The following is an 869,400-nucleotide window of genomic DNA, read 5'->3' as shown; positions in this document are numbered from 1 at the left end:
GTAGCAGTAGTACCGGGTTGGAGCACTGAAGAAGAATAGACAGAGATAGGCTGAGGACTCCTTTGCAGCTCAAATAGGGGTACATAGAAAATAAAGATGTGCCGGAATCGCCCCTCTGCTCTAGCGCAATAAACCCCCGAAGAAGTTCAGTCTATTGGTGCTCTAACAGAAGCAGCTGCAGCTTTTTGTGGTCTAGCAGCTTTCGGTTTTATTTCTCACTATTATATTGCAGCCTTCAAGGCTTATAATAATTCTTATTCTGGTCTAATAAAAGGTATCGCAAGTTAACATTCCATATTATAATAGAAATGTTAGGCTGCTTCTATCTAGTGTTAGAGAAATGAAGCGTGAATCCTCTTCCGAAGAACTTCCCGGATTCATACATTCAAATCAAGCTTTAAGAGCAACTCTGGACGAATCACTTTATTCTCGCTTTGTGTATTTGATTGTCTACTTATAATTTATGTTTATCGGAATTCACTGACTGCCTGTGTGAAAGTATACTTTTAGGTAAGGTGGTACAGATTATTCGAATTGTTCAGTAGGTAGATATAAAATAACTATAGGTAAGAAGAAAATCCATTTTTATATATGGAGGAACATTCGTTTTCAGTTTTTATTTTATTTTTCCTGATAATTTACCAGTGTTTATATAACGAACAAAAACACTAAATCAGAAAAAATGGACTTAATTTCCACTATCTCCTATTTTTGTTCATTATAATAAACACTGATCAATTTCTGAGAATAGTAAAATTAAAAACTGAGATCCCTTTTGTATACATCTATGCTTTCATATAACTGAACTGTGGGAAAAGCACAGGGGCCTTAATCTTCGTCCAGAATGGCACGCACTCCTTTCGTGGCATGCCGGGGTCTTCTCTGCCATTTTCTGCAGAGTGTAGAATTCCCCCAGGACTATATATTGAAGAATTGGTGGCATGATGCTGTCAACTATTTTAAAGATAGTTTTGCTAGTGTGGAGTTTCTTTATTGTATAGAAAGCCCTTATGACTTTTTCTTATGTTTTTTTATACTCGATTGAAAAGCAGGGGTTCTTCTTGTTGGGGTGGTTATGATGTGGAGGGATGTGATTCATAAATTTAAGGTGATATTCAGCACTACTTTGCCGGATAAGTTAGGACTTATCCTGCTAACTAGTGGCAACTGAATATCCAACTCCACAGAAGAGCTGCCACTTAGCCGGATAGCTACTTATCTGACTAGTTACCAGACTAAATAGTTAGCCAGCTAAGTTGAGGGTGAGGCAAGAGCGAAGACTTAGCTGGATAATATGATGTTATCCAGCTAAGTCGGATATTCAGTTAGCTGGATAACTTATCCAGCTGAGTCTAGTTGGCCCATAGAGCTGTTCTAAAGTTAGCCGGATAAATTTACCAGGTTAACTTTAAGAGAGCTGGATAGCACTGCTGAAAATATGAGCTAATAGGGTCATTCATCAAATGTTATGGTGTTAACGTACACTTTAACACCATAACACATGCGATAACGCTAGCACACGATGCAAATGCAAATTTTGGGAAGGGGCGGGATTAGGGAATAGTTTGGGCAGGATTTATGGAAATGAGGGGCAATATTGCACCACCATTTCTGGGCAAGAGACAGAGAGAGCCTGCCTATTTATAAGGCCCTCATAGTAGTCAAGCACCTCCATCAAGCTAGGGCAAGAGAACATAGTAGAGATATCACCTTTGTGAGACCTTCCTCACTCCAAATGAAGTCAAATTTTCACAGAGGTGTACTGTGCTGTTCATATGTCTCACTCTGCATGTCAAACTGGCCCCACAACCCTAAACCACCACCAACACCTTACCTTGAACTATTAGCTGGCCCTCTTGTAGAGATATAAATACTTAACTACTATGAAGGTCTTAGAGAGAGAGAGAGAGACTGAGACTTTCTCTCTCTCCAATCTTAAAGTCCCTCTTCTCTCCTCTGAGTGATGCATATAGAGAAAAATAATCCTAATTACAAACAAGCAATGCTGAGTTCTATATGAGAAATCACCACAGAAGAAAAAAAACTCAGCCTAGTGTGTGGTAGTGGTCAAAAAAGCAAATGGAATGTTAATAGTAATGTTTTGAAATTAAATTGAGAATAATATATTGCCTTCATAACAGTTCATGATGCAACTGCACCTTGAATATTGAATATTGTGTGCAGTTTTGGTCACCCTATCTCAAAGACAGCAAAACTAGAAAATGTGCAGAGGAGGACAAAAGATTAAAGGGATGGAATATCTCTCCTATGATGAGAGACAATGCAGGCTAGGAAAAGAGATGGCTGAGAGAAGACATTATATAAGTTTATAAAATCATGAGTGGGGGGAACAGCTAAGTAAAGAACGGTTATTTACCCTTTCAAATAATACTAAAACAAGAGGATGATCCATGGAAACTAACAACCAGCAGAATTAAAACAAATCATAGAAAATAAAAACATACTTTATCACTCAGAGCACAATCAGGCCAGAATACGTGATCTGGGGTTTAAAACAGGTATGGATTTTTCAAAGGATAAGGAAAAATGTGGGGGCTACTTCCATGATTGTAAATAGATACAAATTATTGTATGGATGGTACCTATACCCGGCCAGGCTAGCTAGATGGTACCCTGCAATATCTGGTAAATGCTGACATCATTGAAAAAAGGTACCTATCGATTGACATGTATGGTGGACGTGTGAGAAAATACAAAAGTTCTGGCTTGGGGTTCGACAAACGCTTACAGAAATTCTGGGTTGCGAGGTTCCTGCCCAACCAGAGGTTGGTACTACTATTGCTGTACAGTAGTTGGTACTACTATTGCTGTACTTTCAACCATTTTTCAAAAGGCATCCAAGTTAACTCGTATTTGGCTACTCGGTTTTGTCTTAATGCTGAGATTTTTTTCCTTGCCTCGTATACCTATTAATTTTTTTTTAACTACCAGAGATCTTGGAGGCTGTTCACCCTGAGACCACCATGCCGCCGCCACCACGTTGGAGGGTATTCCAGGAAAACAACTCAACACCCCAAAACCACCTTATTAATTTTGTTGCTATGGCCCTACGCCAAGTGGTGGCGGCGGCATGGTGGTCTCGGGGTGAAGAGCCTCCAAGATCTCTGGTAGTTAAAAACAAATTAATAGGTATACGAGGCAAGGAAAAAAATCTCAGCATTAAGACAAGACCGAGTAGCCAAATACGAGTTAACTTGGATGCCTTTTGAAAAATGGTTGAAAGTACAGCAATAGTAGTACCCTTCATTAACTAATATGCCAAATTCTAAAGGGTTTTGTAGCCTGAATGCAATTGATCTACCCAGGGGAGAGGTTTAAAGAATCCCTGACCTGTAACGAAAAAGACAAGGGAGGGGGTGTAAAAAGGGGGGAATAAATTAAAAAAAGAGAAGTTGGAGTATTATGATATGTGTATGTTGGATGCGGTTGATGTTTTGGAATTGTTTTGTATCACAACTCTCTCAATAAACAGTTAAACAAAAAAAAAAAAACCAAAAACAGGTATGGACAAGCTCTTGAGGAAAAAGCCCATAAAACATGATTAGCCAGGGAGACTAGAGAAAGCTACTCCTAGCACTGGGCTAGAGTAACGAGACAATCTTCTTTTGGGGGCTCTGCCAAGTACTTGTGACCTGGACTGGGCACTTTGAGAGACAGAATTCAGGTCTCGATGAACTTTGGTCTGACTGAGCTTGGCATTTCTTGTGTTCTTATGTTAGGCATTCTGATACCTAAGAAGCATTCTTATGATATTCCTACTACAGAATCTTAGGGACCCAATTTAACTCAACTGAGAATTGTTCTTCTTTATAACTATTCTTAACCTTTCTAATAAAAATTAGAGTGAAAAAGAGGTGCATTCATATATAAACCATGAAGGAATCAAAGTCCAATCATGTTTTACTGATACTTTTATAATTTATTTATTTTACATTCCACTTTTCTTCAGCACTTCAAAGCAGATTACTATTCAGGTACTTCCTTATCTCCCCAGAGGGCTTACAATCTAAGTTTGTACCTGAGGCAATAGAGGGTAAAGCAACTTGCCCAAGGAGTGACAGCAGGACTTGAACACTGGTCTCGTGGTTCATAGTCCACTGCTCTAACCACTAGGCTACTCCTCCACTCCAATCACAATACATATTCCCAAAAGCACTCAAAATAAGCTTATGTGTTCTCCAAAACATTTTTATAGAATTTTTGTTATATGTTTATGGACTAAATATTTATAAGTAACACTTCCTTAGCATTTGGATAGGATAGTCCCATAGAGTGGATTATGCACCTCTGCCAGCAGATGGAGATGGAGCAAAAGCTGACTTCACAGCCATATAATCCTGTCCCAACATCAGCCCACCAGTATTCTCCATCTCCACAGATGGTGGACATGCATTTCCCTTTGGGGGATTTCCTGTGAGCAAAAAAAAAAAAAAAGAGAAGAAGAAAAGAAAAAGGAATCGTAAAGAGATAACAGAAAAATGAGATGCCTATATAGCACCGCTTGCCTCCTGAGGTGATACCGTGCGGTCCCTCCCTCAGTAGAGTGCCCTCAGTCTGATAGCCTTGACTGCCCTGGACCAGAAATTCCAATAGCCTTTGCAAGCTGAGAGGGATTTGGTAGTGAAGGCTTTAGCCCACTTCCCCCATAGCAGGGACCCATTTCTGCTTTCAGCCAGGGAAGGCTGAGCTCAGGTAAAAGTTTTTTGCTTCATAAAAAAATTAAATAAATACAGCAGCGAGAGGAAAGCAGGAGAAAGGGTCCTGTTATGCCTGCATTCGCCTGTCCTGCTCATGTTTCTGGGGAGTTCGGTGAGGTAAGGAGGTAGTGCAGGCACGGTGAGTTGAGCAGCCATTTGTCTAGGCTCCACTTCCAGGAATTTTCCTTTGGGGCGGGATGGACCGCGAGGTGATTTTGCGCCTGTTTTCGCTGTGGACAATAGGGTAGAAATCCCTTGTATGTCCGGGAAGACTATAGTGATAGGAGTATACTACTATCCACCTGGTCAAGTGGTGAGACTGACAGTGAAATGCTAAGAGAAATTTGGGGAGCTAACCAAATTGGTAGTGCAGTAATAATGGGAGACTTCAATTACCCCAATATTGACTGGGTAAATATATCAGCGGTACATGCTAGAGATATAAAGTTCCTGGATGGAATAAATGACATTCTTATGGAGCAATTGGTTCAGGAACTGACAAGAGAGGGAGCAATTTTAGATCTAATTCTCAGTGGAGCACAGGATTTGGTGAGAGAGGTAACTCTGGTGGGGCCACTTGGCAATATTGATCATAATATGATCAAATTTTAATTAATGACTGGAAGGGGAACAGTAAGCAAATCTACGCTCTTATGCTAAACTTTCAAAAGGGAAATTTTGATAAAATGAGAAAAATTGTTAGAAAAAACTGAAAGGAGCAGCTTCAAAGGTAAAAAGTGTGCAAGAGGCGAGGTCATTGTTAAAAAATACCATCCTAGAAGCACAGTCCACATGTATTCCACACATTAAGAAAGGTGGAAAGAAGGCAAAACGATTACCGGTATGGTTAAAAGGGGAGGTGAAAGAAGCTATTTTAGCCAAAAGATCTTCATTCAAAAATTGGAAGAAGGATCCAACAGAAGAAAATAGGATAATGCATAAGCGTTGGCAAGTTAAATGTAAGACATTGATAACACAGGCTAAGAGAGAATTTGAAAAGAAGTTGGCCGTAGAGGCAAAAACTCACAGTAAAAACGTTTTAAAATATATCCAAAGCAGAAAGCCTGTGAGGGAGTCAGTTGGACCATTAGATGATTGAGGGGTTAAGGGGCACTTAGAGAAGATAAGGCCATCGCGGAAAGAATAAATAATTTCTTTGCTTTGGTGTTTACTGAAGAGGATGTTGGGGAGGTACCCGTACTGGAGAAGGTTTTCATGGGCAATGATTCAGATGGACTGAACCAAATCACAGTGAACCTAGAAGATGTGGTAGGCTTGATTAACAAACTGAAGAGTAGTAAATCACCTGGACCGGATGGTATACACCCCAGAGTTCTGAAGGAACTAAAAAATGAAATTTCAGAACCTATTAGTAAAAATTTGTAACCTATCATTAAATCATCCATTTACCTGAAGACTGGAGAATAGCGAATGTAACTCCAATATTTAAAAAGGGCTCCATGGGCAATCCAGGAAACTACAGAACAGTTAGCCTTACTTCAGTGCCAGGAAAAATAGTGAAAAATTTTCTAAATATCAAAATCACAGAACATATAGAAAGACATGGTTTAATGGAACAAAGTCAGCATGGCTTTACCCAAGGCAAATCTTGCCTCACAAATCTGCTTCACTTTTTTGAAGGAGTTAATAAACGTGGATAAAGGTGAACCGGTAGATGTAGTGTACTTGGATTTTCAGAATGCGTTTGCCAAAGTTCCTCATGAGAGGCTTCTAGGAAAAGTAAAAAGTCATGGGATAGGTGGCAATGTCCCTCTCATGGATTACAAAACTGGCTAAAAAGACAGGAAACAGAGAGTAGGATTAAATGGACAATTTCTCAGTGGAAGGGGAGTGGGCAGTGGGGTGCTTCAGGGATCTGTATTGGGACCCTTACTTTTCAATATAGTTATAAATGATCTGAAAAGAAATACGACGAGTGAGGTAATCAAATTTGCAGATGATACAAAATTGTTCAGAGTAGTTAAATCACAAGCAGATTGTGATAAATTGCAGGAAGACCTTGTGAAGGTCCAATTAAACAAATCGGGAGGCGGTCCCACATAGCCAAGGCAAATAAACAACAAGGGAACAACCTTATATCGTGAAAGGAATTTTATTAAAAAGCCCGACTCTGGCCGAGTTTCGCCAAACAAGGCTGCATCAGGGGCTCAAACCACAGTTGATGATTATATGAAACTACATATCATATGTAGTAAAGATGGACAGCAAACCAAGACCTTGATTGTTCTCTCACTGCTACATAATCTAGTAGGTCAACCTAGGTACAGTGTTCACGCCGTCTTCAGTTTTAAAACATAAAGAAACTCTTAAAACTGCAAAGATTTACCACAAGCAAAGACTTGCTTATAGTGTCTATAAGAGTTTTAAGAGTTTCTTTATGTTTTAAAACTGCAGCCTTGTTTGGCAAAACTCGGCCGGAGTCGGGCTTTTTAATAAAATTCCTTCCACGATATAAGGTTGTCCCCTTGTTGTTTATTTGCGGAAGACCTTGTGAGACTGGAAAATTTAATTTGGATAAGTGCAAGGTGATGCATTTAGGGAAAAATAACATACTATAGTTACACAATGTTAGGTTCCATATTAGGTGCTACCACACAAGAAAGAGATCTAGGTGTCATAGTGGATAACACATTGAAATCGTCAGTTCAGTGTGCTGCGGCAGTCAACAAAGCAAACAGAATGTTGGGAATTATTAGAAAGGGAATGGTGAATAAAACGGAAAATGTCATAATGCCTCTGTAATCGCTCCATGGTGAGACCGCACCTTGAATACTGTGTACAATTCTGATCACTGCATCTCAAAAAAGATATAAATAGTTAACTGATCTCAACCTAATTCATTATCTGTACGCAGATGACGTGCAGATTCTAATCCCTATAACAGACTCTATCTCAAAAGCTCTCACCCATTGGAATAACTGCCTTCAATCCATCACAAATCTACTCAACAGCTTAAACTTGGTTCTCAATGCCTCAAAGACGGAGCTTCTCATCATCTCCTCAAATGAAAACAGTATCCCCCCACCATCACCACACAACTCTCACATCACCTATAAGCATGTTAGAGACCTTGGAGTAATACTAGACAATCGACTAAACCTAAAGAAAATGGTCAACACAACATCCAAAGACTGCTTCTACAGACTACAGGTTCTAAAACGACTTAAACCACTCTTATTTTTCAACGACTTCAGGACAGTCCTCCAAGCGCTACTGTTCGCCAAAATAGACTACTGCAGTGCCCTTTTCCTAGGCCTCCCCAAATCTACCACCAAACCACTGCAGATGATACAAAATGCGGCAGCGAGATTGCTGACCAGCACCAGCCGTGGTGAACACATCTCACCCATCCTCAGAAACCTACATTGGTTACCAGTGAATTTTAGAATCTTATACAAATCAATCACCCTAATACACAAAACCATCCATCATCAACTCCAACTCGACCTGGAAATTCCATTCAAACTCCACTCCTCCAACAGACCAACTAGAGATATTCACAAAGGCACTCTGAAATTTCCCCCTACTAAAGCCACTCGCCTCTCTGTGACCAAAGACAGAGCTTTTTCGATAGCAGGCCCATCTATCTGGAATAACATTCATCAAACCTCAGATTGGAACCCCTGCCTTTTAACTTTCAGAAAAAAACTCAAGACGTGGCTCTTTCACCAAGCCTTTTCTGATACACCAGACAATCACTAGTTGCCCTGTACTCTTACCCGGACTTTGGCTATTAGCTTCACGAAAAATGGACTCGGGCACTTCCAGGTTAAAGCACCTTTAAGCTTTTAACCAGCATTCACTATTGTAGTCACTTTATAAGTATTTACAGCCTTTACCTTCTTTCCAGCTTTTGTTTTAAGCTTCCAAGTTCTCTATTCCTTGTTGATTGTAACTTTGACTTATTCTTATTTTTTGTTATGTATAGTTTACCTAAATTGTTACTTCAGTTATACCCTTGTTAAATGTAAACCGATCCGATATGGTTATTTACTATGAAGGTCGGTATAAAAAACTGTTAAATAATAAATAAATAAATAATTGCGATGGAGAAGGTACAGAGAAGGGCCACCAAAATGATAAGGGGAATGGAACAGCTCCCCTATGAGGAAAGTCTAAAGAGTTTAAGACTTTTAAGCTTGGAGAAGAGACGGCTAAGGGGGGATATGATAGAGGTGTTTAAAATCATGAGAGGTCTAGAACGGGTAGATGTGAATCGGTTATTTACTCTTTCAGATAATAGAAAGACTAGGGGGCACTCCATGAAGTTAGCATGTGGCACATTTAAAACTAATCGGAGAAAGTTCTTTTTCACTCAACACCCAATTAAACTCTGGAATGTGTTGCCAGAGGATGTGGTTAATGCAGTTAGTGTAGCTGTGTTTAAAAAAGGATTGGATAAGTTTCTTGGAGGAGAAGTCCATTACCTGCTATTAATTAAGTTGACTTAGAAAATAGCCACTGCTATTACTAGCAACAGTAACATGGAATAGACTTAGTTTTGGGGTACTTGCCAGGTTCTTATGACCTGGATTGGCCACTGTTGGGAAACAGGATGCTGGGCTTGATGGACCCTTGGTCCTGACCCAGCATGGCAATTTCTTATGTTCTTACTCATGCAAACCTACTTCACATATCTCCATAGCCTTTGCTGGCTTTAATGCATATATGTAAGCGGATTTTAAGACATGCATGCATGAGGGACATTTCCAGTTTTTTCACTTAGTCCACCAGTTTGACCAGTCAATATCAAGGTCTTCCAGACCCCCTCTGGTTCTTCATCCTGCCCACCCCTTAGTTGACCCACAAGCCAACTGTCATGTAAGCTCTAAAACGCAAGATCTGCAGACTTGCTCCTCATCAGGAGCAGCAGTAAAGTTACACGGATAACAAGGAGCTGCGCAATGCGACACCAGGTTTTAAAATACGGAGTTGTGTGCATAGGTGTTGGCCCCATCTCGGAATGACCATGCCCTGCCCCCTTTCCGCCCCCTTATTTTTGGCACGTGCACAAGTACATATGCACTTAAATAGTGGCTTTTAAAATCTGCGTTGCTTGCACGCAGCCGACATACGTGCTAATGTGGGCATTCTTGCACGAGCAACACTTTTAAAATTGACCCCTTAGATTGTAAGCCCACTGGGAAGAGGGAAATGCCTGTAGTACCTGAAAATAATCCACTTTAACGTGCCAAAAAGCTGAATATATATATGCAAAATAAATCCATTAGCCTTTTCGACCAACACTGCATATTGGGCTCTTTAGAGGAGTCTCTTTAATGATTCCAAGATCTCTTTCCTGAGTGGTAACGGTCAAACCAGCATCATTAACTGTATAGATGAAGTTGGGATAGTTGTATTTCCATTTGTATTGCTTTGCGCTTATCTATACTGAAGTTTATTCTGCTACTTTTCGCAGTACTTTTGAATGGACATTTAGTGGATGGAAGCACTTCAGAAAAGGGCTACTAAAATGATACAGGACCTGCAACACATCCTCTACAAAAACTTAACTGTGGGATGACCGAGCAACTTTCTTAGGCTGGAGGCATAAACCACACTGACTCCAGCCATTTCTTAACAGATTCTAAGTTATTTACGCTTCTCAACACACAATCAATAGAAGACTGCCTACCTTCTAGCAGAGCTTTATTCAGGACTGAAATATATTTAGGAGCTGCCTTCTCCTAGAGACACTGCTTACCTCCAGCAGCAATACTCACAGCTGTAGTTAGAACAGAAATGTATTTAAGAGCTGCCTTCTCCTAGAGACTTGGGGGCCTCCTGATCCCAGCTGGGCTCTGTCTCTTAACCTCACCAACTGGGTCCCCGCCCACTGAGCTCTTTCCCTCTGTGGAATTTAAGATGGGCCAGGCTGATCCCGCACAGCTTAAGGAGGGGTAGTCAGGCCACTCCACATTACACATTTAAAATATACTCACTGGAGGAAAAGGAGGACATGATAGAAATAGTTAATGTTTTGACAGGCCTCAATAAATTACAAGAAGGTGAAATTTCCCAAAGAAGTAATTTTTAGTTTAGTTTAAGTGTCAGTTTAACTGACAGCTTGTTCTGTGCTCCAAAATCCCTTATGCACATGGCTGTGATGGAAAACATATCCTGGATACAGCCAGAGAAGGTGCTGTGAGTTCAAGAAGACATAAAAGGACCCTCAGAACAAGCACTTTTGCTGAACTACAACTCCCAGGCCGACTTTGGTTGCAAGGAGTTTCCCAAATGCAGGAGTAGAGATGCCCAACACAGAAACTGAAAAAGTCACCCAGTGTACTGCGCCAGGGATGGAGAGTGCAGGGAAAAGGAGTAGCTGAAGAAAAGCTATTGAAGAGCTAGTAAAGGTGGTGCTGTTACAGAGAGGTTTTGGTAACTCAGGGAGGAAGGTTCCTCTAAGTACATGTAGCATGCAGAGGCCAGAAAGCAGCAGCCACATTTGTCTGGTGAAAAAAAGTCTTCAGCTAAGTTAATTTTGTGCATACTTTAACAGTAATGGATCTCATTCATAAGCTAGGATATGTTGAGTGTTATCTCAGTCTTTCAAAATTACTGCTAGCACCCTTCTTAACACTTGCATTATGCCAAACAAAACTTCCTTCTAGCATTCATAACGTGTTATGTACAAAGGTAACATGTCTAGATGCCCGAGCACATTAAATGCATACAATTAACCTTAACACATATACAGAAATGCCACTCTCCGAGTGAAAAAAGATTTCTACGGTCACAGAATACATGACCTCGTCTTGACCCCAAGGCTCTCTATTCTCCTACGTATCAGAGCTCACAAAAACCTCTACCCCATGCATCCCAGACGAACAGGCACAAGCAAAGGCAAACAAACTAGCAACTTTTTTCCACAACAAAATATCTAAATTACTAACACTCCTGCCTTTCAATTCTACCTCCACTCACATCTCCAGCTCCCCCCCCCCCCCCCTCAATTTCGGACCCTCACTGGAATCATTTGAACTCACCTCCACTCTGGAAATTGAATCCCTAATAAAGAAAATGAACCCTCTTACCACCACTCGACCAAATCCCAACCAAGCTTCTTCTATCGGTGCCAGACTCCATCTCCAAGTACCTAGCGGACATCATAAACTGCTCACTATCTCAAGGAATCTTCCCGGACGTCCTAAAAATCGCCACCCTCAAACCCCTTCTCAAGAAAGCAAAATCTAGACCCTAGAGAACCCAACAACTTCCACCCCATCTCCAACCTACCTTTTCTGGCAAAGATAATAGAAAAAATAATCACACCCAATTATCAGAATATCTGGAAGATAACAATATTCTCCCTCATCACAATATGGATTTCGCAAAGCACTAAGCACCGTATCCCTCCTCATCTCCCTCACAGATCATCTCATCATGGGTATGGGACTCTGGTCACTCCTTCCTTCTAATACTCCTCGACATCTCGGCAGCATTCGACACGGTGAATCACTCCACTCTCCTTAAACAGCTTTCTGACATTGGGATAACAGGTACGGCCTTCAAATGGTTCGACCTCCTTTCTTCAGCAACGAACAGAGGCTTCAAAGTAAAGAACAACAATAAGGAATCTCCGCTCATCAACACTACAAGAGGTGTTCCTCAGGGCTCCTCTCTGTCTCCTACACTATTCAACCTATACGTCTTCCCCTTTGCCAGCTGCTTACAAATCTTAAACTCAAACACTATCTCTTTGCCAACAATGTCCAAATCCTGATCCCAATAACCGAATCCCTCACAAAAACACTGAAGTTCAGGACAACTGTCTCCAAGATATCAACGACCTCCTTACTACCTTAAACCTTGTTCTTAACACGTCTAAGACAGAAATGCTCTTTATATCTCTCAACCGCAACGATAACCTACATTCAATTCACACCAACACCCTGGTCAGCCAAGCAAGAGACCTCGGAGTTATAATTGATAACCAGCTAAATCTAAAAAAGTTCATCACCAACACAACCAAAGACTGCTTCTTCAAACTTCAGATACTAAAAAGACTCAAACCGCCCCTGTAATTTCAAGACTTCATGTCGGTACTCCAGGCCATTATATTCTCCAAATTAGACTACTGTAATTCCATACTGCTAGGCCTTCCCGCCTCTTCCACCAAACCACTTCAGATGCTACAAAATTCGGCCGCCAGAATTTTAACAAAGTCCAACAGAAGAGACCAACATCACAACCCATCCTGAAAAACCTGCCCTGGCTCCCTGAAAACTTTAGAATTCTACACAAGTGTCTCACCATCATCCATAAAGCTATTTACAACAGAACACCCATCGATATACAGTACCCTACTCACAACTGCACTTCTCTGCTAGACCCATCAAAGAAGCCTACAAGGGCTCGCTACACACACCCCCAGCCAAATCCACAGACCTCTCATCCACCAAAGATCGAGCCTTCTCGACAGCGGCGCCAACCATCTGGAACGCCATGCCCCCCGACCTTAGACAAGAACCTTGCATTCTGACATTCAGAAAGAAACTCAAGACTTGGCTATTTCTACAAGCCTTCCCTGATCTATGACCTCCCCAACTATAATAACTCGCCATGGTCCTCCAGTCAATGTACCCCAACCCTGACATGGCTTCTGACTCTATATTAGTCAGTTCCGAGCTCTATGACCTGACACTATTTAGTCATGAAAATACGATATTATTACAGTCCTGAGTATATGATCTTATCTATATACTTGATAGTATTCAGTCCTGAGTACATGTTATTATTATAGTCTTGAGTATATGACCAGATATTATTTTCTCTGAGTTACCCATGCCTCTGGCTCTTCCTCCTCCCAGTTCGAGTGCCCCTGTTTTATTGTAACTTTTATCACTTTTCGCCTATTGTTCATGTTGATGTTATTGTTATTGCACCATTGTTTCTTGTAAACCGATATGATATGATTGGTATCATGAATGTCGGTATAAAAAAGCCCTAAATAAATAAATAAATAAATAAATAAATAAAGAACTGAGGGGAATACATTTTTCATCTCTTCAGCTCAAAATAACAGGCAAATGTCCAAGGCTTGTGCCAAGTGTTTGAACAGTGAATCAGACTAAAGAAAGGGGATTTCTGACATATTTGTTTGGATGGTTACCACAGAATGCCAGAAGCTATGAGACACCTAAAAAGTAAAGTGAATCATCCACAGTGCGGGAACTCTGAACCCAGAGACACTGGAAGGCACTTCCAGTGATACTGGCACAGAAACCTACTATAACCCCTGTGCTGGTTGTATCTAGATAGTGGTACCAGAGGCCATATCTCAGATCTCAGTTTCAGGTGGTAAACTTCTCATAATGTTAAAATGTCTTAGTTCAGGGTTCCCTGAGTGGGGGGAAAGATAACTTTCAAGACCCTTGGCATTGCATTCCTTTAAGTCCCAGTTTAGAGTTCTAGTATATAGCACTGATGATCACAGCACTGATGAGCATTAAAGTCACTATGCAGTAAAATCACACTGAAAGCTGACTTTTGTTTCCAACAATAGTTTTAGTGATATAGTGTGAAATGATGAAAATGTTCTTTACAGCAGTTTGGTTCAATAGCGATGTTACAAGGGCTTTAAATAAATTTGTGACTTCTCACAGTCTTGCTTAAGTTTAAGATGTTAAAGCCAATTGATTCATCTTTAATCTGATGTTTCTCCCATCCCATTGGCATAGGGCAAGTTAGTACTTCCTTCCCAATCAGGCCGATTCAGAAAAACGTGCGGGAGAGCTGGCGAGCGCCCGCTCTCCCTGCGTGCGCACAGGCCACTCTCCTGGGCGCGCGATGCAGGAGGGTGGCCTATGAAAATTAGGGCCCACGGTAAAAGGAGGCGCTAGGGACACTAGCGCGTCCCTAGAACCTCCTTTTTGACAGGAGCGGCAGCTGTCAGCGGGTTTGACAGCCGACGCTCAATTTTGCTGGCGTTGGTTCTCAAACCTGCTGACAGCCACGGGTTCAGAAAACGGACGCCGGCAAAATTGAGCGTCTGTCTTCCGACCTGCGGGCCGATTTTTTATTTATTTTTTACTTTTTTTTTTTTACTTTTGGGGCCTCCGACTTAATATCGCCATGATATTAAGTCGGAGGGTGCCCAGAAAAACAGTCTTTACTGCTTTTCTGTGCACTTCCCCAGCGCCGGCAGAAATTAACGCCTACCTTTGGGTAGGCGCTAATTTCTGAAAGTAAAATGTGCGGCGTGGCTGCACATTTTACTTTCTGTAACGCGCGGGAATAACTAATAGGGGCCATCAACATGCATTTGCATGTTGCGGGCACTATTAGTCTCGGGGGGGGGGGGGGGGGGGTTGGACGCATGTTTTCGACGCACTATTACCCCTTACTGAATAAGGGGTAAAGCTAGCGCGTCGAAAACGCGAGTCCAAATGCGGGTTAACAGTGCGCTCCACCGGAGCACACTGTACTGTATCTGCCTGAATGTTGGTGAAATATTAAAGGTGAAATCCATTCTACACAGTCATTTTCTCCTACCTCTCCACGAAGTTTTCTCATCTGAACTCCTTAGTTACTCACAGCACCTAAATGACACTCCTCATCTCCAGGCCTGGTGGAAGCACTATGCGAACTAGTCGATCGCCTAAGGTGCCACAGGTTTGGGGGCGACCCAGCAGCCACCTACTGCTTCCACTGCACCTGCTCAGAATTGTGAAAATCTGTGTCCCGATTCTGGACATGGGTGGCAGCTGCAGGACCTAGGCAATTGGACCTCCTTCTTCCAGCCCTCGAGGACCGGAAGAGGAAATGTGTTGCGGGCCCGCGCAGGTAGGAAGAAGGATGCCTAATCGACGTAGCTTGAAGGCACAGCTGGAAGAAAAAACTGAGAGGGTCAATTGCAGCATCAGCTGGGCTGCACAGCAGGAGAGAGGCAGCATCGGCAGGGCCAGTGGAAGCACTAGGTGAACTAGGTGATCACCTAGGGTGCCATAGGTTTGGGGGTGACCCAGGAGCCACCTACTGCTTCCATCAGACCTGCTCAGAATTGTGAAAAAACTTTGTCCCGATTCTCGACACTGGTGGCAGCTGCAGGACCTAGCCAACTGGACCTCCTTCTTCCAGCCCTCAAGTACCGGAAAAGGTGGGAAGAAGGATGCCCAATTGTCGTAGCTAGGAGTGGCCGGAAGAAAAGACTGAGAGGGTCAATTGCAGCATCGGCCGGGCCGCGTGGCAGGAGAGAGGCAGCATTGACAGGACCATGCGGCAGGAGAGAGGTAGCATTGGCTGGGCTGCGCAGAAGAGAGAGGCAGAATCGGCTGGGCCACGTGGCTGAAGAGAGGCAGCATCCGCCGAGCCATGTGGCAGGAGAGAGGCAGGATTGGTCGGGGCAAGAGGCAGAAGAGAGGCAGCATCTGTGCTTAACAGGGAAGGCCTCCTGATGCTGTGGAAGTCCAAGAAGAAAGCTGCTGCTGCTGCTGCTGCTCCTACACTTAGGAGGGAGAGTAAAAAAAAGAGTACATGTGTGTGAGCCTTTGTGAGTGCTTGTGTGTGTGAGAGCATATGGGGAGAGAGAGCATGTGGGGGAAGAGTACGTGTTTGTGAAAGAGAGCATGTGAGAAAGAGCGAGTGTGTGGGGTGAGAGCCTGTGGGGGAGAGAAAGCATTTGTGAGAGAGCATGAGGGGGAGAGAGCAAGTGTATGTGTATGTGAGAGCATGTGTGGGGGAGAGAACAAGTGTATGTGTATGTGAGAGCATATGGAGGAAATGGCATGTGTGTGCATGTGAGGGAGAGAGTGAGTGTGTGCATGAATACGTGAAGAATCATCAGCCCTTGCATCCAACAGAGTTTCTCAAGTTACCCACAGTGGACTTCATTCTCAAAAATTGGGAATTTCTATATATTGAGACCAAGGATTTCTTAATCACAAAAGCTATCACATAATCTATGACACTTTAGCTTTGGACTCAGTATATGTTTTGCTTTGATTATTGCCCCGGGGTAAAGAACCCATAGAGATTTGCACCTGCTTTTTTCTTCAGACTCATTTTTCCTTGGAAATAGCACACATATATTTAAAACATGCGCTGTTTCCCTTCCTTGGCCCAAACACGTCCTCAGGAATGCATAATTTTACCTGCATTGAGTGGACCCATTTCTGCAAGTAAAACTTGTTTGATCCTTCGAAATGGCTTTGATTATTGCTCTCCCTGTGAGTAAAGGGAAAACACAGTTTTCCTTAGTGGCTGGTTTGCTGGTAGATGTTGGTGGTTTGAAGTATTGGGCGGGGGGCAGAACGGTTGCTGGTTTGGTGTTTTGTCTATTCCCTTAGTGAGTTTTTCATCATCTATAGATTCTGTTTCATATCATAAAGAGGAGCAGAGGCAGCAAAAGAAAAAGAAAAAGAAATACCCTCCAGAAAGGGTGCACTGGCCTAGAATCAGGTTTTTGGACTTATCTGATTAGCAAGTGCTCTTCAGATAAAGATCTGACAAACTATTTTACATCTCTACCAGGAGTTAAAGGAGGCATCTAGAGAGAGCCTAATGCAGAGAGGCTATCCCTTGCCAGTGGATTTAAAGTCACCACTGCCCTGGGTTTCCTAGCGACAGGCAACTTGCATTTTCCCATCAATAAGCAGCTGAATTAGCCATGCTGTCTAGGACGTCCTCCTGGTGGCCTGATATGGGAACTTCTCTCCAGATATACAGACTCTGCTCTGCAAGCCTGCACAGTGGATCCCAAGCGATTGCCTGCAGTGCCTCAGGTTCTGTTTTTCCCCGAGCAGCTACCAGAAGTGGGATCTCCTCTCCTTGGGCTTCATTTATAATTTTTCTTCTTCTCTTGTTTACCTTCACCTCGGTGAACCCCCAAAGCACTTTTAAGTGCTACCATGGCTCCGAAGACCTCAGGCTTTCAAATATTGCCAATGTGGCAAAGTTATGCCCTTCACAGATGGACATAATTATTACTACTTGTGCCTGGGGCTGGACCATAACCAGATATCCTGCTGCGACTGTGGCAGGATGTCTCTGAGGGCCCAGAGACATAAGAATATGCTGTACTGGGTCAGACCAAGGGTCCATCAAGCCCAGCATGCTGTTTCCAACAGTGGCCATCCAGGCCATAAGTACCTGGCAAGTACCCAAAACTAAGTCTATTCCATGCTTCTGTTGCTAGTAATAGCAGTGGCTATTTTCTAAGTCAGCTTAATTAATAGCAGCTATGGACTTCTCCTCCAAGAACTTATCCAATCCTTTTTTGAACCCAGCTACACTAACTGCACTAACACTTCCTCTGGCAAACAAATTCCAGAGTTTAATTGTGGCGTTGAGTGAAAAAAGAACTTTCTCTGATTAGTTTTAAATGTGCCACATGCTAATTTCATGGAGTGCCCCCTAGTCTTTCTATTAACCGAAAGAGTAAATAACTGATTCACATTAACTCGTTCTAGACCTCTCATGATCTTAAAGACCTCTATCATATCCCCCTCAGCCCTCTCTTCTCCAAGCTGAAAAGTCCTAACCTCTTTAGTCTTTTTTCATAGGGGAGCTGTTCCATTCCTTTTATCATTTTGGTTGCCCTTCTCAGGCCAAAAAGATCACCAGACTCTGGGAACTGGAAGGGGCCTCCTTGGACTTGTACACCCCAACATATCGCTTCACCCAATCTTCACCAGGATGGGAGCCCAAGAAACCAATGGCGCTCAAGCAAGTGTCGTCGATGGAGCCGACCTCCAGGAAGGCCCAGGTGGGAAAGTCCCCCAGAGAAATGAGAGGTAAGGGTGCAGGTGATAAACCCCACAAAAGTCTGAGTGCGTCCAGCAAAACGGTGCAAAAAGAGATGAGGGTCTGTGCATCAAATCCGTCGACAGAGTGCACTGAAGCCAGAGCAACACGCACATTGATACACTGATGAAGCACGACATGGTGCACGATCTGGAGTGACGCACAATGCGACGGGTTGAAAGCATGCGTCGCGTTGAAAGCATGCGTCGCTTGAGGCAACACTGATGCAGTATACATCGACACACACATCAATGGAGAAGTCCTCTCCAAAGCGAAAAGCAAAGGACAAAGCCTGCCACTACGAGCTGACGCATTTGACGCAGAGAAAGCAGGCACTGCAGCCATGCTCAGGAAGGAATGCAGGCTCTCAGGCACAATGATAGCAGGACCCTCAAATAGTTTTACCCCAAGCGAGCTTGAGGATTTTGGCTTCGGATGTGGACATCTTGCATGTCGCAGAAGGCTCCTCATCCTCCTCTGCTGGGGCAATGTCCATACAGGGCTTTCTGAAGTCTCTGAAAGCAAGAGGAAGCTGCCTCAGCTCCAAGAACCATTAATAAAGAGACGTAAAATGCACTGTGAAGACGGGGACTGCTCTCAACAGGGGAGGGATCTAGATTCATCCATTTTGCTGGTGGTAATCTCTTCCTCCAAGGCTAAGAGGGTTATTAGCTCAGGGATCAGAAGGGAGGTTTCTCCACTTTTGCAGAAAAAGTAAGGTTCTTCTTTCCCTCAGATATATGGTGCGGCCTTTCAAGCCATGTCGCAGATAATGGGGATTCTTTACGACTCTTCAGACACATCAACAATCTGTACCACCCTCTAGCTCTTCGAAGGAAGACTTAATCATCACGTTCTGTTCCCTCTTCTCCCCCACAAGATATTGAGGCAGATGATGATACTAGTTCCGATCTAAGCCTACAGCCTCGAGACCTAGGTGAGAGCTTGTATACTCTTCTCCATCCTCACCAGGTTTGTCCATGGGTATACCATCAGACCCCCCAGAGGAGCCTCCAGAAACCGTCTTCACCTCCAGAGGACCTATCTTATTTTAAATTAATTGAGAAGGTGGGGGCCTTCTTGAAGGTAGAGACCAAAAGTTGCCAGATCCCAGTTCGAAGGTGCTTGGAATTCTTAAAATTTTGATGTTCCATTGGAGCCAACTGCACTTCCTTCACATACCGTCCTGAACGCTGTCATGACAAATCGTGGGAGTTGTCTTTTTCCACTCCATCCACGTCTCAGAAGTCGTACCTGAAGTTTAGAATGTGTAAATCCTCACATTATAGGCCAGTCCAACTGCCTCATTGCGTTGGTGGTGGTAGAATCAGCCATGAAATGAGCCAAGAAGACTAGATTGTACTCAAAAAACATTCCTGGGTACAGATAGCAAATACCTGGATGATTTTGGCAAGAAGGTATTCCAGACTGCGATGCTTAATGCCAAGATACAACAGCCTTCAGGGGCTGAAACCAGAAATTAATCAGTTGCTGATGACCAGCCACGGGCTCAGGTCATAGCAGATATGGAGAAGGGCAAACGCCACCTGCTTCGCACCATCTATGAAGCTTTTGAGACATCAGCTAGGACATCAGTAACATTGATAGCGGCCAGAAGGATGGCCTGGCTGAGAGCCAGCACAATTCACGATGATGGCCACGAGAAACTGGCAAATCTCCATTGCAATGGGGACAATTTGTTTGGTGATAAACTTCAGGAGACGGTTTTCTCGCTCAAAGAACAGAGTGCTGCGGTCTCCTCCCTCACATTATCCTCGGAGCAGGCTTCCGCCAGACGGCTCTATACGACGTATAAGAAGCCCTTCTACCAAAGGCGCTTGTACAGGCCTTTTGCATCCTACCGATCCCCTACCGAACCACAGAGACAGCAGCCTCAACAGACTCAGAACCGATGATGCACCAGAACTCAGCGTCCTCAAAAGCAACTCCAAAACAACAACCAAATGTTACAACAGTCTTTTTGAAATTGACTCGGCCACAGCTACAGTCAGCAATTAGCGGCAGGCTCTCTTCTTTTTACCAAGCCTGGACCCCATAACATCGGATCATTGGGTTCTCAGCGTCATGCAGAATGGATACAGACTGAATTTTTAGAAGGTTCCAAAGTTGTCCCATCTTACTCTGCCCTTTCGGGGAAAGACGGACAATATGCTTCTCCAACATGAAGTACAGTCATTGCTCAAACAACGGGTGAGACAAGTGGTACGTCGACATCAGCAAAATCAGGAATTCTATTCCCAATATTTCCTCATCCCCAAAAAGAGCAGAGAGTTGCAAATTTGTTCTACAAGAAAAATTCAAGATGTCTTCTCTCAAGTCCATTCTGCTTTATCTGCAACCCGACAGGATGTGCTCCTTGGATCTCAAGGATGCGTATTCCCACACTACGATGCACCTGTCTTCCTGGCAGTACTTTGTTTTCAAGTGAACACTCAACACTACCAGTACAAGGTCCTTCCGTTTGGCCTGTCATCAGCACTCACAGTATTCATAAAATGTTTAGCAGTAGCTGTGGCCCACCTACACAAGAAGGGGATAAAAGTATTTCCCTACCTGGATGATTGGCTGTTAGTGGCCTCGAATTTCAAACTGCTCTGCTCACATCAAGCTCAAATGATAGCCTGGCTGGAGAATCTGGGCTTCATCATCAATTACGAAAAGTCGAGTCTCAACCCCTCTCGAACCCTTCAATTAACAGGGGTTGTCATAAACACCAAAATGTGCAAAGCTTTGCTACCAGCAGACAGAATTCAAACCTTTCATGACCTAGTCTACATGTTGCGGAACTAGCCACATCCCACAGCTCGTCAGGTTCTCACTGTCTTGGGACATATGGCAGCAGTACTATATGTGGTCCCCCATATACACCTCCACATGTGTTGGCTCCAGTGGGGTCTCAAATCAGTGGTCTCAGCGCGACTACCCAATGTCGTCACAGATGGTCATGACTCAACCAATGATCTCTGACTTGAATTGGCGGCTATCACCCATGACCGTAGAGTCGGGGGCACTGTTTTGAAAACTGGTGCATCAGATAGTTATGACAACGGACGCATCCACAAGGGCTGGGGAGCGCATGTACTGCACTTAAAGACGCAAGGACTTTGGTCTCCCAGAGAATGGACTCTCCAAATCAACCTTCTGGAGTTGAGAGCTATAAGGAACGCCTTCTATACCTTCCCCCCATCTACTAAAAGGAAAAAGTGTAATGGTCTACACGGACAATCAGGTGGCCATGTTGTATCTAAACAAAGAAGGCGGGTCTGGTTCCAAGATGCTTTACAGGGAATCAGTGCTAATCCTGGAGTGGGCACTGACGCACTCCATTCAGCTGCAAGCAACCTACCTTCCAGGGATCAGGAACACAGAAGCTGAAGACTCAGCAGAATCTTTCATCCCCACGAATGGGTGCTGCATCTGGATGTAGCACACTCTCTGTTCAAGAGGTGGGGGGTACCCTGCATGGTCCTTTTTGCGACCAAGTCCAATGCGAAGCTGCCAAAGTTTTGTTCTGTTTACCCAAGCAATCAAAGAGTCACTCAGGATGCATTAGTACTTCCATGGGAAAGAAGCCTGTTTTATGCTTATCCTCTGATACTGCTGATGGGTTGAGTAATTCAGAAATGCATTGTGGGAAGGTCAGATCTCATCCTCATAGCACCGGCATGGCCCAGACAACCGTGGTATGCCTATCTCATTCATCTCTTCATACAGCCACCAATCACTCTCTGAAGCAGATCGGGCCTCCTGACGCAAGAAGATGGCACATTCCTTTATCCCATGCAGGACTCGCTTCATTTGATGACGTGGAGATTGAAAGGGAAGTGTTGAGTCATCTCCCTCTCTCGACGGAAATTCACAACATGCTTATATCCTTCAGAAAGCTGTCCACAGGGAAAAAAAATGCAGATAAATGGCAAAGATACCTGCACTGGTGCACATCAGTATTGATCGACCCCTTTGGATCTTCACCGGAACAGATGCTATACTTGTCTGGCCTGGCAGTATCATCCATCAAAGTACACCTCAGGATTACAGTGGCGTATCATTCTTCCATTCAAGGAAATTCCATATCCACGCATCCCTTGGTTCTCGTTTCATGAGGGGCACTCTGAAACTCCGTCCTCAAGTCTCATGTCCAGCAATTCCTTGGGATAGTAACCTAGTGTTGGAAAACACTTATGTTTCTGCCCTTTGAACCAATGCAAACCACTTCTATGAAATTCATCACATGGAAGGTGTTATTTTTAGAAGTAATAACTTCAGCGAGGCAAGTTAATGAGCTTCAAGTGATAGTCCACTATCCACCTTATTTGCAATTCTACCATGACAAGGTTACTTTGCGGACCCCTCCATCTTTTCTTCCAAAGGTAGTCTCATCTTTTCGTCTGAATCAGACAATAACTTTAACAACCTTGTTTCCCAAACCACAAGCATCCAGCAGGGAAAAACTACCTTCATATTCTGTACTGCAAAAGAGCCCTAGCATACTATAAACAGAGAACTCATTCATCTAACTGACATTCACAACTCTTTGTGTCTCCTTCAATCCAAATGCTCCAGGATTACCCGTAACGAAAAGACATTAGCCAACTGATTAACCCAATGTATTAATTTTTGCTACTCAATCTCAGCCAGAACGCCTTGACTTCAAGGGTTACAGCACATCACCTCTAGAGCCATGGCAACCTCTATAGCCCATCTTCGCAGCATGCCAGTTCAAGGCATATGTAAGCGGCAACTTGGTCCTAGCTACACACCTTCACATCATATTATTGCCTCCAACAAACCAAATCGGATGTGGCTATGGGGCAGGAGATACTGCATTTCACCACTGGCACATAGAGCTGCCCACTGAAAACTGGGGCTCTCTGCATACTGAGTATCAGCAGTATGTCAACAAGAAGGACTATCACCTTGCGACATTGCAAACAGTGTGCTTTGTCTCCCAAACAGCATGGCTAATTCAGCCTGCTTATCGATAGGAAAAAAGCAAGTTTGCTTACTGGAAACGGTGTTTTCATAGATAGCAGGATGAATAGCCATGCGTCCCTGTTCTCCTCCCTGGACAGTCTCTACTCCTTTCTATCTGCTCATATTCTTTTTGCAGTTCGCTGCTTGTTCATGCTTTCTCAACAACTGAGGCACTGCAGGCAGTTCTGCAGGAATTATTGCACAGGTGCACAGAGCAGCTCTGTATATCTGGAAAGAAGTTCCCACCTCGGGCCGCCAGGAGGATGTTCCAGACAGCATGGCTAATTCATCCTGCTACCTATGGAAAACACCGTTTACGGTAAGCAAACTTGCTTTTCTAGACTGGGTGACTCTGTATAACAGTTTGTTGGTGCTGTTCTCAGGAGGACTAATCAGTTTGTTTCTTTTCCTTGGAAGTACAGCACCACAGGAAATCATGAGAAACTTTTATGACATTGCAAATTTTCTATCAGTCTTTGGAACAATAGATTTGCACTCCACATGGTTATCAGACCACCAGCTGTTATGGTTTGTGGGTATGTGAACCCTTGGCCCCGAGGTATGAGTTGTTACCACTTGTGGGGAGGAGCCCCACAGGCCCACACTGTCGGGAGGTGAGGTCAGGCACGGCAGGGAGTTCTGGGTGAGACTGTGGAGCGGTTCCCGAGGAGTCAGGAGGAATTCCCCAATAGACAAGCAAGCTGAAGATAATACCTGGACTGAGACCCCCGAGGGGGAAGGAGCCAGGCAGGCTGCAGAGTGGGAAGGCTTGAGACTGGCATGCAGGAGGTATACCAGAGAGACACCCCCCAAGAGGCGGAGCTGCGGAGCGAGGGAACATAAGAACATAAGAAAATGCCATACTGGGTCAGACCAAGGGTCCATCAAGCCCAGCATCTTGTTTCCAACAGTGGCCAATCCAGGCCATAAGAACCTGGCAAGTACCCAAAAACTAAGTCTATTCCATGTAACCATTGCTAATGGCAATGGCTATTCTCTAAGTGAACTTAATAGCAGGTAATGGACTTCTCCTCCAAGAACTTATCCAATCCTTTTTTAAACACAGCTATACTAACTGCACTAACCACATTCTCTGGCAACAAATTCCAGAGTTTAATTGTGAGTTGAGTAAAAAAGAACTTTCTCCGATTAGTTTTAAATGTGCCCCATGCACATTTAAAACTAATCGGGAAGTGCAGCTATAGTGATGTAGGCCAACCCGTGGAGCAGGGAAGCGCAAGTCAGGTCTCCAATGATGACGTATGTAGAAACCCGAGGAGCGGGGAGCACAGACAGTCTCTGTATGATAGTGAAGCAGCCCCAAGGAGTGGGGAAGTGCTGGCAGTCTTAGTAGCATGAAAGCATGACCCCGAGGAGAGTGGGGAGGCGCGGACAGTCGCAGTGAAGCACGAAGACACTGCCCCGAGGAGCGGGATGGTGCTGAGAGTCTCTTGTAAAGTACAAGAACGTAGCCCCGAGGAGCGGGGAAGCGCTGACAGTCCAACACAGCACATAGGCACAACCCCAAGGAGCGGGGAAGCACTTAGAGTAAACACTCGAGTGGTAAAGGTGTTCCAGGGGGCAACCCCGAGGAGCGGAGAGCCTTGCAGCGTAGGACTCCAGGAAGCGCAGGGCCAGCCCAAGGAGCTGGGAGAGGCCAGGAGACAAGGTCCCCATAGAAAGCGCCCACTGGCCCCAAGAAGCGGGTTACCAGACAGAGTCCAAAGTCCAACGGAGTCCAATAGCATAGCCACAGGAACACGGAGCAGGAGCTGGTAGAGACGTACGGAACTTATTGCCAAGTCGGCTAGCTGAGGGCGAAGGTGGAGCTTAAGTTCCTTGATCCGAAGCCACAGTAAGCGGTAGAGGTAGAGGGGGTCGTGGCTGTTTTCCCAAAAACAATCTGAAATGAAGATTGTCCAGTGGCCGAGTGTACATGGGAGTTATGGGAGAATTCGGCCCAGGGTAGAAGAATGGCCCAGTCATCTTGACGATTCACAAAAAAGGCGTAAGAATAATTTCAATCCTCTATTGACTCGTTCCGCCTGACCATTACCTTGCGGGTGGAAAGCAGTCGTAAAGTCTAGTTGTATGCCAAACTTCTTGCAAAGCGCGCTCCAATATTTGGGCCGTGAATTGAGGTCCTCTATCCGAGGTGATGTGAAGCGGAAGTCCATGGAGATGGAAAATATGTGAAGAGAATAGGTCCACCAGTTCAGGAGCAGAGGGGCAACTTGGGTAAAGGCACGAAGTGGGCCATCTTCGAGAACCGGTCGACCACGACCCATATTACCTGATTCCCGTTAGATAATGGAAGGTCAACTACGAAGTCTGTGGAAATATGGGTCCAAGGTTCTTGAGGAGGTGGAAGGGGCTGGAGGAGGCCCCAGGGTCGACCAGGTAAAGGTTTCTGCTGAGCGCACTTTGGACATGAAGAAACATAGGCTCGCACATCTCCCTTCATCTGAGGCCACCAGTAGTAGCGAGATAGTAGCTCCCAGGTTTGTGCTCTCCCAGGATGTCCTGCAGAAAGGGAATTGTGTGCCCAGGAAAGCACCTTAGGACGAAGCCTAAGTGGTACTATAGTCTTCCCAGGGGGTACCGTTTCGGTGACCGCAAGCATCAGCTTGGCAGGATCTATAATGTAATTAAGAGTCTCAGGGGAGTCTTCTGTCTCGTAAGACCTGGAAAGAGCGTCCGCGCGACTATTCTTGGCGGCTGGACGATAACGAAGTATGAAATCAAAACGTGAAAAGAATATAGACCAGCGGGCTTGGCAAGGGTTGAGCCGTTGGGCTTTGTTGAGATATTCTAAATTCTTGTGGTCAGTGTAAACTGTGATGGTGTGTTGTGCCCCTTCTAGCCATTGTCTCCATTCTTCAAAGGCCATCTTGATAGCCAATAGCTCTTTATCGCCAATTCCATAGTTCTTTTCGGCAGGCGAAAACTTCCGGGAGAAGAAGGAGCAGGGGAATAACACCCCCTCGGACCCGAATGCTGACTGAGGACTGCTCCGACTGCCACTTCGGATGCGTCTACCTCCACTATGAATGGTTGATTGGGGTCAGGGTGATGAAGACACGGTTCTTGTAGAAAAGCGGGTCTTGATATCCTTGAATGCTTGTACAGCTTCATGAGATCATTTTTTGGTGTCCGCTCCCTTCCTGGTCAGAGCCGTAATGGGTGCTATAATGTGGGATAAAGTTTCGATAGAAATTCGAGAAGCCAAGAAATCGCTGGATAGCCTGAAGTCCCATAGGTTGTGGCCAGTCTTGAATACTGGCCACCTTCTCTGGATCCATCTGAAAACCAGTGGTAGATACAATAAACCCTAAAAAGGGTATAGATTGTCTTTCGAAGAGACATTTCTCCAGTTTCACGAATAACTGGTTCTCTCTTAGCCATTGTAGAACTTGTCTAACGTCCTTGCGATGGGTAGCCAGATCCTTCGAGTAGATAAGGATGTCGTCCAAATAAATGATCACCTGTTTGTACAACATGTCCCGAAATACCTCGTTCATAAGATTCTGGAAGACAGCAGGTGCATTACACAGGTCAATAGGCATAACAAGGTATTCATAGTGGCCATTACAGGTATTAAAAGCGGCCTTCCACTCATCTCCGGGCTTAATTCGGACCAGGTTATAGGCTCCACGTAAATCAAGTTTTGAGAAGACTCTAGCACCGTGCAACTGGTCTAGTAATTCTGGTATCAGAGGAAGAGGGTAACGTTCCTTGCGAGTGATGGCGTTAAGCCCCCTGTAGTCTATGCACGGCCTTAAAGACCCGTCTTTCTTTGATACGAAGAAAAACTCCGCCCCCGCAGGAGACGTGGAAGGACGGATGAACCCTCGTGCAAGGTTTTCCTAATGTAATCCGACATGGCCTGTGATTCAGGACCCGAGAGTGGGTAAATCCCGCCCCCTGGGTGGAATGGAGTTGGGGAGTAAGTTGATCGCACAATCAAACTTTCGATGACCAGGCAGAATCTCTGCCTTCTCTTTAGAGAAGACATCAAAGAAGTCGGAGTATTGAGGTGGTACGATATTTTGGTGGTAGTCACTGGTATCACAGGTTGGTGTGTCCCATCGGATACAGGTCCCTTGACAGTCTGGATCCCATGCCGCAATCTGGAGGGTTCCCCAGTCAATAGTAGGAGAATGTCTTGTAACCAGGGCAGACCAGTATCCACTGGGTGAACCGCTTTTTCCAAGACAAAAAAGGTAATTTCTCTTCGTGGTTGTAGCACTCCGGTGAGGAGGGATAAAGGAGCAGTACAGGAGGTAATCCGTCCAGGGAGGTTCTCACCTCGAATGGAAGAAATGAACAATGGCGTCTTACGAGGGTATATCGGAAGCTGTAGCTGATGGACAAGTTCCGCCAAGATGAAGTTCCCTCCAGCTCCGGAATCAACCAGGGCCTGGGTGGTGAAAGACCCTTGATCACATTGTAGCGTCACAGGAGCCACGAATTGAGGAGCTAGATTGCTCCCTAGGGTCTGCCCCTCAGAGACGCCTAGGACCGGTAGTTTCCCGGATGCTCGGGACACTGAGTGAGTAGATGTCCTCTCTTGCCGCAATATAGACACAACCCCATCCTTCTTTGGCGTTGCTTTTCCTCCACAGTCAACCGACTTCTTCCTAACTGCATGGGTTCTTCTTTAGTCTCTGCCGGAGCTTCAGTAGTACTGGGAGCCACCAAAGGACGGGAGAAATTAGGAGCCAAGGGAAACAGTCGACGAGAGGGTCTTGCTTCTTTGGCCCGCTGCTGAATTCGACGGTCAATACGGCCTGCCAGGTCAATCAGTGCATCCAGGTCCTCCGGAAGATCTCGACCCGCAAGTTCATCCTTGATGCGGGGAGATAAGCCTTCAAGAAAAATGCCCCGTAGGCAGTCTGGTCGCCATCCTACTTCAGAGGCCAAAGTGCGAAAATCAATCGCAAAATCTGCCAATGTGCGGGAACCTTGACGCAGGTTAAGAAGTTAGGAAGAAGCTGTAGCCAGCCTTCCTGGTTCATCAAACACCTGGCGGAATGTTGCAACGAATCTGGTTAAATTGTTCAGTATCGGTTCCCCTCTCTCCCAGAGGGGGGATGCCCAAGCCATGGCCTTCCCATCGAGCAACGAGATGATGAATGAAGTTTTCGTCTGGTCGTTAGGGAATTGCTGTCCTTGTAATGAAAACCTGATGAAGCATTGATTTAGGAACCCTCGACATACTTTGGCCTCTCCGGAAAAACGAGGTGGAGCAGGCAAATGAGAGACTGAGGCAGAGGTACTAGGAAGAGGAGGTGCAGGAGCAGTGGCCTCGGCTCCCTGGGCTGAATCCAGACGCCGGACTAAACGATCCACAGTGGCCGTTAGTGCCTCCAGACTCAGTTGCTGTTGCTGCTGCTGCTGACGCTGCTGCATCAATTGCTGGGCGAGGCCTGGAATCACCTGAAGACCGGACAGATCCACCGGGTCCATGGCCTTCACAAACTGTTATGATAGTGGACCCTTGACACGGAACGAAGAACATCCACCTGAAGTATCACGGTGAACTTCGCCTCCGGAAGGTGGAAATCTGTAGAACAGCCAACCACACGATAACCTCAGTCCAGATACCAGGCCCGGATCAAGGCAGGCGGTAGGCACACAGCAAGGTCCAAGGTCCAATCCGGGGTCGAGGCAAGGCGGCAGGCAAACAGCAAAGTCCAAGGTCCAATCCGGGGTCGAGGCAAGGCGGCAGGCAAACAGCAAAGTCCAAGGTCCAATCCGGGGTCGAGGCAAGGCGGCAGGCAAACAGCAAAGTCCAAGGTCCAATCCGGGGTCGAGGCAAGGCGGCAGGCAAAACAACAAAGTCCAAGCACAGTCCAGGGATCATTAAGCACACAGGGGAGCAGGGAAACACCAAACACCAAGACCTGTTGTGAAGGCGTCCAAACCTTCACTGAGGGAGTTTAAATCTCCCTCCCTGATGACGTCCTCTTCCAGGGCCGGCCTCGATTCCACGACCCGGCCCCTTTAAGAGGCGGGGCCAGCCGCGGCTCTCCTGACGCTGCACTCTGACGGCTAGATGCCGTCGCGCCGCAGCCGGTGCACCACGGACCGCCGAGATGAGGACCCCGTCCAGCCTGCAGGAGAGAGGGAGGGAGGTCCGATCGCGATCGGGCCTCACAACAGGAAGACCAATGAGCTTTTCGCCTGATGTGCATTAATATGCAGGTTGTCATGGAAAGTGCCTTAAGGAGATTGCTCCTGTCATCTGCATGCCTACAACTCCAGCGATGCCGGGACTGCCGCCTCAATACGCATCTTTTAGTGATGTGTTTTCCAAAGAAGCTGCTGACATTCTTCCTCCACATAGGTCCTATGACTGTGCCATTAGACTGAAACCCAATACTGAACCTCCTAAAGGCCATGTCCATCCACTCCTGGATGCATGGATTCACCAGGGGAAGATCCTGTCAGACAAATCTGATTGACTTTTTTGACTGGGTAACCAAGGAATTGGATCAAGGAAGAGCGCTCGATGTCATCTACTTAGATTTCAGCAAAGCTTTTGATTCAGTTCCGCACAGGAGACTGGTTAATAAAATGAGAAGCTTAGGAGTGAGTGCCGAGTTGGTGACCTGGATTGCAAACTGGTTGACAGACAGAAGACAATGTGTGATGGTAAATGGAACTTTCTCTGAAGAGAGAGCGGTTTTAAGTGGTGTACCGCAAGGATCGGTGTTGGGACCGGTCCTGTTCAATATCTTTGTGAGCGACATTGCGGATGGGATAGAAGGTAAGATTTGTCTTTTTGCGGACGACACTAAGATCTGCAACAGAGTGGACATCCCGGAAGGAGTGGAGAGAATGAGACGGGATTTAAGGAAACTGGAAGAGTGGTCGAAGATATGGCAGCTGAGATTCAATGCCAAGAAGTGCAAAGTCATGTATATGGGGAGTGGAAATCCGAATGAACTGTATTCGATGGGGGGGGGGGGGGGGGGGGGGCGAAAGGCTGATGTGCACGGAGCAGGAGAGAGACCTTGGGGTTATAGTGTCTAATGATATGAAGTCTGCGAAACAATGCGACAAGGCGATAGCAAAAGCCAGAAGAATGCTGGGCTGCATAGAGAGAGGAATATCAAGTAAGAAAAGGGAAGTGATTATCCCCTTGTACAGGTCCTTGGTGAGGCCTCACCTGGAGTACTGTATTCAGTTCTGGAGACCTTATCTACAAAGAGACAGAGACAAGATTGAAGCGGTACAGATAAGGGCGACCAGAAAGGTGGAGGGTCTTCATCGGATGTCATACGAGGAGAGATTGAAGAATCTAAATATGTACACCCTGGAGGAAAGGAGGAGCAGGGGTGATATGATTCAGACTTTTAGATACTTGAAAAACTTTAACGATCCAAAGACAACAACAAACCTTTTCCGTCAGAAAAAAATCAGCAGAACCAGAGGTCACGAGCTGAGGCTCCAGGGAGGAAGACTAAGAACCAATGTCAGGAAGTATTTCTTCACGGAGAGAGTGGTGGATGCCTGGAATGCCCTTCCGGAGGAAGTGGTGAAGTCCAAAACTGTGAAGCACTTCAAAGGGGTGTGGGATAAACACTGTGGATCCATCAAGTCTAGAGGACGTGTATAAAGAGGAGGCAGCAAAACACTGCACAGAGCGGCAGTAGCCACAGAGGCATTCACGGAGCGGGATGCCAGTGGTTGGTGTTCCACCTTCACGGAGCGGAAGGATAGAGGGCTGCCATCTCAAAAAAACAAAACAAAACAGGGGTGGGTAAGAGTATGTAAAATTAACGGTGAGGTCATAGGCTATAGGTATTGCCAATTATTAGGCTTGTTCAATATTTGTTGATAGTTAATGTGGCTCTCGCAGAAATGGGGCTACTACCTGGAGATAATACCCTTGTTCAGTGTACCTACACAAGGTTGATGAGACTCCATCATAGCTCTGGGCTTCAATGGCAAGAGGTAATGTGGAAGAAAAATTAAAAAAAAAAATTTGTATTCACAGGGAAGCGAGGTGTAGCTGGGCCGATACTTTACTTTCAATGCATGACCAGTGTAGCTCTCTGCTTCGGCGAGGGAGAGAGTCTGATACTTCTCTTTCAACGCATGGCTCTCTGCTTCAACGGCAGGGGGAGTGTGGAAGGGAGGATCTGAGTGTGGACGGCAACCAACGGAGTCTGGATCGTATAGTCTGGGTGGACAGGGGCAGGGGTGTGGCCTGCTTGTTGCAAAGGTTGCTACCCCTAATTGAGCTGGATGTTCACTTGGTTGCAGATCTGGCAATGATCTCTACATTGGTGGTTGGGTGGAGGGGAAATAGGGCTGGAGGGTACTGGAAGCCAAGAGTAACAGGTGGAAGAGAGAAAAAGGAAGAAAAAAAAAAAAGGATTAAGTGCGTAGCTTGCTGGGCAGACTAGATGGGCCGTTTGGTCTTCTTCTGCTGTCATTTCTATGTTTCTATGTTTCTATGTTTCACTCTCAGTGATTGAGAACAAGGCTATGTCTGAATACATCGAGGATAATTTACAGAAGGGGTTTATTAGACCATCAAAGTCTCCAGCCGGCGCAGGCTTCTTCTTTGTGGGGAAGAAGGACGGTACCTTATGTCCTTGTATTGATTATCGAGGTCTGAATGAGATCACGATTAAAGACCGCTACCCCCTGCCTTTAATCTCAGAGCTGTTTGACCAGCTTCAGGGGGCCAAAATATTCTAAAAACTTGATCTGAAGGGGGCCTACAACTTAGTTTACATTCGCAGTGGCGACGAATGGAAAACAGCCTTCAACACTTGAGATGGCCATTTTGAGTACTTAGTAATGCCCTTCGGCCTGTGCAACGCACCCGCTGTATTTCAGAATATGATGAATGACATCTTGTGGGACCTGTTGTACAAGAGTGTCGTGGTATACCTGGATGATATCCTGATATTTTCTCAGGATTTGCCCACTCATCTAGAGGATGTCAAGCAAGTACTTTGCTGACTCCGTGAACACTGGCTCTACGCCAAACTAACCAAGTACGAATTTCATAAAGACTCTGTGCCTTTTCTTGGCTATATCGTATCTAAAGATGGCTTCCAGATGGACCCTCAAAAACTAGAGAGTATTAAAAATTGGTCCCAAACTACCAGCCTGAAGGCCCTGAGATGATTTTTGGGGTTTACCAACTATTATAGAAGCTTTATAAAGAACTACTCTTCTTTAACAGTGCCCTTGACCGCAATAACCCGCAAGGGTGCCAACGCTTCAAAATGGTCTGCGGAGGCCATTTCCGCTTTTGAGAAATTAAAGACTGCCTTTTCTATGGAACCATGCTTGCGTCATCCTGACCCCAACAAGCCATTCATTGTAGAAGTTGACGCTTCGGATGTTGGTGTGGGGGCTGTATTGAGCCAAATTGAAGACTCCAAATCCTTACGTCCCTGCTCTTTCTTCTGTCGACGTTTCTCTCCAGCAGAGAAGAACTATGGGATCGGAGATAAAGAGCTCTTGGCTATTAAGCTAGCATTCGAGAAATGGCGGCCTTGGCTCGAAGGCGCTCAACATCATATAACCATATTCATGGACTATAAAAATCTAGAGTATCTCCGCCATGCGCAAAATCTTAACCACAGACAAGCTAGATGATACTTATTCTTCAATCGCTTTGACTTTGTGCTTAAATATCGCCCCAGAGACAGAAATACCAGAGCCGATGCTTTGTCAAGCTCCTTTCTCTCGGAGGATGTGCCTGAAGAACCTCAGCACATAATTGACCCGAAGAAAGTCATCTTGGCGACTACTCATTCTGTGCCCGCTGGTAAAACCATCATGCCGAAACACCTCAGGAAGAAAATGCTCTTTTGGGCGCATGATTCCAAGCTGGCTGGTCATCCTGGTCAATGCCGCACCCTACTATCAAAAAGGATACACTATTCTACGTGGCATCTTGTACCAACTGTGCCAAAAACAAACCCACTTCTGGTCAACCGTGGGGATTGCTGCAACCGCTGCCAGCTCCGGAACAGCCCTGGTCACACATCGCTACTGACTTTGTAGTCGATTTACCCCTTTCTAGAAGAATGAATACCATCTGGGTAACAGTCGATTACTTCAGCAAGATGGCCCATTTCGTGGCGCTGCCTGGCTTACCTTCAGCCTTGGAACTTGCGAAGCTCTTCATATCGCACATTTTTTGCCTTCACAGCCTACCACAACACATAGTCTTAGACCGAGGATCCCAATTCACGGCAAGATTCTGGAGGGCCTTGTGCAAGCTATTTGACATCTCTCTAGACTACACTTCAGCCTATCATCCTCAATCAAATGGCCAAACAGAACGGATGAATAGAACCTTAAAACAGTTCATTCGAGCCTACGTGAGTTGCCGTCAGAATAACTGGGCTGAACTGTTACCTTGGGCTGAATTTGCCATCAGTTCCCATCCAGCAACATCAACTGGATCAACAGCTTTTGAAGTGGTACATGGACTTTCACCAACACCGACACTTCTACTGAAGCTCTCAGTGACGTCCCCATCAGCTCAATCTACTGCTGATGAAATCCATAATCTGTGGACTCAGAAGAAAGACATGCTAATTAAAGCGAGTGACCGTGCTAAGAAGTTTTATGACGCTCACCATTCTCAAGCGCCTGTCTTCAAACCTGGTGACAAAGTCTGGTTCTCCACCAAACATCTCAGACTGAAGTTACCCTCCACTCGATTTGCTCCTCATTACGTTGGACCATTTCCAATCCTCCGACGTCTTGGCAACATCACTTACAGTCTGAAGCTACCACCCGGACTAAACATCCACAACGCTTTTCACGTTTCACTCTTGAAACCTCTCATACTCAGTGAATTCTCTTCCAAGACTCAGGAACCACCTGCCATCAATGCAGAAGATGACCTAGAATATAAGGTCGAAGCTATTCTTGATGTACGAAGACGAGGCAAAACATTTGAATACCTTCTTTCTTCGGAAGGTTTCGGCTCTGAAGAAAACTCTTGGGAGCCTCAGGCTAATATCCTTGATAAAGAGATGCTCCATCAATTTCATCTTGTGCATCCTTTGAAGCCAAAACCTGGTACCTGCAGAGGAGACCGCCCTTTGAAGGGGGTACTGTTATCACTGTCGCTGCCCGACGTCTCCACTTTGCTCACCTTACCTTTTTTGCAACTCCTCCCGCGGTTGATGGACATCTGGCTGCCGCGGCGTCTGCCTGCTGTCCTCTCCGGCGTCCTCGGTCCGGCTTGGGCGCTACATCTCGCCATGTTGTCCAGGTACCATAGGACGCGCGCGCTGCGTGGTCCTGCTTCTTATTATCTCTTTGGCACGAACCTCAGGGGCATCCCCCTGTGATGACGTCACGCATCCCGGATACAAAAGCCTATACTGTTTGCTAGCTAATCGAGTTAGCAAGGGAATCCTAACATTTGGGATTCGCTCTCCGTACCTAGCTACTCTGCCTCTCCAACTTTGGACTTTATCCTAACGGGGTACCCGCTCCTCGGGGGCCTCTCTCATTTCTTTCAGGTCGCAATCAGGAACCGGAACTCGCTCCTCGAGGGCCCATGTTCCCTGACTCGCTGCCTGAACTTATCGCTTCTGCTTGGAAGAAACCGCTGCCTACATCATTAGTGAGTTACCAACTTTATTTCCTCAGAGCTGTTCCCTGGAACCAGGTACTCGCTCCTCGAGGGCCTGCCTCTATTCCAGCTTCTGTGTCACATTCCGGGAGAAACTGTTGTGTGAGTAACTTTACCAACGAGGCTCTATACCAGAACTCTGTGTATGCTCCACTGTACTCACTATCTCAGTTTTCTCCACTACAGCACAGCCATAGAGGGAATCACTGTTCCAGTATCCTGAGGAACCCTAAGCCCAGCCGGGCTTCATCTCTATTCACTACTGCCACCTCTGGTGGCTTCTCAACTCTGTCTAATAAAAGATATAACTCTGTGTTGTGTGTCCCAAAGCTGAGCCTGACCTGTGGCCCCTCACGGGACTTTCCCCCATGGGCGTGGTCAGCTGCCACACTGTCCAAGGGTCCAGCCAAAACCTTACAAACAATAAGTCACTAACTTGACACCATGATTCCTTTATCCTCTGGGCTTCATTGGTGGCTAAATTAGAGGCAGATGGCTACTAGGCAAGTGTGATGAGATAAGCTGTTATCACTGGAAACAGCTTGGAGATATAAAAAGGGTGATCATCCAAAGCTACAAGATGACAGTGTGTAGGATGAGATGGTGCAATTATTGATAGATAAAGTGAAAGCAGAAAACACAGAAGACTTCTGGGTATTATAGTCCCTCAAGGATGGGGCACAGATTCAGTACTGGAGAAATGTAATGGTTGTTTACAATTGTGCCTGATTAACAAAGATTTGCAGGAGAAACAAAAGCCCTGGGAAATGGGGGAACAGGAGAGACACTGAGAAAGCCGAACAGAGTGCTGTCAGGAAGGTATTGCCAGGGAGGTCATGCAGCTAAAGGAGCTATGATTGGTCAAATAGGACCCTGGGGTGACTGAATCTACCATTACTGGTAAGCAAAGAAACCTAAAGGAAACCTGTAGGACTCGCAGTTCTTTTACCCCAAAGAATAAATGGTGGCCAGAGGGAAGAGGGCACTTTGAGCCAAAGTGTTATGTTGGGACTACTGGGCCTCTTGTTATTCTTCTAAGTGTTTGTGTGTGTGGGGAGGGGGGGGGGGCAGGAAGGTGGAAAGGGGAGATGCTATGTTGGGCTTGCTGAGCCCCCATTGTTCTTGTGTATTTGGAGGGGGAAGGTAGATGTTATGTTGGGGCCGCCAAGTCTGTCATTGCTCTTGTGGGAAATGGTTGTATGTTATGGTCCAAAATGTTTAGACAACATAAGCAGAAAAAAAGTATTTTATTTTCATTTTAATTATTGGAATATGTTAGCTTTGGTTTTGGGAATAGGTATCTCCTCTAGTCTTGTAGCTTGCATGGAGGAAATGCATTTTTGTTTCTATTTCACTGTTGTTGCACTGCTTGCAGAGTCTGGCTTCTTGGGATTTTCTATTTTCGTCTGTGCATTTGTATTTCTAATTAGTTGTATCTTATTCTGAATTTTCTGAGTGTCTGTGATCCGTGTGTATGACTGAAGAGAGGGAAAACCTCTGTAGAGCCCTATTGGGTCTCTACTAAGAAGACGATTCCATTAGTGTAGGTGGAGGGAAGCATACCACATATTTTCCAGCTTCTGCAGTGGTTTCTGCAGTGGATGTTGCCTGCCTCTCTATAAAAGGCAGAGGACACCCCCACCCCCACACACTCCCCACTCCCCAAAGAGAGTGTGGGTTTTTTGTTTGATTTGGGGTGAAGCAGGAGTGGTTCTTTCTGATTCTGTTCTGAGGAACTTATTTTCCATTTTTGGATTTCATGAAGGAAGTTCTCAATCCACACTTCCTTCTATTTTGGATTTGGTTGACTAGTCTTGTACTTGTTGTGTCCGTCGGTTCCCGACGCCCTCTCTCCGCCCTCCTTACCTCTTTGGCGCCTCCCTCTTCGTCCGCGGGAAGATTGGCTGCCGTGGCGTCCTTCTGCCGAGGTCCTCCGGCGTCCCCGGACTGGCTAGCCGCTGCAACCCCCCATGTTTCCTGGAGGCCTAGGGGCACGCGCGTGACGTGGCCCCGACTGAAGTACTGGCGATGGTGCGAACCTCGGGGGCGTCCCACGAAGATGACGTCACCCGCGATGGATATATAAGATCTTAGAATTTGCTAACACATCGAGTTAGCAAGGATTGACTACGGACTCGCTTCGACTTTCCAAGCTCCTCTGCCTCCTCGGACTTACTAGGGGTACCCGCTCTTCAGGGGCCTCGCTCTCTACTTTGTTTTTCAGGTGACAGTCTGGAACCTGTACTCGCTCCTCGAGGGCCCTCGTTCCCAGGCTTTGTCGGTTCTCTCTTCTGCCTGGAAGTCATCACTGCCAACTACATCAGTGAGTTACCATCGCTCTCTCAGAGCTTTCCCTGGAACCAGGTACTCGTTCCTCGAGGGCCTATACATTCCAGCTCCTGGGCTTCTATGAGACATTGTGTGAGTGTTACCATTTGGTTCAGTACATGAACTCTGCAAACCCTGCCTATTCACTATATTTCAGTTTCTGTACAGCTCAGCCTTCAGGGATTGCAGTTCCAGTATCTGAGGGACTACAGCCCAGCCGGGCATTCCAGCTCACCACTGCCACCTCTGGTGGTTCAGTATACTGTCTAATAAAAGAACTAGTGTATGTCTGTCTCCATACTCTGAGCCTGACCGGTGGTCCCTCTCGGGATCTTCCCCTGGGGGCGTGGTCATCTGCCACTGGTCCAAGTCGGGTCACTACTATTCAAGGATTCACCCACAACTCTCCTAAATAGCAACAGATTGCTAATTCCAAGCAGACTGTTAACTACGAACTGAACAGATTGCTAACTCCCAAGCAGACTGTTAACTCCGAACTGAACAGTACTACTGAACCTCTCCCTCTGAGAAATTCAGTCACGCACCTGAGGTTAGGAGGGAGACTTGGACTGCTAGAAGAAGAGCAGTAAAGAAGAATGGCACCTTACTGGTTTAGATCCACAGGATATCTGGAAAAGGAGATGCAATGGTATCCAGTTAGTACAAAGAGTGAAAGGAACCAGAGGAGTGTGTGGATGAATACCAAGACATCTGATCAAAGGTATTATAAATTGAGAATTAAATTTGATTAATCATTCCACTAGTTTAGAGATTCCCAAGGAGGAAACTTCCCTCTAAACTGGGAAGGAATTTGGTGTACACTGAACAAAAGACTGCAGAGTCACAGATTTACCCTCCGTCATTTGTGTTATGGCTCAGTGTGCTGTGGCAATCAAAAAAGCAAACAGAATGCTAGGAATTATTAGGAAGGGAATGGCGAATAAAATGGAAAATGTCATAATGCCTCTGTATCACTCCATGGTGAGACGCACCTTGAATACGGTGTGCAGTTCTGGTCGCCGCATCTCAAAAAAAGATATAGATGCACTGGAGAAAGTACAGATAAGGGCGACCAAAATGATAAAGGGGATGGAATGGCTGTCCTATGAGGAAAGGCTAAAGAGGTTAGAGCTGTTCAGCTTGAAGAAGAGATGGCTGAGGGGGGATATGATAGAGGTCTACAAAATACCGAAAGGACTTGAATGGATAAATGTGAATCAGTTATTTACTCTTGCGGATAATAGGACTAGGGGGCACTCCATGAAGTTAGCAAGTAGCTCATTTAAACCAAATTGGAGAAAATTCTTTTTCACTCAAGGCACAATTAAGCTCTGAAATGAATTGCCAGAGGATATAGTTACGACACTTAGTGTAACTGGATTTAAAAAAGGTTTGGATAAGTTCCTAGAGCAGAAGTCCATAAATTACTATTAATCAAAAAGGATTAGTAGCTTGGGATCTATTCATTTAATTTTTGGGTACTTGGCAGGTACTTGTGACTTGGTTGGGCACTGTTGGACACAGGATACTGGGCTTAATGGACCCTTGGACTGACCCAGTATGGCATATCTTATGTTCGCATATGACAAATGGATTTGTACAAAGAATTATATTCCATTTTTAAATCACAGTAAAGTTATGTTGAAACATTAAAATTGAGTCCAGTATGATTATTGCTATTTGCTGTAGAGACTGTGAAAGGACAATGCCCAGGAGAGTATTCTTTCCCTAATGGGAATCCTGGAGAACCTGGGGCTAGTGGATTGTGTGGGAAGCCAAGATAGAGCCCTTAGATTTACTGTGTGCCTTTGAGTATTTCAGCCCAGGGATTACATCTCAAACTGCAAGTATATATCGTTAGGGCCAGACTTAAGATTTTGTAACCCATGGACTGCAGTGGACAGCAGAAAGGGGGAGGCTGGGCAGTGTGCCATGGCTCTAAAGCAAGTGGGAGCAGGATCCTCGTGGCCTTCAAAATTTGGCCCCTAGGAGGTGGCCCATGTATAAATCTGGGCTTGCATACACTTATTTTTTAGGTACACTTCATTCATTATGAAAACCTATTAATTTTGGAAATTCGTTTGTCTGTCTGCCCATATGTAGCCACTTTTGTGCCACTCTCTACTTCAATGGATTTGCTTCACTTTTGGTGATATAAATTATTAGTAAAATGTGAAACTAAAATAAGATTAATGGTTTATATTTTACATAGAATAATACAGCATAAACTGATCCTTTTAACTCTCACTAAAAGCTATCACCCTGTTATAGTGTTATGCTATCCCCTCTCATTCGCCAGGGACCCTGCCATAGTAAATATTGCATGGTTTGAGGTTACAGGAGAATCAATAAAAATAGTGAAACACATCAAGACCATGAGATCCATCTGCTTTGTGTTATACTAACGTATACATATCTCCAGCTTTATACCTAAGGTTTAAGCCCAGGGTTGGTTGTTTTTGAAAACGACTAAAGTCCCCCTGGTTTTTAGGCTTAAATGCTGCCCCTCCATATATCCAATATCACTCATAATGCCTCTTTTGATCCAAAACAGAGGTTGACTGATGACCCTAACTTTTATAGTGACTTTTTTGCTAACAAGGACTCTTTCCGAGTAAAATCTGTTATGGGACGTAAATATGTACGCATTATTTATATTGTAGAGAAACTGTGTTTCCATGGGGCTTAATGACGTTGCTATATAGTTTTTTTCTGTTCTATACCAAAAAAAATCACACAAAAGGAAAGAAGAATTGTGGGTACTGTAGTTCTTCGTTGTCTTCTTGACCGTTTCGTCCGCTCCCATCATCCACAGGAAGTCTACTGCCTTCTGGGAGTAGTAGTTCTGCACTGTCATGAACTCGACCCACTTCGGCCGAAGGACAGATAGTGAGATTGAAACCGGAAACAAGCATTATGGGAGTTGTAGTGCAGTCTTCTGTTTCCACGGAAAAAGGAAGTGGTAGAGTATTGTAGGAATTGTAGTTTCGCTCGCTGTCGTTCTCCGCCACAGAGGAGCGTGGGTCCGAATTCGGCCAGCGGAACCGGAGGCGGGTGGCGAAGACCGAGCGTGGGCCACCATGCCGGGTTTCACCTGCTGCGTGCCCGGCTGTTACAGCAACTCGCACCGGGACAAGGCACTGCACTTCTACACCTTCCCGAAGGACCCGGAGCTGCGGCGGCTCTGGCTGAAGAATGTGTCTCGGGCCGGGGTCAGCGGCTGCTTCAGCACCTTCCATCCCACCACGGGCCACCGTGTCTGCAGCCTGCACTTCCCGGGCGGCCGCAAGACCTACAGCGTGCGGGTGCCCACCATCTTCCCGCTGCGCGGAGTGAACGAAAAGAAAACTCGGCGGGGCGGAGGCGCGGGCAGTAGGAAGCAGCGGCTGCATCCCGGAGGTGGCTGCACGACCGCTGTGCTTGTCGCCACCATAGGGGGAGGCGATGATGTGGGGGAACAGCTGGAGGTCACAACCGGGGAAGCCGATGTGATCACGGCTGGCGGAGGCGAGGACACCAAGCCCATGGACCTGACAGTACAGGTGGAAGGGTCCGGGGTGCCTGAGGGACCCGGCTCTTCCTCTTCCCACCAGCATCTGCGGGTGGTGCTGGTGCGGGACGATCCGGATGCAGCTGCCTATGGCTACCCCGCTTTCCTGGACTCCTCCTCCGACCACTCGTACTCGCTGTCATCAGGCACCACCTCCGAGGAACTGCTGCGCAAGCTGAACGAGCAACGCGACATCATTGCTCTCATGGAAGTCAAGATGAAAGAGATGAAAGCCAGCATCCGACACCTGCGGGTCACCGAAGTCAAGCTGCGGGAGGAGATCCGCGAGAAGGACCGACAGCTCTCCATCGCCGTCATCCGCAAGAAGCACGGTATGTAAGGGCTGAAGCCTTCTGGACCTAATCATCCGAGCCCAGGGCATCCCCCGTGCTATCAAAAGAGAAATGCGGGATGTTTGGGGGCCATTCCTAAGACCTCGCCTCTGGCATGACCTGTGATACCTACAGAACTGCCAACACTGGCTCTCCTCAAACGCTTGGGACTAGGAAAACTGACTACAGAGCTGAAAACTGGTCAACTTTAGTTTCTGTTCCTGGTCATCGAAGATACTTGGCAGTGCTCTGCATTTCACAGTCAGAGAGAGCAGACCACCCCCCCTTTTATTTTTTATAAACTCAGAGCATCTAACACAAGAAATGTGGCCGTTTTTATTGTGAGGAAGAACTTTTGGGAGAGGGGTGAACTCCTCTTTTCGGTTTTCATGTTGAAATGGCTTTAGTTGTTTTGTTGGACATCAACAATAGTATTTACAGCCCTGGCATCTGTTTCTTATGTTACCCTTTCAACAGTGTCTTCTTTTGAAAATAAAAGAACCCTATTTCGGGGGGGAAGGGGGGTACTAAAGTGAAGAGTGTGAGTCTGGCATTAGATGCTTTGGACCACTGCAAATAGTTGTGCAGGACCTAAGCAACCATTCTTCAGTTTCTCCTCAAGAAAAACTCCTGTAGGAGCACCCTGAACTTACTGGATAGCAGACCACTGAAGATTTAGAAGGCAGGGGAGTAAAAGTGTTTATGTAATTAGGAAAATAAGAAAATAAGATATGTTACTCTTTTACTCCTAGAATCAAAGAGATACATATGCATACACATAAACATAAACACACACGATGTTTACTGTTATGGTCAACTGGGGCAGATTTCTTATCCAAAAGCAAGCTAGCAAGTAGTATGTTTTTACGGATTTAACCCCACTTAACCTGGATCACTTCCAAATGACTGAATTAGTATTGAAAGGGATTACTGCCCTAATCTTCCCAATAATTTACATCGTTTAGAAAGAAAACGTCCAATTTATATTTTAAGATATTTTCATCTTACCTGGCAAATTTGACAGCTTTGCTACAGATAAAAAGATAACTAGAACAGGCTGATGAATAACTATTTTCAGTTGTAGTTTTAGGTTTTGTTTTTTTTTGGCACCCTGGTAATGTTGGTTAATGGCTACAAATGTAATTCTATTTTCTGTACAAATACTGAAATTTGTGTAGTTTTCACTGCATATTTTGTTTGGCAAGTTCTAATTAAAAAAACATCTAAAATGATCCTGAATGTAGTAGTGGCAAGTGTAATCTGGAAACTGGCTGTTTTTTGCATACATTTCTTTTATAAATAATAGATCCAACAGCGATATGAATGGCTTTGAATCTCTGTGCAAGGGCCTCTAATAAGCATAAGGGAGTTTTGCACACTAAATGCGATGTCACAATCAAAAAGGAAGCAGAGTGTAAAGAAAAATTCTAAAGTGTATTTGTTTGTTGGAGAAAAATATGGGAATGTTTTGTTTTTTTCCCCCTTCCCCACCTGTCTGATTTATAAAACACTATTGTATCTGTGAGAGGTATGGAGAAACTGTTACTCATCTCCCTATTTACTGTCACTCTCAGCCAGTCAAGATGCTATTCTAAATCTGCCATAAACAGGTAAGATGTCATGCTTTGATTAGCTGAGATTGTTGCACTTTTGCAGAATAGGGAAGCATTTTATGTTTATCTATGTTTTTAAATAAAGCTTGTTTTAAACATGTATTTAGTAACTTCCCCCCTCTAATTTCTAATATAGCAATATACCCCATATATGTTATCTCTAATTGTTGAATGCTGGATTCTGTATCTGGAGTCCCCATGGAATGGATCTTGGGTCATTGTGGAAAATACATTGAAATCCTCAGCTCAGAGTTGTAGGACAAATAGGACCCACATATAATAGTCGAGACTGTTTGGATCCCAGTAAATAAAAATCCAAGTTCGTTATGGACCAGAATAACTTTACACCCTTTTTGTGTCTATTATGAGGTTCATTCTGATAAGCAGTAACTCACAGTACATGACAAGTTACATGAGACATGGCTTAGACTGGTTAGGCAAAAGCTACAAATCATTCTGGACTAAGAAATATGTATATCACTGGAGATAAAATGAGTTCCAATCCACATTTTTCAAACATGCACTGCAAAGCTAATGTTGGATTCATCGACCCTTGGACTGATGTGGAGTTGACGCAACCTGCAGGGAGGAACCCTGCAGTCCCCACGGTCAGCTGGCGGTTCTGGATGAGGCAGAGGCCCAACTGGAGGTTCACCTATGTTCCCTTTGGGTTGAGCCTTTGGTTGCTGAGGTCAACAGGTCTTAGGTGAGGACCATTGCCGATGAGTTGGAGATCCATCGACAGCAGAGCAGATATGGCACAGGCGAATCTGGAAGCAGGCTGTGGTCAGTGGCAGGTGACGTTCAAAGAAGTCGAAAGGCAAGATGAGGTCAATACTGGGTATCTGTCCGAAAGGAAAGCAGGGCTGGAAAGCGAGGAGCAGAGCAGGCGGGCAGACAAGGAGACATGGAACACTGAAGAACAAGGACAACAAACACTGGAACTGAAGAGCAAGGACGAAGAAAGCTGGAACCGAAGATGAAGACACAGGAACTGAAGAACAAAAATGCCAAAGCAACTCGCACTACTTAGACAGAAGGGAGACCTGTTGCCGAGGTAAGGAAGAGGTGCTCCAGAAGTCCTATCGGTGAGAGGTGATCAAGGGGGCGTCCCTGGTCTTTTCCCACTGCAGGCCCTTTAAAGGAGGGAATGTCGAACCCGCACATGCGTTAAGGAAGCCTGGGGAGTATCAGCGGCATCCTTGACACGAGGGGCATTGGTGGCGTCCTGCACTGAGTCACGGCGTCCCCCCATGCTGGAGAGTGGTGCAGCATAGCGGCATCGGGGCATGAAGGACGAGGTCCGGCCTGGGGTAAGTGTGGTGGTTCAGGTGGAAAAGCTGCAGACCGCCAAACACAATAGCTAAGTACCCAGCATAAGGAAAAATAATTAGCCCAGGTCTTACATAAACTTGTTCAGGAAGGCATGTGCATCTGGCAATCTCCATACACTACTTCCACTGTCAGGTCCAAGGTCTAGTATTGTCTCTTATCAGTTCTGGAATGGCAGACAACTTCTAGAAAGAAAAGAATTGCAGATTGCAATTCGCAAATTTCAGATAAGTCTTCAGAGGCTAGTCTGGCTTGCAACATATGCAGATAAGTAGGGATCGCTGGGGAGTGTACCGGTGTGGCAGATAGCTTGGCAGCAGGTACGGACAGAAGTTTAGGAAAATGTCTAGCAGAAACCCTGGCCTTAAATTTTGTTCTTTTTTTCTCCTAGATTGACTTGGCCTCTGGGTCCTCATGTGACTGCCCACATTCTTCCAAAGGTGAGCATTGATTGCATACCAGAATCCACCATACATATATCATTGATGGGTTTCAGAAGCTAATTTTCTCCTTAGCAGCAGGTTCATATGATGGTGGATGTTGTGGTAGACACAACTTGTTGATCAGAATGTGTTGCTTAGAGGGGGGTTCAATATCTATCAAGGCCATTACAGTTTCAAAGTTTGTGTCCAACCATGTAAGCTAGTTTCAGACACTGTCATGTTTATTGAATGGTAGCAGTTCTTTGTTTCCGTACACTGCAGTAGCATCTATCTTTTATGGTCCAGAACATCTTATTCCTCTGCACTCAGTCAGGCCAATCCACACCAATAGGTTATGCCCCGGCAGATGGAGTAAAACTGACTCACTGACATCAATGACATATATAGCCCTGCCTACACGTCAGCCTGTCGGTATTCTCCATCTCCAGCAGATGGTGGACATGCATCTCCCTTGAGGGTATTGTTAATGTTTAAAAAAAAATTATATATATATATATAATAAAAGAATCTCAGAAGATAATGAGACGAATTAGACGTTGGAGCTCCTGGGATGACACCTGATTGGTCCCTCCCTCAGTTGAGTGGTTTTAAGTCTTGAGACATGGCCAGGTGTAGACTTAATACAGAATGAGAGAGTGCTTGGCAGTGAAGACTTCTGCCCTCTGCTCTCATAGCCTAAAAAACCTATCATGCTGTCAGCCAGCAAAGGGCTGAGCTCAGGTAAAAAAGAGTTAGGAGGGAAGTGTTAGGCCCCCTTTTATTTTCCTTATAGGCCCGTCTCTCCCTCGACGTTTCCTTTTCCCCCTCCCTTCTCTGGGGAGTTAGTGGAAAGTGGAAGTGGTGCAGGTTGGTGGGTTGAGCAGCTTTCTCTAGGCCCCACATCACAGGCTCTGTTTAGTGAGCTCCCTAGTAAGCTGCGGCAGGCATTCCCTCCCCCCCCCCCCCCCCCCCCCCGTGCTCAGGAACATGCGCATATACTCAGTGTGGCAGTGTCTTGCTGTGGGTGCACAAGGGAACTTGTACGCGTAATTAGGCAGTCTAGGACCTGGACACCTTTGGTTTGCACCCAGGAGGCCGCTTAAGACCACATGCAAAGAAGACTAATGACACCGGAGCCAAAGAAGTCTAAACACCTTGCTATTTGTGCGGCTTGCCATATAAGATTAATCCAGCCATCACTCTCTTTTCGCCCGGAGGAGGGATCAGAGAGTGCCATGTATGGGCCTGTGGGCCCTATTATGGATCCATTCTCTTTCTCCTGGGTGGAATTTTTGCAGGACTTGCAGGCCTTTCTGAAAAGACATCCAGCGGAGGCGAAGCAGGCCTGGTAAGAAGGGATCATGTTCTTGGGCGTCCTTCTTGCCATTCATTTCAGGCAAGCATTGAAGGGAAGCTTCCCCTGGAGATGTTGAGGAGGATGCAGATCCTGACCCATCAGATGATTCTGGTGGGGACTCGGAATTCACAACTTTGGAAGAGTGAGAAATCCCACTTGACTTGGAACCACATCGGACTCTAATCCTTTTGTTTTTCCAAACATATTTATAGGGTTTTAAAACAATGAGCCATATTAAACATAAACCGCAACAAACCAGTATCAACGATGACATAATCATCAACATATAATGATTCTGTAATATATTAAGTCCCATTGTTTCTTTTCTTCCCTACCCACCTCTCCCCTCCTTCCTCCTTTCCCTCTCCAGTCAGTCCAACACACTGGTGAATCTTAAAACATCACTGGTAAAAAAAAAAAAAAAAGTAAGTTAAATTAAGTTGTGGACTAAAAATATGAAGTAAATCCTCATTAAATCGTACTCAATTTCAGACTCTTTTCTCAATCTACAGCAATATGAGTAGTGTAAATTCACCCAAAACATATGTGCAAGCTGCAGGAGAAGTTATCCCACGTTCTCCTACTCTTGGTTTGCTCGTACCAAATAAGGATCAATAATTATAGATTAAGGATCAAATTCCTCACCATTGGGGAGAGAAATAACTAAAAAATCCTGCCAAATCTTTCAGTAAGATATTCAAAGATCAGTAATTTGACCATTCTGGATTCCCAGTGGGCAAAGGCTAGAGTTTCGCTCCCAATCCAAGTGGATGTTGTTTTAGCTACTAAGCTAGCTTTGTCTAGAAATAGCCTTTTGTTCACTCCTAACTGTTGGTGAACTACTCCGTAATTGCTAAAGCACCACATCAAAAGGTCATTTGGCAGAGCTAAGGTGAGTAAATTCTCACAGTAATTTTGCACCTTTTCCCAAAATTTTTGAACCACTGGGGAGTTCCAAAAACTGTGTATGAAGGTTCCGGGTTCAACCTCACATTTGAGACAGATTGCGGTATCACAAATCTTGGCTTTATATGCTCGATCCTGTGATAAGAAGCTTTGGTATAAAAATTTGTATTGTTTCCTCAAAGCAACATTTTCAGTAATTTCATGTAAATGTTTGAAACAATCTTGAAATTCTACTCTTGACAAAGTGAAGCTAGGCCACAAACTCCATTTGGAGAAAATCCCAGTGATCTTCTCATGAGCCTTTATATTATTTAATGTCTTATTAAATTTGGCACAGGACTTTTTCCCTGTCTCGTTGCCTAACAGTACCTTTTTTAATACTCTTCCCCCACTTAAATTTGGATTGTCTTTAGCAAATTCTAGAGCATAGTGCCTTAATTGTATGTATGCAAAGAACTCATTGTGGTAAGGAGTGGCATTCCTGAAGCTCTTGAAAGCTATGAATTACATTTGTATTGTCAGTAAAGAGTTGCTGAATTTGTTTTGAGTCCCTTCTTATGCCATTGTTTAAAAATAGGGTTGTTCAGACCAGGGGGAAAATGCGGGTTTGCACAAATAGAAATAAGAGAGGATATATTAGCTGATTGATGTGTTAATCTACAAAGAAAAGACCACACTTTCCTACATGAATTAACCAACAGAGGAGACAAAATATCCCTTGGTAACTCCTGAGCATCAGTCTGAAGCATGGAGTTTAGAGAAATAGAGCCTAGCCAGATCTGTGAAACCTCCACAGTCGAGAACTGTGATGTTTCAAACATCGAATCCGATACATACCTTAGAATACATGTACGATTGTATGTCTGTAAATTTGGGCAGTTCAAACTACCTTGACCCATGAGTCTAATTAAAATGGGAAGTGGGATTCTTGCTTTCTTCCCATTCCATAAGAAAATCCTAAAAAGCTTGTTGATTTCTTTAAGTTTGAGTCAAGCAGATGGGGAAGCATTTGCATCAAATAGTGCCATTTTGGGACTTCCATCATTTTTAGCAACTGTACCCTATCCATTAGTGACAAAAGGTAATCCCCACTAATGAGAAATCCCCAGATATTTAATTTCCCCATTTGCCCATTGAAGTGGGAAATCACTTTTCCAACTATCCTTCAGTTTACCATGGATATCTAAAGCTTCAGACTTATCTTGATTAAATTTCAGCCCAGCAAACTGCCCAAACCAATTCTAATAATTTAGTACTTTTAAAAATGAGTCTCTGGGATTTGTCAAGAAGAGTAAAACATTGTCAGCGAAAGCTGCTACCTTAAAGGAATGGACACCCTTGCCATAGCCCTGACTATACCTATCCTCATCTACTTTCTGTAATAAAGGAGCTATAGACAAGATGTACAACAGAGGAGAAAGGAGACAACCTTGCCTTACCCCCCTACCAATAGAAAAATTTAAAGATTTGTGGCCGTTCACTATTACATTAGAAATCTGATCTTACATAATGATATATATTTAATAATATCGCCCTTAATCCTGAATCTTTGCAAGACTGAAAACATGTATGGCTAGGAGACCCGATCAAAGGCCTTTTCTGAGTCAAAACATGGCCATCGCTTGCATGTTCTGATTGTTGCATTGATTTATAACTGTTAGTAACTTAACTATGTGTGTACAAGCTGTTCTTCATTTCACAAATTCCACCTGATTTTTGGAAATTAACGTTGGCATTATCTGACCCAATCTATCTGCTAAAATTTTAATGAATATTTTGAGATCACAGTTAAGTAAAGATATGGGCCTGTATGAGGAAGGCAAAAGTAAATCTTTCCCTGGATTGGAAAGAATCTATTAAAGCCTGTAGGAGAAGCTTCCTGCTGGAGGGACTCTGAAGAACCTGCTCATTGGCCCAACAACTTGCAATTTCAACACCTTATAATAATCATAGGAAAAGCCATCGGGTCCAGGAGTTTTACTAGACTTTATTACATTTAAAACTTCATGAGCTTGTATTGGCCTGTTTAAAAACTCCAGTTGTTATTCAGTGGCTTGGGGTAGACTCATATCATTGGAAAACTAATTTTCCTCCCTCAACCCACCTTTTCTGTCTTCAGAGCATAATGATTCATACAAATTTTTCAGAATCTCACAAATTTCTGCTCCTTTATTAAGCCTTGGTTAGTCCTCAATTGTTCGATAAAGATTTTCTCTCACCAAACTTTGACTGCATTGCTTAAAAACTTCCCCACTTTATTCCCAAATCTAAAGAAATTGTGTTCTGAGCATTGTAGCATTTTTTGTCTTTTGATGAATGTACACTTTCAAACTTTCTAGAATTGCAAAGTATTCTGCTTTGTTTTCTTTGAACAAATGATTAACTATTTTTTCTTTGCAATCTTTAATTTCTCTTCTAGTTATAAAATAGTTTAAGGCAAATGTTCCTCCCAATTAGATACGACATTATTTCTTCTCTTAAAACAACCTTACTAGTTTCCCAGAAAAGAGTAGGGTTATCGCTGTGCTGTTGATTGTTCTTTTCGAAATCTGCCCACTTTTGTTGAAGGAAAGCTTGAAAATCAGTATCTCCTTTCAACTGACTGGGAAATTTCCAAATCCTCTCCTACCCCAGTGTCGGATAACTGGATATTTTTCCATTTCAAAGAATGATCAGATACTCCAGACGGGCCTATTTCTGCCTTACTGATTTATTTTTTTTTTTAAATCTTGTGAGACCAATATGTAATCAATTTGAGATAAAGAGGAATGGGCCCTAGAGACATATGTGAGTCCTTTACCTTAGGTTTCAGTACTCTCCAATCATTCAAAAGATGTAATCTTTTGCATAAATATGGTATTCCTTTGTCCTTGTTTATTCTCAACTTAGTATATTTATTTAGACATTTTATATCCGTCATTCCATTTATAGATCACAGTGGTTTACAAAGTGACATTCATTATTATTACACAATTAATAGACAAATCTGGACTGGTTACAGAGGTGGTATACAAAGGTAGGCATTTATCTATGAAATCTAATTTTCTAGTACATATTCACATTGATCGAGTACAAAAGGCAGAATGTTTGGATAGCATGGAAAAGAAAATTGGTTCTTATCTGTTCATTTTCATTCCTGTAGTACCATGGATCAGTCCAGACTATGGTTTATGCCTCCCTTCCAGCAGATGGAGACAGAGAACAACTCAAAGGATGCCCTCTCTTAACCCGGCGTGCCTTCTGCATCCCTTCAGTCTTAAGAATATCCAAGCAAAGAGTAATAATAATAACCATAACAACGAATCAAGCAACAACTGTTATAAAGATAACCTCTTTTGTTTTGTTTTTTTTTTAAATAATGTAAGCGACCTGTAGCCTTCTTTCCTCTGCTAGCTGCCTAAAACACAATATGAGCGCGAACTTGTCAATAAACACCCGTGGGTGGGCATCTGGACTGATCCGTGGTACTACAGGAATGAAAATTAGCAGGTAAGAACCAATTTTCTTTTCCCTGTTTGTACCTGGATCAGTCCAGACTGTGGGATGTACCAAAGCTTCCCTAATCAGGATGGGATGAAGAAAGTCCCGCATGAATAACCCCACTTCCAAAATTATAGACATCTGGGGCTTACACATCCAAACGGTAGTGACGAGAAAATGTATGTAGCGTCTTCCAGGTAGCTGCTCTACATATCTCTTGAGGTGATATCAGCTGGCATTCGGCCCATACAAAGCTGCCTGTGAACAAGTGGAATGTGCCTTCAATCCCTTGGGGACAGGCTTTCTTTTACAAATATAAACCGATGCACTAGCTTCTTTCAACCACCGAGCAATAGTTGGCTTAGATGCTTTCTGACCCTTTTTAGGACCGTTCCACAATACAAACAGATGATCTGAAAATCTGAACGGATTCGTGACCTCCAAATAACACACGAGGACCCGATGTACATCTAACTGCTGTAGTTCTCTCGCATGCGGATCCGTAGAGGACAAACTAGAAAAGGCTGGGAGCTCTACCGACTAGCTCAAATGAAAACTGGAAACCATCTTAGGTAAAAAGGAAGTAACCTTATGAAGAGACACTCCTGACTCCGAAATTTTCAAAAACGGTTCCCTGCAGGAAAGTGCTTGAAGCTCTGAGGCTCTGCGGGCCGAGCATATGGCAACCAAAAACACCATCTTTAAAGTAAGATCCTTCAAAGTAGCTTTTTTAAGGGGTTCAAAAGGCGGGGCACACAAAACCTGAAGGACCAAATTAGGATTCCATGAGGGACATACTGGACGGACGGGAGGTTTTAAATACCTGACCCCTCTGAGGAAACAAACAACATCCGGATGCGAAGCTAAGGAACTACCCACAAGGGAACCTTGGGCCACCACCTTTACCCGGAGGGAATTAAAAGACAAATCCTTTGCCAAGCTGGCCTGCAAAAAGGCTAAGATATGAGCCACGGAAGCTCGTCTGGGGAATAAACCCTGATCACGGCACCACGTTTTAAAGACTCTCCACACTCTGACATAGGAGAGGGATGTAGAAGTCTTCTGGGCCTGCAAGAGGGTAGTGATTACATCTTCTGAATACTCTCTCTTCCTTAACCTGCACCTTTCAAATGCCAAGCCACTAGACAAAATCAATCTGCCTGGTCAAAAAATATTGGACTTTGATGGGGCAGATTGGGGAGCTGACCGATTCTGAGAGGCCCGTCCACCGCCAGATTGACCAGATCCACAAACCACAGGCGCCGGGGCCACTCCGGAGCAACTACAATTATGTTGCCTGGATGAACCTCTATCCTGTGTAGAACCTTGCCTATTAGAGGCCAGGGCGGGAACACATACAGGAGATCCGACTTGGGCCATGGGAGGACTAAGGCATCGACTCCCTCCGCTCCGTGATCTCTTCTGCGACTGAAGAACTGAGGAGCCTTGGCATTGTCTTTTGTGGCCATCAAGTCCATATGGGGATCGCCCCACCATTGCACGATGAGATCCATTGCTCGATCCGACAGCTCCCACTCCCCTGGATCTATGCGTCTGCGGCTGAGAAAGTCCACCTGAATGTTGTCGGATCTGGCGATGTGAGATGCTGCCAGTAGAATTAGATGTTTTTCCATTCAGGTCATAAGCTGCTCTGCCTCGTCGGCTACCACCTGACTCTTGGTGCCTCCCTGACAGTTGATGTAGGCCACCGTCATCGCATTGTTGGAAAGAACTCTGACCACTCGATTGTGCAACAGTGGGAGGAAGTGCCGCAATGCCAACCGAACCGCCCTGGTTTCCAAATGATTGATCGACCAGCTGGCCGCCTCCTGAGACCAGCTGCCCTGGACTGAGCGGGATTGACAGACTGCTCCCCAACCGGAGAGGCTGACATCTGTGGTTACCACGATCCAATCCGGAACTTCGAGATCTACCCCTTGAGTCAAGTTAGGAGGGCAAAGCCACCACCCCAGACTGGACCTGGTGGGATCGATGAGTGGCAACGGGAACTGGAAGTTCTCTGACTTGGGGTCCCAATGGGAAAGTAACGCTCGATGTAATGGTCTCATATGAGCAAATGCCCATGGGACCAACTCCAAAGTGGATGTTATGGAACCGAGAACTTGAAGATAGTCCCAGGCATTGGGAAGTAGCAGCAACAACAAACGTCGAACGTGCTCCATCAGCTTGGTAACTCGGTCTGGTTGGAGAAACACTTTTCCGAGTGACGGCACAAAGTTGCTTTTGGCTTGAGTGACAACCCATCCTAGCGACTCCAGAAGATCGACCACTGTTCTCACCGCTTGTATGCAGAGGTCTCTTGACTTTGCTTAGATGAGCCAGTCATCCAAATAGGGATTAATTAGAAGACCTTGTTTCCTCAAGGCTGCTGCCACAACTACCATTACCTTGGTGAACATGCGAGGGGCCATAGCCAGTCCGAACGGCAGGACGCAGAATTGGAAATGCGTACCTAGAATCATGAATCACAGAAATCTCTGATGATCCTTGTGGATGGGAATAGGTAAGTATGCTTCCATCAGATCCAGGGACGCTAGAAACTCGTCCTTGCGAACCGTGGCAATCACAGAACGTAAGGTTTCCATCCGGAAGTGAGGTATCTTGAGGGCTTTGTTTACCTTTTTGAGATCTAGAATAGGCTGGAAGGATCCCTCCTTTTTGGGGACCACAAAATAAATGGAATAGCATCCCATTCTCCATTCCTTTTGGGGGACCTCCTCTATTGCCCCGAGGGCAAGGAGGCAGTCGAGAGTCTGCCGAACAATTTGAGCCTTGGTCTGAGTACCGCAGGGGGAGACCAAAGAGAAATCTGGGACTGGCCGAGCAAATTCTAAAGCGTAGCCATGTTCTACAATGCATAGGACCCATGCCTCTTGAAACCGGGATAAACACCCCCCTACCCGAGGAACCAAGGGATGGGCTGGCCTGATCTCATTGAGAAGACTTGGAGGCAAGGGACATAGCTGAACTTGCTTCGCAGGTGGATCTGCACCCATGAAAGGAAGAGTATCAGAACTGCTGTCTGCCGAGGGTTGTCTCTGCCTCGCTGGTTGTGGTCTGCTCTGTCGGAACCTCCGCTGCCCACGAAAACGGGAGCGAGTGGAAGGAAACCCTTTGGAGGGTTTCAGTTGGTCCTCCGGGAGCTTGTGAACTTTGTTCTCACACAGTGACTTGATCAACTGCTCCAAGTCGGCACCGAATAGAAATTTTCCCTCGAAAGGCAGCGCCCCCAACTGAGCCTTAGACGAAATGTCTGCCAACCAATTACACAGCCAAAGGAGGCGTTACGCAGACACTGCCAAAGACATAGTGCGAGAGGAAGTTCTCAGGAGTTCATATAGGATATCTGCACCATAGGCCACTGCCGCTTCCAAGCACTCAGCCTGCTCTGACTCTCCCGGCAACAGGTCTCTGGAAGTTTTAATAACTGTTGGACCCAACGGAGGCTAGCTCGTAGCATATAGCTACTGCACACCACCGCCCGGATACCCAACACCGAAACTTCAAAGATTCTCTTTAGAAGCACTTCCAACTTTCGATCTTGCAGATCTTTGAGGGCCGCCGCTCCTGCAACGGGTATAATGGTTCGCTTTGTGACAGCCGCTACTGAAGCGTCCACCTTAGGGGACTTCAGGAGCTCCAAGGACTCATCCAGCAGAGGATAAAGTTTATCCATAGCCCTTCCCACTCGTAACCCGGCATCTGGGACATCCCATTGCCGGGTCATTAGCTGTTGCAGCATGGGATGAAAGGGAAAGGCCTTGGCCGGAGAACGCAGTCCCGCGAGGACCGGATCCACGGAATCATGCGGGAGTGAAATCCTGGAGAATATCAACCCCAAGCTCAGATAAGACAGAGGGAATCAGCAGTTCCAACTCCTCCTTGTGAAAAAGGCGGACCACCTTAGGGTCGTCCTCATCCAGAGGAGACTCTTTTACTAGGTCCTCATCCACTTCCGCAGGAGGCACAGGTACAGCCATAGTGTCTGTAGCCCCGCTGTCCCATTCGAAGGAGCAGAACCCCCTGCCGCAGATGAACCATGCAATTTGGCGACCCACAGAGACGCTGGGGCTTCCGTGCATTTGGCAATCTTACTGGGCAGCTGAAGAGGCTGACTAGAATGCAGAGTACCACGCTGCTGAGATTGAGTCGCCAAAAATGCTTTGCGCATAAGCAGCATAAAGTCTAATGAAAAATCCAAAGACCCTGCACTGTCCCCCACCAGGGGATCGGGGTCAACATCCACAGGCTCATGAGCTGGGTCAGGGTCATGGCCAGGGCTTCCATCCACCAGTGAAAGGTCTGGAGGGAGCTCCCCTGCCCCCAATGCCCTTGCTTCAGCTTCCACAAAATTTTTAAAATGGCCGCCGTTCCTGCGCTGAGGGGAAATGGATCGGCCCTTTTAGTTGCTGGCAGCCTGAAAAGAGCTGCCTTCTACTCCAGAAATGCACTGGAGGCTAAGCCCTGCGCAGGAGAGTCTGGAGGAAGACTTCCTGCAGGCTACACAAGAAGATGGCCGCGGCATTACTACAGCGGGGGAGGGGGGGGGGGCAAAAATGGCTCGTGGGAAGAAAGCTAGGCAGGGAGCCCGAACAGCTGCGAAAGACGCTGAAACCAGCCCCCGAAGAAATTGCAGTGCAGCCGCTAAGATCAGGAGAGAAGAAAACGGCAGGCTGCCTTTTTTTTTTTTGTAAACAATGCGATCGGGAACGCTAGGCAGAAGAGTGACCGGACCACCGGTGTCTCCTTCTGCGTCCTACCTGAGAGGAGCCCCACAGGGTAACCAACCCTGACTCCTAAACCTTCTACCGGAGGGGATGGCTCCTTAGAACCTAGCTACCCCCAAGGAGGATTTCCTGAAGTGCCCTTCGGTTTAACGTTCTTTTTTTTTTTTTTTTATAGCTTGATTCGCTGTAGGATTGAACAAAGCCTAAAGTACCACTTATTCAAACATTTATTTATTTATTTATTTGTTTGTTTATTTATTTATTTGTTTTTAAAGGGGCTGCAAGTCCACCCTTAAAGCAGGGCAAGACTGCAGGATTTGCACCACCTCCATCTCCTGGAGACAGAGAGAGACTGAAGGGATGTAGAAGGAACGCCAGGTTAAGAGAAGGCGTCCTTTGAGTTTTTCTCTGTCTCCATCTGCTGGAAGGGAAGCATAACCCACAGTCTGGACTGATCCGGGTACGTACAGGGAAATACGAAGTTATGGTTTTCACATCTTAGTCAGTGAGTTGTTTTGAGGATCTTGCATTCTATTGTTTGACTTATAATTCAAGGTTCAATTAATATCTTTTGTCCTTATTTTTGTGGTTCTGTATATTCTGATGTCTGTAGGTTAAATTATATGCGTTACTCAACAGCCACGATTCTAATTCATTTTTTAATCTCTTTCTGTCTGGTAAAATACACAAAAAGCAGAATATAAAAATCTAAATAAATAAAGAAGGCAAACAGAGACTTTGCTTGCTGTGGAAGCAAAAACTCAAAATAAAAACTTTCTCCAATACATTTTAGGTAAAAAGTCTGCAAGGGAGTCAGTTGGACCATTAGATGATCAAGGGGTAAAAGGAGCACTTAGGGATGACAAAGCCATTGCAGAGAGACTAAATGAATTTTTTGCTTCTGTATTCGCTGAGGAAGATGTAAGAGATATACCTATCGATAAAGTCCACTGTATAATTGAGTCGCTTGTTGTCCTTGTTATCCTGTCCAACACTGCAGTGTTTCAGAGAATGTTCTCCTTCTTTAGGGAAGTATAGATCTTTAAAGATCAAACCTCGGCGTCCTTGTGTGTGGACTTGTACAATTTATTTGGTCAGAGGTAGTTCTAAGAAGCTAACTACTCAGTCTTAAACATCTTCAATGTGTTAGAATGTGATGCTATGAGCTATTCACTGTTGCAACGTATCATGGCCGTCATTTTCCTTTAACACGTGGTTTACGCTGAGTGTGTGAGAGAGAAATAGCAAATGCTTTATGCCTGTAACTGAGCAAGACAGCGCAAACTGTAGAGATGGGCAACGTAAATGTACCGCTCAATTTATTTAAAGTACCGTATATGGATGTAAATTTAAAAAACAGCATTTTATATGGCCTTTTCAAAATAATACTGAAAAATCTGTAAATGTTTGATTGTTATTTCTGCTGTATATACGCCCCCCTTGACTGCTGCGCCCTAGGCCATGGCCTAGGTTGGCCTTATGGGAAATCCGACCCTGGAGATATACCTTGCTTAATTTGTATGCTCCGAATGTGGAGCAGGACCGTTTCATAGATAAGGTTTCGGCGATAGCAAGGTACTGGGCGAAAGGCCATCTAGTTGTGGGAGAAGACTTTAATGTGACCAGATACCCCCTTTTTAGACAATACAGGTACCAGAACTGGAGGAGGGAGGTAAAGCAGGCGGACGTTGAAGAACTTTATGGGGGAAAGGAATATGATTGATATTTGGCAATTACAGAATCCCACCACCCGTAATTACACATATTTTTCCCATTCCCACAGATTCTACTCACAGCTAGATTTTTTCCTAATTGAAAAATCTTTAGGGAGCTGTTAAAGCAGCCGATATTGGCAATATTACATGGTCAGACCATGCCCATGTCTCGTCGTCTCTCCATACTGCCAGTAGAGAGGTGAGTACTCGCTTTTGGCGATTAAATGACTCACTCTTGGAGGATAAGCTATACATGGATTCCTTAATACAGAAATCAAGGACTTCTTAGTTATTAATGATAATGGGGAAGTGACACCTAGTATCCTTTGGCAGAGTTTAAAAGTAGCTGTAAGGGGTAAATTAATATCTCATGTTGTATTTCTAAAAAGAGAGAGGGAAAGATCCCGTTTACTCTTAATGGAGAAAATCGCGAAGCTAGAGTTAAGTCACAAAAGAACCCCCAAAACCAGACATCTTGCATCGGCTGCAAGAAGCTAGGAGACTCCTAAATGATCTGGATATTGCTAAAATAGCATTTCAATTAGATTTTCTAAAACAAAAACATTTCAAATTTGGCAATAAGGCGGGCCATCATCTAGCAAGGAGACTGAAAGAGAGACACTCACAAACCAATGTAACTGAAATAAGAGATGCTATGAGGAATTTAGTCTATACGCAGGCTGAAATTAGTAACCATTTCATAGAGCTCTATTGGGACCTCTATGATTCCAACAATGCAGCTGCTTCTTCAGAGATAACTCAGCATCTGGACACCACACACCCTTCCAGTTTCCATGGAGTGCAAGTTGCAGCAGAATGCTGAACTTATAGCTGGGGAAATTTTACAAGCCATTAAGGGCTGAAGGTGGGCAAGTCTCTGGGCCTTGATGGCTATACCGCAAACTTTTATGACTTTCAGTGAGGGTATTGATGTCCCCCTTACTTAACATGTTCAATGCATCGAAAGAGGGGACACAATTGCCACAGCTACTAACACAGCCAGGGTGATCAGTATTAGCCAAAGAAGGCAGGGATCATACACTTTGTGGATCATATCAGCACATCTCTTTAATAAATCTTGATTTGAAAATCTTAGGCAAGATTTTGGCAGAGCGATTGAGGAAGGTAGCCCTATTAGTGGCACCGGATCAATCAGGGTTGAGAGAGAGAGACAGAGAAACAGAAAGAGAGAGAGAACATAAGAAATTGCCATGCTGGGTCAGACCAAGGGTCCATCAAGCCCAGCATCCTGTTTCCAACAGAGGCCAAACCAGGCCACAAGAACCTGGCAATTACCCAAACACTAAGAAGATCCCATGCTACTGATGCAATTAATAGCAGTGGCTATTCCCTAAGTAAACTTGATTAATAGCCATTAATGCACTTCTCCTCCAAGAACTTATCCAAACCTTTTTTGAATCCAGCTACACTAACTGCACTAACCACATTCTCTGGCAACAAATTACAGAGCTTTATTGTGAGTTGAGTGAAAACATTTTCTCTGATTAGTCTTAAATGTGCTGCTTGTTAACTTCATGGAATGCCCCCTAGTCTTCTATTATTCGAAAGTGTAAATAACCGATTCACATCTACTCTTTCAAGACCTCTCATGATCTTAAAGATCTCTATCATATCCCCCCTCAGTCGTCTCTTCTCCAAGCTGAACAGCCCTAACCTCTTCAGCCTTGCCTCATAGGGGAGCTGTTCCATCCCCTTTATCATTTTGGTTTCCCTTCTCTGTACCTTCTCCATCGCAACTATATCTTTTTTGAGATGCGGCGATCAGAATTGTACACAGTATTCAAGGTGTGGTCTCACCATGGAGCGATATAGAGGCCAGTTTCACATGTAGAGTGAGACGTACGAACAGCACAGTATACCTTGGTGAAGATTTGACATCAGTTGGAGTGAGCAAAGTCTCATAAAGATGAAATTTGTACTAAGTTATCTCACCCCAGCTTGATGGTACCCTGTTATATAGACAGAAAAAATTGAAAGTTGCAGCTGCAAAGGTTAAAAGTATCCAAGAGGCATAGAACTGTTTAAAAACCCCATCTTGTAAGAACATAAGGCTTGCATACTGGGTCCATCAAGCCCAGGATCCTGTTTCCAACAGTGACTAAGCCAGGTTGCAAGTACCTGGCAGGATCCCAAGGGGTAGATTCCAAGCTGCTTATCCCAAGAATAAGCAGTGGATTAAAATCCACCGCACATGTGCGAGCGTGTTATAAAATAGCCACATCCATGTGCACACGCGGCTCTTAAAATCAACCCCTAAGTGCGCATGTTATAAAATCGGGTGTACATTTGTGCGCACCGGGTAGCACTCCTTTAAAAATCTACCCCTAAATGTCATTTGCCATTTGCATGCCCAGTCTCCCAGTTTTTCAAAGGCATTTTGCAATTTCTCACAATCCTCTTGAGATCTGAGATCATCGAAGCGGGCCTCCGCCTCCTCCACCCAGCGTCCCAGGTCCACAGTGTCACCTTGCATTTCCATCATAAGGTCACCCACCTCTTTGCGGAACTCGGCTACATCATTGTGTAGCTCATGAAACCAGGTCTGCCATTCTGACTGAGAAGGCACTTCCGAGGTGGGGAAAGCTCCCTTATTGCTGCGCAGCCCCACAGCTTTTGACGGCACCGCCATTTCTTCTGCAGGCCCGAGAGCACCAGTTGCCGCAGCAGAGGTAAAAGAAAACTGCTTCGGATCACGGTTTTTTTTTCTTCTTCTCAGATGCCATCTTGGGTGTGTTCAGAGCGAGATCAGTCCATTCATTTCAATTGATATCGCCAGAAATTATGGTTTAAGGAGGATTAGCTCGGTATTCAAGCGGCCATCTCGCATGATGATGTCACTTTCCCCCGGGCAATTCCTTTTTCAGTATATTGCAGTAAAATTAAAATGATTATATGTTGGCATTGGGCTTTCCTAGAGCATGATCCTATTTTTAAGGATTTACCTGTCTTTGCATTGCAAAAAATCAGTCACTTTGGGATAAACTTGTTTCCTCAGATTTACCAACATTAGATGCAGCTTTATTGCAAGAGGCAGGACAAATATAATGTGGTGAATGTTCTATATGCCTGTTTGATTTGTGACAACCCAATTTTTTGTCAAAGCCCGACAATGTATGTATCGTATTCCAGCTAAGTTTGATTGTCAGTCTTCACAGGTTGTTTATGCGATTGTTTGTCCATGTGAACAAGTGTATGTTGGGCAGATAAAGCAAAAGATTTAAACTCGAATTTTAGAACATTTATCATGTATTCACACTGAGAATGAAGGGGCTCCTTTAGTCAAACATTGGCGGCGGATATCACACCGCATCGAGGATTTAAGATTCTTTGTGATCGCACAGATCATTCTTAAGAGAGGTGGAGATATATCTACATTATTAATACGAAAAGAACAAAGATTTATATATGAATGGCATACTGTAGAGCCGGCTGGCTTAAACATCAATACTGAGTGGAACAACTTCTTATAGATGAATTTTATTAGTAGGTATTGTCTGTCTTATGTGAATTGGTGGATGGGTTGATATAAATAATATTCTGCTCTTTGTTGCGGTTATCTCTTATTTTCTTTCTTTGTTGTTATGGGTTGGAAATGATTGAATAGATTTGTCCATCTTACGTGTGTTGTTAATCCTTAGAAGCTATTGTGGTATTTGCATATGTGCTTTTTCATCCAGTAAAAGTGAAATAATTAATTAGGGGCAGCGTTACTCGTTACTTTTAAAAGGATCGAAAATCGCTAATGAAGCACATGCAAGGCATTTTATTTTGGATCATGCTTGCCATATTGACAACTATAATTTCAGAGATTGAGTTGCGATAATATGTAAGTATATTTATTATTGTTGTGACTTCTCCAATGAATGCTTATACCAAGATATATATATACAGATTAATGGTCTCTACTATTTGTGTGTAGGTTGAGTTAAAATTGAAGAAACGATATATAGAAATTAAGCATGCTGATAGAAAGAGATCTTCGTTTAATCTATACGGGTAAGTGTTTTAGATCAGAGCAGCGTGGAAGTTGGGTTAAAAATTTCTTTGTGCCATTTGGTATGACTAATTTTATTGTTGTTTGTAGGTGCTATTGGATGTGAAATTGTATTTGTCGAGACATCTAGTTTGATATTGATTTTGAAACCGGCTCAAAAAAGGTTTGTAAGTATTAGGAGGAGCAGCGCATATTTTGACAGTAAATATAAACAAAAAGTTTTCTATAATATTATGTGAAATTACTTAGGAGATTTAAAAAATGTTTAATTTTAATTTTTCAGGTGTACTCATGGATTTATTTCATTATTAAATATGCTTATATTTTGAAAAATCTTGTTTGTTAATATGTATTGTATTTGTATTAGTTATTCAATTATTGGGGTAAATTGTTTTTATGGGAAAGTATCCCCTAAAAAAGACAACCTGGTGTCGCTGAAACTAGGGTCCTAGCTGGGATATATTGGGATGATTGTTTTTATGGGATTGGGTGTTATTGTGTACAATTTACAATACATTTGTTATGTATTAATAGATGTTTATAATAAAAATTGTGTGTAATATTTTGTAAATTTATGGTACCCTCTATTTAATAGATTTGTGACTATTGTTGATGGTGCTTGTATAATACCTTCACTTTTTATATTACTGTGGGGGATCATTGATAGACAATTGTTAGGCCTTTGTACAATTCTTTTCACTCTAGATACAAATAGGTAAAATATGCAAATTTGTCTGGATTTAAAAATGTGCAGGGACTTTTAATGTCAAAGGGACAGGGTGATGGGAGTTGCAGGCCAAACATCATTTGTTTGCTTAGTAATTTTTTTTTTTTATTGTACCTGCCAGGTAGAGGCATTGAAGAAGAGGGCCTGGAAGCTGAGGAGAGAAGAGAGAGAATGGCTGGGTTCTCCGCACTTGGCTTTGGCAGAAGGATGGTGAGTGTAGCTGTGGTAAATAAAAATGTGATTGTGGCAGGAATGCTCCTAAAGCAGATGGTCATGAAGACAAGAATGCAGGAAATGATCAGACTGTTCATCGCTGGTTTCTAATTTAAAATTGGACTATGTGCGGGTGAGGGTGGGAGCATCACAGCGCGGCGATGATCGGTTTACAATGAATTTGGTTTATGTCCATTTGTTGTATACAATTGACAAATCTTGAAAACTATCTCTCCCCAGCCTTCACTCCACTATCCCTGCCTCTCCAGGGAATGTTATTAATGCGTTGGGATTTCTCATTTCAGATACATCCAGCTCTGACGAGGAGGAGGAACAAAAGAACGGTCAAGTGTCCCTACCACTGCCACTGCCACCTCCGCCCGCAGGGGATGGGTGGCAAAGTACCACTGCTGCCACCACAACCTCCGCCGCCAGCAGCACTGCCTATGCCACTTCTGTTCACCTCCCCCCTCCCCCCCGTGTCCCTGGAGGCCAAGGAGATAATTGTCATTGACGACGAAGGTGTGCCCTTTGCTGACGCACCATCAGTGGCTCACCGTTATGGGAACAAGCCGCAGCATCTGAGGAAGGGCCTCGGGAGGAAGGAAGGAATGCCTGCTTCTATTGGGGCACGCTAGGATGCTGCGCTTGCTCTGCCGGTGTGTTTGAACCGCAGTACGGACTCAGTGGAAGGACCACTGGGGCATATGGCGGCCAACTTGGTGGAACTTGTCCAAGGTCAGAGGCAGATGATTGAGCCACTCTTAGCAATGGCTGCCATGGCCCAGCAACCACCAAGCTGGCCACCATCCCCCCAGTGATGATGCACCTCCTTGGCCCCAGGGACACAACCTCATCCCACCTTCCCATCCCAACCCCTCCTTTCATGTAAATATTTTTTTTAATTTCAGTTTTCAGTCTTCTTTTTTTTAATAAAAATCACTTTTTTTTTACATTTTAATTTTATCAACAGAACATATTTTTGTTTCGCAATAAATATTGTTATTTTTGGTTAATGAGTTGGTGTTTGTCGTGTTGAATCCTGGACTCTGATGGACATCGCTGCCCTTCTATGCCATCCCATTGCTCGAGGTACTACTATGTGCAGGCAATAATAGGAGGGAGAGGGAAGAGACAGTCTGCGAGGGAAGAAGATGATGCCAGGGGCAGGTGAGGATCGGGAAGGGAAGAAGAAATTGATAATAGGCGAGAAGCCTGATTATGAGGCTGGGTGAAGAGGGATGGGAAAAGGTAATGATGCCAAGGGCTGGATGGAGAGGAAAGAAAAGGGAGGAGAAAGTGACGATGGTGACGTGGGGTGTCTGCCACAGCGAAGTGGCCCCTGTTCCAGGAGTGCCACGAAACTAAAAAACGTGGTGAACCAGTGCATCATCGTGCTGAGAGGCTAGAGGTGACTTATAATCATTTCATAAGAATAAAACTGACAAATGTAAAACTTACCTTGATATTAAAGAAAATTTCACCAGCAAGAAAACACAAGTTAAAAGAGATAAAGGTCAGCTTTATCAGAAAGCCTGCTGCTAGAGATATGTGTTATGTATACAGGGCTTAAAAAGATGTTTTTATTTTATTGATTCATTTTCTGCAGTGTTTTTTCCCTGGAATGTTTTATTCATTTTCAATAGTGTGAAAAAACAAATAATTAAAAAATAAAGACTAAAAAAAGACCCAAAAAAGTAAACCGAAGCCTCAGAAGGCCTCCCTTATCCACTACCCATCCCTCCCACCTGGAAAAATGCCAAGGCCAGGTTCCCCTCAGTCCCCACATACTCAGTCCAGTGGTGAGGCCTAGATCTAGGCCAAAGATTCAACCTTGCGGAGGCCCAGTGTAGGACGTGGTACTGACGTCTTGGCCTTGGTCTAAACCAGAGCCCATAAATAAGAGAAGTAAATCATTGCTTGCACACAACAAAAATATTTTATTAGGTAAACTGATGAAACTCATGTGTGGTTCCCCGACCTCAAGGCACTGGCTACATCCCAGGTGGCACTGATAAGTTGGCCCATCAGGCCGGCCATAGTAAACACTGCTGCAGTGTTCTCCAGACATATTTCAAGTAGCACTGAGTGTACTGAACGCCAACCCTCGGTGATACACCCATACTGCACCTGACGTGTCAGCAGGTCGACCACCAAGTCTGCGCCCAGCCCATTCAGGCTAAGGATAGGCGGCATGCCATCCACTTCCTCTGGGGTCACTGCTGTGTCCAAAACCTGCGTTTCTGGTACTACCTCCTCCAGTGTCGGCATTAACAGGTACTCGGGCTGGCTATCCTCCACAAGCAGGCTGTCTGGGTGGGGGGACTCTTGAGTTGGCATCAGAAAAGTGAATCCCCTCCCCCTCATATCCAGGCTTGGAAGGTAGATTTGGGGGGAAGTCTTGCAGAAGAGGAGTGGGACTCATGTTATAGCATCATTAAACATAGTTCTAGCTCCTCTGCTCTTGTGGAAAACAGTTACCAAATGTTGTACCGATGGTACTATACACCCTACAGATTATATAAAATCTATCCCGCTGTTTCAAGCAAATGTTGGAGAAAATGTGGTCAGGAAGGTACAGTGCTTCATTTATGGTGGTTATGTCCTGACATTTCCAACTTGTGCAACTCAGTTTTTCAATTCCTTTTTTAAATCATTGGGAGACAAATCTCCAAGATTGCCAAAAGCTGTTTACTTACTTTCCCCTTACCGGAACTTAATAAATATCAACAGACATTAGCAACACAGATAATCATCGCTACCCACATGACAATTGCTGCTGCTTGGAAACAAGAATTGCCCCCAGGGACTGCAGAAGTTCGGCGAAAACTGGCTAATATTCACTACTTGAACAAACTGACAGCAAAAAGTTTGCAAAAAATTTGGCAATGTTATGAAACCTGGTCGGCGAGTTCAGCTGTATGATGCCACTGCCCGAAGCCCATTAACGGAATTAGCCTTGGCTCCCATTGTGTCCTCTTTCTTTCTTTTAGCTCTTCTTAGTTGTACTACATAGAACCACATGCTATGTGTAGTGATGGATGATCTTGAGGGGGAAAACTGAAAAAATATGTGGTCATTGTTATATCTACCTTATAAGTTGTTGTCACATATGCAAAGTTGTATATGTCTTGTTGTCAGTATTGGCCTTAAAACTTAAAAAAAAAAAAAGAAAAGTGAATTTCGGGTTGGGAAACCGAGTCTCTCCTTCCAAGTCATCTTCCACATTTTGTGAGTCTACATTGTTGACTACTTGATCTGCGGAAAAGGATAGAGAAACACAAAATGAGATCATTATTTAGTTCTCAACTGTTAACCACCCAAGTGCCCAAAAGAGAAACATCAAATGCAAACATGGTAGCCTTTTCAAAAACCATACCTTCTCTCTGGTCTGTGTTGCACACATATGGTGTATGTACCCCCATACACTACTTCAGGAAGTAGAGGGCACATGATAAGCTCCTCTATGGGGGTCAAAACAAGAGTGCATGCTGGACCACTCCCAGTCCTGTGGCGTGACGCCTCAATTTTGGTGGCCTTCTCTTTAATCTCCCTCTATGTGTGACGTTAATGGTGCTGGATTTAACATCTCTTGTCTTGACCACCAGGGAGCAGACATTAAGTGTGATCCTTTCCCAAATTCTTTTCTTTGTGGCTGAGGAAGCCTTCAATCTGAAGAGGATTTTGCAGTTCTCGCAGACATGCCAGCACAGGTGTTCCTTCTCTGCGTCTGAGAAGCTCGCATCAAGTGCTCGCTTTGGTGGAGCTTGGCTACCGCAGGGGCCTTCCTGCCTTCCAGCCTCTCTCTCCACCTGAGCCAACTTTTCCATTGTCTCCAGCATTGGCCAGGACAATGACAGTCTCTGTTCTTAAGAACTGTGAATGCAAATAACAACATAGCATACCTATAAAAGGTGGTTTGCAAAATAACATTGTGATTCAAGATAGCATGTAGGAATACTTACTATCCACAAATCGATGTTACTATAACTTCCAACAGACTATTCATACTAACCTGACACCTGTATAGCATGGGCAGATAGGAAAACATGCAGTTAATGGAAGGACAAAGGAAGGCAGGAATCAGGAACACTATAAATGAAAGGGCTTGTGATGTCATCGCAAGGTGTCACAAACGAGTTCCTACTGTGGGCCTTTCAAAGGTTTCAGCCGATGTGTGTGCACATGCCTAGGAGGTGGTTGGTGGAGTACTGTCATGGTGGTGTCCTTGCTGCGGTCGCCCTGGCAGCATTGGTGTTCTGATGGTGGCACGCAAGCTACGGAGAAGCTTGTTGGCATCCTGGAGTGAGTGCTGCAGCTCATGGGGCCCTCCCGCGAGCTGTTAATCCTAATAAAGGGTCTGTCTTCTTTGAAATATATTTTATCTTAGACAAGCAAAAAAAAAAAAAAAAAGAACAATTAAATAAATTATTGGTATATAATCATAAACCATATACCCTGGAGGAGGGAAAGGGGAGATTATGATAGAGACATTTAATAGCAAAACCTATTGCAAAGATTCTTAACAAATCCATCACCACAGGCATAGTTCCTTCTATACTTAAACATGCTATCATTACTCCAATGATAAAAAAATCTAACCTAGATTCATCTGATCCAGCAAACTTTCGACCAGTATCAAACCTACCCTTCCTTTCAAAGATTATGGAAAGAGTCATCAACAAACAACTAACTGATTATTTAGATGATCATCAAATACTCTTCCTATCCCAATATGGGTTCAGAAAGTACCACAGCACGGAAACGCTTTTGATATCACTTTCTGAGGTGCTACTAAAAGCTTTAGATGCTGGCAAATCATACCTCATCGCCCTTCTTGATATATCAGCTGCTTTCGACACGGTAAACCACAACACCCTTATTACCCGTCTATCTGAAATAGGTATCTCGGGATCGGCTTTACTATGGTTTCAGTCATTCCTGAGCAATAGAACATACAGCGTTAGATGTGGACGAAGTGAATCCAAGCCAAGAAACCTCTCTCAAGGAGTCCCCCAAGGATCTTCTCTCTCCTCCACATTGTTCAATGTTTACCTTACACCGCTATGCTGGTTACTCTCTAAATTGGGTCTTCAACACTTCATCTACGCAGATGACGTTCAAATACTCATACCTATAACCAGCACAATCACAAATGCACTGAGTACCTGGAAGGTAGCTTTATTAGAAATTAAAACAATCCTCACAGACAACCAATTGGCTATAAATACCAATAAAACTGAACTTATCATAATTTCACCTCCAAAAAATACGATACTGATCAACTCTGATATTTCTCAAAACAACTCCACTATTTCACAACAAGTACGCAGCCTTGGTATCATCATTGACAGCAATCTCACGTTTAAAAAATTCATCGCGGATACGGTAAAAAATGGTTTCTTTAAGCTATACACGCTTAAACGTATTAAATCTCTATTATACCAATATGATTTCCGCACAGTCTTACAAGCAACTATTTTATCAAAGATTGATTACTGCAATGCTCTGTTACTGGGTCTACCTAAAGCCACCATTCAACCTTTGCAAATGCTGCAAAATGCAGCTGCCCGCATTATCACCGACACAAGCCGCCATGATCACATCACTCCAGCTCTTCAGTCTTTGCACTGGCTACCCGTGGCTTACAGGATAATTTATAAATCTATGTCGCTGATACACAAAGCCATTCAAAACAGAGAAATGCACTGGTTCACAGATCAACTACAATTCAAAACGTCTTCCCGCCCAACGAGATTCCAGAATTTAGCCAAACTAAATATCCCAGCACCCAATCTGACTAAACTCTCTAGTACAAAAGAACGATCTTTCATCATTGCTGGATCAACAATATGGAACACCATGCCCTCTGAATTACGCCAGGAACTCTGTCACAAAAAATTTAAACAAAACCTTAAAACCTGGCTATTTAAAAAAGCCTACTATCAATGATCTGAATCCTCAACTACTCTTCCTAACTGCCACAATCTCTCATATATTGCTTATATTCTATTAATACAAAGTTATATACTGTATTGTATTCGTTCAGTTACCATGTTATATTGTAAAGTGCAATGCTGAATTACTGTTTGAATGTAAACCGAGGTGATGTTATTTACGTACCCCAGTATAGAAAAATCTATAAATAAATAAATAAATTTAAATAAATGTCCAGCGAATAAATGTACAGGAGATGGGCTTCTTTCAACAGAAAGGAGACTTTGGGATGACGGTGAAAGGGGTTAGACTCAAGAGTAATTAAGAAAATATTTCTTTTCAGAAATGGTGTTGGATGGATAAAACAGCCTCCATGTGGAGGTAGTGAAGATAAGGACAGTATCAGAATTTAAGTAAACATGGGACAAGCACAGAAGATCTTTGAGGGAAAGGAAAGGATTAAAACTGAGCAGGATATGTGGATGGGCTGTATGGTCCTTATCTGCCATCATGTTTTCGGTTTCTAGGGGTTTCCAGCTGAATCAAAACTGGTTTCTACTGAGCTATGGTGCCATGAGCCTCTGTTGACAACTACCTGGTGTTTTCTCTATTTTATAACACCCCTCTAATTTAGCCCAGCCAAGGTCCACAGACTGTAGCTTTTTCCAGAAGCTGGTATGTGTGCACATTCAATGGGGTCTCTAGGTGTTACTGTTACGCAACAGCTGACATTTCTACCTTCTGGGGCTGTGAATGCTGTGCTGCCTACATAGCATCCACAGCCCCTGCTGGCCTGAGAAGCAGAAGCTAGGTTTGAGAATTGAGCCCAGGTCTCTCCCGTGTAGGATTGCTAACTTTCAAAAATAAAAAATGGCCAGACTGCTCCCCATCCCTATGACCTCATTTTTCCTATTGCTCCACAATCCCACTGTAAGATCTGTGGACCCTTGCTGCGGTGGCAGGATTGGCTCAACCTGTGGGAAAGCCCTGTAGGTTCCTGCTGACAGCTGGCGGAGCTACGCAGGGCAGAGACAGACTAGGAGCTTCACCTACGCCATCCCCTTTCCCCCTTGGATTTGAGTCCTTGAGTTTCGGGGGTCAGCAGGTCTTTGGCCACAAGTCTCTAGGGCTATAGTTTGGCATCGATCCAAGGCCAGACTAGGGTCAAAGGCAGGCAGCAGGTGAGAATGGTCAATGTCCAGTGTTGGCAGCATCCTTAGCTATGCTGGGTAGCATCAGGGGTGAGTACCATGGCTACGCCTTCCCTCGTCGTGTTCCGAACACCCATCTCCCTAGGCCTACTCTCCTCTATTTCCTCCCATGGACATTCTCTCATGAAGTACAGGTCAATCCAGGAGCCCAACTGTGGGGGCAGCAATAGCAACAGGGTGTGAATGAACATCTCCAAAAACTGAACCAGAATGCATTAGCTCTACTACCTGTATGAAATTCAAAAAGTGGATGGGGCTTCCGAAGGGCTTTAGAGGAAAGCAGATGTTGAATCAGCCCTTGTTGCTGTTGCTACCAGGCCCAGATTTTTAACTAAGCAAAGCAGGTACCTCCTACAGGTGCTTCAATGGAAAGAGCACCCTCACCTCCATCATCCCACAGGCCTTCCCTTCAAAGTACTGCCCAGACTAGTCTGAGCGGCAGTATCTTATAGGACCAGCCTCCATAAAGGAGCACAGGCTTATAGGCCAGCAGAACCAATACCACACCGTGAGCGCCAGCACATTCAAGTGGACAAATGTGATGGATGCTGCCACTCAAGTTGAGCTCTGCTTGTAAATGCCATGAAGACATAGAAATTCTCCCTTTGTCACAGTGTTTCTTTGGAGAATGACCCCCCCCCCCACTCCCCTCAACATCTGTGCCTAAGAGCAAGATATAAATCCATGAGATTTAGGATTGATTCTTGCATCATGAGAGGGCTCAGATTGTGAGGGCAGGGTGCCAGAGAGGGAGAGAAAGTCTGCATTAGCTGTGTAAAGAGGGAAATAGGTGCTCTGGGGGGAGGGGGTATATGGAGAGAAAGTGTTTTTTTGTGGGGAGCATGGCAGTCAAGAGGGTGAAATACCCATGGGTCAGTCCTACCCTCAGGGCAATTGTACTGATACTTGACTATTTAAATATCTCTACATATATTTTTTTAAGTTTTATATATTTTAGTGTGGCCTACTCTTTGGTCAGGCACTAGATGGCCCTAGATTCCTGCCCATTAGTAATAACAGCTTAGTGGGGGTTTCCTTCCATTTCAGTCTCTCCTATGAGTTTGACTGTGATTGGCTATCCCTAGGCACTAGGGGAATTAGTAGTATAGAGAGTGTGGGCATTTTGAGTTGGCTCTTGAAGAGTTGGGAGATAATTTTCCCTTCCCCCTGCTAAGTTAGGGAGATCCCTTTTCAGACCCTGCCTGAGAGGGTCTGCCTTAAGTTTTTGAAGAGATAGATTTTGTCAGTATTTTTATTTTTTTTTTCTTGGTCTGGGGAACACCCTGTACCCTTTGGAGAGGGACAATCCCCAATCCAGAGAGCACAGGCTGGAGACCTGTGAGCTATCCTAATCGTTTGAGGAAGAAGCACCAGTGATAGCATTACCCAGTGTGGGATTTTTGAATTTAGAGAAATTTGGATTTTTCCTCTTTTGGTTGTGTGAAGTGTTTCCCCCCACCCCTCCTCACAGATCAGAGTGAGAACTTGCTTCAAGACTGGAAACATCAGACTCCCCCCCCCCCCCCCCCCCGAGAAGTTACACAGATTTTAAAGAAAAGTGGTGGACACAACATTAAGATCTGGAGATTCCCAACCTGATCTCTATCCCAAAGGGACCAGGCTGTGGGCAAGAGACAGAGCTTTGGATTCAGGTAGGATTTTTCAATGCTTTCAGGGTTCTCTAATAGGCTTCCCCTACACCGGGGGCTGTTTATAAACCAATGAGGAAAAAGTGGCAAACTTATCCCAAGGAATTAGAGATAGACACAAACAACCCCGCAGAGAGACTATGTAAATAGTTCTGATGTACAGTTTCAGTTATTTAAAATATACTGAACTATGACTGACGTTTTGGAATGAATCCGTAAATTTTGACTATCCAGTCTGTGTCCAGCTTGTGTCCCTGAGGAAAATACAGTACCAGAGAGATACACACACTTAAGGAAAAACACACCATCACCCTGGCCAAGAAGCATTTCCTAGCGCCCCCTCCCCGAGATCTACAGAGAGAGGAAATAAATGGAGAGAAGATAGGTAGCCCCGATAAAAAAAAATAGCTTCAGGACCCTATGGGAAATCACAAACCCCGGAACAAAGGGTTATATTAGGAAATAAAATACTTTAAAATGAAGGTTAACTGGCGTTCCAAGGAGATACATAAATACATTACACTACACTACAGTACGTCTGTTGAATAAAAAAAAAAAAGCCAGAAACAGACACGGAGAAAACCAAAGGCCTGATGTCTTATTTAATGAAAGACAGTCCAGATTTTCTTTACATATGCGCAGAAACAATCTACTGAGTTCTTTTGATTAACACAGCAAACATAATAAAAATCACGAAAAGCCATCAAATCGTAAAGGCTTATTCCCTAAACTGATTGGTCTGTTTCGTCATCAGGCTCCACCCTAGACAGAACTACAGATCCCAGAATCCTCAGCTAGGGGAAGCGCTGACATTGGAGCTTTGTGAGCTCTCGCGATACGTCACTTGAACGTAGTGGCGGGCTGCTGCAGTTGCTGTTGCTGCGGAGGTTGGGAGTTCCTGTGGTTGCGGTCCGGGAAAGGCAGATAGGTAAGAGCCGGAGAAAGCTGAGCGGCCTTCAGTTCTTGGGTAGGGAGCTCATCCTGGAATCCTTTTCTAGTCTTAACCCGGACAGCGTTCTCACCCGAGGAACAGCGTTCGGCCTAGTCCCTTTCCATCCAGCGCATACAAAACTGGAAAATAACTGTTAGTGTATCTGACCCGCAGTGGCAGGAGGGCTGAAAACTGTTTAGGTTTGTTGCTGATTTTTTAACTACTGAGCCTGCCCAAAAAAATCCCCAAAAATATTTTAACAACTTTAATATTATTTTCTCTCCACTGGGGTTGGGTGACAGGCAGCGTGTAAATCCTCACAGAGGTTCTCAGTTTCAAACAAAGAGCTCAAAAGTGATTGTCTTCAGCTCAAATTCTATATTTGGACATTAGCTAAAAGGCCAAGATATAATGAGCTATCTTTTTGTCACCGATTCTACTTGTTCTTTAGGAACTGAAGTAAGCAATAGCCATGCAGAAGGTTGTTTGATACCAGAATTGTATCAAGGGATATGCTTTTTAGTTTTCAAAACTACGGGACACAGTATAGGCCACTAGAAAAACAGTGTTTAGTCTAGGGTTTCCCAGACTTATCCTGGGGACCCCACAGCCAGATGAGTTGTCAGGATATCCATAATGAAAATGCATGAGATAAATTTGCATATTTGTTGTGGATATCCTGAAATTCCTACTGTATGTGGGTTCCCTAGGACAGGTTTGTGAAGCCATGATCTAGTACAAAAAGAGTTGCCAGCTATCTTAAGCTTTCCTCTGAATCATTATTGAATTAATGCCAAACTGGGCACTTATTTTTTTCAATGCACGCACGTCCAGCTCTCCTGGGCGTGCGATGCAATATTCTAATTAGCTGCCATGCTAAAAAGGGCACGCTAGGAATAAATGTTGCATCCCTAGTTCTGAAAAGCATTGGGCAACCAGGAGACGTAACTGTATGGGTTAGGAAAACAGACGCTCAGTACAAACGGCTGTCTTAACCTGCCACATATAATTTACTGGCACAATATACACGGCTTGGAGCGTGTATGTTGCACTCCCCTCAATTTTTTTTATCAAGCCTTTCATTTTTTAATCATTTTTAGTTATAGCAAAGAGTAGATCTTGGTATTGTGATGACACTAACTAGAGGAACCACAGAAAAGCAGTATTTTTAGTTAAACTCTTGCCGCACATCAAGGGATTATGCCAGATCTGAGGCTGGTATTAAAATTTGCTGTGTTAAAAAGTGTGCATCGGGCACATGGCGATTTTTTTGTATCGGGGTAATAGCTATTAGCCTCATCTATGTGGCATTTGCACTCGAGCACTGTTAGCTACGCATTTGTTTGGACGCGCTAATCCCCTTATTGCATCGGGTGTTAGTGTAGTGTGTCCAACCGCATCAGTGTCTGCTGATAGCAATTCTAAAAATGTATCCTTGCGTAGAGGGGTGATGCTAACCAACTTTTCCTAAAGGTGGAGAGAGGACGAGAACAAAGATGGACTAAACAGAAAATGGAGAGGGTGGGAGGTAAGACTACTCCCTCTGCCTCCACAGCTGACCTCATCACTTATGCTGTTGTGGCTGGTTCTTGGTCTCACAGTAGTAGCAACAGGCAGTGTGGGCTGGCTCTAAGCCAGCACATGCTCTTATAGTCTTTGCCTCCTGCATAGAAGCCAAGATAGAATGAGCCCTATTAGCATACTCTGCCTCACTCTAGGGTCGATGCAATAAAATGCGCCCATCCTAGTGCACAGGTTTACACATGGTTGGACATGTTAGATTAGCACCTGATGCAATAAGGAAATAAGTGTGTCCAAAACGTACCCAAACAAATGTGTATCTGAGGGTGCCCATCACATGTAAATTCCATGTAGATGAGGCTATTAACTATTAACCCCTGATACAGAAAGTTGCTGGGCATCCAACACACACTTTTTAATACTGCAAATTTAACTCCAGCCCCAGTGGTGGTGTAAAGTCAATCTGCGAATCAAGGGCTGATGAGAAAAAATACAGTCCTTTGTGGTTCCTTTTTTTTTTAATTGTTTTCTTTATTGAATTCTCCATTATATTTTACAAGAAATAGAAGGCAAATGTATCTTGCAAGTATCTTGCCTACGCCTTGTATATTCCTGTAAATAGTCCGTTGCAGTTTTTATTTATTGCTTTAATTCCTCCACCTCCTGCTCTTTGTATACTCCTCCTTGTTCGCCCTCCCTGTTCATTGTAATTTCTACCTTTAAAGTTACATTGTAAACCGGTATGATGTATGCATACTAATACCGGTATATAAAAGTTTTTAAATAAAATAAATAAATAAATGAAATACAGAGTTACATATCAAAATATAAGATACACCATGGAAATAAATCTCTGCATACAAAACCCATAATCATGGGGGATAGAGAAAAATACATGCACAAATACACATAGTATACAACTATGAGTATGTGCAGAATCCAAATAATAATAAAAGAAGTGAGAGGAGTTACAATTTTACTGGTGATCATTCTTTTTTTATCCCTTCTGGGTTCTTATCTAATAAAAATGTCTCCAAGGAGGGGGAGTCAGAAAAACTAAGCTTTTTTTCCCTGAAAGGTAATACAGCAAGAACAAGGAAACTTAAAAAAAAAAAAAAAAAGTTGCTCCTATAGCTAATAATCTACCCTTTAGAGACAAGAAATGCTTCTGATGACCTTGAGTAGCTCTGGAGACATCAGGAAAAATTTGAATTTTCTGTCCACAAAGTAATGCAATCTTATTCCTAAAGAAATTTTTAAACACATTATCTTTATCATGTTAAAGCAGAAAAGAAACAAAAAGTGTAGATCTATTACTAATGACATCAATTGATTCCTCCAGAAAGGTAGATACCCCTAAACTGGGGGATTCAACAGTATTGTCATTTTGAATCCTATCTTTTCTCATCAATCTTTTTGAGAAATAAACAATTTTAGATATCTTCAGTATATCATCATTGTATAGCAATATTTCCCTTAAAAATTTTTTTAAACATTTCGTACAGTGATAGCAACTGTGTCTGTGGAAAGTTAACCAAACACAAGTTTTTAGAGTGCATCATATTTTTCCCGTCGATAGCAGGGCTGAATTAGCCATGCTGTCTGGGAGCGTCTCGTGACCGGTCAGTAGGCGGAGTTTTCTCAGTAAAAGAGAACATATCACCGACACTCTGATTGAACTACATTGGGTACCCATTGAGCAAACAATACAATACAAGACTTTATGTACCATACATAAATTAATACATGATGAAAAAGCAGAATGGCTGAACACAGCCCTCCGCGTACACGTCCCCCACAGAAACTTACGATCAGCAAACAAATCAATGCTAACTATTCCCTCAATTAAAATGGCTAGACTAACTCAAGTAAGGGATAGGGCTCTATCCCTAGCAGGACCTTTAATATGGAACATTATGCCTTTAGAAATCAGATTGCAAAGAAACATCAAAACTTTCAGTAAAAGTTTAAAAACATGGCTATTTAAGCAAGCATACCACAAAGAGAATGGAGAGTAAAACCCAGGGAAATGTAGGTTGCGATCAGTAGAACTCCCACACACACACACACCTTTTTACTTAATTTGTGTTTCTCATTTTTATTTTTTTTATTCTTTCTTTTTCTCTCAACAACAAAGAACTAGAGTTAAGTAGTACTTTATCTTACAGCTGATACAGAGAAAACTGGACATGACCTACAACACCTACCAATTAATACTTATTATGAAACTGTTATAGTATTTTGATGGCACCTGTTTCATTGTTATAATTTAAGACATTTCTATGCAGCATGTAATTATGTGCTCTATTGTGAACCATTGTGATGGCGCCTGGTTAACGACGGTATAAAAAGAAAAAAAAAATCTTCTGGATGCACAATTAAGACGCCCATAGCAAGGGGTGCTTAGCTATGGGTGTATTCAGCAATCTCAGCAAAATTAGCAAGAAGAAGCGGGGTAAAAATATAAAAATGGACACTCAAATTGAGCGCCTGTTGCAATTGTGGGCTCCTGATGCATTGTGTGCTAGGGATGCACAATTCTTTAGCGGGTCCTTTTTTACGCAGCCCCTCATTTAAATACTGCATCGGGTGCCTAGGGGATGTGGCTCCGTGCGCGTTAAGAAAACGGGCGCTCAATACGAGCGCCTGTTTTAATGAGCGTCTTATTTCATTGGCCGCTCTGTACCCTCAATTCCAAGAGCTACTACTGTGAGGGCCTAGCCCAGTACCAACCTCAGCAGCACTAGCCATGAAATCCTCAGGGATGGGGAAGAGAGAATGATAGTTGTTGCCAAATGTAATAATACATTTTTTTACCTTGTCTCTCAGTAGGGTGGCTATAGGGGTAAGATTAATTTTGGGTGACTGTAGCCCCTGAAAGCTCACACTCTCCTCCCCCCCCCCCCCCCCCCTTCTCCACTCCAGACCACCTTTACTTGTCTTGGAAGAATTCTGTTTCCAGAGATAGCTGATTTAATTGTTTATATTTGTTTTGGATTTTGTGAAATGTATTTGAACTTAAATGTTATAGCTGCTGCACCACTTCAGTGTAACTATATATTTCTCAGCATTCAGTTAGGTTAATCCACGACCTATGGGTTATGCACCTCTAACAGCAGATGGAGACGGAACAAACCTGACATCACGGTATATATACCCCAGCACTGACATCAGCCGGCCAATATTCTCCGTCTCCAGCAGATAGTGGACATGCATCTCCTTACTGGGGATTGTTTGTTTAAAAAAAAAAAAAAAAAAGTGGAGGAGAAAAGGAGATTTACGCACCGCTTTTCCTCAGGAGATACCTTGTGGTCCCTCCCTCAGTCAAGTTCTCCTGAGGTGATATCTCATGATCCCTCCCTTAGCTGAGTGTCTCGGTCTGGTAGCTGTTTTTCCAGCGTGGACTTAGCTGCCAGGAGAGAATCAGCTGAGAGGCTAGCAGGTGCAGGAAGCTGAGCGTGGTGGTGAAGGCATTAGCCCTCTCCTCCCGCAGTTGGAGACTGACTCTGTACTTGGCCGGGATAGGCTGAGCTCAGGTAAGGGGATGTTAAAAAAATAAAAAACTAAAATAATATATTCATAAGAGAGAGGGATAATTTTAGAGATTCCTCTCCCCCTCTTCTAGTGTGGTTGCTGAGCCTTGGTGTGCCAGTCTGACGTTTGTTCCCACCTCTGTGAGAGGCTTGGGGAGTCCCTGCAGTTTTGGCTGGATGAGCAGCCTTTTGGCTAGTCCCTGCTGTCAGGCTTCTCTGAGATGCTGTGTGGTAGGCCATGGTGGCATTCACGCACTGCCTCCTGCACAAGTCTGCCGTAAAAACAGTGACTGATGTTGGTTTGCGCCTGCATATCCAGGTTGGGCATCTGTCTGGACCACGCTGATCGGACATCCACATTTTGGGTGTCCGTAGTTCGTGTGTTTTTCGGATTCCAGTGCCTAAGCTCTTCATCATAAGAGACTACGCGGTTATGGGATGTCCTATCTTAAATATAGGCGTCGCATACTTGGGTGCACTCATTTTGGGCATCCTATCTGACTTGCCTTGCACAGGACGCACAGTTGGACAAACAATTGTCAGATGCTAGTGGACATCTTATCCATGGTGCCTTTAGCAAGAATCCTAAGCACCTTGCAGTTTGCACTGCTTGCCATATTCGGGCATCACAGCAGGGTGTCCCCTCAAATCTTGTCAGCACTACCTGGAGGCTCAGGGAGAGTTGTCTCCCACGGATTTGGCTCCCACGGATTTGGCTGAGTCCAGCCCTTCCCAGCAGGATGTGGGAATGGGACCGGAGGGGGATCTGTCAGAAGTTTCACCTGGTTTTGAGGCTCCTCTAACTGGATTTTCAGCAGGGGAGTACTTCTCAGTGGATGCCTCTCCAATGCCTTCTGATTTTAGTATGGATCCTTTTGACTTTTTTTTCTTGGGTGAAATTTTTGCAAGGGCTGCAGTCCTTTCTAATGTTCGGCGGAACCGGCCAAACCTGGAAGTTCAGGAGCTCAGGCTGCGGAATCCTGCAAGTCTGGTGCTGTGGATGAGTGCCGGAGTACATTCTGGCCTGCTGTAGGTTCCATTGATGGGGTCCTCACCGGCTTGGATGACTAGAGCAATCCTTATTCCCTAGAGCAGCACTTCTCAACCGGTGTGTCGCCAAACACAGGCAGGTGTGTCTCGCCTCCACTGCCCTGTTGTACTTTCCTTCTCCCTTTTTCCAGCCCCCGCAGGCCAATTGGAAACCTCCTTTCTTCCTACCCCCACTGCCCAATGGGAAGCCTCGTTTATTCTGCCTGCCCCCGCGCAGGCCAATCGGAAGTTTCCTCCCTTCTACCTACCAGTGGGAGTAGGAAGAAGGGAAGGAAGCCTTTGATTGGCTGGTGAGGCAGGCATCGCCTAGCCTAGGGGTGGGAGGAATGGCAGCCTCCAACCCCCAAGGCCGCCACGGGAGCCCATCCCTGTGGTGGTGAAAAAAGAAGGCCCGCAGGAGTAAAGCTGCGGTGGAACTGGAGCCCATCTCTGCAGTGAAGGAAGAAGAGGTTTTTGGTGAGAGCTTGTGGGTGTGAATGGGAGCCTGAGTGAGAACTTGTGTGAATGGGTGCCTGGGTGAGAGCTGGTGTGTTTGGGTGTGTGAATGGGTGCCTGGGTGAGAGCTGGTGTGTGAATGGGTGCCTGGGTGAGAGCTGGTGTGTTTGGGTGTGTGAATGGATGCATGGATGAGAGCTGGTGTGTTTGGGTGTGTGAATGGATGCCTGGGTGAGAGCTGGTGTGAATGGATGCCTGGGTGAGAGCTGGTGTGAATGGATGCCTGGGTGAGAGCTGGTGTGTCTGTGGGTGTGAGAGCATTTGTGTGTGATTGAGAGAGAGACTGGTCAGGAAGATGACTGGTATGAAAGAGACAGACTGGTCGTGGGGGTCTAATTGTGTGTGTGTGAATGACTGGGTTGTGGGTGCTAAGGAAGAGGACTGTGAGGACGGAACTGCAGCAGCCCTTGCTGCTTCTGGTGAGTGCTATTGGCCTGGAAGGGAAAAGAATAGGAGAGTTGCTGGAGAGGGTAAATAAAGGTGGCTTTTAAAATGTATTTCCTGTCGTGTAGCCAGATGGACTCAGAACAAGTGGGTATAGTGTGCTCGTGCTAGCAGTTGGAGACGGATCTGACGTCAGCACGGGTACATATACCCCCACAGGAAGTGAAGCTCTTCAGTAATCTCCGTCTCCAAAGCAGTTTGGAGAGCCTGCACGCTCGCTGAGCGTGTTTCCAATCTGCGGTGATACCATTCGGTCCCTCCCCCAGTTGAGTTTCCCGAGGTGATTTCCGTGATCCCTCGGAGGTTTAGGCCTCGGTCTGGTGGCCGAATCGCGGCAGGGACCAAGCCCCGAGCAGGAAGGGCTTGGGTCGGGCTAAGAGGCGCCTCGGTCCCGGCGTGGACTTGGGAGGCAGCGGGTGCATTCCTCAAGCGCGGCGGTGAAGGTATTTCCCCTCTCCCCCCGTAGCCGGAGACCGCCCGGGTTCCACCGGGAAGCGCCGAGGATCAGGTAAGGCGTACAACTTTTACTTTTGGTCTCTGAAGTACGAGGATCGGCGGCGTTGCCTGCATGCGGCACGCCGCGGAGGTCGCCATTTTGTCGGCCTTGTTCAGGTATTGAGCGCCCATGATAGGCGCCTGTATCGTATTCTGCGCTTCTTATTGAGCGTATATTGCATATTGTTGAGCGCATATTGTATTAAGCGTATATTGCTGTCCGCATATTATTGAGCGCATAGGGGTAGATTTTAAAAGAAGCGCGATCAGCCTACTTTTGCTTGCGCATCAGACTCAAGCAAAAGTACGCTGGATTTTAGTAGATACGCGCGGAGCCGCGCGTATCCACTAAAATCCTGGATCGGCGCGCGCAAGGCTATGGATTTTGTATAGCCTGCGCGCGCCGAGCCGCGCTGCCTCCCCCCGTTCCCTCCAAGGCCGCTCCGAAATCGGAGCGGCCTTGGAGGGAACTTTCCTTTGCCCTCCCCTCACCTTCCCCTCCCTTCCCCTACCTAACCCACCCGCCCGGCCCTGTCTACACCCCCCCCTTACCTTTGTCGGGGGATTTACGCCTCCCGGAGGGAGACGTAAATCCCTGCGCGCCAGCGGGCCTGCTGCGCGCCGGGCCGCGACCTGGGGGCGGGTACGGAGGGCGCGGCCACGCCCCCGGGCCGTAGCCACGCCCCGTACCCGCCCCCAAAACGCTGCCGACACGCCCCCGGAACGCCGCGACGACCGGGCCCGCCCCCCGACACGCCCCCCTCCGAGAACCCCGGGACTTACGTGAGTCCCGGGGCTCTGCGCGCGCCAGGAGGCCTATGTAAAATAGGCTTCCCGGCGCGCAGGGCCCTGCTCGCCTAAATCCGCCCGGTTTTGGGCGGATTTAGGCGAGCAGGGCTCTGAAAATCTACCCCATATTGTATTAAGCGTATATAGCTGCCGCTTACTATTGAGCGCATATTATGTTGAGCGCATATTATATTAAGCGCATATTGCTCCCGCATATTCTTCAGCGCGCAATGGAACAATCGAATGCCCCGGTGTCCCTGGCGGCGGCGCCTCCTGATTCCCGTGTGAAAGCTCTCGGCCTCTGCTCAGCATGCCAGCTCAGAGCCATGCACAGCGAGGAGCCAGACTCCCTTTGTGCCCAATGTGAGGAGGCAATGGGAACCTCTGGCCAGGACCAGTCTCAACCGAGGTTTGTTGACAGTTCCCCAGGGGCCCCCCCGGATCTCGCAGGCAGTCTCTAACAACCTGGGATCCCGGGGGACCTGGTACCCCGACGACTTGAGACCACCTCCATTTCCTGGGTGGATCTCTTTAAGGGGATCCATGCCTTTGTACAGATGCAATCAGCTTCCTGTCCAGGCCCTGCTGTTGCTGTTGCTGCTGCTCCTGTTGCTGCTCCAGCGGATCCTGCCCCTGGACCTTCGCGCCCTTATCGTGGGCAAGCACACCCGCCTCCGGGCAGTCCGGTTCAGGCGGACCCTGATGTCTCGGAGACCGAATCAGAACCCTCCGAGGAGGGGGAACTTCCCTCGGGGATGGAGCCATATCGAACCATGAGGCGGTTCTTTCCCAAGGAAGATCTCTCCGACCTAGTATCTCAGTGCCTGGCGGAGTTGAATATTACAGGCCCCAGCACTACTGTGCTATCTACACAGAACCCTCTGCTGGAAGGTCTTCGTCCTACAGCCCGCCATTTTCCCTTCTTGCAAGCTGCACAGCAACTGATAGATCTGGAATGGGCTTCACCAGCGGCCTCATTCAAAGGGGGTCGGGGCCTGATAGGCATGTACCCCCTGGATCCGGCAATCAAGGAGATGCTGGCGTGCCCTCAGGTGGACGCCTTGGTTAGCGCGGTGGTCAAGCGCACTACCATTCCAGTTAAAGGGGGGGGGGGGCGTCCCTCAAGGAGCTTCACGACCGGCGACTGGACGCCATCCTGAAACAGACATTTGAGGTGGCAGCTCTGTCTTTGCGAATCGCAACCTGCTGCACAGTTGTGACGCGTTCCTGTTTGTCACAGGTCAGGAACAATGCTCCGGCGGCAGACATGGAGTCCGCTCTCTCGTTCCTCACGGATACTGCATCCGACCTAGTCCGTACAACAGCCAAGGGGATCTCATCTTCTGTGGCTACCAGGAGGCAACTCTGGATACGGAATTGGTCAGCGGATGCTCCTTCGAAGACACGCCTCACCAGAATGCTCTTTAGGGGTTCTTTCCTGTTCGGCAGCGACCTTGATAAACTGGCCAGCACATGGGGTGCCTCTCCAATACCTCGACTGCCGGAAGACAGGTTCAAAAGGAACCAGCGCGCCTTTCCAAGGCCTTCCAGAGGCAGAAGTTCTTAACGCTTCATTCCCTATAGGGGTCGCTACCAGGCACCTCGTCCTCAGGCCAGGAACCAGTCCTTTCGGCCCAAGCAACAGAAGAGGGGAGCCAGCTCGGGTGCAGGCCCCGGCCGCGCCTCCCAATGAGATTCAGCCGATCCATCTGGGGGACGGGGCCACAGGGGGCAGGTTAACCCTCTTCTACCCCAGATGGGTCGAGATTACGTCGGACCAGTGGGTCCTCGCCATCATCCGAGAGGGTTATTTTCTGGACTTCCATCATCTACCTCCGGACAGGTTTGTGGATTCTTCGTGTCCGATCCACAAGAAGGCAGCATTGGAAGCTACCTTGGCGAGGCTCCTGTCCTTGAAAGCCATAATCCCGGTACCTGCACGGGAAATGAATTCTGGGCATTATTCCATTTATTTCATGGTACCCAAGAAAGAGGGCACTTTCCGGCCTGTATTAGACCTCAAGTCAGTCAATCGATACTTACGGGTCCCGAGGTTTCGCATGGAAACTCTGCGCTCAGTCAAGAACGCAGTACAGCCAGGAGAATTCCTCACGGCCTTAGATTTATCAGAAGCCTACCTGCATATCCCGATTCACCAGGATCATCAGCACTACCTACGCTTCAAGGTGCTGGGACGCCACTTCCAGTTCCGGGCTTTGCCCTTCGGGCTGGCCACGTCACCGCGGACCTTCACCAAGGTGATCGTAGTGGTAGCAGCGGTGCTCAGACGGGAAGGAATCCTGGTCCATCCCTACCTAGACGATTGGCTGATCAGGACGAAATCGCGAGAGGAGAGCCATCGGGCAACCAACAGAGTGATCGCCCTTCTGGAAAGCCTGGGATGGGTAGTCAACCTAAACAAGAGTTGCCTACAGCCTTCCCAATCTCTGGAATATCTGGGAGTCCAGTTCGACACCAGGCAGACACAGTCAGTCTCACCACCAAGAGAAGATTAAAACTTCAGACGCGTCTTCGGTCCTTGATGGGAGCCAGTCGGCCCACAGCTTGGGATTACCTGCAGGTTCTCGGTCTCATGGCATCCACCCTGGAAGTGGTTCCCTGGGCAAGGGCCCATATGAGACCTCTACAATGCTCCCTGCTCTCTCGATGGAGCCCCCGCTTCCGGAATTACTCCATGCATCTACCTCTACCAGCCAGAGTGCGGACTCAGCTACGGTGGTGGTTGCAGTCCAACCACACGAGCAGGGGGTCAAAGATGTCCTCCCCCACATGGACTCTGCTCACCACAGATGCCAGCCTGAGCGGATGGGGAGCACACTGCGAAGAACTCACCGCCCAAGGACGGTGGAGCAGGGAAGAGTCAGGGTGGAACATCAACTGACTAGAGGCACGGGCAGTCCGGTTAGCCTGCCTGCAATTTGCTCACAGACTGAGGAACAGAGCAATCAGAGTGATGTCGGACAATGCCACCACGGTGGCATACATCAACCGACAGGGTAGAACCAGAAGCCAACAGGTGTCCCTCGAGATAGCCCCACTGATGGCTTGGGCAGAGGCGAATCTTCAGGACATCTCCGCCGTCCACATTGCTGGAAGGGACAACACCACGGCAGACTTCCTCAGCAGAGAAAGCCTAAATCCGGGGGAATGGCAGCTGTCGCCCACAGCCTTCCAGATGATTGTGGATCACTGGGGGATTCCGGACATGGACCTACTAGCGGACAGGTCCAATGCTCAAGTACCCAGATACTTATATAGAAACATAGAAACATAGAAATGACGGCAGAAGAAGACCAAAAGGCCCATCCAGTCTGCCCAGCAAGCTACGCAGTTTATCCATTTTTTTTTTAATCTCCCCCCCCCCACCCCTTTTATTCTCCCCCTCCCCCGTCACTATTGGCTTCCAGCACCCTCCGGCCCCAATTCCCTTCCACCCCTCCACCAATGCAGAGAGCAGTGCCGTATTCGCATCCCAATGAACATCCAGCTCAATCAGGGGTAGCAACTGCCGCAATAAACGGCCACACCCCTGCCCCATACTCTTACCCACCTCTGTTTTGCTTGTTTGTTTTTTGTGTTTTTGTTTTGGTATTTTTTGTTTTTTGTTTTTTTGGAGATGGCAGCCCTCCAACCTTCCGCTCCGTGAAGGTGGAACACAAACCACTGGCATCCCGCTCCGTGAATGCCTCTGTGGCTACTGCTGCTCCGTGCAGTATTTTGCTGCCTGAAGGTGGAACAACTACTCGCCACTGGCATCCCGCTCCGTGAATGCCTCTGTGGCTACTGCCGCTGCGTGCAGTGTTTTACCACCTCCTCTATATTTATGCCCACTAGACTTGATGGATCCACAGTGTTTATCCCACGCCCCTTTGAAGTCTTTCACAGTTTTAGACTTCACCACTTCCTCCGGAAGGGCATTCCAGGCATCCACCACCCTTTCCGTGAAGAAATACTTCCTGACATTGGTTCTTAGTCTTCCTCCCCGGAGCCTCAGCTCGTGACCTCTGGTTCTGCTGATTTTTTTCCATCTGAAAAGGTTTGTTGTTGTCTTTGGATCATTAAAGTTTTTCAAGTATCTGAAAGTCTGAATCATATCACCCCTGCTCCTCCTTTCCTCCAGGGTGTACATATTTAGATTCTTCAATCTCTCCTCGTACGTCATCCGATGAAAATCCTCCACCTTCTTGGTTGCCCTTCTCTGTACCGCTTCCATCTTGTCTTTGTCTTTTTGTAGATACGGTCTCCAGAACTGAACACAGTACTCCAGGTGAGGCCTCACCAAGGACCTGTACAAGGGAATAATCACTTCCCTTTTCTTACTCGATATTCCTCTCTCTATGCAGCCCAGCATTCTTCTGGCTTTTGCTATCGCCTTGTCACATTGTTTCGCAGACTTCATATCATTAGACACTATCACCCCAAGGTCCCTCTCCTGCTCCGTGCACATCAGCCTTTCCCCCCCCCATCGAATACAGTTCATTCGGATTTCCACTCCCCATATGCATGACTTTGCACTTCTTGGCATTGAATCTCAGCTGCCATATCTTCGACCACTCTTCCAGTTTCCTTAAATCCCGTCTCATTCTCTCCACTCCTTCCGGCGTGTCCACTCTGTTGCAGATCTTAGTGTCATCCGCAAAAAGACAAACCTTACCTTCTATCCCGTCTGCAATGTCGCTCACAAAGATATTGAACAGGACCGGTCCCAAAACCGATCCTTGCGGTACACCACTTAAAACCGCTCTCTCTTCAGAGAAAGTTCCGTTTACCATCACACATTGTCTTCTGTCCGTCAACCAATTTGCAATCCAGGTCACCACCTCGGCCCTCACTCCTAAGCTTCTCGTTTTATTCACCAGTCTCCTGTGCGGAACCGTATCAAAAGCTTTGCTGAAATCCAAGTAGATGACATCGAGCGCTCTTCCTTGATCCAATTCCTTGGTTACCCAGTCAAAAAAGTCAATCAGATTTGTCTGACAGGATCTTCCCCTGGTGAATCCATGTTGCCTCTGGTCCATTAATTCTCCTGACTGTAGATAGTTCAATATTCTCTCTTTCAGCAGTGACTCCATTACTTTTCCCACCACCGAAGTGAGGCTAACCGGTCTGTAGTTGCCAGCCTCCTCCCTGTTCCCACTCTTGTGAAGCGGGACCACCACCGCTCTTCTCCAATCACTTGGCACCACTCCCGTTTCTAGGGATCTATTGAACAGGTCACACAGCGGAGCTGCCAGAACATCTCTGAGCTCCCTCAATATCCTTGGATGAATCCCATCAGGCCCCATAGCTTTGTCCACTTTCAGATTCTTTAGCTCTTCCCATACATTTTCTACTGTAAAAGGATTTTCATCTATTCCACTTCCCTCCAGTTTCTTGTTGTGTAGAGATGGTCCTTCTCCAGGGTCTTCTTTAGTGAACACAGAGCTGAAGTATTCGTTTAATATTTCTGCCATTTCTTCTGACTACTTCAGCCGCAAGCGCGATCCGTTCTCTCACGGGATCGACGCCCTGGTTCAGCCGTGGCCTCCAGGGGCCCTGTTATACGCCTTTCCTCCGTGGCCCCTGCTGGGCACCCTTATCCACAAGATTCAGAAATACCGGGGCCTAGTTCTTCTAGTGGCACCAGACTGGCCAAGAAGACCCTGGTACGCGGACATGAGAAGACTACTGGCAGGGGAGCCCCTTCCCCTGCTTCTGCTCAGGGACCTACTACGTCAAGGTCCCATCCTTCACGAGGATCCAGCTCAATTCTCTCTTACGGTCTGGCTATTGAGAGGGCTAGGCTGAAGAAAAGAGGTTACTCGGAGCCGGCGATAGATACATTCCTCCGAGCTCGCAAGTTTTCCACATCCCTCACCTACGTCAGGATTTGGAGAGTGTTTGAAGCCTGGTGCGACACTCATGGCACCAAACCACATGCGACTACTATCCCTATTGTTTTGGATTTCCTGCAGGATGGACTTCAGAAGGGTCTCTCCCTCAGCTCCATCAAGGTTCAGGTGGCTGCGCTGTCTTGCTATGGTCCCAGGAGGGATGGCAAGACCATTGCCACGCATACAGATGTTTCTCACTTCCTGAAAGGAGTCAAGCACATTCGTCCGCCACGGAAGCGGCCAGTGCCTTTGTGGAACCTCAACATAGTTTTGGATTTCTTCGCGGGATCCACCTTCAGACCCCTTCGGGGCCTGTCTCTCCGTTCTCTCACTTTGAAGATGGTGTTCTTGCTGGCTGTATGTTCAGCACGCCGCATCTCAGAGCTACAAGCACTGTCTTGCCGTGATCCTTTTCTCAGAATCACGCCTGAGGCTATCCATCTTCGCACGGTTCCATCCTTCTTGCCCAAGGTAGTCTCACAATTTCACCTCAACCAGACCATATCCTTGCCAACCACGGCAGGTTTGAAGAAATCTGAAGAAGGGCGTTTGCTACGCCATCTCGATATAGGCAGATTGCTGCCCAGATACCTGGAAATGACAGAAACAGTACGAAAGACTGACCATCTGTTCGTCCTTCACAGCGGGAAGAAACAAGGTGAAGCGGCCTCTCGGCCCACCATCGCCCGCTGGATTAAAGAAGTTATCAGAGCGGCCTACGTAGAGGCCGGGAAGTCACCACCTCTACAAGTCAAGGCCCATTCTACCAGAGCCCAAGCAGCATCTTGGGCAGAATCTAGGATGCTGTCGCCGGCAGAAATATGTAAAGCGGCGACGAGGTCCTCCCTCCATACCTTCTCCAGGTTCTACCGTCTGGATGTCCAGGCCAGGGAGGACACAGCATTTGCGAGGGCAGTCTTACACGGTCCTCAGGCAGCCTCCCACCCAGTCCGGGAGTAAAGCTTTTGTACATCCCACTTGTTCTAAGTCCATCTGGCTACACGACAGGAAATGGTGAGATTACTTACCTGATAATCTCGTTTTCCTTAGTGTAGACAGATGGACTCAGCATCCCGCCTAGCTGCCAGTCTACATTGACTTCACCGATTCAAGGGAAGCCTTATCACTTCTTACATGAGTGCGTCCACTCTGCCAGGTGTCGACGCCTTCCGGTTGGGAATGCTGGCGGTCTCTAGCTACTATCAATCGGTCAGGGGAATCCTGTTTTCACTATTTCATTGATCGTCAGTACACATATATCCATAACAGCTTTTGTAAGGAAGATTACTGAAGAGCTTCACTTCCTGTGGGGGTATATGTACCCGTGCTGACGTCAGATCCGTCTCCAACTGCTAGCACGAGCACACTGTACCCACTTGTTCTGAGTCCATCTGTCTACACTAAGGAAAACGAGATTATCAAGTAAGTAATCTCACCATTTTTCTTGATTGACTGCCATTTTAATTATTTGGTATTATGCGATGTCTGCTGTTTTGAAATATTTATTGATATTTGGACATGTTTTAATCATTTTTATGAGTTTTTAATTGTTGGATATTATTCTGTTCATTTTGTAACATTTTTAGTATAGCTTTACAATTATTTCTCTGTGTGGATCTATTATAGCAACTTGGCTTATTCTGTTTTCCCAATGGGAAATGTATTAGTGTTTAGGGCCTGGTTTAATAGTTGTATTTCTTAGAGTTGTTACTGTTTGAGTGCATTCCATAATACAGGTGTAACTTTGTGTGGGTTAGTTTGTGTGCATTATTGCAAATCCTGAGAGTCTGTTAGGTGCTATATTTCTCTTTCCATTTCTTCAGGTTCACACTGCATGCAGAGTGGCTTTTTTGGTTTTCCATTCCAGTTTCTGTCTCCATATTTATAATTTGTGGTTTTTCTGCACTTGGTGAAGGTCAATTCTGGGTGTGTGACCGAGGTGAGGTATTTAACTAGCATGTAGGCACTTCTATCAATCTTATTAGTGGTAAATTACTGTCTTTTCATAAGGAAGGCTATTGTGCCTGGTAGTAAAGGGAGTTTGTTTTGCTTTTATTGAGATGTCATCAGAACCAGAATATCTTTTTTTGTATGGCGAGTTGTACAGGGTAATGCCCTAGATGTGCTCTGCACTCATTACTGGGGGTTGAGGGGATTCCTGTGAATGCAGAGTGCATGTTTACATTTAACCCCATGATGGTCATATGTTCAGTGTGTCATGCATGTGAGAACCATCTGTCAGGTGTGTCCCGGCCAAAAAAAGGTTGAGAACCACTGTCATATAGATGGGTTGCTGGCTCTGATCTCATAGACACTAAGGATGCTGGGAGTGCCGGGTGTTGTTTCCATATCTGAGCCAAAAAAGAATCCTGTTTTTAGTGCCTTGAATGGGGTGCTCCGGAAACTAATTTTCAAGGGGGATGAACCTTGGTAGGGCTGTATCGCCTGGATCTGACAGCGAGAGAGAACAGTTGCGCTTTCTGAAAGTGGATGCACTGGTGTATGCAGTCTCCAAGCGGACAACCTTTCCTGCAGAAGGGGGAGTGGCATCGGAGAATGCACAGGATAGGCAGTCAAGATTACCCTTACACAGGCCTTGAGGCGATGACAGTGAATTGCAGTTAGCTTTTGCTGCTCCCTAGTGGCTTGTGCTTGTTTGCTTCTATTTTAGGAAGTCTATGAGACTGGTTTGACTACCAGGGCAGTGATGGAACCAGCTGCCGCCTTTTTTGGCGGATGCGGGCTGCACCTTGGTCCGTCTGCCAGAGGGATGGCTTCGGTGTTAGTAATGACGTGTCAGCTGTGGCTGAGGTTAGTTGCCTGCTACAATTTTCAAAGTCTAATCTTATGAAATTGCTCTTAAAGGATCACTCTTGTTCTGGGAGTGAGTTGGAATAAATGCTAATAGGCAGGGTGAGTCCCAAGTTCCTCGTTTACCAGAGGATTAAAAGCAGGTGCTGTGCTCTCTCGAGAGGGACCATGCTAGGGTTTCAGACATTTTTGACCCTACAGAGTAGCGCATTCTCAGAGGGTTCAGCCTCTGAGTAGGTCTCAGTCCTTCCGGCCCAGGTAGCCGAGGTGGGGCATGGGCTCAGGTGGCGATGCATCCCAACCCCTTCAATGAAGGTGTGCTGACCTACTTCCTAGAACTGGAGATAAGATTTCGTTTGTCTCCCCTTATTGGAGGTGGGTCAAGATCACGTCAGAGCAGTTGGTTCTGGAGGTGATGAAGAATAACCATGCTCTGGAGTTCTGCGTTCCTCGGGACAACTTCATTGCTTCTCCCTGCGACTCTGGAAATTAGGTTACACTGACGAGGCCCCTGAGCTGGTGGGCTGTGTTTCCATTGCTTAAGTCACAAGAAAGTACGGGCCGTCATTCCACTTATTTCATTGTAGCCAAGAAGGAGATTTCCTTTCACCCATTCTGGTCCTAGAGGAAGTCAATAGTCATTGCAAGTGGCTCTTTTTCACATGGAAACCTTACATTCAGTGACAATGGCAGTACAGTTGGGGGAGTTTCATACGTCCCTGGATTTGTCAGACATGTATCTACATATTCTCATTCAGCTGAAGCATCATCGCTTCTGCAGTTTGATGTTTTGGAGCGACATTATTGGTTTTCAAGCACTACCTTTAAGTTTGGCCACCACACCCAGGACCTTCTCCAAGGTCCTGGTGCTGGAAGCGACTGTGTCAAGACAGAATGGTATTCTGGTCCACCCATACTTAGATATTTGGGTAATTTGTGCCAAAAGCATGGAGAAAGTCTTCAGGCCTCGGGCAAGGTGGTTTCCTAGCTGCAATTTCTAGGTCAGGTGGTGAACTTGGCCAAGAGCAAGTTACAGCTGTCTCAGATGCTAGAGTGTCTTGGTGTTTGCTTGCGCACGAAGCAAGGCAGGGTGTTCCTGCTGGAGGCCTGCATTCAGAAATGGATAGCGCATGTGCTGCTTTTGACATAAGCAATTCACTTGGGTGTGTGGTCTTACCTGCAGGTGTTCGGTTGATGGTAGCCATCCTAGAAGTGGTTCTGTGGGCAAGGGGGCATATGCGTCTTCTTCAGCGCACACTGCTTGCACGATGGAGTCCACGGTGAGGACTAGCATCCAAATGTAGTGGTGGTTGAAAGTGGATCATCTAAGGAAGGGCATTTCCCTACGAATAGCGGACTGATTGGAACTCATGACTGATGCAAGCCTCCAGGGTTGGGAGACTCAGTGTCAGGAGTTGATGATGCAGGGACGCTGGACTGCAGAGGAGTCTCTCTGGAGCACGAATCATCTGGAAGCATGTGCCGCACAGTTGGCATGCTTGCAGTTCGTTGACTTGCTGGCAGGGTCAAACGCTCAGAGTAATGTCAGACACTGACGACAAAGAAGGAGCCAAGAGCCAGCAAGTGTCATAGAAAATAGTCCAGCTCTTGGAATGGAAGGAAGTACATTTTCAGGAAGACTCCGCCTCCCACATTGCAGGAAAAGACTATGTAAGAGCCAATTTTTCAGCAGAGACTGTATCCAGGAGAATGGGAATTGTCAGACGAAGTGTTCCAGCTCATAGTGGGCCACTGGGGCCTACCATTTATAGACTTGCTGGTGACATCACTCAATGTGAAAGTTCCTCCCCTTTTTCAGTCGAAGGGGATATCTGAAGACCTTGGGCATCAACGCTCTCGAGCAGAAGTGGTGGAAGACAAGCTTCAGTATGCTTTTTCCCCTACCCACATTGGGTAGAGTGATTGGAAGATCAAAGGGCACAAGGGATTGGTGCTCTGGAGGTTCCAGATTAGCCCAGGAGGCTATGGTATGCAGGTTTGTGGAGGCTTCTGGTGGATTCTCCTTTTCAGTTACTGGTCCACTGGGACCTGCTACGACAGGGACCTTTTCTTCATGTAGTTTTGTCTCTATTTTGTCTTTTGGTGTAGTCCTGGAGAGGGCTCAGTTGCTGAAGCATGGAATCTCCACTACTGTGATTTCTAGGGGTGTGCATTCGTTTTGAACTTACATGTAAAACGCTACTTTTTTTTTTTTTTTAACTTAAAGTGATGAGGCGCAAACTATCGGATTTCCAACGTATTCAACATAGCTATGTTGAATACGTTGGAAATCGCGATCGTTGATCCTAAATAAAAATTTAAACCCCTTACCCTCCTTAATCCCCCCCAAGACTTACCAAAACTCCCTGGTGGTCCAGCGGGGAGTCAGGAAGCCATTCCTCTATTCCTTTGCGAGGAGCACGTGACGTCCGCGTCACGTCGGAGTGACGCGGCCGTCACGTGCTCCTGACCCCCCCCAAGCTGGTTCCGCTCCCGGACCCCTCGTTGGACACAAACAGAACTTTTGGCCAGCTTGGGGGGGGGGGTCAGGAGGCCCCCCCAAGCTGGCCAAAAGTTCCGTTTGTGTCCAACGAGGGGTCCGGGAGCGGAACCGCGGTGGACCACGTGATGGCCGCGTCACTCCGTGACGCGGACGTCACGTGCTCCTCGCAAAGGAATAGAGGAATGGCTTCCTGACTCCCTGCTGGACCACCAGGGAATTTTGGTAAGTCTTGGGGGGGGGGATTAAGGAGGGTGAGGGGTTTAAATTTTTATTTAGGGAACCGGTGCACGTATGGACATAGACTCAACTTATGGAATTCTCCATATGTCCATATTGACCGAAATTGACCCCCCCTTTTCGACTTATGGACTTATGAACATGAACTTTTTGTCTGCACATCCCTAGTGATTTCCACCTTGCTTTGAGCACAAAAGTTCTCTCCCTCTTTAGATTATGATCGGGTTTGGACAGTATTTGAGGCTTGGTGTGAGGAACGAGGTGTGCTTTCTCCTGTTAAAATCTCGCTCATTTTGGAATTCTCACAGGGTGGGTCACTTAAGGGATTGGCTCTTTAAATTCTTGAAGGTGCAGGTGATAGCTCTTGCCTTTTTTCAAGGGTCAGGTGAATGGTGGACTCTTGTCAGCCCATCTTAATGTGGCCTGGTTTTGTAAGGGGTGAGGCTTCTTCGTCCTTCCTTGTGGTTGCTGGTCCCTCATTGAGTCTTATTCTGGTTCTAGAATTTTGGCAAATTCCACTTTTCAGCTACTCCGTAGCTTCTTCTTGAGGTTAAATTCTTGAAGGTGGTGTTTCTCGTGGCAAATTGTTCTGTGGGTCGGGTCCAAGTTGTGGGCTCTTTCTTGCCAGGAACCGTTTCTGAGGGTGACTTCAGGGATGGTCCAGCTTCCAACTGTTCCATCCTTTTTTGAACCAATTTCCCTGCCAATGCTGGACAGGGAGAAAAGTGGATGAATATTGTCTGTCGTGGACCTTGGAAGTCAAGGTATCTGATGTGGTACTGGAGGTTATTAAAACCTCTCAGGAAGGCTGACCATCTGTTTGTTCTCTATGATGGAGGTAAACAGGGGAAATCGGTGTAGCGGGCTATGTTAACCTGTTGGGTTAAGGAGGTTATCACAGCCACGTATGTAGATGCTGAGTAGCGGTTGCCTAACCAGGTTGGGGCTCATTCCACTAGAGCTCAGGTAGTGTCATGGGTGGCGCTTCGATTGTGGTCTTCTGTCAAGATTTGCTGAGCTCCAGCATACTCCTCCTTACACATTTTTTCCCAGGTATTACTGCCTGGGTGTGCAGGCCCGGGAGGATGCAGCCTCTGTGTGTGCTATGTGTGTTATGGACTTTTCCTCCAGGATCTTTTCCATCTCTCTTTTAAACACTGCTATGCTAGTTGCCTTGACTACTTTCTTGTTTTCCTGCAGGGGCTATTGTGATGGGTCCACCTTCCTGAAATCTGGCTGCACTCGGCAATAGTGATGGACCTTTCCTAATGGGATTTTCCTATGATCACAGCTATAAACTTGTCTTCTGCTGGAGTTAAATTTTGGTTGCCTGGGATTTTTCTGTCCTGTATTCTGGCTTCTAAGCAGTTAGTAAAAATACAAATAAATTTATACTTAATTGGGACTATTGAGTGTGTTGACATTTAAGAATATGAATAGCGCCATAGGGTTCATGCTGGTGGTCCATTTAACTTAGCATCCTGTTTCTGAAAGTGTCCAATTCAGAATCCTTGGAAGAAGTAACCAACAAACCCTAAAGTAGAGATCTGTTCCCACTGTAAGAGGTAGTGTTCTCTAAAATCTACTTGGCTAAAAATGTTTAATGGAACATGACCTCTGGAAACTTGGTGAAACCCAGCTATACTGCTGGCCTTGACCACATTCTCTGGCAGTGAAAGGAAATGAAAAAATGAGGTAACATATGTTGACATTAGGTGTAATCCTTCTGCATGGAGTGGCAATTACTACCCTTAACAGGAGGCATGGGGGTAATATACATGGTGTGATAGTTACTATTAAAAGCAATTTGCTGGGCAGACTGGCTAGACCTTTGGTCTTTATCTTGTCACTTAGTAGATTTATAGAATTTAGAATTAAGTATTTTCTTTTCTTTAATAAGGTGGAAAAAATGTCAGCTGATCCAAGTGATATCACAGCACGCACACTTTTGAAAGGTTTCCTTGCTGCAGAGGCTCCCAAGTCAACAGTGAAACACAAACCCAAACGCAGGTGAGAGTTATAAAGCAGTGCATCATTTGGATTGTATGCTTTGCAGGATAAATTGTGGGAGATATCAGTGGGAGATACTGGTAAGCTCCTGACAGGGACATCCTATGTGAACAGGGGGCAAGAGTGGACCATGGGTCCCCCAAGTTAGGGGGTATGCTACAGCCAGGCTTTCCAAGCTTGTCCTGGGGACCCCAAAGCCAGTCAGGTTTTCAGGATATCCACAATGAATATGCACGAGATTTTCATGCAATTTTTAGAGGTATCTTTTAAATATCTGTTAGAGATCCTGAAGGAGACTTTGGGAAATTCAAGAAACACAGGTTCAAGATTCTGCCTTGAATTTCCACTGTCCTGAAGTATTTTTCAGGATATCCACATTGAACATGCGCATGTATTGTCTCCGTTGTATGCAAATATCTCCTGCATATTTATCATGGATATTATGAAAAGTAGACCTGTTTGTGGCACTCCAGGACTGGAGTTGCCTACTCCTGAATCGAAGCTCTGTTGGAAGCTTGCAATATGTCAGTCTTCTCTTTCTTTTTTTTTTTTTAAATTTGTAATTTATTGAAAACAGCACAACCAGTTTAACAACATTAAATTACAGAGTACACGTCAAACATTTGTGCAAGAACCTAGTAACCAAAGCTCTCCATTGCAAACAATAGTAGGCATAGTACTCATAGAAAATCATAACAGGAGATAGTAGAGCTACTTAGGTAGAAAAGGCAACTCAAATACATAAATGCAAATGTTTCCTTGATTAACAACAAAAACTGGCAGTACCTGCCTTCTTTTAGAATGCCACCCCCCTTCCCTATTCCCTCCCCACCTCCCTCCTCCCTGGGACAAAAATTACACATATGAGGGTGATCCACCCAGAAGCGGAGACCAACGAAGCTGATCAAGGTATTCCAGGTACAAAGGACTCATCCACCCAGAGACAAGATATCTAATGTTTGGCAGCTTGAACTGTTGTCCATACAGTATACGCATTCCAGGTCTTTTGAAAAGAAAAAACTGTCCTATGTCTGCAAGCCGTTATTTTCCCCAGTCTTCTCTTTCTAATCCAACAGGTCACCTGCATGATCCATCAGCAATATCCCTAGACTCTGGATTTGCAATTGCATGTTGAAAGATATGCCTGAAAATTTTAAAATAACAATCACTCTAAGTATATCATAACAAATCATATGGGTTCCAAGGTGATAGCCTCTGGTCTTATAAGCAAACTTTCCATTCTGGGGCAATTTCTGCTGAAATAGAAGAGAGAGAGAGATGCAGAGAAACTTTGTCCTACCACAGTCCGTTACTGGTGCCCTCTACTGTTTGCCAGTACACCCTGTGGGGATTCACCTTTCATGGCTCCAACTCTATTAATGTCCTGCAGAGGTCTCCCCTTATCTTCCTGCACGAAGGACAAAAAAAAGTCCAATTTGGCTTCTTGCCACAACAGCCTGCCTAACTCCTGATGATGCTGTCAGACACCTTTCCTCCTTCAGAGCCAGATGAAGGGGGAAAGCTCAAATAGGGTTCAGTGATGTTTCTACTCTGACTGGAAAGCTGTTGCCTTATCATCCTCTGTAAGGGAGATGCCCATTGCTTCAGCTTGTGGTCTGTGCAGGTATTCGAGAAGGGGTTGGAGATGAGATACCCTTATCCTTCCCTTATACCTGACCATTGTATTGAGACGAAAACCAAATTGTGGGCCAATTATCCAGTATACATCCAGGGAAAGATTTGGCAATCTATACAACCGCTTTTTTTTTGTACAGAGTCACAGTCTTGAAATTCCCAAATTTACTTTTTAATTCTGGGCTTTGTTCTGCTTATTTTATATTTTCGCTTAGCCTAAATTGTTACTGTTAGAAAAGAATCCATTCTGGCAAATTGAATGAGAATATTAGTGGTAGCACTGCTAAAAAGAATGATTGTTTCTCCCTCTGCTGCTATATGTTACAATGCTTCAGAGAATCAGATTTAACAATTAAGAGATTCTTCCATTATTTTTCTAATGGTTATATGAACTTTAACTTTTTATTTTAACAGAGCATCTGAGTTGGAGCGTCTTTCTCTCCAGAATCAATTTAGCACATCAAGAAATGTCAGTAGCTGGTTGTCCCCATCCATAAAACTTCGTGAGAAAATGAAGGAGAATATCGTGTGCCCTGTTAACAAAGTGGTAAGCATGAAATGTTTACTTCCTTTCATGCCTGTCATTAACTAGTACATTCTAAAACTGCTGGTTCGCATAACACAAACAACATAATATAATGTTTATATACCACACTCTATAACTGCTTATTTTTGCACAGGTGCATTTGTATGTGTTTTTGCAGTCGGAAGAAAATGGAGTTAGTTAGTGGATCTAAGGCAATGATTGGCAACTCTGGTTATAGAGGGCTACAAAAGAGGTCTGATATTCAGGTTCCCTGTACGTATCCGGATCAGTCCAGACTCCTGAGCTTATTAATCTGTGCCAGCAGATGGAGACAGAGAAATTAAAACTGACACTGCTTTATATACATTGATGCCACCTGCAGTTCCTCCAGTATTTCTCTGTCTCCAGCAGATGGTCGCTGATACAAAAACCTGCAGTTTGGTCTAGTATTTTTTTCCTTTTTTTGTTGTTACTGAGCCTTCCTCCCAGGGGTCAGGGTTCCTTGTGAGGGATCCCTACCCTGTTTGGTTGAGGTGGACAGGCTGGGAGTTGGCGACCCTTTTTACCGGACCCCAGGTCCAAAGTGGTGGGTATTTTAAAAATATTTGACGTCCATATAGAATCTACAATTGGACAGTGATGGATAAATCTTGGGAGTCCTGTTTCTCAGGACAGTCCATCTTTTGTAAGATGGACCTTAAATTTTGCATGCGGAAGTCATCTCACTATGGAATGGTGCAACTTCTGCATGCCTCTGGTGGTAGAGTTGGCAATGAAGCCCAAAAAGTCCAGGCTCTATTCAAACACACCTCCTGAAAAATATAATAGACTTCTGGATGAATTTGGCTGCAAGGTCTTGCAGAGTGCTATGCTGATTGCTAGAATTCAACAGCATCGGGGGAAATGATGACACCGACCCAAATGGCTGCCTAATCGTGGAGCTCCTGCTACCCAGTCGCGAATCTAGCGAACACAAACACTTAAAATATCCAGTTCCTTTAAAAATGGACCTGAGAGACTCTCTAAATATACTAGATGCTGTCTAGGACGAAAAACGTCGTCCTAACTCCAGCTGTGAAAGCAGGGACAAGATGGCTGACCATCTCGCGGGGGAGCTTAACGCAGCAGTGGGAGAAAAACAAGCTGCAGCATTGAATTTAAGTGATTTATGAGTCAATATCCAAGGCAGACTTCGTCAAATGGTTTGAAGATCTGAATACTAATATAGGAGGGCTCAAAGCAGAACTGTCTCAAATTGTTGCTGAGCTCCGATGTGATGTTGTTGAAATTGGGCACAGAGTGGATGAGATGGAAAACCAACTAGAGGAACAATTGGTTTCCAATGATAAACTTTCAAAGAAACTCTCCTTTGTTGGAACAGCACATACATCCCTTCAAGATAAAGTAGAAGATTTGGAGAATAGATGCTGCTGGTGCAATTTGAGATTCTGGGGGATCCTTGAACAGGAGGAATATCGCAATGCTGTACAGGTAGTACAGCAGATCAGCAAATTCTTTTTTTTTGAGTATATATCTTTATTAAATTTTTACCTTTAAAGACCATCACATACATACCAGAGAACATAGGTATCAGTAATACAATCCAATATGCAGGGAATAGGAACAAGCACCACTATAAACACAACCAAGAACAGATAAGTTGGTCAAAACAACTGTTAGCCTTGTCCTCAACATCTGAAAGAACCAAGATATGGTAAATTACTGACACCAAAGCTAGCAATCAAACATCATTATACATACAAGTGTTCAAATGTCACTGCCATGGTCTCCCCCCACCCCCCTCCATAGCAGTACACATACTTATATCTACCAGTCACCCACAAGTCTCCCTCCCCCCACTGGACAGAAGGGTGGCTGTGTGCTATTCGTCAATGGGGGAGTATAATGTGAGTGCGATATGAAAGCAGTGTGGGGGGTATGTTGTCGTGGTTAGTAGATCGTGTTTGTTATTGATATCGACCACCTTCTGGGTGTGAGGAGGTATGTCCTCAGACACATAGAAAGGTAAGTGAATAGGTCAGCGCATGGGAGTCTCTCGTTACCCTTCAGGCCCAATTTTATTGTACCTAAGCAGCTGAGGATATGTATATCATCTACTGGAAGGTGTGAGACCACTCTGATAGCGGTTAAAGGGTAGCCAGATCTTGGTTGTTACAGTTTTCTTGCGTTCTGGCTGTGAGTTAGCTGTCATCTGCTCAAAGGTAGCTAATCTTATCATTTTTTGCATCCAGTGGTTAAAACTCGGGGCTTCCTCGGAAATCCAGTTATGAACGATTAATTGTTTGGCCACAAGACCTGCTTTGTCCATAAACATTGCGCTGTGTGCTGGAAGCCTGTTAGGAGGGAGCATGTGTGAGCTGAAAAGCCAGGCCTCGGGCATTAGGGGAATAGGGTAGCCGCAGAGTTTCGAACAGAAAGTTTGGACAGAGGTCCAAAATGCCTCAATCTTTTTAGTTTCAGAAAATATGAAAAAAAATCACCCACTTCTGACACTTGAGACACAGAGGGGACGGGCGGATCCCTATCTTATGGGCAGTAGCAGATGTGAAATATAATTGCCAAATTTCCCTGTACGTACCCGGATCAGTCCAGACTTCTGGGTTGAGCCTCCTTTCCAGCAGGTGGAGAGAGACAGACTAAAACTGAAAGGATATCCTATATGAGGACAGAGCCTATCCTGTAACCCTTCAGTATTCGTCTGTCTCCAGCAGGTGCAGCAGGTCTCCCTTCGGTCTCCTGTCCTAGGCTAGTCAGCCTTTCTTTCTTCCTTAATTCTCGGATCAAGCAAGTATTTCCTTGGGGATATTTGATTTTCTTCCTGTAAAAAAAAAAAAAAAAAGTCGGAGTTTTTAACTTTTACCTTTTTCTTCAGGAGATGGTCCCGTCTCCTGGCTCTTGCCGGACTCAGGGGGGCTTTGCCCCTTGTGCAGTGCATAGCCTGTGTCCATTATCGCTTCCAGGTGTGGGGACCGAGTCTGGTAGTCCAGTTCTCGTCTCCCCCTTCTCTGGCTGCCAAGGGGTCTTAATTCTGCACTGCTGTGCTCCGTTTAAAAAAACCCCCAAAAACATATTTAATAGAACAGGTGTAAATTTAAAAGTATTCCCAGTACCTTTATTACTTACCTTCAGCAGTAAACCCATCTTCTTCTTTTTTGGTCTCCACAGGGCTTGAACCGGCAGCCAGATAGGTAGGAGTCAGCAGGTTTTCCCCCTGCTTCACTCCGGGCCTCCTGGCTGTCACTCAAACTTTTTTTCTGCAGCTTTTTTTTCTTCAGTGCGGCTCTCCTATGCCACGGCAGGCATAGGAGAGCTGCACTGCCTCTCTTGTGGCCAGCCCTCCTCGCGTTTTTTGCGGGAGGGCCTCTGCTTTGCCTGCCTGCCGGGTGGGGAAGGTCCCTCCTCGTCAGGGCAGGCAAATTTAACCCGGGGATCCACTTCCCCAAGCATGGCCAAGGCCGTTCCTGGGTCGGGAAAGCCTGGGAACGGCGGCCATTTTGGATTATTCATCGGCTCCATTTTCGGAGCTCCCTGGGGCTGGGGGACTGAATTTTCTTCAGTCACCCCCCGATTTGAGCCCCGCGGGCCCCCAGGGTGTGGGTTCCCTGACCACCCCTCGCCTCCATCTCCCCCACCCGGGAAATCTGGGACCCGTTTCACACCAGAATTTGTCCTTCTCCTGCAGAAATCTTATCTAGCTAGCCTGCAGGAGGAGGAGGAAGGTTTCCCGTCCCGTGCCGTTGATTGTTGGCCAGGTCGCGGAGCCCCTGGAGTCGTCTCGGGTGGGGGTGGTCCCGGGAGGGCACCTCCCCCCCCCCCCCCCCCCCCCCCCGATCCCCTTGTGGACTTGGGGCCCCAGGACCATGATGCTATTCCGGACCTAGAGGGTACCCTTCATTCCATGGAGGAGGACGATCCCAGAGTTTTAAGGATGTTCTGCAGGGGGGGACTTGAACCCCTCATTCCATTTGTCCTTCAGGAATTAGGGTTGGAGGGGCCACCCCGCAGATACCCTTATGGCCTCCTTGCCCAAGAATATGGACCCGGTCCTAGCGGGCCTCAGGGCCCCCGCAACGGCTTTTCCTTTTCATCCCATGCACAAGCTCATTCTCATGCGGGAATGGGAGGCTCCCGAGGTGCCCCTCCGGGTGGGGCGGGCTATAGACAAGCTGTATCCCCTTCCGGAAGAATGTTTGGAAATTCTAAAGAATCCGGCCGTGGATTCCACCGTCTCTGCGGTCACGAAGTATACCACTATCCCGGTGGAGGGCTCTATGGCACTGAAAGAACGCCCAGGACGTCAAGGCACACATGAAGCGTATATTTGAGGTCCTGACGCTGGGAGTTCGTGCGACTGCCTGCAGCAGTCTTATGCTGTGGGCAGGTCTCAGGTGGGTCCAACAGTTGCTCTGCACCCAGGATCTCCTGTCGGCAGAGGCGGAACAGGCTGAGCGTCTCGAGGCTGTTGTCTCATATGGGGCTGATGCGCTGTACGACCTTCTCCGCGTCCAGGCGATGGCCTTGGCGGTGTCCGCCCGCCGACTTCTCTGGCTGCGGAATTGGTTGGCTGATCAGTCCTCCAAGGCCCAGCTGGGCACTTTGCCGTTCAAGGGTAAGTTGCTCTTTGGCGAGGACCTGGAGAAGCTTGTGGATTCCCTAGCGGACAATAAGGTCCATAAGCTTCCGGAGGATCGTCCAAAGCCATCCCGGTCTTTTACTCCCTCTTGTCTGCGTTTTCGGGGGCAGAGGCGGTTTACCCCACGTGGGCAGGGTGGCTCTTCGAGGGGTTATTCTTCTCGATCGCAGTCTTGGTCGCAGCCCTTTCGTGGGCGCCGCCCTTTTCGAGAGGGCCAGCCCGCACGCTCCACCCCCAAGCCTACCACTCAATTAAGTTCCCTTGACTCATTCCTCTGTCCTTTTAGGCGGTTGCCTCTCCCTGTTTTTCGAGGAATGGGTCAAAATCACGTCAGACCAGTGGGTCCTCGACATTATCCGAGACTGGTATGCCTTTGAGATTGTTTGCGACCTTCCGGATCTCTCTCTTCTCCCCATGTGGGCGGTCCAAGCGGGAAGCAGTGGAGCAAACTCTCGCCAGGCTCCTGAGTCTGGGCACGGTGGTCCTGGTCCCAGAGAGGGAACTTGGCGCAGGCCAGTATTCTATCTACTTCATCGTTCCCAAGAAGGACGGGTCTTTTCGTCCGATTCTGGACCTCAAGCGGGACAATCGGGCTCTCAAAATCCCACATTTCCGTATGGAAACCTTGCGAGCGGTCATTGTGGCGGTTCGCCCCAGAGTGTTCCTCGCCTTGCTCAATCTGACGGAGGCATATTTCCATATTCCAATTCACCACGATTACCAGAAGTATCTTCGTTTCCACATCCTCAACAGGGACTTCCAGTTTCGGGCACTTCCCTTCGGGTTTGCGACAGCACCTTCACCAAGGTCATGGTGGTGGTGGTGGTGGCGGCTCTTCGCTGGGAAGGAATCCTTGTCCACCCGTACCTGGACGACTGGCTCGTGCGGGCCAAATCGGAGGTCCTCTGCAGGCAGGCGATGGATTGCGTTCTGACTCTTCTTGCGTCCCTCGGGTGGATAGTCAATTTCTCTAAGAGCAATCTTCAACCCTCCCAGGAACTAGAGTTCCTGGGAGCTCACTTCGACACCCGGGTGGGCAAAGTATTCTTGCCTCATGCTCGGGCTCTCAAATTGATCGACCAGATTCAGAATCTGATCTCGCTGCCTTTTCCGACGGCTTGGGACTACCTGCAGGTATTGGGCTCCATGGCATCCACCATTGATCTAGTTCCCTGGGCATTTGCTCATATGCGTCCGTTACAGAAAGCCTTACTGTCCCGTTGGCAGCCAGTGTCGGAACAGTTTCACATGCTCCTCCCGTTGTCGGACTCTACCATCGTCGACTTGCAGTAGTGGCTTTCCCTTTCTCATCTGTAGTAGAAGCCAAATGTCCGATCTGGATCCTTTATTGGACAGACACAAAATTTTCAAACAAGCCCGACTCAGGCCGAGTTTTGCCCTCTTACAATTGGGCTGCGTCAGGGGCTACAACAAACAAATGAGACATACTGATAAATGAAAATCATAAAAACATAAAACATTAATATGTTGTGTAACAAATAAAACTGAAAAGTGATATTGACTGTATATTTGGTGAAATATTCATTATTGACATTAAAAATGTATTGCCTTTACCTCAGCTTTATCGTTTTGGGGTTTCTGAGTATCCGGGTTTCAAATTGTAAATATACATCAAATGGTCTGTGATATGTTGATAAAAATAGGATAAGAGTGTTAATAAAATGTACATTAAAAATGAAAATAAAACTTTTTTAAAAAGTGAAAATAAGATTTTGTTTAGGCATGTGATTGATTCTCATAAAAAGATGTGTATACCTCTGGTTGATAATTATATCCTGTGCCGCAGTGTTATTGACAAACAATGCTCTCCAATACTGTAAAAAATGTTGAAAAATAAAAATTAAAAAATGACATTGCTTTAAACCAAAACCACTATTTGTGTGTGTGATGGTTATTCCTTACTAGAACATTGTTGGAAAATTGCTATTTAAAAGCAAGCACTATGATGTTCTGAAAAATACAGTCATCTGTCATTTTTTAATTTTTATTTTTCAACATTTTGTCAATAACACTGCGGCACAGGATATAATTATCAACCAGAGGTATACACATCTTTTTATGAGAATCAATCACATGCCTAAACAAAATCTTATTTTCACTTTTTAAAAGTTTTATTTTCATTTTTAATGTACATTTTATTAACACTTATCCTATTTTTATCAACATATCACAGACCATTTGATGTATATTTACAATTTGAAACCTGGACACTCAGAAACCCCACAACGATAAAGCTGAGGTAAAGGCAATACATTTTTAATGTCAATAATGAATATTTCACCAAATATACAGTCAATATCACTTTTCAGTTTTATTTGTTACACCACATATTAATGTTTTATGTTTTTATGATTTTTATTTATCAGTATGTCTCATTTGTTTGTTGTAGCCCCTGACGCAGCCCCATTGTAAGAGGGCGAAACTCGGCCTGAGTCGGGCTTGTTTGAAAATTTTGTGTCTCTGTCCAATAAAGAATCCAGATCGGACATTTGGCTTCTAATTCTGTATTGTTGCCTCCACGGCTTTGTTAGATAGCAAGGGAGGCTGTTTCATCAGTCCTTCCCCATCTGTTGTAGGGAATGCCTCTTCAAGCTTCACAGTGGACGATAGTCACTACGGACAGCAGTCTCTCGGGCTGGGGTGCAGTCTATCTCTCCCAGGCCACCCAGGGGTTCTGGTCGACAGCTCAGTCTCGCTGGCATATTAATCGCTTAGAGACTTGGGCGGTGTTCTTGGCTCTTCAGGAGTTTCTCCCCCTTCTCCATGGCAAAGCGGTGAGGGTTCTGTCTGACAACTCCACCACCGTGTCTTACATCAATCTCCAAGGGGGCATCCCCAGCCCCCTGGTAGCCCTGGAAGCCAGCCATCTCTTCGCATGGGCTGAACGACATCTGCAGTGCCTGGTGACCTCTCACATCGCGGGCAAGTAAAATGTTCAGGCCGACTTCCTCAGTTGTCAGTTGCTCGATCCGGGGGAGTGGGAACTCTGACGTAGCCATGGATTTGATCATGGACAGGCGGGGTCCTCCCCACCTGGACCTCATGGCAACCTTGCGCAATGCCAAAGGGAATCTGTTCTTCAGCCGCTGGAGGGAGCACGGTGTGGACGCTCTGGCCCTCCCTTGGCCGGCGAACGTCCTTCTGTACGTGTTCTCCCTCTCCCCCCCCCCCCCCCCGTGGCTCCTGGTGGGAAAAGTTCTCAGAAGAATAGAGCACTGGGGACCCGTGGTTCTGGTAGCACTCGAGTGGCCAAGCAAGCCATGGTTCGTGGATCTAGTCAACCTAGCGACGGACGGACCTCTGCGGCTAGGCCACCTTCCTCGGCTTCTTCGTCAGGGTCCTGTATTTTTCGACCAGGCCGATCGCTTCTGTCTAGCGGCCTGGCTTTTGAACGGCGACGCCTAAGGCACAAGGACTATAAGAAGGAGGTCATCTCCACCTTGCTGCGGGCCCAGAAACAGTTGACCTCCCTGGCGTATGTGCGTATCTTGAAGGTGTTTGAGTCTGTTTGCGCGGAGTCCGGTGTTCCCGCGCGCTCCGTCCCGGTCTCATTGGTCCTCTCTTTTCTCCAGAACGGCCTTTCCAAGGGTCTTTCTTTCAGAAGCAGGGGGATGATAAAAAATTCCTAGGGGGCAACCAAGGTAGCCTAGACAATGTAGGGCTTCAAGAATATATGCACAAGGGGGAAAGATGAAGACAAGAGAGCCCATTCAGGGGAATTGGAGAGAAATCAAAGATAGGGCCACCCCCCCTGAAGTTAGAGAGGGCCCAAAAGAGCCAAATGAGAATTTGGGAGTCCACTCTTCCCCATCCACTTGGCAGCCGTTTTAGCAAGGTTTTATGAGGAGTTGGACCCAGGTTATCAAGGGGCAGCTGAGTCCTAGGAATCATTTAATGGGGCTAGGTCCAAGGTCGTAGCTGGCTTCCTCCTGCAGGTCACAAGCGAAAGAAGAGGCTATTTGGGAGGTAGCAGAAAAGTTGCTCCGCCTGGAGGCAATAATACCGGTTTCCAAAGCTCAGATAGAGGAAAGATGTTGTTCCCTGTATTTTGTGGTTTTAAAAAGGAAAGTATGACACAAGAGACAGTCCCTTCTCTGCTGAGCTTACAGTCTGATCCAAGGTAGACCAACAAGACGAATGAGACAAACAAGTGTTTGGGAAGAACCAGGAATAAGATTTAAAGTCTGAAAGTTGGATTAATAGGTGGTTAACTAAAGACAAGGTCTACTTTGGTTACAGCTGCATCAAGTTCAAGTTGTGATTTTTGCTATATATGAATCCATCATGCAAGTTAATTTGTGAAAAGATGTACACTTTCCATTAAAGTTCTAACATGTCCTCAATTTCTCACATAGACTAGCAAACGTTTGTTGGAGAAGCATCGCCTGGGTAGGGGCGTTCTGCTGAGTCAGAATGACTTGGATAAAGACACACCAAGGACAATTTTGAAGAAAATTATCCAAACTGGTAAGTGCTAGTCTGTATTATATACTGTTGAAGACATATAGTTGGTATGTGTATATGGTACTTCTATAATGTGAGCATGGTCTTTTAAAGAGAGAGGGCTCATGAAATGTTTGACTATATACAGTTTTTAAATATTCTATATATATTTTACTCTTGTGCTTTTGTTAGTAAGCTTTAAATCCCTTCAATGTGTTTGGCAGATGGTCTGTCCCACTCTGTTTTCAGATGATTCTCCATTTACTCTAGTACAGAGTAACTCCAGAATCTTGAGCTGCTGATTCATGTAATCTTTCCCCATCACGTTTCACCAAGAGCTGTGATAGTGTTACTTTAGTTTTCAACTTCAGTAACATTGTTCGATGCATTAAAGGCCAAAGGGGAGGGGCATGGCTATGACGCTGGGCTGAGCAGGTGCTCCTTGTCCCTGCTCCCTTGGGATCGCCTCTTAAATTCACTTTTTTCACAGTTTCTTTACCCGTTTTAGTGGCCTAGCTGCATATCGCCTCTCTGTGGAACTCTTTTTTTGGGGTTTGGTGCCTTTTTGCAGCTATTCACCGCGATGGCTAACCATTCAAGGAGATTGGGGCCAGATCGTGTGTCAGGCCTAAATGACAAAAAGGCACCTGATATCGAGCCTCCCACAGACTGCCTATTGGAAGCGGTACTGAAAGATCTTACCGGGCAGTGACTGCTGCGATTAGGGACCAACTTCAAAAACTTCAAGCTTCAGTTGAAGAGCTGTGAGACAAGGTAGATAACTACAATGTCTCCCTTGGGGACATTGAGCACAGAGTGAGCGCTAATGAAGACTGTTGCGGTACTCACGGCCAGGGTTTCCTTTTTAACCCAGAAAAATAAACAATTAGAGGACAAACTTGATGATCTAGAGCAGCAGTTCTCAACCGATGCTTTGCGAAGCACCGGCAGGTGTGTGTGCACCTACTGCTCTTCTCCCCCTCCCCCCTTCCCCTTCACCTCACCGAGACGAACACTGCTGCCGTTCCTGCTCGAGCTATCAGCACATTCAAGGCTGGAGGGGAATGGCAGCAGTGTTTGTGGAAGCCAGCAGCAGGAACATGATCTTTTCTTCTTCCTGCCCCTGTGGCCCAGAAGAGGAAGTGACGTTTAGCGGGCACGCGGGAAGAAGAAAAGGCCATCCTGCTGCTGCTGCAGAAAATCATATCCCAAGGCTCTCCCCAGCCCCGCAGCAATAAGAAGGCAGCATTCAGCTGTTTACCTGTGCTGCGATCATCGCGGCACAGCAGTCAGCTGAGAATGTGGCCACAGGGATTTCCTGCTATGCCAGTCACATTAGATGCCTGGACCCCGTACCTGGGGTAGCTAATGGACAGATTTCCCCAACAGCCACGCGGCAGGAAATCCTGAAGCTGCAGATCGGTGCTGACTGGCCACTTTGCCAGGGGCTGCAGGAGTACGGCGCCGCTGCCTCCCCCTCCCCCTGGCCCAGCTCCAACCTCCCCTTCTCTCACCAGCAAGAAAATATAAAAATAATCAAACTGCAAAAAAAAAAAAGGTTGGGGTGGAGAGAAGAAACTGGGGAGAAGAAAAAGTATTGAATTTGATTCTCAGCTGACTGCTCTGTGCTGCGATGATCACTGCCTTCTTACTGCTGCAGGGCCGGGGGTGGGGGGGGGGGGTGTGTCACTCCTGCTGCAGTTTCCAGCCTGTCAGGACTCTGCTTTTACTAGCAGCATACTGGCTGCATTGTGCAGTAGCTACCATGTCTGGTGGGGGTGAGTGAGTGAGACAGAGAGTGAGCCAGCATGTGTGTAAGTGTATGAGACTGTGTGTGTAAGTAAGAGAGAAATCGAGTGAGAGAAAGAGATTGGTCAGGGAAGTGACTTGTGTGTGGGAGAGAAAGAGACATTGAAATTGAAGGAGACAGACAGAAGTCCATCTTCTTGGGCAAAGCTAAGGAAAAAAACGTAAATTTATCCTTATTATAGAATTTTACTGTTTCTGGGTAGTGCTAATATTATCCATCTATTTTTCTAGTTATTCATATTGCTGCTTTAAAGTGCTGAGTGTTTGTCTAATCAAAAAAGAAAACTATACAAAAAAAGGGGTGTGGTTAAACAGCTATTGGCAATAGACGGTGCATAGAAGGAGGGAATCAACTCCTCTTCAGTCTGCTTTGAAATTGAAGGAGAAAGACACAAGTCCATCTTCTTGGGGAAAACCAGAGAAAAAGCTTAAATTAGCTAGCCAAATCTGGGGGAGGATCTGTTCAAAATCAATAGCAGATACAGTGTCCAGTGAACAGCCCTGGCCAAGGGTTAACTGCAGAAATGCTATTCAAACAGTGACAGTAGGACATTAGAATGTCACCCCTCAAATACAAATAGAAATGCAATAAAAAAAAAGGCAAAGTGGATTACAAAAGTCAGCTAAATAATAGGGGTGTGCATTCGTTTTTGCCGTATTGGCGATCCGCAACGTATATTACACTATTCGTAGTATTCGTGGGGAAGCGAAACGTATTGCGATTCCCCACGAATACACGAATCTTCCCCCGAATTATACGGCCACCTAAATAAAAATTTAAACCAACCCCCCACCCTCCTGAACCCCTCCAAGACTTACCAAAACTCCCTGGTGGTCCAGCGGGGGGTCTGGCAACCATCCCCTGCACTCACACCCTCGGTGCCGGTTTCATCATGGCGCCGATAGCGTTTGTCACAGGGGCTACCGGTGCCATTGGTCAGCCCCAGTCACATGGCCATCGGTGCCATCTTGTGCTCCTACCATGTGACGGGGCTGAGCAATGGCACCAGTAGCCCCTGTGACATAGTATGGGCAAAGACTATTGGCACCATTTTGAGTAGTGGTATCGGACGGCCGGAATGCAAGAGGTCGCTCCGGGACCCCCGTTGGACCCCCAGGGACTTTTGGCCAGCTTGAGGGGCCTCCTGACCCCCACAAGACTTGCCAAAAGTCCAGCGGGGGTCCAGGAGCGACTTTCTGCACGCCGTCCGTCCGATGCCAGTACTCAAAATGGCGCCGATCGCCTTTGCCCTCACTATGTCACAGGGGCCGACCGTCGGTACCTGTGACATAGTGAGGGCAAAGGCAATTGGCGCCATTTTGAATAGTGGCATCGGACGGCCGGCGTGCAGGAGGTTGCTCCCGGACCCCCGATGGACTTTTGGCAAGTCTTGTGGGGGTCAGGAGGCCCCCCCAAGCTGGCCAAAAGTCCCTGGGGCTCTCGGAGCAACCTCCTGCACTCCGGCCGTCCGATGCCACTATTCAAAATGGCGCTGATAGCCTTTGCCCATACTATGTCACAGGAGCTACCGGTGCCATTGGTCAGCCCCTGTCACATGGTAGGAGCACAAGATGGCGCCGATGGCCATGTGACAGGGGCTGACCAATGGCATCGGTAGCCCCTGTGACAAAGGCTATCGGCGCCATGATGAAACCGGCACCGAGGGTGTGAGTGCAGGGGATGGTTCCCGGACCCCCCGCTGGACCACCAGGGAGTTTTGGTAAGTCTTTGGGGGATCAGGAGGGTGGGGGGTTGTAGTTAATTTGAATTTTAGCAGGCACACGAATAGAAATCGCCATATTAACACATCGGGGCGCCATACGGCCGAATGCAACGTATCTGCTCCCCGACAAATCCGAATCACGAATGCAATGTATGGCATCCCTCTGCACATCCCTACTAAATAAGTCACAGAGAGAGTCCAAGAAAAGCATTAACCTGAACCAAAATAGCTGGAAAGCTATGAGCACAAATGCTCGTAGTTTGGGCAATAAAATCCCAGACCTGCAAGCCCTAATGATGGAGGCGGACTTGGATATTGTTGCTGTCACGGAGACGTGGTTCACGGATTCACATGATTGGGATACTACCATACCGGGATATAACTTAAGGGAAGACAGAGATGACAGAAAAGGGGGAGGAGTGGCTCTTTATGTCAAAAACAGCATCCAAGCGCCAGGGAAAATGGGGCAAAGAAGAAGCTTTATGGACAGTCTTAAAAAAAAAAGATAATGGGGCATCCGTTTTTACTGGCGTGGTTTACAGACCTTCAAATCAAATAGAAGTACTAGACAGAGATCTGATTGAAGACATCCAAAAGATGAGTAAGAAGGGCGAAGTGGTGATTGTTGGAAATTTTAATCTACCGGATGTAAACTGGAGAATCCCTTCTACAAAATCTAACAGTAGTAGAGAAATAGTAGATGCCCTGCAAGTGGCTCTGTTCAAACAAATGGTAATGGATCCTACGAGGGAGGGAGCTATACTTGATTTAGTGCTCTAATGTCCGGGTGGGTACCCACCTCAGCACCAGTGATCATCAAACGGTATGGTTTCATATCACTAATACATTACGGAGAAGTCGCACAAAGACCAGGGTTTTGTGTTTCAAAAACACGGACTTTGTTGAAATGGGGAAGTACCTGGAGGAAGAACTAGAAGGATGGGAGAAAACGAGAGATGTGGAACAGTGGGCCAAACTAAAAGGAGTAATTACTGAAGCGACTAATATACATGTAAGAAAAGTAAAGAAAAGAATGAAACCTATCTGGTTCACAAAGGAGGTGGCTGATTAAAAATAAAAGATTAAAGAACAACATTTAAGAAATATAAAAGATCCCAAAGGGAAGATCACAAGGAAGAATATCTGATAAAACTGAGGGAGACGAAGAAATTAATCAAGAAAGCAAAAAGTCAAGCAGAAAAAAGGATTGCCAAAGAGGTAAAGAGAGGTGACACAACTTTTTTCAGATACATCAGTGAAAGGAGAAAAGTCAAAAGTGGTATAGTGAAATTGAAAGGTGAAAAGGATCAATGGGTGGAGACAGATAAAGAAATAGTAGAAATATTAAATGAATACTTCAGTTCGGTGTTCACTAAAGAAGACCCTGGAGAAGGAGCATCGCTAATTAACAAGAAACTGGAGGGGAGTGGAATGGATGAAACTCCATTTACGGAAGAATGTATGGGAAGAGCTAGGAAAACTGAAAGTGGACAAAGCCATGGGGCCTGATGAGGTTCATCCCAGGATACTGAGGGAGCTCAGAGATGTGCTGGCGGCTCCGCTGTGTGACCTGTTCAATAGATCCCTGGAAACGGTAGTGGTGCCGAGTGATTGGAGAAGAGCGGTGGTCCCTCTTCATAAGAGTGGATTTTAGCAAAGCTTTTGATACGGTCCCACACAGGAGGCTTGTGAATAAAACAAGAAGCTTGGGAGTGAGTGCCAAGGTGGTGGCATGGATAACAAACTGGTTGAAGGATAGAAGACAATGTGTGATGGTAAATGGAACTTACTCGGAAGAGAGAGCGGTGATGAGTGGAGTGCCGCAAGGGGTCAGTGTTGGGACTGGTCCTGTTAAATATCTTCATGAGCGATATCGCGGATGGGATAGAAGGTAAGGTTTGTCTATTTGCGGATGATAAGATCTTCAACAGAGTGGACATGACGGAAGGAGTGGAGAGAATGAGACTGGATTTAAGGAAGCTGGAAGACTGGTCGAAGATATGGCAGCTGAGATTCAATGCCAAGAAGTGCAGAGCCATGCATATGGGGTGTGGAAATCTGAAAGAAATGTATTCGATGGGGGTTGAAGGGCTGATGTGCACGGAGCAGGAGAGAGACCTTGGGGTGATAGGTCTAACAATCTGAAGTTGGCGAAACAATGCGACAAGGCGATAGCTAAAGCCAGAAGAATGCTGGGCTGCATAGAGAGAGGAATAACGAGTACATAAGAACATAAGAAATTGCCATGCTGGGTCAGACCATGGGTCCATCAAGCCCAGCATCCTGTTTCCAACAAATGCCAAACCAGGCCACGAGAACCTGGCAATTACCCAATTATTAAGAAGATCCCATGCTACTGATGCAATTAATAGCAGTGGCTATTCCCTAAGTAAACTTGATTAATAGCCGTTAATGGACTTCTCCAATAACTTCTACAAACCTTTTTTGAACCCAGCTACACTAACTGCACTAACCACATCCTCTGGCAGAGGACATTACAGAGCTTTATTGTGCGTTGAGTGAAAAATAATTTTCTCCGATTAACTAAGTGATGTGAAAAAAATACATTGTGAGGGAAGAGCAATCATCTTCAAACATCTCTAATCATTGAGGAAATCTCCAATGATAATTAGGTCTTTGGTTCTTCTCCTAACTCAGATGAAATAAAAATCACACCCAAGTTAACTGCAATAAGTATTACCGTTTATTGGATGTGTGCACATCAAGAGAATCTCTGACATGAACCAATCTCATCAGAGTTCTAAAAAACACAGGAACAGCATTTTTCTTATGCCCAAAAAATTAGCATGAATTACATATCTCTTCATTCTTAGGTCATCTTGACTGGTAAATTTCCATTTTTTCTTTGTTCTTTCCGCAAGCAGCATAATAACTTATTTTTTTCTTAATTCTTTATCACTTTTTCATTTTTGCATACAGAAAAGTTTACATTAAGTCTCATAAGAATTTTTTAAACAAACTCAAACACAATATGATTCACAAAGACTTAAAACCCCATTTTTTCTGCTAGTTAATTATAAAGAAAGATAAAAGGATCTCAGAATATAATGGAACATACATAATTCCTTCACAATTTAATACAAAGAAATAAGGCGGATATATCAGCCTTTATCCTATTTCAATCCTGAAAGAGTTTAGGTAGCATTGGTTTCACCTTTACATTTATCCAAAAAACTTCTTAATTGAGATGGCTCATAGAAGATGTAACTATTATCATATTGCAAAACACATTTACAAGGGTACCTTATATTTATCTGAGCACCTAGTGATCTTGCTTCCTGACACATACCCACAAATAATTTCCTGCTACTTTGAGTTTCTTTCATAATGTCTGGGTAAATCCAGACCTTTTGTCCGAAGTACAATTTATTTTGATTACACAAGAACAATCTTAAGACTAAGTCTCTATCTGTGGGGGAAATAAAGGATACAAGTAATGTTCCCCGATATTCAATCTGCTCATCAGTTGGTGCTTCTAAAAAAGCAGTAAGATCTGTTTCTATATTCACATTTAAACCTCTTGTAACTAAATCACTGATATTCTTAGATGTTAAAGGTATTTTATCAGATTATATTAATAACACATCCATTAAGTATTAAGTTATTCTTAAGGAGATATTAACTTTGTACATGGAAAATTTAATATTCTCAGATTTAAATATCGCATCTTATTTTCAATGTTTCCAATTTTCCTTCTCATCAAGTTATCTGAGTGGATCAAATTAGTTTGCACTTCTTGTACTGATGTCAACTGTTCTGATACTTCTTTAATTCTACCTTCATAATTATTTACCCTAGATTGAATAACCTGTAACGCATTCTGAGAGTTATTTACCACTTTAGTTAGTGAGGAGATAGAACATTCCAATGATATTATCGCATTTCATATAACATCCAAGGTAATTATATCAGGTTTAATTAGTGTTTTCATAGTGAAACCTATACTCATCTCCCCCTCCCGGCAAGCCTCAGAAATCACTGATCTCTCCTGCTGGGTCTCCCCCCACCCCCCTCTTGTTCACTCTTATTCACTTTTATTCATTAACCTTTCAGCTGTTATATTAGAAACCCTTTTCTAACAGGACAAGCAGGATGGTAGTCCTCACATATGGGTGACATCATCAGGAAGGAGCCCAATCACGGAAAACTTTCCAGAACTTTGACTGGCCCCTACTGGGCATGCCCAGCATGGCACCAACCCTGCAGCCAGCAGGGGTCCCCCTTCAGGCTTTTTTTTTCCACGCAGCAGTAGCCTCGCGGTTTAGGAGCTCTGAAGAGATTCCTGACAGGAATTTTCCTCCGGAGTTAATTAAACTTAAATTGCCCCACAGGAGTCCCTCTTCTAACTTTTCTCAGGCCGCGGTACTCCGGTAAGTATTTGATCGTCTTTCGTTGATTACCGTCGATTTTGGCCCTCGCGACCTACTGGCCGTCGACCGTACCGCGGCTCGATTTTTTTCGATGGCCATGGTGTTGGGGTTTCGTCTGTGCCCAGACTGTACTTGTACCATATCTATCACAGACCCTCATGGGGTCTGTGTAATGTGTTTAGGCCGTGAGCATGATGTCCTGACTTGCACCAAATGTGCCCTCATGACACCAAAAGGTCGCAAAGCCAGAATGGAGAAGATGGGACGACTCTTCCATGCTCACACCCCGACGCCGTCCATCGCATCGACGTCATCGGAACCGGTACAGTTGAAGTCGCACCAGCATCGACCACCGTCTGGTGACCGTCCGCCATAGATGTCTTCACGGCCATCGACTCCTGTTTCTCCCCCTCAAGATCGAGGGGATCGTAGGGAGAAACATCGCCATCGGCATCGTGAGTCTCGGGCCGTCGAGGGAGCGAAATCATCGACCTCGCCACTGTCCGAGCCACCATCGAAGAAGCCCCGTCCAGGAATGGCACCGACCATTCCTGCGACCGGGACATCAAGGCCACCCTCACCCGATCTGGGTTTGGGAGTCACGATTCCACCTGTAAAGGTGGTCCCTCCGACTGTGCCTCCGCCTCCCTCTTGCGTCACGGAGCCAGGGCTGCTTGCTTCAGGTCTCCGGGAAGAACTGGACCGGCTGGTCCAGGAGGCCATCGACAAGGCGATGCAACGACTCCGGGTTCCTCCGGCACAGAGAGTGGAACCGGTCACCGACCTGATGACAGCAGCGCTGGCACCACTGCTATCCCGGATGGAGGCGCTCATGACCGCCCTTCCACCGGTGATTCCCGGGTCTCCGATGGCTCCGGTGCGCTCCCCGTTGACAGCTTCATTGGGAGGAGAAACACCATTCCGCATTCTCCCTTTGGGAGTACTCCCTCAGCCATCGATGCCAATTAGTCCCTCCCCACCGATTCATTCATCGGTGGCGATACTTACATAGGCACCATCGATGCCTTAGATACCGGCACGGATGCCTTCCAGGCCATCCACGGTGCCCCGGCGATGCCTTTGATTTTCTCGGAGCCTCAGCCGGGGCCTTCGGGTATCCAACCCCCTTCTCGTCCTACAGGTCAGTCTGCTGATCCTTATGACACCTGGGGTGATGATACTTCCACAGACACCGATGATTTACCTTCACCTCCCTCTCCTGCTGAAAGTAGAAAGCGTTCTCCTCCAGAGGACCTTTCTTTCATTAATTTTGTGAAGGAAATGTTGGAGTTAGTCCCTTTTCAGCTTCAGACGGAGCAGGATAATAGGCACCAGATGATGGAGCTCCTCCAATTCCTGGATGCCCCTAAAGTGATCACTTCTATTCCCATTCATCAAGTTCTTCTTGACCTCCTTAAAAAGAACTGGGAAAACCCTGGATTCGTTGCCCCAGTCCATAGAAAAGCTGACACTACCTATTTAGTACAATCAGCCCTCGGCTTTCAAAAATCTCAGCTCGACCACCACTTGGTAGTGGTGGTGGAATCTGCTCAAAAGAAAGCAAAAAGGACGAAGCCTCACTCGTCTACCCCTCCTGATAAGGAACACAAGTTCCTAGACAATATTGGTCGACGAGTGTTCCAAGGGGCCATGCTCATCTCCAGAATTGCTGCTTACCAGCTGTATATGACCCAATACAAACGGGTCATTTTCAAGCAGATACAGGACTTCTCTAAAACCCTGCCTGACCAATTCCAACAACAGCTTCAAATCCTTGTCAACAAGGGGTTTGAGGCAGGAAAACATGAGATAAGAACAGCTTACGATATCTTTGACACCTCTACTAGAGTGTCTGCAGCTGCCATTTCAGCAAGACTGGCCTGGCTCAAATCTTCTGACCTTCGCCCAGAAGTACAAGACCTGCCATGTGTAGGAGACAATCTGTTCGGTGAACAGATCCAGCAAATAGTGGCTGAGTTAAAGGACCATCATGAGACCCTTAAACAGCTCTCATCGATACCTTCCAACTTCCCCTCAAGACAGACCTTTAGGAAGGACTCTAAGAAGTCATTCTTCCATCCAAGGAAGTACTATCCTCCACCAGCAAGGTCCCGAACTACGAGGCCTTTTCAAAAACCTCAGCCTTGCCAGGCCCGAAAGCAAAAGCCGCAAGCAGCTCCCCAGCCGGGGCCTGCTTCAGGTTTTTGACTTTCAATTGGAGAGCAACAGCCTGATTCCTCTGCCAAGCATATCGGTGGGAGGTCGATTGTGCCACTTTCACAGCATGTGGCAATCAATCATAACCGACCAATGGGTGCTAGCAATCATTGCTCAGGGTTACCACCTAAACTTTCTTGCTCTTCCACCGGACTCACCACCTCTGCAAACATGGAGAGTATCAGACCATTCTGTCCTTCTGGAGCAGGAGGTTTCCCTTCTTCTCCAGTTAAGAGCAATAGAACCCGTCCCTCTCTCGCAGCAAGGCCTAGGGTTCTATTCCCGATACTTTTTGATCCCCAAAAAATCTGGGGGAGTTCGTCCAATTCTGGACCTACGTGCTTTCAACAAGTACTTACAGCGAGAAAAGTTCAAGATGGTAATCTTGGGCTCGCTTCTACCTCTTCTACAAAGAGGAGACTGACTCTGCTCTCTGGATCTTCAGGAAGCATACACACACATTGCGATAACTCCATCTCATCACAAGTACCTCCGGTTTTTAGTAGGCCCAAAGCACTATCAATACCGCGTGCTTCCGTTTGGCCTAGCATTGGCACCACGAGTCTTTACCAAATGTCTCGTGGTTGTCGCAGCTTTTCTCAGGAAAGAAGGTGTTCACATCTACCCCTATCTCGACGACTGGTTAATCAGGGCTCCAACCCAGCAAGCCGCTCTGTCGTCCCTCAATTTGACTCTACACACTCTAATTTCTCTAGGATTTCTCAACAATTACGAGAAATCCTATTTAGTCCCATATCAAACCTTGTCGTTCATTGGGGCAGACTTGGACACCTTACAGGCAAAAGCCTTTCTACCTCAACAACGAGCTCTAACTCTCGTGTCTCTCGCTCACCAGTTGCAGTCTCAGCATACAGCAACAGCTCGCCAAATCCTTGTCCTTTTAGGACACATGGCGTCCTCAGTCCATGTCACACCAATGGCTCGCCTGGCCATGAGGCTCATGCATTGGACTCTGAGGTCACAATGGATTCAAGCTGTTCAGCCTCTGTCAGCCATTGTCCACATCACCGACTCACTCCGTCTGTCTCTCGGCTGGTGGAAAGATCAGATCAATCTCCTCCAGGGACTGCCCTTTCAAGTGCCAGATCCTCAACTCATCCTCACCACCGCTTCCAACCTCGGGTGGGGAGCCCACGTGGACAATCTACAGACACAAGGATCTTGGTCTCCAGAGGAAGCCAAACATCAAATAAACTTCCTAGAACTTCGAGCAATGCGATATGCTCTCAGGGCTTTTCAGGAACGCCTATCAAATCACGTCATCCTGATTCAGACAGACAACCAGGTGGCCATGTGGTACATCAAAAAGCAGGGAGACACAGGCTCCTTCCTTCTGTGTCAGGAAGCTGCGCAGATTTGGGCGGAAGCCCTCTCCCACTCGATGTACCTCAGGGCCACCTACTTGCCGGGAGTGGACAATGTCTTGGCAGACAAACTGAGTCGTGTCTTCCAACCACACGAGTGGTCTCTCAGCCCCTCGGTAGCGGACTTCATCTTCCAACAATGGGGTTATTCCCAGACAGACCTCTTTGCGTCCCCCTCAGAACCACAAAGTCGACAATTTCTGCTCCCTCATTCGGAGCGAGCGCTCTCAGCCTAGAGATGCATTCTCCCTCTTGTGAGCAACCGGTCTGCTCTATGCATTCCCTCCACTTCCTCTTCTTTTGAAGACTCTTGTGAAGCTACGTCAGGACAAGGGAACCATGATCCTGATAGCACCTCACTGGCCACGCCAAGTGTGGTTTCCCATTCTTCAGGATCTCTCCATCCGCAGGAACATTCCCTTGGGAACGGACCCGCATCTGATCACTCAAAACGACGGATGCCTACGCCATCCCAATCTTCAGGCCTTGTCCATAACGGCATGGATGTTGAAAGGCTAATCCTTCAACCACGTAACCTTTTAGATTCGGTTTCTCGTGTCCTGATTGCTTCACGGAAGCCTTCCACAAGAAAATCTTATTCCTATAAATGGAAAAGGTACACATCATGGTGCACTTCGCAGTCCCTTGATCCCTTTTTCTGTCCAATCCCAAGGTTTTTGGACTATCTCTGGCATCTGTCAGAGTCAAGTCTAAAAACCTCTTCTATTAGAATGCATGTCAGTGTGGTTGCGCCTTCCATAAAGGTGTCTGGGATGTCCCTATATCAGTACAACCCCTCGTAACACGCTTTTTAAAGGGCTGCTCCATATCAAGCCCCCTTTACGTCCTCCGGCCCCTTCTTGAGACCTCAATCTGGTTCTCGGTTGGCTCATGAAACCACCATTCGAGCCTCTTCACTCCTGTGATCTAAAATATCTCACATGGAAAGTGATTTTCCTATTAGTTATCACTTCAGCTCGCAGGGTTAGTGAGTTACAGGCCCTAGTTACCTATCCGCCTTACACTAAACTCCTGCAGGACCAGGCGGTACTCTGCACTCACCCTAAGTTTTTACCCAAGGTAGTTTCGGAGTTTCACATTAATCAATCCATCATACTACCTACCTTTTTTCCCAGGCCCCATTCCAATCCAGGGGAGCAGGCTCTGCATACCCTTGACTGTAAACGGGCTCTAGCTTTCTATCTAGACCGTACAGTTGCCCACAGGAAGAGCACTCAGTTATTCGTCTCTTTCCGTCCCAACAAATTAGGGCAACCTGTGGGTAAGCAGACTCTCTCCTCCTGGTTGGCGGACTGCATATCTCTTTGCTACCAGCAAGCGGGCATTCCTTTTCAAGACCGTGTTAAAGCACATTCTGTGAGGGCCATGGCAACTTCAGTAGCACACCTACGATTGGTGCCGCTTCCTGACATTTGCAGGGCTGCCACCTGGAGTTCTCTCCATACTTTCGCAGCCCACTATTGCTTGGACAAAGCCGGAAGACAAGATTCCATCTTTTGGCCAGTCTGTCCTGCGTAACTTATTTCCAACGTGACGTACCTACACCCTTCTGCCTGCCCGGTGGGGTTCAGGATGCCCTCTACCAAATTCCACCCCAGTTGTTGTGCCTGTTGCACGCCGTTGGGTACATTTGGTGCATGCTCAGACATCCTCAGCTCTGTACTCGCCCATATGTGAGGACTACCATCCTGCTTGTCCTGTGAGGAAGCAAATGTTGCTTACCTGTAACAGGTGTTCTCACAGGACAGCAGGATGTTAGTCCTCACAAAACCCGCCCGCCGCCCCACGGTGTTGGGTTCGTAACGTTTTGTTGTTTTATTTTCGGCACTGCCTGTAGCTTTCAAATAAGACTGGAGGGGGCTGCAGGGTTAGTGCCATGCTGAGCCAGAAGTTTTCCGTGATTGGGCTCCATCCTGATGATGTCACCCATATGTGAGGACTAACATCCTGCTGTCCTGTGAGAACACCTGTTACAGGTAAACATTTGCTATCTCTTCCCCCCCCCCAAAGTCCCTCCTCTGAGTCCGGATTTTCTCCGACCTTTGGACGGGTATCCTGGACAGGTTCTTGAGGGTTGATATGGAATAGAGGAGAAGGAGTTTCAGGTGCCCTTGGGCTTAATGAAGGTTGGTCATCCAAGAGAGGCAGGTTATGTTCCTTACCTGAGCTCTCAGCAGATTTTTCTCCCAGGGATGAAGCTGCAGCCGGAACAAAGTAACCCTCAATTAAAGGTTGTAAAGGGGCAGCTGACGGTGGGGCAGAGGACTCCAGTCGCAAACGCCCCTTATGCTTTGTGTGAGGCATTTCAAAGAAAATAAAATGTTTGATAGGGTTACCGGTCAGGCCTCTCCTTAAAATATCTACAGAGATCCTTTTAAACGGAGGATTCAGAGGGTGCACAATTCAAAGAATTAAAATTTTTCAGAGCAAAGTCTGAAGCGAAGTTGAAGCCAAGTCCCATGCGCCTTAGGCGATGTGCCGGCGGATGCTACGCGCCGCTAGAAGGGTCTGGCTTTAAGGACCCCGCCGGTCCACTGAAGATGACTTTACACAGGAGGTGCAGCAGGGACGCCGTTGGGGCCGGGGAACGGATCCTCACCCCCGATAGGCCCTGGAGTGTCTCTCTCTCCTTTCTTTCTCCTCCTCAGCCTCCATCATAATTATTTCTGGCACATTTTTATATTTGCATTGCTAAGCATTAGGGATGTGCATTCGATGGCTGTTCCAGCTTTGTGAGCGTATCTCACAGTTGGAAGGTACGTACACAAAACTGACGGTACGCGCACATTCAGGAGGGCGCCTACATGTGCTCATACCATCGGTTTTTGTGTGCGTACATTCTCATCGCAAGATATGAACACACGAGTCGAAGTGAATGAAACAGATGGACTAAAAAGACCAACGAATGCACATCCCTATTAAGCATGTCAGAACATCTTTCTTCTGTAACCTTTAAACTTGTTCTTCTTTTCATTCTGTCCCAGATTTATGATGGTACAGCCTTAAAGCATATTTCCTGCACAGCTGAAGGAAATCAGATATGCTACATATATTATACTAATTGCTTGTCTGTATGTTGCCCAATCACTGATCTTCGGGCCCACTTCTGATAACTAACACTGTGAAAGCGTGGCCTGGCTACTTACAACATTACAATAAGTTTCCTCTTATCTTTTATTATTATGTTGAGCCAATAAAAAAATTCACAACCTACAAACATTTTTCCAGAACTTATAGACTACTGGAACTCTGTACCACCGAAGATCATTTTAATGAAAGTGCTTCTATGTGGTGGTGAATAGGGCATTGCCTGTACTCTCACTGGCTGAAACAGTTGCATGGACTTTTAAAGTAAAATTACCTTCTAAAATACTGGAAGTTAGCTGTTCCACAAGTCACTTTTTGACCATCCATATATAAATAAATTTCCTTGCTATAGCAGAAGCAGCATCAATGATCCATGAAACAAGTCTAATTTCTAAAGCTTTTGGATTTCCACTAATCCAGAGGCTCTTGCACTCCCCTTTTCTTTTTCTTCCAAAATAAATTCATGTTTGCAAGTTTGCTGTAATTTGGAATAGATTTTATTTGTAATATTTTAAGTGGTGGGGTTTTTTTTTATGGGTGGGTGGGGGGTGACAGAATTTATTTTCATTTTTAAATCTTTTTATCAAAACTATATAATAAGAACAAGAAAAGAAAGCATGTAACTTGTAACTGAAACAAATACCGCATGGTCCACTTCCTTACAGGCCAATTCAGTAAAGTCCGCGGGAGAGCGGGCGAATGCCCGCTCTCCCGGCACGCGCACAGGCCACTCGCCTGTGGGCGCGATTCTCTATTTAAATGAGGCCCAGCGGTAGAAACAGGCAAAAGGAGGCACTAGGGACACTAGCGCGTCCCTAGCGCCTCCTTTTTGACAGGAGCGGTGGCTGTCAGCGGGTTTGACAGCCGACTCTCAATTTTGCCGGTGTCTGTTCTCGAGCCTGCTGACAGCCACAGGCTCGGAAACTGGACGCCGGCAAAATTGAGCGTCTGGTTTTCGACCCGACAGCCGCAGGCCCATTAAAAAAAATTTTTTTTTTCTTTTTTACTTCTTTTACCCTTTGGGACCTCCAACTTAATATTGCCATGATATTAAGTCGGAGGGTGCACAGAAAAACAGTTTTTACTGCTTTTCTTTTACTGCTTTTCTGTGCACTTTCCCGGTGCCGGCAGAAAACTAGCGCCTACCTTTGGGTAGGTGCTAATTTCTTAAAGTAAAATGTGCGGCTTGGCTGCACATTTTACTTTCTGTATCGCGTGGGAATACCTAATAGGGCCATCAACATGCATTTGCATGTTGAGGGCGCTATTAGGTTCCGCGGGTTGGACGCGGGTTTTCCGCCCCTTACTGAATAAGAGGTAAGGGAAAACGCGTGTCCAAGGGCAGGTTAACAGTGCGCTCCGTCGGAGCGCACTGTACTGTATCGGTCTGTTAGATGGCAATTGGCAGCATGGTCCAGGTTAGAACAAATTCTAAATTTGATATAAAAAACTCTAGTTTATCACAATAACTTCATACTCCACAACAATTTTAAGACTCCAAAAAGTCAATTTAAAAAGTGAAATATAAGTAATTAAGATAAACCATAAATATTGGCGTTTATGGCAGGATGATCTGCCAGAAACATACTATAGAAGACAAGTTCAAACAAGAACTTAAAGAACCCACTTTGATACATGCATTTGCAGTCCATGCATATGTTTAGATCCAAAACACGTACACACACACAGCTATTTCATAAGCTGTTTTATTGCTTTGGAGAGTAGGCAAAAACATACATATTTGTTTTCCCTTTGATAGTTTCTGGATAAAGATTTGCATTAAAAAGGCAATTATATAAAATGCAGACAGTAGTAATAAAAATTGTAAGTGGTTGTGTGGTGCCTTTTTTGTAATCAAAAAATATTTAGTTATGTGGCCTTGTATATCAAGCATTCATCTGCGGAACCTTATAACAGTCTAGCTACATTCATTATAAGAGTTATAAGGAAAATCTGATTGTTAATTCTATTTTTCTCAATCTTGTGACAGAAAGTGAGGTTTCTATGCTGGTTATAGAAAAACCTCAGGTTGGAAGACATGAGCAGATTGAAGAAGAGCCTGCTGTTAAGAATACTCTTTTAGGGTAAGCACTTTTTTTTTGTAGTAATTTGTTACAGAAATGTGAGGGTTACATTCTCTTATGGCCATGTCAAATAATTGGGCTGTGCTCAGTGCTTTCCACATGCTTAAACACACACTTTTTATCTTCTGTTCCCCTTCAGATTAGCAAACATTTGATTACTTACTCTAGTTCTCCAAGGACAAGCAGGGTGTTAAGTTCATATGTTGATGTCATATGACAGAACCTGGTCCAGAAAATTGACTCAAAAGTTTCTGGAAACTTTTTTAGCATGCTCAATTGAGTATGTGCTGTATGACCACATCACTACCTCAGTCTTTTGTTTTTCCATGGAGCCCCCCATGGTTGTGGCTTTTTGCTTTGTCAGTGAGGAACAATTCCTCTAATTTTATCTTCCTCTTCATTCAGTCAAACCAGTCCAGACCAGTGGCTTATTCAAGCCAACCAGCAGAGATCTACAGGCTTGCTGTCTTCACTCCTTATATACATCCATGCTGACTCCAGCTTGCCAGTATTCTCTTTCTGCAGCAGATGGTAGGCAAGCGTCCATGCTGTGGACTGTGGCTGAACAGAAATCTAGCAAGGTGCACTTGAGGTGCATAAGCTTGATCTCCTTCCTTCGGTAGAGTGGGGTCCTTGGCTAAATTTTGGGAAGTTCTACTCTGAGGAGAGAGTCTGATGCTCTTGCTCAGTGGTGCAATCCAGGACCAGGGGGCTTACAGGAGAACTTATAGCAGCTATTCTCCCCCCCCCCCCCCCCCACAAATCATTTTTTGGGGTCACCTAGTTCTTGTATCTCCTTAAAATGATTTAAAAAAAAAAAAAAAAAAAGTGTACTGGCTGTTTCAGTGGTTGGAGGACTGCTGCAGTGCAGGAGCCGGCCTCCACAATGTGTGGAAAAGAGAACTGTCGGTGGCTACATTGAATGGAGCTTGAGTGAGTACCCAGTCTTGGGAAGCATTTGCAGACCATTGGCCTTGCCTTAGGAAGTAATGGTGTTGCCAGCAGAGTGAGAAAAATAAAGAGGGGCCATCAGGGGAGAGATGATTATGGGGGTGCTGTCGCAACTGTAAATTCGTTTTGGCAGGAGGATTCACATTTGATGACAATGCAATAGAGGCTGACCCTACTGGACTCCAGATACTGGATGTGAGGTATCAGTGGCCATCTTAAAACTACTCTGCAAAGCAGCTCGGACTGCCTTCTCTAACACCCGGCGGGGGGGGGGGGGGGGGCAGATCATGGATGCCTTTGTGGCTGCCGCTTCAGGACAAATTCTTCTGGGGGTATTTTATCTTTACTCTGGGAGTAATTTTAAAACTTCCTTTTTCTGCTTGGACATGTCTGGCTGTATTGGACTGCTGCCTCTTGAGACTAAACAGTTCTGCAAGATGGAAGGGAGTAGGGCTAGCCATGGCAGAGGATAATCAGGATTAGTTCCTGGGGTCGGCAGCATTCTTGAAGGTTCAGGGAAGCAAGAAAAGTGAATTGGCACAAACATGGATATTGTTGCAGATTGTGGGGGGGAAAAAAAAGCCTGCATCCTGCTCCAGTTGTGGCCTAAGTAAGGTGCATTTTGGGAGCATGGCTGGACTGCAGCATGTGTGCAACTGTCAGTAGCTCTGGAAGTGAGGAAGACTGCGCTCCGGTGGGGCCTGAGTTGCTGGATGCAGCTGAAAAAGCTAAATTTTGGTCGGAGCTTCTTGCTTTGCAGGCAGCTATGTTGGATCCTGTGGAGTGGAGGGGAGGGGAAAATGCAAGTATTAGTGATACTCCTCGATGATTTTCCATGAGACAAGTAGCCAGGGGATCTTCAGGAGTTTTCTGTGAGGCTGAGTGCTTTAAGGGTTTGTTCTCCTCTCTTCCAGCAGATCGAATTTGCTTTATGATTTGGCCATTGAAGGTGTGCATTTTAGTGAAGACAGGTTTTTCTCACGCTGTGGTGGCTTCTCTCCTGAAGGCTAGGAATTTTTCCATTCCCTGGCTTAGGTTCACATATGGAAAGTGTTTGAGGATTGGTGCATCGGGCGTTAGTGTACTCCTGGACCGAGTTAATTACGTACATTTGGGATTTTTTTGCAGGAAGCCCTTTTTAAGGGCTTGGTTAACATACAGAGTGCAGGCGGCGCTCTTTCTCTTGCTATAGGCGGTGTGTTCAGGATAGAACTCTTGACTTCTCGTCCTTATGTATCTTGTTTCTTGAGGGGCATACAGCATATTAGGCCTCTGCTTCGAATTTCGGTCCCTCTTTGAGATCTGAGTTTCATTTTGGCCTTCTTGGTTGGATCTTGGTTCATGCCTTGGAAGTCTGTCTTGTTTCGGCTGCTTAACCTGGTTGCTGTTTGTTCAGACTGGAGGATATCTGAACTACAGGTGTATTATGGTAGGGACCCATTTGTTCCTTCCAAGTATGTTTTGGAATTCCATCTCCAGCAGTCAGTCTCTTTACTTCATGTAGTAAACTGATAGATGGCAAGTACTACATCTTTCTTTGTCCTTTGGATGTGCGGAGATGTCTTTTATGATCATCTCAAGGCCACAAGTGTGTTTAGAAAGGCAAATCATTTTTTTCTCTTGTACAGTGGAGTACGAATTGGAGAAGTGGCCTTTGGAACTCTGGTGGCTCGATGGATTAAGGAGGTTATTATGGCAGCTTATGTGGACTCAAGTGTTTCGTTACCAAAGCGGGTATGTGCTTGTTCCATGAAGGCACGGGTGTCTTTATGGGCAGAGTTGATTGTTCTCTTGGTGAACAATCAACTTTGCACCTTGGTCTTGCATGCTTTCATTAAGTATTACCTCCTGGAGGTCAGCGTTAGAGAGGAGACCTTCTTTGCCTCAGTGTTTTGAGGGGGGCTTGGGCAGCATTCCACCCTATAAGGGAGTAGCTTGGGTACATCCTACTCATCTAGTCTGGTCTGATTAGATGAAGAGGAAGGTGAAATTATTTCTTACCTGATAATTTCCTTTTCTTGAATACAGTCATGCTGCCGGTATCTTCAGTGTCTTGATTCATACTCTGCATTACAGGAGATGTCTTTGCAGGCAAGTAAGCGGAGTCTGAAAACATCGTGAGTGCCTATGCATCACTACAAGTGAGTGATTTCATTTTCTACTGTTCAGAAGCTTTTCCTTCATTTCTGGAATTCCACTGGTTAAAAAAAAGAAAATGAAAAAAATGGCAATATGTTTACCTTGTTTATTTGTGATAGTTATCCATAGTTCGCTTGTTATAGGAATCTTGGCAGGCTGGTTTCAGCACAGTTGCATATAAGGAGTGACTTCAGCGAGCTTGATGATCTGTTTGTCTGCTGGTTGGCGTGCATAACCCACTGGTCTCGACTGGTCTGATTGTATTAAAGGAAAGGAAATTATTAGGATAGAAGCAATTTTACCTTTATCACATGAAGCCTTGTGATTCTCGATTCCGTGCCTTAGCTTCACTTGTTAGGTTTTATCGAGCACTTCAAGTTTTGTTTTGTTTTTTTTTCATCGGCTGCCAGTTATACCAACATTGGGGCAGATTTGGTTGGGTTTTTGGTAATATCAAGCAGTTTGATTTTGCCTTGATTTTTGGCCTATGTTCCAGAAAGCGAAGAAGGCCAGCACTTTCAAAAAAGTGCTCTGGTGATCATGCACCATGTCTGTCACAGATCCACGTGATAGATGTGTGCTTTGTTTGGGGGGATGGGGGTAGAAGCATGACATCTCGGGGTATTACATATATGGAAGGGTAACCCCTGTCATAGCTGTTGGAAAAGCTTTTTTGAGAGAGAAGTCAAACCCATTGACCTCAGAGGCATCGATGGTCCCAGGAGACACACTAAGCACTAGTGGTGCATTAATATTGAGAGGATATTGATCTTTCTTGACATCGGGTACCCATAAGGACCAGGGAGATGGTCCAGCTCATCCCATCCAAAAAAAAAAGTGAAGGGTTATTCTTCCGTTTTGGCATAAAGGATCTCCGATGATGGTGCATGACATCGGAAGAAGGGAAATTCTGGCTGCTAATTTGACTCCCCTGAAGTGTTCCCATAGAGAGAGGGCAGCTTATCCTAATATTATTATTGCTGCCCAGATGGTCTTGGCATAATCTATTTTTGAGGAGAAACTGGAGAGTTGGATCCATGAAGCGAAGGACCGAAAAATATTGAGTATCGATGCATTGATAGCCTTTCAGCTGATTTTTCCAACCTTTGCTGGAGACTCTTGGAGTATCCGGAAGAGCACTGGCATCTGGTAATACTGCACCATTCCACCATTTTAATTAGTATCCCTCTCTTACTTAATTTAGCTGTCACTGTTAATTTCTGTTTAGATACTAATTTTGGAGCATAAAGTGCTGTGGAATCATTTAATAGCGAAGGACAAGTAAGTTCCAGAAAGTGTCCTGCTTAAACCAGCTTGACCAAGGTTTAACTGTGTAACTCCCTCCCACCCTACCCCTCTGCCCACCCACTCCTAGGTTTGTTTTTCTGATATAGTCTGTCTAAATTCATATTTGGCAGCAAGATAATAAATTAATAAATTGGTATTTCCTTAGCTGTTAAGCATCAAATAAATTACTAGAATGAGGACTATCCAATGTAGCTATTGTGGAGACTTTATTCTGAGGGAAATCATCTGGAAACTTAGGGCTTGCCCAATTTGTGCAGAATTCTCTTCCTTGAAAAAGGAGCTGGCTGAAGTTACAGCTGAATTAGCTTCAATAAAGAAAGTCTCACCCACTTTACATTATTTAGGAATTAATTCCCCATTACCACAGAAAAACCAAAAGTCAAGAAAAAAGAGATACAGTGAGCTCAGGTAGGATAAGACCTGTGACCTACAGGCACCTGTTCTTGACAGCTGTGCAGCCCACAAGTCTACCCCCCCCCCCACTCACACAGGGCATTAAGGAACTAAAAAAACAGGATTACAGTGGGTTCTGTACACACTGTACACACACTGTATCAAGTGCAACAAGTAAAAAAAAAAAGCCTTCTCTGTATTAAATACTGAAGAAGTTCTTGAGAAAATGATTAAAGTGTTATCTGAGAAGAGAGAAGAAACCCAATGCATACAGAAATTCCAGATCAGTAACAAAAGGAAAAAGCTCATTGCGCTCGATGACTCTGTCATCAGAGGCACTAATCTTTTCCCTTGCACAATTGCAAAGGGAAAGGGTGAAGTGAATAACAAAACTCAACTAAAGTCACAAAAGGGGTCCAGGAAAAGCATTAACCTGAACAAGAAAAGCTGGAAAGCTATGAGCACAAATACTCGTAGTTTGGGCAATAAAATCCCAGATCTGCAAGCCCTAATGGTGGAGGCAGACTTGGATGATGTTGCTGTCGCGGAGACATGGTTCATGCAATCTCATGATTGGGATACGGCCATACAGGGCTATAACTTGTTAAGGAAGGACAGAGAGGATAGGAAAGGGGGAGGAGTGGCTCTTTATGTCAGAAACAATATCCAAGCATCTGAGCTGCAAGGAAGATGGGACAATGAAGAAGCACTATGGGCCGACCTAAAAAAAGATGATGGGGCATCCATTTATATTGGAGTGGTTTACAGGCCTCCAAATCAAAAGGAAGAGCATGACATAGATTTAGTTGAAGACATCCAAAAGATGGGAAAGAAGGGAGAAGTGGTGATCGTTGGAGATTTTAGTCTGCCGGATGTAGACTGGAGAATCCCTTCTGCTGAATCTAACAATAGTAGAGAAATAGTGGATGCCCTGCAAGGGGCTTTGTTCAAACAAATGGTCATGAAACCCACGAGAGAGGGTGCTATACTCTATTTAGTGCTCACTAATGGAGATAATGTCTCTGATGTCCAGGTGGGCGCCCATCTCAGCACCAGTGATCATCAAACAGTATGGTTTCATATTACACAAAGGATACGGAGAAGACGCATTAAGACCCGAGTTTTGCTGGTCAAAAACACGGACTTTGATGAAATGGGGAAGTACCTGGAGGAAGAACTAAAAGACTGGGAGAAAAAGAGAGATGTGGATCAACAGTGGACCAAACTAAAAGGAGCAATTATCAAGGCAACCAATCTATATGTTAGAAAAGTAAAGAAAAGCAAAAGAAAAATGAAACCTATATGGTTCTCAAAGGAGGTGGCTGACAAAATAAAAGCTAAAAGAACAGCATTCAAGAAATATAAAGGATCCCAAAGGGAGGAGCACAAAGAAGAATATATGGTACAACTGAGGGAGATGAAGAAAGTAATCAAGACTGCAAAAAGTCAAGCAGAAGAAAGGATTGCCAAAGAGGTAAAGAGAAGTGACAACATTTTTCAGATACATCAGAGAAAGGAGAAAAGTTCAAAGTGGTATAGTGAAACTGAAAGGTGAAAAGGATCAATGTGTAGAGAGAGATGAAGAAATGGCAGAAATACTAAATGAATACTTCAGTTCAGTGTTCACTAAAGAGGACCTAGGAGAAGGACCATGGCTAGTTAACAAGAAATTGGAGGGGAATGGAGTAGATGTAACTCCGTTTACAGTGGAGAATGTGTGGGAAGAGCTGGGAAAACTGAAAGTGGACAAAGCCATGGGGCCTGATGAGGTTCATCCCAGGATACTGAGGGAGCTCAGAGATGTGCTGGCGGGTTCACTGCGTGACTTGTTCAATAGATCCCTAGAAACGGGAGTGGTGCCGAGTGATTGGAGAAGAGCGGTGGTGGTCCCACTTCACAAGAATGGGAGCAGAGAGGAGGCTGGAAACTACAGGCCGGTTAGCCTCACCTCGGTGGTGGGAAAAGTGATGGAGTCACTGCTGAAAGAAAGAATAATGAACTATATACAGTCTGAAGAATTGCTGGACCAGGGGCGGCATGGATTCACCAGGGGAAGATCCTGTCAGACAATTCTGATTGACTTTTTCAACTGGGTGACTAGGGAATTGGATCAAGGAAGAACGCTCGATGTCATCTACTTGGATTTCAGCAAGGCTTTTGATATGGTCCCGCACAGAAGGCTGGTGAATAAAATGAGAAGCTTAAGAGTGAGTGCTGAGGTGGTGGCCTGGGTTGCAAACTGGTTGATGGACAGACGACAATGTGTGATGATAAATGGAACTTACTCTGAAGAGAGAGCAGTGTTAAGCGGAGTGCCGCAAGGATCGGTGTTGGGGACCGGTCCTATTCAATATCTATGTGAGCGACATAGCAGACGAGTTAGAAGGTAAGGTTTGTCTGTTTGCAGATGACACTAAGATCTGCAACAGAGTGGACCCGCTGGAAGGAGTGGAAAGAATGAGAAGGGATTTAAGGAAGCTGGAAGAGTGGACGAAGATATGGCAGCTGAGATTCAATCCCCAGAAGTGTAGAGTCATGCATATGGGGTGTGGAAATACGAAAGAGCTGTATTCGATGGTGGGGTGAAGGGCTGATATGCACTGAGCAGGAGAGAAACCTAGGGGTGATATTGTCTTATGTTCTTATATCTAATGATCTGAAGTCGGCGAAACAATGTGACAAGGCGATAGCTGGGCTGCATAGAGAGAGGAATATCGAGTAAGAAAAGGGAAGTGATAATCCCCTTCTACAGGTCCTTGGTGAGGCCTCACCTGGAGTACTGTGCTCAGTTCTGGAGACTGTATCTCCAAAGGGACAGAGACAGGATGGAGGTGGTCCAGAGAAGGGCGACCAAAAAGGTGGATGGTCTTCATAGAATGTCTTATGAGGAGAGATTGAAGAATCTAAATATGTACACCCTGGAGGAAAGGAGGAGTAGGGGAGATATGATACAGACTTTCAGATACTTGAAAGGTTTTAATGATCCAAAGTTAACAACAAACCTCTTCTGTCGGGGAAAAAAAAATCAGCAGAACCAGGGGTCACGATTTAAAACTACAGGGAGGAAGATTCAGAACCAATGTCAGGAAGTATTTCTTCACGGAGAAGGTGGTGGACGCCTGGAATGCCCTTCCGGAGGAAATGGTGAAGACCAGAACTGTGAAGGACTTCAGAGGCATGGGATAAACACTGTGGATCCATAAAGTCTAGAGGATGTGAATGAAGAGTGGGTGGCTTGCAGGAATGAAGGCTATTACCTGGAGATAATACCCTTATTCAGTAAACATAGACACGGTTAATGCGACTCCAACATTACCTCTTGCCATTGAAGCTTAGAGCAATGTGGAAAAAAGGATTTCCATTTACAAAAAAAGCGGGGAGTAGCTTGCTTGTTACGTCGGTTACTACCCCAAACCTAATAAGCCTGATACTTCACTTTCAATGCATATCCAGCACAGCTCTCTGCTTCAATGGCAGGGGGAAAGAAAAAAAGTGGATCTATATACAGACAACAACCAACAAGGACTGAATTACATAGTCTGGGTAAACAAATAAGCATGGGTGTAGTTTGCTTATTGCGGCAGTTACTACCCCTAACTAATTAAGCTAGATATTCACTTAGATGCAGTTCCAACACTGCTCTCTACATTAATGGCAGGGGTGGAAGGGAAATAGAACCAAAAGGTTACTAAGGGCCAAGAATAACAGATAAGTATGAGAAAAAAAAAGTGCGAAAGCTTGCTGGGCAGACTGGATGGGCCGTTTGGTCTTCTTCTGCCGTCATTTCTATGGTTCTATGTATGTTTGTATGTGTTGTTAATTTCCATTGCATCGTGTGAAGAAGCTTTTCCAAGACACAGTAGTTCATTGGGTTTTAGACCTTAACAGACAAGAGTTGTCTTCACTGAGGCTTTGTCTCCTCAGCCCACACTATGAAACTACCCTTCTGGTTTTGGATCTGGGCTCTTCTCTGATCAGGACAGATCAAGAAATTTCCCCTTGGACCCCTTTCCTCCACAGGAAAGGAGGAGACCTTTATAGGACCTCTCTTATGCCGACTTTGTAAAGAGAGTGGTGGATGCCATTCCATTTGATTTGCAGAAGTTGTCATCCAGGGCAAAAATTCTTGACATCCTCCAGTTCTTGGATCCCCCCCCCCCCTCCAAGAATTTTGTGGTAGCTCCCATTCACAAGATTCTTCAGGAGATCCAGATGAAATGCGTTTCTCCAGTAAATATGAAGGTAGATGCAATATAATTAAGTCCAGAAGGCTTCCCGTGTTTAAAATCAGCAACTGCCTCATCAGTCAGTTGTGGTCAGATCAGCTTTCGAGAAGGCCAAGACATCTAAAACCTATTCGTCTGTATTCCTAGGGAAGAATTTCTGTATCCTAATTAGGAGGAAGGATTACTAGGGAGCTATGCTCAATGCCAGCATAGCTTCTTCATAGCTCTTTATGAGCCAGTACATGCAAAAATCCCAAAACACGTGAAGGGGTTGTTGCAGCATCTCCCTCACGAGCAGTGTGACACTATGGAGTTACTAGTGGGCAAAGGTATGAAGTGTGGAAAACGCATGGTTTGGGCAACCTTCAATGTTTTCAAAATGGCATTGCAAGTCTTTGCAATGTGGGTATTGGCCCCCACCAAGATATCCAGGAAAGGCTTGCCAATGTGCTTTATAGTGGGGAAAAAAGGCCAAGGAAGAGATGGCTCAAATTAAACTGTTGTTGCTTCAGACCCTCTTCACTGCCACTCCAGACCCAATTTCTCCAGGAGATATTTGAGTGGGTTGCTGAGGAAGCCTTTATATCCACTGAGGCAATATTATTCTCTACCTCCTTGTCCATGTCAAGAGCAGGGACCTCACTCCAGACAGCAGAGGGTCCCAAAGCTACAGCCAACATCCCGCCAAAACAGAGTTTTGATTGGCTTGATGAAGGCACAGTATTCACACTGGAGACTTCTGTCAAGGGAAGGCCTACAGTTTTATGTAAACTGTTGATGCAGAATAACCTTGAAAATTTGGATTCTCAGCAAAAAATGGATACAGATTATATCTGTTGGAAAAATTGCTAAATTGCTTGTTATGAAGCTCTTGGTCTGCTTCTCAATATTAGAAATTGCTACAGAAAGAACTCTCCTCCCTCTCAGAGGCCAATTTGATTGAACCTGTTCCACCAAGAGAAAGAGGACAGTTTTTATTCTAAGTACTTTCTGATCCAAAAGAAAATAGGTGGACTGCATCTCATGCAAGACCTGAGGGCTTTAAAAAATTCCTGAAAAGGAATAGTTAAGATGATTTCCCTGGTTACCTTAATTCCTTTTCTTGAAAAAGGGGACTGGCTGTAGTCACTGAATCTAAAGGAAGCTTACACCTACAGAGATTCACAGGTGACAGGAAATATCTCAGATTTGTAATTGGAAAATATCACCTCTAATATTGTGTACTGTTCTTCAGGGTAGCGTCAGCTGTGCATGTGTTTATGAAATGTCTTGCACTGGTAGCTGCACATCCTAGGCAGGTTGAGGGGGCACACATTTCTTGACCTGAACAACTGATTTGTCAAGAGCACATCTCAAGGAGGTGGTGTAGAATCAGTAAGCAAAACCATCTCGGTGTTGGCTAGAGTTAGTCATAAATTGAACCCATCAACTCAATTGGAATTTATAGAAGCTCTGGCAAAAGCTGTTTTTCCAGAGGAAAGGATCATCTCATTGATCTCCATAGTAGAAGAGACAAGAGTGGAATCAGAAAACATTAGCATGGGACATGTCGAAGATGTAGGGCCTTATTGCATAAACAGTACACATTACACTCCTGTTATGTCTTTATATGAGGTGGGTCCAATGGAGTGTAAGGGCATAGTGTATTCAGGCCATTCAGGATCTATGGGACAGCTAATGCATCACCCAGCAACTCAGGGACTCTGTCCTGGTGGCTGTTTCAATCAAATCTGACCAATGGAATCTCTTTCCAAATTCCTCCAGTACAAATTGTTTTAACCACAAATGTGTCCAACCTGGACTGTTGAGCTCATGTAGGGGAGATTTGCACCTAGAGCTAATAGTCTGCTCAGAAAAACCTTTATCAGATAAATTTCCTAGAGCTAAGGGTTATATGATAGGCTCTGAAGGCTTTCAGAAATCAGTTGAATAACAAAATTGTCCTTCTTAGGAAATCAGGTAGCTCTGCTCTATTTGAACAAGCAGGGAGGAGCAGGCTCATACTTCCTGTATTCGGAAACTATCCAGATATGGGACTGGGCTATTTCTTGGTCATCAAGCAGGCATGAATTAGCTGTTACACATGTTTGATATCATCCAATGGCGCAGTCATGAACCCAGCTGTTAAAGCTTAGTAAAAACTTAATTGAACATACATGGGAGTTCCATACATGCACACTGCCTCATGAGACCCTCATTCTTTTTGTCAGAGCTACCGCATGGATCTATCCCAGTCTCTGTCTTAAATTTTTTTCAGTTTTTGGCCTTGTGCCTTATTATTGCCTTATTGCTTTATTATTTTCTTGCCACTGCCTCAGAAGCTGCTCAAATAGAACTTTTCTATAAAAAAAAAATGTAAAGAGTAGCATGGAGATGTCCAAGGTCTATATATGTGGGTGCAAGATGTCTACTATCACTGCCTGGGCCCTGATCCGTTACTCCTCCAACTGCTGCAGTATGGTCCGATGTCCTTTATGGTGCAGCAGCAGCTTGCTTGGAAGATGGAGGCCTAAGGAAGGAGCAAGTGGATAAGAGCCCCAAGCTTTGATGCGGGAATGATCAGCAGAGCCACTCATCTAGGAATGAGGCATTGCTGGTCTCTTGACTTGGGGAGTCAAGGCAGGTACCCTCTCCATTGAGACACTGGAATCCTCCCAATCTCGCTCACTCTCCAAACTCTCCTTGGCGCTGTTTCCTGGATCTGCCTCAAGCCTGTGGTTGAACGTAGTATGGAAACCTGCGGCACTGGATGAGGTACCAAGAAGTGCCTTAACAACTCAAGGGTCCAACTTGTAGGTGAAGAAAAAGTCGGCTCTGTTGCTACTGGGCTCTGCCTGAGTAGGCCGCTCCTCGATGCCATGGTGTGCTTGCTTCAATTATTCTCTTTATTTCCCACCGTAGCCTTCCCTCTTTCTGCACTCCTGAATTATGTACATTATATATTCCTTCCCCTAACCTTTTGTATGCCCTAAATATGTATATATTCCACCTGCACCCCTCCACACCCCCCACTACTGTACCAAGCTTTCTCTCCCCCCCCCCATAAACACTTGCTCTTTCCCCCTCCAAGTTTCTTCTCCTGCACCCTGTACCCCAATCATGTTCATTGTTAAACAAAATGTTACTCCCTCCAAATTTTATTACTTCCTGTTCTTTGTACTATGTTCAAGTTGCACTGTAAACTGATATGATGTACCCATGAATACCGGTCTAAAAAAGCTTTTAAATAAATAATGGTGGGAGATAGCTTTATTGGTGCTGGCTCCTTCATGGCATGGAAGATTCCCTTGGTGCAGAGCCATTTATTTTACCTGGACCTTCTGCACAGAGCTCACAATCTAAGGCACAGTCCCATTCAGTATAATATGCTAAGACATTGTTGTATCAGAGTGGAATGCTTTGGTGCATAATGCCAAGAGTACTGCTTCTGAGGTTAGGGCACAATGGGAGGCACAGCTGGCACTGTCCATGGACCAGGGTGCCATTGGAAGAGAAGTGTTGACACAACTGGCATGGATAGTCTCAGAGATTGTCATGGTAGACACAGCTGCTATGGTGCAGAGTTCCTCCATGGCTATACAAACTGCCCCTAGTGATGATGAACTGATCTGGGTTTCTGAAGGGCATGTCTGTCCTCCATCTCCTGTGCAGAGAGTTCCCCATTTTGTGGTGGTTCAGCTGTCGGAGCTAGTTAAGAATTTCTTTGTATCCTTAAGACCTGGAGACTAGACAGTGAAATTAGAACATTTCCTGTCCATAATGGAGGAATTTTTCCCACACAGTTGGGATGCCCAAGGTCCCACACCACTGGGTTTCTCCATAAGAGCTTCCAGAGTTAGGAGTGAGTCCTCATGTTGTGATATCTCTTCATCTAGAAGTCCCCTCATGAGTCAGAAAGGCATATGAGGCAGACTCTGTCCATTCTGAGTTCTTACCAGATATTTCCCTCTCAGAATAGCAGAAGTCTCCTCTTCAGTTGTTCTCATCCTCTTTGGGAATGTAGCTTAATGTTTTTCTATGGTCAAGAAAGGAGGAAGATTATATGGGGATTCCTTCTGATCCCCTATGCTTCAGCATACTTCTCTGGAAGATTTCTGCTACTTCAGGTTTTTATATAAGCTGGCAAAGAAATTGTCCATCAGTGTCATCAAAGAAAAGGACCAGAAAACAGATGTCTTCAAGCTTCTTCATTTCCTTCAGCCTCCAGTGATTTTGCGGCTATCCTGGTTCACATGTTTCTTTGGAACCTACAGATGAAAATGTGGCAGATGCTATCATTATGCCTGCTAGTGGCTCATAAGCTGGATTTAAATTACAGGGTCCAAGCTTCCTCATTTTTGGATTGTTCAGCTTCCCCACCAGTTGTAGTAGTTGAATCAACGCTGAAATTTCCTAATCGCACTCATGATCACTTTAACATGCCTCCTGGGGAAGACCCTTTTGAGGAAAAACGTTTTTCCAGGGGTTCTTGCTGAGTTCCTGGATCACAGCTCATCAGCTTTATTATAGTGCTGTATCTGCATGAATGCATGCAAAAACTAAAACCTCTAATGGTTTTGACAAACCCAGAGCAGGCAGACTTCTGCAGAGCAGTGGAGGACATAGTGTAATGTGAGAAGCACCTCATCCATTCTGCTTACAAATCTTTTGACACTTCAGCCACTTCTGTAGGAGACAGCTTGTGTGGCTGTGAATGAGTGGCCTCTGAGAGGATGTGCATTATCTTCTTGTGGGTTGCCTTGCACAGGGGACAATTTCTTTGACGACAAAGTTCAAGAGATAATGGCTGTGACTTACAGAACATCACCCACCTTTTTACCACTATCAGCTGCAGCAAGGGATCAATCGGCCCCTGCCTGACACCAGTATTTTTCCTAAATGTCTCCTACAAGAATTTCCAGGGGGCCCCCATCTGCTCTCTTTTATTATCTTCAAGCTCAAAAGAGGGAAAGACATCTACCAAAGGCTCAGCAGCAGACTTGGCCAAAGCCTGGGACCAGTTTGTGACAATTTTGAGACCTACCTCGCAAACCCTCTTATGGGAGGAAGGGTTCAGTCCTTTGACTACATATCTCCAAAATCTGATGAGTCCTGAAAATTGTGGTGTATGGATACCATTTATGTTTTCCCCGTCCTCCTCTGACCTAATGAACTTCAGTCTTCAGCTCTGACTCTTCTCAGTTGGCCCAAGTGGAAGTGAAGTTGCTTTTTCAGCAGAAGATGGTCTAAATTATCCCCTGTCTAGAATGTGGACGGTGATTCTAGTCCCTGTATTTCTTGATCCCCTGAAAAGTCCTGGGGTCTAAGACCTATATTGGACTTGCAGAGACTGAAACTAGGGATGTGCATTCATTGATTTTTTTTTTTTTTTTTAAATCCATTTATTTCATTTATTTTGGCCTGTGTGCTCATATCTCACGATCGGAATGTATGCGCACAAAACCAGTGGTATGTGGGCGCACACCTAAATGTACGCGTAAAATCAATTTTTGGTTCATATCTTCTGACTGTGAGATACTCGCGCATGGCTGAAACAAATGGCCCAATGAATGCATATCCCTACTGAACACTTTGTTGGTGCAAAAGAAGTTGAAAATGAGCTCCCTCCATATGATTCTCCCTTTCATTCAATTGAGAAATTGGATATGTGCTCTGGTTCTGAAGGATGCTTATGTATGCATCCCTGTTCACCTTGCCTATCGGAAGTTCCTAGTTTTGTGTTGAAGAGCACACGCTACTAATAGAAGGTGCTTCCCTTCAGCCTCTCTGCGGCCCTGTAGGTGTTCACAGAATGCCTTTTGATACTCAGATGATTGGCTGGTGATGGGTCCATTCCCTTTATGAATTCTGAAGACCATATGGCTCCTCCTGTTCCTGGGTTTCTTGGTGAACCTTGCCAAATCAAACCTGATTCCATCTCAAAGAATTCAGTTCATAGGAGCCTGGATAGACTTGCTTCAGGAGAAAGCATTTCTCCCTGTTAAAAGAGTAGCATTGCTGAGAGGCCTGGTAAGGTTCTCTCCATCAAGACCAAGCATTAGCAAACTTGGTCCACATCTGCTGCAGTGCATATGGTTCCTCTGATTTATCTGCACATGCAGGGCCTTTAATGGGGCCTTCCAAACCAATGGTCCTTATTCCACCAAACCTTCAGTGGTGGAGGAAACTGGAAATTTACAGATGGGTCTATCATTGTTTGTTCCACTACATCAAGTGACTGTGAGGCTTCCACCGAGATAGGGGGTGCACACTGGAAAGACGTGGACCTAAGGATTAGTGGAAAATTATTTACAAATCAACCATCTGGAGCTGTGAGCCATCTGCTATGCTCTAAGGGATTTCTCATACCTTCTTTTGGGAAAGAGAATCTTGATCCAGATGGATAATCTAGTGGTCATTTTCTATATGAACAATCCAGGAGGTATAGATCTTCTGAATCTAGTCATGGGCAGGTCATCACAATAGCCATCTTCAGGCAACCTATCTTCTGGGAATCTAGAACACACAAGTGGGCTACCTTAGTAGAGTGTAACAACTGCATGATTGGTCCATGGATCAAAGAATCATAGATGACCTGTTCACTCGCTGAGGAAAACCAGTGATTGATATATTTGCCTAAGAAGACAACAGAAATATTGAAGTTCTGATCCCTGCATCCGAGCTGCTATAGATCTGCTCCCAACACTTTTGTACTAGTCTGGAGCATCAGTCTACGTTATATGTACCAATTGATTCCTCTCATTGCCAGGACTGTCCTGAAGGTGCTTCAAGACAAGACGAGGATATTTCTTATAATACCAGCCTGGCCATAGCAAGTGTGATATCTATATCTCATCCATTTGTCAGTTTGGTTTTGTTGGGAATGTCTCTGATTCTCATAGGGGAGTCTGTTATCACACTGGAGAAAGGCAGGCTCTACTATCTGAACCTGCCATCGCTGGCCCTCATTGTGTGGTTGTTGATCGTACAGTAGTCTCCTCCTTCCCAAAAAGGTAGAGGATGTTCTGATTTCCATCAATAAACCTTCAACCAGAAGACCTTACAGCTTCAAATGGAAGAGGTGTTCTATTTTGTTTTTGTAGGACCAGCCAGCTGGACCCTTTCTCATTGGCTTGAGAGACTTGTTTTAATTAGTATCTATTCTTCCTCTTGTCCTCAGGCCTCAGCACCTCTTCAGTTAAAGTTCATCTTTGTGCCATTGCAGCATATCTCCTGCACTTGGAAGGGGCTTCAATCTCTTTCCTCCCTCTGGTATCAAGATTCATGAAAGAACTGTGGCATTTCAAGCCTCTGGTCAATAAACCTTCAGTGCCTTGTAATCTCAATGTAGTGCTACTGAACTCCTGAAACCACCTTTCGACTCTCACGAGTCAGTGGACTTGAAGTTTCTCACCTGGAAAGTGGTGTTTATTGTGGTCATAACTTTGGTGTTTATTGTGGTTATAACTTTGGCATGAAGAGTAGTGAACTACCAATTCTGGTTTCATATTCATCATACCAATTGCTGCAGATCTTTAGAGGCTAGAGGATGGTAATGAAGAAATAGGGTAATGTATATTAATTTTAGGTGTAACATTTCTTCATGATGGAACAGTAACCTGTACAGGGGGGTACCCTTAACAGAAGGTATGGAGGTAACCTGTATGGAGTGGTGGTTACTGCCATAAGCAATACTGGATAGACCATTTGGTCTTTATCTGCTGTCATTTACTATGTTACTGTACCTTCAGTTTTTCATAATAAGTAGCTCTACATAGTCATTCCAAGTTCCTTCAAAAGTGGTATCTGCATTTCACATTAATAAAGCCATTGTACTATCTACACCCTTTCCTGGCCTGTTCAGCCAGTAGTTCACACTCTACCTGGTGAGGCAGAGTTGTTTTTCAGTAAGTACTTCTGCAGTGCAACCCTCAGCCTGGGACTGCCATGAGTAATGGCTAATTCATGCCTGTTTGTTAATGGAGAAAGTAAGTTTGCTTCCCTGTAAACAGGGTTCTCTGTATTTAGCTATTCTTAATACCTGCTTGCCTCTCTGGAGAATTGACTACTTGTTGAAGCCTAAACTCTGGAAGAGACTGAGGGGCTCATGAGGCAGGGTGTTTATAGAAGAACACCTGCACATCATACTCAGTTAAGTCTTTACTGAGTTCTGGGAGCTGGGTCCATGACAGTGCCATTGAATGACATCACCCACGTACAATGGCTAATTCATCCTGCTGTCTTGAGAGCCCTACATGTGAGAACATGAAGAAAGTTGCTTACTTGTAGCAGGTGTTCTCTAAGGACAGAAGCATGCAAGTCCTCCAAAAATTAGCCTGCATCCTCTTGGTGTTGGTTCTTCACATTATAAAATAAATAACTATGGAAGAACTGAAGTGGCCCCACGAGCTGCGGTGATGCAGATCATATAGCACATGCTCAATCAAGCATTCAAAAAGTTTCTAGAAATTTTTATTTATTTATTTATTTATTAAGTCTTTTATATACCGAAGTATAGCAATCTGCCTTCACTCCGGTTTACAGTATAACAACTTGATACAGACAAAGAACAATTTAAATTGGTAACCATTTGATACAGACAATGAACAATATAAATGGGTATCATGATAACTAGACGTAACGGAAACATCGAAGAAAATTTAGGCTAAACATGTCTATGTATAAATATTGCCTAATCGGGGTATAAACGAGTGCTGATGCATAAATTCTATGAAAACAGGGTAACGTCAGTGAGTCTTTTGTGTGTGTGTTTGATGTATGCTTAGCCAACATCATCTGTGAAGGTCTGTCTGAAAATCCATGTTTTGAGTTCCTTTTTGAAGGATTTTATGTCTGTGTGAACTTAGGTAGTCAGGTAGGGAATTCCATGCTTTTGGTCCCGCAATGGAGAAGGCTCTATTCCTAGTGTTGGAGTGTTTAGCTGATGGAAGAGAGGGTATGGCTAGAAGCAGTTTGCTTGAGGTTCTTGTCGTGCGTTGCGGTTTGTGTGTTTGGAGCATGTTATCGAGGATGGTGTTATCTGGTCTGTAAATCGCGTTGTGTAGGATTGTTAAGGTTTTGAACTTTATTCTTTGTTCGACCGGTAGCCAGTGAAGGCTCTTCAGAACAGGGGTTATGTGTTCTGACTTTTTTTTGCCGGTTAAAACTCTGGCAGCAGCGTTCTGTAGCAATTGGAGTGGTTTTATGGTAGATTTGGGAAGTCCAATTAGTAGTGAGTTACAGTAATCGAGGCTGGTAAAGATGAGAGATTGCAGGACAGTTCTGAAATCTTGCTGGTGTAGTAGAGGCTTGAGGTGTTTAAGTATGTGGAGTTTATGGAAGCCATCTTTTGTTTTCATTGCGATGTTTTTTTTTAAGTTTAGCTCGGAGTCAATCCAAATTCCGAGGTCCTTTGTGTTATTCTTCAGTTGAATGTTAGAGTTGCCAATTTGAAAGGAGGGTAATGGGGTCATTTGGCCTGTGTTTCTATCGAAGAGTATGCATTCTGTTTTGTCCTAAATGTAATTCACTTTGAAGTGGCTAAGAGGCAGAATATAAATCTAAATAAATAAAACTTCCATATCGAGGTCCATTGGATAAGAATGTAAAAAACTGTCATACTGGTTCAGACTGAGGGGCCATCAAGCTCAACATCCTGTTTCCAACAGTGACCAATCCAGGTTACAAGTACCTGGCAAGTACCCAAACATTAGATTCCATGCTACTAATGCCAGTAATAGCAGTAGCTATTCCCTAAGTCAACTTGATTACTAGCAATTTATGGACTTCTCCTTCAGGAGCTTATCCAAACCTTTTTTAAACCCAGTTACATTAATTGTCCTAACCACATCCTCTGGCCATAAATTCCAGAACTCAATTATGCATTGAATGGAAAATAATTGTCTCAGTTTTGTTTTAAATGTACTACTTGCTAACTTCATGGAATACCTGCTAGTCCTTCTGTTACCTGAAAGAGTAAATAACAGATTCATGTTTCACTCACATGTGAGGATTTACTTCCTGCTGGTCATGGAGAATATATATTACAGGTAAGCAGCTTTGCTATATTTGTAAGTCTCTTTGTAGTTTTGATCAATAAGGGCAATATATTAAATGTTAATTAACATTACATTGTCTGCTTGTCATACCTTCTACTTATGTAACAGTTATCTTGTTCGCACAGTGTTGCTTGGTCTGAATCTTTTGCTCATGTACTTGTATTTTCAATTCTGGCTTAATACTTCTAGGCATAAGACCATAATTTGAATAACTCAGGCATGAATCTTGATTTTTCCTTTTATTTTTTCCAGATTTTGCCCAGTAGCTGCTTCTTAATCATTTAGGCTTTTAGGCCTGCCTTCATAGCCTTCTGTTCCCCAGTTTAAAACAAAAAAAGCCCCTTTCCTGTAAACTAACCAGTAGATGTCACTATTGAGCAATGGCTGGAATGCCTCTCCTCTGTGGATTGTGAGCATTGCCTGAGGTGCAGGGACCAGAGTGTGAAGTTGAATTTTGTGTGCTGCAATTGACATATCAGGTTTGTCACAATTTTCCAGATGAATTTTTTTTTTTGTAACATGTTTCACCTTGGAATGACGCACAGCTATAAAAATATGATGGCAGAAAAAGACCATCTGGCCCATTATTAAGTAGTCTCATTAAGAACATAAGGCGTTGCCATACTGGGTCAAACTGAGGGTCTATCAAGCTCAGCATCCTGTTTCCAACATTACATTAGTCATTCACATTGCAGCTTCTATTTGCATGGATCTAATTCTCTTTTATATCATGTTTTTCCCTTTCTCAGCTTGGATAAACTGGAAATGAATATGCTGGAACCTCCTTCTCAAAGGGCTGCAACTGGGCTCAGCAGGACACGAAAGAAAAAGAAGAGGGTCAGTGTTTCTCAGTTTGAGAGAGGTGTAGAAGAAACATTGCCTCAAATCAAAGGTAAGAATTCTGTTTACTATTTTACAATCTCTTATTTTACATTGCTGGTGGAAGCAATTATGCTGCCTGAAACATCCACCTGGAGCATCTATGTAAACCTGAATTTCACAAGCTTAAATTCCATCATGTTCAGTTCAGCCATTCAGCCTTCTGAAAGATGAAATGAGGATAAATTGTCATTAATGCAATTTTTTTTGACAAATGTCTGTGAAGCACTATATAATTACAACATTAATATTACAAAATATTAATACTTCCAAATGTCCTTTTTCTTTTGACCAGTAGTGTCCTCTATTTTTAGATGGTTATGAATCAAATGAGGGCATAAGGTGATGAAGCTTTTGAATTGTTGACGAATTTCTTGATTTTCCTGTCGATAGCAGGGCTGAATTACTCATGTTGTCTGGGTCGTCCTCCGGTAGTCCTGAGGTAGAGCTTCTCTTAGCGATCATAGAACTTTTCTCTGTACAGCTGTGCACTTCTTCCTGCATGCTTGAGCACCATTTTATCCTCAGTCTTGTATCTTCTGCGCTGCCATTCGCATGTGGAGCTTTTTTTCTCCAGACTTCTCCTCAGAGTTTTCTTCACTCAGAAAACTAAAACAGCACTTTTCAGTGCTACCATGGGCCCCCCAAACCGCCTGGCTTCAAATACCACTAGTGCGGTAAAGTGATGTCTATCACTGTAGGACATAACTATTGTTATCTCTGTCTGTGGCCCAGCCACGTCCAGTCAGCATGCCGCGACTGTGGTCGCAATTCACCATGGGCCCAGAGACAGAGCGCCCAGAAAATCACACGCCTCAAGTAAGGGGGAGCTGGCTCCCTTTTGGAGCATCTCTCCTCCCACTCTTCCCCCGGGCTGAAGGTGGACCGCCCAGGGAAACATATTAGAGCCTCCTGTCTGGGACTACAAGGTATAGGGACCACCAAGAGCCAGACGGTGCTTTCCACCTCAGTGCTAGCTCCGCTCCAAGATCCTCAACTCAGTGCTGCGTCGGATGATGTGTCCGTGGCCCGGGAGCGTCATCAGCCAACAGCGTGAAGGCATCTAAGCTGGCGCAGGCAGCGAAGTGCGCTGACCATCAAAAGGAATCTATGCTTGCATTGACCCATGCGCCGAAGACCAGGCTGGCGACGCATGCGTCTGCGAACACATGATGCATTGAGATAGAGCAAGACACGCCGAAGGGTGCTCCTTCTAGGCCACGCAGTTCGGCTCACAATCGGGCAGACAAGGCATTGATGCAAAGCCACCACGCGAAGCATTGATCTGTGACACAGCCAATGCAAGGGGCATCCACATCGACTCAGAGGCATCAGAGTGCAAAGGCCTAGCATGAGAGACAACAGCCCAAGCAGGCAAAGGTGCAGGAACGAAAACAAGACCCACGAGATGGGTTTTTCGGATGTGAACAATCTCTCAGACTATTCCGATTTAGAGATGTCTTACACCTTCTCGGACATTTTGAAATCTCATCCATGTCCAGGCGTAAGAGGATGGCCTCCCCCCCAACTGCAGGAGCCTCTTGCCAAATGTCCCAAGATACCACAGGAGGTAGGCCCTCAGAACCAACAGCCCAGGGGACCAGATTTGGATATATTGCTTGTCACAGTGCCCTGCACATCTTCAGAGCACAGATCCACCCCTGGATTGGGGAAGGAACAGAGAGGGAGTCTGTGGGTCTGTCAACTTCTGTGGCTCCATCAACTTCTTGGGAAGCCGTCTGGCTGCACAGGCAATGTCCCAGATTTCCACAGTTCTAATGGATTTCTTCAGATCCCTGGAGTCACGCAGACAGGAGCGTCTACCTGCAAGTCCCTTTTTGGAAGAAGGCCCTCAAACACAAATCTCCTCCATAGCAGCAGAGGGAGATCATTCAGCGGGCAGGAAAATCGCCCCAACCGCAGTTCTCCCCACAGCCGAGTTCGCATTCTGAGGCCTCACCCCCCAGCTCTCCAGGTCTGTCCACCAGATTACCATCCAACCCACAAGAGGAACTGCCAGAACCCTCTTTCCTGCCCAGAAGATCTCTCCTAATTTCATAGAGAAGGTGGGGACACGACTCATTGTGGAAAACAGAAAGTTGCTAGACCCTAGGGCAGAAGTCCTGGGCATACTAAAAATTTTTCAAAGTGTTGCTGAACCGACAGTGCTGCCTTCCCATGGGGTACTGGATGAGGTCCTGGAGAAAACCTGGGAGTCCCCTTTCTCGGGTCTGGCCAATTCCAGGAAGACGGATCTAAAATTTAGGATGAGGAAATCGCCATACTGCAGTACAGCAGAGCTCTCTCATGCCTCCATCGTAGTGGAGTCGGCCATGAAGAAGGTGAAAAAGACCAGGCTCCACTCTAACACGCCTCCGGGGAAGGATAATCGTTACATAGACAACTTCAGGAAATGGTCCTTCCAGTCTGCCATGCTGAACGTGAAGATACAGCAACACTGGTTCTATATTAGGCAGAATCTTTATGAATGCCTTCAGTCCATCAAGCCTCTATTTGAGGAGGGCTCCCCCAGAACTGGACTTCCCCACCAAATTCTGGATATGGAAGAAGGGCTACGCCATCTCCTCCGCACCATCTTTGAGTCGTTTGAAACGTCGTCATGCGCATCAATATCCGCCATAGCGACTCGTCTGCTGGTCTGGCTGAGGGCCAGCACCATACGTGAAGATGTGCATGAGAAGTTAGTGGATCTGCCATGCAAAGGGGACAACCTCTTTGGAGACAAGTTGCATTAGACAGTCTCGCAACTGAAGGAACAGAATGTGGCGGCGTTGTCTTTGGCCTCCCCATCAGAACAATCTTCGGCAGCACAAATTTATTATCCAACCTACTGTAAGACCAGCTTCTGGTTGCCCCATCTCAAAGGAGACTTAATGGACATAGAAATGGTGCGTAGAAGAGTGACAAAAATGATAAAGGGGATGGAAATGTTCCCTTATGGAGAAAGGGTAAACAGATTAGGGTGCTTTAGCTTGGAAAAGAGAGAAATGAGAGGCAATATGATAGAGATTTATAAAATCATGAGTGGGGTGGAACGGATAATTAGGGAAGAGTTATTTACTGTTTCAGATAACACTAGGACTAGGGGATACTCCATCAACCGGAAATTTTAAAACAAATCGTAAGAAGTATTTTTTCACTTGGTGCACTATAAAACTATGGAATTTGTCGCTAGAGGATGTGGTCAAGGCAACTAACATAGTGGGGCTCAAAAGAGGATTGGACAGGTTCCTGAAGGAAAAGTCCATAAACAGTTATTAGCCAGGTAGACTTGGGAAAGCCAACACACATTCTTCGGAGTGAGGTATAAGAAATAGATCATAAATAAATACACTAACTACTGGGATCTGCCAAATACTTGCAATCTAGACTTAGCAAGTCTTGATTTAGCATGGCATTTAATATTTATTTATTTTATTTATTTATTGTTTTTGTTATACCGAGTTTCATGATAGGCATCACATCAACCCGGTTTACAAATAACAAGGAGTGTAAAGCATAACGTAACGTAAAAAACAATATTTTCAATAAGAACCTTGAACTTTAAATACAGTGAATCAGAAAAAGGGAGAGGGAAAGTTACAAAAAACAAGGAAAATAAACTTGGGATGGAAGGGGAGAAATTGAACAGCACAATATTTACATTTCAGCCTATTGATACATTAGAATAGCAAGTGAAAAAAGACTATGAAACGGTACATAGGTAATCAAATGAATAAATATGACAGTTGTGAATGGTAATAGTATGATAAATATTCAGCAGGAATTAGTGAGAGAGGGTTTGAGGTTGGTTGATTCGTGTTTACATTCCATTATTGCATACGAGTTAGTGCTAGTGAGAGGAGGTTTTATTCAAGGCTTGGAAATGCTTTTTTGAAAAGCCAAGTTTTTAGCCTTTTTCCTAAATGTTAAAGAGCATGGCTCTTGTCTCAAATCAGGTGGGATCGAGTTCCAGAGAGCTGGACCTGCTGATGAGAAGGCTCTGAGACTCAAGGATTTATGTTGGTAGGTTTTGGCCTTTGGAATTTGGAGTGACTCTTTGTAGTGTTCCCTGATAGGCCTGGCGGAGGTGAATTTTTTAAGTGGTATTTGTAGGTCAAGTTGCGTGTGTTGGTTGATAGTTTTGTATATGATGTTAATGGTTTTGTACATGATTCTATAGTGGATCGGAAGCCAATGGAGGTTATGAGAATAGGTGAAATGTGGTCAATTTTCCTGGAATTTGTAAGGACTCTGGCTGCAGAGTTCTGAACCATTTGTAAAGGTTTGGTGTAAGAAGCTGGGAGGCCTAATAGTAATGAGTTGCAATAATCTAGTTTGGAAAAGATTATTGCTTGCAAGATTGTTCTGAAGTCCTGAGTGTGAAACAGCGGTTTTATTCTTTTCAGGATATGTAATTTGTAGAAGCAATCTTTGGTGGTTTGGTTAATGAATGTTTTGAGGTTGAGACGATTGTCTAGGATGGCTCCTAAGTCTCTTACGTGGGTTGTTTGAAGGAGTGTGGGTGGTTTAGGAAGTGTGTTATTGTTTTCCGGTGATATGAGCAGGAATTCTGTTTTCGAAGCATTGAGTACAAGGTTTAGACTGTTGAGGAGAAGTTTAATTTCTAATAGGCAACTGTCCCAGTATTCCATTGTTTTTGAGATTGATTCTTTTATAGGGATTACGATCTGTACGTCGTCTGCAAAAAGGAAATGTTTCAGGCTTAATTTTGTTAGTAGTTGGCAGAGTGGTAGCAGGTAGACATTGAAAAGGGTGGGTGAAAGTGATGATCCTTGCGGCACTCCTCTATTAGAAGGGTGGTATTGGGATTCTTTATTATGAATTTTGACTCTGTATCCTCTGTTTTCTAGAAATGTTTTGAACCAGTTTAGTGTGGCACCTGTTAAACCAATGTTTGCCAGCTGTTTTAGAAGAAGGGCGTGGTTGACGGTGTCAAAGGCCGCCGAGAAGTCAAGGAGGATTAGAAAATATGCTTGGCCTTTATCAATACCAGAGAGTAGGTAGTCCATGAGTGAAATTAGTAGCGTTTCGGTGCTTGCGGCTTTGCGAAAACCATATTGGTTTGGGGACAGAATACTGTGGTCCTCTAGGTAGTTGGATAGTTGGGTGTTTACCAGTTTTTCCATGATTTTAGCTATAAATGGTAGGTTGGAAATAGGGCGGAAGTTGTTGGGATCACATGCATTTAGATTTGGTTTTTTTAGCAGTGGCTTGATTGAGGCAGTTTTTAGGTCATCTGGGTAGATGCCATGTGATAAGGAGCAGTTTATAATATCTGCTAGGGTTTTTGCTATTGTGTCCGGGATAAGAAGAAGCATTTTGGTAGGGATTTGATCAAATGGGTGTGATGACGGTTTCATTCTTTTTAATACATTTTGTATCTCTGTGATTGTGATGGGTTCAAAGGCATTAAGCTGGATGTCTTTATTTTGGGGAAGATATGTGTTATCTGGAGACGTAGTGTTTGGAATCAGCTGATTAAGGAGATCCGATATTTTTTGTTAAAATGAAGAGCCAATTCGTCTGCTTTAGTCTGGGCTTGTTCGGGTGGTATATCTGGAGTGATAGGTTTAGTGAGGCTGGAAACGAAGGCGAATAGAGCTTTTGAGTCAAAGCTGAGATGATGAACCTTTCGGGCATAGTAGTCTCTTTTGATTTTCAACGTGGTACTTTTGTAAAGATGGAGTGATCGTTTGTAATCAGAGAGTGAGGCTGGTGAAGGGGCTTTGCGCCATTTTCTTTCTTTTTGCCGAAGTAATTGTTTGAGTTTTCGTAGTTCATCATTATACCAGGGTTGACGTTTGGATGTATTAGCAGACCTTGTTTTGGTTGTCAGTGGGCAGAGAGTGTTTGCTATAGATTTTGTTATTTTGGACCAGGATTGGAGGGCAGCGTTAGGGGTAGATACTTCAATGAGTGGTAGATCCGAGGTTAGAGCTTTACTTAGATGTTCCGAGTTGCAAGGTTTTCTGTATAGGAAAGAGGGTCTTGAGTTGAGTTTGGAGTCTGATTCGAGGTAAGGAAAAACTGGTGGAGATTAGAGAATGATCTGACCATGGGACTTTTTTGCAATTTGGTTGTTTTGTAAGAGAAATACCAGTGTTTGTAAAGAGTAGATCGAGCGTGTGGCCTGCTTTGTGGGTGGGTTTATTGATTGTTGTCTGAATCCCATCGCTGACAGTGCGGTGAGGAGGGCTTCACAGTTTGTAGAGAGGGGAACTTTGTCAACATGTAAATTGAAGTCACCCAGGATTATAGCAGGGGAGTCAAGATTGAGATGCAGAGTTATGGTTTCGATGATAGGAGAGGAGTCTGACTCTAGTAAGCCTGGCGGGGCGTAGACTAGCAGGATTTGGAGTTGTTCTGATTTGAACAATCCTAGTTCTAGTTTAGTTACTGTACTGATGGGGTGGTGTGAGAACCTTAAGGATTTTTTTGCAGCTAGGAAGATACCCCCTCCTCTTTTTTGTCTTGGGATGGAGAAGAAATCGTAAGTCTGCGTTGGTAATTGGTTAATGAGTGTGATGTCCGTGGATTTGAGCCATGTTTCTGTTATGGCGCAAACGTCTGGGGTTGTGTCCTGCAGTATGTCGTTGAGTATAAGAGTTTTGTTGGTGAGAGATTGGGCGTTGAATAGGATTATGGTGAATAGGGTGAGGCCTAGTAACTGTGTAGTGGGGGAAATCATGATTGGGATGAGTGATTTGTAGGTGCGTGGTCGGTAGTACATTATTGTTCAGGTTGGATCGGTGCTGGATGAGTGCTACCGGAGCTTGGATGTGCTGCTAGAGACTGGATGTGTGCTTCTGTAGCCTGGATGAGTGCCGCAGGAGACTGGATGAGTGCCGCAGGAGACTGGATGCGTGCCGCAGGAGACTGGATGAGTGCTGCTGGATGAGTGCCTCTGGGGACTGGATGAGTGCTGCTGGATGAGTGCCTCTGGAGACTGGATGAGTGCTGCAGGAGACTGGATGAGTGCTGCAGGAGACTGGATGAGTGCTGCTGGATGAGTGCCTCTGGAGACTGGATGAGTGCTGCAGGAGACTGGATGAGTGCTGCTGGATGAGTGCCTCTGGGGACTGGATGAGTGCTGCAGGAGACTGGATGAGTGCTGCAGGAGACTGGATGAGTGCTGCTGGATGAGTGCTGCAGGAGACTGGATGAGTGCTGCTGGATGAGTGCTGCTGGAGACTGGATGAGTGCTGCAGAAGACTGGATGAGTGCTGCAGGAGACTGGATGAGTGCTGCAGGAGACTGGATGAGTGCTGCAGGAGACTGGATGAGTGCTGCAGGAGATTGGATGAGTGCTGCTGGAGACTGGATGAGTGCTGCTGGAGACTGGATGGGTGGATGTGTGATCGCTGGATGGATGGATAAGGGTGGGTAATGGCTCTTGCTCTGGGACGCTCCAAGGAGCGCACTAAGGGGCAGGCCCCTTAGGTTGCGCTCCTTCGGGTGCGCGACGCCTGGTGCGCGACGCCCCAGGGAGTGTCTGCAATTTAAGGGCCTGAAAACAGTGCTGGGCTAGACGGCTGGGTTGGGGGTGGGAGCAGTATCACTCACCACGTGGTCCTGCTGCTTCTCTTTATTTTGCAGGTTTCTGAGCCCTCTTGTCTCTTTTTTTCTCTTAATTTCCCGGTTCACTGTTCACTGCTGGCTCACAGAAGGGAGGGGTGAGCGGGCTCTTGCCCCGACTGAGCTGTGCCGACCGCACGAGCCCCTGCAGTGGAGGAGGACAGAGACTGAGAAAGGATCCTGGCAGAAAGAGGGACGCCCAGGGAAGCGTCTGTAATTTAAACGCCTGAAAACAGTGCTGGGCTGGGGGTGGGAGCAGTATCACTCACCACGTGGTCCTGCTGCTTCTCTTTATTTTGCAGGTTTCTGAGCCCTCTTGTCTCTTTTTTTCTCTTAATTTCCCGGTTCACTGTTCACTGCTGGCTCACAGAAGGGAGGGGTGAGCGGGCTCTTGCCCCGACTGAGCTGTGCCGACCGCACGAGCCCCTGCAGTGGAGGAGTTCTTATGGCTTTCAGAGATTGGCTGGCCAACAAAATTGTCCTTATTCAGAGAGAGAATTAAGTAGTGATGTTTGATATCAACAAGTAGGGAGGAACAGGGTTTTAACTCCTGTGTCTGGAGACTATCCAGATGTGGGACTGGGTCATTCTCAAGGGATGGTTTTCAGGGCCACATCTTTGACAAGCAAGGAGAATGTCTTGGCATATAGACTGTCGGGTTCTGGAACCCCATGGATGGTCCCTGGACAGGGGAGTGGCAAAAGTGGATATTCTGTGAGTGGGGTTCATCAATGGGAGATCTGTTTGCGGCTTCTCTGAACATAAATATTCCAAACTTCTGTTTCAGAAGAGGGACTTGAATAAACTTGCCTCAGATATCTCCTTCCTAGATTGGGAACAGGGGCTTCTCTATGCATATTCTCCAGTTCCTCTGGTGTTAAAGACCTTGCTAAAACTCAAAAGAGATTGGAAGGCCGATTCTCATAGCACCCTATTGATTGAGACAGATCTAGTTTCTATTTCTGTTGGAGTTGTCAATGAGGAATCCAGTCAATTTGGGGAATTCCCCATCTCTCATCACTCAGAATCAGGGAATGTTGCACTATCCCAGCATTAGGTCCCTAGCCCTAACAGCCTGATGTTGAATATAGATTTGTAGCCCTAAATATAGCTGAGGATGTGTCTTATATTCATCTTGCGTCCAAAAAGGATTCCACAAGAAAATCTTAGAGTTTAAGTGAGAGATTTGCCTTCTGTTGTAAGAGAAAGGTGCTAAACCTTTTCTCTTGTTCTGCACAAGACCTGATGGAAACCTTTTACATCTTTCAGAATCTGTTCTGAATACTGACTCAGGGTTCACCCTAGTGCATTTGGAGCTTATCACCACCACTTATCACCACTTTTCATGTTGGTGACACACTTTTTAGACAAACCTAATTTCACGACACAGTAAGTCTACTAGCAAACCAGAGGTTAAAGGTTAAAAGAACGAAATGTATTTCGACAATTTATGTATATTTCCTTAAATATATACAAATAAAATGTTTCACGACACAACCTATCTCATGAAAACCTTTCATTTATATTAAAAATATATAATATTCCAAGATTAATGTTATTGTTATAATTTGAGTAACAATAATAAAGCAAATTGTCTGTCCCCCACACACTCATATCTCCCTCCCCAGCATGTCTGGCCCCCACACTCACGTACCTTTTCTTTTTGATTGTTGCCAGTTAAGTGTTTCACTCCCTTCAGGGTTCAAGCCTGCTGTGGTGCATATTCCATAACACCTTCCATGATCACCAGACACTGTTGCTTGTAGTCAGTACTCCTTGTGGCCAGGCCTCATTGGCAGCAGCAGCCAATGACAGGGGCAGCTGAGCTCAAGTCCCACCCACCAAGCCCAAAAAACCCACAATTGACAGCAAAAATTGCCCAATAATAAGTAACCCACGAACTAAAAAACAAAAGTGAATCGCTAGAAAAAAAAAAGCCCAAACTCGTGCCTGAGTTGACCAGGCTTGCGTGACACACCTGCACACTGCAGGTGACACACTAACGTGTTGCAACACACAGTTTGGAAAGCTCTGATGTAGAGAGGAAGCCCATCTCTGTATAGCCTTTATTTGTTCGTTTAATGCAGGGTTTGCTTCCCTTGAAGCCTCCCATCAATCTGCTTGCTGTATCATGGGACCTCAGTGTGGAATTGACCCCCCTGATGAAAACTCCCTTTGAGCCACTAGACTCCTGTGAGCTAAGGTACCTGAAATGGAATATTATTTTTTTAGTGGTAATCACTTTGACATATGGAGTTAGTAAGCTTCAGACCCTAATGACTTATCCATCTTTATACAAAGTCGTTTTTTTTAATCTTTTTTTTTTTTTTTTTTTTAAAACAATAGGTTGATTCTGCTCACACAGCCTAAGTTCCCGTCTGAGATAGTGTCGAACATCCACTAGTGAGTTGTCCTTTCAACATTCCTCCCTTATCCTCAAGGATGGACCAAGTGTTATACAGTATGGACTGTAAGAGAGTGTTGGCTGCCTGCTTGAATTGGACATGGGCTAAAGCCCTCAGAAAATCCACGCAGCTTTTTGTTTCATTTGACCCCAATAAATCTGAAACTGCCATTGCTAAGCAGACTTGTTCCAACTGGCTAGCATATTTCATCTTCTTTTATGCTCAGGCAGGCCTGAATCTGGGGCATGTCAAGGTTTACAGTGTTAGATCAATGGTGGTTTTGGTAGCCCACCTAACATTGGCCTCCATAGAGATTTGCAAGGCTGTGATGTATCAACGTTTCTGCACATTTACATCCCATTGGTGTCAAGACAGGGACTCCCAACATTACAGTAGATTTGGACAGTCTGTCCTACAGAGTCTCTTTGAGATGTAGGACCCAATTCTGTTCTCCTTAGGGCTAATATTGTTTCCAGATTGACACCCCCCCCCAAAAAAAAACAAACCATAGAAAATACCAAAATCAGTTTTTGCCTTTTGGCACTGGTTATTTTCCCCTTTTTTGTTTGGGGCAGCCTGTAGCTAGGGAGTCCCCACATATGAGGACTTTTATCCTGCTTGTCCTCAGAGAAAGCAGAGTTGCTTACCTGCGGCTTGTATTTTCCAAAGACAACAGAATGCAAGTCCTCACAAATCCCAACCACCTACCCTTAAAGTTGGATTTCCAGTTATTATATGGACTCTGCACAAATATGGTGACATGATTCAGTCTGCACATGCTCAGATGGGCATGCTCAAAGCTTCTAGTAGCTTTAATGTGAAACTTCTGCACTGGGCTCCATCTGATGTCACCCAATTGTGACATTCTGCTGTCCTCAGAGAACACTTGTTTACAGGTAAGCAGCTCTGCTTTTCTTGCTGAACTAGTGCTCAGCACATGGATGGTACATCTTTATTTTGAGTAAAGCAATTTCTTTATCATGCTTCTTGCAGAAAGAAAAGAAAGACTGGAGGAACACCGTGAGCACATGGCACTAGCAAATATCTCTGCAATGTCAAGGTGATGTAGTACATTACAGGATTTTTTATGGTTGTTTTTGAACTGTGGAGACCAAAGGTCTATGTATAAAGAAATATAGAGCCTTTCAGCTCTGGAGCTGGATGGCTCAGGGGATTGATGCAGTGGTATAGAGTCTTTTGAACTGATGGCTGAAATTTAACCATGCCAGTAATTAACAACAATCATTCCTATCTGAGCATGACTCTGTGACTACAGTATATGAGGGGAGTTTGACATCTCAGTCCAGTTTTGGTGAGTAGATTAAACTACCATCTTTTGTCCTATGTGGCAGTTTTCACCAAATGACTATTAACTGATTGACAGAGGCTGATCTTCCCGCTCATTTATAGAGTTAGTTCCAGGATTGGAGCATATTGGTAGAGCGCTACTTTTGTTGGAATTTTGCACTTCTGCTGTCTGTGGTTTAACTGTTTGGATTAGTAAAAATACTGGAAAAGATTGTGAACAATCAACTTGCAGAACATTTAGAAAAGCACAACCTTCTCTTTTCAGCTCAACACGGGTTTAGAAGATACAGTACAGAAACTTTAGTAGTAGTCCTACATGATACCATATTGAGAGGTACAGATAATGGACAAACTTATTTTTTGATGATGTTGGACATTACTTCGGCGTTTGACACGGTGAATCATTCAACTTTATTAGACTGACTGAAAGAAATAGGCCTAGAAGAATTGACTTTATGTTGGTTCAAATTTTACCTGGAAAATAGATCGTACAAAAAGGATAAACAATGCTGAATCTGATCATTTTAACCTTCCGCGTGGTGTACCTCAGGGATCCTCGCTTTCCGACACTCGTTTTAATATTTATGTTTCCACTTTGCAAGCTTTTATCTGGTCTTAATTTAACTTACTTTATTTATACGGACGATGTGCAGATTTTAATACCTATTGAAAATACCTATTGAAAATTCTATAACCACCACTTTAAAACTTTGGGACATTTATATAGTCGCCATTAAAAAAGTATTAACTCAAATGAATCTTGCGCTCAATGATAAAAAAACAGAAATATTATATATCTTCCCAAAATTAAGTACATTGAAAGAACTCGAAGTACGAGAAGCTCCTAAAGACCATCCCATTGCTTTTGATGTTAAGGATCTAGGGATGATACTAGATTGTGAAGTGAACCTCAAAAAATTGATCAGCAGTATAATTAAAGATGGATATTTTAAGTTGAATATTTTAAAGAGACTAAAACACCTTTTATACCCCAATGATTTTAGAACTGTTTTACAAGCTCTTATTTTTACCAAACTGGACTATTGCAACACACTTTACTGGGCCTACCTATCAGTGCCACATGACCGTTGCAGCTCCTGCAGAACTCTGCCGCCAGATTGTTGACTAACACAAAGAAATTTGACCATATCACCCCCGTACTAAAAGAGCTTCATTGGCTCCCTATTGGTTTTAGATCACAGTACAAAGCACTTTTTCTAATTCACAAATCCCTTTATAATGAGAAGGTTGAGTGGCTAAATGCAGCTCTACATTTTCATGTACCAACACAAACAATGCTATCATCTAATACTGAGCTACTACCAATCCCGACAATAAAATCCGCCCATATGAACACCGTTCGAGAAATAGCGTTATCCATTGCCGGACCCAACCTGTGGAATTCTCTACCATCACCGCTCTCTACATTAATGGCGGGGGTGGAAGGGAATTAGAACCAAGAGCTAAGAGAAACAGATAAGTATGAGAGAAGAAATGAGGGAAGCTTGCTGGGCAGACTGGATGGGCCATTTGGTCTTCTGCCGTCATTTCTATGTTTCTATATTAAAGTCTTTAAGAAAAGAGTCAAAACATGGCTTTTTAACAAAGCATTTAATAACAACGGATGACTTTGATAATGTTTATTTTATTGTTATAGTTTTTATGATTTTAAGATTTTATTTTCGGATGTATTAGCTGTTTTTTAGTTCTATTTTAGCTGTTTTTTAGTTCTATTTTATATATTTTTAGGCAAAATGGATAATATATAATTAGATTTTAAATGTTTATTTTAATATGCAAATATGATTATTAATGCCTGACTTGGGATGTAAACAGACGTGATACGTTTTTACATGAATGCCGGTATAGAAAAGCGAATAAATAAAATTTAAAAAACCCATAACTTCTTAGACTCACCTTCTCTTCTCCAGCCTTTCACATCTACCCCCAGCTCCTCTTTCATTCCACAGTCAATCTTCTTTCATTCCCCCACTGTCACCATTCACAGCCAATCCTTAGCTGCTACAGCCTTTAAACTCTTCCTGTACCTGATCACACTTTTCAAATAGCCCTTTCTCTAAACATCCTGCTGGCCAGAGCCAGTGGCAACATTTTACTTTAGGCTCTGGACCAAAGGTAGATGACAGCTAGTGAGAAGTGAGGGCAGGCTAATGACAGTGGCAACATTTTTTTTCTTTGGTAAGTTCAGTGGTGGGTGAAAGAGGAGCTATAGCAATCTTCACTGGTCTGTGCATACTCAGCTCTCTACTCCCCTCATGGCTGGTCCCAATCCCAATGACTATGATCTGCAGCATTAGTAATGAAAGTCAGCGTGTGGTCTATGAACTAGTGCAACTATACAGGCCCTGCAGCAGCTCCATTCCCTCCTCTTGCAGGGCTTCTTATTAATACAGAAACTCATGTGAGGCCAGGCCACTGGAGGACCTGTGCTGGCTCACAGGCCCCACACTGCTTTGCATTCCAAATGCTGCTGCTTCTGGAACCTGAAGAGCACTGCCATTTGAGATGCTTGTGACCCCAGCTGAAGGCTTTGTGACTTGATTTGGGGTCTGGACCCACAGTTTGGGAAGCCCTTCTATAATGCGCTGGTTCTCACTATTTTAGTTAAATTCTCCAGCTAGCTTGCAAAACCCCTAAACTTTCAGTTGCAGTTCCATCTTGCATCCTTTATTTTTTTAAATTACATTTTTATTAAGCCATCAACATAAATACAGGAAAATTGGGTTCTTATCTGCTAATTTTCGTTCTGTAGTACCATGGATCAGTCCAGACCGCCAGTTGTCTCCCTTCCAGCAGATGGTGTCAGAGAACAAACTGAAAGACACCCCCTCTTATACTGGTGTGCCACCTGCGATCCTTCAATATAATTCATACCATAGCAGAATGAAAACAGATCATAACCTCAATAGATCATAATCTCAACTTAAGAACCAATGGCTATATCAAACCACGTAATGAAAGAAACTGTTTAACTTCCGGAACTTATGTACATGGAGGGAGTACTTCCATAAGTAGACTGTTCTGCAGAATAAAAATAGAGAAATGAATGCGAACGGACTCTCCAGATTGCCTGGGCGGGCGTCTGGACTGATCCATGGTACAACAAAGGAGGTAGATGCCAAGGTCTTTTTCAATTCTTTATTGAAGTGGAGATGTGTTTAAAATATTACAGCCCGACTCTGGCCGAGTTTCGCCATTCACACAACGGCTGCCTCGGGGGCTAAAAATCAATCATAGAGATCACAATCTTTAATATATATATAAAACTAAAAAAAACGCAGATAAAATAATTAATAAATAATTAAATACTAATAGCGCCAAAACTTCAGAAGGCATCATTATTAAAATACAAAAAATTCAAATTAAAAAATGTAATAGAATAGTGACATTATATTAAAAACTTCTGCAGTTAAAATTTGCCTATAACAAAAATAGCCTCAATTTACAGAGTTGATATTCCAATTTTTAAATATCAATGATAGTAATATTAAATGATAGTATATACCTTAAAATTTCTTAACAAATTGAAAAAAATAAAATTTCAAAAATTAAAAATTTTTTTTAAATTAGAATCTTTACCTTAGATATGTATATATTTGTTTGGACTCAGGGTTGCTGAGCAAGCTGTGGGCTTGTATATATCAATAAGATCTGTGCATATGTAATCCACAATGGCATTGAATCTGTAAGATTGTATATGAAATTGTATATATATTGTTGCTGTAAACTTAAATTTTTTTCAAAATAATCTTAATAAAATTGTCTATTGTGGTGAATAGACTGACCTTAGCTCTTTTAAAAGTGAGTCATAATCTTGTAGATATGATTCTTCTATTGGCTCCTAAATTCAGAAACCATATTGGTTATATAGTGCAACAAACGTGTATCAAAAATAAGTGCTAATAAAGGCGTTTATTTCTAAGTAATCTAATTGTGAGTTTGCGTAAATAATGTGAATTATTGAGTGCATTGAAATGTCACCATTCTATTACATTTTTTAATTTTAATTTTTTGTATTTTAATAATGTCTTATGAACTTTTGGCTCTATTAGTATTTAATTATTTATTAATTATTTTATCTGTGTTTTTTTTAGTTTTATATATATTAAAGATTGTGTTCTCTATGATTGATTTTTAGCCCCTGAGGCAGCTGTTGTGTGAACGGCGAAACTGGCCAGAGTCGGGCTGTAATATTTTAAACACGTCTCCACTTCAATAAAGAATTGAAAAAGACCTTGGCATCTACCTCCTTTGTTGTACCATGGATCAGTCCAGACGCCCGCCCAGGCAATCTGGAGAGTCCGTTCGCATTCATTTCTCTATTTTTATTCTGCAGAACAGTCTACTTATGGAAGTACTCCCTCCATGTACATAAGTTCCGGAAGTTAAACAGTTTCTTTCATTACGTGGTTTGATATAGCCATTGGTTCTTAAGTTGAGATTATGATCTATTGAGGTTATGATCTGTTTTCATTCTGCTATGGTATGAATTATACTGAAGGGATCGCAGGTGGCACACCAGTATAAGAGAGGGTGTCTTTCAGTTTGTTCTCTGACGCCATCTGCTGGAAGGGGGAGACAACTGGTGGTCTGGACTGATCCATGGTACTACAGGAACGAAAATTAGCAGGTGAGAACCCAATTTTCCTTTCCCTGTACGTACCAGGATCAGTCCAGACTGCTGGGATGTAACCAAGCTGCCCTAAATGGAGTGGGACCTGGAGAGTCCCGCTCGAAGAACACTGCTGCCAAAAGACTCGCCATCCGGAACATGGACGTCCAAACGGTAATGCTTGGCAAAAGTGTGCCACGATTTCCAAGTAGCCGCTCTACAAATCTCCTGCGGCGAAACAAAATGACTTTTAGCCCAAGTCGTCGCCTGAGAACGAATGGAATGTGCTTTTAAACCTCCTGGCACTTCGCACCCAAGACATATATACGTTGAAGCTATTGCGTCCTTCAACCATTGGGCAATAGTGGCTTTGGAGGCCTTCTGTCCTTTCCTAGGGACCACTCCATAAGATGAAAAGATGATCAGACAAACGAAAGGCATTCGTCACCTCCAGATAGCGTAGAAGAATCAGTTGCACATTTAAACGTCATAGGTCACGAGCCTGAGGCGAAGTCTTATTCAAATCCGTGAAGGCAGGCAACTCCACGGTCTGATTCAAATGGAACTCGGACACGACCTTCAGCAGAAAGGAGGGAACCGTACAAAGAGATACACCAGAATCCGATATCTGGAGAAAGGGCTCCCTACACGACAATGCCTGAATCTCCGAGATACGCCGAGCCGACATGATGGCCACCAGGAATATCATCTTTAATGTCAGATCCTTCAAGGTGGCCCGTTTCACAGGCTCAAATGGAGGACCGCATAAGCTCTGGAGAACCAGATTCAAACTCCAAGAAGGACACACTGGACGAACCGGAGGATTCAGCTGTTTGGCCTCTCTCGGGAAACGAGCCACATCTGGATGCCTCGCCAGGGATGTTCCGTCAATTTTGCCCCGCAAATATCTTAGGGCCGCTACTTGAACCCTGAGAGAACTGCATGCCAAAGCTTTCTTCAGGCCCTCCTGTAAGAATGCCAGAATATGAACAACCGAGGCGTGTCACGGGGACACATTCAACCCGCCACACCAAGAATCGAAAACCTTCCAGACTCGAACATAGGTGAGCAAGGTAGACTTCCTACGCGTCCTCAGCAGGGTGGAAATAACGGCATCTGTATAACCCTTCTTCCTCAACTACCGCCTCTCATAAGCCAAGCCGCTAGACAAAAGCAATCCGCCTGATTGAAAAATACGGGACCCTGCCGCAGAAGATTTGGTATATGACCAAGCCGAAGAGGACCGTCCACTGCTAGATTGATCAGGTCTGCGAACCACGGCCGCTGGGGCCACTCCGGAGCCTCGACAATGACTGAGCCGGCGTGAATCTCTATCCTTTGCAAAACCTTGCCCACCAATGGCCATGGAGGAAAGACGTATAGCAGAATGTCTTGAGGCCACGGCAGGACCAGAGCGTCGACACCTTCTGCCCCGTGTTCTCTCCTGCGACTGAAGAACCGAGCTGCCTTGGCATTCCGCTGAGTGACCATCAAGTCTAGGCGATGTACCCCCCACCGAGTCACGACACTCATCGCCTCCTCGGAGAGTTCCCGTTCCCCGGGATCTAACTGCTGACAGCTGAGAAAATCCGCCTGAATGTTGTCGATGCCGGCTATGTAGGAGGTTACCAGCCGCACCAGATGACGCTCCGCCCAGCACATTAAGCGATCAGCTTCCAACGCCACCGGACGACTTCTTGTTCCGCCTTGACAATTGATGTTAGCCACTGTTGTTGCATTGTCCGACAACATTCGCACCGAAGAACGGCTCACCAGGGGAAGGAAACTTCGCAACGCCAGCCGAACTGCCCTGGACTCAGTGATTTATGGACCACTGTGCCTGATGACCTGTCCAACAACCCTGCGCTGCTGTCGATTGGCAAACCGCCCCCCATCCGGAGAGGCTGGCGTCAGTCGTCACCCACTTGGGGCTCCTCCAGTCCATCCCACACTGCACGTGGGACGGAATCAACCACCACTGGAGGCTGGACCTGGCCAGTTCCACAAGCGGCAATCAGACTTGGAACTCCTTCGATTTCGGGTCCCAATGGGTGATGCCCTCTGCAAGGGTCTCATATGAGCAAAGGCCCAAGGGACTAATTCCAGAGTAGATGTCCTAGAACCAAGCACCTGCAAGTATTCTCAAACTTGTGGTAGTGGCAGAGACAACAGCCGCTGAATCTGAGCCGTTAACTTGTCGAATCACTCCTGCGTGAGAAAAACTTTCCTGACTGATGTGTCGAACTGAGCCCCCAAGAAGTTCAGCACCTGGGACGGAACTAATTGGCTTTTGGCAAAATTGACAACCCAACCAAGGGACTGGAGCCGAGACACTACTGAGTGAACCGCTGCCCGGCAAAGCCCCTTCGACTTTGCGTGGATGAGCCAATCGTCCAGATAGGGATGAACCAAGATCCCCTCCCTCCTGAGAGCCGCAGCTACCAACACCATGACTTTGGTGAAGACGCGAGGAGCCGTCGCCAACCCGAACGGGAGCTCCTGAAACTGATAGTGCTCGCCCAGAATCATGAACCGGAGAAACTGCTGATACTGTTCGCGGATCCCTATATGAAGATACGCCTCCGTCAGGTCTAAAGAAGCCAAATATTCACCAGAATGGATGGCCACAATGACTGAGCGGAGAGTTTCCATGCGAAAACAAGGGACCCGGAGTGCCTTGTTCACATTCTTTAGATCCAAGATGGGACGGAAAGAGCCTTCCTTCTTGGGAACCACGAAATAAATGGAGTATCTGCCAGTCCTGCATTCCTCAGGCGGGACCGGGACAATGGCCCCCAGCTCTTTCAACTGACCCAGGGTTTGAAGTACCGCCATCAGTTTGGCACTGGCCCTGCAGGGGCGACATGACAAACGGCTCTTGTAACGGGCGAGCAAAATCCAAAGCGTAGCCATGTTTGATAATGCTTAGCACCCACTGGTCCGACGTAATCTTGACCCACTCCTTGAAGAAGAGAGACAGGCATCCGCCTATCTCCGTAACAGTGGAGGAGGCTGGGACACCTTCATTGTGAGGATTTGCCCCCGGAAGATCCCTGAGGACCCCCATCACAGAGAGGCTGACCGTTTGCGGAGCCATAGGAGCCTTCTAGCCGAGACCGCCAAAGCCATATTACGCGAAGATGCCCAAAGGTCATACAAGGCATCCGCGGTGTAAGCCACAGCTGATTCCAAGCGATCTGCTTGCTCTGCCTCTGCCGGAGGCAACTCCTGTGAAGTGAGTAACATTTGCACCCTTCTAAGGGTTGCCCTTTGCATGAGGCTACTGCACGCCGCCGCCCGGACGCACAGCGCCTTCAAAAATCCGTTTGAGAAGAACGTCTAGCCTCCGATCCTTAACAGCAGCAGCCCCTGTGACGGGGATAGTCGTCCGCTTGGTGATAGCCGAGACGGCCACGTCCACCTTCGGAAGCCTAAGGAGGACGGCCAAGGACTTGTCTGGCAACAGGTAGAGCTTTTCCATAGCTCGACCCACCCGAAGACTGGCTTCGGGGACTTCCCATTCCTGGGTCACAAGTTGCAGAAGCATCAGGTGAAAAGGAAACGCAGCAGGAGGAGCCTTAAGCCCCGAGAGAACGGAGTCCCCTCTGGTAGCCTCAGGGCTTGGCTCCGGCGCCTCAATATCGAGCTCCTCCAGAACACAGGGAAAAGGATGATCCAGTTCCTCCTTCCGGAATAATCTAAGTACCCTCGGATCATCCCCCTCAACTGGGGTGGACTCGTCAACATTCCCGGCCAAAGTCCCCATGAGCGGGTCCTGTGCAGGAGGAGTGGGAGCTGGAACTCCAAAACATCCGGATTTCCCTAGTCCGCCCTCCCTCTGGAGGCATCCGACCCCTCGAAAAGGTGAGCCACCTTAGCCCACGGAGGCTCCGGAGCCTGTAACTCTTCCTCAGCCTCCAAAAAGGCTTTGTGCATTAAAAGCACATATTTTGAAGAAAATGAAGGCTGGCCCTTTAAGGCTCCCCCCAGGGGAGGGTCCGAACCTGGAGGGGAAGATGGCAAGGGAATCCCAGGCCTGATGGGGCTCAAAGTCGGTCGGGAAAGTGGAGAAAATGTCCCCTTCCCCACATCCAGTCTTGCAGAGCAGTGTGGTGCCGGCAAAATGGCCGCCGTTCCCGCTCTGGATGCAGCCAGGGCTGCCCGAGGTTGGCGAGAGTGAGATCTTTTTCTTGCAGCCCAACTCCCCTCTGCAAACGCCCCGGAGCCTCCCCCAACGGTCCTTCACCGCTGGGGAGGCATCTAGTGTAGAGACCGTCGCGGGAGAGCTGGAATGCCGGCTCCCCGCAAGCCGAGCAGACTGAGCCATGCGGCATTCCGACGCGCTGAAGAGCCAGCCCAGGCCCAAATACGGCGAAAAAATTGCCCCTCCGGAGCCCCAGGATAGCAGTGCATGGTAGGAATTTTCCAACCCCTAACAGGCTTGGCATAGCTAGAGGCACCTGAGGAATGTCCTCGTCTCAGGGTGCGAGGGGGAGGGACCGGCCCATTGGTTAATCCCCCTACTTACCGGGATCAGTAGCAGCTCTGGGCACTCGGCTGTCAGGGAATCCCACCCCAGCCGTGCCTCTACCAAGGCAGAAACCCTGGGAGGACTAAAAACGCTCAATCTCCAAAACCGAAAGCAAGTTTTTTTTGTTTTTTTGTTTTTTTTTTAAACAAGCTTGATTTAGCCACAGGCACTGAATCTCTTAGACACACATTGCCTCAATTGCAATGAAACTGATAAACCTTTTTTTTTTTTTTTTTGTCAAAGGATCAGGACAGTAGGGTCTGTCTCTCATCTGCTGGAGTCAGAGAAATACTGAAGAATTGCAGGTGGCACATCAGTCTAAGAGGGGGTGTCTTTCAGTTTGTTCTCTGACTCCATCTGCTGGAAGGGAGACACAACCGGCAGTCTGGACTGATCCTGGTATGTACAGGGAAATACTTATTTCCACATTCATAATATATTGGTAACAGATTTCAGTCACACAGAATTTCATCATTTTTATTTTTATACCCGTTACCTCCCCTTCCCATAATTCCTAACACAAATATATAACTTAACAGAAAGAGTTCCCAAACTAGCCTGTGTTAAGCCATCCTATTTCTTTGAATTGCTGTGAGATAAATAACCGTCCAGATTCTACATATAAGCATTGCTTGAGAAGGTGCATTTCCATCTTGCATCTTGAATAACTTGTAAGTATGAGGCGCAGCATTGTGGCACAAAATGAATAAGTTGAAAGTTTGATTGAATATTGCAGTAGCTAAGGATTGGATGGGTTTTTTTTGGGTTTTTTTTTTTGCCTTGGCCATTTCCTCCTGCTCCTTTGGACTTCCACCTCAATTGAACAACTCTAATGAACTATGAATCGTCATTCACAACTACTCTAGGTTTTTGAGATGTGTTTTCTCTATTTTGATTTTGCCATCATAGCAACAGATCTCAGGCAGGAGCCACAAATTGCAGCTACCGTACAGAGCTAGATTTAGGAACAGGCAAAACTAGACATGTGCCTAGAATGCCCCAAAACTAGGAAATTTCTGGGCCCTCCCTCTTGCTGCTCTTTAATCTCTGCCTCCATTCTCCAGCCTTTAGGAGCCCACCCTCCTCCAGTGCCGTAAACTTAAATCCACCCAGCTGATGTGGACCCTAGATCTGATTTCTAGGTGTCACTTTTGAGCGATGACTGAGATTCCTTCCCCCATGATCTGTGAATGCTGCCTTTGCAGCAGTCAGGCCCAAAAAGCAGAGTCCTGGCTTGGCAATGGATCCCAGGTTTCTTGCATTGCAGTGTATAGCATTATACTGAGCTGGCCCCTACAGGAACTAAGACTGAATATTTGATGATATACTGCTGCTCACAAGTTTCAAACTTGTCCTAATTCAAACATTTTTTTTTGAATATTCTATAAGTGTCAGTTGTTGAGCTGCTTATAACGGTGGTATGCAAGTCTAAAATATTCAAAGCTAAATTAATTATTTTCTATCTTAATTCATTGGTGCCCAAACTGGCCCTTGGGGGCCCCATCAGGCGGATCTGTTTTTCTAGGTATCCCAGTGAATGTGCTTGACCTTTGCCCAAATCTATATAACTGTTAAACTAAAAGAAGATAACTTTTAAACAACTCCACGTGGCCCAATATACATACGTTTCTGCTGCATTGAGATCTACTACAATATTTTATAACTTGTGCGAATCAGGGATGTGCAGATTATAAAATATGTGTATGTCTGATTACTCGAGAATACCTGCAATGCATTGAAAGCATATACTTTTCCTACCTATTTATAAAATACGCATGTATATTTTATTAAAAAAAAAAATAACTTGCTCACATAAAACCCTGATTTATATGCGGACATTTATGATTTTAAAACATGACATGCAATTGAAATCACCAGTTTGCCAATATCTCCACCAACTAACCCAAGTCATACACCAGGTCATTGAGACCCTCTTAGCTCTTCACCCTGAACTACCACCCAACAATAGCAGACAACAGATGAGCCTATCATTTTCATTAGATAATTATCAAGTATAAAATTGCATGAATAAGTTGCCTAATGCATTTGCATAAATCTCTTCTAAAATAGCAACTTATATTATGTGTGGACCTCTTGGCCCCGCCCCAGAAAGCCCCTACTCTGCCCCATTTTTGCACAGGTAAATGTGTGTGCAAAACCATAAATATGCACGTATTTTTAATGATTATAAAATAGCATGTGCATGAGTACAAGCTACTTATGTGCGTATGTGATAATTTTACATGCAGAACTCCTTTGGAAATACACCCCAAGGTGAGCAAATATCTCATGCATGTTTATTGGGGATTTCCTGAAAACCAGGTCATGTAGCGATAAGAGGACCCAGTATTGTTTTGAGCACCACAGTTTTATACTGTTTGGGTTTGCATTACCTGTGACACCCTTTCTGGAGCTTCTAAATTTTGCATCCTTACTGCGCTCTTATTTCCGTAAAAAAGTTGTTAAAGGGCTAGCACTTTGGATAACTTTTTAAAAATTATTTTTCCAGATCTTTTAAGATGCCCCTTTCCACTCCTTCTGTGCCAGAATCGATTGAGAAAAAAGGTTTGGTTCGCAGGCCAAAGAAGCATCGGTTCATCAGTGTGGAGGACTTTGAGGAAGGCATAAACCAAAATTTAATGCATTTGAAAGGTGAGCAGTAGTAATCTGGACTCTGAGATGGGAAAAAATCCTAGCTCTGTCAGTTTCTGCTATTCTCAAAAGGAGTTTTCCATGGGTTATGTGACCTGTCATCCCACCTGGATGTGCTCCATCATCTTAGAGTTCTGGAGGTTAGAATTCTGCTTAACATTCAACTGTCAAATCCTTTTCTTTCTTGACTGTATATGTATGTATTCTAACTTGATTGATTGCTTTTTACTAGTCATCACAAGGTGGTTAACAATAAAATAGTCTATACAAAATTATATATCACTACCAATATGTATAAAAATACATACAAACATTAATAAATTATATAACTTTAGAGATTAATATTTGTAAATGGTTTATGAATTGTAATCTTTGAGTTGGGTTAATAAGGTGGGAAATCAAATCTAAATTAAATATCTTAAATATACCCCTTCTGTTAAACATAAGGTTAAAAAAGTGAATCCTTACAACTCCCATGACACAGTACTAATAAAACTATTCATACAACCACTTTATCTTTTTCTGAAATGCAAAATAATGACTTTTCAATTGAGCCTCCAAAAATATTGCATTCCAGGCTATTGATGTGAAATAGCACATCACTATGTTAAAAGTATTTCTACAGCACAAGGAGTCTAAATTTCTGACTTGACTAGCTGACCTAAGAGACTTTGCAGGTTCATCTTGCACTGACATATCAGCAAGATATTTTGGAGTCTTAAAATACAAGCATTTAAATACAGTAGAATTTTGAATATTAATCTAGATTCGATTGGCAGCAAATACAGCTCCTTCGGAATAGGTGTAATATGCCCTCTATTCTTCGAGTCAAGCAATAAACTGGCTACTGTACTTTTCAAGGATCTATAATCATTTAAGACTGCTAAGATGAAAATGCTGATATAAAGTAATATACAAATGTATTATAAAGGCAAGTTCCTACTTTCCAAGAAGGGATTAAGCTGTCATATTTGTCATAAATGCTTAAGTTTTTATCATGGGTCATGGCCATATTTAAGATTGTGGATCCCATAGGCAAAGAACGATGGGTGTTTCACCCATGGAAATCTGGGAGCACCAGAGGGAGTCCCAGTTTTTGGGTGCTTTCAGAATTTGTGCCCATGTTGCCTATGCCTAATCTGGCAAAGCCATGTGTCTATGAAGAGCTTTTCCTATTTGCTCTATTGAAAATAATTTTTATCTTTTTATTTATTTTTGTTTAATTTTCTTTTTTATTTGTTTTTTGCTAATCTGACACTCTTAATTGAATATTCTTTTTTTCAGGACATAGTAAGTAGACAATAACTGACTTGTTTTGATGGGAGTTAGTTTGTTTTATAGAATATAGTACCTGTAGCATGGTTGGGGAGGATATGTTCCCTTGGTCAAAAAGGGAAGTTGTTTCTACCTGTATTATAAATAGCTTGTTATATTCCTTCAGAGTAGCAGTTTAACCAATTTTGTAGTGCATTGGACCTCCGTGCTGATGCCAGCACCGGTTGCTTTAATAGTGATTGGTCTGTGAGTCCATTCCTTGTTTATCTTACAAATCAGAAGGGACCAGGGTCTAATTGACAGATAGTTTGGATGCAACCTGGCCACCAGCCTAGTTAGATCTTCTGATCTAACCAATTTAAAAGTCAAACAAAAATGTGATCCAGAACACACACGCACATCAAGGGGCGGATTTTCATACTCCGCGAATAGGCCTACTTTTGTTTGCGCTCTAGGCGCAAACAAAAGTACGCTGGATTTTAGTAGATACGCGCGGAGCCGCGCGTATCTGCTAAAAACCTGGATCGGCGCGCGCAAGGCTATCGATTTTGTATAGCCGGCGCACGCCAAGGCGCGCAGCCTACCCCCATTCCCTCCGAGGCCGCTCCAAAATCGGAGCGGCCTCGGAGGGAACTTCCTTTTGCCTTCCCCTCCCTTCCCCTACCTAACCCACCCACCCGGCCCTGTCTAAGCCCCCACCTTACCTTTGTCGGGGGATTTACGCCTCCCAGAGGGAGGCGTAAATCCCCGCACGCCAGCGGGCCTCTTGCGCGCCGGGCCGTGACCTGGGGGCGGGTACGGAGGGCGCGGCCACGCCCCCGGACCACCCTGGGCCGTAGCCACGCCCCCGTACCCGCCCCCAAAACGCTGCCGACACGCCCCGAAAACACCGCGACGACCGGGACCGCCCCCGACACGCCCCCGACACGCCCCCCTCGGAGAACCCCGGGACTTGCGCGAGTCCCGGGGCTCTGCGCGCGCTGGTAGGCCTATGTAAAATAGGCGCACCGGCGCGCAGGGCCCTGCTCGCGTAACTCCGGGCGGATTTACGCGAGCAGGGCTCTTAAAATCCGCCCCCAAGTGTGTAGTGCCACAAAGGACAGAACAGAAGATTGTCTCTATTGGCAAGATACCACAAAAACCATGCCACAAATGCAATGTACCCTTTATAATAGACTTCCCATTCTTAAAATACAGAAAATAGTTATAAAAACAGTTTACCATCAGTTGTTCCCATAAGGAGATAGCAGGCAGAAAAGGCTCCACCCAAATCTTCAGAATGGCTTTTTTTTTGCTAGCACAAAAGTGAAATATATAAATTGCTTTTCCCATTAGCAAGGGTATCGACTAGGCCCCAAATAAGTCAATCTGTGAATTCAGTATGTCGTCCCAACATGAGTTGCACTTTATCCTGGGCCTCTAGCCAATAAGGTCTCAATTTTGGACACCATATAAACAAATGCATAGGATCTCCAGGTGCCTGATGGCATTTAGTACAAGTATTCATGTCAAATAAGTGATAATTATTCCCTCTAACTATATCAAGGAAAGCCCTATATAATATTTTAAACTGTCTACAGCAGGAGTCAATTTGCGAAGGGAAGTAAAACATTCAAGCAAGTCAATATCATCTAATTCTTTTCCCAGGTCCTTAGATCATTTATCAGTTAGCATAGCTAAATAAACCTTTGCATTATCCCTCAACATTTTATTCACCAAGCTATCTTAAGTATTTTAAAGGCATTCCAAATGTAGTAATCTAAGTATCCCAACAGCAAACCCTTAGTATCGCCCCTTAAGGAAGTGACTATAAAATGCCTAGCTTACAGGTAGCCATAAAACTGAGTATTTGGGATATTCCATTTGTCCTTTAATACCTGAAAAAAGACCACTTCCGATGTGCCAGACCTAACAAAATCCCATACTGAACTCAAACCCTTAGCTTTCCACAAATGAAAGATACCAGACTTGCCCTGGTGCACACTGAGTGTGATTCAAAAATTGTACAAAGGGGAAAAGATGCAGTGATAACCTAAAGAATATTCATACCCAACTCTGAGCTTTATCAAGAGAAAGAAGCACAGGACTCAGAAGAACCTGTGAGGGTTTACAAAAATTCTTATAGTGTAAAACATTAACCAACAATATGTTACCAACTTCTGCCTCCAATAATGGAACAGCAGCATATCTTTTTAAGACCTGATAGGAGACCACAAATCTGGTATCCTTAAACCTCCCCCTGTTTTATCACACTCCAGTTTACCATAACTAATTATAGCTGGTTTACTCTTCCATAAAAATGGTCTTAAAGCTGATTGAAAACACAAAAGTCACATTGGTTTACCCAACAGGAAATCATCTGCAATGGATATGAGATTTTGGGCAACACGACCATCTTAACTAAAATGCAAGGACAAACAAGGACAAAGGCATTAGGGAGTTGTTCTTAGTCCTGTTTAGCTTTAAGATTTTTAGCTATTTTATATGATTCACTGACACAGTGGGTCTGGAATCCTCATAAGGATGTTCAAAGCTTTCTTCAGAAAGCCGAAGAAGAGTTCCCTGATCACTACATTCAATTCACATGAGCCACAGGTGTATGACCAGTTCTGTTGCTAACAGAAAACAATAATTTCAAGTAAGTAATGTAATCTTTATAGCCTAAGATTGAAAAAACCTAATCTGTGTCTGGTTTAATTAATATTGGAGGATCTAATTAAACGCCTTAGCTCTATCAGTCTCTGTACTTTCAGCATGAGAACTATCAGCTGTTATGAAACATATTTAAAACTATTTTGCCAATCAAGCTGACTCCCTATAGGGCAACTCTATCTTGCTCTGATTTTACCTGTATGCTTACATTTACTGTTGTGGGAATTCCCAGAGATGATACAGTAGGTTTTCTTTCCATTAAAGGGTTCAGCCTATCCCTGTGCTGGACTGGAATTCAAAATGTATACAGGATGTGGTAGCACAGGTTCATTCATACATTTGTGGAAGCACTATAGATTTGTTTCTGGGGGGAGGTTGAAGGTGAAATTTCCAAGATTATTAATTTTCCTTTAGATATTTCTCCTTCTAGGGCTTTTGGGTTCCTGGGAAGATACAAATATCTCTACGGTCTCATGGCTGCATAGTTTTCCTATAGCTCTTCACTGAAAAGCAGTTCTAAAATTCAATGTTGGCAGTACCAGACTAGAGAGACAGCTGTTGTTGAAAAATTGTCTTATTGCCTCAAGGGCTAGAGTGCCAAATGTTATTGTATCTAGGGCCCATTCTTAACCTGTTATTGTAGGGTAATGCATTTTTGTTGTTTATATGAGCTGGGATATTGCATATTTTCTGTTTTCTTTTTGTTTATATAAGGACAGTTTGTATTTACTTTTCTTATTTGTGAAGTGCCTTGCTATTTACACTTGCGATAAAATAAATTAAGAAAAAATATACGGTATTTTTTGCTCCATAAGACGCATCTAGGATTCAGAGGGGGAAATAAAAAAAAATAAATATTTGTGCTAAACCGGCTCTGCGTCTGGGCGTCTTATGGAGCAAATTAGGGGAGTGCATAGCTTTTTTTTTTTTCTCCCCATTTTGTTTTCGGGTCTGGGAGGGCCATTTCGGTCCACTCCCCGGATCAGAAAACTTTTCTTTCTTTGGGAACCCCTCCCCCCCCCAAAAAAACCCCCATCTCAACCCTTTAAATTAATTAACAACCCCCACCCTCCTGACCCACCTCCAAGACCTGCCGACTTAATTTACTACAACCCCCCACCCTCCTGACCCCCCCAAGACCTGCCAAACGTCCCTGGTGGTCCAGCGGGGGTCCAGGAGCGGTCCGGGAACGATCTCGGCTTCGGCCGTCGGCTGCCAGTAAACAAAATGGCGCCGACGGTCCTTTGCCCTCATATGTCACTGAGACCGACCAATAGCAGCGGTCGGTCCTAGTGACTTAGTGAGGGCAAAGGGCCGTCGGCGCCATTTTGATTACTGGCAGCCGACGGCCCTTTGCCCTTACTATGTCACAGGGACTACCGCTGCCATTGGTCTGTCCCAGTGACATAGTGAGGGCAAAGGACCGTCGGTGCCATTTTGATTACTGGCAGCCGACGGCCCAAGCCCAGGAGATCGCTCCCGGACCGCTCCTGGACCCCCGCTGGACCACCAGGGACGTTTGGCAGGTCTTGGGGGAGTCAGGAGGGTGGGGGGGGGGGGGGTTTGTTAGATTTTTAGTTTTTTTTTTTTTATATTCGCTCCATAAGACGCACATACATTTCCCCCCCACTTTTGGGGGAAAAAAAGTGCGTCTTATGGAGCGAAAAATACGGTATATACAAGGGCTTGCATATTTAGTCCTTTAATTGACTGCTTTCACTAAAAGCACCATGCAAATTAAGTTTAAAAGATGCATTTGTTGCTCTATACACCAAATATGGTTCTGGAAAGTTGCATAATTCTTGACTTTATTTTCTTCTAATCTAGCAAGGAATTACATTTTAAAATTGATTTTAATATTTCTGAACAGGTTCACAGGATTGCTTTGTGGAGTCCATGATGACCAATGCAAATGGATCAATGTTTCCTTCAAGTGCATTGCAGATGAATACAGAGATCATACTCAGTAACACAGAGCTGTTTGTGAAGTCTCAGCCTAAAGAACAAACTCTTAAGGAGCTTTCTCAGCCCATGTCTCCATCCATACTTTCTATTTCTAAACTGAGCTTAATCAAGTCAGGGCACATAGGTAATCGAGACATGGCTAGCCTAAATGATCTGGGACCAGAGATTAGGATACAATTGGAATTGAATGCGAAGAACAAGGCATTCCAGATGAAAGGTGTAGAAGAGGAGAATAAGAGAGAATCTTATCCTATTACGGTTGCCGAGAAAGAATTGTTGATTGAAGAGGTGGAAAAGGAGAATGAGTCTTGTTCAGTTATGGATGTTGAGAATGAGGAAGGATTGATGACAGAGAGAGAAGAAAAGTCTTATTCAGCTGAGAATACAGAGACTGATATGCCGCTGACAAAAGGAGTGGAAGAGAACATTGAACAAATGGACAGGATGACCTCAGCAATTGAGAATGGAACAGAGAGTTCACAGTCAAGCAGAAGTTTTGGAAAGAGCCTCCAAGGCACCTCAAAATTGGTGAACAGTGGTAAGTAACTACTTACTGAGTATAGCTAAAGTTTGACATGCCTTACAAGTGATCTGACACCCAGGAAGCATGAGACCTTTAGGTTACCTGTTAGTCATATGATAGGCAATCAGGTCACTGTTTATCAAAGTTGTGGATAGAGTGTGTGGAATGCTACTGTTAATGTTTTGTAGAAAATGGTATAGCACATAGAATATTCCACGCCCTTACTAATGATGATATGGCAGCCAGTGTCCATGTGGTTCAATGCATACCTCCTCAATGAATTTTTTCAATGAGCAGCGGTGCAGAAAAACTAGCTTGGACACGCTAGTTGGTAAAATGCTATTCTATTGCATTAAGCAGGGAACCCTAAAACAGGTAAAAAATGTATGTTCTCATAAATTCATTTTTGCTTAGCTTTTCTAGCTGGGATTCTCAGGAACCAGAACCTCTGTTGAATCTAAGTGCAATTTTATTTTATTTACCTGTGCTTTAATATAATAGAGCTTTCTATTTGCCAAAGATTTGCCTTGTTCAGTTAGTAAGGGGCAGATTTGATATTTTAACCTGAAAGTGAGCTATTTTGCCCCAGGGGTCAATCTGATCCTTTGTAGGCTGTGCTTAGCTAGGAGACAGGAAGCATTAAAGCTTCTTATGTCCAGCAAAGTAAAAGTTTAACTTAGTAAGCCGATCAGAGGGAGGGTGTTATCAAACTCAATTGCAGATTTAGAGTCCTGAGAACAACCTTGACCAAGGGTTAACTGTTTAACTCCCTCCCACCCTGCCCCTCTGCCCACCCACCCCTAGGTTTATTTTTCTGATATAGTCTGCCTAAATACATAATTGGCAACAAGATAAATTAGTATATTGGTATTTCCTTAGGTGTTATCCATCAAATAAATTTACCAAAATGAGGACTATCCAATGTAACTATTATGGAGCCTTTATTCTGAGGGAAATCATCTGGAAAGTTAGGGCTTGCCCCATTTGCTCAGAAATCTCTTCCTTGAAAAAGGAGCTGGCTGAAGTTAAAGCTAAATTAGATGCAATAAAGAAAGTTTCACCCACTTTACATTATTCAGGAATTAATTCCCCATTACCATAGAAAAACCAAAAGTCAAGGAAAAATGGATTTACAGTGGGCTCAGGTAGGATAAGACCTGTGACCCATAGACACCCGTTATTGACAGCAGTGCAGCCCACAAGTCTACCCCCCCACTCACACAGGGCATTAAGGACCTAAAAAAACAACAGGATTACAGTGGGCTCTGGTAGAATTAGACCTGTGATGCGGAGACACACACTGTATCAAGTGACACAAGTACAAAACGCCTTCTCTGTATTAAAATACTGAAGAAGTTCTTGAGAAAGAGATTGAAGTGTTATCTGAAAAGAAAGAAGAAACCCAATGCATACAGAAATTCCATAATACAATCAGTAACCAGAAGAAAAAGCTCATTATGCTGGGTGACTGTCAACAGAGGCACTAATCTGGGAACTCTCAGCAAGGGAAACACTACAGTTAAAAGCCTCCCAGGATCATTGGCCAGCAGAAATGCTATTCAAACAGTCAGTGACAGTAGGACATTAGAATGTCACCCCCCAAATACAAATGCAATTAAAAAAAAAAAAAAAAAAAAAGGCAAAGTGGATAACAAAAGTCAGCTAAATAAGTCACACAGAGAGTCCAAGAAAAGCTTTAACCTGTACCAGAACAGCTGGAAAGCTCTGTGCACAAATGCTCATAGTTTGGGCAATAAAATCCCAGACCTGCAAGCTTTAATGGTGGAGGCGGACTTGGACATTGTTGCTGTCACGGAGACGTGGTTCACAAATTCACATGATTGGGATACTACTATACCGGGATATAACTTATTAAGAAAGGACAGAGAGGACAGAAAAGGGGGAGGAGTGGCTTTTTATGTCAAAAACAATATCCAAGCATCCGAGCTGCAGGGAAGATGGGGCAAAGAAGAAGCTTTATGGGCCATCCTAAAAAAAAATTTTTTATTGGCGTGGTTTACAGGCCTCCAAATCAAATGGAAGTACTAGACAGAGATCTGATTGAAGACATCCAAAAGATGAGTAAGAAGGGAGAAGTGGTAATTGGAAATTTTAATCTACCGGATGTAAACTGGAGAATCCCGTCTGCGGAATCTAACAGTAGTAGAGAGATAGTGGATGCCCTGCAAGTGGCTCAGTTGAAATAAATGGTAATGGAGCCTACGAGGGAGGGAGCTATACTCTAGTGCTCACTAATGGAGAATAATGTCTCTAATGTCCGGGTGGGTACCCACCTCCGCACCAGTGATCATCAAACGGTATGGTTTCACATCACTAATACATTACGGAGAAGTCTCACAAAGACCAGGGTTTTGTGTTTCAAAAACATGGACCTTGTTGAAATGGGGAACTACCTGGAGGAAGAACTAGAAGGATGGGAGAAAACAAGAGATGTGGAACAGTGGGCCAAAGTAAAAGGAGCAATTATTGAAGCGACTAATATATATGTTAGAAAAGTAAAGAAAAGCAAGAAAAGAATGAAATCTATCCGGTTCACAAAGGAGGTGGCTGATAAAATAAAAGTTAAAAGAACAGCGTTTTAAGAAATATAAAAGATCCCAAAGGGAGGATCACAAGGAAGAATATCTGGTAAAACTGAGGGAGATGAAGAAAGTAATCAAGAAAGCGAAAAGTCAAGCAGAAGAGAGGATTGCCAAAGAGGTAAAGCATGGTGACAAAACTTTTTTTTCAGATACATCAGTGAAAGGAGAAAAGTCCAAGGTGGTATAGTGAAATTGAAAGGTGAAAAGGATCAATGGGTGGAGACAGATAAAGAAATAGTAGAAATATTAAATTAATATTTCAGGTCGGTGTTCACTAAAGAAGACCCCGGAGAAGGACTGACGCTAGTTAACAAGAAACTGGAGGGGGAGTGGAATGGGTGAATCTCTGTTTACGGAAGAGAATGTATGGGAAGAACTAGGAAAATTGAAAGTGGACAAAGCCATGGGGCCTGATGAGGTTCATCTCAGGATACTGAAAGAGCTCAGAGATGTGCTGGCGGCTCCGCTGAGTGACCTGTTCAATAGATCCCTGGAAACGGGAGTGGTGCCGAGTAATTGGAGAAGAGCGGCGGTGGTCCCGCTTCACAAGAGTGGGAGCAGAGGGGAGGCTGGAAACTACAGGCCAGTTAGCCTCACCTCAGTGGTGGGAAAGGTATTGGAGTCGCTGCTGAAGGAAAGAATAGTGAACTATCTACAAGCAGCAGAATTGCTGGACCAGAGGCAGCATGGTTTCACCAAGGGAACGTCCTGTCAGATGAATCTGATAGACTTTTTTGATTGGGTGTCTAAGGAATTGGATCGAGGAAGACTGCTCGATGTCATCTACTTGGATTTTAGCAAAGCTTTTGATACGGTCCCGCACAGGAGGCTACTGAATAAAATGAGAAGCTTGGGAATGAGTGCCAAGGTGGTGGCCTGGATAGCAAACTGGTTGAAGGACAGAAGGCAATGTGTGATGGTAAATGGAACTTGCTCGGAAGAGAGAGCAGTGATGAGCGGAGTGCCTCAATGGTCAGTGTTGGGACCGGTCCTGTTCAATATCTTTGTGAGCGACATCGCGGACGGGATAGAAGGTAAGGTTTGTCTATTTGCGGATGATACGAAGATCTGAAACAGAGTGGACACACCGGAAGGAGTGGAGAGAATGAGATGGGATTGAAGGAAACTGGAAGTCTGGTCGAAGATATGGCAGCTGAGATTCAATGCCAAGAAATACAGAGTCATGCATATGGGGTGTGGAAATCCAAAAGAAATGTATTCGATGGGGGTTAAAGGGCTGATGTGCATGGAGCAGGAGAGAGACCTTGGGGTGATAGTGTCTAACGATTTGAAGTTGTCGAAACAATGTGACCAGGCAATAGCTAAAGCCAGAAGAATGCTGGGCTGCATAGAGAGAGGAATATCAAGTAAGAAAAGGGAAGTGATTATCCCCTTGTACAGGTCCTTGGTGAAGCCTCACCTGGAGTACTGGCTCAGTTCTGGAGACCATATCTCCGAAGGGACAGAGACAGGGTGGAGGCGGTCCAGAGAAGGGTGACCAAAATGGTGTATGGTCTTCATCGAATACCTTATGAGGAGAGATTGAAGAATCTAAATATGTTTACCCTGGAGGAAAGGAGGAGCCAGGGGTGTTATGATACAGACCTTCAGATACTTGAAAGGTTTTAATGATCCAAAGTCAACAACAAACCTTTTCCATTGCATCAAAATCAGCAGAACCAGGGGTCACAATTTAAAACTCCAGGGAGGAAGACTCAGAACCAATGTCAGGAAGTATTTCTTCACGGAGAGGGTGGTGGATGCCTGGAATGCCCTTTCGGAGGAAGTGGTGAAGACTAAAACTATGAAGGATTTCAAAGGGGTGTGGGATAAATACTGTGGATCCATAAAGTCTTGAGGATGTGAATGAAGAGAAGAGGCATGGGGGTGGCTTGTGGGAATGACTGCTACTACCTGGTGATTAATACCCTTATTCAATAAACATACACATGGTTAATGCGACTCCACCATTGCGCTATGCTTCAACGGCAAGAGGAGATGTGGAACAAAGGATTTGCGTTCACAAATAAGCTTGGGAGTAGCTTGCTTGTTGCAGTTACTACCCCAAACCAATTAAGCCTGATACTTCACTTGGGATACATATATAGTGCAGCACACTGCTTCAACAGCAGGGGGGGATGAAGAAAAGAGGATTTATATTAAGACAACCAACAAGGTCTGCATTGTACAGGCTGGGTAAACAAATAAGCGTGGGAGTAGCTTGCTTATTACGGCGGTTACTACACCTAACCAATTAGGCTTCATACTTCACTTTTATGTAGCTCCAGCACTGCTCTCTATATCAATGGCAGGGGTGGAAGGAAATTAGAACCAAAAAGTTACCAATAAAGGGCCCTGACCTCAGCGGTCAGAGTAACAGATAAGTATGAGAAAAATAAGTGTGAAAGCTTGCTGGGCAGACTGGATGGGCCATTTGATCTTCTGCCTTCGTTTCTATGTGATACCTTGTCACTAATAACATTTTACTGTTTCTGGTGCAAAGATATCAATTTGTTCTGCTTTCAGCCTGATCACTTTGCCTTTCTTCTGTAATGTATAGTCCATCTTAACTGTACGTTTCTTAGATAAAAATCAAGCTACAGGTATAAATGTGCGGGAGAAGGAAATGTTTAAGAACGAATAGTGTTGAAGGGAGGAGTCTGAGGAGTTGGAGTAAAGAAGAAGGCTGTGCATGGGAAGAGGCTGAAGCTTGAGAATAAGGAGGGTGGTTATGCAGGGAAGGAATCTGAAGGATAAGTAGAGTGTAAGATGAAAATTAAAATGTTTCTTATAGTTTTACATTTTAAAGGAAATGCACTTAATTAGGAAAGCAAAATCCTATGAGATACTAGGAACCATGAGGAAACTAGGGTTTATATTTGGAATTCAGATAGATTCTACCCAACTATGTGACAGTGGAGACTACTAGATTTTGAAAAACTTATACAATTGTAATAAATATTGATCCAATGCATTCTGTTTGTAGGACTTAAATATTAATATAATGGGTTATGGGCCCCATGCCTTTGCATGAAATGACAGCTGGAAAGCAATAACAAATCTTGTTTCCATTCTTCTTTCTGTGGCAATTTAGTGTTTGAGAGTTCTGAAGAACCCATTGATTTGAACCATCATGCTCAGGTCATATTCCCTCTGCTTCTGAAACAAGCCTCAGGAACATTCATTAGCAATACTGCAGAGTCTGTAGTACCAAGGTCTGAGGTTAGAGCTGAAACAGAAGAAAGTAACATAAGTCCAGTCAATGATAGATGGCAGGAGGAGGAAGAATTTGAGACTGAGCAGATCACAAAGAATGAAGAATCTGGGACTAGAGGTAAGAAATAAATAAATAACGGAATACAAAGGTTATCCAACATTTGTCCTCCAAGTCTCTTAGAAAACAAACCGGTAGCCGATCCAGGTGGCTGACAGCAAAGAAACACGTAGATGGATCGGTGTAAAACAAGGTTTCATTGAAGCTTGCCCAACTCTGGCCGAGTTTCGCTCAAAGAGCTGCCTCAGGGGCTAATATAAATAAAATAACACACATACATATAAAATTGAGACATTTAAAATGTGCATCTAGCATGTATAAATTCTGTAAGTAAAAACAATAATAAAAGTAATAATAAATCATATAAAACACACTTAAAAACTATAATCTGAGCAAATAAATCTGAGCAAATAAAATAGATCTTTAGTGTCAATATAAAAGTATTGGCAAATATTTGCTTAGTACAGTGTATCACAAATGTATGTGTGTACTTATTACATAAGCATACACTTGAATTGGAGATAGGCACAAAAATGTGCACGTAGAGACAAGGTTACTAAAATTGAATAACCAAAACAACTGTTAGGTAACTATATTAAAGAAAATAAGAATAATATTGAAGAAAATAAGAATAAAAGAAAAAATAATAAAAATAAATGAATTAAAAATAAAAAATATATAAATGAATGAAAATAATGCAACATAGAATAAAATTAAAACAAAATTAATGAAATAGAATTAGCATGTATTCAGGTTTTGATAGAGGATGTGTGGATGGTATTAAAATCTTTATTTTGAATGGAGAATGGATAAGTACCTTACAAGTTGCTCAATTTGACTTGAAACATCGCAGGGTTTGCGATTAACGAAGTCAAAGAGGATAGCACAGCAAATTCCTCTGAAATACTGTTCAAATCAGGTCCTTTTAAAATAAAGTAATGTGAAACCATATATTAAAGGTTCGGAATCTAAATAGATATTAACTCAAAAGTTGATGAATAAATTCTTTTAAAAAATCTTTTAAAAAAGGGGGTCTAGTAGACGGATGTGGTATTAATTATTCACAGTTAACAACTGCACCGCTTTTGCGTCAAAGATCGGCGGCTGATTAAACCAAGTAGAAAGAACTTATGACAGTGAAATGAAAACGTAAACTATAAATTAGAAATTAAAAATATTAAAACATCTCTGCCAGTTAATCAAGTATGATCTGTGTCAGTCCTAAAACTAAAAATATAACTGCAAAAAATGTGAAACATTTTGATCGGGTGAGTTTAGGATTAACTTGCTAAATTGCCAGCAGCGCAGATATAGCAATACACAACCAGTATCAGCATAATTATAACTGTATGTCGATTATACTTAAAGGCTGTAATTTCACTTAAACTGCGATTGCCGATTATAGCAATACACAACCAGTGTCGGCACAATTATAACTGTATGCTGATTCTACTTGAAAAAGGCTGTAATTACACTTAAAAACTGCGATTGCCGATATTTGTCAAGAAATATATATAAAGGAAGCTCACACAATGGTCACACGGCATAAATCTGGGGAGTGCACCTAAAAGATCTAGCAAACATAACATAATTTAAGATATTAAATATAGCGGTACAAACAACTCAACCATAAATATATATATATGTATCCGAGTGATGTGAATCCCTGATATAGACCGACGAAAAATTTATCTTAGCGGGTGTTACAAATTGCTGATGCAAAGCTAAGTTACTGATATTGCAAAAATGGCGCCAAAAGTCGGCATTCAAATCAACCTTAGTGCAAAGAACACATAACGGGATGCAATACTATCTGTCTGTATCAATTCACTTTTGGAGGATAACAAAAAAGGGGAGAAAAACTCACCCAATGAACACTCAATACGGATAATCGCAGAAAGTGAAACGGACGGTCTAACAAGTGACCTTTATACCTCCTTATTCCTTTCAAATCTCGCGAGATCCATGTGTATTGGAAAACATATAGTGCTGCACTGCAAGTCATATACATTGAATGTACAAATTAAAAATATTTATAATCAAACATTAATGATTTGTGTATATATAAAAAAAGGAATTATTTTTGAGTCACCCGATCTTTTCAGCAGAAACGCAGGAGAAACATCCGTCCATTTAAATTTCAATAGGTACAAGTCTGATTATTTGACTTTCAATACAGATGGATAAAAATATGGCTCACATGATTATAACTGTGACCTTATATATAACCACCCACCACATAGTACTATCAAACTTACTATATAAAAGCAAAACAGAACAATAAACATAAATAAAAGAAAATAAGAAAAAAAAAAGTAGTATAAGAAAAAATGAACAATGATATAGATAATAGAAAAAATTTATCCAAAGAAAACAGTTAATTGAAAACCATACAGTTGTTGTGGATAAGTAATTATATACAAGGTCTTATATAAAAAAAAAATAAAATAATAATAACCTAATTTGTCTATAGATACACACTCAAATCAGTATCTCCATTCAAACCAAGGGGAGAAAGAGTTTTAAAATAAAAAATGTATTGTTGTTCCAACCGCAGTAAATAATTGTCAAAGTTGCCTCCTCTCCAACTTTTCGATGGTTTATTAATTGCACAGAATCTGTAATCATTAAAATTGTGGTGCATATGTATCGAATGCGCAACCAGTGGTTTACCTTCTACTTTCCTATTGATAGCACTTTTGTGCTCCATAATCCTTGCGCTAAACTGTCTAATGGTTTTCCCTACATAAAATTTATTGCAAGGGCAAATGGCCAAATAAATAACACAGACGCTCTTTCAATTGGTGAGATTTTGGAGTCTGAAGTTTTTACCAGTAGTAGGGATGGTCAGGGACTTGATTTTTAAATTCACTGGGCACACCGAACAATTTCCACAAGGACTATGTCCAATCAAACTATTGTTAATGGATTTGACAATGGGTAAAGCTGACGGTGATAAGTATTCCTTAAGGTCTTTTTCTCTTTTGTTGGTTATCATTATGTCCTTAAGTTTAAAAGCAGGAAGAGTCTGTACTATGTGCCAATGTTTCTTAATGACTTTTGTGATGTCATGAGACAAACCAGTAAAAGTCAGAGGGCAAATAACTTTTCCGGTTTTTTCTTGTTTCTTATTTGATTTTAATAAGTGTGCGTTTTTGCTTCGCTGCTCTGGAGAAGCAGTCATTTACACAAGTCAACGGGTAACCTCTTTCTATAAATCTATCCTTCATTTCAAGCGAGCGTTGTCAGAATGTATCCTCTTCTGTACAAAGTCTTCTTAAACGGAGGAATTGACTATAGGGGAGGTTGCGTATTAATGATTTGTTATGACAACTACCATATGCTAAAGGTTTGTTCCTGTCGGTAGGTTTGCGGTAGATGTCTGTCAAAAAGCCAGTGGGTGTATTAGTAATAAGTATATCTAGAAATGACACCTTATTTCTATCATACTCCATTTTAAACTTCAAATTGATGTCTAGGCCATTGAGCAAATCTTTAAACTCCAACAATGCCGACTCGCTACCCTCCCAAATTAGAAAAACATCGTCTATGTAGCGTCTCCATAATTTAATACTTGTGTCAAACTGACACTTTTTCAAAAACCTCTCTTCAAATTTCGCTACATAGAGATTGGCAATCGATGGGGCCATAGCAGACCCCATCGCTACTCCCTTGGTTTGGCTATAGAATTGTTCAAACACAAAAAAATTCTTCATCAGAGCTATTGTGGCTAATTCAAGTATCAATTGGGTGGGTACTCTAGTAAGAGTATCCCTGCCATAAATGGTTTCTTCAATGATTTCAACAGCCCTGTCTTGTGGTATGTTTGTATACAGTGATTCCACATCAAGTGTTGCCATGATTATTCTGTCATGGTTGAATGAAGAATCAGTGAGCATGTTGATAATGAGTGGAATCTCTCACATATGACGGTATTTTTGGTACCTGGGAGCGTAAAAAATTATCAATGAAAATAGAAATAGGTTCAAGTAGAGAACCATTAGCGGAAATTATCGGTCTTCCCGGTGGGTCAGACACAGATTTGTGTATTTTTGGTAATGTGTAAATAACTGGTGCAATCGGATGTTCTACTTTGAGAAATGAAATCTCTTTCTTTGTCAAATAATTTGACTTCTCAGCTATTGATAAAAAGTTTTCTAGATCTTCCTTAATGGAATTCGTGGGATCATACGATAATTTTTTGTAAAAATCGGTGTCAGACAGTTGTCTGTCAATTTCAGACACATACTTCTCTTTATCCATAATGACTATAGCACCGCCTTTATCGGCCGGTTTTATCACTATGTTACTATCATGACTTAAAGATTCTATTGCTTGCCTTTCATTTCTAGTGATGTTATGACTATATTTAAACTTTTTCTCTTTTTCTTCAATGTCTTGTAGTATCAAAGATTCAAAAGTGTGTATGATCGGGTTTGTAGGTCCACTGGGCATCCATTTGCTATCAGGTTTGACAATAGAGATATCCGAGCTCATAGGTTTGGTAGAGAAAAAATCCAAAATCTTCAATTTTCTAATGAATTTGAACAAATCAATTCTTGTTTTAAAAGCATTATAATTGCCTGTTGGAACGAATGATAAACCTTTGTTTAAAACCGAAATTTCATTTGAATTGAGTACTCTCTGGGAAATGTTAACCACACATGTGTTGTCAATTAAAATAGGGGTTTCTGATTTTGATTGTAAAAAGATCTGCCCCTGCTCTTCCCCCTGCTTCTCCCTCGCCCTCTCTCTGGCGGTGTCTCCCATTTTTTCTCTTGTATTGTGATCTTGTTCGTATCTTTTTTCCAGAGTTTCCCTAACTGAAAAACCTGGTATACAGGTTTTTGTGGTACTGCATCTTGTGTGGTATTGAATAATGGTTCCGATGGGTCTATGTATTCTCTGTTATCACTCCGAATACATTTGGAGCCTCTATCTAAATTAGGGCTTATAGGTTCATTGTGGTATTCTTGTTGAATTTTGTTCTTTTGTACTGGTAATGGAAATTCATTTCTAGGCTTGTATGTATATTTGTAATTCTTAAACTTATTTTGTCTGTGCCACGAGTAAACACTATTGTTCTTATAATCATATTCGTCCCTTTTAAATTTCTCATTCTTTAATGAACTTATCTAAATTGGTCTTGTAGTCCTGATAAATTACATCAAAACAAAGGTCTTTTTCTTTAAGATATTGGAGTTGTAGATCCAATTCGGCTTTCAGTTTTTCTTCTCTTTTCTTAGCAGTCTTAATGATGAGAATCATTAGATCCAGGGAGCACTTATTTAAAATCGCCTCCCAACTGGTCATAAAAGTAGTGTCCTCCTGGTACATGCTGGGGGGGCTTGTTGATCCTAAGGCCCCTGGGGATGCGTTTGTACCTACAATAGTCTAAAAGGGTGGAAGCATGTAGTCCACTCCTTACAACGCCTTTATTGAGGTTAATGGCTTCCTCCCACCTTTGTAAGTAGTCATCAAATTCCTCATGATCCTTAAAGAAGGGTTCAGGGGGGAGCATCTCATTGATGGTACCGTCTTCATAACGGAGTACGTCTTTCCACAGGGAGAAAGACATCTCCGGTAAAAGGGATGGTCCAAGAAAACAAGCCGGTAGCCGATCCAGGTGGCTGACAGCAAAGAAAACACGTAGATGGATCGGTGTAAAACAAGGTTTTATTGAAGCTTGCCCGACTCTGGCCGAGTTTCGCTCAAAGAGCTGCCTCAGGGGCTAATATAAATAAAATAACAACATACATAAATATATCCAAAGCAGAAAGCCTGTGAGGGAGTCAGCTGGACCGTTAGATGATCGAGGGGTTAAAGGGGCACTTAGAGAAGATAAGGCCATCGCGGAAAGATTAAATTATTTCTTTGCTTCGGTGTTTACTGAAGAGGATGTTGGGGAGGTCCCCGTAATGGAGAAGGTTTTCATGGGCAATGATTCAGATGGACTGAATCAAATCACGGTGAACCTAGAAGATGTGGTAGGCCTGATTGACAAACTGAAGAGTAGTAAATCACCTGGACCGGATGGTATACACCCCAGAGTTCTGAAGGAACTAAAAAATGAAATTTCATGTCTATTAGTAAAAATTTGTAACTTATCATTAAAATCATCCATTGTACCTGAAGACTGGAGGATAGCAAATGTAACCCCAATATGGCTCCGGGGCAATCCGGGAAACTACAGACCGGTTAGCTTGACTTCAGTGCCAGGAAAAATAGTGGAAAATGTTCTAAACATCAAAATCACAGAACATATAGAAAGACATGGTTTAATGGAACAAAGTCAGCATGGCTTTACCCAGAGCAAGTCTTGCCTCACAAATCTGCTTCAAGTTTTTGAAGGAGTTAATAAACATGTGGATAAAGGTGAACAGGTAGATATAGTATACTTGGATTTTCAGAAGGCGTTTGACAAAGTTCCTCATGAGAGGCTTCTAGGAAAAGTAAAAAGTCATGGGATAGGTGGCTATGTCCTTTCGTGGAAGGCAAACTGGCTAAAAGACAGGAAACAGAGAGTAGGATTAAATGGGCAATTTTCTCAGTGGAAGGGAGTGGACAGTGGAGTGCCTCAGGGATCTGTATTGGGATCCTTTTCAATATATTTATAAATGATCTGGAAAGAAATACGATGAGTGAGATAATCAAATTTGCAGATGACACAAAATTGTTCAGAGTAGTTAAATCACAAGCAGATTGTGATAAATTGCAGGAAGACCTTGTGAGACTGGAAAATTGGGCATCCAAATGGCAGATGAAATTTAATGTGGATAAGTGCAAGGTGATGCATATAGGGAAAAATAACCCATGCTATAATTACACAATGTTGGGTTCCATATTATGTGCTACAACCCAAGAAAGAGATCTAGGTGTCATAGTGGATAACACATTGAAATCGTCGGTACAGTGTGCTGCGGCATTCAAAAAAGCAAACAGAATGTTGGGAACTATTAGAAAGGGAATGGTGAATAAAACAGAAAATGTCATAATGCCTTTGTATCGCTCCATGGTGAGACCGCACCTTGAATACTGTGTACAATTCTGGTCGCCGCATCTCAAAAAAGATATAATTGCCATGGAGAAGGTACAGAGAAGGGCTACCAAAATGATAAGGGGAATGGAACAACTCCCCTATGAGGAAAGACTAAAGAGGTTAGGACTTTTCAGCTTGGAGAAGAGACGACTGAGGGGGGGATATGATAGAGGTGTTTAAAATCATGAGAGGTCTAGAACGGGTAGATGTGAATCGGTTATTTACTCTTTCAGATAGTAGAAAGACTAGGGGGCACTCCATGAAGTTAGCATGGGGCACATTTAAGACTAATCGGCGAAAGTTCTTTTTTACTCAGCGCACAATTAAACTCTGGAATTTGTTGCCAGAGGATGTGGTTAGTGCAGTTAGTATAGCTGTGTTTAAAAAAGGATTGGATAAGTTCTTGGAGGAGAAGTCCATTACCTGCTATTAAGTTCACTTAGAGAATAGCCACTGCTATTATGTTCATATTGTTATTTAAACCCAGAAAACATGTGATTGACTGCAATAGAGTTTGAGGTCTTAGAGAAGATAGAGGTGGGAGATAATTTTCTTAGATTGATTAGATTGCTTTGTCAGGCCCCAGAAGCATGCGTAAAAGTAAATGGGAGTTGCACTGAGACTTTTCCTCTTTTCAGAGTGCCTCTAGTCTCCCTTGTTGTTAGCTTTGAGTATGGAACCACTTACAGAAAGGATGTGGAGAAATACTGGTGTCAGGGTGGGGAAAGAGGAATATAAAATATTTGTGGATGTTATGTTTATACTGGTTAACTCCCTTTTGTCTCTTCCAATTCTGATTTGAGAGCTTCATAGATACAGCAAACTGGCTAGTTTTAAGGTCAATATAGTGAAGTCTGAGGTGCGGAATATTACAATACAGAAGTTAGCGATTAATTTGAAAATGTTTTCCATGTAAATGAGCCAAGGAAGGTCTACAATATTTGGGAATGAAAAGAATATCAGATAGACATAAGTTCAAAGAAAGCTTTTCATCTATATGTGGAGGAAAAAAGACTACGTAGGATAGAAAAATTGATACTCTACCAACCCAAGTATCAAGGTGGTTTGGGGTTGCCTAAATTTCAAAACTATTTTGTGGCTTCTCAATGAAATCATTATTGGAGTGGCGTGGGGACTTTATACTCAAATAGTGGGCAAAACTTCAGCAAGAACTTTTGGAGGGTATCTGTTTTGTACAGGGAGGAAACCTAAATGCTTGTTAAATCCATTTTACGAGTATGGCAGTGAAAATATGGGATGCTTTTAGAAGTTAAAAGATCAGTGGAACCTGTTCCCTTTAACTCTTATTTGCTATAATGAAACCTATTTGGCAGGACATGTCTGAGGTATTCAAGAGTTGGGAGAGATTGAGTTGCTCAGGATTAGGCTTATTATCTGAGGTGAAGAAGTTATATGCCTTTGAACAACTGTGTGCAAACTTAATTGCCGCCCACAGATTGATAGCTTTTTGCAGATTTGTCATTTCTTAAATCAAAAAGGCTGAATATACTTAAAGGAATGAGTAACTTTAAAAATGTATGTAATTAAAACAGTTCTCTAAGGGGCTTATTTCCAAAATAAACTTCTCATGAGTTCTATGGAGGGGAAACTGAAACATGAATTGTCAAGGGAAAAGGATTAGAATCTTAATATTCCAGAGGAGGTTTGAGATTTGATTAGGAAGAGTAGAGCGAAGTCACCTATCTCATCCACTGCACTGAAAAACAGGTATAAAGTTTATTGTAGGTGGTATTTTAATTCCTCAATAATTGTGTAAAATATATCCTCAAGCACGTGGTAGTGGTGGAGTAAGCAACACATATATGGATCAAAGTGCAACATAAATAATGTGTGGCTGGCGTAAATCACTGATCAATATATCTCAAGGATATATAGACACAAGGGGTCCTTGGTTTGAAACTACAAAAGAGTTTAGTATTGATTGATGTACACTGTTGATGTGACTGTCTACAATAAGACTTTCTCCTTGAGATGTATTGATCAGTGATTTACGTCAGCCACACATTAAATAAATCCTCAAACCAGGGATAATTGTTGGCATAAATGTGGGAGTATGGGAAATGCCCTGTGATTCAATCTTATTTAAAAAAATAATAATAAAAGTATCCAAACCCTTATTTGTGAGATAAACAGAATTACTTTTACCTTTGAGTCAAAAATGTTCTTACTCTCTTTACCAGTATCTATTGTGCTAATTGAAATGAACTAGTAAACTATACTGCGTTTTTCCAGCTTTTTCTTCATTGAATAAATGTTTTTTGGAAAATTCATCATATGGAAAGTCTTAACAGCATTGCATAGAATAAGGTCTCAACCTTTCCATTTATTTATTTATTTATTTATTTGCAGTTTTTATATACCGACATTTGTTTAGTAACCTCACATTGGTTTACAATTAACAGAAATATTACAACTGTGCTAAATAAAACGAACATTTGCAACAGTGCTTTACAATAAACTTATTAACCGGGGGGGGGAACAGTGGAATAACAAAAGAGAAAACGTAAAATAAATAATGGTACATTGATATATTGCTGAACTTATAGGTCTATAAATAAATGGAATGAAGTTTTAATATAAAGTTGGGAGAAGGTAAAATTAGGTAGGTGAGAAAGGAGTAGGGTAAAGATTTTAATTACAAATGATAGGATTGGATGTCAAAACAAACTAGGATTAGAGAAATAGAACTCAGGTTATACTCCTCAATAAATTAGAGTGCAAGGTTGTGAGAATAAGAGGAGAACGAAAGATTAAGTATAAGCTTGTAGAAACAGCCATGTTTTCAGTTTTTGTTTAAATTTTATTGGGCATTTTTCTTGACGTAACTTCGGTGTCATATTATTCCAACAGCTCGGCCCGGCTATGGTTATCGCACACTTCCTAGTTGACTCAAGTGGTGGTTTTATGTGTAGGGGTGTGTAAGGTGGCAGTGTGTTGTGTTCTTGGGGTTCTGGAGTGTTTGTGAAAGTAAAGGTCATTATTGAACCATGTCATGTTTTCATTGTGTATTAGAGATAAGGTTTTGAACATGATTCTCTGCGCAATGGGGAATCAGTGCAGATCTATGAGTATGGGAGTAATATGTTCCGATTTTCTGGTGTTGGTGAGTATGCATGCTGCTGCATTCTGAAGCATTTGTAATGGTAGAATGGTAGATTTGGGGAGGCCTAGGGAGAAGGGCATTACAATAGTCTACTTTCGAAAAAATGAGGGATTGCAGTACAGTACGGAAGTCATGTTGGTAGAGTAATGGTCTGAGTTTTTTTAGGGTGTGTAGTTTGAAGAACCCATCTTTAATGGTGTTGTTGATATGTTTTTTAAAATTAAGGTGGTTGTCTAATGTGACTCCAAGTTTTTTAACATTATTAGTGACGTCAGGAGATGTGAGTGATGTGTGAGTGGCAGCATTAGTGTTTTTGTGGTTCTGTGGGCAAATGACCATAAGTTCTGTTTTATCAGGGTTAATAGCCAGATTGATGCTAGTTAGGAGATTACTAATGGCGGCGAGGGCAGTATCCCATGTCTTAAGGGCATCATTAAGGGAGTCAGTGATGGGGATAACAATTTGTACGTCATCCACAACACGCCTCCAGCTTCAAAACAGCCCTACACAACTACAGACTCTCCACCCTCAAACACAAGCGAGATTTTTACGCAACAAGAATCCATGACCACAGATTTAACCCCAAAGTGCTCTTCTCTTACGTCACAAGTCTTACCACCTCTCCCCCTCCCCCCACCATTCCAGACAATGAAGCAGCAGCCAAATGCGAAGAATTGGCAAACTACTTCCAAAACAAAATCTCTAACATCCTCGCTAGATTTCCCCCCTCCAATAAATGCCCCTCTCCTAACACACCCATCCTCCCAACCCCTAATGGCTACTCTCGACCTCACCTCCTCTAAAGAGATAGTCAATATCCTTCGAAAACTCAAGCCTGCCTCACATCCCAATGATACCATCCCAACTAAAGCCCTAATAGCCATACCCAACACCATAGCCAGAGCCCTGGCAGATGTCAAGTGCTCCTTAGCACATGGGACGGTCCCTGACTCACTCAAGCATGCAGTAGTCAAACCTCTCCTGAAGAAACCCTCTCTAGACCCTAAAGACCCCTCCAACTTCCGCTCTATAATCCAACCTCCCTCTTATCTCCAAGCTGATGGAAAAGGTTGTCAACTCGCAACTTATGGACCATCTCGAAAATCATGCCATCCTTCATGCCTCCCAATTTGGTTTCCGGAAACACTTTAACACAGAATCTCTACTCCTATCTCTTTCCGATCATCTCCTCAGAGGCCTAGGCCAAGGCCTCAGTTTCCTCCTTGCCCTCCTCGATATCTCAGCCGCCTTTGACACCATCAGCCACCATCACCTTCTAACACGTCTAGAAAGTATTGGCATTTCTGGACTAGCCCTCGCCTGGTTCAAATCATATCTCTCTAACAAAGTTTTCTGTCAAAATAGGAAACAACATCTCCACCTCACACTCTCTACAACAAGGAGTACCGCAAGGCTCATCGCTCTCCTCCACCCTTTTTAATATTTACCTCACGCCACTCTGCCAACTCCTCTCTGAACTCAAGCTCAAATTCTACCTCTACGCTGATGATGTTCAGATCATTATCCCCATCCACACCTCCATTTCTGATGCCCTAGAACACTGGCAAAATTGTCTTACGGCCATTAACTCACTGCTCACTAACCTACACCTTGCCCTTAATACTAATAAAACTGAACTCCTACTCATCTCCTCGCAATCCTCCCCCACCCCCCCGCAGCCCAACAACCCCACACTTAACCTCCTCACAGCACAACCATTTGTTAGGGACCTCTGTGTCTTCCTTGACCATCAACTAAATATGAAACCGTACATCAACTCCATTCTCAAAACAGGATTTTTCAAGCTCAACGTACTTAAAAAAAACTCAGACCCCTTCTGTACACCCAAGATTTCCGCACAGTAATACAAGCCACCATAACCTCCAAATTGGATTACTGCAACGCACTCCTCCTAGGACTCCCCTTTTCTACCATAAAACCGCTACAAATGTTGCAAAACGCATCAGCAAGACTTATCACCAACACACGCAAACACCAAAAACATTACCCCCATCCTCAAAGACCTACACTGGCTCCCCATTACCTCTCGCATTCACTACAAAACCTTGACCATAATTCACAAATCTATCCACGCCCACAACTCCAATTGGCTCGACATCCCCTTCAACACCCCACAGTCCACCCGTCCCACCAGATCCATCAACATGGGCACCCTACATGTTCCCTCTTTGAAAATAGCCCACCTCTCCTCCACTCGCGATCGTGCTCTCTCTATTGCAGGCCCTTCTCTCTGGAACTCCCTCCCTGTACACCTGCACCTCGAACCATGTTTATTCAAATTTAAAAAGAAACTAAAAACGCTACTATTCAAACAGGCCTATCCAGAATAGATTCCCTTTCCACCCACTCCACCCTTTCCACCCCATCCACCCCATCCATTCCCTTTCCACCCCACCGCCCCTATAGATTCCCTTCCCACTCCATCCCTGCACCGCCTCTTGGTGCACGCAACTCCTTATATTAAGGAATTAATTAATTATACTGTTAACTTATGCTTGTTACTGTTACGTTAATCTTTCCTTCCATGCTGCTCCTTGTTATCCCCTTCCCAGTTCACTCTCCCTGTTATCATGTAATTTTAAATCCTTCTGTTCAAATGTAAACCGGTATGATGTCCCCACTAATACCGGTATATAAAAGGTTCTAAATAAATAAATGAAGTACATGAGGCCAAGTTCTGTAAGTAGGTGACAAAGGGGGAGGATATAAATATTAAAGAGAATGGAGGAGAGGGCAGATCCTTGTGGCACCCCGTGATTAATATTGTATGGTTGTGATTCATGGTTTTCAAACCTGACTTTATATTGCTGTCCTTGCAGGAAAGATTCAAACCATTGCAGTGGGGTGTTAGCTATACCTATTTCCTTGAGCCGTGTAATGAGAATGTTGTGATTGATGGTATCAAAGGCTGCAGAAATGTCAAGCATGGCTAGTAGGAAAGATTGTCCCTTGTCAAACCCAGTGAGTATGGCATTGACTAGAGAGATGAGTAGCGTTTCAGTGCTCATAAATTTACAAAAACCAAACTGCGATGGTGAAAGAATTTCAAATTTTTCTAGGTGTTCCGTAAGTTGCATGTTTACAACTTTTTCAAGGATTTTTGCCTTGAGAGGAAGGTTGGAAATGGGTCGGTAATTGGTTAGGTCAGAGGAATCGGCTTTGGGTTTTTATAGGATGGGTCTGATGATAGCTTGTTTAAGCATATTAGGGATTTCTCCAGAAGCTAGTGAGCAATTGATAATTTTAGCAATTGGGGGTGCTAAGATTTCAGGGAAATCAAGAAGATGTTTGGTGGATATAGTGTCACTTGGATGTGTGGCAGGTTTCATTTTTTTAATGGTATTTTGAATCTCTAGGGATGTGGTGGGTTCAAAGGCATTAAATATAGAAGATGGATCTTGTGGAATGGTTCCAGTCAGGAGATTATTGCCAGGGAACAGAGTCATAATTTTCACTATTTTCTCGTGAAAATATTTGGCTAAGTTCTCACTTTTGGTTTGGGCATCTTTGCTATAGGAGGGAGTGGTATTGGTTTTAGTCAATTGTGTTACATATGTGAAGAGAGCATTTGCATTAAATTGCAGGTCATGTATTTTTTTTTGCATGGTAATTTTTTTTGCGTTGAGGGTTTGCTCCAGATAGATGCGTAGGGTTGCTCTGTAGGTATTTCTTCGTGTGAGAGAGGGTTTGTTACGCCAATCTTTTTCTAATTTCCTGAGGGTACGTTTCAGAGCTGTAAGTTCAGGGGTGTACCATAGTTTAAGTGAGGATTTGGAAAGGCCAATTTTTTTAATGCGTATGGGGCAAAGGTCGTTGGCAATATCTCCAGCGATAGAGTGCCATGATGTGATTGCTGAATTGATGTCAGATAGGTCAAGATTATGTAATTCTTTGTTGAGTGCAGCAGTAAGTTATTGAGTGCAGCAGTATGAGCCTCATTTGAGTTTTTTAAAAATAATTAGAACAAGCTAATTTTTAGGTAGGATCTCTTTGCATTTTGTTAGAAGAAGATGGGGAGCTGGGGGAAGGAGGGGTTAAACAATTGAAAATTGTAGAATATTTAACTGGAGTCATTGGTGTATGCTATGTTGTATGTTCAGTTATTATGGCTTGTTTATTTTTCCATTGTTGATTTGGAATGGCATAAAACTTTTAATTAAAAAAAACAAAACAAAGTATTTTAGCACTAAGGGAGTAGGAGTACCTGAGAGAGTCTCTCAGCATTAAGGACAGAGCTGTACATAGGATCTTTCCCTTGAAAGAAAGTAACTACAAGGATGGATGTATATGTTTTGAACAGAAAGTTGGAGATGTGGACTAATTGCATCTTCCTTCTAACTTTCCTTTCTTTGGGTATCTAGCTTCCCAGATTTCTGTAATATCTATGAAAACAGAACCCTTAAATACGAGCAAACATTCAGGACACAATTCCACACCATATTCTTTGAAGACATTCATGAATCCTGTTTCACCTTGTACGCGTTCAACTGGGAAGGATGGAGCTGGAAGTGACCAAAATGACGATATGAGTTATGATGAGGAAGAGGATGAAGAAGCAGAGTGTGAAGGTAGCTAGAATCATTTTATTTTCTTCATTTTCAAGTACATTTTTGAAAGCTCTTGAATTTCTGGGTAAAAGATCATTAACTGTCAAACTAGAACTGATTTCATTAGATACAAATATCTTGATAGAGCTTGTATAAGACAGAAAAGATGTTCAGTATCTCCTCTTTCTTCCACCTCCCCGAGTACTAGTTTATAACTTTTGATTGACTGTTTACTTATCGTATTATTCAGGAGAATATTAATATTTATTACAGGAAGTGTTGTCTATGTTGAAAATATCATCTGGTCAGGGAGAAAAGGGAGCTAGCAGAAACCTGAACTTCCATCTCTGTGCTTTCTGCACAGAATGGTTACATTCTCAAAAAAAAAAAAAAAAAAAAAAAAAGACTCACTCGAAGATCATATGCTCTTAAGAACATAAGAAATTGCCATGCTGGGTCAGACCAAGGGTCCATCAAGCCCAGCATCCTGTTTCCAACAGAGGCCAAACCAGGCCACAAGAACCTGGCAATTACCCAAACACCAAGAAGATCCCATGCTACTGATGCAATCAATAGCAGTGGCTATTTCCTAAGTAAACTTGATCAATAGCAGTTAATGGACTGCTCTTATTTATATAAAAACTTATATACCACAAATCAAAATTACTAAGGGGTTTACAGTTAAACATTCATAAAACATATTTAAAACATAAACAGTACACATTTAAAACATAAAACACTAGCTGACTACATTCATAGTAATTTTTTTCATAATCGTTACTGGCCGCCTATTCTTATACGTCAGTCTTGAGATATTTTGCCATGGGACTTCAGTATTTATCCTAGGACAAGCAGGATGCTAGTCCTCACATATGGGGCTGACGTCACTGACTGAGCCCTATCACGGAAAACCTTCTGTCAAAGTTTCTAGAAACTTTTGACAGGCACACTGAGCCCACTGAGCATGCCCAGCATGCCACGATTCCTCGAGCCATAGGGGTCTCCCTTCAGTTTTTGTTTTTCTGCGCTGCAGTTAGCATCGAGGAGCAGGAGCGCTGTGTGAATTTTTTCACACAACTCTGTCTAAAAAACAGATTAAAATATCACTCTTTTTCTCATCCCCACATTGGGGTCTCTCTTCAACCACCGGCTGGGGAGTAGAATTTTTGTTTCCGACTCTATTTGAGTTCACAAAACTTTTAGTCAGATAACCATCGACTGCTGTCTTGGTTATCATGGCCACGGGTTTTAAAAAATGTCCCAAATGTAATTGAACGATGTCGATTACTGATCCACACCTTGAGTGTGTGCTTTGTTTGGATCAATCCCATGGCGTTTCGTTGTGCCCAAAATGTGCTAAAGGTCGAAAAGCGCATCAGGAAAAGATGGAACACCTTTTCCACATCCAGCTGTTACCTTCTACGTCAACGTCCACCCATTCGTCTCCGGCCAGAGGGTCGAAAAAGCTGGTTATTAAAAAGCGTCGACTGGAGGCCTCGGGAGACCGGTGGTCACCAACCCCATCTGCGGCATCGACAAAGTCAACGTCTGGGCTTGAAAAAGCCACGGAACATCGTATAAGACATCGACGTTCTTCGATTTCGGAGGCCCTGTTATCATCGGAGCAGCCTGGAACCAAGAGAACTCGTCTACAAGAGACACCGAGGCCTTCTACACCAAGGCATTCCCCACCCCTAGAGGTGCTAAACATTGAGCTGCCACAGGGCCCTGTAGTAGCGCCAATGATGCCTTCACTGCCACTACATACAGCTGCTCTGCCTGCATCAGCTATTACAGAGGAACTGAGCAGATTCATCCGCCAGGCGTTGTGAGAAGCGCATCCTGGAATACTGACCATCGACACAGATGATTCCTTCGATGCCGATACCCTTGCTGAAGCCAACACCATTGTCTATGCCGGGGCCATCCCCGAAGACAGGACAAGCACCGATGCCAGTACCCATACCGGGGACTCCAATGCAACCAGATGCTTCGATTTTTCAACCGCTCATGGAAAAACTCGATGCCCTCATTGGTGCTATGCCATCACAACCTATTCCTACTAAGCCAGCAGGTATAGGAGATACTTTTGGTCAGTTCCCACTTGATGAACCTCAACCAGGACCTTCAGGACTTTTCAGACCAGTGGTTCCATCAGTACCACCGAGGTCTTCTCCTAATTCTCCTTCCAAACATGCACCATATGACTCCTGGGAGGATAGAAACACAGATTCCTCATTGGAAAGTTTCAAGTCTGAACCATCTCCTCCTGAAGGAAGAAAAAAGTCCCCACCAGAAGACTTATCCTTCACCACCTTCATAAAAGGTATGGCAGAATCAATCCCTTTTAAATTAGTGTCTGAGGAGGATACAAGACAACAAACATTAGAGGTTCTCCAATTTGTGGATCCACCCAAGGAAGTCCTAGCCATTCCTATCCACGAGGTCCTACTAGAGTTACAACATAGATTCTGGGAACTTCCATGTTCTGTTCCGCCAGTCAATAGGAGAATGGACACCACATATCTCGTACAGCATGTCTCTGGTTATCAAAAAGCACAACTACCACACCAGTCAGTAGTGGTCGAGTTGGCTCAGAAAAAATCTAAAAGAGTACGACCTCATTCATCTACACCACCAGGGAAGGATCATCGATTCCTAGACTCTCTAGGAAGGAAAGTATTCCAAGGAGCAATGCTTAACTCCAGGATAGAGTCTTACCAACCCTATATGATGCAATACCAGAGAAATCTCTGGAAACATGCAGGAGCTCACTGATTCCCTACCTCAGCAATACCAAGATGCAACTCACGCAATTGTCCATAAAGGACTAGAAGCTGAAAAACATGAGGTCCATGCTGCATATGACAGCTTCGAAACTTCTTCAAGGGTTGCAGCTTCGGGGATCCAGTGCATGCCGTTGGGCCTGGTTAAAAGCCTCTGACCTCAGGCCTGAGTTACAGGATAAATGCATAGGCAACAACCTATTTGGGTCGAAGGTTCAGGACGCAGTGGCCCAACTTAAAGAGCATACAGAAACACTGCGTCAGTTATCTTCTGTCCCACAGGACTCTTCCTCTTCAGCATCCTGCCTTCAACCAAGAAAAGGATACCAGAAAGCTGTACTACAGGCTGAGAAGATATTGACCACTGGCACCTAGGGGTAGATCTTCCCGACCACAGCAAAGATCTCAGCCCAGGCAGCCTAGAACGGCTAGGCCTCAAACACCAGCGCAAACAGGACCAGCTGCAGGTTTTTGAGATAACGCCAGAGAACAGAAGCCATCTTCACAATCTCAACCCAAACGTACCAGTAGGAGGTCGAGTCTCCTTTTATTACAATCATTGGTTACAGATAACAGACCAATGGGTACTCTCCATAATATCACAAGGTTATCAACTCAATTTCCTGTTAATTCCAAAAGACTCTCCTCCAAAGTCTCTTTGGATAAACAAAAACCACATCACTCTTCTGCAAGCAGAATTATCCACCTTTCTGAGAGCCAGAGCTGTAGAACCGGTACCCCGGCCTCAGCAGGGCAGAGATTCTACTCCCGTTATTGCCTCATTCCACAGAAAACAGGAGGCCTACGCCCCATCCTAGACCTCAGAAATCTCAACAAATTTCTACGGAAAGAGAAATTCAGGATGGGCTCTTTAGGTACCATGCTTCCCCTTCTTCAGACAAGAGACTGGCTCTGTTCTCTGGATCTGCAAGACGCTTACACTCACATTCCAATATTCCCTCCTCATCGCAAGTATCTGCGTTTCCTGGTGGGTCAACGGCATTTGCAGTACAGGGTTCTGCCATTTGGACTCTCCTCAGCACCCAGAATATTCACAAAATGCCTAGCAGTAATAGCAGCACACTTACACAAGGAAAGTGTACATGTACCTAGATGACTGGCTCATCAGAAGTCAGTCTCAACAAGGAGCTCTGGCTTCTCTCAGACGAACAATCAATCTACTCCACTCGATGGGTTTTCTCATCAATTATCAAAAGTCCCATCTCATCCCGTCTCACCTACTACAGTTCATCAGAGCAGATTTGAACACCATACTATCAAGAGCCTTCCTACCCGAAGATCGGGCGGAAACACTCTTCTTCTTAGCAAACCTGCTACGCTCGCAGAATCAAGCGACAGCTCATCAATTTCTAACTCTACTAGGTCACATGGCCTCCACAATTCATGTCACCCCTATGGCAGATTAGCCATGAGAATATCCCAATGACATTAAGGTCACAATGGATACAAGCAATTCAATCACTGTCGTCTCCAATTCAAATAACCCACCAGTTACATTCATCTTTCCTTTGGTGGGTAAACAAGGACAACTTGTGCAGAGGCCTACCTTTCCAACAACCAGTTTCACAGATAACTCTAACTACAGATGCATCCACCTTAGGTTGGGGAGCTCACATAGACAATCTTCAAACCCAGTGTACTTGGACAACACTGGAAGCAACATTTCAAATCAATTTCCTGGAACTTTTGTTATGCTCTACATGCATTCAAGGAATGCCTTTCACACAAGACTATTCTGATTCAAACGGACAACACAGTCGCCATGAGGTACCTGAACAAACAGGGGGCTACGGGCTCGTATCTCCTTTGTCAAGAAGCCACACAGATTTGGGACTGGGCCCTGACACATTCCATGTTTCTCCAAGCAACTTATCTAGCGGGCATTTACAACGTAGTTGCAGATCGCCTCAGTCGTCAGTTCCAACCTCACGAATGGTCCCTGGATCCCTTAGTAGCGACCAGGATATTCCAACGTTGAAGACAACCAACAATAGATCTCTTTGCATCAGATCTGAATCACAAAGTGGACAGGTCCTGCTCTCTGCACAAACAGAAACACCAGCCAGCCAGGGACACCTTTGCTCGCCCTTGGAACTCAGGTCTTCTATATGCGTATCCCCCAATACCGCTAATAGCCAAAACGCTAGTGAAGCTACAACAGGACAAGGGGTCAATGATACTCATAGCCCCGTATTGGCCTTGACAAATGTGGTTCCCCATACTTCTCGACCTATCAATTGCAGAGCCAATTCGCCTGGGCATAGCTCCCACTCTCATAACTCAGAACAGGGGCAGGTTGCACCATCCCAACCTTCAATCCCTATCTCTGACAGCCTGGATGTTGAAAGCTTGATTTTACAACCACTCAATCTTTCCACTAATGTCTCTCAAGTGCTTATAGCTTCACGTAAACCTTCCACACGAAAGAACTATTCTTCGAAGTGGAAAAGATTTACTTTCTGGTGTACGAAAAAAGACATTAACCCTTTTTCCTGTCCCACATCATCTTTACTAGATTATCTATGGCACTTTTCAGATTCTGGTCTCCAGACCTCATCTGTCAGAGTACACTTAAGTGCAATCTCCGCTTACCATAATACAATGGGAGATGCACCAATATCCGTGCAACCCCTTGTCAGTAGATTTATGAAAGGTTTAATTCACCTTAAACCACCAATTTGGCCACCAGTTGCAAAATGGGACCTCAATTTAGTGCTAACAAGGCTCATGCGTTCTCCTTTTGAACCCATGAATTCCTGCGATATTAAATTTCTCACATGGAAGACTATCTTCCTAATAGCCATTACATCTGCTAAAAGGGTTAGTGAGTTACAAGCACTTGTCACATACTCACCCTATACGAAATTCCTGTATGACCGAGTGGTACTCCGTACACATCCAAAGTTCCTTCCCAAGGTAGTTACAGAATTCCATTTGAACCAATCCATAGTTTTGCCCATATTCTTCCCAAGACCTCATTCTCACCAAGGTGAGAGGGCTTTACATACCTTGGACTGTAAATGTGCGCTAGCATACTACTTAGACCGCACTGCAGTCCACAGGAAATCCACTCAACTTTGTTTCTTTTGATCCAAACAAACCGGGTAATCCAGTGGGCAAACAAACTCTATCCAACTGGCTAGCAAATTGTATATAGTGCTGCTATTACAAAGCAGGCCTTCCTCTCCAAGGACGAATAAAGGTGCATTCAATAAGAGCAATGTCAACCTCAGTAGCACACTATCGTTCAGTGCCAATTCTTGACATATGTAAAGCTGCAACATGGAGTTCGCGTCACACTTTTGCAGCACATTACTGTTTGGACAAACAAGGGCAACAGGATTCAGCCTACGGACAATCTGTCTTAAAGAACTTGTTTCCAACCTAGTCCCAACTCCTTCTACATTCAACCTACTGTGATTTAGGCTGCCTCAAATTTTCCCAACAATACTTCAGTGTTGGTCCACTATAAATTGACACAGCCTATGGTTTGCTAATCACCCATATGTGAGGACTAGCATCCTGCTTGTTCTGGGATAAAGCAAAATTGCTTACCTTGGTAATAGGTGCTATCCCAGGACAGCAGGATGTAGTCCTCACGAAACCCACCCACCAGCCCGCAGAGTTGGGTCCGATACGTTTTATTATTTTATTTTTGCTAACGCTCATTGCTACATACGAGACTGAAGGGAGACCCCTGTGGTTCGAGGAATCATGGCATGCTGGCCATGCTCAGTGGGCTCGGTGTGCCAGTCAAACATTTCTAGAAACTTTGATAGAAAGTTTTCCTTGATAGGGCTCCATCAGTGACGTCACCCCCATATGTGAGGACTACATCTTGCTGTCCTGGGATTACACCTATTACAAGGTAAGCAATTTTGCTTTATTACAGCCCTTGTAGATACAGAGCTTCCAGGCATGTTTTTCAGTGCATCTATCACTTCCTCAGTGGAACTCCTGGTATTTGAGTGGAATCTGATTATTAATGTGGACAAGTGCAAGGTGTTGCATATAGGGAAAAATAACCCTTGCTGTAGTCACACAATGTTAGGTTCCATATTAGGAGCCACCACCCAGGAAAAAGATCTAGGCATCATAGTGGATAATACTTTAGAATCATTGGCTCAGTGTGCTGCAGCAGTCAAAAAAGCAATTAGGAAGGGAATGGTTAATAAAATGGAAAATGTCATAATGCTTCTGTATCGCTCCATGGTGAGACAGCACCTTGAATACTGTGTACACTTTGGTTGCCACATTTCAAAAAAGATATAGTTGCGATGGAGAAGTACAGAGAAGGGCAACCAAAATGATAAAGGGGATGGAACAGCTCCCCTTTGAGGAAAGGCTGAAGAGGTTAGGGTTGAGGGGGCATATGATAGAGGTCTTTAAGATCATGAGAGGTCTTGAACGAGTAGATGTGAATTGGTTATTTACACTTTCGGATAATAGGACGACTAGGGGGCATTCCATGAAGTTAACAAGTAGCACATTTAAGACTAATCGGAGAAAATTCTAATTAAGCTCTGAAATTTGTTGCCAGAGGATGTGGTTAGTGCAGTTAGTATAGCTGGGTTCAAAAAAAGGTTTGGATAAGTTCTTGGAGGAGAAGTCCATTAACTGCTATTAATCAAGTTCACTTTGGGAATAGCCACTGCTATTAATTGCATCAGTAGCTTGGGATGATCTTGGTGTTTGGGTAATTGCCAGGTTCTTGTGGCCTGGTTTGGCCTCTGCTGGAAACAGGATGCTGGGCTTGATGGACCCTTTGTCTGTCCCAGCATGGCAATTTCTTATGTTCTTATTTCTTTTTCTTTTTATCTTCCTAGAACCGTCCATGGATAAAATGCGTTCTTAGGCATCAAGGACATCAGTTTCTCTCCTTCATTGTCAACACCACACTACCTGAAAACTGCTACCCCAAAGTAAGCACTAAGCAGGATGAGTGAAATCCTAGCTTTTATAGGCCAGGGATAATTAAATATATTTGGTAAGTGAAAATGGTTGAAATTGTGCCTCAGACACAGTAGAAATAGCTGTGTTAGAAATTATGCTTGCATGCGATTAAGGGTAAGAAAGGTGAATGACAGAACATTTGTTTTTTGTTGCCAGACACGGAGTATTATTACTACAGAAGATAATCCCATGATACAATTGAACTGAAGCTAACCCATATTACACTCAGGCAAAATGTGAAGTAGAAAACTACTACTAATTTCTGTAGTGTTACTAGACATACACAGCACTGTACAAATTCACAGAGGGAGGATGCCTTCTCCATAGAGCTTAAAATAGTCAACAAACATACTGGACAAAAAGAGTCTTTGGGAGTTTTGTAAAGAAAATGGTTAAAATTAGAGAGACTGTGATCAGAAGAAATAGATTTAAAAGCATCCTCAAGGAGGGTGGGGCTTCACACTCTATTTGACTTTGGTGAGAGAGGGAGCATGACACACCAATTCAGGAAGTCTTACAAGCATATGGCATAGCAAGATGAAACGCATTGAATTGGGATCTGGCGGTGAGTTAAGGACACACAATAGTGACTTGCCTGATGTGTGAGATTCACGAGAAGGGGGCATAAGGAGAGATAAGAGGTGAGGTAGTTGAGGAGCTTCAGAATGAATGCACTTGTAAAGCTTGAACTGTATGTGGAAGTGGATAGGGAGACTATCGTAACTTGAGAAGAGAGGTTATTTGGGTATACCGAAATTAATGAAAGATAAGTTAAACAAATGAATTTTGAACAGATTTGTAGTGAGGAGCATGTTGTAGTAGCCTGAAAGTAGTACAGTTAGCCTCCAAAAATAAAATTAACAAGAAGAGACCCAAATAGTTTGATACCTTTTTATTAGGTTAAGTGTAAAGAGACATTTTCCATCAACATGCAGGCATGAATTAGCCATAATGTGTGGGTGATCTCAACTGACAGCACTGACAGACCCAGCTCTCAGAGCTCAGTAAAACCTTTACTTGTGAACACATGAACGTTTCTGCACACATGATAAATTGTGAGCCCCTCAGTATTTCTTTGTCTGAGATATTGCATAGACTTTTTATTGATTTTTTGATTTTGACCTCATTTTTTGGTCTTATCTACCTCATTGCATTGATCTGTTTTTGCTGCTGCCTTGGTGTAGCACTCAACCTAACCTTTCAGTTCTACAAAGAAAAAAGTGTGAAAAAGCCCAAGGTTAGAAAGAGCTGTTTTAAGCCCTGCATTTGTGGGCGCTGTATGGCCATCACATGTATGCGTTCTGTTATTCTGCTTGAGCTTAGATCATGACTCTTCCAACTGCTACAGCTGTGGTTGGATGTTTCGAAGGTGCAGCAACATTGCACCTAGAAAATGGAGGCCCTGAAGAAGTCACTCGCTGCTAAGAGACTGGAGCTTTGGTTTATCGGTGAGCAGTAGAGCTGTTCCTTGTCCAGGAGCAAGATGATGTCAAACTCTTGATGCAAGAAGTCATGGAGGGATCCTTCTCTCCCCCCCCCTCCCCCCCTCCCCCCCCCTCCCCCCCGCCAAATCTTCTCATTCCCACAAACATGGCAAGGCCCCACCAATCCCATTGTGGCACTGATTCTCAATCTAATACAGGTCAGCAGTTGAGTGAGGCACAGAAGCCTGTAGTGCTAGTGGAGGTGTCAAGAATAGTACCTACGCAACACAAGGGATCCCTCTGGAGCTGTCTGCCTTGGCACCAAAGAGAAAATCAGCACCATTGACACAAGGACTGCTAGTGTGGGACTTTCATCAGTGCCAAGGTGCGAGAGAGTTTCAGTAGTACAGATGCCGTCATCCTTCATAGCATGAAAAACTCCCATGACAGCAAGCATTCTGTTTTACCCAGCATCAACCGGGCAACACTTGTACCATCAGAATGGAGTCTGCATTCTAGGGCACAGTCACCCCTCTCAGTATAGTAAGTCAAGGTGCCTTTGATTTTTATGGAGCGGAGCACTTTGATGCATAAACTTAAATGTCCCAATGCTAGGGAGAGCAGAGCTTTGGCACAAGAGGAGGTTTCATTGGCAAAGGCTATGCAACACACTGCCATTAGGTGTCTGTGTAACCATGTGAAGCATCTCTGAGCAGGATACTTCTACAACAGATGTAGCTGCTATGGTGCCAAGTTCCTCCTCAGTGCTACCAGCAGCTCTCATTAAGGGGAGGAGCTGATCTGAGTTTCTAAAGAGGGTGTCTCTCCTTCAACACCAACGCATAGGATCCCTCAACTCAGTTAAAGATGGTGTAGAATTTCTTTGTCTCCTTAAGTTCTGAAGACTGGAAAGAGCATTTGGGATCACTCCTGTACAAGATGGAGGAATATTTTCTACATAGTGATGCTACCCAAAGGCTTCTGGAGGTGCGTGCTTCTCCTCGGGAGCTTCCGACATTGGGAACAAGTCCCCCACCCAAAGCAGTAGATTCACCTCCTCCAGAAGAGATTCTTCATTAATCGGGAAAGAAACAGGATCAATTCATTCTGTTAGATGTTTCCCCTTTGAATCATCAGAGGTCTTCTCTGTAGTCCTCTTTGTTAGGATCATGACTCAACAAACCCCTGTGGTCAGGAGGAGGAAAATTCCATAGGGATTACATCAGATTCCCTACCAGGCTTGCCTCCTCATACCTCTTCTCAGGGGATCTCTGCTACTCAGACTTTTTGGATAAGCTAGTTAAGATGATGTCCACTGATGTCAGTAAGGAGCAAGACCCAAGAACAGATGTCTTTGGATTTCTTCAGTTTCTTTAACCTCCAGTGGATTTGTGACCATGCCAGTGCTCAAATATGGAATATGTCTACATAACAAAGGAACAATGAAACAGTAGTCACACCTTGGTAACATATAACCCTTCATATCATTGAACCTTTCCCCCCTTTTCCCTCCCCATTCCTGGTACCCATCCCCTTGTTCCAGCAAACTGTGATGTTATAGAAGAAGAAGCCACTTCATATTATGTGAGGTAACTATAATGGATATAAGAGTCAGAAGGTAGATATCCAGTTAATTCGAGAGTTCTTGAAATTTGTCATGCCATTCACTAGGAAGGTGTTGAACAAAAGGGCCCCAGATCTTGGTAAAAGCCCCTTTCTTCTGGGCTGTCGACAAAAGCCATGTGCGATAGTCTAATTGTAACAGGAGGAACATTTCGGAGTGCCAAAAGTCTATCATCGGTGCTGCTGATTGTATCCAGTAGGTTAGAATGCATTTTCACGCCAGACCCATGGCTTTACTGACTAGCAGACCATTGTGTTCCCACCAGTCAGTGTCTCTCTCCCCCTACCCCCGGAATGGCCAGCACTGCCAATAAAGATGGCTCACCCCCCAGCAGTTTTGCCAGATATTGCCCCACCTGAGTCCAGAATTCCTGTATCTAAGGACAAGTCCATAATCCATGAGCCAGTGATGCTGTGATTCAAGGCATTTGGGGCATGCTGGGCTTGAAACAATATGCATTTGATATGCTCGCAACGGTGAGATTGTAACCCTATGCACTATACGCAAATATTGTTCCCTCCCATTGACAGCAGGCATCGCTTTAATAAAGATCTGAAGCACCTCCAACAAGTCATCCTCTGCCACTGTAATACCCAGGTCTCGACTCCAGAGCTCAGCCAACGCCCCCATGGTTTTATAAGGCACTGCTTGATGTATCAGTTTATAGAGAGCTGCCAAGAATTGCTTCCGGAATTTAAACAAGGCCAGCAATCTCTGAAAGGGTCCAACCCTTTCTCGTGAACTCATTGATCCACAAGATTTGGACACGTAACTTGCCATCTGAAGGTACCAGAAAAAATCCTGTGGTTTCCAGCCAAACAACTCCTGGCATTTAGTGAATGTATATAATTTTGGGTTTGTGGATCTGAGATCAGCAATCGTTCCAAAACCTCTTTGTCTCAGATTGTGATAAAAGTGCCCTCCTTGACCTGGGGTAAACTTGGAGTTACCACATAGTGGTAACATTATAGATGCTTTCCATGGTAAGGTTAGTTGTGTACGCATGGCCCGCCAGCCATATCTAGCATAATTTGCCAGAATATTGACCCGCAGTTGTGCAGTAAGGTCTTATGGGTAGCATGGAGCACAAATCTTAAATCTAATGGGTGCGCCAGCTGGGAGTCCAGGTTAGTATCTGAGAAACATAAACTTCCAAATAACCAGTCCCCAACCGAATGAAGTGCACAAGTCATATTATAAAGAGGAATATTGGGGAACCCCCAGCCTCCAAGGGCAGTTGGAATCATCAATTTGCGCAATGCTATTCGCGCTTTACGATTTCGCCACAGAAATGCTGTACAAATTCGATTAAAGCTACAGATGTCTGCTTTGGAGCAATATTTGGAGGACGTAAAGAAGTTTAGGAAGAAGTACCACTTTAAAGAGCGCTATCCGTCCCATCAAAGACAGAGAACTCCATCCAGCTCATCATCAACTTTCTTATCTTCTCTATAACTGGAGCGATATTTACAGTGTATCAGTGAGCAGGGTTGCCTGTAACATAAATTCCCAGGTACTTGAGTGATTTTTCCACCCAGCGAAGGGGAATATCGGGCCACTTTGTTTGTAGATGACCCAGGATATCTAATACCTCAGACTTGTCTAGGTTTAATTTAAGACCCGAAAAGACTCAGAAGTCTGCAAACACCTTCAAAGTCTTTGGGAGAAGAGTTAGGCGCTTGTGGGACAAACAGTATGTTGTCTGCAAAAAGAAATGTGTTGTGCAATTGGTAACCATGATGGTTAGTATGGCTATCTAAGATCTGCTTTAGCATATGCACAAGGGGTTCCAAGTAAAGTATAAACAAAGGTGACATAGGACACCCCTGACGAGTCCCCCTAGTTAATGAAAAGGGTCTCGACAGACATCCATTCGCCATGACTCGTGCCCCAGGGTTTGAATAGAGAACTTGTAGTGCCTGATAATAAAAGCCTGCAAAGCCCATCTTTTCCACTGTAAACCGGAGAAAGGACCAAGACACCCTGTCAAAAGCCTTTTCGGCATCGAACTCCACCAGCACTGGATCAGCAAACACCCGATGATGACACAAAGGAAGTAATTGGGCTAGCCTACTTATATTGATACTGGATCTTCGACCCTTTACAAAGCCTGTTTGTGCTGGCAAAATCAGTGCTGGTAGGATGTCCACTATCCGATTGGCCAGCATTTTAGCAAAGATTTTTATGTCCACATTAAGGATATCAGTCTGTACGCCGTAGGAGAATCTGGGGCTCGCCCCGGTTTAGGAAGTACTATAAAAGTAGCCATGCGGAGCGAGTTCAGCATCATACCTTGCTGAGTCATGGTATTAAATAGTGCAGTCATACTACTGCAGATCTCAGATTTGAGAGTCTTATAGAAAAATGGGGACAGGCCATCAGGCCCGGGAGCCCTTGAGGCTTTGAAGGCTCTGGATTACCTTTAGAATCTCGCCTTCCTGTATTGGACAGTTTAATTGTGCCAGCTGCTCACTGGTAAGACTGGGGAGGTTTATAGATTGCATAAATCGGTCTCTCGCCTCCAAATCCTCTCTAGCTGCACTATAAAGCTCCTGATAGTAGTTATGAAACATGGCAGCTATCTCATCGGCTTTGGTTACTGGTTTCCCTGTGGGGTCTTTAAGTTATGCAATAGGAGTGGATTTCCACTCCCCCTTTATAAGGTAGGATAGCATTCTGCCTACTTTGTTTCTGGATAGGTACAGCCGGTGTCTTAATGAGAACAGCGAGAATGTCGCTCATTTGTGTAGTAGCTCATTAAGTTCTGCCTGAATTATATTGAAGTCTATTTTTAGATGCTGTGGCATTCTGTATTAAGGCTGTTTTATATTGGTTATATTTAGCCAACAACTCTAGAATCTGTTTATCTAGTTCCTTCTTGCAGCAGATAGAGTATTCAATAATATTACCCCTCAATACTACCTTAGCGGTTTCCCAGAAAAGAAATGGGGTGGTTTGGTGGCTATCATTAAATAATAAATATTCCCTCGATTTAGCAGTTATAAATTCTCTAAAGTTCTCATCCTGCACGAGCCATAGCGGCATCTTCCATGTCGCCGGATCTCTATATCCTCCCCTTTTACGCATACTACAGGATATTGGGCTATGGTCCGAGATGACCAGGGGTTCAATGGCAGAGCTCCGGAGTTGTGGAAATAGGGATTCAGAGATTAAAATATAGTCAATCCAAGATCTGACATCAGATTCACATGCCTAGTAAGTAAAATCCTTGCTTCCAGGATTTAACATCCTCCAGGAGTCAAGTAATTGTAAGGAGTCGCACATGAAAGGGATACCTTTGTTCGGGCCCAGGGGCCTCCCCTGCGTGGGGGAGGAGCGATCCAGCGCATGGTCTGCCACACAGTTAAAATCCCCTCCCAAATCCACGGGGATTCGCTGTAGGGACATAATTTTGGTCACAAAATCAGAGAAAAAGTGGTGATCATATTGATTGGGACGATATATTGAAGCTAAAATAATGGCTTTACCAAATAGGAGTCCCTCATTAATTATATATCTCCCATTGGGGTCTGCAATTATCTTTTGTTGCTGAAATGATACAGTTTTGTGGATCAATATAGCTACTCCTCTACTATGTGAGGATCCGTGGTCAAACCCTTTCTTTTTTAATTTTAGATGAGCGTTTGCTTTCATGTGTGTTTCCTGCAGAAAAATTATGGTACCTTTTAACCTATGAATATTGGCGAGAACGTTTTCCTCTTTATCGGGGTTTCCAAGCCTGCTACGTTCCAGGATAGTTATTTATGCCATCAGACATCACTGCTACATAGTGTGAGAGTAAGACAGTCGTTTACAGCAGAAATAAGGCTATGCGGCCTTCCTTTGCCCCCATTCCCCTCTGCTTGCTGTGCCTGGCATGCACGTTCTGACCTAGCATGTAAAGTTTCTCTCCTGTCTGCCGCCTTAGTACATGAACTGTTACCTGTACATGTTTCTTACCGCGCCATATTGTAGCTTCTACACACTTTTCTACTCCATCCCTCCCCAAGTTATCCATATGCCTAAAGGATTCATTCCCTTCTGCGGAGATCACACTGAGAGCGCATGGGTGCCTCTCACCCTTTTCACAAAGAACTCCTCCGAAAGGAATCAGTCACAGTGCTAAATCCTCTTACACATATGCTTTGTTGATTAAGATCCTCAAACCCAAAAACGCGTGTAAGAATTAACTTTACAAACTGATTAACTGGCTGGCTAGCCTGATAACTGAACTCTGTAATGACAAACTTAACGTTAGTCTGCTATAGCATTAAACCTGCTGTTGCAAGTAGGAGATCCTGTTCAGCCTTCTATCAGATTCCGCCACATTTCCTGTAAGTGCTGCTCTGAGGTAGTGGGAGTCAGGTAGTGGCTAACGGAATGCCTTGTAGGTAACTTTCCACCTCCTTGGGAGTGTTGAAGAATTTAATCCCTGAATCTGTCCATATTTTGAGTCTTGCTGGATAGAGAATGGCGAATCGCATTTGCCTGTTTACCATATTTGTGCAGACGAGCGTGAACGTGCGCTGAAGTTGAGCAACATTTGTAGAAAAATCCTGAAAAATAAGAAGTCATTTTCCCTCATGCTGCAGCTCCTTCTTGTGGTAGGCTTGCAGGATTTGTACCTTGTGGGTGTAGTTCAGGATTTTTGCCACTACCACTCGAGGAGATTTCCTTTCCGACTGTTTGGGCCCAATTTTGTGCGCCCTTTCCACCTTCAGCTGACCCGTCAAATCCGGGAGACCTAGCTCCGCTGGCAGCCATGTTTCAATAAGCTTTTGTAAATTTGTGTCGGAATAATTTAGGGTTAGCCCTTCGCGAGCGATTTTCCAGGTCGTCAATTTTAGTTTCTTGTTTGGCTATTGTTTTTTCTAGTTTCACCAATTTCGCTTGAAGCGTGATCGTGTCATCTTCCACCACGTGGATGTGCTCCTCCATTCCGTCCATCCGCGCATTATAGTCAGCCAGAGAATTTCTAACCTCTGCAATCTGTGAAGACAGCTCATCAAAGCGGGGATTCAGTGTGGCCACCACTGCTGATGTGATGGACACCTTCACGGCTTCATTCCCTGCAGCTTCGGGCTAGCTGATATGGCGGTGGCCATTTTGGCATCTGTTTTAGCAGGCTTGTCTTTGTCCTTTTGTAGCGGGTGGGTAGACATGCTGTCCGCCCCTGACTATATCTCGACAAAAGATCCGTCGGCACTTTTTTTGGCTTTTATTTAAGGTTACTCACATTGATTTTCGGCGCGATTTGCCATGTTAGGGCGGGTTGTAGGGGAGAGGCACCCGGAGCGCGAGGTAGAAACGTCCTCACCACATCACGTGATCTCAACTCTGTTATTTTTATGTAATGTCCAATCTACTCAACTCTCAACAGGGAGCAATCGATACTGTACATTTGCAGGAATGGGCCAGGAGTTCTATGCCTGGTATTTTCTAATCTCCGAGAAGTCTGTGGGATTAAGGCTTATCCTGGACTTGTGGAAGCTGAACAAATTGTTGGTTCAAGAGAGGTTCAAGTTGAACTCTTCCAGACAGTTCTTCCCTTTATTCAACCAAGGGATTGGATGTGTGCTCTGGATCTGGAGGATACTTATGCATATATTTCCATTCATCCCGCCCACTGGAGCTTCCTTTTGGCCTTGTGGCAGTTCTGAATGTGTTCACCAAATGTCTAGCAGTCATGGTTGCACAGCTTCTTCTGCAGGGAGTCTCTTCCCATACCTGGACAATTGTTAATGGGTCCATCTCTGACAGTCATCCTGGATTCTTTCAAAACAACCACCTGTATTTGTCATTCCATGGATTGCCTAGTAAACTTCTCCAAGTCCAAATTGGTCCTGTCACAAGGAATTCATTTCATAGTTTATTGGATAGACTCACTTCAGGAGATGTTTCTTCCCATAGAAAGAGCTGTAATGTTGATGGGCTTAGCAAGGTTCTTTCTACAGCAGAAGCAGACTTCAGCAAGGTTAGTTCTTCTCATGCTCGTGGCTGAAGCATTGTTCATAGTCCCTCTGACTCATTTGCACATTGGGTCTTCATTGGGTCCTCTGAAGCCAGTGAGATTAGCTTTATCAACTGCTGTGTCACCAAATCTCTGTAACTCTCAAGATGAATGCATCTCTTTAATGGTGGATGAATCCAAAGGGTTTTGTCTTGTGTTACGCATTCTGTCACACTAAGTGACCCTATCTACCAGTGTTTCCACCATAGGGTGGGGCATGCACACTAGTGCTGCATAGACCCATGGAGACATGGGTCCCAGGGCTGGTGCTAGCTTTTTTGCTGCCCTGTCTGATTAATTACTGTGCTAACCCCCCCCCCCCCCCCCCCCCCCCAAATTCATTCAGTCTCTGTTCTGGGCCTTCCAAATAAAAGATCCAACTCCCTCCAATGATTTAAACTTTAAAAACTGACACACCCTGAATCTTTACCCCCTCACTCTGGAACCCATGCAAGAATGTTGAATATCCTAGGTGAATCTTATAGCCTTCCTTCCCCCCCCCCCCCTCCCCTCGCCCTCTCCATACATGCAATTAAGAATTGTGCATTTATAATAGATTTTACATGAAAAAGAACATTCAAAGTATAGTTTTCTGAAATGTAAAAAAAACCCAAAACCCCCAAACCCAACAAAAAAACTATCGCTTACAACATGTATATTAGTGCTTCCCAACCGTTTCAAGCACAAGGCACATCTATGTTAACAAAAAATATTGTGTGGCACACCAGCCACTATGGAGCAGACAGTGCAGACATAGGAATCATATGGCCTAAAGAAGAGCTAGGGAAGATTTGAAACCACCAGCATCTCTTCCAAATTTTAAAACAAAGGAAGAGAAGGGGGCGACGATATACATGAACCCATCATTATGCACCTGATCCCAGAGGAAAAGGGAGAAGTAGGTGTGGTGTGGGCAACCTGTTCAGTTAGTTACTTTGGGTGCCAGAGCTCCTTCACTGCTGCTGCTGTTTGCAATACATAAAGTGAGTTCTCCCTGTCTCACTCAGCCTGGGGATATAAGACAGATGCTTCAAGAATTCAAAGATGGAGAAAATGAGGAGGTGCTGTGTGCACTGTGTATGCTGAACAAAGCAAGTCCCAACTATCTGTGCTCTGAATGCTGCCCATTAGTTGCCATACCATGCTGCAGCTTGGAAGAAGTGTGCACATGATTACACATGTTCTCAGAAAAGAGTTCCTACAAGTTTCAGAACCATTGCTGGTGTTTCTTGTTGCTGGAAGGTGCTGAGAGCAGAGCCCAAGTGCTGGCCTGGATAGAAGCATCAGACAGCAGTGACTTTTCCATGGCACACCTGATCAGATCTGAAAGCACACTGGTTAGAAAACACTAATGTATACCATATATACATGATCTGCATTGTGCCAACTAGAAAACCGTCCAAAAGTCACTTGGAAACCATATGGTATTAGGCCTGTTGTAATGCATGTTAGGTATTTATTTATTTATTTATTTATTTGAGTTTTTTATATACCGATATTCCTATAAAGATGGGTTTGACCCTCAGAAAGCCAAACTGAATTATAATTATAATATAGTAAATCTCCCATACCAGAAAGCACTAATTGCCAGCATTTAAACAGTAGCAACCCTGCCTATGAAAAGGCAACACTGCAAATATTATACAAGGCCCTAGAATACCAATACATATCCTCTTAGGAAAACAGAAGATATTAGGCTGCTCTAGATCCCTACACAGAAACCACATACTAGCAGAATCCCTAACCTCAGGCACATATGCAGAACACAGACAGACCCTTATCAAATAGAGAATCAAGAGACCATAAAGTACAAATAGAAGCATGCAGACAAAAACTGAACTGGAAACTGCAACAAGCTGGAAAAACAGAATCACCATTCCTTATTAAACAAAATTAAGAAATCTAATAAAATCATTAATCAAAATAGTAAAACCATATTGATATTTCAAAGCAGCTGATGAACAGGACATCTAATAATTAACTCATATACAAATTTTAAAAAATTCCCGAACACCAATAAAATATTTCAAAACACACATCAAATAACACCCAAAAATTAAAACTAATAAGGATTAAAAAAATTTCCACGCTCAATATCTGGAAACTTTTGATTTCTAATCACACTGAGATTGTCTCAGATTAATTGGGGGGGGGGAAAGGTTGCAAACTTTCTCCTCTCTCATAAACACACTTACTAATGAATACATGTTCATTCACTCACATATTCCTTCTCTCTCACATACACACTTATACTCACAAACATACTCCCTCTTTCACTCACACAACCTGACTCCCTTTCTCATATACCCTTGCATACATGTTCTCTTCCTCTCATTCATATGCATTCTCCCTCACACATGCTCTCACCCTCTCTAATTTTAATAAAATTTGATATACTGCCCTTCTTAATAAACCTCACACCCGCTCTCTTCCTCTCCCTTACATACACACACTCTTACTTATCTGACTGACTTACTGTGTGTCTCCTGCAGCCCTGGAAGTAGGTCGCCCTGGGCACCACAGGATCCAAACATTAGCAAAAGCAAAAACCCAGGAACACCAGCAACACACACACACAGGCTTTCTGAAACACACCCACTTTCACTCTCATATGTGCACATGCATACACGGAAACAGGCACATAGACACACTCAGTCTGGTCTCTTCTTCAGCCGCCAGTAGGATAGGGTCTGCTGGCGGCCACTGGGCCCTCCCTCAGTGCCTTCAGACACTGAGGAATGGGCTCTATGGCGGCCTGCCAGGCTCTCCAGATCTTTAGCAGCCAGCAGAATAGTTTGCTGGCGGCCACCAGGTCATTCCTAGCACTGGGTCTGGTTTCCTAGCAAAGAGTGATCTGCAAATCAACATTCTGAAGCTATAAGCCATTCATTGTGCTTTGAGCTTTCTCTTATCTACTTTTAGGAAAGAAGGAGAATCTTGATCCAGATGGACAACCAGGTAGCCATGATCTATGTAAACAAGCAAGGAGGCAAGGGCTTGTAAGCCTTCTGCGAGGAAGCCTTCCAAATCTGATTGTAAACCTGTCATTGTAATGCCCATCTCCAGGTGCCCTGCCTACCAGGAATCCCAGAGAACGTTGGTGGATTGTCTCAGCAGAGTACTGCAGCCTCTTGAGTAGACCTTAGATCAGAGTTGCAGACGACTTCACTCAATGGGGAGCTCCAGAAATCTATCTGTTTACCTCAGAGGGCAACAGGAAAGTTGACAAGTTCTGCTTCATACATCCAAGCAGTTACAGATCAGTTCCTGATGCTTTTGTGATAGACTGGGGCACAGTTTACTCTATGCATTCTTGTCTTTTCATAAGAGGAATTGTTAAGACAAAGGTAATCCCCTGGCCACTTCAAGTGTGGTATCTGTATGTCATCTATCTATTAGAGATATCTTTGACTCTTATCACACATCAACCAAGCTATTGTGTTACCTGCTTTCTTTCCAAGACTGCATACACACAAAGGAGAAAGGGCTGTTCACTCCTTGAACAGCAAGAGAGCCCTGGCATACTGCCTAAAGAGAACTTCACCTCACCATCAAGCTTCTCAACTGTTTTTGTTCTTTGATTCCAATAGATCAAGAAGGGAGGATGCCAAACAAATTGGCTAGTGGAGTGTATCATGCATTATGTACTGGCTGGATTTACAGATTAGACTTCCAAGGCTTATCTAGTGAGAGCTATGGTGACTTCAGTAGTTCATCTCAGGGCTCCTTCCATTAAAGACATACGCAAAAATGCTGCTTGGTTATTAGTTCACACCTTTACGTCTCACTGTTGTCTAGACAAGGTGTCTCTCAGAGATGGTAAATTTGGACAAGTAGTTGTGTGCAGCCTGTTCATCCAGTAATCCACTCTCCACCTGGTGGAGTCAGGATGTCATTTTAAACATTGCTTCAAAATACAATCTTCAGCTTGGGACTCCCCATGTGTTTTGGCTAATTCATGCCTGCTTGTTGATGGAGAAAGCAAGCTTGCTTACCTATAAAGAGAATTCTGCATATACAGCAGGATGAATTAGCCGTACTTAATACCCACCCACTTCTCTGGAGAGTTGACTATCTCTCTAAAGCTTAGGCTCTGGAAGAGACTGAGGGGATCATGAGGCAGTGTGAGTGTGTAGGAACTCCCGCACATGCTCAGTATGGCTTATACTGAACTCTGAGAGCTGGATCCATTTCAGAACTGCTGGATTACATCACCCCCTATATTAAGGCTAATTCATCCTGCTGTTTACAGGTAAGCAGATTTGCTAGCTTTGAGGACTACTAATATAGTAACACAGATAAATACTTAAAAGGCCCATCTAGTAAAGCGTCTGCCTTGCTGGAGAATGGAATCTAGTGGTCCCAGCAAATATCCATTGATAAAATATAAACAAACCCAACAGTTTGAGAAAAGAAAACTTCTTGCAAAACAATGTTAAGAACTTCATAAATATATTTTGAGATTGATAGGGTCCTGAATGAGCTTTTACCTTTTCTTTTGAGGAAAAAGGGAGCTCATAGGGGGACTCAGTCTTTAAAGCAGAAGCTCTTAATTGCCATTGAGTATGTCAAAAACTTCCCCCCTCTAGTTTAGAAATATAGACAATTGCTTTACTGTCATACTTCTTAGAATTATTGGAAAAAGGAAAATCTATTTTAAATATGATTGTCATTACATTTCTTAGATTTTTATTTTAAAGCCGCACCTCTATGCGGCTTTAAAATAAAAATCTTTATGGAATATGAATTACTGTTGGCTAAGAGCACAGAAAAGGGGAAAGGTCTGGGGATAGGAACTGAGAAGGAAGCATGGCAGCCCCAGATATTAGCAGGATGGCCAAGAAAACAAATGTTCTAAAATACGTCATCTATGGATGTAAGATACTTTTGCACCTTCTTTAAATATGTCTCTTGTAGGCACTGCTGCTTTAAAGCTGTTGGAAATATCACATTTTTGTCTAGATTTTGATGTATTTATGGATGGTTTTATTATACCTTTAAAGCTATACTGCTCGCTGCTTTGAGCATGTCAGACACAGCAAAGTCATATTGTCATTCTGCTACTTTGTTGTATAGCTGAAGTCCTAGTATGTGATCTTTGCTTTTGTACCCTCTGATGTGTTCTTCCAGATTTCCCAAGAAGCCCCCCTTTGTTAGACGTGCCCCAACGAAAACAGATAGAGCACCCCCACGGATGAAAAAGGAGCCTGCATTTCCTAGCAGATTAGTTAAGCAGATATTTGCCCACTATGCAAAAATGTCAGTGGCAAAAGATTCCTATAGGGTTGTGGAGAAATGGTAAGTGTAGTTTCTGTTTAAAGTTTCTCTTCTGGTGATGGGGTAACTTCTGCACACAGCTCTTATATATAAAGAACATTTCCCACACAGAGAAAATATTACCTTTCTTTAACTGATGATATCAGCAATTCTATTTTCCACTACCCTCCTTCAATATTCAGTACTGCTGATACTGACCAAAGCCACCATTAAAGCACATGCCCCTCAGTTGCTGCTCCTTTCAGTCTGCAACACAGGCTCAGTTTCTCGTGGTTTCAACAAAGTAATGCTGCTGTTGCAGCAGTGCGCATTTTAAATTTGTAAAACCATTTTCCTTTGTCCCCATTCAAGGGTTTTACTCAACCATGGCTGAAGCCTGGGTTGCCTGTGACTTGTGAAAGAATTATCATGAACAGGATCAGTGCTGTTGGCCTGCAAAGTTGCAATAGAGTAATTCTCACAGGACAAGCAGGATGGTTGTTCTCACAAATGGGTGACATCGAGGATGGAGCCCACCACGGAAAAACTTCTGTCAAAGTTTAACAGAACTTTGACTGGCCCCTACTGGGCATGCCCAGCAAGGCACTGACCCTGCAGCCAGCAGGGGTCTCCCTTCAGTCTTCTTTTTTCCGCGCAGCAGTTGCCACGCGGTGAAAGGAGCTCTTCTTACCACGTTCCTGACAGGAATTCGGTTTTTCTTTCCGAAGAAAAATTTGCCCCTCAGGGGTCTCCCTTCGACAAATTTTTGTCACCTTTGCGAACTCCGGTAAGTTTTTTGCCGTTTTTCATCGACTGCCGTCGATTTTGGCCCTCGAGGCCTGTTGGCACTTACCGATCCCGCGGCTAAATTTGGCCCTAGGCCATGGCGACGGGGTTCCGTCGTTGTCCGGACTGTACCCGGACTATGTCAATCACAGACCCCCATAGGGTTTGTGTTTTGTGTTTGGGTAGTGAGCATGATGTCCTGACTTGCACCAAATGTGCCTTAATGACACCTAAGGGTCGCAAAGCCAGGATGGAGAAGATGGGGCTCCTTTTCCATGCACCCACCCCAACGCCATCGATAGCATCATCGTCATCGGAACCGGCACCGTCGAAGTTGCACCACCATCGTCAACCCTCCGGTGACCGTCCACCATCGATGACTTCTCGGCCGTCGACTCCTGTCCCCTCCCCGGATGGGCGAGGAGACCGAAAGGACAAGCATCGCCATCGACGGCACAAGTCTCGGCCTGTCGAGGATCCACAGTCTTCGACCTCTGAACAAGCCGAGCCACCGACTAAGAGGCCTCGATCAGACTTGGCACCGTCCACGTCTCGTTCGCAGGCATCGAGGAAACCCTCACCCTCTCGGGGTGTGGGAGCCGTGATCCCACCGGTTACGGTGGTCCCTCCGGCTCTGCCTCAGCCTCCCTCTCCCGTCGAGCCGGGTATTGTTACCCCTGGTCTCCGGGCAGAACTGGACCGGCTGGTCCAGGAGGCCATCGAGAAAGCGATGCAAAGGTTCCAACCGTCTCCGGCATCGACTCCGGCATCGACTCCGGCATCGACTCCGGCATCGACTCCGGCACCGACTCCGGCACCGACTCCGCCACCGAGGAGGGAACCGTCCACCGAGCCTCTGGTGGAAGCGCTAGCATCGCTACTACACCGCATGGAGGCACTTGTACATGCCCTTCCATCGATGATTCCAGTAGCACCGACAGCGCCACCGTCTCCGACAGGATTCTCATCGGCAGGAGAAACACCGTTCCTGATTCCTCCTTCCGGGGTGGTCCCATCGGTGCCTTCTCGTATATCTCCACCGATTTATCCTTCGGCTCCATCGATTCCAAGACCGGCACCGATTCCATCGGCAGCACCGAAGCCCTCGATGCCATTCCCAGTACCGCTTGCAGCACCGGTTCCTTCAAGGTTTCCTTCGATGCCTTCGGATCCTCAACCAGGTCCATCAGGGCTTCAACCCCCAAGTGATCCCTACGATACCTGGGGAGATGATACATCTTCTGACACAGATTTACCATCACCACCTTCTCCTACGGAGAGTAGAAAAAGATCTCCTCCAGAGGATCTCTCCTTTATTAATTTTGTTAAGGAGATGTCAGAAATTGTACCTTTTCAGCTGCAATCTGAGACCGATGACAGACACCAGATGATGGAACTGCTCCAATTTTTGGATGCTCCAAAAATCATCGCTTCCATCCCCATTCACCAGGTGTTTCTGGATCTCTTAAAGAAAAACTGGGAGTCTCCTTCATCTGTGTCACCAGTTAACAAGAAAGCTGACTCCACATACCTCGTCCAGTCAGCACCAGGCTTTCAAAAGCCTCAACTGGATCATCGCTCTGTTGTGGTTGAGTCCGCTCAAAGAAAGGCCAAGCGTCTAAAGCCACACTCTTCCACTCCACCTGTCAAGGACAATAAATTCCTGGATAGTGTGGGACGGAAAGTGTACCATGGAGCTATGTTGATTTCTCGCATAGCTTCATATCAACTTTATATGACTCAATATAACAGAGCCATCCTTAAACAGCTGCAAGATTACGCTGACACATTACCGGACCAGTACCAGCCACAGCTTCAAGCCCTTCTTAACAAAGGGTTTGAGGCGGGGAAGCACGAGATCAGAACGGCTTACGATATCTTCGATGCTTCCACAAAAGTTTCAGCTACTACCATCTCGGCCAGACGTTGGGCCTGGTTAAAGTCATCCAACCTTCGCCCAGAGGTCCAGGATTGTTTAGCGGATTTACCTTGCTTAGGGGACAATTTGTTTGGAGAACAAATTCAGCAAATTGTCGCTGAATTAAAAGATCACCACGAGACGTTGAAACAACTTTCCTCTGTTCCGTCTGAGGTTTCCTCCAAACAACCACTTAAGAAGGACTCTAAAAAGTCGTTCTTTCGGCCACGTCGTTACTATCCTCCATCGGCCAGGCCTCGTCCAGCTCGATCCTCTACCAGACCTCAGCCACATCAGCCTAGGAAACAAAGGCCTACTGTAGCCCCTCCTCCTGGGCCTGCGGCTGGCCTTTGACTCCCCTGTAGGGAGCACATGCCAAGCCCCTCTTCCAGACATCCCTGTAGGAGGTCGACTGTACCATTTTTTACAAGCTTGGTTGCAGATCACCTTAGATCAGTGGGTGCTAGCAATTATCGCACAGGGTTACCACCTCAACTTCATAACTCTTCCGACAGACTCCCCGCCTCTTCAAGCGTGGAGTCTAACCACCCATTTGGCTCAATTACAACAGGAAGTATCTCTTCTTCTGCAATCAAATGCTATAGAACCCGTCCCTCCCTCTCAACGAGGGAAGGGATTCTATTCCAGATACTTCTTAATACCAAAGAAATCAGGGGGACTACGTCCCATTTTGGACCTTCGAGCCCTCAACAAATACCTTCAAAAAGAGAAGTTCAAAATGGTAACCCTTGGCGCGCTGCTCCCTCTGCTACAAAGGGGGGATTGGCTGTGTTCTCTCGACCTCAAGGACGCTTATACTCACATTGCGATCGCACGATCCCATCGCAAGTATCTGCGATTTCTGGTAGGCCGCGACCATTATCAATACCGGGTATTGCCTTTCGGTCTGGCATCTGCTCCACGAGTCTTTACCAAATGTCTCGTAGTGGTAGCAGCATTCCTACGGAAGGAAGGTGTCCACGTCTACCCCTACCTGGACGATTGGCTAATCAGGGCCTCCACCCAACAGATTGCCCAATCCTCCCTAAAATTGACAATTCAAACACTCCTTTCCTTAGGGTTTCTTGTCAATTACGAGAAATCTTGCTTAGTCCCATCTCAAACCTTATCCTTCATTGGGGCAGACTTGGACACCTTACAGGCAAAGGCTTACCTTCCTCATCAGAGGATTCACACCCTAATATCCCTAGCTCGCCAGCTCCAGTCTCAAAACACTGCCACGGCTCGCCAATTCCTCATTCTCCTAGGTCACATGGCATCCTCGGTCCAAGTCACTCCCATGCCCCGACTAGCCATGAGAGTAACACAATGGACTCTACGACACCAATGGATTCAAGCTTTTCAGCCTCTGTCCTCCATAGTCACTGTTACACAAGCGATGCGCCTGTCTTTAACCTGGTGGACGACTCAGGTCAACCTCCTTCAGGGCTTAACTTTTCTCCCACCGGATCCGCAAGTAATCCTAACCACCGACGCTTCTCACATCGGTTGGGGAGCACATGTGGACGACTTCCAAACCCAAGGGTTATGGTCAAAAGAGGAAGCCGAACACCAGATAAATTTCCTGGAACTTCGAGCAATCCGCTATGCGCTCCGAACTTTCAAAGATCATCTATTCCATCAGATAATCTTAATCCAGACGGACAACCAAGTGGCCATGTGGTACATAAACAAGCAGGGAGGCACAGGATCCTTCCTTCTGTGTCAGGAAGCTGCGCAGATTTGGGCGGAAGCCCTCTCCCACTCTATGTACCTCAGGGCCACTTACCTGCCGGGAGTAGACAATGTATTGGCAGACCAGCTGAGCCGTGTCTTCCAACCACACGAGTGGTCACTCAACCCTCTCGTAGCGACCTCTCTGTTTCGAAAGTGGGGTTTTCCCCGCATAGACCTCTTTGCGTCCCCTCAGAACCACAAAGTGGACAATTACTGCTCTCTCATTCGGAGCCAGCACTCTCGGCCGAGGGATGCGTTCTCCCTCAAGTGGACAACCGGTCTGCTCTATGCATTCCCTCCACTTCCTCTTGTGTCAAAGACTCTCGTGAAGCTACGCCAGGACGGAGGAACCATGATCCTGATAGCACCTTACTGGCCACGCCAAGTATGGTTTCCAATACTCCAGGATCTCTCCATCCGCAGGCACATTCCTCTGGGAATGGACCCGCATCTGCTCACTCAAAACGACGGATGCCTCCTCCATCCCAACCTCCAAGCCTTGTCCCTGACAGCATGGATGTTGAAAGGTTAGTCCTTCAACCATTTAACCTTTCAGATTCCGTTTCTCGTGTCCTAATAGCTTCACGAAAGCCTTCCACAAGAAGATCTTACTCATACAAATGGAAAAGGTACACATCATGGTGCACTTCTCAGTCCCTTGATCCCCTTTCCTGTCCAATCTCGAAATTCTTGGACTATTTATGGCATCTCTCTGAATCAGGTCTTAAAACCTCTTCTATAAGAATGCATGTCAGTGCGGTAGCCGCCTTCCATAAAGGTATTGGGGGTAGTCCTATTTCAGTACAACCCCTGGTAACACGCTTTCTTAAGGGCTTACTCCATCTGAAGCCACCCTTGCGTCCTCCGGCCCCATCCTGGGACCTTAACCTGGTTCTTGGTCGTCTAATGAAACCTCCTTTCGAACCTCTGCACTCCTGTGACTTGAAATATCTCACTTGGAAAGTGTTATTCCTTTTGGCTGTTACTTCAGCTCGCAGGGTTAGTCAATTACAGGCCCTAGTTACCTATCCGCCTTACACTAAGCTCCTGCAGGACCGGGCGGTACTTTGCACTCACCCTAAATTTTTACCTAAGGTAGTTTCGGAGTTTCATATTAATCAATCCATCATACTACCTATCTTTTTTCCCAGGCCCCACTCCAACTCTGGAGAACAGACCCTGCATACCCTAGACTGTAAACGGGCTCTAGCTTTTTACCTAGACCGTACAGTTTCTCACAGGAAGAGCACTCAATTATTCGTCTCTTTCCATCCTAACAAGTTAGGACAACCTGTGGGTAAGCAGGCTCTTTCCTCCTGGTTGGCGGACTGCATTGCTTTCTGCTATGAGCAAGCTGGCATCCCTTTTCAAGACCGTGTTAAAGCGCACTCTGTGAGGGCCATGGCGACGTCAGTGGCACACCTTCGATCGGTGCCGCTTCCGGACATCTGCAAAGCTGCAACCTGGAGTTCCCTCCATACATTTGCAGCCCATTATTGTTTGGACAAAGCTGGAAGACAGGACTCCATCTTCGGCCAATCTGTCTTGCGTAACCTTTTTCCAACCTGATGTACCAACACCCTTCCACCTGCCCGGTAGGGTGCGGATGCCCTTTCCCAAATTCCACCCCAGTTGTTGTGCCTCTTGCACACCGTTGGGTGCATTTGGTGCAAGTCAGGACATCCTCAGCTCGGTACTCACCCATTTGTGAGGACAACCATCCTGCTTGTCCTGTGAGAAAGCAAATGTTGCTTACCTGATGAAACAGGTGTTCTCACAGGACAGCAGGATGTTAGTCCTCACGAAACCCGCCCGCCACCCCGCGGTGTTGGGTTCGTTTTCTTTTTACTTTTTAGGCACTGCCTGTAGCTTTGAAAATCAGACTGAAGGGAGACCCCTGCTGGCTGCAGGGTCAGTGCCTTGCTGGGCATGCCCAGTAGGGGCCAGTCAAAGTTCTGTTAAACTTTGACAGAAGTTTTTCCGTGGTGGGCTCCATCCTCGATGTCACCCATTTGTGAGGACTAACATCCTGCTGTCCTGTGAGAACACCTGTTACATCAGGTAAGCAACATTTGCTTTCTTTCCTCCTTCCACCTCCTCCATGTAGTCTTCCAAAAAACACCTGCAGCTGCATTGGGGCAGTAGTTTCTGCATGCTGGAGATCTGCTTCACAAACATTTGGAGCAGTTGCTTAATGCCCAGTTGGCTAGTTGCTTCTTGGACCTGCAGGGTACCTTGGGGACCATTACCCACAACTTGAGCAGGAATGTTCTATGTTTGATATGCTGGCTGCTTTTCTGAATCTGGTTCCCACTGTCAGCAGCTCAGTTAGGATCTCAGTGCTTAGGAGTGCTGCAGACTGCCTTTCCGGATCTGTGGTCACTCGGGAGTTCTAGGTAAGCCTTCCTGTAAGAGCACTGAACCCTGCAGCTCAAGGCTGCAGAAACTCCAGCTGTGTGCCCTATTGTATTTTTTTTCCCCTCTGGGCTTTTCTGAGTTTTAAAAGTTTTCTTGTTTTTTGACACACTTGGGTCCAGCCCCCCCCCCCCTTCCCTGTTAGGAAACCTTTTTTTCTTCTTTGGCTTCCTTTTTTTTATTCATAGAATTTTTGAAAATGATTATAAAAGTAAACCAGAAGAAAATAATCATATTCCAGTAGCCAAATAGGAAATGACTACTAAATGAAACAGTCACAATATGACTGCAACTAAGTCCATATTATGGAGACGGCCAAGAAAGGGAAAAAAATTGGATTGCTTTTCTTACAAATGTTTTACACTAATTTTGCATTAACAATTTTTCTGACATTGTCAGAGAAGGTCAGCGGCTTCAAAATTTGCCCAATGTGTATAGTAAGGAGATGTCTACTACGGACCCATCATAAGCCCTGCTATAAATGCCTGGGCAAGATTCATGATGTATTTTGTGTGACATCTGCACAAGGATATCAGTCATCAAGACCCATCAGACTAAAATTTTATTTGGATGATTTGAAAGAACATCAATCTACTACTCAAATCTAAAAGGCCTAAGGACTATGAACTGCCCCATTCTCAAAATTGCCTTGGAAAACATAAGACTTCTTTGGCACCAAAGCCTGTTGGCAGTCCAGCAAATTGTTATTCACCCAATTTGCACTGAGCATTCTGGTGAATTTCTGGATTTCAGGCTTGAAAACCTTAGGTTATGCTAACTGCTGTCATAAGAATTGAAACTGTGTTTTTAGGCCTAGCTAGTAACAGCTTGAGGCAGAAGTACTGAGAATGACGTAGTTGCAGCATGTTAGGAATTGTATATTAATATAATCTTTAGTAGCAAAATCCTAACTATATATGCAGGCAGTTAAAATTGTTTACTCCAAAAAGTAACTGTTTTCTTAGGAAAAACTTAAGCTTATGCATAGGTATTAGGTACACGGAATTGGATATAAGATTCTTGGAAATTAATGAATATTGATGTGTCCAGTGCTTGTTATCACTGTCTTAAGATCACTTATAAGGGGTGAAATATTACTGCACAGGCAGAGCTGTCATACCTTCGGTCGCAGCTGATGGTCTGTACAGTTTGTGTGCACACGATCAGGTAGTAAAATAAGGAAGTAAGTTAATTGCCTTCTGTTTCTTGGTGATTACAGATTTTTATTTAACGTTTTAAATTAGTACAAACAGAGGTGTACAAAGCCAGGCCAAGGGGCCTCTCGGGTAAATCCCATTCAAAGGATTTTCCACAGCATTGTGCTCTAAGCATTTCAGTCGAGGAAAAATGTCTTGAAAGTCCATTGGTGCCGTTCTTCAAGGCATGGCTCTGAGAGCTGGTGGTTCCTGGCATCTGCTATCAGGTCCCTTATGCAGCTGTGCATGGAGGGTAGCTCTGCTGCATTCTTGACCCACAGATTGCATTAGTCTCTGGAAGTCCAGCCAAGTCTTCGGAGCCCTTTTTTAGACTCTGAAGAAGTCTAGGTCTCCTGAGTCTCATCATCTTTTTGCTAAGAAATCTTCAAGAAAGTACGGTACCTCAGAGATGAGTGGTAGATGTGGTTATGCAACTCTGAGGCATTAACTGCAGCATTGCCGGTTGTGAAGAGTGTACTTGAGTCTACACTCAAAGGAGGCACTCCTTTATCTGCTAAACTGGATCCTGAACCAGATGCTGTCTCCACCATTCTAGATCCTAACTCCATGTTGGAATGTGACTTTTTGCTGGATCCTGATCCAATCCCTAAAACTTTGGATTCAGGTTTTAAGATACTGGACAAATCTGCGCTTTTGGAATGTGCTTTTCCAAATGCGTCCTTAACTAATCAGTCTCCTTTTGTTTTATTGACTGAGTGAATACAAATTGATATTCAGTTTTCTCCTAAGGTGTTACAAAATAGACCCAAAAAGCGCTTGTGGCTTATGCCAAGCCACTCAAGGTAAATACTTCCCTTGCAGGGCTAGCAAAGAAGGCCAAAAAACCCCTCCAAGAATCTGTACATGGGAGCTGCAAATCTTATAAAGATTACAAACAAAACAAAAAGAAAACAGTTGCCCCTCTAAATGTTATAATCATTCTCTCAACAGTATTTGATTAATAGAATTGCAACTCCACTGTATGTTTCAGAAAAATTTTCTCAAGGTTTTTGTTTTTGTTAATTTCTAGCTAAGAAGGCTACCATACTAAAAAAGAGAGCCCTGACTCTTAAAAAAAACAAACAAACCATTGGCTATGTGCCTTTAGAATCAGCTGTATATGGAGCATATTTTTCTAGATTATGATGCCTTGTTTTAAGAATTTGGGTAAAAAAGTCCCGAAGTGTGCCAGATCCCTGTATGACTTACCTTCAGCCATTTATGATGCCTTTCTGGTGACAGAGTTTTTAACTAACATTTCCTTTGATAGGGTGAATTTTTCTTACAAAACCATAGCCTGTGGCATGGTGATCAGAAGGACATTATGACTGAAAAGATGCTGTCCTGGTCAGTTCTCCAAAATCTGTCTTCTAGAAGACCTCTTCAAAGTGTTGTCTTATGTTGATTCCCATGCTGGCCCTATAATTTTTTAAAGGCTGGAGTCAATTTGGAGGGGACTTTTCAGGAGATAAATCTGGATTTGCAGAGCATGTGTCGTCTCCTACTTATTGGGAAGGGGCATAAAAAAAAATCTATGGATTTGGATCATTCTACAGTTTCAGTACATGACTCTCTCCTCCAGCCTTGCCTCAGCTTCCCAGTGTTTACAAAGGTCATGAATATTAGATAACTCCACTTTACCTACTTAATATCTTCTTAAAAGATTGCTCGTACCAGGAAGACAGTTAAGGAATATGCTTGGGCCATCAGCTGGCAGGATAGTTCACTGCCTTTCATGATCTCTTGTGTGCAGGAGATAGATTTTGCAGGGAGCAGCCTGGTATTTCTCCTTGGAAGCACACTAGCTCTATTAGGACAAAAATGTGAATCCTATAGTCTGTGTATAGTGACATCCTTACTGTATCTGAGAATTTGGGGGTTAATTTCCATGGTGGAAATATTTTGGGCCAAGTTACATGAATATGCATGGAGATATATTTGCATATAATGGAGGCAGTGCATTCAAATCTCTCATGCATATTCATTGTGGATATTCTGAATAACCAGGCTTGTTTTTGTGTCTCTTGAGGATTGGAGAGGCCACCCTGGTAGTATGGAATTTTTTTGTGATTTTAAGTATTAATTTATATTCTCATCTGTTTTCTCTGCTCCAGACTGGAATCTGTTCCCCATATACGGCCCTGTCACACTATACTCCCATTGCCCTGTTATGGTATCTGTCTTTCATGCTACAGAGCAAGGAGTGGAGGCTGGTTAAAACAGAGGTCTATCTGTGAATGTTGGCATTTTCTCCCCTTATATGTTTCTCCCTCTTCCCAGCCCATCTTTGGGACAATCACCACAACAACGTCTGTGACCTAGGGATCAGTATTCTGATGCTTTCCAGGCCTGTCCAATACTAAAGTAAAACTGTCTAGCATAAGTTATGTAGCCATGACAGATTTGAGGGGCAAGAATCTGAGGCTGAAATCTAATTCTTCTCTAGTATGGCAATGTGAAGCATGGGCTTGCTCCAAATAAATGTAGTGCTGAAAATTCTTTAAAACCTCACAAGTCAGAGTGATAACTCTTGTCTAGAGTGTCTTCTGCCTTCACATCTGTGCAAATCTAAGATTCATAGTTTCATGGTATATTTGATTCAGCTTTTCATCCTTCTGAATTAGATAGTGAGGACCAATTGTAAGTGAACAACAGTAACTTTAGAATCTGCTGTGAAGTATTTCCCTAGCAGCTTTATAAAGGAATAAATATGTATTGTATTTGGGAAGCATGTTATGCCAGCTTGCTGTACATTGCTCTCTTCATTGTATTTGTACATTTATCTTGTCCCATAGCCTGGATGTTTATTTCAAGCAGCTGAGTAATGATCTGGAGGTTTTTGCTGCACATGCAAAGAGAAAGAAGGTGGATGCAGCCGACATAGAACTTCTGATGAGACGGTAAATTGAAGTTTGTTACCCAGGGTATAAAGTTGAAAACCAAAATCCCTCTGTCAGTGACTAGTAACATCTTGGGGACTCATAAAACATGGTTGGTATGTATATTTGTATGTGCAGTGTGGTAAATGGGCTCTTTGCAGTGTATGAAAGATTGATGGATGTGTGTTTAATCGGGTTTTGTGATATATTAGGTAGCCAATAAGAAATATTTTTTATTTAAGAATTTTGTAAAAACTTTCTATAAAATATATTGCTTTGATGCTTTAGAAAGAAATAAAAATGTGATACTAAATTCTGTGCCATACATATTAATTTATTTGGTGGATATTTGGATGTATGGAAACCTCATTTTGTTTGTTTATAACAGTAAAAATAAAAGCAATGAGAAAAATAAAAACAAAAATAGTACGATATCTCCAGTCCAGCAACAAATCCCCAAGTCAGTAAAAAGTATCTGAATCCAAATGTAAGTAAATGTAAATAAAACATGGTCCAGTTTGTCAGTTTGCAGCTCCAGAGAGCAATACTATAATGGATACCAGTTCACCAATAAGAAAAATAAAATAAAATATAAAAATATGGATAATGTGAAGTCATGGGATCTCCCGTTTGAATTTAATAGAACAGCTGTTCCACCTCCGTGGCAGGCCCTGTCAACCCAAATGCACCATAAATTAATAGTTTCAGTTCAAGATGCATTAGTATTCCCAGAGATATTGCAGAGTTTTAAATAATCCGATATCTCCTCCAAGTGAAAATTTCACCCCTGTGAGATCCATGCCAGAGCCATGCTGGGTATAGCATCACATATGTGAGGCCTTGTTGATACAGCACTCATTTTACCTCCATGTAGTTTTAGCGCTGTATCTGCATTGCATCAGAAATTCTTGAAAGGGGAACACATGCTGTCTTTGGAAAGTAAGATCGTGCTTGCACTGAGCTGCTTCCAAAACGTGCTGTTTATCAATGAAATTGTGCAGTCAAATGATTGTAGGCCTAGGCTTTCCATTTAGTCCCGACTGCAGTGCTAATATTCTGTGCGCGCTGTCCACCTTGAGTTTGCCTCCTTTTACTGCCAACACTAGTAGCTCTGGCAGCCATTTTGCAACAAACACTATAGTATCACAGCCCTCCATTGCCTCATGTAGGCTCACAGTCTTAATACTGTGCTTACTTCAGTGCTCAAGGTCTTCATTCTTTTCCTCCAGAAGCTTAAAGGTAGATTTTAAAAACCTTGTATGCGCAGAATTGTCCACATAGGTGTGTAAGTGAGCCACGCAGGAGCCACTCAAATTTTAAATAGCTGGGAAGGATGCGCATACATTGCGGTACGCATGCCCAAAAAAAGTAGGCTGAAAAGGGGCAGGGCATAGGCATTCCAGAGGCGGGGCAAGGACTGATGCACTGAACTCCAATTTTCCTCCACCGGTGCGAGAGGAGTCCGGTGAACATCGGGGGGGAGGAGGGGAGGAGACTCTTTATAAGGCTCACTCTGATACTCCATACATGTACCATTGTAAGGGATGAGTTTTCAGGAGGTGGGATGAGTTACAGACACATTCAGAGGTATTCCTCATAAAACTGAAATCAGTAAAGAATTTTAGACCTTATAAGCGATGAAAATTCTAACAAGAGTTGTTGATTTGTACACTGCAGTCTCTGCTAGCAGCATTGTACAAATCAACTCCTTTTCATCACTTATAAGGTCAAAAATTATTTAATGATGTCAATTTTACAATGGATACTTCTCAATGTGACTGTAACACCTCCCTCAACCCGCCTCCTGAAAATTCACTCCAAATCAAAGTTCCCCCTTACAATGGTCCATACATTATAGAGTATCAGACTGAGCCTTATAAAGAATCCCCCCCCCCCCCCGATGTTCACCAGACTCCTGTGCCTAACATGAAGCCGTAGCAAAGCGGCGCGCATGAGATATGTGCGTACAGCTGCAGACATGCGCTCATGAAGAGTATTTTATAACCTACACACACAGGTTATAAAATAGCGCGTATTTTTGTGCACAGTGAGATACGCGCATTTATGGGTGCATGCACGGCCCTTTTAAATCTACCGTTTAGTTTTCCTATTCAGCAGCTCTATTTTCTTTGCATATTCAGTTCAAGTATCATCAAGATTACATACTCTCAAATCGTTGCCATTTATCTTCTCCTTCAGATGCAACAAGTTAATCAAATTTTTTCACCACAATTTATAGTTTCTCATCGATTTATTTTTTTCTGAAAATTTTTCAAAGTACTTTGTAAACTCATCTGGTGAGGTTGACAAAAACACAATCCCATCACAGACTTCCTCCCCGGAGAATGATTCCTCCACCGTACTTGCAGCACTTTTTTCAAATGCAAGTTTTTCTTCAGTTTTCTTCTGCTTATCTGCTTTGTCAGTCCACATTTTTGTGTTAGTTGTTTTATGCACATCTCTAAAAAAAATGTATATATAAATAAAATAAATAAATACTCCTGGGGGAATTCTGCACACAAAAATTTGAAATTCTACAAACAAATTTATAATTCAGCATACTTTTATAGTACTTAAAATTATATAATACACTTCACAGTCTTTGAGTAATTTAAAATGTGATACAGAAATGCTATTCTCAAAGATGCAGAGTTTTAAATATTTTGAGCAGATTTCTCCTAGTAGTACACTGTAAGAGTGTCCCGTCCATCTTTCTCCTACTCATCTGGCCAGACCTTTTTCACTCTGCACTCTAAGGACCCCTTTTTCGACCATGGCCGCATCACGGAAGACAGATCTAAAATTTCGGATGAGGAACTTTTCCATCTGTGACTCCACCCAACTACCACACAATTCTATTGTGGTGGAGTCTGTGTTGGCAAAAGCAAGACAATCGAAGCTTCACACAAATGCACTTCCCAATTTAAAAAAAAAAAATCATAAATACTTGAATGACTTTGGAAGTAGAGTTTACTGCGCTTCCATGTTGTCTACAAAAATCCACCACCATCAATTCTACATGACACAGTACATGTATGAGTGTCTCCAGAAGCTGCGTCCAGTTTGTGTCTCAGCTCAGGACACCTTGCAGCAACCCTTCCTGGATATGGAAGAAGGCCTACGCCATCTGTGGTCAGTTTACGAGGCGTTTGAATCCTCTGCGAGGTCTTCTTCAGCTGCCATCGCTGCCCAATGCCTTGCCTGGTTAAGGGCAAGTGCGATCCATGAAGATGTCCATGACAAGCCGGCGGACATACCTTGCATGGGAGACAACTTGTTCAGTGACAAGTTGGGAAAATGTTTCCCACCTTAAGGAGCAAAATACTGCAGTGCTCTCTCTGACTTCCCCTTCGGAGCATCACACAGCGTCTCGGAGGTTTTACCCTTCCTTCAAACAAAGGTCCTACCCAAGAGGACAATTCCGACCTTTTCCTGCTTATCGGTCACCACATTACAGTCATCCAAGACCCTCAGGTCAACCCCATCAGTCACGGGGATGTTCACGTCAACAGAAACAACCTAGGCAAAGCCTGGCAGCTCCACAAAAACAGCCACCAGCTTTTTGAGTCTCATCAAGCCACCCCCACTGCCCTTTATAGGAGGTCACCTCCAATATTTTTACAGTAATTGGGAGTCGATCACCTCAGATCACTGGGTTCGCGAGATCATCCGAGAAGGTTATTGGCTGAATGTCATAGCTCTTCCATCCCTTCTTCATATACCCCCTCTTCGAGGGACATCGACCCAGTTACCAACACTCCGGGTAGAAATCTCAAACCTTTTACTACAAAGGTCTGTTCACTAGATCCCATGTCATCAACGGGATTAGGGATTCTATTCCCAATACTTTCTCATTCCAAAAAAGTCAGGCAGTCATTGTCCCAGTCTAGACTTAAGGAACCTCAACAAACCTATTCAGAAAGAAAAGTTCAAGATGACCTCTCTCAAAAACATCCTGCCTCTCCTGCAACCCAATGACTGGATGTTTCCATCGACCTGAAGGCGGCATACTCGCATATACCCATGCACCTCTCCTCCTGGCGCTACCTCTGTTTTCAAGTTCAGAACAGACAAATCAGTACAAGGTCCTACCCTTTGGCCTATCCTCAGCTCCAAGGGTATTTACGAAATGTTTAGCGGTGGAGGTGGCTCATCTCAGACAACTATCGATCCAGATCGTTCCCTATCTGGACGACTGGCTTTTAGTAGCATCAGACCCAACTACTCTACAGGCACACACAGTACGCACGATCAATTGTCTACAAACCCTGGGTTTCCTAATAAATTACGAGAAATTGCATCTACAACCTACCCAGTCTCTGCAATTTATCGGGGCCTTCATCGATACGATAGCGGAGAGAGCCTACCTTCTACAGGACAGACTTCTGACTCTCTCCTGCCTGACACAACGTTTGTGCAGCCAATCTCATACCTCTGCACATCACATACTTCAACTGTTGGGTCATATGACGGCAGCTATTCATGTGGTTCCCCACACGAGACTACACATGCACCGCCTACAATGGGACCTAAAACAACAATGGTCTCAGTTCCTGCAACCACTAATAACCAGGTTACACCTAACCCGACCGATGATCACAGACATTCAATGGTGGCTCTCTCGCCCAACAACCTATCCACAGGAGCTCCCTTCAGAGTGCCTCCAGAAAAGGTTGGGGAGTCCATCTCACTGATCTCAAAACTCAAGGATTGTGGTCTCCCCAAGAATCCAAATACTAGATCAACTTCCTAGAGTTACGTGCAATCTGGAGAGTGCTACAGACCGTCTCCTCTCAGGTCCAGGGAAAATGCCTCATGGTATACACAGACAACCAAGTCACCATGTTTTACATAAAGGAGGGTCCGGTTCATGGGGACACTGTCGAGAAGCACGTCAGATACTCTTTTGGGCGACCACATCTGATGTATCCCTTCAGGCCACCTACTTACCGGGTCTGGACAATATCACAGCGGATCGCCTGAGCAGGGTTTTTCACCCACACGAATGGAGTTTAAATCAAGAAGTAGCCCTCACCATATTCCAACAGTGGGGCTTCCCAAAAATCGACCTCTTTGCCACAGAAGAAAACCGGCAAATGAAGGTCTTTTGCTCCATTTACCCCAGCAACATTCGGTACGCCCCGGATGCCTTCCTCATTCCATGGACGGAGGGCTTGCTAGATGCCTACCCTCCCATCCCTCTAATATCAAGCAGACATGATTCTCATAGCTCCAGCTTGGCCGAGACAACCATGGTATGCGTATCTCCTTCGTCTTTCCATACGCCCACCAATTCCACTGGGAACCCACCAACTACTTACTCAAGAAGGAGGCTCACTTCTCCAAGCGATGCATCAATCCCTCCTTCTGAAGGCATGGAGATTGAAAGGCAGATACTAAACCACCTGGGGCTACCTTCACAGGTAAAGGATATACTTATAGCATCAAGAAGGCCTTCAACCAGACGCAGCTGTAAAGGGAAATGGCATCACTATGCTGAATGGTGCAAACCATGAGATCTAGATCCATTCTTCTCTACTGCTACCCATCTCCTGGAGTACCTCTACTCTTTATCAGGCTGGTCTAGCTACAACATCAGTTCGAGTGCATATCAGTGCTATTGCGGCTTGTCATCACCCTTACAATGGCTTTCCCATTTCCAATCATCCTATGGTCTCCAGGTTCATGCGAGGCATGCTTCATCTCCGACCGCCAGTGACAAAGCCACCTGTACCCTGGGATCTTAACATTATCCTAGAGCAACTCATGTCTCCCTTCAAGCCTTTAGAGACTTGTCACATCAAATACCTCACCTGGAAAACGGTATTCCTGGTGGCCATCACAATGGCTAGGAGAGTGAGTTGCAAGCCTTGGTTCACTACCCTCCTTACTTAGTTTTACCATAACAAGGTTACCCTTCAACCTCATCCCACCTTCCTTCCCAAAGTGGTCTCTCCTTTTCATCTTAATCAGACCATCACTTTACCAATCTTCATGCCGAAGCCTCATCACAGTGAGCGAGATCAACTCCTACACTGTAAATGAGCTCTAGCTTACTATGAACAAAGAACTCAATCTCCTTCCAGTTCTTCTCAGCTCTTCTTTTCCTTTAACCCGAACGACCCTGGTCAACCAGTCTCTAAAAGAACCATTGCCAGTTGGTTATCGCAATGCATTTATTTCTGCTACGAAAAGCATTCAATTAAACTCGACAAGAGACCTCATGCGCACCAGATATGCGCCACAGCAGCATCAGTTGCTGACTTTACTCCTGGGGGAATTCTGCGCTACTGCGGAATGCAGAATTTGCGCAGAAATCCTCCTTCCTGCAGATTTCCACCGTCGCTGCACAGATTTCCTCCCTCGCCAGAAGAGGATTCAAAACCGGAAGCGCACGGGCATCGCAGCACGGCAGAAAATAGCAGAGGAGACCCTGGCATGCCGCGGCACATGGGATGCGCTCCGTTTGCAGCGAAGATGAAGGCCTGGTGCGTCATTCGGGCGAAAAGGAAGGCCCCCATGTGCCGCGAATGGCGTGCCCTGGCCTTCATCTTCACTGCGAACGGAGCGCGTCCCACGGCATGCCGGTGAGAGAATGTGTGTGTGAGAGAGGGGAGGGTGACAGAGAGCATGGTTGGTGTGGGGGGGGGGGGAGGGTGACAGAGAGCAGGAGGGTGTGAGAGAGAGAGCATGGGAGGTAAAAGAGGGGGAGTGGGGGGTATGTTTGTGGGTTTCAGAGAGGAAGCCTATATGAGGGGAGGGGTGTGTGACAGCAGGAGGGTGAGAGAGCATGGGAGGTAAGAGAGGGGGGCTGGGGGAATGCTTGAGTGTGGGTTTTAGAGAGAGGGAGCCTATATGAGGAGATTGTGAAGGAGTGTGTATGTGTGTGAGAGATTGGGAGCTCGTGCGTATGAAAAAGGGATTGTGTGTATGTGAGGATGCCTGTGTGAAGGGATTATCTGTGAGGGAGCCTGTATGAGGGTGTGTGTATGTGTATTAGAGAGAGGGAGGGACAGAGGGAGCCTGTGTGAGGGGCAGTATTGAGAACAGGGTCAAGCTCTGGGACCGGCAATAGAGTGGAAGCGGTTGAGCCTAGAGGTGAAGGGGAGAGATATTGGCAGATGGAGGAGTTGGGGCCTGAGAGGGCAAACTGGTCAGGGGAGTAGGGAGAGTGAGTGGAAGGGACACGCTTACAGTGAATTTCTAGGGAAATTCTGCTCAAAATATTTAAAATTCTGCAACTTTAAGTAACAACTTTTTTTTCTGTAATAATTTAAAATGTAATTACTTAAAGACTGTCATGTAAATTGTGTTATTTTGACCAAGTTTGCAGAATTTTCAGTTTTTGTGCGCAGAATTTTAAATTTTTTTGCGCAGAATTCCCCCAGGAGTATCACTTGAAGAAGGTTCCATTACTGGACATCTGCAAAGCAGCTACTTGGTCCTCCATTCATACCTTCACATCACACTATTGTCTTCAGCAACAAACGGCCTCTGATGCGGCACTGGGCTCAGCAGTCTCGTCAAACCTTCAAAACAGATAAGACTGTCTACTCTTCCTACGGGTTGGTGTCCTGAACTTCAAATACGTACTGCATGGACACAACCCGACAGCTGGGGACTCCCAGACAGCATGGCTAACTCAGCCCTGCTATCGACAGGAAAAAGCAAGTTTGCTTACTGTAAACGGTGTTTCCATAGATAGCAGGATGAATTAGCCATGTGAACCCGCCCACCTCCCTAGACAGTCGGACAATTTAGTTGTTAATTCTTGCTTGGCTACAAAGAGACTGAGGGGAAAATGGACATTTGCGCAGGCAGATGATTGCACAGTCAAAGCTCTGTGACTCACTGAGGAAAACTCTGCGAACTTCGGTCGCGTGTACGCTTCCAGCCAGCATGGCTAATTCATCCTGCTATCTACGGAAACACCGTTTCCGGTAAGCAAACTTGTTTTTCTGCACAAATTCTGCGCTCTGCAGAAATGCAGAATTCCCCCAGGACTATCATAATACTGAGTTCCTGATCCATGAAAAATAAGAAAAAAGGGCCAGGCGGGAGCTCTACAAGCAAGCAGCATCATGTGATCTTGTCTTAGCATCTCTTATCTTAAGAAGATGCTCATCTAAAAGCAGATAAACAAAGCTAGATATTATACAAATTTCAGGGCATTCCCAGATGTGTGCAAGTTTTTGTGTTCTACAAAATGCCAGATTTTACATACCAAGAACTCACTAAAGCAATAAATAGTTTTCTTGTTTAATGAAGTACAAATTTTCTTCATCTACTGTTCTCCTGTTTTTCAGGCACAGTTCAAGTTCCTTCCACAGTGTGATATAACTTTGGTTTCATCATACTAAATACTGTTAGAATTAAAAGTAACTTTTTCAAAACAGAATTTTTTGTATGACACAACACAGGAACTGTTTAGTCCTTTTTTTGGTGGTGCTGTGACATTCTAATGGCTCTATCATGGAGGCTTCTTATACTGAATTGCTCCCAAATAGGCTTATCTTACACAGTAAAATAAGTAGAAATTAAATGTTGTGGGGCCTCAGTTCTATGTCTCTCCATAGCTTTTTATTCAGTCCCTAGTATATGTATTTCTTTTCTACATATCACTCTTAATAATTATAGCCCAATTATCTAAACTAGGGGTTCTCAACCCAGTCCTCAGGACACACCTAGCCCATCTGGTGTTCAGGACATCCACAATGAATATGCATGAAATAGATTGCCATAAAATGGAGGGCAGTGTATGGAAATCTATTATTTTATGATTTACTATCTCTGCTGTTTTTACTAATCTTAAAGTTATTTTTAGAATGTCAACTTTTACTATTTTTTTTATTTATTAAGAAATTATTGTATTTCCTAGCGTGTAGCAGATGGACTCAGAACAAATGGGTATAGTGTGCTCGTGCTAGCAGTTGGAGACGGATCTGACGTCAGCATGGGTACATATATCCCCGCAGGAAGTGCAGCAACTCAGTAATTTCCGTCTCCAAAGCAGTTTGGAGCTACCTTACGCTTGCTGAGCGTTTTTCCAAATTATAACGACTAAATTCTTAGCAGAACTCCTACCTGAAGACGAGCCCCACACTCCTGTGGTGATACCCTCAGGTCCCTCCCCCAGTTGAGTTTCCCGAGGTGATTTCTGTGGTCCCTCAGAGGTAAGTGCCTTGGTCCGGCGGCCGAATCGCGGCAGGGACCTAGCCCCCGAGTGAGAAGGGCTCGGGCGCGGCATAGAGGCAGCCTCGGTCCCGGTGAGGACTTAGCCCCCGAGCGAGACGAGTTCGGGCGCGGCTTAGAGGCAGCGGCTGCACTTCCTCGAGCACGGCGGTGACGGTAATCGCCCTCTCCCCCCGCAGCCGGAGACCGCCCGGGTTGCAGCCGGGAAGCGCCGAAGATCAGGTAAGGCGTACATCTTACTTTATTGGTCTCCGTGGAGTGAGGATTAGCAGGGTCTGCCTACGTGGCAGCCCGCCAAGGAGGTTGCCATTTTGCCTGCCTGCTCGCCGTCGCCATCTGCCCTGGTTCGCCGCCTCGAGCTAAGCGGGACGACGGGCGCGCATGATAGGCGCACGTTGCTACGCGCATTGTAAGCGCACGCTGATAAGCACGTTTATAGGCGCGCGTTTCATAGGCGCATGTTGATAGGCGCACATTCATAGGCGCTCATAGATAGGAGATCAGACGCTATGGAGCGTATGAGAGCCCACGCGTCCACAGAGCCGGCACCTCCAGAATCAGGCATAAGAGCTCTAGGCCTCTGCTCAGCATGCCACCTCAGAGCCACACAGAGCGAGGAAGCAGACTCCCTATGTGCCCAATGTGAGGAGGCCCTGGGAGTTCCAGGCCAGGGCCAGTCTCAGCCCAGTTTGACTGCCAGTTCCTCAGGGAACACCCCGAACCAAGCAGGCCGCGGCGAGCAGCCAGGGAACCCTACAGACCTGGTGCCCCTACGGCTAGAACCTGCTTCCCTCTCCTGGGTGTAATTATTCAAGGGGATTCATGCCTTCGTCAAGATGCAGTCTGATCCCCGATCGGACCCATACATACCGGATGACCCTGCCCCGGGACCCTCAAGACCTATGCAAGGCCACCCGCCACCCGGAAGCCCCACTTACGGGGATTCGGATTACTCTGAGGAGGATGGCGAACCCCCCGAGGAGGGAGACCTCCCCTCGGGGATAGAACCATATCGAACCATGAGACGCTTCTTTCCTAAGGAGGATCTTCCAGACCTGGTCTCTCAATGCCTGTCGGAGCTGGCTATCCTGGGCCAGGGCACCCCAGGAGAACCTAGGATGAACCCCCTGCTAGAGGGCCTGCGTCAAACGGCTCCCCATTTTCCCCTTCTACAAGCAGCACAGCAGTTAATCGATCTGGAGTGGAATGTGCCGGAGGCTTCATTCAAAGGGGGGGTCGGGCTTTGTCTAGCATGTACCCCCTAGACCCGGCAACCAAGGAGCTGCTGGCGTGCCCGATGGTAGACGCCATAGTTAGCGCAATTGTGAAGCGCACCACCATTCCGGTGGAGAGAGGGGCGGCCCTCAAGGATGCACATGACCGGCGCATGGACGCCATTCTGAAACAAGCCTTTGAGGTGGCAGCCATGTCCCTACAAATTGTGACCTGCTGCACCGTGGTGACGCGTTCCTGCTTATCACAAGCCAGGAACAACACCCCGGGAGAAGAAATGGAAGCAGCCCTCTCGTTCCTCACTGACGCTGCCTCCGACCTAGTCCGTACGGCAGACAAGGGAGTGTCATCCTCAGTGGTAGCCAGAAGACACCTCTGGCTACGAAATTGGTCGGCTGACTCCTCCTCCAAGACTCGCCTTACAAGAATGCCCTTTAAGGGATCCCTCCTGTTCGGCAGCGACCTCGAGAAACTGGCTAATAAGTGGGGCGCATCTCCATTACCCCGTCTACCGGAAGACAGGTCAAGGAGGACCCAGCGCCCTTTTCCTAGACCATCCAGAGGTAGAAGCTCTCAACGCTTCAATCCTTACAGGGCTCGCTACCAAGCACCTCGTTCTCAGACCTGGAACCAGTCCTTTCGGACCAGGCACAACAAGAGGGGAACCGGCTCGGGGTCGGGTCCCGGCCGCACCCCACAATGAGAATCAGCTGACCCATCTGGGAGAAGGAGCCATAGGGGGCAGACTAACCCTATTTTACCGCAAGTGGGTCGAGATTACTTCGGACCAGTGGGTCCTCGCCATTGTCCGGGAAGGGTATTACCTGGACTTCCTTCATCTCCCTCCGGACAAGTTTGTGGAATCGCCTTGTCCGCCCCTCAAGAGGGTGGCGCTGGCAGCTACCTTGGAGAGACTCCTGTCCCTAAAAGCCATAATCCCAGTGCCTGCATGGGACATAAATTCTGGGCATTACTCCATTTATTTCATTGTCCCCAAGAAGGGGGGCACCTTCAGACCTGTCCTGGACCTCAAGTCAGTCAATCGGCACTTAAGGGTCCCAGGATTTCGCATGGAAACTCTGCAGTCAGTCCAAAGTGCAATACAGCCAGGGGAGTATCTCACATCCCTGGATCTCTCAGAGGCCTATTTGCATATCCCAATTCATCGGGATCACCAGCGTTACTTACGCTTCAAAGTCCTGGATCAGCACTTTCAGTTCCGGGCTCTACCCTTCGGGTTAGCCACCGCGCCACGAACCTTTACCAAGGTAATAGTAGTGGTGGGGGCGTCACTCAGGAAGGAAGGCATTCTTGTCCATCCCTACCTAGACGATTGGCTGATCAGGGCAAAGTCACCGGAGGAGAGCCACTGGGCAACCAACAGAGTTATATCTCTTCTGGAAAGCCTAGGATGGGTAGTCAACATAAACAAGAGTTCCCTACAGCCTTCGCAATTGCTGGAATACCTAGGTGTCCGATTCGACACCCAGGAAGACTAGATCAGCCTGACCTACAAGAGGAAACCAAAACTCCGGGATCGCTTGCAGAATCTGCTCAACACCAATCTGCCCACAGCCTGGGATTACCTACAGGTCCTCGGCCTAATGGCCTCCACTCTGGAAGTGATACCATGGGCACGGGCTCATATGAGACCGTTACAACGCGCCCTCCTATCTCGGTGGCGCCCACGATTACAGAACTACACCGTGCATCTACCTCTACCGGCCAGAGTACGGTATCAGTTACGGTGGTGGCTGCAGCCCGGCCACATGAGCTGGGGGTCAAGGATGTCCTCCCCAACCTGGACCCTGCTCACTACAGATGCCAGCCTGAGCGGCTGGGGAGCACACTGCGAAGAGCTAACCGCCCAGGGGCAGTGGAACAGAGAAGAGTCGGGGTGGAACATCAACCGACTAGAGGCACGGGCAGTCAGGTTGGCATGCCTGCGATTTGCCCACAGACTTCGCAACAGAGCAGTCAGAGTGATGTCGGACAACGCCACCACAGTGGCATACATCAACCGACAGGGCGGAACCAGAAGCCTACAGGTATCCTTAGAAATAGCCCCCCTGATGGCTTGGGCGGAAGCAAATCTCCAGGAAATCTCCGCTGTCCACATTGCCGGGAAGGACAACACCACGGCAGACTTTCTCAGCAGAGAAAGCCTAAACCCGGGGGAATGGCAGCTGTCGCCCACAGCTTTCCAGATGATTGTGGATCAGTGGGGGACTCCGGGCATGGACCTACTAGCGGACGGGTCCAATGCTCAAGTACCCAGATATTTCAGTCGCAGATGAGATCCTCTCTCCCACGGGATCGACGCTCTGGTACAGCCCTGGCCTCAGGGGATCCTGCTATATACTTTCCCTCCATGGCCCCTGCTGGGCGCCATTATACACAAGATTCAGCGGCACAGAGGCCTAGTTCTTCTAGTGGCCCCGGACTGGCCAAGAAGACCCTGGTACGCAGACATGAGAAGACTACTGGTGGGGGACCCTCTACCCCTGCCCCCTCACAGGGACCTGCTGCGACAAGGTCCCATACTCCACGAGAATCCAGCTCAATTCTCTCTTACGGTCTGGCCATTGAGAGGGCTAGACTGAAGAAAAGGGGATACTCGGGGCCGGTAATAGACACACTCTTCCGAGCACGCAAGTTCTCCACATCACTAAATTATAAAGGATCTGGAGAGTATTTGAAGCCTGGTGCGAAACTCGCAGCACCAATCTGCATGCCGCTAAAATCCCCATCATTCTGGATTTCCTGCAAGATGGACTTCAGAAGGGTCTGTCCCTCAGTTCAATCAAGGTTAAGGTGGCAGCCCTATCCTGCTACGGCCCCAGGAGTGCCGGCAATAGCATTGCCACACACCCAGACGTTTCACGTTTCCTGAAAGGAGTCAAATACATTCGCCCGCCCCTGAAGTGGACAGTGCCCCTGTGGAACCTCAACCTGGTCTTGGACTTCCTAGCGGGACCCGCCTTCAGACCCCTCCGAGGCCTGTCCCGCCGTTTGTTAACCTTGAAGATGGTGTTCTTGCTGGCCGTATGCTCAGCACGCCGCATCTCCGAGCTACAAGTGCTGTCCTGCCGCGATCCGTTTCTCAGAATCACTCCAGGGGCTATCCATCTTCGCACGGTTCCTTCTTTCTTACCCAAAGTAGTCTCACACTTCCACCTCAACCAAACCATATCCTTGCCAACCACGGAAGGTTTGAAGAAGTCAGAAGAAGGTCGAAGACTGCGCCATCTCGACATCGGCAGGCTGCTGTCCAGATACCTGGAAATGTCAGAAGCAGTACGAAAGACGGACCACCTGTTCGTCCTTCACAGCGGGAAGAAGCAAGGGGAAGCGGCCTCACGGGCAACCATCGCCCACTGGATCAAAGAAGTTATCAAGTGGCCTATGTAGAAGCGGGAAAACCACCACCTCTACGGGTCAAGGCTCACTCTACCAGAGCGCAGGCGGCCTCCTGGGCAGAAACTAGGATGCTGTCGCCGGCAGAGATATGTAAAGCGGCAACGTGGTCCTCCCTCCATACCTTCTCCAGATTCTACCGTCTGGATGTCCAGGCCAGGGAGGACACAGCATTTGCGAGGGCAATCCTAAACGGACCTCGGGCAGCCTCCCACCCAGTCCGGGAGTAGCTTTTGTACATCCCATTTGTTCTGAGTCCATCTGCTACACGCTAGGAAATGTAGAGATTACTTACCTGATAATCTCGTTTTCCTTAGTGTATGCAGATGGACTCAGCATCCCGTCCGGCTGCCGGTATACATGGAGATTCACCGACTCACAGTAAGCCATGTTTTCTTATATAGGGCATCCACCCTGCCGGGTGTCGACGCCTTCCGGTTGAGAATACTGGCGGTCTCCAGCTACTATCAATTGGTCAGGGTAAGCATGTTCATTTAATCGATCGGTCAGTCACACATATATCCATAAAGCTTTTGCAAGGAAGATTACTGAGTTGCTGCACTTCCTGCAGGGGTATATGTACCCGTGCTGACGTCAGATCCGTCTCCAACTGCTAGCACGAGCACACTATACCCATTTGTTCTGAGTCCATCTGCATACACTAAGGAAAACGAGATTATCAGATAATTAATCTCTACATTTATATCTTTCTTTTAAGATTTGAAATGCAAATGTTTTTTAAATGGATATTTGCCCCTCGCTGTAAACCGATATGATATTCCTACATGAATGTTGGTGTATAAAAATACATAAATAAAATAAATAATGCAAATCCTATTGCATGCATATCTATTGTGGATATCCTGGAAACCTGACAGGCTAGGTATGTCCTGAGGACTGGGTTGAAACCATTGTTCTAAACTACATAGGCCACATCCCTGATTAAGTCCCTCTGTGTGCCCCAACGTTCAAACCCCTACTTGATGCTATTTCAGAGTTATTGGGCTGGTGAGGGGCAGGAAATACACAGCCACATAAACAACAACACAGACATTGGTATGATCTCATAAGTCTCTCCTCAGATAGAATCTAAGTTAATGACAGCAGATAAAAACCAGTTGGCCCATTGAGTCAGCCCACATGTCTTCTCACTTCTACCATGATGAGCACACAGATTCCCAATACCCAAATCAACACCAACTCCCACCATCTCCCTTCCCAACCCTATTCCTAGCACTGCCTTCTATGTCTATCCAAATTATGCTCAGTATTAGAAGCCAAAATCTTAGCTACATTCTGCCCAGCCTTGTTGGAAGCCTAATGCAGCTATAATTTCTGATATGAGGTTTGTAACTGTGGCTGTTTTGTGCTCGTTACCCCAGTCATCTTTAAATCCTAATGCTGCTGAGTTACTGATATGAAGGTTATGACTATGGCTGCTTTGTTCTGGCTAACCCAGCCTTATTCAGAAATGTGATGCAGCTGTACTACTTTCTGCCCAATGGCTTGCATTTTCTCCTCTTTGATCCGATAAACTGTACATAGAATGTAATGGCAGATAAGGACCATTAGACCTATCTAATATACCCAGTTTCATTTCTGGTGCAATGCCATATATACCCTAGTTGATTTCTGCTTTTATCCCCACTCTTTGCAACTGGAGAGCCTCTGTACTTAACTGCACACTCACACTTTCTGTCACACAGCCTCATGATTTTCGCTTTCTTGCCTTTTTTGAATTCTCTTAGTCTGTTTTGACCACCTGCCCTGGGAGTCCATTCTGTATACCACACCCTTTTCTATTGGGTTATAGGGCAACATGCCATCCAGAAGAATTCTCTGGTTACTGAAATACATTTGCAAAGATGTATAATACTCCAGCTCATATCAACTTTAACAGCTGAATTTCCATTCTGTTGAAATAGAACTGTAAAGTAGACAAGTGACAATATGATTCTTAGGGGTGGGGTTTAGCTTATGTAACCAGTAAGAAACTTTTAGCAGTAAAATTTGGACTTGGTATAGTTTCCTGTATAAAATCAAATTATTTTCTTGTTTTGTTGAATGAAATGAGATGACGCAATTGTTTCGTCAGATGATAAAATGAAGTAGTGATTTGCCTTATCCCTTTGTTGATTTCCCTTTCACTTTGTTAAAATAGTATATGGAATTGGGAATAATTTTTGCATTTCTTTTTCTGTTTATAATCACTTGATGAGTGAGTAACCGAGATGTATACATATATGACAAATCATTGTTTACAGAGCTTGAATATCTGTATAGCCGTCATTCCATGGGGGGAACATTCTAACAGTGAGCTGTATACATATATTACAAATCATTGTTTACAGAGCTTGAATATCTGTATAGCCGTCATTCCATGGGGGGAACATTCTAACAGTGAGCTGCCAGGTCATTACATCAAGTGGTGAAGGGGCTCTGGTTTGACTTGTTATAATTGACTCCCCTTCTTTTCATTGACTGAAGGCAGGGGCTAGTAACAGACAAGATGTCGTTACATGTGCTCATCGAGCGTCATCTTCCTCTAGAGTACCGCAGTTTGCTTATTCCTGTTGCCATGAGTGGAAATAAGGTCATCCCAAAGAAGAAGACAACGTGAGCAAGGTATCCCGCTCTAGGCTGTATATACATGTATGTATGCTGTAAAATATTCCAGTTCTACATAATAAAGTAAAAAAATATGTCTGCAAACAATGTATGTGGTTCTTTGAAGATAGCCAGACTTCATGGTCATTTCTTAATGTCATAATGTTTCTCTACCATGTGTTCTGCAAATAGTAAGCAGCGACACTGTCAGGTGGGCTGTAGCCTTCTTTTCAAGATTCTATGCTCCTGACGTTTCTGTGGCCAAAGATATGGCAAACATCTGAAAACAGAAAAAGGCTGCTCACAAAACAGCTCTGACCCTGATGTATGAAAAATATTAACTCTTACCTGTTTAAAATGAACTTATAATGTAGAAGTTGACCTTTAAGAACTGGGGAAAGTAGTCAGAGTTGGTAATGGACAAAACAGAGGTTAATAATAGAACTCTTGTTTGTTTTTAACTGGATACAAGACTATTTCCTCTCATAATACAATGTTTATCAGCTACATGAAAATTCTTTGCTATAGTTAAATTATCTTCAAACAGTTGTTCAAGGCGTATGTTTTTTTGTGTATATGTTTAAATGTAATCTCATTGCACTGTAATATGTAATAAATGAAAATGGCATGTTCTATTAAACACATTGTTCACACTGCCTTTTCCTTACTGTATGTTTATATGCGGTGTATGCCCATGGTGTGGTCTCCTATTTGCCTCCAACAACAAACTGATATTTGTATTCCCAAAGGAAAATACTAAAATAGATATTGGAAGATAGACCATGTGGCCCACTCAGATTGCCCAATTTCTCTTTCCTAGCTGTCAGCTTCCAGGCTTGACCACCTGCATTGCTCTGTCCAGATATTGTCCTTCCATGCCCAGTATGTTGAAAATATCTTCCAACTGCCAGCTATACAAGCTTAAACTACCTGTGGGAGATCAAGCTGCCTCCTTTTTAGGCATTATTTACAGTAAATACTGTAGGAGCACCGTATTTTTTGTGATCTTATGTCCATCTATTTAATTTGTGCATGCACAGGAGTGTATGCAGATAACATTCCTGGCAACAGAAAGTTACCATGTTAATTTAAAAAGTCAGATGGATAAAAAGATCAAACAGGAGGAGCCAGGAACAACACAGCTAGCAGCTCTCTACAGTTTATGAAAAGGGGGAGAAACCCAGTGGCCTGGTCAGTGGAGCTGACAGGATTCTTCAGGGGGAAGAGCCAAGAGCCTGACTGGCAGAGTTCTCTAGGCCCTACCAGTTAACGAAAAGGGGGAGAAGCTGGCAAACCTGATCAGAGAGACTAGAGATGTTCCCTAGGCCTTGCCAATGGAAGAAATTGAAGATGAGCAATGTGGGTAGTGGGGTTCCCTAGGCCCCCACCATCCTAAAAAACCTTTGCTCCTTCTCTACCTCTCCTCCTTTTTTGTCCCCCCTCCCCTTTTCCTCTAATGCAGCCATGGGTACTGAAGACAGCTGCTGCCTGGCCAGCAGGAGGTGGCTGTGTCTAATGCACATCAAGACCAAGAGGCAAGAGAGTGTTATTAAAAGGGAAAATGAGTCAGAGGATTGTGGGGAGTGAGTGAAGGGAAGAGGAGGAAGAAATATTGGGTGGAGTTATATACTTGCCAGGGAAGAGAAGCGTTACCATTCACTCCCTCCTCCCCTACTAAACAGTTCATTGCGGGGGAATACATGGTGACTGTGTTTTGCCCTCATAAGTGTTGGAGGTAAAAAAAAAAGCCATTGGAAATTGTGTACTATGTGGAGTACATTGTTTAATCTTTTTATTTTTGTTTGATGATCTTGCTTCTTTGTACCTATAGCTCAGCTGGAACCAGGTCTATGATCTGGCATCATTAGCCTTCCTTCACAACTACTTGGGGATTTTCCTCTTATTCCATATCTCCAACATATGTAACCTAATCATTGCAGTGACAGTCCTGGACCAAGGAACATGTACCAGGGCTTCTCACCCACCAGTCCGCCCTCTCACAACTTTTCACCTACCTACTTTCTCCTTCATTGATGCTTCTGAGGCCTCACCAAGTTCCAGTAGCTGGCTCACTTGTCCCCCCACCCTATCTCCCCACCATACTCTCAAACCAACACCATCACCCCCAATCAGGAATTCTACTTTACCCCTTCCAATCCCCAAGTTCCATCTCAGCCCTTCATCCACTAGCACCCACTTGATCTCGTCTTCCCAGGAGAGGTGCAGACAGGAGGAGTTAGGAAGACCACCATGTTGCTGCTAGGCAGGACAGGATGGGAACAGGAGTCCTGTGTCAGGTGAGAAAGAGGCACTGGAGATGTGGGGACTACAAGGTATGATGCCTATGGAGAGAGCATCACCCAGTTTCCAGTTTTACTGCCCCCCCCCCCCCCAGACAGCCTAATTTGCCTAATGATCAATCTGATCCTGAAAATGGGTACTGAAATCTAATTGATTAAAACATTATTTAAATGTTTGGTTGAAGATAAATTACTGTGAATAAACAGTAGGGCCATATCCAAAGCCGTTTACCGGATAAATAGCAATTTATTCAGGTAAATTAGCTGTCTAAAAACTTCCCTCACTCAGTATGGCTAAAAGTACATGTGTTATTCATAAGAACATGCAATAATAGGTCAGACTAAGGGTCCATCAAGCCCATTCTCCTAGGCCAAATAGGATGGTTGTCCTGACAGATGGGTGACATCATCAGATGGAGCCAGAATGCTACTACCGCGCGTCCATGTGGGTTCCCCCTTCAGTCTCTTTTTTTCCATGGTATTAGTTGCCACGTGATTTTGGAGCTCTGCTCTTCAAAAATTTTCTCATTCAAAACTTCTTGTTTTTTCAGTGTTGGGTCCCCCTTCTACGATCGGTGCCTCTCTATGGCTTGGTAGGTTTTTTTTCTTTTTTGCCTCCTTGCGATTAATTCATGTTGCTTCTTGGTGGTTGCTGGCCATTGACTGCTCACCGGTTATTTTTCATGGCATTGTCCGGTTTTGATGGTGCCCCCAGTGCCCGCGGACTATGTCAGTTACTGATCTGCACAAGGTCTGCACGATGTCCGAAGGTGTTAGCTATGCAATAAGATGACCCCCAAAGGCTGTCATGCTCGGATAGACAAAATGGAGACTCTTTTTGGTTCTAAAAAGTCTACTCTGTCCACACTGGCATTGGGGACGTCGACACCCAGGAGCCGAGGGGAGCCCTTAGATACCTTGTCCCTCTTTACACCCCCGGCAGGATCATCCCCAGAAAGAGGAGCCGGTGATAGGCCCTCTCCGATGTCGATGCTCTCAAAGGCATCGGGATCTTCAGTGTCCTCAGCTCTGGGGAAGGACCGGGCAGAACATCGTGGGAAATCCCAAAAGCACAGTCATCGGTCGCCATCGGTACATGGCTCCGGATCCGGTGCAGCATCGGCTGCTGTGCCACCACCAAAGCAACCCCGTGGTCAGGAGGCCCTATCCTTCGATAAACCCGGGAGTCCCAGGCATTCCCTACCAATATCGGTGCCAGGCTCCGAGGAGGTTCCTGTGACACCTCGTTCCCCTCCATCAGTCCTGGCATCTCCAGACTTCCAGGAGGAGTTGGATTGCAGGGTACAGAGTGCAGTGCTCAGAGTCCTATTGGGCACCAAACCGGCACCGGCCCCCATACTGGTGGCGGAGCCTGCGCCTTCTCTGTTGGCTTCCCTGCTAGAGCATCTAGACATCCTCCTCGGTATCCTTCCAATGCAACCGGTGCCCGGGGGACCCTCAGTTCCCCAGCGGCCCCGATGCCCTCCTCGGGAGTGATTCCCGTTATCAGGTCCTTTGAGGAGGAAGATATGCTACGACCACTGGCACCCTTGAGTCCTTTGGTCCCACAGCCATGGTTCCCGGAACCTGTGCCTGGGGCATCGGGAACCTACCTACTATCGGTGACTTTGCTGCCCTTGAGGCCACCAGTGCCTTCGGTGCCCAAGCCGAGTAGCTTTGACAGAGCCCACCCAAGCAGGCCCCCTTGGGAACCTTAGTGAGGAGGAGGACCCCTTGGGAGATCATACTTTGGACTTCTCTTCTCGGAGTCTTTGCCACCAGATGAGATATGCAGATCTCCACCAGAGGACCTCTCCTTTGTGGAATTTGTCTGGGCCATGGCCGAAGCCATTCCTTTCCAATTCTTCACAGAGGAGGATGCTCAACACAAGATACTGGAAGTTTTCCAAAGGAGGTGGTTGCTGTCTCAGTCCTTGAGATCTCCAAGGAACTTCTCCTGAGGATTTGGGAACATCCTGTGTCAGTTCCTCCAGTCAATAGGAAGGCAGACACCATCTATTTGGTTCAACAAGTGTTGAGATTTGAGAGGTGCCACCTCCCTCACCAATTGGTGGCGGTGGAGTCCGCTCTCAAAGCCAAGCACTCCCGCACCCAAACCTCCGCCCCTCTGGGCCAAGATCACAGGGAGCTGGATGCCCTAGGTAGAAAGGTGTTTCAGGGCACTATGCTTATCGCCCGCATCGCCTCCTACCAATTATATATGACCCAATACAATTAGAACCTGTGGAAACAGGTCCAGGAACTGACAGGAGCACCTGCTGCAGCAGCAGGAGGCGTTCTCTGTTGTAGTATAACAGAGTCTGGAGGAGGGAAAACATGAGGCAAGATCCACCTACAATGTTTTTGAAACAGCAGCTAAGGTGGCTGCAGCGGGCATTGGTGCCTGTAGGATGGTCTGGCTCTGGGCTATGGACTTTCGTCCAGAGGTCCAGGAAAAGCTAGCTGATCTGCCCTGTACAGGAGAGAATCTCTTCAGGGACAAGGTCAGGGATGCGGTAGCCCAATTGAAGGGTCCTCATGAGACCCTTCAGCTATTGGCTAGTGCTTCTGATCCACCATCCTCCTTCAGGAAGGCTGCTCAATAAAATCCTTCTGTCGGCAAAAGAAGTATTACCCCCCCCCCCCCCCTTGCCTCCTGGACTTGGACCCCCTACGCTGGTTCCAGGAGTTGTTCTTGCCAGCCATGCACCCCCAGCCAGCCCCTCAGCAGACCTCCTTTGACTGACGGCGAGAGGGCTTGAATCAGTCCGCCATAACCCTGGAATCATGCCCCACCTGTAGGAGGCAGGCTGCTTCATTTCGCCCACCACTGGCTGCAAATTACGTCAGACCGGTGGGTTCTCGCAATCATTCGCCAGGGGTATTGGGTGAATTTCAGGGACATCCCTGTGGACTTTCCCCCATGTCCATCGTGGGCTTCATCCGCTCCACCAGAAATTCTTTGGACAGAGCTCTCTGCCCTTCTAATGGCAGGAGCAGTAGAACCCGTTCCCCTCCGCCAACAGGGCTGAGGGTTCTACTTGAGGTATTTCCTGATACCAAAGAGAACTGGGAGATTACACCCTATTTTCAATCTCAGAACCTTGAACAAATTCCTTCACAGGGAAAAGTTCAAAATGGTCTCTCTGGGAACTCTGATCCCGCTCCGCAGAAGAGGAGACTGGTTCTGCTCCCTCGATCTCAAGGATGCCTTTGCCCACATTGCAATCTTCCCAAACCATGGGAAGTATCTTCGCTTTGTGGTGGGGCAGGCTCATTACTAATTTTGAGTACTGCTCTTTGGTTTGGCCTCAATCCCTCAGGTCTTCACCAAGTGCCTGACAGCAGTGGCGGCATACCTCAAATGTCAGGGGGTACGTTTGTTCCCCTCCATGGGTGACTGGCTGGTCAAAAGGGCCTCCCGCGCGCTTTGATTCTGACCATGCGAGTGCTGCGATCTCTGTGATTTGTCTTTAGTTACCCAAAGTCTCACCTCTGCCTCTCTCCCCATCTGGACTTTATAGGAGCCAGACTGGACATGAGTCACGCCAAAATGTTCTTGCCCTGTCCTCGCTCCCAAGAGCAGTGCGCGGTAGTCAGGTTCCTGCTTGCCTGCTGTTTCGTCTATTGGGCCACATGGCTGCCTCGGTCCATGTCACTCCGTTGACCTGCCTTGGCATGCGCAGGGCGCAATGGACATTACAGGTGCAATGGCAGCAGGCATCCCAGGACCTCAAGGCACATGTCTCCATCACACCACCTCAGCAGGTTTCCCTGTCCTGGTGGGAGAACCTTTCCAATCTGGAGCAGGGGATCCCTTTTCAGGCTGCCCCGCCTCAAGTAGTTCTTACCACTGATGCCTCCATCCATGGGTGGGGGGCCCATGTGGACAATCTCTACACACAGGTAAGGTGGATGGCTCAGGAATTTCTATGCCAGATAAACCTACTGGAGCTTTGGGTGATTCATTACACTCTGGGCATTTTGAGTCCGCTTGTCCCACAAAGCATTCCTTATTTGGACAGACAATTAGGTAGTAATGTGGTGCATCAACAAGCAGGGAGGAATGAGGTCATTCCTCCTCTGTCGAGAGGTGGTGCAGATTTGGTCCTGGTTTCTGGTGCAGGGAATGTCCCTACGAGAGATGTATCTAGCCAGATCATTGAATGTGGTGGCGGACTGCCTGAGCCAAGTGTTTGAACCGCACGAGAGGTTTCTAGATCCGGCAGTGGCAGCCCGGATTTTCCACCAGTGGGGGATTCCGGATGTGCAACTCATTGCCTCCCTGTGCAACTGCAAGATAAGCAATTTCTGTTCCCTTGGTGTTGGCAGCCGTCGCCATTAAATCCAGTCGCGGCGTCCCCCAGCGGTGAACAAGGAGTTCCATCGCGTCGTCGGAGAGAGACCACTCGCAGGGGTCCAGCCGCTGCCGACTGAGGTAATCCGCTTGGATATTGTCCACCCCGGCAATGTGCGAGGCCGCGAGCCGGGCGAGATGGAGTTCCGCCCATGCCATCAGGAGAGTGGTTTCGGCGGAGACGTGCTCGCTCCTCATTCCGCCCTGACGATTGATGTAAGCCACGGTGGTCGCGTTGTCGGAAAGAATCCGAACCGCCCTGTTCCGAACCAAAGGGAGAAAACGCTGGAGCGCTAGTCGTACCGCCCTGGTCTCCAAACGATTGATCGGCCACCGAGACTCCTCCGGGGTCCACAGTCCCTGTGTGGCGCTGCGGTCGCAGACGGCGCCCCAACCCACGAGGCTGGCATCCGTGGTCACCACCACCCAAGTGGGAACTTCGAGCGAAACGCCGCGAGCCAGGTGAGACGGCACCAACCACCACTTGAGGCTGTCCCGAGCCGCCTGAGGAAGAGGCAAATCACTTGATACTCCTGTGAGACCGGTTTCCAACGAGAAAGCAGAGACGCCTGCAGGGGACGCAGGTGTGCAAATGCCCAGGGCACCATGTCGATCGTGGAAGCCATCACACCCAGGAGCTGCAGATAATTCCAAGCGGTGGGTTCCCCCAAGGACGCGAACTGACGTATGTGCTCCCTTAAGGAGAGGGCTTTGTCTGACCGCAGGAACACCATGCCCTGTTGCGTGTCGAAGGTCGCGCCCAGGAAGTCCAAGCGTTGAGACGGAACGAGGGAACTCTTGTGGAGGTTCACGACCCAACCCAGGGAGCGCAGGACCTCTAAGACCCTGGCCACCGAGGCCTGTCCATGCGAGAAGGACTTTGCCCGCACCAGCCAGTCGTCCAGGTAGGGATGCACTAAGATCCCCTCCTTTCGAAGGGCCGCTGCCACCACCACCATGATCTTGGTGAAGGTCCGAGGAGCCGTCGCAAGTCCGAAGGATAGGGCCCGAAACTGGAAATGCTGTCCGAGAATCTTGAAGCGAAGGTAACGCCTGTGGTCCGGACGTATGGGAATGTGTAGATACGCCTCCGTCAGATCCAAGAAAGCCAGGAACTCCCCCCGGTGCACTGCGGCAATTACCGACCGCAGTGTCTCCATGCGAAAACGGCTGACCCGCAGTGTCCGGTTGACCTCCTTCAAATCCAGTATGGGCCGGAACGATCCGTCCTTCTTGGGAACTACGAAGTAGATGGAATAATGCCCCGAGCCCACCTCGGCGAAGGGGACGGGCACAATAGCCTCTATATCCTGAAGTTGGTCTAGAGTCTGTTGGACCGCCATTCTCTTGAGATCGGAGCCGCATGGGGAGAAGAGAAACTTGTCCCGTGGCGGACGGACAAACTCCAAGACGTAGCCGTGCTGGATGGTGTCCAGGACCCACTGATCTGCGGTAATATTCGCCCACTCCTCGAAGAATTCCGTGAGCCGACCCCCGATGGGTGGACCGGAGGAGTGGGCTGCTCTGGCATCATTGGGTGGATTTGGCGGGGGGATTCCCCTGCCCCGAGCCCTCTCTCGCGGGCCTCCGCCCGCGAAAGGAACGCGACCAAGGCTGTGGCCTGCTGGGGGCCGCGCGACGGCCCGGCTGCCGGTACGACCTGTAACGTCGCTGTGCCCTAGCCCTGGTTCTGGTGGAGGCAAACGCTCGATAAGGTCGCTGTCTATCTTCGGGTAGACGATGCACTGAGTTTTCTCCCAGCGATTTGATGATTTCATCCAGATCATTGCCAAAGAGAAACTTCCCCCGAAAAGGCAGGGATCCTAAACTCGACTTAGAAGAGGCATCTGCAGACCAATTTCGAAGCCATAATAGCCTACGAGCTGCCACCACCGAGACCATGGACCGGGCCAGCACACGGAAGAGGTCATACAGAGCATCCGCCCCGTATGCAATGGCAGATTCTAGACTGTCTGCCTGAGCGGCCTCATCCGGAGGCAACTGCTGGGACGTCAGGAGCTGCTGAACCCAGAGCAGACTAGCCCTCTGAGTCAACGAAGTACACATGACGGCACGCATGCCTAAGGCCGAGACTTCAAACACTCTTGAGGAACGTTTCCAGCTTGCGGTCCTGCGTGTCCCGTAGGGCCGTACCGCCAGTGACCGGGATCGTCGTCCTCTTCGTCACCGCTGATACCGCAGAGTCCACCTTCGGAAACCGGACGAGATCCAAGAAATCCTCCGGCAACGGATACAATTTTTCCATGGCACGGGAGACCCTTAATGACGCCTCAGGGGCGTCCCATTCCCCCGTAAGTAGCTGCAGGAAGGATTCATGTACCGGGAAAGCCTTCGCCCGAGGCCTGAGGGCGACTAGAACTGGATCCCCTTTCTTGGAATGCGTCGCAACCGCCGGAGCCACCGGTGCCGGAGGATCCGGCGGCGGATCCAAATCCAGCTCTTGCAGAGTCTGTTGGAGCAGATCCTGCAGCTCTTCCCTGTGGAAGATTCGTAGGGCACGCGGGTCGTCGCCTTCCGCTTGACCATCCGGTTGCGCCGGATCCGGAGGGTCCGAGGGGTCAAATCCCGTCGAGGAAGCCGCTCCCACAGCACGAGGCGGGGATGGCAGAGCAGAGGTCCCTGGAACTGCCCCAGCCGGAATCCGAGGCCCGGAGGGCGGTAAAGCTAGCTTAGGGATCTTGGGAGGAGCAGGTCCTGCTGCAGCACCCCCCGGATCTGAAAGGCCCTGTAAATATGCCATGTGCATTTTTAAAATAAAATCTGGAGAGAAAAACGGCAGACCGGGAGGCGCGCCCGAAGTAGAGGACTCCTGAGGTAGACGAATCGGCAGACCCTCCTCGGAGCTACGAGGCAGGCGAGGGACGCCCCGAGCTGCAGCATCCTCCTCCTGAACGTTTGCCGCGCCAAGATCCCCCTCCAAAATGGCCGCCATTCCCGCCCTCAGCGAGGAAATGGCCGGCCCACGCTTCCCGGGCTGCGGGGAGGTGGGCGTCGGGAGCGAACCCGAGCCGTGCGCGGCGTCTTCCTCTTCTGGAAGGCAGCGCGGGCAAACCCCCTCCCTCGAGAGACGAGACCCCTGCTCTCCGCAGGTCTCGCAACGAGAGAAGCGCGGCATCGGAACGCCGCGACGAAAAGACGCCTCGGGGGGGGGGGGGGGGGCCGAAAAAGGATCGCACCGCGGGGGGGCCCGAAGTGGCCTGCACAACCCGCCCAATAAGTCCTCAGGCACCGGCGGGAAAAAACCCCTGCCGGCGCGCCCAGGCCCGAGAGAGATGTGCCGGGCCGCGGGACTGACAGTAAAAGATCGCAGAAGCCAGCTCCACCGGCTGAAAACGCTGAAAGGCAAAAGTACAAAAAATCAACACTTACCCAAAACGTGAGTAGAGAACAGCAGGAGGAGGCAGAATAGAAATCGAAAGGCACGCCTCCTCAAAAATTAACATGACAAAATTTGCCTTGAAAACTTTTATTTATTTATTTATTTTTTAAACTAACTTGATCCAACCTGTTAAGAGAAGAAAGAAATGACAGGGAGAACTCAAAGAAGAGCAAAAATAAGTTCAAAAATCTGTCACTGTGGGGAAGCTCTGGTTTCCCCAACTCACATCTGCTGGAGTCAGAAAGATACTGAGCTCCAGCAGAGGGTGCGCTAGCATATGAGGTGCCACTCTCGAGCTCTGTTCTGACTCCATCTGCTGGACGGGGGACATAACCCACCGTCTGGACAGATCCTGGTACGTACAGGGAAATGTCTATTTCTGAGGCAAGAATTCCCTTGAATAAATCCATGCTTGCTGTGCCCCATTAAACTACATCTATCTAAATGTTTTGTGATTTTATTCTTTATAACAGTTTCCATGATTTTTTCTAGGACTGAAGGTCAGACTTATCGGTCTATAGTTTCCCAGATCACCCCTGGAGCCCTTTATAAATATCAGGGTTATCTTGGCCATCTTCCAGTCTTCAGGTACAATGGATGTTTAATGATAGGATACAAATTAATTAAAATAGGTCTGAAATTTCATTTATTAGTTCTTTCAGAACCCTGGGGTGTATACCATCCAGTCCAAGTGATTTTTTTTACTCTTCAGTTTATCAATCTGGCCTACCACATTTTACAAGCTCACCGTGATTTGGTTCAGTTCATCTGAATCATCACCCTTGAAAACCATCTTTGGAAAGGGTATCTCTCCCAACATCCTCTTCAGTAAACATTGAAGCAAAGAAATCGTTTAATCTTTCTGCAATGGCCTTATCTTCCCTAAATGTACCCCTTTAACCCCTTGATCATCTAATGATCCAACCAACTTCCTCGCAGGCTTTCTGCTTTGTATATATTTTTTAAAGTTTTTATTGTGAGATTTTGCCTCTACGGCCAACTTCTTTTCAAATCCTCTTAGCAGGAGCACTGAGAGGAGAGGATCACCTTGCTGGTGGCTAAAAGGAATCAGTAAGATTTGCTTGGGAAAATTTTATTTTTTTAAGTATTGGGGTATATTATTTAGTGGTTTGTGCTTTTAATAGTCAGTAAGGCAGCTAATAACCAGAAGTTAGTGTGTTTCTATATTTAAAAAAAAAAAAAAAAGGTAGCCAGAAGCTAGAAATAAGCTAGGAGCAGTGTATACCTAAGTTGATAGGTTCAGTTACTCACCTTAGAAAGGTGTTAAGGTAGTGTGATTTGGTTTGCTTAGGTACCAACATTTGTTAATCAAGAGAGCAGAGAGTCACTCAGGCTAACTAACTGAAGTGTTAAGGTGAACATAAGACCGTGCCATACTGGGTCAGACCAAGGGTCCATCAAGCCCAGCATCCTGTTTCCAACAGTGGCCAATCCAGGTCATAAGAACCTGGCAAATAACCAAAAACGAAATTATCCCATATTACTGTTGCTAGTAATAGCAGTGGCTATTTTCTAAGTCAACTTAATTAATAGCAGGTAATGGACTTCTCCAAGAACTTCTCCAATCCTTTTCTTAAACAGTTACAGTAACTGCACTAACCACATCCTCTGGCAACAAATTCCAGAGTGTAATTGTGCGTTGAGTGAAAAAGAACTTTCTCCGATTAGTTTTAAATGTGCCACATGCTAACTTCACGGAGTGCCCCCTACTCCTTTTATTATCCGAAAGAGTAAATAACCGTTTCACATTTTCTTGTTCTAGACCTCTCATGATTTTAAACACCTCTATCATATCCCCCCTCAGCTGTCTCTTCTCCAAGCTGAAAAGTCCTAACCTCTTTAGTCTTTTATTTATTTATTTATTTATTTAAAATTTTTATATACCGGAATTCCTGTATGCAATACAAATCAGTCCGGTTTACAAGTAACGAAAGAGGTTGCCCTGGTCTGGGAGGTTAGACCTGAGTTTTTTTTACATAGAACATGGAACAATAACAATAAACCATTGAACATTATTACAAGTAACATAGAATGTAACAATAGCATTTAACAAATTTAACCTTTTTTACAAAGAACTTTAGTAGCGAATATGGTCTGCAGTAGACGGTTATATAAAGGTGAATAATGACTGTTAGATAGAATTGCGAATAAGCAAGTACGGTATGAAAATTAAGTGGCAAGGTGTTGGTGACACCCTGCAATGGTTGGATCTGAAAGTCAGGAGGAGGTGCCTATTGGAAAGCTTGCCTGAAGAGCCAGGTTTTTAACCTTTTTTTGAACTCTGGTAGATTGGGTTCGAGTCGAAGGTCTGGTGAGAGCGCATTCCATTGGTGTGGTCCCGCAGTGGAGAGTGCTCTTTTTCTTAGTGATGATTTGGCAGGAGCTGCGGCTAACGTGCCTTTGTAGGCGCTTCTGATGGGTCTGGAAGATAAGTGTGGACGAAGTTGGGTTTGTAGAGATATAGGTGCGACGTTATGAATTGCTTTATGAATGATGGTTAATGTTTTATATAGGATTCTCTGTTTGATGGGTAGCCAGTGGAGGTTGCTCAAGATGGGGGTAATATGGTCTCGTCTCTTCTCTTCGTGTTAGTTAGGATTCTGGCTGCGGCATTTTGTACTATCTGTAGGGGTTTGATGCTGTTGGAGGGGAGGCCAAGTAAGATTGAGTTGCAGTAATAAAGTTTCGAAAAAATAATGGATTGAAGAACGAGGCGAAAGTCATTGAAGTGAAGGAGTGGCTTTAGTTTCTTTAGGACCTGTAGTTTAAAGAAGCAGTCCCTGGTGGTTGTGTTTATGAATTTTTTTAGGTTAAGTTGATTGTCCAGCCATGCTCCTAGATTCCTGACGTCAGCAGAGAGCTCAATGTTTAAAGATGTGGTTTGTGTCAGGTTAGGTGTGTGGGTGTTCGGGTTGTGTGAAATCAGTAGCAACTCTGTTTTGCTGGAGTTTAGAATCAGGTTCAGGCTGGAGAGTACTTGTTTAATTGGTTGAAGACAATTCTCCCAGTAGGCGAAGGTTTTTTGAATAGATTCTGTGATAGGGATGAGGATCTGGATGTCGTCTGCATAGAGGTAATGAGTAAGTTTGAGTTGTGATAGCAGATGGCAGAGGGGGAGGAGGTAGACGTTGAACAGGGTGGGAGAGAGGGAAGAACCTTGAGGTACACCTTGGTCTGATAGGATGGGGTTAGAATCCTTGTTATTAATTCTGACCTGGTAAAACCTGTTTGATAGGAATGATTTGAACCAACTGAGAGCTGTGCCTTTTATTCCTATGTTTGATAGTTGTTCTAGGAGTTGTGACTGATTTACCGTGTCGAACGCTGAGGATAGGTCTAGTAGGACCAGTAAGAATGATTGTTTTTTCTCCAGGTTCAAAAGTAAATTATCAGTGAGAGAAAGCAAAAGTGACTCTGTGCTTAGTGATTTTCGAAAACCATATTGTGCAGGGGAGAGAATGTTTTGTGCAGGGGAGAGAATGTTGTTTCTCATAGGGGAGCTCTTCCATCCCCTTTATCATTTTGGTCGCCCTTCTCTGTACCTTCTGCATCGCAACTATATCTTTTTGAGATGCGGCGACCAGAATTGTGTGATTGATTTGATTAGGTACCATCATTTGTTAATCAACAGCAGTGAGTCACTCAGGATAACTAACTGTAGAGTAAATTTCCAAAGGGATTATTTTGCACTAATTTACCTTAGAAGCACAATATATATTGCAAAGGGAAGAGCTCAGTAACCCACAATGCAGTGGGAGCACTGAGAGGAGAGGATCACCTTGCTGGTGGCTGAAAGGAATCAGTAAGTGTTTGCTTGGGAAATTTTTTTTTTAAAGTATTGGGGGAAGTAAACTATTGGGGTATATTATTTAGTGTTTTCTGCTTTTAATAGTAAGGCAGCGAATAAAAGCAAGTTTGCTTACCGTAAACGGTGTTTCCATTGATAGCAGGATGAATTAGACATGCTGTCATGGGATCTGTCAATCAGGTCCGGGAGGCGGAGCTTGTCAAAGCAGAGATCTCTGCATGTGTATTCCCGCACAGGAAAGTAACGGAATCTCCTCAGTCTGTGATTAAGCTGTAGCGTAGTCGAAGACTTGGTGACTGCCAGGGAAGAGGGTGGGTCAGCATGGCCAATTCATCCTATCTACAGAAACACCATTTACGGTAAGCAGGGCTGAATTAGCCATGCTGTCATGGGAGTCCCAAGCTCCCGATCATGTTGTTTATGATATATATATTTGTACGTTATCTTTGACAGTGTGGCGTCACCGTGGACAGGAGGATAGCTTTGTTTGCGCTGCTGAGACCCAGAGATACCTTTGCTTGCGCTGAAGAGACGCCGACGTACGTTTCGCAAAATTGCTGCAAAGGTGTCTCTGGCGTCTCATCAGCGCAAACAAAGCTTAAGTGCACTTTATAAAAGAAGTCTGACGTTTTTTCTATTGTAACTCTTTGGAGTACAAAGTCAAGTGAATTAAGAACAATTGACGTTTTAGGCGTCTTTATCAACACAAACAAAACCAAGTGCACTTTACAAAAGAGTTTGAAGCTGTTTTTGTTGTAACTCTTTGCAGTACAAAAGTTAAGTGAATGAATGACAATTTGTACTTTTTAAAACAAGTATGAAGCTGTCCCTGCTGTAACTCACTGTAGTATAAAGTAATTTAATGCATCTTATCTTACCACAGCCTAATCAGGCATTGCAGAGAAGGCAATAGATTACAGTCCAGCTTGGTTGGACGTTACGGAGCAAGTAATTTGGACTTTAACATCAATGCACGGGCAGTGTATTTGAGACCTCAACGATTGATTTTGATCTAAATATAAGTACTTCACAAGAAGAAACACACTAGTGGAAACTGAATATTTTTCCTTAAAGAAACCTTTTTTTTCTGAGAAGAATCTGGGAATATTAACATAAAATCCCATTGGAAATAATTTGGATTATTTTAGTAAAAATTGAAAAAAAGATAAAAATTTTGGATTTTCAATAAAAAGATATAATTCTAATTAGAGGTTTTTGACCTGTGATTGTAACAACTGGCAGAAATTCTGATAAACTTTTCAATCAAATACCAGTGCTGAGGTCTTTTCCCTCTATATTACAATATATCTTTAAAAGAGTTTTTTAAGAAATCACGTTGTGGTGACATTATACACTATAACACACGAGCTATTTTTTTTTTTCATGTTCAGCAGTGAATCATGACATAGACTCAATTGGCATCTCAGAGACATGGTGGAAGGAGGATAACCAATGGGACCTTGCTATACTGGGGTACAAATTTTATCGCAATGACAGAGAGGAGCATCCGGGAGGGGTGTGGCGCTTTATGTCCGGGATGGAATAGAGTCCAACAGGATAAACATCCTGCATGAGACTAAATGCACAATTGAATCTTTATGGGTAGAAATCCCTTGTATGTTGGGGAAGAGTATAGTGATAGGAGTATACTACCGTCTACCTGGCCAAGATGGTGAAATGCTAAGAGAAATTAAGGAAGCTAACCAAATTGGTAGTGCAGTAATAATGGGAGATTTCAATTACCCCAATATTGACTGGGTAAATGTATCATCGGGACATGATAGAGAGATAAATTTCCTGGATGGAATAAATGACAATTTTATGGAGCAATTGGTTCAGGAACCGTCGCGAGAGGGAGCAATTTTAGATCTAATTCTCAGTGGAGCACAGGATTTGGTGAGAGAGGGTAACAGTGGTGGGGCCGCTTCGCAATAGTGATCATAATATGATCAAATTTGAATTAACCACTGGAAGGGGGACAGTAAGCAAATCCACGGCTCTAGTGCTAAACTTTCAAAAGGGAAACTTTGATAAAATGAGAAAAATAGTTAAAAACAAAAAAAAACAAACCCCAAAACCTGAAAGGAGCAGCTACAAAGGTAAAAAGTGTGCAAGAGGCGTGGACATTGTTAAAAAAAATACCATCATAGAAGCACAGTCCAGATGTATTCCACACATTAAAAAAGGTGGAAGGAAGGCAAAACGATAACCAGTATGGTTTAAAGGTGAGGTGAAAGAGGCTATTTTTAGCCAAAAGATCTTCATTCAAAAATTGGAAGAAGGATCTAACAGAAGAAAATAGGGTAAAGCATAAGCATTGGCAAGTTAAATGTAAGACAGGCTAAGAGAGAATTTGAAAAGAAGTTGGCCGTAGAGGCAAAAATTCACAGTAAAAACTATTTAAAATATATCTGAAGCAGAAAGCCTGTGAGGGAGTCAGTTGGACCGTTAGTTGATCGAGGGGTTAAAGGGGCACTTAGAGAAGATAAGGCCATCATGGAAAGATTAAATGACTTCTTTGCTTCGGTGTTCACTGAAGAGGATGTTGGGGAAATACCGGTTCCGGAGAAGGTTTTCATGGGTAATGATTCAGATGGACTGAACCAAATCACGGTGAACCTAGAAGATGTGGTAGGCCTCATTGACAAACTGAAGAGTAGTAAATTACCTGGACAGAATGGTATACACCCCAGGGTTCTGAAGGAACTCAAAAATGAAATTTTAGATCTATTAGTAAAAATTTGTAACCTATCATTAAAAGCATCCATTTCCTAGCGTGTAGCAGATGGACTCAAAACAAATGGGTATAGTGTGCTCGTGCTAGCAGTTGGAGACGGATCTGACGTCAGCACGGGTACATATACCCCCACAGGAAGTGCCGCAATTCAGTAATTTCCGTCTCCAAAGCAGTTTGGAGCTACCTCACGCTCGCTGAGCGTGTTTCCAAATTCTAACGACTAAATTCCTAGAAGAAACCTATTGAAGACAAGCCCCGCACTCCTGTGGTGAGGCCCTCACCCAGTTGAGTTTTCCCGAGCTGACTTCCGTGGTCCCTCGGATGTAAGTGCCTCGGTCCGGTGGCCGGTTTGCGGCAGGGACCTAGCCCCCCGAGTGAGAAGGGCTCGGGTGCGGCTTGGCCTCCGAGCGAGACTAGTTCGGGCGCGGCCTAGAGGCAGCGGGCGCACTTCCTTATGCGCAGCAGTTGAAGGTATACTCCCCCCGCAGCCAGAGACCGCCCGGGTTGCAACCGGGAAGCGCCGAAGACAAGGTAAGGCGTATATCTTTACTTGGTCTCCGAGGAAGTGTGGATTCGCTGGGCCTGCCTACGGGGCAGCACGCCAAGGAGGTTGCCATTTTTCCTGCCTACTCAACTTCGCCGCTGAACGCCCATTACTGAGCTAAGCGCACGCGATAGGCGCACGTTCATAAGCCTCCCGTGTATAGGCGCACGTTTATAAGCCGCCGTGTATAGAAACCAAAAGCCAACAGGTATCCCTGGAAATAGCTCTCCTGATGATTTGGGCAGAAGCAAATCTCCAGGACATCTCCGCCGTCCACATTGCCGGGAAGGACAACACGAGGCCGGCTTCCTCAGCAGAGAAAGCCTAAATCAGGGGGAGTGGCAGCTGTCACCCACAGCCTTTCAGATAATTGTGGATCAGTGGGGGACGCCCGCCATGGACCTCTTAGCGGACAGGTCCAACACTCAAGTACCCAGATATTTCAGCCGCAGGCGGGATCCTCGGGCTCAGGGGATCGATGCCTTGGTACAGCCATGGCCTCAGGGGATCCTGTTATACGCCTTTCCTCCATGGCCCCTGCTGGGTGCCATTGTACACAGGATTCAGCGACACAGAGACCTAGTTCTTCTAGTGGCCCCGGACTGGCCAAGAAGACCCTGGTACGCAGACATGAGAAGACTACTGGCAGGGAACCCTCTACCTCTGCCTCCCTACAGGGACCTGCTGCGGCAAGGTCCCATCCTCCACGAGGATCCGGCTCAATTCTCTCTTACGGTCTGGCCATTGAGAGGGCTCGACTGAAGAAAAGGGGTTACTCAGAGCCAGTTATAGATACACTCCTCCAAGCACGCAAATTCTCCACATCCCTAACATATATCAGGATTTGGAGAGTCTTTGAAGCCTGGTGTGACTCTCACGGCACCAATTCCCATGCCGCCAAGATTCCGATCATTTTGGACTTCCTACAAGATGGACTTCAGAAGGGTCTGTCCGTCAGCTCCATCAAGGTTCAGGTCCCCGGAGTGACAGCAACAGCATTGCCAAACACCCAGACATCTCACGTTTCCTGAAAGGAGTCAAACACATTCGCCCGCCACTGAAGTGGCCAGTGCCCTTGTGGAATCTCAACCTCGTATTGGAATTTTTGGCGGGATCGGCCTTCAGGCCCCTTCGAGGCCTGTCCCTCTGTTTGTTAACCTTGAAGATGGTGTTCTTGCTGGCTGTGTGTTCAGCATGCCGCATCTCAGAGCTACAAGCACTATCCTGTCGTGATCCATTTCTCAAAATCACTCCAGAGGCTATCCATCTTCGCACGGTGCCATCCTTTTTACCCAAGGTGGTCTCACACTTTCACCTCAACCAAACCATATCCTTGCCTACCATGGAAGGTTTGCAGAAGTCGGAGGAAGGTCGAATGCTACGCCATCTCGACATCGGCAGACTGCTGTCCAGATACCTGGAAATGTCAGAAGCAGTACGAAAGACGGACCACCTGTTTGTCCTGCACAGCGGGAAGAAGCAAGGGGAAGCGGCCTCACGGCCAACCATCGCCCGCTGGATTAAAGAAGTTATCAAGGCCGCCTACATAGAGGCGGGAAAACCACCGCCTCTACAGGTCAAAGCTCATTCTACCAGAGCACAATCGGCCTCTTGGGCAGAAGCTAAGCTGCTGTCGCCTGCAGAGATATGTAAAGCGGCGACGTGGTCCTCCCTCCATACCTTCTCCAGATTCTACCGTCTGGACGTCCAGGCCAGGGAGGACACAGCATTTGTGAGGGCAATCCTAAACGGTCCTCGGGCAGCCTCCCGCCCAGTCTGGGAGTAGCTTTTGTACATCCCATTTGTTTTGAGTCCATCTGCTACACGCTAGGAAATGTAGAGATTACTTACCTGATAATCTCCTTTTCCTTAGTGTATGCAGATGGACTCAGCATCCCGCCCGGCTGCCGGCATACATGGGAATTCACCGAACTCACGGTAAGCCATGTTTTCTTATAATAGGCCATCCACCCTGCCGGATGTCGACGCCTTCCGGTTGTGATCACTGGCGGTCTCCAGCTACTATCAATCGGTCAGGGTAATCCTGTTCATTTAATTGATCGGTCAGCTACAGCTTTTGCAAGGAAGATTACTGAATTGCCTCTGAATTAGCAGTTGAAGTGCCTGCTAGTGTGACTGTATTCATGCATGGGAGGAAGTGGGATTTGAGAGAGAGATTTTTGAGTAAGCCCTAACATTTTATTTCCTTTTTTGTGATTGCTGATACGTATTGAACTGAGGATTTCAGTGAAGTATTAATGACTTCAGGGTCCTTTTCTTGATATAGAATTTAGCATTGTATAATCTGTATATGTTCACCCTGAAGTTAGGATTATTTTTATTAAGTGCATCACTTTACATTTGTCCACATTGAAATTCATTTGCCATTTGGATGCTCAATTCCCCAGTCTTGCAAGGTTCTCCTGCAATTCCTCAGTATGCCTGTTTTAATTGTTCAATAATTCTGTGTGATCCACAAATTTGATCACTATTGAGTTTGTTAGTTTTGCTGTGTTTCACTTTCTCTGAATCATCAACTACAAAGAATGATTTCAGTGAAGACCAAAGCAAAAAAAGAAAAAAAAGTTTTTCCGCTATGGTGTTATCCGTCAGTATGAAAGGAGACATCTTAGGCATAGTGTCAGCTTTTGTCGCCTCAGGAGATCTGTAGGGCAGTGGTGTGGTCTTTGATTCACACTTTTACGAAGCATTATCGCTTGGATGTGCAGGCACCTGATGACTCATCCTTCGGGGAGAGTGTGCTTCGTGCAGGTGTTTCGGGGGGCCCGCCCAGTGTAGGGTGGCTTGGGTATATCCCACTTTTCTGGACTGATCCTGGTATGTACTGGAAAAGAAAATTGATTCTTACCTGCTAATTTTCGTTCCTGTAGTACCAAGGATCAGTCCAGAAAAGTGGGTTGTGCATCCCTACCAGCAGATGGAGTCAGAGAACAAAGCTTTGGACACTGCCATATATACTAGAGTGACACCTGCAGACCCTCAGTATTGTCCTGTACCCAAACCCAGGCCAACAGAACCAAAGAGCAAGAGGTAGCAAACATCAAAACCCAGACTACCCCTCAGATCTAATCAAAGTAACTAATGCAACCGTGCATAACTGCTCCATCAATCCACTCTGCCAAAAAGGAGCCCCAAGAAATGCCTTAGGCCACAAAATCAGCCAACGGTAGCCAACACAGTCTTTCGGAATCTGAAATAAGGGGTGGGCCTCTGGACTGATCCTTGGTACTACAGGAACGAAAATTAGCAGGTAAGAACCAATTTTCTTTTCCAGTACATACCAGGATCAGTCCAGAAAAGTGGGATATACCCAAGCCACCCTACACTGGGCGGGCCCCCCGAAAGACCCGCACGAAGCACACTGTCCCCGAAGGATGAGTTATCAGGCGCCTGCACATCCAAGCGATAATGCTTCGTAAAAGTGTGAATCAAAGACCACACCACTGCCCTACAGATCCTCTGAGGCGACAAAAGCTGACACTCTGCCCAGGAAGCAGCCTGGGCCCTAGTGGAGTGAGCCCTAAGACCCAATGGAATCTGCTTGCCACTGGCAATGTACGCTGAGCTAATGGCTTGTTTAATCCACCTAGCAAGGGTCGCTTTAGATGCTTTGTCTCCTTTCTTCGGGCCCCCGAACAGGACGAATAGGTGGTCAGAACGTCGAAGTCATTGGTAACTTCCAAATAACGCATCAAGACCCGGCGCACGTCCAAGAGATGAAGATCTCTATCCTGAGGAGAGTCTCGAGACCAATTTGGAAACCCTGGGAGTTCCACCGTCTGATTTATGTGAAATGAGGAAACCACCTTATGGACGAAGGACGGGACCGTCCACAAAGACACCCAATCCAGTGAGATCCGTAGAAAGGGATCCAGACCCGACAGTGCCTGTAGCTCTGAGATTCGACGAGCCGAGCAAATAGCCACCAGAAACACCATCTTCAAGGTCAGATCTTTCAAAGAAGATCTGCTGAGAGGTTCAAAGGGAGCACCACAAAATACCCGGAGAACTAAATTTAGGCTCCAATCCGGGCATACTGGGCGGACGGGAGGATGCAAATGTTTAACTCTCTTAAGAAAACGAGTAATGTCTGGGGTGCTGCCAAGGAACAACAATTAACCCATCCCGCAAGGCACCCAGAGCCGCCACCTGTACCCGTAGAGAGTTGAACGCCAGTCCCTTAGTAAGCCCCTGCTGTAGAAAATCAAGAATTCGAGGTACCTCCACCAAGAGAGGGTCGCAGTCCCGTTGACTACACCAGGCCTCAAAAAGCTTCCAAACGCGCACATAAGCCATAGAGGTGGCCGGTCGTCGAGCCTGAAGAAGGGTGGAAATGACCTGCTCAGAGTAGCCCCTCAAGCGTAAATGTCTCCTCTCAAAAGCCAAGTCGCGAGAGAGAAGTGATCCGATCCGAAAATATGGGTCCCTGTCAAAGCAGACGCGGTAGATGAGCCAACTGCAAGGGGCCTTCGAGAGCTAGTCGGACGAGGTCCGTGAACCACGGTCGACGTGGCCACTCCGGAGCCACAAGAACCACCCGGCCCGGGTGAAGTTCTATGAGACATAGCAGCCGACCTATGAGTGGCCAGGGAGGAAAGGCATACAATAGAATTCCCCTGGGCCAGGGACACTAGAGGGTGTGTCTGCACACCGAGCCCTGCTCCTTTCGACAATTGAAGAAATGCTCCATCTTGGCATTCGACCGCGTTGCCATTAAGTCCAACTGAGGCACGCCCCACCTGGCACAAATGCGGTTCCACGCGTCAGTGGACAGTTCCCACTCCCCGGGATCGAGGAGTTGTTGGCTGAGGAAATCCGCTTGAACATTCTCCACCTCCGCAACATGAGAGGCGGCAATGCCCCCGAGATGACGTTCCACCCAGGTGAACAGAAGTCGTGCTTCCAATGTCACAGTGAGACTTCGTGTCCTAACTTGCCAGTTGATGTACGCCACCGTCGTCGCATTGTTGGAGAAAACTCGGATCATCCTGCCCTGAATCCAGGGGAGAAAGGCTTTGTAAAGCTAGACACAATGCTCTCGTCTCAAGACGCTTGATGGGACCACAAGCCCTCCGTGGCTGACCACAGACCCTGAGTGGACCTTTCCGCGCAGACCGCCCCCCAACCGGAAAGACTGGCATCGGTGGAGATTATCAGCCAATTCAGAGGATCCAAATTCACCCCCGTTCGAGATTGTCGCACGAAAGTCACCATAACAGACTGACACGGGACTCCCGAAGCAGTGGCATTGGTAGTTGAAACTGCTCTGACACCGGGCTCCACCAGGATAGGAGTGCCCATTGCAAGGGGCAAAGGTGAGCGAACGCCCAGTCCAGAGTGGAGGACTTGAAGATGATGCCATACTGTGGCTGTGCTCATCCGAAAGAGCGAATGTATCTGGTCTTGCAATTTCTTTATTCGGTCCGCTGACAGAAACACCTTCCCCTGAATGGTATTGAACAGGGCTCCGAGATAAGGCAAGACCTGGGTGGGTTCCAAATGGTTTTTCTGTACATTGATCACCCAGCCCAGGGACTGCAAGGTGACCATCACCATGCACACCAATTTCTCGCAGTCCTCCCGTGGTTTTGCGCGAATCAACCAGTCGTCCAAGTACGGGTGGACCAATATCCCTTCCTTGCGAAGAAAGGCTGCCGCTACCACCATTACTTTCGTGAATGTTCGAGGAGCCGTCACGAGTCCAAAAGGAAGGGCTCGAAATTGGAAGTGTTGTCCCAACACCTTGAAGCGAAGAAACCTCTGGTGACTGGACCTGATGGGGATATGAAGATACGGTTTGGTTAGATCCAGGGATGCTAGATATTCTCCTGTCCGAACTGCCACCCTCACCATCCGAAAACGAGGAATCCGGAGACAACGGTTCACTTTCTGCAGATCGAGAATGGGACGAAACATGCCCTCCTTTTTGGGAACCACAAAGTAAATTGAGTAACGGCCCCGACCTTGCTCTGTCTCCGGGTCCTGGACAATTGCCTGGAGGTCAAGAAGTCATTGCAAGTTCCCCCAGACTGCTTCGTGTTTGCTGTGCGAGGACACTCAGGATTCTACAAACACCTCTAGGACCGGCCGGGAGAATTCCAAGGCGTACCCCTCTCTGACCTCTAAAACCCACCGGTCTGAGGTAATCCTTGCCCATTCTGTGTAAAAGTTGGATAATCTGCCTCCGATAGCTTCGACGACGGAATGGGAGGACTTGGCATTTCCCACTCCCAGGTGTCCCGAGTCCCTGCCAGGACAGCAGCCCCCGCGAAAGGACTGCTGGCACCCCGTAGCCGGCTTAGAAGTGGACGGTGTTGTATATCTGCTAGACCTGTAACAACGAGTGTCCCGGAAATGAGTTCTAGAAGGGAAGGCCATCTTGGGCGATTTCCTGTCTTCTGGCAACCTATTGCCCTTAGATTCTGCCAGCAATTTTACCAACTGATCCAGTTCCTCTCCAAACAGAAGCTTACCCTTAAAGGGCAAGTTGCACAGCTGGGATTTAGAGGATAAATCCGCCGCCCAATTCCTCAGCCAGAGGAGGCGTCGCGCTGACACCATGGTGACCATGTCTCTTGCCGAGGTCCTCACTAGATCATACAGGGCATCTGCCACATAGGCGATACCTGCTTCCAACCGAGCGGACTGTAATGCTCCTCCGCCGCTAGAGCCGGATCTGGCAGACGTCTCCTGGATCCAACACAGACATGCTCTCTGCATCAAACTGGCACAGATAGCCGCTTGAAGACTCAGGGCCACTACCTCAAACACCCGTTTCAATTGGATCTCCAGTTTCTGGTACTGCATGTCTTTAAGGGCGGCTGCCCCAGCAACCGAGATAGTGGTCTTTTTAGTGACCGCTGAGACTGCAGCATCCACATTAGGGATCTTCAAAAGGTCCAAGACATCCGACAACAGGGGATATAGCTTAGCCATTGCCCACCTTCAGACCAGCATCAGTAGCTTCCCACTCCCAAGTCACCAGCTTGCGGACTTTCTTCGGTAGAGGAAAAGACGTAGTTGGACCCCGAATACCGTCAAGGACAGGATTAACTCCCTCATTGTCAGGTTCCTCCTGAGACACCTTAATGTTCAGGATTTCCAGGACCTGAGGAATAAGGGAGCGTAGCTCGTCCCTCTTGAAAAACGGACCACACTGGGATCATCACCCTCCGTTGGTGGGGTATCAGGATCATCCGTGTTGTCCGTATCCACATCTGCCTGGTCCGGGTCCTTATCCGCACCGGCTCCCACAGGTGGGGCTGACCTGGAGCCCAGCAAAGGGCCCTGAGTGCCCTCCTTACTTGGTTGTCCCTGATCCAGAGGACTCCCTAGGTCCACAGCTCTATTAAGCTTCTCCGGAGGAATATTGAGGTCTCTTAACGGCCATGCGTTTGTGGGCCAAAAAGGCTTCGTGCATGACTAGGATAAACTCCACGGAAACCCCTCCGGGAACTCCACCCCTTCTGGGAAATCATCGGAGGTGCAGCACTTGATCCCGCCGGGGGATTCTCCCTTGCAGGGGCCAAAACGGGAGGGGGGTCCTCCTCCCACGAATCCAGCCCTGGGGAAACTGGGTCGTCCCCGGAGGTGTGGCCTTCTGGCCCCGATAAATCCCCTGCCTCCTCCGCGCATTCGGGGCATAAAAACGTCGCGTTCAGGGCCTGCCCGCGTGTGCCACACACGCAGCAGGCTAGTGATTTAATGCGTGGCGCCATTCCTGAAACCGCACTGCCATGTGGAGAAAAGAAAAAAAGGGGCCACACTTGATCTGTCGCGCGGGAAAAATGTCCCCCACCAAGCGCGAGCAAAATTTCAGGAAAGAGAACCCTCGCGAGCTGTCGGGCCGCCGACCAAAAGGCCGGTCCCCGCCTGAAAACTCCGCCGCGAGAGAGAGAAGACAAGGAAAAGGCAAACTGAACTCACCCCGTCCCTTCCACAGCAGCCCGGAGCTCTGGGGGCCGAAGGGAAAATTTAATTGGCATCCTCCCACACAGCCAACTCGGGCCCGATCCCTCCGCACTGACTCCTTACCTCAGAGCTGTTTCAGACCAGGAGCCCTAAAAGAACACTTCCTTTCTGTGAATAACTTTATTTATTTTTTTTAACAAACTTTACTAAAAACAGGAGGTGCTCCAAGTGGCTGAGATGAAGGGAGCAGCTGCAGCAATGCCAGTGTCGCATAACCAGGAGCCCTTGGCCTGGCCACACTGACCCGGAGTGGACGAGACCCTGTCAGGGATGTCCAATCCCCCGGACGCCCGGCTTCCACTGAGGGATGGCCCACGAAGGTGCCTAACACCTCAGGAAGCAACCGTAGGTCAATAAAAAAAATTCTTCTAACTAAAAAACTGAAAAATTCAAACTAAAAAACTGCAGGAGTGTATCTCCGCCATCTGCTGGAGTCAGAGCGATAATGAGGGTCTGCAGGTGGCACTCTAGTGTATATTACCCTCCTCCTCATCCAACCTAAGAATACTTATTGTACTTGATATGTTTATTTCTGTATATGCTCAAACTGCTATAATGTTTCAACACTGTTAAGAAAAATGTTCATTTTGTAAACCGTTATGATGGCTCTACCGAATAACGGTATATAAAACTCATCAAATAAATAAATAAATAAATATGGCAGTGCCCAAAGCTTTGTTCTCTGACTCCATCTGCTGGTAGGGGTGCACAACCCACTTTTCTGGACTGATCCTGTTACGTACTGGAACTGGCTTTAAAAAAAAACCCAAAACCCTAGATTTGTTTTTTGTCAAAGCTCAAACTAATCAGAATGCCAAGAAAAAAGCAGCAGTGATGTGCACATCCAACATCACTGACAAAGAGGGGAGGTATAGAGCTGCCATAGCGTGGAATCTCCTGTGTAAGAGCAGTGAAGGCCTTCAGGCCTTAGACAATCCTTCCAGAGCTTTTTGGTGTCTGTTGCCAAGCATTGAATTGACCCACTTATGTGGCTAGGTGAATCTGTTTTCAAAACATGTATTTACTTATCTACAGCATGTTTATTTCAGAAATTAGGGATATCCTTTTGTCTTGAATGCTTTCTGCACCTTTAATCATTAACTATTTATGCTATATTCATGCTTTAGACAGATCTAAATAAATATATTGCTGAACCATTCATTATTCAAAAATTGGGAGTGTAAATAATGTGATCTATCATGGTAAAACTGTTGTGAGTTAGACATCCTAATAAATATTTATTTTGCCTCTAAATGAAAGGAAAATCCACATTTTGGTTTGCATGTCAGCTAATCTTTGAACATAAGTTTATTATGTTGCTTTAATGTCAGCAAGAGCACACAGAGAGAGAGACAGACAGTTAATGAAAGGATTAATTAATGCTATTTGAAAGTTGCCATTAAGTTTCTTCAGGTGGTCCTATTCGTTTGATGTCTCTTGCCTCCAATCGGTGAAGCACAGTATATCTATCCAAGGGGCCAGCCTCTTCAAACTGTTCCTTGGGGATCTGGAAAGCAGAGGAAATGTAGCTTTCTAGGGTTTCATCATCAATGGCTGGGTCAATAGTACTGAAGGCTGTTTTAAGATCCTCAACTTTCACTTCTCTGTAAGAAAAAAAAAAAGTATTTAGCTTACAACTTTTCATTGGTAGCTCAAGATGAGCTACATTCAGGAGCAATAGGCATTTTCTCTGTCCCCTAAGGGTTTAAACTCTGAAATATTGCAATAAATGATCCCCTTAAATACTGCACATTATATCTATCTCCCCATGAAACCCAGTGCAATGGATACATGGTAATGAGCTGATTTGCAAATAAAACCGGTTGCATGAAAATTCATGTCTTGTTATTTTTTGGAAAGTTAGCTATACCTGAAGACAAGGATGGCTAATTCCCTGTACGTACCAGGATCAGTCCAGACGGTGGGTTATGTCCCCCGTCCAGCAGATGGAGTCAGAACAGAGCTCGAGGGCACCGCCTCATATACCAGCGCACCCTCTGCTGGAGCTCAGTATCTTTCTGACTCCAGCAGATGTGAGTTGGGGAACCAGTGCTTCCCCAGGGTGACAGGTTTTGAGGTTTCCTTCTATTTTCTTGAGCTCTCCCTGTCATTCTTCTTTTATAATTAACAATTTGGATCAAGTTTATTGAAAAAAAAAAAAACAAATTATTAAGAGAATTTGTTCTTGTCAGCGGTTGAGGAGGCGTGCTCTCTGTTCTGTCTCCTCCTGCAATTTTCCCTTCCCTTGCGTTTCGGGGTAAGTGTATTTTTTTCTTGTGTTTGAATTTTCCTTTCAGGGTCCTTTGGAGATTACACGGTCCCGCGGCCCGGCGAAACTTATCTCGGGCCTGGGCGCGCCGGCGGCGGTTTTTTTTTGTTCCCGCCGGTGCCTACGGACCTGTCGGGCGGGTTGCGCTGGCCCTTAGGCCCCCCCGCTGTACTATTCTTCTTCTTTGGCCCCCCCCGAGGCGTTTTACCTTAGCGGCGCTCGCATGCCGCGCTTACAACGCTGCGAGACCTGCGGTGAGGCAGGGTCTCGTTTGTCTAAGGAGGGAATTTGCCCGCGCTGCCTTCCCGAAGGGGAGGGTGGCTCGCGCGGCTCGAGCTCGCGCCTAGCGCCCTCCTCACCATCACCAGGGATGTGCGGGCCGGCCACTTCCTCGCCAATGGCGGGAACGGCGGCCATCTTAGAGCGGGACCTTACCTCAGAACTCGCTCCGGAGAACAAGGACGCGGTTCGGGGCGCCCCCCGCCTACACCAATGTCCCGAGGAAGCTCTACGGACCCTCCCACCACAAGGGGATCCCCCTGCTGCGGCCTTACCCAGCATGCCATTTTTTTCTCCGGATTTCATATTGAAGATGCATACTGCGTATCTGCAGGGTCTGGCAGATCCGGGGGGAGCTCTCCCGGGGCCTCCTGCGCCCAAGGTCCACAAGCTTGCAGTTCCTTCCTTCGGGCCCCTGACCCCGGCGGGACCGGCCACAGGATCCTCGGTTTTGCCATCCCCGTTGGGGTTTGACCCTCCGGACCCTCTGGATGGGGCGCACGCAGAGGGGCAGGCAGAGGGCGACGACCCACGAGCCTTGCGCATTTTCCATAAGGAGGAACTAGAGGACCTTCTCCACCAGACCTTGCAGGAGCTAGATCTGGATCCTCCACCGGACCCTCCGGCACCTGTGGCACCGGCGGTCGCGACGTGCTCCAAAAAAGGGGACCCGGTTCTGGCCGCCCTCCGACCAAGGGCTAAGGCTTTCCCGGTACATGAATCTTTTCTACAGCTCCTCACTGGAGAATGGGATGTTCCGGAGGCGTCATTGAGGGTCACCCGAGTCATGGAGAAATTGTATCCCTTGCCGGAGGACTTCTTGGATCTCATCCGGTTCCCTAAGGTGGATTCGGCGGTCTCAGCAGTGACTAAGCGAACTACGATCCCGGTGACCGGTGGAACGGCCCTTCGGGACACGCAAGACCGCAAGTTGGAGACATTCCTCAAGAGGGTGTTTGAGGTTTCGGCCTTGGGGATGCGCGCTGTCATGTGTAGTTCATTGACACAGAGGGCGAGCCTCCTCTGGGTTCAGCAGCTCCTAACGTCCCAGCAGTTACCTCCGGAAGAAGCAGCTCAGGCCGATAGTCTGGAATCTGCCATCGCTTACGGGGCTGATGCGCTGTACGACCTCTTTCGCGTTCTGGCCCGCTCCATGGTGTCGGTAGTAGCGGCTCGTCGCCTGCTGTGGCTCCGGAATTGGTCTGCGGACGCCTCCTCTAAATCGAGCCTGGGTTCCCTTCCCTTCCGAGGAAAATTTCTCTTTGGAAACGAACTTGATCAGATCATGAAGTCTTTGGGGGAAAACTCAGTGTATCGCCTACCCGAAGACCGGCAGAGACCTTACAGGGCTTTTGCCTCCACCAGGACCAGAGCTCGTGCGCAGCGGCGCTACAGATCGTACCGGCAGACCAATCCTCGTCCTGCCGCCAGTAGACCGCAGCCATGGTCGCGGTCCTTTCGTGGGCGAAGGCCTGCAAGGGAGGGCTCGGGACAGGGGAACCCCCCCGCCAAGTCCTCACAATGATGCCAGTCCGACCCACTCCTCCTGTCCACCCATCGGGGGCCGACTCACGGAATTTGTCGAGGAGTGGGTAAAGATTACCTCAGATCAGTGGGTCCTGGACACCATCCAATACGGTTACGCCTTGGAATTTGTCCGTCTGCCTCGGGACAGATTTCTCTTTTCTCCGTGCGGCTCCGACCTCAAGAGGATAGCGGTTCAACAGACACTGGACCGTCTACAGTCCATAGAGGCTATCGTTCCAGTTCCCTTCGCCGAGGTGGGCTCGGGCCACTATTCCATCTACTTCGTGGTACCCAAGAAGGACGGCTCCTTCCGGCCCATATTGGATTTAAAGGAGGTGAACCGCTCGCTGCGGGTCAACCGGTTCCGCATGGAGACGCTGCGTTCCGTGATTGCAGCAGTGCACCAGGGGGAGTTCCTAGCTTCCCTGGATCTGACGGAGGCGTATTTGCACATCCCGATACGCCCGGACCACAGGCGTTACCTACGCTTCAAGATCCTCGGCCAGCACTTCCAGTTTCGGGCCCTGCCTTTCGGACTCATGACGGCTCCGCGGACCTTTACCAAGATCATGGTAGTGGTGGCGGCGGCTCTTCGCAAGGAGGGTATACTGGTACATCCTTACCTGGACGACTGGCTGGTGCGAGCAAAGTCCTTCTCCCATGGTCAGGACTCGGTGGCCAGAGTCTTATCGGTGCTCCGCTCCCTGGGCTGGGTCGTGAATCTTCCCAAGAGCTCACTCGTTCCATCGCAGCGCTTGGATTTCCTGGGAGCGACCTTCGACACTCAGTTGGGCATGGTGTTCCTCCGTCCGGACAAAGCTCTCTCCTTGAGGGACCACGTTCGTCACTTCGCTGCCTTACCGGAACCCACCGCGTGGAATTATCTGCAGCTGCTGGGAGTGATGGGTTCCACCATCGACATGGTGCCCTGGGCCTTTGCCCATCTGCGCCCTCTGCAGGCGTCCCTTCTGTCTCGCTGGAAACCTGTGTCACAGGAGTATCAGGTGATTCTGCCTCTTCCTCAGTCGGCTCGAGACAGTCTGGAATGGTGGCTGGTTCCGGCTCATTTGGCCCGCGGAGTCTCCCTCACAGTCCCCACTTGGGTGGTGGTGACAACCGACGCCAGTCTATTGGGTTGGGGCGCCGTCTGCGACCGCAGCGCCACACAGGGGATGTGGTCCCCGGAGGAGGCGCAGTGGCCTATCAATCGGCTGGAGACCAGAGCGGTTCGCTTAGCGCTCCAACGCTTCCTTCCCTTGATTCGGAACAGAGAGGTCCGGATCCTCTCGGACAACGCGACTACAGTAGCTTACATCAATCGTCAAGGCGGGACGCGGAGCGCACAGGTTTCCGAGGAAACCACGCTCCTGATGGAGTGGGCGGAACTTCATCTCATGCGGCTCGCGGCCTCCCACATCGCCGGCGTGGACAACATTCAAGCGGATTACCTAAGTCGCCAGAGACTGGACCCCGGCGAGTGGTCTCTGTCCGAAGAGGCGATGCACCTCCTGGTTCAGCGCTGGGGGACGCCACGGGTGGACTTGATGGCTACTGCTCTCAACGCCAAGGCCCCGCGCTTCTTCAGTCGCAGAAGGGAGCGCAGCGCAGAGGGGGTGGATGCTCTAGTGCTACCGTGGCCGGCACGTCAGCTCCTCTACGTCTTTCCCCCCTGGCCCTTGGTGGGCAAAGTTCTTCGAAGAATAGAAGGCCACTGCGGTCCCATAATCCTTGTGGCTCCGGAGTGGCCACGGCGTCCTTGGTTTGCGGATCTTCTCCAAATGGCGGTGGACGGACCGCTCCGTCTGAGTCATCTTCCTCGGCTACTCCACCAGGGCCCAGTATTTTTCGAGCAGGCACCACTCTTTTGTCTTGCGGCCTGGCTTTTGAACGGCGCCGCCTCCGCCGCCGAGGTTACCCGGAGGCGGTGATCTCCACAATGCTTAGAGCTCGTAAGCCTTCGACTTCGGTTGCCTACGTTCGAGTGTGGAAGATCTTCGAGTCCTGGTGTGTCGAGCATGGGATCCGTTCCACGGAGGCAACGGTTCCTCTTATCCTTCAATTTTTGCAGGACGGGTTGGATAAGGGCCTGGCATACAATTCTCTCCGAGTTCAAGTGGCGGCCCTGAATGTTCTGATCCAGGCACCGGTTTCTCTACCCCTTCAAGCGGACATCGCTCGCTTCCTGAAGGGGGCTAAACATCTACGGCCTCCGGTTCGGGATCCCTGTCCGTCGTGGAGCCTTAATCTAGTTCTCCGAGCCCTGGCGGGCGCTCCTTTCGAGCCACTTCAGGATGCTTCCCTCAAGGACCTCACTATGAAGACTGTGTTTCTTGTGGCGATTGCTTCTGCTCGTCGCATCTCGGAGCTACAGGCTCTTTCCTGCAGGGAACCGTATCTCCGCCTTTCTGAGGCGGGGGTTTCTCTACGTACCGTTCCATCCTTCCTGCCGAAGGTGGTTTCTCCCTTCCACCTGAACCAGACGGTGGAACTTCCGGCGTTCGCTCCGGGGGAAGAGAGGTCCCTTCGTCATCTGGACGTCAAGCGTGTTCTGCTCCGTTACTTGGAAGCTACCAATGATTTCCGGGTTTCCGATCACCTGTTTGTACTCTGGTCGGGACCTAAGAAGGGATCCTCCGCATCGAAAACGACGATTGCCCGCTGGATCAAGGATGCCATTTCGGCGTCTTATATCGGAGCTGGGCGTACTCCTCCTACAGGCGTCAGGGCTCATTCTACACGCTCGCAAGCCGCGTCTTGGGCGGAGTCTCGATCCGTCTCCCCGCAGGAAATCTGCCGGGCGGCGACATGGAAGTCGTTGCATACCTTTGCTCGGCATTATCGTCTGCACCTGCCGCCTTCAGCCCCTGCGCTTTTTGGCGATCAGGTTCTCCGAGCAGGGCTTTCAGGGGCCCACCCGGTTTAGGGAAGCTTGGGTACATCCCACCGTCTGGACTGATCCTGGTACGTACAGGGAAAAGAAAATTATTCCTTACCTGCTAATTTTCGTTCCTGTAGTACCATGGATCAGTCCAGACGCCCACCACTCTGGGATTGTGCGCCCTCGCTCGGATACATATGCGTCTTCTGTTTTTCCTCTCTTCTCTGGCTCTGTGTCAGAGTGTACAGCTCCTCACAAGTTGGCTATGGCGACCTTGTCTCGGTCGTGCCTGTTTCTTGTTCTTGATGGTTAATTTACACCACCGTGTTGATCCAAATTGTTCTGGTTTAATTTTTGCTCTTTTGGGCTTTGTTATGCACGATACTGAGCTCCAGCAGAGGGTGCGCTGGTATATGAGGCGGTGCCCTCGAGCTCTGTTCTGACTCCATCTGCTGGACGGGGGACATAACCCACCGTCTGGACTGATCCATGGTACTACAGGAACGAAAATTAGCAGGTAAGGAATAATTTTCTTTTCTGGACCTCAAGAGTCACAAACAGACCAGGTTTTCAGGATATCCACAATGACTATGGATGAACCAGATTTGCATGCAATGGAGGCACTGCATGCAAATCTATCCCATGCATATCCATTATGGCCATCCTGAAAACCTGGCCTGTTTGTGACTTTCAAGGACCTGATTTGGTGATTCCTGCCTTAAGATGTGTAGCTAACTTACCCCAGGATCATTGGTACAGTAATGCACATTCTGATGCTCCCAAGACTACCCTTAAAGGATCCACACAGCCCAAATATACCCTTCTCCAGTCACATGAAAACTCTTGGAGGTCTCAAGAAATTCCTTGTCCCACTCCTACCCTACTGCCCCGTGAGGTGACCAAAGTCTAAAAAATAAATAAAAGTGAATAAGTAGTGTCCCTGTTCCCACCCCCTCCATCTCAAACTGTTCTCTTGTAGCCAAACAAATTACCCTCACAGACCTCCTCCCCTCTCACATTAGCCAACACCTCAGTCCATTATCTTGCTATCCCTGGTGGTACAGTGGATACTAGAATGACCTCTAGGGCTCTAGGCTTGGTGTAACCATTTTGAACATAGGGGCAAAAGTCACTGTGTGGCCATCTGGAACAATTTTCAAAATGGCAGTGCTGAACCCAAATCCTAGGGGGGTACTCTGGGTCCATTGTAACACCAGGGACTGTATGGGAGTTGAGGGTTGACAGGTTTGGCTCTCATGACTCCCAAGAGTTTTCACATGACTGGAGAGAGGCTGTGGAGCTGCCAATGTACATTGGCACACGAGGGACATCTAAACTGTAGTGTTTTTCCCACCTGGAAAAATACTACAGGTTTCATTAAGTTAGTGAATTCCACAGTATTTGGGAACAATACCACAGCTTAGTAAATAGACCTCTAAATTTGTACTTGAAGCAATGGAAGGTGAAGTGACTTGCTTAAGGTCACAAGGAATGTGTGAGGCAGTGCCCCTAGTGTTCCCCTATTTACCTAAGCAGGACCAGGCCAGATACCTGGTGCACCTTAAATGCCTTAAGGAGAGTATGCTTTATGGGCAGGATCCTATGGGGCAGGTGGAGCTCAGAGGGCATAACCAGAGACTGGGGAATAAGAGCTGGGATCCAAGTAGGGATAACCAGGCCAGGCTAGTTCAGGTCTCTGGGAGGAAGGCAACTTCTGAATGCAACACTGTCCAAGCACTGAGCTGAGACGAAGTAACACACTGTAAGTAAAGAGTATACACCCTCTGAGGAGAAAGTCTATGGATGTGCATGTGTGACGTTATAATGCAGAGTACTGTTTTAAGAAGGCTGAAGTCAGTCTATATTTGTCTCCAGGTGTCTGGGAATCACCACTCATTCTCACATGGGATTTTTTCCAGCCTCCAAGAAAATGTCTGTGTGGAGGGCAGAGAGTTGCGACAAGGACCTGTAGTTCTAAACGCTGTACAGAACCCATGAGGCCTGTTGCTCTAAAACTAAGTACAGAGCACAGGGAGTGCACAATGGCTTATGAAATGGTGTGGCAGAAGCTGCCCTGAAGAAAAAAAACCCAAGATTTTAAAGTTCAGGTAGAGAGGAAATAGTGTGTGGGCCTCGTTGCAGGGACAGACAGGAAGTTTTAAGGTTGAATCGGCTAAAGGAAGAAGTCCAACTGGGAGGTAGACAGTGATTTAACAGTGAGCAAGTTATTGCTTGTCAAGCAGGCAAGTTTTTATTTTGGGGGGGTGGGGGGCGGGTTTGTATTTTTTTTTGCCTTGAAAAGAAAAGTGAAAGAATGCCAGTGCAGCAGGGCTCTCTTACAGCAAGCCCCAGAATGCAGCAGTCTGAAAGTATGATGAAGGAAGCTGAGAGGCCCTGATCCAGAATCTCCAAGAGGAAGATAGGAGATTACAAGAAAGCCTGGCAAGGAGTCAGCGGGCCTGTGCTGAGCAAAAATGGAACCAGGAAGCATGTGTGGGCCATCGTCAACTTCTATATGGAATGGAGCTTTGTGGTTTTGTCAGGCAGTAGTGACACAGTGCCCAGGAGGGGGCACTACAGAATGGCAGCAGCTGATCGCTCAACACTAAGAAATTTCAGCAGATGACCCAGTGGGAAAAGGACTGGAAGCAAATTGCCAGAGAGAATGCTATGCTAATGAGTGAGCTGAGAAAAACCACTAGCCTGCTAGAAGCAAGGCCAAAGATTGACACTACAGGTAGTCCTGGTGAAGACCCTATAAGGTGTCCAAAAATAGCTCTTGTGAGAAGCGCAGAGCAAGGGGGCCATGAAGAACCCCGAGATAGGGTCACAGAGAGCCCTAAGGAGAGAGACAAACTGCTCAGAAGGAGACAGTGTTGAGAAGTGGGAAGTTGGCGCTACAGGCAGTCTGGATGAAGACCCCCGCAGGGTGCCCTAACACTACCGGAAGTCTCAAAATAACTCTTGTGAGAAGCCAAGAGGGAGAGGACATGAAAAAATGCCATGGCAAGCCCAGAGAGTGGCACTGTGGAGGAGACAGCAACTGGCATGGGCAAGTGGCTAGAGTGTACAGAAGAGGAAACCGTGGAGAGCCCAGAGGGAGGCGCTGCGGAGAACCTGGAGGAAGAATCCATGGAGAGCCCAGAGGGAGGTGCCGTGGAGACTCTAGCAACTAAGGATACAGAGTAATCAGCACTGGTAGTTCCCCAGAAGGTCCATGAGCTCCACTGGGGTGGAATTCAAACTCGGAGCCAGTAAAAGACAAATAACTGGGGATGTGCACTGTGTGAATAGCACACTGGGTGGTGGTTGTCACGTAGTTGAGGGTAACCCTTAAAAAAGGGGACTGGGAGGTATTGCACTCTCCTAAATGGGATCCAGGAGTGATGGAGGGATGCTTGGCCTGACAGGTCCAAGTTTAGGGGAGGGGTATGTGAGGCAGTGCCCCTAGTTTTCCCATATTTACTTGGGAAGGGCCAGGCTAGACTCCTGGTCCACCTTAAATACCTTAAGGAGAGTATGCTTTATGGGTGGGATCCTGCAGGGCAGGTGGAGCTCAGAGCCTGGGGATCCAGGTGAGGATAATCAGACCAGGCCATGTCTCTGGGAGGAAGGCAACTCCTTTGTGTGACATTATCCAAACACTGAGCTGAGAAGAAGCAACACAGTAAGTAAAGAGAAGACAGTCTATGGATGTACATGTGTTAAGTTATAAGAAAGTACTGTTTTAAGAAGGCTGGAGTCAGTCTAGTTTGACTCTAGGCCTGTGGAAATCACTGCTCATTCCCACAGAGTATTAGTGGGATATGAACCCTGGCTTCCCTGGTTCTCAGCTTGCTACTCCACTACTCTAGGAATGATTACTGTTTGGGTTTAATAAATATAAATTTATTTCACAGTAGTAACATTTCTGTGTTATATTTTTCTAGTATAGATTTATAGACATGTTGAGGAAGAAAAAGCTGTAAAATCTTGAAACTGCAAAATATCTAATGCCAGATTTTATATTTTATATATATATATATATATATATATATATATATATGTCAATCTCATCATTTGCTGCTAGACACTCTAACTCTCCCATCTTACTTCTTAGACTTCTGGCATTGGCATACAGACATTTCAAAGTGTGTTTTTTGTTTGTATTAACAACCTGCTTTTCAGTTGTTAGAGATAATTTGGAAATCATTAGCTTCGGTGATTATTGTCCCCCTTCCAGTTATTAGTTTAAATTTGATCATGTTAAGATTACTGTTGCCAAGTGGCCCCAACACCGTTACCTCTCTCACCAAATCCTGCATTCCACCAAGAATTAAATCTAAAATAGCTCCCTCTCTTGTTGGTTTCTGAATCAATTGCTCCATGAAGCTGTTATTTATTACATCCAGGAACTTTGTCTCTAGCACGTCCTGATATTACATTTACCCAGTCAATATTGGGGTAATTGAAATTACCCCAATTGAAATAGGTCGGCTGTAAGTCCCTTTATTATCCTGACTTTTGTTAATTTGTTTGTTTTACAGTTCTTTTGTGAATTCCTGTATGGCGATCCCCCCCGATGCAGCCCACGGCGAAACACGGGACCGTGTCGGGGGACGCCATTAAGCTGGTGTTCGTATAAAACTGTGGAGTTGCCAAATGGAAATATTAAAACTTCTTAACCTTAATATGCCTTTCAGAGTATTCTGTTAGGATTGAACATACATCTGCATTATTTGTACTTTGCGATATTGCTTGAAGTGCAGATCTCGCCCATTGTGGTTTCTTGGTAATTGAAATCTCCCATTATTACTGCACTGCCAAATTGGTTAGCTTCCCTGCTTTCTCTTAGCATTTTATCATCTGTCTGACCATTTTGTCCAGGTGGACGGTAGTATACTCCATCACTAATGATTTCCAAATTATCTCTAACAACTGAAAAGCAGGTTGTTAATACAAAGAAAAAACACACTTTGAAATGTCTGTATGCCAATGCCAGAAGTCTAAGAAGTAAGATGGGAGAATTAGAGTGTATAGCAGCAAATGATGAGATTGAGATAATTGGCATCACAGAGACGTGGTGGAAGGAGGATAACCAATGGGACAGTACTATATCAGGGTACAAATTATATCACAATGATAGGGAGGATGAACTTGGTGGGGGTGTGGCACTTTATGTCCGGGAGGGTATAGAGTCCAACAGGATAAAGATCATACAAGAGACTAAATGCTCAGTAGAATCTATATGGGTAGAAATCCCATGTGTGTTGGGTAAGAGTATAGTGATAGAAGTATACTACTGTCCACCTGGACAAAATGGTCAGACAGATGATGAAATGCTAAGAGAAATCAGAGAAGCTAACCAATTTGGCAGTGCAATAATAATGGGAGATTTCAATTACCCCAATATTGACTGGGTAAATGTAATATCAGGACTTGCTAGAGACATAAAATTCCTCGATGTAATAAATAACAGCTTCATGGAGCAATTGGTTCAAAAACCAACAAGAAAGGGAGCTATTTTAGATTTAATTCTTAGTGGAATGCAGGATTTGGTGAGAGAGATAATGGTGGTGGGGCCACTTGGCAATAGTGATCATAACATGATCAAATTTAAACTAATAACTGGAAGGGGGACAATAAGTAAATCTACAGATCTAACACTAAACTTTCAAAAGTAAAAACTTTGATAAAATGAGGAAAATAGAAAAAAAACTGAAAGGTGCAGCTGCAAATGTTAAGTGTTCCACAGGCATGGGCATTGTTTAAAAATACAATCCTAGATGCGCAGTCCAGATGTATTTCATGCATTAAGAAATTTGGAAGGAAGGCAAAACTATTACCGTCATGGTTAAAAGGTGAGATGAAAGAGGCTATTTTAGCAAAAAAAAAACCTTCAAAAATTGGAAGACAAATCCAACTGAAGAAAATAGGATAAAACATAAGCATTGTCAAGTTAAGTGTAAAACATTGATAAGACAGGCAAAGAGAATTTGAAATGAAGTTGGCCATACAGGCAAAAACTCATAATAAAAACTTTTAAAAATATATCCGAAGCAAGAAACCTGTTGGCTGGACCATTAGATGACCGAGGGGTTAAAGGGGCTCTTAGGGAAGATAAGGCCATTGCAAAAAGACTAAATGAATTTTTTGCTTCCAGTTCCGGAGATGGTTTTCAAGGGTGATGAGTCAGACGAACTGAACCAAATCACTGTGAACTGGGAGGATGTAGTGGGCCAGATTGACAAACTAAAGAGTAGCAATTCACCTGGACCGGATGGTATGCATCCTCGGGTACTAAAGGAACTAAAAAAATGAAAATTTGTAACCAATCATCAAAATCATCCATTGTACCTGAAGACTGGAGGGTGGCCAATGTAACTCCAATATTTAAAAAGGGCTCCAGGAGTAATCCGGGTAACTATAGACCAGTGAGCCTGACTTCAGTGCCAGGAAAAATAGTGGAAACTATTCTAAAGATCAAAATCGTAGAGCATATAGAAAGACATGGTTTAATGGAACACAGTCAACATGCATTTACTCAAGGGAAGTCCTGCCTAACAAATCTGCTTCATTTTTTTGAAGGGGGTTAATAAACATGTGGATAAAGGTGAACCAGTAGATGTGGTGTATTTGGAATTTCAGAAGGTGTTTGACAAAGTCCCTCATTTGAGGCTTCTAAGAAAACTAAAAAGTCAAGGGATAGGAGGTGATGACCTTTCGTGGACTACAAACTGGTTAAAAGACAGGAAACAGGATTAAATTGTCAGTTTTCTCAGTGGAAAAGGGTAAACAGTGGAGTGCCTCAAGGATCTGTACTTGGACTGGGGCTTTTCAATATATATATAAATGATCTGGAAAGGAATACAGTGAGTGAGGTTATCAAATTTGCAGACGATACAAAATTATTCAGAGTAGTTAAATCACAAGCGGATTGTGATACATTACAGGAGGACCTTGCAAGACTGGTGCAAGGTGTTGCACATAGGGAAAAATAACCCTTGTTGTAGTTACACGATGTTAGATTCCATATTAGGAACTACCACCGATGAAAAAGATCTAGGCATCATAGTGGATAATACTTTAAAATCATCGGCTCAGTGTGCTGCAGCAGTCAGTAAAGCAAACAGAATATTAGGAATTATTAGGAAGGGAATGGTTAACAAAACAGAAAATGTCATAATGCCTCTGTATTGCTCCATGGTGAGACCGCATCTTGAATACTGTGTACAATTCTGGCCACCGCATCTCAAAAAAGATATAGTTGCGATGGAGAAGGTACAGAGAAGGGCAACCAAAATGATAAAGGGGATGAAACAGCTCCCCTATGAGGAAAGGCTGAAGAGGTTAGGGTTGTTCAGCTTGGAGAAGAGACAGTTGAGGGGGGATATGATAGAGGTCTTTAAGATCATGAGAAGTCTTGAACGAGTAGATGTGAATCGGTTATTTACACTTTCAGACACTAGAAGCACTATGGGGCATTCCATGAAGTTAGCAAGTAGCACATTTAAGACTAATCGGAGAAAATTCTTTTTCATTCAACGCACAATTAAGCTCTGGAATTTGTTGCCAGAGGATGTGGTTAGTGCAGTTAATGTAGCTGGGCTCAAAAAAGGTTTGGATAAGTTCTTGGAGAAGTCCATTAACTGCTATTAATCAAGTTTACTTAGGGAATAGCCACCAAACACCAAGAAGATCCAAGCAAGAAGAAGATCCCATGCATCAGTAGCATGGGATCTTCTTGGTGTTTGGGTATTTGCCAGGTTCTTATGGCCTGGATTGGCCACTGTTGGAAACAGGATGCTGGGCTTGATGGACCCTTGGTCTGACTGAGCATGGCAATTTCTTATGTTCTTATTTGCTCGCCAGCATTGTCTGTTCCCATCAGTCTCAATTCATAGTTTCATGGCAGTATACAGAGTTCTCTATAGCTCACTGAAGTCCAGGGTTAGAAATTAATTTAATCAGACGCAGTGACATAGGACCCTGCCAGCAGTATTGGTAATTACTGGAGGTTTTGGAATCTGATACATACGTGATAGTTTCCAGTATGTTTTTCAGCTCATTCAGGTAGTCTATCTTCTCTTGAAAGTACTGCTTCCAGATTACTGCAATAATGGAGTCAGGCTTCACCTCCTCATCCTACATGGGACAACAAAATGAGGTAATGTCAGAAATTACATTTTGTATCAGTAGTCTTTAGGGCCAGATATACTAATGTGTTCCTCTAATTTTGTGCGTAGGGGGAAACATTTAGTACACATGGTCCATAATAAAAAGAGAAACCATTCTTAAAGCACTTTCGTTTAAAATTAAATATAACTGGATTTTTTTTTTAAGTTAATAAAAATCACTCCTAAAAAAGGGAACTGTATAAAAGATCTAACTCGCCAAACAACTCTCACATACTGTTTCATGTTCTCAGTGGGCTTTTAACCTAAAGGTCAATATTCAGCAAGCTAGCAAGTATTCATACAACCATATAAATCAGAATGGATAAAAAGGGTGGGCATTTTCAAGCAACTTGATGCTTGACTAAGTCTGAATATCTGCATATAGTTGGGTACACCTGTGGACAGATTAATGATATTAGATGGGTATTTAAATATGGAACTGAGTAGCAAAGTTCCAATAAACAGGGCTGCCTGATGCCGGAAGAAGAAGCCTGCAGAATGGCTGCCAAGTACCCTATCCTGAGGCAGCTGAAGAGGCCTGCACACCTAAACCAACACCTCTGAAGAAGAGATGGGGCTGCCATGGACCCCAACCAATGGGCCAAATAAAGGGGGTCTGGTGGTGGTAGCCTATGTATCTATGAATGGGAGCGTGTGTGTATTGGAGCCTGAGGGCATGGCAAGCCTGTATATGTATGTGGGGAAAGGAGTCTGAGAGAGTGAGAGCATTTTTGTGTGTGTGTGGGAGCCAGAGACAGTAAAAACCTGTGTGTGGGAGTGGGATCCTGAGAGTGAAAGCCTGCGTATGTGGGAGCCTGTGTGTGAGCCAGAGACAATGAGAGTCCGCATGTATAAGCCTGAGTGACAGCCTGTGAGCAAAAACCTAAGCCTGAGAGAGTAAGAGAGTGACAACCTCTGTGTAGGGGGAGAGCTGAGAGAGTGAGAGCCTGTGTGAATGGCAGGGGGGAGCCTGATAAAGTGTGAGCCTGAGAGAATGAGAATCTGTGGAGGTGTGCACATCCGAATGCATGTATATGTGTGAGGGACCCTGTGAGACAAAGCATATGACAATAAGAGCTTGTGTGTGTGTGTGTAAGAGCTTGCGAGAGCCTATTTGTGTGTATGTGAGAGCGAGAGCCTGTGTGTGAGAAGAAGAGAGCATGTGAGAATGAAAGCATGTGAGAGAGCATGTGAGAACCTGTGTGACAGAGAGAGCAAGTAAGTGAGAGAGCTTGTATGTGTGTGAGAGTGCATGTGAGAGTGAGAACCTATTTGTGTGTGTGAGTAAAGGAACAAGATAGAAGGAAAGAGAAGAGAGACTCTGAAAAAGGAATTAGGAAAATGCCGACAAGAGGAAAGTGGAAAAAAAGACACCAACCAATTAGAAAAGAAAGATAGACAAAAAAATAATAAAACAAAAAAATATATACATATATTAGTGTTTTTAGTGATTAGAACATGCCATCTTTGGGAATATGCATTTCTTATATTTTTGAGTCCAATATTTAGTAAGCTGTTAAGTGGACAAGTTATCCAGTTAAAATTAGCCGGATAACTTGTCCCGTATATTCAATGGGATAAACATCCATGGTCTGACATCCCCTTGTATTGCTTCCTGTATACACAGATACCGTCCTCTATTTCCATTTGTTCTTCATCGCAGCATCTTTTAGAAATTCCTTACCTTTCCCAAGCCCAACTAATCATATCTTGGAAGCGGATTTTCAGTATTTCAGGTCCAGCACTTTGGAATAGTCTCCCAGTAGAGATTAGATCAGAGAGTGATTTGTTTTGGTTTAGGAAACTTTTAAAGGCATATTTCTTTTCCCTGGTCTTTTCAGATTGAGCTTTTCATCCTTTTAGGCTGGGTTTTATGTCTGCCAATTGTTCCTCACAACCGCTATACAATAATTGTTGTGTTTTAGAGTTCAAGCTTTTTATTATTTTAAGGTAAATCAATGCAATAAGAGAACACAAACATCTTAAGTACAGGAGCACACCCTCATTCCATTGTAACTTTCAAGTAAAGGAAATATATGTTAGGAATCCAAGTAATCAGAAATGTATTGCCAAATTACATTCACTTTTTTCTTCTGTTGCAATTTACTTGCTGCAGCTAGTTTATATTTATAAACCATACAAATTGAGTTCCACTAATAAGTGTATTGATACCCCTACAGATTCTGAGGATGACTCTTTAGATACCTCACCCAAATTCAATAAAATTGCTGTCTGGGGTAGACAGCTCCTTTCTGATCTGCCCACCCCACATTTGGCCCGCCTTGCTGCCAAATAGAGTGTGGATCTGAATACCGAGATTACGCCACAATTATTGTCCTGTGCTTTTAAATTGATATATCACCACTATCTTGCAGCTTCCATGCAGGAAATTCAGTTTAAATTCCTACATAGAACCTATATTACCAGGGTTAGAGGCGTTTTAATGAAACTAGGGAATTCAGATACCTGTTTAAAATGCAAAATGGCCCCAGAGGATCTCTGCCATATGTTTACTGGGTTTCCTACATTGCAGCCCATTTGGCATCATGTTACTACCGATCTGGATAGGTTACTTGGTTGCCACATCACTTGGTCAGGGAAGTCCTTTTTATTCCAGGACAAGCAGGATATAGTCCTCACATATGGGTGACATCACTGGACGGAGCACTGTCGCGGAAAACTTTCTGTCAAAGTTTCTAGAAACTTTTGACTGGCACACTAAGCCAACTGAGCATGCCCAGCATGCCATGATCCCTCAAGCCACAGGGATCTCCCTTCAGTCTTCTTTTTTCCACGCTATTTGCCTCACGGTGAAGGAGCACTGTGTGGTAATTTCCACACGCTATTTTTTCTTAACAGAAAAAGTTACAAGTTTTTCAAAGTTATCCCCTCCATAAGGGTCTCCCTTTTTCCACCGTCCGGTGAGTACATTTTTCCGGTCGATACCGTTATTTCGAATATTTTAGTCAGAAGATTGTCAGTGGCTGTCCGGCCTTCAGAATGGCTACTGGGTTTAAGAAATGCCCGATTTGTCCTTGTACCATGTCCATTACGGACCCACACGTAGAATGTGTGTTGTGTTTGGGCGAGAAACATGATGTATCGACATGCCCGCAGTGTGCTGAGATGACAGCAAAAGGCAGACGGGCTCGACTGGAGAAAATAGAGCATCTTTTCCATCTTCACTTGCTGCCATCGACCTCGACCTCAACACACTCATCTCCGGCTGGAGCGAGAAAAAAGTTAGTATTTAAGACACGACATCGTCCTAATGAAGTTGGTGACCATTCATCTCCAACTCCTTCTCAGTCGTCTATAAAATCCACCTCAATGCTCGAGAAAAAGGGCACTGAGCATCAGGAGAAGCACCGGCACCGAAGAACTCTGGAATTGATGTCCGGGGGGCAATCGATACCTATCGAGCCGACTCCAAAAAAAACCTTGGATAGAGTAGTCATCGGTACCATCGATGCCTATCTCTCCCAGGCGATCCCCACCGATTTTGGTACTGAGTACCCTGCCACCACAGGGATCTGTGGAAGGGCCGGTTCTGCCTTCACTGCCACCTCCTTTAGCTGCTCTGACTTCACCAGCTATAAGGGTGAAACTGGACGGTTTCATCCGCCAGGCGGTTAAAGAAGCTTTACGGGAGATTCCATCGATGCCATTGCCAGCACCGGCACAGACTCCATCACAAATTCTGATTCCATCACCAGGGCCAATTCCATCACCGGTGCCAATACCATCACCAGCACCGATGCCCGCACTGACACCAATGCCGGACTTGACACTATTGGCGCCGATACTCGCCAAGCTAGATGCTCTTCTCGGTGCCATTCCGGTTCAACCTCTCCCACTAGGATCAAAAACTCTGCTTCCCAGTCCTAGCGATGATGATGTCTCGAAGAGTTTACCGATGCCTGAACCAATACCAGGATCATCGGGTATATCACATCCGAGGCCTTCTTTTTCTCCATTGCTTTCAACGATGCCACCGATGAAACTGTTGATGCCGGGGGGTCACGTGGAGTGATGCGCTCACGCAGACGCGGTCCCTGTCAGCTCCGGGCACCACGCTCCCAAAATTCACTGGCATCGCCCGATAGTCACCTTACCTAGCTGCAATCGCACCAGCTGTAAGCAGCATATGTCGATCGTGCATTTTATGCAACGATCTCCCCAGCTAATGACGTCCCGAACCGGCAAAAAGACAAAGAAAAAGGGAGAACCGCCGAATCCAAAATGGCGGCGACCACGAGTGAACCCGGCATAACTCCTGAGAAATCAATCACGGTGACGATCCTCAAACAGACTATTGCGGAAGCTCTGGACGAAAAACTGGCTACTATATCCTCTCAACTTTCCGAAGTAAAAGCGGCACTAGTGGGCTTTACCCCTCGCATTGAGCATATAGAGGGCCGGGTCTCCCTAGCGGAGGATGACCTCACAGCGGCAGCGGCACAGCTCTCTAAACACTCTACTGCTGTAAAAGACTGCCAAGACAAACTCGACGACCTAGAAAATAGGTCTAGGTGGGCGAATTTTAAGATTCTTGGGCCTGCCTGAAAGTATTGACAATTGTAACCTTGGGACTGTCTTGGAAAAATGGCTTCCAGAGGCAGTCGGCCTGGAAGTCTTACAAGGATCGCTGTGCATTGAACGGGTCCACAGGCTAGGAGCACGGGGGTCGGCCGACTCACACTCACGAATCGCCATCGCTGAAATCCTGAACTTTAACCACAAGCAGCAAATATGATGGCATACAGCAAAACACCAGACCTTACCTAACAAGGCCATAAGGTCCGAATAACTCAAGACTATTCAGTCAAGGTTTCTCAACAGCGCAGGAAATTTTCTACGATCTGCTCGCAGCTGATTAACAAGCAAGTGAAATTTGCTCTCCAATTTCCCGCAACACTTAAAATATGGGGAGATGGAAAAACATCCACCTTTCAGAGCCCAGAGGAAGCCCAGACGTTTTTGGAGCAAACCACCATTCCAGGTATGTGAGCCGGGTGCGGACACCATCAGAGATCGCGGACTTAAACAGGGGACATTCCCTCTGGGGAGCACCCACATGATAGACTGATCCCATTGGAATGGGGCGTCTGCATACTGGACATACGTTAGCAGCTTGGGCTAACCTGTTCCTCATACCTGCTGGCAGAGATGTTTAAAGGCTGATTGATGCTTAAGTATAGCAAAAACTTTCAGTTCTAGGGTTTTTTTTTTCTTGCAGCCAATACATTTGCAGTAATACTGATTGTATTTTGGTTTAAGACGTAACAGTTAGTTTAAATTCTAAGTTTGGGAGCGTGGTGCCTGACCACCCAGATTGTTTGCACGTGACCTCTACTCATCTCCAGAGTTGGAGAAGAGTCTTTGATGTTTTTGAGGGTTTATATTTTTTATTTTTGCTTTAGTATGGGGAGTGGAAATTTTCAGAGTGGAGGGTGGGGGGGAGAAGGGATTTGGGAGAGGGAAAAGTAGGACAACTAGATTGGGGTAGGGTAAAAACAGAGCAAGAGACAGGAGAAAAGACAGTGGGGAGGGTATGGCAAAGAAGAGAGCGGAGGTATGGCGGAATATCTCAAGGCCACAACATGAAAGGGCGACCAAAGTTTGTGGGAGGGGATAGGCTGGGATCCCTTCCCAAGAGGACACATATGTATAGGCTAATGAATCAAGACCCCCATCCAGAGATAACATGACCGAAAGGCTGGAGTGGCGATATTAATACACAAAAATGCAAATATTTTGGCTGAACGATCCATCACCGACTGTAATGGATCTGACTGCTGGAGTTAGCAGTCAGTAGTGGACGACTCCTATAGAAGGGAGGAGTTAGCAATAGCTCCTGTGGAAGGAGGAGGTAGCAGTCTGATATGCTCAGCTCCTGTAGAGGGAGTAATAAACAATCTGTTAGGCTTAAGACTGCGGGATAGCAATCTATTATGAATCTGTTGCTGAAGACTCCTGATGGAGAGAGTATTAATGTTACCAGCGGAGTGCTTGGAGAGGGCACTCATCTGTAGAGGAATGTAGATAGGTGAATCCTTGGGCTGATGGCAGATGACTGCGCCCCCAGGAGGATATCCTGAGAGGGACTACCGGCTAGGCTTGGGTATGGAGACAGACACAGATAGTTCTTTTATTAGACAGGTTAGTAGAACCACCAGAGGTGGCAGTAGTGAGCAGATATGCCCGGCAGGGCTGAAGTCCCTCAGATACTGGAACAACGATCCCAGGGTTGCTGAGCTGTAGAGAAACTATAGAAAGTGAGTAGACAGGGTATGCTGTGTTCATAGCCAGAACTAGATGACAAAACTCACATAAGGTCTTTAGAAAGCTCAGTAGCTGGAAAGGGTTAGGCCCTCGAGGAGGGAGTACCTGGTTCCAGGGAAAGCTCTAAGAGAGCGGTTGTAACTCACAAATGTCTGTATCTGCGATAGCTTCCAGGCAGTAGAGAATCCAGAGTGTTCAGGAACATGGGCCCTCGAGGAGCAAGTACCGGTTCCTATCGGCAATCTGAAATAAAGATAACTCACAAATGTCTGTATCTGCGATAGCTTCTAGGCAGTAGAGAATCCAGAGTGTTCAGGAACACGGGCCCTCGAGAAGCGAGTAATGGTTCCTATTGGCAATCTGAAATAAAGAAAAGAGAGCGAGGCCCCCGAGGAGTGGGTACTCCTGGTAAGTCCGAGGAGGCAGAGTAGCTTGGACGAATCCTTCCTAATTCGATGTGTTAGCAAATTCTGAGACCTTTTATATTGGAAGTGGATGACGTCATCTCAGGGGGATGCCCCCGAGGTTCGCGCCCTTGCTGGTACATCAATCGGAGCGCGCACCCTACATCATCAGGAACATGGCGGATCCACAGTGTTGTGCCGGTCCGGGGATGCCAGAGGGAGACGGCAAGAAGAGGCCGCGGCAGCTAACCGTCCATCAGACCCAGAGGGAGTCACCACAGTGGTAAAGAGGGCGGAGTGAGGGCATCGAGCAGCGACGGACGCAACACCGACCTAGATGGAAGGTATGTCATTATTATGGGGAAATGGAAAGGAAAGGCAGTCACTATCTGTAATATGTATGCACCCAATGACCCCCCCCCCAAGCGTTTTTTGCACATCTCACGATCACGTCATTGTCACACCTAGTGGGTCAGTTATATGTTGCCGGGGATTTAATGGGGTGCATGATTCTTCCCTAGATAGATCACCTGCACACACGAACCACAACTCTCGACGTCTGGGAGCAGTGCACTATATGTGTAAGCATCTAGGGCTGCTAGATGTTTGGCGGGTCCTCCACACGTCGGAAAGAGACTTTACTTTCTTTTCAAACCTATACGGGTCCTTTTCCAGAATAGATTACATTTTGGTGTCAAGGGAAGCATTTCCTTTAATTGCAGAGGCGACCATAGAACAACCGGTAATCTCAGATCACTTTCCAGTATCTATCCTCACAAAACTAAAAGATAGACACACAGGAGACGTGTTTTGGCGTTTTCCCAGTTTCTTAAGAGAGGATAAACATTTCCAGATGCACCTAGTAGAAAACTGGAAGGAATACACTACACATAGGGGCAGATTTTCAAAGGCTACGCGTGTAACTCGAGAAAATTTGCCCCTGCGTGCGCTGAGCCTATTTTGCATAGGCTCGGCGGTGCGAGCGTATGTCCTGGGGTTTGTAAAAAGGGGCGGTCTGGGGGCGTGGCAGCAGGTCGGGGGGCGGTCCGGGGGCAGGGTTGAGTGCTCCGGCACAGCGGCCTGTGCTGGGGCATGGCGCGTCGGCTTGCGCAAGTTATGCCTGCCTTGGGCAGGCGTAACTTTTTCAACAAAGGTAGGGGGGGATTTAGTTAGGGCTGGGGGGGATGGGTTAGATAGGGGAAGGGAGGGGAAGGTGGTGGGGGGGCCGGAGAAAAAGTTCCCTCCAAGGCCACTCCGATTTCGGAGCGGCCTTGGAGGGAACGGGGAAAGCCATCGGGGCTCCCCTCTGCTCGGCGTGCACGTGTGCACCCCCTTGTGCGTGCCGACCCCGGATTTTATAACATGCGTGCGGCAGCGTAAGCATGTTATAAAATCGGGCGTAGATTTGTTCGTGCCAGGTTGCGTGAAGAAATCTACGCCCGTGCATACGTTTTAAAATCTGGCCCACAATGAACAACATAAAGACAACGCCACGTTATTTTGGGAAACGGGCAAGGCTGTATTACTAATTGTATTACGTGGGGAAATTATTGCCTACATTAGTGCCTGCAACAAACGAATTAATAAATATATATTACGTTTAGAGGAGGGTATGAAAGACGCCAGGAAATCATTTATAAACTCCCCTACCGATGATAGCCAGAGAGCCTACTTTAGTATGTTACACCAGTTAAATAATATTCTACACCTAAGGGCGCACAAATCATTATAAATCGCTCAACAACATTTTTTTCTTTTTGGCAATAAAATAGGGAGGCCCCTTGCTAATCTGGTAAGAGTCATTAGGTCAAGGTCCCATGTAAAGACCATGAAAACCAAACAAGGCACAATGGTCGAGAAGGATAAGGATATAGCAGAAGTGTTTCGGCAATTCTATGAGGGCCTATATACCCGGAGGCAATCTCGCCTCCTGAGGGAGAAGATAGGTTCTTTTCCAATATTCAGCTGCCACAATTGTCGGCAGTACAAAATCAATTCCTTAACCGACCTATCCAAACTTACAAAGTCCTCAACGTGATCACTATGGTGGCCCTGGGAAAATCCCCAGGCCCCGACGGGTTCTCCTATGATTTTTACAAACTCACAAAAGAATACATGCCTCTCACGCAATTCTTCCTAGCCAGACTTGCCAGAAATGAATTTCTGAGACACTTCAATAATGCTCAAATCATAGTTCTACCAAAACCGGGGAAAGACCCGTCCCTACCAGAGTCTTACCGTCCTATATCGCTATTGAACAGCGATTTAAAATTATTAGCTAAAATATTAGCGGAAAGGCTCAGTATACTTCTGCCCAGGTTAATCTCAGACATACAGGTGGGCTTTGTTAAAGGATGGAAAGCCATGGGGCATGTGATAAAGCTCATTACGGCTATGAAAATATGTCAAGATAGAAAGATAAAAACCTTAGCCATAGGATTTGATTCAGAAAAGGTTTTTGACAGGGTGGCCTGGCCATATATGTTCTCTGTCCTGCAACGTTATGGTCTTCAGGGATAATTTTTGGAGTATGTCCGGTTGCTGTACAGATCTCCTCAATCTCAAATAATTGTCAACAATACCGGCTCAGAGCAGATTTCTCTACAGAGGGGTGTTGAGAATGGGGGGGGGGGGGGGGGGTTAGTGTGTCCTTGAGCCTCAGCCCGGGCCCAGACCTTCAGGGCCGAGCCGAGGGTTGACTGTGGCTCCGCATGGCTAACGGGCTGACCCTCTGCCAGGCCTGCAAGCTCCCAAGGCCAACATCCAAGGATGTTGGAAGTTGAATGGTCCTCCGACCATTCTGAGCCCTTTCGGACCTGCTGCGAACAGCATGGAGCAGCAGGCTTGGCCTGAGGTTGAGGGCAGATGGAGGCCTTGACAAGTAGACAGGACTATGACTGATGCAACGGCATCTCGGACAAAACTGGGCTGATGCGACGGCATCACAAGCATGACGAGGAACTTGATCCAAACAGGACAAGACATAAGGCAGGAGGACATTGGCACTGTCTCTCAGGGCGCCCTACACAGCCACATCCTCTGGCAACGAATTCCAGAGCTTTATTGTGCATTGAGTGAAAAATAATTTTCTCCGATTAGACTTAAATGTGCTACTTGCTAACTTCATGGACTGCCCCCTAGTCCTTCTATTATTCGAAAGTGTAAATAACTAAGAGCTGCACAGAAATAGGTGCACCACTTATCCCTTGGTGGTACGCACTGATAGCACTCACGTGGATTCGGATCGAGGTGGTCTGTAGCCCAGACTCCAAGAGGAGCCACAAATAGTCCAGGAATCGCAGAGTGGGGCATGAGAAAGGGTCTAGGCCCTTTGCCTCACACCAGATGGAGAACCTTCTCCATTTCATTTGACTTCCTGGTGAAAGGCTTTTGGGAAGCCACCAGTACCTGCAACACATCAGAGAGGTCAAGGGGACTGTAAGACTACCCTTTCAACATCCAGGCAGTGGGGACCAGTGTCTGGAGGTTCGGATGGTGAAATCTGCTGTGGTCCTGCGTGATCAGGTCAGGGGAGGTGCCCAGGCATATGGGCTCCTGGATCAATAGGTTGCGGAGGATTGGGAACAAAATTTGTCGCGGCCAATATGGGGCAACCAGGATCATTGTGCCCCTGTCCTGCTGGAGCTTCACGAAAGTCTTCCCCACCAGTGGGAGCAGAGGATATGCATACAGTAAGCCCTTGCCCCAAAACTGGGCAAAGGCATCCGAGGCTGGTTCCCCATCTTCCCTGTACAGGGAGCAGAAGTGGATCACCTTGAAATTCTGAGGGGAGGCAAAGAGATCAATATCTGGAATGCTCCATAGATGGAAGAGTCTGTCTGCAACTGTCAGGTTGAGTGACCACTTGTGCGGGTGGAAAGCTTGACTCAGGTGGTCCGCCACCACGTTCTCTGTCCTTGCAAGGTAAACAGCTCATAAGAGCATATTCTTGGATATAGCCCAAGCCCAAATCTGTATCGCCTCCTGGCAAAGCAGGAAGGAGCCTGTGCCTCCCTGCTTGTTAATATACCACATTGTGACTTTTTTTGTCGGTCTGGATCAAAACCACTTTGTGGGCCAGGTGATTCTGAAATGCCGAGAAGGCGTACCGGATCGTTCGCATTTCCAGGAAGTTTATTTGACAACTCGCTTCCTACTCCGACCACATGCCTTGCGTGTGGAGGCTGCCCACATGTGCTCCCTAGCCCAAGGTGAAGGCATTGGTGGTCAGTACCATTTGGGGGGATGGTGCTTGGAAGGGAAGGCCCCTCTCTCCAAGTTGGTCAGACTCTCCCACCAGGAGAGGGAGTCTTGGAGTGGCGAGGTAACTTGCACTGGCGCCGAGAGGTCCTGGGTGGCTTGATGCCACTGAGAGTGGAGTGTGCTCTGTGCTACCTGCATGGCTAGCCGAGCAAGTGGAATGACATGAACCGATGCTGCTATGTGGCCCAGCAAGCAGAGCAGTACCCGGGCAGAGACCGTCCGATGATGCCAGATGGAGTGTTGCAGCGATGCCAGGGTCTGGCCAGAGTTGTGTTCAGCAGAGCCCCAATGAATGCTAGCTGCTTGGATGGGCTCAGACAGGATTTGGGGAGATTGATCATGAACCTCAGTGACTGTAGCACCTTGGCTGTCAAGCGGAGGGAGTGTGGAGCGCCCTCCTGCATGTGGTGCTCCTGATGAAGCAGTCATCCAGGTAGGGGAACGTGCACCCCATTGCGGTGCAGGTGTTCCCCTACCACTGCCAGACATTTTGTAAAGACCCACAGGGCTGTGGCAAGGCCAAAAGGCAGCACCCAGTATTGGAAATGTCGTTGGCCCACCATGAAGCGGAGATACTTCCTGTGAGGCGGGAATATCGCTATGTGGGCATAAGCGTCCTTCAGATCAAGACAGCAGAGCCAATCTTCTTTGTGAAGGAGAGGGATCAGGGTGCCCAAGGAGACCATTTTGAAATGTTCTTGCTGCAAGAACTTGTTTAAGGCTCTGAGGTCGAGAATGGGCTGGAGGCCGCCTGTTTTCTTTGGTATCAGAAAATATCTCGAGTAGAAACCCTGGCCCTGTAGAGAGCGGGACATAGGTTCTATAGTTCCGGCCTTCAACAAGGCTGAGAGCTCCAACTCTAGAAGTTCCTGATGCCTCCACAGGTCCCAGACTGGGGATGGCAGAGAGTCCGCCGGGACTGTCCTGAAATTCAGGCGATAACCGTGTTGCACAATGGCCAGAACTCAGCGGTCAGTTGTAATAGGCCAGCGGTCTGCGAACAGACATAGCCGGCCCCCGACCGGTGGGTAGGGGTCCGTGGGCCCCGCAAGCTAGCATCCACTCTCTCACCACCAGTCAAAGGCCCGCAGCTGGACTGGGCTATGGCACGGGTTAGGCCTGGGCCATGCTGTTGGTGAGGCCGGTCCCTGTTGTAGTACGTGGTGTCCTGGTGCGGGAAGCCGGAGGGTAGAATCTCCTCTGGTGGCAGAAGGACTTGTGAGGTCCTTGACGCAGGGACCTGTTCACGGAGGACAGTAGGTCTGAGGTGCTGGCCTAGAGCTGCTGCAAGGTCTCGTGATGGTCCTTGAGCTGAGCCACCGTGTCTCTGACCTTGTCCCCGAAGAGATTTTCTTTGGTGCAGGGCAGGTCTGCCAGCTTATCCTGGACTTCTGGCCGAAGGTTGGAGGCCCGAAGCCAGGCCATGCATCTGGCGCTAATTCCCGCAGCCGATACCCTGGCCGCCATCTTGAAGACATCGTAAGTGGACCTTACCTTATGTTTCCTGGTCTCCAGGCTCTTCTATACTACTGCCTCCAGCGCATCCTGTTGCTGTTGAGGCAGGTACTCCACCAGCTCCTGAACTTGTTTCCACAAGTTTCTGTTGTACAACTGGTAGGAGGCGATACAGGCAATAAGCATTGCCCTTTGAAAAACCCTCCTGCCAAGAGCGCCCAGGGCCCTATGTTCATGGCCTGGATGGGCGGAGGAATGAGTACGAGATCTCTTGGCTTTTTTGAGGGCAGACCCCACAACCACAGACTGGTGGGGAAGCTGGCATTTTGGAAAGCCAAGGGCCTGTTGGACAGATAAAGGACATCTGTCTTCCGCTTAACCAGGGAGACAGACCTCGTGTGTTCCCACATCCTGTATAGAAGTTCCAAGAGAATTTTGAGGATTGGGATGGGTACTACCAACTTTGGGACATCCACAAACTGGAGAACCTCCAGCATTTTGTGGCGGGTATCTTTCTCCATGAGGAGCTGGAAAGGAATGGCTTCTACCATTGCCCTGACAAAGCCCACGAAGGAGAGGTCATCTGGCGGAGGTGGCTCTGATGGCAAGTCACCAGAGCCCTCGGAAGAGGACTTCGATGAATCATCACCCTAGGGATCATATGGCACATCCTCCTCACTAACATCCCCGGGAGGACGGCAAGGAAAGCCAGCGCCCATGCCCCTCAAGCTGCATCGAGGGCTGCCTCGGCAACCTCAGTGCGGAAGGCCTCAAGGGCATCAATGGTGCTGGGGGCACCAAGGGCCCGAGGGAACTGATGGTCCTGGAACTCATGATGGCCTGGGAATGGACTTGGGGAGTGGAAGCACTTTCGAGGGCCTCGGGCGCGGTGTTGAATCTTCCTTCTCGGAGGATCCAGGAATTGGTGTCGCTCCAGAGGGAGGCCTCGGTGGCCGATGGGAAACCGAAGGAGCCCCAGGCACCGGTTGTGTCGGTAGTTTGCCCAACAGGTCGTCAAGACACTCCACAGGGGCGCTAACAGCACAGGCATTGGCTCTGGTGCCAGTATAGGGCCAGCGCTGGAAGCAGTTCAAAGCTCCAGAGGGCACAGAGCACTGCCTGCTGCACCCTGCGGTCCAGTTCTTCCTGAAAGTCTGTGATGAGAACATGAACGACCGAGGAGAAGGAGGATGAGGTGTCACCGGAACCTCCATGGGAAGCCGAGGAGGCTCGGTGCCCGGCACCATACTCTGTGGGGAACGTCTGGGACTCCTGGGTTTAGAAGAGGATGGGATCTCTTCACCACAGGGTCACTTTGGAGGGGGCTCGTGCAAGAATGGCTGGAGGACAAGCTGTTGTATGATTTTCCCCCATGGCCCATGATGGGCAGAATGGTTTGAAGAGTCAAGAGTTACAGAGGGATGGTGCTTCTGGTGGCACCAAATTGGCTCAGGAGTCCATGGTATGCAGACCTGCGAAGGCACCTGGTAGACTTCACCCTTGGTTCTGCAATCATCTGTCTGTCCTAAAGAAGAGGAAATTATTAGGTAAGTAGTAATTTCTCAATTTTATAAACTGTGTGGTGGGAGCTGCACAATTTATAAAGTACATGCATATGTTTCAATACATTCATTTATTTTCAAAGCAAGAAAAGCACTTTCTTTATCATTTTATAAACATACATTTATTTTACATGTGAAATAAATTTGACACTGTGTGAATAAGCATCTAGAATTAAGCATGAAGGCAGGTATTTTATAAAGTATGAAAGAGTACTTTGAATCACCAGTTTGTTAATATCATCACAAGTTCACCTAGTCCTCCTCCAGTTCACCTAGATCCTCTAACACTTTACCCTGAATCCTCACCAGTTCTCCACGACCTCCCACTCAAAAACTGCAGACAACCGATAAGTCTGATTTCACTTGCACAAATCAATTAGCAGATGTAAAAGTATATGAATATGTTTGGTAATGTCTAAATGTATATCTTTTACAAAATAGCAACTACTATACATACCTCTGAACGCTGCCCCAGAACATCCCTAGATTGCCCCTCCCCCCCCAGTAAAACATATGCATGAAACTGAAAATGTGTGTACTCTCAATGTTTATAAAATAGCATGTATGCGTATACATTCTATTTATTCATGATTATGCTACTTTTACATGAGGAACACCTTTGAAACTTCACTCCATATGATGAGAGATGCTGTGAAGCAGAGCGTCTGCTCCATCATTGTTACTCAGAGAGGCACAAAGCTTCCCTTTCTGCCTCAAAAGGGGAGATTGTGAAGAAAAGAGCTTACATCTGTTAATATGGCTTTGTAGTTGATTTTGTCCTCACTAGTGCTCAGATGGACCTCTGCTGCATAAGTCAGGTCCTGGATCTGGTTCACGGTTTTTAAAGGGAAAGTGGTCTTCAGTGCCAGACTGTAGATAAAAACAGACACTGGGTAGGTATCCGTCAACATTTAATACAATGGAATTTGATTTTTATAGAGTTTTACACAAATGTACTCCCTTGAACATTTTACAAGCAGAATTAGATAGGTAGAATTAGATTAGATAGGACCAGACAGAAGAAAGAGAAAAGGCAGCATATTAACAGAGGCAAAAAAAACCTCATGGTACAAAAATGTGGAGCAGGATAAAGGGAAAATACAGGGGAAGTTGAAGACAGGAAAATAATCAAAATATTGAAGGATTCTCTGATGACAGTGAGCCACTGCATCACATGACCTGTCATTTGCACAGTCTGATGACTCTTCTGAAGGTTTCCAGAAGCCTTTGGGCATGGAGGGGTGTGTGTGCGTGCAAGGGAGTATGGTAATGTTCAATCATGCCACCACACCTGCTGCTCTTCAGGTACTGTTTAATATATTACAGGAAAAAGATGTACCACGAGTCTGTTTCCATTTTGAGCTTTCAGTTGGTTTTTTATTTTGGCATCCAGGCCAACTCCTTTTCAGTTGGAAATTTTCTATTTTTCCTTTATAATACTTAATTAGCCTTTTTGCAACTTTTTGAAGTTAGTTCTTTTCTATCATTATGGTGATTGCAGTTTCATCCCTGCTGAACTGTATTCATTGCTTATTGCCCAGTTGTATGTGTTCTCAGTGCATGTTTTTTCTCTTGAAAAATCGCTTCCTTTGATTTTGCATTAATTATTTTCAGGACCATGAGAAAGCAAGATAGCTTCAAAAGATACCCATAGTAATCCCAGAATATGTTTAAGAACATAGGAACATAAGAACATGCCATGGGTCAGACCAAGGGTCCATCAAGCCCAGCATCCTGTCTCCAACAGATCATCACTAGGAGTGCTGCAAATTCTGGCCAAAGGCCACTAAGTCTCTGTATCTACAGCTTCTCAAGGTACAGTAAATATTCATACCTGGGAACTCTCCAGATTTGACCTGGAGACTTAGGAATTCTAAGGCAATTGTTGGATCTCTGGGCCAACATGTAAAAACTCTGGGTGCCATACTGCTGCTGCTGTTGCTAATGAAGCAGTCTGTGTGGCCTGATTGGCTTGCATGGGCCAATCTGATGCTTCCTCCCTTTTTCCTGACTTTCTGATTGGTCCACGGGGGAGGGGGGGGGATAGGAAGAAAGGGGAACCCCCCAGGAGTCCACAGCAGGTTTAGAAGATGGAATAGCAGGGCTGGAAGTCCCATCAGTCCATAGCAAGAGCATGACAAGAAGATTCAGCAGATGCGGGGGGCCCTAAGGAGGAGGTCGTTGCTACTGGTGGGTTTAGGGTTGGTGAGAAATAATGAGTGAGTGAAGAGGGAAGAAGTGTATTTGAGGGGAGCAGGTGTGTGTTTGGGGGAGGGAATGTATGTGAGAGGTGGGATAAGTGGTGTTATAGTACGTCATAGAACACACACAATCTTGTAAAAGCAAAACTTAATTTACTAAATATTAGGGATGTGAATCGGGCTTCGGACGATTGAAAATATCGGATGATATTTTCAAAATTGTCAGAAATCGGGGGCTCCCACGATATTGATCATGGGGGTTCTCTTATCGGTTTGGGGGAGGGCGGGAAAAATGGCACACAAAAATAACCCCTAAACCCACCCCGACCCTTTAAAACTAATCCCTTAGCTTCCCCCACCTTCCCAAAAATTTTTTTACAGGTGGTCCAGTGGGGGTCCCTGGAGTGATCTCCTGCTCCCGGGCCGTCGGCTGCCACTAATCCAAATGGCGCCGATGACCCTTTGCTCTTACCATGTGACAGGGTATCCATGCCATTGGCCGGACCCTGTCACATGGTAGGAGCACTGGATGGCTGGCGCCATCTTGTGCTCCTACCATGTGACAGGGGCTGACCAATGGCACCGGTAGCCCCTGTGACATAGTAAGGGCAAAGGCTACCGGCGCCATTTTGAATTCTGGCAGCTGACGGTCCGAGTGCAGGAGGTCGCTCCCAGACCCCCACTGGACTTTTGGCAAGTCTTGTGGGGGTCAGGAGGGTCCCCCAAGACTTGCCAAAAGCCCTTGGTGGTCCAGCGGGGGTCCAGGAGTGATCACCTGCACTCGGGCCATTGGCTGCCAGTAATATGTCGAAATCCCCTAGATCGACACTAGAGGTCCTTAGCTGAAGCCCTAAGTTAGGATATAAGAGGAGCAAACCATCTCTGACGAGCCTCACAAATAAGGCTGGATTGGTCAGCCAGCCTGTATAAAACCAGGCAGAAATGGATATTGCTGTGGCACTTTGATTTGGAGTTTCAAGGAGGAGGGTTAAAACAGGAGTCCCAACTTCAGGCTCCCACAACCTGACACCAGGAAGAAAGGAGGAGGCAGTTCCCTGGCCCAGTACCCAACAGGTCTGGCAGGGTTTCTCTCAGTTGGAGCAGTGTTGAGGAGTTTATTTTTGTTCCTATTCTCTTGGAAGGAATCTTTTGGTGCCATTCCTACCTAGGAGAAGGAGTAAAGATTTGACTTTTGCTGCAGTGTGGATTTTTCCAACTGAAAGGTCCAATAATATCAAAAGGGGAGCAGGAGACCCCTATACCCACACTAGAAATCCATTTTCAAATGAGCATGACTGAGACCAAAAGTGCACCTGGGTGGTGTTGAAGATTAACTGAGGTGTACCAACTGATTTGACTGAGGACTTTTGTTACAGTATAGATTTTCTTTTGGAATACCCCACTCAATTGTTCAATGTGCTTTTTGGGGCTGGAGGCAAGGACAGCAAACAGTGAATACGTTCACCAGTAAGAGAGAAAGCAAGCAAGAAAGAGACTTTATTTTCCTCCTGCTATGCTTCGGGCCTTGGAGGTTTATCCTCCCCTCCACCCCCTCAAAGAATCCACGCCCCAGTGTGAAAGGAATGGTGCTTGCTGAACTGGGACTTAGCCCAGGAACTGTGTGTGTCCCCTCTGCAACCGTTCAGCCCTGCACACCAAATTGGAGGGGGAACCTTCAAATCTTTTCTAATTTATTATGCAAAAAAGATTTCCTTAATCAGAGACACTATACAAAGCTTCAGATGCTCCTTGAGTCACTGTTATTCCCAAACCAGGAAGAGATCCTGCTACTTTAGGTGCTTATGGACACATATCATTGTTCAATTAGGGCATCAAAATATATGCTAAAGCATTGGCAAGTAGATTAAAATACATATTGCCTAATCTCTTCTCTAAGGGGAACAGGTGGGTTTTGTACACAATAGATGATCTAGTGTCAGTGTAAGGAAAGTCTTGGCAGTATGGAAAGATACAATAGAGCATTTAATCTTGGGTAATTTCTTATAATATAAAGAAGGTATACCTTTTTTGAAGAAGTATACTTATTTAAATATAATAAAGGTCCATAATAACATCTTTGTATACATTTTCTTCAATACTACAGGTCACTTATAATCACTGGTCCAATGTGTGGAACAAAATGCTTTCCCTTTTTAAAAATTTTAATTGCAAATAAAAAATGAAATGCACTTCTTTTTATAACTTAATAGGAGCCTGCTGAAATTTCATTGTGTATTTTTCTACAGAAGGAAGCCTGTCATGATATCGTGTTTCATCCAGCTGAATCAGGGGCATGGTTTTCACAGCAAGATTTTCAAAAGAAAGTGCATAGACACTTGTCCCAATATATATTCATATTTTGACCAAGACTGCTACTGAGCAGGTCTAAAATTAGCTGGATAAACTTATCTGGCTAACTCAAAAATTATCTGAATATATTCAGCAGCCCGGTCACACCACTGAACATCCTAGATAAGTTAGCCAGATACGTTTATCTAGTTAATTTGTTCAGCCAAATAGTGGCAGAATATTGAGCCCCTTATACTTTACAATTATGGGGCAGTAACCCCTGAAAAGCTGCCCCTGCCTGCCCCTGCACGCGCCGAGCCTATCTTGCATAGGCTCGGCAGCACGCACAAGCCCCGGGACGCGCAAAAAGGGGCGGTCCGGGGCAGTCCGAGGGCAGAGCAGGGCGGGGCCTGAGCCTCCAGGCACAGCGGCCATTGGCCGGCGCACGTAACTTCTTCAACAAAGGTAAGGGGGGTTCTAGGTAGGGCTGGGGGGCGGGTTAGGTAGGGAAGGGAGGGGAAGGGGCAGAAGGAAAGTTCCCTCCGAGGCCGCTCTGATTTCGGAGCGGCCTCGAAGGGAACAGGCAGGCTGTGCAGCTCGGCGCACGCAAGTCGCACAATTGTGCACCCCCTTGCGCGCGCCGACCCTGGATTTTATAACATGCGCGCGGCTGCGCGCGCATGTTATAAGATCGGGCGTAGATTTGTTCACGCCGGGTTGCGCGAACAAATCTGCGCCCGCACACGGGTTTTAAAATCTACCCCTATATGCACATTTACACAAATGTACCACAGAAGTTTTGCCACAGTATCTACCCTGAGCCACCACTAGGAACCATGGGGGAAGGCTGTGGTTAAAAACTCTAAAGCTATGCAGTCATCAGCTTTCTCTTTTGCTTACCTTAATTGTTCATTGGTGACAATACCACTGTTTGTGATATCAATCATGTTAAGCTCCCTTAGCAAGGAATCACTGAGGCTCCTCAATGCAAGATAAACACTTTCATCCACCTATAAGAAAAATCATGAGAGCTCAAATCTGATCTCTGCAGATACAGTGCTAACATCTTCATTGTTTTGTTATTTTCTGAATCTGACAAATTTTACATTGTCATGTAAGGGAATGATTAATTGAAACCCTGCGGTCTGGTCCTTGCGAACACTTCTGCCAATAACCCTCGGTCCTAACCTACAGTACTCCTTGATTCTTTATTACTGAGCCTTGTGCACCGTTCTGCCAGTGCACCTTAGTCCTCATCTGCAACATCCCCATTATTCCAGTACTGAGTTGAACCAATGCACTTCATTGCCTGCCCTGCAGCATCATTTGCTATTCCAATATAGCAGGGGTGCAAACCTTTTACATATCGAGATCCACAAAACCAGAAATCACAGAAGCTGAGAGCCACCATGCCTTTCACGAGCGAGGGGGGGAGAGGATGCCCCCTTGCCCAAAAGAAAAGACCAATTCTTTTTCTTTCTGTCTGTATCCCCCGCTAGTCTCTCTCTCTCAGACACGATACCCCCTACACACATTTATTCTCTCAAAAATAAATCCTCACACACACTCACTCTCTCTCCCAGAAACACACCCACATATACACATTCACTCTCCCCCCCAGATAGATACCCTCACACACAAAGATACACATACACACTCTCCATAATTCCCAGACATAGACACTCACTCTCTCAAACAGACACTCTTCTCTCAGACAGAGACTCTCACACTCCCTTAGACAGAGATACACATTCTGCTGTTCTGCTGCTGTTCATGTGTTCATTCAGTAAGTGCCCCCATCTCAGGATTGTTGCATCATTATGTAAAGTTATTGCTTGCTGCCAGCCCTTTCACAACCTGCAGCAGTCCCCTCTCTTTCCTGTTCCCATCCCTTGTTGGCACCCCACTGTCCTAGAGACTCACTGTGCCAATGCATATGGCTCAAAAGATGCCAGCTGGTCACCCCTGCGCTAGCAGAACACCTCATACAGACAGACCCTCTTCAAATACAGAATAAAGAGACTATAAGTATAAACAGAAACATGCAGGCAAAAACTGAACTAAAAAGTGCAACAAAAGAAAACAGAAACATCACCCTTTCTCATAAAATAAACAATAAAATCAAGAAATAGAAAACATCAGTCATAACAGTAAAACTATATTAATAAAAATAAATGTTTCAAAATAGCTGTTAAATAAAACATCCAATAAAGAAAAACTCATAACTTTTTTTAAATTTTCCAAACATCAATAAAATATTTCAAAACTGCAGGCACATCAAATAACACCTAATAATTTAAACAAATAAGGATTAAAAAAATATATCTAACATACAGTGCAGGTCAGTGTGGGTAAGCGGGCATTGGAGAAGTGCACCATTAATTGTTAAGCAAGCTATGTGCACGCGGGGTTGGGTGGGCAGGGAATAAATGAACAGAAAACTGTTATTGAGCTGTCTGATCACATGTGAGCTTTTTGGTCTCAGGGGGCTCAAAAGTGGTTGTATATGTTATTATGTGTGCTCAATAAAAATGGTTTAATGTAAAAAATATGTCTAGAAACTATTGATTTCCAATCAGCTTGACATTTTCTTGTATTGGGGTTTGTGTGTGTGTGGGGGGGGGGGGCGGGGGAGTGACAGCATGGGGGGATGACGCACAACTTTCTTTTCTCCCTCACATACATGTTCATTCTCGCATCCACTTTCACATGCAGTAATGGGATTACTTGGCATGAGTCTGTCTACCCTTTTGTGAACTCAGAGGTCTCCCACCCAGATACCATCAAAGCAATGGTGAGAATATATAGAAGCGTGTACTGGCCCCAGATTAAAGGTTTACTTTATCTCTAGCACAGCTAAAGCTCTGAGGTTATAGGCTAACAGACCTCTGACATAATCACTTGCTATATGGCAGTCAGCAACACAGCATAAAAGACTGACTCAAAGAAAGAGGAAGCCATCCAGATGGACTAAGAAACACGCTGTGCCCCTGCATGTGGTAGCTTTATGTAAAGAATGTATTACACTGTATTTATTATTACTACCTATATACGTATCATTTATTATTATACTATTATCATAACCGAGCTATATAATAAACCATCTACTTGGGATCAATTTGTGCTTATTATCTTTGAAGGGTGACCACAGTGTAACTGCAGCCCCTTGGATATCTCCTAAACTGCCTTATGTGACATGCACATTTAAGTAACCACAACAACCCAAAGCACATGCTTTACGCTTAGCACATTCTGTACTATATAGACGGATGATAAATATTTTTATAAATAAATACACACTTTCATTCAGACATATAAATGCTCACAGACTCACTTATATACTTGCTAACTCACATACTATTTCACGTTCACACACACATTCTCCCTGACTTACACACATGCTCACCCACACACTCAGAACCCTTTCCTACCATTGCCCTCCATATCAGTGTCAAGCATGCCCAACATGCTTGGGACTGAGCAGAGAAGTGGATTAGTAGTAGTAGTTAAGGGGTAGATTTTCAAAAAATACGCTGGTGCGCACACATAGATGTGCGATTTTATAACATGTGCGCACATGTTATAAAATTCCAGGTCAGCGCGTGCAAGGTGCGGTATACTTTAGCAAATTTGCACGGTGAAGCATCGAGGCCTTCTCCAGTTCCCTCCCAGTCCTCTCAAATTAAGGAGGGGACTGGGACGGAACTTCCCAACCCCCTATTCTAACTTCCCTTCCCCTATCCTACCCTCCCCTCCTCCTATTCCTATTCTATAGCTACCCCTATTTTTATTTTACCTTTTGCTCCTGCAAAGGAGCAGGAGCCAGTTGCGCGCACCGGCAGGGTGCCGGAGCGCGATCCCCCAGCACAGCGGCAAGTGGCTGAATTTGCTTGTTCACCTAAACTCCAAGGTCAGGCAGAGGTAGTGGAGCAACAGAGAAGAGATTCCAGGCCTGGGCTGTCATTTGTATAGTGGGAGCATTGGGAATGGTGCAGCTAACATAAATGCTGCAGCACAGAAAAGCAAGTTTGCTTACTATAAATGGTGTTTTCCATAGATAGAGTGAATTAGCCATGCTGTCTTGGGTGACCTCATCTGATGGTGCATGGTTTAGAACCTTCTCAAAGTAGCAGAGCTTTGATGCTCTGCTCATGTGTGGCGGTTCCTGCATGATTACGGAGTTCTACAGTCCTCAGATGCTATCAAAGATTACAGACAGTGTCCGCTTGAATTATGTAGAGGCTGCCAGGGAGGTGGTGGTGGGCGGGTATGCGTGGCTAATTCACTCTGCTATCTACAGAAAGCCAAGTGAATTAGCCATGCTGTCTTGGGGAGCCCCAAGCTAAGGGTTGCTGCTATCTGTAAGAGGGTAGCATTTCTTCTATTTCTTGCTTGTTTTTTAAATTTTTGCAACCCATCCACTGAAGTGGCAGTCTCTAACGGTCCCCCACAGCGCTCAACACCGCTTTGCCCACTGAAATGTCTGACACTGATAGTTTGTTTAGGCAAAAGTGAGCTGTAAAGGTATGAACTGATGACCAGGTTGCGGCTTTGCAGATGTCAGCAGTGGTCACATTTTTAAGGTGCACTAAGGAAAAGGCAGCCAATCATACTTGATGTGTTTTGACTGCACTGATCAAAGGTATGGAGGTTGAAGTGTAACAGTTTCAGATACAACTTGTAATCCAGTTTGATAGAGTTCTCTTTGTGACTGCAGATCCTAGATTCAGGCTGATACAGAACGGTGCACTCAGCCAAGCGCACAGTTTAGCCCCGTTTGACCACACGTTTTACACGCGCTATTATTTATTACCCCTTATACTGTAAGAGGTAATAGCGTGTAGAAAATGCACGACCAACCCCCCAGAAAACTAATAGCGCTCATCACTTGCAAATATACCCACGGGATACTGAAAGTAACGCTTTCCCAAAGGCAGGCGTTAATCAGGGACAACACCGGGAAAGGTGTACAGAAAAGCAGAAAAAACTGCTTTTCTGTACACCCATCCGACTTAATATCATGGCGATATTAAGTCTGAGGTCCCAAAAAAAACATTTTTTAAACTTAGAAAAAAAAAAAAAATCGGGTTGGAAAACGGACACTTAATTTTCGGTTTTCCGAACCTGTGGCTGTCAGCGGGTTCGACAACCGATGCCGGTAAAATTAAGCATCGGCTGTCAAACCCGCTGACAGCCGCTGCTTCTGCTAATAAGGAGGCGCTAGGGACATGCTAGTGCCCCTAGCGCCTCCTTATTAGTGCGGGCCCTAATTTAAATAAAGAATCGTGCGCCAAGGAGAGGTGCCTGGGTGCACGTCAGGAGAGCGCTGGCTCTCCCGCGGACTTCACTGAATCGGCCTGATTGTTAGGGTCATAGGAGATAAAAAGCTACTGGGCATGCCTATGGCTGTGTGTCCTTTCCTTGTAATAAGCTCACTTGCAGTCCATGGTGTGCAAAACGTTTTCTCTTTCATTTTGATATGGTTTTGGAAGTAAGTTGCTAAGGTGATTGTTTTGTTCAGATGAAAGGTGGTCATTACTTTTGGTAAGAATTTCAGATAATGGACATAACAGCACCTTGTCATGGAAGAATTGCAGATGTAACCGCTACTAGGAATAGAACTTTCCAAGTTAGGTACTTTAGAGGCACAGTTGATAAAGGTTCAAATGGGTTTGCCATCAGAGCTGTTAGGATTATATTAATGTCCCAAGGTATTGGAGGTTTTTGCATTGGAAATTTCAGGTGAAATAAGCTCTTCATTAAGCGAGAGATATAATGGATGTGTTGAGATGGAAAGTTCATCCACTCGGTGGTGATAAGCTACAACAGCACTTAAATGAACCCTTACTGACGAAGTCTAAAGGTCTGACTGAGGCAGAAGGTAAAGGTAGTTAAGTAGAAACTTGGGGGAGCAGATGAAAGGATCAACAGACCGAGCTAGACACCACTGTGCATCCCATTTCCATTTGAAGGAATAGTTAGGGCGAGTGGATGTTTCTTTGTGCTCAACATCCAAACCATGAGGTGGGGAGAGGAGTGGATGGAGGAGCAACCCGTCTTTCTGGGATGATCACAGGTTTAGGAAGAGTGAATGAGAATCAAATGGGAGGTCTGCAGGGTGGAGCAGCAGGAGAAACTGGGTTTCACAGGGGTATGGTTGGGAAATCAGAGGTCCATGCTGGGAGAAGGAGAGGGCAGCATGGCATCAATAGTGCCTGGGGCAGAAAAAACAGAAATCCGTCCTTATGAACAAATTGGAGCCTGATCAAATTAACTAGCAAGTAATGAAAACAGCATTAAAGAACATTTAAAGGCAAGAAAACTGCAGAAAACTCAAACTGTAGAGAGGTCTGAAATATACGCGCCATGCCAATTTTCTGTCAAGTCCCTGACCCAGATGCAGAACCTTTTTCAATTGCAATAAATTGCGTCCTTTTCCTCATTGCAGCCGGATGGGAAGGTGAAAGCCACTGCTGGGCCCCAGTTGCTACCTTTTTAAATTCTGTAGTATTATTAAGAAAATCACCATTAGAAATGTGAGGCTTTTTGGCATACGCTTGCTTATTTGTGTCCTTGCCTATTTGTGAAAAAATAATCATTTTACATTTCATTTTTCCCCAAGCTCTCCCCAAGTCAGTTTGTCTGGCTAGCACAGGGGGGGACCCTTGCTAGCTTTAGGGCTGGAGGGTTGCCTCCTCCAAGGCACACCTTCAGCATCTCCAGCTGGTTGGGGTGGGGAGGGACACACTACATTAGCAGCTGCCACCTTCCTTTCCTCCCTGCCTCCCTGGGCTTATTGGAGGATGGATCTTCAGTGCTGCAATGCAGAACCCTCCAATCTGAATCTCAGGTCCAACCCCACATTTTTTTTAGTAAAAAAAGTTCAAATAATTTGCAAGCAAAGTATGTCACCCAAAATGAGCAGAATCTTGACCAAGGAAGGAGAAGTAGCTTGATCCTCACACCAGGCCTCAAACACTCTCCAAACCCGCATGTAGGCCAAGGAAGTAGAGAACTTTCTAGCTCTTAGCAAGTTGGAAATCACTGCTGCAGAGTATCCACGTTTCAGCAAGTGAGCCCTTTCAATCAAGTCAGATCTTCATGAAGAACAGGTCCCTACTGCAACAGGTTCCTGTGTGCTGGAAATCGAACGGGTGAATCCCCAGGAGCCTCCGCAGATCTGCTTACCATGGTTTCTTGGGCCAATCTGGAGTGACCAAGAGCACTATTTCTCTATGGCGTTCGATCCTTTGAATCAATCTGTTATAGTTAATGGTGTTTGGGTGGATCCTTGGACACTGTGGCAGCTGACCACGCCCACGGGGGGGCTGTCCCGTGAGGGACCACAGTGTCAGGCTAGACTCTGGACAGACAAACACAGATTTGAATCTTTTATTAGACAGTTTAAGTAACCACCAGAGGTGGCAGTAGTGAGTAGTGGATGTAGAGCCCGGCTGGGTGCGTCTCCCACAGAAAGCTGGAACAGCGGGTCTTCTGCAAGGCAGTGCTGTAGTGGAAAGAGACAGAGATATGAGCACACAATAAGATTAACATTTATTTATTTATTTATTTATTTTTAGGTTTTTATATACCGGAAGTTCCTGTATACAATGCATATCACTCCGGTTCACAATTAACAGAGAAAACTATCGCCGGGAAGGCGGTTTACATGGAACATACATGGAACATGGAACATGGAACATATCGAATAAACTATTCAGAGTCCCAATGTAGAAATAGGAGAAGCTCCGAGACAGGGAGAGCAGGCCCTCGAGGAACGAGTACCTTATCCCTTAGAGCAGAGAGACTCGATAGCATTATACTCACTTAGCAGTAACAGAGATTCCACTAAACGAGAGGTCTGGCACCGGAGCAGAGAGCAGGCCCTCGAGGAGTGAGTACCTGATTCCAGTGAAGCAGTACTGTGGAGAGAGATGGTATCTGTACTCACTGATGGTAATTGTAAGTTAGTTCCTTCAAGTAGAAGGGTAGAGGTTGCAGGCAGCGACACAGGGAACATGGGCCCTCGAGGAGCGAGTACCGGTTTCCTGATAGCACCTGAAAGAAGCAGAGAGGCCCCCGAGGAGCGGGTATCCCGTTAGAGACCCCGAAGGGTAGTAAGAGTTCCAGATAACGCTGGAGTGGCAGAGTAGCTTAGGAACGGAGAACGAATCCCATCCATACGAATCCTGTTGCTAACTCAACGAGCTAGCAAATACTGTAGGCAGATATACCCTGAAGTTGTGACGTTAGAACAGGGGGTCGCCCCTGAGGTTCGCGCCAGCGTAGAGTTAAAGATGAGGGTGGCGTGTGCATGCGCGCCCTAGAGGTACCTTGAAGGAGAATGGCGGGAGGCAGCAACAAAGCAGGTCCGGGGATGCCGGAGAGAACGGCAAGCAGACGCCGCCGCGGCCATCAGTCCAAGGTGAGTGGGAGGAGCCGAGAGTAGAGAGAGGTAGGCAGGGTGAAGCCGTCGAAGACTGACAGACGCAACAGTCTGCCCAACATGGGCCATGGAGGAAGGGCATTAAGCAACTTGTGTTCTGGTCACTCCATCACTAAGGAATCGATCCCCATTGACTTCCTCCTGCGGCTGAAGAAATGCGAAACTTTCGCATTGTGCAAAGTCGACAACAGGTCTAGGAACAGGAGATCCCTGTGATCCCGAATCAGCTGAAATGCCTCGCTTGACAATACCCACTCTGCTGGGTCCAGACTCTTCCTGCAATGTGCGAGACTGAGACCATCTGGAGATGCAACTCTGCCCATTCCATAAGTTGATCTATTTCCTGCAACGTTTGTTGGCTCTTGGTACCTCCTTACCGATTGATGTAAATCACTGTCATTGCATTGTCCGACATTATTCAGACCGATTGACCCTGCAGCCTGTTGCGGAACTGTAAACATGCCAACTGGACTGCCCCAGCTTCCAGCTGATTGATATTCCAGAGAGATGCATCTTTACTCCAAGGCCCTTGCACTGTTAACTCCTGACAGTGAGATTCCCAATCAAGGAGACTCGCATCCATTGTCAGTAGTAGCCGGTCCGGTGGGGTTAGGGAAACTCCCTTCTGTAGATGATCCACCTGCAGCCACCACTGTGGTTGGGAGGAGACCTCCATCAGCAGGTGGAGCCAAATCGAATAGTCCTGAGACTGCGGGTTCCACCAACACAGCAGGGAGCACTGAAGAGGACACATATGCACCCTCACCCACGGTACTACTTCCAGGGTCGCCGCCATTAAGCCAAGTACATGTAGGTAAGACCATACGGTCGGGCGCACAGCGTTCAACAACAGATGGAGTTGAGTTAGCAACTTCAGAACACCTTGCCCTGCTTCATGTCGAACCGAATCCCAAGGTATTCCAGTAACTGAGTAGGCTGAAGGCTGCACTTGGCTAGGTTCACCACCCAGCTGAGCTCCTGCAATAGGGAAATAACCTTATGAGTCACCAGGTGGCTCTCTTCCGGTGACTTGGCTCGAATCAGCCAGTCGGCCAAGTATGAGTGTACTAGGATTCCATCCTTTCTCAAATCTGCCGCAACTACTACAATTATCTTGGAAAAGGTTCTGGGAGTGGTGGCCAGACCAAAGGGCAGTACCTGAAACTGAAAGTGGTTCCCCAGAACTACGAACTGCAGAAAGTATTAATGTTCTAGTCCAGAGGTGTCAAACTCATTTTGCGGAGGGTTACATTAGCCTTATGTTTGTCTTCAAAGGGCCGTTAGTAATTCTGCGACTGTATAAATGTAGCTATGCCAGTTAGGCATGGTTACATTTATAGCCCGTTGAAGGCAACCATAAGGCTGAACATATTGTTAAATAACACAAAACAGGTTTGTAAAAATTCTTACCTATTTTGTTTTCTGGCTGGATGTCTGACACCGTTTTCCCATGGTCGGTGTATCTATGTCTGGTTGTAGGTCTTGTGCTGTAGCAATCCGTAAAACAGCGTGGAGGTTGTCATCAGTATTGCATGATCTATGCTTAGTCTTGTTTAGATTCATTATCGAAAACATGTGTTCAGATAGATAGGTGCTCCCAAACATGGACAGAATACGGGCAGCATGAAGTCGGAGCTGTGGCATCAAAGCAGGGGATAGTAGACTATAAAAGTCCTCTATTTTAGCATCCTGGAACTTTGCTCTCAGGCCATTATCACTTTGAACATCAATTAACTCCACCTGAAGGTGATGGGATGCATTGTTGACATTGGTACTGAAAGGATTTGCTACGATGGCAAAGCTTGAGTGCTGTGTTCTAAAGTCAGAGAAGCACCGATCAAACTCATTAATTAACTGGCCCAATTTTGTAGCCAACTGAACAGTTGAAAAAGCACCAGGAAATGAGGCTGAGATGCTCTGACAAACAGGAAAGTGAACAAGATTGTCCTGGTCCACTTGGGACTTCCATAGGTGAAGTTTATGCTGGAAAGCTGTGATCATGTCAGACATCTGCATGATGGCTTGTTTGCATCCCTGCAGCTTCTGATTCAGTTGGGCAAGATGATCTGTTATGTCACACAACATAGCAAAATCACACAGCCAGTTTGGATCCTTCACTTCAGGCAAGTGTTTTCCTTTCCTTTGCATTAAAAGTGCAATTTCTTCTTTAAGCTCAAAAAAACGTTTAAGGACTGCACTCCTACTCAGTCACCTTACTTCTGTATGGTAGGACACATGTCCATGCTCTGAATCCATCTCCTGCAAAAACACCTGGAACTGTCGATGATTCAAGCTATATGCGTGAATGAAGTTCACTGTTTTCGTGACCGTGGTCATTATATTATCAAATTCCAGAACAATTCCTTGCATTTTCTCCTTCATTAATCCAACCAAGCCTGTTTTTTCTCCAAACATGGCAGGTGCACCATCAGTAGTTAGCCCCACCAACTTTTCCCAGGATAATTTATGTTTACTTATGGACTTCTCCACCGCATCAAAAATGTCCTTCCCTGTTGTCTTCCCATGCATGGCAGCTACATTCAAGAAATCCTTAGTGATAGAGAAGTCTGCCTTCACATCTCTTATAAAAATGGATAGATGCACTGTATCCAGGTTGTCTGTGCTTTCATCAACAGCTAATGAAAAAGCTAGATAATTGCATGCCTCTTCGGCCAGCTGTGTTGTCAGATTTCCTGCTAGTTCCTTAACTCGGATTGCGATGGTGTTTCTTGACAAACTGACATTTTTAAAACTCTGTTTCTGATTGGGGCACACCTGCTCACACACCTTTAGCATGCACACCTTCAAAAATTCACCCTTTGAAAAAGAAGCCCGAGCGATTTCTTCAGCCACAGTAAAGCTAGCTTTCACTGCTGTCATTTTTAGCTGCAGCTTTTGTGAACATCTTCTGCTGCGACTGCAGTCTGACTTCTCATTCTTGGACCATTTGTTGTTTTTCTTGGAGGCTATATTTATCATACTTAGTTCCATGTTTGGTCTCAAAATGCCGACCTATACTGTATTCCTTGAACACTGCCACTGCCTCATAACACAAAAAATGTACTGGTTTTTCTCCTTGAAGCACAAACATGTATTCGCTTTCCCATCTTTCATGAAATTGTCTTCCTTCTGCATCGACTTTTCTCTTGTTGGATATTTTGAAATTCAAATTGTTCCACCAGAGATGTTGTGGTGCACCACCTAAGTAGAAGACCAAGATGTCCATTTTGCTGTCACATAAGTGCCCCCTCAGAGAGCCTGCTGTCACATAACCACTGCCTCCACAAAGAGCCTGCTGCCATATTTCCCCCAGCCCCCAGAGAGCCTGCTTTCATATTTCCCACAGCCCCCAGATAGCCTGCTGCCACTAGTTGTATTTACCTGCTCCACTCCTGCTCCACGTGGGCACAAAAAGAAAATAGCGCCCAGCCTGTGATGATCTGTGCGCCGCGACTCCACCTCCATGCTACACTGTGGTAGCAGAGCTGGGGTGTGATGCGCACATGATTGCTGAGTGGCTGGGACGGGATTGGTGATTGCATGGGGGAAGTGCCTACAATGCCGCGGCTTGCTGCTCATAGGAGTCGCGCTGCTGCGGCACTGCTGACACATATTCTCAGCCATTTCTTCTCAGCCACCCATATCATTGGCGGGAAACAAAAATCAAGGCTGCGGGTCGGATTTATGCTCGACACATGTGTTCTAGTCGGATGGGAATGTGAAAATACGCTTTGGACAGATCCAGAGAGGTCAGAAATTCCCCCGACTGCATGGCCATTATAACCGAGCGCAAGGTTTCCATGTGAAAATATTTCATCCGCAGATGATAGTTGACACCTTTGAGGTCCAGGATGGGACGAAAGGAGCCCTCTTTCTTTGGCACGATAAAATAAATGGAAAATCGCCCTGTATTTTCTTGAGACATGGGCACTGGGACCACAGAACTCAGACTGAGGAGCCTTGCCCGCTTCTTTTGTAGGGAATGGCAGGGAGACTTCATGAACTCGTCCTGAGGAACACTGTGATACTCCATCATATATCCTTTTTGTATCACTTCCAGGGCCCACTGAACTGAAGTGATTTCGACCCACCTCTGATAAAAGAGAGGCATCCCCCTTCATTGGGAGGCTCGGGGAGTTGCCACTCCCCAAGCCTGTACCCCTTTTGGGTTGTCTTGGAGAAAGGACTGAGACTTACCGAAAGGTTGTGTCTTCTGAAAGGTCGCTCCTCTATAAGGTAGAAAACACCTGGATCCTCAAGTATGACCTCTCATGTTAAAGGAGCGCTGCATCTGCTTCTTATCCTCCGGCAAATGAGGAACCAGATTTGCCTCACTTATTAGACAGTTTCTCCAACTTGCTCCCAAATAAAAGCAAGCCATTAAAGTACAATTTGGAGAGGTTAGGCTTGGGGAGGTAGTATCGGCTGACCAATTTCTCAACCATAACTGACACCTGGCTGCTACTATAGAGACTACCCATCCTGGCTGAAGTGTGGACTAAATCACAGCTTGTATCTGCCAAGAAGGCAGTGGCTGGTTCCATAACTGCCCTGGAGCTTACCCCAGAGTCATCAACCTCCTGGAAGAGAAGCAAACAAGATCAAGCCATCAAGGAACAACAAGAAGCAAGAAATCCGTGAGGGAGTCTGTTGGACCATTAGATGACCTAGGGGTTAAAGGGGCTCTTAGGGAAGATAAGGCCATTGCAGAAAGACTAAATGAATTCTTTACTTCTGTGTTTACTAATGAGGACGTTGGGGAGATACCAGTTCTGGAGATGGTTATCAAGGGTGATGAGTCAGATGAACTGAACCAAATCACTGTGAACCTGGAAGATGTAGTAGGCCAGATTGACAAACTAAAGAGTAGCAAATCACCTGGACTGGATGGTATGCATCCTAGGGTTCTGAAGGAACTAAAAAATTAAATCTCAGATCTATTAGTTAAAATTTGTTACCTATCATTAAAATCATCCATTGTACTTGAAGACTGGAGGGTGGCCAATGTAACACCAATATTTAAAAAGGGCTCCAGGGGCGATCTGGGAAACTATAGACCTGTGAGCCTGACTTCAGTGCCGGGAAAAATAGTGGAAACTATTGTAAAGATCAAAATCACAGAGCATATAGAAAGTCATGGTTTAATGGAACACAGTCAACATGGATTTACCCAAGGGAAGTCTTGCCTCACAAATCTGCTTCATTTTTTGAAGGGGTTAATAAACATATGGATAAAGGTAAACCAGTAGATGTACTGTATTTGGATTTTCAGAAAGTGTTTGACAAAGTCCCTCATGAGAGGTTTCTAAGAAAACTAAAAAGTCATGGGATAGGAGGCGATGTCCTTTCGTGGATTACAAACTGGTTAAAAGACAGGAAACAGAGAGTAGGATTAAATGGTCAATTTTCTCAGTAGAAAAGGGTAAACAATGGAGTGCCTCAGGGATCTGTACTTAGACTGGTGCTTTTCAATATATTTATAAATGATCTGGAAAGGAATACGACGAGTGAGGTTATCAAATTTGCAGATGATACAAAATTATTCAGAATAGTTAAATCACAAGCAGATAGTGATACTTTGCAGGAGGACCTTGCGAGACTGGAAGATTGGGCATCCAAATGGCAGATGAAATTTAATGTGGACAAGTGCAAGGTGTTGCATATAGGGAAAAATAACCCTTGCTGTAGTTATACGATGTTAGGCTCTGTACTAGGAGCTTCCACCCAGGAAAAAGATCTAGGAATCATACTGGATAATACTTTGACATCGTCATCTCCGTGTGCTGCAGCAGTCAAAAAAGCAAACAGAATGTTAGAATTATTAAGAAGGGAATGGTTAACAAAATGGAAAATATCATAATGCCTCTGTATCGCTCCATGGTGAGGAGCTGTTCTATTCCTGCTCCATGGCGAGACTGCGCCTTGAAAAAACATCTGAGAAGTCGGCATATTGAGGAGGAACCTGGAGGGTGGTAGTGGCGAGTTGAACCTGCAGAGTCGGCTTCTGACGTAGGCAGGTAGAGAAACACTTGGGTCCTCAAGGCGTGATTTGAAGAGTCCTCCAGTCAATAGTGGGCGAAAGTTTTTGTAACCAGGGGAGGCCCAATACAACTGGATGGACAGATTTCTCTAGGGCAAAGAAGGATATCTCTTTTTTGTGGAGGATTCCCGTGTGGAGAGTCACGGGGGCTTTATTTATTTATTTAAAAGTTTTTATATACCACACAATAAGGCATAAATAAATAAATGCCCGTCTAGGCGGTTTACAGAAGTACAAACATAATTTATGACAAAAAGAGAACGAGTAAGATACAATTAAAATTAAAGTACATACATTCAAATTTTAGTTTCTGCTAATGGTATTGTCGCAGTGATAAATAACTGCAGTTATTATGTTTTATAAACACTGTTAAACAGATAAGTTTTCATTGTTTTCTTAAACTCTTTGTGATTTGCTGTCAATCGAATTTGTTTGGGAAGAGAGTTCCGTAATGTTGGATCTGCTACAGAGAAGGCCCTTTTCCGTATTAAAGCTAAGCTTACTATTCTAACTGAAGGAATTTCTAACATACATTTGTCCATAGAGCGGAGTTGTCTTGGCGGTTTATTTATTCACAGTAGGGAACAGAGCCATACCGAGTTAGAGTTATAGAGAAGGTTATGAATAATGGACAGGATTTTGTATGTGATGCGATGGGTTATGGGAAGTCAGTGAAGCTGGGTTGTGCAGGCGGTAACCCGACCAGGGAGTGTTTCCCCTTGAATGGACGAGATGAGTACAGGTGGGCTGCGGTGGAGCACTGGAAGTTGTAGTTGATGTACTAATTCTGCTAGGATAAAGTTTCCGCCAGCCCTGGAGTCAATGAGAGCCAAAGTCATGAAAGACCCGCCGGAGAACTGGAGCGTGACCGGGACAGTGCATTGGGGAGCAGGATTGATACAGCCTAGGGTCAGCCCTCCGGAGACACCTAGGCCCGGGAGTTTCCCAGACATACAGGCACTGGGCCAGTAAATGCCCCTTACTACCACAGTAGAGGCACAACCCCAAGGTTTGTCGATGTTGTTTTTCTGCTGCAGTCAACCGACTGCGGTGGAGTTGCATGGGCTCCTCCCCACGTTCAGATGAAACCACCGGTGTAGCAGGCGAGACCATAGGATGTGTGAATGATGGAACCAGGAAGACTGGACGACGGGAAGGCTTAAATTCTTTTGCACGTTGCTGTAACCGTCGATCAATGCGGCCAGCCAGATCGATGAGAGCCTCAAGTTCATCCGGTAGGTCTCGGTCGGCCAGTTCATCCTTAATGCGGGGAGATAGACCCTCGAAGAAAATACCACATAGGCTGTCCACATGCGAACCCAATTCAGACGCTAAGGTGCGGCACTCCACCGTGAAAACAGCCAGTGGGCATGTCCCTTGGCGAAGCTGGAGTAGTTCGGATGTCGCAGTGGTCCGATAACCAGGCTCATCAAAAACCTGACAGAAAGTCTGATCAAAACGAGGCAAGTCTCTGAGAATGGAATCTTTTCTCTCCCAAAGAGGAGATGCCCAGGCCAGGGCCTTATCATCTAATAAGGAGATGATAAAGGGCATCTTGATTCGGTCCGTGGGGAACTGCTGTTCCAGCAGGGAGAACCTTAGGAAACATTGGTTTAGGAACCCTCAACACTGCTTGGGGTCTTCGGAGAATCGAGACGGAGCCAGCAACTGAGTCATGGGGCTTGAAGCTACTGGAATCGTCGGGAGAGGAGCAGCAGCTCTGTGTGCAGAGGCAGAGTCCAGACAAGTTACCAGGCGTTCCACAGTAGCGGATAAGGTCTCCAGAGATTGCTGCTGCTGTAGAAGTCATTGAGCCAGGCCCGGAATGGCCTGAAGACTAGACAAGTCTACTAGGTCCATGGCCTTTGCAATCTGTTGAGGAAGTGGGCCCTTGAGCCAGAGTGAGAGATGACGACCGCCGAGGAGGCTCTTGGTGGGAGCTCGTCTCTGGGAGGTGGTGAGGCGAAGAGGAGGACTCACTGGAGCTGGTTCCGAGGATCTGCCCGAACGACCCCCCAAGGAGCGGGTGGCCTATGAACGCGGTAGAGCCCCGAAGAGTTGTTACTCAGAGTGTTCACCCAGCTGGATAGGAACCAACCTTCACGAGAGACAGCTGAAGTCCAGGCAGAGGATCCGAAGCGGGCAGCGAAAAGACAAAGTGAAGATACAGGCCACTGGTCAGGACAGGCAGCAGACAAGCGAAGACGAGGAGACGAACCAAGGTCAAGCCAGAAGATCAAGCCAAGGAAAGGAACCAGGAACGCTGGGGAACGAAGACACCAAGCAGAGAGCACCCCAGAAGCAGCGCAGCCCGAGAGCAACAAAGGGAATCTGTTGCAAAGGCAACATTCCAGTGCTTAAATGGGGTTTAAATACCCCTGCTTTGCGGATGTCACTGCCGGGACCGGACTTCCTATTTCCTGAGCTGTCCCTTTGAGGGGCTGGGCCTCTCGCATGCGTGCGCCTAGGGAGAGCCCTGCTGAGGAGAGGAGAATGGTGTCAGCAGTCATGCGGCAGGCCGTGGGAGGCCTGCCGCGGAGTGGAGTGCGTTGGGCAGGGCCGCAGCAGCGGCAGCCAAGTTAGGAGAGCTGCGGGCCGCAACAGTACCATTTACTACTGGCATGTGAGTGGCAGGCAGTATATGGAGGAAAAATACTATTTTTGCATACATTCTGCCAGCTGCCACTATGGCAGCAAGATCCATCACTTGGGCCAGTGCCTTTTTGTGGGCTTCAACAGTTACTCTTCCCATAGCTACATACCTCCATACTTCTGGGTTAAACCATGGAAAAAGGGTAGGTACATATCTGGTGAGGGGCCCTAACACCTATACCTGGCTGGTTCTGTCTTATGTTCCTCTCAGGAGTATTACCAGCTGGGCCCAAGACACCACTGCATAGGATCTTGCAAGCGGCAGTTTGACAGCAGCAGAAATAGATGTGATAATAGGGGAGAAACTAGCGGTCTGCGTACAATTGAGTAAACCCAGGACTGAATCAGATGCCTGAAAATCTGGAGTCAGTTGGCAACCCTAGGAGAAAAGAGGAGGTGGAAGGGGGGCTGACAATGGGGTAAGAAGTTATTCAAATTTATATCTGGCCCTCTCAATGGTTTGAAATGTTCTATGTGATCCTTATAAAATATTTGTGGATCTCTGCTCTAGTGTATACACATTCAGGTCCTTTAATGTCAGATTTCATAATGCTTACAATGCAGACTTTGCACCAGTTTGGTAGCCCTTCTATTGGATATGTAGCCTTCAAAATCAGAAACAATATTGCAGAGGAAATCTAACCAATGATTTGTATAGAGGTAATATCTCCTTTTGTTTCTCCATGCACTCTAGCATTCCTCTGGCTTTAGGCAAGATTATCAGGAGTTTGGTAAGATCATCAAATATGATCACTCTGAGATCCCTCTCCCCCCTTATCATGTACTGTTCCCTGGGGATTCTGTTCTGGTTTGTCCTCCAACTGCAGTATATCAGTAGGAAGAACAAATATATATGTGCAACACATTTAGGGGCAGATTTTATAAAACTACGCGCGCGCAAAAAAAGTATGCCGGATTTCAATAGATACGCGCATAGCTGCATGTATCTGTTAAAATCCGGGGTCGGCGCACGCAAGGCTGCCCAAAATTGGTAGCCTGCGCACGCCGAGCCGCGCAGCCTGCCTCCGTTCCCTCCGAGGCCGCTCCGAAATCGGAGCGGCCTCGGAGGGAACTTTCCTTCCACTCCCCCGCACCTTCCCCTCCCTTCCCCTACCTAGCCCACCCCCCCCCCCCGGCCCTATCTAAACCCCCCCCCCCACCTTTGTTGCACAAGTTACGCCTGCCCGAGGCAGACATAACTTGCGCGCACTGGGCCGGCCGCCGGCGCACCATGGTCTAGGCTGGTCCGGAGGCCACGGCCATGCCCCCGGAACACCCCCGATGACGCGCTGGCCACGACATGCCCCTGACACGCCCCCCAATGACGCGTCTGCCGTGGCACGCACCCCCCCCCAGGAAAGCCCCGGGACTTGCGCGCATCCTGGGGCTTGCGCACGCCGGAAGCCTATGCAAGATAGGCTCGGTGCGCGCAGGGGGAGGGTTGGGGTAGGTTTTTAGGGATTACGTGCGTAACCCTTTGAAAATCTACCCCTTAATGTCACATAAAAACAAACAGACCATCATGAACATTTCTCAAATGATCTAGAACCAAATTTGACTATAAATATGCAACCCAGATGGGAAGAAGGAAATATGGGAAGATGGAGAAAACTCCATATGGGCTCCAAGATTCTTCCTAAGACCAGTACTTAACTAAAGGCTAACAATTTTACTCCATATTCTTTTCCTGACCCCTGATGCCTGTGAGTGCAGTACTTCTTAGCTAGGCACAGATTAGATGACCTGCAAAACCATTGGCATTTTCTCCCAGAGCTCAAATATCACTAATCAGCTATGCATCTGAATGCCAATAGTCTAGAAATAGAGACGTGAGACCATTCCTAGAGATGAAAGTCTCTTGTATTATCAGCATTGCAATTCTATTTGAACTATTTCCCATAAAAACATTTTTATTCTCCTCTATAATTACTCACCTGTCCTGTCAGGATGTTGTAAAAGAGATGCATGAAGTTGTCTGTTATATACAGACGGCAGGTTTCATAGATGCTGTAAATCCACTCAGTGGCAGAATCACCATACTTTTTTTGCAGATAGCTGTAGAAGAAGTCAGAAAAGCTGGATTTCTTCTCCTGCAAATTGAGAGGCAGCACAAATACAGAATACACTGCTAGTGAGGGTCAATAGACTGCTATATATAACACTGCTACTAAGGAGGCAATAGACTATTGTATAACCATGCTAGTGGGGGGACAGTAGGTTGTTGTATAGCCCACTGAGAGAGGAATGAATGTGCTGCTGTATAACATAACAAATGTTCTAAGCATTCTTCCCACATGCAAAAAATAGGGGGATTCCGTAGTACAGTAGTCTTAACAAGGAGTACTTGGAAGCCTACCAAGGAGATACACACAGCCAACTGACCACTGTCACACAAGAGAAGGTGGCTCAAACAGTGGGAAACAATTGTCTGCCATTGCCAGCACCGATCTGTACTCCCTCCTGCTTGCTGGATCATCTGTAGTATTTGGGGAGCAGGCAAAGCTGCCACCATTTACATGAGGGTAGCAGGGGAGGTACCCAGTCATGGAACCAAAGCAGGAAACAGTGAGAGCATTGTGTTTTCTATCTGTTAGGGCAAGAAGTGTTGAAGCAGGCATGGTTTAGGGCTGGTGTACCCGGTACAGAGCCACAGTATGGCTTTGAGAGATCCAGGCTCAGCTTACTGATAATTTGGTGTGCAGCCCAGTTCCTGCGATCTGGCTGGTTTTCAGGAGATTAAAAACGTACTTGGAAGGCTCAGAGGCTAAGTGACAGTGTGGGAAATCTTATGGAAGACCCATGAACTCTTAATCTTGTGTATATGGTATTATGTAATGTGAAAGTACTGAAGCTCTGTGCTAACAATGTAAGAATAAGTTGTGCCTCAAGTATTTACAATTTTACTGTGTCTGTCCATGGAAAGGAATTACTGTGGAAAATGAGCTGGCTTGGGTAAGTAGATTGGATTTAAGCTTTTCTTAAAACGTGTTTGCAATGTTGACTATTACCTGTTTGTTTATACCTGCAATGAATGTTTGTCATCACCTTATCTACTAAAAAAAATCCAGCAATGAGACATCATCCTCAGTATGGTTTGTAGTGTAGGGGTTTCCAACCTGACACAGTCCCTGCAACTGATGCCTCCTCTGCCTATCTTCCTATTATATGGGTTTTCTAATAAAAATGGATGCCTGTAAAGGGGTAGGAGGAAGAGAAAGGAAGTGCAGCATTTCCACTGTACCCCATGATGCCTGATGTCTCTTCTGAGTCCAGCTATTTCCATGCTTGTAGTGGTTGCTTTTCTTTTGGCTCCTCTGTTGCCATGGGGAGATAACAAGAATGGGAAGATGGAAAGAGAAGGAAGAGCTAAAGAGGGTGATGGGAGTTGGAAGCTGAAGACAACAAATAGGAGTGACAATGGACTGACAGGTGAGGAGAAAAGCAAAATTGCTTACCTTGTAATAGGTGTTATCCCAGGCCAGCAGGATGTAGTCCTCACATATGGGTGACATCAGAATTGGAGCCCTATCTTGGAAAACTTTCTGTCAAAGTTTCTAAAAAGCTTTGACTGACACTGGCACACTGAGTGCACTGAGCATGCTCAGCATGCTATGATCCCTGCGTCCACAGGGTCTCCCTTCAGTCACGTTTGTAGCATTATGCGTAAGCAAAAATATAAAAGAAAATAATAAAACGTATCGGACCCAACTCCGCGGGGTGGCGGGTGGGTTCTGTGAGGACTACATTCTGCTGTCCTGGGATAACACCTATTACAAGGTAAGCAATTTTGCTTTATCCCAGGACAAGCAGGATGCTAGTCCTCACATATGGGTGATTAGCAAGCTATAGGCCGAGTCATTTTGTAGTGAATCAACATTGCAGTATTGTTGGTAAAAATGAGGCAGCCAAAATCACAGCAGGTTGGATGTAGAAGGCGTTGGGAATATATTGGAAACAAGTTCTGTAAGACAGATTGTCTAAAGGCCGAATCTTGTCGTTCTTCTTTGCCCAAGCAATAATGAGCTGCAAAGGTGTGAAGGGAACTCCATGTTGCAGCTTTACATATGGTAATAATGGGCACTCAACAATAGTGTACTACTGATGTAGACATAGACGTTACTACGTGTGCTTTTACTCGCCCTTGGAGAGGAACCTTTGCTTTTTCATAACAGATTTCGATACAGTCTGTTAGGCAGTTGGAGAGAGTCCGTTTTACTACCGCGACTCTTGGTTTATTTTTTGTGAAAAGAAACAGAGTTGGTTGGATGTCCTATGGACCGCCGTGTGGTTCAGGTAAAAAGCTAGTGCATGTTTTCAGTCTTACATAGAAACATAGAAACATAGAAATGACGGCAGAAGAAGACCAAACGGCCCATCCAGTCTGCCCAGCAAGCTTCACACATTTTTTCTCTCATACTTATCTGTTTCTTTTAGCTCTTGGTTCTATTTCCCTTCCTCCCCCACCATTAATGTAGAGAGCAGTGATGGAGCTGCATCCAAGTGAAATATCTAGCTTGATTAGTTAGGGGGTAGTAGGGGTAGTAACCGCCGCAATAAGCAAGCTACACCCATGCTTATTTGTTTTAACCCAGACTATGTTATACAGCCCTTATTGGTTGTTTTTCTTCTCCCCTGCCGTTGAAGCAGAGAGCTATGCTGGATATGCATCTAAAGTGAAGTATCAGGCACATTTGGTTTGGGGTAGTAACCGCCGTAACAAGCCAGCTACTCCCCGCTTTGTGAGTGTGAATCCTTTTTTCTTCTCCCCTGCCGTTGAAGCTATGCTGGGATATGCGTGAAGTATCAGTTTTTCTTCTCCCCTGCCGTTGGAGCAGAGAGCTATGCTGGATGTGCATCGAAAGTGAAGTATCAGGCACATTTGGTTTGGGGTAGTAACCGCCGTAACAAGCCAGCTACTCCCGGCTTTGTGAGTGCAAATCCTTTTTTCCACATTTCCTCTTGCTGTTGAAGCTTAGAGTGATGTTGGAGTCACAGTAACCATGTGTATGTTTATTGAATAAGGGTATTGTGTCCAGGCAGTAGCCATCATTCTGGCGAGTCACCCACTCTTCATTGGCGGCCCTCTTGACTTTATGGATCCACAGTGTTTATCCCACGCCCCTTTGAAGTCCTTCACAGTTCTGGTCTTCACCACTTCCTCCGGAAGGGCATTCCAGGCATCCACCACCCTCTCCGTGAAGAAATACTTCCTGACATTGGTTCTGAATCTTCCTCCCTGGAGCTTCAAATCGTGACCCCTGGTTCTGCTGATTTTTTTCTTATGGTAAAGGTTTGTCGTTGCCTTTGGATCATTAAAACCTTTCAAGTATCTGAAAGTCTGTATCATATCTCCTCTGCTCCTCCTTTCCTCCAGGGTGTACATATTTAGATTCTTCAATCTCTCCTCGTACGTCATCCGATGAAGATCCTCCACCTTCCTGGTCGCCCTTCTCTGTACCGCTTCCATCTTGTCTTTGTCTTTTTGTAGATACGGTCTCCAGAACTGAACACAGTACTCCAGGTGAGGCCTCACCAAGGACCTGTACAAGGGAATAATCACTTCCCTTTTCTTACTCGATATTCCTCTCTCTATGCAGCCCAGCATTCTTCTGGCTTTTGCTATCGCCTTGTCGCATTGTTTCGCAGACTTCATATCATTAGACACTATCACCCCAAGGTCCCTCTCCTGCTCCGTGCACATCAGCCTTTCCCCCCCCATCGAATACAGTTCATTCGGATTTCCACTCCCCATATGCATGACTTTGCACTTCTTGGCATTGAATCTCAGCTGCCATATCTTCGACCACTCTTCCAGTTTCCTTAGATCCCGTCTCATTCTCTCCACTCCTTCCGGCGTGTCCACTCTGTTGCAGATCTTAGTGTCATCCGCAAAAAGACAAACCTTACCTTCTATCCCGTCCGCAATGTCGCTCACAAAGATATTGAACAGGACCGGTCCCAACACCGATCCTTGCGGTACACCACTTAAAACCGCTCTCTCTTCAGAGAAGGTTTCCATTTACCATCACACATTGTCTTCTGTCCGTCAACCAATTTGCAATCCAGGTCACCACCTCGGCACTCACTCCCAAGCTTCTCGTTTTATTGACCAGTCTCCTGTGCGGAACCGTATCAAAAGCTTTGCTGAAATCTAAGTATATGATATCGAGTGCTCTTCCTTGATCCAATTCCTTGGTTACCCAGTCAAAAAAGTCAATCAGATTTGTTTGACAGGATCTTCCCCTGGTGAATCCATGTTGCCTCTGGTCCATCAATTCTCCAGACTGTAGATAGTTCACTATTCTCTCTTTCAGCAGTGACTCCATTACTTTTCCCACCACCGAAGTGAGGCTAACCGGTCTGTAGTTGCCAGCCTCCTCCCTGTTCCCACTCTTGTGAAGCGGGACCACCACCGCTCTTCTCCAATCACTCGGCACCACTCCCGTTTCAAGGGATCTATTGAACAGGTCACACAGCGGACCCGCCAGAACATCTCTGAGCTCCCTCAATATCCTTGGATGAATCCCATCAGGCCCCATGGCTTTGTCCACTTTCAGGTTCTTTAGCTCTTCCCACACATTTTCTACTGTAAAAGGATTTTCATCTATTCCATTTCCTTCCAGTTTCTTGTTGTGTAGAGATGGTCCTTCTCCAGGGTCTTCTTTAGTGAACACAGAGCTGAAGTATTCGTTTAATATTTCTGCCATTTCTTCGTCTCTCTCCACACATTGATCATTATCACCTTTCAATTTCACTATACCACTTTGGACCTTTCTCTTTTCGCTGATGTATCTGAAAAATGTTTTGTCACCATTTTTTATCTCCTTGGCAATCCTCTCTTCCGCTTGACTTTTTGCCAACTTGATTAATTTCTTTGTCTCCCTCAGTTGAATCAAATATTCTTCTTTGTGTTCCTCCCTTTGGGATCTTTTATATTTCTTGAATGCTGTTCTATTAGCTTTAATTTTGTCAGCCACCTCCTTTGAGAACCAGATAGGTTTCAATTTTCTTTTGCTTTTCTTTACATTTCTAACATATAGAGTAGTTGCCTTGGTGATTGCTCGTTTTAGATTGGTCCACTGCTGCTCCACATCTCTCTCGTTCTCCCATCCTTTTAGTTCTTCCTCCAGGTACTTACCCATTTCCTCAAAGTCCATGTTTTTGAACTGTAAAACTCGGGTCTTTGTGGTTCTTTTCCCTATTCTTTTAGTGATATTAAACCATACTGTTTGATGATCACTGGTGCTGAGGTGGGTGCCCACCTGGACATCGGAGACATTATCTCCATTAGTGAGCACTAAGTCGAGTATAGTTCCTTCTCTCGTGGGTTCCAACACCATTTGTTTGAACAAAGATACTTGCATGGCATCCACTATTGCTCTACTATTTTTAGTTTCTGCAGATGGGATTTTCCAGTCTACATCTGGCATATTAAAGTCACCCACGATCACCACTTCTCCCTTCTTACCTATCTTATGGATGTCTTCAACCAGATCTCTGTCCAGCTCTTCCTTTTGGTTTGGAGGCCTGTAAACCACTCCAATATAAATGGATGCTCCGTCATCTTTTTTTAGGTCGACCCATATTGCTTCTTCCTTGCCCCAACTTCCTTGCAGCTCAGATGCTTGGATGTTGTTTCTGATATAAAGAGCCATACCTCCCCCTTTTCTATCCTCTCTGTCCTTCCTTAACAAGTTATAGCCTGGTATTGTTGTATCCCAATCATGAGATTCTGTGAACCATGTCTCTGTGATAGCAACAATGTCCAATTCTGCCTCAGCCATTAGGGCCTGCAGATCTGGGATTTTATTTCCCAGACTATGAGCATTTGTGGTCATAGCCTTCCAGGTACTCTCTTTAAGGTTATTGCTTTTCCTGGACTCCTTATGAGATTTTATTTGAGATTTGTTATTCACTTCACTCTTTCCTTTTGCAGTTGTGCCACTGTTGACAGAGTTATCCATCTCAATTAGATTTTTCTTTTGGTTATGGATCTTGAAATTCTGCATGCATTGTGTTTGTTTTCTCTTTTCTGGTAACACTTCAATGTTTTTCTCAAGAACTTCTTCAGTTTCTAATATAGAGAAGGCTTTTTGTTCTTTTTGCATTTGGTACATTGTGTGTCTCCTCATCACAGGTCTAATTCTACCAGAGCCCACTGTATTCCTTGATTTTAAATAATTTCTTAATGACCTGTTTGAGTGGGAGGGTGTACCTGTTGGCTGTCCATCTGTCAAGAATGGTTGACCGTGGGTCCTACCTGAGCCTAATGAATCTCTTTTTCTTGACTTCTGGTTTCTCTGTGATGTTGGGGAATTATTTTCTGAGTAATGCAGAAGGTGTATAAGACTCTCTCTCCTTGGCTAGAGAGAGGTCTTGAAAAGAAAGTAGGCAAGACTATTGACTGATTAAGTGAAAATCTGTTACTACTTTTGGTAGGAATTTGGGGTGAGTGCAAAGGACTACTCTGTCATGCAGGAACCTTATGTAGGGTGAGTATGTGAAGAGAGGTTGCAACTCACTGACCCTCCTAGCCAATGTAATGGCTACTAAGAAAATTACTTTCCATGTAAGAAATTTCTTGCCGCAGGAATGTAGTATACTTAGGTCCCATTTAATGACCAGTGGTCAAATGGGAGGCTTAAGGTGAAGTAAGCTTCTCATAACCCGACATACTAGGGGTTACGCTGTTATTAGCGTATCCCCTATTTCCTTGTGATATGCCGCTAAGGCATTTAGGTGTACTCTTACAGAAGATGTCTGGAGAACAGAATTTGAAAGGTGATATAAGTAATCTAGTACAGAAGGAGTGGGGCAAGAAAAAAGGTGAAAAACCTGTTTGTGTGCACTACTTGGTAAATCTAGTCCACTAAAAGTGGTAAGGTTTACGTGCAGAAGGCCTTCATGAAGCTACGAGAACTTTAGAGACTTGTGTTGAAAGATTAAATGGTTGCAGAATTTCAACATTCAAGCTGTCAGGGCAAGAGTTGTTAGGTTGGGATGACGCAACTTGTCCTGATTCCGAGTTACGAGAGTGGGTGCTGTGCCCAGGCGAATTGGTCTCTGAAAGAGAGGTCGAGGCTAGTATAGGGCTAAGAGGACTATTATTCCTCTGTCCTGATGTAGGTTCACGAGAGTTTTGGGTATGAAGTATGGGAAGCATACTGGTCTCGGGCAGGACGTGGGCCTGAGGAACAGTGAACTCCGTCCCGGTTCAGCATTATAAGAGTGCTGGCTATGAGAGGTAGCGGAAGATACACATTTAGGAGGCACTTGATGGAAGAAAGGCGTCTATGGGAACGCAGTGGAACCATGTGTAGGTAGTAGAATCTGTGCACCGTATGGTTCGATTCGGAAGCAGAGGGCAGGTTTGGTTGACCTCCGCAGTAGAAGATTTCTCTCGCTACACATGTCCAAGACCATTCAAAAGGATGGACCTATCTGGAGATGGTCTGCTAGTGCGTTCAATAAGTGTCTGAGATCAGTGGCCCGAGGATGCATAGAATGAGCAAAGGCTAAGGATAAAGCTGTGCAGCTTCATTGCAGAGCAGCTAAGATGTTGTGCATGCTTGTATGTTGGAAAGCAGATGGTCCCTATGCTGTCTGTCTGTATGCACAAAGAACTGTTGCAGAAGCAGTATTGGAAGGCATAAGGGTATAATGCATGGTACAAGATCCAGGAAGTTTATGTGGAACTGCTTGGAGCGGAATAGACGCATATTGGGTTGAGAAGATTTGTGGTCAAACTTACAACCTGAAGTAAATGCGAGCATGAGCAGGATCAGACTAGGATTTTGGTTCTAAATCCGTGATATAGAGAGGGACGAAAGCGGCTGAATAGCTTAGACCCACTGATAATGGAATTTCACTGAATCTAACTCATAGCAGTTTTGGTCTATGAGGAAAGTGCATAGTGAAAAAACCTCAGAGCCCGATAATGTAAAATGTTTGGGGGCTAAGGTTATGGAATATGCGCGCAGGGACATGTATTAGAATGTCTGCGCGGATGCTGGACAGGAAGGTCATTGTGACTGTGGTGTCCAGAAGTGTATAAGGGAATTATAGCAGTGACAGCAATCTCAGAGAGTGGACTGCCTGTGGTTATGCAGCTGTCCATGCAAGGAAAGCGTGAATGATGTTGGCCTCTGTAGAGAAACAGAAGTCACCGATATTGATTCAATGAAATACCCCAGTTGCTGAAGCTGGTACCACCGGCAGAGCTTGGAATTGTAATATTGTTGACTCACCATGAGGCACATAGCAAGAATAGAGGTAATGTACTTACTGCGTTTTGGAAGCATGGTAAAGAGAGATACCATTTTACCTGTGCCTTCTGAAGAAAATTGGTATTTCTGAGATCCAGGATGGGCGGAGAGTAACTACTTTCTGTTGAAAGAAAGAATAATGTAATTAAAACTCCCCAACCCCCCTCTTCCCCCCTCTGCGCTTTGAAGCGTGTAGGGGAGTGTACCGGGAACCTTGGTACAAAGTGGGGGTGGCTGCTCTGATATCCGGCCAGTTGGAAAACCGGGAGGTGTCCAACTGGAGGGGTTGATGTAATCTGGATATCATGTAACCTCCCACAGGAGTGAGAGCGGTAAAGTCTTACCCGCATTTCTGAATGCTGTACAAGGAGACATCGAGACCTGTATCAGGCTTCGAGGTGGAGTTGTAGTTGAGGCAGCATGTGCTGGATTTCGTGTGTAGCAGAACAGCGAATGCACCTGGAACTTTGGTACCGAAACAGAAACCAAAAGCTAGAGCATTAATCAGTACAGAGCCATGTTGCTGAAAAAGGGAGGAAGCCCTGATGCAATCCCAAAGAAAAGAAAGAGAGGTTCTCCTGTATTGTGGCTGGCATAGCGATATGTGACACTAATACAGTTCTTGGAAAGTACATGACCTAGAACGTTTCGAACCATGTGGTCCGAATTAGAGAACACATCTCAATGGGAATGCCGCAGAAGCGGGTACTTACCATCCGACGTGAACCGCCGAAGGACGAGCCGGTGAAGATTGCTGGCTCCGTGGATTTCCGGAGTCCTCGAGGGGTAGCCTGTGGATGTCAACGTCCATTTCAACTCTGATACCTGGTATGGTGGTGCAGGTATAGAGGAGACAAGGCTGGGCGTGGCTGACGCTTAGACCGTAATGAGCGGAGGGCCAGAATCCCGCACCGATGTCGGTGGGGCACGCCTGGAAACAGGGGAGTCGATTAACGAACTCATGAACCCAACCATTGTTGCATCAGCTCGATGTCTCTTGACGCCAGTGCAGAATTCTGCGGACCTCGATCCGATGTTTCTGGAGCAGGAAGGACTGCCAAAACTGTGTGGAACAGTGCTGATGGCAGTGGTGATGTTGCTCGGTCCGAGCATTGTCCAGCATCGAGAAGGATAGCAGCAATGTGTTGGATGGCGTTGGTGGCGGACGGTCATCGTGTCTGTGACGATGAATGCCACGGTGCTCGACATAGTCATTCTCTAGTGCCGAGATGGAAGCCCTTGCTGTCCTGGATGACGATCGATGACGGACTGTCAGCATGCCTGCTCTGCTCCTGATACGGGTCTTTAATAAGGACCCAAAGCATGGAGCACTGTGTTCAGGCAAGAGCATTATGTGGTGGTGTTATGTCGGCATTGATGGTGTCGATGGTGGCCAAAGAGGCCTCAAGAGTAACGTAAAAATGTATATGAAAAGCGTTGATGATTCGTCCAACAATGTTGACAGTGACAAAGCACTGACGACATTGGCGTAGGTATCTATGGGAGCGATGTGGCATCGAATAATCGAAAAACATCGCTGGTTTCGGAAAAAATGATACCGGCATTGACAGAGTCAATGACCGCATCCATAAAAACGTTGAAGATGCCGATGGGAACGACGTGGGTGTCGAGATCATCGATGTATGGAGGCGGGCACCGACAACATCTGTGGTATGGCCACAGCATCGGCGGTATCGATTGGATCGATTCGGGCAATGACGACGTCCATGGCATTTATGCCATGGACATGGGCATTGATGACACTGACACGGGCATAGAAGCATAGAAACGACGGCAGAAGACGACCAAACGGCCCATCCAGTCTGCCCAGCAAGCTTTACGCATTTTTTTTCTCATACTTATCTGTTAATCTTGGCTCTTAGTAACCTTTTGGTTCTATTTCCCTTCCACCCCCACCATTAATGCAGAGAACAGTGTTGGAGCTGCATCTATGTGAAATATTTAGCTTAATTAATTAGGGGTAGTAACTGCCGCAATAAGCAAGCTACACCCATGCTTATTTGTTTTCCTAGAGTATGTAATTCAGTCCTTTTTGGTTGTTGTCTGTATATAGATCCTATTTTCTTCATTCCCCCTGCCATTGAAGCAGAGAGCTATGCTGGACGTGCGTGAAGTATCAGTCTTTCTCCCTTGCCGTTGAAGCAGAGAGCTATGCTGGATATCCCTTGCCGTTGAAGCAGAGAGCTATGCTGGATATGTATTGAAAGTGAAGTATCAGGCTTATTTGGTTTGGGGTAGTAACCACCGTAACAAGCAAACTACTCCCTGCTTTTTTGTGAATGCAAATCCTTTTTTTCACATTCTTTCACATCCTCTAGACTTTATGGATCCACAGTGTTTATCCCATGCCCCTTTGAAGTCCTTCACAGTTCTGGTCTTCACCACTTCCTCCGGAAGGGCATTCCAAGCATCCACCACCCTCTCTGTGAAGAAATACTTCCTGACATTGGTTCTGAGTCTTCCTCCCTGGAGCTTCAAATCGTGACCCCTGGTTCTGCTGATTTTTTTCCGACGGAAAAGGTTTTTCGTTGTCTTTGGATCATTAAAACCTTTCAAATATCTGAAAGTCTGTATCATATCACCTCCACTCCTCCTTTCCTCCAGGGTGTACATATTTAGATTCTTCAATCTCTCCTCATAAGTCATTCGATGAAGACCTTCTACCTTTTTGGTCGCCATTCTCTGGACCGCCTCCATCTTGTCTCTGTCTTTTCGGAGATATGGTCTCCAGAACTGAACACAGTACTCCAGGTGAGGCCTCACCAAGGACCTGTACAAGGGGATAATCACTTCCCTTTTCCTACTCGATATTCCTCTCTCTATGCAGCCCAGCATTCTTCTGGCTTTAGCTATCACCTTGTCACATTGTTTCGCCGACTTCAGATCATTAGACATTATCACCCCTAGGTCTCTCTCCTGCTCCGTGCACATCAGCCTTTCTCCCCCCATCGAATACAGTTCATTTGGATTTCCACTCCCCATATGCATGACTCTGCTCTTCTTGGCATTGAATCTCAGCTGCCATATCTTCGACCACTCTTCCAGTTTCCTTAAATCCCGATGGCACCGATGGAATCGATGTTGGCATGGATTTCATTGATGGAATGGACATTGGTATAAGTTGAATCCACTTTGGCATCTATGGAATTGGCATTGGCATCGATGCCATGCATGTAATGGCATTGGCATGGATGGCCATCGATGGAAAACAGCCTGGCATGGATGGCCATCGATGGAATAGACCTGGTATCAATGCCCATCGATGGAAATCGATGAAAAAGTCCTGGGCATCGATGGCATCCATAAATTAAAGGATGGCATCGATGGAAATGACCGCAACAGTATTGGAAGTGCCCCGGGTAATGGTGGCATCGACCCGAGTATGGATGGCAGAGATGAGACAAGGTGTTCGTCGATGGTATCCATCCGGGCAACGATAGCACCGATAAAAGCTAAGGAAATAAATCAGTGCCATGGATGAAACATAGATGGCACTGATAGAAACGATGTAGGGAGGATGGCATCAGGGTACCGCAGGGGGAGGGGTACCTGTGGCATCTAAAAACGCAAGATGGCTGGAAGAAGGGGCACCGAACGGTAGCGATGGGGTATCTACTGCGCGAAGGTACTGAGGAAAATAAAGGACCTGAATTTACCGGGGCAGTAGCGGCACCGGTAACCGTGGAAGTCCTTGTCCCACTAGCGCTAATAGCCAAGCAGAGTGTCACAGAGGGACACTTGCAGGCTGTGTGTGACTAACTGAAAAAATAGGGAGAAGGAAGGCCGCAGTCGGTTGGCAGCCAGAAAGGTGACAGGAACCGACCGAAAAAATATGGCATAGTACTCACCGAACGTCGATTAAACCAATGCGGAGGGAGACCCGTGCAGGGAAAAGTGTTTGTGAAGTAAAAATGTAAATCTTTCCGTGAGGAAAAAAGTGTTAGAATTTCTCACAGAGCTCCTAATCGCTATGCTTACTGCAGAGCGGAAAAAAGAAGACTGAAGGGAAACCCCTGTGGACGCAGGGATCATAGCATGCTGGGCATGCTCAGTGCACTCAGTGTGCCAATGTCAGTCAAAGCTTTTTAGAAACTTTGACAGAAAGTTTTCCGTGATAGGGCTCCATTACAGATGTCACCCATATGTGAGGACTAGCATCCTGCTTGTCCTGGGATAACAACAAGCACAGGAAGTGAGGGATGAGCCAGAGGAGGAACTGGAGTATTGGGGGTTATGGGAAAAAAAAGGAAGAGTGAGGGTTGAGAGCCAGCAAAGAAGAGATGGAGGAGTCAATGAGAGAAGAAGCAGGTAAGCAGAACATAAGAACTTCCAAACCGGGTCAGACCAAGAGACCATCAAGCCCAGCATTCTGTCTCACTCGGATCCCAAACAGTAAATAAATTCCATGCTGCTTATGCCCAGGGATAAATGGTGGCTTTCCCCATGTCTACTTAGTTAACAGTTCATAGACTTTTCTTCCAGGAATGTGTCCAAACTCAGCTACACTAACTGCCTTTACTCCATCTTCCAGCAATGAATTTCATAGCTTAATTGTACACTGAGTGAAAAACAATTTTCTGAGATTGGCTTTAAATGTGCTACTTAGTTTTTGTATTTTTAGAGATTAAACAATCGATTAACATTTACTTGTTCTACTCCATACATCAGAAGAAGATGAAAGATGGGTAGAGACAAGTAAAGTATTGGTAATGAAGAAGGATATGAAAGGTGGAAAGAAATTAGATTAAAGAAAAACTATGGTACCAGAATGTAATCCGCTTTGAAGAGTTACAAAAGGTGGAAGATTAAAAAAAAAAATAAATAAATCAAAGACAGGTGAGGGAATGGTGACTGATAGGACTAAGCAAGCTTAGAGAAAAACAGAAAATGGAAAGAACCAGAAAATGAAGTTAGAAGACAGACAAGATAAAAACAAAGAAGAGACTGAGGGGTGAAAATAATCCTTAATCAATCATGGGGAAATTATTTGACATTTAAGAAAAAAATGAAGGCTTGGCTCTTTGAGCTGGGTTTAATTAAACTTACTGAGGCCAATATTTAAAAACCCATTAAATGGATTACTTATTGGTTTAAACTTAGCTGGCTAATTTAATATGGCTATTCAGTGGGATAAATATCCTGCTGAGAATCTTCAAATAAAATTATCCAGGTAAATCTACCCGCATAATTTTAAAGCCTAACCAGCTAACTTTGAATATTGCCATTTAGGTGGCAAACTTATCCAGTCAGGTTTATCTGGATAACTTTAATTTAACTGAAGATATTCAAAGAATAACGCCAATTAGACTAAGGTTCAAAAAGAAAAAGGTTTGTGAGAGGGCCTAATGGCCCGATTCCCCATCCAAGTGAAAACAATACTGGCCCTACTGACCAATCGCCCCACCCCCATCTCCTGAGCCTATAGGCTTAAAAAGCCATCCTATGATGTCACCCCCTCAAAAAGTACAAACATACATTAAGCCAAAAAACGTCACATAAGGATACTCTCCCCCGATTCCATCAAGTCCACTCTAATACACCCGCATCTCCCTTCCCCAAAAAAACAAGGATGTGGGATGGGAGAGTTAGGTTGGCTTGACTGGGGTAGAGGGAAGGATCCCCTCAGGTCAGTGACTTTGACTTTGCAATTTTGGTGGTGCGGGGGGAGAGAACGCAAGGAGGATTTTTGGGCCTATAGGCCTGCAATGTTTTTGCTATACATATTTTTTTTAATTATGTTTTTATTCATTTTTCAGACAAAACAATTTAACATAACACATTGTCAGTAATAGCTGCTAACCTTCATCTAATACAACAAATTGTTCTTTCACCCCACCCATCTACCCCCCTCCCCTTCCCTCCCCCAATATCCCAGCTTGAATCGAAACACAAGGTGACCATATTGTTCCCATTATTCTAAACACTAGAATGGACTTGCTGACAAATCTTCAGACTACTCAGAAGTCCTTTACTGCAGTGAACCTTCCAATCAGGTTTCTACAGCTGCTTAATCCGCTCCTGTGCTGAATTGGAGAGAGAGGACTAGTAGTCATTCCATGTACTCATACATTTCTGGCTGAACTTTTCTGATTTGTTTTTTGCAGTCAGATTTTCAAATTGTAATAATTTATGAAGCCATATCTTCCATTGAGACTTAGCTCATCAGATGTAATCCCAACTGCTAGAATAGTTCGAATTAATTTTGCCAACTCCATCATTTTTATAAGGTATATTCTCCCTGTCAGGGATAGAAGTTGTTATGATATCGAGGTGTTTGGTGGATTCTCAGGGGAAACAGTGATGGTATCTCCTACGCGGAGGATCCCCGTAGGGAACTGACGACACTCAGATGCACAAACACAGAGATTCTATCTTTTTTTTACACTAGTGTGGCCACCAGAGGTGGCAGTAGAGAGTAGTTTAGGTAGCGGTAGTCTGTGATCCTTGGCATAGGAGACCTGTCCCGCAATGATGGTGTAAGGCCCTGATGCAGATGTCCACTAAGGCACTGTAGGAGAGACAGACTGGCAGATATTATAACACAATCCCTGGTAGCTGAGTAGATAGAGTTCCCAATGAGCAGTAGAGAGAGGATAGGTATTAGCAGTCTGTAATCCTCGGCAGAGGAGACCCGTTCCACAATTGTGGTGTAGGGCCCGTTGCAGATGAGCAGTGAGGAGCTATAGATGGACAGACTGGGAGAAGTTGTACTCGCTCTCTGTAGCTGTTAGGTAGTGTTCCAGCAGGTTGAAGAATTGGTAGCAGGCACCAGGATAGACACACAGGCACTCGAGGAGCGAGTACCTGTATAGAGGATAGGCACCTGGAAATAAGCAAAGGGCCCCTGAGGAGTGGGTACCCAGGTTAGTAGAACCCCAGAGGGTGAAGGTGGCTTCCAGCAGAGTAGAAGTGGCAGAGCAGCTTCAGACCGGAACGAATCCAATCTTTTGCTAACTCGGCGAGAGTCAGCAAATGGGCAACCTTTTGAATACGTAAGCAATGAGGTCACTCGAGTGGGACGCCCCCGAGGTTCACGCCAACACTGCTACAAGACGAGGCGTGCGTGCACGTGCACCCTTGGAGGCCTCAGGACAACATGACGGGACGCCGCACCAGAGCCACTCCGGGGAAGCCGGAGGGTGCAGCAAGGAGATGCTACGGACTCATTCTCCCGAGGCTGGTGGAGAAGGCTGAAATAGAGGTGAGGCATGTCTGGCAAAGTCATCTGAGACTGACGATCGCAACAGTACCCCCCTTCAAAGGGCCTCCTCCAGACTCTCTACCTGGTCTTGGTTTCCAAGGATGTGAATGATGGTACTGGTTCAGCATCTCTTTGTCCAAAATGTTAGACATCGGTTCCCACGAGTTATTTTCTGGTCCAAAGCCCTCCCATGCCAGGAGGTATTCCCATACTCTGCCTCTCTTCCATACATCAAGTATAGTGTCTACTTTGTACTCAAGGTCCTCTTCTGTATCAACAGGAGGGGGATCTGGTGTCTTGGTGCTGAATTTGTTGAGTATGAACGGTTTCAGTAAAGGGACATGAAACGTATTATGGATCTTCATTGCTGGAAGAAGTTTGAGACTGTAGGAGAGATTGGCCAGACGTCGGAGGATGGGAAATGGTCCAACATAGCGTGAAGCGAAGCAAGCAAAGGCAACTTCAATCTAAGGTGCTTAGACAACCAGACCTTATCACCGGGCTTAAGTTCAGGAGCCTTGCCGTGATGCATGTCATAGTCTCATTTTGCACGAATTCCAGCTTTAAAGAGTATCTCCTTTGTCTTCTTCCATAGATGTTGAATTTCATCGGCAGTGCTTGAGCTGCCAGAGACGACACTGAAAGCGGAAGTGGCAAAGGTGGTGAAGGTAGTCGTCCATATACCACTTCGAATGGTGTTAATCCAGTAGATGTTGCTGGATGAGAGTTGATGGAAAACTCTGCCCACGGTAGAGGTTCAGCCCAGTCATTCTGGCATGAAGAGACATAGGCTGGGAGGAACTGTTTGAGGGTACAGTTCATCCTCTCAGTTTGGCCGTTGGATTGCTGATGGTAAGAAGACGTGAAGTCGAGAGTGATATCGAACGTCTTGCAGAGAGCCTTCCAGAATATGGCTGTGAATTGTACACTCTGTCTGAGACTATGTGCTTGGGTATTCTATGCAGATGGAATATGTGGCTGATGAAGAGCTTTGCAAGTTCACTGGCAGATGGTAAGCCAGGAAGCGCCACAAAGTGAGCCATTTTTGAGAATCTGTCCACCGTTACCCAGATAGTGTTGTTGCCCCCGGAGAGGGGTAAGTCCACCACGAAGTCCGTGGCGATGTGAGTCCAGGGCTCATCCAGTATGGATAAAGGTTGTAGATGGCCCCAAGGATGACCAGGTGGAGGCTTTTGTCTGGCACAGTTGGTACAGGCTGCTACATAAGCGAAGGCGTCTTCTCTCATCGATGGCCACCAGTAGAATTTTTGCAGCTTTGCCAGGGTTCTCCGTTGACCGGGGTATCCAGCCAATTTAGAGTCATGAGCCCATGCTAGTACTTTCTTTCGGAGGTTGGCAGGCACAATCGTCTTGCCCGCTAGTACTGGGTGAGTGGCTGAAAGAATGACTCTCTCAGGTTCAATGATGTGTTGTGGAGCGTCAGGCACATCTTCAGATAGGAATGAGTGCGATAGGGCATACACTCTGTTTTTATCTCCAGGTCGGTACTTTAAGATGAAATCAAACCTGTTAAAGAACAGGGACCACCTCACCTGTCTATGGTTGAGGCGCTGGGCATGACGAAGATATTCTAGGTTTTTATGGTAAGTAAAAATCGCAATCTGGTGTTGAACACCCTCGAGCCAGGGTCTCCACTCTTCGAACGCCATCTTTATCGCCAACAATTCTTTATCTTCAATTCCATAGTTCCTCTCAGCCGGTGTGAATCGTTTGGAGAAGAAGGAACATGGCCACAGGATCTTGGAGTCACTGGTTTGACTTAATACAGCCCCTACGCCAACATCAAAGGCATCCATCTCGACAATAAAGGGGTGTGTAGGATCCGGATGATGGAGACATGGCTTGCTGGAAAAAGCGTCCTTTAGTTTTTGGAAAGCGGTGACAGCCTCCATAGACCAATTGGCAACATTAGCACCTTTCTTTGTCAGAGCTGTTAAAGGCACAGTTAGTGAGGAGTAATTTTTTATGAAGGTTCTATAGTAATTTGTGAATCCCAGAAACCTTCTGAGAGCTTTTAGAATAGTAGTTTGGGACCATTTCTGAATGTTCTCCAGCTTTTGTGAGTCCATCTGGAACCCCTTGTTAGACACGATGTACCCTAGGAATGGTACAGACTCCTTGTGGAATTCGCATTTGGAAAGCTTAGCGTATAGACGGTTCTCCCTCAGACTTTGTAACACTCTATTGACACATTGGTAGAGCAGGTCACGCAGGATGTCATTCATCATGTTTTGGAAGACAGCTGAGGCATTGCATAAGCCAAAGGGCATCACCAAATACTCAAGGTGTCCGTGCCTGGTGTTAAAAACTGTCTTCCATTTGTCCCCTGACAATGGAAGACAGGGGGGGGGGGGGGGGGGCGCTGTGTGTGTGTGTGTGTGAGAGAGAGAGAGAGATTGCATGTATGTGAATGATTGAGAGCCTGTACATGTGAAAGAGAGTATGTCTGTGATTGAGAGCCTGCCTGTGAGAGAGAGCATGAATGTAAGTTTACCTTTGGGAACCTGTATGTGTAAGTTTGTGATTGAAAACCTGTTTGTGTGAAAGAGTATGTGTGTATGATTGAGATCCTTTGTGTGTGAGAGAAATGTTTATGTATGATTAAGAGCCTGTGTGTATAAGTAAGAGAGAGATCATGTGTGTCTATGTGTGATTGAGAGCTGGTTTAGGTGAGGGAGCATGTGAGTATGTGATTGAGAGCCTGTGTGTAAATGAGAGAAAAAGACAGCATGTATTTATGTGATTGAAAGCCTGTGTGTGTGTAAGCATGAAAAGATAGACAGCATGTGTGTAAATGTGTAATTAAGAGCCTATATAAGTGAGAGAGAAAAAACATGGGTATATGTGAGTACTGAGAGCATGTGTGTATAGGTGTGTCATTGAGAGCCAGTGTGAGAGAGAGCGCTGGTATGTGACTTGAGAGAGGAGAAAGTTCCAAGCAAACCACCCCACCTCCTGCTAATTCAGAACAATCTCAGGACACCTGGATATCAAACGTTCCCAGGTATGCAGAGGAAAAAAAAATTTGTATCCTTATTATTTTTCATTACTGGGTCTTTGTGTGTGCTATTTTGAAATATTTTGTTGGTATCTGGAAATGTTTTATATGAGTTTTTAATTATTGGATATTCCACTCATCAGCTGTTTCGAAATATGTTCTTTTTGTTAGTACAGTTTTACTGCTGACGATAGGAAAATTAGGTTCTTACCTTTGCTAATTTTCGTTCCTGTAGTACCATGGATCAGTCCAGACAGCTGGGTTGTGCCTCCCCTCCAGCAGATGGAGTCAGAGAGAAAACTGAAAGCACCCCCTAGATATACTGGTGTGCCACCTGCGATCCTTCAGTATATGTGATATCAAAGCAGAATAAAGAATCCAAGCATCACAAATGCCACCCCCAAAAATTTCCAAAACTCAACTGAGGGTATTGCAACGTAGAGGCCAGATCAAACAGTAACCTCCATGAACACAGACAAACAAATAGAACACCAAAGATGTACAGGCAACATGCAACAACAGAACAGGGTACAGCGAAAAAACGCTTCATTTGTGGCGTAGACACCAACTGAAAAGGAAACACGAGCGGACTCTCAAAAAGAAGAGGGCGGGCGTCTGGACTGATCCATGGTACTACAGGAACGAAAATTAGCAAAGGTAAGAACCTAATTTTCCTTTCCCTGTACGTACCAGGATCAGTCCAGACAGCTGGGATGTACCCAAGCCGCCTCAACTGGGGTGGGACCCTGAGAGTCCCGCTCGAATCACGCTGCTGCCAAACGACTGTGAGGACGGACCCCTGACATCCAGGCGATAATGCCTGGCAAACGTATGCCAAGATTTCCAAGTAGCCGCCCTACATATCTCCTGGGAAGAGACCAATCGATTCTCCGCCCACGAAGTCACCTGAGCACGCAACGAATGAGCTTTAAGTCCATCCGGAACAGACTTACCACAGCCAATGTAGGTGGATGCAATGGCCCCCTTTAACCATCTGGCAATCGTAGCCTTAGATGCCTGAAGACCCTTCTTGGGCCCATTCCACAACACGAAGAGATGATCTGACTTTCGAAAATCATTGGTAACCTCCAAGTAGCGCAGAAGCATCCGCCTGACGTCCAGACGCCGTAAGTCCTTACCTTGGGGAGACCGCAAGTCCTCCGTCGAAAAGGAGGGTAGCTCAACCGACTGGTTGACATGAAACGCCGAGACCACCTTAGGTAGAAAGGACGGCACTGTCCGTAAGGAAACCCCCGAATCAGAAATACGCAAGAACGGTTCTCTGCAAGAAAGAGCCTGAAGCTCCGACACCCTCCGAGCCGAGGAAATAGCCACAAGAAAAACCGTCAGATCCTTCAACGAAGCCGACTGAATAGGCTCAAACGGAGCCACACACAAACCACGGAGTACCAAATTCAAGTTCCAGGAAGGACAGGGAAGCCGAAGAGGAGGACGCAAGTTTCTAACTCCTCGCAAGAACCGAGCTACATCTGGGTGACATGCAAGGGAAGACCCGTCCAGCTGACCTCTCAAGCATCCCAGAGCCGCCACCTGGACACGAAGCGAATTATACGCCAACCCTTTTGTCAGGCCCTCCTGCAAGAACATGAGGATCTGAGGAACGGTCGAACGCTTAGGCATGATACCCAAACCGGCGCACCAAGCATGGAAGACCTTCCAAACCCTAGCATAAGCAAGCGTAGTAGAAGACCGACGCGCTCGAAGCAGGGTAGACACCACCGCATCCGAGTAACCTCTTTTCCTCAACTGTTTCGCTCATAAGCCAAGCCGCCAGACAAAAGCGATCCGCCAGTGCGAACACTACCGGACCCTGACGCAGGAGGTTGGGAAGATGACCTAGTCGTAGAGGGCCGTCCACCGCCAGGTTGACGAGATCCGCGAACCACGGACGACGCGGCCATTCCGGAGCAACGAGAATCACCGGACCTTGATGGGACTCTATGCGTCGTAACACCTTCCCCACCAGGGGCCACGGTGGAAACACGTACAGAAGGATATGACTGGGCCACGGAAGTACCAACGCATCCACGCCTTCCGACGCGTGCTCTCTCCTTCGACTGAAGAAATGCGCCGCCTTCGCATTTGTCCGAGTCGCCATGAGATCCAGGCGCGGAGTCCCCCACCGCCGAGTGATGAGAATCATCGCCTCCGGCGAAAGTTCCCATTCTCCGGGATCCAGATATTGTCGACTGAGGTAGTCCGCCTGAACGTTGTCTACGCCGGCAATGTGGGAGGCCGCTAGACGCGATAGGTGTCGTTCCGCCCAGGCCATCAACAACGCGGCCTCTATCGCTACCGCACGACTTTTCGTGCCTCCCTGTCGATTTATGTATGCCACTGTGGTCGCGTTGTCCGAAAGAATTCGTACCGCCCGGCCGCTTACCATGGGAAGGAGGCGACGCAAGGCCAGATGTACCGCCCTGGTTTCCAAGCGGTTGATGGACCAAGTGGACTGGCGTGCTGTCCAGGTGCCCTGTATAGCTCGGGATTGGCAGACCGCCCCCCAGCCGGAAAGACTGGCATCCGTTGTCACCACCAGCCAAGATGGGGGTTCCAGGGCCACTCCTTGGAGCAGGTTGTCCGGATGGAGCCACCAGGCGAAACTGGAGCGGGCCTCCTCCAGGAGAGGGAGTTCCAGACTGAAATCCTCCGATCTGGGATCCCAACGAGAAAGCAGAGATCTCTGTAAGGGCCGCATATGCGCGAAGGCCCATTGCACCATCTCCATAGTAGATACCATATGACCAATAAGCTGTAAATGATCCCACACCGTGGGAGTCGAGAGAACCAGCAGACGCCGGACCAGTGCCATGAGATTGAGCATGCGCTGATGAGGAAGAAAAACCTTTCCCACCGAGGTATCGAATCGAGCGCCCAAAAACTCCCGTTGTTGGGTCGGCTCGAGTCTGCTCTTCGCGAAGTTGACTACCCAACCCAACGACTGAAGTTGACTCACTACCAGGGAAACTGCCCGTTTGCAAGCCGCATGCGACTTTGCTCTGATGAGCTAATCGTCGAGGTAAGGGTGCACGAGTACCCCCTGCCGATGAAGAGAAGCCGCGACCACGACGAGCACCTTGGTGAACACTCGCGGCGCGGTGGCCAGGCCGAAAGGGAGGGCACAGAACTGGTAGTGGGACCCTAGCACCATGAAGCGTAGGAACCGTTGATGACGCTCTCGGATACCAATATGGAGATAAGCCTCCGTCAAGTCCAAAGAAGCCAAATATTCTCCCTTGTGGACGGCCGCAATAACAGATCGTAGAGTCTCCATCCGAAAGCGAGGCACACGTAGGGCCTTGTTTACTCCTTTGAGATCCAGGATCGGACGGAAGGTACCCTCCTTTTTTGGAACCAGAAAATAAATGGAATACCGACCCGTCCGCAGCTGGTCCGGCGGGACCGGAGTCACCGCCCCCAGAGCCTGTAAGTGATCGAGCGTTTGAGCTATAGCCAGCCTCTTTTCCATCGGACCGCACGGCGACACCAGAAAAAGATCCCGGAGGGGACGTACAAAATCCAACTCGTAGCCGTGCCGGACCACGTCGAGGACCCATTGATCCGAAGTTATTTTGACCCATTCCTCCCAAAACCGGGACAGCCGACCTCCGATAACGGGAACGGAGGAATGGGCCTGCGCACCTTCATTGCGCGGGCTTAATGGCAGCAAAGCTTTGTGAGGAGCCTCCACGTTGAGGCCTCCTGCCCCGAAAGGAAGAAGACCAAGACTGGGTTCTCGTGGCCTGTTGTCTCTGGGGAAAGGTACCACCTCGTCCCGCACGAAAACGCCGTTGACCCCGAAAGCGAGCCCTAGCATTCCCAAACGCCCGTGATTGACGCGGCTTATCCTCCGGCAACTTATACACCTTGTTGTCGCCCAGGTCCTTAATAAGCTGATCCAGCTCCTCACCAAAAAGCAACTTGCCCTTAAAGGGAAAGGAGCCTAATCTTGCCTTTGAGGTGGCATCCGCCGACCAACGACGGAGCCACAGCAACCTCCGAGCCGAAACAGCCGAGGACATGATGCGGGCCGAAGTACGCAACAAATCATATAAGGCATCCGCGGTATAAGCGACCGCAGCCTCCACACAATTGGCCTGCTCAGCCTCCCCCGGAGGAAGCTCCTGCGTGGTCAGCAACTGCTGGACCCATCGCAGGTTGGCCCTCTGCACGAGGCTGCTGCACGCCGCCGCCCAGACACCGAGGGCCGCCACATCAAAAATACGCTTCAGTAAGATCTCCAGCTTACGGTCCTGGAGATCTTTCAAAGCTATCCCACCCGTAACAGGGATAGTCGTATGTTTAACCACTGCCGTGACCGCCGAATCCACCGCCGGCGTCTTTAGGAGTTCCAAGGAATCCTTAGGTAAGGGATATAGCTTCTCCATAGCCCGAGTGACCCTTAGAGAAGACTCAGGCAGCTCCCACTCTTTTGAAACAATCTGTAAAACCTTATGATGGAATGGGAAGGTTTGGGGGGGGGCCCGAAGCCCCGCCATAGCGATATCCCCCGTCGAGGTATCAGCGTCCTGGGGGGGCGCCGTGAGCTCAAGCTCCTGGAGGACATGAAGAATAAGGGAGCTTAATTCCTCCTTGCCGAATAAACGCAGGATCTGGGGGTCATCCCCCTCCACGGGCAACTGTTCGTCTGCCGAAAGCAAGTCTGACGGATCCTGAGAAGTCAGAGCAGGATCCGCGGCCTCCGTGCCCCCCAGCCCTCCCCGTGGGCGGGGAACACTGGCCCCTGCGGACCCCACGCCCAGCGGCTTTCCCTGGGGCAAGGAAGGTTTAGGAACCTTGGGGGGAGAAGGGGCCTCTGCCTCCCAACCAGCTTCAGCCTGCAAAAAGGCTTTGTGCATAAGAAGCACAAAATCAGATGAAAAAGGAACCGACCTTTTTAAACTTTTCTGAAGGGATCCCGAGGGAGGAGGGGCCTGAGGGCTACCCAGATCGGCCGGGGACCGCGTGTTTCGCTCGCCAGGAGAGGGGGGGAGGGAAGCATCATCCTCCGAAGGCTCCGGGTCCGACTGCCGCGTGGCCAAGATGGCCGCCGCACTCCTCCCCGAGGGAGGAGGGGCCGGAGAACGGCTAGCAGAAGCGCCGCGATGCCGCGGCGAAGAAGGCAGCCCCGAATCGCTGCGGGCAGCGCTCGGCCCCCGGGAGGGTCCCTCGTCCCCGGGAAGACATCGGGGACAAAGGCCCTCCCGTGAGAGTCGCGCCCCCGTTCCAGCACAGGCCACACAGGCCGAAGATCGCGGCATCGCAGGACCAAGCAGGAGAAAAAATGGCGCCAAAATCGAGGTGAGTAAATCTCTCACCAGCACAGCTCGTCGGGTGGCTGAGCCATCCCCTCCGGGGTCCGAAGAGGCTCTGGCAGGCCGGGGTAAAGCGAAACAAAACCACTGCCTGTGCCCAACAGGACTAAAGTGGCTGAAAAGGAAAAAACCCTTTTTTTTTTTTTTTTTTTTTTTTTTGAAAACCCCCTTCAGGGTTGGAACCCCTGGAATTGGGGGGAGGGTGACCGGCCCACCGGTAAGCTCTCCCCCAGCCTCAAGGACCGTTAACCCGGGAACTGTCACAGGGCAGAGCCCTATGTGCCTGCCTCACACTGAGCTGAAACCGCGCAGCGCTGAAGGAAAAACAGCAACACGAACAGACAGGAGAGAGAACAGAAAGATACCAGATGATCTTGTCCCTCTATCAAAAATTCCCCTTCTTTTTTTTTTTTTTTTTACAGTACCAACAAACTGACCAGACCAGGACCGCAGGTTATGCCTCTCAATCTGCTGGAGTCAGAGAATATACTGAAGGATCGCAGGTGGCACACCAGTATATCTAGGGGGTGCTTTCAGTTTTCTCTCTGACTCCATCTGCTGGAGGGGAGGCATAACCCAGCTGTCTGGACTGATCCTGGTACGTACAGGGAATTTATATTTCTTGATTTGTTTTATAAGGATGGGTGATGTTTCTTTTTTCCTTTGTTACACTGCATACAGAGACTCTGGCTTGTTGCAGTTTCCAATTCAGTTTTTTCTGCATGCTTCTTGTTATGCGTTTTGGTCTCTTTATTCTATGTTAGGTGAGGGACAGCACGTGATTCAGGTGAGGTTTTCTGCTGGCGTGAAGTTTCTGTGTAGGACTCTATAGCAGCCTGACTTGGTCCGTTTTCCTAATAGGAGATGTATTGGTGTCTTAAGGCCTGGTATAATATTTTCAGAGACTTATTGTACTTTAAACGTGTGATCTTACATAAAATGCACACATTTACTTGTATTTAGTTTTAAACATATTGTATGGCTCTCATGGAATTACATTTTAAAATATGTGGCGTTTATGGCTCTCTCAGCCAAAAAGGTTCCTGACCCCTGCCATAGGAGATACCATCACTGTTGCCGCTGAGAATCTACCAAACACCACGATATCATAACAGATTGCTAACTCCATGGATTCGGCTCAGCTCACCGCGTTACAGGCCATTCCAGGCCTGGCCCAGCGCATCGTCGAGCAACAGAACTCGCTGGATAGCTTGACTGTGGCCTTTAATCTACTGCACTCACAGATGAACGCGTCTACTACCTCAGGTAAAGAAGAAACACCGCCAGAAGTAACGGTTAAAACAGTCGTACCCTTTTCTGCTCCTATTCGTTTCTGTGGAGAAGCCTGGAGATGCAGGGGATTCTTCAACCAATGCTGTATGCATTTTGCACTTCAACCTAACAATTTTCCCACAGCCTATACCAGGACTATGTATATCCTGTCTTATCTGGATGGAAGAGCACTAACTTGGGCTTCTCTGCTGTGGGAGCATGATGACCCCATCCTGAAGGACCTTGCTGGGTTTTTGGAATTGTTGAAATCCGTATTTGATGACCCTGCCAGGTACACAATCACAGGATCCACATTGGTTCATCTACAAGAAGGTAATAAAAGTTTACCAGAATTCACCATAGAGTTTAAGACTTTGGCTTCAGAGTTGAACTGGGACTCGAGATGGCTGAAGACTCTTTTCTTTGAAGGCCTGAACGCCCGACTGAAAGATGAATTGGCGGCTCGAGAAATACCTGAGACCTTGGAGGACCTGATGAAGTTAGCCACAAGAACTGACCAGCAACTTCGGGATAAGGTTCAAGAGGTTAAAGGTTCCAAGAGGCCTAGCCAGGGAGAAATCCGAAGACTTTACCTAAGCCTATTCAGTCTAAACCGGTTGCTGGTGAAGAAGAACCTATGCAACTGGGCCGTAGTCACCTGACTTCTAAGGAGAGAAAAACACGGAGAAGATTAGGCCTCTGCATGTATTATGGTCAAGCAGGCTATGCAGTAGAAACATGCCCTATCTGTCCGGGAAACGGACAAACCTAAGTCCTGTGGGAGGACTCTTCTTAGGTCTAACTGCTCCTTCTCCTCCACTCTCTCTGCCAGTCTCCTTGATAAATGGACCACTTGAATTCCAGACTCTTGCCCTAGTGGATTCCGGGGCAGGAGGGAATTTTATACTAAGACGTCTAGTGGAACATCTGCGAATCCCCACTACAACTATGAAGCCTCCGCTTCTGTTATCCTCTATCCATGGGGAGCCCTTACCGGGTGAAGTAACCCTACAAATGGAATCAGTCAGTCTAAGAACTGGAGCTCTTCATACGGAATCCATTTCCGTCTTTGTGCTCGAAAAGGCTATGCACCCCTTAGTACTCGGGTTACCATGGCTACAAAAGCACATGCCTCAATTCAACTGGGCTACACAAGCTTTCACGCTGGGGCCCAGATTGTCATGGCAAATGAGGAAGTTTCACCACTACCTTGTATGCCCACAACTCTGTTGATGTCTGGGTTACCACCTCATAATGCATCGTTTCAAGATGTGTTCTCTAAGGAAGCCGCTGATATACTTCCTCCACATAGATCTTATGACTGTGCAATCAACTTGAAACCGTATACCAAACCACCCAAGAGAAGAGTACACCCCCTCTCGGTGGTGGAAAATAAAGCGATGTCAGAATACGTCCAAGAGAATCTACAAAAAGGTTTCCTAAGGCCATCCAAGTCTCTGCAGGAGCAAGGTTTTTCTTTGTGGGGAAGAAGGACGGAACCCTAAATCCATGCATTGATTATCATGGTCTAAACGAGATCACGGTCAAGGATCGCTATCCCTTACCACTCATCTCTGAGCTGTTTGACCACCTACAAGGGGCTAAGATCTTCTCCAAGCTGGATCTTAAAGGAGCGTATAACCTTGTCCGCATTGGGAGGAGGCTGCTGCTGCCGCGAGTTCCCGGGGTGGGGGTGGGGGAGAGAGAGAGTGAATGAGCGAGCAAACACAGCTTGCTCGCTCATTCACTCTCTCTCTCCCCCACCCCCACCCCGGGAACTCGCGGCAGCAGCAGCCTCCTCCCAACGCTAACATCTTCATTTTCAGCCCTCACGGAGGCGGAGTCCCATCGGCCGCGGTTGAACCTCTTCATTTTCCTCCGAGCCGTGCTGCACAGTCTTCTTTTCTTCGGGCCGATGCTGAGCGCACTAGCGTGGCCTCTTCTTGCCGCGCAGGCACCCGATACGCTCCACTTCCTCTTCCGGGCCGCTGGGGGGGGGGGGGGCGGGAAGAAGAGAGCACGCCGGTGCCGCTGACTCCAGCTGTCCTGCCGCGTTCCGCCCGGGCTGACAGCATTTTAAGCCCGGGCGGAGGAGGACCGGGGAGCAGCTGGGTCAGCGGGAAAGTGTGGCGACTGTCTGCGAGCCAGATGCAGCCCTCAAAAGAGCCATATCTGGCTCGCGAGCCATGGGTTCCCGACCCCTGTCCTATGGGGAGGAGCCCAGTAGGGAACTGAAGCATCGGGCTAGACTCAGATGCACAAACACAGAGGGCCTGATTTTAAAAACCATTTACTCGAGCAAAACTGGTTTTTGCTCGAGTAAATACACTTTACTCAAGTAAGTGGGCTTTTCAAAATTGCTACAATATATGCCATTGAATTGTCCATAGGATTTACTCAAGTAAATAGCTTTTGAAAATTGCTACGATAGTATGTCACATTTACATGCGTAACTCCTTTGAAAATGACCCCCAGAGATTCTATCTTTTATTACACAGCTAATGTGACAACCAGAGGTGGCAGCAGAGAGTAGTTTAGGTAGCGGTAGTCTGTGATCCTTGGCATAGGAGACCCGTCCCACAATGGTGGTGTAAGGCCCTGATGCAAATGTCCAGTAAGGCACTGTAGGAGAGACAGACTGGCAGATGTTATAACACAATCCCTGGTAGCTGAGTAAATAGAGTTTCCAATGAGCAGTAGAGGGAGGATAGGTATTAGCAGTCTTTAATCCTTGGCAGAGGAGACCCATTCCATAATGGTGGTGTAAGGCCCGATGCAGATGAGCAGCTAGGAGCTGTAGATGAACAGACTGGGAGAAGTTATACTCATTCTCTGTAGCTGATAGGTAATGTTCCAGCAGGTTGAAGAATTGGTCGCAGGCACCAGGATAGATACACAGGCCCTCGAGGAGCGAGTATCTGTATAGAGGATAGGCACCTGGAAATAAGCAAAGGGCCCCTGAGGAGTGGGTACCCAGGTTAGTAGAACCCCGGAGAATGAAGGTGGCTTCCAGCAGAGTAGAAGTGGCAGAGCAGCTTCAGACCAGAACAAATCCAGTCTGTTGCTAACTTTGTGAGAGTCAACAAATGGGCAACCTTTTGAATACGGAAGCAATGACGTCACTCGAGGGGGACGCTCCCGAAGTTCACGCCAACACTGCTACAAGAAGTGAGGCGTGCACGCGTGCGCACCCTAGGAGGCCTCAGGTCAACATGGTGGGACGCCGCGCCAGAGCCCCTCCGGAGGGTGCGGCAAGGAGATGCTATGGACGCCATTCTCCCGAGGCTGGTGGAGAAGGCTGAAAAAGAGGTGAGGCATGTCGGGTGAAGCCGTCTGAGACCGATGGACGCAACAGAAGTGATTGAGAAAGTGAATAAAGGTGATCAAATTATATTGGACCCTGTTAGGAATTGTGGACCCTTGGCCCGAGGTGGGGTTCTTGCTACCTGAAGGGTTGGGCCCCACCGACAGGAGGCAAGGCTGGCCGGGAACAGAGGCAAGCTGTAACTTTGCCTGTACTGACCCTCGTTCCCCGCAGGTTGAGCCCTTGGGTGCCGGGGCCGGCAGGACTTAGGCGCACCTCTGTGTGGCTGTTCCCGGAGAGGATAGACGGCTGCATGCAGAGAGTGTGAGAGAGGTTAGGCACAGTCCGAGGCAGGAGCACCCTCAAGAGAGAAGGAGAGAGAGTCTCAAGAGGTGTACAGCCAATGCAGCTCTGTAGAGGGTAGAGCAGGACCATGAGGTGCAGGCCTGGAGGTGCAGGCCTGGAGGTGCAGGCCTGGAGGTGCAGGGGCGTAGACTTGAACTAAGGTATGCTGAATAAGGGCTAGAGCGGGGAACCCACTGTAGCAGGTGCCAGGAGAGCAGAAGGTGCAGCGGTACTGCTCGAGACACGGCAACGTGGTATCAGGATCTTTTGTAGTAGAAGCGCTGGGGAGTGCCCTGAGGAGTGGGGATCCCGAGACAGTCACAGCGCTGAGCCAGGTCTTAGATGAGTAAAAGCACTGGAGCAAGATCCTTAATGTAGAAGTACCGTGGGAGTCCCGAGGAGCAAAGGGCACTGCGGTAGGGACTCAAAGGAAGAGGCGCTGAGCCAGGCCCCGAGGAACGGGATGAGCCGAGAGAGAGTCCAGGTGACATAGCGCTGAGCCAGGCCCTGAGGTGCGGGAAGCACCGAGAGAGTGTCCAGGTGACGTAGCACTGAGCCAGGCCCCGAGGAGCGGGAAGCGCTGAGAGAATGTCCCAGTGAAAGCACTGAGCCAGACCCCGTGGAGCGGGAAGTGCAGAGAGGAAGTCCAGGTGAAGTAGTGCTGAGCCTGGCCTCGAGGAGCGGGAAGCGCTGAGAGAATGTCCCAGTGAAAGCGCTGAGCCAGACCCCGAGGAGCGGGAAGTGCAGAGAGGAAGTCCAGGTGAAGTAGCGCAGAGCCTGGTCCCAAGAAGCGGGAAGCGCTGAGATCCAAAGAGCCGGCAAATGCGTGCATATGTGCACCCATGCGGCTGTTTCAAAGTTACTGTCCCTGTGTTTGAATGGTTCAAAATTAATGTTTCTTTGATGTTTAGATATATTAATGAGCAATCAGTCTGGAAAAAAGACCTCAAAGAGGCAGATGTGGTACAAGAGAATTATTTAGATTTGATGTTTATAAGTGAATCATGGCACACTTCTTTTGATTTGGTTCTTTCAAATGTAATGACCTCTTCTGGCTAATCTTTTATTGAACAAGCGCAAGAGGGCAAACGGGGTGGTGGACGTCTAGTGTTTTATAAATCAAATTTGGTGTTACAAAGGTTACCGTTGACTTTAGGTGATTATATTGAAGTACTTTCTTCATTATTTAATCTATATTTTGGCTTAGACTATGTTCCTCCATCGTTTAAAGTCTCTGAAAGTGTTATGAATCAGAAGGTAGAGTTAGTGCTACCTAAAAGGAAACGATCCCCTTAGGTCTCTACCGTCAGATGGCGAGGCCGAAGGCTGCAGCTGTCAAACGAAGACTTCACCCTGGAAGCTCGAGATCCCCCCAGGAGAAGCCTGTAGGGACCCGGCCGCTGGGACTTTGGAGACTACCCTGAAGACTGAAGAAAGGTCTGGATGCAGGCGCCTCCTGCGGGTCGTGGGTTCCAGATGGCTGACGCCTCCAGCAGGTCGTAGTAGTCTTGAGGACGGAGTCGCAGAGTAGTCCAAAGCCGGTCCGAGGGTTTGGTACACAAGAAGGGTCGAAGTCCAGTCCAAGATCAAAACAGGAGAAGGATCCGAAGCCAGACCAGGAGAAATCAGGAGAAGGGTCGCAAGCCGTACCAGGAACAAGCCAGGGAAACACGAACACCAGTCCGAGATCAGAAGCCAAGAGTCAATCCAACGGAGCGGGAAGCAGAGAGGGACGAAGAACCAAACCAGGAACACGGAGCTCAGGAACAAACCCAGCCAGGAACCTTGATACCAAGGCAAGGTCTGTGTATCAGACCTTGCCTTAAGTACAGGAAGCCAGGGGAGGAGACTCAGGAGGAGCCATGACTATTCCTGTCATGGCTCCTTTAAGAATTCAAGTCAGCCACACACACGGCTCTAGTAGAGTCAGAGGGGGAGGAGCTGACCCGGCCGAGGAACCATGCGGCTGAGCCTGGCCGCGGAAGCAGCCGTAGAAGAAACCGAAGGGGGCTGCCTGCACCGTAGGAGCCCTCGAGGGCGCCCGACACCTCGGGTGAGTTTATCTTCACTGCGGCCGCCGGCCCGACCCCGGTTGCGGCCCACCGCGGCCAGCGGCCATGATATCTGGCCCTGGTTGCGGGCTGCCGTGGCTGGCGGTACTAACAGAAAGAGCTCAGCTGTTTGATGGGTTAGTCAGTTGTTTATAAGATGTCCCTCTGTTATTCTCATTGGTGATTTTAATTTACATGTCAATATGTGGTGTTCTACTTTTGTGCAAAAGTTTTTAGATATTTTAGATATTGCTGGAAGGAGACAAATTGTGGAAGTCCCTACCCATCGGTTAGGACATATTCCAGATTTGCTGCTCTATCCGCATTCTATGTGGTCACAACAACATACTGAAGTAAGTGTTGTGTCACCTATAGTATGGTCAGATAACTTCCTAATGATAGGAAATTTGGAGTTGTCAAATGTGTATGTCCCTAATCATAAAGTAGTTAAAATAAATAGCAAGAATTGATCCTGAAGCTTTTAAGAATTTATGGGAGAAATGTAATTTTAATAGTGACTTTTCAACCATTGAGATAGAAGAATTAGTTGTATGCTGATTTGAGAAATTAGAGATACTTTGTAATCAATCGGCCAGACTCCTGAGCATGAAGTTGTGTGAAGCTGGATAAAAAGAAGTTTCCATGGTATACCCCAGATCTTTATGACATGCATAGAGATGTTCATAGATCAGAGAGAAAAAACAGGCCTAATGTAAATAAGAATGTATATAGGTGCAAATTAAAGCATTATAAGGTGGAGATAAAAAGAGTGAAAGGAATGTATTATAAATCACAAATTGCCTCTGCCCTTAATCAGCCTAGGGAGCTTTTCTTCTTAGTAAATTCATTGTTACAAAAACCCATAAATAGTGAGAGAGAATTTGTAGATTGTGAAGCGCTTGCTGACTTTTTTTTTAAGATACAATTATAACTTTACAGGATTCTATACCAAAGACTGTTTTTAAGGATGTTCTGTCACAAGTGGAACTGAGAAGCAGGGTTGACTGAACTAAATGTAAACTTTGACCAAAGAAGATATACCAAGCTTAAAGAAGATATTCCCATTGTATCCCATCATTTTGCATATTATTAATAAATCTTTAGTGGCAGGAATAATCCCAAAAGAATTTAAAAAGGCCATAGTAATACTAATCAAAAAGGATAATATCTGGTGCCAATTTAGCAAATTTTTGTCCAATTTCCAACTTGCCCACTGTTACTAAACATTTAGAAGAATGGCTTTTGTTACAATTTGTGGAATTTTTAACCACAAATAATGTGCTGGATGCACATCAATTAGGTTTTAGACAAAGTTGTGGCACAGAATGCTTGCTAGTATCTTTACTAAATCACGTACTGCTGGAATTAGGTAAAGCTCATTCTATGTTACTGGTGCAACCTAATGTAGCAGCAGCAGCACTCAGTTCAGTAGATCATTCCATCCTGCTGAATCAATTGCGCACCACTGGCCTTAAATCAGTTATGTTGGCCTGGTTTAGTTCTTTCTTAGACAGTTATCAACAGATTACTATAAATCGAAATTCTTCTGCCTGGTGAGTGGTGCCATCAGGGGTCCCACAGGGCTCCTCATTATTATCATGCTCTTTAATGTCTATTTACAACCAATAGGAGTTCTGTTTCAAGAACTGGGGGTTCTTTCTACATCTATGTAGATGATCTGCAATTTATATTGCCTTTTACACCAAATAATTCTTTACCTGAGCATAAGCTTAGAGATTGCATGATGCTATTCAGTCTTGGTTTTTCAGCACAAATTGGTGCTAAGTGTTAAGAAGACTACAAATCTACAAATATGTTGTAAGCCTGTGATGGAGTTCCAGGAAATCAGATTTGGGGATATGATCATTCCTATTGTGACTGAGACCAGAAACCTGGGTTTTCAGTTGGATTTCAAGATGACAATGAAACCACATAAGAACATACCATACTGAGTCAGACCAAGGGTTCATCAAGCCCAGCATCCTGTTTCCAACAGTGGAAATCCAGGCCATAAGAACCTGGCAAGAGCAAAAAAACTAAGTCTATCCCATCTTACTGATGCTAATAATAGCAGTGGCTATTTTCTAAGTCAACTTAATTAACAGCAGGTAATGGACTTCTCCTTCAAGAACTTACCCAATCCTTTTATAAACCCAGCTACACTAACTGCACTAACCACATCCCCTGGCAACAAATTCCAGAGTTTAATTGTGCGTTGAATGAAAAAGAACTTTCTCCAATTAGTTTTAAATGTGCTACATGCTAACTTCATAGCGTGTCCCATAGTCCTTCTATTATCTGAAGGAGTAAATAAATGATTCACATTTACTCATTCTAGACCTCTCATGATTTTAAACACCTCTATCATATCCCCCCTCAGCCGTTTCTTCTCCAAGCTAAACAGTCCTAACCTCTTTAGTCTTTCCTCATAGGGGAGCTGTTCCATCACCTTTATCATTTTGGTCACCCTTTTCTTGTACCCTCTCCATAGCAACTATATCTTTTTTGAGATGCGGTGACCAGAATTATACACAGAATTCAAGGTGCGGTCTCACCATGGAGCGATACAAGGGCATTATGACATTTTCTGTTTTATTCACCATTCCCTTTCTAATAATTCCCAACATTCTGTTTGCTTTTTTGACTAACACAGCACACTGAACCAACGATTTCAATGTGTTATTGACTATGATGCCTAGATCTCTTCTTGGGTGGTAGCTCCTAATATGGAACCTAATATTGCATACTATAGCATGGGTTATTTTTCCCTATATGCATCACCTTGCACTTATCCACATTAAATTTCATCTGCCATTTGGATGCCCAATTTTCCAGTCTCACAAGGTCTTCCTGCAATTTATCACAATCTGCTTATGATTTAATTACTCTAAATAATTTTGTATCATCTGCAAATTTGATTACCTCACTCATCATATTCCTTTCCAGATCATTTATAAATATATTGAAAAGCACGGGTTCCAGTAAAAATCCCTGAAACACTTCACTGCCCACTCCCCTCCACTGAGAAAATTGTCCATTTAATCCTACTCTCTGTTTCCAGTCTTTTAACCAGTTTGTAATCCACGAAAGGACATCGCCACCTATCCCATGACTTTTTACTTTTCCTAGAAGCCTCAAGAGGAACTTTGTCAAATGCCTTCTGAAAATCCAAATACACTATATCTATTGGTTCATCTTTATGTACAGGTTTATTAACCTCTTCAAAAACGTGAAGCAGATTTGTGAGTTAAGACTTGCCTTGGGTAAAGCCATGCTGATTTTTTTCCATTAAACCATGTCTTTCTATATGTTCTGTGATTTTGATGTTTAGAACACTTTCTACTATTTTTCCTGGCACTGAAGTCAGGTTAACTGGTCTGTAGTTTTCCGGATCGCCCCTGGTGCCCTTTTTAAATATTGGGGTTATATTAGCCACCCTCCAGTCTTCAGGTACAATGGATGATTTTAATGATAGATTACAAATTTTTACTAATAGATCTGAAATTTCATTTTTTATTTCCTTCAGAACCCTGTGGTGTATACCATCCAGTCCAAGTGATTTACTACTCTTCAGTTTGTCAATCAGGCCAACCACATCTTCCAGGTTCACCGTGATTTGGTTCAGACCGTCTGAATCATTACCCATGAAAACCTTCTCCGGAACGGGTATATCTCCAACATCCTCTTCAGTAAACACCGAAGCAAAGAAATCATTTAATTTTTCCGTGATGGCCTTATCTTTTCTAAGATAAGCCTCATGAGAGGCTTCTAAGAAAACTAAAAAGTCATGGGATAGGAGGCGATGTCCTTTTGGCGATGTCCTTTTGTGGATTCCCCCCTTTCCCACTCCCCCCTATCCTCCTTCCCTCCCTACGGCCTTCCTCCCCCTTTTGTTATTGCTCCATTTTGGTTCATTTTGTATTTCTGACTCCTGTTTCTGCTATTCAATGTTATTTTTTATCTTGTTATATTATATTATTATATTGTTTATATTGTTTTATTGTATTTCCCGCCTGAGTTCTTTGTAAACCGGCATGATGTGTTTCACGAATGTCGGTAAATAAAAGTTAATAAATAAATAAAATAAATAAATAAATTACAAACTGGCTAAAAGATAGGAAACAGAGAGGAGGATTAAATGGACAATTTTCACAGTGGAAGGGAGTGGGCAATAGTGTGCCTCAGGGATCTGTTTTGGGTGTTGTGTTCCGCGGCCGTGGTGCCCCACGACCGCGGCCCCCTACCTGACTCGCGGCGTTCCTGCACTGCGGGAGCCCCGGGGGAGGGCTCTGACTTGGGCTGTCGCGCCCGCGCGGCCTCCGGTGCTGCTTCTTGCAGGGGAAGCCGTCCTGCTTCCTCCCAGCGGTGTCTCCCCTCCGCGGGGGAAATCCAAAATGGCCACCGCCATCCTTAGGCGCGAGGCCGTGCCTCCTCCACAGAATTAAAGGGACCCAATCCCTTTAAATGGCTTCACCTGTTCTCTATCAGCCAGAGCAGGGGAAGTATAAAAGGCAGCTTCCTCTGCTCATCCAGTGACTTGGCAACGTCCTCCAGCGCTGTCCAGTCTGCTTGCTTCAGTGAGTCCCTTGAGCTTTGGATCCTGTTCCTGTTCCGTCTTGGTGTTCCTGGTTCCTGACTTTGGATTGGCTTACAGTGATCCTCTGGTTCCTGACTTCGGATTGGCAAGTGGTGATTCTCTGGTGTTCGACCTCGGATTGGCAAACGGTGTTCGACTTCGGACTGGTGAGCGACGACCCTCTGGCACTCGACCTAGGACTCTCTCAAGACTACCGTCTCCAAGGGCCCACCTAAGTCCCAGTGGCCCGGGTCCCTACGGGCTCCTCCTGGGGGGACCGTGGGCTTCCAGGGCGAAGCTCCAGTCGGCCCTTGCACCGTCACCTGACCTCTCAAAGGTCCACCTAAGTCCCAGCGGTCTGGGTTCCTACGGGCTCCTCCTGGGGGAACTGCGGACTTCCAGGGGTGAAGACACAGCTTTCCTCTTCTTGACTCTCCCTCCGCTTCCACTGTCTCCAGTGCCCAGGGTCCGCTGGTCACATCTTCTGCTCAGCCTCGCCACCCGATGGGAGAACCTTCGGACCTCCCTCCTAAGGAAATTCCATCCTCCCGTCGGCCCAAGGGTTCACAACCCGAGCTTAACATTGGGACCTGTACTTTTCAATATATTTATAAATGATCTGGAAAGAAATACGACAAGTGAGATAATCAAATTTGTAGATGATACAAAATTGTTCAGAGTAGTTAAATCACAAGCAGATTGTGATAAATTACAGGAAGACCTTATGAGACTGGAAAATTGGGCATCCAAATGGCAGATGAAATTTAATGTGGATAAGTGCAAGGTGAAGCATATAGGGAAAAATAACCCATGCTATAGTTACAAAAAGTTAGGTTCCATATTAGGAGCTACCATCCAAGAAAGAGATCTAGGCGTCATAGTGGATAACAGATTGAAATCATTGGTTCAGTGTGCTGCGGCAGTCAAAAAAGCAAACAGTATGTTGGGAATTATTAGAAAGGGAATGGTGAATAAAACGGAAAATGTCATAATGCCTCTGTATCGCTCCATGGTGAGACCGCACCTTGAATACTGTATACAATTCTGGTCGCCGCATCTCAAAAAAGATATAGTTGCGATGGAGAAGGTACAGAGAAGGGCAACCAAAATGATAAAGGGAATGGAACAGCTCCCCTATGAGGAAAGACTAAAGAGGTTAGGGCTGTTCAGTTTGGAGAAGAGAAGGCTGAGGGGGGATATGATAGAGGTGTTTAAAATCATGAGAGGTCTAGAACGGGTTAATGTGAATCAGTTATTTACTCTTTCGGATAATAGAAAGACTAGGGGGCACTCCATGAAGTTAGCATGTGGCACATTTAAAACTAATCGGAGAAAGTTCTTTTTCACTCAACGCACAATTACACTCTGGAATTTGTTGCCAGAGGATGTGGTTAGTGCAGTTAGTGTAGCTGTGTTTAAAAAAGGATTGGATATGGATACGTTCTTGGAGGGGAAGTCCATTACCTGCTATTAATTAAGTTGACTTAGAAAATAGCCACTACTATTACTAGCAACAGTAGTATGAAATAGACTTAGTTTTTGGGTACTTGCCCTGTACTTATGGCCTGGATTGGCCACTGTTGGAAACAGGATGCTGAGCTTGATGGACCCTTGGTCTGACCCAGTATAGGCATGTTCTTATGTTCTTATGTTCTAAGTGCCCCTTTAACCCCTCGATCATCTAACAGTGCAATTGACTTCCTCGCAGGCTTTCTGCTTTGGATATATTTTTAAAAGTTTTACTGTGAATTTTTGCCTCTACTGCCAACTTCTTTTCAAATTCTCTCTTAGCTTGTCTTACCAATGTCTTACATTTAACTTGCCATCGCTTATGCCTTATCCTATTTTCTTCTGTTGGATCCTTCTTCCAATTTTTGAATGAAGATCTTATGACTAAAATAGCCTCTTTCACCTCACCTTTTAACCATATCGGTAATCGTTTTGCCTTCCTTCCACTTTTCTTAATGTGTGGAATACATCTGGACTGTGCTTCTAGGATGGCATTTTTTAACAATGTCCATGCCTCTTGTACACTTTTTACCTTTGTAGCTGTCTGTCTACCAATTTTTCTCATTTTATCAAAGTTTCTCTTTTGAAGGTTTAGCACTAGAGCCATGGATTTGCTTACTGTCCGCCTTCCAGTCATTAATTCAAATTTGATCATATTATGATCACTATTGCCAAGCGGCCCCACCACCATTACCTCTCACCAAATCCTGTGCTCCTCTGAGAATTAGATCTAAAATTGCTCCCTCTCTCGTCGGTTCCTAAACCAATTGCTCCATAAAACTGTCATTTATTCCATCCAGGAACTTTATCTCTCTAGCATGTCCTGATGATACATTTACCCAGTCAATATTAGGGTAATTGAAATCTCCCATTATTACTGCACTACCAATTTGGTTAGCTTCCCTAATTTCTCTTACCATTTCACTGTCCGTCTCACCATCTTGGCCAGGTGGACGGTAGTATACTCCTATCACTATTCTTTTCCCCAACACACAAGGGATTTCTACCCATAAAGATTTGATTGTGCATTTAGTCTCATGCAGGATGTTTATCCTGTTGGACTCTTGTCATCCCGGACATAAAGCGCCACACCACCCTCCGGATGCTCCTCTCTGTCATTTGAATATAATTTGTACCCCAGTATAGCACTGTCCCAATGGTTATCCTCCTTCCACCATGTCTCTGAGATGCCAATTAAGTCTATGTCATCATTCACTGCCATACATTCTAATTCTCCCATTTTACTTCTTAGGCTTCTGGCATTAGCATACAAACATTTCAAAGTGTGTTTTTTGTTTGTATTTTCATTCTGCTTTTTAATTGATAGGGATAAATTAGAATTTTTTACCTCAGGTGAGTTTTTAGTTACAGGCACTTAGACTACTTTTCTTATTATTGGAACCTCCCTGTTGGGATGCCCTAATTCTAATGCATCATTAGTATCCTTTGAAGATACCTCCCGCCGAACCATGCGCTGCTGAGCGACTGTCGGCTTTCCCCTTTATTCTAGTTTAAAAGCTGCTCTCTCTCCTTTTTAAAGGTTAGCGCCAGCAGTCTGGTTCCACCCTCGTTAAGGTGGAGCCCATCCCTTCCGAAAAGACTCCCCCCTTCCCCAAAGGGTTCCCCAGTTCCTAACAAAACTGAATCCCTCTTCCTTGCACCATCGTCTCATCCACGCATTGAGACTCCGGGGCTCTGCTTGCCTCTGGTGATCTGCGTGTGGAACAGGGAGCAATTCAGAGAATGCTACCCTGGAGGTTCTGGATTTAAGCTTTCTACCTAAGAGCCTAAATTTGGCTTGCAGAACCTCCCTCCCACATTTTCCTATGTCGTAGTGCCCACATGTACCATGACAGCTGGCTCCTCCCAAGCACTGTCTAAAATCCTATCTAGGTGACGTGTGAGGTCCGCCACCTTTGCATCAGGTATGGGCAGTAGCCCTTGGAGACACATCCTTGGTGCGAAAGGGCAATGCACCACCTGGAGAGCAGGTCCTTGCTACAGGATCCTTTCCTGGCTGCACCCGGTTGATGTTCTCCGATCATGAGACCTTCTTCCTCCAAGGCAGCACCAGGGCTGCCAGTCTGAAGTTGGGACTTGGCTACTATGTCCCTTAAGGTCTCATCTATATACCTCTCTGTCTACCTCAACTACTCCATGTCTACCACTCTAGCCTCCAGAGATCGGACTTTTCTCTGAGAGACAGGAGCTCTCTGCATCGGATGCACACATACAACTTCTCACTGGCAGGTAAAAAATCATACATGTGACACTCGATGGAAAAGACTGGGAGGCCCCTCTCTTGCTGCTGGGCTGCTGCCTTCATCTCAAATTTGTTCAGATCCTAGTTAAGTTTTAGGTTGCTATGGAAGTAGGAATGTGTCAAATTAGCATCCTTTAAATGTATTAGTGCATTCATTATGGGCCGGATTTTCAAAAGGTTACGCGCGCTGGGCCTGTTTTCAAAAGGCCCGGCGACACGCATAAAGCACTGGGATGCATGTAATTTCCAGGGCTTTACTAAAGGAGTGGTCCGGGGGGTGGGGCATGGGCAGGGTGGTCCCGGGGGCAGGGCGGGGCAGGGTCAGAGGCTCCAGGCACAGTGGCCATTTTGCTGTTGTGCCAGGGATCGCACGCCGGCAGTTGGCCGGCGCACGCAACTTACTTCAGCCCCTGGGCTGAAGTAAGTTAGTAATAAAAGAAAGAAAAAAAAAAGGTAGGGGGAAAGGGCGGGGGAGGTAGGGGAAGGGAAGGTGGGGTGGAGGGGTAGAGAACAGGAAAGGCAATGTGGCTCGGCGCGCGCAAGGTGCACAATTATACACCCCCCTGTGCGCGCTAACCCCCAATTTTATAAGATGCGTGTGCCTGCGTGCGTATGTTATAAAATCAGGCACCGGGTAGCACACGCACATGTACGGCGCATGCGCTCCTTTTAAAATCTACCCCTATATGTCTGGTAGTGGCCTTTAGGGGAATGATCAAACTCTCAATAAGGTGTGGGGAATTCGTGACATGAAGTTAAAAGGCTGATTTTTTTTCTTTTAGTGTGTAAGTGGCACCCGCCTATAAATTGATGGATGAGCTAGGGGTGGGTGGAAGACGGGTGGGAGGGTTGGGAAATACAAACACACTAACTTCTGCTTATTAGCTGCCTTACTGACTATTAAAAGCACAAACACACTAAATAATATACCCCAATAGTTTACTTCTCCCCAATACTTAAAAAAAAACAAACAAATTTCCCAAGCAAAACTTACTGATTCCTTTTAGCCACCAGCAAGGTGATCCTCTCCTCTCAGTGCTCCCACTTGGCAAGGGCTGTTTTAAATTGCAAACCATTCGCCCTTTAAAGTTTCTACTGTCTCCTGCAGATTTTCATTTGGTAGTTCAAGCTTTAGTGGTCTCAGAAATAGAGTATTATAATGCTCTCTTTGTTGGGTTACCTAAGAATCTTCTTCATGTTCTATAGTTGATACAAAATGGTGCAGCTAGGGTTATTACAGGAGCTAAATATTCTGATTATATTTTACTTGTACTACATTCTTTGTATTGGCTCCCCATCAAAGAAAGATTCAAATGTAAGTTGATAACCATAGTCTTTAAGTCATTGCACCTTGATAACTTGCCTCTTGCAGATCTTATTGATCTTTATTATCCAACTAGGTCGTTATGCTCCAAAAGTCAGAATTATATTAGAACACAGCCTCCTTCAAGTGGTAAACTACAGTAAACCAGATAGACAGCTTTCCCGCAAATTGGTCTAGTACTTTGGAATAATTTGCCTCCTAATTTAAGAGTGTATGAAGATTATACAATTTTCAGAAAGCAATTTCAATCTAATTTTTTAAAGCAAGTTTATCATTTTCATTTGTGATATGTTTTTATCGTGTAATGTTTTGGGAAATATATTTTGTAAGGCTTTGATGTGTCTATGAGTGTGGTATTGTAATCCGCATTGATCAATTTGTAATTGGATTTAGCAGACTATAAATACACCAAATAAATAATTTATTTTTGTGTTGTAAAGCATACTTGCTACTATTGTTAATATATCGCAGTTTAAGAAGAAGAAGGTATTGCTGGATTAATGGAGTAGAAATCTTGAATCGATTACCTGTGGACTTCCCGACATTTTCTCCTTCCAAATCTCCTGCAGTTCATTTGCCAGGTCCTTCTTACTTAGCTTCAGGTTTTTGACCTTCCCTTCATGTTGCATATATATTGGGACATTCTCTCCTGTACCCTATAACAGCAAGCACAAGACAGACCAGTCAGTGATTGAATAGGAAAATTCACTGCTTGGAAGCGAGTGGCAGTGGTTTTAAAACACATTTGTCTTGCTGCAACTGAACCCATATTGCCTTTCAAAGATAAACTGTGCCCTAGGAAGGGCTATAGGATGTAAGAAATGTACTACTTATGTTTTCGAAGAATTTAGTTGGCACTTAGCACACTGTGCATATACCAATACATCAGCTCTGTAATAGAATCAGCCCTGTGGAATTTGGATTGATTTTTAGTAACAAGTTGGGAAAGCCTCCACTGTGCTGGGACTCTGACTGATCCTGTGAGGGAAGGAAACAGACACCTGCAATGTAACTGCATAATTTGGGTGATCTGCAGCTCTGCCATGAGATTGGATACCTGCAAATTACCCCACTCATTACATATGTGCTATTGAGGTATTTCTAATTGTTTAAGATGATTGCTTCATGCAGCAGATGGGAAAAAAGGTTAACAGCTCTACAGCAATCAGTGGTGACCTACAAGACTACATTAAAATATTATTGCAATCAAAATTTGTTTTATATAATTTATGAAGAAATAATGGTCAGCGAAGACATTGCTAGTAATACATTTTTTTCACGTAGATAAGCAGGATGAATTAGCCATGCTGTCTGGGACATCCTCCGGTCCTGCAGGTGGGGGAGCTCTCAAAGTAAAGTTCTGAGTCTTGCTGTACTGTGTGTGCCTGCTTGGCACCTACCCCACCCTCCTGAGTCTCTTCAGTCTGTTTTATTCCACGAGCCTAACAGCACGCGGAGCTCTCAGTCTCCTAACAACTTTTTCTGTGAAGAAAAAAAAAGAGATTTTTTTTCTATCTTATTACCTCTTCCTGTAGTTAAGCTTAACTACTTCTTTAAAAATTCATCGACTTCTGACAGAAAATGCCTCGTCCAGGCTTCAAATTCTGTCACTGCTGGAAGATAATGTCTGTATAGACAGACATACCTCCTGTTATATTTGCCTGGGCCCACAACACGACCAGGCTAACTGTGTGGACTGTGGACGCATGTCCCCTAGAGCTCAGAGACAACGTGCAGCCAAGATCCAAGAATTAAAGCAGGCTGCGTCAGGATCGTATGCCCCCTCTGAGGCCTTGGCTCGATCCTCCCTGGGACCTTCCCATGCGTCGAAGTCGGTGCGTCCACGGGCTGCGTTGGTACGTCCTCCTGCTTCGACTGCGTCAACTACCAAGAAGCTCCCATCGGCACTGACGCATAGCGCGAGCTACGCATCCACTGCGTCGAAGAGGGCAACAGCATCAGCCAGCGTCGAAGCGTTGGCCGACATCGGAGCTCTGATGCATCATCATCGACGCACCGACGCATTCGGTGCAAGCAAGTCCAGCCATGCTTCTGGATCGAAGCATGGACATAAAACTTTGACGCATCGAAGAACAACAGTTCCGACTCATCACCATAAGTCTCTATCTTAGACTTCATCAACGCAAAAGCCTCATAAGCAACCAAAGAAACACATTTCTGGCCATAAAGAGGCAGAAAGAGCCATTGCCTTTTTTGGTTGTGGATGAAGATCCTCTGTTTTCTCCCCCTGATGCGTCCTCACCGTCTCCGCCATCCGACCATGAGGAGCCTTTACGTAAGAGGCTACGGACAACATCACACCCTAGCACCACGCACTCAGGGAGCGAAACTCCTATTCTGCCATTGCAAGCTCCACCATGGGGTGTACCACAGGATACACAACCTCAGGAGACATCAGACCCCCCAGATGATCAACCAAAACCAGTCGTGCCTCCCGAAGACCTCACTTATTCGAAATTCCTTGAGAAGGTGGGCCAAACACTAAACATTGAAACCAAGCAACTGCCAGATCCAAGAGCGGATGTTCTTGGTTTATTAAAGGTTTTTGAAACTCCAGCAGAATCAACTGCACTTCCATCTCATGAGGTGCTTGATGCAGTAATGAAAAGAGCCTGGGAAACACCTCTATCAGGCCCCTCCACTTCCAGAAAATCAGAGTTAAAATATCGAATGCGACAGTCTTCCTATTATTCACATGTTCAACTGCCTCATGCCTCAGTAGTGGTTGAGTCAGCAATGCAAAAGGCCCGTAAGTCTAGGCTACATTCAAATGCCCCTCCAGGTCGAGACTCTAAATATATAGATGACTTTGGTAAGCGAGCATATCAATCAGGTATGCTCAATGGAAAGAAACAGCAGCATCAGTTTGCAATTACCCAATACCTGTTTGAGTGCTTACAAGCCTTGAAGCCTAAGATTCAGGAAGGATCTCCAGATCAGAACCTCCCTGAGGAGTTCCATCAAATGGAAGAGGCTTTGAGACATCTCATCCGGAGAGTATATGAAGGTTTGAGACATCTGCGAAGGCCAATGCCATCGCAGGAAGAAGGCTTGCATGGCTGAGGGCAAGTGCCATCAGAGAAGATGTCCATGAGAAGTTAGCAAACCTCCCCTGCTTGCCGGATAATTTATTTGGCGACCAGTTCCGGGAAACAGTGTCTCAATTAAAAGAGCAAAAATTAGCAGTACACTCACTAACCGCTCCATCGGACTTCTCCACCTCAAGACGGTATTATACATCTTACCGCAAACCACAATATCAGCGTCGACTCTTTAGGCCTTATCCAGCTTCACGTCCTCTCTACTACTCCTCTTCTCGCCTTCAGACGTCACAAGCACAAGGACCTAGACGTCAGAGGACTCTGAAACAACCTCGGACTCCTCAAGATTCAAACCCCCCAAAAGTATTGCAGGATTTTTAGGGAACCCCAAACCACTGCTACCACTTCCAGTTGGGAGCAGGTTATTCCACTTCCTACCTGCATGGGATGCCATCACATGCAGGTCGGCCTTCCTGTTATATGGTTATGTTGTTAATCCCTTAGTTCCATGTAAACAGATTTGATATGAATCTTGTCATGAAGATCGGTATAGAAAATGTCAAATAAATAAATAAATAAATAAATAAACTGACCTCTGGGTATTAAAAATAATAAAGGAAGGTTACTCCCTCAACTTCCAATCTTTTCCCCCCATGCCACACTTGGTATGCACCAGACAGCAAAACACACATTCCCATCAAATGCACCTGGAGATCAACAATGTACTACAACAGCAGTGCATCCACGAACTACCTGTGCTGCACCATCACACGGGTTTTTATTCCCAATACTTCCTCATTCCAAAAAAATCAGGAGGATTCCGTCCTATCCTGGATCTCAGAGCACTCAACAAGCACTTGACGACGGAAAAATTCAAGATGATGTCCATCAAATCCATTCTCCCTTTCATTCAACCCAGAGACTGGATGTGTTCCATAGATCTCAAGGATTGGGAACGCCATGCCCCCCGACCTTCGCATAGAACCATGCACAACGAAATAAAAAAACCCAACTAAAAACATGGCTTTTCCAACAGACCTTTCACTAACACCCACTTACTTAATCTCTGCAGCGAATCCTCACTAAATTCTCTCCAGCACTACCATCCAATCTGTACATAGTTTGTTACCCAGTACTACCGTCCTTCTGTACATACTTTGTTACCCCGCTTGTTAATCCCTTTCTCCTACCATACTAGAAACTTGTTACCAGTTATTTGTCTGTTACCCTCCTTTGTATCCAATCGTTCCATGTAATTGTTATGCCATAATATATAAGCGTAATGTTCCTTGTAAACCGATATAATGTGCAAACGGCTATCGGTATATAAAAGCTTTTAAATAAATAAATAAAAGGATGCTTACTCCCACATACCGATGCACAAGGCCTCCTGGCGGTACCTTTGCTTTATAGTAATGGGACGCCACTTTCAGAACATAGTACTTCCTTTTGGCCTCTCCTCGGCTCCCAGAGTTTTCACAAAATGTCTAGCTGTAGCGGTGACTCACCTACGATGACAGGGCATACAAATATTCCCCTGTCTGGACGATTGGCTTCTAGTAGCACCCAGCCCATCTCTTCTACAGGCCAATCTCATTACCACCATCAAATGCTTAGATGGGTTGGAACTAATGATCAATTACGAGAAATCATATCTGCAATCCACTCAAGCTTTGCAATTCATTGGAGCCCATATCAACATCTTAAAGGACAAAGCCTTCCTTCCCGAAACATGAGCAATCACCTTGAGAAATCTTGCTCAAAACCTAAGACACAGCCGCTGACACATTGGTTTCTGGTGTGGGCAGTCGCTGCTCCGTTGGAGTCTTCTTTCTGTGGAGTATTTGCTGCATTTCTTGCTGGAGCGGGTGGAGGCTGCCCAGCCGATAACCTTTTCCTGACCATCTTCCGCGTTCTGACGTCGGAGGGAGGAGCTTTTTCAGACGCCCATAACAGCGGCGTCTGAACAGAGAGATTTGCCGCTGACACATTGGTTGCTGGTGTGGGCAGTCGCTGCTCTGTTGGAGTCTTCTTTCTGTGGAGTATTTGCTGCATTTCTTGCTGGAGCGGGTGGAGGCTGCCCAACCGATAACCTTTTCCTGACCATCTTCCGGGTTCTGACGTTGGAGGGAGAAGCTTCTTCAGACGCCCATAACAGCGGCATCTGAACGGCGTGCTCTCCCCTTAGGCGCGCGGCTTTGCCGGGCTTCGTCGGAGCTCACCGGAGTTCATTGGAGGTATTTCTTTTTAATTTCTTTGATGCAGCGGTCAATGGAGACTGGTTGAACTGAGACTGTGTCTTCAAAAAGATCATATCATTTCAGAGATACATTTTCTATATATATTGTGGCTTTAATTCCTCTTGGTAATGCCACATACCAAGAGGAAAGGGAAAACAACGACTTCTACCCCTGTTCTGAGTGACAATCAACCACGTATTCAAGATCTTTTTGTTAGAACTATAGCTTTAACACCAGGAAGTGAAGTCTCTGGAGTTATAGCCCAGGAGCAGGGACTAAACTCCTTGACTTATGAAACATCGTTGAGCCCTGGTGCCCCATTAACACCGGATCTGCCTACGGGAAAAGGAGGAGGAGAATTTGTTTTTGAGGACCCTAACCTGAACTTGGTTTCTTTTTCATTTAGTGACCAAGGGGGGGGGGGGGGTAGGAAGTTGAAGCCGCCCACTTTCGATCCCTGGGTTTCAGGTTTTAAAAGATCAAAGGGAGGAACTTAGTACCGTAACGATCCCTAAGGAGAAGGGGATGGAAGGTAGTCAGGGGGGAGCGATGGCTAGCATACCCGTAATTGTTCCTACTAAATTTAAGTTGGAAGAAATTGGAAGTATGATTTTTTCTATGCAGAAAACAATTAATGATCTGGCTAAATTGGTTCAAGAGGGTTTGAGCAACAATAAAACTTTACAGATGAAAATAGAAAAGATAGATGGTTTAGTAAATAATTTGGGAGTTAAAACTGAAAAGATTGAAAAAGTACAATTAATCAGAAAAAATTCAATCTGATAAACTGGAGCAATTAGAAAATCAAATTAGGAGAGTTAATTTGAGAATTTTAAACTTTCCTAAGACTCATTTACTGTCTCCTAAGGAATTATTTAGAAGCTATCTTACAAATGTTTTGAAATATACAGATGCAACATTGCCAGCAATATCTAGGATATATTATATTACTCAAACTGCTGGGAGAGTTGATTTACAAGAACAAAATCAGAGAGAACAAAAAGATGATATAAATTTGTCAGACCTATTAGAAAAGTCATCTGACATGGAGATAAAGACACGTGCTACATTAATTGTTCAATTTGTAGATGTTTCTCAGAGAAATGTTATTCTTAGATTATATTTCAAATATCAGAATTCTAATTTTCATGGTCATCCAATTAGAATTTTTCCTGATGTTTCTTTTAACACACAGTTAAGAAGAAAAGAGTTCTTAACAATGAGAGATAGGTTATTCAACGTGGAGCCAAGTTTATTTTACGATTTTCTTGCAGATGTATTGTTATATACCAAAATACGAGGTGTGTGTTTAACCAGCCTGAACAACTGCGCACATACCTTGATTCCTAACCCTAGGATTCTCCTTAGTTTAAATTTGGGGAAAATTTATATATGGTTTCAGACACAAATTTTAATGTTGAATTACTGATACATTCTGCTCTTTTCATTATCAGCCAGTCTCTGTAATTGCTAATAAAGATTTCTTCTAGGTTTCACAGATTGTATATGTAGGTATTTCTTTAAAGGGAATGTCTTATATGTAATTATATTGTGATTACAACCTGTGTAATATCTTTTTGAAAATGAAAAGTTTAATAAATATAAAAAAAAACCAAAAAAAAAACCTAAGACACTTGACCACTGCCTTCTTGTCAGATCTTAACTCTTCTGGGGCATATGGCAGCAGCTATCTATGTGGTTCCCCACACATGTCTCCACATGCCTGTCTCCATCACGCCCAGCATGAAACAAGATTTGGACTGGTGGATGACACCATCAGCTCTCACAGTGGGAGCCCCACTGCGACCCCCCCCCCCCGTTCACCATATCATACTCACCACAGATGCCTCAACAAAAGAATGGGGCACTCACCTAGCCTGCCTGCAAACTCAGAGCCTCTGGTTCGCCTGGGAATATATGCAGCAAATAAATTTAGTAGAACTGAGGGAAATTTGAAATGCTCTCCTAGCTTTCGAACTCACGTTACAAGGAAAAACAGTCATGATCCACACAGACAATCAAGTGGCTATGTTCTACATAAACAAAGAAGGAGGGTCAGGTTCCTGGTCCCTATGCAAGGAAGCAATAAAGATCCTAGAATGGGCAAACAACAAGTCCATTGCCCTACAGGCCACCTACCTACCTGGCATCAACAACACCAAAGTGGACAAACTGAGCAGAATATTTCATCCCCATGAATGGGAACTTCATTAGAAGGTGGCACTCAATCTCTTCCAGACCTGGGGGTGGCCATGCATCAACCTCTTTGCTAAGGAACGCAACTGCAAGGTTCAGACCTTCTGTTCGATATATCCAAGCGCCCGAAGGCTAGTGCAGGGATGCATTTCTCATAGACTGGTCGGAAGGCCTACTGTACGCTTTTCCCCTAATATTGTTGATTTCTCGCACGGTACAGAAATGCATCATGGACAATGTGGACCTCATTCTGATAACTCCAGCATGGCCCAGACAACCATGGTACGCATACCCGATTCGTCTATCAGTGGACACTCCAATTCCATTGGGAAACAGTCCTTGCCTCCTAACCCAGGAAGGAGGATCCCTCCCAGATCTGCTTCACTCCTCTCTGAACCTCACAGCGTGGAGATTGAAAGGCTATTATTTCAAAACCAAAACCTTTTACCTCAACTAGAAGATATTCTGATCTCTTCCAGAAAATCTTCCACCAGGTTAAATTACAGAAGAAAATGGATTAGTTATGCCTCTTGGTGCTCGGACAGGAGTATAGACCCATTCACCTGCTCTCCAAACAAATTACTTGGTTATCTTCATCTACTGTATCAAAAAGGACTAGCCACAGCCTCACTCAGTCCACCTGAGTGCTATCGCAGCGTATCATTATCTACACAATGACACACCAATATTCTCTCACCCTCTAATTTCGAGATTTATGAAGGGGATCTTACTGTTGCGCCCGTCAGTCACAGATGACTGCAACCTCTGTTGTTCACCTCCTTTTTTCCTGCTTCAGTGATTCTCAGACAATTGGCGACTTCTGCCTCTGCATGCCGCTCTTCTCAGTGTTCCTGGGATAGAGTGGGCAATCCTGTCTGCCATCTTGAATTGGGAATTACCTAAGGCACGCTCCGCGCGCCGGGCCCCATCTTATACACGTCCTGGCAGGAACCTTGGGGTGTCCCCTCCGCATGACATCATCTGCCTGGGTATATTTGAGCCAGCCAGTCTGAGCTACCTACGAGTTAGCAAGGACTTCCTTCCTGCTGAATTCCATTCCTTCGGAGACACTTTGCTTCACTACGCTGAACTCGTTCCTGACCCAGAGACTTGAATGCTTTAGGTACCTGCTCCTCGGGGACCTTGTCACGTTCTGGCTATCCGCTCCTCGGAGGGCCTTCCTGCCTGGAGTCTCGCTACACCTACTCTGGGCTTAGTCTGGTTCAGCCTTGTGACTTTGCTAACTTCAGCTGATGGAACCTCCGGTGTACCCCGTGCCTTGGGCCACTACCGTGATCGCCTCAGCAATCTTCCTTGCACACTTCAGAGTGAGTACCATCGGCTATTCAAACTCTACTGACCTCCTGCTCTACTCTCAACACTCTCCTGTGATTCTTGGCATACCCCACGCTGCGGGCCACTACCGGATCGAAACAGGAAGTTCCATCAAAGGAGGGATTCCCCGGCGTACCCCACTCCGCAGACCACAACCAGAGACATCATCATCGAGCTACCCTTTCCTCTGGACTGTGTCTCTCTCTTCCCACTAAGTGGGTTTCTCTACATTCCAATATAATAAATTCTCTTGCTGTTGTGTCAGTCTCACTAAGGCCTCGCCTATCGTGGAGAGTTCCCACAGGGCTCCTCCCTGTGGATGGAGTCAGCTCTCATCCCGATCTAGGGTCTACAACATCACAGAATATAACAGATTGCTAACTCCATGGACCCGGCTCAGGTCTCAGCCCTTCAGGCGAGCCCTGGCATAGCCCAACGTTTTGCTGAACAACAGAGGATTTTAGAGACTTTGACTAATGTATTTAATCAATTGAATTCATGACTGAATACTCCAACTACATCTGACAAAAATGCCTCATCTGTGGTTTCAGGACGAACTGCAGTACCACTACCAGCCCCTACTTGCTTCTCAGGACATTCCCTGGTATGTAGAGGCTTCCTCAATCAGTGCTGTATGCACTTTGCATTACAACCAACCTACTTTCCTAATGCGGTATCCAAGAGTACGTATATCTTGTCTCTTTTAGAAAGGGAACGCAATGACCCGATCCTTAGTGACTTATCAGGTTTTCTTGCTCTCTTTAAGTCAGTATTTGATGACCCTGCACAAAAGTCAATCGCCAGATCCACTCTGCTACATCTCCAACAAGGCACCAAGCCACTCCCGGATTATGTGATTGAATTTAAGACTCTTATCTTCAGAGCTTCACTAGGATCTAGAGTGTCTGTGTGATTTTCCTAGAGGGTCTTAACTCCCATATCAAGGATGAACTGGCAGCACATGATTTACCTGATAGACCTTGCTGGGAGAATTGATCGTCACCTACGGGAATGATCACAAGAAGTTAAGAGCCCCAAGAAACACCTTTCTGCGAGTATGCGTCCATGAGCCACACCTGAAGTTCAGGCCCAGCCTGCACCGATCCTTGAGGAAGATGAACCCATGCAATTAGGCCGCAGCCATCTAACCGCCAAAGAGAGGCGCTACCGTAATAGAATGGGTTTCTGTTGTACTGCGTTCAACCTGGCCATGCGATTCAATCCTGCCCCATCTGTCTGGGAAACATGCAGACCCAGGATCTGCCGGAGGACTCTTCCTAGGTCTTACTACACCATCTCCTCCATTGACGTTCCCAGTCTCGATCAGCTCCGGGACCCTTGAATTCCAGACTCTTGCAATTGTCGATTCCGGAGCCGGTGGCAATTCTATACTCAAAAGACTGGTAGAACATCTGCAGATTCCTACCATCCCAACTCCCACTCCGCTGCTTCTCTCTTCTATACACAGCGAACCATTACCAGGAGAGGTATCCCATACCACACAACCAATTTGCCTACGCACTGGTGCCCTTCTATGGTGACATCTCATTTTTGGTTCTTGACAAGGCCATTTTGTGTGGGTGTGGGTCTCCCATGGCTGCAAGATCACACACCCCAGTTTGACTGGAGCACCATGCAACTTTCACAATGGGGTACAGCCTGTCATGACAGATGCCTGAAGAGTGTAACTTCTATACCCTGTATGTCTATCACTACATCACTCCCTGGTTTGCCTGGTTTGCCGCCACGTCCTTTCACGACGTGTTCTCAAAGAAAGCAGCTGATGTACTACCACCACACCAGTCTTTCGGCTGTGCTATTAATCTAAAACCGGGCTCGGAGCACCCTAGAGGAAGGGTATACCCACTTTATCAGAGACTGAGGCCATGTCGACCTATATCCAAGAAAACTTGCATAAAGGATTTATCTAACCTTCCAAGACACCTGCTGGCGCAGGATTCTTTTTTGTCGGCAAATAAGATGGATCCTTTCGCCCATGTATAGACTACAGAGGTCTAAACGAAATCACCATCAAGGACCACTATCCCCTACCTCTGATTTCAGAGTTATTCGACAGACTCCAGGGAGCCAAGATTTTTACAAGTCTGGATGTAAAGGGGGCGTATAATCTGGTCCGCATTCGTCAAGGGGACGAGTGGAAAATGGCCTTTAATGCCCAAGATGGCCATTTCGAGTATATGGTCATACCCTTTGGCCTGTGTAACGCCCCGGCCATATTCCAAAATATGATGAATCAGATTCTGCGAAATGTGCTGTACCAATGCATGGTTGTATATTTAGACGACATACTAATTTTTTCTCAAGATCTGCAAAGCCATCAAGTGGATGTCGTCAGAATTCTGCAGAGATTACAGGATAACATTGAAAAATGTGCCTTTTTGAGTTACATGGTGTCCAGTAGAGGATTCCAGATGGATCCACAAAAAAACAAAAGCATACAGGACTGGTCTCAACTCACTGGCCTAAAAGCACTCCGCCGCTTCCTCGGCTTCACCAATTATTATCGCACATTCATCCCGCACTACTCCACCTTGACGGCACAACTCACTGCCATGACTAAGAAAGGAGCCAACCCTTCACAGTGGTCACCTGAAGCACTTGCTGCCTTTCAGACCCTCAAAGAAGCCTTCCTCAAAAAACCTTGCCTTCGTCGCTTGGACCCTTGATGGCAGTTTATTGTCGAGGTTGATGCCTCCGATGTCGGAGCAGGAGCTGTGCTCAGCCAGAACAGCGATACTCAGATACTGCACCCTTGCTCTTTTTTTTCCCGGCATTTTACTCCAGCCAAGAGGAATTATGGTATAGGAGATAAAGAGCTGTTGGCTATTAAGCTAGCATTTGAAGAGTGGTGCCCGTGGCATGAGGGGGCACAACATCAGATAACTGGATACATGGACCACAAAAATGTGGAATATCTGCATCATGCACAGCGACTGAATCATCGACAAGCCAGATGGTCATTGTTTTTTAACCGGTTTGCCTTCCTGCTTAAGTACCGTCCTGCTGACAAGAATGTTTGCACAGATGCCCTCTCGCACTCTTTCACTCCAGAGGATGTTCCTGACGAATCTCGCCATATCATCAGCCCTGAAAAGGTGATGCTGGCTGCTACTCATTCCGTTCCAGCCGGGAAGATGGTGGTGCCCCAGAGCCTGAGAGAGAAACTTCTGAAATGGGCTGATGATTCCTGCTTGGCCGGTCACCCTGGGCAATTCCGTACGCTATCCACATTACAGCGGTATTACTGGTAGCCTTCTATGAAGGAGGACGTACGCACATACATGGAATCTTGCGCCACTTGCACAAGACAAAAGCCTCCGGTCGGTCGCCCCTGGGGCCTCCTCCAGCCTTTACTAGCTCCAGAGGAACCTTGGATGCACATCGTGACAGATTTTGTCATAGACCTGCCCTTCTCAAGTGGAAACAATACCATATAGGTCACAATTGATCGCTTTTCAAAAATGGCGCACTTCGTGGCCTTACCAGGGTTGCCATCTGCCCCAGAATTAGCCAAGCTGTTTATACAACACATATTCCACCTACACGGTATGCCAAAGCACATCTTATCGGATAGAGGTGTACAGTTCACGCCTAAATTGTGGAGAGCCCTGTGTAAAAAATTTGATATTTCTCTAGAGCTAACGTCAGCATACCATCCACAGTCTAATGGTCAAACCAAAAGAACTAATCGCACACTTAAGCAGTTCCTTAGCTCCTACATCAACTCCTGACAAAGCGACTGGGCAGGTTTACTTCCCTGGGCAGAGTTTGCCTTCAATTCGCATCCCTCAGCCACTACTGGATCTACACTTTTCCAAATTGTGTATGGTCATCAGCCATTACCGCCTTTACCCATACCTCTTTCGGTGTCATCGCCTGCAGCCCAGGCTTCGGCTGAAGAACTCCATCAACTCTGGAACCAGACCAAGGGCCTCCTTCAAAAAGCGGGTCAATGGGCCAAGAAATCTTATGATGCTCATTACAGAGCAGTACCTCAATTTGAACCAAGAGACAAAGTCTGGCTTAGCACTAAGTACCTTTGTTTCAAGCTGCCATCTGTCTGATTCGCTCCACGCTATATTGGGCCTTTCTCCATATTACGTTGTCTGGGACCAGTAACTTACAGTCTCAGTTACCCACTTCCATGAAAATAGACAATGCTTTCCACGTATCCCTCTTGAAGCCGCTCATCCTCTCCGAGTTTTCTACCAAGAATCCGGATCCTCAACCTCTTGATGCGAAAGAGGACATCACATATCAAGTGGAGGACATTCTCGACATTTGCAAACGTGGGAAGCACTGGGAGTACCTCATATCCTGGGAAGGATATGGGCCAGAAGAAAATACCTGGGAGCCTGCAAAGAATATCCTTGAAAAAGATTTGATTCACCAATTTCATCTAACTCATCCAAGGAAGCGAAAACCCCCTGGGAGGGGCCCTAAGAAGGGGGGTACTGTTGCGCCCGTCGGTCGCAGATGGCTGTGACCTCTGTTGCTCACCTCCTTTTTCCTGCTTCAGTGATCCTCGGACAATTGGCGACCTCTGCCTCTGCATGCTGCTCTTCTCAACGTTCCTGGGACGGCATGGGCAATCCCGTCTGCCATCTTGAATCGGGGATTACCTAAGGCACATGCCAGGTCCCATCTTATACACATCATGGCGGGAATCTCGGGGACGTCCCCTCTGCATGACGTCATCTGCCTGCATGTATTTGAGCCAGCCGGTCTGAGCTACCTACAAATTAGCAAGGACTTCCTTCCTGCTGAATTCCACTCCTTCAGAGACTCTTTGCTTCGCTACGCTGAACTCATTCCTGACCCAGAGACTTGAATGCTTTAGGTACCCGCTCCTCGGGGGCCTTGTCACGTTCTGGCTATCTGCTCCTCAGAGGGCCTTCCTGCTTGGAGTCTTGCTACACCTACTCTGGGCTTAGTCTGGTTCAGCCTTGACTTCGCTACCTTCAGCTGACAGAGCCTCTAGTGTACCCCGTGCCTTGGGCCACTACCGTGATCACCTCAGCAATCTTCCTTGTACACTTCAGAGTGAGTACCATCAGCTATTCAAGCTCTACTGACCTCCTGCTCTACTCTCAACACTCTCCTGTGATTCTCGGCGTACCCTGTGCTGCGGGCCACTACCGGATCGAGACAGGAAGTTCCATCGAAGGAGGGATTCCTCGGTGTACCCCGCTCCGTGGACCACTACCAGGGATATCATCATCGAGCTACCTTTTCCTCTGGACTGTGTCTCTCTCTTCCCAATAGGTGGGTTTCTCTACATTCCAGTATAATAAAGTCTCTTGCTGTTGTGTCAGTCTTAGCTAAGGCCACGCCTATCGTGGTGAGTTCCCACAGGGCTCCTCCCTGTGGGTGAAGTCAGCTCTCACCCCAATCCAGGGTCTACAACGTCACAGAATATAACACGTCTGCACCCACAGATACGTAAACCCCCATACCATGGGACTTAAATGTTGTACTAGAACAACTTATGCTATCACCCTTTAAACCTCTAGATACTTGCCATCCCAGATACCTGGCATGGAAAGTACTCTTTCTGGTAGCGCTTACTTCAGCGAGATGTGTTAGCGAACTTCAAGCTCTAGTTCACTACTCTTCGTATCTAGTGTTCTACCAAGACAAAGACACATTACAGACGCATCCTAAATTTCTACCAAAGGTAGTTTCATCCTTCCACCTTAATCAGTCTATAACTCTTCCAACCTTCTGCCCAAAACCTCATAGCAATGAGGCAGAGCATAGGTACACACTCTGGATTGCAAACGTGTATTTGCTTACTATAAACAAAGAACTGCTTCAGATACTAGAACCTCGCAACTCTTCGTCTCGTTTAACCCAATTGCTCCAGGGTTACCTGTTTCCAAGAGGACTCTATCAACCTGGATCACAAACTGCATTCAATTTTGTTACCAAAAACGTTCAAAGTCCTTAGCTTCTTCATCTAAAGCGCACCAGCTGCATGCTGTGGCGGCTTCCATAGCCCACCTACGTAACATGCCCATACTGGACATTTGTAAAGCTGCAACTTGGTCCTCGGTTCATACCTTCCCCACTCATTATTGCTTGGAAAAACTCACAGCAACAGTGCTTCCATGGGCACACAGATTCTACAAGTGGGCACCTCCTGAATCAACTATATCACCAAGGACTGTCTGCAGATCTTCTTCGACATCTTGAGTGCACGACATAACACTTCACAATTATGACCAAGACGGGTCACTCAAGTTGCTAACTGGGGACTCCCAGACAGCATGGCTAATTCATCCTGCTTATCTACATGAAAAGAGCAAGTTTGCTTACCGTAAATGGTGTTTTCTGTAGATAGCAGATGAATTAGCCATGCTGACCCTCCCACCTCCCCGGACAGTCTTGCTACCAAATACTCTGCTTAATCACGGACTGAGGAGACTCAGGAGGGTGTGGGAGATGCCAAGCAGGCACACACTACAGCAAGAACTTTACTTTGAGGGCTCCACCACCTGCAGGACCGGAAGACATCCCAGACAGCACGGCTAATTCATCTGCTATCTACGGAAAACACTGTTTACGGTAAGCAAACTTGCTCTTACTAAACTAACTTAATTCACTTGTAAGACGCTGACATGATAATGGGGGAGTATAACTCTTAAAAACTAGTCATGAATTTGTTAATTAGTCTAATAATAAGATATTGGCAACTTGTTTGCTGCCACTTAGGTATGGTCCACATTTAAGGTCACCACCTCTCATTTCTCCATCATAAGAATAAATTCCGTAGAGAATTCCATTTCACTATCATCAAATGCTTGCTCCAATTCTTTAGGAGCTAGTTCTATCTTATTTGGGCCCATTTTTCACTCTGAGCTGGCAGCATCTTCCCCGTCTCTTCTCTCTTGTACCATGGACCCTCTGTTGTCCCGCTGCATGGGCAACAGCTCCTCCCCCTGCAGTATATCTCTCGTGCTCGTCTTGCTGACCTGCCCTTCTCCTTCCAGACTCCATCCTTCCTCCATACCTGTTTCTCCCTCGGAGGGTCTGGCATGTCACATTTCAAACAAAAAGAGCCCACTATGGTGCTCTGTTTTCAATGGCAACATTGGATGCATTTTCTACCTCCATCGAACATGGTTCTGGTCACGCTGTATTGAAGACATTGACCTTGTTCTCTCTACATGTCTCCCTTACTCATCCTTACCATGCTTTTAGTCCCAGCTTTGTGCAGGAAGTAAGAAGACCTTTATCAGGCCTGAAAGTGACCTGGATTTTTTCAAGGGAAGAACAGTTTCACTGAGGTCCTTATATTTAACTAAACTATCTTCTGCTTCTGTTTTGTTTTTTGTTTTTTTTTTTTTGGGGGGGGGGAAGAATCCCTGCTATTTCATTACCCATGCCTCTGGCTCTTCCTCCTCCTAGTTCGAGTGCCCCTGTTTTATTATAACTTTTTTTTATCACTTTTCGCCTATTGTTCATGTTGATGTTAATGTTATTGCACCATTGTTTCTTGTAAACTGATATGATATGATTGGTATCATGAATGTCGGTATAAAAAAGCTCTAAATAAATAATAATAATAATCTCAGATTAGTTACCACCAGCCAAGGCAGAGAACTACTGATGTCAGTTCCTGTTATCCCAAAATATATAGAAAGGATGACATCAAAATCGGGGCAGCAGTTCTCTACCTCTACCTGCTGATAAAAGAGTTAATCCCATTGGTATGGATCATCTTTACAAACCCTACCACTCCCTCAGAGATCCTGTGTGTTTATCCCATGCTTTTCTAGGGATATAAATTCATCTGAAATTAATGAGTAAAGATTAACATGAGCCAATATTTTTTCATTCAAATTCTTCATTCCATTTGTTTGTTTCCCTTTCATTTCAATGGCCCACTGAAGTCTATGGCTGAGCTCTTTGCAGAGAATGACATGCTAGAAGAAGCTACATAATCTATGCATTAAACGATGCTGTAATTCAGCACACAGTTTCTTAATGCACAAATTAATATTTTTAAACTCCTAATTCAGTAAGCTTAATGCATTGGGAGTTAAAAAGGAAGCGAAATGGAAAATGTGCATTCAGCACAGGCTAAATACACATTTTAAACTCTGGGCTGGGGGGAGGGATTCACTGACAAAAGGAAGCTCTGAGCATTATCCCAGATTTACCACTCCACTTCCTGCTTTCTCTGTGCAATCTTGGGAGCCAGCACTAACTTTTGTGCTTCTCCCATTCAAAGCCTCTTCAACCCCCCCCCCCCCCTCACCATGGAACAGCAGGAACTTCTAATCAGCTTCCTGCTGTTGTCTAACTCACCCAAGCTCTGAAGCTCAAACTCCCTCCCACCACAAAGTAAACATTTGCTTGCTTTCTCTCCCTGCCTCTGCCCACTACAGAGAAAAAAAAATCCTTAGGGCTTATTTTATTATTTTTTAAAGAAGCATTACTTCTTTTCCCAAGCCTACCCTGTTTCTTGCCTTTACTGACTGCCCCTGCAACCCCACATGCCACTCCAGTATTTCTTTTCTCTCAGCAATGGAAAGTTTACTCTAGGAGTAAAATTTCAACGCGAGAGAAACTTACATTAGGCCAGCACACATTTCTGCATTGGGGGGAGGATGGGGATAATGTTTAATGCAGTGTATGTATGCTGTGCTGTGTGTAGTAGTGCTGATTGATTCCTCACACAAAAAAAATGTTAAACACTAACAGACAAAAAAGACTGGCAGCCTGGTAGACTCTCCTCTTCAGTCAACTGAGAGGGTGCTAAACCGCCTTTTAATACACATTTTTGTAAGCATAAAATGTCTTCTTGCATCGGCAGTAAGGCTTATGCTCACAAACAGGTAAATTTTAAAAGTGTGTGTGTGCCCAAAAACATGAGTATTGGCATGCGAGCAGAGATATGCTTAATTTTATATCTTGTGTGCAAGTACACATGTATATCCCTGCCACATGTATGTATATAGGGGCGGATTTTCAGAGCCCTGCTCGCCTAAATCCGCCTAAATCCGGGCGGATTTAGGCGAGCAGGGCCCTGCGCGCCGGTGCGCTTATGTTCAATAGGCCTACCGGCGCGCGCAGACCCCGGGACTCGCGTAAGTCCCGGGGTTTTCCGAGGGGGGCGTGTCGGGGGCGTGTCGAGGGGGCGGGCCCGATCCGCGCAGCGTTTTCGGGGCGGGCCGTAGCGTTTCGGGGGCGGGCCCGGGGGCGTGGTTACGGCCCGGGGCGGTCCGGGGGCGTGGCCGCGCCCTCCGGACCCGCCCCCAGGTTGCGTCCCGGCGCGCTAGCGGCCCGCTGGCGCGTGGGGATTTATGTCTCCCTCCGGGAGGCGTAAATCCCCCGACAAAGGTAAGGGGGGGTTTAGACAGGGCCGGGCGGGTGGGTTAGGTAGGGGAAGGGAGGGGAAGGTGAGGGGAGGGCAAAAGAAAGTTCCCTCCGAGGCCGTTCCGATTTCGGAGCGGACTCGGAGGGAACGGAGGTAGGCTGCGCGGCTCGGCGCGCGCCGGCTATACGGAATCGATAGCCTTGCGTGCGCCGATCCCGGATTTTAGCGGATACGCGCGGCTACACGCGTATCTACTAAAATCCAGCATACTTTTGTTTGCGCCTGATGCGCCAACAAAAGTACGCCAAATCGCGCTATTTGAAAATCTACCCCTTAGCCTTTATGTGCATATTTTAATAATATGCTCGCATGTTATTAAAATATGTTTAATATGCTTCCTGTTATTCCTTTTGCTCAATTGTTAAAAGTATTGCAATTTGAACTTTGTAAACTGTTATGATGGCTTTACCGAATGACGGTAAATAAAACTCAACAAATAAACAAATAAATAAATGATCTGACTTTGCAAACTTTGGAGTTACGCATGTAAGTCTTGGCCATGCCTCAGAACACCCATGCTCCGCCCCCTTTTCCGCCTCCTTATTCTTGACGCATGCACAGATATGTATGCACGTATTTCCTGGCTTCTTAAAATCTGCGTTGCTCCATATGGCCCACATACATGTGTATGGGGCCATTTTTGCGAGAGTCTCACTTTTAAAATCTGCCTGTTAATGTGCGTTCAAGTGCTGGTAAACTGTGCATTTGGCTGAACACAACTTATTGCATTGGCCTGCAGTTTTAAAAAAGGTTTTTGATTTGACGCTGGTAAAGGGCTGCTTCTAATCTTCTTTGTACTGCAGTGGTCTCACTCACTGTGCCAGGAAGAGATGGAGGGCATTCCTGCTGATTTTGATTTTTTTCTTCACAGGGAAGAGGGTCTGGGTGGGAGATAGTGTGGAGATTGGAGTTGTGGCAGTTCTAATTAATTTTTTTTGTCTGTCTGTCTACACCAGTGAGGTAAGCAGTGCACAGTCAGAGACTGAAGAGGAGAATCTACCAGGCTGCCAGTCTTTTTTGTCTGTTAGTGTTTAACATTTTTTTGTGTGAGGAATCAATCAGCACTACTACACATAGCACAGCATACATACACTGTATATGTTTGTGTATGTGATACAATTCTCCATATAGTGAGTGATACTGTAGGTGGTACAGCTACAGTATCAAAATTATTTGAAATATCCAAACCCTTAGTAGGCAGTGCAAGCCAACAAATTCAATCCTATCAGGAAAAGAAAGATGAGGGGATCTTAGCAGGATTGGTGGCTTTGGCAGGGGCAGCAATGAAAAAGGTAATCCTGCCCTAAATTGAAGAGGGACTTTTTTAGGTCCAGCATGGCAGGCAGCTCAATGCAGAAGAAACTGAAAATTGAAGAGCATGTGCCTTCACTACCAGTTCCTCTCCTTCTTGTTATGGAAAAAATGGGAGAGTCATCCAAGACTGGCCTTAGCAAAGCAGGGGTGGCAGAAGTGCAGTGCCCAAAATCAGCAATGTGCTCCTCTTTGATTCCTTCTTCTGAGGCAGTGAAAGCAGTATCTTCTGATTCAGAGAAAGAAGCTTGTCTGGTATTTTCTGAATCAAAAAATATTGGAGAGCTATTAACAAAAGAGAATTTAGAAAGTTTAGTCAGTAGCCTCCAGTTCAGTGATGGGGAGTGAGATGATATTGGTGATATTGCGATCAACCCCCAGGAAGAGCAAGCAGCACATGTAGAGAGCATGAATGATGCCCCTGGCATTCCTCCTCAGGGTCTACCCTCTACCAACTCCAGTTCCAGCATCAACCTCCAGGAATGTAGAGAAGGCATCATGTAAGAAATCCCTGACCTGGAGGCACTTTAAAGTGAGAGAAAATGCACGTTTTGCTCAGTGTATTCACTACAGGAAGGATATCAGTTGAGGGAAACAAATGGGGCATCTAAAAAATGCTGGTATGCAGTATCACTTGCAGAAGCAGCACAGTAGCATTTGTATCTGGGAAGAGTGGAAGTACTAGTCTGGGGACCCCTTTTGCTACTTCAATTAAAAGCCAGAGGAAAGGGGTTGAAAGGGGAAGACTTTTCCCCAAGCTGATCCAACAGTCAAGTGGCAGGCTGGTCGTTCCCAGCCACGCGCATAAAGCAGCAACATTCTATAGAGCAGTGGTTCTCAACCTTTTTTTGGCCAGGACACACCTGACAGATGGTTCTCACATGCGTGATACTGAACATGTGATCATCATGGTGCTAAATGTAAATATACATTCTGAATCCTCAGGAACCCCCTCGACCCACAACAATGGGTGCAGAGAAGAACTAGGGCATTATCCATACAACTCACCACACAAAAATAGATATTCTGGTTCTGATAAAATCTCAGCAAAAGCAAAACAAACTCCCTTTACTGGCAGGTACAATACCCCTCCCTTTGAAAAGACAGTAATTTACCACTATTGCATGTGCTATTAAGAAAACCTCAACAAATAAGATTGATACAAATGCCTACATTATGTAAAATACCTCACCTCGGTCACACACCCAGAACTGACCTAGTACAGAAAGACCACAAATTATAAATATGGAGAAAAATTGGAATGGAAAACCAAAACAGCCACTCTGTATGCAGTGCAAATCTGGAGAAATGGAAAGAGAAATATAGCACTTAACATAGTCCGATCTGCAATAATGCATACAAACTAACCCACATAAAGTTACACCTGTATTATGGAACACATCAAACAGTAACAACCCTATCTATGAAAAGGCAACACTACAAATATTTAACCAGGCCCTAAACACTAATACACCTCCTATTAGGAAAACAGAACAAGCCAAGCTGCTATAGATCCCCACACAGAAATAATTGTAAAACTATACTAATAAATGTTACAAAACAGCTGATGAACAGAATAAAATCCAACAATTAAAAACTCATAAAAATTATTAAAAATTGTCCAAATATCAATTAAATATTTCAAAACAGCAGACACATCATATAATACCCAATAATTAAAATGGCAGTTAATCAAGAAAAATAAACTAAAAAAGCCATCTTTACTTACCCTCTCCAGCAACTCTCCTACTCCTTTCCCTAGCAGGCCAATAGCACACACCAGAACCAGCAGTGGCTGTTCCAATGAAACATGGCACCAGACAGAGAGAAGGAACTATGACATGTAGGTGTTTAGTGTTCAGCCCACCAAATTGCCCTTCTTAAGTTGGGGTGCTGGTCGGGTTTGGTGTCAGTGTATGTTTTATCTCGTGCACCAGTCTGCAATATCAGTTGATTGGTCTGAGTCCAGAGGGCATGGAGTTCTTGAGCGGTAGGATGAGCTGCCAGGCAGTTGACAGCTAGAGGCAGTGGGAGTGGTACTTATGGGTACTTCCTGTATACGATATGAAAGGGAAAAGAGCTGATGTCACTATTTCTGATTGCTATGGGAGAATTCTGCCCAAGGTAATAAGGGGGCCCACTCATCTTGCCTTCTGTTGATGTATGATTGGAGAAAGGCCTTGAGACTTCTGAGTTAGGTCTGCCCATTGCCTTGGGGGTGATAGGCCATGGTGAAATCCAGGGTGATGCTGAACTTACGGCAGAGGGCCTTCCAATAACGGGCAGTAAACTGAGTGCTTCTGTTGGAAAGGATATGAATTGGCAATCTGTGTAGCCAAAAGACAAGTTGTACAAAAAGGCGGGCTAGTTCAGGAGTTGATGGAAGCCCAATGAGAGGCACAAAATAGGCCATTTTGGAAAATCTGTCCATGATGACTCAAATTACCATGGAGCCATATGAGAGAGGGAGATCCTCCACAAAGTTTGTGGATACGTGGGTCCAGGGTTCCTTGGGGGCTGGCAATGAGTGTAACATTCTCCATGGGACAGGCACGATCAGTTATGTTCTGTGCAAAGGCTGGGCAGGATCTTACATAGTCCTTCACATCATGCATGGCCACCATTAGTGGCGTTGAAGGAGTTTGAGGGTTCTTGAAATTCCTGGGTGCTCTGCTACACGGGATTCATGCACCCATTTCAACACTTTTTCCCGGAATCTCTTGGGAACGATGGTCTTCCCTGCTGGAATGGAGGTGGTGGAGGCCAGAAGGATTCTTGTGGGATTGATGATATATTCTGGTGCTTCCATGGTATCTTCAATTAGGAAAGAACAGGATAATGCATCCACTCGCAGATTCTTCTTGGCAGGATGATAGCGGAGCTCAAAGTCAAATCGAGAGAAGAGAGACCAGTAGGCCTACCGAGGATTGAGGCGTTAGCCCTATGGAAAGTATTCTGGATTTTTATGATCAATATAGATAGTAATTTTTTTTTCCATTGTAATATTTATTGGAAGAATAGAAAACACATTCAACAGTATCAAAATCATTCGCAAAACCATAAAAAATGTCAAAAACAGTTATGTTATCATACATGTTATCAGCCCAAATAGTACACAGATGATTGATCAGCGTGGTAACCGTTGTATATAAAATAAACAGCATTCAAATTTTATGATCTACATCCATCTCATATTTGGTTACTTCCAGATTTTTTTTTATCCCCCCCCCCCCCCCCCCCCACTTGCTCTACAATACAATGCTGGGTATTTCCGCTTGTAGTACGATGATAGTTCATCCTGATATCAGAATGATACTTAATATTCAAGAATTCTTCCCCTGAGTTCTCTTCAGTCACCCCCTGTCAAAAAGCACCTTCATCTGGGTAACAAAAAAAAAAAATAAATTTTACATGCATTTTAAAAGTGGTATAAAAGTGGCCTCCCACTTCACCTAGACTATTGCCAAGATTCGTATGGAGCCCATGTCTTTATAAACAGGGGTAGAGATTTATTTTTGCAAGCAGTAATCTTCCCTAGTAAATAGATGGTGGAAATCTTGCGCTGTACCTCAATCAATTGTGGGAGCTTGGTCATCCTCCAACATTTAGCGAGTACACATCGTGCTGCCACAGAGATATATTTCAGTTTTTGTATGTACAGGGCCTCCAAACTCACTGATACATTTAACAAGACATGACCAGCAGTATAAACACATCTCGAGAGACACATCTCCGACAGCCATTGGAAAATCTGTTGCCAATACCATTGGATGTGGGGGCAAGACCACCAGGAGTGAAAATATGAGCCTTCTTGCTGGCACCCTTTCCAACATTTCCCGGATACTGTAGGATACATTTTTTGCAAATACGAGGGGCAGTAGTGCCATCTATACAACAGCTTATAACAATTTTCTATAAGCGAGCTATGAGCCCCTTACCCATCCCTCTGAAAATTTCCCTCCAGCCCTCATTATCCACTACCAGATCCAGATCTTTTTCCCAGGCCTTTACAAAATATGGTTTATCTGGAGTATCCGAATTCAAAAACCCATATAATTTAGAAATGCTTTTTGCAAGTTTGTTCGCTCCTCTAGAAAGACCTTCAAAAAAAGTTACCCCTTTCTTCAGATTGTCCGAGATCTGGGGAGTATTTAAAAAGTGTCTGATTTGCATAGAATTATACCAATCGGAAACAGGTAAGTTATATCTCGAGCATATGTTTGCAAAGGCACTAATCCCCTGAGGGTCCATACGTGTTCCACAGTCAATATACCTTGTTTTTTCTATTCATGGAAGGCTCGGGATGGTATCCCCGAGGCAAATGCTGTATTATGAAAGAGATATGTTTGTGTAGAATAAATTCTATTTCCCATGGTTTTTTGTCTCCACTGTTCCCAGATCTGTAAGATAGCATTAAGTGGGGATGGAATCATCTGTATCTTTGTCCACGTCCTTTTTGGTTGCCAGATAAGAGTCTGCAGAGGTATAGCTCCCAACATTGCCTGCTCCAATTTTATTCATATCTTGACCACTGGGGTTTTATGCCATTCTAGGATGGCCTGCAAATGACCTGCTGTATGATACCAATGTAGATTGGGTACACCTAGACCTCCCTGCCCTTTCGTTAAGTAAAATATTTTCCTGGAAATACGAGAAGGTTTACCACCCATTATAAAGTGTAATAAGCGGCTTTGCCATTGCTGCAAAACTACCTGTGGAATAATGATTGGGAGGGTCTGAAACAGATATATAAGGCGTGGTAGTACATTCATTTTTAACACAGCAATCTTGCCCATCCATTTCTTTATAAATTTTGGTTAATAAAGGGGTGTAGTTCAAATGGAATAAATCATCCAGCATACCTAAGTACACACCAAGATACTTTATCTTCTGTGAGGGCCATTTAAATGCAAATGCTGCTTTGAGTACATTTGCCTGACTTGGTGGTACCGACATATTAAAAATCTCGGATTTATCCCAGTTAATTTTAAAACCAGATATAGAGCTGAATCTAGATATTTCCGCCACAATCTCTGGTAATGAGACGGGCTCCGAAACTGAAAACAATATGTCATCCGCAAAGAGAGCAAGTTTGGACGTAAATCCTTCTAATTCAATACCTTTTATCTGGGAATTATTACGAATTTGGATGCCAAGAGGTTCTAAAAATAACGCGAACATTAATGGGGAGAGGGGACATCCTTGGCGAGTGCCTCTTTGCACCTGAAAGACGTCGGAGTACCCCCCCCCCCATTTATCTTAAGACATGCCAAAGGGGAATCATATAATTTAGTAATCCATTTGATATAGAAAGGTCCAAATTGCATGCGCTCTAACAATTTAAATAAGTAGGGCCAGTGGACTAAAACGCTTTTTCAGCGTCTATTGTTCAGAGCAAAGCAGGTATCTTCTGATGTTGGGCCCACCATATGAAATCTATAGCTTTCCTGACGTTGTCACTTGCCATCCTACCAGGAATGAATCCAGATTGGTCAGGAAAAATAAGATCCCCAACAACTCCCTTCAGCCTATCTGCGAGTATCTTAGCTAGTATTTTTAGATCAATATTTATAAGGGATATCGAGCAGTAGGAACCGAGTACAGAGGGATCTCTCCCTGGCTTGGCCAGAATGGTAATCCCAGCTTTATTAGCGGACTGTGGAATGGTAAAACTTAGCTGTATACTGTTGTGTCTGAGGCATTGTGGACCCTTGGTCGCAATAGAAATGACTCCGCCCATGGGGAGGAGCCCCGTGGGGAACCACTGCGATAGGCTGACACAGATAGCAGACATAGAATGGATAGAATCTTTATTGTACTGCTGTAAATAGATGGTGAAGCAGGAAGGTAAGGCATTGATCCACAAAATGCCAATACACTCAACAGGCTTAGAGTAAAGTCTCACCCAGATGTTCACGATAGGCAGGAGCCCACAATGTGGGAAACGCCGCGGCTGGTGGGTGGAATTGGAGCGCCGGATCGTAGAGGTACTCACAGAGCGAAGGCATCTTCCTGATGGTAGAATGGTGGGACCAAAGATCCGTGGTGCAGGATATGAAGTAGATAGGCCCTCGAGGAGCGAGTACCCAATGGTCCAATATCCTGGAAATAAATAGAGAGAAAAGACCCCCCAAGGAGTGGTTGTCTTGGTTAGTGAAGAACCCGAAGGGAAGTTGGAAGCGAGAGACCCCCGAGGAGTGGGTGTCTAGAGCTTCTGCTGGAGTGAGGCCCTTAGCGTGAAAGTGGCATCTAAACGTACAGCTTAGAGCAGGCAGAGTAGCGAAGCGAAGTCTTTACTAACTCAAATTGGTAGCGGAAGCAGAGGCTATATATACCCGGAGGTACTGACATCATGCGGTGGGGCCGCTCCCGAGGTTCCCGCCATGACGTGTATTTGAGCATCGGAGATGTGTGCACTCGTGCCCTAGGATGCCACGGGAGTGAGCATGGCGGATGGGGCTGCCCATGCTGGTCTGGAAATGCCGAGGCACTCGGCACTGGAGACAGCCATCTTGCCCAAAGAAAGAGAAACGGGAGAAAAAGAGGTAAGGCAGAGTGGTCACAGCCATCTGCGACTGACTGATGCAACAGTACCCCCCTTCAAAGGGCCCCCTCCAAGACCTCTTCCAGGTGGTCTGGGCTTGCATGGGTGTGCCAGGTGGAATTGGTGGAGCATTTCCTTGTCTGTAATATTGGCCAGTGGTTCCCAGGAGTTTTCCTTTGGGCCATAGTTTTCCCAAGAGATGAGGTACTCCCATGTCTTGCCTCTTTTACATACATCAAGGATGTCGTCTACGGCATATTCAATGTCATCTTCTGTGTCCAGGCTGGTAGGCTCTGTTTCTTTTCTGGAGAACTCGGAGAGTATCACTGGCTTTAGTAGAGATGCATGAAATGCACTGTGTATCTTCATTGATGGAGGCAGTTTGAGACTGTATGTTAAATTTCCTAATCACCGAAGGATGGCGAAAGGTCCCACAAAGCGAGGAGCAAATCTTGCAGAAGGGAGCTTGAGTCGAAGTTATTTTGTGCTTAATCAAACCTTGTCTCCAGGCTGGAACTGGGGTGCCTTTTCATGATGAGCATCATAGGTCCTCTCTGCCTTTTGTCTTGCTTTAAGAAGGCGCTCCTTCATCTGTCTACAAAGCTGGGATAATTCTGCTGCGGTAGCCTGGGCAGCAGGAGAGGCTACTGTCAATGGAATAGGCAGCGGAGGTAAAGGTTGTCTCCCGTATACAAGTTGGAAAGGGAAGATCCCATTGAAGAAGAAGGATGTGGATTGATGGCAAATTTTGCTCAAGTCAGTAATTCAGCCCAGTTGTTCTGTCTAGAGTTGACATAGGATCGCAGAAATTGTTTCAGCATTCTATTCATCCTCTCAGTCTGACTGTTAGACTGAGGATGGTAAGCAGAGGTTAAGTCCAAGGTGATGTCAAATTTTTTACATAATGCTCTCCAAAACTTTGCAGTAAATTGCACTCCTCTGTCAGATAGGATATGTTTGGGCATCCCATGAAGATGGAAGATGTGTTTAATGAAGAGTTTTGCTATCTCAGTAGCAGAGGGTAATCCTGGTAATGCTACAAAATGTGCCATTTTAGAGAAATGGTCGACCATAACCCATATGGTGTTATTGCCGCTGGATGATGGCAGGTCCACTACGAAATTGGTAGTGATATGGGTCCATGGTTCATCCGGTGATGGTAGAGGCTGTAATAAACCCCAAGGTCGCCCGGGTGGTGGCTTTTGCTTGCACGTCCTTCTTCATGGTTGGCCACCAATGGTATCTTTGCAACATTGCTAAGGTACAACTCTGTCCAGGATGGCCTGCCAGACAAGAATCGTGTGCCCATTTCAACAGTCTTTTTCTTAAACCTCTTGCTACCACCATCTTCCCGGCAGGTACCGTATGGGTGGCTGGGAGGACCACTCTTGTGGGATCGATGATATGATGGGGTTCATCTGGCACGTCCTGTGGTGAGAAGGAATGTGATAGGGCATCAGCCCGAGTGTCTTCTCTCCTGGATGGTATTTCAGAAGGAAATTGGACCTGTTGAAAAACAGGGACCATCTTGCTTTATGGTGGTTGAGTCGTTGAGCATGTCGAAGGTTCTCTAGATTCTTGTGATCGATGTATACTACTATTTGGTGTTGTGCGCCTTCTAGCCAGGGATGCCACTCTTCAAAAGCCAGTTTGATCACGAGAAGCTCCTTGTCTCCTATCTCATAGTTTCTCTCAGCAGGTGAGAATCGCCTAGAAAAGAAAGAGTAAGGATGGAGCACATTGGATTCGCTGTACTGACTTAGAACCGCCCCCACACCAACGTCGGATGCGACAACCTCCATGATGAAAGGTCGGTGTGGGTCAGGGGTGGAGGAGACATGGCTTCTTTTGAAAAGCCTCCTTGAGCGTCATGAAGGCTGAGATAGCTTCAGGAAACCAATTGGCAGGGTTGGCTCCCTTCTTGGTCATAGCAGTTAGAGGGACTGTCAATCATGAGTAGTTTTTAATAAAGAATCGGTAGTAATTGGTGAATCCCAAGAAGTGACGCAATGCCTTCAGGCCAGTCCTGGATACTCTCAAGTTTCTTGGAGTCCATTTGAAAACCGTTCTTCAAAACGATATATCCCAGGAAGGGTACAGTTTCTATCGAGGACTCAACGCTATTACTATCAAGGATCGATATCCCTTGCCTCTGATTGCGGAATTATTCGACTGTTTACAAGGAGCACAAATTTTTACCAAATTGGATCTTCGTGGTGCTTACAATTTGGTACGAATTCAAGAAGGGGATGAATTGAAAACTGCTTTTAACACCAGAGATGGACACTATGAGTACTTGGTAATGCCGTTCGGTTAACTAATGCTCCTGCGGTTTTTCAGAATTTTATTAATGAAATCTTTAGAGACCTGTTATATACCTGCGTTGTGGTATATCTTGATGACATTTTTATTTTTTCTAAGGACCTATTAACTCATCACCAACACGTGTTACAAGTATTACAATGACTCAGGGATCATCGATTGTACGCTAAGCTGGAGAAATGCGTTTTTGAAACGGAGTCTTTGCCATTGCCTTATTTCCTTCTTCAAAAAATCTTTGATTAGCTAAGTCCAATTGGAAAGCTATTAATGAGGCGTCTAAATTCGCCAATTTTCCCTTAAAATTTGAAGAGTGCGCCAATTACTCTTAGAGGGTCTTAGTTTGTGTGCCATTTCCGCTGTACCTAACTGGGACCTCAAAAGAGTTCTCTCTTTATCTTTCAGCTTTTTAACATAAGAGGCACAGGCTATCAAATGCCCCCTAATCACCGCTTTGAAGCCTTCCCATACCATTACCGATGACACACCTCCCCATTATCATTAAGAAGCAGGTATTCTTTTATACATCCCTCCAGATTATTAACATATTCTGTATCATCTTGTTGCGATCCTGCCCGCGAGGAGCGTGGGCAGGCTCTTACCTTCTCACAGCCAGTCGGGCTGCTGACGCTGCTGCTTCTCTTTCTCCCTGAATCAGCTGGGTCTGTCCCCGCAGCTGTTGCCATGCGGCCGGCTCCTCTGCTCCTGTTTCTGCCTTCCCCCGACGTACTGCTGCGATCCCGGGACCTTTCAGCCAGCAGGGAGGCCGTCCTTGCCGGTGCCTGCTTCAGCCTGGGTCCTTGCCTGGCAGGGAAGCCGTCCCTGCCGGTGCCTGCAGCCTGCTACAGCTCTCTACTCTGCCTGCAGTCTTACCTCTCCTCCTGGGGCTGTCTTCACGGCATGGAGCCGTTCCTGCAGTCAGCCCTTCTCCTGCTTCCTGCTTCAGTCTTTGCAGCTCTCTGTTCTCCCTGCCGGTGCCTGCAGCCAGCCTTACCTCTCTCTGCTTCTTCCTGCTTCAGTCCTTGCGGCTGGGAGCTGCTCCAGTCCAGGGCTGCTCCGTGGCTTCCTTGGGCCCTCCACGTGGCTGAGGATGCCACCAGCTTCCAGCTCTTCTCTCCAGCCTCCTAGGGCGCGAGCGCGCGCCTCTCTGCTCCTCTTCAAGGGCCAGCCAGGTGTGGCCCCCTGCTGACCCCTCCCTGGGCGTTGTCCACCTCAGCTCTACTAAAGGGCTCAGCGTTCAGTCTGTCTTTGCCTTCGCAAGCAGTTGGTCACTCCTGAGAACCTTCGCTCCAGGAAGTCGTCCGTGTTCCAGCCTTCTGCAAGGTCCTATGTTTCGTGTTCTCTGTCGGAGCTCCTCGTCCAGTCCTGATGTCTGCCTGCTATTCCAGTCCTGATGTCTGCCTGCCGTTCCAGTCCCAAGGTCTGTCTCTTGATCCAGTACCTGTGTTCCAATCCTGATGTTATCTGCTGTTCCTGATGTCCATGTTCCTGCCCTGAGATGTGTCTCCTGTTCCAGATGTCCGTGTTCCAGCCCTGAGGTCTGTCTTAATCCTTGTTCCTGATCCTGATGCTTCAACCTGCCTTGAGCTGCCAGGAGTGCAGCAAACCTTGCCTTGAGCTGCCAGGAGTGCAGCAACCTGCTTCTTCCCTGTGCTCTCCCGCTCTGTGTGGTCCGCGACCAGCCTTCCTGGGCTGAGTAGGGCGCTCATGAGACAGGGTGGTCTGCGACTCAGTCCCGCGGGTGGTCTGAGTAGGGCGCCCTGAGGGACAGTGCCCACGTCTTCCTTCAGCCCTCATGCCTGAGTCCACGTCTATGCATCCAGTACCTCGTCCTGAGTCCACGTCTGTGCCTAAGTCCACGTCTATGCATCCTGCACCTCGTTCCTGAGTCCATGTCTATGCCTGAGTCTACGTCGTTCCTGAGTCTCGTCTGAATCCATGTTCCAGTTTTCGCTGCCCTGGCCTCCATCTGGCCTGCCGCTTTGTGCCGTACCCTGCAGCAGGTCCGAAAGGGCTGGGAACGGTCGGAGGACTGTTCACAAGACCAACATTGCGTTGTTGGGTCTTCCGAAGCGTGCAGGTCCGGAGGAGGTCCTGTCTCCGGTCATCACTCCAGCCTAGCTCCCGTCCAGCCCTAGCTTGGGCATGCCACGCCTCCCGCGGCACCTCTTCAGACCTCTCTGGCGTCGAGCCACGGCCCAAGGGCACATACATCTCCCAGGAGTGGGATCGCTCTCCTAGCGCTCCACAACACATCTAACAAAGAATCATTAAGCTTCCAGTAGAGTTGACTTCTATCAAGAAACTGGAATGAAATATCAACCCAGACTGGCGCATGGGCCGACCACGTAATATGGTCTATTTCAGAGCAAGAAACGCCATCGATTAGCCCTTTGTCCTCTAAGAGTAGGTCAATTCTGGAGTATGTGGCGAATAAAAGCTATAATTTTTTGATTTTGGGTATCTAGTTCTCCATACGTCTACTACATTTAGTCCTGCTTTTAATCTCTTAAGAATCTTGCGATCCTTATGAGACACCACAGTGGAACCTCGCGAGTTGTCCAAAGAAGGATTAAGTGTCATGTTGAAATCACCTACAATTATAACATGACCTTCAACCATATTCTGCAAAACCTCAGTTAGCGATTGAAAAAATTTGCCCTGATGAGTGTTCGGTGCATACACTGCCCCAATCTGTACTTATGGCCTCCAATATATTTTACCAAAATTAAATATCTCCCATCTTTTATCCCTTATATATTTTACCTCATCAAATATGAAATCCTTTTGAAAAAGAATGCCTACACCCATATATTTTGATTCTTTATGGGCCACAGCCCAATATTGCAATGGGTACTGAGGGGACCTCATCAAACCCACATGTCTGTTAGTTAGGTGGGATTCTTGAACCATGGCTATGGCTACTTGCATCTGTGTCAGCTCATTATAAAACAGTTTACGCTTTCTAATGGTATTTAAACCTTTAACATTTAGTGAAAGCACTTTAAAGTCCGCCGTTATAAATAGTTAACCATTAGTAAATATAGTAAATTAGGAACCACGCAATGAGCTAATAAAATATGTTTCACCCCAGAGATCAGAGGCCATGGAGATCTCCATATGGTTGCTACAGAGAGAATGTTTAGAGTAAGAGAAGAAGGAAGAATAAAAAGAAGTATCAGCCTTATTATCATGCTTCCTGTTAAAGAGCAAGAATCCCCCCCCCTTCTTTCCCCCTCACCCAAACCCTCCCCCACTTTACCCTTTGAGCAATTGTCCCCGAAAGGAGGATTGATAGGTATCATGAGAGGATAATCAACTGGGTATCATATCCTCCCCGCTTAGCAAACAAACATCCCCGCAATTGAAAATGTTAACTTGAAACAGAGTCAGTATTCTCAACTCTATCCGTTTTAAGGCAACCGCTGAAGTAAACTTAAGCAGCGTGCACGCCTTGGAAAAAATCTAACAATATCCAGCATCCAGTGAACATCTCAACCTGAATTACAGCTTTAAGCTCTCAGGTAGTGTCCTTGGAGGATGTTGGGCTCAGCGAGTTCCTTTTGAGCCTGCGTCCCCCTCTTTCCACCCTCTGTCATTGCGGTTTTTCTTGTCTTCGAGTGGCTGGAACCGGGGTAGAGTTCTGAATATCCTGAGCCGAGTATCCTGCATCCAGCAGTACTTTCACCGCATCTGTCAGAGTCTTTATGCGGTATGTTGTACCTTGTCTAACAAATTGTAGCCCGAAGGGATATAACCAACGATATTTCAAATTTTCCTGCCGTAGCAGGGCGGTGACAGCTCGCAGTTCTTGCCTTTTGCAGAGGGTAATTGCTGCCAGGTCCGAGAACACAGTAATAGCATGTCCCTTCCATTGAATGGAAGATTGTTGTCTTGTTAGTCGATAAATCTGCTCTTTATCCTGGTAACTGTGGAAACATACAATAATATCTCTAGCTTGGTTTGATGGTCGCTGGCCCAATGCCCTATGCGCTCTATTTTAACTGAGCACATATCCCCTGTCGCCGGGACCACAGCCTCTTGGAGTATAGTTTCACATATCTGTTGGATTACCTCTGTGCAGTTCTGGGTATCGGCTGATTCCAGTATCCCCCAGAAGCACAGGTTACTTCGGCGAGACCTATTCTCCATGTCTTCCAGCTTTAAAGAAAGATCTTCACATGTTTAACCTGTTATTTGTAAATTTCTCAACGTTTAGTTCTAATGTAAACTGATATGATGTTGCTATTAATATCGGTATAAAAAAAGCTTTAAATAAATAAATAAATGTTTGCTGAATGCCCTTCAGGTCTGTTTCCATTATTTTAATATCTTCAGCCTGCGCCTCCATCCGGGTTTTTGTTTCATCGAGCCTGTGCCCTATTTCTGCCATTACTTCTTTTACTTCACTAATGGCACTCATAATGTGTTAGGAATAGCAATCTGTTAGCTGTAGCAATCTGCTAGGAGTTAGCAATCTGCTGGTGTTTGAGGTAATTGTGGGTGGATCCTTGGGCCAGTGGCAGATGACCACGCCCCCGGGGGAAGATCCCGAGAGGGACCACCAGTTAGGCTCAGAGTATGGAGACAGACACACACTAGTTCTTTTATTAAACAATATGTTGAACCACCAGAGGTGGCAGTAGTGAGCTGGAAGTGCCCGGCAGGGCTGTAATCCCTCAGGTACTGGAACAGTGATCCTGGATAACTGAGCTGTAGAGAAACTGAATATAGTGAGTAGGTAGGGTACGCAGAGTTCAGGAACAGAACCTTGATGGTAACACTCACACAATAGTCTCTAGAAGTAGTCCAGGTGTTGGAAAGAGTTAGGCCCTCGAGGAGCGAGTACCTGGTTCCAAGGAAAGCTCTGAGAGAGAGATGGTAACTCACTGGTGTGGTAGGCAGCAAAGACTTCCAGGCAGAATAAGTATTCAGCAACCAGTCCGGGAACATGGGCCCTTGAGGAGCGAGTACTGGTTCCAGACTGTGACCTGAAAAACAAGAGAGAGCGAGGCCCCCGAAGAGCGGGTACCCCTGGTAAGTCCGAGGAGGCAGAGCAGCTTAGGTAGTGTAACCCCCAGCTAACTCAGTTAGTTAGTGATTTCTGTGACCTTATATATCCGGAACGGATGACGTCATCTCATGGGGACGCCCCTGAGGTTCGCGCCACTGCTGGTACATCAGTTGGGGCCACGTGCGCTTAAGCTCTTGTGAATCATGGCGGATTGCAGCGTCAAGCCGCTCTGGGGATGCCGGAGGGCATCAGCAGAAAGACGCCGTGGCAGCCAACCTTCCACTTTAGCAAGAGGGAGTCGTCGAGGAGGTAAGGAGGGCAGAGTGGAGACGACGGGCAGCAACGGTCGCAACATAATGTCTCTCCTGTGATTTTTAATAAAGCCGGAGTTCACAAAACCATTCTCTGAATTCAGATATCGTGGGAATAGTAGTGGCGGTCGGTAACTCGTCTCCTTCTAAGCCATGTTCATAGCTAAGGTTAGAATCTTCGGCCGTGTCCACCATTTTATCTTGTGGGGCCTTGCGGATCACCTCGTTTTTCTGATAAGAATACTTCTTAAAATCCAGCAATTTTCGTTTGGACGTCATCAGCGTCCTTGGTTCTAATATGCTCCACAAATTTCCAGCAAAAATCTAAGCGGAGCCGTACAATGTTAAGGGATGTTCGCTTGCCAGCGGGAGGAGCCCCTTTTCAGGCTTCCATCAACCCCGGTGATGTCACTTCCTCCCCTAGAATGTAATTTTATGTTGAGAGCATTCCAAGAGATGTCACCACTCCTCCAGGGTGAGTTTGATGGCTAGAAGTTCTCTGTCCTCAATAGTATAGTTTTTCTCAGCTGGAGAGAATTTTGAGAAAAGAAAGAACAAGGAAAAAGTTTTCCTTCTGTGCTGTATTGACTGAGGATAGCCCCAACACCAAGTGAAGAGGCATCTAACTCAAGCACAAAAGGGCGTGAGCATCTGGATATTGGAGACAGGGTCCTTGGATGAAGGCTTGCTTTAACTTCTAGAAAGCTTCAACTGCTTCCAGTGGCCAGGTTCTGGTATTTGTTCCCTTCTGGGTTAGGGTGTGAGTGGAGATGCTAACTAGGGATATCCGTGAATAAATTGTCAATAGTAATTGGCGAATCCAAGAAATCTTTGTAGTGCCCGCAGGCGAACTAGCAAGGGCCAATCCAGGATGGCCTTCTGTTTCACGGGGTCCATGCTGAGTCCAGTGCTGGAGATGATGTTTCCTAGGAAGGGCAGGCTCTCTTGCTTGAAGAGGCACTTTTCTAATTTGGCTTACAGGTGATTTTCGCGTAAACACTGAAGTACCTTTTTTTTATCAGAGATTTCTGAGCAGATAGAGTGGGAAAAGATGAGAATGTCATCAAGTATACCACCACAGAATAGTAAAGGAGGTCCCTGAGAATGTCATTCACCATTTTTTGGAAAGCCACCAGGGCATCGCACAGATCAAAAGGCATAACTAAATATTCATAATGTTCGTCTCTTGTAGTAAAAGCAGTCTTCCATTCATCTCCGTGCTTGATTTGGATGAGACTGTATGCGCCCTGAAGGTCCAGCTTAGTGAAGACTCAAGCTCCCTGTAGTCTATCAAACAACTCGGATATCAATGGCAAGGGGTAGCGATCCTTCTTGGTGATGGCATTCAAGCCTTGCAGAGATGCAGGTTTCTGTCCTTTTTTGCTACTAAAAGGAAACCTGTTCTAGCAGGTGAGGATGATGGGTATATAAAGCCTCTGGACAGATTTTCTTGGATGTAGCCACTCATAGCCTTGGTTGCATGTCCCGAGATCAGATACACCCTGCCTCATGGAGGATCCTTGCCTGGGAGGAATTTGATTCCAGAGACATTGGAGCAGTGAGGAGGCAATATCTCAACCTTTTGTTTGCAAAACACGTAAAAAAAATTCCGCATATTGGAGTGGTAGCCCCGTCTGGGCAGCTGCAATGGTGATGGGAGCTACAGGAGTGACATGAGACAGAGAGGTGGAGCAGGATGGCTCCCAGTGGGTCAGTTCGTGTGTGGACCAATTGATAATAAGTTGCTGTGTTTGTAACCAAGGGAGACACAGGACAATTGGATTGACCGCTCAGGGTAGAATATCGAGAGTGATCAGCTCAGAGTGAAGTAGACTGGAGGGTGGCCAATGTAACCCCAATGTTTAAAAAAGGCTCCAGGGGTGATTTGGGTAACTATAGACCAGTGAGCCTGATTTCAGTGCCGGGAAAAATAGTGGAAATTATTCTCAAGATCAAAATCGTAGAGCATATAGAAAGACATGTTTTTATAGGAGGCGATGTCCTTTCGTGGAGTACAAACTGGTTAAAAGACAGGAAACAGAGAGTAGGATTAAATGGTCAATTTTCTCAGTGGAAAAGGGTAAACAGTGGAGTGCTTCAGGGATCTGTACTTGGACCGGTGCTTTTCAATATGTATATAAATGATCTGGAAAGGAATACGATGAGTGAGGTTATAAAATTTGCGGATGATACAAAATTATTCAGAGTAGTTAAATCACAAGTGGATTGTGATACATTACAGGAGGACCTTGCAAGACTGGAAGATTGGGCATCCAAATAGCAGTTGAAATTCAGTGTGGGCAAATGCATATAGGGAAAAATAACCCTTGCTGTAGTTGCACAATATTAGGTTCCATGTTAGGAGCTACCACCCAGGAAAAAGATCTAGGCATTATAGTGGATAATACTTTAAAATCGTTGGCTCAGTGAGCTGCAGCTTTCAAAAAAGTAAACAGAATGTTAGGAATTATTAGGAAGGGAATGGTTAATAAAACGGAAAATGTCATATTGCCTCTATAATCGCTCCATGGTGAGACCGCATCTTGAATTCTGTGTACAATTCTGGTTGCCGCATCTCAAAAAGATATAATTGTGATGGAGAAGGTATAGAGAAGGGCAACCAAAATGATAAAGGGGATGGAACAGCTCCCCTATGTGTGGGAATTATAAGCTTTGCCAGCAAGCCATTTCATCAGGGTTTAAACACTTAACTTCCCTTCTCCCTGACCTTTGCCTGAATAAAAGCATCACTTGTGCTTAAGTCTCTGCCTGGGAAAGGATACCTGACTATCATGTATTTCTCTGGCTTGTGCTTAGCCCTGAATTCCTGGGGGAGGGGCTGGGTGTTCCCTAGTCAGAGGCAGGACAAAGTCAGGAGGTATAGATTTCAGCAGCCAATGAGATGATCCGTGCACACCCCCTGAGCCAAAGCCAATAGTGTAGGGACTTGTCTGTTGCTATGGGGAAAGTAGCCAATCATGTAATGACACATCATCTGCCTTTGTATGAATGTACAATAAAAGAGAGCGCTGCATTGTGCTCAAGCCTTTTGACCTGCCTGCCATGAAAGCTGCCTGAAGTGTCTTCTTTGCCTCCATATTCAACACCTATGAGGAAAGGCTGAAGAGGTTAGGGCTGTTCAGCTTGGAGAAGAGATGGCTGAGGGAGGATATGATAGAGGTTTTTAAGATCATGAGAGGTCTTGAACAAGTAGATGTGAATCGGTTACTTACACTTTTGAATAATAGTGTTGTGTTTGTGGCATTGTGGACCCTTGGTCACTGTGGAGATGACTCCGCCCACAGGGAGGGGCCCCATGGGGAACCACAGTGATAGGCTGAACTCAAATAGAAGACTCAGTATGGATGGAGGGCTTTATTGTACTGCTGTAGATTGAAGATGTAGAGAGGAAGATAAGGCACTGAGATCCACGAGGTGCCAATACGTTCAACAGGCTCGGATGTATAATCTCACCCAGATGTTCACGATAGGCGGGAGCCCTCAGTGCGGGTAACGCCGCGGCTGGTGGGTGGACCTGGAGCACTGGATCGTAGAGGTACTCACAGGAATATAGGTGTCTTCCTGATGATGAAATGGTGGGACCGAAGGTCCGTGGTGCAGGATACATAGGCTGGTAGGCCCTTTAGGAGCGAGTACTTGATAGTCCGATATCTTGAAATGGAGAAGAGAGAGAAAGACCCTGAGAAGCAGTTGTCTTAATTAGTAGAGGCCCCGAAGGGTAGATGGAAGCGAGAGACCCCCGAGGAGTGGGTGTCTAGAGCTTCTAAAGGAGCGAGGCCCTTGGAGTGAAAGCGGCGTCTAAGCAGGCAGCTTAGAGCAGTCAGAGTAGCTAAATCGAAGTCCTTGCTAACTCAAAGGTGATAGCGAAGCGGAGGCTTGATATACCCAGCGGTATTGACATCATGCGGTGGGGCCGCCCCCAAGGTTCCCGCCATGACGTGTATTTGAGCGTAGGAGATGTGCGCGCTCGTGCCGTAGGAGGCCATGGGATTGAGCATAGCAGACTGGAACGCCCATGCTAGGTTGGAGATGCCAAGACCCTCGGCACCGGAGACAGCCATCTTGCCCAAGGAGAGAGAAAGAGGAAGAAAAGAGGTAAGGCAGAGCGGTCGCAGCCGCCACACTGCTCTGAGCCGCCACACTGCCGCAACCAACGACCGCCCTTGAGCAGCGCATCACTTACGGCCAGGCAAGATACTATAAAAGAATGCGCCAGCCTAGTTGCGCTCCCTTTTACCTGCCCAACCCGGCGATTGGCTCCCTTGCCTCCTCTCGACATGGTCTGTGTTTTGGCCTATCGGGGCCCGAGCCCAGGAGCTGCCCCACGCACTGTTCATCTGCTCTGAGCCGCCACACTCCACAACCAACGACCACCCTTGAGCAGCGCACCACTTCTGGCCAGGCAAGATAATATAAAAGAACGCGCTGCCCCTGGCGCCGCGTGCCAAAGGAGAGCGACTAAGGGGCAGGCCCCTTAGTGTGCCCCTTTTGTCCCATTTGTGCTTCGCCACTATACCCTCTCCCACTCCCCCCCAGTCCGAGCACAATAGAAATCCTTTACCCTCTTAGAACAAACTTCCTAAAGCTTCAAGCCCTCTCTTTCACCGCGTCCTCTCCTGCACCTCACGCCTCCTCCACACACTCTCCCAAAGTCTGCAAACCGCTCCCTCCTAACCCTTCCAAAATGGCTACCTTCCCGATCCGCAAACTTAGATACAACTACCACAGACACACAGCACCTTGCCACCCGCACTCACACAGTCAACACAGCTCACTCCTTCCAATCATGTTCACCCCACTCATGCAATTCCTAGTCATCTCAACCCTTGCCATGCTCTTAACTCGCAATCCCTAACCAAAAAAACCCTCATTCTAAATGACCTGCTCCTTGATGAAAAACCTGATATCTGCGCCATAACAGAGACATGGTTAAAGGACACTGACACTGTCCTTCTCAATCAACTTCCCACCATAGAATATGACATCTACTCTATCCCTAGACCTAAAAAAAGAGGTGGGGGACTCCTTCTAGCTGCAAAAAAATATCTTAGGCTAAAACAACTTCCAGTCAATCTCCCACCCAAATACGAAGTGGGTCTCTTCAAATCCCCACTCCTCCAAATATGTTTAATATATACCCCCCCTGGCATCTTCGACTCTGACATTTCCCCTATCATAGAATGCATCACAGCAAACATTTCCAGAGACATACCCGCCATCGTTCTTGGTGATTTCAACCTCCACATCGACTCACTTCCCCTCACTCACAGCTGCGAGGCGCTCCTTTCATCTCTCAACGCGATGGACCTCCATCAAATCATAACCAACCCCACTCACAAAGCAGGCCACTCCCTCGACCTTATTTTCATGAACTCCCTTCTCCTCCCTAACCCAACCACCTACACCCCCGTATCCTGGTCCGACCACTTTCTTATTAAGACATCCTGTACAATAAAGAACATCCCTAAACAATCTAACCCAAAAACAACGATACAATTCAGGAAATCTTGTCCCAGGGATGACCTCATAGACACCCTTACTGACAACCTCAAAAAACTAGACCTCTCAGACTCGCAAACCGCCATCACCTCATGGAACCACATCACCAAAGACACAGCCAACAAACTTTGCCCACTGATAACAAAAGAGATTCAGACTCCCACTAAAACAAAACAACCATGGTACACACCCGAACTAAAACTCCAAAAACACAAACTCAGAACTCAAGAAAAACTATGGCGCAAAGATCCCTCAGCCACGCAATTCGCCAAATACAAAACCCTACTGCATGACTACAGATCCAGCACTCTCAAAACAAAACGAGACAACTATGCCACCAGAATTCACAATTTTCAATTCAATCCGAGATCCCTTTTCTCACTCATCTCTAACCTAACCAGGACTTCTCCCAAGACGACACACTGCGAAGACGCCAAAACCAAATGTGATGAGCTCGCCCAATTTTTCTACAATAAAATAACCTTACTTTCCTCCTGCTTTCCCATCTTACCTGCACCAACCAAATTTATCCCAAAAAGCTCTGACACTAAAATGGCACTTTCAAATTCACATCCGCCTCTGAAATTTCTTCAATACTTAAGAAAATGCGACCCGCCACCCACCCCTCTGACATGATCCCCACCAAAGTTCTCCTAACTATTCCAGACAGCATCTCCCAACCCCTAGCTGACATTATCAACACTTCCATGTCCATTGGAGATGTTCCCAACCAGCTCAAATTAGCTATAGTAAAACCTATCCTAAAGAAACCGAAACTTGACCCAGCTGACTTATCCAACTACCGTCCCCATCTCCAACCTTCCCTTCCTTGCTAAAGTTCTTGAAAAAACTGTCAACACACAACTATCGAACTACCTAGATCAGCACCAGATCCTTTATCCATCACAACACGGCTTTCGAAAACACTTCAGTGCCGAAACACTTTTGATCTCCCTCGCTGCCTACGTCATTAGAGGTCTAGACAAAGGTCACACCTACATTCTAGCCCTATTGGACATCTCTGCAGCCTTCGACACTATTAATCACTCTATACTGCTCGAAAGTAGAGATGTGAATCGTGTGATCGATCGTCTTAACGATCGATTTCGGCTGGGAGGGGGAGGGAATCGGATCATCGCAGTTTGGGTTTTTTAAATATCGTGTAAATCGTGTAAATCGAAAACCGGCACACTAAAACATCCCTAAAACCCACCCCGACCCTTTAAAATAAATCCCCCACCCTCCTGAACCCCCCCAAAATGCCTTAAATTACCTGGGGTCCAGTGGGAGGGGGGGGGAGGGCGTGTTGCCGAATGGCCGGCGCCATTTTGCACAAAATGGCGCCGGCCATTCGGCAACACGATTCGACTGCAGGAGGTCGTTCCGGACCCCCGCTGGACTTTTGGCAAGTCTTGTGGGGGTCAGGAGGCCCCCCCAAGCTGGCCAAAAGTCCCTGGAGGTCCAGCGGGGGTCCGGGAGCGATCTACCGCGAATCGTTTTCCGTACGGAAAAACGATTCGACTGCAGGAAGTCGTTCCGGACCCCCGCTGGACTTTTGGCAAGTCTTGTGGGGGTCAGGAGGCCCCCCCAAGCTGGCCAAAAGTCCCTGGGGGTCCAGCGGGGGTCCGGGAGCGATCTCCTACGCTCCTGACGTCGGGGGACAAAAAAAACAAAATGGCGCCGGCCTGTCATATGACAGGTCAAAGGTAGCGCCGGCGCCATTTTGTTTCTACAACGCACGGAGGTCCGAGGTCCGAGAGTAAAAGATCACACCGGGACCTTTCCTCTGGACCCCAGGTAATATAAGGCATTTTGGGGGGGTTCGGGAGGGTGGGGGATTTATTTTAAAGGGTCGGGGTGGGTTTTAGGGTTGTTTTAGTGTGCCGGTTTTCCCGCCCTCCCCCTTCCCCTCCCCCTGATTTACGATTTTTGGACGATAAATCGGGGGAATTGTTATTGTATCGCGGCTCTAACGATTTTTGACGATTTAAAATATATCGGACGATATTTTAAATCGTCAAAAAAACGATTCACATCCCTACTCGAAAGGCTATCTGACATTGGCATCTCCGGGATCCCCCTCTGCTGGTTCAAATCATACATCAGTGACAGATACTTCAAGGTAAAAATTGAAAACCACGAATCCAAACCCATCAATATTACAAGGGGCATACCCCAAGGCTCCTCCCTATCCTCCACACTCTTTAACCTATACCTCCTTCCCCTCTGCCACCTACTCTCAAATCTTGGTCTCCCTCACTTTATCTACGCCGATGATGTGCAAATTCTCATACCTATCACTGACACCATTTCCAGCGCCCTAAAAAAATGGGAAAGTGCCCTCTCCTCCATCAACAGCCTACTCACCCAACTCAACTTAGCCCTAAATGCTAACAAAACCGAACTTATGATCATCGCATCCCAACACATCAACCCATTACCTATCTCCGCCAACTCTCCCCATGCCCCCCCCAGACTTCTCGCAAAACGTAAGAGACCTAGGTGTAACCCTTGACTCCCAATTCAGCCTCCAGAAATTTATCTCCTCCACCATCAAGGATTGTTACCATAAACTACATACCCTCAAAAAACTCAAGCCTATCCTGCACGCTAGCGACTTTAGAACAGTACTACAAGCCCTCATCTTATCTAAGATAGACTACTCAAATGCACTACTCCTAGGTCTACCTAAGAACACCACAGCCCCATTGCAGCTGCTACAAAACGCAGCTGCGCAAATATTAACAGGTACTCGCAGAAAAGAACACATTATACTCATTCTCAAACAACTCCATTGGCTCCCCATCACCTCTAGAATACAATTTAAGGCTCTTCCCCTCATACACAAAGCCATCCACTATCCAGACATGCTCTGGTTCACAGACACTCTACACATTCGTTCCACCTCCAGACCTACCAGAACGCCATATATAGCAACTATACACACGCCCTCTCCCAAACTCTTTCAACTAACAGCCACCAAACAACTCGCCCTATCACTAGCTGGACCTTCTCTATGGAACACAATGCCTACCCAGCTACGCCTCGAGACCTGCCCTAAGAAATTCAGACAGAAACTTAAGACTTGGCTGTTCACACACGCCTACGCATGATCCCTTCTAAGCCCACATCCTTGCCTTACACCCACGCCCTCCTCTCCCATCTCCTGCCCCCTCACCCTCCAGGTCCTCTACCCTCAGATTTTGTACTTAATGCCCCACTTCCCTCTCCCCTCTAGATCCCCCCTCTGCCCCCCTTACTCCGCCCTTTCCTCTCCTTCCTTCACCCCCATCCCCAATTCTTTCAATCTCAGCCTCATCACCCCCCCTCCGCTCCTCCTTGTACTCTGATTGTATATAATTTGTATATATGTTTCTAATTTTGTATCGCGTTTACTGAATGTACAGCAAAGCCCCTGTTTACCCTACTCCCCTTCCCTCCCCCTCCACCCAGTTCTATTATCAGTTACACTGTAAAGCCCTGTTGGCTGATTTCACGTTGTATGGAAACCGATGTGATATTTTCTTAACGAGTGTCGGTATATAAAAAACTTTAAATAAATAAATAAGTCCATCAACTGCTATTAATCAAGTTTACTTAGGAAATAGTCACTACTATTAATTGCATCAGTAGCATGGTATCTTCTTAGTATTTGGGTAATTGCCAGGTTCTTGTGGCCTGGTTTGGCCTCTGTTGAAAACAGGATGCTGGGCTTGATGGACCCTTGGTCTGACCCAGCATGGCAATTTCTTATGTTATTATGTCAGAGTGGAGGGTGAGCAGAATGGTCAATATGTGTTCCACCTCGGGAGGGGATCACCATAGACAGAGGAAACAATAAGCGGTTGTCCCAGAGCTCGAGTAGGTATATGATATTGTTTCATCAGACCTTGGTCTATGAAGTTTCCCCCAGCACTGGAGTCCAGGAAGGCCTGAGAGAAGAAATGGATCTTGGCGTGAGTGATTGCAACTGAGATCAGGAGTTGGGGAGTGGAGAAAGTCTGGCCTAGGGATTTCTCCCCAGATAACCCTAGGCATGGGAGTTTCCCAGTTTCTCTGGGCATTGGGCCACTAGGTGTCCATAAGTGGCACAATACATGCACAGGCCCTGTTGCCTGCGGTGTGCTTCCTCTTGGGCATTAGCCAGACATGACCGGCATGGATTCATTTTGGATTTTAGCCTCGGAGGACAGAGTCCCGGGTGGAAAGAGTGGTTGCTAGAAGCGGGGTGCCAACAGAAAAGTATGTCGAATATGGTGCTCACATGTCCTATCTTGGAGTCTGCGGTCTATACGCCCAGCCAGGGCAATGAAGTTGTCCAACGAGGTGGGGAGTTCCCAGGCTGCAAGCTCATCCTTAATGTGGCTAGACAGGCCTTGCAAGAAGATGCCCTTGAGTCTGTCTTTGCCCCAAGTCAGTTTAGAGTCGAGTGTCCTGAACTCAATGGCATATTCTGAGGGGGTCCGGGAGCACTGGGAGATCTATAGCATGTTGAAGGCTCGGGCGGTGTCCCTTCCTGGCTCATCAAAGATAAGATGGAAACGTAATAAAAGCTTATGTCACAAAAATTATACTGATGACAGATCATTCTCTTGTACTAAAACTGACAAGAGGCAAGAGCTTCAACAGGAAGACAGACATCTCCCATGTCTAAAGTATAGAATAAGGTGTATTCTATACTTTAGAGGTCTTTCTTTCACTCAGACTTTGACCTTAAGGGTCTTGCTGCCACTCTGCCTTAGTACCATACCCCAGACTCTACATCTTGGGATTTTCTTGCCACTGTGGAGGGCTTCTTTGCACCTGTCATGGTGCCTTGGTATGTTGATGCCATTCTTTGTGCTACTTTCTCTCTATATCAGTGCCTTGGGGTTTTTCCTGCCACCTTTTCTGTTTGTTCCCACTTTATAGTAACTTAGGATACTGATGCCACTCTTGGTGCTACTTTGCCTTTCACGCTGCCTGCAAGGGTTCATGAATATTGTTAGTGCCTTCTTTTGAAGCCCTGGGGTGTTATTCCCACTCTTGCTGCTTCATTGCTCCTCTGACAGTGGCTTGGAAAACTCCTCCACTGCTAGTATCCGTTTGCCCCTTTATGGTACCTCAGGCTATTCATGCCAATTTTGGTGCCATACTGATATAGCTTTGATGCGTTGACATACCTTCACCCTTCTGATGATGTCTACTCAGCATTTATTTTTAGAATTTATGAGAAAACCCCAGTTTTAGAGCCCAAAATAGGATGCACTGCTTCCCCTATAGACTTTAATGGTAAACGAATGAACAAATACAATTAATGAATTAATTTTATTCATTTTACACTAATGAACCAATGAATGAATCAAAATGAAAAATTTCCTTCTTCACACCCCTAATTTCTATTACCTCCACAAGGAGGATGTTCCCTGCATTCACTATCCTCTCTGTAAAGAAATATTTCCTTAATTACTCCTGAATCTATACCCATTACCCTCATCACATGACCACTAATTTTAGAACTTCCTTTATGTTGAAAAAGGCCTACCTCATGAAAACCTTATAGATATTTAAATGTTTCTATCGTATCTCTCCTAGTCCGCCTTTCCTCTAGGGTATACATGTTTAGATCTTTAAGTCTGTCACCATATGCTTTAGAATGAAGACCACTAAACATTTTAGTAGCCATCCTCTGGACAGATTACAACTCATTATTACACCATGAAATTGAACTGATCAGACTTGTAAAAACTATTCAAGGTTGCTGACATGCTGAAATGCTAGAATCTATGCTAAAAATCAAAAAGTATGTCAAAGTTCAACAGGAAGTTTCGTTCCTGCCTTCTGGGCTCAATTTACAAGAATCTCAGCCCATTAACATACATGAGATAAAATTATAATGCCAACCAATTAGGTAAATTTTATGCAAGCAAACTCATTGATGTGTAAATTGGAGGTATGACCTATTTAATCTATTTTGACAATGATCTCTGAGGGGTCGATGTAATAAGGTGCACCCAGCCTAGCGCACATGTTTATACACAGTTGGATGAATGTTTTGGACGTGCTGGAATAGTACACAATGCAATAAGGACATTAGCACGTCCAAAACGTGCACCCAAATGCATAGCCGATAACTCTTATCACATGTAAATTTCATGTAGATGAGGCTATTAGCTATTACCCCCTGATGCAGAAAATTGCCAGGCACCCAATGCATACTTTTTAAAGTGGCAAATTTAAATCCAGCCCCAGAGCTGGTGTGCCACTTGCAGTCCCTCAGTATTTCTCTGTCTCCAGCAAATGGAGGAGGTGCAAAACTTGCTGTTCTGTATCTGAGTTAAAAAAAAAAAACAGTTTAGAAGTAAGAAGAGGATTTTAAGAGCAGTAAGAGAAGGAGATTATTTTCCCAGGTGGTTGCCAGGTTCTGGTGGGACCATCCCTCCTGTAGGGGTGTGCATTCGGATTGACCGCATTAGTAAAACGCAACTCATATTTTTTTTTTACTTAAAAAATTGATTCGACATAAACGATCGGATTTCCCACATATCGAACATAGATATGTTCGATATGTGGGAAATCGCGATTGTTGAGCCAAAATAAAAATATAAACCCCCTCACCCTCCTTAATCCCCCCCCCCCGACTTACCACAACTCCCTGGTGATGGAGCGAGGAGTGAGGACGCCATTTCTGCAATCCTTGGCGAGAAGCATGTGACGTCGGCGGCACGTCGAGTGACGCCGGCGTCACGTGATTCCCGGCTCATTCGCGCCGGATGGCTCGTTCGCGCCGGACGGCTCGTTCGGCCCAAAAAGAACTTTTGGCCAGCTTGGGGGGGTCAGGAGGCCCCCCCAAGCTGGCCAAAAGTTCTTTTTGGGCCGAACGAGCCGTCCGGCGCGAACAAGCCGGGAATCACGTGGCGCCGCGTCACTCAGACGCGACGTCACGTGATTCCCGGCAAGTTCGCGCCGGACGGCTCGTTCGGCCCAAAAAGAACTTTTGGCCAGCTTGGGGGGGTCAGGAGGCCCCCCCAAGCTGGCCAAAAGTTCTTTTTGGGCCGAACGAGCCGGGAATCACGTGGCGCCGCGTCACTCAGACGCGACGTCACGTGATTCCCGGCAAGTTCGCGCCGGACGGCTCGTTCGGCCCAAAAAGAACTTTTGGCCAGCTTGGGGGGGTCAGGAGGCCCCCCCAAGCTGGCCAAAAGTTCTTTTTGGGCCGAACGAGCCGTCCGGCGCGAACGAGCCGGGAATCACGTGACGCCGCGTCACTCGACGTGCCACCGACGTCACATGCTTCTCGCCAAGGATTGCAGAAATGACGTCCTCACTCCTCGCTCCATCACCAGGGAGTTGTGGTAAGTCTGGGGGGGGGGATTAAGGAGGGTGAGGGGGTTTAAATTTTTTTTTTGCACATATGTACATATACCCAACTCATTGGATTTTTTTTATGTCCATATTGGCCGCAAGTGGGACCCCCTTTCGGACATAAAAAATATGAACATAAAATTTTGCTCTGCACATCCCTACCCTCCTGGTTGTAGGACAGGACGAGCAGGGGTTGGGGACCCTAATTTTCTCCCTGAATCACACCGGATGTGAAAGCTGGTGGGTCCAGTTCCCTCACCTACAGGAGGATTGAAGGAAGCCTCTGCCAACCTTCATTCAGGAAAGTGTTCTACTTGTTTTCTGTCGTAAAGTTAAAAAAAAAAAAAGAGAGAGAGAGAAAAAAACTGAGTATGACAGGGGCTTCTTTTTCATTCGACTGTCCCTGTCAGTGGTGGAAGAGGAGGTAAGCTGTTTAGGGGACTCCTTTCTTTACCTGCTATTAAGTTCACTTAGAGAATAGCCACTGCCATTAGCAATGGTTACATGGAATAGACTTAGTTTTTGTGTACTTGTCAGGTTCTTATGACCTGGATTGGCCACTGTTGGAAACAGGATGCTGGGCTTGATGGACCCTTGGTCTGACCCAGCATGGCATTTTCTTATGTTCTTATGTTCTTAAGTCAATCCGTGAGGCAAGGGCGCATAAGAAATTTTAAAAATACTGTTCTCTGTGGTTCTTCCCACTTCAGTATTATTGCGACACTTAAATCTACTGCTTGGTGCTTAAAAATAAAGTTATAATGTAATAGCTTAATGTAAAAAAAATATTCTGGGCACATACTTTATATATATATGCACAATAACAAAAGGCGAAATTGGCCTGAAGCAGGATAAAACGGACACACGCCCAATGCATTCGAGAGCTAGGCAAGCACAATTTTTGCATAGTGCATCCTTTGTAACGCAGTATCTCATTTTAATACTGCATCGGGTGCCTAGGGGATGTGGTTGTGCGCTTGTTAGGAAAACAGGCAATTAATACAAGCGCCTGTTTTAATGCATGTCTTATTGCATCAGTCCTTGAGACTGCTAATTAATTGCTGTGCTGGTAATGCTGCATCTCCTAGGATATCCCATACTTTATCTAAATAAAGATCTGTCTTTTAGCTGCCAGTATTGTTTATTTTGATAGCCCACAGAGTGTTCTCCATGAACAGCAGCACAGTCAGTTGCACATAATCTACCTCCCCTTTTGGAGTTGGCTTTTAATTTAAGTTCTTACATAGGAGTTAGAGGGCCCCAGGCAGTGGTAACAAGGTAGGAAGTCCCATGCATATTAAGAAAACCATTCTAGGCTTATCTATAGCTTTTGAAGAAATGCTTCATGTCAGTGCTATTGGATAATGTACCCACTTGTATAATTGATTATGCTACTGGTCACAGAAAACACCTGTTATAAGCAACTTTGAAATACTTGCACTTACCATTCCATCAAAGAAATCCTTCATCAGAATACTCCCTGCTAGTTCTGTCAGAAGTACATCTACCAGCTGATTAGTAGTCTTCCCCTCTCTCACAGTAATCCAGTAGTCAAGACCTCCAGGAACCACATCTGCACAGGGAAATGTTCAATTATTAAACAGATTTCCAGTACACAAATATAATGAATATCGTGCGGCTGAAAGAACTGGAAAATTAAGCCCTGCATTTGTTCAAAATGCAGGTAGAGCAGAGCTTTCCAAACCTATTCTGGGGTCCCCACAGCTACTTGAGTTTTCTGGATATTCACGTGAATATGCATGTCTAGTTCCCAGTGCTATCCAACTTTAAATTTATTCCCCACTGGAAATTATCTCAATTGTAATTGTTTGATTCAAATTTGTTGTAATCCACTTTGAAGCCATTCCAAAGGAGAGACCTTTTACATGTTTTGAATGTGGTGAAGGTTTCAGTAGAACGAAAGAACTAATTCAATCTCAGAAAATCAACAATGTGAACAGATTTGTTGTTATGTTGGTGGACCCTTGGACTGAGGGGGAGTTGGCATTACCTGTGGAGAGGAGCCTCACCGGTCCCCACTGTCAGTAGGTGAAGCTGATGGAAAACAGAGGTCCAGCTGGAGCTTCACCACTACCAGCCCACATTCCCCTTAGGTTGAGCCCTGACTTGACAGACCATCATACCAACTCTGGGTGAGGATTCCCTCGGTGTACTCTGCGCTGCAGCCCACTACCGCATCATCGCTACAGGACCCTCGCTTGTGTTCCCCTACTTCGGGGCACTATCATACCAACTCTGGGTGAGGTTTCCCTCGGTGTACCCTGCGCTGCAGGCCACTACCGCTTCACCACTTCGGAGACACTTCCTCGGCACACCCCGCTCTGTGGGCCGCCACCAGATACTCACTTTGGAGGTATTCTCTCTGGGGTATACCCCCTGCTCAGAACTGTTTACTTGCGACACCTCCCTCTCTGAAGGCTGTGCCTTTCTACTTTTCTAATAAAGACTATTCCACACTCTGTCTGACGTCTGCTGAGGCCGCGCCTCCCAATGGTGAGGCTCACAGGGCTCCTCCATGTGGGTGGTGACACCTTTCACCTCGGCCCAGGGCCCACACACATACAAGTTATAACAGTATTCAGGAGGTGCATAGTGGTATGAATGATTGTGACTATATTCTTTGGAATTAGTAAGACTGAAGGCTGCCTTCTTTACTAATTTTCTGAGGGTCAGAAGATGAGGAACAAGTCTGATGTTAGGGGGGAGGGATTCCATAGGGTTGGGGCAGATTCTGTGAAAATTCCCTTTCTGGTGTTCATAAGAAACATGGTGATGGGATCACTAGGTTGACCTGGGACAGTGACCGGAGTGAGCATGAAGGTATAAGGGGCAAGGGAGTTACTGAGGTAGGTTAGAGTCAGGTTTTTGAGGGATTTGTAGATCAGGATCTTGAATTTGGTATGGTATAGTGTTGGTAGCCAATGCAAACTTTTCAAGACTGGTGTTATTCAGTCAAACTTATGTACCCTCATGTATTCTGTGACATTCAGTATGAGCTACAAGTGGTAGTCCAGGGTCTTGAGAACTTCTGTGTTCAGTGAATTGCAGTAATCCAGGTGAGAAATAACAGTGTCCTGAATAGCTATAATGAAACCAAGTTGTCAAGCAGTGGGTGGAGGTGCCAGAGTTGGTAGAGATGGTAGAACACTATTTTGGTTATGGCATGGACCTGGATTTTGGTGGTAAATTGTGAATCTAGTATGAAGCTGAGTGGTGGCTGAGTGCCTTTGGTTCAGAGTGAGCGAAAGGTGGACAGGGAGTGTGATAGGGTCTGTTTTGTCTGTGATAGCTTACCAGTTGCTGTTTTATCTAATTTAGTTTGGATGCATGTGATTTTCTCAGTGAAACAGGTGGTTAACTTGTTGCATTTGGCTGCAGTATTGAGAGAGAGGTATAGAAGAGTACGATCCCAGGAGCTTGTTGATAGTTTGGAATGGTTCTTTTGAGGAGTTTTTAGCTTCAGTGATTGTGTAATATGTTCTTTTTGCTTCAGTGACTGCCTGGTGGTAGGCTGTCTTATATGATAAATTTGCATAAGCTGGAAGCCCAGTACATACAAAATTACTTCATTGGGGCTATTCTGAAAACCTAACTCACTGTGGGGTCCCTAGGCCAGGTTTGGGAAGACATGAGGTGTGACATGATTAGCAATGACTTGTCCAGAGTCATACAAAAAAGTCAGGAATTGAAATTGATCAAAGATTTGACATAAGAAAATAAAAGCAGTCAAGTAGGGTCATACCAGTGATGCATCTAGCCCAGCATCCTTTTATGACTGTTACGCTCCGCAGCCGTAGACTGCTGCGACTGCTGCTGCTCATCTCTTTGTTTGCTGCCTTGGCTCCGTTGGGGGAACTCGCAGCCTCTGCCAGCTACCACTGACCTTCCACCCTCCGTTCTTGGGCCTACTCGAGCAGCATGGACACCGCCAATCACCATCTTACCCGCGGGGTTCCCTAGGCGTGTGCGCTCCTCGACCTGCTTTAACCACATCATGGTGGGAACCTCGGGGGCATCCCCACCAGATGATGTCACTCAACCTGGATACTTAAGCTCACCAGCCCAGGCAGACAGCGACTTAGCAACAAGTTCACTTGCTGCAACTATCTACTCTCTTCAATGCTGTTCCGGTTCCTGTTTCCGTGTTGGAGACTATTGGGTACCTGCTCCTCGGGGGCCCTATGTTGTCTCTTGACTATCCACTCCTCGGAGGGCCTTCACATGGATTCCTGCCAGGCTGGATGCCAGAGGCTCATCCGGACCTGCTATTGCCTTCAGTTGCTGTGAGTACTATGCTGCGGATTCCTGTGGTGATATCTACATGGGAACTCTCTCCGGTGTACCCCGCTCTGCGGACCATTGCCGTGATATCTGAAGAGGATCCCTCACCGGTGTATCCTGCTCTGCGGACCACTACCATGACCTCCCACTGAGGAACGATCTTGTATCCCATCTCCACGGACCCAATGTACTTGAGTGACTGTACTTCTATCGACACCCCTACTCCTCGGGTAGTGCTGCACCTGCACCTATTGCCTACTCCAGTTCCTGAGCTGAGTCTTACGTCAGCATCTATGCAGTTGCTCCGTAGCCCGCCTCCAGGGGTCAACTTCTCTCTCATTCTACCCACTGCTGTATCCCATCCCGCAGCCGAGACGCCGCCTCCTGACGGTGAGCTCAGTGGGGCTCCTCCCCTGGGTGGTTCCACCTCTCGCCTCGGTCAAAGGGTCCACATACTTACAAATCCTAACAATGACAGTGGAACAGTGACCCTTGAGTTATTAGTAACACCCAACAGACCTAAAGCAGAGTTCATTTACTGTGTGCTCACTGTAGATATGTAGTGTGTAGTGACCTGGTTCCCATCCAATCCAATATCTGCTTATATATTTGTCTTTTAGGAACATATCCAGACCATTCTTGTGCCCTGTTATCCTGCTTACTATGACTATATTCCCTGACAACAAATTCTACAATTTAACTACCTGCTGAATAAAGAAATATTTTCTTATTTTCATCTTGAAACTGCTAACAATCAGTTTTATTGGATGTCCCATGGTGCTAGTATTTTCTCCAGAACTAATCACAGTATTCCTTGAGTGACTGTACATCCTAGCCCTTTCTATGTCCATCTCTCTCATCCATTTGAACCTATATACTTACCTCTCACATTCATATTACCCATGTGAACCTAATCCTTACTGCTGCTTGCAACCATTTGAAAATGTAAAACTAACTTTGAAAATGTATACCTAATCTTAATATTGCTATAACTGTAATTTTGATCATAATGTCTATGCTAACTCATCAACATACTTTATTCCATCGAAACTTGTAAACCATTATGATGGCGAAATCGCATGATGGTATATAAAACTCGATAAATAAATAAATAAATAGATATGCCAAGCGAGGTCTCACCAATGACAGCATATTATGAAAGTACATTTTGGGTGCTGTTCCCAAAACATATCTTAACAGTGTAGTAGACTCATCTGGAGTGAGAGGGGTATGATGGCTATGGTTGACTGACCAGGAAGAGGTTCTCTGTATACCAATGATCTGGTAACTGCCTTAGCCAGCGTGGTAGAAGGGAGATTGTATTGGTGGATGAGAGACTCCACGATAAAATTGCCTCTGGCTCCTGAGTCCAAAAGGTCTCGGTTTGCAGACTGGTATCCCCGAAGGAAAGACAAACTGGCATCTGCAGTTGAGAAGAGAAGAATAGTTGGCCTAGGGCTGCCTCTCTAACCAAGCCCATGCTTGGAAGTTTCCATGTTTCTAAAGACAGTGGATGATGAAATGCCCCTGGCCAGGACATTAAAGGCAGAGGTTAAGCTGCCTACACTTCTGTTTTTCCTCCTCTGAGAGGTGGGACCAGCCTAACTGCATGGTATTTTCAGGGGAGATCATGGCCGAGGGTTCTGTTAATAAAACCAGGGGATGTTGAAACTTGAGAGTTAGATAGAACAGTCGATAAGTCGTCCCTTTCTCTTGGGCTTGTTCCTGGAACCACAGGTCTTTCCATATGGCTAGTGCAATGAGGTCCTCTAATGTGGGCAGAGTGTCTTGGCCTGCCAACTCATCGTTTATGAGTTCCATTAAGCCCTGCCAAAAGATGGCTGTCTGGCTGCCTTTGCTCCAGCAGAGGTCAGATGCCAAGGTGTGAAAATGTACTCGCCCACTGCCAGATGCAGAGCAGCTCCATAGCAGCAAATGAAGGCAGTCCTGGCTTGTGAAAGACCAGATAAAACTGGTGTAGAAAGGTGTCCAAATTTCCTAGTAGTGGGTCATCTCTCTCCCAGAGAAGGGAGGCTCAGGCTATGGCGGAACCCCCTAACAGAGAGTGTATGTACGGTCTATTGGGAAATTAGCCGCTTACAGCTCAAAGTGCATCCTGCTCTGATTTAGGAAGCCTCTGCATTCCTTGGGATCACCTTCATACCTGGATGGAGGTGAACGATGTGGAATGGAGGCAGGTGGCCGAGTGGGAGCAACCAGATGAGGAACCAGAAGAGGAGCCTGAGAAGGTGCTGGGGTCCACATGGAGTTCAGATGAGCTACCAGGCCCTGGAGAATACCAGCCATGTTGTGCAGCTTGTCTTGCTGCTATTGTACTTGAAGAGCCAACCCCATGACAGCCTGAACTGGGGACTAATCCACTGAGCTCGTGGCCTCGGCAAACTAACATAAGACCATAAGAAATTGCCATGCTGGGTCAGACCAAGGGTCAATCAAGCCCAGCATCTTGTTTCCAACAGAGGCCAAACCAGGCCACAAGAACCTGGCATTTACCCAAACACCAAGAAGATCCCATGCTACTGATGCAATTAATAGCAGTGGCTATTCCCTAAGTAAACTTGATTAATAGCCATTAATGGACTTCTCCTCCAAAAACTTATCCAAACCTTTTTTGAACCCAGCTACACTAACTGCACTAACCACATCCTCTGGCAACAAATTCCAGAGCTTTTTTGTGCATTGAGTGAAAAAGAATTTTCTCCAATTAGTCTTAAATGTGCTACTTGCTAACTTCATGCTGTCAGGGTTGTGAGCCCTTGGGTTGTGGTGTGGTTGACGCAGCCTAGTAGGCAAACCTAGGAGAACCACACTGACAGCTGACAGACATGCCCTTACTGAACAGGGCATGTCTGTTCAGTAAGGGCATGTCTGTCAGCTGTCAGTGTGGTTCTCCAGCTGTCAGCTGGAATAGGTGAGGCCCCCTGAACAGGGGCCTCACCTATTCCAGCCTCGTTTCCTGCAAGTTGAGCCCTTAGGTTCTAGGGGCCAGCAGGACTTAGGCGAGTATCATTTTAAGAGCAGTCTGAGAGATAGTCCAGATACTGGCAATGGTTGGGGCTGGTGGCGAGTAGACAGTGACCGGTTCCAGGCCGAGAGTCAAGATAGGCAGCAAGCAGGGGATAGTCAAGTTCCATAGCAGAGGTCAGTACCAGGTGGCACACAAGAGAGAGGTCCGAATCTGTAGCAGAGGAGTCAGGTCAGGACTGAGACAAGGCATGACAGGACAAAATGGATACAAAGGAAAAAGCAGGACATGGCAGGAAACACTAAGGCAAGGCAAAGACAAGGAGACACATAGGCAAAAGGAAAAGGCAAGGCACTGAGGTAGCAAGATTCTCTGCAGGTTAGGCAGGATGACCTGTTGTTGAGGGATTGGCTAGAACCCAGCTGTGCTGACATCATCAGGAGGCACCGTGGGGCTCCTTCCCACCATGGGGCCTTGAAACCTGGGACGAGGATGGGCACGCACCTAGGGGAAGGTGCAGCATTCCTGACCCAGGCTTCAATGTTGGTCTCCCTACTGCGAGGAACTCCCAGTGGTATTCTGCACATTTCAGTGGCATTGAGGTAAGTGCGGCCGGTTGCAGGACCTTCCCACGGCTGGCCAAACATTAAAGGCAATATTATTCTCATCAAGATTATTAAATGATCAGACCAAGGTACTAAGATAAAGGTAAGATCTTCTGGACTTGGAGTAGTCAGAATAGTATTTAAAAATATGAGGTCTAGAGTATTACCAAAACGATGGGTTGACTAGTGAACTTTGTACTCAAACCCAAGTGCAGACATCACTGATAGAAAACCTCAACAAACGGAAAGTAAAGAAGTTTCATCCACATACAGCTTAAAATTGCCTAGGATAATGCTATTCTCCAGAGATATCCTAGACAATGTGAACACTTAAATTAAAGGAGAATAGTTATGATTCCAAATGATGGTGCTCTAAGCATCAGAACATCATGAGGAGGTTCAATTACAACAATAATTAAGAGTAACGGAAGTTGGTTATCCACAATAACAATATTGAGTGTGCGCAAAAAAGAAGATAAGATTTAGCTGTACTTATTCTATTTATATGTTATAAAAATGTCTTTCCTAAGAAGCTTGAAATTACCTGCGCACTTTGTCCAGGAAGGACGTGGCGTGGACAGCCGATGGAGCTCTTCAAGTTCCATGCTATCCTTCTCTTGTTGCTCTTGAACTTGCTTGTTGATCTCAAGCAGTGTGTCATACTCCATTTTTAACTGGTTAAAGTCTGTCTGCAGTGTTTCTATCTACAGCCCAATAAGGAAAACAAAATTATTGTTGCTAGTATTGCACATGAATAGCTAATTTCTCTGTAAACTACAAGGCACCTGCACATCACAAAGGTGATTAAGCATTAATCAACACTTCACAAAGTTCAAAGCACAGGGATTTTATAGTCTTGTGTAAGGGACAGTTACCAAGGAATTAGCATGATCATTGCTGTCCTTACTGTGGTTGATCTGGCCAAAGGGCAGGTATTCTAATGTGGAGGGACCAAGTCCCACCCTCTGGCTAATCACAACAGCAAGAGGCCTCCTCCATGGGTGAGTAACTTGAAGATAGTGGATTCCCCAAATCCTCTTCCAGCTCCCCCAATATAAAAAATTAGCTTGTGCAGGATGCCACCTGGGACACAGGCAACTTTCATCCCCATCAGGACAGAGGCGATATGGAGGAATGGCAGAGAGAAGAAAAGAGCAGCTGACAAAAGAGACATACTGACACATACAGTACTGGAACACTTCAAAAATAAATCTGCCTTTATTTCCAAAAAACAAAGGTAGTTCCAAGCAATCAGAGGTGGCTTTACCTTTAGGTTGGGTAAGGTGATCGCTTTAGGCATGTGCCCCCCCCCAATATCCCTGCAGTGACTGTCTCATTTCCCCACCCGAAAGGAGAGTCATTACTGGCAGGAAGTGAGTCACAGGGCATGATTTATTGACATGCTGGTAGGGTTCAACCGCCCACCAGCAGAAAGAGAGCATCCCAGCCCAGCACTGCTTAGCCCTAATGCACAGAACAGCTGCTGGCAGGGCAGCCAGGCCCCACCAGTGAAAGAAGAATGGCAAGGTGGACCCGAAGAACAGCCACACTGGTGAGGAAGCCAGGCCCCGCTGGCAAAAAAAGGCTCAGATGGACCCATCTACTGAGGGAGGGGATGCGAGGGAAAGGAAGGAAGAAAGGCTTGAGGGGATGAGAGGGAAAGGAAGGAAGAATGGCTTGAGTGAAGGGAGGAGAACGGAGTGAATGAAAGAGGGATGTGAGACAGGGAGTAATGAAAGGTGTGAAAGAAGGATGCAGAGGGGGATGAGTGAACGGAGGGAAAAGAGGGCAGAAGGGTGAAAGAGGGTAGGGATGGAATATGAGGGATGATTGAAAGGAAGGAAAGGTGAGGAGTGGGGTGAGAAGGAAGAGAGTGAATGTAAGGGGAGAAGGATGAGTGAGAGGGAAGGGATAGAATATGGGTGAGGGGACATAAGGAAGACCCGTTCGCCAGTGTGCTTCTCTCCTTCACTGCAGAAGGACAACCAAAATTGGTTAGGACCTATTTTCCAACAGGAAGAGGAAGAAGATGACGACACTATGTGTGAGGGAAGTTGAGGTGTGAGTGGAGGGGGGGGGGGAAGAGAAGGAGGGTGTGCATGTCTGTGGAAGAAGAGAGAAAGGGAAAGCAGATTCAGGTCTGGCGTTACTAAGCAGCACACCTGGGGTTGGTGGAAGGGGGAAGAGAGAGAGAGAGGTTCAATGGGGCCACCACAGTCAAAGAAAATTACGGGAGAAAGTCACTACAGATAAAGAAAATAAGGGTATAGAGAGGATGGGATTGCTTGACCTAGGGCTGTCCTGGCAAACCTGGGTTAAGTGGAAGTTATCAGACAGTAAGCCCCAGAGTCCTCTCACTGACCCCCAAATCCCAAGGCTGCTGCTTGCAAATGCACAGATTAAACAACAGATGTGTTCAGGGATGGTTGAAACTCATACGTTTAAACAAGTTGTCTCTCACGCTGAGCTATGCTTTGAGAAGACATGCCCCACCTAATGCATACCTTCAGATGTGCAGAAGAAAACAGTATAAATATCAGAGGCCTTGTAATGAGAGTCACATTCTTTTCATCTGAAGTTTTAGAAGAGACAGAAGTTGCACAGATCCCTCTCCATCAGTGAGCTTTTTATTCAATGTACTGCATGAGTTCTTGTGACACAGAATTAGGTGCTGATTATCAATGCATATTAGCCAATAACAAAATACAAAGAGGCGATGAATACATAAGTATAAATAAAGAAATTGCATTTCTCCTTTGCAACCCTTGTATTAATAATCAAATATGAATGCTATTTTAGGGAACCTTCATACATGTAGGCTAGGTATTTATGCACCATAATACAGAAACATTACCTCTTGTTTATGCCCCAATCTAATCACTGGTTTCTAATAGTTCACACACATAAGTAATGTTTTTCTGCTTTTTTCTACTCTTAAATGTAACTTTTCTCAAAAGTCAACATATATTGAAAATGCAAGATTTACCTTGAATATTGCTGCTATGTCCTTTGATAAAACTCAATCAAAACAAAATCCCCATTTCTAATGAGTTTCATCAAAGGCCACAGAAGCAAGAGAACTACAACACTAAACCATGAGGCCAAAATAGATACCAATATTTTAAAGTCCAAATTCAGAAAAGATATGGCCCTGTAACTACTCATCTTACTCTGATCCTTTCCCTTTTTTGGTAATGCTTCTATCAGGGCCTAATTGATAACCTAAGGGAGAAACCCATGTGAGACTGCATGATTAAAGAACTTCAAAGGTTTAAGCAATTGGAATTTCAATATTCAGTAAATTCAGGTCACAGAATATCCAAATGTCATGATTCTGCCTGCTACATAGCCCCCCACCAGCAGAGGTCATCAGTGAGCCTCACTCATAGCCGCTCTAACCTCTTGCTCGCTGAACCCAATGAGGCGGTGACTCCAGCCCTATTTAATCCAGCCTGTCCATTCTCTCCTTGCCTCTTCATGGGAATCACCTCAGTTTCTTGATCTGGCCTACCTTGGCCTCCTGATTTGCTTTGTGGCCTTCCTGGTCTCCTTGCCTTGTTTTGTGGCTTTCCGGTTTCACCTTGTAGTCTTTGGGCCTTCTAGGTTTGTCTAGCCCAGCCTTGTACCCTGATTAGGCCTTCTTGTTTATTGTTGCTTGCTCGAATCCTGTCCCTGTCCAGTTCTAGTCTAGTCCTTGTACTGTCCACTCCCTGTTTCCAATCCAAGCCTTGCTCTCACTTCAAGCCCTTGTTTGCTGTCTTCAGTACCAGCACTGTTCCAGGCTCTGTCTCCAGCCCAACTTTGCACTTGGTTCTATCCGTGTCTCTAGCCCTGCCAGTATCCAGTTCCTGCCTACCTTCAGTAACAATCATGTATCCAGCTGTTACTGTTTGTAAGGTTTTGGGTGGACCCTTGGACACTGTGGCTGCTGACCACGCCCATGGGGGGGGGAGTCCCGTGAGGGGCCACAGCTCAGGCTCAGCTTTAGGACACACAACACAGATAGATCTTTTATTAATAGTATTGAGGAGCCACCACCGGTGGCAGTAGTGAGCAGAGATGAAGCCCGGCTGGGCTTGTAGTCCCTCAGGGCTCTGGAACAGCGATCCCTCAATGGTTGTGACAGCGGTTTCCCTCGGTAGGAAACACAGGAGCTGGAGTAGAGGCAGGCCCCCGAGGAGCGAGTACCTGGTTCTAGCTTGAAGAAACCATCCTTCGTAATATTGTTGATAGATTTTTTTAGGTTCAAATGGTTATCAATGGTGACTCCTAAATCTCTAACTTGAGTGGTCTGAGGAATAGAGGTTGTCTGATCATGGCTGGAAGAATGGTCGGTGGAGATGAGAAGGATTTCTGTTTTGGCTGCATTGAGGACCAGGTTCAGGCTGGTGAGTAACTGGTTGATGGACTTAAGGCAGTTCTCCCAGAAGGAGAGCGTTTTTGGAAGGGATTCTTTTATTGGGATCAGGATCTGAACGTCGTCAGCATATAAGTAGTGGATTAGGTTAAGGTTTGTGAGGAGCTGGCAAAGAGGCAGTAGGTATATATTGAAGAGGGTGGGGGATAGAGAGGAGCCTTGGGGAACACCTAGAGTAGATTTGAAGTTAGGAGATTCTTTGTTATTGATAGTGATCTTGGAGCTTCTATTATTGAGGAATGAGCTGAACCATTGGAAGGCGTATCCAGATAATCCAATGTCTGAGAGACGATTGAGGAGGATGCTATGGTTCACAGTGTCAAACGCCGCGGAGATGTCTAAGAGAACTAGCAGGAATGAAATCCCTTTATCCAGGCCCATGAGGATATGGTCTGTTAGCGAGATGAGGAGGGTTTCGGTACTGGAAGACTTGCGGAAGCCTTACTGGGAGGGGTATAGGATTTTGTGTTCCTCCAGGTAGTCCGAAAGCTGTGTGTTTACCACCTTCTTGGTGAGTATTGCTAGCAGCGGGAGGCTGGATATGGGTCGGAAGTTGGAGAGCTCATTAGTGTCCAGGTTGGGTTTCTTCAAGAGAGGTTTAATAGAAGCTGTTTTAAGGTCATCCCGGTATACTCCTGATTCTGGTTTACAATGATTCATATAATAAAAAACATGATAAAAGGAATAAAATGAAACAATACAATATCAGTTAAGATGAAATTAAAATAGAAATTAAATTAATATTAAAAGATAAGAACAGATTAAGAACAATAAGATACTCATACAGAAGACCCAAATTAAACATCACTGTACAATTAAACCTTGCTGAAGGATACAGTCTAGCAGTGGCTCCTGTATCCACCTCCCACTTTGCAGAACATAGCACAGTTTTGAAGATCATTAAGCCATTAGCTATTCTTAGCCCAGTTCCACTTTAATGCTGAATTCTTCCCAGTTAGCTGATCTGAGCCCTTCTAAGCCAGTTATTGTTAATCAGGGTTTGAAAAGAACTGTTCTAGCCACTAAAAAGGTAGCATGTGCCTTTCTAGGAAAAGCAGCTTCAATTAAACTACCTGTTCTCAACTCTGGTCCTATTGTGAATGTCACAGCCAAGGAGAATCCAGTGCCAGCTTCTAGGGCAGGTTATGAATCTCTCCCTTTCAGTCAGAGATCTTCACTTGAGGACACCTTGGTAGGTAAAATCCTAAACCTGCCTCTGCTTGCCGAAAAGGAGGGTAACTTTGGTCCTGGATGTAGGCCTAATATAAACCCTCCTCTACAGAATCCATACCAGGCTGCAGTTTCAGCTCATCCAAAGATTCATACCAAGCTTCTTCCTACAGCACCTTCCTATTTTTAGATCTTGCTTGTTTGGTTCCAGCTAAGTCCTACCAGCTACCAGAACCCAAGGGCTCAATCTGTGGGTAAGGTGGATGGTACAGGCAGAAGATCCAGTCTGGCCTTGCTCCAGAATCTGGCCCTGCTTCTGAAGGGGGTAATCCCTGATCCCATCCTGCCTGATCATGAAATCAAATCAGATGATTTCCCAAAAGCCATACCTTGTATGACTCAAAAAAATCTCCATCTCACTAATCATTCTATTAAAAGTTTCTACATGTTCCAGATCTAGGATTCGAATCCATACATTTTTTTAAACTCTCTCTTTTTCTACAATCCATCTCCTTTTTGTCATATAAAGAGCTATAATAGTCAATGAAAACTTTTGAAATGTGTTCTGTATGCTTAACAAAATCCATATTTCCATTCTTTACTTCTACAATAATAGAAACTTAGAAATAATGGCAGAAAGGAGCCAAATGGACTCTTCAGTCTGCCCAGTAAGCTTATATAGTATCTGATGCCATGTCGGTTATCCCATGCTTACCAGTGTCCGATACCATAAAAGTCAGGGCCCTCGGTTGCTGTTTGAATCCAATTCCCCGTTATGCCTTGCCATTGAAGCAGAGAGCAATGTTGAGTTGAATCAAAACATCAATCTTATTGGTTAAGGGTAGTAAGCACCTCATCAGCAATTTACCCCCATACCTGTTTTCCCAGACTGAAAAAGTCAGGGGATGCTTACCTCATAGTTAATAGAACGCCTGGTATCTCATCTGCTATTTTATGGGAAGCGAGTCAAGCAGTTTTGCAGGGTAGTATAACTGCTTGTTTATTTTATTTTATTTATTAGATTTATATACTGTGTAAGTTGTGCGCTCCGGCTGCCAGTGTGCGATCCCCCAGCACAGTGGCAAATGGCCACTGTACCGGCCGCCTCCAGCTCTGCCACTCCCCGCCCCCAATACTACCCCTCCCCGCCTCCCGGACCACCCCTTTTACGAGGCCCAGCTCTTGTGTGCGTAAACCCTGTATTATGCACATGTGAGGGAATAAAAATTTGTCCTAAATTGCGCTGGGAAGAGAATATGATTCTCTTCAAGACAGTCATTTAATTGTGATAGTACCATCCCTGCATACTGGCAGCCCCAACCCCTTAAGGTAGAAATACTCCTACAGAGAAATTTCAAAGGAGAATTCCAGCGTGAAACTGCTGAAATGGAGCTCGTCAAAAAATGTAACACCATCGCCCCGGCCTCGTGAATCACCACAACTATCTGTGAAAATAACAGTTAGCAGCTCATGCTGTTTTTTCATACGTACTTCAGTTGTCAGTAGGCTATTCTATAAGGCTATTAACACTCTGTTGACATCACTTCCTGCCTAATCCAATGCCTCATCTCTGTTGCATATATATGTTATCCATCTCATTCAAAAGAGTATTCACCCCGGAGCACAGCTGTATATCAGTGAGCAGCCATGACTCTTCCATGGTCTCTTCTGCTGTTGCAGACATAAGGAGAGGTAACAGAACGAATCAACATTAAGTGAGAAACCTGGATCAACTGTGAGGGAAGTAGAGGTCTCGAGCGGGTGAGTTTCAAGTGGAGAGTGTCTCTGAAATGTCCGTTCTAGAAACTTTATTTGTTTTGCTATCATGTCAGCCATATAGGCCCTTGAGCAGCACAGCAATGAGATCAACACGCCCACTTTTAGCGTCCTGTGCTGTAAAGATAGAGGCTTTCTTATACTTAAGTCCCGATTGCTTACATCGCACCTCATCCTGATGGTGAGAGACCAAGCCAGAGATGCAGAGCATGATTCTTTCTGCTCTAATCTCTGAAAGGTACGTTGGTTGCACATTTGGTTACTAGGGTTTGCTATTTTATTTCATGCGTAATATTTGAAACATTCCTTGAAATACCGAAACCGCTTTGACATCCACAGTTATATGTTTAGGAGTTCAGATTGTCAGCCAGAAGCAAAGCAAAATGTCTTTTGAGGATAGGCTCCTCACCACTATGGAATAGGTAGGCTTGCATAAGGTTAAGAATGTTACGAGGCATGTCTGTCAAGAGAGGAGAAAACTGCCAGGCAACATTAAATGAAAACATAATATATAAGTCTGGATTTCAGGACTTCTTATCAGATGCCTCCATGGCTCAGTGGTCTAATGTGCTTCTTTCTTCTATGTGATTTGTGTTTGGGACTCCTGATGGAGTCGTGGGTTCAAATCCCACTTCTGACTTTCTGATTTGATACTTTGGTCTTTCAATCTGCTTTACTTTCTAATGGAAAAAAAAATTTTCCTAGCCAAAGAATGTCCCTTTGAATTCCCAACATTGTGAAAACTTCCTTTCCGTTTTGCTCCTATCCAAACCTAAAACGTGGCAATCACCGAGACTGCCTGCTTCCAAGTTCTTATGGGACCTGTACTCAAGAATCTCCTCCATAGCTTTTTATTTTTTAAACCATCAGAGTGATGGCCCATCCCATAGAACTGGACCTGTGAACTGAGAGAATGGACTAGCATATTTTTTTGTTTGTTTGTTTTGCTTTACCCTCCTTGATGGGAGGACTATGAAAACTGTTAACAGCTCCAGTCCGGTAAAGTAAAGAACTGTAAGGTTTAATTAGAGTGATAAACTCCAGGACCCAGTTCTGAATCAGAAAACAGAAGTCTGCAGTAGTTTGGGACTGTGTTGAAGTTTTGGATACTGCACAGTTAATTTACCCACAGAAGTCTAGACAGTGTTGAACAGAAATTATCAGCCTACAGAAAAGAGAATCCCCAAGGACAACACCCAAAGAGAGCAACTTCTTGACAATATCTAGGTGAACTAGCATGGAAACCACATTACTATATTTAGTACACCAAGGTTGCTGATATGATATAAACAAAAGCAATGCTCACCTTTTGGATTAGTTCAGTCATATTTTTCTTCTGTGATTCAAAGTCTCTCTTGGGTACCACATCTGCATAGTCTGCTTTCATTGTATTCAGTTCCACCTGTGCCTCCGAAAGGTTCTTGTGTGCCATCTTTAGTGCCAGTCGTAGTGTCACTGGGTCTTCAGATGCAACTTCTGGTTAAGAGACAGTACATACTAGGGTAAATTTTAAAAGATAAGCAGTTGTGTTCCTAAGTTAGATAGATACTAGACAACTAAAATTATGCACAGAAAGCACAACAGATTTTCAATAAGTATAAACCATCTGAAAGACTATTTAAATATCAGATTAGGCACCTAAATGGGGTACTTTGGAAGATACTTAAATACCTGGTGCAGTAACTTATGGCCAATTTGGATATCCAGCATATTAAAAATTAGTTCAGGGATGACTGAGTGGCAGTGCAATATGGAAGATCCCCCATTTGGTCACTCTTTGAGTTGGCTAGGGATGCTGTGGAGGCAGCATACACAGTCCCTAGGGGAGAGAGAGTTATAATCATTGCTTAAAAGTGACACCCAATGGCTGGATTTTGGAAGGAGCACTCCCTGGGTCAGGTCTGTCACTGCAATGACAAGACTAGGTATGTTGGAGGGATTTAACTAGTGGAAAAAAATCTCTGGGTAGTTAAGAATGAAAACTCGTGGTAGCAGATTCTAGCCCTGGTTATAACTGAGTAGGAAGTACAAAGGAACAGAAAGAAACTGCTGGGACAAAATAAAAAATGCTTGTTGTGTCCAATCCCAAGGCCAATCCTCTAAACCCAATTTTTTTGTACTTCTAACATGATTGATTTTGTTTTTTAATGCCCCAGGCATTTATCTGGTCCAGTTTTAACATTATGATGGTAACTTTAAAAAGAGCACAAGCATGCATTCATGTAGGCGTTAGTACACATGCGCTTGAATTTTATATTGTCCATACAAGTGCGGGAACAATATATAAAATATGCCTAGCGCACATAAGTGTGCTCCTAATTTTTTAAAAATCTTTTTTTTTATGATTTTCAGTGACACAAAAACAAAAGAACATCTTTTGTCACAGAAACACATGGATTTCAGTATATAAAACAGAAAACTGCAACAACAGAAAAACAAGTACAAGTACAAAATATAACAAAGAAGAGCAAGTTTGCTTACCGTAAATGGTGTTTTCTGTAAATAGCAGGATGAAGTAGCCATGCTATTTGGTGAAGTTATCAGATGGCGTGCCGGTTCAGACATTCTCTTCAAAGATCAAAGTCTTCGATGCTGAGCATGTGTGGCAGTTCCTGCGTGCAGCTCAAGGCTCCTCAATGGCAGTTGTTCTTTAAGATTCTATATGTACAGAAAGAATAGCAGATAACTACATGTCCATGGAGGAAGGTGGAAAGCATGGCTAATTCATCCTGCTATCTACGGAAATCACCGTTTACGGTAAGCAAACTTGCTCTTTTCCGTTGATAAGCAGGCTGAATTAGCCCTTCTAATCGGGAGTCCCCAAGCATAAGTGTAAAAAGTGCAGGTATGGAACAAAGCATTGATTTAAAATACTTGTGACATACCGCAGAACATTTTTGGGGGTTTTTTTGCTCCTTGATGGACGTGGTTTTCTGATCTAAAACACAGGATAGAACTGCTTGACCAAGCATGGTATCTGAAGTTGTTGGGTGATCTAAGCAGTAATGAGCTGTGAAGGTATGAATTGAAGACCAAGTTGCAGCTCTATATATGTCTTCCATTGGAACATTCTTTAGGTGGGCAATAGAAAATGCCTTTTTTCAAAGTTGGTGTGCTGAAACTGAGCTGGACAAAGGAGCTTGTAATGAGCTATGGCAGAATTGAATGCAGGTTGAGATCCAGTTAGATATAGTTCGTTTTGTGACTCCAATCCCCAGCAAGTTCGGGTTGAATGATAAAAACAATTGCGAAGATTTCCAAAAACCTTGAGATCTTTGTTTATAATACACTAGTGCTCTTTTGCAGTCTAGCATATGGAGTTGAGACTCCCTTTTGTTAGCATGAGGCTTAAGAAAACATATTGGAAGAGTAATGCTTTGATTGATATGGAAAGCTGAAACTACCTTAGGTAGGAATTTCGAATGAGTTCTCAGAACTACTTTATCTTGAAAAAATTGCAGGTAAGGAGAGTAGTGAACCAAAGCTTGAAGTTCACTTACTCTGCGAGCTGAAGTTATTGCGACTAGAAAAACTACTTTCCAAGTTAAATATTTTAAATGAAAAGATTGTAAAGGTTCGAATGGGGGTTTCATTAAGTGTGACAAGACTATATTTACCAGGGAACTGGAGGTTTTCGAAGAGGGGGGTGGAGGTTGAATAGTCCTTTTATGAAACCAGTTATCAAAGAATGTGAGGCTATGGAAATACCATTGAATCTTTCATGATAAGCTGCTATGGCACTTAAATGTACTCTCACTGATGAAGTAGCTAAGCCTGACTTGGAAAGATGAAGTAAGTAGGTCAGGATTTGTGTAGGCATTGAAGAAAAAAGTGGAACCTTTTGAGTGTGGCACCAGGTAGTGTACCGCTTCCATTTGAAGGAGTAATTCCTCTGTGTTGATGGTTTCCTAGATGCTATAATGATGTGCTGAATGTCTTCTGAAAGAGTAAAATCCTTTAAGATCTCACGTTCAACATCCATGCCGTTAGGTGAAGAGAGGCGTGGAGGGGGTAAAGGAGGGTTTTGTCTTCTTGTGTCAGGAGATTTGAATCTTGACCTAGATTTCAAGGATCCATTTTGGAGTACTGTACTAGATAAGCAAACCAGTGTTGTCTGGGCTATGAGTATCATTCGTGATCGATCTTGTATCAGTTTCTGAACTGTCCTCAATATGAGTTGGAATTGGTGGAAATGAATAAAGAAGACCCTGAGGCCATGACATCAGGAAAGTATTGTATCTGTATCTGATGGGGCTGGGATGAACTAAGCAAAATTGTGGAACTTTCCAATTGTGTTTTGTTGCGAAAAGGTGTATCCAAGGGTAACCCCACTGGAGGAATATTTGTCTGCAACCGTTTGGTTCAGCTACCATTTGTGTGGGTTAAAATTCTGCTGAAATGATCTGCTAATGTATTGGTCACACCTGGTAAATAGGCTGCCCTTAGCAATATTGAATTTTGGAGAGCCCAGTCCCATATCCAGATGGCTTCCCTGTAAAGAGTCCAGGAACCTGACCCTCCTTGTTTGTTTATGTAGAACATTCTGACCTGATTGTCTATGTGTATTGTTACAGTTTGACCTTTCAATAGATGTGTGAAGAATTTTAGTGCATATCTCATGGCTCTGAGTTCTAAAAGATTGATTAGATATAATCTTTCTACTTGTGTCCATAGCCCTTGTGTTTTGTAATGCAGTAGGTATGCCCCCCAACCCTGTGTTGAGGCATCTGTTAGGATTAACTCGTGTACTAGGTCCTGAAGAGGAGCTCCCACTGTTAGAACGTTTGTATTTAGCCACCAGTTGATTTCCTTTGCCATGGAGTCTGTGATTGTTAACTTTTTCGACATGGGCATCAGGAACTGAATCCACTGAGCCTTCAACCCCCATTGAAGAAGACGCATATGGAGTCAGGTATGGGCAACTATGTGAACTGCTGCTGCTAAGTGTCCTAGAAAAATCAGAATGTGGTGGGTTGTTGAATTTGTTGCTGACAGTAGAAGCACAAGGAGAAGCAGTCAATCTACTCTTTCCTGGGGAAGGAATGCATAGGCTTGTAGCGTGTTTATCTTCGCTCCTATGAATTGAATAATTTGAGTTGGTTTGAGTACCAATTTCTTGTAATTGATTAGAAAACCTAGAGATTCTAGGCACATGATTGTTGTCTTCAGATTTTGAGACAAGGAGTTCTAGTCAGGTGAAACTATTAGCCAATTGTCCAGGTATGGGAATAAACTAATTCCTTGACATCGTAAGTGGGCTACCGCCACAGCCATTTGGTGAAGACTCTGGGAGTGGAGGAAAGACCAAAGAGTAGAACCTTGTATTGGTAGTGTTTGACGTTCACTTGGAAGCAGAGGAATTGCCAGCAGGAGGGATGTATTGGGATGTGAGTATATGCATCCTTGAGGTCTAGAGAACACATCCAATCATTCTGCTGTATGAATGGGAGAACTAATTTGAGGGATGTCATCTTGAATTTCTCCTTTTGTAAGAACTTGTTTAGAGGGTGAAGGTCTAGAATTGGACGGAGACCACCTGAGCATTTCGGAATGAAGAAGTATTGGGATTAAAACTCGGAATTGATCTTGTTCTTTGGGATTAGTTAGACCGCTTGATGTTGTAGCAGTGTTTGTACTTTTTGGTCTAGTATGTGAACAGTGGAAACATCCATCACCCTGGTGGAGAGATGAGGAAGTTGAGGTTTGGAGAGGAAATTGAGATGGTATCCTCTTTCAAAATTTGGAGCACCCATTGTTCTGCCATTCTGGGAAGTAATGTTGACTTTGGCCCCAAATAGTAATTCTGGCTGTGGCTAAAGTATTTTCAAAAAGGTTGTGTAGGTTTTTGTAGAGGTGTTTGGACCGTTTTTTGATGCTTCCTTTCCCTCTGGTGAGATCTAGGCTGAGTTATTTGTGGTTGTGAACGAGATAGCTGGTAAGGTTGGTACTGTTGTGTTCTATACAGGTTGTAAGTCTTGTATGGATGTCTTTGGAAATATGTAGGCTTTCTTTGAAAATAGCGCCTAAAAGAAGTTTGCAGGTCCACTGTGTTGCGTCCATCGGTCTCAGATGGCTTCAACCTCTGTGCCTCACCTTTCTTCCATCTCTCTTCTCAAGCCTTGGGAAGTTGGCTGCTGCCGCATTTTCATGCCGCTCTCTCCGGCATCCCCGGAACGGCAACGGCGACAGTGTTCACCATGTTTCTCCTGAGGGCCTCCTAGGGTGCGCACGTGCACGCCACCCACGTCTTTATCCATGTCATGGCAGAAACCTCGGGGGCGTTCCCTTCGAGTGACATCATGACATCCTGGAATTTAGCCTGCCCTTCATTTGCTAACAAACTGAGTTAGCAAGGATCGAGAAAGGATCGAGATTGGATTTGAATGCCTCTGGTCTAAGCTGCTCTGTTGCTTCCTTGCTGCCGCTGGAAGCTCTCTGCCCTTCGGGGTAAGTCATCACTAACCTGGGTACCCGCTCCTCGGGGGCCCTTATGCTTTCTTTCGGGTACTCACTCCTCGAGGGCCTGCTCTCCCTACCTTGGTGCCTACAATTCAACTATTTCTGTCTGCCAGGATCTTCATCAATACAGTTATCTACTTCAGTGAGTAACTAACCTTGTCAGTCTGTCTCAGCTTCAGCGCTAGGAATCTGCATCCGGGACTTCCTCTACTACCCTGCGCTGCCTACCATCTACTCGAACATGGAACTGGTCTCCTCTGCTGAGGACCCCTGGACTACTTCTACTGGGTTACCTCACTGCTGCCGCTCCCTGGGCAGTACCACCAAGCTGTATAATAAATACAAATTCTCTGTGTCTGCTTGTATAGAGTCTAGCCTAGTACTGCGGTTCCTCACGGGGCTCCTCTCCGTGGGAGTGGCCAACACCGCAGTACCCAAGAATCCACTCCAACACCTCAAAACCTTAACACACTGATCCTGAAAGAGATTGAACTGCTATGTTTTGATCTTTCAAATGAGTGCCCGTATCCTTCAATCTGTCTCCTACACAAGGGAGGTTTGCCAATTTTTTGTGAACATCTTCTCTAATGGAACTGGAACGTAGCCACGCCATGCGATGAGCTGCAATGGCTATTGCAGATGTTCTGGCCGATGTTTCAAAAGACTTGTATTCTGCGCTGAGAAGATGCCTGTGTTAGGGATCCCAGCCACGGGCGGCCATGGCCAGATTTCCCTTACCTCGGGGCTTCAGCTCCTCGCCGCGGCTCACTCCAATTCACCCCGGGCCGCGTCTGGGCCTTCCTTCACCGTCCTCCCCCATGAGGGAGATGCCGACTGCTTCCTCGGGCAGCCCTTCCCCTTAGGCGTGTGCATCTCTTCGGCATTTAAAGGGGCCAAGGCGGAAAACCTTGGTCCGGCTCCTAAATGGTCGTCATCAGCTGGGGACTATGTATAGGTCCCAGAAACCATATGCCTTGTCTTGGCAACAGGTCAGCTCCTTTGAGTGCTAGTTGCTGATTCTGTTGTTCCTGTAATCCTGCTTGTTTGTTCCAGCTCCATTCCTGTGATCCTGCTTGTTTGTTCCAGCTCCGCTCCTGTGTTACTGCCTGCCTATAGTTCCAGTTCTGTTCCTGTTACCCTGCCTACCTGCTCCAGCTCGTCTCCTACTTCCTTGATCCAGTTCCTGCTTACTTGATACTCTGGTTTGACCTCAGCCTGGCTTCTGGTAATCCTCGTCTGCTGCCTGTCCTGATCCCTGCTTATCTTCTGGTTCCACCTGTCTCTGCCTGCCTTGACTTCTGGCCTGCCATCTCGTCTTGCTCCTCAGCTGCCTGCCTTGACCCCTGGATCATCTCCGACCATTCTACTCTGCTGCTCACCTCTACTTGGACTGACTTCCCCTTGCCAGGAGACTCTCGCCTAAGTCCTGCTGGCCCTGGCACCCAAGGGCTCAACCTGCGGGGAACGTGGGTTGGTAAAGGTGAAGGTCCAGTCCAGTCTCCTGGCTCTGTACCACCTCCTGGCTACGTACATCACTGCAGGTCTCCCTTCAGTGAATCATCCATACATGCTAGCTGGCCCAAGGGTCCACGTGCACAGCAGCCTGAGACCTTCCTCCTTATCATAGAAAGGTTGAGGTGTGATGGGCTGTCCTGTATCTGAACGGAGATATGGTTTTAACAGATGAAGGGATTCATAAAAGTATGTAGAATTGATGTTGCTGTATGTGGGAAGTGAGCATTGCACTTTGAAAAGATGTTTTAGCATACTCGTCTAGAATTCTCTGATCTCTTACAGGAGGAACAGAGGCATGTAATTTGGTCTTTTTAACATATTTCATTGCTGATTCCACCACAACTGATGCATGTGGAAGTTGAACTACTCCGTAAATGGTAGATTTTTGTAATCTGAATTTCAGATCAAATTGTCTAGAGACTGGAGCTGTTGCTTGAGAGGACTCCCAGAGTCTAACAACTTATGTGATGGTAACGCTGATGGTTCAGCGGGGACATCTAGAATTTTTAGAATATCAAAAACTTCTGGTAATTTTCTAATTTCAACCCCAAGGAGAGTGCCCAATTTCTCGTTAAAACAGGAATATGTAAGATCTTCGGGAGGAGATGTATGGTCAGATAGTTCCTCTGGCGAATCAGAGGGAATACCCATGGAACTATCAGGAGAGCGGTCTCCAGGTGAATCCTGTGGTGATGAGTGAGGTGTCTGTGTTTTGTCAGTAGGATGCTCTGGATTGGGAGAGCGTGGTGAGTCAGGAGTAGTAGGGTGTGGTGTGTCCTTTGGAGGACAAGGACTGTGTGGTGGAGAAACTTGTGGATATAAAGAAGACAATAGATTTGTAATAATTGTTGATATTTGATTTATGGCTTCTTGGGAGCGAAAAGTAGTAGTATCCCCTTGGTCTTTTTGAGTTTGAGTCTTTTATTGTAAAATTTGTGGTGGCAACTTCTTGTGGCTTATGCCTGCAAGGAGGATATCTGAAGGTGGTTGGGGGATCCAAGAGACATGATCCTGTCTAGGAGGTAAGGTTCTTGGTGTCAGCTCCTCCTGTAAATGAGTTGATTTATGAAGGGAATGCGAAGATAGTCCTGAGCATTCAGATCAAGCACTCTGCAAAGAGGTTGAACTGATCGAGAGTGGTTTTTGAGGACAGACCAATGGAGGTTTTGATAAAATATCCAAAATGGGGTATTTTGTCATATGAGCCCTTGATGGCGATTTATTTTTTGAATTGGATGATGCATGCATTGTTTTATGTTCATCCTTTGAGGAAGGATTCATATGATGACGCAAATGCGTCAGTGTGTCAGGGTTTCTGTGTCGAGAATGCAAAGAATCATGATGATGGGATTGCGTCAATGCGTCATGTTTATGTGGTCGCGACGCAATCTGCATTGAAGCAGAATAATTTGATTTGTGTGCGTCGAATGGCACCGAAGCGTCGTCTCTGTTTGTCAATGCAGTATCCTCCTGAGATGGTTGTGCTGGCTTTGGCGTTGTGTCAGGTTTTTTGTGGTGCATACTGCACATCCGAGTCAGGATCCTTACCCTCCTGGTTCTTTTGTACTTTTGAAGGGTCTGATTTGGGCGGATGCTTTTTTCGTTCAGCTGAGGAGGATCTTCTGAGCAAATTATGAGCCCACTTTGAATTGAACGTACCAGGGGTAGGAGCATATGAGCTAAAGTCTGGTGAGTGGCTCTGTCAAAGGCTCGCTATTTTAGCAGCCCTTTGTCTCTGGGCTCTCGGCGACATGCATCTGTAGTCCCGACATGACGCTTAGTCATGGTCAGGCCCCAGACAGAGATAACAATAACTGTGGTTGTCAGTGACGGACATTACTTGTCCACACTGACAACGTTTGAAGCTGGGTTTTCTCACAGCCATGTAAGCACTTAAAAGTGCTATTGTTTTGAAAAATAGTCTTTGAGAAGAGTGAAGAAAAACGCGTCCGTACTAGAACGCAGAAGAAAAATAACTGCCGTGAAGAGCCACACATGCACAGTACTGAAGACTTTGATCTTTGAAGAGAATGTCTGAATTGGTGCACCGTCCGATGATGTCACCAAATAGCAAGGTAATTCAGCCTGCTTATTGACAGAAAAACAAATATATACTGTCTTCCAAACCTTAGTAATGCAAATCATGAGAGAGAGCCAAGAAAACTTTAAAGGGAGAAAAATTAAGTAACTCTCAAGAAATAGCTTTACATAGAATTAAATGGCAGAAAATACATAACTCCCTTAAGAATTAAGAGACCCTGAAGGGGAAGTAGTTAGCCTTTGAGATTATGTGTGCTCCTAATTTTAAGCAGTTAAACGAGGAAATGTTATTCATGTGTTTTCCTTAGGACTTGTTGGTGTTTTACACCTGCAAGTGAGCACATTTTTGACCGGATTTTAAAACCCCGGCACGTGTAAATCCCGGGGTTTTACACGTGCCCGTCTCTGCCCCCTGGACCGCCTGAAAAGGGGGCGGTCCGGGGGGCAGAGATGGGCAGTTTGGGGGACGGGGAGAGGTGGGGCTGAAGGCGCCAGTACAGCAGCCATTTGCTACTATGCTGGGGGAGTGCATGCCGGCAGTCGGCCAGCGCACGCAAGTTGCTTCTGCTCCAGAGGAGCAGCAACTTAAAAAACCAAAAAAAAGGTACAGTAGATTAGGTTTAGAGGATGGGGAGGAGAGGGGAAGGGGAAAGGGGGCTAGGGTAGGGAAGTTCCCTCCCAGTCCGCTCCTTAATTGGAGCAGACTGGGAGGAGACTGGGAGGGAATTGGGGAAGGCCATAATGCGTTGCCATGCGAAAGTTGCCAAATTTAATCTCCCCTTGCAGCGCGCTGCCCCCGATTTTATAATATGTGTGCACCAGCATGCTCATGTTATAAAATCGCGCGTCCATGTGTGCACGCTCAAGTATTTTTTAAAAATCTACTCCTTTATGTTTAAATCTTTTTATTAAACATTTGCAGACTCAATACAATACAAAACATTTGAGGATGGTTTTGTTCTGCACCCTCTCAGGTTTAAATAACAAGTGAAAATGGTGAGATTACTTACCTGATAATCTCGTTTTCCTTAGTGTAGACAGATGGACTCAGAACAAGTGGGTATAGTGTGCTCGTGCTAGCAGTTGGAGATGGATCTGACTTCAGCACGGGTACATATACCCCCACAGGAAGTGAAGCTCTTCAGTAACCTTCCTTGCAAAAGCTGTTATGGATACCTGTGTGCTGACAATCAATGCAATAGTGAAAACCGGATTCCCCTGACCGATTGATAGGAGCTGGAGACCGCCAGCATTCCAAACCGGAAGGCGTCGACACCTGGCAGAGTGGACGCACTCATGTAAGAAGTGATAAGGCTTACCTTGAATCGGTGAAACCAATGTATACAGGCAGCTGGGCGGGATGCTGAGTCCATCTGTCTACACTAAGGAAAATGAGATTATCAGGTAAGTAATCTCACCATTTCCTGTCGTGTAGCCAGATGGACTCAGAACAAGTGGGATGTACAAAAGCTTTACTCCCGGACTGGGCGGGAGGCTGCCTGAGGACCGTGTAAGACCGCCCTCGCAAATGCTGTGTCCTCCCTGGCCTGGACATCCAGACGGTAGAACCTGGAGAAGGTGTGGAGGGAGGACCATGTCGCCGCTTTACATATTTCTGCAGGCGACAGCATCCTAGCTTCAGCCCAAGATGCGCTTGGGCTCTGGTAGAATGAGCCTTGACTTGAAGAGGCGGTGACTTCCCGGCCTCTACGTAGGCTGCTCTGATAACTTCTTTGATCCAGCGGGCGATGGTGGGCCGAGAGGCCGCTTCACCTTGTTTCTTCCCGCTGTGAAGGACAAACAGATGGTCCGTCTGTGGTACCGCTTCTGTCATTTTCAGATATGTGGGCAGCAATCTGCCAATGTCGAGATGGCGTAGCAAACGCCCGTCTTCTGATTTCTTCAGGCCTGCCGTAGTTGGCAAGGATATGATCTGGTTGAGGTGAAATTGTGAGACTACCTTAGGCAAGAAGGATGGAACTGTGCGAAGATGGATAGCCTCAGGAGTGATTCTGAGAAAAGGATCACGGCAAGACAGTGCTTGGAGCTCTGAGATGCGGCATGCTGAACATACAGCCAGCAAGAACACCATCTTCAAAGTAAGAGAATGGAGAGACAGGCCCCGAAGGGGTCTGAAGGTGGATCCCGCGAGGAAATCCAAAACAATGTTGAGGTTCCACAAAGGCACTGGCCACTTCAGTGGCGGACGAATGTCCTTGACTCCTTTCAGGAAGCGAGAAACATCTGGGTGCGTGGCAATGGTCTTGCCATCCCCCCTGGGACCATAGCAAGACAGCGCAGCCACCTGAACCTTGATGGAGCTGAGGGAGAGACCCTTCTGAAGTCCATCCTGCAGGAAATCCAAAACAATAGGGATTGTGGTCCCATGCGGATTGGTGCCGTGAGTGTCGCATCAGTCTTCGAATACTCTCCAGATCCTGACATAGGTGAGGGATGTGGAAGACTTGCAAGCTCGGAGGAGTGTATCTATCACTGGCTCTGAGTAACCTCTTTTCTTCAGTCTAGCCCTTTCAATGGCCAGACTGTAAGAGAGAACTGAGCTGGATCTTCGTGAAGGATGGGACCTTGACGTAGCAGGTCCCGGAGCGGAGGCAGGGGAAGAGGCTCCCCTGCCAGTAGTCTTCTCATGTCCGCGTACCAGGGTCTTCTTGGCCAATCTGGTGCCACTAGAAGAACTAGGCCCCGGTACTTCTGATTCTTGTGGATAAGGGTGCCCAGCAGGGGCCACGGAGGAAAGGCATATAGCAGGGCCCCTGGAGGCCATGGCTGAACCAGGGCGTCGATCCCTTGAGGGAACGGATCTCGCTTGCGGCTGAAGTATCTGGGTACTTGAGCATTGGACCTGTCCGCTAGTAGGTCCATGTCCAGAATCCCCCAGTGATCCACAATCATCTGGAAGGCTGTTGGCGACAGCTGCCATTCCCCTGGATTTAGGCTTTCTCTGCTGAGGAAGTCCGCCGTGGTGTTGTCCCTTCCGGCAATGTGGACGGCGGAGATGTCCTGAAGATTCGCCTCTGCCCAAGCCATCAGCGGGGCTATCTCAAGGGACACCTGTTGGCTTCTGGTTCCGCCCTGTCGGTTGATGTATGCCACCGTGGTGGCGTTGTCTGACATCACTCTGACTGCTCTGTTCCTCAGTCTGTGAGCAAATCGTAGGCAGGCTAATCGGACTGCCCGTGCCTCTAGACAGTTGATGTTCCACCCCGCTTCTTCTCTGTTCCACCGCCCTTGGGCGGTGAGTTCTTCGCAATGTGTTCCCCATCCGCTGAGGCTGGCATCTGTGGTGAGCAGAATCCACGTGGGGGAGGACATCTTCGATCCCCTGCTCGTGTGGTTGGGCTGCAACCACCACCGTAGCTGCGTCCGCACTCTGGCTGGTAGAGGTAGATGCATGGAGTAGTTCCGGAATCGGGGGCTCCATCGAGAGAGCAGGGAGCGTTGTAGAGGTCTCATATGGGCCCTTGCCCAGGGAACCACTTCCAGGGTGGATGCCATGAGACCGAGAACCTGCAGATAATCCCAAGCTGTGGGCCGACTGGCTCCCATCAAAGACCGGAGATGCGTCTGAAGTTTCGATCTTCTCTTGGTAGTGAGACTGACTGTGTCTGCCTGGGTGTCGAACTGAACTCCCAGATATTCCAGAGATTGGGAAGGCTGTAGGCAACTCTTGTTTAGGTTGACTACCCATCCCAGGCTTTCCAGAAGGGCGATCATTCTGGTTGTTGCCCGAAGGCTCTCTTCTCGTGATTTCGCCCTGATCAGCCAATCGTCTAGGTAGGGATGGACAAGGATCCCTTCCCGTCTGAGCGCCGCTGCTACCACTACGATCACCTTGGTGAAGGTCCGCAGCAACGTGGCCAGCCCGAAGGGCAAAGCCCTGAACTGGAAGTGGCGTCCCAGCACCTTGAAGCGTAGGTAGCGCTGATGATCCTGATGAATCGGGATATGCAGGTAGGCTTCTGACAAGTCTAAGGCCGTGAGGAATTCTCCTGGCTGTACTGCGTTCTTGACTGAGCGCAGAGTTTCCATGCGAAACCTCGGGACCTGTAAGTATCGATTGACTGACTTGAGGTCCAGTACGGGCCGAAAAGTGCCCTCCTTCTTGGGTACCATGAAATAAATGGAATAATGCCCAGAATTCATTTCCCGTGCAGGTACCGGGTCTATGGCTTTCAAGGACAGGAGCCTCGCCAGGGTAGCTTCCAATGCTGCCTTCTTGTGGATTGGACACGAAGATTCCACAAACCTGTCTGGAGGGAGATGATGGAAGTCCAGAAAATAACCCTCTCGGATGATGGCGAGGACCCACTGGTCCGATGTAATCTCAACCCATCTGGGGTAGAAGAGGGTTAACCTGCCCCCTATGGCCCCGTCCCCCGGATGGGTCGGTTGATTCTCATTGGGAGGCGCGGCCAGGGCCTGAACCCGAGCCGGCTCCCCTCTTCTGCTGCTTGGGTCGAAAGGACTGATTCCTGGCCTGAGGACAAGGTGCCTGGTAGCGACCCCTATAGGGAATGAAGCGCTGAGAACGTCTGCCTCTGGAAGGCCTTGGAAAGGCGCGCTGGTTCCTCTTGAACCTGTCGTCCAGCAGTCGAGGTATTGGAGAGGCACCCCATGTGCTGGCCAGTTTATCCAGGTCATTGCCGAACAGGAAAGAACCCCTAAAGGGCATTCTGGTGAGGCGTGTCTTCGAAGGAGCATCCGCTGACCAATTCCGAATCCAGAGCTGCCTCCTAGCAGCTACGGAAGATGAGATCCCCTTGGCTGTAGTACGGACTAAGTCGGATGCGGCATCCGTGAGGAACGAAAGAGAGGACTCCATGTCTGCCGCCGGAGCATTGTTCCTAACCTGTGACAAACAGGATCGCGTCACCACTGTGCAGCAGGTTGCGATTCGCAAAGATAGAGCTGCCACCTCAAATGTGTTTCAGGATGGCGTCCAGTCGCCTGTCATGAGCCTCCTTGAGGGTCGCTCCCCCCTCAACTGGAATGGTAGTGCGCTTGACCACCGCGCTAACCAAGGCGTCCACCTGAGGGCACGCCAGCATCTCCTTGATTGCCGGATCCAGGGGGTACATGCCTATCAGGCCCCGACCCCCTTTGAACGAGGCCGCCGGTGCTGCCCATTCCAGATCTATCAATTGCTGTGCGGCTTGTAAGAAGGGAAAATGGCGGGCTGTAGGACGAAGACCTTCCAGCAGAGGGTTCTGGGTAGATGGCACCGTAGTGCTGGGGCCCGCAATATCCAACTCCGCCAGGCACTGACATACTAGGTCGGAGAGATCTTCCTTGGGAAAGAACCGCCTCATGGTTCGATATGGCTCCATCCCCGAGGGAAGTTCCCCCTCCTCGGAGAGTTCTGATTCAGTCTCCGAGACATCAGGGTCCGCCTGAATCGGACCGCCCGCAGGCGGGTGTGCTTGCCCACGATAAGGGCGCGAAGGTCCAGGGGCAGGATCCGCCGGAGCAGCAACAGGAGCAGCAGCAACAGCCACAGCAGGGCCTGGACGGGAAGCTGATTGCATTTGTACAAAAGCATGGATCCCCTTAAAGAGATCCACTCATGAAATAGAGGTGGTCTCAAGTCGTCGGGGTACCAGGTCCCCCGGGATTCCAGGTTGTTCGAGACTGCCTGCGAGATCCGGGGTGGCCCCTGGGGAACTGTCAACAAACCTCGGTTGAGACTGGTCCTGGCCCGAGGCTCCCACTGCCTCCTCACATTGGGCACAAAGGGAGTCTGGCTCCTCGCTGTGCGTGGCTCTGAGCTGGCATGCTGAGCAGAGGCCGAGAGCTTTCACGCCAGAAGCAGGAGGTGCTGCCGCCGGGGACACCGGGGCATTCGATTGTTCCATTGCGCGCTGAAGATTATGCGCAGATTAATATGCGGCAGCAATATGCGCTTAATAGAATATGCGCTCAATATAATATGCGCTCAATAATATGCGCTCAAGAATAAGCGGCTATATACGCTTAATACAATATGCGCTCAATAATATGCGGTCAGCAGTATACGCTTAATACAATATGCGCTCAATACTATGCGGTCAGCAATATACGCTCAATATAATATGCGCTCAATACTATGCGGTCAGCAACATACGCTTAATACAATATGCGCTCAATAATATGCGGACAGCAATATACGCTGAATACAATATGCGCTCAATAATATGCGGGCAGCAATATACACGTAATACAACATGCGCTCAATAATACGCGGTCAGCAATATACGCTCAAAACCATATGCGCTCAGCAATATACGCACAATACAATATGCGCTCAGCAATATACGCTCAATACAATATATGCTCAGCAATAGGCAATACGATACAGGCGCCTATCATGGGCGCTCAATACCTGAATAGGGCCGACAAAATGGCGACCTCCGCAGCATGCCGCCTACAGGCAACGCCGCCGATCCTCGTACTTCGGAGACCCAAAAGTAAAGTTATGCGCCTTACCTGATCCTTGGCGCTTCCCGGCTGAAACCTGGGCGGTCTCCGGCTGCGGGGGAAGAGGGGGAATACCTTCACTGCCGCGCTTGAGGAATGCACCCGCTGCCTCCCAAGTCCACGCCGGGACCGAGGCGCCTCTCAGGCCGCCCAAGTCTCGCTTGGGGGGCTGGGTCCCTGCCGCGATTCGGCCACCGGACCGAGGCCGAAACCTCCGAGGGACCACGGAAATCACCTCGGGAAACTCTACTGGGGGAGGGACCGATTGGTATCACCGCAGGAGTGCGGGGCTCGATGTTCCTGTAGAAATTTTAGTAAGTAGAAGTAGAAAGTAGATTGGAAACACGCTCAGCGAGCGTGCAGGCTCTCCAAACTGCTTTGGAGACGGAAATTACTGAAGAGCTTCACTTCCTGTGGGGGTATATGTACCCGTGCTGACGTCAGATCCGTCTCCAACTGCTAGCACGAGCACACTATACCCACTTGTTCTGAGTCCATCTGGCTACACGACAGGAAATAATCAGTTTTCCCCTCCTGTGTAATGCCCCCTTCCCCCTCCCCAATTCCCTCTAAACACAGCATCGGGATGTTGCGTCCGTCAGTTTCAGACGGCTTCAACTCTTGTGCCTCACCTTTTTCTCTGCTCTCCCTGCTAGCCTTGGGAAGATGGCCACCGCCGAATCTGCAAGCCGCTCTCTGCGGCGTCCCCGGAACAGCTATGGCGTGGACTCCCACCATGTTTCTCCCAAGGGTCTCCTAGGGTGCACGCACATGCACGTGCTACCCACATCTTTATTCCAGCTATGGCGCGAACCTTGGGGGCGTCACCCTCAAGTGACATCACACCATCCAGGTATTTAGCCTACGCTTGTTTGCTAGCTCATTGAGTTAGCAAGGATCGTGATACGGATCGTATGGATTGGACTCGTCCAGTCTAAGCTACTCTGCTGCTTCCGTGCTGCTGCTGGAAGTTCTCTCTTGCCCTCTGGGGTATTCACTAACCTGGGTACCCGTTCCTCGTGGGACCTCTGCTTTCCTTTCAGGTGCCTTACTGGGATCAGGTACTCGCTCCTCGAGGGCCTGCTCTCCCTGCCTCGGTGCCTGTTACCATCTACTTCAGCCTGGTGGAATCGCCAACCTTACAGCTACCATCTAGTGAGTAATCTAATTCTCAGTCTATCTCATCTACAGCATTGCCGTACTGGGAAACTTACACCAGAATCTCCTTATACCAACTTGGTGAGACGGGTTCCCTCTGCCGTGGGTCCCTGGATTGCTACCTCTGGATCACCTCACTACTGCCACTTCTAGTGGAATACTTCAAGCTGTATAATAAAAGATCTAACTCTGTGTTTGTGCATCCCGAGTCTAGCCCAGTACAGTGGCTCCCCATGGGGCTCCTCCTCGTGGGCGTGGTCAGCTGCCACAGTACCCAAGAATCCACCCAAACACTGCTCAACCATAACACAGGATAAGTTTGGATACAAGTTAGTCTTCCTTCACCACTGCACATTTCATATCAGTTCTAGATATGCATATCATTTAAAATCAAACTTCTGTCTCGAATAGGTAAAGTTTGTAAATAAGAGTCCCATTTTAACAGAAAAACTCTATGCTTTCTTGTTATGTCCTTTGCTCTACATATGTTTCCATAACACACTATGCACCAGATTACCAGAAGTTGCCCTCGTGTAGGTGCTTCTGAAGACAACCAGTTGTGTAATATATATTTTTCAGCCATCAAAAGGACTTTTCTTCCCAATGCTTTACATCTCTTAACTAAAATTGATATATTTTCAGATCATCAAATAGGAATGGCTGCATTGCCAAAGCTATTGTCACTCCCATTATTTAAGCAATGTAACTTTGTATCTCTTTCCAGTAATGTTATACATGTATACATTGCCAGAAGCTATGACCCAAGGTTCCCAAATCTCGTCCACACTTCTTACATGTGTTAGAATCTGTTAATGCACACCTATATGCCTGATTCTGGGAACAATATGCCCATTAAAGAAATTTAAATTGAGTTTCTCTCAAACACATATTTGGTGTAATCATTTGTATCTTTGAGACAGGCAGAAATATATTGATTTGAGAAATCTTCTCCCAATTCTTCTTTCCACTCCCGCACTACTGTGGAATATCCTGATATCCCCGGTTCCTTCTGCAATGATTTGTACAAAAAAGAAATAGTGTGACGGCTAGGGTCCTCTATATCAAATAAATCTACCAACATTTCCCTCTGCTCCCCTTATAACGCTACAAAATCTAGTGCCTGTAAATAATGTTTCAATTGTGTTGTGAAAGTGGACTCTTGGGCTGAGGGGGAGTTGACACAACCGGCAGGAAGGAGCCTTGGAGGCCCCCATCAGCAGATGGAGCTGGCTGAAGCAGAGGCCTAACTGGAGCTTCACCAATACCAGCCCTTGTTCCCCTTAGGTTGAGCCCTCGGGTGCTAGGGCCGAGTGGACTTAGGCGCGGGCCTCTGTGGAGGTGAAGATCCATCATGTGGAAGATGTTGTGGGCCAGCACAGAGGAAATCAGAGTCAGGTCAAGCAGCGGTCAGGGCAAACAGCAGGCAATTAGAGTTGGTTCAGGCTGTAGTCAAGGCGGGCAGAGTGCTCACAAGATCGAGATTCAGGCAGAGGTCGGGCGAGGCGGCGTTCGGTAAACAACAATAAACAAAGGGTGGTCAGAGGCAGGCGGATGTCAAGCAGCATCAAAGTCCAATCCAAGGTCAAGCCAGAAGTCCAATCCAAGGGGACAAAGAATTAAGAGAAGGTTGAGGGGCCACAGGAGTGACGAGGGACACTGAAGACAGACAAGGAAAAACTGACCAGGAAGACAAGAACTCAAGACGAACCAGACAGCCAGCAGAACCAGGACCAAGACACAGGAACTCAGGAACACAGCAGGAATCAGGAACAGAAGTCAGGAAACCACTGAAGCAATGCATTTCTCTGAAGAGACGACCTATTTCCGAGGTGGGGAGTGCAAGGAAAGTGAGACTTAAATAAGAGGGGATCCCTTAAGTCATCAGCGGGTACTACAGGGAAGTTCCCTGTAAATTGCAGGAAGTCGGGCGCGCGTGCGCCTAGGGCAGCCCAGAGCCAGCGTTGGTGTCTCACCCCCTTACACTGCATCGGCCTCTCAGACGCGGCAGTCAGCTGCGTGGCCATTCAGGGGTCAGCCCCAGCATCAGAGGTGTTTGGAGAGGGCACATGGCTGGAAGAAAGAGCAGCGTCCTGCGGGCCCGTCCAGTGGACTGCTGAATGCAAAAAACTGCAGATAAGTGTAGCTTTGTTTTGAAAAGATATTAAAACTTTGACAGAGATCATGAAAGGTTCAAATTTCCCCATCTTCAGTGAAGGTGTGGAAAACTAATTCCAGCCCCTTCTCATGCCAGTCTTGTAATGCCTTAGTCTATGAACCAGGAATAAAATACACATTACAGAAATTGCTAAAAAATGGGATAGCTGATAATCTAAATTTAACTTTCCAGAAAACCATTTTCACGTTTTAATGATGGGGACTATGAGAACACTGTTGCACCCGTCGGTCGCAGGCGGCTGCGACTTCTCATGCTCACCTCTTTTTTCCCTGCACCGTCAATCATTGGGAGAATGGCGGCCTCCACCAACCAACGCCGATTTCCCCAGTGACCCCAGGATAGCATGGGGGCTGCCGACCGCCATCTTACTTCTGGAATCACCTGGGCACGCGCGCAGGGCCTCCTTACGTATATGTCACGGCAGGAACCTCGGGGATGTCCCCTCCCGATGTCGTCAGCACCACTAGTGTACTTATACTGACCATTGCTAAGACTGGTTAGCAAGGAGTTCTCTCACTTGTCAAATCCGCTTTAACTTGGATCTTCTATTCCAGACTCTCCTCCTGGCATTCGGATGCTCTGAGTACCCGCTCCTTGTGGGCTCTTCCGCGTCTTGGCTATCCGCTCCTCAGAGGGCCTTCCTGCCTAGGACTTCCTGACCCGCTCCACGGGTATCTCTGCTGGGACATCCTTGTGTGTGTACGTTCTCTAACTTCTATCAGCCTCACTGATGATTCCACGGTGTACCCCATTCCTCGGGCCACCTCCGTTCTTCAGCCTATTTACGCTACTCATCCTGGGCCTCAGGATATCACTCCATCCATACAAGGTCTACGGCCTGGTTCCTGTATCACAGACCTCCATCTCCTTCACATCGATAGTACAGTTTCCTCGACATACCCTGCGCTGCGGGCCACTTCAGGATCTGTACTCAGAGGTACTTCCATCAGCCTGCAGGAATCTCCTGGAGTATCCCGCGCTGCGGGCCACTACTGGATCTTCGTATCTACATTATCATCTTGACTACTGTATTTGCTCAATACTGTGTTTATTACATTTCCCACTCCTCGGGTTATGTACTATCTTTTTCCCTAATAAAATCTCTCTCACAGCTGTGTCCTACGTCGCTGAGACCACACCTACTGATGGTGAGGCCCACGGGGCTCCTCCCTGTGGGAGGAGACATCTCTCACCTCGGCCCGGAGTTCACAACTTCATCAAAACCATAACAAACACTCTGTTGCAAATGCATTGGCAACCTGCAGTGAGATCTATGAATAATGTACCATAGATTCAATGGTGCTACTTGACTACTTTCCCATTTTATCGGATTATAGTAATTAGTGTTTATAATCCAATCTCCTACGTGCCATAAATTGCACACCATATTATACAGCCTTATATTAGACAAACCTAAACCTCCAAATTCCTGTCTACGCATTAACACTGAAGGAGTTAATAAACATGTTGATAAAGGTGAACCGGTAGATATAGTATACTTGGATTTTCAGAAGGCGTTTGACAAAGTTACTCATGAGAGGCTTCTAGGAAAAGTAAAAAGTCATGGGATAGGTGGCGATGTCCTTTCGTGAATTGCAAACTGGCTAAAAGACAGGAAACAGAGAGTAGGATTAAATGGACAATTTTCTCAGTGGAAGGGAGTGGACAGTGGAGTGCCTCAGGGATCTGTATTGGGACCCTTACTTTTCAATATATTTATAAATGATCTGGAAAGAAATACGAGTGAGATAATCAAGTTTGCAGATGACACAAAATTGTTCAGAGTAGTTAAATCACAAGCAGATTGTGATAAATTGCAGGAAGACCTTGTGAGACTGGAAAATTGGGCATCCAAATGGCAGATGAAATTTAATGTGGATAAGTTCAAGGTGATGCATATAAGGAAAAATAACCCATGCTATAATTACACAATGTTGGGTTCCATATTAGGTGCTACAACCCAAGAAAGAGATCTAGGTGTCATAGTGGATAACACATTGAAATTGTCGGTGCAGTGTGCTGCGGCAGTCACCAAAAATGTATTTATTATCTGACTTTGTACAACGGCGCTTATCTGCAGATATACAAGGATACCACAAGGAATTTAATTGAAGCAAATATAAATTTTTTATTGCATATCCTTGGGAGAAACAGACAGTCAGATCTTCAATATAAGAGCTCTACAGCCTGTCTCTCTCAGTATCTTGTAAGAGCTGTTATTTTTATAGGTTTAAACCATACATAGAAAATGCTTGTGACGAGGATCATTTACGCAATATGACAGTGTAATAAGCTGACCTTCTCTAGCCTGAGAAATCTCCTCCCCTCTTAAAAGTTCCTTTGTCTAGCATTGCTTTGATGTACTCTGTTTCTTCAGAACTTCTTTATTCTGTTGATAGATCAATCACTTCATCTCCAAGGGGCAGGGAGAAACTCTGATTTCAGTTGGAATTTCTTGGAGTCAGATAAGCAAAAGAATGCAGTTCTAGCCATCTGCCATCGATAACCTCCTGACCTTTAATTATAGGCTTTGCAGAGCCTACAGGTCTTCCAGATATCTTCCAAATTCTTGAGTCTGAGGTCAGTTAAAGGTTCACTGTATACCAGCAGGTTCAGTTAATATTAAATACAAACACTCAGCTCTTTAAAAGTCTGGTAGGTTTTTTAGTATAGGGGTGATGTGCATCGCACCATATCGTATGGTGCGATGCAAATTTGAAAAAGAGGAGGGGTTAGGGGCAGGGAGTGGGCTGGGTTTGCCAGTCTGTGAAGTGCTGTTGTACAGACTTAACACTGATTTTAACTACACCTTTTTCAGTAGCGTTAAGCTGTGTGATAGCTTGTGTTATGGGGCGGTAAGGTTTTGGTGCATTTTGCAATGTCTCCTGAAAGACCTGTTGTAGTAGATTTGAAGCTCCTGGAGCAACAGCCTAGCTATGAGAGAGAGAGTGAGAGAGAGAAGGAGAAGGAGAGGGAGAGAGAGAGAGAGAGACTGACTAGCCATAATGCCCTCTACCTAGATAGGTATTTGTATCCCTATGGGAGGCCCACCTAGTAACTCGAGGTGAGGTTTAGGTATTAGTGTAGGGGGTTAGGAGCCACTTTGACATTCAATGTAAGACATACGAACAGAACAGTGGTCTCTTATGAAGATTTGATGACCTTCGGAGTGAGGAAACTCACTCCAAGATTATATTTGTGCAAGGTTCTCTCAACCTAGCTTGATGGACTCTCTACCTAGGTAACATCAAGCTAGGTGGAGAGAACATTGAACAAATCTCATCTAGGGATACAAATACCTAACTAGGGAGAGGGCATTATGACTAGGCGCTCTCTCTTTCTCTCTCTCTCTCTCTGACCATTAACAATGGTCCCCCAGTGGTTGTATGCAGGAAATACAACAGGTATGGCACTTATCGCAAAATCTGAAAATGTTATCGCAGGGAAGCAAAGATTGACTTTATTACTTTTAACTATAGTAGGCGTTGTCTCCTCCTCCTCCAGCTGCTCTTTCAGCTCATTGATATCTGTGATAAGAAGTTTGCGAGCATCACACTCATTACGGTACAGAAGATAATCATCTGCTAACTCATTCTGCAGCTTACTCACCTGTGGAAAGAAAAGGCCAAGGTGTAACATGCATTGCCAGTATCCTCAACATCACCAGAAGTAAATTTATAGTACAGATCCTAGGGCACTCCATTATTTACCTTCCTTCATTGAGAAAACTGACCATTTAGTCTTACTCTATTTCCTATCTTTTAACCAGTTTGCATTTCACAATAGGATATTGGAAATGCTTTCTGAAAACCCAGATACACTAGATCCACTGACTCACCATTATCCACATGTTTATTAACTCTTTTTAAAAATAATGTAGCAGACTGGTGAGGCAAGACTTCTCTTGAGTAAATATATGCACTGCCTCACAAATTTAATTACCTAACACCTCTCCTCAATTCTCTTAACTGCTTTTCAATGTTTGCTAACATTATTTGCCAGATCATTTCCATACAGCAAAAGATTACAGTATGTTTGAATCAAGGAAAGTATAGAAAGCTCTCATCAAACAATATTATAAATTATAAGAGGAAAAAAGCAAAAACAACGGAATATGCGTTCATTAATAGATATTCCTTGCAACAAAAATACCACTCTTAAAAACTGTCTATTTTTGACATTTTTTCTGATTAATATTCAGGCCTTAACAAAGAAAACAGCCTTGATTGCAGATATATTGTATGAAAAAAGACCAGATTTTTTTGCTATTACTGAAACGTGGCTAAAACCTACCGACAACGTTCTGGTTAATCAATTGGCTAATGCAAATTATGATGTTTTCTCTATTCCAAGAGAAGGGACGTGGGGGTTGGGAGGGGTGTGGGATTATGCTAATTATAAAAACAGCCTTCAATGTTAATATAGTTCCTTCCAATCTTCCTAGTTCTTATGAATTGACACTATTTGAATCTGATCAACTACAAATCTGCCTTTTATATTGTCCACCAGGTCTCTTAGAACATAATATTTCACCATTGATAGAATTTTTTACTGCTACTATTAACCCAAACAAACCTTCCATTATATTAGGAGATTTTAATTTACACATCGATGTCACTCCATTAGATAGCACTTGTTTTTTATTACATGAATTTATTGTTGCGGTTCTGGCCACGAGCGCCGCGACCAGACCCTTACCTCCGTGCTCCTGGACTTACTCCCGCTTTTGGAGGCCTGGTTTGCGCCCTGTTCGGCGGCGTCCCCGCGAGGGCCGTGCCACCAGGAAGCTTCCCATGGACGCCCTGCTTCTAGGCGCGTGTGCCACTTGGATACTTTTCTAGGCCGTTTCCCGCCATCGGTGACTCCGCCCAGTTCCTGACGTCAGACTCCATGGCCTTGATAAGCCGGCCGCGGACACTCAGTCTTTGCCTTGCAACGGGTTTACCTCCTGGTTCCCTGTTGCGTTGTGCCCTGGAGTGAGCTGCCTGGCTACTCGCTCCATTCCTGCTTGCTCCAGGGAGCGAAGATTTTCACAAAGTTGGACTTACGAGGTGCTTACAACTTAGTCAGAATTCGTCCCGGAGACGAGTGGAAAACCGCTTTTAATACCAGAGTTGGGCATTACGAGTATCTTGTGATGCCTTTCGGCTTATGTAATGCTCCGGCGGTGTTCCAGCACTTTATGAATGAGGTGTTACGGGACCTTCTGAACACCTGCGTAATTGTTTACCTCGATGATGTGCTAGTCTACTCCCAGGACCTGCCTTCACACCGTCAGCATGTCCGTCAAGTGCTCCAAATACTTAGGGAGCATGGTCTGTACACGAAACTGGAAAAATGTAGTTTTGAGAAGACGTCCCTGCCGTTCCTGGGCTACATAATCTCTGCAACAGGCTTTCAAATGGATCCTGAGAAAGTGGTGGCAATTAAAAATTGGCCCCGGCCGAAGGGCCTTAAAGCGTTGCAACGCTTCCTTGGCTTTTCCAATTTCTACCGTCACTTTATCCCGAACTACTCCCGTATTGTGGCCCTGTTGACTGCCCTCACTCGAAAGGGGGCCAACGTGGTAGATTGGCCTGTTCCCGCCTGCCAAGCCTTCGAGGCCCTTAAGGAAGTGTTCTTGTTAGACACCTGCCTTCGCATCCGGATCCCAGCCGGCCCTTTGTGGTGGAAGTCGATGCCTCCAATGTGGCCGTGGGGGCCGTGCTGAGCCAGTACTCTGATTCTGGACAATTGTTACCCTGCTCGTATTTCTCGAAGAAATTCTCCCCGGCAGAGAGCAACTACTGTGTTGGTGATAAAGAGTTGCTAGCAGTGAAACTTGCCCTGGAGGAATGGAGACAGTGGTTGGAGGGAGCCAACCATCCAGTTACGATTTACACCGATCACAAAAACTTAGCATTCTTGAAGCAAGACCAATACCTGAACCCAAGACAAGCCCGATGGTCGCTGTTTTTTGACCGGTTCGACTTTACCTTACGCTATCGACCCGGCTCTAAGAATGTTCGAGCCGACGCACTCTCGCGCTCCTCTGAGGTCAAAGAGACTCCTTATACTCCTCAGTATATTTTGGATCCTGTGAAAGTGAGCCTTGCAGCAACCTTGGTGTCCTACCAAGGGAAGACCGTCGTTCCACATCGTTCCCGGAGAGCAGTTCTCACCTGGGCCCATGACTCCCTCACTGGGGGCCATGCTGGCTGTAAAGGGACCTTAGACTTGTTGAACCGATTCTACTGGTGGCCGACGGTGAGACAGGACATCCAAGCTTTTGTGGGTTCGTGCCCTACCTGCGTCGTCCAAAAGCCGCTCATCGGGAGGCTTAGGGGCCTGTTGCAACCATTGCCCATCCCGGTGGAGCCTTGGACACACATCTCCACTGACTTTGTCATGGACCTTCCCATCCCAGGAGGTAATTCGGTCATTTGGGTGACAGTAGACCGATTCTCCAAGATGGCGCACTTTGTCCCCTTGCCAAGGTTGCCTTCTGCACCTGACCTAGCTAACTTCTTCGCTCAGCATACCTTTAGACTCCACGGTCTCCCGCAGGATATAGTCTCCGATCGAGGACAACACTTTACTGCTCGATATTGGAAAGCACTTTGCAAATGCTTCAATGTGCAACTTAGTCTTTCGTCTGCGTTCCATCCTCAGAGTAATGGGCAAACGGAACGGACTAACCGAACCTTGAAGACTTTTCTCCGTTCGTTCGTGAATGAACGACAAGATAATTGGGCCAAGCTACTCCCGTGGGCGGAGTTCTCGTATAATAATCACATGCATGCTGCTACTGGAAGTTCGCCTTTCCTCGTTGTCTATGGGAAGCAACTTCGACTGCCCTTGCCTTCACCTGAACCTAGTGCACTCCCGGCAGTGCAATTTTCAGCCTGCCAGCTTCTTTCCTTGTGGATGTCTATCCAGGGAAAGATCCGTAAAGCCGCCAAGAAATGGCCTTGGTCTTAGAAAATACGTCCATAAAGTCCTCATAAGGTGCAGGAGGACCTAGGGCAAAGTGCATCAACGGAAGTGCGGGAGTCCTAGGCACTTTCATACAGTTAGCTAGGCAGAAAGGGCTCCACTTGACAATCTGTAAAGTATCCCACTGAATCGTTTTGATTTTACTCTTCGCTACCATCCAGCATCCAAAAATATCTGTGCGGATGCCTTGTCCCGTTCTACTGAACTCGAGAAGGAGGAGGAACATCCTCAATACATCTTGGACCCCGCTAGGATCAACTTAGCCGTTGTGATCATAAGTTCTCTGGGGAGGTCAGTAGTTCCAAAGCGTCTCCGGAGGAGGGTCTTAATTTGGGCTCACGATTCCCTGTCTGGGGGCCACACTGGTTGAGACAGGACTTTGGACTTGTTGAACCGCTATTATTAGTGGCCAAACATGAGACAAGACGTACGCTCGTATGTGAGTTCCTGCCCCACCTGTGCTAGACAAAAACCTCGAATAGGTCAACCTTGGGGGTTATTGCAACCACTGCCTGTACCTACTGAACCTTGGACTCATATAGCTATGGACTTTGTAGTAGATTTGCCTTCGTCCAATGGGAAAAAGGTCATTTGGGTCACGGTGGACCGTTTTTCCAAGATGGCTCATTTTGTTCCATTGGCCAAACTGCCATCTGCACCAGAGTTAGCACTGCTATTTGCACAGCACATCTTTCACATTCATGGACTTCCACAGGACATTGTTTCTGACCGGGGTCCTCAGTTTACAGCCCGTTATTGGAAAGCTCTGTGCAAGAAGTTCGAGGTTCAGCACAGTTTCTCCACCGCTTTTCAACCCCAGAGTAATGGTCAAACTGAGCGCATGAACTGCTCCTTAAAGACATTCCTTCGAGCCTTTGCTAATGACAGACAGAACAACTGGGTGGAGTTGCTACCCTGGGCAGAGTTTTCCTACAATAACCAAATTCACTCGGCTACTGGAGAATCACCTTTTCAAGTAGTATATGGGAAGTACTTAAACCACCGCAACCACTGTCTGTGTCCGTGCCGTCACCGGCAGCTCAGCTGTCTGCTCAGCAATTGCATAGACTCTGGAATTCCATCCAAACCAAACTCACTGCATCAGCAAGCTCTATTAAAAGGCATGCTAATCGGCATTGTCGGCCAGCACTAGTATTCCTCCCAGGAGACAGAGTCTGGCTCAGCACCAAGAACATTCATCTTAGGTTGCCTTCTAAAAAATTGGCTCCTAAATTCTGCGGGCCATTCCGAATTGCTGAAAGGGTTGGAATGGTTTCCTATCGCTTACGCTTGCCTACTACTTTACGTATTCACAATGTGTTTCATGTCTCCCTTCTTAAACCAGTAGTCCTTTCCAGATTTCATTGGAGACCGCCTGACCCTGCGGCTACTCCCACTGCTGATGACCCTACATACCAGGTTCGAGAGATCCTTGATGTATGTTTCTTCAACCGTCGCTGGGAATACTTGCTGGCTTGGGAAGGTTGCGGTGCGGAGGAGAACACCTCGGAGCCCACTCACAACATCCTTGACAAATCTCTTCTGCAACAGTTTCACTTGGACCATCCTGGTAAACCCGGGTCCCTTGAAGAGAGGGCGTAAGGGAGGGGGTACTGTTGTGGTCCCAGTTGCTAGACTAGCGACCGGGTCCTTACCTGCTCTTTCCTGTGGCAGGCCGCAATGGGGCACGGCATCTCCCAGGCCTCTCCACGGCCTGGGAGATGCCGTGCCACGGCGGCGTCTCCATGAGGGAGACGCCGCCGAGCCCCGATTCAGACTCCACCCCTTCCCGGGGCACACGCGCAAGGGAGGACCTTTTAAAGGTCCAGCCCCAGGAAACTCCGGCCAGCCCTCCTGATGACGTCAGATGCCAGCAGTCCGGATCCTCACGGGCTCCGCTCGGGGGGGATCTCGGACTTCCACGGTGAAGACTCCACCTTTGCCTCTGCCATGGTTCTGCCTCCCGGCCTGATCCATCTCCACGGAGCTGTCAATTCCTATCAGCGCACTCCACCAGGCCAGCCCAAGGGTCCACCATCCTGTCTGCAACACTAAGGTCTACAAATAGATGATTCTGTTCTACGCAATGCACTACAATGGGAGCTTGCATCTTCCAAGTATAGATACAACTCTTATGTTCAGTGAGTCGACTCCTAATGCAACACTTAGCACATCCAATGTAGTTCTTTTGACATGGGCACAGAACAAACATAAACCACAAACATAAACCACAAAACATAAACCACAAAATTTATAATTTTCCCTGAACTAGGATGAATCCAATGAGTTCCAATAATGTTAAGAGTGCAAAAGCTGCAATGGCCACATGCATTATGGCCAGAAATTATATTCGATGCAGTGATCCCCCACCTAAGGTCTGCAAATAGATGATTCTGTTCTAAATAATGCGCAACAATAGGAACTTGCATCTTCCGAGTATAGTTACAACTCTTATGTTCAGTGAGTTGCGTCCTAATGCAACGCTTAGTACGTATGATGTAGATCTTTTGACACATGCACAGTAAAAAATAAGCTACAAAAGAAGAAAGACAATTTGTAGCTAAAAAAAAAGAATAATTTTCTCTGAACTAGGAAGAATCCAAAGAGTTCCAGTAATGCTAAGAGTGCAAAAGCTGCAATGGTCACATGCGTTATGGCTAGAAATTATGTTCGATACAGTGGAACTGACAGGGGGAAGTTCTTAATGAACTACAAAATCCCAAATACTCCTTCCTCTCTGAGCATTGCCAATCTTTATGTTGTTCAATTTGTAGAACAATTTCTTTATCCCTCTAATTTTTTTCCTGTATTTTATCATGGCACAGATATATTGATCATATAAAGAAAGATGACAAGCTGAGGCAGCCATGTTGAGAAGGGCTGTGAATGTCTGGGAAGTAGCAAGTCAACTGTACTTTTGTAATAGGCATGACATATGGAGTGACTGCAGAAAGAGCAAGTACCGGTATATGAATTTTGGCTTTCTGTTCCTCCTGACGCAGTCTGTGGGGCAAAACACAGTATCCATGTCAGGGGACAACAACTTTTTACTATATCCATTTATTAAGTCAAGATTGAGGAGTTTGTTTGAATAAAGACATAAAGACCATAATATCTGTAAGGACTATATTAATCTTTCTACACTCAACTTTCTTTATATGGATTTACTCTCTGCCTTTTTCTTTTGCTTACAGATATATTGATGACATCTTTTTTATGTGGATATCTACAAAAGCGCATCTTATGGAGTTTATAACATGGCTCAATCTCCAAGATAAGAATTTACAGTTCACCTTTGAATGTGACTATCAAGAAATACCATTTTTGGACATTTGAATTTACAAGGCATGAGGAACTTGGAAGACTCAGACGAAGGCTCGAGGAACTTGGAAGATTCAGATGAGGATTCAGGATTCAGCACTAGTACAGGGTGAGTACCTCACTGCAGCACGCCCTACACAGCCACCTGTGGCTGGTCGCCAACCATGCTGAAGCAGAGCAGGCTCTGGCTTGAGTCTAGGGCATGGACGGAAGCAGGAACAAGGAACTCTGAAGACCAGGAATAGGATTCAAGGATTCAAGACTCAGGATTCAAGGATTCAGAACTCAGATTCAGGAACAGACCTTGGCATTAAAAGCAAGGGCCTTCCAGATACTTGCGCTGCAGACATGAAGACAGGCCTTGTGCCACGAAGCGCCCTATACAGCCCCCCATGGGCTGGTCACAGACCACGATGGTAGCACGCCAGGAAAGGTGGACGAGCAGGAAACCTGGAAGCAGGACAAAGAGCCGGAGATGGGAACATCGGGACCAGGACTGTAACAGCAGCAACATGGAACATCAGGAACACGGACAGGCAACAAAGGAGCTCTGACAAAAAACAGGAACATTCACGGTGACCAGGAACATCTAGGAACATCCAACGAAGAACACGAAGCCATCTGGACAGGTGAGGACCAAGGAAGACCTTGACAGACAGAGGAAGCATGGATGTCCATGAAGATCCGATACAAAGGGCCCAAGGAGAACAAGCAGAGCCCTTTTATAGGTCTGGTAATGGCACAGGAAGATGATATCATCCGTTGGGGCCGCGGGGCTTTTTCCGCTGCTGGCCCTTTAAATATTAAGAAGAGGCGCGCGTGCCTATGCAGAGCCCGAGACAGGCAGGAGCAGAGAGGCAACGTCGGCGGCATTCCTGCCATGAGGTGAGGCACAGCAACGGCGGCACCAGGGCTGAGAAGAAAGGAGTGACAGCGGTGGCTTCCTCTGCCACGCAGGGACGGTTCCGGCGTGGCTCCTGCCATGAAAAGTGAAGACCGAGATGTCCCCCTCCTGCTGCGCACAGCAGCGTCGGGCCGCGAGGGAGCAGCAAGTGGCTAAGATCCGAGGCGGTGTCGTGCTGGGGTGTCCGGGAAGGTGAGGGAGCAGCTCACGGGCCACATTGATAGTATTTATTTTGTATAATGAAGATATTGTGATTTATTGTTTTATTGTATCTTCATCATTTGTTTACCACTTGGTGTTTGGTATAATAAATCAATAACAAAGTCTACCTCCCTGGTACCGTTAATCTTCCTGCCGCTATGAGTTTCCTAGTGAGTGTTCAACAGTGTGGTGAAACTGATTCTCTAACTAATTAATAGGATAACATAAAATTCCTGGTCCTGAATTTCTTATGGGAAACAGCGTTCACTTTTTCACAATTTTCCCACTCCTCTCTAACCAGAACAGGTAAAATTAAACTGTGTTCCTGGTCTATTACTGTTAGCTGCCCTGACCCTGTTTTTTTTTTTTACCTTCAACAAGGGCCCCGAAGCACTTATAATTAAAACCAATGGGCCGGATTTTAAGATTTAGGTGTGGGCGTAGATTTGTGCAAGCAACCCGGCGCGCACAAATCTATGCCCGATTTTATAACATGCACCTGCAGCCGCACGCATGTTATAAAATCCGGGGTCAGCGGGCGCAAGGGGATACACACTTGTGCATGCCGAGCCGCACAGCCATCCTCCGTTCCCTCCGCCCTCCCCACCTTCCCCTCCCTTCCCCTACCTAACCCATCCCCCAGCCCTACCTAAACCTCCCCCTTACCTTTAACTTAGAAGTTGCGCCTGAATCCGGGCAGGCGTAGGTTGCGTGTGCCGGCCAACGGCCGGCCTGTGATACTGGGCACAGCAGCAAATGGCCGCTGTGCCTGGAGGCTCCGGCCCCGCCCTGCCCATGCCCCACCCATGCCCCCGACTACATTTTCAAGCCCCCGGGACATACACGCATCCCAGGGCTTGTGCGCGCCGCCGGGCCTATGCAAAATAGGCTTGGCGCGCACAGGAGAGTTTTTAAGGGGTTACGCGCGTAACCCTTTTAAAATCCGCCCCAATTTATTCTCTTCTTCCAAACATCTATCACTCAGTAACACAAGTCTGGCAGAGCTGGTCAACAGAACTTCTGCCTTCTACCAATATCCCAGTTTCTGTCCAAAGAAAATGCACCTGTGGCGGCTGCTCCTTCTTCCCTGCTCCTCCTCACTCTGCCTGCTTGAATGCCAGCCTAGGGGTCCTGCCACTCTGCCTGGCAGGGGCACCTTCCAGAATATGGATGCTCACCCCCCCCTAAGCAGATAAAACTTTTATTTATTTATTTTTAACCTGTCAGGTGTCCTGCTTTAGGAAGATCTGAATTGTTTTTTATGAAACTACTGCTGTCCTGTTTAAGCAAGATGTAAGGGAGGTGGACCCTTGAGTCAAGATGAGGTTGTTGACACCACCAAGGGGAGGCCCCTGATGGTCCCCATCATTGGGAGGCAGTTCCAGGAGAGAGAACCCAACAGGACCTTCATCTATACCAGTCCACATTCCTCGCAGGTTGAGCCTTTGGGTGCCGCGGTTGGCAGGACTTAGGCACAGGTCTCTCAGACGGCAGGCAGGAGACAGGGCGGACGTACTGAGAGTTGAGGCAGGCAGCAGGCTAAACAAGTGGAGGCCAGGCCGAGGATAGGGCAGGCAGCGGACAAGCAGAGAAGAAGAACCAGGCTGACAATCAGGGCAGGCGGCGGATAAGCAGAAACCAGGAGACAAGCAGGGACGGAGCCAGAAGATCAATCCAAGGAAGCAGAGATGAGGAAGAGCTGGACGGAGGCAGGAACTGGAACTAGGACTGCGGCTGGAGCTGGAGCGGGAGCAGGAGAATCACAGGAATGCGGGATCAGGATGCAGACAACACGCATGCACCAGGAGCTGGACCTGTTGCCAAGGTAAAGAGGAAGTGGCAAGGCAGGGTATTTATACCTGCCTTGACTGATGTCATCATCCTGGGCTGAGGGGAACTTTCCTGCCGTTGGCTCTTTAAATTTAGCCCCGGGATTACTGAAGACTTGGCGGCGTCGGAAGCGCCGCGAACAGGCCACAACGGTGGCAAACTGTGCTTGGACGCAGTCACGGAGAGGAACGCTGGAGAGGACTTCCTGCCCGCACAGGTGAGAGAACCCAGCCCGACTTCTCAAGGGCTGGGGTGTCCAACAGTACCCCACCTTCTAGGCCCCCTCCTAGGAGGTCCGGGTTTCCCTGGATGGGAGGCATGGAAGTGCCAAAGTAAGTTCTTATCTAATATTTTGGAGGCAGGCTCCCAGGTGTTTTTGACGGGCCCGAAGCCCTCCCAAGCATTCAGATATTCCCATCATCTGTGACGGTATCTCACGTCTAGGATCTCCTTCACTTGGTATACTTGCTCCTCCTCTGCTGCCACTGCTGAGGTTCCAGCATAGGGGATTGGGAACTACTCGCTATCATGCTCGCCCTCAAAGAGTGACGTCCCTGGTTAGAGGATGCCCAGTTCAAGTTTAGAATCTTCACCGATCACAAAAACCTTGAGCATCTCCGACATGCCCAGCATCTCAACGCTCGCCAGGCCCGCTGGGCATTGTTCTTTTCCTGATTCAATTTCGATCTCCGCTATCATCCTGCGGAGAAAAACCTCTGAGCGGACGCCTTATCCTGCTCCTACGAGCCTGAAGACACCCAAGACGAACCATGCCACATCATAGATCCTGCTCACATCTGTCTGTCTGCTACCATAAACATTTCAGCAGGATAGATGGTGGTACCTCACTGACTACGGGAGGTGTTGCGCTGGGCACACAACTCCAAGTTAGCTGGCCATCCGGGACGTGCCCGGACTCTGTCACTCCTCCAACGCTACAACTGGTGGCCCACCATGTCCTCCGATACCCGTGCCTACATGGACACGCTCCGTTCACGGCGAAGATGAAGGTCCCAGTGCGCCGTTTGTGGCGAAGCTAGAAGGCCCCCGTATGCCGTGAATGGAGTGAGCTCCACTAGCGGCGAAGAAGGAAAGCCCCGGTGAGAGAGAATGTGTGTGTGTGTGTGTGTGTGTGTGTGTGAGAGACAGAGGAGAGGGGGAGGGGAGGGTGAGAGAGAGCAGGAGGGTGTGAGAGAGAGCATGGGAGGTAAGAGAGCAGGGGGGATGCTTGAGTATGGTTTCAGAGAGAGGGAGCCTGTATGAGGGGAGGGGGTTTGGGGGGGGGGGAGAGTGAGAGTGATAGAGCAGGAGGGTATGAGAGAGAACATGGGAGGTAAGACCAGGGGGGATACTTGAGTGTGGGTTTCAGACAGAGGGAGCCTATATGACGAGATTGTGATGGAGTGTGTATGTGTGAGAGATTGGGAACTCGTGTGTATGAAAAAGGGATCGTGTCTATGTGAGGGTGCTAGCTTGTGTGAAGGAATTGTGTATGTGTGAGACAGAGCCTGTGTGAAAGGGTGTGTGAGAGAGAGACATAGGTAGCCTGTGTGAGGATGTATGTGTGAGAGAGAAAGGGAGCTTGTATGGGTGTGTATGCAAGAAAAAGGGCCCTGCATGAGGGGATGTGTGTGTGTGTGTGTGTGTGTGTGCGCGAACGAGTGAGGGAGCCTGTATGAAGGGTGTGTGTATGTGTATTAGAGAGAGGGAGCATGTGTGTGAGAGAGGGAGGTCCAGAGGGAGCCTGTTTGAGGGGCAGTACTGAGAACAGGATCAAACTCTGGGACTGGCAATAGAGTGGAAAGGGTTGAGCCTAGAGGTGGAGGGGAGAGATACTGGCAGGTGGTGGAGTTAGGGCCTGAGAGAACAAAGTGGCCAGGGAAGTAGGGAGAACGAGTGGGACACTCTTACAATGAATTTCTAAGGAAATTCTGCTCATAATATTTAAAATTCTGCATCTTTAAGTAATAACCTTTTTCTGTATTAATTTAAAATGTAATTACTTAAAGACTGTCATGTACATTGTGTTATTTTGACCAATATAAAGTTTGCAGAATTTTAAGTTTTTGTGCGCAGAATTCCCCCAGGAGTAAGATGTGGAAAGGTTAAACAAAATATGTGGACTTGATTACCTTAGGTTAAACGGCTGAATTTTTCTCACCTGAGCCTCCAGGGAAATCTTCTCTTCCTTCATTTTGTCAATACATTTAAGTAAATGGATTTTATTTTTTTTCAGTAACTTTATTTCCTCTCTCTCTTCGTCTTGCATTGACAGAATCTTATGGTCACACTTCTCTGACAGAGTAACCAACATTACTTTCAAAGGCTCCAGGGAACGGATTTTCTCTCTCTGTTGGGCTAAACAAAAAACTTCATGTTAGGTCTTCTTTAAACTTTGGGATAAATCTATGCAAGTAAGGTAAATTCATACTAGGATAGTTTTAGTTGTGAGTAATTTACAATGACTTATGAATCATGTGCAGCTCCTGGTCTTCGAGCTGCTGGATGGAGAAGTTTACATAGGTAGTGCTCACAGCCACTTAAGGAAGAGAGTATGGAGTCTTGTACCAATAGTGACAACTTCTGACCTTTCAGCCCCAGATGCTCTTTGAAAATGTCCTACCCTGTATGCAGGTAAAAGCTGCTTACCCATATAAATGTCTTTGAAAATTACCATCTGTGTATTTTTAACCTGTATGTGGGTAAAATTATCCAGAGGGTAATCTTGAAAGCCATTTTTCAGAGGTAAACCAGTGCTTTACCCATGGAAAAGTTCTGTTATAAAATTGCTTACACAACATGCAAGCTTATTTACCTGCCGCGAGCAGAGATGTTCCCATGGGTGGGATTGTGGAGGGGTTTGTGCTTACGAGCATACTCTTGCATTTTCAAAAATATGCAGGAATATTTCCTCAAAAAGTATGCACACAAATTTTGAGCTAGAATTGTAAACAGGTAGTTTTGGCAGGATAATTTTCAAAGGGGAAGTATACAGCTACTTTCCCGTTGATAATTTGTGTAAGTTATGTACATATTTGATTTGAAATTCATTTATGCATGCTCCATTTGTTGCAAAGCTAGCAAATCCAGGCAAGCCCTACCTTTTAATTCAGTTTAGCAATACTTAACCTCTTTATTTTAATCCTAGCTTTTAAATTCAAGGGAAAAAACCCTCCCTTTTGCTTTCAAAAAGAGAGAGGGGGACATTTTTATACTATCTGCACAGCCACAAAGTCCTGTACCTTTTACCTATGGTCTTTATACCAATTTTTTAAGTGAAAATGCATGTGTGTTTTCTCTTTGAAAATTGCCTAAGGAAAAGGTGTCTACAGAGATTTACACCAACCTTTTCTGTGGATAATTGTTTTTCCATGATCTAACCATTGATAGGAATGCCTTCATTACAATTTGGGTAAAAGTATGAGCATTGTGGAATTATGCACATACATTTACTCATCTACAGGGTAGGCAATTTTCAAAAAGCCCATTTTCAGAGATAAATAGTGCCTCGTGATGCTCTGAGAAATGGTTTTCAAACTGTCATCAGAAAAGGCAAATGATTAGGAGTTAATGCACGTAAATGTAACATACTGTCATAGCAAGTTTGCACTCGGATAGATGATGTCTAGAGACCAGATTCCGAGAGGTGCCAGAGATAATCCAACAGACTCGATGTGGGGCAAGAAAAAGGATCCAAGCCCTTTTGTGTGCACCACAAGGTAAATCTCTTCCATTTAGAGTGGTAGGATTTTCGTGTGGAAGGCTTCCGTGAAGTTACTAGGACTTGAGATACATCACTTGAAAGACTGAGTGGTTGTAGTATCAGCCTTTCAATATCCAGGCCGTCAGAGAGAGGGCCTGGAGGTTCGGGTGATGTAACTTGCCGTGATTCTGTGTTATGAGGTTGGGCGACGTGCCCAGGCGAACGGGGTCCTGGACAGAAAGGTCGAGAAGTATGGGAAACCAAATTTGGCGCGGCCAGTACGGGGCTATGAGAATCATTAAGCCCCGATCCTGTTGTAGCTTCATGAGAGTCTTGCTTATTAGTGGAATCGGAGGATACGCATAAAGCAGGCCTTTGTTCCAGGGACGGACGAAGGCATCCCTGGCTGGTGCACGCCGATCCCTGTGCAGTGAGCTGAAGTTTTCCACTTTGTGGTTCTGACTGGACGCAAAGAGGTCGATGGTTGGATGACCCCACCGGTTGAAGATTCTGCTCACAACTGAGGAATCCAGAGACCATTCGTGGGGCTGGAAATGTCGCCGCTAGATAAGTGGCTCGCAGAAGAATGGAATGCGACAGGGCCTAGGCCCAAATCTGTGCCGTCTCCTGGCAAAGCAGATAAGAGCCCCTGCCCCCCTGTTTTTTTCAGGTACCACATTGCAACTTGGTTGTCTGTTTGAATCAGGATAACTATGTTGGAGAGGTAATCCTGAAATGCATAAAGGGTGTACCGCATCGCTCGAAGCTCCAGAAAGTTGATTTGATGGGTCGCTTCGGCTTTTGTCCAAGTCCCTTGAGTTTGAATGCCTTGGACGTGGGCTCCCCAACCTAGGTTGGAGGCGTCCGTAGTTAAGGTCACCCAAGGAGCCGGTTTCTGGATAGGAAGACCCACTTGTAAGTTGGCTTTGTGTGTCCACCAGGCAAGGGACAGATGAAGCTGGCTGGTTATGTGTATCATGGATGACAGTGGCTGATTAGCTTGTCCCCACTGGGATTTCAGAGTCCATTGGGTTACTCTCATGGCAAGACGTGCCATAGGGGTGACATGGACAGTAGATGCCACGTGGCCGAGCAACCTGAGTAGCTGGTCAGCTGAGGCTCTTTTTCAACGGCTGATAAAGCTGGCAAGGTTGGATAGCGTAATCGCATGGTCAGTGGGTAAGAATGCTCTGGATGTTCCCATAGGAAGTGCATGAGGTCCAAAAGATCTTCATGCACTGGTATTGCCATTATTTCTTTTGGAGCATCTACAAATTGTAAGACCTCCAACATTTTATGGCGAGCATCTTCCTCTGTGACCAGTGTAAAAGGTATAGTATAAGACATCTCTTTGAAAAACTTGTCAAAGGAGAAGTCTTCTGGAGGAGATCTTCGCCTTTCCTCTGGCAGTGAAGGCTCTGAGAGTAGTCCTCAGATGTCCATGACGAATCATCTGAGGATGCATTGCCCCGTTGATTATAGAGACTTTCTCCTTCTCCCGATGGAGCTCCCATTGGAGGAAGCATGTGAAAGCTGAGAGGGTGGGAAGGTATCGATGGATGCGGCCTTGGCATCAATGGCATCAGCATTGGATTGATGGAATCTGTGCTGGCATCGAGGGCATTGGGGCAGATGAGGTGCGCTTGGGTACCGGTAGCTCCGATGGCCCTGGCATGGGGTCCGGCATTGACGGTTCCTGTGGAGGGATGTGGCTGGAAATTGATCCTTCCTCCTCTGAGGAACCCAGTACTGGAATCAGGACCTGCTGAGGCCTCGATGGATGACTCGATGCCAGCATATCCAATGGCAGAGGAGTCGATAAGGCACCGATGAGCATATCGAGGCACTCGAGGAGTGGTGCCACCATCGAGGGAGCCAGTTCTGGGGTCGGTATCGGGGACTGTGCCGGCGGTGATTGGAAGCTTCGTAAGGCTTTAAGCACTGCCTCTTGGACCATGTGGTCCAATTCCTCCTGGGAAGCTGACATGGGTAGCATAGCAAACGGGATAGGAGACAGGCTAGGCATCACCGGAACCTCCATGGGGGCCCGTGGAGGCTTGGTGCATGGTACCGGTATCGATGGGGAACGCCTAGGGGTCCCGGGTCCAGAGGAGTATGGGGGCTCCTCTCCCTGGGCCCTCTTCACAGGCGGCTCGATGGAAGTCGATGCGGTATCGGTGCTGCTGCGGTATCGGTGCCGTCAGGGATGATGTCGATGTTTCCCTTGGTGCTCGGTCCGGTCTTTCCCTGGCACCAAGGACGATGATGCCAATGTCCTCGATGGAGTTGGTGATAGACGGTCACCCTGTCCACGGTGCTCCTGGCAAATTGTCTCCGAGGTCGATGGACCCTCCACGGTCGATGGCACTTGAACTGGTGTCAATGGAGCAGTCTGTTTTGAAGCAAACAACTTCTCCATTTTGTCCAGGCGAGCGCGATGGCCTTTGGGAGTCATTTGTGCACAACTAGGGCATTGACAAACATCGTGTGAGGGGCCTAAGCACAAAACACATACTTCATGCGGGTCCGTTATGAACATGGTCATCGGACACTCGGAACATTTTCTAAACCTGGTCGCCATGTTAAAATTTTGGCAGGCGCGCGGTCGGTGACTGTCAGGAACTGAAGCAGTAAGCCACCGGGAACTAACCGCAAGTACCAGAAAAAACACTTACTGAGCGTCGGAGGGAACGGAGCACGATGGGAGACCCTGCTGAGGGATTTTTCGAGAAGATAAACTTCAAATAGTTCCGTGAGGAAAGTTGTGAGAAATTTCTCACAGAGCTCCTAAACCGCGAGGCAACTGCTGCGCGGAAAAAAAGAGACTGAAGGGGGACCCCTGCTGGCTGCAGAGTTAGTGGCATGCTGGGCATGCTCAGTGTGCCAGTCAAAGTTCTAGAAACTTTGACAAAAGTGTTCCGTGATAGGGCTCCATCTGATGATGTCACCCATATGTGAGGACTACCATCCTGCTTGTCCTGGGAGAAACAGATCTACTTTTTGGAATCTACTGGGTACTCATGACAGTAAGTTGGCCTTGATCCAGCATGGCATTTCTTATATTCCTGGTCCTGTCTGATTATGATTGGGAAATGTTCCAAATGAATTGGTCTCATGACAGATAGGTCCCACAGGAGAGGAAACCAAGTCTGTCTTGGCCAAAAAGAAGCTATGAGAATCATAATTCTCTAGTCTTTTCTGAGTTTTATTAAGGTTTTCGCAACTAGAGATATCAAAGGATATGCATTCAGAACTTCCCCAATTGATTTTTGCCTATTTATCAAGTATATTTATGGTTTTATTGGTTATTTTATAATATTTTATTTACCTATTTTATTTATAAAGGTATAGATTTTAAAAGGAGCGTGTGCTACCCGGCATGTACTCATATATGCCCAATTTTATAACTTGCGCGCAGGCGCATGCAAGTTATAAAATCAGGAGTCAGCTCGCAGAAGGGGGTGCACAATTGTGCAACTTGCATGCGCCGAGCCGTGCTGCCTTCCCCCGTTCCCTATCCCCTAACCTAACCTTTTATAATATTTTATCTACCTATTTTATTTATAAAGGTATAGATTTTAAAAGGAGCGCGTGGGCGTACATGAGCATGTGCTACCCGGCGTGTACTCATATATGCCCAATTTTATAACTTGCGCGCGCAGGCAAGTTATAAAATCAGGGTCAGCTCGCAGAAGGGGGTGCACAATTGTGCAACTTGCATGCGCCGAGCCGTGCTGCCTTCCCCCGTTCCCTATCCCCTAACCTAACCTTCCCACCCCTTGCCCTAACCTTTCCCCCCCTAGCCCTACTCTAACCCCCCCCCCCCGACCTTTGTCCTACCTTTTGCGCCTGCCTCCGGGCAGGAGCAAGTTGCGTGCACCGGCAGCCTGCTGGCACGCGATCCTCCGACACAGCAGCAAATGGCCGGTGTCGGAGGCCTCTGGCCCCGCCCCCGGATCGCCCCTTTAGTAAAGCCCCGGGGCTTAGACGCGTCCCGGGGCTTTACGCACGTCGCCGGGCCTTTCTAAAATACCGGAGGCCCAGTGCACGTAGGCCTATGAAAATCTGGCCCAAGTATTTGCTGTTTTATCCATGTTGTATGTTGCCATAAGCATCAATGTAATGGCAATTTATAAATGTGAAATAATAAATAAATAAATGGTCTTTGCAGCCAGAGGTAACAAAGCTATGCATACAGAAAGTCTTTCCCTAAATGAAGAGAGGCCTCTGATCTTGTTTGCTGTCTGAGCCCCTCCTGGAGGGAAGCTGGAGACCTTCTTGTTTAGATCGATTACAAATAGATCTCTCTCGGGTGTTCCCACAGACTTGCCTGCTACCTACAGACATGTAAACTGGCTTTACATGTGTGTATTTATGGCAAATAATAGGCATAAATTTGACAATGCAATCTACATGTATTATTTTCTTCCCCGACCTAAATGTACCTTTAGGAATGGCTTTTCTAAATGCAGCTAAAAGTACGTGTTTGTAAAACCACATATTTTTAGTCACATTAAGGGAGGGTAATTTTCAGCCAGGCATTTTTGGGCGGATTTTAAAAGAGTTACACGTGCAAACCTTAAACCCCCCCCCCCCCCGCGCACGCAGAGCCTATTTTGCATAGGCCCAGTGGCATGCGCAAGCCCCGGGACGCACGTATGTCCCGGGGCTTGCAAAAATGGGTGGGGCGTGGGTGGGGCCACGATCCGGGGGCATGGCGGCGGTCCGGGGGCATGGCCAGAGGCAGGCGTAACTCAACAAAATAAGGTGGGGGGGGGATTTAGGTAGGGCTGGGGGGGGGGGGGTTAGATAGGGGAAGGGAGGGAAAGGTGGGGGGAACAAAAAAAAAAAGTTCCCTCCAAGGCCGCTCCGATTTCGGAGCGGCCTTGGAGGGAACGGGGAAAGCCACCGGGTCTCCCCTAGGGCTTGGCGCGTGCAAGGTGCACATGTGTGTACCCCGTTGTGCGCCGACCCCGGATTTTATAACATGCGTGCAGCAACGCGCACAAGTTTTAAAATCAGGTGTACATTTGTGCGCACCAGGTAGTGCGCACAAATGTACCCCCTGCGCGTAATTTTAAAAATCTGCCCCTTTACGTGCATAAATCACTAATTATCTGCATAAATGGCCTTAAAAATTTCTCTTTAATTAATCATTGATATCAGTATATTCATACAGCCATGTACTGATGTCAACTGATTAATGTATTATCTTTGATTTAATGATTATCTTTTATAGGTTAATAAACTAGTAAAATTTGTATTTTATTGTCTAGAAGGTTGAATATTTAATGTTCCTTTACTTTGTCCTTTTCAGATAAATGGAATGGTACTATGTACTATGAGTACAATCATTTATTTTTCCTTAATTTTAACTTATTTATTTAAAGAATTACAAGGTTCAGCACCTCTCTCTGATCTTGTTGAGGTCAATATTCAAAGCGCGTTCAGCATCATTTAGCCGCATAAGTATAGCTTATGTGGTTAAGTAGTGTTCACTGAATATGCGCCTACGTTTAGCAGCTGCCACGTCACATAAGTTACTTATACAGCTAAAAAGTTAACCATATAACTTGTGGGCATGTAGTGGGCAGATCAGGGTGTAGCGAGTTAACCACAGAAATTATGTGGCTAACAACCAATATTCAGTCTTAGCCGCATACGTTATACAGCTAACCGTGCCACTGAATATACCTTGTAACTTAGCTGAATAAGTAATATCTGGCTAGGTAACTTAAATGGCCAGCTTTGAATATTGATCCCATATTGTTTAATTACTTTACTTATTTGGGCCGGTTATTATGGTCTGGATTGGCCACTGTTGGAGACAGGAAGCTGGGCTTGATGGACCCTTGGTCTGACCCAGTATGGCATGTTCTTATGTTCTTATCTGATCAGTTTTATTAAGAGTACCAGACTGTTTGTTCAGGATGAATACTGATCAAATGAAAGGTCTTACCCAAAGTAATTTCATATTCTTTCTTTATAGCAGACAGCAAGGGCTTGTAGGTTTTGAAGCCTTCTATTAAGTAATCGAAGACTTCTCTATAGGGCTGAAGGAAAACCAGAGAACATTAGGTATTATTTATTAGTTCAACGGAGATCAGATGACTGGGTGACTTTAGGTATAAATATCATATACAATAGGGAGGGTAATTTTAGAACACTACATACTCGTATAGCAGTCAAGTTTGCAAATATCTATTAAGCAAACTTTACTGCCAAGTTTCAAAGAGATTTTCTGCACATAAATCTTCAACTGATTCTGAATACTGCAGCCAGGGCATTGATGGGAATTAAATATAAGAAACATATTAGTCCTTATTAAAGTCTCTCCATTGGCTGTTGGTAAGTCACCAAATTCAATTTAAAATATGAATTCTTACATTTAAGGTATTATACAGACAAGGACCAAGGTATTTGTAGGACTGTTTGAACAGATATATTCCTAGAAAGATATTGAGGTCATCTACGGAGGCACTTTTTATAGTTTACTCAGTAAAAGAGTCAAAGTTAACAAGTATGCAAACGGAGCATTTTCCTGTGTCACACCATGGCTATGGAATGCTCTACCAAAGAGCATTTAATATGAAGCTATGCAATCTTTTTTTTTTCAATTTAAACTTTAGTAAACATTTTTTGTCAGAATAATTTTTAACTGAAAGAGAAGAGGCATATAAACATGTAACCAAAACCCTCCGAAGCCCCAAACCATGTGAATAATAAGTACATGTGAACCCTCGATCACAACTCATCAAACCAATCAAACATGGAAGATGTACATGAAGCACATGAGTGCAATGCCATAAGTAAACAAACAAACAAAGTTTGCGAACCTCCTGGGGCAATGAAACAAAAGAATGCAAGATACCACCTCCTTCTCCTTTTCCAATTTTCCCCCTACCCAAGAAATAGTATCCCCTAGCCTGACCAAAAACACCACCGAAACCATTCACACTCTTATTCAGGTGGGGTTGGCGAATATTGGGTAAACATTTTAATAAACATTTTACAACCAAATACATGTGTGTCATTTAAGTTTCAACTATCATAATAAAGGCCACTACAGAAATAAGTCGTAGATTTTTGATACTATAAAACTGCTACATGTGGTCAAAAGAGAAACACATGTTAAACTTTACAAAATGACCTTGTATGAATGACATCAGCAGTATAAGCTCTAACTTCCCTCCCATCGAAACTATGCAATTTTTAAACAGGGCCTCAAAACATCGTTATTTACCCAAGCATATTAAAAATAAATGGGATGAACTGAAAGTTTGTTAGTAACATTTCGATGTTTTTATTTTTTACTATGAAAGGGGGGCGGATAATTAACCCCGAGGTTCATCATTGGCCAGCGGGAAAAAAAGGGGCGAGGGGGGCGTATGAAGCCGGCTGCATCCCAGCCGGCTTCATACGCCCCCCATAGCGCCATGGGAAAAGGTGGTGTTATTTCCCGCAGTACTGCTGGCAATAATGTGAAAAACATTACCGCCCGCAGAGCTGCCAAGTCATTACCCTGACCAAACCCCTCCTGCACTCCTCCCCTTCCCCTGATTTAAATTGTTCTGCTGCAATGTGTGTGATAAGGCCCTAACGCACATGATAACGGCACACCGTAGTTTAAAGAATGACCCTGTAAGTTAGATATGGGAATATTTGGTTGAGAAATATTTTGACAATTTAAAAAGTATGTTCCACAAAGCCATAGAAGTTGGAGGGATGGGTTTCTAAAACTTGATTTTAAATGGATATTGATGATGGTATTGTATTTTAATGATTGAGGGGAGAGTTTTATGATGTATATTTGTTGACTTTGTATTTTAATGTTATTTTTCTATCATTTTCTAAACACCTTTGGTAGTAAAGAACATTTACTATAATTTTTATTCCGCATCATTACCAAAATAATTTTGTTTGAAGTGGATTACAACAATATAATAAATACTATTATTATTTCCTCCAGAATTTAGGAAATTTGAAACATAGACCTTCTTCCTTCACAATTTTCACCAGCATTCAGGAAACATCCTATGTAGCCATTATGGTATAAAATATACTTGTAAACAACTTTATATCCATTCTCCATAATTCCTGTACAAATGGAGGGCCTACTCAGATTAGTCTGACTGTTTTCCCAATCCTCCCTCTCTCATGCCTCAATAAATTTGTGATTTTTAAACACTGTGGTGTCTCCAGGTGAGGTTTTTGTATGAGGAGATGAGCTGAAGACAAGGACATTAAGATGGAGGGAGGTAAATGTAGTGAATCATCCTCTGGGACTTGATCATTTCTGCCTCAAATGCATCCAGTGACCAGTGCACCAACAGGGACAGACTGATGCTCTGACTACACCAGGGTGTGTAGCGTTATGGATCTGATGCTCAACCCATCAACACAGCAGGCAGTTGTGTTGACTTAATTAAAGTCGATGTGTCGATGGGGGTCATGAGGCTTTGCGGCTTGGTGCATCGAGGGAGTTGGAGCATGGTGTGATGTCAATGATACCGAATGAGTAGATGGTACTGATCCCTGACCTCATCATTGGTGTTGCTGATTGCGCCGCTGACTCTTAACGCATGGCACTTCTTTTTCTTATGTGCCAGTGAACTCCGTGGGGCCTACCTAGACCCTTGTTTGAGGTGCTTTCAAACTTTACTCAACCCCAGCAGAGCAGTGAATCTGGAAACCGTTGCTGCAGAAGAGGGAGCTTTGCTCAAGGAGTTCCTGCTCAACTTGGCATGGAGGGAGTACAATGGTAGCCGCACTCTGAAAGAAGGAACAACTCCAGTTTTCCACCAACCTGCAAAGTTCTTCTATCTTCCTGACCATGCTCGTTTAGAACCTCAGTGACATCCAGCCACAGTCGTAGTAGTTACCTGCATCATGGACTGGCCCCAGGCATTTATAGCAAATGTTGTGGCCATCAGCGATCAACATCTTTTGAAAGAGAAACTATGAAGTACCAAACAATTGAGCGAGAGAGAGAAAAGAGAGAGAGAGCAAGCGAGAGAGTGTACACATCTGTACAGAACCTCAGACAAAAAAATATTGAGGGGCTCATGCTGCAGCACATACATGCAGGAACTCCTGCACATGCTGAGTAGAACAAAAGCTCTATGAACTAGAAGAGAAAGGCCCATTCGGTGCCAGTGAATAATGTCACACACTTTTCACCGTTAATTCAGCCCTGCTTGTCAATGGATAAAGTCATCAAACCCAGATAAACAGAAAGCAAAAGTGCGACCTTTTTGAATTCATTAAATAAATGTATTTTCAAAACATGGACATAAAAGATGTAATGTAATTAAATGAGTTTTTTGTTATTTTTAAATTAATTTTCTGGGAAATGACTGTGAATGTTGCCCATTCTTTTATATACTTTATAATAAAACCCGCGCTAATTTTAGTGCTGGTTTTTATTTCTGCTTTAATGCACATTACTTCAGAGTTAAAAACCCTGTTAAACAGCAGGGTTAATTTACTGCGGAATAATGAGAAAAAAATGTGCACTAAAATAGGAGTAAAAACCTGCACTAACAATAATGCACCTTATTTCATTGGCCATTTCATGGGCTATTTTTAAAGGATTATATAAAGTATTAGTGATGGGTAGGGCGATTTTCTAGGGATTTAGATGAATAAATATTTACTTGCATAAAAATAACCTTTGAAAACTGCTGCTCCCTTCAGCATGGGTAAAAGTAAGTGCACTTTTTAAAAATGCACATACTTTTACCTGCAGCATAAAGGGGGCTGGAAATGCAAGCTGCAAGTAGCTTACGCTTCCAGCCCTTGTCTTAGAACAGTGCTGGAAGAACCAAGAGTGGGTAAGAGATTACTTCGCTCCAGGCAAGGATTTTTGTGGTCCGAGAGAGGTGGGGGGTAATAAAGGTTTTAATTGTTATATAAGGTTTAATTGTTATAGAGTTTTTAATTGGATAGATTGTTAGGAGGAGAGGCGGCAGAGAGGCACTGAAAAAAATGTCAAAATGATGAAGGAAGGGGTGGGGATGATCTGTGATCCTCCTAAAAATAAGTTTCTCTCTTTGGTAGGGGTTTGGGGATGGAGGCGGCTCAACTTGGATTTCATAGTGGATTTGCCTGCCTCCAATGGCAACAACATCATCTGGGTCATCGTCGCCCGTTTTTCAAAAATGGCCCACTTCGTGGCTCTGCCTGGTCTCCCTTCAGCACTGCAGCTTGCTAAATTATTCATCCGACACATGTTTCGGCTCCACGGCCTCCCTAAACATATCCTCTCAGATCATGGAGTCCAATTCACTGCTTGCTTTTGGAGGTCCCTCTGCAAAAAATTCAACAACTTGTTAGATTTCACCTCGGTTTATCATCCCCAAGCCAACGGGCAATCAGGACTACTAGAACCTTGAAGCAATTTCTGTGGGCCTATGTGAATCTACGGCAGAATGATTGGGCCAACCTCCTTCCTTGGGCGGAGTTTGCCCTGAACTCTCATCAGTCAGCATCCACTGGTTCGTCTCCCTTCCAGGTGGTCTATGGACATCAGCCTTTACCACTACTTCTGCTTATTTATTTATTTAAAAACATTTCTATACCGTCTTTCACAATGGATATTGACCAAAACGGTTCACAAGTTGCCAAAGAAAAATTATTGGAGATAATATTTATTTTATTTATTTATTTATTTTGTATACCGACATTCGATCGAGATATCACATCGGTTTCCAGGTAACAGGTTGAATAGGGCGAGATCTGCCCTATTTTACATTTAACAAGATAACAATTGATTAAACTATTGAAGTAAAAAACATTGTAACATATGAATACAAATGAATGGGAATATAATTTGTAGCATCTATCCTATATACAATATATACAGTTTGAATTGGTTAAGGTTACGATTAGTTCTGGTGGGAATAGGGGGGGAAAAGGAGGGGGTGGTTGTGAGGGGGGTGATATGCGGTAGTACATGTAAGGGTCAAGTGGGCAGGTTTTCAAGAACATGCAGTTGAAGGGGTTGGGAATCCGGAGGGAAGGCTTTCAAGAACAGCCATGTTTTTAGCTGTTTTTTGAAGACTTGTGGTGAGGGTTCGTGTCTGAGATGAGTGGGGAGGGAGTTCCATAGGGTAGGGCCAGCTATTGTAATGGCTCGTTTGCGTGTTGCATTGAGGTGAGCATTTTTGAGATTTGGGATGGAGAGGAGACCTGTGTTGGAGGATCTGAGGTTCCTTTGTGTGGTGTATGGTTGGATAGTGTTGTTTAGCCAGACCATTTTGCTATTGTTTATTTTTTTGTGTATAAGGGTGAGGGTTTTATACTGTATTCTTTGTGTGATGGGCAGCCAGTGGAGGTCTTTGAGAGTGGGTGTGATGTGGGAGGATTTTCTGTGGTTGGTGATAATTCTGGCGGCAGCATTTTGTAGGACTTGGAGGGGTTTGATGTGGATTTCTGGTAGTCCAATGAGGAGGGAGTTGCAGTAGTTTTGAGAAAATAATTGATTGAAGTACTGTTCGGAAATCGTGCGGTTGGAGGAGGGGTTTGAGTTTTTTAAGTGTTTGAAGCTTGAAAAATCCATCTTTGATTGTATTGGAGATGTGCCGTTTAAAGTTGAGTTGGCTGTCGATTGTTACTCCTAGGTTTTTTGTGGATGGTGTGAGTGAGGTTCTTGATAAGTTTGGTGTCCCAGGGTTGTTTGAGGGGGTGCTCGTGAGAGGAGAAGGGGGACGGTCGTCATGGATGTGAATGATTTCTGTTTTGGCTTGGTTAAGGCAGAGAGATAGTTGGGATAGCAGTTTTGATAGTTTTGAACTGAGTTTGTTCCATCTTTCCATGGTGAGTTCAATGGACTTGGTTATGGGGAGTAGAATTTGTATGTCGTCTGCATAGACAAAGTAGGTGAGGTAATAAATAAAAATAAAATAAAATAAGATAATATAACATGAACAAGCAAAAAGCAATAAAAGTTTGAGAAAAATACAATTCTGCTGCCTTTGTCTGTGCCCTCTCCAGCAGCACAGTCAACCGCCCAGGAGCTGCATCAACTTTGGAACAGCACTAAGCAACTGCTCCAGCAGGCTGCCCAAAGATCAAAGAGGTTCTTTGATGCACACCATTGGGAAGCACCTCAGTTTAAACCGAGCGATAAAGTGTGGCTCATCACCTGGTTCATCTGACTTAAGCTACCCTCGGCCCGCTTCTCTCCCAGGTACATTGGCCCCTTTCCTGTGCTCTGCCATTTGGGTCCTGTCACCTACAGACTCCAGCTGCCTCCCTCTCTCAAAATCCACACCTTCCACATTTCTCTACTAAAACCCTTGATACTGTCCAGCTTCTCTAAAAAGCCACCAGAGCCTCAACCACTGTCATTGGAAGCAGATGTCACATATCAAGTCCATGAGGTCCTGGACGTAAGAAAAGTGGTAGAAAGTGGGAGTACCTCCTCTCCTGGGAGGGTTTTGGACCCGAGGAGAACAGTTGGGAACCTGCCGCCAATATCCTGGACAAAGACCTTATCCGGCAGTTCCATGCCACACATCCTCGAAATCCCAAACCCCCGGGGGGGGGGGGGGGTGTCTTAAGAGGAGAGATACTGTTATGACCGTTGGTCGCAGACGGCTGCGACCGATACAACTCACGTCATGCACTGCCTTGTTCTCCTCTCCGGGCTTACTCGCGGCTGAAGCTAGCCGCTACCGCCGCATTCCTCCGGGTTCCCAGGTCTCCTCATGGTGACCGGGATGCCGCCGCCACCCATGCCGACTCCGGGCCTTCCTAGGCGCATGTGCGTGCCACCGGGCCCTCCTTTGAAGACCCAATGGTGGGAACCTCAGGGGCGTCCCCGACTGATGACATCACAAGGTTGGGATTCTTAATCACTGCCTTCACCCCTTGCTAGCTGACTTGGCATTGAGTTCCTTCGCTACTGGTACTTGTTTCAGGGTAATCTGAACTGTGGTTCCCGTATCGGATCTACCTTCAACTCTGGATTCTGGCTCGGGTACCCACTCCTCGGGGGCCCTGCTTGCACTCTCGTTGGAGACCTGGTCTCCAGGCTTCCCCTGCTCCTCGGGCTAGCCCTGCGCCTCCCAGAGCTCCTGTCTGCTGGCCCCCTGCTCCTCGGGGTGGTCCCTCAGAACTGCCTTAGTGCTTGGAGTCTAGACTCTGCACTTCCTCGTCCCTCGGGGGCAGTGTCTACATTCTACACCAGTGACTATACCTGAGCTTCCCCGCTCCTCGGGGCAGTGCCTCGTTCCAAGCCAGAGACTGTGTCTGCACTTCCCGCTCCTTGGGGCAGCGCCTACGTTCTACTTCAGTGACTTTACTCAGCACCCCCCGCTCCTTGGGGTAGTGCCTTTGTTACTCTACCGGAGATTCCATCGTTAACAGCCCCGCTCCTCGGGGTTGCTTTCGTCACTACTGCAGAGATTCTCAGTTCCCATAAATGTGAAGATATTTGATAGATAATAAATCCCAACTTTGTTGATGTTAAGTATTATCAATCACCATTGCATGTAGGTGAGGGAGCTATTACCTGTTGACATTTCTTTTTGAGAAAGTTAAATTGTATTAAGCTTTGGTAGATGCAGTATAAGTAGAACAATATTTTCCAACCCTTTCCTGGAGGCACACATAAGAACACCTAGCCGGTGTGGTTTTCAGGATATCTGTAATGATTATGCATGAGATAAATTTGCATATATTGGAGACCCAGCGCATGCACATCTATCTCATGCATATTAATTGTGGCAATCCTGAAAACCAGACTGGCTAGTTGTGCCTCTAGGAAAGGGTTATGAAACACTGAAGTAGATGATGCTTTGTGGGAAGTATCTCATTTTATAAGACTGTTACATCTCTCGTGCTAGGGATTCTTGCCCAAAATTGTATGAGGAAATGCTCTTACATAATAAGAAGTACTTCTGGCAAGACATATTGGGTCAATTTTCAAAAAGTCACTGAGTGGCAAAATCAACTGGTAAATGTTAACTAGGTATCTTTAGAAAACTTTTAAGCTAAAATTTGATTAAATATAACCAATCAAAAATGTGGCAGGCTAGATTTAGCACAGCTCTGAGCATAGGGATGAATTAGGACACCGTGATTCCTTAAGCTATGTCAAGTTTTAGAGGCTCTATGGCATTACCCAAAAAAATTAAAAGTATAAATTTAATAAATTTTGTATTTAGAGGCCCCTCATAATCTGAGGCCTTATTCTTTAGTTTAGGAAGTTTTTTTCTAAATCCAGCACTATCCATGTGGAAGGATTAGTTAGCTGGTTACTGCTGGTTAAGACCTATTAATTAAACAAAACCTATAAGCTGTGATTTCTCCTCCCTAGCTGCAATCCTGTCTTCTGGCACCTAATAGTTTAAAAAAATTATGGTGCCCTTAGTCATAATCCCCCCTCTTTCCCAGCATGCTATAGTTTTAAAAAAAAGTACCTTTAGCCACAATCCCTTCTCGTGGCATCTGATAGTATGAAAAATAAAACTGTGCTCCTAGCTGCAAGCCCCTTCCAGCACCTGCTAGTTAAAAAAAAAAAAAAGCATACCAGCTGTGATTTTCCCTTCCTCCTGCCACCCAATAGTTTAAAATAAGAGCCATGAGCTGCAAGCCTCCATCTCCCATCTCTTATCTCCCCCATTTCTCTCCTTCCAATCCTCACCCACACACCTCAGAACTTTCCAAACTCACTCCAAGCCAAACCTGCAGAAGGACTCACGCTTCCCTCCTGCCAACTCAGCATTCAGTATAGCTCTGATACTGACACTACTATCACTGTTCTATCACAGCTTTTACTCCCCATGTTCAGGGATAGGATCAGGCTGGGATAAACCAAAACCCTGCCTGATCTGATCAGTGGCATTTCACCTCCCTACATCTCCTTCTGGGCAGAACAAATTGCGATTATCCAAATGTCATCTCTTACTGCTGCAGGGCCAGCTCTTACTGCAAGATCAGTCCACAGCAGCAGGAGATGATGTTCGGATAAACACGACTCTGGCTGCAACCCACTCCAGAACTTGGCAGATTGCTGCGGAGCCTGTTCCATGGCAGCTGAAGAGAGAGGATGCAGTGGCTGCTAGTGGACCCCCATCCCGCTGGTGGCCCAAAAGAAGAAAAGGAAGAGGACGCAGAGGCCATCCCTCTAGTGGCTGAAGGTGAGTGTGTGTGTGTGAGTGTGTGTGTGTGTGTGTGTGTGTGTGAGCGTAGGTGGTGGGCTGGTGACTGCTTGTGTGTGGGGGTGACTGCTTGTGCGTGTGGATGAGTACCTGGATATGGGGGTGAAAGCCAGGCTGTGTGTGTGTGTGGGGGTACACAGGATCTCACCTGGGTAGGTGAGATCCTGTGTATTTGGGGATGAGAGGCTGTATGTATGTGGTGGTTTCGAACCTATGTGTAAATGTAGGTGGTAGTGTATGTGTGACTGCCTGTATGGGGGGAGGGGATGGTAAGAGCCTATGGGTGGGTGACAGCTTGGGTGTGTGTTTGTTGAGTGGGTGAGAGGTTATGTGTGTGTAAGAGGTTGTGTGTCTGGAGGTGGGGTTTGAGAGCCTATGTGTGTATGAGAGTGGGTGACTGGGTGAGAACCTGAGTGTGTGTGTGTGTGTGTGTGTGTGTGGCTGGGTGAGAGCCTGTGTGTGACTGTCAGTGTGTGGGTGTAAATAGAGGGAGGAAGGGAAGAAGACAGATGAAGAAAGAATAAGAGAAAAAAAAGAGATCCTGTAAAAGGAATTGGGAAAAGACCAAGAAAGGGAACGTGGAAAAAAAAAGCCTGGGACCAACTGATTAGAAAAAAGATCAGATAACAAAGGTAAAAAAAAATGTTTTTGTTAGGAGCCTGCCGCGGAGCTAACCCCCGCAAGCAGGCATTGCTCGCCTTGCTGCTTCTTCACCCGACATGGCATGGACGCCGCCGAAGTCGGGCCTTCCAGTGCGGCTGGAGCCACGGACTTGAGTTCTTTTGCGGCCCGGAGGCCGCTCCTGGTATCGTTCTTCACTGCGGCCAGAGCCGCGGACTTGTCTGCCCTTCTGCCTTCTATCATGCGGCTGGAAGCCACCGCTGACGCAGTCACCATCTTCGCGGCAGCAGGCCACATGCCCGGGCTCGATTGGCGGCTGGAGCCGCCACCGGGGCTTCTTGCAGCGGCTGCAGCTGCTGCCGTCTTCGGGGTCTGCGTCCAGGCCCAGCCCTGCTGCCTCGCGACGTCGACGTCTGCAGGACCGCTGTCCACGGTCCTGCACAGCCAGATTCAGCTTCCTGTTCCTAGGCGCGCGGCCGCACCTCTCTTCAGTATTTAAAGGGCCAGCCACAGGAAGTGTTGCTGGCCCCACCTATGGACTGATTTCCTGTTTAGCCCTATAAAAGGGCTGGTCTAGTCATTGTTCCTTGCCTTGCATCGGAGTTACTTCACTCTGGAGGCTCCTGCCTGCCAGAGCTCCGTCAGGTCTTCTTCATGGAGCTCATTATTTTGTCTTCGTGGAGAACACATTTCTCCTATCCTCAGAAACCTACATTGGTTACCAGTTAACTTCAGAATCCTACACAAATCACTCACCTTAATCCACAAAGCCATCCACAATCAACTTCAACTTGACCTCGAAATCCCCCTCAAACTCCATACCTCCAACAGACCGATTAGAGAAATCCACAAAGGAACTTTGCAAGCTCCTCCAACTAAAGCCACGCGACTCACCTCGACCAAAGACCGAGCTTTCTCGACAGCAGGACCAACTATTTGGAATAACATCCCTTCAGACCTTAGGCTGGAACCATGCCTCCCAACATTTAGGAAAAAACTTAAGACATGGCTTTTCCGCCAAGCCTTCTCAGATCCCCCGGATACACACTAGATGACCTAATTCCCTTCATGAGCGATGGAACCTTGTACCTCTAATTTCATTAAGCACTAGCCCGCTTACACTATTGTATTATATTACTAGTTTTCTGCCATCCTAGGCCTCTCTTTCCAGTTGATTAAGCCTCCAAGTTCACCCTCCTTGTTGAATGTAACTTTGCCGCCTCCGTTCATATATTTATTTCTGTTTCAGTTTTTTACCCTGTTCGATGTAAATCGATCTGATATGGTTATTACCATGAAGGTCAGTATAGAAAAGTGTTAAATAAATAAATAAATAAATAAATAAATAAATAAATGTCAAGTCTTTTTGCCTGAGGTCCTCGTCCAGGTATCTTGGTGTTTCATCTCCTGGTGTCTCACCTCCTGGTGTCCTGCCCTTCTTGGTGTTCGCTTCAACGCTCCTGAGCTTTCTGGTCCTGTCAGGCCTTGCTCCCTCGGATGACGTCTTTCCCGAGCGTGGAGTGGCCTGCAGGTGGAATTCGTTCCTGTGCTCCTGAGCCGTCATGTCCTGCCAGCCTTTGTGGTGCTTCGGACGACATCTGGCTCTGTCGTCGGAGTCCCACCTCGACTGGATTCTTCCCTGTGCTCGTCCCGTTCTCCGTGTGGTCCGTGACCAGCCTCCTCGGGCTGTGTAGGGCACGCAGTGGGACAGGGTGGTCCGCGAGCAGCCCATCGGGTCCGCCCGTGAAGGTGGGCTGAGTAGGGCACCCTGAGAGATAGTGCCAATGTTTACCTTCCAGCTTCTCGTCTCGTCTGGACTTCAAGTTCCTCTTCTTGTCCGTGATGTCGTTGCATCAACCCTGGTGTCATGTCTTCAACGACCTTGGTGTCATGTCTTGTTCCAGGCCTCGTCTCTGATGCCGTTGCATCAGCCCTGGTGTCATGTCTAGTTCCAGCCCTCGTCTCTGATGCCGTCCGCATCAGCCTTGGTGTCATGTCTTCAACAGCCCTGGTGTCATGTCTTCAATTGCCTCGTTTGTGATGTCTTCACAATAACCCTGGTGTCATGTCTTCATGTCAAGGCCCATCTGCTCTCGTCCTCAGGCCAGACCTGCTGCTCCATGCCGATCTAAGCGGCAGGTCCGAAAGGGCTCGGAATGGTCGGAGGACCATTCAACTTACAACATCATGTTGTTGGCCTTGGGAGCTTGCAGGCCTGACAGAGGGTAAGACCATCTGCCATGCTGGAACACTCCGTCAACCCTCGGTTCGGTCCTGGATCCGTCTGGGGTCGGGCTGAGGCCCAAGGGCCCACGAAAACACCCCCCTCTCAACAGTTTTGAATTTTTAGTGATAGGCATATGTTATTTTTGAAGGAGTTAATAAACATGTAGATAAAGGTGAACCGGTAGATATAGTGTATTTGGATTTTCAGAAGGCGTTTGACAAAGTTCCTCATGAGAAGCTTCTAGGAAAAGTAAAAAGTCATGGGATAGGTGGCGATGTCCTTTCGTGGATTACAAACTGGCTAAAAGACAGGAAACAGAGAGTAGGATTCAATGGACAATTTTCTCAGTGGAAGGGAGTGGGCAGCCTCAGGGATCTGTACTGGGACCCATACTTTTCAATATATTTATAAATGATCTGGAAAGAAATACGACGAGTGAGGTAATCAAATTTGCAGATGATACAAAATTATTTAGAGTAGTTAAATCACAAGCAGATTGTGATAAATTGCAGGAAGACCTTGTGAGACTAGAAAATTGGGCATCCAAATGGCAGATGAAATTTAATGTGGATAAGTGCAAGGTGATGCATATAGGGAAAAATAGCCCATGCTATAGTTACACAATGTTAGGCTCCATATTAGGAGCTACCACCCAAGAAAGAGATCTAGGCATCATAGTGGATAACGCATTGAAATCGTCGGTTCAGTGTACTGTGGCAGTCAAAAAAGCAAACAGAACGTTGGGAATTATTAGAAAGGGAATGGTGAATAAAACGGAAAATGTCATAATGCCTATCGCTCCATGGTGAGACCACACCTTGAATACTGTGTACAATTCTGGTCGCTGCATCTCAAAAAAGATATAGTTGCGATGAAGAAGGTACAGAGAAGGGTGACCAAAATGATAAAAGGGATGGAACAGCTCCCCTATGAGGAAATACTAAAGAGGTTAGGACTTTTCAGCTTGGAGAAGAGACGGCTGAGGAGGGATATGATATAAGTGTTTAAAATCATGAGAGGTCTAGAACGGATAAATGTGAATCAGTTATTTACTCTTTTGGATAATAGAAGGACTAGGGTGCACTCCATGAAGTTAGCATGTGGCACATTTAAAACTAATCAGAGAAAGTTCTTTTTCACTCAACGCACAATTAGACTCTGGAATTTGTTGTCAGGGGATGTGGTTAGTGCAGTTAGTGTAGCTGGGTTTAAAAAAGGATTGGATAAGTTCTTGGAGGAGAATTCCATTACCTGCTATTAATTAGGTTGACTTAGAAAATAGACACTGCTTTTACTAGCAACAGTAACATGGGATAGACTTAGCTTTTGGGAACTTGCCAGGTTCTTATGGCCTGGATTGGCCACTGTTGGAGACAGGATGCTGGGCTTGGTCTGATCCAGTATAGCATGTTCTTAAATTTATATTTTGTTCTTTGAATGGTGGAATATTGAAGTCTGGTTTCTAGGACTTTCCATTTTATTTTTGTCTGCATGTTTCTGTTTCTAATTTGTTGTCTGTAACTCTGTATAAAGTAAGGGTCTGTCTGTGTTCTGCATATGTAACTGAGGTGCAGTATTTTTGCTGGCATGTAGTTTTTCTGTAGGGCTTTGTTCTCTTAACCCCAGAAAGTGGTGTATTAGTGTTCTAGGGCATGGTATAATATTTGCATTGCTGGCATGTCATAGATAAGGCTGTTGCTGATTGAGTTACTGAGATGAGTATGTGTATCCAAGAGGAGGAGAACTGAGTGAGTGTGCAAGAGCGTGACAGTCTGGGGAGTGAATGAGAGGAATGAGAGTGTGTGTGTATTTGTGAAAATGAGTATGTATGCATGTGAAAGAGTATGAGAATGAATATGCAAGTGTGTTAGTGTGTATGTAAGAAAGTTTGTGTGCATGCTGCTCCAATGTTTCCTCTAAGGATTGGGTTGCTGTGAGCATAAAATTATAGGCTTTTTACATCAAAGAAAGAAGTGCTCACAGATTAATGACATAAAACATTTTTGCTCACTGCAACCCAATCCTTACAGGGAACATTAACTACTACCATACTGGCTGATTTTAAAAGCCCAACTTGCACCAAAGCCGGGAGATATGTGTGTAACTCGGCCCAGCACATGCTGCATGGATTTTAAAAACCGTGCGAGTACGCACGTATCTCCTGGTACGCACACAAATCATAAAGTTGAAAAAAGGGGCAGGACATGGCGGGCCGAGTCTTTAATATGAAGTTTGCATGTGAATATTTATGTGCACAAGCATACGCCAGGGTCCCCTACCACGTAACTTTACTTCTGCTATAGCCAGCATATAATTAATAAAATAAAATAAACTAGGCTAGTCAGTAAGCTTTTAAGGGTTGGGGCTAATAGGGTAAAAGGGAGGCAAGTTAGCTAGGAGATTTAAGAAGTCCTCTCCTTTACTGGGGTGAACTAGAAACGAAATGGGGAAACAGGTAATTGCATCAGCATGTGTACTACTAAAATGCCCCCCACTTACACGATCGAGGCGGCATTTGTGTACATATGCATGCGTTCAGTATAAAGTTGTGCGCACATATATGCAAGTATAGCCAATTTTATAACAGGTACACATATATGTGCATATGTTATAAAATTGCTACGCCCCACATATGGGTCTTAAAATTTACTTCTTAGATTTGTCCTTCCAGTTTTAGTCAATTGGAGAAATTACTTACCTGATAAACCTTAGTATAAACAGATGGACTCAGGAACAGTGGGTTATGCTCCCCTGCCAGCAAATGGAGACGGAGCAAGCTGATGTCACAGTATATATACTCTTGCGGTGATCCCAGCCTGCAGGTATTCTCTTCAAAAGCAACTGTGGACAGACTATCAAAAAACTTGCTTAAAAACATGACTAAAAAACAGTCATCCATAACTGTACTCAACCAACGATAAACACTGAACTCAAGTAAAAAACACCGGTACCCAAAGCTAAGGACAGGGTGAACACTTACCAGTAATTCCTTGGGAACCAGAGTCTCACAGGAGGACCATTGACACCAAGCATTCAGAGGCCGAGGGCAGGAAGCTGAGTCCATCTGTCTACATTAAAGAAAACAAAATTATGAGGTAAGTAATTTCTCCATTTCTTAGCCCTCCTGGCCTTGCACATCCAGATGATAAAACCTGGAAAAAATGTGTAAGGAGGACCACGTCGCAGCTTGGCAGATATCGATGGGAGACAACAGACTAACTTCTACCCATGACAGTGCCTGAGCCCTAGTGGAATGAGCCCTAACCTGAGTAGGTAATGGCTTCTCAGCATTCACATTCGCCGTCGTGACCATCTCCTTAATCCAGTGAGCTATCGTAGCCCGTGAAGATGGTTTGCCCTGCTTCCTTCCACCATGAAGGACAAACGGGCGATCTGTCCACCAGAAAGATTCAGGAACCTCCAGATACCATACTACAAGACTCTTGATATCTAAGGCATGCAGGAGACAATACTCCCCAGCGACTTTGACCCTATCCAAGGAAGGCAACAAAATGGACTGATTCAAAAGAAACTCTGAGACTACCTTAGGCAAGAAGGAAGGAACAATACGCATCTGTAATGCTACAGGAGTCATCTGAAGGAATGGGTCCTGGCAAGACAAGACCTGCAGCTCCGAAATGCAGCGCGCAGAACAAATAGCCACCAGGAACACTGTATTTAAGGTCAATAACCGCAAGGAGAGACTGCATAGCAGTCGAAACATAGGGCCCATCAAAAACTCCAGCACCAAATTAAGACTCCACAAAGGAATGGGCAACCTCAAAGGAGGCTAAAGGTGCTTTACTCCCTTCAAGAAACGGGCCACATCAGAATGGGATGACAAGGAGACATCATTCACCTCGCCCCTGAAGCAGGTAAGAGCCGCAGCCTGATACTTCGAGGAATTAAGGGCCAAATCCTTATTCAACCCAGCCTGCAAAAAATCCAGAATAAGCAGATCTTAACCAAATGAGGAGGAACATTGCGCTCCCCACACCAAGCCTCAAACATTCTCCAAACCCACACTTTTGACAAAGAAGTGAAGAACTGCAAGAGCGGAGTAAGGGGCAATCACCGCAGAAAAATATCCAAGTTTCAACTGGCGAGCCCTCTCAAGGGCCAACCCATAAGACAGAATCGATCCAGATCCTCATGAAGAACCAGCCGCTGCTGCAAGAGATCCATGAGAGGTGGAAGATGAAGTGGAGTTTCTGCTAGAAGCTTCCGTAGATCCGCATACCACGGACATCTGGGCCAATCTGGAGCCACCAGGAGTACTAGCCCCCTGTGGACCTTGATTCTGCGAATGATTCTGCCCACCAAGGGCCACGGAGGAAAGGCATAAAGCAGCTCATCTTCCAGCCAGGACTGAATGAGAGCATCGATGCTCAGGGACCATGGCTCTCTCCTGAAACTGAAGAAGTGAGGAACCTTAACTGTGTGAGTAGTTGCTAGTAGGTCGAGCATCAAGAGGCCCCAGCGATCCACTATCAGCTGAAATGCTTTGGCAGACAACACCCACTCTCCGGGTTCCAGAATGACCCTGCTGAGAAAGTCCACTCGTACGTTGTCTTTTCCGGCGATGTGAGAGGCCAAAATCATCTGTAGATGTACTTCTGCCCATTCCATGAGGGGGTCTATCTCCTGTGATATTTTCTGGCTCTTGATGTCTTCCTGGCGATTGATGTAGCCACCGTCGTCGTGTTGTCTGACTTCATGTGAACCGCTTGACCCTGTATCCTGTGGCTGAACTGTAAGCACGCCAACCTGACCACCCGGGCTTCCAGGCAATTGATGTTCCAGAGGGCTTCTTCAGCCCTCCAACCGCTCTATGCAGCCAGTTCCTGACAATGAGCTCCACAACTTAGGAGACTCGCATCTGTTGTGAGAAACCAAGCAGGTTGGGGAGGACAAGGATAACCCACCCTTTCTCAGATAAGCCTCCTGCAACCACCACTGGAGGCGAGAACAGATGTCCAATGAGACAGCAGTGAACACTGAAGAGAACTCATACGTACCTTGCCCATAGCACCACTTCCAGGATTGCTGCCATCAAACCAAGCACCTGAAATTAGTTCCACACCGTCGGGTGTATCGTGTTAATCAACTGATGCACTAGGGACATCAATTTCTGGATTCGTGCGTCCGGCAGAAAAACCTTGCCCAGTCTCATGTTGAACCGAACACCGAGCTACTCCAACAACTAAGAAAGCTGGAGACTGCTCTTGGCCAGGTTTACCACCTGATTGTGCTCTTGCAGCAAAGACATCAATTTGTTGGTCACCAAGCCGCCCTCTTCCAATGACTTGGCTCGAAACAGTCAGTTGTCCAGGTGTGGGTGCACTAGGATTCCATCTTTTCGCAATGCCACTGCCACGACCACCATAACCTTGGAAAATGTTCTGGGAGTGGTAACCAGACCAAAGGGCAGTGTCCGAAACTGATAATGGCAGCCCAGCACCGCAAAGCGCAGAAAATGTTGGTGCTCCAACTGGATGGGAATATGAAGGTAGGCCTCAGTCAAATCCAGGGAGGTTGGAAACTCTCCCGTTTGCATGGCCATTATCACAGAGCACAATGTTTCCATATGAAAATGAGTCACCTGCAGATGACGGTTGACACCCTTGAGATCCAGGATGGGGCGAAAGGAACCTTCCTTCTTGAGCATAACAAAATAAATGGAATAATGCCCCGTATTTTCCCGAGAAGCAGGTATGGGAACCACAGTCTGCAGTCTGAGGAGTCATAGAAGTATAGACTCTACTGCCTGCTTTTTCTGCGGGGAGTGGCAAGGAGACACCATGAACACGTCCTGAGGAGTGCTGCAAAATGTCAATGCATATTCTTCCCATATCACTTCCAGGACCCATTGATCTGATGTGATCTTGACCCATCTCTGATAAAAGAGAGAAAGGTGGCCCCCTATCTCCTCGTCCCAAAGGTGGGTCAGCAAACCTTCATTGGGAAGCATGGGATGGGCCGGAACTCGAGCCCGCTCTTCTCTTGGACTGTCAAGGACGAAAGGACTGAGACCTACCAAAAGATTGAGGCTTCTGAAATGAGTAGTTCCTGTAGGGACAAAGCGCTGGGAGCCCCTCGTATGACCCCTCATAGAAAAGGGGCACTGCACCTGCTTCTTATCCTCCAGCAATCGGGGAAATGGAGACTCACTCCACTTACTGGCCAGCTTTTCCAACTCACTCCCAAATAAGAGCAAGCCTTTAAAGGGCATTTTCATAAGATTAGCTTTGGACACCGCATCAGCTGACCAATTCCGTAACCACAGCTGACGTCTGTCCACCACCAAAGCCACTCTTCCACTAAAAAAGCAGCAACAGGTTCCATAACTGCTCTGGAATTGACCCCAGAATCATCTACCTCCTGAGATAGAAGCAGACAAGAACAGGCCACAAGAGTGCAACAGGAAGTAATCTGTAAGGTCATTGCCACTGCATCAAAGGCCTGCTTAAGGATAGAGTCAATCCGTCTATCATGCACATCCTTCAAGGCCAGTCCTCCCTCCACGGGAATATTCATTCACTTAGAGACGGCACAAACCAGTGCATCCACCTTGGACAAACGCAAACGCTCTCTCACAGCTGGATCCAGAGGGTAGAGACCCTCCAATGCCCAGCCCTCTTAAAAACTTGCTTCCGGGGCATCCCATTCAAGATCAATCAGCTCCTGAACAGCATTCATAATAGGAAAAAAGCAAGAAGCTTTGCTCAAGGAAATCAAAATGTGATTCTTCTTTTGCTCCAACAAAGTATCCACCTCAGGCATTCCCAGCATTTATTTATTTATTTATTTAAATTCTTTTACTATACCGATACTCAAGACCAGGTCTTATCGTACCGGTTTACAATAGAACAGGGGGAAACCAATTAACATCTAGGTAGAAGGTAAAGTTACATTAAACAGGGAGCGTAAACATGGGAGATGGAAGACAGGACAGATTTTAAACTTTAACAATGGGAGAGTGATAAATATAATCAACAAAAAAACAATATATTAGTGAGACATAAACAGAGATTTATCCTAGGCGATAATTAACATGGTATGTCCAGTGGGAGGAGGAGAGGTAGGGAGGTGAGCGGGGGGGGGGGGGGGGGGGGGTGTTCAGGGCAGGGACAGGGAAACGGGGAGGGGGGGGGGGAGGGATTAGGAAGAGGTCGAAGAGCATCTTCAAGGTCTAGGAAATCAGGACTGGCAGTTCATCTTTATGAAAGAACCGTAACATAGTCTGATATGGTTCCAAACCCGGAGGAATTTCTCCATCTTCCAAGGAACCAGGATCTGCCTCATCGTCTGTGCCATCTGGGTCCCCACCAGGGAAACCTGTGGCGAATTGTGACGTACCTTGGTACTTAACCATAGGAATGGAAATAAGAACATAAGAAATTGCCATGCTGGGTCAGACCAAGGGTCCATCAAGCCCAGCATCCTGTTTCCAACAGAAGCCAAACCAGAACCTGGCAATTACCCAAAGAGGGAGGGGGCCTGATCTGACAGGAATGGGCGAAGCAGAAGCCTGAGCTTGAACAAAGGCCTGTAAACCCTGAAAAAACTTCACCCAAGAAAAAGCAGCCGGAAGGTACTGGAAGGGGCCCAACAGAACTGCCATCTCCTTTGGAGGAGCCAGTCAAGGTAGTACTAAGACCTGGCACAGTTCCAGTCAAAACTGGAACCAGACCATCATCAGAATGGGAAGATCCAGGCTTAGCAAAATCAGAGGAAGACAAATCTCCCTGAGCATCTGCACAACGCTGACAATTGTTGGAGGACAGGACAGATTAAAAAGCCCTAATATGACAGGCAATGCAAAGAGCAAGGCTTGGTTACCAGCACCATCGGCGACTGTAGGAGTGTGTGCAAGCGGCTCCTGCAGAAAAAATTTATGTGCACAAAATTCAGGTGCCAAGGAAAAAAATGCGACAAGGCACACGCACCACATGTGTGCCAAGCCAGAGCGTTGTCACATGCACTAAAAAATTGTGTGTACAAGGGCGTGCGCCGAATGTTAAGTGCACAATGCGTGCGCAGAGTCGACACACTGTACACACCGACATTCTGTAGAGGGCAGTAAGGCACACACAAGAGTGCGTACAAAAACCTCTGCTGTGGCCTACCACACAGAGCACCGACAAAGGCCTAAAGCAGGGCCGCTCAACCAGCCAGGCTGCCCAGGTCCCACAACCCTGACTGGAGCGGAAATGGACGTCGGAACGGCGCATCAAGCATTGAGTCTGAAGGAATTCCTGTAAACCCCTATGACTCTCTCTGTCACTAAAGGTAAAACCCTTTCCTTTTTTTTTAACACTTACCCGAGCTCAGTGCTTACCAGCTGAGTACAGAGATGGTCTCCGGCTGCGGGGGGAGAGAGCTTTAGCCTTCACTGCCGCACTCGGCCTCTACACCCGCTGCCTTTCAGCTGCACAAGCAGCAAAGTCCATGCTGGGAACTGGCTACTGGACCAAGACACACCTATGAGGGACCACTGAAATCACCTCAGGAATAGCTCAAATGGGGGAACCACCTTTAGGTATCACCATAGGAGAGTAGGGCTATTCTTATTGCTCAATTTAGAATTAACCTCTCAAAACAAGGCAATCCCCATAGGGAGATGCACATGCACCATCTGCTGGAGACAGAGAATACTGGAAGACTGGAGTCACTGCGGAAGTATATATACTGTGACGTCAGCTTGCGCCATCTCCATCTGCTGGCAGGGGAGCATAACCCACTGGTTCTGAGTCCATCTGTCTACATGCTAGGAAATGGTGAAATTTGAAAACCTTGCCCTGGGCATTCCCTTATCCGGCCCTTTTTGTCTAGCTAGATCTATGTTCATAGTGATTTAGAGTGCACAGGTTTAGCCAGCCAATAGTAAAGGGGGTGGGGTTTAATTGTAACTGATTAGATTTAGATGCAGTTAAAATATGATTTTACCATGTTAATCTTTTGAATATTGAACCCATTAACATAAACTGTATTTCTTTTTTTTTATTAATCCAGTCTAGCCACTTGGATGGTAAGTCAGCTGTTAAGAAACCTTGTCAAGGGCAGGATAATTCTTCTCAAATTCTGTTAGCAGACCTGTAGTTTCAGCTCCTGAGCATTCTCTTGTGTCAAGTCCAAAGAAAGAAGTTCCTTTTTCAGATAATTTTCCAGCTGCACCAGGTATTGTGGTTTAGAAATGATGCTGGCAGAATATTCCTTATTACTGCAAGAAGAAAGAGAATAATATAAAATAGATAGCATTATATCAAGAAAGGATAACAGCCAATCAGAGCTCAAATTGAGTGGATATGTTTTTCCTTCAATAACAGGTGAATTTTCAAAGAAGTTACGCATGTAAATAAAACATACTATTCATAGCAATTTTCAAAAGCCATTTACCTGTGTTATATGCACTGAAATTTGAATTTTAAAAGCCCATTGTGTGCTGAAATTAGGGGATGCTAAAATATGTTGGGCCAGCGCATGCCAAACGGATTTTAAAAGCTACCCGTATGTGCACAAATGAAAAGTTTACAAAAAAGGGGAGAGGTGGAGGCATAATCTGGCTGGGGCATAGGAATGGGCATTCTGATATTTTAACATGAAATTTGCACATAAATACTTACATGCACTGGCATGTGCTGGGGTCCTCTGCTGCTTAACTTTACTTCTGCTATGGATGACATGTAAGTTAAAAAAAAAAAATCTAGGCAGACCAGTGGACTTTTAAAGGTTGGGGCTAAGAGGGGGGAAGGGAGTCTATTAAACTAGGGGGATTTGGAAGTCATATCCCTTAAATGGGTGAACTGGGAAAACCGGTAATGGCGTCGGCATACGAACCTTTTAAAATCCTCCCCACTTATTTGGTAGAACCAGCATTTGCGTGCACAAGCTCATCCACTTAAAAATGCACGCACATGTGCGCATGGTGAAGCTATTTTATAACATGCATGCATATTGTGATGATCAAGAGGTGTGCCTAAGTCCCTGTGCAAAGAGAAAAAAGCTAGAGGGTTACAGTTTCCTGGTCAAAGTTCCTTTAATTTGGAAAAGAGAGTTTAGGCTGCTCCTAGGACTACATTTCTCAGAAGTCTCCACAAGGCAGTTCCTCCTGGGTAACTCAACGAGTTTGTGGCCAGCTCTCTGGTAGAAGCTGTCTGCCAAGTGAAATAAATAAGGCAACTTTAGTAAGAGGCAAGGGCCCAGGGAGAGTTAGAGGAACAGAGGCAATAGAACACCTGCACCTCCCCAAAGCCAAGCCATGGAGTAGGCCTCTGAGGGAGGAGAGGCAGAACCAGATTTACAACATAAGAACATAAGAAAATGCCATACTGGGTCAGACCAAGGGTCCATCAAGCCCAGCATACTGTTTCCAACAGTGGCCAATCCAGGCCATAAGAACCTGGCAAGTACCCAAAAACTAAGTCTATTCCATGTTACCACTGCTAATGGCAGTGGCTATTCTCTAAGTGAACATAATAGCAGGTAATGGACTTCTCCTACAAGAACTTATCCAATCCTTTTTTAAACACAGCTATACTAACTGCACTAACCACATTCTCTGGCAACAAATTCCAGAGTTTAATTGTGCGTTGAGTAAAAAAGAACTTTCTCCGATTAGTTTTAAACGTGCCCCATGCTAACTTCATGGAGTGCCCCCTAATCTTTCTATTATCCGAAAGAGTAAATAACCGATTCACATCTACCCGTTCTAGACCTCTCATAATTTTAAACATCTCTATCATATCCCCCCTCAGCTGTCTCTTCTCCAAGCTGAAAAGTCCTAACCTCTTTAGTCTTTTCTCATAGGGGAGCTGTTCCATTCCCCTTATCATTTTGGTAGCCCTTCTCTGTACCTTCTCCATCGCAATTATATCTTTTTTGAGATGCGGCGACCAGAATTGTACACAGTATTCAAGGTGCGGTCTCACCATGGAGCGATACAGAGGCATTATGACATTTTCTGTTTTATTCACCATTCCCTTTCTAATAATTCCCAACATTCTGTTTGCTTTTTTGACTGCCACAGCACACTGAACCGACGATGTCAATGTGTTATCCACTATGACGCCTAGATCTCTTTCTTGGGTTGTAGCACCCAATATGGAACCCAACATTGTGTAATTATAGCATGGGTTATTTTTCCCTATATGCATCACCTTGCACTTATCCACATTAAATTTCATCTGCCATTTGGATGCCCAATTTTCCAGTCTCACAAGGTCTTCCTGCAATTTATCACAATCTGCTTGTGATTTAACTACTCTGAACAATTTTGTGTCATCTGCAAATTTGATTATCTCACTCGTCGTATTTCTTTCCAGATCATTTATAAATATATTAAAAAGTAAGGGTCCCAATACAGATCCCTGAGGCACTCCACTGAGAAAATTGTCCATTTAATCCTACTCTCTGTTTCCTGTCTTTTAGCCAGTTTGCAATCCACGAAAGGACATCGCCACCTATCCCATGACTTTTTACTTTTCCTAGAAGCCTCTCATGAGGAACTTTGTCAAATGCCTTCTGAAAATCCAAGTATACTACATCTACCGGTTCACCTTTATCCACATGTTTATTAACTCCTTCAAAAAAGTGAAGCAGATTTGTCAGGCAAGCCTTGCCTTGGGTAAAGCCATGCTGACTTTGTTCCATTAAACCATGTCTTTCTATATGTTCTGTGATTTTGATGTTTAGAACACTTTCCACTATTTTCCCTGGCACTGAAGTCAGGCTAACCGGTCTGTAGTTTCCCGGATCGCCCCTGGAACCCTTTTTAAATATTGGGGTTACATTTGCTATCCTCCAGTCTTCAGGTACAATGGATGATTTTAATGATAGGTTACAAATTTTTACTAATAGGTCTGAAATTTCATTTTTTAGTTCCTTCAGAACTCTGGGGTATATACCATCCGGTCCAGGTGATTTACTACTCTTCAGTTTGTCAATCAGGCCTACCACATCTTCTAGGTTCACCGTGATTTGATTCAGTCCATCTGAATCATTACCCATGAAAACCTTCTCCATTACGGGTACCTCCCCAACATCCTCTTCAGTAAACACTGAAGCAAAGAAATCATTTAATCTTTCCGCGATGGCCTTATCTTCTCTAAGGTCCAACTGACTCCCTCAAAGGCTTTCTGCTTTGGATATATTTAAAAATGTTTTTACTGTGAGTTTTTGCCTCTACAGCCAACTTCTTTTCAAATTCTCTCTTAGACTGTCTTATCCATGTCTTACATTTAACTTGCCAACGTTTATGCTTTATCCTATTTTTTTTGTTGGTTCCTTCTTCCAATTTTTGAATGAAGATCTTTTGGCTAAAATAGCTTCTTTCACCTCCCCTTGTTACGGGCGCGTCCGCCACGCCACTGACGGGCCGAGGGTTTGGAGGGGTTAGGAGGTGGCCATCTCTAGAGGTTAGAGGCGTGAGGAGCGCGGCCGTCTCTAGAGCAGGTGGTGTGAGCCCTTGGGCCACGGCGAGACCTAGGGAGGAGCCCCAAGCCACACCGCGGGAGGTGAGCCGGTGCAGGCATGGTGAGCCAGGCGGGTACTGAAGCAGGGGTTAAGGAGCGGAGTCTGACCCTCAGCCAGACCTGCACACCCATGGCAACCAGCAACGCAATGTTGGTTGATGAACGGTCCTCCGACTGTTCCAAGCCCTTTCAGACCTGCCGCTGGGTAACGGGCAAAGGGCGGCAGGCCGGACAGAGGACGAGGGCAGACAGAGTCCTTAGTACACGGAAGACATCTTAGACGAGGGCTGGTGCAGACATCGTAGACAAGGGCTGGTGCAGAGACATTAGAGACGAGGGCTGGTGCAGAGACATCAGAGACGAGGGCTGGAAAGGGAGACATGGGCACTGTCCCTCAGGGCGCCCTACTCAGCCCACCCGCGGGACTGAGTCACGGACCACCCCGTCCCATACGCGCCCTACACAGCCCAGGAAGGCTGGTCGCGGACCACGTTGAGAGCGGGAGAGCACAGGGAAGATCCAGGCGAGAAGGAACTCCGATGCCGGGACCAATGACATCCGAAGCCCCGTTGGCTGGCAGGAAGGGAAACTCCAGAGCACAGGGACGAATCCCTCCTGTTGGCCACTCCAGGGCCCAACAGGACAGAAGGCTCAGGAGCCAGACGAAGACATAGGGCAGAACATCCGGAACTGGATCAGGAACTGGAACAGGTACAGACATCAGGCAACATCAGGAATAGACATCAAGGCAACTTCAGAGACAGGTCAGGACAGGGAGCCATCAAACCACGGACGACCACGGAGGACCTGGATCAGCAGACAGAACACAGCAATGTGCAACGCCAATCCGAAGGCAAGTAAGAAGTGAAATGAGAGTCCTTTTATACTGCAGGATGTAGGCAACTCCCTGGGAGGAGTTTGCCTGGACCGCCCCTCGCTGGCCCTATAACTGAGGTGGAGAGCTGCGGGCCGGCCCCTAGGGAGAAGGGCGTGGCCGAACCAGGAAGGACAGCTAGGCCTCCCAGGCCCTGGAGCAAATCCTGGATGGTACACAGGCGAGGCCCTGGCTTCGGAGCGGCCTCCGGAAGAGAAGGTGAGATACCTCCTGTAGCGCAGCAACAGGGGGGATTGTAACACCCCTTTTAACCATGCCGGTAATCGTTTTGCCTTCTTTCCACCTTTCTTAATGTGTGGAATACATCTAGACTGTGCTTCTAGAATGGTATTTTTTTTTTTAACAATGGCCACGCCTCTTGGACATTTTTTAATTTTGTAGCTGCTCCTTTCAGTTTTTTTCTAACAATTTTTCTCATTTTATCAAAGTTTCCCTTTTGAAAGTTTAGCACGAGAGCCTTGGATTTGCACACTGTTCCTCTTCCAGTCATTAAATCAAATTTGATCATATTATGATCACTATTGCCAAGCGGCCCCACCACCGTTATCTCTCACCAAGTCCTGTGCTCCACTGAGAATTAGATCTAAAATTGCTCCCTCTTTCGTTGGTTCCTGAACCAATTGCTCCATAAAGCTATCATTTATTCCATCCAGGAATTTTATCTCTCTAGCGTGTCCCGATGATACATTTACCCAGTCAATATTGGGGTAATTGAAGTCTCCCATTATTACTGCACTACCAATTTGGTTAGCTTCCCTAATTTCTCTTACCATTTCACTGTCCGTCTCACCATCATGACCAGGTGGACGGTAGTATACCCCTATCACTATAGTCTTCCCCGACACACAAGGGATTTCTACCCATAAAGATTCAATTTTGTATTTAGTCTCATGCAGGATGTTTATCCTGTTGGACTCTATGTTCCAGTATTAAATTTACATCATCTTTCTCTGAAAAAGTTAGTGATTAGTAACCATTAGTTATTGGGAGCTTAGAAAATTAAGCATAAACCAGAGAAGAGTTTCAAAAGGCAGGAAGAGGGGAAACTGTGGGGCTGACGTGCTGTTTGTATTTTGAATCTGTGTTTTGTTTTTTTTTGTTTTACTGAAGCACTGCCGGAAGCGTGAGGTCTAGAGCTGTAATTGATTGTATCTCAGAAAGCTATTGTGTTAAAACAGAGCTGGCTACCTGATTTAGGGAGATTTTGTTTTCTTTTAAGTCAATTGAAAGGGAAAGCTGGAATAATCTGCTGTTTGCCTCCCGTGAGTTCTCTTAAAAGTAGAGTTTTGTATACTATCTCTTAGCTAAAACACTATGATCCTGCTGATGAATAACTGAAGAGTGTTAGAGGAAATGTATTAAGGAAGCTTAAGAACCCTTGGTTATTCAAAGAGCAGTTACTTTGCTGTAATTTTATTGCACTGGTGATGGACCCTTGGCCAGAGGTGGGCTTGATGCTACCCGTAGGGCAAGCCCCACGGGTCCCCACCATTGGGAGGTGGAGCAGACCGGGAGATGGAAGCCGACTGGAGCTTCGCCAATACCAACCCTCGTTCCCCGCAGGTTGAGCCCTTGGGTGCTGGGTCCGGCTGGTCTTAGGCGGGCCTCCATCAGATGACTCCCAGAGGAAGATGTAGCAGGTAGCCAGGGACCAGCAGAGGTATTGGAGGAACTGAGGCAGGTCCAGACGAGGCAGGGATCCAGAGACCCGGGCACCAAGGACAGGTCAGAAGCAAGAGTAGGTGACGCCCGGGCAATAGAAGGCCAAAGTCTATCAAGGCCAAGTCCAGGGAGATACAAGAGGCGAGGTCAGAAACAGGCTGGAGTCGGGGCAGGCAGCAGAGCTAGGCAAGGTACTGCAGAGCAAGGGTCAAGGCCGGTAATCAGTCCAAAGCATAGTCCAACAAAGCAAGGGTCAAAGCTAATCATCAGTCCAAAGCAAGGCTAGGTAGGAACTTGGAACGGAGTCAGGAACAGGAACCAGGAACAAAGTTAGGAACAAGGACGAGCAACGAGCACATGACTAGCGTGGAGACCTGTTGCCAAGGCAAGGAATCAGTGGAGGGCACTGCCTTAAGTAGCAGGGCCTGATGATGTCATCATCCGGGGCCGCGGGTGAGATTCCCGCCGCAGCCCCTTTAAAAGCAGAAGAGGTGTGTGCGCCTAGGAAGAAGCAGGATGCTGGATGGCGGCATCTCCCTGCGGCACTCGTGGGGAGACCCACCGGGAGCCGGAGGAGTCCATAGAGGAACAGGGAGAGCCCAAGGAGGCAGCGGGGGTGCAGAAGCTCAGGTGCTGGAGGTGAGTAGGCCTGGTTGCGCAACAAATTTCCCAATCAAAGCCTGGAAACCTTTGGATGGTTAGGATAGTGATAAAGCAAATGTATGGGGACTGAACTGGCTTTAGCTAGTTGATTTTGATTATAAAGAATAACAATTGCTATGGATTGCATTTGAGCTGCACTAGTGAATATGAGGAAACTACAAATAAACTTAAGAGAAATATGAGGAGAATTGTTTTGAAGTATTTGTTTTGTGTTGGTTTGTAACTTAAACAAACACAAAGGGGCGGATTTTCAGAGCCCTGCTCGCGTAAATCCGCCCAAAACCGGGCGGATTTACGCGAGCAGGGCCCTGCGCGCCGGGAAGCCTATTTTACATAGGCCTACCGGCGCGCGCAGAGCCCCGGGACTCGCGTAAGTCCCGGGGTTTTCGGAGGGGGCGTGTCGGGGGGCGTGTCGGGGGTGGGCCCGAACCGCGCGGCGTTTTTGGGGCGTGTCGGGAGCGTTCCGGGGGCGTGGCTATGGCCCGGGGCGGCCCGGGGGCGTGGCCGCGCCCTCCGGACCCGCCCCCAGGTCGCGTCCCGGCGCGCAGGAGGCCCGCTGACGCGCGGGGATTTACGCCTCCCTCTGGGAGGCGTAAATCCCCCGACAAAGGTAAGGGGGGGTTTAGACAGGGCCGGGCGGGTGGGTTAGGTAGGGGAAGGGAGGGGAAGGTGAGGGGAGGGCAAAGGAAAGTTCCCTCCGAGGCCGCTCCGATTTCGGAGCGGCCTTGGAGGGAACGGGGGTGGGCTGCGCGGCTCGGCGCGCGCCGGCTATACGAAATCGATAGCCTTGCGCGCGCCGATCCAGGATTTTAGCGGATACGCGCGGCTCCGCGCGTATCTACTAAAATCCAGCGTACTTTTGTTTGCGCCTGGAGCGCAAACAAAAGTAGGCTATTCGCGCTCGTTTTAAAATCCGCCCCAAAGTGAATTAGGTTTACAAAAGGTACAAAACCTAGACATAAGGTTAGTGTCCCAGATAATGAGGGTAGTTTAATGGCAGCCCTAGACCTAGTCCACCTGGCCTGCTGAATGGATGGAAGAAAACTATGGGCCTAAAACACAGGGTCTTAAATGAGAGTGTTGCGCTTCCTGGTCGCGTATGCTCCGAGGCCGGGCCTGCTCACCTCTCCCGACCATCCAAGAGCTCAGGTCTCCCTTCCTCTGTTGGTCCCGGCAGTCCCCGTCACTCTCCTCGGCCCGCTCCGACTCCGGCAACATCGCAGGCCTCACAGCAGAGTTCTCGCTGGGACTCCGCGTCCAGCGTCTCCTTAGCTCTGCCCCTAGGTGCGCGTGCGCGCGTGGCCGACCTCCTTCAATTTAAAGGGCCAAGCGCGGGAAACCCAGCCGGGTTGCTCAGTGATGACATCATCCCTGCCTAGTATATAAGCGAGGCCCTGTCCCCCAGGACCTCGCCTTGGCAATCGGGTCGATCACTTGGTGATAGCAAGTTTTAGAAATGTGAATCGGAACCGGAATCGGTTCCGATTCCGGTTCCGATTCACATATGGGTTTTTTTCCATCGGGCCCGATCACGGTTTTGTTTATCGGCTCGGGCGCAGCCGATAAACAAAAAACCCACCCCGACCCTTTAAAACTAATCCCTTTGCTTCCCCCACCCTCCCGACCCACCCCCCCCAAAAAATTTTACAGGTCCCATGGAGGGAGCACTGGATGGCCGGCGCCATCTTTAAAAATGGCGCGGGCCATCCAGTGCTCCTACCATGTGACAGGGACCAGCCAATGGCACGGATACCCTGTCACATGGTAAGGGCAAAGGGCCATCAGCGCCATTTTGATTAGTGGCAGCCGATGGCCTGGGAGCGGGAGATTGCTCCCGGGACCCCCACTGGACCACCAGGTACCTGTAAAATGTTTTTGGGGGGGTTGGGAGGGTGGAGGAAGCAAAGGGATTAGTTTTAAAGGGTCGGGGTGGGTTTAGGGGTTATTTTTGTGTGCCGTTTTTCCCGCCCTCCCCCAAAACGATAAGAGAACCCCCACGGTCAATATCGTGGGGTTTTCCTATCGTTTCGGGGAAGCCCTCGATTTCTCACGATTTTGAAAATATCGATATTTTCAATCGTCCGAAGCCCGATTCACATCCCTAGCAAGTTTGCCCTTCTGTGTTTCCGTGTCTCCTGTTCCAGTCTCTCTGTTCCAGCATCTCCTGTGTCTCCCGTTCCAGCGTCTCCTGCTCTTTCGTCTCTCTATCCCTGGTAGTACCCTTTGGACTGATCTCATGGTACTGACCTTTGCTTGTTCTTGACTTCTCCTTGATCGCTGCCTGACCTGACTTCTGCCTGGAACACTATGTCCGGACTGATCCTTGCTACCAACCCTGCCTGGCTGACCATTCTGCACAAAGACTCTGGCCTTGATTCTCGCTATACACTCGGATACTCTATTTTGGCCTCCTATGACCTCTGGACTTCCTTGTCTGAACATCAAGTGCGCACCCTTGTTCGTGGTGGGCACTCCCTTGAACTTTCTCTCTAGGAGACCCTGCGAGGCCCACCTAAGACCAGGCGGCCCGGGTGACCAAGGGCTCAACCTGAGGGATCCCCGGGTTGCTATTGGTGAAGCTCCAGCTAGCCTCTGTCTCCTCCTGTGCTCCGCCTCCTGGTGGCAGGCACTCTCCAGGTCCGACCGGAGGTCGTACCAATCCTGCACCAGGCCAAGGGTCCACTCCCAGCGCAACAAGAGTGGCTAGAGACAGCTGTTAGCACTAGGGGAGCTGCACATGACAGAGTTTCTTAGGCTCAGGATTATAGGGAGAAGAGTTAAGGTAGAGGCCTGAGGACAAAGAGAAGTAGTGAGCCCTGACTTGAGGCTTTGATGGCAGTTAACTACCTATTTGTGCTGGCCTAGGCTACCCTCCACTTGAGCCAAGATTTCTGATCAGCCCAACAGACATACTACAACGTGCCCTTGCACCTGGAGCCACGCCACAATATATTTATTTATTTATTTATTTATAACTTTTATATACCGAGGTTCAATTAACAAAATTAATTATCACTTCGGTTTACATTACAACCAGCAAAATAACATAGACAAAGTCTTGTTTTACAATGAACAGGGAATAATAACCTGGATAAAACAAAGAACAGGGAAGAAATAACCTGGAAAACATAAAATGGGTGAAGCAAGTATAGAGAATAGGGTTTGTATAACTTGGGCGAAAAGCAAGGAAATTAAATAGGGGAGGACTGTGAAGGCTTTTATATATGCACATATATTATAAAATAGCCAGTTCCTATCTATTGCATGTCTTGTCTGTGATTGGACTGCTGTCATGTGGGGAGGAAGGGATTAAGTACCTTACAATAGGAGTTCTCATGGTAGGATTGGAGTAATAGGAAGGACTATTTGAACAGCCGTGAAGGGTACTAGCTGGTAAGATTGGACTGAAGGATGGTCTGGATGAACAACCATGCTTTAGTTTTTTTCCAGAAGGTGAGGTAGTATTTTTCACAGTATACGAGCTGAAGGTCCTTGTTCCAGAGTTTGGGAGCATAGCAGCTAAAGGTTTTCTGTCATGTGCTAGACAGTTTTGCAGCAGTCAGGGGAGGGAAGACAAGCAGAGCCATCTGTGAAGAGCGGAGTGCTATAGAAGGGATATACGGTGTCAAGAGCTGCGAGAGATACTCTGGAGCCAGTATGTTTATATAAGTGAAGGTGAGACAGAGAATTTTGAATTTTATCCTGGCTTTTAGGGGGAGCCAGTGTATATCATATAGGATGGGCCTTATATGGTCTGAGGATTTGGCACCTACCAAGAGTCTGGCTATGGTGTTTTGATCGAGTTGCAGACATTGCAAGTGTTGCGTCCGTCGGTCTTAGACGGCTTTGCCCGGTTTGCCTCACCTTATTCACAGCTCCTCCCGCTTACCTGGGAAAGATGGCTACCACCGCGTCTACAAGCCGATCTCTCTGGCATCCCCGGAATGGTTATGGTGCAGCCTCCCGCCATTGCTCCTCCCAGGTACCTACTAGGGTGCGCGCGCGCAACCCATGTCTTTGTACCACCCTTGGCGCAAACCTTGAGGGTGTTCCCTCATGCTGACGTCACGCCATTCGGGTATATTACCTTCACTAATTTGCTAGCTCTTTGAGTTAGCAAGGACTCGAATCCGTTCTTGTCTACGCTACTCTGCCGCTTCCGTGCTGCCGCAGGAAGCTCTCTCTCTGCCCTTCGGGGTAAATGCTAACCTGGGTACTCGTTCCTCGGGGGCCCTCTGCTTTATTTCAGGTGCCTTACAGGGAACAGGTACCCGCTCATCGAGGGCCTGCTCTCCTTGCCTCGGTGCCTGAACCTTCTACAACATACCTGGTGGAATCGCATATCTACAGCAAACACCTAGTGAGTACTCTAACTCTCATTCTATCTCATCCATAGTATCTCCTCGCTGGGAGACCTGCTGCGGAACCTCCTGATGTCATCTAGGAGAGAAGGGCTCCCTCTGCCGAGGTCCCTGAGACTGCAACTACGGACTGCCTCAATACTGCTACCTGGTGGCTCTCTTCAAGCTGTCTAATAAAAAACTATTTGTGTTTTTGTGTAGTGCGAGTCTAGCTCAGTGTTGTGGCTCCTCACCGTGGGCGTGGTCATCTCCGCAGCACCTAAGGATCCACCAAAACACACGTAACCACAACAGCAAGTTGGTCTTAGAGATAACCATTTAGTAGGGCATTGCAGTAATCTAGCCGACTGGTGATTAAAGCATGAATAATTGAAGCTAAATTATTGGGACTGAAGTAGTGGCATAGTTGTCTAAACTGGCAGAGATGCATGAAGGAGGCTCTCATTACAATGGTGATATGTAATGTCATCAATAGTGTTGGGTCGAGTTGAACCCCTAAGCTCTGGACCAATTCTTTTAGTTGGAAGGTGTGCTTGCTAGGGATGGTAAGAAAGGAAGTGGGTGACCCCATCGGCTCAATCAAAGGAGTTCTGATTTAGAGGGGATGAGTCTGAGTTTGTGCTTGTTGAGGCATTGGGCTACTGCTGAGATACAATTGTTGAAATTGGTGATAGGGGAATTTTGGTCTGTTCTAATGTTGATGCATAGCTGGATATCGCCCATGAACAAATGGCATTTCAAATAAAAGTCTGGATGAGATCACAAATTGGGTGCACATAGATATTAAACAGAATAAAAGAAGGGACAGAGCCTTGAGGAACTCCACAAGTGAGAGTTCTGGGCATTAATAGGTCATAAGTAGCCCACTTTTCTCTCAAAATCTTTTGGAAGGCTTCATCCTCCGCCAGGAAATATGGGTATTTCCACTGAAAAAAAGTGTTGTTCAATAGAGGGTTAGACAACTCTAGCCAAATGGGTGCGTGGTCCCAAATTACCACATCATCAATCCCAGCAGCTAATATCTTGAAAAAACTGTTAGTGCTTGTGAGGAAATAGTCGAGCCGAGCATGAGTCGCATGTGCCCAAGATATATTTCTGAACTCCCGCTCGAGGGGATGTAGTGTGAGGAGAAGAGTGTTCTCTAAGAGATGTATACCCTTGCTCAGCCCCCCCTGCACCTTAGCCGAGGTGCAGGGGGGGCTGTTTTTTCTCCTCATTGCAGTCTGTCTCACATCCTACACTGGGCTAGTGCGTTGCATCAGATAGCAGAGAAGCCCAAATGGCCAAAACTTAAAGCCTTAGTGAAATAACCACGCGCACTCAGTGTCCATGAAAGACAAAAAAAAGAAAACCAGCAAGAAGAAAAATATAAAGAATCAGTCCCACTTGTAAAAAAAACAGAAAAAAAACCACATGTTAAGCGAAGTGAGCGACACGTGGGGAAGTTCTACCATCCCCGCGCCGATTTTTCTATTGAAATGGCTGCAAACATATCTTCACCAGTGTATCTGGCATAGGCCTGCCCGGCCCGTATTGTTCTCTCAAAAGAAAAAAAAAAATTAAACCTTTAGTCCACTTACCAAATGTCGGAACCCTGACGCTAGAAAAAGCGCCCCAAATATGTGAACCCACTCCATTGAAAACAGTAAGAAAAACCACATGTAGGGACCTCAAAACACACCCAAAACCAAAATACCTCCTGAGGTTAACTAAGAGGTCTTCTTAAATCAAAAACTTTTTTTGTTTTTTTTGTTTTTGTTGATGTTTATCTCTTGTATGCAGAGTTTACTGTTCTATGTAATGGCAGTGCCAAAAGTTCTATATAATGACACTGTCAAAAAGTTTTAAGTTATCTGTAAACCGATACGATGTGCAAACTGTTGTCGGTATATAAAAACCAATAAATAAATAAAATAAATAAATAAAAACAGGCAGTGCTGGCCAGCTGATCCGATTCCCATCTAGGCATAGATATTTCAGGTGCCTGTAGCACTTAGGGCAGGTAGTGTCTGGAGAAACTGTTGAGCCGCTGCAGCGTCGGTAAACCAGCGGGCACCCTCCGCAGTCTGAACTTGCATCTTCACTGGATATACCAGGATCGCGCAGTAAGGGGCTAACAACCGGCGCTGCTGCGAAACCGGCGCAGAGAAATCTTGGAAGATTAAAACCGGCCTGTTGTCATATGTAGGTTTGGATCCCCTGCCGGAGTGCAGGTAGGATCGCTGCTTTGTGTGCGTAATTTAGGATCTTGGCGGTCACCACCCGTGGCTTTGCATTGTGTGCCCGCTTAGGGCCAAGACGATGGGCTCTTTCCACCCTGAGGGGGCCGGCAAGTCCCATGAGGTTCAGCATCTTAGTGAACCACTCCTCCAGGAACTCAGGCAGGGCAGGCTCCGCGAGACTCTCCGGCAATCCCACCAACCTTATGTTAGCTCGCCGCGAGCGATTCTCTAGATCATCGATCTTCATGGCCTGTTTTTCTAGGGCGGCCTTGAGCCCCGTGATGTCAGCTTGGGTGACTCGGAGGCCATCTTAATTTTCAGAGATTCACGCTTCCATTTCGGAAAAGCGGCGGTCAATCGCCGCCATGCCTGAATTCAGTTCGTGTAGTTGCTCTGAAATTTTTTTAAATTTGGGGGTGATTGCTGCCAAAACCGCCACAGTCAGTTCTGTCAGGGAATTTTGCAATGATGTGCCTGCATCTGCCATGCTCGTCGCTTCATCCAGGGGTGAGTCAGGATGCCGGACCTTGTCCCTCTCTTTTTCCCGATCTTTCTCCTTTTTCCCCGCCAGGGCTGCCATCGAGCGCAGCAATTGCAGCACTCCTGTAAGGAAATCGCTTACTGGCCCGGGAATGTAAAAAATGAGGGCACAAGCCGCGGGATGGAGTGAGATAGCGAGGGCTTAGGCTCCACGACGAGAGATCACATCCTCCCTAGTCAGTGTATCACGTGATCTCCTCCACTCTTTTAAAGAAGAAAAAAATGCCCATTCAGGCTGAGGCCCTTTATTTTCCTCCCTCCACATGTTACAAATGAAAAAGTTGTCCCCTTATGGTGGGGATCCTATTGACCCAGAGATGGATCCTTGGCCCGAGGTGGGGTTGACGCTACCCATAGGGCAAGCCCCACGGGTCCCCACCGTCGGGAGACGGAGGCCAACTGGAGCTTTGCCAATACCAGCTCATGTTTCCCACAGGTTGAGCCCTTGGGTGCCCTTAGGCGGGCCTCTGTCAGACGACTCTCAGTTGATGTTAATGCAGGCTTGCAGTAGTTACAAGATGTTTTGTTCACAGGATTTTAAGAGTTTTTTAGCACAATATATGGAATGTAAGGGCTTTGTATCCACATGAGGTGCTGCATACAAGCAAACACCGCTATCATTATTCAACAGCCCCTGAAGCAGCTCGAAATAGAGCAAAACTCAGCCTAAGTTGGGCTTTTTATAACGAAATATATCAATAAATTCCTTGGTGTTTACCAATCTTCATCTCATTTGGCTGGTCTTTCTTTCTTTTCTAAAGACTGAGGTTGGCAGGACGCAACTAGGAGTTTCATGATCATAGAGATCATGACTGATTGGGCAAAAGACATCAGTCCAATGAGGAATTTAAGAAGCCCCTTAATGTTTGTTCATATTAGTACAACTCAGGCATGCTCTGCCAGCAATCTTAAACCATGTTATTCAGGTTATCATTCTCTCTTTCATACTTCAGGCCTCTTCACATTAGTGAGTTGGTCTTGATATCAAAGATGGGAAGCGCATAAAAAAGTCTGTTAGCTGGCAATGCATATCGTCAACAAACTATTTATCCATATTCATAGGTCCAAAGTAGATCAAGCAGACAAAGGACAGACACTTATCTTGAGCACAGGAGCATGATTGACATGTCCAGTTCAGAACACCAAGAAGTATCTGGGAATTTGGCCATGTGATAGATCTAATTATTTGGTGAGTAACAATCTCTTCCATTTAACTTACTATCAGGTTTCAGCCCTATTCAAGTGATCCCTCTCTCATGTGGGAGTCAACAACATTCCTTCGGCACACACTCATTCAGAATACGAACAGAGACTAGCACTGCTCAGACGGGTTACCTGAAGCAGCAATACAAAGAATTGGACATCAAATGTATTTGCATCTTAAACAGGAAACAAAAGAAATGAGTGTACTTCCTCACTGACCTTTCATTTTCTTATTTTGGGCTTATCCCAATGGCAAAGGATGGACTTGATTATTTAGCATTCCTCTTATTATTTTAGGCAGGCAGGAGTATAGGTATGAGAACACATACCTGGGAATTGCAATGGGAGGCATCCACATAAGATGGATGGGCAAGTATGGTATGTTATGTGAGCAGGTGACTAATTTACTCCAGCAGCATTTGGATACTCTTATATGTCCCATGCTACTGATAATATACTTAAGCATCTATGACCTTGGCACTATACCTTATTAGTAGTTGGTAAGGACGGCAAAGAAAAACATTACAGACATAGGAACATAGCTTTGCAAGACTATTATTAAGTGGCTGGACATCATGCTCCATCATACATCAGCAGAGTTGAAGCTCATAGCCTTAGTAAATTGAACAGTAATGTGGAGGCACACAAATATGTCATGACTTGGCCTTCACCGATTTTACAGGCCTTTACAGGGACAATAACATGCATGTTTCCAGTACAAGATAGACCTTAATAATCCATTGCAGGAGGTGCTGAAAACAGTTTGTCTAGGCTGCGTTTTATTAGGGGATGGGGCCTAACACTACCTCAAGCCTGTAGCAGAGGGTGTCCAAGCCCGGTGTGATTGGGTATCCATTTTATCATATTCAGGATTTTACTCACAAGGTTGAGAGTGAATCATGTTGCAAATGAGGCAGCTTCTGGCTATGTAGGGAGACTCCCATGTGGCCATTTGGTGTGTTGGTCTCAACTATGTCAGGAGAGGGACCCTTATTTGGGAACAGTAGAGGATCCAACAGCTGAATTCTGAAACTGGCTTAGCTAAAATTATGGTAGACCAATGAAAAGAAGAGCTTAACTGTAATATGGCGGGCAGATAAACTGAGTACACAGAATCAGATATAAAAATGCATGTAGTTCTGAATGAAAGCTGCAGCCTTTATTATTCCACACTGACTTGTTTCATGTCTGACTAAGTAGTGGAAGTGTTGGGTTAAAGGGCCAGTTGATCATAATTGCCTATGTTAGATCACCTTATGTCTTCAATCAAACCTGACTAAATATGAGTAAATAAGTGGCACTATTGCTTTAAACTCTAAAGTCAAAACTAATATTTTTAGGAGTGCTCATGCATTGGGTGATATTGCATTAAAATCTGTGATATCTTGTACCTCTTCTTACCCACGGTTTATTGAATCAGGGAGTGTACAAGGTTTTCGTCTCTGTAAGATTGTCTCTGTAGCTCCATATGCAGGCCAAGTGGACAAGTAACCACGAAAAGATTCCCTGAGAGGCTGAAAGGCAAGGAGATACAGAACTGAAAGAAGAGACCAATAATGAGTTCCTTCAAATAACCGAAGGTGGAAGACAATAAAAACTGCTGCCACCACTAGAGATAACAGAGTTTAAAAGGTAAAATGACTTCTGGAGACAAAGTTGCTGGTTGTAATTCTAGCTGAGATGAATTTCCACACCTGAGGATGAACTTCAATTCCTGGATATTACACAGCGGTAAGCAATCTCCAGTCCTTGTGAACACCAATTCACTCATGAATATGCATGAGAGAGATTTCCATACAACTGAAGCAGTGTGCATGCAAATCTATTTCATGCATATTTATTTAGTTATTTATTTATTTAAAACATTTATAAATCACTTTCCAGTTAAAATTTTTTAAACTCCCAAAATGATGTGCAATTAAAATCAAAGGTAAAATACAATACATATAATACAAAATCAAACTGAAATATAAAAATGCAAGAATAAAACAAAATTCACAAATCTACATATTGCCATTTCAAACACTGCCCCCCATTTACTGAATGTCATGTTCGTCCCTCCAGAACATCAATAATCTTATTCCTCTGATAATATCAGTCAAGGTTTCAACTTCTTCCGAAATTTAACCAGATCACACTTCTCCCGCATTTCTAATGGTAGTGCATTCCACCATTGTGGGATCACAGCTGAAAAAACCTGGCATGTTTAAAAGCTCAAGCTGGAGGGAGTTGAACTAGATAATGGGAGTTAGGTCTTAAATTCTGCCCTGAACATTTTAATCTTAAACAAGTATTGAATTGCGGTGGTCCTACCACTTTCAAAAGTTTAAATGCCAACACTAAGCTTTTAAAGTTACAATAGAATTTAATAGGCAGCAATGCAATTTCAGTAATAACGGACCTGCTGATTCTCATTTAGATTTTTCCAATACTACTCTAGCTGCCATATTCTGTATCACTTGTAGTTTCCTAAGCAACCTACCCAGCAGCCCCAAATATAAAGCATTGCAGTAATCTACACATGATAATATTAATGCAAAGATCACTGCCTTTAAAGCACAAAACTCCAAAAATGCCTCACCAGTTTAAAATTCTAATAAACACTACGGGCAACCTTTGGGAACCATCTGTTTCTCCATACTCAAATCACTGAGATTTTACCTCATCCACCGCCCTCACAGAAACTCCTTCTACCCCTCAAAAAATATCTATCCACTACCTTTCCCACCGGTAATAGCTCTGTCTTTTTGTGTTAAAGACTAGACACTTTGCTTTAAACAGTCAACTAGTCCTCTACTGTATTCATATTCTCAATTAGCTGTATCATAACATCTTGCTGATTATGCCCAAAAGACGCCATCACCTGGATGTCGTCCACATAAATAAAATAAATAAAGCCAAATAAATGGATGTTTACTTAAAGGAAACAAAAATAAATATTAAAAAGAAGAAGGGATAAAGAAGAACCCTGGGAAATTCCATTTTTCATCACCCTGAAAGAAGAACATTGCCTCTCAAAATTCACACACTGTATATGGTCATTCAAAAAAGCAGTAAGGCAATTCAACACCATGCCATCCAGTCCTAACTCATGACATCGCTGCAAAAAGATAGAATGTTCCACTAAATCAAAAGTACTAGACAGGTCTAACATGAATAACTAAGACTCATATTTATGAGCAGATTGGTGGTCAAAAGAGCTAGCAATTGGCTACCCGATAACATATTTCAGGCTGAAGAGCCAGGGCTGCTCAGACTAGTGTTTCTAAACCAGTCCTTGCATACCCTCTAGCAAATCTTATCAGGAAATCCACAATGAATATGCATGAGATAGATTTTCATGCAGAGTCTCCACTGCATGTAAATCTATCTCATGCATATTCACTGTGGATATCCAAAAATCCAGACTGCTTAGGGACCAGCTTGAGAGACACTGGCTTAAGAACATAAGAACATGCCATACTGGGTCAGACCAAGGGTCCATCAAGTCCAGCATCCTGTTTCCAACAGTGGCCAATACAGGCTAGAAGTACCTGGCAAGTAACACTAAGGGGTAGATTTTCAAAGGGTTACGCGTGTAATATATGTGCGTAACCCTTTAAAACCTACGCCTGCGCGCGCCAAGCCTATTTTGCATAGGCTCGGCGGTGCACGTATGTCCTGGGGCTTTGAAAAAGGGGCGGGCTGGGGGCGGGGCGGCGGTCCGGGGACGGTCCCGAGTCCTCCGGCAAAGCGGCTGTGCTGAGGAATAGTGCACCAGCAGCCGGCCGGCGTGCACAAGTTACGCCTGCCTAAAGGTGGGGGGGGGGGGGATTTAGATAGGGCAGAGTCAGGCGTAACTCCTCCAATAAAGGTGGAGGGGGGGATTTAGATAGGGCAGGGGGTGGGTTAGATAGGGGAAGGGAGGGGAAGGTGGGTGGGGAGCGAAAGAAAAGTTCCCTCCGAGGCCGCTCCGATTTCGGAGCGGCCTCGGAGGGAAAGGGGAAAGCCATCGGGCCTCCCCTAGGGTTCAGTGTGCACAAGTGTGCACCCCCTTGCGCGCACTGATCCCGGATTTTATAACATGCGTGCGGCAGCGCACGCATGTTATAAAATCGGGTGTACATTTGTGCGCACCGGGTAGCGCACACTAATGTACCCCGCGTGCGTAAGATTAAAAATCTGCCCCTAAGTGGATCCCATTCTCTTGATGTCAGTAATAGCAGTGGTTATTCTCTAAGGGGCAGATTTTCAAAGCCCTACGCGCGCCAGGCTTATTTTCAAAAGGCCCGGTGGTGCGCATAAAGCCCCGGGATGCGTTCCCAGGCACAGCGCCAAGTGTGCTGCAGCAGTCAAAAAAGCAAACAGAATGTTAGGAATTATTAGGAAGGGAATGGTTAATAAAACGGAAAATGTCATTATGCCTCTGTATCGCTCCATGATGAGACCGCACCTTGAATACTGTGTACAATTCTGGTCGCCGCATCTCAAAAAAGATATAGTTGAGATGGAGAAGGTACAGAGAAGGGCAAAATGATAAAGGGGATGGAACAGCTCCCCTATGAGGAAAGGCTGAAGAGATTAGGGCTGTTCAGCTTGGAGAAGAGATGGCTGAGGGGAGATATGATAGAGCTCTTTAAGATCATGAGAGGTCTTGAACGAGTAGATATGAATCAGTTATTTACACTTTCGGATAATAGAAGGACTAGGGGGCTGTTGCAGACATGCCTTGTAGCTACGTATTCGTGGTGAATACATGTGGGAAGCCTTGGGAAGGGACGTAGAGGTGTGATCACTTGCTCCTGTGTGAGTGTGAGCCCTTGGTCCACGAGATAACTCAGAGAGGAGCACCAAGATACCCTGAGGATAGGAAAGCAAGTGCGAACTTGGACACAGTTCGAACTCATGAAGAATGGAACCGGGACAGGGGACTCCTGGACCAGAGAGCTTAAGAGTCAGAGTTCATAGAAGAAGGAGGATTCCTGGAACTTGGACTAAATGAGGACTCCTGGACATAGATGAAGAAGAGGTGTACTCTTGAAGACTATGACGAGAAGACTCTTGGAGATGATGAAGAGGGACGCTCTTGAGTACGAAGACAGACAAGACAAGACTCTTTGGGAAAGTGAAGAGAAACACTCTTGGGTATGAGGAAGAGACGAAGCTCTTGGAGTTAGGGAGTGCTATCCTTCAAGGCACCCCTACACAGCCAAGGACTGGTCGCGGACCACCTTGTCCGCTGTGCGCCCTACACAACCCGGAGGCTGCTCGTGGACCACGCTAGGAACGGGAAGAGCACCAGACGGAGAGGAGTCGGGCAGCACTAGATGAAGTCCAATGGAGGGATTCCAATCTATCAAGCATAGACTGATTGGAGAGTCTAGGGAACACCAAGATCTGCTGACATGTTCTCCAAGATAAAGAAAGGTAGTGAAGAGAGAGGTAAGCAGAGGGCTGTGCCTCAGAGAATCCATCTTGACATCAGGATACCTGGACATCAGAAGAGACAGATGACAGCAGGAATGGGGCTCTGCTTAAGGTAGGATCTGGAAGTCTTTGTGGAAGAAGACGACGGACGAACATCTGGATGAAGGACGTCGGAACGCCAGCACATCTGGGACTCAGAACAGGCGGACTTCTGGACGTCAGGACATCGAGCATCGGAGCATCAAGGACATCTAAGAATAGACGAGGGATCCTGAGGCTTGTGGAAGGAAAGCCTGAGACTGGAACATACTATGATGAAGACTGACGACAGGGAAGACCTGGACATTGGACGAAGACATCACGAAGAGAGAAGACTTGAAGACAAAGTCTTCTAGACAGGAGTTTGAAAATGACCACGTTGGAACAGTAGCACTCCGAGGATGTAAGCTGGAACTCCGAAGATGGACTCTGGAGGGTGTTGATCCTGGAGGTGTTACTCCATCCGAAGACCCTGAAGGAATGAAGCAGCGCCTTTTTATAGGGCAGGAGCAGGAAGAGCCCTGAAGACGTCATCTGGGAGGGCTGAAGAGGAACTTCCTGCTTTGTCCCTTTAAATGAAGAGAAGAGCCGTGCGGCCAGCCCCTAGAGGGATCCCTGGAGCACAGGGGGTGGAGCCAAGACCTGCAGCAGCACCGGAGATGAGAGAGAAGGCCGAAGGCGGCTCCTGCCACTGAAGAGGAGCAGTGCTGGGGCTGGACCGGCCCCGAGGAAGAGGAGACTGTGTTGGCGGCTCCCTGCCATGAAGAGAAGTCGGTGGCAACACTCGGGCCGCGGTGAAGGGAAATCCCCACAAGGGGATTCCCCCGAAGCGGAGGTGCTCTGGCGGATGAAGAAAAGATTCCCGGCCGGGGGAATTCCCTCGAAGACGGATGGAGGCGCGGCTCCAGCCACACAGGAGGGCCTGCAGTGCAGCAGCAGGCCGCAAAGAGAGGAGGCAGCGCGGCTCGGTGGCAGACCGGGCCGCAGAAGAGAAGGTAAGGCCCTGTCCGTGGAGCAGCCGCGGGCAGGGGCGCAACAGGGGCATTCCATGAAGTTAGCAAGTAGCACATTTAAGACTAATCGGAGAAAATTATTTTTCACTCAACACACAATTAAGCTCTGGAATTTGTTGCCAGAGGATGTAGTTAGTGCAGTTAGTGTAGTTGGGTTCAAAAAAGGTTTGGATAAGATTTTGGAGGACAAGTCCATTAACTGCTATTAATCAAGTTTACTTAGGGAATAGCCACTGCTATTAATTGCATCAGTAGCATGGGATCTTCTTAGTGTTTGGGTAATTGCCAGGTTTTTGTGGCCTGGTTTGGCCTGGTTTGGCCTCTGTTGGAAACAGGATGCTCGGCTTGATGGACCCTTGGTCTGACCCAGCATGGCAATTTCTTATGGGGTAGATTTTATAAATTTGTGCGAGCGCATACTTTTGTTCTTACACCAGGCGCGAACAAGAGTACACGGGATTTCAATAGATACGCGCGTAGCCACGCGTATCCATTAAAATCCGGGATCGGCGAGCGCAAGGCTGCCGATTTTGGGCAGCCTGCGCGCGCCGAACCGCGCAGCCTGTCTCCGTTCCCTCCCCTCACCTTCCCCTCCCTTCCCCTACCTAACCCACCCCCCGGCCCTATCTAAACCCCTCCCTACCTTTATCGCTGGATTTACGCCTGCCGGAGGCAGATGTAAATCTGCGCGCGCCAGCGGGCTGCTGGCGCGCCATCACCCGACCCGGGGGCTGTTCCGGAGGGGGCAGCCACGCCCCCAGAACACCCCGGGCCAAAACCACGCCCGCGGCGCCGCCCCCGAAACATCGTGTCACCTGCAGCACACCCCCAAAACGCTGCGTCACGACCGCCACGCCCCCCAACACGCCCCCCGGCATGCCTCTCCATGCAAGCCCCGGGGCTTGCGCGTGCCGCCGAGCCTATGCAAAATAGGCTCGGTGCGCGTAGGGGGGGTTTGGGGTAGGTTTTCGGGGGGTACGCGCGTACACCTTTGAAAATCTACCCCTATGTTCTTAGTAATCACATTCTGCAAGGACATGGTAGTAAATAGCACATGACATTGTAAATGAACTCAACAGCAATTGCAAGTAGACCTGTACATACATTGTTAGATATGGCATCATTATATATGGTATTTTTTGCTCCATAAGACGCACTTTTTTTCCCCCAAAAGTGGGGGGAAAATGTCTGTGCGTCTTATGGAGCGAATATTTAAAAAAAAAAACAAAAAACTAACTTCAACCCCCCCACACCACAAGATGGCGCCAGCCATCCATTGCTCCTACCATGTGACAGGGGCCGACCAATGGCACCAGTAGCCCCTGTGATAAAGTAAGGGCAAAGGCTATCGGCGCCATTTTGAATACTGGCAGCCAACGGTCCAAGTGCAGGAGATCACTCCCAGACCCCCGCTGGACCACCAGGGACTGTTGGCAAGTCTTGGGTGGATCAGGAGGGTGGGGGGTTGTAGCTAATTAAATTTAAAGGGTTGGGATGGGTTTGTTTGGGGGTTTTTTTGGGCAGGGGGGGGGGTTTCCAACAAAGAGAATTGATAAAAGTTTTCTGATCCGGGGAGTGGGCAGAAATGGCCCTCCCCAGACCTGAAAACGAAATGGGGACAAAAAAAACCATTTTATGCCCTCCCCTAATTTGCTCCATAAGACGCACAGACGCCTGGGAACACAGCCGGTTTAGCACACCATTTTATTTTTATTTTTTTTATTTTCCAGCTCTGAATCCTAGGTGCGTCTTATGGTCAGGTGCGTCTTATGGAGCGAAAAATACAGTATACAGGCTTTGCATCTTATCCTTTTTGCACAATCATTATTACAGCAAAGAGCTTAGAAAGTGGAAGTGGCACCTCAATAGCTACAGTACAGCTCTAATGTTAGAGCTAATAACAGCACAACTATGGGCTATTAATCCAAAGACCCCAGAATGTCCATGCTGAAAAAGTGCACTCAAGGAGTCAGCCTAAGAGCCAAGGCAGCAGAGTTCAAGTCAAGGAACCAGACAGTCCACATTGAAAGAGTGCAGTCAAGGGGACTTTAAACTAGAACAAAGGGGAAAGTTGACAGTTGCTCAACAGCGCATGGCTCAGAGGGAGACGCCTTCAAAGGATACTAATGAAGCATTAGAGTTAGGGTATCCCAACGGAGAGATTGCACTAACAATAAAAGTAGTCCAAGTACCTATAATTAAAAACTTATCTGAGCTAAAACATTCCAATTTATCCCTGTCAACTGAAAAGCAGAAAGTAAATACAAACAAAAAACACACTTTGAAATGTTTGTTTGCTAATGCCAGAAGTCTAACGCATGCAAAAAATGCTGAGGCGCACGGCGTGAATGCACATTTTTTGGGGGGCGGGATCGGGGAGAAGTTTTGGGCGGGAATTAGTTAAATTAGAGGACATATTGCACGGTGCAATAGCATAAAGCATGCTATCGCCCAGACTTAATGCCAGAAATAACTACACCTTTTTCCCTGGCGTTAAGCTGTGCAATATTATTTATTTATTTATTTTTATTTATTATTTTTATATACCGACATTCGATCTGAGATATCACATCGGTTTACATTCAGGTACTGTAGGTATTTCCCTATCCCCAGAGGGCTTACAATCTAAGTTTGTACCTGAGGCAATGGAGGGTAAAGTGACTTGCCCACGGTCACAAGGAGCGATAGCGGGACTCGAAACCTGGTCTCCTGGTTTGTAGCCCACTACTCTAATTACTAGGCAATTCCTCCTCCCCTATATGCCCGAAATGGCCATAATGCAATTCGTGATATATTTTTGGAATTGCATTTTGGTCATTTCTGGGCTTCGGGGGAGAGAGAGAGAAAGCGAGCCTATCTACAAGGCCCTCATAGTAGTAAAGTATTTAAAAACGGCCTATTAGGCGGCCCTCTATAGGAGGGCCGCCTAATAGGCCGAGGTGAGGTGGTAGTGGTGATTTTGGGTTTAGGGGCCAGTTTTGCATGTAGAGTGAGACGTACGAACAGCACGGTACACCTTGGTGAAGATTGACATCAAGCTAGGGCAGTGATGGCTAACCTATGACATGCGTGTCAGAGGTGACACACCGAGACGTTTTTGCTGACACACGCAGCATTTCGTGGACTATCGGGAAATTATTTTTTATCGGCTGCGCCAAGCCAATAACCCAAAAACACAGCCCGACCCATTAAAATTAGTTTTTTAGTATCCCTCCCACCCTCCGAACCCCTCCACCACCCCCCCCCCAATGCCCCCGGGCGCAGGGAGGCTCATGCGGCGCAGCAACAGGCAGATGGGCAGGGCTGTGGTGAGGCTCACGTCACCACGGCCCGAAGAAAAAGATTGCGTTTAAACGCGCTGATGCTCCTCCTCCTTCCTGCCTGTGCAGCCCCGGAAGTAAACGTTGCCTGAGCCGCATGGGCAGGAAGGAGGAGGAGCATCAGCACATGCAGAAGAGGAGCAGTGCTTACGGGCTGCCGCGAATCCCAAGTCGCAAAGGCCCGAGAAGAGGAAGAGGCCCGGTAGCAGGGCCGCTGCAGAGCCCATCCTGCGGCAACCCACGAAGAGGAGGCCCAGAGGTGAGAGAGGGTGTGTGTGTGTGCATGTATGAGATGAGTTGAGAGATTGTGTAAGAGAGTCAGGACCTGAATGTTTGCAGAGACAGCATGTGCTTGAGCAAGACAGCATGTGGGAGTGAGAGAGAGCCTGTGTGTGTGAGAGTCAGACAGCATGTGCCAGTGAGAGACTGTGTGTATGAATGATTGTATGAGAGAGAGCATGTGAGAGTGAGAGCCTGTGTGTGTGTGAGAGAGAGAAATGCATGTGAGAATGAGAACTTGACTGTGTGTTTGAGGGAAGAAGATGGAAAGAAAAGAAACAGAAAAAAAGACAATATAAAAGGAATTGGCATAAAAAAATAAGAAAGGGAAGGTGGAAAAAAATAGGAAAGGGAAGGTGGGAAAAAAAAGCCTGTGACCAACCAATTAGAAAACTAAGATCAGACAGCAAAGGTAAAAAAAAAAAAAATTACTTTTTAGTGATTGGCACATGTAATCTTTGGGAATGTGCAAGAATAGCACTTTCTCTATGTGGATCTCACAATGTACGAGGAGGCAGCAGAATGGGCTTCAGTGTCAGTAGTAGCAATCGGCACCTCCCCAGTAGCCATGTGGCAGCAGTGACAGTGGCAGCAGAGGATGAGAGAGGTTCCAAGGTTGCTGGCAAAAGAAAGGGGGGTCTGCCTTTAGTGTGTACATGTGTATGAATGGGACTCTGTCTGGGGGTGTATGTGTGTGAATGCATGGGTGCCTGCCTGGAGGTCAGTGTGTGTGTGTGAGAATGCCTGGGAGCTTGCCTGGGTCTGAGTGTTTGTGTGTATGTGAGGGAGCCAGTGAGTGTGAGAGCATGAGTGTGTATGAGAAAATCCAAGGGAGTAAGAGTTTGTGTGTGTGGGGGGGGGGTGTGTGTGGAGGGGGAGAGAGTGTCTTAGAGCCTGAGAGTGTGTCAGTGTCAGTGAGAGCGAGAGGTTATGGTGGATATAAGAGCATGAATGTGTATGTATGTGACAGTGTATGTGTGAGAGACAGTGGACATGTGAGTATGTGTGAGAGAGAGAGGATAACCTCCTAATCCTCAACAATATCAGGGTGACTGGAAATCAAGAGCTCCCACAGAAGGGGACAGCAGGGGCTTTTTAAAATTCTTATTAGTTTTAATTGAAGATTTAGCCAATGAAATTCAGCAACAAAAAAGTCACTAAGCAGGTAAGGTAAAGAATTATTTGTTTTTGCTTTATTAATAAATACAGTACATATATTATAACTTTTGTTATTAATTAGAGCTACAAATATCACAAAATTATGGATTTTTCTGGAAGTGACAGACCACCCGAGTTATGCTCGTTTTTTTTTAATGAATTTTGACACACTGAGCTGAAAAGGTTGGCCATCACTGAGCTAGGGTGAAAGAACATAGTACAAAATTTCATCTTTGTTAGACTTTCCTCACTCCAAATGATGTCAAATTTTCACCCAGGTGACTGTGCTGTTTGTAGATAGACTCCCTCTCTCTCTCTTCTAGCACAGGATGCAAAAAGTGGGGTTAATCGCACAGTGCAGTAAACTTACCGCGCTGTGTGATAATACCGATGTGAAGCGGTAAGTTACCGCACCTCGCAGTAACTCCAAAATGTCCCTAAACCTGCCCCTTTTTGTTAGCGCGGGCATTATCACTGCATTATTAAAACATTTTGATGAATCTAGGGGTTAGCTGGCTAAATCAACTCCTCCCAGTTACGCCCTTGGACTGCCCCTAACTTATCCTGCTAAATTCTAGCCTCCTAACTTACTAGAATTTAGCTGGATAAATGCTGAATATAGCCAGGTAAGCCATTTAGATGGATATCTATTATGTTATCCATCTAAATGGCTTTTGAATATGGACCTTAAATGAGTATAATATAAAAACAACAAAGCATAATACTACATTATCACATGGCAAACAAAGGCACAAAGTGGGGAGCCTATATTTAAAGGTAATCGGTTGGCTGGGTGAAAGCCGCTACAAACAGGTGTGTCTTTAAGGCCTTCTTAAATTATTTTGCATCATTAAGGGCGTGTAAGTGCTATGGGAGAGAATTCCATAGGTTAAGTCTAGCCAGGGAAAATGCCCTCTTCCGTGTAATTGAGAGTCTGGCAGAGTGAAGTGAGAGGATTTCCAAGAGAGACTGGGAAGCTGATCCAAGTGTTCCAATCTGTTGTAAAACCTAAGGGCACTGCTGACCCAAGGGGAGGAAATATGATGTAAGAGGTTATGTGTTATGTGGCAAGTTTATATTGAATGCAATACTAGATGGATAACCAATGCAAAGATTAACTATTAGGGATGTGAATCGTTTTTTGACGATTTAAAATATCGTCCGATATATTTTAAATCGTCAAAAATCGTTAGAGGCGATATTTAATAGGAATTCCCCCAATTTATCATCCCCGCTGGACTTTTGGCAAGTCTTGTGGGGGTCAGGAGGCCCCCCCAAGCTGGCCAAAAGTCCCTGGGGGTCCGGGAATGACCTCCTGCACTCGAATCGTGTTGCCGTACGGCCGGCGCCATTTTGCTGTACGGCAATATGGCCATATGGCCGGCGCCATTTTGCAAAGCCTGACGCCCGAGAGTGGAAGATCACAATGGGACCCCCCCCCACTGGACCCCAGGTAATTTAAGACATTTTGGTCATCGATCATATCGTGTGATCGATCGTTAAGACGATCGATCACATGATACACATCTCTATTAACTATAGGTGTAATATGTTCACCACTGTTGATACCAGTCAAAGGTCTTGCAGCAGCGGAATTTTGAATTATTTGTAGTGGTCTAAGTATGGTATGAGGGAGACCAGAGTATAAGGAATTGCAGTAGACCAGGGAGGTGGTGAATAATGATTGCCGAACTGTCCTAAAGGTATCAAGATTTAACAAAGGGCTTCAGAATTTCCTCACCCCAGAAAACTGGCCTGGGTAACTAAAGGTTTCCTTGCTAGCCAGAAGTTGAAGTGGGAAGACTGTTCCAAGAATGACTCTTTGAACACCTCTTTCCATAAACAGGAGTTTGCATGTTAGCAGCCTTTACAATCTTTCCCTCCATGGGCCCAAGCATATTACCTGTAATCCATCTGAGCCCCATTAGATGAGAGACTCAAATGTGAACTACAGGGCCAATCCGGCAATGGGATTATTTAACAAATATAGAGGCTGATTCATTAAAGTGTGGTAACCTTTGCTTTGTTAATTGCTGTGGGCTCCATTATCTGCAATGAAACCAATTCACTAATGTGTAGCAACCCACATTAATGGTAGCTCATGTTACACATAAGAGGGTTATCTGGGACCTTTTCAGTGTGGATAAGTATCCGTTTCAATATTACCCATATGACTTTAGTTGGGATGTTTTCCCTATAATTATTGTGGCAACTTTTTAAAAAAACTAAAAAACTAAGAAAACAAAAAAATATACGGAGGATTGTTAATTAAAGTAACAGAGACCCCTATGACAAACGAGTTGATCATATAATTGCCTGCTCGTGATTAGAGGGTCTTACATAAGTATATTTGGCGTTAGTGTGCTATATTAATAAGATACCAGTACATTGGTGGTTTTGGTTTGTACACATAAGAACATGCCATGCTGGGTCAGACCAAGGGTCCATCAAGACCAGCATCCTATTTCCAACAGAGACCAAACCAGGCCACACAATTTAATGAATCAGCCTCCTACTACTATGAAATTCCTTATGTGATTTTGCTGTATTCTATAACCATTGCCCCAAGGCTCCTGTGATTTTGCAGGCCTAGGAGAAACCTCATAATTGGCCTGTAGCTGGAAAATGTATATCCTGCTGCACAATCAACAAAAGGCTTTCCCACCTCTTAATTCAATCATCTGAAGAAAGCTACAAGGTGCCTGCCTTCAATTTCATCTTTCTCTCTGCTTCTTGCTCCAGCCTCTCTTCTGGCAAGCAGCCTGTAGGGAAGAGAGGGAGGCTGAAGCTGGAGCAGAGCAGAGGCACTGTGCTCCCTAATCCAGCCCCTTCCTTCTTCCTCCCATCCTGAAGGGAACAGGAGGGGAGGGGAGAAATTAGCGTAGACAGAGGAAGCAGTCCAAGTATTTAATCCCTCAAAAATCAAACCAAAGATGATTGTGGTATAACGTCTGGATGGAGTGATCTCCTTTGGAAGAATTTTATTTTTATACTGAGCCAGGAACTTTTAAACAAGCGGGCAGGCGCACATGTGTGTGCGTTCGTCGGCCCGCATCCAAGGACGCAGCCATTTTATAACATACATGCATATATGCGCACATATTATATGACAGACTGACAGCGCACACATGTGCACACAATTTTGTCAGAATAATATTTATTGGAAGAGAATAGGCATATAACCATGGAACCAAAAACCCCCGAAGCCCCAAACCATTTAAGTGGTCACACGCCTCTGCCACTTCTACCATTAAGTGGGAGGATTTTAATAGACATGCGTGCCGGTGCCAATTCCAGTTTTCCCAGTTCATTCCCAGTTCACCCAGGTAAGGGATAGGAGTTCCAAACCCCCCCCCCCCCTAGTTTAATAGCCTCCTGTTTCCCCTGTTAGCTCCCTTTAAAACCCCACTGATCTATCTATTTTTCTTTATTTTATTACTTACAAGTCCTCCATTGCAGAAGTAAAGTTACGTGGCGGGGGACCCCGGTGCGTGCCAGTATGTGTAAGTATTTACACGCAAATTTGAAGCTGAAATCCAGGAATGCCCATGCCCTACCCAGACCACACCCATACCCTGCCCCTTTTCCGGAACTTTCATTTGTACACATAGCAGGAGACATGTGCGTGCCTTTTAAAATCTGCGCACTGCGTGCCGGTCCAACATATTTGCGAATCTCCTGGTTTTGGGCTTGGGCCAGGCTTTTAAAATTCACCTTTAAGGTTCTTGCACCTGCGTACGTAGTCGACCATACACCCACTACAAAGCCCTGGATGTGTTTTCAAAGTCTGCAGCTGCTGGTGTCCCACAGTGAGCAAATCATACAAGCCGTGATGAAGGGCACTACAGCTGACAAGTTTCAAACATGTGCTAACTCAAATATTGTGTGTCTGTAACCATGTGTCCAATATATGCACACACATTTTTCTGTGTAATTAATAGCAAGATAAACTGCTGATATTGAGGGCATTTTCAGCATACATAAGCTTGTATACTTGGAAAGACAAAGACATTTTCAAGAATATTTAAAAAGGATTGTTGCACTATATTTCAATTCAAAACATAAATTTCATTTCACAGTTAAAAATGTGTAATTTATATCTCTTTACTTGATAAATATTTGATTTCTAAACTGGTAAATATTGTATTTGTACATAGTTTAAATGTTTCAAAAACAATGTGAAAGTGTTTCAATAAGCAATTAACTTTTTTTGCACAGAGATGCACATCTTTATGCAAACTTATGCAGATTTACCACATAATTGCTAAAGAATTTTGAAATATCTACCACAGAATTTACTAACTCTTGCCACATAATCTTGAAAAATTTGCCACAGGAAACTGGGAGCTGTGATTATAACCTTTAGACTCACCTGACCCTTTGGATGAAGTGGATACTTCAAGTCACTGTCTAGTCCTTCAGAATTTACAATAACAGGAAAGTGTACAGGAAATGGTCTGTAAAAAAGAAAAGGAAGTTTGAAACCATTATTTAGCCTTAAGATTCCTTTGTCTGACAAGGACGGTCGCACTGGAGTCAATCAGAAACACAGCCATGGGTGGGTCTCTGGGGCCTGTGCCCCCTTCCCTTAACAGCAGGGTCATCATGCCCCATCAAAGTCCAGGCACAGCAGAACATCTTTATGGTTTGGGGAGGGAGCATTTAAATCGCACCAATTCCATTCCAAACTTCTTATTTTACAATTAATATTCTTTCTTGATACATTCCATATAATTGCAAAATTAAGTTATAAAAATCACACAACTCATGAGATCCTTTTCCAGTCTGGGCATGCATGCTAGTATACAACATTGGTTGTGTACACTGAACCAGCCTAGCAGGTAGCATACTGTTGTATTCACAGAGGAATGGTACACTAGCTGCAGGCAGAAGACAGCTGGTTCAGTTGGAAGCAGGTGAAGGATATTTTGTTTTGGGAGGGGACTAAGTTGCCGAGGAGGGACAGGGAGATTAGTCCACTGAAGCTTTCCATATTCCTAAACAATGATACAGAAAGAGTCCAAATTATTTGGGAACCATTGGCCTCATTAAAAAGAACTTCCAAGCTCATCTCAATATGTTGCCTGTATTACAAAAAAGAAATGGTATTTTGAAAAAGAGGATTAGGCACATACCCAATAAAATAATTTCCTCTATTGACTAAACTGACTTGAACACTGTAAACATCTATATCAACAACATTTCAAACAGATGATCATCATGATAGGTACTACCAGCTAAAAAACCTTCAATTGCCTCACATTTAAGCATTGGTCAAAAAATTGTAATCACTCTATTTTTTCATATACAAGTTAAAAACAGACTTATCTGGCAAAGTAGATGCTCTTTAAAATGGCTAGAAAAATTCAACAAAACCAGTCCAACAAACTTCTTTCTCCTTTCGATCCTAATGTCAGGCCCAGATTTAGGCATAGGCAATTGCCCTGGGCACCAAATTTTGAAGAGGCTAGATATCCAGGCCAAAAAGGAGTGGAACTATGTCAAGGAGGAGCCTACCCCAGCAGTCATCTTCAAAGGGACATTGTTATGGCATTCTGGGACTTTGGGGAGTGGGTGATAGGGAGAAAAGGACTCTGACACACACTTTCTCTCTCAGACACAAAGACACACTCATTCTTTCTGCACAAAGATACATACACACATTCTGTTGGCGTGCTACTGCTCATGTGCTCACATAAGTGGTAATTTTCAAAGAACTTACATGCGTAATTGTAACATGCTATCTTAACAATTTTCCAAAGCCATTTACTTGAATAAAGTGCACTTGTATGGCTCATTGAAATAAGAATGCTTAAAACCACTAGCTGTAGAGAAAAGTTTTTTATTAAATGCTAAAAAATAAAATGTATTTATTTATTTATTTTTAGTTTTTATATACCGATGTTCCTGAATAATATACATATTACACCGGTTTACAAGGAAATAAAACTGACGCCTCGTAGGGAGGTTTACATTGAACAAATAACAGATAACTTAAAGGGGCAAAAAGGAACTTAGAAGAGGTTATAGAAAATAAACATATCTAGTTAACTTGCATTAATGAATTATTCAGAAACATATGTACAGGGGGGATGGTGGGTCAATGTCTGTATAGATATTGTAATGTATTCTTCCGACTCTTAGATTTCCGGGAATGCTTGTGCAAAGAACCAAGTTTTTAGCTTCTTTTTGAATGTGATATGGCAAGGTTCAAGGCGGAGGTCCAGAGGGAGCGAATTCCAGAGTGTGGGACCCGCTGTGGATAGTGCACATTTCCTCAGGGAGGTTTTCGCCGGTTGGGTGAGAAGCATGTTCCTGTACGCACTTCTAGTCGGTCTCTAAATCATAGACAATAAATAATAAGGTACCTTATGGAGAGGCAGAGTGCCACACAAGATACCAGCATAAACGCCATTATATAGAATTTCAGTTGTATATTTCCAACCCCAAACTAGGTTACATAATTACTAAAATTTCCAAGATTGGCTTTCCATTATAAACAAATAATTTGAATGGCTATATGGTAATTTAATTCTTGCCTCACATGTAAATGGTTTCTTGGAATTTGCCAGCATTAGCAACCTTGTGATTCTTCTAAGAACATTTTTTATAATCTTAGATGGAATGTCAATTGGACTCATCCTTGTTCTAGTTCTAGATATGTTTCTATAATCTTAGATGGAATGTAAAATGACCTTGCCTCTGTTTTTAGATGGAATGTTAACTAACTTCATATTAGTTCAAAATGTTCTACAAACTTGTAGCTTAGCATCTTTATCAAGCATATAGTGCCCATCTATCTAGGTAAACAATTACAAGGTTGTAGCACAAATGTCATGTATAATGTTATACTTATTAGCAATTATTATAAAGGCTGTTTATGAAAAACAAAAAACTTAAGAGGGGCGGCATGAGCAGACGTGAGGTTTGCCGCTCCTGAATTTGTTCTAACTTCGAATCAAGATGCCGGCGAAAAGGAAGGGCAAGGTTCGAGTTTTTCCCCCCGAGCCGTCCCTACCTGTTGATCAGAAGCGGATAACAAGCTTCACTACTGCCTTGGTGGCGAAAACGGGCGACGAAATCCCCGCTGCAGTGGCTGGAGAGGGAGCTCCAGCGCCGCCAGGGGAAGTCACTCTCAGTCCCCCGGACTGCCGACCTCCAGCCTGTGTCACGGGCTGACCTCCAGCAAGCGGCGCCTTCGGATGACATCACCCAGTACCCGGATGGGGGAAGCTGAGACGGGGAAGTAGTGCTGCCCTCGAGACTCTCCTCAAGCCTGCTAGGATCAGCAGCGATGCCGGGCTTGGAAGACCCGGAGCCTTTTTTGTCTCCTGTTGTCCCGAGTGAGGAAGAAAAGAGGTTGCTGGAAGTCCAGACGGTGGATTCTTCAGGAGCATCGATGGAACGGGAGAGGGGTGAGTTTTCTATTCCCCCTAAACCAGCCACGGTGACACTGGACTTACTGTGGGATCTAATGGCCGGCATTGGTCAGTTTGTGAAAGAAGCAGACTGTAGATACAAGAAAGTGGAAGCTGGAATGCAGTCCCTGACTCTTAAAGTGGAGGGTCATTATAAAGATGTCGGAAAAAGGCTTTCAGACATTGAGAAAACATCAGTACAAGCTCAAACAGTGAATGTAAAGATGATTAAAGATTTAGGATATCAGTCGAAGAGACTGGAATCACTGGAGAACTATAGTAGACATTTGAACTTGAGATTCTTAAATTTCCCGCGTGCTTTGGGGGAGGATGTCCAAAGCACATTAAAAAAGTTTTTTCTTGAGAATTTAAAATTTGGAGAATCTAATCTGCCAATAGTCAATAAAGCCTATTTTCTTACTAAGATGGAAAGGAGAATCACAGAAAACCAACTAGGCCTCTTAGATAATCTTACGCAATTTATAGAAAGTTCTGCCATTGAGATATTAGGCAGAGGTACTTTATTAGTATCCTTTGTCTCAGAAAAGGATATCAGTAACGTAATGAAGGCATATTTTCAAAATGTTGCAGAAAATTTTTATGGTCAATTGGTAAAGATTTTCCCTGACTTTTCTAGACCCACCCAATTAAGAAGACAGGAATTTATCAAACTAAGACCACAAGTTGTGGCCTTAGGTTATACATTTCTTTTGAGATACCCATGCAGGTGTCTCATTAAAGGTAAAGGTGAAAACTTTGTATTTACAGCTGTAGAACAACTTAAATCCTTTTTAAACGCAAGAAATGTGGCTACAATCCCACAGCAAGAAATTTAAGCAGTCATTAAAGTATACACCACTTAAAAACGTTAAAGCCAGTTATCTTTTGTTAGATATTGTTAGAGTTCTCCCTAAAGTTTCCAGCCCTCTGTTCAAAATATTGTTTCTTGAGATAGCATATAAGATGAGATGATAATTTTGGGAGTTGTAATACTGATCAAATTGCTATTATGCTTATCTGTATTTTCATTTTCCTGTAAAGTATGATTTATGTATACTTTTGAAAATTAATAGTGAATATAAAAAAAAAAAAACCCAACAACTTAAGAGAACAGGAATAATGACTTCTTGTGTAACATGTCAAGAAGTTTCACGGAGACTATGAGCACCCATATCACACATACTTGAGTAAATCCTATGGAAAATTCAGTGGCATATATTGTAGCAATTTTCAAAAGCCCACTTACTTGAGTAAAATGCATTTACTTGACTAAAACTTAATTTTAGTCAAGTAAATGCTTTTTAAAATCAGGCACATAAAGTATACTTGTATGTGTAAAACCTATGGATAATTCAATGGCGTACATTGTAGCAATTTTCAAAAGCTCACTTACACATGTAATGATATCAAGAAATGTAAAACCCAGTTTTAGGCATGTAAATCCTTTTGAAAATTACCCCCTCAGTGAGTGCCCCACCCCACCCAACCCCAGTAAGGCCACATTATATAAAATTCTTGCTTGATGCCAGCCTGCAGCAGTTGCCTTCCTTTCCCAGTCTCATCACTTCTTGGCACCCACATTCTCCAGGAGACTCACTGATGCCCCAGCCAGTGCATAAAGCTGTTGCGTCCGTTGGAGCTAGATGGCCTCACCCCGTTTGCCTCATCTTATTCACGGCTCCTCCCGTTCACCTGAGAAAGATGGCTACCGCAGCGTCTACAAGCCGACTTCTCCAGCGTCCCTGGAATGGCTATGGTGCAGCCTCCCACCATTGTTCCTCCCAGGTACCTACTAGGGTGCGTGCGTGCACCCCACGTCTTTATGCCACCCTTGGCACGAACCTTGAGGGTGTTCCCTCATGCTGACGTCACGCCATCTGGGTATATTACCTTCACTAGTTTGCTAGCTCTTTGAGTTAGCAAGGACTCAAATTAGTTCTTGTCTATGCTACTCTGCCGCTTCCGTGCTGCCGCTGGAAGCTCTCTCTCTGCCCTTCGGGGTAACTGCTAACCTGGGTAACCGCTCCTCGGGGGCCCTCTGCTTTATTTCAGGTGCCTTACAGGGAACAGGCACTAGCTCCTCGAGGGCCTGCTCTCCCTGCCTCGGTGCCTGTACCTTCTTCAACATATCTGGTGGGATTGCATACCAACAGCAAACACCTAGTGAGTACTTTAACTCTCAGTCTATCTCATCCACAGTATCTCCTAGCTGGGAAACCTGCTGCGGAACCTCCTATCATCATCAAGGAGAGAAGGGCTCCCTCTGCTGAGGTCCTGGAGACTGCAACTACCAGACTGCCTCACTACTGCCACCTCTGGTGGCTCTCATCAAGCTGTTTAATAAAGAGCTATCTGTGTTTTGTGCATTACGAGTCTAGCCCAGTACTGTGGCTCCTCACGGGGCTTCTCCCCATGGGCGTGGTCATCTCCCACAGCACCCAAGGATCCACCAACACACACTCAACCATAACAAAAGCTCATGAAACCCTGGTTGGTCACCCCTGTGTAGGCAGACTACCTCACACATGCAGAACACATAGACCCTCACAGAAAAAATGACCATAAAGTAGAAATAGAAACTAAACCAGAAACCACTACAAACCGGAAACCACTACAAACCCAACTATATAATGTAGTACAGCAAAGGTAAAAAGAACCATCACCATTCCTCAAAAATCACCAAAAAAAATAATTCATAATAGTAAAACTATACTAAAAAAAAAAGAATAAATATTTCAAAAAAGCTGACGAATAAACATCCCCTAATGAAAAACATACATAAATGTATTTAGATTTATTTTCCACCTTTCAGCCACTTCAAAGTGGATTGTATACAGGTACTGTAGGTATTTCCCTGTCCCAAGAGAGCTTACAATCTAAGTTTTGTACCTGAAGCAATGGAGAGTGAAGTGACTTTCCCACGGTCACAAGTGTGATGAGTGGTGTGCGAGTGAGCCCTTAGTGTTGAGTGTAGTTGACACAGCCTTGTAGGCAAATTTTCAAGGCCTACGCTGATAGCTGGTGAACATGCCCTTAAGTGAGACAGACTGGAGCTTCATCTACACCAGCTGTCTCCTTTGCAGGTTGATGGCCAGCAGGGCTTAGGTGGGTCTCTAGGGCAGTAGCAAAAGAGAGAATTCAAGGGTATGTTGGGGTCAGGGCAGGCAGCAGTCAGGAGATACTGGGCACAGGCCAAAGGTCATGGGAGGCAAAATATAATTTGGTCAGGTCCAGGCAAGAATCAGGTCCAGGTGGCAGGCAAGCGTGGTCAGGTCCAAAGCAAGAGGTCAGATCCAGGCGGCAGGCAAGCATGGTCAGGTCCAAGGCAAGAGGTCAATACCAGAAGATTAGGCCAGCGATAGAGAAGACACATGAGACACTGGACAAGATTGAAAGGAGAAAGAAGGCTGGATGAGACAAGGCTGGTCGAAGAAGGCAGGAGAAGGCTGGGCAGGAACAAGCAGGAAACAGGAACACATGAAAACAGAAGCAACATGCACTGAAGACCAAAGACACATCAGGGGACCTGTTGTTGAAGTGTCTGATGCTCCTCCACAGGAGCCTTAAATAGAGCACCGTGGCTGCCTTTCTGCCATGGGCCCTTTAAGAACGTGGATGTCGGGTGCTGGAAAAGATGGTAGCAGGTAAGGGTGGGAGCCATGCAAAGCAGCTTGCACAGTCCGAAGCAGCATCCCGGCAACAGGCCTCCGGCCACGCCTGGGGTAAATGAGTTGGCTAGAGGGACGGTCCCATAAACTGACAATTCTAACAAGAAGAGGGAGTGGGATTTAAACACTGGCTTCCTTCGTTTGCAGCCAGCTGCTCTCACCATTAGGCTACTCCTTCACTAACTGCCTTAATACTTCCCCAAATACCAATAAAATATTTCAAAACACCAGACATATCAAATACATAAGAACATAAGGCTTGCCATACTGGCTCAGACCAAGGGTCCATCAAGCCCAATATCTTGTTTTCAACAGTGGCCAAGCCAGGTCCCAAGCACCTAGCAGGATCCCAAGGGATAGATATATTTCAAGCTGCTTATCCCATGAATAAGCAGTGGATTTCTGCAACTCTCCCTTAATACTTGTTAATGGATTTTTTCTCCAGGAATATGTCCAAACCTTTTTTAAACACAGCTATACTAATAGCTTTCACCACATCCTCTGGCAATGAATTCCAGAGCTTAATTATGCATTGAGTAAAAAAATATTTTCTCTTATTAGTTTTAAATGTATTACCCAGTAACTTCATTGTATGTCCCCTGGTCTTTGTATTTTTTGAAAGAGTAAACAACTGATTAACGTTTACTCGTTCCATTCCACTCATTATTTTACAGATCTCTATCATATCTCACCTCAGCTGTCTCTTCTCCAAGCTGAAGAGTTCTAACCTCTTTAGCCTTTCTTCATAGGGGAATTGTTCCATCCCCTTTATCATCTTGGGCACCCTTCTCTGTACCTTTTCTAATTCTGCTATATCTTTCTTCAGATGTAGTGACCAGAACTGAACACAGTACTCAAGATGAGGTTGCACCATGGAGCGATAGAGGCATTATGATGTTCTCCCAAAATTAAAACAAATAAAGATTTAAAAAATCTCCCATTCTCTATAACTAGAATTTTTTTTAATGTCCAGTCACCCTGAGATTGTTGTGGATTAAGGGAGGGGAGCCACACAAAAGTTATCCTCTCTCTCTCACACATTTAACAACATAAGAAACTGCCATGCTGGGTCAGACCAAGGGTCCATCAAGCCCAGCATCCTGTTTCCAACAGAGGCCAAACCAGGCCACAAGAACCTGGCAATTACCCAGCAGTTAGTGCAGTTAGTATAGCTGTGTTTAAAAAAGGATTGGATAAGTTCTTGGAGGAGAAGTCCATTACCTGCTATTAATTGAGTTGACTTAGAAAATAGCCACTGCTATTACTAGCAATGGTAACATGGAATAGACTTAGTTTTTGGGTACTTGCCAGGTTCTTATGGCCTGGATTGGCCACTGTTGGAAACAGGATGCTGGGCTTGATGGACCCTTGGTCTGACCCAGTATGGCATGTTCTTATGTTCTACCCAAACACTAAGAAGATCTCCTCCAAGAACTTATCCCAACCTTTTTTGAACCCAGCTACCCTAACTGGACTAACCACATCCTCTGGCAACAAATTCCAGAGCTTTATTGTGAGTTGAGTGAAAAAGAATTTTCTCCGATTAGTCTTAAATGTGGTACTTGCTAACTTCATGGAATGCCCCCTAGTCCTTCTATTATTCGTCTTTATTCCAGCATTGGCGCGAACCTTGGGGGCGTCCCCCTCTACTGACATCTCGCCATCCGGGTATTTAGCCTGTACTGTTTTGCTAGCTCACTGAGTTAGCAAGGATTGGTCTCGGCCGGTCTAAGCTACTCTGCCGCTTCCGTGCTGCTGCTGGAAGCTCTCTCTCTGCCCTTTGGGGTAATCGCTAACCTTGGTACCCGCTCCTCGGGAGCCCTCTGCTTTATTTCAGGTGCCTTACAGGGATCAGGTACTCGCACCTCGAGGGCCTGCTCTCCCTGCCTCAGTGCCTGTACCATCTACTTCAACCTGGTGGAATTGCATATCTACAGCAACCATCTAGTGAGTAATCTAACTCTCAGTCTATCTCATCCACAGTACTGCCTTGCTGGGAAACCTACACCGGAATTCCCCTATACCAACGGGGTGAGAAGGGTCCACTCTGCTGAGGGTCCCGAGACTGCTTCATCCAGACTACCTCACTACTGCCACCTCTGGTGGTATACTTCAAGCTGTATAATAAAAGAACTAATTCTGTGTTTGTGCGTCCTGAGTCTAGCCCAGTACTGTGGCTCCCCAAGGGGCTCGTCCCTGTGGGCGTGGTTATCTGCCACAGTACCCAAGAATCTACCCTAACACCGCTTAATCATAACACCGTAGTCGCTGTAGAACATTAGCGACGTCCAACTAATGGCTCTGTAGGGTTTGAGAAAAAAACAGTATGTCATCTAGATATACTACTACACAAGTGTACATGTCCCTGAATATCTCATTCATCTTGTTTTGAAATACGGCTGGGGCACTGCAAAGGCCAAAGGGCATGACTAGATATTCAAAATGGCCGTCACGGGTATTGAACGCCGTCTTCCACTCATCACCCTGGCGTATTCGGACCAAGTTATATGCCCCTCTGAGGTCCAGTTTTGTAAAAATTTTGGCTCCTTGGAGCCTATCAAAAAGTTCAGAGATCAATGGCAGTGGGTAGCGGTCCTTCAGGGTGATCTCATTTAATCCGCGGTATTCTAAACATGGGCAAAGAGATCCGTCCTTCTTACCCACAAAAAAGAATCAGGCTCTGGCAAGAGACTTGGAAGGCCGAATGAAACCCTTCGCCAAATTTTCTTGAATATAGGCCGACATGGCCTTGGTCTCAGACAGAGAAAGTGGGTACACCCTTCCTCTGAGAGGCTCGGAATTAGGTACCAAGTTAATGGCGCAGTCAAAATACTGGGGAGGTGGTAGAGTGTATGCTGCCTTCTTAGAGAATACATCTTGATAAGTCGAGTATTGTTGACGAAGTCCCGGAAGAGAAGGAGTAGTGGTCAGGCAAGGCATAGGAGTTACTTCTTCCGAGCACTTTCCATGGCATGCAGTTCCCCATTGAGACAGTTCAAGGGTACTCCAATCGAATTGGGGTAAGTGCATCTGTAACCATGGTAGTCCGAGTACCACCGGATGTATTGCTTTTTCCAGGACTAGGAAAGAGTTGGTCTCTGAGTGAAGGGATCCCTTGCGGAGACGAATGTGTTGAGTAGAATAAGAAACTTCACCAGGTAGTGGCTCGCCATGAATAGATGATAACAATAGTTGTGTAGGTGTCCGAACCTTGGGGATTCGTAGGTGCTCTACGAGTTGTCGGAGTATGAAGTTCCCATCAGCACCAGAGTCCACTAGTGCTAATGTGTGGTATTTGAGAGTTTCTGAGATGATAGAGACTGGAAGTGTTAGTGGAGGAGATAGAGAAGTTAGATCTAGGAGGAGTCCTCTGGCGGATCCTAGGTCTGTGAGTTTCCCGGACAGATAGGACAGATAGCATGGCCAGATTGACCACAGTACATACGCACAATAAATCTCTGGAATTTGTTGCCAGAGGATGTGGTTAGTGCAGTTAGTGTAGCTGGGTTCAAAAAAGGTTTGGATAAGTTCTTGGAAGAGAAGTCCATTAACTGCTATTAATCAAGTTTACTTAGGGAATAGCCACTGCTATTAATTGCATCAGTGCATCAGTAGCATGGGATCTTCTAGGTGTTTGGGTAATTGTCAGGTTCTTGTGGCCTGGTTTGGCCTCTGTTGGAAACAGGATGCTGGGCTTGATGGACCCTTGGTCTGACCCAGCATGGCAATTTCTTATGTTCTTAGAGACCTAATCTCTTTCGGTAACACCTCTCCTTAGTTGATAAGTGGCTGCGGCCTAGTTGCATGGGTTCTTCCTCCTCGATACTGGGTGCAAGAGTGGTCTGAGTGACAAGCGCTGGATGAGAGCATGGAACCCCTGGCGGTGGTCTTTTGGAACTCTTTACTTCTTGTGACCGCTCATGCAGACGACAGTCAATTCGCCCTGCAAGGTCTATGAGAAAATTCAGAGTATCAGGGAGTTCATGTGCCGCTAATTCGTCTTTAATAAGAGTGTTAAGACCTTCCAGGAAAATAGTCCGTAGGCAACCCAGGTCCCAACAAAGCTCAGAGGACAAGGTTTTGAATTCAACAACGTAGTCAGTCAAAGGTTTGGCACCTTGCTGTAGTGCAGAAGTGCAGATCCAGCGACAATCTTGCGAGTGGGATCATCAAAAACAGAACGAAAAAGGGCTAGAAAGGCTGTTAAATCACTGAGAATAGGATCACTACACTCCCAGAGAGGTGAAGCCCAGGCCAGGGCTTTCCTGTAAAACAAAGACAATATATACGTAGTTTTGGACACTACGTCTGGGAAGTAGGTAGGTTGTAGTGAAAAGTGCATACAGCACTGATTCAGAAAGCCCCTACATAACAGGGGATCATCTGTAAAACGAGAGGGAGCTGGCAAGAGCACAGAGATGTGTGTTGGTAACACGTGAGGCGAGGACGTGGCCTTGTCAGGTGTCAGAGTAGAACTCAGCTGGTTATAGGCATTAGTCAAAGTCTCTAGAGTCCTTTGTTGTTCGGACAATTGCTGGGCCAGGCTGGGAATGGCCTGAAGGGCTGAGAGCTGAGCCAGGTCCATGGAGTTAGCAAACTGTTATGTTCATGGGTAGACGTGAACCCTTGGGTTGAGATGAGCGTTGTCTCCACCCACAGGGAGGAGCCTTGTGAGCCTCACCGTCAACAGGCGAGGTCTCAGCGGCATAGGACGCGGCTATAGTTAGAGACTTTATTATGAGGAAGGAAAGGAGAACCCGTGAAGCGGGATTGTTAGTAAACACAGTTCTTGAGCAAGTAGGTATATCAGAGAGATACCACAGCTGATGATCCGGTAGTGGCTCGCAGTACGGGGTATGCCAATGGGTTCCCGCAGAGCGGGGTACGCGAGGAGTCTGTACTCCTCGCGTACCCCGCGAGGAGTACGTGAGATGAGATGAGAAGACTGAGATGAGAAGACTGAGATACAAAACCCGGAACTGGAACTGGTAGCTGTAGCAGGAATACCCAGTAGCTCAGGATATGTAGAATAGGCTTCACCGAAGCAGAAGCTGTAGTGGCCCGGGTACGGTGTAAACCGCAGGAAGATTTCAGTATAAGCTTGATTCATAGAACTCTGTAAGAGGTACTCACAGGTGGAGGTCCAAGGTAAAGTCCAAATGTAGAACAGGAGAGTTCCCAGGGTAAAAAGGCCCTCCGAGGAGCGGATAGCCAAGAACGAGGAAGGGCCCCCGAGGAGCGGGTACCCAGAGCATCCAATTACCCAGAGGGAAGTCTGGAACAGGAACGCCAGTGTAGAGCGGATTCAGCAACGAGGAAATTCATTGCTAACTTGTAGTTGCAGAGGGCTGGTCGGCTTAAGTACACCATCGCGTTGACGTCATCTGGAGGGGACGCCCCCGAGATTCCCGCCATGACGTGTATAAAAGGGTGCCCTTGTGCGCGCGCTTAGGTGATTCCAGGTTCAAGATGGCGGTCAGCAGTACCCACGCCATCCCGGGGATGCCGAGGAGGTCGGTGTTGACTGGCGGAGGTTGCCACTCTTCCCAGAATTAATGGAAAAAAGAAAAAAGAGGTGAGCATGAAAGGTCGCAGCCATCTGCGACCAATGGGCATAACACAAGGAGCCCTTCTAGCCACTTAAGAGACTCTTAGGTAGAATTCTGAGTGAGGGAAACTGCCTGGTTTTCACTGAAGAAGTGGCTATAGATTGTAACAATACTGCAGAAAAGAAAAAACTGCCTTTTCCTGCTAACTGAAATTGAAGAGTGTGGTATGATGAATGATCACTAGATGGCATTCATTCTGGAAAATTTACAGAATGCATTTGTACTGTGTCAATGTACAAATGTAAGAAAATGTGTCTATATGATGATTCTCATTAAGAAGGTTGGGGAACAAAGTCCAAAAGATGGAGTGTGTCACCCATTATAAAAAGGGGTGGTTGAGATTTTGGCGGGGGGATTCAGAAATGTTATTAAGATGGAGGAGTGGAAAGAATCCAGCCGGGGCCTGGCTTCAGGCTGGGGTGGCTGCTCATTTAAGAGGGCTTTGCAGGGGCATGAGACATTTCTCTTCAAGGGAAGCAGCCAAGGAGTGGGGTGTCTCCTCATGGAGAGACAAGCAGGGGACCCGATTTGAGTCCCAGAGGTGGAGTGGAGCAGAGCAATATGAAAAGCCTACCATTGGTGGAAAGAGTTGGTTTGGAAAGCCTCAACAGGGTAAGAGCCAGGACATAGGGAAGTTCCCAGCTATCACTTGGATGGGAGCTGGGGAAAAACATTCTAGAATGAACAGAGTTTCTTAGTCTTGGAGAAATATTGTGTAACAAGTTGTAAGTACTGAGAAATACTGATGATACTAGGTGGAAACAGGGTGATGTTCATAGTCATTTGAAGAGAAGGGAAAACAGTAGTGAAGAGAAGTGATACAACCTGCTGACTTCTCTTCAGTTGTCCAAGCATGTTAATACCATTGGTGGACGATTGCAAATCGTTTTACTTAGGAATTCCAATATCAACAATAAAAGTGCTCCAGCTACTGCAGAACACAGCCATTTGTCTAATTCCTGCCCACTCTGAGGGACCATATAACAACTGTTTTGGCCTACCTTCATTGGTTGCTTATCCAGTGAAGGATAAAATATAAAACTGCTCTTCTGGTGCATAAATTGTTGGCCCCTAATGCTCTACCCTGGGCTAATGCGCTTCTTTGGATCAGTAATCCTGGCAGGCCCCTTCATTCTTTGCAAAGGGACCTGCTCAATGAATTTTCAATCCGTCATGCGAAATTGATGGTCATTACAGAAGGCCGCTCCCACCTTGTAGAATACTTTACCACAGGAATTGCAGCTGGTGGAGTGTACTAAAACTTTTAAGACCATGGAGGGAGGGAAAGGCTCACAGGATACCCTGATGGCCCGCACGCAGCGTGGTAAGCAGATGGCCCTTTGCCCTGGCTGCTGTGGTTCTGATGGTTGTGTTATTTTACAAGGAGGATGTGTGGGGTGCTTACTAGTTGGTGAGGGAAGACAGTCCACCCTGGGGATTAATGCCGTGGACCAACCAGTGCACTGCAGGGGGCCCTAATAGCAGGTGCCCTTTAGTACAGGCGGGCTTCGTGCACTTAGCCTTTCCCTAGGTAAAGGGACAGAGACAGAGAGGAGCTATGGGGCTGGAGGGAGATAGGATGAGAATGCAGGACAGAGAAAGCTAGCTGGCAATTGGAAACAGGTGTAAGAGGAAGGTCTGGGTGGGAGAGGAACCGAAAGAAGGAATTCTGTCTGGGAGAGGAGGAGAGAAAGTGAGGGGACATGGGCTGTGAGGAGAGGCTAGAGTCAGAGGGAGGATGCGACCTGCCACCCAGGATTTGCCCCAATTGATTGGGAGATTGTGGGGTACCATTCCCCCCTTGTGCTGGATTGGAAGAGTAGCCTAGTGTGTGGAGCGGAGGGCTATAAACCAGGAGATCAGGGTCGGAGTTCCCCCGTCGCTCCTCGTGACCCTGGGCAAGTCACTTTATCCCTCACTGCATCAGGTACAACCTTAGATTAAGCATCATTTATACGATTTAAAAACATTCCCGACAGTTGTTAAAAGACCATAAGCCACCCCATACAAAATACACATAAAGAGTTCACCTTTACGGCAGCTGTTTCAGAGCTCTTTAAACCTCTCTAAAAAGAGCCTTTTTCCATAAAAAGATTTCCTTCCCCGCCTGACAAAGATAGTTGCGTTTTGCCTTCTTTTCCAGCCAATGCAACTTCCAAACGCTGCAGGCAGTATTAGAAGCAGGGGCTGCCCAGATGGGGAAGCAGAGGGCATGGGCCCGAGTTTGCCACTTCTGCTCCCATAGCCCGAGCCTGATGCCGAGTGGAGAGCCGTGGCCAGCAGGGGGGCGAGCGCTGCGGTTTTTTTTTTTCTACTGTGAGCTCAGGATTCCTTCATTCTTGAAGGGAAAGGGGGGGATTCCAGCGTTCCGGCAGCGGCGTCTAGGGACAGAGCACCGGCTGCCCAGCCCCTGCCCCTTCGGCCCCCTCCTCCCACGGCCCACCGTCCCCTCTCCTCGGCACAGGTGCGGCAGACCCCGATCCCAGCAGTCCCTCTCCCCACACTCAGCCCACTGCCAACACCCTAACCTCCTCTTCAAAACCCGATCCCGAAACACTCCTGCCCCCCACCGAAGTTCATCATCGGTCATTCAGTCACTCCCGCCTCACCCGGATCATCTACCCAGGAGGGCCGACCCATCCACCCTCTCAAGCACCGATTCATTTCCTTAACCTAGGCTTTTTCTTTTTTTTTGCGGCGGAGGGTTTTTTTTTTGCCAATCCACATATTTACATTTTTGAAAGGCAAAGCTCCATTAAGTCCATTAATAGCTATTAATCAATTATACTTAGGGATAAGCCACTGCTATTAATTGCATCAGTAGCATGGATTCTTCTTAGTGTTTGGGTAATTGCCAGGTTCTTGTGGCCTGGTTTTCGGCCTCTGTTGGAAACAGGATGCTGGGCTTGATGGACCCTTGGTCTGTCCCAGCATGGCAATTTCTTATGTTCTTATGTTCTTTTTTTGGCAAGCCTTTCTTTCAGCATAATGACTGGTTGCTTAGCTGTATTTTCTGTTTTAATTTGAGTCATTTTTGAAATTGTATTTGTTTTATGGTATGCTGCCTAGGGCTTTGACATAGGTGGCATATAAAGAAAATAAATAAATAAATAAATGATAAAGATAACTGCTGACAGTAAGTTAAGCTGCTGAATAGAGAAGTGATGAAAAATGGTTGTAAATGGCTCTCCTAAGGGTAAGAAGTGCATATAATGGTCGAAGCACTAACACATTTCATTTTTTTTTTTGCACCTTTTGCAACTATCTCAACCTAGCTGTGCACGCATATGTACTCTTATTGAATCAGTGCATTTTACTCTATTACATATTCTGACTGCTGGTAAATACCAGAAAATAAAAATTCTGTTTGGTTGGAATATATCTTTAAAGTGAATCCCACCATCCTAGCTTCTGATTCCAGGTCTACTCCACCATATGCTTGACTCGCATTTCCCTCTGTCCCCTTCCTGAGAGGCTGGCACTCGGCTCACTCAAGTACCAGACATTCTCATGTTTTATGTACCCCGTCTGGATGGGGGTTAAATATTGTTTTGCAAAATGTTTTAGGCCTCTGATTAAATAATGGACCAAAGTCTATGTAAGTGACATAAAATATATGTCTAACCATCCTTGGGGAAGGAGACCACATTTCCCTATCCTGCCAAGCACTAGACCTCGGTGCAGCAGGGGGAACATGGGTTCTGTGACTTGGGGGCAGGAATTCACCTGTAGGGCCACTAAGTGGTTGACACAAAAAGAAAGTAATCCATACCAAAAGTTGTGTTCCAGAACAGAATGTTTACTGAAAAAAATATAGTTTAATGTTGCAGCAGATACAAGAAAATACAAACAAATTCACAAGGCAGGAAAAAGTCAAAAATAGCTCAAATCTAAAAGTCACATGAGCAGACAGTTCTTATGCTGCTTAAGTCTTCTCACATCAATGGACACTCCGCATTCACTCCCCAAACTCCTTTCACTGCTTAGCCCCAGGGAATTCTTCAATGTATTCATAAACTGGCTGGCTGCCCCATGACAAATATTCCCACTGGCCTCTAGTGGTCAGAATTTCTTGAAATAAACCTTGCCACTTGCAGAAGAGATCCCTTCTTTTCTACAGACCAAATACTGGAACGCCAGACTAGGCCATAGCTCTTTGATGCCTCTTTGGCTCCCAGCACAGCACAACTCAAAGCAAAAATTCCATAAACTCCCAGGGCCTTATGGAAGCACCTTTACATTCTTAGCCCATCCCAGTTGGGGGGGGGGGGGGGGGGGGAAGACCCTTCCTGTAACTCACTGCTAACATGAACTCCCTCTGAACTTCTAGCTGGAAAATTCCTTGTAGCAAGGGCTACACTACTTCTAAATGGATCCAAGACATAAAAATAAAGTAGCTACCAAAATGCACACTGTACTATATACTTGCAGGGTAGCATCGGAATCTAACCTGCAGCTTGCGAGCTAAAATCAGTACATTTCTGAAAATTTCTGCCTTCCCTCTTCTTTAGAAAAAAAATCAGGACAGTTGGCAACCCGGATCTCGCTATGTCCTTTCCATAGTCGTGTTTTCTGATCTTTCTCCTTTTTGAGCGTTTTCTTGCAAATGATTTTCAAATATTATAAACAGTATTATAGCTCAAGAGTGGCTGTAAACTCGACTTCATTTCGTGATACTTCAACATGAGAAAGAATATTTGTAAATAACTGGCATTTTACCACACTTCATCGTGCTGTAATAACGCTTCTCATCCATTCTCCAAATGTACTACTGAAGCGGTGTCGTGAGCTTCTAATAAAAATTTCAAGCCAAATCACATAACTTTCGCTTCTTACTTCTTATGAGGCCACTGGATTTTCTATGCCCACGAAAATCTGATTCTGTACAGCTCAGGAATGGATAGCTGGTTCCCTATCTCTTTTGGGTATTTATTCTCATGCTGAAGCGGCCTACCCAGTTTTCAATAATGAAATAATTCCTGCGTGATGTGCTTTCTGAGTGGGCTGTTGTCCTTACCCCTTGTGCAGCGGGGTTGTAGTGGAAGTGGGAGCCGGACCCGAAGTCCTGGGTAGAGCCATGGGGCTGCGGCGCAGCCTGGAGATCGCCACCTGCAACGCTCCGCCGTCTGTGTACGGTCGGTAACCATGGTAGCCCAGGACCCTGGTAGCAGGCGCAGGACCCACAATACAGCATTTCAAGCCACCGCCTGTCTGGGACTGTGAAAGAACGCGTAAGGAAAGGCGAAGAAATACCTATTATGGTTTCGAATTTGTTATTTTTCTGACGCAGGGATTAAAACCCCATACCTAATCAAGAAACAAAAATAACTATTATCAATATTGTTGGCTTGGTAAAGACACTGGGCTGGAATGTAATTTTCGTGCTAAGGCACAAACTGATGTTGCTTCACCCCAAAACTACAGAGCTGCAGAGACAGAAGGACGTTTTATTTCAAAACAAGTATGTAAACGGCTCAATGAGGGAACAGCCAGTTCTCGATAGTTTGTATGTGAAACACCAACAGTCTCCAAGGCACCGGAGGAAGCCGCCTTATTTATTTTAATACTGCAGACACTGTGTGGCTTTTTGTTTATTATGACGTTAGGCAATCACGTCCCCCTGCTGGATGCTGTAGTTTCTTAACGTATAAAGCCGCCTTTCTCAGCTGGCGAAAACCCACGCGAAGAAACTTTAACTCCCAGAATCCTCCAAGACCGCTGTGAACATAGAGACGGCCTCCGCGCGTCGCGCTTTCCACTGGGATTTGCAGTTTACTTGGTCACCGGTTTATTAGTCACTGGAAAAGGAGAACACTATTGCGGGAACTACAATGCCCATGCGCCTCTGCTCCCTCCATTGTGGCTGGGCGAGCCGGCGATTGGTTATCCGGGGGATATCGAACTGTCTCTTTGCACAGTGACACAATAGTGGATCCAAGATGGCGGAGCAGGGAGTTGGGAGCTTACATGGGGGGGACTTGGCCCTGAATTATCAAGAACAAGAATTGACCGAGCGACTGAAGCGGCTGTACCCTGCGGTGAATGAGGACGAGACGCCCCTGCCCCGCTCATGGAGTCCGAAGGATAAATATAACTATATAGGGCTGTCACAGAACAATTTGCGGGTACATTACAAAGGTACAGTGAGCAGAGACAGTCTTAGCAGTGCGGTGACTGAGTGTGCTTAACACTGGGGCTGATACGGATGTACGGACGTAGGAACGAATCAGGGATAATCATTTTTTGGGGAGATGGCCGCCTGCTAGGCCTCTTCTTCCCTCAATTCTAGCCGTATCATTTCGATATGCTTTTTTAAACTAACTTTCTCTATGGTTTTTTTGTTTTGTTCGGAAGTCGTGTCATCTCCCATTTACCCTGGCTACGGTGGTTATTTGCTTTTCTTTGGGCTGTTCCACAAGTTTATCTCTCTGTATTCTTGCCTGTAATTTGCAGTGTCATATCTTGTTGCTGGGACTAGGAAATTGGAGCTGGGAAGGTTCCGTTCTTCTTGTATTTTTCTCCATTTTGAGCTGTTCTGTCCTCCCTTTTTAGCTGATTTTGTTTCGATCCCTGTGTTTTTAGGAATATCTAGAAGTTGAATGTTACATTGGACTTGGGAGCTTTAGGGGATTTGCTGTATGACTCTTTTCGTTAGGGATTGATCTCTCAGTTGGCTTTAATTGCTTAAGGAAAATGTATCTACTGAAAGCTTAGTTCATGGTTTATTTTCGTTCATATTTGTTCTTTTCTTGCACGCCGGATGCTATTATATATGTCTTCTACACTTCCTCCCCCCCCCCCCCCCCCCGTTTCTGGTACAATAAAGGCATGAAGATGTGGAGTGATTAATAATTCTTTTCCTTTTTTGATCGTAATAGTTTAATTTTTTTTGTAACCTGTTTGTAGTAAAATACTGATTTTTTTTTTTTTAAATACCCATTTGTGAACTTGTGATTTTCTTCATTACTTTAGGATGAGATTTAAAGAAAAGAGAAAACTGCAAAGACGAGACTGTAGTGTAAGGCATTTATATGGTGGAAGTCTAGGTTCATACTTGTAACTGTCTCTCTAAATCTTCATGTATAATTTCTGTGGGTATGGAGGATTCCTCTTCCTGAGACACTGTCTCAATTTCCTGTTGCTACATGGTTGTGTTTTCTGTTTAGAGAACTATTGGGGGCAGCATCTTCTGGTAGTAATCTCTCCACACCCCCTTTTTTTCATGTTTCTTTAGGCCATGGAAAAAATCATAAGGATGCTGCGTCGGTTCGTGCTACCCACCCCATACCAGCAGCCTGTGGTATCTACTACTTTGAGGTGAAGATTGTCAGCAAAGGGAGAGATGGGTAAGTTACTCAATGGCCAGTTCACCATAAGTTATGATATGTAGACATATATTTTTTTAGCCTGTTATACAGGGTGGCCCATGGAAAGGTAGCCTGCCTCTAATGCACTGGTATTGGAGGCAGGCTACTTTTCCATGGGCCACCCTGTTCTTCAGTTTTCCTAACCATAGAGGCCAATGCCAGTCAGATTAGAACCCAAGTTTACTATATCATTTCTCTGTCTCTTTTTGGCTAAGAGTGGCTGTAAGGTTTGAACCATGAGCTGAGGATGGTCGTTTCTTGGCATTTTGATTGAGAGTGAGAACATGTACAAAAGAGAGGATTTATACCTTGCCACTTGACCACTCTGCACGCACAAAAACATTATGACCATGGACAAAGCAAGAGGATGAAACCTATTAAAAAAAATAGGATGAGCCTGGACTAATGAGATATATATATATATATATATATATATGTATATATATATATATATATATATATATACTGGAATGCTTTAAATGTCATTGCTACTTGCACCTTTTGTTGTGCTGTTTGCTAATTATACTGTAGAGCTAGCCTATTTTTAATGTAATTGGAACTTTAGTATCACCTTTCTTCTCTAAGTAAATATTGCAAAATCCTCAGACCTTTGGAACTGAACAAAGGAATTTTACAGAACATTTGTTGAAATCAAATCCAGGCTGTGTTTCTCATCACTTGCTTGAGATAGACATTTATTCGTTGTAGAGAGACACTTTTTGAGTTTCTACATTTTTTATTTTTAGTCTCTTGGCAATTTCCATAGTATTTGTGTTTGGTAGAGAGACACAGAAATTGTTGGGCATTCTGGTATACCAGTTATGTGTGTAGAGGTGGAGGAGTGGGTGTTTAGAATCTTTTCAGTTGGATGAATTTCATTATGTGTCTTTGAAAAGGAGTCTAGGATGCATGATGACTTTCTAAATATAGTGGCATCTCTTACAGACAGAAGGGGATTAGTGGCAACAGAGAAGTTTTCAGCCATAGTTGTTATGCTTTGGTGAAGAAAAAGAGGATGCTGTAATAGAATGTTGACTATTTATTTATTTGATTTATATTCTGCTTTTCAGGCACTTCAAAGCAGATTACATTCAGGACTGTGATACAGTCCTGCTTGGAATATGATTGAGTGGTGGGGAGATGAACCCATGGTGACAGGACCTAGGTTCATCTGAATCTTGGCCATTGAGTAATGAAATATGGCTATATGAATTTTTATGGTTGTCATTGGCCCACAGACCACTGGATTTTCCTCATGTTGGATGACCGTAATGCATTCATTTGAAAACTAGCTGATAATCTGTTAAGCATTCTATGGAGGATGTGTCATATTGGGAGTGTTCAGCACTTTCTCTCTACAGGCAGACCCCAGCACTACCCTCCCCCCCTCCCACCATAGCACAGCCCTCCCTTACAGCCCAACCTCGGCATACTCCTTCTTCAGCTTGATCATGGCATACTCTGACCCCAGCTGGGTTTAAAAAAGGATTGGATAAGATCTTGGAGGAGAAGTCCATTACCTGCTATTAATTAAGTTGACTTAGAAAATAGCCACTGCAACAGCAGCATGGGATAGACTTAGTTTTTGGGTTCTTGCCAGGTTCTTATGGCCTGGATTGGCCACTGTTGGAAACAGGATGCTAAGCTTGTTGGACCCTTGGTCTGACCCGTATGGCATGTTCTTATGTTCCCCCACCCTCTTTTCCTGATCTGACCCCCATTTCACTTTGACTCCCCTCCCTCCTATCTGGACCCTATCAAATTTGTTCTGCTCCTCCCCAGCTCAGTTTCTGCACATTCTGACCTTCCCCATCCAACCCCTAGTATTCTCTTCCCCTCCTCCCCAGCTCCACCTCAGCATACCCTGACTGCCCCAGCCTGACCCCAGTGCTTGCTTACCTAAAGATTGTATTCATCTTTCCATGATTTGTGATGTCCTCATGTGCTAATGATTACATGCAGCCAAGAATCATGTACATGTACCCATAGTGCAGAATGCATACATTTTGAGCAACTTGAATACTCTTTGAGCTATGCAAGTAAGTTTTGAGATATGTGCATAGCTCAAAATGAACATACCTATGCACATGCACACCCCACCATTTGCCAACAGTAGACACTAAACATATTATAGACATGGAGAGAGAGGTCCGGGTAAATGAAAATGTGGGAACTCTTCTTGCTAAATTCTAGCCTGCTAACAAGTTAGGTTACTAGAATTTAGCCAGATAAGGGTCCGTAATTGGGAAGAGTTGAGATAGTCGGCTAAGTTATCTGGCTAACTCCGATATTTAGAGTTAGCCAACTAAATTAGCCAGCAAACGGGCCGATACAGTAAAGCGCGGCCGTGGTTGCGCGGCTTTTAACCCGCTTTGGATACACGTTTTGAGCGCGTAAGACGGACGCACAATTCAGTATCAGCTTTTACGCATCCTTAGCGCTTGCCGAAAAAGACGCGTATCCTTTTCTGCCCGCCGCATGTATATGATATGTTAATGATCGGATTATCTATTCCCCCCGATACGGTAATGCGCGCCCAAATTCTCGCGTCTTTAACCTGCTTATTTACCGCTTCTTTAACCTCTATATTTTCCGCCTACCCTGTCCCTGGCGTTAGTGTGGTGTTCAGTCAGCTTCGGGGACCGGACAGCGTCATGGACAACATGCATATATTGCCTCTGGCGATCTTTTTCATTCGGTTGAGAAGTAGAATAAGAAATGCTCGGCAAGCAAATTCTAGATGGTAGCGTTCCCGTCTGTTTCCGGGCGTCCATGCTCGGAGGCCCCGACCTGCCCGGATGCCGAAGGCAGCGGGGCCTCCGATCATGGATGCCTGGGAAGAGGCGGGAACGTCCATGAACAGAAGCCTCGACCTTGGACGTCCGGGCGGGCGCTGAAGGCAGCGGCCATGGACGTTGGAAGGTAGCGTTCCCGTCTCCTTACGGGCATCCATGCTCGGAGGCCCCGACCTTCACAGAAGCCTGGACGTCCTTGCACGTCCTTAAGCGCCCGGACGTGGAAGGTTGGGGGTGACCTCCGATCAAGGACATCCAGATGCTCAGGGCAGCGGCCCCGGTGTCCATGTGGGGTCTATAGAAAAGAACCATCCACTTACATGCTGAAATGACGTTTGAAATGACAGGTATGGCGCCAGCGCACCCTGGATACTGTATAGGCGCTGTATACCGCTCTATACAGTAAAATGGATTGCGAACGCCTACCGCTTCATAGGCACGCTTTTGACGTTCCTTTGCCGCCGCTTGGATTTGCGTATAATTTGAATACTGAATCGAGCGGCTTGAAAACCAAAATGTGTGCGCGTCAAACATGCGGGCGCCCGGCACTGCTGCACTTTTTTTACGCGTCTGTACTGTATTGGCCTGAAAGTCTGGTCGAATCAACGAGCTATCCTGAAATTAACTGGATAAAGTTAGCTGGCTAGCTTTAAGAAAACCGGCTATGTTCAATCATTGGCTGCGCTATTGAATATACCGCCAAAGTTAGTCAGATAGGTTTATCCGGCTAACTTTGCTTTCCAGACAGTGACTGAATATGGACCTCATAAAAATAGATAGCAAAATAGATGAAAAGGAGTATGTCTTTTAAAAGACTTAGAATCAGCATTTCTAGCGCTTAGATTAAAACTGACAATGGTTTTATATCACTTTTAGGGGCCTGATTTACTAAGGGGCGGATTTTAAAAGCCCTGCTTGTGTAAATCCGCCCGGATTTACGCGAGCAGGGCCTTGCGCGCTGGTGCGCCTATGTTCCATAGGCCTACCGGCGCGCGCAGAGCCCCGGGACTCGCGTAAGTCCCGGGGTTTTTCGAGGGGGGCGTGTCGGGGGCGTGTCGGATCGGCGCGGCGTTTTGGGGGCGGGCTTGGGGGCGTGGTTTTGGCCCAGGGCGGTCCAGGGGCGTGGCCACACCATCCGGAACCGCCCCCAGGTCTCGGCGCGCTAGCGGCCCGCTGGCGCGCGGGGATTTACTTCTCCCTCCGGGAGGCGTAAATCCCCCGACAAAGGTAGGGGGGGGGTCTAGATAGGGCCAGGCGGGTGGGTTAGATAGAGGAAGGGAGGGGAAGGTGAGGGGAGGGCGAAAGCGAGTTCCCTCCGAGGCCGCTCTGAAATCGGAGCGGCCTTGGAGGGAACGGCGGCAGGCTGTGCGGCTCGGCGCGCACCAGCTACACGAAATCGGCAGCCTTGAGCGCGCCGATCCAGGATTTTAGCGGCTACGTGCATATCTACTAAAATCCAGCGTACTTTTGTTGGCGCCTGATGCGCCAACAAAAGTATATATTATATGTTTATGTTTAAGTATATGTTTATATTTTGAAAAGTGATTTCCAGTCATCACGACGACTGGAATTTGTTGGGGTAATTTGAGTAATTGGTCTTTATTTACTAGGTGGATTCAAATAAAACACAAAATACGAAAATTAATAAGACACAGAATGAAATACTGATAAACAACTATATATTATACAAAAAGAAAATCAAGAGTCATCTTATGTAAGAATATCTGCAAAGGCTTCCTGAAAAAGGAATGCCTTGAGCTGTTTCCTAAACATTTTTATGTCTTGTAAAAATCATAGCTCATTTGGTAAAGCCTTCCATAACAGGGTCCAGTAACTGAAAGAGCATGCCTACATGTTTCAGCGCTGGGCACTTCAAGCAGGTAGTGATCTTGAGACCAGTTCTGAAGACAAGGGTCCACAATGACAAAATAAATCAGAGTTTCCTTAATGAATGTTCTCAGTAGGGAGGCCAGTTATTGGCTCTGCACGGAGACTAAACTCACCTTGCCCATGGAGTTGCTGGCTTTAGAAAAGAGCTGAGGCACATTGGTAGGGAGTGTTGAGCAATAATTTGAGATTGCAGGTCTGTAGTTTTGTTGCAAATCCTTCTGCTCCAGGACATCCTGGTGGGTTCTCAGCAGGCTTTCATTTCTGAACCTAGCTTCTGCTTCTCAGTTCAGTGGGAGTAGAAGAAGCTGCAGAGAGGTAGCATATTCTTAGCTTCTGGGGGTAGGAGTGGGAGTCCTACTTATCACACAATGGCAACGTCTGGTGACCAGTTAGGATGCCTGTGGACCAGATTCTGGAAGGAACTGTGCTCTGCGGCCCCCGGCTAAGGACTCTTGCTGTGACGGTTGGGTCGTATAGGAAATTGGAGAGGGTAAATATGAGGGTAGAAAGCCCTGGGTGTTTGTGAATGTAAGTTCATGGCACTATAGCCCTAGAAGAGGGTGGGTCTGATTGAGGTGAAAGGACAAAAGAGCCCGGGGGGGGGGAGGGGGGGGACTGAGGAATTGGACATCTTTAAAAAAAAAAAAAAAAAAAAGGTTCTTGGCAGAGAAGCATGCACATTTGTATTTTCTAGCCATGGAGATAAAGGGTGGGGGATTTAAGATCTCCTCTTCTTTAGGATTTCTTCTTTTATTATACCTCAGACTTCTTTCCTTCTGACTGCCAGTTGCTCAAGATTACTTAACTTTAAATCTGATATTGCAGCACCATCCAGTTGCCTTGAAGGGAAGGAAAGTGAAGGAGCCTGCGAGGGTGCACTCTCAGGTTACAGCACTTAACCTAATGTACTACTTTTCACCAGGTTTTTCATATTTCCCATCATTTTTCTTATACAGCTAAGTAGTGTAGTCACTTTATGTAGTAGGATAAGGAGGAAGCAACTCACGTTAGGGCTTTTCCAGCAGGTTATAATAAATGAATGGCGTTCAGTTCTCTCCTCCTGGTGGGCATTGTCCAAAGGTGGAAAATTCCCAGGTGCCAGGTTGTCCAGGTGTCTAAGGATTGGCACTTGATGCCTGCTATTGATCCAGGCCAGGGGGGCTGCTTCTGGCCACAATAGAAGAGAGGCTAGAGAGTGAAGAGTAAAAACAAGCAGAGTAAATAAATTAAAAAAAAAAAAAAACCCAAACAAACAACTAAAAAAAAATCCTCAAGCAAAAAAAAATAAAAAAATGATAAAAAAAAAAAAATGCAAGAAAACCAAAGGAAAAACAGACAAAAATGAAAGGAAATCTGAAATATAGTAACATTAGAAAATGATACCAGATAAACACCAAATGGTCCATTCAGTCTGCCCAGCAAGTTGCTTTTGGTAGACAAAACAAGAGAGTGCAAAAAAAGCAATTAAAATCCCAAAAGTGGACAACAAAAACAATATAGGATTACAAGGAAAAACACATTTTTTTGCCTTGGCACCTAAAAGATTTTGGCTGGCACTCCCACTTATCTTAAATATGTTTTCATTTCTGGCATTGGCCTTGTAGCCATAATGGCCTTTGAAGCCTGTGTCTACTGCTGACCATTAACTTGAGCCCAAGAAGAGTTGCAGCATAGCAGTCCCTGGGATCAGGGATGGGAGGAGCTCCTAGCTTTATAAACAGGATTACAAGGGATGCTGGGCTTTCTGTGCAGCAACCCTAGCTTCAGGAGGTATCTGTGAGCACCTTGCAAACTGGATTTGGGAGCTGCCTGTAACTCTAGCTTTAGGCCAGTTCTATATTTTATTTTATACATTTATTTGCCCTTCTAGCCACCACAATCAGTACTGTTATTTGTGCTCAACTTTATAAAGCTTCTGCTTTGTCCTTCCAATGGGTATCTCAACCACAGAAGGACTTCAGCCAGAGGAGAGGAACTTCAGTTATTGTGAACTTATCAGAAGTGGATTTGGGGGAGAAGGGGGTGTCTGAGATAGCATAACAATTCATTCTGGGCTTTTTTTTTTTTCCCCTCCTCAGTTCCCTTCCCCTTTAGAAACTGCATGCAAACACTTTCAGATGACTAAGAAACAAACTATTATGTCCAATTACCAGGGGCTGCAAAAGAAGGCTGCATCCTGCCTTGTCTATACAGGTTTATATATAGGTGGTTTGTTCAAATAAATTTTGTATGTTTGATACATTTATTCTGGCTCTCTAAGATTTGTGTAATTTTATTGTTAGGGCCTGAGGCATGAGAGGACTGTGGTCATTCTTGAACTAAGGTCCTTGTCAAGGAAGCATACGTTACTGATCTTGGGCTTTTGGACCAGGCACCGTGTCTTCTTGATTGCTGCCATTGGTGAATGTGTAGTTTGGGATATTGCATGAACTTTGTTACATATACTCATATCGTTAAAGGAATCTGGTCTTTGTAAGAGCTAGGCAAAAGAAGGCCAGTAGCTCATACAAATTAACTTAGTAATATACCATTTAAAAATTGGGCTCAGAAAATGTTTTTATTGTGTGAGCACAGGCAGAGCAAAGCTGAATACATAGCTCTACTGTCTCATCTTATTAGCTAACTTTTTCTGCTATTCTTTTTAAATTTGTAAATGAAAGAAGTAGTACAAATAATCCTTGAAGAAATGGAATGGTTACTTTTAATTTGTTTTTGCATTTCAGTTAGAAACCAAATACATCTTGATAGAGCAAAAGCACAGTGATGAGGATAAATACATTAGTTCCAGTATCTGAAAAGAAATGAGTAGCAGGTAGAGAGATCCACAAACAAGAGACAGAAGGGGGGCCAAAGAGAACCCAGGGACATTGGGACACATCAAAGGAAAATAGAAACTATTTACAGACGAGCAATAAATCCAAACAATTACAAGAATGAACTGAAAGAATACATCAAATAAACCTTTTTATACAAACAAAAAAGAAAAGATTTTAGCCTTCTCCAGCTTCTTATCCAAAAAAAATCACACAACTGAAAGGGCTCAAAAATATATCTAATACCAGAACATCAAAGAATACATTGTACACTGCCCCCTAAAGCTGAGGCCTCTTGGTGCATGATCAAAAATTGTCCTTTCTTTCCTGTATCGTGTGACAAAAATCCATATCTTGAGCCCTTAAATGGAATCTGATTCAAAAATAAAGTTTCAATATTTTATCACAATCCTGAGGAAATGCAAATGTAGCAAGACGTGTCGCTCTGTTTACTTCATACTCAAATTATTCAAGGAAATTTTAGTTAAATCTAAATTATTCCAGAGATTTGCAGCAGTCTCTTCCACTCATCACACCCCAGCTTCTCCTACCATTTTCTTTGAAGAAGGTAAAAAGAAAAGTTCACTTGTAGGTGGAATAGCTCCATCAGAAATTTCTTTCAGATATTTGACAAAATTCTTATGGGATAGAAGAGAAGATTTTGGAAAATTTAAGTCTAACACCTAGATTCATCATTCTGCTATATTTATAGCATAATGATTTGTCACAAAAAAAAAAAAGGCCGGGGGGGGGGGCGATAGTGGGCAGTGCAGCCGCACCGCATGCTATTGCACCCCCCCCCATAGCGCCATGGGAAAAGATGCAGTTATTTCCTGCGGTGCTGCCAGCGGTCATGTGAAAAGCATCGCCTGCAGCACTGCCGAGAGATAACTCCGCCCACACTCCTCCCCTCCCCCTAATTTTAATAATACCGGCACATCGCACAATAAAGAATGACCCTGTTAGATTTAAATATCTAATAGAGTTCTCCAACTTTTTACATCTCTGGGGTGTAACATTTTTCTCTTGAGTCATAGTCATTTGCAGTGATGTTAATTGAACAGAAGTTTGTTCCATTTTCACAATCCTCTTCACTTAGGAAACCGAACTTATCTCCTGAGGCTTTATTCTGATATGCATTTCTATAGTAAGTGTTGCCAGTGAGGTTATAGTTTACTCAGCAAAAGCAAGGCCATTCTGTAGAGTATCTAAAGCAACAACATCTGGTTTCACCAAAGAGGGTCTTGTTCAAGGTCCTAAAATGGCCGCATTTACCTCTGGGAAGGGTAGTAGCCATTGTCCCTGTAGTTGGTTCATGGTGTTCACCATCCCCACAGCTGCAGGAACAGACGGGGCCCCTTCAAACCTGCAGCTGGAACTGTGAGGGGCTGCCTCTTCTCACAAGACCTGGGATTCACGCATTCTCAGCCACAGTCTTAGATGCTCAAGCGGGAGGGAGACCGATGGTTCCCGTACCTGAAACTCCTCATCATGAACCGGAGGCTGTGGTGCAGTCCGGCCAGTCAGCCGTTCCCAACTCTGAATCGGCAGCAGATGCCACCGATGGAACAGGAGGGTAGAGCTGCCGTAAGGTCCAGAATGGAAGTCTTGCAAAGCTGGGCTTATCATAGAAGAAGCTGGGGACTTCTTCCAAGTTGAACCCTTATGCTCACCCATGTAAATGGGGAACAAGGAAAAAATTGTCAAGATGTGACCATGGAGCTCATAAGCAACATCTCTCTTCATGTTGTCATTTTGGCTTTTCCTTACTACTGCTTTTATTTATTTTCTATTTTACATTATCTCGCCTTTCTGCAAGAAGATTCAAAGCAGCTAACAAGATAATAAGAACATATTACTACAAATACTAAAGAACATTTAGATTGATAAGGAAATATGTTGGAAGTGCTTTGGAATTTGTAAAGTGTTTTTCCTGCACCCCTGGGAAGGTGAATTTCTGTGCTAGTGACTTGCCATAACTCCTTATGATATTAATACTAAATTAAGTGAAGGCTAGTATTTATAAATAAATCACATTTTAGACAGTCATATCCACTCAGCCCATAGTGGTGTACAAACCTAATAAAAACATCCAATATACAATTCTAAAAATCTAAAGACATTATCCTAAAAACACACAACTGTTCATCAGTTTAAAAATCCCAGCCCACAACCCATCGTTAATCCCTTCTGCAGCCCTCAAATCTTTTACGTCTTCGTATCAAGAACATTGTAATTGAGCAATTGTTGAAACAGCTAAGTCTTAATAAATTCCTGAAATGCAGAACAATCATTCTGAAGGGGGAATACACTCTGTAGCAGATGCCACAGTGCAGGTTCCAGGATGGAAACTGCCCAACTTCTTGTACTCTTAAGTGGCTTGGTAACAGATTAAAAGGCCAGAAACCTAGGGTAGGACTAAATGTTCAGTTTTCCAAATGGATGAAGGTCGTTAGTGGAGTACCAGAGGGATGATACTGGGACCTGTGCTGTTTAACATGTTCATAAATAATCTGCAAAAGGGAACGACGCGGGAGGAAATCAAATTTGCAGACACACAATTATTCAAATTTATTATAACAGCAGTGATTGCGAAGAACTGCAGAAGGACCTTGTGAGACTAGGAGACTGGGCAACTGAATGGCAGATGAAATTTAATGTGGAAAAGTACAAAGTGATGCAAATAGGGAAACATCTGAACCACAAGTACATGATGCTGGGTTCTGTATTGGGAGTCACTTCCCAGGAAAACGATTTTGGACTTCTTGTGGACAATATGTTGAAATCCTTGCCTCAGTGTGTGGCGGCAGTCAAAAAAGCACATAGGATGTTAGGAATGGAGAAGAAAATGGAAAATATCATATTGCCATGGTTCAACCACACCTTGAGTACTGTGTGCAGTTCTGGCCTCCCCATCTAAAGAAAGGTGTCAGAACTAGAAAAGGTGCAGAGGAGAGCGACACCAGTGATGAAGGGGATGGAATTGCTCCTCTGAGAGGCTATGCAAACTAGGGCTCTTCAGCTTGAGAGGGGGACATCCTAAAAGTTTATAAATTGAGTGGGGTGGAATGGGTAAAGCGGAGCAATTTGTTACCAGAGTGCATGATCAAGGTGATTAACATAGCCAGGTTTGGACAGGTTCCTGGAGGAAATGTCCATAATACCATTATTAGCCAGGCAGGATAGAGAAAGCCATTGCTATCCCTAGGAGTGAGTAACAGGAATTAGATTGGTATCTGCTAGGTACTTGTGACCTGGCTTGGCCACTGTCGAAGACAGCATGCTGGGCTTGATGGACCTTGGTCTGACCCAGCATGACAGTTCTTATGTTTAAGCTGGCCACCTGTTTTGTGGCAGTGCAAATAATAATCTATCCTGAGAAGACTGCAAATTTCTCAAGAACACAGAGAGATTTTACTTGGCCCTACATCTAGTATTACCTTGAAGAATAACATGAGAATTTACATTTGCAGCATGCCTCCATGGGAAGCCAGTGTAATATTTTCGTAAGAAGAGAAAACGTGATCCCTTAAGATCCCCCCCCTACAAGTCTGGCTGCAGTATTTTGCACACAAGTTGTAATCTTCTCTAAGCAGTTTGGGGCAAGCCAACAGAGACTGAATTAAAATAATCCTACTGCAGTATTATTAAAACCTAACCATTAGTCCTTACCTGCTATCATCTACTATGTTATCTCTGTCCATTTTCTTGGCTAATTACCGTAGCTGCTTATTTTGGAACAATGAGCAGATGAGATTGATACCAATCCTTTTCTTTGGCCACTGGATTATGCCAGTTGCAATGAGATGGAAGATAATTTTGGTAGTAGTGTTCTGGACTGACTGTGTGGGGAGAGGTGGTAGAAAAGAAAATCAATAAGTAACTTGCAGAATTCCAGGCAGTAAATAATATTTGCAGCTCGCCTTTCCAAATAATGCTCAAGATGGTTTATAGACCTCTTAGCCATTCAGAAACAGTAAGTCCCTGTTTCCTCCGGGTGGCTGAGACAACAGAAGATAAAGTGACTTGCCCAAGTTCCCAAGGATTGTTGCCGTTTCTCCTTCCACTCCTCCTCCTGTGACTGTGGGTGATGGTTGTTGCAGTAGAGATGGAAAGGGTCTGATAACAGCAGAGTGATGGGAGAAGATATATCTAGAGCCTCGACGAGGAAAGGATGGAAGGTAATTACAAAATCTCAGCCTTATAGAACAGCCACCACCTTGTTCTCATAAGAAAGGTGGGGAATGAGTACCAGGATAAGTGTTTGTGTTTTGTTTTTTCAGGTGGGGAAGGAGAAGTGAAGTGGTTTGGTTTTGGACACATTGCATTTGAAGTGATACTTTTAGTATGCAGGAGGGGATGGCAAGAGTGAGAATTGGTGATTATGAGAGGTCAAAGGTGGACAGATAGCTGTGTGCTGCCCTAGTTAAAGTCAAAAGAGAGAATGTGTGTGTTGTTTTTCCCAAGGAAAGAACAATAGAGGCCAAAGTTCTTGTCTGCCAGTGTAATCACCGAGGAAAGAGTGTTTGCATTATTGTGTTGGGGAGGATGCTGTGGTTTTGTTTAGGTACCTCTGTGGTCTGGGCTACTGATACGCAGACAGGGGAAAAAGCACAAGCCTGCTTCTACAGCCAAGTCCATAAGCAAAGCACATTCAAGCAACATGGTCTGAATTTTCAAGAAAGCTCATCACCCCAGTAAAAAATGTTACTAGCTGAAGCTTTGATGGGTATTAAAAGGATTGGGGACAACTGCACAGAGTGGTTACTACCTTAAGCTTGCTGGGCAGCCTAGATGGACCATTTCATCCTTTTCTGCCATCATTCCTATGTCAGTTAGAAGAACACACATGAGTTTGTTCTTGGATATTTTTATTTATTTTTTTTCATTTTAAAATAAAAGCAAATGGGTTTTTCCTCCAAAGACAATAGGCTGGGGGTGAGGTTGTCTATTTAAGTAATTGTTTTTTTCAGATCTTTATAAGCAGCCTGATACCTCATTTTCTGCGCTCCTTTGATATCCCAACTGAATTTTTTAATATTTAGGGCAGTTTTAAAGCCTTTCTAAAGGAATCTTGTAACAACATAAGAGACATTTGAGGAAGAAATCTATTTTTTTTTTTTGCTACTACCAAAAAGCTATAAAAAGAATTGAAATACTAAACTTCCAAGAAAAGGTAACAAGGTCAAACAGTATGAAACCTCAACAAGATTTTGATACATTCCCATCTGTAACTGACAGAGGTGGCAAGTTTCCTAGCATGGGCTGTGGAGTGAGTTACACTTATGTATATATATATTTTTTTTTTGTTTCGTATTTAATCCCGCTATATCCACAGGTCTCTGCAATTTTACAATGGATCTTTCATAGTAAAAACAGCCAAAATAACTTAAAATAGAACAAAATGCAAGTAATGAAACAATCTTACAAACAAGAGTTGAGCGCCTATTTATATGCTGTGATGATGTGAAATCCTATTTTGCTCCTGCTTTCATCCCAGGCTAGCGTTCTTTAAGTGCATAAACAAACAGGGGCAGATTTTAAATGTTACACGTGCGCTTTACCCGGCGCGCACAAATGTACACCTGATTTTATAACATGCGCGCGCTGCCGCGTGCATGTTTATAAAATCCAGGGTCGGTGCGTGCAAGGGGGTGCACGCCGAGCCCAAGGGGAGCCCCGATGACTTTCTCCGTTCCATCCAAGGCCGCTCCGAAATCGGAGCGGCCTTGGAGGGAACTTTTTTTTCAATTCCCCCCCCCCCCCCCACCTTTCCCTCCCTTCCCCTATCTAACTCACCCCCCAGCCCTAACTAAATCCCCCCCTACCTTTTTCTCAGGAGTTACGCCTGCCCGCATCGGCCGGCTGCCGGTGCGCCATGCCCCAGCCACTGTGCCGGAGCACTTGGGACCTCGGCTACGCCCCTGGACCACCCATTTTGGAAAGCCCCGGGACACACACTCATCCCAGGGCTTGTGCGCGCTGTCGAGCCGATGCAAAATAGGCTCGGTGTGCGTAGGTTTTCGGGGGTACGCGCGTATCTTTTACAGAAAAACCATGTTACTGCTCAGAAGGTGAATGAATGAGGGGCCCCCGTGTATTTGTGGGTACATTGAGAAGCTTGCCGATGCCTTGCTATATCTTATGTTGTGAATTGTTTTGTGTTTCCCTCCGTACGTTTGATTAACATGATGGCTAGCCCATAAGTTCAGATGGTGGCACATGTTTCTAGTACAACAGCCAGAAACCTCCCCACCATCTGTTACCTACCTGGTTATAACGCTGCCGCCTGTATGTGTCCCAGGTGTGTAAAGTCTGTCATGATTTTGATTAGTCCCATGCCTAGGAGGCTGCTCCAGGCCACCTACATTAGCCCGAATGTTCTGTGGCACACGAGCCACCATAGAGCAGGCAATGCAGACAGAGAGAAATCACATGGGCAGAAGAAGAGCTGGGGAATCGAGGACAGCTCCACCAGTGAGACGTCCTCATTTTGAATCAAAAGGAGAGAAGGGGCAGAGGCATACCTGAACCTGTTCCAGTGGACCAGCTCCCTCTATATGCAAGTGCAGGAGAAAGGAGGAATTGGTGTGGGCAGTCGGCTCGCTTGTTACCTTGGCCTACCACATGTGGCTGCCAGAGCTCCTCCGCTGCTGCCGTTCCCAACGGTCATAGTCGGAGCTCCGTGCCCGCTCTCCCTGTCTTACTCAGCCTGGGGGTAAGACAGAGGGTGGAGGAATTCAGAGGTGGTTTGTGGGGGAGAGACAAGGAGGTGCTATGTGCGCTGCCCCAAGTGCGGTCTGGCTCTCCAAGCCCTGCACGCTGTCCATTAATCACCTCATGCTGGCTCTAAGAGGAAGAGGCATGCATGATTGCACCATGTTCTCAGGAAGGAGCTGCTACACATTTAAGAGCCATCACTGCTGACCTGCGTTCAAGCATCAGGCGCGGTGCCTTTTCTCTGGCACAGCTGATCACACCTGAAGGTACATCGGTGTGCTGTGACACACTGTTTGGCAATCGCTATTCTAGACAAACCACCACCCTCCCACTAAAGAAGCATTTCCTCATATTTCCTTTGAGCCTCACTCCTTCCAGTTTCACCTCATGACGTCTTGCCCTTGAATTTTTATTTATTTTTGTTTAACAAAAAATGCTGCTTTATTGAAGCCTGCTAATTTGAATATTTGTATCATAATTTCCTGCTCCTTTCTAGCGAGTATACTTTTTGTCTTCATATTCAGATTCTACCTTTTTTTTTTTTTTCTTTTCACACTGCATTTTGTTAACCCTTGTCCATGGTCCATTTTGCTACTTTGCATTTCCTTTCCCTCCCCCCCCCCCTTTTTTTTTTATTTCATTTTATAGATGATTTCCCCCCCCCCCCCCTCACTTTCATATTATGTTCCGCCTCCGCCCTTGATCCTCATGGCTCAGTGGTTCAGGAACCCTCACTGGCCCAAGGTTTGGAGGAAAGCGACCTTCAGACTTCCTTTCAGCCACGGTCTCTGCGGTGCCTCAGCTGTCTCCTGTCTCTTCCTCTGCACCAAAGCACATAATGCTGCTGCCTGCACCCCAGGGCCAGCCCTGGCTTGTTCTCCCACCTTTGTCGTTATGTAAACTACAAGCTCTTTGGGGCAGGGTCCTACGAGCTTCTGAGCCACTGCCTTTTTGTAACTTTGTACATCTCTCATTTATTTTTGTTGACATTGCCTGAAGAAGGAATCTTACTAGTCTCAAAAAACCGTGTGCGTTTAAACATTTGTTAGCCTTCTAGAACTGTCCCTTCACTTCAGCAGCTTTGTTGGCTCGCTTTGACTTGTTTGTTTTGTATAACTGTTCAGTTTTTCACAACTTTCCTGTACATGTTCAGCAAGGCTAGACAGATACCACTTGATGTACCATGGATAATGGGCTCGTCTTCTCGTCTGGCACTGCATGAATAGTTATTCAAAATCCAGATTCCTCCCCTTTATTACTTAGTATTAACTACGAAGTTTTCTGTGCATATGAAAGTAATGAAAAACAAGAAGGCTTGGCCTTATAATTATACTGAGAGCTCAATAAGAAGCAAGGAGCTTGCGTATGACACTCCTTTTATGAAAGCTCTAGATGGAAGAGTTTCTGAATAATAATAATAATAGCAAGCTGGAGGAATTTGAATTTTGAATATTTATGCATTGTTTCTTCCACGAATGAATGGTTACACCCACAGCCCGTATTTGACTAGCTCCCATCATTCAGGCCGATTTAATAAAAGGTGCGGGAGAGCTGGTCCGAGTTGAGCGCCCGCTCTCCCATCGCGCACCCAGGTACCTCTCCTGGGCGCTAATAAGGAAGTGCTAGGGACAATAGCGCGTCCCTAGCAGCTCCTTATTAGCGGAAGAATCGGCTGTCAGCGGGTCCAGCAACTGACCCTTAATTTTACTGGCGTCTGTTCTCGAACCCGCTGACAGCCACGGGTTCGTAAAACCGACGCCGGCAAAATTGAGCGTCCGTTTTCGAACCTGCTGACCAGCAGGCAGATTTATTTATTTAATTTTTGGGGCCTCCGACTTAATATCGCTATGATACTAAGTCAGAAGCTGTACAGAAAAGCAGTTTTTTCTGCTTTTCTGTACACTTTTTTCCCCGGTGCTTTCTAAGTTAATGCTTGCCCTTTGGGAAGGCGTTTAATTTCTGAGAGTAAAACGTGTGGCTTGGCTGCATATTTTATTTTCAGTATTTCGGGCAAATAACTAATAGGCTCAACAACATGCCTCTGCATGTAATGAGAGCTATTAGGTTTTTTTTGGGGGGGCAGGGGGGTTTGGCCACGTGTTATTACCCCTTACAGCGTAAGGGGTAATAGGAGTGCATTGAAAATGTGCGTCCAAACGGTGCGCTCTGTATCGGCCTGATTGATTGTTAATGCTTAAATGTAGCTCTTTGCTTATAGAAACGTGAGTCTCTCTCTGGTAGAGACTTGAGGCACAAATCCGTCACCCACACTCTGACACCTTGGGCAGAGCCCATTCAGAAGAGGCTTAGGATGGAGCTAGAAGTGTAATGGGAGCTGTCCCTGAGTCCCTTTAAGTAGGTGGTACACTCCAGTGATAGCAGGAAACATGCAGGAGCAAGTTTAATGTAGTTTGCTAGAAGACTTCACTAGTAGCCTTCTGGATTATCTAATAATATTAGGCAGAACTTGGGGATCCAGTTTACCCTATCTGCCATGATCTTAAAATGACCACACATTGATGGTTAAGTTGAATGAAAAATGTTAATGTGTGTGGTTGCTCCAGGACTTAGAGGTTAGGTTTGTTCAACTTGCTCAGTTACTGCATAGCAGAAATGACTCGTGAAACTCCAGATGTATTCCTCCTTGAGTTTTCAGCACCAGAAAACAGGACTACAACGACTAAATATCTTCTCCAGAAAGAACATAGTGGTCTTGCTTTTCAAAGTGCCTTTATGCATGTAAAGCCTTGTTTTATGTGCGTCAGTAGCACCCATGGGTAAAACTGTGCGAACCTCGCAGTAGGAAAAGGCGATCTGGAGGCTTGACTTACAGGCTGCAAGGTTATCCCGTGGTTGTACACGTGTCCCACATCCCCTTATGCTATAAGGGGATTAGCGCATCCAAAACATGCATCCAACCCTCTACGAAGCTAATAGCGCTCATTACATGTAAATTCATATTAATGAGGCTATTAGCTATTCTCCCTCCACCCCCCCCCCCACCCGATGCACAAAAAAAAAAAAAAAGTGCACCCAATATGCACATTTTTACTTTCAGAGCAGCCCAAAAAGTGTACAGCAAAGCAGAAAATTAAGTCGGAGGAACAAAATGTAGGAGAATATTTTTGTGGGTGTTTTTTTTTTTTGTAAACAAAGTGTGCCGGCAGTCAGGAAAAGGGATGCTCGGTTAACGAGCATCCTTTTTCTAACCTGTGGCTGTGTACAGGTTAGGAAAAGGGCCGCCCGTAAAACTGAGCATCCGTTTTCCTAACCCGCTGCCAGCCACCTCTCCTGGGCGCCCGCTGCCGAGGAGGCACTAGGGGCGCACAGTTTCCCCTTTTTACTGTGGCAGCTGGTTTAAATATTAAATCAGGTGCCCTGGAGAGGTGGATCGGTGCGCGTTAGGAGAGCAGGCACTCAGTTATGAGCACCCGTTTTCCCCGCGCCGATATTGTATCAGCCTGTTAGTGCGGGGAATGTATTTACGTACATACTTGCAGCTTTTTTTTTTTTTTTTTTTATTAATGTAGGCACATAAATCTCCACATACGAAGTGACACCTTCTCGGAAGCAGGTGCAGCTTTGTGCACATATGCTGGCATCTGTATTGAGGATACCTGCAAATTTAGAAAGAAATTTTCAAATTGCATAATTCGGGCTAAACTCTGCTGGTAGAGGGTGCCCTACTCCTGGGGGAATTCTGCACAAAAACATTTAAAATTCTGCGCACAAAAATTTAAAATTCTGCAAACTTTATATTTGTCAAAATAACACAATTTACATGATAGTCTTTAAGTAATTACATTTTAAATTAATACAGAAAAAATTATTACTTAGAGATGCAGAATTTTAAATATTTTGAGTAGAATTTCCCTAGAAATTACTGTAAGAGTGTCCCTTCCACTCACTCTCCCTACTCCCATGGCTACTTTGCCCTCTCAGGCTCTAGCCCCTCCACCTCTAGGCTCAACCCCTTCCACTCTATCATCATTCCCAGAGTTTGACCCCGATCTCAGTACTGCCCCTCACACAGGCTCCCTCTGATCCTCCCTCTCTAGTGTGCATACACACACCCTCATACAGGGTCCCTCTCTCTTGCATACACACCCATACAAGCTCCCTTTCTCTCTCGCACATACATCCTCACACAGCTACCTATGTCTCTCTCTCATGCACCCCTTCACACAGGCTCTGTCTCACACATACACAATCCCTTCACACAGACTAGCACCCTCACATACACACAATTCCTTTTTCATACACACGAGCTCCCAATCTCACACACGTACAACCTCCTTCACAATCTCCTCATATAGGCTCCCTCTTTCTGGCACCCACACTCGCGCATCCCCCCCTGCCCCCCGCTTTCTCGCTTCCTGCTCACCCCCCTGCTCTCTCGCTCACTCTCCCTCTCCTCTCACACACATACATTCACTCTCACCGGGGACTTCATCTTCGCCGCGAGCGGAGCAAACTCTGTTCGTGGCACACGGGGGCCTTCATCTTCACTGTTGGCTCGCTTTGACTTGTTTGTTTTGTATAACTGTTCAGTTTTTCACAACTTTCCTGTACATGTTCAGCAAGGCTAGACAGATACCACTTGATGTACCATGGATAATGGGCTCGTCTTCTCATCTGGCACTGCATGAATAGTTATTCAAAATCCAGATTCCTCCCCTTTAATACTTAGTATTAACTACAAAGTTTTCTGTGCATATGAAAGTAATGAAAAACAAAAAGACTTGGATGTATAATTATACTGAGAGCTCAATAAGAAGCAAGGAGCTTCCTACCTAAAATCCTAAATTTGGCTTCCAGAACCTCTCTCCCACATGTATCACGACAGCCGGCTCCTCCCCAGCACTGTCTATAATCCTATCTAGGTGACGCGTGAGGTCTGCCACCTTCTCACCAGGCAGGCAAGTTACCAGGCAGTTGTCACGTCCACCAGCCACCCTGCTATCTACATTTCTAATAATTGAATCACCAACTATGATGGCCGATCTAACCCTTCCCTCCTGGGCAGTAGCCCTGGGAGACTTGTCCTCAGTTCTTTTATGGACTTTTCTTCTAGGAACTTGTCTAACCATTAAAGAATGATGGACCATCTTATTTATCTGCTTTGTTAAGTAGATATGAGCCCAAATGCTATTTATGATCTGAAGATGACTACCCATTGTCATTACCTTCTGTAAAGGGCATACACTGGGTGAAGACATGTAAACCTACAGTATCCTGTTTCCATCCAAGTCACAAGTACCTAACAGGATCCCAAAATGTTGAGAGATTCCTTGCTACTTAACCATGGGATAAGCAGTTCACCTTAATAATTTTGTATTTTATTTATAAAATTTATAAATTGCAAATTACATGTATATTCGAAGGGATGTACAGGAATACAATAATAATTCATAAACTTGACAATAGACATTGACAGCGATAATAAGATACATTTTTATAACTTAATATATAAAAACATCAATCATTGTCGAAAGCTTCAGTAAACAAGTAAGGCTTTAATTGCTTGCGAAAGATTTTCACATCGTCAATTAACCTCAGATACCATGGAATACCAATAAAATTCAGGATAGACTACAAACTACTATCCATATTACACAAAATAATATACGAAAAACAGACAAACTGGCTAAGTGAATCTATAAAACTCCACTCATCAAACCAAACCTCCGCTCAACTAATAAAGGTCTATTAAAAATCCCACCTGCTTGTTACAGACAACTTACCTCAACTCGAAAGAGAGCCATATTCCTTGGAAGTCCCAAACTCTGGAACACCCTCCCAACCGAGCTTAGAACACAGCAAAATTTAAAAACCTTCAAAAAAGAACTAAAAACTTGGATGTTTACCAAAGCCTACCAAAACTCTGTTATTATTTCCCTCCCTACCGACCTATGTAAACATGTGGAACCAATGCAAACACGTAATATAACCTGTACAGTCTGACACCCGAACTACGTTTATAACGCCTACAATAACTATTTTAACAATCGCATGAATCTTTTGAACACTCTGTTCAACATCAAAACTTTGTAAACCGTTGTGATGGCGAAACCGAACGACAGTATATAAAACTCGATAAATAAAAAGAGCATTCCATAATTGTGAACCAATATAAAAGAATGGGCTTGACCCAGTATGGCAAATCTTATGTACTTATGTTCTTACCTGTAGTGACTTTGCTCCAGGAAGTTTTCATACTTTGATTCTAGTTTCTGTACAGCCCCCACAGGCTCTGGGAGTTGAAGAAGCGTGCAGTGTTTTATCTGAGCCTGCAGATCTCTCTTAAGAGAGAGATCTCTGCAGGGTTGTAACATATGGAGGTTTTAACAAGGACAGAAAACTCCTGGATGAATACTATTTCTCAGTTGTGGACTTTCTCTACTGGTCTTCCTTCTAAATTATCAGAAATTGATTATAATTTGTGATTACTAGAAATCAGATATTGGCAAATTCTGGCATAATTACCACTATGCAGTCTTCAGTGTCTGCCAGAATTAAGGATAATTTGAATATTCATGCCCAGTATGAGTTACTTGAAAGTAGGTAGAGATCTAAAAATCTGGCTATTACTTTTTTCTAAAACTCATTTACTTTGAGGATTAGAATTATTAAAAAAAAATGTAATGGAGGTTTTGCATTTAGCAGATAAGTCCTTTTTATTGTCAAATGTATTATTTGCCTAATAAGAGGATTCCTATTGTTGAGGAAAGAGCCTCTGATATGTTGGTCCCTCTCTCTAATTCAGGTTTTTCATTATTTCTTCTGTCTTCTAATGGCAATATATCATTTAGAGCTACTTTAGAAATTACGTTTGTTTTTTGACTCTGATAGAGATTTGTCTTTTTCAATAATACTTTAAAGGGAGTTTGTTTTGTGGACAATAGATACAAATCTTTACAGATGTGTCCAGGGAAACTCAGGCTTGAAGGAAATTGGGTTTGGGGTTTTTTTTCTCCAGTTAAAACAGTGAGATTTATCCCCGGGTGCATCCTCAATTTCCTGGTGAATGTCTTGTGGTATAACAAAAAATAAATGTGTGTTTCTGGATCTGACCCATTTAGAACCTTTTTTTTCTTTTTTCTAAATAAGTCAGTATGATCATATTAAGGCTTGGATTTGGTAGTCAATAATAGGCTGCATTGAGTGTTAGTATTACTTCCTTTTACTTTCTACAGTTTGTGACGTATTATCCCCCTCTATAAGGTGGATGTGACAAGAATTCTTGTTTGGGGTGTTTCATTTCATTTTTTATTAATTTTTTGTTTATCCATGGTTTTGTATCATTTATATATATATATATATATATATATATATATATATTGATATGATTAAAACTTAATAAAGAGTATGTTCTATAAAAAAAATAAAGAAAGGCCATCTGCAGCTTTCTGTAATGAGGAGGAAAAGTAAAATGGAGAGTATTGCAGAAATGCAATCTAGAAATAAGAGCATAGACAGTTGTTTAATGGATAATATAGTAAAATAAGGATACGTACACTGAATATTATAACGTTGATATTGAAAAGCTTTAAATATGGCAGTAATCTGAGGATGGAAATGTATTTATATGTACTTATATTCAGAAACTTCCATGGTATGTGTTCAGCATAGAAATTGAATTTGGAGCCAATCAAGACTCTCCACAAAAGGACAGAATCAAAGTGGAAAAGTGGAGGGAATACTGTCCAACGATAGGTCAAAATAGATTTTGTTTTTTATTTATTTAGCTGTGTAAAAAAAAAAACAAAAAACATTCATTTGTTAGGAAAAAAACTAAAATTGTTAAACTTGATTAAGAAAAGATGGTTTAAGTTAGGAAAAAGATAAAGCTGTGTATCATCAGTAAACATATAATAAAACACAAATTCCACAAAATATTTTACATAAAATTCTAATTACATGTGAATTACAAGACATGCACACATGGGGGTACATTTAAAAAAAACAGCGTGCGCGTGAAAAGTACGCCGGATTTTATAAGATACGCATGTAGCCACGCGTATCTTATAAAATCCGGGGTCGGCGTGTGCAAGGGGTGCACATTTGTGCAACTTGTGTGCGCCGAGCCCAGCACGCGCTGCCCGTTCCCTCCGAGGCCGCTCCGAAATCGGAGCGGCCTCGGAGGGAACTTTCTTTCCACCCCCCGGCCCTATCTAAACCCCCCCACACACCTTTATCGCACAAGTTACGCCTGCTCGAAGCAGGTGTAACTCTCGCGCGCTGATGGCCCGCTGCCGTGCCCTCGCTCGACCCGGGGGCTGGTCCGGAGGCCTCGGTCACGCCCCTCGGAACGCCCCGAATGTTGCACTGCCCCCCCCCCCCGACATGGCCCCCCCTAGCAAAGCCCCGGGACTTACACGCGGCCCGGGGCTTGCGCGCACCGCCGAGCCTCTGCAAAATAGGCTCTGCGCGCGCAGGGTTTTTTTTTTTAAGGGTTACGTGCTTAACTTAAGCGCGTAACCCTTTTAAAATCCGGCCCATAGCGTATGTTATAACAATGTTTAAAAAAAAAAAAAAAAATCCCTACCAATTCCACAAAAGTCAGGCACACACATTATATCAATATTAAAAAATAAAATCACCCACAGTCCCAACTAGGACCCTAATTTCACTACCCAATTATAAACCCGCATACACCAACACACAATATAACATTTTTGTAGCAGCATCCAAAATGTGTTTGAATTATCCCATATAATAAAAAAGCCAAGGAAAGAGACAAAGGGTCCAAAGGAAGAATATAAAGGGAAAAACCAAGGTGCAAGAACAGACTTATGTGGCACACTGATGGTTAAAAGTTTAGGAGAAGAAAGCTATGTATCAACAGTAATAGAGGAAGCATGATTAGAGAAATAAGAAGAGAACCAACCCAGAAGAATTCTAGAGAAACCCAGATCATTTTAAAGTGGAACAGAAAAAAGCTCACAACTAATGATATCAAAAGCAGCAGATCACATAAAATTACAACTGAAAACAAACCACGTGATCTAGCAGAGTGAAGAGCGGAGACAGTATAAAGAAGAGCAGGTTCAACTGACTACGAAGGGCAAAATCTTTAATGAAACCCATCAGACAGCATTAGTATTTAAATAGGAAGTTAATAACTATAATAACAAAGGCAGCTATTATTAACTTCCATGGTATGTGTTCAGCATAGAAACTGAATTTGGAGCCAATCAAGACTCTCCACAAAAGGACAGAATCAAAGATAAAAAGTGGAGGGTGTGCTGGGTATATTCACGTCCAGTACAATCCATTAGCCCCAGAATCTCTAGGATTCCCTGGAGGGAGGGAGGGAGGGGGAATATTCTCCTAGACAAGGCAGACAGTAAATCCTGAGGCTGTGTCTGCCTTTGGTGTTTGTGGGTTTCCCCACAGCTGCTCTGTACACATGCAGCTTGCATGTAGCACCGAGTGCTATGTGCGGGCCCAAAATCGGAGAGAATGAGTTGGTACCGCCTCGGCTGTCGTGCTGGCGAGGCACGAATGCTTCAGCATTGCTTCTGCCCTCGGCGTGCTACGCGCTGTGGAGTGACGGGAGGGGAGGGGGTGGGGGGTCAACTCAGAGGGATGAGTGGATCCAGTATCGCATTGTGGTACTGTGTAGGGGCTTGGAGGAGTCCTGGGGAGGTTGTGGGGGTATGGGATGTAGCAAAAGGAAGCAAGGTCATGCTCTCCTGCTATTTTTGGCAGTCTTTGTTCTAGTAACAGAACATGGAAAGAAGTTTTAGAACAAGAGAAATAGAATGATCAAGAGATGAAGACGTTTCAGGTGAGCATGTCTGGACTGACTAGGCAAGATTCCCTGAGTAAAGGATGTTAAAGAGATTAGTAAGAGGCGTTAAAATATAGATGAAAGGAGGGAAGGGATTCCTAGGGCAACATGTAATATGAAATACAAGAGGAAATGAAAATCTTAAATACGTCTTCTGTGGTAATAGGATTAAAGGAATAATGGGTACTAGGATATGTTTGTCCAGTAAGATCTGTGGAAATTACTGGAACAGTGGTGTTTCTAGAAATTAAAAAAAAAAAAATAAATCTGCTAATATTTCAGAAATCAAAGTAATTGTTTAATGTTGAGACATAGAAAGATGATGGCAGAAAAATATCTTACGGCCTGTTTAATCTGGGAGCAGTTATGGCAGCCAAAGGGAGTGAGGTCATTCTCTCCTGTCACTTTTGACAGGCTTTGTACTAGTAACAGAATAAACATGACCCTGAAGAATAAGAGAATTAATGATGACTGAACGCCCTGGGGATATAAACTGGTCTCTCTTGAACCAGTGGATCTGGTTTTGGTCAGGAACTAGATAGACAGCTTGGCACGAGGTAATTTATACTGGACCCATGTCTAGGTTGTCTTTGAGACCGTTTTGTGCCAGTTAGTGGTGAATCAATCTTTGGGACAAAGTTATTTCCCCAATTCTCTTAAATCCAGCGGCTATGAAGCCTCAGTTTTTCAAAGCCTTTCATGGATCTTTCTGATTGTGCTAGTTATTGGCTGGTTTCTAACCTTTTTATCTTGGCTAGACAGTTTGAGCTTGTGGTCACGGTGCAGTTAATAGATTTTCTGCTCAGTGCAGATTTCACTCTGGATTTAGTACAGAGACAGTGTTGGTTTCTTTGATATGAGGCTGCTGATGGATTGAAATGGTTCAGGATTTCTGTTTCTCAATCCTTCGCCAGCCTTTGGTACAATCGGCCATCAGTGATTACTTGATTAATGGAGTTGGGTAAGGAAGGGGCGGCCTTGAAGTAGGTGGAACCTTTTTTTTTTTTTTTTTTTTTTTTTTTTTTTTTTTAGTGAATAGATTTCAAAGAATTGAATATAACACCTGTTCATCCCAGTTCTGGCACTTGATCTCTGGGGTGCCTCAGGGTTATCCATTATCCCTGATTCTTTTTAATGTCTACTTTAATCCTGTGGGAACTGTTATAAGAGAGATGGGGGTAAGGGTTTACTTTTACATAGACGACATGTAGATTTTGGTTGTGTGGGCCTTGGTATTAAGTAATTTAGATTATTGTAAGACTATTTATGAGATAGGATAACCCATTTCTTAATTTCCAATGTTAACTTTAGGTGTAACTTTTCTGCATGGGGGTATCCTATCCAGAGCAATGGTTACTACCATAAGCAACTTGCTGGGCAGGCTGGATGGACAATTTGGTCTTTATCTGCTGTCATTACTATGTTACTATGCTACAAATTTTGGGAGTATTTGGGAGTATTAAAGTAAGAAAAGTAGGTCTTCTGAGCAACACGTAGGGAAGAAGCAGCTTCAATAGCTTGTTGATATTCTCTCTATAGCAAAGGATTAGATGACTTAATCTTTTATGCTGCTTTTTCCATCTGATGCAACTTGTCTCTTGATTTTGGAAGAACTGGAGAAAACCAAGAACTAGGGTTAAGGAGTTCAGCTCTTATTCTTCATCTAAAAACTAAGGTATCAATAAGGAAAGTAATAGAGTTTTTAAACAAATCTACATAGCCGTCAGTATTATTGGAAAGGAAGAGAATCCGAGAAGATATTAGCAAATAGTTTAAGATTGAGATCACAAAAGTCTTTTCATCAGGAGGTGGTGTTGAGCCATTTTAATTTGGTTAAAAAAGACAACAGAAAAATTCAGGTAAATAGTAAAGGAAGAAGTTATAGGGACCTATAATGAAATAATAGTATGATCTCAGAGCTGAACAAGCTGGATAAATAAACTGATAACCAGACAGTCACAGCTAAAACTAGATCTAGTGTGTGGCCAGCAGTATATGAGACTGAGAGAGATTGTAGGATGAAGTAATTAAATAAAAGCCAGCAGGGGTTATCCTGCAAAATAGTAGCTCAATATCCTCAAGTACAAGGAGAGGCACTGAGCAGTTGCAGTGTGAATATAGACAGGTGTCAGATTTGGCAACACATTTTTAAAATGTATGTATGCATTCAAAATTTATAGACTGCGTATCAACCTTACTAGTGATTAACAAGACACCATTCATAAAATACATAAAACAATCAATTAAAACAAGACTAAGACAAACCATACAATATAAAATTTTTAAATTGGCATAATCAGTTTTAAAATAATTAGATAACACAAAAACTAAGCAAATATTAGTTCCAAAAAGTTAAAAAAAAAAAATATATATAAACAACTGAAACTCAAAACTGATAAACTCAAAACTGAAACTCAATTAAGGAAGACCATTAAGAGCTGCATTTATCCTACAGTGTAAAGTATAGTCTTGGCTTAAAGGCTTGTTGGTAATGTGTTGCCTTTAATGCTTACTGTGAACCTTGGAGCTTGGAAAGAGATAAAGAATAGCCATATGCAAAAGATTAGGGGGGAAAAGATAAATAGTATACTGTATATATGTTTCAAAACAAGAATAAGATTGAGGAATGACAGAATGAGGTCAAGAATGCAAAGAATTAGAAAAAATCAATCCAACTCTTCCACTAAGGATTAGTAAGAGGTGTATGTCTAAAATGAAAGCTATTAGAAGTAATGGTTGCTACTTTTGCCAAATTATCGGGTATTAGCCAGGTCTTGCTTAAGGCAAAGTTATTCACAGCAGATGAAATAGCTAAAGCAAGTATGTAAGCGGACTTATTCAGAACTGAATGGACATTTTACATCATATATTAGAATTAATTCATTCTGCTAGAGTTCCAGACTTAACCCATGTGAGGACTAATTATGAAACTAAAGGAGAATAAGGATAACATGCATAGCAGTAATAGAAATAGAATGTATAGAGAAACAGCAAACTAATAAAAGGTATTATCACTGTTTTATATAATCAGTATTCTTTCCAGTATCAATACCAATAGTCAGCATGGTTAATAAGCCATGCTGCTTAAAAGGTTACATTGTCAAGAGATGTTAAAACATTACCAAGACACAGAGCCTTAAAACTGTACATCCAACTTCTGCTTTAAGATCTGCCTTCTCTTTTAGGCCTAATACCAGGCTTCAGCTGTTGTAGATCTTGCGCTTTAAACCCTGAATATGGTCCTGGGTGACAGAGGAAGAGGATGTAGCCCAAGGCTACTGCTCTCCTCCTCTGCCTCCTTATTGGCGCATAAGGTGGACGGAGAAGGAGGGATTACAGCATTTCCTACCCGTGTATACTTGTGCCCAGCCAACCGCTGCTGCTGCCCCCCTGGATCCTCACCTGGTTTCCCAATGATTATGCAGGGGACCACCAAATTCCACAGGAATTGTAGACGTCCAGGGGCACTGCATATAGAAGCCTGAGTACTAAAGGTATTCTTCATTTTGTGTGTATGGGGAAAAATGCTTTGTGCATAGCTTCTGAAAAACTAAAAATCATTGCTAACTGACCTGGGGAAGAAGCTTTTTAAAAACTGGAGGCTGTAATTAGTCCATTCCCTCTATTCCAAACCTGTCTAGAAATATATATTAACAAAGAGATAAGAAAATGAGAATAAGCACAATAGGAAGCAATAGTGTGAAAATGTGGCCAGCTGGTGTGTGGGAGAATCTAGCTAATGGCATATTCAAAGGGGTTTGTCCAGCTAAGTGTGAGATTGACAGTCAAACTTGAGTTTTCTGATTCCTGGACCTCTGAACAGATAAGTTTTAGCCGAGTAAGTCGTCATCCAGCTAATTTTAGTTTATTCATTAATTTACTACCTTTCTATATTAATCAAAGTGGGGCATTCGGGGGGGGGGGGGGGGGGGGGCAAGATTTATGTTTAACTAAGTAGCACTGATATTGGGCACTAGTTGGCTAAACTTACCTGGGTACGTTTTTGGTAGCTGTGAGCATGAGCCTAAAGTTAGCCAGGTATCTTTTTTATCCAGGTATATTCAGCAAGAGACTAACCTGGTTAATTTCTGCTGTGTATTGGGGTCAAAGTTAGCCAGGTAAATTTTACCTGGTTAACTTTCCGCTCTCTGTTATACTCCATATTGACCTCTGTTACCCAGAAGAACCCAAGATTTCAATTTCTCGTCCTGCCACCCAGTGGAATTTTACCTTGATAATTTTATATCAGGGTAATATATAGCCAGATAAAAAGAGGCAGGGTGAGGGTATTTCAGAAGCCTGGCCTAAACTTATCTGGGTTACACCAATATTCAGAGCTGTTCAGTTAAGTCTAGTTGGGGAACTCATAGTTCTGAAACTATCCAGGTATCTTTGGCTGGGTATATTCAGTGCTAACTTCCTTTTCCTCTGCTAAACCAGTCCTTGGGATTTTCCCGCATCTCAACTGCTGGAGACAGAGGACATACTTTCAAGACATCATTCTTGGCTATAAGGGGCAAATGGCCCTTGGCAGTAGTCTCTGTCTTCTGCAGACAAGTGTAGATGGACTTTCCTTAGCCTGCCTGTGCCAGGGTGTGATCCCGCCCTGGTGGAGCTTTCTTTGCTCCTGGGGCAACAGTACTTCAGAGCTACTTTCCCCCAGGAAGGATACTGGTTGAAGGTGACCTAGAAACTGAACCATGCTTCTCTAGGGAACTGAAGATCTTGCTTAGTGATGAACCCCTCTTCAAAGAGCATGGGACATCTCTACATCCCTTAATAAGGCCAGCGAGGGCCTGCCTTGAGTATGGGAAGGGCCTCAAGAGAGAGTTGGCCTTGGAACTGACTCTGCCCAATTCCTCTGGGAAAGGAGGATCTGCTGCCTCCAGGCCATCTGGACCTTGTAGTCCTCCCGATTGAAGGGAACCCTGAGGAAGGTATGAGAATTAAATTTGATGTACCCTGTATATGACCTCGGATAGGAGTTTACAGGGGGCCCAACAGAAACCCTCCCCATGGGTTTTTCTCTGAAAATTGTGTTGATCACTAGGCTTTCTGTGCCAAGCAGAAGTCTGGCTCTACATCCAATTTGAGGACCCCTAACCATGGTTGGACAGATAGGAGCATAGCCTCTAAGTGCTTGAGGGGCAACCTTATGGCCAAAACCTTGCCAGCCTTAACAACCACCCTGGACTCTAAGGAAGAGCTCTGATCAACAGACAAGTCAGAGCCTAGTACACCTCTGACCTCCCAGGAAGAAGAACAGTGCTCTTTGGAGGACAACTCGAGTATATTAAGGCTGTTTTTGAAAGGCAAGTGGCTGTGAAGATACCAGGCACTAAAACAGAAGGAGGTCCTATCCCTCGGGGAATAAGAGCCTTCAAAGGCTTAAGGATGCCCCAGTTCAGAATGGAGACTCTGTTCTGTTATGGCGGCAGTAAGAAAAGGAGAGTTTCTCTCATCACTGCATCTGACAGAAGCATATCTTCATATATGTAACCCCTGGGTGGGATAAAACCTGGTTACTGGATCCAAAGGTACAATAATAAGGATTAGACCTTATTTGCCACTGTTCTCTAGGATATCTTAAACTTCTGAGTGGTCCAGGGCTCTCTGTGGGAGGAAGCTTAGCTTCAAGGCCCTTTTTGCATCGATCACAAATAAAGTCTTTTACATCCTTTTGTAAAAGCACTGATAATTTCTTAAATCTATGACAGCAATAAACATGCTGGAAGCTGAATGGTTTTCAACTTTTTATTGATAGCTGATCAAATGGATGAAAAATGTTGTTTACAGCTCTTTAATGTTAAATTAAATTGATAATGAGATCACTCAAGAAGGTCTAAACATGTGACAAAATTGAATCAAGTTAAAAAAAAAAAGTCTAAATGACAATGATGACCATCAGATTGGCAGTTATGAGGTATAATCACAGGTCACTCTATTTTCTTTTTATATAAGTTTTACATATGCAAATAAAATAAGGGAAGATAAGACCATTGCGGAAAGACTAAACAAATTATTTGCTTCAGTGTTTACTGAAGAGGATGTTGGGGAGATACCCGTTCCAGAGACTTTTCAAGGATGACAGTTCAGATGAACTGAACCAAATCACGGTGAAGCTGGAAGATGTGGTAGGCCAGATTGACAAACTGAAGAGTAGTAAATCACCTGGACCGGATGGTATACAACCCAGGGTACTTTAAAGAACTAAAAACTGAAATTTCAGACCTATTTCAATTAATTTATAACCTATCATTAAAATCTCTATTGTACCTGAAGACTGGAAGGTGACCAATGTAACCCTGATTTTTAAAAAGGGCTCTAGGGGTGATCCGGGAAACTATAGACTGGTGAGCCTAACCAGTATTGGGAAAAAATCATGGAAACTGTTAAAGAATAGAATCACAAAACATTCTGGCCCAGGGGAGTTCCCTGTAGCCAGGGAGTTAAGTTGTCCGTGTAGAGAGAATTTGGGGAGGCCCCAGGAAGCAGAGAGAAAAAGCTACCAATTACAAAGACCTCCCAAGAGTAAAGGTTTTTGCCATACCTGAAGTAAGGTGAGCAATATTGTTTTGTGTTACCTGAAGTGAATACGTACAGCCAGATTGTTGTTCAAAGTTAATTTCCACTGTAGATAAAGTGTACTAAAGCAACAGCCAGAGCCTATCTGTTTCTGTGGCTGCTACCAAGCCACTCACTGCTCGAGCTTCCACAATTGCATAACCCGTTACTTTAAGAACATAAGAAATTGCCATGCTGGGTCAGACCAAGGGACCATTAAGCCCAGCATCCTGTTTCCAACAGAGGCCAAACCAGGCCACAAGAACCTGGCAATTACCCAAACACTAAGAAGATCCCATGCTACTGATGCAATTAATAGCAGTGGCTATTCCCTAAGTAAACTTGATTAATAGCCGTTAATGGACTTCTCCTCCAAGAGCTTATCCAAACCTTTTTTGAACCCAGCTACACTAACTGCACTAACCACATCCTCTGGCAACAAATTCCAGAGCTTTATTGTGCGTTGAGTGAAAAAACATTTCTCCGATTAGTCTTAAATGTGCTACTTGCTAACTTCATGGAGTGCCCCCTAGTCCTTCTATTATCCGAAAGTGTAAATAACAGTCACATCTACTCGTTCAAGACCACTCATTATTTTAAAGACTTCTATAATATATCCCCTCAGCCGTCTCTTCTCCAAGCTGAACAGCCCTAACCTCTTCAGCCTTTCCTCATAAGGGAGCTGTTCCATCCCCTTTATCATTTTGGTTGCCCTTCTCTGTACCTTCTCCATCGCAACTATATCTTTTTTGAGATGTGCGACCAGAATTGTACACAGTATTCAAGGTATGGTCTCACCATGGAGCGATATAGAGGCATTATGACATTTTCCGTTCTATTAACCATTCCCTTTCTAATAATTCCTAACATTCTGTTTGCTTTTTTGACTGCTGCAGCACACTAAGCCGATGATTTTAAAGTATTATCCACTATGATGCCTAGATCTTTTTCCTGGGTGGTAGCTCCCAATATGGAACCTAACATCGTGTAACTATAGCAAGGGTTATTTTTCCCTATATGCAACACCTTGCACTTGTCCACATTAAATTTTATCTGCCATTTGGATGCCCAATCTTCCAGTCTTGCAAGGTCGTCCTGTAATGTATCAGTCTGCTTGTGATTTAACTACTCTGAGTAATTTATATATATATATATATATATATATATATGTATAGAAAAGCACCGGTTCAAGTACAGATCCCTGAGGTACTCCACTGTTTACCCTTTTCCACTGAGAAAATTGACTATTTAATCCTACTCTCTGTTTCCTGTCTTTTAACCAGTTTGTAATCCACGAAAGGACATCGCCTCCTATCCCATGACTTTTTAGTTTTTGTAGAAGCCTCTCATGAGGGACTTTGTCAGACGCCTTCTGAAAATCCAAATACACTACATCTACCGGTTCACCTGTATCCACATCTTTATTAACCCCTTCAACAAAATGAAGCAGATTTGTTAGGCAAGACTTCCCTTGGGTAAATCCATGTTGACTGTGTTCCATTAAATCATGTCTTTCTATATGCTCTACGATTTTGGTCTTGAGAATAGTTTCCACTATTTTTCCCGGCACTGAAGTCAGGTTCACTGGTCTATAGTTACCCGGATTGCCCCTGGAGCCTTTTTTAAATATTGGGGTTACATTGGCCACCCTCCAGTCTTCAGGTACAATGGATGATTTTAATGATAGGTTACAAATTTTAACTAATAGATCAGAAATTTCATTTTTGAGTTCCTTCAGTACCCTAGGATGCATACCATCCGGTCCAGGTGATTTGCTACTCTAAATTTGTCAATCTGGCCTACTACATCTTCCAGGTTCACAGTGATTTCATTCATTTCATCTGACTCCTCACCGCTGAAATCCATCTCCGGAACTGGTATCTCCCCAACATCCTCATTAGTAAACACGGAAGCAAAGAATTAATTTAGTCTTTCTGCAATGGCCTTATCTTTGGTGTGTGTGCTGTGTATTTTCTAGTTTCTATTCTATATGTGGTTGACTATTGTATACAGTGAAAAGGCATCTGTCATTGCTGTGTAAAGTTTGTTTTTGTTATGACCACAGTCACTCCTGTTTTTATAATATTGTATTTCTTTTCTGTGGATTCTGCCTTCTAGACTGCCAGGACATAACCATCATGAATCTGCCACTCACCTCAGAAGGGGCCATTAAAAATAATCTAGTTTATTTTCCACTTTTAGTATACACAATTTTTGAATTTTGTCTCTTGTGCCTTTTTTCTTATAGGTGTCATGGTGTGTGAGCATGGCTGATGTGCAAGAGTGTGGGGTTATCTGTACATTGTCGCTACAGGTGCTGCGTGTGAGAGAGAATGTGACCATGAATTGTGAGTGGTGGGGAGAGGCATGTCTATGCACGTATGACAGGAAGGAGCTAAACTGCGTGGAAAAGCTAAATGGTACAATATGCTGTGACAATCTCTGTTCTGTATCTTGAAAACTGACAAAAGGCCTCTGAAACAGGATGACTTGTTGTATTCCCTGGCTGTTTTCATATTTCATTGAAGTAAAAAGGAAAGAAGGTGGCATGGCTCAGCTTCTATGATTTTCCATAAGAGGAAAAGAAAATATAAAATGCATGTTTCTTCCCATTGGAAATAAATGCAGTTTTATGTTTGCTAAGGAAGCCACCTATCTTGCTTTTGCTTTGTGTAAGAGTAAATCTATTTGGCGTAAGTACTCTGGGAATTGAGTATAACTAAATGAATGAATAGCTATTTGTTAGAGCCAGAAGTGTGAAGCCTGATAATGAAGAGTGTATGGTGTTTCTGCCTTGACAGACTTTATTTGAGCCCATGCAAAAAACCTTTTTGCATTCTTCCAAAATACCGCAAATAGCAACTACTGTACATACTCGTGTATGTCGAGAAATTTATGCCAAAAAATTAGCATCCATTAGCTGGCTTTACTTATACACGCATACTGTACACGTGTTGTGCACAGTCCCTCCTACCCACCCCCCAAAAAAAACTCACCAAACGTCTGTGGTGGTCCAGTGGCGGGCCCGGGAGCGATCTCCGCTCACAGGCCTTCGGCTGCCAGCAATCAAAATGGTGCCAGCGGCCCCTGTGCCCTTAACATGTGACAGGGGCTACCAGTGCCATTAGCCGGCCCCTGTCACATGGTAGAGGCCGTCCATTGCTCCTGGACACCAGGGACTTCAATGAGTCTGGGGGGGTTTCGGGAGGGAGGGAGGGATTGAACAAGAAGCGCAGCCATGAGGAGGGAGGGTGGTGACTGTGATGGGTTGGGGCTGGTTTTGGTTTTGACATGAGGGAAGGACCTGGGATGGTCGTCAGAATAATTATGGGGGGGGGAAAGAGGAGGAAGAAACTAGTATAGACTCGTGGATAGCCATGGGGGAGGGAGGAAAGGAGTGAACCACCGGGAATAGTCATAAACTCTCTAGGTTTTACCCTAGATTTATCCATGGGTCACAGCAATTTTCTTACTTTTGTGGTCCAAAAAATGCCCTTGACTTATCCACAAGATAACTTATACACAAGTATATATGGTAAATATCTCTTTTTAGGACCATACATATTGAGGAAAATCTGCCATTCAGCTGCTTTTCACCAAGTGGAGGGTCCATACCTAATGGGAGTGAATTATAGGGGTGTGCATTCGTTTGACTCCTATGCTAAGTAGCTGTATATAATGGACTCCATATTTATTTTGTTCTCTTGTATTTATAGAGAACTCCTTATTTACATTGTACACTTGTATATAATTATCCTCCTCTATCTCTTTTATTTCTTATAATCCCAGTTCATGATCCCTTGTTAATTGTAACTGCTTCTCTTCTCCACGTTTAGTTATGTTTTTGGTTATATTTCTGCACCCCTGTTTTCTGTAAACCGACATGATGAGAACGAGTTCTTGAATGCCGGTATAAAAAAACCTTAAATAAATAAATAAATAAAGATGATATTTCCTATTTCTTTACATTTCAGGGGGCTGACAAAACGAAAAGAAAACCCACGAAATTTCGTGTGGTTTTCCTATCGTTTTTGGGGGGGGGGGGAGAAAGGACACATTTAAAAAAAAACACAAGCAAACCCCCACCTGCCCGACATCCCCCCCCCCTCCCCCAAGGCTTGCTGAAAGTCCCCGGTGGTTCAGCGGGGGTCCCGGGAGTGATCTCCCCGTCTTGGGCCTTCGGCTGCCATTTTTTTAAGATGGTGCCCGCCGTCCATTGCTCCTACCATGTAACAGAGGCTGGCCAATGGCACCGATAGCCCCTGTCACATGGTAAGGGCAAAGGTCCACTGGCGCCATTTTGATTGCTGGCAGCCGATGGCCCGAGAGGGGGAAATCACTCCTGGGACCCCTGCTGGACCACCAAGGATTTTCAGCAAGTCTTGGGGGGGAGGGGTGGTCGTAGTTAATTAAACTTTCGGGATGGCCGAAAAAAAATCGTCCCGAACCGCAGGAAAACAAAATTTCCCGCGGTGGGCCGATTAATGAAGGCTGAACCAAAAGGTTCGGCTGAATCACATCTCTAATGAATTAGCCTTATAATATTAGACTTGACTTCAAAACTCCACCCATATGCCTTTAGTATGACAGTATTTACTCCTGCTGGAATAACTTAACTAATCCAGGAATGAAACTACCTCCCTGGATGGCATTATGTACTCCGAGGTTAATGTGACATTCATTCACAGATCTCTTAGTGTGCACACACAGAGCGGTGAATATGCATTCACTAGTTGGTTAGAAGTATAACAGCAATAAAGGACACAATGCTAAACATTCTCCCACATTTCTGATGCCCATGAAAGATTAGTTTCCAGCATCTCACTTTGTCTTGTCAGATACCTAAACCTCAGAGTTATTTTTAGTGTTATATAAGCATCTCTGCATAAAAGCATTTACTTTCTTGAATCTCCACATTGTGTTGCTTCCTTTATAATAAGTACTCAGAAAAGAGAGCCAGAAACATGGAAGGGGATGAACTAGCAAAGACGACAGGAAAGGAGCCTTAGCCACTGCTTCCCTCCTCAAGAGGTTCGGGAATCTGTGAAACGTAACAATTAAAACACATTCCACATACGTAATGGTTGTGTTAAACAGGTTATACTTTTGGGGCTTACCGTGATTTAAATTTCTTTTGAACAACCAAATATTTTTGCTGTACATTTTAATTCCAGTGTGTACAAAAGCCAGTTCCTCCCGAAGATGCAAATAGCACTTTAACAACATGGGAAATAAACTATGGGGGCGGGGATCAGTATTAGACAGCGAGCAGCAAATTGTATTCAGGGAAAGTTATGCGCGCGTACCTTCTCATGGATGTTCAGTGGGCTTTATGCACACAAGTCTCCCGTAGAATATGCGCAGATAAAGTTAGGGCAGCTGTTTTTCTGACCAGAGAGTGCTAAATATATGTGCTCACTGGCTAAAGTTTAGCCCAATGCCTAGGATGCCTCCACTTATGTAACCCCGTTTTGTCCAGATTACTTTTATGCACATAAAATTTAGGCAGTTGGGGGTGAAATTTCAAAACTCATCATTTGTGCCATAACTAAAAGTTAGGTGCACAATAGCTTTGAAAATCAAGCTCCCTATATACAGTAATTAAACTTGACTCGCATGAGATCAAAAATAAACAATTATGCCAGTGGATGCTCAAATCTACCTTGAGTAATGCAGTGCAATGAGGGCATTTCTTTTGAGAGGTGCTAAGATGTTACAGCTAGAGCACAGATCTTTTGGATCGGGAGGAAACCGTGAATTTAGGTTTTCTAGTCCTAACTCTTACAGTGGGCTGCTTTCTCTTTCACTGCAAATAGATCTGTAATTGGGCTGTTAAAGGGGGACACGGTTTCTGTGGCTGGCCAAATAGCATAAAACAGTTGCATTATAAATAAACCAAGATAATTTGCACGATTCAATCGTGTTTCCAGCAATGATTTGAGAATGAGTACTGAACAGTGACGAGACTTCCGATCACACAATTTGGTCTTCAGACTTTGTTGCTCTTTGTTTGAAGCACAGTGTTCTCCTGAGGGCTCTGTATCACTGTATGTATATTCTGCACATTTGTAATCAATCTATTACACATAAGGGAGGGGAGTCTGTGCAGCGCATTCACTTTGTAACAGAAGGTCATCGTGTGCTGCAGCAGTCATGGTAAGCTTTCTCTAGAGAAATAAGCCATTAATAGTCACCAAGAGTGGAATTAGTACTTGTTAGATTGTTGACTGTCACTTAGGTGGTCGAATCGAAGAATAACATAAAGGGGAGGGTGAGGTCTGCATAGTTTACATGTCTGATGTAAAAAAAGAAATGTAATAAATGAGTAGTAATTGCTGCTTGGTAGAGATTAGCCAGACTGTTTTAACCTTCACTGACCGTTAAACTCCTGTGAGGAAATAGTTGGGTACTGTTACCCCCAAATGCAGCATTTGCATGATGTTTAGGTACAGCCCTTTCAGTTTCTGTTCCTTGTATTGATTAATAAAAATAATAAAAAAAAAAAAAACCGCACACACTGCAATACTTCAGCAAGCTCAGTAAACCACTTCAATAGTTCATTACTGGTAGGCGGTATGTAAATTTATTAAATAAAATACCAGAAGCTGAGCAATGTTTTGGCGCAAAGAAGTTATTGCATCCGTTTTGTTGTATTCATATGACTTATTTATTAAGTTATGAAAACCGTTTAACATGTTTAGCTGGATAATTAACAAATGGCTTTTGATTCTCTTGTTTGAAGGTACATGGGAATAGGACTTTCAGCCCAGGGTGTCAACATGAACAGGCTGCCTGGTGAGTCACTTTGTGTAAGCTAAGAACTGGTGGAAGCAGCATTGTTTTCAACCCACTGACCTAGTTTTAATATTATTTCTTATTGCACTGAAAACATGTATACTTCTTCTTTATTAAAAGTGTTGTCTTGCTTTCCCTCATCCTTCAGAGCTCCAGAAAATTTTCTTTGTTAAATCTGGTACTCTCTGGGATCAGTCCTCTTAAAATTTCTGTTAAATAAAGTTGATGAAGATAAATGGTATTTTTTTTTTCTGTCTACTCTTGTGTTGGCCTTCTGATAGCTCAGTTTCTCTTGAAGCAACAATCTTGTGTAACTTTTTCTGCAGTTTGACAAGAGGGACTGTTTGTGCTTTTGAGTTTGACGCTGCTTTATGTTTCTCCAGTGTTTTGTTGAGGGGAAACTTTCATATCATCCCTTGACTGTTTCTGTGCCATTTCCTTTTGGTAAGTGATATCGCTGAAATCTCCATCCTGTGAGAGGAGACTACTAGCTACTTAGTGAGGACATGGAAGGAGACAGAAATTTTGTCTTTGTCTTTGATAAGGAGCTAAGATCCTGGTGATAGTGATCCTATTAACAGTGGTAATTAGAAGTTGTTTTTTTTTTTCCTTTTATAACATTTCTATCTGAAGCACTTGGAAGAAAGATTGAAGAATTATTATTATTATTACTCATATATAACTCTTTATTACTAAAAGATCACCAAAAACAGTTTGTAAACTGTTTAATTTAGAAGCAATTTCTGGCCAGAATTCATCATCTCATCTGCTATCTGTGTAACCTGTTTTTAAAGATGCATCAGTCACTTGATGTTATTAGCAAGGTCATTTGCAATAGTGATACTGGCCACGATTCACAGCTTTACTATATTGCTTTCTGTTAGGAAGTGGAAAATGTCATTGGGGCCTTTAAGACTCCTATGAAAATTCACCCTGCAATGCAAAAGTCCTTTCAATTCTGCCCCTCCGCATTATACTGACTGTCAATTTATAGGGGGAAGTAGCTGTTCGAGCAATGAAAATTATCTAAATTAAAAAAAAAAAAGTGTACATTTTCTAAGTGAAGAATACTGGTGAGAGATTTGAAGGATACAGAAGAATGTCTGCTGTATGAAAATATTGTTGTAAATGCCTGCTTAGCAGGGCTGACTGATGGCTTTCGGGGAAAATGCTGAGCAATAAACTTGGAAGCAGCAGCAGCGGCTTTTATTGAAATCTTATTTTGGATGCAGTGAATGTGGCAGTTAGATTTTTTTTATTTTTTTTTTGTGGCCTTGCATGTCCTCTTACTTTCTAGGATGAGAATGCATGAGCAGCTGGGAAAGGAGTAAAATGCAGCATCAAAGCAGAAGAATTTGGCCAAAGCACCAGGCTGAGCTAGATGAACTCTTTGTTTAACTATGCTTCAGTCCTTTTGTGGGATTTCCATCAGGGCGAAAATCTGACAGAGGGCTTGAAACGTTGGTAAGCATGGAAGTCCATTCATTTAACCTGGTGTGCTGGCCTAATCCTTTAAGAGGTTTGATATCTGCGCTATGCTGTCTAGCTCCCTTTTTAAATATCTTTAATTTTTATTTAAAAATTGCTTATATACTGCATATTCCATATCTTCAGTATTGTGTTAGTGTGCGCGCCAGTATTCTTGACTTCCTATACTGTGGTAACAGCTCTAAAAGGCAGGGAGGGGATGGCACTTCTGTTTTTGTTTGGACCTAGCTCAGGCCAAAAACTTTCATCCTGCATGGGATTCATCCTTCATGCTGCCTTTGTGACATATGCAGGTGTTCAATATATGCTGCCCCAGGCTAGTGACTTACATTTTTGGAGAGCACTGGCTTTTCAGCACAGTAAACCGCTGTTAAATTGGTTAGGGAGTGCTAGCATGTTCCACAAAGCAATACTGAGGGGGGGAGGAAAGAGGGAGCACGTCAGGCAGGCCGAGCAGTGCTGCGCAGCGCAGCAGGTGGATGAAGGAATCAAGGAAGCTAGGGCACAGTCTGGCCTCTCTTCACTTGTGGTGGTTCAGCAGATTCTTCAAGAGTTGGAGCACCTCCTTGCAGGAGAGTTGCAGTTGCGTGCTTTCTGCAGCTGTACCCCTTGAGAAGATTGATCATAATAAATATGTCTCTGTCTCTTTTGAAAGCTGCGATTAAAGCAGCATTTCAATATAGTTGGTGAAAGAGCCTGGTAAATTTGTGGCAGACTTAAGCTTATGTTGCTCGTCATTGCACTGCAGGGCAGTGGGGAGAACCAGACTTTGAAAGAGCACTGAAAATTAGAGCCATGTCTGGGGAGAAACTTGTTCCTTGGAAGGGTATATATAGCTTTATAATATGCAACAACCTTTGTTTTCAGGTTTTATTGCATTTTTTCCTGGGAATTTCAATGATATAACAGGAGAAAAATCAGCGGAAAAGTCATGATTATTTTTGTTGTAATATTGAAATTCCCTGAAAAAATGCAATAAAACCTGAAAATGAAGGTCCCTAGTAATATGGCACCTTACTGTCTTTCCTGATGTTTTGTCGTCAAGGTGGGAAACCTGCTTTAATGTTGCTTAAAGTTTATTTCTTAAAACCGTTCACTTTAATCATGGTCTTAATCCATTCAGTTTGATAGAACATTTCCTTACATTTCTCTCAGATTTCTGCACAAATGGATAAAGGATTTGAAACCCCCTTAGCTGTGCTCTGGCGTGTGGTGTGACCAGGCCAGCCTAAAATTTACTTTGGTTTTCTGGGGGTTTTTTTTGGCTTCTTGCTCACTCAGAACTGGACAGACCTAGCTTGATTACCTCTATTAGGTCAGTTAAGAACATGAGTTTCTGTGGTCCGTGAAACCATGGCATATTTTCTCCTATTTTATATCTGGGTTTTGAAAATCTGCTTGATTGTCTATGGCCATAGCTGTGGCCTGGGAGACTGGATTGGGGCTGGGAGCGAGGTAGCAAAGGCCTTTCTGCTCTTATTAGGACCCATCAAGGGGCGGCAACAGGCCTGAGTGGAGAAGGAGGCATCTTTGAACCTGTTTAGGGGCCCTGTTGGGAGGGGGTTAGCAGAGGGTAGGAAGAGAGGGAGAGGGCTATAATGGGGGGTTGTCCTATAAAAGGAGAGTGAGAAGAGGTAGAGGCAGAGGAAAGAGAGAGAGGGAGGAAGGTGAAAGGGGCTGCAGGGAGAGGAGATGAGAGAGAACTGTGTCTAGGTGGGGTAAGGGAGGTGGAGAGAGGAAAGTGAGAGGGTGAGGTGGTGGGGGTCTGCACTCGTTCCAGCCTTTCCGCCACCCCAAAACATATTAGAAGAGAGAGGAATGGCAATTTTAGAATCCTTCCTATTCAGTAAGAGGACAAGTTATCTGGCTGAAGCTAGCTGGAAAAAATTGTCACGCATATTCAATGGGATAAGATCCTGTTAATCTTATCCAAGTAAATTTAGCTGCATGAGTTTAAACCCTCCTGGGTCGGTAGACCAGTTACCTTTTTAAATCTTTAGATGAGCTTGGGGAGGGGCGATGTGTGGGTGCTATGTCTGATGTCATGATTTTAAATACATTTTCAGTGATTTGGGGAAGAAGGAGGGGTAGGTTGAGCCTACAGGCCTGCAAAGATTTTATATTTTTCACAGAGGGGAGGGTTGGGGAGGCTTTTCTGCCATTAACCAGCTATATTTTGAATATAACCAGCATGAATGGTTTGTTTTTTTTGTACACTGCTTAGTGCTTTGGCTTTTACTCCCTTGCTTATAAGTTCAGTTACCACAACAAATCTTAATAATATTAACCAGATAACTTAGCAGATATTCAGAGTTTTCTGGATAATAATATTCCTTCCAGGAGTGCTCCCATACTGCTTGCTAGGTATTTTTAAGCCAGATAAGATTTAGTTGGATAAGTCATTAACTGGTCAGTGGGGAGGGCTAGAATACTTAAACCCCAGGTTTGTCTGGTTAAATTATGAACTTAGCCAGGAAATCCTTTTGAATATTGCCCCCCTGTTCATATGCTCAGTTATCACAGCAACAGTTGTCAGCCAGGGCAACAGCATGAATCTGCCTCTGAAGTTCAGCTAGCATGGGCCCTGAATCTTGCCTCTAGGAGTCACCGTTGAGTAGTAGCTGAGACTTCTTCCTTTTAGGAGTTGCGGGTGTTGCCTGCACAGCATCCCCAGCAGGGCTGGCCTGGGTAGCAGAAACCTGATCCAGGAATTGAACCCAGGCCTTCTGTGGCAGTGCACTGCAGTACCAGCACCCTGGCCCCAAGGTTTCTTTATAACCAATTGATACCTTGAACCAGAATCATCAGCCTGGAGGAAGAAGAGTACATGTGGGGCATTTATAGTTCCTTTTTGTGGGGAGGGGGATTAGTTTGATATGCACTACATCCCTATTTCCCACCCACTTTTTGGACAGGAAGAATCCGTGCAGCAGAAATCCAGTAGGTAGGTGGCCAATGGTGACCATAAGAACTGGTTATATATTAGGACTGAGCGTTTGTCATGATTTCAGCATTGTTTCTACTGGCCATATAATTGGCCATTTCTATTTGTATGAATGCTCTGGGAGTCATTTTCTTGCCTGTGAGTTTTGAGTGCCATATTTAGTGGTGGCAAGACCTGACTATATCTCTTATCTTAGCCTTGGTTACTCCAAATGGAAGACTTGTCCTTTAAAGAAATTCTTTTATGTTTTTCGGTTACAGCCATTACATGATGTTCTAATCAGTTCTCTTTACAGAACCCACAGGACCTGTGCTTTTATCTGATTGTTTTGTTTAATAAGAGCAGTAATATGACTTCTCCGGTGTTCTGCAGAATCCATTCCAGAACTGGTACTAAAGAACAGGGATATAGTGAATAGTTGAGTGTTAAATAATCAGGAAAATTGATTAGAACCCAGGAATCCTAACTCCATTGACATCTCTTGTTGACTCTTCTCTTATATGTGAAGACATGCCAGGGTGGTGTTGGTCTATCTAGGTCAAGTTTAGGTCACTGAGCTACCTGAGAAGTATTTTAATGACCCAGTAACATACCTTGTTATTATATGTTTGCAAATAACTCATGTGTTTCACAGTTGAGACCAGACTTAACTGGTTATGTGTCAAAAGTATTCCTGTTCTTAGTGGATTAACAATTACAAATTACCTTATCCAGGCTCGATGGCCAGTAAAAATGCAGAATTGCTAGACCATATCATCATCTGATTAGTTAGAAGCATTCTAGCAAACTGGTTTCATATTGTAGCCCTAAAAAAATACACTACCATATATTACAAAAGATGAATGCCCCACATATGTGAATATATATGTCTACATTAGCAAAAAAACTGTACAAAAAAGTGAAAAACAAAAATCAACAAAAGGAACGCCTCTCTGCATTATGATGCCACAGTTTCAATATCCACAATAGGTGTGATAACTTAGAGAAAAGTATCAATCACACACCATAATCCAAAATTTAAAATTTGATAAGGGACCTTCATAAGAATGGGTTATTTGCATTGCTGCAAGCTCTGAATGTAACAAACAGTTACCAGCCCTCAAATATAATAATCAGTCCCACAATGTAAGACATTCTTTAAGTGTGTCTAATCTTAAAACCATACCATCAGCCAACCTCTTGTCGTTCATGCTGCGTTGTGCAAGTAAGCTGCTTAAATCTGTGGCGCTATTCAAGGACTCCCCTTGAGGCAGGATGATTCCGAAATACGGCTCGTGTTTGGGATATCAAGGAACACGAGTACACGCTTCCATTAAGAGAAGTGACTTTTGATTCATTTCATCATATGCTGGTTTCAGCATCCTCAAGGTGGTTTTAATTATGAATACCCTTCAGCGCACAATGGTTATACTTGTCAGGCATATATACATTTTCAGCGTTTGAATCTTTCACATCACGTGGACTTTATTTGTAATTGCATACTTAAAAGACTATATATATATAAAAAGATAAATGGGACAGTTTATGAATGTCTTACATTGTGGGACTGATGATGCTATTTGAGGGTTAGTAACTGTTTGTTACATTCAGAGCTTGCAGCAATGCAACTACCTCATTCTTATGAAGGTCCCTTATCAAATTTTCAATTTTGCATTATGGTGTGTGATTGATAATTGTCCAAGTTATCACACATTTTGTGGATATTAAAATTGTGGCATAATAACGCAGAGAGGAGTTACTTCTGTTGATTTTTAATATATTTCTATATACATATAGTACTGATGTACTTTTACAGTGCAGAGATACATACTTAATCTTGTATGTTAAGCATCTTACTAGATGCAATTTATTATCTGAAAAGGACTATAAATTTCAATGTTCCAAAAAGAGAAATACTCTGCCAAATTAGTAGTAGTGGTAGTAGTATCATTGGCTTAATCTGCGAGAAGTGGTGACAGTGTCAGGTTTTTTTTTTCTTTTTCAGTCCCTGTCTTCCTTGTCGTCTTTTCTCATTCAGTTTAGCAGCCAGTCTTGCAAAGGCTGTCTGCCTCCCTCTCGCAGGGAGTATTCCCACAAGGCCTGTCTACTTTCTGCTACCTTCTGCTTGCGTATTGCTTCTGTTCCTAGCCCTAGCCAGATCCTAGGAAGAAATGAAGGTCACGTGGACCGGGAGCACTAAACACTGCGCAGCTTCTTCATCCTTAGCTCGCCAGCTGGTCCAGTTTTTCTTGATTTTGTTATTATTTACACTGCACTTGATTTACACGCCTGCAGTCATACAACATCAGTGTGGTACAAAACTAAAATGCAAACATTCTGATATATATATAAAATTCAGCAGAACGTTCTACCATTGGCCAGGGTACAGAGCTGCTGACGGTTGTGCTCTTTTATAAACAGCTATCTCCCCACTGTTGCTTGGATGGCCATAGTTTTTCTTTCCTTTTTTTTCTTATGTAATATTTTTTGAATGTATGGAAATTGAAATGACCTGTTAAATATATACATATGTGTGCATGTACCCCACATCTGTATCTGTCATTTACAATAGAATATATGCCATTTATTACTGTAAAGTGTTAATAAAATAATGTAAACTATCCAGAAAGAATAGTCCAGCTTGTGGTGGGCAGGGCAGACCTCTTTATTGCTAGGGAATTGAAAGCACCCGCAGCTGCAGTTTCTTTAGAAAGCAGACTTGTGATGGTCTCTGAACTGAAGATTGCCTGTCAGTGTGATAAAGCAGTAAGGGAAAGCTAAGCAGCAGTTTCACCAGAAGGAAAATGGAGGTGAGGTTGCCCTTGTAACGGATCCACCTTGATTGCTGCGTATAGTTATGGGGACCGTTTTAGTGTAAGGACATTGAAAGACTGGAAGGAGTTCAGAAGAGGGCTGACAAAATGATGAAAAGCCTGCAACCTGAGCTCTACAAGGAGACTAAAGGAACTCTAACTCTACTCTCTCTGTCTTATGAGGAAGGCACCTGGGCGAAGGAGATGAGGGACACAAAAGAAGCATTCAAATATCCAGGAGGCATTGGTAAAGTACAAAAAGGTAGCATGTTCCATGGAAAAAGAAATGCAAGGTAGCCCTGATGCAGGTTCAGTATGGAATTGAACCTGTTTGAAAAATTGTGCTCCAATATAGAAGGAATCTTTCCCTTTTGGGATAGGTTACCTGTCAGTAATCAGAAGTGACCTAATTCAGAATGCTTGAGACAGGTACAGAAGCCCAGGAGTGCAGAGACACAGCAGGTAGGGACAGTGGATGGGTCAGTGGTCCTTATCTGCCAGCAATTACCATGTTGACTCTAAGATTCAGTGGGTGTTTGACTGGTGAAGTCTGCTTGTGCTTTACCTGAAACCATGTTAACCCCCATCCCAAAAGAACAAAACAAAACACAATAAAATTATGTTCTCATAAACTCCCACATTGTAAAAGTGATTCATGCCCCCTTTTTTTTTTTTTTTTTGTAATTTAAATTTTATTAATCCCCAGAGAGAAATACAGAACAAATGACTGCAAACAAGATCCATCTGTAACACAGTCATATGAAAACAATATTCTTGACAATAAAAGGAAATAAAGGCATAGTCCTGTGTGTGAGTTTACTAATTATACCTCCCCCTCTCTTGCTGGTTATCTGCGGTTAAGCGTGTTACCAATAGGACAGTGATGTCTCGCAGGAAGAATCTATCAACATTTGGGTTAACACAGCATAACTGGGACTAGTCTCCCCAGGGTCCATAGGTATGAGTAGCAGTCGGGGGGGGGGGGGGGGGTTAGCTTAAAGGGTACAAAGCGATGGGGGTAGGCCAAGAAAAAAATAGCATTGATTCCAAAATCTGAGGAGTGGCCAGAGGCTGAGCCATAGATATACTCCATTCACATGGATGGGAATGGCCACCAAGGTGAAGTATTATCTAGATTTCCAACATAGGTAAGGTTGCCAGATCTTTTCACGTTTTGCTAGTCTATCACTGCCGTAAGTTTCCTCATATAATATACCCTATCGATTCTGGACTGTACAGCGACGATAGATGGAACCTCAGGCTTACACCACCGTAAAATAATTTCACATTTAGCAGCCGATACCACTTGTTGGGCCCGGCGCTGTAAAGAGATTGAGCCCTGTTCAGGAAATAAACCGAGTAGGCACATTTCTGGATCCCTAGCGATCCTAAGATGAATAACCGAATGGATGAAATCAAGGACTTCTTCCCATAAGTGTGCAATACTTGGCCATTCCCACCATAAATGAAAGTAGGTTCCGGGAGCACCATAACCTTTCCAACAAAGGTTATTAATATTCCCATATATCTTACTCTATCGGGAGTGAGGTACCACCTGTACAGTACTTTATATCCATTTTTTTTTTTTTATTGCCGTGGAAACTGAACTTTTGCTAATAGCAATAAAAGATTGTTCCCATCCACTATCCTCTAGACTTACACCGATATCTCGTTCCCACGCTATTTGGAAGGACATCTTCTCTCAAGGAGCCCCTTTAATAAGCGCTATGATCTTGGAGATGGGTTTAGATATTTTATCTACACGGGAGCAATAATTTTCAAAGAGGGATTTACCCTGCTTTAATGCTATCCCAATTTGCGCTGTAGTAAAGAAATGGAGTATCTGGTTATAAGTGAACAAATCCTTGTTAGGTGGTTGATAAGTGTGTCTTAGGTCGGTGACGGGAATAAGTTTCATCCCATAATTATTCCCACCTAAAGAGACCCTTCCCTTGGCAACGCCTCGCCATCCCTGGATTCATACCTGGAGGGAAGGATTTGTTCATTTTAAATTTCTAATTTAATAAATGTTTTTCAGGCTAGGCCATCCTGGTCATTTCTTTGTAATTGACACTACACCACTTTGCATATTAAAGCAGCAGTGTTGGGTAATTTACTCAAAATATCAGCTTTCCTTTTTCCTGCCACTGTTTTGATTGTAATCTACCTTGAGACTAACTTGGAAAAGGTGGACTATCAAATATTTATAAATAATGAATAACGTTTTGTTTTTCTCCTTTCTTTTTTTGTCCTAATACAATTTATTCCATGTATTTATATAAATGTTTTAGAATACGCATTCGTACCTTTTTGTTAAGGCCATTTTCCTTGTATTTTAAAGCTTTTCTTCTCTGATTTCAGGCTTCAGTTGCTTGTGCTACCTTTATAGTTTGTGTCTTTGTGATATCTGCATGAAGTTATGGTAGGAATCCATACAGTAATGCACCAGACTGACTTAGATTTACCACTGTGGCAGTGGCTAAATAGGAAGAGATTTCAAAACTTCAGAATATTACTGTCCTGAAAATTGAAATAAAAATACAAAAAAGTTGCATTCGTACTTCTGCTTTAATGTAAACTGTGCGAAGGAAAGAGATTGACCAATATACTATGAAACACTCCTGCTCCCCCCCCCCTCCACCTCATATTGACATGTTCTTACCTTTGTGATAGGTCATTTAGGACAGAAAATTAATTACTTTTATGATAATACTGCCTCTTGCTATAAAGAGGTGGTGATTAAGGTATTGTGGATATGAGAATATCTTCTCATGGGTTAGTTAGTTATATCTTGTTCCAACTTTGTACCATAGGATTTTATATCACTATTTTCAGATCAGTGGATAAGACATCTTTAGCCATTTTAAAATTCTTCTGTGTTTATTTCTATATTGAAATAAATTCTTGAAACATTTTATTTCCTGTTTTCTACTGACAGTCCATATTCTGTTTATGTAATTCTTGAATTTGTAGCATGCCCTGTACAAGCTGCTACTTTTGAAGAATTTAGTCTTTGGATTTATCTGTAAAGCAAGATGAGGGTATGTATTTGTTTTGTTTTTGTGGCATGTTATTACTACAAGTATAGATCTCCTAGTATGAGCAGGCAATAATCAATTTAGGATGTGAGCCACAATAAATCATGAGATATCAGAGTGACTGAATCTGTGCGGGCCCTTTCACAGGCATGACTAAGGATGAGCTAAAACCTAGAGAGAGATTGATAATTGCAGCACAGGGCAGTTGACTGTGGATAAAATAATTCACAGCCAGCAGAGAAACAAAATGGTTAAACAAATGCAGAATCTCTAGAATAGAAATGGAAACAATTACACATGTTACTGGGCTTGATGTGCTGATTTCAGCAGGCCTGTATACAGAAAGGCACAATAAGGTGGCATGGCTCATCCAATAGAAACTGTGTGAACACTATATAATATCGCTTTACAGAAAAACCCTGGGATCATGAACCTGCCAGAACTGCAGGGGAATGAAAATGTGATCATAGTAAATGACAGTAGATAAAGACTCATCCAGTCTGCCCACCAAGTTTTTTAGGGCTCAAATTGCTACTCAATGCAGGTTACCCCCTTGCCTTTTATTAAAGGTTATAACTGCTGCTCTATACAGGTAACCCAATATAGAAATTTTTCTTTGAGGAGAGGCAATCCTCACAAGTAGGTGGCATCATCCGATGGATCCTGGCCCAGAACTTTTATGTCAGAGTTTCTAGAACTTTACGGTGCCTCACTTGGTAGGCCCAGCATGCTACTATGCTAGGCATCCATATGGGTGCCTCTTCAGTCTTGTCTTATCCATGGATCCTCCTTGACCTGTTTCCTCATTCTCCTCCTCCTCATATTCTTTGGGAAAAAAATTTAGCAGGGTTTTTCATTGTGGGGCCCTGTGGTCATGTTTTAACTCCTTGTAGTTCTCCAGTTAGATTTCGTGGACATTTTTCTAAGTTTCCATTCTGTCATCTGAGCCTGAACCTATGCACTGGAGGTTCCAGCGGGCATCACTTCCCCCCCCACCCCCCGACTCCTGGCCATAGAGTTTAAATTTGTATCCCTTATATCCCTTATTTGTTGGACAGCTATGGATAAGCAGACCAGTGGCTTCAAATGATACCTTCTTTGTGCCAGAGTTTTGTCTAGCACTGATCTCCATGATTGATGTATCCGTTCCTTGGGGCATCGCATGACATCCAAAGTTGTTACCTGTGTACATCCAAGATCTTAAAGGGATATTGGTTCTGGAAGGAGCTGAAGAAACATTTGGAGTACTGGAAGACCAGTCCATTGGCATTGGAAGCATTGACATTGATGGACCTGGGAATTTCAACAAGAGAGCATTCCATTCCCTCAACAGTGGGCATTAGGGACCAGAGAAACAAGGCATCAGCTGTCTCTTTCTTTTCAAAGGCACTGAGTTCCATTTTGTAGACACTGGCATCAAATAATTATGATGTTTAAACAATGAGTGAAAGCAAAGAAACATCAGCATCAGTCTTCATCTGTGCAAGATGCAGGAGCGTGGATGGTCTGGTAGTGGCCAGACTTCCCCTCCCCAAAGCGGTCCCATAGAGAGACTAGTTCATCCATACTAAAGACCTAGGACCTGCACCAGTCTCCATGGGTCCTGATGTCAGCCACGGTACAGGTCTCAGATCCCAGGAAGACTTGGAAACCCATGCTGCCTCCCAGTCATTGTTGGCATCAGCTATCTTTGAGGAGGAACTGACCTTCTCCTCCCCAGAAAGAAGGAAGTTCCCTCCTGAGGACATCTCCTTCACTGGTTTTATTAGACAAATGATAGAGGCCGTTCCCTTTACTTTGCTGATGGAGAATACAACCAGAAATAAGATGCTGGGCATCTTCATTTTATGGAGCCCCCTATGGAAGTTGTTACAGCTCCAGTTCACAAAATCCTTCAGGAGGTGCGGGTGAGAATGTGAGGAAAACCCCTTTTTCTGTTGCTCCTGTGAACAAGAAAGCGGATGCATTTTATCTTGTCAAGAAAGCTCCCAGATTTGAAAAGAGGTAGCTACCATACCAATCTGTGGTGGTCGAATGCATTCGCAAGAGGGCTAAAAGTACTAGGACTCATTTCTTGGTGCCCCTGGGGAAGGAATATAGAACTGTGGACACTTTGGGATGGTGTTTCAGAAGGTTATGCCAAATGCCTGCATAGCTTCCTACCAGGTTTTCATGAGCCATTACCCACAGGATCTATTGAAGTAGATGCAAGGGGTGGCTGAGTAGCATCCTGAAAAGGAGCAGGACAATATCCAGTCTCTGGAGGAAAAGAGAATGAGGTGCCAAAAACACATGGTCTGATTGACTTTTGATGTTTTCAAAACAGCATCGAGAGTCTCAGCTGTGGGGATTGGTGCCTGTAGACTTGCCTGGATTCGGGCCTCAAACCTCTTACCTGAGTTCCAGGAAAGATGTGCAGATGTACCATGTACCCAAGAAAATCTCTTCAGAGATAGGTTTAAGATATGTGAACACTGTGCAACACATCAGCTCTCTACAACCACTCTTCTAAGAAGCATCGGAAAATAGGGCAGAAGAAATACTTTTTACAGCCAAGGTGGTGCTATTCCTCACCCCTCAGACTCATACTTAGCAGGCCCCTTGTGCCTGTCCAAGGCATCAGCGGGCCCTTAAGTCACAGCCAGCACCCCAGTCTACACTTCAGATTCGGTTTTGACTAGATCAGAGAGCATAGCCTCCATACCCTTACCCGTGCTCGAGGACCTTCTTGCTGAGGTTTTACATAAACCATTGGCCCAATGTAATCTCAGAAAAGTGGATTCCCTACATCATAAGAAGAGGGTACAGATGACACACATATTGGGTCTTCTGCCAAATTACCTACCAGACCCCAGTTGAGGTTCACTCACTACATCAGGAATTGATGCACAAGGAGCTCTCCTCCCTCTTAGAGATCAATGTGGTAGAGTCTGTTCCACCATGGGAACGAGGGAGTGGATTCTACTCTGAAGTACTTCCTGATTCCAAAGAAAATAGGACGACTCCATCCTATCCTACACTTAACAGTTTTGAACAAGTTTCTGAAAAGAAAAAAATTCAAGATGGTTTTTCTGGGCACCTTGATTTTCTTTTTTCAAAAAGGAAACTGGATGTGCTCTCTTAATCTCAAGGATGTTTAAATCCACATAGATATATTTCTCCGTCACAGGAAATTTCTTAGATTTGTTGTGGAAGACTCATTTTCCAGTATCATATTCTGCCTTTTGGCCCAGTGTCTTCACCAAATGTCTTGCCATGGTGACTGTGCACCTGCAAAAACTGGAAGTGCATATGCATCCTTATCTGGACGATACAAGCTGATCAAGAGCTCATAGCAGGCGGATGCCACAGAATCAATGTACATGATCATCCAGGGATTGGAATTACTAGGGTTTGTCATCTAGTATTCCAAGTCTCACTTGAGCCCAGCATCTCAAATGAAGTTTATCAGGGCTCTGGTAGACATGACTAAGGCAAGATCCTTCCTTTCAGAATAGAGGGTAGAACCTAATTTATTTATGGTTTTTATATACCGGGCCACGTTTGGAATATCACCTCGGTTTACAATGAAACACAACGTAGCAACAGGCTTTACATGACCTTGATATCCACAGTGGAAAGGATCCAGATGAGTCAGATGTCAGCATGGGACATGTTGAGGCTGATGGGCCTTATGGCATCAACTGTATATTTAACTCCTTTCACATGTCTTCAATGAACCCTCAGATCACAGTGGCTGCAGGCCACTCAGGTTCTATGCAATGGCATCCATATCGCACAATTGCTTAGGGACTCTCTGTCCTGGTGGGGGGACAATTCCACTCTGACCATGGGTATTCCCTTTCAAATGTCTCCAATCAAAATAATCCTCACTACAGATGCATCCAACCTGGGCTGAGGAGCTCACATAGAAGGGCTTTGCATCCAGGGCCTGTGGTCCACTCGAGCATTTCTGTCAGATACATTTCCTGGAGCTTGGAGCAATCCAGTATGTTCTAAAGGCTTTCAGAGATTGGTTATCCAATAAAGTTATCCAGTCTAAATGGATAACCAAGTTGCGGTATGCTACATCAACAAATAGGTAGGTATGGGCTTGTTTTATCCTGTACCAGGAGGCTGTCTACCTATGGGCCTGGGCCATCTCTCAGGACCTGGTTCTCAGTGCCACATACCTGGTGGGCATGGAGAATGTCCTTGCAGACAGGCTGACTCAGCTCTTGGAATCCCACAATTCATCCCTGAACTGGGAGAGTAGCGAATCAGAATTTTCACCACTGGGACATACCAGTGGTGGATCTGTTCATGTCCCCTCAGAACAGGAATGTACCACTATTTTGTTCTAGAAAAAGGGCACGTGACAACATGCCCTTGAACGCCTTTGCCCTAGATTGGGGTTAGGGACTGCTATATGCATATCCTTCAATTCCACTAGGTACAAAATTTCTGAAGCTCAAAGAGGAGAGGGGACTATGATTCTCATGGTTCCCTTTTGGCCAAGACGGATCTGATTCCCATTCCTCCAGGAGATGTCCATCAGGGAACTGATCAGACTGAGGACTCCCTTAGATATTACCACTCAGAATCAGGGCAAGTTGGGCCATCCCAGGATCAACTCTCTATACCTCACTGCTTGCAACCTCTTGAGTTATCTGATGATGTGACTCGAGTTCTTTTAGTTTCAAGAAAGGATTCCATTAGAAAATCGTAGGGATTTAAGTAGATGAGGTTTACTGTGTGGTGTGAGCAAAAGGCCCTAGATACTTTCTTCTGCTTTACATAAAAACTGCCGACCCTGTCTTGGAGAAATATTTGTTTATTTACAGGTCAAGATTCCTGACTATATGGTAATGCCTTCAGGAAGCACCGGCCCCGGCTTGAGAAACTTTGTATTTTATTTTGAAGGGAAAAATTTTTGCTGACCTGTAAGTATATTTCTCTGAGTCAGGGTAGGCTCTTCCTGCCGACCCGTGGAGTAAGCTCTGTTTTTTTACAGTCACTATCAACACTCCACAAACCAGAGTACTTAAAATCTTAGTTTTCCACCGAAGTATGGATTCTACACCCGCATGGGTTCAAATTTTGTATCTCTCCCACTCTCACAGCCTCCCTTAAGGATGGTCTTCGTTTGTCAGCTTCAAGATTTTGTACAGTTCTCTGTCCCCCCTGCTGCAGCCCTGATGCGAAAATGGCCATGTCAGGGTTCTCAGTTCTGTATAACACAAGCATCTTGCAGTAATTAATGTACATTTCTATGACTTTGTAAATAAAATAATTATCCTAGAGATGTATTGACTGGTGATTTAGGTTCAGCTACACATTATTTATGTTGGATTTTGATCTATATGTGTGTGTTATTTACTCCGCCACTCCTGTTTGGAATTCCATCTTAACCAGTAAATCGTCCTTCCAACACTTTTTCCCAGACAACATGTCCATCAAAGCAAACAAGCAGTGTACAGATTGGTTTGAAAAGAGCCTTGGCTTTCTTCTTTGAGTGGACTGAAGTTCATAGAAAGTCTACCCAACTCTTTGTTTCTTTTATGTTAAACAATTTTTATTGCTTTTTCCAATTTAGCATCAAACACAATACATCATGTTGAACACAGTGGTTCTGCAGCATTCAACATCTCGAAGCAATATCTAATAACAAATCAAATAGCTAATACCCCAACTGAGCCCCTACCCCTTACCCCCCTCCCAACTAATACAGACCAGTGCATACTGCAATACGAGTGCTAGATCACAACAGTCAGGGGTCCCAGTGCAGACCAGTGGATAAAGAATTTCAGTCATTCAAAATCCAGCTGCGTGCTCTATGTGGCAAAGTCTGTAAATATGGGTCCCAGATCTGAAGGAACGTGCGACGTAACTTAGGTGATGTTCGAGCCGTCATCTGTTCCATCTGCACCAAACGTTGAAAATGATTCCTCCAGGCCCAGAAGGATGGGCCCGCCGCTTCCTTCCACTGAAGGAGTATCAATTTCTTTCCTACAAAACAAGCTTTCATAAACAGCCGACGGGGTCCCACATCTCAGATACGTAACAGGGGAATACATTCAAAGAGTATGAAAGGCAGAGACACTTATTTATTTATTTATTTAAGGCTTTTATATACCGACTTTCTTGATACAAATCAAATCAACTCTGTTTACATCGAACAAGCAGTTAACCATAACCAATTAACAAAAGACAAAATTTGATGAAGCATAAAGTTACATTATAACAAGGGAGCAAAAACTGGGGATAGGAAAATAAAGGGGGGAGAACAGTGATAGTATACTATATACAGGTGAGGGTGTGGGAGGGAGGCAAAGGAGCCAATGTCGTTATGACGTATTAGTGTGTCTTAGTGCTTGTTTAATTACAGTGGAGATGGGAACAGTTCTGAGTCAAGCTATTGGACTAAGAACAGGGAAAGGCTCGACCGAAAAGCCATGTCTTGAGTTTCTTTTTAAAAGTTAGGAGACAGGTTTCCTGCCTGAGGTCCGGGGGCATGGCGTTCCAGATGGAGGGACCTATTGTTGAGAATGCCCTGTCTCTGATATTTGAGTGGTGCACCGCTTTGATTGGAGGAACGTGTAAAGATCCTTTGTAGGCTTCCCTTAAGGGTCTGGCTGTAGAGTGAAGTTTGAGAGGGTGTAGCAGGTCAAGAGGCGTCTGATGGTGAATGTTTTTGTGAATGATTGTAAGTGATTTATGTAGAATCCTAAAGTTTACTGGGAGCCAATGAAGATCTTTTAATATGGGAGAGATGTGCGCTCTCCGATTAGTATTTGTCAGGATTCTTGCCGCCACGTTTTGAAGCAGCTGGAGGGGTTTTATTGTAGTAGCAGGAAGACCTTGCAAGATGGAGTTGCAGTAATTGACCTTAGAGAACAGGATGGCTTGGAGGACCGATCTGAAATCATGATAGAAGAGAAGCGGCTTGAGTTTTTTGAGTACCTGTAGCTTGTAGAAGCACTCCTTTGTAGTGTGATTTATAAATTTCTTTAGGCTCAGGTGACTATTATGACTCCAAGGTCTCTTGCGTGGGAAATTTGTGTGTTGGTGTGTAGCTTTTGATGGAAGGGACTACAAAGATACACCCAGTCTGCTGGGTGTATCTTTGCAAGGTAAAATAATCATCTTAAATAGATGTATGCAACCCCCTAGCGATAATGGGAGAGAGTGCCATTTACGCATTTTCTAGAGTGGAGGCCTCTAAGGGAGGTATATACCAACCGACTGCAAGTACTGTTACCAAAAAGACTTTATCTAATTGGCTAGCAGATTGCATTTCCTTTTGTTATGTCCAGGTAGGGCCGAATCCAGTGGATCATGTCTGTGCTCACTCCATCTGAGCCATGGCAGTCACTGTGGCTCTCCTGTGATCAGTCCCCATAGAGGAAATTTGCAAGGCTGCAGTGTGGAGTTACCTCCACACATTCACATCTCACTGCTGTTTAGATGGTTGATGCAACAGTAAGTTTGGCCAGTCTGTCCTGTGTAATTTGAATTGTAGAACCCAACTCTTTTCCTTCCTAGGGTATCTTGTTTTTTTTTCCCAGGCTGACACTCATAGATGAAATATAAAATGGAAAAAGGATTGTTGCCAACAGTAATATTGTGCCCACCGGCACGTTATTGCCCCTTTTTTTGTTTGGGGCAGCCTGTAGCTAGGAATTCCTCATATGTGAGAAATGCCATTCTGCTGTCCTCTGAGAAGGAGTTGCTTACCTATAACAGGTGTCCTGCGATGACAGTAGGATGTCAGACCTCTGTAAACCCATCCACCTCCTCTTAGAGTTGGTTTCTCTGTTTTTTTAATGCTAAAATACAAAACTGAAGGGACCTTGCGTGGATGTGTGGCATAATGGCATGCGTGAGCATTCTCAGTGAGACACAGTCAAAGTTCTAGAAACTTTGACATAAGTTTTCTGTGCCGGGCTCCTTCTGATGATGTCATCCACATGCGAGGGCTGATATTCTGCTTCCTTGGAGAACATCTGTTTTAGGTAAGCAACTCTGCTTTACTGTGTTTAAAAGACATTATTGATTGGGACAAGAGGAGCAACATAAAGCAAACCTGTTTTCTCTAGGAAAAAAATATTTTGTAGTTTTCTTCCCATATTAAGCCTTCCGGGGCAAATGGACTCTGGGGAAAATGGGAATTAAGAACATAAGAAATTGCCATGCTGGGTCAGACCAAGGGTCCATCAAACTCAGCATCTTGTTTCAAACAGAGGCCAAACCTGGCAAGTACCCAAACACCAAGAAGAACCCATGCTACTGATGCCAGTAATAGCAGAGGCCATTCCCCAAGTCAGCTTGATTAATTGCAGTTAATGGACTTCTCCTCCAAGAACTTATCCAGACCTTTTTTAAATCCAGCTACACTAACTGCACTAACCACATCCTCTGGCAACAAATTCCAGAGCTTAATTGTGCGTTGAGTGGAAAAAAATGTCTCCGATTAGTCTTATTAGATGTCCAGATTGTCTTATTAGATGTCTTATTATTATTAGATGTCTTATTAGATAGTCTTATTAGATGTCCAGATTGTGATACCCATCAAAGAATCCATTAAAAAAAACCCTAGATCTTTGGGAATCATGCCTTCAAGAAATCAACTCCCTCCTCTCCAGTCTGAATTTAATCCTAAAATCCTCAAAAACCGAACTCCTTCTCATATCCACTGAGAACTGCCACTCGCCCACAAATCCTCCAGCTAACTTACAAACAGCCCAAGTGAGAGATCTGGGAGCAATCATCGATAATCGGCTTAACCTAAAAGCTTTTATAAAACAAACCACTAAGGACTTCTTTCATAAACTGCATGTCCTAAAAAGAATAAAACCACTGTTCCACAACCATGACTACATGACAATCTTACAAGCAATAATCTTCTCCAAGTTAGACTATTGCAACTCCTTATTATTAGGTATCCCATCATCACATACTAAACCTCTTCAGATGGTTCAAAATACGGCAGCCAGAATTCTGACATACACGGAGAAGAGATCACATCTCCCCAATCCTCGAAGACTTACACTGGCTGCCGATCCATTTCAGAATACTATATAAGTCCATCACCACAATATACAAAGCTATCCAACAAATCGCTCCGCTCAACCTACAAATCCCTTTCAAAAAGCATACATCCTCCAGACTCATAAGAGAGCACTATAAAGGTTCTCTTCAGGTACCTCATTCCAAAACCTCCCTCCACATAACCTACAGAGACAGGGCTCTCTCCACAGCAGGACCCCCTCTTTGGAACTCCATCCCAATGGAGCTAAGACAGGAACCCTGCCTCCCAACATTCAGGAAAAGACTCAAAACGTGGCTTTTCAAACAAGCCTTCCCAGTCTCAGATTAAACTCATTACCCTCCTACAACCAACTTCCAAGCAACCAACTTACTTCTTACAACCAATTTTCAACCAACTCCCAAGCACTACCAATATCCAGAAAACCATTACTTCTGATCTCTACCCTCATGTTATAAACTGCAACTATGCGAATTGAACAATGCATTGTAAATCACATAATCCCTTGTATTGTACCTTGTCATATTTCAGGTTAATACACTATGTTAAAGTTTCTGTCATCTCTTCTTCTTGCTCCTAGTTGTACGCCTCCCTGTTTTATTGTAACTGTAACTATTTTATGTTTAGCACATGTTATTATCTCGTTCACTGTTCAGTTTATCACCCCACTGTTTATTGTAAACCGGCATGATGTGATACTCTCACGAATGCCGGTATAGAAAAAACTAAAATAAAATAAATAAATAAATGTGCTACTTGCTAACTTCATGGAGTGCCCCCTAGTCCTTCTATTATCTGAAAGTGTAAATAACCGATGCATATCTACTCATTCAAGACCTCTCATGATTTTAAAGACCTCTATAATATATCCCCTCAGCCGTCTCTTCTCCAAGCTGAAAAGTCCTAACCTCTTCAGCCTTTCTTCATAGGGGAGCTGTTCTCATTTTGGTTGCCCTTCTCTATACCTTTTCCATCGCAACTATATCTTTTTTTGAGATGCAGCTTGTTTAAGGCTATTACAAACCTACATTTTGTTAGAATAGTATCTTCAGCGCTCAGTAGATCAGCTGGGGCATGCTGTGGAGCTGAGTGGTGGACTTCTATATTCACTGTGCTTGAAGTTCAGTTGCACATTTACCTGTTATTGACAAATTTGCTTCTTAATTTCTGCTTGTATTTTATGCTATATTTGGATTTTATTGCAGTGCACATGGTCACACTCTGGTAGGCCTAAGGCTCCTTGGCTTTTCATTGGTGATGCTCTGGGTCTGGTCTGTTCCCCTCTTAACTTGTTCTTTCTGTAATAAATCCCTGAATTGGAATGTAAAGTTGAGTTTAATAGTTTAATAAAATTTGCTATACTGCTTTTTAGATATATCAGAATGGTTTATAAAAGTTACACTTAAATTACAACATAATTAACTCTATCATAATTATATAAGATAAAAATAATACATAATTAAAAATAAACAGCATAGGTAAGTCAAAATCATCAAAGAGCAACCACAGATCCTTTAAAAAGCCTGATTAAAAAGCCATGCTTTTACAATTTTGCAAAATTTGGAATAATTGGATTCTAACCAAATATCATGTGATAAAGAATTCCACAATAATGGTGCTTGATAAGAAAACATTGAATATCTTTTTTTTTTTTTAAATTTCAATTTAATTTGAAATGAAATCACCAGTAAGTCTTATTGCGATGATTGTAGCATCACAGTGGGCTGGTAATGAATGAATAAATTCAAAAGATTCTGTAGCTGGTCTCTCCAAAGCAGTTAAAAACCATGCAGAGTATTTTAAACTTAATTTGGCATAAAATCAGAAGCCAGTGAAGTTTTTCCAAAAGAAGAGACATGACCAGACTTCTTAAAAGTACAAATCAATGTTGGGTATATTTCTATGAGCCATTGCAGTTGCATTTTTTTCTTAGATTCCAAGAAGTCCCCTTGGGGAACTAATGAGTAATATTATGTTTGCTGTATATTGTATATAATATTCAGCTGCTGCTTACTTTTTGGTTAGATCTCGTTTTGCATTTTTCAGTGTTTTATTTGAACTTGGAACTTTTGGATTTCCCTCCGTATCATGGACTCTAAGGAAATATGTTTTGTGTTTTATTTTTTTTCTCTTCTTTTATTGATGTGCTTTTCTTTTTCTCCAACTTGATGATCTTTTTCTTTAGCAAGATATTCTTGTTATAAATTGAAAATTAATAAAGTTTTCAAAAATCAATCCAGCTGCAGTGTTCCATAACAACTGGAATCATTTAGTCAAACTAGCTGGTAACCCAAGTTGAAGGGTATTGAATCCAAATGTGAAAAAAATATGAGCTAGGAAGAATTTATTTCTTAGGAATTAACATAGGATGATAGTCCCCATTGTTACATGATTTCACTTCACGAAGGACCCATCCTTAGCTTCCTGAACTGTTTTTACAATGCAATAATTGAATGTATTTTTAAAACATAGTAGCTTTTGAGGCATGACTTGTCTTTCTTCCTTGCCTAAAGCCCCACTAGGGTGTCTCATTGTGCTGCTGGCAACCCTTTGCACTACTACCCATGACTTCTCTTTGCTTGCAGAAAAAATGCTCTGTTTCCCCAGGTGATGTATGAAAGATCTCTGCTCACAAGCTCATTATTAACCCAGCTGCATCTTTTCTTTATGCAAACAATGAATGGCAACCACTTCCCTAGTAATAGACTGAGCAGGCAGACCGAAGGCTTTCAGGAAGGAAAATGGCTTCTTTTAGACCCCCTCTTTTCTCATTCAAATAATTCTGGAGAATCTCAGCAGAGCTGTGACAGTGCATGCGCACTACCCTGCAACAAATACAGCAGCCACAATGTGAAGCGACCAGAAACAGCCTGGCAGTCCCTGACCAGCCCTACTTCTCCAACAAGTTTATGCAGGAAATATATACTCCATCCATCTATTTAACTTCACCTACTTCCATTAGTAGTAGTGCTGCTAATTTTAATCTTTTACTCCAAAGGGTAATAACAAAGAAAGTGTCCAGTATTACATATAGTAAGCTTGTCACATTTCCAGATGTCAGAATTTTTTTTATCTCATCTAACAATGTGCTTTCAAAAATCCATGTATTTCTCTGATTATTTTCAAATGTTAGCATAGACATTGAACTTTGGAAGCACTTTAAGGGCGATAGCACTTAGTTCTTCATTTTTTAGTTGTGATCTGGTGGCAGATATTTGGGTTTTCCTGAATAACAGCTGTTGTAAAAGAGTACATTTGAAACAAACTCCTGGTTTCTTGCAGCCCTGCAATAATAGCTCTAGGATCTGTCCCCTGCCACAGCATTGGCTACTTCCTACAGACTCAAAGGAAACCAGAGACAGAGCTGCTGTTTCTCATGCTGTCCAGCTTTAACAGCCTCCACACTGCCACTGGACTACTGTATTGTTCCTTCTGGATGGCCAGCACATTCTTTACGTAGGCCCCCGCTGGGTAGCTGCATGGCTCCTGACCCTCCTCTCTCCCTCCCCTCAACAGGTCGCCATGCTCCATACCTGCTCAAACGTTACCTGCTGCTGACTGTACTACTCCTGTTAGTGCTCAGAAAAAACTGAGCCCCATGATGCATGATCTCTGCAGCGGTGAGGGATGATGATGGATGGCACCGTTGGTGTCTGGGGAAGTAGTGAAGGGACATAGAGGCGAGAGTGGAGGAGAGGGAGGGAGGTGAAAGAGGAGAGTATTGAAGAAGGTGTGAGGACTGAAAGACTGAAGGGGAGGGACAAGAGTTGGAAGGGTGGGAGGGATGAGAGGAACAAAAAATGCAAAATGAATGGGAATGATGAAAAGGAGAGACCAGGAGAATAGAAGTAAGAGTGGAAATGAGAAATTTGTCAGTTTGATCCCTCAGAGATCCCTTAAATAACACTAAAAATTTTGATATAATTTTTGGATGGAGTGATGACATTCTTCTAAAGGGACATCACTATACAAAGGTTTTGAACCTGAAAATATGGTTAGCCATATACAAACTACAAAGACCTGGCTATGTTTGCTCATTTAGTTAATTTTTTATAAACTGCAAATCCATTTTGTTCTGCGGGGAGGCATTGATTTCAATTCATAGAAACATTTGATGGACACTACCGCTGACAAGTTTCATACTTGTGCTAATTCAACCCCTCTCTGCGTTTCTTACCTTGAATTCATGTTTCCAATATATTATGTTAAACCACAATCCAATATATTATTGGATATATTATGTTAAACCACAATCCAATATATATTGGTATCCAATATATTATGTACACTTACCTTTCTGTCAGGCCGATTGACTAAAAGTCGCAAGAGAGTGGGCGAGCGCCTGCTCTCCTGTGCACGCGATTCAGTATTTAAATGAGGGCCCGTGGTAAAAAGAGGCGCTAGGGACACTAGCGCGTCCCTCACAGCGTGGATGTTGAGCGCATGATACTTCAGCCCTTACAGCTCTCGGATGGTGTCTCCAGGGTCTTGATTGAATCCTGGAAACCTTCCACCCGGAAATCTTACAACTTGAAGTGGAAGCGTGCCTCCACCTGGTGCGGCGGCCACAGACTGGCTCCTTTCTCCTGTCCGCTCCCCTGCCTGCTGGATTATGTTTGGCACCTGTCAGAGTCTGGCGGCCAAACCAGCTCAATCTGAGTACACCTTAGCGCCCTCAGTGCCTACCACCAGGGGGTTGCCAGGGCGCCCATTTCAGTCCAACCACTGGTCGGGCATTTCATGCAGGGCCTGGTTCAAATGAAGCCCCCCACTTCACCTGCCAACAACCCCGTGGGATTTCAACGTTGTCCTGGCGAGGCTCATGTGGCATCCGTTCGAGCCTCTAAAATCCTGTGACCTGAAGTTCCTCACCTGGAAAGTTATGTTTCTTGTGGCGATCACTTCCACTTGCAGGGTCAGTGAGATCCAAGCCCTGTTCATGTACACTTCCTACATGAAATTCTTTCATGATTATGTGGTGCTGCGCACGCATCCAAAATTTCTGCCGAAGGTGGTGACTGCTTTCCACATCAACCAGTCAATCATCCTTCCCACGTTCTTCATGTCTTTTGACACCAATAGGCTGGGAACAGCAGTGGGGAAGCAGACCCTATCCAACTGGTTAGTGGATTGCATTGTCTTCTGCTACAAGCAGGCAGGTTTCCAGCTGGCTGGCAGGGAGAAGGCTCACTCTGTGTGGGCTATGACGGCATCAGTGGCCCTTCTGCGTTCAGTCCCTATCGCTGAGATCTGCAGGGCCATGACCTGGAGTTCTCTCCACACATTCGCAGCTCACTACTGTCTTGACAGGGATGGTTGCCAGGACAGTGCTTTTGGCCAGTCTGTCCTCCGCAATCTATTCCAGTCTTGAACCCAACTGTTTTCATCGTGCTCTCTATGGGGCCAGACTGCCCCTGTTTTTTTCCCCACAGTGCTGCAATTGTGTTGTGCCCATTGGCACCTTATTCAGCTACTGTGGATCCCTCTGATCACATGGGGCAGTCGAGCTCTGTAATCACCCACATTTGAGGACTACCATCCTGCTTGTCCTAGGAGAAAGTGCAGTTGCTTACCTGTAACAGGTGTTTTCCTAGGACAGCAGGATGTTAGTCCTCGGGAATCCTGCCAGCCTCCCCACGATGTTGGGTTCACCTTCGGTTTATTATGTTAATTTTTCTCGCTCGTATTTTTGCTGTTACGAGATTGAAGGGGGACCTTGCGTGGATGTGCGTATAGCAGCAGGCTGAGCATGCTCAGTCTGCCTGTCAAAGTTTTCCGTGTCTGGCTCCATTGGATGATGTCACCCACATGTGAGGACTAACATCCCTGCTGTCCTAGGAGAACACCTGTTACAGGTAAGCAACTGCGTTTCTCATTAGGATTCATTGGGTACTTCCAAGCAACTTGGATTGCCTACTGTAAGACAAATTGCTGGGCTTGATGGCCATTGGTCTGCCCTGATATTCTATTTCTTATATTCTAATGGCTTTGAGGCAACCATGGTAGAGGCAGATTTGTATGTGGTTGCAGTTGTTTTTATGAAATGAAAATCAGGATAGTATCTTCAGAAGAAACAGGATAACAAAAATGAGGGAGAAGCAGCTATTTATATTAGGAGCATAATAGTAGCCCCTCAAGTACAGGGAGAGCTGGGAAAAGTAGAAATACTGTGAATTACTCTAGGAAACCCTAACAAGGCTTATATCTACATGGCAATCATATATAGACTGCCAGAACAGGGCCAACAGCTGGATTCTGACATGAGATACTGTATACATCATAAGGATGGTGCACAATGAGGGTCTTGTGAGAGACTTCAGTCTACCAGATGTTAATTGGAGCTGATCTGTTGCAGCATCAACTAGGAAAAGAAAAGTGATGGATACCTTGCAAATGGTATTTCTCAGGCAACTAGTTGAACAGTTCACTGAAGTGGAGGCTAAACTGGATGTGTTACTGACTTCACAGGAGGGGAAAACTAGACTCCAGTGGTCACTACACAGTGTAGTTAAGCATTAGACTTTGACCTGTGGAGCAGGGGAACTGATTTAAAGATAGAGCATCCAGAAATCCAGGATCTGAAAGGTACAGAACAGGGCTTCCCAAACTATGAATTAGGATCCCAAATGGGCTTACAAAACCTTCATCAAAAAGAAAAAGTAAATGGTAGGAGTGTGCATGCAGCCAGCTGCACTATGGAGAAAGCAGAGAAGCACCACAGCCGCAAGTAAACCTCCTGACACAATGCACAGAGGCAGGAGGTGTATAGAATGAGGAACAAAACAGCCCTGCCCAGTCTGTGAGGGTGGGTCTCAAGAAGAGGATGACTTCCCTTCCCCACCAGGTTTTGGTGAAGTCCATTTGCCTCACCAGTAGTTGAATTTGCTATGAAAAAAGCAAAGACCACAGATTCACTCAAATTCTCCTCCTGAAAAGACCCCAAACTTCTATATAACTTTGGCAAAATAAGTTCTCACAGAACAAGCAGGATGGTAGTCCTCACATATGGGTGACGACATCAGGATGGAGCCCAATCACGGAACACTTTTTTGTTAAAGTTTCTAGAACTTTGACTGGCACTTACTGGGCATTCCCAGCAATGCACTGACCCTGCATCCAGCAGAGGTCCCCCTTCAGTCTTCTTTTTTCCGCGCAGCAGTAGCCACGCGGGTTAAGGAGCTCTCTTGAGATTCCTGACAGGAATTTTCCTCACAGAACTTCTTTCAAAAATTTCAAAAACATTTTACCCCATAGGGATTCCTCTATCGATATCCATACTCCGCGGTCGAAAGGTAAGGTTTTATCCTTGTTGCGGTTGATTCCCATCGAGTTATCACTTCGGGGCCTACCGGCCATCAACCGTCCAGCCCCTGAATTTTTTGACGGAGTGATGGCGTCGGGTTTTCGTCGGTGCCCCGACTGTACTCGAACAATGTCCATAACTGACCTGCATGGGGTCTGTGTTATGTGTTTGGGGTCCGACCACGTTGTCCTAACTTGCACCAAATGTGCCCAAATGACACCGAAGGGCCGTAAGGCTCGTTTAGGGAAAATGGAGTTTCTCTTTCAGTCAAAAATCCCTACTCCATCGATAGCTTCGACTTCATCCGAGCTGGTGCCATCGACCTCTCGCCAGCACCAGGACATCGCTGCTGCCCGACTGGCGTCGACGATTCCAAAGGTGTCTATTCCCTCCTTGCCTTCTCAAGAAAAGGACCAAAGAGATTATCGAGAAAGACGTCGACATTGTCATCACAAGGCTCAGTCCGCTGATCCAGGCAAGCCCTCGGCATCGGTGTCGACAGAGCCACCGGCAAAGAAGACCCGTCCAGAAAAGGGCCCATCCTCTTCTGTGACCGGGTCACCGAGGCGTTTCCCACCTTTAGTGGTGCCGGGATCCGCGATTCCATCTTCACCGGTGGACCCTCGGGCTACGCCAGTGCTGCCTCTGACTCCAGAGCCGGGGTTCAACGCCCCAGTCTTCCGCAAGGAATTGGATCAGATGACCCAAGAGGCCATCAGTAAAGCACTTCAGGACTTCCAACCTCCATCGGCGCCGGTACCGGTCCCCAGCCGGTCACCGATCCGATTCCCGTAGTGCTCGCACCGCTACTGGGTAGACTGGCTGCGTTGATCAGTGCCCTTCCACCGTTAGAACTGAGAGCACCAGTGGGTCCAGTGCCTTCCACATCAATTCCATTATCATTGGAGGATGAGGAAACACCAATACCCATTCCATCGTCTGGGATTTTACCACCGACTCGTCCATCAATGTCATCGGCCCCTTCGGAGCCTCCATCGATGCCGTCTGTGCCTCCTCCGATGCCTAGACCTGGTCCTTCAGGATTAGCACCATTTCTCCCTGCTGGAGATCCACTTGGTGCTGGAGATCAGCCCTATGATCCTTGGACTGATGATTCGTCCCAAGATACAGATGATCTACCAACAGATCTCCCTCAGATGAAAGATGACATTCTCCCCCAAAAGATCTGTCTTTTATTAATTTCATCAAGGGAATGTCTGAAACTATTCCTTCTCAACTTCAAACAGAAGAGGACTCTAGGCACAAAATGTTGGAAGTACTCCAGTTTCTAGATGCTGCTAAGGAAATCATGTCTATACCTATTCATGAAATCCTGCTTGATCTCCTGAAGAGAAACTGGGAACACCAGGTTCGGTTCCACATATCTACCGCAAGACAGATGCCACTTATCTTGTGCATTCAGCTCCTGGTTTCCAAAAGTCACAGTTGGATCATCACTCTGTTGTTGAATCAGCCCAGAAGAAGGCACGACATTCAAAACCTCATTCCTTCATACCTCCGGGGAAGGAACAAAAATCTCTAGATGCTTTTGGGAGGCGTGTCTTCCATGGCTCGAAGCTCATATCTCGCATTGCCTCTTATAAGTTATACATGACACAGTATAACAAAGACCTTTTTAAGAGGATCCAGGATTTCTCAGAGTCTTTACCAGAGCAACTCCAGGCTCAACTTCATACTCTGGCTCAAAAATGTCTGGATGCTGGAAAGCACGAAGTCCGCACTGCGTATGATATCTTTGATACTGCCTCTAGAGTGTCTGAAGCGGGGATTAGTGTAAGAAGATGGGCCTCGCTTAAATCCTCAGATTTAAGACCAGAGATCCAAGTCAGGTTAGTGGATCTACCCTGTGTGGGTGATAATCTCTTCGGGGAAAAGATCCGAGAGACTGTGGCGCAGTTGAAAGACCACCATGAAACGTTGCTCCAGCATTCTTCTGTGCCGTATGAGTTTCCTTCTGCCCCTAAGAGAACTTTCAGGCGTGACTCTAAACGGCCAGCCTACAAGCCAAGGAACTTTTATCCTCCGGCTTCTAGAGGATGCCCTTCCAGGCCTTACCAAAAAGGTCAATCCAGGCAGACTAAGCCTCAGAAGTCTCAGCCAGCTTCTCAGCCTGGACCAGCGTCAAGGTTTTGACTTCTTCCTAGAGAGTGTAAGCCAACCTCCTCTTCCATCCATACCGGTCGGAGGCCGTCTCTGCCACTTCAACAGCGTTGGCATACAGTCACCACAGACCAGTGGGTACGGGCAGTAGTCACTCAGGCTTACCACCTAAATTTCCTGACTGTTCCAGCAGACGTTCCACCTCGGCTGACATGGGGGACGTCCGACCACTCTCCCTTGCTCGAACAGGAGGTCTCATTCCTCCTCAAATCTCGAGCAATAGAACCAGTGCCCCTCTCCCAGCAGGGACGAGGGTTTTATTCCCAGTATTTTCTAGTACCAAAAAAGTCAGGTGGCGTATGCCCGATACTGGACCTCTGCGCCCTAAACAAATTCTTGCAGAGAGAAAAATTCAAAATGGTAACTTTGGGCGCTCTACTTCCCCTTCTACAAAGAGGAGGTTGTCTATGCTAGATCTCCAAGACACATGCACACACATCTCAATTACTCTATCTCATCGCAAGTACCTGCGATTCCTGGTCGGCCCTCCTCACTTCCAGTACCGTGTACTACCATTTGGCCTAGCGTCCGCTCCACGAGTATTCACCAAGTGCCTGGTGGTGGTCGCAGCCTTCCTCAGGAATCAGGGTGTGCATGTCTACCCTTATCTTGACGACTGGTTGATAAGGGCTCCGACTCAGCAGGGTGCACTAGATTTCCTGCGTCTCACTATACACACCCTGATCTCCTTAGGGTTTCTAATCAACCATCCCAAATCCAAGATAGTTCCATCCCAAACCCTAGCCTTTATAGTGGCCGACTTAAACACTATACAGGAGAAAGCCTTCCTCCCCCAGGATCGCACTTTCACCATAGCATCTCTGGCGCATCAGGCACCCTCCACTTCCTCTCATTTCAAAGACTCTCGTGAAGCTCCGGCAGGACAATGGATTAATGATCCTGATAGCTCCCCAAGAGATGCTTTCACTCTCTCCTGGGCCAGTGGTCTCCTTTATGTGTACCCTCCACTTCCTCTCATTTCAAAGACTCTCGTGAAACTCCGGCAGGACAAGGGATTAATGATCCTGATAGCTCCCCACTAGCCATGCCAGGTGTGGTTTCCAATCCTCCAGGACCTATCAATAGCCGGCACATTCCTCTGGGGAAGGATCCCCTTCTAATAACTCAGATCGAAGGGTACCTGCGTCACCTACCTCCAGGCTCTGTCTCTGAAGGGTATCTGCGTCACCTGCCTCCAGGCTCTGTCTCTGATGGCCTGGATGTTGAAAGGTTAATACACCAACCTCTTAACATTTCAGAGTTGGTATTCCGAGTCTTGGTGGCTTCACGAAAGCCTTCAACGAGAAGGTCTTATCACTCTAAATGGAAGAGGTTTACGGTCTAGTACACTTTCATGTCCATAGACCCCTTCACTTGTTCCACTGCAAGGTTCCTAGACTATCTCTGGCACCTGTCAGAGTTAGGCCTAAAAACTTCCCCTATCAGGGTGCATGTTAGTGCAGTGTCTGCATACCATAAGGGTATAGGAGATGTCTCCATTTCAACACAACCCTTAGTATCACGTTTCATGAGAGGCTTGCTCCATTTAAAACCTCCACTGTGCCCTCCTGCCCCTGCTTGGAACCTTAATGTGGTTTTCGGACGGCTCATGAAACCTCCGTTTGAGCCTCTCCACTCTTGTGATCTCTGCTCTCTCACCTGGAAGGTTGTTTTTCTTCTTGCGATCACGTCCGCTCGCAGAGTTAGTGAATTACAGGCATTAGTTACCTACCCGCCTTACACTAAAATTCTGCATGACAGGATAGTGCTCCGCACTCACCTTAAATTTTTGCCGAAGGTAGTGTCGGAATTTCATATTAACCAATCTGTTATCCTACCTACCTTTTTTCCCAGGCCCTATTCGAACCCAGGAGAATAGGCTTTGCATTCTTTGGACTGCAAACGTGCTCTAGCTTTCTATCTGGACCACACATCGGCCCACAGGAAATCCACTCAATTGTTTGTTTCTTTTGATTCCATCAAATTGGGAAATCCTGTGGGAACGCAGACCCTCTCCTCTTGGTTGGCGGAATGCATTTCTTTTTGCTACCAGCAAGCAGGCATTCTGTTACAAAACCGTGTAAAAGCACACTCGGTCAGGGCCATGGCAACATCAGTAGCGCACCTCCGTTCAGTGCCGCATGCTGACATTTGTAAGGATGCTACCTGGAAATCTCTCCATACATTTGCAGCCCATTATTGCTTAGATAAGGCTGGCACACAGGATTCCATCTTTGGCCAGTCCATTCTACGCAACTTGTTTTCAGTTTAACTTCCCAACATCCTTCCACCGACCTGGTCAGGGTTCAGGATGCCCTCCTAACCAAATTTCCACCCCTGTTGTTGTGCCTGTTGCACATCTTTGGGTGCATTTGGTGCTTTGCTCGGGCATCCTCAGCTCTGTATTCACCCATATGTGAGGACTATCATCCTGCTTGTCCTGTGAGAAAGCAGAGTTGCTTACCTGTAACAGATGTTCTCCTAAGACAGCAGGATGTTAGTCCTCATGAAACCCGCCCGCCACCCCACAGAGTTGGGTTTGTTTACGTTTTCTTTTATTTTTCGCATGTACTTTTTGCTATAAGACGAGACTGAAGGGGGACCTCTGCTGGATGCAGGGTCAGTGCATTGCTGGCATGCCCAGTAGGTGCCAGTCAAAGTTCTAGAAACTTTGACAAAAGTGTTCCGTGATTGGGCTCCATCCTGATGATGTCACCCATATGTGAGGACTACCATCCTGCTGTCCTGTGAGAACACCTGTTACAGGTAAGCAACTCTGCTTTTTTCAAAACGGAATGTTATCTGCTTGTACCATCCAGCAATTCTACATGATGCAATACATACACGACTGTATTCAAAAGTTGAAGTCTTTCTTACTTACCACAAAACAAGGCAGTTACTATCCATAGCCACTCCTGATCGGTAAATGAATTATTTGATTCTCTTCACATACCTCTTCTTCCTCTACTGGGGCTAGGCGTATGGGCATGGATTTGAGTAGTATCCGTGAGGATGTCCATGAAAAACTGGCAGCTCCTCTCCCTTGCTTTTAGGGGACAGTTTTTTCAGTGTAAAGCTCTGTGAGCAGTTCAGCTTAAGGACCAGAATGTGATAGTACAGTCACTCTCGACAGCTCCTGAAAAGCCCATCGCAGCATAATGTCACTTCTGTTCATAAAAACACCCATACTTCCACAGGAGGCCTTACTGTCTATTATCCCTTCCAACCCAGTGTCAACAGCCAATTTCTAGCCAGGCCTCGACAAAGAAAACACAGTCAACAGAAACCTGCCCAGCAGACCCAGTCTCGCTCCTCCACAACCCCCTCTCTTCTCATTTATCTGGAAAGCAACTCTTAGTGGCACTTGGTCATATGGCAGTGGCCATTCATGTGGTTCACTAATTCACTAACCTGCCTTCACATCATTATCTCCAGTGGGGTCTATGTATCCAGTGAAATCAATTAACTCAACCGCTGTTGTCTCTGGTGCAGATTATGAAGACTTTGAAACGAGTTATAGTGGTGGCAACACCCGCACGTTCTCAAGGATGGAGCCCCTCTTCACTCGCTCCTCTACCAGGTAGTTCTGGCGACAGATGCCTCCAGCAAAGGATGGAGGAAATACCAGAATCTTTGAACATAAGGCCTCAGCAGCTCTCTTGAAGAGTCCAATAAAATCAGTCTTCTAGTGTAAGGGGGAGGTTTAATGCTCTTTCCCTTTTATTAAGAAGCAATGTGATAATATTGTCTAAGAATTTTATTTAAGGAAGTAGATGGTGTACTGTTGGTCAATCAAAATTAAAACTAGTTAAAAGAAAATAGTCACTGGGCAAAGATATCTGCTCAACAGGCTGTCTATTTTTGTAAATATAACTTAGAAGTTACATTTGATAATGTAGCCCCAGAAAAAGTTAAAAAGATAGTGAGAGACCATAAAGTCCCATGGTTTGGCTCAGAATTAACGATCCTAAAACATGAACTCAGATTATGAGCGGCGTTGGTGTAAATCACGATTACCTTCTGACTGTGATGCCTTTATGGGTAAGGTTAATGACTTTAGATTAAATGCAGATAAATTAAAACATCAATTTTTTCATGATCGAACTGAAAAAGCTTTCAATTCATTGCATGAGTTATTTTACATTGTAAAGTCACTCACACATGACAATAAGAAAGAATTAGATACATGCCCATTTAATGCCAAAGCTCTGGGTTCCTTTTTTAATTTAAAAAAAAAAAAAAAAAAAAAGGAAGCTATCTGCATCTTTTAACTCCACCCCGATGTATGGCTTGAAGATTCCTCAAAGGATCTTGTGTTGTGGAATTCATTTGCAGAGGTCTCTAGTACTTAGGTAGAGTGTGTTCTGCAAACCCTAAAAAATCTGGCCATTCAATAATTGCTCGATTGCCTTCTTGAAATGTTTGAGTAAGGATTTAGCATAATTTGTGACTCATTTTGTAAATTGTCCCAGGTTTATTAAAAGCAGCAATTGTCCGGCCAATTTTGAAAAAATCAAATGTGAATATCAATGATCCAAGTAATTTCAGATCAATTTCAAATTTGCCTTTAACTAAGAACAATTTTAGAAAAAATTGTAGCTGGTCAGTTTCTTTTTAAAATGAACAAAATATTTTAGATCCTCATCAATTCAGCTTTAGAGCCTTGCACAATACCGAGACCTTGCTGCTATCCATATTCAAAATATTTAGGAGAGGGTTTGACAGTGGTCAAGGGTGGTTCTTGATTCTCTTAGACCTAACGGCAACTTTTGAAACAGTTGACCATGTTCTTCTCTTAAAACATATACATCAAGTTGGAATAGGAGATGTAGTTCTTAAATAGTTTGCCTCCTTTTTATCCAACCAAACTCAGTCAATTGTTTTTGCTGGCACCTATGGGAAAAGTCTTCTCTTTTAATGTAGTCAGAAGGGTGCCGCAGGGCTGTATTTTTTCTGCCACACTTTTTAATGTTTATATCTCTCCCATTTGCTGCCTTTTAGCTGACCTAGATGTAGGCTATCAACTTATGCAGACGATGTCCAGTTTTTTTGTACCTATTAAAAACTCAATTCCTGAAACTCTTAACCGTATTTCTAATTGTCTTCTAGCAGTCTGTTCTTGACTTGGAGATCAACAGCTTATTATAATTTTGTATAAACTGAAATTCTCTATCTTGCAAGATGTCCTGTGACAGATCGTCCTAGTTCATTGAGTTTAGGATATACTGCAATTAAAATTTCAAGGGAGGGTACATCATTTGAGTTTTATAATGGATACAATACTGTCTTTTTGTCTACAAGTAAACAAAGCAGTAAAGTCATCCTTCTACAAACTGCAAATGCTTCAGCAACTGAAACCATAATTATCTGAAAATGACTTAGACAGTGGTTCATTCATTGGCAATTTCAGTTATTAACTATTGCAGTACCTTATACCTTGAGTTACCATAATCTACTTTACATCTATTGCTATTGATACAGAATGCTGCAGTGAGAATAATTATCGGACGCCAGTTTCTCATAAGAACATAAGATATGCCATACTGGGTCAGACCAAGGGTTCATCAAGCCCATCAATCATTTTCCAACAGTGGCCAATCCAAGTCACAAGTACTTGGCAATTACTCAAACATTAAATAAATCTCCAATTCTAGCCAGTTTGCACTGGCTACCAATAGTGTGGAGAATTAAATTTAAGATCTTACTTGTGATCTATAAGTGTTAAAGGCATGGCTCCAGCAACAATCAATACTGCTCTTAAAATCTATCAGCCAGATAGTTCTATCAAAATTTGTCTCTGCCATTATTTAAGCAAATTTGTTTAGACTAATTTCAGGAAAAATTGATCTGTGTACAAGAAATTCATGACTACCAATATAACTCGAGAGCTTTATTTTCCTATGTAGCAGACTTAACTATTCCTTCCCCGAACACCTTACCGCATGAAAATACTAAAAGTAAGTGCAATGAGCTTGCAAAATTATTTTTGAGATAAAACATTAAATCTATTAAAAAATATATATATATTCACACACACGAGACCTCTAAGATGACGCTACCAACAAATTCAGAGATTTCATGATCCACTTTCGATCGATAATATCTCCTTAACTGAAATTGAGATTCTCATTAAAAAAAAAATGAACCCTGCCACCCACCCTTCAGACACCATACCCATCAAATCGCTAAAGATGGTACCTAATTTAATTGCAAAATATTTAGCAGACATCATTAATCTTTCTCTCAACCAAGGTGCACCATTCCTGATAATTTAAAATGTGCAATAGTTGAACCAATCATAAAAAAAAAAAAACCCCAAGCAAATTCATCGGACCCATCTAATTTTAGGCCCATCTCCAACTTGCCATTTCTTTCCAAAATTTTGGAAAAAGTTGTCAATCAACAACTTTACAGGGCATCTAGAAACTCACGATATTCTCTATCCTTCTCAATTTGGATTTCGAAAATTCTTTAGCACAGAAATCCTGCTGGTCTCCCTCTTGGACACTGTCCTGAGAGGTTTAGACAATGGTCAAACTTATCTATTAGTAATGCTTGATGTATCTGCAGCACTTGACACGATTAATCATGACACTGTACTTGACAGATTAAGAGAAATTGGTTTAACAGATATCACAATTCGGTGGTTTGAATCATATTTGGCAAATAGATCATACAAAGTTAAAATAAATGACAATGAATCAGAAGAAATTAATATTGTGCAAGGGTGTCCCTCAAGGATCCCCGATATCCTCAACACTGTTTAATATATATATGCTTCCATTATGCAAGCTTTTAGCAGGTCTTGGACTAACTCATTTTGTCTACACAGACTATGTACAGATTTTAATTCCAATCACAAGCTCTATCGAATCTGCTCTAAAACTCTGGGAAATCTATCTTACTACAATAAACCGATTATTAGCACAAATGAGCCTATCTCTTAATTCAAACAAAACGGAACTGCTGATGATATGCCACAAATAAGCAAATTGAGGTAGAAGTAATGAAAATATCTAATAGATACTCCATCTCACACAAAGTTAAAGATCTTGGAATCCTGTTTGATAGCGAATTAAACTTAAAAAGGTGGATAAATAATATAATTAAAGATGGCTACTTTAAACTAAATGTCTTAAAAGATTAAGACCCCTGCTTCATAAACAAGACTTCAGAACAGTTCTTCAAGCACTCATTTTTTCAAAAACAGACTATTGCAATACTCTATTAGGCGTAACCACTTCTTCCACCAGACTGCTCCAACTTCTGCAGAACTCAGCTGCTAGAATTCTAACCTACACTAGGAAAACTGAACATATAACTCCTATGCTAAAAGAATTACATTGGCTTTCAATCACACATTGTAACCAGTTCAAAACCTTATCATTAATCCATAAGACCCTTTATATTGACAAAGTTGAATGGCTCACTGCTGCCTTACATTTTCACACCCCTCAAAGAACCACAAGATCAGCAGGTAATGGGACATTACCAATTCCATGCCCTAAATCAGCACATCTAAACACTGTTAGAGAAAGAGCATTATCCATTGCTGGGCCACAATTATGGAACTCCTTACTGCAAAACGTAAGACTTGAACCAAATAGAACATTTAAGAAAGGACTCAAAAACTTGGCTCTTTCAACAAGCATTCTCTTAACTCTATAGTTCAAGTTCCTTGATTTAGTAATTTATGTTTTCTTATTGCTTTTAGATGTTTTATTAAGAATTCTATGTATTTTATGATTTCATGATTATAATTTTGCAACTCAAATGTATTTTAATTGTGTATTTGACATGTTACTGTAAACCGATGTGATGTTTCCTACGAACATCGGTATACAAAAATGAATAAATAAATAAGAACATCAGCTTTGGAATCTTTTGCCTGAAAAGCTTAAGGAAGAACCTTCACTGCTAAAATTAAGGAAGCTGGTAAAAGTGTTTTTATTTCAGCAAGCATTTGACACTGTAATCTCATAAGTCATGCCTACAGTCACCCCTATATTGAGACTGGTTTCTTAAATGTATGCTCCTTAAGCCTTGTATAATTTTTGCTGTATGGGTGATTTTATTTAGTTTTATTCAGTTTTAAGAGAGCTGCTTGTTTGTTATTATTAACTGTTATACATTTATGATTTTATTATTTTAATATTATCTGAAGGTGTTTGCTATTTATTTTGAGTTTTTATTTTGTTTTTAACTTTATGTACATTTATCTATTGTTAAGTTATGGATGTCAATTTGTAAATCACATGGTAATTATCAATTTGCAGTATGGAAAACCCAAAAAGAAAATAAATAAAATGAGTTAAAAGAAAATAGTCACTGGGCAAAGATATTACGTCTATAAAGCTCACAATTGTTTAAAGATCCAAGCTTTCAGGACTCCTAAGAATGGGCTCATTGTAGTAGACCTCTGAGGAAGTGTCATTTGTAGCCTTGAGAGCTTGTACCTTTGAACATTTTTTGCCTTGTAAAGGTATCTTCTACACCTATAGGGAAAAACCCTGTATGAATCAGGCCTCATGTTCTTTATTGGAAACCCCTGCTAGCTTCCTGAGGCAGGAGCTAGTCTGCCCTTTTACATTATTTCTGTGGATAATCAGGAAGTGTTTGTCTTGTGGATCTTATAATATAGAACATTGTGGGGGATTTGGGGCTTGAAGGCTCTTGTTCAGAGAATAGCTCACTAATCTGAAGAGTGTTTTGGCACTGGAGAGCTCCAAAGCTGCTGTTGCTAGGTGAGTGAAACTAAGAAGACGGAAAGATGTGAGCAGAATAATTCAGTAAATGCATATGCTAGAACATGCCTCCCTTCTCTTCCTGCTGGAGTTTTGCTGGAAAATAAGTATTGCAGAATGAAGTACATTTTGATTTTTAAAGCAGCATTCCATTCCTTTAATTTGTTCAGCTATTACTAAATTATTATGGTAAACAGCTGCTGGCAAGTGAATATACAGCATATGTTGAACTAGTGTTGCTACAGCGGTAGCCAACTTTGGTCCCCAAAAGCCATAAGCAAGTCTGTTTTTTAGATATCTGCAATGAATTTGCATGAAAGAGAGATTTGTATGCAATGCCTCTACTCTGTGCAAGCATATTGCTTGCACATTCTTTATGGATATCCTGAAAACCCGATCAGAGTTGTTCACCCCAGTTATAGTATACTGGGAAGAAAATATTGTAAAAATGAAATTCTGAAAACCTACCTAAACAGCCTTCCCAGCTTCAAGTGGGCTTGACAAGAAAGAGAGAGAGAAATGCTTCATAAATAAGTATGAGAAAAAATCATGATCAAGAAATACCGAAACGTCTGGGGGACAGTAAATGTTTTCATACCTGCTTGAACCTAATTGATATTTTTAGCTGTTTTGAACAACTCACAGGGTAGAGCAGAACAATGGTCATTGTTAAAAGTTTGAATGGAAAGGAGGAAATGCTGTGAGGAGGAGGTTTTCTGAACTAGTGATAACTTATACATAAGAAACTAGCAGATAATGAATCAAACAAAAGGCCTAGGAATTACCATTCATTTTATGCTGCAATAAATCTAATCTTACTTCAGCTTCCAGCTTCTTGAAGTGGCTGATGTTGAAAAGTTGGCAAAGTAGAACGCCATGTTTCTTTTTAATGTTTCTGAGGACCCCGTCTCCAGTGCGCATGGCCACACTGCTGCATATGACAATACGTGGCCCCACCTATGAGTAACTTAAGCATTCATTTACGATGTTTAGCCATCTCTTACCTAAAAGGAGAAATGCCACCATGAGCACCATGGAAGGCAAAAAGAGCATTATTATGCAGTCAAATACAAATATGTTACATTTTCAGAATTTTATGGAACACTGTAATATGCATTCCAGCTGACTGGATCTATTTTGGTTTATATTATGAAGCCTATTAATTAGTGCAAAATTTTTTTTCCATTAATAAGCGAGTGAATGAGCCATGCTGATTGGGTGCGACATCCTCTGGCGATACGGCTCGGAACCATCTCCTATAGCAGAGCTTTGCATTCTGCCTGTGTGTGGATGTTCCTGCGCGATTACCTCAGTCATCATCTATATTAGTCTTCAGTTGCATTTTTTTTCCACTTCTCATGCGGATGCAAATCTTCTCTCTTTAGTTGCACCTTCAAATCAGGAAGTATGTTGAAGAAAGCCCCAGGTTTCAAGTACTGTTCCTGTGGGCACATCATGTCTGTGACAGGAGGACACAATTATTGTTACTTATGCCTGGGCCTGGAGCACGACCAGGCTGCGGCTGCATGTCCCCTCTGGCCCGGAGGCAGAGGGCCAAAAAAATCTCCAGGCTGTAAGAAGCGGGCTTCTCACCATTGTGCAGCTATGTACCCTCCCTGTGGCACTTGACCTAGTCTTTACTGAGCCTGAAGCCTCAACCAAGTGATGCCCAGAAGAGGGCCTTATCAGAGGACCCAACAGTAACGGGCTAACCGAAAGAACAACCACCAAAAAGCGTCCAAAGCCATGCCCAGAAAAACTAAGGGCAGTATTTTGTCGACTCAGACATCTTCAAAGTCAAAACTGACCGCGTTGACACCAGATGAACAGACGCAAGAGTCGAACAGACACCCGAAGCTGGCTAATCGAACAGTTGACGCATCCACACATGAAGCTCCCCGACGCAATGCACCTGCATCGTCCCGCGATGCAGCAGCACCCACCCACGATGCAAAGAGGCAGGTGAAGCACAAAAGCATGATGCAAGAGCAGCCACACCTTACAACGCAGAGAAGTTGCACTCGATGCCACACAACACACACACAAGCCAAATGGATGCTCCATGTGGGGCAAGGCCACTTCAAGTGATGCACTCGAAATTTCTTAAGCCTCCAAAGAAGGGTTATATGCACCACCACCTACAGTTGCTGCCGGCTCCATGGTCCATGCACCAGCAAAGGGAACCGCCTAGTGAGTCCCCAAGGGGAGTGACATCTCGGGACCTGGAAGTTGCAGTGGATGTCGAACCTATACTCCAGACATTCACACCCAAACTGTGGTCCCCACGGGCGAGGTCCCCTTCAATTATCTCATCAGTAACACAGCCTCGTAAAAGGCCGCATCCTCCGACACCATCTGAATTAGTGAAGCAGTCTACTCCAAAATCTCTGAGATGTAGCTCCACAGAAGCAATCCAGCAAATTTCAGCCATACTGTCAAGCTTCTTCTCATCCTCTTATCCAGCTGTCAATCCCTCAAGGTTTCACATTCCTTGCACTGAGAGATACAGGGAGGACCAAAGATGAGACTCCCTGAACCCAGGGAGGAAAGTCCAGGTAGCATGGGGTCCCTGGAGAGTTCCCCTGTCCAGTGGAAGAAACCAGACAGAGCAGACTCCTTTCTTGTTTACCAGTCTCCAGTATTGTAGTACACCTCTTCTACAGATCTCCTGTCTGATGAACTGGAGGACCCTCCAGAGCAAACATCTCTCCCCCCCTCCCCCGGAGGGTCTCATGTATTTAAAGTTCATGGGAACTACGCTAAATGTAGAGATCTGGAAGATCCCAGAGCCCCATAAAGACGTTTTCAGAGTCTTAAACATTTTAGACATTCTTTCTGAACCTGCATCCCTGCCTTCTCACTCTGTGTTGTATTCAGTCCTTCTCAAATCTTGGGAGTCCCTTCACTCTGACTTGCTGGAGCTAGAAAGCTGGATTTAAAAATTTTTCTCAAGAAATCTGTGTTATGGCCCAGTTCACCCTCCTGCACGCTTTGGTAGTGGTTGAGTTGGCCATGAAGAGGGCAAAAAAGTCAAAGCTTCATGCAGACTCCTCCCCGCCCCCAGGCAAAGATGATAAAATCCTGGATGACTTTGCAAGGAAAATATTTCAGAGTTCCATACTTACCTCACGCATTCAACAACGTCAGTTTTATATGGTGTAGTATCTGTACGAATGTTTGCAACACCTAAAACCCTTAAGGGTAGATTTTCAAAGGTATGTTCGGGCGTACATGTGCATGCGCTACCCAACGTGCACCCAAGGACGCTCGATTTTATAACATGTACTCACAGGCTTGCACATGTTATAAAATTGGGGGTCGGCATGTGCAAGAGGTGCACACTAGTGCATCTTGTGCGCACCGATGCCCGAGGCCTTCCCCGTACCCCCCCCCCCTCCCAGGACCTCTATCTTACCTTTTGCGCCTGCCAGCACACAATCCTCAACACAGCAGCAAATGGCCGCTGTGCTGGAGGCCTCTGGCCCTGCCCCACCACCTGACCGCCCCCTTTTTGAAGCCCAGGAACTTAGACGCGTCCCCGGGCTTTATGCGCGTTGCCGGACATTTATAAAATAGGCCTGGCGCGATAATCCCCTCTATGTGCGTAAAGCTTTTAAAATCTGGCCCTTTGTACGCTCTGACATAGATGAGCAAATTACGCCTCAACCGCTGCAAGACCTGGAGGAAGGAATCTGTCATCTCTGCTCAGTTTATGAAGCCTTTGAAACAACAACAAGGACCTCTGCATCCGCAAGAGTGGCTCTGAGAACAGCTTGGTTGTGAGCAAGCTCAATTAGGGAGGACATATATGACAAACTGGCTGATCTCCCTTGCTTGGGAGATAATCTGTTTGAGGAAAAGCTCCGTGAAACAGTAGCACAAATCAAGGAACAAAACATGGCAGTGAGGTCCCTCACTCTACCGGCAACCAGCTCACTGCATTTAAACGTCAATTCTCACACTATAAGAGACCTTTCTACCAACGGAGGCCATATAGACAGTACACACAATATAGGGCTCCCCGTTATTAATTGCCTCACCCACAGCCTCCACAAACAGCGCAGAGAGAATGTTGGTGAGATCATAGACCCCAAAACCCCTCCAACAAACACCAAAGAACAACAGGATTTTTGAAGATAGTTAAGCCACAGCTGTTAACGCCTATCAGGGGCAGGGTCACAAATCATTTTGCAGCTTAGACCAGAATAACATCTGACCGATTGGTTTTAAAAATAATCCAACAATTCTCACTTGCCTCAGCTAACTCCGCTGACGAGACACCTCGAATTCCCCTCTTGAAACAGGACGCAAAAAAGTTGCTAGCGCAGAAAGCGATTCAGAGCATTTCACCTTCCCGCAACAACATGGGATTCTACTCCAATACTTCCTCATCCCCAAACACAGGAGATCTGCATCCAATACAAGATCTCCGTCCACTCAATAAAACACTGAAGAGGGAGAAATTCAAGATAACGCTGAAGACCATTTTGCTCTTCGTTCAGCAGGGCGATTGGATGTGCTCGCTCAGTCTGAAAGATGCGTATGCTCATATCCCAATCCACCGCTCATGTTGGTGCTAGCTTTGCTTCAAAATAGTACATGTTATCAGTACAAAGTTCTTCCTTTTGGGCTCTCTTCTACCCATAAAGATTCAATTGTGCATTTAGTCTCATGCATGATCTTTATCCTGTTGGACTCTATGCCATCCCAGACATAAAGCACCACACCGCCTCCCGGGTGCTCCTCTCTGTCATTGCGATATAATTTGTACCCCGGTATAGCACTGTCCCATTGGTTGTCCTCCTTCCACCGTGTCTCTGAGATGCCAATTAAGTCTATGCCATCATTCACTGCTATACATTCTAATCCTCCCATCTTACTTCTTAGACTTCTGGCATTAGCATACAAACATTTCAAAGTTTGTTTTTTGTTTGTATTTTCATTCTGCTTTTTAATTGATAGGGATAAATTAGAATTTTTTAGCTCAGGTGAGTTTTTAGTTACAGGCACTTGGACTACTTTTCTTATTATTGGAACCTCACTGTCTGGATGCCCTATGTCAATATTTCTTTTGTTGAGTTCACTATTTTTTATTATTTTACCTAATCTTTATTGAGTACCACCAGCCACCTTTTTATTCTATCCTTTGTTTTAAAAGTATTTAACTGGTGTTTGAAACATAGATGTTAATTCTTTTCCATTGTTGCTCGGTGTTCTCCCTGATGTTTAATAATCCCAACCTATACAAGTTTCGGAGTCTGTCCTTCCTCAAGGGCTAACATATTAACACAAACTGCTCATAAATCTCTTCAATCACTAGTCCAATTTCTTTTGGATATCGTGCGTTCGGCCTCATATTCCATCTCCTAATGGCGATTGTCCCATCTCATTACAGGCTACATAATCTGCCTGAAATAGTGAACGTGCAAGCAGACAAACTCAGCAGTGTGTTTCATCCACATGAGTGGGCCCTGGATCAATCCATAGCCAACAGTATCTTCATCAATTGGGGAAAACCTCGCATAGACCTTTCTGTGACTCAATACAAATGAAATTGGACAGATTTTGCTCTCTGCTTCCCAGCCCAACTAGAGCATCACAAGATGCATTTCTCCTCTCATGATCAACCAGTTTACTCTATGCATTCCCACTATTAACTCAAATGGTGCAGAAGTGCATGACCAGGCGGAGATGGTCCTCATAGCTCCAGCTTGACCGAGGCAATCGTGGTACGCCTTTCTTGTACAGCTGTCAGTGCAACCGCCCAGGGCACTAGGTTGCCAACCAAACCCTCCTGACGCAGGAAGAGGGAACTCTGCTACACCCTCTACTCTCATCACTTGACTTCACAGCTTGGAGATTGAGCACCAAGTCTTAGAACCGAGCATTATTCAAGAAGTGTTCCTGTCTTTGAAGACAGCATCCACTCGCCTCGTGTACTACTTCAAATGGTCCCCTTATGTCCGTTGGTGTCATACGCAGTCTGTGACCCATTTGATTACTCTCCAAAACTCCTACTCAGTTACCTTTTCCATCTATCCCAGGCAGGTCTACAAACTTCCTCGGTGAGAGTGCATCTGAGTGCAATCGTTGCTTACCACCATCAAGAAAATGAACAATCCATTTCCATGCATCTGTTAGTGTCTGGCTTCATGAAGGGTCTCCTGCACATGCATCCACGAGTACAGAAACCCCCAATTCCTTGGGACATTAATGTGGTGCTGACAGCTCTCATTACCAGCCCCTTTGAACCCCTAGTGATAAAAGGGCTGAAGTTCCTTACATGGAAAGTATTAATCCTGGTAGCGATCATATCAGCAAGACGAATTAGTGAGCTGCACGCTTTGGTCCATTTCCCACCATGTCTTCAATTCTTCCATGGCATGGTGTTATGTCCACACCCAAACTTTATGCCAAAGATGGTGTATGCATTTCCCTCCTGGTGTACTTCCCGAAACCCCATAAAAGTGAGAGGGAAAAGACTCTACATATGTTGGATTATAAACAGGCCCTTGCATACTATAAGGAAAGAACACAGGTCCACAGGAAATCCCAACACTTATTCATTTCCTTTAACCCCAATAAAACGGGCATGGCAGTTTCCAAAAGGACCTCAGCGAAATGTTTGACGAACTGTATCCGTCACTGCCATACCACAACTTCCACGCATCTTCCTGGGAAAGTAAAAGCACACCAGAGAAGAACGACAGGGGTCTCTTTGGCACATCTAAAGGACATAGCTATAGCGGACATCTGTAGGACCGCAACACTTGACCATCACAGGGCTAAATGTAAATATATACTCTGCACCCACACACACCCCCATCCCAAACAATGGATGCAGAGCAGAACTAGGATATTTCAAATACAACTCACTATATAAAAAAGATATTCTGATGCTATCTCAGTAACAGAAACACAAACTCCCTTACTACCAGGCGCATTGTAAAATACAAAACCTGAAAAAAAAACCTCAGCACATGTGTAGCAAACATTAGCCCTTCCTTTGAAAAGGCAGCAGTGCAGAACCAATGCATGTCCTATTGAGAATGAGAAAACGCAACAAGATACAAGTACAATCTTCACCTCAGTCACACATACAGATCTGACCTTCACCAAATACAAAATAAAAGACCACAACTTACAAATGAGGAGACAAAAAAAACTGAAATGGAAACCTCAAAAAGCCACTCTGCATGCAGTACAAAACTGGAAATTTAGCAACAGAAATACACATGCTCCTATATTAAGCAAAGTACAAAGACAAAAGAAATGCACATTCCCCAAACTGACATATGGCTCTTGCACCCATTCACTCTCTTTCCATGCTCCACCATATTTCACTTTTCCCAGTTACTCCCTTTCAGTCATCCACTCACACATATCCCTGACCTCCCAAATCCTTTTCTCTATGCTCCCTCTCTCCCCTGCTTGACTCTCCCTGCCTGCCCAGCTACTCCAGTCCCATTTCCCATTCCTTCCTGCTCAGCAACCCCCACACTCCCTCTCCGTTCCTTATTCATCTTCCCAGCATCCCCAATCTTTCCTCTGCCCCCCATAGAGTGAAGAGATCATCAGTAGCATCACTTCCAGACTCAGTTGGAGAAGATAGTTTGCATCCCATCAGGCCCAGAACAGCAGGAGCTGGCAAAGTCTTGCTCTGATCTGGGTGAAGGAGGAAACAGCCTCCCACTGGAGTGAAAGTAGCCTCCCATCAGGCCCAGTGTAAGAGAAGTCAACCAACTCCCACCTGGGCTGATAAGAAGGCAGCCATCTGCTGGCCCTGTGACACACCTCTCAGGACCTCACGACACACCAGTGTGTCCTGACACCAGTTGAGAACCATTGGTCTAGACAAGCTCTTGGAGTTGGACAGTTCAATGGGAGGAGCAATGTTAATGACAGTAGAAAAATATCTAGAGCCTGTCACCGAGGTGATCGGGTTGCATATCACAGTAATAGGAGTACTAATTAGTCTGCACGAGTCTCCTTGTGTAAAGCAGCAACCTCAGCTTGGGACTCCCCAGTCAGCTTATTCACTCACTTATCGATGGAAATAAGCAAGTTTGCTTACTGTAAAGGGTGTTTTCCACAGATAGCAGAGTGAATGAGCCATGCGAACCCGCCCACCTCCTTGACAGTTTGGAGAGACTTTTGACGGACGTAATCCGTAATCTTTCGTACCCACTGAAGACTAACGTCGATGACGACTGAGGTAATTGCACAGGAACATCCGCACATGGGCAGACCGCAAAGCTCTGCTATAGGAGAAGGTTCCGAGCTGCGCTGCCGGAGGACGTCGCACCCAATCAGCATACCTCGTTCACTCTGCTATCTATGGAAAACACAGTTTACGGTAAGCAAACTTGCTTTTTATTTATTTATTTATTTGTTTGTTTGTTTATTTTTTGCATGTGTGAACTAGAAATGTTATGTACATGCTAAAAGCCCACATAGTTAAATGGTGGCAGAATATAAAGCAACTGGCCCATGCAGTTATTTATTTATTTTTTTTACATAATGTGGCTGCTTGTAAAGTCTCATTATTGGAAAGTCCTTTTTTGTTTTCCTCATTTGTACCTCGCCATGTTAAGTAGATGAGCCTACAAGATCCTCAATTAATTCTTTCCAGCAGTCTACTTTTTCCATATCTAATCACAAATCTTTATAATCTAAATACCAATATTACCATGGTCTATGCAGGAAAGTTTAGCTCACACATGTAAATAAAACTAAAGTCCCCTTAACTTATACATATTATTAGTGTGCACACTAACCCAAAATGGTTAATCTGCAAATAGTGTGTATAGAAATCCTCTATGCCAGAGCGTCCCAATCCTGTCCTGAGTACCCCACAGGCAATTGGGTTTTCAGGATGTCCATAATGAATATGCATGAGATAAATTTGTATATACTGAGTCTCCATGATATACTTATGTATCTCATGCATATTCATTGCGGATATCCTGAAACTCTGACTGGCTGCACAGTCCTCAGTACAGGTTTGGGAAGCCCTGCTCTGTGCTCACCTGCCCTTTCACTTTTGGCCACTTAGTTTGGGGGATTTCATCCTCTTAACCTCACCCTCCAGAAGGCCAAACTCTAACATCAACCCTGATCACCTCCCCTCCCCCCCCCCCCCCCCCCCCCACCCCACTGTTGCACAACAAAGTCCCTGAACTCCCTTCCCTTGCCCTGGCCTACACCAACCGCCCTTGAAGCTCCTCTCACTGTGGTGGTGCTATCTAGCAGCATCATTTGGAGGTCTGCAGTGGTGCTGGCAGGAGGGCTCTTAGGTCTCTGCTCCTGGCAAAGATTAGGGCTGGGGTACCTTGGAGAATGGTAAGACAGCGTTCCAGAAGGGGGATCAGGCTTTCATGCTGGAGGGGAGTGGGGAGGTCTCGCATTCATGGCAGGTAGATCAGTGATCCCTGTTAGGGAGGGTTGTTTGGTCTGGTGTTTGGAAGGGAAGTTTCGGGGGTCCCAATGTGGTGGTATAGTCTTCTGTGAAGGGGCATGTCCAAGAGAGAAGGTGGTGTTAACATGGGTTATTTCATGAGATGACGTGCACGGTAAAGATTTAACATCAGGTCTAAGGCAGGTTTTTTTTTTCTTTTTATTTATAGTGCCTGAAAGACAGCATACCTCGCTATTTCTGCACAGCTTCGAATTCCTAATTGGCATATATCATTCCTTCATTTAAATGGGTTTATGTTAGTTCTAGCACATACCTGCTAAAGTCATCGGAGACCCATACACCATGCACTTTAGGGCCTTAGGGCATAGCCTGCTATATTCTTGCCTGCTAAATGGCCTTTGCTTACACATTAAGCTTTAGTGCAAGTCTCTGTTCAGTCTAAGCCCCCTGAAACGGCATTTTAAATTATTTCTTACATTGTTTACTTTAAATTATAAATGTTAGGCAGGCAAACTAATTTAGAAATTTAAGTAGATCACAAAGTAAAACTAACGTGACAGAAGAAAACCCACTTGAATTTGGGTAAATCTTTAATGATTTATCAGTCTTTTTTTGATATCGAGAAGAAAAGGAATAATATAGAGCCCTCCTATTTATGTGTTGAGAAGTATTAACATAGTCCAAGGATCTCTATGTTCACACAACTACTTGGGAAAATACCCATCATCTGAAGCATTGTGTTAGTCTGAGAAAAGTGGGACTAAAAGTACCGAAATGCAATAAAGGTGGAATGAGAACGGGGAAACTAAAGAGTTTGCTGCTGGAAAGACCTGGAAGAGACCTGCTCTTTGAGGAACGAGCCAGAACTTGTAAGCCCTGCAAGTAAAACTGCTGTCTCTTCCAAAACCTTATCTTAAAAGATAATATGCATGGCCAGTAAAATCAACAGAACAGAAGCGGCATTTGCGGCATTAAATGGTCTGAAAAGGGTACAAACGGGACCTGCCATCACCTTAGATTCTGTAGAAAACAACTGCCGGTGAGAAAACTAACACTAAAATGGTCTTTACCATTATTAAACAAGTTGCAATACCTGCAGGTACTAATGATGGAATCATGGTGCAAATAAAGACATTTAAAAAGGAGGTGGTTTCCCCTTACAGCACAATTCTCTTTATTTCAATAGAAGGTGAATGACTTGGAAGAAGGGACTTCCTTGTCGGATCCTGCCAGATACGTGTGTCCTGGATTAGCCACTGTTGGAAACAGGATACTGGGCTTGATGGTCCTTTGGTCTGACCCAGTTATGGCATGCTCTTATGTTCTTAAGATATTCTGGCACGTCTACAGGATAAAGTCAAAGTCATTGCTGATCTGACAAAGGTCTTTAAAAATGTTTCTCAAGGTCTTGTTATTTACAATCTTTGAATTTTTCATGGACAGGGTGCTAAATGCATAGAACACCCTCCTGAGATGGGTAAAGGAGGCCAATCCAGTAATTGAGTTTGAGAGGGAATGGGATAAGCAGTATTCTTGGTTGTTAAAAGTAAAGAGATAGCACAACTTTGTGGCTCATGTTTATACTTACTTGATTCAACGTGGAACTGCCTGAATTAATGGCAAACTGGTTAATATGTAATGTTAGAAGGCTTAGTGGAAGCAGAGAAAACCACAAGGCTGGGTTTTTCTGTCAGACTATGATAGACTCAGAATAGCAGCTGGGTCTATCTTAGCAGGCTGTGCATGGGACCTAGGATGCCAGCTGTTTGGGCAACAACCATGCTAATATTGCTGGCTGATTAGATTATTACAGAGCTTTTTGTTTAGACATGAGGGAACTAAAATGGGATCTTGTTTGCTCATCTACTCAAGAGTATCAAGGAGAAAGACTTAAGTCTGTCCTGGAAAAGGAGGGACATCTTGCAGGCAGTCACACAGTGTGGCTGGCAGCTTGAATGTATCCTTAGCAGTATGGACAGAATAACTGGGCAGACTGAATGGGCCATTGGTTCTTTTGCTGCTAAAATCTATTTTATTATTACTGTGTAATTTTAGGGATTCTAAAAACAATAGAAAGTGGTGATCCTATGAAATACAAGTAGACCTTTCTGGCAAAACTATTGGAAATTACGAAACACTTTGAGATTGAAAAAAAGTAGGGTGTCTTCCCATAAAATCAGTGACAAAAAAATATCCAAGATCAATAATGATTGGAAGGAGAATTGAAAAATATTTAGAAAACTTGGGTGCCAGCCCAGGTTTTAAGGAGCCAGAGCAAAGAAATAATTTTCCTTGTCATCTTTTTCTATTTGTATTTATTTTTTCATTTATTTTGCTTGTTTTGTATTGTGGATGAGTTTCGCTATTTTACTTAGGTTATTTTTTTTTATTTTGTCTTATTTTAAAGTCTTTTTTTGCAGCTTTTTTTTTTTTTATCCTTGCTCACTTTTGCATTTTTTGTATTTTTTGCATTTGTTTTGTCACTTTTAGATTTTGTGGTTTTTTTCCTAATATTTGATTTTTAAAATCTCCCCTGCCTCCCTGCAGCTCTCTTCTATGCAGGCAGTGAACAGTTCCAGGCCTGCTGCAAAACATTTTTCTAAACCCGAGCCAGGGGTAAATGCCAGGAACCAATTTTTAGGTGCTGAGGTGACCTAGCTCCTGGGAATTTTCCAATCCTGGTGATTGGTATCTTCAGACACCCTCAGCAATTGAAGTCATTAAAAAATGTCAAAGTATAGTCACCTGTACTGTAGGAAAGAAAGACAATTTTGATTGTTGTAGGTCTTTAAAACAATCATAGCACAGAAAAGGAAACATTTTCTGGCAATGCAAAAGCTACTAAAAATAAGAAAGCAAAGTTTGAATTATTCTGTCCAGGGAGGATGAAAATCACTGTGAATAAAAGGGCCGGAACATTTGAGGATCCTGAAGGAACTACAAGGTTCTATTGATTCTCTTTCAGAAAACAAAATGGAGACTCAGTGATTCAAATGTGCAGAAGAAGGAGACAAATGGAGAATACCAGGGCGAGACAGTGAGTTTTATGTACTGTATTCCTGGCTAAGAGACTATTATTTATTTATTTATTTAAAATACTTGTATTCCACACATCCAAAAGTTGTCCTCTGCGGATCACAAAAAAACATGCTTAATCGTAAGCAGCACCACATAAATAGCAAAGGACAAAACAAGCTTTTTATCTACATGCTGATTTTTGATTTGCACTTAGTGCACTATCCTAATTACAAGCAAGAATTTGTAGATGGGTTTGGGTTTAAGTAAGATTCTTGATTACAACAGGGCTAACTGCAAAATATTGGAGTACCTGAAATACTTAGGCATTACTGTGAGCCAATTCATGTGAAACATGTATAGTTTAAAAGCTTCAAGTCTGCAAGCAGCTTTGTTATTGGGAACTGTGAAGTTTGGTTGTGTGTAAGAGTTTACCATAAAAACAAAGTGGGCCTGTAGTGGCTCTATGAAATGTGAAAAATCTAAAGATTTTCTATGAAAACATGAACATGTCCTAGAAATCCTGGTCTGTATTGAAAACTCTCAGGTTCTGCCAAGAACCTATGCTTTTCTTTGTAAATAGGAAGGCAAAGATATGAAACCACATGAAGTAACAGAGATAGTCCATGGGCATATTTTAAGAGGTGTGAAAACATCTTCATTAACTTAAGTGACACATTTAATGGGGGGGGGTTAGTATCAGCCATTTATTTATTTACAGTTTATACCTTGCCTTCACAACCTTGTAAAACTTGTACAAACTTGCTATCTTATACACATAGATGCAAATATTGCAAATCATTATCATTCTATGGTCTGGTAAAGATTTGCAAAAAAAAAAAAAAATTCGTCGAGTCTAACGAAAATAGAGAAAAAAAATTATTCATTGGAAAATTAAACTAATTTTAAATCTTCACACAGTATATAGAGCTGCTTTTAAGCAAAAAAAAAAAGTTTTACACTAAAAAATTAAATGAGGCCATTTACAGACTGGTTAAACTTTTTCAAATGGTTCAAAATCTTGAGTACTATGCCGCAAATTAGCACCGAATGTGATCTGCTTTCCAGTCAAAATCTAGCAGACTACTTTGAGACAAAAATTGAATCTTTGTTACAGAATAATACTGGTATAATGTACATGTGTAACAGAAAAAAATTATATTGAACCCATAGTTATTTCAGAGATTGAAAATAGTTTAGGAAAGTTAAAGCATTCGTATTGTGAGTTGGACCCATGCTCTATAAAAGGTGAATTTTAAAAGCCTGATTTGGGAGATGCCCAAATATGTTGGGCCGGCACACACTGAGTGGATTTTATAACCACCCAAGTACATGCATATTTCCTGATGCGCACACAAATGAAAAGTGCCAAAAAAAGGGGCAGGGCATGAACATATATCCCGCATAGAATCTTGGATATGTGGATTCTAAATATTTTAAATAAATAAATAAACATGGTCTGGGCGGGGCAGGGACATTCCTGCTTTCAACTTCAAATTAGCACGTGTACTTACGTTCTGCCATGGAGGATGTGTAAGTAATAAAATAAAGCTAAATAGATATATTGGCGGGGTTTTAAGGGTCGGGGCTAACAGGGAAGAAGGAAAGCTTTTAAACTAAGGGTTTGGAAGTCGTACCTCTTATCTGGGCATTCTGGGTATGAACTGGGAAAAATGGCATCAGTGCGCATCTATTAAAATCCACCCACTCGTGCGGTAGAAGCGGCATTTTTTGTGCATAGGCGTGTGTCCACTTAAAACTGCGCACACATGTATGCGTGTTCAGGGTATTTTATAACATGCGCGTGTTTTATGTTTTACACTGGATGTTTTATGTTTTTTTATGTACACCGCTTAGTTCTTAGTTGCAGTTTCCAGTTTATAAGTTTTAAATAAAAATAAATAAGGCAGAGAATTCTGGAGCAATATAGTGAATTTTATATAAGGTGAGAAGAGTCAGCAGAAATTCATGACTATTGCTGAATTTGTGCTAAGGATTGAGGAGAACTGCTCTGTGACTTGGATTGTAAAATCAAGAAAAAGACCTGGTGAATAAGTGGGAAATCCAGTCAGCACAAGGAATGTTTTGTGCAACTATGAATCAACATATCACTTGACTAAAATGCGATACATTGAGTTTTAGTTAATGATCATGGCTTCCATTGAGAATTTGGAGGAGACAGCTTAATGTAGTAGGGCAGTGTTTCCCAACCTTTTCAAGCCCAAGGTACGCCTACCTTACTTTAACAAAAATGTTGTGGGACAAAGCAGACAGTACAGACATGGAGAGGACTCATGGCTAAAAGATAAGCTAAGGAAGCACTGAAAGCTTCAAAAGTCCCTCTTCCAAATTTTAAAACAAAGGGAGAAAAGGATCTGCTCCCTTTCCATGTGCAGGAAAACAGAGAAGTTGGTGTGGTACGGGGCAGCCAGCTCAGTTACCTTGTCATAGCTGCTCCCAACTCTCAATGCAAGTCACATCCAGTGCTCAGTGCATGGTTCTTCCCCCCCCGCCCCCCCAATCTCACTTAGCCTGGAGATAGGACAGAGGCTGGAAGGGTTCAAAAGAGGAGGCTCAGGATGCGAAAGTGTTGTGTGCAATGTGTGTGCTGCACAAAGCAGGCAACAGCTATCCATGCCTTGCATGCTGCCCATTAATTCCCACACCCTGGTGCTCATGCACTAGCTAGGAACAAGAGGCATGCATTATTATACGTGTTCAGAAAGGAGCTCCTGCATGTTTAAGAGCCACCACTGGTGTCTCTTGTTGATGCGAGGTGCTAAGAGCAGAGCCCAAGTGTTGGTCTGGATCTGAGCATCAAGTAGTGATAACTCTTCCATGGCATACCTGATCAGATCTGAAGGTACACATAAGGGAGTGTGTCATGCCTTATAGGGATTGTAAATATGTATGATTGGGCCTTAATTTAAGGGGAGGCAGCACTGGGAGCCTGTAAATTTAATCTAGGAGGTTCTTGGAGGTACATAATCTAGAAGATGTTTTTGGATGTAATCAAGAAATATTCATTGTCTTAAGAATACATTTAGATACTCAGACAATCCAAAATATTGGGATTTGATGGAGTATTATAGCCTCAATATGAAGTTTGCAGTAATTTATATCTAGAAAATGGTGCAGAATTGATTCAGGGGAGTGGGTATGGGAATTGGTTTGTAATAGAGCAAGTTCTCCCTCCCAAGTAACAGAGCTAGGAGCAGCTTCCCTGAACCAAATATTCAAGGTTCTGTTTGGAAAGCCTAACAAGCAAAGAGGAAAGAAGCAGGTAAATTGGGTTGAATAATGCAGCCCACACCCTGCTGCCTCATAAAATCATCTCCTTTCAGAAATGCAGAGAGTCTGTTTTGATTAATAAACAGGGAGGGTTACCTTGCCTAAAAAGCTGTTACTGTTACTCTGTCTTGTATAAATCCTGGCTGGGGTCCTATTCTCTGGAACAGCCCAAGGCTTCGCTGGATTCCTGGTCTCGACGCTAGTTTGTACCGGCCCAGCCCTGAAACTTAGGATGACTGTTTATTAACTGCACTAAGCACTCTAAGTGGGTAGAAGTTACAAGATCATTAGTAAATGCACAGTGTAAAGTAAAATGAAACAAATACTGTGCTTTATCTAGTCTATTCTTGCCTGCTATATTTGTAGGTAGATGTAATGTCCTGGCTTTATTAGAAAGCCAAAATGCTTAGAGTGTTTAAGCTATGAGTGTGCTCTGGCCCAAGCAGGCTGCAGAAACACTGATTAGGTCTAAAGCTATTTTCACCTGTTGCTAGCATGAGATTTCTAATTGTTATATAAGGGACTTTCATTTTTTTCTCTTTGGGAATTTATCAGGGTTTATTATGACAACAAAAAGAGGAGAAAATCAGTGCAAAAATATAACCACTCATAGGGCCAAATTCTAGGGTAATTTTACAGTTAATATTGTATGCTGGAAGGAAATGTCAGTGCCTGCTGGTAGCCTCATGCTGTCCAGCAAGGCCACATTGAATTAGGAGGCTGCATGTTTGGACAGTAGCCTCACTAATTACTTATTAGATTATTACAAAGCTTGATAGCAAGGTATGGTAAGTTGGGTGTTGCATTAAGTATTGGATTTTATGTGGTCGCCTATCTAAGATGACAGAGCATCAATGAGGAAACAAACATTCTCCTAGGACAAGCAGGATGGTAGTCCTCACATATGGGTGACATCAGATGGAGCTTGGCACAGAAAATTTTTATCAAAGTTTCTAGAACTTTGACTAGGCACATTGAGCATGCCCAGCATGCCACTGTCCAAGCGGGGGTCAGTTTCTTCTTTTCCACAAAGCTTTCGTCTCGCGGATGTGGAGCTTGTGCGATTTTTTTTTTTTTTTTTTTGCTGGAAAATTACTTTTATCGAGTACAATTTTTTCTCGTTTCATCACGCCGGGTCCCTCGATCTCCCAGCCTTAATTAGCAGGCATCACGGTAAGTGTATATGTTCCTTGCGGTCAATTCCAACGGTGCTGTCTCCTGGTGACTGCCGGCTATCAACCGCTCACCGGTTGTTTTTTCCCCGATGGCATCGTCAGGCTTTTGCTGATGCCCCCAGGCTATGTCCATTACAGACCCCAAGAGGTCTGTATTTTGTACCTAGGGGCTTTGCACAACATCCAGGGGTGTGCGTTCTGCGCCCAGATGACCCCCAAAGGGCACTGGGCACGCCTCGACAAAATGGAGAAGCTGTTCAGTCCCAGAAAGTCTGAGCCCTCGACCTCAACGTCGGGGGTGTTGACACCTCAGGGTAAGGAGGGTCCTGTGTTAGATTCTCCATTGTCAGGTTCCCAAGTCGAGTTGGGCACTTGGGACCGGCCTCTTTCTATCTCCTCTGGATCCAAGTCTGGTTCATTGCCGTCTCTCAAGGCTCTGAGGAAAGACTGGGCTGAGCACCATGGGAGGTCGAGGAAGCACTGTCACCGTTTGCCAAACTCGCATGAGTCCAAGCTTGGGAAGGCTCCAGCATCAGCCAAGGTACCCCTGAAGTGGCCCCAGGCTGAGGAGGTGTTGCGCTCCATCGAGGCAGAGGGCCTGAGGCGATCCCCACTGGTGCCGGTGCTGGGTCCTGGTTCCCCTTGGGGCTGCGAAGGGAACTTGGCTTCACATCCTCCTCCTCAAGCTGTATTGTCTTTGTCAGCATTCAAGCAGGAGTTGGAGCGCAGAGTCCGGTTGGCGGTTCACTGAGCCCTACAAGGCATTGAGCCGCCAGCCCCTTTGGGACCACCACCGCCACTGGAACCCACTCCGTCGATGCTGGCACCATTATTGGAGTGCTTAGATTTGCTCCTAGGTGTGCTGCCAGTGTAGCCCTCGCCAGTGCCCCAGGTGCGCTCGATGCCCCGGGGGACACCGATGGTGCATCGAGTGGACGCTATTCCAGTGGCCGATTCCTTGGATGAGCAACAACCTTCACTGCCTCCACAACAAGCCCCGCAGCCGATGTTGCCCGAGACTCCATCAGGTTCCTCATTGCCCTCGGAGCCTCCGGTCCCTGCTGAGCTGCTGGTGCCTTCCATGCCCCCGATGTCCTTCAGGGTCCCAGCCTTAAGGGTATTAAATGGGCTCCTCCACCAGGGTTTCCGGGATTCCGAAGACCTGCCCTCAGAGCTGTCTCCTCCGGAGGAAAGACGTAGATCCTTCTCCTGAGTATTTGACATTCACTGGTTTTGTGCGGGCCATGGCAGATTCAGTCCCGTTCCAGCTCCTGATGGAGGAGGACTCCAGACACAAAGTGCTAGAGGTCCTCCAATTTCTGGATGAGCCTTAGGGAGGTGGTGGCTGTGCCATTACTTGACATTTTCAAGAAATTGTTTGTCTGGCTTTGGGAGCACCCTATTTTGGTACCCCCAGTGAACCAGAAGATCGATGCTGTGTACCATGGGGTTTGAGCGATGTCAACTTCTACACCAGTCCACCCTCAAGAAGGCAAGGAGGTCTCGGACCCACTCTTCGGCTCCTCCAGGCCGCGAATACAGGGCCCTGGATGTCCTGGGAAGGAAGGTCTTCCAAGGCTCTCTGTTGGCAGCTCTTATTGTTTGTTACCAATTGTATATGAGCCAGTACTCCAGGAACCTCTGGTTCAGGATCTGGTGGAACACCTCCCACAGCAGCTACAGGAGGACTTTCTAAAGGTGGTAAGAAGGGCTTGGGGTGTGAGAAGCATGCGTTCCTATCTATCTATGATGTATTTGAGACGGCACGAGGGTGGCTGCGGCAGGCATAGGTGCTCTGTGCATGGCCTGGCTTAGGGCCTCTGACCTCCATCCAGAGGTACAGGAGCGTCTAGTGGACTTGCCCTGTACCAGAGAGAATCTCTTCGGTGATAAGATTGTGGGCCGTGGCACAATTGAAAGATCATCATGAGACCCTTCAATATTTTTCAGCCAGCACTTCCGACCCACTGTCCACTAGCAGGAAGTCCTCGAGGCAAGGCCCAAATGTCCTTTTTACCACCCGAGGAAATATTACCCCCCCCCTCCCCGGAGGCTAGAGCAAGGCCTTAATGGGCGGGACCTAGGTCGCACCTTCGGCAGCCACATACTCCTCGGACACAGCCAGTGCCACAGCAGAGCCCTGACACAGGGTTTTGATTGGCTGAGAGGGAGTGTAAGCCAGCCACCCGTACCTCCAATGACTGCTCCCCCCGGTTGGGGGGCCGGCTGCGGTTCTTCACAGATGTTGGCCAGCTATCACCTTGGATTGGTGGGTCCTATCCATTGTTTCGGGGTACCGGTTAAATTTCCAGCGAGTCCCTTCAGACTCTCCTCCGTGCCCCTCATGGGGTTTTTCGGCGAATCATCAAATACTGTTGATGGCACTCTCCGCCCTTCTAATGGCCAGGGCAGTCGAGCCCGTTCCACCAAAGCAGCGGGACAGTGGCTTCTACTCCAAGTATTTCCTGATTCCAAAGAAAACAGGAGGCCTCCATCCTATCCTCAACCTGAAGGCCTTGAACAAATTCCTGGAGTGGGAAAAGTTCAAGATGGTCTCGCTAGGTGCCTTAATTCCTCTCCTGTGAAGAAGGCACTGGCTTTGCTCCCTCAGTCTAAAAGACGCCTATGCCCTAATCTAGATTTCCCATTTCCATCAAATACCTCCAATTTGTGGTAGGCGAGGACCACTTCCAGTACAGTACTTTCGGCCTGGCGTCTGCGGCTCGAGTCTTCACAAAGTGCCTGGTGGTGGTGGGTGCTCACCTGAGAAGACCAAGGGTGCAGGTCTTTCCCTATCTGGACGACTGGCTCATCAAGAGCACCACCAAACAGGGTGCGCTGCAGTCTCTACACGCCACAATTGCAGCATTAGAGACCCTTGGCTTTCTGATCAATTAACCAAAGTTTCAGCTGGTTCTGTCCCCACAGCTGGACTTTATCGATGCCAGGTTCGACACAGCTCAGGCTCTGGCTTTCTTGCCCCGGCCTTGGGCACTCACCATAGTGTCCCTGGCGGGAGTGATCTCGTAGAGTCGGCAGGTCTCCACGCACCGCATGCTGCGGCTATTGGAGCGCATGGCTACATCCGTCCATGTCACTCCATTTGCTTGTCTGCCTATGCGCAGGGCACAGTGGACTCTATGGTCCCAATGGTGTTAGGCCACTTAGGACCTGTGGGTGCGCATCAGGGTTACTCCACCTCTCCTGGATTTCTTGTCGTGGTGGGGGAGCCTATCCAATTTGGTGGTTGGGGTCCCTTTTCAGCTTTCCCCTGCTCAAATCGTCCTCACCCAGCTTCCCACCTGGGCTGGGGTGCCCATGTAGAGGGTCTCCACACCCAGGGTTGGTGGTCGATACAGGAGGAGCAGTGCCAGATAAACTCTCGGGAGCTCTGAGAGATCCTGTATGCGCTTTGGGCGTTTTGGGATTGCCTGGCAAGCAAAGTGCTCCTGGTGCAGACTGACAATCAGGTGGCATGTGGTACCTGAACAAGCAGGGAGGCACAAGTTCATTCCTCCTTTGTCAGGAAGCAGTCCAGATCTGGGCATGGGCTCTGTCTCAGGGCATCCTGCTCCGCACCATGTACTTATCAGGGCCGGAGAATGTGGTGGCGGACGATCTGAGTCATTCCTTCCACCCACATGAGTGGTCCCTGAAGCAGGAGGTCAATCTTCCGGCTCTGGGGAACCCCAGACATAGATCTGTTCACTTCCCCCTACAAAAGGAAGTTGAAACAGTTTTGCTCCCTGTTCAGGGGGAACGGCGAACCGCCATCGGATGCCTTTGCCCGCCATTCTCCTCATCCACTAGTGTCAAAGACTCTCCTGAAGCTTCGCCCCATATTGGCCGAAACAGATTTGGTTCCCGCTTTTGCAGGATCTTTCTCTGCAGGAACCAATCAGTCTGGGGACCTCCCCAGACCTTATCACACAGGATCAGGGCAGGCTCTGCCATCCCAACCTCCAAGCCTTATCCCTAATGGCTTGGATGTTGAGAGGGTGATTTTGCAGCCCCTAGACCTATCAGATGATGTGTCTTGGGTTCTTGTGGCATCCAGGAACCCTTCCACTAGGAAATCTTATGGCCTGAAGTGGAAAAGTTCACCATTTGGTGTGAGCACCACGGCTTGGATCCGTTCTCCTGCTCCACCTCGAAGCTTCATGATTAAATTCTTCACCTCTCGGAGGCTGGCTTGAAGACTATCTTCGTCAGAGTCCATCTTGGTGCTATTTTGGCCTACCACTGAGGGGTGGATGGTTCACCCGTCTTGATGCAGTCTGTTGTGGGCACTTTATGCGAGGCCTGCTCCAGCTGAAGCCTCCTATAAGGCCCCCCGCTGTTTCCTGGGACCTCAAAGTGGTCTTGGCCCAGCTTATGAAGGCTCCGTTTCAGCCTCTGCACTCCTGTGACCTGAAGTATCTGTCCTGGAAGGCATCTTCTTGGTAGCAGTCACCTCGGCACGCAGAGTCAGTGAACTTCAAGTTTTGGTGACGTACCCACCTTATATGAAGTTCTTTCACGATAGGGTAGTTCTGCGTATCATCCTGAGTTCCTGCTGAAGATGGTTGCAGAATTCCATCTGAATCAATTCATCGTCCTTCCCACCTTTTTTCTCAAGCCACATTCGCACCAGGGCAAATGGGCTCTACACAGTCTGCAAGAGAGCCTTACCCTTCTACCTAGAGCGGACAGCAGGCCACAGACAGTCAACACAACTCTTCATCTCTTTTGACAGAACTTGTCTGGGAGTTGCTGTTGGCAAGTAGACTCTATCCACCTGGCTAACAGATTGTATTTCTTTCTGCTGCGTGTAGGCTGCACTGCAGCTTGAGGGCCATGTCAGGGTTCATTCTGTTAGAGCCATGGCAGCTTCAGTGGCCCACTTGCGAGCGGTTCCGGTGAATGAAATCTGCATGGCTGCATCATGGAATTCCCTCCAAACCTTTGCCTCACACTACTTCTGTCCGATGCGACAGCAATTTCAGCCCATCCATCCTTTGAAATCTTTCAACTGTGAAACCCAACTCTTCCTGCCTCAGGCCCATTGTTCACATTCAGGCTGACTCCCTCTGTTACCAACAGCACCGGTGATGTTCCCATTGGCACCTGATTTGATGCCATTCGTCCTATTGTTTTCCAGAGCAGCCTATAGCTATGGTTTCACTCATGTGAGGACTACCTTCCTGCTTGTCCTAGGAGAAAGCAGAGTTGCTTACCTGTAACAGGTGTTCTCCTAAGACAGCAGGATGTTAGTCCTCAGGAAACCCGTCCGCCACATTGCGGAATTGGATTTCTGTTCAGTTTATTTTTTTTGTAATTCTATATTACGAGACTGAAGAGGAACCCCATGTGGATAGTGGCATGCTGGGCATGCTCAATGTGCCTAGTCAAAGTTCTAGAAACTGTGACAAAAGTTTTCTGTTCTAGGCTCCATTTGTTGATGTCACCCATATGTGAGGACTAACATCCTGCTGTCCTAGGAGAACACCTGTTACAGGTAAGCAACTCTGCTAAACCTGACTTTGTCAGGGAGTGATATCCTAAAAGCACTCAAGCTGCTATGGCTGCCAACTGGGATATATCTTTTTAGCGTTCACAGGGATAAATGGGCAGACTGGATGGGCCAATTGTTCTTCTGCTTTTGTCTATATGTTATTATTGTGTCTCTACAGCTGAGCAGCATGCCTGCTTGTCTTTTTGTGTCATATTAAACAGCTGCAATTCTGACTACACTCCACAGTGTTCTTGGAGGGACATTTTTCTCAAGTTGCCCCTTCTAGCAGTGTGTGCTTTAGTAATTTTTCTTCTCTGAGGACAAGCAGGATGGGAATCCTCACTCATGGATGACAGCATCTGATGGAGCCTGGCTAGGAAAACTTTTGCCAAAGTTTCTAGAAGCTCCATATAAAAAACAAGACTGAAGGGTCCCCACATGGATGCGTGGCATAATGTATACTCAAGCATGCTCAGAGACTCGGTCACTGAGCATGCTCGAGTATACATTGCCATGCATCCATGAGGGGACCCTTCAGTCTTGTTTTTTATATGGAGCCTGGTGGTTTGTGAGTCTCTCATACTTTTGTCTTTTGGAAAGTTTCACCAATGGAATCGCATGTCGATATGGTCCCTCAGTTTCCCTTGGTATCATCCCTAGGTAGGCTTTTCAGCATTTCCACTAAGTTTCTTTTCGGATTTGAACCTCCGAGGCAGCAGTGTGCTTTTGATGCCTGCCAGCCATCGACAGCCGCCACCATTGATTTTGATCTTGTGTCCCTTTTATTTCGTGACGTCAATTCCACAGGGTTCCAGCAGTACCATCAATGCTCGAGGACCATGTCCATTACGAATCATTATGATAGATGTGTCCTCTGCTTGGGGGCAACCCTTGACGACCGGAGTTGCCGCAGATTTGCCTAGATGACCCCTAAAGGACGCCGGCCTTGTCTGGAGAAGATAAAACAATTCTTCAGGTGCTGGAAGACCAATCCATCAGCATTGGAGGCATCGACATTGAGGGATCTCGGAGCCATACTGATGGACATCGAGCCATTCACATTGGCAGGGCCACCTGCTTCATTAACATCAATGGTCATCATGGTCTCTGGAGTCTGGCCATTACCTGGCTCCACCAGGTTGAATATGGGATCAGGTTCCTCTTCTTTGACCTTAGTACTGCGAAGGATCATGCCAAGCATGTAGGGAAGCCAAAGAAGCATTGGTGCTGGGCATGGGGATGCTCCAGCTCTTGTCGAGAAGCCCCCGAAGCGATCCCATGCTGAGGATGGCTCATCCTCCATAGTTCCTAGGGATTCCCCAGATAGCCAGTTCCAAAGATCCTCTGGCTCCTGGTCAATGATGGCATCAGCGATTTTCCAAGAGAAGCTGGAGAAACGAATGCAGCTGACCCTGGAGAAGGCGCTGCAGGGCCTCTGTGTTGGAGTACTGATGGCACTGGGAATGGCATTGTCACTCCTGAAGCCACTACTTTGCTCCACACGGTCTCTCATTGATGTTGTATTGCCACTGTTGTCTGTGTCTGCTGCGGCACTGATGCCCAGCAGGGCATCGGAGCCACTGCCTACCGGTCCAGAAGTCATCCACAGTTCCTTGAAAGAGGAAGCTCCCCCAAAGATGGGGGATGCCTTGGGGTCCAGGCCTACCCATCCAATTACTTCAGTACCCATACCACTTGCCGAGGACTGGGCACCACGGGGTCTGTCCCCTCTCGATGACAGTGAGGAGGACCCTCTTTACCCCTGAGAGAGAGGCTCCTCGGAGGCTTTGGAAGATGGGGCATTGGATGACCTCCCCTCTGACTCCTCTCCTCCTGCCAGCAGAAGAAAGTCTCCTTTGGAAGATCTCTCCTTTGCAGAATTTGTCAGGTTGATGGCCGAAGCCATCCCATTTAATGTTCAGATGGAGGAGAATACCTGGCACAAGATGTTGGATATCCTTTAGTATGTGGAGCCTCCTAAGAGATTGTGGCAGTCCCAGTGCACAAGATCCTTATGGAATTACTGATGAGGTTGCGAGAGAACCTTCTCTTGGTGGCTTCCATTAATAAGAAGGCGGATGCAGTTTATCTTGTCCAAAAGGCTTCTGGATTAGATTACCGCCAACCACCACATCAATTGGTAGTGGTCAAATCTGCTCTTAAGAAAGCCAGATACACTCTGACCTATTTCTTGGTGTCTCCAAGGAGGGATCCAAGGACCATGGATACTCTTGGGAAGAGGATTTTTCAGGGAGCTATGCTCATTTGCCAACGTATCGGCGTACTAGCACTTCATGGGCCAGTACATACAAGACATCCTGAAGCAGATTCAAGAGGTGGCCGAGCAGCTGCCTCAGCAGCAGCAAGACATCCTCCAATTACTGGTTAATAAAGGTCTGGATTGTGGAGAACAGACTCCATTCAACCTACTGTATGATGTTTTTAAAGCAGCATCAGGGTCTCTGTCACAGGGATCGGTGCCTGCAGACTCGCCTGGCTGAGTGCCTCTGATCTCCATCTGGAGGTACAGGAACAACTTGCTGACATGCCGTGCACAGGAGAAAATTCCTTAAGAGATTGTGTGAAGGATGTGATGGCACAGATGTATTATCACTGTGTGACACTTTAGCAGCTCTCTGTAAGCACTCAGGACCTGGCTTCCTCATCTAGGAGGACTTTGAGATCAGACCTGAGGAGGTCTTTACCATCTCAGTCCCGATCACAGCATGCCTCTCGTAGCTGCCCCAGGCAGCGGAGGCCCCTAAACTCCAGCTGGTGTCTCAGTCAACTCCAGGGTTGGGGTTTTGACTGGACCAAACTAAGTGTAGCCACTGTCCCGGTACCCGTATTGGGAGACTCCCTGGTCAGGGACAGGCTGTTCTACACAAACCAGGAGCCCAGTATAACCTCGTACATGTGGGTCCTCAATATTATATGAAAGGGGTACAGGTTGAACCTATTGGTTGTCCCACTAAATCACCCTCCCAGTCCATTTTGGGGATTCATAGCAAATCAGGAGTTACTCCTCTCAGGGCTCTCTGCCCTCTTGATGGCCAGGGCAGTTGAGCCTGTTCCACCATGGCAAAGAGAATGGAATTCTACTCCTGGTATTTCTTGATTCCAAAATAAACTGGGGGACTCCATTCCATCCTAGACCTAAGGGCCTTGAACATGTTTTCTAAAAAAAGAAAATCTCAAGATGATTTCCCTGGGCACCTTGATCCCTTTTCTGCAAAAGGACTGGCTATGCTCTATCGATCTAAAAGACACTGCACTCACATAAGATTTTCCCCAGTCACCAGAAGTATCTCAGATTTGTGGTGGGAAACCAGCACTTCCAGTACTATGTTCTGCCGTTTCAGCTAGCATCTACCCCACAGGTCTTCACAAAATACTTGGTTGTGGTGGCAGTGCATCTTCGCAGACTGAGAGTGCATGTTTCTTTATCTGATCAAGAGCTATTCTCAGGCAGGGCCACGAAGTCAATGCACCTCGACCATCCGGATACTGGAGTCACTAATAGCAGACAGACTGAGTTGATGCTTCAGACTCCACAAATAGTCCCTGAACCAAGGCGTAGCAAATCAGATCTTCCACCTCTGGAGGACCCCAGAGGGGAATCTGTTCGTGGCCCCTTGGAACAGGAAGGTCCCTCTCTTCTGTTCCACATACAGGACACATGGCAAGTTAGCCTCAGATGCTTTCACCCTCCATTGTGGCCAGGGTCTTCTGTTTGCATATTCTTTGCTTCCACTGGTAGCAAAGACTTTGCTGAAGCTCAGGGAGGGCAAGGGGAACTATGATCCTTATAGCCCCCTATTGGTCAAGATAGGTTTGGTTTCTGCTCCTCCAAGTTGTCCATCCAGGAATCCAGCAGACTGGGAACTTCCCCGGTAATTGTCACTCAGGATCAGGGCAGATTGAGCATCCTAGCTTTCAGGTACTCTCACTCACAACTTCATTGAGAGGTTGATTCTGTAACCCCTCGACCTCTGAGCATGTCTCGTGTCATCATAGCTTCCAGAAAGCCTTCCACAAGAAAGTCCTGTGGACTGAAGTAGAGGAGGTTTTCCGTGTAATGTGAGCAAAAGGCCCTGGACCCTTTCTCCTGCTCAACACAAAAACAACTTGACTACCTTCTACATCTCTCTGATGCTGGTGTCAAGACCAACTCTGTTAGGGTTCATTTTAGTGTGATTGGCGCTTATTACCACTGTGTAGAAGGTAACCCTATTTTTGTACGACCTATAGTTGTATGTTTCATGTGGGGCCTGCTTCATTTAAAACCTCCCTTATGGCCTCCTGCTGTGTCCTGGGAACTCAACGTGGTATTAGCTCAGCTGATGAAAGCTCCTTTTGAACCACTGCAAGCCTGTGACCTGAAGTACCTGACTTGGAAGGTCGTATTTTTGGTGGCGGTCACTTCAGTGTACAGGGTCAGTGAGTGCCAGACATTAGTGACTTAATAACATTACTCTTTTATTTATTTATTTAACAGTTTTATATACCGACCTTCATAGTAAATAACCATATCTTTTTCATGATAGATTGGTCTTGCATATGCACCCTAAGTTCCTACCTAAAGTGGTGTTGGACTTTCATCTTAATAAATCAATTGTTCTTTCAACATTTTTTTCCCAGGTCTCATGCTCACCAAACTGAACAAACCTTGCATGGTTTGGACTGCAGGAGAGCCTTAACCTTCTATCTGGAGTAGACAGAAGCCAAAAGACAGACCACCTAGCTTTTTCTTTCTTTTGATTAGAGCAAGCTAAGGATCACTGTTGCTAAACAGACTCTATCCTTCTGTTATGCCCAGACAGGATTGCATCTTGTGTGTCATGTCAAGGCTCACTTGGTCCAAGCCATGGCAGTGTCTGTGACCCACTTGCGAGCAGTCCCCACGGAAGATATCTGCAAGGCTGTTACGTGGAGCCCTAAGCATAAAGAGGTCTATTTTAAAAGTTTGCTTGTGCAAAAATGCCTGGGCTATGTGAAAGCAACCAGAATTTTAAAAAGCTGCAAATTATACTCGTAGGAACTTAAGCACTTGTGAAATATAAGCAGGCGGAAAAGGGGCAGGGCATGGGTGTTCCAGGGTGAGGACAACATGTATATGCATAACTCTGTATTTTTAAAACCAGACACCGCAGTGCACGTACTCTTGTTATCCGCATAACTTTACTGCTGCTCCTGTTTAGGAGTCTGTAGATCTTGAGTTTTAGGACTTATAGGACAGGGTGAGGGGTCCAGGTCAACTGGGAGGTATGCAGGATGAAGAACCAGAGAGGTCTGGAAGACCTCAATATTAACTGGTCCAATTGGTGGACTAATTGGAAAAACTATGAATGTCGGTCATGCGAGCATGTTTTAAAATCCGCTTCCATACGTGCATAAAAGCTGACAAAGTCCTCTGGAAGACACGTGCTAGATTTGCTCGAATAACCTCTTAAAATTAGGAGCATACTATTGCGCAATGTTGGTGTATTTTAAAACGTATGCGTACAATTGCGCATATGAATTAAAATTCCAGCGTATCTTTGGACACTCATTTTAAAATTGGCCTCTGCACCAGCAACTAGATGTTACCATTGTGAACGGTTTGACTCCCTCCCCTAAGAGTGTGAATGCTGCCTCTGCAGCATCTCCTACCCCAGCCTATTCAGTGATTAAAGCACTTGAGCTGGGAATGGATTCCTCCATGTGCCACTGAGCCAGTAGCCTGGGACCCTTGAAATATCCATGCTCCAGTGATGCCAAATGATAGGAGACTCTAGCATAAATCTGGTTTTTTTTTTTTGCCATAGCACTATGACAAAGCAATGTAGCTTGTTTAGAGTCCTAGATATTTTGTCTTGATTCATTTTTTAGCTGGGTTATTAACATAGGACATGAAGATACCTGGCATGAGTTTAAAGGGTTTACGTATTGTGTGATTTGTGAGTGTGCATGCATGTCATGACTGTGCTGAGGGTGCTTCTTCCTTTGCTGTATTGTGTTCTGATGATATGGCCATTTAGAATTGTAAAATCTGAATTTCTGAGGGTAGTTCATTGCATGATACTTATAAACTGTGTGATTCTAAAACTGGTTTGAAGCTGCACTTCTTTTGTTATATTGTGTTTGATGATAGTGGTATTCAAATTAGCAAAACCTGAATTTCTGAATTTTTAATCATCTCTTAACTAGTGTAATGAGTCAGGTGGAAAACTGAGTGCCTGGCTCTGATCTGTGTATACATCACATGCAGGTTTTTGATAGCAACCTCGCTGTGCCAGATTGATGTGTGACTACTGCTGGCTGAAATACCAGGAGGATTAAAAGCCAAGTTAAATCAGTTTTTGGACAGGAGGGAAAGTTGTCAATAGTTGATGGTCCACCGGAGGGCATTATGAAAGTGAACTGCATTCTTGTAGGGGAGGATACACAGGAAAAAAACAGTCGAAATCAGAAAGATTTGTGCAAGTTTCTGAAACAGAAACTTTAGAAATTCAGGCAAAAGAAGGGATTGTGAGGACCCAGGACATTAATGGGGAGTTGTGCTGTTCAAAGAATAAACTCATATAAAGAGACAAAATGGGGCCTATTCTGGGAAAGGAATTCTGTATTCATGCAATCTGATAATTCAAGCAGCTTTTTTTCTTCGTTTTCAATCAGATGCAGCAAACTCCTGGAGGTCAATATTCAGACGTAGCCAGAAAAGTAAATTAGTCAAATAAGACTTATCTGGCTATCTTACACAGAATTAGCAGCATTGCCATGCTGCTGAATATCCCCGTATTTGCTGTTACTTAGCTGAACAAGTCTTATCAGACTAAGTTTAGATCTGCTATGGAACATGTCTAACTTATCTGGTTAACTGAATAAGCCTGAATATTGATACTTACTCAGCTAAGCTAGCTGGATAAGTAGCTGTTCCCACTAACTATCCATTTAACTACTTAACTGAATAAATGACTTATTCAGCTAAACAGTGACTGCTGAACATAGTGGATATTTAGCAGCAACCGCTTATCTGGATCCAGCTAAGTAGCATTTGAATATCAACCTCCTAAAATATATTGTAAAATATTATTTCTTGTCTAAGCATTAGTTTTTCATCTGTTGTGCACTGTCCAAATTCCATCACTGATCAAATAGACCCATCTGTCAGGTGTTCAGACACATCTCATAATTATTCTTACTAGCACAATTGCTGCAATTCCACCCTTTGACTTAAATTTTTGACAACTGTTAGTGTGTCTCAGGTTTCTCTGGTACACCATGATTATAGCACATCAGCTGTAAACCAGGATATAAAAGACATGCTGTGTTGCATTGGGAACCTTCAGAAATTGACTAGTGTGTCGCTAAGGCTGTGATGCGTAGGTAAATCTTTCTGAATGTGAAGAAAATTGACCATTCTGTTTTTCATAAAAAGAGGAAGACCTAGCAGATTACGTTATTATTTTTCTGTCCTGATTATGAAATCTGCAAATTAAGATGCTTTTGCCCTGATGCCAATTTCATTTTATAAATCGCTTTTTACAAAGTGATGAATTTCACAATTGAGCAATAAAAATATCAAAATTATAAGCATACAAAGCAGTTAGTAAAAAGAAAATCATATGTAAAGTTTATATTTATTTATTTATTTATTTATAATTTTTATATACCGACATTCTTACATTAAAATGCAAATCATACCGGTTTACATAAAGCAGGAAAAATATTTCCATAGTCAAATACAGAGAACATTTATAATAAAATTGTTAACAAAGGCATAAGGTAGGAACTTGAAAAAAGGTTACTTAACAGAAAACGTAAAAGAAAAAATAATATTTAAATAAAGCTTAAGAAAGTAAAATAAGATATTTATAGAAAAATACTAAGGTATTACATACTTTAAAGACCAGCAAAATCGTCTAAGAACAAGATCAACAGTGTATTGCTCAGTATTAAAGGATGGGCAAAATAGCCATGTTTTCACGTTATGATGAAATTCAAGGAAATAGGACCCTAAATTCCTTTTGGCAGTGAGTTTCATAATTACAGTGCTACCACTGAGAAGGCTTTTTCAGTCTTGATTGTAGAATTGTTGGAACAGATACAAACCCTCTTGTGAACATCTGAGAGGGTGACAAGGCTCATAAGAGAGTAAACACTCATGCAAGTACTTGGGCCAGTATCTGAATAACCATTAGTTTCATGGTGAGTGTCAATTTCAACTTTAACCTCCTTCTGCTCAGGCGTAGAATATAAGATCTTTGAGAAAGAAACCTTTAAAGCAGCGGTTCTCAACCTGTGGGTCGCGACCCCGGCGGGGGTTGAACGACCAAAACACAGGGGTCGCCTGTGTTTTGGTCGACCAAAACACAGGTCGTTCGACCAAAACTGATCTGCGGACCGACCCCAACGGCCCGGTCCGCAGACCAGTACCGGGCCGTTGGGGTTTTTTGCCGGTCCGCGGCGCCGCGGCTGCTGCGGGGAGGCGGGGCGAAGCTGGAGACCTGCATCCTCCAACCCCAAAAGGGAGCGCGTCGCGGTGCTCCTCCTATTTACTTCCTGCCCGCCCTGCCCCGGAAGACAAATGTTGCCGGAGCCGCACGGGCAGGAAGGAGGAGGTGCGTCAGCCGTGTGCAGAAGAGGAGCTGCGCGGCCCGAGAAGACCAGAGCCGCTGCAGAGCCTATCCTGTGGTAACCCGTAAAGAAGAGGCCCAGAGGTGAGAGAGAGGTGTGTGCGAGTATGAGATGTGTTGAGAGATTGTGTGTGAGAGTGAATTGAGAGACTGTGTGTGTTTGCAGAGACAGCATGTGAGAGCCTCTGTGTGTGTGAAAGAGACAGCATGTGACAGTGAGAGCCTGTGCTTGAGCAAGGCAGCATGTGGGGGTGTGAGAGAGCCTGTGTGTGAGACTCAGACAGCCTGTGCCAGTGAGAGACTGTGTGTATGAATGATTGCATGACAGAAAGAGCATGTGACAGTGAGATCCTGTGTGTGTATGTGTGTTTGAGAGAGAAATGCATGTGAGAATGAGAACCTGACTGTGTGTTTGAGGGAAGAAGACAGGTGGAGAGAAAAGAAACAGAAGGAAATGGCAAAAAAATAAAGGGATGCAGATGTAAAAAAAAATAAATTACTTTTTACTGATTGGTACATGTAATCTTTGGGAATGTGCAAGAGTAGCACTTTCTCTATGGCGGATCTCACAATGTACGAGATCAACATGGAGGAAGTGGAAACCCAGGGGGCCTGCACAGAGGAGGCAGCAGAATGGGCTTCAGTGCCAATAGCAGCAATCAGCACCTCCCTAATAGCCACGTGGCAGCAGTGGCAGTAATTAGATTAATTGTTTGACTCAGCTGGAGGTGACAAAGTATGAAGTGGGATGTGAAATCAGCTTGATCTGGTGGAGAATTAGGATTGCTGTTACACATGAACTGTATTTGGCAAACATTAAATTAAAGGGAGCCAGGATAATCAATTGAAGCCTGCAGCTGAGGACTGATTCATTATGACTCATGTAGAAATTAGTGCATTTTCCAGATTAGTCTGCATAACACAATTCTCAACATTCAGCATTATTTCTGCTGCATAGAGTTTTATCTGAGAGGCTCTGAGGTTGTGAGGGAGCCAGTAAGAGTGAGAGCATGAGTGTGTATGAGAAAATCCAGGGGAGTTAGAGTGTGTGTGAGTGGGGGGGGGGGGGGGAGAAAGTGTCTTACACCCTGAGAGTGTATCAGTGTCTGTGAGAGCGAGAGGTTATGGTGGGTATAAGAGCATGAATGTGTAAGTATGTGACAGTGTATGTGAGAGAGAGAATGGACATGTGAGAGTATGTGTGAGAGAGAGGGATAACCTCCTAATCTTCGACAATATCAGGGTGACTGGAAATCAAGAGCTCCCATGTATGGACAGCAGGGGCTTTTTAAAATCCTTATTAGTTTTAATTATTGTGTGTTATTTGATATATGTGCTGTTTTGAAATATTTTATTGGTGTTTGGGAAATTATAAAAATGTATATGATTTTAATTAACAGAAATTCTATTTATCAGTAATTTTAAAATACTCTTTTATTAGTATGGTTTTACTATTATAACTGATGCTTTATGTTTCTTAATTTTATTGTTTTATGAGGAATGGTGGTTCTGTTTATAAATGTCATAATAAATAAGTATGCACTAAAATCCAACCCCATCCATAACCCCGCCCCCATATGACCAAAGCCCCACCCTCGCCCCGCCCTCGCAGGGCGAGGGCGGGGCGAGGGGTCACCGCAACATGAGGAACTGTATTACGGGGTCACGGCATTAGAAAGGTTGAGAACCACTGCTTTAAAGCAAGCAATATAGGACAGGGGTGGATAGCTTCGGTCTTCAAGGTCCCCTATCTGGTCAGGTGTTCAGGATATCCCTAATGAATATGCATAGGATGATTTGCCTACAATTAATGCAGTGTGCATGTACATCTGTTTCATGTATATTCATTAAGTTTATCTTGAAAACCTGACTAGTTAGTGGCTCTTGAAGACTAGAGTAACCTACTCCTGATATAGGGAATATTCCCTCTTTCCCTTAGTGATTTTATCTCAGAATTTAGTTTTCTCCTGAAGGCAACCATCAAATCACAAATAAAGGTTACATGCCTTATATCACATGCAATGTTGAAGGAAGGTCTAGCAAGCTTTCCAGAAAAAAACTGCTGAGCATGGTCTTGAAGGGTCCCAGATGACACGATCAAGTGCCATCCAGTTTCAATTTTGTTCATGTTCTGTGGAGATGTCTGTCACCAGACTTTTGTTGTTTTCCATACTATTTTGCTCTCGGTTGTAATATGTGGCTGCTTTTCTCAGTGTTTCTTGTTTTTCTTCTTGTGGACTGAATCACTAAGGCTTTTTTCCTGTTCTTTCTCTATGAGAAAAGACTTTGATTAATGAGGCTCTTGGTGTTTCTGGATAAGTGTTTTTTATTTGTTCCAAGTTAGGTTTTCATGATGCCAGCATGAACTATTCCATATTGATCGTAGCAATGCTGAATATTGCTGAAATATGTTGGGCTAAGTCATCGACAGGGCTAGGCAACTCCTGGTACCTGGAGTGCCACAAAAGGCATGGTTTTCAGGATATCCACAATGAATATCCATGAGTTATATTTGCATGCACTACCTCCACTGTATGCAAATATATCTCATGCACATTTAGTGTGTATGTCTTGAAAACCAGACCTGTTTGTGGCACTTCAGATCTGGAGTTGCCTGTACCTGATCTACGAACAGCAGATTCAAGAGATGCTGCTGCTGTTCCTACAAGATATTCATCACAAATCATTACTAGGAGTGTTAGCATTGCCTCTGTAATGACATCTGCATGAGGATGTTGCCTCAAACAGTTCAGACCTAGTAGAAGAGACTCAGATTGGCCTCTCCAAACACGGGAAAAATATTGTGGGAGTTGTGCTCCATTCCACCAGTGGTGAGTCCTTTTAAAAACCATTCTCATCATCATCAGTATTTTGCTATAACATTAGGACATTAAAATGATTCATCCTGCCCTTACTATGTTCAAGCAGAGACCTTGACATTTCAACTTTCCCTGTCATCCAGCAACTCTCAAGATGCTGGACATAGTTGAAACTCTGTCATGGTACCTTTCCTGTGGATTACATAGCACAACTCTCTCTAGTAGCCAGAAAACACCCACACAAGCAACAACTTGCAAATAATCTCTCTCTTGATTTCTTCTTCTGTTCCATCACAGGTAAAAGTGTGGTTCAACTTCCCTATGACCAAAGGGGATCACTCATAAGCACAGCAAGCATTCTTAATGCTGGTCAACACCAGTTCTGTAAATCCCCAAATGCTGCCTTCCATGGCATCCTCTTCTGTCCTAAAGTTCAACTGTGGCTCGCCTGGCCCCTTCAGAAATATCTTTATCAGCATATCAGCTGTTGGGTCCCTGATCTCCCTGATTTTCTGAAGTCTCTGCTTTTGTGGTGGCCTCTGTGTCTGTCTCTGCCTCTGGCAGCTTCTAAGGCTTCTATCTTCCTGGCAGTTCCTGGACACCACCCAGGCTTGGACTCCTGCCTCCTGGAAGTATCAGGGTGTCTGCCTTCCTGACAGCTTCAGAGGACTTTGGGGTGTTGTGCCTATGTGAGAGCTTCTTTGTTTTCTAAGTAAGGTTCTGATTATCCCCACTGTTCCTGCCAATATATATTCCTTGCTCCTGCTGGCTGTTAACTTTTGCTGCCAGCTGAACCAGTGGAAGGGTATTAGGTGCCTTAGGTGAATCTTGCAACCTTGCATCCACCTTCACCCCCAACTCTGGCCCATGCCACACACAAATTATGCATTTATAATGAGATTTAACTTCAAAAAGGACACTCAAGGTACAGTCTTCTAAGGTAAAAATATCACTTACAACATGTGTAGTATATTTACATGCACTTCTGTGGTGCCAACTAGAAAACCCCACAAAAAAAGCAAAAAGTACACCTGGATTTGGCCTTAGAAAGACATGAGCAAACTTAATTACAATATAGTAAACCTCTCGTATCAAAACAGCACTAACTACCAGACAGCAATAACCCTACCTATTAAAAAGGCAACACTGCAAATATACTAGGCCCGAAGACACCAATATTCCTCTTATTAAGAAAACAGAGCAAGTCAGGCAGCTATAGATCCATTCATAGACACTAGACACCAGCAAAATACCTCGCCTCAGTCATACATACAGAAAACAGAAAGACCCTCACCAAATACAGAATAAAGAAACTATAAAATATAATATAAATAGAAACTTGAAAACAAAAACTGAACGGGAAACCACAACAGACTTTATGCAGTGCAACAGTAGAAAAAGGAATACTATCGTGCCTCATAAATCATCAATCATAATAGTAAAACCATAAAAAAAATCCAGTAATTAAAAATGCATATACATTTTTAAAAAAATTTCCCAAGCACCAATAAAAAAAATTTCAAGAGTAGACACATTTATTTATTTATTTATTTATTGAAAATTTTTATATACCGACATTCATCAAGGATATCACATCGGTTCCCAGTGTAACGCAAACAGACGCCTGGGGGAGCGCTTTACATCGAACAATTATAACATGTTAACAAGAGAGTAATTGAGGGGGGGAGATATAAGGGGGAGTATAGCACTAAATGTTATAAACAAGATTTGCAAATATATACATTATGTACATTATGAGAAAACACCTAATTCCCTCTGCTGTCCATACATGGAAACTTTCAATTTACCGTCCCGCTGAGATTGTCATGGATTAGTGGGAAGGAAGAGTTGCCCACAGACTCCTCCCCCCCCCCCCCACCCTCTCTCATACATGTGTTCATACTCACATACTCACTCTTGACCCCTTCTTCAACGCACAAAGCAGCAGCTGCTTCCTCTTTCAGCCTGTGGTTGATTGGGTTGGCTGATGCTGCCCCTGTTCTTCTCTTCTGGTGGAGGAGGGAGGGGGAGGCAAGGCTGATGCTGCTCCTTTATTTATTTATTTTTTTTAAATTAGCAATTTTTATTGCTGTTAATCAGAAACAGCTGCTCCTTTCTTCTAGTCCTGCGGGGGCCCACCAGTGTTACTCCTGCTACTTCAACCAGCCACAGCAATTGTTCCTTCTTCCTGCCTATACAACCCCGCGCATTAAGGCTTCCTCTTCCGGGCTACACGGGCAGGAGGAACAAGGAGACGGAATCATCACAGTCCTGCCACTGCCACACCCTGAGGTGCTCTTTGGCAGCTGCCTAGTGCTTCTACCAACCCTGGCTGCCAGGTTCAAGGCCCAAACCTCCTGGAACTACAATTCTCCGCATGCTTTTCCCTACGATGACGAGGTCAGAAGTTTGTGGAAGGCCAGTTTTGTGGTTTTTGGAAGGCCTCCACTATAAGGCTTCTGAGTTTCTGAAAGTGAAGAAGCTTGCGCTGGCATTCCACCTGAATGATAAGTAGGAAGGGGATGGAAGGGTGTTTAGAGAGTTGTAAATGATTGCAAAGATAGCTTCTTGTATTGTAATATGTAACATTTTGAAATACATCATGATGCCTTTTCTGTCTTATACATCTAACAAAATTTAATAAAATCTAAGCTTTTTTTTTTTGGGGGGGGGGGGGGGGGGACTCTTAACCCACCAAATGGAAACAGAAGTAATCATTATTCCTAACTTAAAACAGATATTTCCAGCCAAATGGAACCCAGCAATGACAGAATGAGTACAATTTTCTTATCTGAAAATCCAAAATAACTTTCCGGGGATCAGAAAGGTTTCAGTAGACATTAAGTCACAATATGTCATATTTAATACACTTTATTTTGATCTTATCAAGACTATAAGCTAAAACGTTTCTTGTTCTGTGTGTTTCAAACTGACTAGGGACCAGCCTGCACTCTATTCCTGATCCGCGGGTCAGAGCAGGGTACCTTCTGTCTACACTATGTGGATAGGGAAGTATGTGCGGGTACCCCTGCAGTTGGAGAAGGGCCTGAGGGCTTTAACGGTCTGGAAGGCAAGCTGTGGAGGTTGGTCTTCACCCATCCCATGAATACTTTCCTTGGTATGTATATCACTGATCAGTATTTTTCTTTGCCCTCTGTTAAATTTAGGCTGACCACATAGTATCATGTGTAAAGGACCTGATTCATCCAGCTTGGGCTTTACACCAATGGATGAATGAATGCATGCCCTGGGATATAACTTGGAATCAAATTGGTGACCTGTTTGAATATGGAACTTTATACGCTGCCTACAGTGTTGTGTTCCATTTTAATTGGAATGGCTTTGCACTGTGCTTGGAGTCTGAAGATGTTTCTCATCATTCTTTTCGTTCAAATACCCAGTGGGAGAAAGACCCAGAGCAGACTCCACAGCTGGAGGAGAAAAAGGAATTGCTTCCAGAGGAGGGAAAAGATATGAACCCAGCAGCTGCTGAAATTGTTTAAAACTAAATAGTATTTTTTTACAGTAAAGTTTTACATTTTGTTTGAAATACTGTGTGGTGTGCTTTCCTCTGTGTGATGTGTGGAATGGTGTAGAAGCAATGAGTGTGGACACATGATTTAGCGAGTAATGTGTATGTTGAAATTAATGTGTTGACATTTCATGTGTATAAATAGTTCTCTGAGGACAAGCAGAATGTTAGGTTCTCACCAATGGGTGACATCATCTGATGGAGCCAGGTGTGGAAGACTTACTGTAAGGCTTTTTAGATGTTTTTGACATGCTCAATTGAGTATGTGCAGCATGATCTGCGTTGCACATACAGAAACTCATGGTTGCAGTTCTCTCTCTGATTCTATGAGAAAAAAATCTTGCACGGGGCTTCATAGTCCTCTTAATTCCACCCCCTTAGCTCAGTAAGTAGGTTTTATTGATCTATTCCAAGTTTTTTTTTATTTTTCATTGTCTGCCAGGTGCTCCAACATCAGTGCATTGAGCAGCATCCATCAAGATGTTTGTTAAAATTGAGCTGTTTTATTTTGCCTCATTGGTGTTTTGTCCAATGTCCCAGAAAGTGAAGAAGACCAGCGGCTTCAATAAATGCCCTGGTGTAAACACATCACATCTGTCACAGATCCCCATGATATATGTGTGCTTTGCCTGGGAGAGGACCACAACATCTGAAAGATGACCTTTAGTCACTGTTCCCGATGAGATCTCATTGAGAAGTTCTACTGGAGAGTTAAGTCTGGTCCATTGAACGGCACAACTGCTGGTAGTGCATCAACATCAGGAGGGCATCAATCCCTTTCTACATCAAACACCCTTAAGAGCCAGGGAAATAGGGCATTGTCAGCTACTCTTACCCAAAGAAAGCAAAGGATTCCACTTCTTCAGTTTCAGCATTGAAGAGCTCTTAGGATATGCATTGTATGAAGACCAAGAAGCATCAGTATCAATCTCCATCCAGTGTGCAGTGCCTTCCTGAAAAGAGGACAGTTTATTCTTGTATCATTTTTAGAGAATCAGAACAACCATCAAGGATCCAAATGTAAGCTATCAATCTTCAAGAAACCCAGGAAGATACAGCCTCTCCTGCTTCTCATGCAATATTGGCATAGTCAGTTTTCGAGGATGAACTGAGAAAAGATGGCAAGCATTGACGTTGAAAGCTTCAGTGGCCTTATAAACTGAGGCTCAACCCTTGATAGAGCCTCAGAGTGTATCAACATTGGATATATTGGGCACCTATGTTAATTTCCAATGCATCAAGGGAGGAAGCTTCTTCAAGGTACAGAAATTCATTGGAGTCTAGACCTCAAAAGACAAATGCTGTCCTCACTGAGGCCTTTTAGTCAAATGCAGACTCAATCAGCATTGCCAAGCTACCATTCTGGTTTGGACAGTGTTTATGAAGGTACCATTATAGATCTGGGGACTTCTCTGAACAGGAAAAAATGTCTTGTCCAGAAAACCTTTCCTTCACTGTAAAGAGACTAGAAGAGTTCATTCCATTTGACTTGCAGGAAGAGTAAGAATCCAGAGCTAAAATGCTTGACATCATCCATTTCATAGATTCCCTCAAGGTTATTTTGGCAGTGTCCATCCACGAGATTCTTCAGTAGATACAGATGTGGGAGAACCCCCTTCTCTGCATCTCCAATGACTAAAAAGGCAGATGCAATACATTATGTCCAAAAGACTCCCAGATTCAAAAAGCAACAATTGCCTCATCAGTCGGTTGTGGTTGAATCTGCTCTCAAAAAGGCCAAAAGGTCCTGAGTCCACTCCTTGTTGCTCCCAGGGAAGAATTATTCTCCTTTATGGGAGAACAGTTTACCAGGGAACTATGCTTCTTACCATCTCTTTATAAGCCAATATATGTGAAATTCTGAAAGACATAAATGGTTTATCAGAGCATTTCCTTCAGGAACAGTGTGATACTCTGGTGTTCCTAGTGGATAAGGGGATGGAGTGTGGAAAGCACATGATCCACTTGATCTTTGATGTTTTTAATATGGCATCAAGAATCTCAGTTGTAGGAATTGGCACCTTCAGACTTGCATGGTTGTAGATTTCAGACCTAAGGATGTCCAGGATAGGCTTGCTGATGTGCCTTGCAATTGGGAGAATTTCTTTGGAGATAAGGTTAAGGAAGCAGTATCTTAAGTAAAAGACCAGTGTGCTGTGCTTAAGACCTTCCCCACTGCCACTCCAGTCCCACCTTCCTCGTCTAGGAGGTATTCAAGTGGGGCACCAAAGAGACCTTTTTATTTACCAAGGAGACATTATCCTCTGCCTCACTGTCCCCATTAATAGCAAGCACCTCACCTTGTCTGACAGTAGAGGGCCCTAGTGTTGCAGCCAGTATCTTAGCCAAAACTTGGGTCAGGGTTTTGACTGGATCAAGGAAGCAAAACCGGGATCCCAGTATCCGTGCTGGAGAACCTTCCTATTTTTACGTAAACCGAGGATAACCTCAGGTTTTCATCATAGTCATGAATAGATACAAGTTATGTCTGTTGGGGAAAACCTGGCAAATCACCCACCAAGAAGCACTTGGTCTGCTTTTCAGCATTAAGAACTATTGAAAAGAACTCTTCCCCCACTTTAGAGGCCAACGCAATCAAACCAATTCCTCTAGGGAAGAGAGGGAAGAGTTTTTTACTCCAAGTACTTCTGATTTCAAAGTGAACAGGGGGTTTGAACAAATTTCTAGTAAAGGAAGAGTTTAAGATAGTTTCCCTTTGCACTTTAATCCTTTTTCTAGAAAACGGGAACTGGCTATGCTTGCGCCCACATAACGCTATTCTAGGTCACAGGAAGTATCTCAGATTTGTTGTAAGGAAACACCAACTTTAATACTGTGTGCTGCCCTTCAGCCTGTTGTCAGCAACACTGGCGTTTACAAAATGTCTTGCGGTAGTAGCTGCACATTTATATAATTTGGGAGAGAACATTTTTATATATTTTTTAAAAAATTAATCTCTATTAAAGTTTTGTATCATGTTACAAGAAACTAAAGTACAGATATATATCTAAGAAAATAAAAGAAACCGAAACTTTCTAAAAAGCAGTGAATCTCAAATCCCCATAATGGGAATTATGGGGGAAAATATAAGAATAAATCAAGCAAGTCATGACATTTATATTCCGCAAAATGTAATAAAAATTGTTCAGTATGAACAAATGACAAAATGTTACATTTAAAATAAAATCAGCATCAATTAAAAGTAACCAGATTTTAAAACCAAAACAGAAATAAGAACTATCAGGTCTTAGACAGTAATTCATTGAAAAGAAAAAGATTTCAGTTTCTTCCAAAATTGTCAGCCTCAAGTCTTAGTGCTTATAGTAATGGTAAAGTGTTGCACATTTGTAGGCCAGCAGTGGAGACGGTATGATTCTGAGTAACCTGCATGTAGAAATCTTTGAATGAAGGGCTCACAAGCAAAGGGCTTATAACGGGTAATGCACTTCCATTTATTTTAATGGCAAATGAAGTGAATAAGTAGTGTACTTCTTGTCAGTCACCTTTCTTTGAGGTCCAGGGAGTGTAAAATGTATATTTTTAAAGAAAATCATTGAACCATTCCTGTTATAGGAACAATAGGAAGATTTTATTTTTTTTAATTTGGGGTAGTCTAACTTAATAACTGAGCAAAGCACAGAGAAATCCTTGATGAAAACCTGCTCCAGAGTGCTCTGGACATCAGACTGGGGTGACTATTCACCTTCTAGAAGGACAATGACCCTAAGCCCACAGCCAAGACAATGCAGGAGTGGCTTTGAGACAAGTCTGTGAATGTCCTTGAGTGGCCCAGCCAGAGCCCGGATTTGAACCTGATCAAATATCTCTGAGAGATCTGAAAATAGCTGTGCATCAACACTCCCCATCCAACCCGACAGAGCTTAAGAGGATCTGCAGAGAAGAGTGGGAGAAAATCCCCAAATTCAGGTGTGCCAAGATTGTACTGGCATTCCCAAGAAGACTTGAGGCTGTAATCACTGTAAAAGGTGCCTCAAAGTATTGTCTAAAAGGGTCTGATTACTTATATAAATGTGATATTTTAGTTTTTGTTGTTGTGTTTGTTGTTGGGTTTTTTTTTAATTTGCACACATTTCTACAAACCCGATTTTGCTTTGTCATTATGCAGTATTGTGTGTATTTTGAGGAGGGAAAAAAATGTATATTCATTTTAGAATAAGGCTGTAACATAAAATGTGGAAAAAGTGAAGGGGTCTGAACACTTTCTGAATGCACTAAAATGTGAGCTGAGATGTAGAAGGAAAGTAAGGATTTCAGATATGGTAACCCATTAAATGAAAGAGCTTTTAATATTAATGTAAGGAGCTTGAATTTAGTTTGTAAAGCAATGAGCAGCCAATGTACCTCTATCAATTTATGTGCTCTTGTTTATCACAGCCTAAAATGAAACGAGCAGCTGAATGTTGCACAATTTATAGAACCTTTAGTGAGTTTTTGATAGGCCAGCATAAATAATGTTATAATAATCTAAAACAGGTAAAAATAATGGCCTTGACAACAGATCTTTAAAATCATCACCACATAAGTATTTGAGTCGTCTGACAAGGTGCAAATTATAAAAGGCAGTTTTAATAACTGTCTTAATCAGGGCTTTGAAAGAGTGGCTAGAATCAAAAATAATTCCCAAGTCACAAGCTTCCGTTAATAGGGCAAAAGTCTGGCTCATAAATTGTATTTGTCTGAGGTCCATGGGTACAGGCAAGCAACTTATCCAAAAGAATTCAGTTTTTGTTTCATTAAATACAAGTTTATTGGAGGTCATCCTGGCATGCTCAAGAGTACTGTTGAGCGGTATGAAGGTCGTTTATGAAAAAATATGAAAAATAAATGTTTCATGGCATTGGAATTCCTGTAAAGAAATACATAAGCTTCACCAAGCATGAATTTTTTGACGTCTTGTCGAGTATACAGTATTTGAATCGTCAAAAACAGAGTATTGATTTTTATGATCATTAGCAAATAAACATGGTTTTATATTCAAACTTGTTTATTGATAATTCAATAAAATAATCAACAAAACATAGCATGATCAACTTCTACAAAGCTCACCTTAGCAAAGCTGAAACAAGTTAACAAACATGTATTTTTCTCCTTTCTCCCTAGCCCCTATTACCTTTTAAGCATTTGTTTAGGCATAGCAATGCTTGAGAGCTCGTTCTATACATTTATTTGCTTATTTATTTTGACCTCATAACTTCAACCATGCGGTCAATATTCACAGGCTAAACCAAAATAAACTGCTCCAAATAACTCCCACAAACATAGACTACCAGACATCCCTCTCCCGCTGAGAGCCGTAGCATGCCTATGGCCATAGGCACCACTACCAAAAGGCACCATAGCGCTGCTATGTGCCAGTGAGAGCAGTGGGTCTTCGACAAGAGAAAAAGCAGTGCAGCCCCGACAAAATCGATAGCATGGTCAACGTGGCCTTAGTAAGTGGAAAAAAGCAGCACGGCCAATGACGTCGTGCTGCCATCAATTTCGGTGAGGCTGCACTGCTTTGGAAGGGGAAGAGCGCATCCTGCCCTGCTGGAAGGAGTCCAGCATTAGAGCTAGGTCGGTCCCGTAGCCGGAAGTTGATCCCTTGGCCGCGAGGGCTGAAGGAGATCTCTACTGCCTGCTTCTTCGGGGGGGAGGGGGGGAGTGAGAGAGAGCATGTGTGTATGTATGTGGGGAAGAGCAACTCAAATTCTAACTATACAATGCAAAGTTCTATATTGAGAGGCACCACCCAGGAAAAGGATCTAGGTGTTCAATTCTGGTCGCCGCATCTCAAAAAAGATATAATTGTGATGGAGAAGGTACAGAGAAAGGGCTACCAAAATGATAAAGGGAATGGAACAGCTCCCCTATGAGTAAAGGCTGAAGAGGTTAGGACTTTTCAGCTTGGAGAAGAGAAGGCTGAGGGGGGATATGGTAGAGGTGTTTAAAATCATGAGAGGTCTAGAATGGGTATATGTGAATCGGTTTTTTACTCTTTCGGATAATAGACTAGGGGGCACTCCATGAAGTTAGCATGTGGCACATTTAAAACTAATCGGAGAAAGTTCTTTTTCACTCAGCACACAATTAAACTCTGGAATTAGTTGCCAGAGGATGTGGTTAGTGCAATTAGTATAACTGTGTTTAAAAAAGGATTGGATAAGTTCTTGGAGGAGAAGTCCATTACCTGCTATTAATTACCATATTTTTCGCACTATAAGATGCATCCGACCATAAGACGCACCTAGAATTTAGAAGAGGAAAATAATAAAAAAAAAAAATTCTGTCCCCATGATGGGCTCTGTACAGAGCTCCCCCCGGTGGCTGTCAATGGGATATTTTTTTGGTTTTGTTTTTTATAGTAAGGCAGAGAACATCCACACAGGTACTCACACTCGCTGGTTTTCTCTCCCTCACAATCATACATAGGCTCTTTCACACTCACTAGCTCTCTCCCCCACTCAACTCCCTGGCTCTCCCTCACATATACACATACCCACAGACAATCACACACTCAGACTCTCCCTCATACACACAGCTCTCTCACACCAGTTATTTTAAACTTTCATGACTGCTCCAAAGTTCAGTAATAAATAGGGGCTATATTACATTGATTAGGAAAGCAAGTTGCTCCTAATATTTCAACAGGTAGCCACTTAATCAGCATAGGCAGTAATTCTATTTACTTTTCATTAATTTCAGCTGTCAAACTGCTAATCAGTTCTGAAAAGCCACATTGCTTCATATGCAAGAAACATTTTATCAGAAACACTGAACCACATAAAGAACCAAAAAAGCAAAGGTCTGTGTCATGTATTCTCCACCCCGGGCAGTATACCACCCCCATGACCCTCCAATACATCCAAACAAATGAGAAGGAAATGGCCTGCACCAACCACACACCCCGATGCCATGTATCGTCCTCCGCCGACAGAGCCTGAGCTCCCCGCTGGTCCGCTGTTCCCAGGGTGCATCTCACTTCAAAGATCGACATGGACAGGTCAGACATCAGCTGTTAGAACCACATGTGCTACGGAGGCCCCTCCAGTTCAAACAGCTCCCTGCCGGTCTGCTGTTCCCGGAGTGCATCTTGCTGTGAAGGCCGGCGCGGCACAGGTCAGATGTCAGCTGTCAGAAGTGGAGGGGCCTCCGTAGCCCACGTGGTTCGGGCGGCTGATGTCTGGCCTGTGCTGCGCCGGCCCTTGCGGCAGGGTGCATCCCAGGAGCAGCAGACCAGCAGGGAGCTCGAGCTCCGCCAGCGGAGGACAACACACAGCATCGGGGCTCATGGTCGGCGCGGGCCATCTCCCTCGCATCTATCCAGACACACCAGAGGATCGTGAGGGCGGTGTGCATTTGACCTGCGCCGCGTGCTGATTGAGCTCAGTTTGGGGGAGGAGGAAGGGGGACGGCGCGTGAGATGGGAGAGACGCTACATTCGCTCCATAAGACGCACAGATGTTTTCTCCCCACTTTTGGGGGGAAAAAAGTGCATCTTATGGAGCGAAAAATACGGTAAGTTGACTTAGATAATAGCCACTGCTATTATTAGCAACGGTAACATGGAATAGACTTAGTTTTTGGGTACTTGCCAGGTTCTTATGGCCTGGATTGGCCACTGTTGGAAACAGGATGCTGGGCTTGATGTACACTCTTGGTCTGACCCAGTATGGCATGTTCTTATCATTGTAAATAATAGATTGCAATCCTCTGCTTAATGTACGCTGCAGTCAAGAAAGCAAATATGTTAGGAATTATTAGGAAAGAAATGGAAGGTAACTCAGAATATCATAATGCTTCTGTATCACTCCATGGTGTGACCGCATCTTGAGTATTGCATGCAAATCTGGTCACTGCATCTCAAAAAAGATGTAGTGGGATTAGAGAAGGGTGACCAAAATGAGAAAGGGGATGCAACAATGAGGAAAGGCTAAAAAGGTTAAGGTTCTTCAGCTTAGAGAAGAGACAGCTGAGGGGAGATATGGTAGATGTTTCTAAAATAATGAATGGAATGAGTTAATGCTAAATCAGTTGTTTACTCTTTAAAAAAGTACAAAGATTAGGGTACATACAATGAAGTTACTATATAATACATTTAAGACAAATAGGAGAAAATGTTTTTTACTCAACGCATAATTAAAATCTGGAATTTGTTTTTTAAGATTGTGGTAAAAGCTGTTAGTGTTGCTGGGTTTTAAAAAGGTTTGGACAAGTATCTGGAAGAAAAGTTCATAAACCATTATTAAGGAGCACTTGGGGAAATCCATTGCTTATACCTGGGATACGCAGAATAGAATCTATCACCCTTTTGGATCCTGCCAGGTACTTGTGTCTTGGCTTGGCCTCTGTTGGAGACTAGATACTTAGCTTGATGGATCTTTGATCTGACGCAGTATGGCAAATCTTATGTTCCTATGTCATATTTTTTTGGCAATCACTTCAGCCTGCAGAGTCGATGAGCTCCAAGCCCTAGTGACTTATTCATCTTTTACCAAGTTTTGTCATAATAGTGTGGCACTGCATACTTATCCCAAGTTGCTAGCAAAAGTAGTGTCAGATTTTCATATTAACCAGCCAGTTATCCTTCAAACATTTTTCATCGGTTCCATGTTGACAGATGAGCTGGTTCTGCACTAATTGGATTGTAAAATAGTTGTTGCCTTCTACCTTGAGCAGACCAAAGCTCGCAGAAAGTCCACCCAACTTTGTTTTCATTTCACCTAAACAGACCTGTTCTTATGACCCAAAGTACCATTTCTAATTAGATAGCAAATTACATTTTCTTTTGTTATGCCCAAATAGAAGGGCATGTCAAGGCTCATAATGCCAGATCCTTGGCTGTGTTGGTTGCCTATATAAGACTGGTCTCTATAGAGAAGATTTGAAAAGCTGTCAGATAATTTCTTTGCACATTTACTTTCCATTATTGTTTGGATAGTGACTCTAGATGCAACATATTATGTCCTCCAAGGGTCTTTTTGAAGAGTTGAATCCAAATCCATCCCTGCCAGTACCCATTTTTTCCGTCGATAAGCAAGTTGAATTAGCCATTGCATGTGGGTGACGCCATCCGGCAGCATTGTACGGATTTGTCTCCCCAACCTTGTAGAGCTTTGAGCTCTACTCAGCATGTGTAGAAGTTCCTGCACAGGCATTGCCTTGTAAGCCTCTTAAGTCATTTTTTTGTCCAAGCTAAAGCATGGATGTGTATTTTGTCTTGCCTCTTTATATTTTCTTCAAAGTGAGTTTTATAGTCAAAACTGCCTTTCCTAGCGTGTAGCAGATGGACTCAGGACCAATGGGTATAGTGTACTCCTAATAGCAGTTGGAGACGGATCAGATTTCAATCTGACGTCAACCCTAGTACATATACCCCTGCAGAAAGTGCAGCTCTTTAGTATTTTCTGTCTCCATAGCAGTTAGGGACTCTATGCATGCTAGCACAGCGTTAGAGTAAATTTTACCAAAGAAATCCAAATTAAGAAGAAATTTTACCTCTACAGACGAGCCCGCTCTCCTGTTGGGTCCCTCCCCCAGTCGAGATTCCCGAGGAGATTTCCGCAATCCCTCGGAGGTAAGCCTCAGTCCGGCGGCCGACCCTCTGCGGGGACCTAGCCCCCGACATTGGGTGAGGCAAAGAGGCAGCGGATGCAACCTTGAACGCGGCGGTGAAGGTATTTTCCCTTTCCTCCCGCAGCCAGAGACCGCCCGGAACAAAACCGGGAAGCGCCGGGACAAGGTAAGGTAGAAACCTATTTAAAAGTCTCCGGTCTCCGAAGCTCGAGGAGACACACAGGTCGCCAGCCAGGACCAGTGCCACCGGGTTGATCTGCCCTAGCAGGGCTAGACCCCAGTCAGATCTGAGGGTCCTCCCATGTGGAGACCCTCCGAGGTGGTCGCCATATTGTCCGTGTGGTTGCCGTCGTCATTTTGGCCCTGTTCGCTGCCCTGTCCGCTGTCGCGATCTGTGCACACAAATACCTTGTGCGCACACAAGTACCGGGTGCACAAGTGAAGCGCATAGCCACGTGCTCACTGTGCCGGGCGCTTAATTTCAACCCGTGCGCACAACAGCGCGCACCAACCTACGCATACAATTTCGCACACCGGAGCGCACAACTGTATTGTATGAGTACAAGCCATGGCACCACCTGAAAATATGCTCTAAGCTCAGGGCCTTTGCCCAGCATGCCACATTAGAGCTGCACAGCATGAGGAGGCCACAGCCCTGTGTAGACAGTGCGAAGAGGCCCTAGGGGACCCAACTCATGGCCCTCCCCAGCCGGTACCGGACCCCAGCCTCGAAAGCAGTACGCCGGACTTAGCATCACACAGCGGGACCCCCACTCAAACGGGGCTCCCCATGGACACGGCGCCCCCTAGTCTAGACCCAGCTTCTATCTCCTGGGTGGAATTCTTCAAAGGTCTGCATACCTTTGTCCACATGCAACCGGGGCCTCCTACAATGTGGTCACAGGCCCCACCAGAGGACCTCAACATGCCAGGAGCCTCTATGCCCAGGGAAGTGATCCCACTGCCCAGAAGCCCCACTTCCGGGGACACAGACATCTCAGATGAGTCAGAACCCCTGGAGGAAGGAGAACTCCCTCTGGGGAGAGAACCCCACCAAACCATGAGATGCTTCTTCACCAAGGACGAGCTTCCAGACCTGGTCACACACAGCTTAAAAGAGCTTGCCATCCAGGGCACAAGTGCCTCAGTGGAACCTAAGACAAACCCACTTTTGGAGGGACTTCGTCAGACCTCCTGCCATTTCCCACTATTACAAGCCATCCAGCAACTAATTGACCTGGAATGGGATGCCCCAGAAACCACGTTCAAAGGGGGCCAGGCTCTGGCAGCCATGTACCCTCTGGACCCAGCTGTCAAAGATCTCCTGGCATGTCCGAAAGTGGATGCTATGGTCTGTGTGGTCTCGAAGCGCAGTACTATCCCGGTGGAGGGAGGAGCAGCACTCAAGGATGCTCAAGACAGACGTCTGGAATCTATCCTCAAACAGTCCTTTAACGTCTCCGCTATGTCTTTACAGATCGTGGCCTGCTGTGCCGTGGTGACACGCGCCTGCTTAGCACAGACCAGGAACAACACTCCTGGGGAAGCCCTGGAACCAGCGGTATCATTCCTCCGCTGCTTCGGATCTCGTATGCACAACAGCTAGACGAGTCTCATCCATCGTGGCGGTCAGAAGACAAATCTGGCTCCGAAACTGGTCAGCCGACATCCTCCAAAACGAGACTCACAAGGATGCCTTTCAAGGGAACACTCCTGTTCGGAAGCGAACTAGAGAAACTAGCCAACAAGTGGGACAAGTCCCCACTGCCGCGGCTACCGGAGGACAGGAATAAGAGAAACCAGCGATCCTTCCCCCAGACCTCCAGGAGCAGAGGATCACAGCGCTTCAACCCATATAGAAGCTCATATCAAGCAGCCCGCCCCGCAGGCCGGGAGCCAGTCCTTTCGGAACAAGCACAATAAAAGGGGAGCCAGCTCGGGCCCAGGCCCCAGCCGCAACCCACAATGAAAATCAGCCGACCCATCCAAAGGAAGAAGCCATAGGGGGCAGACTGGCCCTATTCTACTAAAGATGGGTCGAGATAACTTCGGACAAGTGGGTCCTATCCATCATTCGAGAGGGATATTACCTGGATTTCCACCACCTCCCTCCGGACATGTTTGTGGAATCTCCCTGTCACGACCCTTCCAAGAGAATGGCAGTAGAAGCTACACTGACCAGATTACTAGCCTTAGAGGCTATAACACCGGTGCCTCCACAACAAATAAATACTGGCCATTATTCCATCTATTTTATCGTTCCCAAGAAGGAAGGAACGTTCAGACCTATCCTGGACCTCAAGGTGGTCAACCGTCATCTGAAGATTGCTCGCTTCCGCATGGAAACCCTGGTGCAAGGACCACGACATCATACCACGCTCAGTCAAAATCCCAGCGATTTTGGAATTCCTACAGAATGGGCTACAGAAGGGATTGTCCCTCAACTCCATCAAGGTACAGGTGGCTGCCTTGTCATGCTACGGAACCAAGAGCGAGAGCGGCAGCCTAGCCTCTCACCTGGATGTCTCCCGCTTCCTGAAAGGAGTCAAGCACATCTGACCACCCCTAAAGTGGCCGGTGCCTCTTTGGAACCTTAACCTGGTCCTAGATTTCCTAGCAGGAACCTCCTTCAGACCTCTCCGCGGCCTTTCCGACTATTAACATTGAAGACAGCCTTCCTGCTGGCAGTCTGTTCAGCCCGTCGTATATCCGAGCTACAAGCACTGTCCTGCTGAGAGCCGTTCCTCAGATTCACCCCAGGAACCATCCAGTTACGCACAGTTCCGACGTTCCTCCTCAAAGTGGTGTCTCACTTCCATCTCAACCAAACCATCTCGCTACCATCGCCAGTTGAGCATAAGAATTCGGAAGAGGCTCGAAGTCTACGCCATCTCAACGTCGGCAGACCTCTAGCCTGATACCTGGAAAGGTCGGAATCCATACGAAAGATGGACCATCTATTCGTCCTTCACAGCGGGAAGAAGCAGGGGGAAGCAGCCTCGCGAGCAACCATAGCCCGCTGGATCAAAGAAGTCATCAAGGCGGCCTACGTGGAAGCAGGCAAGCCACCGCCTTTACAAGTCAAGGCCTATTCTACTAGAGTCCAGGCAGTGTCCTAGGCGGAAACCAAGATGCTGTCACCCGCCGAGATCTGCAGGGTGGTGACATGGTCCTCCATCCACACCTTCTCCAGGTTTTACCGCCTGGATGTTCAGGCTCGGGAGGACACAGCATTTGCAAGGGCAGTACTAAGTGGGTCATGGGCAGCCTCCCACCCGGTTCAGAAGTAGCTTTTATACATCCCATTGGTCCTGAGTCCATCTGCTACACGCTAGAAAATGGAGAAATTACTTACCTGATAATTTTGTTTTCCTTAGTGTAGACAGATGGACTCAGCATCCCAACCACAGCTGCCGTTACTCATGGAATTCTCGGGGGACATCTCCGGGAGCGAGTGATTCAAAGGTAAGCCATGCTTTCCTTCATCTAGGACACCCATCCTACCGGGTGTCAACGTTTCTCGGTTGAGGGTGCTGGCGGTCTCCAGGTATAGCAATTCAACCAGTTCAAATCAATCAAGTTAACCAAGTTATAAAGTTAATAAAGTTATTCAAATTATTCAGTCATACATATATCCACAATGCCTTTCGAGGAGAATGCTGAAGAGCTGCACTTCCTGCAGGGGTATATGTACTAGGGCTGACGTCAGATTGAAATCTGATCCATCTCCAACTGCTATCAGGAGTACACTATACCCCTTGGTCCTGAGCCATCTGTCTACACTAAGGAAAACAAAATTATCAGGTAAGTAATTTCTCCATTGCTCGCTGCTTCTACAGCCTCACAATTACACTTTTAAATACTATAAAAAAATTGTTTTTGTCAAGTGAAAAGAATTTGCATCATAGGAAATGTCAGGCCAGAAGTAAAAATTCACAATGGTGAGTGATTTTAAAAACTATCCCTGCAGAAAGATAACGTCCCTCACCGAAGGCCACGATTTGTTATCAGTGCCTCGGACAGGACCATGACCAGAAGAACTGTGAAGCTCACAATGCTTCAGGGCCTTGCCTGTGGAAGAAATACAAAAATCTCTTCAGTCACAGAAGATCTTTCTCCCGAAGTGCAGCATCATCTGCCACCTCAGATAAGGGTTTGTACAGCAGTTCACACAAAATTCTCCTGTCTGCTCAGACCAATTCTGCGGGGTCGAGTTTGGCCAGCCTCTCTGCATCAAACCAGAAGCAGCATCATTCCCTGGAACCAGCCTTACCTACTACAAAGAAACATAAGCATTAGAGTTGTAGTTATCAGCATCGGCACAATCAGATTGTCTCTTGGTGCCAGTGGCACGTGGCACATTGACGCATGGTGTAACCAGGAGCCTGATGTACTTGAAAAAGTTATTAATTTTGGCCTGTATGGCAAGTTTCTTCTCAAATTCTCTCTTGGCTTGTCTTATTGATTTATGTCTAACTTGCCAGTACTTTATGCTCTTGCCTATTTTCTTCATTTGGTCTGCTTTTCATTTTTTGAAAGATGCCCTTTTGACTTTATCTGTCTTTCATCTCACCTTTAAACCAGGCTGATAGTTGTTTAGTCTTCCTTTGACCTTTCTTAATGTATTGGATATATTTTATCTGAGCTTCCAAAATGGTATTTTTAAACAATGTCCATGTCTTATGCAAACTTTTAATCTTTGAAACTGCTTTTATTTTTTTTTCTAATTTCCTCATTCTGTTATAATTTCCCTTTTTAAAGTTATATGCTACTGTTGTAGTTTTATTTAATGTCCTCTCTCCAGTGGTAATGTCAAATTTTATTGCAGCCCCACCACAGTAACCCCTTGTACCAAGTCATGCATTCCACTGAGTACTGTTTATTTCCAGCAGTTATATATTCTGCTACACCCAACATTATGATCAGTGCAGAATACAAACAGCATATACAATTTTACGTTATAAAGTTAAAAATGATAAAATGTCAGCAACAATAAAATACTTATTTTGAATATACTTGTTTAAAAAACTTAGGTTTAGGTTTCTTCATAAAAATAACAGTATTCTTTATCTCTGAGCTGACATCCTAAAGCATTCCTTATGTTTCTGGTTTCTTATGTATGATGATTTTTAAAACTAGGTGCTCTCAATTTCTGATCTGCATAATGCAATGATTGAACACAATTATACTGTTGCACTAATTTGGTCAACAGATAACTTCAACATTAAAATGTCAATGCTATCATTTAAGGCTTTTAAAACAAATTCTCTCTGAAATAGGTAACCAGTGCAGCATTTCAATTGCGGTAGTAATGTGGTCATAAGATCCCCACCCCAGTTAACTTGTGCCATTTTGCACAGGATATAAAACCCGGAACACCTTGGGCAATCCCACATACTGTATATTGCAATAATCAAGTTTATTTATAACAAGAGCTTGGACCACAGTTCGTAAATCAGACTTTGAAATCAAAGGTTTCAGCTGTTGCATTACTTACTTTTAAGTTTAAAAAAGACTGATTTTTTTTTTTTAAGTCTGAAAAGACCATTTTTATACGTGGTCTCATTGGTAATGCAATATCCAGGAGTATCCCCATATTTCACGCTTTACTAACTACTGGAATAACATGATCCTTAAATCAAATCCAATATACATCCATATCCAAGCCATGCCTACTTATTTGAGTACCACAGTTTTGTTCACATTCAAAGCCAATTTAGATTGTCTTATCCAATTCTTCACTGCCTCCAAACATGTATGAAACTGCTGCAGTGGCAAGGTACCATCCTTCTTATATCTCAAAGAAAATTGCAAATCCATCAGCATAAAGGAGGCCATCAAGTGGAATACTTGTCCCCAGTCATAATCTGTTGCCTTCTACCAGCTAAAAATGAAGCAAACCATGACAAAACAGATGAAGAAATTCCAGTGGATTGCACGTGATATCAAATTTCATGATTAACAAAATCAAAGGTAGCTACAATGTCAAATTGGACCAGTAGCACCAAGTGATCTATATCTATCTCACGGTGCAAGTGGTCCATAAGAGATACCAGCAAGGTCTCAGTCCCACAATGTTTCCTGAAACCCAGCTGGTATCGAGCTGGTATCATCATCCTCTAAATACGACTGCCTGAAGTGAGCAACTGCAAAGCTGCCGGAGATAGGGAAGGCTGCCGGGCGCTCACCACTGCCTAAAAACCAGCATGGGGAGCGAGCTGAAAGTGCTCCTACCCCCCTCACAGCGACAGGTAGACCACCTCTGGTCCCTCCCTCAACCCACCCACCATTCAGTGCCTGCCCACCTCCACCGCCGATGGCCTGAAGTGAGTGCCTGCAATGCACTTGGCATGTGTGCAAAGGAGCCTGCACCTTTCTGTGCCCCTTCATGCACGCCTGAAGCAATGCCTATAGCAAGCAAATCTAAATTCTGCCAAAGCTAAGCACCTCCTCAAATGGATCCGGTCCACTTCATTAAAACAAAAATTGGACGAAGAAACCATAGAATTTACCAAAAGACATCAAAAAACAAGCAACAAAAAAAAAAAGGAAAAACCTGATCCATCCCAAGATAAATAACATTTCTCATCCTGTGACCTCTTCCAGCCTCTGCTTTTTCTAAATGTACAGTCACTATCTAAAAAAATCTCACTGATAAATGACATACTAGAAGAACTAAATCCTAGTATATTCTGCATTACCGAAACAACATGGCTGAAAGTTAGTGGTACTAATTTATTTAACAACGGCATTCAACACAATTGATCTCACGCTTCTGTGCCACCAGCTAAGAAAAATTGGAATAGGTGGGAATGTTAACAAATGTCCCCAGTTATAATATGTACATAGTTTCTGATGTACTCAGTTTATGATGTGGTTTTTTTTTAGTCTCTTAAAATGTTTTTTTCTCCGCCTTCTTATCTTCGCTCCTATTTTTTTCTCCCTTAGCATTTCTCTCTCCTGTCCCCCCTTCCTCCCCATCTCCTTGCCTGCTCCCCTCTCCCCCCTCCCCATTCATTGTAATTTTCTTTTCTCTTCAGTTTATTGTAAAACCGGCGTGATGTCGGTATATGAAAGTTCATAAATAAATAAATGGTTCTCATCTTTCCTAAAAGATAGGACATTCCAAGTAAAACTGGGCAATCACATTTCAGACACCTTCCCTATTAATATAGGCGTCGTCCAAGGTTCAGCACTTTTTTGGCCACGCTATTCAACATTTATCTGCTGCCTTTTATGCACATTACTAGCAAATCTAGGACTCAGCTTCTTCCTATATGCAGACGACTTACAATTCTATATCCCATTTGACAAAACATTTGAAAAAACTGTCATCTCTATCAACATACATGAAGGTCATGCAACAGAAACTTCCTAAACTGAAACTAACTTTAAACCCAAAAAAACTGAAATAGTCTGGTTAAGGAAAGACAACTCACTAATCAAAATACCAATCCTAGACCTAGGAATCACTAATATTACTCCCTCAGATCAAGTACGTGACTTGGGAATAGAGATTTCCAAGAACTTCACTATGAAGAAGCATATCAGCAAATTAATCAAAATAGGGTACTCTAAGCTAAGAATATTACATCAGCTGAAAACCTTGTTAACAACTCAAGACTTCCGTACTGTCTTACAAACAGTTATATTTTCAAACTTAGACTACTACTGCAACTCGCTTCTACTAGGCCTACCATTGAGTCTACTAAAACCACTAGAGCTTCTTTAAAATGCCTCTGCAAGACTCTTACTAGGAACAAGATACAGTTGCGATGGAGAAGAGCAACCAAAATGATAAAGGGGATGGAACAGCTCCCCTATTTTTATTTATTTATCGGGTTTTATATACCGTCATTCGAATTCATCATTATAAATCCATCTTAACGGTTTACAAATATGAAGGTTACATGTTAAGGGATAAACAGAGTTTCAAAAAGGTTCAAACTGTTAAACATAGGGGAATCAAATGTTAGTTAATTATTGTTCTGGTTTACGTTTAACTGCATAGTTATAGTCCATTCCTATGAGGAAAGGCTGAAGAGGTTAGGGCTGTTCAGCTTGGAGAAGAGACGGAAGAGGGGGGATGTGATAGTGGTCTTTAAGATCATGAGGTCTTGAATGAGTAGATGTGAATTGGTTATTTACACTTTCGGATAATAGAAGGGACTAGAGGGCATTCCATGAAGTTGGCAAGTAGCACATTTTAAGACTAATCTGAGAAAATTCTTTTTCACTCAACGCACAATAAAGCTCTGGAATTTGTTGCCAGAGGATGTGGTTAGTGCGGTTAGGGGCGGATTTTAAAACCCCTGTGCGCGCCGGCACACCTAAAGCCCCGGGACGCGTCGAGATGACGCGCTGTTTAGGGGGCGGTGACGTGGGCGTGGTTTCGGCCTGGGGGCGTTCCGGGGGCGTGGCCGTGGCCTCCGGAACAGCCCCCGGGACCGGACCACGGAGCGGGGCACCCGGCCGACGCGCGCAAAGTTAACGGGGGGGTTTAGATAGGGCCGGGGGGGTGGGTTAGGTAGGGGAAGGGAGGGGAGGGGAAGGTGCGGGGAGGGCGAAGGAAAGTTCCCTCTGAGGCCGCTCCGAAATCGGAGTGGCCTTGGAAGGAACGGAGGCAGGCTGGCTGCCGATTTTGCGCAGCCTTGCGCGCGCCGACCCCAGATTTTATAAGATACGCGCGTATCTTATAAAATCAGGCGTACTTTTTAAAATCTGCCCCTTAGTGTAGCTGGGTTCAAAAAAGGTTTGGATAAGTTCTTGGAGGAAAAGTCCATTAACTGCTATTAATCAAGTTTACTTAGGGAATAGCCACTGCTATTAACTGCATCAGTAGCATGGGATCTTCTTAGTGTTTGGATAATTGACAGGTTCTTGTGGCCTGGTTTGGCATCTGTTGGAAACAGGATACTGGGCTTGATGGACCCTTGGTCTGACCCAGCATGGCAATTTCTTAAGAAAATTTGAACACATCACCCCTCACTGATTGAGCTGCACTGGCTACCTATACAATCCAGAATTCACTCAAAGTCTTAACTCTAATTTTCAACATTATCAACAACATTAGCCCAAGTTTATTAGGAGTAACAATTCAAAACTACACACCTCAGAGAGACCTAAGATCACAAAAAAAAAAAGGACTGCTTATGGTACCCTCAACTCGGAAAACACACCTGACACAAATAAGAGACTGAATGTTTTCCATAGCAGGCCCCAAGTTATGGAAATCCCTTACAGAGTCAGTACGTCAAATAACAGAGTTTCAAGCGTGAACTGAAAACATGACTCTTCAGCAAAGCATATGACTTAATGTAAAAGACCAATAATCTGATGACAACCCCATCAGCACCAGAAATAATGTTAACAGAGCAAACAATAAGCAATGAATGATATGATGTAAATTAATGTTAATGGAGCAAGCAATAATAATGAATATGATATACATTGTTAGTATGATTAGGACCTGTATCCCCGTTAGGTCATCCATGACAATGCATGAATATGAACTGAAATAGAAAGCACAAATAAGAACTAGAATATACAGTAGCAAGTGTGATTTCCTAAAATACTTATGATTATGAATGAAAACATGTATACAATGCGGTGTTGAACTAGAAGTTGAATTCTAACACACAAATCAGCACCTAATTTATTAGCATCTTTCTGAATTGGTCAAACCTCTTCAACCCTACCTTCAAGCAGGGATTTGTTCATTCTCTGCATAATAATAATGTACATATCTCCAACCATGTTTGTAACAATCCAAAGGGAGAAGGATGCAACTAGAACTTAAAGTAGCTGCCCTTCTTGTTGGTTCTAGGACCAGATCTCCATGAGTCATTTATAGCATCTAGAAACAATCCCTCCTGATTGTCTTGATGAGACACAATCAATACTGATTCAGTCAATACTTGATATTGAATTTTATCTCTTTTATGTTGCCAGATGTATTTGCCTTTCTAATTTCTGCTAGCATTTCACAGTTTTTCTTCATCTTGCCAGAGGTTGCTGCTTGACATTACTGGCTGATACACAGGGGTCAACGATGGTCGATAATAGAGTAGAAATAGCAAAAAAAAGCCAAAGTCCATTTCTGGTATTGACAGATTTTTAGCCCCTACTGTGCACTATGCAATGGGGAAGGTAGTAACTTTGTTAAAAGTTACAAAAAAAAAAAAAATGCCAGTTCCAAGAAGTGGCTGAAAACAACCCCTTAGTAAGAAAACGTAGCAAAATCATATTGATTGACATCACTGAGTGACGGGCCGGGCTAGCAGCAGTCAGCGGTAGATCAAGAAGACAGCAGGTTGGAACAGTCAAGTGTATAGCTGCTTGAGTGTGCTATACTTTAGGAAAGGTATCAATTCCTTTTAGTCAATCAGGCAAACTATAGTCCTAACTGCCAGTAAAGCGACAGATCTTTTTTAAAACTAAGTCTTCGTGCCAAGGATCTTGCACACAGTCTGCTCACAAAGGAGTGCACAAAGGAGAAAACTCCTTTGTGCACGTGACAAAGGCACATGCACCCTGGTACATTGTGCCGCCAGTGTCTGTTTAGGGACTTTAAAGATGCCGACCTCCCCCCCCCCCCCCCCCCACCGCTGAGGATGTCATTAAGGGGGCAGGGCTGATTATGGGACTGGCAACAGTGCAGACAGACTGGAAGACAGACATCATCAAGGGGGGGCCGATGCCAAGCACGGTCCAGGACAGGTGACAGCACAGGCAGACTGGAAGACCCAGCTTCAGGGAAGTAGACACAAGCCCGAAAAGGTAAACCAGCAACAAAGATCTTGGAGGGACAACAGAGCAAGTAATCCAAATGCTGAGCTGGTCTAACAAACTTCAGCGTTGGTTTAGGGACTTTATAGATGGTACCCCCTCCCCCTGGCATCATCTATGTGAGTGGGGCCGAGCAAGTGACTGGATGGGCAACAGCATAGGTGGACACTTGGAGTGAATCTCATATTCAAAAAGACAGACAAATCCTAGTAATAATTAAAAGTGAAATGTTTCAAAATGCAAATCAGATCATCAATGTCCTGTATATATCAGTCAGATTATTAAGTTGTCTGAAAAATCATTCTCATAGTTGAGTTGTTTTCAAAAGTTGATATGTACAAATTTGCTGTATCAAAAGTTATGGTGACTCCCCCATGGTAGCAATCTATTGGCAATAAATACTTTGAATCAAAATTATATATATATATATATTTTTTAGAGCAATTCTTTATAAATGAATGAAAAAATCTGTTTGTGCAGTTTGGGGTATTTTGTCTGGGACTAACTGGGTCTTGCTACACAAGCAAAGTGTTACACTTGGAGATCAAGGAGGGAAGAGAAAGATGGCTGTCAATACAGTGGCAAACTCAACAGTACTGCTGAGGGTGCGCTTCTTCAGCCAAGGATCCTGCAAGCAGTTTTCTTTACCAGGGCATGATAGTCCAAGAATTAGGGGAGGGGGTGTCAGACTGCTAGAAGTAGAAAGGGGAAAGACCAAAACAAATAGGATTTCACAGTTGTACAAAGGAGCCAGAAATCACTAACAGCGCTATGTGATGAGCACATCTCCACATTACAGGGCGTTGTCTAGTGGGAAGGCAGATTGCACAGTGTTTAACTTTTCAGCGGGCTTTGCCCTCCTGAAGGCAAAAATGGTCATTGACGGGATAATTTTAAAAGAGTTGCTCGCGTTAAAAGGCCCATATAGGGGAGTATCTGGGCTGAGCGCAAGCAACTCGTATTTTTAAACGGCTCAATTATGTGTGTTTCTGCGTGTGCGGGAGCAACCCAACATGTGGAAAAAGGGGCAGAGTGTTCCAGGGTGGGGCCAACCTTTATGTGCAGAATTATGGACTTTAAATCTCATGCCTGCTGCGCATGTTAAGCTATTTACCCGTGCGTATTTAAATCTGAAGAAAACTCATTTTAGCCTAAAACGACTGGGTGAGGAGTCTGGATAAACTGGTAGGCATGTAGGCTGGAAAACCAGAGGGATCTGGATGACGTAGAGAGAGACTGGGCAAACTGGTGGACTAATTGGTCAAACTGGCTGTTTCCTGCATGCGCGCATTTTTTAAAATCTGTTTATCTGCACGTGTTAAAGCCAACAAATTCCTAAGGAAGATACGTAAATAACACTTGCTGTTGTAACAGCTTAAAATTAGGAGCTTACATACACACACTAGGTGTATTTTAAATAGTATGTGCGCACTTACACAGGAATTTGAAATCGTCCGGACGTGTGCACTCACGTATATATGGGCGCCCTTGCTCTCGTTTTAAAGTTACCGACCTTTAGTTCTAAGTGAAACATCTGTTCATTTTTCCTACAAAAGTGTGTAAGCTTATCTGCTTTGGAGGGAGTTTGAGGACTGTAATAAACACAATGGTGTTCATAAGAGGCTTTTAGTGCATTCTTCTTTGCTTTTATACTGTACCTTATCACCCTCCCCCAACTTAGATGTTTCAAAATCCATTTATGCCCTTCCCCTTCTATGGTATATGATTGCTTCTGATTATAGCCCTGGCAAGCTGAATGACAGAGAAAAGAGATTAGAGAGACAAAAAAGAGTGAAATGCACAGTAAGCTTCCTTCAGTGACGTTTGTTCATCCCTTCTTCAATCTTAATTTCTAAGACCTGGTAATGTCCCATTTGCAGGTTGCAGAGCTGCTGCCAGGACTCTGGTTGCTCTGTTCTGTAACTTTTTTCAGAGTGGGGGATTGGGCTGGAACACGAGGGAGTGAACCACTTAAAACAATTTTGGTCAGAAGATATATTTAGTCCTTAGTCACGGGTCTGGGGATTGTGAATTGTGAAATGCTCACATGCCTGCTGCCTCAGAATCCTAATATAACTCTAATATACTAAAGACAGTATAAAATTGTTTGTTGTTGTTTGCTGTGTTTGTTTTTTTCTGGCAATTTTGTTTGTCCTATTTATAGCAGTAAGGCCTGTATTGTTTCAGCCTGTTTGAGAATTAAGTAATTTGTCAGACAGAATCGGATGATGCGTTGAAATCTTATAAAATTGGAAGGGTTGAAAAGGGTCCTAGTTGACTGAAAATACCGATTGACCATATATATTAATCTTAATGACTACATAATTCAACCCAAGTTTGACTCATCTCTGATCTTTGCACTCAAGAATGGAAAAATCCTGTTGTCAATCAAAATAAAAGTTCATCTTGAAAAGACTGCTGTCAGTTAAAAAAAATGTTTTAAAAGTCTCCTTTATGTTCATGCTTTGTCTTTCTTTTTTTTCATTTTCTCTCTGCCTTAGTAATCTCTGCTCCTTTACCTCATCCTGCTCAAAATGTATTCTCTGGCAGCTCAGGGGGAACCATTGTATCTCCTCAGATACACAACCATTGTCTGGCAGGAGCCTCCACAGTAGATGGCAGCCTTCCTGCCTCCCTCTCTTTCTAGGCTTGAGTGTACCATCTCCGGGGTGCACCCAGGCCTAGTGGCCCAGGTATCCGAGCTCTGATTCCCATGCATCTCAGTTCTACGATCTGAGTCACAGGGGCAACCTTTTGTTTTCATTGTTCAGATAGGTTTGTAGAATCTTGAAATTTCTTCTGGAAACTGTCAAGAATTTCTCAGTATTATTTGCCATCTAATGCTTAGATGAGACAGAAGACACTAACCAGTGAGATGGCAGTTTTAAGTGTGGTCTAGTTCCACACAAATTTTCACTAAGACAGTAGGAAAAAGAAGAAAAGCTAACAATATATTAAAAGCATAACTTATCTTTATTTTTCTAATTTCATCCCAGAGCGATTTATAATATACTCCAGCATTTATACGAACATGTTGTATACTTTCCAGGTGGCTTGAGCTGCATGCTTTACAATGGACAGGGAGCTATGCATCAAAAATCCTTTAATGCACACCCTGCTGCGCTCCTAGTGTACCTTAGCTTATAATGGTATTGTTGACTTAAGTTATAACTGTGTGTGTATTGTTATCCTATGGCTATGACTAATAACATAGTGAGGCATGGGGCCTGCTTTTTAGTCACCTGAGAAGTGTGATTGAAGAAAGAGCCTTACTATTGTTTTAAGATTGATCTTGGGTTCCTGGCAGGGAAATTAGTTATTTAATTTATTTATCTATATTCTGACATTCATTTTGAAAGTATATCCAGAAAAAGCATCTTGCATCTGCAGGCAGCAAAATCTGAGTTAAATAAGAAATAATAATCTGTAAGTGCCCAACCTTCTCCTGACTGGCAGCTGGGATATTTCCTTAACCATGTGGACAGCAATCTATGATGATAAATTAGTTGCTTGTATTATTGACAGCCATGATTTTCCTGTCCACGCACCACACTTGAATAAACACAGAACAATAAATGCAAATCGAATGTTAGGTGGATAAATGAGGCTGCAGCTTTATTATTAATTGAACATCAGAAAATCCAAATTCACTAACACATGTACCCGAGCCATTCACTATGTACAGTGAATAATAAAATTGATAATAAGGGAAAAACTAGGTTAATATATCGCTGACTGCCTTTTAGTAAGCAAGATAGCTGAATGCACTTCCGATTCCCCACCATGGTTCCAAGCAAGTGGGTCTTATCACCCAGGCTTTTCCACGCCTAACAAGTTAATTGAATCTAATGGTCCGACCCCCATCTAAGGTTAAGAGTAGGGGCCTCCCCAACCCTCTACAGATGACCAGTAGTAATTGCAAGCCCATCATACCTAAGCTTGACCAGTGTATTGAGTACCCCGCCACAGGCATGAGGTAGTGTTATACTTGCCTCATACTCCTCCACTATACCAATTCAGTTGCAGCCGCTGTATATAGAGTGAAGGAATATACCCTACAAATCTCCTGTAATGTATTAAAAAGACTGTAACCTATAACTGATAAATGTAGTCTGTTGGACCGATATAGTCCTTCACATCCATTATCCTCACACTAGTGCCTAATAGCTTGACTTCCCCACCTTTCAAACCACACACCCACCTGGCATATCTTCTTACGCCCCTATTCCATATCTTTAGTATGGCCCATTTAATGCTGTACTATTATGTTGGACCATAACAAGCATGTGTTACTAAACAATGCAGCTATCTCTATCATGTTGTTATTGATTAACTAAATCAGTTGTCTGCAAGACAAGCACCCCAGTTCGTTGCCTCTGAGGTGCATAACCAATGCCTTAGGCTTGGCAACTCAGCTATCCTTCCCTGTAATAGAGGCATCAGCTGCTACTAGTGCATACCATGTTTCCTAATCTATGAACCATGCACCCTGTGAGTAGCTAAACCCAGATGTGGCCCATATTGTTATCCTTGTACCATTTTGGTTGCCTAAAGGACAAAGAAATGTCCCTTGATCCAGACCACCCATCACCCCTGGGAAAGATCTGAAAGCAAAGGTTTATGTATTCATAATGGGGTTTGACAAATTCAGTCTAACATATACATTCACAGAGACCTATTTGTAGTATAGTCAGTGTTCAGACCTATTTCCACAGCCACCCCAGTCCTAAAAGAATGTGTTCTGAATTTATTGGAATCAAATCCCAATCTAAGGCCAACTTAAATACTGCGGAGAATTGATATCTGGTAATGAGGACCTCATCTGCTTGAATCAGCAAATGCATGCCTCCTGGAGGCCTTACTGCAAGATCTGTTCTCAGGTTCCCCAAAGGCAAGTAACTTGGAATTCCACCTGCTTTAGTCAAAGTGTAGCTCCCCCCCCCCACCCCCTACCAGCCTGGTCTGTCTTTAACCACTGAATAATGATGTATATTACTTGATCTTATCTCCATGTTGTGCCTTGGTATACCATTGAGCCCCGAATCAGTTTTGGATGTGACCATAAGTTCACTTATTCACAAAACCCCAAATAATACCATGAAGATTGCAATTCAAAATAGATTGGTTTCAGTTCAGATTCAGATATAAATGGTAACACATGCCATAATTTTAACCTACAAATCGTGATGTATGGGATGTCTCAAATCCTTTGGACACCCTAGTTTTGTGGCCCAATCTGTCATCTTCACCATGAAGCTCATGGTGGGATCTCCCCAACCCCTGTGCTTTCAAAAAGAAGGCAAGACCTGCCAGCTGACTGCAGACCTTTGACCACCCTTTGACCATTACAAAGGCAACATATTTGACAATTATGTTGGAAGGAACTGGCCCTGCTGCCAATCTCTGCTCTCTCATGAAGGATTTCACTCCTTTGTAACCCCTGCGGTACATGGACCAAGTAGCTGGGGCCACAGATCTCTGAATTAAATCCCATGTAGTCGAATTCCAATTTTCCATAGATGATCTGGCACTGGATTCCCCGCTTCATCTGCCTCTGGAACCTGTTGTGGAAATATGTCCAGCTTAGCCCAAGATAAAGAGTCGGCAATAGCATTGTTAGTTCCCGGGACATGACATGCTTGTATCATTATATTTAGCCTAAGGCATGTGAGCACCACTTCCCTTAGTTACTCTACAATTAACGTATATCTGGCCGATTTTCTCTTAACCAGGCAGACATGGAGGGGATTATCACACTAAAATATTATCTTTTTGTTTCTGAGCCTATTCCTCAAATAACCAGAGTGACCAAAATGGAAAATAGATCCGGTAATGTAACATTTCTGGTCCTCCCCGCATCAACCCATGTTGAAGGTCAAGGTTTTGCACAGCGCATAGACCCTGAAAGTAAAGTCTAAATCCCTAACCCTCCAGAGGTATTGGAGTATATGCCTAAGTCCCAACTAAACACTGGAGGGGCTTGCCAGATGACTACCCCATTGAATTCCTTAAGGTGAGGGGAGTGGAAGAGAATATGAATGTGGAGAGGAAGGGAGGGTTGAGAGGAAAGGGGTGGGAAGTAAAGCATATAAGTGTGTACATGGGAGGGGGAGTGTATGAGTGGAAGAGTGCATCACAAACGCACCATCCTATCATATATTTCTCCCCTCTCCTCAGGGCGACAATGAGAAAAGTGTTAGGTAAGTGGCTGTTTCCATCTTGTTAGAAATACATTTTTTACTAACACCCTGTCTTCCTCTTTCTTAGCATTTCAGATCACTAAAAGGGCTTACACAGTCCACCCCCCATGCTAATTAAATGGAATCTATTCCCAGTGCTCTCAGTGCTTTGAAATGTCACGTGGTCCTCAAACATTTGGGGACCCCTGAAGCATCCCATGTAAAAATAAATATGAGGATAACCTTCAAAGAACTCCTTGCAGCCCCATATATGTGAGTTTATGGTTATGCAGGGAACTACTACAATATTTTATAAGCTACGCATATCAGGTTTGAGCGGGTTATAAAATACCTGGATGTCCATCTCCCAACATAAGTGCATATATATGCTTACGTGTGAATACCTGCAGTGCATTGAAAGAGCATACTTTAAGGTATTGAACATGCATACTTTTCCTGCCTATTTTAGAAACATAGGCGTGTATGTTTTACAAGTGAAAAAAAATACAACTCCCTTGCGTAAAATCCTAATTTATGTGCATAGGTTGGTATATTTTGAAACTTGCATGCATAATTGAAATTGCCAGTTTTCTGATTCCCCTACCAGTTCACACAGTCCTTCTCCAGGTCATCAAGATCTTCCTAGTTCTTCAGCCTCAACTCTTCCCAGTTTACCCAGACCTCCCATTCAACCAGTAATTGACAACAGACCAGTCTGATATCAATTGCATGAGATAATTAGGAGGTATAAAATTGCATCAACAAGTTACCACATATACTTGTGAAAATCTCGTATAAAACAGCCTAACTCCTGGACCTGCCTCAGAGCATCCCTAGACCACCCTTTTTTTTTTTTTTTTTTAAATATGTAGATGTGCATGTGAAAGCGAAAATACGCATGTATGTTTATTAAATAGTGAGTGTGAGAGTACAAGCTAGTTATGCGTGTATATGCTCATTTTTATGCCTGCACCTCTTTGAAAATTCACCCCAATAAATATACCCGTTTGACTTGTGCAAGATGTGCTGGATGCATGGAGAGTTTTGCATCTTCTAGAAAGAGAATTTACCCATTTGTCTCATGCACACACTTCATAATCTAGAATAGATAAGAGTGGCAAAAATTGGTCCCATTGCTATTTCAGAACATGCACCTATCTGGATGGATTTGAAATAGGAGGAGCATGGAGATTTTCCATGCATTTAAACATGTACCAGTCTTATTTAAATAGAAAATGGCAGTTTCCATAAGAATGATATCTTGCATGTGATGGAGCTGGCTTTATAAAGCGAAGTGCAAAGGTGGTGATGCGAGGTGATATTGGCTTTGCTGCCAATAGGAGAAAAGATTTTGATAGCAAATTGATATTGGAACAGCGGGTATGAAGGCATAAGAGGAAGCTGGTAAGTGAGCCTTCTTCAGTGGTTAAGGCAGAGCTTCTGGCTTCTTAGATTGCATGCAACATATTGATACATCAGTGCACCAAAACGTCCATGCTACCCTGTTTCCCCGAAAAGACATCCCCTGAAAATAAGACCTAGTAGAGGTTTTGCTCAATTGCTAAATATAAGACCTCCCCCGAAAGTAAGACCTAGCATAGTTTTTATTTGGGAGCATGCCCGTCGCACAGAACACCAGAGCATGCAGCTGTGATTTTTTTACCCTGCAGGATTCACAGTTAGTTGTCATCACAAACCAGCATAACCAGACAACTATTCAGAATATAATAAATGTTCATTTTTTTGTTCAACAATATATGTGAATTCTTCTTCATGGAAAAATAAGACATCCCCTGAAAATAAGGCCTAGTGCATCTTTGGTAGCAAAAATTAATATAAGACACTGTCTTATTTTCGGGGAAACAGGGTATATACAAATTTAATTCTCTTGCCTTGCAGACAGACTTGGTAGAATATTGGCATCTATGACTCAGAAATGGGGCAGGCAAACATTTTTGGTTGCAGTGAAGGACAAAAATGGGAGGAAATCTGTACAATCATTCATAAGAACATAATGAGTCATGATTGTTATAGAACTGTATGTTGAGAGTAGAGCAGTACAGGGGCCAAAGAAAAGTATTTGGGGGAATTTGAGCTACCTAGATTTACCAAAGCACAATTAGAGAAGCTTTCAGCTCTTTATAATTCTACAGGAAATTAGCTCCAGGATTAAACAGCCAAATCATACAAGGTTCCATGGATTGATGGGTTTGGGTGAGAATTTTATGAAATGCTCATGATAAGCTGTTGATATCCTTTAGTGCAGAGCTTCCCAAACTTTGTCAGTGTGACTTGAAAATTTGCATGACCCCAGAGAATGACCAATAGAAATTAGCAGGGGTGGGGTCCCCCTCCAACAATCACGCCTCACCTCTGCACTCCAGCTAATTTCGTCTCTTGAATTCCATCCCTTCCAGAAAAACCCTCCCTGAATAGACCCTCTCTCCTCCCCAGTCCATCCAGCCCTTTTCGCATCCTGACATCTGATCCTCTCACCCCCAAGCCCTTCTTACAACCCCCAGCTGATACTGTTATTCCCTCCCTTTCATCCCATCCCTCAGTCCCTCTTCACTTTCAACCTCTATCCCTTCTGTAACCTCCCAGCATCACTTCCTCCCCTCTGACCCATTTTTCACATTCCATCCAGTTTATCCCCCCTCATATATCCCCCAGATGATCTTCTGTCCTTCCCCTCACCCTATCCAACCCTCAAACCTCTCCTGCTTCTCATCCACCCCTTCAAACATCTCCCTGGCTAGGGTCAGTTGTGACTTTTTTCTTTGGGTCCTGGGCCAAAGGTGAATGACAAAGGTGGCAGAAATAGAAGACGGGAAACATTTTACTTCTGGGTAGATTAAGTGGTGGCTGAAGTGAGAGGAGCAGGGGGTGGGGGAAAAGGAAAGGGAGGGTGATGATAGCAAGAAATAGAGGGAGAGGGAAGGTGATGATGCCAGAGGTGAGATGACAGGGAAGAGAAGATGATGATTGGGAAGGTGGTGGTGTGCCACAATGAATCAAATCCTGTGCCGGGTGTGCCATGACAAAAAAAAAAAGGTTGGGAAACACTGAGCTAGTGCAAGCTCTCAGGACCCGTGGAATCCCTCATTCCTTCTCGTGCAGGGCTTTCTGTTACCAGAAAAGCTCATGCAAAACAGTGCCACTCCAGGGCCTGTGAGCATGTGCTCGCTCACATGCCTTCTGCTGATTTCCACTACTAATGCTGCTGTCACCTGTAGAAAGCTGACATTTAAGGCACTTGAAACCCCAACTAGAGGGTTTAGTGAGCCCATTTGGGGTCCCCCACCCACAGTTTGGGAAGTCATGCCTTACTGCCATGTTTGAGCGAGTTTTAGAACTGGGCAAATGTCTGTAAAATGCCCATTTGGTGCACATAGTTGTAATATTCAAACAAGATAAAGACCCATAAAGGCCAAAGTCGTATAGATGAATTTCATTGTTGAACTTTGATATTAAGCTACTGGCTAAGGTCATGGCAGATAGACTGGCCTTAACAATACCAGATCTGGTTTGAGGGCATCAAGTAGTTTTTATTAGGCGAAAACACCCAGTGATTAACGTAAGGAAAATCTTGTCTTCAATAGAGTACTGTAAGAAAGTAGGTATTACTGATGATGGTCTCTCATTGGAGGGTAGTAGAAACCTGTTCAAGATGATTATTTTTCCCAAATGGTTGTATGTAATGCAAATCCTGCCATCGTATTTACTTAAATGAGTTATATACTCTATCGATGTTATATTTAGATTTCTTTGAGGAGGACGGAAGGCTAGGATTCCTTTACAGCATATGCTAGGTGTTTGGAAAGTTTGAGGACTTGGGGGGTCCCTCAGACAGGGCCTACAATTGGGCTTTTATAATGAGGCATTTGAAGGATTGGCTGTGTCATATGATGGTCTTCACACCGATTGAAGTGGGGAAAAAAGCCTGTTTCATGAGAATTATTTATTACATGCCAAAAAAGAGATGTTGCCTTAATACTTGAAAACCAGTGTGTTTATAACCTCCTTGGAGGCACTGTGGAAGTTTCTTTGTTCCAAATTGCACACTAGTTAGTCAGGGACCATTTTAACTCCTAGTCTAGGGTAATGCAAATTTTACTCCAGGAGATCGATCAAAAGCTTTCCAAAATGGGAAAGATTTGCATGCTCTGCCTCCAATGTAGGCAAATCTATCTTGTGTATATTCATTGTGGATATCCTGAAAACCTGGCCTGTTTGTGGCACTCGAGGACTGGGGTTCGCCATCACTGGGCTAGAGCATCAAGAGTTTTTTGCACATTTGTAAGTGCAGCTAACGTTATCTTGCTACCTTAGAATCAACCTTTCTGGGAGGTTGAATTCTAAAAAGGAGGACATTTTGAAAGCGAACAAGTTACAATTTCAATTTCTGTGCTACATTGCTGCTTTGAGCTGGGAGAGTAAGCACAATTTTGAACGTCTAGTTTTTAGTTGAAGGAGAGAACTTAATTTAAATATGACAGGAAAGCAGCTGGCAGGTTGCCAGATAATATTCCTTATTTCCCCTACTAAAAAAAGCCATCCAGACCCACAATCTGGGACATTCCCCCTTTATTCCTAATCGTGAGGCATTAACAATTATCACTCCTTCAACACTGAAGTTAATACTTTGTCCTGTTGTATATTCTAAATATTTCCTTATCTTCTTCCAATACCCCTGAATCCTGTCTCAAGTCCAAAAATATATCCTACAGTGCCTTCTCCTCTGTTACATTTAGGGCATTGATCTTATTTTACAGGCTCAGTATTGCAAAGTACAGGCAGTTTATTCTGTCCCTTATGTAAGAGTATGTTAGCTTGAAAGGATACAAATTCGCCCACATTTTGGTATGGAAAAAACTCCTTATTTGCATTGTTGATGATGGAACAGCAGCAAAGGAATCTCCTTAAAAGAAAAAGGGCTTTTTTTTTGCTATTTTGGAGCAACTATATTCAAATCTTTTCCCTAGAGCAAGAATAGGATATTAAACTATCGTTGAAGGGGAACTCCTCACTTGGAAAATTAAGGAAGTAGTCTAAACGTTGAAAATGATTCGGTCATGTATGAAAAAAGAGGCTGGAGATTCTTTGTTAGAATGGAGAAGCGTTTTTTTTGGGTAGAGATTAAGAAAGCAGGGTGGGTTTGGATTTTGACACTCCTTTCTACTTAATGATGGGGATAGGGAGAGGCTATATTTTACAAATATGAGGTGCTTGAATATTTACAATTCATTACATGAAGGTAAACATGGAAAATATGTAAATTGTTTTGGATGTATATTCAGCATGCATAAAGAGCAAATGTATGCCGAGTAGATGTTTTCATTTCTTTCAATAAAGCAGCGTTGTTCACTCCCAGTCCTCGAGTTGGGGTTTCATGATACCTCTAATGAATATGCATGAGATTGAGTTGCATGCACACCACTTCCATTGTATGCAAAACTGTCTTAAACATAGTCATAAGGGATAACCCCGATCTGTTGTAGGCCCTGGAGGGCTGGGAGTGAATATCACTGTAGTAAAAGGTTTTAAGTAATATCTGGTATGTCCTCTGTCTGACTATCACATATATATATAAAACTGATTTTTGGAACAGGGACACAGAGTAAGAGCTTAATTTGTCTACTCCATGCATTAATCTGATATTGCAGTGCCTGCAGGAATGATGTGTTTCCACTTTGGGAGATTTTTTTAAAATCAGAATTGTGACAGAATTTAAGCATTCTTTGTACAGATACAGAAGGCAGTGGTAAGAAGGAGAGCAGCGCAGAGTATTTTTGTAAAAGAAGTCGAGGTCCTGGGTATTGGTTTAGGTATGAAAACTTGTATATGCTCATCTACCTGGAACATTAGAGGATCAAAAAGGAAAGAAGACAAAACCAATTTGGATAAGCAGCAAAGTCAGAGACCTTCGTTTTCAGTTTTTAATTTTTCCTGAGAATTTAATTGTGTTTTTTATAATGAACAAAACAGCAGAAAAATCAGTGGAAAAAAAAATAAAACTTTTTTCCCTACTGTGTATTTTCCTGTTTTTGGGACCTATTTACTAAGCATTTTTCCCATAGACACAAAATGGGAGACAATATTTTATAAATAACCCCCTTTGTTATAATAAACACTGATAAATTCTCAGGAAAATGAAAACAAAGGTCCCTGTATACAGTCGGTCTTGTATGGCTGAAAACTTAGAGATATTCTTAATAAATCAGTGTAGACAAAGACAAGCAGGCTGATGAGATGAGCTAATGAATCCATATCTGCTGGCATCTATTTTGTTGCTTTGCTACGGTACATTTCAGTGTTCCAAAATATCCCTCAAAATAGTATTTGAAAGTTGACCAATCCTAGTGGCACCTCTATCTTCTCATCCTCTGTCTGCCATTACTACTTTTATCTATTGCTTATAGTCCTCCATATTTTCCTTGGCTTCTTGTCTATCAGTTTCTTTCAGTCCTCCACCTCCATTTTTTATCCTCAAGCTGTCAATCTCCTTATTCTGTCTCTCTTCCTACAATTCAGGTCTCTCTCTCCCTTCCCTCCCCCATCAGACCAAGGGAAGAGGAGTTGCCCTGTTCTTGCCTTTGCCATGATCTTGAAACATTTGCAGCAGCAACACATGTTGCAGAGTCTGAGATATTTATTTATTTAACATGTTTATATACCGTTTTATCAATACAAAAACTGATCAAAGCGGTTTACAATAATAAAGATAAACTAAAAACTATAAAATAAAAAGTAAAATAGAATAAAAATACAATTAACATTTTGATCAATCAAACTAAAATATACTATGATAGATTAAGGCAAACATTAACTGCTATGTTATAAAAAACAAAAGAAAGAAAAACCTAAACAGATAAAATTTAAGAACCCTAAAAGTTCATTCCTTGTCACTGTGGCAGATCTCTCTCCCTCCTCTCAGCATGTTCCCATTTCCTTTTTAAAACTAGGATTATAGGTGGGGAGCACAGGAGGAAAAATGGGAATGACCAATCCAAAAGGCAGAATCTAAGTAGAAAATAAATCTAAATTAAATAAAATGTAACTGCAAACAGGAGGGAAACCAGTCATAATAGTCAGAAAAGCGGAGCAGGCTCTACTTTCCGCAGACACTTCTTTTGTGTAATTTTTTTTAATTTAATGTGTCTTTAAGAATATCTTAATTGTGTGATGTTAGGAGAAGGAATATCTATGGGGTAATGAGGTAGGGTATCTTGATCTTTCTCTGCCGTCTTAGTGTGATAGGAAGAATCTCCATACCTGATAGGATGGAAACGATTTCATGCCCCCCCCACACACACACCCCTTAACCTTGTAGGGATAAGGAGATTCCAGTCCACCGCCATGGTTCTCAGAGAGTTTGGATTTACATTCTCCTTTGTAATCCTGTGGTCTGAGAGATCATGATGCTTTTCTCTGTCATCTTGATAATGTTATCAGTTTGAGTTTTATAAGAATAATACTAAGGCTGACTGGATAAGGCTGTTGCTTCTCTTAGAAATCAGAAATTTGTCACATCATTCTCTGAAGAAGCATGTTCACCTAATCCTAGAAGTGGATCACATGACAGACGGAATTTTACAAAGTTCTCTGGAGAAGGCAAAAACTGTTCAATGTGCATATGTAGCAGTTCCTGCACTACAGCAGCCTCCATGGCTCCCCTCAGTCTAATTTTGTCTGAAGAATAATCTGATATTTTTTGTTCCTGAAATCCCACATTTTTCATCAGAGAGAGATCATTTTCTCTTTTCTTAGCTCTTCTGGCTGCTCTAGTTAGGTTTTCTGGTTTTTGTTGATTTTATCTCTTTAGCATGAACATGCAAGCAAGCCACCCAGTCAGTTTTTCTATTTCTTCAGATTATCTCCTATTGAATAGAAACATTTTGGCTTTGGTTATTTTCCACGTAGTTCTATCACAAGTGCAATTGAAAATGTCTACCCCGATTTATTAAAATGTTTGCTTCACGTATTTGGGACAAGACCATGGCACCTCTGGTGGTTAGATCTTTGCTGACATGTTGACCAGAGCAGTCCAGGCCTGGAAGAATCGGCTCTGAGCCTTCCTTGCACTTAAGTCCAGTTCATGGAAATAGCTTCAAAGGCCCAGTGCAAGGACTAGGAAGCTAAAGAAAACTGCTGGAGTAAACTAAGGCCCATAAAGAGTCCATCATCTTTTTGTTTCTTTTGACTCTAATAGACCTGGGAGTATGGTGACGAAGCACATTGTTTATATGTAGGCAAACAGAGTTCATCTACTCCTTTTATGCGTAGGCAGGCCTGACCTTAGAAGTACATGTCAGTACCCCTTATTTAAGGGCTATGACGATGGCAGTTTCTCCTCTAAAACCTATCTCCCAGGATCCATACCTGTTTAAATAAAAGAAAGATGACATAGAAAAATATTTCCCTTTCATTGATAATTCTGGTTTCCCTTTTTTGTTGGTCACCCTTGGCTAGGGTGTCCCAATTGTGTGACTCTGAGCTGCTTCACTCTTCAGAGAAAGCCAATTTGCAGGTGTTTTCAGTGGACAGCAGTTTAATAGTCACATACTCACCTACTCCCCTTTCGAGGAGTTGTTCTCCCAGACAAAGGAAATAAGTTAAACTTAGAGGGGTTACCACCATATAGGAATTTCTGTGCATCTGCAGTGAATAGCTTTTGCCATTTCCATAGAGCTCTGGAAGATTCTGTCCATTTGGAGCGATTCAGTCACATAACCCATTTTTGTGATTAGATGAACTGTGTTTCAGAGAACGCCTGTTACAGGTAAGCAACTTTTCTCTTAAATGCTTTGTTTTCTCTTTCTCCTGCAGGTTGGGATAAGCATTCATATGGTTACCATGGCGATGATGGACACTCATTCTGTTCTTCAGGGACGGGGCAGCCCTATGGCCCCACATTCACTACTGGAGATGTGATTGGCTGCTGTGTTAACCTTATCAACAACACCTGCTTCTACACAAAGAATGGTCATAGCCTAGGTAGGTGGGAAAAGGAGGCAAGGGATCTAATAGTCTTAAATCTCACACAGCTAGTTTTTTTGATATGTTATTTTTTTTGTTTCATGGCGGGGGTTGTGAGGCATAAGGCCAGCTTGATATGCTAATGGTATATTATAATGAGAGAGAATACTTTATTCCATCTCATAAAAATGCTCTGTGTTCAGTGTGCTATGCAATATCTTAGAAATACACATGATAAATAGCAATACTCTGCATCAGTACCCTGTATAGCAATGAGAAATGTTGCTGCTAAGCAATTCTGTTTGTAAGCCTTTAAGTGGCTTCCTTACATTTCCCCTTAATTCTTCTTTGTTCAATACACACAGATTGCATTGTACTCAGCTGTACCTTGTTCTTGCAATGTGCACATGTTGTAAATTATTTTAATTTTATTTATTTAAAAGTCTGTTTCCCACACCTTCCAGAGTTCGAGGCAGGGTACATAATACAAACACAGAGAAAAATATTAACTTACAACATAAAAATACAAAATTCAAAAGGCATTTAGCACAAAAAATAGGGCCTTGTATAGAGTTCAGTATACTGTTGTAGTGCTGCAGATGACATAAACAATGTGAGGAGAACATTACATATCTACTGAGAATGCTCCTTTATATAGATACATTTTTAATGCTTTTTAAAAATCCCTTTGAGTCCTTCAAAGAGCGTATTGATAGAGGAAAGGAGTTCCAGAGTAGCGGTCCTGTTATTCTCCCAGGAGAAGCAGGACGGTAGTCCTCACATATGGGTGACGTCATTAGAAACTTTGATGCCATGATCTCTGTGTCCATAGGGGTCTCCCTTCAGTCTCTTTTGTTCCATGCTGCAGTTGCCTCATGTTTAGGAGCTCTGTGAGATTTTTTCTCACGTTTCCTCACGGAAAAACTTGAAGTTTTACTTTACAAATAATTTCCCTACATGGGTCTCCCTTCGCACACATTTTCATTAACGCTCTGTGAGTACTATTCTGTGTTCTCCAGTCGGTTCTTGTCACCTCACTGTCAGTTCCCCCGGGTTACCAACCATTTTGCGGCCCTCTTTTTTTCTCTCCCTATAACTATCACACTCGGTCCGCCCCACGATGCCCATGGGTGTCCTTGCTGCGATCTCCCACTGGGTCCATCGAGGCTAGAGGGATTGGGGCGTCCATGGTTCCCATTGATGCCGTGGAGGCTGCCATCAATCCCGTCGCGGCCACCATTGATGCCATCGAGGTCCCCGTCAATGCCATCAGGGCCGCCGTGTGTGCCATCGAGGCCTCCATCGATGCCTTAGTGCCTTCGACTAATGAAAACGCTCCATACTTCAGGACCTCAACCAGAGCCCCCGTGTAATCCTTAGGCAAAAATAACGCCAGGAGCAGTTGAGACACAGTAACCTCCATCACCAATACCATCCAGGACAGCGGTGGCACCTTCCTCGGTGCTGGAGAATAACCGGGCTGAGCACCGAGGGAAACATAGTCACCGCCCCAGTAATCGTCTATCACAGACGCCATCCTGGACATCGGTGGCAGCTTTCTCGGTGCTGGAGAATGACCGGGCTGAGCACCGAGGGAAACATTGTCGCTGGCACAGACAGGGTTCCGCGTTCAGTGCCGGCACCGATACCGCATAGGCATCTATGTCCATTGAGCCAGTTTCGAAGCGGGCCCGGGTACAAGAGTCTCCATGCTCCTCTGCACCCTAGGCATTGAGGTGTTCCCCACTAGTGCCGGGTACTGAGCCACCACAGATCCATGTGGAAGTGCCAGTAACACCTAGCCTGCCTCCCACTGTAGCAGTGTTACTTATACCAACTCCAGGGAGGAGCTGGACATCCTCATCCACCAGGCTGTCCTCGATGCCTTCCGGAATCTACAACCTCAATCGATGCCGGCGCCCATACCTATCCCAGGATCCTCAAAGGGCGATGAGGACTTTAATCCCGCTTCGGGACCGATCCCATCAAGACCTAAACCAACCTCCTCTCGGTCTCCACCAGAAGAGTGGAGACAATCTCTGCAAATGACATCCCTTTCGACCTGGTCACTTAAAGAGGACCAGAAGTTTTCAAGAGGGTCTAGGTCGTAAAATCGTCCGGGGATCCATGTTGGTGTCACATATTAATGTTTACCAGCTATGTTTGACACAACACAAAGGGAACCTCACTGCCATCAACATGAAGTTTGAACAACAATTGATTGCTTCAAAACGTCCTCCCATTGCCAGCAACAGGACTCGGTGCTAGATGGTGAACCTGGTTTAGGGCCCCTGATTTACGGCCCGAAGTCCAAGATAAACTAGCTGATCTGCCATGCACCGCAGATCATCTCTTCGTGCACAAGGTCCAGCAGACAGTGGCTCAATTGCAAGACCACCACAAGACCCTGTGACAGCTTTCTACGTTTCTTGCAAATCCTCCCTCCTCAGCTATAGAACTAGCGAAGAGGGAGGCCAGAAGGACCTTTTACCGCTCACACAAGTATTATCTAGCTCCCGCGTGAGACCAGCCAGTCCACTTCAAAAAGCACGTACACGTCAACAACTGATATCCAGATCACACCAGCTCCGCCAGTTGGGCAGGCTTCTGGATTTTGAAACCTTACCAGAGAACAGAACAGTCTATCCTACTGAGGACCAGGGCCTGGGACACCATTCCCCCGACACAGCAAGGCAGAGGATTTTCATCCCACTATTTCCTACTTCCAAGGAAAACAGGTGACCTCTGCCCATCCTGGACCTCAGAAATCTCAACAAATTTCTTCAGAAAGAAAAATTCAGAATGGTGTCTCTCGGCACCATGCTTCCCTTACTACAACAAGGAGGTTGACTCTATTCTCAGGACCTTCAATACGCTTCATAGTGAGTCAACAGTACTTTCAATACCAAGTTCTGCCATTCGAACTAGCTTAGACACCTCGTGTATTACACCAAATGCCTAGCAGTGATTGCCGCTCATCTCCAAAAACGTGTTTCCTTACCTGGACGACTGCCTAATAAGGAGTCAATCCAAACAAGGAGCTCTAAATTCTCTAAGACTCACTATAAATCTACTAAATTTGCCGGGATTTCTGATCATCTACCATAAATCCCATATGGATCCGTCTCACCTCTTTGCCTCAATCGGAGCAGATCTGGGCACTACAGTCCAAAAGGCCTTCCTGCCCAACAACCGCGTAGACATCCTATCAAACTGTCCACATCTCTGCTCGCATGCAACATAGCCTCAGCCCATCAATTCTTCCCATTGCTGGTCGACATGGCTTCCACGGTCCACGTCACTCCTATGGCCAGACCAGCCATGGGAAAAACTCAGTGCTTTTTAAAATTCAGTGGCTCTAAGCCATTTAACTGCTTTCGTCCCTGATCCATGTCACCGATCCAGTAACCAATTCCTCAGGTGACCTTGGCCACTGTCGCATCCAACTTGGGTTGAGGAGCTGGTATTAACAACCTCGAAACCCAAGATGTATAGACTCCGCTCGATGAACAGTCTCACATCAACTTCCTGGAGCTTCGAGCCATACTTTATGTCCTTTATGCCTTCAAACACTGCCTCTTACACAAAACTGTGTGGATACAGACAGACAACATAGTGGCAATGTGGTACTTGAACAAGCAGGGACGCACAGGCTCTTATTGGTGCTGCCAGAAAGCCGCGCAGATCTGGGCCTGGGCCCTTGCACACTCCATGCATCTCCGGGCCACTTATCCAACAGGCATACCGAACATACTAGCAGACCATCTCAATCGGTCTCCATCCCTACAAGTGGTCTTTGAATCCATGTGTAGCGAGCAAAATCTTCTAGTGCTGAGGTCAACCAACCATTGGCCTCTTGCGTCCGAATTGAACCACAAAATGGACAGATTCTGCTCCCTACACAGGCAACGATATGTGTTAGCCATGGACACCTTTGCTCGCCCCTGGAACAAAGGCCTCCTATATACGTCTCCTCCGATACCACTCATAGCCAAAAAACTCTGGTGAAGCTACAGCAGGGCAAAGAGGGCAGGGATTCTGCTCCTGATACTTCCTGATTCCAAAGAGAACAGAGGGATTCCATCCAATCCTAGACCTAAGGGCTTTGAACAGATTTCTCAAAAAAAAAACAAAAAACACTTTAAGATTGTTTCCCTGGGCACCCTGAATACCCTTCTGCAAAAAAGGGTCTGGCTATGCTCCCTTGATTTAAAGGACGCATACACTCACATCAAGATCTTCCTGGGTCACAGGAAGTATCTCATATTTTTGGTGGGAAAACAGCACTTCTAGTATAGTGTATTGTCATTTATTTATTTATTTATTTATTTAACTTCTTTTACTATACCGATACTCAAGACGATCATTTGTGCTAGTGTCAGCTCCATGTGTCTTTACAAAATGTCTGGCCATGGTGGGGGCGCACCTCAGCAGACTGGGAGTGCATGTTTTCCCTTACTTGGATGATTGGCTGGTCAAGTGCACCTTTCAGGCAGGGGCTGTTCTGTCCTTGTTTTTGACCATCCGGATGTTGGAGTCACTAGGTTCGTCGTCAACTACCCAAAGTCCCTTCTCAGCCCGTCACATTGATTGGACTTTATAGGAGCCCTGCTAGACATGGCTCAGGCAAAATCCTTCCTGCTGGTAGATGGGGGCAAGAAGGTGTCCTGAGCAGAGACATGTAGTTGCTCTGACCACCGATCAAAGAATTTACCTCTTGAATGCTATGCCGCCAAAACGCAAGGGAAAAGTGAGGGCTTTTCCCTCAATTTTGACCCAACTCACCGAGCAAACTTTGATAACGAGCTTCATGTCGGCTGGAGGTGCAGAATTCGGGAGGGAGTCCCCTGCTGCGATAGCATTTGGAGGAGAGATACCGTCGCCTGGGGCGGAGGTTTCACTCGGCCCCCCCAATACAAGACCGCCATCGGCTAGAGTTGAGCTGCCCATGAGTACACTGCAGCCGTCGCAGGCCAATGAGGTCACCGAGCAGGTGGGGCAGGAAGGAGACTCATTGGTGTCGGAACATCAAGGAACGCGGAGAGGATCAATGGGGTAGAGTGTTGGAACCCTGAATTTACAGCCAGTTACAAGACCTTTGGAAGCAGAATCTGCTATACTGGGTGAGCAGCTTTTACTTCCGACGAAGCCTGCGGTTGTTGTAACATTGGTGAGCCTGTGGGAACTGGTGGCAGGTCTCTCAATTGCAGTGAAAGTTTGTGATAAGAAAATGGACAATTTAACTGTCTCAGTTAACAATAAAAGACAAGACCACGAGAATCCTTTGGAAACAGTGAAGGTGTCTGTAGCTAAGGCAGAAATAGATATACAACAAATTACGAACTTTAATATAGCTACAGTTGGAGACAAACAGCACTGTCACGACAGTTAGAAATACTAGAAAACTGCATCAGACAGTTAAATCTGAGATTCATTAACTTTCCAAGAATTTTGGGAGAATTACCGGAAATAACTTTTAAAAGATATTTACGTGAAATGTTGCGCGCCTGCCCATGAGCAGGCGCTTACCTTGCAGCCTGGAGGCCGCCATTTTGCCACCGGCGTCCTCCCTCCGGTTCATGGCCTGGAGGCCGCCCACGTTGTCCTTGGCACGGCGGACCTTGCCACCGTGCGTCTGTGCAGGTGGGAGCCGCTCCGCTGCACCTCATGCAGCCAGGAGACCGCCGACACCTTCCCTGCCTTGATGGGGCCATCGTGGGAAGTCCTCTTCAGCCCTATGAAAGGGCTCTGCCTTCAGTGCAGCTTGGTCTTCACTAGGAGTCAGTCCTCCTTAGGACTCCTTGAACCCAGCTCCTCCTAGGCACTCTGTTCTTCGTGGGATCCTGTGTCTTCCTATTGGTCTCTCGTCTCGTCCCATGTCTTCGTCCTGGTCTTTGCTGATGTCTCCAAGTCTCTGAGGCTTCGCTTGTTCCGTCCCTGCGTGGTCCACGACCAGCCCGGCTGGGTTGTGTAGGGCACACAGTGGTCCAAGTGGTCCGCGACCATCCTGGCTGGGGTGTGTAGGGCACTCGGTGGGACAGTTCCATCCGCCGTGGCCGAGGATTCTCCACATCCTCCTTCAGATCACGATTATGTTTCTGGTTCCGGTTTTACCTCCTAGTGGCCCGTCCTCTGTCCACCTTCGAGATGACCTTCTGATGCATCTTCCACGCCGGGTCGGAAGTTTCGTCTTCCTTCAAATGACCTGTCAGGTGCGTCAATCACGCCGGGTTCCCGAGACACAGTCCAGGACGTTGCTGCTAAGAGTTTTGGCCGTTTACCTCCATCCATCTGTCGTGACGTCCTTCGTCTCTGATGTCCGTCTTCCTACTCCGTCAGTACTCACCGCCATCTTGAACTCTAATGTATTTGAGTCGATGTCAGTTTGGGGTCTGCTTCGCTCCAACGTGGTCCGCGACCAGCCAGGAGTGGCTGCGTAGGGCTCGTGGCGTGGCGGTACTCCTTCAGTCATCTTCTTCATCCTGAACCCCATCTGAGTCCTCATTTAAGTCCTTGTCTGAGTCCATGTGTTCCGCCCTCGGCCTCTGTCCATCTTGTCGCATCTGCCGTTCCCTCCTCCAGAGGGCTACTCCAGAGACCAGCATTGTGTTGCTGGGTCTCTCCGATGCGTTAGGTTCGGCAGAGGCCTGGGCCACCCGTCTCCAGTCTGTCCGCCCATGCTTAGGCACTCCTCGCCTGCCTCGGTGCTTCCCGGAGCTCTCTGCGGGCGCATTGTGGCCCAAGGGTACACTTCCTCACCAGCGTTCCCCGCAACATGAAATTCTTTTAATACCTGATGCTGAGTTTCCAATGATAAATAAAGTCTACTTTATTCCTAGGTCTACAGACGAAAGACATACTATAATGGAACCCGCAGGTTTATCATTAGATATGCAAAACTTAACTTCATTTCTTGACTCGTCAGGTATTGAAGTTATAGATCGTCCTACTCTGTTGGTTTCTTTAATAGTGGAGCATTTAAATTCCTAATTTCATAGTGCAACTGTAAGAATGTTTCCTGATATATCTAAAGTTACCCAAGAGAGACGTAAAGGATTTATTTCAATGAGAAATGAAACAATTTCAATGGGGGCATCTTTTTTACTAAGATACCCCTGTAAATTCTTAGTAAAAAAAGATGGGGATTCATATATTTTCTTTGCTCCAGAGCAATTGAGAGCTTTTCTTGATTTTCATAATTTGTAAAGAAGAATCCCACAGATGCCAATAAATATGGTAAATATGCATCTTAATCAAGATTATACCTTTTCTTGAAATGTATTACCTAATATTCCTCAGTTATTTCGCCCCCTATAACGTGTTGTATTGTGATTAAGTAATAAGCCTGAACTATGTACTATATTCCTTATTTTATGTTTTTCCTTTTGTAAACTCGAGATATTAGGTTTATACATGTTTCATGAAGATATAATACTTATATGTATTTGAAAATATGATAAAAAAAAAAAATCCTTCCTGCCGCAATCCAGGAGGGTCATCTTGGCATCCATAGCGGTGGTGATTCAGCAGAGCCAGCAGGTTTCAGCTCAGCACATGTTGAGGCTGTTAGGCCATATGGCTGCAACTGTCAATGTCACTCCCGTGGCACACTTACACATGCACAGAGCCCAGTGGACCCTGAAGTCACAGTGGCGCTAGACCACGCAGAACCTCCAGACTCGCATCCAAGTCACTCCACCTCTGTGGGACTTTTTGTCCTAGTGGCGGGCTCTCTCAAATTTGGAACAGGGAATAGCTTTCCAAAATCCCCCTACCCAAATTGTCCTGACCATGGATGTGGGGTAGAGAGCTTATGTAGAGGGACTCCGTATCCAGGGCTTATGGTCCGCCTAGGAAGCACAGTGTCAAATCAACTTCCTGGACCTCCGGTCGATCAGCTGTCCAGCAAGATTATCTTGATGCAGACAACTAAGTTGCTATGTGGTATGTGAACAAGCAGGGAGGCACAGGTTCGTGCCTCCTGTGCCGGGAAGCGGTCCAGATCTGATCCTGGATCCTATCCCATGAGATGGTACTCAGGGCCATGTATCTGGCTGGAATGGAGAATATGATATGATGAGTCATGCCTTCAAACCCCGCAAGTGGTCTCTGGACCAGGGGGGTAGCGAAACCAGGTCTTCCGCCTCTGGGTAAGCCCAGATGTGGATTTGTTCATGTCCCCCTGCAACAGGAAGGTGACTCAGTTCTGCTCCCTGTACAAGTTGGATGGCAAACAAGCCTCAGACACCTTTGCCTAACATTGGGGCAAGGGTCTTCTGTATGTGTATCCTCCGATTCCTCTAGTTACGAAGAGTCTCTTGAAGCTTTGTGAGATCGAGGGACTCTGATCCTCATAGCCCCTCATTGGCTGAGACAGATTTGGTTTCCACTTCTTTGGGAGGTGTCCATCCAGAAACCGATTGGTCTGGGGACTTCCCCAGATGTCATCACTCAAGATCAGGGCAGGCTGTGGCATCCCAACCTCCAGGCCCTGTTACACACAGCCTGGATATTGAGCGGTTGATCCTGCAGCCGCTTGATCTTTCTGAAGATGTATCTCGGGTCCTGGTAGCTTCCAGAAAGCCTTCTACTAGAATGTCCTGCTGACTGAAGTGGAGGAGGTTTCCGTTCTCCTGCCCCACGCAAAAACTTCTCGACTACCTTCTACACCTTTCGGAGACTGGCTTGAAAACAAACTTCTTAAAGTTCATTTCAGTGCAATTGGCACATATTACCAAGGTATAAATGGTACGCCTATAGTTGTACAATTCATAGGGAGCCTGCTTCAATTGAAGCCTCTCTAAGGCCTCCCACTGTGTCTTGGGACCTCAAGGTGGTGTTAGCTCAGCTGATGAAAGCTCCCTTTGAGCCGCTGCACTCATGTGACCTGAAGTACCTAACCTGGAAGGTCATATTTTTGGTGGCAATCACTTTAGCATGCAGGCTTATCGAGCTCCAGGCCTTAGTGACCTATCCACCTTACACTAAGTTTTATCATGATAGGGTGCATAAGCAAGACCACCCTAAGTTCCTATCTAAGGTGGTGACGGATTTCCATCTTAACCAGTCAATCATCCTACCAGCATTCTTTCCTAGGTTCCATTCGCATCAAGGCTATTCTGTGATGTATAATAGTTTAATTTGAAATGCATTAAAAATTACAGATGTTTTCTCTGATCACTCATGTTTTCTTAAAATGTTACACATCTTACAAATTCTGCTAGGGGTATGTAAACTTATGAGCACAACTGTATATACAGTTCAAATGGAAGAAGACGAGAAAGCTGAACTGCTTTTACTGTTGCTGTGCTGGGGGGATGGGGCAGAGGCAGAAGGAGGGGTTCAGATTAAGGAAATAATTCTATATTGAGGCTACAGGCATTGGGAAGAGTAAACTAATGAACCTGATCATGTTTCTGTAAATGTGTTTGAAGAATTGTGGACGTTATTGAAAATTAATAATAATATTTGAACATATAATAATCCTTCCATACAAGTATCTGGATAAAAGATCTTCATAATATCTGCACCAGATTTTAAGGATAAATACAAACCCTTGGTCTTAGCAGATCACGTATAATCATTGGTCCATTCATAGCATTTGTCTCTCCAATCAATGTTTAGAAATTTTATAATGCACTTGAAATTTAAAAAAATAGTACTTCCCTATTTTTTTTTTTAATCAAATTCATAGCAACTGGTCCTTCAATAGCGATTTTCCTAACACAGTACAATGTTTCATTGCTTCCTTCAGAGGCAATTATCTTGCTAATAATTCACTGCGTCACCAGTTAGTTGTGTGTCTCTTAAAAAGGCATAAAAGATGAATGCGTTATATTTAAAATGACATTCAACAACCAAAGGTATTTGAGCCATTCCATCGCTTAGGCTTAATAAATAAATCCCGTTTCTTATCAAACTATACACACACCGAGAAATTCTGCAATCATTTCTCCATTTGCTAGCCTGCTCAAGCGGCAAGGCCTAACGCTGGGTCTCAAGTAGTAGCATCTAACATTCCCTCAACCGTGGGAATTCTTAATATGCCGTCTGATATTCCCTGAAGGCCACCAATCAAAGGCCCTTATAACCCCCTACACACGAGGCATGTGATGTGTTATGTTGCTATTTCAAAAACTACCAATCAAATGTAAGACTCAAAATTAAAGAAACGCACTTCATTTTATTTCAACATTTTAAACCATTGGGTATGACAGATTGCATTTTAAAAATTCATTCTTGTTCTCTCTGTCAAGATTTGCTCCTTCTCCCCTCCCCTCCAGTTTAAATGTTTATGGTCAAACACTGTCCACCTAATAGCCGTGAACACATGGTGCTTTTCAACAAAATGTGAAACGATTGGGGCTTCCAATTTCTGCATTTTTAGACAACTTTTATGTTCAATTAACTGGGTCCTGATTTTATGTGTAGTGTTTCCCCCATATTGAAGTCCACAGGGTTATATAATCAAATATACCACAGAAGGGCTCTGACAGGTATGCTCCTGCTGTACATGCTTATGCTTCTTCACATTTTCTTCATCTGAATCCACCTTCTAGTTTTTGAACGTTTCCTTTTAGCTTTAAATAGTCTCTTTCATCTCACCATGTAACCATGCTAGTAGTTTGGTCTTCTTTCTACCTTTTTAATGCATGGAATGCATTTAGTTTGCCCTTCCACTATAGTGTTTTTAAGCACTATCAAACTTTTAACCTTTGCTGCTACTTTTAGGGTTTTTTTTTCTTATTTCCTCATTTTATTATAGTTTCTCTTTTTAAAGTTAAATGTTACTGCAATAGTTTTCCTTAATGTCCTCCCTACAGTGATTGTTAAATTTGATTACTGTTACCCCTCGCATCAGAGCCTGTATCGCAGTGAGGATTATGTCTAGAGAAGTCTCCCTTCTCATTCATTACAGTACCAGCTGCTCCCTGAAGCAGTCATTTATGGCATCTAGAAACTTTACCTCCACATATTTCTCCTCTGTCTTTTTCTGTCTTATGCACCCTCCGGCATGCACTCACGACTGCACCCCCGCGAACCCCAATCTCTTAATTTTGTTTATTCAAATTATCTCTGACTGAATTAATCAGAGGTATTCTTTGTATTGGTTGCTCTGCCAGGATTGAGCATTTATTCTGAGAGACTCTATTCTGCTTCTCCACTTCCTGCACTCCCACGATGAAATCTGCACAGCTTTGCTGCCCTAATGCATGAACTCTCCCATAATCTGTTAATATGTCTGACTACTCGTTCATCATCAGTGTCTTGCTAGTCCCTGAAAATCTGTTCAGAGTTCCAGCACTTTCATCAGATCATAGGAGCTATAACTTGTTAGTACGGCAGAAATGCTGATGCTGAGCAAATGTATTTTCCTTTTGTTTTGTGTTTTTTACTTCATAGTAAATATGGTGTCTGTTTCTTAGAGTGAATTCCTCTTTTGCATGAGAGAGAAAATTTTCGTTTTGCCAGAAGAAAACAGATTACCTACTATTATGTATCATAAATAAGAGAACAATTCAGATGTTTTAAACGGAACCTGAAAACCTGGCTGTTTAAAAGTGCTTACAGCATAGCTGAGTGATCTTTTACCAAGCTTACTCTTTCATACTGTTCTTATCTATTTTACTGATTTTAGCTGCTTGTTTTAAAATTTTGTTCTATTGTATTACTATGTATATCTTTTAGGAATTTTACTCAAAGATGTATTTATTTTCTTACATTTGTAAACCGTTGTGAAAGCTTTTACTAAACGACGGTCTAGAAAACCTGCTAAATAAAATAAATAAAAAGATGTATTCTGCATAGAATAAAGATTGTTCACAATCCAGTGCTCTGGACTGAAGATGGAGTTGCACTGCTCAAGACAAAATTATAGCATCTCCTCCTATATCCATAGACCGCCAAATCTGCCACTGCTTCTCCAGAGGATTCCACAAAAAAAAAGAACAGATGAATTACAGTGGGGTCAGATAGGATGTGAGTCAGATTATCTCCCAAATGATAACCACCACAGAATCCTTTCATTGTGTTGGAAGTAAAGTTCCATAGAGGCATTTGCAATAGAGAAAGATGAATGTGAAAGCCTAATGTAAAGAAGTCAGGAATAATGACAGATTATCTCAGAAGAGGAGGAAACTCCTGCTGGGGGGACTCATTGTCAGAGGAATACAATTGGGGACAGGATTGGAGGGGGATGACTGTTGCCTACCAAGGTCTACAGCTGTTAGAGATACAAAGTATTCTTAGGATTGCTAGAGCAGAAAGAAGGAAAGGACAGATAGAGGTTGTAGTTCACTAGGGCAATGTGATACAAGAGGATTTCAGGGAATTAGTGGAGGGTTTATGGCAGCTGTCAAGATCATTGGCCTTTTCTGATCTATTAACTGTGTATGGCAAATGGTAAGATACATTATGCAACATGTCGATGCATGACTAAAGAGCTGGAATTAGGAGCAGGGGTTTGGAGTTTCTTAGAAACTGTTCTAGTTGGAGAAATAAAATACTTTAGTAGTGAGCATCATTCCAAAAGGAGAACTATGGTCTTACGTGGATAGATCATACATGGACAAGTGTTTAAACTAAATGAAGGAGAGTTGGTTGAGCTGGTTGCATCAAGATGAAGGACAAGATGGATAGGAATGAAAATATACAGAGGAACTATAAGGGAAGGAGCAATATCTGGAAAGCTATGCATATTATTGCTCATAATCTAGGTGGTAATATCCAAGGTTTTGAGGCCGTGATGACAAAGACAGATTTCTAAATTGTTGCTATTACAGAGACATGGTATAATAAAACCTGCTACTGCGATATAACCAGCCTAGGCTATAAGCTATTCAGAAACAACCAAATATGCTGGGTAGTGAAAAGATTCCATATGGAAAAATAACCAAAAATTTCACTACTACAATATTAAAACAGAGGGAAGTTTTTTTAAAATATTTGCACATAAAATTCTCCTAATGTTTATTATAATTGAATTCTTTTTTTTTTCTATTACTTTTTTGTTAGAAGGAAAAGACTTCAGTGATGGTCATGTGCTGCAACATCACCTGCACTTTGGTCACAAAACCCTCTTTCCTCCCATTTTTTAACAGTATATATATGTGTGGGTATTTTCAAATGTGAGTGTGAAAGTGTCTAACAATACATTTTTAAAATCTGGAGTGCAGAAATCCCAGGATATACAGGCATGGCTGAGTGCACGCCAAGCGCATTTTCAAAACAGCCCAGTCACAGACGTATCTCCCGGTACGCATAGAACGAGCCGGGCTTTTGAAAAGGGGCGGGGGCTAACCAGGACAGTGCCATTAGGTACTGCGCCGGCCAGCTGCCGGTGTGTGGAACTTACTTCTGCTCCATCGAGTGGGTAAGTTCTGATACAAAAAAAAAATAGTATAGTTAGGGTGAGTTTAGGGATAGGGAAGGAGGATAGGTAGGGGGATAGGGAAGTTCCCTCTGTCTGCTCCTTTATTGGAATGGACTGAGAGGGAACTGGGCAAAAGCCCAATCGTGTTGCCACGATTGGGCTTTTGCCCAATCCTGTGCATGTGAGTGGGCACGCGTGCGCAGATGTGCACGCCAAAACAAAATCAGGCTTACGTGTGTGCGCGGATGTTATAAAATCGATGTGCCCGAGCCAGGAACCGTACGCACATGGACAGGTGTGTGCAGCTTTAAAAATTTACCCCATGTCTTTTAATAAAATGTAAATAAACTCAGCAGTCCAAAGTCTTAATATTATTCACAGACAAATATTGTACTTATCTTAATAAGACAGCACTACAGGAGCTGTGCAGCAATGTAGAATAGGAAAACGCCGATGTGTATACATTTCACCATCAGCTGCTTCGGGGCATCTCTTTCTCCATTGCTGTTTTTGTTTCTAATCTGTGCTTTTCGATGATCTTAACACTGAAAACTAAAATACAAAAAAATTAATATATATGTTTTGACCTAAATAATATAACTTCTCACTTACAACCCTCCTTATAACTTACTGTTCGCTGTTATTTCTTTAACATGTGTACCCACAAATTCAACCCAATCGTATCACTGGTAAATATATTTCAACTTAACAGGTTTATGCCAAGTATTATATGTAGGCCCCTCACTCTCAGGGTCTGTAAAATCCCACAGACTCCTAATTAGGTATATGGGTATAAGGTTGTGATTGATTTCTTTAACATGAACAGGTGGGACTCCCATGACATTTCCCCCTCTCTCACTGAACAAAATATACATGACACCTCAAATTAATTTTAACAAGGCTGCAGTTTACTGAAACAAACAACAAACCCGAGCCAACTAACATAATACTCTAAACACCAAACCCCCAGTTCCCCCCCACCCCCCATCTTGTCGATGTCAGCAAGGAGTGAACCCCTCCATGCCCCAGAGGTGGCCACTCTGACCTCCATTATTACTGTGTTTCTAATTTTGTTAGTGTCTCTAATTTCTGTTAGCATTTCATCATCTGTTCATTTTGGCCAGGTGGATGGTAGAACACCCCCACTGCTATTCTAGTCTGCTTCTGACATGGAATTTCTATCCATAAAGATTCTACAGTACACTTTGTTTACAGCAGAGCTTTTTCCTGGTTGACTCTCTACCCTCTTTAACATATAGTGCCACCCCTCCACCAATTTGATCCATCTAATTGTTATGATATCATTTGTACCCTAGTATGACAGTGTACCATTGGTGATCCTTCTTTCATCAGGTCTCTGAGATGCCAATTATATCTACCTCTTCCCACAGTGCTATACATTCTCACTCTCCCAGTTTATTTTTTAGACTTCTAGCATTTGTATACAGACATTTCAAAGTATGTGTTTTGTTTGTTTTAACAAACTCCTTATCAATTGAAAGGGGTAATTTGGAATCTTTCTTCTCTGTCTGCTCTTTACTTAGGCTCCTGGGCTACTTCAACATTTATTGCAACCTATCAGGATGCCCTAACTTCCCTGTTTTGTTAGTATCCTTCAAAGATACATCATTCTGAACCATGCGCTTCTGAGCAACTGTTTGCTTTCCCCCATCATCTAGTTTACAAGCTGCTCTTTCTTCTTTATTAAAGTTAGTGCCAGCAGCCTGGTTCCACTTTGGATAAGATGGAGCCCATCCTGTCAGAATAGGCTCTCGTTCCCCAATTCTTAACAAATCTAAAGCCCTTTTCCCTACACATTTATCTTATCCAAACATTGAAACTTTGGACCTCAGCCTGCCTCTGGATCCTGTGCGTAGAAAGGAAAGCATTTCTGAGACTGTAGTTCTAAAGGTTCTGGATTTTAATTTCCTATCTAAGAGCCTAAATTTTGCCTCTAGAATCTTCCTCCTGCTCCTTCCTATCGGGCCGATTCAGTAAAGTCCACAGGAGAGCGAACGCCCGCTCTCCTGTGCGTGCGATTCAGTATGTTAATTAGGCCCGGTGGTAAAAACAGGCAAAAGGAGACTGTCAGCGGGTTTGACAGCTGATGCTCAATTTTGCCGGCGTCGGTTCTCGAGCCCACTGACAGCCACGGGCTCGGAAACTGGACGCCGGCAAAATTGAGCGTCCGGTTTTCGACCCAACAGCCGTGGGCTGATTTCAATTTTTATTTTTTTTTTTACTTTTGGAAAGTTTCGGGACCTCCGACTTAATATCGCCATGATATTAAGTCGGAGGGTGCACAGAAAAGCAGTTTTTACTGCTTTTCTGTGCATTTTCCTGGTGCCCGAAGAAATTAGCGCCTACCTTTGGGTAGGCGCTAATTTCTGAAAGCAAAATGTGCGGCTTGGCTGCACATTTTGTTTTCTGAATTGCGCAGGAATCCCTAATAGGGCCATCAACATGCATTTGCATGTTGTGGGCGCTATTAGGTTTGGGGGATTGGACGCGTGTTTTCGGCCCCTTACTGAATAAGGGGTAAGGGAAAACACGCGTCCAATGGCGGGTTTTACTGTATTGGCCCGTATGTTATTGGTACCCACATAAACCACAACAGCTGGCTCCTCCCCGGCACTCTATAAAATGTTATCTAGGTGGCACGTGAGGTTCACTACCTTCATGCCAGGCAGGCAAGTTACCAAGCGATCCTCATGCCTACCAGCCATCAAGCTGTCTACATTCCTAATAATCAAATCACCTTTTGCAATGGTTGTCCTAACTCTTTCCTTCTGGTCATGGATCCCTGGCGACATATCCTTGGTGTGAGAGGATAAGGTATCACCTAGAGGGCAAGTCCTAACTGCAGGATCACTTCTGCCACAATAAGGTGATGGTCTCCTGCCAGGTGACCTTGCTAGACTGGTGTTAGGACTGCTCTACTATATCCCTGTAGGTCTCTTCTATATCTCTCTGTCTGCCTCGGCTTCTCCAGGTCTGCCACTCTTTTTTTCCAGAGATCAGACTCGTTCTCTGAGAATCAGGAGCTCTCTGCAGCAGGTGCACACATACAACCTCTCTCCAACAGGTAGATAATCATACATTCCCGGATCAGTCCAGACTCCTGGATTCCCCCCCCCCCACCTAGCAGATGGAGACAGAAGTTTACAAACAAAAACTCCGCCTATATCTAGGCTGGTGCCACCTACAGTCCGGCAGTATTCTTCTGTCTCCTAGCAGGTGGAGAGGGTGCCAAACCTACAGTCTGTGCTGAGTCCTAGATTTAGGTGGTAGTTAGTGTGTGTAAAAAAAAAAAAAAAAAAGGAAGAGAAAGCAATTTGAGAGTAGGAAGCCAACGGATTGGGGTTCGGACAGCAGAGGCTTGCCTGCTGGTCACCGAGCCTGCCTCCCAGAGGGTAGTGAGGTCCTGAGGGGACTATCCCCTCTGGTTGAGGCCGCTCTTACGTGGGGGAGCTCCATTGTCAGCGTCTATCAGGGCTGGGGGTGACATCGAGGTGCCCGGTTCCCTCCCCGCAGCTGGACCCGGACCTGATCTACCGGTAACTGTGTCTGTGTGTTAAAAAAAAAAAAAAAAAGTACTGCCTGTTTTTCTTCTTTTGTCTGTGCCTCGTCTCTCCTGTCCTGTTCCTGTGAGGGGGGAGGTAGAGGACCGCCGTCGCCGGGGAGATCTTTTCTTTTTTGTACTGTGCCTACCCTTTTTTCCTCGTCGGGGTCGCGATGCCGCGGAGAGCTGCATGTCAGGCCTGCCGGTCCACGGCCACACGGCTGTCAAGGGACAGCCTGTGTTCGTCATGCGTTTCCGGCGGGGAGGGGGGGGGGTCCGTGACGCCAGTAGGGTCCTGGGGCAGCAGGCAGGTACGCGCCAGTCCTGAGGTCGGCAGGCCGGCGATTAGTGCAGGGCCGGCTTCGGGGACGCCGGGTCTGGGCACCATTTTGTTTTCTTCGCTGGCGTTTTCGGCGGGAATGGCAGCCATTTTAGGTCCGAGGGAAGCCACGGCAGGCCCGTTGCCGGCGTGTGAGGGGGAGGACAACCCTCCGCCGAGGTTATCCCCGCAGCGGGGGGGTCCCAAGGGGGACAGTCGCGCTTCTGCCATGGGGGCTTTCTCTCCACATCCCTCTGAGGGGGAGGAAGAAGAGGCCTCGGACTTGGACTCGTCCTTTGGGTCCGCGTTTGTTCTGCTTATGCATAAGGCCTTCAAGGCCCATAGACGGGCCAAGAAGAGGGCATGGGAGACCTCCACTCTGGATTCGGGGCCTCGGGCGGAGAAAAGGTCCAAGCCAGGTCTGGGGTCGGAGGGCCAGAGTAGGGCTCGACCACTCTGGTCCTCGGTTCCCAGGAGGGAGCTGGAATCGGACATGGATGAGCCGGAGGACCCGTCCGGGGATACAGAGCTTCCGTCCCAGCCCCCGAGGGGGGTTGATGGGGACGGAGACCAAGGGGCCTCGGGTTCCCGAGGGGCCCATGCTACCGAGGGGGATGACCCGAAGGTGATCCGTTTATTTCGGAAGAAGGAGCTGGGACCTCTTATCCTGGAAATTCTGGGGGAATTAGGGATCCAGGTGCCGCAGGAGGAGTCCCGGCTCGGAGTAACGAATCCGGTTGTTTTGGGTCTCCGGGGGCCTAGGGACCACCCTGGACTCTAGAATGAACTTCAAAAAGTTCATTAACGCCACCACCAAAGAAGGATTCTTCAAGCTACAGGTCCTAAAACAGATTAGACTTCTCCTACACATTCAGGATTACCGCGCAGTCCTTCAGGCCATATTGTTCTCAAAGATCGACTACTGCAACGCGCTACTACTCGGTCTCCCTGCCTCCTCCACTAAACCTCTACAGATGCTGCAAAATGCAGCAGCCAGGATCCTCACAAATACCCGTTGCAGAGACCACATCACTCCGATTTATAATCCCTACACTGGCTACCCATCCACTATAGAATACTCTTCAAGACACTGACCATCATTCACAAAACCATATATCAGCAATCATCACTACAACTTACCATTCCTCTCGATCTCCACGCTTCATCAAGGCCAATCAGATCCGCTTACAGAGACTCCCTCCAGTGCCCCCTAGCAAATCCTCTATACATAACTCAATAAAAAAACGAGCTCTTTCCACGGCCGGACCGCATCACTGGAACTCACTCCCCCCTGATCTACGCCAGGAAAAATGCCAGTTCTCCTTCAGAAAAAAACTGAAAACCTGGCTATTCACTCAAGCATACCGCTGAAGATACCTCTTCTTCTAGCACCATCTATCTCCCCTCTCCCTAGTACCTACCTTCCTTGTCCCCCCCCCCCCCTCCCACCTGACCTCCCAGTCTCACCCTCTGTCCCCCTAACTATGGGAACTGTTCGGCCTAAATCTGTTCATACAATTATCTTATTATGCCAGTAACTGATCATTCAATTAACTTTTGATACCTGAAACACTAAATGAATGTTCATGCTTTATTATTTAATCAACAGCTCTCTTCTCATTGTTTTTTACTGTTTAATCTATCCCTCATTTTTTCTAATGACCAAGTTATTCATTCCCTGTTTTATTGTAACTTTTCTCCGCCTGCTGTGTTAATTGGTTCTCCCCTTGTTCACTGTAAACCGGTTCGATAAGACTTGTCTTGAGCATCGGTATATTAAAAGAACTTAAATAAATAAAATAAATAGATGTATTTAGGTGTCTCTTAAAATCAATGGTTTTTAAATTTTATAATTGGGTGATTAATGTAAGTGAATAACCATCAGCAGGACTAAAATTAGTCAATTACTAAAAATCAAGGTTAATATAATGTTATTTTAAGTGACTAATTGACTTATTTTGAAGACTGTCCTCCTAGTGAGGGCGATAATCTATATATCAAAATATGAGACTGGGGTGGGTGGGAGGATCCAAACTATTAACTACATGCCCAGGAACCAGTACTCTCACCTTCTCAGTTCAAATAAGTGACCTTTTAAACTCACAATTCAAACACTGGCAAAGAACTACTATCCTTTACTAACTCAGAGACTCAAAGTCTCTTTTCCCACTACACAAATAATTCTAACGCTGGCAAACAAATGCTAACCTTACAACTAGCAGAAAAAATAAACAGCCAGTAATAATTTCACCTTCCAAGAATAATTATTTTTTTAATTTTGTCTTAAAATTGAAGCACTTCTCAGCAAGTCCAAACTTACCACCAGCAAATGAATGTTCTGCTGTCAGCCCTCTGAGAACCTTTCCTTCTTCTGATATCCCTTTCTCCCCATTTCCAGATCCCTTCCTCTCCTTCCTTCTCAGTCCTAATCACTAAGATCCCTTGCCCTCTAATAAAGAACCAAATAAATTAACTGGACAAAGAAATGTCAGAAAATGACTTTTTTTTTACAAAGAAAAAACAAGTACATTTTTAAGATGCAAATATATATGATATGATATGCAAATTTGCCATGTAATTGCTGCAGAATTTTGAAAAATCTGCCATAGGGGGACCATAGGAAAATAGAATGGGCAAACTAGATAGGCCTTGGTGTTTATCTGCCATTATATTTTGTGTTAATTTCCTTGAATTCCTCTACTTTCAATGAAAGAGAGAAAAAAATCAAAGATTGTTTACACTCAATAAAAGGCATTTTTGTAGTTAATAAATGTTCAGAAAATTGTAACATTAAGATTTTGCATAAACTAAAAAAAGATTTTTTAACTTGCAATTTTTTCTCCCACAGGTATAGCATTTACAGACCTTCCTGTGAGTATAAATATCTTTTGAATTTTTAGTGAGGGTGCATACTGATAGAAAAACGATTTTAAAATGATGTGTTTTGAGAAACCATGTACTACTGCTTGTCAATGGTATAGCACGTGTATGCCTGTCATATGAATTATTTGCACAGTAAGAATGTGTTGAGATCTGGTTCCCGTATTCAATGAAGCTTTTTGTCCAGCCAAGTGAAAGTGCTGGAAAAACAAAATTGAAATGTGAGGAAATCTCTAGGCATTACACCTTTTAAGACCACTTTCTATTGTGGGACATGTCCATCTTCTGCCAGCAGCCAGAATAGCTAAAGGGGCGGGGCAGCCAATGACGCTCCTTCGCTGTTGCAGGCATAAAATTACAGTGCTTCCGTAATGGCACATGCACGACGCCATATACATGGGCTCTCAGCCATGCATGCTTATGTACTCACACATGTATGTGTACACGCTCCCTGATTTGCCATCCATTTGTATTTATTTATGAGTCCTGAAAGCATACATCATATTTCCAAACCTTCCACTCACAAGTGAATTTAACATGGGTTTGCCTCAGATATGTCGCAGGCACAAGAGATGGCATTGTGCCATCTAGTTTCAGTAGTGTTTTGTGGGGGACATAAGAAGATAGCTTATTGTCTCCGTTCTAATGTAATTTATCTCCATATCAGTATCTGTCTGTGTAATGGTCTCAAAAATGTGAAAGAGAGACTAGAAAGCATTTCAGGAGATGGTAGGGATTTATTTTTGTTTTACTTTAAGACATGATTATCAGCTTTATAGATTTATGATGCTATGGGTGATATTCTGAGTCCTGGAAAACAAGTGAGTCAGTTTTGGGGTCGTACTGTATTTGCCACTCTAAGAAAACTAAAACTATAAAACTCCTCCACATCCATGCAACCTAAAGCCACCTGTATCCTCTGACTGCGAGCTTTTAGCCAAACGGTGCAGAATGTTCAATGCTAATCAACAGTATCAGATGAAATTGGAATCTATTGGAAAGTTGAACTTTGTTTCATTTTTACAGTCAAACCTGTATCCAACTGTGGGCCTGCAGACACCAGGAGAGATCGTAGATGCCAACTTTGGGCAGCAACCATTTGTGTTTGACATAGAGGACTACATGAGAGAATGGAGGGCGAAGATTCATGGCACTATCAAGCGATTTCCTATAGGAGATCGACTAGGGGAATGGCAAGCAATGTTACAGACGTGAGTCCTTTTCTCTGGTTTTTCACTTCAATATAACTGGCAGCATGCACTGAGAATAGCAGAAGGTGTTGCAGGGGAGATACATTAGCAGAACTGTATTTTGGTCTCAATATTAGAACAACAAGACTGTTGCAGATCAGAGTAGAGGCGTAATAGAAAAGTTGGAGGTGCTACAAGGCAAGATTGAGATACATTAGGAAGCTCTATGTGTGTGTAAAAATGTCAGTACTACAGCTGAAATTTAGGGATTTCTTTTTATTTGTTTGTATTCTGCCTATAACAGACCAGCTGTGCTAGGCAGATCACATAAAAACATATATAACAAGCTTCCTTAACAGCGCAAACAAACCCAGAACTCTGTACATAGTGCTGAAAACCAAATTTCTTTTCCACTGCTGAGAGAGACTGGATCTACTTCTCTCAAGAGAAGGCCTCCTGAAATAGTGATGTCTTCAGTTTTTTACAAAAATGATCATAGTTTGTCGTCATCTGAAGTTCTGCTGATAGTACATTCCAGAATACTATCCTTATTATAGAAAAAGCTCACTGAGGCTCATGGCATTGAGCTTACCTAATAAGCAATTTTTTATCTGCTGAGCATAGGTTCTGGGAGGAGAAGATGTTCAGAGACAAATTAACAAGATAGGAAGGCCCAGCCCCATTGATGGCCTTATAGATCCGGGTTAAAACCTTGAACTTTATTCTCTGGCCTTTGGGCAACCAATGTACAAATTGTTCCAACAGTAGTCGCATGCTCCCTTAGGGACCTCCTGAAAACAAGCTGCGTTTTGCAATAACTGTAAAGCCCTAAGACGATATTTTGCCAGGCCAGTATACAGAGAATTACAATAATCCACCGAGGTCAGCACTAAGCCTTGTACAATCGTCTGAAAGTCCCCTTTAGTAAAGATATACTTAAGCCTCCAAAGCAGCCTCAGTTTGAAAAAGCCAGATGTAAGGTTTCATCTTTAAATTGATTGTTTCCTTAGTGCATTGCCAAAATACATTGCAGTTATAAAATTTATTTTTCTTTTCAAAATCTCCTAGTATGGTATCTTCTTATCTGGTACATCATGGCTACTGTGCAACTGCTACTTCTTTTGCCCGAGTGACCGAAACAACCATCCAAGAAGAACAGACTTCTATAAAAAACAGACAACGTAAGTGAAAGGCAATGCATTGTCCTTCTGTTACCTTTGGGTACACAAAGCATATATATATCTTTGGTTCCTTCCTAAATACTGGCAGTGTAAAAATAGAATACTGAATCTGTTTTAATTTTTTATATAGAATATGGTTGGCCAGTTCCAGTCCTCTAGGGCTGCAGACATTTGAGCTTTGAGTCCCCACAATGAATATTCATGAAATATATTTATATACCATGGATCAGATTTAAATAGAATAAATTTGTATAGCTTATCAAAATAATTTTCTTTTGGTTAAAGTACAATCTAGCAGCATCTAAACCCTGTCGGTGTCCAGATCTTGAGAAAGGCACAACATTGAAGGCACCTAATACAGCAAAATAAATGAAAGCAACACCATGGTATAAATAAATAAAGTAAGGTTACATAGCTTTCAACACTGGAGGGCAAAACAGGAAAGAGTTTGGTTATAGTGGAAGCAAATTTAGATTTTCTGTGAAGAAAAGTAAACAGGCCATGTTTTTTAATCAGTATCTTATTAAATGATAGATGTAGGCCAAGTTTTCCATTATAAGTTTGTTGAGACCCACTTAAGCATAATGAATGCTAATTCCCAAACAAGAAGTGCTGTGAAACCCTTCTACATGTTGCCATACGCTAGAAGAAGGGACCACAGGCCTGAGGAAAGGTAATAGCAGGAGGCCCCCTTGGAGCTTAATGTACTGAGTGGCTCAAGAGTGGTTATAAAGGAGTTCCTGAAGGAGCTGCCTCCCACCCTCTTAGCCATGGGAACTCATCAAGCTACTAAGCTCATATTGGGGTGGCGCACTGTAAAGGTTGGAAGTTCACCAGGAATGATTGATGTATTGAAACTCATCTTCTGAACTCCTCCATCAACAAGGTAATCGTATGGGACTGAAGCAGGTTCTAATTTGGAAAGAAGCCTGGTGAAAACTAGGAAGGCAGATTGATTCAAAATATGTTTCTCAGAGGGCAAGCAGGGTGGCAGTCCCTCACACGTGGGTGACATCATCTGATGTAAGTTTTCCAAAACAGGTTACGTGAAAGCTTCTATAACTTTGATGATGCCTCACTGAGCATGCCCATTATACCATACATGCACACAGGGGCCCCTAAATCTTTCTTTTTTCATGGAGCCCTCAGGTCACAGTTTTTTGCCTCATTCCTCCTGCTTCTAGGCTTTTAGGAAGTTTTATGGCAGAAGAATCATTCTCTATGGGGCCTTGCAATCTTCTTACATGATAGTTCCCTAGGTAGATTTTCGAGCATTCTGTAAGTTCGGGGGGTGGGGGGGGCCATTATTCCACCGCTGCCATAAAGTTTGATTTTTGCTTCTGTTCTTTTTTTTTTTTTTTTTTGGCGAGCATGTCTAGTGAATTCCATCAATGCCCCCAGTGCGGCAAGATTGAGTGTTTCAAATGAGCCATCATGATCCAGAAGGGCCAGCAGTCCCAATTGAAACTGATGGAGAAATATTTCAGCATCTGCATTAGAGGCATTGATATTGAGGGACCTTGGAGCTTCATCTTGCAGAGAAAAGGAAGTCCACTCCTGCGGACCTTTCCTTCACAGGTTTTGTCCGGAGAATGGCAGAGCCATTCCATTTCTATTATAGACTGAGGATAAGACCAGAAACAAAATGCTGGACATTCTTCAGTTCATGGAGCCCCCTAAGGAAGTTGTGGCAGTCCCATTCCACTAATTTCTTCAGGAGGTTCAGACAAGGATGTCGAAGAACCTCCTCTCTGTGGCTCCCATCAATAATAATGCAAACACTTTTATCTTGTCCACAAGGTTCCTGGATTTGATTTAAAAAAAACAGCTGCTGCATCAATCTGTGATGGTCAAATACGCTGTCAAGAAGGCCAAGAGGATAGGGCTCATTCCTTGGTGTCTCCTAGGAAGGAGTCCAAAACTCTGGGTACCCTTGGAAGCAAGGTATTTTAGGGGGCTGTGCTCACTGCTGCATAGCCTCTTACCAGCTCTTCATGGGCCCAATACAGGTGGGATGTACTGAAGCGGATGCCGGGGGATGGCTGAGTAGCTTTCTCAAAAGCATCAAGGCACCCTCCAGTCACTGGTGACCCAGGAGTTGGAGTGTGGAAAACACATGGTCCGCTCAACCTTTGTTATTTTTGAGACATCAAGAGTTTCTGCCACGGGGATTGACCCATGCAAACTCGCCTGACTGCAGATCTCTATCTCCAACTAGAAGTCCAGAAAATACTAGTTGTCATGCCATGTACAGGAGAGAACCTCTTCAGAAATAGATTGAAAGAAGCAGTCGCACAGATCCAAGAACACTATGCAAAGCTCCAGCAGTTCTCCACTGGCACTCCAGAGCTGGCCTCTTCACCTAGGAGGTAACCAAGAGTTGTGCAGAGGAGGCACTTCTTCCAGCTGAAGAGGCACTATCCTTTTCCTTCTCGATCCCGCTCACAGCTGGCCCCACTTGCCTGTCCTCATTAATAATCGGTCCCTAACACCCATACAGCAACCTAGTAAATAGCTGAAATAGGGTTATGACTGGATTGCAGAGAACATAGCCAACATCCCAGTACCCATGTCTGCAGACCTCTATAAGTACCTGCGCTTGTCAGGGACTTTGCTGCAATTGTTCCCTATGGGGGGTTCTCAGGTGAGCTGGTTCCGCTGCAGTTTCGATGGCCCGCCTCCCAAAGCGATCTCTGATACTGAAGGGGACAACGCCAGAGACCGCCAGCCTTCACCATGCCTTACCCAAAGCACCAGTGGTGCTGGAGACGCCATAGTCACACTGTCCTCTCCACTCCCCTAGAGTTATTGTGCCATTGATGAGCAGCTTGCGTGGTTGGGACAGATTAGGTATCTGTTCCAAGAGCCTTGGTCGCTGCCAGGCGGCGTTCTCCCCGGCTATGCAGTCCTCAGCCACACTAGAGTTCTGCCATCTTTCGGCATAGTCTCAGCCTCTGTGTCAGTCCGTACCACATAATGAGGAGGAGCACTGGCAGGGAAGGTGTCATTACACACTCTGTGCTTGGTTGTGGGGTGGTGTGTAACCACCGACTCAGGCACATGGTTCACGATCCTTGCTGGGTCATGGGATTTCTCCTACAAGCTCAGCACTCAGGATCATGGGTGTGCCACCATCCGTGGATGGGTTACCATGGAATGAGTCCACCAAGTGTGCTTTCATAGCAGAGAGCCTCCAGTTGCCCTCTTTCGCCTGGGCATTGGGGTGTGCGTGTGTGGATTTTTCCCTCTGGGTGGTCACAACTGTGGAAGCACTGTGAGGAGAGGATCACCTTGCTGGTGGCTGAAAGGAATCAGTAAGTTTTTGCTTGGGAAATTTTTGTTTTTTTAAAAGTATTGGGACGAAGTTAACTATTTGGGAATATAATTTAGTGTGTTTGTGCTTTTAATAGTCAGTAAGGCAGCTAATAAGCAGTAGTTAGTGTGTTCAGTTTATTAGCTGCCTTACAGACTATTAAAAATAAAGTTTGAGTGTTTGTATATTAAAAAAAAAAAAAAAAAGAAGTAGCCAGAAGCTAGAAATAAGCTAGGAGCAGAGTATACCTAAGTAAAAAGGTTGAAAAGTTCAGCACTCACCTTGGAAAGGTGTTAAGGTAATGTGATTTGGTTTGATTAGGTACCAACATTTGTTAATCAAGAGAGCAGTGAGTCACTCTGGCTGACTAACTGAAGTTAGACTGTTTGTATTTCCCAACCCACCCACCCCTAGCTCATCCTTTAATTTATAGGCAGGTGCCACTTTCACAAAAAAAAACAAAAAACATTATAGAGAGTTTGATCATTCCCCTGCAGGCCACTACCAGACATATAGTGAATTCACTAATACATTTAAAGGACGTTAATTAGACACATTCCTCCTCCCATAGCAACCTAAAACTTAACTAGGAACTAAACAAATTTGAGATGAAGGTAGCAGTCCAGCAGCAAGCGGGGGGGGGGGGGAGGTGCTTCCCAGTCTTTTGCATCGAGTGTCACATGTATGATTTTTTACCCACCGGTGAGAAGTTGGACATGTGCATGCGATGCAAAGAGCTCCTGTCTCTCAGAGAACGAGTCCGATCTCTGGAGGGCTAGAGTGGCAGACCTGGAGGAGCTGAGGCAGACAGAGAGGTATATAGATGAGACCTTCAGGGACATAGCAACCAAGTCCCAACTTCAGACTGGCAGCCCTGGTGCTGCCTTGGAGTAAGAAGGTCTCATGATCGGAGAGCATCAACCTGATACAGCAGGAAAGGATCCTGTAGCAAGGACCTGCTCTCCAGGTGGTGCATTGTCCTTTTGCACCAAGGATGTGTCTCCCAAGGCCACTGCCAAGGAGAGAAGGGTTAGGTCGGCTGCCATACTTGGTTATTCGATTATTAGGAATGTAGACAGCTGGGTGGCTGGTGGGCGTGAGGATCGCCTGGTAACATGCCTACCTGGTGTGAAGGTGGCGGACCTCACGCATCACCTAAATAGGATTTTAGACAGTGCTGCGGAGGAGCCGGCTGTCGTGGTACATGTGGGCACCAACAACATAGGAAAATGTGGGAGGGAGATTCTGGAAGCCAAATTTAGGCTCTTAGGTAGAAAGCTTAAATCCAGAACCTCCAGGGTAGCATTCTCTGAAATGCTCCCTGTTCCACGCTCAGGTCCTTAGAGGCAAGCAGAGCTTCGGAGTCTTAATGCGTGGATGAGACTATGGTGCGTGCAAGGAAGAGGGATTCAGTTTTGTAAGGAACTGGGGAACCTTTTGGGGAAGGGGGAGTCTCTTACGAAGGGATGGGCTCCACCTTAACCAGGGTGGAACCAGACTGCTGGCACTAACCTTTAAAAAGGAGATAGAGCAGCTTTTAAACTAGAACAAAAGGGAAAGCCGACAGTCGGAGGGAGGTATCTTCAAAGGATACTAATATGATGCATTAGAATTAGGGCATACCGACAGTGAGTTTCCAGTAATAAGAAAAGCAGTCCAAGTGCCTGTAACTTAAAAACTCACCTGAGCTAAAAACTTCTATCTTATTCCTATCAATTAAAAAGCAGAATGAAAATACAAACAGAAAACAAACTTTGAAATGGTTATATGCTATTGTCAGAAGTCTAAGAAGTAAGATGGGAGAATTAGAATGTATAGCAGTAAATTATGACATAGACTTAACTGGCATTTCAGAGACATGGTGGAAGGAGGATAACCAATGGGACAGTGCTATACCGGGGTACAAATTATATCGCAATGACAGAGAGGAGCACCCGGGAGGCGGTGTGGAGCTTTATGTCTGAGATGGCATAGAGTCCAACAGGATAAACATCCTGCATGAGACTAAATGCACAATCAAATCTTTATGGGTAGAAATCCCTTGTGTCTTGGGGAAGATTGTAGTGATAGGAGTATACTACCGTCCACCTGATCAAGATGGTGAGACGGACAGTGAAATGCTAAGAGAAATTAGGGAAGCTAACCAAGTTGGTAGTACGGTAATAATGGGAGATTTCAATTACCCCAATATTGACTGGGTAAATGTATCATCGGGACATGCTAGAGAGATAAAATTCCTGGATGGAATAAATGACAACTTTATAGAGCAATTGATTCAGGAACCGACAAGGGAGGGAACAATTCTCAGTGGAGCACAGGATTTGGTGAGAGAGGTAACGGCGGTGGGGCCGCTTGGCAATTGTGATCATAATATGATCAAATTTGAATTAATGACTGAAAGGGGGACAGTTGACAAATCCACGGCTCTCGTGCTAAACTTTCAAAAGAGAAACTTTGATAAAATTAGAAAAATAGAAAAAAACTGAAAGGAGCAGCTACAAAGGTAAAAAAGTATGCAAGAGACGTGGTCATTGTTTAAAAAAAAAAAAAAAAATACAATCCTAGAAGTACAGTCCAGATGTATTCCACACATTAAGAAAGGTGGAAAGAAGGCAAAATGATCACCGGCATGGTTAAAAGGGGAGGTGAAAGAAGCTATTTTAGCCAAAAAATCTTCATTCAAAAATTGGAAGAAGGATCCAACAGAAGAAAATAGGATAATGCATAAGCGTTGGCAAGTTAAATGCAAGACATTGATAAGACAGGCTAAGAGAGAATTTGAAAAGAAGTTGGCCGTAGAGGCAAAAACCCACAGTAAAAACGTTTTTAAATATATCCGAAGCAGAAAGCCTGTGAGGGAGTCAGTTGGACCGTTAGATGATCGAGGGGTTTAAAGGGGCACTTAGAGAAAATAAGGCCATCGTGGATAGATTAAATGATTTTTTTTTTGCTTCAGTGTTTACTGAAGAGGATGTTGGGGAGATACCTGTATCAGAGAAGGTTTTCATGGGTAATGATTCAGATGGACTGAACCAAATCACGGTGAACCTGGAAGATGTGGCAGGCCTGATTGATAAACTGAAGAGTAGTAAATCACCTGGACCGGATGGTATATACCCCAGGGTTCTGAAGGAACTAAAAAATGAAATTTCAGACCTATTAGTAAAAATTTGTAACCTATCATTAAAATCATCCATTGTACCTGAAGACTGGAGAGTGGCTAATGCAACACCAATATTTAAAAAGGGCTCCAGGGGCGATCCAGGAAACTACAGACCAGTTATCCTGATTTCAGTGCCAGGAAAAATAGTGGAAAATGTTCTAAATATCAAAATCATAGAACATATAGAAAGACATGGTTTAATGGAACAAAGTCAGCATGGCTTTACCCAAGGCAAGTCTTGCCTCACAAATCTGCTTCACTTTTTTGAAGGAGTTAATAAACCTGTAGATAAAGGTGAAACGATAGATGTAGTATATTTGGATTTTCAGAAGGCATTTGACAAAGTTCCTCATGAGAGACTTCCAGGAAAAGTAAAAAGTCATGGGATAGGTGGCGATTTCCTTTCTTGGATTGCAAACTGGCTAAAAGACAGGAAACAGAGAGAGTAGGATTAAATGGACAATTTTCTCAGAGGAAGGGAATGGGCAGTGGAGTATCTCAGGGATCTGTATTGGGACCCGTACTTTCAATATATTTATAAATGATCTGGAAAGAAATACGACAAGTGAGGTAATCAAATTTGCAGATAATACAAAATTGTTCAGATTAGTTAAATCACAAGCAGATTGTGATACATTGCAGGAAGCCCTTCTGAGACTGGAAAATTGGGCATCCAAATGGCAGATGAAATTTAATGTGGATAAGTGCAAGGTGATGCATATAAGGAAAAATAACCCATGCTATAGTTACAATCAGGCCTATCCTGTAAAGTGCGGCCGCGTTTACCCTGCTCCTAAGCCGTTTTTAACTTCGTTTTCGGCCGCGTTAGCCCTTCCTGCGATCCCGAATCCCCTTTAAACTACTCCTACCGCGGCCTAAATTCCCTGGGCAACCCCTTCCGCCCGCAGCATGCATATTGCATGCAAACGAGCGAATTAGCTATTCACCTAGCATCCCGTAACCCGCGCCCCGACTAACGCTACCTTTCCCTGCCGTTTTGTCGCGCGTTTAACCTGCAAACTTACCGCCTACCCTGACCCAGGCGGTAGAGGCATGGGTAAGGGTAGGTGGAAAGCTTTCCCCCAGCCCCCGCTCACCTGCCCCCGCCGCGATCATGGGTGCCGGTCTCCGTGGCAGCCCCAGGCCTCTCCCCTGCTCCCGAAGCCAAAAAAAAAAAAGCGAAAAAAACTTTGCAGCCCCCCTCCGATGTCCGGACGGGGGCTGCCACAGAGACTGCAACGGCAAAGCGACTTTTCAGTGTCCCCCCTCCTCTCGGAGCAGGGCGGAAAAGCCGCCTTGCTCCGGGAGGAGGGGGGACACTGACAACGGCGAAGACAGCGGCGAAGCGACTTTTCAGTGTCCCCCCTCCTCTCGGAGCAGGGCGCGAAAAGCCGCCTTGCTCTGGGAGGAGGGGGGACACTGACAGCGACGAAGCTTTCCCCCAGCCCGGACACCGGCGAAGCCAGAAGACAGCGGCGAAGCGACTTTTCAGTGTCCCCCCTCCTCTCGGAGCAGGGCGGAAAAGCCGCCTTGCTCCGGGAGGAGGGGGGACACCGACAGCGGCGAAGCAACTTACTTTTCTGAAGCCATCATCAGGAACACATGCGATCGTAGCTCCTCCCGATGAAGACAAAGATGGCCGCCTGCACGGGGAAAGCGTGCAATTGGCCGCTGAAGACGTGACGTCACGACATCACGTCTTCAGCGGCCAATTGCACGCTTTCCCCGTGCAGGCGGCCATCTTTGTCCTTCATCGGGAGGAGCTACGATCGCATGTGTTCCTGATGATGGCTTCAGAAAAGTAAGTTGCTTCGCCGCTGTCGGTGTCCCCCCTCCTCCCGGAGCAAGGCGGCTTTTCCGCCCTGCTCCGAGAGGAGGGGGGACACTGAAAAGTCGCTTCGCCGCTGTCTTCGCCGTTGTCAGTGTCCCCCTCCTCTCGGAGCAAGGCGGCTTTTCCGCCCTGCTCCGAGAGGAGGGGGGACACTGAAAAGTCGTTTCGCCGTTTCTCCGCCGCTGTCTTCTGGCTTCGCCGGTGTCCGGGCTGGGGGAAAGCTTCGTCGCTGTCAGTGTCCCCCCTCCTCCCGGAGCAAGGCGGCTTTTCCGCCCTGCTCCGAGAGGAGGGGGGACACTGACAAGTCGTTTCGCCGTTGTTTCTGCGCTGTCGCCGCCGTTGCTTCCTGGTATCTGTCATTTCAAATGACATTTGAAATGACAGATACCAGCGTGGCGTGAAGCCTTAGGCCCGCGCACCCAGGATCCTGTATAGGCGCTCTATCCAGTATCCTGGTTGCGCGGGCCTAAGGCTTTTCGGACGCGGCTTACATTTACATATAATTAGGCTTCAGGATCGAGCGGTAGGTGAGCTGCACTGTGCGGGCGGTAACCGCGGGTGCCGTAGGCACTAACGCAGCTCTTCCTACCGCTCGGTACTGGATCACCCTGAATGTTAGGTTCCATATTAGGAGCTACTACCCAAGAAAGAGATCTAGGCATCATAGTGGATAATACATTGAAATCGTCTGTTCAGTGTGCTGCGGCAGTCAAAAAAGCAAACAGAATGTTGGGAATTATTAGAAAGGGAATGATGTCATAATGCCTCTGTATCGCTCCATGGTGAGACTGCACCTTGAATACTGTGTACAATTCTGGTCGCCGCATCTCAAAAAAGATATAGTTGCGATAGAGAAGGTACAGAGAAGGGCAACCAAAATGATAAAGGGAATGGATCAGCTCCCCTATGAGGAAAACTGAAGAGGTTAGGACTTTTCAGCTTGGAGAAGAGACGGCTGGGGGGGATATGATAGAGGGGTTTAAAATCATGAGAGGTCTAGAACGGGTTAATGTGAATCAGTTATTTACTCTTTCGGAAATTGGAAATACTAGGGGGCACTCCATGAAGTTAGCAGGTAGCACATTTAAAACTCATCTGAGAAAGTTCTTTTTCACTCAACGCACAATTAAACTCTGGAATTTGTTGCCAGAGGATGTGGTTAGTGCAATTAGTGTAGCTGGTTTTAAAAAAGGATTGGATAAGTTCTTGGAGGAGAAGTCCATTACCTGCTATTAATAGCCACTGCTATTACTAGCAACAGTAGCATGGAATAAACTTAGATTTTGGGTTCTTGCCAGGTTCTTATGTCCTGGATTGGCCACTATTGGAAACAGGATGCTGGGCTTGATGGACCCGTGGTTTGACCCAGTATGGCATGTTCCTATTGTGGTCTGCAGCTGCAGGGCTAGCCTAGGACTGCACTCCTGATAAGATTCTGAGGTGAGTGGACATCACAGGAGTGACTCCAGTGTCCTTTCATTTCTCAGCAGAGACAAATGTCTTTGCCCTCTATCATGTTCTTGTGGAACAGTCCTTGGTGCTCTGTCCCTGATAAATGTTTTTTCTCTGATCCAGAGCCTCAAGCCTCAGGGGCTTCCTGGCCCTGTCCTCCTTGGAGGACAGGGCCAGGGAGCGGCATTGGCGGTCATTGGACCATCTTCAGCTGGGACCACTCTGGGGATTGCATTGGTGACCTCTCCTATCCGAGGCTGGCTGCCTGTGGTGGGTTGGTCGCATCGGCGCCTCAGCAATCAGTGGTTGTGCCTCAACTCTCCTTTGCGGGTTCCTAGGCCTCTAATCCTGCTGCTTCCCTCTCCCCTCTAGAAGGGGAAACTCGACTGGTTCCAGGGCAATCCTTTCAGGTTCCCCTTTTGATGCCCGACAGTGCACCCCTTTGAGGGGTGTCCCTCGTTTTCCATTCCCAGATAAGGGATCACACTGCTCTGACTGGCACCAGCCCTGAGGATAGTCGAGAATAGCACTCTTCCTTGGGTGCTCTGAGATGTAGCAGATCATGAAGGAGCCTTTTCAGGGTTGCTCCCCAGTGACCCTCCAGGTTTCCCCTTGTTTGGGAGTCACATTGGAATCTGCTGTACACCGTGAGTGTCCTCCTTAAGGATCGCTATATCGTCAGTCATTCTTGCTTGTAGAACCCTCCTCTGTGAGGAGAGTTTCAGTCCATCAGCTGGGCGATATTGCCTTTCACTCTATTGCCATGTCCATAGCTGAGGGAGTTGAGGGCTGAGTATTCCACAACAGAGGCACTGCCCTTTGCTTGCAGTAGCGTGCAAGCTGTTTTTCCCCCTTTTCAGGATCGCCTCGTCTGCGGACAGAGGAGTCCTCGGTTATGCAACGTTGTCCATTGCTGGGCCACGTGCTTTCTTAGGAGGGGAAGCTCCTTCCCTGGGGTAATTGCTCTCAATTTGCACTGTCTCAAAAAGATTGAGTACTCCATCTTAGTGTGTTGCTCCCTGCTAGTTTCGGCAGTGAGTTGTTCGCTTGGAGTTGATAGACAACCGGGCGACTTGTGCTTGCCTCGGCATTCCTCCGTCCCTGGCAGGTTTATCACTGAACTGGAGCCTCTGTTCTTTGAATCAATGTATCTCTTTATAGGCCAGGGCCATGGCAAAGCAGCGGCAGTCATCTGACTGTTTTTTCTGGGTCCCCTTCATAGATTACCTTGGTGGCCTCCCCCATCCAAGGGTGGCTGCCAGTGGCAGATTGTCACTTCTGAACCTCAGCAATCAATGATGGTGTCCCCGCTCTCAACTAGAGAGTTGACAGATTTTTTGGGATCAGGAGGCTCCGATTCCCATTACTTTCCTGCCCCTTCAGGAAGGGGGGATTCGACTGAGTTCCAGGACAATTCTTATGGATTCCCCTCTGGACGCCTGGCTGTCCACCCCTGCAAGGGTTGTCCCTCATTTTCCGTTTCCCGGAGAAGGCATGTCATTGCTTCTGACTAGCGGTCGCTTTCGATTCCTTGTGGGATCCGAGAGCCGGTCGAGCAGTAGCGCTCTCCTTAGGTCGCCCTAAGGCACAGCAGGTCTATTTCATGAGGGAGCCTTTCCAGAGTAGCTCCCTGGTGAAGATTAGGGGGTTTCTCCCGCCAAGTCTCACCTTTGTACCTGCTGAGCTCAATGGACATTTTTTGATAAGTACCACTATTGCCAGTCATTCTCGCCTGCATAACACTACCTCAGTGAGCAGGATTCTTATCCATCTAGTTGGTGAGAATTTCTAAGGCATGTTGTCAGGCTTGCTGATGCGGTTACTGTTAATTTTTTGTATATTGAATTTTTTGTATATTAACTTTTTGTATATTATTCTTTCGCATTATCAGTTAGAGATAATTAAAAAAAAAAAAAAAGCCTGAAAAATAACGATTTGGAGTGGTAAAGTGAGGTAGTTTGATATTTTTGTGGATCCCTTTTTCTTGTGTATACCATTAATCGTGACATTTTATTGAATAGATTATCAGATTTTGGCATAGGGGGTGCAGTATGGGACTGATTCTGGTCTTTTTTTTTGTTTAAAAGCTGGTACAGGTCAGAATTGGGGATAGTTCTTGCTGAAGCAGTCACACAGATGATCTTAAAGGGTCTGCCCTTCCTCCAGTTTTGTGTAACATATATTTGCAACTGCTGTACCAACTTATGGAAAGTCTCTGCTTAATTTTTAAAATCTACAGCGATGATATACAACTGTGTTTTCCTGTTCCTGGTAATATGGGGAAGGCAGTTTCCTTTATCAATGCAGTTTTACAAGCAATTAATGATTGGCTAAAGAGCAATCAATTATTTCTTAATCCCAACAAAACAGGCATTGTGGGTGAGTTGCTGCCCTTTGCCAGAGGATTGCAATGGGCTGGTCCTAGAGGGAGTACCAGTGATATTTTCAGACACGGTTAGGGACCAGGTTGTTTGTATGCACCCTAATTTATCCTTTTCCTTCATATTAGAGAAGTTTTGAAATCTGTGGGGTTTATTTTTTTTTTTTGTTTTCTTTTTTTTTTAATTAAGATTGTTTCGCCATTTGAAGTTTATTATCTCCAGGGAGGATTTCCATTCTGTGGTGCAAGCATTTGTACTAACTACAATTGACTACTGCAATTCACTGTATGTTGGTTTACCCAGCTGTAGCGTTACTGCTCTTCAGTTGCTGCAAAGTGTGGCCGCTATGTTCCCTAAGAGAGCAAGTGACCGCGATGCTTAAATCGCTGCATTGGTTACATGTTAGGTACAGAATTTGGTTTAAAATTTTGTGTGTCCTATTTAAAGCAGGTAATCAGGGTTGCCCAGTCTACCTTGCTGACCTGCTTTCAGCTGGTAAGCAACAGCTTTCTATACAATCAATAAAACTGGCCCATTTGCAATGTTCTTATTCTTAGGCTTTTCAGTTTCTGGCCTTGTTATGGAAGGCCTTGCCTGAGGGAATTTGCTTGTTAACTGTGTTCAGTTTTGGAAACAGCTAAAGGCACTTTTATTTTGACAAGTTTTTCAGTAGTTTTTTAGATGGTGTTTGTACATGATGACTGGGTATGTTTTTATTTTGATTGGTAATGTGTTTTATATAGAAACATAGACATGATGGCAGAAGAAGACCATAATGGCTCATCCAATCTGCCCAGCAAGCTTTCACAGTTATTTTTCTCATACTTATCTGTTACTCTGACCGCTGAGGTCAGGGCCCTTATTGGTAACTTTTTGGTTCTAATTTCCTTCCACCCCCGCCACTTATGTAGAGAGCAGTGCTGGAGCTGCATCAAAGAGAAGTATCAAGCCTAATTGGTTAGGGGTAGTAACAGCCGCAATAAGCAAGCTACTCCCACGCTTATTTGTTTACCCAGCCTGTGCAATTTAGTCCTTGTATAATGTATTTTTATGTTAAAAATGTTTATGATTATTATCTGCTTAGCGCAGGAATATTGCATTTTATCCTTGCCCCACTATCACTTTATATCTGAGGCCACTGCTGCTTTCCTGGAGTAGAAGAATCTGAGCAGCAGGAAAACCTGGTAGGGAAGGGACTTCTTTGACTGGGCTGCTCATTCTGCAGCAGGACCACCATTTATTTATTTTATTTATTTAAAAATGTTTATATACTGCCTTTACAAGTAGGATTGATCAAAACAGTTTACAAAAAACTTGAAAAAATAAAAAATATGATTATAAATCATAAAAATAAAATAGAAGAAAAATTTACATGAAACTAATTAATAAAAACAATTAAAATAAGCGTAATTTTACAAAACTAGAGAAAGAAGCTAGTGCCTGTAAAACTATAACAGAAATTGAAATACAATTTGATTGTTTGTTCATTGTATCTGTTCGTTTAGTGGAATATTGTATGCCAGCTGGAAGAGGTATGTCTTCAAGGATTTTTTAAATTGATTTCTGTTAGCAATTTGACGGAGTGAGTTGGGTATGGAGTTCCAGAGAAACGGACCTGCCACAGAGAAGGCACGTTTTCTTGTAAAATGTAGTCTGGCAAGCTTTGGAGATGGAATTTCCAAGAGGTTTTTTGACATTGATCTTAAATGTCTGGCAGGTTGATAGATACGGAGAGAAGAGCATAACCAAGTAGATGAGGAATTATATATAAGAGAGTGGATTATTGTTAAAATTTTGTATTGTATTCTTGATTTTATGGGAAGCCAATGGAAAGATTGAAGTACGGGAGAGATATGATTACGTTGAGATATACCTGCTAGGATGCGTGCTGCAGTGGTTCTGAATCAGTTGAAGTGGGTGCAGTCAGGCGATCTGGAGTTGGAGGGACCTGTGGGGGGGAAGGGAGAGTTGTAGCATTCTGCTAATGCCCAGGAATCCCTCTCTTTGGATGTGGCCAGCTGGCCACCTATGCTGCTTACTTTGGCTTCAGCAGCAGGAAGATGGGCCACATCATGACTTCCTCCCTCCCCCACTCACCTATCCCCAGTTTGGCCCCTACCCCTTTTGACAGCCCTGTAAGCAGGCTGAAATCCCTGAGTTGCTGGAGAGAGAGAGAGAGAGAGATGCAGAATGGAAAACATGGACAAATAGCAAAAACACTTGCTAAGTGAGCTGGTTTTGACCTGCAAACGGGGGAAATCATGGCGGGCCAGAAGAACTTTCTCAATGGGCCGCCATTTGGGGACTTATGCACTTGGCTATTAACATTATCAGCATCAAATTATTGAGAGGCTAATTATATTAAAACCCAATGAATAAAATTCTTCTTCTCTGTCCATATTCAAGCCCACCTTAAAGACCCACCTTTTTGAGATTGCTTTTAATTCTAAAAACCCCAGCACTTCTAGAGCCTTGTCACTTTAAACATGTTTACTGCAGTAGTTAAGTTATTGTTATAAATGTATTCATCTTGTCTGTCTCTCAGCATGGAGCAAGGACTGTCTCATGTATATCTGAATAGCACTGTCTATACCTATTAGCATTATAGAAATGTTAACAAGTAGTAAAAGCAGAGGATACCTTCAGGGACATAGTGATCTCACCTGCACAATGAAGGTCCCTGTGCTGCTTTGGAGGTATCTTAAAGGAGAGCATCAACTTGTATTGGCAAGAAATGATCATGTAGCCGGGACCAGCCTTCCAAGCGATGCATTATCTTCTCGCATCAAGAAAGAGTCCTTAAGAATGTATGCCTAGTAGGATAGGATTAGGACTGCCATGGTTGGTGATTTTATCATTAGGACTGTAGGTAGGTGTGTGGCTGATGACTATGATGATTGCTTGGTAACTTGCCTGCCTGATGTGAAGGTAGAAGATCTCATATACAACCTGGGTAAGGTTTTAGGAAGGAGCTAGCTGTTATGAAACACATGGATACTAATAACATAGAAAGGTGCAGAAGGGAAGTTCTGGAGGCCAAATTTAGTAATCTAGGTAGGAGATTGTAATCTAAAACCGCCAGCATAGCATTCTCAGAAATACAACCAATACCACACACAGAATCATAAGGCCAGGCTGAGCTGGCTGAAACTTGATGCATGGATAAGGCAATCATGCAAGAAGTAGGGCTTTAGTTTTATTAGGAATTGGGGACTATTGTGGGGGAAAGAGAGCTTATTCTCAGGATTCTGGTGCTAACTATTATAAAGGAAACACAGCAGTTCTTAAACTAGATCTCGGAGGAAACAGTTGTTTGGAATAGAGTTGTAGCCAGGCAATTTGGCACCTTTGACAAAGTGAAAAACTGCGCCCTTACTCATGACACACAATATGACACCATGAGTTGGGAGAATCTAGTATATGCTTGTACAGCAATGTCCAAGGCCAGTGCAAGGGTATTAAGTGCCTTAGGGGAATCTTACAGCCTTATGCCTCATCCCCACCACCCGTCATGCTCTCCACACACATAATTAAAAATTATGCATTTATAATAACAGATTTTACATGAAAAAGGATATTCAAAGTACAGTCTTCTTGGTTAAAAATATCATAATATGAATATTATATTTATATGCACTGCTGTGGTGCCAACCAGAAAACCAAGCAAAAAAGCAAATATAGAAACATAGAAATGATGGCAGAAGACCAAACGGCCCATCCAGTCTGCCCAGCAAGCTTTCATACTTTTTTTTTTTCTCATACTTATATATTACTCTTGGCCCTTATTAGTAACTTTTTGGTTCTAGTTACCTTTCACCCCCGCCATTGATGTAGAGAGCAGTGCTGGAGCTGCATCTAAATGAAGTATTTAGCTTAATTGGTTAGGGGTAGTAACTGCTGCAATAAGCAAGCTACTCCCACGCTTATTTGTTTACCCAGCCTGTGCCATTCAGTCCTTGTTGGTTGTTGTCTGAATATAATTCCTCTTTTCTTTATTCCCCCTGCCATTGAAGCAGTGAGTTGTGCTGGATATGTATTCCAAGTGAAGTATCACAGAAACATGGTTCACAGAATCTCATGAATGGGATACAACAATACCAGGCTACAACTTGTTAAGGAAGGACAGAGAGGATAGAAAAGGGGGAGGTGTGGCTCTTTATGTCAGAAACAACATCCAAGCAACTGAGCTACAAGGAAGTTGGGGTATTGAAGAAGCTCTATGGGTCGACCTAAAAAACGATGACGGAGCATCCATTTATATTGGAGTGGTTTACAGGCCTCCAAACCAAAAGGAAGAGCTGGACAGAGATCTGGTTAAAGACATCCATAAGATAGGTAAGAAGGGAGAAGTGGTGATCGTGGGTGACTTTAATATGCCAGATGTAGACTGGAAAATCCCATCTGCAGAAACTAAAAATAGTAGAGCGATAGTGGATGCCATGCAAGTATCTTTGTTCAAACAAATGGTGTTGGAACCCACGAGAGAAGGAGCTATACTCGACTTAGTGCTCACTAATGCAGATAATGTCTCAGATGTCCAGGTGGGCGCCCACCTCAGCAGCAGTGATCATCAAACGGTATGGTTTAATATCACTAAAATAATAGGGAAAAGAACCACAAAGACCCGAGTTTTAAGTTCAAAAACACAGACTTTGAGGAAATGGGGAACTACCTGGAGGAAGAACTTAAAGGATGGGAGAACGAGAGAGATGTGGATCAGCAGTGGACCAATCTAAAAGGAGCAATCACCAAGGCAACTGCTCTATATGTTAGAAATGTAAAGAAAAGCAAAAGAAAACTGAAACCTATCTGGTTCTCAATGGAGGTGGCTGACAAAATTAAAGCTAAAAGAACAGCATTCAAGAAATATAAAGGATCCCAAAGGGAGGAGCACAAAGAAGAATATTTGTATCAACTGAGGGAGACAAAGAAATTAATCAAGTTGGCAAAGAGTCAAGCGGAAGAGAGGATTGCCAAGGAGATAAAAAATGGTGACAAAACATTTTTCAGATACATCAGCGAAAAGAGAAAGGTCCAAAGTGGTATAGTGAAATTGAAAGGTGGTAATAATCAATGTGTAGAGAGAGACGAAGAAATGGCAGAAATATTAAACGAATACTTCAGCTCTGTGTTCACTAAAGAAGACCCTGGAGAAGGACCATCTCTAAACAACAAGAAACTGGAGGGAAGGGGAATAGATGAAAATCCTTTTACAGTAGAAAATGTGTGGGAAGAACTAAAGAACCTGAAAGTGGACAAAGCCATGGGGCCTGATGGGATTCATCCAAGGATATTGAGGGAGCTCAGAGATGTTCTGGCGGGTCCGCTGAGTGACCTGTTCAATAGATCCCTAGAAACGGGAGTGGTGCCGAGTGATTGGAGAAGAGCGGTGGTGGTCCCGCTTCACAAGAGTGGGAACAGGGAAGAGGCAGGCAACTACAGACCGGTTAGCCTCACTTCGGTGGTGGGAAAAGTAATGGAGTCACTGCTGAAAGAGAGAATAGTGAACTATCTACAGTCTGGAGAATTGATGGACCAGAGGCAGCATGGATTCACCAGGGGAAGATCCTGTCAGACAAATTTGATTGACTTTTTTGACTGGGTAACCAAGGAATTGGATCAAGGAAGAGCACTAGATGTCATCTACTTGGATTTCAGCAAAGCTTTTGATACGGTTCCGCACAGGAGACTGGTGAATAAAACGAGAAGCTTGGGAGTGAGTGCCGAGGTGGTGACCTGGATTGCAAATTGGTTGACGGACAGAAAACAATGTGTGATGGTAAATGGAGCCTTCTCTGAAGAGAGAGCGGTTTTAAGTGGTGTGCCGCAAGGATCGGTGTTGGGACCGGTCCTGTTCAATATCTTTGTGAGCGACATTGCGGACGGGATAGAAGGTAAGGTTTGTCTTTTTGCGGATGACACTAAGATCTGCAACAGAGTGGACACGCCGGAAGGAGTGGAGAGAATGAGACGGGATCTAAGGAAACTGGAAGATTGGTCGAAGATATGGCAGCTGAGATTCAATGCCAAGAAGTGCAAAGTCATGCATATGGGGAGTGGAAATCCAAATGAACTGTACTCGATGGGGGGGGAAAGGCTGATGTGCACGGAGCAGGAGAGGGACCTTGGGGTGATAGTGTCTAATGATGTGAAGACAGCGAAACAATGCGACAAGGCGATAGCAAAAGCCAGAAGAATGCTGGGCTGCATAGAGAGAGGAATATCAAGTAAGAAAAGGGAAGTGATTATTCCCTTGTACAGGTCCTTGGTGAGGCCTCACCTGGAGTACTGTGTTCAGTTCTGGAGACCGTATCTACAAAAAGACAAAGACAAGATGGAAGCGGTACAGAGAAGGGCGACCAGGAAGGTGGAGGATCTTCATAGGATGACGTACGAGGAGAGATTGAAGAATCTAAATATGTACACCCTGGAGGAGAGGAGGAGCAGAGGTGATATGATACAGACTTTCAGATACTTGAAAGGTTTTAATGATCCAAAAACAACGACAAACCTCTTCCGTAGGAAAATAATCAGCAGAACCAGGGGTCACGATTTGAGGCTCCAGGGAGGAAGATTCAGAACCAATGTCAGGAAGTATTTCTTCACGGAGAGGGTGGTGGATGCCTAGAATGCCCTTCCGGAGGAAGTGGTGAAGACCAGAACTGTGAAAGACTTCAAAGGGGCGTGGGATAAACACTGCGGATCCATAAAGTCAAGAGGCCGCCAATGAAGAGTGGGTGACTCGCCAGAATGATGGCTATTGACACAATACCCTTATTAAATAAACATACACATGCTTACTGTGACTCCTACATCGCTCTAAGCTTCAACAGCAAGAGGTAATGGAAAAAAGGATTTGCACTCACAAAGAGGGGAGTAGCTGGCTTGTTACGGCGGTTACTACCCCAAACCAAATATGCCTGATACTTCACTTTCAATGCATATACAGCATAGCTCTCTGCTTCAATGACAGGGGAGAAGAATAACTGATACTTCACACATCCAGCAGAGCTCTCTGCTACAACGGCAAGGGAGAAGAAAAAGGGTTCGCACTCAAAACGTGGGGAGTAGCTGGCTTGTTACGGCGGTTACTACCCCAAACCAAATGTGCCTGATACTTCACTTTCCATGCATATCCAGCATGGTTCTCTGCTGCATCGGCATGGGAGAAAGACTGATACATCACGCATTTCCAGCATAGCTCTCTGCTTCAACGGCAGGGGAAAAAAAAAAAAAAAGCAAAAAACTGATGCTTCACGCATATCCTGCATAGCTTCAACGACAGGGGTGAAGAAAAAAAGGATTCACAATCACAAAGCGAGGAGTAGCTGGCTTGTTACGGCGGTTACTACCCCAAACCAAATGTGCCTGATACTTCACTTTCAATGCATATCCAGCATGGCTCTCTGCTTCTACAGCAGGGGAGAAGAAAAAAAAAACCAACAAGAGCTGTACAACATAGTCTAGGTAAAACAAATAAGCATGGGTGTAGCTTGCTTATCACGGCGGTTACTGCCCCTACTACCCCTAACTAATCAAGCTAGATATTTCACTTGCATGCAGCTCCATCACTGCTCTCTACATTAATGGTGGGGGTGGAAGGGGAATAGAACAAGGAGCTAAGAGTAACAGATAAGAATGAGAGAAAAAATGTGTGAGGCTTGCTGGGCAGACTGGATGGGCCATTCGGTCTTCTTCTGCCGTCATTTCTATGTTTCTATGTTTCTATAACTGATTCAGGGTTGTAACCGCCATAATAAGCAAGCTACATCCATAATTATTTGTTTACCCAGACTATGTAATTCAGTCCTTGTTAGTTGTTGCCTGAATATAAATCCTCTTTTCCTCTTCCCCCCCCTGCCATTGAATCAGAGAGCTATGCTGGATATGCATTGAAAGTGAAGTATCAGTCTTTTCCCCCCCTGCCGTTGAAGCATAGAGCTATGCTGGATATCTGGTTTGGGGTAGTAACCGCCGCAACAAGCAAGCTACTCTGGTTTTTTGTGAATGCAAATCCTTTTTACCACATTTCCTCTTGCCGTTGAAGCATAGAGCAATGCTGGAGTCACATTGACAGTGAGAATGTTTATTGAATAAGGGTATTAATCTCCAGGTAGTAGCTGTCATTCCCGCAAGCTACCCCCATGCCTCTTCTCTTCATTCACATCCTCTAGACTTTATGGATCCACAGTATTTATCCCACGCCCCTTTGAAGTCCTTCACAGTTTTGGTCTTCACCACTTCCTCTGGAAGGGCGTTCCAGGCATCCACCACCCTCTCCGTGAAGAAATACTTCCTGACATTGGTTCTGAGTCTTTCTCCCTGGAGTTTCAAATCGTGACCCTTAGTTCTGCTGATTTTTTTCCAATGGAAAAGGTTTGTCATTGTCCTTAGATCATTTAAACCTTTCAAGTATCTGAAAGTCTGTATCATATCACGTCTGCTCCTCCTTTCCTCCAGGGTGTACATATTTAGATTCTTCAATCTCTCCTCATAAATCATTCGATGAAGACCCTCCACCTTTTTGGTCACCCTTCTCTGGACCACCTCTATCCTATCTCTGTCCCTTCGGAGATACGGTCTCCAGAACTGAGCACTGTACTCCAGGTGAGGCCTCTCCAAGGACCTGTACAAGGGGATAATCACTTCCCTTTTCTTACTCGATATTCCTCTCTCTATGCAGCCCAGCATTCTTCTGGCTTTAACTATCACCTTGTCACATTGTTTCGCCGACTTCAGATCGTTAGACACGATGACCCCAAGGTCTGTCTCCTGCTCTGTGCACACCAGCCCTTCCCCCCATCGAATACAGTTCTTTTGGATTTCCACACCCCATATGCATGACTCTGCACTTCTTGGCATTGAATCTCAGCTGCCATATCTTCGACCACTCTTCCAGCTTCCTTAAATCCCATATCATTCTCTCCACTCCTTCCGACGTGTCCACTTTGTTGCAGATCTTAGTGTCATCCACAAAAAGACAAACCTTACCTTCTATCCCGTCCGCAATGTCGCTCACAAAAATATTGAACAGGACCGGTCCCAACACCGATTCTTTCAGCACTCCGCTTAACACCGCTCTCTCTCTTCAGAGTAAGTTCCATTTACCATCACACATTGTCTTCTGTCCGTCAACCAGTTTGCAATCCAGGCCACCACCTTGGCACTCACTCCTAAGCTTCTCATTTTATTCACCAGCCTCCTGTGCGGGACCGTATCAAAGGCTTTGGTAAAATCCAAGTAGATGACATCGAGCGCTCTTCCTTGATCCAATTCCTTAGTCACCTGATCAAAAAAGTCGATCAGATTTGTCTGACAGGACCTTCCCTTTGGGAAACCATGCTGCCTCTGGTACATCAATTCTGTTGCTTGTAGATCACAATTCTTTCCTTCAGCAGCGACTCCAATACCTTTCCCACCACCGAGGTGAGGCTAACCGGCCTGTAGTTTCCAGCCTCCTGTCTGCTCCCACTCTTGTGAAGCGGGACCACCGTCACTCTTCTCCAATCACTTGGCACCACTCCCGTTTCCAGGGAGCTATTGAACAGGTCACACAGCGGAGCCACCAGCACATCTCTGAGCTCCCTCAATATCCTGGGATGAACCTCATCAGGCTTTTTCCACCTTCAGTTTTCCTAGCTCTTCCCATACATTCTCTTCCGTAAACGGACTTTCATCCATTCCGCTTCCCTCCAGTTTCTTGTTAACTAGCATCTGTCCTTCTCCGGGGTCTTCATTAGTGAATACCAAACTTTAACGCTTCTTGGGCAGTAGCTTGCTCCTCAGAAATCCATGAGAAAACAGAGTTACAATACAATAAGAAAATAAGTCTTACCATACTGGGTTAGACCAAAAGTCCATCAAGCCCAGTATCTTGTTTCCAACAGTGGCCAATCCAGGTCCCAAGTACCTGGCAGGATCCCAAGGGGTAGATAGATTCTAAGCTGCTTATCCCAGGAATAAACAATGAATTTCCCCAAGTCCATCTTTAATAATTGTTTATGGACTTTTCCTCCAGAAACTTATCCAAACTCAGATACCTTTCACCATATCCTCTAGCAACAAATTCCAAAGCTTAATTATACATTGAGTAAAATATTTTCTCTCTTATTAATTTTAAATATTATCACCTAGTAACTTCATTGTTTGTCCTCTGGTCTTTGTACACTTTGAAAGAGTAAACAACCGATTAATGTTTACGCCTTCCATTCCACTTGTTATTCTATAAATCTCTATCATATCTCACCTCCGCCTTCTCTTCTCTAAGCTGAAGAGTTCTAACCTCTTTAGCCTCTCCTCATAGGGGATGGGAATCGTTCCATCCTCTTTATCATCTTGGTCACCCTTTTCTGTACCTTTTCTAATTCTGCTGTATCTTTTTTGAGAAGTGGTGACCAGAACTGAACACAATGCTCAAGATGAAGACGAACCATGGAGCGATACAGAAGCATTATGATATTCTTTGTTTTATTTTCCATTCCTTTTCTAATAATACCTAGCATTCTATTTGCATTCTTGGCTGCTGCTGCACACTGAGCAGAAGATGCCATCGTATTATCAACAATGACACCTAGATCCTTTTCCTGAATGGTGATTCCTAATGTGGAACCTTGCATTGTGTAGCTATAATTTGGGATATTCTTCCCTAAGTGCATCACTTTGCACTTGTCCACATTACATTTAATTTGCTATTTGCATGCCCAGTCTCCAAGTTTTGCAAGGTGCTCTTGCAGTTTCTCACAATCCTCTTGTGATTTAACAACTTTGAATAATTTGGTGTCATCAGCAAATTTGATCAACTCACTTGTTAATAAAAATATTAAAAAGCAGTGATCCCAGAACAGCCCTACCTATAAAAAGGCAACATTGCAAGTATTACTCCAATGCACCCCTAATTAGGAAAATAGAACAAGCCAAGCTGCTATAGATCCCTACATAGAAACTGCACACTATTGGAATACCTCATTTCAGTCACACATGCAAAACACCGATAGATCCTCAAATATAGAAGAAAGAGACCATAAAATATACATAGAAATGTGCAGACAAAAACTGTACTGGAAACTACAAGCAGCCAAATTTTGTATACAGTGCAACAATGAAAAAACAGAAACCACCATAAAACAATAAAATCAAGAAATATAAATATCATCAATAGTAGTAAAGCCATACCAATAAAAAATAATAATTTAAAAACAGCTAAGGCATAGAATAAAAACTCATATAAAACACATGTAAAAGTTTTCTAAACACCTATAAAATATTTCAAAACAGACATCAAATAACACCTAATAAATACAACTAATAAGGAATTTATAAAATACCCCAGTCTCCATACCTGGGAACGTTTGATTCCCAGATGCCCTGAGATTGCCATGGATCAGCAGGCAGAGGAGAAGGGAGAGATTATTTTGCATAGACTTTCTTCTCTCTCTCATGTGTGCCCTCTCTTTCTCATAAGCACACATGTGCTCTCTCTCCCACAAATACATACTCTCTCTCTTTGACACGCACGCTCTCACATGTATACACATGCGCTCTCGCACACACTCGCTTTAATCACTCTTGCACACATACAAAAGATGCATGCACACATGCTCTCATACATGTGCACTCTTACTCTCACAGGCATGTGCTCTCACTCCCACACACACACATACTTATGTAGATGCTCTCTCACACCCACATGTTCACCCCCTTCTGTCATTCACTCAAAGCAGCAGCAACACACCCCCCCCCCCCCCCCCCCCCCCCCCCTGCTGACATAACCATTTTTTTGGGTTGCCAGGGCCAATCCTACTGTGTCCGTGTGTTCTTTACTGCAGATAGGGCATTCCACACATCTCCTCCTCTTCTAGACCCGGCTGGCGAGGCTGCCATTTCTGGTGAGGAAACACAACATGGTGCAGTTTTTCCTCTTTTTAGGCCCCGCCAGCGATGCTGCTACTTCTGGTGGAGCAGCACAACCGCAGTGCAGTTCCTTTTCTTAGGCCCCACCGGCAACGGTGCCGCTTCCGGCAGAGCAGCACAACACAATGCAGCTCGTCCTCATTTAGGCTCCGCCTGTGATGCTGCCACTTCTGGTGGGGTAGCACAACACAGTGCAGCTACTCCTTTTTCTAAGGCCCCCACTAGTGTACATTTACTTTTCTTCTTAGGCTCCGCTGGCTGTGCTTCCAGTTCCGGTGGGATTACGCTGCTTTTGACGGCTGCAACAGGCAATATTTTCCCTTCTGCACTGGCGGCATTATAGTGCCCTTCGGATAGTGGCACCTATAGCCAAAGCCATATTGGCCATAAGCACGTTACGGCTCTGATTTGGGAGTGCATGGTTTGGAGTGTGGTATCTTCAAAGAGTGCTGTTAAACAGGGAAATTAGAGTATCCTGATAGAGAGGCGGTGGAAGAAGCTGTGTTTTCTGAACCATCTGCTGATAATAAGCAGGTTATGAATAGGAATAAAATGAATATATTTAGATATTTATATTCAGATGCCAGAAGTCTTAAAATAAAAAAAGATTGGAAAGTTAAAATATATGGCACTAAATAAAAATATAGGAGCAGTGTTTCAGAAATCTGGTTGAAAGAGGATATCCTGTGGGACACTAGATACCAGGGTAGAAAACATATCAGAATGACAGAGGCAGATCAAGCTAGTGGTGAGGTATTACTAAATGTTAAGGATGGCAAAGGATCAAGTAGGACAAAAGTTCTGCAGGAAGCAGACTACACTATCTTAGAGGACAATTTTCAAAAGCCATTTACCCATGGCAGTTTTCAAAGGGAAAATATGGGCGTACTTTCTGTTTGAGAATCGCTACAAAGACTTGCGGTTAAAAAAGAACCCATGAACTTTTCATCAGTGCGAACAGGTTGAAAATTACCTCCTTTATGTGATAGAAGTTTCATGTGTGATGGAGAAGAGTATTAGACTGGTGCATATAACCATCCACCTGACCAGGATAGTGAAAGAGACTGAAATACTTACAGAGATTAGGCCTGATACTAAAATTGGATACACAAAAATAACAGGAGGTGATTACTTCTTTATCAATTGGATGAATGTCGTCTTAGTGCATGCTACGGCGGTTACGTTTCTAGAATCTAGATGCTATACATGGCTATCAGCTGTTCCTGATAGCCAATGAAAGGAAGTGCTACTATAAATCTAATTCTTAGTGGTATGCAAGACTTCATGCAAGGTCTAATGATGGAACTGCTTGGCAACAGTAATCGTAACACAATCATTTTGACACAGTTAAACTACTGCACTAGCATTTAGCTTTAAAATGGAGACTGATAGAATGAGAAAATTAGTAAACTAAAAGGAGCAGTTGTGAGGGTTAAAAGTCAGCACAAAGCTTGAAGATTGTTTATACATATCACCTTGGAAGGTACAGATGAAATGTAAAATGTATTACACAAATCTAGAAAGGCTGAATGAAGATTAAATGACTGTCAGCATGGCTAAATGATACTGATAAAGAGGTATCCTTTAAAATATGGAAAGCAGATCCTAATGAGGAAAATAGGAACGTGCATACCATACCATTGCTTTCTGTTCTCTTGTTCAAAATATATCAACTCTTGAAAAAAGCCATTGGGGATCTGACTTGGATAGGATGACCTTTAAGATTCCAGGATCCTCTCTGCTCAGAATAAAAGCAAAGAAGTCAGACCTGCTACTTCCCCAGTGACTTTCCTACACCTGGGCCTTGACAACAGCCAAAAAAAAAAAGAAAAGCCATGTGTCAACCAGTAGTACAGTCTTCGCTGTCAAAGAAGCAATCAGGGTCCATGCCGATGCACTGTGCTCCATTGATGAATTGAACCTCATTGCCAACAATATTCCCAGCGCCATTGACACAATGGGTCTTGGGGCACCTGACACAGCTGTTCGTCAAGTTGGTGCATCATTCACCGGCTACATGGATACACTCGAAGAGAGCAGGAGGCCCCGAAGAGGATTCCTTCCACATACCTCCTCCAATTTCCAGGGCAGAGTCTCTGTCCTGATTTCTGGAGCAGAGACATCAACTGGAGATGCCAAACTCCACTGGTTTCCATGCAACCACCAGTCCATTTACTACAAGAAAACACCTTCTGGAGTTTAGGAGAAGTTTCTTAGCAGGATGAATCTATATTGGTTTTGGAAAAAGATGTTCCTCCCTCAAACTTTGGTCAAAGGACACAGCAGACTATAGATCAGGTAGCTGAATTGAAGACTTTCTTTGCCTACTGGCAGCAAGGCCTTACTGCAAGCCATCTATATTACCAGGATCTCCTCAGCAGAGTATTTCATCCTTACAAGTGGGTTCTAGACCAAACCATGGTAAACAGACTGTTTGATGTAAAGAAATTGATCCAACAATCAGAGGCCAACAGGAAGATGGAAACATTCTGTTCCATTCTTGAAGCAAGTTCACATATGCTTCAGATGCTTTTCTGCTCAGATGGAATCAGATTTATTCTACGCTGTTCCACCGCATCCCCTAGTAGCCAAAGTGGTACAGAAAGCACTCAAGGATTGGGTATGCTTGATTCTCATTACTCCAGTGTGGCCCAAAGAAGTATTTTTCTCATACTTTGTTCAGTTGTCGATCAGCCCTCCAATCCCTCAGGATCTGATCCATCTTTCTGACTCAGAAGGAAGGACATCTATATCATCAGAACTTCTCTTCTGTCAACATGACTGTGAGGATGTTGAGTTCTTGCTGATCATATCAGTGTCATTATCGAAAGAAATTGAGGACATTGTAATATCTGCAAGGAAGCCTTCCATAAAGAATACTTATAAATTCAAATGTGAAATACTTTCTTCTTGGTGTCAGACAAAATCCTTGGATCTATTTGCCTGTGAATTTAGACCATTGCTTCAGTGTTTATTCTCCCTTTTCATTCTTAAATCTCAGTACCTCATCTGTAAAGGTGCATCTCAGTGCTATTTATTTATTTATTTTATTTATTTATTTATTTATTGGTTTTTATATACCGCCGCTCATCAAAGATATCACGTCGGTGTACATAGAACAAAAATACGCAGTTGCGTGTACATATAACAGAATAATAATAGCTGAATTCAACAATAAATTAAAACAGTAAAATACAATATAAAGAAAGAACAACTTATTTAACGGAATATTAGATAGTAATATAGAGTAAAATAAATGTGATTGCGGCTTATGTCCAAGTGGATGACAAACCAATATCCATACATCCTTTAGTGTCCAAATTCATGAAAGGCCTGTGGCATATGAGACCGCCGATTGCCATGAGATCTAAATGTGGTTTTATTTCACCTCATAAAATCACTATTTGAACCATTGGAGTTCATCTTCGAATTCCTTACCTGGAAAGGGGTGTTTCTAGTTGTGATTACTTCAAATAATCAGTGAGCTTCATGCATTGGTTCAATACTCACCGTATCTTCAGTTCTTTCACAATAGAGTAATGCTGCGCTCTCACCCAAAGTTTCTGCCAAAAGTAGTTTCGGCTTTCCATCTGAATCAAGCCATCATGTTGCCTTCTTTCTTTCTAAGACCACGTGCACAAGGGTGAGGAGTCCCTACATTTATTACACTGTTAAAGGACCTTGGCCTATTTGAAGGGAATTTAGCCACATCGTCAAGCTTCACAATGTTTCGTCTCTTACAATCCTAAGAGACTAGGAATAGCTGTTACCAAATGCACATTGTCCAACTGGCTAGCAAACTGTATTGCACATTGCTATGCTTTGGCTGGCCTCCAGTTCACAGACTGTCAAAGCTCATCAGGTAGGAGCCATGGCTACCTCAGTGGCTCATCTGCAAGCCATGCCTATTGAAGACATTTGCAAAGCTACAACTTGGTTGTCAATCTGCACCTTCACATCCCATTACTGTCTGGACAATCTATCAAGAAGTAACAGTAAATTTGGACAAGCAGTTTTCTACAGCATGTTCACCCAGTATTTCATTCTCCACAGTGAGGTCTGGCTTGCTTTATTCAGTAAGTGCTTAGCTGCAACCCTCAGCTTGGGACTCCCTACGTGTCCTGGCTAATTCAGCCCTGCTTGTCAATGGAGAAAGCAAGTTTGCTTACCATAAACAGAGTTCTCCATAGATAGCAGGATGAATTAGCCATACTTAATATCTGCTGGCCTCCCTGGAGAGTCAGCTATTGAACTAAAGCTAAGCTCTGCAATCAGCTGAGGGGCCCACTACCTGGGCGGAAACACACACACACATGCTTAGTAGTGAAAAAGCTTTATGAGCTAGGAGAGAAGGGTTTGTTTCATGCCATTAGATAAGGTCACCTACATGTCCCAGGTAATTCATCCTGCTGTCTATACGGTAAGCAAATTTGCTTTCTCTACAATCTTCTCTCACAGCTTCATGTGATTCATCAGCATTGTCCTTCTGTAATTCTTACAATCCAGAACATCTTTTTTCTTAAAGACTGGGATTAGCATACTCGCCCTCCACTCATTTGGCACTTGTCCTTATTTCCAAATTGCTCTGTATAATCTTTTTCATACTTCTGGCTCCATTTTTAAATCACCTCTGATCGCTCTTGCTCTGCTGCCTTTTCTCTTGGACGCACAGCACTTGTGCATGCTTTTCCTTCTCAGCATGTCTCCTTGCTTCATTCCAATGTTGCTACCGTGATCTTTGATAATGCTTTTCCATCCCTGTAATAATTCAGTGCAAACCTGATATTACCACCTCCAAAGACTGACGCTGCGGGAGGAAGAACACCTTGGGATTCTTTGAACGCTCTTCTCACTTCAGGGCTGTGGGATAGAGAGTTGTTTTGCTAAGACAGTAATGATGTAACTTTGCAGTTTTTACAGTCATTTGCTACCTGACAACCAGCTTTCTTCCTTTATCTTGGTTTGAGACAAACTGAGGTACTACCCTAATGGAGTTGCACTCTGACAAAATTGGTCGAGCTCAGAATGATTAGTACCAAAGCCTGCTGCCTACTAGACAACAATGAATACTAATTTCCCCCCTGTATGTTAGGAGCAGTGTGCCCCATTGGTTCTCGGGTATGGTGTGTAAAATGCAGAGTTGTTCCTGAGGATATATTTGTTTCCACATGGCAGTGTCTCTTTTTTCTTCCTGCAGGAATACAGAAGTTAGTATTATCGGGCAGAGTGGGAGAGGCCATAGAAGCCACACAACAACTCTATCCAGGCCTCCTAGAACACAATCCCAACCTGCTGTTCATGTTAAAGTGAGTGCTTTCTGAATGTTACATTGTAGAAGCCTATTTTGAGGCTTGAAAACATGAACAGTACTACTACTCTCTTTTACCGCAAGTCTTTTTGTATATTTCCATGTTTTCTCACAGAGGTGCCTGTGAACCTTGACTGTTTAACTGCTGCTTTTTCACAGTGTGTTCTGAGCTGTTTCCAAAAGCAGTCAGCAACTGTGCTGAAAAATAGCTGAATGTACTCAGTATTCTGCAGCATGGACTTTTATCTGTGTGTCTGTATTGACTATAGAATATATTCAAGTATAGGTTGTCGTTTGTGATTGTAACAGGTATAAAGCACAATTTTGGACAGGATGCCAGATGCCCATAGGGATCTGAAGCTTTTAATAATCCATGTCGTAACTTATTTTCTGTAGCGTAGTATTTAAGTGCTGTTCACCCGCAGGGAACACTTCAGCACAGCTGAATTTAGAGTTATGCTGAGACGCAGCTTTCAGTTAACGTAGGGAGCATGGAATAATTATTGTTAATCTTTATAATTGCCCTTATCTTTAGTCTTTCTCATCTCTGCTTGTGTAATTCAGGTGTAGGCAATTTGTAGAGATGGTGAATGGTACAGATAGTGAGGTTCGGTGTTTCAGTGCCCGCAGCCCCAAATCCCAAGAGAGCTATCCTGGTTCACCCAGCTTAAGTCCCCGGCACGGATCCATCAACTCTCATATTCACAGCACAGGTAAGGAAGCCGCAAAACAAGTTGTTTCTGGATTGCAGGGAAGGTGTGCTGCAAAACAACTGAGCAGTGCTCCTTGTGCTGCCACATTGAGCACAGAAGGTGCGCCAGGTACTGCTACATCAGTTTGTTGCCAGAAGATGTGGTTCAAGGCATCTGTCATAGCTGGCTGGAAAATAAGTTTGGACAAGTACCTGAAGGAAATGTTCTTAAAGCATTATTAGCTGGGTAGACTTGGGAAAGCCACCGTTTATCTCTGGGAGCTAGCAACAAAGACTAGATCTACTCTTTGCGATCTGCTAGGTACTTGTGACCCAACTTGGCCATTGTTGGAGTGGAGGAGTAGCCCAGTGGTTAGAGCAGTGTGCTGTGAACCAGGGAAGCCAGGGTTCAATTCCCACTGTCACTTAAGACCTTGGCAAGTCACTTCACCCTCCATTACCTCCGGTATAAAATTTAGATTGTGAGGGATGTGCATTGATTTTTTTTTTTGTGTTTTCGTTTCAGGTCGTTATCTGTCAAATTTCATTTTTATAATGATTCGGAAGGTATTTATTTTGTGTTTTCCTCATTTCGGAGTTAGTGCACTCTAACAGGGCTTAGTGCGCACTAATACGAAATTCCACAAAATTTTGTCAATTTTTTTTTTCTTTTCGGGGCGCTCCTGAAACATGACGAAATAGACAATTTCATTGCCATTGTCTATTTCGTTTAAAACGAATGCACATCCCTAATTGTGCTGGGCTCAATAGACTGATTGATTAAGCATGGCATATATTATGTTCTTAATCACAAATTACAGCTCCCCACTTTGGTTTTTACGATGCCTGCAGCACAAACAGGAAATAGGTGTGGGACAGCATCTTTGGACGGTAGCAGGCATACTAAATTGGTTCCAGTGACAGTTAACTTTCAGTTTTCCTGGCTATTTACTGTGAGATAAATTTCAATGGTTACTTCTCAACAAAAGTGAGCAGATCTGAGTTTGGTAGTCATAGAGCAGATGTTTGCAATGGATTCATTTGTACACTGTGATTTTATTTTTGATTGCAAGACATAGCCCTTTAACTCATCTCTTTGGCTTCCAGGCGCAGACAGTCCAAGCTGTAGTAATGGGGTTGCTTCCACAAAAAGCAAACAGAGCCACAGTAAATATTCAGCACTTAGCTCTTCCTCCTCTTCCTCTTCCTCCTCCTCCCCTTCATCGGTCAACTACTCAGAGTCCAATTCCACAGACTCCACCAAATCACAGCAACACAGTAGCACAAGTAACCAGGAAACCAGGTATGTCCCTCGTCTCACTTACAGGATCTGTGTGAGGGTTTGCTTTGGGGTATGAGCTTATTCTTCCCAGCCTGCCTCTATATTGTAACAGCTTAAAACAACAGCTTCCATTCATATTAATTTGTAATCCACACATACACTGTTTAAAAAAAAAAAAAGTGAAATATTTGTTTAGCCCTTTGGCTGCATAATTAATTTGAATATTAGAGGAACTTATTCTGAATGATCTGAACTTAGCAGCCCAAGAGTTAAGGATGGCTAATTTTCTTTTGCTCATGTTCTTTTTATGTTTCTCAAGATTCCTGTGTGTTAGCACCATTAGGCTGTTCCCAAAATACGTACATGATCAGTAATGCTGTGTAAAGAAGATCTGCTAGCAAGTTGGTGACCATTAGGTCACACAATAAAATAAATTAATGTCATATATTATGTTAGATGATTTCAGTAAAACAATGTACAGTGGGACAGTGCTACCCTGAATCACCTATAAAGAATATATTTTTTCTCTTGTATTTCAGTACAGCAGACATCCTGCTAATAGCATTGGAGCCTTGTTGTTGGAGAGACATTCTTTTCCTCTCTTAGTACAAGTCATTTAATAGATGTAGTACCTCACAACGTTATGGGTTGATATCCAGAAATAACCCTGCGGGAAGCCTTTCTATAATGCTGTGGTGTTGATTCTGTTCCACATTCAGCAAATTTTCAGTGGGCTCAAGAGTAGTTGAGTATGGAACTTAAATTTATTTATTTTAACGTATTTATATTCTGCCAATCTGCCATTCTAGACATTCATAAAGTAAACATAAAATCATCAACCATAAGAACAAATAACATTCATAAAATGAACAAAGAATATCAACCATGAGAACAAGTACAACCAAAATAATAAAAACAGACTGCAACAAAAAGAGATGTTCAGAAACTTTATGCCTGACTAATTTGAAAGGCCTGGGACAAGTTTTTTCCAAAAGTATTTCAGGGATAATTATATTCTCAGAGATAATAGTAATGTGTCCCATAATTCCAGACCTGCAATCATAAAAGTTCTTTTCCCTCGTCTCACACAAGCAAAATAAGTGAAAAGATACAACCTTTAATAACATTTGGGCAGCAGTTTGTAAATTTTGTAGAGGAACATAAGAGTTTTAATATTGACACAATTGGAAATGACTCATTGGTCCATTAAGTTTGAATATCATAGTCACAGTTTTAAATTGAATTCTTCGGGTTCTCTGTAGCCAACGTAGTGAGCAGATGACTGTTGTCACTGCCCCTCTCTGGGCCGTCTCTGTGCCTTCATTTTTATTTTATTATGTTCCTATGTTTACTCCATAGACCAGAAAGAAACTATGTTCTTTTGATTACATAACACCTCTGTATGCAGAATAAGAGTGTGGGTATCCTAGATTCAAGTGATCCTGCTGGACAAAAAGTAATGATAGTCCCATGAATTGGTGTAGGTCTCCTATCTTAACCATCCCTGCCTCAGCATTAATGGCACCGCTGCTCCAGAAAAGGCAAAGCTTTCAGAGCACCTCGTTTCTGGGGGTAAATCTGTTCCATCTCTGACATTTTAAAGACTTTTTAAAGTGCAAAAAGGAGCACGAGGATGGGAAGTTTCAGTGAGGAGGCTTGATGATGTGAAGAGACGTGAACCTTAATTTAGGCTTTTGCTAGAGATTCTAGCTTGGCTTCAGGTGCCACCGTTTTCCAATATATTCCATAAAAGATGAGTGGTGTCCCCATTTCCTCCTCCCCGTCATGCTTCTTGCAGTCCTGCTCTGGCACTGGGATGAGAGTTTGAAAAGCAGACTACATGGAAATGTGCTGATGGCTTGTGGTTAGATTTGTAACACTTGTTTTTTTTGCCTCCATTCTGTGCAGTTAAACTGTCACCAAGTGCAGAATATCTTGGAACTGTTATCTGGTACAGAATTATCCCATTTCTTGCAGATCTTTGCTGCCTCCCTCCACTTCAGCACAGAGAGATAGACTGGAGCCTTTCTATCGCTTTCTCTCAGTAATAGCTGGCAGCTTTTAGTTAGCCTCTGCAGTTATTAGTGTTGTATTTAACGTAGCCAGAACATTCTTAGAGCAGCAGCCGTTGGAGTTGCAGGCTCCAGGCCATAACTGGGCCTTATGTTGCAAAGCTGGTAAGATTACTCAGGAGAGGAACATAATCATAAAAATAGTAATTTGACCCATAAAGTGGATTCCCTGTACGTACCAGGATCAGTCCAGACACCTGGGTTGTGACTCCGCACCAGCAGATGGAGACAGAGCAAGACTTGTCGGGCACCCTCACATATAGTAAGGCACCACCCACAGCTCGTCAGTCTTTCTCTGTCTCCAGCAGATGGGGCAGGTTCACCCACAGGCTCTGAGGATCCCTGGGTAGTTGTTTAGCTAGTCAGGGTTGTTGGATTTGGTTTAATTTGGTTTAATTGTTTGGATTGTAAAAAAAAAAAAAAAAAAAAGGAAAGTTATAGAACGGCTTCGCTTGTCCTGAAAGCCTCCCAGGGGGGTTGTGAGGTCCTGAGGGGACTACCCCTCCCTGGTTGAGGCCGCTGCTGAGGGTTGAGGACCCGGCCTGTCTCTGGCAGCAGCGCCGGGGGTGACACCGGGGAGCCCGGTTCACTCACCCCCGCTGGACCGGACACTTCAGGACCAAGGTCAGCGGCAGGTAGCAAAAAAAAAAAAAAAAAAAAAAAGGGGGACTTTGTTTTTCTTTCTTGCCGTTTTCGCCGTCTGTGAGGTTGGCTTTGGTTTTCGCAGGGGGAGCGTTCCGCGGGCGGTTTTTTGAAATTTTTTTCTGGTCTCTTGGCGGCTTCGGTGGTCCGGGCCGGTGCGGTGCATGCCGAGGGGCGTTACAGACCGCGCGTGCAGATCGACGGGCTTTATTTTCCTGTCTATCGGGCGGTGAAGGGCCGTCCGAGGGCGGTCGGGGAGTTCGCGCTCGACCGCGATCGCCGCCGCGCGCTGCCCCTGAAGGGGAAGGCAGGGCCGGCCTGTTCCCGCTCAGCGCGGGAACGGCGGCCATTTTAGAGTCCGTAGGGGAGGCCACGCGGTGAAAAATGGCGGCATGCCGCCGGCGTTGTCTCCCCAGCGGCGGGACCCCGGGGGGGGCTGCTTCCGCGGCGGTTGGGAGTCAGGAGGAGGCCTCCTCCGCTCCTGCGGCCTCGTTTTCGTCGGCGTTGTCTCCCCAGCGGCGGGACCCCGGGGGGGTTCCCCCGCGGGGGGGCTGCTTCTGCGGCGGTTCGGAGTCAGGAGGAGGTCTCCTCCGATCCTGAGGCCTCGGTTTTGTCGGCCCTCGCGGGGCTTGGAAGTAAAAAAAAAAAAAATTTTTTAAATAAATATTTAAATAAATATACGCTCAATGCGGAAGGGATCGTCGGTAAGGGGGTTCTGACAGTCTGTCTGATCCCCAGAAGAAGCGAGCGGGGGAGGGTACACGGAGACCCGTGGATCCGCTTAGCGAACGGCGCTCAGGCCGCGGGGCCCCCCAGGAGACCGACTCCAAATCGGCTTCATCCGGGGACGAAGACCCTGATTAGGGGTCCCGCGGGACGACGGTGCGCACGCGGATACGATCCACGCGGGGGAGGGTGCCCACCCCAAGGTGGTGCACTTGTTCCGGAAGGAGGAACTTGCACCGCTAACTCCGGCTGTTTTTTCTTGGAAGTGGGTGTGGATGCCCCACCCATGGAGCCTAGAAAGGATTTACCAAGATGGACCCGGTGTTGTTGGGCCTGACAGGACCCGCGTTGGTTTTTCCGGTCCATTTTTCCGCTTCGGATATTCTCCTTCGCGAATGGGACACCCCGGAGTTGGGCTTCAAGGTTAGTAAAGCTATGGACAAGCTGTATCCGTTGCCGGAGGACGCGTTGGAATCCCCCCGTCTTCCGCGAGTGGACGCAGCGGTTTCGGCAGTCACTAAACGGTCGACGATTCCGGTGACGGGAGCCGCGGCGCTCCAGGATATCCAAGACAGAAAGCTGGAGTCTCAGCTCAGGAAAGTCTTTGAGGTTTCGGCTCTGGGCGCCCGGGCGGCTATGGGTAGTATTTGCCCTGAGAGCCGGCTTGCGCTGGGCTCAGGTTCTTCAGGCCAAGGCGAGCCTCTCGGGTGAGGAGGCGGAGCAAGCGGTCAACTTGGAGGCAGTTATTGCGTACAGCGCGAAGGCGATGCACGACCTTCTGCGGCCTTCGGCTAGAGCCATGGTCTCGGCAGTTTTCGGCACAACGTCTCCTGTGGCTCCGTGATTGGGCGGCGGATGGATCTTCCAAGGCACACCTAGGCTCGCTCCCTTCTAAGGGGAAGTTGTTATTTGGCAAACAACTGGGCGACCTGATGCAGTACTTTGGTGAAAACCGGGAGTACAAGTTACTGGAGGACAGATACAGGGCCCAGTCTTCGTTTTTCCAATAGGTCCCGCGTTTGTGGGCCCAGGAAGTCGCCGCCACAGAGATTGTCGGGGGCCCCGTATCGATCTAGTTCCTCTTGTCGGTCGTCGTGGTCCCAGTCCGTTCGAGGAAGGACATTTGGACGGCATGGCGGTTCCTCGTTGGGGACCAGTCCGAAGCCCGGCTCCATTGGTTACACCGGAGATAGGATCCAGGTTGGAGCGGTCGAAGCCCGGCTCCATTGGTTACACCGGAGGTAGGATCCAGGTTGGCGCGGTGCGGGAATCGGGCCAGGAGAATCACGGACCGGTGGGTCCTCAGCGTGATAAGACACGGTTACGCGTTACTTTTGGCTCGGGTTCCGGCGGACATAGTTCTGGTGTCCCCTTACAAGGCAGGCATCAAGCGTTGGCTGTCCGGGATACGTGGCGACGCCTAGAAGACCTGGGCGCGGTAGTTCCTGTGCATCCGGGTCAGCGTCATCTGGGCCGGTAGTCCATTTACTTCATAGTGCCAAAGAAGGAGTCCTGGACCTCAAAGGAGTCAACAGGTGTCTCCGCGTCCCTCGATTCCAAATGGAGACGATCCGCCCAGTCATAGCTTCGGTTCGACCAGGGGAATTCCTGGCGTCGCTGGATCTGACGGAGACTTACCTCACATCGGCATTCGACCGTGCCATCAGCGAACGCCCCTATTTGGACGATTGGCTGATTCGAGCCAAATCCGAAATGCAGTGCCGACTGGCAGTCGACAGAGTCCTGCACCTCTTGCGGTCGCTCGGATGGGTGGTCAATCTCGCCAAAATCCGGCTGGTTCCCACCCAGACCCTGGATACTTGGGAGCACTGTTCGACACGAAGCAAGGCAGGGTGTTTTCTGTCCAAGGACCGGTCTGCAAGCTGCAGGGTCAGATACGCCGTCTCTTGTCCCTCCGGATTCCGCAGGGGTGCGATTACCTGATGGTGTTGGGATCAATGGCGTCAACGCTGGCGCTAGTCCCCTGGGCGTTCGCTCATCTACGTCCATTGCAATCCGCATTGCTCTCCCGCTGGCGGCAGGTGTCCGAGGAGTTTTTACCTTCCCCTCCCGCTCACGGATCAGGTGAGGTCCAGTTTGCAGTGGGGGCTCTGCACCGACAATCTGACACGCGGAGTGTCCCTACTCATGCCCACCTGGATGGTAGTCACCACGGATGCCAGCTTCTCCGGCTGGGGAGCGATTTGCATGGGCCGCTCGGTGCAGGGACTGTGGTCCAAAGCTCAATCACAGTGGTCCATCAACTGCTTGGAGACCAGAGTGGTCACGTTGGTGCTCCAGTCGTTCCTCCCATTGCTCCGAGGGACTTCGGTCAGAGTGTTGTCGGACAATGCGACCACAGTGGCGTGTATCAATCGCCAGGGAGGTACGAGGAGCCAAGCGGTGGCGGAGCAGGCGCGGCTGCTCAGGCTTTGGGCGGAGAGGAACCTCAGCAACATCACGGCGTCCCACATCGCCGGAGTGGACAATGTCCAAGCGGATTTCCTCAGTCGGCATCGATTGGATCCAGGGGAGTGCGTGCTGCCGGAGGTGGCTTACCGTCTAATTTGCAAACGGTGTAGAACACCACACTTGGATTTGATGGCCACCGCTCAGAACACCAAGGCTCCGCGATTCGTCAGTCGACGGAGAGAACGAGGAGCCAAAGGGGTAGATACTCTGGTACTCCCTTGGCCCACGGACGTTCTCATATATGTGTTCCCTCCATGGCCTCTGATCGGCAAGGTCCTTCGTCGAATAGAGTCGCCTCCAGAGGTGATGATGGTGGCGCCGGAGTGGCCACGACGGCCTTGGTTCGCGGACCTCTTGCTCTTGGCAAAGGAGGCTCCTCTCCGTTTTCGAGGGGAAGCGGCTCTCCTGCGGCAGGGTCAGAGGACGCGGCTCACTTCGGTCTCGCGGCGTGGTTTTGAGAGGAAACGTTTGCAGTTTAAGGGATATTCGGATGCGGTGGTAGCTACCTTGCTGAGTTCTCGATAACGGTCTACCTCGTTGGCATATGTCCGGGTTTGGGCAGTGTTCCAAGATTAGTGTAGATCGCGTGAGGTGAATCCGGTGTTACCATCCGTACTGGATGTCCTCGCTTTTCTTCCGGCGGGGCTTGCTACGGACCTATCATGCAGCACCCTCCACGTACATGTAGCGGCGCTTGGCTGTCTCAGAGGTAAGGTGCAAGGTAAGTCGCTGGCTCATCATCCAGACGAGGCGCGCTTTCTTCGGGAAGCTAAGCATCTGCGGCCTCCGTTGCGACATCCTGGTCCTTCCTGGACTCTTAATTGGTGCTCACTGCGCGGTGCTCGTCGCCTTTTGAGCCCTTCAGGAGAGCGACTCTACAAGATCTGACCCTTCAGGCGGTTTTTCTTGTGGCGATGGCTTCGGCGAGACGAGTTTCGGAGTTGCAGGCATTGTCTTGTCGAGAACCGTTCTCACGCTTCTCTGCCTCTGTGGTGTCCGCGTTTCATTTGAACCAGACCATTGAATTGCCTGCCTTTCCTGAGGACATGTGATGTTGCAGAAACTTGATGTTCGCAGAGTTCTGCTCCGTTATCTGGTGGTAACGAATCCATTTCGGGTTTTCGGACCCTCCCTTTTGTGTTCGGGTCCAAAGCAGAGTGGCGCTGCTTCTCGAGCATCGATTGCTCGGTGGTTGAAGGAAGCTATTTCTTCTGCGTACCTATTGCATGGTAAGTCTGTCCCGGTGGGCCTCCGCGCCCACTCGATGCCAGCTCAGACCACCTCGTGGGCGGAATCTTCGTATGTGTCGCCGCAGCAGTTTTGCAGGGTGGCAACTTGGAAGTCGTTGCATACCTTTACGCGACACTATCGGCTGGATGTTACGGACCTGGATTTCTGCGAGCGGGACTCTCTGGTTCCCGCCCTCGGTGGTTCAGCTCTGGTACATCCCAGGTGTCTGGACTGATCCTGGTACGTACAGGGAAAGGAAAATTAGTTTCTTACCTGATAATTTTCGTTCCTGTAGTACCAAGGATCAGTCCAGGCTCCCACCCAAGTCTGTTTTCAGATTTAAGAAGAGTCCGCTCGGTTGGTGTTCCATTGGTTTTTCAGTATCTGTTGTTGGTCCTCTGTTTCTGGAAGTTTTGATCCAGCTGGGGGCTTTGGTTGAATCGGCCCTAGTGTGGGGCGGTATAGTTAGATAGTTTGGTTTCATTGCTGTTTTGCTTTGACATTCGTAAGACTGACGAGCTGTGGGTGGTGCCTTACTATATGTGAGGGTGCCCGACAAGTCTTGCTCTGTCTCCATCTGCTGGTGCGGAGTCACAACCCAGGTGTCTGGACTGATCCTTGGTACTACAGGAACGAAAATTATCAGGTAAGAAACTAATTTTCCTTTATTTTCATCTATAGAAAAAGAACATTATGACACAGAGTGGAAGTGTAGCAGTCTTCTGACTGGACACTATTCTCCATCATGAGCGTAATTTTTAAAAGCGTTTCTGCAAGTAAAACAATGTTTTACCTACAGAGATGAGTTTTTTAAAAATTGCCTGCTTGATACATGGGTAAACACATCTCTGCACACGTGTTTAACTAAACTAAGCGGAGGCATTCCTGAGGAAAGAATTGGGAAGGGATTTGCCCTTATGTGCATATCTTTGAAAATTCAAGCATGTAAATTTTCCTGAAAATTTTCCATGCACTACATAGTAGGAGGGCAATATTTAAAGGCATTTTTTGAATACAGTCACTTATCTGGCTAAATTTTAGACAGATAAGTTGTCATCTGGCTAGCAGGATAAAAAGGAGTTATTCCGGGAGCGTTCCAGGACAGGGTAAAGTTATCTGGCTAACTCAGCTGATTTTTAACTATAAGTGGCTAAGTTAGCCGCATAACTTTAGACCTGCCACAGAGCGGCTGGATAAGCTGCCACTTAAACAGATATCTGGTTAAATAACACTTATGTGTTAAAAAAAAAAAAAAAATCGTGACTGTGGGTCTCCCAACCCAATTCCCACTCCCTCTATAAATTTTAAAGCCCTCTGTTGGCCAATCTCATCTCCTCCCCAAGCAAGACTCTTGGCACTGGCCCTCTCCATTCCCTCCAGATAAAAAGACTACTAATAAGGCACCTTCTCCCCATTCAACCCTAACTGCCACCCACCTCAGTCCAGCAAACCTCAGGCCTGTTTGCTGGACTGAACAGTAAAGCTGATAGGTTACACTTGCAACACTGCTGCCAGAGCAATACTGCAAGTGCCCAGGATAATAGATTGCAGCGATCCCAGTGTTGCAAACAGGCCTGAGATTCTGGCCAGTGTATGAAGGTTGAGGATGGGGGGAGACCTTACTTATAATTTCTTTTACCAGAGAGTGGGGAGGGCCAATGCTAAGAATCTCTCTTCAGATGTTTTACTTTTTTCTTCTGAAAGATTGGTAAGAGGGTGGTCTCGGTCAGCAGGGTTCTTTAAAATGTATAATGGGGGAATGGGAATCAGACTGAGAGGCCCGCCATCAAGATTTTTTTTTTTTTTAACATGCCATTTAACTGGATATCCGGTTCTACAAGGCCAGATAACTTTAGACCTAGCAGGCCATATTCAAAAGCTAAAAAATCAAAAAGGAACCAAAAAGGTTCACTCACTGTGAAAAACGTTTGTGTGTATGCTATTGCAGAGTTTTTGTTGTTTTCTAAATTTTTTTTTTAATTTTTATGCACCTACACAAACTGGAATTCTCTTTATTCTATCAACTATGATCAGAGATCATAGTTGATAGAATATCAACGGTGGTGCCGTGGTATTTGAAAACAACAAAAAACAATCTGCATCTAGTTGAGTTATTTTGCACTGGATGTCATTGGGTAATTCTAAACACAGTAAAAATTATTGAAGTTTTAAAACACAATATTTGCATAGAAAGGCACAAAAAACGGAGGAGGTTGCCTGTTCTATGATTATAACATGCCAAATGAGGCAGGGTTGCCTACACAATTATATGAGACCCTTCCAACCCCTCTACAAAAAATGTTGTTCTTATTATATTCAATAAAGAGAATTCCACAGTTTGTGTAGGTGCATAAAAATTAAAAAAATATATTTAAAAACAACAAAAACTCTGCAATAGCATACACACAAATGTTTTTCACAGTGAGTGAACCTTTTTGGTTCCTTTTTGATTTTTTTGATTATTTAACACTGTGCATGTGGCATTGATATATTTACATATTCAAAAGCTAGCCAGTTATGTTTAAAGTTTCCTGACTAAAGTTAGTGTGACTGAGTGTACCGACAACTCCCTCCTTCTACCTTAAGAAACCCAGTTCAGGCTTTTAACCCAGATCTCCTTAAGGCAGAAGGCCACAAGGGATTCTGGGTGAAGAGAGGTTCCCTTCACCCTGCCATAAGAGCCCAGGCATAGAGAGCTTGAGGAGGCCCCAGGGAGCTGGTAGAACCTCACGATTCACTCAGACAGTGGTCGTTTACCTGTTAGTTGTGCAAGGTGAGCTACTATTTTGATTCTTGTATCTTTAAAGCACTGTAAATAAATACCAGCACCATAACTCAGTTAGTCTGGTCTTGTATTCCTGCAGCCACAACAGGCCTGAATACACTACAGCTAGCTTTTTAAGATAACTTTAATCAGGGATATTTGGCAGGACGTTTATCCTGCTTAATATCTGGGACAAATTATCCAGCTAACTTTTGCCAGATAACTTATCCGCTTACTGACTTACTGAGTATGGACCTCCACATGTAAGTGTGTGGACAGATGTGGACTTGTGTGGAGGAGTAGCCTAGTGGTTAGAGCAGAGGGCTACGCCTCAGGGAGGGAAACCAGGGATCAAATCCTGCTGTCATTCCTTGTGACTTTGGGCAAGTCACTTTACTCTCCATTGCCTCAGGTACAAAATTTAATTGTAAGCCCTGTGGGGATAGGGAAATACTTATAGTACCTGAATGTAATTCGCTTTGATGTACACTTTGAAGTGCCTGTTACTGCTGCTACAGGTTTGTTTTCTTCTATTCCTGCTCTTATAGTAGCTTTATGGTACTTTGAGAAATATATATGTAATTTATCCCAGGACAAGCAGGATGCTAGTCCTCACATATGGGCTCCATTACTGATGTCACCCATATGTGAGGACTACATCCTGCTGTCCTGGGATAACACCTATTACAAGGTAAGCAATTTTGCTTTATTCGCATACCCCTAAAAACACTTTGTTACTCTGGCATAAGGATAGCGTAAATAACTTTAATCCTTGTCTCGTGACACTCTACTATTATAGAGGGTAGAGATATTGACCTGATTAACTATATTATCATAATAGATTAGTGGCCTGTTTTATAGCACCAAAGTAAGGGAGTTTGGTTTTCTTCAGCAAGCTGTTTCTTGCAATCCAGCCAACATCTTAAATTTATGGAAGTAACTCACAGAAAGCAACTCTGTTCTCTTCTATAACTCAGCAGTAATACTATGCAGAGGCTATCTTTACGTTGAGACTCCCAGGCCAGGTGAAACAGCAGCAGTAGTTCTCATTCTTCTCCAGCTTGGCATAACCTTGCTTTTTCTCTCAGTGACAGTGAGATGGAAATGGAGGCGGAGCATTATCCTAATGGTGTCCTGGAAAATTCCTCCACTAGAATCATGAATGGCACATATAAACACGAGGAGATCTTGCAGACAGATGAGTCCAGCATGGGTAGGCATTGATGCACAGTCTGAAAAAGGGATATAGTAATCTGAAATGCTGATGCATGGAGCACAAAGATGTAAGCTGTCTAGATGAAGTGAAGCTAGACATAGTGTATTTTGGGTGCTTGATTGCAGTCTGATTAAGTATGGAGTCATTGAATGAAGGTAGTGGGGACTCATGTGAAGCGTGTGCTATATGCTAACTTGAAGATTAGACATTGAGATATAGGTTACATATAGTTGTACCATGCAAGATTGCTGACTGATAATATTGTTGACGCCTTATGGCCAATTGTTGAAGAGGAGTGTTTCTTAAGCAGAATGATAGATGAGGTGCTTCGCTAACAATAGTAACAGTTGTCTTACACTGGTCTGTTGCTGTGCAATGTTCTATCTTCAGCAATTGCAAAAACATGAAAGGAAGAAATCATTTTTGGAACTGATTCATAGGAGAGCCAGGGTGCGTTTATTTTTTACCTTGTTTCAGAAGATGGCTGCACCCAGAGACAGCTCTGTGGTGGGAACCAGGCTGCAACGGAGAGAATGATCCACTTTGGCCGGGAGCTGCAGACCCTGAGTGAGCATCTATGCAGAGAGTATGGGAAAAACACAACCCACAAAAAGATGCTGCAGGTACAGTTCTGTCTCCCGTTACAGCCATATGTATTTATTTATTTATTTTAAAGGTGCTTATATTCTGCTTTATCCAGTGCCTATCCTTAGCGGATTACAATAAAACAAGCCTATTCTCCCAGGACAAGCAGGATTGTAGTCCTCACATATGGGTGACATCAGATGGAGCCCTGTCATGGAATACTTTTGACAAAGTTTCTAGAACTTTGACTGGCACACTGAGCATGCCCAGCATGCCACTAACCCTGTGGCCACCAGGGGGTCCCCCTTCTGTCTCTTTTTTTTTTCTACGCAGCAGTTGCCTCGCAGTTTAGGAGCTGTGTGAGAAATTTCTCACAACTTTCCTCACGGAAATAATTTGAAGTTTAACTTCTTAAAAAATCCCTCACTGGGGTCCCCCATCGCGCTTCATTCCCTCCGATGCTTGGTAAGTGTTTTTCCCGTACTTTGCAGTCGGTTTCCGGTGGCTTACCACCTCAGTACCCGATGGTCACCGACCACGAGCCCGCCATTTTTTGGCATGGCAAACGGGTTTAGGAAATGCCCTGAGCGTCCGAGGACCATGACCATAACGGACCCACATAATGTTTGCGTTTTGTGCTTAGGCCCGTCACACGACATTCATCGATGCCCCAGTTACGCACAAATGACCCCAAAAGGCCGGCATGTTCGACTGGACAAGATGGAGCATTTGTTTGCGTCAAAATGCTCTGCTCCATCGACTCCAGCTCAAGTGTCTCCAACCGGAAAGGGTCCATCAACCTCGGAGACGCCTCGCCAGGAACATCGTGGAGCGGGTGACCGTCCATCACCGACACCCTCGAAGGCATCGGCGTCATCGTCCTCGGTGCCGGAGAAGGACTGGACCGAGCACCGATGCCGCAGCGGCATCGATTCCCACCGAGCCACCTGCGAAGAGGGCCCAGGGAGAGGAGCCCCCATAATCCTCTGGACCCGGGACCCTGAGGCGTTCCCACCAATATCGGTGCCGGGTACTGAGCCTCCACAGATCGCTGTGGAGCGTCCAGTAACGCCTAGCCTGCCTCCTACTCCAGGCGCAGTGCTATCAATGCCAGCCTTCAGGGAGGAATTGGACAAACTGGTCCAAGAGGCAGTGCTCAATGCTTTTCAGGGCTTTAAGCGCCACTGACGCCAGCCCCCATAATTTCGCACCGCTCCTCAAGCGCCTGGACACCCTCATCTGTGCCCTGCCGACTCAACCCGTGCCATCTGACCCACTGGCACCGAGTCAACCTCCGCAGGTCTCAATTCCCATACCGGGTTCCTCGGAGGAAGATAAAGGGACTTCCAGCCCTATCCCGGAATGGGATCCACCGATGCCGGAGCCCGTTCCAGGGCCATCGGGGCTGTCGGTGCCTAAGCATACCTCATCCGCTTCGTGCCCTTGAGGCCGGCATTGACTCCTTCAATGCCACTTCGATATCCATCGATGCCTTCTCGCCCTCTAGGCTCTGGTATCCTTCCACCCTCAGAATTACCAGTAGGTGAGGAAGAAACTCCCTATGATCCATGGGGAGGATGCATCCTCTGATCATTCTTCATCTGAGGAATTGCTCTCAGAGCCTTCACCCCCGGAAGAAAGGCGTCAATCTCCTCCTGAAGACCTCTCCTTTGCCAGCTTTGTCAAGGAGATGTCTGAAACTATCCCATTTCCATTGGTGATGCTCGCCACAAGATACTGGAGGTCTTACAATTTGTAGATGCTCCAAAAGAGGTAATGGCGATACCAGTACATGAAGTACTGCTTGACCTCTTGCACAGCTTGTGGGACCATCCAGGTACTGTACCTCCAGTCAACAAAAAGCAGATGCTACATACCTGGTTCAACAAGCCCCAGGCTTTCAAAAGAGCCAGCTGCCCCACCATTCTGTAGTGGTGGAATCAGCCCAAAAGAAGGCTAAAAGATCACATCCACACTCCTCTGCTCCTCCTGGTAAGGAAAAGAAGGCATTAGATGCATTAGGATATAGAGTCTTTCAAGGGTCCATGTTGATATCGCGAATAGCAGCATATCAATTATACATGATCCAATATAACAGAAATCTCTGGAAACAAGTCCAGGAATTTGCAGAGACCTTACCACAACAACAGCAAGAAACCTTGACCTCCATCCTACAAAAAGGATTGGAAGCAGGTAAACACAAGGTCAGAGCTGCTTACGACTCTTTTCAGACGGCTTCCAGAGTCTTAGCAGCGGGCATTAGTGCTAGGCATTGGGCCTGGCTCAAGGCCTCAGACTTACGCCCAGAGGTGCAGGACAAACTTGCAGATCTCTCCTGTACAGGAGAAAACCTATTGGGGATAAGATCCAAGACGCAGTGGCTCAGTTAAAGGACCATCATGAGACTTTCAACTGTCACCTCAGAACCACCCTCCATAGCCCGCAGGGCTCTGCGCAAGGACACCAGGAAGCAATTTTATAGACCGCATAGGTATTATCCTCCCGTGTCCTGTGCTCGACCAGCTTGAGCCCTTCAGAGAGGACATTTATTTATTTATTTATGAACTTTTAATATACCAACATTCGTAGAACACATCACGCCGGTTTACAATTAACTCAAAGAAAGGAAAATTACATTTAACGGGGGGTGGGGCGAGGGGAACAGGCAAGAAAAGGGGAGAAAAGGGCTGGGAACGAGAGGGACTAAGAGTAGAATACTGAAATGAAGTAAAGAGGAGAAAGTGGAGAGGAACCAAAATAGTTATAGAAACTTACTATATTTACATCATTGGGAGAGTACATAAAGTAACTGGGCTAGCTATATACATAAATATATTGTAAGGCAAATTCTGCGAGGCAGGGTGGGCCTTGTCTAGGTTTGGTTAATATCTGGGTAGGCCTGTTTGAAAAGCCATGTCTTGATGCCTTTTTTAAAGTTGCGTAAGGATGGTTCTAGACGGAGATCAGTGGGAAGGGAGTTCCAGAGGGAGGGGCCAGCAGTGGAGAAGGCTCTTTCTCTAGTGAGGGTAAGGTGTGCAGTTTTGAGGGATGGGGTGTGAAGGGTGCCTGCAAGGGAGGTTCTGGTGGGGCGGTTAGAGGATCGAAAACGTAGCAGTTCTTCGAGCCAGGGAGAGTTGTCTTTGTAAAGCGTGTTGTGTAGAATGGTGAGAGTTTTGTATTGAACGCGGAAAGGGATGGGAAGCCGGTGCAGATCCTTTAGAATGGGGATGATGTGGTCCCTTTTGCGGGTGTTGGTTATGATTCTCGCCATTGAGTTCTGCAGTATTTGCAAGGGTTTAATAGTTGATGACGGGAGGCCTAAAAGAAGGGAATTGCAGTAGTCCAGTTTAGATAGAATGGTTGTTTGCAGAACTAGGCGGAAGTCCTGGATGTGGAGGAGGGGCTTAAGTTTTTTAAGGACGTGGAGTTTGTAGAAGCCCCCCTTTAGTAGAGACTTAATGTGGGGTTTGAAATTTAGGCATTGATCTAGTGAGACGCCTAGGTCTCTTACGGAGTGCAGTGGGGTAAGGGCTGAGGCAGAGTTATGAGGGGTGGATTTAGATGTGTGTTCCGGTTGCTTAGAGATGATGAGTATTTCTGTTTTAGATGCGTTTAGTGCAAGGTGGAGGTTAGATAGTAGGGAATTGATGGAAACAAGGTAAGTGTCCCAGAATTGCAGGGATTCCATGAGGGTTTTTTGAATAGGGATAAGGATTTGCACATCATCAGCATATAGGAAAAACTTCAGGCCTAGGTCAGAGAGTAGGTGGCAGAGTGGTAAAAGGTAAATATTGAATAGGGTGGAGGATAGTGAGGAACCTTGGGGAACATCTTGTGTAAGTGGAATGTGCGATGATTCAGACTTATCAATTTTTACTAAGTATTCTCTGTGGGAGAGAGAGGATGAAAACCATGATAGTGCTGAGTCGGCGATGCCTATTTCTGCCAGGCTGTGGTTGACAGTGGTTGACTGTGGTTGACAGTATCAAAGGCTGCCGAGATATCTAGGAGGACAAGTAAATACAATTTGCCTTGCACAAGTGAATACGATTACAAGTAAATACGAAGTAAATACGAATACAAGTAAATACGATTTGACATGCATGCCAAGCGAGGATACCTAGAGCACAGCAAGCTCCACAAGCTGGTCCTGCGACTGGATTTTACTCCTTTCCAGAGAGCAGCAGCCATCTCCCCTTGATCTCAGTGGGAGGCTGCCTTTGCCACTTTGCAACCAATTGGCACCCAGTTACCACGGACCAGTGGGTACTGTCCATCATAACCCACAGCTATCATCTACATTTTTCAGCTATACCCCCGGACTCCCCACCCAGTCTAGCGTGGAGCCGGGACAATCACACAACACTTCTCAAGTCAGAACTCTCAACCCTTCTATATGCCAGGGCCGTACAGCTGGTTCCCTTGACCCAGCAGGGGAAAGGATTCTACTCCAGGTATTTCCTAATTCCAAAAAAGACCGGCGGCCTCCAGCCTATTCTGGACCTCCATGCCTTAAACACAATTCTTTGCAAGAAACAGTTCAGGATGGTGTCCCTTGGCAACATGCTACCTCTGCTACATCAAAGGGATTGGCTCTGCTCTCTGGACCTTCAGGACGCATATGCCCATATTGCAATCTTCCCTCATCGAAAGTACATGCGATTTGTGGTGCGTCAACTGCTAAGAAAAATGTATATTTTTGTAAACCGTTATGATGGCTCTACCGAATGACGGTATATAAAACTCAACAAATAAATAAATAAATAAATTATCAATACAGAGTACTGCCATTCGGCCTCGCCTCAGCGCTCCAAGTGTTCACGAAGTGCCTGGCAGTAGTGACTGCACATTTACGCTGCAAGGGTGTATACGTTTTTCCATATCTGGACGACTGGCTCATAAAAAGCCAGTCCAGACGAGGGGCCCTCGACTCCCTCGATCTCACTATACGGCTCCTGCACTCACTGGGATTTCTGATCAACTACCCGAAATCCCACTTGACACCGTCTCACCATCTCTCCTTTATAGAAGCAGACCTAGACACTACAGTAGCCAAAAGGTTCTTACCCGACGACCGTGCAACCATGCTGTCCAGCCTCGCTAGCTCTATCCGCACTCGAAAAACAGCCTTGGTTCGCCAACTTCTCAAGTTGCTTGGCCACATGGCATCAGCAGTCCATGTCACCCCAATGGCACGCTTAGCCATGAGACTGACACAATGGACTTCAAAGTCTCAGTGGCATCAAGCCACTCGGCCGCTTATGTCCCTTGTCCACATAATCAGTCAACTTCATTTGTCCCTTGCTTGGTGGATGCACAAGGCCAACTTACAAACAGGTCTACCCTTCCAGCAATCAGCTCCTCAGGTGATCTTAACCACGGACGCCTTCAACCTAGCTTGGGGAGCCTATGTCGAAGGTCTTCAAACTCAAGGGATTTGGACAAAAACAGAAGCGATTTGTCAGATCAACTTCCTGGAGCTTCAGGCGATGTGGTATGCCCTTTATGCATTCAGGGACTGCCTATCCAACAAGATACTCTTGATTCAAACAGACAGTCAAGTAGCAATGCGGTATCTGAACAAACAGGGGGGCACGGGATCTTATCCGCTGTGCCAAGAGGCAGCACAGATTTGGGCCTGGGCCCTGTCACACTCAATACAACTGCTTGCCACTTATCTGGCAGGCACACAGAATCAGTAGCCGTCCGCCTCAGCTGAAGTTTCCAGCCCCACGAGTGGTCTCTGGATCCCTCTGTTGCGAGCAGAATTCAGATATCTTACATGGAAAGTAATTTTCCGGTAGCTATCACATCTGCTTGCAGGGTCAGTGAATTGCAGGCCCTTGTAACCTACTCGCCCTATACCAGGTTCCTCCATGACCGGGTGGTTCTCTGCATTCACCCTAAATTCCTTCCTAAGGTAGTAACTGATTTCCACTTAAACCAGTCTGTTGTCTTGCCCACTTTCTTTCCAAGGCCTCACACTCACCCGGGTGAGCGAGCTCTGCACACCTTGGACTGTAAACGTGTGCTTGCATTTTACTTAAATAAATAATAAAGAATCTCACCCCGTTTCTTCCACTCACGGAGTACCTCAGGGCTCGTCTCTTTCCCCTACACTGTTTAATATTTATCTGCTTCCCCTTTGCCAGCTTCTATCAACTCTTAACCTGACCCACTTCATCTAAGCTGACGACGTGCAGATCTTGATCCCCATCTCAGATCCCATCGCCGAAACCCTAAATTTCTGGAACAGCTGTCTTCACTCCATCAACAATCTCCGCTCCAGCTTCAACCTTGTCCTCAACACTTCCAAAACTGAGCTCCTTTTCATCTCTCCCAATGACTGCAACCTCCTCGTCAGCAACCCCATCATCCCATCAGTGAACCACGTGAGAGACCTAGGAGCTATTCTAGACACCCGAATGAATTTCAAAAAATTCATAAACACCACCACAAAAGAATGCTTCTATAAGCTACATGTTCTAAAACAGCTCAGACCCCTCTTACACCATCATGATTACCGCTCAGTCCTCCAGGCCATACTGTTTTCAAAAATTGACTACTGTAATGCTTTACTCCTCGGCCTTCCTGCCTCCACAACTAAACCATTACAGATGATCCAGAACGCCGCAGCTCGGATCTTAACCAATTCAAGGTGACGAGACCATATCACCCCTATCCTCAAAAACTTACACTGGCTTCCCATCAACTATAGAATCCTGTTTAAGACCATGATCATTATCCACAAAACCATCTACCTTCAATCTACACTCCAACTCGAAATTCCGCTCAACCTTCACTCTTCTGCAAGACCGATCAGATCGGCATATAAAGGATCTCTTCACGAACCCCCCACGAAATCCTCACGTCACCCCTTCAATAGGAAACGTGCACCTTCTACTGCCGGACCCTCCCAATGGAATTCATTACCACCAGAGCTTCGACAGGAACAATGCCCTTTCACCTTCAGAAAGAAACTGAAAACATGGCTTTTCAAACTAGCCTTCCCCTAACCAATTCATAATCTCCTGTCAGATCTACTCTGTTCCATTATAACTTCAGTAACTCTGGCTGCCCTCTGGCTCCAACCTTCTATTAGGCAAGCCACCTCAATAAATTCACAGCCCCTCCCCCCCTTCACACACTGCCCGGTCTTTCTCCCTCCCCCCTCCGCCCTGACCTTGACATTTCCCTTCCAACACTACCACCTTTCCTGTGTCAATCCCGTATAGATTTACTCACCCCTGAAAAACTGACTGTTTGTTCGATTTCCTACATGGTTACGCGTCAAGTTAAGTTTATAAACTACTTATTGTTTACACTATAGTAACACTATGTTCAGCCAATTCTTCCTTGCTCTCTTGTCCCGAATTGCATCACCCTGTTTTTTGTAAGTTCCTCCTTTACTTTTTGTTATCCCCTGTTATGCTGTAAACCGGTACGATAAGATATTTATCTTGAGCATCGGTATATTAAAAGATTCTAAATAAATAAATAAATAAATAAATAATTAGACAACACGGCAGTCCATAGAAAGTCCACTCAACTCTTTGTTTCTTTTGATTAAAAACAAGCTTGGAATTGCGGTGAGCAAGCAAACGCTCTCCATCTGGTTGGCAGATTGTATTGGATTCTGCTACCAACAAGCAGGCCTTCCACTTCAGGGACGAGTGAAAGCGCACTCAGGGCAATGGCAACGTCAGTAGCACACAAACGTTCAGTACCGATTGCCAACATCTGCAGGATTGCGACATGGAACTCTCTCCACACCTTCGCAAAGTTCACTATTGTCTAGACAAGGTTGGAAGACAAGACTCTGTCTTTGGCCAGTCTGTCCTAAGGAATTTATTCCCAGTGTAGAAACCCAACTCGTCCTACCTCGACCCGCTGTGAATTTCAGGCTGCCTCATCCTTGCTAACAGCACCCCAGTTTTTGTGCCTGTTGCATATGTGTGCTGGTTGGCCTGATTCGTATGACTCAGCCTATAGCTTGCTATTCACCCATAAGTGAGGACTACTATCCTGCTTGTCCTGGGAGAAAGCAGAGTTGCTTACCTATAACAGATGTTCTCCCAGGGCAGCAGGATGTTAGTCCTCACGAAACCCACCCGCCACCCCGCGGAGTTCAGTTCGATAACATTTTCTTATTTTATTTTTTGCTCGTACATTTTGCTACATACTAGACTGAAGGGGGACCCCTGGTGACCACAGGGTTACTGGCCTGCTGGGCATGCTCAGTGGTGCCAGTCAAAGTTCTAGAAACTTTGACAAAAGTATTCAGTGACAGGGCTCCATCTGATGATGTCACCCATATGTGAGGACTAACATCCTGCTGTCCTGAGAGAACACCTGTTACAAGTAAGCAACTCTGCTTTCATAAATGACAATGAAATGACTTAAAAAAAAATAAAAATAGCAAACCCCCCCCCCCCCCCCCCCCCCCCCCCCGAAAAGTTATATTCTTCCTAAAACAAGCAAGAACCAACAGACACTGAAAGACAGTGCTGTAGATTGCTCACCAAAGCTATAATTGGCTCATTGTTCAAAAAACCATGGCAAAGAAAAATGTTTCTAGAGGACATAAAAACATAAGAATTGCCATACTAGGTCAGACCAAGGGTTCATCAAGCCCAGTATCCCATTTCCAACAGTTGCCAAACCAGATTACAAGTACCTATCAGCATGCTAAATAGGAATATAGTTGAGTGATGGATGACAATACAGACGTGAAAGTAGGAGGAGTAGCCTTGTGGTTAGAGAAGTGGGCTACGAACCAAGAGACCAGGGTTTGATTCCCACTGTCGTTCCTTTTGATCTTGGGCAAGTCACTTTACCCTCCATTGCCTCAGGTACAAACCAGTGAATCTGGCGGTAATGGGGGGCAGGGGGGAGAAGCGGGGGGCGGGCCTGCGAAAGTCAGCAACGATCGCACCTCCGCACCCAATAGCGCCATTGTAAAAGGTGATGCTATTGGGCGCGTTACTAGCAGTGATAAGGTATCCTACCTTTTTGCCGTCAGCGAAGTTGTCACGGAGTCCGCCCCGACGACGCCCCAACTCCTCCTCTTATGGGGCGGACTCCGCCCCGATTTAGCGATTGCGTGCGATCACTTTAGAAAATGACCCCCTTAGATTGTAAACCCTCTGAAGTGCTGAAAAAAGTATGAAAAGTGGAATATAAAAAAACATTTAAATAAAATGAAAGACATCAAAGGGACTCTGGGGGAAAGACAATAACCAGTGGGGTACAGCAATACCAGGGTTCAGAAGGGATGGGGTGGCCATCTCATCAGGACTAAATTTCAAAATGATACTGGCCAAATTCTCAAATTTTTATTGATTGCAATTCCAAGAGAGAACATGAAAAGTTTAGTAATGAGGTGTACCACCATTCTCCAAATCAGACTCTACAAATAGATGAGAGAATGTATGCTGAGATCAAGCATGCCTGCAAAGTAGGGAGCACAATAATAATGGGGAACTTTAATTATCCCATCATGAGTTGAGTGAATGTCTCCTCAGATCACGCAAGGGAGGTGAGATTTCTAGATACTATAAATGCTGCTTGGAGCAGTTGGTCCAGGAGCCCAGAAGACAAAATGCTACCCTTGACCTGGTCCTCAGTGGAATGCAGGATCTTGTGCAGGGAATAACAGTGGTAGAATTGTGGAGAAACATATGATCAAAATTAATATATGTATTGGAATAAAAGTCTGGTTCAGACTGCAACAGTTTGCCTGAATTTCAGGAAGGGGGATTATGAAAGAATGAGGAAGCTTGTTAGAAAGAAATTAAGAGATCCAATAGAAGAGTTCAAGGTGTGAATGAGGCATAGGATAATTTTAAAAGTACCATATTGGAAGCCCAGTTGAAATATGTCTTGCTCATTAATAAATGAGGGAAAAGATCCAAGAAATTAACAGCATGGTTGATTAGTACAGTGAACGAAGCTTTCAGAGCCAAGAAAGATTCCTTTGTGAGAAGGCTATATTTCCAGATGTGTCCAAACCTATCTAAATTAAATGTAAAATCTTTTCTTCAGTTTAAACAGGAGGGTACTTGCTTTGGGAGCTGTTTTCATTGTTAGGTTCCCATGTAAATGCTGTATTAGTTTGAATAAAACAAAGCATGACTTTTATGATTTATATCAGCTGGAAACATTTTTGCAAAATAGATTAGTCATTCCATAGTATGAGTGTAAGTTTTATGTAATTAAGGTTGATTTTATTTTCTTCTTGTAGTTATTATTGTGAAATGCTCCCCCAGTGTGGTCTAAATATCAATGATCTTTTGTTTTATGCTTATTTGTCATATTACTTTATTCTTTTTTTTTCTGATTGATCATTGTATTCTTATTTCAAGTTTCTTGAATTATGTTTAAATTTGAATAAAAAGAAAGAAAAGAAAAAAATGGAAAAGGAACCCAAGTGATCAAAATAGAAGCGAGCAGAAACAATGCCAGAGCAGATTTAAAACATTAAGAAAGTCAAAAGGGAATATGAGAAAAAACTTGCCAAGCAGACAAGAAATAATATATTTTTTGCAATATATCAAAAGTAAGAGACCAGTGAGGAAGACCTTCAACTGTTTGGATGACAAAGGGGCTAAGAGGGTTTCTTTGCATTTGTTTTCACTAGGGAAGATGTTGGGCTGATTCCAAATTAGAAGCCTTCCCCAGAGGTGATGTCTCTGAGGTGCAAAAGACATCAGTTTGGAGCTGGAAGAAGTGATAAGAATTATAGATATATTAAACAGCACAAGTCCCCAGGGCTGAATGGAATCCATCCCGAGTTCTAAAAGAACTAAAACTAGAAATTGCAGACACAATTATACTGAGTTGCAATTTGTCACTAACAATGGCTGCTGGTCCAGAGGTCTGGAAGGTGGCCAGTGTAACTCCATTTTTTAAGAAGGGCTCCAGGTTGGAAATGGGAAGTTATTGACTTGTAAGCCTTTCATCAGTACTGGGTAAGATGGTGGACACAATTATTAAGAACAAAATGGTATAATTAGAAATAGCCAGCATAGATTTTTGGAAGGCAAATTGTCTCATGAATCTATTAGAATTCTTTGAAATTGTAACTAGGCACATGGATGCTGGTGAATTAGTTGATACAGTATATTTGGACTTTATAAAGGTACTTAATACTTGAGTGAATATTCAGATGGGCTATGAGATAGGGGGCGCAATGTGCATTCATGAATCAATAACTGGTTAGTTAAAGGAAAGTAGACAACAAGTAGGATTGGATAGTCGACTCTCAAACTGGAGGGGGAGTGCCCCAAGGGTCAGTGCTAGGCCTGGTATTATTAAATGTGTTTATAAATGATGTAGAAGATGGAGCGATGAGTAAGGTTGCAAAATTTGCAGACAATACCAAAATTATTTAGGGTACTTAAAGCAGAAGCAGATTGTGTATAACTGTAGAAGGATCTAGAAAATTTGGGAATTTGAGCATCCAAGTAGCAAATGGAATTAAATACAGACAATACAACATGATCTCTGTGGTAAGTAAGTTAATGGAATCATTGTTAAAACAGAGGATGGTGCAGTTTCTGGAATCCATAGGTTACAAGATCCGAGGCAGCATAGCTTAACCAGAGTAGGTCTTGTCAGACAAATCTAATCAATTTGGTTGACTGGGTGATCAGAGAGTTGAATCAGGGAACAGTGATAGATATAGTGTTCTTGGATTTCTATATGGCCTTTAACGTGTTTCCTCGTTGGCGACTTAAGCATAAACTGAGAATCCTTGGTATGGGCCCTAAATGACTGACTTGGCTAGAAACTGATTGAGTGGGAGGTGACAAAGGTTAGTGGAGCTCATGCCAAGGAGTGGAGAGTTTCTAGTAGTGTGCTGCAGGATCAGTTCTTTTCAACATTTCCATAAGCAATGTTACAGAAGAACTATTGGGAAAGATGTGTATTTTTGAAGATAATACTGAACTTTGCAACTGTATAGTCACCCAGGCAGATGTGGAAAACATGAGGATGGATCAAGCAAAGCTTGAAGAATAGAATTGGCAGCTAAGATTTAATGTTAAAAAAAAAATGCAGGGTCATGCATATGGGCTTCTAAAACACAAGGGAACAGTGCAATCTCAGGGATGAAATTCTATGCACAAATCAAGAGCGCAATCTGGAGGTGATCATATCAAGGTGGCCAAACAGGTGGATAAGGCAACAGGAAAAAAAAAAGATATTTGGGTGTATAGGGAGAAGAATGATCAACAGAAATAAAAAGAGGTGATATTGCCCCTATTATAAATTCCTGGTGAGGCCTCATTTGGAATACTGTGTACAGTTCTGGAGACCGCATCTTCAGAAGGATATAATCAAGATAGAGTTGGTCCAGAGGATGGCTTCTAAAATGGTCAATGGTTTCGTTGTGCATTGGGACAGACTTAAAGATCTAAACATGTATGCCCTAGAGAAAAGGCGGGATAGGAGAGATGTGATAGAGATATTTAAATAACTCCATAGTATCAATGTACAGGAGGCAGGTCTCTTTCAACAGAAGTGATACTCTGGAATACGGGGTCATGGAATGAAGGCAAAAATGGGCAGACTCCAGAGTAATCTAAGGAAATATTTCTTTGCAGAGAGAGTGGTGGATGCATGGAACAGCCTCACAGTGGAGGTGCTGGAAACAAGGACAGTATCTGAATTCAAGAAAGCATGGGACAAGCACAGGGAACTCTGAAGAAGTGGTAGAGATTGTAGAGATGAGCAGCTGATGTGGATGGACAGACTAGATAGGTCACATGGTTTTTTTCTGCTGTTATGTTTCTATGATGCACTTTGGGAGAAAACTTACCAGTACACACTATTTGGATCTTCTCTGGAAAATGTCTATCAAGAGAGGGACCTTGAAATTATATTGTGGACCAAATGCTAAAACCATCAGCCCAGTGTTCAGCAGCGGCCAGAGAAGCCACCCTAAGGTGTCGGTGACAAATCCAAAGCTATTTTCTTTTATGCCTGTGTTTAGAGCTCTGGTGCATGCAGTCCTGGTCTTCCCATCTCTAAAAGGATGTGGCAGAGATCGAGAAGGTGCAGAAGGCAACAACCAGAATAGTGAGAAGATTGGGGCATCTCTCATATGAAAAGGCTGAAAACGTTAGGGCTTTTTAGCTTGGTCAGTCTGTCCTCCAAGGCTGTCTTTGAGAGGAATCCAACTTCATAGCGCCAGGACCAGCTTTTGGAGTGTGGGATCTCACAGGGCACCATAAACAAAGGGGTAACATTTCCCTCTCCCAACATGGCTGACCGCCTACTGAGCCAAAGCAGAGTGCAGCTGTAGTGCCACCCACTGTTTCCACTATGTCCTGCAGATCAAAGAAGTGCCATCACATCTCTTCCCTGTTTCCAATGCAGGACCAAAGAAAAACTGCTGCTGCTTCCGTTTGCATTGCCCCCATACTCTGCTCCCGTCATCAGGTACTTCGAACCAGTTTCTACTGCCACCACCACCTTTCTCTCTCCTGCACAGCTTAAACAGCTGTTCTGAATTATGCCGTAGGAAGTGACGCTGGCAGCAGGAGCAAGTTAGAATAGCTTGACTTCTGACCTGTTCTTCTGGCCCAGAAGAAGAGGAGGCAGGGGGACAATATCTTGGGATCAGGAGTCCAGAGGGAGTGCTGACTTTAGAACCGTCATCTGCGTTGGACTTGCTGGGAAAGAACACTTAAATCTTGAAAAGAGATTTTCTTAAAGGAATTGTGTGTGTTTAGGGATAATAGACTTTGGACTAATTTTGTGAGTTAGTGTAGGTTAATATTTGTTTACAAATGTAAAGAATTGTGTGTGTTTAAGGAAAATAAACTTTAGATTAATTTTATGAGTTACTGAAGATTAGTATTGTTTAAGTATTAAACTTGTGAGTTTCAGGTCACTTACTTGACCTGAAAATGTGAGAGCACTGGTTATCGGGCATCTAATCACCAGTTTGAGTCCCATCCACTCCAATCACTTTTTTTATTTGTTATATAAATTACCCACCCCCTGCCCAGGATGTTAGGAGCAATATCTTCAAAATAAGATTTTAGAGATTGACTAATTCTAGTATTGTTGGTGGTCATTCACAAATTAACATAAGCCACCTAGTTATCAATTTAAAAACTTTAGATTTAAAAGGCACCATATAATTTAAAAAACTTAGTCTAATTTAAAACCCTTAAATTGAGAGACATACCTACTCCTGAATCAGCTTTAAAACTTTAGCAGAGGGAGGAAGCCGATACCTGCAGCAGGGAGGAGGAGGAGGATCCCCGAGGTAAAGAAACAGCTTTGCCGCGTCGACGAAGGAGAGAGCGAGGGAGAGGAACGCCCCCCCCTCGCGAGCCTTGACGTCGCTGGGAGGAGCCCGGAAGAACTTTAAAATCGAGGGCACAGCGGCGCACAGCCGCAGGCGCGCAGCCGAAGCAGCGCGCCAAAGGGGCGTGCCCCTGGTAGAAAAATGGGGAAGAAGAGAAAATCGAAGACCTGGACCTCTTCGCCGATACCCTCCACATCAACAAAGTTTGGGCCGATGGACAACCATGTTGTACATCTAGGTGAGTCGTCCATGAAAGACTCTATGGGGGTTGGGTCTCCCTCGGGGATATCTTTGAGTCCCGGCCCTTTGCAACCGCCCCTACAACCAGTAGCCTGGCAATTGGACAGCGGAACTTCTCTGGGGGCAACTGCTGTCACTCCCCATGCTACCCACCGATCTTCATGTGAGGTGGAAGGACTTGGGGGTGGGGATAGCAGGGGTACTCCCCACATTGAACCGGTTGTAACAAATGTATCGCTTGTACCTTTACCTATTATAATACCATCTATGACTGAGCCAGTAGGGGGGAGTGCAGAGCCAGAGAATGTCTCGCTGTTGGATTTATGGAGACTTATCTCTCAGGTAGATAAAAAAATGACAAGCACTATTTCTCAAATTCATAATTTCTCATCCCAAACGAGAGAAAAGTTATTGGAACAGGATAATAGGTTAAATAATTTCGCTACCTCTATTTCAACATTCAATGCTCAATCTGGATCCTTACAAACTGTATGTGTATCCTTTATTAAGGATAATTTATTTCTTCATAACCAGATTGAGCAGTTGGAGAATGAAATAAGAGTTAATAATTTACACTTTCTTAATTTTCCAATTACCCGCCTGCTTTCTGCTAAAGAATTATTTAAGAAATATATGTGTGATATTTTGTCTTTCGAAGAAGATAAAGTACCTGTTTTATCAAAAATGTATTATATTCCTAGTAGAAAAAAGATAACAGCTCAGGAAGGGGGAATGGATGCCCTGGAGAGTCCAGGCATCACTACATTTTTGGAAGATTCAATGGATAATATAATGTCTAGAGCCACGTTGGTGGTTTCTTTTTCTTTAAAAACTGAGAGAGATTTGGCTTTTCAAAAATATTTTCAAAATAAACACTAAATTTTTGTGGACAAAAAGTCCAAATTTTTCCGTATATTTCCAAGGCCACTCAGGCCCGTCGGAAGCTGTTTTTATCTTATAAACAGAAGGCATTAGACATAGGTGCTACCTTTTTCTTAAAATACCCATGTAAGTGTTTAATAGCTTACCAGAATAAAAAGTTTGTGTTTGTAGACCCTATGCATTTGGATCAATTTCTTAGAGATAAGATTGAATTTAGGGTAAACGCAGTCTAGAAGGGGGAGGGGGAATTAGGTTGCAATAAAGAAATTGGATACTGCTTTCAGGTTATTGTTTTGCTTCTAACCTCTAGACGTGGGCTATATAATTGTATAATTACATGATTGATACATGAATATGTATAAATAATATGATTATTATTTTTATTTCTTCAAATTATGTCATTGTTAAATGTTATAATTTCAATAAAGAGTAAATTAAAAAAAAAAAAAAAAAAAAACTTTAGCAATGCAGTAAAATTAAGATGCAGACAGAAGTCCAGGAATCAGTTGGTTTTCCAGTTTTTTTGCCCAGTGTACCACATATATGGTTATCTACCTGTCTCTGTGAGGTTGTGTGTGTAGACCCAGTGCAAAAAGCGCCTGGTTGTCAGAGATAGAGTCCAGTCTCTGGAGGTCAGACCTGGAGGAGCCGAGGCAAATAGAGGTATATAAAAGAGATCTATAGGGACACAGTAGCGCAATCCCAACTCAAGTCAAGCAGACCTTCTGCTGCTTTGGAGGGGCAAGGTTACCTGGCAGGAGACCATCACTTTGGTATGACAGGAAGTGATCCTGTAGCTAGGACCTGCCCTCCAGGCGATGCTTTATCCTCTCATACCGATGATGTGTCTCCATAGTCATGGTCCGGGAGAGAAAGGTAAAGACAGCTGTTGTGGTGTCTGATTCGTTCATTAGGACTGTAGATGGCTGGTGGACATGGGGATTACTTGGTAACTTGCCTGCCTGGTGCAAAGGTAACCTAGAGATGATTTTAGAGAGTCTGAAAAGGAGCCGACTGTCATGGTACATGTAGGCACCAATCACACAGAAAAGTGCAGAAAGGAGGATCAGGAGGCAAACTGTTGGTTCTTGGATAGACAACCGAAATCCAGAAACTCCAAGGTTACACCCTGATAAATGCTCCCCATTCCACGTGCAGGACCCCAGAGGCAGAATGAACTCCATAGTCTCAGTGCGTGGACGAGACCATTGTGCAGGGAAGAGGGTTTTAGATTTGTTGGGAACTGTGAAACATTCTTGGGAAAGAGGACCTACTCTGACAGGATGGGCTCCATGTTAACCAGTGTAGAACTAGGCTTCTGGTGCTTACATTTAAAAAGGAGATGGAGCAGCTTTTAAGCTAGACCATGGGGAAAGCAGATAGTTGCTCAGCAGTGCATGGTTTGGAGAGATGTATCTTCCAAAGTTACTTGCAAAACAGGGAAGTTAGAATATCCCCCTTACTAATAACATTTTCTGTCTTATCCACTAAATTGTTAGAACATATACGAGTAGAACAGAGTCCTGGCCAGGGAACCTTTTGGAGGGATTCACATATATGTGCAGATGCACATACACATGACCCAGAAAGAAGACTCCATTAGTTCTGCATGGAAATTCTTGATTTCTTTAGGGTGTGTTATAGTACTATATTTTATTACTAATTTGGGTGGGTGAAGAGTATTTGATCATTGACAAATCAAGTTCAAATGCCTCCTAAAAAAAAAAAAAATTACTGTAGCAGCATGGTGCAAAAGGAGCTGGCCTACATCTGCTATTTGTACTGCTGTTTAAGCAAAATGTTACAGGATTAAGTCCAGTGGTGTTCATGAGAGAGGCTTTAAATGGTTATGGTGCCTGCACCCACAAAAGTGTCATAGAGCTTTTATACGGTTCATCAAAAGGCTGTATCTCTCAAGAGCTGAAGCAGAGAGAGTGGCAGTAAATGCAGTGGGGCAATAACTAAAGCAACAGTGATCTGGCATGCAAAGCAGAGAAGGGAAAACCAAATATCCATTAGAATTGCAGAAAGAAAGAAATTGGGCAGACTGAATGGGCCTTAGGGTACTTATCTTCCATCTAGTTCTTTGTTTCTAATTAAGTGACCACAATAGGGCTTTATTTTGTGACCAGGGAACCCCTGATTTTGAATGGCTGTAAGAAGAGCAAATTCAAGCCCTTTCTAACCTATGTGACTGCCTCTTATCTAATGACCTGGCTCCATGAGTTGGAGTCTAAATAAACCTACACTCTGATCAGAGCACATAGGAGGCAATATTCAAATGTTTTATGTGGATAAATGCATGTTTAGATGCTTAAAAACACACCTTAAAATTTCCCTCCATACCAACCTCTATGTATTCAGGTAAAACCCACTTAAAAAAAGAACCGGAGGAATGAAAGTATGCACAGATATTTCAGGTTCAAATTCATACTTTCTGGTATGTACTTTGCACCTGCTTCTATGCAGGACAAAGTGTGCAAATACGAAAGTGTGCAGTGGGTAGATTTTCAAAGGAAACTCCACAAAGAATTTTCTTTGAAAAATTTGCTTCCAGGCCTGTGGGACCTGCAAGTTAGTTGCCTGTGGAGTTTCAAAATTGCCTTTGTAATGTTCATGATTAGCATGAGCCAGTCAGAAGGCAGCTCTAATAGTGTCTGATGACATCAGAGAGCTGCTGAGAAGGGGGAGCATGCTGAGTGCATGAGGTATAAACACTTAATGTCAGAATTGGCTTCATTGCAGGCATTTTTTCTATTTGGCCATTTTAATACCACACTAAGGGGGTCATTTTCCAAGCAGATCGCAAGCTATAAGGGACGTTTCGCACGCGAAAAGTCCCTTATCGTGTGCCAATACCAGGATGGGGGCGGAGTAGGGGCGGCGTCAGCCCCGGAAAAGGAGGAGTCGAGGCGGCACCAGGGCTGACGCCGCGAGGACTGCACCAACAGCGAAAGGTAAGCACCTTTATCGCTGTCAGTTTCGCGCCGAATAACTACACCTTTTATGGTGTAGTTATTTGGCGCGACGCCGGCAGCAAACACACCGCGGAGGTACGATCGCTGCCGGCTAGAGCAGGGCCGCCACCCCCCCCCCCCGTTACCGCGGGATTCACTATGCCTTGCGGCATTAATGAATCCAGCCCAGTTTTACACTCTCCCTGTTGAAATGTATTTTCCAAGCTTTCAGTTAATATGTGAACCGGTATGATGTCCCCACTAATACCGGTATATAAAAGTTTCTAAATAAATAAATAAGTAGCTTATTGTAGGGTTTTATGCTTAGGACCATGTCCAGATTTGTATAATTGCATTACCATTTACATCTTATCATGTCTGACTGCTATGGAGATGGAAAGCACAAAGAAACTATGGTCTGACAAAACAACAGACAAGTCACTAAACTAAATACAAAGCGCAGTTAAATTAGGATAAGATGAGAACAGACTGTTATTTAAGGGTTGTGGATTGACAGGGTGCGTGAGGAATAAAAGTAACCCTCTTGCACCATACGCCAGAAACAGTGGATTCTTATTCTTGAGAAGGTGTGAATAACACAATTACCAATGTTCCCTCAAGTGCTATATCATTATCATCAGATGTCCTACCTAGGGTAGGGTTGCCCCTTAGATCCATGTCATAAGGAGCAGGCTAATCCAGTCCTAGTGTCTCCTTATGATAATTCTTGCACATAATCAGGTAAAATCAGGACTGGATTAGCCTGCTCCTTATGAGTTGAAACCAGGTGACTAACTTAACCTGGGGATAAGCAAAGGTGCATGAAGAGATAATGTGAAAGAGAGTGCAGCGAGACCAGCAGCAAATGAAAAAGATGTTAGCATGGTGGACATGGATAAAAAATCACAAAAAAACGCCCAAATACTCCTATATTCCAGAAACCCTCACAAAGTGTAACACACTCACAAAAACAGTAGGTTTCACTGGTCAAAATTTTTTTCTTTTCAATTGTAACCACATATCTAGCAATACCAATACATTGTTTGTAGGACCCACACTCTGAGTTTGTATTTCAATCAAACTCAATCTGGTTATGGTCCATTTACTTTATTTAATTGTTGACCCCTTTTTATATTTTTATGTTTCAAAATTTTTCTTAAAAATAAACCAACTGGAGCTGACTCACTAACCCCACGTGTCAGTATCTCCTCGGATCAATGGATCGAATGAATAGGTATTCCTTTATAGTTCTTTATAATCCTTAGGAAACAATCCCATATCTCTAAGTATGAAACAAACTGCAGAGTAATATTTATCTAATATAGCAAACAGTTCCACTTCAAAGTAATACTCATCTGATGCAGCAAACAGTCCCAGTCCCCAAAACATCTGTGGTTAACTCAACAGTTCCTTCTCTTCGCAGTCTGGCTTCAGACCCGCTCTTGATAAAAAAAACAAAACAAAACATGGCAGATGTAAGCACTTCCGGTTTCACGATAAAAGGCCGGGGGTCTGCCATGTTTTTTATCAAGAGCGGGTCTGAAGCCAGACTGCGAAGAGAAGGAACTGTTGAGTTAACCACAGATGTTTGGAGAATGAACAGCGTTTGACTGGAGCCGTCACGGGATATGGAGTGCAGCCTTTTCATGAGAGTTTTCCCCTGAGGCAGGCCCGGGTGGTCCGAAACACGATCGTGTCGGGACTGGGACTGTTTGCTGCATCAGATGAGTATTACTTTGAAGTGGAACTGTTTGCTATATTAGATAAATATTACTCTGCAGTTTGTTTCATACTTAGAGATATGGGATTGTTTCCTAAGGATTATAAAGAACTATAAGGGAATACCTATTCATTCGATCCATTGATCCGAGGAGATACTGACACGTGGGGTTAGTGAGTCAGCTCCAGTTGGTTTATTTTTAAGAAAAATTTTGAAACATAAAAATATAAAAAGGGATCAACAATTAAATAAAGTAAATGGACCATAACCAGATTGAGTTTGATTGAAATACAAACTCATAGAGTGTGGGTCCTACAAACAATGTATTGGTATTGCTAGATATGTGGTTACAATTGAAAAGAAAAAACTTTTGACCAGTGAAACGGACATGGATAAAAACCAAAATCTGCATCCGAATGCTGAGCTCTTCAGAATATGAGGAAAATGGTTTGTTTAAGATTTGAAAGTTAGCAATTACCGTACTGGAATTGGCTGAGATCTGTGTGGATCCTCCTGGAAGAGAGAACAGTTGTTGCCATTACTATTTAATTTATTTACATTCAAAGGAAAGCTTTTTTTATTTTTGGACCTAGCAGTTTCCACCTCCTCCCAATCGGAGGCAGGGCTCGGATCTGGTGCCATGAGCCTTCATTCACAACTATCTGGGAATTTCCCCCTCACTGCTCTTTTTATCTCCTCCAGAAGAGAGTATGGAAATAATTTTTAAATGAATAAATGTATGCATGGACTCTGCTTATAAGATACATAAATGTGCATGGACTTCCCACCCATGCCCCAGAATGCCCCCGAAATGTCTTCTTTCTCCAGGCATTCTTCTCTACGTGGCAGCAACAGTATGTGTGGACTCTTGCCCTTTTGAGAACTTGCTTACTGCATGCAGAGGCTACTTGAGTGCATATGTGCCAATTTTCTGCACATAATCCCTGCATAAATCTTTGAAAATTGCCCCAAAATGATTACCAGTCTAAGCAATATCTAGCCTGTAAATGCATATAATACACAGTGAGTAACTAAAGAAATTCTAAAATAGAATCGTATCTTTGTATTGTTTTAATATAGTTTTGTTAAATCCTTAAGTGTTGCTGATTATCTATGAGGGGGATTCAGGGAATTAATATTAAATACTTCTGTGTCTTCTCACAGTGTGTCTTCTCACAGTGTTGTAAGCTCATGGTTTCTGTGCACTAATCAGAGAAATCAGTATCCCAGCAATTTAAGCTTTGTGTGTCAGCTCTCATGAATTTCACTCTGTCTCTCTTTACAGGATGCTTTCAGCTTGCTAGCGTATTCTGACCCATGGAATTGCCCTGTTGGACAGCAGCTGGATCCAATCCAGAGAGAACCTGTGTGTGCTGCTTTAAATAGTGCTATATTAGGTAAGGAAAAGGCATCTGAGAACAATATCTGCAGCTTCTCTGCTACCTGTGCTGTTTCACTTACACCTAGTAAGGCTGGAAAAATTGGTATTCCCCCATATTTGGGGCAATTGATGCCAAGTTCCTGTAGTGTGGTGTTTAATTCACTCGTAAATACTGCCAGAACTACATTAGCAGTGCAGGAGGAGCAGAGCAAAGGCAACAATGATTTTGAATGGGCACAAGCTTGAATTTAGGTTTATAACAGTTGGAGTCGTCTTTTCTGGCTGGAGCACAGAGGCTTTTTAGCATACTTTCATATCTGGAGGTTTTTCCTCCTCTATGTTTTCCTATCACTTTCTCTCAGCTATTATTTGCGTCTATAAGCCAAGTCAAGAGGATGTAAGTAAAAATACATCTATACAGAAGTGCTAGAGAGGAGTAAGAAGATTGCAGCTTGGGGTCAGCCTGGAGCTGAGGGTGCCGCAGAGGCAGTGTTCCCAACCCCTGGGGGAGGAACTCCCAGATACCTGGCAGCTGGATTTAGGGTCTTTAATTCTAGGAGGAAAGCTAGTGCACAGCCCTCAACTGGAGTTACTGCAATGACCGGACTGTGACTGGGCTAAGTCAGTTCAGAGGCGGGGGGGGGATACAAAATAAAGGAAAATTCCTCAGATAGTTGTGAACGAAGGCTCATCGTGCTGGATCCCAGCCCCAGTACCAGTTGGACTTGAAATACAAAAGAGCAAGAAGAAATTGCCAGCCCCCCACCCCACCCCAAAAAAAAAAAGTGGCAGCTATGAGGTTTGTCAGGACTAGATTATTTATATAAACTGGAAATAAAGATTATTTACACCATGAATCTATCCATTCATGTTAGAATTTTGGAAATATGGATTTCATTCTACAGTAAGGTAGCAGCACATTGTTTCAGCACAAGTGTTAAAAGGGATCAAAAAGTACAAAACTGGCATCTAGATAATGATCATAACCACTGGAAAATTGCAAAAAATGTTTGCAAAAGTTGCAGGAAAATGTACACCTATTTCTTGTAGAAATTTGTATTTATGTATTTATTTATTTTTTGCTTTAGGGCTGGAATCTCTTTGCAAGGATAGCATGTTTACAGGATGGTATTAGAAAGGAGAGAGGAGTGGGGAGAACATGATGGACAAAATCTGTTCATAGGCCTGTTTAGAAGCATGATGTGTAAGTTGCCATCATGGTTGGGTCTCCTTGCTGATGGGTTGGGTACACCACATGGGACCTTGAAAGTGAGAGAGATGTGTGTTGCACACAACTGAGGCTGCCGGTAGCTGGCAGAGAAATAGAGCCGAAGGGTTCCCTACCAGCCCTTAAACAGAGGGAGACCACATGTATTGAGTGACATGATTGTCAAAGGGAGAGTAAATCGTGATCATTGATCACTGAGAAAAGGTTGCTAGCAATTCTACTTGCAATATTTTTTAAAATATATTTATTTCTCTTTTCCTTTAGAATCTCAAAACCTGCCAAAGCAGCCACCACTGATGCTTGCCCTGGGCCAAGCCTCGGAGTGCTTGCAGCTCATGGCTCGGGTAGGGTTGGGCTCGTGTTCCTTTGCCAGAGTTGATGACTATTTGCACTAGCCACCAGAATAAGATGGGAGCAATACCGCTTCAGTTCTGCTCTTTACTCTCCACCACCACTTCTCTCCTCATCGGACATCCTTGTTCAAGAACAGTGACCTCCATGCAGCTTTCCTTCGCCTCTGCCCTCAGCCAGTACTGCACCAGTGGAAGGACAAAATGCTGATTAAGTTGGTACCTGCAGCACCACTGGTCCTATGTCAACATGTCCATTCCTTAAAGTGTCCCTTTGGTGATAAGTTAATTGGCTTTGAATTGCTTCTGTGTAAACCTGTGACTTCCAGATCATATCTGCTCTGTATACTGCTTAAAATTACTTCTTTACAGTATTACAGCTCGGTGAAAATGTCTTCTGAACATCGAAGTATGTTTTACCATGTTACATTTTGGGTGGAGGTTATCTTGTTTTGTGAACTAGTTTCATTGAGCATTAATTGTGAATGTAAACAGTAACCATTTTAGTCAGGAAATGGAGCAGAGCCATGAACTGTAAGTCATAGACCAGCCACAGCAGGCAGCCTGAAAGTTTGAATTTCTACCAGTGACTTACATCATTGGAGGAAACGCTTTATATCTTGGAAACTGTGGCAAACAACACTCAATTTTCTTGCCACAGTTCATAGTGTTTTTGCAGATGTGTAGCGCCCTCCCATTTTAGTTTTTAATTTAATTTTATTGACTTATTTTCTTTATATTTTATTTTGACTGAGCCATCAGTATTTATCCCCGGAGAGTTTTGTGCTGAGCTGATTTCTGCTAATTAGTGATAAACTCATTTGAGTTGGTGATAGACTTGTTATTTTCATAAGTAAGTAAAAAAAAAAAAAATCTATATTATATATATATATAAATATATATCGCCACAGTATTTATCTTAGTACTAGTTGCCTGAGCCCCCTTTTCTGAAGGAATGGGGGAGAGCGGGTACAGGATGTGTATTTTTAATTTGGAATCCCACTCATTAAAGAAGACCAGTCTCTTCAGCCACATCAAGTTGTTCATTTGTTTTCAAAACTAAGCCGTTACTTTCTCTGAGAAAAATTAAAATTGGTTTTAGAAAATGTGAGTAAAAAAAAATATCAGACTGTTGTCTGGACTTGTGATATGTTGCTGTGTAAAAGCGAGACCATGGAGCCACCTTTGAGTGTCTGCTTTGGGATTCCCAATGCTTTCTTGCTTAGCTTTTCTGGGTAAGAGCCCCTTCTTACACACACGCCTGTCGCAGGATGCCAACCAGACACACAACTCAGAATGTATTCTTACCTAAGCTGACATCTTAAGACATCTTAAGACACATATGGCAGTGTATTCCATTGCCATTGTGTCATAGCTGCATGTGTGAAAAAGAGAATTTAATCAGTAAACTATCCAGTTATAACATGGAAGTCAGAGCAGCCACAGAGGCAGCCTGACAGTCTCACTTATACACAGAGGCTTTTATGACAGAAGGGCACTTTTGGAAAGGGGACGGCTAGACGAAGGAGAGTGTGTCGTGCATATAATGGAAAGGTGTCACAGCTGTCGCAACAGTCCTGACTGCATGCCATTATCTGAACTGGTGGGATTATTCTGTTTTTTTGAAAAGTAATAATATGAAGTACTGTCTTTTGAATAGAAGAAGCAAAATCTCAAATATTTGAATGCGTTGTGGTTATGAGTTGGAGAGCCCCCTTTCTCCTTAGGCTGCGATCATGTACATTATACAAGGCAATGTAATTAAAATGTCCATTTTTTAAGATTTTTTGTTAAACTTCAGTATATAATCCAGTTGACATGGAGAAAGCCAAATTATCTCCTAGTGCTAGCATGCAGTTCATGGGATCTGAAATGCTACAGTGATGGTGCTTTAATTATCTTCAGTTTGATTGCAGCCTGGGTAGAGAGTAGTCCTCCTTTAAGAGACAGAACTGATGCAGCCTGTCCTCCATACCCTGGGAGCTCTGGAATCGGAGTATTGCCATCTGTATCCTCCAGATTTTGAAGTGTTTGAATGGAGAATGCAACTAGGGCTGAGTACAGTTTAAAGCCAGAGTGCAATCAATATTGTAAAATGCTTCGCTTTTAATTTTCTTCTCTAGCAAAGATTTTCCTTAAAATAAAATACCATTTTCCTTATTGACCATGCCAGACCAGTCCAGACAAGTGAATTATGACCCGCTGGCAGTACATGGAGACAGAATGAGGCACTAGCAGTTTTGGATCTGGGGGCCCCAAGATCGATGGCAGCTGGAAGGAGGGAGTGAGTGGCTATAGGAGATTGGTGGTTGGGTTGGGGGGGTTGTTGAAGGAAGAATACTAACAACCATTATCTCGAAAGCTAGAGAGAAACCAGCATTCTGCTGTCACTGACAGAAGTGTACCGAGGTCTAGTAGATGGTGGCATATAAAGGCCAGTTGACTCATCTAGTCTGCCTACTCTACTAAGTCATCTATGCTTGACTGCTGGTAGGATACCACTTCTTACCCAAATCAGTTTTTTGTCGTCTTTGGTTCTCCATCATCCTGGGTAGATGAGCATAGTTCCCATATTTAATCCAACACTCAGCAACCGTTGTTACCGCCCATTTTACTTACAAGCTTTGAGGTAATCTAAACACAGTTGCCAAAACATCTAGCAACACAGGTCCCATGTCCTCTTTGAACAGTACCTGCTCAACATCAATCTGGTTGTTTCCTGCGAAGTTTTAGTTTGTTAATACTAATCCAGTTACCATGTGACCTGCAGTGTCACATGATCATGCTTTCTATATCTGCTCTTCGCTATCTTCTTCTCACCTTGATGCATGATACCTGGCCATCATTAACAACTGGCATTGACTTGGTCGAGTTATAGGAAGAAGTAGCCCACTATTTCCAAACTTAGGATGTATCTGGCAACATCAGAGAGAAGAAAGCAAGATGGGCATGAGTTGCTTAGAAACAAAGCAACATTTTTTCTTATAGAAATATGCTCTAAAGGAGGGGAAAAAATCCTTACTCTTTGCAACTTCTATCAAGATAAAGCTGAATTCACTCCCCATGTAGGGGAGTGATATGGCCCTCAGCTTTTCAGTATTTCTCTGTCTCCAGCAAATGGTGCGGACATGTAGAAAGGGTGACAGAGGCTAAACTCAGGAGTAATCTTTGGAAATATTCTTTTTTAAAGAGAGGGCAATGGATGCATGGAACAGCCTTCCTATGGTAGAGACAAGAACATTATCTAAATTCAAGAAAGTATAGGATAAATGTAGATCTCAGAGGGAGTGGTAGGGATTGTAAAGCTGAATAATTGGTGTGAATGGGCAGACTAGGTAAGTTATGTTTTTTTTTTCTGCCATCGTATTTCTTTGTTTCTGTAGCTAGGAGTAGGCCATGCCCGGGAAGGCTATAGGCTCAAGTTCCTGATATAGTATAGGTCACGTCTTGAGGGCTGTTTGTGTGATGGTCCTGTTGGGACTGATCCTGTCTTCCCTCTTGGGAACCAACTCATTTGGGGTCTGAGTTGTCACACCAATGGGTCAAGCACTGGGTGGTCCCAATGACTTTGTTTTCTTGATGGGTCCAGCAGCAGAAGTACTAAGTACCTCAGCAAGGATATGCAGGCCAAGAGAGGCTATGCCTTGGACACAGGAGTCATGAGAGCTATCTCGGCTTCCTCCTGCCTAGACTGGGTTAAGCTTGGTTACATCAAACTTGTCTGGACCAGTCTGTCATGGTTAAGGAAGGTGAAATTTAAATTTACCTGTTAATTTCCTTTCCTGGAGTCCTGCTGCCCAGTCCAGAACCCACCCAACGGTGATCAAGGGCTCTCAGTCTGACAAGTTCAGAAAACTATCAGCGTTTACATTGTTGCTTACTCTGAAGGTAGTTGGCCTAATTTTAACCTTGGTGTAGAGATTATTTTATTCCTGGGTTAATAACCATGAAGTGACATTTTTTGGCAGCATCAGGTTTTGATTGTAGTGGTGATTTGGAAATCAAAACAATTGCTTTTGGTTGTGTTTTAACTCTGACATAGGATAGTGAAGAGCTGAAGGCACCAGACTCCTACAAGATGAGTTAAGTCAGCTTGAACTTTTTTCTGTCTCCATCTGCTGGAGGGGGACATAACCCACTGGACTGACAGGACTAAAGGAAAGGAAATAACAGGTAAGTTTGAAATTTCTGTCATTGTAGATTGAATAAAAGAGAAACTAGATTGTTTATGAATAATGGAAACATGGTTAACCAACTCTGACCATGTGGTGTTAAATCAGATTTGTCCTCCACATCATTCACTGATTTCTATCATGGTTATCCCAAAGGGGTGGTGGCTTATTAACTGTGTTTAAACGATCGTTACAGTTAGCCTCATTAGACAGAGAAATTGCTTCACATTATGAGCTACTTACATTGACTAATCCTCTTTTCAGTATTTGCTAGACCTATTGTCCACCTGGGTTATTATGTCACAATGCATCCCCTTCAATAGAAGCATTGACCAGTGCCAATATAAATCTAACCTCTATGATAGTGCTTAGTGATTTTAATCTTCATGCAGATCAGATCCCCCATCCCCCACCCCCTGCCTGTGCATTCTGAAACTATTCTCTATGCCGTGGCAGTCCTTGGGCTGGACCAAAATATACAAATTCAAGTTGCAACTTGCTAAGATGAGTAATGTATCTGAATCTAACTTCATAGTTAGGGGAGGTCATATTAATATTGATGATTTGAGCAGTTCTTTGCCCTTACAGCTCAAGGACATCAATTATGATGTCATCTTTGTAGTGGAGGGTTGGCACTCCATATTAAATAATATGGCTGATGAGTTGGCACCCACCTGTGTTGTGTGTAACTGTCGAAAAAATATAAGATCACCATGGTTTACACTTGTGCTTGGAAAAGCAAAACGTGCTTTGAACACCCTTGAAAGGACATGGAGAAAAATATCTGCTCCTCTTAGCTTTGAAAATTATAGGAACCATTTATCAAATTATAGAACTTTGATTAATACATGAAAGTGACAATATTTTACCTCCAAACTCCGACTGGCAGGTAATAACCCCAGAGAACTGTTTTGGACTGTAAAACACCTAACCTGGAACTCTTTTGATACCAATATGAAAAAAAAAATGTTTTTGATCCCGGAACACTGTGATGATTTTGCCCAGTTCTTTGCGGCAAAAGTAGCTAATTTAAGTTGTAGTATTCCCTTATTTAGAAAATAATACTGGGACATGGAAATGATTTTCATGTGTGTCATCATCTGAAGATAATCAGATTATGGTAAAGTTGAAATCCTCTTCTTGTTCATTCAATCCAATTTCCACCTGCTTACTAAAGATAATACTTGATGACATTATCACGAACATAATTAATTTGTCATTCACTGAGGAGATTTGCCCAATTTAGCTTAAACAGGCCTCAGTTCATCTGACCCTAAAAAAAATCAGTTTGTTGATCCTTTATCCTTATCCACATATTGTCCAATCTCTTCATTGCTGTTTCTCACAAACTTTATTGAAAATGCATTGTTACAATTATCTGACTACATTGAAGAGCATGCAGTACTCGATCAAAACCAATTTGGATTCAGGACGATTATTTTTAGTACTCAGACCCTGCTGCTGTCCCTGTTTGACACTGTTAGCCGTGACTTTGATAGTGGCCAGAAATATTTGACCCTTTAAATCATCAACTTTTAATAACTAGATCGCAAAAAATGGCATTAGAAGATCAGTGTTAAACTAGTTTAAAAAAAAAAAAGATTTAATGGAGTGGATGCAGCAGATTCAGATAAGTTCAGCAACATCTTGGCAACCAATAAAACTGGGATTCCATAGGGCTGTGCCCTGTTGGCAACACTATTTAATTTCTGTGTAGCCTATTGTGTAAATTACTTGTAGGACTAGGCATAAATGTTAAGATCTAAGCAAAGGATTCCCTTTGAATCCTCATGGTCTTCTACATTTAAACACATCACTATTTGTCTAGTTGCTATTAAATGCTGATTATATTATAACAAATTGACATTAAATATATCTAAGACTGAAATCTTTATATTGAGTAGATTCCCTTTCTCTGATGTACTGTCCACTTTTCAGTTTAAGGAACATATTCTGTCTATCACATCTCATATCTAGAATCTAGGTGTCATTCTTGACCCTGACTTATAATGAAAACTCATAAAATCAGGATATTTTAAACTGTGAATGCTACATCATTTGAAACCATTACTTGAACCTAGCAACTTTCAAACAGTACACCAATCTTTAATATTTTCTGGAACTGATTATTGCAATTCATTATACATTGATCTTCCTGATAATACATCAGGATCCCTCCAGATTCTTCAAAACTCTGCTGCTCGAGTGTTAACTGGTGTTGATTCTTGTGATCATAGTACACCAATACTGCATTCTCTCCATTGACTTTCAGTGAGATGGAGAATTGGGTACAAGATTTTGATTAAACACAAATTAATAGTGTTTTGACACCTTGGATTGCATCTCTTTTGTGCCTTTAATACACCAACTCATGCACTAAGATCTGCGAACAGAAGTCTCCTTCTCCGCGGTTGGCCCACTTTACAGAGACAAAGGATTGAGCTTTCTCCGTGGCAAAGCCACTGAGGAATTCTATACCTGAGCAGCTGCAAACAATTCTGAACACCAACACATTAAGAAGGCCTTAAAAACATGGCTCTTCAAGCAAGCATTTGATAGTGCCAGTTAGCTTCTGAATCTTTGGATGAAACTCCCTTTTGTTTACAATCTACGATGATTAGATCTGTCCTTCTCTAGGCTCTTAAGTATTAATGTTTCTGTATTGTTTTTGTTGCAGTGCTTACAGTTTTCAGTTCGATTTGTGTAGATTTTCACTGGAAGCTGCCAGGAACTTTGGAGTGTCGCGGCTAATGATTCTTTCAAATACATAAATTCGACATTTAATTTTTTTTTTAACAGTGTTTATAACAAATCCATTTTAATGCAGCTTTCTCCAAAAAAGAGAAGAAAAAGCTGGTCATGGGCTGTGTATGCTCCTAGCTCCCCTGTAGTCTCCAGTAGCCTCTTTGCTCTCCATTGCTTTTGTCAGTGATTGCTGCCCTCACCGTGCTACATCTCACGTGCTACAAGACAGGTGCAGTCTTTAACTCACTTCCCTGGCACTTTATTAATACATCTAAAGTACCTGAATGTAATCCGCTTTGAAGTTCCTGAAAAGCAGAATACAAATCAAAATAAAATATCCAAATTATTCTAAAATTATTTTCAAACTTTGGTGTAAATCTTCTAAATTGTACTAACTTAAACTCTTGCATTGACATCTGTGCTCTCCTTGGTGGCAGAGCCTGGTAACTACAGTTACAAGTACTTTGCTGTTTTCTTATCTGAAATATGCCTCTTGAATGTTTTATTTGCTAGTATCTGGCCAAGAAAAGCACTTTTGGAGTCATTTCCTTCTTTCTTCTTTTTCTGTTGTAAGGATTGCTGGGTGAAAATGATGTCTCAGTGCTTTGGAGAGTTCATGCCAGTGAGTGTTTTGCCAATGTTGTGGAAGGTTCTTACAGGGAAAGGGAAGGAGCCAACTTGGGTAAGTTTAGGGAGCCAGAGTTAAAGTTGGAAGGCAGCAGGGGTGGCATTGCAGCTATAGAAGGCTGTGTGGGGAGTGCAGGTGGCAGGTAACTGGAAGGAGTACCCAAAGAACTGCAACAGCAGCAACTGATGGGGGTGGCAGGAGTAGCAGCAGTGGGGAGTGAAGGTGTGGAGGGCTCCAGGAATGGTGACTTGAAGAAGACCCAAGGGGCAGCATCAATGGTGAAAGGAGGTTGAGGGGGGGGGGGACACAAGAAAGAGGTAACATCAGCACCTGGAGGTCAGATGTACTGAGAAGTGTCCATAAACTAGAGGTGGAGAGGGACCCTAAGGAGCGAAGGCTGAAGATGGTGGATGACTATTGAGAAGCAGTGGCAGCTGAAGGTCAGCATGGGGATTTGGGGAGAGGTGGCAACTGGAAGTCAGAAGAGTTGATGAGAAGCACCAGCAACAATTATGAGTTTGGAGAGAAGCTGAGGAGAGGTGATCTTGGATCTGGAGGGTTGAGAATCAACAGTTGCCAGAGGGTCAAGGGCCTCAATGAGTAGTAACTGGAGGTTGGCAAGGGCTCCAAGAAGAAGCACTAGCAATTGCTGGAGATCTGGGAACCCCCAAGAGTGAAGCAGCTGGAGATGGGGAGGGGCTATAGGAGATGTGGGGAGAGGGAATGAGGGAAGAATATTAACGAACACTATTTTGAAAGATAGAGAGAAAACAGCATTCTTCTGTCACTGTCAGAGGTGCTCAGAGACTTAGTAGGTGGTGGCAAATAAAGAGCATTTGGACGACCCAGTTTGCCTATTCTTCTAAGGATATATCCTATCCACCAGTCAGAGAAGGTTGACCCGCTTGTAGGATATCGCTTTTTATCTAAAGTCAGGGGGGTTTTTTTGTCTTCTCTTCCCCATCCTGGGTAAATGAGCATACAAGTTCTTATATTCAATTCAGCACCTGCTGCCACCCCTCATCTTACCACCAAGTTTTGTAATAATCTAAACAGCCACCAAAACATCCAGCCACACAGGTCCTGTGTCCTCATTGTGCTAACATCAACCTGATTGGTTCCTGTGGAGTTTGAATTTGTTGGTACCAACCCAGCTACCCTGTGACCTGCAGTGACACTTGTTCATGCTTTCTTTATCTGTTATTTGTTATCTTATCTTACTGCATAATATTTGGCCAACACCAACTAGTTGACATCTGCCTGGTTGATTTCTAAGAATTAGTAGCCTGCTTTTCCAAACTTAAAATGTGTCTGGTAACAGCAGAGAGAAGAAAGCAAGATGGCCTTGAGCATGCCAATTTTCTTGGCTACAATGTAACTATTTTTCTTTTAGAAATCTGCCCTGAAGGGGAAAAAAAACTTACTGTTTGCAACTTCTATCAAGGTAAAGAATAAAATATAGAACATGTATGCAGACAGTAATTCCTCTTTATGAATTTCAGTAAATAACTGTACAGTTAAATCTTTCCATTTTGGTTGCAGGATGGCTGGGGGAGAAGACTGACTTTGTGGTTTGTTTGAGTTGTTTTTAAACCTGTGTACAACCTCTCCTTCTTTTCTATATGGTGCTCATCAGGAGGCCATTATGCATGGCTTCTTTCTTTAATCCTCCCCATGTGGATTACATCAAGGAGCCATCATTGTATGGCCCAGTGCTGAATAAAGACATAAGCTAACCAAGTTACACTGGGTGCATCGCGAGCTCAGCATAGAGTAGTGCTATAGCTGCACATGGTTTGAATGTCGACACAGAGGAGCAGGAGAATGGGCTCCCTCTTTGCAGGCCTCCTCTTTATTTCGGCCATTGGTGGGATAGGGTCCACCAGCGGTCTTGCAGGTCTCCTCCTCTTCTCTGCCAACAGCGGAATGAGGTCCACCAGCGGCCTTGCAGCTCTACTCTTCATTTTGGCTGCCAATGGGATGGGGTCCATTGGCAGCCTTGCAGCCCTCCTCCTCCTCTTTGCCTTTGTTGTCCCCTCCGGGTGTGCACACTCGGTAGCGCCGAGCCTAACCACCAGGCGGGATGGGATCCCCTGGCAGCTGAATGGTCTTTTCTTGGCTGGGGAAGACGGGATCCCCTGCCCCCCTAAAGCATGGCGCCTGGGGGCCTTTGTTCCCCCTGTCCTCCCCTCGGTAAGCCGCTGAGCCGCCGGTAGGTTGACTTCTGTTCCACTGGCGGCCTCTCTCCTTCTTTGACCACCGGTGGTTTAGGCTTCACCAGCAGCCCCATGGCCTCTCCTGTTGCTACCGTCCTGCTGCTCTCAAATGCACGGTATGCACACCCGGTCGCCTCGAGCCGGAGTGTGGCCTCTCTCTTTAATTTCTCACATTTCTTCAAGGTGCCATCATGCATAACTTGTGGTGTTTCCTGTTTACACATCACTTTCCAATGTCAGTCCAGTGCTGCAGTGTTGTCCTGTTGAGAGCAGTGTATAGCTTGTTTAAGAGTTCTGGCAATGTTGCTCCTTAGTTGGTTATTAGGTGTCATTGTAAGTATATTGCTTGTGTAAACCCCCATGCAGAAGCTGTTGTAACTTCAACAGCATTGCAAACCTCGGTTAGTTAACAGATTGTCATAGGACTGAATCCCCAGGTTTCCGCATGGCAGCATACATTGTAATTAGTGGTCCAAAAGGCTAGTGCTTGGAATAAATATTTTTAAAAGGAATTTGTTGCACTGCTGCTTTAAATAAGTATATTTATCACTTTTATATTCTGTGCATTGTAGCAGAAATTGTAGGGCTTGTTATAATCTGTATCACATTTTCTTGAAAACTAAAGGAGCTTTTTTTTTTTTTTTTAAAAAGATAATGTAATATTATTAGGAAAGTCTCATCCTGTGACACAAGTTGGTATTGATTAGTTTCCATCAATTGTTCCAGAAGTCATGGGTGTCAAAAATATTCAGAAGTCAATATTGAAAACAGTTGTCCAGCTAAGTCCTGAATAAACTTATCTGGCTAACTTTTACATAACTGGATTTATTCAGCCACATGCCCTCGGCACTGAGTTACTCCAGCTAAATTAACCAGATAAGTTTATCCAGCTAACTTTGTTGGCTGGCTTGCCATATAAAATTGATCCCTCGGTAGTTTCTTGAGGGCAATTAAGCACTGATTATGACTGAATTTTGAAGAGCCAGGTACAGGAAATCTACAAAAGCTAATAAATCATTAATATAGATATATAGATATATACATTGCATTTATTTTAATTAAATATTTCATCTGACCAAAACTGAACAATTCCATTCTAGCGTTTGATTCCTGCCATCTTACTTGCAGAAAGGTTAGATCATAATCACATAAAAATCAGAGTGTTAATTACTTTTTGTTACTCTGTGGCTAAATGAAAAGACAGACAGGATATTTTCTTGTAGAGAAGATTTGTAATGCTCTGTCTCTTTGTACTGAATGTCCACCAAGAACATATACAACATCAGAGCTAGATCACATTGTGATTGATTTAAGGACACTGGTTCTCTGAAGAGACACAGTTCACCTCAGTACATATTGATGATGTCATCCTGACAGCATCAACTAGAATGTGATTTCCAGAGCTTTCCAGGAAAATCTTACAACTCTACTAAGCATACATGATAATTCCTATGTACGCACAAGTACCTAGGCTGCCTCAGTTTTTAGTCTTCCTTGATAAGCATTGGACATATTATTTTCTCAGCAGCCCATTTCTGTGGTGTTTTCTTCCATGTTTAAATAAGTATTCCTTGTTTCCCCCCTGCATTTTTGTTCTCTTTAGAATACATTAGTGAGGTTTATTACTTCTTCCCTGAAATCTAGTTAGATTTTTGTCATCTTTTTCAGTTTCATTTTTCTTTAACATTCCAGCCTCTGGCCCATGTTTTTTGCAGCTTTTGACAGGCTTCTCAATCACCTTGCTTTTTTCATTCAGTCATGTTACTTGGGAGCAGATATGTTCTCATTGTTCATTTTTCCAGCAGTGTCTGATGAGAAAACCAGTGGCTTCAAGAAGTACATGAACTGAATTCAGAAGTTGTCGATCATTGATATTTGTCGTTGATCATCATAAAACCTACTATAATTTTCTGGGTGAGAATCGTGATGATGCCAACTACAGCATCTGCACAAAGCTGTCAACAAAGCCCATCAGAATCTGTAAGGGGAGACTATTGATTCATCTTGAACAGAAGAAAAAAAAATTCCTGTCCTATTGAAGTAGCACCAAAGTTATGTAAACATAAAGACTGTGGAGCTGTGCCATCTGCTGGAGGCAAGGAGTTGCCAAAAGAGACATTGACGTCTTCTGCACTGAAGCTTATGGCTAGACATAAGAATCATGACAGGTCTCAATCTCCCAGCTCACATCAAGCAACAGGCTCTGAATACTCTAGCATGAAGGCAAAATGGCTTAGAGGATTCTTCAAAAGATAAGGACCATTAGCCCCAATCCCGTTTGCACATCTCCAAAAAATACTAAAATCAAAAACCCAGGAAACACCTTTTCCAACTCAGAAAATGTTTTCAGAATTTGGCTTGTCCCCATCACAACATTATTTCAGGTTTCACCATCATGAAGATAGAAGTTCTAAGCCCCTGTTACCCTGTCAAAATCACAGACTGTTTTTTGACTGAAGCCATAGAATGTTTCAATCAAGATCCTAGAGAGACTCCTGGCCTGTTGGGGGGAGGCCAAGTTTCTACACAAACCAGTTGTAATAACCGACAGGAGGGTTATATGGATGGTTTCAATAGGCTACAGATTGTCAATTGGCTTTACCTCCAAATTACCGAACAAGAAGAGTTTTAACTCCAGGCAATTTCTAGAAACTACTAGGGTTAGAAATCTCCTCTTTCTTCAAGGTCAGAGCAATCAAACAGGTTCCACCGCAGGAGAGAGGATAGGCATTTTATTCCAGGTCCTTCCTGGTTCCCAAAATGACAGGGGGATTCCATCCCATCATAGACCTATGGATCTTGAACAAGTGTTTTCATGGTGGAGAAATCAAGATGCTTTCCCTTCTAAACTGGCTGTGTTCTCTGGATTGAAATGAAGAGCATACACATATAAAGATACATCCCAGCCAAAGCAAGTAACTCTGCTTTGTAATATAGGACTTCTACTTTCAGTATTGTCCTGCCTTTTGGCCTTGTTTCAACCCCACAAGTGTTCACAACAGAATTTTCAAACCCCTTTGAAAATTGCTGCCACATTCTATATGGGTAAAAGAGGTGGAGTTAGCATGGGTTAGTGGAAGTGTATGTAGGGATTTCATTTTGAAATCACTGTGCATTGTTTACCGCGCATACTTTGCATCTGCAAAGTATGGCTGGTAAAACAATTATCTGTGGCACCAGCTGCTATGAAATTTTCAAAAGTAAATACAGGGAGTTTCTTTTTGAAAATTGGTTTGTACAATGGACCTGCAAGGAGGCTGAAAATCTGTCTCCCAATGTTTTGCTTTAGTTATGACATTTTTATGCAGATTGAAGATTCACGTATTTCCTTAATAGGTAATTGGCTGATCAAGGGCACTTCTCAGGTAGGGGCAGAAAAATCCATGCTAAGCACAATCCAAGTGTTGGAGTTAGTAGGGTTCTTCATAAATTACCCAAATTCCAAACTGACCCTGACACTCAATTAGAATTCATAGGGCCTGTGCTAGACAGGACCCCTCTGGGCCATGGTTTTCCTCCCTTCCAGCAGAATCTTAGTGTCCACAGTGGAGAAAGTGAGGCAGAGACAGCAGACAACATCAGTGAACATGTTTAGAAGTTCACGCCTCAAAAGAACATCTCCATTTGAGACTCACCCAATGGACCTTAGGAATCCCAGTGGAATTGGGCCATTCATGGATTTCAGGAATGCATCTATGTACCGGAAAAGCTTAGGGACTGTTTATTCTGGTGATTTTCTATTCTCCTTTGACCAAGTGGCATGCTTTTCCAAATTGTTGCTTTTCAGTTATTTAAACCACATATGCATCCAACTGGGACTGGGATCCCATCTGCATGGGTTTCACACTTGGAGCCCCTTTCCCTTCAGGAAAGGAGACTGCACAACAACCTTTTGTAGCTAAGGGCAATCAGTTATACTCCAAGATTTTCAGAAACCAAATGACCAGTCAAAATATCCTAGTTCAAACAATCGGGTGATGATGTACCTAAAGAAACTGAGGAATGTTTTTCTTCCAGTGTTGGTAAACTGCCTAGTTATGGATCTGGGCCATCTCATTGGTGATATTACTAAGAGCCACATATGTGACAGGAAAAGAAAATGTTCCGATGGACAGGTTAAGTTACCAAATAGACCCCCACAGGTGGGCTGTGAATCAGAATGTAGTGAAGAGTCTTTTCTTTTGGTCAGGATCTCCCAAGATAGATCTTTTTTCAAGAGCTCAAAACAGAAATGTTCTGGCATTCTGTTTCAGAAGGAGATCAGAAAGCAGTCTAGCATTGGATGGCTTCTACCGTCTTTGGGAAATGGGAATTCTATATGCATATTCTGTACTGGCGAAAGCCTTAAAGCTCAGAAGGTATAATGGAACTCTGATTCTCATAGCTTCCTTTTGGCTATGACAGATTAGGTTTCTAATTCTTCAGGACTTATCCATCAGGCAATGCATGAAGTTGGATATTTTCTCCAACTTTACTATCACAGAACTAGGAAATGTTACTTTATCCCAACCTTTAATTCTTCACCCTCATGGTTTGGATGTTGAGAGCGAAGTAATTCATTCCTGTGGTCTTTCTAATTCAGTGTCTTTGATTCTTCAGGCTTCTAGGAAGGAATCGTCTAGATTAGAAGGTATTGTGGTTGCAAAACAGAGGGGATTTGCTATCTAGTGTGAGAACAAAACCCTAGATCCTTTTTCCTTCCCCACACAAAAGCTGTTTGAATACCTTCCACATATATCAGAGTCTGGACTCAAAATCAACTTGGGGTAAACAGTGGGTCCTGAACCAAAGGTGGATGACAGCTGTTGGAAAGAGGGGAGCATTGGCAACCTCCACAGACTCTCACACACACTCAGCTCTCCTCTCTCTTCATGGCTAGTCCCAAGCACAACTATGATCTGCAAACGGCAGCAGCATTACCAATGAAAGTCAGCACAGCCCTGTTCCCTCCTCATGCAGAACTTTCTCTTACCACAGAAACTCATGCAAGGGCAGTGCCACTGCAGAGCATGTGAGCAGATGCTGGCTCACAGACCGATACTGACTTCCACTACTGATGTTGCTGGCATCTGAAGATATTTGAGGCACTTTTGGCCCCCAACTGAAGGCTTGGTAACCCCATTTGGGGCCCAATCCACAGTTTGGGAAGCTCTGCTCTAAGAAATCTGTCATGAAATGCTGTCATGGTGGCTTTGTAAAAAGTACTTTTAACAGTGGTTTGTTCAACCAGCATATATAGCATAGGTTACCATCTTCTCTAAACCTAGACCCAGAAAAGAATCTGTTCTTAAAGTTATGAATTTAACAGCCAGTGTTTTAAATATATGTTATAAATAATATAGCAAAATGTAGATCTGCATGCCAAAGAAAACAGCAGCTTGAAAACACTAAATGTTCTCTGCATCTTAAGTTCCTTTTTAAAAATGTTCTCAGCAGCTGTTTTGAAGAGAAGAAACCAGATTGGCAGAATGGGGAGGAGTTAAAAGTCAATGTTTCCCTTCTTGTGATATAGAGGACTGATAATTAAAGAGATCACAGTAATCTCTCCTTGTGATAGGGAGAAGGAAATGGAACCTCTTTTCTTAAAATAAGATAGCCCTGATCATTTAGGGAGCAATGTGTACTTAGGAAACCTATATGGTTCTCTAAGAAAGTGGCTGAAAAAATAAAAGCAAAAAGAATAGCAGTCAAGAAAAAAAGTGTCACACAGAAGAATATCTGTTAAAACTGAGGGAGACAAAGAAATAAGGAAAACAAAAGGTCAAGCAGAAGAAAGGATGGCCAAAGAAGTAAAGCAAGGAGACAAAACATTTTTTAGATATATTAGTAAAAGAAGAGAGGTCAGAAGTGGTATAGTGAAATTGAAAGGTGAGAAGTAGCAATGTCTAGAGAATAACAAAGAAATGGTAGAAATATTAAACAAAAACTTCAGTTTGGTATTCACTAAAGAAGACCTTGGAGAAGGACCATTGCTGGTTAACAAGACCGTAGATGAGAATGGAGTAGATGAAACTCCATGTACAGAAGAGAATGTATGGGAGAAGCTAGGCAAACTGAAAGCGGTCAAGGCCATGGAGCCAGATGAGATACATCCCAGAATACTAAGAGAGCTCAGAGATGTGCTGGCTGGACCGCTGAAGGACCTGTTCAATAGATCTCTGGAAATGGGAATGGTGCCATGGGATTGGAGAAGAGCAGTGGTGCCCCCACTTCACGAGAGTGGTAGCAAAGAGGAGGCCGGAAACTACAGGCTGGTTAGCCTCACCTCGGTGGTGGGAAAATTAATGGAAACTCTGCTAAAGAACTATCTACAATCCTGTTGGGTTGCTGGCCTTGAGGCAGCTTAGATTCACCAGGGGAAGGTCCTGTCAAATAAATCTGATTTTTTTTGATTGGGTTACCAGAGAATTGGATCAAGGAAGAGTGCTCGATGTGATCTACTTGGATTTCAGCATAGAAAAGCTTTTGATACTGTCCTGCATAGGAGGCTTGTGAATAAAATGAAAAGCTTGGGGAGTGAGCACCAAGATGGGTGGCATGGATTACAAACTGGTTGACTGAAAGGAGATAGTGTAATGGTAACTGGAACCTACTCCGAAGAAAAAAACCATGTTAAATGGAGTGCCACAGGGTTCAGTATTGGGACCAGTTCTGTTAAATATCTTTGTGAGTGACCTTGTGGAAGGGATACAAGGTAAAATGTCTTTTTGCAGATGATACTAAGATCTGTAATAGAGTGGACCCGCCTTGTTGCGACCGTTGCTGCCTGACGTCTCCACTCCGCCCACCTTACCTCTTTTGTGACTCCCTCTTTGGTTGATGGAAGTTTGGCTGCTGTGGCGTCATCTTGCCGACCTCCCCAGACCAGCTAGACTCTGCCTTCCGCCATGTTCTCCTGAGGCCTAAGTGCGCAGCGCGGCCCCGACTCAAATACCAGCTGTGGTGCAAACCTCAGGGGCGTCCCCCTGAGATGACGTCATCCTCACCGGATACTTAAGGTCTTCATTTTTGCTAGCTATTCGAGTTAGCTAGGGGCTTCCTCCAGGTATCGCTGCGGATGGGATTCGCTCTCTGCATACCTTGCTACTCTGCCTCCTCGGACTTTATCAGGGGTACCCGCTCCTTAGGGGCCTTGCTCTCTTGCTTTTCAGGTTGCAGTCTGGAAACAGTACTCGCTCCTCGAGGGCCCACGTTCCTGGACCTGCTACCGAATACAACTTCTGCCAGGAAGTCGCCGCTGCCTACAACACCAGTGAGTTACCATCTCTCTCACAGAGCTTTCCCTGGAACCAGGTACTCGCTCCTCGAGGGCCTACTTCATGCCACCTCTAGGCTGCTTCAAGAGACTATTGTGTGAGTGTTACCATCAAGGTTCTGTTCCTGAACTCTGCATACTCTGCCTACTCACTATATTCAGTTTCTCTACAGCTCAGCCATCCTGGGATCGCTGTTCCAGTGCCTGAGGGACTACAGCCCAGCCGGGCTCTTCCAGCTCACTACTGCCACCTCTGGTGGTTCACTATACAGTTTAATAAAAGATCTAGTGTGTGTCTGTCTCCCAACTCTGAGCCTGACCGGTGGTCCCTCTCGGGATCTTCCCCCGGGGGCATGGTCATCTGCTACCGGCCCAAGGATCCACCCACAATTATCACAAATAATAACACACATGAAGGAGCAGAGAGAATGAAAAGTGATTTAAGAAAGCTTGAAGAGTGGTTGAAGACTTGACAGCTGGGATTCAATGCCAAGAATTGCAGAGTCATGCATTTGGGGTGCGGTAATCCAAAAGAGTTGTATGTGATGGGGGATGAAAGACTGATGTGCACGGACCAAGAGGGGGGATCATGGGATAATAGCAGCTGGAGATCTGAAAATAGTAAAGCAATGTTACAAAGTGATAGCTAAAGCCATAAGAATGCTGGGCTGCATAGAAATAAGCATAATCGGTAAGAAAAAGGAGGTGATAATGCCCTTGTACAGGTCCTAGGTGAGGGCTCACTTGGAGTACTCTATTCAGTTCTGGAGTGCATATCTCAAAAGGGACAGAGACAAGATGGAGGCAGTCCAGGGAAGAGTGACCAAAATGATGTGGGGTCTGTATGAGAAGACCTATGAGGAGAGGCTGAAGATTATGAATATGTATACACTTGAAGAGAGGAGCTGCAGGGGAGATATGATACAGACTTTCAGATACCTGAAAGGTATTAATGAAGCACAATCTACAAACCTTTTCTGATGGAATGAAATCAATAGAACTAGGGGTCACGAAATGAAACTCCAGGGAGGAAACTCAGAATCAATGCAGGAAATATTTCTTCATGGAGAGGGTGGTGGATGCCTGGAAAGCCCTTCTGGAGGAGGTGGTGAAGGCTAAAACTGTGAAAAAATTCAAAGGGTAATGGGATAAACACTGTGGATCCCTAAAAATGACAGGATGGAAATGAATATTAATAAAATAACCCAGTGCTCTTCACCTTACGCTGGATATTGTTGACGCTGCACAGCTAACAATATTCAGAAATGACCATCATAATAGGCTTCCTCGTAAGGGCTTTCGCCTGTTCAACTCGGCCTTATATATAATCATAGGTCATATAAATGAAAAAATATTTTTTAAGTGTTTTTTCTTATGCAGTTAAAACTCACAAAGTCATGGGCTTCTTTAGCCAGAGAATAATATTATGCCTTGTGTAAATCCATCGCTTAAAATTTCAACTTATCTTAAGTGCTTCGATGTGTAAATAATAAGTATTAGTCCTGAACCATAACGATGACCCATCATCAGCACTGAGATCATCGTTATGGTTCAGGACTAATACTTATTATTTACACATCGAAGCACTTAAGATAAGTTGAAATTTTAAGCGATGGATTTACACAAGGCATAATATTATTCTCTGGCTAAAGAAGCCCATGACTTTGTGAGTTTTAACTGCATAAGAAAAAACACTTAAAAAATATTTTTTCATTAATATGACCTATGATTATATATAAGGCCGAGTTGAACAGGCGAAAGCCCTTACGAGGAAGCCTATTATGATGGTCATTTCTGAATATTGTTAGCTGTGCAGCGTCAACAATATCCAGCTTAAGGTGAAGAGCACTGGGTTATTTTATTAATATTGGTTTACCCCCAATACTTTTCGACTACAATATTAAGTCCTACTCTATTGATTTTGAGGATGGAAATGAAGACATTAGTGCATAGGGGTAACTTGCTGGTGTGGTGGTTACTACCCTTAACACCAATAAGCCTTCAAACTGTTGATGCAACTCCATCATTGCTCTCTGCTTCAATGGCAAGGGTTAACGGGGAATTGGATTCAAACAGCAACCAAAGAGGGTCCAACTTTTACAGTCTTGGAATCTGTTAAGCATGGGGATAACCTGCACAGCAGATACTGCCATTAGCTTGCTGGGCAGTCTGGATGGACCGTTTTTACAAGGGTACACCCATGTATACATGCATAAAAAATTGCACTCCCCCCCCCCTCCCCCCTTTACTGTGGATAAAGGTGGGCAGGGTTAGATTGGGAAGGGAAAGTACGTGCAGTGTTTACATATTCAAGTTACCGCACATACTTTGCATCTGCTTCCATGCAGACATAAAGAACGTAGGTACCTTGTACCTGCTATTCGCTCATGAGCCCTCATTTTCAAACTGAAACTTCCCAAGGAGTTTCCATTTGAAAATGAGCTTGCAGTCCTGTGGAGCCAATTGCCCTTCCCAAGATTCAGTGTCAGACATGAAATTGCAAGACTGTTGCTAGTAATCTGTAACCGTCCATTTAAAATAGCCACAATTCCTGAAGACTGGAAGGTGACCAGTCTAAAACTGATTTTTAAAAAGGATTAAAGGGGTGTGATCTGAGAAACTATAGACTAGTGTTTCTGACATTTTTTGCAGGACAAAATGGTGGAAGCTATTCTTAAAAAGAAAATTACTGAACATATAGATAGACATGGCTTAATAATTTTAGCAAAGGGAAATCTTGCCTTACAAATCTATATAGATTTTTTTGAAGGTAAAAATAAACATGTATAAAGATGAGCCAGTTGATATAGGGGAAGATTTTCAAAGCCCTCCGCGCGCCGGGCCTATTTTGAAAAGGCTTAGCGGCGCGCATATGTCCCAAGGCTTTTCTGAATGGGTGGGGCGGGACGGATGGTCCAGGAGGCGTGGCTGGGGGATCGCGCACCAGCACTTGTCGGCGTGCACAAGTTACGCTTGCCTCTGGCAGGCGTAACTTCCACAGAAAGATACCGGGGGGGGGACAGGTAGGGGAAGGGAGGGGAAGGTGGGGGCAGGAGGGAACGGGAAAAGCCAGCTGGTCTCCCCGAGGGCTTGGTGCGTGCAAGGTGCACTAGTGTGCACCCCCTTGCACGCGCCGTCCCCTGATTTTATAACATGTGCACAGCTGTGCGCACATGTTATAAAATTGGGTGTAAATTTGTGCGCGCCGGGTAGCACACACAAATGTAGGCCACGTGCGTAACTTTTAAAATCTGCCCCATAATGTATTTGGATTTTCAGAAGGCATTAGACAAAGTTCCACCATGAGAGACACCTAAGGAAATTAAAATGTCATGGAATAGGAGACAGTATCCTATTGTAGATTTGTAACTGGTTAAAAGATGGGAAATAGAGGGTAGGACTAAATTGCCAGTTTTTCCAATGGAAAAGGGTCATTAGTAACTCATCACACGGAAAAAGGACCCTTGAGTTCAGTGTGCAGTGGCAGTCATAAAAGCAAATAGAGTGTTAGGAATGGAGAATAAAAAAGATGATGATGTATCGCCTCTTATCGATCCATGATGTTGTCATACATTGAGTATTGTGTGCACTTCTGGTCTCCCCATCATAAAAAAGACAGAGTAGAACTAGAAAAGTGCAGAGGGGAGCTACAAAAGTAAGGGATTGAAACAATTCCCCTATAAGGAGAGGCTATACAGGTTAGGGCTCTTCAGCTTGGAAAAGAGATGGCTAAGGGGAGGACATATGTTTATGAAATTATGGATGAGGTGGAATGGGTAAATAAAGGACGTTTATTGACCAGTTCATGTACTAAAACAAGGGGACAGTCTATTACACTAGCAACCAGCAAATTTAAAACAAAATACTTTTGCACTCAGTGCACAGTCAAGCTGTAGAATCTGTTGCTAGAGGACATGGTCAAGGTATTTGAGATCTAGACAAGTTCCTGATGGAAAAGTCCATAAAACATTATTAGGAGGTAATTTTAAAAGGAGTTACATGTGTAAATGTAAAGGTGAACCGGTAGATGTAGTGTATTTGGATTTTCAGAAGGCGTTTGACAAAGTTCCTCATGGGAGGTGGCGATGTCCCTTCATGGATTACAAACCGACTAAAAGACAGGAAACAGAGAGTAGGATTAAATGGACAATTTTCTCAGTGGAAGGGATTGGGCAGTGGAGTGCCTCAGGGATCTGTATTGGGATCCGTACTTTTCAATATATTTATAAATGATCTGGAAATAAATAATATGAGTGAGGTAATCACATTTGCAGATGATACAAAATTGTTCTGAGTCGTTAAATCACAAGTAGATTGTGATAAATTGAAGGAAGACTTTGTGAGACTGGAAAATTGGGCAGCGAAATGGCAGATGAAATTTATTGTGCATAAATGCAAAGTGATACATATAGAGAAAAATAATCCATGCTATAGTTACACAATGTTAGGTTCCATATTAGGAGCTAGCACCCAAGAAAGAGATCTAGGCATCATAGTGGATAACATATTGAAATCGTCGGTTCAATGTGCTGCAGCAGTCAAAAAAGCAAACAGAATGTTGGGAATTATTAGAAAGGGAATGGTTAATAAAACGGAAAATGTCATAATGCCTCTGTATCGCTCCATGGTGAGACCGCACCTTGAATACTGTGTACAATTCTGGTCGCCACATCTCAAAAAAGATATAGTTGCGATGGAGAAGGTTCAGAGAAGGGCAACCAAAATGATAAAGGGAATGGAACAGCTCCCCTATGAGGAAAGACTAAAGAGGTTGGGACTTTCAGCTTGGAGAAGAGACGGCTGAGGGGGGATATGATAGAGGTGTTTAAAATCATGAGAGGTCTAGAACAAGTAAATGGGAATCGGTTATTTACTCTTTCGGGTAATAGAAAGACTAGGGGGCACTCCATGAAGTTAGCATGTAGCACATTTAAAACTAATCAGAGAAAGTTCTTTTTCACTCAATGCACAATTAAACTCTGGAATTTGTTGCCAGAGGATGTGGTTAGAACAGTTAGGGGTAGATTTTCAAAGGGGTACACGCGTAAGATAAGCGCTTACCCCCCGAAAACCTACCCCAAACCCCCCCCCCCCTGCGTGCACCGAGCCTATTTTGCATAGGCTTGGCGGTGCGCGCAAGTGCCGGGGCTTGCATGGAGGGGCGTGTGTCGGGGGGGCATGTTGGGGGCGTGCTGGGAGTGACGCGCCGTTTCGGGGGCGAGTCACGAGTGACGCAGCATTTCGGGGGCGGCGCCGCGGGCATGGTTTCGGCCCGGGGGCGTTCTGGGGGCGTGGCCGCAGCCTCCGGACCAGCCCCCGGACCGGAACATGGAGCGCGGCAGCCGGCCCAGCGCGCACAAAGGTAGGGGGGGGGGGTTTAGATAGGGCCGGGGGGGTGGGTTAGTTAGGGGAAGGGAAGGTGCTGGGGGGTGGAAGGAAAGTTACCTCCAAGGCCACTCCGATTTTGGAGCAGCCTCGGAGGGAACAGAGGCAGGCTGCGCGGCTCAGCACGCGCAGGCTGCCGAATTTTGGGCAGCCTTGCGCGCTCCGCCCCCAGATTTTAATGGATATGTGCGGCTATGCCTGGTGCGCGAACAAAAGTACGCATGTGCGCAGATTTATAAAATCTGCCCCTTAGTGTAGCTGTATTTAAAAAAGGTTTGGATAAGTTCTTGGAGAAGTCCATTACCTGCTATTGATTAAATTGACTTAGAAAATAGCCACTGCTATTACCAGCAACAGTGGCATGGGATAGACTTAGAGGCCTATTTTCAAAAGGCCCGGCGGCGTGCGTCCCGGGGCTTTTCTGAATGGGTGGTCCGGGAGGCATGACCGAGGACTCTGGCACAGCAGCCCTTTGCTGCTGTGCCGGGGATCGCACGCCAGCACTTGACCGGTGTGCGCAAGTTACGCCTGCCTCTGGCAGGCATAACTTCTACAACAAAGGTACAAGGGGGTGTTCGGGCTGGGGGGCAGGACAGGTAGGGGAGGGGGGGAACGGGGAAAGCCAGCTGGTCTCCCCGAGGGCTTACCACGCGCAAGGTGCACTAGTGTGCACCCCCTTGCACGTGCCGACCCCTGATTTTATAACAAGCGCGCATGTTATAAAATGGGGCGTACATCTGTACGCGCGCGTAACTTTTAAAATCTGCCTCTTAGTTTTTTGGGTACTTGCCAGGTTCTTATGGCCTGGATTGGCCACTGTTGGAACAGGATGCTGGGCCCAAATATGCAATCTGAACCTGAATTCCTTAAATAATGTGTGAACCAGAATTTAATTAATTTTCACTTATGGTCAAAATATTTTGTATATTATAATCCATCCCTAATAGATTCACTGGCAAATATTGCTGTATGAATTAGTTAAGTTCTCAAATGTAATGGTTCTTGCAATCCAGGTTCTCCAATAGACACATAGGACTTGAAATGCTAATTTGGATTGTGTTGTAAGTGCCTGGAACCTGCATTCATCTTTTCAAAAAAGAGGAATCCTAGTAGTCTGCTTTCTCTGTAAGGGTGGGTGTCTCTATGCATGACTCCTTTCTGAAGCCCTAATTCTAAGCCACTGTTGAAGGTGCAGATTTGCAGAGTCACTGACAGATTATGACAATGACAATTTTATTTTATAAACTTAATTTTCTACAAAAAAAAAATGAAAGCAGTGTACAATAAAACAAATAATTCATTAGAGTGCAACTAAAATAATACAATATCATACAATAAAAATAAAAAAGCTTAATACTATGAAAACAAAATCTTAAAATATAAATAAAACCTAATCATCAAACACCAGGGTAAACAACCAGACCTTTTCCAGTTTCCTAAATCTTAGGTAATTCTCCATATGTAAGTTTGAGAGCACAGTCCATAATGAAGGAGCTTGGTTCTGATAAGGTGTCATCCTACTATGTTCTAGTCTAATTTCCCAGGGAAAGCAAATTTAAAAGCTCTAGTTGAGATCTCAATATTCTACTTGGTTAATAAGGCACTAATAGATTATTTAAACTGGAACCCCTCTAAACATCATATAGACTTCAGAAAAAGGGAAAGAAGGAAGGATGGAAATGATGACACATCACTTCCCCTATTCCACCAAGGAAAATGACAGCAGTGCAACAAATCAGAAACAATAAAACACTTAACCATGTAATCCAATGCCTTGGAAATCTGTTGGGACCTCGACGTAGGTTGTGGACCCTTGGCCTGAGTTGGGATTGATGCCACCTGGGACCAAACACAGGTTCCCAACATCAGGAGGTGAGGCTGGCAGACGACAGGGGCCGGTTGGCTGAGGCTTCGCCACTACCAACCCCTTTCCCCGCAGGTTGAGCCCTTGGGGTCTGGAGGGCAGCTTGAACTTAGGTGGGCCCCTGTAATGAAGCTCCGAAGAGTGACAATCCGAGATCCTGGGCAGGCAGCGAGCAAGAGGCGTGAGGTTCGATCCGAAGTCCAGGACAGGCGGTGAGCCAGAAGCGTGAGGTCCAATCCGAAGTCCAGGGCAGGCGGCGAGCAAGAAGCATGAGCTCCAATCCGAAGTCAAAGCCAGAGAGATCCATCCGAGAGAGAGGGAGCAGGAGCTGGAACAGGACTGGAAGGCAGGAACAGACAGCTGGAAGGCAGGAAACGAAAACACAGACGAAGCGAAGCAGGATCCCAAAGAGGAGCAAGAAGGAACTTGTTGCCAAGTCATGGAAGGATCGAAGAAGCAGGCCTAAATAGGCCCGAGCCGATAATGTCATCAGGGAGAGGTCCCAGAAGTTCCTGCTGCTGGCCCTTTAAGAGGTGGGCCCAGCCGTGGGCACGTGAGGAGGAGGGGGCCGTCCAGGGAGATGTTCAGCCTCCAGCATGCCAGGGAAGGCCCAGCGTGGGGAAAAGTCGGGCCGACAGTCACAGCGCGTCAGAGAGGGCCCGGGAAGCAGCGGAGTCGCGCACGAGGTGGCCAGTGAGTGTGCAACAGGTGACTGAGCAAAGACAAAATTCTTATAACCATAAAAGAAATAAAGGTCAACAAATATGTTGTATGTGATGGCCTTTATTTCTATGTATCCTAGTGGACTAACGTGGAAACCACACTATTTTACTCGACCATAAAATAAAGCTTATAGTATGCATATATCCTATAGACTGTATCATTCCTGTTCCAATTTTCCACTTTAAATAACATTTCCTTTCTATATAATAAGTCAATTCCTTTTCCCTCGTTATGCCCTTTCACTCCTCTTTTACGCTTTGGCCTTTAGTGTTTGCAGCATTGTTATACAATGTCTTTAAATCCTCCTGTGATACTTTCACTGTGACAGGTAATAAGTCCAGCCCAGCTTGGAATGAGTGGGTAAATACTTTCACAAGGAGGCAGAAATTGAGGGCTTGGGAATAAAAGGAAAAATGAGAAATAGGGCAACAGAATCAAAGGTGTAGAGTCAGGGGGCAAAAAAACATTACCTTTTATATCTCTAATATACACTGGAACCCCTAATACAATCATTTCCATTATTAGGATGACCTGATGACTCTCTTGTTCCAATGAATAATCACTTGACAGCACAAGTCATCTTAACGAGAACATCACTTTTAACAAATATTTTCATTTGTTACAATTAAATCACCTAAAGAAATTATTCACCTATTTTAAATAATCCTTATAATTCAAAAAATGATAAATTTGTGGACCTTCATAATGGCTACCGCACACAGTAATAGGGGACATGGATGAACTTTGAATGAATTATGATTCACTTTTCCAAGAGTTTTATATCAAACCATGATTAGTATTGGACATTTTATTTTCATTTAAACAAAAATTTATTGTAAAAAAAATAAAATTAAGTATTGGACAAGAATGGACTTGGAGTAGCAGATGATTATATAAAGATCTGCTTATCACATTGTACGGTGTGTGGTAGCCGTGTATGACTGTCACACAAAATCATTTTTTAAATTATATGGGTCATTTAACATAGGTGGAAGATTTATTTAGGTGATTGTATGAGTCTATCTTGAGTGGTTCATTTAACATAGTAGTGTTGCAATTTTATCAGATTATTTAACCAATTTTGATATTTTATGCATTTCAAATCAGTTTGAAATGCTTTCCATAATCTCTATATATAATCTGTTACAATTTTGTGTTGGTCACTCTGACAGTCATGCTCCAAAAAACACATTTGTGCTGACTTTTTGGGACATTTAGGAGGAAATAATCAAATTGTCCACATTTCAACAAACCCTGTGGGTATGTTTTACTTGCAGGATTTATCAAAATAATCAAAGCAAAACTATCCTGTGTCAAATTTGTTTTGATTATTGTCTTGCAGAAAGTACCACACATCTGTTTGCCTTTTGTGGGGTTTGTTTTTTTTTTTTGTTCAAGACAAACTTATCCAGATAGTTTTGATTATAATTCAAAATTACCCACGTAGGTGCCTTTCTGACCAAACCTTGGCTTGGGATTGCCTTTGAAGATACATGGATAAAAATCACTTTATTTCGGTTAAAATATATCTCATTAATTATAATCAGCTTGTGTCTCCCCCTTCAGCTAGTTCTTTAACCATCATAAATTTTATAGTTTAAAGTTGATTTTCAAATTCACTGGGTAAAAGAGTTAAAAGAACATTAAGGGGTAGATTTTTCTAAATCTAAGCTGGATTTTATAAGATACGCATGTAGCCACGCATATTTTATAAAATCCGGGGTTGGCGCGCGCAAGGGGGTGCACATTTATACAAAATGCGCGCGCCAAACCCAGCGCGCGCTGCCCGTTCCCTCCAAGGCCACTCTGAAATCGGAGCGGCCTCGGAAGGAACTTTCCTTCTACCCCCCCCCCACCACCAGCACCTTCCCCAGCACCTTCCCCTACCTAAAACCCCCTCCCCCCCCGGCCCTATCTAACCCTTCCCCCTACCTTTGTTGGCAAAGTTACGCCGGCGGGCTGCTGGCGCACCATCACCTCACCTGGGGGCTGGTCCGGAGGCCTCGACCACGCCCCCGGGCCGGCACCACGCCCCCGACATGCCCCCTTGCAAAGCCCCGGGATTTATGCGCGTCCCGGGGCTTGCGCGTGCTGCCGAGCCTATGCAAAATAGGCTCGGCGTGCGCAGGGGGGGTTTAAAAGAGTTACGTGCATAACTTATGCATGTAACCCTTTTAAAATCCGGCTGTAATTTTCTAATACATTGAGGCTGAGTTGTTGTAGGGGGCTATATTCTTTATTCCATGCAGAATGGGTCTAGTGTGCTTACAATATTTAAATTCTTACATCTTACACACAGGAGGAGGAAATGACTTTTTTCTAATGTTATGATAGTTCCTTGAAATGTATTTTATTGCAAGAGATAACTATATCATCTAATAGGGGCGTGTATGGAAAACAATGGTTCATTATTTCAGTTTGGTTACCATTTTTTATTTGTTCATTTTGGTTCTCAAGTTCAGTCGGTTCAGTCATTTCATTTGTTGTGGCATTTCATTTGTTTCAGTTAACGTCAAAGAGGGAAACAATGCATCCAATTTGGGGGTTTCAATCCAAGTTTAATGAAACTTGCAGACAGCAGCAGCAGCAGAGGGAACAGCACTTCAAGACACCAAGAGTGGGGAAAAGCAGCACCAACAATGGCAGGAACACCCCAAGACCCCAAAAGAGAGTCAAAGGGCGCTAAGTACAGTGGCGTGAATAGCCCAAGACACCAAAAAAGGGGCAAAAGCAGCACATGAAGGCACCAAAAGAGGGGCATTAATAACCTCATGGCACCAAGAGGGGGCAAAGCAGCATAAGCAGTGGCAATGCAGATCCCAAGGCACTAAAGGGGTAAGGGCACTATCAACAGTGGCATGAAGACACTAAGGCACCAAAAGAGGGTAAAAGACACCAATAATATTGTCAGGAGCAGTCCAAAGCCACAAAAAAAAGAAAAAGCAACACAGGAACATCCCAAGGGACTGAAGGGCAAAATGTGCCAATAACTGGCATGAACACTCCAAGACATCAAAAGAAGGGCAAAGAAGACCCAACAACAGTGACATGAGCACCCGGAAGCACTGAGAAAGGAGCAAAGCAGCACAAACACTAGCATGAAGGCACCCAAAAAGGGGAAAGCAACACAAACAGTGGCATGAACACCCGGAGGCAGAGAGTAAGGGTTGTGACTTCATCACCCCAAGACACTGGGTGAGGAGTGTGGCATCAACACCCCAGGCACAGAGTGCAAAGGCAGCAAGAAGAGCGGCATCAGTACCCTCCAGACGTTAACATCAAGAGAGGCCTCGCCCCCAAGCACAAAGTGCAGAGTGAGACAGCAAAAAGGAATTGGCAACAACACAGCAAGGTGCTGAACCATGAGAGAGATGGGGCAGAAGAAGCAAGCCAGGCAGCAACAACACTGCAAGATGCTGAACCATGAGAGAGATGGGGCAGAAGAAGCAAGCCAGGCAGCAACAACACAGCAAGGTGCTGAACCATGAGAGAGATGGGGCAGAAGAAGCAAGCCAGGCAGCAACAACACTGCAAGGTGCTGAACCATGAGAGAGATGGGGCAGAAGAAGCAAGCCAGGCAGCAACAACACAGCAAGGTGCTGAACCATGACAGAGATGGGGCAGAAGAAGCAAGCCAGGCAGCAACAACACTGCAAGATGCTGAACCAGCAAAGTGTTGAGGCCAGAAAGTATGGGCATTGATTTGCTTAGCTGTACACTCTGTTCCATTACCATTCACATGGAAATTCAGGGAAACGCAGCAGAGGGAGATTTATCTTAAGGAAATTCAACTTTTCCATCAACTCTGATACCAGCTATGAATGATGTGAATTCATGATGCCTTTGCTATTGAGAATGCTGCTTGGTGGGCAGGAAAGGAAAGCTGGGTGACTTGATGAGGTTCAGCTAGACTGTGGCCTGCTTTGTGTGCCCAGTATGCTAATGGGTCTTTGACATGATCACAATGGGCTGTCCAAGATAATGCATGACTACAAATTATGCAGGGATCTTCTTTGCTGGGGAGTATTCTGGTCTGTGACAGAAGAGCCCATTATTTTGAAGCCATGGGAAGGGACGGTGGATAAAAGTCAGAGAGGATGTAGCTTTCAGGGTGCTGCTGATGCTTACAGAACTGCATGGGGAGCTTGCTCTTTCCTCCACTGCATCCCCATGGCTCCTCTCCCTCTAGCACTGCCATTCTTGTACTCTAGCCACCAGCTTCTCCTTGCAGTAAGCTTGTTGACCTGGGGGGTGATACTCCTTTTCACCCAGGGGTCACTCAAACAGCATGTAAGGCTCCAGCTGGCTGAGGGGGTTGTGTCAATTTTACAGCTGCAAGGATGCCAGGAGCACCAGCACCACTGGTGCCAGTCCCCATTCCTGCCAGAAATCCTGTAATTTCATCTTGGATCCTCCTTGGCATTCTTGAAAGGCTTTAGGACTTTTCCCACTTGCATTGTGTAACCAATCTTGATGCCCCAGGGGCAATCCACACCAATCCTGATGTCCAAAGACAACTCATGAAGGGATGTCTGTTGCTCCACTTGCCTTCGCGTCATCAGGTACGTGGAATTCCATCTGTATGCTGAAAAAGCTGGTGCACAGGTGCTTCCTGCTTCTCACAAAATTGCTTCCCATCATTCATGGTCTAGTAAAAATTAGTTCACGCAGGACAAAACTGCAACCTTCCTTGGTGCCTAATTCCAGGAAGTCCCTTACTGTCAGGTGCAGCAAGATTGCAAAGCATTGGATTTGCTGATAAACATCATTGTTCATGGCCCTGGTCATGTACCTGCCATCATGTGTAACCATAAAACCAAGAACGATCATGTGTTTCCGGGCAAGCCATCAGCCATCCAGCATCATAGTAGAGATCACCCACATACTAAATGTCCTCAAGAGAACTATGTAATTTGGGGCTGAGATGTGCAGCAGCCACTTAAATCCCATGCATTCAACCACCTGCAGGGGCTGTTCATTTCCCCGATGATTCAGATCACTATTTTCAATGCTGCCTGCCTTTTGCCTTGGGATGGTGATGTGGAATACCATCCCATCAGCTCCATTGTGACTTGCTGATGACGCGGGGCTAGGGACTGCAACTCATTGGGGGAAGGGGCCAGGGGCGTTGCTTGGGAGATGGACTTCTTTGCTGTGACTTTTCTGCTCCTTTTGCTGCTTTGAGTGGAGGACAGAGTCTGCAGACTGCTACTGGCCTCTCCTGAAATGGACTCTGAGTGTCGTATTTACAACTGATAGAGCATACCACTATTTGAAAGATGGTCTAGTACCTTCCCTTTACTGATGGCCTTTCATTGATTAATATGTTCTGCAAAATGCTGATCCTCTATAGCTATAAAGTGCCTTGACACCTCTCATGTCTTGTGGGATCCCTTCTCTGGATCCTTGGGTGCTGTTGCTGCTGCTGGGATTGAGGGAAGACTAGGAGAGAAAGTCAGAGGGTGTCACGTGCTCTTGACTGCCTGCTTTTCCTGAAGGTAATTTTGGCCCTAGAATGATTGCTTGTTACCTGCAGCTGCTCACCAGATATCACACTAGTAACTAGGTTTTCCAAACCCTCCTTAGCTACTAGACTTTTTTTTTCATTCTTTATTTTCAGTTTTTGAAATTTTCCAGGAAACATCCTATACAGAAAATTCATTGTCTTATAAAAGAAACGTAAACAATTAGAAAACCACATATTCGTTCCATATGTATTACAGACATTTAAATTATAAGAAAAAGAAATAGCAATTAGGGGGCAGAAAGGAGAACGTTTTCATCAGTAAATAATACCAAATACTTTTATAATGGTAGGCTCGCCGGATATGCTATAACCTATTGTTTCTTTTCTAGGCTGGGCCTGTTGGGGTTATAGTGAGGGATCATCCAGCCAGGAACGCTTTCAATTGTTCAGGTTCCTGGAAAATATAATTTACATTAAGATAACCATGCAAGGCTTGTATCAGATATTTCAATGTGAACCTTGCTCCCAATTTTAGAACCTCAGGCCGCATTGTCAGAAATTCCTTTCTACGTGTCTGTGTGACTTTTATTACATCTGAGAATATCCATATAGGACTACCATAAAAGGAAACTTGTCTGTTTCTAAAAAAAAAACAAACACATTATATGGTTTCGTTCTGACAGAAATGCAAAAGACACGAGCAAAGGTTTCCTATGATTGACCCCTAACTCTAAAGACATTTCCAATATGTTAGTCAAATCCAGAAAGGAACCTTGTTCTTCCATCTGAATAGTTTGTTGGAGTTAAAAAGCTTTCACTACAACTGTAGTTGTAGAACTGGCTCAGGAATTTTCAGAATTTGCTTCATGTAAACTTTAAATAGTTCCAAGGGAGAAATTGATTTAATTACTGGAAAATTCAAAATTCACAGATTGGGAGCTCTTAAGGCATTTTCCACTGATTCCAATCTTTTAGATGTAATTCGCTCAGAATCAATCAGTTTAATTTGCTTAGCCTCAACCAATGATATCCTTCTATTCAGGTCTTCTACTTTGTTGGTGACATTTGTTATTAAATTATTATTTTTAATCATCTGGTTTTTAATTTCAACTGTTGCCATTGATAAAATGTTAATGGAGCTCTCTGTTGTACTAAGCATAGTCCATATCCCATCCAAAAATATAGTATCAGGTCTGACTGTCGAAGGACACACAGAAAGCACTCTTAGCTGGTTTATTCCCTCCTCATCGTTTCTCCACTGAATCCCATACCTTGAACCAATAAAAATTCAGCTGCATCTTGTACGGTGTGGAGGCCATTGCAGGTCTCTCCATTCCTCCTGGGCTTGCTTCCCCAGCTGATGTATCTCACTGGCTTCTCCCAGGGCTTCAACCCACCTGTCCAGTTCTTCCGTCCCAGGCCATCACCATGGCCACTCCTGCCTCTACCGAGGCAGGGCAAGGTAAAGCGATATCTCCAGGGTGAGTGGGTTTGCGTGGTGACCCGGGCTTAGTCGTGTCGAGGGTCAAGGGGGGGACATCACATGCTCCTGAGCCGTTCCCCCAGTGACCATGCTCTCCGGCATTAAAGGAGATTTGGGGCTGTCGGGGATCAGCTATGGGTGAGCTAATATTCTCACCCCTTAGTCATCCCTTTCTCTTGGTATGCAGCATTGTTGAAATTAGCAGGGAAATAGGAATTTCGAAGAAAATGACAGCCTTTCCTCCACCATCTCCAGCAGTCCTATACCACGGTGGCCATTTTGCCCCCTTAGCTACTAGACTTTTAATATCTTGTTCTTCTAATTCTTTGAATCCCTCACATGATTCATTTGACTCAATAGATTCTGTAAATATCTGCTGCAGACACTGGTCAGAATGGAACAGAGAGATGGTTTTGGTTGGTGTCCTCCTAGTCCTGGCTGCTGCAACCCTCCACTAAGTTTGCCGCCTTCTGCCCATGCACAACGCTAATAGTGAAGGCAGGAACAGCTGAATGGTGTTCCACTTTATAGCCAACCCTGCCTTTCTAGCTGGTTTCTCCCTCTTTTAAAAAATCCCTTCTGAGCTTACTAGGAAAAATCCTGGTCCTCATCATATCCCTCTTATTACCACTTCTACCTGTGCTGGCCTCTGGACTCTCTGAAGGAAGAGCGTTCCCTCTTTTCCATTGTCATGTTTGCCTCTTGATGCCAGTGACATGCTGCAGTAGATCACTAGTAGGTAGGGGCTTTTAGTATTACAATGTTTATGCACCATAGTTTGTTTATGAATTTATTTAAAAATATGTATTACCCACTCTTCCTACATTCAGGGTGGAATTCAAGAAAACACACACAATAAAATTACATAAGAATCAATCAACAATGACAAAAATCAAACAATCATAGACATTCACAGCACTGATAGACCCAACTATTGTCAATATAGATGACTTTATAGTGCTCAAATGGAAAATGTCTTTTGAAATAAATGGATTTTAAGAGCTTTCTGGAAAAACTTTAGTTCTGCTATTGTTCTTAACTCTTTTGGAAGGGAGTTCTATAAAAAAAAAAAAAAAAAGGCCAGCAAGAGAGAAAGCAAGTTTCCTAGGCCCTTCAAGATGGACTGTCCAAAGAGAAGGGAGTATCTAGAAGGCACTGACTGGAGGAGCATAAAGTTCTGGACGGAGTATGAATTTTTTGTGTTGCTGCAATCTACAGTGAGGAAATATTATGGATGAGGGTATAAATAGTAACTGTGAGCTTATATTGTATCTGAAAGTAAATTAGGAACCAATGTAACATTTGCAAAACTGGGGTGATGTGTTCGCATATATGTGTTCCCGTTAGTAGCCTGGCAGCAGAATTTTGGATAATCTGTAAAGAGAGAATTGAAAAAGCAGCAAATCGGTGAATAGTGCATTGCAATAATCCAAACCAGAGAAAAGAAATGATTGAAGAACCGTTCAAAAATCAGGAGGATTCAGAATTGGTTTTAGATGGCATAAGAGTCGCAGTTTGAAAAATGAATTTTGTATAAGGGCCTTGATGTGCGCTTGCAAAGAGAGAGATAAATCAATGAGAATGCCGAGATTATGAACTGTTTTGATAAGGGTATATTTTGATTTTTGAAGACAATTTTTTCAGGAACATAAGAAAGAGGGAACTGAGGATCATAATTTTGGTTTTCAGGAGGTTTAAGGCAAGTTTATTTTGAAAAAGCTAGTCACGAATAGTTGTAAGATATAGTGCGATGAATTGTTCTGTGAAATGTCAAGTATCCTTGAGGGGGGGGGGAATTGTATGTCATCTGCATACAATTTATAATGTACCCCAAGGCTGGCAAGCAGCTGACATAAAGGAGTCTATAGATGTTGAAAAGGGCTGCTGATAATGTGGAGTCTTGGGGTTCACCAGAAGTCAGAGGGACCCAAGTTGAAATTTCTGACCCAAGTTTTAGTTGTTGAGAACGACATGTTAAGTATGAAGTAAACCACGAAATCACAGAACCAGCAATACTGAGAGAGCGAATCCTGGAGAGAAGGATACAATGATCGATGATGACAAAGGCAGATGAAATATCTAGGAGAATGAGTGCAAAAGAAATTCCACAATCAAAACCCCATCCAATGGTAACAGAACTAGAGAGGAGCATTTCAGTATTGTGAAATTTCCGAAACTCAAACTGATACTGATCCAGAGAGGGATTGGAATCGAGAAAAGGGGTAAATTGTTGAAGTACTGCATTCTCTACTATTTTGGCCAAATATAGGGACCAGATGGGATGATAATTTGAAAGTAATGTCAGGTCATCAGAAACCTTTTCAAGACTGGAAGTACCAATGCTCTTTTCAGTGAGTCAGGAAGAGAACCTGCATTCAGTGACGCAGTTACAAATTCTGAGATGAAACTGGCTGATTCAACTTTACGTTTTAACAGAACTGTAGTGCATGGATTAAGTGAGCTAGTTTATGAATTAATTCTATTAATGATGGAAATAATAGCCTCCAACATGGTTTTAAAACATTCCCATGTCTTTCCCACCGATAATACATCATCGATTACAGCATTCGCAGAAGTTTGAAATGTTTGCCTGGTAGTAATCCCTTTTTCATTAAAATAGATTGCAAAAGTGTTTGCTAGACTCTGTCAAGGCTCCGAAGGGGGGGAGTATTAGAGGGAGCCAAGATCGGGTTGATAATCTGCTTGACAGAGTGAAAAGGTTCTCTAGGATTGTTAAAAGACATTGATAATTTGGAATAAATATATGCTTTTTTAGCAGTAGTGAGAGCATCTTGATAATTGGAAAGAGAAAATTGCAGCAGAAGATCAGAGCAGCTAGCGGGCCGCAAACAGAGCACACCCTGCTTGCAGCCGCGGATCAAGGAGTCCCAGTGGGCCGTGAGTGGAGCCCATCCCACTCACGGCCAGAAGCAAGGAGGCCCGATGGGCCATGAATGAAACCCATCCAGATGTGGCTGAAGATCAGGGCAGCTGGCAGGCCATAAGCGGAGCCCATTCAACTCGCAGCTAAGGAGCAGGGAGGCCCGGAGGGCCATGAGCAGAGCCCATCCCGCTTGCAGCCAAGGAGCAAAGAGATGAAAGAATGCCTGTGAGAGAGAGGACGAGTAGCACTTTAGGTGTGAGGGTGCATGTGTGTGACAGAGAGAAAGGGAGGGAGTGTGTATGTGAGTGAGAGATTGAGAGCTTGTATGGATGTAAGAGAGGGAATGGGGTGGGTCTGGGGAGGGGTGAAAGAGAGGGAACCTGTGTGAGGAGGGTATATATGTGAGAGACAGAGAGGGAGCCTGTATGAGGGTGTATGTGTTTGTGTACAAGAAAGAGAGCCTGTGTGAGGGAGTATGTGTGTGTACAAGAGAGAGAAGGAATTTGTTTCCAGAGGATGTGGTTAGTGCAGTTAGTATAGCTGTGTTTAAAAAAGGATTGGATAAGTTCTTGGAGGAGAAGTCCATTACCTGCTATTAAGTTCACTTAGAGAATAGCCACTGCCATTAGCAATGGTTACATGGAATAGACTTAGTTTTTGGGTACTTGCCAGGTTCTTATGGCCTGGATTGGCCACTGTTGGAAACAGGATGCTGGGCTTGATGGACCCTTGGTCTGACCCAGTATGGCATTTTCTTATGTTCTTAAGGAGCCTGTGTGAGGAGATACATGTATGGAAGAGAGACAGGGAACCAGGATGAGAGTGTATGTGTGTGTGTGCAAGAGGAATGGGGGGGGGCTTATGAGAGAGGGGTCTGATTGTGAGAGTGGAGGGCTCGGGTGTGGAGATAGAGTAGAAGGGGTTGAGCCTGGAGGAGGCAGGAGAGTGGAAAACAGAGGAGTTGGGGCGTGAGAGGGCGGAGTGAAAGGGGTCTGATCAGGGGAGTATGGAGAGAGTTGGAAGAGAGACTTACAGTGTACTTTTAGGGAAAGTCTCAAAATATTTAAAACTCTGCATCTTTGAATGATAACGTTTCTGTATTATATTTTAAATTAATTACTCACTGTGATGTATATTGTTATTTTGACCAATATAAAGTATGCAGAATTTTGCAAAATTTTAAATTTGTGTGCACAGAATTTCTCCAGGAATTACACAGAGCAGACCAAATAGAGCACAGTAAATTAACTGATGGTGCTTGGCATCCATGGGCACAGTGTCAGCTGTAGTGGTAATCTTATCCTGATAATACGTACTGTAACCCTCTCACAAATATTACAGACTTGCTCCTGCTACTAGGCAGCACAGCTAGGCACCGTTTCAGTGAATGATTCTAACAGCACATTTTGCTTTTTCCTGTAAGCTATCTTTTTATCACTCAAGTAAGAATCTTCTGATTATGCTTTCTCTCTCAGATCTAACAGAGGAATGAGTGAACAAAATGGTGACTGCTAAAAGTACTCTTAGTTTTGCTTTACCTAAAATAAAAATGAAGTCATGACATGCAGCTGCCAGCGGGTTTTGTTATGAACGCACTGCCCGCGGGTCTCCCTGCAAGCAGGCTCACTCACCATGCTGCCTTTCTTCAGCTGACGCGGCAGGACGCCGCCATCGGCCTTCCCACACAGCCGGAGCTGCGGACTTTGTTACTCCCTCGTGACCCGGAGGCCGCCCATGCTGCAGTCTTCACCGCGGACTTCCCTGGTCATCTTCACGGCCTGGGACCCGACGCTGATGCCATCTTTGCGGCGCTAGGCTGCAAGCCCCGGTCCCACCTGGCAGCTGGAGCCACCCCCAGGGAGTCCTGCAGCGGCTGGTGCCGCTGCCGACGTCAGGGCCTGCATCTAGGCCAGCCCTGCCTCTTCCCACATTGATATCGGTGCAGGCCGCTGTCTGCGATCCTGCACAGCTCTCCTGCTGCTCCTTAGGCGCCGACGCGCGCCTCTCTTCTGGATTTAAAGGGCCAGGCACAGGAAGTGTGCTGGCCCCACCTAGGGAGTGGACTTCCTCTACCAGCCCTATAAAAGGGCTGCCCGGTCAATCTGTCTTTGCCTTGCATCGGAGTTGCTTCACTCTGGAGGCTCCTGCCTGTCAGAGCTCCGTCAGGTGGTCTTGTCTTCTCCATGGAGTTCTTGTTGCTTCGCCTCGTCATGCCAAGTCATGTTCGTGCCTGAGGTCCCCGTCCAGGTGTCCTGGTGTCTCGTCTAGGTCTTCTGTTTCCTGATGTTCCAGGTTTCTTGATGTCCTGCTCCTGTGTCTTCGTCTTCAGTGCTCTTGAGCCTTTTGGTACCTGTGAGGCCAGGGGTCCCTCGGATGAGGTTGTGCCTGAGTGGACCAGCCTACAGGTGGACTGGTGTCCTGTGCTCCTGAGCCGTCATGTCCTGCCAGCCGTTGGTGCAGCTTTGGACGACAGCGGCTTCGTCGTTGGAGTTCTGCTTCAACTGGATCCTTTCCTGCGCTTGTGCCGCTCCCAGCTTGGTCCGTGACCAGCCTCCTCGGGCTGTGTAGGGCGCGCAGTGGGACAGGGTGGTCCGCGACTCAGTCCCGTGGGTGGCCTGAGTAAGGCGCCCTGAGAGACAGTGCCACTGTCCTTCCGCCCAGCTTCTCATCTCGTCTGGACTTCGTCTGTTCCTCGTCTTGTCATGGATGCCGTTCCATCACTCTTGGTATCATGTCTTGTTCCTGATGCCGTCGCATCGACCCTGGTCCGGGATGCCGTCGCATCGACCACTGGTCTGTGATGTCTTCGCATCAGCTGAGGTGTCAAGTCTTCGTCTGCGATGCCGTTGCATCGACCCTGCTGTCATGTCCTCATCCGCGATGCCGATGCATCGATCCCGCTGTTATGTCCTCATCCGCGATGCCGATGCATCGATCCCGCTGTTATGTCTTCGTGTCAAGGCCCGTCTGCCCTCGACCTCAGGCCAGGCCTGCTGCTTCTTGCTGTTCCATGCAGCAGGTCCGAAAGGGCTCGGAATGGTCGGAGGATCATTCACATTCCAACATCATCATGTTGTTGGCCATGGGAGCTTGCTGGCCTGGTAGAGGGTCAGACCGTCAGCCATGGTGGAACACGCCGTCAACCCTCGGTCCGGTCCTGGATCCGTCTGGGCTCAGGCTGAGGCCCAAGGGCATGATTGGTCCAGCTATTTCCTTGACCTATCTCTAATGGGCTCTGCTCTGTCTGGCTTCAAATCCAAAAAATGCATTGCTTTGCTTCCCCCATAGACTTTAATAGGAGCAAATTGAATATGCAGAAAAGGATTCAGACTTTTTGGGATACTACATCCATTTGGTCCCATCGACCTGAACAAAAGCAGATAAGACTAAAGAAGGCCATGCTTTCTCTTATAAAATTATGCACATATATTTTATGCGCATAGGAATCCAGAATTAAACGTGGAGACAAATATTTTACAAAGTATGCACATACATCACTTCTGAAAATATTTAATTGCATGTGTACTTGAAACCATCAGTTCACCTAGACCTGCGCCAATTCACCTGGCTCCTGCAGAACATTACTGTGAATCCCCACTAGTTCACCTAGACTTTCTACCCAAAAACTACAGACAAAAGACAAGTGTGATTTCAGTTGCATGAGTCAATTAGCAGGTGTAAAAGTTTGGCAATGTATGCAAATTTACACCCCTTATAAAATAGCAACTTGAGTGTGTACTTCCAAATCCCACTCTGGAATGCCCCTACACCACCCTTTTTTTTTCCCTATTCACATTTATGAGTGACACTGCAAGTGTGTGTATATTCTCTTGAGATTTATATAATAGCATACATGTGTGTAGATGCTAATTTTACATGTGCAACCACTACGTAACTCCTAAGTACTGTCAGAGACTACTGCCTAAGCGCTACACAATCTGCTGACGCTTTCTAGGGTACATGCTCAGAGACAGCTGTTTGCGGGGATTACATCACAGTTTCAGCTTTCCAGTCGTTTGGTGAGACACCAGGTTTACTCGACAGTATTTGGATAGGCCAGTACAAGTCCCCTCCTGGACTCCCTACAGCCTACATCCCCACAACACCTTTTGTAGCTCCTATGCTACTGGTCAGCAGCCAGAGCACTGTTGCTCCTGAATCTGGGTGAGCTCTTTCAACTCCCCACCCAGTTCTACTGAAAGGCATCTGCTGCTCTGCTTAAAAGTCGCTTGACTATTGGCAGCAGCTTCTGTAATTAGGTGCTGCTGTGCCTCTTGTTGCACCAGGTTTTATGTTCCCCCTAAGCAACTCTGGCTTAGCTTTCTTACTCCCTTTAGGAACAGAGTTCCCTAGTGAGCACATTCTTCCTGCACTTATGCCCCTTGCATGCAGGCAATATCCCTTTACCAGGTAACCCATGACTTTCTTTATCACAAACATTCCACATCACATTTTTAAAACCAGGTCTCACATGCCCCTGAAATAACCCAAATAGTTTCTTAGCATTCTTAGCAGAGGGCCCATATCCTCAACTCATTCTCCTTATTTGGTCATAATAATTGTGTCCATTTCAGGTTTTTCCCTCTGGGTTTTGGAATCTTCTTTCCACTGTATCCCAGTGTAGGCTGCGCAGCATGGTCTTGGATCCTGGCGTTTGGCCCAGTTGCCCATTCTCTCTGTTTACTTTATAGTCTGCAACACTGCATTCCTCTTCCAGTCAGTAGCCAGAGACTAGAAAACACAGGCCTCTCAAGCTCTCCACAGCTCACTCCGTCTGGGCTGCTCCTGCTGCTTCTCCATGTCTCTCTCCGCCCTCAACCTCAACTGGTCACTTCCTCTGGTCTCTTGCTCTCGTCCATGTTATTTTACTGCCTCTTCGCTGCCTTGGGCTGTCCAGAGTTTTTCACTCTTGGGGTCTGCTATGCTTATCCCCACTGCTACCACCATTTATGACAGATGCTAGTGACCAAGCGCTGCACAACTTGCTGACACGTTCTAGGATACATGCCCCAAGATGGCTGTTTGCAGTGAAGCACTACTTTATTCTAAGTGCCAAGGATAACTTCACATTTTCAGCTTATCATAAGACACCAGGTTTACTCTACAGCAGAGGTTCCCAAACCTGTCCCGGAAGACCCCCATCCATTCAGGTTTTCAATATATCCATAATGAATATGCATGTTATAAATTAGCATGCACTGCCACCATAGTGGCTGTTCCCCCGTATGGCTGGGGATCCTCTAGGACAGGTTTGGGAACCACTGCTGTACAGTATTTGGGTAACAATCATAGGCCTGTTCCGCTAGTTTACACTCTTTGTCCATGTGGTCCTCTGTCTTACAGTAAGAGATGCTCACAGAGATGGTTCCCATTTAACTTTATTCGTTCCTCCCACGGGCTCTTCATCTTCTTCTTTGCCATATCGGCAGCATGCTTTCTCATGTCCACTCCCCATACAAAGGGCACGGAAGGAGAAAGTATATTCTTATTACTGGGTTGTACCAGTCTCTCCAAAATCCCTTTTTTCTTTTGACTTGAGAATCAACTTTGCTATGGAGACTTTCCTTTCTCCATTTGAACTTTAGTGCCGGCTGTATCACCATGTGTTATAATCACTGTCAGTATAATCGAAATGAAGTCCATCACTTCATTTCGATTATACTGACAGTCTCTGGCCAAGTTGAAGTGTGGCCAAGTTCAACTGTGGAAGTCTCCTTCCACAGTTGAACCAAGTGGGGAGAGTGTGTGGCCAAGTAACCTCTCCTTCCACAGTTGAACCAAGTGGGGAGAGTGTGTGGCCAAGTAACCTCTCCTTCCACAGTTGAATCAAGTGGGGAGAGTGTGTGGCCTGTGTTCTGGATCCAGACCCCAAACAGTCCACTTCAGAGGGTCATTGCTGGGGCCCTCTGCTTTCAATATTGTGCCATGTTGCCTGTGTGGGTTGCCTTTCTATCCTCTGCACTATAATCAGACATTAATTGGACTTAGTGGAAAGCTTCTGCTACTTCTAATGCTTTTTCCAAAATGAGCCCAGGGTGACAGCGGACCCAATTGTACAAGGGATGGTCGAGCTCCTCTAGGAACTGTTGCAGAAGCACCTGATTGGCTACCTCAAGGCTGGTCTTTAGCTCGGGCTGCAGCCGTTTCCACTCGGCGTCTTTCAGTCAGTGGAATAGGTTTCGGGAACTTTCCGTGGGCTGTATCACGCCCTGCAGGAACTGTTGTTGGAAGGTTTTTGAAGTATATCCTGCTCTTTCTGGCTGTGCAAGCTTAGCTCAGAGAAACCCAAACTAACACCATTGGTGACACCATGTATAGTCAGAATGGCCAGGGAATAGATGCAGTTTTAGGCTGTGACTGGATAACATTCCATGAAGTTAGCAAGTAGCATATTTAAGACTAATCGGAGAAAATTCTTTTTCACTCAACGCACAATAAAGCTCTGGAATTTGTTGCCAGAGGATGTGGTTAGTGCAGTTAGTGTAGCTGGGTTCAAAAAAGGTTTGGATAAGTTCTTGGAGGAGAAGTCCATTAATGGCTATTAATCAATTTTACTTAGGGAATAGCCACTGCTATTAATTGCATCAGTAGCATGGGATCTTCTTAGTGTTTGGGTAATTGCCAGGTTCTTGTGGCCTGGTTTTGGCCTCTGTTGGAAACAGGATGCTGGGCTTGATGGACCCTTGGTCTGACCCAGCATGGCAATTTCTTATGTTCTTATTAATTCACAACAGAAAACAACTCTGCATATCTTTGCAGCTTATAAACAAAGGAGCAGTATCACAACTTGGTATCTCGGTCTGGGCTTTCCTAAGGTTCCTCCTGTTTCCCCGGGTCCTCCTTCCAGACCAGGATTCCCTGTTGTCTGGGGCTTAAGGTGCACTGGGCCAGATCTCTGGGGATTTCTCGTGTACACCCCTCAACAGGCTGCTTCTGGCACACATCAATATCTCCATTGATTGGCATGCCCAGTCTGTTATGCATTGATAACTCAGCCCTTGATGCCAGGGTGAAGTATCTGTTGCATAATTATAATTTATAGTCCTCTTGGCTTCCACCTTACCCAAATACTTTGCAGTTCTGTATGATGCTGGCTTATTTCCAATGATGTTTTCAAGTCCTTATCAGAGGCCTCAGCCTGGTTGAGAAATTAGATGACACTTTCTGTGCAGTGCCTGTCACGGTCGCTTTTCTAAATGTTTATGTTCAGATGTCTGTCTTTTGTTGTATCTTCTTTGAAGTCTGGTCTATTTAGGCTTTAGAAGCAAGAAAGAACAATCCAGAAGTTTATTTTATTTATTTTTTTATTTAGATTTTTTATATTCTGCTTTTTGCATTTTTTTTTCAGCACTTCAAAGCGGATTACATTCAGGTGTACTAGTTTACCTAACTTATCCTACCTTACATACTAAACCTAGCTCTGTTATCTCTCACCCAAATATCATAACAAGCTGACACCACAAAAAGTATTTCTCACGGTGCTCACACATTTAGATATTCATGCAAATGAGCTGCATGGCAATTTTCTAGTGAAAAGGTTCATGAGAAATCATGAACTTTTTCACAGAAAACTCTGTGAGGTATAGTTAAGTTTTGCCGGAAAAGGGTCATTTGCACATTTTTGTGCATGTAGATTTACTATTATGAAGCTGCCAATGATCTGAGTTGCATGATTTTTCAGCTCATTAGCCATTCTGCATGAGTTTTGTGAATAGCTTAACAAAAAAATTGCACGTGTCAAAATGCCAGATAGCATGTAATAAAATTTGCAGCCATGATAACGTGCTATTTGGCGTTTTATGCACATGGTGCAAAGTCTATCTGGCTAATAACTGTTTATAGACCTGTCCTCCAGAAATTTGTCCAAACCCTTTTAAACTCATTTATACTCTTAGCCTTAACCACATTTTCTGGCAACAAGTTCCTCTTCTTAATTCTTTGCTGACCAAAAAAAATATTTTCTTAATTTTAAATCTGCTACTTGTTAGTTTCGGGGACTGTCCCCTAGCCCTAATAGTGTAAATAACCATTCCCTATTAACATGCCACACAATTTTATAAACTTCTATATTATCCCCTCTCAGTCATCTGTTTTGCAAGCTGAGAACCCACATTTATTTAGCTTTTCTTCATAAGGGAGCCAATCCATCCACATAATAATTTTTGTTACCCTTCTCTGTACTTTTTGTAGTTCTGCTATATCTTTTTTTAGATGCTGTGAACAGAATTGCACGTAATACTGGAGTATGGCTACACCATAAGAACATAAGATTTGCCATACTGGATGAGACCAAAGGTCCATCAAGCCAGTACCCCCGTTCCAACAGTAGCCAATCCAGGACACAAGTACCTGGCAGGATCCCAAAAGGTAGATAGATGCCAAGCGGTGTATCCCAGAAATAATATGTGGATTTCTAGAACTCCCCCTTAATTGTGGTTTATGGATTTTTCCTCCAGGAGCTTGTCCAAACCTTTTGTAAATGCAGCCACACTAACAGTTTTCACCACATCCTCTGGCAATGAATTCCAAAGCTTAATTATGCATTAAATACAACATTTTCTCTTATTAGTTTTAAATGTACAGCTTAGTAACTTCATTGTGTGTCCCCTAGTCTTTGTTCTTTTTGAAAGAGTAAACAACCAATTCACCTTTACTCATTCCACTCCACTTATTATTTTATAGGCCTCTATCATATCTCTCCTCAGCTTTCTTCTCCAAGCTGAAGAGTCCTAACCTCTTTAGCCTTTCCTCTTAGGGAAATCATTCCATCCCCTTTATTATTTTAGTTGCCTTTCTCTGTATCTTTTCTAATTCTGCTATATCGTTTTTGAGATATGACCAGAACTGCGCACAATACTCAAGATGAAGTCTCATCGTGGAGCGATACAGAGGCATTATGATAGTCTCTGTTTTATTTTCCATTCCTTTTCTAATAATGTCTAACATTCTATTTGCTTTCTTGGCTGCTGCTGTACACTGAGCAAAAGATTTCAATGTGTTATCAATGATGACTCCTAGATCCTTTTCCTGAATGGTGATTCCTAATGTGGAGCCTTGCATTATGAAGCTATAATTCGGGTTACTCTTCCCTAAGTGCATTACTTTGCATTTGTCCACATTAAATTTAATGTGCTCAGTCTCCCAGTTTTATAACGTCCTCTTGAAATTTTTCACAGTCCTGTTGTAATTTAACAAATTTGAATCATTTTGTGTCTTTGGCAAATTTGATCATCTCACTTGTTGTTCCTATTTCTAGGTCATTTATAAATATGTTAAAAAGCAATGGTCCCAGAATAGATCCATGGGGCACTCCACTACTCACCTTTCTCCATAGGGAAAATGTGCCATTTAGTCCTACTCTCGGTTTTATCTTTTAAACACTTCCCAATCCACAATATTACACTGCCCCCTATTCCATGACTTTTAATTTCCTGAGTCTCTCATGAGGGACGTTGTCAAATGCTTTCTGGAAATCCAGATGTACTATATCAACTGGTTCACCTTTATCCACATGTTTATTTACACCCTCAAAAAATGTAGCAGATCGGTGAGGCAAGACTTCCCTTGGCTATATTTATATTGGCTTTGTCCCATTAAACTACGCCCATCTATACGTTCAGTAATTTTGTTCTTTATGATAGTTTCTACAATTTTGCCTGGCACAGACATCATACTCGCTGGTTTGTAGTTTTCTGGATCAACCAGATAACAGCTTATAGATTAGTTGTAAATAGACATTAAATAGCAAGGTAGATAACGATGAGCTTTGGGGGAACCCTGGTATTTAATGGGTACCATGATGACACCTGAGGTCCAGCTCTAACCTGTTGCATTTGATCTGATAAATAGGACTGAAGCCAAAATAGAACAGTTCCAGAAATGTCAATCTGGGCAAGTTGAGAACATAAGATATTGAATGCTACTGGCACATCAAGATGAACTAAGATGAAGTCAGTGCCTTCATAGAACCCCCAATGGATGACATGGATACTTGATCCAATTAAAAATTTGTTATATTTGGGCCTGAACAAACTGGAATTGATCAAGAATTTCATGAAGACATAAAAATATTTAGAACTGCTATCAGCCCCAATTACCTTTGCTAAAAATGTTATTGAGGAAATTGGATGTTAATTCCCTAACTTGCTTAAAGCAGAAAACCCTTAGCATTCTGTTTGCTTTTTCTGGGTGGTAACTCTTAATACAGAACCCCACATTGTGTATACATAGAACTATTTTTCCCTAAATGCATCACTTTGCATTTATCTACCTTAAATTTCATCTGTAATTTAGATGCCCAGTTCCCGTCTCACAATGTCATCATGTGGTTCCTTGATATTAGCTTTAACTACTTTGAATAATTTTGTTATCCGCAGTTTGATCACATCACTCATTGCTCCTTTTTAGAGATCATGTATTAATATGTTAAACACTGGTCCCAATACAGATCCCTGGAGCACTTTACTATTCACTTTTCTCTGTTCAGGAAAACTAACCATGTGGAACTGCTCTGTTTCCTATCTTTTAACCAGTTATCGAACCACAATAGGACATTGCCTCCTATCCCATGAATTTTTTATTTCTTGAGCAGTCTTTCATGTGGGACTTTATCAGATGATTTCTGAGAATCCAGGTACACTGTTATTGACTGGCTCACCCTTATCTACAATTTTTATACCTTCAAAGAATTCTAATGGATTGGTGAGACATGACTTCCCTTTGCTAAAACCATGTTGGCTTTTTCCCATTAAGCCATGGATAGCCATATGCTTAGTAATTCTGTTTTTAACTATAGTTTCTATCATTTTCCTCAGCACTGACATCAGTCTTAGTTTAGTTTCCTGGATCACTTCTAGAACCCTTTTTAAAAACTGGTGTTACACTGGCTACCCTCCAGTCTTCGGGTACAACAGCAGATATAGATTAACAAGAACAGATCTGCAATTTCATATCTGAGTCATTTTGGTTCTGGCGATTTGTTGCTTTTAGCCTGTTAATCTGGTCTAATGCATCCTCCAGTTTAACAGTGATTTGCTTCAGTTCTTTTGACTCATCACCTTCAAAGAATGACTCTGGTGTAGGTATCTCCCCAACCTTCTCTTAAGTAAAGTCTAAAACAAAGAATTCATTTAGTTATTCTACTATGGCTTTGTCATCTCTGAGTGCCCCTTTTACTCCCTTGTCATATAGTGGTTCATCTGACTCACTCTTGACCACCTTGCTTTTGATGTATTTGAAAAAGTTTTTCTTATTTAGTTTTTGCATCTGTGGCAAGCTTCTTAAATTGTTTTTTGACCTGCCTTTTTACTATTATATATTTAGCTTGCCAGTGCTCATGCTCTTTCCTATTCTCTTCAATTGGACTTGCTTTCTAATTTTAAGAAGATGCTATTTAGGTTTTAATAGCCTCTTTCGTGGCAGTCGTTTGGACATAGTGAAAGAAATGTATATATATTTTATCATATAATTTTATTTAACAGCTATTCGTATATTCTATGATGGCTATTGGGCCCACAAATATCGTATACAAATATTTTTTAATCTGCACAGTAATAATTCAGTTCTGATAAGCATTTCCTGCCAGACTAGTCATCTTATGTTAACCTCTTCTATCCTGTTCTTCCCCAGCCACACACCCCTTCTCCCACCACCACGAAAAATACCTAAAATGTAGATTAAGTAAGTTCTTGTTTATTATATCTTCTGTCAGACCAATATAACAGTAATCCAAAAATTGTACACAAGCTTTCAAGACCATTTTACATATTTAATGTAGCATGTTAATAAAAGCAATGATCCCTAGATCATAATTATTCAGTGTATTATAACCATAGAGGAAGGAAACAGCTAACCCTAGCATTTCTTCAAGTTATTTTGCCATAATCTTTAATACATTTGTAAAGAAAATGAAGAAAGGTAGTTCTCATTGTCGCAAACCACTGACCAGGCATTTTACAATTAATTTAAAATGCCTTTTTAAATTATTTTGAAAATCCACTGTGTAAAATCATCTTCCACTTAAAGAGCATCCCTAGCCTATAATAAAAAGGTAGATTTTTGTGTTCCAATATGAAAACTTCTTAATGGATGTTGGACAGTATCCTATACCCCAGGTTTCTATTTGGAAGGAAATGTCATCTCTGATGGGCATTATTTTTTCCAATAAGATGTTCAAAGCAAATCATATTCTTCAATGATTCATTTTTTGGGCATTCATTTAGCAGGATAAAGACCAACCACAGCAATTTCTCTTTTCAGTTTATTTTTATGTCATTCAGTTTCCATGTTGAAGGAAACACAAAAATCTGGGTTTTGATTAAAAGCAAAACAGAAGGCTTACAACTGTAAGAACTACTTCTGCCTAAAAAATAGGGATGGTAACTTTCAAAGGGAGGGCCAGGCGAGCACACATTGACACGTGTGCATGGGTGCATGCCCTGGGATGGGGCAATTTTGCATCATACACGCACGTATGTACATATGTTGTAAAATAGCCTGGGTGCGCATGTGTGTGCACTCTATTTTGCAACTGGACACGCACAGCCATGCACATCCCGGTATGAGCCACGAAAGTGGGGGAATTTTATAACCAGCACACGTCCATGCCATGACCAATTTAACTAGTTTGTCCACCAGTTCTCCCAGTGTAGAGCTAGATCCTCCAAACTCCTCTGGTTCAATAGCCTGCACTACCCCCAGTTACCCCAGACCCTTTAAACTTGCACCTCTATAGCAGCGGCACTGGACCTGGGCACGGAACTGTTGTCCCTGCCCTAGAATGCCTACGATCCAAACCATGCCCACACCACACACCTTTTTAAATCTGAGTTTTTAAAATTTACCTCTAACGTTCTTGTCCTGTCTATAGATAAGAACTACTGAAATTTTGGAGATTCACATTTTTCTTTTTTTTTCTTTTAGTATTTTATCATATTTGTCTACCTCTGCCATCTTCATATTTTGTGTACTAGATCAGGCTTCAAGCTGTCTTTCCTCCTTGAAGCTTGAAGAAACTATTACGAGTGACATAAATATGAGCCCCTCTTGCCGTGGCGCAATTGACGCAACCTTGAGGGCAAAGCCCTAAGGTCTGCGCTGATGGCAGGTGAATGAGTCTTTACATGGGCCAGACTAAGGGAAAGTCCAGAAGTCAGTAACTACGGATGGAGCCAAAGGGCAGCTGAAGACTGGGGCTGAAATTGGAGAGAAGGCTGGAGCTGAAGCAAGGCAACATTTTACTGAAGCGACGAGGGAGCATTGGCAGGGCCCTTTTATAAGGTGAAGTCTGATGTCAATCAAGGGATGCCGCAGGCTTTTCCTGTTACGTGCCCTTTAAAGGAGCAAGCTTCAGGTGCACATGTGCCCAGGGGAAGCCCCAACGCAAAGATCCTGGCAGCGTCCCACTGCGTAGTATCATCTGGCGGCGCCTAGTCACCACAAAGCCCTCTAGTCCTGGGGTAGCAAAATGTAACCATGCTCCTCCTCAAACCTCTTCTCTTTGGTTTCTGCTCAGACATTGATGGTACATCTTTGTCATCTGGGAACTTGGGGATTTTAACATAACATCTAGGAATTCTTTGGGCTTTGGACTAAGCTGGAGAAAAATCCTCCGGTTGATGCAGCTCTACATACAAGGATCATTTTTAAATTCCAAGGTGGTCATGTTGAATAAGGACAGCTTCTGCTATTAGGGCAGTGGCCTTTACCCCCACAATGATGGAGTTAAGAGGGTTTGGTGTGATCCGGAAGATGCAAGGGCTCCTGAATGTGTCTCACAACAAAAGCTGGAATAGGATGTATACAGGAGCAGTAGATCCTGTACTTTAGGTAGGGTAGACCAGAGCACTCAGAGATGAAGTGACAATGTTCCTGGCAAGATGGGCCCCAGTGTAAGGTGCTCTAGTCAATGGTCAGTTGATGGAGTCTAAGCCAGGGTAGTCCAAGTACAATAGGATTGGATGCCTTAGGTAGCACACAGAACTGAAGATTTTCTTGGTGAGATAGGCTACTTGGCTGCAGGCATGTAATCAGGTAAGGGCTCTCCAAAAATGGAAGAAATGACACGAGGAGTAGTCAAACTGGTAATAGGGCAGTCAAATTGGCATGACAATGAATCTTGAATAAAGTTGCCCCCCGGCTCCGGTGCCTATTAAAGCTTCAGTTTGAACAGAATATTTCCCGAAGGTGAGAAACACTGACACCATTAATTGTGGAGGAGAAGTAGGGTGGTGAAGAACTTCCCTCCCAAATAGACTTTTCTTCAGAGTTTCCCAGTTTCTTGGGGCATTAACTGACAAAATGTCCCTGGGCTGGCAGTAAAGGCAGAGGTTAAGCTGTCTTCACTTTTGATTTTCATCGACTGAAAGTCAGGTGTTTCCCAATTGCATGGGCTCTTCAAAGGCTACAACCCTTGGCAGTTCCTGTGGTGGATCCTGAGTGATTTAGAAGCTTGGGAGCTACAGGAGTATCCCGATGGGAGCTCCTCCCCTCTCAAGCTTGTTCCTGAAATCTCAGATCTATCCAGATATCCAAGGCAATAACTGCTTCTATGATTGGGGGAAGGTCTTGAGCTGCTAGTTCATCTTTTATTCTTCTGATAAACCTTGCCAAAAATGATGGTTTGGCTATCTTTGCCCCAACCAAGTTCAGAAACTAGGGTTCGAAATTCTACTGCACACTCGCTGAAGGAGAGAGTGCCTTGATAAATACGAAGAAGTTCTGTGGCAGCGGACGAGACGTGCCCAGGTTGATCAAATATCAGGCGAAATTGTTACATGAAGTTATCCAAGTTCCTGAGGAGTAAATCATCTTGTTCCCACAGGGGGGAAGCCCAGACAAGAGCAGGACCATATAACAGAAGAAAGAATATATGTAATCTTGACACAATCAGAAAAAATATGTGCTGGCTGTAATTCTAAATGCATCTTGCAGTCACTGAGGAACCTTTTGCATCCTTTGGGGTCCCCACTATATCTCAGAGATGGTGGGAGCTGCATCATGGATTCCATGGTCCAGATGGGTGCTGGTGCAGGGTTCACATCCAGGCACTGAGACAAGGTCTGTAGAAATCCATTTACTTGATCAAGTTGCTGCTGGGCCTGTTGCATGAACCTGTTCAGGAGACCATTCAATTCAGTCTTTTGTTCCTGCACCAAGGCAGCGAGCACCCATCACGAGGACTTGTTCACCAAGCTCATGACCTCAGCAACCTGTTGCAAGCAACATAAACATGAACCCCTCTTACCATAGCGCAATTGATGCAACCTTGAGGGCAAAGCCCTAAGGTCTGCGCCGACAGCAGCGAATGAGTCTTTACATGGCCCAGATCAAGGGAAAGTCCAGAAGTCAACAACTACGAACAGAGCCAAAGGGGCAGCTGGAGCAAGGCTGAAGACCTTTTGCTGAGGTGGCGAGGGAGCGTTGGCAGGGCCCTTTAATAAAACAGAGTATGATGCCATCCAAGGATACCATGGGCTTTTCCCACCACAGGCCGTTTAAAGGAGCAAGCTTCAGGCGCATGCGTGCCGAAGAGAAGCTCTGACACACACACATCCTGGTTGTGTCCCACCACAGCAAGGCCCACCGGTACCACAGTGAGTGTAGCTGCTCACATCCCACAAGCAGCAAAACATAACAGAAACTAAGCCCTCCAGTTAAGATGAGTGATTTCAGCCAAAAGTAAGGAAACGTCAATGATATTCTGTCCCAATGAATATTCTTTCGGCACTGTTACTTAATTAGCAAAGGTGGTCAGCAGTGAATCCCAGCAGAATCTAACTCCTGTTAAGTCTGCAGTACACAAAAGTATAGGTGAAGGAACTAAGATGTGATGGAAAATACAACAAAACAGAGTACTCAATATCCAGGGGTGCTGTCTTCCATTATACACAGGGGTGAAAAGATGTTTCCAGCAACCCCTTTGTCAAACTTTGTCCAGCACTTCTGACTCAGAGTAGCAGCAGTGGCTAGGAATATTGTTTTGTTATGGTTTTCTATATACTGTTAGTGATTATTGCCTTTGGATTTCTTTTGGGGTGGGGTCAATGCCTTTGAGCTGCTGCTATTATTGCCTTTGTCCTAGAATGCTTATTTTGTTAAAGATGAGTTTGTTAGAGCTCATGTCTGTGAGGACTGTTGCTTACATTTGAAGTACAAATGTGTGAGTGATAGGTGTTTGAATGTAAAACAGATACTAGCCCATTTTTCCCACTGGCTGTCAAGGACATTTCTGAAGTGATAGTCACATTGCATTAAGGTTCCTTATAACCAGACTATTGGCTCTTTCTTCCTCCTGCCTCCATTTGTGCTTACCTAATCTCATTGTCAAGTATTTATTGCAATGAGTGAAATATTTCAGTTCCCCAACGCTGAGATTTTGCCTTTCTCAAAAGCATGAGAGTCATTCTTGTCAAATTAATGGCTTCCTGACCTGCATGACTGGCATGCAATCATCAGATTTGACCACTGTATAAAACATATTTCACAGTTTACAGGATTACCTAACAAGAGACCCAAGATAAGTTGTTTGAATGTACCTGTTAACTTCTATGACTACGTTATAGTACAGTGACATAGATTTAGCATGAAGATCTTTCTCCTGTAATAACTGCTGGAAATGTTTGCACTTGGGGTTTGTATTGCTTCCTGATCTTGGTTTCTTTTCTGTCCTTTCCCTTGTTTGCACACCATATAAGAAGCTTGACTTTCACTAGTGATACAAGAGCACATGCACTTCTTACTGTTCCAGTGAGCAAATAGTCAGCTGATACCACTTGTTCAACAGTACAGCTTATCCCAGCCTTCAGCTTCCTCTATCAACAGTAGGACCATGAGGTTTCCCATCTCCCTCAAACTAATAGACTCTCTCTGAATCTTCATAATTATGTAATGGTCAAGTGGTTATCCCTAAAATAAGCAGCCCTGGTGATATGGCCAACTGCATGTTATCACTGTAGAAGTGTTAGGAACTGATAGCTATTTGATAAGGGACCACAACTCTTTAGTAAAAGGGAACGACAAATTTAGATCAGAGGAAGTCACTGAATGCCACTGCAGGCACCCTTCTCCAAATCCTCAGGTTTCTAAGCTTTATTTACTCATTTATTATCTAACCCCACTACTGACTAGCCTTTGTCTCCTACAAAAAATAAGGCCTTTCTAAGACAAGAAACCTGAGACGTATCCCTTCTTCTTCCTCACCAGCAATATTTCCAAATAGCTTTCAAGTTCTAGTGTGTATATTAGCTGCTTATATTTTGAGGGTTTGCGTTTTATGTGTGTTTCATTCAGCAGTTTTGGTAAGCCTCCTCCCCAAATCAGATAAAAAATATAATTTCTTTGATTCATACCTAAGTAGCTTTGTCTTTCAGCCCCAGTTTTCTTCCCACTTATCCTTATTTGATCAAACTGTTGATTCTTCAGTGAATCTGGCCTGTTTCTCCCCCTACTAGGCTTCTTTAGTTTGTCCCGTTAGCCAGAAAATGTTGCAGGGGGGCTTTATCTCAAATTAACAGAAAGCAGAGCTGTGTTGCATTGAATTTCATTTTGCTTTAGCATAATATTTCTTCTGTTTGCTCTATTCCAATAAAAGACTGATTTCTTTTTTTCAATTTTTTTTCTTTTTTTTTGTTAAAGGTACTAAAATTACAAAGTTGTGATGGATGCATAAATATGGATTTTTTTTTTTAAATGTAAATGTTTTAATTTTTTGCAGTTTCCCTAATTGATCTCATCTTGGACATATGGATAATTTTTGTGGCTAGAGAAGGGAAATCTAATTTTTTTTGCAAGCATTTCAAAATTCCATGTATAGCGAAAACATAGTAAAAATAAATGTGTGGTTCTTTGCTATAATGCACCACTTTACTAACAATATTTGGTTGTAATTAGCTGAAGCCTTGTCCCCTGAAGTAATTCTTATAGAATCTTTTTGAGAAGCGCCTGTGAGGCACATTGCACCCATGCTTTAAAAGCATGTGGTATATGTGCTGCACATGTAGGGGGATAATTTTCAAAGTCATCTGTAGGCCTGATTTTAAAAAGCATTTACATGCTTAAAATTGGGTTTTACACATGTAAATATACTTTACCTGAGTAAGTAGGCTTTTGAAAATTGCTACAATATATGCCATTGAATTGTCCATAGGATTTACTCACGTAAGTGCACTTTACTCAAGTAAATGGTTTTTGAAAATTGCTATGATAGTATGTCACATTTACGTGCGTAACTGCTTTGAAAATTACCTTCTATGTGTGTAAATGGCTTGTTATAAAAGTGTCTAGGGCTTTTGTGCATAACCCGATTTCATGCATTCTTCTATGAGCACAAGAAATAGGTATTCCAGGAGGCGGAGTTCAGATTGTCATGTATACTTCTAATTTCAAAAAATGTGTGTAAATTAACCTGCACAGGTTACACCCTGCAAAGAGTTAGGTTTAATTTTGTGAGGGTTAATTTGTGCATGTTACTTCAGATGATTTTCAAAGCAAACTTATTTCCATAAGTCAGCTTTGAAATTGGCATAACGTAGGTATTTTTTAAATGCATGTCATACTGGTTGTTATATTAATTGCCCTCTTAAAAGCATACATGCATATTGGTTGGGGATATTTGCTGTTGGTCACATACGGTATTCTTTGCAGGTTATGATAACTATTTTTTGGACCAACATTAAAATTATCCAAAGATGATATACGTGAACTTTCAAGGACTTAAAGCTCCCATCTTCAGATTTGACCCCCCACGTGTTCATATTCCGCTGTGACCAACCCTCTTTGTTTAGAGGTTCACTGGTTCCCAGCCAGTTAGTTACAAAAGGGGACAACTCTGGTTTTCCCTCTTTGGTTGCTGAAAACTCAGGTCTGACCAGTTCCTCTATAGCATGGGACGTGAAGGCTTGCTTTCTTATTCATTTTCTTGTATCAGCTCCATACAAGTCAAAACAGAACTGAAGCAATCTTGCTGCTCCAAGTTTTTTCTTTAAATTATTTAGAAGGGATATTTTTGGTTGATTTTCAACTAAATGGACATTATACAGATTGTGCACAATGTTTCTGTCTGCGCTTAGTCTTTGTGATTTAAGTTACCTGATGCTAGCATGAAGCCATTAAAAAATAGAAAACAAAAAAAAAAAGAAAAATTTTAACTAAAAAATATTAAAAATGTACTGGAAAAATATGATAGATACCCATTCTGTTGTATTTTGACAGAATTATTTTTTATTAAACTGCACATCAGTGTGCAGATGGTGTTGAAATATGTGATTTGTGTGTCTGTGGTCTGGTCTCTCTTCTTTTGGTTCCAGAGTGCATTAATCGTCTTTGGGGGGGTCTATTCATCTGCCATGGTTTGGTCCTCCACTTGGCAAGCAGCAGCTTTTGGCAGATAGCAGCTGTCCTAAACGAGAATATTGAACCACTATTTGGTCTTCTCAAAGGTATTTTCCGGGGCTTGAAGAAAGATATTCCGAGAAGAGGAGTAGAGATGTCTTATTTTTTCATTATTAGAATCTGCTCCACCTCTGGCTCCCACTTACAACTAGAGATTCACCCCCTTTCCACCCCCCTCCCAGGTACGCAGTTTTTATTTGCTTCCCTGAAGCTTTTACCCCCTAATAAATGTACTCCTGCTTCTATAAGAATAAATGTAAGCAGCCTGTCTTTTTCCCTGAATAGTTCCCATTCTATCATATGGGAGAAAAATGCATTTTTATTTTTTTTTCCCTCCTGGCTGGCCTCAACATATTCTGTTCGTTTACTCCACTGCTTCCCAAACCTATAGCCAGTAAGACCCCATTTTGACACTTGAAAATTCACACGACCCTATACGATCTAAACAAAATATCGGACCTTCACTCTCCCACCCCCTCATTTATCCAAAATGGGAAAGTAACATTAGAAGCAGAGGTGACAGTGGCAGCAGCAGTCAGCAGAGGGACCTGTAAGTCACTGAAACAGGACTTTTAAAAAAAAATTTTTCTTGAGACTTCTTAGCAATTCCATTTGGATGGAATGGGATAGACCAAAGCAGAGGTTCCTAAACCGTGGTTCGGGACTCTATCCCCATTCCAGCTAAATAGAAGTGCAAAGAAATCTCAAGAAAAAAGTTTGTGAAAGTCCTATTTCAACAAAGTTCCTTGGAACTTGTCTTTTGAAAAAGTGGCATTCATGGCTCCTGCCTATTGCACAGGCTTCTCCACACTCTCCCATTCGTACATTATCTCAAAGTCTCACAAATACACACTGTTAGACCTCCCCTGTACACAGGCACTGTTGCACGCTGATCCATAATTCTGATATACCAAAAAACACAAAGAGCTACAAAAGTTAAAACACGAAAATTGTTTTTAGTAGGGAAAAAATGTGAGAAAAAATATTTCAGGGGCAGGTCCAGGATTTGGGTGGAGGTGGAGAAGTGGCTTCCTTGTGTCGTCGGGGCCTCCTTTTCCACTGCTCGACTGTAGAGTAGCATTTCTCCATGGACAATCAGGATAAATCTAGCCACACAAGCAGGTGATGTTACCAAGCAAGACTAGAAGATCGGTCTTCCAAATGGCAAATGAAATTTAACGTGGACAAGTGAAAAGTGATGCATATAGGGAAAAATAACCCTTGCTGTAGTTACACAATGTTAGGTTCCATATTAGGAGTTAACACCCAGGAAAAAGATCTAGGCATCATAGTGGATAATACATTGAAATCATCGGCTCTAAGTGCTATGGCGATCAAAAAAGCAAACAGAATGTTGGGAATTATTAGGAAGGGAATGGCAAATAAAAAGTTGGATGTCATACTGCCTCTGTATTGCTCCATGGTGAGACCACATCTTGATTTGAATACTGTGTGCAGTTCTGGTCACCACATCTCAAAAAGGATATAGCTGCACTGGAGAAAGTGCAGAGAAGGGCAACCAAAATAAGTTGCATGGAATGGCTGCCCTATGAGGTAGGGCTAAAGAAGTTAGGACTGTTCAGTTTGGAGAAGAGACGACTGAGGGGGGGATATGATAGAAGTCTACATAATCATGAAAGGACTTGAAAGAGTTAATGTAAATTGGTTATTTACTTTCTCAGATAATAGAAGGACTAGGGGGCACTCCATGAAGCTAGCAAGTAGCTCATTTAAAACAAATCAAAAATTATTTTTCAGTGCAAAGTTAAGCTCTGGAATTCATTGCCTGAGGATGTGGTTACAGCAGTTAGTGTAACTGGGTTTAAAAAAAATTTGGATACGTTACTAAAAGAAAAATCCATAAACTATTAATTAATAAGCTATAGTAACTTGAGATTTATTTAATGTTTGGGTACTTGCCAGGTACTTGTGACTTGGATTGGCCACTTTTGGAAACAGGATACTGGGCTTGATGGATCCTTGGTCTGACCCAGAATGGCAATTCTTATGTTCTCTTTCAGAGCTCAGAAAGACTAAAAAAAATCTTTCTTAGCATACGCCCTCTCGCTCATTTTCTCTTCCACCTTGGCGAAACAGCAAGTTTCTCTCTATCAAGAACTGCTACATTTTTCCATGTTTTCAGAGTCTTCATTAAGGGGTAAATTTTAAGAGCTCGGCGCGCACCAAGGAAGGGAGATACACATGTCCTGGTATCTCCTGGTAGGCGCATACAAATTTTGGGGGGAAAAAGGGGCAGGGCATGGATGTTCCACGATTTTAGCATTCAAACAACGGGTAACTGTTTACACGCACAAGCGTGTGCTGGGGTCCCTATCTGCATATCCGTACTTCTATGGATGGCATGTAACTAGTATAATAAAAAAACAAACCTAGTTAGCGAGAATTGAATGGTTGGGGCTAAAACAATAAAAGGGAGGCAAGTTAATTAGGGGGGTTAGGAAGTCCTAGCCTTTATCTGGGGAAACTGATAATTGCATCAGTGTGGTATGTAATAAAATCCCCCTTCTTACATAGCAGAGCCAGCATTTGCACGCACATGTGTACATACCCATATACAAATGTGCGTACATGTACATGCGTACTGCCGATTTTATACCATGTGCGCATATAAGTGTGTGTGTTATAAAATAGCTTTATCCATTCGTGCGAGCCGGCATACGAGCGTACATATACACCTACACGCTGTTTGAAAGTTACAATTTAATTTTTTTTTTTTCCTCAGTGTTAGTTTCTTTCATTTTTTTTTTGTGCAAGCCCCCACACTCTTCCCCCAAAAAATATTAGATATTTTGGTTTCCCTTCTTCTGTCAAGAGAATGCTTACTAAAAGTTTGAGGTCTGGTAAGAATCCCATTTAAGTTATGCAAGAAATGTCTTCAAAATGGCCGGGTCAGACCTTCACCATCTATCTGTGCTGCTTAGCATGCAGGAAATTGTGCTACTTATGGGAAAATATCTCCCCAGCGCTCTCTCCTTTGGACAGCTAAAGTTGAAATACCAACTATCATCTGTGGAGTGAAAAAAAAAGGTTCAGGTCAATCAAAATCAAAAAGATCGGCGTCCCCCAAGCACAAGGAGAAATAATATTCTTCCTCCCACACAGTATATAAGAGCGAGAAAAGGAGATCTCCAGCTGTGCCATCACCTTCCAGAAATCAACATAAGAACTGGCAACAGTGGGTCAGACCGAGGGTTCATCAAGCTCAACATCCTGCTTCCAACAGCGGTCAATCCAGGATACAAGTCATTGGCAAGTACCCAGACATTATATGGATCTCATGCTACTGATGCCAGTAAAAAGCAATGGCTATTCCCTAAAAGGGAAATTTTAAGACCCACGCATGGGTGTCCGTGTGTGTGCGCACATGGAGGCACCAGTTTTATAACTTGCACGTGCCGATGCGCGCATGTAAGGGGGGGATTTTATAACACGCGTGCGACAACACGATAGGCCCCAATCCCAGTTCCCTCCCAGCCCACTCCAATAAAGGAGTGGAGTGGGAGGGAACTTCCTGAACCCCCTACCTGCCCTGACCCCTAAACACTTGTTAACTACCCTATTTTTTCTTGTTTTACAACTTGCATGCACTCTGGAGCAGCAGCAAGTTGGGCGAGCCAGTCTCCCAGTGCCCGCTTCTGCGGGGCACTGCCTAATGGTGCTGCCCTGGCCCGCCCATGCCCCGCCTGCTCCTTCTTCCAAAACACATTCTTCTGCGCATACGGGCAGATACGTGCATGGCTGCGGGCATTTGAAAATCCCCGCAGCGTACGCGCGGCCCAGCCACACACGTATCTGCCCATTCCAGAGAGCGCTGGGTTTTTAAAGTGTGGCCTTAAGTCAATTGACTAATAGCAATTTATGGACTTCTCCTCCAGGATCTTGTTCAAACCTTTTTAAAACCCAGGTAAGCTAACTACTTTAACCACATTCTCTGGCAATGAATTCCACAGTTTAATTGTGTGTTGAGTGAAAAAAAATTTCTATGACTTGTTTTAAATGTACTGTTTGGTAACTTCATGGAGTGCCCCCTAGTTCTTCTATTATCTGAAAGAGTAAACAACCAATTCACATTTACCCATTCTAGTCCTCACAATTGTGTAGACCTCCATCACATCCCCCTTCAGCCATCTCTTCTCCAAGCTGAACAGCCCTAACCTCTTTAGTCTTTCCTCATAGGGGAGCTGTTCCAATCCCCTTATCATTTTGGTCGCCCTTCTCTGTACCTTCTCCATCGCAACTATATCTTTTTTGAGATGCGGCGACCAGAATTGTACACAGTATTCAAGGTGCGGTCTCACCATGGAGCGATATAGAGGCATTATGACATTTTCTGTTTTATTCACCATTCCCTTCCTAATAAATCCCTAACATCCTGCATGCTTTTTTGACTGCCGTAGCATACTCGGACAACGTTTCAATGTATTATCCACTATGATGCCAAAATCTCTTTCCTGGGTGGTAACTCCCATGATAGAACCTAACATCATGTAACTGCAGCAAGGGTTATTTTTCCCTATATGCATCACCTTGCACTTGTCCACATTAAATTTCATCTGCCATTTGGATGCCCAATCTTCCAGTTTCACAAGGTCCTCCTGCAATTTATCACAATCCGTTTGTGATTTAACTACTCTGAATAATTTTGTGTCATCTGCAAATCTGATCGCCTCACTCATCATTCTCCTTTCCAGATCATTTATATATATGCAAGCCGCTCTCTTCTCCACAACTTCTTACCCTTCCCACTTACTCATATCCTCTTCCCTTTTCCTTCCATCCCCTCTCATCTTCCCTTTCCTTCCCCTCTCACCTCATCCACAACCCCTTTCCTCTCCCTCAGCCCTCCTTCTCTTCCTTTTTTGTTCTCTTCAGCATAACTTCTTACCCTTCCCACTTACTTACTCATATCTTCTTTGCTTGTCCTTCCATCTACTCTCATCTTCCCTTTCTTTCCCCTCTGACCTAATCCACAACTCCTTCCCTCTTCAACTCCCTTGTATTCTGTTATACAGAACGCGGCGGTTTGAATATGTGGCGCACGCAGGAGTGATTCTACCACGCAGGGGCATTTGAATTTTTGGTTTTTTTCGGCCTTTCTGTTTACTGTAGGGTGGGTCAAATGGTAGGGATGCGCGCGCCTGTGGTGTCATTTCGTGCCACAGAAGGGAGAAACAGAACGCTTCAGCCTGAGCTCTCTGTGCCGCACATGCGCGGTAGAGCTGCTTTCTACTGCGCGTTTGTGGCACGCCGGTCAGGACTCCTTTATCTAGTTAGATTAAAAAGCACTCGTTCAAGCACAGATCCCTGAGGCACTCCACTATCCACTGAGAAAACTGACCATTTAATCCTACTCTCTGTTTCCTGTCTTTTAAACCAATTTGTAATCCACAAAAGGACATCGCCACCTATCCCATGACTTTTTAATTTTCTTAGAAGCCTCTCATGGCCTTCTGAAATTCCAAATACACTACATCTTCTTGTTCACCTTTACATGTTTATTAACCCCTTCGAAAAAATGTAGCAGATTTGTGAGTAAGTCCATGCTGGCTGTGTCCATTAAACCATGTCTGTCTATATGTTCTGTGATTTGTTTTTTTAGAATAGTTTCCACGATTTTTCCTGGCACTGAAGTCAGACTCACCAGTCTACAGTTTCCTGGTTCGCCCCTGGAGCCCTTTCTAAATATCAGGGTTACATTGGCCACCTTCCAGTCTTCAGGTACAATGGATGATTTTAATGGTAGGTTACAAATTACTAGTAATAAATCTGAAATTTCTTTTTTGAGTTCTTTCAGAATATAATATTTGGTCCGGGAGTTTTGCTAGTCTTTATTTTATCAATTTGGCCTCCTACATCTTCCAGGTTCTCAGTGATATGGTTCAGTTCATCTGACTCATCACCCTTGAAAACTGTCTCGGGAACAGATATCTCCCCAACATCTTCATTTGTAAACAACAAAGCAAAGAATTCATTTAGTTTTTCCGCAATGGCCTTATCTTCTCTAAGTGCCCCTTTAACCCCTCGATCATCTAACAGTCCAACTGAGTCCCTTGCAGACTTTTTGCTTCAGATATATTTTTAAAGATTTTATTATGAGTTTTTGCCTCTACGGCCAGCTTCTTTTCAAATTCTCTCTTAGCCTGTCTTATCAATGTTTTACATTTAAATTACCAATGCTTATGTTTTTTCCTATTTTCTTCTTTTTGAAGGAAGATTTTTTTTGTCTAAAATAGTCTTTTTCACTTCACCTTCCACCTTTCCTAATGCATGGAATGTGTCTGGACTGTTTCTAAGATGGTATTTTTAAACAATACATGCCTATTGTAGACTCAACCTTTGTAGCTGTAACTTTCCGTTTTTTTCTCTCTCTTTATCATTTTATCGGTCTCCCTTTTGAAAATTTAGTGCTAGAGCTGTAGATTTACTTATGGTTCCCCTACCAGTCATTAATTCAAATTTGATCAAGTTATGATCACTATTGCCAACTGGCCCCACTACCATTACCTCTTGCACCAAATCCTGCGATCTACTGAAAATTAGACCTAAAATAGCTCCCCTCATGTTGGTTCCTGAACCAATTGCATCCAAAGCCTCTCTAGCATGTCCTGAAGTTACATTTATCCAGTGAATATTGAGATAATTGAAATCTCCCTTTATTACAGCATTGCCAAATTGGTTAGCTTCCCTGATTTCTCATAGCATTTCATCATCTGTCTTATCATTTTGGCCAGATGGACGGTAGTATACTCCTATTACTATATTCTTTCCCAACACACACAGGATTTCTACCCATAAATATTCTACTGTGAATTTAGTCTCTTGCAGGATCTTTATCCCATTGGACTTTATGCTATCCTGAACATAGAGCGCCACCCTGCCCCCAAGTTGATCTACCCTATCATTGTGGTATAATTTGTACCCTGGTATAGCAATGTCCCATTGGTTGTCTTCCTTCCACCAGATCTCTGAGATGCCAATTATGTCTACCTCTTCATTCAGTGCTATACACTCTAATTCTCCCATCTTAATTCTTAGACTTCTGGCATTGTCACGCAGACATTTCACTATATGTTTTTTGTTTGTATTAACAACCTGCTTTTCAATTGATAGGGATAATTTGGAATCTTTTCTTATAGGCACATGAACTATTTTCGTTTTTATTGGAATCTCTCTGTTCCATTAAAAGAATAATCTTCCTTTCTCTTCCAATAAAAGCGTAATCTTCCTAAGCACAGAAGACACCTTCTCGTGCTACTGCAGAGGACTTGGCTCAGAAAGCATCAAAGCATTCTTCTGCACCAGGAAATTCATCACATGTAGGCATAGGACATTCAGCACAGAAGACCTTGAAGTACTCTACCACACCAGAACCATCAGTGACAGCAGATTAGTGCCAATAGTAGTCTGTGAAGAAAATTAAAAAAATAAAATAAACTTGACAATTGCTAGTCCCAGAGTCAGATGTATCATCAGCAAGAATGTCATCCTTTTGTGCAGAAGATGTGGACTGGATTTGTGCACCAATATATGACGTTTTCCATCCACTCCTCCACAGACAGAAAACACAGCCTATTCTGGAAAAACGGTGTATGGTGACATTTATAGCATGGGATTCAGTCTTGCTTCGTCAGCCCCTCTCCACTTTCATACCATCCCTCTCTCCCAGTCACCAGCAGTCTTGCTCTTATCAATTCCTTTTCCTCTCTCCTCCCAGCAACGTGCCCTCCCCAAGCCTCACAAACGTTATCCTTCCTCATATACACATTTTCTCTCTCTTTCACACACACACTCACACACCCACTATGCACTTGATTTTCAAAAGCATTTACTTGCTTAAAAATGGGTTTTACATGTGTAAATGCACTTTACTTGAGTAAGTGGTTTTTGAAATTGTCCATTGTGCCATTGAATTGTCCATAGGATTTACCCGAGTAAGTGTACTTTATGTGGGTAAATGGCTTTTGAAAATTGCTACCATAGTAGTTACATTTACATGTGTAAGCCGTTTTGAAAGTTACCCCAAAAGTTCTCACACATAAGGCCCCCTCTCTTATACACACACACCCTGTATCACACACACACACATACGCTCTCACAATTACCCCCAGAAAGCATCTTTATAGTCTCCTGGAGCACAGAGTGAACACACATTCTGTTTTCTATAAATTTAGGAGTGAATTTTAAAAACTTGCTCACATTAAAAGGCCCATGTACGTGAGTATATGGGTTGCACTTGAGCAATGTGTATTTTAAAAGCCATAAATTACTTCCATATATGGGCCTTTTAATGTGAGCAAGTTTTTAAAGTTTAATGTATGAGTGTAAAAAAAAAAGGGGGGGTCGGAGTTAGGGGGGGTCAGGGATATTCTATGGGGCTAAAAATTACATGCGTAAATCCGTATTTTAAATCTGGTGGCAGCAGCATGAGGTGGGCTATTAGCCGCACATGTTTACTTCAGCTTTTGATGAGAGGTAAGTCTGCATAAATCTCTGTTTAGGCCTAAAATGACTGAGTGAGGGGTCTGGGGCAACTGGGGGCAATGCAAGCTGAAGAAACAGAAGGGTCTGGATGATCTTGAGAAGCACGGGGCAAACTGGTGGATTAATTAATAAAACTGGGATTGTCCTCCATACGAGCATGTTTTAAAATCTGCTTAACTGCGAGCATTAAAGCTGGCAAAGTCCTAAGGGAGATACACAAAATATGTTTACTTGAGAAACAGCTTAAAATTAGGAGCATACATACACATGCTACATAGATTTTAAATGGAGAAATTATTACTTACCTGATAATTTAGTTTTCCTTAGTGTAGATAGATGGACTCGGGACCAATGGGTTATGCTCCCCCTGCCAGCAGATGGAGACGGTGCAAGCTGACTTCACAGTATTTATACTCCTGCAGTGACCCCAACCTGCCAGTAATCTCTTCAAGAGCAACTGGAATTTGCTGCCAGAGGATGTGGTTAGTGTAGTTAGTGTAGCTGGGTTTAAAAAAGGTTTGGATAAGTTCTTGGAGAAGTCCATTCACTGCTATTAATCAGGTTGACTTAGGGAATAGCCACTGCTATTCCTGGCAGCAGTAGCATGGGCTATACTTAGTGTCTGGGTACTTGCAGGTACTTATAGCCTGGATTGGCCACTGTTGGAAATAGGATACTGGGCTAAATGGATCCCTGGTCTGTCCCAGAAAGGCAATTTCTTATAATCTTATGACAGACTAGCAAAAAACTTGATTAAAATCAGTCAACCATAACTGTACTCAACCAACAAGAAACACTGAATTCAAGTAAGAATGTAGGTACCCCAATCTAGGGACTGGATGAACATTTACCAGCAATCCCCTGGGACCCACAGGAGGACCACTGACACAATCATTTGGCAGCAGAGGGTGGGAAGCTGAGGCCATCTGTCTTCACTAAGGAAAATGAAGTTATCAGGTAAGTAGTAATTTCTCCATTTCCTAGCGAGTAGACAGATGGACTCAGGGCCAGTGGGATGTACCAAAGCTGCTCCCATACAGTTGGCCCGTGGTCCAGTCAACACCACACGTGCAAAGACTACGTCCTCCTGGGCCTGCACATCCAGATGATAAAACCTGGAAAAGGTATGTAAGGAGGACCACGTCGCAGCTCGGCAAATGTCGATGGGAGTCAATCAAACCTCCCCCCATGACACTGCCTGAGCCCTAGTGGAATGAGCCTTAACCTGAGTAGGCAATGGCTTTTCGGTATCCACATTCACGGCCGTGACTACCTCCTTAATCCAGTGAGTTATAGTAGCCCATGAAGCTGGTTCGTCCTGCTTCCTTCCACCATGAAGGACAAACAAACAATCCATGTTTCAGAAAGGTTCAGAAACCTCCAGACAAGTCTCTTGACATCCAGAACTTAGCCAGGGATGGCAAGGAAATTAACAGCTTCAAAAAAAAAAAATTCCAAGACCACTTTGGGCAAAAAGGATGGAACAGTACGCAGCTGTAATGTCCCTGGAATCACCCAAAGGAACGACTCCCAGCAAGACAAGGCCTGCAGCTCAGAAATTCTCTACGCAGAACAGATAGCCACCAGGAACTCTGTCTTCAAAGTCAATAACCACAAGGAACGGTTACGCAGTGTTTGGAACGTAGGGCCCACCAAGAATTCCACCACCAAATTAAGACTCCACAATGGAACCGGTAACCTCAAGGGAGGCCAAAGATGCTTCACTCCCTTCAAAAAATGGGCCACATCAGGATGAGACGACAAGGAATCACTATTCATCGGGTCCTTGAAACAGACAAGAGCCACAACCTGTATCTTCAAGAAATTAAGGGCCAATTCTTTAAGCCATCCTGCAAATCCAGAATGAGCGGGATCTCAACCGAATGAGGAACACCACCTTAATCCTCACACCAGGCCTCAAACACTCTCCAAAACCACACATAGGCCAAGGAAGTGGAGAACTTCCAAGCACGGAGCAAGGTGTAGCTATCATCGCAAAAGAATATCCATGCTTCAACAAGCGAGCCCTCTCAAGGGCAAAACCAGAAGACAAAGCAGAGTCAGATCTTCATGATGGACAGGTCCCTGCCGCAAAAGATTTGTACACGGTAGAAGACGAAGGGGGGGGGGGGGGGGAGTGTCTCCACCAGGAGTCTTCACATATCTGCATACCACAGTCGTCGGGGCCAATCCGGTGCCACCAGAAGTACCATCCCCCTGTAGCCTTCGATCCTGTGAACTACTTTGCCCAACAGGGGCAATGGAGGAAAGGCATAAAGCAACTTGTCTTCCAGCCAGACCTGTATGAGAGCATCTAGGCCCAGGGACCATGGATCTCTCCTCCGACTGAAGAAGCAAGGAACCTTCGCATTGCAAGAAGTCGTCAACAGGTCTCAGACTGGAAGGCCCCAGGGATCCACCATAAGCTGAAAAGCCTCATCCAACAACACCCATTCTCCTAGGTCCAGACTCTCCCTACTGAGAAAGTCTGCTCTTACATAGTTTTTTCCTGCAATGTGAGAGGCCGAGATCTGTAGATGTCCTTCCGCCCATTCCATAAGTTGGTCTATTTCCTGCCATCCTTGCTGATACTTGGTTCCTCCCTGTCGATTGATGTAGGCCATCAGTGTTGCGTTGTCTGACATCACTCCGGACCACTTGACCCTGCAGTCTGTGGCTAAACTGCAAGCATGACAACCGGACCGCCCGGGCTTCCAGGCGATTGATGTTTCAGAGGGACTCTTCATCATTCCAATGCCTTTGGGCCATCAGCTCCTGACAGTGAGCTCCTCAACCCTGGAGAATTGCATCTTTCGTATCAACCAGTCCGGGGAGGTCAGGGATACACTTCTTCTCTGATGAGCCTCCTGCAACCACCACTGGAGTTGAGAGCAGATTTCCATCGGCAAGCTGAGCCAGACTGAATAGTCCTGAGACTGCGGGTTCCAAAGAGACAGCGCGTGAGTGCTGAAGAGGATGTATATGTGCTCTTGCCCTCGTCACCACTTTCAGTGTTGCTGCCATCAAACTGAGCACCTGTAGATAGGACCACACTGTTGGGCGTAAAGTGCTCACCAACTGACGCACCTGTAACATCAATTTCTGAATCCGAACTTCTGGCAGGAAAACCTTGTCCTGCCTCGTGTAGAACCGAACACCCACATACTCCAACCACTGAGATGGCTGAAGACTGCTCTTGACCAGGTTAACCACCAAACCAAGCTTCTGCAATAAGATTACCTTGCAGGTCACCAGGTGCCTCTCTTCCTGATACTTGGCTCGAATCAGCCAGTCATCCAAATATGGATGTACTCCCATCTCTTCTCAGCGCTACTGCTACTACCACCATAACCTTGGAAATCATTCTGGCAGTGGTGTCTAGGCCAAAAGGCAGCACCCAAAACTGATAATGGTGTCCCAACACCACAAAATGCAGAAAACAGTGCTCCAAATAGATGGGAATATGAAGATAGGCCTCTGACAGATCCAGGGAGGCTAGAAATTCCCCCGATTGCACAGTCATTATCACTGAGCGTAAGGTTTCCATGCAAAAATGAGTCATCCTCAAATGACGGTTGACAATTTGAAATTCAGGATGGGATGAAAGGCACCCTCCTTCTTGGGCACCAGAAAATAAATGGAATATTGCCCCATACTTTGAGACGTAGGCATTGGAACCACAGCCCTCAGCCGGAGAAGCCTTAGAAGCGTAGATTCAACTGCCTGCTTCTTAAGAACATAAGAACATAAGAAAATGCCATACTGGGTCAGACCAAGGGTCCATCAAGCCCAGCATCCTGTTTCCAACAGTGGCCAATCCAGGCCATAAGAACCTGGCAAGTACCCAAAAACTAAGTCTATTCCATGTAACCATTGCTAATGGCAGTGGCTATTCTCTAAGTGAACTTAATAGCAGGTAATGGACTTCTCCTCCAAGAACTTATCCAATCCTTTTTTAAACACAGCTATACTAACTGCACGAACCACATTCTCTGGCAACAAATTCCAGAGTTTAATTGTGCGTTGAGTAAAAAAGAACTTTCTCTGATTAGTTTTAAATGTGCCCCATGCTAACTTCATGGAGTGTCCCCTAGTCTTTCTACTATCCGAAAGAGTAAATAACCGATTCACATCTACCCGTTCTAGACCTCTCATGATTTTAAACACCTCTATCATATCCCCCCTCAGTCGTCTCTTCTCCAAGCTGAAAAGTCCTAACCTCTTTAGTCTTTCCTCATAGGGGAGTTGTTCCATTCCCCTTATCATTTTGGTAGCCCTTCTCTGTACCTTCTCCATCGCAATTATATCTTTTTTGAGATGCGGCGACCAGAATTGTACACAGTATTCAAGGTGTGGTCTCACCATGGAGCGATACAGAGGCATTATGACATTTTCCGTTTTATTCATCATTCCTTTTCTAATAATTCCCAACAATTCCCAATAATTCTTCTGCGAGGAGTGGCAAGGAGACAGTATTCCACTGGAAAGATGCGTTGATGGAATACTGTGAAATTCCAGCGTATATCCTTTTCCTATCACCTCTAGAACCCACTAATCAGATGTGATCTCGACCCACCTCCGATAAGAGAGAGAGGCGTCCCCCTATCTCTTGTTCCCGAAGGTGTGTCAACAAACCTTCATCGGAAAGCTTGGGAGGATCCGCCACTCGAGTTCACTCCTCTCTTGGGCTGTTGGGGACAAAAGGACTGAGACCTACCAAAAGGCCAAGTCCTCTGAAAGGTCAACCCTTTGTAGGGACGAAAGTGCTTAGAACCCCAGAGATGACCTCTAATACCAGAGGGGCGCTGCAACTGCTTCTTATCCTCCGGCAACTGAGGGACTGGAGATTCACCCCACCTACTGGTCAATTTCTCCAACTCACTCCCAAACAAGAGTGAAGCTTAAAAAGACATTTTTATAAGATAAGCTTTGGAGGCTGCGTCAGCTGACCAATTTCACAACCATAGTTGATGCCTGGCCCCTACCACCAAAGCCACTCCTCTGGCTGAGTTACCTACCAAATAATAGCCAGAGCAGCTAAAAAGGCAGCACAGGTTCCATAACTGTTCTGGAATCCACTCCAGACCCATCAACTTCCTGAGAGAGAAGCAGACAAGATCATGCCACTAGGGCGCAACAAGAAGCTATCTGTAAAGTCATTGCCACTGCTTCAAAGGCTTGCTTAAGGATAGCCTCAATCCTCCTGTCATGCACATCCTTCCCCCTCCTTGAGAAGGCACAGATCAATGCATCCACTTTGGGGAAAATGCAAACGCTTCCTCACCGCTGTATCCAGGGGGTACAGGCCTTCCAATGTCTGACCCCTTTGAAAGTTGCCTCTGGAGCGTCCCGTTCAAGATTATTCAATTCCTGAATGGTGTCCATAACAGGGAAAAAACAAGAGGTTTTATGCAAGGAAACCAAAATGGGATGCTTCTTTGGTTCAAACTTGGATTCTGCACCAGGAGCACCCAGTATCTTTAAGGTCTGGGAAATCAGGGCCAGCAGTTCATTTCTGTGAAAGAACCACAACATGGTCTGACACAGTTCCAATCCTGGAAGAATTTCTCCATCTTCCAGGGAATCGGGATCTGCCTCATCATCAGTGCCATCTGGGTTCCTGTTGGGATTACTCGCAGCAAATCAAGGCATGTTCCGGCGCTTAAACATAGGACTGGGAGAGGAAGGGGCCACCAGCTGAGAGTCCGATCTGACAGTGGGTGAAGCTGAGGACTGCGCCTGAAGAAATGATTGCAAACCTTGAAAAAACCTCCACCCAAGGCAGCTGGATCCAGGCCAAACCCAGAAGTAACTGGAGCGGGGCCCACAGAACTGCCATCTCTTGCAAAGGAACTAGTCAAGGAAGATCCAAGATCCTGCGTACCTGCAGACAGATCCTTAACCAGACCATCAGGCTGGGGAGGATCCAGGCTTAGTGAAATCAGAGGAAAACAATTCTCCCTGAGCCTCCAAACAGCACTGACACGTTAGAAGACATGTCAGGCTGAGATGCCCGAATATCACAGGCAACTCAGAGAGAAAGGCGTTTAGGTTTCTTGCTTACCGGTGCCATCAGTGCACAGATGACAGAGAATGTGTGTCCAGCTGGCTCACGCTGAACAACTTTCAAGTGCACAAAATTTATGTGCACAAAAATTAGGCACCTCAAAAAGCACATGCACAAACTGTGTGCCAAAACTTGAGTGCACCGTCAATGCTTTAAATGTGTGCATGCAGAAGGCATGTCCAAAACAGAGCGCACATCGCATGCGCAGAGCCGATGCACTGTGCACACAGACCTCCTATAGAGGGGCAATAAAGTATGCACAGCAGTGCGTGAAAATGTCGCTACATCCTACTACGCAGTGCGCAGGCAAGAAGCCTAACTGTGGGGCCTAGCCCACCAGGGTCGCTCAACCCGCCAGGCTGCCCAGTTCCCCTAACCCCTATGGAAGCGGGAACGAACATTGGAATGGCGGGCCGAGCACAAAGACCGGAGGAAGTCCTGCAAACCTCTCTACACTGTCTCTGCCTTTACTTTTTTTTTTTTTTTAACTTACCCATGCTCAACCTTACCAGCTGACTACAAAGACTGTCGCAGGCTGCAGGGGGAGAGGGCATGTGCTGTCACCGCTATGCTCGGACTCCTACACCCGCTGCCTTTAAGCTGTACAATCAGCTAAATCCACACTGGGAAACCCAGCTACCGGACCAAGGCACACATACATCTGAGGGACCACAGAAATAACCTCAGGAATTCTCAATTGGGGGAGGACCATCTGGTATCACTGCAGGAGAGTGGGGCTTTCCTTATTTCATTTTAACTTCTCCTTCCAAAATCTGAAGCTATCCCCATAGGGAGATGCACGTCAACCATCTGCTGGAGACGGAGAATACTGGCAGGCTGGGGTCACTGCAGAGCTATATATACTGGGACATCACCTTGCTCTGTCTCCATCTGCTGGCAGGGGAGCATAAACCCACTGGTACTGAGTCCATCTGTCTACACGCTAGGAAATCATACATGTGCAACTGGGCACATGATTTCAAATTTCAGCATAAGGGTGCCTGCACACTCGTTTTAAAGTTACCATTCCTATCTACTTAGATTTGAGAATAAGGCTGGTTGATTGTTGGCGTGTTTGGTGCAAAATAAGAAGAGCAAGGATTTTATTTAATTTTTCTTAAAATATTTTTAAGCTGCTCCATCCCATGTTCTGAGCGGCTTATTAATTATTATGACTTCTGAGGGGCATAGAACACATAGGCTAGCAGAAATTTCACAGGTATTAATTTTTTTTAAAGAGCTTATATTTGTCACAACCTGATTCTGAGTCTTCTCTCCTCTTTTTTTTCAATATGTGATGCTTCCTCGTCTGTCCCCTGAGCAGGTATCTTATTTAAATGGCCCAATAACCGATTTAGAAATATCTTATGCAAATTAAAGTGCTGAAGGTTTCCAAAGCAGCAGGGCTCAATGGGTTGGGAAATTAATTTTATGAAAGCTTGGAGCAGTGGATAGTACCAGCACTGAAGCTTGATAAGTGGGACGGCCACAGCTTGAGAGACAGCCAGAGGGAGGCAGACTCTGGCTGGTTCCCGCACAAACTTTATTTACAAAGCAGAAAAATATAGAACAGGTAGCTGCTTACCTTTTGCAGTCACAAATTAAAATGAAAAATCAGATCCAGAGAGGTGTAAACCAAAAATTAAAAAATGTGTGCTATTTAAAGCCATCATCATGGAGGCAGCAGCTGTTCGTTTCAGTGAAACATAAGCAATACTCACAGTTCGCTTGATCTGGAAGTTATGAGCTGAGGTAATCTGACTCAGCTCCCTTTGTTCTATAGGGCACGGTTCTAATAGCTTTAGTGGTCCAGTAGAAAACTGCAGGTTAAGTTGCCTTTAATTGACCCAACATAAAAATTATCCAGAAACAATGATGTACATGAATTTTCAAAACCACATAATTTCTTCTTTAGTATGACTACATCTGGAGAAGTGATTGATGTAGTGTCAAAAACTCAGGTACTTTTATCATAGCTGGGTAATTATCAGGACTGGATTAAGGCACAGCAACTTTCTCTGGCGCCATGTTTTGATAAGATACCCAAGCATTGCCGATGCCACCATCTGGGCCTGCCAACAATTTCCTCTTTATTTGGCCACTCCAAAAACTGCTGGTAAAATCCCAGGGCCTGCCCCCTGTGCCAGCACAGACTTCCTGTTACCAGGGGAGACCTCTGAAAGGTGCAAGGTGCAGAGCGCGGCAGGGTCTGCGAGCAGGCACGCCAACTCCCGGGCTCCGCACTAAGTTTAGCTGAAGGTGTGGCCAGGTAAAGAGGAAATCTGTGGCAGGGACAGATGTGAGGGAAGACAGAGGTGGGAAGTGATGAAGGGAAGATCTGGTTGGGGGCCCTACAACCTGTGATGATATTGGGAAGGGGAGAGAGCAGACCTTCCCTACCCACCCACCCCCCCATCCCTCTTCTGATGAGAAAAGGGGAAATGCCTTCCCCTAGTGTCCACGGACAACTATGTTTTAAATCCAGCTCTGATTATCGTATTGGACCGATAAAACGTGTCACAACCTGCAATCGAGTTTCGTTTGCTCTGAATTAGTTGGGCCCAAGGCTCTGCCCAACCCCTAAAGGGAGGGTAGTAGTCACCTTCCTAAACTCCTCAGGTATGGAATAGAATGTATTTGGTTCTAGGGAATCTCCGGGGCATCCCCCAATCTTCCTTCTGTTTCATATTTCAGATGGCATTCAGACAGACACCTTAGAATATATTTTAGCTCTGTACTTTCACAGGACTTGTTTCACACAGCTGAAAAGAGTTGGGGGGGGGGGGGGGGTGAGGGGACATTCTCAAAATATAGCTCAAGTGCATCTGTTTCCCTTTATTCATGCATATGGATTATATTTCAAGGCAGCTAAACCAATACAAGGGTTTCCTTTGTTTTCTTGAGCTAATTCATGCATTGACATCAGCTGAAGTATACGGTTCAGTTTCAACAATCCCTACATATTTGCCTTTGTAGCTCATTATTTTTTTATGTAAACAAAACTGCCTTTCTTTTTTTTTCTGTCTTACACACACTAGCACCCGTTGGGTGTTTCATACACATCTTGGCAGGAAGGAGAGAGTTCTTTTTATCCAGCCGTAGCAGGCATTCTTCAGCTAAGTGGAAGTTTTTCAGGTGATGTCATCACATTCTCCTAACACTATATTTTTATGCCTTGGTACTTGCACGTGTAACCCTGTGCCTCCCCAGTGATAGCCTCCGGTTTCAAAGACCCCCAGCTTCAGGTCTCATTGGTGTATATTTTGTGATGAAAGTAGTAACGTCACGTGGTCAAGACTTGAAGGTTGATGTATAACACAGGGAGAGTCCAGTGACTTCCAGGGTCACCCAACAGTAGAATATTCTTAACAATTTCTTTCTCTCCATTATAAAGAATTAGCTATTCCAGAGTACAATTATATATTAAGCCCTATTAAAATATATATTGCCAGCAGGTCAGTTCACTACAGTGTCTATACTATCTTGATCCCATCAGCATAGCTGCATTCCAAAAATCATTTACTCTGGTTATTTCCTGTGAACAAAATAGTTGAGAGGGCTGAAGCCTTTTTCTCAAAACATGATGGTTTCTCAGGACATTCTCCTTTTTTTTTTTTTTTTTATCTATTTGCGCTCCAGTTGGAAACTACTTATTTTTACTATTCTGTCAGTTTGGATCATCCATTAAATTAGATTGATTTCTTGTCTGGCTCATTTTCAAATTCATAATTAGGGAGACAAAAGCAGCTACTTCAAAAGCTGAGACTAAATAAAAGCCTTAAGTAATTTACTTTTGCTTATCCCTTTAAAAAAACTCAGTTAAGGAAAAAGTAAGATTAGTATGCAGCAATAGTTGCATGAACAGTATTTCGATTAACCAAAAAAAAAATTAACGGTCACACCCCACCCCTTTTTCATTCAGAATTTTATGAAATTCCTAGAGAAATATTGTTTAAACTTTCTGAAAGTTCTTTCTACTTGCTTAGTCCACCATTATCGTTTTAATCAAATCAGGGTGGTGATGTGCTTATCAGAATCCCATCTCGGTATCACATTGATATATGCAGATGTGAAAATAGTTTGAACAGCTGAAGAATGGATAAAGATGGGTGTGTTAATAATAAAAGATGCTTATCTTTCATTTTAATCAAGTGCATCTGTATAAGAAATAAAGGAGTCCATTTTCAGCCACTGGATAAATATATCTGGCTAACTTTGTCAATATATTCAGCAGCACACCAATGACACTGAATATACCCAGCTTAGTTAGTCAGATACATGTATTTGGCTGACTTTAAGACTGTTCTTCAGCAGCTCTAAAGTTATTTGGCTACGGGGGTAATTTATCAAAGTGCTATATGGTATTTTTCCATGCGTTAAGCACCTTTAACGCATGTGAAAATGCCTTTAATGCATGCGAAAGCACCATAACGCATGGTGCGATGCAAATGAGAAAAATAGGAGGAGTTTGGGGTGGGATATGTGGCCAAATGAGAACATTGCACAAATCTCATCTTTGGGTGAGTTTCCTCACTCCGAAGGTCATCAAACCTTCACAAGAGAGCACTGTTCTGTTCGTCCGTCTCACTTTGAATGTCAAAGTGGCCCCTAACCCCTACACTAATACCTAAACCTCACCTCGAGTTACTAGGTGGGCCTCCTATAGAGAGATAAATACCTACCTAGGATGAGGGCATTATGGCTAGTCTGTCTCTCTCTCTCTCTCTCTCTCTCTCTCTCTCTCTCTCTCCCCCTCTCCCTCCCTCCCCCTTGTGGTTTAGCCGGCTGGAGAGAGCTTAAAACTACTAAAGATGGTCCCCTCAGTGGTTGTATGTAGGAAATACAACAATTCTAGCACTTATCGCAGGTATTAGTGCAAATTGCAATAAACTGCCTATTACTAGGGATGTGAATCGTTTTTTGACGATTTAAAATATCATCCGATATATTTTAAATCGTCAAAAATCGTTAGAGCCGCGATACAATAACAATTCCCACGATTTATTGTCAAAAAATCGTAAATCGGGGGAGGGGAAGGGGGAGGGCGGGAAAACCGGCACACTAAAACAACCCTAAAACCCACCCCGACCCTTTAAAATAAATCCCCCACCCTCCCGAACCCCCCCAAAATGCCTTAAATTACCTGGGGTCCAGAGGAAGGGTCCCAGTGTGATCTTTTACTCTCGGACCTCCGTGCGTTGTAGAAATGGCGCCGGCGCTACCTTTGACCTGTCATATGACAGGTCAAAGGTAGCGCCGGCGCCATTTTGTTTTTTTGTCCCCCGACATCAGGAGCGTAGGAGATCGCTCCCGGACCCCCAGGAACTTTTGGCCAGCTTGGGGGGGGCCTCCTGACCCCCACAAGACTTGCCAAAAGTCCAGCGGGGGTCCGGAACTATCTCCTACCGCGAATCGTTTTTCTGTACGGAAAAACGATTCGACTGCAGGAGGTCGTTCCGGACCCCCGCTGGACCCCCAGGGACTTTTGGCCAGCTTGGGGGGGCCTCCTGACCCCCACAAGACTTGCCAAAAGTCCAGCGGGGGTCCGGAACGATCTCCTGCAGTCGAATCGTGTTGCCGTACGGCTGGCGCCATTTTGCGCAAAATGGCGCCGGCGGTAGGAGATCGCGGTAGGAGATCGTTCCGGACCCCCGCTGGACTTTTGGCAAGTCTTGTGGGGGTCCGGAGGCCCCCCCAAGCTGGCCAAAAGTCCCTGGGGGTCCAGCGGGGGTCCTGGAGCGATCTCCTACGCTCCTGCCGTCGGGGGACAAAAAAACAAAATGGCGCCGGCGCCATTTCTACAACGCACGGAGGTCCGAGAGTAAAAGATCACACCGGGCCCCTTCCTCTGGATCCCAGGTAATTTAAGGCATTTTGGGGGGGTTCGGGAGGGTGGGGGATTTATTTTAAAGGGTCGGGGTGGGTTTTAGGGTTGTTTTAGTGTGCCGGTTTTCCCTCCCTCCCCCCCCCCCACTGGACCCCAGGTAATTTAAGGCATTTTGGGGGGGTTCGGGAGGGTGGGGGATTTATTTTAAAGGGTCGGGGTGGGTTTTAGGGATGTTTTAGTGTGCCGGTTTTCGATTTACACGATTTACACGATATTTAAAAAACCCAAACTGCGACGATCCGATTCCCTCCCCCTCCCAGCCGAAATTGATCGTTAAGACGATCGATCACACGATTCACATCTCTACCTATTACCATAAAATATGCTCCTTTTCCTATCGCATGTGATATTTAGTGCATTTTTTTAAATCCAGGCCTATGTTAGCTAGATAACATTGAAAATCCGCAGTTATCTGGCTAACTTAGCTGAATAACCAGCTCCACCCTCCAGATGTGGTAGTTCTTGTTCCAAGTTCTGCCCTTCAGTTCCTCTCTCGTCCTTCTTCCAGACGTGCCAGCATCATGGTCCGTGACCAGCCCACGGTGGGTTGTGTAGGGCACCTCCTGGCACTAAGCCTGTCTCCAGTTCCGTCTTTGCTGGGTCAAGTCCTTGGAGACCATCCATGTTGTAGAGTTTCAAGTCAAGTATCAAGTTTCTAGTCATGTTCCCAGTTCTGGTCTCGTGGAGCTTGTCCAGCCAGTAGATCTCCTTGTTACTCATTACAAGCCATGTTCCTCATTCCAAAGGATGTCTTGGCTCCCATCCTCGTCCGAGTCTCAGTCCTGAGCCTGTCTCGCTCCCAGCGTGGTCTGCGACCAGACTGCCTACAGAAGCTTTTCCTGTCTCTATTTGTTACTTGATACTAAGGCAAACTTTAAAAAAAAACCCAAAAAAAACAGCAAGTGAAAATATCTTATCTAACAATCTTTATGCTAAGCTCTATGTAGTTCATATTGATCTGCATTTAATGGCAATTACCTTTGTCCCACTATTCCCACTGTTGTGTGATAAAATTCTTCCCATCCGCTAACTACTGCCTGCTGCTTTCCACATTCTGTTCCTTGACCTGCATTATTACTGTCTTACATCTAACTTGCCAATAATTATGTTCTTTCCTCGTTCCCTCATTTGGGTCTGCTTCGCCTTTTTTTTGGAAATTGCCTTTTTCACCACACGTTAAACCACACTGTCATTTCATCTTCCTTTAACCTTTTTTAATGCATGCAATACATTTTGTTTAGGCTTCCAAGATGGAATTTTTAAACAATACCCATGCCTCATGCTAAACTTTAACCTTGGCAATTTCATTGTTTTCTAACTAATTTCCACATGAATGCTTTAATAGGCCAGAGTCAGTCATTCAGCACTGCAGGTCCTCCCGTATTGCTGGGCTGTGTGCATGCATGGTCCATGGCATAAAAGGATTTTCAGTGTGGTGGACAGCAGCAATGCTGGTGGGGTTTCCTCCCCTCACAGCAGAAAAAGGAGTCCTGAGTGGCAGCTCAGTGAAGGGTGGCAATGCTGACAGGGTCCCCACACCCTTCCACAGGGCCGGTGCTAGCTTTTTTGCTGCCCTGTGCGAAAAATTACTGTGCTGCCCCTCTCCCCCCCCCCCGCATCATTCAGACTCTGTCCCATGCCTATCCAAAAAAGCCCAGCAATCTATATTTTCTAAAACCGACACCCCCCAAATGGAACCCATGGTCAAGGAAAGGTTATTATACAAACCTTAGAGCCTTGCCCGCACACACACACACAATTCAAATATGCATTTACAAGCCGTTAAGCCTGTTAAAATTGGCGAGATGTTTGTTCCAAATGCCAGCTAAGCGTTGTGTGTGGAGGTGTCAGGATGTGTACTCTTCTCCCTCCACCCTCTCTCCCTTTGCACCCAATGCTCCCTCCTCCAGCTCCCCTCTCCTCTTACTGTCCTGCTGCCCCATCTCCCCAACCCCCTCCCACGTTCCCACTGCTCCTCATCTCTCATTCTACCAGTGTTCCTCCTTTCTTCCACAGCTCCTCTCCTGGAGCCCCTTCCCATTCTTTCACTCACTGGACTGCCCCTGCAGCCCCCCTCATTCTTCCATTACACTCCCCTTTCCCTCACTGCTCCTCACCTGCCCAGCACCCTTCTCTTCCTTATTCTCCCATTCCTCTTCCTCCACCCTCTCTCCCTTTGCACCCAATGCTCCCTCCTCCAGCTCCCCTCTCCTCTTACTGTCCTGCTGCCCCATCTCCCCAACCCCCTCCCACGTTCCCACTGCTCCTCCTCATCTCTCATTCTACCAGTGTTCCTCCTTTCTTCCACAGCTCCTCTCCTGGAGCCCCTTCCCATTCTTTCACTCACTGGACTGCCCCTGCAGCCCCCCTCATTCTTCCATTACACTCCCCTTTCCCTCACTGCTCCTCACCTGCCCAGCACCCTTCTCTTCCTTATTCTCCCATTCCTCTTCCTCCACCTCCTCTGGCCCTCCCCTTTCCCTTCCACCCTCTCTTCTTCTGCACTCCCCTTGCACCCAATGCTCCTTCCTCCAGCTCCCCTCCCCTCTTACTGTCCTGCTGCCCCATCTCCCCAACCCCCTCCCCCTCCCCCTCTCACTTTCCCACTGCTCCTCCTCATCTCTCATTCTCCCAGTGTTCCTCCTTTCTTCCACAGGTCCTCTCCTGCAGCCCCTTCCCATTCTCTCACCCGCTGGTCTGCTCCTGCAGCCCCCCATCCCCTCATTCTTCCATTACACTCCCCTTGCACTCACTGCGCCTCACCTGCCCAGCACCCTTCTCTTCCTTATTCTCCCACTCCTCCTCCTCCACCTACTATCCTCCTTCTTCTAGTCCCTTCCTACCTTGGTCTCTGACATCATCTTTGTGCAGCTGGTAGGGCCTGGGATACAGCCCTTCTGCTGCTGGTGAGTCCATGTTTGTGTTCGTTTACTGTGAGGCCGACGTGCTCTATCGCCCGCGCATGCGCGGCACGTCCGTCAGAGCCGCTCTGTACTGCACATTGAGCTCTGACAGACGTGCTCTGCGGGTCTCTCTCTCTCACCGCAGCCCTCACATGGCTCCATTTCCTCCCGGCACTGCTCCGCTCTGCCTGTCGTGCTCTCTCGCCCGCGCATGTGCGGCACGTTGGGCAGAGCCGTGCTCTACTGCGCAATTGCGGGCCTTCGGTCAGAACCCATTTATATTGTAGATAACAGATTTCACATGAAAAACGAACATTCAAAAGTACAGTCTTCTGAGGCAAAATGTCACTTACAGCATGCACATTATATTTACATGCACTGCTATGGTGCCAACCAGAAAATCCTGTAAAAGACACTTGGAACTCCTATGGTATTACATTTTTTGTGTGCTGCGTATGGGCTTGGCTCCTAGAAAGGCATGAATAAACGGAATTACATTACAATATAGTAAACCTCCCATACCAAAATAACCCTAACTGCAAGCACTCAAACAGTAATAACCTTATCTATAAAAAGGTAATACTGCACATATTACATCACGCCCTAGAACAACAATACACTTCCTATTAGGAAAACAGAACAAATCAGACTGCTATAGATCACTACAGATAAATTGTATGTTAGCAGAATACCTCACCTCAGTCACACACAGAGAACACAGACAAACTCTGACCAAATACAGAATAATGAAACCAGAAAGTATAAATAGAAATATGCTAAGAACTGAACTGGAACCCACAACAAGCCAGCCTCTATGAGCACAGTTACAATGGAAAAACAGAATACAATTCTTAAACATAAAATCAAGAAATATAAAACATCAATCATAATAGTAAAACCATAGTCATAAAAAGAATAAATATTTCAAACCGGTTAAATAGAATATCCAAAATTTCCCAAACGCCAATAAAATATTTCAAAACATCTGATGAATAAAAAAAAAATGCAGTAATTAAAATATGTTCTAATATTTCCCAAAAAACAATAAAATATTTCAAAACAGTAGAAACATCGAATTATACCCAATAATTAAAACTATTAAGGATTTAAAAAATCTCCTGCTCTCTCCAAACCTGGGATCTTTTGATTTCCAGTCACCTTAAGATCGTTGTGGATTGGGGAGGTAGGGCCACACAAACTATCTTCACCTACACACACATTCACTCTCTCACACACTCCATTTCTTATACACATGCCTATGCTCTCTTTCCCTCACAGACATATAGTGTGTGTGTGTGTGAGCATGCCTGTGAGAACCTATATGTGATGCAGAGGCTCTCACAAGCGCGCACACACACACAGGCACTTGCACACGGTCTCTCATACAGACACATACATAAGCGCACAGGTTCTTGCACACATACCCATGAACAAAAGCTCTGACACAGACACAATACATGCATATGCACTCAAGCTCTCATAGACACAAAAACATACATATACACGTACACACACGCTCCGACACAGACACAATACATGCATATACACTCAAGCTCTCAGACACAAAACCGTACACATGAACACAAGCTCTGACACAGACACAATACATGATATGCACTCAAGCTCTCAGACACAAAAACAGACACATGCACATACACACACGCGGCTTCCTTTCTCCAGGCCATGGTGGGATGGGCTCCACCGCGGTCCCCTCTGTCCTCTTGACTTCAGGCCGCATTGGGATGAGCTCCACCATGGCCCCGCCAGCCGCCTCCTCCTTAAGTTCCAACCGGCCCGTGGGCTACTCTTTCTTTGGTCCCACTGGCCTTTCTGCGAAGGGTGGGGGCTGGGAGCTGCAAAGCTGTGTGCACACGCACAGCTAAAAGAGGAAACAGCCACGTCCTTTCTTCATTTTTGGCTTCTGGTGGGTTCAGCTCCGCCAGTGGCCCACCTCTCTGCAAATGTTTCTCGTTTTTGGCCGCTGGTGGCGAGTTGAGCTCCGCCCATGGCCTCTCCTGCTGCTGCTGCTGCCCTCCCAGGTGTGCTGCCCTGTGCAAATGCAAGGTGTGCATACCCGGCCGGGCCTGCCCTGCCAGCAGCAAAGGAAGGATTCGTGTGTGGCAGAGAGCTGCAATGCTGGCAGGGTCCTCACTCCCTGCCAGCAGAAGAGGAAACTTCAGTGAGATGAGGGATAAGAAAAGGAGACGGAAGGGAAGAAGAGGTGAGCCCATCTCCTTTTCTCCCTGGTAAAATGTGTGTGAAACAGAAAATACACGCATATTCTCAACATTTATAAAATAGTATATGTGTGCAAACCCTTTTGAACATTCACTTCTAAGTCTTTTACGTGAGGCAACTAAGGGTTAAGTGACTTGCCCAAGTCCCAAGAAGCATGAATGGGAGAAGTGAGATCTGAACCCTGGTTCTCAGCCCTCTGCTCTAACCACCACTGAGCACCACCATCCTTTCTTGCCTCCCTGACCCCAGCACTCACCTGCTTCCCTCATTCCCCTTCCTCCATTGAATATGATGCTGCCAGCCCACTGCTTTAGCTTTCCTCCTCCGTGCCAGCTTGGCATGGGAAGGCAGCCACCAGAGTTCTGCCCTCCTTCCAGCTTTTGTGGGCCAACTCCAGCACACCTCTACCTGCTGGCTGATGCAAGCACGCCTCTACCTTCTTCTGACCCGTGTAGGCTCGTGCAAATGTGGCATGAGGTGTCTCTTCCCCGTTCCAACCTGTGTGGGCTGTCATGAGCACAATGTTAAGGGTCTTGTAGATGGGCAGCGCTAGTGCAAAGCTATCTCCAGGCCATCAGGTTTTTAGGATATACATAATCAATGTGCATAAGACAGATTTGCGTGACCTGTATCCAATGCATGTAGATGTATTTCCTTCACATTCATTCAGGATGTCCTAAAACCCTGATTTGGCTGCGTTTCTCCCAGGTCAGGTTTGTGCACCAGTGCTGTAGAGCAGTGGTTCTCAACCTTTTTTCCATCATGATACCACCTGACAGATGCTGCTGACGTGCTTGACACGCTGCACACTATATTTAACAGCTATACTAAAAAAAATAAAAAATCCTAGATATTATTTTATTGTTAGATGATGCAGGAGAAAGATAACATTCTTTAATTTCAATAACTGCTTACAAAATATCATTAAATGTTATTTTTTTTTCACAAAATGTTTAATCTTTGCTTTCTGCATCAGTGAGAAATCTGGGACTGATATGCACATGCAGCACACAGTTTTTCGATACAGACAAACTCTCAGGCATCTCACTGTCGACCTCAGAAAGCTCTGATCTCTTCTGGAGTTTATACAGAGCAGAATTAGGAAATGTCCCCTTTCAAGTCACCATACAAAAAATATATTCAATTTCGGATATCCCCTCAATAATAGTACTTCAAAATCCCTTCCCTGCCAGTCACTTTGTGAAATAACATGACAACCTGCTAAAAAGACATTTAGAAATGATACAGCATACCAGCCATGCTATAAGAGTACTAACACCCAGGACTTGAACAGCAACAGTCTTACCTAGGAAAAAGCAAGACTGCACATGTAGAAGAACACAGTACTCTTACTATTGGAAAAACAAAGAAAGTCAGACATCCTCTCACATTCCTATCACGCAAGGCGTACCCCAAGGATCATCCCTATCCTCCACCCTATTCAATATTTATCTCATACCCCTATGCCACCTCCTCTCCAAACTAGGCCTGAATTTCTTCCTGTATGCAGATGACGTGCAGATTCTCATCCCGTTTCAGGATTCCATAAAAGAACCCCTGCAACGCTGGGAATCTTGCCTCGCCACCATAAGCGCCTCGCTAACCGAACTCCATCTTGCTCTAAACTCGTCAAAAACAGAATTACTCATCATCTCTAAGCAGCCTGAACGCTTCACTCTCCCCATGCGACAGAACACTCCACAAAATACAACCACAGCCACCCCTCAGACCCAGGTTGTAAGAGATCTAGGCGTCTACATTGACCAACACCTAAGTTTCAAACCCCACATCAAAAATCTAATAAAGGGGGGTTTCTACAAACTTAACATCATAAAAAAACTCAAACCCCTCCTCCACACACACGATTTCCGCACAGTCATACAGACCACAATGCTCACAAAACTAGACTATTGCAATTCCCTATTACTAGGACTCCCCGCCACCACCATCAAACCCCTCCAAATTCTACAAAATTCCATGGCTAGAATCATAACAGGCACTCAAAAAAGGGACCACATCACCCCCATACTAAAAGACCTACATTGGTTACCCATCTCCTTCCGCTCACAATACAAAACCCTCACTCTACTTCACAATTCCCTACACAAACATAACCACACCTGGCTCGACGAAATGCCTCGTTACCGGTCCTCCGACCGACCCACAAGAACAACCCATGCAGGTACCCTGCACACCCCTTCTCTAAAGGCAGCACATTCTACCCACACCAGAGAGAGAGCCTTCTCCGTCGCTGGCCCCACCCTCTGGAACTCCCTACCCACCCTCCTACGCCAAGAGACATCCCTGCAAACGTTCAAGAAAGGAGTCAAAACATGGCTATTCCGACAAGCATATCCCGACACAAACCATACTTAATTCCTCCCCAGCCCCCTCAACTCGAACATTCTCCCTTTCCTTTTTCCTCCCCCGCTTCCCCCCCCCCACCACCACCTAAGGATCCCCAGAAGAGACAACATCCCCCCTCTACTTACTTTATCTCTTTTTGATAATGTGCGGTTTTTAATGTTTTTTTTGTAAGAAATAGTATTTTGTTCTAAGGTTATAAGAAATAGTAATTTGCTCTAAGGTTACATTGTAATGGTTTTCTACTTTTATTTTCTATGTACATTGTTTTTATTGTTTTATTGTATCACCCACCTGAGTTTTTTGTAAACCGGCATGATGTGCTGCACGAATGTCGGTAAATAAAAGTTAATAAATAAATAAATAAATAAATCCTGGTTAGCAGAATCCCTCACCTCTGTCAAGCATGCAGAATGCAGACTGTTATCTAATATAGAGTAAAAGACCACAACAAATTAATGATCTTTTAACATCAACACAGATTATATTAGTCACTATGGACGTATCAGCCTTATACACTAATATTCCTCAACCTGAGGCATTGCGAGTTATACGACAATGTTTGCAACACAGAGTAGACCATCTTAGAATAACGTCTGATTGTATTTTACAATTTGAAGAAACAGTACTATACAACAATTACTTTATAGATGGGGAAACAATTTACCAACAAATTCATGGGATCCCTATGGGGTCCCCTTTAGCCCCTACAACAGCTAATCTATACATGGCGTATTTCGAAGAAAGGTGGATTTACAACTCTGATTGGCAACAACATATTATTAGCTGGTATCGTTATATAGACGATATATTTGTTTTATGGCAAGGAACAGTGATGGAGCTCAATCAATTTGAACAGTGGATAAATTCCATTGATGCAAACATAAAATTCACCATGCAACATTCAGATGATCATATAGCTTTCTTGGACGTAATGGTTTCTTTGACAAACAATCAATTTTCAACCACAGTATTTCGTAAGTCCACCGACCGTAATTATTTATTTATTTATTTATTTATTTATTTTGGTTGAATAAAAACTTTATTTGGGATTCAAGAACATACAAACAAACAATACCATATTCCCATCAGGTAACACAATTCTTACTGTAATATAACCTTCCAGTACAATAACATTGAATTCCCTTTCGTCCAGTTCCCCATATCCGCACTTAAGGGGAATGTGATTGTGCTCCAACCATTATTCTTTTCAACCCACTCCCTCCCCGTCCCCTAACCTTTCCCTAGCTCAGTGACACTGACAAGGTAAACTCATTGACAATGTTGGTAGAAAAAAAAACAAAAAAAAACCAGTCAATCAATAAATAGTACCACAATAAGAAAAAGGTACAGTACAATACAACCATAGGGTAAGTGAAAGAAAACATTATGGAAAACATTATTAAGAAACCCGTATGAAGAAAAACTTGACATTTGCTTGTCTATGTTGTAGCGTTACTGTGAAACCCAGTGAAGACCAGTGGAAAACAGTGAAGAACAGGTAAAAACTGGAGTCACCATTACCCAGGTTACGTTGCCTCTTCTTATTTAGAAGCATGAGTTTTGTAATAAGTCAAGAAAGGTTTCCAAGTGTCTGTTAACTCTTTTTGTTTTCTTATACTTTCTTAGCAGTTAAACTCTCAAATCCCGCCAGTTTGAACATTTTATTTAACCAATGTTGGAACTGAGGCGCCTCAGCAGAGAGCCACTCCGAAAGAATAATTTGTTTCGCCAGTACCGCCGCTAATCCCAAAAATCTACAAGTTAATTTAGAAATGGGCTGTTGGCTATCAGAAAGATTTCCAAACAGCCAAAACCGTGGACTTTGTGGTAACGGACGGCTCAGTAAGGAAGAACAAAAAACATGGATCTCCTGCCACAAAGACTGTACCTTGGGACAAGACCAAAAACTGTGGATATAATCACTCAACCCGTGATTACATTTCAAACAGTAGGGCGTTGGGCAAATCTTCAATTGATAAGCTCGTGATCTGGTATAATAGTATTGCCATAAGAATTTAAATTGTACTTCCCTAATATTTGAATTTTCGGAGAGGAGTGGTATGTTTTGCAAAAAATTCTTAATGTTAGTGGTGGATAACATGAGAGATGTGCTAGCGTTCCATTTGTGGGCAAGAGTCTCTAATAGACGGTCTGGTCGGTTATGGACCACTACTTTAGCAATGTGGGAACATTTGGGTTTCCCCAGTGATGGACAGAGAAACAGTTTTTCTAAGAAGCTATAGTCTAGGGGGGCGAAACTTTGGAGTCCATTTGATGTAAGATAATGTCTAACTTGCAGGTAATTAAACTGGTCAGTATTTAACAATCCATATTTGTCTTGTAATTCTTGAAAAGAATAAAGAGTACGTTGTGCCCAGTGCACCACTTGTCCTACAAATTTCAAACCCTTCCCCTCCCATCGTTTAAAGACCACATCCGTAAGCCCGGGGGAGAAATGAGGATTACCACATATTGGTACCATGAGTGTCAGGATACCCGGGGTTTCCTTATAAGCCCTCAAATAGGCCCAGGCCCTCCTCCCCGAATCCAAAACCAGAAATTGCCTCACTGTAGGAGGTATCATACACCTTGGAATTTGAATAAGTGCCGTCAAATCCAAACCTTGAAACCATGCATGCAAGTGTTGATGTGAGGAGTGAAAGGACGTCCCTCCAAACCAATCCTTAATGTGTCGCAACATGCATACTAGATTGTATTTTTTTAGGTCCGGACAAGCCAAACCGCCTTTACATTGTGGCTCTTGCAACCAGCATAACGCTATCCGAGCTCTGCGCCCTTGCCATAAAAACTTCCGTACCCCCGAATGTATTCGCTGAAGATCAGCTTTACGCAGCCACACTGGGAGCATCTGCAATAGGTATAACCATCTAGGCAGTTCGTTCATTTTAAACAAGTGTAATCGTCCAGTTAGAGAGAGGGGTAAATGAGACCATCGCTCCAATCTTTCTTGAAGATTTTTCAGCATGGGAGGGATATTAGTTTGATAAATGTGATCTACATTGGAGGGAACAAGTATACCTAAGTATTTGATATAGGTAGTCGCCCATCGTAATGGGAAACTCCTTCCCCAAGCCGCCTCCAAGTTGCTGTATATCGGCATCGCTTCGGATTTGTCTCTATTAATTTTGAGGCTGGAAAAGGAGCCGAATTCATTTTGGTATCGCAGAACATGAGGTAGTGAATTCACCGGGTCCGTTAGAAATATTAGTAGATCATCGGCAAATGCCGCAATTTTGAATGAAGTTTTCCCCACTTCAAGACCCCGAATGCCTGGGTCTTCAGTTATCACCCTTAATAAGGGATCTAATGACAGTATATAAAGTAGGGGGGACAAGAGGCACCCCTGCCGGACCCCACGATAAGGAGTGAAGGGGGTCGTGATGGAGCTGTTGACTAACAAGTGAGATGTAGGGTTGCTGTACAGGAGCTTAATATAATGTAAAATATTACCTGTAAAACCATACCTGCCTAAAACTGAAAATAGGTAAGGCCAAGCTACCCGATCAAACGCCTTTTCTGAATCAAAGCTTACTGCCATGGATTCTATTTGATGAGAAACACAGTAGGCCATGGCGGTAGTAAGATTCACAATATGAGAACTGGCTGACCGACCCTTTACAAACCCTACTTGGTTGAGAGATATATGTGGTAATACCGAACTGATTCTAGAGGCAAGCACATTAGCCAACAACTTAAGGTCACAGTTTAAAAGAGAGATTGGTCGATAAGATGCAGCCTGCGACCAATCCTTTCCTGGTTTAGGTAAGACTGTGATATACGCCTTATTAAAATCCGGTGGAAATGCCCCAGTCTCCAGACCGTTCAGGAAAAATTTACATAACGGTTCGGACACTTGTTTTCTTAAGATCTTAAAGTAGTCATAGGAGAACCCATCGGGTCCTGGAGCTTTGCCCACTTTGCTGTTCTGAATGACTTTCTCGATTTCAAAGACTGAAATCGGTTTATTAAGCATGTCCACCTGAGAAGAAGTAAGAGTTGGGAGGGAAACTCCCTTAAAGAAGGCATTCTCCTCAATGCCCCCCCCTCACGATCTTCTGAGTACAGATGTGCATAAAATAAGCACAGAGTTTCCCCAATGTCCTTCTCGCTAGTGGCCCAGTGACCTTGCTGTGTTCTCAATTTCCCTATATGAGTTTGTAATAATTTATTGAGGTTCCACAGTCATCATCCGCACACATTTAAATGTGGTTTACCTGTCAGCCAATTTTTCAGGGCTAGAAGAATATGTTCAAATGTGAGTGAATTTGAACTCCAAGCCACAATTTTGACTGACAGATTCAAACAACGTGGTTATCCAAAACAAGCCATAAAAAAGGCTTATAAACGGGCGAAGTATTCGGATCAAGAATCATTACTAACTTACAGACCCAAAAAAGAGCATCCAGATACAGTATGTGTTTTAAAACACACCACAGCCACATCTGTTATTTCTAAAGCGATACATCAACATTGGCACTTGGTACAGTTGCATGAAATATTTCAAAATCACCCTTTAATTGTCACTTCACGGGGCAGCAACCTACGAGATAAGTTAGTTCATGCTCATCTAACTAACAGGACAATCACAGTACAACCGGGACATCACAGATGTGGCCATTGTATTCATTGCAACAATACCATAGAGGGATTAGTCTGGGAGCATCCCACACTATAAAGTATATAGAAGATGGTTCACCAGTTGTGCATCCTCCCTCGTTGTTTATGCCATCGTATGCCCGTGTCCCTTAGTGTACATAGGCAGAACTATTCGCTGTATAAGACTTAGGTTAAACGAACATAAGCCTTGCATTAACACAGAAACTGTTAAAGCCCCGATGGTAGCCCATTGCTTACAGTTCAATCACACGTTTGCAGAGTTAAGATGGACTATAATTGATCAAATACAACAGTCACCCAGAGGGGGTGATCGGATTTCGTTGTTGAATCGCTGTGAGGCATTTTGGATATTTACCTTGAAAACTCAGGCTCCTCGGGGACTTAATGAAGAACTGGACTGGATCACATTGATTTAAGTCTTACGTCAACACGTTTACGAGACGTCTGAACATTGATAGGCTGGTCGTTGAATATAAGGAGAAGGAGTTTAAATCCCTTCAAGCCCGCGACAGCATTGAGCGTTCATAGAGAGCGTTGAATCATCCACCACGGAATAACAGCGAAGCGTTTCAGCTCGCGGTAACTTCTAAAAGAACATTTGCAGTGAAGGAAGGAGTTTCCTCGACAGCTTCTTATTGCCTGAACATCGCATAGCCTTTGGTGAGGCATGAAAAATATGGAGTTTTGGTGAACAACAGCTTTAAGATAAGTAATTCCGACCAATTAATAACATTTATTGACTTCCCCTGAAGAAAGACCCATTCGGGTCAGAAACAAGGCCTTGTCGGGTGGATTGTAAATTTTCAGATATAAGTTGGTGTTATCATTTAATAAGCGGTATTCTAACTTATCACTGCCATCAAGAATTTCTATGAAAGTTTTTAAAGCACACTGCAATTCACACAAAAATTTAAGAAAATAAAAGGGTTGGAGGTGGAATGTTCATGATTAAAACCGATATATAGCATTACAAACAAGTAATGCATTGAAGTTCTATGAAACAATCCACTTTCTTCTCAAAATTTTTTTTCAATAAATGAATTTTTCAAGAAAACAGTTTTATTCAACAGAGGAGGTAATTCCCTTATAACGTTTGGAAAGATACTTTATAAAATTGCATATGGGACACCTTCTATGAGAGACCCAAAATACTGTCGGCATATGCCAACAGAGGCCCATATTGATGAGGTTTGTAATGCCCTACTACGCTGGTAAAGTGTAAAAATCCCCTCACCCAGTTCAAAATATTCTTGGCGAACTTGGGTCTTTTCTCCCTCTCCTTGTCCTTCTTTTTGCTCTTTTTTTCTGTCCTTCCTCTCTCCGCATCTCCGTTCTAACAGCTTAAATTTATTAGCATAATTTACGTTTTTTAATCCTCCTACGCAGTCTTTTTGGCACTTCCTCCCACAATTCCATTAGGGAGGCTAACGCTGGGTGACCCATATCCTGTCTAGGTCCCGCAATGACCCTAGGTCTCCCCTCGGTGTCTGACTCACTAGAAGAGGAAGACGAAGACTCTGAGGAGCTGCTGTCTGTCTCTGTGCTGGAAGATTTGCCCTTTTTCCTTCCTCGATTTTGTGCCTACTGCCTTTAACTCACCCGAATCCCCGCCGAGATACAAACCCTCCGGCTCTGCTTCTTCCTGGAAACCTGGTGTCCAACTTCCCTTCTCCCGACCAACCGCTGTAGTCTAAAACGCCTTGTTCCTCCAAGCTTCACTCTGCATGGTGCCTGGAAAATCTCCCGAATCTTCATCTGCAGAGACAACAGAAAGACCAGCAGAACCCATGCACCGTAACCCCGAATGCCCTGACCCTCTTTTTTTCACGTGGATTGGGCAGAACATTTTGACCTACTATCTGAGGAGCTCTGAACCCTGTCCCCTTCTCAAAAATGAAATTCACCTCCTGATGGGCCTCAAAATAATCTATCCCTCCATCCATTCCCTCTCCCATATACCAGCAGTGGGGGGGGGGGGGGGGGGGGGGGAGGATGTGAAGGGGGAGACACCCCCTGCATTCAGCTCTGATTTTCTGAAGAGATCTGTCCTTCAGAGACCAGGAAGTGGGGCTGCTTGCCCCTTCACCTCCCCCACCCTCTCCCATATACCAGCAGTGGGGGGGGGGGGGGGGGGGGGGGGGGGGGGGGGAGGGATGTGAAGGGTGGGATACTTCAGCCCTTTGCATTCTGAGCTTCTGAACTTACTTTTTTTATCTTCTTTTTTATTTTCTCATTGTAGATGGATCGTGATAGGGAGTCAGCCCAACCGTCCTCCTCAAAGGCAGCTGATGATACTAGGTCCAGGAAGCCCCGGTTCACACAGGCAGATGTGGACCTCCTAGCCCGGCTACTCCTCCTGGATGAGGAGAATCTCTACACCCCCTCAGGCAGCAGGCCTAACCTTCAAAGGGAGCCTGCTGCCTGGGTGGCTGTCCAAGAGGAGTTCTGCCGGAGAGCCTCTTACCCGCGTGAGATCGAAGATCTCAAGAAGAAAGGTGAGAGATGTTAACTACTGGTATATTATTTATATTTATTTATCATTTTGAAATGGTAGGATTTGTATTTGGGAATTTGGAATGCCACATTGAAAGATAGCTAAGTATTTTTTTATTACTGAATTGTATATATTGCATAAAAAAATAACCTAGTAGGGCATGTTGTGTTTGTAATTAATTTATTAATCAATTAATGTTTTTCTATTTCCTTTCTACCTCTAATTCTCAGGTCGGCATCTGAGACTTCACGCGGGTGATTGGCTTGAGGAGGTCCGCATGACTTTAGCGCATCCTTTGCCTGGTAGGTTGTTTTGAGGACAAGTACACAAATATTATTCAATTAATTGTAATGGAATTTGTGTTTAATAATGTTTGTGTCAGATCTGATTCCTTTTTTTTTAATTTTAACTGTTGTTCTCTGAAATTTGATCTGTGTCTTCGTACAGAACCACACACCAGCAGGGACGACGCAGGGCTTCCTGGGCCCAGTAGCTGTCAGCAGAGGAGGACGGAGGGAACTGTCACTGCTGGGCCAGGTATTATATTATTAGATAATTGAGCCCTGACCATTGACCAACATGCTGCAAATGTGAATGGGGGAGGAATGTGAGACTGAGGGGAAGTGGGTATTAGTCAGCGAGAGGGGAAGGAGGCAGTGGGAGAAAGAGGATGAGTGAGGAAGAAGAACTGTAGAAGAGTGCCATGTTCAAAAATGAACCGAAATACTTTTTTTTTTAATGTAGCACGTTTTTACGGGCTTAATGGCTTGTATTTTGGGCCACAGGGCCAGTACGTATGTAGTACTAGTAGTAGTAGTTTGTCTAGTATCTGTCTGAGGCTGAAAAACAAAATTATTTATTTATTTATTATTTTTACTATACCGGCTTTCATGACATGGATCACATCAAACCGGTTTACATTTAACAAAGTGTGCAAGATAAGAGATAACTCAAACAACTGTAACAAGAGCATTGTAAGGAGAGTGACAGTTACAATAAAACAGGGAAATAAATAACTGGGAGTTGGAGGTGAGAAGAGGGGGATTTCAGTCAGTTATATAGGGTGGGATAGATGTATGTTATGTTATATTATATATTTATATAATATCTCTAATTATCTAGAATGATATCCCTCCACTCTCCCTCTCTGATGTTGTAGAATATAAACTCATTTTTCTAAAACCCTGTAATTTAGTTAACTAAGGGGTTGAATGTAATTTAATATTATAAACTTGCTGGTGCGTACAATATTTGCTTATTTATTTCACATTCTAGCCTTTAAGCCCGTAATAACGGGCTACATTTAAAAAAATTTTTTGGTCCATTTCCTTCCCACTCATTCTCCCTCCCACCTCCCCTCCCCATTCTCCCTTCCACTCCCTCTTTACTCCCCCTCTATTCTCCTTCCCACTCGCTCTCACCTCCCTCCCCCCCCTCCCCTCACTCTCTCCTCCCCTCACTCTCCCCTCCCCTCAGTCACTTCTCTCCCCCTCCCCCCACTCTCTCCTCCCTCCCCCCTCCCCTCAGTCAATTCTCTCCCCTCCCTTCACTCTCTCCTCCCTCCCCCCTCCCTTCAGTCACTCCACTCCCCCCTCCCCCCTCCCTCACTCTCTCCTTCCTCCCCCCAGTCACTCCCCCTCTCTCAACCCCTTCCCTCGGATGGCGCAGACGGAAGATCTCCGGGGGGGTCCCCTCCCTCGCACGCGTCGCCACCGCTACTCCTCCTCCTCGCCGCTTCTGCTCCTCCCAGACGGAAGATCTCCGGGGGGGGGGGGTCCCCTCCCTCGCGTGCGCCTCCACCGCTGCTGCTCCTCGCCACCGCCGCTCCTCCCAGCGCCATTTTTTTTTTGGGTACGCTCTGCTGACCGACGTGCTCGCCTGCACATGCGCAGTAGAGCTGCTCTCTACTGCGCATTTGCAGCACGTCGGTCAAGCTTCATTTATTAGGTTGATATGTATTGTTCTATATCAGGGATGGGCAATTCCAGTCCTCGAGGGCCACAAACCTGTCGAGGTTTTAGGATATCCTAATGAATATTCATGACATAAATTTGCATACAACTGAGGCAGAGTGCATGCAAATCTCTCTCATGCATATTTATTAGGGATATCCTGAAAACCAGACTGGTTTGTGGCCTTCGAAGACCGAAACTGCCCACCCCTGTTCTATATCTTATGTTGAATTTTTTTACACTTCTTTACAGGGCAAGAAGAGGCAGCCACAACCACCAGTGCCAGCAGTGGTGGAGAAAGAATGGAGGCAGCCACAGCCGGGCCCAGCAGCACCAGCACCAGCAGCACCACTGCTGCTTTACTCCCTGCAGGATCTCCTCCAAGCTGCGTATGCACTGCGCATGCGCAGTTTGGCATGCTGAAGGAGATCCTGCAGGGAGTAAACAGCCTCAGGGCACATTCCAAGGATGTGGAGAGGAGGCTGTCAGCCATGGAGGAGGCCATTCAGGAGCTGAGGGCACAGGTATCTCCTCCTCATGAGATGCCTCGTATCAAAATTAGCCCTGAGTGGGGTGCTAAACAACACATAATTTTTTATTTTATTTTATTATTTTGTCATTTTAAAGTTATATTTTTATAACAGTATTATTTATTTTTGTTATATTTTTGTAGTTAATAAAATGTTTTTAATTTGAGAAATATTAGTGGACTCAATTATTAAAATTATTATAAATTGAGATTTGTGTGTGCTTGTCAAGAGATTTTCTAACATGCACACAGCAATAAAATTACCAGTGTTATCAATTAGTCTTTCAGTTTCCAGTCCATCTGCAACTCATCAAGATCAGACTCAGCTTCCCCAATTTCTCCCAGACCCCGACCTAGTCAGTATTTCACTGTTAAGACTTATACAATCACTTACTCCAGATAAAGAGCGAGAGTAAATATTAAGTAAGCTGCCAAATCTACACATACAGTAAATCTCTTATAAAATAGCGACTAACATACATATGTTGGTCTCCACTTGGGAACACCTGGACCATCCCTTTTTTTCACACATGTAGATTTACTCATGTTGTACTAGTATATAAACAAGTATATGCAATTTAAACACGTAAATGCTGTTTTTTATTAATGCAACTTGAAAATTCAGCTTAACATGTATCTGGTCAGCAGGAAGAAATATTTAAATCTCGGCCACAGAAAGCTTTTGAATACTGATCACAGGGAGGTTAAGTAACTCATGACACATAGTGGAGATGGTTTTGATTTAGGCACTAACTTAGGTGGTCAGGCTTTATTTCTAGAGAGTGAGACAAATTGGTCCCTATAAACCAGGGTTTCCCAAATAACCACTCAGCCAGATTTTATGCATGATGTAAATTTGCATATACTGAGTCCCCATGATATGCAAATGTATCTCATGCATATTCTTTGTGGATATTCTAAAAATCCAGCTGGCTGTGGAATCCCCAAGCCCGGTTTGGTAAGCTGAGCTATAAACTGTCTCAGCCTGAAAAATAAACCATGCCCCTATCACAGTATGATACACACACAACATTAACTGCTTAGAGAGACTATGGTCAAAACTCAAAAGTACTTTAACTGCCTGTTTTCTAACAGCTGCTAAATAAGCGCACACAGTTGATAGACACAAACTTAGGTTTCTTTCTTGCACATAGAAAGTCCTTATTCATCAAGCTGACAAGACAGATGATAACAGCACAGCAGACACCTGAGGTGAAGAGGCAGGGGCAGTTCTATCATGAGGCAGTGCTGCTGCTGAATGCTCCATCCTGCTGCGTCCCCAAATGACCTTGCATCCCCATCCTAGACAAGAGACTCACTCCTCCTCCCAGTCACAGCGAATTTTCAAATTCTCAAGCAGCGGAAGGTTCATTTTGATGAAAACCAATTCCTCTACTAAGTCTGGATTCAAACGTGCAAGGTGTGGACTCACAATGTTCCCTGTCAATGAACATACTCTTTCGCTTTGCACACGGGTGGGTGGGCAGGAAAGAAAGTGTTGTGCTACTATGGTAAGATAAGGCCACATTGAAGCTTTTTCTGCCCAATATCTCAGGGGATCTGACTCCATGCTCTGAACTGGCTCAGAGAGAAAATTCTTCACATGAATTTCTGCAACCTTCTCTTGCAGGTATTGCTGCTGGTTAGCAGCACCACCAGTCTCAAATCTGCCAAGTCTTGCTCTTGCTTTTGAAATAGCACCAGTTTGATGAAATTTGGGAGGAGAATGGAGTGTCATCATGAGAGGGGAGCAGCTGGTGGAACTGGAAGCAGTTGAGCAGGATAGAGTGGGAGGAGTTGAAATCTTTTCAACCATTTTAATCAACTTATTTTTCCAGTATGCAAGAGTATTGCACTTGAGAGCAACATTGCCTTTCACACGTGGGTCACACATAGTAGCTAACATATAGCAATCCTTTTCCATTAGAGGTTTCAACCTTTTCTGTACTTGGTCTTTTAAGCATTTCACAAGCTGCAACACTTCCTTCGACAAATCTGTCTGATGCAGAAATTCCTCTAATACCTGCTCAAGATCATATATTACAGGGATGATATCACCTAACGTGGCTGTAGCTGCACTCAGTTCATCAGTATATTCTTTGAAAGGCTTGAGGACATGCACCGTCTGTGCAATGTTTGTCCAGTCCTGACATTCCAGAGGACTTTCCAATCCAATTTCAGATTCCATTGCCAAATCATGCAGAGGTGTCTGTTGTTCAGACAACCTCTCCAACATAAGATAAGTGGAATTCCATCTGGTAGGCACATCTTGAACAAGGTTATGCAATGGTGCCCTAACTGCTATTTGTTTCTCTCTGAGTTCCTTCCTACTTTTCACACTGCGATTGAAATGCCCAGCTATTTTGCGACACTTTTCAATCAACTGCTTCAGGGCTTGACTAGTACCAGCACCTTGCACTTCCTTGGCACTTAGCCCCAAAGCATCCCTCACTACCAGGTGCAGTGTAAGTGCAAAGCATTGGATGCCTTTGAATCCACCATCCTCCAGAGCCTTATTCATATTGGCAGCATTGTCAGTAATGATATATCCATTTAAACATTCCATATCACTGCTTCTAAGTAGCCCTTTCCAGCCTTCCATCATCTCCTGAATTGTCTGTAAGATATTTACAGAAGTATGTCTCTTGTCTATCACTTGAGCATGCAGTAAAGCCCACCGGTATCCTGGAGAAAGCTTTTTGGAGCTGCTGGTGCTACTGCCACTGCTTCTTGTGCTGTCAGTTAATGCCTCATCCAGCTGCCACCAATGTGCTGTTAGAGACAAATATGCGTGCATTGTATTCATACTAGTCCAAATATCAGTGGTGAGATGTATGCTCCTTCCCTTTGCCCTTGCCATCACAATCTGCATTTCAGCACGACATTGTGAGTACAGGGAAGGAATCACCTGACGGGTAAATGTAGTTCTTGAAGGAATTTTGTAGTCAGGGGCTACAAGATGCATCAGCTGCTTAAATCCATCATTCTCTACAATCTGCAGTGGCTGATCATCCACAGCAATCATTACAGCAATTTGTTGTGTCACAACTTTGGATACTACTTGCTTCCTAGTCTGTGAAACTGAAGGACACCACCCCATCTGCTCAATAGTAGCTTGCCGCTGCTGCCGGGGAAGAGGAGAAGGAGACTGCTTCTGCTTCACATACACACAATCTTCTGAAGTAATTTCCTTCTGTGGCTTCCCTGCAGTTTCTTCTGCAAGCAACAGTGCTCTATGTTCTCTTTCAAGGTGATATTTCATATTGGTGGTAGTAAGATGTCCAATACTTCTTCCACGGCTCACCATCCTTTTACAATGGATACATTCAGCACATCTCCAATCATCCGTAACATTAAAATGATTCCAAACCTTAGATGTTTTTCTACTGTTCCTTACTCTAGGCTGGACATTTCTTGTCATTGTTGTCATAGTAGTACTAGTACTAGTAGTAGAAGTAGCAGAAGAAGTTGTTGTTGTATTAACCTGCCAATTTTCAACTGGTTTAGGAATAGAGAGGATACTGGCACTGACATTGGTTTTTGCAATCGGACTACCATCATCTGATTCATTACTACCATTGTCATTGGTGGTGTTCTTCTCCTCATCCTGATCCTGATCATCATCAACATTGTCATCATCCTCCTCCTCCTCCTCCTCAGAGTCCTCTGATTCTTTATTCAACACTTTCTGTAGCACTTCATCTATCAAACTTTGCTGCTGCTGCACAGATTTGACTTTCACCTTTCCTGATTTTGCTCCTTCCTTGTCCTGCAAGTTACCTTGCTCTTTTACATTAGCTGCATTAGAAGGGGTATCATTATCAATTCGCAGTTTTTTTCTAGTCACTGGAATTCTCTTTCCAGTAGTACTCTTCTTCTTACCAGCAAACATTTTAAAACTTTATGGCTGCAAGTCCAGTCCAGTACCAACAAGTAAGCTGGCACAGCAGTGTACTGATAGCAGCACCTAATAGATAAGATATAAAGAAGGGTTAGATAGTTAGTGAGTGACTTCGTCAGTCAGTGACAGGTCACTGAGTGACTATTAATCTGACTAGTGGCTCACTGGCGTGGCTAGTAGCCAGCCACTACCCCTGATACTGAGAGATTTATAAATTGTAACCACTAACCGCCACCAGCCAGGCAGACTCAAGTCCAGCACCAACAAAGTAAGCGCTGGACCTGAGTCTGCCTGGACAGAGCATAGGAAGGATATAGTCAAGTGACAGGTCACTGTGTGACTAGTAATCTGACTAGTGGCTCACTGGCGTGGCTCGTAGCCAGCCACTAGCCAATGACACTAGGCTACCCCATAATAAATATTATTATATACTAGCACTACTAACAAACAATTGATTTATTAATTTAAGTCTTACAGTGCCAACACACTGGCACTGTAAGACGACACACTAGTTTAGTAGTTAGACTGATATTTCAGTATTAATCAATCACCAGCTGCAGCTAATAGTACACTGATTGATTGATAATATTATATATATTATATAATGCAATGCACAGGAAGCAATGATGTGCCTGCTGGAGTGGTGCACTGCCTGCCTACCTAGGCTTGAATATATTAATGCTGCAGTACTAATAAATTATAATTCTGCTAAAATGCCATTAGCCTCGCCAGTGACACTAGGCTAGTAGCCTAGTCAGACATTCACCACCACCTAGTAATTAATTATTAATTCACTGATATAATAAATCATTTTAAAAAATTGAGTAGGTTAATATAATAGATGTAGAAGATTGAATAAAGATCTGATGTTTCTCCTCTCCTCACACCAAACAAAAGCAACACACAAGCAGAGAAGCCCTTCTTGATTCTTATAAAGCTTAGCTAGTGAGTAAAGTAGGAGGGAAAGTAAACATACTGGCCAGTGTGGCCACTTCAGAAATACACTTACCAACAATTACCATATACATATATCTGAAGTGTGTATAATAGTTCCAGGACCACCTTTCTACAATGCACAGGGGTTGGCAAATTCAACATGCACTAGCATTTCACCTGCCAGTGCCTGCCTGGTAACAAAAATAATAAACAAGTTCTAGTCACATGAGTGATGATCATCACATAACTTTTTTTTGTCAAGCTACCAACCGTTTCCATTTCCCATCCCCCCAACCATCACCTCAGTGGGAACCTTGGTAACATCAATAGATAAGAGGGCAGCCAGCCAATCGGAATATATATTCATTCCTAAACTGACCTTAACTGACCTGAAAAGTATCAATTTGTATCATTTTCTGTTAGTGCGCACTAACCCGATTTACGATTTTTTAACGATAAATCATTAGAATTCCTATTGTATCGAGGTCTTTAACGATTTAAGACGATATTAAAGTTATCTGACGATAATTTTAATCGTTGAAAAACGATTCACATCCCTAGTAAAAACTGCTTTTCTGTGCACCCTCTGACTTAATATCATGGCGATATTAAGTCGGAGGCCCCAAAAGTTAAAAAAAAAAAAAAAAAATTTAAAAAAAAAAAATTTAAAATGGGCCTGCTGCTCGCGGGTTGAAAACCGGACGCTCAATTTTGCCTGCGTCCGGTTTCCAAACCCTTGGCTGTCAGCCGGTTTGAGAACTGACGCCAGCAAAATTGAGCGTAGGCTGTCAAACTCGCTGACAGCCGCCTCTTTTTACCGCGGGGGCCCTAATTTAAATAAATTAAGTTACTGAATTGCGCGCACAGGAGAGTGGCCTGGGCGCTCGCCCGCTCCCGCGTGGTTTACTGTATCGGCCCGATAGCAGGGGTGCATGATACCGCCTCTAACCCTTTCCCCCTTAAGCTACTTTCCCCAAGGCACCCCTGCCTCTGCTAGCTATTAATCCTCCCCTGCTGGACCTGGATCCTCCTCGGCTGTCACCGACCTGCTTGTTCCTTTCTGGGAGGTTTTACAGAGGCCTTTCCTAACCCATACCCAGAGGCAGGGAGCTCAGCCTGTACCTGAAAGCTCACTCGCCTTCCGCTATCAGCCACACCAGATCTCTGGCCACCCGGACTTAAAGCAGGGGCTTTTTTTTGGAACTCCTACCT

The 869,400-nt window shown here is 44.8% G+C and overlaps 4 protein-coding genes and 1 long non-coding RNA gene across 6 annotated transcripts; 4 read left to right on the top strand and 1 right to left on the bottom strand.

The window, feature by feature from the left end:
• Positions 1-40,330: 40,330 nt before the first annotated feature.
• THAP11 (THAP domain containing 11) lies at positions 40,331-43,034 on the top strand. The gene has a single exon (XM_029608823.1). The coding sequence runs from the start codon at positions 40,518-40,520 to the stop codon at positions 41,325-41,327; it is 810 nt and encodes a 269-aa protein (XP_029464683.1). The 5' UTR covers positions 40,331-40,517; the 3' UTR covers positions 41,328-43,034.
• Positions 43,035-59,770: 16,736 nt separating this feature from the next.
• Positions 59,771-62,758, top strand: LOC115096113. The gene is made up of 3 exons (XR_003857972.1): positions 59,771-61,070; positions 61,756-61,844; positions 62,153-62,758. It is a non-coding gene; the product is annotated as an uncharacterized LOC115096113 (long non-coding RNA).
• An 8,669-nt stretch (positions 62,759-71,427) lies between these two features.
• CENPT (centromere protein T) lies at positions 71,428-241,550 on the top strand. Its single transcript, XM_029608822.1, has 15 exons — positions 71,428-71,572; positions 93,248-93,357; positions 95,407-95,539; positions 104,549-104,660; positions 121,261-121,354; positions 141,158-141,300; positions 152,285-152,351; positions 164,273-164,415; positions 170,213-170,845; positions 176,528-176,767; positions 191,253-191,459; positions 199,072-199,167; positions 213,387-213,554; positions 224,360-224,464; positions 240,773-241,550. Exons 2-12 carry the CDS (start codon positions 93,257-93,259, stop codon positions 199,098-199,100), a joined length of 1,902 nt encoding a protein of 633 aa, XP_029464682.1. The 5' UTR covers positions 71,428-71,572; positions 93,248-93,256; the 3' UTR covers positions 199,101-199,167; positions 213,387-213,554; positions 224,360-224,464; positions 240,773-241,550.
• Positions 241,551-267,300: 25,750 nt separating this feature from the next.
• TSNAXIP1 (translin associated factor X interacting protein 1) lies at positions 267,301-532,987 on the bottom strand. The gene is made up of 16 exons (XM_029608818.1): positions 532,819-532,987; positions 515,479-515,563; positions 501,293-501,405; positions 484,969-485,095; positions 463,817-463,910; positions 456,316-456,512; positions 444,391-444,532; positions 422,408-422,577; positions 414,283-414,442; positions 407,291-407,418; positions 359,771-359,899; positions 318,692-318,847; positions 300,520-300,629; positions 295,876-295,999; positions 281,022-281,128; positions 267,301-267,655 (listed from the first exon to the last, which is right to left on the bottom strand). Exons 1-16 carry the CDS (start codon positions 532,878-532,880, stop codon positions 267,451-267,453), a joined length of 2,109 nt encoding a protein of 702 aa, XP_029464678.1. The 5' UTR covers positions 532,881-532,987; the 3' UTR covers positions 267,301-267,450.
• Positions 532,988-533,459: 472 nt separating this feature from the next.
• RANBP10 (RAN binding protein 10) lies at positions 533,460-772,597 on the top strand. 2 transcript variants are annotated; one of them, XM_029608819.1, is made up of 14 exons: positions 533,460-533,939; positions 535,036-535,147; positions 572,489-572,541; positions 682,794-682,961; positions 703,045-703,067; positions 704,103-704,287; positions 705,335-705,447; positions 734,695-734,803; positions 735,370-735,518; positions 736,604-736,799; positions 747,773-747,897; positions 748,378-748,523; positions 769,890-770,001; positions 771,478-772,597. In XM_029608819.1, exons 1-14 carry the CDS (start codon positions 533,741-533,743, stop codon positions 771,606-771,608), a joined length of 1,821 nt encoding a protein of 606 aa, XP_029464679.1. In that variant the 5' UTR covers positions 533,460-533,740; the 3' UTR covers positions 771,609-772,597. The 2 variants fall into 2 exon arrangements, with proteins under 2 accessions (XP_029464679.1, XP_029464680.1); XM_029608820.1 differs by having other exon boundaries at positions 533,462-533,939; positions 748,381-748,523.
• Positions 772,598-869,400: the final 96,803 nt, after the last annotated feature.

Source organism: Rhinatrema bivittatum, chromosome 7 (genome assembly GCF_901001135.1).
Source record: "Rhinatrema bivittatum chromosome 7, aRhiBiv1.1, whole genome shotgun sequence".
Lineage (NCBI taxonomy): Eukaryota > Metazoa > Chordata > Amphibia > Gymnophiona > Rhinatrematidae > Rhinatrema > Rhinatrema bivittatum.
The sequence above is the reverse complement of the archived record's forward strand: the minus strand, read 5'-3'. Positions and strand labels throughout refer to the sequence as shown.

What these genes read in the sequence shown, in the direction of transcription:
- TSNAXIP1 (XM_029608818.1), bottom strand. Translation starts at nt 532,880, where the DNA reads ATGGCTCTACCCAGGACTTCGGGTCCGGCTCCCACTTCCACTACAACC. An exon ending in CCTGATTCAATAAACCGTGG is followed by an intron (nt 485,096 to 501,292) that starts GTAAGAAGAGGT and finishes TTCTTCTTGCAG; the next exon opens with TAATAAGGAATATTCTGCCA. An exon ending in AGAATATGAAATTACTTTGG is followed by an intron (nt 456,513 to 463,816) that starts GTAAGACCTTTC and finishes TTTTTTGTTTAG; the next exon opens with CCCAACAGAGAGAGAAAATC.
- THAP11 (XM_029608823.1), top strand. Translation starts at nt 40,518, where the DNA reads ATGCCGGGTTTCACCTGCTGCGTGCCCGGCTGTTACAGCAACTCGCAC.
- RANBP10 (XM_029608819.1), top strand. Translation starts at nt 533,741, where the DNA reads ATGGCGGAGCAGGGAGTTGGGAGCTTACATGGGGGGGACTTGGCCCTG. An exon ending in GTCAGCAAAGGGAGAGATGG is followed by an intron (nt 535,148 to 572,488) that starts GTAAGTTACTCA and finishes TCTTGTTTGAAG; the next exon opens with GTACATGGGAATAGGACTTT. An exon ending in AACCTGCTGTTCATGTTAAA is followed by an intron (nt 734,804 to 735,369) that starts GTGAGTGCTTTC and finishes TGTGTAATTCAG; the next exon opens with GTGTAGGCAATTTGTAGAGA.
- CENPT (XM_029608822.1), top strand. Translation starts at nt 93,257, where the DNA reads ATGTCAGCTGATCCAAGTGATATCACAGCACGCACACTTTTGAAAGGT. An exon ending in AACATTGCCTCAAATCAAAG is followed by an intron (nt 141,301 to 152,284) that starts GTAAGAATTCTG and finishes TGCTTCTTGCAG; the next exon opens with AAAGAAAAGAAAGACTGGAG. An exon ending in TGAAGAATCTGGGACTAGAG is followed by an intron (nt 176,768 to 191,252) that starts GTAAGAAATAAA and finishes TTGGGTATCTAG; the next exon opens with CTTCCCAGATTTCTGTAATA.